Source organism: Odocoileus virginianus, chromosome 33 (assembly GCF_023699985.2).
Source record: "Odocoileus virginianus isolate 20LAN1187 ecotype Illinois chromosome 33, Ovbor_1.2, whole genome shotgun sequence".
NCBI lineage: Eukaryota > Metazoa > Chordata > Mammalia > Artiodactyla > Cervidae > Odocoileus > Odocoileus virginianus.
Window position 1 is genome coordinate 9,992,648 of NC_069706.1, and position 1,123,992 is coordinate 11,116,639.

At 45.7% G+C, this 1,123,992-nt stretch overlaps 9 protein-coding genes, 4 long non-coding RNA genes, 3 other non-coding genes and 3 pseudogenes across 21 annotated transcripts; 8 read left to right on the top strand and 11 right to left on the bottom strand.

Moving 5' to 3' along the window:
* Positions 1-258: 258 nt before the first annotated feature.
* TXNDC11 (thioredoxin domain containing 11) lies at positions 259-60,914 on the bottom strand. 3 transcript variants are annotated; one of them, XM_020883808.2, is made up of 12 exons: positions 60,541-60,914; positions 52,497-52,713; positions 49,138-49,235; positions 45,512-45,641; positions 35,382-35,475; positions 18,021-18,133; positions 15,749-15,949; positions 11,227-12,019; positions 8,838-8,980; positions 8,259-8,368; positions 4,734-4,814; positions 259-1,018 (listed from the first exon to the last, which is right to left on the bottom strand). In XM_020883808.2, exons 1-12 carry the CDS (start codon positions 60,783-60,785, stop codon positions 376-378), a joined length of 2,868 nt encoding a protein of 955 aa, XP_020739467.2. In that variant the 5' UTR covers positions 60,786-60,914; the 3' UTR covers positions 259-375. The 3 variants fall into 3 exon arrangements, with proteins under 3 accessions (XP_020739467.2, XP_020739468.2, XP_070316889.1); XM_020883809.2 differs by lacking the exon at positions 60,541-60,914 and adding an exon at positions 60,057-60,332; XM_070460788.1 differs by lacking the exons at positions 45,512-45,641; positions 60,541-60,914 and having other exon boundaries at positions 52,497-52,585.
* A 343-nt stretch (positions 60,915-61,257) lies between these two features.
* On the top strand, positions 61,258-67,997 carry LOC139032787 (uncharacterized). The gene is made up of 3 exons (XR_011485391.1): positions 61,258-61,852; positions 65,248-65,594; positions 66,651-67,997. It is a non-coding gene; the product is annotated as an uncharacterized lncRNA (long non-coding RNA).
* On the bottom strand, positions 67,846-105,499 carry ZC3H7A (zinc finger CCCH-type containing 7A). Its single transcript, XM_070460789.1, has 23 exons — positions 105,410-105,499; positions 94,124-94,225; positions 93,317-93,356; positions 90,822-91,019; positions 89,963-90,121; positions 89,645-89,725; positions 89,513-89,551; positions 88,588-88,621; positions 87,691-87,974; positions 86,037-86,244; positions 84,889-84,953; positions 84,156-84,342; positions 82,940-83,101; positions 79,520-79,716; positions 79,148-79,248; positions 78,318-78,499; positions 77,834-77,910; positions 76,762-76,895; positions 76,251-76,356; positions 73,619-73,727; positions 71,716-71,849; positions 69,755-69,918; positions 67,846-68,747 (listed from the first exon to the last, which is right to left on the bottom strand). Exons 2-23 carry the CDS (start codon positions 94,189-94,191, stop codon positions 68,558-68,560), a joined length of 2,919 nt encoding a protein of 972 aa, XP_070316890.1. The 5' UTR covers positions 94,192-94,225; positions 105,410-105,499; the 3' UTR covers positions 67,846-68,557.
* On the top strand, positions 96,935-97,347 carry LOC110131288 (large ribosomal subunit protein eL43-like; annotated as a pseudogene).
* A 146-nt stretch (positions 105,500-105,645) lies between the features above and the next one.
* On the top strand, positions 105,646-153,506 carry LOC139032788 (uncharacterized). Its single transcript, XR_011485392.1, has 3 exons — positions 105,646-112,181; positions 147,922-148,060; positions 152,467-153,506. It is a non-coding gene; the product is annotated as an uncharacterized lncRNA (long non-coding RNA).
* TRNAG-UCC (transfer RNA glycine (anticodon UCC)) lies at positions 107,808-107,880 on the top strand. Its single transcript has one exon. It is a non-coding gene; the product is annotated as a tRNA-Gly (tRNA).
* On the bottom strand, positions 131,130-131,824 carry LOC110131290 (transmembrane protein 126A). The gene has a single exon (XM_020883807.2). It carries the CDS (start codon positions 131,808-131,810, stop codon positions 131,193-131,195), a length of 618 nt encoding a protein of 205 aa, XP_020739466.2. The 5' UTR covers positions 131,811-131,824; the 3' UTR covers positions 131,130-131,192.
* Positions 153,507-173,090: 19,584 nt separating the features above from the next.
* Positions 173,091-174,447, bottom strand: LOC110131285 (sterol carrier protein 2 pseudogene; annotated as a pseudogene).
* Positions 174,448-174,913: 466 nt separating this feature from the next.
* On the bottom strand, positions 174,914-187,314 carry RSL1D1 (ribosomal L1 domain containing 1). Its single transcript, XM_020883802.2, has 9 exons — positions 187,145-187,314; positions 183,918-184,057; positions 182,011-182,149; positions 180,967-181,115; positions 180,777-180,878; positions 178,652-178,745; positions 178,451-178,576; positions 177,280-177,552; positions 174,914-175,540 (listed from the first exon to the last, which is right to left on the bottom strand). Exons 1-9 carry the CDS (start codon positions 187,241-187,243, stop codon positions 175,217-175,219), a joined length of 1,446 nt encoding a protein of 481 aa, XP_020739461.2. The 5' UTR covers positions 187,244-187,314; the 3' UTR covers positions 174,914-175,216.
* Positions 187,315-199,244: 11,930 nt separating this feature from the next.
* Positions 199,245-226,355, bottom strand: GSPT1 (G1 to S phase transition 1). Of its 2 annotated transcripts, none has more exons than XM_020883801.2 (15): positions 226,332-226,355; positions 213,943-213,987; positions 213,787-213,828; positions 212,829-213,056; positions 212,011-212,044; positions 210,279-210,356; positions 209,093-209,273; positions 208,147-208,301; positions 207,899-208,039; positions 206,557-206,650; positions 205,725-205,805; positions 202,565-202,738; positions 201,641-201,730; positions 201,366-201,534; positions 199,245-199,735 (listed from the first exon to the last, which is right to left on the bottom strand). In XM_020883801.2, exons 3-15 carry the CDS (start codon positions 213,806-213,808, stop codon positions 199,683-199,685), a joined length of 1,500 nt encoding a protein of 499 aa, XP_020739460.1. In that variant the 5' UTR covers positions 213,809-213,828; positions 213,943-213,987; positions 226,332-226,355; the 3' UTR covers positions 199,245-199,682. The 2 variants fall into 2 exon arrangements, with proteins under 2 accessions (XP_020739460.1, XP_020739458.1); XM_020883799.2 differs by lacking the exon at positions 226,332-226,355 and adding an exon at positions 225,655-226,270.
* Positions 226,356-226,489: 134 nt separating this feature from the next.
* On the top strand, positions 226,490-230,166 carry LOC139032795 (uncharacterized). The gene is made up of 3 exons (XR_011485403.1): positions 226,490-226,697; positions 229,046-229,282; positions 230,005-230,166. It is a non-coding gene; the product is annotated as an uncharacterized lncRNA (long non-coding RNA).
* A 41,565-nt stretch (positions 230,167-271,731) lies between these two features.
* LOC110131286 (small ribosomal subunit protein eS1-like) lies at positions 271,732-273,049 on the top strand (annotated as a pseudogene).
* A 23,989-nt stretch (positions 273,050-297,038) lies between these two features.
* Positions 297,039-297,111, bottom strand: TRNAR-CCU (transfer RNA arginine (anticodon CCU)). The gene has a single exon. It is a non-coding gene; the product is annotated as a tRNA-Arg (tRNA).
* A 4,901-nt stretch (positions 297,112-302,012) lies between these two features.
* On the top strand, positions 302,013-305,396 carry TNFRSF17 (TNF receptor superfamily member 17). Its single transcript, XM_020883805.2, has 3 exons — positions 302,013-302,293; positions 302,902-303,033; positions 304,862-305,396. Exons 1-3 carry the CDS (start codon positions 302,176-302,178, stop codon positions 305,146-305,148), a joined length of 537 nt encoding a protein of 178 aa, XP_020739464.2. The 5' UTR covers positions 302,013-302,175; the 3' UTR covers positions 305,149-305,396.
* Positions 305,397-306,442: 1,046 nt separating this feature from the next.
* Positions 306,443-309,118, bottom strand: LOC139032794 (uncharacterized). The gene is made up of 2 exons (XR_011485402.1): positions 308,693-309,118; positions 306,443-307,563 (listed from the first exon to the last, which is right to left on the bottom strand). It is a non-coding gene; the product is annotated as an uncharacterized lncRNA (long non-coding RNA).
* A 21-nt stretch (positions 309,119-309,139) lies between these two features.
* Positions 309,140-886,332, top strand: SNX29 (sorting nexin 29). Of its 2 annotated transcripts, none has more exons than XM_070460803.1 (21): positions 309,140-309,291; positions 333,353-333,417; positions 336,009-336,061; positions 356,659-356,783; positions 378,671-378,851; positions 382,172-382,242; positions 383,828-384,076; positions 386,060-386,435; positions 397,400-397,518; positions 400,714-400,789; positions 403,145-403,227; positions 446,013-446,076; positions 448,364-448,492; positions 527,851-527,933; positions 602,052-602,158; positions 667,366-667,482; positions 701,115-701,170; positions 704,700-704,781; positions 779,585-779,725; positions 824,221-824,360; positions 880,897-886,332. In XM_070460803.1, the coding sequence occupies exons 1-21, from the start codon at positions 309,285-309,287 to the stop codon at positions 881,024-881,026; spliced, it is 2,454 nt and encodes an 817-aa protein (XP_070316904.1). In that variant the 5' UTR covers positions 309,140-309,284; the 3' UTR covers positions 881,027-886,332. The 2 variants fall into 2 exon arrangements, with proteins under 2 accessions (XP_070316904.1, XP_070316905.1); XM_070460804.1 differs by lacking the exon at positions 309,140-309,291 and adding an exon at positions 324,699-324,796.
* Positions 365,860-372,680, bottom strand: LOC139032793 (large ribosomal subunit protein eL43-like). The gene is made up of 2 exons (XM_070460800.1): positions 372,623-372,680; positions 365,860-367,780 (listed from the first exon to the last, which is right to left on the bottom strand). Exons 1-2 carry the CDS (start codon positions 372,678-372,680, stop codon positions 367,359-367,361), a joined length of 480 nt encoding a protein of 159 aa, XP_070316901.1. The 3' UTR covers positions 365,860-367,358.
* TRNAG-CCC (transfer RNA glycine (anticodon CCC)) lies at positions 685,820-685,892 on the bottom strand. The gene has a single exon. It is a non-coding gene; the product is annotated as a tRNA-Trp (tRNA).
* Positions 886,333-986,220: 99,888 nt separating the features above from the next.
* Positions 986,221-1,113,787, bottom strand: CPPED1 (calcineurin like phosphoesterase domain containing 1). Of its 2 annotated transcripts, XM_020889405.2 has the most exons (4): positions 1,113,558-1,113,786; positions 1,086,335-1,086,553; positions 1,020,102-1,020,524; positions 986,221-986,702 (listed from the first exon to the last, which is right to left on the bottom strand). In XM_020889405.2, the coding sequence occupies exons 1-4, from the start codon at positions 1,113,625-1,113,627 to the stop codon at positions 986,473-986,475; spliced, it is 942 nt and encodes a 313-aa protein (XP_020745064.2). In that variant the 5' UTR covers positions 1,113,628-1,113,786; the 3' UTR covers positions 986,221-986,472. The 2 variants fall into 2 exon arrangements, with proteins under 2 accessions (XP_020745064.2, XP_020745068.2); XM_020889409.2 differs by lacking the exon at positions 1,020,102-1,020,524 and having other exon boundaries at positions 1,113,558-1,113,787.
* Between the last annotated feature and the right edge of the window lie 10,205 nt (positions 1,113,788-1,123,992).

The following is a 1,123,992-nucleotide window of genomic DNA, read 5'->3' on the forward strand; positions in this document are numbered from 1 at the left end:
TCTGAATAGCCCAACTGTTGCATCTAAGTTTCCTGACTTGTCAGTCAGGACGTTAGCCTTTCATCCTGTGTGTCATGGCAGAGCAACAGGAGGGGGATGGGGAGGGAACTCCGACACTGAGCCACTGAAACAGGGACTAATTTTTCTGACGAATCTTCACATGGACTGTGCTACTGTTTTTGTCTCAAAGCTACCAAGTTTGTGCAATAAGTGGAGGGGATGTCACCCCTGTTCAATAAAAGCTGAATGACATTCAAGTTGATTTTCTAGACCACTGAGAAAATCTTTATTTACAATAAATTTCAATAAAATTTGCATAAATATATTCCCAATGTACAGTTTTCTCCTTTGATTTCTTCATGTCATTTTCCAAAGTCAGTCTGTCCGGTTCTCGGGGCTCTTCTCAGAGGCCAGCGTGGAGCTGACGTTGGCAGGCGGGGGGGTGCTGGTGGGCAGCCGGGGGGCGCCTGGGGGCTCGGGGTGCTCTGAGCGCGCCTTGCTTGGCGGCAGGCGCTCGTCTGCCCCGTCCCTGCCCTCCAGCTTCCGCTCCATGGTGGCCACCAGGATCTTGAGCCACGTGTTCTCCGTGAGGAGGGTCTGCGAGGCGTCGGCCAGCTCCTGGAGCCTGCGGGCCACCTCGTCGAGCTCCCGGGTCTTCTGCTCGTACAGGGCCCGCAGCTGCTCGCTGTGCAGCCGCAGCAGGTCGTGCTGCCGCTCCAGCGCGTGCTGCTGCCGCAGCAGGCGGTGCTCGTCCCTGCGCGCACTGGCGAGCCGGGCCTCTACCTGCGTCTGCGCCCGCTGCAGGGCGCCGATCTCTGCCCGCAGCTTCCGGACCTCTCTCTTCAGGTGGGCAATGTGCCCCTGCTGCAGGACCGCCTCGCTCTGAAGACACTCTGCGGTGGGAGGGCCAGCCAGGTTCCCGGGGGCGGAAGCCGGGTCTGAGTGATGCAGGATGAACCGCAGCAGGTTGGGAAGGGTGATGGGAAGGTCTTCAGGGTATTTCACACTTAGGTCCTTTCTGGGGAGAAAGGGGGAAGGAATGAAAGATCACACAGCAGCGCCTATGTTCTTAGTCTAAAACCAGGGTGCCTGCGAAGGTCAAGCTGCTGTTTCCTACCAAAAGGAAGTCCGCATGGAAAATGTCATCCGGAAAAAAATGTTCTACACAGCTGAGGATGTCCCCTGTGCTGGTTCTGTAATTAAAGTGGTTTATCTCAAAGGTGTGTCTGCCTCTGAGGACAAAGAGCTCAGGCTCTGTTCACAACCTTCCAGGAAAGATAAGAGCTCCCAGGCCTAAAGCCAGTGGTGTGTCAGGAAGAGTGTCCTGGGGCCAGATCGCCACCATATCATTCTTGTGGCCATCAGCAATGCTGGGTGAGATGGGGAAAACCTCCAACACTCAGCCTGGCTCTTGAGCAAGCATTTATTACACATTATCTGAGCAAGAGTTCTCAACTGGAGTGCCTGTAACCCCAACCCTTCCAACACTGGGCAACACCTGGAGATACATTTTATTGTCACGATGGGGAAGGTGTTACTGGAGCCCCACCTTTGACAAACAGACTGAAGAAAGAAGGTTGCCCAGCCCTAAGAAAAGACAAAAGGTGTTCTATCAGAGGGTAGCCCTTTCCCTATGAAAGAAAATCACAGGGAAATTAAAACCAGATATGCCCCATTTTATGTTTATGGAAACTTTCAGGTAAATGGAATAATTTTTTTAAAACTTTGGGGGTAAGCACATAACCATGTCCTCCTTTAAAGCATAGTTTCCTTAATGTGTAAGCTTTCTGCATTGGGGCCTCCCAGCCATTCAATCGACAACTGAGAACTCCCTGGCCCCTGTGAGGAGCAGGCGAGGACGGGCAAGCAGAGGTTGGATCTGCCCCCAAGTTCTGCAGCACAACCTGGTCTTCGAGGACACAGCAAATGTGAACCGTCCCCAGCAAAGAGCTTAGTGTGTGTATCTGGGGACATAGGACAGAAAATGACACTGGTAAGCATGCTGTTTTTCAGTGTCTGGAACAATCTCCATGAACCTATCCAAAGGGTGTGCTAAAGACTTCTGAACTCCTTAAGCAGCAAGGACACAGAGCATCAACAAGTTGCTTCCCAAATGGTAACTGTTTTGCAGGAGTGGTGGCAAAGGTCCCACTGTTTATCTGACCCTCCTGGAAGTTCACCAAGAGCACGCGTATGCACCTCTAGCACGTAATAAAGGCCAAATGCAAGCTGGCCAATGGGCTATAATACAGAAGGAGGGCAGGCTGCTCCTCTAAAGAAGCAAGGTCCTTCTCCAGGGGCCACACTAGAGTGAACAAACCCCTTCTACTCCTAATGTGCTTGCCCATGGCCGGGCCAGAGCACCTGCCTTGTGAAAGGTCACACAGAAGACATGATGGAACAAGAGTGGCTCTGAGATTCCCCTGAGTGGGAAGGTGGCCCTGCAGGAGAAAGAGGCCCAGGTTGCACACTGCAGCAGATGACAAGCTCTCTCCTACGGTTTCACTTTCATGATTATTAAATCCAACGTGCTCATTAAGGGCAATTTGCAAAGGGTGTAAAAAGCACACAAGAGGCATTCACCAGACCACTTGGAAGCCTCACTCCTGCAAAACCATCACCATCAACACCTTGATACCTTCCCTTCTGCACTCATTTTAACCCAGTGCATGTGTAAATTTATATTTTACCAAACGCATATGCACTTTTACATTCTCTTCATGAAAGATAACATAAGCATGTGACTGTGAGGAAGGTCTCTTTTGCGAGTTGTCAGCTGTCTGCCCATCAACCTTCTGAGTAAACTGAACACTCACATTGGACCAGCTAGAAAGGAGCTTATTCACTTCTGATTACCATTTCTTTTTAGGAAATAAGAAAAAAATTCTGTTCCAGGGCTGCACTGGTGGCTCAGTGGTAAAGAACCCGCCTGCCAATGCAGGGCATATGGGTTCGATCCCTGATCCAGGAAGATCCCACATGCCGTGGAGCAGCTGGGCCCGAGTGCCAACAACTACTGAGCCTGTGCTCGAGAGCCATGGAGTGCCCACCACCGAGCCCATGTGCCCTGAGCCGAGCTCTGCCACAGAAGAGGCCACAACGAGAAGCCTGCGCACTTCAACTAGAGAGTAGCCCCTGCTCGCCGCAACTGGAGAAAACGCACATGCATCAACAGAGACCCAGCACAGCCAAAAATAAATAAATCTTTTATAAAAAAGAAAATTTCCATTCCAGGGCAGTAGGACTTTGGTTCTCAAGCGCTCGCTGTTAAACTAGAGCTGGACGGTCTTCTCTATTCAGTACCTACTTCCTTGACTTTTCAATTCAGGGAAACAAGAAGGGGCTGCAGCACCCTTCCTGCAGGGCAAGAGCGACTCCCTTGGGCAGCCTCAGAGCGAAAAGCGCCCAACTCAAACACAAAACCATCTAGCTGCTGGGAACGCCTTCGTGCAAAGGCATGTGCTGGGAGTTATGACTTCACCGCTTTTTCAAACTAGGCTTGAAATTTGAAAAATGAGGCATTAAACTCCACACCCCACCTCTGTCTCACACAAGGTTAAACTGCTTGTGTCACTGTCCACGTTTCCTGGACTGTGTGGCACTTGAGATGCTTCTTAGAAAGAAAAAGGCTCATCACCACACAGTGGTGGAATGGGGTGAGTCACGCTCTGTTTTTAGTGCATGATCTGACGAGACCCTACTACCACAGCAAGTGTACCAGCAAAAATTCTTTGAGATAGAGAGGAAAAACCAAGGAAATGAATCAGTACACACGAAGGAAGCACTCTCCTTAGAGAAACACACGAAGCACGACAGTGGCTGCAATAAACAGTAAAAGCGAGTGCTGGAAAACAAAACACGTGAGTGAGACAGCATTACTAAACTCATCCTGCGAGTGCTTTTCCTGAGAAGATATTGTCAAAGCCATGTGACTGGGTCTCTGAGGACCCATCCTTTTAAAAACAAAAAGGAATTTATACAAAGAGAACATGTGGTTTGTCAGGCTTTACAAGGCCAAGAGTTAATTTCCTTTCTACCAAAACATCCGGATCCATGTTCGCTGACCGCCAGGTCGGCATCCTTTTGCTAACCTAACAGCCCATCCCTGTGCCTGGGCTCTCAGGCAGGGTGCCCTGATGGCTGACCTTGCAGCGCCCTTAGATGAATGTGAAGAGATCAAGGTGACAGCCCTTGAAGTGACATTCTCGGGGAGAAGGCTCTGTGAGCCCTAGAATGGGGGCGCAGTGGGTGGGAGAGCCTGTGTTTCCTCCCTGCACCAGGGAGCTGAGGAAGCCATCCGCAGGGCTCAAAGGGAAATGAATGACTCACATGGAAGCGGGCAAGCCGGGCCTGGGTCCCCGAGCACCCAGCCATGAGCTACTGTTTTGCCCACTTGAACCTGGGGCTCTTTGCTGTCAATCTCAGCACACATTGTGTGCTCATAAGGCCAAGAAGGTGAATGAGTGCCAGTGGCCACATTCGTGCTTGTGTCAAACACACGCCGGGAGGGGTACATTGATTAAAACCACTACACCTGACACCGCAACACCAAAGCCCATTCCCCCTTGGTCCCCAGTGGAACATGTTTCAAACAATGCATTTTATTCTAAATATATTAGTAATATATAATGATTTATGTTTCACTTCTGTGAATTACCTCAAACCCATTTCATTTTTGGCAAAAGAATCTCATCTGCCCAAATACTAAAAAAAAAAAAAAAATTCAGCATTACCTGTTACAGGGAAAAAATAAGACAGTAGGAAGACGATCAACCATGAATTCCCAAGGAAGATCATTCTGAGACACATCGATCCTGGCAAAGGGAAAGAACAGAAAGCATAAAAGAGTGGCCCAAGAAACTCCAAGCTGGAACCTGAAAGCATTTTCTCAAATAACGTAAGGACCAGGAGCACCGTGTGCGCCACATGGACTGGCCCCGGGCAGTGAGCATACCCCTAGCAGGCACAGCGCCCCCGAGAAACTCCGAGACTTCCGGGACACTGAGGGAAACGCAGTGGGATGCTTTTTAGATTTTTTTTTTCTTCGATGTGGACCATTTTTAAGTCTTTTATTGAATTTGTTACAATATAGCTTCTGTTTCATGTTTTGGTTTTTTGGCCAGGAGGCATGTAAGAGCCTAGCTTCCCAACCAAGGATCAAACCTGCACCCCCTGCGTTGGAAGGTGAAGTCTAAACCACTGGACCACCAGGGAAGTCCTGAAACGTAGTAACGTCTTGAAAGTAAAAGTGAATTCCAAACAAAATAAAAAAGTCTCACTGACACCTGACAGGTAGTCCACTGAACTGACAGCATGTGGGCAAGTACGTAACCCGTGAGTCAGCTCTGGAAGAAGAACATCACTGCGCAAAATACATCAAGCTTCTGAAAATGTAAGAAAACCGGGAATGAAAGATAACACTCTACATTTGTAGGTCTAGACAGAGACCAAAAAAGTTGTACTTTCTTAGCAGATTTTACATTAATTTTCTAATACAGGAAGTGCTATCTGGGCTAAATTACCCAACCTGTGCGCTTGCTTTTTGCTGGACTCGGTGGAGGCACCTCTCCAGCCGGCACTGCGCTGGACCTGCAGGAGGGCCTGCCCACTCGCCCCCAGGACCGCTCAGCTGAAGCAAAAGGAACATCCTAGAAGGAGGAAGTGGACCTAGGCCAGGTGTCAGTATTCACAAACAGTATGTACAAAACATGGAAATGTTCTGAATCATTAACTCGACAGAAATTTTCAGAATGTATAATTAGGAGCGGGAGAAATCAGTGCCATGCATTTGTCCAGAAGGATGAAATTCACTTAAAAAAAAATGACATAACCAATCATAATGGTTTTAAATAGCTTCATTAACAAAACAGCACTCCCACCTCCCGCTGTGAAAGACTAGAGAGACCATCAGTCCTATTTTTTAAGCAAGTGGTTTATAATCAAATGCTTTTTCTCCTGATTTTTTACTTCGAGGAAAAACTAAACTATAAAATCAAAAAAATATATTTGTAAACATGCCCTCAGAATCCCACTGGGCTTATCAGGACCTCCTTTCTGCCATTCTCATTCAAGTTCTGGTATCTACACCTACATACTGTGAAGAGCAGCAGTCATATTTCATATTCTATTCTTTTCAAAATTAACTGTATGAAAAGCATCGTTCTAATGAAGAGGTAAAAATCCCATCAAATGCTCAACCATAATTTATGTAACCATTTGTCTCCTGTCAGATATACATAACACTGTGATGATGAATACACGCTTCTCTGGGAGTCCCATTTCCTTAATTCCCCAAAGTGAAACTAACTGGGTCAAAAGTACATAACCATCTTTGTGACTTCTTACAAATGGTGCTAAAATATTTTCCAAAAAGCTTATGCCAATTTACTTTCTCTATTAGCTACATCTGACTGTGCCAATTTCATTTGATTTTATCAACACAAGATCCTACCAATGGGAATTCCCTGGCGGTCCAGTGGTTAGGACTCTGCTTTCACTGCCCGGGGGACTGGGTTTGATCCCTGGTCCGGGACCTGAAAGCCACATGATGTGGCCAAAACAAAGACAGACAAGAAAAGATTCTACCACTCAAGAGCATTCATTAATAAACGTAAATGACATTTTGTTATTGTTTTAATTTACATTTACTAGATTATCATTTCCCTACTTGTTTATTCACTCTCTCCTCTTAGGTGGAAAGTCTGTTTTGTGACCTTTCTTTCACACGGCAGTCCTTCTCAGCTGTTTCTCCCTCCATCCCCCACTTCCTCTGTGGTAAAATATACATAACACAAAATGTACCATCTTAACCATTTCTAAGTGCACCGTGCTTTCATAACGCTGTGTAACCATTATCACCACCTGTCTCTTTCATGCTGCAAAACAGGAACTGACCCCACTCGACAGCCACTCCTGCACTCCCTGCACCCCTCGGCAACCACCATTCTGCTTTCTACCTCTCTGACTCCGACTGCTCTGGCGGCCTCGCGCAAGGGAAACCGCACACTGTCTGTCCTTCTGTGTCTCCTTTCACTTAGCATGGACATCTTCGAGGTGCACCCATGTTACAGAACGTCCTTCCTAAAAATTTTAAGGCTGAATGATATTCCACTATACATACAAACTACATTTTGCTCTCAGCAGTTCTCTTAAACCACTTTAATTTCTCAGGGTCGGGAGTATGAAGGCCTGATTCTGAATCCTGATCCCTTATTTACAGGTTGCTTGACTCTGGGCAACTTGCCTGATATTTCTGTGTCTCAGATTCATCCTCAGTAAAAAGAGTGGTGATCACACCTGTTCCACTGACTGTCCTACGGATTAAGTCAGATAACGTGTCTATATAAAAGTTTCACAGCACAGTAACTCCTCTAGTGTGGCTCTAAATCATTATTTACAGCATACACAAAAGGAAAGACATACGTGCTGGAAAATACAGCTCTTGTCCTTTTGTAAGTCGGTCTTCTGTATTTTCGTTGCACATTTTCCTAGTGAAATCTGCTCATCTTTCTTTCACTACTTGGCAAGTTTCCACCTCTCAAAGCAACCAGCAAATCCAATATTCTATTTTCTGTCATTTTCTCTGATTTGATCTTTTATATTTAATTCTACCTATCTGAAGGGGTTTTCTTGGGGAGGAGGGAGAAAGAAGATATAGCTTAAATTTAAATAATTTTCCCTCCGAACTGCCTACTACCTTATCCAAAAACTCTTTGAGCATTGTTTTTACAAAACAGTGATTTAAAATTCACTTGTTTACTGAAGATCCTACATACAGTGCCACGGAATCACACAACTAGAATACCACGTGGGTATTAGCCAATTTTTCCTTTTAGGAATGAGGAGGGAAACAAGGCCTGGTGGAGATATTCGCTCCAGGTCCCAGGGCTGGTTGACAGTATGTCAGAGACTGGCCCCCTTTTGCTGGGCCAAGGTCCCAGTGATGTATATTCCTAAAAGCTGGCTACCTGGGGGGCTGTCTAAGCAAACAGGTCAGCATGCTCCCACAGAAACACCCTCGTGCTCTGATGAAATTGATCAGCGCAGAACACACTCAACATTATGCAAGGAACACTCAGTATTCACCAGGAAGACTCTAGCGCCAATGAGGTTTTGCTCACAGCTTCCCGCTGACAATCAACCCTGTCTTACCCAAGTTCACAGAAAACTGGCAGACCCTTGCAAGCCACGTGGCTAAGCTGGAAGGAAGAGTAATGACAGGCAGCCAGCCCAGCGTGCAGCAGCACGGGCTTCCTTACCTCGCCACAGTGAACGTGTCTGAGGGCAGGAGCCGAGCTAGCTGGATGAAGACGTGATTGAGGGCTGGACAGAAGCCGCACCACTGTGCGTAGTACAGCAGCAACACGTCCTGTGGGAAGAAGCTGGCTGTTACTGGGCTTCTGGGGTCCTCACTGTCCTTAGAGCCCGGCAGGCGTTCCATAAATGCTGCTCATGCACAAAGTACAGTGATACCTTGATCTTTGGGTATTTTTAAAAAATATTTACTTACTTGGCTTCCCTGGGTCTCTCAGTTGTGACATACGGGATCCAGTTCCCTGACAAGGGATGGAACCCAGGCCCACTGCACTGGGAACTCAGAGTCTTAGCCACTGGACCACCAGGGAAGTTCCTGGTCTTTTGGTGTTTTCAATTATGTGCTTTTTAAGGATGCTTTGCAATCACAAAAGCACCATGTAATTCACGCATGTTCTGCAATAAGGCTGTCATGTGGTCAGTCTTTTGTACGTCAGCACCAACTGCTCCACCCATGATTGCAGCTTTGGAAATTGTTTTAATAGGGACAGATGGCTTCATTTCTGCCTCGCTCGATTCCATACCTGTTTCTGAAGAACTACTTCCCAGAAGGTATCAGTCGTCACTTCAGTGATTAAACGCTGAGAAGTGAACTGGGCAGAGTCACTTCCAATAAGGTGCCTTTTCAGGGGACTGTAGAGAATGCTGAAGTTTTGAATGAAAGACTCTAAAAATAAAGAGGAAATGAGATTAGCTCTTCTCTTGGTATAAGGAGAGTAGCTGGCCCACTTTAAACTCTACACTTTAAAAAGTGGGCTGGCCTCACAGGCCCACATTTTTAACACTTTATGTGCAGGCAGAACTCTGAACAAATCCACACAGGAGGGGACAGGGGGGTTGTATTGGCTGTAGTAACTCAGCAGACAGCACTTTAGCTAACAAGAATTCCATGGTCTACTGTGCACAGGCTAGGAATCTGACGCTCTTTTTTTCTAACACTGGTCCACAAGACACCAGAGACTGGGTAAGTCATCAACAAGTCACCATTGAGATTTCAACCTACAACACCAAGACCTTTAAGCCTAACTACCGATGCAGTGACTGCACGAGCTACTGTAATGTGGAAGGTGTTCACTCATTCATCTGAGGGTGAGGAGCTATGGTCTGTGTTTCCTTTACTAAAGTTCCTCAAGTTTCTTCTTTAATTAAAAGGTTAAGAGAAATAACTATATTTAGTGGGAAAACAGCATAAATAAGGCCCATAAATAATCCAAAACACTAACTTGAACCAACATTTTTACCCTCCTCACTGACCACTAAGTCTTCAGATTCCTTTGTTTCATCTGAAGCAGCACTAATCTGAGTTTCATTTCTTTTTTTTTCCTTCTCTCTCCATTCTGAGGTCCTAGTGAAGAATGACAGGCTCCACGGAGGAAGGAGGAAGGGAAGAAGGCTGAGTGAATACTAAAGAGAATCAGTCATCAACATCTGAATGACACTTAGATGGTTTTTTGAAACATAAAACCCAGAACTGTTCACTAATTTGAATGAGGGCTGAATTCTGAAACTGCCCCAGAGACGGCTGACTTGAGAGTCACCTCTCCAAAACAACATGTTGGATGCTTTTGTATGAAGACTTTGACAAATTTTGTCACCAACCACGGGACAGAGAACAACAGAACTAGATGTTTCAGAGTAGATTCAGAAGATGAAAAGAAATCAGAAGACGGCTTCTTTTAGATCACCCTTAATTCAGCGTGCACCCATCACGAGCTCACTGGATGCTTGAATATCAGCACAGGAGGCAGGAAAATCCAATCAACGCTTACTTTAAAAATACACACTTGTTTCATTTTAAGAAAACTCAGTACACCAAAAGGTAACTTCAGGCAACATGAATGAGGAGCAAGGTGTGATATCAAAAGTGGACGCACTTCATTAAGTGACTATTCACGGGGTTTCTCTACACGCTCAGGAGGCTTCATGTTTTAGAATATAATTTGATGTAGGAAAAATAAATCACCATTTTCATAAGCCTTTTCAAACGTGTCTAATGTAGGAAACAAGCTTCATCTGGACTTAAAAGACAGCACTTAAAGTGACTAATGTTTAGGGGTTTTGAGTTTACTCTTACTTTCATGCTCTCCAAAACTTGAAAACGAAAGGTTGCCCTCCCCACCACATTCCTCCTGTCTCCACTTGGCAAACGCTGACTTTCCCCCATGGTTCCAACGAGGCTGAACTAACACAGCTTTTGAATTCACACTTCCTTGTCTGCACATCAAGGATGTCAGCGAAGCCCTGGGAACAGGACGTGTGGGCTGGGTCACTGCTGCTGCCAGGCTCTAAGGGCAAGCTCGAGGGGCTTTCCCAGAACAGTGATTTACCCCCTTCCCAACCCCGCCCCCAAAGTGGGTCTTGCTGGTTTGCAACCTGACACTTGTTTATTGCACTTGACACTTGCTTGTTACCATCTAGGCACCCAAGGTCATAGCAGTATTCCTCAACTTGCTAAAAAAGAGCAGCAGAACAAATTAGGTCTGGGGGCCCTGATATGTAGTTAAACCTGCAACACAAAAGGGGGCCAGGCAGTTCTGTCATTCCGCTGCTTTCTGTGAAGCCCCTGGCAGGGCTGTTCATCAGCCCCGGGGGAGTTACCATAAGACCCACTCGCCACCACCCTGTCCGTCACTGTGGCCAGGTTCCCACCTTGGAAATGCGGCAGGCACTGCCAATCTGGGATGCTGGACTCTTGGCCCCCAAGGGCTAAGTGACCAACTTATCCAGAATTCAGAGTTAGGAAGTTTCTGTTTCATTTAACAGACAAAATTAGCTTCTTTTAAAATTACGACTGCAGTGTGAAGATTTAAAATGTGCTAGTAAGAGCCAACCGTCATGAGATCCCTAAATAACAGTCGCCTATGGAAAGTTAAGCAAAGCGTTAGGCTTGGGGAAGGAAATGGCCCACGGTACCTAGGGTGAACTTCATAAGAGCCTGATTTGGATCCAAGATATAGTGAGACTCTTCCTTCACGTCAACGATTGCGGCAAACTCCTTCACCCGAGCGGCGCTCGGAGCACCCAGCCTCTCCGCATACAACCAGAACAGATTGGAGTCCAGAAGGTAGATGTTTAGGGTCTTGTTGGTTCTGCAGCTCAGGCCTGTGAAGCTCGAGCTGTTTGCCTCCAGCTCAGGAAAGAGATACCTGTTCTCCTCAATGTGAGGAACAGAGCCCAGGCTCTCAACCTCGCACTTCTTCTCCAGGGAAGAAAATGCAATGGGCGGGGTTTCAAAGACACCTTGTTCAGAATCAATGAAGCCTGCTACACCCCTGTTTATGGTCCTGCAACATGCAGTGTAGTAGCTGAAAGGGCTGTAGAAACTTAGAAAATTGCTGCATTCTATGCTGTCTGATGCCACATGATAAAAGGTTTGCTCCTTGAGGTAGAAAGAATCCAGAGCTGCTGCCATCTCGAAGAAGCTGCACTGGGGCACGCTGACCGAGCTTGGCCTGAGGCTGCCGGCCGTCTGGTTGACACACAGCTCACACACATTATGGGTTCTGGAGATGGAGTGCCACCGCGGCAGTACCACCGTGTTGCAGCAGGGTGACGCCGTTATCAGCGGCGGGTCCGGGAGCCGGGCTGGGGGCTCAGGTGCCAGGGACTTGAACACCGGGGTGTCCACTCGTCGCAGGTGCTGGAGGAGCCGCTCCACCACCTGGTCCCCATGACAGTTGTTGTACTCCAAGGCCACTTCGGTGATCTGAAACACAGGGCGGAGTGCGTGAGAGGCGTGGGGTGGGGCAGGGGACCAAGGGACTGACCCCAGGGCTCATAAGCCTAGAGAGCATCCTGTCTGATTCAGAAGGAAGAGCCCTGGCCGGAAACAGCAATAAACAGGAAGCTGTCACACCTAGAGCTATTAATAGAGCGGTCTGGGTCACATTTCAGATCATGTCACTCTGTTAACAAACACCAAACCACCTGTTTGGAGACAGAAGGGGTCTTAGAGGGAGACGTCTCAGCCTATCACGTGACGGGGTGAAGCTGCTCGCCCCACAACACACGTCTGGGTCGTCGAAGAACCAGGAAGAGCATCTAAGTCTCAGCCCCCAGCTGAGTCACCTTCCTTTACATCCTGAAACTCCTCCAGAGGAGGGCTTCATTCTTCCTCTTAAATATAACAGTCTAGCCTAAAAAACTAGCCAAGCATCTAACAAGTAGATCAACTATTTCACGGCATCTATGTTTCCAAATAAATTCATGCACCAGAGGAGCCCACGAATTCAACCTGTTCCAAACCATACTCCTCCATTTTGCCTTCCTGCTCCTGCACCACCCTCTCTGGAAAACGGCACCATCAAAGCAGAAACATCAGCCAGCCCTCAGTTTCTCCTCGCGTCACCCTTGCCTCCAGTCCGGCCAGCACTGACTTGGGCAGCGTCTCTTTCGCGTCCTCCTGGCCACTGCCTCGACTCGGCCTCACTCCTCACAGACTGCCGTTCTCTCCCCCTGCCCACTGAGCCTCCACACTGCCACCCCTTATTTTTATTTTATTTCAGAGGAGCCTGAGTTTGCTGCACTCAGGCAACTATTTACATAGAGACGGACAAGATGGGGGTTCGATCCCTGGGTCAGAAAGATCCCCTGGAGGAAGGCATGGCAACCCACTCCAGTATTCTTACCTGAGAAATCCCCAGGACAAAGAAGCCTTCCAGACTATGGTCCAAAGGATCATAAGGAGTCAGACACGACTGAGCAACTAACACTGTCACTTATACAGTATTAGGTATTGTAAGTAATCTTAGAGGTGATTTAAAATACACAGGAGGACATGCATAGGACATGCTCCTCTGCCAAATGACATTCAATGGCTTCCCTTCTGGAGGGTAAAACCAAATACAGTCTGACCCGAGTCTGCCTTTCCAGTTGGTCAGGGCCTCCTCTACCTGACAAGCCACAACACTCTCCCCAAGACCCTACACCAGTGGAGGCGACCCCACCCCAACCTGGGGAGATGCAGGTTCCCCATCTTTCCGGTCCTAGAAGCCTTTCCCAGAGAGCCTCACGATTGTCTGTCGAGACACCGCTCTTCCCCACAGGCTCAGGGGTCCTCACGGGCAGGACTGGGCTTGATTTATCCTGCTGTCCCCCCGAGCCTCGCCCAGAGCCAGGCTCATAACAAAGGCTTGATAAACACCTGGTGAATGGAGGGCATCTCAGGGGAATGTACACACTCCCACTTCTTGGTGAGATGATCCGCTTTACCCTGAGATCAGTGTTAGCCATTTAGATTCAAGTTTCATTCCAGGACTCTTCTGTTTCCAAACTCAGGACCTTTCACCACCCAACACCGCCCCAGTTTAATGCAAAAGATGAGCAAGACATTCTAATCCAGAGGCACTCATACTCCCTAAAACAGAACTGTATTAACTTAAGTCAAATCCCGCCATGGTTAGTTAAAGGGTGTTAAGTCACTCAGGATTTTTGTTTCATTAAACAGGGTGCGCACGTGTGTGTGTGTGTGTGTGTGTGTGTGTGTGTGTAAAAACCATTTAGTACATGCTTTTCCAATTTAAAAGAAAAACCGTATTTTATAACACATGCTACTTATGGACAGAGTTAATTTAAGACACATGTGTTTGTACAGGAAAACAAATTATTTGAATAGTTCTTGGGCATAAAAAAGGTTACTTTAAGTGATAAAACCAGAGTTTTGGTGTCCGCCCCCCCCCCCCCCCACACACACACACATGCACACACAAGAACACCTCAGTCCTTCTTACAGGGTAAGGCTCCACCAGCACATTATAATGAAAAGTTCAAGCCTATGTGATTAATAAAGCGCCCAGCTGCCCTCTTGCCTCATCTTGGAACTACTTTATATTCAAAGACATAACAGATCACCACCCCCAGGCCCCCACCAAACCCACAAAAATTCAAGTACAGTTAGCCCTTCATATCCTGTATCTGCAATTCAAACAACATGGATCAAAAATATTGGGGGAAAAAAATTCCAGAAAACAAAGTTTGAGTTTGCTGCACTCAGGCAACTATTTACATAGAGACAGACAAGATGGGGGGTTCGATCCCTGGGTCAGAAAGATCCCCTGGAGGAAGGCATGGCAACCCACTCCAGTATTCTTACCTGAGAAATCCCCAGGACAAAGAAGCCTTCCAGACTATGGTCCAAAGAGGATCATAAGGAGTCAGACACGACTGAGCAACTAACACTGTCACTTATACAGTATTAGGTATTGTAAGTAATCTTAGAGGTGATTTAAAATACACAGGAGGACATGCATAGGTTATATGTAAACGCTATGCCATTTTACAATGCAGAACTTGAGCATGTTTGGAGTTTGGAATATACGGGGGTCTTGCAACCAAACCTTCATGGATACCAGGGGATGGCTGGTTGAAAACCCCACATTTACTACAAACAACTTTAAATACTCTTAATACTAGAGCATCTTAGTAAAGTCAGAGTGTCTTAGTTCATAAAATAACTGTATAGTGAAGACTTTCCAAAGAAATGAAGTCATTACTTCAAGTCCTCCCTAATCAGAATCAAGAAAGCCATCTCACTTCCTCTTCTTCCCTCCTCTAAACCACGGGAGCAGCACCCACTCAGAAGGCCCCCAGCAGGGATGAATCATGTCAGCAAAGAGGCTCCAGAATAGCCACGGGAGGGCCCTGGCCTGGCGAGGGTCCTGCCTCCCCATTCCCTCAAGAAGGCTCCTGAGAGAGCCCCAGAGAAGCAGCATCTGGTGAGCCTGGTCAGTGGCTCACGGACTTTCTGAAAATGGTTTTGGCCAATTAAGGGATCCTGGAGGGAAGGAAAAAATTAAACCCCCAATAAACCCAACTGAGCGATCCCAGGCGCTCTCTGCTGATTGTTATTGCTCTCTCTAAGTGCCTCCAAAGGATCCATACATAAAATAAACTCACACCCAGAGACAGGCAACGCATGCAGAAGAGGCAGGCGGGATGGGCTGACTTCTGATGACGATCAGCTCTGTGAGCCACAGAAGGGTTAGGAAAACACGGGATCCCAAGGTCACCCTGCCACTGCTGGACTGAGCGTGGTCAGGGCCACCAGTCTGGCCAAATGCCTGTGATGACAGCACCCCCAAGGCCACAGTAAACCCCGCCTGTGCTGTCCAGTCCCTCCACACCTCTCCAGAATATCAGCTGCCACAGGAAGAGGGAACCTGGCCCGTCTCCAAAGAGGCCTGGTTTGACCGCCCCGTCTGCTCTGCCTCACCCAGACCCAAGACACTGTCAGTAATGTGGCCGGAGAGGCCATGGTGGGTCCCCCCCAAGAAGGCACAGGCTCTCCTGCCCACTTACAGGAAGGAGTGACACCATGGAACGCAGCAGCCACTCAGCGAGTAAGGGAAACCACTCTGATCGTGGAACGAGAGAAGTCTCTAAGTCATTGAGGTTGGCCTGTTGCTTCTGAGACGCCTCTTCCCACTGTGGCTCTTACCTCATCTATCAAAGGGTGACTCTCGGCTAAGGGATTAAAAGGTATGAATACAAAAAGTGCTGGTCCCTTCTTCAGCTCGTTGTTCAGCAGGAGACTCTTGCCGCCATGCGGCCGCAGCCATCGGAGGAGCGTCTCTCGGTTTTCTAAGGCCCACTTATAGATGTTCTCCGCGGTGTAGTTGATGACCTCCCTGGGAAAGACCTGGGAAGGACAAACGCACAGACATGAGAGGCGAGGCGGGATCGCAGCACCACCCCTGCCCGGCCTCAGCCCTCTCTTCACAGGTGAGGAAAACAAGGCTCGGAGCGGCCTGGGCGGCTGCACTCTGGCTCTACCCCTCCAGACAGGGTGCTTCCCACAAGCGTCTTGGAAAGCAGAAGCTGCTGTGAGAGGTGACTTTCAGATCATGTGATTCATCTTCTCCCCTTTAGGCAGAAAGATGAATTTGGCTGTCTATCAGCAAGTTTCCCAGCCTGCTGCTGCTAACAGTGGCCTCTACCTTCCTGCGTAAAGCAATTGCTAAGGAAACAGAAATGATGGAGTCGGGGGTCATTTTACCCTTGGGAAAATCATGTTCCCCTTGTCCCTGGGGACTCTCTGTTAGGGCAGAAGTTTGTACCTGCCTTGCTCACCTGTCTCCCCACCCCCATGCCCCGCCCCAGGGACTAGAACACCTGGCACAGAGCAGGAACTCAACAAATATTTGCATGAAACCCTGAGTGACCCAGAACTTGTATACAAGGCCCCGGATCACACTTTATGTGTACAGAATTAAGGAGAGATACGCCTAGATTTTTTTTGCTTTGTTTTTCTCTAACAAAGTATGTCATCATAAAATTATTTTTGAAATTCCAATTATATAAATTACAGGATTTCAAACAAAACTCCCCCCAAAATGCTTGGAGAGTTCCAGAAAATGAGATATTTTATACTTTCCCAAATAGAGGTTTAAGTTGACTTATAACAAGATGTCCACTGCTTTTACTTAAAAAAAAAAAAAATACTGGTAACCCATTAATATTTCATTTGCTGAAAGGAATTCTGCTGCTCTATCAATGAGCCACTCTTAAAAACTATGGAATTGACACCATGAATTCAGTATGTTTTTCAGTATCTTTCTCATAGTCCTATCTTCTTTTCTCCATCTATTTTAAATTTCTTTCTCAGTACCCGTTAATATACACTAACATGATATACGTTGCTTGTAAAGCATGTTACAAAAGAAGGATGAAGGAAAATGATAGACAGCAGAAGCAGATGAGGTCCAAAGAAACTTAAGACAGAGGCACAAGGAGAATGGGCGGGTGGCAGGAGAAACCATCAGATTTTGATTCCCAGAGCAGGATGGTGGGAGGTGGAAGAAAACGTTAATTGTCTTCATGAACACTTCTATCTGGAAAGCATGGAACGCATTTGACTTTGGGAATATGAACTACAAGAAGTAAAACCATCCGGGTTACCAGAGAAAGGCAGAAGCCAGGGAGACGGGCCGCGGGGGGCGCCGCCAGCAGTCCCTCCACAGGCATAGCCTCACACACTTGAGCCGGGGAGCGCGGGTTTAAAGGCTGGGCACCCTGGCTATTGGGGTTCGGGCCCTCACCCGACCCCAAAGTCACTGCCACTGTCAATGGAGTCGGAGAGAGAGAACGCTGAGGAAAATAAACTCAGCGCGGGGCCTGAGCAGGGAGCAGTATCAGAGCAGAAGCACAGGACCAGGCACAACACAGGTCAGCAGCTCAGAAACAGCGAAGCTGGGGCCAGGCCACCAATAAGCGAACCAAGTCAGGGAACAAAGGCAACGCTGGAAAACCGCGGCGCTCGGGGCAGGGAGCCACCAGCGTCTCACAGTGACTAGACAAGAACTTCCAAGTCCATCTCATCAGCTAAAGGAGAAAAGCATGTCACGTTACTACTCTTGATAAATGGAACAGATGAACAAAGGATAACACACCCAATGGAGCCTTAACCTTTGACAACATGGTCCCAGAGGAACACTACTCCAATACAGCAATTCTGCAATTTCATCCAAGAAGGAAAGCTAACAAGGCTGCATCAAAATCTAAGAATATAAACAGAATTTCTAGCTGTTAAATCCGAGAGCTCTGGGGCATGGGCTCTAGAAGGGGCTGAGGGGACTCGATTTGCATATAAAACCATGTGCACTCTCCTACAGACAGCATCCACAGATTTCACCCAGTTGTCAAAAAGCTCTGTGATCTAAACAAGGTTAAGAACCACTGCGCTAATAGAAATGTGATTTTAAAATACTTACAAGTGATGTGTTGAAATGTCTATGTAAATACACACTTCCAGAGTGTACTAAGGATACCAGTTTCGCAAGATGCTTATTTGTGATAACCCCAAATCGTACTGTTCCTAGGTAATCTGAAACAGAAAATTTTCCTTTATTAAAAAGAAAAAGCCTATGCCTTAAACAACCACAAAACCCAGTGATCAAATCTTGACACACCGATTTCCCCAGAGCAAAGCTCTCTTTGGCCACCTAGCCTGGACAGGCAAGGAGGAGCCGAAGAAGCCACCTCCCAACAGATCACACGCCTCCTCCGGAGTACTGGCCTCCCACTAGGACCTGCGCTGTTTCAGTCCCTGTCCCCTACTCACCAGCCTCCCTGAGAGCCCAGGCACAAGCTATTCTCTCTGTCTGGACACTTCCATGCCAGTTCCTTCTCAACATCCAGATCTTGGCTCCCACCCCACCTTCTCTGAGAAGGCTTCCTTGACCACCTGCTTCCAGGCAAAAACACTTGAGAGGATGGTCTGCAAGGGGATACCAAGGCTCCCTCCTGACTCAAGCCTTCTCTTTACTATTACTCTACGCTTTTAATAGCACTTACTAACATTTTCATAATCCTACTGATTTATTTATTTAGATTTTCTTTGATCCAACTTCATCTTAAAACCTTGTTTATTGCTGTTTACCCCAGCATCTACAGCAGCATCTGGGCATATGTTTATTGATCTCTTGAGCAATAAATGTTAGTTACACGAATCAATCTAGCATATACAAGGAATTCATATGAATTAGGAAGAAAAATAAAACAGGTAAAAGTGGGCAAATCACAGAAAAGGAAATGTAAGCGGCTAACTGTGCACTTAACCTATTTCGGAAGAAAGCAAATGAAAACACAATTGCCACTTTTCACCTTCAAACCGCCCCAGATCTGAGACAGAGGAAGCACCGGATATTGACGGCCAGGAAAGAAACGAGTGCTCTGCTGCAGAGCTGATGGAAAAGGCAGACTGGCAGCCACCCAGGACAGCAACCTGCTGTGCTCCCCACGACGGGGCCCGGACACGGCCCGCAGCCCCCAACCACTTCTTCGTGCCTACACGTGAGCCCTGAGAGTTATACCCAAGGGCAGTCACCAGGGGATTGCCTGCAGATGTTGAAAACAGTGGAGCAGGGCAATCTATACAGCCTGAATAGATTTTCGAAGACACATGTGAGTAAAAAAGCAAAGACACAGCGTACCCTTTATGTGGAAAAATCCCTCACACTTATAAAGTATGTTTTCTCCTACAGGCACATATGGTTACAAATGTATACAGAATCTGAAAGGATAATAAAAACTGTTTTTGTGTTGGGGGTTGGAGATCAAAGGGAACTTGATCCTTATGTGTGAAGCTTTCTTTTTCCCACTAAAGAGTATATTTAATGTAATATTTGTGTGATTAAAAGTTGACTGAAATATGTAGTATTAAAAGAGGGTGGATAAAACGATGTAGGAAAAGGTACATTTTTTCCTACCCCCTTTCTGCTTTACTAGCAGATGTTAAGTAAAATATCAGTTAAACACTGTGTGCTACACTCAGTCGTTCAGTCATGTCTGACTCTTTGTGATCCCATGGACTGCAGTCTGCCAGGCTCCTCTGTCCATGGAATTTTCCAGGCAAGAATACTGGAGTGGGTTGCCATTTCCTTCTCCAGGGGATCTTCCTGACCCAAGTATCGAACCTGGGTCTCTCATGTCTTCTGCATTGGCAGGTGGATTCTTTACCACTGCGCCACCTGGGAAGCTCTGACTCTATCTTATGAAAATAAGTCAACATCACTTTAAAGTGTCCTGTGCACAGAGATGTTCACTGCATCATTGCTTTAAAAAAAAAACAACTTTAAATGTTACCAAGTGACATCTAAGTAAACACGGGAAGCTTCCGGCTTACTCACACAAGCCCACCTTGCATCAGGGGTGGCCCTTTCCTTAGAGAAAGAGTGACTGCTGAGGCTGAGGCGAGTGGCTGTGTCCCTCACACCAGGCTGGACAACCTAACGCAAATCTGATGGGCTGGAAATGGCATGGAGCCAAAGAAACACAAGAAGAGTAAGCCCCAAATGACAGGAGAGCCTTACATACAGGGTGGATGGCAAAGGGTGGGGCGGGGTGGGCAATGGGAGCCAGAGAATGGGAGTGGGGCAGCCTAACCTTCCTCTCAGCACCAAACGTAGAACCATAGCAAAGTTCCGCAGCCTTCACAACCAGAACCTAGACTCGTCACAGCAGCCACTGTGTGGGGCCCGACTCGGAAGACAAGCGCTGACAGCCAAGCCCGACAGCGCAGCAAACGCCTCGACCTCAGTGGGGCGGTGCGGGCGGGCACAAAGAGCTGAGCCAGAGAAGAGCTGCAAACGGTATCCTGACTGGATACCGTCAAGACAGCGACAGCCAGGCTTCTCAGGGAAGGGCAGACAAGTTACATATGAAGAGAGGAAAGTTAAAGTAAACTCTGCAGTGTCAGACTGGAATCAGGGGAAATCAGAATAAACTTACAACTTTCAGTATAAACGTATGACTTAAGACACAGATAAACAATAGAACAGAGGCTTGCACGCGCGTAGGAATAAACACATGTATGTCTGAGCTCTCTACCTGCTGAAAGGGCCCAGAAGTAATGATACTGAATACCAAGAAGCCCCAGATCTGGGTTTCTAAATGTCATTCTTCAATAAAAAGAATCCGGGGCTTTTTGGAAAAGCTGATCCCAGAGCTGGGAGCAAAGGCAGTACAAGATGAGCCTGAAACATCTTGTTGGGTCAGGAAAGAAGTGCTCATAAAAAGAGGAGAATTTGTTCAAGGGACACAGGCACCAACCCAAGACGCTAATGGCCAAAGCCGGAACAATCTGAGCAACAAGATAAACTGCCAGTATTTTTCACAAGTGTCCATGTCATGGAAAGTAAGAAAAGAGTGAGCAACTGTCATAGGAGGGACTAAGGAGAAAAAATAATTAGCTGTGATGCAGGATCCCAGACTGAATCCTGGAACAGAAAACAGACATTACTGAAAACAATGGCAAAACTCAAATAAGGTCTGCGGTTTACAGACCTTCACACTGGACCAATGTTAATTTCTTAGTTTTGACAAAAGCACCACCACAAGTGGTTAAATCATGTTAACACTGGGGGGAGTTGGGTGAAGGTAGGGCGTTAGGAAACTCCAGGTCCATCCATCTGCGCAACATTTCTGTGGCTCTAAAATTGGTTCAAATTTGAAATGTAAAAAAAAAAGGGGGGGCATAATACATAAGTTCAGATTCCAAAGCTGCCAGAAGAAAAGCAGGACCCAGGAGGGAAAAATGCATTGGTAGGAGCAAATACATCACCCTCCATCCAGTAGTAGGCTCAATATTGGCAGACCGCCACCAATAGAGCGAGCGGTGAAGGAGAAGCAGGCAGTAGGAAACTCATTTGAGAGTCCGCCAAAGTTACCAACATGATTTACTGGAGCAGAGGAATCAGGAGTGACAGCCTGACTCAAAAGCTGAAAGGGGCCATTCAAAAACTAGCTTAACTGCATTCATAAGAATGGACAGCCGTCTGCACAGGGCAGATTTTAACATGCCCAAACATACTACAATTTCAAAACTTTATTTTTCACACAGAAATTTACAAAAATCACACATTTTAAAAGTTCCTTCAGATAGTGGAAAGCTTGCTGGAAGAAGCAGTTTATCTGTGCAGTCTCCTGTGTATAAAGAGCACTTGAATTAGCAGGCGAAGTTCACAGTGTAAGAATGACACACGAAAATAACACTTCTTATCTCCATATCCAGAACATTCTGTCAGGCAGGGCTCCAGGGCTTTCTACAATAGGGATCTTTGTCGATTATAAAAAGGATAATTTTGTCCCAAAATGAATGAAGCTTTACTATTTTAACTGAGGATTCTGAATGTACTGAATAGTAAAAAACAAATTCAGAACCATGCTCTCCCCCTCCCCCATCAGTGGGTCCAACAATGACATGATCCTATTCAATTAATAACAATAATAATAAAATCTTAATAAATTCTGTTAGCCAGGTAACCAGCCAGCTACAGTCTACTAACCATCCAGGGAAAGGTGTCAGAAAGACTACTGCAACATGCAATGACATCCTGAAAGAACATCTCGGTGAAAGCAGGAGTTACTGAGCAGTTTCTGTAGCTGGTCACACAGACATCAAGGTGACCACAGCAAGAAGACTGGCTTGTCTGCTGTCTGCTACAAAAGTTGCTGAGTCCTTGGTCTGGTCTCCCTTAGCTACATGGCAACCTACTGGGCACACAGCCACCACTAGGCTCCCCACGAGACATGCGATGAGTGGAACGAATATATCATGGCACCTCGCTGTTTGCGTGCTTTGAGAAACAAACGGCCTTGCTTTTGATCCATGAAACCTTATCTTATTTTCAGCACTTATTGCAGGTTTACCCCTTGCTACCTTTCAAGAGCTTAGGGTTCTTTTCCGTCATTCAGACAATGCTCTACCCCCCTCCCCCACCCCTCTGAGTGGAGCTTTCATTGACCTTCCACACACCACTTCACCATTTACCTCCTGGCAACCACCAAGGACACATCGAGAATGGAAAGATCTGAAATTCCATCTGGTTTCCACTCAGACTCATCTGGCTCACTTGTGATCTTTCTGGTGTGCATCAAGGGTTTTTGGTTTTGGTCACTCCATGTTTTAATATCAGACTACTTTTAATGTTTAAAACCATAGCTTTAAATTCAATTTTTAACATTAAAACTTCTAAGGTAAACTGCATTTTGAGGTAAGACCTCAGTGAGGCAAAATATTAAAATTCTCAAACATTCCAGAAAAGAACAAAAATTAGGTCCTTTTGTTAGCAAAAGGTTTTTTGTTTCCCTTTTTATGAAGTATGGTTGATTTATAAGCCAGTATGAGTTTCAGGTGTGCAGCAAAGTGATTCAATTATATTTATATATATATATATGTTTTTTCAGATTTTCCATTAATAGATGTTTAACTGCTTTCAAATTACTAATAAAAATCTTGCCAGGAGCAAAGCTACACAATTCACACTCACCAACTAACAGACTACCAGGACACTGAAGCATTAGCTCAAGGAGGTGCCTGCAAGAGACTCAGTATCTTAGGATATAATTGTTTTTTCCCAGACACCGGGATAATGAGGCCTAGGTCCTAAGTGCATGGTCCTAGGTGGTAGCCACCAACCACATGTGGCTAGCGAGAACTTGAAATATGAGCAACTGAGGGATTAAATTTTTTACTTTGACTTTATTTAATCTAATTTGAAAGTGATACTCAACTCAGTTATAAGAAAACATTCAAAAGATGAGTTTGTAACCTTAAACTAATATCATATTATAAATAAACTATATTTCAATAAAAATAAATACACAAAATGAAACAATATAAAACTATTTGGTATGTAAAACATTTTTTAAGCTGTAAATTGTATGAAATCTAAATACAGATCATGTATTTCCAATGAATACTTAGCATCTGAATTTTTTTTTTCCATTTATTTTTATTAGTTGGAGGCTAATTACTTTACATCATTACAGTAGTTTTTGTTATACATTGAAATGAATTAGCCATGGATTTACATGCATTCCCCATCCCAGTCCCCCCTCCCACCTCCCTCTCCACCCGATCCCTCTGGGTCTTCCCAGTGCACCAGGCCCGAGCACTTGTCTCATGTACCCAACCTGGGCTGGTTATCTGTTTCACCCTAGATAATATACATGTTTCAATGCTATTCTCTTGAAACATCCCACCCTCGCCTTCTCCCAGAGTCCACAAGTCTGTTCTATACATCTGAGTCTCTTTTTCTGTTTTGCATATAGGGTTATCGTTACCATATTTCTAAAGTCCATATATATGTGTTAGTATACTGTAATGGTCTTTATCTTTCTGGCTTACTTCGCTCTGTATAATGGGCTCCAGTTTCACCCATCTCATTAGAACTGATTCAAATGAATTCTTTTTAATGGCTGAGTAATATTCCATGGTGTATATGTACCACAGCTTCCTCATCCATTCGTCTGCTGATGGGCATCTGGGTTGCTTCCATGTCCTGGCTATTATAAACAGTGCTGCGATGAACATTGGGGTGCACATGTCTCTTTCAGATCTGGTTTCCTTGGTGTGTATGCCCAGAAGTGGGATTGCTGGGTCATATGGCAGTTCTATTTCCAGCTTTTTAAGAAATCTCCACACTGTTTTCCATAGTGGCTGTACTAATTTGCATTCCCACCAACAGTGTAAGAGGGTTCCCTTTTCTCCACACCCTCTCCAGCATTTATTGCTTGTAGACTTTTGGATAGAAGCCATCCTGACTGGCGTGTAATGGTACCTCATTGTGGTTTTGATTTTAGCATCTGAATTGAAGTGTGCTGTTACATATAAAAGACTTGGTAAAAAAAAATGTAAAATATCTCAACAGTTTTTATGCTGATTACATGTTGAAATGCTAATAATTGGGGTACACTGGGTTAAATAAAATATAAATTATTCAATTGATTTCACCTATTTCTTCTTCAATTTTAAGGCCCACTAGAAAATTTTAAAATATCTCTGTGGTTCATGTGAAAAGATCTACTGAATTATGCCAAGGTGACCATGATGAAAAAGATTCATGTAATTCAGGAAGAAGATTAGCCTCAGATAAGTCCAGCAGCCAGTAAGCCTTAATAATGGACAGTTATCTGAGAAGGACACATAAGACAAAGATGTTTTTCCATGAAAACCTCTCTAAATCGTTATTTTAGAGAATGGTTATTTTTAAGAATGTGTCCCACTCTCTCCTTCAGAAAGGAAAAGGTGGGGCTCTAGACCTTGTGACTCTGGGTATAAACGGCCGAGCTTCTGAAATTAATTCTCTCTCAGAGGCCTATATTAAACAGCATTTGGTGTCCTACAAAGTAAGGTACCCAAGGATATACTGAAAGAACGAACAGACATGCTGGAACTGAATGGAAATTTTCACTTTGGGACTGGCCATCTGCTCTCCAGGAGGCTTCTACATGAGCTCATCTCTCAAGGATCTCAGGGCAAAATGAAACATCAGGTCGAGAGAAATACTGATACAGAACACTGCTAACAAATAAACCATGATATTCTTCAAAACTGAGTACCACTGGATTAAGTCACGTAGGTTTTAACCTACATGGCTAAGAAGTTATTTACTCCCTGGGAGAACTTCTCTCAATTCTTTACTCTGGGAGGTGGTCGCATCCCCAAAGGCAAAATCTGTATTGTGGTTCCTCCCATGCCAGAAACAATTCTCATTTTACTCTATGCTCTGACATTTTTATTAACTTCTGCTTTCCCACTCTTCCTTCCAAGGTTCTGGACAAGGGAAAAAAAGGAAGACTACAGGATTGTATTAAAAGGGATAACAACAGCCCCTCCAAGGTTACTTAGCATTTCCACTGTAGTGACTCGGCATCAGCCACCAGATGACAACTTCACGCACTTCCAATGCTACATGCATTCATCAAAATTAAAAAATCTGCAAAGAAATGCAACTGTATAGAAATGTTTGTCTTCAGTGCATGAACTATAACTACGGTTGGCATTTTTCCCACAGAAATGTGACTCTGAGATTTGTTATATTGTCAATTTCTTTTTTTTTTTTTTTGGCTGTGTGGCATGGCTTACTGGATCTCAGTTCCCCAACCAGGGACTGAACCCAGCCCACAGCAACTTGAAAGCACAGAATCCTAACCACCAGACCACCAGGCAACTCCCTCAAAATCCTTAATGTAAAACACAAAGCAATTACGTAGAAAAAAGTCTGGCATTTGGGCACCACAGACATGGTATGCATATTCTGATGCTTGCCAAGATACTGCTAAACTCCAAGTAAACATGTAACTTCTTAGCAGTGATTTTCCTTTTACTTGTAAGTTAGGAAGGAGGGAAAGAAAAACATCATTCCAAATTCATCATTTGAGGGGGAACATAAACTATAGAGCTAAACAGGCCTGTCCTATACACTAACATGACCATAAACATCCTCACACCACTGTTCTCATTTAGCCAAAGCACAATATTAAAATGATCAATTTGAATACACCTCTTGTATGTATTTCAATTAAGTTTCCTTTTTTAAAAAAAGCCTCAGGGAGGGAAAGACTTCACTAGAGAAACATTATCTCCTTAGAAATTCCTCCTCCATCCCCTCTTATGCTGCTCTTAGGGTCTAGCATTGGTGTCATATATATATATATATATATTTTTAATCATGCTTTACAAAAACAAAAACAATTCTTAGCTGCCAGATCTAAAAAAAAAACAGGCCACACACAGGCCAGAGCATTTTCAAGCTGAAGTTTGCTTTAGAGGCAACTAGGGCAAAGCTCCCTTATGCTGCAGATGGGGAACCTGAAGAGTAAGAAGGGGAGACTGGGTGAGTCGTGGTCACACAGGACACCTGCCACTAACATAACTAATCAGGAGAGTCAGTCCCCAGCTAGGAAGATGCCACTAAAGTCCAGGAAAAAGTCAGAAAACAACGTTGGTTGCTAAGTGGGAGACACAGCCAAGGAGTGCAACAGGAGTTCCAAGAAAGGAGCTGGTAGATGGAAATCTCCACTCTATGTCTACAGAGCGCCAGATGTCACGCTGACTGGGCAATATCTACAACTCCCACAGGACTTCAGCTAGGCCCTGAAAAATTAGGAAGGCAGACACTAACCAGGGCGAGGCACTGCATTTTAAGCAGATCATGAGCAAAGCCTTGGAGGTGGGAATCGCCATCTTGGGCGGCCGGCCTCATCCCAGGAGCGCAGAGGCAGATGGAGTGATGTGGGCTCGGCTCCTGCGGCACTCCTCACTTACTGGACAGGACTATATTAAGTCGCTGTTTCTGCTGTAACAAATTACCCACTAATTTAGTAGCTTTAAAAAATATCTTACAGTTTGGAGGTCAAAGTCCAAAACAGGCCTCATGGGGCTAAAATCAAGGTGTCAGCAGGGAGTGTTCCTTCCAGAGGCTGCAGGGGAGAATACATCTCCTTGCCTTTCCTACCTTTCAGAGGCTACCTGCATTCCTTGGCTTGTGGCCCCTTCTGTCTTCAAAACCGGCAATGGCCAGACAAGTCCTTCTCTCATTGGATCACTCTGACACTGTTCTTTGCCTCTCAATTTCACTTTTAAGAACTGTTCTGATTATCTTGGGCCTACTCAGATACTCCAGGATAGCCTCTCTTTCTCAATGTCAGCTGATTAGCAGCTTAAATCCACACGCAACCTCCATTTCCTCTTGTCATGCAATGTAACATATTCATAGGTCCTGGGATCAGAATGTGGACATCTCTCGGGAGCCACTGTTCTGCCTCACAGTGACCTGGGGTCTGTTAACAACCTCTCCGAAGCCTCAGTCTCCTCCCCTGAGACAGTAACACTGAGAAGGTAACATTCTCCTTCAAAGAGAGGCAGTGAAGATTGGATCTTTGGGGTAAAGTGCTCTGTTCAGCATCAATTTATCATGCTCAATGTTACATAACAAGCAGTCAAGTGGAGGCCAGAACTAGGTTTGTCTGAACCAAATGGTTTCACTGTAAGTGTGTGATTTTATCATAGAAGGTGATCCCTGAGAAGTTTCCAAGATTTTAATGTTTTGGGTTCTTTGCCTAGGAGTCTTATTTCAGCTTAAAACAACAACAACAACAAACCCCTCCAAAAAACCCCCAACAACCCTGAAAAAATAGGATGAAAAATCAAAACACACACAGACAGGGACTTCCCTGGCGGTCCAGAGGTTAAGAATCCATGCTTCCACCACGGGGGCACAGGTTCCATCTCTGACCTGGGAACTGGGATCCCACATTGCCGGGAGCCAGCACACGAGATCCCACCCATGACAAGGTCATGAGGAGGAGGCCTGACAAGCAAGGCAGATCAGGACTTCAGGAATTTCGAAAAGCTGCCCCGGCGCTCACCTTAAAGATGATCTCTGTCTTTCTGATGCTTGCTATATTAGACTACTCCCTAATTTCTGTGACACGGGTAGAAGGCCTTCCCCGATCTCTCTCCAAACAGAATCAACTTAGAACTTTAATCAATATGTCCCCCGGACGGCGGTATCCTATAAGATTATCCAGGATGAAAGGAGTGTTTCCATTTAGACCCCTTTGCTGTCATTCTAGCCTGCTTGGCAAATGCGTACTAATACACGTGACTGCTCACAACACCTTAATCATAAACAGCATAAAGAACCTGATCACACAGAAGGCGCTAATAGGCACAGAGCCCTTTGGAGGGTGAGGAAGCCCTATTAGAGAACACAAAAATATTATTCTAAAAGTGGTTAGAGTTAAAGATTTAGAAAAATAAGAGTTGAGAATTCTTCATCTTAACCAGGAATGCTAAATAGGGGCTGCCTCACCAGAGCTGCAGAGTCTTTGTGTGGTAAACCTCTCTCTCTCTCCCTCCCTCGCAGACTTGGCCCTATCAAGGCTGGTCTCACGTCTCTCTCTCGCCGACGCCGTTCATCCTGAGGGACCCCCTGGATTCTGCCGAGGCTGGACCCCGGCACCACATGCCACGAAGAGTGCCCAAAAAGAAAACCCCCAAAACACAACAACAAAAACACATATACATACACACTCATAAAACAGGTAAACTTCAAAAAGGTAGAAAATACCACAAAACAATTAGAAAGTAAAGACAGTTTAATTTTTCAAACACACGGGTCCAAGGCATCAGAGTATCTGCAAGTGACCACTAAGCTTGGTTCTGAGCTCTCTGCACACCTTGCTTCTCTCGGCGCCACCTGTCTTCCGCTCTCTTGTTCCTCATCCTCACTCTCTTTTTCCGGACTCCACATCCTCCTGGGAAACGCCGCCCACCTCCAGTCTTCCCTGATCTGATGCGCACACCCCACGCCTCCGTGCTCCGACAAAGCCTGTCACAGATGTGTTACTGCGCTCGCTCGGTGGACAAGCCCACCTGTGGGCCACCCTATGAGGGCACTGTGGATGGTAAGAAGTGTTACTCTTCTTTACAGCTGGAGTACAAAGCAGACCCTCCAAAGTTCACTGAATTAATAAGTCATGCTTCTGAATCTGACTCAAGAACAGGAATGTCTGGTTTTGGGCTTAGTACTTATCTAGCAGCACTGCTTATCTAGCAGGGAGTTGGTGATGGACAGGGAGGCCTGGCGTGCTGCAGTCCATGGGTTCAGAAGAGTCGGACATGACTGAGCGACTGAACTGAACAGCACTTACGAAGCTGAGGAGATGTCATAATGGGAATAAAAGCATTTCCTATGAAATACGATCATATCCTTGCTAAAATACTAGCAACATAATTAAAAAGTTATTTTTAAATGGGAATAAAGAAGTATGGAATTCCTAATATGTTTACTCTAATGTGTATTAATCAGTACCCAGAGGGCCTCAGATCACCACAAGTTAGAAAAGATTTCCCTCTGCAAGTGAGTACAGTGACAACAATACTCACTAATCAATACTCATTAATACTCAATAATCTCAACAAAAAGATTATCTGAGAAACCAACTGATCAAGAACCTGTTCCATTCACGGAGAACTGTTAAACCCAATGCCTGGTCCAAACTTCCAAGAGTTAGACCCAGGAACCTGAGGAAATAACAGTAATCTCAGAATCAACCTTGCCTAAGAAGTCAGTCCCTTGCTTTTGGGGTTTTGTTTTAATGGTTGTTGGTCTTTTAAAAACTATTTATTTCCTTTATTTATGTGGTTCTTAGTTATGGCATGTGAACTCTTAGTTGCAGCCACATGGGATCGAGTTTTCTAACCACGGATCAAACCTGGGACCCCTACGTTAGGAGTGCAGAGTCTTAGCCACTGGATCGCCAGGGAAGTCCGAGCTCCTTGTTTTTTCAATGACTTTAAGAATGTCACTTACAGGATAAGAAAATCCTACCTTTCAGATCTCTTGATGTTGTATAAAGTTTCATAATCTAACAGAAAAGTGTTCCAAAAAAGCTTTATTCGTGAGTAAAGATACGGAGAAGGGACTTTTTGTGTCCTGACAGGATTGTCCCAGCAAGTCGCAGCACCACAACACGCCACCTGGTGGAGGAGGGGGACCCTACACTGGAATTACTTCCTCTGATCAATTTCTCTTTTAAAAAAATTCAATGCAACAGTTATTTTCCAGAAGTGTTCCTTAGAAGACTAAAGCCACAAAGTTTGCTGTCAACTACACTCAGGAATTCCTAAAGGTAAAAGAAGGGAGTGGGTCTTTAGTTAACAGTTCAGTGCATTTTGAGGATGACATTTAAATATCCTGTGTGTGTGTGTGTGTGTGTGTGTGTTAGTCACTCAGTCATGTCCGGCTCTCTATGACCCTATGGACTGTAGCCCACCAGGCTCCTCTGTCCACGGAATTCTCCAGGCAAGAATACTGGAGTGGGCTGCCATTCACTTCTCCAAAATATCATGTGTATTTCAATTCAACCCATTAGGATCCTAGTATGAGGAGACAATGAGAAGCCAAAAATGAGCCAGGTTGGGCCTCGGTCCAGCCCAGTCTGAGTGACTCCTGTGACACTGGTCTAGGGAACCTGAAGGGACAGACATGAGGGGACATGGAGGTGGTGGGCAGGAGATCCAAAGTGACAACATCCCACTGAGAAAATCACTCCCACCTTGGCAATCTCAAGGTAAAGTGTTCCTCACAAGTTATTCATTCAATCTTTTAGCTAAACTGTAAGAACTGCAAGAGCCCAATGACAAAACCTTGGCCTCAAGGCACTCAGGAAATACTGTCTGAACAAACTAGCTCACAATCTGGTGGGACAGAGATGCAGTCAGTTCCATGGGGAGAACACCATGCCTCACCGTCATCCCTTGGTGTCCGCAGGGAAATGGTTCCAGCCACGGCCCCCGCCAACTCCCCTTGAATACCAAAATCCAGGGATGCTCAAGTCCCCTGTGCAAAATGGCACAGCATTTGCATGTAACCTACACACATCTTCTGGTATACTTTAGATCACCTCTAGATTACTTATAATACCTAATACAGTGTAAATGCCCAATAAATAGTTGTAGATACAATGTAATGCTATACCAGTTAGATGGCAGATGTGTGATAAACTCAATTTTTGCTTTGGGGAACTTACTGAAATTTTCCTAATATTTTCATTCCAGGGTTGGCTGAATCCACAGATGGACACAGACGGCTAACTACACAAAAAGAAGCAAGGATGGAGAGCTCCAGGAACAGGGAAGAGGAGGAGCTGCTGGCTGGTCCGGGCGCAGCACATCTGGCGTAGATGCTTTGAAGAAACCAGACCCAGAGCTCACTTCAGGTGCCCTCAGTCAGTGGCCTTCCCGTTAAACTGCTACAGATTTTCAGACTACTACTTTATTCACATACAACCTAATTCACACATGATGCGACCTTGAAAAACAAGCATTTACCCTTACCTCCATCTCTCCTATTTTATGGCAGAGAAACTCAAACACAGAAAAGTTGAATGTTTTGTTCAAGTGTATAGACCCTGCCGGGGCAGACAAAGGCTAAGGACCAGATACCAGCTCCCAGGCCCTTGCTTTCCCTCAGGAAGCACTGCATCCCTTCTGAAGGTCAAATGGACGAAATTTCTTGCAAATTTTCTCTTTTCAAAAGGGCATGGAATCATAGAAGAATATAACAACATTTTACCAGAACACGTCCTTACAGTAAATAAATAATCATAAGACAGAAGAAAATCAAGTAGGCACCCTAAAAATATCAACCCCTCTATCAAATTTTCTTTAAGCAAAAGAAGAAAGAGCCTGTCTGCCAAGATCACGGTGAAAAGGCTTAAAGAGGAAAGGCTTGGCAATCTAGGAAGAGAGGAAAAGTACAAGGGATCAGCATCCCCAGGATCCAGAAACACACCCAGAATACCAGTCCACAGTTAATCTTTCAGCACTTTGAAAGGATTAATCAGTAATGAGGGTGTATAAGACCTTTGGGGCTTCCCAACTGGTGCAGTGGTAGAGAACCCGCCTGCCATGCAGGAGACACAAGAGACATGGGTTCAATTCCTGGATCAGGAAAATCCCCTGAAGGAGGGAATGGCAACCCACTCCAGTATTCTTGCATGGAAAATCCCATAGACATAGGAGCCTGGTCAGATGTGACTGAGCATGCACACATGCCAACACCATTTCCAAAAAATTGAAAGGGAGGTTTGAATAAATGAATAATTATGCTGTGAGCCTAGAAAGGGAAGCTAAATTTTATGAAAATGTCAATTACCCCTAAGTCAATATAAACATTTAATAAAATTCCTAGCCCAATGCATAGATGGATATAAAAGAATGTTTCATAAAACACAAGAACTAAAAGAAGCAGAGTCCAGACTTCACCAGGCACTTACTTACAGAGCAATAAATGAAATTATATTTACTCATACAAAAAGAGGGTTCTATACCAAGAGAAAACACAGAAATTAGACCCAATTACATTAAGAAAATATTTTTTGGTTAAGCAGGCATCATCAAGATGAAGGATAAAGGAAGTGTTACTCTGTAAATAGTGCTAATTGATTAGCCAGTAAGAAGTAAGGAAAATCAACTGTGCTCTGTATTTTAACCTAAGGTAAACTCAGGCACCATGAAGAGATAAATAATTTTAAAATCCAAAGAGAAGAAAGTGAACTAATTAGTGATCAGATTTTTTAAAAAATAAATAGATCAAGGAAAAGAACCACAAATTTAACTACATGAAAATATAGAACTGCTATATAAAAGAAAAGATAAAAGTAAAATGGCTAGCAAACAATGGACAGAAATATAACAAAGGGCTACTGCCCACAACCACCTAACAGCAGGGCCAACATAAACTGATGAATCGGCACCCAGATGGAGACCAACAGGCAGAGGACACAGGTGACTGAGACGGCCCCTCTCAGCACGCCACCCCCCCACACCCAGGCAGAGTGCTTCATGTATGGTACATTCTCAAAGTATTTGTAGACCAATGGCAAGCTAAACAAACGTTAGAGAGTGTCCTGGCTAATTTTAAGGCAATTTTTTAAAAAAAACAAACCATAAGGCAATGGAAAGACATGTGCATTTTATATATGCTCATGGCTTGGTGAACCAGGACATCTGCTTTCTACCACAACAGTCTAAACACTTCATCAGTTAAGTTCTCTATAACCAAATGTTAAACGGGTCAAGTGTTCCTCAGGCCTCAATTTGTGTACACGACAGAAATGCAACAATGACCTAGAATTTACATTTCAAACTTTCCCGTTATAAAAAAAAGCCTGCATGGGTTTCTGTTACTGAGCATCGGCTATTAATAGCAAGTAAAATACCATCTGACTTCAGCGTAGGAGAAAGCAAAGGTGAAAAACACCCAGATGCCCAAGATTTACTTTAGGTAATCCTTCACAGTACATATTTCATAGAAATTCATCCTTCCAAATTTGTGTTTGTCTTCTAAAAATGGTTCATTAAAGCTTAAGTGGGATCTTAGCCACAAAAACGGAGTGAAAAATTATTAAAGACAATGAACTCAGTTCTTGCAAAGTCCATAGGCAACAGGATTTTACAAGACCCAACTAGAGAGGGAAGAAATGTAGTAAATTTACTGAGCTAGATTTATTCCGAGAAGAAATTTGATATAATCATTTGTCAAAATTAGTGATTTGACCAAAAGGTTTGTTTTGTACCTTCAGGTAATCTTAACCCATTTGTTACCCTCCTTGCTTAAAAAAAGGAACAGAAAAAAAACTTATTAAAAAAACAACTATATTAAAAGAAAAATGGGAATAAAGGCTACCACCTTATATTTGGAAAGATTTTTTCCAAAAGAAGCAATGTTTTTGAAACCTCTGAATGAAAAGGTAATTTGAAACATTAACACACATTAAGTTAGCTGGATAACAACACACCCTTTCAAATCTTGAAACAGCTTCTCCAACTCAAGAACTTGAATGCTGCCATTATTCTAGTGACTAACTCTACGCTACCCTTTTATACATCACCTTCAAAGGACTTCATTTAGTTTTTCTAAGGATTTTTGAACATCTATCTGCTTAAGCTTATTGAAGTCGGCAGTCTTTTTGACTCTGACTCGCTAGCCTCCTCAGTCGCCTGCAGTCGTGCAGCCCAGTCTCTCACGGGGACAGAAGAGACACCTAACGTGACAGGTTGGGCTCCTCTCCCAAGGTCCCCTGCGTGAAAAGCACGCACACAGCAGATTCTCTGTGCGGAGAACCTTAAGACAATGTACACACTAAAATGGCCAATAATGTAACTGTTTGACGTATTAATGTATACTACCATAATATCCCCCCAAATACTGAAGCAATGTAATATACAGTAACAGGAGGATGGTTACATATTTTGGCTGACCTACTAAAGGATCAATGCGATCACTCATCTGCCAAATAGTGATTGAGCCCCTGCTATGTGCCAGATGCTGGAGAAAGAACACTAAACTGAAGACACATGGTCCCCACCCTCAAAATCTCCCAGTCCCAGGAAAACAACAGACAGTAAACAAATCATCTCAGAAGTAGACACATAAATATAAACTATGCTGAGTGCTATGAAAGAAAACAACACATCTCTCCCCAGCGTGGGAGACTGAGGTGCTACTTGAGGGGAATCTGGAGGATAAATAGGGGTTTAAAAGGTGGAGAGCTGGGCCCTGGGCCCTGGGGATGGAGAAGACATATTTCAGGCAGGACTGGCACAGCGGCCCCCGTGTGAGGAAGGAGCGTCGAGACTGGGCACCAGTTAAATGCCCACTGGTCCAGTCTAGGGGTAGGAACAGGCTTGGACCACGGCTTGTCACGAGGAGATGAAGAGCAGATGAAACTATCTAACAGAGAAATGATTTAAGGTCACAGCTGATACAGAGAAAGAAAATGGAGCAACATGAAAAAATGGGCAGGAAACAATGTTTAACTTACAAAGTAGGGCTTCGAATAAGATATGGTTTAGCTAAGTAAAAAAATATGTATATATGGATTTGAGAACAGTGAACCCGGCAGTAGGCTGATGCTGTAATGTGACATGACTTTCACACAACTGACAACACAACCACTAAAAACTTTGATCAAAACGCCTAACTCCACAAAAAAGGAGAGAATATGATATAATAATATTTAAAGTACAAAATACACCATTGTAGACACTGTGTGATCAAGCTACATTTAAAAAGTCTCTAAACATTTAAGAGACTATACTTGAAACAGCAAAAAATTCTGTCAACAGAACATAAAACAATGCAATACAAATACAGAGGAAAAAAAATTAAGAGAACTAAAATACATAATCACAAAGATAACCTATGCAAAAGTAGATATCAAATATACATATATTTCAGTTAAAGCACTAATGTGTTAATATGAATCCTGTTTACCTTTCTTTAATGAATGCAGTGCTGAGGTGAAGAAGGTCAAATAACCCGGTGGCTGGGGTGAGCCATTGAACTCAAAGTACCCGAGAACTCCAGGCTGTAGAACAAGAGCAGAATTAGGTGACTGGGGTATCGCTGGTCGCTGCATAAAGAGAAATATTTCAAAACAAGAAAGACATGCCATTACAACTTAACAATCGCAATTTGTTGCATTCCCTTTTTAAAAAACCTAATAGAAGTCCATGAAAAAAGTTGCCGGTTAGCACTGACCCTTTCCCTTCATTTAGACGACAGACAGGGTAAGGGATCGAGTTGAGTTACAGCAGCTTTTACGGGGGCAGTTTAGAGCTGAAACATCCTAGGCAGGTCTTTCCACCCTCTGTGGACAGTTCTCCTACACCCCTGGTCTGAAACCTCACCATCACGTTCAAGCACTCACGTGCCTTTGTTTAGCAAGTCTAGGCAAACCAGTTCGATGATCCGCAGCCCTTCTCACATTTCTTGCTCGACCTCCTCTCCCCTCCAAACACGCCTCCCGCTCACTGGGGACCAGGCCACCGCTGAGTGAGTGGCTCCACTAACACTCAAGGGCGTCCTTCTGGGGGCTCCTTCTGCTCCGCCCACTCAGAGCCCAGCACTCCTCACGGGCAACGCTCCTCTCCTGTCAGGTCGATCTGCGGACAGCTCTCTTGGTCCTCCACCCCAGCTTCCACCTGCTCATCCCATTTCTCTAAGCTGAGAACCACGCGCCCCTCCATTCTGCCAAACCAATTAACTGTGCTCCACCAGACACATTCTGCTTTCACGTTCAGAATTTCTTCCTTCTTAGAAGGCCCTGCAGGCACCATTCTATCTGACTTTGTTCTGTAACTAAATATTTCTGAAGCCCAACTGTGAGATCCTTGAGCAAAGAGTGCTGGCTTGGAGTCAGAAGACCTAAGCTCAAGTCTGCCAGCTCAGTGATCTTGGGTGAACCCTTCAATGTGAAGCTCAGCTTTCTTAACTGGCAAATGGAGACCATTCATCCTTCGGTTACGGAGAAGAATGAGCTTGATGAACATAAAGCACTAGCAAAGGTAAGGAGTCCTTTCTAGTCCTAAAACACACAACACAGTTTTTAATAAATAATTTTGGAGCTGATGTGATCATTGGGACAAAGACCCAAATAGTAAAATAGAAATTTACCCTGTTGGTAAAGTTTAAAATCAGTATGTTGTATAAAAATGAAAATTTCTGATCTATAATGGAACATACTATCTTTCAAATCTAAAGCACTTGTTTAGTCTAATAAGATTTCATTTAAATAAATTAACTGCTTTTCATTCTGGTAGAGACTGAGACAGTCAATGTTTAATCTTAATATAAAAAAAAAATTCCAACAAATAACTAATTTCTCAAACAACTGAGGAAATAAGAATGTAAAGTTATTGAAACAGGATTTTTTTTTTTTTTTTGGCTAAATTTCCTTAAATGTTTTCAACAAGCCAATCCAGAATTGGCTCAAAGTAGAATAACACAGTGTTTGGGTCCCTAATGTTTCAAACCAACCTATGATGGTATATCAGCCTTTCTACCATGAACAAAAACAAGACCTTCAGGATTTCAGTCAGTTAATACTGGGTAATACAAGATAAAATGAAAACTGATGGGAAAAAAATACACCCATTTAAATTTCTTTCAATCTCCTAAACCAAAACCAATTGGAATAAACTCATTCTAAATATTAAGAAAGGTTTCATGGCCAAAAATTATATGAAGTGAGCTTCAAACTCTCTTTCCCATCATGTTATTTCAGGTGGCTTCACAGGAGAAGACATATGGCCCATAAACACGTATCTATCTACATGCACGTATGTAATTACATGTGTGTTTATGTAAACACACCTCAGTGGAAACAGAAACTATCTGAATTCTACGTCGTCATGAGGAATGCAGATTAAACCTTTAAAACTGAATAAAAGTTAAACCATTTGCAGGGGTCCTCTGCAGGCCTTTCAACAGCCTAAGGGTTTATCCCTGCTGAGGGCATCACTGCTGTGGTCTCCCAAGGGGCTATGCAGCTTGAATGACGGAGCCTCTATTCTCAGAAGACCTGGTACTGAAATTTCGAAAGAAATTCCACACATAATACAAAAAAACCCATAGGTAAAATTATTTTTACTTTTTTACTGCCAAAAATATGAAGATCATAAAATTCAACAACCATATGAAAGGATTAAAGGTTGCATAAATCATAAAATACTAGCTATTTTAAAGAAACAGGCAACATCTATCTATTTTAGGTACTACTTTTCAAATATTCATAGCAGTGTGACAGTGTGTATTAAATTTTGAAAAGTGGCATGTTTCAGAATGTCACTTAAAACTAACATTTCAAAATAATAAAAAGGAAATAAAGTGACAATTATCTGTTTATTTCTATTGCAAATTACCATTTAAAAGTTATTAAACTGGCTCTGGTTATGCTTCAGGTAAAATAAATTTCACAACCATTTCCCCAAAGTTTCAATGTCTCTCCAACCAAAGCTGTATCTGAGAAATAATTATATCTTTCAGAGTTTCCGCCACAGTTCTTTCTTTAATCTACAAAAACGGAAGTCTGGGAAACAAAACACATGCCTATCCACATACACGACCGTGCCGGGTGGACACCCCGTTTGCTGGGCTGCATATCAACCCAGGGGCTGGTTCAAAGCAGACACCCGGGCCCCTGCCTCATATACTTCTGAGGCTATCTTTCAGACGAGCAGGCCAAGCACATGGGGCAGCCTGACCCTGGGCTGAGGCTGGGGCGGAAGCCTGCTGGCACGCAGGCTGCCCCTCCTCATTCTGATGCCCACCAGTGTGTAAAGATGCTCCAACCTCAGGGTCCAGCCAGTGTGTCCTTCCATCGGTCCCTCCCTGATGCCAGGACGGCTGTCAGGTGAACCCAACAGCCCACAGGAACCTAACTGCCAGCGTTCCCCTTGCCTTCATTTGCCCACCTCGTCAAAGGTGTAATCAGGACACACCGCAGTCGCAAGACACCTCTGTGCCCTCAACACCCACCGCCCTCCCCTCTGCTCAGGTCACCGCCCTCCCCTCTGCTCAGGTCACCGCCCCCCAAATCCAACTCCCCCCTCAGGACCTCTGCACTCACTGTTTCTGCCTCCTGGAGCACCTTCCCCACATTTCCTCGGGGATGGATCACATCACACAGGCTTCACTCTAAGTCTCTGTCCGAATGTCACGTCTTCAGAAATGTCTTCTCTGCCTTCTAAGACACTCACACCCCCTCTCTGTTCTCACATCTGTCCTGTCAGTTGTCTCTGTCTGGAGCAATGGTTTTCTGATATTACCTCGTGTGTTAAGCTTTCTAGGGCTGCCATGACAAATCACCACGAACTTGATGGCTTAAATCAACAGAAATTTATTCTCACGGTGAAGAACAAAACACGAAGAGTACCAGATTATACCCTAACCCAGTCTATGGGTTTTCAACTCCATTCCATGATGTACAGTATATTCAGTACCTGCTATAATGAGGCTGGAAATAGGTTGAATGGGGTATTTATACGAGGCCAGCCCAACCTCATCAGCATAAAATTCGTCTCTCCTAGGAGAGCACCATTTGCAGTGTGGCATAAATTTCAGCAGATGGTGTGCGCGCCCTCTAGTGGCCACGAGAACAGTTACCTCTGTGTTGCTTTCCTCAATGGCAACAGTATTTCTCAAATAATGTTAACTCACACTTAGAAAATGTAAAGCTGCTTAATTCACAGTTGTAAACTATGAATTAACAGAAACAGTATCTACTTCTTTGTGCAACATCAGAGTACAAACAACATTTTACTAACAAACAACAGGATAACAGCAGGTACGATGCAGCATTCTAGGTTTGTCTCCAAGTGCTCAGATTTCTGTCAACTGGCAATTTACCCAATGACCTGCTTCTCCCTCCAAACACCGTCCAAACCTTCTCTTATCCCACTTAAATTTAAAACAACCTGATTTATCAAAACTTCTAAGAATAAATGAATGGATATATGCTAAATCACTACTCTTAAAAAGATAAATTATAGAAATTCATGAAAAGATTTTTAAAATATTTTGGTTACAGATATGAGTTTTAAATAATACTGTTGGCATCTGGTAGTAGACTAAAAGGTACAAATCAGATGATTCTGTCACATGCTTTAAAATATTAAAAAGGAAGCACTATTGACATAGAAGCTACTGATACTTAAGACAAATGATGTCTGAAAATTACCAAGTCATAAAATTAGTGACTGTGAAAGTGACATTACCACACTCCAGTCCTATTTCCTTTCCAATCAACTTAATGTCTAAATAAAAATGACACTGGGGTATGTTTGACTATGCTGTCGCCAAGTAATAAACTGTCTTGTCTGTATCTTAAGTATGTAGGAAGAACTTTCAAGGAAGAGGAATTTTATCATACAATAAGAGTAAATGAAGAAAGCAGAATTTCTTAACATGGTTTGCAACAAGATGACATAAAGCTCCTGATCTCTGCCTGCAGGGTCCACCCGCAAGTCCATTTAGTTTTAGCTACATTCATGATTTATAAGGCAGGTATGATTTTAGTGCATATCTGGGAAGAACACTCTAGACTCTACCAAGCGTCAATCCTGTGATTTTCATACACAGAACACTCCCAGTTCTACAGAATAAATGCTAACAACCCAATTAATAAAACTCTGCTTCTTTAATAGTAAGTCAATAGCCATGGCCCATCATTTATCACTAATTATTCTTAGAACCATTCTTTTTTTTTTTTTCCATTTATTTTTATTAGTTGGAGGCTCTTAGAACCATTCTTAAAGATGAAGGAAAAAAAGTTACAGTCAAGTTAAGATTTATTTCAAAATTTTTCTTCCATGAAGAAGGATCAAAAATGACATAAAAATAATTAAATATTCAAAGTTTTAACCTCTAGTTACATAGTGAAATTTCAAATCAGAGACTTTAGTCATTCCTTTGTATATAAGAAAGAATCTTCGTAGCCAGAAGACCTGGACTGCAGTCCAATCTCCACTTAGGGTAAATCATACCCTCTCTGCCTCTCTGTACGTTTATCTTCTTAATCTGTTTAAAGGATCTACAGTTTTCATCTACCTCACATGGCTGTTGGGAAAATCAGAAGTAAAAGCACTTGAAAACTGCTGGTCACTTACCCAAGCATAGTTTACTCATTCTTGGTTTGTTGATAATGTCTAAGGTATTTTGGAATTTACAGAGTCAAGCACTTACAATATTCAACCTTTAATGTCTTTCTGCAATGTTCAGTAAATTAAATGCAATACTGTTTTCCTAAAAATAGCATCTGAGTGTAGTGTCATATTTTACAAACATAAAAGCATGGTGAATGATGAGCAATCTGATTTGGGTAGGTCTGAGGTATTCTAAGTCAAACAAAATATTGGTTATGGAATTCTCCAGCAGTCCAATGTTTAGGACTCTCTGCTTCCACTGCAGGGAGCATGGGTTTGATGCCTGGCTGGGGAACTAAGAACCAGCAAGCTGTGCAACACTGTCAAAACTATATACACATATGTATATACACATGCACACACACATATATATTTTCTCCATTTGTTAAAAACTTCCGCTCTTCTAGGTAATTATTAAATAATCTGAAATAGGCTTTTAAAAGGATTCATCTGTCAGACTTATAAAAATTCAAACCAACCTAGAATTAGAGCACTTCTGTTTATAACAGCATTAGAAGCATATGTGAATATAGAGTTCAGTATACATAGAATAATGAAGTTTATGTCAATATAGAAAGTTGTTAATTGCAGGGTAGCATCACTTCCCAAGTAATAAACACTACACAATCTTACAATGATCCACACTGTTCATAAATACCTGGATTAGAGAAAAACTTATAAGTAACCAATGCTTTTTTTTTTTTTAATGAGGAGGAAATTATCAAATTTGCATTCCTGTAACACATCACAGACACATCTAGAGATAGAAGCAATGCCGTCCTAACAAACCTTAGAAGTGCCACAGAAACATCAAATAATTATTTCTGCCCAATTTTAGTATATCTAAATTTAAACACACTTGATATTGAAATCCATATTTGTAATTTCATGGAATATGAAATCCATATTTGTTTAATATGGATTTTGATATTAAATACATATTAAACACACTTGATATTGAAATCCATATTTGTAAAGACATTTGGATATTGTAATCCAAATACAGATTTGATATTGAAATCCATATTTGATCAAAGCAAGTATCTGTCATACTAAGACTTCTTTAAATCAGCAATACCCTTAACATACTTAGGATGCATGCTTTTTTTAGGTGGGGGGAGGGTGTGGTACAAACAAACTGAGTAAAATGCTGAGCATCAGGGACATCTGTAGATGAAAAATAACTCACTCCTGGCTCTAGCTCCCCATGGGTAACACTCCAGAATTTTCTAGTTAAGGCACTGCTTAATTTTCATCTCTCTACTGACACTGTGATAAGCAGAGACACTTGCAATAATTAGATTGTGGCTTTCTGTGTGCTGTATGAAAAAATGTGTGCTTATACTCAAGCCCATGAGGCATCCTGAAGGCCTTATCTGAGGGACAGTCACTCAGAGCAGTGGCTCTCAGCCAGGGTGTCTCCGTGCCCCGCAGGGACGCGTGACAACGCCTGGGCGAGGCTGGAGGGGCAGCGCCCCTGGCATCTAGTAGGTGGAGGCCAAGGATGCTGTGGGACCCTCTGCAGAGCACGGGACAGCCCCCCACAGCACAGAATTACCTGATTCCAAATGTCAGCAATGCTGAGGCTGAGAAACCTTAATTTAGAGGATGCCTATAAAGTTTGTTGTGTTCCAGAGTGGGGCCTCTAAAAATTCCTTTAAACTTTTTTATTTATTCAACTATCAGAACCATGACAGTAGTTTCACTTCTGGATCTGAAATTGTGTCTTTATGCTATCTTATGGAGAGTGAATGAAGCTGACATCGCTTCTAAGGCAGTATCTGGTATATTTCACAAGATAAAAGACTTCCCATTTGAAACCATGCTGGGCTCGACTCCCAAATTCTTTCACAATTAATCAAATACTGTCTCTTGCCAACCCAATGGCTTCATCTCAGTGAACAGAAGCCCAGCAAAGACAATTCTAATAAGATAAAAGCCATCTGCAGCTTTCAGGAGGCATTTGAAAGGCCGAGAGAAGCTCTACAGGGTTCCATCTTGGCAGCACTCTCTTGGGTCCCATCTTAAAGGCAGTCTAACCATTGTTGTCATCTTTCTAATTAAGTGGGCTGCCAAAAACAAACAAACAACTTGAGTAATGTCACTGGCACACAGCGAGTCTGATGTGAACTCAACATCAGACCTGGAGCACCATCACTGAAAGCTGCTGCTGCAAAGCGGGTGCTAAGAACGCAGAAGCTCAAGGTCAGGAGTCATCATCCTTTCTGCCCAGTCACAGCTGTGCCCTCGTCTCTCTCCTGCAGATCCAACTACAGAGACACTACAAACATCTCAGAGACAGTAATAAAAAAGGGCTAGAAAGATCTCTGATACACATGCACAAAGGCACTGATTCAAAAATACTTTCCCAACCAAAAATGATGAATCTTCTTTCGTCTGTCTCTTTCCAACCTCTAAACTCACCAAAGCCAAAACAGGAGGGATTATCTGAGCCATCTCCCTTATTTCAGAGATGAGAAATCTGCATAAAATGCAGAAATCAAAGATTTCTGTCAGAGCTAGATGTCAGGGCTAAAACCCAGCCCTGTAGAGTCCTAGCTAATTCTATCTCATCATGTGACCTCTGCTTAAGAACTGGCTCAAAACTCTCTGTACACAAATCTCTCATAGAGCTGGATATAATCATAAAGCCACCTCTCTGTGCTCTTTAAAGCCAAATAATCTCCGTTTTTTTCCCACACTCTTTTGGGGATGGGTAGGTACATGCTGTATGCTATGTGATGTTCCACAGCTCTTCTCGCATTTCTTTACTCTCTAGAGGACACTGAGTGAAAATGTAAAGGGAAAACGAGGGGGCACCAATGCAGGCCCAATGTTCTACAGAGTCTCAACAGAGCTCACCTGAAGGAAGACCTCTTGGCGTCTACAGGTCATTTTTTATCATCTCAGTTACAAAACAAACAAAAGGTTTTTACCTAAGTAGGGAATTCCAGCAGATGTTATGCACATTTTAAGTTCTCTCAGTAGTGCTAACTATCCAGGATTTTTCCACAATGTAATTTTCACTGATAGATTTTCATTTATTATGACTACATCCTAGCTGGCATTTTCTTTTTTAAATCTCATTTAATCCCTGTTTTACCAATGAGAAAATGGAGGCTTAAAGAGGTTAAACACTAGCTGGAGGCCACAGAGCTAAGAAGACAGAGGTGAGTTTGGATTTAAGTTTGCCTGAGTCCTGATTCTTCACTGTCTTGCTGGACCACCCCCAGTGACTGACTGTCATCTACTGAAAATCTACGTGAAAACCCTCATCACACAATCACTACACCTAAAAGTTTAAAAGGAGTCTCAGGAAAACCCTGTTCCCAGACCATGAGCCTGGCAGATGAGTGATCTGCCCCCAGTCACAGATCCAGTTGGTGCTGCCATAGGGATGGGGCCCAGGTGCCCTGCCTCCCACTGTAGGTCCTGCTCACCAGCCTCCCAGAAAAACACGAGCAAGCCCAGGAGGGGCATGGAAACCTACCCTTTACTCACATGAGAGTTGGGCAGCATTTACCTAAGGCACATCTGGGGCCTAGAAGCAGAATAACTGGAGAGGAACACTGCTGCCAGAGAATCTGCTCACAGTTAACACAAAGTGTTTCCAACACAATTGAAAAAAGCTATAAATGAGGTTCTGGGGAAAGAAATTCATATCCCACCTATATAAAATACATACAGTGCAAAAGGTAAATTTTAACCAAATGACAGTTACTAAATTCTCAAGTAGTGAGAGGTGGATTCATATGCTTTTTATCTCTACTAGGTGCTCATAGTCTTGATTTTGTTGTAGCTAAGTATCATTTTTACTTGTGATCAAGAGGCTCATATGGTAAAGAATCTGCCTGCAATGCAGGAGGCTCAGGACTGGGAAGATCCCCTGGAGAAGGCAATGGCTACCCACTTCAGTATTCTCGCCAGAAGAATTCCATGGAGAGAGCCTGGTGGGCAACAGTCCATGGGGTCCCAAAAGAGTCAGACACAACTCAGCAACTAACATTGTAAGTATGATTTTACATTTGATCCAGTGAATTTTTCTGCGGAACTATTTTTACAATTTCTGAGATTATTCTAAGATTCACATTGGTCTCTCAATAACAACCTGTCCTGAACACACACTGAGGATCCCAACAAAATAACCCATCAGGGGCTGACTGGCGACAGGAAAACAGTTGAGATGCCGCGTTAGGGAACTTTCTGTTAATAAACCTTGAAATTTTTACACATTTAATAAAACAGAAAGAACATATTTCTAGGTTTTTTTTTAAAAACTAAACTACAAGAAAAACCAGATATCTCATAGTAAAATGCTGTCAGCATCATATAAAATTTTTAGAAATCTATGCCCTATGTGCTTTAGTCCCTTCAGTCAGGTCCAGCTCTTTGCAATCCTATGGACTGTATCCCGCCAGGCTCCTCTGTCCATGGGATTCTCCAGGCAAGAATACTGGAGTGGGTGGCTGTGCCCTTTTCCAGGGGATCTTCCCAACCCAGGGAATCTTCCTGACACAGGGATCGAACCCATGTCTCATGTCTCCTGCATTGGCAAGCGGGACCTTTACCACCTGGGATGCCCAAAAGTGCTCTGTGCATCATATAAAATTTTTAGAAATCTACAATTGCATATAAATTGTAAATTAATTCTTACATACTCTAAGCTAACTGTGAGAGAAACTGAAAGTTTGTTTAAAATTCCCGAATAAAAAGCAGTATTCACAAGTTTTCTGTTCTCTAAAAATTCACTTGGTCAAATCATCCCTATAATTATCTCCAAAAGCATTTAATTGGGGCTTACCTATAATGTGATCTTTTAATTGCTGCATATCAGGAGGTATAAAGACTCTTCTAATAAAAACAATCCAATGCAACCCAGTGAAGCCTGAGGAAATGGGAGAAGATAGGAAAGACAGGTACCTCGTAGTTTGAGAGAAAATCTAGTAATTCTGATTGAGATGGGATGTAGAGAACTGGTTTCATCACCCGGCGGACAAACTTCTCAATGTAAACAGCACTCATGGGGCCTTTGTATTCGATTGGTCCAAAACTAGTACCAAAAAAATAAAAATAAAAAATAAAAATACACCATGCATTAAACCTGTAATATATAACTGAATCATCAACACCACAAAATGAAAATGTCCTGCTTTAGGATCCCAACTGGTTCATATGTCAGTAGCCTTCCTTGTCTCAGGAGGGTAATTAAGAGCAAGCATTTTATGTGAGGGGAGGTACAACTGGCCATTACTTTTAATATGAAATTAATTCTGCAAACTTAATTTCAGAGCAAAGTTCATTCTAGTCTCTGAAAAAAAATTAATTCTCACAGTAACATTTCTATAAAAAACACAAAACAGGCAACTCTGAAAACTAACCAAATGCCAAAGGATTGCAGGATCTTTACACAATTCTGCTGCAGGGTGGGGGAGGGGAGGAAGGAGTGGGGAGAAGCAGACTTTCCTTTTCAAGTCACTGTGAAATAAGGAACAAGTTGAGCAGTTGGTCCTTGGCCTACTAAAAAGTAGTCATTAAACATTCTCAGAGGCACTTACACAAAGGATCACTAAATAAACCTTAAACCTACTTATAACTTTATTACAACAAAAAATTTTATGAAGGTATGAAGTTAGGGAATGGTACAAATGATCTTCCCTGCTCTCACAGGCAACTGTGCTTGGGGACACACAGGAATTTTATTTAGTACCGATAAGCAATACTGCCAACACCCAGTTATCCTCCTAAGCTAATCAGAATGCTCACAGGGCTTCCTTCACTCTTGCACAATAGACATTGCTCAAATATAACTGGATGGTATGTGGAGAGGATGGGGGAGTATGGCGAAATTCAGCAAATCTATACCCATTCTTCTCTCTGAATAGAAACTGACACAAAGCTTCCTGTTAATAGCAACAACAGAGCACAAAAAGAACTATATAAATGGGGATCACGGTATTTATATGACGACAGAAATTAACACACATACACATAATGTAACGACATGAACACAACCGTTAGTGTGCACTGCAGAACATGAGAGCAGAGGAGTATCAGCATGAAAGAGGTAAAAAGAGCATTCTACACACACAGCAGAGACACTGGGTCAGCGACTCTATCGACTCAAGTCCTGCTACAATTCATTTGCTAACTAATTTGTTTTTAAATTACTACCACCACCAACCTCATCATCCACCACCAATTTTTAATTTAAAGGAAGAAATCAAAAAAATCATCTGATAACTTATTTTGCTTAGCAGAAAGTGGGCAAGGGACCTGGAAACCTCATCTATTGAAGCAAACAGGCTCTACTGAGGTTCCCAGGTACTGTTACGAGGGTCTCAGGGACTTGGAAACCTCATCTATTGAAACACACAGGCCCTGCTGAGGTTCCCAGGTACTGTTACGAGGGTCCCAGGGATCTGGTGTAACGAGAAGACCCCCAGATGCAGGTCTTACAGCACGTTCTGCCAGCACACCATGGCCACTGCTTTCGCACAAGCTGACTAAGGGCAGCTGAATTCTGCACAGAGTGCTTTGGGAAAACTACTTCCTGCTTCAGAGACTTTCGTAAACTGCCTTTGTGACTGGCAATGAAACAAGTCAAAAAATGGAGTCTGCTTTCACAAAACAGGAAAGCCTGTTAATTTCTGTAGGTAGCTACTACTAGTTAAGCTGTTACACAAACAGCACAGAATACAAAAAGGCTACCTTTTGGGTGCCTCGGCCGTAGCACTTTATTTTTGGTACAATGGGAATGGTAGATGTTAAAATGAGTATTAATGGTTCTGAACTGACTTAAACAAGTAAAGATTTAACAGGCCAAGATGAGGGGCAAGCACTTTAAAGTGTATCAGCCTCAGAGTCCTCATCTGTAAAATAAGAGGGCTGGACTAAGTATTTCTGATACTCCTTTCATGTCCTTTCAATCTTTCCATAAAACTAAGAAAACCAATAGCGTAAGACAATGCTGCACACCCACATATCCTGAAATGCCATTTGCACTCAATTCAAGGGAACTCTTATGATTTTAATGTCACATCACGTTAAGTCTACCTCTGGGTAGCAGGCTTGGTTACACACAGTTCCAAGTCCTACACTCCCTGCTAGCCATCTGCGCCCTATTTCCAAAAAAAGAAACAGAGATCTCTTCAGGGCAAGCTCATCGCCCATTACACACTACTGAGGTTTAGCACTTTCAAATATTAGTGTAACACCATATACTTACCTTAAAAAAAAGAAGTGACCATCAGAAAGTTACTCAGAGAAACTGTGTTTACACCCAGAGGGAAATTTGAGGGTGGAGATGGGGTAGAAATGTGTGTTTTTGCCCAAATACTATTAAATAGCTCCCGAGAAACACTCTGAGCCACACAAGTTTTATGTTAGAGACACAGGAATGTGCTGGAAGGGGATAGATAATCCACACATGATAGTCTGGTGATATCTGTAATAAATCTCCATTGATTAAGGCCCAAGAATTTTAGAGGGAGGTAATAAAGCCTAAAAAGTAAAGTTCTTATTGGTCAACTCTTCTTAACCCTTCAGTAACAAACTTCAAGCCAACTGCACTGAACAGAGACCAGAATTTCATCTTCTGTCTCCAAAATCCTTCAAGTCAGATTTTAGACCTAACATCCACAGCGGGGTTTCCCAGGTGGCTCAGTGGTAAAGAATTCACCTGCCAATGCAGGAGCCACAGGTTCAATCCCTGGGTTGAGGAAGATCCCCTGGAGGAAATGGCAACTCACCAGTACTTTTGCTAGGATAATCCCATAAACAGAGGAGCCTGGAGGGCAACAGTCCATAGAGTCACAAAGAGTCAGACACAACTGAGCAACTAAACAACCGAGAGCAAGGCCTGGGCAGTTCTCCAAAAGCAAACACCAGCGTTTCTGCAGTAAAACGAGTACAGCGGCACCTGATGTGGTACAAAGACTATAGGTGGCCTCTTGGTACTTTAGGCCAGATGAATGCATCTGGTGACAATGTTCACAGAACTCTTTCAGGTCTTCAAAGCTCTCTGGATTTCAGAATGATAGATTACAGGATTGCAGACTTGTAGTTTTTTCCTTCCCAATTTGAAAAGATGTTAGACATCCTGACTATGCTATGCTGCTAGATAATGGGATAAGGACTTTAGTACATTTTTATTCCACAAAATACTTCTATAATATTTGAAACACACAGCCACACAGTGGAGTAACCAGTACAATTGAAAACAATGCTACTGAATACGTAATGACATGAAAAAATGTTCACAAAAAAATAAAAAGCAGTTGAGGAGATATTACTACTATCAATACATGACCCCATTTTTTAAGTAAAAAATGGGGGGTGTGGATATGTACAGTCACAGGAGGATATAAATCAAAACACAAAGTAATTATGGATGGTTGATAAATCACAGATCCTTTATTTACTTATTTTTGCTTATTTGTTATTTTCTCAATTTTCTACAGTGGATACTTTTAAACAGGATAAAACAAAAATTCACTTTAAAACTGATAAACTGAATTGGATTAGAAACACTATTTGAAAGTTCTTACCTCCGATGATACAGATATATTACAGGAAAATAAAAAAAGTGTTTCTGTTTTCTGCATTTCCCCTGATTCCACCAACAGTTAATTGCGACAAACAACACCTGCAAGTCAAAGAAGGTTTCAAATGACTATAAATAACAACTGAAAAATCACCAAGATTTAAAAAACAAAATTATAGAAATGAAGCAATCCCTCTCTGAAACAGAAAGCATTAAAAAAATCATTTTGGGTGTTCAAAGAAGGGCATCATTTACCCTGACAAGGACAAAGGAAGACTCTAGTCCACAATGTCCAGCTGGGACTCTGAATATTTTGCAGTCTGGGCCAAGAGGAAAATGAATTGCTTCAAATCCTGAAGCGAATGACACCAAAAAACTTTTTCTAAGCATGATTATACTAAAACTTACCAGTAGGATATGTCTTTTGATAGTCAAACTGAGCATCTGAGAATAAAAACAATCTTACCTAGAGTTGACATACCAAAAATTTCAAAGGACCGTTTTTAATAATGATATTAAAAACTAATAAAGATAATAGATGACTAGAACTATAGTCTAAAATGAACTATCAGGGAGCAAAAATATGGATTAAAAATGTATTCATAGGCAGATGCTGAAGTATTTAAAGAGACGTATCTCAGTGCCTGAAATTTACTTTGAACTGTACCCAAAATGGGATGGATTAATAGTTAGACTGGAGCAGAGTTTCTCCCCTTTGTTACTACCAACATTTTGGGCATGAGGTGATACAGGTTTTTTGCTGCTGTTTTATTTGTTTTTGCTGGAGGCAGGGGAGGGAAGGGCACACAGTGGATGTCAGATGCTGTGGGATCCCTGGCCTCCCCTCTCGAGTAGTGACAACCCAAAACCTCTCCAGACAGTCCCAAAAGTCCCCTGAGGACAAAACTACCTCTAGTTGAGAACCACTGATTACATGGATGATAAGATGAACAGATACATGGTAAAACAAGCCTAATAAAATGTTATTAGAAGTTAAGTGGCAGACCCAGCTCACCTTTGCTATTATATGTTTAAAAATCTTTGTAATAAAGTACTGAAAAATATGAAGACTACAAATGAAAAGTCACTTTCAGATGCCTTATACTGACCAGAGAGCAGTACCGCTCAAAATTTAGTGTAAACTCTCAAGAACTCCTTTTATAATCTACCTATACTTTATAACAATACCTTTACTAAGGCTGACACCTCAAAAATAGGGCACAATCTATCACATTTGCTAATTTTATTAAGTAATGTGGCTCCAGAAATTTTTGCCTGTTTCCAAAAATAAACCCACTCCTTTTCCTTACTGAGAACATAGAACAATAAGCTCTCAATTTAGAAGGAGCCGAAAAATTTTTCTGAAAGAAAGCAGAGCCCACCAGGTGTGGATGGCCTGTAACCTCCACCACTTGTCCTGTGACCTTTAACAAACTGTTCTGCCCTCTAAACCCCAGGTCGTGCTTCAGGGTGCCAGCACCAGCTCCTGGGCTGTCCTAAGGAGCAGGCGCCTGCACACCAGCTCGTGGGGCTGTTCTAAGGAGCAGGCGCCTGCACACCAGCTTGTGGGCTGTTCTAAGGAGCAGGAGCCTGCACACCAGCTCATGGGGCTGTCCTAAGGAGCAGGCGCCTGCACACCAGCTCCATCCCCACAGTCACTGAAGGGCATGTTCCTTAGGCGGGCAGTAATATAACAAGGAGTTGACACTTACCCTACAATACAACAGACTCTCACATTTCCCCCACAAGTGCTCTAAATGAGGAATGACTGACAAAGGGGTGACTTCCTTTAAGCTTGCCTCCCAGAGCTCCCTTAGGGTTGTTTTCTTCCCACAAGAGCCCCCAGCTTACTATCAGCCATTCTTAAGGGGAGTTGCGGGGGGCAGGGGGTGGGGGGGAGACAAGGAATAGATTGATTCCATGGGTCCAAAGCTGAAACACAAAATCACAACTCCCTGAGAATCAATGCTATCAATACAAAAATCAATGTATTTATACAGTACTTAGCATCACGATCAGAGGTATAACATAATTAAAAAGGTTCTGCTAGGCTGGGCAGGAAGTCTAGCCGCCATTTATAACACTGTTTTCAAGAAAATCCAACTGAGAGTTCCAAAGGAACTTCTGAAACTCAACTGTGCCCCAAGTTACCCCAGATCAGTGGGTTTTGACAGCAGCCTCTTAGAAACCTGTGGGATGCTTTTTGGCCGACTACATTGGTTGGCGGGTGCTAGAGGGCACTGGTGGGCGGGGGCCATGGCATCGACATCCTGCAGTGCTTCAAGCCACTCTGCACATGGAATGATCCTCCATACCACCCAGAGCAGTTTTAAACGTCGTGCCAAACACTGATGTAGAGGGAAACCTGTTTATTAGTGTTCAACTCAGAACTCGACTCCATTTTATATATGTCAATCCAAAGCATGGGTTCTACGTTCACTGAATTTCTCAAGAAGGCAACTTCTGTTTAATTGAGGGCAGAAAGGACTTTTTGGTTGGCCCAGAGCTGTTCACCATTTAGAAAAATCAAGTCACTGACAGCAATGCCCTCGTGGCCCCTGTGTGGCCAACACATCCTACTTTATGGGGCTGCATTTCTAACTGTTCCTGCATTTATAACTCATAGTGGTTCTACATAAAGGTACAGGGATCTAACTTACCCCAGCACTTACATACTAAAACACATGTTTAATTATATACCACTTTTCTTTTTCCCCTTATCTTTATGTTACAATTAGTGTATTAGATTGGCTACATTGAAACTATATGTATAGGGAAGTTTTATCATCTATGAATACCTTCTGAGGACAGAAAAAGGGACATAAAAAAATACTTGTCTTATAAAGGTCAACTGGGATCCACTGGATTGAAAACCACTGTCAGACAGAAGGCCTATATATCAACTGTCTATATATTCCTCTTACCAAGCGTGAAGGTGGCGTTCATTAAATATTTGTTGAATGTAGCTATGGTCTAGGTATTTGAAAGGTCTGCCTAGTTGAACTGTAATCATGACACATAAATTTCTCTTAGGTAAAATAACTAACCAGCAAATATCAACAGTATATTCAATGAGGACTTTCAGTCTCCCCACTGAAACCAGACAGCCTGGCACCCTGAGATGAGCACTGGCCTCATCACGAGCAAACGTGGCATCTCCTCCCGCTCCTGCCTCTAACCAACTATGACAACCACAATCAGAAAGCCTCTGCTCACAGGGGCTTTACGATTTAGGCTCGAAATAAGGCTCCTGGCCTTCACCCTGGCAAAATCAGCCATCTGGGAAAGGTATCTCTGTGGGCAGAACCTGCCGTGCACCTGGACTGCCAGTCATCTGATGGTCAGGTTAAATGTCCACCTTACCTGGTCTGAAAGCCGACTCGCTGCTTGTTCAATTTCAGCCCTGGCGGCGATGGACTGGCCACACCACGGAGCATAGAAGAACAGCAGCACCACCTCCGAATCCCGGCGAATGTGCTCTGCGTAGTCCAGCTGCCCCTGGAAGAGGTCGAGAACCGGAGACCTCGAGGAGAAAAAGCTGACAGGTGGCTTTGCTGGAATTATCACATCTTTTGCTCGACTAAAAAAAGAGCAAAGATACGATTATTTAGTTTATCTTCTTCTTAACAACAGCTCTGTGTAGAAAGAGAACAAAGGCTAAAAGAAAAGTCTTCTCTTAAATAAGGAAAGGGACTTCCCCAAACACTGGACTGGAGGATAAAAGCAGTACTTTGTGCTAAGCGCAGGCAAGATTTGACTGAGAGAATGCAAGACTCAAATGACATGTCAAAAACATTCTCTAACACTGTCTGCCCCGGGTGTGGGGTGGGAGGGCAGTAGAGAGCAGATGAGAAGAATGTCTTTGAATAATCCAGACTCCTGCCTCCCCCACCCAAAAGACTCCATCCTTATCTCTCTGCAGCCTTGCTATCCACAAAAGCCACTGACGTCCAGGGTTTCACAGCCACCAGTGAGTTTGCTCAGAATCAAGAGGAGGGAGCATATGCGGCACCACTAACAGGCATGGGAAATGCTTACAGTCCACTCACATTAAGTTCATTAGCTGCAGTTGGCCTGTACTTAGGACACTCAGGTAAAAGTAATAATAATGTAGATGTCTCCATTTGTATGTATGTGCCATGATCCAAAGGTTAATAAAGATGAATAGCAAAGCAACTGCCCATCTAACTGGAAAACAGGTTTCCTAAGCATGTACTTAAGATTCACAGAAGGTCAGGGGAAGAAAGAAAATACAGCTAAACAAGTGGCTAGAGCCAAGACAACAAGGCCTGGGCTGAAGCAGCGTCCCACCAGGCCAACGGGCCCCACCGAACACTCCTGAGCTGTCCACACATCTGGATTAAAACAGTAGAAAACCACTAGAGCAGCTCAGCTAAGAAAGGAAGAGAGGAAACAAAAATGGAACCCTACGAAAATTCAACGAACCGAAAACAGGGAATTTCCTAGATGTTCGGTGGTTGACACTCCATGCTTTCAAACTGCAGAGGGCCTGGGTTAGGTCCCTGGGTGGGAAACTGAGATTCCTGCAGACCATGTGGTACCAGGTGGGGGGTGGGGGGAGGTAGGCAGGAAGGTGAGCAGAAAAAAGACCAAGAGAGGAAGAAAAACCAGAAAATATAAACAGAAAACAAACAGCCAGGTGGTAAACACAAACCCAACCACATCAACAATTACATTAAATATAAAAGGACTAAACCACCCAATTAAGAGGAAGAGATTGCCAGGCTGGATAATGAAGCAAAACCCAACCATATGCTCTCTAAAAGCATTTAAACAAAAAGATATAGACAGCATGAAGCCACAGGGGTGGGAGAAGATAAAACACATACATAGTAAGCACAAAAAAGCTGTAATAAATCATTAGGTGAAAGGATAAATAAACTAATTTAATTGTGTGTTCTTACAATTAAACGTTACTCAGTAATTAAAAAAAAACAAACCGATACATACTATAACTGGGTAAGTTTCAAGATACACTGAAAGAAGTCAGACACTAAAGAATACATATAATATGAATGCATTGACACGAAATTCCATAACAGGTAAAACTAATCTATAATGAAATAAACCACATCAACACTGGTCTGGAGTTGGGAGCAGAGCAAGGAAGACAGACTGCAGAGGGCACTGGGAAAGTTTCTGGGGACAAGGAATTAAGAGGATGGAGGTGGTTACACTGGCCAAAAGCCATGGACCTACGTATGTAAAATGTGTGAATTTTACCGAATGTAAATTATAGTACAATGGCATTGATGAGAAACAAGCTTGGCTGATGGTCACCTCCTTGGTGAGGACTGCTCCGATGATTCTCTCAATTTTTTTTTCTCTCAGAATCCTATTAGTTGCTTTCAACAGCCCTCACCATAATCTGTGACTTACTTATTTACCTGTTTATTAACTCCATAAGGGTAAGGACCCTGGCTCTTTTTTTCACTGATAAATCCTCACTGTTTAGCAGCTCCCAGGACTGCAAAGATCAGTAATCTGTTAAATGAACAAACCTACCCTACTCACCTCATTTGAATATATGTGAGAGCAAATTAAACATAAATCCATACATATATTATTAATCTGAATCAAAAATGTCAGAAAGTACACTTACATTACAAAGAATGATTCAAAGGACCATTTTATTCTGTTCTAACTTTATATGTGTTCAAATGAACTTGATCATCTGGTCTCTCAGTACAAGCAAAGTAGCAAGAAGCAGGAACAGGTAGGAACATGCTGCCAGCTCTGAGTTATGCAGCAGACAGACAGATACTTAGAACCAAAAAAGAAATCAGACATCTGGATTGCTTCCATGTCCTGGTGGTGGTTTAGTCGCTAAGTCGAGTCTGACTCTTGCGATTCTATGGACTGTAGCCTGCCAGGCTCCTCTGTCCATGAGATTCTCCAGGCAAGAATACCGAAGTGGGTAGCCATTTCCTTCTCCAGGGGATCTTCCCAGCCCAGGAATCAAACCTGGGCCTCCTGCCCTTCAGGCAGATTCTTTACCAGCTGAGTTATGAGAAGCCCCTCCATGTCCTAGATATTGTAAATAGTGCTGCAATGAACACTGGGATACATGTGTCTTTTTCAGCTATGGTCTCTCAAGGGTAGATGCCCAGTAATGGGACACAGAAGCAACCTAGATGTCCACTGAAGGATGCATGGGTAAAGAAGTTATAGTATAATACAATGGAATATTATTCAGCGATAAAAAGGAATGCATTTGAGTCAGTTCTAATGAGGTGGATGAACCTAGAGCCTATAATACAGAGTGAAGTCAAGTCAGAAAGAGAGAAACAAATACTATATATTAACACATACATATGGAATCTAGAAAGATGGTACTAATGAACCTGTTTGCAAGACAGCAATGGAGACACCAAACATAGAGACCAGACTTGTGAACACAGTGGGGGAAAGAGAGGGTGAGATGACTTGAGAGAGTAGCCCTGAAACCTATATTACTGTATGTAAAACAGACAGCCAGTGTGAATCTGCTGTGTGACGCAGGGAGCTCAACCCAGGGCTCTGTGACAACCTAGAGGGGTGAGGTGGGTGGGAAGTGGGAGGGAGGTTGCGGAGGGAGGGGACACGTGTATACCTGTGGCTGATTCATGCTGATGTACGGCAGAAACCAATAAAATACTGTACAGCAATCATCCTTCGATTACAAATACATAAACTTAAAAAAAAAAGAAATCCTACAAATACCCAAGGCCAAAGCTACTCTTAGGAGCCTTGGGTCACTTAGTTTAAGGAAAAGAGTACAAACCCTTCTCTACATCTAGAAGGTGTCAGCTTCCCGAATTAAGACAGTTTTAAATATATTGCTTCCTCATTTTAACCAAAAATTATTAACATCATAAAGTTAAAAAGTCAGAGCAAATCTCCTATTTAGGCACTCATGCTAATATTTTAACTCTGCAATCAGGGAGCTTTGTCTAAGTAAAACATCTTCATAACCCCAAAAACTCGGTCACTTACACAGTAATTAAAAAAAAAAAGTTCACTGAGCAAATATTTCTGGGCTTCAGGCACTGCTGTCTTGGAACTAAGGCTATAGGAGCAGCAACCTGTTCTCAAGGGGCTTCCTTTCTCAGGCAAGAAGACATGCAAACAAGCAAACCTGTAAACAGACATAAAACCATACAAAATGATCATGCTCGCTGGAGAATTCAACACGGAGATGCACCAGAAGCTCCTCCATGGGGTGGTGCTCAGGGTGGTGTCTTTTAAGCTGAGATGTGACAGGAAGGCAGTCACCCAGAGGGAAGGCCCTGAGGCAAGCTGACACATTCTCAGCAAGTCCAAAAGTCTTTGGAGGTATTATTTTTCTACTCTTCAAATTTGGTGGTCAGAGTTAATTACGCAAACAGAGGGAAAATGCAGGTCTGTGACAAATCAAACAAAGGACAATCATCAACCTAGTACTGTTGATGAGCCAGCTCCTCAAGTAAACGAGCCAGACAAGGCCGTGGCCCGTCAAAAAGCAAACATTAACCAGGTCAGAGAAACCCATAATGCCTCTGCCCCAACAGAAGCATTCATGAGTTGCCATTTAACTCCTAAATTTGCTACTGTTTTTGAGAAACTATAGGAGATGAAAGATTTCCTGCAGCTTTGAAGCCAAAGTCTCAGGTACCAAAATACTCAAAGAGCTGGTTGCAAACAAGGAAGTGCTGTCGCAACTCCCAATTTTTATATGAGAATCACGCTCTATGCCTCCGTCCAAAAAGGATCTGAGGCAGCTTTGAGCTTACAAAACAAAATAAAGGAAAATGAATATATACACATAGAAAGATAATGGGGGACAAGGAAGCCTGGTGTGCTGCAGTCCATGGGGTCCCAAAAAGTCAGAGATGACTGAGAAACTGAACAACAGAGATAACAGAGACAGACACCCAAAGACATACTTATAACTTTCCCCCACAAAAACACACCCACAATGCAGGGTAAAAGGGAAGGATGAAGTCATGGACATTCAACGCATACAAAGGCAGCTAGGACAGAGATTCAGTTCAGTTCAGTCCAGTCCAGTCACTCAGTTGTGTCTGACTCTTTGCGACCCCATGAACCACAGCACACTAGCCCTCCCTGTCCATCACCAACTCCCAGAGTCCACCCAAACCCATGTCCATCGAGTCAGCGATGCCATCCAACCATCTCGCCCTCTGTCGTCCCCTTCTCCTCTTGCCCTCAATCTTTCCCAGCATCAGGGTCTTCTCCAATGAGTCAGCCCTTCACACCAGGTGGCCCAAGTATTGGAGTTTCAGCTTTAGTCCTATGAATGAATATTCAGGGTTGATTTCCTTTAGGATGGACTGGTTGGATCTCCTTGCAGTCCAAGGGACTCTCAAGAGTCTTCTCCAAAACCACAGTTCAAAAGCATCAATTCTTCACTGCTCAGCTTTCTTTATAGTCCAACTCTCACAACCATACATGACCACTGGAAAAACCATAGCCTTGACTAGGAAGACCTTTGTTGGCAAAGTAATGTCTCTGCTTTTCAATATGCTGTTTAGGTTGGTCATAACTTTCCTTCCAAGGAGTAAGCATCTTTTAATTTCATGGCTGCAGTCACCATCTGCAGTGATTTTGCGGCCCAGAAAAATAAAGTCAGGTACTGCTTCCACTGTGTTTCCACAGGACAGAGATTAAGTGCTCAGAAATACACAACTAATTATTAATAGTGTTTCAACCCCAAATCAACCTTTTTTCTTTTTTAAAAAATAAGCAATAAGACACTAACGGGGGTTGTCTTATTTCAGGTCTGGAGCTATTAATAAAAAATAACTTAAGCAAAATCGGAAAAAAGCAGCAGAAATGTCAGAGTCAGTTGTAGAACAATAAAGTAGTATCATGACACCATTCAATCAAAGGAGATTATAAAAAAATCAGTTTGAGTCTATTAAAAGACTGTGAAATTTGTGGCACAGAAAGAAGCTGGACAGGCAAACAGGCTGTTCATTGGCTCATTCTCCTCGCCTGAAGCAGGTGGGATCTCGCTCAGCATGCTCCATTAACTGGATTTATACTTCTTCCTGAAATCTCAAAGGACTTTCCTATCTACTAAGTCTTGTTCTCTCAGAGAAAACACTACATTTTATTGCTATAAATGGACAAACTGATGCAACTAAGCTCTCTACCCTTGGAGGAGAGAGAACCTCTCTTTCTAATCTGAACTCGAATACCACATTGCCATATTCTACCTTGTAAAATACTTTGTGTAATTCCCTTGTGCAGGACGTGACACAGAACACAGTTAAGAGCCTAGTTTCTGACAATAAAGGATTCAAATTCCAGCTCAGCCACTCACTAGGTGCAAGTGAACTGGGGCAAGTTTTGCAACATGGCCAAAGCTCCACTCCTTCCTGTGTAAACTGGAAGGGTAAGAATATGTGTGTGTGTGTGTGTGTATATGTGCACGCGCGCGCACGCCTTTCTCTCCAGACTTGACTGGGTGACTTAAGTGATCCATAACAGACTCTCAGGTCACGTGTTAAATAAATAAATGCATTCATGGAATCTGTAGTTCTCAAACAGGTGACTCTGTTCCTCAGAGGACATCAGGTACCATCTGGAGACATTTCTTATTGTCACACTGTGGGGAGTGGGGGGTAACAGCAGGTAGCAGGTACAGGCTAGGGATGCCGCTGAACATCTCAGAATGCACAGGACAGCCCCCTACCACAAGAATTATCTGAGTCAAAATATCAACAGTACCAAGGCTGAGAAACCCAGCGGGCAGGCTGCACCTGGCACAACGGCAAGTGCTCAATAAGGTTTTTTGTTTGGTTTGGTTTTTATATGACTTTTTTTTAATCAGGGGTATAGTTGTTTTACAGTGCCATGTTAGTTTCTGCTATACAGCAAAGTGGATCAGCTATACATACACTTCCATGTGTGTGTGCACGCACGCTCAGTCGTGTCCGACTCTCTGCAACCCCATGGACTGCAGCCCTCCAGGCTCCTGTCCATAGATTTTCCAGGCAAGAATACTGGAGTGGGTTGCCATTTCCTTCTCCAGGGGATCCTCCTGACCCAGGGATCAAACCCGTATCTCCTGCATCTCTTGCACTGGCAGGTGGAGGCTTTACCACTGAGCCACCTGGGAAGCCCATATGTAGCCACGATCCCCTCTTTTTTGGATTTCCCTTCTATTTAGGTCACCAGAGAGCATTATGTTGAGTTCCCTGTGCTATACAACAGGTTCTCATTATTATCTATTTTATACATATTAGCATACATATGTCAATCCCCATCTCCTAATTCATCAGCGATAATTATTATAATTTCTTCTCTCCACTAAAATCTCCAATCTTTTGACATCTCTTTGACAACAGGGGTCACATATTGTCCTTAACAGACTCCATAAAAATGTTCCAAGTTGAAATCTTCCCAGTGGCCGCTATGCCAGTCAGTGGCACCACAGACTTATAAATAAATTGGAGTCCCAGGAGACACACCGTGGGCACACTACAATACTAAAACACACTAGACACGCTAAAACACAAAGCAAAATTTGTATCTGTGTCCTTTGCCAAAGCAAGACACATTAACTGTCTTTCCCTCCCCCACCCCACCCACTAGCTCCAGCCTGCTCAGGCCTTTCTTCCAGTTTCAGGAAAACACCAGTCCACCAGTCTTCTCCTGCCCCAGGACCTCTGCACCTGCTGTTTGCTCTTCCCTGGACATTTCCCCCCGGATCTCCCCGGTGCTGGCCCCGTCCCCTTCTCGGGTGATTCTCCTATATAGTTCCCCGGGGAAGGTCTTTAGGCCCCACCCTCATCGCTTCTACTCGCTGCACAGCACTTACTGAAACCCTCTAAAATTATGTTAAGGTTACTCGTTTACTGCCTGTACACCACCCCCTGGAATGGAGAACAGGAACTTCTGATATTCATCACTCACCCTCGAGGAGCCGTCCGCATACAGTAGGTGCGGATAAATAATCGTTAGATCCATGAGTGCATGAATTCTCAACGTCCGGGACGCTAATGGTCGTCTACGCCTACCCGAGGCATAGGGAAATAAAATGGGTGATAAATGAGGACCCTACAGCATGGGTAGAAGTGACAGGTGCACCCCCAAGAAACCTCAACAGGTGACAAGCACATGAGAACCTGGCCCACCTTTCCTCGGTACGAAAATGGGAGGAAAGGGCGCCGGGCAGCACCTCAGAGCCTCGCCTGAGGGCTCGCTGGCCGGCGAGAAGGGAAAGCGGCGGGCAGGGCCGCATGCGGCAGGCAGGAGAGTCAAGTCCACCGGCCGGGGCAAAGTCAGGCCCGACTTCCGGAGGCCGCTTCGACCCTCGACTCTGAGGTCCCCAAGCCGGCCACGTGCCGCCGGCCGGGCCAAGGGGCGCCGGGCCGGGGTGGGGTGCGGGCCGCCTCACCTGCAGGTAAACTTGAGGGCGAGGAGCAGCGCGCAGCCGAGTGCCACGGCCCCGCAGAGCAGCTCGGGCCGCCGGCGCGCCATGAGAGAGGCGCCGCGCAGCCCGCGGCGAAGCCGGCCCTCCGAGGACGCAGCCGAGGCCGGGCTGAGGGAGCCGGAGCTCGCGGGGCCGCCGCCGCCGCCCTCGTCCTCGGCGTCGTCGCTGCTGCTGCTGCCGCCGCCGCCGCGGCCTCCGCATTCCGACATTACATGCTCCCCGTCGCCGGCTTTATACCGCCGCCGCCGCCAAGGGCCCGAAGGCCCGGCCCGGCCCGGCCCGTCGCTCCCCAATCCCGCAGCTGGCCGCGCCCGCTAACCCCGAACCTCCACGTCAGCCCGGCCGCCGCCGCGGCTCCCGCCCACTCCGCGCAGAGGGCGGAGCCGGACACCACCCGGAAGCCCCGCCCTCATGGCCACGCCCCCTCGCTCGTGGCCTCTGCGCGGCCCCACCCCCCGCCCGCACCGCCGCGGAGGCGTGATCGTCCCACAGGCCCCGCCCCGTCCCTGAAGTCTGCGCGCAAGCCGCCGTTGCCACGTGCTCGCCCCGTTTACACCCGTCCGTCCACTGAGTCTGCGCAGGCGCCGGCGCTCGGTGTCCGGCTGCTCCTACCGCGGGTTGAACCGAGCGCTGCCCTAAAGCAGCCCCGGAGAGTAGCAGCTGCGGAGAGTCCCCGCCTGGCTCCGGGAGTTTAAAAGAGCTGTGATGAAAAAAAAGTAAAATAAGAGAGCTGTGGCAGCAGTCGTGTCAGCGACACGTCTGTGGAATTGCAGTACCGACCTCACGGAGATGCTTTGAAGGTTAACTGAGGTCCTTGATGGAAACTGCAGGGCCCATCATGAGTGCTAAATAAGTCTTAGGGACTGTTCTCTCCCAGTGTCCATTTCCTGCACAATGAAGTGCTGTGCGCCGCGGTACCACGTCCCTACACCACAGCCCTGGGAAAACGGTCTGTGCATCCTGTACTCACTTTAGAGATGGGAAAACCGAGGCTTGGAAAAGCCCCTTGACCGCGTCGACAAGGCTAACAGGGGAGTAGACTCGAAAGCAGATTGGTTAACCTCTGCCGACTCTAAATGCTCTCTGACTCTAAATGTTAATGAAAGTGAAAGTTGCTCAGTCGTGTCCGACTCTTTGCGACCCCATGGACTATGCAGCCCTTTGAATTCTCCAGGCCAGAATACTGGAGTGGGTAGCCTTTCCCTTCTCCAGAGGATCTTCCCGACCCAGGGATCGAACCCAGGTCTCTCTGCATCGCAGTCGGATTCTTGACCAGGTGAGCCACAGGGGGAGCCCCAAATGTTCTAAACGTTAGGTCATTTCTAAATAAGTTTTTGTGATTAAAAACGGCAAGTCGGAGAAGGATGAAATGTGATTTGAGAGTGACAGAAAGGGATTGTATACCTGGGAGACGTGTACCTGGAGCTAAGAGAATGTCCGTAATTACCCAACCGCTGGGGCCAAAGCGGAAGACTAGACTTACGCTGTCAATAACTACAAACCTGGTAATAAAACGCAGAGAGAACTAAGGCAATATGATGCCACAGAAAAACAAAAAAACAAACAAACAAAAAAATCCCAGAAGATGAGAAGTCATTTATGCCACAAGCCAGCGTGCTAACCCCGGCGCAAGGTTTCCAGGGAGATAAAGGGTTCTAGGAATGGCCACCTTCCTGAGTGGCCCGGAGCATTCAGTTTGTTAACCACGGAGGCTCAACATGTTGGTAGCTCATGTTCGCATGCCATTTCACTCTTTGGTTTGTATATCTCACATCTTTTTTTTTTTTTTTTTAATATTGGGGTTTTTTTTTGCTGCACCAGATCTTAGTTGCAGCATACAGGATATAGTTCCATGACCAGGGATGGAACCTGGCCCTCCTGCATTGAAAGAGCAGAGTCTTAGCCACTAGGCCACTGGGGAAGTACCTCCTCTCACAATCCCAATTTTTTTGCTCTTTACTTCCTTCTTTTATGTTAAGTGGCTCTTTTCTAAAACACTGTTAATTCCTTTAATGATTTAAAACTTATTTTTTCCAGTTTATGTTCTTAGCGGCAGCATTTAGGGATTGTGTGTTAGTTGCTCCGTCGTGTCCAACTCTCTGTGACCCCACTGACTGTAGCCCACCATGGTCCTCTGTCTTTGGAATTCTCTAGGCAGTTCTCTGTAGTGGGTGGCCATTCCCTTCTCCAGGGGATCTTCCTGACCCAGAAATACACCCTGGGTCTCCCCCATTGCAGGCAGGTTCTTTACCATCTGAGCCACCAGGGAAGCCCTTCAGAGGTTACAGTATACATTTTTTCTGAATCTACTTCAGATTTACAGTAACTTAATTCCAGTAAGATATGGAAACTGCTCCAATATAGCTCAATTTCCTCCTCCCATTTTTATGCTGTTATTGCCCTTTTTTAATCTAATACAAACCCAGTAATACAGTGTTATGTTATTGTTTTATATAATATTGTTGGAAGCAGAAAATTTTTTTAAATGCATTTCTAGTTTTTTCAAAAGATATTAAGTTTACTTACCATTTCTAGTTCTCTTGATTTATTTAGATCTGAGTTAACACGGTATATTGCTAACAAAAACAAATACAGTCCAAAGTCATGGGTACTCATTCACTGTAGGCCACTAGGGCAGAATCCACCCTACTGTTTCATAAGACACCTGTCTTTTGCACAGGCCTTTATAAAGTTCAAAGTGCTTTTGTTGCCTGTGGCCTATTTCATAAGACCCACTATATCTTATGACCGTGCAGGGCAGTGTCTTACAAGCCAGGAGACCAAAGTATGTTTCCTTTACCCCTCTCTTTGCAGACACTGCTGCTCCAGCAATGATGGTCAATGGGAAATTCATTTCAGGTGACACCAGGCCATCTGGGCCAGGCTGCACTGCTCTTCCTCTTCAAGGCTTCTTCTTCTTGTTCAGTCATTGTGTCACCCTTAACTAGCCCATGTCAACCAGTATCTATGCTTTTATGGCCACTTTTGATACCATGATCAAGGCGCTGGCATTTGCATGGGCAGCAGGGAGATTACATATATATCTTTGTGCATGTGCTCAGTCATGTCTGACTCTTTGCAGCCCCATGGCCTGTAGCCTGCCAGGTTCTTCTGCCCATGGAATTTTCCAGGCAAGAACACTGTAGTGGGTTGCCATTTCCTCCTCCAGGGGATCTTCCCAACCCAAAGATCAAACCCATGTCTCTTGTCTCCATGTTGGCAGGTGGGTTCTTAACCACTGTGGCACCTGGGATATATATTTTTCCCAGGTATTAATCCTGTCTTAGAATTGGAGAGAAATAATTCCTTGTTAATTTTTTTAAATTAAAGCTCTTTATGTGTGTGTGCAAATAATCACAACTTTTCCCCTGCCCAAAATTTTATAATTCTGTCTTCTTAACTGTCTCCTTACTATTGTTTCTAAGCCAAATTTGGTTATTTTTAAAAATGAGTTACTATGGTAACTCAGAAAGCAATGCTATCACTTGCTTCAAATATTTTATTCTACTTTGTCCCTTCACCAGCTTTCTTAAATCTGAGTCTCTGGTTTGGTATTCTGTCAGTGTTTCTTGCACAAGAAAACCCATATTTTACATCCTGTAGTTTCAACAAAATTTTTTAAAAATTGAAGTATAGTTGATTCACAATATTATGTTAGTTTCAGATGTACAGCATAGTGTTTTGTGGATTATGTTCCATTATAAGTTGTTACATGATATTGGGTATTCACCAAGGTATAGTAATTATAAGATATTCAGTAATTCCATATACTATGTAGAAGATACAGTAAATCTTTGTTGCTGATCTATTTTATGTATAGTAGTTTGTATCTGTTGATCCCATACTCCTAATTTGTCCCTCCCTCTCTCCTTCAGTAACCATAAATTTGTTTTCTATGTCTGTGAATCTGTTTGTGTCTTGTATGTAGGTTCATTTGTATTCTCTTTTTAGAGTCTACATATAATGGATATCACATAGTATCTTTTTCTGACTTACTTCACTAATATACTGTGGTCCATCCTAGTTGCTACAAATTTCACTTTTGTATGGCTGAGTTAATATTCCATTGTATGTATATGTATATATGTGTGTGTGTGTATATACATATATACTTATATACATACATACATACATATATATATATAAAAAACATGTATACATTTGTTGTTGTTTAGTGTCTCTAAGTCATGTCTGACTCTTTGTGACCTCATGGATAGCCTTCCAGGCTCCCCTGTCCTTGGGATGTCTCAGGCAAGAATACTGGAGTGGGTTGCCATTTCCTTCTTGGGGGGAATCTTCCTGACTCAGGGATTGAACCCATGTCTCCTGCATTGCAGGCAGATTCTTTACTGCTGAGCTACCAGAGAAGTGTATTTATGTGTGTGTGTGTGTATGTGTGTATAAAACATCTAATGCTTGGTTTTTGTTTCGCTTGTTAATTTTTAAAACCTTGAAGCATTTACTTACTAAACAGGATGTGCCTCACAAGGTACCGGTTGGCAGATAACACAGGAGGGAGCCCACACCCTGAGCCTACTAGGTAAAGCTGGACAATGGTGCTGTTTCTTAGAGACTTTATATCAAGATCGAAGAGTTGTCTTCCCATAAATTGGCACTCCTTGTTCCCTTGCAACAAGTACTAAGAGGAAACCCATATTCTCATCTCTGCAGGTCAACTAAGGAGTGTTTGAACCCACACTAACTGCCCAGGGAACATGCTGTCCTTCAGTTTCCCAGTGGGGATCTCTGGAACCCTTCGCAGACCCACAAAGGCTGAGGATGATGGAGAGGGGTGAGCACTTCCAGCCCCGGCCTACTGTCCAGGCACGTCCAACACAGGTGGAAGAACTGGGCAGAGCAAAATCTACCTGCCACCTCCCAACACCTCTTCAGGACTGATGGGACCAGCTCATTGCAAACAGCACGATTCACACATGAATGTTCCTATTCACAGGAACCAGAAGGAGGAAACAACCGAATGCCCATCAACAGAGGAATGGGTAAACAAAATGTAACAGGTCTGTACAGTGAAGGATGATGCAGCAGTTAAAAGGAATGAAATACTGATGACATGCTACAGTGCAGATGAACCTTGAAAATAGTTACTGTTCAGTCACTAAGTCATGCCCCCCACAGAGTGCAGCAGGCCAGGCTTCCCCGCCCTTCACTGTCTCTCCGGGTTTGCTCAAACTCATGTCTGTGGTGTCAGTGATGCCATCCAATCACCTCATCCTCTGCTGCCCTCTTAAACATTACACTCAGTAAAAGAAGCCAGTCAGAAAAGGCCACCTATTCTATAACTCCACATACATGCAACGTCTAGCAAAGGCAGAAAGCAGATTAGGGACTTCCCTGTCCTTGTCTAAGACAACCCTAGACAAGACTCTGAGCTCAAGATGCAGGGGGCCTGGGTTCAATCCCTGGTCAGGGAACTAGATCCCACATGCCACAACCTGGCAGCCAAATAAATAAATAAATATTTTTTAAAAATCAGAAGGAAAGCAGATTAGTGGTCACCTACAGCTTGCCTGGTGGCTCAGATGGTAAAGCGTCTGTCTGCAATGCTGGAGACCTGGGTTCGATCCCTGGGTCAGGAAGATCCCCTGGAGAAGGCAATGGCATCCCACTCCAGTACTCTTGCCTGGAAAAATCCCATGGACCGAGGAGCCTGGTAGGCTACAGTCCATGGGGTCGCAAGGAGTCGGGCACAACTGAGCGACTTTACTTGACTGACAGCTTGAAAATCAGGGGGAGTGGGTAGACTAGGGTGTGGGTTTTATTTCTAGAGAATAAAACACTTTTTCATTGTGATTGTAGCACATTTGGATTCTACTAAAGCCATGGATTTACTTTAAAATGGTTAACATTTGGGGGTTTTAAAATTGTATCTCCATTTGTTAAACATTGAAACAAACAAAAAATCCACTTTGGAGGAGGTAGGCAGATAAACCTGTCCAAGTAGACACATTGATTTATTAGTTCCCAATGCTGTTAATATTACAGTTTTGCTCTTTTATACCTTATTTTCCTTACCTCCCCTCACCCCAATACTACTCTCTTCTCTTCATTTCTAGGATGGGGATGTGACTTCATCATGGCGTAATTAAGACTGATTTCCTGATGCTGAATATTCACTGATGCTGGAAGGACCGAAGCTGAAACTTCAGTATTTTGGCTGCCTGATGCAAAAAGCTGACTCGCTGGCAAAAACCCTGATGCTGGAAAAGAAAGTCAAAAGAGAAGGGGGCAGCAGAGGGTGAGATGGTTAAAGAGCATCACCGACTCAATGGACATGATTCTGGGCAAACTCCATCAGACAGTGAAGGACAGGGGAGCCTGGTGCACTGCAGTCTATGGGGTCGCAGAGTCGGATACAACTTAGTGACTGAACAACCATAAATCCTGGTGCTGAGACCAAGGCTGTGGCCTGCAGGGTTCTTAGGTGGAAACCAGAGCAACAAACTGAATGACTTAGGCAGAAGTGGGATGGTTCAGAGCAGAGAACTGCAAGAGAGCTGAGGCACAGAAAATTTTGAGGTGGGGTGTGAAAATCAAAAAAATTCTCCTCTTGACCAGTCAGAGGATTCCAAACGAGGTTTCAAGCCTAGATTTCCAAGGTTAAAACAACCAACTTTTTCAACTGCAGGTTGAAACAGCACCAGAGATATCTTTTTTTAACATCTATTCTCCCTGGAAAGAGCACAAAAGAAGTCTGGAAGGATGGAAAAGAAAAACGTCATGAAGGCCGTCAGACTAGGGAGACTTAACAGAACGACAACAGTGCCTTTCTGTCTCTGCGCTGACCATGTCTTCAGCGGTCTTTCAACAACCACAACGACCCTAGACAGCTATCTCTGTGGAGTCCCACAGCCAGTGTCCTAGCTGACCATGTGTCCCCTTGCTGAGTGTTCATCTAAATGAAAGCACAGAAGAGCTCGTAGAGGGGTTAGCATGTCGGTCAATAAGAGAAGCCTTTTAGCAATCCGAATCGCAAGAGAGTGGGACAGAGTGGCAGTTGCTGCCGTGTCGCTCTAATTTACCTTCTGTCATTAATTGCTTAAAGAAATGTGTTTTTAAAAAATCTAGGGAATTCCCTGGTGACCCAATGCTTAGGGTTTTATGCTTCCACTGCCAAGGGCCCAGGTTCGCTGGTTGGGGAACTGGGATCCCACAAGCTGCATGGAGTGGCCAGAAAAAAAAAGACCTAACCTTGTGATTTTAGTACCCAGTTTTAACAATTCTTTGTGAGGCAAGGACCACACCACAAAATGAAAGACATCTATATATAAAATCTTTATTACAGGCAGTATTGGTCCATACACTACACAATACCAACAGTACAAGTTTAATCTTTCAAAATCATCATTTAAACAGCAAAAGACCAAGAAATAAAATTTGAGTCAACTGATTATTTTTCAAAATAGTCTCAATGCACATTATCCTCAGTTCCCTTATTATAGTGAAACATACAAATACAGAAAAATACCCCATTTAACATATACTAGTGTTAAATGGTTATTTGGCTTAAAATCTGAGTTAAGAAAATCCTTTTTAGCAACCTACGTACAGATAAGTAGCGAACTTTATTAGACAAATTCGTTCCTCTTAAAAACATGTGAAGAATTTCATCCATCATGTGTTCTGATCCTAGTACAGTGTTTCTCTCTCACCATCGTGGTTCTTATCTGAAGGACCAACTCAAGGAGTCATCCTAGACATCACCTCTTCCCCCAATACAATTCATCCAAAAGTCTGTTCAACAGATGGCAACCAGTAGCAGTCACTTCACCATGTGATGCCCTGAGAGCCTGGCCAGACCTGTCCAACAGCCCGTTTTCCTACCTACTGTGGGTTGCTGCTCAGGAGGGACGAGACGCCAATACAAGCAGAAAACCTGCAGCTCCTCTGCTACGTGCCTTAGAACACTTTCAATTTTTCTGGTCAATGCCCTGATTAGGTAACATACATAAAAGCCAGCATATTAGTTTAAATCTTTAAACAAAAAACTATATTTTCCAAAGTCATTATCGTTGGGGGCAATTAAGTGATCTTTTCGTGCTTTGTTGAGCTTCATCTTTAGGGCGTCTCTTCTCTCTTCCCATTCATGAAGTTCAGCGTTGCCGTGTGCAAATTTACAGCTGCTTCCTTCTGTGCAGGTACCATTCATATACCTGTTAGGACAAATCAGCTTGGTAAGTGTCCACCCGATGCTTATAACAATCTTTAAAATGTGCTCTTCACTACCTTTATGGCTTGTGTTAAACTTTTAGCTCAAACTCATAATCCTAGAAAAATGAGTATTTTTAAAACTTTTATATTGGAGTATAATAAAATTGAGTATTTTATTGCCTTGGCATCTAGAATAGAGAAAAGAGTACCTTAACTATTTAAATGCACTAGTTAATGAAAAAGACTGATTGCCAGGGGGAAAAAAAAAACAAACACTCCACTCCTTCCTGATGCAGCAGAAAGAAGTCAGAGGGGACAGGAAGTAGAAAATATCTTCAATAATTCTACGTATCACATGGATCTAAGTGGGGAAATCAAACAGAAACAGCAACGACAAAATAAGGAGCAATTCAAAATTATGCAGCTTTTCACTGAAAAATTTTCTAACTACACTTACATCTACTACGAAAAGAGGGCTGTGAAGAGTCAGAGAATCCTCACTGCCGGCTCATAGACCATCTGGGCATGCCTGAATGAACTTACTTCCCTATTTGGTTATCTTAAGATGTTTCACTCCAGTGCAGGCAAACTAGTGAATCTTTTCAGGTAACACAGCTGAGTGAAGGAAATGTTCAAGGAGCAACTAAAACTCTGAGCCCAAATGCCAACATCCAGGATTAGAAGACTTTGCCACCCAGGTACCCTGTCTACTGCATCCCAGGTAGCTCTTAGTGGCAAAGAACCTGCCTGCCAAAGCAGGAGAGGTGAGTGATGTTGGTTCGATTCCTGGGTCAGGAAGATCCCCTGGAGAAGGAAATGGCAACCCTCTCCAATATTCTTGCCTGGAGAATCCCATGGACAGAGGGGCCTGGAGGGCTACAGTCCATGGGGTTGCACAGAGTCTGACAACGGGAGCGACTTAGCCTGCGCCCTGTCTACTGATACAACGACTGTGCAATTCAAGCCCAATCGGCAGAGTTCACGTGGGGAGCTGCAGAGACCCACGTACCTATCACAAATACTAAAATACCCCGTGGGAAAGCGGTGCTGCCAGCAGTACTGGTCGTCTTCGGTGTGGAAGACCTTCTCTTTGTGCTTCTCGGAGGAGATGTGGCCCTGCCACTGCTTCTCACTGTTGCAGTTCTTCCCGCACATCCAGCAGTGAAAGTCCACCTGCAGCGCAAAGAAGACACGCATCGCGTCAGCAGCTGCTGTCTGGGGGGGCCCTGATGGGTCACCCGTGTTCAGGTCCCAGACTGACTAAAAACAACTCCACCTAAGGCCCACATTCTATTCTTGGGGAGCCCATCCAGCGGGGAGAGATGGGCCAAGGGTCCCCCCAGCACATAGGAAGCAGAGAGCCAGGGCAATGGGCTGGGCCGGGGGTCCAGGCACTCTCTGGCAAGAAGTCAGTTTGCCAACAAGGGGGTCTGTCGGGAGGATGGGGGGCCAGGTTCAAACCAGGGTCCCGGGGAGGATAAATACCATGAGGAAAATCAGAGAGGCTGCGAAAGCCCAGGGCTCGCCTGCTGCGCAAGATCAAGGAGCAGTAACTCCACTCTTGCACATGAACTGAGCCCCCACTGCGGGCCAGGACTTGTGCCGGGGGCCAGGGAAGTACCCGTGCTGCGAAGACGCCGCCCCGGGGGCAGAGACCCATGAACTTTATTAGGAACTCTGTGCTGCCACAGATGCAGGCGTGCGGTGTTTGAGCAGGACTTCCCAAGTGCCCTGGGTCAGAATCCGGTGTGACGCTGGGTAAGAACAGGTTTACAGAGGGACTCCCCTGGCGGCTCTGTGGTTGTGACTCTGTGCTTCCAATGCAGGGGATGTGGGTTTGATCCCTGGTGGGGGAACCAGGACCTCACATGCTGTGTAGTGCTGGGGAGCAGGGGGAAGGGGGTAGAGAGAACAGGCTCACAGAGACAGGTGACTCTCACAACCCAGCAAGTCGGGGTGACCCTGCTCTGGAAACCCCAGCAGTACTTAAGAAAAGGTGACGAGACACTGTGCTGAGCCCGGGCAGAGAGGGCAGAGTCCACAGGGCTCATGATGAGCGGAGACACGTCCCTGACCTGGGTCTGACTGACTGAATTCGGAGAGAGGCCAAAAAAACAAACTGGAAACAAGGAGCAGAGTTAATCTGTAAGTCTGTGTCAGTTTAAAAAACCATGCTGGGCAGAACTACAGATTAGCAATTGACAGTCCAAGAATTGGAGACACGGCCTGGAAAAAGACACACTGGATCTGGTCCCTCCGGGAAGGGTGACAACTGGGGTTCCAACCTCATCTGTGAGATTTTATTTACCCAACAGAAGCAAACACAGCAAACTGCTAACATCAGTTGAGTGGGGATGGTTGGCTCAAGATACTCTTTATATTAACCCCTTTACTTTTCTGAAACACGTTAAAGAAAGCCCAGTGAAACACCACAGGTGACTTATGTCTGGGTGGAAGCCAGAGACAGAGGTCAGACCGCAGGAGGATGATAAGGGAACAAGAGGACTTGGGGCGGGGTGGGCACTTCCGGGATGGTCTAGTGGTTAAGACTCCAGTGCAGGGGGCATGGGTTCAATCCTTGGCTGGGGATCCCACATGCTGCATAGCATCCCATCCAAAACAAGGAGGACCTGGGGGTGGGGAGCCCTCGGTTCCTGAACACCTGCCGTGGCCCAGCAGTGGGATACACCCACAGGCTCATCACGCTTCGCATCTCTCTCTCAGAGGAGTTCAGTAAGCTACCCAGGGTCTCAGGCTAGTGACTCACCAGCTCCTGCTTCCAGAGTCAGAAAAAGGAGGCAGGAAAGGAGTTTTTAGGACGGAGAGGCTTAGACTCACAGCGGGGAGCCAGCGCAAAGAGAAGATGAAGACACCAGGAGGGAGGTGGCAAGGGAGCCAGGTTTGGGAGAAAGTAGGAAAGAAAAGAAAGGCCTGGAAGCACAGGCAAGGGAACCAACCTGCGGTACTTACAGTAACTTCCGCGTAATCCGTCGGCATGTGGATTTGCTTTCCATTCTCTTTGCTGGACTGACTGGCTGCATCATCACTTTTTTCATTTTTTTGGCTCTTTAGCCAGAGTTCATAAAACTGCTCCATATCTTGTACTAAAGAAAAATGAACTCCTCTCAGCGGCAAATATTTAAAGACACTATTTAAATACAAGAGCATGCATTCTTTTTGCATTAGTTGGCGTAATTTTCAAAAGAAAATCAAGAAGCAAACAGAGACTGATCATCTATTAGACATGAGAGACAGGCCAGTTCCAGATGCTCAGGGTAAGAACCAAATTCAGGTCCGTTAGGACACAGACAAACATTAATTTTCAAGATTGATGAACTTCTCCCTGTATTTGCAAGACACGTTGTAGGTGTTTAAAATTCAGAAACCCAAGACTTCCTTGGTGGTCCAGTGGTTAAGATTCTGAGCTTCCACTGCAGGGGACACAAGCTTGATCCCTGGTCAGAGAACTAAGATCCCACATGCTGCACGGTGCAGCCAAAAAATAAAATTCAGAAGCCATTTCAAGGGCATTGCTAAAAAGGAAAGCCACAGCTTCACAATGGCCCAGGTCAAACACTCAGTTATCAGTGCTGTAAACACACAGGCAACTTATGCAGCTCCTCACTGTTTACTGAGAAAGGTGAGAAACCTACTATAGGGACCAAGATTCTGACCCTGATGGGACTCCGTCAGTCCAGCTACTGTCCCAGAGGACGGACACGCAGGGGTGCAATTTACAACAGCATGGTGATGACCAGGTCCTGGGCTGTGGCTGCAAGCTGCTTCTTACAGTAGGAACAAGTGTATCTGGCATTACCATCCACTGATAAAACTAAGGTTTCTCAGCCTCAGCACCGCCTGTGTGCTGAGCCGGACAACTCTTTGCTGCTGGATAAGCCTTGCGCATGTACGACATTTAACAATCTCCCTGGCCTCTGCCTGCTAGCTGCCAGTAACACTGCCCCACGAGTCATAACAATGAAAGGCCCAGACGCTACCAGCTGTCCCCAAGGGGAGAGGGGTGTGGGTGGCAAAACTCATCCCCAGCTGAGAGGCACTGAGTTTACAAAAAAAAAAAAAAAAGGTGGAAATGAGGATCTGGTCAAAACCCGGCACTACTGCCTGCTCAAGTGTTTCTAACAATATACATCCAGCTAAGATTAGAGATAAAAATAGGAAATCCTTCTTCCTTCAGGCCAGTGGTAGCAGGAATTGCTACAAGAATACCTTCAGGAAGGCCAACCTCGAGTCCTCACTCCAAGCAAGGAGTCCCACTCACACAAGTCACTGAATGTTTACATGGCTGAAATACAATAGGTGATGTGCTTAAATCAGATTGGTTCTTGTAATCCCCAGATTGCAGATCTTAAGCCATCAGCAAATTTTGATCAGTTTACTTAAGACTGAAGAACAATGATCAGAAGTGAAAGGTTGCCTGAGGCTTCTCTCCAAGGCTCTCACAGTAAAACTGATGCCTGACCAAGACAGACATTCTCTACTTGGGCCTTTGCGTCTGGGCCTGTTCTACCCATAAGAGTTCCCGGACGAAACCTCCAGTTCCAACCTGATGAATTCAGGGGTGACTCTTCACACCAGGAGCAGGCACTCGTGGAGGGACTGAACTTCCCCAGACAGTGACTCAGGGACACGCCTGTGATGTCAGAGGATGCTGACCTATGTTTTTGTATCCAAATTTGACCTAAGCAAACACGACTGGTGGTCAGACTCTGCTTCACTGATAAAATGAGATAATGGTTTAGAGCACAGACTGCCTTCTGTGTTCCCTGTAAGCTGGCAATTTACAGGGAGGAAAGGGACTTCCAGGCGAGCTGGATTCCGTGGGTGTCAAGGCCATGGTTAATCATCAACTTACTCCCGTTCTCCTTCATGTAGGTCCACACTTCTCGTTCCTCAGGACTGTGAGCAAAGGAACAGTTTCCAACATACTGACATTTTTTCCCAGAAGCAATATGATTGCACAGCTGTGTAAAAAATACATGAATGTGCTTTAAGACAGAGCACACTGGGTAAAATGGCCTAATTTTTACATTTAAGCAAAATCAGTATTATTATCCATGCTAATGCTGAGTAACAGAGTTTTTAAATGAGATTAATTTGCTCCTATTCAAATTGACTATAAGCCCCAAAGACATGAGATGTTATCAAGCTTTCTGTCTCAAAACTTTTCAAAAGAGCATAAGTATGGAACTGGAACATGGAACACTTTCTTATGAGAAAATGTCAACAGATTCACTTATTCAGAGGATCTGCTTTCAACACAGCAGGGCACTTTATCTCTGCAGTGCAAGTCTCCGGCCCCCTCAATATGACATATCCTACTCTCCTCTGCCTGACACCCAGGAGACATCCTTGTCAGCCCTTGGGAAGCAGGAAAGAAACTGCAGACGCCTCCAATAAACAAGGTCAGAGAAAACCTCTGCCGTTTACTTCTCACCGATACTGGCAGCTAATCTCAGCCATCATTCACTAGCTCTGCAGTGTCAGAAAACAATTATTCCACTAACCAGGCCATCCAGTTATACAGCATTCAAGTAATACCTCTTGTGGTTATTTGCATTTTTATTTTACAGAGTAAATACAGTGATACTGGTAGGAAAAATAAAGTAAGAGCAGTCAGCAGAACACAGATTTCCCTAAGACCTGTGACTATTAAGAACTAGGAATACCATTGTCACCGAGAGCTCATTCGTAAATATCATCAACATACTTGTCTTTATGGAGCATAAATCCTAGTACAATTCAATGTTAGCTTGTCTTAGTTTATCCATGTTTCAACAGGAGCTGGCTCTATGTATTAGTTTATATAACAGTAAATGCTGAGCATTGACTTTCACCAAAAATCAAGAAGCAGTTAACACTAAACACTGCTCCTTTCCTCCCCTGAACCAAAGCCAGGGACCCCCCAACCCCTTTACAATTTTTTGCAGGAAGTCAATAGTCAACAAAACATTCTTGTGATGGATTTTCTTATATTCTTTTCCCAGTCAAGCCCCAGGAAGTACTTAGGTATTACTGGGTAGACACTGACCATTGTCTTTCAAAGCTCAGTGATAAGGAGCAGGGAGAAGAAAAGATAAAGGAGAAGGTCGCTCTGTGCGGTTTTTACACAACACCATCTCACATATCTTCCCAAGGATGCAATGATTTCCATTTACAGATGAGCAGACTGAGGCTGACTAACTGGCCCTTTGGGCAGACCCTGAAGCCCATCCTCTCTCCACCTCACCACACTGCCTACGCACATACACACACGCAGAGTATTATTTCTTCTTTTAGAAAAAGGATCCCTTAGCAATATCTAGTGGGGTAGGGAAACAGAGGAAAATGGGCTCCTATAAATATTACAGGTAGAACACCATGTCTGCGATGAGAGAATAATCAGTGGTTCTAGGCAGCTGCCTCATGAGCTAAAACTGTTCCCAGTCGTCTTTGTTTTGGCAAAATTTTGAGAAGTACATCTATAATCTCCACTATCTACTGAAGCACAAGATAATCACTGGTTCTAATAAGCCTTCCTCCTCTCTAATCATAGCCCACTAATAAATCACCCCTATCTATGAGGCTGAAACCACAATAGATAAACACAAACACATTACCTCCTTCAAAGACTGGCCTTGCAACCTGCGCTAAGTTTCACAAACGGCAAGGTGCCCTGGGTGATGGGCAATGAACCCGCCTCTCCCTCAACTCCTTGGCAGTTTGGAGAAGGAGCCTCGTTAGTGGGGACTCTGCAGCCCATCTGCCCTGCTGCTCTGGACAAAAGACTCTCTCCATGTTTCCTCCACTGGGGCAGAAAGTGCCCCTCACCTGAGCTCAGGTAAAACCCCACCAGACACTCTCTTGTGAACAAGAAAGTCGGGCCAGTTCCAAGCTTTGCCCAGACGACCATCTTTAAGACCACATAGGGGACCAGAGGGACCAAGCTGAAATGTGAACCTTGTAAGTCAGTTTGGTGTTCTCAATGTAAGGGCTTTTGGGGAACATGCTGCTCTAACAGGAAGCATTTTTCCTTTGGGTTACTTCAAGAAAATCCTGTAACGTTAGGTATCCTTTAGCGAGCATCCATTGCTTCAGTGAAAGAAACAGGTGTGATAAAATAAAAAAAAAAACACCAAAAACTCATCAACAGAGTTAATAATAATACGGAAAAGTCTTGGGTTTGATAGCAAAGCTGAGGAATCAAATATAGATGAAATTCTCTCCCATTTGCTCACAGTCATTCATCTGGAAAATAAGCTGAGTCTAGACCATCACTTTTCTCTAGTTCATTTTCTATGTCTCCTAAGTAACTCATTCCAACCAACCTAAAAACTGCGCCAGACCCACACACACAAAAGGGGAAGGAAAACGAAAAGGACCACTTAGATTTTAGTAACACGACGGGCATTATTTAAAGGGTACCAGTTTCCATCTGAATTACTACTACTTTCTAATGATTTGAAATGCCTAATAAAAAAAAAGTGGCTTAAAAATTACGTATGTACATCAAACTGTAAAGGCATTTGTTTCTTTGTGGGAAGAGGACGGATGTTCATCCACTTCTTACGTTCAATAGACATCACTCTCATCGCACGACGATCTTTGGTCCACCTAAGAAAAATGGAGTTCAGAAAAAACAAAAACACACTGGCAGAGGCATAACATAAAGGGGCAGGTCCAAAGTCTGTACCTAAGGGACCAGAGATTTTTTTTTTTCAACCCTTCTAAAAGAAATGCCTTATGATTCTGTCATTTCACTTCCTGTTGATATTTATAAACAGACATTCTCTATGAATCCTAAACAAGGAAATGGTAAAATACAGGAAAAACATTATTGAATTTTGTTGAATTCTTAGCTACTACATCCTAAAAATCTCTTTCCTTTCGATTTGCAATTACTCCTAAATTGTCTACTTTCCTTTGCCCTCCTCACAGTCTTAATCTTCCTTCTTATATGTACAATTTTACGCCCATGAAAAGAAACAGGCACTATTTCCACACACACACACTACTTACGAATGCCTTGCTTTTGCACTGCAATATTTTCTGTTTTTGTCTGGTTCAATGACTTGGCCATTTCTCAGACACTGAGCACATACAAATTTTATCTTCATATTAAGGGATCCAGGCATTATTTGATTGCCAAGTACCTTAAGTAATTAAGAGATCAGTTTTAATTGAACAGAAAACCATTCTTTGAGAACACATTCATTCACCATGCACAACTGTGTGCTATTATTTTTTTTTTTAAATATAACAGCACACAACTCCTGTTTTCGTCTGGTCTGATGATTTAACCACTATATATACGATCTGATAACTAAATCTCCAGTTCTCTACCCAAATATAAGAGAATATGATGAAAGTAGATCACAGATGCCAAACTTAAATTTATCAAAGTCAGCTCTGGTGTTAATGTTTAGGACTTGTGGGGAGAGAGGAAGGAGGATGGTTGGATAAAGCAGTCTGGCTCAGTGGTGAACAAAACTACATAGTCTAGCTCCTCTACTCTGAGGATCCTCACAGCCCAAGACCCCAGCTGTTCTGCCAAATAAACTGAATAAGAAAACTGTATCCTGGAACTTCCCTGAGAGTCCAGTAGTTAGAACTCTGCGCTTTCTACTGCAGGGGATGTGGATTCAATCCCTGGTTGGGGCACTAAGATCTTACATGCTATGTGGTGTGGCCAAAAGACAAAATAATTAGAGAAAATTGTACCCTATATTCTTTTCTTCTTTGGCTATGCAGGATCTTAGTTTCCTGACCAGGGATCAAACCCATTGGCCCCCACAGTGGAATCAGAGTCCTAACCACTGGACCACCAGGGAATTTCCTAACCTATATTCTTGGCAGGTGTTATGAGATGCCTAGTTTTTGTTTTTTTTTCCCATGATAATCAACTAAAATTCAGAAATTTTTTTTTCACATTTACTCAATTTTTTTTTCCCACTTAACTCAGTAAACTCAAGAAAACTCAAGAGAGTAACTGGATTTTATGGAAGTATAAACTGCATCTGCCAACTACTCACATCCATCAGGCCATTCCAGAAAAGATCCCAAATGCAGAAAGGACAAAGGAAAAACATACCTGAGCTCCAGGTACATTTGCTTCCAAATTTTGCCAATATCGTTTAGATTCCTGGGCAATATCATCATGTGAGATACCTGAGAAATGCCAAAGATGTTTTTTTAGGTTCTTTATGCAGTACCAGGCTACCTGTCTAGGCACAGTCAGACTCAATTTTTTACCCCCATTTGGCATAATCTGTCACCAAGGATGAATATCATACTACTCTTTTGAAATGGAATCTTTGTAAATACAGCTCTTGGTGCCTTCCAAAGAATCTTTCTTCCTCATGGATCCGTACTGCATACATGAACTTGTATCAGCAATTACTTATACGAGACCACATTCAAAACAGGACACTCTAAAGATGAAGTGACTCAGGTTTAAGACTCAGGATAAAATCAACAGTGCCGCCACACCAGACTGGTGGAGAAAGGCCTTTGACACCATTTCGTAAACCCTGACTGCTCTCGAGGGGACTTGTCTCAATCTCACACAAACGCACCTGTTTCATTTTGCAATATCCAGACTTTCAATTCTACGAGACTATGTGCATAAAAGCATTCGTCTTCCCTTAAACAGCCATATCGAACCTCATGTCGGCATAAATCAAGCTGACACTGGCCATGAAAAGAACGTATTTTGGAATACTTGACTGTTGTCTCTCGCAAAATGTGGACAAGGCACCTAAGGGGAAAATGGAGTGACACTTCACTACTGTCCCACCATAGCCTTTTACAAAAATGTACATACACACGTGTGTGTGCTTAACCACTCGGTCATGTCTGACTCTGTGACCCCGTGAACTGTAGCCTGCCAGGCTCTTACCCACGGGATTCTCAGGCAAGAATAATAGAGTGGGTTGCCATTCCCTTCTCCCGCAGATCTTCCCAATCCCGGGATCAAACCCACGTTTCCTGCATTACAGGTGGGTTTTTTTTACCATCTGAGCGACCAAGAAGCCCATATACACATACAAAATGTAAAATTCTAGACTGAAAATAGATTTTAAATCTTTATCAGAAAAAAACAAATCACTGTATGCAACTGTAGGATTAACTGGGGAGAGGAGAGGATAATTATATTAGGCTATATTAAAATACCTAAATCCATGTCATGAGAAGCTATAAATCAGTATTGCTTTTCTGTATTAAATCTTAATAATTCATTTTAAAATTCTCAGCAAAACCTATTAGCCATTTAAAAATAGTCACCATCTTTCAAAACAGCAACAAAAGGAGAGGGGAATGCCTGGGGAGATGTTACTCTGGTTTTATTTGGATCTAAAAAGAGGATTAATTTTGTCACTAAAAATACTAGAAAATACCAACATACTTATTGTCTTCAAATTCATGCTTTGTAACCGGATGAGAACATGAAGTAGAATTATCTTTGTTTCTTTTACTTATCATTCTAGGCTTATGATCAAAACATTTCTGAAATAGAGAAGAAGAATTATCATAAAAACATAATACAAGATGATAACTTTTGTGTGATGCTGATGACGTTCATACTTACACATTACAAGCACATGTCAATTAACACTCGGCAAATAGGACATCTTAATGTTATTCTTTTGCATAGTAATAGTGGCTACCATTGCTTAAGCAAATGCTTTAGCATACAGCAGGACCAGACCTAAGTACTTGATACTTCTGGATCAGAAACCACCACCTGTCTCACAGTAGAAAGATTTGGAGACAGTACCTCACAAAGGAATATAAATTCTCCAAGATGCTCCTGGAACAGTTTGAACACGGTAAAGCTGATCTTTCCATTGCCACCAAAGAAAGCCTCTCTGCTGAACGCCCCCTTCCGCTCCAGCGTCCAGACATCTATCTCCTCCTGGCAATAAGCAAATGTGCAGTGGCCTGAATATCTACATTCCTCCTCAGCGGCAACGTCTAGAAAGACAGGAAATTAACAGAGGTGGGATGGATTGGGAGATCGGGATTGGCATGCATCACTAATGTGAATAAAACAGATAATTAATGACAACTGCAGAGCACAGGGGATTCTACTCAATGCTCGGTGGGAGGAAAATCCCAGAAGAGGGGATGTGTGTACACGTGCGGCTGATTCACTTTGCTGTGGAGCGGAAACTAACACAGCATTGTAAAGTAACTATCTCTGAAAAACGAAAAAAAAAAAAAAAAAAGATTTTCAAACAAAATTAAAAAAAAAAGTGGGGAGAGACAGGGAATTAAAAGACATTTAAAATATGGGCCACTGTGTTTTCAAAGCCAATGAATATTAAACACACTAAGGGCATTGTTTAAATTTTTGTAACAATTCATGGATAGCTTCAAACCATGGTACTCATATTACTACGCAGGAATGGTGTATTAAAAGCATGAAAGTGTTAGTTGCTCAGTTGTGTCTGACTCTTTGAGACCCCATGAACTGTAGCCTGCCAGGCTCATGGAATTCTCCAGGCAAGAATACCGGAGTGGGTAGACATCCCCTTCTCCAGGGGATCTTCTCGACCCAGGATTGAACCTGGGTCTCCCACAATGCTGGGAGATTCTTTACCATCTGAGCCACCAGGGAAGTCCCATAGGTATTAACACTTAAAACAAACAAATGGACAAACAAAAAACAGCAGCACAATTCTAAATTACTTTTATTTCAGACAGGGCAAAAAAAGCCCTGATGTTTGCATGTTCACCACCTAAGTTTAAAAAATCATTTCAGTTCAGTTCACTCACTCAGTCATATCCAACTCTTTGCAACCCCATGGACTGCAGCACGCCAGGCCTCCCTGTCCATCACCAACTTTTGGAGTTTGCTCAAACTCATGTCCATTGAGTCGGTGATGTCATCCAACCATCTCATCCTCTGTCATCCCTTTCTCCTGCCTTCAATCTTTCCCAGCATCAGGGTCTTTTCAAATGAATCAGCTCTTCGCATCAGGTGGCCAAAGTATTGGAGTTTCAGCTTCAGCATCAGTCCTTCCAATGAACACCCAGGACTGATTTCCTTTAGGATTGACTGATTGGATCTCCTTGCAGTCCAAGGGACCCTCAAGAGTCTCTCCAACACCACAGTTCAAAAGCATCAATTCTTCGGCACTCAGCTTTCTTTATAGTCCAACTCTCACATCCATACATGACCACTGGAGAAACCATAGCCTTGACTAGACGGACCTCTGTTGGCAAAGTAATGTCTCTCTTTTTAATATGCTGTCTAGGTTGGTCATAACTTTCCTTCCAAGGAGTAAGCATCTTTTAATTTCATGGCTGCAATCACCATCTGCAGTGGTTTTGGAGCCCAGAAAAATAAAGTCAGCCACTGTTTCCACTGTTTCCCCATCTATCTGCCATGAAGTGATGGGACCAGATGCCATGATCTTTGTTTTCTGAATGTTGAGCTTTAAGCCAACTTTTTCACTCTCCTCTTTCACTTTCATCAAGAAGCTCTTTAGCTCTTCTTCACTTTCTGCCATAAGGGTGGTGTCATCTGCATATCTGAGGTTATTGATATTTCTCCCAGCAATCTTGATTCCAGCTTGTGCTTCCTCCAGTCCAGCATTTCTCATAATGTACTCTGCATATAAGTTAAATAAACAGGGTGACAATATACAGCCTTGACATACTCCTTTTCCTATTTGGAACCAGTCTGTTGTTCCATGTCCAGTTCTAACTGTTGCTTCCTGATCTGTACACAGGTTTCTCAAGAGGCAGGTCAGGTGGTCTGGTATTTCCATCTCTTGAAGAATTTTCCACAGTTTATTGTGATCCACGCTGTCAAGGGCTTTGGCATAGTCAATAAAGCAGAAATAGATGTTTTTCTGGAACTCTCTCGCTTTTTCGATGATCCAGTGGGTGTTGGCAATTTGATCTCTGGTTCCTCTGCCTTTTCTAAAACCAGCTTGAACATCTGGAAGTTCATGATTCAGGTATTTCTGAAGCCTGGCTTGGAGAATTTTGAGCATTACTTTATTAGCGTGTGAGATGAGTGCAACTGTGCAGTAGTTTGAGCATTCTTTGGCATTGCCTTTGGGATTGAAATGAAAACTGACCTTTTCCAGTCCTGTGGCCACTGCTGAGTTTTCCAAATTTGCTGGCATATTGAGTGCAGCACTTTCACAACATCATCTTTCAGGATTTGAAATAGCTCAACTGGAATTCCATCACCTCCACTAGCTTTGTTCATAGTGATGCTTCCTAAGGCCCATCTGACTTCACATTCCAGGATGTCTGGCTCTAGGTGAGTGATCACACCATCGTGATTATGTGGGTCATGAAGATCTTTTTGGTACAGTTCTTCGGTGTTTTCTTGCCACCTCTTCTTAATATCTTCTGCTTCTGTTAGGTCCATACCATTTCTGTCCTTTATTGAGCCCATCTTTGCATGAAATGTTCCCTTGGTAACTCTAATTTTCTTGAAGGGATCTCTAGTCTTTCCCATTCTATCATTCATGAACATTCAAAGCTCGTTTCCTGAATATTCACTGGAAGGACTGATGCTGAAGCTGAAGCTCCAATACTTCAGCCACCTGATGTGAAGAACTGACTCACTGGAAAAGACCCTGATGCTGGAAAGGATTGAAGGCGGGAGGAAAAGGGGACGACAGGGGTTGGGATGGTTGGATGGCATCACCAACTCAATAAACATGAGTCTGAGCAAACTCCAGGAGTTGGTGATGGGCAGGGAAGCCTAGCGTGCTGTAGTCCATGGGGTCGCAGAGTCAGACACCACTGAGCAACTTAACTGACTGAAAGCTCATTTAGGTGAAGCAGTCTGACAAAATGAAAATACTATGTTTCTCTCAAAAATACATTAAAAGAGTAACATTATCAAAGGCTTAGTTCAGTGTTCTGATTCTGTTTAGACTATGTCAGAGAACCCAAAGTTTGAGACAGTTTTCTGTTTAAAACCTGGTGGAAAAAAAAAAAACCCTGGTGAAACCCTTATTTCAATAAATAACTATAAAACACCCACTAGACAGCAAATTAAAAGCAAAGGTAAAAATAATACAAAAAAATACTAATCTTTCAAACCAAGGAATTTGCTGTTAACTCTAAACATTTTTAGTAACAGTAATACTGGGACCATTGCAATAAAAGTAGCAAATTGTTTCTCACTTAGGCCATGGTACACCAATTAAGTAATTATAGCACATACCTTTACATATATAATAAGGGCCTTCATAATTTGTTTTTGTTGGTCTTGGACGTATTTTTTTCCATGATTTATCTTCTACATTCTTTATCCTACCAATTAAAATATCTTTCTTACATTTATGGTCTAGATTAGCATGATAAGTGAAATCCATTAGCTTAGGGCCTGAAAAAGATATAAAAAGGACTGTTCATGTGCACAAGAAGTATCATTTCATTTTACAGGCACAGTTATAAGCAGATGTGAGCAACTGAATAATGATTATTAAATTCCCATGCAAAAGTCCTTTCATAATCCCCAAGTATAAACAAGCTAGGGAAAGTAATTTTTGCCTTTTATACTGTCAGACAAAACACAAAGATCAGAACAAAAACACCACTGCTCCCAAGATATAACCCTTATTTAATTATTAGAATAGGAATTCTAATGGCTTCTAAAGGTAAAGTGAAAGTGAAAGTCACTCAGTCGTGCCCAACTCTTTGTGACCCCATGGACTCTACAGTCCATGAATTCTCCAGGCCAGAATACTGGAGTGGGGAGCCTATCCCTTCTCCAGCAGTTCTTCCCAACCCAGGAATCGAACCAGGGTCTCCTGCATTGCAGGCAGATTCTTCACCAATTGAGTAAAGGTAAAGCACGTGCTTAAATAAACTAAGAAAGAAATGAATTTGGGCCCCGTTTAGAATAAACTGTGTTTGTATCACTTGACTTAGGAGTAAAGATATGAAATAATCCAACAGAAAGTACTCTAATTTTCACAAACACTGTATTTTCACATACTCATCTTAAAATGCTTTTTTCTAGTTCTCACTCGATTTGAAAATGATCAAGTTCTTAAACATATACGTAAAATACAAAGAATCTTCAAAATCAGGTAAATATTGTATTCCAAATGATTCTATACATAAAATTATATCAAAGAAGAACCGAGACTTTATCCTGCTGCTGCTGCTAAGTCATTTCAGTCGTGTCCGACTCTGTGTGACCCCATGGACTGCAGACTACCAGGCTCCTCCATCCATGGGATTTTCCAGGCAAGAGTACTGGAGTGGGGTGCCATTGCCTTCTCCGGAGACTTATTCTATTAGACTCTAAAGGCTCCTAATCAATAATTGCTGCTGCTTTAGAAAGAACTCAAATAAAGATGCAAGAGTCACATAGATTTACAAATTCCTAAGAACTCTCAGGTTATTGACGGGCTCCTTGGTTCGGTCCTGACCTGATTTTATAAAACAAATCTGGCAAGCTTGTCTCAGTTCATGGGTTCCTTCAAGGGGATGTCTTGGGGTCACTGAAGAAGCGGGTTTAGTTACTGCACTTCCAAAAAAGTTTCCAAAGTCATTCCGAGGGTGACTTGAAATTCCCAGGAAACTCTCAGAAGCAAAGAGACTGCCTGGTCCATTCATCTGCAAGAAGCATAAGAAAACAAAAAACAAAAAAACAAAAAACAGCCAACAAATATTGCACTATCACTAAAGAAGAAAACAAACGCATCTGAAAAATGAGACATTCTGCACAGACTAGAGGTGGGACTATTCTGTCCTTACTATGTCTCTATTTAAAAACCATTTCCTTCTACATTTTCCTGTCTTTGGGGTCTCTAGGCCCCTCCCCCACATTTTGGGATGCTCCATGAGATGTTATAAGCGATGGGTAATTGTTCTGCTTCATCAGCCAACAGGGTTTTCATGCCCTGATCTTGCATTTCTTCGTCATTCACGCTGTGCTAAAGCCTCTTACAGTGTTGATTAATTTGCCATGACAGATCCAGCCTTAAACACAGAGCACTTATTACTGGATGTTCCAGAAGAGTCTTATTTTAGCACTCTTTCCCACAGCACACACAAAATTCCAGGGAGCTGGTACCGTTCATTCAAATAACTCAGTTACTTAAGTAAAAGACCTATTTGCAATTTAAGCAATGTAGTTACAAAAGAGGAAGTGGCACTTACAAGTAAAAGGGAAGAATTATTGTTGTTAAGCGCTGTTCCCTCTCTAGAAGTTGAGGTGGACAGATCTAAAATAATAAAAAAACTTCAACAGACCTTTTCATTCTAATCACGGAATAAGAACATCAGGGCTTAGCAGCTCACTATGGCTTCCCACCTTATTTCCCATCCCAGTTCCGAGAAGCTTTCTTGCTCATTATTGACACCCAAAGAGGGCTATGGAGTCTCTCCTCTCCTCCAGAAACCAAGGACATAAATAATCCTTAGACAAACAAATTTCAATAAAAAAAAATTTTTCAGAGACATGAGCTAAGGCAGGGCCTATGGGAATGTTAAAAAGACTAAGAAGATAACTCACATTAAAAATGGGAAAGGATTCTCTCCTTCTGAAAGTATGAAGCTCATCAAAACATTAAGAGAATCAGTCAGGTTCTTTCTTTTTCTTAGTCTACCACTCATTGCTTTCTCTCTGCCCTCTGTTTTCCACAAATTTTCATTTGTTCAGTTGCCAATCTTTAAATTAATTATTTTGGTTTTGATTCGTTTAACTGTAATGATGCCTGACAAAAATATGAAGATTTTGCTTGTGGCTACTTAAAGGATACATTAAGCCTAGAATTACAAAAACAGGAGTCGGGCCCAAACCTCAGCAATCCCGTGCAAAAGTAAAGCACCATAGTTTGCTGAGCTCAATGGATGAAGCCAAAAATACATGGTTCTATTATCATTCTAAACACTGATTTTAAATTAGTCTTAACTAAGTATTGCCTAGTTCAGAATTTAAAAGGACAACCTGTCTTTAAGACCCTTTAAGAGGGGGTTATCCCTTTTCTAGAGAAAACATTAAAAGTCATTTCACCTCCCCCCAAACAACAAACACCCACCTTAACAAGCTATCCTATTAAAAAAAAAAACAAAACAAACAAACAGTGCCACATACATTCCTACTCTTAGGCCTTGGCTTCTTGATCTCCACAATGGCACAGTTAAGTCCAGGTGAATTTAAAACAGGAAGGTTCAGGTTTTAGAACTGCAATGTATTTTCAGCTATAATGAAAATAACTCAAGTACCAACTACCTAGTGTTAGTTAAACAGACTGTCTTTTTTAGAAAATGGACTGTAACTGTTTACATAAGCAGCTGAGTCTTACCTCGTTTGGATTCACTCATTGAAAATGAATTTAAAGAAGAACAGAAATCTTCTAAGGATGAAGTCAACGGTGGATACAGCTCCGAGAAGGAGGGCGCAGGTGCATACCTTGCCCCGATGGGCAAGGCGCCCAAAAGAGATGCCGCCGAGAAGGGGACACTCGGGCCAACGCTGGCAGCTGGGAGGGGGCCTCTGACTAAGGCTGACGGCTGGGGAGGAAACAAGACCGGACTGAAGTCCATGAAACTCTGTCCCAAGCTGGCCAAACTGCTTTTAATTATCAGCACATAAGAACAAATTACTCAGCTGGGTGATTTTATCAGGTAACAAATTTGGAGTCAAAATCAAGATGGCAGAATCCAAGCGAAAGAGCTGATTTCTCCAGCCCACTTTTTGAAAAGTCTGGAGATGTGACTTCTAATACCACTGTGACCCAAAAGAGAAGTCCCTGCTTCATTTCCCAAGCTTCCTAGGATTCCTAACATTCCCCACTCTGAGCCAACCAGAAGGTTTCCTCAGGGAGGAACCACGAGGGCGTGTTTGGGGCCAGGGCGGATGGAAAGGTGGTCGGGGGAAGGGAGCAGCAGCCTGGAGAGCTGGGGACCATCTCTTTGGAGACGTCAATGCACAACCTCAGGAGAACAAATGCAACGATGCCTTGCCCCTCCCCCACACAGCGGCAATTTTTCAAGAGCCTCCTATATCAATTAAAATACCTTCCACTATTTTAATATACTTCACGGCAGGAGTCAGCTAACTTTTCTATAAAGGGCGGGATATATGTCCATTTAATTCTCCTAACCCTCTGAGGTGCATCCTATGAGGACCGTCACTGTACAGATGAGGAACCGAGGGACTGAGAGGTGAAATAACCTGCCCCAGATCAAAGTGGAAGGAACCAACTCCCCCACCCACACCCCCTATCGTCTGTCTGTCTGCCTTTTACATCTTCTCTTTGTCAGCGCCACAAGGACATCACTGGTTTTACTCTCCCCGGAAACCAGCTCTGAGTTTCCCTCTCCGCATCATCATTCTAGTATCACTGCTGCTACTATCTTGATATACTTCACAGCAGGAGTCAGTGAACTTTTCTATAAAGGGCAGGATGATAATACAGCCCTATTAATATTGGAGGCTTCGTGGATTACACGGTCTCTGATGCAACTACTCAAGTCTGTTACTGCAGTGTCATGAGATATTTTCATGCATCTTAAAACATTGTTCTTTTTCTCCCTTTCTTCCAAACATATAAAGATCTCAAAACCAGTCTTAGTGTTCGGGCCATACAAAAGAGGCAGCAGGCCATATCTGGCCTGTGGACCCAAGTTTGCTTCATGGTTATACAGCTATAGGAGAATCATCCTTAAGGAATGAGAAATCCTTAATCCATCGATTCATTTTGCCTTACTCACCAAATGCCTATTCTTTGCCAGGGAGTTAAATTTCCCTTTCCCATAACATGTGATTCCTTGCCTGTTCTGTTTTTTTTAATTTTAAAAAATGACAAAATTAACCAGCTACCACTGGAAAAGGACAAAAGTAATTTTCAAGAAAGCCTAAGTTTAGCCTACAGTCAATATTAAAAATATCTAGCAGGTTATATCAAAATTTTTTAAGAAAGTCAGGTTTTAAGAAGGAGTCAGACTGAAATTTACCATGACGGTTTCATTAGTTTCAGGTGCAGAATCCAGGAGATCATCTATTTCATCTCCGAGGACCATATCTCCATCATCTAAAAACGCTTCCGGCGTGCTGAAGGGGATCTTTCCTCCATTTGCCAACACCGTCGATGGCAGAGAACTCTCTTCCACTTGCAGTGGCAAAATAGAAGTCAAGGGCATAATGGAAACTGAGGCCAGCTCATTTCCAACTTGGTGAGAAAAACTGGATGCGGGTATAGAAACAACAGAAAGTGCTTCTTGCCTCGGAGTTAATAAATCTGTAACATGGATGGACATATGCTCACTTATTTTCAGTATATTTACGTAATACTAGTGTTAATAGCCAATGACAATAGAAAATGAAGAGCAAGGTGAAAATATGAAAGCAATTATAAACAGGTAGATACAACAGTGAAAGCAATTCAGATAAAAGAGTAAAAGCAATTGTTAAAAAAAAGGGTTTGTTTTGCCCAGGAACAGATATATTCACTTGTGAAAACGCTTCCTCCTTTCTCAAAATGCCTGGGCTCCTTTTGGGTGGAAATACTAGAGGGTGGTGACGCCATGGTGGACACCGAACTGCTCACTGACAGTCAGTACCATCAGTCACTACTGACACAGCCCGAGGCACAGAGGCGCTTTGTGAAATGACTCTTGTTTTAATACTACTAACGACCCAGCAATCCTAACTGACCGCACTATAATGTGCATAACATCTAAGGCTGGCACTTTTCTTTTTCTTTGGTGCGCAGTGAGACATGTGGGACCTTAGTTCCCTGACCAGGGTCAAACCTGCACTCTGCATTGGAAGCATGCAGTTCTAACCGCTGGGCCACCAGAAGTCCCCAAGGCTGGCATTCAGATTAAGAGGACATGTGTGTGAAAACATACCTGGTTCAATATCTTCCACAGAACAGTTCAAAGCCTAGAAATTGAACCAAATAATAGATCATAGCATTTTCAGGATTCTAGACTCTAAAGCAAGCTATAAAACTCACTCTAAGAGAGCAATGCCGATTCTCACATCTGATCTCCTTCCAACTAAGATAGAGACAAACAGAACGTGTAAACCTTCGTAACGGCCAGTCCAGTGCACACTCAGTCGTGTGGAGCAGTCCAGTGCATGCCCAGTCGTGTCTGACTCTTTGTGACCCATGGACTGCTGCCAATAGGCTCCTCTGTCCATGGAATTTGCCAGGCAAGAACACCAGAGCGGGCTTCCATTTCCTTTTTGGCATCTTCCCAACCCAGGGATGGAATCTGCATCTCTTGCGTCTCCTGCATTGGCAGCCCACCTGGCTGGGAGGCCCAACCTTTGCAATACATAGGATTAAACAGTGCGGGCCTCTTGCCACTCGTTTTGTGTGGCTTAGTATTTCTCCAAGGGTATTCAGGAGCCTTCCAGTTCCAGAAGGACCAGTGTAACCATTACACCCTCCCCAACTCACAGAGCCTCCTAACAGGTCTAAGAAGACTTATCTTTAAAAAAGATAAACCTTGTTAGTTGTGTTTAACCCAATGACTTCTAAAATTAGTATGTGGCCCCAACCCACTTTTTCTAATAACACCTAACGTCTATGAACATCCTGTAAAATGCTCCATGGGCCTTCAGGAAATGCTAATTGACAGTAAAAGATACGACTGGAGCTGTTTGTTTTCTTTTCATAGGGCAGGAAGCTCTGGCCACTTAGGTGTATGAGGAATAAAAAGGTCTCAAAAGTAAACAAAATCCAAAAATATTAAAAGCAGAACTGCTAATACTTCTATCTTTTCTTTTTTTAAAAAATTATGATTCTTACAAGAGTAATAACCTTACCTTTGTAGCCCCATCCCCAGGAACTGATTTTAGTGACAGCTGAAAGAAAATGAAGATGCTAATTTAAAACCAGAACTGCCTCCAAGTTACAAAACAAAATGAAAATACCTTATGGCGAGAACTCCAGCTTACCTCGGCTCTAACATATGCTTTTCTTATTTTAAATCCCAATTTTTGAGCTAGTTCTTGAGTTAGTTTTATTACATGTTCATCCTGAAAAAAGTCAGAATATATGATTAGCAGAGGGTTGTATTTACTAACCATAGAGGTGAAGGGACAAAACAGTTCTAATTTATCCTCTGTCAAGACACTTGCTTTATGGGCCATTACTCCCAGCTGCAGCAGGTGGACGGCTGGCTGGAAAACGTAACTTTTTGATGCCATTCATCTACACAGAAGCAATAAAATGGCTAGGATGGAAACAAATGAACTAGAACATAAACACCATACCTGAGGCACTGCCAAGGAGCACTTTGCCACAGCATCATAAGCCTCTCTGAATCTTCCTAAATCACTTAGAGCCTTAGATTTCCGATACAGAGCTTTGTAGTTACTGGCATTTAAACTGAGGACTGTATCACAGTCTTCTAAAACTTTATCATGGAAACCCTGGTGAGTGAGACCAAATAAAGTTAGCAATCAATTCATGTCTTGCAATGATGCAAACACAAACAAATTCAGATTCTCCTCTCAAATGGATTATTAGTGGTTTTTATTTTGTCTTTTTAAAATTATTTTCATTATGAAATTTCAAATACAGAAAAGTAGAAAGAATATCATGGCTACCTATGTACCCACCACCCAGACCTTTGGCCATAAAAGACCCCAGATCTTCAAGAAAGAAAGCTGTCCAGGTATAGCTGAGGTCCTAAGCGTGAATGTCTATATGAAAACTGTAAGAACATCAAAATACTTTTTAAGTTTAGATAAGTGAAGAGGTTGTGTTAATTCTTTTGAAGGCTCACTACTTTATTATTAAAAAAAATAAAAATAACTCCTAAGAGAAACATAAGGAGCAAACTGTCAGCAGAGACACCTGATATACCCATCTGTGAATACCTGTATCTTCCTAGGCTGACTTTTTTTTTTTTTTTTTAAGAGCAGATACCCCCCTCTCCCCCAAAGCCATACTCAAAAGGGAATCTCCAAGGACCAGTATCAAAGAAACAAATTATTTTTAAAAATTCGTATTTGGCCAAAACTGATTTTTCAAAGCTTGAGGCCTCTCTAAAGCAGCTAATACATCTTTCCTATAAACTGAAATTAGAAAGCTGACTTTTGCTAATGTACTTTACAAATCACAACTCACCATATTGGAATAGCAAGCAATACGATTTATATATAGTTTTTCAATGATTTCTTTAGGGATTAAAATTTCTTCAGACTTTGCATAATCAGCTATACTCAAAGCTTCTGAATACTGACTTATAGAGTGGTTCCAATCACGTTCACGATAAACATCATTTCCTTCATTAAAAAGATTTCTCACAAGAGCACGTAAATATACCTTAAAAAAAATAAAAAGAATGTTACCCCTTGAAACTCTTTAAGGAACAAGTTAGAGTACGAGCAAATTTTAATTTCTGTATCTAAAATTTCAGAGGAAATAATTTGACAGAACAACAAGCACTATTGTAAGAAATTATGACATCTAGGCCAAGTCACTACTATCTCAGCTAGGGTTTCATCCTGCTTGCTTTTTCCAAGAAAAAATTCAAAGAAAATGAATGCAAAGAAAAGTGCTGCAAAAGCAGCCTGTCAATATTTGTTGACATCGCCAACTTTGTGCTGAGGATAAATTCCTACAAGTGGAATGAGCATTTTAAGGCTTCTAATTGGTATTTCTAATTGTCCTCCAAAAAAGGCAATAACGATGAATGCATATAGTGGCTTGCTTGAGAGCACCCCTGTCAACATGTATACACGTGTGTGAGCACGCACACATAAAATCTACCAGTTTCTAGGGGAAAAACGGTATCCTTTACTTATTTGCATATCTGATTACCAGCAAGGTTGAACTTCTCCACATTTTAATGGACCATTTGTATTTCTTCTTTTGTAAATGTTCAGATGGCTTACTGATTTAGGGGCTTCAGTTCAGTTCGGTCACTCAGTTGTATCCGACTCTTTGCAATCCCATGGAATGCAGCACGCCAGGCTTCCCTGTCCATCACCAACTCCAGGAGCTTGCTCAAACTCATGTCCATCCAATCGGTGATGCCATCCAACCATCTCATCCTCTGTCATCCCCTTCTCCTGTCTTCAATCTTCCCCAGCATCAGGGTCTTTCCAATGAGTCAGTTCTTCGCATCAGGTGGCCAAAGTATTGAAGTTTCAGCTTCAGCATCAGTCCTTCCAATGAATATTCAGGACTGATTTCCTTTAGGACTGACTGGTTGGATCTCCTTGCAATCCAAGGGACTCTCAAGAGTATTCTCCAACACCACAGTTCAAAAGCATCAACTCTTCGGTGCTCAGCTTTCTTCACAGTCCAACTCTCACATCCAAACATGACCACTGGAAAAACCATAGCTTTGACTAGATGGACCTGTGTCAGCAAAGTAATGTCTCTGCTTTTTAATATGCTGTCTAGGTCGGTCAGTTTTTCTTCCAGGGGATGTCAAATCTTTTTTTTTTATTGCTTTTAGTATACATGTTCTTTTGGTAGGGGCAAAGGTTCTTTAAGTTTCCTTCAGGATTACTATCATTGCTTTAAGATTTTAAAAGTCCCTTTCCGGGACTTCCCTGGTGGCCCAGTGGTTAAGAAACGCCTTCCAATGAAGGGGACACCAGCTCGATCCCTGGTTACAGAACTAGATCCCACATGCCTTGGAGCAACTAAGCTTGTGCACCTCAACTAGAGAGTCTGTGCACCCAATGAAGACCCAGTGCAGCTCCCAAAATAAATTAATAAGTAATCCTTTCCTATCAAGTGGGCAGATAAACATGCAGCTCTTCATCTCGTTTCATGAATTCACATTTAAGCTGATGAAAGTGACAAAGGAAACTGTCCAGATCAATCTTTAATGACTGAGGTAACTTGAGAAACAGGCTGGTTCCCCGCTCTGGCCCCGAGTGCCCGTAAAATCAAAGGACTACTCCACATGATTGCTAGCTCTCATACTTTACAGTTCTACGTCTGTTTGGAGAAAAGGAAGAGGCTGAAATGAACAGAGAAGGAGGGAGGCAGAGAGAAAGAAGTGACGTTCAGAAACACCAAAACCCGCAGAGACACAAAGCCACAGGGAACTAACAGTCTGCAGTGACGCGGGTCTTTAGTTCCAGGCCTAGCCCACTGGGCTTTCTCCCAACTAGACTCATCTCCAGCTCTTTCATTTGATTACCCAGTCACCCCTTTAGTGTGACAGTTTCTCTGCTGAAGAAAAACCAAAAGACACTCTATACTCTCCTTCTCAAAATAATCTGTCCCTCTCATTCTTCCTGAAATGAAAGGCAAAAAGTAATTGTCAAGGGGCTCAGAAGAAATCACTTCAAAACTATATTAACAGAGGAAAGAAAATACACAACTGTCCAAATATGTCGGAAAAAACTCAACCTTGTCTTATATACACGAGTTGACAAACTTTTCCTATAAATACCCAGACAGGATTTGAGGCTTTGTGAGCCATTCGGTCTCTCTCAACCATGTCATGAAAGCAGCCAGATAACACATCAGCAAATGAGCATGGCTGTGTTCCAATAAAACTTTATTTACAAAAACAGACACAAGGCCGCATCAGGGTTTGCCAAGCTGGGCTACATGTGACAGTTCACAGGCTACTTTCAAACACATCTTTTCCTTACCGCATATTGTTCCTGTGTTCCTGGATACGACAGCGGTGACCTAAGAAGAAGAAACCAGTTAATTTTGATGATCAGGTCCCTGTCAGGATTTGTTTATCCAGGAGTGACCCTAAAACTAGCGGTTCTCATTAGCTCACCACTGGTTCAAAGCACATTTGAAAGACCCATTTGTCCTCTATGACCATGATTCACATGTAACTGTAGTCACGAAAAAAATCTAAAACTATTCTTTTGTACTTTCTTTAGGGTAAATATTTACCTTTCAAATCTACTTCTACTAAAAGAGGGCCTAATTCTTCACGTGCCGAAAAAGTTTTAAAATAGTACGGAAACACTGGTTCTACTTGTTCCAATTCACTGCAGAACAGAGGGAAAGAATATCCCCTTCCTAGGAGGGACAAAGAAGTCTTTCTGCTTGGACATGGCCACCCGGGCTGTGGTCCTGTTGCTGACGTGCGTCACGAAGGCCAGTTGGAGATCAGGCTTCTCAACAGGAGGACTGTGACCACAAAAGCCCTGGGTGCTGACCGATGTTGACTTTCCCTCATCAGAGTGAAATAGGTTCAAATTCCTCCGTCAAACATTTTGGGAGATACGTCAGGATTTTAACCCTGAAATATCAGTGACGGCCTCAGAACACAAAAAGACTGATGTTCCGGGAACAGAAAGCATTGCTGGGACAAAAAATATCGGATTTCTAACCCAAGTGAATAGGACTAAAAGTTTCCTATCCCCTGGTAAATGCAGAGCCACAGCAAACAGGAACCGCTACGTGGCGAGGACATGAGGTGTGCAGGGAGCCCTTACTGTATAAACTGTAGTCCTTCCTTAATGTTCTGCTGCCTTTTTCTTCTCTCCTCGGACACACTGGACATGTTATCCCGCACATCCACCTTCTAAAGGAGAAATCTGGAAAGAAACAGGCAACAAGTTACACAAGGCGTCGGGCTCCTGGACCCCAATTAAAACACTCAGGATCGAGGTCATGTCGCACAATAAACTGTGGACGCATTCATCTCCCCCAGCTTGGCTAGGGTCTTCAAGGCCAAGGACGCTTGGGGGCCCAAGGTCCCCACTGTCTTGAGTGCCTCGAGCAGAGGGTGCCCACACTCTCCCCGCTCCACGTTGAACAGCTGGGCAGGTTGGGCAGGCCCCTCCTAAACAATCCCCACGCACAAGTCACCTCTCTCGCCCCCTCTCATCTACCCTCCTTCAACTGCAGGTTTTGTTTCTGGCCTGTCTCTACGCTCGCGGAAGCAGCCCTGTGAACAGTCCTGGCCTTGTTTTGCTTCTGGAAACCTTCCAGGAGCAAAAAGGTTTCATATCCGCTTGCCTCTGAGGGATTTTGACTTCCTTGTGAGCAGAGTCTAAGCCTGATCTGTACTTTGTTACACAGACTTTTGAAACAATCCTTGTTGATACAACTGATAGAATGAGAATCTAAGTGAAGTTACTTTAATTGGAATTTTCTGGACGGTAAGGGTTTACCTCAAATGTAACTCAGGTTGATGTCAACACCGGGGGTATTTACCCTGACTGGCCACTGTTCATGAAGTATTTCCCAGAAAGCTACAGGAGAACCACAGAGAAGAGAAATGGGATAAAATGTCACCTCTCAGCGTCCTCAACTAGGGTCACTCAATCTCAGCCATTCGGGGAGGAAAGCTATGACAAACCCAGACAACATATTAAAAAGCAGAGACATCACTTTGCCTACAAAGGTCTGTATAGTCAAAGCTATGATTTTCTAGTACTCATGTATAGATGTGAGAGTTGGACCATAAAGAAAGTTGAGCACCGAAGAATTGATGCTTTAGAACTGTGGTGTTGGAGAAGACTCTTGCGAGTCCTTTGGACTGCAAGGAGATCAAACCAGTCAATCCTAAAGGAAATCAACCCTGAATATTAACTGGAAGGACTGATGCTGACACTGAAGCTCCAATACTCTGGTCGGATGTGAAGAGTTGACTCGTTGGGAAAGACCCTGATGCTGGGAAAGATTTGAGGGCAAAAGGAGAAGGGGAGGACAGAGGATGGGATGGTTGGATGGCATCACCGACTCAATGGACATGAGTTTGAGCAAACTCTGGGAGATAGTGAAACTCTGGCGTGCTGGGGTCCACAGGGTCGCAAAGAGTCCGACGTGACTCAGAGACTAAATAACGACAACAAATTCTCTAGCGTGGAGAGCTGTCCTGTGTGCCGTGGGACGCTGGCAGCGTCCTGACCTCTGCCCACTAAGGCCAGCAGCACTCCTCCCCTCAGCTGTGACAAACCAGTATCTCCAGATTTTGTTAAATGCTCCCTGGTGGGGTGGGGAGGGGCTGCGGGGGCCACACAGTCACCCTTGGACGAGGACTTCTGAGAGTTAATTCTAAGAGGACATCGTGTCACAAAAACTACGAATCTGCACTCAAGGTTCAAGTATACATAGCTGAATAGTTTTAGTTTCATTACTGCTTACCGCGTGTTAAGCAAGTTTTATTTTGAATTCTACCGTTTTTCAAAGTGTAGAGTGGGATGGAGGCTGGAGCGCCCTGAAACCTGGGAACCTGTGCTAAGGCTTTTTTCTTTTTTCCCCCTTTCAGTTTTATTGAGATACCACTAAACACAGCACTGTGTAAGGTTAAGGTGTAAAACACAATGATCCAACATAAAAACTTCATGAAATGACTACCATAACAGGGTTAGTGAACATCCATCACTTCATATAAACACAAAATTAAAAAAGTATAAAAATATTTTTTTCCTTGTGATGAGAACTTTTCCTCTACTCTCTCAACAACGTTCATGATTCCCTGGTAGCTTGGCAGTAAAGAATCCACCTGCAATGCCACAGACACGGGTGCGATCCCTGGGTAGGGAAGATCCCCTGGAGAAGGAAGTGGCAACCCACTTCGGTACTCTTGCCTGCGAAATGCCACGGACAGAGGAGCCTGGCGGGCTACAGTCCACGGGGTCGTGAAGAGTAGACGCACCTGAGGCAGCTGAGCACAAGCCACACGCGAGATAGCTCCAGGTGGATCCACAGAAGCAACAGCAGCGAGAGAAACCCGGGCTGGGCGAGGGGAAGACTTCACAGAAGCAACAGCAGCGAGAGAAACCCGGGGCTGGGCGAGGGGAAGACTTCACAGAAGCAACAGCAGCGAGAGAAACCCGGGCTGGGCGAGGGGAAGACTTCACAGAAGCAACAGCAGCGAGAGAAACCCGGGCTGGGCGAGGGGAAGACTTCACAGAAGCAACAGCAGCGAGAGAAACCCGGGCTGGGCGAGGGGAAGACAGAGTCTCCTCACAGCAAACCTTGAAAGAAATTGTTTCTAAATCTTGTGAATAAATGACCTCTGGAAAAGGAAGTATTCAAAGAAGCCTATGTGGCTTCTGAGCCCTTCCGGGGCCACTTGGGTTTTTTCTCCTTTAACTTAAGTCATAGTCAGAACCTTGGAGCTCAAAGGCACCCACGGCTGCATTTGGGGGCCCAGGGTGGTCAGGCTGGCGGGACTGGGATCAAAGAAAAGAAGCTGCAGGCAAGAAGCCTCTCCTCTCCTCCAGGGAACGACAGGCCTCTCCCTGGCCTGGCGAGGTGGGGAATTAGTTTGAGGTTCGCCTGAAAAGTAAATCTGGCTCTTGGGCTCGGACCTAGGTGGCGGCCACCTGGCGAAACACACCCACAAGGCTGGAATCATGGGCAAACACGGGGCCCGTTATGGTGCCTCCCTCAGGAAAATGGTGAAGAAAATGAAACCGCCAGCGTGCCAAGCACACCTGCTCCTTCTGTGGCAAAACCAAGATGAAGGGACGAGCCGTGGGCATTTGGCGCTGCGGTTCCTGCGTGAGAACAGCAGCTGGTGGTGCCTGGACCTTCACCACCACCTCTGCCATCACAGTCAAGGCTGCCGTCAGAAAGAAGACTGAAGGAATTAAGGACCAGGAGAAGCACCACCATTTGATAACGTTGTCTAGCCTATAATAAATGGGTTCATTTATGTAACAATGACAAAAAAAGCAAATCTGTGGACTCAGAAGGGACTCCGGGGTTAGGATAATCCGCCAAGATAAGAGCCTTAGAGCTGCTTCCCCAGGAAGTGCTCGAAAACCTTGAACCCTGGCCTCTTGAGGACAAAGGGCAGCAGAGAAAGAGCTGACGACTCAAGCAAGTGATTAAGAGAAAGTAAGATGTAGATTCCTAACAGCAGGAAACACCATGCCACCTTTACATGTTTAAAGATTGGGGAACATAGCATGAAGTGACATTAAATATAAGATAACACAGCGTTTCGTGTTCTGTAGAATTTTCCCCTAAATTTTGTTACGAAAAATTTTATACACACAGCAAAGTTATTTTTTTTTTTTTACCATGAATATCATATACCACTATACTACCTATATCCTACAATTAATATTTTGGTATATGTATTACATCTGCCCATCTTTACTGATGTCTGCCCACCCCCCGTCCATCCACCAACACAATTTTGTAAACTGCAAAGTGAGCTGCAGACATCAATTATAACTCACCGCGAAACACCTCAGCATTATGTGGAGTTCAACATCTGTTTGCAGTTTTTACGGTAAAATGCACACACGTTAAGGCAGGTTTTGACAAACAATACATTCAGGTAACCCAGACCCTGGCCTTGAGACACACCGCTGCCCTCACTCCAGGAAGTTCCCTCGGGCCCCTGGTCTCCAGCCAATCCTCCCCTATCCCGCACCCAGGGCAATCACTCTTCTGATTTTTTCCCGCCGTAGCTAGTTTTACCTGTGCAATGAAGGTAAACATCCCCCCCACATCTCATTTTAAAATAAAACAATAAAGGCTTTCCACACCATCTTATTTTGGGATCCAGTCAACAGAATCGAGCCTGTTTTAAAGTGAAAGAAACTTTAAAGGTAATCCAATAACCACTTCTCTTCAAATTCAGCAGCACATGACAGGGGTCCCTTCCCTCCTCGAAGTGGGGGCGGGGGGGGGGGGCGCGCTTTATCTCCAGCTGACCTCTAAACGTGAGGGCCCTGGGGTGCACCAGAACCCCTCTGCCTGTGCCCCCACCACCACCCTCTCCCGTCAGGAACCCCCTGCCCCGCCCAGATGTGAAATATTCTCATCGAGGGCCCGACAATGCCCGGTGTCTATCCCCTGGCAGAGCTCGAAGATACCTTCTACCTGGTAGTTCTACCTGGATGTCCAGATGCCACCCGCTGTTCAGAAAGCAGGGCTTTAAGATACCATGAGAGTGAAAAGGAACGTCGCCTTCCCAGCCCGATCATTCAGCTGCTCGTATGCCCTCTGAGGGCAATCAATCAACAGACCAAGATCGACACTGATCTGCTAGGCATCCTGACAAAGACACTCTAGGAACAAAGCTGTGCCTGGACTACAGAGGTGGTTACATGAATCTACACGTGGGATAAAACTGCCCAGAAACACACACACACGTGAATGAAAAGCTGAGTAAGGTCTGTAGTCTTATTAACAGTATTATACAGATGTCAGTTTCCTGGCTTGGCTGTGGTACTTCAGTTAGGTAAGACGGCACCACTGGGGGAAGCAGACGAAGGGTTCATGGGATTCAATATATGACTTTCACAGTATCCTGTGAATATATAATTATTTCAAAATAAAAAGTTAAAAATATCCTGTGCATACGCTATTTTTTATACAAACTGGGGCTCCTAACACGTCCGCACCTTACTTTTCTCGACTGGCACCTCGTCTTGAAGGTCAGTCCACGTCAACACATATCAAGCTGCATTAACAGCCGTGCAGCATGCTCCGTGATATGGCTGCACCGTAAAGTCACAAGGCCCCTAGGACATTTTGCTTGTTTCCAATCTTTAAAAGTTCACCAGGTACACAGGACATTTCATATGCGCATATCTTCAAAGAATTTCCAAAGGATGAAAGGTAGGCGCATTTCTTTATTGTGCCAGCTACTGCCAAGTTTTACCAATTGACCTTACCCACCACCAGTGCACAAGAAATTATTGGATGTTTCCATCACCGTCAGGGAGATGACAGACAGTGTGACAACTGTGGTTGGGGCTTTGTTTGTTTCAGTCTTCCTATCACTAGTGAGGCTGAACATCTAAAATGATTTAAGAGCCGTTTGTACTTCCTTTTCTGTGAACTGACTGTTGTTTCATTTCCTTCATGCGTTTTTCTTCCAGGCTGAATTGTTTTGATTCATGGAAGCTCTTTATGTGTTGAGGAAAGCAGTCCTTTGTGATGTTATTATTATTTTCCCCAACATGATGTCAAACTTTTGATGTTGATTATGGTACTTTCTGACAGCAAAAGTCTTATTTTTAAGTAGCTTATCTTTTATGGCTTCTGGATTTTGACATAGTCAGAAATGCCTGGGCTTCCCTGACGGCTCAGTAGTTAAGAATGCTTGTCAAGCAGACGACAAGGGTTTGATCTCTGATCTGGGAAGATCCCACATGTCACGGAACGACTAAGCCTGTGTGCCACAACTACTGAGCCCATGCTCCAGAGCCCGGGAGCTGCGACTACTTAGCCCACACACCAGTTACTGAAGCCTGCACGCCTTCAAGCCCATGCTCTGCAACAAAAGAAGCCACTGCAACGAGAAGTCCATGCACCGCGACTAGCACTGCAACTAGAGAAAAGCCCTCGCAGCAGTGGAGACCCAACACTGCCAAATAAAGAAAGAAATAAAATTATTTAAAGAAAGAAAGGTCTGCACCACTCTGAGATTATGAAATAACTCTCCATGTTTTCGTCTAGTAGTCTCACTGTTTCATTAAAAATAAATTTTTTTTTTCCTTAAACCGGATCTACCAGTTTACTCTAAGGAGTGATATGTATATATATACATACTCCCTCTCAAATAGCTACCAGTTGCCCAAATGCCATTTACAAAAAGGCCATCTATCCTACACCGACATGTGTAAGACCCATAGAAAATTCTGGGCCAGTGTGTGACCTTTACTCAGCATTTCTAACTGGAAGGCCCCTAATGTCATACCCTCCTCCTCCCAAGCCTAACTCTGCCCTTCTCAGTACTGAGATCACCTCCGGGCCAACTGCTCAAACCAGAAACCTCTCTCTCACCACATCCAGCCAACCCACCGACAAAGCCACAGCGGTGCCACTGTCAAATACCTGCGGAGCACCCGGATCTGAGAGCACTCAGGCCTCCGGGGCCACCCAGCCCCAGCCAGGGGGTGTCTCAACTCCCTCCTTCCCCATCTCCGCTCTGGGTCCCCGCCTCGCCACTGTCCCACCCCCTCACTACACTGATAGGAATGCTCTTTAAAAACACAAGCTGAGTATTGCGGTCCTGCTTAAACTCCTCCGCACCCAGAACCAAATCTAGACTCCTGACGGCGACCTCGCCCTCACCCGGCCTGGCTCACGCTGCTCCTCTTCCTGTGGGTCCCTGGGGTGAGTCAAGGGCTCCACGCTTCCGGGAGCTCGTGCATGCAGTTCCCTCTGCCCACGACACCCTTCTCAGATCTGCCCTGAGCTGGCTCTTTCAGCCCTGAGTCTGGGCTTCAGGGTCAGCTTTAGAGGCTGTCCCCTCCTTCACTCCCTGCCAAGAGACCCCCTGTCTGTCTTAGCCACGATCACCTCACACTCCCTGGGTCCAAGTCAACCTGAGCGAAGAATGAATGAAGTGGCCGAGTGTAAAGAGAACACTCCATTCCAAGTCCCCGGGACAGCAGTTCAGCCAAGGCAAGCGTGATAAATCAAAGGACAGGGCCAAAGAGGAAGTGACTGGATGCCAGCAGGGCCGGCTGAGGAGGACCCCACGTCCTCAGGGAACAAACAAGGGAGTGAATCAATAGGGTGGGAATCAACGGATCGCCAACAGAGGAAAACCCTGAAACCCTAAGTCACTCCTGAAAGAGTTCACTCATCACCAACAGGGGAAGAGCCAGTCAGCCACACCCTCTTCTCCTTAAACGGAAAGGAAGTGGTGGGAGGGTGAGGGGGGGAGCTTTGAACAGTAAAAATAAATAAACAGAATCAGCCAGAAACTCAATTACAGAGTCTGAGCAAACTCCGGGAGATGGTGGAGGACAGGGGAGCCTGGCATGCGGGAGGGAGCCACTGAACAACAATTCATAATCAGCTAACCTCCTGTAAACTGGGACACACATCACCTTCCTGGAGCCAGTTGATTTTAAGTTTCTTACTCACTCTGAAGCTTCACAGGAGGCAAGGTCCCCTGGCTCTCCGGTATAATTCCTTACATATTTATTCTGTGCCTGTGAGGTGACACCCACTACATCAAGCCTAGCACAAAGCTACCACTAAACCATGAAACGCGAAACTGTGGCCTTTCACGGTAACTTTGGGAACCAGCGTTCATTATCAGAGACACCGAGGAAACGAAATGTGACTACAATATACGGCAGAGATAAAAATCACAGCTAACACTGACGGCTCTGACTGAATGCCAGGCATCGCTCCAAGTGTTTTCTGACTATGAAATCATCTAATCCTAAGAATCCTGAGAGGCAGGTAGTGAGAGGAAGCCGAAGCACACAGAAGCGACACGGCCGGGCCAGCATCACACAGCCAGGAAGCGGCCCGGCCGCCCGGGCTGGCCCTGGGCCTGAATTCCCATCCACGGAGCTCTGCCAGGAGGGCCAGCGTGGCTCCGAGGGTGCCGGGGCTGGGCTCTGAAAGACGCACGCAGCTGCCACAGGCAGGTGGGCACTTCAGTGCCACTCAAGAGAAACCGAATAAATACAGCCCTCTGCACACTCATGCACACAGGATGACGTTGGCAAGGGATGAAATTTAAAGCAACTCGGAGAAGCAGAGGGGGTCAATGGTGTGGACACAGGGAATTTTAGGACAGTACTCCAGAGCCGAGTGGCGAGTGGAAATACGCTCCACCCACGACATCATGTGTTTAGGAAGGGGAATAAACATCATCACACAGCCGTACTTCCAAGACATCCTCACACGGGACCAGAGAAGGTGCCCTAGGGAATGTGCAGCACAGTGCCTGACTTTCTGCCTAAAAAGGCATTCCTAAGTTGCAAGTGAAAAATTATAATCATCAGCCTGTAGTCAATGCGGTCCTCAGACTCAAGCCTCTTTGGGTCAAGGCGCACACACCACACAAAGTAGTTCAAGTTAACTGTTCCCTGTCACCTCGGCTTGCAACAGTGTTCCCACACTATGGAAACACTTACAAAAGCAGGTGGATACATTACATCCCATAGAGACCATAGACCCAGGGAGGAAAACATTATTACAGATGCTCTGGCACCTTCTTGGAACAGGGAAATCTCCTGGATATACTTATGAGGCAGTTTGCCCCTTCTACTGAAAATGAAAGCCCCAAGATGAAGGCTGTGCTAAGCAACATCAGGGAGGAAATTTCACACTTTTACTCCACCCCCAACCCCTCTCCCCACCCCCCGAGCTGTTCACTTTGAACTTGCTCTCAGATCTCTCAGATATAACTTGTGCTAGGTGCCCCTTCTGGGGCCCAGGCCTCCTAAGGCCCAGGGAACATCTTGCCTGACACAGGAATCCTGTATGGTAGGAATGGACAAGAAAGACAAAAAAATCTTACAAACAGCTTGCCCAGGGGCACCCAGGCCCTGGGTCAGTGACATGCCCAGGACTGCAGAGGTGTGAACTGCCAGGTTACTACCCTGCTCCAGACTCAAGTATTCTAATAAAACACAAAGGTTCCACTTTCTCATTTGTGCAACGGAAAAATTTCTGCCTCTCTTTTACTGTATCCATTACCTGGTTCCCAAGGCTTCACAGTTTGTGAAATTAATAGTAATCAGTTAACTAAACAACACATCGCTAAACTCATAACAAAATTAAAAAGCAAGCTTATTTGGGTAAAACCTGGTAAGGATAAATGACCCTGTTTCTGTGCATCAAAGGAAATTTTCACCTCACTTAAAATGCTTCTATTGTGTGTGTGCATGTATGTGAATTAAATTTTTTAAATTAATATTTGGAACAAGTAAACATTTTAAACTTCTGGATTAATATTTTCTTATTTCTCCACCCTAAAAATATTATCTAAAGTTTTTCTGTAGATTGGCAAACATTTCACACTTTAGAGAACACAAATTTCACTTTCAATCCTGAGATTCTGGAGAAAAAGTATTTTCACTAACACACACACACACTTCAAGATATTATCTGGAAATCAAATCTCCACACATTATACTTTCTCTTGAAAGCCATTCTAGAGTAACCAAGGCAACAGAATACAGACATCTTCTGTTCTACCTTGTCCTTTACTGGAATGCTCACAACTCTCCAAGAGTCACTGTCACCATTACTGGACTTGAGATTCTGTACTAATTGATTCTCTCCTACTTAACATTGATTTAACCCTCCCAAACTGACAGGCTTTACAATTAGTCAAAATGAAGATTTAGGGGACAGTATCACTGACAACCACCATTTGTACTCGTAAAAACGGACAGTATCTAACAGTTGGGCAGGGAAAAGAGTGTAGGTCAGCGTGTGACCAGAACCCAAGAAAGAGCCACGGTAATTTGAAGGAAGGCATTTAGGTGGCAGAGGACCTGAAAATTAACATGTGCTTTGCATTACACACACAAAAACACACACACACACACACACACCACCCCCCCAAAAATAGTCAGCTTTGATAGCTCATGGTCTGATTCTCAGTGAAACTGCAAACTCCAGTAGACAGCAGATGGAAAACATTTTTCCAGCAAAGAAAATTCCATCCACTAATTTGAATTATTCTGCAAATTAGGACAAGATCCTCATTAAGCAACCAGTTGGGCAGTCCAGTTGAGGGTGAGAAGGAAGAGGCAGGGGATTCCTTGAGAGCCTAGCAGAGAAGGAGGCCTCGTGCCATCACAGAAGCAGGCAAAAATAAGCAGATGGCACAGGCTCCTAATCACCCCTGCCCCATTCCAAGGCTCTGGCTGAACGCTGTCCAACAGAAATATAATGCCAGTCACATATCTAATTTTAAATTTTCAAGTAGCCATGTTAAAAGGAGAAGAGAGCAAAATGAAACCAGTGACATTAAGAATGTATTTACGTTAACCCAGTATGTTCAAAACATTAACATCTCAACCTGTATGATTTAAGCAGGGAAAAAATGACGAATGGGGGTGTATTACTGTTTTCTCCTAAGTGATTTAAAATCAGCTGTGTTTCTTTCACCGAAGAGGGCATCTCTAGTAGGTCAAGCCACATTGCAAACGCTCCAGCACTCAGTGGACACCTTCCGGGGCCAGCTCACACGAACTTCAGGCGGACGGTTGGTCTTTAAAATACCTAACTACGTATCGGAGGACGCGGGGGAAAGACCCAAGTCCAGAAAATTTCACCCAATCAGGGTGCAGGCGCGACCTCTCGGGACCAGCCAGAGCTTTCCAGCTGGACCACACCCCTGCAGTGACCGTCCCCGACAGGAAATTCACGCTAATGGGAACTGACAGGTCTTCATTCTTTAAGGGTGGGGACAAGAAACCTCCAGCCCGGGCCGTCTCGGTGTCCACAATAGACAGGAAACCATTCGTGCGCGTCCTAGACGTGAGCCCCGCGCCAAAAATAATAATAATAATAATAACGGGGTGGGGAGGGAAAGTGACCTGAAATTAATGAGCCAAGGGCCCTGCGAGCATCCTTCCCGCCCCCAAACCCAAGGTACTGGATTTGGGGGGGGGGGGGGGTCCTCGATCACCGGAACAGACACAAATAGTACGGGAAAATGTATATTTTTTAGTTAAATATCCGGGGGGGGGGGGGTGTTTTGTCAACCGAAACACATGCGGGGATGGGGCGCGCGGCGGCGCCCCTGCGCCCCACTTGGCGGAGACGCGCCCCCCCGCCGCCCCCCAGGGAGGGAGGCACCGGGACCCGCCCGCCCCCGTCGGCGCGCCCGCGGGGGCCCGGGCGGCGGCGCGCGCTCGGGCCACCCCTGCGCCGGGGCCGCGCGCTCTTTGTGGCCGAGCCCCGCGGCCCCGGGGCCGCCGTTTCGCCGCGGGGCGGGCGAGCGCGCGCCCCTCCCCCGCCTGTGTCCGTTACCGGCCGCGCGCGAGCACGAGGCGGCGACCGGGCGGCGCGCGGGCCGGCGGGCGGCGCGCACCTACCTGCGGGGACGGCAGCGCCGGCGGGCGGGCAGCAGCGCGCGGTGAGCGGGCGACGGCTGCGGCAGCGGTGGCCTGGGCGCTCGCTCGCAGCTTCCCTCCGCGACCCGGCGGCGGCGGCGGCGGTGGCGGCGGCGGTGGCGGCGGCAGCGGCTCCTTGGCCTTCGCGCGGCGCCCTCTGGCGGCCGGAGGCCGCGCCCGCCGCCCGGGAGACGCCGCCATTGGCTGTGCCCGCGAGCGTCGGCGCCGGGGGCGGTGGCGGCGCCACGTCGGGCCGGGCGGCGGCGGCGGCGGCACCGGGAGGCGGCGACCCTCGGCCCGGGCCTCTGGGGCTGCCCCCGAGGCGGGCGTGCGGTTCGCGCCGGGCTGCGTCCTCGGGGCGGAGCCACTGGAGGGGCCGCGAGGCTCCCGGAAGCAGCGGTCCAGGGAACCGATTGGGGGTGGACGTGCGGTTCAAATGGATGCGTGCCGGACGAGTGTTTTTCTGGACCGCGCGGCCCCGGAGCAGAGGCTAGCGGGGAGTTAGAACAGCGTCTCAAAGGAAACTGACCTCGTTTCGCGTGTCGGGAGGTGCCTCCCCCGAGACACTGTTTATTTAGCAAGTCCTTAGCTGTTGCTCCTTACTCTCCGGCCTGTGAACTGTTTGGAGCCTGTGGACGTCGTTGTCCTCTTTCCTGCAGATGAGGAAGAGCACGGAACTCAGTGGCGACTCTGACATGGACGGCTAGAGGGCCTGGCTCCCGTCCTTCAAATCTCCCCCCCCGCCCCACCATGACACCTCTTCTACGTGGATTTTCTTGTTTCTTTTTTTAAGATTTTTTTTTTAATGTGTACCTTTTAATTATTTTTTCCCACCAGAGCATCACTTTATTGTTAATCTATCGTCAACAATCTAAAACTTCTAATAGGTACCTCCCTATCCTGGTGATGTGGACCTTTTTAAAAGTCTTGAATTTGTTAGAATGTTTTATGTTTTGGTTTTTCGGCTTCAAGTCATGTGGGGGTCTTTGTTCCGCGCCCCGACCAGGGATGGAGCCCCTGAAGCCCCGGCACTGGAAGGCAAAGTCTTGACCTTTGGGCCACCAGGGAAGTCCCCCATCCACCTGTATTTTCAACAGCCAGCAGTGCTCGGGGCTCTAGAGTCCCTGCCCCATAATGGGATGCGGAGTGGCAGTGGGAACCCGCCAAGATGCAGAAAAGACGGTTCTGGGCGGTGAAAAGCCAGGAGACAGGTCTGGATAAGGAGACCGCGCTGGGAGAGTCTCTCTTAAAATGGGGAGGGACGCTGCTGCGAAGGTGATAGTCTGCAGAACTGAGGAAGGTGCTCCCAGCAGAGGGAGGCTGGAGCTTGGTGTCAGGGGAACAGGAGGGAAACTCTTTGGCTGGTGTGTTTGAGGGCAGTCAGGTCTGAGTAACCGAAACGGGCCACTGTTTGGCATTTGGAGCTTTTTCTGCGTGGCACTCCTGAGTCTGAATTGGGAGTGACATGTGATCTGCATTTCAGGAAGTTCTCTAGGGCTTTTGTGCTGAGACTTGGCGTAATAGGAGGAGCAAGAGGGGGAACCAGAAGGCCGCTGGGTGGTACTGACCGAGATCTGGGTGATGTCAGTTTATAAACCTGGTGTACTAGCTCAGGCTGCTGTAACAAGATACCAACAGACCTGGAGGCTTAAACAAGAATGCATTTTCTCAGCGTTCTGGAGGCTGGAAGTCCAAGATCAGGGTGTTGGCAGGGTTAGTTTCTGACGGGAACTGTCTGCCTGGCCGGCAGAAGGCCACCTTCTCTCTGTGTCTTCACGTGGCCTTTCCTCTGTGTACAAGCCTTTCTCTTCCTAGGAGGACACCTGTCATATTGGCTTGGGGCCCCACCCTTTTGACTTCATTTAAGCTTAATTACCTCCTCAAAGGCCCTGTCTCCAGATACAGTCATGTCAGGAGTTAAAGTTTTAACATAAGAATTTGGAGGGGACACAATTCAGTCTGTAACACCAGCTAAGCGCTGTGACAGGAGCATTCAAGAAGAGCTGACCGTCTGTTGAAGGGATTCTGTTCATCACTCAGGTCTCAGCTCAGACATCTCTTGGAGAGACCTTCCCTGACCGCCACCTTAAATTGCCCATTGACTCAGCGTTCTGTTTGGTCATCCCTCTCTGGAATGACCTTGCTTAATCATTTGGGTTCTTATTTGTGGTCCTCCTCCTCCACTGTAGGACAGTAGAGACTCTTTCTGTGCTGTTCTCTATTCCCAGCTCCTAGAATAGTACTAGCACCCTATAAACGTTTCTCAAATGGATGTCCCCAGGTAACTAGGAGCTAAAGTGTGCAGGATGAGCAAGAGGTAACTGGCTGCAGGGGTGCTTGGAGAGAGGAGACTTAAGTCAGAAGATACTGAAAAGGGACCTCCCTGGTGGTCCAGTGGTTAAGACTCTGCACTTCCAATGCAGGGAGTGCAGGTTTGATCCCTGGTCAGGGAACTAAGATCCCATGTATTGACACAGCAGAAAAAAAAAAGAAGATGCTGAAAGACCAGAGTGGCTGGACCCAGACACCTCAGTGGGGTCCCAGGAAATTAGACAGGATATGAGCAAGGGCCAGGCCCTGAAGGGTGTTGTAAAGCTATATGAAGATGGGCTTCATTTTGCCAGTACAAGAGAAAACTCGATGGGATTGTATGAGTTGCCTTTGGCTGCTGTAACAAATCACCACAAACTTACTAGCTTAAGATAATGCATATTTACTATCTTACAGTCCTGGCAGCCTGACAGTGAGTCTCATGGGCTAAAGTCAAGGTATGGACAGGGCTGATAGCTTCTGGAGGCTCCAAAAAAGACTGTTCTCTTGCCTTTCTCACCTTTTGGGGGCTGCAGCCTCCCTTCACTCACGGTACCTCCCGTTGTCTTCAAAACCAGCAGTGATGAGGGAAGCCTTTCTCAGGATGCACCTCCCCGGCTCTGCCTCCGACGTCAGGTCTTCTCTGGCTCTCCTGCTTTCTTCTTTCCCTTATAAGTACCTTGTGGTGACACAGAGCCCGTCCAGATCATGTAGGATGATCTTCACATCTATCTCATCTGTCTATGGGAGAGTTCTTATGACCAGAAGTGTGTATTCTGCTAAGCAAGAGAAGGCAAACCAGGCCTGATCTTTTTTTTAATTAATCTATTTTGTTTATTTGACCATGCCGGGTCTTCGTTTCTGCATGCAGGATCTTTCACTGTGGTGTGCAGGCTCAGTCGTTGTGATGTGTGGGCTAAGTTGCTCTGTGTCTTACTGGATCTTAGTTCCCCAACCAGGGATCGAACCCAAGTCCACTTCATTGCAAAGTGGATTCTTATCCACTGGAGCACCAGGGAAGTCCCAAGGCCTGTTCTTTTTATTTTATTTGGCCTGTTCTTTTTAGATGGGTTTTGTTTTTGCTAAGGTGTGTGTGCATTTTGCATTAGTTTGTGATCCCAGTCTTCCTACCCACCTTGAATTCTCCACTCCTCTGCATGTTATGCTGTCAAAATTCTCAACTGTATGAGGAGTCAGTATATGTCTATTTTTGGTTGCCTTGGGTTTTCCTTTCAGCAGGGCACCAAATTAGGAGTCTTCGTTTAAGAACCTCATCTGCTAGCACTCATCTGGAAGTGTGGGAGTGAGTTCTTGGACTGTGGGGATCTCTGGCCAGCAGCTCCTGCGCCCTGGCAGTAACATCAGTGATGGCCCTGTTTTGTGTGTAAAGTTTCTGAAGATTCTCAGCTGCAGCTGGCATGCACACATGACAAAAGTGTGTTTTGTCTTATATATTCACATCCTAAGTCCCCTCCAAAGGAAAAAAAAAAGATGTTCATAATGTTATAAACACCATTCTCTCTGACTCAAGTTCCTCCAAATAAATATGAGGTGAATGTTGTGGCACAAATGTTTGTGCCCCCTCTCTTAAGTTCTTATGTTAGACATCCAGACCCTCAGTGTGATGATGTTAGAAGGTGGGCCTTTGGGAGGTGATCAGGTCATGAGGGTGCAGCCGTTATGAACAGGATTAGTGCCCTTATAAAAGAGAAATGAGGGAAATGATTTCTTTCCCCATCGTGTGAGGACACAAGGAGAAGACAGCCACCTGCAAGCTGGGATGGGGTCTGGTGAGACCCCCACATATGTCGGATCAGTTGTCATCTTGATCTTGGGCTTCTCAGCCTTCATATCTGAGAAAAAAAAAGTCTCTTGGTTAAGCCACCCAATCTATGGTTATTTTGTGAGAACAGCAGGTACAAACTGAGATAGTGAACATCTAAGATACAAGCAGTTGGTTAGGAGACAGCACAGTGGGGAGGGAACTTGGAGTTTGGGAAACAAGGGTTAAATCCCAACTCGCTCCTTACCCATATGGATGGCCTGGGGCCCGTTTCTTACACCTCACTCTTGAGCTCATCGTCTTAACATGTGGCTAATAATAAATAGTGTGTACATAAGGCACCTGGCACAGAGAATGGTCAGTAATTAGCAGTTACATTTCCCTCAAGGTGTTGACTAATGAATGGAATAAACTTGCCACCACAATCTTGGAGGTGCGGAGGGGCATTTGCACCGGGTCCCACCCCCAGACACCATGAAGCATGCTCCCTAGTCCCCCTACGTTTGGAAAAACTGTTCCTGAGGGGGGCATGATGGAAGCGTGACAGATCTCTTAGGTATCCTGAAGGGGAAAAATGCTTGAGTCACTGGCTTGAAAATGGAACCTCAGGGCACTTCCCAGGTGATCCCATGATTAAGACTTCGCCTTCCATTGCAGGGGGTGTGGGTTTGATCCCTGGTCAGGGAGCTAAGATCCTGCATGCCTCTTGGCCAAGAAACAAAAACATAAAACAGAAGTCATGTTGTAACAAATTCAGTAAAGACTTTAAAAATGGTCCACATCAAAAAAATCTTTAAAAAATGATTTAAAGATAAACCCACCATCTTGAGGCTATTATCAATGTATTATCTACAGAAATGGATTCACCACAGGGCCAACCTCAAATAAGAATGAAAATAGAAACAATCTGTTTGCAAATATTACATTTGTTGTTGTTGTTCAGTCATTAAGTCTTGTCCGACTCTTTGCCCCCATGAACTGCAGCATGCCAGGCTTCTCTGTCCTTCACTACCTCTCTGAGCTTGCTGAAACTCATGTCCTTTGAGTCTGTGATGCCCCTTTCTCCTCTTGCCCTCAATCTTTCCCAACATTAAGGTCTTTTACAATGAGTTGGTTCTTTGCATCAGGTGGCCAAAGTACTGCAGCTTCAGCATCAGTCTTCCAATGAATATTCAGGGCTGATTTCCTTTAGGATTGACTGGTTTGATCTCCTTGCTGCCCAAGGAACTCTCAAGAGTCCTCTCCAGTGCCACATTTTGAAAGCATCAATTTATATACGTGTTCCAGAAAAGGAAAACCTTCAATTTTATGGTGACTCAGAACAGGAAAGGCACATGTTAAATGTTTACTAAATGACCACACGATACTTCGACAAGCCACACGCACAAATTATGTCAGTGCTCCTATGGGAACCTGTGCTGGAACCTACATGTTCAGCATTTTTTAAAATGTAATGTTATTATATTCCTTCTTGAATAGTCATATGAACTGAGTAATCACAGTAAATCACTGGGACTATACTTCTTCCAATACTTTGGCCACCTGATGCGAAGAGCTGACTCATTTGAAAGATTGAGAGCAGGAGGAGAAAGGGACGACAGAGGATGAGATGGTTGGATGGCCTCACCGACTCAATGGATGTGAGTTTGGGTGGACTCCGGCAGTTGGTGATGGACAGGGAGGCCTGGCATGCTGTGGTTCATGGGGTCGCAAAGAATCAGACAGGACTGAACGACTGAACTGAACTGATACTTCTTCCACATTCTGCTTTGATGAAATGCTAAAATATAAGAAAGATACAAAAAGTATAAACTGTATTCCTTTATTTGGCTTTGTAGGTATTATATGGATTAGGCATGTGCTTCCTCTCCACTTTCTCTTGGTATTTATCTCATGTTACTCAGCTTTGAAGATAGCTTGCTAAAACCTCCACCCATGGGCTGGAGGCCTGTACATCAACTTACATGTGTGACTAATTGCAGGTGAGGAGACATCCCGACTCGGGGATGGAAGCCAGGTCTTCTGTGTTGCAGGCAGATTTTTTACCATCTGAGCCACCAGGGAAGCCAAGAGCCCTAATTATCCAAGAAAATAAAAGAAGCAGATAAATAAATAATTGGAATAAGATGAAAGACTTTATGTTTTACTTGTCAGCATTTTTTCCAGGAATTCTTTGGAGTTCCCCAAAAAGGATACAGTGGTAGGAAAGCAGGTTTCTGCCTCCAGAGTGTGTTCCCTTGATTCTCAGGCTGGACTTGATACTAAGTTTGGTGCCACAATGTGTCACACAGTTCCTTGCTTTTATGTGGGGAGATACATTTAACATTTAGAAAAAGAATTGCTCCAGTTCCTATTAATAGTAGCTTTGGGGGATGGAGGATCATGAGAAATCCAGGCATGCTGTCTTCACAGCAGGAATTATTTTCAATTCTTTCCCCTACTTCTTTCTGCCCCAAAGCTGGAAGTACAAGGGTCCACCTTTCCATGTGTTCTGTCTTCGCCTCCATACCTATTCCCAGCTGACTTTTCTTCCCCCATCCACTGATTAATCCAGCCCATGCTTTCTACTGCCTCCAGCCTCTGGAACTCAAACCACCTGGAAATGGTCCTTCTGGAATAGTGGATGGGATCCAGGGAGCTCCATTCATCTGTTCAACAAATGTAAGTGCCAACTACATTCAGTATGCTGATTCTGAAACCTACAGTCAGAGTTCCTACACTCAAGATGCTTAAAATTATACTTGCTATTTGAAGATCCTCCAAGATGTGGGCTTGGGAAATAGACAGTTAGAACAGGAAAGAGCACAGTGCCCCTGGGCGTGCGTGCTGTCACAGTCATGTCAGACTCTTTGTGACCCCATGAACTGTAGTCTGCCAGGTTCCTCTGTCCGTGGGATTTTTCAGGCAAGTATACTGGAGTGAGTTGCCATTTCCTCCTCCAGGGAATCTTCCCAACCCGGGGACTGAACCCATGTCTCCTGCATTGGCAGGTGCGTGCTTTACCACTGAGCCATCAGTGAAGCCCCTATGATTAACCTAAAGCGTAGGTTAAGCGAACGTGATCTGTTGGATGTAGGGTCCAAGATCTCTGTCTTTTAACATGTGAAATTCTCAGGACATGTGTACACGAGGAGGATTAACATGAAATCAGAAGAAAACTTACCACCGACACTGCAGTTTAAAAGGTACTTACTGCCTCAATTAAAGGAAATGGCTGGCAGGCTCCTTTAATCCAACTAACCTACAATAGAGTGTTTGTTTTTTTTTAACATGCTCAAGGATCATAAATTTTACTCAGTCTTTTATAGCCTTTGGCAGAGTGCCAAGGCTTATTAAGAAATTGCAGAAGCCATAAATATAAAAAATGTACAAATTCTCCCTTGAGTAACCACGTGAATGCTTCCAACAACATGTCCAAAGCCATTTTTCCCTTCTGTGAAGTTGTTATAAAATGTACTTAGCACAAATCTACATCTGCTGCTCTAGACTGATTTACAGCAAAATTTTAAATTAATGTATTTTTAAAGACATTTGCAAAAAAGGAATAAATGTGAATAAACTCTAAATCTGAATCATAGTCATCTGGTTGTGCTATAAATTTTAAATATCAATTAAAAAAAAAAAAAAACCTGAGCCAGCTCTGCTCCCTATCATTCAGTGTCCGTCCTTCAGGCATGCTATTTAAGGCATGTGTTTTTGTTAGAAAAGACCTTTCTAGGAATATGCATGTGTGTGTGTGTGTGTGTGTTTGTATATATGTGTAAATGCTACAACCCCCCAAAATTCGTATATTCCATACAAATTTATTATAGGATGGGTTTAAATCTCTTGTTTCTCTTCTAGAACAAAATCTAACTAGGTTTTAGGGACTTCTCTGGCAGTCCAGTGGTTAGGACTCCACGCTTCGATTGTAGGGGCACAAGTTCAATCCCTGGTCGGGGAACTGGCATCACACAGGCCACACAGCGTGGCCAAAAAAATTAAGTTATATATTTTTTTAAAAATCTAACCAGATTTTAAACATTCTTAGGCTCATCATGACCTTGTAAGAGCTCTCTTTGCTTCTTAATTCAAATGTTACTCTTCCTCACCTCATCTACAGTATCAGCAAAGTCTGTCTTGCTTTTCTTCAGCTTTGATCAGAGGAACGGGTTTTAAGTTGGCTAACTCATCCCGAGTAGGCATTGCAGTAGTTGGCACCTTGGGAGTACATCAAGTTCTGGCAAAGAAGTCCCTCTAACCAGGGGAACCCACAGTATTAGTGATTTACTTACCGTTTCAGGGGCAAGATCCTCTTTAAGGACAACCCTTTACTGGGTTTTTTTTCTTTTTTTTCCTGGCTGCACTACTTGGGCTTATGGGATCTTAGTTCCCCAACCTGGGATCAAACCCCAACCCCTGTCGTTGGAAGCATGGAGTCCTAATTGCTAGACCGCCAGGGAGTTCTCTACTGCCATTTTCTTTAAAGTCTATGAATGGGTGTATCAAGCATTTTTTGGTAGCAATGATCTTTAAGTAGGGGGCGCTGCTTAGCCTATATTAAGGCAATAAGCAAGTTTAACTTAATCACATGTAAATTCACCTACCCAGGTAAAGCCAGCTTCAATGTCAGCAAAACCCAGGCTTTTTCCATCACTCAACTTTGTTACTTTCCTCCCTTTATGGAGTCCAAACAGCTGCTAGCAGTTTCAGGCTTATGGGGTGTCTTCTCGGCAACCCCCACAAATATTCAAGGCCTGAGTCTCATTGGCCAGAACCAGGTCAGCGTCTGCCCGTCCCGAATCAATCACTGAGGCTTGGGGGATGTCACACAGTTGAGTTGTTGTCCATTGACAGTATATGCAGTCATGTTAGAAACTAATGACTTGGGCTTCAATTATATACTCACCCCTGGTGCTGGGGGGTCAGTATGTAATTCCGTTTCTTCGCTGAGCTCTGTCAACTCAGCCAAGAAAGGGATAAAGGATTATTCCTCCAAGGAAAAGTACCTGATACCTAAAGAAGATTATAAGTGGCTGGCACATTTTTCCAAAACAAAGACTCTTATCTCTAGTGCTGATAAAGGAAGATAATAAATGGATATAGGTCCTCTTCTTCTCCAGTTCTCTACCATCTAGCCAATCTCATGTACGGTTCTGGCCTCCACTGTTGTTAATGCACTGGTGGCCCTCCCATGTAGGCCTCTAGCCCAGATCAGTCCTGAGTCCCAGCCCAATAAATAATCCAACTGCCTGCTTAACGTCTCTTGTTGGACAGCTCAGAAGCATCTCAAAAGTGGAACTCGGAGGAAGGGGAGGGAGGGGGGAGAAGGGAGGAAGGCGGGGAAGGGGAGGAAGAAGGAGAGGGAGGGGACGGAGACCCACGGCAGCTGGAGAGCTCGGGAAGACTTTCTATACATGTCCTTCCTTTTCACTTCTCCTCTGTGTGCATAATCCCCATTTGGGCCGTTTGGGATGAGTTTTATAATTCTTATTTTGTGTTTTTAGTTGGTTTTTATTGGAGTGTGGTTGATTTCTGATGCTGTATTAATTTCTGCTTTATAGCAAAGTGACTCAGCTATACGTGTGCATGTACATATATCCACGCTTTTTCAGACTCCTCTCCCATAGAGGCCATTACGGAGTACTGAGTGGAGTCCTCTGTGCTATTCAGGAGGTCCTTCTTAGGCGTCTGCTTTATATACAGCAGTGTGTGTGTGTCAAAGCCAGTTTCCCAATTTATCCCTTCCTCCTTTACCCCCTGGTATCCAAACTTTTATTTCCTACATCTGTGACTCTCTGTCTTATTTTGTAGTTTTTAAGATACGAGTGACTTCCTCTGGCCTTTTATAGCAGCCCTCCTGCCGCCACATTCCCAGCACTGTCACCCTACTTTTCCACCTGAGTTGGTAACTTCTGGCTCCTATGTCTTTTACAAGCCTTTCCCCCTGTAGTTCAGCTCCAGGCCCGGTGAAGGGAATGGCATTCCCCCCCCCCCCAACCTTCCGTTTGTCAGGCACTGGGAGGGGCAGAAAAAAAGAAGTTGAGCTCATGGCCTCCCTGTCCCCATAGGACACTTTCTTAGGGGAGCCTTCCCTAGCTTTCCCCAGGAGATCAAGTCTGCCTAGCAGAGACATTCAGTGTATGGGGTACCTCCCTTTCGGCCCTAGACACAAGTGCAAGGTCGCATTTGTTTGCATGTTATTTGATTCATATTTGTCTCCCTTCCTCGACTGAAGCCCCATGAGGGTAGTGACTGTATCTTTTTCCCGTAACATCATATCCTGTAGAGACTGGAACACAGATATTCAATAAACATTTCATTTTTTGTATTAGCATTTATTGGTCTATAATTATTTATTGAGAAATGTGTCCCACTACTGTATAAATACCCTCTAAAAAAAAGACAGTTTGCTAGTCAGAAATTAATCCAAAGTACAGAAGACCAGATGGGTGGTAGTGGGTAGGAAGATATTGATTATGAATACATACTCCTTAACACCCACTGCCCTGCAACACAGATCTCCTAAGGCCAATTTAAAAGGCCACCTTGAAAGATTTCCAAGGGCATGAGGGCTCTCAGAAGACATGAAAGTAAAAAAGATTGCATGTAACATCATATATGTATATATTTTTATTGCATTTATATTTCTATTCAACAATAAAGCAAATCTATTCAGTTCTACATTTGGGTTCCTCTAAAATGTATATAGCATTCATATTTTTCTCTAAAGTTATAGATAGGGCTTTTATTACAATGAAAATGCTATAATCTTTTCATTAAGTTTCCTAAGCTTTTAAATTTTTATTGAGTGAAAAATTCTTTAAATTCTATAATGTTTATAATTTTCAAATGTTTCCCACACACGATTTCATGTAATCCCCTAATAATCCTTATCTCTCCACCCCTCTGTGGCTCCTCTGCACTTCTCCCCACTGGTTTGTTCTCTGAATCTGCTTCTTTGGGGTTTTATTCACTAGTTTGTTATCACTTTTACACTCCACATGTAAGGGATACCATAAATTATTTGTATTTCTCTGTCTTACTTATTTCACTTATGTTCTCCAAGTTCATCCATGTTGTTGCAAATAAAACGTCATTCTTTTTATGGCTGAGTAGTATCCCATTGTGTGTGTGCCTCACATCTTTATTCATTCATATGTTGATGCACACTTAGGCTGCTTCCATTCCTTAGCGATTGTAAGTAATGCAGCTGTGGACCCTGGGGTTCATGTATCTTTCTGAATTTGTATTTTATAACATTTTATATTTAGTTATGAAAATCAAGCTATTATTAAATAGCATTCTGTCCATTATGGTTGAGATGTCCCTGTGTTAGAAGTGATCAGCCCAGGAGGAACTTAAGCAGAGACTGATAAGATCAGAGAAAAGGTCAGGAATGAAACCCAGACTAGGAAGGAAAAGTCCACAATAAGATGCGATCAGCCAGGGAGCACAGTGTCCTTCAAGGAAGCCAACTCTGTGACAAAGTTCAACATGTTTAATAAACAACCATAGCAGTTCTGGTGGTAATTTTTGTGTTATGTGCTTTTTTTACAATATTTGAAAGTGGCAGCTCTGGAAATGTTTTGCCCCATAAAAGCAATTAAGTAGATTACTAGAAGGCTGTGAAGTAAAATAGCTTTAAAACAGTGAGGAACTGTTAATTTTATAGACAACAGCCATCATAATAAAAACCTATCCTTTTTTAAAAAAAAATTTTATTTATTTATTTTTGTTGTGCTGAGTTTTAGTTTCAGCATGTGAACTCTAACTCAAAGCATGTGGGATCTAGTTCCCTGACCAAGAATCAAACCTTGGCCCTCTGTTTTGGGAGCTTAGAGTCTTAGCCACTGGACCACCAGGAAAGTCCCCCGAGAGTGAAAGACTGCAGAGGAATACTAAAATATTAAAATCAAATGCAAAAGTTAAGAGAAAGAAAATGGGGAAAGTGAATAGCACTCACGAACTGCAGGAAGCAAATAAGGTGAATTTACACAACCGTAATATCAAGAGATTAAAAAGTAAATGTGCTAGAGGAGAAAAAAGTAAAAGTTTTCCCCTATTAAACTCTGAAAGCTTTACTTCACAATACTCTGAGAGCATCCTGGTAACATTTGATTATCTGATTTTATTAGCAATTCCAAAGAAGGAAGTGACATGGTATCTTGTTCAAATTCAGTAATTATTAAGTGATCATAGAATATATCATTTCATTTAAAAAATCATGAGACCAGTGTAAACCGTATTGATGATTTGGTCTAAGTTTATAAAACAAGCTATCTCTAAATGTTTTTTTTTGCAAAATCAGGACCAAAGTTTGATGTATGATAAACATGGAATACAATTTACATATTTTATGTACATACACATATATGTGCAAACATTATTTTATAGGTATAATTATGCATTTGCACACATGGTAACAATATTTAATCCAACCCAAGTTAAAATTGTAATTCTGATTCAGTGAGCTCCAAATTAGGACAGTTTTGTTGTATTGGCAGCAACTGGTATTTTCCATGCTTGCATTCATTTTCTTAAGTCTCTTTCTTTTTTTTCAATGAAGTTATTTTTTAATTTATTTTTGAATTTTTTATTTTTATTTTTTTAATTAATTTATTTTAATGGGAGGCTAATTACTTTACAATTTTGTGGTGGTTTCTGCCATGCATTGACATGAACCAGCCACAGGTATACATATGTCCCACCATCCTGAACCCCCAGGTCTCTTTTAGATTTTTACTACTTACAGTGTGGTGGGTGGACTTTTGAGCTTGTTAGGAATCTAATTCAGTACACCTGGGATGAGGCCTGAGCTTTTTGCACATCTTACAAATTCATAGCCAACACTACTGGTCCATGGACCACACTTCTGAGAAGTGAGATTCCTGTAGAAACTGTCTTATTTGCCTTGGGTAAACTCAATTCTTTTCTTAGGGGTTTCTGTGTTTTCGCCTTAAAAAAAGAAAAAAGAATGAGATACTGGGACTTCCTAGTGCACCCAGTTAGAAAAAGTTATGTTTGAACATATTCAAATATATTGAATTTGTATTCTCTGTTCTTTAAGATGAACAACTCCTTTCTTCCCGAAGGACAACTCTTGTTTAGTGAGAGTTAAAAACGAACTTTCAGAGGGCTATGACAGGACACTGGTGACACCCTGTGGTCAATCCTTATAATTACAATAGCATCGGGGGTGTTTCTTGGTAGGGGGCTTCCCTGGTAGCTCAGGTAGTAAAGAATGTGCCCACAATGTGGGAGAAACGGGTTCGATCCCTGAGTTAGGAAGTTCCCCTGGAGAAGGGAATGGCAACCCACTCCAGTGTTCTTGTTTGGAGAATTCTATGGACAGAGGAGCCTGGCAGGCTGCAGTCTGTGGGATCACAAAGAGTCGGACAGAACTGAGCAGCTAACTCTTCCAATTTTACTTTTCAATGTAAAATTAGACACACTACATTGGGTGGTTTTGGTTTTTATTTGTTCTGTTTTTCACGTTTGTTGGAGTGTATTTGCCTTACTGTGTTGTGTTCGTTGCTGCTATACGGCAAGATGAATCTGTCATACCTACACATAGGTCCCTTCTCTTTTGGATTCCCTTCCCGTTTAGGTCACCACAGAGCACTGACTAAAGTCCCCGTGCTATGCAGCAGGTTCCCATCTATTTTATACATAATATCAGTAGTATATATCCGTCAATCCCAGCCTCCCGATTCGTCCCGCCCCTCCCCCCTCCCACTCTGGTATGCATAAGTTCGTTCTCGTCATCTGCGTCTTTATAGCTGCTTGGCAAATAAGTTCATCTGTGTCATTTTTTAAGATTCCATATATAAACATTAATACATGGTATTTGTCTCTTTCTGAGTTACTCTATATGACAGCCTCCAGGTCTATAAATTTCAATAGTCTGAGTTTGCATACAATTTAATTTTAAAACTTATTATTTTGAAATAATTACAGATTCACAGGAGATTGCTAAGAAATGTATGGGGAAGTCCCGTGTGCCCTCCCCCCAGCCTCTCCTAGCGTTAGTGTATTATACTATCAACACTAGGAGGCTGACACTGACCAGATTTCACCAATTATACACAGACTCATTCGTGACAATAGCATTTTGACAGGTCACGGAAACCACAGTAGGCCTGTAAGATTATTTTATGTTGGTGCTTCATGCTTAGTCACCTGCTTCGTGTCCGATTCTTTGCGACCCCATGGACTGTAGCCCACCAAACTCCTCTGTCCGTGGGATTTTCCAGGTGAGGGTACTTGAGAAGGTTGCCATTTCCTTCTCCATGTTGGTGCTTAAATAATATTAAATTCAAAGACCAACTGGAAATTCTCCCTTAGCATTGTGGCAACCTAAAGTGAATCTTGCATTCTAAAACTCACAGTTTTATTGAGACAAATATTGCAAACAGTGTAACATAGTAAAATCAACACTGGACTGAGAACCAGAAAGCTCAGGTTCTAGTTCTTGGTTTGATTCAAGAGAGCTGTAATCTCCCCATAACTCATATCTCTATAAAAAGCTTTCACTTTCTTGGTTTAAGAATTTGTTTCTGTAAGGCGTGCATGCGTGTGTGTGTGTGTGTGTGTGTGTGTGTGTGTGTGGCCGCACAGCATGTGGGATCTTAGTTCCCTGACCAGGGATCAAACCCACGACCCCCTACATTGGAAGCTCGGAATCTTAACCACTGGATCGCCAGGCAAGTTCCTGTTAGGCTTCTTGAGAAAGATTACAGGTCAAGCCAATGTTTCTGACCTTGTGTGTCTGAAAATATCTCTATCCTAACCTCACGTTTGATTGATAATTTTCCTGAGTATGGCTTTTCTTAGGCAGGAAATTATTCTTCTGTTGGGAATGGGAAGGCATCCTGCACTGTTTTATTCTTCCCTAGTACCTTTTTTGTCTTCTTGCTTGGGTAACTCATTCATCGTAGAGCTTTCTTCAGATGTTTGGTAATTCTTTACTGCCTGTGTTAAGAATAAAGCATCAAAAAGCCCTTCAGGATCTCTTCAAACAGCCTTTTCAACTGGTGAATTTGCAGAAGGAGCATAAAGAGGCCAACCAACTTTTCACTGAGTAAGCCTAGGTCTCTGTGTTAAAGTGGTAAGTCTCCTGAGAAAGGAGTCTCCCAGTCTCCCGTGAGAAGTTGGGGGCTGGAAATAAGGATTGACAAGAAGCCTGATGCCCAGATGATGTGGGTGAACTTGATTTTAGATCAACATATGTCAGTTTAGGCATAATGTTTAACTGCCTCAGTACAGCCATCTAAGAAGTAAACTCTTTTTTTTTAATATGTTTACTTATTTTATTTATTTATTTGGCTGCACCAGGCCTTAGTTGCAACACACAGGATCTTTCGTTGCAGCATGTAAGTTCTTAGTTGAGGCATATGGGATCTAGTTCCGTGACCAGGGTTTGAACCTGGGCTCCCTGCACTGAGAGCTCGGAGTCTTAGCCACTGGACCACCAGGGAAGTCCCAGTAAATTCTTATACTGACCACGTTTCATGTATTTTAAGAAGCAGGAGAGAGTGGAGGGGGAGAGATAAGGAGAGTTGGGGACATTTGAAAGGAAGCAATCGTGGTGGAATACGGGGTCTAAATCAGATGAGGGGAGAAATGAAGACATTAGAGGATTCATGGAAATTGAGAAAATTGGGAGTTTTGTGTGTGTGTGTCTGTGTGTGTGTCTGTGTGTGTTGGTGGTCTCACGAGAAAAGAATCTCAACAGTGGGAACAATAGCATGAAGGACCTGAAAGGGACGTCCCTGGTGGCCCAGCTGTTAAGAATCCAGCCGCCAATGCAGGGGACACAGGTTCGATCCCTGGTCTGGGAAGATCCCACAGGCTGAGGGGCAACTAAGCCTGTGTGCCACAACTACTGAGCTCACGCGCCCTCGAGCCTGAGCTCCGCAACCAGAGAAACCACTGCAGGGAGAAGCCTGCACACCGCAACCAGAGGGGAGCCTCCGCGCACCACAGCTAGATAAAGCCCACGCACAGCAGTGAAGACCCAGTGTGGCCAGCATAAAGAAGTTAATTACTTTTGTAAAAAAAAGAACCTAAAAAGTTGGAATGATTAAAAGTGAGAATTCAGGGTACTGTTGTGGATGATGAAGAATGGAGTGTAGCAGAAAGGTCATTGGCTAGACAGAGAGCCCAAAACCAAGCTGCTGCCCATCAAGTAGTGAATGAAGAAATAAAATATGGTCTCTCCATGCAATGGAATATGATTTGGCAACCAAAAATGAAGTACTAAAATAATAATAATAAAATAATAAAAAACAAAAATTTTTTTAAAAATTAAAAAAAAAATGAAGTACTGGTACAAGGTACACATGGGTGAGCCTAGAAACATGCTAAGTGAAAGAAGCTAGCTGCAAAAGCCTACATGTGCATGAAATGTCCAGAACAGGCAAATTTGTAGAGATAGAAAGTAGATTAGTAGCTGCCTATGTCTGGGAGAAAGGGAAGAGGAAAATGGCAATCCACTCCAGTATTTTTGCCTGGAGAATCCCATGGATAGAGGAGCCTGGTGGGTTGTCTGGTGGGTTATAGGCCGTGGGGTCGCAAAGAGTTGGACATGATTTTGCGCGTGTGCGAGCGCGCGCGCGCACACACACACACACATGTCTGGGAGGAAATAGGTTATGAGGTTGGAGAGGGTGGGGCAAGGAAAATGTTCTACAGTTACTGATGATTGCACAATGGTGAATATAATGGAAACCACTAAACCGCACACTTGAAATGCATGGGTTTAAAAACAAAAATAAATAAATGGGACTTAAAAGCTTTTGCCCAGCAAAGGAAATCATAAAGCAAACAAAAAGATAACCTACAGAATAGGAGGAAATATTTGCAAAGGATGCAGCCAATAAGGGATTAATTTCCAAAGTATACAAACTGTTCAAGCAACTCAATATAAAAAAAAAATAAAATGCACAGATCTAAATAGACATTTCTCCAAAGAAGACATAAACATGGCCAACAGGCACATGAAAAAATGCTCCACACTGCTGATTATTAGAGAAATGGAAATCAAAAGTATAATGAGATAACACCTCACTCTGGTCAGAAGGGCCATCATCAAAAGGTTTATGAATAATAAATGCTGGAGAGGGTGTGGAGAAAAAGGAATCTTCCTACACCGTTGGTGGGAATGTAAATTGGTGCCGTCACTATAGAGAACAATATGGAGATTCCTTAAAAAACTAAAAATAGGGCTACCATATGATCCTGCAATCCCATTCCTGGGCATATATATGGAGAAAAACATGATCCAAAAGGATGCATGTACCCCAATGTTCATTGCAGTGCTGTTTACAATAACCAAGACATAGAAGCAAACTAAATGGCCGTTGACAGAGGAATATAGAGAAGATATGGTACATATATACAATGGAATATTACTCAGCTATTAAAAAAATGAAGTATTGTCATTTGCAGCAACATAGATGGACCTAGAAATTGTCATATGGAGTGAAGTAAGTCAGAAAGAGTAGGAGAAATGTTTTATGACACTGCTTATGAGTAGAATCTAAAAAGAAATGAAACAAATGAACTTATTTACAAAACAGGCACAGACTCACAGACTCAGAGAAGGAACTTGCGGTTGCCAAGTGGGGAAGATGGGTGGAACAGATATATACATGCTGCCATATTTACAATGGATAACCGACAAGGTCCTACTGCATAGCACAGGGAAGTCTGCTCAGTGTTATGTGACAGCCTGGATGGGAGGGGAGTTTGGAGGAGGATGGATACATGTATGTGTATGGCTGAGTTCCTTTGCTATCCACCTGAAACTATTATAACGTTTGTTAATCGGCTACACTCCAATATGGGGCTTCCCTGGTGGCCTGGACAGTAAAGCGTCTGGCTGCAATGCTGGAGACCCGGGTTCGATCCCTGGGTCGGGAAGATCCCCTGGAGCAAGAAATGGCAACCCAATCCAGTACTCTTGCCTGGAAAACCCCATGGACAGAGGAGCCTGGTAGACTACAGTCCATGGGGTCGCAAAGAGTCGGACACGACTGAGCACCAAAGTTTGTTTAAGTTTGTATACTCCAATATAAAATAAAAAGTTCAAAAAGTCCTGTGATAACTATAATGGGAAAGAATATATGTATATAACTGAGTCACTTTGCTATAGAATAGAAATTAACATTGTAAATCAGCTATACTTCAATAAAATTTGTTAAACAATAAAAAAAAGATTTTTTTTAAAATGTGGACCATCTGTGAAGTCTTTTTAGAAAAAATCACTTATTTATTTGGCTTCGTTGGGTCATCAAACCCAGGCCCCCCACATTGGGAGCAAGGAGTCCTAACCCCTGGATCACCAGGGAAGTCCCTTGTAAAGTCTTATTGAGTTTCTTACAACATGGTTTCTGTTGTTTATGTTCTAGTTTTTTGGCCAAGAGGCATGTGAGATCTTAGTTCCCCGACCAGCGAACCCACACCCCCTTTTGTAGTAGGATGGATTCTTAACCACTGGGCCACGAGGGAAGTCCCTGCGATCAAGTAATTTTTTTAAATTCCAACAAGAACCAAGCAGCTTTTGTGCTGATGGGTCATCCCTGTCCTCAAGAATAATAGGAATGAGAACAAAACGGTAGGACTGGAGAAGTTCTCAATGACTGATGAGGGATGAGGAATACGATGGTGGCACATGGACAGATGGACCTTAAGAGGACAGCCCCGGGCAGAAGAGGTGTGCTATCATGAGATGGCACGAGTTTTGAAGAATGTGCATTTCAATAGCAGGAAATAACCAGTTCAAAGGAAGAGGGGGGACTTCCCTGGCCGTTTGGTGGTTAAGTCTCTGTGGTCCAGTGCAGGGAGTGCAAGTTTGATCCCTGGTCAGGGAACTAGGGACCCATGTGCCACACTGTGAATGAAGTCAGCTGTGAGTGAAACACTAGAAGACCCAATAAGACAATCGGTGTTGGCTGACAGTTATGCTGGGAACATGGGTTGTGTGCTAAGTCGATTTGGTCGTGTCCAACTCTTTGTGATCCCATGGACTGTAGCCCACCAGGCTCCTCCGTCCATGGGATTCTCCAAGCAAGAACACTGGAGTGGGCTGCTGCTTCCTCCCCCAGGGGATCTACCCGACCTGGGAAATGAACCCGCATCTTCTACGTCTTCCGCATTGGCAGGCAGGTTCTTCACAACTAGCACCCACCTCTTAAGTAAGCTTTGCTGGTGGCTCAGACAGGAACGTGGGTTGCCGGCACTATATTTCCATTCCAAATCATTGGATCCACATGAGAACTGAGGCTTGAGCCTAACAGATCATAGTACAGACTCCAGGTCCATCTCTGGAGAGCTGGGCAGTTTGAGGCCAAGATTCAGGGGCCCAAAACAGAGGTCACAAGTCTTTGTGGATGAGTGGAAAGACTGAATTCTACAATAGAAGTTCGTGTCAGTATCTCTTCTATATGGAAAGTTTTAACATCATCACCTGTACCCCTACATTCCCTTCTTTCACCAGAGATCAGAAATCAACAGTCATGAACTTCTATAGCAAATCTAGTGCGTTGGCGTGGCCAAATTAAGAGAAAAAAAAAAGTAAGAAGGGAATTGAAAATCTCTTTCACGGTAGCTTTCAGAATTTTATTTCAAGTTTGAAAATGGTGCATAAAACAAAATTGGAGTCCTAGAGATATTCAGGTTAAATATGAGATTACAAGCAGGTGCTAGCCAAGAGTTCAGGCTTTTGATGTAGAACCTGACAGCACACGAGATGAATGTTCTCAGCTGCCTCTCTTGCTCCTAAGGAGTTCTGGAAGCACGAGTATGTGGTGTACATGTTTATACCCCCAGAAATACCAAGAAGGACACCCAGAAAATCAAGCATCATCCCAAGGAGGACAACCACATTGTTAAAAGCTCCGATTGTGATAGCAATTCCCAGAGCCAAAGTCATGAATCCCAGGCTGGTGAGGATGAGGGAATCCCGGTAGCGAATGTAAAAAGGTTTTTGCCGCATGCTTTTTGGTAGCCTTATCCTCCAGTTATGAGACTCAAACATGGCGAGTTTTTGCTGCTGCGGTTGCAAAAAAAAAAAAAAAGTAATGTGTTAGATATGCAAAATATTAATATGTCTTTCTATTTGAGATGACATTTTATGTAGATACAATCTAAAATCTACTGTGAACACGACTTGTTAGACTACTTATTGAATCTAATACTCTTAGAAGATAACGTAAAGGGCTAGGTTTGGGTTTTTGTTTCTTTTGTATTTTTCGCCACCTTGTACAGCACGTGGGATCTTAGCTCCCTGTGTGTGCGTGCTCAGTTGTTCAGGCGTGTCTAACTCTGCGACCCCATGGACTGTAGCCTGCCAGGCTCCTCTGTCCATGGGATTCTCCAGGCAAGAATACTGGAGTGGGTTGCCATTTCCTCCTTCAGCTTAGTTCCCTGACCAGGGATCAAACCCAAGCCCCCTGCCCTGGGAGTGTGGTGTCTTAAACACTAGACCACAGGGAAGTCCCTAAGACTAGGTTTCAGACAGTACTTTTGTCCTCCATGAAGATCCCTTAAAAGTTACAGTCTCATATACCTTTTTAGAAGCACTTCCCTGATGTCTCAGCAGTCAAGGATTCGCCTGCAATGCAAGAGATGCCGGTTTGATCCCTGGGTAGAGAAGATTCCCTGGAGAAGGAAATGGCAACCCCCTCCAGTATCTTGCCTGGGAAATGCCACAGACAGAGGAGGCTGGTGGGCAGTCCTTGGCGTCACAAGAGTTGGACACGACTTACCAACTAAAGTACTGTCTTTGGGGATGGGATTACAATAACAGGCACTGCAGATAATATTCTGGCATCCCCCCCCAAAAAATATTCTGGCATCCGTTTTTACATCATATTAGCTATTCGTCCATGCATTCATTTCCCAGATTTAAACAATCTTCTCAGTTACAAAGAAGTTATCAACAAATTCTTGTTAACTATACAGAAATATGCATGCTTCATATATAATTAAGAAATACTCTAGTTTAAATTCAGCATTCAGCGTTGTGTGTACATGCTAAATCGTTTCAGTTGTGTCCGACTCTTTGCAACTCCATGGACTGTAGCCCACCAGGCTCCTCTGTCCATGGGATTCTCCAGGTGAGAATACTGGAGTTAGTTGCCATTCCTTTCTACAGGGGATCTTCCCAACCCAGGGATCAATCCCGCACATCTTACATCTTCTGCATTGGCAGGCAGGTTCTTTACCACTAGCACCACCTGGGAAGCCCATTGAGCGTTGTATCCATATTTAAAAACAAAACACATGCACACATATAGCCAACAAATAATGGCTATCCCGGCATGGAAAAATGGCTTAGCATGACAAAAATCTCACTATAACACAACATCACATTTAAAAAGTATACAATAAAAGCCCATATGAGTATTGCAATAGGTGCTGATAAGTCATTTGATTAAATTTCAGAGCCATTCATGATTTTTTAAAATACTTATCAAAATGGTAACTGAAATTTTCCTTCTTTTTTTTTTAACAAAATTTTCTTAATTCAATGCATATATCTGCAAAAAGTTAACACTTTCATGAAAGACAGTTTTGTTTTACTTACCCAGTAGTTATTTTTACCCAGTAAAAATAAGGAGGAGTTTCAAGAAATCAGCTAGCAGGCTTTCCAACCAAACTGGCATAACCTTCGGAGAAGAGTTGAAGACTTTCCTTTTCCTTTTAAGAGGGAGAGGATCTTGATTAGATAATGACAATAATGTGAACTTTCCGGGGATGCCATTATTAAGCCTCAGATGAGCACTTATTCCCACTTAGCATGGTAATTTGCCCTCTCTGGAGGGCTGTGAAGGACTTCATTAATGGGACTGGTAGTGAGCTTACTCTTGTTAATGTTAGCACAGAGAACACCCAGGTATCTCTGAATACTCTTAAGACATTATGGGTCAATTTCACATGGATCATGTCTTCCACTGAGGAGCTAAACCTGGTCCTTCTATTGTTTCGTCTTCTACTAGTTTGTTAACTACTAAGTTAGTGGTTCTCTACTCTTGATGTATATCTGACTCACTTGGGAGCTTGACATAAATACACAACCAGGTGTAAAATAGACAGCTAGTGGGAAGCTCCTATATTGCACAGGGATTTCATCTCAGTGCCGTGTGATGACCCAGATAGGTGGAAATAGGGGTGGGTGGAAGGGAGGTCCAGGAAAGAGAGAATATATATATATTTAGCTGATTTGCTTTGTTGTACAGCGGAAACTAACACAGCATTATAAAGCAATTTTGAAAGTGAAAGTCACTCAGTCGTGTCTGACTCTTTGCAACCCTGTGGACGGTAGCCCCCCAGACTCCTCTGTCCATGGAATTCTCCAGGCAGGAATACTGAAATGGAGTGCCATGTTTTTCTCCAGGCGATCTTCCTGACCCAGGGATCAAACCTGGGTCTCCCACATCGCAGTCAGATTCTTTACTGTCTGAGCCACAAGGGAAGCCATTATACCCCAATGAAAGTGAAAACATCCATGGTGTCATCCCATCTACTATATCAACACCCCTGGGGCTGGTGTTTGGGCCTCAGGAGGTCCCCAGATGACTCTAATATGCAGCCAGGACTGAGAAGAGTGGTGAGAAATTTGTAAACTATTTATGAGAAAGGTCATCAGCAGAAGTGCTCTCTCCTGTATGTTACTTTAGGCCAAGTGTTTTACAGACAGAATCTTGTGAGGCAGGTATTATCATCCATATTTTACCAACAAGAAAACCAGGTACAGAGAGTTAAATAATTTGCACAGAGTTTTCAGGCAGGAAGTGGCAGAATTAGGATTCAACTCGGAGTCTGTTTTCCTTCTATGGTCTCTTTGGCGCCATAGAGTAGTCATTAACACCTTGGTATTTCGTAACACCTCCCTCCCAGGCCTGAGCAGGTGGAATAGGTCAGAGTTTCTCAAAGAGTTCTCCAACGTAGCAGCAGCACCATCACCTGGTATCTTGTTAGAAATGCAGGTTCTGGAGACTCCGACTTAGACCTGCCGGATTAGGAATTCTCGGGGGTGGGATCCAGCAGTCTGGCTCCAGTAAACCCCTCGGGAGACTCTGAAGCCCTCTCTATTGGCGTCTCTGGTGGCTCAGCGATAAAGAACCTGCCTACCAGTGCAGGAGATGTGGGTTCGTTCCCTGGGTCAGGAAGATCCCCTGGAGAGGGAAATGGCAACCCCCTCCAGTGTTCTTGCCTGGGAAACTCCATGGACAAGGAGCCTGGAAGGATACAGTCCAGGGCTTCGCAGAAGTTGTTGGACATGACTGAGCAACTAAACAACAACAGAAAAGTTTAAAAATGACTGATTCAAGGACTTCCCTGGTGGTCCAGTGGCTAAGACTCTGCACTCCCAATTCAGGGGGTTGGTGTTCGATCTCTGGTTGGGGAGCTAGATACAACATGCTGCAGCTAAGAGTTCACATGCAATAAAGATCAGCGATCCTGCCTGCTGCAACTAAAACTCAATGCAGCCAAATAAATAAATAAATATTAAAAAATAAAAATGATTGTTTCAGATATTCAGTTCTGTTTGGCCGTCCCCACAATGCCTGGAACTCCTCATACAAAGGAAGGAAGCCTCCGTCTTTGCATACTCCCAAGCAGACTGTACATCTATATATCTGATATTCCCAGTTGAAAACTACACCAAGAATAAGCAAGAATCTCAGAAGGGACCGAGAAAGATTTCTTGATGAGGAAAGAAGATACTTTTAAAGTATTTAATTAAAAGCAGGAGTCTACTGCTTTTTCTATTACCAAATCAAACTTGGGTCTGCTTACCCACATGCAGTAAGATCTACTCACAATGGGTCTTGGTGAAAGAAAGTGCAGTGTTTATTGCAGGCACCAAGCAAGGAGTCCAGGCAGCTAGTGCTCAAAACACCCAAACTCCCCAGTGGCTTTCAAGACAAAGGAGAGAGGTTGTGGACACATAATCAGCTCATGAACGTTCTTCTGACTGGTTGATGGTGAGGTAACTGGGAAGTCAACATCATCAACCTTCTTGGGGTTGGGGTCTATGTGCTTGTGGTCAGCAAGCAGTTAACTTCTTCCACTTGATGGGAGTTGAAATACCTGCAAAAGGCTCAGAAGATAGCTGGTAGCCCTTGAGGAGGAACTAAAAGTCCGTGACTTTGTTTAATGGCTAAACTATTATTATTGTCTTGCCTGACTGTCTTCCTTTATTTCTACATTTTCTCAATTCTCTGATTAAATTTATTCTTTAGAACTTGGGGAAAGCCTAGGAAGCCAAAGTTTTCTACAGACAAGAGGCTGCTGGAGGACGTGGGTTGGGGGTGGGGGGTAGTCTGTCCTGGGAAGGCCCCCAGAGGTCCTACTTGGTTACACCCCCAGTTCATCAGATAGAACTACTCACTGAAACCTCATCAAATCAGTAAAATCAAAAGTGCACCTGCTCAGACTAAATTGATGATCTTCAGCTGGATGTACATGTCAGAATTAGGTTTTCCTGGCAAGTAGACTTTTTTAAAAATTTTAATCAGGTGATTCTGTTCTGCAACTAAAAACAATAGGCTCAAATAATTTGATTTGTTGGTACAGTCTACGTTTTCTCATCATGAGGTACGAGTATGCATTAATGGAAACATAGGGTAAAAATCAATGTTGTCAGGTATCTAAGGATTTATAGAATTATGTGGCTCTTGGGGCACCATAAATCTCACTGACACCAATGATTCTATGAAGAGCTGTGATAAAAAATTGCTGTATGGAGGTCCTCATGGCCTTGTACTTTTTGAAAAAATGGGAAGAGGAACATCAACAGAAGAGGCAAGAAACACATTTGCACATGAACTCTGCTGCTGTGAACTCACGAATCCTGGATTTGGTCAGCCTTCCATTCCCAGTGCATATGTGTTGTTTCTAGCAGATATTAAAAGTAAGACCTAGAGGGACTTCCCTGGTGGTACAGTGGATGGCAGTCCACCTGCCAATGCAGGGTACACGGGTTCAATCCCTGGTCCAGGAAGGTTCCACATGCCGCAGAGCAACTAAGCCCATGCACCTCGACCACTGAGGTCTGAGCGCCTCTGATCTGCAACAAGAGGAGCCCACGCAATGAGAAGCCTGTGCAGCCCAGCAAAGAGTAGCCCCCACTCGCTGCAACTAGAGAAAGCTCGCTCGCAAAAACGAAGATGCAGTGCACCCCCCCTCCCCCACAAAATACCAGTGAATGGTCTAGAAGGCTATTAGGGGATGACTCATAATCCTACAGATTAGAAAATCCCCCTGAGGACTTCAGCCTCAACGGCCAACTTCAATCTTCTTTATCACTTGCAATTTAAAGTATATCTTCTATAGCCCTTCCTTTATGTTATCAATTATTGCACCACCCCCAACTCATATGTTGGTGGGAACTTTCATTTGAAGTTTTTTTTTTTTTTCCATATCAGTTTGAATCCTGTTCTCTTCTGCCATATCCCATTTCTAAAAAATGATTTTTGATTGTGGTAAAACAGGCATAACATGAAATTTACCACCGTAACCATTTTTAAGTGGACGGTTCAGTGGCATTAAGTACATTCACGTTGTCAGTGCACTCTATCCAGAGAACTTCTTGCATCTTGCAAAACTGAGCGTGAGTTTTTTATTTTTTTTTTAGGTTATTTTTATAGTTTTATTTTTGTGTACAGATTTGCTTAACAATCACTCAATTTCTAGGCCAGGTTCTGGTAACCGAAGAGCCTTTATAAGTAGTTTATATTGTCTAGACCCAAGGTATGCAGCAAACCCAGTCTGGAGCAAAATGGGAAATAACATCTTTCTAAAGACAGGCTTAGAAATCCTAATCCAGTAATTTAAGATGTTTCCTTTCTCTGGTAGCAGGGCTGAATTATACCTAGCTGCTAGGCCACCCTTCACAGGGATAGCCAAAAAAACAGGGTACAGGCCACCAAAAACAAGACCAACCAATCCACCTCGTGTTATTGTGCAGGTTTCACAATGCAGATCACCTGTATTCAAAGGTAAACTTACAAAACCTTTATAAGATACATTTGCTGTCAAAAATGGGATCACTGCCATTGGTAAGCCAGCAGCTCTGCGAGCCTGTGTCACATGTAAGATGCGTCGAAAAAGACTATTTGCTATTAGGCCACAGAAAGCAGCATTAAGTCCAACATATGCTGATCCATTTTCAAGCAGATTCCTTTCTGCTTCTGGGAGTTGGTTAATTTTTCGGGCTATGATATCAATTAAGTTCTCCTTGATGATAGTACCATCTGGTTCATGATTTTTCATCTTGAGCCTTACGCGCGCCTCCATGCAGACGCAGCCTCGGCGGGTCTCCTCCGGCCCCACGAGGGCTCACGCCACGCTCCTCTCGAGGCGCCCCGAGCGTGAGTTTTTTTAAAAAATCTCGTGTGTTTAAACATTGTTTCCAATGTCCCCATCACAAATGGCTGACCTCATAGACTTCTCTCCTTCATCTTCCAAATCTTTTCACTTTTCAATTTCTGCCTTCATTTTCAATTTCCAGGTGTCCTTGCCTTAGTTACCGATCATTCACACAATCTGATTCTTGTTTCATTTTGTGATACAGCCTACTACCCCAGACCTGAGGATAGTAATTATATGTTGAAAGAAAAAAAATTGTTTTCTGTTTACTATCTGCATCAGCTCCCTCTGCAAATTACTTTTAGCTGTTCTAGCATGAGAGGAGAATTCCTTCCAGGTCCTTGATTCCGGGCTCTGTCTTCCTGTATCACAGGCCATTGGGTAGGGCTGTTGACTGGTGAGATTTCTAGAATGAGTAGGTGGCATGGTGAGTCCATTTCTCAATGGTGGCAGGGGGAGGGGGCACCCAGAAACGTCAGACAAAAGGAAGGAAGATATTCTTTTGAGGCACTTTTCTTGTAGAGGCATCTGCCAGTTCCCAGCCTGGCAGCAAAGGAGAAGATACAATGAAATAGAAGGACCGCAGTGCGGGTGACTGAACTTTGTGATCATGATTTGAAGGACACTTTGTTGTGTCACTTGCTCCAGGAGGTGTGGCTTCTTGGGTTTCTGGACTACGTGGATAAGCCAGTAAAAGTGCCCGGAATATACAGGAGGGTCAGAGGGGGTGAAAAATTTGGAACCCAAGAGAGACAAGAAAAAAGTCAAGGCGCTACGGGAAGTACTTCCCTGGTCGTCCAGTGGCTGGCTCCTTGCTCCCAGGACAGGGGGCCCGGGTTCCATCCCTGGTCAGGGAACTAGATCCCACAGGCCACAACCAAGACTTGGCACAGCCAAATAAATAAATATTTTAAAAAAGAAAAATAAAAAACCCACAGACTTAGAGAATAAATTTATGGTTTCCAGGGGGAAGGGATATTTAAGGAGTTTGGGATCGACATGAGCACACTGCTATATCTTAAGTGGATAACCAACAAGTTACTACTGTAAGATGTACAACCTACTGTACAGTACATGGCACCGTGCCCCACGTTATGGGTGGGAGGGGAGTTTGGGGGAGAATGGATACATGTGTATGTGTGGCTGAGTCCCTTTGCTGTTCGCCTGAAGTTATCACAGCGTTGTTAATCAGCTATACCCCAACACAAAATATAAAGTTGTTTTTTTAAATAAAATGTTAAGCTAAAAGGAAAACAAACAAACAAAAAAAAGGCACTTCAGGAGAGCAAAGAGACCATGGCATCAAAGGAGTGGAGAACTCCATACCATCCAGGATTGTCAAGTAGGGGTAGAAGAGAAAGTTAGTGAGGACAAGGGGGCTGTGTGGTTAGAGGATGTGGGGTCTGCAATGATGTTTGGGGATTCTGACAAGGCACAGGATGGGACCATGGAGGCAGATAACTCTTGGGGAGGACAGGAATGTGACAAAGCATGTGAGGAGGGACGTGAGCTGGGCACCTGTGGGCCTGGAAGGGTCCCCTCTGCGCATGTTAAAGACCACAGGAATTGATGTGAAGAGAGAGTGAGAAGCAGCAACTGGATTTTGGTGATGGTTGGAAACGAGCAAGAAGGTTGGTAGTCATGGCAACAGGGAGGCAGAACCTGGTTCCTTCATCTGACGTGAATTTGAAAGAACAAGGATTTCTGCAGAGAGAGATTTCATAGAGGCAAGAACATTCCAAAATCAGATAGTAAGCTTTTTAGAAACCAGAGTTTTATTTCTTTTTAAAACAATGCTCAAGGGGTTTTTAAAAACCTCTAAAGGTACAAAGGTATTTGGGGTTTAACATCAAGTTATAAATCTGGTGCCTGTGGTTGGTGCTCCCATTTCAAAATAGCTATTTCTAAGCCTCTGGGGGTTTCTAAGGTTTGATAATTCTTATAGGCTTAAAGGTGAATTTTCTGGGTTTTGTTTTGACAAGCTTCATATGAGGCAAAGATTGCAGTAATGACAATAAAAACAATTCCAGAAATAGCCATCATCATTGCTAGACAAAAATGTATTTGATCGGCAAAGAAAGCCACTGTAGAAAGTTCCAGGAACAAAGTGATTACTCCAAAATAAAAAAGCCAGATACATTTGTATAAACTGTATTCTCAGCAGCTAGCTTCTCAGGTTATGAGCTTGAAAAGTTGGGATCATGACGATCTTATTTGCAGAAGTTAGAAGAAAAAAAATGAGGTCAAATAAATCAGAGGTTGACTGGGAACCCATCTCTCCATTTGCCATGACATTGCTTTTAGACAAAGTTTTGAATTCTATTCTCTCTAAGTTGTAATGTGTCCTGATGGAGTGAAGCAAAGGGCTAGGGTCTAGGATGACCAAGGAAGGTTGCCAGGAAGTCAGGAAACATAAGTATATTAATTTTCTTTAAATACTTATTTCAATAACCTTAATGAAACTATCACAAACTTCTGGAACATTTCCAAAGGGCACTTGGGCATAGCTCATAATCCTGAGGTTTGCTTGGGGACGAGAAGAGACTCAAGATCTCATTTTAAGGAAGTGTCAGAATTACTTAAATGCATCATTTGAAACTGTTATACTAGTTTCAGTACGGGTGATACAGATCACAAAGCAAAGCCCCTATTAATTTAGGTTTAATGGAGTAGAGGCAGAAAGCAACGTGTGCTTTAGACAAACCCCATCAAAGGTAATTTGAACTCTTGCATGCATGGGTGAGTGCTCAGTCACTTCATTCACGTCTAACTCTTCACGACCCTTTGGACTGTGGCCTGCCAGTCTCCTCTGCCCATGGGATTCTCCAGGTAAGAATACCTGTGTGTTTCCATGCACTCCTGAACTCTTGCATAGGGTCCCTTATGTACACAAAACATCGACAATAAAGAAATAAAACCAGTAGAAAAACAGAGGGTATAACAAGAAACCCCTATCTTTGGAATTATGGCTGGTGAACTTGAAAAGGTACCCCTGACCTCACTTAGAAATAAGAAAAAGAGCGTCTTTAATGACTTCCAGACACATTGCTGCTTTTATAAATAAATAGAGGTGATAGTGGGGTTTACCTGGCATGAAATGCAGCTTTGCTCACAACAGAAACCAGCAAACACACCTCAAGATGAGATGCTAAGCAGGGCACTTTGTTTCTTTTATAGGAGACAGGATACTGATTGGATAACTGCAATAACATGGATTCTATGGAAAGCCTTTTTCATGCATCTGCAATAACATGGATTCTATGGAAAGCCTTTTTCATGCATCAGCTTAGCTTTCTCCCAGTTGAGCCAATGATATAAGACGCTGGGGTCTGAGAAAACTTCTTAAAGGAGAGACTGGTGACAAACACTTGCTGTATGGTTTGTTATTGTTGTTTAGTCACTAAGTCGTATCTGACTCTTCAAAACCCCATGGACTGTAGCCCACCCAGCTCCTCTGTCTGTGGGGTTTCCCAAGCAAGAATATTGGAGTGGGTTGCCATGCCCTCCTCCAGGGAATCTTCCCGACCCAGGGATCAAACACACGTCTTCTGCATTGGCAGGCAGATTCTTTACCACTGAGCCAGCAGAGAAGCCCTTACTATGTGGTAGTTAAGAATAATGTGTCTTGGGAAAAACCTAGGAAATGATCATTTATTTTCCGCCTGGCTATTAATAGTGGCTGTTTCATCTGGCTTCACCTGATGATGGTTTGGACTTCCCAGATGGCACTAGTGGTAAAGAACCCACGTGACAATGCAGGAGCTGCGGGTTCAGTCTCTGGGTCAGGAAGACCCCTGGAGAAGGGCGTGGAAACCCACTGCAGTATTCTTGCCCAGAGAATCCCACAGACTGAGGAGCCTGGTGGGCTGCAGTCCATAGGGTTGCACAGGCTCAGACACGACTGAAGCGACTTAGCGCACAAGCATCCTGATGATGGTTTGGCCAAGTTGAGGAAAGTTTCCTTATCAGCTGCAACCCACCTTATACCAGTTTTTCCCAACCACCACTGGGCTTGAAAAATCTCAGGATGCTTGTTGAAAGCACAATTCTCCAGATCCTTTCTTGAAGGACCGGTCTTCCACAAGCACCTCTGGGGAATCTTAACACCGTTTACCAAATCAGGGACAGCAAGACAAATGCTGAGATGCCGAGGCTTTGCCAAGGGAGGAGACAAATTAGAGATAGGAGAACGAGTCTCAGATCCCCCTCCCCAAAGCTGAAGGGTGTTGGGATAGCTGTAAGATAAGCAGGATGGAATTGGCCTGGGGGAAAAGTGATTGGAGGTAGAGGAAAGGGTGAGGTAACTCTAAGTTCCTGTGAAACAGCTGAGCCACGTGAAGCTGGGAAGGTATGTGACTAGAGTGGAAACAGAAAGAAAGGAAAATCACTGAATCCCGCACCGTCAGTGAAGGCGGTTTACAAGCAGAGGGGTTTTCGCCAGCTGCTCCCAGATCTGTTGCGCTGCAGGACAGACTCAAGAATTCCTGTTAGGGCTTCCTTGGTGGTCCAGTGGTTAATAACCTGCCCAGCAATGCAGGGTTCGATCCCTGGTCTGGGAAGATCTCACATGCCACAGGGCAACTAAGCCCGTGCATCACACCTACTGGGCCCAAGCACGCTAGAGCCCATGCTCTGCAAGAAGAGAAGACCTCACGCCACAAGGAAGAGTGGCGCCCAGTCACTGCCACAACTAGAGAAAGCCCTCCCACTGCACCAGAGTTCCCATGCAGCCAAAGATAGTTATTTTTTAGAAAGCACCCCTGTTTATTGCAGCACTATGCACGATAGCCAACACATAGAAAGAAACTAAGTGTCCATCGACAGATGAATGGATAAAGATGTGGTGTATACACAATGGAATATTACTCAGCCATTAAAAAAAGAATGAAATCATGCCATTTGCAGCAACATGGGTAGATCTAGAGATTGTCATACTAAGTGAAGTAAGTCACAAAGAGAAAGACAATATCATATGATTTCACTTATATGTGAAACCTGAAATATGACACAGGTGGTCATACTTAAATATGACCCTGGTGGTCCAGTGGTTAAGACTCCATGCTCTCAATGCAGGAGCACTGGTTGGATCCCTGGTTGAGGAAGATTCCACATGCCATATGGCGTGGCCAATAAAAATTTTACATTAAGAACTTTTTAAATAAATAAAAAACAAAATGTGACACAAATGAATTTTTCAATGAAACAGAAACAGATTCATAGACATAGAATAGACTTGTGGTTGCCACAGGGGAGGGGGTTGGAGGTGGGATGGATTGAGAGTTTGGGATTAGCAGATGCAAACTATTATATATAGAATGGATAAACAACAGGGTCCTACTGCATAGCACAGGGAAATACCTTCAATATTCTGTGACAATCCATAATGGAAAATAATATGAAAAGGAATGTGTATGTATGTATGCACATGCATGTGTAACTGCCTGCTGTATATCAGAAATTAACAGATTATAAATCAATTATTTTTCAATAAAATAAACTTAAAAAAAAAATCATGCTGTCTGTTAACAAGAGATGACAGAGGGCTACGGGAGGAAGGGAAGCCAAGAGTCCAGTTCAAAGGCAATTTCAGTGACATTTTTTTGTAAGATGTAACTTATACATTATCTAGGATTTTATTTTTAAGTATGATGCCAATATTATCATCTATGGTGGGCTGCATGGCAGTCCAGCAAATTTAAGAATTTGCTGGGTTTTGATTACAAAGTAACACATATGTTCTTTGGGAGACTTTGAAAAAAATAAGAAAGATCCAAATAGAAGTATTCACCAAAAAAAAAAAAAAGTATTCCACCATGCAGAACCCATTAGCAGTGGCTTCCACTGTGTTTAGTTTTTTGAGGCATACTTACTATATAAAAAAACATACATATTTGATATATACATTTTGATGTGTTTGGACATATATCTATACTTATGATATCATCATCAAAATCAGGTAATAAATATATCCTTCACCTCCAAACCATTTATTGTGTTTCTTGGCTTTTTGTTTTTTTTTTTTTTGTAAGAATACAACATGAGATCTACTCTCTTAGGTTTTTAAGTGCTCAAAACCATTTTTGAAAATGGTTTTGATATCGGTTTTAGGAACAGTAAAATAAGGTCATGTTACATTGCGTGTGTGTTCCAGGGTTGATTTGTTTTCATTTCTTTGGGGAAAATTCTTGGAATTGTGGCAGCTTATGTCATGGCTACGGCCTGATCATCATGTCATTAATTTCTTCCACCTGGTGAGGGGTTTGGTCTCTACAAAACAGCCCACAGAGTATGGCTCAGAATATTATCTATAATCCTTGAGAAGGAACCGAAGGTCCTTGACTTTGCTTACTGACTCTTATTTTGTTCTATTCGACTGCTGTTCTTAGCTTCCGCCTTTTCTCCCTTCTGATTAAAGTTATTCTTTGGCTAAAGTTTTTTCACACGCAAAAGGCAGGCTGAGGACAGGCAGGCCAAGGAGATAAGATTGGGACGTTCCAAGTGAGGAGTCATGAGTTGGGAACCTGGAGTCTTCAGTGGGTCACCTCCGTACGTGTTAAAATTAGCAGGAGCCGATGTGAAAAGCCAGAGTGAGAGGTAGGTCGTAGGTGATGGGAGGAAGAGAGCAAGAAGTTGGTCAAAGCAAACACTTCTTGGAGGAAGGACTTCCCTGGTGGTGCAGTGGATAGTAATCCGCCTCCCAATGTAGGAGACACAGGTTCGATCCCTGGTCCGGGAAGATCCCACATGCCACAGAGCAACTGAGCCTGAGAGCTGTGACTACTGAAGCCCAAGCACCCTAGAGCCCGTGCTCCTCAACAAGAGACGCCACGGCAAGGAGAAGCCCACGCACTGCAGCAAAGAGCCCCTGCTCCCCGCAACTAGAGAAAGCCCACACAAAGCAACAAAGACCCAGTGCAGCCAAAAATAAAAGTAAATAAAATAAAAGCAGGTGGGAGAACACTGGTACATTTATCTGTCTCATATTTGAGAAAAAGGGGGCTTTCCCCGGGAAGAGATTTCACAGAGGCAATAGGGAACAAGAACTTTCCAAAATCATAAACTTTTAGAAAGTCAATGTTTATTCCTTTTAAAATGCTCAGAAGACTTTAAAAAGGTCCAGAGTCCTAAGGAGGTTCAGATTTCAGATGATAATCAGGTGCTGACATTTGGAATCTGTTGCTGAAGCTTAAATTTCAATGTGTTCAATTCTATACCTCCATGGTTCTCCCACTTGGGCAGGGATAAATTCCTCCAGCTTTCGACAGACTTCATAAAAAATGAGCACTCCAATAATGATAAGAAGAACAATGGCAGTAATAATTATTGTGATTTCCAGGAATGACATCTTGCGATCCAGAGGAAAAGCTGCCATGGCAATTCCAAAAATCAAAACGATGAATACAGCAAAGAACAAAAAGAATTGTTTGTATAATTGATATGAACACTTGGCATGAGTTATTCGCAGAAACCAGTTTGACTGGCCATAAGCTTGAGGTGGTGAGATCATAATGAATCTTGTCTGAAGGAATAAGAGGAGAAAAATGTTAAGGTTAGATAAACCGAAAGGTTGACTAACTATCACCCATGCTGGAGACATGGATTCAATTCCTGGGTTGGGAAGCCCCTTGGAGAAGGAAATGGCAATGCACACCAGTATTCTTGCCTGGAAAATCACATGGACAGACGAGCCTGATGGGCTACAGTCCATGGGGTCGCAAAAGAGTTGGACACGACTTAGCAGCTTAACAACAACTGTATACTACAGGGAACTCTTCTCAATGCTCTTTAATGAACTATGTGGGGAAAGACTTCAAAAAGGAGTAGAGCTGTGTATAACTGATTCACTTTGCTATCCAGCAGAAACTAACACAACATTGTAAATCAACTGTACTGCAACAAAAACAAAAAATTTTTTTAATGCAAACAAAAAAAAAGGTATACATGTTCTGTGACTGGAGGTGCAGTTCTTAAAAGTTTTCTGTGTTTCATATATTTCTGTGTTGTAATATATTTTCTCAGTCTATTTGGGCTGCTTTAACAAAATGCCACAGACTGGGTGATTTATAAACAGCAGCAATATAGTGATCATGGTCTTGAGGCTGCAACTCTGAGATCAGGAAGCCAGTATCACCGGCGAGAGACTTCTCCTGGGTTTTTCCTTTAATCCCCACCTTGGGGAAGGGGAAAAGGAGGTCCGTGGGATCTTTTCTAAGAGCATTAATCTCACTCATTAGATCTTAGTCCTTTTGACCCAACCACCTCCCAAAGGCCCCACCTCCTAATACTATCACCTAAAGGAGTAGGATTTCAATATATGAATTTGGGGACACAAACGTTCAGACCATAGCAGTGTTATTTTGATCACATGTATACAATTCGTAACTGTAACCCAGTTCAGAAGAAATTTTACAATTAGAACATCATGGTCAGAAGAATTTGCCTTAAACCCAAGCATATACATATACATATTAATGTATATCTTTGTTGCAGAGAACAATGATACGAGTGATCAAAAAAGACCTTAAAGCATAACATACTATATTAAGACACATTTCAGGAGAGATTGAATGAAGTGAAAGAACAGATTAAAGAAAAGGAAATAAAGCAAAACTTGAGACAAACAAAAATTTGTTTATTGATTTGCATTTCTCTGATAATGAGTGATGTTGAGCATCTTTTCATGTGTTTGTTAGCCATCTGTATGTCTTCCTTGGAGAAATGTCTGTTGAGTTCTTTGGCCCATTTTTTGATTGGGTCATTTATTTTTCTGGAGTCGAGCTGGAGGAGTTGCTTGTATATTTTTGAGATTAATCCTTTGTCTGTTGCTTCGTTTGCTATTATTTTCTCCCAATCTGAGGGCTGTCTTTTCACCTTGCTTATAGTTTCCTTTGTTGTACAAAAGCTTTTAAGTTTCATTAGGTCCCATTTGTTTATTTTTGCTTTTATTTCTAAAATTCTGGGATGTGGGTCATAGAGGATCCTGCTGTGATTTATGTCGGAGAGTGTTTTAACCACAATGAGGTACCATTATACGCCAGTCAGGATGGCTGCTATCCAAAAGTCTACAAGCAATAAATGCTGGAGAGGGTGTGGAGAAAAGGGAACCCTCTTACACTGTTGGTGGGAATGCCAACTAGTACAGCCGCTATGGAAAACAGTGTGGAGATTTCTTAAAAAGCTGGAGATAGAACTGCCATATGACCCAGCAATCCCACTTCTGGGCATTCACACCAAGGAAACCAGATCTGAAAGAGACACATGCACCCCAATGTTCATCGCAGCACTGTTTATAATAGCCAGGACATGGAAGCAACCCAGATGCCCATCAGCAGACGAATGGATGAGAAAGCTGTGGTACATATACACCATGGAATATTACTCAGCCATTAAAAAGAATTCATTTGAATCAGTTCTAATGAGATGGATGAAACTGGAGCCCATTATACAGAGTGAAGTAAGCCAGAAAGATAAAGACCATTACAGTATACTAACACATATATATGGACTTTAGAAAGATGGTAACGATAACCCTATATGCAAAACAGAAAAAGAGACTCAGATGTATAGAACAGACTTGTGGACTCTGGGAGAAGGCGAGGGAGGGATGTTTCAAGAGAACAGCATTGAAACATGTATATTATCTAGGGTGAAACAGATCACCAGCCCAGGCTGGGTGCATGAGACAAGTGCTCGGGCCTGGTGCACTGGGAAGACCCAGAGGGATCGGGTGGAGAGGGAGGTGGGAGGGGGGACCGGGATGGGGAATACATGTAAATCCATGGCTAATTCATTTCAATGTATGACAAAAACTACTGTAATGATGTAAAGTAATTAGCCTCCAACTAATAAAAATAAATGGGAAAAAAAAAAAAAGAAAGATTTGTTTATGTGTAAATGAATGATGGTGGTGAAGGTTCAGGCTTATACATACATTTGAAAGTGATATGGCAAAAAAAAAAAAAAAAGAAGAAAGTGATATGGCAGTTATTTTGATGGGTCAGCATTTGCAATATACCAGAGGGTGCATTCTTTGTGACTATTTAAGGTCTGTCTACAATGCAGGAGACCTTCATTCAATCCCTAAGTTGGGAAGATCTCCTGGAGAAGGAAATGGCAACCCACTCCAGTATTCTTGCCTGGAAAATCCCATGGACGGAGGAGCCTGGAAGGCTACAGTCCATGGGGTCGCAAAGAGTTGGACACGATTGAGCGACTTCACTTTCACTAAGGTGATGGAAAACTTTAGAAGTCAACTTAATGTATAATTAACTATGGTGTTTCTCCCAAAATATTATGATGCATGAGATCAAGGAAATTGAAGAACTCAAACCTAGGGAGAAAAACATCAAAAACTGCCTCACTTTGTAGATTGCCTTTAGCTCAAATGCTTTGGTTATTTCACCATTTTTTACATTCTTTGTGTTGGCAGATTCTCTTTTTTAGAATCAGCATTTCTATTCTTCTTTGAGAACTTATCAGAAATTGCAGGGAATTTTGTCAAATGCATTTTCAGCACTTGTTGGTAAATGTGACTTTCTGCTTTTTTTTCATTTATATGATGAGGTTTATCAGTTTTCCTAATTTGGACCTATCCTTGTGTTCTTGAACTCATGGCCATCTTTATTAACTGGTACAAGTAATTTTCTAACTCATGGTGGCATTCAGTTTTTGTAGGAGAATGCCCCCTCCTTTTTTTTTTTTTAAACAGGAGATGCAGGTTCAAGCATTTAGGCAAGAATTTCATAAAGTCTGCCACTGATTCTTCAGTGATTCAGCCAACAACAATAATAGCAATAGCAACAAATGTTATGAACATGTGCTAAAGTTACAACAAAGTGTTAATTTGTTAACATTAAGGAGGGTAGGTGAGTGTTCATTGTGTTTTAACATTTTAAAGACTTGAAAATTGTGGTCACATGGAAGCAACCTAGATGTCCATTGACAAGAATGGATAAAGAAGCTGTGGTACATAAATACAGTGGAATATTACTTAGCCATAAAAAATAATGCATTTGAGTCAGTTCTAATGAGACAGATGAACCTAGAGCCTATTATACTTATAGAGTGAAGTAAGTCAGAAAGAGAAAAACTAATATCATATTAATGCATATATACGTGGAATCTAGAAAGATGGTACTGATGAGCCTATTTGCAGGGCAGCAATGGAGACTCAGATATTGAGAACAGATGTGTGGACACAGAATGGGAAGGAGTGGGTGGGACAAATAGGGAGAGTTGCATGGAAACATATATACCACCATATGTAATATAGATAGCCAGTGGGACTTTGCTGCATGACCCAGGAAACTCAAACCAGTGCTCTGTGACAATCTGGAGGGGTGGGATGGGGTGGAAAGTGGGACGGAGGGCCACGAGGAAGGGGACATATATACACTTATGGCTGATTCATGTTGCCGCATAGCAGAAACCAACACAATATTGTAAAGTGATTATCCATCAATTAAAAATAAGTAGATTTAAAATTGTGGTTAAAGGTTTTTTAAAAAGTAAGATTTTATTTGTTCATTATGTTAGGAACTTTACCAAGTAGATTTTTGAGTTAGACTATGCCCCAGTTTCATCATGGAGATTTTTGTGGGTGCTGGGCTGAGGTAAACTTATCTTTATAGAAAGGTGCCTTTGAAAAGTTTCCAGAGCTCAGAGCAATAGGCCACTCAGGCTATTTAGGAGGAGGTGTGAATTTTTCTTCTGGAGTGATTTGTCTGCTGTATCTGTTACTTCTTGATCCATTTTTATAACTTTTCAAGGAAACTATCCCCTTCATGTAAATTATCAGGTATTTTGATATGCAGTTGTACATTACCTTTTACCTGACACTATTTCTTGTTATTGCTCACCAAATGCTCATTTAAAAAAAAAAAATGTTTTGACAGAATTGATCTACTTGTCACCGTTTTTACAAGAACAAGCTTTTAGTGTTACCCTTCAGGCATGGTATTGTATTTGGTTTCAAGTTTAATTTAGGCTTTTACATTTCCTCCTCTATTTCCACTGATTTTATTTATTCTAGTTTCTTAGATTGAATGCATATTTTCAGTCTTGCTAAGTAAGGAAAGCACTTATGTTTTACTCAGAAAAATGAAATAAAGGAAGAAAAAAAAAACCTCTTGAATGGCATTAAGACATCACAGACAGAGTTTTGGTAAGTCACTATTTTATACACATAGAAGAGTTAATATCCTTCCTGAACAAAGAACATCAACAAATTAAGGAAAAAAGAAAAGCAAACAGTAAAACAGGAAACACATCAGAGGAACTGCAATGGTCAGTGAATCTAAAAAGATACCTCAAAAAAAAAATATATATATATATCACCTCACTGAGTAATGATGAAAAGAGCATCTATAATGATTTCCAAACATACCACTACAGTTACGTGCAAAAAATTGTAGATTCCTTTACCTGGCTTGCAATGCAGCTCTTGAACAAGTAGAAATATCAACTTCCTTTCAAGATGAAACATCCAACACAGCTCTTTGTGTTGCTTTTATAGGAGACAGATCTTGATTGGATAACAACAGCATGGATTCTGTGGAGGGCCATTTCACTCATTAGCTTAGTTTTCTCCCAATTCATCTAGTGATATAAGATCCTGGGGGTGCTGAGAAAGCTCTTTAAAGGAGATCCTGGTGACAAACACTTGCTCTATGGTGGTTAAGGGCCATGTACTTGTGGAAAACACTAGGAAATCACAGAGGCTTTTCCCCTGCTTGTTGATGGTGGTGGGTTCCATTCAGCTTCACCTGATGACGGTTTGGTCAAGGTGAGAGAAGGGTCATTTTTTCTCAGCTGCCACCCACTTTATACCAGGGTTTTCCTATTCTCTGAGCTAGAGAATCACTGAGGTTCTTACTGAAAGCACAATTCACCTGGTGCTTCATGCAGTACTCAGCAGTGGGACCAGGAGTATGGATTTTACACAGCACCAGGGGCTTCTTTTTTAAAAAATTCATTGTTTTGTTTTGCTTTTTGAATTGTATTTTGGTTTTGGTCACATCACATGGCACATGGGATCTTAATTCCCCACCCAGTCAGGGATCCAACTTGTACCCCCTGCAGTGGAAGTATGGAATCTTAACCACTGGACCACCAGGGAAGTGTCTAATTTTTTTGGATTCCATGTTTTAATGAAAACATACAAAACGTGTCTTCTTTTTATCTAGCTTATTTCACTAAGCATGAGCCTCTTTAGGTCCATGCATGCATGCATGCTAAGTTGCTTCAGTCGTGTCTGACTCTTTGCAATCCTATGAACTGTAGCCTGCCAGGCTCCTCTGTTCATGGGATTCTCCAGGCAAGAACACTGGAGTGGGTTGCCATGCCCTTCTCCAAGGGATCTTCTTGACCCCAGGATTGAACCCAGGTCTCCTGCATTGCAGGCAGATTCTCAACCCTTTGAGTCACCAGGGAAACCTTCTCCAGGTCTCTGATGTTGTTACAAACAGCAGAATTTCATTCTTCTTTATGACTGATTATTGTAGCTAATACTGCTGTGCTGTGCTTAGTCGCTCAGTCATGTCCTACTCTTTGCAACCCCATGGACTGTAGCCTGTCTGGCTCCTGTCCATGGGGATTCTCCAGGCAAGAATACTGGAGTGGGTTACCATGCCTTCCTCTAGGGGATCTTCCCACCCCAGGGATTGAACCCGGGTCTCCCTCATTGCGGGCGGATTCTTTACCATCTGAGCCACCATGTAAGCCCGAGAATACTGGAGTGGGTAGCCTACGGCTTCTCCAGGGGAACTTACCAACCCAGGAATTGAACTGGGGTCTCCTGCATTGCAGGCAGGTTCTTGAGCAGCTGAGCTACTCGGGGAGCCCAGCTAGTACTTCTAATACTATGTTAAACAGAAACGATGAGAGTGGGCATTCTTGTCTTACTCTTGAATTTAGAGGAGACACTTTCAGCTTTTCACTGTCGAGTATGTTAACTGTAGGTACTAGGAGCTTCTTAATATCAGCAAAGTTTGGAGAAACACTGTGTAAAATAATTCACTCTGTGATTCTTTATTCACTTGCATGTACAAATGAGGTACAAAGCCACACATATTCAAAGTGTACAATTCATTGAGTTTTGGCATGTATGAACCAATAAAAGCATCAGTCTAACTAAAATAAAAAATATATCTATTACTTCCAAAGTTTCATTGTGCTTCTCTGTAATCCACACCTCCTCCCTTTCATTCCCAGGCAACCACCAATCTACAGCCTGTCATTAAAAATGAGTTTACATTTTTATATAAATGACATTATCTGGTATGTACTTTTCTATGTCTGGCTTGTTCCCTCAGCATAATTATTTTTAGATTCATTCATGTTGTCTTGAGTATCAACAGACTGTTTGTTTTCATGTTGAGTAGTATTTCTTTGCAAAGTGAAGTGAAATGAAAGTTGTTCAGTCGGGTCTGACTCTTTGTGACCCCGTGGACTATATAGTGCATGGAATTCTCCAGGCCAGAATACTGGAATGGGTAGCCATTCCCTTCTCTAGGGAATCTTCCCAACCCAGGGATCGAACCCAGGTCTCCCACATTGCAGGCAGATTCTTTACCAGCTGAGCCACCAGGGAAGTCCAGGGTGGGCTTGGAATGAAGGGAAGAGGTGTGGATCACAAAGAACCACAATTCCACTGCCAGGATAAACCCATTCCCTCTGTGGATGGATCTGTAAGTTGATTCCAGCTGAGACTATCACAAGTAATTTTAGATACTTGAAGAGGTACAATGAAGGAGAGATTGTTTTCCCTTTTCTTTTGAAAAAACTCACCAGGAAAAAGTTAAATATGACAGATGATCATAAAGAAGAGAAGAGAGACACCCTATGCACATGGAAAGACTGTCAGAAAACATACCATCCTTCTGTTTGAGAGGTGGAGACTTGAATATTATTTTCTTATAAATTCTCGGTCTCAAAAGTGCAAGACAGGGCTTCCCTGACTGCTCAGTGGTAAAGAATTTGCCTGCCAGTGCAGGACACATGGGTTGGATCCCTGATTGGGGAAGATCCCACGTGCCTCGGAGCAACTAAGCCCATGTGCCACAACTATTGAAGCCTGCACTCCACAATAAAATTCACTACAGTGAGAAGCCCACTCGCCACAACTAGAGGGTGGCCCCCACTCGCCACAACTAGAGAAAAGCCCTCAACAGCAACAAAGATCCTACTTAGCCAAAAGTAAATAAATAAATAAATATATATATATTTTAAAGCAAGATACTTCAAAAACATTTAGGGAATGTATCCATAGTTCAAGGATGGAAAAGTCAAGGCAAAGAGTTACAGCTGTTTTTAAAATGTATAACACAACACTGGGTACCCACATAGTCTTCTTGCCACTGCATGGCACAGGAAGTCTCCCTTTTGGAAATGTAATTTCGTGTCATGTATTCTTTAGCCAGGTCACCTGGATATATTTTATTTTTCAACATTTGATTTTTTTTTTTATGACAGAATCTTGAGAACTTTGGGAAAATAAAATCACAATTTTATTTTTTGACATTTGATTTTTTTTAAATTACAGAGTCTTGCAAAATTTGGAAAGATAAAAGAAATATTTAAGTATGAATAGGATCTGTGGGGAGCCAGCCTGACTGCTCAGGCTCCTTCTTGGCTCTGAGAGAGATCAAGAGGTCCCTCTCTGTCCCGCCACCCCTGATTTATTAAAGCACAGGTTGGCCTTTCTCACCTCCCTCAAGGAAATTGCTGTAGCGATCTTTCACCTGTTGCTTTCACCTGTTGCTGATAAACTCGTCATGATTGAAGCCTGTTTTCTATCTAGTTAATCATGTTGGGCGCTAGGGTGATGCTTTACTGATCTTAAGTGGAGGAATTTAAAACATCTGTGCCTGTAGCTCTGCACATATGCAAACCTTTGATCTATTAGCAACTCCTGTTAGCATATATATAGGTGTGGTATTCTTCAATAAAGTTGGCAGAGTCAGACGCAAGCTGACTCTGTCCCTCTCAACCCCATTCTTTTCTAGTCTTTTCTTTCCTAGTCCTTTCTTTTATTTCTCAGGTATTTCGGCGATTGCGCCCGTGACCGGTTCGTTTGCCAGCAGGCTCCGGCAAGTGGCGCCCGCACAGGGACACGAGCGGATCCCGGACTACAGCCACCCAAAAACAAGTAATCCCGCGGGCAGCGTTTAAAGTTGCAGGTATTGTGGGTGGAGAGGGTATAGTTGAGAGTAAAAATCATGGGTCAAAGTAGTAGTAAACAGTTCTTTGTTTCTACGTTAAAAATGATGTTAACTGCTCTAAAGTTTATAACTCCTAAAAATCTGCAGCCTACCTCCGGGACAGTTGAACATATTTGCAATTTCCCGGAAGACCCAAAATCTAGTAAAAAGGAGGCTGTTGCTTTAACATCTGACTCAGAGTCTGAACTCTCTCATGAGGATCAAGGAGAACTAGATGAGTACAATAGAGAGAATTGGGATGCTTTTACTGTTACAAAAGGGAAGGACAAAGCATCCCCCTTTTTGGAACTTAAAGAAATGTTAACATCCATATCACAGAGAGTGGAGCAATTAGACTTACTGTCTCCTTCGGGTCCCAAGCCGCAGCACTTCAATATACCGTCTGTTGTGGCAGGATTGGATCCCACTCCAATTCCTCCTATGCCTCCTCCTTTGGTTGAGGCTCCCTTAATACCTACAGCTCCTGTATATTCTCCTTTGAAATTTGAAAAACCTGTCCTTTCCCCACTTCAAATGGCTGTTAAACATGCTAGAGACCAAGGAGAAAGCCTTGAGGGATATTCCATGATTTTTCCAGTTTTTGAAGACGCTAACCGCTGCAGGCATTATGAGCCTGTTCCATTTAAACAGTTAAAGGAGCTTAAGCAGGCTTGTGCCCAGTATGGACCCACGGCACCTTTTACATTAGCTATAATTGAGAGCCTCGGAGCCCAATATCGGCCACCCAACGATTGGAAAGCTATTACACGCGCCTGCCTTTCTGGAGGCGATTATTTGCTCTGGCGCTCCGAGTATGGAGAAGTTTGTGGTCTTATTGAAGATCGTAATCGCCGTAATGGGTTACAAATTAATTTTGACATGCTAATGGGAGAAGGAGTCTTTAGGGCTCTTGATGCACAACTAAATTATCCAGAACAAGCTTACCCTCAGATTAGTGAAGCTGCATTAAAAGCCTGGAAGAAACTTCCCGTTTCTAATAGAAAGACTGAAGATCTTTCGAAAATTCGGCAAGGGCCTGACGAGCCTTATCAGGATTTTGTTGCTCGTCTATTAGATGCAATATCTAAGATTATAGGAGATGAAGAGGCAGGTCTTATTTTAACAAAACAGATGGCCTATGAGAATGCAAATGCTGCGTGCCAAGCCGCTCTGCGGCCTTACAGGAAAAAGGGAAATTTAACAGATTATGTTAGAATTTGTGCTGATATTGGCCCTTCTTACCTTCAAGGGCTTTCTATGGCCGCAGCTATTCAAGGAAAGTCTATTAAAGAGGTTTTGTACCAACAAGCAAGGAATAAGGGAAACATAAAGAGGAGCGGGCCACCAGGTAGCTGTTTTTTATGTGGACAAATGGGACATCGTATGGCTCAATGCCCAAAAAGGAACAATAACCCTGATTCGGCAAAAAATCCTAATGTCTGCCCTAGATGTAAAAAGGGAAAACATTGGGCCAGAGACTGTCGTTCTAAGACTGACATAGAAGGTAAACCTCTGCCTCCTGTCTCGGGAAACTGGGTGAGGGGCCAGCCCCAGGCCCCGAAACAGTGTTATGGGGCACTCAAAGCCGAGTCACAACCAAACCTGATCGACTTGGTATCGAAAACCTCTACCGAGCCACCCCAGGCAGTGCAGGATTGGACTTGTGCACTGCCGCCCACATAGTATTGACCCCAGATATGGGGATGCAAGCCATTCCTACAGGGGTATTTGGACCACTACCAAAAGGAACAGTTGGATTAATCATTGGCAGGAGCAGTTGGACCATGAAGGGATTGTCCATTTCCCCTGGCGTGATTGATGCCGACTATACTGGGGAAATTAAAATTATGGCTTGTGCCCCCCTTAACATTATTAGTATACCTATTGATCAAAGAATTGCCCAATTAATTTTATTACCCCTTCATGTGGAAGGAAAGATTGCCTCACAGAGAGAAAGGAAGGCTGGTGGTTTTGGTTCCTCTGATGTTTATTGGGTTCAATCTATTTCGGCTCAAAGACCAAAATTAGAGCTCATTATTGAAGGAAAAAGATTCTCTGGAATTTTGGACACTGGTGCAGATGTGTCAGTTATAGCTGAGGAACATTGGCCACAGCATTGGCCGAAGCAAGAAGCTTGTTCTACTCTGAGGGGCATAGGTCAATCTCAAAACCCACAACAGAGTAGCGGCCTCCTTCACTGGAATGATTTAGAAGGACACGAGGGCGATTTCCAACCTTTTATTCTGCCTCATCTCCCTGTTAATCTTTGGGGAAGACATGTTATGCAACAAATGGGTGTATATATGTTTGCTCCAAATCAAGTCATCTCAGATATGATGATGAATCAAGGTCTGCTTCCACAGCAGGGACTAGGAAAGAGTAATCAAGGAATTACTTGCCCTATTGTATCCACTCCTCGCCCCACCAGAGCAAGCCTAGGGTGTTTTTGACGGGGACCTCTGATTTTCCTGTAACTCATGCAGACCCTATCAGTTGGAAGACTGATGAGCCTGTTTGGGTTGATCAGTGGCCCCTAACCAAAGAAAAAATTTCAGCAGCTGAACAATTGGTGCAGGAACAATTGAGCTTAGGACATATTGAGCCTTCCAATTCCCCTTGGAATTCACCAATATTTGTTATAAAGAAGAAATCTGGAAAATGGAGGCTTTTGCAGGACCTCCGCAAAGTAAATGAAACTATGATTGTCATGGGACCCTTACAGCTTGGCCTGCCCTCGCCTGCAGGGATCCCTCGCCTGCAGGGATCCCTCGTAAAACGTTTAAGATAATTATAGATTTAAAGGATTGTTTCTATACTATTCCACTCCATCCTGATGATTGTCAGCGTTTTGCCTTCAGCATACCTTCTACTAACTTTAAGCAGCCTGCTCGGAGGTATCATTGGAAAGTTCTGCCTCAAGGGATGGCTAATAGCCCCACCTTATGTCAAAGGTTTGTCAATCATGCAATCGACCCTGTGAGAGCTGCATATCCTGATGTCTACTTAGTCCATTATATGGATGACATCCTGCTTGCATACCACCTTGAAGGTGTGCTTTTGCAAGCCTATAATTTGCTGCTCACACGGTTGTCTCAATTCGGCCTTCAAGTGGCACCAGAGAAAGTACAGAGGCTCCCTCCTTTCTCATACCTGGGATTTAAATTAGAACAGGAATCTTTTAAGGCCCGAAAACTGCAGATCCGAAAAGATAATCTAAAAACCCTTAATGATTTCCAAAAATTACTTGGGGATATAAATTGGATACGTCCATATCTTAAATTAACCACAGGTGAATTAAAGCCTTTGTTTGATATTTTAAAAGGGCCTACTGATCCTTCTTCCCCCAGGACATTTACAGATGATGGTCGAGCAGCATTAGCTAAAGTAGAAAATGCCCTTTCTCAACATTTCGCTACTTATTGTGACTTTTCTAAGCCCTGGGGTCTTTACATACTCCCTTCCAAATATACGCCTACAGCAGTTTTGTATCAGGATGCTCCATTACATTGGATCCATCTGTCCATTTCTCCTTCAAGAGTTCTTACTCCCTTTTTTATGTACGTGCTCACACTGGACTCCCTGGACCCTTATCTATGGGAAATCAAATAGCTGATTCTCACACTAGAGTTTTTCTTTCACAGGTAGAAGCGGCACAACAATCACATGCGCTACATCATCAAAATAGTAATACTCTTCGTTTGCAATTTCATATCCCTCGAGAAACTGCACGACAAATTGTTAAATCTTGTTCTGTTTGCCCTAAGTTTCTCCCAGTTCCACACCTTGGTGTTAATCCTCGCGGGCTCCTACCGAATCATCTTTGGCAAATGGATGTCACTCATGTTCCTTCTTTTGGTCGTTTAAAGTACGTTCATGTATCTATTGACACTTTTTCAGGATATATTGTGGCATCCTTACAGACTGGTGAAGCCGCAAAACATTCTATCTCACATTGTCTTTATGCTTTTTCCGTTTTAGGCACGCCAAAGATTATAAAAACTGATAATGGCCCCGGCTATGTTTCCTCTGCCTTCAAAAATTTTTGTTCCTCTTTTTCTATCACCCTAAAAACAGGCATTCCTTATAATCCACAAGGTCAAGGCATCGTGGAACGTGCCAATCAAACTTTGAAATTACAGCTTCAAAAAATACAGAGAGGAGAGCTCTACCCCCTTCTACCTAGAAATTACCTTAATCACGCTTTATACATTCTAAACTTTTTAATTTTAGATAAAGAAGGACATTCAGCCGCGCAGAGATTTTGGGACCCTCAAATCTCTAGTAAGAAACCGATGGTCTTATGGAAGGACCCGCTAGATAATAATTGGCATGGCCCAGATCCCATGTTAATTTGGGGGAGGGGTTATGTATGTGTTTTTCCACAGGATGCCGAAGTACCGCGCTGGCTTCCAGAAAGGCTGGTACGCCAGACGGAGGAGATCCCTAAACCAGCAGATGAGTCGTCTGACTCTTCAACAGAGGAATCTTCTCCCGATAAATCAGCAGATGCATGAGTTTATTCTTCAAGCAAGGAGGATAACTGCAGAGACGGCTCAACCTCGACAAGCCCTAGCTTACACTGTGCTCACTTTGGCCTGTGCGATAATCAAGCCTTCCCTCAGCCTGAAGCCAATGCTTTTGTTTCCCGGGCCCATTCTTAATACTGACATTTGCTGGGAGCAAAAGACTCATATACCAACATTTGAAGGCTGAACACTCCCAGGAAACCTGATGAAACATATGGGACTCTTACTTACGTACAAATGTAAAATTGTGATAGATGTGACGTTTGATACTAATAAGTCCTTTGTGTGGCCTAGGTCAGACTGGAACAATAATCCTGGTATAAGATGCGTAGCCCCAAATAACACTTGATGGATTTGTGAATACAACCTTTGGTTCTTGCATTTGTCAATGCCTATCTGAAATGATATATAAAAGATTGTTGATGTTTTCCCATTTGCAAACGCAGCCATTTCCTTTGAGGGAGATATAAAGGCCATTAGTCAAAAGAAAAGGGGGAGATGTGGGGAGCCAGCCTGACTGCTCAGGCTCCTTCTTGGCTCTGAGAGAGATCAAGAGGTCCCTCTCTGTCCCGCCACCCCTGATTTATTAAAGCACAGGTTGGCCTTTCTCACCTCCCTCAAGGAAATTGCTGTAGCGATCTTTCACCTGTTGCTTTCACCTGTTGCTGATAAACTCGTCATGATTGAAGCCTGTTTTCTATCTAGTTAATCATGTTGGGCGCTAGGGTGATGCTTTACTGATCTTAAGTGGAGGAATTTAAAACATCTGTGCCTGTAGCTCTGCACATATGCAAACCTTTGATCTATTAGCAACTCCTGTTAGCATATATATAGGTGTGGTATTCTTCAATAAAGTTGGCAGAGTCAGACGCAAGCTGACTCTGTCCCTCTCAACCCCATTCTTTTCTAGTCTTCTTTCCTAGTCCTTTCTTTTATTTCTCAGGTATTTCGGCGATTGCGCCCGTGACCGGTTCGTTTGCCGGCAGGCTCCGGCAAGGATCGATAGTTATTCCAGCTCTCAGAGACAGTCAACACTGATGATGGTTTCCTTTTGTGTTTCTATCTTTTTGATATCAGTTAGGGATGGTAAGATATTTCGTGGTCTTGTTCTATTATATCAAGATTTTGAAAAATTCTTCATTGTTGGACATTGTTTTCAGTTTTCCCCCACTGTAAGCTGCTCTTCTTGAATATTTCTTTTTACGTTTGTTGTACCCAACTTTTTGAATTAAGTCCTGCTCTCATTTTTAAAAAGAATTTTACTTTTATTTTTTTTAATTGGAGGATAATCGCTTTACAGTGTTAGTTTCTGCTGTATAACAACATGAATCAACTATAAATGTACATACGTCCCCTTTTTCTCAAATATCCCTCCCACCCCTCTAGTTTTTTAACTTTTTATTTTGTATTGAAGTATAGCCAGTTAACAATGTTGTGATAGTTTCCAGTGGACAGCAAGGGGACTCAGCCAGACATATAAATGCATCCATCCTCCCTCCAACTCCCCTCCCATCCATTCTGGCCCATAACATGGCCTGAACTCATAATTCAAGAGTTCCTGCTTTTTTCTTATGAATCCTTTATAATACCCTATTGTTGTTTCAATTATGTAGTATGTTCTAAGTGTCTGAAAATGTCAGTTACATAGTTGAAAGCTAGGTCTGTTTACTGCTCCCTACACTCTCTATGCCCTGTAACGTCTTCTGAGTTTGCAAACCATGGCGGAGGCTTTTGCAGAGGGTCCTAGTTTCTGGGCTCTCCCTTCTCATTTCAGAGGGAAGACCCCAGGGCTGTTGGGTAGGGCTTGTTGGAGGATAGGGTTTCCTTGGTGGGTATGTTGTTGTCCAGTCACTAAGCCATGTTTGACTCTTTGTGACCCTGTGGGCTACAGCATACCAGGCTTCCCTGTCCTTCACTGTCTCCCAAGGTTTGTTCAGATTCATGTCTATTGAGTGGGTGATGCCATCCAACCCTCAGGTTAGAGTAGGTTGAGCAGTGTTTTTATTATGGGATCCCTACATGTTAGGGGAGAAGGGACAGTTTTTCTTTGGCCAGTAAACTTTGGAAAGAGTCTTCCAATTCCTGCCTGAACTGCAGGCCAGGAAACAGCTCAGAAAAGCGGGACAGCAGTAGTGATCCCTTTGGTGAATGATCATGATTGAAAGGAATTTAAATCACCGAGGCTTTCCTGGTGGCTCAGTGATAAAGAATCCCCCTGCCAGTGTGGGGGGCATGGGTTCGATCCCTGGTCCAGGAAGATCCCATATCCCTAGGAGCAACTAAGCCCATGAGCCGCAGATGCTGAGCCTGTGGTCTAGAGCCCAGGAGCCACAACTACTGGCCCATGTGCTGCAGCTACTGAAGCTCACATGCCTAGAGCCCATTCTCTGCAGCGAGAGGCCACCGCAATGAGAAGCCCACATCTAGAGGGTGGCCCCCGCTTGCCACAACTAGAGAAAAGCCTGGGCAACAGTGAAGACCCAGCAAGGCCAAAAAAATTAATAAAATTTTACGAAAAAGAAAGGAAGAGGTCACCTTTATTGAGTGATCATCTCCTTGGATTCATGTACACAGGGAGATAGCTTAGTTCAAGCAGGTTCACATGTCCATACGTCACCAGGCATGTAGAAGGGAATGTATAAGGCAAGAATAAGGGGAGGAAAAGTAGAAGGTAATTCCAAAAAGAAGCCCCAAAGAGATAAAAAGTCGAGGCACTGTGGGAGAGTGAGGAGACCTTAGCATCAGAAGGGTGGACCACACCATTACATCGGAGGATGGTTAGGTGAGGGATGCCAGGGGAATTGACCAAGGATGATAAGGGCTGTGTGGTGGGAGGAACGGGTGTCTGGAGGACCGTTTTGGAGACTCAAAGGCAACAGTGATGAAAAGTTACAGGACAGGACAATGGAAAAGATCAGGGCACTGCCAGGGAGGTTGGCCATAAGCTGGGCACCTATGGTCTTGGATGGGTCAGTTAAAATCTGGAGGAGTCCACATGAAAAGCCAGAGTGAGAGGCAGGGGCTGGGTCTTCGGCGATGGTTGGAAGCATGCTGTGGCAACAGGGAAGAGGAAACTGGTCCATTCATCTGGCTGGAACTGGAAAAAACAGGATCTTCTGTAAGAAGACTGAAGAGAGGCAATAGGGAAGAGAAACATTCCAAAATCAAATAAGCTTCTCTTTTTTCAAAAAGCCAGAGTTTATTTCTATTTAAATCATTAAAATATCCAAGTCCCAAGGATTTCCAGGTTTAAGATGATATTACAGTCAGGTGGCAACCATTGATTTTTTCCATTTCTAAAGCCTTATAAGGATCCTGAGCTATTCTTCTCCTTGAAAATTTTTCTTGTATGAAAGCTGATACTTTGTTTGCTTCACACAAGTACATCAATCCAATGAGGATGAAGAACACAATGCTGGTAACAATCATTGTCATTACAAGGGTGAAAGGTGGATGACCAGAGAACAAAGTGATGAAAACGCCACCAAGTAACAATGCTAATGTCACAGCATAGAACAAATAGAAGCACAACCAGCATCTACGTGAAACTTCTTCTTGTGTGATTCTTTGAAACCAGGCCCACTGATTGTTAGCTGGAAAAGCTGGGATCATGATGAGTTTTAGCTACAGGGATTAGAAGAAAGAAAAAAGTGAAGGTCAGATAAATCAAAAGGTTGACTTGATGGGGCTTTGCTTTTAAATGAAGTTTCAAATTCCATTCACCCTAAGTTATCTTAGGGTGACTCCAGAGATGAGAGCTTGGTCCCTGGGTCGGGAAGATCCCCTGCAGAAGGAAATGCCAACCCACCCTAGTGTTCTTGCCTGGGAATCCCATGGACAGAGGAGTCTGGTGGGCTACAGTCCATAGCATCACAAAGAGCTGGACATGACTTAGTGACTGAGCATGCATTCACACTAATTATCAAGTGTCCTGGTGATATAATACATAGGGCTAGTAATTAAGACAACCTAGGAGTTGAATTCCAAGGAATGTTGCTAGAAAAATCAGGGAAGATTGGTCTTTAATCCATTTTTATTTTAAATATTTCTTTCAATATCTTCATAACGCTTGTCTGTCCCCAACTTCTGGGTCATTTTTAGAAAGACCACTAGGAATTGGGTATATCATGTTGTCCTGAGGTTTGCTGGCAGACATGCAAAGACTCAGAACAGACATTGCGCTTTGTGGGAAGATCAACATTACTTGGAGGTATATCTTAGATTGTTCATCAGATATAAACGAAATGGAACACAAAGCAAGGGCCTCATTATTTAATTTAGATACAGGTGTACAGCTTCCCTGCTTGCTCCGAGGAAAAGAATCCTCCGTCAACACCGGAGATTCGGGTTTGATTGCCAGCTGGGGAAGATCCCACTTGTCCTCGGAGCAACTAAGCCCCTGAGCCTGTGGTCCAGAACCCAGGAGTGGCAACTGTTGAGACCCGAGTGCTCTAGAGCCCATGCTTTGCAACAAGAGAAGCCACGAGAAGCCCGTGCACCACAACTAGAGTAGCTTCCAGCTCAGCAACTGGAGAAAAACCTGTGCAGCAACGAAGACCCAGCACAGCCAAATTTCTTAAAATTTAAAATAACATTTTTTAAAAAAATTATATATACAGATATAGTAGAATGGAATGCATGCTAAAAGCAACACACTCTCCCAACAAAACATAACAAGGGAAGTTTGGCCTGCAGCCCAGGGGGATGTGATTTCCTTCCTCTGCCAGTAGGAAGACCCAGCTGCAAGGTTTGACCAGCAAGACGGAAGGAAGCTTCCAGGAGGAATTCCCGCCGATGCCCTTGTCCTTGCCTGAGTGGACTGAAGAGGAGTCTTGAGTTCACCAGGCTTCCCAGGGCTACTCGGGAGGGCAGAGTTAAGGAAGGGTCAGCAGATGACTCCTATTTTGATCGATGTTTTATCAGACAGATGGGCTGCCTGCTGTCTCAGGACCCACCTGAGGAAGGACAGGGTTTCTAATTAGCGTGGTTAAGGGCCACAGTCTCCACAACATTGTAAATCGACTATACTTTAAAAAAATTAAAATTAAAAAAAAAGATCCACAACAATATCAACTGAATCACAGGATTTATTACCCTCCATTATATTATTAATCTCTACTTTCTCAGATATAAAGTCCATTTGATCAACAAATCCTGGTACTAGCACATTTTGTTACATTTCAAGAAACATTTAGGAGCAATATCCCACATCAATACTGTCAAGTGTTACATTTTATTAACAAGTGTTCATTTTAATCCATTGACCATGTTTGTACTTTGGCATGAAAAGGAATTCTAGATTCCCTCCTAAATGTATAGCCAAGTAGTCCTCTACCACTTACAGAATATTTAATCCTTGCACACTGTTTTAAATGCTACCCCTATCATATTAAATAACTACACCATAGGATGTATTTCAACACTCTATCTTCTATTTATGTCTCGTCTTTTGCCAGTCCCAATTTGTACTGATTTAGACTCCCTTTTGTGATCCTGTTCAAAGTGTTTCCCAAAACCTGTCTGTTAGACATCTCTTGGCATTACCCTCAACAGCCAGAGACAAGTTGGGCCTTATAATTGGAATTGTAACTAACCATTTCTTGCAAAGACATTGCATTTTATAATAATAAGAATTCCTTTTCAGGAAGGGCTCTCTACTGAGTTCATCTTTCTAGTCTTCATTACTGCTTTATGCTCAGTTCTTATTTAATATTTACATTTCTGTTCCTTTATTTCTATGTATAACACAAAATTACAATTATATCCAATGACATATGATTAACTTAATAAGTGAAATTTTTATTCATTCTAATTGGCAATTACCATCATAAAGGAAAACTGCTAGATTTGTAAACCGTTTCTTATCACTAGACATTTAAATTTATTGTACTAATTCTAAAACTCTTCAGTTAAATCCTGGATTTTCTAGGTATAAAACTATATCCATAAGAATAATTTTCCCAATCACTTTACTATTGCATCTTCCTATTTTATTACATCGTCTAGAACAGTGATCTTCAAATGAACCCATGTGTACCCTCAAGGGATGCAAAGTCCACCCAGGTGGTTTGTGTTTGGAAAGTTCTATCAGGCTCTACAACCTCAGCTGTGGTCCTTCCTACAGCTGCTCTGCCTGCAGGTAGGGTATCCCTTTGGCAAATGCCCTTCACCTTCTTCAAATGAAAATCATCTCATTCGTAATTTATCTTGCTATGGTGCATTGCATTAGGGTAGGTATTAAAAAAAAATCTGAGGCATCAAATATAGGAACAATTAGAAATGTGGGCAGTTATCTTAAGAAAATAAATGACTAATAACCATGTAACAGGTTAACAAGTGGAAGTCACTTATTTTTTGCTGTTAACAAAAACTGGAGGAATCAATGGAAGCTTCAGCTCAGGAAAATAACTCAATAAAAGATCATTTTGTGATTTTTTTTCCATGTAACCTTGAAGGAGTCCAAAATATTAAATAACATCTCTGTACATGCCCATCTCTATGTTTGTGAATGAGTTTCTTTTGTCTCTGAAAAATAAAAGAAGTGTAACAATGCTGAAGTTGATCTCATTCTAGCAATGAGAATTCTCTACATATGCATTTTGAAAAGAGGAAAAATGAGAAAAGAACATATTATTACATTATTGGAGATGAAGCCCTTACCAGTTTCCTTTTCCTGTTAAAAATATGATTTGCACTATCTTATTTTGATCAAAAGTATACTACCTGTATTTTTAACTTAGAAGAAACTTAACACCTAGAGTCTTGCAGTCAAAAATATTTCTTACAATTTAGGTTTATGTGTACTCTTACTGCAAAGGTCTGTCTAGTCAAGGCTATGGTTTTTCCAGAAGTCATGTATGGATGTGAGAGTTGGACTATAAAGAAAGCTGAGTGCCAAAGAATTGATGCTTTTGAACTGTGGTGTTGGAGAAGAGTCTTGAGAGTCCCTTGGACTGCAAGGAGATCCAACCAGTCCATCCTAAAGGAAATCAGTCCTGAATATTCATTGGAAGGACTGATGCTGAAGCTGAAACTCCAATACTTTGGCCACCTGATGCGAAGAAGTGACTCACTAGAAAAGACCCTGATACTGGGAAAGATTGAAGACGGGAGAAGGGACAACAGAGGATGAGATGGTTGGATGGCATCACTGACTCAATGGACATGAGTTTGAGTAAACTCCAGGAGTTGGTGATGGACAGGGAGGCCTGGCGTGCTGCAGTCCATGGGGTCACAAAGAGTTGGATATGACTGAGAGACTGAACTAAACTGATACTCTTACTGCAGAGAACTTTGATATATTGATCAAAAAAAGATTTAAGGCATAACATATTACATTAGGACAGCATTGAGAGAGCATGGAATAAAAAGGAAGTTGAAGAAAAAGGAAGTGAAGAACATGAAATTTTGAATTTTAATGAAGAGTTCAGTTCATATATATTTCAAACAGATGATGGAGTTACAGATTCAAATTCAATGCATGCATTTAAAAGTGGTATAGCAGTCACTTTGAAACATCATTTATGTCACTGTATCTTTTGTGAATATATTAATTTACAATGAATTGTTTTAGAAGTCAACTTAATGTATAATGAAGGACACAATTTTCCTCCAAAAATGTTATGGTTCTTGGGTCAAGGAAATTGAATATCTCAGACATACTGGAAACTACAGAACTGTGTATATTACATTTCTCAGAAATACTTTGATTGTTGCTTATGCTCTTGGACAAGTGCTGATTCTCTTTTGCACATTTAGAGAACATTTCTGTTCTTCTGTGGCAAATTGTGATGAAAATTTCTAGGGAGTTTTTTCAAACACATTCTCAGTATTTGTTGATAAATGGGACTTTCAGTTTTCTTTTATTAGTACAATGACATTTGATGATTTCCCCAATTTGGATTCATCTTCGTGTCCTGAAATAAACCCTCATAACCATCTTGATTATATTAAAATTATTTAGTAATTTTCCTGCACATAAGTGAGTTACTGTTGGAGAATATTTCTACATGTAGGAGATGCAAATTTAAGTGTTTAAGGGTGAAATGTCATGAAGTCTACAACTTACTCTCAAATCATTCCAATAATAATAATAATGATAATAATTATATACACATGTACCAGTTCTGACCAAATAATCTGTTAAATCTAAGTATAGATAAGCCACCTTGATTATTTAAATTTTTGTAAATGAATACTATTATGACTAAGTTAAAAAAAAACACAGGGGTTAATTTTCTTGTTTTGTTAGGAATTTTTACATGTATGTTTTAAACTTAAGGTCCCAGTTTTGTTGTGGGAATTTTTATGGATGCCAAAACTAGGATAAATCTATCTACCTTGGTAAACTAATTGCAAAGCTTTCAGCAACTCAAAGGAATCAGCTCCTCAGGCTATCCCTAAATAAATGTGTGACAAACTTTTAAAATTCTTTGAAGAAAGTGGTTTGTTTGGAGTTTCTGTCCTCCCTAAATTTAATTTTGGTAATGTCAGTTTCCAGAAAATTATTCATGTCGTCTAGCATGTCAAGCATATAGGTATGAAGTTGTCTGTTGTCTTATTTATAATTTTTTTCCAATATTTCTTATCTTATTCATAATAAACTTTAAGTTTTTAGTTGACGTGACAGGGTTCCAAAAAGAAAAATGCTTTCCTTTCCCAAAAACCAGCTTTTACTTATATCCATCAACCATAATGTTTGCTCTCCAGTTGATTAATTTTAGATATTCATATTAAATTCCTTCTCCATTTCCAATGTTTAAGGAGAATTTTTCTCAGTTCCTAGATTGAATGCATGTTTTATGTAATTTCAATCTTGCTAAATAAAGAAAAAAGTTCAAGTTTTTACTGAAAAAAATTAGCACAGCTGCCATAAAGAAAAAAAGACACTAGAGATGAAGTTAAAGTGACAGATGGGAGAATGTATTTTCAACAGTGAGAAGACAAAGAGTTAAAATCCATTACAAACAAAAACACCACAAATTAAAGGGAAAAAAATAAACTGACAAAGGGCATGAGAGAAAACACACATCTCAGGAATTGCAATGCTCTGTGAATCTCAAAATATATTCCTGACATTACCTAGTCATGAAAAAAAGAGCCTTCTTAATGACTTCCAATCACACCACTACTTTTATTACAATGTAAAAAAAAAAAAAACAAAATCATGCTTTACCTGGCATTAAAAGCAGCTCTTTCCTCAACAGAAATCAGCAAACACTCTTCAGGGTGAAATGCTAAATACAGCTCTTTGTGTTCTTTTATAGGAGACAGGATCTTGATTGGATAATTGCAATAGCATGGATTCTATAACAACTATTTCATTCATCAGCTTGGTTTTCTCCCAGTTCATCTAATGATATAAGGAGTCGGGAGACTGAAAAACTTCTTAAAGGAGAGACAGGTGACAAACACTTGCTATTTGATGGTTAAGGGTAATGTGGCATAAATAAATGATTATTTGCTTTCCCCTTGGGATTTTAATGGTAGCTGTTTCATTTGGATTCACCTGATGGTGGTTTGGTCAAGATAAGAGCTGCCACCCAGTGAGTACCAGGGTTTTCCAACTGCCCCAAGCTTGAGAATTCCCAGGACCCTTGTTGAGAGCACGGCTCACCTGGTGCTTCATGGAGGCTGCGGCAGTGGGATCGGGAGCACAGACACCCCACGGCACCAGAGGCTTCTTAACATCAGCACACTGATATTAAGCCTGCTGGGGGGACTCTGCTTAAATTTATTTACTCTGTACTTCTTTATTCACAGCTTCATGGATGTACAAATGACATTCAAACGATGGCACAAATTTAAAGTGTAAAGTTCAGGGAGTTTTGAGATATCAGTGAAAGCATCAGACAAACAAGATCGCTAAACACATCCACTGCCCTCTAAAGTTTCCTGATGTCCTCTTGCAGCCCATGCCTCCCTCCCTAGACTCAAGCAGCCACCCAGTCTGATTTCTGTTACTGAAGATTATTTTGCACTTTATGTAAATAGTATCAAGTATGTATTCTTTTCTCTTTTGCATCTTTCACTTAGGATAATTATGTTGAGACTCATTCCTATTGTTTTGAGTACCTATAGTTGTTCCTTTTTATTTTGAGTAATATTGCACTGTATGGATATGTCACTGTTGGTTTAATCCATTCTCTTGTTTATGAACATTAGGTTGTTTCCAGTTTGGAGCCATTACAAACAATTTAGGACATTAAAGAGTATAAATGCAAGTTTACTGTTTCTTTATTGAAAAGGAAATTTGTTTTGACAAACGCTTGAAAATATATAGACTGGGAATATAGATGAAAAATTAAAAACCTTATATATTTTGGGAAAAGATGATCAGAAAACCAATCATCCTTATGCTTGGAAGTTGTTGGATTTGAATATCTTTTCTTACAGAACTTTTCAGAAGCGCAAGATATTTCCAAAGTATCATGGGGATGTTTCCCCATTCCAGCAGTGGAAAAACCAACACAAAAAGTTGATGATTATGTTTAAGACAATACCAAGAAATGGTCTGTATGCAATGTCAGCAGACAAGCTAGGTACTGTCTTTCAGCTCCTTGCCACTTTTGGGAGGAATACATTTTCATTTCCTGTAATATTTCACTGAGCCACCGAGATAGATATAGACATCCACCCATACATATTGATACATATATACACAGATAGACGGATGGATCTATCTATAAATGAATATGTGTGTATGCATATATATACATATATATGCAATTTTGTTTTTTAAACTATCTAGTCTTTATTGCTGTTTTTGTTCAGTCGCTCAGTCGTGTCCGACTCTTTGCAACCCCATGGACATGAGGCTTCCCTGTCCATTTTATTGCCACATAATTTAAAAAAAGCCTTAGTGAAACATTGGGAAAATCCAAAGAAATCCAACTAGAAACAAAGTTCATTACTTACCTCACTGAGAAACAATCACCTAAATGGTGATTTCCTATTACATTTACTTCCTCTGACATCAGTTCAGGGATGGTAACTGTTTCTTTGTCTTATTCTATCGTGTCTTTCACAAAGTATTAAACATTGTTTTCAGTATTTTCCACTGGAAGTGATTTGTCTTGAATTTATCCCCTCACTTGTATGACACAACAGTTTTAGATTTTGAATTTTTGCCCTCATTTTTTATTTTCAAGAGTTCTTGCATTTTTTTTCTGGATCCTTTATGACACTCTATACTTACTTCATTTATATGCTGCTTTCTACGTGTCTGAAATGTTAAAGATACAGGTTGAAAGATGTTTTTTCTGTGCGCTGCTCTCTGGACTGTTTGAGCATCCTCTAAAGACCTTTGAGTTTACCAACCATGACAGAAAGAAAAGTGAAAGTGTCAGTCACTCAGTTGTGTCTGACCTTTTGCGACCTCATGGACTGTAGCCCACTAGGCTCCTCTGTCCATGGAATTCTCCAGGCAAGAATACTGGAGTGGGTAGCCATTCCTTTCTCCAGGGGATCTTCCTGACCCAGATATCAGACTAGGGTCTCCTGCACTGCAGGCAGATTCTTTACCTTCTGAGCCAACAACCATAACAGAAACCTTCCCCAAAGGTCTTAGTTTCTGGACTCTCCCTTCATATTCAGTGAGGTACGCAGGGCTGTTGGGTAGGGTTGGTGCACTGGTGGGATCTGCAGGGTGATTAGGTGAGTTGGTGGCATAAGAAGTCATCATTTCATTGTGAAACCCCACACACACATATTGAGGGAGCAAAGACGTTTTGTCAATTATATTAAAAGACAAGATTTCACTCTTGGGAATTCCTTGACCATCCATCCTGTGGTTAGGACTCCGTGCTTCCATTGCCCAGAAACTGGGGTTGATCCCTGGTTGGGGAACTAAGATCCCACAATCTGCATGGTGTGAGGAAAAAAAAAAAAAAAAGATTCCACTGACCATTAGGACTGAAGGAGCAGGGAAGAATCTCAAAAGGTGGAATAGATGTAGGGGGTCTGCTCTGAGGCAGTAATCATGATTTTCAAAGCAGTCAGTCAGCCTTGCAGCATGACTTGCTCTAAGACGTTTGGGTCTATAGATTCACGTCCACAGTGGGAAACTGCAGCGGCCTTCCTAGGTGCCCAGGCCTGGAGAGCTACAAAGGGTAGAAAATTCGGGTACTTTCAATGACAAAGTGTCTCTTCTTGACTCAGATTTAGTCCGGCTCCTCTGAGTCCTCATCCCAATTAGGACTCAACTTCTTCACTTCCGTGCTGGTCTTTGCATCTTCCAATCTGAGCTGGAAACTTGCCAAGTTGGTTTAATGAGAAACCCCCACCCCTGATGGCTGATCAGATTCCTGTTTCCCCCCACTCCAGCTCTCAGGTGATGTCACCTTGACCTGCCTTCTGCAAAAATCCTGTTAGGTTGATTTAGCCAGGTTCACCATGTCCCCCCTCCACACACCCCTAATGTTTCCTTCGTAATTTTCTACCCAGTGGCTGATCCCCAAACTTCACCTGCGCCATAAATTCCCACTTGAACATGTTGTAGGCAGAACTCAGCCCAGGGGGCTTCCCTGGTGGTTCAGTGGCAAACTTTCTGCACTCCCAATACAGGGGCATGGGTTCAATCCCTGGTCAGGGAACTAGATTCCGCATGCCACAACTAAGACTGGGTACAGTTAAGTAAATAAATATTAAAAAAAGAAGAAGAAGAAGAAGAATTGAGCCCAGTTCTATGCTGAGGTCTCTTTTCCCATTGCAATATTTCCTGAGTAAAATCTAATTTTATTACTTTAACTACTGGCTGGCTCTAGTTTTCTTAGACATCAAGAAGCAGCTCAGAACTTCCCTGAGGAAAGTGTGGTGAGCCAGTGAGGTGTCTGCAATGATGTTCTAGGGGTCTCACAGGTAGCATTTATGACAAGGTAGAAAACATGACCAAGGATGGTGAGAAAAGAACAGGCCATCGCAGGTCCTAAGGGCCGTGAGCTCAGCCCCTGTGGTCTTGAAGGGGTCACCTCTGTGCTTGTTAAAATCTGCAGGAGTTGACAGTGAAGACCCAGATGAGCAGCACCAGTGATGGTAAGAAGAGAATGAGAAGGTTGGGAGCTGCAGAAACAAGCAGGACAAAACTAGTTTCGAGATGAATTTGAGAGAGAGAGGACTTCTGAAGAAGAACGATTTCGTACAGGCAAGAGAGAAAAAACACATTCCAAACTCAGAAAACAGAACTTTTTAGAGTTCAGAGTTTATTTCTACTTTAATTATACTCAAGGAACTTTCAGAAGGTTAAAAGACCCAGTGATATCTGGGTTTAGTATATATCATAGCGAGGTGCTGATAGTTGCTGCCTCTGTTTCAAAACCCTCAGGATGACCGTGGGCAATTCGATGCCTCACTAATTCTTCTGGTCCAAGAGAGGTGTAGTCTGAGTTTCGGCATAATCCATACAAGAAGATCCCTCCAGAAATGAGGATTAAAACGATGCCAGAAGCAATTATTGTCACTGAGAGGGAGAAAGGTAAATGATTACCGAAGAAGGCTACCACAGCAATTTTGAGGAGCATAATTATTAATCCGATACGGAACCAACAGATAGGCTTGCAGAATTCTTGCTTGAGTCTTTGAAATGAGGTCCACTGACCATGAGCTTGAGTAGCTGGGATCATGAGAAGTCTTATCTGTAGGATGAGAGGTGGGAAAAATTGTTGTTTGTTGTTTAGTCACGAAGTCATGTCCGACTCTTTTGCAACCCCATGGATGATAGCCTGTCAGTCTCCTCTGTCCATGGGATTTTTCAGGCAAGAATGCTGGAATGGGTTGCCATTTCCTTCTCCAGGGGATCTTCCTGACCCAGGAATTGAACCTGTGCCTCCTGAATTGGCAGGCAGATTCTTTACCACTGAGCCAAGTGGGAAGCCCAAGTTAAAAATTAAGGTTAAAAAAATCAAAGGGTTGATCAGGAACCTATCTCCCCACTTGGCATGACAGTACTTTTGGATCAAATTTTTAATTATATTCACTGAGTTACCAAGTGTCCTGATGGTATAAAACAAAGGACTTCTTTCTGGATGACCTGGGAATTGACTTCCAAAGAAGATTGACAGAAAATTCAGGAGGATGAGTACATATTCTTAACTTCCTTTCACTATTTCTTTCAGTAACCTCTATGAAATCATCTGTCACAAACTTCTAGATTATATCCAGAGAACACTACAGAACTGGGGCCATGACCCATAGACCTGAGGTTTGCTAGAGGACATGATTGTGTCTTATTAAACTATCAGCCAATTCTCAAATGATTAAGCAAATAATTATATGCCTATGTACCACATAAAAACATTAACAAGCTTTTGCACCACAGTGGAGAGTAGGGACTGTGTATTGTGCCTTTCTAAAACTTGTCTAAGTGTTTGTAAATTATGATTAAAAGTTTTAAAAAGACACGATTTGCTCGCATTGTTAAGAATTTTTCCATTATATTTTTAGTTTTGTCAAGAGGATTTTTCTGGGTGCTGAGGTTAGGGTAACACTGCTTTTGTAAGATGACTACAAAGCTGTTAGAATTGTCTTTTCAGGCCAGCATAGTTGATATGTGACCTCCTTTTTCAGTTCTTCTAAAAAGGTTGGTTAATTCTGATATTTCTACTCTCCTTGATTCAATTTTGGTAACTTGTGGTTTTGGTGGCTTACTTAAGAAAACCTTACGTTTTAGGGTATTATGTCAAGTGAAATAAGGCAGACAAATACAAATACTGCATGACCTTATTTATATGTGGAGTCTGAAAAAATAAAACAACAAACAAAATGAAAACACACTCGTGGATGCAGAGAACAAATGGGTCGTTGCCAGAAGGGCGGGTGCTGAGATGTGAGTGGGTGAAACAGGTGACATGGATTAAAGGTACAAACCTCCACTTATAAGTCACAGGGATGAAATATACAGCAAAAGAAATATGGTCAATAACATTTTAACTTTGTATTGGGACAGATAGTTACTAGACTTGCTGTGCTGATCATTTCATAATATAAATGCAAGTATCAACAGTACACCTGAAACTAACATAATATTGTACATCAATTATATTTCAATTATAAAAACTCTCTAAATAAGGCCAGACACAGAATTAATATAGTAGCATTCATTTAAATAAATGGTGAGAAAGAAAAAGAAAAGCGTATTTTTTTTTTGCCTAAAATGCCAAGTATATTGCCGTGAAGTTTTACATGAACTTTTTTATAACTTCTTTTATCAGACTATATTTCTTGCCTCATTCATACAATTTTCACTTTTTTTTTTTGGCTTGCCACATTTAGCTACTTGTCACCTTCTTCAGCAACTAACTTTGAGTGTTACCAGGCATGGCTTCAGTTTTCCAATTTATTTTGTTCCCTTATTAAACTACTCCTCCTTCATTTCTATTGGTTTTATTACTGTTTCTTCCAGAGCCTTATGTTGAAGGCATGTTTTAGTTTGTCTGGCTAAATAAATAAATGCTTTCAAGTTTTTCTTGGAAAAAGTGAAACAGGTGCTTCAAAGGGGAAAAAAAAAATTTCCTTGACTGTCAAGAAGCATTACAGACAAGTTGTAAATGATTAGTTGGGAGAAATAAACTTAATATGCATAGATAATAAAGACATACAGAGGGCTTCGCAGATGACACAGTGGTAAAGAACCCACTTGCAAATGAAGGAGATACAAGAGACTCAGGTTTGATCCCTGGGTAAGGAAGATCTCCTGGAATGGGAAATGGCAAACCAGAATACTGGCAACTCCAGTATTCTTACCTGGAAAATTCCATGAATGGAGGAGCCTGGCAGGCTACAGTCCATGGGGTCTCAAAGAGTCAGAAACTATTGACACATATACACAGAACATCGACAAGTAAGGGAAAACAGACAAAAGGCAAAACAAGAAACACATCTGGGGAACTGCAATGATCAGTGAATCTTTTTTAGACATACCTGAGTTCACCTAGTAACAAGAGAAAAAAATCTTTGATGACTTTCAAACACACCACAACATATATTTTTTAAAAATAGAGTTCTCTTTACCTGATTAAATGAATCTCCTTAATAACTAAACAGGCAAACAACAAACAGGCAAACACATTTCAAGATGAAACCTTGAGCACAGCTACCTCACTGCATTTCTTTTATAGGAGACAGGATCTTGATTGGATAATTGCAATAACATGGATTCTATGGAGAGCCTTTATCACCTGTCAGATTTCATCCCAATTAATCCAGCGATAGAAAATGGTGAGAGGCTGAGAACCTTGTGGGACACTCACGTATCATATACTGATTAAGGATCATGCATTTATGTAAAACACTAGGAAATCATAGGTTTGTTTATCCCTGGGATGTTGATAGTCATGGTTTCATTTGGCTTCACTTGATGATTTGGTCAAGATGAGGGAAGTCTCTCTCCTTAGCTAGTTGATACCAGTGGTTTCCAACTGCCCTGAGTTTAAGAAGCCTGGGACCCTTGTTTTTAAAGATCTTTTTCACATGGATCGTTTTTAAAGTCTTTACTGAATTTGTTACAATATTGCTTCTATTACCTTTTGGATTTTTTGGCCATGGTGGATGTAGGATCTCAGCTTCCTGACCAGAATTGAACCTGCACCAATTCATGAATTTTTGAAGTGCAGTTCAATGAGTTTTGACATACGTATATATATAGGGATGAAAGCATCAGCACAAATAAGGTCGTAAACACATCCATTGCCTCCCAAAGTTTCTTTGTATCTCTTGGTAATCCACATCTCCCCTCCCATCCCCAGGCAGCAACCTGAAGTATAATTAAGAAAAGAGAACTTTTCTTTTTTCATTAGAATAGAAATTTTATGAGTGAAACTTGAAAAATATAAATGGTTAAAAAAAAGAAGGAAATGAAAAATTCTATTTGTGTAAAACAACAATAGAAAATACACTATTCTCATGTGTTTGAGATGTGGGGTTTGGGATATTATTTTCTTGCAATGTTTAGTCTTTTTTTTTTTTTTTTTTACCACTGGGCTCAACGTATGGGGATCTTAGCTCCCTGACCAGGGATCAAACTGGTGCGCCCCGCAGTGGAAGCTCAGAGTGCTAACCACTGAACCACCAGAGAAGTCTCTAGAACATGTCAGTATCTGGTGGTACTCAGGGAGAAACTGGAAGTGATTTAGAGGCATCTATATGAAGTTTGTAGCTTCCCTGGTGGTTCAGACAGTAAAGCATCTGCCTGCCATGTGGGAGACGTGGGTTCAATTCCTGGGTCGGGAAGATCTCCTGGAGAAGGAAATGGCAACCCACTCCAGTATTCTTGCCTGGGAAATCCCATGGATGGAGGAACCTTGGTAGGCTACAGTCCATGGAGTCGCAAAGAGTCGGACATGACTGAGCGTCTTTACTTTCTTTCACTTTCTATTTGAAGTTTGTGGGGAAAATGCAAAACATTTTCTGTAATCTGGAATTATATTAAAGTACACCCTATTAGGAAAAACTAAAGATTGAATTTTTATAAAACTCAATAGTAGGTTTTTATATTTATAAATGAGAAGTTTGAACTTGCTTCTGTGAACATTAGCTCTTCTTATCAAAGCTGTTCGAGATATAATTCATGTAACATACAATTTACCCTTTGCAAGTGTACAGTTCAGAAGATTTTAGTATTTTTTTCACAAGACTACAACCATCACCATGAATTCCAGGACATTTTCATCATCCCCAAAGAAACCTTGTAACCATTAGTGGTTACTTCCCATACCCTCCTTCCCTCTGAACCTGGCAACCACTAATCTACTTTTTGTCTCTATGGCTTTACCTATTCTGGACATTTTATATAAATGAAATCTTACAATAGATGGTCATTATGTCTGGCTCCTTTTACTTAATACAGTTAAGTCCCCTACATACAAATTCCATTTCAAGAGCAACTCCAATGAAGTTAGTTAGGTACCCAACTAACGCAATCAGCTATATAGTACTGTTTGACCATTTCCAATTTACCTTGATTCATGGACCTAACATTCCAGATTCCTATGCAAGATTGTTCTTTACAACATCAGACTTTACTTCCATCACCAGTCACATCCACAACTGGGTGTTGTTTTCGCTTTGGCTCCATCTCTTCATTCTCTCTGAAGTTACCTTTCCATTCTTCTCCAGTGGCATATTGGGCACCTACCAACCTGGGGAGTTCACCGTTCAGTGTCCTATCTTATTGCCTTTTCACACTGTTAACGGGGCTCTCAAAGCAAGAATACTGGTTTGCCACGCCCTTCTCCAGTGGACCACGTTTTGTCAGAACTCTCCACCATGACCCTTCCTTCTTGGGTGGCCCTACGTGGCATGGCTCATAGTTTCATTGAGTTAGATAAGGCTGTGGTCCATGTGATCAGTTTGGTTAGTTTTCTGTGATTGTGGTTTTCATTCTGACTGCCCTCTGATAGATAAGGGGCTTATGGAAGCTTCCTGATAGGAGAGACTGACTGTTGGGGAAAATGGGTCTTATTCCGATGGGTGGGGCTGTGTTACCTCCCTGTTGTTTGACCTGAGGCCAAACTATGTTACGGTAATGACTGTAATGGCCATCTCCTTCAAAAGGACTTGTCCACGCACAGCATTACTTTGCTGACAAAGGTCTCTTGGTCAAAGCTATGGTTTTTCCAGTGGTCACGCATGGATGTGAGAGCTGGACCATGAAGAAAGTTGAGCACTGAAGAATTGATGCTTTTGAACTATGCTGTTGCAGAAGACTCTAGAGAGTCTCCTTGGACTGCAAGGAGATCCAACCAGTCCATCCTAAAGGAAATCAGTCCTGAATATTCATTGGAAGGACTGATGCTGAAGCTGGAGCTCTGATACTTAGTCCACCTGGTGCGAAGACCTGACTCGTTGGAAAAGACCCTGATGCTGGGAAAGATTGAAGGTAGGAGACGGGGATGACAGAGCTTAAGATGGTTGGATGGCATCACTGACTTGATGGACATGATGGACTTGATGGACTCCTGAGCCAGCTCCAGGAGTTGGTGATGGGCAGGGAACCCTGGTGCGCTGCAGTCCATGGGGTTGCAGAGTCAGACACAACTGAGTGACTGACCTCAACTGATACAGTGCTGTACTGTAATAGGTCTATAAAACTTTTCACACAAATAGTGCATTAAAAACAAACACAAAAATCAAGGAAAATATTTTTAAACTTATGGTACAGGACCTAGGACAGTACAGCAGCTGGCATCGAGTGAACAGGCAAGAAGAGTGACTGATGGAGGAGGGAGAAGATAGTAACACTGAAGGATCACCAGCAATAGGAGGTGGAGGGCGAGCTGCAATTTCTCTCACCTCTGATGTTGTTGGCACAGGTTCTGGTTCCTTGCTAGATTCAATTCTATCCACCCTCTTGCTTCCAGACACCCTGGGCTTGAAATAAAGATACCATACTACTGTACTCTATACAGTACTATACAGTACATAAAAGCACTACTTACAGAAGATGCACACGTGACAATATACGCCAGACATGTGAGCCACCTTACGTGACTGCACATGCAAACACACATTCCCACCTTGAAAGTTCGGACTTGGAGGTTAAGTCATAGTATTTTCAGTGTCCGTCCATGTTGTGGAATTTATCAGTAAGTCATTCCTTTTTGTAGTTGAATAATATTCCATTGAATGGATAGATTACATTTTGTTTATCCATTCATCAACTGATGGACATTGGTTTGCTTTACTTCTGTTATGAATAATGCTGCTATAAACATTCAAGGACAAATCTTTCTGTGGACCTATGTTCCTAATGTCCTTGGGTGTATACAAAGGAATGGATGTGGGTAACTCTTGTTTTAAGCTGTTTGAAGAAATGGCCAGACTGTTTTCCAAAGCAGCTGTACCATTTCATATTCCCATTTGCAATGCATTCCAATTTCTTCACATTCCTCTTGTCCTTTAGGGTCAAGTGGTATATCTCGTGGTTTTGATTAGCATTTTCCTGATGACTAATGATGATCATCTTTTCAAGTGCTTGTTGGTCATTTGTGTATCTCTTTTGGGCAAATGTCCATTCTGACCCTTTGCTCATTTAAAAAATTGGATTGTCTTTAATTTTTAATTATAGGTTTATAGTCTTAAATACACCTTCCTATGGAATCTACTTTCTATGGTAAACAAATTAATTATGCTAAACCCCTACATTAAACACAGTGTACTCACTTTAAACAGTCTAAAATGACAGTGGAGTGAAAAACTTTGTTTCAAAAGCTTTCATGATTTAAAAACCTGGAGAACCACCTAAAGCTCTTACTCCTTTAGTTGTTCTATTCATCAATGACATGATCTTTGAAAGCATGCCTCACTTTGTCTTTTCTGTACTAGTAACTACATCACTTACTACTAGAGACATATACTCCAGTTCAAATCCAGCGGAAGTACCTACAAAGTCAATTTACTGCCTCAGGTATGTTTGACAATGACCTGAAGTTTTTTTTCTTTTTCTTTTTTTTTTTTGAGGAAGAGCTATTTTAAATATTCTTCCAAAAACATTATTTTACCCCACATTTTACTGAGTTATTAGAAATAACATTAGCATTAGAAAAGCTAGGAAGATAAATGCGGTTAAACTAACATACGAAAAAGAAAAATTATAATTAAGAATGTTACAAATTTAAATTAATACAAGATTATAATTTGAAAACTGTGCATCTCAAAACAAACTCCATTCACTGAATTACTTTCAAAACAGCATTTTGTGACTCTTACACGCTGATTTTTTCAAGAACAAATCTCATTTAAAAATATTTTTATTTAAAAAAATAGGCCTGGGGTTCAGTGGTAGATTTTTACTCCCAAGCTTTGATCACATTTCTTTGATTTGGGAAGAAAATGCCACTTTGATGGCATGAAATTCAAATTTTTAAAGTTTATTTTTTTAAAAACAAAAATCCCAGTACAGAATTTTGTCATTAAATGCACAATATTAATTACTGGTAAGCTAATAATGGTATTTTGTTTCTTCCCTCATTCTCCCAAGGAAAACTTGAAATTTCAGCAGAATAATCTTCAAATATACATTACTAGCAAACTGAGAGCTTCTGTTTACATACGTTTTGTATTTTGCTATTTCTAACTTTATTCTAAAACTCAATTTTACCCCCAAACCATAATTACCACATTAACTCTGTAATGCACAGTTGTTTGCAACTCAGCAAAGCAGTAGTAAACCATCAGGTTCTATTCATCCAGTGCTTAGAAAAAACAGAATTGATCACACCCATTTAAAAACAAATCTCATGCTATTTCCCAATGTATAGTTTCAATCTAAGTTCTGACAATGAAATATATGGATATATATCTATATATCTCATCTTGATCTTCAAAGGAGGCAAAGGGCGTTCACAGCTTAGCTTTGCCAGGCTGAAGCTGAAGATTTTGTAACTTCATAGCCAGACCCATATTGCCGTTGATTTTCAATTTGCCTTGAAAGAAGGCCGTCTGAGGATTCATTTTACCAGTCATCAAAGCCAGTAAGTCCGAGTCAGCCATTGTGATTGTGCAGTCAGCCTTCTTATCTGAGTTAGGCAGCACAGATCCTTCGCTGTTCTTCACGTCCACCACCCAGGTGGCTTCTTTACCCCCAGGGCCATCCTTCACCTTGAAGGCAAAAATACCACCAATTTTCTTCACAAACTGCTCTCCTTCATCTTCAAGCTTCTTCTCAATCTCCTTAAAGACAAGATTTGCCTTAAATCCATTAACAGCAGAGCTGGTTGGAGCAGCCTCAATTTGATGAGTTCTTAAAGAACTGGCAGCTTCAGGAAAGCCCATCTTGTACAGCGTGACAACGGCAGCTCCTCCGAGGCCTAAATTATGCTGCAGAGCCTGACCTGAAGTTTTAGTCTTTCCTCCTGAGCTTCCTCCCCTTTAGGTAAGTAAATCTATGTAGGGTGAGGAGTAATCTGGAGGAATAAGGAAAGGCTATGGGAAATAAGTATTTTCTTGCCTCCAGCGTGCGGGATTGGATCCAGGGCTTCTCTAAATGATGGCGGTTAACTTCCCTCAACAAATGTATGCTAATTCAGTGATCTGGAACCTTGGGCCATGGAATCAATTATTTTATTTCTGATTCAAGGGTGTTTTCCAAGACCCAACTCAGCATGGGGGCCATGAAACTGGAGTTGGTCACCAGTTCCATGGCTGATTCACATGCAAGTCCACCAGTGGCCTGCAGACAAGCTCTGGATACGTCTGCACAAATTACTGTAATGGAGCTGTCAAGTGAACAAATGACTGAAAGCAGATGAAGAAAAGAATTATCTCACAGGCATTCAAATAAAACACCAACAAGATATGGAATGCCAACAGTGTATCGTGAAACAAATGTGACACTTTAATAATAATAAAAAACACAACCACGAAGAAGCACTGTATTTTCCCTCTATTATATTAGTAAATACACAGAACAACAACAAAATAAATGGACTTACTTTCAACTACTGGTTCTTATACACCCACGAATATGGATCAGAATTACTTGTGGATGTATTAAAAAATATACTGAAGTCTAGGTAGGCCTCAGTCTGAGGTTGCAGCAGGAGTCAGAGTCAGAACCCAGGCATTTTTTTACAAGCTCTTTGGATAGCTGAATTTCCTGCTGGTTAAGTCTCTGATTTTAGGTTGCCTTGCGTACTTTGGGTTTTTTGGGTCGCTGTGTCAGGGTTCGGGGGGCTTTTTTCGCAGATTTACTAGCAGCAGCGAAGAGCTTGGCCTCTGGCTTCTCGGGAGTCTGTCTTGGGTCTTTACTGCCCAGTGAAGAGTTTCTTTCTTTCGCCGCCTCTTCTTTGACTCTGGCCCCCTCTGGGCCTTTCCCTGGGGTCTTGGCCTTCGCAGCTCCTGGGGTCTCCAGGGCTGGGGAGGCCTTTCTCTTCTTCCCACGGGCTGTGTTGGGACCAGGGCTCTTTCTTGGAGACTTCTTTCCTGCGGCAGCTTTTTGTATCTAAGAAAAAGAAACAGGTGGTGAATATGGGCCAGACTACTGACAACATAACCCAAAGAGCTTCTGTTCTTAAAATTTAGAGAGCCCCTAAAAGGCACACTGCAGCACAGAGAGTAAGGAATGGCCTTTTCCTTGTGACTTGCAAACATTTTGAAAGGCAGCTGCATTTCATTATTAACAACTGTAGAAAGGACCCTAGCATTTTCTTGGTCCAATCAGAGGAAAAACATCTTCTCCTATGGCTGGGGCTAAGGGTCCGGGAAGCACGCGCTGGGAGCATGGCAGGGAGACCTGTGACCTCATCCTGACTCTTCTTCACCCCCAGGAGTAAATTCCCCATATGTGGGTTAGGGCCTTGGGTTACCCTGCTGAAAACCAGGTTGGTTGGCTGGTTACCCAGTGAAAATCAACTGTGGTGCATGTTAGAAAAAAGCGGGGACTGTACTCCAGGCTGGGACGCCTGGATTTTCCAAGCACCCTAGATGATCCAAGGATAACATTCCAGCAATGGATTGTGTCCCACAGAGAGAGACAATATAGACAAAACCACCAACAGGACTTTGTTTCTGACAATATAAAACAACAGATGGAAATTTTGAAAAACATTAAAAATATGATGAAACTTTTCTATCTTTCCCCAAATTTCCTAGGTGGTTCAAAAGGCACACACACTTCAACACTCTTTTCCAACCATGCCACACAGCTTGTGGGATCTTAGTTCCCCAACCAGGGATCGAACCCAGGACCACGGCAGTGAAAGCGCCGAGTCCAACCACTGGACCTCCAGGGAACTGCCAACACCTGAATACTCTTGAATCGTATCACCCCAGCAGCGATGCTTTCCCCTCTTTAATCTCCAGCATGTCACATTAAAACAAATACAGCTTACTTCTTCTAGAAACAATTATGCTGCTTACAGTAAACATACTGATCACCAACATTAATTTCAAGTATATTAAAAAAATCTCAATAGCACTTTGGGGATACTTTAAAAAGGAATATTTTCACTAACAGAGGATAATTGTAATTTTGTTGAAGATTTTAAGGATTACTGTTATAAAAATACAGAACATGTAAAGTGTAGTGATAGCTGTGGGACGACCCTGATGGGCTGTGCCCAGAGACGCTGTGAGTCTCCCAGACACATCACGAGGGCCACCCTCCAATCTCTTAAAAAGGACCCACTGCTCCCCTGAGTCTCTCCCTAGTAGCTGGATGGAGTGAAAACATTAACAAAGCACCCCAAAATAAAAAACTTCAGTTCCTTATAACCACCTCCTCTGAATCCCATGAAGTCAGACTTCAGTTAAGAGCCACGCAGGGCCGAGTGTTTGAAAAGGTGTCAGAGGCGGGACCCAGCACCCAGGTTTCCTCTCAGGTAAGTTTCCTGAGATGAATGATGTGGTGACTGAGGACTCACCTTCAGAAACTCAATCTGCTCTTCAAAACCACAGGCAACATGGTTGAATTATTAGCATTACTAATATGGCTGTGTCTCCCTTGATTCCAAGGTACATGAAGAAAGCCTTGGCTGACTACACATCACTCCAGTATTTAAGGAGGGAGGCAGAGTCAGTCAAAGGTTCTTGGGGCTCACCCTGGTATTTTTCATCCCTTAGTTCACAAATTTTTACAAGAGCTGCCTCCCAGGTGTAGCACTTCCTGCCCCTCAGCAGTGCCTGCTGGCACACGTGGGCCCCAGAACCATCCACAATGGGCACCAATATTAATGAAAATACCTTGGTGCTTCCTGCAGCTGGAGTTTCCTTCAATGGCACCAGCAATGGGATTTCATCTTCAGAATCGCCCTGTGCTTTAGGCAGGGCGCTCACCCCACCAGTCTCCTTCTGGGGTGTAGGGTCCTGGGCTGAAGCACCCCCGGTTTTGGGAGCCGCCGCGTCTGTCGTCGGGGCAGGTTTGGCCTTTCTAGCCTGCTTCAGAAGCTTCTTCTCTTTCTTCTCCTGCTGTCTTTTAAGAGCTCTTGACTTCTTCTTTCGGCTTTTCTTTGATACCTCCAAAAACAACCAAGCATAATTTTAAGGGCAGAATCTTCTTAGCACGTGCAGTCAGGTCTTTCATCGGCTCCTGAAAGGGCCTAGACTTGCACAAGATCCAAGCAAACGAGCCCCACTGCCACAACTTGAAACCCAATGTCACTTTGTCTCATATCCACAGCCAAAGATGCATTTTATGTGGTAAATTCTATCCAGAATCTGAGTATGTAAAGTGTGTAGTCACCGGCTGCGTGGAAGTCAACTTTGTCTATAGGTTGAGTTACGAATAATCCAGAACTGTACAGTATGTGTTGTGAAACAGCTGGTCTTCCACACATGGAGGGTTCCATATCTACAGACTCAATCACGTGTGAATCAAAAATGTTCTGGGCGGGGATCCCCAAAGCTCCAAACAGCAAAACTTAAATTTGCTGCACTCTGGCAACTGTTTACATAGCATTCACACTACATTCAGTATTATAACCTAAAGATGACTTAAAGTATATGGGAGGATGTGTGTAGTTTAACTTATATATGGGACATTGTTTTTCAGGCACAAAAACAAAACCAAAAAAAAAAAAAAAAAAACCCCCCACTCATTGGACACGTGGATGAACATGGCTGGAGAAAGACTGATTCAACCAGGAGACTGGTCCAGCCAGTAACAAAAGGTTCCCTTTGCTCTCTTACAGTAGTACCAGCAGTACTTAAAACCCACGAGCCAGAACCAAGAGGCCCGCCAGCCTCAGGCAGTCTCACATTCTGCCCACGAATAACCAAATACTCAACAGCCTAGATTTTGGGTTTCCTCTTCCTCTCAACCTCTCTTGTAGGCTCTTCTGAACCTCTGTTCTCTCTTCTTGAGCTGTGCCTACAGACATGATGAAGCCTGTCCAGGATATGAACTTCTACTAACCTTTTTCAACAGGTCTCGTGCGCGGAGTCCCTGGGCTTCGCCCTGACAGCTGACAAAGGACGAGAAGACAGGCAGGGACACTGACCGCTCAGTCTTCACGAACAAGAGCTTCACGCTCTCCCACTTCTGAAACAGAGAAGAGCAACGTCACCCGTGCAGGTTTTGCTTCCTTGATATGAAGGACGGACTGCGAGACCGTACCTCTGGCAGTTTCTGCGAGAGCCTTTCTGCAACAGCAACGACATTTTCAACGATGTGCTCAGTCGGCATCCCCGTGTGACCAATGCGGATAGTGCTGAAAAAGCATCCGACACAGAGATATGAAAACATAGCTTGTTTCTCAGAATAAAGCATAGGCTGGTAAATGAGAAACAGAAGTACACAACCCAAACATTTTTTTTAGGGTCAAAACATTAAGATCTTTAGGTCCTCCATTTAAGAGATGATCACCTTTCCTGCCCTAGAAGAAATACCCTCCTCCTGAAATATCCGGAGGTGATGAGCCGCTGCTCTCTGGTGACCCAGATGGGGGAATCCGGGAGGGAGGGGTCCGTGTATGGGTGCGGCTGAGTCACCTCACGGTACAGCAGAGACTACCGCGGCTTTGTGAAGTCACCATACCCCCGCCAGCAAAACAGGAAGTGAGCGAGAGGCTGGCAGGGCCAGTGCGAGGGCCGCCGGGAACCCCACCTGCATTCTGGAGAACACGGGCCCCCAGGCCAGCCCCTCAAGCTTTGAGGGTGATAACCCCCAAGAGTGGCTGTTCTGGAAAGGACCCACTCCCAGGAGGACCGCCTGCTATCTTTAGAGCCCCACTGCCCTGACGCAGCATCCGTTGCTCGTGGAATAGCATCTTCTGGCTGAGAGCAAAACTATCTCCTCAGCTGAAGCACAGGGCACCCACGGGCCAGTGGAGAGCCTGCAAGTGCCCACAGCTCAGCCACCAGGTCCCCAGGTCCTGCCAGCTCCCACTCTCCCTACCAGGGGAGCTGACAGGCAGGCTGGCTGTTGGTGGGGTATCTGCAGAATGAGAGTGACATGGGCTGGTGATCCCACCTCTCTCAAACCAAAGAAGGGGTCGCCCATTCTGTGTGCCCACTGGCACCGACCTGAAGCGTAGCCTGAACCAGGCCTCTGACCCTCAAGCTAACTGCTTCCCATGAACCACTACTTTCAGGTCAGCCTATAATCTATAGAGTGGGGGGTCCAGGCCTGACCATCGACTCTACTGAGCTGCTTAACTCACCCAAGTAGGAGGGTTCCCACCTGCAGGCAGAAGATGACACCAGAGTCCACCAGTCTCCCCAGCCATGCCCTGCTCTAACTCACCCGGAGACACTGCTGAGGGCTGGCCTCCCTGGTGAGCAGAGCCAAGACACCGTTTTGTTATGGAGGTGACCACTGAGTTGACATGGGCTTCCGGGGAATCTCCGGGTGGAAAGGCTCTATAGCCCTGCCCTACTGGCAGACGCCTAGCCCCACACCAGATGTCCCAGCCATCAGATTACATACTTTATGAAATGATGCTGAATTATGTTCCTCCACCAACTCAAACATAACTTCAGGCAGTCAAACCCAACCTGCTTCTCAGTCCATTAAAAAAAAGGCAAAAGGCTGAGCCGCTACCTGTCCACCTGAAGGCTGGGATGCAGCCACTGCCCTGAAAGGCCTTCAGTGGGGGCCTTCGGGGGGGGGGGGGTCCCCACCCAGCTCAGCACTCCAGGAAGGAGAAGCTCCACGAGGCCACGCCAAGATATAAGACAGGCTGGTGAAACGGGGGATGCGCAACGCACTTCTCAAGAAGTTAAAGCAAGACTGAGGTGGGCCTGGACTTTAAAGGATAAATGATGCTGGTCAACACAGAAGCCCAGAGCTACTAACGTTCCCTAAGCATTGGTCTTATTCTCCTGTTTTCCTGAACACCTGGAGGTGCCCTGTCCAATATGGTAAAAGTCAGCAGACACACCTTTTAAAATTCAGCTAAAATCAAGGGGTTGCAAGTTTGGTTCCTCAGCTGCAGCAGCCACATCACGAGCTCAGCAGCCACGTGGGGCTTTTCTCCTAAGAGACTGCACAGCCACAAACCATCTCCAGCACTGTGGAAAGTTCTAGGGGGCAGTACCGTTCTAGGAACTGAATGCTTCTAAGGAATGAATTTTAGTTTTAACTGAAGAGTCTGATTTGATTCACACCATCTTATAAATGTTTATACAGCCACCGTTGTTGTCATTCAGTCACTGAGTCATGTTCGACTCTTTGCAACCCCAATAAAACCATTTCTAAATATAAAATTAAACAGAGGCACACCTTCATGCCTTTTACCTACCTGCAAGAGCCGCTCTTAGAGATGTTTAAGACCGTTCCCCCAATGCAGTCGTTGATCTCTCTAGATAAAGTCTTGGACTGAAGGTTTACAGATACTGGAACCCTAGAACAACACAATGGCTCTTTACCACAGCGCACACACAGCCGTGAAGGTCACGTTACTCAAGTCCAGGCACAGCTGAGAAACTTACTTCTTTCTGTTGTAGAAATGCCTCCCCAGATGTGAGGGCAACAGCCGCCTGATTCTGGCATCTGTAATGAAGAAGTCAAAACTACCCAAGAGGCGGAGCTTGGCTTCATAGGCTTTATATTCCTTTTTTAAAGTTCGGAGGGGGATAATCTAGAAAATTTAAGAAAATGTAAAAACATGAATATACAAAATAGAAACAGACTCAGTGACACAGCAAACAAACTTAAGGTTACTGGGGGGGGTGGGGGAGGCGGTGGACAAATTAGGAGTTTGAGATCAACAGATACAAAACAATATTGTAAACCAACTATACTTTGATTAAAAAGAAAAAGGAGAAAGAAAGCGGGGGGGGGGGGGAAAGTATAACAACACAAAAAAACTAAGAACCTGGACAAGAAGAAGAAATACAGGGACAATTTGTGTTTAGATTTTAAAAAGCCCTGGAGTCACAGCTGAGTGGACACAAATGTGCCTGAAACAGCACAGGCACTAGGATGAATGCTGGGGACACAAAGGAATGAGCGGGACCCTCAGCTAAAGACACCGCACCACCAACTACAAAGAGGGCGGGAAGCGCCGAGCCAGAGGCAAACCCAGGACACCCCGAAGGAGAAAGGAGCAATTTGTGTAAAACAGAGCAACTTGTGTAAAATCTTCAAGATAGAAACATCACTGATGCACATGTAGAGCCCTTAGGCCAACAAACCTCAACAGCTCATTCGTTACAAGGTAGAGTGAGTATGCCCTACCCAAAGCCAATGAGAGTTAAAAAGGGAAAATTAACTTAAAAATTAAATTCCCAAGAGAGGAACATGTACTAGGTAATGCATTATTTGTCGTTTTAACTGAAATCTTTTTTTTGGGGGGTGGGGGTGCAGGCAGCAGGGAGAGCCAACAGGCATGAAGGATCTCAGTTCTCTGACCAGGGTTTGAACCCAGGCCCCCTGCAGTGGAAGCACAGGATCTTAACCACCAGGGAAGACCCTCCTGTCACTTCAACTGAATCCACTCTTTAGTTGTCTTGAAATATTAACCTGCTCCCTACCTGAGAAATGGTTTTGATCCCATGCTTGTTTAGAAGCTTCTTATAAAAACGCTCTGTCTGTTCAGAGCTTAAATTGGGTTCATCTTTGGTAAATAAACAAACATCTGCTAAATCTGATCGAATACCATGAGGCAAAGACCTGCAAAATACATAAGACAGACCAAGGAATAAGGCATTATAACTGATCATATATATGTTTATATTCCACAGAATACACAATAAATCCAGTAATTTCAATAAACTTTATTCATGTTTTTTTTTTAACAAATAAGCTACTGAGCACAGCACACACATACACAGTTTTCAATGGTACAGAAAAGTTAAGATTCAAGTACTAAGTCACCACAAATATCCACAGACCGAAATACCATTAACATTTGGGATACGATTAAGAGTTAAAATATATCAAGGACACTCAAAATAGTATAAACGTAACTATTATTTGGCCACAACACACATGGCATTTTAGTTCCTTCCAGGATTCAAACCTGTGCCTCCTGCATTGGAAGGTGGAATCCTAACCACTGGTCCACTAGGGAAGTCTGATCATTATTTTATATGTTTGCTATATGTACTATGAAGTGCTAGAGTAATCCAGTTTCATCATGGCATTTCTGGTTCAGAATGCCACTTTGCAGAAACCTCTGGGCTCCATAATCATAACTCTTAAGAGCTAAAACAGAAAACCCAGCAAACCTACAGGGACCAGCAAACAAGCATTATGCTGAGTCTCAAAAAGGGAAAAAAAGGCTTAGCTCGGGTGCTAGGTCTGTGTCCTGAGGAAACATTTCGTTAGTTTAAGAGAGCAAGCCACAGCAGCAGGACTTGGACAATGAGATGGCAAGTGGCAGAAATCACCAAGAGGTGAGCAGCTGGGAAAGTAACCTGGAGAATGTGAGGGCAAAAGTGTGGATAAAGAAAGACACAGCCAGATATGTAAAGCAGTAACTAAAACAACACGGCTAGCGCTGTTCACTGGGATGAGTTAAGAGAGTCTGAGGGTTAAAAGCGTCTTCCCAATTTGTAAACATTCTTTAAAAAAAAAAATTGTTTTTAGATGTCTTCATTGACTTTGTTACAGTGTTTCTGCTTTTTGTTTTTGGCCAAGAGGCATGGGGGATCCCAGCTCCCCAATCAGGGATGGAACTTGCACCCCCGTGCATTAGAAAGTGAAGCCCTAACCACTGGACATCTGGGGGTAACATCTCCAATTGCAGTTATTTATAACCCCTATCCTCCACCCTTATGGGGGAAAGAAAAGCTATCCCACACCTTGCTTTCTATAACAGAGTCAGCTTTGAAAATGAAGGATTTCAGAGAGGCAGATTACCAGACAGAATATAGGACACCCAGTTAAACCTGAAACATTTTTTTAAGTATAATTATGTCCCCATGCTGCATGGGACCTACTTATACTAACAAAAAAATTCCCCTGTATTTTTATTTGCTAAGTCTGGCATCTTTGACCTAAGAGTTCTAGCAATAAGAATGTGTAATCTTCATGGGTTTCTTTTCTGTAAGGAATTCACGGTCAAATTTTTAATAGTCTCTGTATACAGGAATGAGTTTAGCACCTCAGTAATTTTAGCTTGGAACTAGTTTGACATGGAAAGATAAAAGATTCTATAAAAATACAAAAGCGGCTTCATTTATTCTAACCTTTGTCCTCTCAAAAACCAGGTTTTCAGATCCAACAGAACTGAGTTTGGCTTTGATCAAACCATCCACCAACCATTCAGAAAACTGATGGAATTTTTAGAAAATTTAAGCATGTCTAAATCCGATGGTTTTCAAATCAGGTATTTTGACTTTGCAAAGTTTCCACCAAAACCTAAGTTGACAGTTGTTAAAGTTCCACAAAACAGCCAACCAGTTAAGACCAGCAGAAGTAGAAGACAAGAACTTACAATCTGACTCTCAGTTCTTTACTTGGAATTTTCCATAATACCACCATTAAAAAGAAATTTTCATTCTCATTCAGAAGTAATCCTTTCGCGTTTTTCCTGGATCTGGAATGTGCCAACAGAGCCTCCACTGCCTTCTTAACCTGCAAAGTAGAGATACACAAGTCAGTCAAATTTCAATTGAATTTAGCAAAATTCAGAATCTAGCCCCTCCCCAGAATTTGCCACTGCTTCAATTTCTATTTTCGCAGGTAATCTCCACAACCATACTCATCAAGGATGTGCAATTTATAATCAGGGGAATGCAGCCACCTGAAGTCCAGCAGTTAAGACTCTGAGTTTCCACTGCATGAGACACAGGTCCCCGCAAGGCCTAAACAGAACATCAAGCGGCAGCATGAGTCCCCTGCACTCAACAATGAGGTCAGCAAACCCCATAAAAGCGCAGCACATCTGCAGCTCACGTTTTCTGAGTGCTCATTACGTGCCAAGCCCGCCCGACCCCCTTGCTCTGTTTGCATCACCTTCTCTGATCCTGGAGAGCGGAGCCCACTTTTAAATGCGAGGAAGTTACCGAGGGCCAAGCGACTTGGCCAAACTGCAGGGGCTATGTGTACACGCACAGCTTATTCACCTTGCTGTATAGCGGAAACCAATATAACATTGTAAAGCACCTACACGCCAATTAAAATTAACAAAAAATTAAGCTAATTTGCAGCTTTATTTCTAACAAAGCCTAATTTTCAGAATGTTAAAGGGAAAACTAGTCCATCCTAAAGGAAATGAGTCCTGAATATTCATTGGAAGGACTGATACTGAAGCTGCAACTCCAATACTTTGGCCACCTGATGGCAAGAACTGACTCACTGGAAAAGACCCTGATGCTGGAGAAGACTGAAGGCAGGAGGAGAAGGGGACGACAGGGGATGAGATAGTTGGAGGGCATTGCTGACTCAATGGACATAAGTTTGAGTAAACTCTGGGAGTTGGCAATGGACATGTAGGCCTGGTGTGCTGCATGGGGTCGCAAAGAGTTGGACACGACTGAGCCACTGAACTGAAAAGGAAAACTTGGTAGGACCTTAGAAAAGCATTCTTTTAGAATACCAGAAAGAGTCAAATCAGTCGTGTGGTTTTCAAGGTATAATTTGGGCCTGTTTTAGAGACATTCCCTTTTCTCTTGCCCCACTGTATTGCTGTTATAAGGTGATTCCTTTTGTGTTCTGATACCTACTCATCTTGCAAAAAAAACTTAAAATATTTAAGCAATGTTAAACTCGGAGAAGGGGACAGCAGAGGATGAGATGGTTGGATAGCATCACTGACTCTATGAACATAAACTCCAGGAGACAGTGAAGGACAGGGGAGCCTGGCATGCTCTGGTTGGACATGACTTAGCGATGGAGCAACAAAAACTCTGTAAGGCAGTTCAAAACGGAGTCACAGTGGCCAGCATGAACTTCTGTATCCGTTGTTTTAAAACATCTGCTAGCAATTTCCCTGGTGGTCCAGTAGCTAAGACTCTGTGCTTCCAATGCAGGGGCCTGGGTTCCAACCCTGGTCAGGGAGCGAGATTCCACATGCAGCAACCAAGAGTTTCCACATGAGGCCACTAAGACCCAAATCTGTCAAATAAATGTTTTTTAAAAACCTGCTGTAACAGACGAATGGATAAGGAAGCTGTGGTACATATACACCATGGAATATTACTCAGCCATTAAAAAGAATTCATTTGAATCAGTTCTAATGAGATGGATCAAACTGGAGCCCATTATACAGAGTGAAGTAAGCCAGAAAGATAAAGACCATTACAGTATACTAACACATATATATGGAATTTAGAAAGATGGTAACGATAACCCTATATGCAAAACAGAAAGAGACACAGATGTATAGAACAGACTTTTGGACTCTGTGGGAGAAGGCGAGGGTGGGATGTTTTGAGAGAACAGCATCGAAACATGTATATTATCTAGGGTGAAACAGATCACCAGCCCACGTTGGATGTATGAGACAAGTGCTCAGACCTGGTGCACTGGGAAGACCCAGAGGGATGGGGTGGAGAGGGAGGTGGGAGGGGGGATCGGGATGGGGAATACACGTAAAACCATGGCAAAAAAAAAAAAAAGATTGTTAGGGGGAAATCCTTGATACTTACCTGTATTAATGTTAACACCTTGGCTAAAGGAATAGTGTAAAAAAAAAAAAAAACCTGCTGTAAGACTGCAAGTGTCTCAGAGTGGTAAACTGAGAGTGTTACTTTAGATGAGAAATTTGATGGGCAACGTGTGTGGAACAGAAGGAGCAACTGATAGAGCCATGACCCACTCCCCTGTAATAACTGTGTGTGCCAAGTCTCTTCAGTGGTGTCTGACTCTCTGGAACCCCATGGACCCACCAGGCTCCTCTGTCCATGGGATTCTCCAGGAAAAAACACTGGAGTGGGTTGCTGTTTCCTTCTCCAGGGGATCTTCCCCACCCAGGGATCAAACCCTGCGTCTCTTATGTCTCCGGCACTGGCAGGTGGGTTCTTTACCACCACTCCTCAAAAAGAGACCCCGGAGCCGAGAGACGTGAAGTCTCCTCGCTGGAAGGCCCGTCTCCACGCTGCTGAGAGCTGTCTCAGACGGATACTGCCGGAGGCCTTGTTTCAGCAGGAGCCTGTTTCCCTCCGGGCTTGTTAAGAGACCAGCTGCCGGATACTTCTTGTGCTGCGACGCCTCCTCCCAGGACTTCTCTTCGGAGGCTACTCTGTGTTCTGCGCTAGTTATTTGCAATCAACTGAGAGATTTATGAATTAGAAGAAACAAAAGCAAAAAAGGGCAAACGGCACGGAAGCAGAGCCAGATGGGCCTCACCCCAGGGCCCCAAAGTATACCTGAAATCCAACCCAAGGTAAGGGACTCGCCTGGCGGTCCGGCGGTTAAGACTCTGAGCTCACACTGCAGATGGCACGGGTTTCATCCCTAGTCGGGGAACTAGAACCCCGAGAGCCGCGCGGAGCGGCCATTAAAAAAAAAAAAAATCAACTCAACAGAGCCAGGCCGCAGGGCTGGAGGAGGCGGGCGTCTAGCCGGCAGTTTAAGGCAGCAGGAGAGCGGAGGACACCGCGAACGAGCGACTCTAAGCCCAGAAGGCCTCCACACCGGCGCGGAACCCGCTCTCGGAATCCGCGACTCACAAGGCCTCGGCTGCCCCGCTTCCAAACTCCCCGCCCAGGGGCCACTCACCTGCTCTTCGTCCAGCTGCTCCGGGCCGGCCGGGGTCTCTGGAGTCGAAGCTGAAGTCTCGGTTGAAGTTGACGGCGGGGTAGAAGCCGAAGCCTCCATGTCGCCCTCACCGCGTGGAGACTCGCGTGCAGACCCTGGAGCGCGCTCTCTTTGCGCACGCGCGGATCCAGCCCGTAGCCGGAAGCTGGGAGGCGGGAACCGGATGGCGCGTCACTTCCGGGAGCGCGGGGTCGAGCGCTTCGGCGTCGGGGCGTTAGGGATTGGCGGGCTCTAGCAAACTGAGGTAGGTTCTGCGTCTGCGATCTGTCTCTAAGACGAGGGGCATGGATTCCTCTCAAGTTTGTTCAGCTCCCGGTGTCTGTGAGGAGCGGGGAGCAGCCTGGCAACGCCTGGCTCTCACTCTTCCCCGAAAGCGGGCGAGCACCCTGAAGCGGAAAGGGAGGCCAGTCCGCCTACCCGGTGGGGCCACCCGCTCTGGGTGGACCCCGACTTTGGAGAAGGAGGCGCGGGGGGTGGGGAATCTGGCCCCACCACCTACCTACCGGGTGACCTGGGGCGAACCCCCGCCGGCTGGTGACGGTTCCGTGCACTGGAAACACTGGGCGAGTAGTTAAGCGGTGTGGGGCCCGAACGGTGAGCCGGGGCCTGTCTCCTGAGCTTCGAGTTTCACAGAGGCGGGAGGTAAGAGCAGACTGGAAAACGGGAGAAGGCCCCTCTCCCTCCCCGCGGTCACACCTGTTTCTCCTGGAGCTTTCCAGGGATGTTCTACGTATGTTCAGGAAATACTTATACTTTCTTCTCTTTATGGATGGCTGGGCTTCAATTTAGTTTTTTTTTCTTTTTTAAGACAAGTAGTAGGCTCTATACCCATCGTTCTGTACGTTGCCCGTTTCTCTTAAAGTATGTTAGAAGTTGTCCAAGTCAGTACTTAAGGCTTTGTCTCTTTTTTTTTTTAACGGCCATATGGCCTTTCACCACGGAAGTAAACCAGAGTTTTTTTTAGGAGCTTTTTAATGGATATTCAGGATGGCTCGTTTTGCAAAGAGCTACAGATACATGTATATGTATGGCTGAGTCCATCTGCTGTCCACCTGAAACTGTCACAACATTGTTAATTGGCTATACTCCAATACAAAATAAAAAGTTTAATTAAAAAGATTAAGTACAAACTACTGTACATAAAATAGATAAGCAGCAAAGATTTACTGATAAATTAGCTGAATCGCTGTGTTGTACACTTGAAACTAACACTATATTGTAAATCAAATATGTTTCTTAAAAAGCTATGAAAATTTTAATATGAAAGAATGGGAGTGGGATGCCGTCCATATCAGTGGCTTTCAAGGAAATGCTCCTTCCTCATTGCCAAAGCTGAAAAAAAGGGAGTTCTGCTGTTCTCTAATACTGACTTTGTCTTTTTTTTTTTTAATTACTGAAATACAGTTAATTTACACTATTATGTCTCATTTTGTCTTTTTTTGTTTGTTTTGTCTTTAACCTAAAACTTGTAGGAAAAATGTTCTAAACCTTTGGCACCCATTCCCAGCTGCCTGTTTTAGAATCTGTTTAGAATTCCATTTAGAATTCCAGATTCACTTGCTAGCAGTTTGGAATTCATTTTAACATGATAATGAGCTGTTACTTTAGGCTTCATGTAGTGTGTCTCCTAGTATTCTGAAGAGAGCATCGAGGCTGCCACATGTTGTGTCACCTGAATTCAAGTCAAGAACCAGACTTCCAGGCCTAGGGAACAGCATGAATTCAGGTAAAAGAGGATGGTGGTGTTTGGAAGTCCTAAGTGGCTGGAGTAGGGATGCACAGAGGGGAGAAAGAGATGAGGAAGGTTAAGGAATTTATTATCAAGCTGAAGTTTTATATTTTGGAGAAACCATACAGATACAAGTTTTTTGAACTGGTGTCAGGGAGGAAGAGGAATTAGTGATGAATTAGACTTTAGGAAAGTTGATCTTTCTGTGGTATTGTAGTGGTTAAAAGAGTCATATGCCCACAAATTCACTGAAGCTTTAAGTGATGGAGTTTCATTTCCCTATCCCTTGAGTAAGGGCTCGACTTAATGATTGCCTTTTAGTAAATAGAATAGAGCAGAAGTGAGGGGATGGCACTTTGGAGATTAGGTTATAAAAAGACTATAGGTTCAACCTTAAGTGTTCTTTTCCCCTCGCTCTTTCTGTTGTTCAAATTACTTGCTCTGGGTGAAGCTTTGAGAAGTCCTGAGACTACTTAGGCAACCAAGTGAGACTTTCCTGGTGGTCCCATGGTTAAGACTCCAAGCTTCCACTACAGAGAGAACTAAGATCACACAGGCTGCACAGCAAGGCTGAAAAGAAAAAAGGAAACTGGAAATACATGAGATTGCCAAAGGAAGCAGCAGAGAGAATAGAGGTTTGGAGAAACCCGCCATTAGGAGACAGGAGGAAAAAGAGCCTATAAAATCAAGAAATAGTTTAGGATGTAAAAGAAAACCAAGAGGGTGCTTAGGAATGGAGAAGTGAGGATGTGTTAATAGCATAAATACTGAAGAACTGAAAAGCCATTTGTTGGGCAGTTAAGTCATGGTGACCTTATAGAAAACAATTTCAGTGAAAGGATTATGAGATAGATGAGTAAGAGAGGAAAAAGATGGAACATTGGTATCTTTTAAGTTTTTATTTGCCATTAGGGCAGATGAACATGAAAGTGAAGCCACTCAGATTCTTTGCGACCCCAAGGACTGTAGCCTAACAGGCTCCTCCGTTCATGGGATTTTCTAGGCAAAAATACTGGAGTGGGTTGCCATTCCCTTCTCCAGGAGATCTTCCCGACCCAGGAATTGAACCCGGGTCTCCCTCATTGTAGGCAGATGCTTTACCATCTGAGCCACCAGGGAAGCTCAGGCTAAGGCAGATGAAGTAAGTGAAAATATTTTTGTGTCCCAGGGAATCCTTTATATTGCCAGTTCTCCTTACTATCAATGATAACATATATAATAGCATTTGCTTATCTACCTCTCTGTCTTCTCTGGTGACTCAGTCGGTAGAGTCTGCCTGCAATGCAGGAGACATGGGTTCAATCCTTGGGTCAGGAAGATCCCTTGGAGAAGGAAATGGCAATCCACTCCAACATTCTTGCCTGGGAAATCCTATAGACAGAGGAGCGTGGCCGGCTAGTCCGTGGGGTCACAAAGAGTTGGACACGATTATGTATTGAAATATAGATTTATATAGATATAAGTGCTATGTCAACTTCTATAGCATCTGTTGAATTACTAGTTAGCATTTTTTATTTCTCCACAGATTGAGCATCTGTGGTCTTATCCTATTCATTTTCAATCCATAGGTCGCAACTCATGTATGTACTTACCACCACGGAGTTTACAGCTTAACAGGTCAAAGTAAGACCTATGAGGCAGGATGTGATCAATGCTGTAATTTTTATAAGCTGCCACATGAACTCAGATTACTTACAAACTGAAAGAATAGCAATATTAAGAGTTCTTCTCTAAATTTAGTGTTTTCACTGTTGTGTGATAGTGACTGTTGATTAGTTTGTTTCCTCTATGCACTAGATTGAGTCCTTTGAGACCAGAACTGGTGTTCAAGTTTACTTGGTACGCACAGGGTCTGCGTGACCCATAGTGAGTGGACACTGAATCTGTGAATCCTTTCTTACCTTCTGAAGCTTTACTCTTTTAATTTTCCTTCTATTCCATTGTCTTCATTTTCCTTTTCTCCAGTAGCTGTCTTTGTGCTTCATGTGTGTTCTTAAGAATTAGTGCCATCCTGTTTTTTTCCCCTACCTTTTTTTTTCTTTGTAGTCAAGTGCTTTCAGCTTTCTCCTAACTCCATCATTTCAATCACACTATACTATTCCCTCTAAAGTCACCAATGACCTTTTAATTCAAATAATTAAAAAGAAAAAACCCTCATTCTTTTTGCTCTGTTGTATTTGAAACCATTCTCATGTTCAGTGAAATTTCTCAAGGAATTTTACCCCTTCCTAAATATTCATGCTTGCTATTTATTAAGACCTGAATTAACCATTGGTGAGCACTAGTTTTAAATGTGAATTGTACTTCATTTGTTTCTGTATAGATGTAGTTGCTACAATATGTTATTTAACTTTAGGGTTTATGCAGGAAAATATTTTACTCTTATCAATTAGTCTTTTAAAAAAAACTAACCCAAAAAACTAATCCATATTATTCTATAAAATTTCACTCAGTACCTGAGGGTAAATATTTCATTCATAAATTAAGATAACTTAAATTTTTCTTAAACTGCTGTCAATCCTACCTCTCCTTTTTAAAACTTTTTAAACTCAAGATACTGTTGAACACACACAAGATTAATACTCTGTAAACTCTATCCAGACTCCACCTACTTAATTACATTATTTATGCCCATCTATCCTTTATCCACTTTTAAATGAATTAAATATGATAATTGCCAGCCAAAATGAAAATTGTACTTGAAAAGGAATAATAAAGGCAGTTCTATCAGTGGAGATTGAGTTAAAGGAAAAGCAGTAAGTGTCTTGAACCATATGTGCAAATTGCTTTTTAAAAATTAATACATAACATCTTGGGGAAGAAATCAAAGTAATTAGCATGTACGTTTCTAATGGAACAATTACTAAGTTTTGTAGTGTTTCTGTTCTAGTAAGCATAAGTAAGAGTCAGTCAACATTTTGAGTACCCAGGCTCACTGAATACTATTGTTTCCCTGAAGGTACTAAAAGAGGTCTCTCTTTATTCTTGAAATTTTTTTAGTAGTTGCAAAATCTGCCTGCTTATTAACAAAATGGCATCAACTATATGCAAAGTAGTATATAATCATATAAAGGATTTAGTAAATCATAATGCAACTACCTGCTAAGAATGTATGAAGATGTTACTGGATGGTAAACAAAGTTTAATAACAAATTTAATAATGGAGCTCAAATTCTAGTTACTTGAAAATAAATATTTGCTAGAATCAACTAGTAAATCTAGACAGCCTTGCAGAATTAGGATAATTATTAGTACAAATGGCAAAACAAGCCATATAGTTAAATATCCAATGTCTGGGTTATCTAAAAGCAATTTTTAAAATGTTCTGTCAGTGTCCTCAAGATCCATCCTGGTATTGAAATTTGCTAGAAAATATTGATCTAGGCATGAGGTGAAACAGTATTGCTAACAGTATATAGACTGTGACATAAGGGAAATAGGAAGAATATGGTCTTTTTGGTCAGAAAGATCCGAGTCTGGATCCTAACTCAGTAATATAGTAGTTATTTAGCTTTGGACAAGTCAGCTAATCTCCCAAGCCTCTTTTTTTTTTAAAAATGTGTAAGAGTTCTCCATTGGAATTGTTAAGAGAATTGAATAAGATATATATGTACATAGTACCTGGCACAGACTGTAATAGGACAGGGTTAGCCCTTTGCCGAAAATAATCATTTTAAAAGGATTGGAAAGTGAAATGTGCATCTTAGGGTCTGAAAGAGGGGAGGCAGTGTACCTAAACTCGAGGAGGGAAGAAGAGGTTAGTAAAAAATTACTAGATTCTGATTAAAAAAAAAAAATTTAGGGAATGAAGGCCCTAGGGAATGAGAAGCAGGAAAACAGTAAAACTAGAGAAAATTTCAGTAGGGAAACTATTAACCTGTTTGCTATTCCTGTTTAGCTCTCTCCTTGTATCTGTACAGCTATGTGGGTGCCTTGAGCACTTACAGGAAGACAGCTTTTTAATCCTATCAGCCTTAATTTAGAGGAATTATATTCCCTGAGAAATGTCATCAAGACTATTCTTAGAAGTGATTTCTAGGCCTAAAATTTGGTAGGGGGGGAACTTTGGGCACCATGGATCATCTTTTATTATTGAAGATAAGCAGCTGACAACTTCTTGGAGGACTGTGTTCATTTAACCATAACAGAATGTAATTGGTAAATGTTACTGATAGTCAAGTGCATCTTTACTTAAATTAGGAAGGTTTTCAATAGCCTCAATATTTGGGCTTCCCTGATAGCTCAGTTGGTAAAGAGTCCACCTGCAATGCAGGAGACCCCAGTTCAATTCCTGGGTTGGGAAGGAAGATCCCCTGGAGAAGAGAAAGGCTACCCACTCCAGTATTCTTGACTGGAGAATTCCAGTCCATGGGGTCGAAAAGATTTGGACACAACTGAGTGACTTCCAATAGTCTCTGGGAAGTATGATAGGTCATCAATAAGGGATCAATAAAAGAACTTCTAAAAGTTATTCATACATGTAGTTTAATAAAATCTACCAAAAAAAGAAAAAAAGGACTTTTTTAGAGTACAAGTCAGATGAACTTGGCTCTAACAACGTGAAAGTCTGATAGGGACAATCTAGTATTTTTTCTCTTAGTATTTATTTGGCTGCACGGAGTCTTAGTTTTCTGCGTGGGTTCTAGTTCTGTGACCAGGGATCAAACCCAGGCCCCCTGCATTGGGTGCACAGAGTCTTAGCCACTGGGCTACCAGGGAAGTCCTGGGACAATCCAGTGTTATAACTGACAGGGGCCATCAAAGGGAACAGAGTGAGGCAGGCACTCAAGACTGATAGATTGGGAGGGAAGCTCAAAGTTATTTCACCACCTTTGAGTAATACTAAGTGGTTTGTGTTTGGTAACAGCTTTATAAAAGCAGATAAAGGGAGGAGATGTGAAGCTTTTCTCTCTGGCTTATTTGCTTATTTGCATTTCTGATGATAATTCAAACAAATTACCCAGCAGTAAAGAGAATAAATTAGTGATAAGACAGGTGGGTTAATTAATCTCTGAAACCCCTGGAAAAAAAGACAGCTGGGTGCATAACATGATTCCATTTATGTCGAGTTAAAAAGCAAAACTGATCTATGCAGAGTAGTGATTGCCTTGGTAGGAGGAAGGGATGGATTAGAAAGAGGCAGAAAGAAACTTTCTGTAGTGATGAAAATGTTCTGTATGTTGATGGGGATGTTAACATAATTGTATACACCAGATAATTCATTGTTAAACTTGAGATCTGTGCATTTCTCTGTATGCAACTTTTAATAAAAAAAAATTCTTTGTGTACACATTCTGTCTGCTGGACCTTCTTTATAAGTAGTAATTACTCTTCAGAATCTAATCTTTCAAAGTTTCTTTTATTCTAAAACTAAGTGTATTTACCAGGAAAATAGCAAAGATGGCCATGGAGATAGTTTTTGTTTGAAGTATAACAATTTGTGTGATTTATTAGCAAACACAAAGTTCTTTAGGAGGACTGTACTGCTCAATTCAGAGGGGTGAAGTCTCAACCTAGACAGTAACAAACAAGTGTGTAAAGCAAATTCAACATGTTTCTTCCATTATGCCCACTCTAGCTAAACTGTTGTACTAATAGAAATTATCAGTAGCCTGGCTTTTCACTAAACTCATAGAACTTTTGGTGAAAATGCCTTTTGACATGCAAATTAGGTGTTTATGAATCATAAAATTACAACTTTTGTTGCTTCTTATTGTTTATTTCACTTTTAAAACTAATGTTGAGTTTAGAGGACAAATTAAATGCAAATTAAATACAAAGAACCACAAAAAGATGCCATGACCATATATGACTTTTCGAAATCTTCATGCTAGCATCAAATTTTGGTTCTTTTAAAATTCAGAAAACTTAATTGTAATTTGGTCATCATTTATTCTAGATTGGGAGATAAAATTCTCCACTACAAAGCTAAAACATCCAAGGTACTAATGCTATTTTTCTGCTTTAAGATGCGTTGATACAACTTTTGTATTTGACACTGGTTCTGTGGGCCACAAAGTATAAAAAATAATATTGTCAGTCTTGCACACACTGCTCTGCAGTGCCTGTGTGTCGTCTGTCGCCTGAACACAACATTGAGAACTGTAAAGAAAACAGATAAACTCAGAGTATGACACAATACAGTAATTATAAACAAACGGACAAATCCTTCAAAAGGGAAGATGACAATTTTTATTGTTATTACAAAAGCAAATTTTTAAACTTCAGTCATTTGAATAATTGCAAGAGCAGACTAAGGGCTTAATCCTCACACAGGCACCAAGTCAGGCACAGTAGGTAGCTACAAATCATAAGAAAAAGGTTTCTTTACCTTGGATTCCCATAATTCCTACCTAGAGCAGTCTGCCATGCTTTGGAATTAGGTTAAAAACCCAGCAAACCTAATCAGTTCCCTTCAATTCTGTTTTTTAAGAAAGGAGAGCTAGGTATTAACCTGCCATCTAGTGAAAACTAGTCACTAAATCCTGGCCTGAGAGAGATCCACATTTCTTCTAGAACAAAGAGAAGAAACTAGTTAATGAGGACGTGTGCCAAATATTAAGTCCTTAAAAATGCAGACCTGGGCTCAGACCTGTTTCACCTAACGCATGTGGGTGGTCTGGTCCCCTGAGGTGTGCAGGAGCTCCAGTTCCAGCACACTCTTCCCAGGCAGCAGGCAAGGAGGTAGCGGGGGACTTGAGCTGACAAGCACTAAGCTCATGTGCCTGGCAGAGGGGAGCCTTGGGAAGCACAATGTCATTCTGCCTTTGCTGTCCACAAACCTGAGGTTTCCACGGTACGTAGTAAAGGGCACAGTGGCATGTGTGACAAGGCAGAAAAGACTGCCACCATTCTGAGGGTCACTTAAATCCTGCCTAATCAGACATGGTGCCTTTCTGCTTCTCCCTTATTTTGGAGAACACTCCAACATTCCCACACCTCCATGCCCTTAAAACACTTAATAAACAACTCAGCTAGCACATTACTGTTTCAAGGAAGCATAGGATTAGAGGTATGTGAAAAGTGTATTTACTGAAGGAAGACTCAGTTATGTCCTAGGATATTGAAAATTAAGAATATCCTAGAGCCAAAACTATCATAAGTTGAACCAAATTTACCCTATCTGAAATTTGGCAGTACACTGGTTCAAATGGGATCCACTAAACTACAGGGAAATAAAAACACTTCCTATTCCATTTACTATGAAATCTAAATAACCAACTGACTGCTAAATTTAAACCTACTAGTCTTTGAGTTGTGCACGTGTTAAGTACGTTTATTTACTTAAGTTGCTGCCATGGCAAGATCTCTAGAGGAAAGAAACACGATCGTAAACGTGTTAGATGACATCTGCTACAATCATGGAAAAAATCAGCTGGAGGAAATATAAGCCATGTTATTTGGAGACAGAAAATCGTCCCCTAAATTCTGTTGATTGCTATCTACCTTATGTATGTATGTCTGTGAGAGGATTAATGGCACAGTTTATTCTGATAAGATAGGCCAACACTGAACATTTAATCATTCTACAGTCAGCGCTATAGGGCTGTTACCAGGATTTTCACAAAGGGTTTTTAAAAGCTGAAAGTTGCTTGATGGTAAGAGCTGTAATAGAAACTTTCCTACCCAAACCAATGAACCTGTCATCCATGAAGCAGCAGTGCATAAGTCCACGTCAATGAGGAAAGGTGCCAGAGTGCCGTCAGATGGAACAGCCATCAAAGACCACGGAGTAATTACAGTCACAGCTAGTGTTTCTGAAGATTGCCAGGGAGTTTTCTTGATTTTTTTTTTCGAAAGTTCATCATGAAAGCAGTTGTTAAGCATAAGTTCACCTTTTTCTTGGGTTGCAAAACTGCAGCTGGTTGAATGCATGACCCCCAATATCTGTAGCACTTCAGCTGACGATGCCAGTATCTGTCAATTGCATCACATTCAAAGTCCATCCTATTTTGTAAAAGTAGTTCTTATAGTTTATGTAACTAGCAGACAAGTATGAACTACCTCTTGTTACAGTGAATAACCTTATTCTTCTACAATTCACAAAGTTTTTACATTCAATTATCACATATTTCAAGACTCAATTCAAAACAAATATACATGGGCTTAATTATTCAAGAATACCTTACTATTTGTCACTTAATTTCATAGATTATATACTCAGTCCATCTCTTTTAGTTTGATTTTACATAGATTTTCACTGGATGAATTATGTTTCCAAGTTAAAAACAAGAAACGTATCTCCCCTTCTCCCATAGTAAGAAATAAAGGTTTAAAAATGGCAATTATTTAATGTTTATTTCAATTATCTTAAGTTTATTAATTTAAAAAACTATGATTAAATAATCTAACATGAAAGCTGTATAAAGAACATCATTAATGTAAAAAGATGCAAAGAAAATTGTGATTCTAACATATCTATGCTAAAGACAGAAAAGAAAAATGTTTAGGTCTGTAATATCCTAAGTCTATAGCCAATTACCCTATTTTTGCATTGTCAACAATATAAACACACTTGCAGAAGACAAAATGACAGCATAGGAATCTGTATATTGCTTTTCATACGTCTAACATCTCCCCACACTGCTAGTTCACTTCAGACACATCTGCCTGTCCAAGTAACCAGGCAGTGTAATGAAGATTTTAAAATGCATCAAGCAAGCATTCTTCCCACAGAACTTCAAAGCCCACAAAAATGTATGGTGTTGGTTAATTTAACAGTGAGGTTTCTTCTAAATAATCTTATTCGCATAAATGTGCAAGAATCCATCAAAAGTTTTATTTCATAATTATATTTATTCTCTTTATTTTTTTAGAGGTAGGCCCTTCACAGTTGATATCCAAGTCATTTTGAGTCTTGGCAACATGCACATAATATTCTAAAAGTGTAACTGTTTTAATAGCAAACATAACTTTTTTAAAAAAATGTGTTCAATTTAAAAATGGAAATATATCTCTGGAAATATTTCAGTGACTCTTGAGCTTTTAAAGATTCATTAAAATCCAAGCAATTGCTAGTATTTTGTTCTTATTAACTTGGTAGTATAAAAAGTTATCATGTACTGATTAAAGCTCCACATATTCCAGAAAACTACAGCCCCAGATTTGCAAACATAGTATAACTTAAATTTCATGCAACTTTAATAGCCATGAGTATAGTTATAGAAACTGCAGGACAGTAACTGTGCTCTGTCCATAAGATGTGGCCTCATTCATGAAATGAATGGAAATTTTACAGTTAAGAAAACATGATTAGATTTAATTTTTATGTTTTGTGTTTGGAATTAGAGGAGGCTTTTCTGAGGCAGGAATATTACAGGGAAGGGACATGTCATTAGATACACAATTACAAAGTATCTTACTTAGAGATTAAGCCAATCTAAAAGAGGCTAAGTCTTCCATAAATAGCAACACTCAAAATCAAGGTGGGGCTTCCAATAAACCCAGAAAGAATCCCTGAAAGTATCCCTTCCATTTCCCATTTATTCTCATTAAAAATTTCAAAATCATGGCAGTTGTAGCAGAAAGTCAAGATTCAACCTAAAAACCACCACAATGCTGCACTCTGGGCCATCCAAATCATAATTTAGCAAATTTCAGCATATATTTAAGAAAACAATTTTGAGTAACTGAGAAAAACATACTGTGCTTGATTCTACTTGTCATTGTTAACTTTAGTCTGTGCAGATTCTGACGGTTCTAAATATGTGTTCATTTAGTTACTGGATGAGATTTAGCTTTAACCAGCAAGGGTCATCCAGCCTTTAAAATTACTGATATAAACAATAAATAAACTGAGTAATTTGTAGAACTGGCACTTGCAATTGATACGGTTTTCATACTAGTTGCATGCAGCTCTTATAAATACTAAAGGAGGCATTTTTGCCAGGTCTCAACATGCTGTCTTTATTGTAAATTCCACTAATTTAACAAGTTAATGGAATTTTTTGTAGGGGTACAATTTCATTATGCTTTATACTTCTAAAAACTACAGTATGCTGTTCCTGTGTTTTAAAACCACTTACTTTGTTTAAGAAACCATGTTAAAATATCAATTGGCAGAAAATAACTGAGAGACCTAATAAAGCAGTGTCATAGTTGCATAAAGATATGTATGCATTAACCATCAAACGAAGGGGTCCATCTAATTCTTTAGTACAAACTTGAACATGGTTTGTAAGTGCCTCATTTAAGTAGTGGAGAGGGAAAGAGTTTAGAAAAGTCCAAGTAATAAAATGTACTCCATTACTTGGTAAAGTTAAAAAGCTAATGCAACAATGTTACATCCAGATAAAAAACAGTATTCAAAAGCAATTCAAATACCAAAAAGGGTTTCAAATTGAATATTTTATTAACATGGTAGTTGTCTTTGTAACATGTGCACACACACTCGCACACTCAGAATGATCTGCCTGGGGGAAGAAAAGACTAGGTATGCCTAGGGGGAAATGAAAAATAAAAAAATTCCTGGTAGGTTTTTCATTATTGTAGGCGATTATGTCCACATCACTTACAAAGCTATTGCCAAATCTGTCCAAGGAAGCAGAGTTTGAGAGGGGAAGAAAAAAATCTTGGGAAAAATTCAACAGTGGCATAGCAGAGCTCTCAATATGAGAAAGCTGACATAATGTGGACTTTTGCTGTGAATTTTGTCTTTGCAAAATGTGGGGAGAGGTTTGTCAATGGGCAGAAAATAAGAGAAGGCGGTGTGAAGTAGGCTTTTGCAGTCAATTTTCCTCACAGTATTGTGCAGGGTCATCAAGAAAATGCTTAGTCTTTCTCTGGAACCAGTTTCAGAACTTTTCCAATTGCAATGGTCTTACCTAGAAATGAAATTTTTAAGAAACCTTTTCAGTAGTTAACAGTAAGGCTATGTTAGATATTAAAACTTTATCATTATTTTACAATGTAAATTACTAATTAATACCTACGCTGAAAGTAAAGTGTGGACATATTCATACAGTGGAATTATTATTTGGCAATAAAAAGGAATGAATTATATACATATCACAGCATGGTTGAACCTCAAAAACATGCTGAAATAAACTACACACTAAAGGCCACAAACTATGATTCTATTTATAAGTCATGTCCAAAAAAGTCAGGCAGAGAAAAAGTAGACAGATGGTTGCCTACAATAGCCAGAGGTAGGTAGAATAATAGGTGGTAACTTTGTAAACAGGTGTTTGGGTTCCTTTTTCAGATGTTAAATGTTATAAAATAAAATTAGGATGTAGTGATGACTATACAACTCTGAACATACTAATTCACTGAACTATATACTCCAAGCAGGTCAATTTCATGGTATATAAATTATCTCAATAAAAGCTGTTAAAAAGGGCTCTCAGACCCTAATACAAAATCCATTTGGTCTTGTGATAAACCTAAAAGCCAAGCTATTCTTTAGGGAAAAAAAAATTCTTTAGTTAAAAATTCTTGCTACATTAATTTCTAATTGGTAAATAAAATTCTAATTTTGTTATATTAATAGGAAAGCCCCAATAGCCAGTTTCACCATCATTAAGAAGACTTTTAAGATAATGATTTTACATGTATACCATCTTTATATAGTTTCCTCTGAAATAAAGCTCAGGGACCATATCCATTATATTCCTGGTGCTTGGCACAACTCCTGACATTCAGCAGATATACAGTAAAGTTTTTGCTGAATCAAATTGGAACTAATATGTGAACTGATTATTCGGTATTTCAAGTGAACCATAAAGTTTTATGTAAAGTCTTCCATAGTCTTAAAATAGTAACCTAAATTAATAATCTATAAGAGAAATGTTCTATTAAACACAAAGTCATTTTGTTTCTATGATACCAAAGTTTCATAGCTGTTTGAAATAGGAAAATTACAGCTATTCCAATTCACTCAGGCAGAAGTGGACATAAACACAAAAGAACATGAATATTAAACCTTGGAATAAATAATATTTAAAAATATAATAAAGTATTTTTATTTTAAATATATTTTTATTTATAAAAATATAAAAAATAAATATTAAACCTTGAAAACATTAGGCATTAAAACTATTAATCTATGTACTCCTTTATCTCCCCCCATTTCAGTGCAGTTAAAGTTTGTCTTATTGGATTTTAAAATTTTTCTGAAAAATATGTCTACCTCAGAGGTTTGCTTATTAGCAAAAATTTGCTCTACTGGATAAAGTCCTTCAAGATGAGTTTCATAGAAATGTCTTATTTAGCAATAAATAAAAGGACTCTCAAAACCCACTGCCTGCAAAATATCAAGATTAAGGTTCTTCATCTAGAGCATTACTACTAAAATGTATGGTCAAGTCTGTTTAATTCATTCAACACATAAAACATATATGACATATAAACAGGCAAGTTTCCTATGAACTTCTAATGTGCACTGTACTTAGATGAAAACTACCAAAGCTAAGCACCTTAGATAGACCTCTGGACATCAATTTAAAGGCTTACCCTCATCTCTTAAAGTAAATCGACCCATCTGAGGGAAGTCTTTAAAGGTCTCAAGGCAGATGGTTCCTGCTGTCCTCAAGCGGGCAATGCACACTTGATCCTGTTTCACAAAACGGGGTCGAGTCTTACTCTTTTCTCCTGATTTCTTGTCTACCAAGCAGATTAAGGCCTAGCCAAGAAAAAAGGATGAGATTAGAATAATGCCTAATAAAAGAATCTTTAAGACCAGGAGTGTGAATAATGGTCTTTAAAACCCCAATTATCTTAAAACTCACTGTTATTTCGACTTCTTCAATACAGGTATGAATATGCAGCACCGCATTATAACCTGGGCAGATGATGGACTTGTGCTCTATAATCACTATCTGTCAAACAACAAAAAAAATGATCATCTTTATCCCTAGGTAAAAAAAGAATTGAATGTGCAACTCACAATTTCAGTAGGGCACCAACTTAATTTTGTGTTAGAAGGGATAGGTCAGATTGGGTTACCTCAAAGCATGAATTTTTGATATCCTTATCCTACTGATCTTGGCAAGTGCCCAAACTTTAAAAACACAGACATACAAGATTTCTTCTCTGGGAAGCCTTTGCTCTATACTCCCCCACCAAGGCATTCACTGCTGTTCACATGCTACAATTTTCCCTCCTGATACAAACTTAGTTTTATCCATTTCCCAGTATCCAAGCTCCAAAGTTAACAACCTTGTATCTGACAGAAAAATCTAACTTGATTAATCATCATATAACAACTCAAAGATTCTGTGAGTTGTACCAATTACTTACTCTGTCATCCTCCTGGGGAAGTCAGGTTGCTAATAATGTAGAGAAATTAATTGTGTTTTCCTATCTGGAAATTTGCTTGCTCTAAATGAGCAGACAAACCATGACTTCCAAGGCAACTATGCTCTACTTAAAGTGAAAGACACTTTGAGCAAAATATTAAGTATCAATATATATTATCAACAGAAAATAAAAACTAAAAATGCACACTCTCTACCCAGGACTTGTACCATCAAAGACCGTATGGGTATGAGATGCACATCACAGCTGTTGTGATCTCTGTATATGGTTTATCCTATTTTAGTTCCCCTTCTGCACACAAAGGCATATCACCAATAATCAGGACAAATGGCATTTAAATCCTAGTCTCATTGTGACAGTAAAGATCATCATGATAACTACAATATCTGGTTTACCTGGGCATCAAATGTGCGACCAGAATGACAAAGATTATTAGGATCGCAAAGTATGAACCCTGGAAGAATCTCCTCCTCTTCAATTCCTTTCAGCCTGATTTTGAGGTTTTCACCTGGGGCTACAGAATCGGTTTCCACATCATCAGAAAGGATTCCAAGAACTTCCACGTTGTGCTTAAAAGAAACCAAGATTGGAAAACTTTTGATACATTCACTACATTATAGAATGGAAAATGATCTGTTTGCTGAAGACTTGCAAGTCACATTTTTCTGTGGTTGTTGATTAGCCAAAATAATTCTTTTGAGTTTAAAACTTTGTAACATTTGTATAACAGGAACTTAATGAAAACCATATCCTAGAATTATAAGCTGCCAATTAAAAGATTTATCTGTCATCTTTTAAATATCACATCCTAATAATTTCCAAACAGAACATCTGCCTTTTTTACTTTTTAAAAATTAAAACAGAAATCATTTTAGTTTTATAGATATAACTTTTATTATTCTTAAGTTTCAGGAGTTAAGAGACATAGCTTCTATTACCTATCAATCCCCAAACATCTGAAGAATGTATTTTTCTAAGGTTATTTGAACAACTAAGCTTTAAAAGCACACTGACTGTTTAATAGGTGGAGGGTTTCCTTCTAGGGTGATGAAAATGTTTTGGAACTGGACGTGGTGATGGTTGCACAATACTGTGAATGTACAAAATGTCAATAGTGGTAAAATTTGTCTTTTACTACAATAATTTTTTTTTAAAAGCATATAGATGGGGACATATAGAGACATTACTTTGCCAACAAAGGTCTGTCTAGTCAAGGCTATGGTTTTTCCAGTGGTCATGTATGGATGTGAGAGTTGGACTATAAAGAAAGCGGAGCGCTGAAGAATTGATGCTTTTGAACTGTGGTGTTGGAGAAGAGTCTTGAGAGTCCCATGGACTGCAAGGAGATCCAACCAGTCCATCCTAAAGGAGATCAGTCCTAGGTGTTCATTGGAGGGACTGATGTTGAAGCTGAAAACTCCAATACTCTGGTCACCTGATGCAAAGAGCTGACTCACTGGAAAAGACCCTGATGCTGGGAAAGATTGAGGGCAGGAGGAAAAGGGGACGACAGAGGATGAGATGGTTGGATGGCATCACCAACTCAATGGACATGGGTTGGGGTGGACTCTGGGAGTTGGTGATGGACAGGGAGGCCTGGGGTGCTGCAGTTCATGGGGTCACAAAAAGTCAGACACAACTGAGTGACTGAACTGATACTGATAGATGGGGGAAAATGTTAAAACAATACCCACAAAGTAGTCCCTTATTTTACTCCATTTCCTCCCTTGGAGATAATTCATATTTTTTTTTCCATTTATTTTTATTAGTTGGAGGCTAATTACTTTACATCATTACAGTAGTTTTTGTCATACATTGAAATGAATTAGCCATGGATTTACATGTATTCCCCATCCTGGTCCCCCCTCCCACCTCCCTCTCCACCCGATCCCTCTGGGTCTTCCCAGTGCACCAGGCCCGAGCACTTGTCTCATGCACCCATGAGATAATTCATATTTTTAAAACACATGCCAGAGAACAAAACAATAACCTTCCAGGCAAAATTAACTTTCTCATTGGATGGTAGATAAACAGTAGAGAATCCAGAATCATTGTATTCCATACCAGAATTCTACAAACTGTCATTTGCTTAACTCCAGTAGTTTTTCCCCCATACACATACACAAATAATGGCTTTCTTTCCCAAAAGGTAGCTTATACCTTACTGATACCCGTCTTAAAATTCATTTCCAAAACTGGTAGTACAGCCATATTTGCTAGCAAATTCTTTAGAGTAATGGAATAAAGAGGTAGAAACTGGCAATTCCATCATATATAACCAAACAAGTATGTTTACTACTTTTTGCCCAAATAATCCAATGTAACAATTCCTTTCCCTAAAGGAAGACTTTTATCACTAAACAAAAGAGAGCAAGACAAATCTATGATCCATACTTATAAAAAATTAAGATTAATTTTTTAATTACTTTCTGAGTGGCAGTAAAGATTTTACCTACTCAAAGTACTTCACAAAAGTGGAGAGTCCTACATGACTTAGTATGTCTGGCTGGCTGGCCTGTTTCACTGAGTAGTAACGCCCCCAGGTCCACCCATGCTGCAGCCTTGTGTTGGAACACCCTCCTTTCTAAGCTGAGTGACGTGCCCTTTATCTACACACCCTGTTTGTCTGCTCCTGCTTCCACGTGTTGGGTGCTGTGAACATTGGTTCTTCAAGGTCTGTTTTCAGCTTTTAAGGGTATATACTCAGATGTGGAACTGCTGGATCATGACTATTCTATTTTTATTATTATTTTTGTTTTTGAAGAAATGCCATTAAGTTTCCCACAGCAGCTGCACAATTTTACGTTCCTACCAACAATGCAGAAAGAGTTCCAAATCACTACATCCTCACCAGCATTTGTTATTTTCTGGTTTTGTTTTTTTTTAAACAGCCATCGAGATGGCTGTGAGGTATTATCTCACTGTAACTTTGATTTGCATTTCCCTAATGATTAGTGATGTTGAGCTTCTTTTCATGTGTTTGTTGGCCATTTGTTCATCTTTGAAGAAATGCCTGCTTTAAGTTCTTTGCTAATTTTTTAGTCAGGTTCTTTCTGTTTATTGTTGAGTTGTAGGAGTTCTTGATATATTATGGATAGTAACCCCTTTATCAGATTTATGATATATAATTTCTTACCCCCAATCTGTAGGTTGCCTACCTATAGTTTTTTAATGTAAAATAGCCTTACATCTGGGCTTCCCTGGTTGCTCAGACAGTAAAGAATCAGCCTGCAATGCAGGAGACCTGGGTTCAATCCCTGGGTTGGCAAGATCCCCTGGAGGAGGAAATGGCACCCCACTCCAGTATTCTTGCCTGGAGAATCCCGTGGACAGAGGAGCCTGGTGGGCCACAGTCCACGGGGTCACAGAGAGTCGGACACGACTGAGCGACTACCACAACCACCAATGTTGGATTTAAAAAGTGGTTTCAAAAACAACAACAACAACAAAAAAGTGGTTTATTTTAATGAAATCCCTAAGACTGAAAAGTTCTGATTCCTTACTAATACTTTTCAAGAGAAAATTTAAATGAACAAGAGCATTGTGAATTCTTACCTTGTTTGGCATCATCACAAGCTGCTGGCCTTTACAAATAGATCCTGATTCCAGCTTTCCCAGGACCACAGTGCCCATATCCTATTTAAATTGAAAGTAAAAAACCAAATGTCAGACTTCTGTAACCTAAAGTGAAATCTTGCAAGGCTTATTCAGAAAAGAAAATCTTTAGCTCAAGTGGTAGAATGCTTAGTTCTACCAGGCAATAAATACTCTGTGTCAAAAGTACACACCTATATGTAATACTAATAAGTAAGTATGCCTAGGATTTAAAAAGAAAACACACTGCAGGAGACAGAATATTATGTCTGAAGATCTAAATTTCTTGTTCAAACTGAGGTTCTCTTAAAACTGTCTGAGATGTTCCCTATTTAAAAACTACATGTTCAAGAACTTTAGCATGAAGCTAATGAAATAATGATGTATTTGAAAAAAAGCAAAATACTACATATTGATAGTGCAGTACTTAAAAAAGTGAAGCTGAAAACATAGTTAAAAATAGTGAAGCTTATTATTTTTTTCTTTATTTGAAGCTTAGTTTTTAAAGACTAACATCCAGTGTTGGTTAGGCTATGATAAACATGTTCATATACTTCTCGTGGTCATGTGAATTAGCACTGTATTTTGGAAGGCTATTTGTCAGTATCTATCAACTTTAATGTACAAACTCTTTCAGCAGTTTTACGTATAAGAATCTCTCACCAAAAAATGATCACTGGCTCACAGAAAAACAGCCAAAATAAACTAAACTGATTTATTTCACAGTTTGAAACAGAACACAAAATAATTTGTCACCTCCCATAAAACCCAATTTCTTGAACATTTTGGGTACCTTGTACTTATCCACAATTGGCAGCCTGATTGGTCCATCAACTGATCTACTGAAGTTTGGCAAATTATCCAGATATGGAATAAATGGTAATCCACTGAGAATATAATAAAATTAAAGAGTCAATATAAATGTTAAAATTTTAAGAAATTACATGGTTCTAACTTTATCTAGTTCATCTCACTTATTCCTCAGAAATGTTTTCTAAAAAAATAAAATAGATCAATATAATGAAAAAGCTTCCCTGTAAAGTTATAAAAATATTTAATGGCAAATAACCCACATGTTGTAATAAACTGAAGCCACTCTATATAACTTAATTTTTTATGGACTTTTTCCAGCTCTGAAATCAAGATTCTATAGTTTCCCCTTTAAAACTATAGTATGTGAATTGGGAGGTTTAATATTGTCAAGATCGCAATGTTCCCCCCAAACTGATCTGCAAATTCAGTGCAGTTCTTATTAAAGTCCCACTGCCTTTTTGCAGAAATTTGACCAGCTGATCCTAATGTTCATATGGAAATTCAAGGGACACAAAAGGCAAAATATTCTTGGGGCATGGGGGGGTGGGGAATAAAAGTCAAAGATTCACATTTCCCAATTTAAATACTCACAAAGCTGAAGTATTCAAGACAAAATGAAACACACAGCTAAGAGCTTCAATAGGCTTAAATGAAAATAACAGGTCTAACTCTTTCTGACTGGATTGGGCAACAATTCCCTAGGCATGACACCAAAAGCACAATTAAGAGAAAAAATAAACAAGAGTTCATCAAAATTAAGACCTTTTTGTACTTCAAAGGACACTATGAAGAAGGTAAAAGGATAGCCCACAGAATGGGAGAAAATGCTTGCAAATCATGTCTCTGATAAAATTGTACCCAGTGCATAAAGTACCCTAACAACTCAGTAACAAAAAGAAAACCCAGTTAAAAGACAAAGGTCATGGCATTTTTAAAGCCAAGGTTACACTCAATATTTTCTTAAATTACTGGGCTTCCTGGGTAGCTCAGCCCATGAAAAATCTGCCTGCAATGCAAGAGACCCTGGTTTGGTCCCTGGGTGGGGAAGATCCCCTGGAGAAGGGAAAGGTTACCCGCTCCAGTACTCTTGCCTGGAGAATCCCATGGACAGAGGAGCCTGGTGGGCTATGGTCCACGGGGTCGTAAAGAGTCAGACATGACTGAGCGACTAACACACATAAACACACTGGGCCTTCCCTAGTGATCCAGAGGGCGTGGATTCGATCCCTAGTCAGGGAAATAAGATCCCACATGCTGTGTGGCCAAAAAATTAATTTAAAAAAATTACTTAATAAGACACAAACTTTTAAAAGGTTACTTACATGTACCAAGGGCAGAAATCTGATTGCTCCTTAAGATTTGCTCCTGTCAGTCCTGAGCATGGCATGAAGTGAATGTCCTTTTTGGGATTAAAGCCAACTTTTTTCAAAAACGGCACCAGTTTCTCTTTACATTCTTCATATCTATTAATATTTATAAATAACTCAATTATAATGTAAAGCAACTGAACTCTATAGTTTCAACACTAAACAAAGTATCTATGAAAAAGCAGTAAGACATCCAAACTTACCTCTCATTGCTCCAATTTACTGTTGGATCATCCATCTTATTAATAAGCACAATTAAGTGTTTTACACCTGCTGTCTTTGCCAACATTGCATGTTCTCTTGTCTGTCCTCCTTTTTCAAATCCAGTTTCAAACTCTCCTTTCCTGGCAGAGATTACCTGTTTCAAGAAATCAATAGTTTATTCTTACATATTCAAGTACACTCTTCTAGCAATACAATATTTTTCTTTTCAGTTTTATAAGAAGTATCTTGCAAGAAAATAGAAGTGAGTGAGTCAGTCATTCAGTATGTCCAACTCTTTGTGACCCCATAGCCTGACAGGCTCCTCTGTCCACGGGATTCTGTAGGCAAAAATACTGGAGTGGGCTGCCTTCTCCAGGGGATCTCCCTGACCCAGGGATTGAACCTGGGTCTCCTGCATTGCAGGTAGATTCTTTTATCGTCTGAGCATATATATACTTTTGAATGTCACAATGTCTAAATACTTTAAAATTTTGGTATATGTTTCTTCTCATTCCCAACTCTCCAAAATCTAGTACACCTTTATATTTTACATTTCAAATATATGTGATTTAGTGCTAGTATAATAACTACCCCCCCCCCAAGTTGCAAAATGACTGAAGATCTTAAACAGATAATTTCTTACTCGTTTTTGTACTCACAGGATTAAGTACAAAATGGATTAGGTTTAGCAGTCAGTGGACACTAATTTCTGACACAGTAACAGACAATAGCAATGGTAGAGAAAAGCAGAAACATTTTCATAAGTAAATCAAATTAGGAAGATTTCTTGGGCAGATTATTGAAACAAAGTGAAAATTGTGACTTTGTATATTTTACAGTTCACTATAATCTAAATTCTAGCTTTTAGAAGGTAAATCCAAGTGTTTACATTTCAAATTGGGCTGCTAATAAATACAGGGATGAATTGGAAACATCTTTCCTTACCAGGACAGCCAAATCAGCTTGAGAAGCACCACCAATCATATTTGGGACAAAACTCTTGTGGCCAGGGGCATCTAGAATTGTAAAATGCTTCTTATCCGTTTCAAAATAGGCACGACCCACTTCTACTGTTTTACCCTTGTCTCTTTCTTCCTGATTTGTGTCTAAGGCCCAAGATAAGTACCTGAAATAATTTTAAAATAACAATACTGGTAAGAACATGAGTTTTAAAAATATTCTTCTACCATTAAATGTGTAATTAATGGTAGAATTTTGTGTTCAACATACATTTAAATCATGAACAGGACTGGGTAGAAATAAAAGTTAAATGACTAAAACTTATATTCTTCTGATTCAAACACTCAAGAGCTTTTATATATATCCAGTGTCAATTATACATTCTGTAAGCAAATATTATGTATAGTAACAAGATGACAACATACAAAGAAAGACTGTTTAGTACCAGTGCCAATATCACTATGAATTAAGTAATGAGTTCCTTTACATTTCATTTTAAAAATCATCTAGCACAAAGTATAATACAAATAAGGCTGTCTAAGGGTACCTTTCAAAAGTGAAGGCCACTAACCCACCATTTGGGAACAATGGTTACTTGCTAAAAATTATTTGGCTATTTCTTTGCCATATAAAAATTACATATATAAATTCAAACCATCCTTAACAGTGTTTACTGTTTACCTACCTCATCACATCATCTGTATTTCATAGTAAGTAATCCATTTTTTAGTATTATATCGATTAGGAACTTTTCCCCTTAACACAGAAATACAATTAAAAGAAAAAAAAAAGACCACCAATGTCCTATTGAGATAAAGCTTGTTAACTTAAGAAAAGGTTAGAAAGAAGAGCTGACCCTCTCTCCATGCAAATGCAACTATTGTCAATATATTATTCCATCTATTTTTTTTTCTTTTCAATTGTTTATTCACATAACGATCATACCCTTAAGTACTATTATGTTATCTGCTTTCTCCCCAAATTCCACTGTAACATCTATTCCTGATTATAAATTCTGTGAATGAAACTGTGTGGCCAGGTAATGTCTCAATTAAATAGATGCTTTATAATTTATCCCACAAGTCTCCTCTCATGAATTTATATGTTAGTAGACTACAAAAGCATTAAATAAGTAGTTTCCTGAAAAGTAACTAGTGTCATAAAAGTTTACCAAGTTTCTCTGTTTTTTTCTTTAGCTTCTCTTTCATATTTCTCAAGTGTCCTTTTGTCAACCATTCCAGTCAAATACCTGGAAACGTTGAAAGAAAAGAGAAACAGACATTTAATTACTCATGAATTGCTCAGTTGTGAAGTTAGGAAATCTTTAAAGCTCTCGAAGGGAATCTGAACTCCATAAAAAAGCTACTTTAAAGTACAAGTGCCACTTGGGGTAGATGCTGAAATCATGGAAAATTTCAGTGGAAAAGACATTTACAGTCTCAGATTACCTCCCCCAAGATAATGGGAAAAAAATAACTTTACAGTGCCGAATTCTGGCAGCAGACACCTTAACCAAGTAATCATGGCTATTATCACCAGTAATAGATAAAACATACTGAATATTGCGATCATCTGCGTTCTCATAAGAGCACAACATACCTTCTGAGGTAGTCTTTTCCAAAACGCATACCCTCAATCTAATTATTAACATCGTCAAACCCAAATTGAAGAACATCCGATAAAATAACCAAACAGCACTCTTCAAATTATGAAGGTCATGAAAGACAAGACTGAGGAAATGTCACACCTTGGAGGAGACTAAAGAGAATAACAACTAAGTGTAATGTGAAATTCTAGAACAGAAAAGATACTGGTTGAAAAACTGGTGAAATTCAAATGAGATCTGCAGTTTAGTTAGTTTGTACCAGTGAGAACTTGCTAGTTGGGATGATTATACAATGGTTATTTAGTAGGGTAACATTAAGGTAGGCTGCATAAATTGTCTAACAATTCCACTACTGTTTTTGGAACCGTCCGATAAATCTAAAATTATTTTAAAATAAATGTTTTTTTTAAAAAGCAAATGTAAATACTAACATAAAAGAAAGGAATTCTAAGTGCTATCCAAGCAATTAAGTCTTACTATTTAATATTTAAAACATACTAGTCAAAATGAGATTGTAATTTTAAAATAATTCCTTAGTAATACCTAACTGCTTCCCTTGACTCTATCCAAATTAAATCCTGTTCTAAGCTTCTGTCTCTGGGTGTTCTCAATAGTCATCTATAGTGCGTATTTCTAACCATTTTGGTATAGAATCTTTGTGAAACGTCAATGAAAATTCCAGCCCATAATAAAAAAATATACTCTCTCCTAAAACACAACATCAAATTGGCCTGCCACTTCTTTCCATAGAGTCTTAGGTAAGAATTCCTGTATAATAGCCTGCTTTAGGGTCTGTTGTAGAAATTTTCAGCAGTAACTGGCAAATTTACTGATTAAGGTTACTTAACAAAGCAAGACAATGAAGATATGCCCTCTAGGCCCTCTGTTATCCTTTAAGATAACAGCTTAAAGAAATGAGTCTACTTTAGGAGAGATTAAAAAGATGTTTTAATTAAAATATTTTTCAATTCTAGAACACATCACTAAACATCAACCATGGCATTTTCATTCCTAGATACATTCTATATATGATGGAAAAAAAAATCATGTTAACCAGACACTCTGATTAAATCCACATATATTCAAGGAGTTGATGAATGAGGAAACACCAGTTCCCCCAGATTCATTATTCCCAAGAAAATTACATTTAAAACAAAGTAAAATTTCTTATAATCTAGGATTCTATATTACTTTTTATTAACAAACCTAAAAGACAGCTTTTAGAAATATATTTAATTAAGGTTTCACGAGAGTCTTATAGTGATAACAAAAGGTATTTAACAAAAACTATACTTACATTATTTGTCCTCCAATGGTTGACTTGCCAGCATCTAAAAGTAACAACATGATCAACAACAGGCAAACCACAGGTGTAGTCAAACCAAAACACAAGGACTATATAGGAACACAACCAAAGGCCCATTTAACATACCTAATTACAGCTTGCAAAAATGACTGCAAAGAATAGAATCTGGGTCCGAAGTTCTGGTTAGTTAACCTTCTGTCTTTGAATCTGAGAATGCCCTGCAGCTTTATAGTGACTAGGACTATTTTACTGATAATATGAATTACCCAAGGGGAGCCTCAGAAGAACAAAAGTAGCCAAGACCCCTGAACTACATTTAGGTAGTCTGCTTTGCACTTTTAGCCAATACAGGTGTTCCTTTACACATTTCAAAGGAGTTCTTGCTACTAAAAAAAAGCAGAATGGTGTATCATCAAATTCAAGAGAAGGCGGAGATAAGAGAAAGGAAAGACAAAGGGGCAGATAATTCTTGTTATTTTCTTCTCACACAAAAAAATAGGCTTTAAAAAAAAATATTAACTAACAGATGTTATAACATGCTGAGCCATCACCAATGGCCTACAGACCAATTATGTATCACATACAAATATACTTATTTTCTTCCAGCTACCATGCTACCACAACTTCCAAGAATACACTGCTGGCAATGTTCTGCCAGCTAAAAAAATCTACTGAGTTAAAAATCAAGACATTTTAGATAAATTTAGTTCAGTTTCACTAAATACTTCAAGTAGCTAAATAAGATGTTCTCTGTCTGATGGATTCAATAACTTTGGTCATTTCTTATCATTGCTACAAGTACCACTTACCTACATGCCCAATGAATACTACATTTACGTGTTCTTTCTTAGGAGCACCTGGCGGTGCAACCACAGATTTAGGTTTTGGTATTTCCTCTTCCTCCTCCATCATTTCCTGGGCACTTTCCTCTGTGGGCCTTCCATCTCCCAAGGAACCACCATCTGGCTCTGCTTCACTTATTTCTTCTTTATGCTCCCATGATTCTTCAGGGGACATCTCTGTCTCCCCATTTTCCACTGAAATAAAACAGTTTAGTATTCTGAAAAAGGTTTATCATCTATCTATACATTAAAACACAGATGCTTTTAAACAACAAACAGAACTTAACATTCAGTTCCATATCCTAACATCTAGTGGCACACCAGCAAGAAAATCTCTTTCAACAGAAACAGACAAGCTGGCCTCACAGGCGACATCAGAGCTCTGACTCAGATTAGGAGAGACTATTTTAATGGAGCTTCAGCTTCATAAGGACGAACAAAATATGAACAGGACATCTAACACTCCTAGCAGCCCGATTATTTTGGCATGGAGATGTCCTAACAGTAGAAAAGGGGAAGTTCAAAATCAGAATACAGAAAAGTGTGAAAAGATTTAGATTTCTGTTTTTCCTTTGGAAGTAGTAGAACTTCAGTATCAATGTTATTAAACACCTTGGGAAAATGAAACCCTTAAGAAAGTTACAAAAGGAAAATTTTCACAAATGTAAATTAAGTACACCTATTCAAACTGATTTAGCATTTCCTCCATTTGATTCTTTTATATTTGCCATCACTAAATCTATCATGGCAGTGTTAATGCCCCATTAGCTCTGTTTGCTAAATCCTAATGGCAAAGACTCAGTTTTCAATGTAGTTTTTTAAAATGTAGGCATTATAATAATTGTAACACTTAAATTTGTACCTTAAATCTTGAGACTGAAAGAGTTTCATATTACTGTATTAATATGGTCAGAAATTTTCTTACCAATAGGTTCTGAAAGTTCCATGCTAACAGTTGAATTTGAACCTAGACAAGAAATTGAGATATAATATATATTTCAAAAACACTATCTAGATTTACACACCACAATTTAATGCTTTCTCAATTAGCTGTTCAAAGAGTCACATCATAGAAAATTACCTTCACACAACAGTGACTGTTCCTCTTGAGAAGACTCCACAGGTGCTGTTTAACAGAAATAAGGTCTATTAAAAATTGAGACCTATACATCCATTTTACTTATCTTTTAAGAAACAGGATAACAAAAAAAAAAAAAAAAAAAAGAAAGAAACAGGAAAAACAGAAGTTCAATAACAAAGCAATCAATAATTCAGAACAATGACAACTAACACAAGCTTTCAAATTACAAATCTGTTTAACCTAAAAAAAAAATCTACCAATTACAGCTAATTTTAAAACATTTTCAGTAACTGAAATGTATTCACAAAAGCATGTCTATTCTGACTCTACTTCATAAACTTTTTCTTTACAGATACTGTAAGTGTAACCTGCAGCCCAGCACAGATCAAGTTAGATTTTACTCAACAAATACACATTACTACTCTAGATTCTCTAGCCCAAGAAGCAATGACTAGTCCTTGTTAAGATTCTATAATACATGTTATCATCAAGATCCTTAAAATAAATTCTATTCAATACCAATAAAATGAAAAGGACACTCGTGTATAGTCTCTGGAATGCATCCAGGCCCTTACATCATCTCAGAAAAAGTGGTTATAATGATGCTAGTTTTGTCCTAGAATTAGAATTCTAAGGTCAAGCAATAACCCAGTTTCCACAGCTATCACATTACAAACTTTATGACACCACTGGAAGAGATATATGTGAAATATACACTAATACCCCAATCCATGTTTACTTTTTATACTAAATACTCCAGTACCTAAGTACTCTTGCTTTAAAGAATCTACAAGAGGCAAAAAGACATCAGAGAATTTGAAGTCACATGAATCCTGCACACTAATAAAGAACAGTGAATTCTTAACCTGCAAGACTCACATTTAAAATCAGTGTCCAATCTGCCTCCTTAGCACAGTAGGCAGCACATCAGTCTCATAAAATCAGTGCCCAGGAAGTATTAACACCCGTAAGTCAACAAAAAGCTTGGGGCCTGCACTCCAATAACATGAAGTGCTGAAGAAAGCAATTCCTGAGAGTTCCCTGGTGGCCTATTAGGATTCCAGGCTTTCACTGCCACAGCCCTGGGTTCAGTCTCTGCTCAGGGAACTGAGACTACATAAGCCACATGGCATGGCCAAAAAAAGAAAAGAAGGAAAGAAATTCCTGTCCCTGAAAGGTCACAGGCAACCGATTTTTTCTGAGGAAGGAAGTGACATGCCAAGTGTGACTTAGGGAGATCATTCTATGGTAGTATACAGATGAACCAGAGAGGTTAACGACACTGCAAGTCAGAAAGACCAACAACACTACTTACAAGAAAATATGCCATCAGGACACATGAGTGGTGCAACCAGAGAAGGAGGTCAGTGCAAAGATAAAAGAAGCAAAGATCTGACAGAAGCAGGGAGGAAGAATGAAAAGTCTAAGACGACTCCACCCTATGTGCAAGGTATTTTAACAGGAACTGGGGTGGGGAAATCCTTTGAACTCAGTCCACAAAGTAAAAGGAATTGTACTTGAGATACTATATAGATTCTTTTTGTTTTTGGTTTTCCTCTTAAGAAAAGTTTATAGGTAAGATAAGGAAAAATTACTCAATTTTCAGAAAAAGTCAAGTTCATACACCACCCTAGGGATGGAAGAGGCGGCACAGGGCAGTGCAAAAGACAGAACTGAGCTGATTCCTGGCTTGAAATCCTGGCTTGTCATTTGTTAGTTTCAAATACAATTATTTCACTGGAGTCATGAAGATGACATGCCATCTGCCAGACAGGATTAAAGAGTAATTTGTTTAGTTATCAAATACTTGTGGCACCTCGATATTCAACAAATGAGTCTCCACCTCCTAACATGACTGAGTATCAATAACATGTACTGAGTGTCTATTATGGTCTAGACAGGGATTAAGAAGCACTCCCCAATCCATACAGTGCTGAAGGGAGGGAGGGAGTTGGTGGCAAATTACCCTAATTCCAATTAACCTTTATTGAGCCCTTATGTGCTAACTGCTGTCTCCTCTAATTCCCCTGAAAACCCTATGGAATAGACAACTACCATCTACCATTCAGATGGTATCAGACTCAAGGAGGCTCTTTCAAGTTATAGAAGTACCATCCTGCCCTTCCTCAGATGGCCCCAGGTGAAAATCACTCAAAAAAAGTGAACCGAGTAAATGATGATGTACGTATGTTCTAAGGCAGAAAAAGACTAAGATAACTGGTATAGTAGACTCTCCTGTCACTTAGTAAAATAACCCAAACTGCAACTGAGCTTTATAAAATGAAATAGTACATACACCCAACCACCTAGTTCTAGAACCAACTGTTAAACTTACAAATACACAACATATGCATTAGGCTGTAAGGCACTTCTCCTGACAGTGACATCAGTCATGAGTTCACCCCCATGGATGCATAATGCAAAATCTGTTCATGGTTTTATTTTTTAAGGTATCTTACTTTTACTGAATGTTTGTTTATAAAGCTTAGAGACAAAGTACCAAAAGCAATCAAGTGCTTAATATACACCTAATGATATGCATTCAGACCACAGAAGACGTTATAAACTTATTGGTAATGCTAGTGACATTTGCAAATTGATGTTTTGGGAATTAACGAAGCAGAAAAATCACATATAACAAGATGTTCCTTAAATTTAAGCTTCTCAATATTGTTGTACCCAGGCTTTACACATTTATGCAAGCCCCTCTTGTTCATTTTACTCTGGTCTGATTCACAATGCACATAACATCCAGATTTTACTGCCTCTATTAATCCTGGGCTTAGAATTGTAGTAGACCTAAAGTCATTTGTTCATGGTTAGCAAACAGGATTATTAGCACTTGATTTCTCAAGTCTTGCACAGTTCATACCTATCAGTGAAAGAAGAAAAACCTCCCCAGGAATGAAATTATGGTTTCATATATTTCAATGGTATCTCCATGTTCAGACACACATTCTTATCGAGTATTCGAAGGGATAATTCTAATAAAGTAGGAAAGTTATCAGAGTGTACAAGTGATTAAAACTGCCACACCCTAAGTTAAAAGGAGAAACTAATAATTGTGGTGAAATTATTACAGTTTTTAAAACAAGATTTTACAAAAGGCAGCCAGGCAATAATACTGCCTGCTGTTTTAACACAGATGATAATCTGGGTCTTAAAAACTGCTAGTTAAATATGATCATGGTGAAATAAGCCAGTCATGAAAGGTCACATGTTATACCATTCCACTTCCATGAAATATTCAGAATAGGTAAATCTAGAGAGGCAGAAAGCAGATTGGTGCTTACCAGAAGCTGGAAGGAAAGGGGAATGACTGAAAGGGGGGGCAAAAATGCTTTGGAGCTAGGCAGAGGTGACAGTTTTTACAACAATGAGAATGTTTTAAATTGGTCACTCTAAAATGGTTAATTTTATGTTATACAGATTTTTTTTTAATATGAAAAAGATTTAAAGATACAATCATGGATCAAAGGACTTCAACATGGCAACTCCTATTTTGCCAGCTTATAGTAAGGACAGTACAAGTTAGTCAAGACCATACATGTGGCAGGTAATGAAAGCCATGTTTCAACTTAAGCTACATATCTTAAACATAAACGATGACCAATTCTCAAAAAAAGCTTAATCCATCTATTTCATAAGTCAGTAAGTTAAATTTGCACTGCTTTACTATAAAACCAGTCTCTAATCCCCTTGACAAACTAAAACAGCTATTTATAATGCCATCTTAACTAAAATATCTTATTCCTGTTAGCTAAATGGTGTGTTCATTGAAGAAAAATAAAAACAACTTCAGTGCTGTCACAGAAGTAAAAAGTGTCCTACACTACATGGATCTGACAAATAGTGTGATGATTCTGTCTGAATTTCTACAATGATAGAAGTATCTGTGCTGTGATGATAGTCACTAGCCACATGTGGCTATTAAGCACTTGAAAGGTAGCTACTGTGACTGAGGAACTGGATTTTGGATTTTAGTTTTAAAATTAAACACCCCCATGTGCACGGTTCTGGCTCCTCTGAAGGAGTCACCTCAGTTGCCCTATGGACTTGCCGTATCTGGTTTTCTACTTTGCCCTATTCTCCAACCACTCTCCACGTGATGGGCTAATGAGCTGGCTTCTTGACTTCTCTCAGATATGACCCTCTTTCAATTATAGATCCACCCACACACACAGCTTAGTTCTTGTTCCTTAGGAGATTATGGACTTCTAGAATGACTGGTTTTCTGAAACATGGAGACTTTTTTCTCTACTTTGTCTCCACAGGTTGGCACAGTGTACTGTATAGAATAAATACACACTTAATTTTTAATGAATTAACTTCAGCAGTAGGGTTCAGAACAATTTTATATGTGCCAATTTTCTAAGGGAGTTAGAGAAACAATATCCAAGAGATGTTAAAGAACAGTTTGAGAAAGGAACTAAAATTCTCTGGCACATAGGTGACCACATAGTCTCACAAAAGCTGAGGCATTTTCTCCCAGACGACACTGGAAAACAGTAAAGGCAAACATCAGAAAGAAAAGCCTGCAGAACATGTACAAAGGGTCCATGGTTTTGCCTTAACTACCTAACCCTCTAAAAATAAAAAGGCACAATGTTACATATAGTGGTGATCACAGCTGTTTATTTTACATCATTTCCTAAAATGTACTAAGAAATAATTTCAAAATGTTACTTTAAATTAGAGCACTGCAGGGCCTCACTGGTGGCTCAGTGGTAAAGAATTCGCCTGTCAATGCAGGAGACACAGGTTTGCTCGATGGTCTTGGGAACTAAGCCCATGCACTCCACAACTACTGAGCCTGTTTGCTGCAGCTGCTGAAGCTCGTGAGCCACAGGAGAAGCCACTGCAATCCGAAGCCTGAACCGCAACCAGGGAGAAGCCTCCACTCACAACTAGACAAAAGCCTGCACAGCAACAAAGCCAGCACAGCCAAAAAATAAACTAATAAAATGTTAAAAATTAGAGCACTGCCTACTTGTGACATGTACCCAGCTACTGCCGAGAAAGAACAGGGAGACAGTGCCGTGGTGCACAAACTCATAAGCCCAGTTTTTGAAAAAGGGTCTCGGCCAAGACTGTTTAACTTCCAATTACAAGAACAACTAATGGAGTTACTATTACTAGAATAAGCTTGGAAATCAGATCTAGGTTCTAATCCCAACTCCTCCATTTATTCATGGATGTCACGTTCTCTATTTATTTAGCTTCTCTGAAACTTCATTTTCTTATCTGTAAAAATAGGTCATCAGTATCTATACCTCAAGAGGTTGTTGTGAAGGGCATTTTAACCAAGTGGTAACTGCTCAATAAATTTATTATTACAATAAGCATTTCAATGTCCCATAATGATCATAAAAACTTTTAAGAATGAAATATAAGAAAGGCAAATTCCAGGGCCACTCTCTCAGAAGATCCATGCTGGTTGTAGTAATTAGCTCTGGGCATGCTCTTTTTTTTTTTTTTTGCCATTATTAAACAGCATGGGGAGAACACTAAATTAGCAACTGGCAAATTTGGATTCTAGACTCAACTGTGTCCTTAAATCTGTGAATGACCTTAGGCATTCACTCAGCATCTCTTATTAGTACTGCCAGGTCATCTCTGGTCCTAACATTCTAAAGAACCTATTTACTCAGTCACTAAAGCAATATCAACTTGATCAGGCTTTTCCACAGAGTAACTAAAGTTCTACTCTATTTTTCAAACAATGCTAAAAGAAAGTCTTTATAATTTATATACTATCTGCTGCAAAAACAATGAGATATTTAATTTCAGATACCATGCATGTGAAACCAAACACCACAAAGGAGATGGGCACAGACTGCTTAGTAGTACTGTAAGAACTCCTACTGGAGTTCTACAGAAACAGTCAACCTGATGATATTCTAAGGTATGAACTTTTTTAAATAAATTGAAGGATAGCTGATACACAATATTGTGTAAGTTTTGGATGTACAACACAGTGATTTACAATTTTTTAAAAAAAATTTATTTTTTTGTGATTCCAATTTTTAAAGGTTATACTCTGTAATTATTATAAAACACTGGCTGAATTCTCTATGCTACACAATATATCCTTGTAGTTTATTTTACACATAGTAATTTGCTAAGGTATGCTTTTTTTATTTCAAGTGAAGAGAAATACAATTACTTAGAATGTGGTCTGGAATTTGGTTTGACCACTCTCAGACAAGGCTAGCTCAAAAAATCCTTGCTAAGTGTTCTTCTCACCTAGGAAGGAGAGTATGATGGGGATTGGTTTAACTTGGAGGAGTAATATAACAACTACCTTTCCTTAGAACAAAGTCATTTATGAAAAACCAACACCACATCTGTGGCCCAGCCACACTTTGTTAAAATCTACGGAAAGCAGGAATAAAATTCTTAAGAAGCTTCGGTATAAACCATCAACTGACAGCTAAAAAAGGAGCCTGAGGACCTCAGAACAACCAAGTAGCCAAAATCTGCCTTCTCTCAAAATTTTAAGAACTGAATTGAATGATGAAATTCTAAATAAGGAGCCAGAATCAAAGTAACTCACCGATGTTTAATATGAAATAAACAAATCTTTACTTACAAGTGGGCTTCCCTGGTAAAGCGTCTGCCTGCAATATAGGAAACCCAGGTCTGATCCCTGGGTCTGGAAGATCCCCTGGAGAAGGAACTGGCAACCCACTCCAGTATTCTTGCCTGGAAAATCCCAGGGATGGAAGAGCCTGGCAGGCTACGGTCAATGGAGTCGAAAAGAGTCGAACATGACTGAGCGACTAACACTTACTTACAAGTAAAGATGACTGGTATTCTGGCAAATTCCTAGGAAACTTGAAGTTCAGAAACACAAGAAAGGTGAATTTTATGTTAATTATACCTCGGATATTCACAGAGAACACTCAGCAGAAAACAGATCTGTGGTTTTATGATTAGGGTGACACGAGTGAAATTATTTATATAAGGGGACCTGTGAGCAGTGCTTCTCAGCTTTGAAAGCCCTCTCTCTGCACTCTGTGTATGGCCCTCTAACCATGAAGGGTCTTCCATTAGAGTAGACTGGGTATCTGATCCCTTTCTGAGAATCAGTTATCCATCTTGGTGGTATCACTTTGAGTGCCTAGCACAGCATCCTGCCTTCTGCAGGCAGGCAATGTCTGTTCATTAACTGCCATTCACATACCTGAGCAAAACCAGAGATTCACATCTCCAAAAATTCCATTCCAATACAGCTAACTCACCAGGAAAGATAATCAAATCTCTTTTTCATTCCTTCCTCTCCAATCAGAAAGACAACACTATTTTAACACTTTAAGACGTTTCCTCCCCAGCAAACAAAACAAGGCTTAAAATATGTTCTCTACAATATTTCCCAACACTCCATGATATGTTTTCATCATCTTTTCATGCTGTACAATTCCAGAAAAAAAGCAAAAAATAAACAAAAGAAAAAAAAAAAAGCAGTGAATAAAATCTGCTCTAAAATTCCCATGGGAATTCCCTAACAGTGCAGTGGTTAGGACTCCATGCTTCCACTGCAGGGGGAACTAAGATCCCACATGCGGCAACGTGGCCAAATAAATAAAAAATCAAATAACAGTTGAAACAGCTGCTCAACATGGTGCAGCCCTAGTGGATGCCCTCACTTGTTCCCTGAACCCCCACATCTGAGCCACTCCACATGTAAAATCATGAAACAAGAGCCAAAATGGAATGATCTCTAATAATCAGTATGACAAGGTAGGAAAAGAAATAATACTCCAGGAACAATACTTTCCCTGATCTCCTCAGCCCACTTCTCCCATTCACTGTCTCATCTGAAAAGTCTTTTCTATTAGAATTGTTATTGCAGACATTCAGTCAAAAGAAAAACACATGTCTCGGGGCAACCATATCTATCGTCTTTCTAAACTTAACTATCAGTCAAATGGTATTCTTTAACATGAAAAAGTGTGAGAGCCCAGCAGGACAAAACGACTATTACTCTGAGTCTGTATCTTCTCTACTCTGGTGGCCCAGAAGAGGTCAGTCACCTTTGGGAAAATTCAGCGAAGAGCAGCATCCACCAAGCGACTTAATCCCCTTCTAAGGACTAACTAGCTTCCCTGGTGGATCAGCAGTAAAGAATCCGCCTGCCAATGCAGGAGACATGGATTTGTTCTTGGATTCCCTGGAGAAAGAAATGGTAACCCACTCCAGTATTCTTGCCTGGGAAATCCCATGGATAGAGGAGCCTGGCAGGTTACAGTCCACAGGGTCGCAAAGAGTTGGACATGACTTAGTGACTAAACAACAAGGATTTACTGAGGACTGCTGGTTTTATTCCATATCCATTTCACAATGGCAGTTTTGAGAGACATTGAGGGAGGGATAATAGAACTCCATCCATTACTTTAGAAGCTCTGGCCAAGTTCTATGGCCTGGTTTGTGTTCCTCCCCAAATTCCTATGTTGAAATCCTAATGCCCAAAGTAATGGTATCAGGTGGGGTCTTTGGGTGGCCTTAGACCATGAGGGCAGAGCCTTCATGAATGGGATTAGTGCCTTTATGAAAGAGGCCCCCAGAGAACTCTCTTGCCTCTTCAGCCCTGGGAGGACACAGAAAGCAGTCAGTCAGCAGTCTGTTATCCAGAAGAGGAAAGAGAGTACTCACCCAACCAGGCTGGCACCCTGATCTCAGACTTCCAGGCTCCAGACTGTGAGCAATAAACTTCTGTTGTTTACAAGCTACCAAGTCTATAGTATTTTGTTATAGCAGCCCAAACAGACCAAGACACCAAGCAATCCTGATGAACACTGCTGAACTTGCTTCTCATTTAACAAAAAAAAAAAAAGCCTAACTTGGTGCAAATTGGAACTGAAAATAAGTACATTCGATTATAGAAAATGTTTGTTCTGGCACATACAACACTTGTCTACATTTTCATTCATCTGAAGGACTCTAAATGACCATTACTTAGCCATTTTACTTGGATCTGGAGAGAACTGTACTTAAACGAATTACATGTAATTACACTTATATGGGTTCTACTTAATCATTTCTTTGGAAACTTATGTTAAAAACTTTCAGAGATCCAAGGTCAACACTGAATCCCAAGCTGTGACTCAGGATATCCTTTAGCTGGATATAAGGATTAACCAGCAGCCTACCAGTGAAAGTGGATGACTTTTTGTGATCTCCCCTTACCAGTTGCTCCAAGTACCACTGGGGAAAAAAAAAAGGAAGAGAGAAAAAGAGAAAACTAGCCTTCTTTCAGGAGAATGACAGATATTCATCCTACGCACATTTTAAAAGCTGTTAATTCTAGGGCTTCCCTGGTGGTCCTGTACTTAAGAATCTGCCTGCCAATGCAGATGACCTGGGTTCAATCCCTGGTCCAGGAAGACCCCACAAGCGGTGGAGCAAGTAAGTCCTTGCACCAGAACTACTGAGCCTGAGGACCTAGAGGCCCCGCTCCGCAACGAGAGAAGGCCCGTACGCAGGAGAAAAGACCCAGCGCAGCCATAAATAACGAAATACAGTCGTTCCTGACAGTGCTCTGTCGCTAGACTCCTTCAAGAGCTCTCCTGCTATCCAGTTTAAAAACACATCCACCACCAGTTTTAGCTATGACTTAATAACAGAAGAAAACATGCTAGCCCTACAGTTGATTTCCTCACTAAAAAATACCTGCACACTTTATGGGCTTCCCCTTCACAAATTTCAACCTAAGTGCCATTTCAGTGTTCTCCCTGCTTCTTCCAAACACAGTTCTTTGCTCTTATGCTGGTATAATCTATGGGCCTGAATATATGCTGGAACATGCAATCCAATAGTGCCACATTAACTCGGGACCATCCATTCTTTCCCAAATAGACATCCTACAGAGGATGGATGAGTTGTTGTTCTTTTAATATTAACTGGCATTTTGTAGAAACAGCTAGTAAGAGTCAGTAACACCAAAATAGGTTTCTGATTTTAAAAAAAGAAGGAAAGAGAAAACTGACCATAATGTAGGGATTCCTAAGGTAGGGACAACTACTTCCCTACACATTCTACATCCCAACTTCTGTCAGTGTCACAGAGGAAAGGATTAAGAGTAAAACTTCAAATCAGCAAATAAATATCAGGAAGGGAAAAGACAGTCCTTCGTAAGAGGCAATGCCTACTCATTCAAGAATGACCACCCTTCCAGACCACTGCTCTAAGGATTGTCATCCCTTGATGACTGGCTGATGGCTACATAGGCTGGAATTGGAGTCCGAGGTCTAGTCACAGTGATACTAGTAACTCCTGATTTACAAGGGAGGGTCAAAAAAGAAAATGGCCGATAAGAGCAAACTGCATGATAAGGTTTGGGGAAACAGGCACTTTTAGGAGTTGGTAAGTGAACGAGTTTATGTAGACCAAAGGAGTAAGCAAAGTTAAGCTTCTGTTTAAAGGGAAAACATCTGTTTAAAGAGAAAACATCAATGGCTTCACACAAGTAAAAGAAATACCAGTCAATAAAATAACTAAGTCTAACTGTGTGCCCAAAAGCATTTTCCCAAACTCTCTTTTTGCCTTGAGAGAGAAAACTGCAGACAAAGTTTTTGAAGAAACTAAACTCCTAGAGCACTTTTACAATATCTACCTATTCAAGAAATAGGACAACAAAGAACTTCAGAAAGGAATCAAGTTCACTCATTTGACGTTCCTACAAAATCAGTACCTGAAAGCATGCTATCACTTAAGCATCCCCTAAGTACAGGGAGATTTTTGAAGACTTAACTTGAAGTCACAGAAAGTCACTCGACTAGCCATGGTCAAAACTGCATATGACTCCTAAGAAGTTTTAACAAATGCTCAGGTGTCTGAACAGACTAACTCCTGACACAAGAACACAGAGAATGAGTTACACCAAGCAACCTGAATGAGACAAACGATTTTTAACGCAACAAAAATTCTAAACGTGTCATCAACTAAGGGGAAGAATCCAAGGCCCACTTTAAAAAGGGCACACAGATCAACGTCATTTCCTACACAATTGAATGTTAAGTGAAGAGCTCTAACTTTGGGACACTCTGGTAACTTCACAAGCTTACAAAATGCTAAGGATCTATTGACAGCCAACAGTTTCGGCCCGGTGTCAGGGCTGCAATGCATCCTGGGATTCCTTCGGGACTGTTCGGGTCCGTGGACATTTAAAACGTAATTACACTTTCGATAACAGGCATTGCAGCGGGGGAAGCTCTCTCGCCTAGGCCCAAGGTGAAGGGAAAACGCGAGCTTTCGTCCGCCCCAACTCCTCAGCGCTCTCAACGCCCATCCGGCCGACTCCTGGCTCCATCTGTCCTGGCTTCTAGGCCTCGTGGCACTGAGCCCCTCTCCGTCCCATACGGTTCCCACTTCCCAGCGGGGAACTGCGCCCCTGCGGGGGGCGGTGAGAGGCGGACCCCAGGCCCCACCGGTGCGCCCCGCACCCTGCTCCCACCGCCCCCCCGCCGCGGTCGCCCCACGTAGGCCGCCTCCCCGGCCCCGGGTCGCCCCACCCAGGACAGCCGGCGCCGCTGTCAGCGCCCCACGTGCCTCCCGGCCCCACGGCCACGCGTCCCCCGCAGGGCGAGGCGCGCCCCCGACCCCACCCCGGGCCCCGTCCCAGGTGGGCTCCGGCCCCCAGGCCAGCTGCCCCAGCCCTCGCAGCACGGCTTCCTCCCGTTCCGGGGGCTGATCCGTGTCCCGGCCCTTTACCCGAAGGGCCTCCCGCGCCGCTGCCGGCTCCGTGGTTGTTGGCGGCGGCGCCAGCTGGGGATGCCGGCGACTGAGCCGGGCCCCGCAGGAAGGACGGCACGAACTCGGCGGCGTGGACGTTGGGCACGAAGGGCTTGGCGTTGACGTTGAGTTGCCGGCTGAAGGCCGCGCTGAGGTGCTCACGCTGGGCCTCGGCCACCGCTGCCGCCGCCAAGGGGCCGCCGGCGCCGCCACACGGGCCCGGCCCGGGGGCTTCCATGTCCGCCTGGTCCCAGCAGTCGGGCGCCGAGTCGCTGCTGCTGCTGCTCCCGCCGCCGCCGCCGCCACCACCACCGCCACCACTGCCGGGATCCATGATCGGGGGGGCCGTGTGTGTGGTGAAGAGAGGGCGGGAAATGGAGGCGGGGGCGACGGGCTGGGGAGGAGCAGGCCGCGCTGACCCAGGAAAGCGGCAAGGCAGAAGGGCCGGGGGCTAGCGGCACAATTCCCGGCGTCGTCGCCGGGGCAGCTCAAGTCCCGACTCCGCACTCGCGACGGCGGCGGCAGCGGCAGCGGCGGCGACTCAACCCTCCTCGTGTGTGCGCGCTGATCTCCTCCCACCCAGCCCCAACCACCTCCGACCGTCTCAGCGCCAACCCCACGCCCGGCGCGAATTGACCCCTCGCCGCCACCCGTACCTTCGCCTCGGTAGTTCTCGGCTCCGGGCGACCCCGTTTCCGCTTATGAAGCGCTGCAGAAGGCGGAACTACGAGTTCCGGCAGCGCCCGCGCGACCCCGCTGCGGTTTTCCCGGGGGCCGACGGGAGTCGGAGTTCGGGGCCGAGAGCAACCGGAAGCGGCGCCAGCTCCCGGCAGGCAGCGCGAGGAGGCGGAGGTCTGGTTGCCGCACGGCTGCCCCACCTGTCACCGAGTGGGGGCGGGGGTGGGAGCGAGCCCTGGCGCGACTCGGAGCGGGGTGGCGGACCGCGAGCCTCTCAGGTCGCGGGAGTGGCCAGTTCCGTCCTGTTCTGCACGGAACGCGGGAAAATGAACAGCAGTTCCAAGGTGGAGAGAAAAGCCATCAACTCCTGAAAATCGTTCCCTTCTCGTTTCACCAGCCCCCTGCGTTCCCTGCCTCACAGACATCCTACCTCGTTCTCTTTCTTTCCACCTTCCTCCTCCCTGCCCCCAGTCAGAATTTGCCCTACATTTCAAAGACGACTCAGGGCGTCTTTCATTTTCTGTATTCATTTGGTAGAAGATACCATAAAACTGTGAGCCATTACCACTTAAACTGCTTTGTGGCTCATAAAGCCCAGCCCGGCAGAGGGGATTATTAACTGGAAACTTACAGTGACTCACTGTCTGTATGACTAGTCCTTTAAAGCCTTCACTCAAACTTTTCCATCCCTTCCTCCTCTCGGCCAAGGGCTTTGTAAATTAAATAGAGGATTACCATATTGCATGATGTAACCAGCTAGTCCCACCTAACAGGGTTATTTTTGTGCTTCATTATACACCTTCCGGTGAAGTAGTTTTATTTTGAATGGCCGAAGTTTTTTTTCCCGAAGTACTTTTTTTTTTTTTTTTTTTTTTTTCACTTGGCTGAAACACAATTTATTTAAGCTTCTGCTTTTAAACATTTATTACCCCACATAATTCCTCTTGTGATTCTACTGTCCTAATTGTAAGACCTACCTTCCAACATAAATGCTAGTAAATATAAATTTTTTGGTCTCTCTTTTAAGTAAAATATTGATTACTTCCTAAATATAAAATCCATATTTGCTATAGAAAAAGAAAATACAAAAAAGAGAAAAAATTTGTTTTACCATCCAAATATAGCTACTCTTTGTATTGTAACATTTTAGATATTTTCTTATATGGTTTACATTATATATAGTTGTGATCTGCTAGATAGAGTCTTTTTTTTTTTTTTTTTTTTCATCATTACAGTAGTTTTTGTTATACATTGATATGAATTAGCCATGGATTTACATGTATTCCCCATCCCAGTCCCCCCTCCCACCTCCCTCTCCACCCGATCCCTCTGGGTCTTCCCAGTGCACCAGGCCCGAGCACTTGTCTCATGTACCCAACCTGAGCTGGTTATCCGTTTCACCCTAGATAATACACATGTTTCAATGCTGTTCTCCTGAAACATCCCACCCTCGCCTTCTCCCAGAGTCCACAAGTCTGTTCCATGCATCTGAGTCTCTTTTTCTGTTTTGCATATAGGGTTATCGTTACCATCTTTCTAAAGTCCATATATATGTGTTAGTATACTGTAATGGTCTTTATCTTTCTGGCTTACTTCGCTCTGTATAATGGGCTCCAGTTTCATCCATCTCATTAGAAGTGATTCAAATGAATTCTTTTTAATGGCTGAGTAATATTCCATGGTGTATATGTACCACAGCTTCCTCATCCATTCGTCTGCTGATGGGCATCTGGGTTGCTTCCATGTCCTGGCTATTATAAACAGTGCTGCGATGAACATTGGGGTGCATGTGGCTCTTTCAGATCTGGTTTCCTTGGTGTGTATGCCCAGAAGTGGGATTGCTGGGTCATATGGCAGTTCTATTTCCAGCTTTTTAAGAAATCTCCACACTGTTTTCCCTAAGTACTTTATTGACTGCTGCCAGTTGCCGTTTGGTAAAAATGGGAAAGGGGGGGAAAAGCAAAAGATAAATATATAGATCCAACTGCTTCAAGTAGGAAGGTACCTGTTAAGTTTTCCTGTAATTCACCCTTGCGGAGCCCAAGACCGAGAAAAACATATTGTTGATGTTTTTCTCCAAGAAGTCTAGACAGAGTGCAACTAACCAGCTCAATAGAAATTACGGTGTACAAGCGGGAACACAGAATGTTTCTTAAGAACCTTATGTGAAGATCCCAAATCTAGATTTATTTTTAACTTTAAATGTCTGTTTTAAAGATAAAGAGAACCCAGCCTAATGAGACAAATCAAAAGCAAAGCTGTCAGTTACCTTTGAGAATGAATCCTACTCTAAAGTGGTTTGAAATTATGTTTAATATGAAATTAGCAAATTTGCTGGTTGCTTTGTTTCTTTAACACATAACACTTGGGAAATTGAGCCCTATAAATGTAAAGAAACCAGAAACCTCAATTTTTATCAGGAGACTGGATTTAAGCTTCTGGACAGGTCTGTGGTTCATGTTCCCTGAAATTTTCTGGACCTTAATTCCCTCCCCGCCTTCCCCCCATAACAGAGGATTTATTCCTCTCATTAATACAAAGTTCTGGTTACAGCCTATTAATAATAGTTCTCTGATGATCCCACTGAATCTTATATGTTCCGCTTTAATCTTGGTGTTAAGTGGATTGTCCTCAGGTTTACAGAGAATTTATCAATGATTGATATAAAAACCAGACCTTCTTTCATATATAGGAGGCCACCTTTGCTGTTGAATCAGAGTCACAAGAAGAAAATACAATGTATCCAAAATAAAGTGCCTGAAGTGCCCTTGCAGTCAAGATTTGCTCTCAGCAACCTGCTCCTAAGAAAATGTCAACACAAGCAGCTGACTCAAATAGTGAACCACAGTGTCCTTCTCCAACCCCGTGTCATCGGATACCACACTTCAAGAGGAATCACCCTGAGGGCACTGGGTGATCACTCTGATAGGTTAGTTCTTCACATCTAATTAAATCAGCAGAGTTTCTTTGGTGTATTTTTCCTAGCGATGGAGAAACTACTAAGACTGCAGTTTAGAAAAGTTAATGTCATTAACTGTCCCTGAATAGGATAATTATTCAGGAAAGAATCCACTCTATTGGTTTTCAAAAGCCTTAACCTGCCTGGGTAGAGATCCTGCTCCAAGCAGAAGAGGGAGAAGCTTTTTTTATATTTTCCTTTTTTTAAATTGAGGTATAATTGATTTACAATGTCTTGATAATTATCATTGTGCTAAGACTGAGCAACTTGAGGTTAGACTCTTTTGTTCATCTTCTTTATATTTATAATGCTCAGTGTAATGCCTGGCATAGAAAACATTCTTAATAAATGTTAGATGAATGAATAGGGAAATCAGTAGGCAATCTGGGACAATACTGCCCTTTTATACTCATTGAGGCTATTGAGGCACAGGATTCTCAACTCTAAGAATTGGTTTTCCAAGGACATCCTGGCAGTCCCTGTGATGCACACACAAAGTTAGTTGACAACGAGAGGAATCACCCTGAGGGCCCTGGAATTGGAATATAGAGTATGTTGTGGAATAGCAACAGCTCCAAACTGGAGACAACCTAAATGTCCATGAAGAAAGAAATGGTTAAGTAAGTGATGTATGTAGCACATGCTAAGTCGCCTCACTCATGTCTGACTCTTTGCAACCCTATGGACTGTAGCCCACCAGGCTCTTCTGCCCTTGGGATTCTCCAGACAAGAATACTAGAGTGGAGTTGCCATTTCCTTCTCCAGGGGATCTTTCTGACCCAGGGATCAAACCTAGATCTCCGGTGTCTCCTGTATTGGCCGGCAGGTTCTTTACCACCAGCGCCACTTGGGAAGCCCATAAGTAAGTGATGGTATCTCAATATTATGAGATAACATTTAGCTATGAGGCCAACTTGGAAATACATGTGTAATAAACAGTAAAGAAGGGGGAAAGCAAGATATCTAATATGTGTATAAATATGTAATGGATCACCATTCTTAGTATACAGTCTTATTTATGTAAAGATATCTAGCTTTTAAAAATATTTATTTTTATTTGTTTATTTGGTTGTGCCAGGTCTGAGTTGCAACATTTGGAATCTTTAGTTGTATCATGTGAACTCTACGCTGCAGCATGTGGGATCCAGTTCCCTGACCAGGGATAGAACCTGGGCCCTCTGCATTGGGAGGGTGGAGCCTTAGCCACTGGATCGCCAGAGAAATCCCAAGATATCTAGCTTTATTTCCTCTGTCTTGAATTCTCTTTCCCTAAATCTTCACCTCCCTAGCTGTTGTCATTCACTTCAGAGACCTCTCCTAGCCACCCTGTCCCTCCACCAACCCACATCACTCTCTACCATCTTACCCACTTTTATTTTTTCACAGCGTTTACCACAACTGAAAATCGCATTCATTCCCAAGCTTACTGCCCATCCCTTACTAGAAAATTAATTCCTCCAGCCTGTCTGATTCACCATTGAGTTTCCCATCACCTAACCATTGGCTCACGTGGCTATAAAGTCCTCAGTAAACCTCCCGGCAAGAAGGAAACATATGTATCTCTCTGGGTGCTATAAAGCTTTTTAGTTTGGAGAGTTTATATATTTATATATATAAAAAGAGAGTTTTATATATATAAACAGTTAAGGGGGGGTTTCCTTGGTGGCTCAGTATAAAGAATCCACCTGTCGTTGCAGGAAACGGGTTTGATCCCTGATCCAGAAAGATCCCACGTACTGTGAAGCAACTAAGCCCATGTGCCCCAACTACTGAGCCTGTGCTTGAGAGCGCCTGGAAACTGCAGCTACTGAGCCCATATGCCACAATTACGAAGGCTGTGAGCTCCAAAGCCCATGTTCCACAACAAGAGAAATCACTGCAATGAGAAGCCTGGGCGCAGCAACTAGAGAGTAGCCCCCAGTCTCTGCTGCTAGAGAAAGTCTAAGTGCAGGAGCGAAGATCCAGGACACCCAAAAATAAATAAAATGCAATTATAAAAAAATAAATATAAAAGACCTCCTCCCTATAAGACATCCCTCATTAACTTAAAAAAAAATAAAAAAAATAAACAGTTAAGGGAAGGTATATTTGTGGGATGGGATTGGACATGGAGATGAGCAGCTGGGAAAAGAAATGATAATTTTGTACTTATGCCTTTATGTTTAGATTTTCCTACAACAAGCAAATTGTTTATAAAAATTTTTTTTAGTAAAATGAAATTCACATAGCATAAAATTGACCATTTAAAATAAGTAAGCAATTCAGTGGTAATTAGTGAGCTTACAGTGTTGTGCAACCTTCACCTCTATCTAGTTCCAAAACCTTTTCATCATGGCATAAGGAAACCCATAACTGTTGTGGGAACAATCCCCATTCCCATAGCATCCTGATCCTCATCTCCTCTCCCCACTGCCCCTGAACTCACCAATCTCCTTTCTATCTCTAGGATTTGCCTAGTCTGGTCCTTTCATATAAATGGAATCATACAATATATAACCTTTTGTGTCTGACTTCTTTCACTTAGCAAACTATTTTCAAAAATTCATCCATGTTGTAGTATGTTATTGTTTAGTCGCTCAGTTGTGTCCGACTTTTTGGGACCCTGTAGACTGCAGCATACCAGGCTTGTCTGTCCTTCACTGTCTCCCAGAGTTTGCTCAGATTCATGTCTATTGAGTTGGTGATGCTACCTATCTCATCCTCTGCTTTTGCCTTCAATCTTTCCCAGAGTTAGTGCCTTTTCTGATGAGTCAGCTCTTCACATCAGGTAGCCAAAGTGTTGGAGCTCCAGCTTCAGCATAAGTCCTTCCTTGAGTATTCAGGGTTGTTTTCCTTTAGGGTTGACTGGTTTAATCTCCTTGTTGTAGTATGTATTGGTGTTTTATCCCTTTTTATGATGGAGTACTATTCAATTATATGGATGTGCCACTTCTTGTTTATCCATTAATTTGTCAATGAGCAAATTGCTTTTGTAACTTAAAGACATTAAAAATAAAAGAAAGGTTAAACAGGGGAAGTCCCAGTAAGGTGTCAAGGCTACTTAATTGTACTGTGGCAATGACAGTTTCCTGGTTTTGATAGTGTGTTATAGTTTTATGTAAGGGGTTGCCATGGTGGAGAACTGGGTAATGGGTACATTGGACCTTTTGTAATGTTTTTGCAAATTCTTATGAGCATGTGGTTACTTCAAAATAAAAAGTTAAAAGGTTAAAGACTAACATACTGGGACATCCCTGACATTCCAGTGGCTCAGACTCCACGCTTCAAGTGCAGGGGCCACAGCTTCCATCCCTGGTTGGGGAACTAAGATTCTGAATGCCGTGTGGTACCACCAAAAACCAATGAAAAACCTCTTAGATAACAAACAAACAAAAAAACATATTTTCTGAACTCAAACTAATACAGACATTAGTTTAAGTTCCATAGTCTTTACCAAAATATTTTTTTTCTGTCCTTCTTAATTAATTTTGTTTGGGCCAGGGGTAGCATTAGGGAACCATTTTTTTTTTCTTTTTGAGAATTTTGTAAGTATAGAATAGTACAAAGAATCATAAGTACTCACATACCTACGTACAATCCCAGTATTGTCGATTTTTAACATATCATCTTGTTTCATGTTTTAAAATCAGAAATAGAACAATTCCAGTGCATACACCACCTGTTTACTCCCACCTCTGTCCCATTCTATCCCCTCCAAAAAGGCAACCACTATTATATATTTGAAAGTGAAAGTCGCTCAGTCATGTCCAACTCTTTGTGACATATACATATACATGTGACTGTATAGTCCATGGAATTCTCCAGGCCAGAATACTTGAGTGGGTAGCCTTTCCCTTCTCCAGGGCATCTTCCCAACCCAGGTATCAGACCCAGGTCTCCCACATTGCAGGTGGATTCTTTACCAGCTGAGTCACAAGGGAAGCCCAAGAACACTGGAGTGGGTAGCCTATCCCTTCTCCAGGGGATCTTCCCAACTAGCAATCGAACCGGGGTCTCTTGCTTTGCAGGCAGATTCTTTACCTAATGAACTATCAGGGAACCCCTATGAGATCCATCTATTTAAAGACATATATACATATAAGTCAATGAAAAATACACTGTATTTAAATTTTACATATAATATGCAAAATCTGTCTTTCACTTCATGTGTTTATCTTTTAACTACTATATAATAACTCCATCTATGTTTATACATCTTTTTTAAATTCACCCATTTCCCTAAACTTTTAGGTTATTTCCAATTTTTTGTTATACCAACAATAATTATACAAGTGTTGGGATCCTTTCAGAACCAAGTTATAGAAATTTCAACTCAAAAGAGCCGCCCAGCTAGCTCAGTTGGTAGAGCATGAGAAATTTCAACTCAAAGTATATTTAACTTTAAGAAATGTATTTTCCTACTTAACTATAGACCCTAAGATAGGACTGACTTCTTTGTCCGTTGGTTTGGGAGCTTGATAACATCACCAGTGACCTACATCTTTCCATCTGTCTGCTGCCTTGGGTGTTGACTTCATTCTCAGGCCGGCCCCAAGATGGCTGCAGGGTTCCAGATAAGAGCAAGTTCCAGATGCCACGCCCAGAGAAGTAAAAGAGAGCATCTTGCCCTGCAGCCCTTTTCTAGGAATGAGGAAACTTTTTTCAGAATCTCTCTATGAGATATCTCCTCCCATGTCACTGGCCAGTACTTGGATCACGTTCCCATTCTTGAAAAGGAGATCTCTCCCTTTTTATCGTAAAATAGAGATAACATAAAAAATGTACCACTTCAGCCATTTGTAAGTGTACATTTCAGTGCCATTAAGTACGTTCATGCTGTTGTGCAGTCAACACCACCATCCATCTTCAGAACTTTTTTGTCTTTCCAATTTGAGACTCTGTATTCATTAAACAGTAAGTCCCCATCCTCCCCTCCCCCAGGCCTTGCCAACCACCATTCTGCTTTCTGTGTCTATGATTTTGAACATTCTAGATGTCTCATAGGTCTTCCCTGATGGCTCAGAAGGGAAAGAATCTGCCTGTAATGCAGGAAACCCCGGTCCTCTTCCTGGGTCGGGAAGATCCCCTGGAGAAGGAAATGGCAACCCACTCCAGTATTCTTGTCTGGAGAATTCCATGGACAGAGGAGCCTGGCAGGGTATAGTCCACTGGGTCGCAAAGAGTCAGACGTGGCTGAGCAACTAACACACACGCATACACACACACAGATGCCTCGTAGAAACCTATAGTGACAAATACTGTACTTAAGTTAGCATAATGTCTTCCAGTTTCGTTTATGTTTATATTAAAATTTATTTCCTTTTTTCAGAATTTCCTCTTTAAGGTAGAATAATATTTCATTGTCTCTATATACTACATTTTGTTTATCCATCAGTCAGTAGGTACTGGGTTGCTTCCATCTGTGGGCTATTGTGAATACTGCTGTTTTGGATATGAGTATACAAATATCTGCTCAAGTTCCTGCTTTCAGTTCTTTTATGTATATACATAGAAGTAGAATTGCAGAATCATATGGTAACTCTGTGTTTAATTTTTTGAACTGCTATGCTTTTTTTCCACAGTGGCTGTACCATTTTACATTTTCACCAGTAACGCACAAGGGCTCCAGTTTTTCCATATCCTCACCAACACTTGTAGTTTTCTGGTTTTGCTTTGTTATTATCTTTTTATTTATTTATTTATTTATTGGCTATGCTGGGTTTTCGTTTCTGCCTGCGGGACTCTCTAGTTGCAGAGAGTGGAGGCTACTCTCTAGTTGCGGTGTGTGGGCTTCTCATTGTGGTGACTTCTGCTGCAGAACGTGGGCTCTTAGGCACATAGGCTTCAGTAGTTGCAGCTTTGGGGCTCTAGAGCACAGGCTCAATAGTTGTGGGGCACAGACTTAGCTGCTCCTGAGCCTGTGGAATCTTCCTGGATCAGGAATCAAACCCGTGTCTCCTGCATTGACAGGTGGATTCTTTACCACTGAATCACCCAGTGAAACCCTGGTTTTGTTATTTTAAATAATACTTATCCTCATGAGTGTGAAGTGGTATCTCACTGTGGAAAGTGGATCTCTTAAACTAGTGGTTTGCATTGTTGGTTGCACATGAAAATTACCTGGGGAAACTTTAAACCCAACCCATATCTAGATTCTCATATACTTGGTCTGAGGTAGGACCATGGACACTGATGCATTTTAAGTACATTCCACGCAAGGCTTCCTTGTGGGGCCAGGCTTGAGAACCACTGGTCTAGTTGTTTTCATTCTTTTAAAAAAAATTTATTTTTTGGTGGCACCTGGCGGCATATGGGATCTTAGGTCTCCAACCAGGGATAGAACTCATGCCACCTGCAGTGGAACCTTGGAGTCCTGACCACTGGAAGGCCAGGGAATTCTCCTCCTAAAAAGTTTTTTTAAATTGAAGTATAGTTGATTTACAAATAAGTGTCAGTTTCAAGTGTGTGAATGTGTGTGTGTGTGTATCTATATCTACATAGATATATGTATATATATTTTTGGATTATTTTCCCTTTGGGTTATTACAAAATACTGAGTATAGTTAGTTCCCTGTGCAGTAGATCCTTTATTATCTATTTTATATATAGTAGTGTGTATATGTTAATCCCCAACTCCTAATTTATCCCTGCCTCCACTCCCACCAGCATGTTGATTTTGCTAAGTACAGTCAATTCTGACTTATTGATAGAAATTTGGAACCAGATAGCAATAATGAACAGAAAATACATGGCTTGTTTTAATTTCCTCACCCAGCAAACATTTTGTCAAAATTGGCAACAAACACTGTGATAAATTTACTGGTTCTGCACTCTGGCTAGCCTTTCTCATTTTATGTGTTGTGTTTTTTTTAAGAGTTGTTTTATTGAGATTTAATTCACATGCCATACAGTTTGCCCATTTAAAGGGTCCTGTTCAAAAAGATAAAATAAAGGGTCCTGTTCAGTGGTTTTTAGTCTGTTCTCAGTTGTAACATACTGTCACCAAATTTAATGGTATTTCTGTGTTTTTTAAAGTCTAGATTAATGAAAATACCCCTTGGAATGAAATTACCTAAGAGCTGACATCAAGCAGAAAAGAAGCAGAGAAAAGGGGTCTCAATGAGTCACAAATGCATAAACAAAGACTGCACTGTGCAGGATATAAAGGTAAGGAAAGACAGAATTACTACAAATGGTGATGATGGTGGTGATATTATAACCCAAAAAACTAGGCTCACCTCTGGGTAGGTGTCGAGTCAAAAGATTTATTACCTGCCACAAGTAAAGAAGACACCGGGGATCATTCCCTAAGCAACGTCTCCCTGAACAACAAAATTGGGGAAGTTTTACTGTAAGGGTTTATGCATGTTCACTAAAAGGCCTGAGCAGAGGAGAAGTCAGGATGGAGTTGGAGCCACGTCACAGAGGCCAAGCTTTAGCTGATCAAAGTCACAAGGGTCCACAGCACCATGCCGTTCTCCACCCAAATTACTGCAGAACTCAGAGTTTGTTATCAGAGTGTTCCTCCCTTGAGGAAGGACTGGGACTCTGTCTTACCGCTGAACTATGGTTTCCTGACTGCTTATCCTTTGTTCCTGTGCTCCCCCATTTCCGAGAGCCCTGTTCAAGGGCAAGCCTGGTGGGCAGGCTTACTTCACAACACGGCTTAGGCCAAAAATGGCTTCTTTTATGTCAAGAAATTGTGAAATGTCTTCTGCTCTGTGCTCTTCTGGTAAACAAGGAACTGGGATGTGAACAATCAAGAAAGCAACTTTGGCCCCAGATAGCTAGATGCATATGGAAGAAATGATTTCAGCAAGACTGGACGCTTTCATATTCCTATACACAGAAGATCACTGATTCTCTTCAGTTTTGTTAATCTTTTGATATTCAGATTTCCTGCCCCTTACTGCAAACTTGTATGTAGCCTGGCTCCTACCCCACCTCCTCAGAGTCAGCTCTCTCAGGAGTCACCTGAAACTGTCTCCCAGACTCAAGTCCTTAACATTCCCACCAAATAAAATAACTCTCTTATTTAGTCACAGGTTATGACTAATATTTTTTTTTTAGCCTACAAAAGTCATGCCTGGTCCTCTTTCTCCAGGGACTCCCTGCCCTACCTGCTTACAATATTGTTAAAACTTGGTGATGCCAAGGAGATTACGACTTTGAGCCTGAGAACTCCGTCTTAATCAATCAACCTGAAATCGGTTCTTGTCATGAAATTGGCTTCCTCTCTGCTCCTGTGTATTATCCGCCTTTCCGATGAATTGCTACAAAAACCTGTTGCTCTGGTTTCTTCAGAATTCAGAGAGATGCTTCTGTGAGTAAACCTTGTATGTCACTTTTCCATTCATCTGAAGCAAATGCTTGTTTTCAGAGCTCTTAGTTGAATCCTGGTGCCTACCATGTCCTATCCAGGAAGTTTAATGATTGCTGAATGCCTGGGGTCCCTTTAAATGGGTTTGTCTCCCTGAAGTAGAATGAAGCCCCCTGGACCGAAGCTCTTGCCTATTTCCTCAGCCAGCATAGCCTAACTGTCCCTGTGTTACCAGAGTGGGGCCATTAAAAGGTGTCTCCATAGCAGCAGTCCCCAGGTTCCACTGGCTTATTGATTTACATTTGAAATAGCTGTCTCAGTGCTAATGATTATCTCATCACATCCCCTTTGTGGATGTAAAAGACCCGTGTTGGAGAGCTGAGAGAAAGTCTGATAGTAATCTGCTGACTCAGGTGAAAAGTTGATTCATTCTGCAGAAATAAGGGTTCATGATTCCTGAGGTATGAACGTAGTGCTGGTGAGGTCTGACACCTAAGAGCCCCACACCTTTCATTTCAGGGTCCCCACTCCCCGGCCCCTCCCAGCATTTCTACAGACCTCTTGCTGGGAAAGGTATGTTGTAGGTGGAAAGAGGAAAACTCCAACTTGGTTCAGTAGTTTTAAGCTGCACAGCTAGCCTATGAAATCATGTGTATATTACACAAATATGTAATAATAGCAATGATATTTTATTAACAAAAATAACTAGCTTTATATGTCTATTTTTTAAAGAATCAGGGTAAAATATATGTAACACAATTTACCATTTTAGTCACTTTAATATTTATTTATTTGGCTGCTCCAGGCCTTGGTTGCGGCACTCGGGATTTTTAGCTGCAGCATGAGAACTCTTAGTTGCAGCATGTAGGATCTAGTTCCCTGACCAGAGTTTAAACCCACAACCCCTGATTGGGAGCTCAGAATCTTAGCCACTGGACCACCAGAGAAATCCCTTAGTCACTTTTAGTTCCATGGCATTAAGTATATCCACATTTTTCTGCAACCGTCACCACCGTCCATCCCTATAACTTTTCCATCATCCCTGACAGAAACTTTGTAAACAATAACTCCCTTCTCCTAGCTCCTGGTAACCTCTATTTTATTTTCTATATCTATTAATTTGCCTGTACTAAATACCTCATATGTGGTATCATACAGTAATTGTCCTTTTGTTTCTGGCTAATTTTCACTTAGCACATTTTCAAGGTTTATCCATGTTGTATCAGAATCTGATTCCTTTGTGAGGCTGAATAATATTCTGTCATAGGTTTATACCATATTATGTTTATCCATTCATCCATTGATGGCCTCTTGGTGGTTTCCACTTTTTGGCTGTTGTGAATAATGCTGCTATGAACATTGGAATACAAGAATTTTTTAGTCCTGGCTTTCAGTACTTTTGGGTATATACCCATAAGTGAAATTGCTGGATCTTATGATTATTATTAATGCAAGAAACATGCTCACTGGCCTCAACTCAAAGAATGGACTTGGAGAAACAAGCTGCAGCCAGAAGCGATTCTTTAGTGATGGTCTTGCAAGATCGATGTCTGGTGGACAGGCACACCCAGAGTTGTTACACTGAGCACCTTATCCCTAGCACACAGGTCCCTCCCCCAGTTCCTCATTGGCTGAGCACTATGGGTGAACAATCTTCCTGGATATTGCCTAGGTTTGTTCCCTCCCTTTTTATGGGCTGGCCCCTGCCTTGTATCTTGTTTTCTCCTTTCCTGTACACCTATTCCTGTTCTTACATTTTGAACTCACCAATAGGATGAACCCGCACAAAACCCTAATCCCATTCTTATGTTTTGCATTCACCAATAGAATGAACCCGCGTGAAAATCCTAGGCATCCCACCCTCCCTTTGTTTGCCCGGACTTTCTAGTTTTCTTAGGACTATCAGCTATTATTACATCAGCCAGCTGTCACCCAGAGCTAGCTTTTCTTGAAAATGGACCACTTTAAGTTTTTTTATTTCTTATATTGACATCTTTAACGTAACTTCAAAATTTACTTTAGTGTCAAAATGGCCACGGAGAGCCATGTGTTTTATCTCCTTTGTCAAAAGGAGAAAATTCAAGTTCAGAGAAATTAAGTGACTTGAACCCAGATCTGTCAGACTGCAAGGATGGAGCTCATCCTCTACATCTTCATACATAATCCTAATGTCACTGGTATGTCTTGCATAGAAACTCAGTCAGATACTGCATAGCCGCTTCCCTGGTGCTCCAGTGGCCAACACTCCATGCTCCCAATGCAGAGGGGCTGGGGTTCGATCCCTGGTCAGGGAACTGGATCCCACATGCCGCAACTAAAAGATCCTGCATGCTACAACATAGATCTGAGATCCCACGTGCCACAACTGAAAACCTTGTCAACTTCCAGAGAAGATTGGAAGCATTGTATAATAAAACTGTAGGGACAGTAATATCAAAAAGCATGAAACAAGAGGAAAATCAGAAACTAAAATATAAAAATAGGAGAAGAAGGGAGAAAGTTTATCAAGATTCATTGATTGAGGACAGGTACATGGACTTAGCTCTAGTTCCTCAGCAGAAGGTAAAGAGAGATAGTGAGTAACGTCCTTCTCTTTGGTAGTTGAGTACACACCAGTTCATTTATTTATTCACTCATTCATTGGCTCATTTTTTTTTTAATATCTTTTTTTTTTTTTGCTGCTCTGTGTCTTTGTTGCTACATGCAGGCTTTCTCTGGTTGCAGCATGCAGGCTTCTCATTGCAGTGGCTTCTTGTGTTTTGGAGCATGGCCTCTAGAGTGTGCAGGGCATTTCGTTCATTTTATTTCAGTTCATTGTGAATCTACTGAAAGCCAACAAATTTCCTTCTGATCCTGATGTCTTCCCCTGGAAACTGACGTTAGCACAACCTACAATGTTGGGTTCTCCTTCCCTTCCTGTGTGCATGTGGGCTAAGTTGCTTCAGTCGTGTCCGACTTTTTGTGATCCTATGGACCATAGCCTGGCAGACTCCTCTGTCCATGGGATTCTCCAGGTAAGAATACTGAAGTAGGTTGCCATTTCCTCCTCCAGAGGATCTTCCCTACCCAAGAATCAAGCCTGCATCTCCAACACCTCTTGCATTGCTGAAGAATTTTTTACTGCTGAGCCACCAGAGAAGCCCCCTTCCCTTCCTAATGTCTAACATTCCTAAATGTGGTTGGCTTTGTTTATTTCCACTTTGTTGAGGTCATGACAAGCATGCTCAAAAAGGTGGATTAGACATTTACCATATATATATGGTATATATGGTGTATAATTCAACATAAGCTTAGTATGTAGCTTTCAGAACATGAGAAACATCAAAGACCATCTCTACCCTCAGTTCTTCAAAGATGGTCCCTACCGTCAGTCACTGTCATTATTCTTGCTTCATTGATTCATCAGCAGTCATCTAGTTCTCTGACACCTTTTGTAATGGGGTTTCTTCCTCTAGATGGCATCAGGATTCTGAGAACTAGCAAAAGATGCACAAAGAAATGCTGATTGCTTTTCTGAGCTTGATTCAACCTTGTTTTTTTCTTATTCTTTACTCTCAAAGAGGGAGGGAAAGAAATGGAGCGAGGGCATAGTTTTAGCCATATTTGTAACTAGATAGTTAGTTGTTTGAAAAAGATATCTGATACAAATATTGCAAAATGTTTTTATTTAACTCTAAATGATGGGTATGCAGGTGTCTGCGAAGTTATTTCTCTGTAACTTTTTGTGTTTGAAACACTTTGTAATTTTTAAACATCTAATTTGTGCAACAGTAGAAATCTATGCAGGACTTCCCTGGTGGCACAGCCAATAAAGAATCTACCTGCAATGTAGGAGACAGGAGACGCAGGTTCGATCCCTGAATGGGGAAGTTCCCCTAGGGAAGGGCATGGTAACCCACTCCAGTATCCTTGCCTGGAGAATCCCAAGGACAGAGGAGCTTGGCGGACTACAATCCATGGGGTGGCAAGCTGTGAGACACGGCTGAAGTGACTGAGCAGCAGCAGCAGCGGAAATCTATGCAAGTTGATTTTCTAGCTGCTTATCGGGATTTTATTTTTTTCAGCTGTATTGAAATATAATTGGCAAATAAAACTGGAATATAGTTAAAGTAACAATATGATGATTTGATGTACATTGTGAAATGATTGCCGCAAACAATTTAACATTTATTACCTCATATAGTTAGTTTTGTTTTAATGAACAGGTTCTCCACAAGATTTAAGGGGAAGGCAGAGCGGGGAATAAGTACTTTCATTAGGAGAATACACAGAAGGCTTCTGTGAGGAGGTGACCCCTTTGCTGAATTCTGACAGATAGATAGGAGTTCACCAGAGGAAACAATCCTCAACATAAACGCAGCATGACATGCATAATTCAATTACAAGAGGCTTTGGGAAGGGAAGGATATGGTCCAATAATAAGCAGAGTAAGTTTCTATTTATTTAGAGTGATCTAATTATTGACGGGTAGCAGAATATGTCCACCCAACATCGATACAGTGTGACAAACACAGGGTATGGCTACAGCCTGACAAATGCCAGGACGTCTGTCCCTTCAGTCAGACTAACAGAATGTGATCCTTCCTGGCTAACCATGCATTTAACAAATGTTATTTCACACCTACAACTTTCAAGATTTAAATAATATTAATGTGCCATTGATTGTACACTGAACCCGCTTTTGCTGACTGCAAATTTTGTAAATAAGAATAAGCCATAGAAAGACCTTTCTGGGGGTCCAGTGGCTAAGACCAGGAGCTCCCAATGCAGGGGGCTCAGATTTGATCCCTGGTCAGGGAACTAGATCCTGCATGCCACAAATAAGAGTTTTCTTGCTGCAACTAAAAAAGATCCCACATGCCACAATGAAGATTAAAGATCCTGCATGCCACAACTAAGACCTGGCACAGCCAAACAAGTAAATATTAAATTCAAGATTGAAATTTAAAAAAAAAAAGAAGCCATAGAGACTGACTCATTTATTTCTGTTGAAATATAGTTGATTTACAATGTTGTGTTAGTTTCAGATACACAGCGAAGTGGTTTAGTTATTTAAAAAAAAGTGAAAGTGTTAGTATTCAGTCGTGTTTGACTCTTTGCAACCCAATGGACTGTAGCCCACCAGGCTCCTCTTGTCCATGAAATTCTACAGGCAAGATTAGTGGGGTAGGTTGCCATTTCCTTCTCCAGGAGATCTTCCTGACCCAGTGATCAAACCCAGGTCTCCTGCATTGCAGGCAGATTCTTTACCATCTGAGCCACTAGGGAAGCCCTGATTTAGTTTATATATATTCTTCTTTTAAATATTCTCCTCCATTATCAGTTATTACAAGATATTGAGTATAGTGCCTTGTGCTATACAGTGGGTCCTGATTAGTTATTTATTTAATATACAGTAGCGTGTATAGAGACTGACTCTCGATTTACTCTGTACAGGGCAAGATGTGTCCCCATACCTTGATAAACCAGCTAGTCATTTATATAGAGATGAATCGGGTTATTTGTGACCATCCGTATAGAGAAGTGTTGAGAGTCTGTATGTTTAAGAAGAGCCAGGGGAGGAAAATAGAACATAATAAAGAGTCCAGCTTGGAGTTAGACAGGTCTGAGTCTGAGTCTTCCCACCACATTTAACTGTTTGACTTTGGACAAGTCTTAACCTCTCTGAGCCTTTTCCCTTAAAGCTCTTAGCATATTGCTTGTGCTCTGAGAGTGATCATTGTAACATGTTAAGGATTGTGATGGTAACTCCCCCGAGTGATTACTTAAGACAACAGAAAATGAATTTGAATTGTTGCAGAACTTATTTAGATTACACATGAGGAAGAACTTGCTACTTGTTAGCATGCCCAAGTTAGAGAGCAGGGCCTCAGCTGGCAGGATGAAGAGTGGGAAGGGACCAGCAGAGCTTCTCGGGAGGACCCATCTCAGGGCTGAGGGTAGGGCCAGGGGGGTGGCCAGAGAGAAGCCCCTTGTCTCGAGGAAGATCTGAGCTTTATAAAGGTGATGGGCCAGGATCTGTGTGGACTCTGGGGCCAACCTACCCTCAACCTCACTTCTCCAACTGTGTCTCCGGCCTCTCTCCATCACGGGCTTCTCTGTACACTTCACCTGCTCCTTTCGGATTCCCCGGCTCACCAAGCTTGTGTCTTCCTCAAGTCTTATATTCTCGCTGCTCCTTCTGCCTGGCACGCTGTGTCCCCTGAACCTCACATGACTGGCTACTGCTCAACATTCAAGTTTCAGCTGAGGGGTTTCCTCCTCCTCAGAGAGATTTCTCTCTTAAAATGGAAATCCCCCTCCTCTTCACTCTCTATCACATCACACTGATTTACCAGTCAATCTTTGTTAACTTGCAGGTTTGATATTTGCAAATCTGTCTCCTTGACAGATTCTAGAATTTATTTGTAACCCCCAAATCAATACTCCAAACACTTTCTTGGTCATTCTCAGACATGTGTAGAGTGGGAAAAAAATTCCATCATCTGATATACGCTTTCCCTGCTGAGTTGGAGAAAGGCCATCTTCTGCCTGGGTTCTGCTGTCACATTATAAGCAAGAGTCCTCAGGAGGAGGTCAGGACACAGACTGCCTGAACTTGTCCCGTGTCTGTGTCTTGTTGATCACTGCTCGTCTGTGGGCCTCGGCAGTGGAGGAGCTCCGAGAGCTGCAAGCTCAGCTTTCACGTCAGGGCTGTCGCCCCTGTGCCGAGCAGGCACTCAGCGTGTCCCGTTAGTGAAGAAATGAATGAAAAGATCCGTCTGTTGGCACTCAGGCGAGGCAGTCAGGAGCTGGAAGAGCCCACAGATGAATGACCATGGAAGAGATGAAGACAGGGAACAGGCCAGGTATGCCAGGCCAGTATGGGACTCATCCAGAAATAGCCTTTTCTGTGTTGCTTAGGTGGCCAGGAATGGACCCTGTGGGGTCAGACTTCTGAGTGTTTACCAGACACCAAGAATGTGGCCCAAAGGTAGGCAGATCAGTTGTCATAAAAAATAGCATCCACTGTTGCTGTTCAGTCGCTCAGTCGTGTCTGACTCTTTGTGACCACCCCATGGACTGCAGCATTCCAGGCTTTCCTGTTCTTCACCATCTCCTAGAGTTTGCTCAGACTCATGTCTGTTGAATTGATGATGCCATCCAACCATTGCACCCTCTGTTGCCCCTTCTCCTCTTGCCCTCTATCTTTCTCAGCATCAGCGTCTTTTCTAAGGAGTCGGCTCTTCCCATCAGGTGGCCAAAGTGTTGGAGCTTCAACTTCAGCATCAGCCCTTTCAATGAATATGCAGGGTTGATTTCCTGTAGGATTGACTGGTTTGATCTCTTTGCTGTCCAGGGGACTCTCAAGAATCTTCTCTAGCGCCACAATTTGAAGGCATCAATTCTTCGGTGCTCAGCCTTCTTTATGGTCCAGTTCTCATATCCATACGTGACTACTGGAAAAACCATGGCTTTGACTATACAGCGTCCATTGAGTGGCCTGTTTTTATGAGTCAGATGCCTTGTTTGGTGTGGTGCTTACGTGTTTAATCCCCACAACCATTCTGTGGGCTTGGTTATCCGCTCAAACAAGTGAAATAACTGACCCAGAATCCCAGAGCTAACCCTGATACACTGATCATTGGCAATGTACTGTTGGGTTTTTTTACATTTCTGAGCTACAGATGCGTTCTGTTTTCAACTGTCTGCCAAAAGCATAAATAGCTGAGCTTTAAAATGACACCTAGCTAGATCTCTATTTGTCTGAATAAATGCCTGTATATGATATGTTTGTAACTGTTGCGGTACTCCTTTTCTTCACCCTGACAGTTCTGTAGAGATACAGTGTATTGTTTTATAGAATTTAAAACATGTTCAACACTTTGTGCTAAGGCATTGCTGCTTCAAAAATGTTTACAATTTGAGAGGGATGAGGCATCAGGAGAAGCTGGAAAGGCTATAGGATTCCTCGTGGAGTCTTAAGTTACAGAGCCTGATGGGAGTGGTGATATCAGAGGATAAAATGTGCTTACGGTAATTCATATGAGATAGCCGGGGGAGTTTAAATCAAGGGTGATACTGTGATATCTCAGAACTGACAGCTGGCTTGGGTAGTTGGGGGGAGAGGTTACTGGAAAGGCTTTGGGGAGAGAAGAAAGGTGTGCTTGTCTTCTATTTCTCTCTCTCTTGTATTCCTCACCCTTAATCATTTTATGATGACTGTGCCTGAGATGAGGAGATCCAAGGCATTTCTAAGTTCCATTATAATGTTTCAAACCACTTTTTAAAGTTAATAAAGATTTTATTGATTTATTTTTTGACCTCGTGGCACGTGGAACTTCCCCAACTAGGGGTCAAACCCATGCCCCCTGCATTGGAAGCACAGAGTCTTAACCACTGGATCACCAGGGAAGTCCCCTCTCTATATGCATTTTAAATTACTTAGTTGGATTTACTTGCAACATTTCATCTCAACATTATTTATGGATAAGCAAGGTGCCGTGGCACTTGTGCTGAGACCTGTTTGCCTTTTTCATATCACACCTTTTGTTGAATTCCAGGGGTGTCCCCTCAGAGAATGAGCCTCGGAGGGTAGCTATGCCTTCATATGGTCCTGATGATCCAGAGTCTAGTGAGTTGGCTTTGTGTGTTTTGTTCAAATCATTCAGAGGTTATCAGACTCAAAAACTGATTCATAACTATGAAAATCTTAAGAACCTAGTATAGAAAGAAAAATGTCAGTTCACTTATGTACCTAGAAAAATGTCACTGCTGAGATGACTGGAATCCTGTGCTGGTTTGATAAGCAGATCTCTGCTATACAGGAAAATGAAGATGGGGCTTATAAAATATTTATCTTTTTTATGTTTGGCTTATTTCACTTAGCAGAATGTCCTCTGGATTCATCCATGTTGTAGCAAGTGTCAGCATGTCCTTCCTTTTCGAGGCTGAACAATATTCCACTCTATGTGTTTCCACATTTGGCTTATCCCTTTATCCATCAGTGGGCCTTTGGGTTGTCTCTACCTTTGTCTATTGTGAGTGAACATTGGGCTTTTGCTATTAACATTGGTGTACACATATCTGTTCAAGTCCCTGCTTTCAGTTCTTTTGTGTACATACCCAGAAGTGTAATTGCTGAATCACATAGTTGTTGTTGTGTTCAGTCATGTATGACTCTTTTTGGCCCCACAGACTGTAGCCCACCAGGCTCCTCTGTCCCTGAGATTTTTCCTGGCAAACATATTGGAGTGGGTTGCCATTTCCTCCTTCAGAGGATCTTCCCAACCCAAAGATAGAACCCACATCTCCTGTGCTGCAGGCAGATTCTTTACCACTGAGCCACCAAAGAATCTCATAATACTTCTAAGTTAATTTTTTTGAGGAGTCACCATACTGTTTTCCACAGTGGCTGCACCATGTTATATTCCCACCAATACTGCAGAAGAATTCCAACTTCTCTACTCCACATCCTCATCAACATTTGTTGTTTTCTGTTTTTTTTTTTTTTTTATAGTAGTCATCCTAATGGGTGTGGAGTGGTATCTCAATGCAGTTTTGATTTGTATTTCTCTACTGATTAGTGATGTTGAGCATTTTTAAAGTGTGTTTTTTTTTTTCCATTTGCATATGTTCTTTGGAATAAAGTCTCTTCTTTATGCATCAGGGTATCCAGTTCTGTAGCATCTTTTTCATAGCTGCGTAGTACTCCATCATGTAGATGCTCTCTTGTTTGTTGGTGTTCGTTCACTAAGTTGTGTCTGACTCTTTGCAACCCCATGGATGCAGCACACCAGGCTCCCCTGTCCTTCTATCTCTCAGAGTTTGTTCAGGTTCATATCTATTGAGCTGATGATGCCATCCAACCATTTCATCCTCTACCGCCCCTTTCTCCTCCTGCCTTCAATCTTTCCCAGCATCAGGGTCTTTTCCAGTGAGTCGGCTCTCTGCATCAGGTGGCCCAAGTATTTGAGCTTCAGTTTCAGTATCTGTCCTTCCAGTGAATAGTCAGGGTAGATATTCTAAACCAATTTCTCACAGTTTTAATCAATGTGATGACAAAAATTCTTGTAACCAAATTTTTAAAAGTTTTTTTTAAAGTTACAATTCTATAAAGTAAATTCCTGGGTGTGGACTTCTGGATCAAAGAATGTATATATTTTCAGATCTTTCAGCAGACATTCCCTAATGCCTCTTGAAGCAGGAGCACTGCCTTCATTCCTGTCCACTTTGTAAGAGAGAGAGAGACACTGCAGTAGTTAGTGTTCAGAAACACGTTTTAAGCCTTTCTCCCTCATAAGTTATAATTATGTCCTGTTTCTTTGGGGTTTCAATTGCCTTTGTCAGATTAGCCCGGCTGGTGGGTGCTAATCTTCACGGCTCTTACTAAACTCTATTAATGTCACTAAGCTAATAACAGCAGCAGTGTTCGACCCAGCAAGCTTGCGTCTCACTTCCAGCCAAGCGATTAGAGTCTGTTTATAATTGCTTGGTGGAAAGACTGGCTGATTTCCAATTAGCAAAGCAGACAAATAGTGTTCATTTGCAATGTTTGTTTGTGTATAATAAACCGAGTGTTTCTATAATTCACTTTCTAATTAAACATAAAATCAGAAAATGATAATTTGCCTGATATTTTCTGATACTTCTTGGATAAATATTTGCACACTTGTTATTGAATATTTGTTTCTGAAGATACATTTGGTTTTGTTTCCACTTGCCCATTGCTTTTCAGTGTTAGATGTAGGAAGGACACGAAAGACTTGTGCAGATCTGCTCAATGATATTCAAATGAAAATGGCTTTGTCTTCGTCAGAGTGAACCAGCTCTCACTTGTTTTATGTCTACCTGACATTTATGCTCTTCTCTTGCATGACCTGTCATGAATGGGTGGTCCGTTTCTAAGAAGACAGCATAAAAAATAGGGGGTTACAGTCAATTAAGATTCTGGTTGAGGACTTCCCTGGTGGTCCAGTAGTTAAGAATCTGCCTACCAATGCTGGGGATACCGGTTCAGTCTCTGGTCCTGGAAGATTCCATGTGCTTCAGGGCAACTAGGCCCATGCACCACAACTAGTCAGCCTACACGCCCTAGAACCTGTACTCTACAAGAGAAGCCTTCACAATGAGAAGCCCGTGCCCTGCAAGCAGAGAAAGCGATTGTGCACAGCAACGAAGATCCCAGGCAACAAAGAATAAATAAACAAACAAAACCTTAGACACAAACAAAAAGATTCTGGTTAAATCCTGAGGTTGAATCCAAACTTCAGTGTGTGCCTAATATTTATTTATTTGTTTATTATGTAACATGTTCTATGGCACTAATATATATATTTTAAAACACACACACACATTTTAAATTAAACCTTAAGATAGAAAAGAAATAATTGCCTAAAGCCCTAGACTCAGAGGTACTGAGTAGGTACCAAAGCTGGTACTCTACTATGTACCAGCCTGGGTAAGTAATCAAATCTCTCTGTGTCTCAGGTTCATCTATAAAGAGGCACCATGATAATCATAATCATAGCCTCCCTTTAAATGATAAAACAATTGTAAAAATGTCTAGCATGCACCAGAAATGTAAAACTCTTCCCTTTGTAAATATTAAGTATTATTATTGTTGTTCAGTGGCTAAGTCATATTAGACTCTTTGCGACCCCATGGATTTCAGCATGTCAGGCTCTCCTGTCCTTCACTGTCTCCTGGAGTTTACTCAAACTCATGTCCATTGAGTCAGTGACACCATGTCATCCTCTGTCACCCCCTTCTCCTGCCCTCAATCTTTCCCCGCATCAGGGTTTTTCCAGTGAGTCTGCTCTTCACATCAGGTGGCCTAAGTATTGGATCTTCAGCTTCAGCATCAGTCCTTCCAATGAATATTCAGGACTGATTTCCTTTAGGATTGACTGGTTTGATCTCCTTGCATTCCAAGGGACTCTCAACAATCTTCTCCAGCACCAAAATTTGAAGGGATCAATTCTTTGGCACTCAGCTTTCTTTATGGTCCAACTCTCACATCCATACATGACTACTGGAAAAATCATAGCTCTGACTATACAGACCTTTGTCAGCAAAATGATGTCTCTGCTTTTTATATGCTCTCTAGGTTTGTTATAGCTTTTCTTCCAAGGAGAAAGCATCTTTTAATTTCATGTCTACAGTCACTGTCCACAATGATTTTGGAGGCCAAGAATATGAAGTCTGACACTATTTCCATTTTCCCCCCAGCTATTTGCCATGAAGTGATGGGACTAGATACCATTATTAGCATCATTGTTATAATGCCTTCCAAATCTTCTTGTAGAAATTTGCAGTAGAACATTTGAAAAGAAAGTGGTATAACAAGAGCTGTACTTCTGGTGATAAAATGTTTTTCAGGTCTGCTAGTGCTATTTTGGGTGCTAGCTTCCCTGGGTTGGGAAGATCCACTGGAGAAGGGATAGGCTGTCCACTCCAGTATTCTTGGGCTTCCCTTGTGGCTCAGCTGGTAAAGAATCCACCTGCAATGTGGGAGACCTGGCTTCGATCCCTGGGTTGGGAAGATCCCCTGGAGAAGGGAAAGGCTACGCACTCCAACATTCTGGTGAATTCCATGGACTATATAGTCTATGGGGTCACAAAGAGTCGGACATGACTGAGTGACTTTCACTTTCCCTGGGCCAGAGACATTTGAACTTGTTTTGAATGTAATCAGGGCTCTTAATTCCTGTGAGGGATGTGCCTTATCAACTCATAGTCTTTATGTGGGTTAAGCAGAATAGTTGAGCCACTGGCACTGAGTTTAAAATAGAGTAGGTGCTCAATAAATGCCTGTTGACTGTAGTCCAGGGATTTAGTCAAAGGTGTTTTGGGGCACACCATCACCATTTCCTCTCTCTTCCTCCATGTTTTAAGTGACTTCCTTCTTCTTTGAAAGTACCTGCGATGTGCTTTCTGAAGACGGTTGTGTTTGTACTACTTTATTCCACTTACTTGCCACGGATGGTTGGACTAAGGTGGCTACCCGCTTCAGAAACTGCCATTCTGGTGCTGAACGCTCAGCTTCTCTGAACACCGAATTGAATCTCAGAGCCAGAGTTTTGGGTAAAATAGAAAAGGATAGCTTTATTACTTTGCCAGGCAATGGGGGCCACAGTGGGCTAACTAATGCCCTCAAAACCACAGACCAACTTGGAAAAGATAGAAGTTCTATAATAATTGTTCAAAAAGGGTGTGATTGGCTCATGGACATTCTTCTGATGGATCAGTGGTGAGGTAAGTAGGAGTCAGCATCATCAAACTTCAGGTCCAACTGGTCTGAGGTCTCTGTGCTTGTGGGCAGCATACCATAGTTAACTTCTCCACCTGGAGGGGATTCCAGTATCTGCAGAGATATTGTCATGTGCATCCTTCGATGGGGATACAAGGCCTTGCCCTGAGGCTGCCTTTGACTGTTTCTCATTGGTCTCTCATCCCCTCCCTTCACTAATTAACAACTACTTAAAACTGCCCATTGGGACTCAGGGAAGGCTATAGAGGTTGAATGAAGGCTGCTTCCTGAAATCAAAGAAATGGACACAGAGAGGCCTTGTGCCCAGGAGCCGCACAGGGTCCTGCATGCTATCAGTTCTTCTAAGGAAGACTCCTTCCTTGCCTCTGCTAGCTCCTGGGGATAGCCGGCAACTCTTGGCCTTACTTGGCTTGTAGAAACATCACTTCACTCCCTGCCTCTGTCTTCACATGGCTTGCTCCATGTGTGACTGTCCAAATTTCCCTCTTTAAAAAAATTTTTTTAATTAATTAATTTACTTTTTGGCTGCACTGGGTCTTCATTGCTGTGTGCATGGGCTTCTCTAGTTGTGGTGAGTAGGGGCTATTCTCTGGTTGTGGTGCACGGTCTTCTCACTGCAGTGGCTTGTCTTGTTGTGGAGGGTCTCTGGAACACGGACTCAGCAGTTGTGGTACAGACTTAGTTACCCCTCGGCATGTGGAATCTTCCTGGACCAAGGGTGAAACCCTGCATTGGCAGGCAGATATGTCACCACCAGACCACCATGGAAGCCCTCCTCTTCTTATAAGGACAGCAGTCCTGGATTGGGGGCACCCTAATGACCTTATGTTAACCTGGTTGCCTTATGTAACCTGGTTACATCAGTGAAGATCCCGGTTCCAGGTAAGGTTCCATCACAGATACTGAGGGTTAGGGGTTCAAAGTACCTTATTCTAGAGTGACACAATTCAACCCATCATGAGGGGGGCACACACTGCTCTTTTGGGTTGACAACATAGACCAGGGAAGGAGGACTCCAAGAGCAGAGTGAGGACAGGACAGGACCTCTGTCCTTCAGTGGGAAGGTCCTAGGTCTGTCTGAACAAAAGCCAAGAGGACAGTGTGGTTGGAACAGAGTTCAAGAAGAAACTGAGGCCAAAAAGATTGAGGGGCCAGGGACCCAGGTAGTGGGTGCAGACCCTTCCCCTTATACCCCTTCCCCTTCTTGCCACAGGGCAGTGCTGGCCCATGATGACCAAAGTGACCACATTTTTAACAGAGACTAGAAGTCTAGATTTTTAAAATGTGAAACCTCTTAATTTTTGAGCGTTAATAACAAAATTCATTTGATACTATCAGTTTGCAGGACGGCATTGGAGGAGGGGAGGGAGTCCAGAAAGGCATCATGGAGAAAGTTCAAGATAGTGAATAGGAATGGAAAAAAAAAAAAGGACCCAGTTACCAGAATCCAGAGAAAGGAGCTGTAGATGTGGGACAGGGCTTCCTGGCAAGAGTTGTGGCCTATAGTGGAGAAATGCAACCAACATGCTGTGTCTTGGCAGGAGGGAGCAGAGGATACTAATACCTCAGCCTCTTTCCTCCTGTGTCCTATTCTCCTGCAAGTGTCTTCAACTGGCTGAACCCAGCTATGAGCTAGAGGGCAGGGATTAACTACCACTGATGTGGTCCACACTACTCAGCCTCCTGGGGCAGAAAGCAGGGTAGAGGAGGTAGAGGGTGGGTCTGGATGAATACGTGGAAACCATTCAGCACAGGATGCAACTCCATGTGTCCTTGGCAACAAGGTAGAACTTTCCAACAGTCCAAAAGATAGAGTGGGCCACCTGATGGATGAGAATGGTGTTATAGACAACCTAGTGGGATCAGACATCAGTTGAGAGATCGGGCTACATGGCAAAGTTGTTATCAAAGACTTTAAGAGATTAAATGATTCTGTGACAGCTATTGTCACCAGCTGTCCTCCCCCTTTATCCTTAGATGGGACAATAGTAATAACAACAACAATAGTAATAGTAATAACAATAACTGCTAACATGTAATTAACATGTACTGGACACATGGTGTTCGAGGTACTATGCTAAGCCATTTGCTTGCACCACCATGTTTATGCCTCACAATAACCCTATTAGGTAGCTACTTTTACTGATTCCATTTTACGGATGAGTAAACTGTAAACTACACCAAAGCCTTCAACTGTGTGGATCACAATAAACTGGAAAATTCTGAAAGAGATGGGAATACCAGACCACCTGACCTGCCTCTTGAGAAACCTGTATGCAGGTCAGGAAGCAACAGTTAGAACTGGACATGGAACAACAGACTGGTTCCAAATAGGAAAAGGAGTACGTCAAGGCTGTATATTGTCACCTTGCTTATTTAACTTATATGCAGAGTACATCATGAGAAATGCTGGGCTGGAAGAAGCACAAGCTGGAATCAAGATTGCTGGGAGAAATATCAATAACCTCAGATATGCAGATAACACCACCTTTATGGCAGAAAGTGAAGAGGAACTAAAAAGGCTCTTGATGAAAGTGAAAGAGGAGAGTGAAAAAGTTGGCTTAAAGCTTAACATTCAGAAAACTAAGATCATGGCATCTGGTCCCATCACTTTACAGCAAATACATGGGGAGACAGTGGAAACAGTGTCAGAGTTTATTTTTTGGGGCTCCAAAATCACTGCAGATGGTGACTGCAGCCATGAAATTAAAAGACGCTTACTCCTTGGAAGGAAAGTTATGACCAACCTAGATAGCATATTAAAAAGCAGAGACATTACATTGCCAACAAAGGTCTGTCTGGTCAAGGCTATGGTTTTTCCAGTGGTCATGTATGGATGTGAGAGTTGGACTGTGAAGAAGGCTGAGTGCCGAAAAATTGATGTTTTTAAACTGTGGTGTTGGAGAAGACTCTTGAGAGTCCTTTGGACTGCAAGGAGATCCAACCAGTCCATCCTAAAGGAGATCAGTCCTGGATGTTCATTGGAAGGACTGATGCTGAAGCTGAAACTCCAATACTTTGGCCACCTCATGCGAAGAGCTGACTCATTGGAAAAGACCCTGATGCTGGGAGGGATTGGGGGCAGGAGGAGAAGGGGACAACAGAGGATGAGATGGCTGGATGGCATCACTGACTCGATGGGCATGGATTTGGGTAGACTCCGGGAGTTGATGTTGGACAGGGAGGCCTGGAGTGCTGCGATTCATGGGGTCGCAAAGAGTCAGACACGACTGAGCAACTGAACTGAACTGAAACTGTAAACTGCAGATGGTGACTGTAGCCGTGAAATTAAAAGATGCTTGCTCCTTGGAAAGAAAGCTATGACAAACCTATACAGAGTATTAAAAAGCAGTGTCATCTATCACTTCACTGATACAGGTCCATACAGTCAAAGGTATGGTTTTTCCAGTAGTCATGTACGAATGTGAGAGCTGGACCATAAAGAAGGCTGAGTGTGGAAGAAATGATGCTTTCAAATTGTGGTGCTGGAGAAGACTTTGAGAGTCCCTTGGACAGCAAGGAGATCAAACCAGCTGATCCTAAAGGAAATCAACCCTGAATATCCATTGGAAGGACTGTGGCTGAAGTTGAAGCTCCAATACTTTGGCCACCTGATGCGAAGAGCTGACGCATTAGAAAAGACCTTGATGTCAGTAAAGATTGAAGGCAAAAGAAGAAGGGGGTGGCAGAGGATAAGAAAATTAGATAGTATCATTGACTCAATGGACATGAATCTGAGCAAACTCCAGGTGATAGTGGAGGATGAGGAGCCTGGCAGGAGTTCTGCAATCCCTGTCCGTGGGGTTGTAGAGTCAGACATGACTTAGCGACTGAACAACAGCAACAACAGCAACAAACTGAAGCTTAGAAAGAAAATCAGTAACTTGCTGGAGGCAATACAACTGTAACTGTCAGAGTTGAGACTTGAACCCAGGTTTCTGCAATGGATAGATGCAGCCTGAAAGCCAGGAAAACAGTAGTGGTCTTGCAGTGAGAATGAGGAGGATGTTTGGAGTTCCTCTGGGAAGAATGAACCTCCCAGGCGTAGGCATCTCTAAGAGTGGGACCCAGAGTTTTTTGTAGTCTCTCTCCAGTGTCTGGAGGCAGGGGCTTTACTGGCTTCTAGAGCAGCTGAGGTCACCAGTTTCAGTTCTTCCTGACAGTTCACTGGGGCTCCGTCAGCTTGTCAATCTCTGGCTGAGTCATCCATCAGCTAAGCACATAAACAGAGCTCCCTTTCCAGCTGGGAAAAAGGAGAGCTATAAATAATAAAGTTGGGGTTCCGCCTGGAACCAGATTCTCAAGGGAGAGGACACTGGTGGCAGCCAAAGTCTGTCAGTCTTCCTCTTCGCTGACTTCCAGGCCTGGTTTCTGCTGATCCATGTGTCTTGGCAAACTAAATGGGAATGATGCCCTCCAGAGGCCTCTAACATAGATCAGCAGACTCTTTGTGCCTATGACCCAGGGCAGACTTGAGGGTCCTGTTTTTCAGAGAGGAAGATAATAGTTTCAGGGCCACTTGGCTCACTGCGGGGAAGTGTACTTTACAGTTGGTTTGTGCTCAGTCATGTCTGACTCTCTGTGATCCCATGGACTGTAGCCCGCCAGGGTCCTCTGTCCATGAAATTATTTTCGGTAAGAATACTGTAGTGGGTTGCCATTCCCTCTTCCAGGGGATCTTCTCAACCTAGGGACTGAACCCACGTCTCCTGTGTCTCCTGCATTGACAAACAGATTCTTTACCACTAAGCCACCTTGGAATCCCATACTTTACAGTATGCAACTATAAAATGGGATCATCATCAAATCTACTGCCTGAGGCTGTAATGAAAACTAGAGGGTACCAAGTAAGAAATATGTGTAAATGGTGCTTGATACCAAGTAGTCACTTACCTAGTAAGTGTTGAATGAAAATGCCTCATGATATAATTCTAGAAGGAGCACTTCTCTGTTAATTTTGCCCCATTGTGTATAACATTCTTGGTTGAATTACATTAAATGCTTTCTCTACATGAATTGTGATAATCATATGATTTATTCCTTTTAGACTACCAATGTGATAAATTACAATGATAGATTTTCTTATGTTGAGCCATCCTTGCATTCTTGAAATATACCCTACTTAAGAAATACTATTTTCTGAACTGTTAGATTTTGTTGGCTAATTTTCTGTGTAGAATTTTCTTTCCCTTTTCCAGCTTTATTGCGTGTAATTGACAATTAGAAATCTGTATACTTAAGGTATACAACTCGATAATTTGATAAACATTCACATCATAAAATAATCACTGTAATCAAACTAATTAATAGGTGAATCACCTCACATATTTACCATCTTCGTCTGACTTTTTTTAATGTGGTGCATACACTTAAGATACACCCTGTTAGCAAACTTCAAGTGTGTGGCATACTAAGTAAATGTTGTACATTAGATCTCCAGAACTTATTCACTTTGCATAACTGAAACTTCATACCTCTTGACCAACATCTTTTTCTCCCTCCCCATAGTCCTTGCCAGTCACCATTCTACTCTTTGCTTCTATGAATTTTTATTTTTTATTTTGACTTTTATTTTTTAAACGTTTATTTACCTTCTTATTTATTTACTTACTTTTGACTATGCTGGGTCTTTGCTGCTGCATGCAGGCTTTGCGGTGAGTGGGGGCTACCCTGTGTTGCCCAGCATGGGCTCTGGGTACACAGGCTTCAGCAGTTGCTGCACACGGGCTTCAGGAGTTATGGTGCACGGGCTTAGTTGTGCCATGGCATGTGGGATCTTCCCAGACCAGGGATTGAACCTGTGTCCCTTGCGTTGGCAGGCAGATTCTTAACCACTGGACCATCAGGGAAGCCTGAGTTTGACTATTTTAGATTCTGCAAGTGAGATAATGTAGCATTTGCCTTTCTGCATCTGCCTTACTTCCTTTAGCCTAATGTCCTTCAGGTTTATACACATCATTGCAACTAGCAGAATTTCTTCCTTTATAAAGGCTGAATAATAGTCCATTATTTAGATATAAACCACATTTTCTGAATCAAGAAGTAGAAAGCCTTAACAGACCAATAAGAAGATTGATTCAGGAATTCAGTTAAAAACTTCACAACAAAGAAAATCCCAGACTGCAGGAATGAACACTACCAAACATTTGAAGAAGAATTACTATTGATCCTTCTTAAATACTTCAAAAAAAAAAAAAAAAAAGAAGAGACAATACCTCCAAACACATTTTGTGAAGCTAGCGTCACCCTGAGACCCAAACCAAAAAAACTACCAGAAAAGTACAGACCAATATCCATGATGAATATTGGTGTAAAAATCCTCCATAGAATATTAGCAAACTGAATTCAACAGTGCATTAAAAGGATCATATGCTATGACCAAGTGAAATTTGTCTCTTGGATGCAAGAATGTTTCAATACTATGTAGGATTTTGGCATCCACATTCATAAATAAAATGGGTCTATAATTTTCTTACATTGATCTTCTCTGGTTTTAGAATCAAGATTATACCAGTCTTGAGCTTCCCTGGTGGTCCAGTGGTTAAGAATCCACCTCCCATTGCAGGGGACACAGATTCAATCCCTGGTCCGGGGAGATCCCACATACCGTGAGGTAACTAAGCCCATGTGCTGCAACTGTGGAACCCACACTCAGCAGCTACTGAAGCCTGCAGGCCTAGAGCCTGTGCTCTGCAACGAGAGAAGCCTCTGCAATAAGAAGCTGGCACACCACAACTAGAGAGCAGCCCTCACTCACTGCAGCTAGACAAAGCTCACACACAGCAACAAAGACCCATCACAGCCAAAAAAAGGAGATTATGTCAGTCTCATGTTATCTGGGCAGCTTTCTCTCTTTCCCTGTCTCAGATGGTTTCTTGAAAGTATCTACTTATAAAATCATCTGGACATGAACTTTTGGGAAGATGGAAGCCTTTGGTGATTTTTCATTTTCTTTAACACTCATCAATTTATTTTAGCTTTCTATTCCTTTTTTATGCCTGTTCCTAGGAATTCATCTATCTCTCAAGCCATTTGATTATAATGGCTGAATAAGAGATCATCTAGTCTAGGTATGTGTGTGTTTAGGGGCTTCCCAGGTGGCACTAGTGGTAAAGAACACGCCTGCCAATGCAGCAGATGCAAGAGCCATGATGGGCTTGATTCCTAGGTTGGGAACATCCCCTGGAGGAGTGCAGGATGACCCACTTCAGTATTCTTGCCTCAAGATTCCCATGGACAGAGGAGCCTGGCAGGCTACAGTCCATAGAGTCACAAAAGTCAGACATGACTGAAGTGATTTAGCATGCACACACACACGCACACACACACACACACACTCACATACACACACACGCGCGTGCGCGCGGTAGCTCATAGACCAGCTAGGGACCTCCCTACTACAAGAGGGCTAGATGACATATGAAATTGTCTTAGAAGCACCTACCATCTCACACCTCAGGGTGTGTGGAAACGCACAGTCCTCCTCTTATCTTCTGTTTCTTTCCAGGAAGTTTACCTTTTCCTGGCGTCCCCTGCCTCTTGGGGTTCTGGTTTGTCTATGTGCCATCTCTTTCCCACACCATGTCGCACCTGATGTGAATTCAACTTCTTCAGTTTCCACAACAGCCAATAAAGCAGAGATTTTAGGGGAAATTATGGAGAGTGGTCCTGCCATATAGTGCATAGCTTTCTACCATCTTACTGACTTATCATCTCCTCTCCTCTTCCTGTCTCTGCCCCCCATCCTCTCCCTCTAAGATTCACCCCCAGTATCTTCTCTTTTTCTTTTTTTAAGTAGCTTCTGGTTCTTCCAAAGCCTTAGTACCCTAAGGCCTGAGAAAGAAGTGGAGACTCACTTTCTTACCCATGCACTTATTTAGTCCTTTACCAATAAAAGGAATTAAGTGAAGAGGAATTAAAGAGCCTCTTGATGAAGCTGAAAGAGGAGAGTGAAAAAACCGACTTGAAACTCAACATTCAAAAGATGAAGATCATGGCATCTCATCCCATCACTTCACGGCAAATAGATGGGAAGACAATGGAAACAGTGACAGACTTTATCTTCTTGGGCTCGCTCCAAAATCACTGTGGATGATGACTGTAGCCATGACATTAAAAGACACTTGCTTCTTGGAAGAAAAGCAATGGCAAACTTATACAGCATATTAAAAAACAAAGACATTACTTTGCCTCCAAAGGTCTGTATAGTCAAAGCTATGGTTTTTCCAGTAGTCATGTATGGATGTGGGAGTGGACAATAAAAAAGGCTGAACATTGAAGAATTGATACTTTTGAACTGTGGTGTTGGAGAAGGCTCTTGAGTGTCCCTTGGACAGGAAGGAGATCAAACCAGTACATCCTAAAAGAAATCTGTCTGAATATTCATTGGAAGGACTGATGCTCCAGTACTTTGGCCACCTGATGCAAAGAGCTGACTCATTGGACAAGACCCTGATGCTGGGAAAGATTGAAGGCAGGAGAAGGGGACAACAGAGGATGAAATGGTTGGATGGCAGAGTTTGAGGAAACTCCAGAAATTGGTGAAGGATAGAGAAGCCTGGCATGCTGCAGTCCATGGGGTCGGACACAATGGAGCAATTGAACAACAACAACCAATAAGACTGTTCTCTTTCCCTAGAAGGGATTCTTATTTTGCTTTTAAAGACATATAATTTTCTCAATTTTTTGAATCTATCCAGCTTTGGGTATTAATTATCCAATGTTTAGCCAACATTTGGACTATTGGGACTTCGTTAAGATGAGAAAAGGATAGATAGAGAATGACTGAAGCCTATATTCTGGAATGAAAACTCTACTTTAATAACTTAAATAGAAAGGCACACAATGGATTAAATGTTCTATACAATGGGTTTCATTCTGATACTAATTTCTTGTACTTTCTCATGAAGAAGCTTTACACTCTTAGATTGGGCTAAAATAATATTTTGGTTGTGGTTCAGTTGAGTGTTCTTTTCTCCCCACTATTCTCTGTACCTTCCTTTTAAAAAAATTTTACTTATGAATACATTTAAAAATTATTTATTTATTTGTCTGTGCCAGGTGTTAGTTATAGCATGTGGGATCTATCTTTGTCACGGCATGCAGGATCTCATTAGTTGTGGCATTCGAACTCTTAGTTGTAGCGTGTGGGATGTAGTTCTCTGACCAGGGATTGAACCCAGCCCCCCTGCACTGGGAGTGTGAAGTCTTAGCCACTGGACCACAGGGAAGTCCCTCTGTACCTTCCTTTGTTCTTATTCCTTGATGTCTCTTCTGGAGGCAGTTCCTTCCCTGTTTCAAGTCCTTTGTGTTCTTTGGATTGAATTCTCAGTCTTCACCTCAGCAAGCATGCAAAGTTCCCTCCAAATACCACGTCTTTGCCTCAGAATTGATAAGGGAATGTGCCCTTCTCTACTCTATTCAATAAACTGCAACTCAAGCTGGCTTAAACAATGGGAAGAATTTCTTGGCTTCTGTGACGGAAGAAGTCTGGACGTTGGATGGACTTGGAGTACTGTTGCATCAGTGTTCTGAAGCTGTTCCTCTGAGTCACTTTGTCCTAGAATAATGGAAAGGTCCTGGACCTCACATCTGTTTAGAAGAAACAAGACTCCTGTTTCTTCACGCCTTGCTCTTAAGAGCGAGGAAATGTTTCATGAAAAGATGCCAAACAATAATCCTTATTACAGAAATGCAAATTAAAACCACAATGAGGTATTCCTGGCAGTCTAGCGGTTAAGACTCCAAGCGTCCACTGCCGGGGGTGTAGGTTTGATCCCTGGTCAGGGAACTAAAATCCTGAATGCCATGCAGTGGGACCAAAAACACCCCGCAAAAAACCCACAATGTGATACCACTTCATTTCTATCAAGGTGGCTATAATAAAAAAGACAGAATAACAAATGGTGAGGATTTGGGGAAATAGGAACCTTTATATGTTTAGGGGTTGTAAGAGTCAGACACAACTTAGTGACTAAACCACCACTGCTACCAAACATTGTGGTAGGAATATAAAATGGGGTAGTCACTTCAGAAAACAGTTTTTGGCAGTTTATTAAAAATGTAAACCTAAATTTACCATCTGATCCATCAGTTGCCAAAGTATTTTATAAGTGAAAGAAAAGAAAACATATGTAAAAAAAAAAAGAAAACATATGTTCCCATAAAGACCTGTACAAGAATGTTCACAGCAGCATTACTCATAATAGCCAGAAAGTCAGAACAAGTCAGATGTCCATCAACTGATGGACAAATAAACAAAATGTGGTATATCCTTATGATGAAATATTTTTTGGTGATAAAAAGGAGTGAAGTACTGATATCTACTACAGTGCAGGTGAACCTTGAAAACATGCTAAGTAAAAGAAATCAGTCACAAAAGACCATGCGTTGTATGATTGTGTCTGTATGAAATGTTCAGGAGAGGCAAATTCACAGAGACAGAAAGCAGATTAGTGTTTGCCTGGGGCTTGGAGTGGGACTAGAGTTGTCTATAAGTGAGCTTAAAGGCCCTTATTGAGGTGATGAAAATGTTCTAAAACTATGGTGGTGATGGTTGTGCAGTTAAGTAAATTTACTAAAAATCATTCAGTCGTGTGCCTGAAATGGTTCATAGTATGTTAGAAAAAAGAGAGAGAGAGAAGAAAATAAAAGAGAGAGAATGTTTTCCCAAATGCCCCTAGCAAACCACTTCTTCGATTCATTGGCCCAAGCTGTGACTTAGGGAATGGCATGCACTGACTGGGCCTTGATTCTGGAAAGAGCGCATGCCTGGAGCTGGGACTGTGGTCAGCTCACCTGAAGCATGTGGGCTGTGGGAAGAGATCATCACCTAAACAAAAATCAGAGTATTGCAAGGAAGGTAGAAATGAAAGCTGAGTGGGCAGCCACTGAGGTGTCAACCACAACCAAGACTGACTGCTTAATAAGGTGGCCCTACCCCTGCATTCTCTGATCTGTTACCACATTTGGTCTCTGAGTTCTCTGCCTGGTATGGCAAAGGGAGGAGAGGTTATAGGAAGAATCACTTCTTGAGAACATGGAACCTCAACTAGGGTGACCAACTGACCTGGTTTCCCTGGGATGGAGTGGTTTCCTGGGATGCAGGACTTAAGGTACCAACACTGGGGAAATCACAAGCAAACAGAGAGGCTGGTCACCTGATGACCTCACCAAATACAATATTGAAGTGCTTCTAATGAACTGATGAATCTTGGCATCCATGGCTACTAATGCCACAGAAAGTCAATCATTGTGTGCCTCTAATGAACACACACCCAATACCACTTCTGAAATGTTTTTTTTTTTTGCACAAAATCTGAACCTAAATATAAAGAAATCTGTAGATATAATCAGTTAATAGGAAATACAGAGGACTATGGATGATGTGAAATGACTGCACATAGGCACTCTAGGACAAATGACAGATGACCTAAATTCTTCAATGAATAAATTGGAAGGGGAAAAAACAGGGATGGAGGGAGGATCTGTAGGTGAAAAAACACTTAAGAAGCATATCAACTGATTGCCTTATGCAGATCTTATATTTTTTAAATATTTTATTTATTTACTTGGCTGCACTGGGTCTTAGTTGAGTCATGTGGTATCTTTAATCTTCATTGCGGCATGTGAACTCTCAGTTGTGGTGTGTAGGATATAGTTCCCTGGGCAGGGATTGTACCCAAGCCTGCTGCATTGGGAGTTTGGAGTCATAGCCACTGGACCACCAGAGAAGTCCCTATATCCTTTTTTTTCCCTAAATATTTATTTATTTGGCTGCACTGGGTCTTAATTGCTACATGTGGGATCTTGGTTCCCTGACCAGGGATCAAACCCAGGTCCCCTGCATGGGGAGCAATGAATCCTAGCCACTGGGCCACCAGGGAAGTCCCACCCAGATCTTATTTGGATCCTGATTTGAAGAAATTAAGAGAGCGTCTGTGTGTCATGGGATGTCTAACAGGATATTTGATGATATTAAGAAATTATTGGTATATAAAAATAGATAAATAACAAGGATTTACTATAAAGCACAACAAACTATATTCAACATCTTGCAATAATCTGTATTAGAGAAGAATTGGGAAAAATTTATATGTGTAACTGAATCATTTTGCCATACACCTGAAATTAACACAATATTGTAAATTAAATACACTTCAATTTTTAAAATTATTGGCATAATACTGTATTGCAGTTAAACTTTCTCAAAAAAAAGTCCTTACGTGTTAGATATACGTACTGAAATATTTGCAGTCAAAATGGTTTGATGTCCGGAGATTGCATCAGAATAATCTGGGAGGAAGTGAGTGGGGGTCACACTAAAGACACGTTGGCCTGTGGTTGATAATTTTTGAAGCCATGTGATGGTATATGAGGGTTGTTATATTGTTCTCTTTACTTTTTGAAGGGTTGACATGTTCCTCATCAGAACAATAAAAGCAGCAGCATGGTGTTGTTCTCTCGTCTTTGTAACCCTCCCTGCTCAGGGGCTTCTCTTAGTCACAAGTAGGTCGGAGTTTCACCAGAATTTAGCATTTCACACAATTCTGGGAATTTTCCAATAATTTGGGTGAAGGACAAGGCCAGCTTTTCTGTATGCCAAATTAAAACAAAAGAAAACCAGGAACTTCCCTGGTGGTCCAGTGGCCAGGACTCTGCAGTCCCCAATGCAGGGGGCTAGGGTTCGATCCCAGGTCAGGGAACTAGATCCCACATGCCACAACTTAGACCCAGTGCAGCCAAATAAGTAAATAGAGTGGGTAGCCATTCCCTTCTCCAGCAGATCTTCCCAACCCATGGATTGAACCAGGGTCTCCCACATTGCAGGCAGATTCTTTACCATCTGAGCCATCAGGGAAGCCCAAATAAAAAATATTAGGAAAAAGAAAAGAAAACCAAACAATTAAAACTCCCATCTACTTTCAGCATCGTTTCCTTAAAGGAAGAGCATACAGACACCCATAGCATAATTTCAGAAGAGTCCAGCCTTTCAGCTGGGCACAGTGAGCCTCATGGACAGACTTGTTCTGTGTCCTCCTTGTGTCCATTCACCCTGAGACTGGCTGTACCAACACCCTGAGGGCAGAAAAGGAGCCTGGAGGGCGGCTGCTCTCACTTCTTTCCTGCTAATGAGGTAAGGACTTGGAGGCTGCTGTCATTACCATGTGTAGGGCTCTCAAACCTTCAGCCTCTCAAGGGGTTCAAGTGAGGGTTCCCGCCCCCCCCACTGCCAAACTGTGTCCCCTGGAACTTATGAACGCACTTCCCTTTCTATTGAATCCTAGTAGTGTGTCTGTGGGAGGAAAGGGAGTTGTAAACTCAGAGAGGGCTTTTCTGCTTTGGAATGCTTTGTACTTGAATGGAAAATAACAGCTGGGCTCAAAGCAGCAAGGGCGCTCTGTGCTCAGCTGTGGTGAGGGCTCCTCTGAGACCTCAGGAGAGTGGAGCTGGCCTTGTTGTTTGCATCCATTGGCTGCCTGGCTGTGCCCCTGAAACCTAAGCTACCATCTCATACACTGTGACTTGCCCCTTTTTCCGTCTCTTCCCCATCTCTCTAGCATCCCACCTAACAAGGGATTTTGACTTTTTTCTGAAGGCAATAAATTTCAGGATCAGAGCCCCCTTTCCCTTGAAACTCAGGTGCATGGAAGACAGATATTTTTTTGGGTGAAGAAATGTTTTAAAACTATATAGTAGTGATAATTGCAGCACAATGTTATAAATGCATGACATGCCACTAATGGTAGATTATATGTTATGTGTTTATTCACCATTCATTCAGTTGTTCAGTCTTGTCTGAATCTTTTGCAACCCCATGGACTGCAGCCCTCCAGGTTCCTCTCTCCATGGAATATCCTGGACAAGAATATGAGAGTGCGTTGCCATTTCCTTCTCCATGTCTCCTGCATTGGTGGGCAGATTGTTTACCACCATGCCACCTGGGAAGCCCATGTTATATGTATTTTACTACAGTTAAAATAAGAAACAGACTGTCTCTCCTGTTCTCTTTGGGGCAGAGTCTTAAAGGAGGTCCGTTATTAGAATATCAGAAATGGAAGAGATCTTAGAGGACGTTTGGTCTACCCTGTCATTTCATAGATTAAGGGTCCTGAGGTTCATCCTGGAGAAGTGATGGACCTCAGGACCCTCAAGACCACACAGCAATTTAGACAGAAGAATTTCACCCTCTACCAATGGCTCTTGGTCCTGATGAGGGAGAGGCACTGGTCTTGTATCTTTTCACAGTAATGATCTCTTGGACCTGGGCACCCTCAGCTTATATGCAGCCACCAGATATGTTTTGTTTGGCTGCATTGTGTTTAATATTCAAAATTAATTGCTAGCATTTAAAATCAGGCAAATTCTGAGATTTCCCCAGCAGTTCAGTGGTTAAGACAGGATTTCATATGCAGGGTGTGCGTTTGATCCCTGGTTGGGGAATAAGGTCCCACATGCTGTGGTGTGTGCAGCCAAAAGAAAAAAAATTAAATAAAATCAAGTAAATTCACATAAAAATCCAGATTTCCAGTATCTTTTAACAGAAATCTCTGGCAGCGTTGGGCCCATATTTCCACATGGTGGTGATGGGAGCTGATAAGGACTGTGTTCTTCCCAGGTCTCCATAGTCCCCACTGCTCTCCACTGTCTCCCACTTATCCTCAGGCCTCTGTTGTTTCTCTGATGTTCAGCCTGCTTTTGTCATCTCTCCTGCGTGCCTGCCTTGGGGAGGCAGGAAGATTGGCAGCCCTGCTTCAGCCTGGACTGGAGGACTGTGGGTCTCTCAACATTTTTCCTAGGTGCATTTCAGCTGCTGCATGGAGTACAGTTGGCCCTTTGTATCTGCAGTTTATCCGCTTCTGTGGGTTCAACCAATCATGGATCAAAACTGTTGCAGGAAGGGGGACCCCTTCCAGGGCCTGAGAGCAAGCTCTTGTCTAACACTCAGAAGTGAATTGTCCAAGGACACTCACGTGCTGACAAGGCAAGAGACATTATTGGGAAGGGGCGCCTGGGTGGAGAGCAGTAGGGGAAGGGGACTCAGGAGGACAGCTCTGCCACATGGCTCACAGTCTCAGATTTTATGGTGATGGGATTAGTTTCCAGGTTGTCTTTAGCCAATCATTCTGACTCAGGGTCCTTCCTGGTGGTGCACGCCTTGTTCAGCCAAGATGGATGCCAGCAAGAAGGATTCTGGGAGGGGGTAGGACATGTGGCGTCTTCTTTTGACTTTCCCCAAACTCTCCTGATTGGTGGTAGCTTATTAGTTCTGTGTTCCTTACCATGACTTCCTGTCGTAAAACACATGGTTACTGTGGTGCCTGGCCAGGGTGGGTGGTTTCAGTCAGTGTGCTTCCCCTGACAGAACTATTTGGGGTGGGACTCCCCTGGTGGTCCACACTTCCAGTGCAGGGGGCATTGATTTCATCCCTGGTTGGGGAACTAAGCTCCCACATGCCTCTCTGTGTGGCCAAAAGCAAGACAAAACAAAAAACTATTTTTTGGGGAAAAAAAAATCCAGATAGTTCCAAAAAACAAACACAAAACTTGAATTTGCCATGTGCCTTGGTAACCACTTACATAGCATTCATGTTGTATTAGGTTTTATAAGTAATCGAGAGGTCATTTAAAGTATATGGGAGGATGTACATTGGTTACATGCAAATACTACACCATTTTACATAAGGACCTGAGCATCCATGGACTTTTGTATCTGAGGGGCAGTGCCCTTTGGTCCTGGAAGCAGTCCCCCTTGGATAACAAGGGATGACCGTACACCTGGAGTTCCATTTATCTCATCCATTTCCGCTCCACCTACACTGTGGTCCCAAGATATTGTGGACTAGCTTTGGCTGAAGAACTTGCTTCTTTGTGGTGCCTTGCCTTTAAGAAATGTTCCCATTTTTCAGATGGGGAAGCTATAAGAGAAACAAACAGGGATGTGTCCAAAGAAGAAAGTCACTTGAAGGCCTGGTACTGTGTTTGAATGGTTGCAGGCTTGGAGTGGTACCTCCACACGATGGAATATTATTCCGCCATAGAAAGGAATAAAGTTCTGATACATGCCACAGTATGGATGCACCTTGAAAACACAATGCTAACAAAAAGACACATTTCGTATGACTTGACTTATGTGAGGTACTTAGAAGAGGCAAATTCATAGAGACAGAAAGTAGAACAGAGGCTACCAGGGACTGGGGGAAAGGGGGGACGAGTAGGTATTATAAATGAGTATAGAGTTTCTGTCAGAGGTGGTGAACAATTTCGGAAAAAGAAAGTGATTATGGTTGTAGGACATGCTGAATATAATTAATGCCAGAGAATGGTTCACTTAAAAGTGGTTAAAATGGTACATTTCATGTTATATACATTTTATCACAATAAACACAGTAAGGAAATAACAGAGAAAAATGTTACTATCTGCAAGAAGTTTCATGTGGTATTGCTGCATCTTTCTCTAAATACAGAGACAGAGAATGTATTTCTCTAAATACAGAGAATGGTACTAAAGACAGAGAAACAGGAATAAGCATTTTTTAAAGTTTTTTTTTTATCATCTAGGACACCACTGAGAAGTGAGTGGCCATTCCCTTCCTACTCTCGACAACAACAACTCATTTCTCACACAGCAGTTCACCTGTGGCTCCCCTGTCCTTGGCACTCCCAGAATTTTGCATTCACAGCATTTAGTAAGTTACAGTGTATCATCTTTCAGGGTGATGATCTGATTAATGTGTTTTCTCACTTGGTTATAAGTATCACAGCATCATGAGGGCAGGAATCGTGCTTGGTTTTTGGTTCAGCATTATATCCCCAGCGCTTAGCCCAGGGCCTGGCATATAGTTAGGATCTCAACAGATATTTCATGAATGAAAATACTAGAAGTTCATAAAGAAGGTGTACTGAAGGTCCAAGTGTCACCAGGGAAGACACATACTCTGTAGCTGCCATGTTGCCCAGAGGGTACTTCCGCTATGATTCATGTGGCTTGGGGTTATTCTCCACTTTTGCTAGCCAGAGTTTCTTTCTACTGTTTAGAACCAAAAAACAAAACAAAACAAACACCTTCCATTATATAATCTCCCTGAGCCTGAGTTTCTTTACCTGTAAAATAGAGTTAATAGTAGCTTGCCACTGTTAGGACAATTGTGCTTAGTTGTGTCTGACTGTTTGCAACCCCATGGACTGTAGCCGGCCAGGCTCCTCAGTTCATGGGATTGCCCTGGAAAGAATACTGGAGTGGGTTGCCATTTCCTCCTCCAGGGGCTCGTCCCCCTCAAGGGATCGAACCCGAGTTTCCTGCATTGCAGGCAGATTCTTTACCACTGAGCCATCTAGGAAGTCCAGTAATGGAAGGTACTATTAGTAGTACCTTCCATGTATTTATTTTAATAAGGATTACATCAGTGAACTCAGTGTTCACCGAGATGATGAGAAAAGGAGGAGAAAGATGGTGCCAGGTGTATTTCCTATCCTGCTGTAACAAATTACCACATACTGAGTGGCTTAAAACAACCACATTTATTTTCGTATAGCTCCGGAGATCGAAAGTCTGAACTGGTTCAGCAGGGCTGCCTTCCTTCCGGAGGTTCTAGAGAAGAATCCGTTGTCTTGCCTTTTCTAGGGTTGCCCTTTCTTTCTAAAGGTCACCTGCATTCCTTGGCCCATGATCCCCCATCATTCCAACGTCTCTTCCTGTTGGGATCCCTCCTTCTTTGACTCTTATCCTCGTCTCTCTCGTATAAGGACCCTTATGACTGCACTGAGCCCATCTGGAGAGTCTCTGATGATCTCTCCATCACAAGATGCTTAACTCAATCTGCAGACTCATTTTGCCAAGTGCCTTTTGTCATGTAAGGTATCACTTTTCTTTGGAGGGCTCTTATGCAGCCTTCCACTCCATGTGTCTGAAGTTTTTATTTGTAACTGTTTATGTGGTTATAAATATTCCAAGATTCCAAGAAAAATAAGTTATCTTCCCTGCCTTCAATACTTACAATACTGTTGGGGAAACGAACCATTTACCAGTCCGTGAAGCCCCAGGCAGTGGTCAATGCTGCCCTGAGAAGTGAAGGTGATGTTTTGAGAATATGAAGATGAATGTAAGGATCCTTTGTTTCGCTGGGTATCTCCTCTGCTCAGACCTGCAGCGTACAACCTCATAGGCTGTGCCTGCTCAGGTTCTGGGGGCCACCTTCCCAGGAAAGACGATGGGAATGTTGTCTCCTGGAAGTATGTGACAGAGCATTCCTACCTTCTCCTCACAGGAAGTGGGAGCTTTGGGAAAGGCAAGGTGGAATCTCTTCACTACATCAGCAGACATCTTTGCTTTCTACTTTTGTAGATTCCTGTGGTCTGCATGTCTGTGTTTTCCCCAAATTCACATGTTGAAATCCTAACCCTAAATATGACAGCATAAGATGTAGGGTGTTTGGGAGGTGCTTAAGTCACGAGGGCAGAGCCCTTCTGAGTGAGATTAGTGCTCTTATAAAAGAGCGCCACAGTGGATAATAACCTGCCTGCCAATGCAGGGGACACAAGTTCAGTCCCTGGTATGGGAAGATTCCACGTGCTGCAGAGCAACTAAGCCCGTGGGACACAACTACTGAGCCCTCACAGCTACAGTCCGTGCTCCCCAGCGAGAGACACTGCCACAATGAGGAGCCCGTGTTCTGCAACGGATAGTAGCCTCTGCTTGCCGCAGCTAGAGAAAGCCCATGTGCAGCAGCGAAGACCCAGGGCAAACATAAATAAGTAGCAATTTAAAAAATTAAAATAAAAAAAAATAGAAGAGGTGCCAGAGAGTTCCTTTCTCCCCTTGGGCCTTGTGAGGACACAGCAGCAACTCTGCACCACTCACCTGCTCACGCTGGTCCCCTGATCTTGGGCTTCTAGCCTCTAGAACTGTGAGTACTGCATTTCTGCTGTTTATGGTGCACCCAGTCTGTGGTATTTTTGTTATAGCAGCCTAACGAACTAAGACTCTGATGATTTGGTACATTTCATGTGTACCCTATGACCCTTAGCATTAATTTTGGCTTAGGGTCTGAGAGGTAAATTGATGGTTAAAAAGGGGTAAGTGGCAAGGGGGAAGGCATGTCCCTCTCCTCCAACTTCCCAGAGCCCTGGAGAAATTGTGTCAGTTGGAAATAGGACAGGATGGCCCAAAGAGCAAGAAATCGGCTGCTAGATCATCCACTGTGATAGAGTGTGTGTTATTCTTGGAAAGCAGGAAACCATGCCCTTCTCTCATCAAGATAGTAAAGCACTACTGCCAACAGTAATAAAGACAGTCTGTGAGCAATTTAATTGGGGTACTTACAAGGGAGTCCTACCACCATGTGTTCAGATAGACTTTACTCAACTTCCAAGCCCTCAGGTAACTGACTCTGGGTCTGGCGTGTGGCTAGAATGAGTTGGGTCATTCATTGGTGAGTTCTTATTTTTGCAACGGGCATCTGTCCTGGGACCTGATCCATGAACTCTGCTTTCTTAGAATAAAAATTGTGATGTGTGTCTCAGTAAGGATTACTAGATATGTGTGAGCTATGTGCCAAATATAAAGGTCTTAAAACTTACTTATATGTCAAATTAAAAAGATGTTTATTATGTGTTTATTCATTTGGCCTTGTTGCGTCTTCATTGCTGCATGCAGACTTTTTTCCCTAGTTGCAGCGAGCAGGAGCTTCCCTCTAGTTGCGGTGCACAGGCTCTCATTGTGGTGGTTTCTCTTGTTGCAGAGCTCAGCCTCTCGGATGCTTGGGCTTCAGTCGTTGTGCCCCACAGGCTTAGTGCTCCACATCAGGTGGGATCTTCCTGGAGCGGGGATCGAACCCATATCTCCTGCACGGGTAGGTGGATTCTTTACCATTGAGCGACCAGGGAAGTCCTTATTGTGGTTTCGATTTGCAGTTCCTTGATGAGTAATGATGTTGGGCATCTTTTCTTGTGCTTATTGGCTGTTTGTATATCTTCCTTGGGGAAATATCTGTTCAGATCCTTTGCCCATTTTGTAATGAGTATATTCAATCTTGAAGGGTCTCCTAAATGATTGCATACAGCAGCCACTATAGAATAATGATTCATTGTGGGCGCTCTGCTGTTGCTGGCCTCGATCTGAATCTCACTTTGGCCATGTATTAGTACATGACTTTGACCATTTCTCTCCAGACCTCAGTTTTTCCTGTCCTATTGGGATAGAAATATTAGTGACTTCTTAAGGTTGTTGTAAGGATTAAAAAGGCAGGGTGTATCGAAGGCTTAGTAAGAATTAATAAAGACTCAGTAAATATTATTAATACCCATAATGGAAATAACATTAACACTAACCAAGCATACGACATCTCATTTCATCTATACAGCAATCTTGCAAAATAGGTTTAATCATCTCCATTTTACAAGCAAGGAAACTGAAGCTCAGGGAGATGAGGGAGTGTGTCCCTGGCTACACAGCTGGTAAGAGACTGAGCAGATTCCTACCTGGATCTGAATGACTGCAGTGCTGCGTGCTTAGTCACTCAGTCATGTCAAACTCTTTGTGACACCCTGGACTGTAGCCCGCCAGGCTCCTCTGTCCACGGAGAGTCTCCAGGCAACAATATTAGAGTGGGTTGCCATTTCCTCCTCCAGGGGATCTTTCCAACCCAGGGATTGAACCCAGGTCTCCCAAATTGCCGGCGAATTCTTTACCATCTGAGCCACCAGGGAAGCCCATATATATGTATTTATATGGTGGCTTCTGATTTTCCACCTTTAATATGAGAGAGGTTGCTTCAGTTTATGCAGGGAGATGCCTCCACCATAGTGGTCCTGATTGGAGCAGGACTCTGTGAGGTCCAACACAGTAACTGACTGAAGGGCCCTCCCCAAATGTTAGTCTCCATAAAGGTTTTAGGTTCCTGCTATTCAAGTGCAGTTGTCATTAAGCAAATACTGTCAGAAAAGAATCAGTCTTTTGCCTCTCTGAGCAGCACCAGGGCAGTCGACAAGAACAAGAGCCTTATGAAAGGTGGTAAAAAGGGAGCCAAGATGAAAGTGGTCGGCCCATTTTAAAGAAAGATTGGTATGATGTGAAAGCACCCGCTGTGTTCAATGTAAGAAATATTGGGAAAACATTTGTCACAAGACCTCAAGGAACCAAAATCATATCTGATGGCTTCAAGGGTTGTGTTTTTGAAGTGACCCTTGCTGATCTGTAGGATGATGAAGTTGCATTGAGAAAATTCAAGCTCGTTACTGAGGATGTTCAGGGCAAAAACTGCCTAATTTCTGTGGCCTGATCTTATCAGTGACAAAATATACTCCGTGGTTAAAAAAATGGCAGACCATGATTGAAGCTCATGTTGATGTCAAGACTATTGATGGTTATTGGCGTCTTCTGTTCTGTGTGGGTTTTACTAAAAAATACAACGATCAGATTGGGAAGTCTCTTATGCCCAACACCAACAGGTCCACCAGACCTGCAAGAGGCTGATGGAAATCATGGCCCGAGAGGTGGAGATAAATCACTTGAAAAAGGTGGTCAATATATTGATTCCAGGGCTTCCTTGGTGGTGCAGTGGATAAGAATCTGCCTGCTAATGCAGGGGCACCAGTTCGATCCCTGGTCAGGGAAGATCCCACTTGCCACAGGGCAAGTAAGCTTATGTCCCACAACTACTGAGCCTGTACTCTGGAGTCCCATAAGCCGCAACTACTGACCCCCGCATCCTGCAACTCCTGAAGCCCATGCACCTAGAGCCTCTGCTCCGCAACGAGAAGCCGCCACAATGAGAAACTCCACACGCTGCAATGAAGAGTAGCCCCCACTCGCTGCAACTAGAGAAAGCCTGAGTGTAGCAATGAAGACCAGCACAGCCAAAACTCATACATAAATAAATAATTTAAAAAATACATTGACTCCAGACAGCATTGGGAAAAGCATAGAAGATTCTTGCCAACCTTTCCATTCCATGATGTATCTGTTAGAAAAGTAAAAATGTTGAAGAAGCCCAAATTTGAGTTAGAAAAACTCATAGAGCTACACGGTGAAGGTAGCAGTTCTAGAAAAGCTACTGGGCATGAGACAGGTACTAAAGTTGAACAAACTGATGGATATGAGCCACCTCTCCAAGAATTTTTTTAAAGTTCAGACTTTTAATGGCGACAAATAAAAGGTCTTATTTGTGACATTTTTTGCAGTCATTCTTTTTAGATAATCTGACAGCTTGTTGAATTATGTGTTCTGATTTGATAGTAATGTGAATTTTTCTGGAAAAAAAAAAAAAGAAAGGAATCAGAGAAGAATGTAGTCATGAAATCATCACCAGCTTATTTGGACAGAGAAAAACTATAGCACCCCGTGGCCAAGGGTGTGTTCATTTCACTGCGGGCGGGTTTTTGAGTCAGAGGATCTTTTCGTACAACCCTGGCAAGCTCTCCCTGTTTAGCATGGCTTCTCCTTCGAGAACCTCACAGAGCTAACTAGAAAAGGATGAAAGTCAAGGATCCAGGGAGGCTCCCTCTCTTCCCAGAAACACTATTTAGGATTCCTGTGTAGTTCCCCATAGTGACTTTAGGTGTCACCTTTGAGTCATCTGAGGCCAGTCTCTCAGCAACTGACAAAATGCCTCATTTCCCAAGAATTTCTGGCTCTCTAAAATCCAGTTTGGAGGCATTCATTACCAGCATCTGGGCCCCAAAGCAGTTTGGATAATCTGGTTCTCATTTACGGAACCAAGCTTGCCCCTAAGGAAGAGGTTCCCAGCAGCTGGATAAGCTAAAACGGGCTCTGGGTCCGTGACTTTACAGCTGATTTCTCTGTTGTTGAAAGGGTGGTGATGGATGAAGCTTCCTGATGGCTCAGCAGGCGAAGAATCTGCTTGCAATGCAGGAGACATAGGAGGCGTGGGTCCCATCCCTGGGTCGGGAAGAGCCCCTGGAGGAAGGCATGGCAACCCACCCCAGTATTCTTGCCTGGAGAATCTTCATGGACAGCGGAGTCTGGAGGGCTACAGTCCGTGGGTTGCAAAGAGTCAGACATGACTGAAGTGACTGTTCTCGCATGCGTGACATATGGATAAGAGACAGTTTATGCAAAGGCCCTACCAGCTCAGAGCCCTATTCTCCCAGAGTTCTCTGCTCTGCCCCGTCTCATCGGCTCACACCTGTGTCTACACCAGGCTGTGAGCAACTGTGGGCAATGGGGGAGTTGGGACTCTTTCCTTTCCTCCCTCTTCCCTCCCTTCCTTCTTCCCTCCTTTCTTTTCTTCTTTTCTTCCCTCCCATCTTTCCTCCCTCTCTCTCTTGCTTCCTTCCATTCCATGCATATTAAGTGCCAGACACTAGAGCTAAAACGAAGAACAGAATAGCCAATCTCTCTTCCTTCGTGGAATTGACATTCTGATTCCTTATTTGTCTGTAAGTTCTCAGCACTTAGCACGTGGTAGGCACTTAACTGCTTCATGGCTTGGTGTATCCTCTTCCAGTTTTTTCCTATGTGTGTACTAACACAATACATGATATTTAAATTTTAGATGGAAATGAGATCATGCATTAATGCTATATATATACATATATATGTATGTATATATATATTCTGTAATTCGCCACCCCCCACCCCAGCTTGATAGTGTCTCGTGGCCATCTTTCCAGGTTAGAATATAAAAATTGACTTCAGGGTTTGCATGTCCCCAAGATGCTATTTGGGCTTCCCAGGTGGTGCTAGTGGTAACATCCCCGCCTGCTAATGCAGGAGATGTAAGAGTTGCAGGTTCGATCCCTGGTCAGGAAGATCCCCTGGAGAAGGGCATGGCAACCCACTCCAGTATTCTTGCCTAGAGAAATCCCATGGACAGAGGGGCCTGGTATGCTATAGTTCATAGGGTCACACACAGTTGAACATGACTGAAGTGACTTAGCAAGCAAGCAAGCAAGATGCTACTTGGAGTCCCTCCGCCCCTTGGAGTCTAGAAAAGACTGGCTTCAACCCAAATTCATTCCCTGTGGAATCTCAGGGTTCAGGTTAGGATTCTGAATGGGCCAGGTGTTCATGTTCTCATGGTCACTTTTGGTCCCTGTTTATGCTTCTTCTGTTAATTTCATTCACTATATTTAGTTAATCTCCTACTATTAGACATTTAGGTTATTTCCAGTCTTTTCCTATCACAAACAGTGCTGTAGTGAAAAAGCTTGTTCATCCTTTATGTGTGTTGAATAAATTGCTCTAACTGGCATTGCTGGGTCAGTTTAGCAATATATATTGCTATAGCTACAAGTATTATAATATCTATGAGTATTGTTCAATTCCCTTCATGGAAGCTATACTAGTTTTCATTCCCAATAGGATATGTTACAATATGTTACAAATTTGCTTAACTGTGCACACACACACACACACACACACTTTTTTATATTCTTTTCCTTCTTTTTGTTTTTTTGAATTTTTGATGTACAGGGGCTTTTTACATGTCAGAGAAACTATCCTTTTGTAACTTAAAGTACAGATATTTTTTCTTAGTTTATTATTTCTTTTCTTTTTTTTTTAGTTTATTATTTATTTTCTTATCATCCTTTTTAAAAAGACAGCTGCTTAGTATCCCATAAATAATTTTAAGCAGTCTCTTTTTGCTAGACATCTTGGTTGTTTTCAATTTTTGGCTGTTATAAATGACACAAATCTTTCTACTAATCTGCAGTGCATCTCTTTATGCTAAATTCCTAAAAGTGGAACTGCTTAGTGAAAGAAAGTGCTGTGCTGTGCTTAGTTACTCAGTCATGTCCAATTCTTTGTGACTGCATGGACTGTAGTCTTCCAGGCTCCTCTGTCCATGGGGATTCTCCAGGCACGAATACTAGAGTGGGTTGCCATGCCCTCCTCTAGGGGATCTTCCCAACCCAGGGATTGGACCCAGGTCTCCCATACTGCAGGCAAATTCTTTACCATCTGAGCCACCAGGGAAGCCCAGGAATACTGGAGTGGGTAGCCTATTCCCTTTGCCAGGGGATCTTCCCAACCCAGGAATTAAACTGGGATTTCCTGCATTACAGGCAGATTCTTAGCCAACTGAGCTACCAGGGAAGCTCTGGTGAAAGACTATGGACTATAAAAAGCCTTTTGATACATATTGGGCCTTGGATATTATACTTTTAAAATCTTGTATTTATTTATTTAACTTTTTTTTTTTTGGTTGCACTGGGTCTTAGGTGCGGTATGAGGGGCCTTTGGTTTTAGTTGTGGCATGTGGGATCTAGTGTCCTGACCAGGGATTGAACCCAAGCCCCTTGCATTGGGAGTGTGCAGACCTAGCCACTGGACCACTAGCGAAGTCCTTCTTTTTATTATTTAAAAACAACAATTGTTTAGTAGTTTAAAAAAAATGCCCCATGTCCCAATGGCCCATCCACTCAGAGTGGTGAGTCTAATCTATCCTCCTACCCCTTTTCACTTGCTCTGTATTATTTTGAAGCAAATCATTTCATCTATAAAGATCAAAGGATATAGAGAGATGCTATTTTTGGATGAGAAATTCACCATCTCTCCCCCAGTTCTTCTAGGTAGTGGCAATGGAAAGCTACCACGATGCTGTTTAGAGTCTTCCTCCTGGAGCCTGCTGTGGGGCGAACATTGAATCCCATCGACGTGCCCCTTCTCTGGAGCTCTGCTCTTGTTTTGCAGACAGGACAAAATGTTCACCCACATGGATGACTCAGCTAGCCCCAAGCCGCTTTGGTTCACTGAAGAATCCCCACAGACCCAAAAGCTTTGCTTCAACCGTACGTTTCCACTTATTTTTTATTCACTCCAGAGGCAGGCAGGAAATTGCCATTGGCCCGTGAATCATGCAGGAATCTTTCTTCTGCCCTTTCCCATTTGGATATGGCTTCCTTAAAAAATACCCAGGTGGACGGGCGCTTTGCCCATGCAGTCTTGACTTCGTGGGCACTGACACCTAGCTGGTGGAGGGCTCTGTCTGTTCCACGGCTGAGCCCCAGAGCCTCGGGGCGTTGCCTAGAGACTACCCAGAACCCTCCAGGCCATGTTCTGAAAACTCCTCCTGCTTCTGACAGAAAGAGTTGTTATGCCCTATGTCCCAGTGGCCCCATGTTATGTCCCATGTCCATCCTGAGTTGGCTTCACCCCGGGGGTACTGGGCATTGAAGGGGTTGGGGTGGACACTGTCAGCCAGGCCTGCCTCCTCATTTACACAGCACCAGTTATTGCCAAGACAGCTGCTAACACTCAGAATTTGGGAAGCAGAGAATCAATAGGGGTGCAGCAGTATCATAACAGCCGCTGGCTGCCTGGCTGTCTGCACGAATGACCTGACCAAGTGCTGGCCACCGTGGTGCTGGGGCCTTCCTACCTAGCTCACGAAAGCCTCCAGTGCCCTGCAGACGGGCATTTCATTATTCTGATTTTACCCAAGAGGCTCTCAGAGAGACCAGGGGACTCAATGAAAGCTATATAGCTTGAGCAGGTCCTGGTACCAGAGTTTTAAATCCAGGTCCTTAAGCTGGAATTTTGCCCCTAAGGTCCTCAACTTTTTGATTCATTTTTAAAATTCATTTTATTTTTATTTGTTTGTTTGGCTGTGTCAGGTATTAGTTGTGGCACTTTGGGGCGCTTAGCTGCGGCTCAAGGGCTTGGTTCCCCCCAGCATGTGGGGTTTTAGTTCTTAGACCAGGGATCAAACTTACGTCCCCTGAATTGGAAGGCAGATTCTGAACCACTGGACCACCAGGGAAGCCCTTTGATTCATTTTTTGAAAACAAAGCAGGTAGAGGTCATAGCGGAGAAGCTGCCCAATCAAATCCCACTCTGAGGCCCAACCTGGAGAAACCAAGGGCAGTAAGGTCAGGTTGGGGGTGGCATGAACATTCGCTAATGACAGTTTTCTGAGTGTAAGTGATTGCCAGATGGAGGCTTCCAGAGGGAAAGTCTGCTTGTAAGTAGTGGCTTCTGGCCTCTTTGGGCTACTGTCTGTGTTACTGAGTGCAAGCTCCTATTGCTTGCCCCATGACAGGACAGTAAATCGAGAGATGAGTTGTTGGGGCAAGGAATAGCAGCTTATTCAGAAAGCCAGAAATCTGAAAGATGGTGGACTAGTGTCACAGAGAGTTGGGCATGACTTAATGATGGAACAACAACAAGTGTCCCAAAGAACCATCTTTCCTGAGCTAGAATTCAGGCTTCCTTTATACAAAAGTGGATGAGGTAAAGTCCTGATTCTGGTCAGATTCTGGAAGAGATGTCTTAATTTCTTCCTTCTTACAGTCGTTCACATGTGGGCCTGGTCAGGAGGTTTTCTATAAGGTAACAAAGGTATTTTATCTTAACATTCATTACACGGGAGCCAGGGTTCTCAGAGATAGGCCATTACGTATGATTTAATCTTATGGGCAATATCCCTTTGGTGATTAACTTGCAGCAAAAGCAATGGAAGACAAAGGGTAAAGTAAAAGAAACAGATCCAATACGGAGTCAGAATTATAGCTAGAGATGAGTGGGGGACCTCTCAGTTCAGCAATGTACTGCAAAGGGGGCTTTGGAATGTTCTCTTGTCACTCTGAATGGACAGCCCTGTATATCCCTGAAGATTGGAGTACTTTGCCCAAGTGGGGATGCTTAGGCTGTGGTCTTCTCTGCCCATCTCATCAGGACTCTGAGCCACCAGGGGAACTATGGAATGTCAACATGGTGGAAATTTGCCCTTCTTATAAGGAGAGGGAAATTCGTACATGGACAGACACCTGGAAGAATACATCTGAGGCATCTGATAGAGGCAAATATTGTAGCTAAGGAATGCCAAGGATTGCAGGCAGTGTCCAGAAGCTGGAAGGAGTGAGGAAGGTTCTAGAGCCTCCAGAAGAACCAGCCCTACCAACACCTTGATTTCAGACTGCTGATCTCAGGAACCAGGAGATAATACATTTCTGTTGTTTCAAGCCATCCAGTTGTGAAAGTTGTTACCTAGGAAACAAATACAGTTGGTTAATTATTTTGTTTGCTTGCTTGCTTATGGTTTTTCTTCCGATTGATAAGACTCTTATTTGTTTATTCTCTCTTGTATCCCTAGTGCCCAGCTGTGGGTCGAACACAGAAAGAACTCGCCACATACTTTTAGATGAATCAAATCCCTCACGTAATCAGCCATAACATCTTGTCAACTGTAGCTTGTCTTGTGTTCATTGCCTTGTATCATGTCCATCACTCTCACTTTAGGTCATCATCTCCCACTGAGTTTTTTTTTGGGCTTGCTGTGCCTGGGCTTTCTCTATCTGCAGCAAGTGGACTTATTGCAGTTGCTTCCCTTTTCGGGGAGCACAAGCTCTAGGGAGCTCAGGCTTTAGTAGTTTCAGCTCTTGGGCTCAGCAGTTGTGGCTCAAGGGCTTTGTTGTTCCAGGGCATGTGGGATCCTCCCCAAAGAGGGACTGACCCCTTGTCTCCTGCATTGCAAGGAGGATTCTTAACTACTGCACCATCAGAGAAACCCTCTCCCTCTGAATTTTTGCAGGAGCCTTCCATCTTGTCTCCTTGCAGTTTAACTTTTTCTCTTCTTTTTAACACAAATCCGATCTTCTCACTTCCCCATTTTAAACCCTTTATTCTTTCCCTGCTGTCTATATTAGCTGTTGGACCTTGTGTGTGTGGGTATGTGTGAGCATGTGTGTATTCAGTTGTGTCCAACTCTTTGTGACCTCGTGGACTGTAGCCCACCAGGTTCTTCTGTCCATGGAATTTTCCAGGCAAGAATGCTGGAGTGTGTTGCCATGTCCTTCTCCAGGGGATGTTCCTGACCCAGGGATTGAACCTGCATCTCTTGCGTTGGACCTGGGGGCATGCGCCATAAACTCTCAGCCTCAGCCTCAGTTTCCTCATCTGTGGAATGGGAGTAATAATTGTACCTACCTTCCACCAAGTTGATGTGAAGATTAGCTGAGAATCTATTGATTCTCACAGAGCACAATGCCCAGCACATCACAGGGGCCCTGTGAATGCTGGCTTTCACCATTAGGTCAGCATTTGTGTGGGATTGAGGCTAGAGACCTGAGGCTATATAAAATGAGTCCTTTGTTAAGATGGAGAAAAGCATTTTAAAAATCATGCATTCAAAATTGGCTTGCCCAACAAAATGATTAAAAAGCAGAGTGTGTGCCTTTTGGCCTGTTAAAGTTTGGAGAAGACATCTATTTTGAAAGCATGAGTTTGCATATCATTAAACACACAATGAAAACACATTAAGTGAAGAACTTAAAGTAGGCTCACATTTATATTAAAATTATATCATTTGTACAATAGACATAATCTTAAATGTGGGAATAAAGGAATTGATTTTAATCATGGCTCAGAACTGATGCTCTTTAATTCTAAAACCTCTTAATCAGGAAATTTCCCAAGAGAAATTGTTTAAAATACAGGGTAACACATGTGAGAGTAATTCCAAAATTTAATGTGTGCAAATTATTCATATATTCATAATTTTATTATAGCATATCGGGTTTGGGGAATCAAGCCCAGGTGAAGAGAAGCTTAAAAAAGGCCCATAAGTGAAATAAATTTAAATATTGCAACTACTTTCCTGTCGACCCAGAATGTTCACTGAAGCACTAGCAATTTTAATAAGATTGGAAGTTCTTGTTGATTTGAAAGGCTAAATTGGTGAGAACCTCTCTTTTTATTTTAAAAGCTTTCTTTCAAAAAGTCAGACTTTCTGTAGACTTGAACAGTTCTGTAATGTGGTCAGATGCTCTTCTCAAGCTGCTTTGTTTGATTTGGCAAGTTTCAAAAATAGTGCCAGCAGGGAAGATAGTAAATGATTAAAAACAGAAATATGAACTTGGCTTGCTAGTATTATTATTTACTACTTTTTATTAACATTAGAAATTATCTTAAAAGTTAATAGGTGAGGGACTTCCCTGATGGTCCAGTGGTAAAGACTTCACCTTCCATTGCAGGAGGTATAGGTTTCAATTTCGGGTCAGGGAGTTAAGATCCCACATGCCTTGTGGCCCCCCAAATCCAAACATAAAACAGAAGTAATATTGTAACAAATTCAATAGAGACTTTATGAAATGGTCCACATCAAAAGAAAACATATCTTTGAAAAGTTAATAGGCGAAACAGAGGGGCTTTTGGCCAAAGTACGGTAGACTGGGAGGGCACTCTCGTGTGTGTGTGTGGTGTGTTTAATGACCTTTCTGCTTTGTGACGCATCTATTTCTGGGCCCATCTCAGTCATTGCGGATCCTTGGTTTCCTAGAATCACTGAGAGAGGTAGAGACTGTTTGACAAGAAGACCGGAGATTTTACTGTCTTCTGGGAGCATACCAGGCCATGGAAAATTGAACCATGACTTGGGCCTGTGCCCAGTAGAAAAGGAGAACTCTCTCCACTGTCTTATTTTATTCAGTTCAGTTCAGTTCAGTCGCTCAGTGGTGTCTGACTCTTTACAACCCCATGGACTGTAGCACTCCAGGCTTCCCTGTTCATCACCAACTCTCAGAGCCTACTCAATCTCATGTTCATTGCCTTGGTGATGCCATCCAACCATCTTATCCTCTGTCATCCCCTTCTCCTCCCACCTTCAGTTTTTTCCAGCATCAGGGTCTTTTCCAGTGAGTCAGTTCTTTACATCAGGTGGCCAAAGGATTGGAGTTTCAGCTTCAGCATCAGTCCTTCTAATGAACATTCAGGACTGATTTCCTTTAGGATTGACTGGTTGGATCTCCTTGCAGTCCAAGGGACTCTCAGGAGTCTCCAATACCACGGTTCAAAAGCATCAATTCTTTGGCACTCAGCTTTCTTTATAGTCCAACTCTCACATCCATACATGACTACTGGAAAAACCATAGTTTTGACTAGACGGGCCTTTGTCTTATTTTACAAAAGTAAAATCTCCTAAAATGGTCTTTTCTTGCACACATATAGCTTCACATTGTATACAATGAAAATAATACAGACAGGAACTTTCCTGGTGGTCCAGTGGGTAAGACCCTGTGCACTCAATGCCGGGGGCCTAGGTTCAAGCCCTGGTCAGGAAACTAGATCCCACATCCTGCAGCTAAAAGATCCCACATACCGCAACTAAACATCCCGTATGCCAAAATGAAGCTTGAAGATCACACGTGCTATAAGCAAGACCCAGAGCAGCCAAACAAAGAAGGAAAGAAAGAAAATAGTACGGATAAAGTGATAGTGTCCCTTGACCCTCTTACTCTCCCCTCCCCCTCTCCACTTGGGACCCTGGTTCCTCATTCCAAGTTCAACAGCCATCGTTGTTACCATTTCTGTACATCGCCTTCCAGATATTTTCTGTGCATTTGTAAACACGTATGCATAGAGAAACCGAGTTTGTACTTGGTTTCTAATTCACATTTTAAAAAATTTCTAAGCTATACGTGCTCCTAGTTGAAGGCTCCAATCATTAAACAAGTTCTGCAGGAGGAGGAACAGCAGGCCCAGCTGGTCCGGTTTCTAGCTCCCTGTTCACGCTGCCCTGAAGCGAACACTTTGAACTTGTTCCTGATCCCTCTCTAACTCTCAATAACGTGCTTAGATGTCTACTTCAGATATTTTCAGCTTCAGGCATTGTCTTTTGACTTCCCAGGGTGGAAGAGGCTTTAGGCTTCTGTTTTAGGCTATCGCCAGCAATCGCTCAACCCCCTTCTGTGCTCCTGTCATCGTGGTACCAAAATCTTGGTTAGATCAATATTTGCATTATTATAAACATGGATGTGCCTTTCACAGCTGAGCCATGTTGAATACCATGGAGTTCAGGGGTCTGTTTCTTATTTGCTTTCTTGACATTAGTAATTGTTAAGTTTCCCCATGTGTGTCACATTCTATATTCTCACCACTAATTAAGCTGTAAGCTGTCTCTCCAGATCATCCCCACTGCTATATGCCTTAGGTTTTCCATCAGCCTTATCCCGGAGTGACTCTCCAGGAGTCTTTTGACCTGGTCCATTTGGGACTATCTTCTCTCTAAGCTCCATGTACAGATGTTACCCTGGGAACTTCATTTCCATCACCCTGGGATTGCTTCTCCTTTCTCTTGAGCTGGGTTTCCTCTTGCCTGGAGATCTTCCTCTTTCTTGGTGTGTTTATTTATTACCCCGTCCAGTAGATTTCTAAGGAGAGATACATGGGTATTATGTGTAGTTTTTCTGTAAGAGAGATCTTATTAGACTGTTGTTCTATATTATTCCTTTTTTCCACTTAGCCTGTGTTTTGACAATATCTCCCCATTGGTGTGAATAATTTCCCTCTTATTTTAATGGTTGAGTAGATCATAGAAACCCTCTTAACTGAAACAATTGGCATTCTCTGTTGGATACTTGGCTTCCCATGTGGCACTAATGGTAAAGAATCCGTCTGCCAATGCAGGAGACTCCAGTTCGAACCCCGAGTGGGAAATTCCATAGACAGAGGAGCCTGGCAGGTTAAAGTCTATGGGGTTGCAAAGAGTTGGACACGACTGAACATGCACAATACTTCTTTGAAAATTAGAATCATAAGAAAGACATACAGTGGCAAAGAGTGGCTCAAAGCTCACCAATTCTATTCTATTCTATTTCCTCCCAAGAAGACTCCCTTGCAGTTAGGATGGGGGCTGTGTACCAGGGATTGACCAAAGATAAGTGAAATATGTAAATGTATGTATTGGGGTTCTCCAGAGGAACAGAACCAATAGGGTATATTTAGAGAGATTTTATTATAAGGAATTGATCATGGAGGCTGAGAAGTCCCAAGATTTGTAGTCAGCCAGCTGGACACCCAGAAAGCCAATGGTATGGTTCTAGTCCAAGTCTGAAGGCTGATAATCTAGTTCCAAGACAGTTGGGCACAGAGGGTGGATTTTTGAGCCTTTTTGTTCTATTTAGGTCTTCAATGAATTAGATGAGGCCCACCCACACTGGCGAGGGCCATCTGCTTTCTCTAGTCTACCAACTCGATGCTCACCTCATTTAGAAACATCTTTATAGACAGAGGCAGATAATATTTGACTAATATCTCTGCACCCTGCGGCCCAGTCAAGTTGACACATACTGTGTATGATCGCAATGTGATAGGTCACTCGCAGACCTTGCCCTAATGCCCCTGGTGGATTCCTCCATATAGTCTTTCTTTCCCCTCTGTGGTGCTTTTGGAGGCCACATATTAGAGGTGATGGAGTCGGAAGGTGCCTGGACCCCTGGTTCACCATCTGTCCATAATGATACTAACAAATGAATGAATGAATAACTGGGGAAGAAGGAAAAGCCCTTTCTTATAGAACAATGCCAACTGTACAAGGAACGATGGAATTAGAAAGTCACCATCTGGCAGCCACTGCAGTGAGAAGTGTTTCGGGCAAAAATCTTCAATGGATGCTAAAATTAGTAGATGAAAGATTGATGAGAAACTGAATATTTGCATAGTTTCGAAATAAATCCGAGTACGATATTTATAAATCAGGAAGGTTAAAAAGTAATAATTTAGAATGGGGAAACCTGGCTGAGACCATCTTAACCAGTAATCCAAATGAACATCACCAACAATGTGTCAAATAGACATCCTGTGCCTTTGACATAAAGCACTGAGAGGAAACAATATCACGTCTGTGGTGTTCTGACCACATGTGCATCAGGGGGGAAAATGCAATGAACTCCAATCAAGGGACATTCTAAAAAAAGAATAGACCTGTGCTCTTTTAAAAATTACTTATTTGTTTATTTATGGCTGTGCTGGGTCTTCTTTGCCGCTTGGACTTTTCTCTGTTTGTGGCAAGCCAGGGCCACTCTCTAGTGGTGGTGCACAGGCTTCTCATTGCAATGGCTTCTCTTGTTGCAGAGCACAGACTCAGTCGTTGCGGAGCATGGACTTAGTTGCCCCCAGGCATGTGGGATCTTCCCGGTCCAGGGATCAAACCCATGTCTCTTGCATTGACAGGTGAATTCTTTACCACTGAGCCACCAGGAAAACCCTGGGCCTGTGAACTTTTTTTTTTTTTTAATTTATCTTTTGGCCATGCAGCTTGTGGGATCTTAGTTCCCCCACCAAGGATTGAACCCAGGCCCTCAGCAGTGAACGGCTTCCCTGATGGCTCAAGTGGTAAAGAGTCAGCCTGCAATGCAGGAGACCTGAGTTCAATCTCTGGGTCAGGAAGATTTCCCAGAGAAGGGAATGGCAACCTACTCCAGTATTCTTGCCTGGAGAATTCCATGGACACAGGAGCCTGGCGGGCTACAGTCCATGAGGTCTCAAGGAGTCAGACACGATTGGGCGAATAACACTCAGCAGTGAAAGCAAGGAATCCTAACCAAGGAGTTCCCAAGAATAAACTTTTTAAAATTTATTTTTATTAGTTTTTCCTATTTTGGGGGCACACCACCCTGCATATGGGTTATTAGTTCCCTGACCACAGATCAAACCCAGGTCCCCTGCATTGGAAGCATGGTGTCTTAACCACTGGATCACCAGGGGTGTCCTAAGGGCCTGTGCTCTTTGAGAAATGCCCAGACAGTGAAAGGCAAAGACAGAGGAAGAGTTCTAGAGTCAAGGAGAACTGCTCTGTTCCTGGGTTGGATTCTAGACCTGGAAAAATGCTGTTTTCTTTTGCTATTCGTGGGAAATTGGTGAAATCCGAATAAGGTCTTAGATGATAGTATCCATGTTCATTATCATCAATAATAATTTTCTGACTTTAACAATCATACTGTATCTATGTGATAGAATGTCCTTGTTTTTAGGGAATACACGCTGACATATTTAAGGGTGAAGATATATCATGTCTGCAAGTTGATTCCTAAATCATTCATAAAAATGACAAAATTATGTATATATAAAGAGAGATCCTGATGCTGGGAAAGATTGAAAGCAAAAGGAGAAGAGGGCGACAGAGGAGATGGTTAGATAGCATCACTGACTCTTTGGACATGAATTTGAGCAAACTCCCGGAGATAGTGAAAGCCAGGGAAGCTTGGTGTTTTGCAGTCCACGGGGTCTCAAAGAGTCAGACAAGGCTTAGTGACTGAACAACAAAGAGAGCATGCTCTAGAGAGAGAATTATGGAGCAAGTGTAAAATGTCAGCATTCCTGTAAGTATGAAATTTTGTCAAAACAAAGTTCAGGGAATTTCCTAGTGGTCCAGTAGCTAGGATTTGGCTCTTTCATTGCCAAGGACCTGGGTTCAATCCCTGGTCAGGGAAATAAGATCCTGCAAGCTGCACAGTGTAACCAAAACAAACAAACAAACAAATAAATAAATAAAAACAAAATGAAAATTAAAAAGTTAAAAACAAATCGGCATAATAGGGAAACCTCTGTCATCATAAATCTCAATGTTGATTTCACTACAATGAGTTTTCTGAAAAGTAATTTTCAGGTAGGATGTACTTTTTGTTACATAGTGACAATTATCATTGTAATTTTCTTTATTCTATGAAGGGATCCATTAATTAAACATTACATGTGTTTAATGTTTAATCAATGTGACATTAAATGTGTCAAAGAAAATATATAGCAAGTTGCTTTTTAAAAACGTCTAATGCTTTTAGGCATTTTTGTGGATAGTTTGTATGGTATACTTATTCCACTCAACCTGAGAGGTTTGGGTTCATGGGGCTTACAAAATATCTCACAATATTGACAGAAATAAAAATGTATAAAAATAGAAAAACTCAAGAATGTATTTCTACCAAGAGACATTATTTACCTAAGTAAAAACTGATGGGCTTTGGGACTTCCTCGGTGATCCAGTGGTTAAGACTCTTTGTTCCCAATGCAGAGGGCCCGAGTTCAATCCCTAGACAGGGAGCGAGATCCCGCATGCTGCAACTAAGACCTGATACAGTTGAAAACAGGCAAACAAAAGACCATGCTTATTTAAAAAAAAATTGATGTGCTATTATCAAGTCTTTCCAGAGTGTTCAAATTAGTTTTCAAATACACGCTAACTCTTTTTATTTTTCACATTTTTACTGGTTTGTGTGATATTTACGCAAATAATGATAAGGACGAGTACAAATATAAACAGGTCTGGAAACCCAGGCAATTAACTTTTGGAATAAACATGCAGTTCAACAAATGGGAACAAATGTTCACCTCTGGGTGGTAGTTCAATATCTCCTCCTACTGTTGCTGTGGGCCCCACATGGTTGATCTTATAGACTGGTGAGTATTGATTAGTCCAGCTGGTTGGGTACTTGGAGATCATTAAAAGAAATTCTGTCTTCCCTGGTGGCTCAGTGGTAAAGAATCTGCCTGCTGATGCAGGAGATGCAGGTTCAATCCTTGGGCTAGGAAGATCTCCGAGAGAAGGAAATGGCAACACATGTCAGTATTCTTGCCTGGGAAATCCCATGGACAGAGGAGTCTGGCGGGCTGTAGTGCATGGGGTCTCAGAGTTGGACATGACTTAGAGACTAAACACCACCACCACCACCACCAAAGGAAATTCACACTTTATTAACTAGTATGCATTTACTGTTGGGCTTCCCTGGTGGCTCAGTGGTAAAGAACCTGCCTGCTGATTCAGCAGATGCGGGTTTGATCTGTGGGTTAGGAAGATCCCCTGGAGACCTTATTTGGCTTAATCATTCCCCTAGTAATCGACATTTCAAGAAGATATTCTAAGACCTGATAATACAGTGTGTTCTAGTTATGACCCATCTCTATGGCAAAACAGATAACAAGAGAGGAAAGGGAAGCCGTGCCTGATACTGTCTTGTTCAGGGATTTTCAGTGTTTCACAGTTGGCAACGCCACTTCTAAATTCAGCATGATGTTTTAAAGAGCCTGATAAGGGTCTTTCTTGATGGTCCAGCTGTAAAGAATCCACCTTCCAGTGTGGGGTACATTGGTTTGATCCCTGGTCGGGGAAACTAAGATCCCACATGCCTCAGGGCAACCAGAGAAAGCTTGCATACTGAAGCAAAGAGCCCAGACGCTGCAACGAAGACCCAGACCCAATGCAGTCTAAAATAAAATAAAATAAAAAAGAGCCTTGTTGCTAACATTTTCATGTTGATGGGATTGAGTGTCTATTAGAGAAAGCCAGAAGTAGCTAATTGTATTGGTCAGGACTCTTTAAAATGCAAGACAGGGACTTCCCTTGTGGTCCAGTGGTTAAAGACTCTGTGCTTATAATGCAGCGGGCTTGGGTTCTATCCCTGGTCAGGGAAATAACATCGTATGTTCCGTGTAGCCAAAAAAATAATTTAAAAAATACATTAAAAAAACACAAGAGACAGAAAAGAAACTCATAAGTGTTCAAAGGAAAGGAATTTATTGGCATGTATATCTGAAAAATCCCTAACTTTTGGCACTGCTGCCTTCAGAAGTTCAACTAGGTAAACATTTCCATTAAATTTATCTCTTTCTCCCAAATATTGAGATTCATTAAAGGGAGTGAATCATTTATTGGCTGGAGAAATATATCAATTAGTCACATATGCCTGTACATTTTAGTCTATGATGTGTGTATCTGTAATAGCATTTCCTGAAATGGATTCCTTAGGACATCAATTCTGTTAATAGATGTTCTGTGAAAAAGGGTCCATGGTCGGATATGTTTGGGAAACACTGAACTCTGTGCTATACAATAGAACCTCGCTGTTTACCCATCCTGTCAGTGAGAGAATCCCTCCCGAAACCCCTCCTGTGACAAGGTCTGGGTTCAAGGAGCTGGCACGCAAAGGCGTCCGGACCTCCGGGGGTTTCTCGGGACTGCTCCACCATCCACTCCCAGGCCTTCGTCCTTTCATCTTCTGATGTTTGGCGTTCTTCTGTGTTCCCTAAAAACTAGTCTGACTCTTACCTAAAATTCCTCCTTGAAACCTTTGCATGGCAGCAACACAGTCCCTGGGGGCACATGGGTCCAAATAAACAGGCCTATCTATCCCATAAGCAAAAGTAGATAGAGTCCTTAATGAGATTGAGGAGATTCCTTAGGGTGTGATCAGGAGGGAATTCATGAGACCTCTGACCCTTAGGATTACATACCAGAGCTAAGTCCGCCTGGGGCTGAGCTTCCCAAGATAATGTTTGTAGATGGCTTTTCACAGTTGACTAGCTGCTGCCATTGAATTGTTTAAAAGTTATGTGTAGGTATTGACTGTTATTTATGATGTAACCCGTGATTATGCACCTGGTACAATCTTATCATTCCCCCCTCCTCTTTAAAGGATTATTGGTTTTAGGGTATATAAGCACTGATGTAAAAGAATAAAGTAGTCTTGATCCTGCGCTCAACCAAGACTGACTGGCTTTCTTTTCTTCGCTTTCTCCGCTTATCTGAAGAGAACCCCTGGACTCCGCTGGGGCTGGACCCCGGCACCATCCTATGTAAAAGCTTATATTCTGTATAAAAGCTTACATCTGCTAACTCCAACTTCTCATTCCACCCTTCCTCTAATCCCTTCTTTGGCAACCACCTGTCTGTTCTCTATTTCCATGATTCTATTTCTGGTTCACTTTTGTCATATTTTGGATCCCACATATAAGTGATACCATATGGTATTTGTCTTTCTCTTTCTGACTTACTTCACTTAGAATGATAATCTCTAGGTCCATTCATATTGTGGCACATGTCATTCTTTTTTATGGCTGAGTAGTATTCCGTTATATATATGTATCACACTTTCTTTGGCTTCTCAGGTGGCCCAGTGGTAAAGAATCCACCTGCCAATGCTGGAGATGCAGGAGACATGGCTTCGATCTCTGGGTCAGAAAGATCCCCTGGAGTAGGAAACAGCTACCGACTCCAGCATTCTTGCCTGGAGAATTCCATGGACAGAGGAAACTGGTGGGCTACAGTTCATAAGGTCACAAAGAATCGGATGTGGCTGAGTGACTGAACACACACCACATCTTTATGCATTTATCTGTCTATAGACATTTAGGTTGCTTCCATGTCTTGGCTATTGTGAGTAATGCTTCTATGAACTTGTATCTTTTTTAATTATAGCTTTGTCTGATATATTCCCAGGAGTGGGATTGGTGGATCATTTTTTGTTGAACTTGACATCCTAATGGATGTTAAATAATTAGAGAAAGGCAGGAGTTCAAAGAGGCTGGTCTTCAAAGGGAATCTTCTTGGAAAACTAGCAGATGACCTTGAGACTTGGCCCCAAATCAAATTAGCCTTTTCATGTTCATGAGCAAACAGGTGTCTGAGGGATGCAGAGATCTGAGTATGAGGGAGAGAGGGAGGAAGAAGGCCTTTGTATGGGACTCTGCCATCCCAGGATTTGCCCAGTAGAGATGCTGATGCTTCATTAGGTCCTGGCTCTGAGCTGTTCCATCTCCTCTAGCTCCTCTTAGCACAAGCTCAGCCTCCCCCAGGCTCTGTTTCAAGTTTAAGAAGAAACCAGATCATCTGCAATTTATGGATATATGCCAGAGGGCCAGTATTTCTGGCTTAACGTTTGCTGTTCCTTTCTGTTCTTGTTAGTTTTGTGTTCTTTTGAAGTTTCTTTCATTTTTGGACTGCAGTACACTAGCAAAGGGCTTCCCAGGTGGCTCAGTGGTAAAGAATTCACCTGCCAATGTAGGAGACACAGGAGATGCGGTGTTAGAAATGGCAACCCATTCCAGTATTCTTGTTCGGGAAATTCAATGGACAGAGGAGCCTGGTGGGCTACATAGTCCATGGGGCAAAAGATTGGACATGACTTAATGACAAAACAACCACAAAAACAACACTAGCAAAAGCTTGTTTGGAGCTCTTTAGTGCTCATAAAGAAGTTTTCAGTGGTAGTGAAGAGGCAGTGCAGTCCAATGGTTAACACCATGGGTTTGGACGCTGTATCAGTCAGGGTAGACGAGGCTGTGCTGCCGTAACAAACATCACCCAGGTCTCATTCATGCCACATGCCTCAGGATGTATGCATTGCCATCACAAAATATCATAGGCTGGGTGGATTAAGCAGTAGACATTTGTTTCTATTGTTTAGAAATAAATTCCAAGTCTGGGGAGTCTGAGATCAACATGTCAGCAGGTGTGGTGTCTGGTGAGAGCTCCCTTCCTGGCTCACAGCCGGCTGCCTTCTCCCTGTGTTCTCCCGTGGCACTTGAGCACTTGAGTTCTCTGGTGGGAGCTCTGCTCAGCGTCATGCGGCAGTCTGGATGGGAGGGGAGTTTGGGGGAGAATGGATACGTGTATACGTTTGGCTGGGTTGCTGTGCTATGCACCTGAACCTATCACAACATTTTTCTTTTTAAATTTATTTTTGGCTGCCCTGAGTCTTTGCTGCTGTGTGCGGGCTTTTATCTAGTTGTGGCCAGCAGAGGCTACTCTCTAGTTGTGGTGTGGTGGCCTCCCTTGTTGTGGAGCACGGGCTCTAGGGCACGAGGACTTCAGTACTTGTGGCTTGCATGGGCTTCCATTGTCCCATGATATGTGGAACCTTCCTGGACCAGGGATTGAACCTGCGACCCCTGCATTGGCAGGCAGACTTTTAACCACTGGACTGCCAGGGAAGTCCTATCACAATATCGTTCATTGCTGTATTCCAATATGAAATAAAAAGCTTAAAACTTTTTTTTTTAAGAAGAAAGTTCCCTGGTGTCTCTTCTTGTAAAGGCACTAATCTCATCATAATGACCTTCCCCCTCATGACCTCATCTAAGCTTCATCACCTCCCAAAGGCCTCACCTTCAGATACCATCACACTGGGAATTAGGGCTTCAACAGATGAATCTGGGGTACAAACATTCAGCCCATCCCAGTCATCTGGGGCTGTGTTTCTGTCATCCTCCCATTGGAATCCAGGTTCATGAAGCTGTCAACATCTGGGGCATTGCTATTCAGCATGACAGAGGGAAAGAGAACATGGTTGAATTAAGCCCTAGCCCCGTCTTCAAGTGACATGTGTCTCTTCTGCCCGCATTCAAAAGCAAGTTATTCATCTATGTGTGACTTCAAAGAGGGGCATAGAAAGTACAATCCTGGTTTGTGCTTAGGTGAGAACTCTATTACTGGTAACAGCTCCAGCGATCGCCAGAGTCACACAGTCTAGACATCGCCATGAAGATATTTTCTAGATGTGACTAACATTCAAATTAGTGGACTTTCAATAAAGCAGATTACCCTCCATAATGGGGGTGAGCCTCATCTAATCAGTTGAAGGCTTTAAGAGCAAAGATTGAAGTTTGCTCTTCCCCCAAAAAATTTGGCCTCAAGCCTGCAACTTGGAAACCCTAGAATTTCCAGGCTGCCTGGTTTGCTTTCTGGATTTTGGACTCAATACTGTAACAGCAGCTCTTCCCTGTATTTTTAGACTGTTAGGCTGCCCTATGATTTTGGACTTGCAGCCCCCACAATTGCATGAGCTAATTCCTTAAAATACCTGTCTGTCTATCTATCTCCATTTGAAATTTATGCATTTATTGGTCTTCGTTGCTGCAAGAGGGCTTTCTCTAGTTGAGGAGAGTGGGGGCCACTCTTTAATTGTGATGGGTGGGCTTCTCTTGCTGAAGAGCACAGGCTCTAGGGCACTCGTGCTTCCCTAGTTGTGGCTCGTGGACTCAATAGTTGCAGCTCTCAGGCGTTAGAACACAGGGTCAGTAGTTGTGGTGCACAGGCGTAGCTGCCTTGAGGCACCTTCCTGATCCAGGGATTGAACTCATGTCCCCTGCATTGGCAGACAGATTCTTACCCACTGGACCACAAGGGTAGCCCTATCTATCTCCTTTTGGTTGTGTCTTTCTGGAATAACTTGACTAATTAACTCAACCTGTCAACATCCAGTCCAGAGCTAAGCCTTGTTTTCTTGAACCTGCTCCCAAATCACCTAATACAAATGTAAATCCTGTAATGAGAACTGTCTAACCTTCTCTAATAAAAAGGATGCACTAAATAATAATTATCAAAATAATGTGTCATAATAAATACCATGTACATCTACTAAAGTAAATGACATTAAAAGCATCTAGCCATTGATAATATCACGATGATATTTGAATTTCTGGAACCTGCTTTCCTACTTTGAGAAAAAGTAAGGGTTTTGGACTGAACTTATGGATTTCCTGTGGGCTCTTGTGCTAGCTCTGTGCTAGCAGAGTCATCAGTCATCCTATAAAAAGAGGATTCTTGGGACTTCCCTTGTGGTCCAGTAGCTAAAACTCTGTGCTCCCAATGCAGCAAGCCTGGGTGTGATCCCTGGTCAGGGAATTAGCTTCCACATGCTGCAACTAAAGATCCCACATGCTGTAAGGAAAATTGAAGATCCCATGCACTATAGCTAAGACCTGGAACAGTCAAATAAATAAATAAATATTTAAAAAGAAACAAAGAACTCTTGCTTTTGCTTGCTACTCATTACTTTAGTACTAACCCCTTGCCTTAGCCCGTCTCTCGAACTCAAGTACATTCTGTCCTCCACCCTTGCAGTGCCTCTTTGCTTCATCAGCCTTTGAATTTCTAGAATTTATTATTTTTTAATAAATTAATTGATTTATTTGAAATTTCAGCAATTCATGAATGATATTGTTTTCCTGGCTTTAGTTTTGGGGAATCCCATTGGATAGCAAGGAGATCAAACCAGTCGATCCTAGAAGAAATTAACCCTGAATATTCATTGGAAGGACTGACGCTGAAGCTGAAGCTGAAATACTTTGGTCACCTGATGGGAGAAACCGACTCATTGGAAAAGATCCTGATGCTGGGAAAGATTGAGGGCAAGAGGAGAAGGGGCAACTGAGGAAGAGATGGCTGGATGGCATCACTGACTCAATGGACATGAGCTTGAGCAAACTCTGGGAGATAGTGAGGGACGGGGAAGCCTGGTGTGCTGCAGCCCCTGGGGTCGCAAAGAGTTGGACACAACTTAGCGACTGAGCAACAGCAACATTTATGTGGGTCTCCTCCTGGTTATACTGCTCTAGCCAGCCTTGGGCAAACAACCTTCCCAGAAGTTGATTAGCTCTGGGCTTCTTTTTAATAATAACAAAGTCCCTGAAATTTGCTGAGCACTTACTCTGGGCTTGAAACTGTGCTCATAAATTATTTGCACATAAACTTAAGTGTTCTAGAAATCATCTTACTTAATCCTTGCAACAGTTCCACAAAGTTGATATATTATCAAGGACATTTTTATAGATAAGGAATTTGAGGCTCAGAGAGGTTAAGTTACTTGCCCAAGGTCACACATTGTGGTGGAGCTGGGCTTTAGATTTTTCTGGCTCCAAAGCTTGTGCCTTAATCATAATGTTGTGCCACTATGCAGGCAGGATTCTGGACAGTTCTGAGAGAACCTCTCTTTCTTTTAAAGCATTTATTCATTTATTTGGCTGTGTCAGGTCATAGATGCAGCATATAGAATCTTTCACTGCAGCACGTGAGCTCCAGAGCACTCAGACTGAGTCGTTGCGGTGTGCGACTTTGTTGACGCTGCAGCACGTGGAATCTGAGTTCCCTGACCAAGGATCCAACCTGCATCTCCCACACTGGAAGGTGGATACTTAACCACTGGACCAACAGGGAAGTCTCTGGCTAGATATCTCAACAGCGAGAATAAAGAGATATATCAGTCAGGGGTGCTCATGGGAGCTGAGCCGTGAGTGGTACAGCATCTGGGACATCTTATAGAAATCAGACCTTCCATAGTTGTGGAGGGAGCTGGGGAGCTGAAGACCAGAGGAATTACTGACCAGTTGATCTGAGGAGTCAGGAACGTCCAGTTGCTAGCATGGCGTTGTGAGAGGGAGCTTGTGAGATTCGTCTAGGTTGCCTCTGTGTGGCCCCCGCCTCCGTGAATCAGCAGGTAAGCTGATGGCAAAATGGTGTGGCTAGGGCCACTGTTGGTCAGCACAGCGTCAGGTGCAAAGAAAAGCTAAATGCAGAGAAAAGGAGAATGAGGATGTGCCTGAACCCATGTGATCTTTGTGACCATCCATCACTGCATGTGACAATGATGTCCTTTGGAGAATAGGAAGCTGCCACTTCCTATGCTCTTTCCCAGTCTCATGCATGTTCCTCTGTGGGTCAACTCTGCCCTGGAACCATGTGGGGATGCTGGGAGATGCAGCTCCCAGAGAAACCTAGGGGGCATAGGACGACAGAGCACAGAGGTTACTCAAGGTGGTCAACAAGGCAAGGACTGGGTGTGTAGTTAAGGTGTTGCAGGAAGGGGTCCCCTTCCAGGACCCGAGAGCGGGCTCTTATCTAACACTCGGAAATGAATTGTCCAAGGAGACACACATGTCGACAAAGCAAGAGACTTTATTGGGAAGGGGTGCCCCAGATGGAAGCAGGAGGGTAAGGGAACCCAAGAGAACTCCTGGGCCATGTGGCTTGCAGTCTGGGGTTTTATGGTGATGGGATTAGTTTCTGAGTTGTCTCTGGCCAATCACTATGACTCAGGGTCTTTCCTGGTGGCTTACACCTTGCTCAGCCAAGATGGGTTCCAGCAAAAAGGATTCTGAGAGGGGGTAAGACATATGGTGTCTCCTTTTGTGCTTTCCTGAACTCATCTGGTTGGTGGTGGCTTATTAGTTCCATGTTCCTTACCAGGACCTCCTGTCATAAAATAACTCATGGAAATGGATACTATGGTGCCTGGTCAGAGTGGGCGGTTTCAGTCAGCGTGTTTCCCCTAACAAAAGGCCTTGATTTTTGTTTTTTAAAATATTTATTATTTATTTATTTTGGTTGTGCCAGGTCTTAGTTGCAGCATTCAGGGTCTTTTAGATGCAGCATGTGGGGTCTAGTCGTCTGACCAGGGGGTGAACCCTGGGCCCCCTGAACTGGGTGCATGGAGTCTTAGCCACTGGTCCACCAAGGATGCCCCTTGTCCAGGGCCTTGTGATGGTGAATTTTGTGTGTCAGTTTGATGGGCCAAGGGGTGCCCAGATACTTGGTCAAACATTCTGGGTGGGTCTGTGTGGGTGTTTTTGGATTTATTAACATCCAAATGGGGCTTCCCTGGTGGCTCAGACGGTAAAGAATCTGCTTGTAATGCGGGAGACTTGGGTTTGATCCCTGGGTCAGGAAGATCTCCTGGAGAAGGGAGTGGCTACCCACTCCAGTATTCCTGCCTGAGAAACCCCATGGACAGAGGAGCCTGGCAGGCTACAGTCCATGGGGTTGCAAAGAGTCGGACATGACGGAAACAACTTAGCATGGCACAACACCTGAATGAGTATACTGAGGAAAGCAGATTGCCCTCGTCCAAAGAATTGAAGGTCTGCCTGCCTGCTGAGCTGGGACCCCAGTCTTTTCCTGCCTTTGGACTCAAGCTGAAACATCAGCTTTTCTTGGGTCTGGAGCCTGCTGGTTCTTGAGCTGGAACTTTAAACTCAGACTGAAACGACACCATCACTGTTGATTTTCCTGGGTTCCCAACTTGCCAACTGCGCATCTTAGGACTTTCCAGCCTCCTTAATTTTGCAAACCAATTTCTTATAGTAAATCTCTTTCTCCCTCTATATACATCCTGTTCGTTGTTTCTCTGGAGAACCCTGACAAACATAAGTCTAGAGAAATCTACTAAAACCCTTGGAAAAACTTGTGTACTGTTGGTTTGGAGTTAAGAGCTAAAGGTCAGTGTGTTCTGCTGTGAAAACTTGCTAGTCATTTAGTAATTTGGGAAAAAGATCTTTTAATTGAGTGGATTTCCCTTGCAATCAGAAGATGTTATACTAGTCAGTTATACTTACAGAACACGCTAATGGCTTTGGAGGTTTGAGGCAGCATCTTGTCGCTTCTTTAGAGCGTTGAGTGATTGCTGAAGCTTGAAATCGACGCAAGGATTGGTTTTCCTCCCTGTTTCCTCTGTGTAAAGTGAGGTCAGACCCAGCACTCTTGGTGATATCATTACACCTACAAACTTGTTCAGGAAACATAAAAAAAAAAAAATCCTTATTGTTAAAACATGCTATTTACTTCTGTTTTATTATTTTGCTAAATCCTCAAATCACAGTCTTTGTGGACTAGAGAGAATTGTAGAGATAATCCGGCCTGACTTTTCCCAAATCATGTTCACAAAACATTTATTCCTAAATTTTCATAGGTGATCCTTCAAAAAAGGGATTCAGTGACCATGTAGGTTTGAAAAGGCAGCATACACGCCCTCCCCCTTTTGAAGAATCCAAATGCACTTTAATAAAGTTTGAGATACCTCTTTTAAAAAAAAATATTTATTTGTTTAGCTATGCTGGGTTTTAGTTGCAGCATACTGCATCTTTAGTTGTTGTTGCGACATATGGGATCTTGTTCCCCGACCAGGAATCAAACCTGGGCCCCCTGCATTAGGAACACAGAGTCTTAGCCACTGGACCACCAGGGAAGTCCACCCAAATGCACTTTAGTAAAGTTTGAGGTACTTCTTAAACTTTCAAATGTATGTATCAAGTAGGCAGTTGGTAGATGGGTCTGGATTTCAGGGTCAGGGTTGGAGTTGAATATACAGATTTGGAAGGTAAAATATTTAATATCATGGGAACAGAAGAGATGAGTAAGTAGAATTTAGAAGGCATGAGTGTGTGAGGGCTGGAAGTGTGTAGCTCTCTTGTGGCCATGAGGGAAAGATCTAGGAATGGAGCCAAGACTCAGAAGATGGCATTGATGAGGCAAGTGACAGAGAGAAACTTCAGCTACTATAGCTGATTCTACTATACTTTTCAGCTATAATACTAGTAAATTCTTTTTGAACGTAAGTTTTTATGCTATTTCTATGGGAAGAGTCCTGACTAACATAATATCTCCCAATCCCTTATCTCTGTCTTCTATGTTTTCCCATCTCCTTTGCTGTCATGGAGGAGAATCAGCTGACCCAAAGATGCCAGAACTCACATGTTGTGCTGTGAAAACTTGCTAGTTGTTTAGTGATTTGGGAAAAGGATCTCTTAATTGAGTGGAATTTTCCTTGCAATTGGGAGATGTTATACTAGTCCCCCTTATCCTGAGGAGCAAAGGGGAAGGCACAGCTTACCTCAGTCAGTGTCTGTTGTGGACATTTCAGGCAAGAGTGGAGGAATCAGTTAAGAATGGGTAAATATGGTTAAGGATTTTATGTTTGGATTATTAGCAATCCACCCAAACTGACTCTGGCCAACATAAGCCAAAAAGGAACTTTATTGGAAGGATCACCTTTTTGGAAGGTTTCCCCCACAAAATCAGAGCAAGCTGAACAAGTGAACAGCAAACCCAGGGAGGGGGAGGGACCAGAGTCGCTCTGGGGAGCCTCAGCAGGCTGGCATTACCCTCCTCTCTGGGCTGCCCATCCACTGATGGGATCCAGCTGCAAGGTCTGCTCTCTCTGGTTCAAACTTGAAATGACTCGGAGAAAGATGCGTTTGGGGAGACAGTGTGAAGTAAGATGAAAATCCCCAGCCTGGTTCCCAGGAGTCTACCCAGCACATCTGAGTCGCTTGGCAATAGGTCAAGAGGCGATTGCCATGACCTCTCTGAGGATGGAGCCATTCTTGGGCTTCTCCAGGATGCTCGAAGCCTACAAGGGATTAAGAACAACCTCTGCAGGGACTTCCCTGGCAGTCCAGTGGCAAAGACTCTGTGCTCCCAATGCAGGGGACACAGGTTCAATCCCTGGTCAGGGAACTAGATATCACATGCTGCAACTAAGAGTGAGTGGCGCAACTGAAAAAGATCCTGTGTGCTGCAACTAAGACTTAGTGCAGCCGAATAAATAAATTATTGTTGTTGTTCAATTGCCAAATCATGCCTGACTCTTTGTGAGCCCATGGACTGCAGCACGCCAGGCTTCCTTCCCTGTCCTTCACTATCTCCCAGAGTTTGCTCAAATTCATGTCCATTGAGTCAGTGATAAATAAATACTTAAAAAAAGAAAAAGAACACCCCCTGGGGGCCTTCATTGCTTGTAAGTCCCAGTGAGGGTGCTTTGGCCCTCATATTGTCTCAGATTCTGCCCATCCTGGTCTGACATCTTTAATCTTTATTCTTTCCCCTTTAGACTATGATCTTCATCTTAGAGTAACTTTCCTTTTACTCTACTCTTTTCCCTCCTCCAAGCTCCCCAGCTACTATAGACGGAATTAGTGAGAAGAGAGCTCGCTGTGTGTGGGCTCTCACCAGACACCAAATCTGCTGACACCTTTATCTTGGAGTGCCCAGCCTTTAGAGCTGGGAGAAATATAGTTTTGTTGTTCATAAGCCATCCAGTCTATGGAATTTTGTATAGTAGCCTGAATGGACTAATACAGCACCCTTTAAAAAAATGATTCTATTGCAAAAATAATCATTACTATTAAAAATAATTATTCACACAGTACCAAAATTTTTCAATGAAAAGTAAATTGTTTTCCCACCCTGGACTTCCTGTCTCTTGCCAGAGGCAGTGATTACTCTCAGTCTCCTGAGCATCTTTTCAGATGGAGTGTGTGTTTATATCTCTATATAGACCCTACATATTTTATTTTTTTGTTTTTTTTAATTTTACTTTTTATAATATTACATATTTTATTTGTAAACACAACAAAGAAGATTGAAAACACACTCTTCAGTACTTTGCATTTTTCACTTAGTGATGTACTGTTCTCATCAGAGGGCATTGGTTTCATTCTTTTACGTGGTTGCATAATATTCTGCTGTGAGGTTCCCCATGATGGACAGGCTCATGTGACTACACATGATGCTGCAGTGAACATCTTTTTACATGGTGCTTCAGGCACCTGAGCCAGTACATCTGTCAGAAACAGCAGTGCTTTCCACCAGACTTCCCCTGCATGGCCTAGTTTGGCCACTTCCTCTTTCTCTCCGCTCCTTAAGTGCCCACAATATACCTACTGACAGACTCAAAGGCCCCAGTGCATCAACTCTGATTTTTCCACAGAATTTGATCCTGCTTCCTACCCTTCTCTGAAACTGTCCTTGCTTGGCTGATAGGAGAGATAACCTTTGTCCCGGCCTGTCTCTAATCCTGCTTTTCCTGCGTCCTTTCTTGTCCCCCGGGGTCACCTTTGGCAGGAGCCTGAGGGCAAGAGGCCTGCAGGGCCGGCCCTTTCAGCTCTTGATTGTCCCGCCCGGCTGTCACACCCATCAATCTCACCTCTGGAGGAATGTGAGATTTTCATCAATCGGAGTTCAAACTTTCCTGTAGGCTCAAGCCTTTCATAAAAAAAGAAAAAAGTGTGTTACTTTGCATTTATCATTGTTTTCATATCAAAAAGTGTAAAGAATAACCAAAAATAAAACAAGAGAATAACACAGGAAATGCCAATTTGTCCACCATTCAGCTTAATGAAATGTGACCCATTTAGATGAAGCCTCTATTGCCCCCTTTTTGCCCCCTAAGAGATATGCACTGTCTTTAATCTGAGATTTTTCCCGTCTTTGCATTTTACTTGAGTCCTGTATTTCTGATTGACTTCTTTGGGCATTTCCATACAAGTATCTCTCAGTATGGTTAAATGCAAACACATGTGATTCCATTTATGTAAAAGGAAGAATGTGCTACATGAATCAGTCAATCAGTCAATCATCTGGCCACCTACAGAAATCCTTCCAGAAAGATCTATATCACGAATTGCCTAAACAGAACACATTGGCAATAGCATGGGGACTCCACTCAGTACTCTGTAATAACCCCTATGGGAAAAGAGTATGAAAAAGAATAGATATGAGAATATGTATAACTGAATTACTTTGTATAATACAACATCATAAATCAACTATACTCCAATATAAAGAGAAAAAAACAAACAAGCAAAGAATGCATTGGTAGGCCTATTTGCAAATTCTGTTTTATACACCCCAATATTAATGGTGATTGTTTCTGTATGCTACGACTATGGATAATTTTGCTATATGCCCAACTGTTTTTTCAAAGTTTTCAACAGTGGAACATAGACATTGGAACATTTAATAGACATTGAATAGATGTTCAACAGTGGAACATAGACATAACATAGACTTATGTTATAATATTATATTAATTTATTGTTGTTGTTCAGTCACTAAGTCATGTCCGACTCTTTTTGATCCCATGGACTGCAGCACACCAGGCTTCCCTGTCCTTCACTATCTCCCAGAGTTTGCTCAAATTTATCTCCATTGAGTTGGTGATGCCATCCAACCATCTCATCTTTTGCTGCCCCCTTCTCCTGCCTTCAGTCTTTTCCAGCATCAGGGTCTTTTCCCATGAGTCGGCTTTTTACATCAGATGGCCAAAGTACTGGAGCTTCAGCTTCAGCATCAGTCCTTCCAATGAATATTCAGTGTTGATTTCTTTCAGGATTGACTGGTTTGATTTCCTTGCTGTCCAAGGAACTCTCGAGAGTCTTCTCCAGCACCACAATTTGAAAGCCTTATATTAATAGTCATATATTATTATTATGTCCCAAATATATCTTCCCCAGCCCTCTTTTACCTATCTCTTTTTTTAAAAACCTCTTCTACCCTAGAAGTAAAAATAGAAGTTGCCTCTTTTATCCTATAAGTCTCTATTTGTCAGAATTCTTGGGTTCTTCCTAGGTTTAAAACCTGATAGTCGTGCTTCATACTCCTTTCTTCTCACATTCTTCTATCTTAAAAAAAAAAAAAGTTGTCCATTTGGCTTCACTGGTTTTAGTTTAGGCATGCAGAATCTTTAGTTGCAGCAAGTGAATGCTCAGTTGCAGCAGGTGGGATCTAGTTCCTTGACCAGAGGTTGAACCGGGCCCCATGCATTGGGCACATGGAGTCTTAGTCACAGGATTACCAGGGAAGTCTCCCCCTCTCACATTCTATCTTCCCACTATACTTTGTGGTTATTTGAGTGCATTTCTATCTCCTCTAAGAAATGGCAACCCACTCCAGTATTCTTGCCTGAAAAATTAGAGGAGCCTGGTGGGCTCCAGTCCAAAGGGTCACAAAGAATTTGACACGACTGAGTGACTCCGCACGCATGCACAGTCTCCTCTGTTAGATTTCAAGTTCTTCAGTGGCTCAGACCTTGTCTTCTCTCTCTCCCGGGGCCCATCACACAGCACAGCTCACAGAACAGATGCTCCAGAAATGGTCACTGAGCCTCCTGCTTGACGCCTGGGGCTTGTTGACGATCCTGCAATTGTCACCTGCTTGAGAAATTTCCTCTATAAATAAGCAGTTTCTGTTTCAAGTATGGTTTGCTCTTGCTGCATATACCCCCTCTCCTACCCAACGTAAGCCTCAAACTTAGAAACTGGAATTAGTGTTGGTATTCAAATCCTTAGCCACAGTACCAAGAGTCAGCCCCCTTAAGAACCAAGTCATCAATGTGACGTTCTGTTTTTTTTTCCTTGACATTCTGGCTGCCGTCACTACATTTGCTGGGGAATTCTCAACAAGAGTTTAGGTGTCCTTCCATGCCGTCCTTTCTGTGGTTTCCTTGTTTCATTTTGTGATCCAGTTCCAGATGGCTCAGCGGTGCTCCCCAAATGAATATTTTGACAGATTGCTGAATACTTGCAAATCGTGTCAACTTCGATGCCCTAATACCCCTCCTGTAATATGTCAGCATTACTGTAACACAAGTAAGTAATCCTGTTTGAACGATTACTCATTGGTGTGAAGTATTTGCTCTGTGTGTGTGTGTGTGTGTGTGTGTGTGTGTGCGCGTGTGTGCGCGTGCGTGCGCTTAGTTGCTCAGCTGTGTCCAACCCTTTGTGACCCCATGGACTGTAGCCCAGCAGGCTCCTCTGTCCATGGGGATTCTCCAGGCAAGAATACTGGAGTGGGTTGCCATGCCCTCCTCCAGGGGAATCTCCCCAACCCAGGTCTCCCACGTTGCAGGCAGATTGTTTGCTGTCTGAGCCACCAGGGGAGCCCAGGAATACTGGAGTTGACTGTTTATTCAAAGAAACATTACGGGGAAGGTGGTGAGCTTTTCTGAATCAAAAAGAGAAAGAAAATAAGGCAATCATTTAATGCCAATAGGAATGGATACTTTTTCAGAACTCAACTCTATTGTATTCTGCGATCTTAGCAACATAAATTTTTATCATCTCTCCTAATTAAGTATTAACTTAGAATTTAAAAGTCAAAGCTGAGGAATTAGGGGAGCAGGATGGCAAATAATCTTGACCTGATGTGAACATTATGTTATCAAGTTCATTCTCTCTCTGATGTTCTTTTGATTCAGTGAAAGGAGCAAATACATTTCTCTGGACCTGTTTGGGCCTGAGCTTGATAGTTTCCTTGACAGTTTTCGTATTGATGTTCTTGCTAAGGAAGATGAGCTCCGAACCATTAAAGGACAAACTTAAAAACACAGGTTGGTTTGTTGGTTGATCTTTGAAATCTCTTTCCAAGAGGTGGCTATTGTGAATTTCAATTCCTTTTCTTCTTTCATGTTGTGTATCTCATCTGGTAAGTGCCCTTTTGAGTATGTTAGATGACAGTTGGGTTAAATAAACTCCTGGGAGAAGTCAGTTTCCTTTCCAATGTTTACACCTTCTTTGTTGATATCATACTATGTCAGCCTTCCTCAACATTCTTCCTTTGGTATTTACTCTTTTGAAGTACTGAGGCCTCCTTGGGAAACATCCATCTCTTTGACCAAAGTCAGCACATTGATTAAACATCACACTATCAGAAATAGCTAGCCGGGTCTGGTACTACCTGAAATAAGTGTATTTGACAAGATTGGTGGCTGTATTTTCATACAAATACAAGTGTTGTTGGCTCAGATGAACATTCTACTGCAGAAAAAAGCTAGAAATGAATACCTGGATTATTTAAGCAATCATCACAAAGATCTTTATCTTGATTAAGCAGTAGAGAATCAGTCCCAGAGAAGTGAATATTCTGCTGAAGAGTTTCTTAAGAGAAAAATATTTCAGCACCTTTGTCCATGATGTAATTTCTAAATGCTTTGCAGTCATTGTCCTATTTCTTTACGCATGTGTTTTCCGTGCATAATCTATAAGGCAACATTTTGTCTGCTTTCTAGTGCAGAAAGGGGAGGAAGACGGCTGTTCCACATCATTTACTCATTTCTCTTCTTTTGCCTGGGGCCTGAGAGACAGGTGGGGTGTGACTTTAACTCTGACATTTTGGAAGATGGAGGTATACTGTGGAGTGTTGGGAAAGTATTAAAATGTGCCTGCACAGGTGTGTAATGAGGACACAACAGACTTCTTCCTTATGGGATCATGAAAGATTCATGAAAAAAAAAAAGTAATCTGCCCAATGCTCTGTAAGAGAAACATCTTTACTTTGAATTGTAAAGTGTCACCCCAGACTCACTTTGGTATGCTGTAACACATGCTGATCTGTCATTTCACAATTATAAAAAGGGTCGGTATTTAATGCATCCAAGGGCCAAGTGGGTCAGAAACGAATGTAGTGGGTCACTGGAGGTTCCGTGATAGGGGAGCCTGTGCCCAGCTTGAAGAAGACAAAAGCTATTGACTGACTCCCAAGTGTTTTCCTGTAGGAATGTGAGTTCCCACTGGCCATATTTTGTTGTCTTTAAAAAAAATAAAGTAAAAGAGGGACTTCCAGTGTGGTCCACTGGTTAAGACTCTGCACTTCCACTGCAGGGGGTATGACTTTGATCCCTGGTGGGGGAAATTCTGCGACCCTTTGGACTTTGTGACTCTATGGACAGTAGCCCACCAGGCTCCTCTGTCCATGGGATTCTCCAGGCAAGAATACTGGAGTGGGTTGCCATTTCCTTCTCCAGTGGATCTTCCTGACCCAGGGATTGAAACTGAGTCGCTGTGTCTCCAGCAGTGCAGGCAGATTCTTTACCACTAAACCACCTGGGAAGCACCCCTGTGCCATGAAGTGTGGTCACAAAAAAGAGAGAGAGACCAGTTATCTAGATTTGTATGTAAAATCTCTTGAATTTCAAACATGGACCAACATAAAACAGATAAGCAAACACTTAAAAAATACTGTGTGCCCTAAAGTGAGCATGTCTTTGAACCCAACATGGCCCATGGTCTTTCAGCTCATGACTTGGGGTGTAAGGCCCGCTTCTTCTGGGGAAAGACTTTTGTCTCCTGTTGCTTTGATCCCTGATGCATGCTGCTAAGCGTGGCACAACCAAGCACCCTGAAAGATTTAGGATAATGGTTCTGTTTTTGTGCATTCAGGAGCGGTTCTCCAGAAGAATGCTAACGCAGACCTGGATGTTAGCAATAACAGCAGTATCGTGGCTGAACCTCTTCTTTCAAGAGGCCTGGGGTACACAGTAGAAGAATGTATGTGTGAAGACTGTGTCAGGAGCAAACTGAAGGTCGATTCTGACCACTTCTTCCCCCTCCCAGCGATGGAGGAAGGCGCAACCATTCTTGTCACCACGAAAACAAACGACTACTGTGACAGTCTGCTAGCCACCACCAGTGTCACGGGGATGGAGAAATCAATTTCTACCAGATAATTAACCATGTCAATGGTATAAAGCTACTTGGAAAGTCTTTGTGCTAAGGGAAGGATGGTGTGTCAGATCTCTTTAAGATGATTGTACTTGTCTGAGGATGATATGGCTTTCCATCCTCTAATTCTGGAAAATGTTTATGTTAGCAATGTTTTTCTACCTTATTGTTGGGAGCTTAACTCTGGAAATTTCCTTGGTTTTATGATTAAACTGACTCACTGAAAAAAATAAAAAAAGCACCGCAATGTGTAGATCCCATAGTCACATATTTCTATGGTTAGGCGGCTTCTCTCCTATACATGCACACGTACATTTCAGGACAGACTGGATTTCTCTTTATTGTTAAAGGAGAGCAAGGTGATCCGATGTACTCTCTGTATATAGGAGAAGCCTGGAGTCAGCCACCCTGATTCAGTGTGCGGGGAGTGACTGGTGCCTGACCTTGGGAGCTTTCAGCTTCATGGAGTCATACAGGCATTATTATAATCGTGTAAATGAACGTGTAGCTGCAAACTCTGATAAAGGTGTGCTCGGTGTCATTTTTGCAGTTAATGCAGGAAGTAATAATGACAGAAAGCATTTATGTAGCCTTTCTAATGTGCCAGGAGTTGTTCCAAGTGCTTTACCTGTACTAAGGCATTTAATGTACACAACAAATCACAAGGTAGGTGGACCATAACGATCTCCCTGTTACACACGATGACAGAAAGGGAGTCAGAGCAAGGGTCACATAGACAGTAAATGCAGAGCCAAAGTGAAATCCAGACATTCTGATCTACCCCTTTTTCTTCTTCTCATATTAATTTAATTCCATTTCTGAGTTTCTCGTCTCATTGGGTTACCCATTATTGGGAGAGGGTTGCCTTCCTTGGGTTGTGCAAAGGTCCTGGGGTGTTATGGAAACAGGCAATGCCCTCTGGTGTCTGTTGACTTTGATCGTTGTTAAGATAATGCCCTATTAGCACCACATCAGAGAACCTCGAGGTCTTGGGGCTTTGTGGCTTTTGTGTTGGGTTTGGGATATGGAGAAACTTGGTGAGACATTTCTACCTACTTGGGGCCCATCATGGCTTCATTCCATGGAATGGTCTTGAGGGCCATAGATGATATAATATAGCAATGAAGACACTGGCTCTTGAAGTTTGAATCCTGACTCTGTTACTAGGAAGTTATAGACACTGAGTGACTGAGAAAGTTAACCATTTCCTGTTTCAGTTTCCCCATCTGTAAAACGGGGATAATAACAGTATCTACTTATAACATTGTTTTGAAGATTAAATGAAAATATACACACATGTACATTTATTATTTATTTTTTCCCATGATACGTTTCTGGTTCATGATAAGTATTTTGTGTTAGTTCCATTGCCATCATGGTTTTTATTAGTGCTTTGAGGTCTAGTTTCTCCGAGTGCAGGTGGACACTCCTTGTCTGCTATGTGGCCTGGGAATATTCCTCCTAGCTTCTCACAGCCCTTCTTCCTTCTTTCCTTACTGCTCCATTCCCCTCAATGAGTTTAGATTTTTCCAAAAGTCCAGAAGTGCTATTGACCTTAGGTTTTTGATTTTTGGTTCTCCAGTACTGGGCTAAGTCTCAGGAGGAAGGAATTACCATACTTAAAGGGAGTAGCTGGTGGTGGAGGATGTGAAGTACACACTACAAGTTCAATAACATATCCCATTTCAAGTGCCAAGAAGACAAGGTACAGGGCACTGTAAGAAAGTGTATCACTTCCTGATAACTCCATAAATCAGGTATGTAATGTCTCAGCAAAGTTACAGAGGCAGACAGACCTAACCTAGACTTTCTGGGGGGGAAGAGAAGGGATTCAGACACACTGATGCTTTAACTAGAATAACAAATTAGCAACAACTATAAAGTACAATTTTGAACATGGTGAAAAAAAACCACCTTAACAAGAAAAGAATTTTCAAGAATTCCCCAACACAAGAATTTTCATTTCTACATTCTATCACAGTCCCTACACGACTGTATTTTGACACAACTGTAATCATAGTGTACAGACCATTTTGCATGCGGCTTTTTAAAATTACTGTATTATCTTTGGCCTTTCCTTGTGTTTCCATTACCTTTATAATTAGCATTTTTAAATACTGTGAAGTGGGCCATGATTTGCTTAGCTATTCTCTAACTTGGCTTTGGTGCTTTCCACTTTCTATTATAAACTGCTGCAGAGAGTGCATCCTTCTAAAGATCTCTCAACTTCTGCTGAGTCCACAAGGTAAATTCCCAGGGGCCAGAGATGACGTGTAGAGAAGCAAGGTAATAGCAGAAGACCACGGGGTTGTAGGTCACACACAGCTGGGCTGGCATTCTGGCTCCATGTCCCGATGGGGCCTCAGTTCAGTGTTCTGTGGATCAAGTCTTGGGAGTGGATCAGTCATTCTCAGGCAACACTGGGAAAAAAAAAATCAAAGAGAATACATTACTTGCAGAATTTTGTTAAGTAGCTTCTTAAATGTATGCATTTGTGTGCTGGGTTGTGGTGTAAAATGTTGTTTTACTCTGGGTGAAGGGCTACAGTCCACTGGATCACAAAGAGTCCCACATGGCTAAGCGATTAACACTTTCACTTTCTTTTTCTTGGGCCAAACAAGTTGGGAAAATGCTTCTTTACCCTTTCTGAGCCCTCTTTCTCTTATCTGTAAAACGGGGCAGTAACAACTTTTCAAACACAGCCCATCCACGTTCATGCCACTGCCACTACCCTAGCCTCAGGCACTCACACTTCTTGCTGAACAACTGCAGTGCCCCCCTAACCAGCAGCCCCTTCTTCCACCCAGACCCACCCTCTACCATTCATTCTCAACCAGGAAGAGGAATCATCCTAAAACCTCCTTAAGATTGTGTCACTCCTCCGCTTCAGTTCAGTTCACTCACTCAGGCCTGTCCGGCTCTGTGACCCCGTGGACTGCAGCACCCCAGGCCCCCGTGTCCATCACCAACTGGCGGAGCCTACTCAAACTCATGTCCATCGCGTCGGTGATGCCATCCAACCATCTCATCCTCTGTCGTCCCCTTCTCCTCCCACCTTCAATCTTTCCCAGCATCAGGGTCTTTCCCAATGAGTCAGTTCTTTGCATCAGGTGGGCAAAGTATTGGAGTTTCATCTTCAACATCAGTCCTTTCAAAGAATACTCAGGACTGATTTCTTTTAAGATGGGCTGGTTGGATCTCCTTGCAGTCCAAGTCCTCTGCTTAAACTCCTTTAACTATTTCCCACTCCCTATTTCCCTTCCCTGGTGGCTCAGACCGTAAAGAATTCGCCTGCATTGCGGGAGAGCTGGGTTTGATCCCTGGGCTAGGACGATCCCCTGCAGAAGGGAATAGTTAGTTACCCACTCCAGTATTCTTCCCTGGATAATCCCCATGGACAGAGGAGCCTGGCGTTCAAGTCCATGGGCTCCCAAAGAGTCAGACAAGACTGAGTGGCTTTCACTTTCACCTCCTTACAGTGAGGCATAAAAGCCCAACCCCTTCACCCACATCTTCCATCTCCTCTTTCAAAGCCCTTTTCTTGCTCACCCTTTGGCTCCAGGCAACCCCTCCAGGCAGGAGGTTCCTTCCGGAACACCCTTCCTGCCGATCTTCCCGGGCCGCCTTCCTCTTAGCTTCCAGGACTCTAAAGTCATCTGCATAGAGAGCCCCTCCGGGACTTCCCGCCTCCCTTGTCCCCACGCTTCGGCCCATTCCTCTAAATTTCCCCGTTCCGCTCCTAGGGCTCTCTGGGACCGTGTTGTTTCATGTCTCTTGGCCACCTTCCCACCTGGCTCCCCCACAGAGGTGTGAACTCAGGCTGGCGGGGAGGAGTCCCAGCCGGTCTCCACCGCACCCGGGGACTGGCGAACCACGAGGCGCCCCAGCCGGTGTGTCTACTACTGCCCGGTGCGCCCGGCGGACTCCGCCCAGCAAAGCCGCGCCTCAGTCTAGCCACCTCGCGCGGGTGCCCGTGTTTACCTTCCGGGTCGGGGGGCGGGGCCGCGGCGGCTGCGCTCCACTTCCGGGGCGGGGCGGCAGGCGGGGCGGGGCGCGCCGTCTCCCGGCCTGTCTAGAGCGCGGCAGCGGCAGTGGCGGCAGTGGTGGCGGCGCGGCAGGCACCGGCCCGGGGAGCAGCACCATGAGCGGTGAGTGGCGGCCTGGCCGCTGTCACCCGCCCCGGCCGCTCCGGCTCCCGCCGCTCCAGCTACACACTCCAGCCCCCGAGTCCCTGCGTCCCGCTTGCTCGCGGACCCCGTCCCGTCGCTCCCAGTTTCCGGACCCCTGTACGCCCAGGTCCTGGCCCCTGGTCACCTGCACTTTTCTGGAGTGCCGGGTCCAGGCACTCCTAGTCCCTTGACTCCTGTCCGTCACTTACACAGCCTGCTGCTGGACACCTGTGCCCCGGATCCCTCAGTCCCTCCCCATCCTCCGACCCCCTTGTGCAGTTACCAGACCCCCAGTTCTCAGACATCCTGTGTCTCAGTCCCTGCTAACTCCTCGACCCTCTGAGTCTCAGTTGCACTCCTGGGTCCCCCTGCTCCCCAGCCACTCCCGAGGCCTCTGCGCCCAGCCACTCCAGTCTCCGCAGGGGCAAAGAGCGTTGCTGACCATTCTCTTGCTGGTCATTCTTAGTTTGCTGACCCCTGTGCCCCGCGTTCCCCCAGCTCTCGGCTCCCAGAGGACTGAGTTCTTCAGTCTCTTTGTCTTCCCCGATCCTGCGGTTCCCTCCTCCCCTCTCCCCCCAGTTCTTTGCTGTTCCAGTCCCCAGTTGTTCCCAGTTTCTCATTTTCCCTCTCTGAGCCTTGCTTCTTGCATTTTGGTTATTTTTTCATTCTTCAGCTCCTTCCATTTCTTATCCTGCTCCTTTGAGGTCTCACTAGACCTGCCCTGTAGCCTGCTGTCCAGTGTTAAGTCCATCTGGGGGTCTCCGCCCTTCCCATTCGTTCCTCTCCCTTCCACTGGAGTGCTGGCTGGTTTTGGTGGGAGGCTGGGAGGGGTGTGTGTACAGCCTGTCCTCAGCGTTTCTGACGTTTAGTCCCTAGGCTTGGATGGGTGTTCTCAGCCCTTTCCACTCACGAGATCTGTTGTGTTTTGGTGCTAAGTCATCCCTGGGTGTAGTATGTGGAGACGGGAGTGACTCAGGGAAGCCTCCCAGCTCCCCTAACTGGGATCTGGATTTACTTAGGAGGACCCGCCTACCCTCCTTCTGCCTGTTTTCCCCTCACTGTGGAATTGCCTCTACAGAATCCTTGCAACCAGTGCTGCTGGCCCTGACCTTAGACCCAGACTTTTCTGGAGGTTGGGGCAGGGCAAAGTGAAGGCCCTGTGTCTCTCTTCATCTTTAACTTTTAAGTTAACTCTGTGGATCATTTCCAACAACTTAGGTGCCTTTTGTTTTGCTATTCATGAGTAAAGTTTGTGAAATTGATGATGCTGTTGCGGGAACTGGGGAGGGAAGTTTTCCTGGGAGGTAGTCCAGCTTCTGTTGTCAGATGATTTTTGGTCTACTTAAGGGTTTCTGGTCCTTGAACATTAGTGACACCACAACAGAGATGTGACGAGTTCATCCAGGAGGTAATGTAGCCTGGGATAAGTGCAGACCCTGGGGGCAGACAGCTTGAGTTCAAATCCCAGCTTTGTCACAGAAAGCCATGTGATTTAGAGCAAGGTGCTCAAACATTCTGAAGTCTCAGCAAAATGAGGATAAATAATAGCACCTGACTCTTAGGCTCGTTGCAGTGACTAAGTAACATTACTCAGGTAAAGTGATTGGTACTGTGCTTCTCACATGGTAAGGAGCTTGGAGCTGCTATTATTGTTTCTGTAAGGACCCTGTGAGGTTCAGTTCGGGTTGTTTTCTGGCTTCCCTTCTGGGACAAGGGCTGGGGCTAAGTAGCCCTGGAAATCTCTTCCTTTTTATGTGAGCATGGTGTCTCTACTTTAGAATCTCAATCCTGTACCCTTCTCTCTGCTGCCTACATTGTGAGAGCCAGTGAAATTGACAAACAAAGGGAAACTGACCAATGTAGCCTTCAAGGAGCAACTTAGTATCAAAACTAAAGAAATTTTAAAATTCAGTTGAAAAATCCCATTAGGTTTAAGGTTAAACAAATTATAGAAGGAAAGTCACACATGATTTTTTCAGGAAAAAGCATTAAGGCTGAAAGTCTTCTTTTGGAAAGATTGTAACTGAGACAGAAAAAGTGGTTGCTGATGATTGGAAGGGAAAGTCCAAGGTGTTTTTTACCTATGGGATTAATTGGCACATAAAAAAATATGGCATGGAACTGTTTCCTGTCTTTTTTTAATTTAAGAAAATTTCAAGGCAAAAAAAAAAAAAAAGTGAGAATAGTCTAATGAACCGTTACCAACTCATGACCATTTCACCCGTATACCTTTCTACTTCCTGTCTTCTTCCCCAGTTTATTTTGAAGCAAGTCCCAGATACTGTATCATTTCATCTGTAAGTTTTTAAAAAAAAAAAAATGTATCTCTAAGCTATAGGGATCCTTTTTAAAAAACATAACTCAATTCCATTATCATACCTCTGAGAAATAAGCAGTGATTCATTAATATCAGATATTCAGTTTTCAAATTTCCATGATTGCCTTAAAATTTTATTTTATAGTGTATTTTTTTTTGGGGGGGGTGGGGACCAAGCTTCGCTACTTGCAGGAACTTAGATCCCCGACCAGGGATTGAACCCACCCCAGCAGTGAAAGTGCTGAGACCTAGCTACTGGACTACCAGGGAATTCCCTATAGTGTATTTTTAAGTTCTCTCTTATTTAAATGTTTAAATAAAGTTTAAACAATGCAGATTGGTTTGTCTTTTACTTTTTTTTTAGATCTCTCTCTAAGTTTGTTTCTTTAAATTTTTGCCATATTCACAGAATTGTGCAAACATCACCATAATAAATTAGGACATTTTCATTACTCCAAAAAGAAACTTCATACTCATTAACAGCTGTTCTTCATTTTCCATTTCCTCAGCCCCAGGCAACCTCTGATCTACTTTTTCTCTCAATGGATTTGCCTATTCTGGATATTTTGTGTAAATCAAAATCATACAATAGGTGGCCTTTTGTGTCTGACTCTTTTCACTAAGTATCATGTTTTGAAGCTTCATCATGTTGTACCATGTATCTGTACTTCATTCCTTTTAGTGACTAAATAATATTCTGTTGTGTGGGTATTCCATATTTTGTTTGTCCATTCATCATTTTATGGACATTGACTTGTTTCCACTTTTGGGGTATTATGAATAATGCTGCTGTGAACATTTACATATAAGTTTTTGTGTGGATAGTATGTTTCCATGTCTCTTGGGTAGATATCTAAGAATATAATTGCTGAGTGCATTTTTTAAAGTAATTAATTGAGCTGGGTCTTTGTTGCTTTGTGTGGGCTTTTTCTCTAGTTGCGGCTAGTGGGGGTTACTCTTCGTTGTGGTGTGCAGGCTTCTCGTTTTGGTGGCTTGTTGCAGAGCACAGACTCTAGTTGTAGCACGTGGGCTCAGTAGTTCTGGCTCACAGGCTTAATTGTTCCAAGGCATGTGGAATCTTCCTGGACCAGAAATCAAGCCTATGTCCCCTGCATTGGCAGGCAGATTCTTATCCACTGAGGCACTGGGGGAGTCTTGCTGAGTGCATTTGAAGAACTGTCAGACTATTTTCCAAAGTAGCTGCACCATTTTCCATTCATCCAGCACTGTAAGAAGGTTCTGGTTTCTTCATGTCCTCACCAGTGCTCTTTTTGAAAATAGCCATTCTAGTGAGTGAGAGGTGATATCTCTTTGTGGTTTTGATTTGCATTTCCCTGTTGAGATCCAACCAGTCAATCCTAAAGGAAATCAGTCCTGAATATTCATTGGAAGGACTGATGCTGAAGCACCAATACTTTGGCCACTTGATGCAAAGAACCAACTCATTAGAAAAGACCCTGATGCTGGGAAAGATTGAAGGCAGGAGGAGAAGGGGCGATAGAGGATGAGATGGTTGGATGGCATCACTGACGCGATGGACGTGAGTTTGAGTAGGCTCCAGGAGTTGGTGATGGACAGGGAAGCCTGGCGTGCTGCAGTCCATGGGATCGCAAAGGGTTGGACACAACTGAGCAACTGAACTGACTGATGAGTATAGATACTGAGTATCTTTTCATGTCCTTGTTGGCCATTTGTGTATTTTCTCTGGAGAAATGTCTGTTCAGATTCTTTCTCCATTTTTCTTTTTTAAAACTGGGTTTTTCTTTGTTGCTGAGCTGTAAGAACTCTATATAATTTCTGGCTACAAGTCCCTTATTATATCTTTACAATTTTTTTTTCTCCTGTCTGTAGGTTGTTTTTTCACATTCTTGATGGTATCCTTTGGAGCACAAAGTCTGTTTTTAAACTATGGATTCCTCTTTCATCTCTCTCTTTTTGCCCCCCCCGCCCCGACATTTTTATTGAAGGAAACACTTTGGTGGGATTTTGCTGATGGCATCCTTTTGGTGTGGTTCATTGACATGTTTCTTAGTCTCTCACGTAGCCTGTAAATTGGCAATTAGAGTTTGCTGTTTTTGTAGTTGAAAATGTTCCAGTAGAGGCAGAGGTCAGATGGCTACAAGGCCCAATACATTAAGTGCAAATAACCAGGAAGTGGAATGGTTAGGTAATGCACGAACAAGATAAATGGGCGTCACGGGGCCAGAAACAACTAAGATGACCACTGATGGGGGAGTGGACACGTGTATGTGGTATGGTCACATGGTGGGAAACCTCAAAGATGTTAAAGGAATAAAACAGATTTATGCACATTAGCATGACTATATCTTAACGCTGCTGCTAAGTCGCTTCAGTCGTGTCCAACTCTGTGCGGCCCCACAGACGGCAGACCACTAGGCTCCCCCGTCCCTGGGATTCTCCAGGCAAGAATACTGGAGTGGGTTGCCATTTCCTTCTCCAATGCATGAAAGTGAAAAGTGAAAGTGAAGTCGCTCAGTCGTGTCTGACTCTTAGCGACCCCATGGACTGCAGCCTACCAGGCTCCTCCGTCCATGGGATTTTCCAGGCAAGAGTACTGGAGTGGGGTGCCATTGCCTTCTCCAATATCTTAACGCTAAGTGTTCTCTAAAAAGAAGAAGGGTGCAGAATTATACCTAAGGTATGTACCTTGATGTGCACTAAGATGTGCTCGTAAAGCAGTGTGTATGGATTCGTGTATGTGTGTAGAAGGAGACAGGTTGCCAGGGTGATGGCTACCTGCCAGATGTGGGTGGTTGTCTCAGCACAACAGTGTCATGATTTGCTTGTTTCTCGTTAAAGAATCTGGTAGGTAGGAATACTTGATCACCAGCCTCTATCAGCTAAGGCATTCTGATTTTCAGATAATGCTTTTGCTCTCACTGGGAAAAGTAGAAGTTGTAGGGGCAGAAAGTCATTATTCTGGTTCTCAGGCACTGTTTTTGGTAAGACTTTATGTTTGAATCTCCTTGGGACTCATTTCAATCAGTAATTATTCTGTCATGAATCCTTCTTACATTAGAAAGACCCTGAAATCCTGGCTTCAAGCTCTGGGGAAAGCCAGACCCAGGGAGGTCAAATAATGAGTGAAACAGACATGCTCTAAGGGGCTGAAACAGCAGAGTTTGGGGGTTAGTGGGTAGTTTACTGCTGTGTCTTGCCTGATGTTTAGGTACATTCTGGCAGCTTTTTCTTATTTTTCTGGAATGTTGAAGGTCATGATTTTCTGTCTGGCATTGACTACCTCATCTCCAGCAGTGGCTTCTATTTGGAATAAAGGATTGGCTGATGGCAGGGTTGGGGGAAGATAAATTAGGAGTTTAGGATTAACAGCTAGATACTACTATATATAAAATAGTTAATAATAAGGACCTACTGTATAGCACAGGGAACTATATTCAATATCTTTTAATCAACTGTAAGGAGCCTATAATGGAAAAGAATATGAAAAAGAGCGTGTGTGTGTGTATATATATGTATATATATATATAACATATATATAATGTATGGGTTTCCCTGGTGGCTCAGATGGTTGTATATATTATATATCTGAATCTTTGTTATATACCTGAAACTAACAGAACATTGTAAATTGCCTATACTTCAATTTAAAAAAGTGGTTTAGAAAAAAAGAATGAGCTGAAATGAGTGAATGGAAAAGAGAACAGCTGTGATTTTCATTCAAGGCAGAAAAGGTGATGATATCACATGCATAGCTCCCCCCTCCCAACCCCCAAATGAAGGCCCTGGGCTGATCTGTTACAGCAGATTGTGAGAAGAAAGTGTCCTGCTGTCAGCAGACATTTGACTGCCTCCCTTGTAAGCAAGTGGCAATGGGCTCAGTTCCATGGATCTCCACTCCCACTTCCCTGTCGCATAGCTGTGCCTGGGTGACCGACAGGAAGTCAAGTGCTCCGAGGGCTTGAATTTTGAAACTGAAGTCTCTGAATTCTGGCAACGTGACGTTTGTTGTTGTTGTTCCATCGCTAAGTCATGTCCGACTCTTTGCAAGCCTATGGACGGTAGCATGCCAGGCTCCTTTGTCCTTTGCGTCTCTGGGAGTTTGCTCAGATTCATGTTCACTGAGTCGGTGATGCCATCCAGCTATCTCATCCTCTGCTACCCTTTCTCCTTCTGTCTTTGCCAGCATCAGTTTTCCAGTGAGTTGGCTTTTCACATCAGGTGGCTGAAGTATTGTAGCTTCAGCATCAGTCCTTCTAGTGAATATTCAGGGTTGATTTCCTTGAGGATTGACTGGTTGGGTCTCCTTGCAGTCCAAGTGACTCTCAGGAGTCTTCTCCAACACCACAAGATCCCAGATAAAGCTGCTCCTGTCCTGCCTGCACATCAGCTTTGAGTTTTCAGTGGGTGATATCACCCCCTGTGGAAGTGAAACATCTGCTCTTGTGTCTAAGGTACAGATCTGTGTGATGTACAGATTATCTGTGGTATTGAGATTTCATGGTGGGAGTGATGAAGAAAAAAGTGTCTAGGAAGGATCCCAGGAGGGAAGAAGAAAAAGCTTGAGAAACACTGACATAGGCTGAAGTAATTTTAGCACTATCACATAAATTCGCATTTTGCTTTTACCCTTAACATTTCTGAATAAAACTTTATCATATTACTATGTGGTCTTCATATCGATTGCTTTTTTGGACTTCACAATCCATCAGTAATCCATCATTATGCATGTGACATAATTTTTAAACCACTGACTTGCGGAAAGTTATCCACCCCCTCCATCTTTTCTTTTCCCTTTTTCTGGCTGCGCTGGGTCGTCTTTGCGGTGCACAGGCGTCACTAACTGCGGCGTGCGGGCTTCTCTGGCTGTGGCGTGTGGGCTCAGCAGCTCCTAGTCAGGTCTTGATTCCCTGACTAGGGATTGAACCGTGTCCCCTGCATTGGAAGGCAAATCTTTACCACTGGACCACCAAGAAAATCCCTTTTTCTTTTTCTCTCTAAGTAATGATGCAGTGAACATTTTTGTTCAAGGTAGTCTTCCTTTCTTTCAAAGATGGCTTCAGGATAAGTTCCCTGAAATAGCTTTAACGTGAAAGCATTGATGACTCTTGATTTCCGTTTCTGCCAAAGCCTTGTTTAAAATGCTACCAGTGAGAGTGAGGCGCTAGTTGCCGCAGAGTCCGGCCGGAAATTCAGGCTTCAGCATTCAGCAGCCTTTTATTGGGTGACAGTTCGGCGCATCTTCCGTCGCGTAGCAAAAGGCTGTACTGTCAGTGTTTGTTGAAGGGACTCGAATGAATGTACCCAAAGTTAGAGTAATGCATGTGTTAACCAGGACTCTTTAATTGCATGTGGCGGAAGCTGATTCCGGACACTGGGAATTTGTTTGTTTTTACCTGGACATAATTCTATGTATTTAATTATTTGTGGCTGTACTGGGTCTCTGTTGCAGTGCTCGGGCTTTCTCTAGCTGTGACAAACAGGGGCCACTGTAGTTGGAGCACCGGCCCGGTAATTGCGGTTGGCGGGCTTCAGTAGTTGTGGCACATGAGCTTAGTTGCCCTGTGGCATGTGGAGTCTTCCTGGCCCTGGGATCGAACCCTGTCCTCTGCACTGGCAGGCGGATTCTTAACCACTGAACCGCCAGGGGCGTCCTCAATGGGAGTTTAAAGCATCTTGTGCTGGGAAGGTCTAGCGTAGGCATCTTCAGGCTCAGCTGGCGCTTAGAGAGTCATCAGGACTACCTTTCTGTCTAGCTGGCTACTACCTTCATCTCTGTTGGCTTCACCGTCAGGCAGCCTCCCCACCGTGGAGGCAAGAGGGCCACCAGCAGCTCTTGGGTCACATCCTACAATGTAGCAACACCCGAGCAGGGCAGGCCTTTCCCAATTGCTCCAGCAGAAATCCTGGGGCTCACTCAGAGCTGTCTGGCTTGTCATGCAGCCATCCTGGAACAGACCAGTTACCGTGGCCCTAGCTGCCCAGGCCTGGATCCTCTGCCCAGTCCAGAGCCCACGGGTGGCGTCCGTCCCACCTGTCATCTGGCTGGAGGATGAACTGAAGGGGGAGGGCTCTTGCAGTTGGGAGCGGGGTGCTCAAGGAAGGCCTCGCCGGAAGGTTCTGTCTCAGCAGGGACCCCAGGGAGGGGAGAGGCTCCTGAGCTGCCGGAAGGGTCAGAATTCCTTTTGCAGAGGTGGGAAGGGGTGTGGGAGAAGCAGCTGAGGCCCCCAGGGCAAGGGAGGACCCTTCCCCTCCCTGACTTCAGCTTGCCCATCTGTCCCTCTCAGAGCCTTCTGCTCCCTGCCCCTGCCACCCTTCGCCTGCTTCCCACGATGAGGGGAAACTTGTCCTCAGCATGTCATTTCTCCTTACCTGCGTTGGCATATTTTGGAATCTGCCGTTTCCTCCTTCTCCTTAAAAAAATTAAGCAAAACTCCAAAATGACACCAAAGACTATTATGAAAACATAATAGACCTATAAATATATTTACCTTTCTAGCATATTAACTGTTTATATTTTTAGGCATTCACTTCTCTCTGTGCATTGCAGGCAAATTCTTTACCATCTGAGCCACCAGGGAAGGCCTGACTGTTCAGAGCACACACATTTTACCCAACTGCATTGAATCTGCACTTGAATTAGTGTTTCCACTTATTATAACATTTTCCCGTGTTCTTTCTCCTCACAATTCTATAAAATTGCGTAACATTCCACCAAATTGATGTGCCGCAGTTACTTAACCTTTCTCCTAGTGCAGGAAAAGATAGTAAATTCAGTTTTTGATGTTCTGGGACAGAGCTGGCAAACGTTTTCTGTAAAGGGCCAGATAGTAAATATTTTGTGCTTTGCGATCTCTGTCCCAGCTACGCGTTGCTGTAGTACAAAAGCAGCATAGGCGATACCTAAGTGAAAGGACATGGCCGTGTTCTGATAAAACTTTATTTAGAAGAACTGCAGTGGTTCAGATTGGCTTGGGGGCTGTCGTTTGCTGACCCCTGTGCTAGAAGACTGCTGGAAAAATCTGCGCCCCTGACCCTGGGTGTAGGCAGGGGTCATGTTGCAGTGGAAAGTGATGTGAGCTCAAGCAGTCCTGCATTTAACTCCCTACTTGGGGAGCCTGGGCAGGTTGTTGAACTCTGAGTCTTTATTGGTTTATGTTATTTTGTTTTTTGGCTTCATTGCTGCACTCCGGCTTTTTCTAGTCGTGGAGAGCGAGGCTGTTCTCGTGATGCGGTGCGCGAACCTCTCATTGCGGGGGCTTCTCTTGCGGAGCACAGGCTCCAGGCACAGGGGCTTCAGTCGCTGCGACCTGCAGGCCCTAAGGCGCGCAGGCTTCAGTGGTTGAGACACAGCGGCTCACCGTTGTGGCTTGTGGGCTCACTAGTTGCATCATGAGGGCTCTGGCGCACTTGCTCAGTAGCCGTGGCGCACGGGCTCCGTTGCTCCGAGGCATGTGGGATCTACCCGGACCTTTCTTATCGACTGTGCCACCAGGGAAGTCCATGAGCTTCTCTGACTCTTAGTTCCCTCATCAGAAGATGGAAGTGAAAGTGAGTGATGGGGGCTTGCTTTCCTGGTGGCGCAGTGGTTAAGAATCCAACTTGGAATGCAGGGGATGTGGGTTCTCTCCCAGGTCAGGGAAGTGAGATCCCATATTCCGCAGAGCAGCTAAGCCTGTGTTAGTTGGGATCTGCTGGGGTCCTGCATGCTGAAACTAAGATGCCACGTAGCCAAATAAATAAATATTAAAAAAGAAAAAAGAGAGAGTGAGCGATGAATGTGAATGTTGTTACTTTCCTCATCGCCTGCGCTGCACCCCACCCCCTTCCACCCGCTCCACCCTTTTCCACCTTAGTTTAGGTTCCCAGGGGTCAGGAAGGTGCTTTGATATTCTGTAGCTTTTGGTGTTTCCTATACCTTGCTTTCTGGGACTCTGAACCACTCCTCATTACCAGTAGTTCATTCCTGTTTCCTGAAGTGGGGAATTCCATTTTTTAAAAAAATAGATTGAAATATAATTGATTTATGATGTTGTACTAGTTTCAGATGTATACCAAAATGATTCAGTTATATGTGTATTCTTTTTTCCATTATAGGTCATAAGATATTGAATATCGTTCCCTATGCTATATAGTAGGACCCTATTGTTTATCTACTTTATATATAGTAGTGTGTATCTGTTAATCCCAAACTTCTAATTTATCCCCCCCTCAAACTACTGCACAACTGCACTCATCTCACATGCTAGCAAAGTAATGCTCAAAATTCTCAAGTCAGGCTCCAACAGTCTGTGAACCAAGAACTTCCAGATGTTCAAATTGGATTTAGAAAAGGCAGAGGAACCAGAGATCAAATTGCCAACATCTGTTTGATCATAGAAAAAGCAAGAGAGTTCCAGAAAAACATGTACTTCTGCTTTATTGACTGCACCAAAGCCTTTGACTGTGTGGATCACAACAAACTGTGGAAAATTCTTTAAGAGATGGGAATACCAGACCACCTTACCTGCCTCCTGAGAAATCTGTATGCAGGTCAAGAAGCAACAGTTAGAACCGGACATGGAACAATGGACTGATTACAAATCGGGGAAGGAGCATTTCAAGGCTGTATATTGTCACCCTGCTTATTTAACTTCTCTGCAGAGTACATTGTGTGAAATGCCAGGCTGGATGAAGCACAAGCTGGAATAAGTTGCTGGGAGAAATATCAATAACCTCAGATATGCAGATGACACCACCCTTATGGCAGAAAGCAAAGAAGAACTGAAGAGCCTCTTGATGAAAGAGGAGAGTGAAAAAGCTGGCTTAAAACTCAACATTCAAAAAACGAAGATCATGGCATCCAGTCCCATCACTTCATGGCAAATAGATGGGGAAACAATGGAAATGGTGACAGACTTTATTTTCTTGGGCTCCAAAATCACTGCAGATGGTGACTGCAGCCATGAAATTAAAAGACACTTGCTTCCTGGAAGAAAAGTTAATGACCAACCTAAACAGCATATTAAAAAGCAGAGACATTAGTTTGCTGACAAAGGTCCATCTAGTCAAAGCTATGGTTTTTCCAGTAGTCATGTACTGGAAAATATACATGTGAGAGTTGGACCAGACTGCCTTGCCTGTCTCCTGAGAAATCTGTATGCAGGTCAAGAAGCAACAGTTCTTGACCTGCATACAAGCAAATGTACATGTGAGATGTGAGAGTTGGACCATAAAGAAAGCTGAGCACTGAAGAATTCATACTTTTGAACTGTGGTGTTGGAGAAGACTCTTGAGAGTCCCTTGAACTGCATCAAGATCAAACCAGTCAATCCTAAAGGAAATCAATCGTGAATATTCATTGGAAGAACTGATGTCGAAGCTGAAACGCCAATACTTTGGCTACCTGATGCGAAGGACTAACTCACTGGAAAAGAACTTGATGCTGGTAAAGATTGAAGGCAGGAGGAGAAGGGGGTGACAGAGGGTGAGATGGTTGGATGGCATCACTGACTTGATGGACATGAGTTTGAGCAAGCTCCAGGAGTTGGTGATGGACAGGGAGGCCTGGCGTGCTGCAGTCCATGGGGTCACAAGGAGTCAGACATGACTGAGCGACTGAACGGAATTGAACCGAACCCCCTGCCTTTCCCCTTTGGTAGCCCTAAGTTTGTTTTCTGTCTGTGAGTCTGTTTCTGTTTTGTAATTAAGTTCATTTGCACCATTTTTTAAGATTCCAAATATAAGTGGTATCATAGGATATTTGTCTTTCTCTGTCTTGACTTCACTTAGTATGATAATCTCTGAGTCTATCCATATTGCTTCTAATGCCAGTATTTCATTCTTCTTTATGGTTGAGTAGTATTCCATGGTATATATGTACCACATCTTCTTTTTTAAATTAATTAATTTGGCTGCGGCGGATGTTTGCAGCTCATGGAATCGTCAGTCTTTGTTGCAGCATGTTCGATCTTTAGTTGTGGCATGTGGAATCTAGTTCCTTGACCAGGGATTGACCCCCTGCCTCCTGCATTGAGAGTGCAGAGTCTTGGCCACTGGATCACCAGGGAAGTCAGTACTGAATCTTTATCCATTCATCTATCGATGGACATTTATGTTGCTTGCATATCCTGGCTGTTGTAAATAGTGCCTTTGTGAACACAGAGGTGCAGGTATCTTTTTGAATTAGAGTTTTTCCCAGATATATGCCTAGGAGTAGGATTGATGCACTCTTTGTATATAATAGTTTCCATCTGCTAATCCCATAGGCCCAATCCTTCCCTCGCCCACCCCCAGCCCCTTGGCAACCATGTGTCTGTTCTATGTGTCTGTGAATCTGTTACTGTTTTGTAGATATAGTTAAATAGATATTTTTACTTTTGTCTGGGTCTTCCTTGCTTTGCGTGGGCTTTCTCCAGTTGTGGCAAACAGGGGCTGCTCTGCAGTGTGTGGGCTTCTCATTGTGGTGGCTTCTCTTGTGGAGCACAAGCTCTAGGCACACGGACTCAGTAGTTGAGGCTCGCAGGCTCTGGATCACAGGCTCAGTAGTTGTGGCTCATGGGCTTTAATTGCTGCATGGCATGTGGAATCTTCCTGGACCAGGGATCAAACCTGTGTACCCTGCATTGGGAGGTGAATCTCATCTACTGCACCAGCAGGGAAGTCCTTTGCCAGATTTTAGATTCCACATAATTGATATCATATGGTATTTTTCTTTCTGACTTACTTCACTTAGTGTGATAGTCTCTAATTGCATCCATGTTGCTGCAGATGGCATTCTTCCATTCTTTTTTTGTGGCTGAGTAGTATTCCATTGTATATATGCACCACATCTTTACCCATTCATCTGTGGATGGAGATTTAGGTTGTTTCCATGTGTTGGCGGTTGTGAATAGTTCACCCTATGTGAACATAGGGATGCACGTATTTTTGTAATTACAGTTTTGTCCAGGTATATGCCCAGGAGTAGGATTGTTGGATCATATGATATTTCTATTTTGAGTTTTCTGAGGAACCTCCACAGTGTACCAATTTACATTCCCATCAACAGTGTAGGAGGGTTTCCTTTTCTCCACACCCTCTCTGGCATCTGTTACTTGTAGACTTTCTGATGATGGCCATTCTGATCATTGTGTTTCCCTGGAGCTTCCCCTGTGGTTCAGCTGGTAAAGAATCCTCCTGCAATGCAGGAGACCTGGGTTCAATCCCTGGGTTGGGAAGATCCCCCAAAGAAGGGAAAGGCTACCCACTGCAGTATTCTGGCCTGGAGAATTCCATGGACTGTAGAGTCCATGGGGTCGCAGAGAATTGGACACGACTGAGTGACTTTCACTTCACTTGCCAGTAAATGGGGAATTTCATTGTAAACGTTTCTTGGTGAATTTAGTAGGTGTACAGTGGTAACATGTGGCGGCTGACGTGGTAAACTTACAGTCTGCATTTCTCCAACCAAGAGGGAAGATACACTTTCTCTTCATAGTGTTTGCAGCTGCACTTTTCCTACAGCAAAGATTGGCAAACTGGGCTGACAGCCTGTTTTGTAAATAAAGCTTTATTGGAACCCAGCCACACCTGTTCTAGCTGTTGCCTCTGGCTGCTTTTGCCCTCTGATGGCAGAATTAAGTAGCTTTAACAGGGACCGTCTGGCTTGGAAAGCCAAAAATATTTACCATTTTGCTCTCCATAGAAAATATGTGCCGACCTCTGCTCTAGAGCAAATTCTTTGCCTGTTTATGAGTCCACTGTTGACCCAGTCTTTGTTTTCAGGCATCACAAGTCCATTTGGATGGCCTGATCCCATCTGCCTCCCAGCACAGCCTGCCTCTTTCCATTGTGTGGTGACGGACAGCCTGTCCTTTTGTTCGTGTCCACCTGCGCCGCTTTGCCCAACAATACTGGGAATTGGCGCCCTGACTTTGGGGGTGAATGACTGTCCGTTTTATCTGATCAGTGCGAATGCAGCCAGAGCTGGGGCTTCACTCATGCACTGTGCCTTGCACACTCGAGGCTGCTGCTGTGTCCTGGCCGTTCGGGTCTTCTCCCTTCCTTCTTTCCTTGCTTCCCTCCTCTTTCCCTCCCTTCTTTCCTCCCGTTTCTGTCTCTCTGTCTTTCTCCCTTTCCCCCTCCCTCCCTCCATTTGTTCCTTCTTCCTTCCTTTTTCTCCTTCTGTCTTTTGCCATGCTGCACGTGGGGTCTTAGTTCCCTGTCCAGGGATCAGACCTGTGCCCTCTGAAATGGAAGCTCAGGGTCTTAACCACTGGACCACCAGGGAAGTCCTGAGACCTCTGCATTTAAAGCAGCCACTTGGGGGACCAGAGAACTGAATCCCAGTCGTGTAAAAATTATTTATGTATTTATTGGCTTTGCTGGGTCTTCGTTGCTGTGTGGGCTTTTCTCTAGCGGCGAGTGGCGGCTCCTCCTCACTTGTGTGCACAGGCGTCTCTTTATGGCGGTTCTCTTTTTGCAGAGCATGGGCTCAGGGCGCTTGGACTTCAGCAGTTACAGCTCCTGGGCTCTAGAGCACAGACTCAACAGTTGTGGTGCTCGGGCTTAGTGCTCTGAGGAATGTGGGCTCTTCCCGGATCAGGAACTGAACCTGTGGCTCCTGCATTGGCGGGCAGATTCGTTACCACTGAGCCACCAGGGAAGCCTCGACCCTGGAGTCTTGATCCAGCAGTTGTTGCGTTCCTTCTGTGAGAAGGGGAACCAGAAACACAAATCACCCAAGATAACGTCCCCCACGTACAGGGCTCCATAGCCTTGCCATGTGGATGGCAGTCTGGCAGGGTATGTTGACCAAATCCTATAATAGCATTGCAGGTATCTTGTGTTTGTTGTATAATATCAGTGAGTCATCTGTGATGTTTTCGTCTGTGCTTTCAGATGTCATGGCCCCAGTGGAGATAATTTGGTGCAGGAGGAGGTGGGAACAAAGGAGCTTTGGGCCAGAGCGGGGAACAGCTGTCGTGGAAGCGGAGGCCCTCGCTGAGGGCCTGGCCACTGTCGTGAGGGTAGAGCTGTGCTGCCCTATCAGCGGAGGAGTGGGGTTGCGGCTGGAACGGCATGTGGGAGCCGGGCATGGTTTTTATTAAACTGTGGGGAGAGAGAGCTTATGACATCCCCGTGTGCTGCAAGAATTGCATACGTGAGAAGAGGGACTTGAAGATGCAGGAGAAAGAGGGCCCGTTGCTGGAGTATGTCTTGGAGCAGGTGAGAGGAGGTGGGGTTCAGCGCACAAGTGGAGGTTTATGTGTTTTCGCCGCTCGGAGCCTCAGTTTCATCATCTGTGCAATGGGATGATCAAACTTCCGTGAGGGCAGAGTTTCCCAGTTTCGGCCCTCTTGACACTGGGCTGGATGATCGTTTCAGGCTGTCCTGTGCGTGTGGTGAACAGCAGCAGCAGCCCCCTGCTTGTGTTAGAAATGTCCCTAGATGTTGCCAAGTGTCCTCTTAAGGGGAGGAGTCCTGGTTGAGAGTGGCTTCTCCCTACCCCTCCTCTGTTGTTGTTATTTAGCTGCTAAGTTGTGCCTGACTCTCTGCAACCCCATGACCACTAGCGGCCCGCCAGGCTCCTCTGTCCATGGGACTCTCCAGGCAAGAATACTAGAGTGGGTTGCCACGTCCTTCTCCAGGGGATCTTCCCGACCCAGGGATCGAACCCGCATCTCCTGCATTGGCGGGTGGATTTCTTACCACTGAGCCGCCTGGGAAGCCTACTTCTCTGCAGGGATCCCTTGTATTAAGTAAACCCTGATTTCTCCTCACTTGAGAGTGCCTGGCACTTCCTGTTAGGAGCCTGACTGATACATCGGACAGACACTGCCTCCCCTCAGTGTAATCAGAGCCTTGAAAGAGGAGTGAGCTTGGCTTTTCCACCCTGTGTTTCCTTGGGGGGCTGGGCACTGGAGTCCTGTCCCACCCCTAGGGGACGCCTGCTCTGGTGTCTCCTTTGGCTTCCAATGGGCTTTATCTATTGTCCTTCCCACAAAATATTTTCTTATTGAGGTGAAATTCAGATACCCTAATGTCAGGGAAGCTTTTCTTTGGACTTTCCTGGTGGCTCAGTTGGTGCAGAATCTGCCTGTAATGCAGGAGGCCTGGGTTCGAGCCCTGGGTGGGGAAGACCCCCTGGAGGAGGGAACAGCTCCCCCTCCAGTGTTCTTGCCTGGGAGATCCCATGGCCAGAAGAGCCTGGTGGGCTACAGTCCATGGGGTCGCAAAGAGTCAGGCACAACTTAGTGACTAAACCGCCACCACAGTGTGAAACCCTTTATGCTTTTAATACAATTAAAACAATGAGCAGCTGTGAAATTAGAAATTTAAGCATTATAAAAATAGTTAACCCGTTAACACTTTTTAACTGTTTAAAAACAAACAGTTCGGGGGCAATTTAGCACATGGGAAATGTCATGCACTCACCACGTCCGTCTAGTTCCTAAACACCTTCCTCACCCCCAGAGGACACCCTGTACCCATCAAGCAGTTGTGTTCTCTCAGTGTGGATTTTCCTCTTCTAGCCTTTCCTGTTTTTTAAAATGATTTGTTTGTTTGTTTTTGGCTGCGCTGGGTCTTAGTCGCTGCATGTGGCCTTTTCTCTCGTTGTGGAGCATGGGCTCCAGGCTGCACGGGCTTCACTCATTGTCGCACTTGGGTTTTTAGTAGTCCCGAGACATGTGGAGTCTTTCTGGACCAGGGATCAAACCCGTGTCCCCTGTATGGGCACGTGAATCCCTAACAAGTGGATCACCAAAGAAGTTGTCTTCCTATTTTTTTTTAAAGCACAGCTCAAGTTCCCGCCTTCCCTGGTAGCTCAGTTGGTAACGAATCTGCCTGCAATCCTGGAGACCACTTGCAATGCAGGAGACCTGAGTTTGATCACTGCATTGGGAAGATTCCCTGGAGAAGGAAATAGCAACCCACTGTAATATTCTTGCCTGGGAAATCCCATGGACAGAGGAACCTGGTGAGCTACAGCCCATGGGGTTGCAAAGAGTTGGACACGACTTAGTGACTTAAGCCACCACCAAAATCCTGCTCCTGCAGTCTGCTTCCCCTGGCCCCGAGCAGGCCAGCAGTGTGGCGTGGAAGGTCAACAGACCAGGGTCTCAGCAGTGCTTTGCTCCCTGACCCCTGGCCCCCAGAGAACCTCGCCATCTTCTTTTCTTATACCTTGTACCCACTGAGTGCATTGCCAAGGCTGATGTTGTTGTTGAGTCCCTACGTCGTGTCTGACTCTTTGCGAACCCATGGACCATAGCCCACCAGGCTCCTCTGTCCATGGGATTCTCCAGGCAAGAGTACTGGCGAGGGTGGCCGTGTCCTTCTCCGGGGATCTCCCCGACCCAGGGATCGAACCCACGGATTCTGAGCCACCGGGGAAGCCCAAGAGTGGGCCTTAGACCAGAGAAGTGACTTTCCCTCTGCTTCTCGTAGAGAGGCGAGGAAGCACTGCTGTGGCGGTGTCTCTGCAGCCTTGGCCAAGTGACCGGACTCCTCTGTGACAGGAGCCATGTTTGCCTTGACCTCCTGCACTTTGACAGGGACGGGAGAAGGAATATACACCTCGGGGGCATCTTCCCCTCCCCAGATGCCAGAGATGCGTTTTCACCACCACACTCCCCTGGGCCACAGCCACAGAGGCCTGGATTGGATTGCTTTGCCGGTGGTCCAGGTGAAAGTACTTCTTAGAACCAGCAGTCTTAGGCCTCTGGGATGTAGGGCTGCCCACAACAACAGCAACAATAGTCAACATGTATGAAGTGCTTGGTGTATACCAGGTACTGTTCTAGGTGCATGATGCCTCTTCACTCATGTACTAACTGTGGGAGGTGCAGAGAAGTTAAGTAACTTGTCCATGGTCACTCAGCTGGTGCCCTCCGCTACTCTTAACCCCTGCTCTGCCTTCCCAGGAGGTCACAGAAGGCTACAGGTTTGTGGGAGAAAATTAGTGTAGGATCTGAAGGCTTCTACCCATGAGAGACAACAGGGAGGCGGGCGAACCGGGTGACTGATTTTCATTGCAGGTGATTTCTGAGTTAGAGCTCCAGGGGACCACTGCATTTCCCTGACACGTTTGGGGACCCCTGGGGGCATTCCCTGGGGCGCCCCTCACTTTCTGCTTTCATTTTGATGGTGCTCTCACAAGAAATTGGGTTTCCCTGGTGGCTCAGATGGTAAAGAATCTACCTGCAGTGCAGGAGACCAGGTTTGATCCCTGGGCCGGGAAGATCCCCTGGAGAAGGGAATGGCAGCCCACTCTAGTATTCTTGCCTGGAGAATTCCATGGACAAAGGAGCCTGGCGGGCTGCAGCCCATAGGGTCACAAAGAGTCGGTCACAACTGAGCAGCTAACACTTTCACTTCAACAAGAAATTAAAAAGAAGCCTGTTCTGTGAATCACTTTGCTGGTACACCTGAAACTCACACAGTATTGTGAATCAACTCTACTCCATTTTTTTTTTTTTTTAATTTAGAAAAGGAAGCCTGTTCTGGCTCATCTGACTGATAGTGTTGACTCAGGGCCATTGTTGCAGAAGGAAGGAAGCAGAACGGCTGGGATTTTATAGAGAAATCGCTCCTGAATTGGCGCTGGGGCTGTCACTGCAGGTTTCTTACAGGTTGAGGGTGAGCAGGATTTAACAGATGGCCCGATCAGTGGACTTGAACTTGAATCCCTCCATGAGCAGTGGCCGTGAGTGAGGGTCTTTCCCTCCCAGCCTCAGTGCTCTGTTGAGTGGAGCCCACCTTTCCTGCTTCGTGAAGGATTAGATGTGTGTGCGTGCGTGTGTACCCAGCCACTCAGTCGTGTCGGACTCCGTGTGACCCTGTGGACTGCAGCACTCCAGACTCCTCTGTCAGTGGGGTTTCCCAGGCAAGAACAATGGACTGGGTTGCCTTTTCCTTCCAGGGCATCTTCCACCCCAGGGATCAAACCCGCATTTCCTGCATTGGCAGGCGGATTCTTTACCTCTGAGCCACCTGGGAAGCCCTGAAGGATTCGATGCTGGCCACTTCATGGGCTTAGCCCTTCGTGAGGCTCAGTAGGTGGGCACCTGCTCCCGCTCCTCTTGCCCTGGGGTCCAGGGCCGGGAGGCCTGTATTCTCCTGCTGGTCCCTGGAGAAGGTAGCAAAGAGCCCGGTGGCATTGCTTGTTCTGCCTGCCTGTCTCAGAGCAGAGCCCCAGGTTTGCAGACTGCAGAGTTTAGAGGGTAGGATCTCATGCAGAAACCAGTGCCCCGAGAAGGGAAGTGACTGTCCCCGTCACGGGGCCAGCATGCAGCCCGTCCAGGATGAGGGCTCGTGACGCCTGTGACTTCCCTCCAGCGCTCCTTCCACAGCGCCTTGTGGCCCTGGGCCTCCTGGGCGCCTCCTGCCATCGGTGAATGTTGCTAAGGGCACCCGTGCTGCCCCTGCCCTGGGAGACGCGGGTCTCTTCATCCCATTCAGGGCTAGGATGGTCACGGGCACCCCTCCAGGGGTCAGGATCGTCTCCTTCAAGGGCACTTCTTGTCTGGGGAGGGTGTGTGGTGGGCTGTTTCTTTGGAGAGCAGGCTCTCTATCCACCGCAGAGAGGCTTTGCAGGGTTAGGCAGGGAAGGCTGCCGACTACTCCAGGAAAGTAGTGGCAGATTCCGTAGGACAGCTCTGGGGTCCTCGCTAGGGGTAGTCACTCTATCCTCTTCCCGTGTGCATCAGTAACCAGCAGCATCACGTGGGAGCTTGTGAGAGATAGAGTCCCAGGCCCCACCCAGCCCTTGAATTAGAACCTGACTTTTAGCCAAGATCCCGGGAGATTCGTATGCAGGTGAGAAGCTTGTGAATTACTGTACTAACAATGATCAGTAATGAGTTGATGGAGATTTTTACTTTCTTTGTACATTCTCTCCCCCACCCCTGATTTGTTGTTACTGTATTTCTTCACGTGAATTACTTTATAAAAAAATTGTGGTGAACTGCATGTAACATAAAATTTGCCATCTTCACCATTTTTGGAATATTTATTTATTTACTTTTGGCTCTGCTGGGGCTTTCTCGCTGTGTGGGGCTTTTTCTCTAGTTGTGATGAGTGGGGTTTGCTCCCTAGTTGCAATGTGAAGGCTTCTCATTGCGGTAGCTTCTCTTGTTGCAGAGCACAGGCTTTGGGGTGCCTGGGCTTCAGTAATTGTGGTTCCCAGGTTCTAGGTCACAGGCTCGGTAGTTGTGGCACGTGGGCTTAGTTGCTCTGTGGCAGGTGGGATCTTCTCAGATCAGGGATTAAACCCCCGTCTCCTGCATTGGCAGGTGGATACTTTACCCCTGAGCCACCAGGGAAGCCCCTGATATTTATTTTTATTTATTTTATTTGGCTGCTTTGGGTCTTGGTTGAAGCACACGCGATCTTTAGCTGTGGCATGACTAGTTCCCTGACCAGGGATCGAACCTGGGCCCCCTGCATTGGGGGCAGGGAGTCTTAGTCTGGACCACCAGGGAGGTCCCCATCTTAAGCATTTTTAAGTGTACGTTTGGTGGCATTAAATACCTTCTGACTGTTTGTGGCCGTCACCTCCACCCGTCCCCAGGCCTCTCTTCATCTTGTAAAAATGTAGGTGTGTAGCTATGAAATTCTAACCCCCCTTCTCTTCCCTTGCCTCCCCTGACAACCACCATGATGCTTGCTTTCTTTATGATTTTGATTACTCTCAGTATCTCATGTAACTGGAATCATACAGTGTTTTCTCTCTTTGTTTATTTCTCTCTGGTTTATTTCACTTAGCACGATGTTCTCCAAGGCTCGTTTGTGTTGCAGCATACTGCAGAGTTGCCTTGCCTTTGCAGGCTGAATAATACCCATTGTATGTGCGTGCCATTCATCTGTTGATGTAACGGGAGTTGCTTCCACATTTTAGCTACTGTGAATAACGCTGCTATTAACATAAGCATATAAATAGTTCTTCAAGACCGTGCTCTCAATTCTTTCGCGCGTACACCCAGAAGAGCTGGGTTGTGTATGATAATTCTAAAACACAAATTACTTTTATGATCATAAAAAATAGCAAAAGCACTTCAGGGGGGACAACCTTGTCAAGTTTCCAGCTGGCATTGCCCAAGGGCAAGTAGAGTTGTTGGGTGCAGTACTTGGAAAAAGGAAGAAAGCAAGGCTGCCTTCCCCATTCTTGTGTTAGAGGGAGAAGAGTGGAAACTCGCCCACCGGCTGTGTGAGGAGCAGGGTGTGTTGATAGAGGTGTATGTGAGGGCCTCAGGCAGATGGGGTTTCTAGCCATCCTGAAAGATGCTGCAAGGTGGCCTCTGGTCTGGTGGGAAGGGTGCGTTGGCTGATCTCTCTCAAGACCTCTTCCAGAAAAAATGATAGTGGCAGTGTTTGGAAAAAGTCAGTTTTATTACTGTGTGTCCATAGAGAGTCTACGGACTGGTTTAATCTCCAGGCCTGGGGTAAGGCAGGAGCCCATGCGATAGTCCTAACATAGCCCTTAAAGGGCGTGGTCTCCAGTTAGGGTCATGGTTCCAACTACTAGTATTCAAATTAGAACAAAAACCTGGACCCGCTATCATGGTCCACGGGGCCTTCGTGACTGGCCCCTGCCTGCCTCTCTGATCTTTGCTTCCCTTTTTCTGCTTTCTGCTTAAGTCACTGGAGACTTCCTTCAGGTCCTGGAAGATGGAAGCCAGGCTGTTTTTGCCTCACTTCCCTGGCTGTTTGCTCCGCCTGGAACGCTGGTCTCCCATAACCTTCCATGACTGCCCCTTCACGTAATAAAGGGCTCAGCTGGGATGTCGCCTGTGCAGGGAGGCCTTCCATGACTGCCCTGGCAGACGTGGCCCTCCAGCTGCCTCCCGGTCTCTTCACTTCATCTGGTTTTTCTTCCTAGGATGACTCTCTAACACCTCCTCTGTTAGTTTACTTGGGAATCACTTGTTTCTTCCTAATAGCATTTTCACTCTGTGAGAAGGTGCCTCTTTTATACCGCTTAACTCCTGTGTCCCCAGCACTTAGAACATGGCCTGGCACCCAGTAGAAGTTCAGCAAATATCGAGTGGGTCAGCGCGTGCTCTCGCTTGTCCTCTCTGAGCTTCTGTTTCTCCATCTGCGATTCAGGGATCCTGATCCTGGCTGGTTGGGTGGTCATGGAAATTACAGGACACAGCGCCTTCAGAGGACTCAGTTTGGTGCCTGGTGTGAAGGAAGCGCTCAGCACGTGGGCACGGTTGTTAGCGACCAGGTGGCCCTGGCATGACTTGGATGGAACTCTGAGCATCTCGCCGTCTCTTTAAAACAATATTTATCTGTCTATTTATCTGGCTGTGCCAGGTCTCAGTTGGGACGTGCAGGATCTTTTCGTTGTGGCATGTGAGATCTAGTTCCCTGGTTGAACCTGGGCCCCCTGTTCTGGGAGCCGCTGGACCACCAGGGAAGTCCCCACACTGACTTCCCTTGTAACCCTAAATTTGGGTCTCCTGTGAAACAACCGTGTCCAGTGTCTGGTGTATCATAACATGTAGCCACGTCTCTGTGGATTTGAGTCCCTGGACCCCCTGTGGAGCACCAGATGTGGTTCTGACAGTGTTCTGCCTGGGCCTTTGAAGTGGCCTAGCCTTCATCTCTGCTCATTTGCTCAGTTGCGTCTGATTCTTTGCGACCCCGTGGACTGTAGCCCACCAGGCTCCTCTGTCCATGGGATTCTCCATGGACAAGAATACTGGAGCGGGTTGCCGTTTCCTACTCCAGGGGATCTTCCCGACCCAGGGATCGAACCCGCATCTCCTGCATTGGCAGGCAGATTCTTTACCCCTGTGCCACCTGGGAAGTGGCTTTGCCCCACACCCTCTTAAATGGTGTATGCCATGTGTATCAGTTGGGAATGCTTTTGACTGTAAGTAACCACACAACATACAGGGCTTGAACAAATGGAATGATTTGTTCTGTGAGACCTCTGAGATTTCTAGTGTTGGTTCAGCGGCAGAGTGACATCAGGGCTGGTGTCTTTGTGATTCTCTTGGGCTTCCCTGCAGACGCTGCTCTGGCTTCTCGTGATGTGTTTAGGAAGCAGGCATGAGGGATGAAAGCAGGAATGAAGCCATTAGCATCTGTCCTTTTATAAGGATGACACAGTTTCCCCAGGTCCCTCCCAGCACTCTTCTGCTTACATCTCATCAGCTGGAACTTCTTAAGGTCAGTCTTAAAAGAGAGGCTGAGTAATTAGGTTTTTTGTGGGAAAATGATGTTAGAGATGATGGTGAGGTCAGCCAACCAGCAGTGCCTGCTGTACTAGGAAACCTATGTTTTACGTTAGATTATTGGTTCTCAACTGGGGGCAGTTCTGTTCCCCAGAGGATGTCTGGCAGAATCCGGAGATTTTTGTTGCCACAACTGGTGTGTGTGTGTGTGTGTGTGTGTGTGTGTGTACTAATGGTATCTCGTGGGTAGAGGCCAGAGATTCTGCCAGACGTCTTAACAGTTCCCAGGGCAGTCGCAGAGAGTTATCTGATCCAAATGTCAGTGACACCAAGGTTGAGACACCCTTAAGTTAGATCATTCCAGAAACATCATCCAAATTTGGGAAACACGAGTTTAGTTGCTTTCCTGTGATGTAGTGACAGGAAAGTGGTCAGACCTCATAGTACTGGTGCAGATTATTGATATGTGGTCTTGTTATTGATTTCATTAAAGAGAAGGTTGATGCTGGCTGAGAACAGCCAAATGCTACATGTCAGAGAGTCTTAGTAGAAGGTGAATGTCAAACAGAACTAATTAAGCCCTGTTGCCTTCTAGGAACACAGAACAATGACATGAAAAGACAGTTTCTGCTGGAGCGACTGCTGGATGCAGTGAAACAGGTAAGAAGAAAGCTCATGTTGGACTTTTGAGTTCAAATCATAGTGTCAGATGATGAACGTAGAAGTCATTTCTACCCTTCTGTCTATACAGACCTACTTCTGCCTTGAATCTGGAAACAGGGAGGCTACTCATTTCCCCCAGCAAGTGATAGTGATCAGAGGTGGGGTAGAGGGGCCCCTGTGTCCTGACATCCTAAGGCCCCCGGAGGACCCACCCCCATCCTTCAGTGGTGTCCCTTTGAGAAGGGCATTAATGTCGGTTTCAACGTCTTATTTCCAAGCAGTATTTTTGTTTGTTTGTTTTTGCTGCACTGCATGGCTTGTAGTAAAATGCATGAACTAAAATCCCCAGATTGAACCCAGGCCCTCGGCAGTGAGAGCAGGGTCCTGACCACTGGACCGCTGGGGAATTTCCAAAGCAGACCTAGGTTTGATCCCTGGCTTGGGAAACTCCCCTGGAGAAGGGAAAGGCTACCTGCTCCAGTATTATGGCCTGGAGAATTCCATGGACTGCAGTCCATGGGGTCGCAAAGAGTCGGACACGACTGAGCAACTTTCATATTACTTTCTAAGGCTGCTGCAGTGCTGGCTGGGAGTTAGGGCCCCCGTGAGCACAAGAACAGAAACGAGGCCATGCTCAGGGCCGTGTGGAGTCTCCAGATGGGCTCTGCTTGGCTTGGTTGAAACTGAATGGGTGCCTGGCCTTTGGCTGGGTGCGGAAGCGGGTGTTGACACGCGGCTGGCCTCAGGTTGTCTGCTTACAGCTACCCGACAGGCCTCGTTTCTTGCACGTTCATTGTGTGTCTGGCACTCCGCCCAGTGCTTTCCATCGACTCCTTCCAGCCACCCTGTGAGATAGTTCTTGCAAGTATTGCCATTTCACAGATGAGGGAACGAAGAACTGAAGCTCAGGTCCAATAACTTGCTGCCAGTGTCATAGTTAATAAGCAGCAGAGCTGGGATCCAGCCCTAGAAATTCATGTTTCAGAAGGGGCGACTGGCATTTATCGGCGTGTCATCACAATATAGAGAGATAGATATGTCCTTTAATGGAAGTGCCTGTTAAGGGTTGGTGTGAGCTCAGAGAATTTAGCATCTGCCGAAGCCTCGAGGCATCCAGGTATGGCAGAAAAGACACAGACTCAGGTGTAGCTGGGTTGGAAGGCCAGCTTTGTCTCCTGACAGCTGTGTGTGCTGGGGCAACTTACCCAGCCTTTCTGAGCATCCTTCCTCTCTTTAATTGGGTCAACCATCTCTATAGGGCTGTGGAGGGAATTGCTTTTGTTAAAGGATAAAGGGCCGTGGCCAGCACCTGGTCCCCAATAAATGCAGAGCCGACGTTATTAGTTTTTTTCTTTCTTTGCTCCAGAAATGGAACGCAAAATAAGATGAAGAGTTAAGTCCAACCACTTCAAATGTAGCAGTTAAACAGAAATAACTTGGATCTTCCATCCAGAGCTATTACTACTATTTGGGAGGTTGAAAGTGTTGTACATATGCCTTTTAAAAAACCAACTTTAGTTATTATAGTGCTTGGCAAATAGTAATTTCTCAATACATAAAATTTAATAGTTTAGTTTTCTTTAATATCTCGAGTGTTGAGATTGAAACCCTATTCAATTTGGGACTTATTGAACTGGGTAACCTGCTGGTTTTTACTTCATGTTTTGTTTATTATGTGTATCTTTTCATATGCATGTGGAACACACTATGATTTCTTAGCTTCATTAAGAAATTAAATTTTTTTCAAGTTGGAAAGAAAAAAAATAATAGCCAACTTTATTGAGGTGTGATTTGCATACAATAAAAATACCAGTTTTAAGTGCGCAGTCCTGTGAGTTTTGACCGGAGTATCATTTAAATTTCTGTATATATACACATACACATATCCCTGCACACATATATGGTAATAAATTTAGGAGTCGGGTAAACTTGCTACCCACAGTGGAGGTTCTATACCTTTGAAAGAGAGTAGTGGAGAGTGGTGATGGTTGCACAATATTGTGAATTGAGTTGCATAACTAAAAATGGTTGACATGGTAAATTTTATGTTATCTACATTTAAGCACTGTTAAAGGAAAAAGAAGTTTGCTTTTGTCTCCACCCCCCCGGGTGAATTGTCCTCGAGCACAACCAGGGGGCTTGTCGGAAGCTTGAAATGTGCTGTCGTAACTTCACAGCAGCCGCAACAGCTTTGGCCCTGTCGGAAGGGGCCCATCATCATCACAGATTTGTGGCAGTTTTAATTATTGCCTGTTAAGAGCTCTGTGTTATTGACAGTCAGCTGCTGACAGACGGAAGCAGCTTCCTAGAGAATCTGCAGACGGCTTCTGTTTTCCTCTTAGCCCTGTCTCTGCACAAGGCTCCCTTCTGTACAAGCAGGAGGTAAAAGGGCTTCTTCCTTCAAATGGTGGCTGGAGGGCTGGGGTGCCCGCCGTCCCACTTCTTGGGCTGACCCCTAGGACTCGGGGACGCCCTGACTCGGCCCCCAGAGCTCCTGGCCCCGGGTGCCCCCAGACCCCGAAGGCCCCTGGGGGTGATTTTGTGTGTCCATCCCAACGGCTGATCTCAGTGACTTTCTTTTTCTGCAGTGCCAGATCCGCTTTGGAGGGAGAAAGGAGATCGCCTCAGATTCTGACAGCAGGTAAATAATGTAGCCTATGAAACCCATTACCCTCAAGGCCAAAAAGGTAGCCAGAGATTCACCAGCTTTTATATTCTGCCACTGCAGCCAAGTCGGGTGGTGATTACGTTACCAAGTTTGAGTTTGGACAGCAGGCTGAGAGACGAGTTGTTGGGGCAAAGGATAACGGCTTGATTCAGAAAACCAGCTAACCAGAAGATGCTGGGCTTGTGTCTCCATAGAACCGTCTTGCCTGAGTTAGCATTCAGGCTCCTTTTATAATAAAAGGGGAGGGGATAAAGTCAAACACTTCCTGGTTCCCATTGGCCTCCAAAGGGATGTGTTAATTTCTTCTTCCTGCAGTCATTCACTGGTGGTCCTGGTCAAGAGGTTTTCTATGAGCTAAACAGAAGTATTTTAGCTTTATGCTCATTACCTGGGAAGCAGGGTTCCCAGAAATGGGCCATTATGTGTAATTTAAACTTCTAGGTAACATCCTTTTAGTGATTAACTTGTAGTAGAATGCAAAAATTCCTCCCTATTACAATTACATTTGGGGGGGAGTGTGTAGATCTCTACAGGGACTACTTGTCTGAAGTACCCCCAGCTCCCTGTCATCCTCTTTCTAGGAATCTTCTGTGAGGGAATTACTTGAAATGCCTTTCCACGTGAAGTTATTTTCACAGTAATTTATAATGATGAAAACTCAGAAATCTGAATGCTCAACATTTGGGAAATGGTGAATAATGAAGCATAGTGTATCAGTAGTTTGAAATGTTCTATAGCCTGTTACACTGATGTCCATACAGAATTTGATATAAGCAGAAAAATGCAAATGTAGGAATTTAAAAGTAATAAATTTAGTGAAAATTAAAAGAGCAGCATGCAGAGTTAATATGGATGCAGAGTGATCCTCCGTGTGTCAAACGACTGTGGCAAAAAACATACCAAAATGTAAATAGAGGTCGTGTTGAGGTTAAGACTGTTGGGAATCTGTATCCTTTCTGATATTTTGTCACATTTTATACTGTGATTGTGTGTCCCTTTTATAATTAAAAAAAAAGTCCAAAAAATGGCCATTGACCTTCATGACCAAGGAAAGGCTGACATGACTGCATAAGCGTGTATAAGAGACACAGGCATTTGCTGGAAATGCCCAGTGAAGTTCAAGGCTGATCCGTGCTCTGCGGCTAGGGAAGAGCAGGAGGAGCCTTCCCGAAAGGGAAGAGATGGGAGGGATCTCACTGCTCAGCATTCGTCTCAATCTGGAGCCGTGTGTGTTCCCTCTGACCCTGACCCACCCGGCCCAGCCGGTTCCTCCTCTGTCCCTCCAACCCTTGCCCTTGTCGGCACTTTACCAGCCGTGAGCAGAGTGTGCAGTGCTACGTGTTCGTGGAGTTATGGGGACTGTTTGAAACCGGTGCAGATTTAAAATTCTACTCTTCACCCCTCCAGTCTCTGCCTCTTCTTTGCTCAGTTTTGCTCCACAGCACTAACTAACGACTGTATATTGTGCTTTTTAAATTTTTTATTTCATTTCTTCCAGTTTTCCCATACCACAGTGTCCACTCTGCAGGCAGAGATGTTTGGCTCTCTTGTTCAAGGTGCATCGTCAGTGCCTGGAAGCATCTAGAAGGTGCTCAGGGAGAGCCGTTGTCTGGTTGATTGTGTGCATGGCTTCCTACCACACATGTTCAAGGGTGTAAAGATCTGTGAGCTCAGAGGGCAGAGGGGCAGCTTCTCCATTTTTTTCTGAGTATTTTGCACAGACATTCTGTGCCTGTCACTCTTGAGGTTCTCTACCTGTTTGTGGCATTAGATCATTAAATTGATTGATTGCTTTAGTTCTTCCCGAGGGCCTGCTATGGGGCCTGACCTCCATCAGTACAGGGGTCCTCCTTTTGGGACCAGGATCGCCTGCATGAGAATGGGAGTCCTTGATGTCCTGAAACAGGAGGTAGATGTGTGTGTGTGTGTGTGTGTGTGTGTGTGTTTATGGGTGCGTGGGTGTATGTACTCAAGAGTTCTCTAGCACTTTTTTTCGTAATTATGCTTTTTATTTCCTTAGAGAAGCCATCTTTAAATGTTAGATGAACATGTACTTATATAGCAGAGCTTACCATTGTAACTTTTATTCTGTAAACTGTTGTATTTTATAGTAGAATTGACAAAGTTAATTCCTTCTATGGTATTAACTGTGGTTTCCGGCTTCCAGCGAGACCCTACTTCGTCATGATAATGATAGTTACTGTCTCTGTTCCTGCCGCTCCTTGTTTGTGTTGATTCTTGGTCTCAGGGCAGCCCCAGGAGGAGCAGAGGTATAATTCTTTCTTCACAGATGAGAAAACAGAGGCCCAGAGAGGGAAGCTAATACAGCCTCAGTGTACCTTCTCGGGAATGTTAGGGTTAAAGGTTAAACCCTAGTTTCTTGGGCTCCAAAATCTATTCTTTCTGTGTTATATCACATTTAGTGATTGCATTGATTGTGAGCTAGGTTAAATTTTTTTTTGTTTTTTTTTCCCCCTAAAGGGTTCCTTCTCAATATCCGAGTCTTGGTCTCCTCTTGCACGTGTCTGGCTAAAGGTGGCACCCACCACCTTTGTGTAGGAAAGGCCACATCATTGTCCTTATTTGGTGAGAAAGTCTCATCTCAAGAGGGAAAGTCAGTGACTGTGGCTGAGAGGAAGGTGGGAGGGGGGATCGGGATGGGGAATACATGTAAAACCATGGCTGATTCTTGTCAGTGTATGACAAAAACCACTACAATATTGTAAAGTAATTAGCCTCCAACTAATAAAAAAAAATAAATAAATAAAGCGACTGTTGTGAGGTCTGAAAGGAAAGGTGGTTCGCCTCTCTGCGCACCCCTTCAGACAGCCTGGCACCAGGATGGATCTCAAATCCATTGGCTTCTCTCCAGCTCCCCAGCTGTTGCCCATCGCGGTCACCGTGTGACTCATAGGGCGGCCGCTGGGGACCTTCCCCTGTCTCCTTTCTTGCCCTGCCTCCTCTGCATCCAGCAGAAGCATCTGCAGATGCATCCATCCAGCTCTGCAGAAGCAGATTGCCGTCCATCACCCCCCACCCTGCCCCGGCCCCACGGAAAACCTTCCACCGCCTTCTCTTTGCTCTTGGGAAAAAGACCCACATGCTTAACGACCTGGAGGGCCCCCAACTCTCCCTGGCTCTCTGCCCCCGCCACCCCGGCCCGGCCTTTTCTGGTTTTTGGTTTTTATTCTTAAAGCCTGTCAGTCATTTTTTGGGACCGCCTTCCAGGTCCCTGATGTGAGTCCTCCACACTCTTCCCCGGCCCTGGCCGCCTGGGCTGTTCTCCTCGCTCTGTACCAGGGACTGGCAGATTCTTGCTGCTTCAGCTCGGATTTGTCCTCAGGCTGTGCTGCGCTGAGCCGGCTCCGTACCGTTGGAGGCTGTAAACCTCTGTGGGATGAACGCATTCCATCTGTCTGCTCAACTAGATGACCAGCTGGAGAGAAGTCTGGTTTGCTCACGCCGCTTCCACAGTACCTGACACATACAAGTGTGTGTGTGTGTGTGTGTGTGTGTGTGTGTGTATGCGCGTGTGCGTGCGCGCTGAGCTGCTTCAGTCGTGTCTGACTCTTTGTGACCCTATGGACTGTAGTCTGCCAGGCTTCTCTGTCCATGGAATTCTCCAGGCAAGAATCCTGGAGTTGCCAGGCCCTCTTCCAGAGGCTCTTCCCAACCCAGGGATCGAACCTGCGTCTCCTGCATTGGCAGGCAGGTTCTTTCTCCCGGCGCCACCAGGGAAGCCCAACAGTGAGTTACTGAGCACCTCCTTGGTGTGATGTTCTGTGCTCGACACTGGGGCTTCCAGAATATTTCTGACATGTTTCTGCCCCTCAGATGACTTCATGTCCACCAGGGAATGTAGTCCAGTGAGGCAGCGATGACAGAATGTGACCCTGAGGGTGACATTTTAGGGGCTGTTGGATGCCCTGCACAGCCCGGGCTTCGAATGTTATCTCTTCCCCTTTCTAGCTGCATCTCTCACTCTCTCTAAGTTCAGGAGTTTCAGATCTACTGTGACACTGTGGCTTATAATAAGAAATATACATTATTGCCCCGTTTCTGGTACTCGGCTCTTAAAACCCTTGAAATTTCCAAAGCTATGAGAGCCAGAAAGGTGTCTTTTGTAATGTTAATGCAGTGACTTTGGAAAGCACTCGAGGTTGGGGGCTGGCTGCCGGGAGGACCAACCTCGCGATTAAGCGGTTGGAACTTTTCAGTTCCATCTCAGGACCACCGGGGAGGGGAGGGGGCGGGCTGGAGATGGAGTTCAGATGCCAGTGGCCAATGATTTAACCGATTAAATCTATATAATGAAGCCTCCATAAACATCTCGGGGTTTAGAGTGCTTCTGGGTCAGTGAATGCTTAGAAGTGCAGGGAGAGTGGTCCCCTGCGGGGGGTGGCCCCCGGGAAGCCCTGTGCTCGCTTCCCGTGTCTTTCTTCTATCCGGCTGTTCCTGAGTTACCTGCTTTTATAATAAACCAGTAATCTGGTAAATAAAAGGTTTCTCTCAGTTCTGGGAGCTGCTCTAGCAAATTAATTGAACCCGAGGAGGAGGTCATGGGAACCCCTGAGATACATAACTGGTCAATCAGAAGCGCAGTGACAGTCTGGACTTGTGACTGGTGTCGGAAGTGGTGGTTGGGGCAGAAGGTGCAACCCTGTTGAGGGCCCGCAGTGCTGGCTTTCCACTTAGAACAGCGATGGAATTTTTCCCTTTCAAACAGGTTTATACACATGGAAAAAGTGAGTTGGACTCAAGACAAGTAAATAATAGAAACATCCTCAGGGCCTTCCCTGGCAGTCCATTGGCTCAGACTGCACTTTCCACTGCAGAGGGCGAGGGTTTGCTTCCTGGTCAGCGAGCTAAGATCCCACATGTCTCACGGTCAAAAAACCAAAACATGAAAAAAACAGTGTTGGAACAAATTCAGTAAAGGCTTTAAAAATGGCCCACATCCAAAAATAAAAAAAAAAGGGAAAGGAAAAGAAATACCCTCACAAATGACAGAAGTGGCCGAGGTCTCCGTGGATGACTGAAGTTGAGGAAAGAGAGAGCTGGTCAGAACTACGTGATGTTGAGTATTCTTTGGCTAAAACCCCGATTGCAAAGCATGTCTGTCTCTGTGTGAGAGATTTGTTTGGCTTTGCAAGATGCAGCAGCCCTCACGTGAAGTATAAAACAATGTTGATAGGAAGGCAAATGACAGGCAGGCCTTGTTTTTTCCCCATCAGATTTTGTCCTCTGTAAACCTCTTGGGAGGGTGGTGGTCATAAGGCTCCATCCTGCACTCACTTCTCCTCTGGTGGCCTTGTTCTCCTGCTCCGTTTTCTCCTGAGGACAAGGACACATTCTTGTGCTTCATTAAACTGATTGCTTATTCCATCAGTCACACTGGCCTGTGGGGAGGCAGTAACGTATCTTTTGAATAGTTTGCCTTCTAGAAAGAATGGCCTAAGAACTAGCCGGTGCTGAAGTGCCTTTGAAGACTACATTCACTGTGCTCCACTGGTGCAGCTTCTTCCCACGTGGGATTACAGAAGATGCTAACGTTTCCTGTGGATTTAGAAAGAGCAAATCTAAACGGGGACAGCAGAGTGAGCGTGGGGTATGGAGAGCAGAGCTTGAGTCCTGGTGTTGCCAGTCCCCGGTTGTGTTGGACTGTGGGTGAGTTTCTGACTTCCTTGTGCCTCAGTGTTCTCATCTGTAAATGGGGAGAGTAGTGATAATATTCACTCCGTAGAGCTGTGAGTTAGTTCCTGTGCAGCTGTTAGGTTAGTGCCTGGCGGCTAGTAAGTTTCTAGCAATTGTTAGCTGTTGGGCTTCCCTGGTGCCTCAGGCAGTAAAGAATCTGCCTGCAATGCAGGAGACCCAGGGTTGATCCCTGAGTCAGGAAAATCCCCTGGAGAAGGGAATGACTACCCACTCCAGTATTCTTGCCTGGGAAATTCCATGGACAGAGGAACCTGGTGGGCTACAGTCCACGGGGTCAGAAAGAGTTGGACACAACTGAGCGACTAACACTTTTACTTTCAGTTTTCACCACCATTATAATTTTCTGTGAAGTGTCTTGACACTTGGTAAATATTCTCTGCACATGGGTTTCTGCCATTGTGGGTGGCAATGAGTTGGCTTTGGGTATTCGCCTCGTTTAGACAGTGTAGATTTTTGTGACTCATTCCGGTGACTATGGCAGAAGAAATCAGAGGGAAGCATTCTCCTTCAAAAACATGCCAGGGAAGAGTTCTTGTTTTGGTGATTTTTCTTTGTTATTGTTTAGTCACTCAGTCGTGTCCAACTTTTCTGCCACCTTGTGGACTATAGCCCACCAGGCTCCACTGTCCATGGAATTTCCCAGGCAAGTACTGGAGTGGGTTGCCATTTCCTTCTCCAGGGGATCTTCCCAACCCAGGCATTGAATCTGCATCTCCTGCGTTGGCAGGCGGATTCTTCACTGAGCCACCTGAGATTTTTCTTTACCTGTTAAGGAATTCAAAACTGTGTTGAACTTTTTATGAAGCTAAAGAACGAAACCAGCTGCCCTTTGCTGTCCTTAGTGTTATTTCTGAGACAGCGTTGAAAACTGTCCTGTGTGTTTCTGTGGACAGTTATGAAACAGAATGGCTTTTTCAGACATTCCTTTCCTCTTTTAAGTGTCTCTGGATGTTCGTCATGTGTTTTTCTTTTTTTTTTTTTAGTTCTACCACTGCATTGCTACCAACCCATCTCCCTCCACCCTGGTGCACACATGCTCAGTCATGTAAGCCCATGGACTGCAGCCCACCAGGCTCCTCTGTCCATGGACTTTTCCAGGCAAGAATACTGGAGTGGGTTGCCATTCCCTTCTCCATCTATTTTTTTTTTTTTTAATATTCAGTTCGTCACAGATTTACCAGCCTCTTAGTGGTTTGAGGTGTCGACCGGATATTCTAATTCTTCTCATCCTGGCAAAACCCCCTGGGGTTCATTAATTGGATTTCTTATCTCCGCTGCCCGAGCACTTGCTTTCCACCTTGAGGCTCTAGTAGTGGATAGTTCCATATTACATTTGCTTTCATTTTACTCTATGGATCAAATGAATTGATTTCTTTTTGAGGAAAGATTATTTTTAGCAAATGGGGGGAGCCCTAGGGCATTTAGCAAATCTGAGCACATTTCCATCTGAATTTTAATAAATATTTGTGTTTTTATATTGAGAGTTGTTGAGCGCAGTGCTAGGCCCATAGGGAATCACGTGTCAGCACGGTCGTCATTGTCATCACCACCATCCCGGTGTGGAGCGAGGCCTTGAGCGTGAAGGGTGAGCTTTGGAGTCAGGCGTACTTACCTGCACGCTCAGCCGGTCCACAGATCGTCAGCTGTGCATGTGTGCGTGTCAGGTGGCTCTAGTGGCTAAGAACCTGCCTGACAGTTCAGGAGATATAGGAGACCTGGGTTCGATCCCTGGGTTGGGAAGATTCCCTGGAAGAGGGCAGAGCAACCCACTCCAGTATTCTTGCCTGGAGAATCCCATGGATAGAGGAGCCTGGCAGGCTACAGTCCATAGGATTGCAAAGAGACACGATTGAAGCCTCTTAGCATGCACACAAGTGGCATCTCTAGACCTTTCTCGCACCATCTGTAAAATTAGATGATGAGGGTTTTCCTGGTGGCTTAGTGGTAAAGAATCTGCCTGCCAATGCAGGAGACTCAGCTTGAATCCCTAGTCCAAGAATATCCCACATGCTGTGGAACAGCTAAGCCAGTGCTCCATACTACTGAGCTTGTGCCCTAGAGACCACGCTCCACAATAAGAGAGGCCACCACAGTGGGTTCACAGGCCACAACTAGAGAGCGGCTCCTCTTCATGGCCTAGAGAAAAGTCCTCGCAGCAGTGAAGACCCAGCACAGCCAAAAATAAATAAATAGATAAATAGATAAACAGATAATTAAAAAAAATTAGATGGTGATCGTGGTACCAACTTCCTGGGATTGAAGTGAGGATTAGATATGATAGTGTTTACTTGACACGCCCAGTGAGAACTTAGTAAGTGTAATACATTTTCTTCCTGTGACTAGACATACCAGTATTTTGGCTAATTTGGAAACTAAAGGCTAGAATGATTCTCGTTAATTCCTTCATTCAGCAGATACTTATTTATAGTCACTGAGTTGGCATTGGCGCTGCTAGCTGGATGAGATGGTTGACGTTCTGAAGGAACTCAGGGTTGAGCCTGGGCAGTGGACGTGTAAATTGCAGACGGTTATGGTGGCCTGTAGTAATAATTACGTAGTATAGACTTGAGAGGCGAGTACAGGGTCTTCACCTGTCAGGTGGGCAGGATGGGACTTCCAGGCGGCAGGAGAAGCAAATGCAGGTGTGAGAGAAAGTCTTGGGATTGTGGGTGGTGTGTTGTTTGTGCCGGAAGTTGGGCTGGAAAGTCAATAGATTCTTGACTTCCTGTCATAGGGAAGCATTTGAGCTTTATCCGATAGAGTATTATTTTTTAAACTATGGCTATTTGTATAAGATTTTCACAATTTTTGCCACTCCCCTGTACCGTTTGTGCCAGAGATTGGCTTGAGGTGGAATTTTAAGGCCCCCCTTGTCTACTCAGGTCTTGTCAGTGAAATCGAAGATTGATGACTGCTGAAATATTTTTCTTGACATAGTAAAATGATTAACCTGAAAAATGTTCATTTTATGGTCCCCCTAAAATCATGTCATGTAACCCGAGCAGAATGTGGCAAGAAGGAAAATGATGTTGTCAGGTTTTCATTTCAGGAGGGTGGCTTCTGATCAGCAGGCTGGGGGGGGTGGGCCAGGGAGATGGGGTCGGGGTTGCAGTGAGAGGGGGCTGCTCTGCGCAGTGGACAAGGAAGCTGAATGGAGGTGGTGGTGCTGGGAGAAGGGACAGAAAGCTTAGGGTGAGCCTGGATGAGACTGATTGACCGGGGGATGAGACCTAAATGCTCTGGCTCTAAAGCATGGCCAGAAACCAGAACAAATGTATATTGTTTTAGATTTTGTTTATTTTTTTAAAAACAGTTTTTTTTTTGGCTCTAATAATAGGCCGCAAATTTTATTCTGAGCCACCTTTGCTTTCCCAGAGATATATCTGTACTGCGGGATGGCCTGCATCTTACCTGTTTCTTATTGGAGTATAGCTGATTTACAATGTTGTGTTAGTTTCAGGTGTAGGGCAGACTGATTCAGTTTTGTGAATATTATGTTGTTTGTTGTTTTGTCTCCAAAACATGTCTGATTCTTTGCAACTGCATGGACTGTAACCTGCCGCCAGACGATTTTCCAGGCAAGGATACTGAAGTGGGTTGCCATTTCCTTCTCCAGGGGATCTTCCCGACCCCAGGATTGAACCCGCAGGCGATTCTTTACCACTGAGTCAGCAGGGAAGTCCATCTATCTACCTACCTGTCTACTCTTTTTTAGGTGCTTTTGCCACATAGGTCATCACAGGATGTTGAGTAGAGTTCCCTGTGCTCCACAGTAGGTCCTTATTATTATTTTATGCAGAGCAGTATCTATACACCAGCTCCAATCTATCTCTCCCCACAGCCCCCCACCTCCTCCTGCCCAGTAATTGCAAGTTTGTTTTCTGCATCTGTGACTGTATTGTTTGCTGAAAGGAAGCTTTTGGTGTGGAGTTTTCTTTCTTCCAGGTTATGGACTCTGAACAAACTGGGAGACCCATTGGCCACTGGACCTGACGTCACGTCTCTGCTTCCTCATTTCCCGTTTATTCGGTCCTTCCACACTGAGGGGCTCTTGGCTTTCTCCATCCTCTCTCTCCCTTTTGATTTATCAGCTTCCTAGACTGATTCCTTCTCAGCTTTCACCTCCCATCCCTGACTTTGAAGCTCCTCATCTGCCAAAAGAATCGCAAATGCTAGTAGGTGTTTGCATCTGGACCAAAGCTTGAGGGTCTGTCTACCCCAGAGAAGACAGTTGCTATGTTTTTATATGTGTGTATTTTAATTAATAAATTAATATTGATTTATTGGTTTGCCTACACTGAGTCCCACCAGGGAGGTTCCTATAGTTGTTTTGTGTTTCTTTTTTTTTTATTTTGGCCTAGCTGTACAGCTTTTGGAATCCTAGTTCCCCAACCAAGGACTGAACCCACACTTCCTGTATTGGAAGTGCAGAGTCTTAACCACTGGACCACCTGGGAAATCCAGTTACTGTATTTATTTTAGTAACTTCAAAAAATGGTCAGAAATGATTTAACTCATTTAAAAATTGGTTATTTTTCCAATTTCTGGTTCCTCTGGTAGAATATTTATCTGATTTCTTTTTACATGCCCATCTGCCATCCTCAGGCCTAATAGAATCTTGAAAACTGTTGGCTTGTGAGTTTTCACTGTTACCAAGCTTGCATTTTTTTTTCCAATTCTTTGTTCACCTGCTTTTTTTTTTTTTCTTCCCCTCTTTTTCTCTACCCCATCTCTTCTCCCTCCCTCTGGGTAACTTATGTTAATGATCAAGAATCATTTGTTCTTTGTATTTCTCCATATTCTTAGAAATAAAATACACATATGTATATATACACACACACACGTACACAGGTTTTATTGCAGTGTCTTCCAGAAATTCAATTACATATGATGTTCTGCATCTGTATTTTCTCTCTTGGCACTATGCTGTCAAATCCTTTCCAAGTTAGAGTTCTAAAACTTCTTCTTAAAAAGCTGCACTATATTGTATTATGTGAAATGCACCAACAGTTGCCTACGAAGTAATACTGACTTTATGTCCAATTTTTACTACTGTGGGCAGTGAAACAGTAGACGTCCTTGAGCATCTTTTCTCGTGTATTGAGGGTTTTATTTGTTTGGCAGAGATTTCCGGGAGCTGAGTTGCTGGGCCAAAGAGAATACGTTTATTTTTAACAGTTGTGGTCAGGTATCTTTCTAAAAAACTTCTACTTGGTAGTGCATGAAACTACCCTTTTCTTCCTTTCTAATAATAGTTTTGAGTGTTGTTTTGAAGTTTTGTCAGTCTGATGGGTGAAAAGAGGTGGCTCACTTGTCACTGTAATTTGCATCTGTTGATTGCCAGTGAGTTTCAGTTTTTTATTTTTTTAAAGTTTGTTGGCTATTTGACTTTGCTCTTTTGTGCAGAGGTGCTTCATATTGTTTGCCCTGTTTCTTGTTGGATTATTTGTCCCCTTATCAGTTTGTGAGAGCTCTTTGTGTATGACAGTAATTAATTAACCTTTCACCTGTTTGTTGCATTGCAAATATTTTTCAGATCTGTCCATTATCTTTGTAAGCACAGGTAATAGTATCTATTATTATACTACATTGAAATAAAAAAAAAAATTATTTTGGCTGTGCTGGGCCTTCATTACTACACGTGGGCTTTCTGTAGTTGCGGCCAGCAGGATTCTCATTGCAGTGGCCTCTCTTGTTGCGGAGCACAGGCTCTGGGTCCACCGGCTTCAGTAGTTGTGGCACACAGGCTTAGTTGCCCCAAGGCATGTGGAATCTTCCCCGCATCAGGGATCGAACCTATGTCCCTTGCATTGGCAGGCAGATTCTCAACCACTGGACCATCAGGGAAGTCCTTACAATTTTTTACGCAATTAAATGTCTCTTTCCTGGTCCATATACTATCCTGCCAGTTTCTGGGTTTTCAGTGTTTTATGATCTTCCTCAACATTAGAGTGTGCGTGTGGTCTTTTACATTTTCCTCTAAGGTTTTTATTGTTTACAGTTAAGCCTTTGATCTGTCTGGGATTTATGTTTGTATAGTTCCTGGGATAAAATTAAAACCAGTTTTAGTTTCTTCTAGACGGATGCCACCTTTCTCAGAGATCTTTTTGCCTCTTTATCTCTGGTCTGCTGTTTCCTTGCGTTCCATTTACCTAGCACAGAGAGAGGACGCTCTCGACCAAAGCAGTGAGGACTGATTGAGATCTCCACGCTGATTTGATTCACTGGCCCACGGACCCCTTGCTCAGCAAGGAGTGGGAGAGAACCTCGCATGTTGGCGCTGCCTTGCTGTGGGTGAGGAGCCCAGCCTCACCTCCCAGCCCTCATTACCCTTCTCTAGGTGCGCTGGCCTGAGTTTCCAAGGATGCTTCCATCCTCTCACATGAGTGTAGATGATGCAAATAACTGAAGCCCACTCCTCTTCCTCTTTCTCTTCTTCCTCCTTCAGATAAGAATCCTACCATTTCTATTACTCTGTAACGTGATTAAAAAAAACTCCCCAAACCTGGGCATGTATTATGGACCTTGTTCCAGGTCACTGGGTGACATAATGGTGCAGCCTGCCATCAATGGCTTCTTCATAATAAAGATAACAGCCAGTGACAGTTTTCACTGGGTAGTTCCATCGACTGTGAAGCACACCTGGATTTCCAAGACCTTAAAATGTGGGGAGAAAGGTGCTGCTTAGGTTGTTTAGATTTGGCATCTCATTCTTTAAAATTTTCTACCTAGTATTTGGTAGTGTGGCAGTCCTGTAACTTATTAGTGTTTTCCTGTTAATGGGCGTTCAGGTTGTGTCTAGTTTTGTTTCTGCTTTTGCTGTTATAACAGTGCCACAATAGAGATGTTTGTGTATATGTCTGTCTTTGCCTTCTCGTGCTTTTATATTTGTTTATTTCGGCTTTTAGTTGTGAGATAATTGTGGAGGCACAGGCAGTTGTAAGAAATAGAAAGATCCCATTTATCTACTCAGTTTTCTCCAATGGTCTTACCTTGTAAAATTCTTGGATGGTAGGTATTTCAAATTTTGCTAATTTCACTTGTGTGTGTGTGTGTGTATTGAGCTCTGTGCAGTTTTATCACTCTGCAGAGTGATGTGTCCCCACCACAGTCAAGATACAGAATAATTTAATCACCACAGGGTTCCTCCTGTTTTTTTTTCTTTTCTTTTTTATTTAACCATACCCACCTCCCTCCCCATCTGTAACTCCTGGCCACTACCACTCTCTTCTCCAGTTCTATAATTTTGTCATTCTAAGAATGTTATGTAAATAGAATCATGCAGTGTGTAACCTTTTGGGACTGGCTCCCTCCCCCCCCCCCCCCCAATCAGGGTAATTTCCTTGAGATTCATCCAGACTGTTGGACTTATCAATAGTGTGTGGTCCTTTTTGTTGCCAAGTAGTATTCTGTGGTCTGGATGTACCATAGTCTGTTTATTCACTGGAGGATGTCTGGTTTGTTTTCAGTTTTAGGCTACTGCAAATAATGCTGCTGGAAACATTTATGAACAGGTTATTGCTGTGAACCTAAGCTTTCATTTCTCAGAGATAAGTACTCAAGAACGCAGTTTCTGGGTTGTATGATAGTTGCATGTTTAGTTTTATAAGAAATTGCCAACTGTTTTCCATATTGACTATACCATTTCCATTCCCTCCAGCAACGTGTGAGTGATCCAGTTCCTCTGCATTCTTGTCATCTTTTAATATTCTCATGATTTTCTATTTTAGCCATCCTATAGGTGTGTAGGCGTATCTCACTGTAGTGTTAACGTGCATTTCTCTAATGGTGAATGACGTTGAACATATTTCCATGTTCTTGGATATGTGTATCCCTCTTTGGTGAAATATCTGTTCATGTTTTTTGCTCATTTGTAATTAGTAGTGCTTTTATTTTTATAGGATAAATTCCTAGAAGTAGGATTGCTGAGTCAAAGGGTCTGTGCTTAGTTGCTGTCTGACTCTTGGCGACCACATAGACTGTAGCCTGCCAGATTCCTCTGTCCATGGGAATTCCCAGGCAAGGATACTGGAGTGGGTTGCTATTTCCTTCTCCAGAGTATCGTCCCGACCCAGGAATTGAAGCTGCACCTTCTGTGACTGCATCGCAGGCGGATTCTTTACCCGCTGAGCCGTCTGGGCCAAAGGGTATAGGCTTTTAAGAAAATCATGTTGCCTGATCTCTTTGTAGAGAGATGTAGCAATTCACATTCATATTCCTATTAACAGGACCCACTTATTTGTACTTTTGCTAGATCTGTGACTGGTTTTAAATTGGTAGTCCCAAGTTGGTATCTTAGTATTGCAACACTTTTTTCTCATTAGTGAGATTGAATATCTTTTCTGTGTTTGTTGGGCAACTGTATTTCCTCCTTTCATGGTTTATTTGTTCATCTTCTTTAATAGTTTTTTTATTTTTGGAGTTGCTTGTCTTGTCTGTCTGTAGAAGCTCTTTATGTACTATGACCTTTAATTTTTTTTCCAGTTATGTGCACTGTAAATATTTTCTCTAATCTATCATTTATTGCTTTACCATATTTATCATATCTTTTGCTATGTTGAAATTTAACATTTTTTTGTGGTTAATTCTATAAACCTTTGAAATTCTGCTTTGAGAGTATCCTGTCCTGCAGTTCTCCTGTATTTTTCTCTATAAGTTTTTACAGTTTTATTTTTCTTGTTGGTGTTGTTCAGTTGCTAATTGTGTCCAGCTTTTTGTGACTCCATGGACTGCACCACGCCAGGCTTCCCTGTCCTTCACTGTCTCTAGGATTTTGCTCAAATTCATGTCCGTTGAGTTGGTGATTGAGTTGGTGATGCTGCCTAACCTCTGCCACCCTCTTCTTTTGTCTTCAGTCTTCCCCAGCATCAGAGTCTTTTCCAATGAGTCGGCTGTTTGCATCAGGTGGCCGAAGTGTTATTTTTCTACACTTATATATTTTCTTGATCTTGACACACACTTATATATTTTCTTGATCTTTATGCATGTGGAATTTAGTTCTGTGGTTGTTTGAGACAAAAGTTTATTCTTAATTTTCTTTCAGCCCTATAACTACTTGTGTCAGTGCAGCTGTTAAATAGCTCATTCTTGCCCATCTGAATTGAAGTACTTCTAATATTATATATAAAATGTTTCCATATTTATTTGGGTTTTTGGGGGCAAGGAGGTTCTCTATACTGCTCTATTAATTTATCACTGTACCCAAAACCACACTGGACCAAGTTCTTCCTGTGATTAGTATTGGAATTCTATTAAATGTATATGTTAATTTGGGAAGAGTTAGCATTTTTATTTAAATAAGTCTTCCCATTTAGGAAAGCAATGTTTCTACTTATTTTGTTCTTTATACCTTTTAAGAATATTATGGTTTTATTCATATAGAACATGTATCTTTCTTATTAAAGCTATGATTTATTTCACTTTTGTTACTGTTGTGATTGTTGTTCCCCTCCACCATTTTATTGACTTAAAAAAAATCAGCTTTTAATGTTACTGTTTCTTTTATTGCAACATTTAAAATTTGCTGGTTAAAAACATTTTTATATGTTTTTGTAGGTCTTTTTTTGGCTTAACTTTATAATCTATGCTTTTAAAAAATGCCATTTCAAATTCTCTGCAAATAATGGTTGCTTGATATTTTTTTTCTCAGTGTAACTTTGATGCCATATTTCTTCATTCTTTGTAGCTCAGAGTAGCAATGTTTCTGGTTCTTGAGACATGAATACTTTTTAAATACAAAAAAAGAAGCTAAGTGAGAAAAACATAGAGGTAAGAAAGACATCACCAATAATTATTTTACCAAGTTGCTATTAAATTTTTACGTAATTCTCTTCAATTTTTTTTTAGCATAGTTGAAAACATACTTAATATATAGTTTCATACCTTGCTTAAGTTTCATTTCATATTATAAACCTGTTGGCTTATCATTATAAACTCTTGATAAATATTTTAAAGGCTAAATGGCATTCGATTATATGTTGTATTATCATTTAACCAATTCCCCAAGTGTCAAATCTTTATGTATTTTTAACTTTCCACAGTTGTAAAGGATGTTTTGAATATTTTCAGTCTTAAATCTTTATCTGACTTAGAGATTACTGTTGAGGATTGATTGGTGCTAGTAAAATTCAGCCAAAAGGGATGTGCACTTTTCTGAAAATTTTTAACACACAAATATAGGGCATGGCCCATTTCAAATGACTGTCATGTGATGGCCTTGCTGTAGCAAGGCTAGTTGATTGCACTGCCTTAAATCTGAGATGTGGCTAATGCTGTTAATGACTGTTTTTTTTTTTTTTTTGGGTACAATCGACTCTGTTCTAGGTGACTTTGGAGCTTTCCACATGAGGACAGTCCAGTCCATTTTCACTATTGTACTTGCTCTTCACCAAAACATTCCAATAAAGCTGTAACACAGTGAAAGGATTAGTTTGAAGTTATGCCCTCTGTCACCAGGTTAATTTGATGTGGTTCTTAAAATGCAGCTTTTATTACTGATCCTGTCTGTCTCACATTCACCATAAATGTCTCATAGTTGCCATAAAAAAGTACAGGATTCTAGGGCTTCCCTGGTGGCTCAGAGGTTAAAACAATACAGGATTCTTATTAAAGATTAATGTGACAGGTTAAGCAGTCTTGAAATATAGGACGCAGCTCAGGAGAACCAGTGCCTGCAGAATTTTAGCAGTAAAGCAGTTAAGCTCGTGCAAAGTCCAGCTGTGCGGGTGGTGGTGTTGTGAGACAGTTTTAGCAGGAGAAGGTTATTTCAGTTTTAGCAGGAGAAGGTTATTTCATTTTCCACTCGTTAACTCCTTCACTCCTTCATCAAGCTTTTACTGAGCACCCTGAGGGCAAGTTTTATTATTATTTTTTTAAGCAGCTTAATTGAAGTCTAATTTACTTACCATAAAAATCTACTCCTTGTACATGTACAGTGCGGTGAAATTTTCAAAGTAAATCTATAGAGTTGTGCAGTCATCACCCCAGTTCAGTTTCAGAACATTTTCATTACCCCAGAGAGTTTCTTTATGGCAGTTTACAGTGAATCCCCGATTCCAGCCTTAGGCGAGCACTAGTGTAATGGGTTGGCCAAAAAGTTCTTTTGGGTTTTTCCATAAGATGTTAGGGAAGGGCTACCCACTCCAGTATTCTGGCCTGGAGAATTCCATGGACTGCAGTCCATGGGGTCGCAAAGAGTCAGACACCACTGAGTCACTTTCACTTTCACATAAGAAGTTTTGGCCAACCCAATACTTGTAGTTTCTATATATTTACCTTTTCTTGACATTTCATGGAATCATACAGTGCATGGCTTTTGGGTCTGATTTCTTTCCTTTAGCATAACGTTTTCAAGGCTTGTCATTGTAGCATGTGTCAGTACTTTATTCCTTTTTATTGCTGAATAGTAGTCCATTGTGTCAATATAGGGGCTTCCCAGGTGGCACTAGTGGTAAAGAACCTGCCTGCCAGTGCAGGAGACTTAAGAGACACAGATTCTATCCCTGGGTTTGAAAGATCCCCTGGAGGAGAACATGGCAACCCACTCTAGTATTCTTGCCTGGAGAATCCCATGGACAGAGGAGCCTGGTGGGCTGCAGTCTATAGGGTCACACAGAGTCGGACATGACTGAAGCAATTTAGCACACACACGTGCATGTATGAATATACCACATTTTATTTATCCACTCATCTGGTAAATAGCTGTATACATAAAAACTTGAAGTGATTTTCTTGGCTGGTGCTTTTTAAAAAAAATTAAAACATCCACTGTTAAGTGCCCTGCTTAATTAAAAACATGGCCACTTCATTAACTTACATAGATGTGAGAAAATGCCTTGGAGGCAGCCGGTCCTTCCCCTTACCCCCAACATGGGTCTCAGAGAGCACTCAGTGGAAAGCATTCTGGAAAATAGGAGAGACTGGGCTGAGAAACCAGTGAGCTCCATGAAAGCAGGCGCCCCTTTCATTCTGCAGGAAGTGTCATCTTGCCCTGAGTCAGATGAGAAGAAATGGAACACCTTCAGGTGACATGATTATAAGTCAGTACCCATAGTACGCCCACCACAAGATGAAGGGTGTAGGTTACTGTGGTTGGACAAAGGTCTTCTCTTTGGTTCCCTAGTCTTAACTGACCTGGATTCCAACTTATACCAGATCTCCAGAGATGCCCCCCTTACCTAAGTAGACATCAAGTCCATGTTCTGAGTTCTTCGAGGGGAGGGACAATTCTGGTCACATGTATCACAGAAGCCAGGCATCTTGCCGGGTGCTGGAGCAACTAAGATGCCAGTTGCATCTTAGTTCCTGGCTGTCAGGGAACTTGAGTTAGCCAGAGGAGACAGCGGTGGAGAGCAGATTGTTCACAGAGAGATTGGCCAAGTGCTGCAGCGTGAGGAGGCACTCAGGAAGGCTTCCTGGAGGAGGGGATCCTTGCACTAAGTCTTGAATGACCTGTAGATATAAGCTCAGGTCAGATGGGGAGGGTGAGAAATAGAATGGCCTTCAGTAAGGCAGACATTGTGTAATAAACTAATTATAGGACTAACGCCCACCTTGGTTTTCTGCTGTGTTGGGTTGATTGTGACCTAGGTGCATCTGGAAGGTAATACTGCTGATGTAACCCAAACCTCAGGAGCTGAGTTAGTGCTGTTCCCCTGCATTCCATTCCCCTTAGAGGCCAGATGTTATTATAGAGTTGATGGGGCAGTTTTCGACTTGTGCATTGGAGCCAAACAACCTGACTCGGATTGTTGAGTTAATCATTGTATTTGCAGATGATTCGATTAAAGATACAGGCTGTGGTTTAATATGGAGACCTCTAAACACAGAGCAAGGTTTTCCCTCCACCTCCTCACCCCACCGCCCTGAGACAGGGCCCTTGGTCAGGCTCCATTTGATCATGCCTCTGTTTTGGTTTCTGTGGGATTTAGTTTTGGCGGGCGTCCTGGCTTTACAGGGAGTCCTCAGAAGTGTGCCCCTGTGGATGTACAGAGAGACTAGCATGTGCACATCTAATGTTTGAGTGACATCTGCCCAGCGAAAAGGGTTGTTTCAATGTGGGGAAGTCTTCTGGGACCAAGGTTCATCACCCTTTTACATACCCACTGAAAAAGCACATACAGAGCACACGCTGTGTACTAGGCTCTGAGTGAACTGGGTCCTGGGGACCCAGGAGGACCGGTAGGAGTTGGCAGCCAAATAGTGTAGGTGAGGACACGCGTTAGGTTTGGGATGCAAGAAGGGACTCCTTCCTTTGGAGGGCTCACTTTGATCCTTGGCAGTAGTAGCCTGGAATGCTGGGATAGATTAGTGATGTCTGCCACAGGCACAGACTAGAGAGTCAGTATACATGTGCTGTGTGTTTGCTGATACTGTGTTAGGGGTTCCTGGTATAGACAGAACACTTGAGTAAAGGTGGCATATGGGAGAAAGGGGACTTTTGTCTTAGAATAAAGCTTGTTTGTCATGGTATGGAGTGTAGTGGGAACTACCTTGGATAGCGTGGGAGTGGGTAGGTATGGAGTACGGATATTGCTGTTAATTACATACTTAATATGTGCTCTTAAGTATCTCTAAGCCTCAGTTTCCTGACATGTAAAATGCAGGTAATGATACCTGCCCCAATCATATCATCATGGGAGGAGCTAGTGAAATCATGGATGTGAAAATGTTTACCACCCACAGTGATAAACACTTGGAGTATAATTACTACAGGTGTGGGAGTGGGTGGGGCAGGAAATGCCTGCAGTTGGGCAGGGATGAGCCAGCTGGTGGTGGCCTCAGGGTCTTTGCACTGCACCCCTCTGCCCAGCCTGCTGCCTCTTGTCAAGTCTAGGTCATGACTCTAGGGTTACCTCCCTTCAGGCCATGCCATCTAAGCCTGTTCTTGCCTTGGCTGTATCTGCCACCTCATCTTGTTTTATTTCCTTCTAAGTTCTCATCAACTGATAGGATCTGTTTGGCTTGTTTGTGAATCTCTCCCTGCTAAGGGAGAGAGAGAGACCTTACCTGTCTCACTCCTACCTTTATATCCTCAGAGCCTAGAACAGCGCCTGGGACAAGTTCAGGATTTCTTAACGTTTGTTGCCTGAGTGAACAAATGGAAGCGTTTCCGAGGTCTACAGATCCAGTTGGGCTGAGGGCCTGGGAGCCCTGGGAGGACTGTTAGGAATCGAGTGTGGTTATGGTGACCTCATCTCTGTGAACATGGTCCTGAATCTCCCCTTTCTTTGGTTATTGAGAAATAAATTCAATTAAATCCACAGTAATTGTAACTTAATTGAAAATTCCATCAACTCCAGATCTGCCTTCAACAATGTAATCTCTTAACAACAAAATAAAGAACAAGAATCAGAATTCACATTATTTCTTCAGGGTATGTAACAGGCCATGAAATTACACAATGTTTCCAATTTGGCAGACCTGTGAATTCAATCTCTTAGAAGATAATCTTGTTTCATAAAGGACATGATATGAATTAGAGTTGAAACCTGTGAATTGGATACAAATTAACACCCAACCCCTCCCTACACACAACTGATTTGTTTTTAAATTGGTCCCCCCCCCCCCCCCCACGGCTGGCACCAATTCCATTTCCCCTCCTCTCTTGTGAATTGTTACTGTGCTTTCACCAGTCTGATGAACAGGGGCTGGACTGCGTGGGGCTGCCCGGAGTTAACCTGAAAGGAGCATAGATGGGGAGAGCTGGTGGGGAGTCAGCTACATGTCAGCTCCCTGCCTGTAAATCCTGGTGTTTAGTGTGTTCCTTCACTCGCTCCCCCGGGAGATGCGGACACCACCCTGGTTGTTTCTCTCCCTTCCCGGGGTGGACTGATGAATCACTGGTTCTCTTGCAGGGTAACCTGTCTGTGTGCCCAGTTTGAAGCCGTCCTGCAGCACGGCTTGAAGAGGAGTCGAGGGTTAGCACTCACGGCGGCCGCGATCAAACAGGCAGCAGGCTTTGCCAGCAAAACCGAAACAGGTACTGCTCGGCCGGGTGAACCCCAGAGCATATCCCTTCCTCTCTGCCCTTTTAATTTTTATTTATGTTTTAGTAACAAGCAAGGCAGTCATTGTGCGGGACTGCTGGGGGCGGGAGGCCCGTGGTGATGCGGAAATCCACGGTAAGGATGTCTCACTGGCAGTCAGTACCTGTGTTGTCTGGCATGTTAATTGAAAGGAAGTCACCCTTTGTGCAGAATTCTCAGAGCCACGTGTTGTGGTCTCAAGGGACTCGGGGGGGCCTGCCACTGAGGTGCTTATTTTGCCAGCGTGGTGTATCAATTGCTGAGAAGTGAATAATCTGTTCTGATTTGATGCACAAGGATAGCACAGCATTTCATAATTAAATCTGTCTTCAGTAACAGTGACAGAAATCAGGCAGATCTCTGAGCTTAGAATTCTACCACCATCCATTTTAAAGCTGTCACAGCATTTCCCTTGTCCTGTGCTCCTGTGTCTCTGAGTGACAGGAATGATGCTCCTAATGATAACTGTTAGCACCCATGGGTACTTAGTGTCAGCCTGGCGTGTTGTTAGTCTTTCATATGAATTAACTCACTCAGCTCACGGGACAGCGCTGCGAGTGGTCAGGATCTTCATCTGTGCTCTCTGAGGTGCAGCCATCATTTGTTCAATGGTTTGCTTTGGATCTGAACTTCTTTTTTTTCTTTTTTCTTAATTAATTTATTTTTAATTGAAGGACAATTGCAATATTGGTTTCTGCTGGGATCTGAACTTCTTTGTTTTTAATATTTATTTGTCTGTGCTGGGTCTCAGTTGTGGCATGTGGGATCCAGCTCCCTGACTAGGGATCGAACCTGGGACCCCCCTGCATTGGGAACACTGAGTCCTCGCCACTGGGCCACCAGGGATGTCCCTGGATCTGAACTTTGAAGTGTATCATGTTGTATAAAAACCCCCCACAGCCCCGATTTTGAAGAGCAGGTCCTTTAAGACCCTGTTTGTGGGTGCCACCGTGAATTCCTGAATCTTGCTGCTGTGATGTCATTGTCCCTGCTGAGTAAAACGTATCACCTTTGCTCCTCTGCCTCCTTTCACATTGAGAAATCAGCCCCGGCCGTGTTTGGCAGAGCCGTCTGGAAGTTCTCTGCCGACTGCCTTTCCCTCTCACCCATGTGGGCATATCTCCCTTCCCCTTTCTCTCAGCCCTCCAGCACGTCTTTGATCCTGTTCATCTTGCCAGTTGCTCTTTTTCAGAAATGAATGTGGCTCCTCTTGGGCCTGCAAGAAGGATTCCTATCACTGTGGATTTTTCTTCTGCCTCCCTGGGTCACAGTGGGCCAGCTCAGAGAAGAGCCAGCATCGAGGGCCTCAGTCCTCGTAGAACCTGCAGCTGGCTACATTGGCCACCTTGAACATCAGCCTCAGTAGCACTTAAAAAAAATTTTATCTGAGCCAGATCTTAGTTGTGGCACGTGACGTCCTTGATCTTCGTTGCGGCATGCAGACTCTTAGTTGGGACATATGGGATCTAGTTCCCTGACCAGGGGTTGAATCTGGGCCCCCTGCCTTGGGAGTGCAGAGTCTTAGCCACTGGACCACCGGGGAAATCCCTAGGTGGCATCTTATGTCCAGGACGCTTCCCTGAGCTCTGTGTAGAGGTGATCTAGGGCTGATTGATGGCTATTTGAGGACATGGCTTTTCCGAGAGTCCCCCCCGGCTTGCTGGCCCCTCTTTCTTTTTATTTCCTTCTTACCTGTCTGTGGGGAGCTTCCTTGGAGAAACTGGTGTGGAACGGACCACAAGGCTCTGGACCGTTCTGGGCATGGCAGAGGCAACCATGGCTTTGGAGTCAAACTCCGAGGGTAAGCCTGGCATGATCCTGGGAAAATGCCCCTTTGTGCCTTCCATTTTCACTTGTAAAGACAGAGCGTCTTGTCTCCATGGGGGGTTGTCAGGAGGCTTCACATGATAACCTCATGTGAAGCACCTGCTTCATTTCAGAGACACGCACACCCCCCCGCCAAATGTTTAACCAGTTACCTTTTCCTAAATACCCTTTACACATCTCATGTCTTTTTCCATCTCACCCCCTCTTGAAGCTCTGACCTTTTGACCGTGAAGAATGGCTCTTTCTATTCCCATCCAGACTAGAATTCTTGTCTTTTTGTTACTTGGCCCTGGTGATCACAGAAGCACCTACACATTTGCGAGGCATCACCAGCCTTCACATTCTCACTGTTTCCCTGCATCTTGCATGATTTCTACCCTCGTGTCTTAAAGATGCTGATGAGCGAGTGGGCTCTGGCTTTGTTTCTGCTGAGTGTGTGCCGCACAGTCTCCTGGCTGATTAGACGTGAAGCAAAGACCAGACTAGCTTTGCCCTCGAGTGGCTGCCAAGGGCTTGTGTCATCATTGTCGGCAGCATTAATTAACCATTCACAAGTGCAGGATGGTCCTTGGCTGATTAAAACCTCTTTCCTGCCATTGAATGTTTGATTAAAAACCTCATGGAGGGGGGCAGGTGTTTTTTCAGCTGCTAAGAGTTGGGAAAGATCGGATCAATGGCTTTTTATGGTTGTTCTTAAAGCCATTGGAATGGCCTTGCCAGGCAGAATGGAGAAAATGAAATCCTAAGAGATGGATCAGACAGAAATGAGCCTTGTCCAGCTCTCTTGTCCCTCCTGGCTGCGGGGCTGGGCCTGCTGCGTAGCTTAGTGATCGGGAAGCAGGGTTGAAAGCCCCACTCCGCGACTTGTCACACACAAGATCTCTGGGACATCTCCTCTCTGAGCTTCTGTTTCCTCTGTGTAAAATAAAGATCGTAGCAGGACCTGCCTTGTAGGGTTGTGGTGGGGGCTGGAGGCCTTGGTATTGATCTGCCCGGGCTGGTACACGGTGATAACATGCCAGTTACTTTCCAGCGTAGGTGATGGTGTCCTTGCGTTTCAAACGATGATACAGAGTCTCCTTAGTTAATAAGTTGCCCAAGTTCCCGTCTACAGCTGGTAAATGGCAGAGCTGAGGATTCAAGCCCAGGTCAGACCCATGTAAAATTCCTGGCTCTTCCCTGCTCCCCGCCTCCTCGGGCAGCCGGCCTGATGCCTGTTATTGCCCCTCTGTGGACCTCTCCAGCTCCGTTAACTGAATTGAAAATGACAGGAGAGAATGAGTAATGGTAAATTAATCCACAAGTCTGTTGCATTAGCTCTGTTTCTAAATGAAGAGAGAAAAGCTGAACTTCAGCGTAATGATTGAACAAAATGACATTGTTGGAAATCACAATAGTGGGATAATACTGAGAGTCTACCAGGGGCATGCCTGCTGCGTTTGGTTGTTGGGGGTTAGGCTGCTTATAGGGCTGAATTTGGAAGTCGGTGCCCTCGAAGGGAGTGTTTTTTAATTGATTTGTTACAATACTACTTATTTTGTGTATGTTCTGGTTTCTTGGCCCCCGAGGCACATGGGATCTAGGCTCCTTGACCGGGCTTGAACCCTGCACCACCTGCCTTGGAAGGTGAAGTCTTACCCTGGACTGCCAGGGAAGTCCTTTGTGGAGTGTGTTTAAAAATTTGTTTTTAAGATTTCAACATTGAAAAATTATGAGATCTTATGTGGAGATATGGGTGTGTAGGTTTTCTTGAATTTGGGGACCTGTGCCTCTGGGCCCACGTTGACAGTTGACTCTACTGGAGGCCCAGCACTCCTGCCCTCTGTCTGTGGGCCAGAAGTGCTTCATCCACTGCAGTCTGCACCCCTCCCTGTGCCCCCTGACCCTCGAGATGGCATGTTGGCCACCATTTATCGTTGAGCTGCTAGTACTGTTCCCCTCTTCTTATCAGAAGTTCAACAGTTTTCAAGAGTAAACCGCTCCCAGGTTGTAAGCCACTGAAGCCAGTTTCTGGAGTGGTGGAACCATTATTTGTGTCAGATTTGTCCAGCTTTATCGTTGCTTTCAGGGCGAGGATTTGTTAACCTTCTCACCGGGCTGTAGCCAAAAGTCCATTATTTTCTGTTTTTGTTCTGTTTTTGAATACGCTCTTGTCTTTGCACAGTATCTGGTTATTTTTGACTGAATGCCAGATGTTGTGTATGAACAAGAGTAGAGATACTTTGAAGTTTGGGATGGTGTTCTCTTTCTCCAGAGAGGATTTACTGTTGCTTCTCAGACAGTTAGGGCAGAGGGAGATCCATTTAGTCCAGTCAGGGATCAAGCCGGTTCACACCTGGGCTTGAGTATTTGTGACGGCCCGTGTATTTCCAGGGTGTAGTTTTTTGGGGTTTCCAGCTTATATCAGCTTCCTGGAGCTGCCATGGTAAATTTGCACACCATGCGTGGTTCAAAACAAGAGAGAGAGAATTTCCCTTCTCACAGTCTGGAGGCCGGGAGTCCAAAACCTAGGTGTCAGCAGGGTTGGTTCCTTCTGCAAGGCTCTGAGGGATGGTGTGTTCCTGGCACGCGGTGCTGGTCAGCAGTCCCTGCCGTCCCTCGTCCTGTAGCTTTGCCACTGCCGTCTCGGCCTCTGTCTTCATGTGGCCTTCTTTCTCTGTGTCCTTGTCCCTGTGTCCCCTCCTCTCCTTAGGAGGACACCAGTTGTATCAGACTAGGCGCCCTCCCCCTCCCCGGTCCCGTATGACTGCCTTTCCACTAGTGACATCTGCCTAGAGCCTTCCCCCAAATAGTCACATTCTGGGGCTCCATGTGGACTTGAATTCTGGGGGGACAGAGTTGATGTGTTTACCAGTGCCCTTCTGCATCTGCAGGTCCTCAACTATGTTTTCTTTCCTTCTTCTTCTTTTTTCTTTTGTTTTTTAAGACTCTGGGAATTCTGAAAGCTCCTCTTAACTTCTCACCAGAGAAGCTCTGTAGTTGGAAAAAACCTCAGAGCAAAACCTGGCTCTCCATGTAGTTAGAACTCATGTCTGTAGACTTCCCTTCTCTTTGGGATCTGAGTTCCTCATGTCTTTCCTGTCTTTGCAGAGCTCCCAGGACTTCAGTTTTTTTTTTTTTTTAAACAACTCTGACTTTTCCAGTTGCTGTTGTTTTTCTGGGGAAGTTGGTCTGGTTCAAGCGAATCTTCCGTAGTTGACAGTATGTCCTTGAATGGTGCTTCCGTTGTGTGCCTTTTCCCGTGGCCCAATGGGCCTTCTCTGTGCATGACCGTCTTTAATTACTTTTATACCAATCGGGTACCTGGATTTCCTCCTGGGATCAACTGTAGTCTGGGAAAGGGAGTTTGCAGGCAGTTTTCCTTCAGTTTTGTGATGATTTTAATCCCTACCTATATATTGTATGTCTCCCATTCCCTAGTTTGCTGTCTGTTAGGTGTTTTTGTCTTGTTTGCTTTTTAAATTAACTTTTATTGGAGTGCAGTTGCTTTACAATGTTGTATTAGTTCTTCTGTACAGCAGAGTGAATCAGCTACACATATTCATATAACCCGTCTGTTTTAGACTTCCTTCCCTTTTAGGTCACCACAGAGAATTGAGTAGAGTGCCCTGTGTTACACAGTAGGTTCTCAAAAGTTATCTATTTTATTATATATAGTAGTGTATATTTGTCAATCCCAGTCTCCCAGTTCACCCCACCCATCTCCCTGCCTTGGTATCCATACCTTTGTTCTCTACATCTGTCTCTATATCTGCTTTGCAAATAAGTTCTTCTATACCATTTTCCTAGATGCCACATAGAAGCGTTGATTTACGATACTTCTTTTTCTCTTGCTGACACCCTTCGCTCTGCGTGACAGGCTCTAGGTCTGTCCATGTCTCTGCAGGTGGTGCTGCTCCGTTCCTTTTATGGTTGAGTGATAGTCCCTTGTCTGTAGGTACCACGTCGTCTTTATCCGCTTCTCTGTTGATGGACATTTAGGTTGCTTCCATGTCTTGGCTGTTGTAAACCATATTGCAGTGAACGTTGGGCCACGTGTATCTTTTTGAATTATGGTTTTCTCCCAGTGTGTGCCCAGTAGTGGGATTACTGGGTCAGATGGTAGTTCTGTTTTTAGTTTTTTAAGGAACCTCTCTACTGTTCTCCATAGTGGCTGTAACCAATTTACATTCGCACCAACAGTGTAGGAGGGATTGCTTTCCTCCACACCCCCTCCAGCGTTTATTGTTTGTAGATTTTTTTGATAGTAGCCATTCTGACTGGTGTGTATTTTGTTTGTTTTTGGTTTTAGCTTAGAATTCAGGTTTCTCTTTATGACTTGTGGAGTTTTTCCCCATTTCACCCCCTATGAAATGTTAGTAAGGTAAACATTATTCTAGTAAAAGTACACTGCCAGCTCAGCTGTGTGGTGGAGGACATCCCAAACTGTGATCCCTTTGAATAGACTCTCCAGTTAGTTGGGTTACACAGGACCCAGAGAAGCTTGGAATAAGGTCACTTGGTGTGTCTCCTTTAGCATTCAGACCCCAGAAATAAGAGCCTGCCGTGCCTGGTAGAATCATTTCCTCTGACTTTGACAAGTGACTGGGTTTGTTTGCTCAGATAGTTGATTTGCTGGTGATGAGATGGGAACGTGTGCTTTCCGAGTCTGGTTCTGCAGTTTGTTTAACTTTTCCATTCCAGTTACGCAAGTGAGCATGAATAATTACAGCAGACAGTGGTAATTCCCCACCCTGCAGTCCCTTCTTTCTTGGTAACAGAACTCTGATTTTGTTCTGATGTTGGGTGGCCACCAGCTTCAGCCCTGAGGCTGGCTGCAGGGGGACTGAATCTGGATTAGATCAGGCCAGCCATAATGAATTCCATGTAGTAGTAGTTGACTTAGGAGTAGGTATGAGATGCAATGCTGACCAAAGGGAAGGAAGGAGAGGTTTGCCCATAGGCTTCAGAGAAGGCCTCTTGCAATTTAAATGCAGACACAGAAAGGCTTATCTTATGGCCGTGGGTTGTTGTGTAAGACTTGTGTGATGTTTGGAGCTGTGGCAGTGATCTTATGACCATGAGGATGGAACAAGTCTGAAGATGAAAGTCAGTACACTCAGGATGGGTGCTCAGAACAATGGAAAATACCTGGCCCCTGATAATGTCACTGAGCTACTGAATCAACCAACCCTGGACTTAGTGTTATGTGAGTTAATTAATTCCCTAATATTTTAAGGCACTTTAAGTTGTATTTCTTTTTACTCATATCCAAAATCATCCTAACTTAAATGAGAGAGAAAAGCAAGACAACTTAAGAAAAGTTAGAGCTTGCGTGCCAGAAATGGAAGGAATGATGTGATTAGCACATTCAAGCACATTCATCCCAGAAATGACACCTGGATGTTTTCTGCTCCTTTCTTTGAACCACAGGCCTGGCTTTCTTAGTGTTTGCTCGTGACTCATGTTGAGCATCTCTGTGACCTAGGGGGTTTCTCAGACTGTTTGTGCTCATTTTTCCATTTTATTGTTGAAATGATTATGCAGAGTGAATAATGGCATCCCCATTTTACAGATGGAAAAAAATGAAGCTCAAAGAAATGAAATAATTTCATTAATGTACCAGAGCCAAAAAGTGGCAGAGCTGGAATTTCTCTTCAGGCCTACATGATTGTGGTTCTGAAGCTCCTGACTTTAAAAAAAAAAAAATTATTTATTTATTTGGCTGCTCTTGGTCTTAGTTGTGGAATGTGGGATCTAGTTCCCCCACCAGGGATGGAATCTGGGCCCGTTGCATTGCGAACCTGGAGTCCTAGCCACTGGACCACGAGAGAAGTCCCTGAAGCTCCTAATTTTATTCTTAATGGCGTATTATTTCCAGAAAGAGGACTCTCTGAAATACCACGACCACCCCAGTTTGAACTTGTGAATAAATTAAGCAGTAAGTATTGAGTGAGTTAGGATCACTCAGAGTAGAGGTCAGCAAACCACATCCCACCACCTGTTTTTCTAAATGAAGTTTTATTGGAACACAGCCACAAACATTTATCTGTTTACTGTCTGTGGCTGCTTTTAGGCAGAAGTTGTGACTGAGGCCATGTGGCCCATAAAGTCTTAGGTAGATACTAGTGGGTCTTTACAGAAAAGTGTGCCAAGTCCTGTCTTAGAGAACAAAGGTCAGAGGATGCCACCGAAACCTGTTGTCACACCCATTGTGTTCAGAGGTCTGTTGTCCATTTACCCCACTAGATGGTGAGTGCCGGGAGCGCCAGGCACCATGTCTGTTTCACTTCCTCCTGACTTTCCAGCTCCTAGCATGGTGTCTAGTAGTATATGGGTTCTTCAATAAAATTATGTTCAATAAATATCCTTTGGTTGGAAGGAAGGGCATCGTTCAGTGTGTGTAGTGCTGTGTTTCTTGATTCCTGAGGTACCTTGAGCCAAGATCACTCTAGAGTTACTTCCTTTTACTAGTTCATAGCCTGTGCCTTCTTACTGTGTTCTCAGGTGGTGAAAGGAGCCTCTTTTATCAGAGCACTAATCCCACTCATGAGGGCTCCACCCTCATCACCTAAGAGTCCACTCAAAGCCCCATATCGTAATTTCGTCATCTTTGGGGGTTAGAATTTCAATAGATGCATTTTGAGGGGACCCATTCAATTATAAAAGTGGCATTTCAATGGCATTACCTTGGAATTTGATGTTCTTGTAGATCACCATAAGGTTATGTGTTGGCAGTCTGTTACAAGGTGATAGGCCTGATTGTGACCATACCAGAGGCACATTTATGATCGAGATGCCCGTCTTGTAAAACTTGAATATACTTTCCCTCATCTGCTCAGCAGCCTTTGTCGCCTCCGACCTTGACGCTTGCTCTTCTGTCTTCTGTAATGCCATGGCCCAGCCTCTTGGCATACTTTCTACTTCTCTGCAGTCCTTCCTGGCATATCACTTCTACACCCTCAGACATTAAATATTACTTATCCTTGGATTGGGCTTCCCAGAATCTGCCTGCCAGTGCAGGAGACATGAGAGACTCGGGTTTGATCCCTGGGTTGGGAAGATCCCCTGGAGGAGGACATGGCAAACTACTCCAGTATTCTTGCCTGGAGAATCCCCTGGACAGAGGAGCCTGGTGGGCTACAGTCCATAAGATCGCAGAGAGTCCAACATGACTGAAGCGGCTTAGCATGTATGTATCTATCTTTGGGTTCTGTTGTTGACTCTTGTTTCTACACATACTCTCTGAATTTCTTGGTGAAAATTGCTGTCTGTGTGTTGATTAGGTTATATCTCCCGCAGGCCAGCTCCTGGTCGTTCTCTTGAGTGTCTTCACTTGAATGTACCAAGGGCTTGTCAGAGTCTCCATGCCCGAGTCATCATCCTTACCCTCACCCCGTGTTCGCTCCTGTGTTCCCTGATGAGCGCATGGCTCTGCCCTTCACCCAGGTCCCCTGGCCAGCCCGCTGCCTCCTCCTTCTCCTTTCCCCGAAACCACTCAAACTTCTCTTTTTTCTCTCTCTCTTTTAAAAATTGTCATCGAGTTCAGTCGCTCAGTTGTGTCCAACTCTTTGCGACCCCATGGACTGCAGCATGCCAGGCTTCCCTGTCCTTCACCATCTTCCGGAGTTTGCTCAAACTCATGTCCATTGAGTTGGTGATGCCCTCCAACCATCTCATCCTCTGTCGTCCCCTTCTCCTCCTGCCTTCAATCTTTACCAACATCAGGGTCTTTTCCAATCTGTCAGTTCTTTGCATCAGGTGGCCAAAGTATTGGAGCTTTAGCTTCAGCATGAGTTCTTCCAATGAATTATCAGGACTGATTTCCTTTAGGATTGACTGATTTGATCTCCTTGAAAAGATCAAAGAAGTATCCATACCATTAAAACTTAACTGTTTTTAAGTGTACAGTTAAAAGGCATTGAGTGCATTCACATTATACAGTCATCACCACCATCCATCTTCAGAACCTTTTCATCTTCCCAAATTGAAATGCCACCCCCATTAAATAACAACTCTCCATTTACCCTCCCACTAGCCCCTGGAAACCACCAATCCATGTCTCTATGAATTTGATTACTTTAGGTCCTTCATATAAGTAAAGTCATGTATTATTTGTCCTTTTATATTTGGCTTATTTCACTTAGCATAATGTCAAGGTTCATGCATTTGTAGCGTGTGTCAGAATTTCCTTCTTTTTTAAGGTTAGGTAATAATCCATTGCATGGATAGACCACACTTTGTTTACCCACTCATCTATCGATGGGTTACTTCTGCTTATTGGCTATTGTGAAAAGCACAGCCACGAACATAGGTGTACAAACAATTGTTCAAGTTCCTGCTTTCAGTTCTTTTGGATACACACTCAGAAGCAGAATGGCTGGATCATACGGTAATTTTGTGTGTACTTTTTTGAAGAGCCACCATACTGTTTTCCATACTGGATGCTTCTTTTAAAATTCCCGCCAGCAATGTACAAGAGTCCTGATTTCTCTGCAATACATAAGAGTTGTAGTTTCTCATCTTCATTAACATTGTTACTTGTGTGTGTGTTTTAAAATCTTGTTACATAAATTAACCCATTTATTATAGGCTAAAAGTGAAAGTATTAGTTGCTCAGTTGTGTCTGATTCTTTGAGACCCCATGGACTGTAGCCCACTAGGCTCCTCTGGCCATGGAATTCTCCTGGGAAGAATATTGGAGTGGGTTGCCATTTCCTTCTTCAGGGGATCTTCCCAATCCAAGGACTGAACCCACTGTCTTTTGCGTCTGCTGTACTGGCAGCCAGCTTCTTTACCACTAGCGCCACCTGGGAAGCTAGCAACACTATTAAATGGTGGTGCTTCTCCTGGTCCTTCACTTCTTCAGTCTTCTTTCTGATGGCAGCCTTGACTATGATGGCAGAGGTGGTGGTGAAGGTCCAGGCACCACCAGCTGCTGTTCTGACGCAGGAACCGCAGCGCCAAATGCCCACGGCTCGTCCCTTCATCTTGGTTTTGCCACAGAAGGAGCAGGTGTGCTTGGCACGCTGGCTGGTTTCCGTTTTCTTCACCATTTTCCTGAGGGAGGCACCATAACGGGTCTCATATTTGCCCATGATTCTGACCTCCTTGGTGCATTTCGCCAGGTTGCCACCACTTAGGTCTGAGCCCAAGAGCTATTTGTGTTCTTTCTGATGATAGCCATTCTGCCAGGTGCCAGGTGATATCTCATGGTGGTTTTGATCTCTTCTCTCTTGAAGTTTCAGATATCTCTCAAAGTCATTCACGAGCTCCCCACCAGTTCAGCCTGACAATGTGCCTCCTATTGGTTCCTGCCACCCGCCCCGCCTCCCCAGTAGTCCTGAGTCCTCCTCTTGACAAACCTCAGTATGATGCCACCTGTTTTCTTGTCTCTCTCTCTCGGTGGTCAGGGGCTGGGTCCCATTCTTGCTCGCGTTGCAGCTCCAGTGTACTAGAAGGACCTGGCCATTGAAAGACTGCATTCGGAATAATGACTCGAGGACCCAGACTTCAGGTCTTGCTGCTCATTCTCCTGGGGTGCCAAGCTCCGCCCCCTTCTGTCTGTACATCTTCACAGTTGAAAGCAGATGGTATTAATATACCCCCAACTCTAAAATTAGAGAAACCAACTCCCGTGATCCTTGGTGGGGATTTTTGAAAATGGTTGATTGCATTTAAATCAAATCTAAGTTTATATTTTGCTTCACCATGTCACCTTGGGTAGCGATTTCATTTCTGTAGAAAATTATTTGTGGAGGAAGCTGCCTGTGCCAGGAGAACCCCGGGCCCATCCTTTTGATGGTAAGGGGAAGTCCACCCTCCCCACCCTTCCATCTCTGTCATGTTTTCAGTTCCCTGTTTGTATTTCTCTGTTGAATTCGCAAACTTGCAAATTAGCTAGGTCTGGTGAAAGAGGCATTGGGAGGATGTTTGCTGAAGGGGCAGAGAAGATGTCCACTGGCAATAAAAATGTTCAGCAGCTGGTGGGCACATGCTGGCCTTAGGGAGGGAGCCAGCATGCTGTCCCCATGGGTGAGCTGTTAGCCAGCGAAGAGGCTAGATTCGGGCAATGTCCACAGGTTCCTGGGGAGGCTCCTTGACCGCTGGGGTGGATAAGGGCTTGGGCCAGTGGCCACTTAGAAATGGGAACAAAATATCGTCCCAGGGTATTAGGATCTGGGGCTTCCTAAGTGGTGCTAGTGGTAAAGAACCCGCCTGCCAATGCAAGGGTTTCATTTCTGGGTCGGAAAGATCCCCTGGAGAAGGAAATGGCTACCCACTCCAATATTCTTGTCTGGAGAATCCCATGGACAGAGGGGCCTGGCAGGCTACAGACGATGGGATCACAAAGAGATGGACACGACTGAGCAACTTAGCATGCACATATTAGGATCTGCTGTAGCCAGACTGGTGCCTCTCGGCTGGAGGGGACCTCTGGCTATTCAGAGGTGTTTAATCTTGACGTCCTGTATGTTACATCTCAGACCCGCAGACTTCCCTGGTGGTCCAGCGGCCGGGAATCTGCCTTCCCAATGTAGGGGATGTGGGTTCGATCCCTGGTTGGGGAATTAAGATCCCACATGCCACAACCACGGAGAAGGACATGGCAGCCCACTCCAGTGTTCCTGCGTAGAGAGTCCTGTGGACAGAGGAGCCTGGTGGGCTGCCGTCTATGGGGTCCCACAGACTCAGACACAACTGAAGCGACTTAGCAGCAGCGGCAGCATACCACAACTAAGACCTGATGCTGCCAAATAAATAAATTTTTTCTTCCCCAAAAGGCTCAAACCGGGGCTCAGGGTTGTCAGTTTGGAGTTATTATCCAGCCTGTTGGTTCCGTGGGTCCTTCACCCTGTCAGGGTGAAGATGGCTCTCGCACGGAGGATGGAGTGCACCCGTGGGAGCAAACACAGCACAGGTTTGGGAAGCGCCGGAGGAGGTTCCCAAGGGGAGCATGAAGAAGGTGCCGCGTGGACCCCTGTGTCACGGGGACGAGGGCCAGCTGCGCGGGGCTGAGGTGTTCGAGCTGGGAACCCAGATGCCAGCTGCTCCCAGGGCTAGACCGCGCCCTGAGATGAGCGAGCTGGGCCGGCAGAGGGCGCCAGGGAGGCCCGGCGCCCGTGAGGCACGTGGCCCCGTCGAGCAGCCTGGGGCGTGTGGTCTGTGGGCTCAGGTGGGAGCCAGGGCAGAGTTAGATGAGCCGCCACAGTCTGCCGTGGTGGAGGCTTTCCTTCTCTACGGAGTAGTCAGATGGGGACATTAGAACGGAGCCCAAAGGAAGGGAGGGGGTTAGCCGTCCTGTTACTGGGAGGAGGAATCCCAGCTGGTTCAACAAGTTCAGTGTACGGCAAAAGCCACCACAACATTGTAAAGTAATGAGCCTCCAATTAAAATTTAAAAATAAATAAATTTTCTTGCCTAAACACACACACACACACACACAGACACACAGACACAGACACACAGACACACACACAGACACACACACAGAGACACACACACACAGACACACACACACACACAGACACACACACACACACACACAGACACACTGACACACACACATAGACACACACAGACACAGACACACAGAGTCACACAGACACAGACACACACACACAGACACACACACATAGACACATACACACACAGACACAGACAGACACACAGACACACACACACACACACACACAGACACAGACAGACAGACAGACACACACACAGACACACACACACACACAGACACAGACAGACACACAGACACACACACACAGACACACAGACACAGACACACACAGACACACACAGACACACACACACACAGACACACACACACACACACACTCCTGCAGCAGTCAGTCTTGTCTTTGCCCTTCTATTGACTCCCTGCCCTTCCCTGGCTGTCTCTGTTTCCCAGGCCCCCTCACCCATCCTTTCAGTGGGAGGTGCTGATGCGGTGGGCAGGTGAGAAGACAGGTAAACAGCTTGATTGGGGTGGGGGGGCATCTCTAGCAGTGACAGTGCTTCCTGTGGTCCATGGAGGTCCCCCCTGCCTTGTTCCCCCACTTTACCCCTCGGTCCCTCTGCCACAGTCCAGCTGGTACCCACAGCCACGGTTGCGTCCCCTGGTACTGCCTTCTGTTCCTCTGGCTCTAGGGTTGGGTCCTTTTTTTTTTTTTTTGCCATGACACATGGCATGCAGGATCTTCCCTGACCAGGGATTGAACCCGTGTCCCCCTGCACTGACTGTGCCCCCCCACCCCCCACACACACACACATTGGAAGCATGGAGTACTTAACCACTGGACCACCCAGGAAGTCTGAAATGGTTAGGTTGTCTGGCATCAGTTGTCTCTCGGTTCCCTCGGTATCTCCTATTTGCTTTTTGGCTTCCACGGTCTCTGTAACAGATGTCTTATGTGAAATTCCTTCAGTGGGCTAGCTCGTGTGATTTCTGTATTCATGGCTGGGTGGGCCCTGGGACAGAGCAAGCTTGGCTTGTCTGGAGGACCGGCCAGGAGACCCGGGGGATTGTCGCAGGGTGAGTGACAGCGAGAGTGGAATGAGGTGAGGCAGAGAGGGAGAGGGGGCAGGCAGCCAGGTCCCGTCTGGGCAGTAAGTGCCAATTGACCCTCTTTTCCTTGCTTTATTTCTGTAATTTCCGTTCACCCCCACCAAGATAATTGGCACTTGTTCTTTAGAATCAGTGGGGATGTTTACATTTAAATCTACTGAAGTCTTCAAAAGCAATCTCAGATCATCGTGTGTTTATTTATCCTTTAAAAATGCATCAAGTTCTGAATTATACACTTTAAAATGCTGAATTTTATATTCAGTGAATTTTATTGCAATTAAAAAAACTGGGAAAGTGGCTAAGTTGCCTTTACTGGCAAGTTTGTTTTCCTAACTGAAAGGGAATTTAATAACAGAGTTAATTTCAGTTTCAGAATGTAAAATGGTATAGCCACTATGGAAAATGGTTTGATGGTTTCTCAAAAAATTAAGCTTAGATTTACCAAACAACCTGGCAATTCTATTCCTAGATGCAGACCTAAAAAAACTGAAAGCAGGGACTCAAAATTTTCACAGTATTATTCACAAGAGCCAAAAGGAAGAAACAGCAACCCAAACGTGCATCGACAGGTGAATGGATAACAAAGTGTGGTGTTTATTCTGTGTGTATGTTTGCGTTCAGCCACTCAAGTCGTGTCTGACTCTTGCAACCCCATGGACCATGCCCCACCAGGCTCCTCTGTCCATGAGATTTTCCAGGCAAGAATACTGGAGTGGGTTGCCATTCGCTTCCCCAGGGGATCTTCTCAACCCAGGAATCAAACCGGCATCACCTGCATTGGCGGGCAGACTCTTTATGATGGCGCCATCTGGGAAGCCCATACTATTTATAATGGAATATTATTCAGTCATAAAAAGAAATGCTGCTACTTACTATAACATGAATGAACCTTAGAAACACACTAAGTGAAAGCTGTCAGACACAAAAGATCACATGTTGTGTGATTCTACTTATACGTAGAATCCAGAATAGTCAAATTCATAGAGAAAGTATGTGGAATAGAGGTTTACGGGGTGGGGTGTGGGAGGGGAGCATGGGGAGAGTGTTAGTGTTTAATGGCTGTGAGGTTTCTGTTTTGATGATGAAAAAGTTCTGGAAATGGATAGTGGTGGTATTTGCATGACCTTGTGAATATACTTCATGTCGCTGAATTGTACACTTAAAATGGTTAAAGTGGTAAATTTTTTAATGTATGTTTTGCCACAATTTAAGAGAGCAAAAAAAGTTTCAAGCTTACATATTTTGTATGAGTCTTTATCATGTGTTCTTCGTGGTCAAAGCCCAGTCCCTGTGTTCCAGTTCCAGGAGGCAGCCTTGTGGCTGATTGAGTCATGGCCAAGTGAGAAAGCCACGACCCCTCACTGGGAACCCGGCTCTACCAGCACACTTGTGTCTTATCGTTAGGCTCACCGAGATGTGACTGGGCTTTGAGGATGCCTGTAGTCACCCAGGTCTCAGGCGGGAACATGGAAGCACTCGGCTTGCCTTTTGTTCCTGGAATGGGTGAAACTGTGTATGGCTGATTCTGTTGCTTTCCTACTTAAAGATCCATCCCTCTTTTCTTCTTTGGCTTATCATAGCCCTGATTGTGTCTGGGGCTGTGGGGTGTCCTTCTCTAGGTCAAAGCTCATGAGCAGTTTAGCTGGCCTTGACATGTTCTTCACTCTCTTGCGTGCATTTATCCTTGTCTGAAAAAAACAAGGTAATAGAGCTGGCTCTATCTTAACATCTTTCTTCTGCTTCAGTTGTGAATGTGAGGCCCAGAGTGGTCACCTGATGAGAAGAGCCGACTCATTGGAAAAGATCCTGATGCTGGGAAGGATTGAGGGCAAGAGGAGAAGGGGGCAACAGAGGATGAGATGGTTGGGTGGCATCGCTGACTTAATGGGCACGAGTTTGAGCAAACTCCGGGAGACAGTGAAGGACAGGGAAGCCTGGTGCGCTGCAGTCCATGGGGTCACAGAGAGTCAGACACGACTGAGGGACTGAACCACATGGAGTGGCGACAGCACTCTGAGACAGTGAGGTGAAGGTCGGGAGGGTGGATGTCCTGCCCACGACAGAGCCTTCCAACCCCTGTCTGCACCTGCAGACTCAGCGTGTCTCTTGTTTACGGGGAGCCTAGCTCCTTTTCTTTGTACTTTCTGTTTCTTGTTGAGTGGTGCTTTTGTGTTTTATTTTTTATTTTAATTTTATTTTTAAGGTTTTCGGTCATACCCCATAGCATGTGGGACCTTAAGTTTCTTGACCAGGGGTTGAACTCGCGTGCCTTACGTTGGAAGGCAGAGTCTTAACCACTGGACTGCTGCAGGAGGCCCTGTTTCTTGTTTAATTTTGAGGGATGTCTTCCCCCCAGAGCCTGACATGTTGTGGGTCCCCCCGAAATGATTGTCAGGTGATAGAAGAACATGCCCGTGCTCCCCGCATGAGGCTGCTTCTGGTTGCAAGTGACAGCCAGACTCGCAGACAGCCCGAAGCAGAAGAGGGCACTTTCTGACTTCAGTAAATAAGAAAACTAGGGGTGGAGCCTGATCCAGGGGCTCAGATGGATCCCCCACATCTGTCCCTGGGCCTCTCTCATCACCACTTCTCTGGGTTGGCCTCTTCCAGGTGGGCCACTCTACATGAGAGGGTGCAGTGGCCCCAGGAAGCGCCAGGTTGACATAGCTGTTAAGAGTTCCTACCTCTAGCACAGAGGTTAGCAAACTTCTTCCTTAAGGGATCGAATAGCGAGTACAGTACTTTAGGGTTTGTGGGCTCTAAGTTTTTCTAGCAGCTCTGCCTTTGTAGCAGGAAACAGCCACAGACGACTTGTAAACAAATGCATGTGACTGCGTCCCAATAAAGCTTTATTTGCACACACAGCGATGGGTCTGCTGAATCTGGCCCTTCAGTTGTTGTCTGCTGACTTCACTCTGAAAGGAGACAAGGCCTCTCTTCTAGTGGTTCAGGTAGAGTCGTGGGGAGGGTCCAGTGGTCCAGGGCTGGGACCAGGGTGAGGCCAGGGGAATATACTCACTTTAGGCACAGAATTGCAGGGAGCTCCAAAAACCCTCAGCAATCAAGATCTATCATATTTTTATATAATATTAAAAAACGAAAAATACAGAAAAGACGCCATCACACGAAGGTCACATAAAAGTCATACAAAATGTCAAACAGGGCCAGAACGAGGGGGTGCTGAGTACAGGCGATTTGAGACGCCTGCCCTGCTATGGCCAGGTCGTTGCTCAGCCCGGGTCACCTGCCGAGCCCTGTGGGAGACAGTGGTTGGCAGTGCTAAAGGCCCTTTACAGAGAACCAGATGGAACACAGATCCCCTGGGAAAGAGGGGTACAGTGGCCAGAAGAAAGGGCAAGACTTGCTGTTTGCCTGTCTTGGCCATGAAGTACTTCACACACATGCTTTATTTTCTCAATTGTTTCCCCCTCATCTCAAACCTCAAAGACAGGTAGTTATCCCCATTTTACAGATGAGGAAAATGAAGGACAGAATAAGCTGCCCAGGGTCATGCACGACCTGAACTAGAATTTGAGCCAGGGTTTTTGTCCGCCAAAGTGCATTCTTTGAATTGGCATCGGTTAGCATTGAAACTTGGCAAAAATCCTCTGTCATCCTCTGTCAGCAGGGACCCCCGGGTAGCTCACCTTAGCACTCCCTTCCTGGCTCTTGCTCTTGGTCAGCAGATGGCTTTCAGGAGCTGGGAGAACCAGAAGCCCTCACCCGCTTTTGGAATCAGCGTCTGGTTTGAGGCAGTAAGCAATCAGTGTATGCGCCCCAATTAAATTATGGACACTGCAGGTGTTAAGTGGCAGGTGAGCTGCGCTTTAAATAGACCACGTTAATTCTGCCGGTGGGAGAGGAGCCCTGCTGGGACATTGATGATCAGCATCCGCATCACACAGGCGAGCTTTAGAAGGATTCCAGAGCGGTAAGCAATTTACGAAATGGAAAGGCGAAAACACACTTTGAAGTGTTTCTTGTGTTTTCAAGGTCAGAGGGAAGTGACTGCAGTTTTCAGAAAAGACAGGATGCAGGTGAGAGTCTCTGGACTGAAGTCGTGCTGGATATACTGATGGTTGTCTGGTGGGTTACAATGCAAGTTATTGGCTGGCTGGCCGGCTGGCCCCGAGTGATACTCTCAGCAAATGCCCTGTCTTGGTTTCTGAGAGAGGCTTCAAGTAGAAGCCTTCCTTTGCTTTATTCTATCTTTATGTACAGACATTGACTCAGAGTGGTTTCATGCAACACTTTGCTCCCTAGGCCATTTTTTTTTTAAAGAAAAAATTTTAACTTTTAAATAGGAAACATGTTAAAAGAAAAGTTATGCATTTGTGTGGTTTGGACTGATTTCTAATGGGTTTGGGGGGACTTTCCTGGTGGTCCAGTGGCCGAGACTCCATGCTCCCAATGCAGGGGGCACAGGTTTGATCCCTGGTCAGGGAACTAGATCCCACATGCTGCAACTGAGATAAAATTTTAAAGAAGTAACTAGTGGGTTTCAGAAGGGGGTTGGTTTGGCATTTAGGGATTGAGAGAAGGCATTCTGAGCGATCCACTCTGCTGGTGGTTTTACCAGTCCTTCTTGAGATGTTTCTTTGAAATGATGTCAGAGATTGACTTGATCCACGAATGCACACACACACTTGTACATATGTACACATTTAGATGCTGTGAAAAGAAAAAGGAAAAGAGGAAACAACCTGTATGCTCTCGGATAAGAAGGTAATTATTTAGCAAACAGTGGTTGGTCACCATGGGCTGGACGTCACGCTCAGTGTTTTATCTCCCTTTTCTCCAGTTACCCCAGAAACCCTGGGGGAGTCTGCACTTCGGGGCTTCTGTTAAGAGAGAGGAGTCTGAAGCTTAGTGTGCTTGAGGGAACTGCACAGAGTCATTTCACTGAAGACCTCCTCACCTGTTGTCCTGCCCACGAGATCAGAAGCTTGTTAGCCACACGTCCTTCTTGTCTACCTCGGGGCCCATAGCTTCGCCCAGCTCATGGCTCCCAGGAGGAAGGCAGTCCATACTCCCTGAGCTGAATTGCGATTTTAGACTGAGCTTATCAGCCTGGTGTCCAGTTTATGGAGATGTGCGTATTCACATCCTTCTGGAAGGAAGGTTCAAAGATCTTGTCACTTTCTCAGAGGGGTCAGTGAGTCTGTTTAGCTCCTGGGTTGGAGTCCATCAGGCAATTGTGAACATGATCCTTTTCAAGGAGGCAGAGCTCCCCTCACTTTGCAAGATGATGTGGTGACACGGTTCACAGTGAGACAGCTCTGAGTTCCTTTCTGCTGTCTCACTTATAACTGTGTATCCCGGCTCCAGTCACTTCACTTGTCTGGGTCTCAGCCTTGTCTTTGACATGGAGACGGCCTTGGTGGTCGAGAGGACTGAGGTTAGATGCAAGTGTGGAGCGTAGTGGCTGGTACGTACTTAATGCTCTATGAGTAGCAGTGGCTGTCCCTGTTGTTGCTGTTATTATTATTGACTGTATTGAAAAGTATTGATGAACTGCTGTTAAGTAAAGAAGGTTGGTCACAAAATTAGGTATATACTAGAATCACACCTATGAAGAAAATCTGTGTGTGTATGGACAAAAAAGGCAGGATGTGAAGCGACGGGATGACTATTTTATGGATAAAAACACACTTATTAGCTTTCCCTTAAAGCCTTAAATCTGTTCCTATTGTTAGACATACAGAAATCTCCCCAAAGGAACTAGAAATGAGGGTGGTTAGTTATGCAGAGGGATGTTTAAAGCACTACATGGGGAAAATCGGCATTGTGTTCTGTTCCTGCAGTCAGGAAATAAACTGCGTTTACTGCGGAGCCACCGAAAATCATGTTTCCAAAGATCTTTAAATGTTACGGAGAAAATGTCCATGGTCTAGACAAGGAAAGAAACAAGTCCAGATACAAAGCTACGTGTGTGTGGTGTGTGTATATATATGTGTGTGTGTGTGTGTGTGTGTGTGTGTAAAGGTACACGCGTCCCCTGGAGGAGGGCATGGCAGCCCACTCCAGTGTTCTTGCTGGAGAATCCCATGGACAGAGGAGCCTGGCGGGCTACAGTCCATAGGGTCACACAGAGTCAGACACGACTGAAGTGACTGAGCGCAGACACACATACATATACAACACACAGTATGATGATATGTTTATTTTTTACTGCTGCTCTAACAAATTATTGCCAACTTTGTGGCTTATAACAACACAAATTAATTTTCCTACATTTATGGAGGCCAGAAGCCCAGAGTCAGTCTCCCTGGGCCAGAGGCAAGGCGATGGCAGGGCTGGTGCCTTCTGGAGGCTCCCGGGCAGGATCTGTTCCTTGCCTCTTCTGGCTTCTGGTGGCTTCTAGCAGTTTGCAGCATTCCTTGGCTGTGGCCGCATCGCTCCAGGCTCTGCTTCCCTAGTCATGCCTCTGCCTTCCCTTCTGCCTCAGATCTCCCTCCCCGCCCCTCTTTTTTGTAAAAATTTTATTATTTATTTTTATTTTTGGCTGTGCTGGGTCTTCGTTGCTGCGCACAGGCTTTCTCTAGTTGTGGAGAGCAGGGGCTGCTCTTTGTTGTGGTGCGTGGGATTCTCATTGCGGTGGGTTCTCTGGCTCTGGCTCCTGGGCTCTAGAACACAGGCTCAGTAGTTGTGGTGCATGGGCTTCTCATTGCCGTGGGTTCTTTTGCTGGGGAGCACGGGCTCTAGGGTGAGTGGGCTTCAGTAGCTGAAGCATGTGGGTTCACTGGTTTTGGTTCCCAGGCTCTAGATCACAGGCTCAATGATTGAGGCACATGGGCTTAGTTGCTCCAAGGCCTGTGGGATCTTCCCGGACCAGGGATCCAACCCATGTCTCCTGCATTGATTGGCAGGTGGCTTCTTTACCACTGAGCCACCAGCAAAGCCCTCCCCCTACCTTAAAGGTTACCTGTGGTTATGTCAGGCCAGAGAGACTATCCAGGGTAATCACCCCGTCTCAAGATCCTGAATTTAGTCACAGCTACAGAGGCCCTTGTGCCGTGTAAGGTAACATGTCCAGATTCCAGGGCTTATGATGTGGTTATCTTTGGGGGTCACAATTCAGCTATCACAGATGTCAATTTTGTGGAAAAAAGCAAAGTGCAGGCAAAGAGATTGATTTGAAAATGTTAACAGTGATCACCTCTGGATGGTGGATGGGAGGGTCATTTTTTTTTTTTTCCTGCACCAAGCGGCTTGTGGGATCTTAGTTTCCTGACCAGGGATTGAACCCAGGCCCATGGCAGTGAGAGCCCTGAGTCCTAACCACTGGACTGCCGGGGATTCCCTGGAGGGGGGCTGGGGTCATGCTTATTTTGGGTATACTCTCCGGTATCTTCCTTTTCCGTGCTGAGAAGTACCTCTTGTACCTCCATCAACACCGCCCCTGGATGCTCTCTGCACGCGATGTGCGCCCCACGGCGTGGTCCCCTGTCTCCACAGAGCCCGTGTTCTGGTTCTACGTGAAGGAGGTGCTCAGCAAGCACGAGCTACAGCGCTTCTACGCCCTGCGCCACATCGCCTCGGACGTGGGTCGCGGCCGCGCCTGGCTGCGCTGCGCCCTCAACGAGAACTCCCTCGAGCGCTACCTGCACATGCTCCTGGCCGACCGTGGCCGGCTCAGGTACCTGGCGGGGCGGGGGAGTGGGTGCGTCTGGGCTGGGGGTGGCCATCGCAGGATCTGCCCGCCTGCATCCGGGATGGCCAGGTTCCCCTCTTCCAGCCCCAGCTTGTCCGGCTGGGCCGTGGGCACAGTCCACTGGAGACCAAGTGAAGATGCCTGTCGGGCTCCCTTCACATGGCACCTTCATGCAGCAGGCACTCAATAGATGCCTGTTATTATTAAGACCTGGGGTGTGGAGTGAGCTATTGTCTTAGGACACAACATGTGCCCCTCTTGGCAGAATTTTAATCTTGGTTTCTTTCAGATCCAAAATTTCTTGCTCTTTAGATGTTGGGTGTTTAGTGCCCTGTTTCTTGCTGTGTATCTCCTTGTACACTGGGTACTGGATGGTTCTTCTGGCTTTCTTTGTTTTTTTTAGAGGTTTGTCGATCTCAAACTGATGGAAAGTAATAGGGGCATTTTAAGTTGAGGCGAGAAGTCATTTGTTATTAAAAACAACCCCTCCCATCCTTTTGTTTTCTTTTTTTCTTGATCATAAAGTTTATTCTGTCAGTTAGTACAGGCGAGGTTACGCTGCTGTAACAAGCGTTTTGGAAGCCTCAGTGGCTTGAGACCACCAAGTCCGTGTCTTTCACCTGCTGCGTGTCTGTCATGGGTTGAGGGTCTCATGTCAGAGACCCAGGCTGACAGAGGCGCATCTCTGCATATACTTCCTGGATTGCCACTGCAGACAGGGGGCTCTGGCTAAGGAAAACACTGGCCCTCCAAGCTTCTGCCCACCATGAAGCTTCACTTCCACGCATATTTTATTGACTAGCAAGTCACACCACCATGGGCAAGCTTAGCAGGGTGGGCGAGATATGCTTATTCCACAGCGATAGGGAGAAGGCACTGAATATGTATCAGTGATTGTACAGTCAGCCACCTTCCCTTCAGAAACATCTGATGGATGCTGTAGAACCTGCTGGGACAAGACTGAAATCACTCGTAACCTGCATAGACATAGCTCTGCGAGTGTGTTGGTGTGTTTTCCTGTCACTGTGCTTGTGTGCTGATGTTTATGACTTCTGTCTCTGCCTCCCTCTCTCTCCCTCTCTTCCCTGTCTCTGTTTCTCCCTCCCTCCCTCTCGCTGTTATTTCCCCTCTGAGAAGGATGGACTAGACATGTTGTTTTGTGTCACCTGATGGTACAAAGAGACAGTGATCAATTCTGCCCCTGTCCCTTGAATAACTTCCACATTAGCAGTGCCCAGATCCTCAACAGTGAAATGTCACTTAGTTCAATAAGCTGGCATTTATTTCATCAGTGCTGTGATATATTCCTGTGATTTCATATCTTGCTGTGCGTTCCCTGGCTCAGGTCTCCTCTGCTGTTTCTTCTGCTGCTTGAGGTGGCCTTTCTTCCAATAGTTTAGGTGTTCTGGTGTTAGGCATTCCAGGCTTGTGCACTGAGGCTGTCAAAGATACCCCAAGTTCTCTTATTTGATGTGGCCTGTGGTATAGCTTGTCCAGCTGTGTGTTCAGACCCTGTAGGTATGAAATGGGAGGGATGGGGGCCAGGAACACTGGCGACAGCAGTACCCACTTGCTGCTTAGGACTACTCTTGTCTGAGTTGGGAGGCTGTGCATGTCTGCAGGTACCTTTGAGCATTAACCAGCTTTCACTAAAGAAAACACACTCATGTTTCTTGCTTCCCTGGTGGCGCAGTGGTAAAGAACCCACCTGCCAATGCAGGAGAAGCAGGTTCAATCACTGGATCAGGAAGATCCCCGAAGAAGGAAATGGCAACCCACTCCAGTATTCTTGCCTGGGAAATCCCACGGACAGAGGAGCCTGGTGGGCTGCATATAATCCACAGGGTTGCAAAAGAGTCAGACATGACTAAGCAACTAAACAACAACTCATGTTTCTTAACAGTAGGTTTTTTTTTTTTTTTTTTTTTTAAATGCTAAGCTCTTTCCAGCAGATTATTTACAAGTGCCATCTGTTGTCTGTATCCCCAGCTTCTGCATCTGTGGACTCAACCAGCCGTGGATTGATTGAGTGCTGTGTTTAAGATCTGTGGTTGGTTGAACCCATGGTGGCAGAATTTGTAGATTAGGAGGGCTACCTGTACTGTGCTCTTGTATGTAAGCATCCTCAACTTTGGTATCTGTTGTGGGTCCTAGAGCCAATCCCCCATGGATACCAAGGGACAGGTCTGTCCTTCAGAGCCGTACTCTCAGTGTCACAGTTGAATGTAACAGTGAGCAATAGAAGGCAATCAGCTGTTAAGACTCACTGTTATACTTCACTGAATCACTAGCACCTCTAACTCAGTGTGGGTAAACCAAATTCATTTACGTTTAAGAAAACTGGCTCCAGTCTGTAAAGAATCACAGTTTGGGGGATTAGAGGTCTGACTGCACTGCCAGCTTGAAGATACAGTCTGTGCTTCCACTGACTTCTTTGCTGGGTTAAGTATGCTGACAATGATGTCTGTCTTTTCTCTTCCTGTTGGTTACATTCAGTCACTTCAGCAGCTGTGTATCTGGTCTTTAGCTGAACTCCAGGTCACCCATCACTGACCGTGCTTCAGTGAAATTGAGTTTTGACTCTGTTAGTTTAGAGTTCTCTGACCTGGTGGGGAAGTCGGAGATGAGGATATTTACTTGTTATTGCCTAGCTGGGGGTCTGCTAAAGAGCTGGGCCGTGGGGCTGGGAGAGCTGCCTTTGAGCCCAGGCTGTATGATTTATTGCCGAATGACCCTGGACAGTGGAGTGACTGATTGGCTTTCTGGTCCCCTCCTCTACAACTGCCGTTTAGATCTGTGGGCTTTTTTAGCTTCCCAGCCCATTCCAGGAGGTAATTGGGGCTTTTGAGGCTGCTGCCCAAACTGGTCTTACATACAGATGCCTTGGTTGAAGGGCCCAGGGAACTAAAATTTCGTTCTGAAATTGTCTCTTCTTGTATGAGTCCACTCAGGGGGTCCCTGTGGGCTGGCTTGGATTTCCTATCTATTTCTTAGAAACGTTGCTTGAGTGAAAGTCACCACTGTTTGTCCCCTTTTCCTTTTCTGCTTCATAAGTAGTGTGTTTCTATCTCATGCCTATCTTGGTACTCTCAGGCTCTAATGATCTCAGGGGACCGATGAGGAAGTTGTAGGATATATGCGTTAAATCCTTTATAACCAGAAGACCCAGCGCAACAGAGACCTTGCATGGCCACTTTGGCATGGACAGGCATGAACTTTCCAGGGAGCCATATGAAGGAATTGTCTGGCTAATGGATGCTGAGAGCAACGGTTTAGAGCATTCCCCCTCTCTTTTCCATTTGCAGCACGTTTTATGAAGACTGGGCTTTTGTCATGGATGAAGAAAGGTCTAGCATGCTTCCCACCATGGCAGCTGGTAAGCTGGCCAGGGCCAGGGCCAGGGGCGGGGGGCAGGGGGTCCTCTGAAGCTTGGTGAGCAGAGGAGCTGCCTGGGAGTGGATGTGTAACTCCACGGGGTGCTGTGGGTTCTCCCGTCCCTCATTGAATGAAAGGGCCACTCATCACTCGCCACTATCCTTCCTTTAGTGGCATTTATCTAGAATTATGATACCCTGGCTGGGAAAGCATGGGATTGCGGGGGTTTTGGTTGAGGCTTTGCAAGTGTGAGATAAAGATCCAGGGAACAGGAGCGGGGGTGGGGGTGAAGGGAGGAGACAAGTCTTGGAAGCCTGGCTCTCCCTCCCTCTGGCAGGTGGCCTGAGGCAGATCTGGTGAGTTTTTTTACCATTAACCTTCCTCTTCTGCGAGGTGGGAATCCTGATGGCACTGTAGTCAGCTTGATAGGGTTGTGAACGAATCAGATAAGAGAGTCAGTATGTGATTTGTCCCGGTGAAAGTCCTGCCTTGGTGCTAGTTGATGAATTGTTAAATTGTCTAACGTTTGACTCTCACTCAAAGGGTGAATGCAACCCAAGTGGGTACCTTGCTTCTTTCTTCCAAATCCTTTGTGGCCTCCTCTTTCTTTCTTTCCTGAAAGTTTTCACTGAGTCCCACCTACTGAGTTACATTAGGCTTGTCCTTTGATGAGGAAGAGTCAGATGACCATGATGTTGTATGTAGGCCATAGGAGACCAGTGCACGTTTTTGCCTGAAGGTATAGTGGACATGATATTGGCGCATGGTTTTTTTTTTTTTTTAAATTGAAGGATAATTGCTTTATAGTGTTGTATTGGTTTCTGCCATATGACTGCGCGAATCAGCCATAATTTTATATATCCTGTCTCTCTTGATTGGAGAAGGAAATGGCAACCCACTCCAATATTCTTGCCTGGAGAATTCCATGGACAGAGGAGCCTGGTGGGCTCCAGTCCATGGGGTCGCAGAGAGCAGGACACGGCTGAATGACTGTCACTCACTCACTCCCTCTTGATCCTCCATCCCCCCTCCTACCCCACTCCCCTAGGTCATCACAGAATATTAGGCTGGGCTCCCTGTGTTATATAGCAACTTCCTGCTAATTACCTATTTTGCACAATAGTGTGTATATGTCATTTTTTGATTGCTTACCAAGCTGATTTTGGTGGGTGATGGTCTTTAATACTCTGTAAGAGAGGCTGTTGTCCCTCTTTTATAGATAAAGAAACTGAAGCTCAGAGAGGTCATGAATGGCTTGACCAAGGTCTCAGAGCTGCTGAGCGGCCGTGCTGGGGCTCAGCCCAGGCAGTCTGACCCCAGAATTTAAGCCTTCCCCTCCCCATGACTGACTTCTTATTTGAGTTTGTCTTCCTGACAAATAGGGGAAGACTTTGGAGGACTCAACTCCCATGATAGTGGTGTCTCCTGACCCCAGTTTTGTGGGAGTTGTTTGATTGTTTTTTAAGTCACCGTTTGAGATGAGTGTGTACCCTCTTATGTCCTCTAACGTCGCAGCTTGTTTATTGTGTTGGAAGTGTGACTGTTGAACAGCAGACACTCCAGACTTCTCCCTTTTCGGGGGGTAGGTCTGAACTCCATACTCTTCGCAATTAACATCGACAACAAGGACTTAAACGGGCAGAGTAAGTTTGCTCCCACCGTCTCGGACCTCTTGAAGGAATCCACGCAGAATGTGACCTCCTTGCTGAAGGAGTCCACGCAAGGAGTGAGCAGCCTTTTCAGGGAGATCACAGCGTCCTCGGCTGTCTCCATCCTCAGCAGAGCTGAGCAGGAGACCGACCCCCTGCCCGTGGTGTCCAAGCACATCAGTGCCGGTGAGCGAGGATGCGGGGACCAGGGTCGGGCGGGGAGGCGGATGGGGGCACCCAGGGAAGCGAAATCCGATGCACTGGTATCTTCAGCTCGCGTTTCTGTCTGTCTGTCTTACTCTTATTCACTCCGAAAGCGTGCTGAGAGGCTTCCTGGGGTGTGAAGATGACAAGGTAGCCAAGCCAGCAGCTCAGTCAGGGCATACCGAGAGGGAGGGCGTGATGGTCACGTGAAGCCAGAGGAGGTTGCCCTTCGTCCTGTCATCCATTCATTCGTTTAATCATCCTTCTGATCAGTGGGATGAAAGCCCAGCCTAGGGTGCTCTGGAGAATGTAGACTGTTGAGGGGGTAACGTTTAAGTGGAGGCCAGGGAAAGAGAGGAGATGGTCGGTTTTGACTCTAGGCTCTGGGTAGGCAAAGGAAAGTGGATTCAGTCCTGATTAATTTTGTAAGAAGTTTTACAGTGCCCCCCTTGAACCTTCTGGCACATCCAGAACTTTGAAACAGCAAAATAGGAAATTTTGGGTATAAGGGCTTAATCCCTGGTATTCTCAAATCCCTTAAATAAGGCAGTAATCATGGTCCTTCCTTTGGAGTTATTAATGATGGGGAAGCTCAGAATTCTGTGAAGTCTTTAGTATACACTGGCTTTACCTGTCTTGCCTTCTCCTTTTTTTTTTAATTATTAAAAACATTTTTTTGGCTGTGCCTCAGGGCATGTGGGGTCTTAGTTCCTTGACCAGGGATTGAACCTGTGCCCCCTGCATTGGAAGTGCAGAGTCTTAACCACTGGACCACCAGGAGGGCCCACCCCTCTCCTTGAGCAGAGACCTCATGCAAACAACATGGACTGTTGATGACTGTACCAGATATGCTGGGATTTGTACACCCAGAGGACTATCTTTTTCCATCCATTTTGGGAACCCTGCTTTTGACATTGTCTCCAAGTTGTGGCACGCTGGTGGTGATGCATCCCCACGTCACACCTTAGTGGGTGGATCTGTCTTTTTGGAATTGGCTCCAAAATGCTTCACACCCAAGGTTGATGATTAAGATGAGTGAACAAGCTGGCTCACCTAGGTGCTAGGCGCCAAGGCAGTCTTGACTTCTGTTTCCGTTTGTCTTTGCTGCTTAACAAACAGCTTCAAAATGTAGTAGCTTAAAACAGACAACCTCAATTTATTCCTTTTTTTGTGAGTCTGTGGGTTGGCAGGATGGTTCTTCTGCTGGTTTTCACCCTGGGCTCCCTCATGGGGCTGCATTCAGCTGGTGGCTGAGCTGGAAGGCCCAAGGTGGCCCCACTCACGCATCTGGAGTTGGTGCTGACTCTTGGCTGGGGCATCTCAGTTTCCCCTACGTTGGCCTCTCATCCTCCAGTAAGTTAGACTGGCTTCTTCTGTGGTAGTTTCAGGGCAGTATTCTATGAGGGTAACGCCTGGGCTCTAGAATTCACACATTTGTTATTTCTGCCACATTCTGTTCTTAAAAGCAGAACACTAAGCTGGCCTAGATTCAGGAGGGTGGAGAAATAGGCACCACCCATGATGGGAGCAGTCCTACTGAAAAGGGGCACCTTGCAGGGTTGGGAGGAATTGTGGCTGTTGAACAATCAGTTACAATCCCTAAACTGATTTTCTTGGTCTCATCTCCCAGCCATGAGAGTGTTTTCCAAAGTGAAAGGGTAAAAATCATTTCAGTAATGATTCATCTTTTGAATCAAAGTGCTTGGAAAGATTGCTTAGAAGGAGTGATTGTAATGTGTGCTCTGTGACATATTTCAAACCAGAAGTAGAGGCCCACATCCATTTTGCTCGGTCTCGCATAGACAGATTTTTTTTTTTCCCCCCAAAGGATTGAACAAAAGGTCTGAGTTTATCTTCAGTTTATTTTTGAGTAGAATAGTAAGAGATTTTCCACAGTCTAGAGGCAGGATGGGTCGATCATTGCTTTTTCTCGCCTGCTTTTTCTTATCTCATATCTTTTGCCAGATGCCAGATGTAAAAGGGAGCGGAAGAAGAAAAAGAAGGTGACCAACATCATCTCGTTTGATGATGAGGAAGACGAGCAGAGCTCCGGGGATGTTTTTAAGAAGATCCCCGGGGCAGGGGAGAGCTCAGAGGAGAACTCCGACCGGTCCTCAATCAATATCATGTCGGCCTTTGAAAGCCCCTTTGGGCCAAATTCCAACGGAAGTCAGGGCAGCAACTCTTGGAAAATTGATTCTCTGTCTCTGAACGGGGAGTTTGGGTACCAGAAGCTAGATGTGAAAAGCATTGATGATGAAGACGTGGACGAAAACGAGGATGACGTATACGGGAGCACGCCAGGAAGGAAGCGCCCAGGCCACTCGGAGTCGCCAGAGAAGTAAGTTCCATCCTAGAGCTTTTACGAAAGGGTAGTAAGGGACGTCCCGGGTGATCCAGCGGTTAAGAGTTCACCTTCCAGTGCAGGAGATGTGGGTTCGATCCTTGGTCAGGGAGCTGAGATCCCACGTGCCCCAAGGTCAAAAAACCAAAACATGCAAAATAGAAGCAATATTGTGAGAAATTCAATAAAGACTTTAAAAATGGTCCACATCTCAGAAATCTGCCTGCCAGCACAGGTTACACGGGTTCGATCTCTGGTCTGGGAGGATTTCACATGGCTCGGAGCAACTCAGCCTGTGTACCACAACTGCTGAACCTGCGCTCTGGAGCCCGAGAGCTGCTAGTTGCAGCTGAGCTGCTAGCTGCTGAGCCCGTGGGCTGCGGCTACTAAAGCCCGCACACCCTAGAGCCCGTGCTCTGCCACAAGAGAAGCCACTGCAATGAGAAGCCCACCACAACTAGAGACAGTAGAGAGTGGCCCCTGCTTGCTACAACTAGAGAAAAAGCCCACGCAGCAATGAAGACCCAGCATAGCCAGATAAATAAGTTAAAGAAAGGTCCACATTAAAAAAAAAAAATCTTAAAAAATGTTAAGAAAAAAAAAGGGTGGTACACAGGCTGCTGGCTCTTTCTGCAGTTTTGGGTGACATTAGACTGCAAGTTTTTTATTTGTTTGTGGCATCTTTCATTATTCAGATCTTGATTTTGGGGGAAGGAGCATGAGTTTACTCTATTCCTGAGAACTAAGTGAAGGGAACATATATATTGTTGGAACAGTACTTACTGCAGCATTGGTGTCAAGATGTATGACCTGAAATTCTTGCTTTGTGTTTAGGTCTTTCATTTTATTCCTTGAATTTTGCTCACATGTCTTACTTGCCACCAGCCCAGGAAGTTCAGGAGAGAGGCAAGGTGTTCTAGAGAACAGTCTCCGGCTGGTAATTTCTGTGTTTATCCGCAGGGTAACTTGCCTGCACTTATCACCTTAACACTGGAGCTGTCGTATGTTTATATCTTCAAGAGGGGCTTGATGCAGGTGAACCTGTGAAGCAGAAAAGCAAGGTTAGGAGATTGAACCTTAGAATCTTGACAACCGGGGCTCTCATTTACTAGCTCCGCGGCTTAGCTTAGACTAGGACAGACGAGTTTCTTCGCCTCCCAGAGCCTCAGGCCTCCCCTGAGATCTGAGAGAACAGCAGCACGTGCTTTGCAGAGTTGTTGTCCAGTCACTGGGACCCTTCATGTGAGGCCTTGGGCATTGGTGCTGGCACGTCGAGAAAGCCTCGCAGCTGTGACTGCTGTGGCGCTGTAACCCTTGTAATCATTCCTGTCCTTGTTCTTACCCTTTTTAAAAAAATTCATTCATTCATTCTTGACTCTGCTGGGTCTTCATTACTGTGAGGGCTTTTCTCCGGTTGCAGAGAACGGGGACTGCTCTCACTTGCGGTGCACAGGCTTCTCATTGTGGTGCCTTCTCTTTTGCAAAGCGTGGGCTCTAGAGAGTGGGCTCTGTAGTTGTGATGCATGGGCTTAGCTGCCCCGTGGCTTGTGGAATCTTCCCGGACCAGGGATCGAACCCGTGTCATCTGCATTGACAGGTGGACTTTTAACCACTGAACCACCAGGGAAGTCCTGCTCTTACTCTTGATGCTGAATCAACTAGTGACTGCTTCACCTGAGCTCTGGAGTGTGCAGTGCCACCCTAGTCACGGCTGTCATCAGAACTGGCCCACAAAAGTGTCCAGTGAAGAAGCCGAGACCCCACGGGACACCAAAGAGGCCAAGTGTGCCTCCAGTCCTAAGCTTGGCGTCTCCATGTGTTGAGTCAGAGTTTTTTTTTCTTTCTTGTGAGTCTCTGCCTGTTTTTGTCTTTGATTTTTACTCTTATCCTCATTCACGTGGATGCTCACGATAGTAGCATTGCCTCCGTATCATCTAGGACAGGCCAGACACTGAAAGCTGCACACACACTGTATCCTAATACTTAGAGTGATCTCTGGGTGTTCGTGGGTGTCACCCCACTTGATGGATGAAAGAACCAGGTTCTTTAATGTAGAGAGTTGAGATTTGTCAAAGCAATGGGCAAAACCAGGATTAAGGTTAGGTTGCACTGGCTCCATTTTTCTTTCTGCCCAAGGTTTTTTCCTCCTGGGGAAGTCCCCCTGTGTCATTGTTCTTGCTCACTGGGTATGGGTGATTTTTTACCTGGATCCAGTCTTGTGACCCATGCTGTTAAGAGTTCTCCAGAGAAACAGAACCGATAGTGTATATGTGTGTGTTTCTGCATGTGTATCTATGTATGTATCTACAGAGATTTACTTTAAGAATACGTATGTATGTATCTTCAGAGATTTACTTTAAGAAATTGGCTCATGCGATTGTGGAATTTGACAAGTCTAAAATCTGCAAGGTAGACCTGCAAACTGGAGGCCCAGGGGAGGACTGCTGTTCAAATCTGAAGACAATTGGCTGACAGAATTTCTTCTTCTTTGGGGGGAGAACATCTGTGTTTTTCTGTTGAGGCCTTTAACTGATTACGTGAGGCCCCCCTGACTTATGGAGAGTGATCTGCTTTACTCGCGCTCTCCTGACTTACATTTTAATCTCATCTAACCAAATGTTTTCACAGAGACATCAAGAATAACATTTGGTCAAATATTTCGGTACTGTGGCCTAGCCAAGTTGACACATAAAGTTAACCATCACACCTGCCTATGGTTCTTCCCGTGGGCCTTTTAGGAAATGCCATTTGCATTTTCTGTCACTCTAGGTAAGCGCATCTCCGAGTTGCATCACTCCATGAGTTGGTTTTGTGGCCTCAGACAGTCGTTTCTCTTCCCGCTGGACCAGCGCCAGTGAGGGGAGGCCAGCTTGCGAGCTGGGGCAGCCACCGGCATTGTGATGTGTGAGACACAAAACAGAGCAGGCTGACCTTTACAGGCTCGGCCCTCTGAGGCCACTGGGCCTCCTGTGGACTATGGACAGCTGCTCCCTGGCATAAAGAGGGGATCTTGAGCCAACATCCTGCAGAGCATCTTGGGGAAAGAGCAGTGATGAGATGGCCTACTGAGTAATGCTTTGATTTTGCTTCTAAGCTAGATTCATGTGAAAGGTCTAGGAACCTGGAGGGGCCGGGACTTTAGAGTTTAATAGCGTGGCCAGGTTTGTGGGAGGAAAGGGGCCAGGCCGGGAGATGCACATGCTGGGTGGCAGCGGCCTCTGGCAAAGTCAAATGCTCTGATTGTTTTTTATTAATAGATGCGCTGTTGGCCAAATATTGGGTTTACACTCCACGTGCTGGCAATTAAGCCACTTCTTGGATGACTGAGGAAAGATCTTGTGCCTCCCACCTCAATATTTATAAGTGATTCAGTTCAGTTCAGTCGCTTAGTCGTGTCCGAGACTGTGACCCCAGGGACTGCAGCATACCAGGCTTCCTTGTCCATCACCAACTCACGAAGCTTGCACAAACTCATGTCCATTGAGTCAGTGATGCCATCCAACCATCTCACCCTCTGTCAACCCCTTCTCCTCCTGCCTTCAATCTTTCCCAGCATTGGGGTCTTTTCCAATGAGTCAGTTCTTTGCATCAGGTGGCCAAAGTATTGGAGCTTCAGCTTCAGCATCAGTCCTTCCAGTGAATATTTAGGACTGATTTCCTTTAGGATTGACTGGTTTGATCTTGCAGTCCAAGGAACTCTATGAGTCTTCTCCAACACCACAGTTCAAAAGCATCAGTTCTTTAGTGCTCAGCTTTCTTTATAGTCTAACTCTTACATCCATACATGACTGCTGGAATAACCATAGCTTTGACTAGATGGACCTTTGTCGGCAAAGTAATGTCTCTGCAGTCTAGGTTAATCATAGCTTTTCTTCCAGGGAGCAAGTGTCTTTTAATTTCATGGCTGCAGTCACCATCTTCAGTGATTTTGGAGCCCGAGGAATAAAGTCTGTCACCTTTTCCATTGTTTCCCCATCTATTTGCCACGAAATGATGGGACTGGATGCCATGATCTTTGTTTTTTAAATGTTGAGTTTTAAGCCAACTTTTTCACTCTCCTCTTTCACTTTCATCAAGAGGCTCTTTAATTCTTCTTTGCTTTCCTGCCGTAAGGGTGGTGTCAACTGCATATCTGAGGTTATTGATATTTCTCCCACCAAATATCTTGATTCTAGCTTGTGCTTCATCCAGCCCGGCATTTCGCATGATGTACTCTGCATATAAGTTAAACAAGCAGGGTGACAATATACAGACTTGACATACTCCTTTCCTGATTTGAAACCAGTCCGTTGTTCCATGTCCAGTTCTAACTGTTGCTTCTTGACCTGCATACAGATTTCTCAGGAGGCAGATAAGGTGGCCTGGTATTCCCATCTCTTGAAGAATTTTCCACAGTTCGTTGTGATTTACACAGTCAAAGGCTTTGGCATAGTCAATAAAGCAGAAAGTATATGTTTTTCTGGAACTCTCTTATTTTTTCTATGACCCAACAGATGTTGGCGATTTGATCTCTGGTTCCTCTGCCTTTTCTAAATCCAGCCTGAACATCTGAAAGTTCATGGTTCACATGCTGCTGAGCCTGGCTTAGAGAATTTTGAGCATTACTTTGTTAGTTTGTGAGATGCGGGCTATTGTGCGGTGGTTTGAACATTCTTTGGCACTGTCCTTCTTTGGGATTGGATTGAAAACTGACCTTTTCCAGTCCTGTGATCACTGCTGAGTTTTCCAAATTGGCTAACATATTGAGTGCAGCACTTTAACAGCATCATCTTTTAGGATTTGAAATAGCTCAACTGGCATTCTATCACCTTCACTAGCTTTGTTCATAGTGATGCTTCCTAAGGCCCACTTGACTTCACATTCCAGAATGTCCGGCTCTAGGTGAGTGATCACACCATTGTGGTTATCTGGATCATGAGGATCTTTTTTGTACAGTTCTTCTGTGTATTCTTGCCACCTCTTCTTAATATCTTCTGCTTTTCTTAGGTGCATACCATTTCTGTCCTTTATTGTGCCCATCTTTGCATGAAATGTTCCCTTGGTATCTCTCATTTTCTTGAAGAGATCTCTAGTCTTTCCCATTCTATTGTTTTCCTCTATTTCTTTGGATTGATCACTGAGGAAGGCTTTCTTATCTCTCCTTGCTATTCTCTGGAACTCTGCATTCATATGGGTATATCTTTCCTTTTCTCCTTTGCTTTTCACTTCTCTTCTTTACTCAGCTGTTTTTAAGGCCCCCTCAGACTACCATTTTGCCTTTTTGCATTTGTTTTTCTTGGGGATGGTGTTGATCACTGCCTCCTGTACAATGTCACGAACCTCCATCCTTAGTTCTTCAGGCACTCTATCAGATCTAATCCCTTGAATCCATTTGTCACTTCTACTGTATAATCGTAAGGGATTTTATTTAGGCGGATTTGATTTATAAGTGGTAGCTTTTCTTTTTTTTGACTGTGCTGTGTGGCATTCGGGATCCTTGACCAGGGACCAAACCCATGCCCCCTGCAGTGGAAGCATAAAGTCTTAGACAGTGTACTGCCAGGGAAGCCCCTGATTATTTTTCTTAGAAAAGAATAACATCTTTATTATACAAAGGGGTTTTCCTGTCACTTTATATGTGCACTATGAAACAACAGGGAAGTGGGGTGAAAACATAAATCGAAAAGAATTACAAGCCTGAAAAAAGTTGTTTAAATAGCAACTAAGCAAACACATAGTGAAACCAGACACTGCACTTTGCCATCATCTTCATCAAGTTTGAAGAAGAGAAATAGGTGGAGGGCGGACCTGGGTGAGCGCCCTGCCAGCATGGCTGGCTCTCAGTGCTCAGAGTCTTCCAGACACATAGTCGGCGTTAACATGTATAAAGATCAGGCGAGGCTGGCGCTCGCATCGTCCTGATAGAGCGTTGGCCACGTGCATGGCCTCTGGGGAGAATAGTGTGACACAGCGTCAGGAGCCTTAAAAATGTTCGGTTGCTGATGTTGAGTCGCTCAGTTGTGTCTGACTCTCTGCAACCCCATGAATCACAGCACTCCAGGCTTCCCTGTCCTTCACCCTCTGGGGAGAATAGTGTGACACAGCGTCAGGAGCCTTAAAAATGTTCTGTTGCTGATGTTGAGTCGCTCAGTTGTGTCTGACTCTCTGCAACCCCATGGACCACAGCACTCCAGGCTTCCCTGTCCTTCACCCTCTGGGGAGAATAGTGTGACACAGCGTCAGGAGCCTTAAAAATGTTCTGTTGCTGATGTTGAGTCGCTCAGTTGTGTCTGACTCTCTGCAACCCCATGGACCACAGCACTCCAGGCTTCCCTGTCCTTCATCATCTCCTGGAGTTTGCGCAAACTCATGTTCATCAAGTCGGTGATGCCATCCAACCGTCTCATCGTCTGTCGTCCCCTTCTCCTCTTGCCCTCAGTGTTTAGTCCCCTTGATTTAGTCATTCCGCTGCCAGGAAGCAGAATGACTAAACAACAAAGGTTGTTGCCTCCAGATGACAATGTGCTGATTTAGAGAGACAGTACAGTGGACCTGACCGAAAGGTACTGCCCACCGAGGAATCATTCACAGTGAACAGTGGAGTATTTCATAGTTCAAATCTTAAATCTTAATGTTCAGGATCTTAAACATCTTAAATGACATCTGAGAGTATCCACATAGTGTGAGGAAGAACTTATATAGTGAATGAAAAAAGGAAATTATAAAAACCTACATTTAGTTGGGTCACAGCCTCTTAAAGAGAAGTATGCAAGTCAAGAAAAAGGCACTGAAGCGATGGTGTCCATGTCAGTCATGTTCTGGATAACGTGGCTTCGGGCGTGTTATTTTCCCCCTCCTCTTTGGGCTCCCCTGCTGGCTCAGATGGTAAAGAATCCGCCTGCAATGCGGGAGACCTGGGTTCCATCCCTGGGTCAGGAAGATCCCCTGGAGAAGGGAATGGCAGCCCACTCCAGTACTCTTGTCTGAAGGATCACTTGGACAGAGGAGGCTGGCAGGCTGTTGTCTCTCCGGTCATAAAGGGTCAGACACGACTAAGCAACTAACACTACCCTCCTCTTTGTGGCATTTTCTAGTTTTTTTTTTTTTTAAGTATCTTCTCTAATGAAAAGCATCACCCATTCTGGTGTTGGCACCGTACTCTGAACTGGACTCTGCCTCAGGAATGACCTCAGTGTAACCCCTTTCTGGGCTGGGGGTCCCTTGCCCACTTTTATGTGGATCCGAACCTCAGCGGGAGGGGCCTGACTTCAGCTTGCGCTCTGCGCGTGTTGTTGGAAAGTGGCAAGGTGTATGTCCCCTTAGAAGGAGCAGAGTAGCATAGAAACATACACATTGCCGTATGTAAGTGAAGCAGCCAGTGGGAACCTGCTGCTTGGTGACAGCCTAGGGGGAGAGATGCGGTGGGAGGTGGGACGGAGGGGACACACTTGTATCACCTGTGGCTGCTTCATGTTGATGTGTGGCAGAAATGAGCACAACATTGTAAAGCGGTCATCCTCCAATTAAAAATAGATAAGTTAAAAAAATTACAGAAGTAAAGATTCAACAACAACGAAAAGAAACAGCAGGAAATTCCACCCACCTGGAGCCAGTACAGTGGCCAGGAAAGGACTGTGGTTTTGCAGCTGTGTCCCGAGGGGCACCCTGCCCGCCTCTGGGCGTCTGTCTGGGAGTCCCCCTGGTTGCCAGCTGCTGGAGTGGAGCCCCGGGCAGGCAGGCAGTTCTTTACAGATTGTAGAGACAGAGCCACGTTCACCCCAGCACCCAGCTCTGCTGTGGGGCACACAGGTGGGGGCACTTCCTCTCCCATGCCTCATGGTGTGTGTTACCTGCAGGCCTCAGTCACGGAACTGGCAAAAGTCTGTTAAGGTCACTTCTCCCTGTGTGTCTGGCTGAGCATCACATGTGTGACCAGGAGCTCCAGAGGACTCAAAGGAGAATGACCCTGATGGCACCGTGGTTAAGAATCCGCCTGCCAAAATAAATGACCCAAGCAGAAAATGGGCCAAAGATCTAAACAGACATTTCTCTAAAGAAGACATACAGATGGCTAACAAACACATGAAAAGATGCTCAACATCACTCATTATCGGAGAAATGCAAATCAAAACCACAATGAGGTACCATTACATACCAGTCAGGATGGCTGCTATCCAAAAGTCTACAAGCAATAAATGCTGGAGAGGGTGTGGAGAAAAGGGAACCCTCTTACACTGTTGGTGGGAATGCAAACTAGTATAGCCGCTATGGAGAACAGTGTGGAGATTTCTTAAAAAACTGGAAATAAGAGCTTCCATATGACCCAGCAATCCCACTCCTGGGCATACACACTGAGGAAACTAGATCTGAAAGAGACACGTGCACCCACCCCAATGTTCATCGTAGCACTGTTTATAATAGCCAGGACATGGAAGCAACCTAGATGCCCATCGGCAGCAGATGAATGGATAAGAAAGCTGTGGTACATATACACCATGGAATATTACTCAGCCGTTAAAAAGAATACATTTGAATCAGTTCTAATGAGATGGATGAAACTGGAGCCCATTATACAGAGTGAAGTAAGCCAGAAAGATAAAGACCAATACAGTATACTAATGCATATATATGGAATTTAGAAAGATGGTGACGATAACCCTATATGCAAGACAGAAAAAGAGACACAGATGTATAGAACAGACTTTTGGACTGTATGGGAGAAGGTGAGGGTGGGATGATCTGAGAGAACAGCATCGAAACATGTATATTATCAAGTGTGAAACAGATCGCCAGTCCAGGTTGGTTGCATGAGACAAGTGCTCGGGGCTGGTGCACTGGGATGACCCAGAGGGATGGGATGGGGAGTGAGGTGGGAGTGGGGTTCAGGATGGGGAACACATGTAAATCCATGGCTGATTCATGTCAATGTATGGCAAAAACCACTACAATGTTGTAAAGTAATTAGCATGCAACTAATAAAAATAAATGAAAAAAAAAAAAAGAATCCACCTGTCAATGCCGGGGACACAAGTTCAATCCCTGGTCCAGGAAGATCCCACATGCTGTGGAGCAACTAAACCCTGTGCGCTGCAACTACTGAAGCCCAAGCGCCCTGGAGCCCATGCTCTGCATCGAGAAGCCACCACAATGAGAAGCCCATGCCCCTCAGTGAAGCGTAGCCCCTACTCGCCACAGCTAGAGAAAGCCCGCACATAGCAGTGAAGACCCAGTGTAGCCACAAATAAACAAATAACATTTTTGAAAAGTTAAAGAAAAGAGCTGGCAAACTAGCCTGCTGGCCAAATCTGTCCCCAGACCAAGAATGGCTGTTATATTTTTTAAAGTTTTATAAACCAATCAAAAAACAAAGAAAAAAAAACCCTCAACAAAGAAGTATACTGGATGAGATGGTTAGATAGCATCACCACTTCAGTGAACATGGATTTGAGCCAACTCCAGGGGATGGTGAAGTACAGGGGAGCCTGGCGTGTTGCAGTCCATGGGGTTGCAAAGAATTGGACACGACTTAGCTACTGAACAGCCACAATGGCCACATTGTCTAAAGTATTGGCTATCTGGTCCTTTCCAAAAAAACTTTGTTAATCCCTGCTCCATATGAAAGAAATACATGCATCGTGTAAATGATGAGCAGTGGCCAGGAGACTCATAGTAACCGGATCTGGAAGACCTGGGTTGAATTCTACCAGCCTTGGTCCTGGCCAGGTGATGGATTTGGACAAGTCGCCTGATCTCTTTGAGTTGTTTTTGTCCCCTCCTTTTCCGTCCCCTTCCTTTCCTTTTCCTTTCTCCTCCTGCTCCTCTTCTCTGCCTCCCTCCCTCCATTAAGTAGCCATGACTATGATCTGCTGTGGTCTTTTTACATCTGATTTACAACGTGGGTTTATAAGCCTTCAAGTCTTGCACAGATGCATCCTGGTATTTATCAGTGTCGGCTTCTTGCCCAGAAGCAGATGCTGCAGTGGGCAGATACTTTCTCAAACCCGTGTAACTGAACCAGCCTGGCGTCACAAAGGTCTAACAGGCTAGTTTGGCACGTGGTGGGTAAGGTGACACTGTAACAGATCACATGAGCCTGGTTAATATTCGAGCTGATCTCCTTTCTTGGAAGTGGCCCAGACATGGTTTGGTCTGGTTCTGCCTTTTTTACTGTTGAGGTTTTGAGGACCAGTGAGGCAGAGGGACACTGGCTCAAGCTTATTGCAGAACCCAGAGCCCGTGGGGCCGCCTCTTGCTTCAGCCTTGGCACATGTCACCTCTCCCCTTCCATCCTTGTTCCCCCTTCCACCTCCCGGCGTGGCCCTAGCGCATCCCTCCCCACTCACTTCAAACCTGCCTTCTTCACAGAATCCTTCTACCACCTTTCTGACCAGCCCCATGAACCTGAGCTGCCGTTTCTCACTCTCTTTTGGGATCATATGTTTCATGTCGGGCTTCCCAGGTGGTGCTAGTGGCAAAGAATCTGCTTGCCAACGCAGGAGATGTAAGAGATGAGGGTTCGATCCCTGGGTCAGGAAGATCCCCCTGGAGAAGGGTATGGCAACGCACTCCAGTATTCTTGCCTGGAGAATCCTATGGACAGGGGAGCCTGGTGGACTACAGTCCATGGGATCACAGAGTTGTACATGACTGAAGTGACTTAGCACATACACACATACTTCATGTCTGCACCCCCCAGCAGACTGTAAGCTCCATGAGGGCAGGATGGACCTTGTTGGCTGGCTCTTTGCCAGCACAGAGTGTGTGTGTGTGTGTGTGCGCGTGCATGTGTGCATGCACACATGTGTGTTCACTGCCTGGCAGGTAGGAGAGGCTCAGTATACATGGGCTAAAGGAGCGAGCGCAGGAGGGCCAGCTCCCGGCTCCCGCCCGGGCCTTCTCCTGTTCTCAGCCCCCTTCCAGCCTGGCTGGTTCCCCGGGAGGCTGGGTGGGGCCCTGACCCGCAGCTGTGTTCTCTCCCCCAGGCCGCGGGACGGGGGCGCCTGCCTCTCCCAGATGCACGGCTGGGCCCCGCTGCAGGTGCTGCACGGCCACGCTGAGGTGCTCTTCCCGGTCAGCGGCGTGGGCTCCTACGGGCCTGCAGGTGGGTGTCCCCGGTTCCTCCCTACCGCCCCAGGGGTCGTGGCCGGACCAGCGGCAGGAGGGGCCGGATCAGGGGTCACGTCTGTGGGGGGGGCAGGAGGTGGGGTCTCAGAGCAGGTGGCCCCACCAGCAGGGGAGCCCCAGTGGCTTCAGCTTGACTCCTCGCTGAATGAACCAGGGTATTTTGCGGTGCTCTCGGCTGAGCGGGTGTTGGCACGTCACCCGGGAGCCCCCAGGCCCGCTTCCTTTCTTGGCAGTGATCTGTTGACCTTGGTGGCTTACAAACGGTGACCATTATTTTTGCCTCTCAGGAGGAAGGAGAAGGTCAGAACCCGTAGCTCTAAAGGCCCTCCCACCGTTGACAGCTGAGGGCTTGGAGGTCAGGGAGTAAGCTTGGCGAAAAGTGGGCAAGCCTTCCTGTCCCGTCCCTTGTGGCAGCGGGAACGCACGTGTGGTTTGTTACTGCTTTCTTCAGCTAGAGCGGGTCGTGGTGGGAGGTGTCGGGGTGAGGGTGGGAGTCGTGGCTGAGCCCGGCACTCCCGGCTGGGCGGCTGTGCGTGGCTCCCGGCAGAGGGGAGCGCTGGGCCGCTCTCGGTGCCCCCGCAGGACCACCGTGTCGGCGAGGCCTCCCCGCACCCGCCGTGTGGGCGCCCCTCTCACCTCGTGGGCCCAGGTTTAGTAAGCCCTGGATGTTTGTGGACGGGAGCCCACCGGCTGCTCCGGAAGCTGTTGACATTCAGAGCCGGATGCCAGACGGTTGTCTTGGTGCTGCGTGAGGAGCAGAAAGCCCCTCAGACTAGCTCGGGCAGGGCTGGCCCGTTCCCGGGTGCGGTCGGGGCTGGGGGGTGCGGCGGTCACCTCGAAGGTGCAGGCCGTGTTGCTGGTCTGAGTGGCCGCCGTCCGCCAGGCTGGTCTCTCTGGGGAAGCGCACACGGCGGCGGGGAATGCACAGTGCTCGGTCTGGGCTAGCTCAGTCCCTCCTGACTGCAGCCCACAAGGAAGGGGAGTCACCGTTCAGACGTGGGGCGGAGGCCCCCCGAGGGGGTCTGAGGGGAGAGGCCGGGCGCACAGGAGGGCCCGGACAGGCTCCCCGCTGGCTTCGTCCCAGTGGGGTGACGGGGGCGTCCTGCGGGTGCCGGAGGCAGAAACCCGGGGGTGGAGGGGCCTGGCCCGGCCCGCAGCCCTCCTGGCCCTGCGCCCCCCTTCCTGGTGGAGGTCTGCCCCCCTCCTCTCCCCCTCCCATCTGGTCTGTACCTGGTTGAGGTGCCGACACACTGCCCCGGCCGCGTCTCTTGCACCAGCCAGAGCTTCTGCCTGGGTCTCGGGTGAAGCCTGGGGTGGGCCGGTCTGGGAGCCCCTGCCCTCCTTCCGCACGGGTGACCAGCTGGGGTCCGAGCCCCCCAGGCGGGGACGTGCAGGGACAGTGCAGACTCGGGCGGAGTGTCTGCGAAGTGGGGCTGCCGGCAGGGAGTAGGTGGTCCTCATGTTCGTCTAGGACCCCTGGAGGGTTCCCAGGGCTCCTTCACAGCATCCGTGGGGCCCACGCCCCTTATTCTACCCCCGCCGGTGGGCTTTTTGGCCGGGCCGTGAACTGCCGCTGGGCTGGCGCGTCCGGCTGCCCCCAGGCCTTGGCTGCGTGCTCTTCACATTGGGGTTCTGGCCAGCCTTTGGGGTCCTTGCTGGCAGCTGTCCCCTGGCCTGGCGGGTTTCTCTCGGTCCCTCCTCACGCTGTCAGCCTCCCAGACCCAGAGGCTCCATCTTGTCCCTGGTGAGTGGACCCCGACCTCCTCACCAGGGATGCTGGGTGTGAGCCTGTCTGCCAGCTTTTTAATTTACTACAGTAACGAAGCTGCCAGGACAGCCTGAGGGGCAAACCCGCTGTTGGTGGGGACTTCTCACGGAAAGCGTGTTGTTCTCAGGCTGCTTAAAGATGCTAGAGTCAGAGCTGAAGGAGTCGTGACCTGGCGGGCATGCCACTCACATCAGATCCCGGCTCTGTGTAGCTCAGGAGACTCAGCGTTCTGTGGTGACCCGAAGGGGAAAGAAATCCAAAAAAGAGGGAATATATATATATATATATATATATCAGATTCACTTGTGTTAGTAGAAGCTAACACAACATTGTAAAGCAACTATACTCTAATATAAATTAAGAAAAATAAGAGGTGGGAGTGAGTAGAGTAGCTTCGTGAGGACAGCAGGTGGAAGGAAAAGGGAGAGAATCCTTTTCCTCTTAGGATTCCCTTTTTCAACCCCTTAAGAGCGGGGAATCTCGAGCAGAGCTAGGTGAAAACGGAGGAGGTCACGGGACAGATGGCTTAGGGAGCGAGATGAGCTCCCTTCCGTCCCCCTGTCCCGCTCCAGGCCTGGTTGGGGCCTTGACACCAGGAGTTTGTCTAGTGTGCATGTGTTCTCCTGACATTGGCCTTGATGCCCCCCAGGGGCACGGATTTTGCTCTTTTTCCTGGAAAGAGACATGAGCAGCGGCCAGTGCATCTATGAAGGTCTGTGCTGCCTCTTGCCTGCTGTTTGTAGAGATGACTTATGGCCTCACTTCTTCCAAATGCCTTTCCTGCGTGGCGCAGGGCTCTTGAGAGAGGGGCAGTCATGCGATTGTGACAGGTGGACGCTGCTGCCCCCGCGTGGCCGTCTCCAGACGCTGCAGGTGGGAGCCCTTTTGTCTAACAGCTGGTTTATTATTATTCCCTGGTTCTGAGGTTGTCTCTGGATGTGGACTTCATGCATAATTTCAGGTGGCTCAAGATCAGAAAGGTTAATAAATAAAGTCATAGGGGATGTAGTCAGTGCTATTGTAATAACCGTGGGTGACAGACAGTTGCTGGATCTGTTGCGGTGATCAATATGTAATGTAATCAGTTTCTAGTATAAATGCTGGATCGCTGTGCTGTATTCCTGGAACTGATAAGAGTATTGTGTGGGAGCCACACTTCAGTGAAGGGAAAAAAAGCTGAAGTGGGAGAACAGGGCCTCCAGCCAGTGACTGATGCCAAGTCTGAGATGACGGCTGAAAAAAATGAAGCAGGCCGCAGACAAAAGTCCAGCGTGCAGATGGGGAAGGCCTTGCATCAGCGGAGTTAGCAGGCGAGCCAGTGTCTGCCCCGTGCCCCTGTCTCATGGGAGAGCTGAGGGCGAGAGCAGAACCCTGACCTTCTCTGCGGCTGCTGTCTCTGTGCAGATGCCCCCCTTGGGAGCCTGGAGAACGGGACGGGACCCGAGGACCACATCCTCCCAGAGCCGGGACCCCGGTACAGGTGAGCGTGCAGCCCCCACCCCCAGCTGCCTCTGGGGCTGGACTGTCCTCCTCACAGCTCTGCCTTTCCTTCTTTTCGAAAGTCCCTCTGCTGGGCTTGAAGGGCAGCGCCTCACTTCACAGGAATTCAGTTCAACTTTGGTCTGACATCCTAGGGCATCAAGTGGCCATGGGTCTCAGACCCAAGACCTGGAGTCGGTCACATTTCATTTGCATACCACCTTTACTTTTCCTTCTTTGGGGGCCATGGCTAGGTACTTTCACTGTCATAATTTGCTTGATTTAATATTTGATGATAAACCATTGGACAATTTTAGTATTACACTTTACAGTTTTAGTATTATGTAATATTTAAATCTGGGGAAGGAAATGGCATCCTTCTCCAGTATTCCTGCCTGGAAAATCCCATAGACAGAGGAGCCTGGCGGGCTACAGTCCACGGGACTGCAGAGAGTCAGACACGACTGGGCACACACACACATAATATTGGAACCACTTTGGTCTCAGGTATTTGTGAAGTGCCTAGGGCTTCCCAGGTGGCTCAGTGATAAAGAATCTGCCTGCAGTGCAGGAGACGAGGGTTCGATCCCTGGGTCAGGAAGATCCCCTGGAGAAGGAATGGTGACCCGCTCTAGTATTCTTGCCTGGAGAATCGCTTGGACAGGGAAGCCTGGCGGGCTATGGCTCATAAAATCACACAGATGTGACTGAAGTGACTTAGCACACATTTGCCATGTCGGTTTTTTGTTTTTCAAATCTAAGTATCTCAAAGGAAAGCTGAGCTGTTCAGAGTCACTGGACATTAGGTGGCAGAACTGAGATGGACAGTGAGGACCCCCTGAAGGCACTGTGATCCTCAACTGCCCTTACAGCTCTCTCCTTCCTCCTCTCTCTGGCTTTAATTTGGTGTCTCTCAGATACAATGTCTGCATTTTCAACCCTGGCTCCAGGGTGTGGGCGTAGTTTACCTCCGCCCATGCCTCGTGTTCCAGTCTCGCCCTGCTTTTGGAGAGGCGCTGCCTCTAGGAGGCTTGTACACGTTAGTGCGGTGCCAGGAAGGGTTGGTGTCACCCAAAGGAAGCCTCAGTCCTTCCAGTGAATATTTTCGATTGCTTTCCCTTAGGATTGACTGGTTTGATCCCCTTGCAGTCCAAGGGTCTCTCAAGAGTCTTCTCCAACACCACAGTTCAAAAGCATCAGTTCTTTGGCGCTCAGCCTTCTTTATGGTCCAGCTCTTACATCTGTACATGACTTCTGGAAAAACCATAGCTTTGACTATATGGGCCACTGGGTATTCTCCTGGGGGCTGTTTTCATGAAAGATGTGAAGTATTATTTTTCCATGTTGCAAATTCTTTGTAACTACACAAGCAGCTCTCATTATTTCTGGTGGCCGTGTTCTCTCAAGACAGAGCCATTGCCCCCAGATCCCTAGGAGTGTGTCTGGCCACAGCATTTTGGTCAGTGGATCAGTAAGTATCTTTGGTTTCTGTCTGCTCCTGTTTAAAGACATCCCATCTAACACCCGTTGTTGCTTCAGTGACGGGGGACTTATGACCAGCGGCACTTTCATCATGTGTATGTGCGCTAAGTTGCTTCAGTTGTGTCTGACTCCTTTGTGAACCCATGGACTGTAGCCCACCAGGCCCCTCTGTCCATGGGATTCTCTGGGCAAGAATACTGGAGTGGGTTGCCGTGCCCTCCTCCAGGGGATCTTCCCACACCAGGGATCCAACCCGCATCTCTTGCATCTCCCGCATTGGCAGGCGGGTTCTTTGCCACCGCACCATCAGGCTGAATAGAGGCCGTCTCACACAGGTTTCCCCCACGAGGCACCGCGCAGTCCTGTGTTTAGGAATGACAGACAGCGCTTCCGGCTTCCTGGGAGACGCCAGCGTAAAAAGCCCGCCTGCAGTGCAGTGGATGTGAGAGGCTTTTTGGATCGATCCCTGGGTGGGGAAGATCCCCTGGAGGAGGAGGTGGCAGCCCACTCCAGTATTCTTGCCTGGAGAATCCCATGGACAGAGGGGCCAGCCTGGCTACAGTCCACGGGGTCGCAGAGTCGGACACGACTGAAGGGACTGTGCACACAGGCACGCCTGTATGTGTTCACGGATGACCACGTCAGCCCCGAGAGGGCGGAGTTTGGGGGTTACAGGTAAACTTCAGGGAGTAGGCGAATTTGCAGATAGGGAATCTACACACACAGAGGATGGACTGTGATCTCAAAGGGCCGCCTTCCCTTCCTTGGAGTCGGGAAACCTGGACGAACTCAGTGCCTGCTGCGTTTGTTTTGAATGTTGAGGTGCTGTGTTTTAAGTGGCTGACTCTTCACTTCCTTCTGCTTGCCTTTCCAGTGTGGAAGCCAGTCCTCCAGGCCAGGAAAGTCCTCTGAGCAGCCTGTTACCTTCTGCCTCGGTGCCAGAGTCCATGACAGTCAGTAAGTACTTTCTGGGCAGCGTCTGCCATCTCTGGGTGACCCTGGGGCCTGCACATCCTGGAGGCAGTGCCTCTGTGCTAGCTCCTGGGTGGCTGCGGACTTTACGGAGTCTGGGATGAAGTCAGGTTTGTGGGTGCCTGGTTGTGGCCTTGAAGTGTGGTGTGTGGCCGTAAGCTCCCTGAGCTGTGAAACCTGATACTTGGGTTCATGCATCGTTTTGCTAAAGTAGGAACCCTCAAACCTTTATGCCCCTAGGAACCAGTTTTGTGGAAGACAATTTTCCCATTTACCCAGGGGGCAGGGATGGTTTCTGGATGATTCAAGTGTTTTACCTTTATCATGCCACCACGATGTGACGATGTGACGATGTGATGAGAGGTGGAGCTCAGGCAGCAATGCGCGCGATGGAGAGTGGCTGTGAATATAAATACAGGTTCCATCGCTCACTGCTGCTCTCTTCTTCTGTGTGGCCGGTTCCTAGCAGGTCTTGAACTGGTTCGTGCTCGGGGGATGAGGACTCCTGTTCTAAAGGACATGCCTCAAGAGGTGGAGCATCAGGGAGGCCGAGGGAGACTTCTGTCATGCAAGGATCTTGGGGTTTGCCTCCTGCAAGGCTGTCAGCTACAGAGGAGGTTTCTAGTTGGGTTTCCTTTGTATCCCTGGAGGAATCACTTTTGTACATAAGGTAGGGTGCATCTCTCAAAGATGAGTGAAGGTTGTTAATGATCAGGTGCAACCTGTTGGCACCCTCACCACTCAGAAGAGGTATAGCAATTATGGTTAGGTTTCAGTTCCATTCAGTCACTCAGTCGTGTCTGACTCTTTGTGACCCCATGGACTGCAGCACACCAGGCTTCCCCGTCCATCAGCAACTCCCAGAGCTTGCTCAAACTCATGTCCATTGAGGCAGTGACGCCATCCAACCATCTCATGCTCTGTCATCCCCTTCTCTGCCTGCCTTCAATCTTTCCCAGCATCAGGGTCTTTTCCAGTCAGTCAGTTCTTTGCATCAGGTGGCCAGAGTATTGGAGCTTCAGCATTAGTCCTTCCAATGAATGTTCAGGAGTGATTTCCTTTAGGATTGACTGGTTTGATCTCCTTACAGTCCAAGGGACTGTCAAGAGTCTTCTCCAACACCACAGTTCAAAAGCATCAATTCTTTGGCACTCAACCTTCTTTACGGTCCAACTCTCATATCCATACATGACTACTGGGAAAAACCATCGCTTTGACTAGCCGGACCTTTGTTGGAAAAGTAACGTCTCTGCTTTTTAATATGCTGTCTAGGTTGGTCATAGCTTTTCTTCTAGGGAGCAAGTATCTTAATTTCATGGCTTCTATCACCATCTCCGGTGATTTTAGAGCCCAAGACAATAAAGTCTGTCGCCGTTTCCATTGTTTCCCCATCTAATTGCCATGAAATGATGGGACTGGATGCCAAGATCTTTGTTTTTTGAATGTTGAGTTTTAAGCCAGAATTTCACCCTCCTCTTTCACTTTGATCAAGAGGCTCTTGATGAAAGGTTAGGTTTGAGTGGCTTTATATGATAAAGAATAAACCAACCATCTGTGGCTTAATATATAAATCATCGTTCTGTCCAGAGGCAGGCAGGCTGGGCCAGTGTTTGGCTCCATGGTCACCAGAGAGTGGGGCTCCTTCTGTCTTGCCTCATTGTCCAAAATGGCTGTTTTAGGTCCAGCCATCTCATTCTTATCCCGGGTATCAGGAATGAGGAGGGGGCAAAGGAGAAACTTCCTCCATTTCTTTAGGTAGGATTCAGGGATCTGAACTTGCAAAAGAAATTACAGCTTTTTCCTCTATCATATGACTGAAATTTAGTATTCAGTATTGCCTTCATTTTGTTATTATTTTATTTAAAAAATTAATTAACTTTGCTTTTGGCTGTGTGGGGTCTTCTTGCTGCATGGGGGCTTTCTGTCATTGTTATGCTCAGGCTTCTCGTTGCGGTGGCTTCTCTTGCTGTGGAGCACAGACCCGAGAGCGTGGGCTTAGGAGCTGTGGTCCATGGGCTCGGTTGCCCTGTGGCAGGCGGAATCTTCCTGGACCAGGGAGCGAACCCATGCACCCTGCATTGGCAGGAGGGTTCTTAACCACTGGACCCCTGGGGAGATTGTTAATTAATTTGTTTTAATTGAAGTATTGTTTACAATATTGTTAGTTCCAGGTGTACAACACAGTGATTCAAAGTTTTTATGGGACATGTTGCATATAAAGTTATTATGACATGTTGGCTATAGTCTCTGTGCTGTATGGTATGCCCTTTAGTTTATTTCATCCATCGTCGTTTGTACCTCCTACCCTTTCCTCCATATTGTCCCTTCCCTTTTTCTCTCCCCACTGGTAACCACTAGTTTGTCCTTGGTATCCGTGAGTCTGTTTTTCATTTGTTATGTTCATTTGTTTGTTTTACTTTCAAGATTCCACTTATAAGTGATATCATACAGTATTTGTCCTTCTCTGTACTGAGTGTGGTACCCTCCAGGTCCATCTGTGTTGCTGCAAATGGCAAAATTTCATTCTTTTTCATGGCTGAATAATATTCCTCTGTGTGTGTGTGGTGTGTGTGTGTGTGTGTGTGTGTGTGTGTGTTGTCTTTGTCCACTCATCTGTCAGTGGACGCTTAGGTTGTGTTTTCTTTAATGATGAAAGTAGCAGCGAATCATAGAAACCTTAGTAGTCTCAGCCACGCGAGTGACTGTCAGTGATAGAAGTCGCTGGCTCCTGTGACAGTGATATGAAAAAGATCTCACAGTGTCATTTCTACATGAAAATAAGAGTTTTTTAATGAGAAAATGTAAAATCCTGTGTACTATTCTGTCACTTGTCTTTGTTTACGTTTTGGTAATTCTATTTCAGTATAATCAGTTTCCTTTGTAATCTTGAGTGTTTCAGGTTATGTATTTTATTTTATTTTATTATTTATTTATTTATTTATTTATTTTTAGGTTATGTATTTTAAAACATTTTTCTGAGAAGAGACCCATGGGCTTCATCACTGTGCGATGGGTCTCTGGCCCAAAGATGCACCTTTCCCCTCCCCCAAGCTGTAAGGACCCTTCCTGGAAGGTGCACACAGGTTCCTACTTGTATGGCTGACATTTGTCCCAAGGCCTCCCCTGGCTGCTCAGGAGGCAATGTGTCCATCCCCCCGCCCCCCCAGAATAACCCCATGGCCAAGGAATGAAGAGGGCTTCCCTGGTAGCTTTGCGGCTGCTAAGTCGCTTCAGTCATGTCCGACTCTGTGCGACCCCATAGACGGCAGCCCACCAGGCTCCTCTGTCCACAGGATTCTCTAGGCAAGAGTACTGGAGTGGGTTGCCATTTCCTTTTCCAATGTATGCATGCATGCTGAGTCTCTTCAGTTGCGTCCGACTCTGTGTGACCCCATAGATGGCAGCCCACCAGGCTCCTCTGTCCACAGGATTCTCTAGGCAAGAATACTGAAGTGGGTTGCCGATTGCTTCTCTACCCTGGTGCCTTAGTGGGTAAAGAATCTGCCTGCAATGCAGGAGACGCCGGTTTGATTTCCTGGGTTGGGAAGATCCCCTGGAGAACTGAAAGGCTACACTCCAGTGTTCTTGCCTGGAGAATTCCATGGACTGTATAGTCCATGGGGTGGCAAAGAATCAGACACAACTGAACGACTTTCACTTTCACTAAGGAAGGAAGAGTGGAGTCTGGGGGGCATCCAATGTTCTTTTTTTAAAAAAAGAATTTGTTTATTTTGACTGCGCTTGGTCTTAGGTGCGGCATGTGGGATCTAGTTCCCTGACCAGGGATTGAGCCTAGGCCCTGCTGCGTTAGGAGTGTGGAGTCTTAACCATTGAATCACCAGGGAAGTCCTAAAAATGGAGTTTTATGTGATTACTGTACTGGGGAGAGCCATTCTTAGTTGACTTGAATAGCAGGTAACTCTGAAAATAAACACAGTGGAATGGAGCCAGCGCTAGTGAGTCCGCCTGGACGTGGTTGCCTGTCTAAGCTTGAGAACAGTGCCAACACTATCTTAGTGCTAAAGGCAGGTATTAACGTGTTTCCAGAAGTCACCAGGATGAGTGGAAGAGGGCAGAGGCATTTGCCTGTTTGAAGCTTCGTCTTCTTAACACCTGCAGTGCTGCTGTGGGTCACACCGTGACATGGAAGGCTGAGACCTTACTGTGCCCCAGGTGCAGCTGCTCTGAATTACACCAGTTTTTGTCTCATTTACATTTGTTTTGAGAAGAATGGTGACCCCGAGATTGAGGGCATGAAGACCAGACTTCGTTGGCGCCTCGTCCTGGGCACCGTTAGCAAGGATACAAACATCTCGATGCTCCGCACCCCGCCCGGCCCTGTGGTACCCAACACCGTGCTTTCACATGGGTCTCCTGCACCGTGGGATGCGGTCCTGCCATCTCAGACACCATGTGCTGTGTCAGCTACTCTTCAGGGTCAAGAGAGATCATGGTCTGTAGGTCTGCCTCGGGCATCTTCTGACTTTGAGGAAGATGCTGGCCCATGTGTTTCACTAAGGACATGCCTCTGAATGCACTTGACTGTGCTGATGGCAGGCATCTAGACTGTTTTTTAATTTTTAGTTGTACGCTTTAAATAAAAAAAGGGCTTCCCTGGTAGCTCAGATGATAAAGAATCTGCCTGCAGTGCAGGAGACCTGAGTTTGATCCCCTGGAGAAGGGAAAGGCACCTTCCCTTGGACAGAGGAGCCTGGCAGGCTACAGTCCATGGGGTTGCAAAGAGTCGAACAGCTGAGCAACTAACACTTTTAGAAAAACAATTTTAAATTTATTTTTATTTTTGGCTGTGCTCGGTCACTGTTGCTTTGCAGTGTGTGGACTTGTGATGGCTTCTCGTTGTGGAGCACGGGCTCTAGGGCTTCACGGATCAGTAGTTGTGGCGCGCAGGCTTAGTTGCTCCACGGCCTATGGGATCTTCCTGGATCAGGGATAGAACCTGTGTCTCCTGAATTGGCAGGTGGATTCTTTACCACTGAGCGCCCCGGGAAGCTTAGTCCTACACTTGTCTGACAGTGTAAATCTGGTTTTCTTATTTGGTATCTTTGGCAAAGCCAGAGTTTACAGCCTGCATCTGTGGAGAAACACTTCACTATATCCGCATTTTGACCCTCGACGCTCGGTAGCCGTGCGGTTGGTTGGGATAAGAGTGTGTGTGGTGGGCGGGGATTCTGTTTTCTGTGGTAGTGGCTGTAAATTTCATGGAACCTTCCCTCTTGTCTGTCCTGTGGGTGTTCAGACGAGAGGTCGGAACCCTTAGAAGTTTTGCCAGCGTGGGTGTTTTGATTTGTACCCTCCCCATCTCACCCCTGCCTCCGGTGTTACTGCAAAAAAAAAAAAAAAAAAAAAAATGAGAGCGAGTCTGTCTGGGGATCCAGGGAGTATTATTGTACTTTGCTAGGGTTGTTGTTAACAAAGTACCCCACACCGGCAGCGTAAACAGCAGAAGTGTGTTTCTCATAGTTCTGGAGGCTGGAAGTCCCCTAGGGCCCAGGCGCCGGCAGTCTGGTTTCTGGCGAGGCCTCTCTCTTGGCTTGACGGCCTTCTGTCTGTGAGCGTGCATCCCTGGTGTGTCTTCTCATAGAAAAGCTTTAACTGCCTCTTTTAAGTTCCTACCTCCAAATGTAATCAAAATACGTGAATTTGAGAGAGACGTAATTCCCAGGCGGCGCAGCAGTAAAGAACCCGCCTGCCAATGCAGGAGACGTGGGTTCGATCCCTGGGTGGGGAAGACCCCCTGGAGGAGGACATGGCGACTCACTCCGGTATTCGTGCCTGGAGAATTCCTCCTGGACAGAGGAGCCTGACGGGCCACAGTCCATGGGGTCGCAGAGTCGGACATGACTGAAGCGTCTGAGCATGCCTGCACACACGCACGTATGTGAAGCACCTCGGATTCCTCTCCAGAGGAGACGCTCGACTCTCACGAACCGCAGAGGAACCCCAACTCTGTTCCCTGGACGTCGCCCTGACGTCCCACCAGGTGACCCCCGGCCCGCGTTGTTGCTGCGTCGCCCTGTCAGAGGGTCCTCCCCTGCCCACCCTGGTGCCCCAGTCTTGGACTTCCGGCCCCCAGAGCAGTGAGCAGTACATTTCTGTTGTTTATCAGCCGCCCATTCTGCTGTGTCCTGTTATTTTCGCTCAAACGTGCTGAGACCCTGAGGGTCAGTGGGGCCGTGACGCTGGCCGCGCTGACCCCTTGTGCATACCAGCCCCCCTTTGCACGGCGCTGCCTCGCGGCCTCCCACCCCCTTCCGCCCCGCTGACAGCCCTGCCTGTCCTGGGTGCATGTGCCACCTCCTGGACTGTCCAGGAGCTCACCCTGCAGTTTCCTCCCCTCCCCTCCGCCTTTCCCCGCGCAGATCTCAGGACCTCTGCCGCTCTTCTCGCTGTAGATGGTTCTCGGAATTTCACCTGAAAAGTTTAAGTGAAAGTCGCTCAGTCGTGTCCGACTCGTTTCTTTGTGACCCCATGGACTGTACAGTCCATGGAATTCTCTAGGCCAGAACGCTGGAATCGTTAGCCTTTCCCTTCTCCAGGGGATCTTTCTAACCCAGGAATCGAACCGGGGCCTCTTGCATTGCAGGTAGCTTTCTTACCAACTGAGCTACCAGGAAAGCCAGAGGCGATCATTTTCACATCTTCCTGAGATAACAGATATTTAGTTTATTTAATTATTATTCAAATCCTTTTAACTCCTGTTCTCTTTTCTCCACCTTTATCCCAGAAATCTTTGTCTCTCTTTTTTTGGATCAAAATATGACCTTATTTTGAAGGGATAAATAGAAAAAGAGTTTGCCTGATATCCTGGAATGGACGCAAAAGAAAATCATATATGTTTGAAGTGAACCTGGACGCAAGAAATCCGTGTGGTTCACCTCCAAGGCCTTTAAAAATACCCAGCAGGAATTGGCACAATATAGCTTTCCACCTTGTCATCATTTGCTTTTGAAGCTGACTTACTCCACACACCAAATTTTATGATGAATAAAATTCCATTTTCTATTTTGCAGTTCCATTTAACTTTTGGCATTCTTTTAAACTGAATTTGTGGCAACAGTGTTTCAACAGAATTTTAGATTAAATAGTCCTCAGATCCTAGTCTAGGGTCCATGAGGGCCCAGATGGGGGTGGTGGGCAAGAGAGAAGCTGTGCAACAGCGCCGTCATGATGGAGATTGACCCAGACCCCAGGAGTGTTTTTGCAATAGCAGGCATCTCTGCTTTGGCCGGGCGTGCATTAGTCTGTGTGGTGACAAGCAGGGTTAGCTAATACTGAGGAGTCACAGGCAAACGTGGTTCATGGGGATGGCAGAGGAGGGGCTCTTGGTGGTCAGTAATAATTATGACGATGATTAATGCTCATTAAATGCCAGAAACACAATCCATCACTTACCAATTTCCTTCCACCCTCCCGATGGGTTGGTTGAATGATGAAGAGCGCTTATATGATCTGCCCTCCTGGCAAATTTTTGAAGAGTGCTTTTCTGGATGAAGAAAAAAGTGCACTTTCCTTTTGTCTCTTTCTTCTTCCTTCCCTTCCTTCCTCCCCTTCTTCTACTATTTGATAGGTTTTTTTCTCCCCCTGTACATTCAGAACCTTTTTATGCCAGTTCTGACCAGTTGACAGACACTGCGATGCTCCTGGCCTTCACTTGGCAGAGCAAGAGGCCAGAGTCTTGCCCTGGGGACTCACCAGCCCGGTGGAGGACAGACACTTGGGGAAGTGCTGTTTTCAGATGTGTTACTCCAGAAGGTCTCTCTCTCGGGAGACAGGCTGCAGGACTTGGGGCCGGGGCCGGGCTTGGAGGTGCCTGGGCAGAGGTGGGGGGGAGAGCTGAGCCGGAGGACCCCGGGTTTTACCCCCAGAGCAGCAGGACATCGTGGGGGGGGGCTCTGAAGTGGGAGCCATGTCACTCTCCCCGCTTGTTCTTGCAGAGCGCAGACTGTTGAGTTGCGTGCCTGCCTTTCCTCTTTCTGACGGCCCTTCCTCTCCCGAGTGGATCCTGAAGGGTCTCCGTCATATCTTGCAGTTGGCTCTGCCATCCTCACTTTCTCAAGCGCTGACCGTCACTAGTGGGCGCCCTGAGTGCGGGGCGCTGACACCCATAGTTCAGACAGACGTGCGAAGGGAGACGGTGGGAGAGGCTTGGGGTAGGAGGCTTGTCTGGAGCCTCTGTCCTGGGGTCAAGCCCCAGTTCCAGGAACTTCCCAGCTACGTTTCTCTTTCATAAATATTTATTTATTTGGCTTCTCCGGGTCTTAGTTGTGACATACGAAGTCCCAGTTGGTGGCACGTTCCCTAACCAGGGATCAGACCTGGGCCACCCACCAGGGAGCATGGACTCTCAGCCTCTGGACCACCAGGGAAGTCCCTTAAGTTTTTCCTTTTCCCCCAGACTCTCTGGGCCCTGGTTCCTCACTGGCAAAATGAAGACACTGGTTTCTCAGGTTCGATTGGAGGGTTAAATGCACTAACATCCGAAGGCAGAAAACCCAGGAGTTGTGAACCAGGCACTGTGAGCCCTGAACTAGGCGTTGTGTGGGGTCAGAGCTTTCTCCTGCGTGGAGACACTGCCACAGGTGGTGAGCGTTGCTTTTCTGGTTCTTCAGAGTCAGGTCATTGTCCACGGAGGCCGAGGACCCGGCCGAGGACGGAGGACAGTGAGAGACTCAGCGAGACGTCCACTCTCATCTCACCGTGCGTGGGTGTCAGGAGGTGGTGTCACCCCAGGCCCCGGGGAGGCCAGCTCTTCCCAAAACCTTTGCTGGGGATCCGCTCTGAGCCCATTCAGCAGCCCCAAGGGTCCACCCTCTAAATCTTGTTGTGGTTCCTAAGTCATGCCATCCCATGGACTGTAGCCCACCAACCAGGCTCCTCTGTCCTTGGGATTTCCCAGGCAAGAATACTGGAGTGGGTTGTCATTGCCTCCTCCAAGGGATCTTCCCCACCCAGGGATGGAGCTGGCATCTCCTGCGTTGGCAGGCGGGTTCTTTACCACTGAGCCACCTGGGCAGCCCACACTCTCAACCTTAGTCTGAGCTAAGCCCGTGGGATTCTCGACTCTGGTCTCGTGTTTCCATGCTGGTTCTTTCCAGATGATGCTGCCAGGCTTCAGATACCAGATCCATCTGTATGTTCGTACGTATTTCTGCGGGCAATTACAGATCTTCTTTCATGGAGGGCCTGGAAAAGATTAATAATGTGGATATTTCCCCATTTATTTTCCAACTGTGAACCAGGCTGTATCTATAATATCACTCAGTTTTTGCCACATTCCTGCACAGTGGGGGTGTTGGCTTCATTTTGTAGTTGGAGAAGCGGAGGCAGTGGTGAAGGTCCCAAGTTTCGAGGATTTGGGGGAGCCTGGGTTCCTCTCCCACCGCTGTTCCTGGACACTTGCAGCTTCTGGAATGCTCTGCCTTCAAGCAAAGCATTCAGGTCTGTGGAAATGACCCCGTGGGAGAGGCTTCGCTTCCCTGGCCGCCCGTCTGAGGGCCTGCTACCCTCACCTGCGTCTTACCACCCACCTTTTTGTCTGCCGGCTCCTCCAGTCCCGGTGCCTGAAACCCTGCCTCCTGTGTACTTGCTGCTCAAAGACACTTTAGTTGGGACTTCCCTGGTGATGGGAATCTGCCTGCCGATGCAGGGACAGGGGTTCGATCCCTGGGCGGGAAGATCCTACATGCCACGGAGCAGCTAAGCCCGTGCGCCTGCAGCTGCAGCTGCTGAAGCCTGTATGCCTAGAGTCTGTGCCCCACGGCAGGAGAGGCCACCGCAGCGAGACCCCACAGCCAGAGAGCAGCCCCTGCTCGCCCCAACTGGAGAAGGCCCGCACAGCAGTGAAGACCCAGCACAGCCGAAAACAAGCAAATAAATAATAAAAGACACTAGTTGAAGGCATGAAGGAAGGAAATCACGAACATGCATTGTCATTCTAACACATGAAAAATTGCAAAGGCTCTGGTAGGAATGAAATGAAAGTGAGTTCCCCAAGCACAGGCATACATCTCTTCTCATCACCTTTGCAGCCCTCACCTGGTCATTGGGAAAAACCCGGAACTATGAAGCTGCCTGCGGAGTGAAGGAGTGTGTGACTGTTTGCCCCTTTTCCCCGCTCCATCAGGGAGGAGGCAGCTGGGGCAGAGGGAGCACCTGGTTCTGATTCCGGCTCCGATAGCGGCAGGCCCTTGCGCCTCTCTCGGCCTCAGTTTCCCCAGCTCTAAAGCAGAGGAGCCCACCCGCAGGGACTCCTTGCGCTTCTAGCCATCTGTTCCGGGAAAAGGGCCATGATCTTCACATCCCCCGTTGCAGCTGTTCCAGCATTGGGTTGTCAAAGTTTGGATGATTCCAGCGTCAGACCTGGTCTCCTGGGCTGTCCTGATGGCAAGACACGGGTGTGTGTTTTCCCCTCACTGACTGTTTCCTCTGCAAATGTGTCTACTGTTGCATTGACTTTGAGTGACCTTCTGGCTGCGGGAGCTGGTATCCATGATCACCCTGGCTCTGATATTTGGCCCGCAACTTTCTCGACTCTGGACCAGGTGTTGGTCGATGTGGGAAGTATGACTGGGCCCAGGCTCCTGGAGACTGCTTTGAAATGACGCTGTCTTCCAGAATGTGTAAAGCAGCATCAGCATTCTTGATGAGAGGCAGAGGTCACCTTCAGGTTTTCATTCTGAGAGGCCAGCAGCCTTTCCATGGTCACTGCCAAGTTTCCATCACCAGTCCTGCTAGTTCATACGTGTACATCCGTTGTCGCTGTGCATCCCTTATTTTTCTAGTACCCTGGTGTGGGTGGTGGTGGATGGATTGCTGTGAAGGCGGCCTTTCGGGGTGGAAGGAATGCTGGAGTCAGGCAGACCACAGTTCTGCTATTTGAGAGCTGTGTGACCTTGGGCACATGCCTTGCCTTCTCTGCACTTGGCTTCCCAGTCCATGAAGTGGAAGTCGTGTTACCTGCTTGCAGGATTCTTCTGAGGTCTAGCCCAGAGCCTAGGCTATATTGTCTAGGAGCTTCTTGGAGGCCCATAGATAGTTTATGAGACCTCAGAAGCCTCTTGCGGTTGTTTGCAAAATGATGTTTGTGTATTTGTGCTCCTTTGTGAATTTTCCTGGAGGGAAGGTCCTTTGCTTTTATCACTCTCCTTCAAAGGATTGCAGACCTCAGAAAGAAGTAAGAGCACTTTGTGATAATTGCACCTAGCGTCTGCCAAAGCCCTTATAATCTCGGTATCATTTTTCTGCTTCCTGAAGATCCTTCCAGCCAGACCGACTGTGTTCTTACCCACCTTCTTCCTCAGATTAGCAGCGGGGAGTTATTTAACCTGTCCGGGCCTCTGTGTTCTCCTCTGTATAAAATGAGTCTCTGTTAATTGTACGCGCCTGACAGGGTCGTGAGGGTTCCATGAATGAATCTGTGAAAAATGCTCAAGATGGTTTATGTAAATTATACCTTGATAGGGAAAACGAAACATAGCGTGACTAGGAAGAGTGCCTGGCATGTTAAATGTGCACTGTGTCTGGCAGGCGCTGTTTTGTTGCTAACACCCTGCAGGGGCCCCTTGCAGGCTCGTCACCCTGAGGACAGTGTCTGGGCCTTCTTGTTGACCTGCAGGTGAGCAGACCTGACTTTCGGTTTTCCCGGTGCCGCCCTTCCTGCAGAAGCCCCTGGGGCTGTCTTCTCGCGGTGTCTACTCCTCAGTCTCCCCTCTCCTCTAGAGATGAACCCGTGTACTCTTTCTGTGAGGCCAGTGGCCTCAAGAATGGAAATGTGGGGCTTCCCTGGTGGTCCAGGGGTTAAGAATCTGCCTGGCAACGCGGGGGACGCGGGTTTGATCCCTGGTCCGGGAAGATCCCACGTGTCAGGGCAGCGAAGCCCCACGCTCCTGAAGCCTGTGCACCTTGAGCCCGTGCTCTGCAACAAGGGAAGGCACCTCAAGGAGAAGCCGTGCGCCGCAACGAGGAGTAGCCCCTACTCACTGCAGCTGGAGAAAGCTGGTGTGCAGTGGCAAAGACCCAGCACAGCCACAAAGAAATAAGTCTTAAAAAAGAGAGAAGGAATGGGTGTGTGATGAGATCGGACAGTGGTTCTCAGCCAGGGGTGAGCTCAACCCCTGGGGTGCACTTGGCAATGACCGGGGGCGATTTTGGTCATCACGGCTGGGATACGGATGCTGCTGGAATCTGGTGGGTGATCCCCAGGGATTGCTGCCAAATGCCCTGCACACACGGGCCAGGCCCCGCAGTGACGTATCCTGCCCCAGATATCAGAGCCCGGGCTGAGAAACCCTGAACAGGCAGTGGGGCTGTTTTCCAGGAGCCATATTTTATTTTAGACTTTTTGTTGTTGTTGTTTTTAAACCACCTGCCTCCTGCATGATTCAGGGAGTGAAACAGGCTAAAAATGAACCTGAACGAAATGACAGATTCCGGAAGGTGTTTGTTCTTGTCTGTGCACTGGGGGGCTGCTTAGTTCTCTCACCTCTGCGCTGAAGGTGATTTAGGGGGGCTGTACGGTGCATAAGGACTAACACCTGTAAAAGTTACCAGAATAAATGATCCTAGCCTGATAGCCGCAGTGACAGTCACACTCAGCATGAGTAGCTCATTCGACTTTTTTGTGACCCCATGGACTGTAGCCTGCCAGTCTCCTCTGTCCATGAGATTTCCCAGGCAAGAACACTGGAGTGGGTTGCCATTTCCTCCTCCAGGGGATCTTCTCAACCCAGGGATGAAATCCTGAAATCTGAACCTCCTACACTGCAGGAGGGTTCTTTACCACTGTTTTCCCAGAACATAATTGAAAATTCCTTCAGTTGATACTTATTGGCATTCATGTCAGCCTTACGTTCCTTCACTTCCTCTTTAGAAAATGAGTTTCTGCCCTCGAATTTCTTTCTTTTTTTGAATATATGATGGTTTGGGAAGTTACAAGAAACCAGGCTCAGCCTGAATCTGTTGGTTGTAGGAAGAGCAGCCGTGAGGCCACCAGGGGGCGCCCTGGCCCTTTCTCTTCTGCCACCCCGGCTTTCCTTCTGGGGCTTGCTGCTGGCTCAATTTCCCATGTCCAGCTCTGGTGCCCTATTTTAATGGTGTGGGGGTGGTGGGGGCAATGGTCTTTTCTAGAGGAAAACATCACGCGCTCAGAGAACATCCTATTTGCCGTCAGCACAGTTGTGGCTGTAGGAAGCCAGTTGTGTTTTTGAAATGCAGTATACAGATAATTAGAAAATATTTCTCTGTCATTATTTTTCATGAGGTATAATTGATTATCCAGGGATATTATTCAGCACTTGAATCCCAATCATTGCCTTCTTTTTTCCTTTTTTGGGCGGCGGGTGGGGAGTGATAGATAGGTAGTGGGGAGAGTTAAGCCCAGATAATCAACCTGATCACTTCCTTTTGATTTCTCCCCACTTCTGGTCTTGAGCCATGGCAGAGGGGGCAAGAGAGACATCCTCGGTTGTCAATAGGCTTGGCTGAGAGGGTCCTTTTTCCTCCTGGCTATTGTGGGAAGGGCTTCTCAGCACTAGCGAGGAGGTCTGGCTGGTTGCTTGGCAACGCGGTTCCAAACACTGGGCAGCTTGGAGAGCCCATAGTAAATGATTCAGAGGGAGATGGCCAGGCCCCCTACTGCCTGGGTGAGGGCTTGACAGTGCTGTTTCAGGAGGAGGTGGTGGGCCAGCAGCCCACATGCTGGTTGTGCAACCACACGGAGTGAATCTAGTTGGTGTGTGCCTGCCAAGTCGCTTCAGTCGTGTCCGACTCTTCCCGACCCCATGGACTGTAGCCTGCCCATGGGGATTTTCCAGGCCAGGATACTGGAGTGGGTTGCCACGTCCTCCGCGAGGGGATCTTCCCGACCCAGCTATTGAACCCGCGTCTCTTACGTCTCCTGCATCGGCAGGCTAATTCCTTATCACTAGTGCCACCTGGGAAGCCCAAATCTCGTTGGTGTAGTTGACAGAAAGCCTGAAGTTGGGCAAATTTCTTGCAAGGGGAAATTTTCCTCTGAATTTTGTGTAGTGGACTTTCAGTGCCTGACCTGGTAATTGGAACATTCCAGATAGAATTTATTTCATTCATTTAAAAGTTATTTATTTTTAAAAATCAGGCATATAGTTGCTTTACAATGTCGTGTTGGTTTTTGCTGAACGATGATGTGAATCAGCTGTATGCCTACATATATTCCCCTCCCTCTTGAGAGGATGGAATTAGACATGTGTCTCCATCTTTTATTCATCTGTTGTTCAGCCCACAAAGACTCACTGGGCACCTGTCACATGCCGGGACCTGGGGAGTCCAGGTGACAGTGACCCCGCTCTGCCCTCAGAGGCCCCATGCCTGAGGGTCACCGTTGTTCAGGTGCAGATTGTGAGAGAACCAGCATCAGAGTCGTGTGGACCAGATGAATTAGTACAGATGAAGTGCTTAATGCCGGTGTGGTCAGGACCTAGTCGATGGGAGCTCCTGCTGCACAGACACTGCCCACAGGGAGCTGAAAATCCAGGGGAAATCACAGTGGTCATAAAATACAGAAACAAAAAAAATAAAATACTGAGACAAAGAGTGACTGCATAGGGGGAAAGGAAGGCAGTTGGGTCCCCCCCGGGGGTGATGGATTCTTTGTTACCTGTGTGTGACCTCCACGGTGACCTTCCCCCACCCTTACCCTGCAAGAGGTCCCCCCTTCCCTGAAGCTGGGAATCCTAGTCAGAGTTTCAGATCAGTAGCACTGCTTCAGCCTCTTACCTGGAGCCACGGAGGCCTGGAACCACGCCGGGAGCGGGTCCTGGTGATCTGAAGTCACACAGGCTTTGTTTCCTGGCTCCTCAGACAGTGACAGGAGGAGATGAGGGTGGTAAGGGTGGGGGCTCACGGGGGAGAGGGCGATGGAGGAGGAGAGGGTGCAGGGGTGGGGGTGAAGGGAGCCTGGACAAGGAGGGGAGGGCAGGGCCCAGAGGGGAGCAGCCACGGTGGGATGCATGGGCCCTTCCCACCCTCGGGGGAGATGGGGCTCTGATGCTCAGGCCCTTGCCCCGTTCACTTCCCCTCCACCGCGACCCCCAGGGGAGGGATGGTCTGGGGGGAGGGGCTCATCCAGGGAGGCTGTGTGTGTGGGGCAGCTCACCCCAGCCCCGGCCCCACCCGCTCCCCAGCCTTTCCAGGAACCTCTCTTGCCTTGCTTCAGGAGGTGGCACGCCTTTGTGGGACTTCCCTTGAGGCTCAGCTGGTAGAGAATCTGCCTGCAATGTGGGAGACCCAGATTCGATCCCTGGGTTGGGAAGATCCCCTGGAGAAGGGAGAGGCTACCCACTCCAGTGTTCTGGCCTGGAGAATTCCATGGACTGTATAGATCATGGGGTCGCAAAGAGTAGGACACGACTGAGTGACTTTCACTTTCACTGCCCTTGCAAAGCTCCCCCCGCCAACTGCAGTTATGCAGAGGGCGGCTGTGAGCTCCCCTGGTCTCCTGGTCTCTGCGTCGTCTCGGTTCTTTTTTGAGCCACACATGATGTTCTATTTTTTTTCCTTTTGAGTTTTCTCCTTTCAGTAGAGGTCAGTTGATCCCCGCAAGGGTCACCCTTAATAACTCAGACTCCTCATTTGTCCACACATGTTGGAAGGAGGGAGCTCCCGGCCCCTAAGCCAGGATGACTTTGAACTTGAGCTTCCTCGTCATCTCTCTCTCTCTCAGCCCGGCCTGGTTGCAGCTTATATAACGGCTCGGTGCGGTTCACAGCGGATCCGAAACGGGCTTCTTGCTCAGCCGATGAGGCACCAGTTGCACCCGTTTGAAGTGTCAGCTTTGCTGCCAGGAGAACCGGGGCAGCTCGCTTGGTTGAGTTGCAGGGGGCCATTACGAGGGCGGGGGTCGCCTGTCCGGGCGTGGATGGAACCTGTCACCCTGGGCTGTGTGTGTCCTGAAAGGGGAGGGGTGGTGAGAACACCCCAGCTCCTACAGCCCTGGCCCTGCTATCTGCCAGGCCCACTCATTCCCCTCCCTGGACCCCTTTTCCTTATTTCTAAAAGGAGCTGATAACACCCACCTGTGAGGAGCCACTCGCTCAGCTTGGGGCCTGATCAGTGAACGCCTGTGTGTTGCTTGTGCCCAAATTCTTCCAACTCTTCCCTTCCTCCACCCCCCTTCCCCCCTCTCCTGGATCTTAAATATCAACTTAAAAAAATTACTGTTAACATTTTTTGTTTTGTATATTAATACACTTCCATGGGGTAAAAAACCTCAATAGGTAACTCCTGGGCACAGTGAAGTTTCCCTTCCTGTCTCATCTCAGCCCCAGCTCCCCCTGCAGGGTTCTGAGCTTGGCATTTCAACATCTGGGAGCCCACAGCTGTCAGGCCCAATCGGGGGTCAGAAGGACAAAGCTGGCGCTCGCCTGTGACCACCCTTGAGTGCTTTGCAGCGATGCCACCGTGTCTCCGCGGCTCTGAGCCACTCCGGGTCTTTGCACGTGCGGTCAGGTTCTTGTGCTGACACCAGCCTTGCTGGCCCGGCTGCCTGGGGCGTGCTCCCCCCACCCCCCTTTTTGGCTTGCGTAGCACTTCTTCATCCTTTAAGACCCTGGTGCTGGGAAAGACTGAGGGCCGGAGGAGAAGGGGATGACAGAGGATGCGATGGTTGGATGGCATCACCAACTCAATGGACATGAGTTTGGGTAAACTCCGGGAGTTGGTGATGGACAGGGAGGCCTGGCGTGCTGCAGTCCATGGGGTCGCAAAGAGTCGGACACGGCTGAGCGACTGAACTGAACTGAACTAGATGTCACCTCTTCTAGACAGAGAGATGCAGATCAGAATGGTAGCTCGTTATCAATCAAGCTGACTGTGAAACAGAGCTTTCGGCCTGTGGGCAGCTGGACCTGTTTAAGCAGCGTCTGAGCTTGCTTGGCAGGTGGGGACCCCACGGCGGCCACTCCTGAGTGTTCGCCGTGGCGGGTGGGCCGTGGCTGCGCCCCCGAGAGAGGTAGACCCCGCAGGCGCTGAGCTGGGCTGGCCCAGTTCCCCTTCCTGGGCTCTGGAGTGGGACCAGTCACCTCTGTCCTGGGAGCAGAGATGGAGGGGTGGAGACATGGGGTGTGGGGGGCAGGGGGGCCCTTGTTCCAGGTGGAAATGGACAGTCAGGGACTTGGCGGTTCCCCTCCAAGCTCCTTGCTTGGGAAGAGACTTTGAGATTTCAGGCTGTTTTTAGGTGTATGATCGAAGGTCAGTGACTTTCCTAAGGCTGTTTTCTCTTCTGCAAAACGGGGTCACTAGCCCATCCCCCCATATCTGCTGGGAGTGTTTGGTGAGATAAAGCAGGTAAGGACAGGAGCCTGAGTCTGTGGGGTGAGCGACTCCGGCACATTGGCCCGTGAGGCATCCCTGTAGCAGATAGTTTCTGAGGACCTCCCGGGTGCCGGGTGCCGTGTGGACTCTAGGGCGGGAGCCCCAGGCTCCGCGCGGTTTCCTTTGAGTTAGGTTACTCCTTGTCCTGTGTGCTGGAGGGTGTTACCAGCATCCCTGGCCTCTTGCCACTCGATGCCGGTACCCCTGCTCCAGCTGTGACACCCGTGTTCCCTGGGGGGGCCATTACTGTGCCAGCAGGAAACATGGAGCTTACGGCAGAGGGGGAGCGTGGAGACCACAAACGTATCAGGTGAGGGTCTGTCTGGAGCAAGATGGAACTGAACAAGAGCACAGAGAGTGGCCAGAGGGGCTGCTGGGTCCTGCCGTCTGCCCGGGTCCATCTGATAAGGGGACTTGTGAGTCGAGGCCCGGATGGAGTGAGGAACGGTGTTCCCAGCAGAGGGACAGCCCATGCAAAGGCCCTGGGGTAGAAGGGTGCTGGACGTGGCTTAAGCAGAATAAGTCTTAGACGGTAGGTGGTGAGGGTAGGACAGGTGGGGAGGCTTTCGCTTTTACTCTGAATGACATGGGGGACCATCAGAGACTTTAGTGCAGGGGAGGGACTCATCTGATCTGTGTCCACTGGGTGGAGAGTTGATTGGGGGGAGGGGCTGGAGGGTCAGGTAGATGGCAGGGGCAGCGGCTGGTCCAGGCAGGAGATGCTGGCCACGTGGAGGCAGGTTTAGGACTCTCCTTGTAAGAAGATGACCTCAGATGGTGAGTGCAGTACACGTTCATGATTGAAGAGCCTGGCCCACCTCTCCACCCCAGCCCCGCTCCTCCCGGGATTAAGAGAAACTCTCCATCTTTTAGCTACTATTTCTGCCGCTCCACACTCTTCTTGAACCACTGTTTCTTGAGTGAGCACTTTGTAGCTTTCTGTCACTTCCTGCTAGGATGGGGAGGCGTGGTGTGTCCTGATTTGAGCCCTTTTCTGGGCTGAAGGCGGCAACCTCTTCTGTTCTCCTTGCTCAGGGCTGTGCTGTGTTGTGTTTTTTTTCTCGTCTAATTGAGACATCCTAAGGTAGCTTTCCCCCCGGTTATGTCTTTCAGGATCTTTGGTTTCTCTCTCAAAGTGTTCCTCCCTCTAATGAACAGTTGACCCCTAATTAATTTTAATCATTTTATACTGGCAACTTGAGTTAGTCACAGCTGTCCCTTGGTGTCTTTTTAATGCATCCTTGTTTTTCCATTTATCATCGCTCCACGGTGTTCTTGTTATCATTAATTTATTCATTCATTCCTAGAGGCCTAACTGTGCGATTAGGGCCCTTCTACCATTTACTGGTAAAAAGATGAAATATACTTGAGAAAAATAACTTCCCCTCACTTCCGTCTCCTAGAATTGAAAACCCTCGTCTTGAGAGCCAGGCTCTCCCCGCAGAGGAGGCAGCCCCGAATCAGAACTGGTCTCCTTGAAACTGTGGCTGCCCCTTGGTCCTGGACCATCTGACCGTTAGATGCGTTGTTTGAAAATCAAGCTGTCATTTCATGCTTGTGGGCATTTAGGTGACAGGAGAGTCTTCTTATTGGACCCTAGACACGAACGCCACCCTCCCCTGAGATCTCGAGGCCAGTGCTTTTGGGAATGTTCTTGCCACCCGAGTTGCCTGGCCGAGTAGCTTCACCCATGGTCACTGCGGGGTTAGCTCTGGGTTTGGCATCATTTTCACACACTGTATTCATGACTGTTCTTTGTTGGTTTTGGTTTTGGCTCCAGTGGGTCTTTGTTGTGGTGCGTGGGCTTTGTCTAGTGGCTGTGCTCAGGCTCCAGAGCACAGATATTCAGGAGTTGCGGTGTGGGCCCAGTGGCCCTGTGGCATGTGGGATCTTAGTTCCCCAGCCAGGAATCGAACCTGTGTCCCACGCATTTGAAGATGGATTCTTAACCACTGGACCACCAGGGAAGTCCCAGGAATGATTTTTGTAGTGCACAGAATAGGTGACGTTTCAATCGCTGTGGAAATCTCTTAACTTTCTCTGTGAAGGTCTTTGATGAAAGTAGTTGGTGACCCTTGGCTTTATTGCCAGAGCCTTCTTTGCCTTGCAGAGATAGGTCCCAAGGAATGATTATGCCAAGTCAAAGGACCGAGAATGGATGCTGAAGGCTGTACCACATCCAGTGTCTGTCGGGAATGTGGTTGGTTCCACTCCCGCAGGTGTGTCTGGCTGGCTCCAACTTGAACCTGCTTGCATTTTTATCTCCGCTTCTTTGTGCCCTGTTCCTGGTCAGTCAACCCAGGGAGGAATGGGGGCTTACCCTGCGTTTCCAGGAAGTCAGCCTGCATCCCTAAAATGTGAGAAACACACTGAACACTTGTCTTCACAGTTAGACCCACAATTAACCCCAGTATGAAGCCGGACTGTACGAAGAATCCAGTTTTAACACATTATTGACCAGTGAATACTGAAACATCTCTGATCAATAATGTTTGGGTAACAAAAGATGTATTAATATGTCTCTAGTCAATAAAATGTTAAAAGAGTATTTTGGGAATAAGTCCATTAATGAATATATGATGAGGTTTGACCTTTGAGTCTAAATTAGATTTTTCTTTTCTCCCCCCTCTTCTGAGTAGCACTGATCACTTAGCACAGCAGATGTCTTTTTTCAGGTAATAAATTAGCAATCCCTGGTGTCTCAGTGGTTAAGAGTCTGCTTGCCAACGCAAGAGATGCTGGTTCAATCCCTGGGTTGGGAAGATCCTCTGGAGCAGGAAGTGGCAACCCACTCCAGTATTCTTGCCTGGAAAAACCCATGGACAGAGGAGCCTGGCGGGCTACAGTCCATGGGGTCACAAAGAGTTGGACAGGACTGAATGACTGAACAATAACAAAGTTAGCAATAGACTAAAAATGGTGATGTTTGCCACCTGTGTTTCCAGAGGTTCCTGTCCCCACCCCCCAGATTCATCGCCTGGTCCTGTCACGTTTCCCCAGAGTGGAGCGATCACTCTGGAGAGGCGAGTTTGGCTGAGTTCTCTTTGTGTGGGTGTTAAGTTCAGGTGACTGAGCGGAGAAGCTGGGGCCGAGGGACCCCGATGGGACGTGTTGAATGCCATTTGGTCTGTGTGGGAGGTCAGAGCAGCTGCTTTCCGGAGGGCAGCCTCCATCATCCCTCTTCACTGAGGCAGCTCCTCGCCAGTACCGAGCAGATGTCTCCACGTAAATCGGGAGGGAGGCAGCGGAGACACTTCTGCGAGATCATCTCAGCTTACAAGGTGCTTCCATCAGGGACCTGGCAGGCCTAGCTTCTGTGAATCTCTTCTGCTCTTCCTGGCTGGTGTGGGCGGAGGGACAGGACCAGTCACCCCACCAATGTGTTAGTCACTGCGTCGGGAGGTGTGTCTGTTGGCGCCTCAGACAGGAAGTTGCTCTGTAACAAGGACCCAGAGTAACAGTGGTTTAGACAGGCTAGGATTTGATTTCTTCCCACACAGCTGCTGGGGACCCAGCGTCCTCTCATCTGGCCGCTCTGTCGTCTGTCGACGTTACCGTTGTCTGCCTGCACATTTATGCCCGAGAGGAGGCATGGCCCCTGCTCCTGAGGGTGCGGACCCCAAGTTTCCAGCATCACTTCCACCCACCTCGCTTCGCCTGGAGGGAGTTAGAGAGTCACCTCCAGCTGCTGCAGAAGGTGGAAGGTGCATTTACTCCACGTGGTCCTGTGGCCAGCTGTGCACACAGACAGAGGGCAACACCGTCAATCTGACCAGTGCACTTTCTTGGAATATATGTATTTATAAACACACACACACACACACACAACCACACACATATGGGCTTCCCAGGTGGCGCAGTGGTAAAGAATCTGCCTGCCAGTGCCAGAGACACTAGAGACTTGGGTTTGATCCCTGGGTCAGAAGATCCCCTGGAGGAGGAAATGGCTACCCACTCCAGTATTCTTGCCTGGAAAATCCCATGAACAGAGGAGCCTGGAGGGCTCCAGTCCATGGGGTCGGGAAGAGTTGGACACGACCGAGCGAGCACATGCACAGATCATGTAGAAAGCTTTCTGTTTCGAAAGATTTTAAGCCTCACAAGAATTTATAAATTGTCGTAGAGAATTTCCACGTGCCATTCCCCGAGCTTCCCTCGATAACATCCTACAGAACAATAGCACATTGTTAGAACCAGGGAAAGGACATCGCTGCAGACCTTATCTGGGTTCTGCCAGTTCTCACGTGAGCTCTTGCACGTGTGTGGAGCAGTGAGAGATGCTATCACTTATGTTAGATCCAGGTGGCCAGTGCCATAGGTGGCCCCTTTGAAAATCCCTTCAGTGGTTGCCCATCCTCGGGGGTCAAGTCTGGGACCTTCCGTGAGCAGCCCCCACCTCATCTCCCACTATCCTGTGTCCTTGACCTGCACACAAACAGCTGGTGTTTGTCCGGCGCTTACTGTGTGGTCGCCTCACTTCCTGCCTTTGCTTATACCCATAGGTGCCAAACTGGCGGGCCACAGAGGGGTTCTGTTTGGGCTGTGCAATGCTGAAAACCTTTTCAGAAATTAGTTGCTGACATTGAATCATCAGGAGATTTCGCTGTTAGAAACAGCATCAATAAACCAGTACATTTGACCTCAGTGGAAAAACTTGAACCTTTGCAGTCCTTGGGTGTGGCGTCTTTGTAGAAGGCCATTACCACGTTCCTTCTAGCCCCATCTGGGGGCCCCCAGGGAGCTGAGTGTGCCTTTCCTGACAGAAGCAGTTTCCTCTGTTGTGGGGGTCTCGCTCAATATGGGGGCGACCCCTACTCACTGCAAGCCTCTGTGCAAGCCTCTTTCCTCCAAGAAAGGGCTCCTTCGCCCTCTTTACCCACAGGTTTTTGGGGGTCTCTGCAGTCTTTGCTGGCCTCCATCACTCAGCTCCCTGCCCACTGTTAGCCTGGCAGCTGCTCCCGAAAGTCTGCAAGCTCCTGGAGGGCAGGGGGCTGGCTCAGGGGTCGTCTCTTCTTTCCTCCATTGTGTGTTGGCAGCGTTGGGCCTGGTGCCTGGCCCTTCATGAGTGATTCATCAGTGCTGGTCAAGTGAACAGAACAGAATCAAGGTGATTAGTAGGTGATCAGTAGGTGTCAGCACATGGACTGCCCACCTGCAGCAGGACTCTGCCCCGAGCCGCATGCTCGTGCGTCTTCCCCAAGATTCTGGGGGAATTTATTCTCTTGTCCTTCTTATGTGCCTGGAGAGATTACAGAGCTGGTTTTCAGTGATAGAATGAGGTACTTACTGGTGAAGCTATGACATGACTTTGGCCATGGCTTTTTTTTTTTTAATGGCCACAGATTGATTGACAGCCCCAGATTGAGACATAAATATGTATTAAGAATTGCTAGAAAAGCACAGGAAAAAGGGAAAGGTCAGTGCTGAGGCAAAGAGATTTCCTGTTGATGTATCAATCGCTGTTGGAAGTCCCAAAGAGGATAATTATGCCAGTCCAGCTGAGATGGCAGACGGGCCTGGCATCAGAGGAGAGGTTCTTCCTGGACAATTCTCGGGGCACGAGAAGCCCTCCTGGTGGCAGAGGAAGCTGACTTTTCCTAACCTTCCCTGACGTTCTTTGAGAAGCACTGAGGGAGATGAGGAAGGGGTCGGAACGAGGTTGGAGGAGAATGCCACTTGGCTGTCGGGCCAGGTTTCCCGTTGGGGAGCCAGGCCCTGGGGAGATGCGCTTAGCGACTTCCACAAAGCAGGAAGACCTGACCCCGGAGAGCTGGGAGCCCCTGGATGCTGGCTCTGGCTCCGCCCTTTTAACCCTGGGAATCTTGGAGGTGCAGTATCTTTTCTTTTTAAATTTTATTTTATTTTTAAACTTTTGGCTGCCCTGGGTCTTCATTGCAGCACACGGGCTCTCTCTAGTTGCATCTCGCAGGCTCTCTAGTTGTGGCGTGGGATCTTAGTTCCCCAACCAGGGTTCAGACCCACGTCCCCTGTGTTGGAAGGCGGGTTCTTAACCATTGGACCCCCAGGGAAGTCCTGTCTCCTTTTAGGAGAGGGTTAGAGGCGTCCAGGCCGGTGGGGCCCCTACTGTTGTATGTGGCACTGTGTGGGCAGGAGCTCTTCTGGCCTGAACTCACTCGGTTCCCCTGGCAGCCCTGTGAGTTGGGTGGTCATACCCCTGTGCCCAGAGGCCACCGCTGGGGACCAGGGAGGTCAGTTCGGCTCCTCAGAGTTACCCATCCGGTGCTTGCTGGAGCAGGGACTTGAACCCAGGCTCAACCCTGAGGCCTGTGCCCCGTTCCCCACGGCACGTGGTGGCCTGGCTACTGCACTGGTCCTAACCGACCTCGAGTGGGGCCCTGTCATCACGCCGCGGGGCCGCGCCGGCCGGCCACAGGGTGGATGCGGCGGCAGGAAGCTGTCCAGCTCAGAGGTCAGCACCCACTCTAGAAAGCTCTTGTGAGAAAGACATGAAAATCCGTGCAGAGACCAGCATTAACCTCTCTGGCCTCCAATTGCCTCGTCTTTAAAGTGGGGTGAACCCGCCTGCCCGCTTTCCTCGCAGGGCGCAGTGAGTGTGGACTTGTCCGGTGTCAGCGTTGGAGGCGAGGCTCGGGTTCCGAGCTGGCGGGCCGTTTCCCAGCCTCGGCTGTCTCTCAGGTGACTGCCTTGCTGTGTCTCTGCTCAGGGACGTTCGTCCCTCCAACAGGGTTCCCGAGGTGGGAGAGAGGTGGAGACGTCATTTGTCTACTTGTGCCCAGTGAGGCCCGGCCCTCACGGGGTTCAGCAGCCCGCCCTTCCCAATTTAATATCTCTTGCCACCCACCGTGGTGCCTGTGTATTTGCCTGATTAAAGACTAATTTTCTAGCTCCCAAGGTGGAGCTTGGCATAGGTTTTCTTCTTGTCTCCAGATGAGTGGGTTTTACACGGATGCCTCAGACTGTAAGCTGTGAGGAGCCCAGAGGCAAGCTTGCAGGGCGGCCCACATCCCGGCCCGCTGAGCCCCACCGCGAGGATGAAGACACGACAGGAGGGCGTCCTGGTGAGGGGGCGGCTGTGCGGGCTGGCCGGCTTAACTCCCTGGTGTCTGCAGGGCCCAGCGCCGGCCCACTGTCACTTCCCCCAGGCCTGTTAGACCAGGGCCCGAGCCCCTGAAGACAGGCTGGCAGCCTGGGAGAAGAAACCTGATAATGAATAGAAAAGAGCATTTTCCCCAGGGTTTTAATAATTGGAACATGTGCAGGGATGCCTGGAAAGAGATACTGACGCATCGCCCACAGCAAGCTCGTCCTCTTGGGGGGACGGTGGTTTACCTGCATGGATGGGAAGGGGGATGTTCACCCCCACTCCCATCCTTCCCCCACTCCCCTCATCCCTGCAGTGACCTTTTTCTGCACTTGGCAACTTCTTGGCACTTTTCTGCACAAAAGCAAATTCCTGTCTTTAACACCTTTAATATCCACTTAGCCTTTCTCCCGCACCCCCCTCCTCCACCTCCTTGCTGCGTTGCTCTCTGTCCTGCCACAGAGCCCTTCGGATGCCAGGCAGACCCTTCCTTCTGCTTGGAAGCGCCCCGCCCGCCCAGCTGATGCCCCTTACTTCATCGCCTCCAATTTCACGTTTTTCTGCCTCAGCCTCACCTGGCCACGCCCCCTCACGAGCTTCCCTTACCCTTCCCGGCATCAGTTGGTGGGGATTTCACCCCGCTGGTCGGGAGCTCCAAGAGGGATTCCCGCGCCCCAGCGGCTGGGGTTTCTGCCCCTGCCCTCCTCTCCCGCCTGTGGTGTCAGGAGTGGCCTCGGCAGGTGAGCTGGGGCCTGAGTGAGAAGGGCGCCTGCTGTGGGCTCAGGGGGAGCCTGGTCCTCCGTGTGGCCCCCGCCGTGTGACCTTGGGGGCCCCTCTTTCCTCTCGAGGGGCGCCCTGCAGGTGGGATTAGGGTGCCTGCCCGTCTGGACTCTTGCTCTGCGTTCCCATCAGGAAGCCCGCTGCTGGCTCTCTCTGGCCTCCGCCTCCCACCCTTCCTCCCTCCTTTGGGTTTCGAGGGGGGTTTAGCATCTCCCCGGGGGGAGTCGATGCAGCCCAAGAGTTGTAACTCTCACCCCCAGGAGCACCCAGAGAACATGGTGGTTCCTCACTCCGCCTCCAGGTATGAGTTCCGAGCCCGGCTGCCCCATCTGAAAGCTGGAAGGCCTGCCCTCTGTGGCTTCTTAAGTCTCCAAGGGCCAGGCTTCAGCACAAAAGATGGGCTCATCCTCCCCTCATCCTCCCGGACGGCATTCCGTGAGGTGCGAATCCCCAGCTGAGTCCAGGTGACTGTTTCTGCCGGAAGGAGGTTTTCAGCCTGTTTATCTGGGGACCTTGGCCCGGGCTGGGGAAGGGGCCTGAGAGGAACTTGGCTGCACACACCTGGCTTCGCTAATAAAGCCAAGGTGGCCGTGTTGGCTTCCTTTGAAGGGTTTGCTGTTGGTACCGAACCAAACTTGGGTCTGCTCGCCTGTGAGCAGTCATGCCTTTCTGCTGACGCCGGGTTGTGGTGAAGGAAAATGCCGCGTTTATTGCAGGCACAGGCAAGGAGACCAGGCAGGCAGGGCTCAGAGGCCTGATGGTGACTTTCAGCCTTGGTGGGGGGGGCAGAGCGGGGGGCGGGGGCGGGGTTGTGGGGCACGTGACCAGCTCGTGGCCGTGCTTCTGATTGGTTGGTGGTGGGGTCATCAGGAGTCAGCGTGACCCTTCTGGTTCCAACTGGTCTGGGGTCTACGGGCTTGTGGTCATCATGCAGTTAACTTCTTCCACCTGGTGGGGATTTCAGTCTGTGCGAAACAGCTCACAGGATTTGGCTCAGAATATTATCTCTGGCCCTTGAGGAGGAACTAAAGGTCCTTGACTTTTGCTTAATCGCTGAACTTATGTTGTCTTGCTTGACTGTTTTCCTTTTTTCCCTGCATTTTTTCTCCCCACTTCTCTGACTATCAGGGAAAGTCTTGGAGGCTTAAGTTTTTCTGCAAGCAAGAGGCAGGCAGAGGACAGGTGGGGCGGGGCAGGGGCGTCTGGGAAGGCCCCATAGGGTCCCGGCTGGGTTACGCTGTGAGGTGATTCTGCTCTGAGGTAGGGGGGCGGGATAGAAGGCAGGGAGGAGACCAGCTTTCCTGCTCCTCCTGGTGCTTTCTCTTCATCCTTGTCTAATCCCCACAACAGCCAGTGGAGGTAAGTTTGATTTCCCCATTTTACAGGTGAGGAAATGGGTTCAGAGAGGTTAATTCGTTTGCCTGACGTGAAACAGCAGGTATCTGACAGAGCCAGGTGCGTAAGCTCACCTGACCACCAGGCTGGGCTGTTTTTTTGGCTGCGCTGCCTCCAGGGAAGTCTGTGAGGACAGCTGTGTGTGAGAGGTTGTCACACCCTGTCAAGTATTTTATCTCGACTCTCCAGGGCCAACTCATGGCGTGGGTAGCATGACCCTACTGTGGCAGCTGGGGATGCTGAGGCTTGGGGACGACAGGTAACCCGGCTCAGAGTGGGGTCTGGACTCCGTGTGGGGTGGTCCCAGGGAGGCCTTCGGGGACAAAGAGTGTCCATGTCACTGCTCGGGTCCACGTGGGCCTGAGAGGGGTGCTGTGTGGAGGCAGAAGTCAGTGAGAAATGCTCTCAGCTGCAAGTAATTGAAAACCCACGGATAGAGGACAGCGGCTTAAGCAGGCATTCATTTCCCTCTCGAATGTGAAATGGGAGGGGAGGGGTTGCTGGCCTGATTCAGCAGCTCAGTGCTGCCCAGGATTCAGGTTCTTTCTTGCCCCCAACCTCTTCGGTTGTTAGTTTTCATCCTGGTTTTGGTTGCCTCATGTTTGCAAGATGGTTGCTCTGTTCTGGTGACAACACCCAACGTCAAGCAGGAAGCACGGGGACAGGGGTAGCCCCTGCCGTGGCTTCCCTTTGCTAGGAAAACAGAAGCCTCTCCACAAGCCCGCCTGACCCTGCAAGCAGACTTGAGCCACGTGGTCCCTCCACCTGCCGGCAAAGCGCCAGGCTGTGGGTGGAGGAGAGTCCAAGGTGACAGGCTCATTCCTGCTCACACAGAACTCTCCATGTTGCGGGGGAGGTTGTGAAAGGTAAGGCTGAGGCCCTTGGGCACCCCAAGGAGAGGAATTTGGCTTCATTTGATGGAGTCCAAAAGGCCGCCTTTGGGAAAGGACAGCTGAACTGGGTTTTCAAGGTGTCGTTGGAGTGAAGTGTTCAATCCTGACTGTGAAAGGCCCTACTGGGCCAGTCTCCAGTGATATTCCTCCTCCAGTGGGGTGGCTCTGAGCTTAGGAGTCTCCTTACCTGCACTGAGGCCTTCCCCAGATAGTTCAGCAGTAAAGAAGCCACCTGCCAACGCAGGAGATGCAAGTTTGATCCCTGGGTCGGGAAGATCCCCTGGAGAAGGAAATGGCAACCCACGCCAGTTTTCTTGCCTGGACAATCCCATGAACAGAGGAGCCTGGCGGGCTCCAGTCCAGGATCACAAAGAATCGGACATGACTGAGTGAGCACGCACACGTGCCTGCACTGAGGGAGCTCGCCATGGGTGGGACGCATGCCTTGCCCAAGGTTAGAGGTCACCTCTGCTCCTGAGCCACCAGGGTGCTCGGAGAGAGCGTGCGTGGCACTGGGCAGCAGTGGGACGCGGGACGCCCAGGGAGAGCGGCGGCCTTGACCTCGGGAGAGCCCAGCCACGTGCATCGTTTCTCAGCCACGCATGGCCTGCTGTGTGTCTCGCGGTGGTCACTCTGCCTTTCCTGTCCTCACTGAGACTTGGGAGCGTCGTTCCGCCTGCCTTCCCTCCCGCTCATGATTGAGGAGGCGGCTTGAGGGGCTCAGCCAGACACCAGCTCACCTTTCACTGATCGAGCTCCGCGTGCCCCCTCCTGCTCTATAACTTTGGAGGTGGACGAGCTGCCTTCATGTCCATTTCGGAGGGTGGGGAGGCAGGTTCAGAGACGGTGAGCGACACGCCCACGGCTGCACAGGAGGTCGGCGGCAGAGCTGGGACTGGGACCCGCTCCACCTCGGCCATGGGGAGCTCGTGTTCTGCGCGGCAGGCCTCAAAGTGTCCAAGTGCGGAGCAGGGCAGTGTGGAGTCGGTGCGACTGCGTCTGGCGTGAGGTCTACCTGAGTCCTCTTGGTAGCTGTGTGCTTCTAATTAATTGCGCTTTACGTGCGTGGGTCTGTTTGACAATTGCCCACACACACGATGCCACTGCCTGAGGGTAGACGGAGGCTCTGCCGAGGGTGTCCCGATTATTTATGCACATTTCACATGCAGTTAGTCTCCGCTGCCAGTTAACCCCACCACCACGCTGTGCGTGCGCCCGGTCTCAGCGGGGGCTGGTGTAACTGCGCCCTGGGCAGACTCGGGGGCCTTAAACAGGTCAGGGTCCCGTTTCTGCTGGTTGCAGTTAGCAGCCCAGCCACGTGCAGGCAACCAGCAGGCAGAACAGACGGTGGGGGAAGCCTGGTGCTCCCCGTCTGCTTGCAGGAGCCAGAAACATGCAGGAAGGCTCATCGACTTTCGCTGATGATCCCAGCATCTCGGAGCCAGGAGGGTTCCGCAGGGTCAGCGTGTCTCACCTCATCTTACAGACCAAACATCTCAGACCTAAAGTGTGTGTGACGTGCTGAATGCACCCTGCCAGTTTGCGGCTGGACCGACCATGGACCTGGCATCCTTATCTGTTCCTTGTCATCACACAGCATCTCTGCTTATGCTGCTTTCTTGTCCTCTGTGTCTCCCAGCTTGCTGGCCACATGTGTAGTGTGGTGACCAGGGACACCTCCTGTGGGTTCCCGGCTGCAGCGGGTGAGGGGTGATTCCTTTGGTCGAAGGTGGCTCAAACCTTCAAACCAGCTCAAACCTCTTCAGTCAAATATGGGAATGTGGTTGCCCCCAGGCCGGAAGCACCCAGAGTGCCTGTGGCATTGAGGCTGCCTGGACCCCCAGACTTAGGTGGTCTCCAGGGCTCCTGCTGGGGGCTGCTAGTGGGGTGATGAGGAGGTGCATGTCCGCGACCTCTGGTCAAGCTGACTCTGCTCAAACCCTCTGAGGCTTGGTTCTTTAATGAAAATCTTGAGAATGTTGATTTTTTTTTTTTTTTTTTGGGAGGGGGGTGAAACACAGGCTGGCTTGGGGCCCTGGCCTCCTCTTTCTGTCCCACCGTGGGACTGGGGGGAAGAGTATAGAGTGGTAGGTATGTTTGGGGGGAGGTCATGATGTCAAATATCTTTTATTCTGATCTCTGTGTCTGTTTATTTATAAAAATAGATTAGATTCGAACACCTGCTTCATGGGGCTGTTTGGAGGGCTTAAGGAGATGATCTGCGAACAGTTTCACCTGGTGTCTGGCACGTGGCCTAGGCCCCCTTGCAGCTGTTAGGAAAGTCATTTCACGTCTTGATTTTTCCACCTATAAAGCAGGGGGCTAACACCACCAGTTCTGTGAAATAAGAAACTTGGTTCCTTTAGCACAGCCAAGGTCAGACCCATGCTTTAAGGTTGGTAGTGGATGAAAAATTGCCACATGCCAGAGGGACACTAGACCCCGAGGCCCTGTCTTCTCTTCTCCATCGACTTTTCCCTTTTGGGTGTTCCCATCACACTGAAACCCCGTGTCTCCTCTGGGGGGCTTTAACACTCACGTTGCCATGGACGGGGCAAGGCTGAGATAGTTAACAGAGATTGTCTGAATGTTGGGGTCCAGGTATCAGCTCCCTTTCCCCCAAGGGGGAATGTCTGCAAACTTCCCCAGAGAAACCAACTGTACTTGTTCAGGACCAAGGACAGAGGTGCCCCACCCCGCTGAATGGTGAAGAATAGGCTCGAGGCCTGGCAGGCGCCCCAGCTTGCTCGCTGTGCATCTCTGAGCAGGTTGTTTGACCTCTCTGGGCCTCGGTTCGTGCACCTGAAAAATAGGAACAGTGATGGCCTGTGCGTGTTGGGAGGAGTGTTTGTGGTAATGTCTGCAGAACTCTCTGGATGACGCCTGGCCCACAGTAGGAGCTTTGGAATGAGAGCTGTTGCCCTTCCTGCCGTGATGAGTCACCTTCAGCCTGGGGTCTCCAGTAGCAGCTTCTCTTTAGTTTCTGACTTTAGTTCTTTTGGCGAATACCTCTTTAAAGCTAAGTGATGTACCAGAGCTGTTTTTTTTTTTTTTTTTTTTTAATTTTCAGAGAATGAATGTAGACTTTTGACTCCTTGGTACAGAAAAAGATGTTGAAAAGCAAGAGATTATTCAATAAAGGGAGGTCCGCCTCTCCCCCTTTACTCCTTCTAACCTTCTGACAATTTCGTGTGTTCTCAGGTGCTCTCTTTTCTGGGCCTTTCTGATGGGGGCAGGCGTGCCTGGACCCTTTTTGGCCCCAAGTGAATCACTCTGAGGTTCTTGGGGAGCTGCCTTTGGGGGGTTATGTGCAGTCCCTGCCCATTCTCTCTGTCTCCTGCTGACCTCCTGCCTCCATTGGCACCCCTCAGACCTTATACTTTTGGCGTTCTCTGACGTGGAGCGGAAGGCTGACTTTTCAGAAATGGCTGTGTGCTGCTGTGTACTACTCATCTTGACATTTTCAAAATGATGGGTCAGGAATGCAAACTTCCAGATTGGGGGTCTCAAAGTGGGGTCCCAGAGCTGTCATCTGTTGGGCCAGCCTGGAAAAAAACTTTGTTAACAGCATTTAAAATCAAATTTATGTAAGAACATAAAGATACACAAAGATACATAAAATCAGATTTGTGTAAAAACATGGATGTTGGTTTCTCTGAGCCAGGCTGCATCCCCGTGGGGGACAGTGGGCTGGAGGCAGGGCTGCCACTGGGCTGAGCACGTCTGCCCACGAATAGCATTCACTGCTATCACTTTTTGGTCTGGTCTGTGTCTACTTTGGGGACCCCTGCCTAAACAACTTGCTTTCCAAGTCACTATAAAGGAACACTGTGTGTGTGTGTGTGTGTGTGCACATACACTTGTGTGTGCGACAGTGCAGTGAGAAAGCCCATCATTACACATATGGAGAAGTTCACAAAAATTTATCAAGATATTGAAACTTTATCAAGACGTTGAAAGATATGTTTCTTATCTCTTGATTTCCTTGTAGTTCTCATTCTGTTTGCATGGGCTCCTCAAACCTTTTCTTCTCATTTCCAGATTATGTAGAAACAATTGTTTTAAAGTGGGGATGGGGTAAGGGCTTGGGGGACATGATTTCATCAGATTCCTGATTTTCCTGGGGAGGGCAAAGGAAGGTTGGGAGAATTGCTGGAGGCTGTACGCTGGGAGCTGGTTGAGTCTTGAGGGTGTGCGCCCCATCCTAGGGGATGGCTAGGCTTGGTGCTGGCAGCACAGCCGGGGACAGGTTCCCGGGGGACCTGACCACACCTGGGTCTGGTGGTGTGACCCGGAGCAAGGCCCTTCGCTTCCCTGGGCCTCTGTTTCCTCATGCACATAAAAGGCATAGTACACTTTGCTTCTCAGGGAGGTTGTGAGAATTCAGTGAGATTGTGTATTTTAAGTGCTTTTCGCCTTGCTGGGTATACAGGAAACGACGCGTAGCAGCCACCGGCCATCTGAACACTGGGAACATATCCTGAGGCATTTTAATTTTTTCGTAACCAACTGCAAAACAGAAACTCTGGGTGGGCAGGGGAAAAGGGGAGGCAGGAAGGAGAAACAGAGCAAAGAGCTCGAATGGGCCCGAGATCGATTTAAAAAGTTATGTTTTGGAGCTCAATATAGTTCATCCTTTCTCTTCGAGATAAAAGGAACGGGAGTGGGTAGTCAGAAAAAGATATAAAAAGCGGTTATAAGTTTGGAGAATGGCGGCGTAGGTTAAGTATATATCCACAGAAGAGCACTCAGTGTTTATTTCTGTGCATGTGCCCTCACGAGCCCTCTCTTTAAATATCACCACGTACGGGCCCCAGGGGAGTGTTTGTAAAGGCTCTTTGAGGTCTTTGCAAAAAGAGGCTATATAAAGCCAAAGAATTATTACCCAGATCTATGTATATGGGAGCCAGCGTGTGCGTATGCTTGCACATGTGTGCACACGCCCAGATGTCTAGCTGCAGCCATCCAGTTTTCTCCCTTTAATCTTGAATTAAAGATCAGTTGATCTCAAGACAGTTTCCCTCCTGGAAGGCCTTTGTGGACTGCAGGTGCGAAGGCTCTCTTCCCCTCCCTTAAAGTCACTGTTTCAAGCAGCCTCTGACGCCCACCCTCATCGTGTGAGTGGAGTGTTCCCTGTAATGTCTTTGTTTCTGTTCTGGTGCTTGGCCACTGGTGGCTGGCCCCTGCTCTGCTCATCTGTTTCAAGTCGGGGGTTCGTGTGTCGACAGGGGCAGGGGAATGGTTTTGCAGGCTCGCCCAGTTCTAGGTCATAGTCACGATATATAAGAATCCATCTCTTCCTTCCTATGTGTATCCATTCATGAGCCACCTATTGGAAAAGGGAGTCTGAATCCCCGTCACTGGGGCAGGAAATTGCAGCCGTGAACTGGTAGTTAGTTCCTCTAAGTGAGGCCTTGAACTTATTATTAAACACGCCTGACATTTCTGCCCAGCCCATCCTGTGCTGGGTTCCAGGAGGTGAGGGGCAGATTCTAGCAGTGTGCGTCAGTCACTCGCTTGTTGATTAATGATCCGCTTATTCATCCAGCCTTGGGTTCATTCTCCCGGTCTCGTGGGTGCCGGGCCCTGGGGTCCCTGCTCTCAGGGGCCCCCCAGGCTTTGGGGCGGGGCTCTGCCAGCCACGCCTGCAGAAGGACGAGTTCATCCTGATGGGTGGAGCGTTTGTGGTGAGAATGGACAAGGTGTGGTGGGGCTTAGGGAGAGTAGGGATCATGAGCTCTCCTTGACTTGTTGGGCTGTAACTTAGAACCTCTCAGGTGAGAACCACAGAGGGGAGGTTATGGGGGCTCCTGGCGGCCTGGCTGCTGGGTTCCTGCCTGCCTGCCTCATTCCTGGGGCTGCTCAGTCTCTGCTGGCTGATCCCAGAGAGCTGTCTTGGCAGTACTAGTATGGCCAGAGACCAGGCCGGCCAGTGGTGAGTTCACCAGCTCAACGGGGATTCTGTTCAGAGTCTGGGTTCCCCTGTCCCATTGCCAGGCCACAGGGCTCTGTGGCTCATGCGTGCCATCTCCGATGCCAGCCACTTGGCCAAAACTCAGCCTGCTCTCTGTGCTGAGTGGTCTTGCCCCACCCTCAGGGGCTTTATTGGCTTTTCTCTTTGGGTTTCTGTCTGGGGCTTACATCTCGCTGTCCCTGGCGAGGCCTCTGCACCTGGTGAGTAACTGGGCCCAGCGCCCTGTCCTCGGCTAAGCTCTCAGCAGGCGGATCCTGGCGGAGCGATTTAGAACCATTTGTGCTCAGGTCAGCCGCCTCTGCTCCCATCCTCCTGTATCCCTGATCAGAGATGGTGGCCCATCCCAAACTTCTGTAAGTCTCTATCAGCGTCAGCCAGCCACCCTGGGTCTCAGCACTGCCTTCAACCTGCGGACGCCCAGAGCTCCAAGCCCTTGTGTGGCCCAGGCCCTTGGCTGGCTCACCTCCAGGGAACTGTTGTAGGTAGAAGATGATGTAGGGCAGGGGGCCAAGCCGGGCCCACTGCAGGGACAGAGGTGAAGCCGAGGGGACCAGTGGAGAGGCAGGCGGGATCCACAGTGTCTAAGACAGCAGCGGGTCCCTGCTGTGTTGCATCTGTGATAGTCTGTGAACGGTTCCAGCCATTGGGCCCCACCATTGACGCCGTGTCTGGCAGGCCACACAGTAACCGCAGAGGGCCTGCGTGGGAGAAGGCTGTGGTGGGGAGTAGGGGCCGGAGCTCCTGGGGACCTCCTCATCTTTTCTGTAAAGGCCTGATGGTCAGTGGTTTAGGCCGTGCAGCCCTGCAGACTGCATCCTATAGCTCAGTTCTGCCACTGCGGCATGCCCGCAGGACAGGCGGTTTGAGAATGGACGGCAGGGCTGTGACCCAGGAACACCGGTGCTGCGCCCCACCCTGTCCCATGCGGCTGGCTGTACCAGTGCCATTTTTTTTTTCCAGCTGTGGGAAGGGAGAAGGGGCCCAGGAGACTGGTGGGATCTGGGCTTGATTAGAAAACCTGTGTTCTTCCTACTCTGCCCGTTTGCTGCCTTGAAGAGCTTAGTTTCCACAATGGACTAGTTTTCTGTCAGATTGGCCTTCAAGGTACAAAAGTTAAAAAAACAAAACTATCATTTCCTTAATCGACTTGTTCTTCACTTGCATATTGAGATGGGCCGCTGTTGCTGCAAGATGGTGTAAATGTTTGTTTCCATGTTTATATTGTTTTTATTGCTGCATTTCACACATTTAAATTACTCTTTCTGAACTTTATATTGATATATAGTAACAACAGAGATTTAAGTCTTGTTTCCTGCTCCCCAAATGGTTCCCTTCCCTGGCAACGTTTATGAACCAATTCATCCCTTTTGCTTTCCAGGTAGCTCAGCGGTTAAAGAGTTTGCCTGCCAATACAGGAGATGCAGGTTTGATCTCTGGGTTGGGAAGATCCCCTGGAGAAGGAAATGGCAACCCACTCCAGTATTCTTGCCTGGAGGATCCCATGGACAGAGGAGCCTGGTGGGCTACAGTCCACGAGGTCGCAAAGAGTCAGACACGACTGAGCGACTAAACAACCATCCTTTCTGCAGTGATTCCAAATGCTCCTTAACCCAGACTGATTTCCCGTGGTTAACGTTCTCCCCGTGTTTTTGACTGGATTTGCTGTTCAGTTCTCTGAAGCCAAGCATGAAACCGGTTTCTCGATAGATCATTCTTTGCCCTTCAGCCTTTGGAGGGAGAGCCCCTGACTCAGCTGGGTGCTGCAGAGGCTGTCCCTCGAAACATGTGCGGTGGCAGGTGATAAAGACGAAGGGAATCACCATGGCAGAGACTAAACAAATCACGGGATGTGCGTGCCTGGAGAGGAGAGACAATTACAAGCTAGGCAGCACTTCTGCTGATGTGTGTCCGTGACCTTGGAGAAAGTAGATTGTTTACATGATGTAGGAAAATCAACCCCTTGGTGTTACGTATTCCAGAAAAGTCAGCAAAGTGAATGCATATAAAGTGTGTGTGTGTGCGCGCTCAGTTGTGTCTGACTCTTTGTGACCCCTTAGACTGTAGCCCACCAGGCTTCTCTGTCCATGGAATTTCCCAGGCAAGAATACTGGAGTGGGTTGCCATTTCCTTCTCCAGAGGATCTTCCTGACCCAGGGATCGAACCCGGGTCTCTTGTATCTCCTGCATTGGCAGGTGGATTCTTTATCACTGCACCACCTGGAATGCCCATGTCAAGTTGAAGCCTGTCAAAAGAGCGATTTTTTTGGGGGGAGGTGTTGGCTGGGGGAAGATACCAGCTCTCAGGCTGTTGCCTTTTTCTCCAGCATCAGGAGTGTCCCGTTAGGGTAACTTAGGGAAGACTAAGGGGGCAGTCCTTTTTGAAGATTCGCAGTGTCTGAGTCCTGCTGGACCTGTGTTTCTGTCCTCTGTCACTCAGATGGTGGTGCTGACACAGGACCTGTGTCTGGGGGTACACAGCGTGCGGGACCAGGGAGGGAAGGGTTATGATGGGAGGATGTTGTGACTCAGCAGCGAAGCTCATCCCCCTGCTTCTGTGGCTTCCGTGTGGACCAGTTGTGGTCCCTGCAAAGTGCACTTGTGGCCAAGATGTCTCATTGCAGCTAGTCGTGGCTGTTCTTTGCCCAAAGGGCATTCATGTTTTCTAGGTCCTCTTGGGAAACCCTTCCTCCTCCAATTTTCTTTTCCCCACAGACTGTACACTTTTCAGCTGCATAATTCCGAGTGGCAGTATTCGGGATCCCCACATTGTTTTTGCTGTCAGTTGCTAAGACTTGTCTGACTCTTTACAACCCCATGGACTGTAGCACGTCAGGCTCCTCTGTCCATGGGATTACCCAGGCAAGGATACTGGAGTGGGTTGCCATTTCCTGCGCCACGGGATCGTCCCGATCCAGGGATCAAACCTGCATTTCCTCCATTGGCAGGTGGATTCTTCACCACTGAGCCAACTGGATATGCCAGGCCTAAAAGCCCAAAGTCCCGACCTCACTTCTGCGGTCCCCTTTAACCGATATCTCACTCTCCGGGTCTGATTTCCCACGTTGCCTGTGCTGAGCTGGTTTGATGGCTCATAAAATTCTATTGTCTAGTTTGCTGCCCTAGGGCATAGACCACTTTAAAAAATTCCTTTTTCATTTCCCAAGGTTGAGGTCCGCAGGAGCTCAGTAAACCCTGTAACTCCTGAAAATGTGCCTGGCTGAATCCAGCTGTGCTTGGGCAGTCACTGCTGCCTTGTTCCCGTCCATGACATGGAAGGGACAGGCACTCATTTACGGTGATCAGTAACATTTACTGAATGCTTTTTATGTGCTGGGCGTTGGGTCGTTATAATGCTTGTGTGAGACAGTGACCGAAAAGGTCCCATTTATAGATAAAGGAATCAATGCTCAGAGAGTGTGTGTAACTTGCCCAAGGTTACCCAGCTACAGAGGCAGAATTTGAACCCGGGACCTGACTCTAGAGATAGTGCTCTGAAAGCCAGGACCCTGAACCACCTCCTTGCATTTGCTGCGGTGTGGACACCCCCAGGGAGCTTTAATTTTACTCTTACATCCTGCAGGGAATTCCTCTTTTGTATTTCGCAGAGGCAGAAACCCCCTCCAGGTTACCTAGCAGTTTGATGGCTGAACTGGGGCTTGAACACAGATCTCCCCAGCCCCAGGGCCTGGTGGTAGCAACCTTCCGTGGGTCCTGCTTCTGTCGTTGGAGTGGAAGCTGTTGGAACCACCGCCCCTCCACCCGACCTTCTTGTCCACGGCAGGTCCCCGCTGAAGCCCTTTCTCTCTCCCCGGCTCTTGGACCTGCTCAGGACAGTATCCACAATCTCTGTCCTTAGGGTTTGGAAGGTGACCTGGGGCCCTGCAGGTAGCTTGGCTTTCCCACGTGGGTCCCTGCTCTGTGTTTCTGGGCGTCCTCACCAGGTGAGAAATGAAACGAGGCTTCAGCCCATGTGTCACTAGACGAAGGCGTGCCTGCTGCATGACAGCCGGTACCTTTGTTCTCCGTTTCAGTAGTGTTGTGCTCAGGTAGAAATCATCTTTCTGAGTCTCTTACTTTCCATAAACATTGACCAAGTGCCTGGTGGGCCTCGCAGGTGGCTCTGTGGTAGAGAATGCACCTGCCAATGCAGGAGATATGGGTTTAATCCCCGGGTCGGGAAGATCTCCTGGAGAAGGAAATGCAACCCACTCCAGTATTCTGGCCTGGACAATCCCATGGACAGAGGAGCCTGGTGGGCTACAGTCCAGGGGGTCGCAGAGAGTCGGACACGACTGACTGGCTGAGCATGCATGCACGTGCACGAGTGCCTGGCGTGTCAGAGCTCTAGGGACCCCAGAGGCATGGCCTGCTGTGTGCCTTAAAGAAGTTGTGAGGTGACTGCAGGAGACAGAGGCAGCTGTTGCACACTCTGCAGCTTGCTGAGGGGTAGGGGAATCATCGTGGGCTTCTTGGTTGAGGTGTCTTTTTCATCCTGGCCTGAATAGATGAGTTTCATCAGATCAGGATGAGAGGGTGGTGGTGAACACGAGGAAATCCGTGAAACAACAATGCGTTGGAGTGTTATTCAGCCTTAAAAAGGAAGGCATTCCTGCCACAGGTGACAATGTGGATGATCCTGGAGGACAGTACGTTAAGTAAGATCAGCTGGATCCAGAAGGACAAACACTGTAATTCCACTTATATGAGGAATCCAATGGTCAAACTCAAATGTAGAGAGTGGAAGGGTGGTTGCCAGGGGCTGGGGCAGGAGGGAGTGGGGAGATGCTCTTCACTGGGTGTCAAGCTTCAGGCCACACGGGTCAGCTCCAGAGACCTGGTGTGCGATGACATTGTGCTCAGACATGGCCTTTAACATTCATGAGGAGGGAGATCTCGGGTGACGTGTTCTCAGCACAGTGGAAAACTCCGTTGGGCTTGTGTCTTATTCAGGGAGAGGCACTCACATTCCGGGGGAGGAACAAAATAGTGCAGCCCCATCACTGGGGGGTGTGCTAAGGGAGGCCGGCTCAGAGGCTGCTGGCCCAAGCGAATTGCTGTCCGCAGGTGAGGCCGGTTACAGGGGTTGGTGACGCCAGGCGGGGGCGCGACACCCACGTCTCAGCACAAGGATCATGCCTGTGGGTGGTGAGCCGCTCCCTCTAGGCGAAGCTCGGCACAGCCGAGGGACCAAGGGCCCCGGAACCTGAGCCTTCTGCCCTGCTGGGTCCAGGGTGCCAGGCGCCCTGGCCGGGGGCGTGTCTGCACCAGGCACATGTGTCCTGCTGAGCTCTCATCCCACTGATATCCAGGGCACATGGCTCTTTAGTGTAAATCAGGCAGGCACGTGGCACACACTGCAGATCATAAGGCTGGCGTGATCCCTTTGATTAGAGATTTCAGCAGGGCTTGGTGGGGAGGGAGATGAGCGGGCGGAGCACAGAGGATGTTTAGAGCAGTGAAACTGTGATGATACTGTCATGGGGGATTCATGGCGTCGAACAGATTTCTGGATGCAGGGAACATGCAACCCCACGGGTAAAGCCTGATGTAACAGTGGTGATTGTGATGTGTCCGTGTGGGTTCATCATTTGTAACAAACGTCTGGCTCTGGTGGTGGGTGTCGGTAATGAGGGAGGGTGTGCGTTAGCAGGGGCTGCTGGTAGATGGGGGAGCCTCTGTACCTTCCTCCTGATTTTGCTGTGAACCTAAACCTGCTTTATAAAATAATTTGTGTAAAAAAAAGAGAGTTATCACTTCTAACCTCATGTTGCAATGATGAACAACAACATATCCAGTCATTTGCTTCTGTAAGAAGCGTGGGGCAGTCGAGACCTCCAGAAGTCCTTGTAAGAAGACTCAGATGTCACACAAGCCTTGGAGTGAAGGAGCAGCTTCCTGAGCCTGGGTCTCCAGCACCCGGCTGCAGTCTTGCCCTCTGCTCTAGGTTTCTTGAAGATAAAGAGCCAAAGAGACTTCTCCCAGCTGGTCGTCAATGATGTATTAATTCTTGATTCCCACCCCCAATGGCTATGGTATCATGGAATTAGATTACCGGTTGTTTTTATTTTTACAGATTTGCCAGTGTTTTCAGTTACCATAAAAGTGTGAAATCTAGTGTCATGTCAAGTTCTTCTAAGTTGTTAGTGCTCTCTGCCACTGCCTGTGAGAGGCGGTGTCTTTACTCAGTGCTGCCTAGCCTGGTTTCCCCTCTGAAGGTTACCGCACTCCAGGAAGGGCGGAAGGTGGGTGCTGTTCACCCCCAAGAGAAAGGCTCAGAGAGGCTGAGACCCAGGTTCAAGGCCGAGAACCAGGGCCCTCATTACCTGGTCCTGTTCAACATGCAAAGTCAGACAGACTGTCTCCTCGTGGTCTCATGTGACTGTGTGTGTTTGTCCTGCATTAAGAAATGCTGTGAAGGACACTCCGCCCTTAGGTAAGTCGGGAGCCTGGCTCTCTCCTGGGGAAGGGGCCTTGTAGCCAGCAGGCAGGTGCTCAGTAGATGCTTGTGTTGTTGATGTTCAGTTGCTCAGTCGTGTCCGACTCTCTGTGACCCCGTGGACTGCAGCACGCCAGGCCTCCCAGTCCCTCACTATCTTCCAAAGTTCGCCCAAGTTCATGTCTGTTGACTTGGCGATGCTATCCAGCCATCTCATCCGCTGCTGCCCTCTTCTCCTTTTGCCTTCCGTCTTTCCCAGCATCAGCAGCCCTGGTTCTGGACACAGAATACCATGTCCTCCCCTGTTGGTAGGGTGCCTTGGCTTCCATCCTGGCTCTGACGTGGAAAGGTGCATGGTTCCACAGCTTATTTCAAGACGTCTCAGGTTGGTGGTTCTGCCTTAATGTCACTGTGATATTTTGATGAAATAGTGGTTCTTAATCGCTGCAAGTGAGTGGTGGTGATTACCACTGGTTCCTGGGGTTGAATGCAGAGGTTGGAATTGGACAGATTTGGACGCCAGCTGTGACTTTACATCTTCTCTCTGAGCCTGGTAGAAGGGGCTGGGAGACCACTTCCTGGAGAGTCATTCTGTGACACCAGCAAGACTGTGTCCCCGGGGCGCTTGCCTGGCGGGCTCTGGAGTTGTCATCAAATCCTCAAGCCTCCAAGCCCCCTGAGGGCTGGGCCCCATGGCCCTTCCGTGCTCACCCTGCCTGCCTTGTGTGACCCAGCTCACGCCTGCCTCAGGGCCTTTGCATGTGCCGTGTGCCACATGGAATGTTTCCCTCCATCCAGCAGCACACAGGCTTCCTCTCTCCCCTGGGGCCCCCAGAGAGGCCTTTCCAGCGCAGCCCTCCCCACCACCTGTCTCTGCACCCCACCTGGCTTTCCTCCCAGTGTTTCTCGGTGTCCCATCTGTTCCATGTTGGTTGTTGTGTTTCCCCTCCCCTCTGCCTTCTGCTGGCAGAGACTTTGGTCTTCTCTGTTCCTTCTTTACCTACAGCACCAAGAGCAGCTCCTCGGCCTTGTAGGTGCTCAGTAAGTTTGCGTCGACCCAGTGAATTTCGGATCTTCCTTGGCTGCAGCTTGGTTGACCCCAGGAGAGGGACGCCTCAGACCCTCCTCGTCACCAGCACCTTAGACGGCCTGGTTCCTCACCATGTGACTCGCAGATTTCACACCGCCACAGGTGTGATGGGGAAGCCAGGCCTCGACCTCCTAGCTGTGTCCTTGTGATGCCGACGTGGCTGTTCTGGGTCAGAAAAGACAGGGGAGGGCCTGTTTTTTGACCCAGAGGCTAAGCAGGAGCCCTCGTGATTCCTCATCCTTCCCTCCCTTCCTCTGAGACCTGGATGGTGGGCTTCTGCCCCCTCCGTGGCCGCCTGTGGACAGCATGGCTCCTGGGATCCATTTCTTGCCTCAGCGTCTTTGGGCCTCTTTCCGCCTAGGCATCCGGAGCATAATGGGACAGAGGGACCACCTATTTATCTTGTCCTCAACCTCCCCCATTTCCTCCTCCTCCCCAGTTCATTTGTACACCAACAATGTGGGGTAGTGTTGCTTAGGTGTGTGTAAAGGAGTAAGCGAGATAATGCCAGTGTGGGCTTTGAACAGAGCTTGACAAGTAGAAGAGTTTGAATTTTAGCTAAAAAAAGGACACCAGCAAACCATACTTCTCTCCAAAGGAGGACTTGAAGCAGCATATTAAAACAGTTTAAAAAATAGAGCGAAACGGGTTATATGTAAATTGGCCCCTGGTGGAAAGACAATTTGGTGATCAGAGGGAGGGTTAGGGCGCATTGTGGTGGCCACATGGCCAAGGGGTTGCACTGGATGTGTGAGTTTGGTTGTGAGACTTTGGCTGTGAGCTTCTTTGCAGCCAGTTCTAAGAGGATTGGTTAGGGGAAAAAAATAAAACTGGCTTTCCTGGGGAAATTCACAAGTTCCTGGGCTTGCGATCTGAGTGTTATGGTAAATAGTCCACCGTGGGTGGACAGTGATAACAGGTAAGCTTGCTGTAGATGGAAAACTTGGATGCTTATTGAATTTAAAGGCGTGTTTCTCTATCAGTGAATTGCTTTCCCACATTGAAGATGTCAGGAGAGCTGCTCCTGCAAGTAATTATGAATTGTGTGTTGGAGGGGCCCCTGTCCCCCTTCACAGTATATGGGAGTCAGCGCAAGAAGACCAGATCTCTCAGTAACCTTGAGCATGTCTATGTCAGCATGGAGTCAGTTGGGCTTCCCATGTGGCTCAGTGGTAAAGAATCCGCCTGCCGATGCAGGAGATGCGAGTTTGACCCCTGGGTCAGGAAGATCCCCTGGATCAGAAAGATCCCCTGGAGGAAGAAATGGCAACCCACTCCAGTGTACTTGCCTGGAGAATCCCATGGACAGAGGAGCCTGGTGAGCTGCAGTCCCACGGGGTCGCAGAGAGTCAGACATGACTGAACACGCAGGAGCATGAAGTCAGTTTCATGAGATCTGCTGTCTGACCTGTGGTTGGTAACTGGCTCTAACTGGGAATATATCAGTGTTCAAAACAGATGCTGTCCGGTAGCAGGGACTTGGAGAAGCACTCAGCAGTCACCAGTCTGTAACTTCCTTAGCGGCTGGTTACGTTCACCAAGGTTCGCCTCCACATTCATTCTCATCCTGCCCTCCCTTTGGATTCTGGGTGGCTAATAAGAGTGATTGACTGAACCACTGGATCTCCTAGACTGTATAGGAATTATTTTTGAAAGGGAAAAGGGAACTTGTCTAGACAAGTGGCCCTAAATAGCACATAATCCAGACCGGTGAGGGGCGGTGTAGCAGGCGGGATCTGCCGGTTAATTTGGACTTGGCTTTCTTCCCTTAGGTGAACTGCGACAAGCCATCGTGGCCATGATGAACAGGAAGGACGAGCTGGAAGAAGAGAACAGGTATCCAGTGCCGGGGCTGGAGGGGTTGCTTCTTCGTGGAAATCCTGCCTCTGGGGCAGAGAGAAGATCACCTTTAAGGAAGTTTTGCTTCAGGGGCAGAACTGTGACCAGTGATTTCTGATTTTTTGTTCTGAGATGTACTACTTTATTTTTTCAACTTTTTATTTTATGTTGGAGTAGAACCAACTGACAGTGTTGTGATAGCTTCTGGTGACAGCAAAAGGACTCAGCCGTATATATACATGTGTCCATTCTGGGATGTACCAATTTAGTATATATAATGCGGCTTGAGTGTTAATAAGGAATGAAATGATCACACACTATCTCAGAACCAACTGAGAATTTTAAAAGCAGTCTTTTAATTTTTAATTCTTTTTTTTAAATAGCTTTTGAGATATAATTCACATATAATTCATAGATTATATAATTTAAATATCATATAAAACAAAACCTATTTATTCAGTGGTTTTTAGCGTATTCACAGATGTGTGCGACCATCTGAAGCTCCATCTTCATAGCTGTCACCCTGAGTCCCCCTTAAGCGGCAGCTAACCCTTCATTGAGGTTCTGTCCACCACGTTCCAAGCACTAGCGTACTTAACATTTTCTCAAATTGGGGATACCTATAGCAAGATGGCGTATGGAGTCTTTTGATTTTCCCCAAAGCCCTGTTGCAGACACTGAGAGGCCAAAGGGTTTTATTCATTTTGATTCCCTGTTGAAACCAGGGCTGGATACCAGACTGCTATTAGCCATGTTGCTACCGTCTGGCCGCCCAAACGTGAGCCGCTCCAACGCCAGGACCTGGTCTGGGCTACTGGCTGGCCAGTAGATTTGCCTGCAGTTATCTGTAGAGCCTCTGTGAGTACAAGTCTGCCGGCCTGCGGGTCAGGGAGTAGGTGTGTGTGTGTGCATGTGCACACGTGTGTGCACGCTCATGCCACTCTCCTATGCTTGCCCCCTGAGCAGGAATTGTGTCCCTGGGGATGTGCATTCTGATTCTCCTTTTTAAAACTTGCTTTGGGCCCTGCTTGACAAGCTTCTCCCTCATCCTATATGGAAACGTACAAGAGCAAACAAATGTGATTTGGAAAAACAAGTGTTTTTAAAAAGGAATCTTCAGACAGTGTGATTTTCCAGTGAAAGTAAATCTCAGTGCCGGGCTGTGGACTTTGCAGGATACTTTTTCCTTTTTCCAGCTGGGGCCATCATCTTAGGAAAAAACCATAGGTTTTGTCTTACCTTGTGAAGAACAATAGTCACTATTGGGTCATTTCTTCTCCTTCCCAGCAAGAGAGAGAGAAAAAAAAATCACACCCAGTTTGTGTTGGGGGGGTTTCCAGGCCCCAAGAGGGGAATTTTTCCAAAACTTTCAAGGAGCGTTGAAACATGCCGTGTTTGTTTTTGGAGCGGAGGTTCAGTGAGCAATGGGGGTGGGATGGTTCAGACACTACTGCTTGTGGTCTGGTGTCTCGTGGCAAGTGTCTTCTAGATTTAGGAGGCAGCCGCACCCAAGTTAGTAAATGTTTTCAAGAAATAACCATTTGAGGTCCGTAGATGGTCACCAGAACCCTGCTCGGACTCAATTCTAGGTGGTAACGTGGTTATTTCTGGAAGAGCCACTGTCTTCTCTGCTATTTAAGACCAAAGATGACAGATATTCAAGCGAATGTGTTTGCAGGGTGAACATGCTCCAGATAGAGTATAAAACACATTCATTGCAATGTCAAGTTATTCATCTCCGTAAGACAGGCTGTATGCTTGTTTAACCTGGAGGTGGCGACGCAGCAAGGGTGAAGAGTGCTTTGTGGGAGATTGTGGGCAAAGGAGAAATGAGACTCCCGTCATCCATCAGATAACTGGAGTCCGTCTTCTGTGTTTGTGGCTCCGGTGTTTTTTTTTTGGCCTGTCCTGGCCAGCCCCTCCTTTATTAAATCTCATACGTAGTGTGGCTGGGCTGAAACGTCTCAGTTGAGCATGCATACCTCAGTGTGGAATGTCTGGGAGGGGGTGTGCTTGGGATTGGCTCAATTCATTGTTTTCCCTTGGTTTAAACCACCAAACCCACAGGCTCTCAGAGCCAGGCCTCCGGTGGTTCCCCGGGGCTCATCCTAGTCACGACGCAGAGGCTCGAGCAGAATTGAGTAGCTTCTCAAAGCAGTTTGTATGAGATGGACGTGAACTGCGGTTTCTGCAGAGCCTTGTGGAAGATGAATGAACTAGGACTTGACTCTGTAGATTCCGGGTTGGCAGCCTCTGAACAGGTGGGATCTCCTCCTCCTCCCAGGTCGCTGCGGAACCTGCTTGACAGTGAGATGGAGCACTCAGCCGCGCTCCGCCAGGAGGTCGACACCTTGAAGCGGAAGGTGGCTGAGCAGGAGGAGCGGCACGTCACGAAGGTCCAGGCGCTGGCGAGGTAGGGGGCGGAGGGGCTGGGGGAGGCGCTAGCCAGCCCCCAAGCACACCTTTCATCAGTACTTACTCATTTAAAGTGTCAAATGGAAATAATACTGACATAGCTGAAATTTTAACTTATTAACTATTGAGTAAGTATTAAATAGTATGCATGCACATGGTTCAAAATACAAAAGTCACGAATGGTTAAACTCTGTGATCACTGGCTCACCCCTAGAGGATGGGCAGCGTCACCTCCCAGAGATGGCCCTTGTGTATGCGAGCAGATGCGAACATTCAGATACATGAACTTTCTCTTCTCATCTCCCTCCTCTCCTCTCTTTCTTCCTTGATACAGATGGTCCCGTATCCTACACCACACTCCCTCCACAGCTTAGAGACCATCCTGCGCTGGGTACACAGACCTGCCGTCTTTCTAACGGCCCTGATACCCCACCGTCCATCTCTACCAGGATTCATTTGGCCGATGTGCCAGCAGCCAGGCATCTGAGTCATTTCTAGCCTTTTCCTACTTCTGATAATCCTCGCAGTTGTCATTGTGTCCTTGTATGAGTGTATTTGCCAGAAAAGTTCCTGGAAGTGGAATTGCTGGGTTAAAGCACTGTGTTTTTCTTTTCTTTCCTTATTATTTGTTTAATTTGTTTGGCTATGCCGGGTCTTAGTTGTGGCACATAGGGTCTTTGATCTTAGTTGTGGCGTGTGAACTCTTAGTTGCGGCCTGTGGGGTCTAGTTCCCTGCCCAGGGACTGAACCTGGGCCCGTGCATTGGGAGTGTGGAGTCTTAGCCACCGGAGCACCAGGAAAGTCCCCAGAGTGCTTTCTGAGTTGGATAAAGGTCATCAACCTGCTTTTAATGGGGGCTGGGTCTCCCCCAGCACAGCCCTGCCTCTGGTGGATCCAGCTTTGGGGGTCTTTGATAAAATCACAGGTGAAAGCAATGCTGGCGAAATATTTTTCATTTCTCTGGTTCAGACTATGGTTGAACCTCTTTATAGTTGAGTCATCTTATTTTCTTTTCTGTGACTTTGTTTATATCTAATTAAAGAAAACTGTAAAGCAGCCCCCCCCACCCCCAAGCTCCAACTGCCATAATGAAATTTTACTGAATTTGTCACATGCAAACATATTTTTATGGGCTCTACTTGAAATCTCCAGCCCGTCACTTCCTAGGCTGTGTCCTTCTACCATAGTAAAAGCTTCATAGTCACCATTTTTATGTACCTGGGTGTGGCATTTAATTGAGCTAATGTACCATATGAATGTACCATTTCAGATTGCTGGACATTTGAGTTTTCCCCCATTTTATGTAAGATAAAGCACTTTAACTGGTGGTTCTTTTATTGTTGTTGTTCACTCAGTCATGTGTGACTTTTTGCGACCCCACGGACTACAGCATGTCAGGCTTCCCTGTCCTTCACCATCTCCCAAAGTTTGCTCAACTCCACTGAATCGGTGATGCCATCCAGCTCTCTCATCCTCTATTGTCACCTTCTCCTTCTGGCTTCAATCTTCCCCACCATCAGGGTCTTTTCCAGTGAGTCGGCTCTCTGCATCAGGTGGCCCAAGTATTGGAGCTTCAGCCCTTCCAATGAATATTCAGGGTTGATTTCCTTTAGTATTGACTTGGCCTGATCCCTTTGCAGACCAGGGGACTCTCAAGAGTCTTCTCCAGCGCCATAGTTCAAAAGCATCAATTCTGTGGTGCTCAGCCTTCTTTATGGTCCAACTTTCACATCTTTACATCACTATTGGAAAAGCCATAGCTTTGACTATACGGATTCTTTAAAATACTTAAAATAGACCGGGAGTTGCATCTTTCTTGTGGGGGGATGGGGTGGGGGAGCCCAGGGCTAAGGAAACTCGACAGCGGCAGCATTACCATCTCCGCGCTGTCAGCTGTTGTGAGTGACACTGATGTAATTGTTATGTATATATAACGGGAAGTTGGCAGCGTGATCCCATGTTTATTTTTTGGCTGTGCTGGGTCTTCGTGGTGGTGTGTAGGCTGAATAGTTGTGGCCAAGGGGCTTAGTTGCTCCACAACTGCGTCCCCTGCCTTGGAAGGCAGTTTAACCACTGGACCACCGGGAAGTCCGCCTGTGTTTAATCTTAATTTGGACTTCTCTCCTGCGTTCACATTTGAAAATGACATATCCAGAGCATCAGAAACAAGCCCCAGGTGCCTAATTTGGCATTTTCTCACCTGGCCCCCATCTTACCTGGCCATGCCAGGGTTCCGTGGTGCAATTGTGTTTTATGTTCTCAATAAAGACTGTGGTTTGTGGAGACCTGGGTTCTGAATCATTGAAGACAGACAGACTTCTGTCCTCTGTCATTTTTTATTGTGTCAGGAGCCAGCTCAGCCTCGGGTTGCTGCTCCATTGCTTGCAAATTGGGTGTTGGGTCTGAACCGCTTCACTTCCACAGGCGTGCGTTTCTTCGTTTATGACATGGACAGGATGGTGTTATCCCCCGAGAGGGCCCACTGAGGAGTGTGTGTGAAAGTCCATAAGGCAGCGGCGAGGGACTGGAGTGTGTTTTACAGTCAATGTGTTTTGAGTATATGATAATTTTGGGATAAATTTTCTTTAGCCCATGAATGAAATAGAAAAAGGTAGCTTCTTGACCATGCTCTTCTGTAATCTGGTTTCCCCAGTTAAACAGTGGGGTAGCTGAGAGTTTGGGCTTCCCTGGTGGCTCAGGGGTAAGGAATCTGCCTGCCAGTGCAGGAGACGTGGGTTTGATCCCTGGGTCAGGAAGATCCCCTGGAGAAGAAAATGGCAAACCCACCCCAGTATTCTTACCTGGGAAATCCCATGGACAGAGGAGCCTGGCGGGCTACAGTCCCCGGGGTCACAGAAGAGTTGGACACAACTTTAGTGACTGAACACACACACAGCTGAAAGGTGCCTGAAAGTCTGCAGTTTGCAGGTAGAAGGAGCTTGCATAAATCGGGCAGACCCTTTAGGAGAAAATGGCACGAAAGCAGACGGATCAGTGGACGTGTTTTAAAAGACTCGACCGCTGACGTTGCAGACAGACTTCTGCCAGCTGTCAGAGGTTTCTCCTTACTTCTGGCCGCAGGAGAGCGGCTGTCCGTGTTGTCAGATGGTGGGTCCCTGTGGTCAGCTGTGGTTGATGGCCTGGGGCTGTTGTCATCCATGGGTCACAGGCAGGGTGTGGAGGGTCACAGGCTGGGGGCGAGCCCCACACGGCTGCACCAGGGCAGCCCTCTTCTAGGTCCCTGTGTGTCCAGGTGGCGGGTTTCATAATGCAGGTAGTTTAGCCTAGTGGTTGGTGGTACTGATTCTGGCATTGGATCCTGAAGGTCCATTCATGGCTCTGCTGCTTATTAGCTGTGTGACCTTGAGCAAGTTACTTAACTGTCTCTGTTTCCTTGGCTATAAAATGAAGATAAGAGAACTCTACCTCATATAGAGTGGTTAGATGATAAAATGAGAGAATGGGCTTCATAAATGCTCAAACACATTACCTATCATTATCATTTTTCTCTAGGATAGTAATTGTATTATTACTAAGAAACCTTGCCTAATCAAAAGTTGTATTTTAACGGCAGTGATGCAGAAAGAATTAAGAATTAGGCTATTTCAGACACAGGACAATGAAATTATTTTTGCTGTATTGCTGAGAAGTGTGTTCGGGTGTATGTGTGTCTTCCTGGCCCTGAGTGTAGAGTTGTGAAATAGGAACATCCCTGAGCAAATGAAGCATCTTATTACACATTCATTTTGCTCAAAATTAATGGCTTTCCTTTCATGCCATCACGGCTCAACAAAGAGCAAGGTCGTAGAAGCAGCCGAGTGCCTTTGTGGCGCCAAGCATCTGCGCCTTCCCAGGCGGAGTCCTTGTCGTCAGTAGCGGATCAGCATCAGTCAGTCTCCCTCCCTGGATAATGGATTGTCTTCTTCCTGTGGAAGTGAGAAGTCTCAAGCTCAGCAAGGTCCCACTGTTTAAGCACAGGGAACTATATCCCATATCCTGTGATGAACAGGGTAGGAAATGGAAAAGAATATGAAGAGGAATGTGTGTGTGTGTGTGTGTGTGTGTAACTGAATCACTTTGCTCTATAGCAGAAACTAACACAACATTATAAATCCACTGTATGTACTTCAATTAAAAAAACCAAAAAGCTCAGCCTATGACATAGGCTGAGCAGAAAGAAAACACACATTAGCTGAGCAGAAGTACCTTTGAGGGATGCAAACAGCCAGGGTTTTGGGGTGTTGTGGGGGCATTTCTGTTTCTGCTGTATTTGTTTGTCTGGCGCATCAGGGCTTAGTTGAGGCACGCGGAGCTCTGCTGTGTCACATGGGCCCTTTCGCTGTGGCTCATGGACTCTCTCCTGGAGCACTGGCTCAGTAGTTGCGACACATGGGCTTAGTTGCTGCACAGAGTGTGGGATCTTAGTTCCCCAACCAGGGATCGAACTGTCGTCCCCTGCATTGTAGGGTGGTTTCTTAACCTCTGGACCACCAGGGACGTCCCGGTCTCTGCTGTTTTTGTAGTAGATACACCCAGCTATGTAACAAATGATCTCCAAACTTGACAGCTTAAAACAGGGAATGTTGAGGATCCTCCACAATTTCCATGAGTTGGGAATGTGGGAATGGCTCAGGGTTTCTCATGAGGTTGTGGTCAAGTGTTAACCAGAGCTGCGGTCATCTGAAGGCTTGACTGGGGTGGAGGGTCCACTTTGGAGCTCACTCGCGTGGCTGCTGGCAGAAGGCTTTGGTTCCCTGCCCTGTGGACTGTGCTGCAGGGTTGCTCACAACCTGGCAGCCGGCTTCCCAGGGCGAGTGACGCAAGAGCAAGGGAGCACACCCGACCCAGAAGCCACTGTGACTCCTGTGACCTAATCCCGGAAATGATGCACGATCACATCTGCCGTGTTCTGCTGTCACGCAGCTCAAGCCTGGTTCAGCACGGGAGGGGTCTACACATGGATGTCAATGCCAAGAAGCACGGGTCTCGGGGGCCACCCTGGAGGCTGCCTGTGACACCTCCCCTGGGACAGCACTGCCCCAGTCTTCCTTGGCTGTGTCTTCCTCCTCTCCATCTGTCCCTGTGCTGTGGCAGGAATAACCCCACCACTGCCCCGCCGGGGCTCCAGAGCAGGGCAGATGTCGCTGGCCTGGAGAGTCAGCTGGTCGCATCCCGTGGCCACCATGATTGGGCTGTGAGCAGTCCCTCAAGGGCAAACCCACATGCTGGCAGAGCCGTGGAAACGAGAACTCAAGTCCCAAAGCCAAAAGGGCGGAGTCATGCATGAGACGGAAAAAGGGAGACTTCTGTCATTCTTTCATGATGTCCCATCCTTCAGTTCTCTTGTTTTCTTCCTTACAGCATCAGCATTTTATTAATATATTTTTTAGGTCATTATAATCTTTTTCTTCAAACTTTAAACTTTTTATTTTGTAGTGGGGATATAGCCAATTAACAATGCCGTGGTAGTTTCAGGTAAACAGCAAAGGGCCACAGCCGTATATATATAGGTATCCATTCTCCCCCAGACCACCCCCCTCCCATCCACGCTGCCACATGGCATTGAGTAGAGTTCCCTGTGCTACACGGCAGGTCCTTGGTGATTGTCCATTTTGATGTTCAGTTCTATGTCATTAAAGAAACATGCTCTGGAGGACTGTTTCAAACCCATTATGTAAAACAAAGCTGTAGTCAGAATACCAGAATCCAGTTTTTGTCTGTACGTCTTTCAGAAGATTGGCATTTGCTTTGCTGCCTGATTCTAAAACTCTGTGGTTGTGACCTGAGAGTTGGGAAGGGAACTCAGAGTGGGGTTCCCCATTAGAAGAGTTGCTATAGTATCTTTTCCTGAAAAGCTATCCTTTTTATTTTTCCCGTGCTAGAGAATCAGCCATCAGTTCAGTTCAGTTGCTCGGTCGTGTCTGACTCTTTGCGACCCCATGGACCGCAGCACGCCAGGCCTCCCTGTCTATCACCATCTCCCGGAGTCCACCCAAACCCATGTCCATTGTGTCAGTGATACCATCCAAACATCTCATCCTCTGTCTTCCCCTTTTCCTCCTGCCCCCAATCCCTCCCAGCATCAGGGTCTTTTCCAATGAGTCAGTTCTTCATATCAGGTGGCCAAAGTATTGGAGTTTCAGCTTCAACATCAGTCCTTCCAATGAACATCAGGACTGATCTCCTTTAGGATGGACTGGTTGGATCTCCTTGCAGCCTGAGGGACTCTTAAGAGCCTTCTCCAACACCACAGTTCAAAAGCGTCAAACCTTCGGCGCTCAGCTTTCTTTATATTCCTACTGTCACATTCATACATGGCTTGGTTTAAAAGAATTTTTTCCCTCTTGGTTGGTTGTAGGGGTTGAACTCTCCCAAGCACCAAGGCATCAGCTCTGATCTGTCTAATCTGGTCAAGATAATTCCATCTCCTTTCTGAAATGATTGGTTCAGGTAACCATGGCTTGACCCAGATTGGATTTAGTTCAGGAGATGAGCATGAGGTCTAATTCTGGCCATGGAGATGTGGTTGAGGTTTGCTAGGGCTTTGGAAGAAGATGGTCCTTTGCTTATTGGATGGCTGGAGTGGCTCCCTTTGGAACACCTGCTGTGAGGTATAGAGGCTGGAACTGCTGAGGCCATTTTATCACCACGAGGGAGACAGCCTGAGGGTAAAGCTTACACACAGCTTGGCAGGGAGAGGCCGGGTGAGAACTTGCAGTGTGAGGCGATGGAAACCCACCAGAAATTGGCTTGTGAAGAGGCGCCCTTGATTGGCTAGTGTAGCTGACAGATTTGGAGAAGAGCCAGCGCTCTGCCCAGCTGGACCCAGGGACCCTGGGGGAGGTGTCGTGCGGGACCCTTGTCCTTCTGTACCGCCCCTTCTTTCCCTTGTTGTAGCTTCATTTTCAGTCCTGCGCTTCTCTCATGGTGACAAGAGGGGCCCCAGGCATCACTAGGCATAAATCCTGTTGCTTCAGTACCCCGAGGAAAGAGAGCGTGTCTTCCTGAAAGCTCGTGCGAAAGTTCTGGGATTCACTCATTTTCCTGGCGGGACGTGTTATCCTTGCTCTCCCGGCCTGCGACACGTGCCCCCTGGGGCCAGGAGGTTGGCTTGCTTTTCCTCACGTGGCCACACAGAGCAAGAACAAATGACAGGGACATTTCTTCAGGACAGTTGGGGGGCTCGGTCTATCAGATGGGGGTGAGTGGTGGTCAGGCAGAGGCTGTGGGTGTCCCCTGCCATGGGCTCAGTTCCTCATCACATTTGGAGATTGTTGGTTTCCCAATGTAGAGATTCTGGCGCCCTAGAGCTAGCCCTCCTGTGAGTGATAGTGAAGTCTGGGCTTCAGGTCATCCCAGTGTCCCTGTGTATCTTTCCTTGGCGTGGGATGTTTACATCAGATACAAGTTGACCTTGTTAGCAAGCGCCTGGTCCAGCCACTTTGGCCTCCTTAGATGTATAGTTATAGTTCTCAGTACCAGCCTCAGTATGCCTTTAAAATAAAAATCAACCCTTTTATTATACTATCCTGAAATGAAATTCATAGCTAACACACCCTGCCTGCACAAATAATTTAAAAAATCAATATAACACCCTAACTCTAATCTGAAGGAGAAGTAATAGGAAAGTGATTTATAATACAAAGTAGATTGCAATATATATGGGCTGTACATGACTTTGCCTGAAAAACATGAAGCTTTAAAGTGCTCTCACCTACTTATAAATGCACACGTTTGGATTTAAAGGCGGTCAGGTCAGAAATCACTCTTTAGAAGAAATACAGAAAATGGAAGAACAGAGCATGGGTGGGCCCTAGGGTAAAAACTGGTATGTTCAGTGTAGAGTTAATTTGAGGATAGGCTCAGATTACAAACAAGTTTTTTTTTCTTTTAAATATATTTTTTTTATTTGACTGCACTGGTCTTATTTTATTTGACAGCACTTGGGATCTTTGATTTTCACTGTGGCCTATGGAAGCCTTTTCAGTTGTGGCCTGTGGGATCTAGTTCCCTGACCAGGGATTGAACCCAGGCCCCCTGCATTGGGAGCATGGAGTCTCAGCAACTGGACCACCAGGGAAGTCCTTACAAATAAGCTTTTCACTCACGTAAAGGGCCATCAGGACGATGGAAAGCAGGGCAGGGTATAGTTTGCTCTTGGTCTTTCAGGACAGTTTGTAGCCTTGGCCCCACTCTCTTAATGCTGGTAAACCGTCGTCTTGGTAACCAAAAGCATCTCCTCACTTTGGCCTTGCTTAGCCTTTGCCATGCATTACAAGTCATCGGGGAGCTTTAAAACAATGTCCACACCCAGTTGAGAACCACTGCTTTCACCCTTTCTGTGTTCTTCTCTTTGTTTGTAAACGTACCTTTAGAATTTTGTTCCCACAGCCTGCGGTCCACGGTCACGTGGCCTCTCTTTTGGTGTCCTTGGCCGGGGACCGAACCCTGATCACACGGGTGCTCCACTGAGCCCCTGATGTCCCCCTCCCACCGCCCCTCCTGTCCTTCTCTTCTCCTTGAGCAGGAAGCTGGCGTCCCCAGGTCGCTGCTCTCTCACCCCGCTGGGTCTCATTAGCCGAGGGAGCTGTGCTCTTCGTCTTTCCTCAGCATGTCCCTGTCGGCAGCCGACAGGTCCTTAGCGACGACCCCCAGAGCAGCCGAGGAGAGCTGAGTGCCCGGGGTGGGACAGGGTGAGGATGAGACACGCGTGTCCGGGCAGGATAAAGCGATGGCCCAGGAGGAGGAGCCGGCTTCCTGAAGTTTAGTGCTGCCGGGATCCAGCGAAGGATGGGTGGTCAGTTAATACCCATTTGTTCATTTGTTGATTCACTCATCAGACACCTATTCTGAGTGAGCTGGGTCCATCAGAGAGAAATAGGATACAGCTGACTAACCTCTAGGGGCTGAAAGTCAGGGGAGGAACATATAAACCCAGGCTTTAACCTTTTGGCTGATAATTCCCTGTGCTCTGGTTAAGGTGGCTGGTCTTAGAAGGAAGTGCAGGGCAAGCCTGGACTTGAGCCCAGCCTCCTTCTTTCATTTCGGCTGCCCTGGGTCTTTGTTGTGCTGTGCCGGCTTGCTCTAGTTGCTCTGGGGCTTCTCTTGTGAAGCCTGGGCTCTGGAGCACGCGGGCTCAGTAGTTGTGTGCAGGCTTATGGGCTTCCCTGCTGGCTCAGATGGTGAGGAATCTGCCTTTAAGGCAGGAGACCCAGGTTCAATCCCTGGGTTGGGAAGATCCCCTGGAGGAGGGCAGGGCCACTCACTCCTGTATTCTTTCCTGGAGAATCCCGTGGACAGAGGAGCCTGGCGGGCTGCAGTCCATGGGGTCGCAGAGAGTCAGATGCTACTGAATGACTAACACTTAGTTGCCCTCCAACGTGTGGGGTCTTAGTTCCCCGACCAGGGGTCGAACCCGTGTCCCCTGCACTGGCAAGCAGATTCTTAACCACTGGACCACCAGGCAAGTCCCTTGAGTCCAGCTTCTCTAGTACTCGACTAGAGTGAGGTGAGTGAGGCCCCTTGGGTACAGAAAAACGGAGGCTCACTCTGAGGGCCCTGAGAGTGCTTCTTGTGCTTCCAGGTGTGATCTCAACTGGTCATTCCACCCCTGATGCTTCTCACCTAGAAACCCGAGACAGCGGGAGACTCTCCTTCTAGACACCACTCAAAAGATACTGCAGGGCCAGTGTGGAGCACAGTGCGTGCTCTGCGTAAGTCCTTAGGAAAGGCCAGCATGTCTGCACTTCCCAGTTCTGTGTAAGTCAATTTTTCTTCCATACAAGGCTGCACAGAGTCATTTTCTGGAGTTAATCCGGCCCACTGTTGCTCAGATGTAACTAACTAACTAATTGAGAATTCTCCGGGCTGAGGAGCTACATGCTTTGTCTAATCCTGGCCGTAGATACATGGCAGTCACCAGGGGAGCTTTTAAAACTGGGACGACCAGACCGCCTTCCAGACCAATTCCATCAGGATCTCTGGAGGAGGCAAGACCCAGACCGCTCAGGTGCAGCCAAAGTTGACAGCACGTGGCTCAGAGCAGCGCATTTCAGATCATAACATGCCAGCCATGCCCGTGGGGGTCACGGTGGCCCTCGGACTCTGATCCCATAGGCCTGGGGGGCCTGAGAGCGAGCATTTGTAGCAAGCTCCTGGGTAGTGCTGACACTGCCAGCGTCCACACTGCACTGTGAGTGGCCAGGGCTCAGACTGATGCTGCTGATGAGCTGAAAGAGGAAGTTCAGTGGTTCAAAACACCTGGGCTGTTAGAATGACGTGAAGGCACTAGTGATTGTTTTTCAAATCTCAGAACCAAGTTGGGCTGTTGGTCTCTTTGAAGCATACAGAGAATGCTATACTATCACTACAAAATTAGCACTATTCGCATTTGTCATCTCTGCTTTCAATTTTAAGTGAACTATAAACAACATGCCATCTTGTTGTCTGTAGGTTCTGAAAGATCTGCGTGTGGGCTTTTAACTCGAGCCTATCCTTCTGCAACTTGCCTTGCTTGACCCAGCATTAAGTGGAAGGCTTTTAGGTTAAGATGCCCACAAGGGGGATCCTGGGCTGGAATTCAGTCATGACTGGCCAGCATGAGATTTCTTAAGAAAGCTCTTGTTTCTCTGCTTACAAAAATTGCTTCTGAGTTGTGAAAGCAACATAACAACTTGAAATGGAGAAGAGAGTCCTCAATCGCATGACCCTAGCATGACAGTTACTCCTATTCTTTGTCCACTTAAGTACAATTTTTACATAGTTATACAACCATTAGCATGTACATGTAATTGTAAAAAGAAGTATAGTTGATTTACAATGTTGTATTACTTTCTATTGTGCAGCAAAGTGATCAGTTATATGCTTGTGTGTGTATATATATATGTATTCTTTTTCAGATTCTTTTCCATTATAAGTTTTACAGTATATTGAGTAGAGTTCCCTGTGCTATACCATAGGATTTTGTTGTTTATTTTAGATATAGTAGTGTTTAGCTGTTAATCTCAAGCTCCTAATTTATCCCTCCCCTCCCATTTCCCCTTTGGTAACTATAAATTTGTTGTTTATGTCTGAGTCTATTTTTGTTTGTAAACAAGTTCATTTGTGTCATATTTTAGCTTCTATGTAAAGGTGATGTAACATGGTATTTGTCTTTCTGACTGACTTCATTTGGTATGATCATCTCTAGGCCCATCCATGTTGCTGCAGATGGCATTATTTCATTCTTTTTATTTTTTTATTATTTATTTATTTAAATTTCATTCTTTTTAAACGGTTGAGTAATACTCTGTTGTGTATATATGTCACATCTTCTTTATCTATTTATCCGTCTCTGTAAACATTTGGTTGTGTCTATTGGCTGTTACAAACAGTGCTTCACCGAACACTAGGGTGCATGTATCTTTTTTTTTTTAAATTAGAGTTTTCTCCAGATATATGTCCAGGAGTTGGATTGCTGAATCACATGGTAGCTATTTTTGATTTTTAAAGGAACCTCCATTTGCCACCAACAGTATGCATGCGGGCGTGCTAAGTTGCTTCAGTAGTGTCCGACTCTTTGTGACCCTGTGGACTGTAGCCCACCAGGCTCCTCTGTCCATGGGATTCTCCAGACAAGAATACTGGAGTGGGTTGCCATGCCCTTCTTCAGGGGATCTTCCCCACCCAGGGATTGAATCTGTGTCTCTTATGTCTCCTGCTTTGGCAAAAAAGTTCTTAACCTCTAGTGCCACCTGGGAAGCCCCACCAACAGGATAGGAGGATTTATATATACATACAATTTATTATTCTGTTTATAATATTTTCTTGTATTTCTATGTAGATTTCAAATGATGTTTAAGTAGAGATTTTTACCCTTGGAATAGAAAGGAAGTGCACAAATTACACAGAAAACTTTAAAGAAGAAAGTCACTTGGACACAATTTATGTATTTTATTCCAGTATATGTGTACATTCATTTTACATAAATCAGATTATTTTGAGTTCATAAGTTGATGATCTGTTTTGCAAACCACTTAACAGAGTAAGTAAAATGTCCTCCTCCTGTTCACTTACATGGATATTACTTATGATGGTCGTATAGAATTTTGTGTTTAGATATGTCCTTGTTTCTCACACCATTTCCCCCCTTCCCATCTTTATAGCTGTAGTCCTTCTGTGAACATTTTTTGAGGGGTGGGTCAACTCTTCCTTTTATTAAAAAAAAAAAAAAAAAAGTCTTAAGCTGGATTTCCGGAATCGGAATTCTCATTTTAGAAAGTATGAGTGCCTGCAAAGACTGGTGATTCATACAGCCGAAATCCTTCCCAGGAAGGGGGTCTCGCTTAGCCGCCTCTGCCTGCGCCCGTCCCCATCGGTATGTGGGGGGCCTGCTGCTTTGGCATGGTCAGTACACACCACAGGTTACCTTGTGTTTTTCATGTGGCTTAGCATCCAGGCTGCTTCTCGTTTCCTGAGATTGTAGGTAGAAGTTTGGGAGATACGCCTTTGTCTGTAGCTTGTTCTGCCTTTGTCACTTTCTTCCCTCGGTCTGTATTTCAGGGGTGAGGTCACAGGACAAGGGATTTGAGGGTTTTAATAGCACACAGGTTGTGTGGTTCTGGCTCCAGATGAGGCAGGAGGACTCACCCACTAGAGCTTGGGCTGGTCCTGTCATGATTTTGTCACTGCTTGACTCCTGCTTTCCTGACTGTGGAAGGTGAAGGTATCCTTGACATGATTGATTTCCCAGCTGACTTTCCTTTTGGGAGCAGAGATGTGGGAATCCCAAACGCATCCATTATCTGAACTTGGAACCGTGGACACTGGAGAGCCACATAAATCCCTTCAGGGCCCTTTCAGAAGTCTGTGACCTGTGTCACTTTCCTTGATTTTTTTTTTCCCCCAAATGAAAATAATGGGTAGGAACAGCTGGAGGAACAGGAGCGTGGCAGCATCTCTTAAAGCAATCACGCGCAAGGGAGAAACCCACGTGCTTGTTTATTTTCTCTAATGCCTCGCGAATGCAATCAAAGACCCAGGTTTTGTTGCCGAACTCGAATTTTTAGGGAGTAAGCAGCAAGGTATATTTGCAGGCCCATCTGCATCTTGGAGCGTGTGCCCCCGTGGAATGGCTCAGCATCAGAGCCATTAGCCGTCGGTACCAGATGTTCCCCACAAAATGTGCACCAAACGCGGACCTGGGTGGTTCATCAAGATGCGAGAAAGAAACAGCTGTTCAGGGAAGAGGGCGCTGCTTGTGTCTGCATCGTCGCTCGAGCCCATCGCTTTTCCCCATCAAAGCTCAGAAACAGGAGGAGATAAAAAATTACCCCAGCCAATCAGTGTGATAGAACTCTCATTAAAAGGTTATGATAATTATCTACGGGGGAGGCAAATGTGTTTACCATTCATTAACGCTCCGTTTGCTGTCTTTTCTAATGAGAAGTAGGTAGAAACGTCTAGAGGAGTAAATAAAAATAAGAGAATGGCTTTGAGGGAAAACAGAAGAGCCCAGGAAAGGAGCCCAATTGAGAGAGAGAGAGATGACCTGCCAAGTGAATGTTGGGTTTGTGTTACTTGAGAGAAAACGGTTGAAATGAGACAGCCAGACCTGGGTGATCCCAGGAGCTGGAGCCCTTTGCTCCCTTGAACGCCCTGGCTTCTTCCTCTTTGCCTTGGGAGAGGCAGAGTTGGCAACCTGGTTCTTCGCAGAAAATAATGTTTCAAACCTTGCCTTTCCGGTGCGGTTCGCAAGGTGGCAATTTCCATGTCACTGAACATGAAGGCTGGGTCTTAAATATAGCCAGCATGCGAATGCCCTGCAGGCGGTGACAGTGGCGGTGACATCACTGCTAAGCAGCTTCTTGTTATTTTGGAGCTGGGGAGGGGAGCAGCAGGAAGCTCAGTGGAGAGGAGATATTCTCGGCAGCGGCAGTAATGCACTTTCAGGAGAGGCAGCTGTCAAGTCTAGTGGCTCTGGAAGTTTGCAGAGTTTATTTGTTCCGCGAGCAAACAAAAGTTCACCGAGTTCATCTGGGTGCCAAACACAGACAAGGTACAGACACGTGAGACGCTCACCTACCATCACGCGGCTCACGCCACACAGCCATCACAAACACGTTTTTATTTTAGGCAGAAGAGCTGTTTCTTCAAATGCAGTCTTTCTTGGAAGCTCCAAATGTAGCCTACCTGAGAGCTGAGCTGCACGGGTTGGAGCAGAGGGTGGCCAGGTCCTGGAGCACCACCTCCTGAGCCGCTAAACCCCCACGTGAACTGCACCTAAAAAGGCAGTTTAGAAACGATCAGCTTGTGTGGAACACATTTCCTTCGAGTTTCTGGTAACATGGAATAAGGAGTTGTTAGGACTGAACGAAACCCACAGATGGTCCCTGCAGCTCGTCTCCATTTTGTGAGGCTGTTTGCCTTCCCCAGGTGGTTTTGCTGGAAGTGGAGTTAACTGTCTTATGAGACATTCCTGTTTACCTCCCATCGTTGGCCTGTCAAGTCCCACAGTTCAGTCTCTCCCTTTCTCAGTCCCCCTTATTTGGCTCTTTTCCTTTTTTCTGTAGCATCGATCATCTTCTGATATGTTACTGATTATACTCAGGTGTTACTGCCTTTTCCTCTTATGCTGTAAACCTCGTGGGGGCAGGGACCTTTGTGTTCGCACGTGGGCCTGTCTTGTGGGCTTGTGCATTGCCTGGCACCAGTGGAACTAGAAATTTTTCAGATGAACAAATGAGCACTTCCATGTTGTTGCTCTGCTGTGTTTCCTAAATTTCTAAGGTCCTCATGGTCTGAGATGGCTGCTAGAGCCCCAGCCATTACGTCTACATTCTAGGTAGCAGGAAGGTGGAAGCAGAGGAAGGATAAAAAGAATATGTGCCAACTTTTTTAAGGAGATTACCTGCAACTCACTGAAAATATTTCCTTCTGAATTTCATTGGCTGTACTCTATTAGGGATTTTGAGAAATGTGTGTGTGTGTGTTTATGTGTTTTTAGTAGAACACATTATCTCCCTAATTAAAACAGGAGAAGGGAAGAACAGGTATTTTGGAAGGTAAACAGTGGTCTGTGTTGCGTGCCTTGGACATAGTAAACTCTCATAGAACTAAACTGAACATAGAAAAACCCACTTCTGTTGTTCCATGGAGTGACAGGGCAGCTTAAGTTCTGTTCTGTGGACATCTGTATATCAGGTTGACCTCATGGTGATTAACAAAACAGCTTTTGAGTCAGAAAGACCTTGGCTTAAATTCCTGTGTGAAGCTGTGCAACCTTTGACAAGTTACTTTACGTCTCTGAGCCTCAATTTAAAAAAATCTATGAGATGGAGCTAATATAGACCCTCTTCAAGGGTGAGGGTGAGGATTAAGTGAGATAATGCAGGTAGAGAAGCGTGGCCTGGTGTCTGAAGCCCGGAAAGTTAGTAAATGGAGGTTGTTATACTTTATCACTGTTCTCAGGTATATTCTCTAGATGTCATCCACAGATGACAAAGAGATGATTTCTGTGTTCCAGAAGCTCACAGAGGGCATTCTGGAAAGAGAGAATCGTCTGTGCAAAGGGAGAGAGGAAGGAAGCAGGGGGACGTGCTGAGAAAGCTGCAGGTTGCCCTCGATGGCTGTGGCTCAGCATCCTGGGGTCCAGGGTCTGTTTGGGGACTGACTGAGGAAGGTTCTTGAAGGGCAACCTGGGGGCAGAGTCCAGAGGCCCCAGTGAGGCATTTGGACAGTGGGGAACTAAGCAAGGTCTTTAGGAAGGAGAATAATGGATCAGATCTATTCTATGGACATTGCCCTCTCCTGGGCCCCACAGAGAAGTGGATGGGAGAGGGGAGGGGAGAGTCTGGGCTGGAGATGCCCTGAGCCATTCAGGCAAGAGACGATGCTGGCCACAACTAAGCAGGGCCTGTGATTCTAGAGGGAAGATGTGGGCGAGAGCGAGGGAATGTCTACACTGGCTAGCGTGAGGCTACTTGTCCTTCTGGGGTTAGAGTTTGTTTTCCCAGTAGACTTGGTTACGTGTGGGGTGGAAGGACAGTAAACAGAATGTCAACGAAGTATTTTTCATACGCTCAGCATAGATTTTCTAGGAAGAAGGTCACATCCAACCCAGGTCACTACTGTGCAGTGCTTAGCTGCTTTATGATGTCCGACTCTCTGCGACCCTGTGGACTGTGGCCCGCCAGGCTCCTCTGTCCATGGGATTCTCCAGGCAAGAACACTGGGGTGGGTTGCCATGCCCTTCTCCAGGGGGTCTTCCCGACCCAGGGATCAGACCCAGGTCTCCCTCATTGGAGGCGGATTCTTTACCAGCTGAGCCGCCAGGGAAGCCCCATGTCCTTGCTAGCACCTATATTTTCACTCTAGACATTTAGTTCTGAGCCTGTGCCTCTTAGTTAACCTGAGCCAAGAAGTGGCAGGTCTTTTGAAGAGCGAGTCAGCATTGAAGCTTTAAAAACCTGCACCCGCTGCCCAGGAACGACAGCTAATGAGCTAATTATTGCCCATCAGTCACGTCTTGAGATCCTGTGCGCGAACCTGCATCCCTTTGTAATTACCAAGGTCACAAGGGACAGCTGGCCCCGAGCTTACAGGAAGGAGGTTGTCCCTGGGTCACCTGTGGGGTCACGGCCTGTGATTTCGGTTCATTTATGCAGATTGGGGCTAATTTGTTTTGGCTCCTTTGTCTGAAATAGAAATTGCTCAGCAGAGACAAGAGATGTGGTCATTTAACAAACATGTGCTGGGATGGGGAGTGTGAGGTGGGATGTGACCTGGGTTTTCCTCCAGGTTCATTGCTAATAGGGGTGACCTTGGCTTTCAGAGGACCTTAACCAGATCAAGATGCCTTTTCTCCCTCTGCCATGTGACCATAGAGAGAAACTTAAAATTGTTCTTCGGTCACCAAGTCGTGTCCAACTCTTTGCCACCCCAGAGACTGCAGCACGCCAGGCTTCCCTGTCCTTCACCATCTCCCAGAGCTTGCTCAAATTCATGTCCCTTGAATAAGTGATGCTATCCAACCATCTCATCTTCTGTTGTCCCCTTCTCCTCCTGCCTTCAGTCTTTCCCAGCATCAGGGTCTTTTCTAATGAGTTAGCTCTTCGCATCAGGTGGCCAAAGTATTGGAGCTTCAGCATCAGTCCTTCCAGTGAATATTCAGGGTTAATTTCCTTTAGGATTGACTGGTTTGATCTCCTTCGTGTCCAAGGGACTCTCAAGTATTTGCTTATGTTGCTTATCTAACTTTTTAAAAATCCAGCTTTCAAATACATACTAAAGTAGATGGAAGAGTGTAACAAACCCCTATGCACTCATCACCCAGCCTCGCAGTTGTCCATATTGTATTGCTCTTGTTTTCATCCCATTCCACTCTACTTTTTTTTTTTTTAAGAAAATATTTATTTGTTTATTTGGTGGCTCTGGGTCTTAGTTGCAGCACATGACCCACAGGTCTGTCAGAGGCTACCTGTTAATGATGGGCAAACTGTCTTTACCTTTTTTTGTCTTATTTTAATTCAGTTTTTAAAAGATTACCTTCTGTTTGCAGTTATTATGAAATATTGGCCGTATTCCCCATGTTGTAAGCACATCCTTGAGCCTGTCTTACACCCACGAGTCCGTACCTTCCACTCCTCCACCCCCGCTCTGCCCCCTCCCCGCCTCCCCACTGGTTAAGCACCAGTTCTCTGTGCGTCTGCTGCTTTTATGGCAAAACATATTGCACTGACTAGGTTGTCAGTGTTTTCCTTGTACCATGTCTTGTTCTGTCTCATGTGTATCCGCTCAGTTAGTTTGCATAGCACTCCCCGCTGAGCGCTGGGGTTTTCTCATGACGGATGAAGCAGCTTGAGGTCACGGGACTGGGACTTGACCTTCTTTCTGCCTCCAGACCCTGTTTTCAGCCCCCCTTGACGGCCACTCTTATTTTAAAAAAAAAATGAGTTTATGTATTGGCTGTGCTGGGTCTTCATGCTGTGTGGGCTTTTCCCTAGTTGTGGCATGCAGGGGCTACTGTCTAGTTGGGGTGTACAGGCTTCCCATTGCGGAGCACGGTCTCTAGAGTGTGTGGGCTTCAGGAGCTGCAGTTCCCGGGCCCCAGAGTACAGGCTCAGTAGTTGTGCACACTGGCTTAGTTACTCTGCAGCTTGTGGGACCTTCCTGGGCCAGGGATCGAACCTGTCTCCTGCGTTGGCAGGCAGGTTCTTTACCACTGAGCCACCAGGGAAGCCCCGACAGCCACTCGTGATGGTCATCAGATGGTTTTTGTCCTGTGCAATTGTGACTCGTGTAAGAACTCTCTCTCGTTCTGTCTCTTACTGGAGGGTTTTTGGTCCCAGCCATGGCTGCTTTTAGTCAACAAGGTTGACAGCTTAAAAAGAGGCCAAGTCCTTCATTTTTGGCTGCTAGGAGGGACATTTCATCTTCCAAAACTGTCTGATTCTGAGCGCTCCATCTTGCTCCCCATCTAACTTCTCGGCCAGGCTCATGTCAGGTTACAACACGTGCCGAAAATGCCCCACATTTCGCCTTTCCTCCGAATCTTTATGGTGAAAGCAGCTTCTTCAGGATGTTTTATGTGGCAAGACGTTGTGACAGGAAGACAAATTGTGGAGCTTTAAATCGAAGAAAAACAGAAGGCTATTTGTCTGATGTGTTCCAATTCTGTTCTGTCTTCCTCGAGTTTGAATCATGGAGACAATTTCCTTTCGCGTTGAAGGTTAAACTGCTGGGAGGTGGTTTCTCAGGGGAAGTTCTGTTAAAGCATTAAGAACAATTGGATGTAAAGTCCTTTCTTATTTCTGCAGATTTTGACATGGAAATCATTCAAAGTGCGGCTGTCTTTTACTCTTTCTTCAAAGAATTCTAAAAGCTCTGGAATGAAATGTATTTTAGGGAGTGTTAGGCTGCAGGCTTAACCGTAGTTGCCCAGAGAGAGAAAACACATTCTTACTTTTGGAGATTGAAGATAAATCCCCAGGCCTGAGTGGTCTTGGTAGGGCAGGCTGTCCCCTCCCCTTGGCGGCCCCTGCAACGGAGTAGGCTATTCTTTTCTTCCTGTTCTCACTCTGGTTTATAATTATGTATGTGTGTGTATCTGTGATTAGAGTCTGTCTCCTCTGCGAGAGACTTGAGACTCGGGGTGGGGCGTGGAGGGGATCTTGGCTTTTGCTTTCATCTCTGGCTCTTCATTCCCAGGCCTGAATCTAACACACAGAGGATGCTTGGTATCTTTGGGATTTGAGGATGAATGAAGCTTAAGTCAGGCTTTCCTTCATACTCACCACCCCCGGCCCTTCCACCCCTGCTGCTTTCTGCTAGATGCCCTCCTGCTGGCTTTTCGCTTGTCCACTTCCTGTTGGGCTGGCTGACTCTCCTTTCCCCCGGCCCAGGCTGCTCAGATGCTTGTTGCCGGAGTGGTGATCTGAGGAGAAAGCTCCAACCCGCAAGAAATGGATTTGGTTGGGAGGTTTGTGACGGTGTAATTAGGTAGCTATGTGCACTTGGAAATATTCTGAGTATGATGTTGGTAGAAAAGCATTGTATTAATTCAGGAAACTCAGAACATGTACAATTCAGCAAGGCTTTGGGAAGAACAGCGAACATTGAGAAATGAGATGCTGAATGTTTATCTTCTTGAGAAGCCAGGGGTGGGGTGAGCCAGGGCTACCGTCACTAGCCAAGTGGAGGAAAGGGACCGGCTCTGGTGGAAGGACCCCAGACCCCTCAGTGGCCTGGTACAGGCCCAGTCCTCAGTGAGAGGCAGTCCCGAGCAAGTTTGAGTAGAGGTTGGCACCACGCGCTTCGATGGAAAATGAGAGGACAGACTGAGCTGGGTGGCTCTGAGCACCGTGGGCCTGAAACTGTCTCAGTTTATCCTACTAGAGCAGCCACACCAGGCCCAGTGATATGCTTCTGACAGTCAGGCTGACCTGGGTGGAGTCCTGACCCCCCATCCTGCCGTGTGACTCTGGGCACGTCTGAGCCTGTGTGTGAAGTGGGGGCCTGAGGACGAAATGCACCCAAACCTCCTGCTCAGACCTGGTTGTTGGCCACTAAGTGTAGACCCTGCCCCACATCCCCCAGTTCAGGCCCAACTGGAAGCGAAATCTTCTTGGTCTGTGGGGGTCAATTGTTTCTCTAATGGTGGATTCAGGATGGGATTCGCAGCACACCTGCTGTGGGTTTTAGTTCAGTCCTCTTGTCAGGAACGTTCCGGAATTAATACGGCGTGGGTGTTGGTAGAAAGCACGTCTTGTTCATTATCTTAGCAGTTAGCCCAAATGGAGCTTCCAAGTGACCCCCGCCGAGGACACCAGCCCAGCACGGGCTTTTGGCTCCAGCAGCGGCTGGTTCCTCTACAGGGCGTGATGATTCTCGCCAAATTAATCCCCAGCTTCGCCTGATCTCCACTGCCAACAGAGCCTGCAGAGCACTCCAGGGAGTTGGCCGCGTTCCCCACCCCACCATTCTCTCAGCGCTGATGGCTCAGAGTCCTGTGTGTTTGGCCGCCTCTCTGAACAGAGGCGGGCTCTGAATCCTAGTAATCAGAGAGCCCAAGAGTGAGCAAGATAGGAGGATCTGAGAACTCTCACCATTTCACATGATAGACTTTGGCTTCAGATGTGCTGGACTAAGCTTTTTCCGGCAAAGATGGTGAAATTTCACCAGCTATGCTGATGACATTTGAGGCCCCCTAGGCTACATCTGCTTGGAGACGGAGCACTGTATTAATTAGGAGTTTATCTCACCAGTAGGAGGAGAATAGAAATCTCTCCTGACTGAGAGAACTCACACCTTGTGGGTATGGAGTTCGTGCCCCTGATGAACCTGTCTAGGAGGGAGGGAAATCCAGGGGTGTTTGCTGAAGTGTTGCATCCTGTGCCCATGGCAGAGCCTGTAATTAATCACTGCTCTCTGCTGTGACCCCCTCTAAGGTCCCTGATATCTAGGGATATTTTGGGTCCCTAGCATCTAAGTGCATCAGTATGGCATCTAAAAAGTCCAAGTATCTAGAGTCCCTGGCATCTAAGTGTTCCAGTATCTAAGGTTCCTAGCATCCAGTGCCTCCGTATCCAGGGTCCCTAGCATCTAAGTGCGTCCGTATTGAGGGTCCTTAGCATCTAAGTTCCCCAGTATCCTATGCCCCTAGGGTCTGAAAATACTACTCTAAGTTTCCTAGCATCTAAGTGCCTTAATATCTGGGTCTCAATCATCTCTTTGCACCAGGATATAAAGACTGTAGTATATAAGTGTCCCAGGATCTAGGGTCTGGTCCCTGGCATCTTAGTGTCCCAGTGTCCAGGGTCCTCAGCAACTAAGCGCCCCAGTATCTAGGGTCTCTAGCATCAAAGTTCTGAATTATATAGGGTCATAGCATCTCAGCGCCCCAGCATCTAGGCTCCTTAGCATCTAAGTGCTCTAGTATCTATGCTCCTTACGTCTAGTGCCCCTGTATCTGGGGTCCTTAGCATCTCAGGGTCCCAGTATCCATCTAAGTGCCCCAGTGTGTAGGGTCCTTACATCTAAGTGTCCCTGTATCTAGGGCCCTTCACGTCTGAGTGCATCAGTATCTAGGTCTTCAGCCTGTCAGGGCCCCAATACCCAGGGTTTCTGCTCTCTAAGTGCCCTGCATTATCTGAGGTCCTTAGCACCTCGGGTCTCTAGCATCTCAGTGCCTGAGTATCTGGGAAGTCACTTCTGGTCAGAGTTGTTTCTTCAGTGAAAACCTATTCTTTGCCTTTCCTATTTCTGTGAACCCTAATAAGGACCCTATGGAAAGGGCAGGCTAGACAAACATCTCAAATAACATGGTTCTAAGACCTCGGAGGATGGCAGGCTTCACCATAGCCAGGAGGAGCAGCGAGCCCATGCTCACGGGCAGACGTGGTGATGATGCCAGTGAAGCTGAGCGTCCGCAGTCCGTCCTGTCCCTGGTCCTGCTGGGCCCCCAGAACTCTCCCCATGCCACTTTCTCTCCATATCTGCACTGCAGGTGGGCGTTGTAGGAGTGAATGTCAGGCTGTAACGTGAAGAAGCTCTCGTCTGCATGGAGAATGCTGGGCCTCCATGTAATTTGCACCCCCAGTCTTAGTCCTCTAAGCTGACCGCCTGGGTGACATAACAGGGGTAAGTGTGCTGTTCTGGCAGCCCACCAGCTTTGAAAGGTCACAGCCAGAAAGCTGGTCTGAACACAGCGGTGAAGAATTCTATGGTGCTGTTATCTGACTGCATGCATGAGTGATGGCCAGAATAGACAGATTTACTGGGACGCAAAGGTGACTGGCTGTCAGCCTAGGAGTGGGCTGGAGGCAGCTAAGAAGGACTTTCTGATTGATATGGGTTTCTTTAGGGGTGGTGAAAGTGCTCTGGAATTAGTGCTAATTGTTGTAGAACCTTGGGAATATACTGAGGTCAATTGAGTTGTGCATTTTAAATGAGTGAATCGTGAATTATTTATATCTCAATAAAAGTAGAAAGCTGTACATGGGGATTTTAAGCTAAACAAAATCATATGTTCATAACAGCTGTCTTTAGCCAAACACTGGAAAACTGACTTGGCACAAGGGTCAGTACCATTCCCTGTTTGTTGGTGGCTTTGGAACATCAGCATGAGGACAATGGTGACTGTGCCTTTTGGGTCCAGGGCAGTAGAGACTTGATTGCTTTCATCTCTGGCCCTGCGCTGTGAGCACCTCATATGTGCATGCTTTTGAGATATGCAGTCATCTTTCTCTGGCTTCCCTAATTCCACTCAAGATGCTGACATGCTATAACTGATCAAAGCACACACCAGTTACGTTTTTGACAGAGATCCAGTCCAGTAATAACATTTTCACCTTTCGTTTACATCACAGTTTTCCCACCACAGAGTGTCTGTCTGGTACTTCACAACAGTCTTGGGGTTGATATGATTAATCTCACTGATGGCCCTTAAAGTGACACTACCTCTTTTCTGACCTTCAGATGTACAGATATACGATACATAGACTGTTTTCTCCTCCCAGGTGTCTGTCCAGTCTGCTCTGCCTTGCTCTGTGTCCCAGGAAGTGCACCTTGATGGGCTGGGTCACTGGGCTCCGCCGCCCCCAGCTTCTGGTGGGGCTTGGCCCCTTTTGGTCCAGTGGGAAGCGCAGGCAGGAGGAAGGCAAGGTCAGAGCATTGTTCCCGCAGCCCCTACCTGCTAGGCTGTGGGTTGTGTTCTCGTCCTGGGGGCCATGGCTCCTCCTGTGTCCACCTGTGTCCCAGTGGGTCTGGGAACCACTTTTTCCTCCCTCCTGCTCCAGGCCTGGAGGATTGTGGGGTGGGGGGTTTCCACCATCACCAGCCCGTGTCCCTTCTTGGTTTCCCTTCACCTCCTCCTTCCCTTGGTAGAAAGTCACTTCGTGAAGCCCTATGACCTCTCGCTTTCTGCTGTGTGTTTCCTGCTGGGCTGTGACTGAAGCGCCAGGCCTGGTCTAGCTTCATGACTTTGCACTTCGTTATTCCCCCTCCAAGAAACACTGTTTCCCCAGGTCTTGGCCTGGGTGGGTCCTTCCCAGACTTAGCACCGCTGTCACTGCTTGAGGGGCCTCGCCTGTCTGCCCTCTAAGTCACTCTATCCTAGTCCCAAGGCTTCCTTTCTTCATAGTACTTTGACCTTTAAATCATCTTTGACATAGTTAACTAGCTTGCCTCTTCCAGGGTGTCCTCCTAAGTTGACCAGCGGTCAGCAGACATTTTCTGTAAATGGCCAGAGAGTTAGTAGTTTCATCTTTGCGGGGCATAGGGTCTCTGTTGCAGCCACTGAAATCTGCTTTTGTAGTAAGAAGGTGGTCACAGATAAGACCTGAATGAGTGTGTGTGTCTGTGTTCTGATAAAAGTTTATTTACAAAAACAGTGGAGCAGAAATTTGTGGTTGTTGTTATTCATTCTCCAAGTCGAGTCTGACCCTTTGTGACCCCGTGGACTGCAGCATGCCAGGCTTCCCTGTCCTTCCTTATCTCCTGGAGTTTGCTCAAACTCATGTCCATTGAGCCAGTGATGCCATCTAATCATCTCATCCTTTGCCACCCCTTCTCATTTTGCCCTCAATCTTTCCCAGCGTCAGGGTTTTTTCCAATGGGTCGGCCCTTCATATCAGGTGGTCAAAGTATTGGAGTTTCAGCATCAATCCTTCCAATGAATATTCAGGGTTGATTTCCTTTAGGATTGACTGATTTGATCTCCTTGCTCTCCCAGGGACTCTCAAGAAGATTTGTGGTAGGTAAATTTTATCTCAGTAGAAGCTATTAAAGCAACAAAATAGGCAGTGCAATGTATTTGGCCTGTGGGTCATAGTTTGAGAACCTTGACCTAGACTGAGAACTCGGTGAGCATTAAGACCTTCCTGTCTTACTCATTTTGGGCCCCAGACTTTGGATGGGGCCTGTCCCATAGCAGGCGCGTAGTACATGGCTCATGAACGCACACATAGTGGACGCCTCTGCGTAGGTCGTTGTGCCGAGCAGGGGCAACAGTGGAAAAACAAGACAAAACCCCTTTGGCCTTGCTGCCCTGGAGGGCATGCAAGCGTGTGTTCATTGTACAGCACAACTAGTGTTCCCGATGGACGGGAAAGTGTCGTGTGGGAGCTCACAGCTGGATCGGCTCGCCTGCTGGGAAAATTGGGGGCTGGCCTTTAAGGGGAGCACCCTTGAGCTGCATCGGGTTTTGGCAGGTGGACGGGGGAGATACTAGGAAGGCAGGCTTTTCGAGAAGGGCGGGAGAAGTATGGTATGTTTGAGGGACGGGACTCTGCAGACCCAGAGGAACATACTGGACGGGGCCCAGATCCTGAGAGTCCTGCATGCTGTGCTTTGGGACTTGGTGGTCAATGTCCTGTAGGCAGTGGAGGGCCTGCAGCAGGCTGAGCGGAATTGTCAGTTGACACATTGTCATCACGGATGGTACAGAGGGTGGGCTGGGGGCGCAGGTAGCAGCAGGAGACAGACTGTCTAGAATCCTCTTGCCCACGAGTGGGTCTTGGTCTGGGGTGGGGTCTTGAGAGGATATATAGTTCTTCAGGCTGTATTTTACCTTTAGCCAGGACCAGGGACTGTTCCCTGCCTTGAACTTGGTAGGGGCGCGAACGGAAGGCAGGCTGATGCAGTACTGTTTCTGCAGGACTGATGGATGGCACTGCTGTTGGTGCAGGAGGATGAGTGGGTGATGGCGAGGAGGGTTTACATCTCCACTTTCTAGCGGGGTGGGTTGGGGAGGAGGGACAGTCACAAGTACTGTTGACCCTTGAACAACTCGTGTTTGAACCACATGGGTCCACCTACACACGGGTATTTTTCCATAGTAAATACTACAGTCCCGTGTGGTCCCTGGTTGATGGACTCTGTAAACAAGGGGACTGTACCGAGGGCCGACTTTAAGTTGTATGCACATTAACCTCTTCGTTGGTCAAGGGTCAGCTGTAACTGAAAAATTTCCGAGAGTATGAATACTGAGAAGACGGTAAAAAATGGTGAACGTGAAGCAGGTGGGGAGACATATGGAGGCAGCTGTTTCCCTAGTTGTTGTTCAGTTGCTCAGTCTTGTCTGACTCTTTGTGACCCCATGGACTGCAGGAGGCCAGGCTTCCCTGTCCTTCACTGTCTCCTGGAGTTTGCTTAGTCTCATGTCCTTTGAGTTGATGATGCCATCCAACCATCTTATACTCTGTCACCCTCTTCTCATCCTGGCCTCAATCTTTCCCAGCATCAGGGTCTTTTCCAATGAGTCAGTTCTTCGCATCAGGTGGTCAAAGTATTAGAGCTTCATCTTCAGCATCAGTCCTTCCAAAGAATATTCAAGCCTGATTTCCTTGAGGATTGACTGGTTTTGATCTCCTTGCAGTCCAAGGAACTTTCAAGAGTCTTCTCCAGCACCACTTGGTGGGGGTCACGGATGGAGGAGTTGGGATTGGAAAGTTGAGAAGGCATCGAATCTCCCGTGATTGGGGCCAGATTGATCTAGATAGAGGGAATGCCCTGAGGTGAAGATGAGTGTTGGGTGTGTAAGGGTTGCAGAGAAGGCCAGTGTGACCAGTATAGAACCCTTAAAGGGGAATGAGATACAGAATACAGCCTGGTGACACTCCAGGAGCCCCATCATGCAGGCAACCATAAGAAGTCTGGGAAACTTCTAGTTAATAAAAGTCTGGGAAGAATTTTCAGTTAATTGAGATTTCTAGTGAATAGGATACTAGCTAGCTATGCCATTTTAAGAGAACTGGTACCTTAGTGAATTGGGCTGCTTCCCAGGTGGCGATAGTGTATAGAATCTGTCTGCCAATGCTGGAGACCTGGGCTCAATCCCTGGGTTGGGAAGATCTCCTGGAGAAGGAAATGCAACCCACTCCAGTATTCTTGCCTGGAGAATCCCATGGACAGAGGAGCCTGGCAGGCTATAGTCCATGGGATCACATAGTCATACATGACTTAGCAACTGAACAACAAACATAGTGATTTGTTATGTAATGGGAGTTTATAAGACACACTTGGGAGTCCTTGATCGTGCAGGTTCGAGGCTTTCAGAAGTTGAGCCATTGCATTGTTCCTTCTGGCCCAGCGTTACAACTTTGAGATTTAGAACTGTTTACGAGTGTGTTCCTTTTCAGTTGTTAATATTTTTTTAAAAAACTTCTCACTTTGAAATGGGCTGGCATTCGAAAGCTGTGTGAGCAGTCTGAGCATTTGGCTTGTTTTTAATCCTGGAATTTTCTTATTTTGGGCAGTGAAATTCACATGGAGTGTGTTTATTCATGCTTCCTTGACTACTTCTCCCACGACTGTTCTTGCATTTGCATTGCCACTGTATGAATGAATCAAGAATCTGTCAGGTTTGGTCTTTTGAGGAACAGATAAGGAGAGCTGATCAGAACTTTCCAAGAGGCATTAGCTTCTTATTAAGTGGAAAATGCCTGGTTTTACACAGAAACAAGTGTAAATAGAATAGGCCCGTGTTTTTGCTCTGGAGTCCTCATCACTCAGTCTGCCTTGCAAAATGTGCTTTTTCTGGGTAATTGTCCTAAAGCATAGAGTAGGTTGAATGACACTCCTCCTGCAAACATCTTTTTCCAATCATACTGTGCTTTCTAGTTATAAGATGGTGCTATATGGCTTGTCAAGCCATTCAGCTTTCAGTGGCATGGAAAGTGGCAGTGTCATTTTTTTGTCTCAGGTCAACTCACTTACGCTTAAGAAACAGCAAGAAGCATGTGTGCAGTCAAAATTGTCGATCCTTTCGTTTCTCAATGCTTATTCAGCTGAACATTTTTTTATAAGCCTAGTTTATAGTCCTATTTTTATCATTCAAATATTAAAAATAAACTTTGATTCCCTGAGCACTTTTGGAGGGCATGTGTATCCTTTCGGGCTCTTGATGATAAGTGTCAGAAAATCCAACGCAAATTTGCAGAAGCAGAAAGGTGATTCAGGAGCTCCCATGAGCCAGTTAGGGTTGGCTTCAGGCACAGCTGGATCCAGTGTCCATTTCTGTTCTGTCTGTCTGGGCCTCCTTTCTAGAGAGTTTCCACTCTCCGTGTTTTCCAAACATGAGACAGCCATAGCAGCTCCAGACCTCCTGTCTTTTCAGTGTTACGTCCAATGGGCAAGACAGAGTTTCTGGCCTCGAAGCAGTCAAACGGGAGACTCAGGCTTTGGGGCCAAATGTATGTCCATCCCTGGGTTGGTCCCTGTTGCTGGGAAGAGGGAAGGCCAGATTAGCCTGCTCTGAATTCTGCCCCCACCCTTGGAGGTGAGGGAGATGGAGGGATCTACTGCCAGGTGAACGTCCTGGGAGAAAACCAGGTATGCAGTTGATGTTCCTGCTGAGAGCAAAGCAGGTGCTGCCCTGAGATGGATCCTGTTTGTGTGTATCTCTCGGTGCCCCACGGGGGCCCAATGCAGTGCCTCACCTGTACTGGTTAGATTTTTTTTTAAAATTTATTTATTTTTTTTTCCATTTATTTTTATTAGTTGGAGGCTAATTACTTTACATCATTGCAGTGGTTTTTGTCATACATTGAAATGAATTAGCCATGGATTTACATGTATTCCCCATCCCGGTCCCCCCTCCCACCTCCCTCTCCACGCCATCCCTCTGGGTTTTCCCAGTGCACCAGGCCCGAGCACTTATCTCATGCACCCAACCTGGGCTGGTGATCTGTTTCACCCTAGATAATATACATGTTTCGATGCTGTTCTCTTGAAACATCCCACCCTCGCCTTCTCCCACAGAGTCCACAAGTCTGTTCTATACATCTGAGTCTCTTTTTCTGTTTTGCATATAGAGTTATCGTTACCATCTTTCCAAATTCCAAATATATGTGTTAGTATACTGTAATGGTCTTTATCTTTCTGGCTTACTTCACTCTGTATAATGGGCTCCAGTTTCATCCATCTCATTAGAACTGATTCAAATGAATTCTTTTTAATGGCTGAGTAATATTCCATGGTGTATATGTACCACAGCTTCCTCATCCATTCGTCTGCTGATGGGCATCTGGGTTGCTTCCATGTCCTGGCTATTATAAACAGTGCTGCGATGAACATTGGGGTGCACGTGTCTCTTTCAGATCTGGTTTCCTCGGTGTGTATGCCCAGAAGTGGGATTGCTGGGTCATATGGCAGTTCTATTTCCAGCTTTTTAAGAAATCTCCACACTGTTTTCCATAGTGGCTGTACTAGTTTGCATTCCCACCAACAGTGTAAGAGGGTTCCCTTTTCTCCACACCCTCTCCAGCATTTATTGCTTGTAGACTTTTGGATAGCAGCCATCCTGACTGGAGTGTAATGGTACCTCATTGTGGTTTTGATTTGCATTTCTCTGATAATGAGTGATGTTGAGCATCTTTTCATGTGTTTGTTAGCCATCTGTATGTCTTCCTTGGAGAAATGTCTGTTTAGTTCTTTGGCCCATTTTTTGATTGGGTCATTTATTTTTCTGGAGTTGAGCTGGAGGAGTTGCTTGTATATTAGGAACATACCTCAACATAATAAAAGCTATATATGACAAACCCACAGCAAGCATCACCCTCAATGGTGAAAAATTGAAAGCATTTCCCCTGAAATCAGGAACAAGACAAGGGTGCCCACTCTCACCACTACTATTCAACATAGTTTTGGAAGTGTTGGCCAAAGCAATCAGGGCAGAAAAAGAAGTAAAAGGAATCCAGACAGGAAAAGAAGAAATGAAACTCTCTCTGTTTGCAGATGACATGATCCTCTACATAGAAAACCCTGAAGACTCTACCAGAAAATTATTAGAGCTAATGAACGAATACAGTAAAGTTGCAGGATATAAAATTAAGACACAGAAATCTCTTGCATTCCTATACACTAACAATGAGAAAACAGAAAGAGAAATTAAGGAAACAATACCATTCACCATTGCAACAAAAAGAATAAAATACTTAGGAGTATATCTACCTAAAGAAACAAAAGACCTATACATAGAAAACTATAAAACACTGATGAAAGAAATCAAAGAGGACACAAACAGATGGAGAAATATACTGTGTTCATGGATTGGAAGAATCAATATTGTCAAAATGGCTATACTACCCAAAGCAATCTATAGATTCAATGCAATCCCTGTCAAACTACCAACAGTACTTTTCACAGAACTAGAACAAATAATTTCACAATTTGTATGGAAATACAAAAAACCTCGAATAGCCAAAGTAACCTTGAGAAAGAAGAATGGAACTGGAGGAATCAACCTGCCTGACTTCAGACTATACTACAAAACCACAGTCATCAAGACAGTATGGTACTGGCACAAAGACAGAATTATAGATCAATGGAACAGAATAGAAAGCCCAGAGATAAATCCACGAACCTATGGTCACCTTATCTTCGACAAAGGAGGCAAGGATATACAATGGAAAAAAGACAACCTCTTTAACAAGTGGTGCTGGGAAAACTGGTCAACCACTTGTAAAAGAATGAAACTAGAACACTTTCTAACACCATACACAAAAATAAACTCAAAATGGATTAAAGATCTAAACATAAGACCAGAAACTATAAAACTCCTAGAGGAGAACATAGGCAAAACACTCTCCGACATAAATCACAGCAGGATCCTCTAATGACCCACATCCCAGAATTTTAGAAAGAAAAGCAAAAATAAACAAATGGGACCTAATGAAACTTAAAAGCTTTTGCACAACAAAGGAAACTATAAGCAAGGTGAAGAGACAGCCCTCAGATTGGGAGAAAATAATAGCAAACGAAGCAACAGACAAAGGATTAATCTCAAAAATATACTGGTTAGATTTAGAAATGTCCTCAGAATCTGAACACCTGTCCCGGAGAAGCTGCAGGTGAGGCTGCATGCAAGCTGGCCAGAGGGGGCGCTGCAGGGCAGGGCTGTGTTCCCAAGTCTGCGGGCAAGGATGGTCTTTCTTGTTATACAGATGAATATTTTTACTTCCCTAATTACTTGGCTAAGTTTTCACTAAGTTTTAGAAAATAGAATATAACCCATCAAATCTGTGAGTTTTCATATTCCATTGTTTAGGACAAGGTGATGTAAGAAAGTGGGTCAATTAAAAAAATATCGCAGAAACACTAGCATGGGTTCTGTTGTTGTTCAGCCACCCAGTCATGTCCGATTCTTCATGACCCCATGGACGGCAGCACGCCAGGCCTCCCTGCGGTAAAAAGCTTGAGAGTGACTGCTGTGTGCGCAGGCCTGGCCCAGGGGCGGGTAAGGGGTGGGTCTTGAGGCAGAGTGCCCAGAGCTCCCTGCTCTGCCCACGTGGGCTGTGTGACTTTGGACTTCTCGCCTGCCCTCTCTGGGCCAATCCCCCTGTGAAGTGGGGCTTCCTTGGCGGGTGGTTGGGAGGATTATGTGAAGTGCTTAGGATAGTGCTGAACACGTGATGCAGGTTTAGTCTGTATTGGGTATCAGTAGCAGCAGTACTCGTAGTACCAGTGCTACTACTACTAGTATTAAAGATGTGCCTCCGGGTTAAACACGTGGTTTGGAGGGCCGGTGAAGTAGGTCTATTAGTTCATTAATGGAATGTGTTCACTGAGCCTCTGCCCTGTGCCGGCTGTGGAGGTGAGCAGGCAGGGCTCCAGCGTCCTGTGGGAGAGACGGACGTGGAGGACACGACAGGAGCCCAGGGCGGCGTGTCTCGGAGGGGGCTGTGGGAGGACAGAGGAGGACGCCTCCCCCAAGGGCGAAGGTGAGAGGAGGCTTCCCAGCTGAGCCTGGACCCTGGGGGACCCAGGAGGTGAGGATGCGAGAGAAGGGCTGCCCACCCAGAGGAGCCAGTGAGTGCAAGGGACCGGGGCCACCGCTGGCCAAGTCACCCAGGTGCAGGCAGGACTGTAGTGCCTGGGGTCGGGGAGGGGGCCTCATTTTGGTGGGACCCAGTTATGTCCTTTGAGTCATTTCATCGTCACATCCTTTCGCCACCTACTTCCCAGGTGCTGCTCTTTGTTGGCAGCGCAGGTCGGGGGCAAATTGTAAATCCACAGCTCCTGGAAAGTGTGAAAACGCTGTATGTCTTTCCTGCCTCTGAGGGTCTTTGTTTGAAGAACTTCCACCAGCCGCTTCCTACATTAGAGAGAGTGTGTGTGTGTGTGTTTAAAATCAGTGGAACATGATACACTTTTTAAAAATGATTGCAGAGAATCCCTGGTCTAACCTAATGCTGTGAATTTAATAACTGTAATTACTGGTCTGCTTGGACTATTTATGTTAATTTTGCAAAACAATATTAACTTTGGACTGCTGCATGGACCTCCCCTTAGAGGGGTCTGCCAGCGGTCAGTGATGGTTGTCAGCCAGGGACTTTCTGTTGCAACCCCCCACGTGACTCATTAGCTCGAAGCCTGTCTCTTTTGCATCTGGAGGAATGTTTGACTTTATGGGGGACCTTGTAATGAAGTCTTAGCTTTGCTGGCTGAACCAGGAAAACTGACTTCCTGGCCAGCTCTCAGCAGGTTAGGTCCTTGTCCTCATTTGGAAATGGAAGTGCCATGTCATTTTTTCCCCTGCCTCTTGAGGAATCTGAGTTCAGTGGCCCATGGCGGTACCAGGTGGTTGGCTGACCCAGAGCTGGAGTCACCCAGTGGTCTTTGTCTGAGCTCTGCCAGGGAAGCAGGTGGGTCAGCTGAGAGAGGTGACCGGCGGGCCACCTGTCTAGCCATCCAGACTGGCCAGACAATCACCTCTCTCAGCTGACCTGCCTGGAGCTTCTGTGTGCCCCAGAAGAGTGCTTGAAATCTCTCATAGCTCACCTGGTCGCCTCTTTCCCTGTCAGGATTGGCTTCATCCTCCTCCTCCTCATTAATACCGTCACCGTCATGGCAGCCACCACTGACTAAGTGCCTAGGGTTGGGAGAGCCAGTCATTGATTCTCTTATCAGCACCATCGTTAATTATGACTTTAACGATCATGACAGCTCACATACATTGAGTGCTTACTTTGTTCCAGCCATTGTTTTGCTGCTGCTGTTCAGTGGCTCAGTCATGTCCGGCTGTTTGTGACCCTACGGACTGCAGCACACCAGGCTTCCCTGTCCTTCACTGTCCCCCGGAGTTTGCGCAAACTTACATCTGTTGAGTCCGTGATGCCATCCAACCATCTCATTCTCTGCTGCCCCTTCTCCTCCTGCCCTCAATTTTTTCAGCATCAGGGTCTTTTCCAGTGAGTCAGCTCTTTGCATCAGGTGGCCAAGGTATTGGAGCTTCAGCTTCAGCATCAGTCCTTTCAATGAATAGTCAGGGTTGATTTACTTTAGAATTGACTAGTTTGATCTCCTTACTGTCTAAGGGACTCTCAAGAGTCTTCTCCAGTTCAAAAGCATCAGTTTCTCAGCGCTCAGCTGTCTTTATGGCCATTGTTTAATCTTCCCAAAGCCCTGTCTGATTTGACACATGAGACCATGGCACAAAGAGGTTAAGCCACTTGTCAAGGTACCCTTGCAGGGGAGCAACCTGGCCAGGATTCAAATTCACATAGTGTGACTCTAGAGCTTAAGCTGTCAACTATGGCCTGTGGGCCCACCATCCAGTTTTGTAAATCATGTGTTGCCTGTGGCTCAGCCATGGCCACCCGTTTACCCACTCATTTACAAATTGTCTCTAGTGGTTTTTGCATTGCAGCAGCAGAGTTGAGTGGTTGTAGTAGACACCTCTGGCCCTTTTCTGAAAATGTTTGCCAACCCCTGCTCTGAGCCCAAGCTCTCAGCCATTAAGCCTCACTGAAACTCGCAAAGAAAACTAAAAGCACAGGGTTCCTGCCATGTGTCAGGCACTGGGAGACAGTGATGAATCAGTGGACAGGTGTCACGTTTTGGTGGGGGGCAGGTGGTAGCTAGGTACTGAGCTTATTAGTAAATGTGTGTTTATAAACAGAGCTATCTGAAAGGTGAGTGTAGGCTATGTGAAAGCAGGAAAGAAGCTCTCAGTGCTAGAACACATGTGGTAGAGGGTGGGGATCAAGGAAGATTCTCTCCTGGTATCTTCAGGCTGGTAAAGTTTGAGGGGGGAACCCCCAGGGAGAAGCAACAGGATGTGCAGAGGCCCGGGGGTGAGCAACAGGGGTGTAGGAGAGGTTGGGTCTCCTTCCAAACGAGGAAACCCAGGCTCAGAAGCTGAAGGGATCCTGCTCTAGGTCACACGGTGAGGTGAAAACTCATGCGGAGAACCGAACCCACCTTTGATTCTGCACCCACGTTGTTCCTCCTGTTCTGTTCCTCTGCTTGCAGTATCTATCTCCTTATGTGCAGTGTCCCAGCTGGAACCATCTTCTCATAATGGGCAGGCCCCTGGGGCCCCAGGAGGCAGCCTGGACCCAGGTGGACAGTAGCCCAGATGAACCCGGGCCACGAGAGCCTGGGTACCTTTGGAGCCTGGCCTACTTTGCCTTCCTGGTTTCCTCCTTGAGAGCTACTTCTTTTCATCCCTCATCACAGGGAAGCAATTTGAGTACCTTCCTGAGTTCCCTTTGCTGCTCCAATGTTTTTAATGATAACATCTTGAGTTATTATTAGACAGTTACATAAATTCCTATCTGTTCACTCTGGTAGCGTGCCCTCTGAAGTGATCCTCTAGGGGATAAAAGAAAGTCATAGGAGGAAGGTGTGAGGGAGTGAAAGTTGACTTGCATTCCCCTTGCCCTGAATCATCTCGATAAAGGGCTGAGTGGTTAGCACCTGGGGGTCGGGTGGGGTTGGGGCTGTCCCACTTCTGAACAGTACCTATGGGGAAGACAGTCCTGCGATAGGGTTTCCCTCCCGAATATCATGGCCATAACTGAAGGATGGCTTTGGAGGTGACCTCAAAACTTCAGCTCATGCTAAGGGCAGGCTTGATAAAACAGCGTGTGTATGTGGGGGAGGGGGGTTCATTAGTTAAACAGGTTCCCAGGATGTTGTGTTGTTATTGTTGTTGTTCATTTGCTCAGCTTTGTCCGACTCTTTGCCACCGCATGGACTGCAGCTTGTCAGGCCTCCCTGTCCTTCACCATCTCCCAGAGTTTGCTCAAACTCATGTCCATTGAGTCGGTGATGCCATCCAACCACCTCGTCCTCTGTTGTCCTCTTCTCCTGCATTCTATCTTTCCCAGCATCAGGGTCTTTTCCAGTGAGTCGGTTCTTCGCATCAGGTGACCAAAGTATTGGAGCTTCAGCTTCAGCATCAGTCCTTCCAATGAATATTCAGGGTTGATTTTCTTTAGGATTGACTGGTTTGATCTCTTTGCTGTCCAAAAGGTTCTCAAGAGTCTTCTACAACACCACAGTTTGAAAACATCAATTCTTTGGTGTTCAGCCTTCTTTATAGTCCAACTCTCATATCCATGCACGACTACTGGAAAAATGAAAGCTTTGACTACATGGACCTTTGTCAACAAAGTAATGGTGTTCATTTAAAAAATATGCAAGTGTCCCTTGCATGCAGGCACTGGAAAAAACAGAAAAGATGATAGAGGTTTGGGCCTTTGTGTACTTGTGTGCAGGTATGTGCTTGTGTGTGAGTGTGTCCTTGTGTGTGTGTACACCCTCCTGCTTTTTATCAGCAAGGGAGGTCTTGGGCACCCGAGCCGTAGGAATCATGCCTGGATGCCAGAGAGCTGGTGGCGTGTTCCAGCAGCTGCTTGTAGTTCAGTCCAGTGTGTACGAGGCCTCTGTCCTCAGAGAGGACTGCACTGCTGTCGGGGAGAAAGGCTGGGGTGGCCTCAGGCTGTGGGCAGGGGCCTGTGAGGAGAGGGTGGCAGAGACCCAGGCGGTCAGGGGGGCTGCCCCGAGGGCTGCTGTGGGGGTGGAGAAGGGCACCATCAGGGAGGTTTAGGAGGTGGGCTCCAGGAGGCAGGTTGGTTACAAAGAGGAAGCTATGGAGGTTGATCAGGTCTCTGTTGAAGTCACGTGTGCACATGGGTGTGTGTGTGCATGTGTGTGTTGATGGTGACCCCAGCTGAGGACTCGACTCTTTGCGGTACCCTGAGGCATCCAGGAGCGTTGATCCAGGTAGACGGCGGTAGGGTTTATTCATGGCTCAGGAGCCCAGGAGAAGAATCTTGGCTGGTGCTTTATGGGTCTTGGGGAAGCGATGTGATTTTATATCTTAGGTTACCCTATCAGCTTGGAGAAGGGCTGGGGAGACCTTCCCCGAGGGCCAGGGGTGCCCCTGGTGGTCTGTAATTCCTTCTCCAGCTCCGGATGGACCCTGAGGAGGGCGCTGACTCTCCTCCCTGCTTGGCAGAGGCTCCGGGTGGACCAGCTGAGGGTTCCTGCAGAATCGTGCCGCTCCTGTGGTTAACCGGGGCTTTCACACAGCTGCCCGCCCCATCTTCATGTGATGACTGAGGGCACCGAATTGAACCCGGCCCTGCGGTTGACTGTTGCATAAACCTCTCCAGAAGGCTGAAATTTATACAAAAGGAGGGGAAGTCATTCCCAGTCACTTCCATCTTGTGGTCAGCCCACGTCAGGTAGCAGGGAAGTTCTGGTCTGGGTGTGTCTGCCTCTGAGCTCGAGTTTGTTGAGTGCGATCCATGGTCTCTGTCATCTTGAGCCTGCGCTGTCGCAGAGGCTGTTGAGGGCAGCGGGGAGCACCCTCTCCCCCCACCCACCCCCCTCTGACTGGTGCGTGTGGTTGTCACTCTTCACAGAGGAGACTGTGGTTCAGGACAGTAGCCCTCCTGTATAGCCTGTGGATATTCTCTCTAGGCACGGTGACCGCAGGGGAAACAGTTAATGTGTGAGCATTCTGGGTTGCAAATCAAAGGATCCCAACTCAGATGAGTTTGTATAAAACAAACCAAACCCAAGGAGTCTATGGGTGGTTTGTGGTTTAGTTGCTACGTCATGCCTGACTCTTGCGACCCTATGGACTGTAGCCTGCCAGGCTCCTCGTCCGTGGGATTCTCCAGGCAAGAATACTGGAGTGGTTTGCCTTTTCCTTCTCTCGGGGATCTTCCTGACCCAGGAATCGATCCCACCCAGGTCTCCTGCACTGCAGGCAGATTGCTTACCAACTGAGCTACAAGGGAAGCCCATAAGAATCTATAGGATTGGCCAAGAAGTTTATTTGGGTTTTTCTGTATTCTCTGAAAAGGGGACTTCCAGTCCAGTGGTTAAGGCTTCGCCTTCCAGTGCACGGGGTGTGGGTTTGATCCCTGGTCAGGGAGGGCCTGACCTGGTAGGCCAAAACCCGCCCCCCCAAAACATAAAAACAGAAGCAATAGTAACAACCTCAGTACTTTAAAAAGTGGTCCACATGAACAAAAAATCTTAAAAAAGAGCTTATGGAAAATCTGAACTTTTTAACCAACCTAATACCAGGTTAATGTAACTGGGAGCCTCCAGGGGCTGGTGTGGGCTTCCGGTAGGTCCGGCTCCAGAGCAGCACTCATATCACCGGCCTCCGAGTCTCCACACCACCCCCCCCCCCCCCCCCCCCCCGTTTGCTTTCTGGGTTGACGTCATGTTCAGGTGGGCTTTCTCTGGAGGTGGCACGCAGGGCCTTCCTCAGAGCCAGACTTCCATTCTCCTTGCAGGTCAGGGTCTCAGCGAAGCGAGCACCCCAGTCCCTTCCCCAGGAGGGCCCCGGGCTAGCTCTCTGTGGGTGCTAGGGCCTCCCCGGCTCAATCTTCAGTTCTGGAGGGATGAGCCAGCTAGGGTCACGTGCCTACCCCTGGGAGGGAAGGCGAGGCTCTGTGATTGACACACCCACCAGCATCTCATGAAGAGCAGTTTCTGGAAGGAAGAGAAATGGGATGACCCCAAAGAAGAAGAGTTTCCTCCACCCGAAAGCTTGGCAGGTGCCAGTGGCCCCAGCATCCTAGATTGCGGGTTTTTGAAGCAGAATAGAGAAATTTCTCCTGGTCAGAAGGGGGTACGGAGCCTTGTTTTCAGGTATAATACAGCATTTGGGTCAAATTCTTGTTTCTCGTTATAGGTACACTTTTGAAATGGCCTCGAATGCCTTCTGTGTCCATAGCTTAGTGCTTGGTGGGTGGTCCAGCTGTTTAATTTGGTCAAGGACTTACTCTTAATTCTCAACTCTGCTCCTTGCCGGCTGTGTGCCTTCAGGCAAGTCTCTTGACCTCTCTGGGCCTTGTTGCCAATGAATACCAAGCCTGCCAGCCTCTCACAGTGCTTTTCTGAGGGTCCCATTAAAGTCCTGACTTGGTCAACTGTGCAGATCCTAGTAGACATCTCTGCTGCTACTTACCAGTGTTGTTGTGCTGGGACACTTGTATTTTGTTGTTGTTGAAATTGCATCCAAAACTTTGAATCTTTATTCCAGAAGTGTTACTCACTCTGATTAAGAAAAAAAAATTTTTTTAACCTGCTACACAATGTGAAGTGTTGTATACAAATGAAATGCTTATCGAGACTCCGAGGCTTTGTTCACCAGCTGAGGAGAAGTAGTCCGTGTCCGTTGTTAAAATAAACACAGGATGGCAAACTCTTCTTGGCAATTTATTTATTTAAAAATATTTATTTATTTATTTGACTGCATGGGGTCTTAGTTGTGACACATGGGGTCTTTGTCTTCAATATGGGGGCTTCTCTAGTTGCCATTCATGAGCTTACAGGCCCTCTGGCATGTGAGATCCTAGTTCGCCAGCCAGGGATTGAAGCTGCGTCCCCTGCATTGCAAGGCAGATTTGTAACTGCTGGACCACCGGGGAAGACCCTTCATGGCAATTTAAATAGGGAGGGAGTAGAAAGGAGAAGAGGGACAGGGCTGGAAGGAAAGTGTGGAGGCGGTCCAGAGGGTACTGCAAGGGGCTGAGATCTGTCACTTCATCGCTCAGGGGTCGACACCTCCAGCATCCTCGTCCCTGGTGTCTGAAAGAGCAGAGGGTAGTGGATGGGCTAGGTCATCACTGTTGGTCAATATCCTTCATTTCTTGGTCAGCATCCTTCATTTCTCTGAGTCTAGTTTCCTCATCTAAAAAATGTTACCTTTCTCATAGTATTGTCAGGATTCAATAAAATAATCCAGGCAAAGTGCTCAGAATCCTGTCTGACAGATGCTAAGGGCTCAAAGAATTGTCATCATCATTAGTATCATGTTTTAATGAACGAATTTGATTTTTACAACCCTTTGAGATAGGAAAGATGGATGGTGATGCAGTTCTCATTTTAAGGATAACAGACACAGATTCAAGAATGTAAAATAACTTCTGTGAGGAGTCACATGGGTTCACAACTTCGTCCGTAAAGGAGCAGGTAGTGAATGTTTTCAGCTTTGTGGGCCGCCTGGCCTCTGTGGCAGCGACTCAGCACTGCCATTGTAGTGTGAAAGCAGCCGCAGATGGCACGTCGACTGATGGTCGTGACTCTGTACCAATAAAACTTCATTTACAAGGACAGGCGGTGGCTGGGTTTGCTCTGTGGCCGCAGTCTCCTGACCCCTGATGGAGCTGGTGAACGACCAGGTGCTGAGTTAGGTCTCGGGTCTGGGTCTCCTGGCTCAGAATTCTAACCCTGTCCCCTGTGACACATGGCCTCCTCTACACGTGGCCCAGGAGAGGCTTATACACCAGCCAGGAGCCAAGCTCCTGTTTCTGGAGCTGCCCAGAGCCTTTGGGAGAAGGGAAAGCCTGTGAGTTGCCTGCAGACACTTCCTGTCTCATGACTTACCGTGTTGTGAGTCCCTCGATGCTCGGGTGGGTGTTGCCGCTGCTCTCCTGCTGGTTGACGGTTCAGCAAAAGTGAACCCTGTGAGCTGGAGGTCGTGGCCTGGACTGGCAGGCCCGTCTCAGTCTGCAGGGCGGGTCAGCTGCCTCCCTGGTGCCCTGCTGCTGCTGTGCATCTCTGGGGCGGTGGCTGGGCATCTGAGCTGCTGGCATAACCACGTGGGAGGCACGGAGGAGCAAGACCCACCGGGAGAGCCAGCGGCCCTCGGTTATCCTGTGGCCGCTGTGCTGAAAGTCAGAGCAAGGAGAAGTCCTGTCTTGGCGACAGGAGTCACGGGGCACTCCAGCCTTGACCTCTTCTCAAAGGGAAGGGCGGACACGCCCGGTTGTTGCTGCCAGTGTCAGCGCCGGGCACATGAGAGGCAGAGGGATTTATCGCTGGGTTTCAGCCAACCCTGCAGCAGCCTTAGCGCTGGGAGCCGGGCTGGGAGAGGGCTTCACGGGGACAGACAGACCAGCTCACGTGTCAGACCAGCTTTCAAGGTGGCATTTGAACCAGCACAAAGGAATTCTCAAAGCTCATTTAAAAACTGGAGGAATAAGCCTATTTTCCACACAGTAACTCTGTTGGTGCTTTATAAATAATGAATAATAAAAAGATTAGAAGGCGACAGAATAATATGAAAATGGACCCTGTGCTGGGTGGCTTGTTGGAAAGTTGCTGTGTTCTTCCCCACCTCTGAGTAATAAACCACATGTTTGAGGAGAGTTCGTCTTTGGTGGTTTTGCTTTTTTGGATTTTTTAGGGGCAGGAAAATGATTCTATAAATTGAAAGTGTTGTTAAGATTTCAAAAATCTCAATCCTTTTGTCCTGAGATAGGAGGGTTAGTACATGGTGTAGTGTTCTCTCCTGAGAAGCCTAACAAAAAATGCTAATTATATTTCATTTACCCCTTAGGTAGTTTCTAAAGGGAGATTGACTTGGGAGTAATTATTTGGGGATTATTCTATTTTTAGGGTTGCTGTTGAAGGATTACCTAAATTGTTACTAATCTATTTCTAGACTGCCTTTTACTCACTGCCTCTGTTATAAGTTTGCAGCGGATTTTGGCCCCCAAGGTGGGTCACTATTTGTTATGGACTGTGCTATGTCCTCCCAGAATTCATGTGCTAGAGTTTTGATGCCCAATGTGACTGTATTTGGAGACAGGGTCTTTAAGAAGGTTTTTGTTGTTCAGTTGCTAACTCATGTCTGTCTCTTTGCAACCCCATGGACTGCAGCATGTCAGACTTCCCTGTCCTCCACTGTTTCCCAGAGCTTGCCCAGATTTGTGTCCCTTGAGTTGGTGATGCTGTCTAACCATCTCATCCTCTGCCACCCCCTTCTCCTTTTGCCTTCAGTCTTTCCTAGCATCATGTCTTTTCCAGTGAGGCAGCTCTTCACATCAAGTGGCTGAAGTATTGGAGCTTCACCATCAGTCCTCCCAATGAATATTCAGGGTTGATTTCCATTAAGGTGGACTGGTTCGATCTCCTTGCTGTCCAAGGGACTATCAAGAGTCTTCTCCAGCACCACGGTTAAAAAGCATCAATTCTTTGGTGCTCAGCCTTCTTTGTGGTCCAACTCTCATATCTGTACATGACTACTGGAGAAACCATAGCCTTGACTATGTGGACCTTTGTTGGCAAAGTGGTGTCTTGATGTCTCTGCTTTTTAATATACTGTCTAGCTTTATCATAGCTTTCCTTCCAAGGAGCAAGCATCTTTATGGCTACAGATCACCATCTGCAATGATTGTGGGGCCCAAGAAATAAAAATCTGCTATTGCTTCCACTTTTCCCCTTCTGTTTGCCATGAAATGATGGGATTGGATGCCGTGATCTTAATTTTTTTGATGTTGAATTTTAAACCAGCTGTTTCACTCCCCTCTTTCACTCGAGAGGCTTGTTAGTTTCTCTTCACTTTCTGCCACTGGAGTGGTATCATCTGCATATCTGAGGTTGTTGATATTTCTCCCGGCAATAATTAAAGTTAAAATGAGGTCATGAGAGTGAGACTCAACTCTAATATGGTGGATGTTCTTATTAGAGTAAGAAATGCCAAGAACATGCACACACAGGTTCGACCATGTGAGGACAGGGAGAGAAGGTGGCTGTCTGCAAGCCTGTGGGAGAGGTCTCAGGATAAACCAGACCTCCTACACCTGGGCCTGGGGTTTCAGGTGCTCAGAACTCCGAGACATGAATACCTATTGTCAAGCCACCGGGTCTGTGGCATTTGATTATGACAGCCAACATACTCCTAACTGATGTCTCTTCTCCCAGCTTCTGATGGGTACAGGTTCATCCTGGGTCCACTGCTTGCCCTCTGTGAGCACTTGGGACAAGCCAATGAATCTGAGTTTCGGTTTTCTTTTCTATAAAATAGGGAGTGTGTCCTAGAAATTATGCATTATGTGTATATGTGCTGGGGTTTTTTTTGTGTGTGAATTGTGAAAGGGGCTGACCCCACTTAGCCTTGCTGTCTCTGGATAAACCCACATGCTGAGGTCCAGTGTCCCCGTGGGATCCTTCTGTGTTTCCAGTGACTCACGTTCGTTGCTGCTGGAAGCAGGCCTCTCACCAGGATTGATGATGGAGGCGGTGTGGTGTGTGCGGGCGAGTCAGTCTGCTCAGTATCCACCTCAGCTCTGCTGCTGTGTTGGCTGTGGCCATTGGCTGGCTGTGGCCCTACTCACAGCCTCAGTTTATTCAGCCAAAAACGGGAGTCGGCGTGGAGTTGGGCTGGGTCACGAGCATTCTTACATGTGATACAAACCCTGATTCTGCGACTCCCGTTTTAGGAACCCAAAGGTGACTAGGCCTTGCCCGACTGTCCTTGGGCTTTTCTTACCCTGAAAGGTATCCTGTTTAGGGTCTTAAATGAAAGCCGTGTTGATCTTCTTGAGAGGCAGACCTTGTTGGTTACATTCTCTTACATTCTTGTGACTGTCTGAGTGCCTATTATATAGCAGATGTTCAGTTATTTTTATTTTTTAACAGCTTTATTGAGATACAATTCATACTAATACATATAGTTCATACTAATTCATACAAGTCACTTGTCTAAAGAATGCAGTTCAGGATGTGAGGGCAATCTGGTTGTGACATGTCACCTCACTGATCGCCAGGGGTGATTCGGCTGATCTGGCTGGCTGGGCGGGTGTCCCCTTCTTCCCTCACCGCTCCATGTGCGTCCCTCCCGAAGCTGTGCGCTTGGTCGAGGAGGACGACCATCCCCGATAGAGGAGGACTGGTCTTCAGTCAAGGGTATACAGGTAGCTGCGCTCCCCTGTTAGAACCTCCAAACAAGCTCTCAAGAATGCAGTTCAGTGATTATTTATTTTTTTTAGTATATATAGAGTGCTCAATTTTTTTTTTTTTTTAATTTTTGGCTGTGCTGTGTTTTTGTTTATTTGCCTCTCAGCATGTGGAATCTTAGTTCCCAGACCAGGGATCAAACCCACGTCCCCTGCATTGGAAGGCAGATTCTTAACCACTGGACCACCAGGGAGTCCCTCAGTTACTTTCTTAATTATTTTTTAAAATAAGTGAATGAATGCTTTATCTGTTGCTTCATATGTAGTATTCATTCATTCATTCGGCGTGTGCCGAGTGCCTGCTGAACGGAAGGCCAGGTGCTAATTGCAGCACTGGGGATCCGACAGTGTCAGGTGACAATCCCTGCCTTCATGGAGCTCGCATTCTTTTTTTTTTCCATTTATTTTTATTAGTTGGAGGCTAATTACTTTACAATATTGTAGTGGTTTTTGCCATACATTGACATGAATCAGCCATGAATTTACATGTATTCCCCATCCAGATCCCCCCTCCCACCTCCCTCTCCACCTGATCCCTCTGGGTCTTCCCAGTACACCAGCCCTGAGCACTTGTCTCATGCATCCAACCTGGGCTGATGATCTGTTTCACCCTAGATAATATACATGCTTTGATGCTGTTCTCTCGAAACATCCCACCCTCGCCTTCTCCCACAAAGTCCAAAAGTCTGTTCTGTACCACTGTGTCTCTTTTTCTGTTTTGCATATAGGGTTATCGTTACCATCTTTCTAAATTCCCTATATATGCGTTAGTATACTGTATTGGTCTTTATCTTTCTGGCTTACTTCACTCTGTATAATGGGCTCCAGTTTGATCCATCTCATTAGAACTGATTCAAATGAATTCTTTTTAATGGCTGAGTAATATCCATGGTGTATATGTACAATAGCTTCCTTATCCATTCGTCTGCTGATGGGCATCTAGGTTGCTTCCATGTCCTGGCTATTATAAACAGTGTTGCGATGAACATTGGGATGCACGTGTCTCTTTCAGATCTGGTTTCCTCGGTGTGTATGCCCAGAAGTGGGATTGCTGGGTCATGTGGCAGTTCTATTTCCAGTTTTTTAAGAAATCTCCACACTGTTCTCCATAGCGGCTATACTAGTTTGCATTCCCACCAACAGTGTAAGAGGGTTCCCTTTTCTCGACACCCTCTCCAACATTTACTGCTTGTAGACTTTTGGATAGCAGCCATCCTGACTGGCATGTAATGGTACCTCTTTGTGGTTTTGATTTGCATTTCTCTGATAATGAGTGATGTTGAGCATCTTTTCATGTGTTTGTTAGCCATCTGTATGTCTTCTTTGGAGAAATGTCTGTTCTTTGGCCCATTTTTTGATTGGGTCATTTATTTTTCTGGAATTGGAAGCTTGCATTCTTGTCAGGAGGACATCGTGAACCAAGAATTGGTAGTGTTGACTTTCTATCTCTCCCGTAACTTCTCTTTACTTACTGAGCAGAGCTACCTCACAATAAGCCGGAGTTCGCACAATCTTAGGCTTCCCTGTCCCTGCCATCCCCAGCTGGCCAGTACAGTCTCTGTGTCATTGTAGTTTTCATCCGATCAGTGTTCACGAGACATGGGGAGGGGCCCAGGGACAGGAGTGTGAGGCTGGAGGTTACAGGGTTCCGCGAGCTCCAGAGGGTGACATGTGCCGGGACCTCTTAGGAGCAGCATCTTCTGGTGATGAGGTGTGGCTGCAGTGGCCGAGTCCTCTCTTCTGGTCTTTTCTGGTCATTTTCCCCTCCCTTTGCCGTGGTCTGTGGATGGTTCTTGTGCTGGAAGGGGGCTGGTGAACGCCGTTACTCCCATGGACAGGGGTAGGGGGTTGAGTCATGCTCATTTGAGAGTGAAGCTAGAGACAGGCGTTGCTTTGGTTCCATGGAACACAGCCCTCAGTCTGGACACCAACCAGATCCCAAGATTCCACAAACCAGCCTGACTCACGTCTTCCTTTAAGTCAATCCAGGACAGAAGAGGTCAGACCTCCTTCAGAAAAAGGCCTTGTTGTGCTGAAAACAATTTGAAACTCAAATAATCAGGAAGCTTGATTCCTAAGCCTTTCTGTGTTTGTTTTGGAGCAGAGAATACTAAGTGATCGGGTTCACCAAAGATGAGCCAGAATGGAACTTTCCAGTGCCCTTTACACTTAAACATCAGTCTGGTGGCTCTGAAATCCTTAGGTTGCATCATCTGGAGTATCTTACATATGTTACTACATTTTGGAGAAGCATTGCTGTCAAAGTTGGATGATAATAGAATTTTCTTTCCCTCTGTATTAGTTGCTCAGAATTAGCACTCTCAGGTGCCTGGGGGACTCCTCCTATATGTGATTTCAATATCTTTATTTCAGCAAAGTTGATTCACATCGTAATTTAGTCTCTACCCCTTCCCTTTGGTTTTCTTCTCCAGGGGCGGGGCTTCTGTTTTCTGTATGTTGGATCCTGTCTTTAACATTTATCACTTTCTTGTTAGTTTTTATTCTTTGTTCACTTTTTAGTTTTTTTTTTCTTTTTTTCCTTTTAAGCTTCCTCTCTTCACTTTCTAGGTGTTCCTTCCAAGCTGGTCTTCATTTCTGGAAACTTTCCTTTAATTTCCTGAGTTTTGTCACTTCACCATTGAGTTTTTCTAATTCTGGTCCGTGTTGTTCTTTCACGTCTCGTACCATCTCCACAGTGCCGTTTAGATTGGATTGAAATAGAAAGCCGCAGTTACGTGGGTATTTCTGGCATGCCTTCATTGTCTGCAGAAACATTCTGCTGCTTCCTCTTTTTGCGTTACTACTTCTGTATGGGGTGTTCTCTGGCCATTCTCCGCTGCTCTTCTTTGCGTGGTCAGGAAGCCAAACAGGGGGGGGGTAAGGTTGGGGGCAGCTTTGTACCTTCCCTTGTGTTCACGGAGGGACCAGCTGTGTGACGGCTTGCTTTCTGAGACTCCTGGTTTGGTTCTGCTCCCTGACTTTCTTTTTTTAAAGGTTTTCTTTTTTTTTTTTTTTTTTTTGGGTTGTGGACCATTTTTAAAATCTTTATTGAATTTATTACAATATTGCTTCTGTTTTATGTTTTGGGTTTTTTGCTATGAGGCATGTGGATCTTAGCCCCCTGACTAGGGGTTGAACCCCCACCCCCTGCATTGGAAGGCGAAGTCTTCACCACTTGGTCACCAGGGAAGTCTGTCCTCCCTGACTTGTATTTAGATCTTCGCTTCCCTTCACCGCTGGTGTGTCTGTAGTGTTCAGTTGTGATTCCACTTGAGCAGTTGTTTCTTTTTTTCCCCCACTGTGCTGCCCTGACCTGGCAGGGCGCCCAGGGAAGCCAGTTTGGAGGAGTGGAGGCCTCTCTGAGGTGTCCCCTTGGGGCTCACCTCACGTCTTGCACTCACCTGTTGTTGGGAGAAGGGAAGCCTCTTCTGGCTCTGTTAGAGTTCTCAACTTGGTCCAGCATGCTTTCCTTTCCAGGATGCTCACTGGCAGTGTGGGGGTTCTTTTCTCAGGGTGTCTCATCAGATTCCCTGTTGCTGCTTCCTTCTCGGTCTGCCTACGTAGATGCCGATGCCCATCAGGCCTGTGGCTGTCGGTCTGTCCTTACCTGCTTGCATTTTGGGTTTGGGGGCTTGCTTGTCACCTAGTTTTTTTTTTTTTTTTTTTGTATTGTCCATCAACTTTGGGTTTTGCTCTGTATTATTTAGAGAGATTAAAAATTAGACTGGCATCACACTCGTCTTCCCAGAATCCCCTTCTAAATAGACATTTAAAACGCTACAAATAAATGCCCCTTTAATGATGATCCCACCAGACAAAGCACAGGAGAAGGAAGCTGCCTGTGAGGGTGAAACTGAAGGTGAGCAGGCAGGCTGATAACAGGCTGATAACTTCTTACAGGGAGTCAGAACTTACTTTGCTTCACAGAAGTGGTTGCTCTGCTGGTTCCTCGCAACCTTGGTTCATTCAGAGCAGAGCTTCCCCGCCAGGGCGCTGCCGAGGCTCCTGGGGCTGAGATAGTGATGCTTTCAGCCTGGGTGCTGTCGGAGGGACCCAGATGGCCGGACCCCTGCCTGCTGCCTCCAGCCTAAGCGGCTTCATCTGTTCATCCTCAACGGGATACAGAAATGTCATTTTGAGCCCTGCTTAAGGATATACTCATTCATCAAACATTTATTTATTTTTTTTAATTCCCTTAACTTTTAATTCTGAAAAATTTCAACCAGACAGGAAAGGAGCAAGATGAGTGTAGTGAACTTGGGTACACACAGCCTTTACCTAGATTCACCAGTTAATGTTTTGCACATTTGTCTTTATTTTCACTCTTTTTTCTTACTAGCTAAACAAAGGAACAAACACGTGTGTGTATCTGTATATTTATGTATTTTTTCTGTCCTGTTAAAAGTTGTTTCAGGCATTGTGATTCTTGATTCCTAAATCTTTGTATGTTTCTCCTCTAAGAACAAGGGTGGACAACGACATTGCCACAGTATTATCATTACACCTGAGAAAATGGGCAGTAATTCTATTATCTGATATGCTGACCATATTCACAACTGCCTCTTTGTTCCTAAAATGTCATTTTTAACCATTTGTCCCCTGTGATTTAGGATCCAAAAAGGTTTATCTTCACGTTTGCTTGTCAGGTCATCAGACCACAGCCCAAATTCCATGCCGTGTGCTATGCTGGATGTTGCGGACATGGAAGTCAGGTGGGCCCCAGTTCCTTCTTTTAAGAAGCTTCTTTTAGAAGCAGCCAGGTTAAACTAAGAACAGTACAGAACTGGACTTAGGATCTTCATGCTAGTAGCTATATTCCTAAGAGTTTCGACTCACCTTTGTAACCAATAGCATCCAGCTCGCTCCTGGTTTTCAAGTCTGCCTTGCCTGTTCAGCTTCCTGGAATCTATGGGAATCCATTCATGTTTGGACTCTGACATATATTAATATACAGGCATCTTAAAAGCCTTCCAGTACACTGTCTTGACCCTCTTGACATTCTATTCTACCAGGACGCTGGAGGCCCCAGAACAGACCTTCCTTATATTTAGTGGTGTCTTCTATAGCTTCTCAATTATTTATCCCCAAGGTGTGCAGTGAAATTGAACCCAGAGGAAAAATGTTTTAATCAAGTGAAGGCAAGCAGCGATGATAGGCAGCTTGATGGAGCCTCGTTTTCTTTTTGCTTTGTCAATTCACAGTCGTTAGCTGTCAAGGGGGAAGTGACTGTGTTTTCTCAGCAGTGTGTTTCTGTTGGCCAGATCTTTGGGGACTCTTGTTACATCAAGGCAGAAGTGCCAGTTGGAGCTTGCCAAAGGCAGTTTGAACAATAGTCTCCGAACCATAAGCCATCCCCTAGGGAGGGGTGTAAGTCTGGATTTAGAACTCAGTGGTGACCTATTAATAACTTCTCTATCACGTTCATGCTTTGACCCTGAAATTCCCATCCCATAGCTGCCTTTGGAATTTTGTTAGCATCCCGGTAGGGGAGTCTCAAACAGGAATTCCAACAAACTGCCTGGTGGTTAATGGAAGTGGATGAAGCAGGTGACCTGTGAGGGGCCAGGGGCATGGGGCTCTGAAAAGTGCTTGTCTGAAGAAGCAACCATGCCAGCTGCAGTGGCCTCAGGAGCATGCAAGTTTGGTCAGACACTTGGATTTTTCAAGAAAATTTGGAAATGTTGATCTGTAAGGGAAATATCTTGGTTTCTAATTATTTGCACCTAATTAAAAGAAGACATCACACACACACACACACACACACACACACACACCCTCACACACTGCTCTGACGGGCAACAGAGCATGTCTACAAGCCAGATGGTCCTTGCGTCTGGGATGTGTGGTAATCTCCACCCTCCTTGGGTAAACTTTGTCTCTCTCTTGCTGCTGTGTGGCCTCCATTGCTGCATTTTGTTGTTACCTTTTTATTTTTGCTTCATTCACAGTCCCTGTTTCCTGCCTGTGGTCTCAAGAGGCTGGCATTTGATGAGACTATTGTGACTTGTTCAAGAGCCAAATTGAGTTTTCAACTTGGTATTCAGATGCAGGATCTCTCTCTCTCCTAGTGCTGAGTCAGTAACAATAGCTCCTCTGTGGCCCATCAAAATCCCCAGACTCCACTCTGCCTCGTGGAAAGAAAGAGGCCCTTTCCTGGCCTTTACCCCCCTTTCCTCATATGCGTGTGTGAGATAATAACACCCTTGTTCCCAGATGTGCCTTGAAGTGTTTTTCTAGGTTCCAAGTGGTCCTGCTGGCATTGCCATGAAGGAGGTGGGCGGATTTCATGAGCGGCACCCCTCTGAACCACGATGTTTGTCAAAGTAATAATAGTGGCTGGGCCTTGTTGTTCCAGACACTATTTAATATTTAATATACTGTATTTATATTTACCAAGAAAATTTCCTTGGCTTTTCAGTGCTAGTTATGAGCTATTCACTTAATTAACTCTTGCAACCCTACTGTGTGGGCCGTTATGATAAGCCCCTATTTTTGTTGGTTGGGAGTTTTTCTTTCCAAAGAGTTCTTTTTAAAAAAAATTATTATTTTGAAATAATCTTAAATTTGCTGAAGAATTGTAAAAGAATTCCCATGTTCCCTTTAGCTAGGCTCAGTTCAGTTCAGTCACTAACTTGTGTCTGACTCTTCGTGACCCCATGGACTGCAGCACAGTTCCATGTTCTTCACCATCTCGCAGAGCTTGCTCAAACTCATGTCCATTGAGTCGGTGATGCCATCCAACCATCTCATTCTGTGTCATCCCCTTCTCCTCCCATCTTTAGTCTTTCCCAGCATCCGAGTCTTTTCCAGTGAGTCGGCTCTTCACATCAGGTGGCCAAAGTTAGGTAGGTTAACTCGGTGTTAATATTTTGCTATATTTGAGATACATTTATCTATTATCTCCAACTGCATTTACCCATATAAACTTTTTTTCTGATCCATTTAAGAGTTGGCTGTGAGGATTATGACCTTTTACTCTTAAGTGCTTGTATTTCCTGAGAACAGGGGCACTTTCTTATATCACTGCAGTGTGAAGATCAAATTCAGGAAATTTAAAATGATGCAACATTATTATGTAAAGTACAGGTCATATTCATTTTTCTCCAGTTGGGCCAGGTAAGCCCAACTTTGTGGCCATTTTCTTTGCCTGGTTCAGGAACTGGTCCAGAACCAGCCATTGCATTGACTTGTCCCTTAGCTTTAATCACCTTTAATCTGGAACACTTCCATAGCTTCTTTGTTTTTCCTGACCTTGACTTTTTTGCGTTCCTTTCCTGATGAGTTGCTTTGTAGGACATTCCTCAATTTGGGTTTGTCAGCTGTTTCCTGATGATTAGATTTGCGTTATGCATTTTTGACAGGACCTCATGGGTTTGAAATCCATTTCCTCTTGGGCTAATAAAGGGACATGAACACGCAGTAGACTTTTGGTCTTACAGATGGCAAAGCTTGATACCAAGAGGTAAAAGTCAAGAGCAGAGGTAGCGCTTGGTGGCCCCAGGAGGATTTCAGCTCACAGATGTGCTTTCTTTGGCATGTGATACATTTTTAAAAAATGTGAATTGGTGTTTTAAGACCTCTAGACTTAGGTCTGGAGAAATCCAGACTTCCAGCTGCTCTTGAAGACTTCGACACTGGGGCTCCCCTCCCATGTGCCTGGTGTTGAGCTGTGATGTGCCCTTCATGCAAGCATGTGCTCTCCACTGTGACCTTCGCACGATGCCTGACACGCATTGCTCCCAGCCTGATTCACTCCTTTATGTTACTTGCCTGCCTCCGGTAGATCCATGACTCCAAAACCTTTGGGATAGCTAGACTCTCTCAGTATTCTGCTCCTGTGTGTCGTATACATTCATCCTGGGGCCCATCAGGAAACAATTTTCCAGGTCATGTCTACTCTCCTTACCTATTCTTGCCTCTTTCGGGGAGGTTGATTTATCTGAACATCCATTCTTATGCAGTGACTTTGTTTGCATTCACTCTTCATTAAGGTAGACTGTCACGTGGAAGACTTTTGGGTATTCCTGACTGGTTCCCATGGAAGCCCAATTCATAGAGATACTCCTTCAGCTCCCAGTTAATGTAGGAACTGCTATATCCCAAAGAGACCTACATGAACCTGGGGAGAGGAGGTGAGGTTGACTTGGTAATGCATTGAATTAACTAGGCAACAGGCTGAAGGAAGAGGCCTCAATGTTGATGCCTGACCTGGAAATCTGACCAGGAATGATTTGAGCACCACTCCAGGTCTTCTCTGCCTTTTTGCTTCCATGGAGAAAACAGACCTTTTTGGATTAGAATATGATGACAGTGGAACTCTGGCTTACAATTTATGACTAATGATAATAGTGATAATAAAAATAACAGCTAATTATTCAGTGCTAATTTCTCAGCACTTATTGTATACCAGGGGTTGAACTTACGCCTAAGACAGTGAGAGCATGGAGTCTTAACCACCCAGACCACCAGGGAATTTCCTGTGCCAGATGCTCTGTCAGCTTTGGTCCTGGGTCGGGAAGATCCCCTGGAGAAGGGAAAGGCTACCCACTCCAGTGTTCTGGCCTGGAGAATTCCAGGGACTGTATGGTCCATGGGGCCACAAAGAGTCACACGCGACTGAACGACTTTCACTTGCCAGCAAAAGGGATTTTATTTGGGAGTAGGCAGAGGATTTGGAATCCAGAATACGTGAACTGTGGTGGACCTTAGGCAACTCTGAAGAACTTGCTTTTATGGGGAAAAGGGGCATAGTTTGGAGGGGCTCTAATAATCAAAGAGTCAGTTGAAGGAATCTAGGAGTCCAAAGTATTGAGGCTTCTCCTTGGGTGGGCTAGTGCAGTCTGATTGGCTGGGCTGTCACTGGGTGGAGAGAAGTTTTCTTCCTGCTGGATAGTAAAGTTGGCAACATCTTTTTGTTTGGAGTAATTGATGTGTTCTGGGGTGTGACAGCTTTCCCTACAGGCCTGTCCTGACTCTAATTTTAAGTCAGGTTTCTTTAATTAATTTCACATTTCCCCCTTTTGATCAAGATCTTTTTTCCAAAAGAACTGCAGATCACAGATCGAGAGTCAGGACCTTTGTATGTAGTGGTTTGTCCCTCAGTGCCAGGTGAGACCTTTCCTGGTTGTCATCTCCCACTTTGTAGGGCAGGTGCACAAACCAGACACCTCATGAGGCCACATTTGAGGAACAAGGAAAGGTGGTAGGGAGAACTTTCAGATGTTTCACATTTGGAGTCTGCTTCATCAGTGCTGTAAGCACTAGAAATTACCTACAAATGCTGAACTAACATAACCTTATTAGGCATCTCAATTTTACAAAAGTTCAATAAACAGTAGGTGCAGAACTTAACAATAAGTATACAGTATAAGAGCAGAATTAAAAACATTCCAAACCTAGTTTGCAGGATGGTTCTAAACCAGATCTGAAGGTAGCCAGCTGAACAAAGAGAGTGGATTGCCAGGTGAAATTTTCTGTAACAAAGGTCCTTGTTTTTAATTTTATGTAATTGGGTCTTTACTTCCCCAAAGGCATTTATCCACATCCAGGAGGTGTTTGCTCTTGCACGGACACTTCCTTGCTCTGTGTGTATATAATCCAGGACTGTGCCATTATCCAGTGAGTTAAGTGGCCATTGCTGAGCTGAAACTGTGTTGGCTGTGGAGTCCGCTAACTCTCCTAATGTCAGGGAAAGGTTTCTGAGTGATTGTTCTTGCTCACTTCAGTTTGTGGGAAGAAAACTCTCCCTACAGAGGCAGAGGCAGAATCACATAGGCCTCTTGAAAGTTTTCACTTAAGATGGTTATAGAGGTTTAATATGATGCACCAACCTGAGGCTTCTGTTTGGTTATGTAGGAAGAACAGGACGGTGAATACAGCAAGGGCACACTGTCCTTGTATTCCCCAATTGTCAAGGCATTGAGTTGCCCAAGCATTAAGGGCATTCCTCAAACCTCTACAGTTGTGACCAAGGGGTGCACATACGGCATAAGTGGTGGTTTCTGATGGAGTCATTTCATTGGTGTACAGAGGCAATAACTTAACCAAGGCTCAGAAGTTATATTGTTACACCCTGAACAGTTACCTAGATAAATATATATGCCAGCCAGGTTACAAATGACCTGACTTGCTTTACCAACTCCACAGAACCTTCCATACCAGTATTTACTCATGGTTGGGTAAAACTGAAGTGAAGAATAATTTTAGGCAGGCTTGGCATCCTGACTCTATATAATGGGCCTGTGGAACAATTTGGTAAGAAAAGAGGGTCTCGAACCCCAGTGAAACGACCTATAGGGTGAACCAGAGGGTCATTGGTGTCTTGCAGAGACTGAGGTTTCCGATGGGAAATCCAGTGATCAGAAAGTTTTTCCTCTGTTGTAAAGGGTTGGAAAATATGGATGAGGGTATTTCTCATGGAAAAGAGGGAGAAAGCAAGATAAGAGACAATACTGAAACAAAGGTTCAGACATCTTGGGAAAGCCATCAGCCTCAGATATCATCTGCTTCTGAGCCTAGTAAGTTTCCCCTTCAGGTTACTGGATGGTGTGTAGGTTTAACGGGGTTCAGTGCTTTCTTTAAGTGTGACACTTGGATCCAGGGGTCTACTCCCTGGAGTTTGGGAGCACAAGGGTTAGTCAGCAGGACTTGATGGGGCCCTTTTAGCAAAACTGGAGAGAGAGTCCTTTTGGAGGTGCTTTTTCAATATACAAGATCTCTAGGCTGTAGGCTGTGGCATCTGGGGTCTTTGTCTTCCACGGATGCGCTGCAGAAAAGTGCTCTACCAGTGCATGATTATTTTTAGTAGGGGCAGCCTGGCCTCTGCAGCATAGAAGGACATGCTTTCCTTTACCATTTGTGGGTCAAAAGGAGACTCTCTTCATCCTTGTTAGAATGACCCCTATCAGGTCTAAGTGGTTGAGTACATTGGGCATCTTGTGATTACATCAAAGGGTGAGAGTTTATGATTCTTGAAGGGGTTTGGCCTGAGTCAGAAGGACAGTGGCAATGCTCTTGGCCAGGATACCTTGAGAGCTTCTGCAGACTTCACCAGTTTATTTATTTTTCTTTTTAAAAATAATTTTATTTATTTATTTGTTTTGGCTGTGCTGGGTCTTTGTTGCTGCGTGGGCTTTTTTCCTCTAGTTGCAGCGAGCAGGGGCTACTGTCTGGTTTCCATGTGCGACATTCTTGTTGCCGTGGCTTCTTGTTGCGGGTCATGGGCCTTGGGAACGTGGACTTCAGTCATTGTGGCGCACAGGCTCAGTAGTAGTTGTGGCTCCTGGGCTGTAGATCTCAGGCTCAATAGTTGTGGGGCACAGACTTAGTTTCTCTGTGGCATGTGGGATCTTACTGGATCAGGGATCGAGCTCGAGTCTCCTGCATTGACAGGCAGATTCTTTACCACTGAGCCACCAGAAAAGTCACCAGTTTCTTCTTAATGACATCATTAGTGCATCTGAGTAGCCCAGAGGATTGACGATAAGCAAAAAAGTGTTGCAGAACTGGCCAAATGGCACAAACGGGCTGTAGTGTTTGGCTTATACAGTGATTACTGAAGTTAAGAAGGGGTTCCCCAGGTGGGAATGGTCTTTTCCAACAGGACTTCAGACACAGCAGAGAGTAGCTTGTTAACAAAGGAAGCTTCTGTCCAGTGAATAGTGTACAAACAGTGGCCAGAGCCTAAAAGCCAGTTTCCAAAGCTGGAATGGTCCATTGTGCCTTTTAAAGTGTCCAGGAGCAGGATAGCCAGGTTTCCCTGAATTAGATATTGGACAGCTAGGGCAAGCAAAATGAGTGCTTGCTGCAGCTTTATTGATCTTTCCCCAACAGTATTGATGCCTAAAAGCTATCCTTTATTGGTGGACTGGTGATTTCAGGGCAGGGACAGTGGGCAAAAATTAGAACTCTAAAGTCTTTGGTGTGACCAAGTGGTTATTTTGGCCTGAATCAGAACTGATTTTTTTTTTTTTAAATCAAGCTGGTAATTTTTGACTTTCCAATCTCGTTTTTCTTTTTCTGAAACAAATGGTTGGTTTTCTGAAGTCTGTTTTGCTAAGCTCTCATTGAGGAAAACTTTCCTTTAGATCATGACAGAGCTTGGCTTCGATTGGCTCCCTTTTTTTGCTGAACTGTTAAGATAGTTTCCCTTATTAGTCTTTAGAGCGTTGTTTAGAATGTCCTGGAATCTGAATAATAGCCAAAGCAGCAGGAACGATTATGGCAGCTGATGGTTCTGAACATGAGAACTATTCTTAACTTTATCTCCACTGGAAGTGAGGAAGTCATTTTGTTCCTATAGCATCTGAGTCTCAGGCTGCTCTGAAAGCATACCTGCTGTTGGCATAAAGGTTGGCAGCCTTGCCCCAAGGCTAGTGTACAGGCTTGGGTAAGTGCATATAATTGGCCTCTTGGGCCAAAGTAGCCAAGGGCAAGGGTGCCACTTGGCACTGTCAGGTTTGAAATCAGAACCAACAGTGAACTATGAGATGTCAGCATTACTCAGAGGAGTTTCTTGTAGGTCATGGCAGTCAGGTGGGAGGGGGTTGCTTAGAAGGTGATTCATCAGTTGTGGGGATTTCGTCAGTAACAGAGGAGATGAGTAGCAGGGTTATGGTTATTGTAACGGGAGTTATATGAGGAGCGGTTAGTAAGAGAATCTCATGAGAGGTGAGATGGATAGCAGAAAGATGCAGTGCATGGTGGGAATGTAGAAAAGCTTCCACTGCCTGAGTTAGGAAAATGGGCAAAGGAGGTCCTCCGGCTGTTTCTTCAGCTGCTGTTTAGTCGCTGAGTCGTGTCTCTTTGCAACCCCATGCTCTGTACCCTGCCAGGCTCCCATGTCCATGGGATTTCCCGGCAAGAACACTGGAGTGGGTTGCCATTTCTTCCTCTAGGTGATCTTCTCGACCCAAGGATCGAACTCTCATTTCCTGCATTGCAGGTGGTTTCTTTACCACTGAGTCACCTGGGAACCCATTTCTTCAGTGGCCTTAACCAAAAAGGCAGTGGCAGGGGATGGCTCTCAGGCAAGGAGAGTATCCTTGTGCTAAAAAGTGTGGTTGTTTGCTGTGGTATCCTCTGGGCCAGTGGTGATCCTTCTGTTTTTGGTCCCAGGAGCATTCCCTTCTTTCAAAAGGTGGTAGTTGATATTTGGGATGCCTAAGAGGAGTTTTCATTAAACTTTCCTTTAAGGCTTTAAAGGGTATTCATCCTGTTCTCTTCATAGAATCGAGTTGGGATGGTTATTTATTAACTTTTTTTTTTTTTTTTTTTTAAGTAAAATGAACAGGGATTTGGTTGTAACAGAAAAAAATTGGAATCCAGTTCTGACAATGGCAAGCTAGCCTGAGAAAACCTTTCTTAACTGGCATCTAGTTTTGGGTTTTGAGACACTTAGGATGCTATGAACCTGGTCTGGATCTAGATTGTAGCCTTTGTTTCACTATCAGGTGACTTTCCCAGCTGGCGCTAGTGGTGAAGAATTGGCCTGCCAACACATGAGATGCAGATTCGATCCCTGAGTCAGGAAGATCCTTTGGTGGAGAAAGTGGCACCCCACTCCAGTATTCTTGCCTGGGAAATCCCATGGACAGAGGAGCCTGGTGGGTTATAGTCCACGGGGTCACAAAGAGTCAGACATGATTTAGCAGCTGAGCACACACGGATACCAATCTTGGGTTTGGACATATTGCAGTTTCTCTTGGCGACCTTGTGTCCTTTTAGAGCTGAAAGTCTTGGTGAACGGATGCTGTCTTCCTGTGAGGAGGCCTGGGAGGGGGAACAAAGCTGTTAAGTTGTCTACCAAGGGCCGCAGAGTAGAGCCTCTGGGAGGCCTTCTGTTATTCAGGTCAGCCTTCAGGGCTTGTGAAAAGTAAGAAGGACTTTAAGTAAAGCCTTGCGGCTTTGCTGTCCAGGTAAATTGTTTTCCCTCCTCTGTGAAAACAAAAAGGCTTTGTCAACCAGATTAAGGAATGAAGGCACCGCATAAATCAACTACTATAAGCAATTTGCTTCCAGTTGGGGTGGATCCCAGGAATGTGTGAGAGTTAGGAACAGCCAGGTGCCTACGGACAACCGTGTTATTTATCACTTGGAAGTCTTGTTCAAATCTCCATCTTTAGCCACTGGATTTGTTCCCAGATAAGACAGAGATGTTAGCGTGAGGGACAGTAGGCCTTGGGCCTCCGTTATTGGCCTAATGCTGTAGTTGTTCAGTTGCTAGAATTCTGTCCGACTCTTTTGCAACCCCATGGGCTTTAGCCTGCCAGGCTGCCCTGTACTAGAGGGCCTCTTTATTTGTAGGGTGCTGGTTAATTTTGGGGAGAGGCTTTCCAGGCTCTCTCTGCATGTTGGTATGAGGTGCACTGTGGAGTCTGCCAGTATCTGTGCAGACTTTACCCCCGAGGAAGGTGGCAGCTGATCTAATAGGGATGAATGTCTAGTGTTCGAATTAGTTTTGCTAACAGAACAGCTGAAAGATGTTTTATGATCATTTAATTTACCCAGGTGGCTATTTTGGTTGCTGCTGCTGCTGCTGTAATCAGAATCTGGAATTATTTCCCCCTTTTGGAAGAAAGAACTAGCAGCGTGGAATTTTTCTAGGAAATCTTGGCCCAGCAGATGAATAGGAGCACGGGGACTAGGAAGAAAAGGACGGGTGTCTCTCAGAAGGTCCAAACAGAAAGGAATGGGTTTGGAACAAGAGTTGTTGAGGTCTGTTTGAGACCCTCCTGTCTGAACTGTTGAATGCCTCGAGGTGGGGCTGTAAACTGGCAGTGGGGTTGAGCACTGGCATCTCTGCGGATGGGAAGAAAGGCTCAAAGATTCATTCTCAGTCTGGAGAAGGGGTTTCCCCAAGCCAATTAAGGGGAAGGATAGGGACAAGGCCCTGTGGTTTCTGGGAGCCTCGTCACTGGGGATTGGGTTGGTTGAGGGTTGAAAACACCCGGAGCGGGTAAGCTTGTAACAGTCCTTTCAGTCTCCTGGCCTCTTGCGATAATGGCAGAGACCAGGAAGGTTTTGTTTTTGTTTAGGGGTCTTCTTCGGTTGTAGTTGAAAATTTACGTGTATTTGCATTTGCTCCACACTTTTTTTCCTGCTCCCTAGTTTCTGAAGCAGGTACTTGCCATCCCGTTTTGCAGGTGCTGAAACCAGAATCAGAGAGGTCAAGGGACTTGGCTCAGGTCACACAGAAGCTGGGCCAGCATTCACATTAGGCCTGTCTGACCTCAAAGCGAACACTTTTAATGGCACTGAGGACTGAAGTGAGCAGTGAGCTGCCTGCTCGATACATAAATGCGCCAGGAAGGTAACTTTAAAAGAGTTTTGAGTGAGTGAAATGACAGCCTGATATGATTCCGCCTATTAAGTTTGGAACCCTGTGATTTTCCTCTTGTTTTCAGGATAATTTTGGGTGTGTGTCATCTGCAATTAATTACCTTCGTGAGATGCTGGAGTTGTTTGGGCTGTTTCCCTGGCTCTGGATATGAGTTTCGGGGGCCAGCATGCCATTCTGTGGGGGATTTGCCAGGTGGCTAACGAGACAGGGTTTATAAAATAAAACAGTGAAGCGATGGGAGCAGGGGAGCAAGCCTGAAAATCAAACATGCTTTTCACGGCTCCCCCACGCCCTCCAGCTGGCAGGGGAGATGCTGCAGAGCCCAGGTGAGGAACAGTCAAGGAGAAACGCAGACTCCCTGGAGCTGGAGTTCCCTGGCAGCCCCGGCCCTGTCTTTTTGGTGAATATAGCTGCAGAGAAAGGAGACATAGTCAGATATCTTGGGGTGAGAGGAGACCACTGTTTTCTGAAGAGTGTTCAGAAGCAGGATCCTTGCCCTTCTCCCGGTTCTTCATCCGATTGGGATGTGGCGGGAGTGCACAGGGCAGTGTGTGGTCCTTGGGCTCAAGCGTGACTTGGTAGTGTCTTGGAAACTGGTTAAAATGCATGAGCCAGGCCCACCCCAGGACTTGTCTGCTGACAGCAGGGCCTGGGAGCCTGCTTTTTACTTTTCACTTACTTTTTCAAACCAAAGAATACTAGGATATGTCTTCTACAAACAGGACATTTCTCCTTCATAATTGTGCACAACAATCAGAGTTGGAAAATCCACAGCCATGCATTCCTACCGTCGAGTCCTCCCCTCCTGTTCAGCTCTCACATTTTGCCTATTCTGGTAGGTTGATTACGTCCGGGCTGACTGGTGGCCTGTGACTGTCAGGGCTCCGTCTGGAGCAGTCTCTCTCTTTCCTGGCCCGCCGGGGCCTTGACATCTTGAACGGTCACAGGCCACTTTGTTTTGCAGCCTGTTCCTCAGTTTGCTTGGTTTGCTGTTTGCTCAGAGATTCAGCTTCTGCGTCTGCAGTGCTGATACCACAGAGGTGCCACGTGTTCTTCTCAGCGTCCTGACGGGCGGTGCAAGTCTTCAGTTTGTTCCTACGATCGTGTTAACTCTGATCCTCTGATTAAGGTCGTGTCTGCTCCCTGCTCCTCTGTGAAGTTACCCTTTCCCCCTTTGCAATTAGTAAGTGTTGTGGGGCAGTAGTTAGAGCCTGTGTAAATGTCACTTTATATTGGCTTGGCCAAAAAGTTCATTCAAATTTTTTTCCATATGATATAATGGAAGAACCCAAACGAACTTTTTGGCCAACCCAATGGTGGGTCAGATGGTAAAGAATCCGCCCACCATGCGGGAGACCCTGGTTCGATCCCTGGGTCAGAAAGATCCCCTGGATAAGGGAATGGCTACCCACTCCAGTATCCTGTCCTGGAAAATTTCCATGGACAGAGGAGCCTGGCGGGCTATAGTCCGTGGGGTCACGGAGAGTCAGACATGACTGAGTGACTAACACGTGCATACCTAATACATTAAATGCTCCATTTATTCATTTTTGTATTCCTGGGTTCCTATTTCATTTAGTAGCTCACAATCTCTTACCATCACTATTTAGATGTTCAACTTGCCCCAGATTGGTCCAGTGGGAATGCTTCTGAACTGGTGTCCAGGCCCTTCTGAAATGACCCCATGTTTGCACCAACATCTTGAATTCCAGTCCAACACCATGGTGTTGACTTCTGGGTTTCTCCCTGTGCATATTTGTCACTCCCTCCTCGGGCAGCAGGAAGCCTGGCGCCTGTTGTCTGCTGTGTATTGAGGCATTTGCCCACCTCATCCCCGCTTTTTATTTTAAAGACTCACAATCTTGTTTAAAAACAAAACAAAACTTATGACTGTACCGGGTCTTCCTTGCGGCTCATGCACTTTCTCTTGTTGTGACGTGTGGTGGGCATCTCTAGTTACGAAGCATGGGCTCTGCAGTCTGCAGGTTCAGTAGTTCTAACACGTGGGCTTAGTAGCCCCATGGCAGGTGGGATCTTAGTTCCCTGACCAGGGACTGAAGCCATGTCCCCTCCATTGAGAGGTGGATTCATAAGCACTGGATCACCAGGGACGTCCCTTTCCCACTCGTCTTATCTCTCCAGTGGCCTTCACCGAATAGGAAGGAGCAAGCAGGGCTGGGGGAGACGTGCTCTCTGAATAAGCTCCTCCAGCCGATTCTGCTCCTTGCTCCGACCACGTTGCCAGAACCCTGGCCTCGTGCTTGAGGGTGTGGGCTTTGAAGTTGCCCAGATGCCAGTCTCAACTCCACTCCCGAGTGACCTGGACCAGTCACCAGCCCCGCTAGTGTGGACCGTTGTGATGCATACATACTTCATGGTTCCAGGGGCTGAAACGAGCTAGGGAAGCTCTAGCTGCTCCCCTGCAGGTCTCACTGGGGGAGACCAGCCCTGGCCAGGGGTAGTAAAGGCTTAGACTTGCCTGGAAGTTGTATGGGGTGAGGTGGGGGGAGGACGGGGGTGGTCACAAACTGGGAGGTGGAGTCGGGGTCAACTGGCAGAGCTCAGAGAGAAGACGGCCTCCAGGGAGACTCCTGCAGGAGTCACAGGCGATCACCAGGGAGCTGGAGTGGGTGGGAGAGCTCGGCTGGTGTGGGTGCCAGTGAGGAGCCGGTAGGGGTGGGTTCTGCGTCAGCCCATCCCCTGAGCTACGGAGTGGGGTCAGTGGCCCTCAGGAAGGTCTGGGGCAGGCGCCTCCGAGCCCCCACTGTGGCCTGGGCGCCATGCTCTGAAGGCATCCTCTGCTCCCTCCCCTGACCCTCACTGCCTGGGTGATGGCTGACCGTGTGTGCCAAGTCGTTTCAGTCGTATCCCACTCTTGGAGACCCCGTGGACTGTAGCCTGCCAGGCTCCTTTGTCCCTGGGATTCTCCAGGCTGGGTTTTATTGCCTCAAACCTCTTGTGCTTTTTTCCTGTGGAGGGAGGAGTGGTCTGGTTCTGACTTGGATTCACACTTGCCGGCTTGTAATCCTCGCCCGGCCTCTTGCCCACCTGTCACTTGCCCACGCATCCCCTTGGAGGGGTGTGTGTGTGTCTGTAGACGGTTGAGAGCCTGCCTGACCCACTCCCCTGCCCTCCTCGCCAGTCAGTGCTGGACATGCCTTAGCTTCTAGTCACTCTCATGGTGAAGTTAGCTAAAGAGGATGTGAACACAGAAATGCCCTGCGAAAGTGATGGAGAAATACATGTGCTCGTTTTAACAACAGGGGTGAGGTGGAGTGCCCTCCAAAAGCAGGTGGGACTGGAGTTGGAGGTCTGAGGAACACACACAGTTTTGGAAAAACGTGTGTTACTTTGCAGTGAGCTTGGGGGTGACTGTGAACACCACAGAGGTGGGGGATTTATGCCTCCCTTCCTGTATTTTGTTGGTGCCAGCTTGGGACATCATTTTTGGATAGCTTGGTCATTGAGCCATGTTCTTCTAGTAATCGGGTGTGGTTATGGGTTGGTACCTACCAGACTGGTCCGTTTCTTTGCCTGGGGCCTGCGTCTGGCCAGGGGAAGGCAGAATTCCTGTTCCTGCCTTTCTCTGTAATGCTTTGATGCCTGCAAATTACCAAATGCACTCAACAGGTTCGTTGGTTTTGTTTTGAGTAATTACCTTTTGAGTGATGCTGTCTAGGGCTGCTGGTTGTTTGTTCCAGGGGCAGGCGTAATTGCTTTGACTTACACACATTAATTATTGCAGTCATTGGAGGCTGTTCGAGAGGTACTTTCCCCCTCCTTGATGGTTTGCTTCCTTTCCTGATGCTTTAAAAGAAAGCTGCAGGGTGGCCCACAGGCGTGTTTGGGGGTGGGAGCCGGCAGGGCTGTTTGGAATCCTAGAGATGAGACCGGAACACACCTCTGTCTCAGCTACTGCCACCCCAGTCCTCTTGGTCCTGGCCGTCATCATCTCTTCCCTGGATGGAGAAACACAGCAGCTTCCTTCTGGTCTGCCACTGGTCCCCTTTCTACCCTACTGTCTGTTTCTCCCACATAGCCTGCCGTTCCCCTGCCGACCGCCTTCTCTTGGCTGCTCTTGGGGCTTAGATTGAGGTTCACACCTCGAGGTCCCTCATGATTCCTCACCTGCTCCAGCCTCCTTGGCTTCCCCGAGTTCCAGAAATAGGCCAGGCATTGGCCTTGGGGCTTTTCCTTGGTTTGTTTCTCTGTCCAGAACATCACTGCTCCACCTGTGGTCCAAGGTCTGGTGTCTTCAGAGGACCTGGTCGAAACGCCTTCTCAGGCTCCGCCCAGACGAGCTGAGTCAGAATCTGGATTTTTGCAAGGTCTCCAGGGGCCACCTCCTCCCACTGTCACACTTACTTGTGGTCTTGCCTCTTTGTCACCTTTTAGAAAGGCCTTCTCAGATGACCCTACCTAAAATACCCTTTGTATCTTTTTCTCTTGCTTCATTTATTTTTACATCAGTAGGCTTTGGGGAGCAGTTTTAGATTTACAGTAATGTGAACAGAAAGCCCAAGGTTCCCACATACATCAGTGCCCTCCCCCACAGGCTCCTCTGTTATTAGCATCTTGGGTTGAGTTGGCTACATTTGTTATAGCCGATGAGCAATGTGAATCCTTTATTACTAATCAGAGTCCATGTTTACATTAGGGGTCGCCCTTGGTGGTGGACATTCTGTGGGTTTGGACAGATGGTGATGTATGTCTACTGTTACACCATCATACAGGCCAATTTCATCGTCCTAAAAGTCTTCTGTGCTTCACCTATTCATCCCTGTCTTCGAATCTCCATCAACCACTTCTGTGATCTTTTTACTGTCTCAAGTTTTGCCTTCCTCAGAGTATCATATACTTGGAATCGTGAAGTTGGTAACCTTTTCAAATTGGCTTCTTTCACTTAGCAATATGCATTGCAGCTTCCTCTGTGTCTCTCTATAACTTCATAACTCATTTCTTTTCACTGCTGAATAATATTTCATTGTCTGGATATACCATTTGTTTATCCATTCACCTATCAGAGGACATCTTGATTACCTTCAAGTTTTGGCAATTACAAATAAAACTGCTAAATACCGTGTGCAAGATTTTGTGGGGATATGCATTCTTAACTCCTGTGGGTAAATACCAAGCAGTGTCATTTCTGGATCATATGGTCAGAGTGTGTTTAGTTTTGTGAGACGCTACCAGACTGTCTTCCAGTGTGGTTGTCAGCATTTTGCATTCCCATCAGCAATGAATGACGGTTCCTGTTGCCCCACAGCCTCCCAGCCTTTGCAGTTGTCGGTGTTCTGGGTTTTAGCTGTTCTACCAGGTGTGGCTTTAACCCTTGATAATTCTCATTGTTCTCCAAAGCCTGTGCCCTGGCTGGTTTGACCACCTCCCGTTTGTGTCACTTCTGTGAGTATAGAGACTTAGTCTTTCTCGTTCCCTCCTCCATTTCTGTTTTCAAAACAATACCTGGTACACAGTGGGTTTCAGGAAAGCCTCTGTTGAATAAATTGTATACCTCCTGCGACAATCCGGTGAGGCTCTCAGTATTCTTCCATTGATTGGGTGAGTAGATGGAGTTGCAGAGAGAGACACCATCCTTGCTCACACTTGTCTAGAGGTGAAGCCGCCCAGACTGCAGGGCTCTGACGAAGAGGGACTCAAGGGTCGGGAATGAGTCACCTTGGGTACATTATTTGTCCTGTTTGTCATTCTTACTTCCCAGTTCCTTGGCCTGAATTTGAGGATCAAAATACCTGATAGAATAGTTCTGAGGGTTAAATGAATATAATAAGTAAAGCTATATTAATTATCAGGTATGTGACAAAGTAACCCAAAGTTTAGTAGATTAAAACAAGACATTTATTTATTTAAAAAAATTAGGAAATATATTTATTTATTTGGCTGCGCTGAGTCTTAGTTGAAGCTTGCAGGATCTTTCGTTGTGACATATGAACTCTAGTTGCAGCATGTGGGGTCTAGCTCCCTGACCAGGGATGGAACCTGAGCCCCCTCCATTGAGAGCATGGAGTCTTAGCCATTGGACCACCAGGGAAGTTCTCAACAACCTAATTATTATCTCATGGTTTCTGTGGGTCAAGAATCTGGACATGGCTTAGCTGGTGCCTCCTACTCAAGGTCTCTCTTGATGTTGTAGTCAGGACACTGGGTGGAGTTGTGTTCATTTCAAGGCGCCGCTGGGCTTGGAAAACCTGCCTCAAGTTCCCTCAAGTGGCTGCTGGCAGACTCTTTCCTCACTGTGTGGTCCTCTTTCAGCCTGCCCCGGTGTCCTCAAGACGGGGAGCTGGTGGCCAGAGGAGAGAGGGAGGAGGGGAGGGGACGGAGGAAGGGAGGGAGGAAACGTGCAGGAGCTGGAGAGCATCCCAGGTAGCTGTCGTTATCTCCCTCTCTCTTTTTTTCTCTACATCAGTATTATATCTTATTTATTTTTGGCACTAGTGGTAAAGAACCCGCCTGCCAGTGCTGAAGTTCCAGGAGTCGAGGGTTCAATCCCTGGGTGAGGAAGATCCCCTGGAGGGAGGGCATGGCTACCCACTCCAGTATTCTTGCCTGGAGAATCCATGGACAGAGGAGCCTGGTAGGCCACAGTCCATAGGGTTGCGAAGAGTCGGACACGACTGAAGTGACTTAGCAGGCGTGCATATTTATTTATTTTTTTCTTTTACATATTTTTAAAAAATTTATTTATTTTTTAATTGAAGGATAATTGCTTAACAGAATTCTGTTGATTTCTGTCAAACATCAACATGAATCAGCCATCAGTATACATGTCCCCTCCCTCCGGAACCACCTCCCATCTTTCTCCTGATCCCACCCCTGTAGGTTAATACAGAGCCCCAGTTTGAGTTCCCTGGATCATACGACAAATTCCCTTTGTCTGTGTCTTTTACATATGGTAATGTAAGTTTCCATGTTACTATCTCCATACATCTTCCCCTCTGCATATTTATTTTTTAATCAGAGGATAATTGCTTTACAATGTTGTGTTCGTTTCTGCTGCACAACAGCGTGAATCGGCCATGTGCATACATATATCCCCTCCCCGCCGTGAGCCTTCCTCATAGTCTTTTAATAACTGATCTCACAGCTGACAGCCCATCCCTTCTGCTGTTGGAAGCGAGTAGTAAGACCCATCTGAGCTCAGGTCAAGGAGTGGTCATTCCACACAGTCGCTAACACTGGGGTCTCTGGGGGACAGTTCAGGGCTGGCTCACCAGGGCAGCGGAGGACGGCGCTTGGAGCCCGGTGAGCACCTCGGGAGGGTTTCTGTGATGCTGTCGCCCCTCTGCTCCTGGTGCTGCTGCCACCACCACACCGTGCCCCCCCTTCTTTCCGCCACCACCGCTACGGTGGCATCCGGGAGTTGGTAAGAACCGGAGCCGAGAGCTGCGCCCAGCTTTGTCTGCTTCCGGATGTTTCCAGTTTCCTCTGCCACCACCTCCAGCTGATTGTCTGCTCTGCGTCGTGGTTGCCTGAACGACCTCCCCGATTCCCCACATCAGCCCTTGTTCAGTGGATGCTTTAGATGACCATGCTGGTACAACCCACCCCAGGGTAGCCTGTGCTGGTCGTGAGAACAGAGTCCCCCTTTGTGCATCCCAGGAAAAACACACTCTTTAAAGCACAGCCATTGTCAGGAACCCGGGTTCTGTGTGATTTGGGTCTAATGCATATTCCTAAAGAAAAAGAGGAATGACTGTGAGTGAGTGCCTCTGGGTGTTGGTCACTGACTTTATACCCACTCTCTCTCATCGTCTCAACCCTGCAAGGCTCCTCACCTCTTACTTGGAAACTGAGGAGTCCTGGGCTCAGAGAGCTGTTGGCCCCCATCTGGGAGGGACAGGACGGGTATGTGAACCCAGACGTGGGTAACTCTCTAGCCAGACAACCTGCTTCCTCTTTGGCTTTATGCATATAAAGGATCCAGTGTTTTACCTTAAAAGCCTGCCAGGGTATAAGTCTAATACTGATTGAACAAACTAAAAGCCTGAAGCAATTGGGAACAGTGGGTATCTGGTTACTTCTTTAGGTGTGATGCTGGTGTGGGGATTAGATTCAAATAAAGACTCCATACCACTGAGAGGTAAGTCCTGACATTTTTTATGGATGATGTTCTGTGTCTGAGGTTGACTTCAGAATAACTTGGCGAGCGGGCCGTGGGTGTGTGTGCGTGCGTGTGCTCACTTGGGTCCAACTTTTTGTGACCCCATGGACTGTAGCCCGACAGCCTCCTCTGTCCAGGGAATTTTCCAGGCAAGAATACAGTGCGTTGCCATTTCCTACTCCGGGGGATCTTCTCAACCCAGGGATTGAACCCATATCTCTTGCATCTCCTGTTCTGGCAGCCGGGTTCTTTACCACTGCGCCACCTGGGAAGCCCTGGGGCTATTGGGTAGGTGAGGCTTGAAAAGAAACAAGATCAGATGTGAGTTGGAGAGCTGGGTGGTGGGTCCATGGAAAGCTGGCTAAGGCTAACAGAAACCCAGAGTCTGGTTAGCTCCTGGAGACAGAGTCTTATGCATGGCTAGAATAGAGCCTTACTTTACTTTTCAACTGCAGCAGCCCGTACCTATTCAAAAGGAAAAATTAAATTGAAAGAATTGGGGGAATAAGTGAAGCTCAGAGAGGCCAGGGAATTTTGTCCTTTTTATTTGTTTGTTCATGTGTTTTCAGCACCTCGATCAATGCCTGGCAGTCAGTAATACTTGCTGAATGAAGGAAAGAATTGATCCCTTTTTGTAGCCAGCACTCTGGCCCCCATCTGGCTGATGCTTTGGTTAAACTAGTGATGCGTTCAGTAGAGGTTAAACCTAATTGTCTGGCCACGTTCACACCCTGCTCTATTCTGTTTGGATTTTAAGGTATCTTATGCTCTGGATGTGAGCAGTCAATTTCCGGAGAATTAAGGGGTAATAAAACAGTTGAATCTAGAATGAAACATAAGCTGATTTTTAAATATTTTATTTTTTTATAATTTTCTTTCTTTTTGGCCTTGTTGGGTTTTCATTGCTGCGTGCGAGCTTTCTCTAGTTGCAGCAGGCAGGGGCTACTGTAGCTGTGGTGTGTAGGCTTCTCATTGCCGTGGCTTCTCTTACGGTGCTCTGGATTAGTTGCCCTGCAGCATGTGGAATCTTCCTGGAAGGGAATAAACCTCTGTCCCCTGGCAGACAGGGTCTCAACCACTGAACCACCAGGGAAGTCTTAAGCTGGTTTTTGATTCTGCAATTGAGTCAGGATCTTGGGAAGGAAAGTTCAGGCTTCCCTTGAATTCCGCAGTCCTTACTGCCCTGAAGTTACAGGGACTGCTGCAGTGTACAGGCCTCTGTGTGCTGGAAGCCGGAGCAAGCCAGGCTCGACTGTCCTCTTTGTGTTGATGTCCTCGTGTGATGCTTGTTTATGCCTCATGAGTCTTTTGGAGCTACATTTCAAACTGAGTTTTGATTTGGCGTCTCCTTTCATCAGAGCCACATTCAAAGCTGCACCCCTGTCGACAGTAACATTTGGTTGATCGTCTTTCCTAAAAGGAGATAAATCATAGAGACAGCAAGTAGAATGGTGGCTGTCGGGGTTGAGTGGGAATGGAGGGTTATTGTTTAATGGGTGTGGAGTTTTAGTTTTCCAGATGAAAAATGTTCCAGAGATGGGTGGTGCTAATGGGGGCACTGAAATGTGAATGTACTTAACTCCACTGCACCGTATACTTAAAGGTGGTTAAGTGATGGTAAATTTTATGTCACGTATACTTTATCACAATTAAAAGTAAAAATTGAAACGAGAGGAAAGAGGGCAAACCAAGTCTGCTCTGTCAGATGCTCACTTTGTTACTGTCACTCTTTTCTGTCTTCCCCCTGCCCCACCTGTCCACAGTTGGCATGCCCACGGCTATGATGTCCTTTTCAGATGCCTATGTGATGGGCCCTGGTCAGGTACCTCCTCCCATCTCACTCTTTTTTATTCACTAAGGTTTTTGGTTTTAATGTCCACACAGTTAAATTCAAGTTTTAAAGGTGTTCAGTTGGCATGAGTTGTAAGCTGTACATCGAAGAATGTAACCCCACCATCGCAATCAGGAAACAGTTCCATCACCTCCAGTTCTCCCCGACGGCCCCTTTGTGGTCTCTCTCCTCATGCCTAACTCTTGTCTGCCAATGACCTATCCTTCTACCTCTGGGGACTGGTTTCTTTTATTTAGATGTTTCTGAGATACATCCAAGTTGTAGCATCCCTGGATACCACATTCAGTTTTATTGACCAGTATCCCTTTGTATGGATGGACCAGGGTTTTACCATTTGCGCATTGAAGGGCATTTGAATTGTTTGCCGTTTTTGGTGATTATGCCTGGTGCGGCTGTAAAGATTCATGGAGAGATTTTTGTGTGAACAATGAAAGATCATTTCCCCAGGAAAAATACTCAGAAGTGAGCTTCTGGGTCATAGGACAGCTTTATAAAAAGCTATTTTACTGTTTTCCAGAGTCACCAAACTTTTGTGTATCCCTGCACAGTGGAATTAAGAGTTTTGGTTGCTTCAAGGTCCGCCCCCCTTGATGTTGTCATTAGGTTTTTTAAAGCTATTTTAATAGATTCAGAGTGCTATTTCATGGATTTTGATTTGTATTTACCTAATGAGTAATGATGATTGGCATCTTTTCATGTGCTTATTTACTGTTTATCCTCTTTGGTGAATTGTTTAGGTCTTTTGCCCTCCTCTCCTGCCTTTCTTTGGTTAGTTATGTTTTGTTTGTTTGTTCTGAGAGTTCTTTTGGATAGGAGTCCTTTATCTGATTTGTAAGTTCTTTCTTCCCACCTGTAGCTTGTCTTCTCCTGCTCTGAAGAATGACTTTCACAGAGCAAATCAAGTTTAACTTTTTTTTTTTCCCTATTATGACTCATGTTTTTGGTGTTAAATGTAAGAACTCTTTGCTTAACCCCAGTTTAGGCATGAAGACTACTTCAAGTTGTGTACTTTTATGTTTTACATTTATATGTCTCCCAGTTTGAGTTAATATTTGTATAAGGTGTGAAGTATCAGTTGAAGTTTATTGTTTGGTGCATGAATAGCCAACTGTTCCCAGACTGTTGAAAAGGTCATCCTTTTTCCTGAATTGCTTTTGTACCTTGGTCAAAGATTATTTGGCCATATTTGTGCGAATTATTTCTGGACTCTGTTCTGTTGATCCGTGTCTTTCATTTGCCTGTGTTACATTCCTTGATTAAAGCTTTATAGAAAGTCTTAGAATACAGTAGTGTGAGTCCTTTGAATTTTGCTTCTATTTCACAATGATTTTGGCTTCTATAGTTTCTTTGCCTTTCTGTGTGAATTTTAGAATCAGCTAATGTATGTGTGTAAGATACCCTGCTGGGATTTTTGTTGTACTTGCATTCAATCTATGGGTCAATTTGTGGATGGACATCTTACATCTTAACGGTCTTTCGTCTTAAAGTCTATGAGCCTGTTATTTGCATCCATGCAGTTCTGTTTTGATTTCTTACACCAGTGTTTGATGGTTTTTAGAACACAGATCCTGGATGTGTTTTTATTGGATTTACACCTGTGTATTTCATCTTTTATTTTTTTTAAAAAAAAGCAACAACAGACTAATTTCACTAGGTAGAACCTCCAGTACTGTGCTGAATAGAAGAGAGAGGTGAGAGAGGCATCCTGGCTTGTTCTCAGTTGCATGGGGAAACCGTTCAGTCTTTCACCACTGAGTGTGGTGTTAGCCATACTGTTAGTTGCTCTTGTGTTTTGTAGGTCTGCTCTTAGTCTTCATATATTGTTTTTTTCTAGTCTGCTAGTTAAGTGTGTTGATGGCATATTAAAAATTTCTTTCTCCTGATTTCATCATTCAGAAACAAGCTCTGTTAATATTGTGTGGTGTGTATATTCCTTCCTTCCTTCCACTGTGTCTTAGTTATGGCACACAGATCTTTCTTGTATCATGCGGAATCTTTTGCTGTGGCTCATGGACTCTAGTTGTGGCATGCAGGCTTCAGTATTTGCAGCACTCGGGCTTAGTTGCCCCATGACATGTGGGATCTTAGTTCTCTGACCAGGGATCGAACCCACTTCTCCTGGATTTCAAGGCAGATTCTTTACTGCTGGACCACCAGGGAAGCCCCAGTATCCTGGCATGTATATTTCTAATGCAAATGAAAAGTGAAAGTCGCTTATTTGTGTCTGACTCTGCGACTCCATGGACTGTAGCCTAACAGACTCCTCTGTCCATGGAATTCTCTAGGCAAGAGTACTGGAGTGGGTTGCTGTTTTCCTTCTCCAGGGGATCTTCCCAACCCAGGGATCAAAACCAGGTCTCCCACATTGCAGGTGGATTCTTTGACATCTGATGCAAATAAATGCCAGTAAATATACCTGATGGGTTAGAGTAAACATACTTTCTTTGTTCTCTGCTGCATTCACGTCATCCTATATCGTAAATGTTTATCCACGTAAAAAGACATGTATATTCATTAGGGTTTCCCTGGTGTCTTAGTGGTGAGGATTCTGCCTGCCAGTGCAGGAGACATGGGTTCGATCCCTGGGTTGGAAAGATCCCCTGGAGAAGAAAATGGTAACCCACTCCAGTATTCTTGCCTGGGAAGAATTGTCTCCTCCTGGACAGAGGAGCTTGGAAGGGTACAGTCCGTGGGGTTGCAAAGAGTTGGACACGACTTAGTGACTAAACAACAACAAACAACAACAGTGATACTCATCACAACAAACAGTGTCCTGTTATAGAGGGATAAACCATATCAGTCTCTTCACTCTCCCAATGTCAGCAGTTAATTTGTAACCGGTTTCTTTCTGATAATATTCACAACATCCTCATGTGTATGTTTTGAAACTTCGCTTCTTATTTTCTGAGCATAGTTTCCTAGAAGTGGAGCTGTTGGCTCAAAAGATACACAGTTCTTGAGGCTGTTGATTCATACTTAGAAAAAGCTCACCTTGGACCCCCATTTCCTTTTGTGACCTGTCTGCTGATGGGCAGTGGAGGCTTGAACTGTGTAACCCTAGGACAGTTCCTTAACCTCTGAGCAAAGCTGGCAGGTCAGGAGAATCCTGTTCACGTTTGCACAGCAGAATGACCAGCTAGGAGATTCTGCAGACCCATGCTCATCCTCCCTCATTTCCCAGTGGTCCCACTCTAAGGCTTTAAGTTTTCAACTTTACTGTTCATTTAAAATTTTTATGAACCCAGCAAGAGACTTTGGAGTTAAAGGACATGGGTTTGAATCCCAGGTGTATTTATGTTGTTTGACTCTCTGGGACAGAGCTTTTCCATCTGCAAAATGGGCACAGTACAACCAACCTCATGAGGCATTGTTGATGATTCAGCAAGAGCAAGTGTGCGGTTGAAAGGAAAAGGACATGGACTAGGAGATATTGAGTGTGAATGGTGGCCCTACCTAGTATAGTGGTGTGAATTACTTTTTATTGACCGCTGAACCTCTCCAAGCTTCAGCTCCTTCAAGTGTAGAAATGCATGTAATAAAAGTCGGGGACAGTAACCCCTCTTGCAAAGCTGTTGTGCAGACTGAATGAGAGCACATCATGTCTGCAACCTCTTGAATGTTCAGAGCCCCTCTTGGAGGCGAGTACTCTTGTGTTGCAGGTTCAGTTTAGTTGCTCAGTCGTGTCCGACTCTTTGCGACCCCATGAACTGCAGCATACCAGGCCTCCCTGTCCTTCACCACTTCCTGGACCCTGCTCAAACTCGTGTCCATTGAGTCAGTGATGCCATCCAACCATCTCATCCTCTGTCGTCCCCTTCTCCTTCCGCCTTCAGTCTTTCCCAGCATCAGGGTCTTTTCCAGTGAGTCAGTTCTTTGCATTAGGTGGTCAAAGTATTGGAGCTTCAACTTCAGCATTAGTTCTTCCAATGAATTTTCAGGAATGATTTCCTTTAGGATGGACTGGTTAGATCTCCTTGCAGTCCAAGGGACTCTCAGGAGTCTTCTTCAACACCACAGTTCAAATGCATCAATTCTTCATCGCTCAGCTTTCTTAATGGTCTAACTCTCATACTGATACATGACTACTGGAAAAACCGTAGCTTTGACTAGGCAGACCTTTGTTGGCAAAGTAATGTCTCTGCTTTTTAATATGCTGTCTAGGATGGTCATAGCTTTTCTTCCAAGGAGCAAGCGTCTTTTAATTTCATGGCTTCAGTCACCATCTGCAGTGATTTTGGAGCCCCCCAAAATAAAGTCTGTCACTGTTTTCATTGTTTCCCCATCTATTTGCCATGAAGTGATGGGACCAGATGCCATGATCTTAGTTTTCTGAATGTTGAGTTTTGAGCCAACTTGTTCACTCTCTTTCACTTTCATCAAAAGCCTCTTTAGTTCTTCTTTGCTTTCTGCCATAAGGGTGGTGTCATCTGCATATCTGAAGTTATTGATATTTCTTAGTCTTGATTCCAGCTTGAGGTTCATCCAGCCAGGCATTTCTCATGATGTACTCTGCATATAAGTTAAATAAGCAGAGTGGCAATATACAGCCTTGACGTATTCCTTTCCCTGTTTGGAATCAGTCTGTTGTTCCATGTCCGGTTCTAACTGTTGGTTCTTGACCTGCATACAGGTTTCTCAGGAGGCAGATCAGGTGGTCTTGTAGTCCCATCTCTTTCAGAATTTTCCACAGTTTGTTGTGATCCACACAGTCAAAGGCTTTGGCATAGTCATTAAAGTAGAAGTAGATGTTTTTCTGGAATTCTCTTGCTGTTTTGATGATCCAGTGGATGCTGGCAATTTGATCTCTGGTTCCTCTGCCTTTTCTAAATCCAGCTTCAACATCTGGAAGTTCATGGTTCAAGTACTGTTGAAGCCTGGCTTAGGGAATGTTGAACATTACTTTGCTGGTGTGTGAGATGAGTGCAATTGTGCAGTAGTTTGAGCATTCTTTGGCATTGTCTTTCTTTGGGATTGGAATGAAAACTGACCTTTTCCAGTCCTGTGATCACTACTGAGTTTTCCAAATTTGCTGGCATATTGAGTGCAACACTTAAATAGCATCATCTTTGAGGATTTGAAATAGCTCAACTGGAATTCCATCACCTCCACTAGCTTTGTTCATAGTGATGCTTCCTAAGGCCCACTTGACTTCACATTCCAGGATGTCTGGCTCTAGGTGAGTGATCACACCATCATGGTTATCTGGGTCATTGAAATCTTTTTGGTATAGTTCTTCTGTGTATTCTTGCCACCTTTTCTTAATATCTTCTGCTTCTGTTAGGTCCATACCATTTTTGTCCTTTATTGTGCCCATCTTTGCATGACATGTTCCCTTGGTATCTCTGATTATCTTGATGAGATCTCTCGTCTTTCCCATTCTATTGTTCTCCTCTATTTCTTTGGATTGATCACTGAGCAAGGCTTTCTTATCTCTCCTTGCTATTCTTTGGAACTCTGCATTTGGATGGGTATATCTTTCCTTTTCTCCTTTGGTTTTCCATTTTCTTTTTTTCTCAGCTCTTTGTAAGGCCCCCTCAGACAACCATTTTGCCTTTTTGCATTTCTTTTTCTTGGGGATGATCTTGGTCACTGCCTCTTGTACAGTGTCACAAACCTCCGTCCGTAGTTCATCAGGCTCTCTGTCTATCAGATCTAATCCCTTGAATCCGTTTGTCACTTCACTGTATAATTGTAAGGGATTTGATTTAGCTCATACCTGAATGGTCTAGTGGTTTTTCCTACTTTTTTCAATTTAAGCCTGAATTTGGCAATAAGGAGTTCATGATCTGAGCCACAGTCACCCTCCATCTTGTTTTTGCTGACTGTGTAGAGCTTCTCCATCCATGGCTGCAAAGAATATAATCAATCTGATTTCAGTATTGCCCATCTGGTGATGTCCATGTGTAGAGTTGTCCCTTGTGTTGGAAGAGGGTGTTTGCTATGATCAGTCTGTTCTCTTGTCAGAACACTGTTAGCTTTTCCTCTGCTTCATTTTGTATAGGTAGAAAATGTGTTGCAGGTAAGAAACCTGTGTTGCAGTCAGAAAAGCAATATTTCCTATTATTCATGGAGGGAGCTTCTGAATCAAGTTTTCCCTGTGGGAGGTCTTGGCACTGAGCTGCGTCTCACGTCTTAACTGGCTCGGAGGGATTTCAAGGAGGTAGAAACATCACAAATGCCCATCTCTGCTACACTCACCTGGGCTATGCTTTTCTATCAGAGACGTGGTTCTCTTGCCCCAAGATTTCTCTCCCATTCCCAGAGGGCTGTGCCCAGTATGAAAATGCAGCATTTCACAAACTATTAGGTTTGAGGAGTTAATAGATGGTCAATGTACATAAATATATTGAGGGCTCTGAGAAGCCCTAGGGAGGAGGGGGAGGGAGATGGAACTTTTTTAATGTTTCTAAGCATCTTTAACTCTGTTCTCCCGTCTGTCTGTCTTGGAGTCCGTTGTCATCCCTGGGGATACAATTTGGAAAGGACTCTGTAAGCAAAGGTCTTCTCCTCATACGCTTATTTTCTCTACAGCAAAGGTTCTCTTCCTCAGATCTGTCACAGCCCTCGTGGTCTTTGCCACGCAGTGTCCCGCCCCTGTTACTCATTCTGTAATATTTATCTTGCAGTCCACTCACTTTTTAAGAGTTTTACATGCCTTTCCAAAGGATTCTTTGTATCAGGGTTCGCAACCTCTGGGATCTAATGCCTGATGATCTGAGGTGGAGCAGATGTAAATAGTAGTAGAAATAAAGTGCACAAATAAATGTAATGCATTAGAACCATCCCGAAACCATTTCTCACCCTCCAGTCCACAGAAAAACTCTTTCACACAACTGGTCCTTGGTGCCAAAAATCTTGGGGACTGCTGCTGCTCTATATCATTTATATGCCATACATGGAAAACTGGTTTTTTTGAAACATACCAGAAGAACTGCCTAGGTGTTAAAATATAAACAGTTCGGTGAAGTTATAAACAGATGATCTCAGGGATGTACCAGCTTTGGGAGATTCTGTTCTAGTTCATCCTCTTTGTGTTTTTTCTCCTTTCTCTGAACTGTGAGCAAGTTGTATCCCACCCACACCCCCCCCTTCAGACTGGAAAGAACTGGGTGGTTACTAAAGAGGTGGCAGGGAGGGGGGGTGTCTTCAGGTTTCTCTTCCCTTTCACAGGAGGCACTTAATCATTGACCCATCCCGTCATCTCATGAGGTAGCAAAGGAAATGGCATTCTTATTTGATCATCAGGAACGATACATTCCATACGCTTCCTTTGTCTACAGATTAAAACTCTATTGCTTGTTAATCGCCCAGTCATGTCTGACTCTTTGCAACCCCGTGGACTGTAGCCTACCAGGCTCTTCTGTTCATGGGATTCTCTGGGCAAGAACCCTGGAGTGCGTTGCCATTTCCTCCTCCAGGGGATCTTCCCAACCCAAGGATCGAACCTAGGTTTCCTGCATTGCAGGCAGATTCTTAACTGTCTGAACCACCAGGGAAGTCCAGAGTTCTGTCGGCTGGTTGCAAATGAACCATTCAGAGCCTAGGAATCATTTTCTTGGGCCCTTGACTTGTTAGGTGTTTGTTTGTTGGTTTATTTTGCTGCATCGGGTCTGAGCTGCAGCACACAGATTCTCTAGTTGTGGCGAGGGGCTCAGTAGTGGTGGCCCTAGGGCAGCTCTGGCCCCCAGACCCTCTTGTCTTATACCTGGTTTGTGTTACTCATAAGCCTTGTCTGTCTGCCTGCTATGGTCATTTGAGCCTGTATCTCATCTTTAGATTGTCATGAACGTCAGTTTAAATACTGGGCTGGATAGAACCACTTGCACGATGTGACCGTGTCAGTGTCCTGGATTTGCCATCAGACCATAGTTACAGAAGTTGTAATCCCTGGGGGAGGCTGGGCCGAGGGTATACAGGACCTCTCAGTAATATCTTTGCAACTTTCTGGGTCTATAAGTATTTCAAAATAAAAATTCAAACAGAGGCCTCATCTTTTCCTGGGGTCAGTAGCTAGTTGCCTCTTTGGGGCAGTCATTGGGTCCTCCCAATGTTCGTATTTGTGTCAGGAGCAGTTCTACTGACCTGACAGTGTTTCTTTCCCACAAAAGGCAAACAAGTTCATTGACACCAAGTTGGCTGGGATGAATTTATGGCTCCTAAAGCTGCCCATCTGTAGTGTATTCTCCATGACATCTCATCATTTTGATGAAAGTTGGATTTGTATTAAAGTTTTTGATCTTTGTCAAGTTGATCTCTGTTGTGGCATGCAGGATCTTTAGTTGGGGCATGCTAACTCTTAGTTGCGGCAGGTGGGATCTAGGTCCCTGACCAGGGATCGAACCCAGGCCTGTTGCATTGGGAGTGCGGAGTCTTAGCCACTGGACCACCATAGAATTCTTGATATTTAGATAGTGTTAAGATGCTGTTAAAAGATGCCTCCCAACCAGAAGGAAAGCAGCCTGTTGAACATTTCAGTGCTGGCTGAAGAATTGACAATGAACTAGGCAGCTGAGGGTGGGCCTGGATGGTGTGATTGGGCAAACTGAGGCTTGACAGCCCAACACAACTCACCAGTCGGTGGGCCTGAGTGAGCCTCCCTCCTCTTGCCTCTTGCACAACATTCTGAACATATCATTGTTAAATCAGGCCACTTGTTGTTCAACCTAAGTCTTGTCCGACTCCTTGCAACCCCATGGACTGCAGTGCACCAGGCTTCCCTCTTCTTCATTATCTCCTGGAGGTTTCTCAGATTCATGTTCACTGAGTAGATGATGCCATCTAACCATCTCATCCTCTGTTGCCCCTCTCTCCTGCTGCCCTCAATCTTTCCCAGCATCAGGGTCTTTTTCAATGAGTTGGCTCTTCACATCAGGTGGCCAAAATATTGGAGCTTCAGCATCAGTCCTTCCAATGAATATGCAGGATTGATTTCCTTTAGGATGGACTGATTGATCTCCTTGCAGTCCAAGGGACTCTTGAGAGTCTTCTCGAGTGCTGCAGACCATACAGAGATGCATATCAATTTCTTTCTCTCCCTTATTTTAAACTGTGTGCTTGGAATTCACACGAGGGGATTAGGAGTAAGCTGGGATGAATGACAGGAGCTGGCTTAGGGGATCCAGGAAAAGCAGCTGTGTTAGCACGTCTGTTGGGCAGTGTTTTCCTACCTGCAGATCTCGAGATTCCTTAGTTGTTTATGAGCTTTAGACACTGGCTCTTTGTATCACAGAGGAACTGCAGCTGCCAATAGAAACATTTGTGACAGGCTGTCTAGGAGGAGGACGATAATTAAGGAACTCCTTCATGTCTGACTTTCTTTCCAAGTTTCTGAGATGAATGTACACTTTTAGGTGACACCTCAGTATATGGTTGTGTCTGCAGTTGGTACTTGTGTTCTTTCTGCCAAAATACAGTGCAGAAAAGCACAATGCAAAGTGCTGTCTCTGTGGGCTGAGGTATAATAAGATGCATTGGAAAGAGTCAGTGATTTGCAGTCTGCAGTTTGGCTGTCTGCAGTTTTTCCACTGAGCAAATATGTGGCATATTATTACCAAGGAATGGCATCTCCATCCATAAATAGATGGAATCAGAAGCTTACCTTGGTGAATTGTTGAGACAAACCAGTTGCAGAAAAATTTGTAGTAGGATCCGGTTTCATAAAGTAAACTCTGAATGTATCAGGTTTGTAGTGACTCTGTGAGCATGGAGGAGACATGAAATGTGTGTACCGGCTGTTTAATGGTGGTTGCCATGGAGAAGGATGTGTGGGACAGTAAACAGAGGAAAAAAGTCTTCAAACAAAAATTTTGAGGCATGTGAAAGGGTGTTTCACCTGTGAATAATTATATTCAGTGATGTACGTATGTGTGCATGCTCACGTGTGCCTAGAGAAAGAGTTGATAGGATGGAAGTAAAAATGTTTTAGTTATTCATTTGCTCAGTCGTGTCCAACTCTTCCTGACCCCAGAGACTGCAGCATATCCCTGTCCTTCACCATCTCCTGGAGCTTGCTCAAACTCATGTCCATTGAGTTGGAGATGCCATCAAACCATCTCGTCCTCTGTCATCTGTTTGTCCTCCTGCCTTCTGTCTTTCCCAGCATCAGAGTCTTTTCCAGTGAGTCAGTTTTTCGCATCAAGTGGTCAAAGTATTGGAGCTTCAGCTTTAGCATCAGTCCTTCCAATGAATATTCAGGGTTGATTTCCTTTAGGATTGACTGCTTTGATCTCCTTGCTGGTAAGAGACTCTCAAGAGTCTTAAGAAGTTAGTGAGATTTATTTCAAGGAGTTTTAGTGGAATTTTTACATTCCTTCTTAAATGTGTTCTGATTGAGTATTTTGCAATGAGTGTTTTATTTTTTATAATTACAAGAGACACCCAGTCATAAAGCTCTTTTCATCGTAAGGCAATATTCCAGCATATGTAAGAACACTCAGGCTTAAAACCTTGTGGGATAGGGAGTGCGTAGGAGCAGAAAGTGTGGAAGAGGCATTTGTCTCTGGGGCCGAGGTGAGAAACCAGTTTCAAATCCCAAGAGAGACAGAGAAGCGCTCGTTGGGTTCTTGGAGACATAGACCTGGGTTTGTATCCAGACTGTGTGTCTTACATATGACCTTGGTGTTGGCCATGTGACCTTCTCCATGCCCCAGCTCCTCTCCTGCAGAACGAGGAGGGTATTACAGGGTCACCGCACCTGACATATTGTTAGGTACTTAAACATGCTTCCATTGAATGAAGAGCGGATGAATGTATACATGTGGGCTTGATTCACTGAGGTCACATGTGTAAAGTCTAAGCTGTGTGGTAAATTCTCAACAGATGGTGTTTTCCTCTCCTGACCTTCGTGTCCTAGTGCTCAGCCCCAGGACCCCTGGGGAGTGAATTTAGTAGAGTGGGATCTTGTCATTGCCCGCGTTTCATGTTCCATCCTGTGGTCTCACATGGGGAGAGGGGTGGGGCAGGTGGGCTAGGTTAACTGCTTTTCGTCACTGTACTACACTTTGCTCATCTGTAAAATGGATGTTGTGCTAATACGTACCTTGGAAGGATTGAATGAGATAATAAAGACTTCATGTGATGCCTTGCAAATAATGTTTAATACATGTTCAGTTCAGTTCAGTTGCTCAGTCGTGTCCAAACGCATGTAGTAGTTAATAAAAATACTGAGTGTTCCCCAAGTAAACAATACCTAGTATGTGTTTCTGTAAATGGACATACTGTAAATTTGTCCATTTTTACAGTTTCTGTAAATGCTACAGAGTGCCTGACACAGAGTCGGCACCTAACAGGTTGTTAGATTCAAATAACCTGAGGACAGCACATGCCAGCATCCTGAATTTGTGGATGCTGGAACCAGTTAGCGCTTATTTCCACCATGAATGGGTGGTTCTTGAAGGCGTTACACAAATGTGCCCTCACTTTCCCTGTCTTTTCCAGCAGTGATCTCTAAAACAGAATATATTCATATTTACCAGATGCACACTGTGTATTTTCCTTACACAGATTCTCTTCCTTCCTTGGGTCTAAGTTGCCAATTTTAAAATACATTTTTCTGACATTCTTGTACCCGCAGAGAAAACGAAGTGCTCAAAGTGCAGCTGAAGAAATACGTAGGCGCTGTCCAGATGCTGAAAAGAGAAGGCCAAACAGCTGAAGGTGAGGGGCAGAGGGACCGGGTGGGGCGGGGGCTGCACCTTTTCGTCTTGATCACCCCTGTGCCTGGCCCGGCAGACACTCAGCATGGGATGAATACACCTGCAGATGAGTTAGAAAAATGGTGCTGCTTAGGATTCCGGAAAATTAATTAGACAGAAAACCCTGCTCTGCATTCTTGCAAAATTGTAAGACTTACTTGCTGGACTGTTAGCAATCATTGTATCAATTTGTGCAGTTAGGGAATTGTATGACTAAAGTCTTAAGACATTTGCAAGGTGGTGAACCTTTATCACGATTAAGTCATGTCAGGCCATGGGCGAAAGCAACAGAATGCCAAGTGGTGGAGAATCAATGGGGTTAGGCTGATCAGGCTCCAACCCCAGCTGTAATTCTGTTTCTTAATCTCTCTGTTCTTATCTATAAAATGGGGTCAGTTGGCAGCGCCAACCTCATGAGGCAATCCATGTAGACATCTTAGCATCATGCCTACCAGAAAGTGAGTACTGAGTAGATTTGTTGTTATTTAATCACTAAGTCTTGTCCGACTCTTTGTGACCACATGGATGGCAGCACACCAGGCTTCCCTGTCCTTCACTATCTCCTGGAATTTGCTTGAACTCATGTCCATTGAGTCAGTGATGCCATCCAGCCATCTCATTCTCTGTTGTCCCCTTCTCCTCCTGCCCTCAATCTTTCCCAGCGTTAGAAGTCTTTTCCAGTGAGTCAGTTCTTCACATCAGGTGGCCAGCGTGTTGGAGCTTCAGCATCAGCCTTTCCAATGAATATTTAGGGTTGACTTCCTTTAGGATTGACTGGTTTGATCTTCTTGTAGTCCAAGGGACTCTCAAGTCTGCTCCTGCACCACAATTCGAAAGCTTCAATTCTTTGGCACTTAGTTTTCTTTATAGTCCAGCTCTTACATCTGTACATGACCACTGGAGTGGATTTTAGCTGCAAATAATAATATTCTTGATCAGAAATACAAGTAGATAGAAAAGTGATCACTTAGCCAAGATCTCCCTAAATCAGGTGGCGCCGTATGTTTCCTCCTTGTGTGGTTTGGCTGCACTTGAACTGTCATGACTCTGCTGAAATGTTTCTTAGGTCAGCCTGAAGACAGAGTGTTTAACTTTAGCTGAAGTGTCTTGCAACCTTCTGCCAACTGACCAGAACAAGATTTTCTTAAACAAAAGCAAACCCTTGGAGTGTGGACATTTTAACAGTGGGGAGCATGCCCCATGCTCACAGGTCTTGGGAGTCAGCCAGTCCTGAATTAGAGTTCAGGCGCATCCTCCATAACTTGACCTCTTGGAGTTACTTTGCCATCTCAAAGAGGAAAAGCCACACCAATGTTAGAGGAAATCACACCAGTGGCACGAGGGTTGTTGTGGGGATTTACCAAAACAGTGAATGCAAAGCCTTCATTCATATGGCACCCAGTGTATAGTTGGTATGCAGTACATGTAGTTATCTTTCTGTGTCATAGAGGGAGACAAGATTATAATCTAGGTGTGATTTGCATAGTAATATCATAAAAGATTGGATTTTTTTTTTGAGTTTTTATATTTATTATGGTCTCCATTTGATGAGGTTCAACACGTTGATTTTCTGTTTACTTTTCTTTGATAGCATGCCTTGCTGTCTTCATGCCTAGTTTGTAACTGCTGCCAGCCTGGGGGTTACCACTGCAGCATTAATCTTGTTTTTCTCCGGGGGACCATCACCCTTTCCGCACAGATACTGCTCGTGTGGCCCGGACTCCATCTCATTACACTGGGCCGTGTCTGCTTTGGCCTTGTGACTCCTCACTTCTCGTCTTTGTTTCCCCAGCACCTGGCTTTTGCAGCCAATTCATTTCATTCACCGCATGTTTTGAATAAGTAGTTTAGCCCTTTATCCTTTCCAAGCAAGTTCAAGTCTATTCACATTTGACTCAGTAATCCTGGGATGAGTAGGTGTTTTCCCTGTGTTTTAAAATATTCATTATTAGAAGTTTAGGAGAGCTTTAAAGTCTTGTCTGTGGCTCTGGGGTGGAAATGAACTTAGGTCATTTCCTTCTAAATCCCCGATTCTTTGCCTTACGAACTTCCTGAACTGGTGTTCAGAGGCCTTTCCTGGGGCCTCATCTCAGGGGATCTTGGCATGGGGGTTGGGAGTGGGCTCTTGATTCGCATGTTTAGATGTGCGACTCTCATGCAAGGTGACCTGTGGACTCTGCCACCACCATTTCTGAAATCGTTACTCTGCCCTCACTGAAATTATTTTGATGCAGTAAGAAAATTAAACCTGGGGTGGGGAGCACCACTGGGCTTGAATTTGATTTGATATCTGCCATACTATATAGTACATTTCTGAGTAGGAGCATTTTTGGAGTAAGTCGTCCCACCAGCCCGCAAGCAGAAACTACAGTGTACAGAAGGGTTTCTCACTGCAGCCAAAGTCAGTTTTCCTAAGACCCAGCTTGAATGTGCTAAGGGCCATCACATACCCAGCTCTGGCTTAAGTGGAACAGAGCAGAGAGGATGAAGCATACTTTCTCACTCATTCACAGTCCTTTCGTCATTTGTTGTTCAGTTGCTCACTTCAGTTCAGTCGCTCAGTCGTGTCTGACTCTCTGAGACCCCTTGGACTGCAGCACGCCAGGCCTCCCTGTCCATCACCAACTTCTAGAGTTTACCCAAACTCATGTCCATTGAGTTGGTGATGCCATCCAACCATCTCATCCTCTGTCGTCCCCTTCTCCTCCTGCTGTCAATCTTTCCCAGCATCAGGGTCTTTTCCAGTGAGTCAGTTCTTCTCATCAGGTGGCCAAAGGATTGGAGTTTCAGCTTCAGCATCAGTCCTTCCAATGAATATTCAGGACTGATTTCCTTTAGGATTGACTCGCTTGTTTTCCCTGCAGTCCAAGAGAGACTCTCAAGAGTCTTCTTCAACACTACAATTAGAAAGCATCAATTCTTCAGCACTCAGCCTTCTTTATGGCCCAACTCTAACATCAGTACACGACTACTGCAAAAACCGTAGCGTTGACTCTCCAGAACGTTGTCGGCAAAGTCCCTCTTACAGTCCCTTACCACTCTATTTTCACCAGGTCATAGAAGACCTTCTGCCATATCTGGGAGTCATTCTGGGTGGAAGGTCTTTATGAAAGTCCTTCAGTGCAGGCATGAACTGAGTGATGCCCTTCTCTTCCTTAAGTCCTGCATTTTTTCTTTCTTCCACTTAAGTAAGATTCGTGAGCACCAGCTAACATGCCAGACACCAGCAAGCAGCCTTATTAGAAGATGTGCTTTCAGAAATTGTGCTCTGGCCTTTCCAGAGCCTTTACCTAATTTTCAAGTGATGTCATCTACTACTCAGAGAAGTTGGGACTCACTCCTCATCCCCAGCCAGCTGCTGACTCAGTTTGTTGAAAACTATGGAGTATGTGCCCTGGCCAGATTGGGGTGCCTTGCCCTTGTCAAGCTGTGGTATCTTGGGGGTGTCCTGGATAGGCTGGGGTGGGGTGCTTGGTGTTTCCGGGGAGCTGGAGGACAAGGGGCAGGGAGAGGTTGGCCAGGGAGAGTCTTTTCTGATCCAGGATTTCTGTGGCTCCTGATGTTAGGTGGACATAGAGATGTGGACCAGCTTCTCAAATTCTAGGTGAGAGTTCACAGTGCTTTTTCCACAAAAGAAGCCTTTTAGGTTGAGTCTATAAAACTTTTTATTTTTTTTAATCATTTGGAGAACAAATTGTGAAACTGAGCTAATCAGTAGGGAAAAGAGTGAGAAATCAGTGAAGCTCCAAATACCTTCAGGATTGAATAGATGGCTGAGGGCTATGTTGGGATCATTATATTCATTGTTGTTGTGGGAAGTGCCTTCAAGATTAAGAAAAAAAAAATCAATTTAAAATGGACCTTTAGAATAGATTGCTGACAATCTTTAAGAGGTCAGTTGGTAACTTTATTTCAATTCTGAGGTTATCATGACTCTTCTTCCCCCTCAAGTTCTTTATGAAACACTGAGGTAGGAATCCAACAAAAGTGTAGAAAATGACGTCTTTATTCCTGACAGTTGGTTGGAAACTCCAGCTTGACTGAAGCCAGAATCACACTCCCTGGTGCATTGCCTCTCAGGTGTAGACCCTGGGACCCCCTTGTGAGGCATTGTTGGTTCTGCTGAATGATGCCCACCCAGTGGGGGCCAAGGAGGAGGACGATCCAGGGGGGCATTCTCTTTTTAACCCAGCATCTCTATTTGACTGAGGATCTCACAGTCATGTAGGAAGTGGGGAGTGAGGCTGAGAGTGTGTTAATGGGGGATGTCTTCTCATGGATGTATGGCCCAAGGTGGGGGCCCTTTGGTAAGATCTGTGATGACGACTGTAGATCTTTCTGAGTGCCTCCTGAGGGAGATGCCAGCAGCGGGGCTGGGTCAGCAGGGTCATTCCTGAGTAGGCATCTCCTCCATCACGCCTGACCATCTGGGGAAAGGCTCTGTCAGCAGAAGGAAGGCTTGTTTAACCTGTCGCCGTGACCTTTCTCCAAAGGAGTCACCTCATCCTGGTCCCTGTACATGTCCCCACCAAAATAGTGGTCATGGCCAAAGCGTTTGGGAATCACCGTGCGTTCCACATTCTTCTTGCTCATTGTAATTGACATTAGTAAACGAGGGACCCCTGTGCCAAAGACACTGAGGACTTCCCCAGGGTAATTGACTTAGAGACCATGTAAGTTTCGGTGCCTCAGTTTCTTCCTGTGTAAAATGGGAACTGTAGCAATACCTTCCTCATAGGGTTTGGGGGGAAGAAGAGCTAGATTAGTGTATGGAAAACTCTTAGAATAATGTCTGATATGTAGCAGCCACTCAGTAAATATGACAGTTATTGCTATTACTATTTTTACTGTCTCACTTTCTCTCTCATGGCCCCTTTGAACACTTATGAAATTAGGATTTATTGAAATAGTATATATACTTCGTGGGTTGTTGTGAGGATTAGCTGTTAAGGTGATAGGTGTAATTCAGATAACATGCTGGGATCTGGAGAATGCTGTGGTGGGCGGAATGTCGGGCCTCCAAAGATGCCTGTGTCCTGACCCCTAATCCGTGCCCACACCACCTTCCATGGTGAAGGAGACTTTAGTTGTTGTTGTTCAGTCGCTGAGTTGTGTCTGACTCTTGTGACCCCATGGACTGTAGCCCATTAGGCTCCTCTGTCCATGGGATTCTCCAGGCAAGAACACTGGAGTGGGTTGCCATTTCCTCCTCCAGGGAATCTTCCCAACCCAGGGATCAAACCCACATCCCCTGCATTGGCAGGTGGATGCTTTAACACTCAGCTACCAGGGAAGCCAGAAAGAGACTTTTCAGATGTGGTTAATATAGGGCTTTTGACAGGCAAAAGGAGAAGTCGGCAGCAGAGATTGAGATGGTTAGACAGCGTCACTGACTGAATGGATGTGAATCTGAGCAAACTCCAGGAGATAGTGAAGGACTGGGGAGCTGGCGTGCTGCAGTCCATGGGGTTGCAGAGTCAGCTGCGACTTAGCAACTGAACAGCAGCAGTGTTGCATATGCATCTGGGGAGTCTGGGTTCTCTGAGTGCCCCCTGGCAGGGGTGGGGCTAGTCGCGTGGAGGTCTTCGCTGCAGAGCAGCCCCTTGCTGGGTGTCGGGCTTCTCCTGGGCTTTCCCAAGGAGCGTTTGCCTGTGAGTTTGGAGCTGGCCCTCTGTACCAAGCAAGAGGTTCTACAGGGGCAGCCGAACGTGGGATTCCAGATGTGCCGCGTCCTCCTGTGTCATACGGCTCCGGCCGCCGCCCCCGGCTGGTGTGGTGGCCGCCTCTGGCCTTGTGGCGTCAGGTCGCCTGTGCTTCAGCTTCTCTGGGCCCAGCGTCCTGACTCAGGGTCAGTCCCATGATGTCGATGAGGCCCTACCCTCCCTCCTGCCCTTGACCTCAGCCGACGGGCTCCAGCTGGGTCTCAGGTCTCTACCAGGCTGTCACGAGGAGTTCTTCCTTTCCCGCCAGGCCTGGAAGGCTGGGGCCACTGTAGTTACCTTGTCTCCGAGTGGAGCCTGAGTGTGAGGGGGAGGTGAGGAGGGAGAGGAGCTGAGCTGAGAGGCAGAGAGGCACTGGGGGCCGATCGTGTCCTTCGAATCCCCGAATCCAGCCGTCCTGATGTGACGGTCCAGCCCTAAATGTACTGTTAACAAGAGCAGTAATTCACTAGCCTCCCCTGCCACTGTCTTCAAGCTTGGGTTGGGTTTCCATAGCTTGGATTCATGCGTACTCAGTTGTGTCTGGCGCTTTGAGATCCCTCTGTCCATGAAATTCTCCAGGCAAGAGTACTGGAGCGGGTTGCCGTTTCCTCCTCCAGTTTATCTTCCTGACCCAGGGAGAGAACCCTCGATTCTTGCGTCTCCTGCATTGGTAATCGAATTCTTTACCATTGAGTCACCTGGGAAGCCCACTCCTGGCAAACTGTTTGCTCTTTACTGGATGCAGGGTCTGTTCTGTCTTCATGGGGAGCTATCATTTCTCTGAAGCCTGTCTTTTCTAACCTGCAGTCTCTGTATGTTGTGAAGTCCTTCCTCCTGGCCGCCCTCCCTCTCATGAGCTCCCCTCCACTGGAATAATCTGTCCTGGCCTCCATAGTCCTATTCCGCGGTGATGGATTTTAAGGCTGCAAGCTCTTGTTGGCATTGCCGTTTAATTCATCAGCCACAGGCTCGGGCAGAAGGGGAAGAAATGGCCTGTTGCCGGTGGCAGTCAGAGTAATTGGCAGTGAGAACAGATCAGTGGGAGGAACTTGATGGATGAGGGAGGCTTGGGAGCAGTTTTAAAGTTTAAGAAACAAAAGAAGTTAAAAAAAAAAAACAAGCTCTCAGCCTCTATCCCATGTCGTGTCTCTGCCTGCATGTGACTTGCCCGGTGACCCCTTGCTTCCAGGCCTGCCTGTGCTCCATGTCCTCCTTGGGGTCTCACTTCCCCCGGGCTCCAGAAAGTGGGGCAGGGCCGTGGAGAAGCCTGGTCCTGTGTTGATGGAGGGTCACGGGCGAGAGGATTCCTGGAGCCTGTGGGTTTCAGGGGTGCGTGTGGTGCCGTGGGATCTTTCAACCTGCAGCTTCCCTCAGTGACTGCAGGCACTGGGGTGTCTCCCTTGGTGCCCACATATTCTTGCCCCCAGTGTGCACACAGGCGATGTCTCTGTTGGAGACAGGCTGCTTTGGTTGCGCACTCGGGAGTCGTGTGTGTGTTTGTGTCTGGTCCCAGCGCTATCAGCATGGGATCTCATGGAGACGCTGCTAAGATCTCGTCACTCTACTGTTTAAAACTCAATCCAGAATTTTAAAAAAAAAATTAGTCTTGGTTGTGCTGGGTCTCCGTTGCGGCCTGCAGGGGCTTTCTCTAGCTGCGGAGCACGGGCTCTAGAGCACGTAGGCTCAGTCGTCGTGGCACGTGGTCTTCGCTGCCCTGCAGGATGTGGGATCATAGTTTCCCTGATCGACTTGAACCCGCACCCCCTGCAGTAGAAACACAGAGCCTTCACCACTGGACCACCAGGGAAGTCCTGTCTGGACTTTCTGACGAGGGCCTGCAGCGCTCGGTGTGATCCGGCTCTTCCCTACTTTCCAGCCCTGTCTCCTCCCGCCCTCTCTTGACCCGGCCACACTGGCTTTACCAGGTAACACCTCCGGGCCTTGGCAGTTGCTGACCTTCTGGAATGCTCCTCCCTCTTCTCTGAAAGGCTGGTCCTGCCTCGTCAGGCGGTCCCTGTTGAGGTGTGGCCTCCCCTGACCACCCCGCCTCTCCTTCCTCCCGTCACTTCCCTGATCGCCATCACAGCACCTTTATGAGTGCCCCAGCGTGCCTGATTGTCTGTTCCCTTCCTTGGTCACTGTCCGTGTTCCGGCCTGCAGTGTACCATTCAAGGAGCAGAGAACTTGCCTGTTCTTCCCTCTGCTGTGTTCAGAGGGCCCCGCACAGGCTTCACCCAAGGGATGTGCTCCATAAATATTTTTTAAAATTATTCTTTAATTGGAGGAATATTGCTTTACAGTGTTGTGTTGGTTTCTGCCACACAACAGCGCAATTCAGCCGTAATTATACATATATCGCCTCCCTCCTTAGCCTCCTTGCCCTCCTCCCGTCCCTCTGGGTCATCACGGAGCACCAGGCTGGGCTCCCTGTTTCTCTAGCAGCTTCTCACCAGCTGTCTGTTTTGCACATACTAGTGGATGTATGTCGATGCTATTTTCTCCATTCGTCCCACTCTCTCCTTCCCCTGCTGTGTCCCCAAGTCCATTATCCATATCTGTGTCTCGATTGCTTCCCTACAAATAAGTTCATCAATGTCATTTTTTCAGATTCCATAGACAGGCATTGTTGTTCTTGTTTAGTCGCTCAGTCATGTCTGATGCTTTTGTGACCACCTGACTGTAGCCTGCCAGGCTCCTCCATCTGTGGGATTCTCTAGGCAAGAATCCTGGAGTGGGTTGCCATTTCCTGCTCCAGATATATGGATTAATATACAACATTTGCTTTTCTCTTTCTGACTTAATCACTCTGTGTAACAGGCTCTAGGTTCAGCCACCTCACTAAAACTGACTTAGATTCATTCTTTTTGTTTTTAATGGCTGAGTGATATTGCATTGAATATAGGTACCCCATCTTCTTTACCCATTCGTCTGTCAGTGGGCACCTCGGTTGCTCCCGTCCTAACTGTTGTAAATAGTGCTGCTGTGCAAACATATGTATGTGTGTTTCTGTCACGGTTCTCTCAGGGTATATGCCCAGCAGTGGGATTGCTGGGCCATACAGTAATTTTATTGCTAATTTTTTTTTGAGGAATCTCCATACTCTTCTCCATAGTGGCTGTCTCAATTTGCATTCCCTTTTCTCCACATCCTCTCCAGCACTCATTGTTTATCGATTTTTTGATGATGGCCACTCTGACCAGTGTGAGGTGATACCTCATTGTAGTTTTGATTTGCATTTCTCTAATAATGAGTGATGTTGAGCATGTTTTCATGTACTTGTTGGCCATCTTCCATAAATATTCATAACACGAATGAATGGAAATGACTAGAAATCCAGGAGGAGCTGTTGTCGAACTTGATTGAAAACCCACAGCAATTAGGGAGAGCTCAGCAGTGGGCGAGGTCATGGGTCTTCATTCTAAGGTCACTGAAAATGTGTTGTACCCCATGTACCTGCATTTTTCAGTTGTGCCTCCAGCCAGATTCTTCTGATGACATATACGATACTTCTATACTTCTATAGCATGTACTATAGCATATAGCATATGCTATGCTTCTATAGCACAGCATAGTTATACTTCTTATACTATACTTATACTAATACTATACTTCTTATACTCTTAGTACATGACTTTGACTCTTTGAGGGTTTCATCATTCAGAGCTATTTTGATTACAAGAATCATAAAAATCCAGTTTAATCTGTTTTAAATGAAACAGCAGAACTCCAGGAGGGTCTGTCTTCAGGAATGGCTTGATCCAGGAGCTCAAAAGATATCATTAGGAGATTTTTTTTGTTTTTTGTTTTCTTCTCAACTCTGTTCCCCTCCCTCCCAGTGTTAGCAGTGTGGTGCTGCTAAATGTTGAACCACCAGCCCTCAGAAGAAGGCACTGATTTCCATGGTGTCAGCATTTCAAGCTACTCACGTGACATCACTGAATGCAAAGTTAGGAAGAGATGCACCCATGGACTCCCGTGAACTGGTATGCCCCAGCTTTGCAATGCCCCCTCACTGTTGGTTCCTTTTTCAGGCAGGTGTTCTTATGGTGACAGCAAGCTGCCAGCAGCTCTTGTTTTATTCTTCCAAGCAACCCAGTCAAAGAGAGCTCCTTCCCACTAGTTTCCTTGTAAACCACTCTCCCATCTCTCCCCTGGTGGAGCAGAGCTTCTCAATCTTGGCTCCATTTGAGTCACCTGGGGGTTTTAAAAAAATCCCAGAACTTGACCACCTGTGACCACCATGTTAGGGAATATTGCTTTCAAGTTGATGAAGTGATGCATGCCACAGTATTTCAGATATCAGTGTCTGTTGATTCTTGGCCCATGGTAGAGATCTTGACTCACACAGACATAAGAAATTAATCATTGCAGTCATCCTGCTCCAAAGTGGCTGAGCCAGAATTCCTCCCCAGGTGTAAGCTGAGGCCATGTTTCCCCTGCGCCCCTGAGTTGATTCTCCCATAGATGTCTTAGGTGATAAACCTCAGTGTCTGGCAGGTGACCAAGAGATGCTTGTTCTTCAGGAGGCAGCCTGTGCCTGGGATGGCTGGCCCAACTGGTTAGAATCTCCGCCTTAACTTTATCCTGAAAAAACCTGCTCTATTCCCCTGTCCTCCATGGGTCACTGAAACTCAATCATGTACTGTCAGCCAACACAGGGAGCCTAGTCAGAGCATGAGGGGCTTGGAACTGGACATCAACTGGGGAGAAACAGACGGGCTTCTTGGCAGCAGTGCTGGATGTGGACCAGATGTGCCGTGGACACAGTGAAGGCTCTTCCTTCCATGGGAGAGAGAAGCCTTTGCCTCGAGAAGGAACTCAGAAAAGGTGATAGCAGAGCTTGGAGGCAAAGGCAGGCACACGTTTTCCATTTGAGGGGATCTGGCTTGAACCTCAGCCCCATGGTCTAGCAGCTCTGAAGTCTTGGACCAAGTTTTAATCTCGGAGCCTCAGTGTTTTTATTTGAACAAAGTGATAATAGTTTTGACTTCCTAGCACTATTTGAAGTTTAACAGAGATGACGTATGTTAAGTACCAGGCAAATGTTGACATTATTTTGGGTTACAGAAGCATTTTGAAGGGTATCCAGGCTGTGGCAAGTCAGGGTCCATTAGCAGAACACCTGTTCATTAATTTCTGAAAGTGGGTGAATAATTACCCTGATAATTGTAGAGTAAACCTCTTTGAAAGCTTATGCAGTCCATTATCCTGGTAAAACAGTATTTGTGTGATTAGCCAATTTCCTGACCTTTAAATAAAAATCTGAACCAGTAGCCCCAGTCCCTGGCCCTTGCTGAGCACTCAGTACTGCCAACACCAGGAAGATACTTCAGGGATGGTGGCCACAGATTTTAGCTTTAATAGTTTGAAATTAGAATTTTGCTGGAAAAGTTCAGAGAGTAATGTACCCATCACCCAATGTACTCACCACCACCTCGATGTAAAAGATAAATTTCCTTATTGATTTCAGATTAATAAAGACTTAAAAGTTTGCAAGTGCAGTTCAGGATGTCCTTACTGATTGCATGCACAGATGTTTCCAGGTTAATTCTGCCTTGGCCCAGCTTGGGGGGCAGGCCTCACTTAGACTAATGCTGGGTACTTGGGGGTGTCTGTGTGTCAGGGGACTTAGAGCTTCGGTGGGAGCAGCTCCATCCAAACATTCTGGATTGAGAGGGAAGAGGGGCAGGCCTCCAAAAGTGAGAGATGGGTTTTGCCCAGAGAGGGTGTTGGGGAGGAAACAGATAGGGGTTGTTGGATCTGCGTGACCTGGGCAACTGGTAACACCAACGTTTCTATGTAGGACGGGTTTGGTGGTTTTGTTGGAGAGGGGGTTTAAAGGCATCTTCCCGAGACGGTATCTGCATAGCATGCTGTCCATATTTGTTGAGTTTGTATGTTTACGTGGGATAGTGTAACAGAACTAGACTTAGCATCATGAAGAAGAAAACCTGGACTGCACTGACTTCCACAGGTTTTTTTTTCTTACCTCATGTAAGCCTAGAAGTAAATAGTCTAGTCCAGGCCTAGTGTGATCATTTCATGGTGGTTGTGAACTCATGCTACTCTTTTCATTTTGCTCTACCATCCTTAGTACATGGTTTTTTAGCTTCATGATTGCCTCATGGTATGTATATTGTGGCTAGTGCTCCAACCATCACATCTATGTTTCAGCCCAGTAAAAGCAGAAGTGAGGAAGGGCAGAGAGTGTGTTTTACAGCTGAAGTCTGTAAGGATTTAAAACTTTAGGATCATAAGCCTTCTCTAAGGAGTTTTCCCACTCCAAATGACTTCTTTAGAGCTCTTCACGGTGTTAGTCGCTCAGTTGTATCCAATTCTTTGTCACCCTATGGACTGTAGCCTGCCAGGCCCCTCTGTCCATGGATTCTCCAGGCAGGAATACTGGAGTGGGTAGCCATTCCTGTCTCCAGGGGATCTTCCTGACCTAGGCATTGAACCTGAGTCTCCTGCATTGCAGGCAGATTTCTTTTCTTTCTTTTCTTTTTTTTTTTTTTAACCATCTGAGCCACCAGGGAAGCCCTTAAAGCTCTTAGGCCTCCCCTAATTATGGGGAAACATGGTTGCCTAACTGGCACATAAGGAAGCAGGGGCCGCGGATATGGGGTTGGCAGCTAGCAGCCCCTACCCCAGGTGGCTTTCAGAAAGATGAGGCTGATGGCAGTAATGCTGGGTTGGATGGAGGGAGGGTGTTTCTAAAGTCCCCCCAGGCCACCCTGAGTGCCATAGCTATGGGGAAAAGCTTCATCAAGGATACAGGGTCCGAGCTGCAAGATCATCCATTCCCTGGTTCTGGAAGTGGCGCCTGTCTCTCTGGAGACCTTCCATAAGAGATCATGTTTTATTTGCTCCACCGAACTTCATTCCCTGCAAGATGCTTTTCTCTCCTAAATCACTGCAGAAGCAATTGCCTGAAAATGCCAGGGATCGATTCATGATTTTTGTTCATTTCCTTTTTATTGTTTGGCAGGAAGCAAAGGCCCAGAGACAAAACAGGAGCACTTGGAGCACCTCTGCTCCCTCCTTAGAGGCCTAGACCAGACATGCATTTATCTTTGTCATCGTGACTTTTTTCTGGCCATATAGGCTCTGTGCTTCTCCTGGAGCAGTTCGTCTGTCGGCGCCTCCTTTGGTGTTCGGTGCTTTCCCTTCCTGGAAGCCGGCAGGTGGCTTGTTTTGTTAAATGCCACTTTCATTCTGACAGCTACTCTGCTTTAAGTTTCTAATTACAGTTTTCGTCAGGCAACTGGTCATTTTGGGTGATGATGCTTCTAACCTGGGCAGAGAGTGACTTGCCTAAATGTTTCCTTTGCACTTGGACTGAACAGAAAAAATAGACATCCTATAAAGAGATAAAGCCCATCTCTTGGTCTGTGGTTATTTCACTGGTTTATGGCCTCGATTTCATTCTTCATGTTGCAGGAGAAACACACTTCCTCCTCACCCCTCTCTGTACCTTCTCTTCATTCAGTTTAGAATCTTTATTCTGCGTGGTACCTCTCCTGTTCACAGGCTGATGTCGTTGCTCCAGGAAGCCCAAATGAAGCTCACCATTTCCCCTGGTTGGTCACTCCCAGATATATTGTATGGCTGGGCATTTTGTGCTTTAAAATTCTGATTCGTTCCTTTCTTTAGTGACATATTCAGTAAACATTTAGCAGGATGTAAGCTCCATGAGGATGGGGACTGACTTGGATTTTTTTTTTTCAACTTTTTATTTTGTTTTGGGGTATAGGCGATTAACAATGTTGTGATAGTTTCCGATGGACAGCACAGGGACTCGGCCACACGTATACATGTGTCCATTCTCCCCTCCCATCCAGGCTGCCACAGAACATTGAGCAGAGATCCCTGTGCCGTACAGCAGGCCCTTGTTGGTTATCCATTTAAAATATAGCAGTGTCCATCTCAAACTCCCTAAGTATCCCTTTCTCCCATCCTTCTCCCCGGCAACCGTAAGTGGGACTGACTTGATTTTGATATTATGTGTGCACTCAGCTTCTAAAGCAGATCCCTGATCCATGGTGGGTAGGTGATCAGTGGATGTTTGGTAAGTGATTGGCTGACTGAGTTTATTATGATAATAATAGCGAATGTGGGTTAAGCACCATATGCCATACCCTTTGTTAACTACTCAATAGGCAACCTTCTTGTGAGGTGAGTACTCTTATCACGCACTTTACAGGTGGGGAAACTAAGGCCAAGAAAAGTTGTATAGTATGGGGAGACAGACTGTCTGCTTTGAAGTCCTTCCCATAACCTGTGTGAGATCCTTGTTATCGTCACATCACGGTCGAGTGCTCTGCCCATGGCACGCAGCTGGTGAGCAGGGGGTGGATCACTGATGCTCTGACACAGAAGGGAACGACACACAGTACCTACTGCCCTGGAGCTCGCAGACGGGGTGACTGGGTGGGCCTAGTAACCTGGGCTCCAGGACAGTGTGTACCTGGTCCTTCCAGTCCCAGTTTGCCCCCAGACAGCCAAGCCTGGGCAGAGTAGGCGAGGATGTGGACAGGGGCCAGGGGATGTGCTGCTGGGTGCCCATGAATTGAGTTCCTGGAAGGCATTCTAGTTCGCTGTTGTTCAGTCGCTCAGACATTTCCGACTCTTTGCAACCCCAGCACGCCTGGCTTCCTTGTCCTTCACCATCTCCCAGAGTTTGCTCAGACTCTTGTCCATTGAGTCAGTGATGCCATCTGACCATCTCATCCTCTGTCGTCCCCTTCTCCTTATGCCTTCAATCTTTCCCAGCATCAGGGTCTTTCCCAATGAGTCGGCTCTTCGCATCAGGTGGCCAGAGTATTGGAGCTTCAGCTTTCAGCATCAGTCTTCCAATGAACGTTTAGGTTGATTTCCTTTAGGATTGACTGGTTTGATCTCCTTGCTGTCCAAGGGACTCTCAGTAGTCTTCTCCAGCACCACAGTTCAAAAGCATCAATTCTGGTCCATGTTGTACCCCAAATGGCTCACCTTGCCAGGCTCCCCCATTACCTTTTCATTTTAGACTTAGAATCTCACTGTTTCTGAGGCCCAGTCCCTCCAAAAGCACCCTCCTTTCCCCAGGTGGAGCCAATTAGGCTAAGCTCAATTCCACTTTTAATTACTTTTGCCCTTATTTGTGTCTGATTTGTCTCATTATAATGCTGTTCACAGCATGGCAGCCAGGCACGGTGCATACACTGTGCATTTTCGAGGTCTTGGCTTCCTGCTGAGTAAAATGAAGGACTTGGAATAGACTCGAGCGCACATGTACCCACTGACCAGAAGAAGCCTGCTGAACTCACCTGGCTGGCCTGAAAAGCCTTTCAGCAGCTTTATGTGGAAGAACAATTTGTTAAGAAATGAAACCATATTCATTACAGAGAATTTAAAAAGATAGAGACAGACAATAAAGGAGAAAAATCAAAATCACAAACCCTCAAGCATCATCAGTACTCTGGGTTAGATCCTCCCAGATCGCTGTAGCACTTCTTGCTGGGAACTCTTGGTCTAAACACATGCTGCCTGAGAGCCTGGGGGTCCCTTATCCCCTGCTTGACACACTAAGAGGAGAACTGGATCGTATTTTAAAAAACATGCCAGTAACAAATAATTGGTAGGGGTTTTAATAGGAAAATCAGGCAGTGGTCTCATATGACTGTAAATCATGCCAAGGTCCTGTCATAACAAGCCACATGTGTGCCAAGATGACAGGAAGTGTGGTTTGATGGGCCGGCAGACTGGGTACTGCTGTCTTTACCTCTTTTCCAGAGGAAGACGGGACAGCGTTCATGAACGCTGCCCATCCTGTGTTAGAGCGTGAAAGTATAGACCATCCCATGGGTTTGGCCTGGAAGGTCCGAGCTCTGCCTTTTGCCAGCAGTGTGACCTTGGGCATATAGCCTGGCTTTTTTTGTGTGTTCTTTCCTTTTCCTTTCTATATGCTTGTCTTATTTGTTTAGTTACCTTTGGCTGTGCCGGTCTTGTTGCTGCGTGTGGGCTTTCTCTTTCCTGAAAGGAGCTTTCAGGAGCTGCCTCCAGACGCGGTGCTCAGGCTTCTGATCGTGGCATGTCTTGCTGTGGAGCAGGGCCTCTAGGCAAGCAGGCTTCAGCGGTTGCAGTTCACGGTTTCTGGAGCGCGGGCTCAGTAGTTGTGGCACGCAGGCTTTGTTGCTCCGAGGCACGTGGGGTCTTCATAGACCAGGGATCAGAGTGGCGTCTTCTGCATTGCAAGGTGGTCTCTTAACCCTGGACCCCTAGGGAAACCTTCTGTATGTCTATGTTTTGAATAGTTTCTGTTGCCAGGTCTTCAAGTTCGCTCATCTTTCTCCTGCAGTTTGCTGTGACACTTTACAGTGGCCGTACCCGGCTATAAGGGACTCTGGGAAACATTGTCTCTTTGTTTTTAGCCCGCGTGTCCAAGTGCCCAGCAGAAAGTTGATGTTTCTCTTTTTAGGGGCTTCCCTGATAGCTCAGTTGGTAAAGAATCCTCCTGCAAATGTGATGTTTTTCTTACTATAGAAGAAAGATTGGCTGTTAGGGGATACTAGACTTAGAGGATATATGCGTTTGCATTAGTTGCTACCCTGCTTTTGATGAGCAAGTGGAAGCAAAGTGCTAGCTTTTTGGGCAATGGCAGTAATGGGGTCAGTTTCAGTGGAGAAATGAGGAGAGGTGAAAGGTGAACTCTGCTCAGCACTTGAAAACTGTCACCGTTTGGTGACACAGGAGTCATCTTCTCCATTTTTAAGAAGTAAGATAGTCAACTGCTCTGTGTCCCATGTTTATTTTCTCTGTGAATCTAGAGTGCTCTTGTGGTCTGAAGGGTTAGATTTATCATGGGCACGTGTCCCACCGATCAGCTAGGTCAGTGCCAAGAGAATTTGGTTAAACTAGAATTGAGACCCAGGTCTGAATCTTGGCTTAATGCTCTTCCTGCTCGTGCTATTTTCAAATAGTGTAAAGTCACTTTCGCCACATGTAAGGTGTGAATAGTAACTACCTGGCTCAGTGAGCAGTGGATCTCAGGGTCCTGAGATCAAGTTTTAAACTGCTCTTTCTGTATTATTTGGTCTCCCACTGGGAGAGGAAAATAAACTTAACAGTATTTTCTTGGTTTCCCATGATGTGTTATTGTACTTTCTACCTTCCTTGGATAATTTCTTTTTGGAGAGGATGACAGTTGACATTCAATTAAATATGAGATACAGAAGGTCTCTTCTGTTACTTGCAATGATAAAAATATTGGTTTTAATATATTAGAATTGATTTCAGTGAAAGCAGTCACTACATAGCTTGTTTGCCATACATTGTTTTTTATAGTTGAGTATTTTATTGGAATTTAAAAAATGAGTTATTTTGAATTTTTCATAACAGGTCCAACAATATAAAAGAGTATGAAAGAGACATATAGTAGAGACATATAAAGGAGTCATCTCCCTTAATGCTCCCCACTTTAGATAACCGGGATAAATTGATGTACATACACTTTGGCAAATCTATATTATACAAACATGTTCTACTTATTCCATTTTTTTCTCTTCAAAAATGGGATTACAGCCTCTTATCAGGGGTTGGCAAACTATGACCCATGGGCATGTCACTATTTTTGTAAAGTTTTATTGGAACACAGCCACACCCATTTGTTATGGGTGCCTGTGTGCTTTCTCTATACAACGGAGGGTTGAGTGGTTCCAACAGAGACACATGGCCTGAAAAACTGAAAACCACCTAGCCCTTTAAAGAAAGTTTGCTGTTCCTCGATCTAATCTGCTTTGACTTCCTCAGGTAACGGTATATAACTGAACAGTCCTAACTCTTCACTCCAGATCAGTAGATACAGATCTAAGTCAATTCATTTTATTTATTTATTTTTTCTATTTTTTGGCCACACCCCAAGGCAAACAGGATCTTAGCTATCAAACCAGGGATCGAACCTGTGTCCCCTGCAGTGGAAGTGTGGTGTCTTAACCACTGGACTGCCAGGAAGGTCCCTAAGTCTTTCATTTTAACTTCATGTGCACCCGCATGTCGGAGTTCATCATGTGACTGTGCTACGATGGCTGAAATCATTCCCTCATATAGGTTGATTGCAGGATTTTGCCATAATAAACAGTATTTCGTAAACCCCATATAAGTGTATTTTTATATCCCGGGGGCTTCATTTACATCGGAAAGATTTGCGGAAGTACCATTGCTGAAGGAAAGCCTAGATTCTTTACCCATCAGTTGCCTTTCGGTTTGAAACCCGCGTGTCGTGTCATCAGATGTTCTCTCTGATCTGACACCTCTTTTGGGAATCTGACATTTGTTTTAAAAGTGGTTTTCAATCCCCGTTGACTCTGGCTCACAGTAATAAATCTGCTGCTGAAACACACATTTTCAAGGATGTTTATAATTGATACCCAATCTTCCTGGAATAATACTGAAACCTTACAACATGCTCAGAACAGTCTCATGTTTTGTATCCTGTTTTGTTCCATCGTAACAAACATCAGTTGTAACTCACTGAATTGTTTTCACCACCTCAGTAAAGGGACATAGGGTAGTTTGAGAGACTGCCCTTTTCTAGAAAGGGGTACTATTCTGAATCTTGTGATCTCGTTAAGTTTGATGATTTATCTGTTGGTCCTTCCCTTCTTTATTTAAAGTAAAAACTTTGTTCTTCTTAGTGAAAATGCATACATATTTTAATGCATGATGTCTTTATTGTTGTGAGGGGGGATACAGACCAGTCTCCTTTGGAAATGGGGGAGTTGTCCTTGGTCTTCATGTGTTTCCCCAGAGAGACCAAATACTGGACTCTGTTGTCACGCAGTGTGGATGTACCTGTTAGCCCAGCCACCTCATGGGTGATTTGTCCTCTTTTGGTTCTAGCTCTGTGGCTCATATCTTGATCCTGACCACCCCCCTGACCCAGTGTCCACACACATCACCGCCCCCTGCTCAGCCTCAACGCCCACCTGTCCTCCGCCCAGTGCCCTGTTGCCTTTGGTCTGGATCAGCCATGAAAACTGTGATTCTGTTATTCCCTCTGAGGCTGTTGAGACCTGCTGTCATATTTTAATAATAGAACTTTCCCCCGCTTTTGCAAACCAAGAAACCAATCAGAAAGGGTATTATCTCATAGAACTTCTTCGGGTGCAGGTCTGGCTGAACCCAGGTGAGCACAAGCAGTTTACCAGGAAGATCTCTCTCTCTTCCTCTTCATCCTGCTTCAGGTTCTGGTAGCTTTGTTTCATTTTCAGACAGCTTATCTTTTCTAGGGGGAAGACATGATCAGATAGGAGCTGGAGGGACAGGCAGGGGTCAGAGCAAAGGTCACTCCCCGTGACCTGCAGAGAGGCTTGGATTTTATCCTCAGGCTGGGGAACCTGGTGAAAAATTTAAAGTGGAAAATGACACAAGTCAATCTGCATGTTTCCTCCCATCACACGAAGGTCTGCCCCACGTGTCTTATTCTGTGCACGTCAGAAACCGTTCTTCCTTTAGAGGGACGGTTACATTCAGACACCTAAAATATTTTTCTTTCTCTTTCTCTCTCTCTCTCTCTCTTTTTTTTTTTTTTTGAAATTTCTGACATTGTTTGAATTTAATGATTCATATTACGAATTATTCATGAAAATGATCTTTTAAGCTTCTTATAATAGCTGAAATTATCCTTCATTAGATACTGACAGTTCCTGTGATGGGTGTAATTATAAAAAAAAAATATTCTTAGGCTGGCTATATTCTGCAGTGTTAAAATTACGCAAATGAGCAAGAGATAAGAATAGCAGCTGAGTAGGATGGTCAGATTTTATGGGAGAAGGGGGGATGGCAGCATTGCAAATTTTCTAAAAATGAATAAATATGTGCTGTACACATTAAGTACGTTTTTATTACTGTCTGCTGTGATGTTCACCCTCTTCTCATTGGCCCGGGAGTGCATTAATTTTAGCGCCCTGAATTGTTTGTAGCTCTTGCCCATATATGAATTGCATCAAGGAGAGTTTTTTTTTCTTTTTTCCTCCTCCTTTCCACTCAGCATTTTCTGCAAGGCAGGCTGTAGTAATCTCTGATAGTTCTTGAGAATGGCACGCTTGTTGCTAATACAGAGAAAGCTGAGATGGGAGGGTGGGGGCAGGGAGTCAGGTGCCGTGGTGAGGGTGAGGTCTCTGGGTAATGCTCCTGAGAAATCAGGTCTGCATCATGTTCATGTCCCAAGGATGACCAGGTGGGGTGTTCGTGGCTGATAGGGGTCAACCTACTTCTTGGGATTAATCTTGACAACCTTGTAGTGACAAGAAGAATTGAGGAACCAAATAGCACATGATGTCCAGGGGCCTCACATGACCTGCTCCTGCCCGACCCCCTCAGGGTCTCTGTTGATAATGCCCCATTCTGCCTCTTCCTCACGTGGTCCCATCCCTTCTTGGGGGTTCTACAGAACCCTCCCAGAGAGTGATTAGGGTGAATAGGGTACCATCAGTGGCCATGCAGCCTCAGATCAGCTCACACGTAAAGCAGATGGACTGAGTTCTCCCATCTCCGTGCCTTTGAACTGGACCAGTCAGTGAGATAAAAAGTAGAGGGTGATTTCAAAAAGAAAAAGGCTAACAGGTAAGTAGTGCTTACTCATTTGAAAAACTGTCTATATATTCATTCAATCCTCACGTCCATATGATGTGCTGGATGCTATTATGATCTTCAGTCTGCATGTGAGGAAACATAAACAGCGAGCTTAAGTCACTTTCCCGAGATCACACAGCAAGTCAGGAGGGTGAAACATTGCTGGCAAATTTCCACTGATTGATGATGGATGGGGTGGGGGCCTGATCAGCTCACCCAAGAGGTTCTCCAGCAGGCTTGAGTCTATTCACACAGATGTGACTTCCAGCTGTCTCCTTACACTTTTACCTCTTGTAACCTAATCCTGCTTCCCTTCAGCTTCTGGGCACCATGATGCCAGCGTCTGTGCCCAGTTTGGCGTGTACCGCCACCCCTTGTGAAGTGTGTTCCTGCAGTGATGGCTTGCTGCCTTCCTCGCTTGCACCTGGGCAGCCCTTCACCTTGGTGTTTGGTTTTCTTCTGGAATGTGCACAAACCTCATTATGCCTTCAGATGACAAGAAGTGGATACTTACTTTCCATTATATCTTAGAGACCAGAGGTTGGCAAACTTTTTTTTTGTAAAGGCCGAGTAGTAAGTATTTTAGGTATTGCAGCTGGTCTGTCTGCTTCTTCCTTTCCTCTTTCTCTCCTTGTTTGCATTCCCTTCCCTCCCTCCTCCTCTCCAACTATGTACAGTTTTTACTGTAACATAGACCACAGGCTGGATTTCATTCGGGGGGTGTAGTTAGCCAACCCATCCTGCAGGCATTTGTCGGTGTTAACCTGCCTCTCTTAAAAAAAATGGAACTGACCTTGTTCCTGTAGGTCTGATTTTTGCTTCAGCTGGTCCTTCTCACATGTACTATGTCTGCTGATTTCTGAAGTGTCCGGGACCCACTTGTCTGCTGTCTTCCATTCCCTGAGTCTCCTCTCACTCTTGCCTGCTCTGGTTTTGCTCCAGCCAGGCTGGTGCTCTGGACATTTTCTCAGAGCTGCAGACACAGTGAAGTTAAGGGTGTTGCTTATTTGCTCTTTCAGACTTTTCTTTCTGTAGTTTACACGGGGAAAAGCCTGCTTGGTAGAGAAGGTAAACCAGCAGCCTGTATGTTTACACCTGGCTGTTCCTTTGGGGCAGCTTCTCCCAGAGTGTCTGGTGTTGCGGGAGGAGGCATGGGGCGGACGCTGTGTGCTCTGCAGGTGCGGTCCTCTGACCCATCCTTCGCCAGCCTGCTGAGGTCACCGGTGTAGATGCCCTTCTCCTTACTTCTAAATGAGAGAACAGGCTCCACACGGAGTTCTGCACCCAGCCCACGACAGAGCTGGCGAGTCAGTTTAGGTCTTTAGGTGGCACATCTGGGACTCCTACTGGTGCCTCTTCTGGACAGGAGTAATTCTTTTTTGTAAAATTCACTTTTTTATTTAATATATTTTTTGGCTGTGCCACATGACGTGTGGGATCTCAGTTCCCCAACCAGGCATTGAACCCATGCCCCATTCAGTGGAAACAGTCTTAACCATCAGGAAGTCTCTGGATGTGAGTAATACTGGAATGCTCTCCTCACTGTGCTTATGGTTCAAAGCAGGGTTTCTGGAGTCAAGACCATCTGGGGGTGAACCCAGTTCTATCCCTCAGCAGCTGTATGATGTTGGGCATGGCATCACTGTTCTGATGGACATGAGTTTGAGCATGCTCTGGGAGTTGGTGGTGGATGGGGAAGCCTGCAGTCCATGGAGTCACAAAGAGTCAGACACGACTGAGCGATTGAACTGAATTGACCTTCTAGGGACCTCAGCTTTCTTACATGTAAAATTGAGCTAGTAGTACCATCCTCATGAATTGTTATGACTGTAGAATGAAACCATTAAAATGATGCTCAGGAGACGTTAACTGTCCTTGTTGTTTAGTCGCTCAGTTGTGTCCGACTATCTGCGACCCTGTCGACTATAGCCCTTCTAGGCTTCTCTGCCCATGGGATTTCCCAGGCCAGAATACTGGAATGGGTTGCCATTTCCTTCTCCAGGGGATCTTTCCAATCCTGGGATCAAACCTGAGTTTCCTGTTTGGCAGGCAGACTCTTTACCACTGAGCCACTTGAGAAGCCCCCAACTGTCATTGCTATTTCTTTTTTTTTTTAAATAAATTTTGTTTTTATTATAGTAATGAAATGTATCGCCTTAACTGTGATAAGCGTGCACTTGGGCAGTGTGAGTACATTCACGCTCTTGTGTGGCTGATGTCTGGCACTCCTGTGGTCTTCCAGAGCTGAAGCCCTGTCCCCAGCCCCCTGCCTGGCTCTATTAAACATGCAGATTCTGGTCAACCACGTGTAAAAGAATGAAACTAGAACACCTTCTAACACCACACACAAAAATAATCTCAAAATGGATTAAAGATCTAAATGTAAGACCAGAAACTATAAAACTCCTAGAGGAGAACATAGGCAAAACACTCTCCGACATGAATCACAGCAGGGTCCTCTATGACCCACCTCCCAGAATATTGGAAATAAAAGCAAAAATAAACAAATGGGACCTAATGAAACTTAAAAGCTTTTGCACAACAAAGGAAACTATAAGTAAGGTGAAAACACAGCCCTCAGATTGGGAGAAAATAATAGCAAACGAAGCAACAAAGGATTAATCTCAAAAATATACAAGCAGCTCCTGCAGCTCAATTCCAGAAAAATAAATGACCCAATCAAAAAATGGGCCAAAGAACTAAACAGACATTTCTCCAAAGAAGACATACAGATGGCTAACAAACACATGAAAAGATGCTCAACATCACTCATTATCAGAGAAGTGCAAATCAAAACCACAATGAGGTACCATTACACACTAGTCAGGATGGCTGCTATCCAAAAGTCTACAAGCAATAAATGCTGGAGAGGGTGTGGAGAAAAGGGAACCCTCTTACACTGTTGGTGGGAATGCAAACTAGTACAGCCGCTATGGAAAACAGTGTGGAGATTTCTTAAAAAACTGGAAATAGAACTGCCACATGACCCAGCAATCCCACTCCTGGGCATACACACCGAGGAAACCAGATCTGAAAGAGACACGTGCACCCCAGTGTTCATCGCAGCACTGTTTATAATAGCCAGGACATGGAAGCAACCTAGATGCCCATCAGCAGACGAATGGACGAGGAAGCTGTGGTACATATACACCATGGAATATTACTCAGCCATTAAAAAGAATTCATTTGAATCAGTTCTAATGAGATGGATGAAACTGGAGCCCATTATACAGAGTGAATTAAGCCAGAAAGATAAAGACCAATACAGTATACTAATGCATATATATAGAATTTAAAAAGATGGTAATGGTAACCCAATTAGCAAAACAGAAAAAGAGACACAGGTGTACAGAACAGACTTTGGGACTCTATGGGAGAAGGAGAGGGTGGGATGTTCTGGGAGAACAGCATTGAAACAAGTATACTATCAAGGGTGAAACAGATCGCCAGCCCAGGCTGGATGCATGAGACAAGTGCTCGGGGCTGGTGCACTGGGAAGACCCAGCGGGATGGGATGGAGAGGGAGACAGGAGCGGGGGTCGGGATGGGGAACACATGTAAATCCATGGCTGATTCATGTCAATATATGGCAAAACCACTACAATATTGTAAAGTACTTAGCCTGAAACTAATAAAAATCAATGAAAAAAAATTTCCAATAAATAAATGAACAAGCAGATGAGAGCAGCAGGCACTTGACTGAATTGAGCACAGCACCTGTCGTCTATAGACAACTGTTCTGCTTAGCCCTGTGGGTGGCCTGACTCCAGCCGTGGTGAGGGTGGGGAGGCGTTTAGACTTGGGGATCGGCTCCCTCCCACCCGGCCCAGGCACCTGCAGCTTATTGCCTGCTTTCTCCTTTCGGGCTGTTGTCTCAGCACTTCTCAGTCAGCACCTCTTGGAGTCCACGCCACCACACTTCCTGGCATGTTCTCGGAGTTCCTCTGTTCTATGTAAGAAGAAACTCGGTCTCATAGAGGCTCAGCAGCACGTGTCGGACCACGAGGCTCAGACACCCACCCCTGGGGCTGCTCTGCACCTGGTGGCCTTGTCCCCTGCGCCCCCGGTTCTTGTTATTGGACAGCGGTGGTGAGAGTTCTTTCTCATTGCTTTCCTTAGCACGTGAAATAGGGATCCACTCGAGTGGGTTATTGGAGCACCTGCCTCTAACTTCAGGAGTGGAGTTTTGTTGTTGTTTAGTCGCCCAGTCATGTTCGACTCTCTGCGACCCCATGGACTGTAGCGCGCCAGGCTCCTCTGTCCGTGGGGTTCTCCAGGCAGAAATAACTTGAGTGGGGTGCTGTTTCCTTCTCCAGGGGGTCCTCCCGATTCAGGGAGCGAACCTGCATCCCCTGCCTTGGCAGGTGAGTTCTTTACTGCTGAGCCTCAAGAGTGGAATAGACGTGGCAGATTCTGCATCTCCCCGCTGCTTCCCCTGCCCTTCCCTCTCCTCCCGCCCCCTCCCCTCCTCCCTTTCCCTTTCTCTGTCTCTGTCTCTTTCTCTGTCTCTGTGGAGGGCCTGCCACGGGCCGGGCCCAGTACCCGATGCCCGGATGCAGACGTGAAACAAAGGCACTGCCCTCAGAGCTCCTGGGTGAGAAGGGCAGACAGATGAGTAGGAAGAAGTGACAATGCAAGGTGGTCGTGCCCCCTAGAATGACACTGAGGGGAGTCCAGTGGCCGGGAGTGTGGGGCAAGCCTGGCTCGTTCAGGGTCCGGGGTGAGCATCAGTTTCTTAGAGAAGTGCCCCCTATCTTGTTTGAGGGTTGTGAACTGAGTAGGAATTTTCTGGGTCAAAGAAGGCAGGATAAGGTGACCACAGCTTTCTGAAGAAATCTAAAGAAACCAGCTGTTCAAATATAGTGGGTCATTGAATTTAATCTTTCTCTAGTATTTTTAAAACTTTGTTTTATTTCTGGCTGCACTAGATCTTCGTTCCTCCATGTGGGCTTTCTCGGGTTGCGGCCGGCGGGTCTCCTCTGTAGTTGTGGCTCTCGGGCTTAGTTGCCCCGCAGCATGCGGGATCTTCCCTGACCAGGGATCAAACCCGTTTTCCCTGCATTGGCAGGTAGACTCCTAATCACTGGGCCACCATGGAAGTCCCCACTGTGCCCCCTCCATTTTTTTTTTTTTTTTAAACAGCAAGCAGAAACAAAACCAGGTAATCCAGCAAGACAAGCTTGCTGAAGTCCCAGCTCAGCGTCCTTCTGGCTGCTTCCATAGTACCTCGTGGTACTTCCAGGAGTACCTCATGGAAGAGTCTGAGGCAGGTCTAACAGTATCCAAGGGCAGGATCAGTTAAGTTAACTACGGTTTTGATCGGTTGGCTGCACACGAGACCAGGTTAGAATCCAGCCTTGGCGCCTCCCAGCATGGGAAGGCTGCTGGACTTCCTGAATGTTATGCTCTGTTCAAGCAAGGGCAGAGGGTGTGTTTAACATTCCTAACTAATCTGGAAGTCTCAACTCCCTGTGTTGCAGTTGTTGTTCAGTTGCTTAGTCGTGTCTGACTCTTTGCGACCCCATGGACTGCAGCACACCAGGCTTCCCTGTCCTTCACTATCTCCCAGAGTTTGCTCAAACTCATGTCCAGTGGTGCCCTCCAACCATCTCATCCTGTGTCGCCCCCTTCTTTAAAAGGCATCTTCCATACTTGACTCTGGATGTGTTGTAAAGTGTGCAGTAGGTGTCTGGGTCAGCTGAGGTCCAGGGTGCAGGGTCAGAAGCAGCATGGCAAGTTTAAGATCCTTTCCTGAATCGTTTGAAGACTCGAGGAGCTGAGGTAGGGGTGTCACCACATCTCAGCAAAGCCCAAACAAGCCATGGCAGTGAACTCAGCAAGCGTCTTTCTCTCTGTTAAAAAAATGTATTGACTTTGCAGCCTGCAGCCCCATGTTCACTCTGCCGTGCTCACTGTAGTTAACTCTAGAGTAATATACCAGAGTTAATGAAGAGGCCCTCTGCCTTTAAACTAACCCCAGCTAGACAGTTGAAACAGTTGAGCTCTGTGTTTTACACTTGGAAACCAGGGCAGCGTTCAGCCCTCATCCTCCAAGATTCCAGCAAGAGGTGAATTTATCCGAGGTATGAAATCCCTCACGTACAAATGACTTCTCTGCCATCCCAGTCCTTCCTAACAATTAATCCTCGTGATGATTAATCTTTTCGCTCTTACTTTGTCTAAAGAACAGTCTTGTTCAACATTCTGGAGGCCTGAAAAGTGCTGTATGTGTTTAATATTTATATGCAACCACTCAGAAAGGTGCAGAATAAATGGAATTAATATTGTCTGGGAGTTTGGGAGGTGGTAAACCAGCAGAGGCCCAAAAGTGAGGTGTCTGCTGGTGGAAATCATGAATCACCTCCTTGCAACAGGAGAATGTTCTCATGATTTTTTAATGGTCCCCCCTGAAAATGAATGTGTGCTATTAAGGTAAACTCTTTAAAAATTAAGGCTTTTGTAATTCTGTGAGTTTAAAAGGGAGAGAGAAAGAGAAAGAAAAGAATCTGTAGACTGTGTGATTCAGAGGAGGCAGCTCTTGGGACTGCCCGGGTAGCAGGGAGTTGTGGGGTCTCTGTTCATCATAAAAAGGAGACTTTGGTTTCCTGGACATCCGAATGCCTTGAACTAAGCTTTCAGGTTTGAGGAATGTTTATTTAACACCCAGTCCGCTGTCTGATCCTATCTGCAGTCAGCAGGGTCTGGCTACAGTCCTTGATCGAGAGCTGATTTGGATCTGACCCTGGGAGGGAAGCAGGGACTGGGCCAATTCTCATATTCGTTGGGAGTATGGACCAGGAGTGTGGTGGAGTTTCAGACACAGGACGCAGTTCCCATTTGGGGCTTAAGAGCCAGCCTTGCTGACATCATGCAGTGCAGCCAGGTGTCCGGCAGGGGGCGCGGTGCTGTCTTCTGGGGATCCAGCTGCAGCTCTTTGTTTCCTCACTATATCCCCCCATCATTCCGTGGAGCTTAGAGTTCAGACAATAGCCCCGTGGTTAGAATCAGCCTGTTAAACAGATTTCTAGCCTGTGCATTTTCATTACTTCTTACCCTTGCGTGCTAAGTCGCTTCAGTAGAATCTGACTCTTCAACCCTGTGGACTGTATCCTCTGTCCATGGGGATTCTCTAGGCAAGAATACTGGAGTGGATTGCCATGCCCTCCTCCAGGGGATCTTCCCCATTCAGGGATCAAACCCATGTCTCTTACATCTCCTGCGCTGGCAGGTGAGTTCTTTACCTTCAATTCAGTTCAGTTCAGTTGCTCAGTTGTGTCTGACTCTTTGTGACTCCATGAATTGCAGCATGCCAGGCCTCCCTGTCCATCACCAACTCCCGGAGTTTACTCAAACCCATATCCATTGAGTCAGTGATGCCATCTAGCCATCTCATCCTCTTTCGTCTCCTTCTCCTCCTGCCCCCAATCCCTCCCAGCATCAGGATCTTTTCCAGTGAGTCAACTCTTCGCATGAGGTGGCCAAAGTATTCTTTACCTTACCCTCACCCAAATGATCTTCAGTTCTGTAAGGATGAGGTGCAGGTCCCTAGATGATGTGTAATACACATGTGTGATGTTGTTGGTGATATTCTAGGGCAATACTTTTTATGGACAGCTATGTGGAATTTGTCAGAGTTCTCTTTATTTCAGTTGAGAGCTGAAAGTCACACACATGTAGAAAAACAAAATAAACAACAGACCCAGCTTGGCTCAGTCAGCTTTTTTTTTTTAAGATTTCTTTTTTATTTGTTTCTTTATATCTGTCTGCACTGGGTCCTCGTTCCTGCGCATGGGCTTTCTCTAGTTGCAGGAAGCAGGGGCTACTCTCTGTTGCAGTGAACGGGCTTCTCACTGCAGCGCTTCTCTTTGTTGTGGAGCACAGGCTCGAGGGCATGCAGGCTTTCAGTGCTTGCAGCCCGAGAGCTCCGTAGCTGTGGGGCATGGGCTTAGCTGCTCTGAGGCATGTGGGATCCTTTAAAAAACCAGGGTTTGAGCCAGTGTCCCCCACACTGGCAGGCAGATTCCTAACCACTGGACCACCAGGCAAGCCCTCAGCGTTTGTTGCGTGTCCTTCTGTGTGGAGCCCTGGGAGCTGGTGTTCATCCTGTACAAATCTGCAGAAAAAAGTACACGCTTCACGTTCGTGCTGTTTAAAGTGACGTCTCTGGACCACAGGGTTGGCGGCATCGTCTTGAAATATGAGTGAAATGCAGAATCTCAGGCTCCGTCCCGAGCCCCGCTGTTTCAGAACCTGTACCTTGAGGCTCCCCCCATTACGGTGTGAGTAGCGCTGCTCCAGGTTTCTGTAGAAAGAGGACGTGTATTGACATCTGTTACTGTTACTGCCCGTCCTGTGCCTGTGGCAGGCATCACTAATCAAACCAGATCCTTTTTTCCCAGTGAGCCCTGTCTGAGCTTCATAATCCTCGTCACTGCAGTGGTCCAGGCAGCTGCTTGCAGTTGTCTAGAGCAGGTAGTCAAGATGCGGTTCAGCCACTGTACCTCACCTCCATCCCGTCCACGATTACCTCTTACTTGGACAGGAGTGATGTCCTGGGCACCCCCTTCCTTTCTTACCTCCCTCTCTTCCTGTTCTCTGTAATACAGTCATCTTTTAAAAGTAAAAACTACCCTACTTCAATCCCTTTAGTGACTTTCCATTGCAATTGAAATAAATCCGAATTCCTTACCATGACTTGCAAGACCCTGCCTGACCAGGCCCTGCTCACCCCCTTCCTCCACAGTCCCTCCTGCTTGCCTGCTGCTCTCCGCCTCTCTGGCCTGGTACCAGGTCCTGGAGCTCTTCCCTCCTCAGGGCTGGGACACACCTAAGTCACCATCGCCCCACTGTTCCCGTGAGAAGGTGGAGGACATGGAGGTTTGGTCTGCCTGAGGCCTCATGACCAGTCAGAACCCGAGCGGGTTCATTTCAGAGCCCAAGGTGCTTATGTTGTTAACTCCCTCCCCCCAGCGACCTGATGGTGGACACACCAGGGAGCCCCCCCCCCCCACCCCGCCGAGTGTCCGCTGAGTCTGCCTGCCCTTCTGTGACAGCAGGAAGAATGCCCCCCTTCCTCGGCTCCCCCTCCACCAGCACCCCGTGTGGCCGGCTCCTCTTCATCCTCGGGGCTGGCCTTGGGCCTGTCGCCTCCTGAGAGGCCTCCTCTGACTGTTCTATCCAGGCAGCCCCCCGTATTCTCTGTCTCAGTGCTCTGGAGAACTTGTCATCACGTGCAGTTTTTAAAATTATTTTTATTGGAATATAATTGCTCTGCAGTGCTGTGTTAATTTCTGTTCTGCAACAGAGCGAGAACCAGTCATGATCATACATGCACCCTGTCCCTCCTGAGGCTCACACCCTCTCCTCCACCCCGCCCCTCTAAGTCTTCCTAGAGCCCCGAGCTGAGCTCCCGGTGCTACGCGGCAGCTTCCACCGCTGTCTCTTCTACACACGGTAGGGCATGCATGTCAGTGCTGCTCTCAGCTCATCCCACCCTCGTGCTGTTAGTTTTATGTCTTTGTTGTTGGGCTAGTGTTCAGTCCCGGGAGAAGACCATAACTTTATAGGTGACGGGATTCCTGTTTGTGTTACTGGCCCCGCACCCAGAGCACCAGCAGTGTGCCTGGCACATAGTAGGTGTTCACTAAATACAGTCTGAACAGACGCAGGAATGAGTGATGCAAGTGCAGGACAGTCCTCACGTTTTGGGCCTGATTTGCTCTCAAGAGAACTTCTGACCTGGTCTCCACTATGTACATAGGATGAGGCTGAGAAATGGAGAGGTCTGCTGTGCTGGAAGCCAAGTGACCAGTCAGACCCAGAGGGATTTTGTTTAACTACCTGGATTTTTAAAAAAAAAAATATTTATTTATTTAGGCAGGCTGTGCCAGGTCTCAGCTGTGGCACAAGGGATCTTTAGTTGGGGCATGCAAGCTTTTAGTTGCAGCATGTGGGATCTAGTTCTCTGACCAGGGATTGAACCTGTGTCCCTGCATTGGGAGCATTGAGTCTTAGCCACTGGACCACCAGGGCAGTTCCTACACAGATGCTTTTTGAAGTTATCAGATAGCTCCAAAAAAATATTTTTCATACCATTTTTATCTTTTTCTCCTTGAAGAATGGTGTCTTTTCAGACTATCGAGTGATTTTTTTTCTCAGTCCAGTGAGACCCTTTTTGCCTTCTGCAGGATCTTTTATCAACAGAATTTACCTAGAATTTGAAATGGGGGGGTGCTTTCCTTGGCTGGACAGCCTCCACAGAATGGTGTCTGTGAGCCGCATCTGCAGGGATGAACTGTGCTGGCTTGGAGTTCCATCTGTGGTCCTATCTGTGTGTGCAAGGTCCCTACAGGTAGCTCTGTCCCATCTTGTGCTTGTCCGGTTGGACTCAGGGGATGACTCAAATGAATTGCCTTCATTTTTCCTAGGACAGAAGTCAGCACATTTGTTCTCTTGAAGGTCCAGATATTACTATTTCTGGTTCTGTTGACCAGAGGAATGTTTGTCACAGCTACTTAACTCTGCTGTCAGAGTGAAGGAGCAACCCTAGACATTATGTAAATATAGACACTGTTGAGTGCCAATAAAGCTATTTACAAAAACAGGCATTAGCCCAGATTTGGCCTAAGGGCCATACCTTAGGCCTTTGTTCTAAGATGTCCACATTAAAAACCAAAGCCAAAACTCTTAAATGTTAGATAGCTTTCATTTCTTCTCAAATTTGTTTGCAGAGTGCCTCGGAAGACAGATTTGGAGCTGTTCTTGGGACTCGGGAACTGGTTCTTAAACTTGAGAAACATCATTGTTCTTCTCTTCTTCTTTGGGCAAAGAGTCAAGCAGTGATTTCTCAGTTGCAAAAAACACTTCTTATTTTTCAAATAAACAGTCACATTCCCTTCATTAGTCACCCATCTGCTGGGCTGTCTGCTGTTTCAAGGAAAGATTCCTTTCGTCAACAGTAGCAGGATTGCATTGTCTAAACTAACCGTGCTTCGTGACTGATGGCTCTTTTGTGGAGACTGGGCTGATCTGCACGTGGGTCCATCACCCTTGCCCAGATGCTGGGAGGGTGAGCATTAGTGGAAATGTCACTATACTTGCAGATCGATCCAACAAAACTGCACATGGACAAGTTTCAGCATTTGTTTTTTGACCAACGAACCGTCGATAGGCCTGGAATGTCCCAAACGCTTATCTCTGAATTAGGTTGGGGGAAAAAAGTACAAAACCAAATCTGAAAGTGAGAATGAATGCTACCTTGCCACCTAAATGATTTGGGTTGCAAGTAACCATTGTGGCTCTGAAGAATAAGGGTTTGTTTTCCTTTGGAACAAGTCATGTGAAGGTTGAACTGGCTGATGAAGAAACCGAGTCTCTGGTTGGCTTGAAAGGGGGCAGATGTCACTCTCCTGGGCTCGGAAGCTTGGTCTCTCTCCACCACACAGAGCCCCTTCACTGCAGAAAATGAGGAAAACAGGACTTCCTTCAGATTTTTCTGGGACTTCTCTGGTGGTCTAGTGGTTAAGAATCCACCTTGCTATGCAGGGGATGTGGGTTTGATTCAACCCATACCAATGTATTGGCTCAAACCCAGACAAAACCCACGGTACCTGGTTTCAGGACCTAAAGAAGCTCAGGTTCTTGATGCCTCATTGCAGAAAGAGCTCAGTGAGAGACAGAGTGATAGGTGAGAAGCGGATGGGTTCAGACTGAGAGAGGAGCACACTCCAGAGTGGGCCATTGCAGAGGGCGAGTGCGGCTGCGAGATGTGGTGTGGCTGGTTCTCATAGGCTTGGTGATTTCACATGCTGATGAGCGGCAGGATTCAGTGCAGTCACTCAGTTGTGTCTGACTCTTTCTGACCCCATGGACTGCAGCATGCCAGGCTTCCCCGTCTATCAACTAACTCCCAGAGCTTGCTCAAATTCATATCCATGAAGTCAGTGATGCCATTCAATCATCTCATCCTCTGTCGTCCCCTTTTCTTCCCACCTTCAATCTTTCCCAGCATCAGGGACTTTTCCAATGAGTCAGTTCTTCACACCAGGTGGCCAAACTATTGGAGTTTCAGCTTCAGCATCAGTCCTTCAAATGAATATTCAGGACTGATTTCCTTTAGGATGGACTGGTTGGATCTCCTTGCAGTCCAGGGCACTCTCAAGAGTCTTCTCCAACACCACAGTTCAAAAGCATCAATTCTTTGGCGCTCAGCTTTCCTTATAGTCCAACTCTCACATCCATACATGACTACTGGAAAAACCATAGCTTTGATTAGATGGACCTTTGTTGGCAAAGTGTTGTCTCTGCTTGTGAATATGCTGTCTAGGTTGGTCATAGCTTTTCTTCCAAGGAGCAAGCGTCTTTTAATTTCATGGCTGCGGTCACCATCTGCAGTGATTTTGGAGCCCCAAAAAATCAAGTGGGAGGATTATTCCAACTGTTTTTGGGAAGAGGTGGCGATTTCCGGGATTTGGCCCACTGCCCACTCCTTGGTCTTCTGACAGTGCCTTGGAACTCTCATGGCACCTCTGGGTGTGTCATGTCACTTGCTGATTGAGGGTCAGCATCTAATTAAAGTTGACTTGTCTGCCATCTTGATCCCATTTGATTCTAATTGGTTTATGTTGTGTCCTTGGGCTATGTCATTCTTTCAAAAGTTGTGCCCTGCCCCCTTCCCTCCTGTTGCAATAACTCTAGTCTGTGACAACTGCATGCCTATCCATTTAGAGGATGGCCAGTTTCTTTAGTTCATTTCCTATTCTTGGGCTTTTTTTGTTTTAAACTCTTACTTTACTGACAGTGCTGCAGGGAATGTTTTTCGTATCCAAAAATTTCCCATGTTCCCAGGTTATTTGCGGAATGTGGTACCATAAACTGAATTGCTGGATGACGTATTGTGACTTTTCTGACTTTTGTTAAAAATTCCCATGTTGCTCTGCAGAAGGACTGTCACCCGACCACAGGGCCTCGTGGCCATCCTCTCCAGCAGTAATGGGTGCTTACCATTTGAATTCTGGTAGGCAAAAATATGGGCTTCCCGGTGGCTCAGAGGTTAAAACATCTGCCTGCAATGCGGGAGACCTGGGTTCGATCCCTGGGTTGGGAAGATCCCCTGGAGAAGGAAATGGCAACCCATGTGGCTTTCCCCGGTGGCTCAGCTGTAAAGACTTTGCCTACAGTGCAGGAGATGCGGGGAAGATCCCCTGAAGGAGGAGATGGCCGCCCACTCCAGCATTCTTGCCTGCAGAATCCCATGGATGGAGAAGCCTGGTGGGCAGCAGTCCATGGGGTTGCAAAGAGTCGGACACGAGTGAGGCAACTGAGTGCACACACAGGCAAAGATACAGCTAATTGTACTTCCTGAGTCTCTATGGAGACGAAATGCTTTTTTTCCCCCCTCTGGTTATAAATTGAATTTCCTTTTGGTGAATTATCAGCTCCTTTTCTTGGTGTTTATGTCTTAGGGATTTTTCCTAATGGTTATATGAGGGCTTGACCTCAATCAAGATGCTGGCTCTTTGCTCTAATGGGTTCACAGTTCTAGCAATAGTCAGAAATTGTCCTCTCCTTTTGCAGTGTTCCCCAGTTGAGGTTTTCAGTGGTGGCCTGGTTAAGGCACTTTGGCAGGCCGTATTTGAGACTGGAACCTTCAAGCCTTTGTTTGAAGGTACTTACAGGGACTTATGGTCATCAAGGGGGGGAAAGCATCAGGCAGCCCCATTGAAAGCCCCTGTCGTCTTTCCCATGGTATAATTACTTCGGTAGTGGATGTGTCTAAATGCTTGGATCCTGGGCCTACTTTTCCTCCGGTAAACAAAAGAACAGCTCTGGTGTATAATCCCCCTCTGAGCCCCACAGCAGGCTAGTGGAAACTTGAGGAAATCTGGCTACACTCACAAGAGCATAATTCTCCCTGAAAGCTAGAAGTACTCAGACACTGCGTACTGTGCACCGCCCTTGACTGTCAGAAGCATGCCAGGCTTTTGGAGACAGCCAGTGTCGGTGAGGGCTTCCTTGATAGCTCAGTTGGTAAAGAATCCGGCTGCCATGCAGGAGACCCCGGTTTGATCCCTGGGTCGGGAAGATCCGCTGGAGAAGGGATCGGCTACCCACTCCAGTATCTTTGGGCTTCCGTTGTGGCTCAGCTGGTAAAGAATCTGCCTGCAATGGGGGAGACCTGGAGTCGATCCCTGACTTGGGAAGATCCCCTGGAGAAGGGAAAGGCTACCCATTCCAGTATTCTGGCCTAGAGAATTCCATGGACTATATAGTCCATGGGTTTGCAAAGAGTCAGACACGACTGAGCAACTTTCACTTCACTTCAGTGTAGATGGGTGCCCAGCGTAGATTTAAGCCCTTGCATGTGCTGAGCTCTCAAGGAGTGGCAGAGAGAGACTGCCTGAGAGGTGGGTCCTGGCCAGGCTCTCTTTTTTTTTTTTTTAGAGGAGTAAACTTTTATTTTTATTTATTTATTTTTTTTACCTTTGAATTTTTTTTTTCCATTTATTTTTATTAGTTGGAGGCTAATTACTTTACAACATTGCAGTGGTTTTTGTCATACATTGAAATGAATTAGCCATGGATTTACATGTATTCCCCATCCCGATCCCCCCTCCCACCTCCCTCTCCACCCCATCCCTCTGGGTCTTCCCAGTGCACCAGGCCCAAGCACTTGTCTCATGCATCCAACCTGGGCTGGTGATCTGTTTCACCCTAGATATACATGTTTTGATGCTATTCTCTTGAAACATCCCACCCTCGCCTTCTTCCACAGAGTCCACAAGTCTGTTCTATACATCTGAGTCTCTTTTTCTGTTTTGCATATAGGGTTATTGTTACCATCTTTCTAAATTCCGTATATATGTGTTAATATACTGTAATGGTCTTTATCTTTCTGGCTTACTTCGCTCTGTATAATGGGCTCCAGTTTCATCCATCTCATTAGAACTGATTCAAATGAATTCTTTTTAATGGCTGAGTAATATTCCATGGTGTATATGTACCACAGCTTCCTCATCCATTCGTCTGCTGATGGGCATCTAGGTTGCCTCCATGTCCTGAAAGAGACACGTGTACCCCAATGTTCATCGCAGGCTCTCTTTTGAGCTGCCTGCCTTGGCTAGCTGCTTCTCTGACCTTTACATCCCTTAACTGCAAAATGGGTGTGGTGACAGGTCCCTGACTGCTCTCCCGAGACGGAGCCAGTCCAAGCCCGATCCAAGCCTCTGGTACAGGAGGGACTCCAGTGAGCAGTTTTCTTTCTTGTTTTCCATCTGACATGGATGTGCCTTGGGTTGACAAAGTGCTTTTGTATCTGTTACCTCCATTTTATGCCTTTATTTTTTTTAAAGTTTTGGCCACACGGGGTCTTTGTTGGTGCGTGTGGGCTTTTCTCTAGTTGCTGTGAGTGGGTGCTGCTCTCTAGTTTCTGTGAGCAGGCGTCTCACTGCAGGGGCTTTTCTTGTCGTGGAGCACGGGCTCTAGGACATGGGGACTTCAGTAGTTGGGGCGCATGGGCTTACCTGCTCCAGAGCCTGTGGGATCTTCCCGGACCAGGGGTCAGACCTGCGTTCCCTGCACTGACGGGTGGATTCTTAACCCCTGAACCACCAGGGGGTCTGCCTCTAGTTTAAGTTTGAAAAGGACTTCATGGGTTCTGGCCTTTTGCACATGCAAAGGGAACAAGACCGTTGTGTCACTGCTTAAGCCCCTTCCTTGGTCCCTCATTGCTCTCCGACGTCAGCTCTGGTCAGCGTTTCCTGGCTTGAGGTCTCCCCGCCTCATTCTCTCATCTCCGGTCCCCTGCCCCGCGCAGGTACCCCTCCCCCTTCCCCCTCTGCCAGCAGTGTGGGCCTCTCTCTCCTTTCAGCTTCCAGGGGCCATGACCTTTTTCCTCTCAAGGCCTCTGCACTGATCATTTTCTCCTTTCCTTGAACCCACTCCGGGGGGGAAGAAAAGAGCCAACTCCTTCCGCTTGCTGACTGGCCTGCGCCTGCATCGTTTAGGCCTCGGCCCAGGGCCTGAGGTCTGAGGGGTCCAGGGACCGGGGAATTAAGGAGGTGCCGGGGCAGATGGCTCTAGCACTGGAGTTGCTGGCTGGACTTGTGTTGAGTTGCACTTCTGTCATCATTTGTGTAATTCTGCGTCCAGTTCTGGCTTCCCCACTGGAAGCAGCCGCTCCCAACCCCCCTCCCTCTAGCCCCTGGCAACATCTCATCTGCTCCTTGTCTCTCGAGATTTGCCTGTTCTAGACATTTCAGATAGAAGGGTGTAACACGTGACCTTGTGTGTCTGACTTCCTTCATTCACTGTGACGTGTTCAGGGGTTGTCCGCGTGGTAGCAGGTGTCAGTACGTCATGCCTTTTTATGACAGAGTCATGTTCCAGTGTATGGATACACCACGTCTTCTTTATTCATCACTTGTGGACCTCTGGGCCGTTCCCACTGTTTGGCGTTTGTGAATCACGTTGCTGTGAACGTTCACCTACGAGCTGTTGTGTGACTGTGTGTTTTTCATTTCTCTTGGGTGCATACTTAGGAGTGGCGTTGCTAGTCAAGCGGTGACTGTCTGTCTAACTGTTTGAGGGGCCTCCTCACTGTTTTCCAAAGTGGGTGCTCCTCCCACTAGCACTGGGTGAGGGTCCCAGTGATTCCGCCTCCTCGCCAACCCTGGTTGCCATCTGCCTTTTTATTACAGGCATCCTAGTAGGTGTGAAGTCGTAGCTCATCGTGGTTTTGATTTGCATTTCCCTGACGGCAAGCGACACTGGTGATCTTTTCCTGTGCTTATCGGCCATCTGCGTGTCTTCTTTAGGGAGATGTCTCTTCAGATCCTTTGCCTATTGTTCAGTTCAGCTATCTTCTGAATTGTTGAGCTGTGAAAGTTATTTGTATATTCTGGACACCTGACCCTTCTCAAATATGTGATGTGCAAATATTTTTTCCCATTTCATGGGTTGTCTTTTCACCTTCTTGATGGTGTCCTCGAGGCATACACAGTTTCAGTTTTGATGAAGTTCATCTATTTTTCCTGTTACGTGTATTTTTGGCATCATATCAAATTTAGGTTTTTTTAAAAATCATTGGTTCTGTCAGTTAATTTTATGCATCAAGATGATGTGATATTTAGAGATTATGTACCCTTTGGCTCTGGCCCAGTGGCTCAAGGGGTGTCTTGAATGGAGGGTTGTTCGTTCCCTCTTTGGAGTCACCATGATGCTGCATTTACACACCCCTGTTATCGTCACCAGCCACCCACGACTGGAGCCACTGGTAGTAGAGCTGTCTCCTGCTGAGCATCGTGGTAGATGCTCAGAAAATACTGTTGGGTGGATGACAAAACAAAGAAGCTCCCGTCGAGGCAGGCGTCACTCTTTCTTTCTTTCTCTGTTGCTGTTTTTCTTCTCCATTCTCTCTCTCTGTCTGTAAGTGTGTTTGCTGGGGGTGTGTGTCATATGCCTGCCTTTTGATTCTCTCTCTCCTCTTTCTCTTTCTGGCTCTTGGTCTCTCCTTAGGTCCCTCTGGCTTGGCCTCTTTATTGCTCCCGGAATCTCTCCCTCTCTTGCTGTCTTTCTGTCTCCTTCATTCTTCTGAGCAGTTTACCCATCAGATGATCTGCAGGAAGCAGGCCTGCTCTTTCCTTCTTTCTCTTTCGTCCTCTGTCTCTCTCCTTTTCCTTCCTTCCTCCTTTTCTCTTTCTTTGCTATCCCTCCCTGCCCCTCTTCCTCCTTTCCTTTCCTGTCTCTCTCTGCTTTCCTTTTCTTTCTTCCTCCCTCTCCCTTCCTTCTTTCCGTCCTCTTTCCTTTCCTTTCCCCTCTCTCTCCTCCCACCCGCTCTCTTTCTTTCCTGTCGCTTAGATTTTCTTAGGTGTTTAATGCGTTTGGAGATGTTGTTATGCACAAACTGTTGCTTCCTCTTTGCTGATTGGCCCAGGCTGGCAGACGTTGCTTGGACCGCAGGCTGCAGCGCTTGAGTTTCCAGCTCGCTGTCTGCGCCTCTGTCCCCCGGGGCCTGCAGTATTTAATTTGAAATTTGGTTAGCAAGCTGCTGATAACACATTTTCACATTCCGAGGTACTTTTTTGGCCTGTCGGATGGGATCTGGGCAGGCAGATATTTTCCCTGTGCGCTACTGCGTTTGTCAGAAGCTTTATTATGAAAATAGCCATTTCTGCCTTTCCATTCTCCCAGGCTGCCCTCCTGTACTGATGTATTTTCACCTGTTCAGTGTTGGGCTGTCCTTCTGGGTTCTTGCTTTCTGAATCAGTGGCAAGACTCAAATAACAGGAAAGAAATGGAAAAACCTCTGGGTAAAAAAGATTTGCACTCCGCATTTCTCCTGTTGAAAGGAAAATTAATCAGCGTTCTGAATAGAAAACATAAACGCAATAAAAGGTGGATGAAAACATAGGTTGTAAATTTGATCTGTGTCTGTGTATATTTGGAGTGCAGATTCTTATTTATAGGCTCAGTTCTTCGGGGGCATTGTACAGAAACCTGAGGGAACTGAATAGTAACAGGTAAAAGGATTCAGAAATAAATAACAATTGAGGGGTTATTGGGCAAGTACAGTATTCTGTTTCTGTAGAACTTGTTTTTGCCTGGAAGAGGGGCTGAAATATGTATGACTTAAAACCTGGTCTGTCTCTTTAATATATGCCGCCTGTGCTTGCAGAGATAAACCAGAACTGCTTTACCAGTTTATTTCCCAGTACTATAGGTTTGGATTTTATATCTCTTGATTTCTTCATGTTAATGTGACGCAAATCTCATGGACTAAAATATCCATCAACTGTGTTCCAACAGTTAACTGAATCCTGTTGGTTGAACCAAAAGACTGGATTGGAGAAAGGAAGATGGTCATGTTCAGATTTTGAGTATTTTATTTATTTCTAATTGAAGGATAATTGCTTTATAGTGTTGTGTATCAGCTATCAGTATATGGATACACTCTCCTTCTTAAGCTTCCTTCCCATAGCACCTCGCCTCCGCCAATCCCTCCCCTCTAGATTATCACAGAACGCCAAGCTCAGCTCCTTGTGCTCACAGCAGCTTCCTACTAGCTATCTTTTTTTATACATGGTACTGTATATGGGTCAGGGCTTCCTTGGTGGCCCAGTGGTAAAGAATCTGCCTGCAGTATAGGAGATGCAGGAGACCCGGGTTTAATCCCTGGTTTGGGAAGATCCTCTGGAGACATCAATGACAGCCCACTCCAGTATTCTTGCCTAGGAAATCCCATGGACAAAGGAGCTTGGCAGGCTATATAGTCCGTGGGATCGGGCTAAGAGCCAGACACAACTTTAGCAACCTCACAACAATGTATGTCATTTAAAAATATGTTTCTGTTTATTTACTGAGGCTCTGTGGGGCCTTTGTTCCTGGGCCTGGGCTTTCTCTGGCTGCAGCAAGCAGGGGCTGCTCCTTTGTTGCAGAGCACAGGCTTCAGTTGCCCTGTGGGCTGGGAGATCTTGCTTCTCAGACCAGGGCTGGGACCCTTGTCCCCTGCATTGGCAGGTGGGTTTTTAACCATTGGACCACCAGGGGAGTCCCTGTGAGTACCATTTTGTGTTCTCCCATTTCACTTGGGCTTGTATCATGAGCATTTTTAAAGGTGCTTAAATATTTTTTCTTAACAGCCTTAATGGCCACATTATGTCTCATACTCTCTATGGCTGGGCACTGACCCTGTTTTTACTGCTGTTCTGACTGTTTTTATGTGCAGGTTTTAGTTTATGATTCTAATGGTTTCTCTGGGGTCAGCTCCCGTGAAGAGAATCACTGGGTCATTTAAGGCTCTTGACAAAGATTCCCACTTGTTTTCTAGCAAGAGGATGTTGATGGCAGCTGTGTGTGTGTGTACACATGTGTTGATGGTAGCTGTGTATGTGTGCGTGCGTGCGCATTGATGGTAGCTGTGTGTGTGTGTGTACACAGACGCCTGGTTGTTTCTCACTGGTATAGTTAGGATTTTAACTCTTTGGTAATTTTTTTTTTTTTTTGGTTATGAACCATTTATTATTATGCATATTAATTGTTAAATAGGAAGCCTGTAAGTTGCAATTTGATAAAAAACAATAATTACATAAATACATGGATTAGAAATCCATTTTCCCATTGTTATTCTTGGGCTTCTGAAATCAGCAGCTGACTCTTAGAACCTGAGGAATCAATTTTATAATAGTGACATATGAAAAGAATAGGTTATTTTATTCAAGTTTGAGTCTTAGTGCCTATTAAAAGGTTCCTTGAATCGAAGAAGATGTAAACCTAATTCCCCCTAAAATAGGCTCTTTGGTAATTTAATGGTGAATTTTGTTTTGTGTTTCTACAATGGTTGGATTTTTTAAAAAAGTGTTGACTATTTGTTTTTACTGTTTGTTTTTTTTTGCTGAAAGAAGTAATTTACAGACTTCCCTACTATCTTCCCCCAATCTGATTTTCAGATTTTCTGTTTTTGATTTGGGCATCCTTCTTGTTTATATGAATATCAATATGTGGCCTTTGTGGGCAAATACTTATTTTCAGTTCATTTTTCTGTGTAATATTTTTTGAAATACGATAGTTTTTAATTTTCACCAAATCAAATCTGTTGACTTTTATTTGTGATTTAGTTGATTTAGAAATTCCTTACAGATACTAAACACTAGTGTTTGCTTATTTGACTTATTTCAAACTTTTAAGTCTCTTTAATACATCTGGAATTTATCTTAGTGAAAGGTTTTAGGAGAGGATGTGACTTATCCCCCCTCCCACCCTCACCCACTGATGAAAGAGTTATTTTGTTCCGCATCATTTAGCAATGATTCTTTTCCTTCAGTAATTTGTAATGCTTTCTGTCTTTGTTATAACATTAAAAAAAGAGAGAGAGAGAACATTTTTAGGGCCTGTATCTGGTTATCTTTTCTGTTGCAATAAATCTGTTGGTGAACACTTGTACTTTATTATGTTAATTATTATAACTTCATAGTATGTGTAAGTGTTGGACAACTCTCAACTTACTGTTCTGAAAAGTAACCGTTTATTTGATCATTTTCTTGATGAGCTTTGAAATGTAGTAGATTAAAAATTAATTAATTAGGATTCCAATAGTAATCTCTTAAAAATGCCTGGGTGGCTTATAAGAGGATTAATGATTATTGGGTAAGCAACTCTTGTCTAGTTTGGCCTGGTGGGTCCCTCAAGAGTCATTGCTGTGGAACAGAGGAAGACAGCTGACTTAGTAGTGAGTCACGGAACCCTGAAAATCACTAATCCTGTTTTGTATTAAAAGGGAGCTTATTGATGTAGGTAACAAAAGTTTCCTGTCTTCAGCCAGTGCTTGATCGAGGACTGGGTGTTACCAGGACCGGGTCTGTCTCCAGGTCTGTCTGTCTCTGATGGGTGCATCTGTCTTTGGTACCTCTCCGCTTCTTTCCTTGTCTGTCTTGCTCACTCTTTCTCTCTTTTTAAAGCATTTTTTATTGGAATATAGTTGCTTTACAATTTCTACTGTGCAGCACAGTGAATCAGCCACACTTACACATGTAGCCCCTCTTCCTTGGGTCTCCCTCTCATCTCGGTCACCACAGAGCATTGAGCGGAGTCCCTGTGCCATACAGTATGTTCTCATTAGTTATCTATTTTATGCACAGTATCAATAGTGTATAGTGTCGGTCCCAGTCTCCCAGTTCATCCACTCCCCTCCCTCCCCTTTGTATCCATACCTTCCTTCTCTGCCTCCCTGTCTCTATATCTGTCTCTGGCCCGCGTAGGCTCTGTTATCAGACCCATCAGTCTCCCCTCACGACTGTAAGATGATTGCAGCAGCTTGGATCCCTAGGTCGATAGTAATTTCTCGAGAGTGGTGGATGATTATTCTCTCCACCTTGGGAGAGAGGGGAGAGGGGAGCAGTGAGGGGGCTGGTGGGAGAAGCTTCCGGTGCCCTGACGTCTTCCATTCAGTCCTGATCTCGGATCCTGTGAGTGTTGCTGCTTCGAGCCCTCTTCTTCTTTTGTCTTGAACGCAACCAGTTGTCAGAGAGCTCTAGGCTGCTCAATTTCAGGGCAAGAGCGTTGATCTCAGGAGTTCTGTTATGTGGGCTGTGACTGCCTTTCGTTATTACCAGAGGATCCAAGTCACGCTTCGTCCACCAGAAGACGGAGACACTGTTGTCAATTTTTTACCTCCTCAACAGATGATTTCTCATAGGACGAAGCCAGGCAGACAGTAATTGCGTGAACATTGCTGCAAAGCAAGACGGTGGTAGTGGTTCATCAAGAAGTCACGTCATGATCTGTGGGTCAGGGATGGATGAGAGGGGAGGCAGATGGGTGCTTTGAAGATGGCAGAGAGTACAGGTGAAAGCACCTAGGTATAAGCAAAATGAGTTCCAGTATCAAAAAGCACAGTTAACTTTCAAGTTTTTTCTTCCTTTTTTTAAATATTAAGCGTGGCATTTTTTAAAGTGTAACCCTTATTTTATTATTTATTTGGCTGTGTCGGGTCTTTGTTGCAGCATGTGGGATCTTAGTTACCCGACCAGGGACTGATCCTGCGTTCCCTGTGTTGGAAGGCGAATTCTTAACCACTGGACCACCAGGGAATTCCCCTTCGAGTTTTTCCTTGTCATTTGTGATTCTCTGACATGTTGTTCTGTGGCCTTGGGTGGTATATTGTGTTCCTGTGAAAGGTATTGCCAAGCTTCAAATTAAGTGGCTTTTTGATTGAGTCATTAGTGGCCTCCAGAGAGGCCTCTAATCTATCCGGGAATGCTGATAGCTTATTTGGACCTGCCTGCTGGCTCAGACACTTGAGAAGCATTTAATTGGGTCGAATAGTTGTTTGGTTGGGTTTCAGGCCCATCTGCTCAAAGACTCTAAAGGCTTTGATCGCAGGCCTGGCACTGCCCTCGTGGATCTTGGTGACTGCCAGCATCCCTGGGTACCAGGTGGTCCTGCAGCTCAAACAGAAGAGTGCCTGGTCACCGGTCACCCTTGCGTCAGCAGGTCCTGTGGATTAAGGAGGATAAACTCCGTGAAGATTCTGGGTCGTCATGGATGTTCATTCAGTGCTTCAGTGTGCATTGTCTAATGCCGCAGAGCCCTTTGTGACTCTTCTCACCAGCGTGGATGGTGACAATCACTAATAGAAATACTCTGGAGAATCTCTTAGGAAGTTACCCTTTTGGAGATGCTCCTTCTTCCAGCAGTGGAACAGACTGTTGTTTCTGAAGTCAAACACCAGATGCAGTGGCTGGTGAGTATTTAAGGGTGTTTAAGAAGTAGGCTGTATTATAAACACTCTCTCTCTCTCTCTCTCTCTCTCTCACACACACACACACACACACACACGCATACACTCTCTCTCTCTCTCTGTTAAACCCTACAGTCTCTCATTTCAGCAGGAGCCTCATACTAGGAGGAGCACGTGGCTGCTCAGACTCTTGGGGAGTAGCCACTCCCACATCCCCCCAGCACGTCCCAGCTCCCAAGCTGGAGGAGTGGGACTGTGGGGTCTCACTGACTTTATTTCTCTGCTTTTCGTCTCTTTATGTATATTTCAATGCAGGTCTGGTGTCTCTCATGTACTCGCCAATCCACACACATAATTGATCCTGAAAAAACTAAATGTGCCCTTAATGTCACCACAGGGCATGTGCTGTGCTAGACACAGCCAGGTGTTAGGCACATTGCTTGAAAATATGTGGGTTATTTTCAAACATCTTTGATATTGATTTCTAACTTAATTCTACAGTGATAAGAGAACAGACTCTGTATGATTTCAGCACCTTTAGACCATGAAATTTTTGCAGCTTGTTTTATGTCCCTGGATATGTTCCACTGTCTCCTAATTTATAGTCTATGAGAACTTGAACAGAACTTTTACTCTACTGTTGTGTGAAAATTGTATAAATCTTAATTATGTTGAATTGGTTCATGGTGCTTTTTAGGTCTACTGTATCCTACGTTTCTGTATATTCACTTATTCTATTACTTTTTGAGAATTTGATGTTGAAACTCAAGCTAAAAGTCTTAATTTATTGTCTTAAAATATAATTCTAATACATTGTTGTTCAGTTGTTCAATTGTGTCTGACTCTTTGTGACCTCCTAAACCTCAGCATGTTAGGCTTCCGAGTTCTTCACCATCTCCTGGAGTTTGCTCAAACTCATGTCCATTCAGTCGATGGTGCCATCCAACCATCTCATCCTCTGTTGCCCCGTTTTCATCCTGCCCTCAATCTTTCCCAGCATCAGGGTCTTTTCCAGTGAGTCGACTCTTGGCTTCAGGTGGCCAAAGTATTGGAGCATCAGCTTCAGCATCAGTCCTTCCAATGAATATTCAGGGTTGACTTCCTTTAGGATTGACTGGTTTGATCTCCCTCCTGTCCAAGGGATAGTAGAACTATATGTAATTTTGTTTTGTTATCTTCCAAGTCTCCTGTAAATATCATAGTTTTATAATGTAAAAAATAAAAAGGAAATAGAAAAATAAAAGAAAAAGAGAATGCATTGGGTAGAGGCTGTCGTGGGACATGAGGTTGTTGGGTAACTGCATCCTGGTTAGTATTCTTGTCCCCTCAGAGGGATACAGTGAGGTCTAGAATTCTGATAGTGGAAGAGAGAATTCTGTTTTTTCCTTCATATAAGTGGACAAATGATGTGTGTTCAGTGGAGAGTTTCTTGTGCTTCCTAGAAGCAAAGCTCCCCTCTCAATGCTGACCTGGGCCCTGTATGATCTCCATGGAAGGTGATTTCCTTCTCTGAGGAGCTCGGGCCGCAGAGCTGATGCGAGTGGGTTAACGGGAGGCTTGTGGGTTAATGTTCAACCGCAGATGTGTTTCACTCCCAGAGTGTCACTTCTCACCATTTGTTCCTGTTACCTAATTTGAAACTACGGTTTTGTGTTCTCAAAAGAACAGTCACCTTTCTACCTCCAGAGTTGTTGTGGCAACTTATTAGCAGATCTAATTATAATGTTTGTTCCAGGAGGTCTCACTGTAGGGCCTACCTAAGTGGTAATAGCACCGCTTTAAAAACAAGTCTGAAAGGGCATGTTTTCCTTCTAATAATGGAGAACATCGATTTCCCCCCACTTACGTGAATTGATAAGTAGTAAACCTATTGAGAAATGATGTCTCCCTTTTTGTTGGATCCATCACGTGCTGGCTGAGCGCTTCAGCCCTGGCATCGGTCCGTCTCGTGGCAGAATCCTGGCTTGGCTCCTTACTCGCTGCGTGCCTGTGGGCGAGTTGTGTGATGTGATGCAGCCTCAGTTTCACCTTGGGCAGTGAGGTTGCCAGGATACGTACAGGTCTGTGATGGTGCTGTGACCGTGCGTGGCAGGCACTTAGTAGGACAGCCCTAGAAACTGCCTAACACATGTGACTCTCATTAGGATTACTTCCAGTTTTTATCGTCTGTTTGGGTATTGCTTCACACTGGCACCTTCTTAAGTCTCCTCTAGCATGAGAGATGCTGCCTCTTCTAGCTGTGTTTAAGGGAGAGTTCTCTTAAACCTGTGTGAGAGTGTGGTCCTTAAGTACATTTAATTTTGTTCTTTTTTAATTTCCTTTGTGACCCAGCTAAACCCTGAGGCTGACATTTATTGTCTCTGCCCACACGTACCCCTCAGCCTACCCCCGGTTTATGGCAGTACAAAAGGTCTTGGTTGATGAATTCTGAAACAAATGTACCTCGTTCCCAAAGCGTCACCTGTTTCTTGGACTAGACATACACTTGTGCCGGCTGCTCTGGTGTAGGCCGGTTTTGTGGTTGATGGTATGGAGAGCTGAGGCAGGTGGGGGCATGCAGAGTTTCTACTGCAGGAGCTGGATGGCTTGATTGACAGTGGACATGTTACATGTTTGGATTTACCAGCCTTTTGACCTTAGGTTAGTAATTCCCTTAAGCCTCCTTTTTCTTACCTGTGGAATTAGGGATATTAACAATGTTTACTTTGTAGAGCTTTTTTTCTTATAGATTAGAAGAGTGGCCTAAAGGTAACTAACACGGCGCCTGGTATGTAGTAATAAGCATACCATACATGTTAACTGATAGGTTTTTATTTTGTTATTGCTTTCCTTGTAAAGCACTAATGATGACCCAGAGCGTGTCTACACGCATGGACTTTTGTCATCTTTCTTCTTGGAGTCTGTGTATTATATTAATACATATATTTTATACACGCACGTGCGCGCGCGCACACACACACACACACACACACATATACATTGAAATAAGTTCCGTTATCAGTGAGTTAAGGTGATACCCTTACTAAAGAGATGGGCACATCTCTACATGGCTCTGAGAACATTTAGCTTGCAGAGATTTTAATACAGGACTTTGGATGGTCTGAGGAAGAGAAATGATGCTGGTGGGTGGGAGGCAGGACTAACAGCATTTACAGCTAATAATCCCTCCTCCTTTTTGGGTGGGTCACAGTTGAGATGAGTCTTTGGATCCAAAACAGCGCTAAGCTTGATCATTAATGATTACGTCCTGGAGTCAGAGAGTAGCCTTTATGTGTGACCCGCACAGAAGGCCCGGTTTGTGGTCTGTTGAGAACAAGGACTCCAGGCCCAGCAGTCTCTGTTCAAAGTAGCAGCTTCAGTGTATCTGCTCAGGCCTGGGGGCTGGGCATTTGTACGGGTCAGAGACGGCTTCTCTGAGGAGGAGATGGTGGAGCTCAGATCTGAAAGGAGAAGGGCGTTTGCGTTTCCCCACCAGGCTTAAGGCCTGAGGAAGGAGGGGAGCAAGGAGTTAGGGGGGCTGAGGAGAGCCTGGTGTCGTTGGAGCTTGGAGCTCGAGGGCACTGTCATGGAGCCCAGAGCACCACGGGCCTCATGGCTGCCAGGAAAGAGTTTGATCTTTATTCTAAGAAAAATGGAAAGTCTTTGAAGAGTTGTGAATAGAAGACAGACAGGATCAGAGCTGCATTTTAAATTTATCACATTCCCTGCACTATGGAGAGAGAATTGATGGAACAGAGGCCTCTGTGGGGTGACCCGCTGGCCACTCAGCAGTCACTCAGCCTGGCGTGGTGGTGGGCACGTAGGGTGGAGAGGATGGGAATTAAAAGAAGATCAGAGGAACCAGGAACCAGGAGAGGCGTGGGAAATAAAGTGGACAGGACGAGGAGTGCACATCTTGAATTTTTTGGTAGAATTCTTTCTTATCAGACTGTATTCATTCATCAGTCTTCCTGCCTGTACGTAGTTTTCCTCTGACCTGCATAGTCTGTTTCCTTTTGCTTTTCCCTGAAAATGATTCTGTGGGTAAAAATAAGTTATCTTCCAGCTTAGAGCAGCTCCTCTTCCACATGAAGCAAATGAATGCATACCCGCAATGAGCCGTGACTTGTGTTGAGAAAGGAGCGGGTGACCCCGGATTGACGCAGGTGCAGTGTTTCCTCCCAGAGAGCCGTCAGGCCTGTGTGCCATTTACAGAATGCAAGGCGGGGCCTGCGTTCGGTGGTGGCGTCACCCAGCGGGGCATTACGATGTCGTGTAGTTTATTTTCAGCCTCAGTTAAGGTTGAAAGTCCCACTTTCAGGCAGTCTCCAGACTAGGGTTGCTTTTTTTTCTGTTGGGTTCCTTACATGGCATGCTCAGGAGGTGCTACTGAAGCAAGTCTTAACAAAGGAAACCAGCTGTGTGGCAGCCATGTACGTTTCCTGTTCCAGCCCTGAAGTTACACAAGAATGGCAGTCAATCTCATTTTCATCCCAAGATAGGCAGGTCCGTCTCTGGGTGGTGGTGACCAGCAAGGGGTTACCATGGAAACATGGCTGAGGCGAGCATCTCTCCACCCTGCCACTTCCCAGTCCAAGTCATCCTCATATGTGTCCTTCTCCCTGCTTCCTCTCTATGGCCTGCCCCTTCTCCGCTGTCAGGATGATGCTTCAGGAAGAGACATCAAGTCTGTTGCTCCCCAGACCCTGTCTCTCAGGCTTCCTTTCATCCTGAGGATGGTCAGGCCCTGAGGGTGGTCCTCTGGACCCCGCATGGTCTGGCCCTGCCCTCCTTTTTCCTCTCTTTCTCCCACCACCTTCGTGTCCAGACACCTCCCCTCCTTCCTCTACGGTGAGGCTCGGTCTCAGGTCCCTTGCTCTTGCTGTTCCTATGGCCTGGAATGTTCTCCTTTCGGACCTTTGTATAGCTTCTCCTCTCCTCCAGGTTTCTGCTTCAACATCACACCATCAAGAGGCCATCCTGTGTGGAATATCACCCCTGACACGGGCGTGTGCAAAAGCCCAGAAGCGAGAGGAAAGTGTGGTTGATGGGGGTCCTGAAAGGATTATGGTGGGGACGTCTGCCCCACTCCCGTGGAGAGATGGACTGGTGGTTTGCCACTTGTCAGGCTGGGGAGGTGCGGGGTCCCCGAGAATGAGATGTCAGTGGGAGCCCCAGGACAGGAAGCCCCAGGTGGAGTCTGGGCAGGTGGCCAGCTGGTCCTCCAGCTGGAAGAGCCTGGCAGAGAGAAGAGGGTTTCCAGACGGAGTGAGAGTAGACATCGGTTGGCCAAGAGCCAGCCTGATGTGCACGTGTGTTGGGGCTGGTGGGTAATTTCAGGCTAGTTTCGTCCCTGGGTGTGTTGTGTGTGCACTGTTTCTGCTTACTTGTGTCCTTGGGTGCAGGGTCTTGCAGGAACAGTGTGGGACCTGATGCACATCCCTGGGTTGTGTTTTGGAAAGAGATTATTATTTATGTTCATTCTGTACATAGTCACTCTCGTGCCGGAGATGGAAAGCAGACAGCACTGTGCACAGACGGGTGAAGCGCTGGGTGGTCATTGACCCAGTTGTAGCATGTGTGAGGTGGGGAGGGCAGAGAGATGGGCTGTCAGGGTGACTCAGGGCAGACTTCCTGGAGGACGTGACGTCGGGGCTCAGTGTAGAAAGGCAAGCAAGGATTTTCTTAGAGAGCCCTGTGTACATCCGGCGATAGGACCTGTGATTTCATTCTCTTCCAGGAGCAGTCCAGGTCACTCGCAGCCAGCCTAGTTGGGGGCACAGACTACTGACCTGGGAGAGTCTGATCTTATGGAGACTTGGGGCGCTGGGGAAAGTGGCACAACAGAGGGCTGCCCGCTGCTCCTTCTCTGAGCTCCCTGAGGGTCCCTTTCTGGCCTCCAGGGCCCTGCCCTTTGGGCCTCAGGCTGTCCTCACGATCTGTGTGGTGTGGTGCCCTCCTCACACCGGCCTTAGGACTGCCTCCTCCTGCTTCTGGCAGCTCGCATCTCGGGAAGCTCCTCCCCTTGGGTCACACCCCTAAAAGGCGGCAGCTCTTTGAGGGGCTCTGGGTGACCCGCCATGCAAAGCCTCAGTGGGCCGCCAGCTGCCTCTCCAAGTGGCGCGGTGCCCACAGTGAGGAAGCAGCTGCCTCTTCCAGCTGTCTAACTGTGCGTCAGATCCACTTGAGCACCAGCTTAACAGGTTTTACTCCTCATCTCAAGCCATCTTTCCCATGATCTGCCTGCCAGCCCAGGACTGGGGTAGGTGAGGGGTCACTGGTTTGTTGGAGGAGCGTTCAGGCCCAGTTGGAGGAGCCGGTGGTGTCTGGGCCTCTGAGTCATCTCTGGGGGCCCAGTGATCCCAGAGGACTGGCCCTTTTTTGCTCACTCAGCAGATGTCCTCTACTCCCTTCCATGTGCTGGGCAGATCTGGAGATGAGAGACAAAGGTGGAGGGGCACAGTCATCCGGGCTGTATCCCCTGGTAATTGGGCCCTCGCTTGCTTGTTGTTATTCGTTCGTTCATCTGTTCATTCGTTATTTTAATGAATATTCATTAAGTGTTTCTTATGGGCCAGGCACCCTTCTGGGCATTTGGGTAAACAGCGAACAGAACAAGGATTCCTGCCCTTGTGGAGTTACAGTCCAGCTGGGGGAGATGGATGACCATCACCACATGTGACCCTGCTATGCAGGAGATGCGGGTTTGATCCCTGGGTCAGAAAGATCCCCTGCAGGAGGAAATGGCAACCCACTCCAGTATTCTTGCCTGGAGAATCCCATGGACGGAGGAGCCTGGTGGGCTACAGTCTGTGGGGTCACAGAGAGTCAGATACAACTGAGCCTGAAGTGTAGACAGTCCTCTCGAGGAGGATGAGTACAAAGGAGAGGGAGGAAACTTGGCAATGAGTGTCAGGGATGTGGATGACACTTGCCTTTGTTTATTTGTTTGGCTGCGTTGGGTCTTCATTGTGGCAGGTGGAATCTTTAGTTGAGACATGTAGGATCTAGTTCCCTGACCGGGGATCGAACCAGGGTCCCCTGCATTGAGAGCACCGAGTCTTAGCCACTGGACCACCACGGAAGTCCTGAGTGAAGCTTTTTTTTTTTTTATTTTAAGAGAGAACAATCATTCATTCAACAGTTGTTTGTGGAGCACCTGCTATGTGCCAGATACTGTGCTTCTGTCTGACTTATGTAATTCCTGGTATTTGTGAGACTTGCATCTGCTGGGGGTCACCATGGGAGAGGCAGGTGTGACTGCTGACCTCCACACTAGCTCTCGTTATGCGTCGTCAGCGGCCGCCTTCCCTGCTCCTCTTGGGTTTATGGAAGCTGAAAGGGAATGCTTGTACTTCCTCCTAGACCTCCCATCTTCCCCTGAGGCCTCTCGGTTGTATGAGTTCCTTCTCCCTACAGTAACAGGCGGTCAGAACCTTAGTTGCTTGGAAACCACACAAATTATCTTTCGGGTCTGGAAGCCATGGACCTCTCTGGATTTCGGCAGGATTGTGTTCTTACTGGAAGCCCTAAGGGAGAATCCCATTTCCTTGCTCACTCAGGTGCTAAAGAATTCAGTTGCAGTGGCTTGTAGAGCCAAGGTTTTCATTTCTTTGCCGGCTCTCGGCAGGGGTTGCCCGTGGCTCTTATCGGCTTTTCTGCACATGGCTCTGCATCTCAGAAGCAGCGGTGGCAGGTTGGGTTCTTCTCACGCTTGGACTCTGACTTCCCTTTGTTGTATCTCTCCTGTCCCCTCTCTCCTGGGCTTCCAGCCAGAGAACGTACTCTGCTTTTAAGGGCTCATATGATAGGATTGGTCACACTCAGGCAATCCAAAATCATCTTCCCCCTCAAGGCCTAATCCCATCTACACAATCCCTTTTTCTATCTAAAGGTAATATTTTCATAGCTTCTGGGAATTAGGGCCTGGACATTTAGGGGAGGGAGCCATCCTTACCACCCCCCATCTCGGGCAGTGCCACCAGCTGACTGCTCAAACCAGACATCTCGGCATCATCCTGTTTCTCTGGATGCCTTGGCTCCCATGTTCAGCCCACCAGGAAGTCCTGTTGGCTCTGAGGTTCTTCCCAAGGTGATGGATGGACCATTTCTGACCATCTCACTGCAGCTGGCCTGGGTCAGGCACCACTGTCTCTTGCCTGGACCTTTCCAGTAACTCCTATCTGGTCTCCTCTCTTCTGGTTTTGCTCCTTTGTAGCCCATTCTTCACACAGAAACCAGAGTGATTTAAAAAGAACGAAAGCCGCTCCCAGCACGCCTTTACTCAGGAGATTACAAGGCTTTTAGGAGCCCTGTGTCAGGAACCGGCTCAAAGACCAACATATATTTCATATTGTTTTATGATTTCTTTGTCTCTCCATCTTACTAGCTTAGGGGAAGAAATGCTTTCCATCTGCCCTTGTCTCATGGGACTTGTAAAGAGTTGGAAGTCAGTTCCCGAATTTGATGTCTCCCCAGTCAGAGGTGCCAAGTGTGGAAAGAGTGGTTATTTTTTTATCTAATATACAGTCAGACACCCTCGAGGACTTCCAGTCTCCCCTGGGAAATTTCCTTGAGTCTCAGCAGGAGGAGGACTTCTGTCTTGTGTCATCATCTGACTGTAATAGTCAAGTACAAAGAGACTTCCTCAAGCGGACCAGAGCCATCCCATCGGCACAGAGACAGAGAGGTGGATTCAACCCTGCGGCTTGGAACGTTCCAGTTCCTTCCCCCGGGTTCCTCCTCGCCTCTCCCTCCTGTCCTCTGCTTCCTCCTTCCAGATCTTTTTTGCTTTGGGCTCTTAGAAATAACTTAGGTTTTTTTGGGAAGTTGTCAGAGCTGCAGAACATCTCTGTGGGCCTTTTGAAGTGGCCTCTGGCCTGTCATTTATTAGCATGTTGTTCCAGAAACGTCAGGGTCTCTTTGTCATGTGGGAGAGAAACACTCAGCTTCCAGGTGCTCAGAATGCCGCGTGGTTGTGGCTGGGCCGCCAAGTCCTTTGGCCCCGTCTTTGGGGAGGAGGCAGTTTGGACTCACTGGTGGGCTGGCTGGCTGGTGCGGGGTCCTCGCACTTTCTGGCCCCCCGCTCCCCTGCCGTTCTGACAAACCTGAATTATGCTGGGAGCCCTGAGGAGCAAGATGGGCCCAGCCCTGGGGGAAGAAGCCTTGGGTGGAGCTGTTCTCCCATCTCCTAGTCTGTGTAAGGCATCCTCTGACTGTTTCATGCTTTGGTTCTCAAACATAGCTTGTGCATTGAAATCAAGCCAGTGTTTACTAAAAATGCACATTCCTGGCCCTTTCCTCGGACTCACTGTAGCAATTGCTGGGAGTCGAGGCTGGGGAACCCGCTATTGACGTCTTCTCACTCCCACCCCATCCCTCTCCAAGTCATTCTGAAGAGGGGGCGCCTACAGCCCTCCTTTAGAGCCACGCCGACGTAATGGGCCTCTGTGCCGGGGTCGCCACCACGCCCCCAAGCCCCGCTCCATGTCCCCATGTCTACAGCCTTCTGCCCCTGCCTCACGAACGCAGCCACGCAGACCTTTGCTCCTCTCTGCCAGCCGCCGCTTTTCTTGTTTTTCTGTCCCCCTAGGAGGCAGCTGCCAGGTTGAGGCTTCTCCGTGATCCCTTTTTTCTATGTATCATGACCTGACCCTGTGGCATTCTTCAGAGATGTGAGCTTTCAACATGATTTCTTTTCTAAAGCAGTCTTTTCTTACCCCTGAAAATACTAGGTTTCCCCGTGACCTTGAGTCTCAGAGATGATGGCTTTTCTTTTGCTGCCTGTGTTCTGGGTATCCCTTGACACTGCTCTCCGGTGGGTCTCTGGAGCAGGGAAAGATTTCAAATTTTCAACATTATTTGTGTGAGCTTTTTTTTTTTTTTTAAACCCCTTCTGATAAAATCCTCTTTTTTGCTCTACAGCGTGGCGTTCCTCGCTGGCTTTGTCCTTTGGGCTTGCAGTGGGGAGGGTCCTTAAGTCCTTGCTGGTGTTGCCTGAGGGCTGGATGGACCGTCTTGCAGAGCCCAGTCTCCTGTCGCTCACAGCAGGGGTGGGAATTCCCTGCCCTGGAGCCTGAGGGTCCTGGAGACCCAAGGACTGAGTGCATGTCCGCCTCATGCTATCTGTCCACACACTCACTCCAGTCCTGCAGTGACTTTGTCATGCTTCCTCTGGAGCTTAGGGTTTAAACAATGAATATTCAAACCAAAATTGACTGGAAAGTCCTCTGCAGGTCCCATCAGTGAGGGTGCTGAGGCTGATAGAAGTGAGGCCATTGTTGAAGGTCACGGGACACTCTGTGAGAATCTGGGGGGGGGGGGGGGGATAGGGAGCACGCATCAGCTCTCAGAATTGAAACTGCCCCCTGCAGCTCTCAGAGTTGAAGCTGCCTTTGACCCGGCAGGTCCATCTCAAGGACTCCATCGCAAAGAAAGCTTTATACACAGGCACAGTGAGATGGCCAGGAGGCTGCGGAGACTGTGTTATTCAAATGGGGGATCAGTAAAAGAAGGGTGGGATAGATTGTGGTTCCTTCCGGAAATGCAGCCGCTGTAAAGAGAGAGGCTGGTTTGTCTGTGCCTTGGGGTGTGGTCGCCCTTGCTGGTTGTGGAGGGAATGGTAACTGTACCCTGTGTGCTGCTTGTGGTTTATAAAGATCAAAACCTGTAAGAGAGCATCAGAGTGTGTGTGCATCTGTGCACACCTGGAAGAATAATCCTGGGACAGTAGTGGGGGGAACGGGATTGGGGGAGGAAGGGTGAGCCGTGGTAGAGGGTGCCCTGCACTTTTAAAACAATTTTCTGTTGAGGTATAGTTGATTTACAGTGTCGTTAATTCCTGTTTATCAATCCAAAGTGAGTCTTTGCTGTGCATATATATATTTGAAAGTTTTACATTCTTTTTTTAAATATTCTTTTCCATTATGGTTTATTGTAGGATAGTTTTTTAAACTGGAGGATAACTGCTTTACAGTGTTGTGTTAGTTAAGTATGCATATATCCCCTCCCTCTCCAGCCTCCCTCCCACCCCTCTAGGTCATCGCAGCCTTGCTCGTTCTACACTCAATACTTAGGCGTTTGAATTTTTTATTGAGATATAATTTGCATACCATACAGTTCACCTGTTTTAAGTGCACATCAGTGCTTTTTACTATATTCACCAAGTTATGTAACCATTACCACTTTATCCCTTCATTTTTATCACCCTGAAAGGAAACCCTGAACCCATGAACAGTCACTCCCACCCTCTTCTCCCCCAGCCCGCAGCAGCTATGAAATTACTTCTGTTTCTATTGATTTGCCTATTTTGACACTCCGTGTAGATGGAGTCACAGTGTATGTGTCCTTTTGTATCTGGGTTCTTTTACTTCATGTCATGTTCTCAAGATTCATCCACTTTGTGGCATCTGTCAGCATTTCATTCTTTTAAAGATATTTAAACATTTTAAATTGTGGTGACATAACATGTAACTGGCCATCTTAACTGTTTTGAAATGTACAATCTGGTGGCAGTAAGTCCATCCATACTGCTGTGTGACCATCGCCACCATCTGTCTCCAGAGCTGTCTCCATCTTACTAAACTGAAACTCTGCATCGTTATAGACAATCCGTCCCTGATTCTGCCTCCCCTCAGTCCCTGGGAGCCACCATTCTACTTCCCAGCTCTATGAATTTGACTAAACTTGACTAATCCAAGTACTTCTTATAAGTGGATTCATACAGTGTTTGTCCTTTTGTGACAGACTTACTTCGCTTAGCATAATGTCAGGGTTCATCCATGTTGTTGCACGGCTCAGGATTTCTTGCTTCTCAAGGCCAGATGACTGTACATTATGTACAGATCAGATAGTGTTCATTCGTTTCTACATCCCTGGACACTTGGGTTGCTTTTGCCTTTGGAACCATTGAATACCAGTTTTTTTTGGTATATCTTCAGTTCTTATGGGTTGAATCTTTTAAAACTACAAACTTATGCTCATGGATTGATTTTGAATTTTTAATGAAATGGGGGAAAGAAAATAAGTAGTCACGTCCACAATATCAAGGTTTCCTCACTTGTGGTGTTTTCTTCTGGGATGTGGTATCACATGGGGGGAAAAATACCAACCTCTCAGAGAGGAGCAAACCCAGTCTGTCTGAGGCTTGCTCAGACTCTCCCTCTGGAATCAAGGTTCCCATCCGTCTCTGCCAGCCCAGAACTCCCATGTTGGAGCTCATAGGCAAAGATATGGCATCATGGTTCAGATCGCAGCCTCAGAATGCAAAGGATGCTACATGTCACCACATGCGAAGTGCTTACCGTCAGGTGAGCACTTAGCAAGCATCCGGTAAATATTAATCATTGTTATTATTGTCTCATCCTCTTGGCCCTTCCCCAAATCCCTGAATAGTTGTATGGGTCAACTGAGAGGTGGTGTGTACACCCCTTAGCAAGAGTGTGAGCCATATTCTATATGAGAGTCTAGAAATATAATGGATTATCCTGTGACTTGTTGGTTGGGTTGAGATTTATACCCGGTTAATGTCCCTTGATTTCAGTGGTCTGGTATGACAGCAGCTTGAACATACTAAGATGGATTATTTTTCCTGCAGTGAACATGTGTTACTTTTATAATTTGAGAAAGTACACTTGTGGAAGAGACAAAGAGGAGATAGCTGCCGCATGGTCTCAGAACCATGCTAGAAAACGTGCCTCGGTGGCTCAGCGGCAGCTCCAGTAGGAGTGGCTGACCGATGTTCTTGGTACATTGGTACATTCCATTCTGAGAGGTATTGGTCAGCCACCCAGGAAGTATTGAGACTCTAAAATGGGCCTCAGTGGATTCTGGACTTTTTGTGGGTTTGGAGAAACAGGAGGGAGCTGTTGCCTTTGAGGAGTTTCTGGGGCTTCCCAGCTGACTCAGTGGTAAAGAACCCACCTGCCAACGCAGGAGACCCAGGTTCGGTACCTGTGTCAGGAAGACTCCGTGGAGGAGGAAATGGGAACCCACTCCAGTATTCCGGCCTGGGAAATCCCATGAACAGAAGAGCCTGGCGGGCCACAGTCCATGGGGCCACAGAAGAGTTGAACATGACCTAGTGACCAAACAGCAGCAGTCTGGGTAGATGGTCACAGTCGCCGTCTGATGTTCATTAATCACCCTGACACCCCCATCACCATGACCACATACACAGCGTGTTCTCTGCGCCCGGCCTCTGCTGGTGGCTTCCTCTGTTTTCTCGCTGCATCCTCCATGGTTGCCCTGCAGGATGGGTGTGATTATTATATCTCCTGTTTACCAAGCAGGAGACTGGGCCCCAGACAGCCGAGGGCCTTGCAGAAAGGGGCCGAGCTGAAGTTTGAACCCAGGTCCAGCTGACTCTGGCTCTTAAGGCTTTTTTTACACTGTCGCGTCCCTCTCAGTCTGTAGACACACATTCTTCCTTTCTTTCTGGCCATGCCGCTTGGCTTGTGGGATCTTAGTTCCCAGCCAGGGATTGAACCCTGGGCAACGGCAGTGAAAGTGCAGAGTCCTAACCATTGGACCACTGGGGAAGTCCCAGCTCATTTCCTTTTTTAAAAAAGTGTACCGTATTGGTCTTTATCTTTCTGGCTTACTTCACTCTGTATAATTTGCACTGGGAAGACCCAGAGGGATCGGGTGGAGAGGGAGGTGGGAGGGGGGGATCAGGATGGGGAATACATGTAAATCCATGGCTGATTCATGTCAATGTATGGCAAAAACCACTACAATATTGTAAAGCAATTAGCCTCCAACTAATAAAAATAAATGGAAAAAAAAAGTGTACCATATCTGCCTGGGGGATGGTGCAGAGTCCTAGCACCAAGGCAGTCCAGAGAAATCTTCCATGTGGCCTTTTGAAATTTCAGGAGGCTCTTTTTAAAGGCAGGTCATATGGTGATTTCCCAAGGAAGATTTGATGCCCATAAACTGGAGCTTACAGACAAACAGTTCCTGCCTCTGATAAGCCTGGCACTACTGCTGTAGGGATGAACCGCGGAAGTCACACGTGCTTGTTCGGAATAAAATGATTCAGAGGTTTTGAGGGAAATCTCTGATTGCCATCCATGGCTCTTCATACTCAGATGACCAGGGTTAGCAGCTTGGGTTGGCCCTGTGTCCTTGCTCAGACAACCAGGTTCACATCCAGATTGTCCTCCTCCTCCTCCCCTCTCTCCCTCCCCTTCCCCACCTTCTGCCTCCCTCCTGCCAAAATGAAACCGCATCACACACACATCTGCTACTAGTGGAATTCTGGCACCTAGACATCTCTGCGTTTTGAAATGAACAGTTTTACAAATAGCATTCAGAGCCATCCATGTCATCTTGCGTCTCTGTTGACAAGCTGGCCCTCGTGGGTCCATAGAGTGTGGTCAGGTCCAGAGCTCTGTTCACCGAACGCTTTTGCACCACTTAGATCATGGCAAAGAAATCGCTCCGTCTGGCCTGCCTCGCTGCCTGTTTTATTCCAGCAACAGAGTGGTTCTCACTCTGAGACTGCTTTTCACTTAAGGGAAGAACACAGCTCTACAGTTTCCGTCAGAGCCTCTGCTGGACTGCATCGCACGGGCAGGTGGAAGCGTGCTTGGTGATGGCGTGATGACAGTTCTGGTTGTAGGCAGCAGTCACTCCCAGCTGTCCTTGTGCATGCGTTATATATTTAGATGATCCCTCGCAAGAGAGATGCAACATCTAAACAGGTGAGCAGATTTCTCTGGCAAGACCTGTAGGAGGTGGAAACTTCTAGTGAACAGACTTTCTGACTTGAAAAAGAAGGCAGGATCTCACTTTATATTTGCCTTGAAAAAAACTATCCTAGGGACTTCTGTGGTGGTCCCGTGGCTGGGACTCCACACTCACAAAGCAGAGGCCTGCTCAGGCAACCAGATCCTGCATGCTACAGCTAAAGATCCCACATGTCACAGCTAAGACCTGGTGTAGTCAAATAAATAAATAAATATTAAACAATTATCATATCTTTACTGCGTGAGGCGCGAATATAAAGTAACGTTTTTCTGTTTAGTCCTCACAAGAGGTATTATCCCCTTTTACAGATGAGGAAACCGAGGCTCAGAACCATGAAGTCATGTGCCTACAATTTCACTCTGCCTAGTGACAAAGCCAAGGTTTGAACCCAGGGATGCACTTGTGTCTCTGCCCACACTTCTGTACTTCTGGTGTTTTTGCTCAGTCATCCATCTCTTTGTGACCCCATGGACTGCTTGGAAGCAGGAAGCCTGCCAGGTTCCTCTGTCCATGAAATTCTCCAGGCAAGAATACTGGAGTGGGTAGCCATTCTCTTTTCCAGGGGATCTTCCTGACCCAGGGATTGAACCTGGGTCTCCTGCATTGCAGGCAGATTTTTTGCCGTCTGATCCCCAAGGGAAGCCTTCTCATCCTATGTAATTACTCGTCTATTAGAAACAGTATCCCCCTTGATCCCATAGTTCCTGGTCATGTTCTTGAAGAATACAGATGAGTATGCACCCGCTGGGTCCATGAAGTTGGTATAGATGTCATGTGCTAGGATGTTGTTTAGGTATCATTTTCTTGGCTTGGCTATCACGTGAACCAGAGAATCATCCATCTGTGAGGTGACTAGGTTTGTATCAGGCTTTTGGAAAATAAGGTTTCAACTTTCTGGAGAGTTTGAAATGTATAGTTACCCATGAGCAGGCAACTGAATATGCATGCATGCGTGTGTGTGTACGTGCATGCGTGTGTGTCTGTGTGTGTGTGTTTGATGCATTTAGGGAGGCAGGCATCCTCTGGGGTTTCAGCGCGTGGCCTGGGAAGTCTGTCAGGTGGAAGTTAGTGACACGGTGGCCAGTGGGCTCAGGAGGTAGGGACGTAGTGTGGTGAGTCTGGGAGAGCTTGGGGGTTTGAAGTCAGGTAGATGGTGGTTTGCAGTACCAAGTACCTTGATTGCAGTGTTGTGAAAGAAGCCACACCCCCACTTCCTCAGTGCTGCTCAGGAGATCCTGCATAGTGGTGGTTCAAGCCGTGTACAATGTGATAGAAATCATCTGCTCATCAGGCTCCATAAGCAGTAGTTTTTCCCCCTTTCCTGCTGCCTGTAGATGTTCTGCGCTGCAGCCTGAGACCCCAGCACGGAGGTGGAACCTTCTCTCACTCGTCGGGAGCAGCTGTTCCTTTCCAATGCCAGGACCTCTTGTCTGTTTCACCACCTTTCCCCCCAAGTACTGTGGCTTGGCTTCTCATGGAAACTCCGGGTTGAATCAGAGATTTCTCAGTTTAGGGGGCAAGTACTCCCTTCCCCAAGGTTGAAACGGGCTGACTAGCAGCCTGAGTTCATCTGTTGCCCCATCCCTGAAAAGCCTGAACATGTTCAGTGATAACTCAGAAAGCCCCCAAGAGAAGCTGTCCTGAGAGATGCCGGAGCCTTGCTGCCCTGGTGACGCCTGTGCTGTGATACTGGAGCCGTGCTGTAACCGTGGGTCATGGAGAGGAACCACCTCCCCTGACCCCAGCCTGCCCTCGGCTTTCTGGGCTCACAAACGCCTGCTGAACCAAGGTCTGAGCCAGAGACTGGGTGTGTCCCCTCTAGTTACTCTGCTGCTGACGGAGCAGGGGCAGGAGTATGTGGGGGAAGGAATGGAGGCTTGGGTTTCATCCTGAACCTGCCCTTTGGTACCTGTCTGACCTTGGGCTCGTCCCGTAACGCCTTGGAAACTCATTTTTCTGGGGTTAATAATATCTGCCATGTATGTTCACTGTGAGAGCAGTGGGTAATATATATAGTAACGTGCTCAGCATTGTGCATGGCAAGGCAGAAGGGTTGAAGGATGACCCCAGTGGTAACTGCATCTGGACCCCTGGCTGCGCATGAATTGAGTGCTTTGCCTGCTTTATGGTGTTTCTGTTTATGGTGTGACTGTTTTGGAAAAGACCCTGATGCTTTGGAAGATTGAAGGCAAAAGGAAAAGGGGGGTGGCCGAGGATGAGATGGTTAGATAGAATCACCAACTCAGCGCCCATGAGTTTGAGCAAACTCCAGGAAATAACGAAGGACAGGGAGGCCTGGCGTCCTGCAGTCCACGGGGTCACAAAGAGTCAGACACGACTTAGCAACCGAACAACAAAAGCAAGGGTTATTATGCAAGGGCTTCCCTGGAGGCTCAGTGGTAAAGAATGTGCCTGCCAATGCAGGAGACACAGGAGACATGGGTTTGATCCCTGGGTTAGAAAGCTCCCCTGGAGGAGGAAATGCCAACCCACTCCAGTATTCTGGCCGGGATAATCCCATGGACAGAGGAGCCTGACGGGCTCCGGTCTGTGGGATCTCAAAGAGTCAGATACGACTGAGAGACTGCGTGCGCGCGCGTCTAGTGCCTGGCATGTAATGAATCGTAAGTAGCTAGCTGTTGAGTGAGTGAAGGAAGGACTTGCCCAGGGTCACTGTCTGGTGAGTGGTGGAACCAGGCTCTGCACTTGTGTCTGTCTGATGGCAGAGCACAGGCCATCTTGTTCCCTGTACCTTCCCCTTGCCATGGCGGCGAGCGCTCAGAATGGTGGATGCTGATGTTATGAAGACTCCTTCCTTTGCTGGAACAGGTGTGGGTCCCCGCTGCCTCGTAAGGGTCATTGTCACCATACCCAGGAGGAGTGGTTCTCCTTCGGAGCTTCCAGGTGTCCCCAGTTCCCATCACACCACACTCGGCCCACTCTGCCGGGACCTGGCACACCTCCTCGTGTCCACAAGAATGTTCAAGGGAACCATCTCTGAATTTTAAATGGTTCTTTATCCTCTTCCACTGCCTGCACCTCCTACTGTTTGCAGCTGGGGTCATGCTAAGATTGTTCAAATTGAAAGGAAAACAGTAATCTTATCATACTGTTTGCCAGGCTGCTCTCCGTGGTAGCCGAAGTTTGGCTTAAAATAATTTAGGCAAAAAACCCCATGTGTTCTCTGGTGCCTTGCCTGCTAGTGAGACCAGCTTAGCGTCTGCTTATTTCAGGTGACTTATCACAGACACCTTGGCAGGCTGCAAGGAGGTGAAAAACTGTGTCGTGTTCTCTTAAGTGTAAATAACCTGCTAGTGGTGCTAACAAACCCACAGCTTTTCTAGAACATGAAAAATAGTTCTGATTTAAAGTGAAGGTGTTTGTACCAGACACACTTTCCGTGTCTCTCTGGGTGTAAGGAGAGAAGGCTTATTTTTGCCAATTTTTTTCCATTTGGAATCTAACTTGGATAATTATGCCATCAAGGAAATACATACAGGAGAAAACTGCTGACTGATCAGAGTTTGTACAAGTAAATAAAGTGTAGATTTTCTCGTGAATAATGTGGATGTTAAGTAGGTTGCCTGGGTTACAAGGCGTTCTGTGCTAGACAGATAACCTAGATAACTTCACTTCTGGCACCAACCCCAGCTGACCAGACTGAGTCCTGCATGGAGGTTCCCGTGAATGACGCATTTGAAGATGCTTGGTCACCTCCAAAGTGCCAAGTAAGATGAAGCAATATCACTGTTTTATTTTTATGAAGACCCATTGTGTGTGGATGTAGCTTTCAAATTGTGTTTAGCAAATTAAATCCAGCCCTTACTCCATTTTGCTTTTGGACTTATGTTTTGGCCTTTTCGACACTGTATCCCTTACCCCACCCCCCACCCCCTGGCCACCATCCTCCAGGGCCATGTTCTAAGACCCCCAGTGGGTGTCTGAAACTGTGGATAACAGATCCCATATATGCTGTTTTGTCCTGTACTAATGGGCGGGTTGTATATACAGCATTGAATATAGTGGACAAAGAGATGGTTCATGTCCTAGGCAGGGCAGGATGGCACAAGATTTCACCATGCTACTCAGAATGATATGTGATTTAAAACTTAACGAATTGTTTATTTCTGGAATTTTCCATTTGATATTTTTGGACCACAATTGACCGCAGGTATCTGAAACCATGGAAACTAAATTGCAGATGGAGGCAGGCTACTATACAACTTAAGTTTCTCATCCACAGTTGAAATATCTAAGCACGTGGTTCAGAGTTTCTTTCTGTCCTCTCTGTGCAGCGCTTGAGCAGGGCAGAAGGTCAAGTTCTGAACACTGTCAGAGTAACTCAAACTATGGACCAAGATTGTTAGTGAAAAAGTTTAGGCTTGAGACAGCATTGCTAGCCAGTGTTTTTAAGACTTCTATTCTAGAATTCAGAGTGAGCTCTTTTGGACCCAGATTGTTTCCTTCTGAGCCTTTGAGTTGTCTTTCTGTGCCCAGACTAATAGATCACTCTCAGGAAACGGATATCTTAAAACAGCAACAACAAGCGTGAAGTGCAATCAGTCACAGAGGTGTGTATCTGTTGTTCAGATTTGACGTGCAGGATTCAATCCCAGTTACCCTCTCCAAGGTGACTGGTTTGCTGGAGGATGTGCGGAGAGGAGGAAGCGGTGCTGTAAGCTGCCGTTTTTGGCTCTCATATGACTTGATGTTACTCACACTTTTATTGTGCTGCCTTCCTTGAACACCTGCATGTTCTCTTGCTCCCGTGGCAGACGAAATCTTTTGGGCTTGAAAACACACTGATCAGATGTGATGCTTGTACAAACTGCAGCTAAAGGGACAAATGGCTTCTGGTGCCTCACCACAGATTGACCTTGTCAGTAGAGAGGTGGCTCCCCTCACTTTCCTGATATTAATCTGTAAGCTGTAGAGGTACATCTCCTTCCATTCATCTGTTGATGGACACTTAGGCTGTGTCCATGTCTTGGCTGTTGTAAACAATGTGCTGCTCTGAACACTGGGGTGTATGTATTTTTTTTCCCCCCAAATTAGTGTTTTTATTTTCCTTGGACATATATCCAGGAGTGGAATTGCTGGATCATATGGTAATTCTATTTTTACCTTTTTGAGGAGCCTCCATACTGTTTCCACAGAAGCTGCACCAGTTTACTTTCCCACCAGCATTTATTGTTTGTGGTCTTTTGATGATTAGCTGTTTTGATAGGGGTGAGGTGATGCTGCACTGTGGTTTTGATTTTCATTTCTCTGATGATTAGCAACGTTGAGCATCTTTCCATGTGTCTGTATGCCATCTGTATATCTTTTTTTGAAAAATGTCTATTTAGGTCTTCTGACCATTTTAAAATTGGGTTGTTTGTTTTTTAGATATTGAGCTGTAGAGAGCTGTGTACATATTTTGGATATTAACCCCTTATTGGTTATGTGAAAGTTGCTTAGTCATGCCTGACTCTTTGTGACCCCGTGTGTACTATACAGTCCATGGAATTCTCCAGGCCAGAATACTGGAGTGGGTAGCCTTTCCCGTCTCCAGGGGATTTTCCCAACCCAGGAATTAAACCCTGGTCTTCTGCATTGTAGCAGGATTCTTTACCAGCCGAGCCACAAGGGAAGCCCAAGAATACTAGAGTGGGTAGCCTATCCCTTCTCCAGCGGATCTGCCTGACCCAGGGATCGAACTAGGGTCTCCTGCATTGCAGATGGATTCTTTACCAGCTGAGCTATCAGGGAAGTCCTGATACAAATAACAAATTGGTTAGGTTATTTGCAAATATGTTCTCCTTTTGGTACCTTGTCTTTTTTGTTGTAGCTGATGGTTTCCTTTGTTGAACTTTTAAGTTTAATTAGATCCCGTTTGTTTATTTTTTGCTTTGCTTCCTTTGCCTTAGGAACATTGAAAAAATATTGCTACACTTTTTGTTGAACAGTGTTCTGCCTATGTTTTCTTTTAGAAGTTTTGTAGTTTCTGGTCTTATATTTAGTTCTGTAATCCATTTTGTGTTTATTTTTGTACATGGTATGAGAAAATGTTCTAATTTCATTCTTATACATGTATCTGTCCAGTTTTCCCAGCATCACTAGTTGGAAAAACTATCTTTTCCCCGTTGTATATTCCTGCCTCCTTTGCTTTAGATTAATTGACCGAAAGTGTGTGGGTTTATTTCTGGGCTTTCTCTTCTGTTCTGTTGATCCTGCTGTCCTTTTTTATGTGAGTGTCATACTGTTTTGATTGCTGTGGCTTTGTGGTATTGTCTGAAATCAAGGGAGTGTGATTCCTCCAGCGCTGTTCTTTCTTAAGACTGTTTTGTTTATTTGGGGCCTTTTGTATCTCCATACAAATTTTTAGAAGTATTTTAGTTCTGTGAAGAATGCCATTGGTATTTTGATAAGGATTGTATTGAATCTGTAGACTGCCTTGGGTGTTATGGTCATTTTAACAACATTCGTTTTTCTGGTCCATGGACACAGTGTATCTTTCTACCTCTTCTTGTTGTCTTCAATTTCTTCAGTAGGTGCTTTATAGTTTTCTCAGTACAGATTTTTTACCTCCTTGCCTAGATCTATTCCTAGGTATTTTATTCTTTTTGATGTGACAGTGAGGGGAATTATTTTTTAAATTTATCTTTTTTTTATAGTTCATTATTAATGTATAGAAATAAAGTAGATTTCTGAATATTGTTTTTGTATTCTGTAACTTTACTGAGTTCATTAATGAACTCTAGTGGTTTTTTAGTGGTATCTTCTGGATTTTCTATATATAATGTCATGTCATCAGCAAACAGTGATAGTGTTACTTCTTCCTTTCCAATTTGGATTCCTTTTATTTCTCTTTCTTGTCTGATTACCATGACTAGGACTTCCAGTGCTATGCCGAACAGAAGTGGCGAGTGGGAATCCTTATTTTATTCTTGATCTTAGAGGAAATGCATTCAGCTTTTTATTTGAAGATTAAAGATTTTTTTCACTAAATAAAACTGAATTTAGTTTTTCAGAGAATTGAGTTTTAGTACAATATGAGCTTTGTCGATAAAAGACCTAATGCTTCCAGCCACCATCTTCCCCTATTTCCCACTGCTCACAAGCAAACACTTTAAACCTTTTTTAAAAAAAATAATTAATTTATTATTTTTGTCTCTGCTGGGTCTACGTTGTGGTGAGAAGGCTTTCTCTAGTTGCAGCAAGTGGGGGCTATTCTTCGTCGTAGCTTCTCATTGCAGTGACTTCTCTTGTTGCCAAGCACGGGCTCTAGGCCCACAGGCTTCAGTAGTTACGGCACACAGGTTTAGTTGCTTGCTGTAAGGCATGTAGAATTTTTCCGGACCAGGGATCAAACCTGTGTCCCCTCCATTGGCAGGTGGATTCTTATCCACTGTGCCACCAGCAAATTCCTACTTAAGCTTTTAACCGATTCTTTCAGTAGTTACCTTGATATCTCTGAATAATTTGTCTATTGCTTCTTGTTAATTTTTTTTTAAAGTTGTTCAGTTCAGTTGCTCAGTCGTGTCCGACTCTTCGTGACTGGATGGACTTCAGCATGCCAGGCTTCCCCGTTCATCACCAACTCCCAGAGCTTGCTCAAACTCATGTCCATTAAGCTGGTGATGCCTTCCCACCATCTCATCCTCTATCGTCCCCTTCTCCTCCTGTTTATTGATTTCTTTGATGAAGGCTAGCATTCTCTGGTCCTTCACACCCTTGGAGTATCTGTGTACACACACACTTGAATACACACAAACATACACACACACACCCTCCAGTTGTCATGTAATCTAGCACAGTCATGTAATCATTTTGGTTCAATCAGTGGTCCATGATTACATTATTATGTCTCTAAAAATGCACTCTACAGCTCAGCCATGAGATACATACATGATCAGTATTTTTGGACAACTTTTACATTTCTTCAAAGTTAATACTTAACTGTTTGGAGTTTTAAAATTTTTTTGGTATTATGTGTACTTTTCACTAATTCAACTCCAGATGCTCCCTCAGTTTTATAAATCTCAGTATTTTCAAACACTAGAGTCATCAGTGTCATCCTGAGATGGTCTCTCTTGGAAGTCCTCCGACCTTTAGCTGGGAGAAGACTGACTCCTCCTTGCATCTGTAGTCTCTGATTCACTCCCCCTTTATTGCAGTGTAATTCATCTGCTGTACCATTCACCCCTTTCAGTGCACAGGTCAGTGCTTTTTGGTACATGTACAAGATTGTCCAAGCATCATTTTCTAGAACATTTTTATCACCCCAGAAAGAAAGCCAATACTCATTAGCAATCACTCCCCATCACTCCTTCCTCCCAACTTCTGGAAATCAGTACCTGCTCTGGACATATCATGATATCATACAGTATGAGGCCTCTGTGTCTGGCTTTTTTCACTCAGCATCGTGTTTTCAAGGCACCGCCATATTGTGACATGAGTCAACACTTCATTCCTTTTTAAAGCTGAATAATAATCCATTGGGTTTCCCTTGTGGCTCAGCTGGTAAAGAATTTGCCTGCAATGCGGCAGACCTGGGTTCGATCCCTGGGTTGGGAAGATTCCCTGGAGAAGGGAAAGGCTACCCACTCCAGTATTCTGGCCTGGAGAATTCTGTAGTCCATGGACTGTAGTCTATGGGTTGCAAAGAGTCAGACACGACTGAATGGCTTTCACTTTCACACTTGCACACAATGACCCATTGTGTTGGCACACTACACTTTGTTTATCCATTTATCCATGATGGCCCTGTGAGTTTCCTCTACTTGAGTTGTCATGAAGGATTTCCTCACACTCGCTTTTGTGTTGGATCCCCTATATCTTGGCATCTCTGTGTTCCTCATCTTAGATTTCTTCTCTTCTTTGGGTGGGAGATAAAGTTTTTGAGAGGTTGCTTGTCTATAAACGTCCTTAGCATTTCTCATGTGGTTTGGATCTGTAGCTAATTCTAGGTTGGAAATCATTCCCCTCAGGATGTTGGAGATAGCTCTTTATTGTTTTCTAGCTTACACTGATGCTGTTTAGAAATCCTATGCCATTTCTCATTTTTTATCCTTTGTAAAAATTTTCCTTCCACTCTGGGCCCTTACGCCCTCTCGTGTTCGTCTCCTGTGTTCTGGAAATCCACTGTTAGCAGGGGATCATCTTTCATCATCAAGCATGTCCTCATGGTGGTGAGCTCTGCGACCTCAGCACTCATGTCTGGTGCATTTTGGTTCTGGGACATTTCCTGAATTGTGTCTTTGACTTCCTCCTCCTCTGTTATTTTACTTTTTCCTTTCTTGAGCTCTTCTCACTTGGTAATTCATGATTTCCTCTTTTACTCTATTTTGTCATCCTTTGGCTCTGCTCTCTAGAAGCTTCTTTACCTTCTATCCCCTTGTGCCTGGTGTTGCATTTCTGCTGTCATGGTTTTGCTTTCCAAAGTGCTTTCTTACACCCTGTGGGTTTTTTATTCAAGTATCCTTCTCTCCTATTTCTCAACTTGCCCCTTCTCCTCTCTCTGGGAGTATGACACATAGTTTGCTTTTGAAGTGTTCTTCTTGCTTAATAATTTTCCTTTCCTACAGCTTGATTTCTCTCTTTGTTTATTCGAGTCTCTGTCTTTCATTTTAGGGGCTTGCCTCAAATATAAGGTGATTCCTGACTGTCTTCTCACATGCAAGAGTGGGGCACTAAAACACAGATTAAAAACCATCCCTGATTGTTTCCAGGTGGGGAGATGGGGCTGTGCCATTTCCCTGAAAAGCCTGCCACGTTGAGCCCTTTTAGGTCTTTTCTCTTTGGCTGGTAGATTCTTAGGATTGTGCTATCTGTTCCCTTGCCTAGAGGTATATGCCTGCTGCTCTGCAAGGTGGGTGGGTTGGTGGGGGCTCCCCTGGTGGCTCAGATGGTAAAGAATCTGCCTGCAATGTGGGAGACCCACATTCACTCCCTGGGTCAGGAAGATCTCCTGGAGAAGGGCATGGCAGTCCACACCAGTTTTCTTGCCTAGAGAAATCCACGGACAGAGGAGCCTGGTAGGTTATAGTCCATGGGGTCCTAAAGAATTGGACACGACTGAGTGACTAACACACTGGGAGTTGCGAAGGGGAGAAAATTGGGAGAACTTCAAAAGTTTATTACGTATTGTTTTTATCTCTATTGTCAGTAAGATACCTCTACCTTCAATTCAGGCACAGCTACTTTTTCTTTCCCCCCACCATTTCCAAAGAATAAGCCCGTTAGTCATCTGCTAGTTGCTTCTTAAGACCGATTTGTTAATCCCTTCTTTGGACTGTTAGCTGGTGTTCACCCTTACTCCTGGAAGTGTCTTGTTCAGCAGTTTAAGCAAGTTGTTCATTTTAAACAGTGTATTTTGGAGTTGCCTACTTGCCGCTGAGAATGAAATTTTCTCAGGTCTGTCAAATTATTCACCAGTTGCTGGTCTGCTTCTCAGCTTTTGAAATTTTGTTATGTTTTCTTTGATTCTCTTTTTCTGTAAGGGTGGCGCCTTTAGAAAGACTTTAAAAAAATCAGTACTTACTCTTTATTGTGTCTCTGTTGTGTTGTCCTTGTTAATTTGCTAAGTCGTGTCTGACCTTTGCAATCTCATGGACTGCAGCACGCCAGGCTTCCCTGTCCTTCACCATCTCCCAGAATTTGCTCAAATTCAAGTCCATTGAGTCGGTGATGCCATCCAACCATCTCATCCTCTGTCGTCCCCTTCTCCTCCTGCCCTCAATCTTGCCCAGCATCAGGGTCTTTTCAAATGAGTCAGCTCTTCGCATCAGGTGGCCAAAGTATTGGAGTTTCAGCTTCAGCATCAGTCCTTCCGGTGAACACCCAGGACTGATCTCCTTTAGGATGGACTGGTTGGACCTCCTTGCAGTCCAAGGGACTCTCAAGAGTCTTCTCCAACACCATAGTTCAAAAGCATCAATTCTTTGGAGCTCAGCTTTCTTCACAGTCCAACTCTCACATCCATACATGACCACTGGAAAAACAATAGCCTTGACTAGACGGACCTTTTGACAAAGTAATGTCTCTGCTTTTTAACATGCTGTCTAGGTTGGTCATAACTTTCCTTCCAAGGAGTAAGCGTTTTTTAATTTCATTGCTGCAGTCACCATCTGCAGTGATTTTGGAGGCCAGAAAAATAAAATCAGCCACTGTTTCCACTGTTTCCCCATCTATTTGCCATGAAGTGATGGGACCAGATGCCATGATCTTAGTTTTCTGAATGTTGAGTTTTAAGCCAACTTTTTCACTGTCCTTTTTCACTTTCATCAAGAGGCTCTTTAGTTCTTTTTCACTTTCTCCCATAAGGGTAGTGGTATCTGCATATCTGAGGTTATTGATATTTCTCCCAGCAATCTGGATTCCAGCTTGTGCTTTTTCCAGCCCAGTGTTTCTCATGATGTACTCTGCATATAAGTTAAATAAGCAGGGTGACAATATACAGCCTTGACTTACTCCTTTTCCTATTTGGAACCAGTCTGTTATTCCATGTCCAGTTCTAACTGTTGCTTCCTGACCTGCATACAGGTTTCTCAAGAGGCAAGTCAAGCTGTCTGATATGCCCATCTGTTTCAGAATTTTCCACAGTTTATTGTGAACCCACAGTCAAAGGCCTTAGCATAGTCAATAAAGCAGAAATAGATGTTTTTCTGAAACTCTCTTGCTTTTTTGATGATCCAGCGGATGTTGACAATTTGCTCTCTGGTTCCTCTGCCTTTTCTAAAGCCAGCTTGAACATCTGGAAGTTCTCGGTTCACGTATTGCTGAAGTCTGGCTTGGAGAATTCTAAGCATCACTTTCCTAGCGTGTGAGATGAGTGCAATTGTGTGGTAGTTTGAGCATTGCCTTTCTTTGGGATTGGAGTGAAAACTGACCTTTTCCAGTCCTCTGGCCACTGCTGAGTTTTCCAAATTTGCTGGCATTATTGAGTGCAGCAGTTTCACAGCATCATCTTTTAGGATTTGAAATAGTTCAGCTGGAATTCCATCACCTCCACTAGCTTTGTTTGTAGTGATGCTTCCTAAGGCCCACTTGACTTTGCATTTCAGGATGTCTGAGTCTAGCTGAGTGATCACACCATCGTGGTTATCTGGGTCATGAAGATCTTTTTTGTACCGTTCTTCTATGTATTCTTGCCACCTCTTCTTAATATCTTCTGCTTCTGTTAGGTCCCTACCATTTCTGTCCTTTATTGTGCCCATCTCTGCATGACATTGTTCCCTTGGTGTCTCTGATTTTCTGGAGATCTATAGTCTTTCCCATTCTATTGTTTTCCTTGATTTGTTTTCATTGATCACTAAGGAAGACCTTGTTATCTCTCCTTGCTATTCTTTGGAACTCTGCATTCAGATGGGTATATCTTTCCTTTTCTCCTTTGCATTTTGCTTCTCTTCTTTTCTCAGACATTTGTAAGGCTTCCTCAGACAGCCATTTTGCCTTTTTGCATTTCTTTTTCTTGGGGATGGTGCCTCCTGTACAATGTCATGAACCTCCGTCCATAGTTCTTTAGGCACTCTGTCAGATCTAATTCCTTGAATCCATTTGTCACTTCCACTGTATAATCATAAGGGATTTGATTTAGGTCTTACCTGGATGGTATAGTGGTTTTCCCTACTTTCTTCAGTTTAAGTCTGAATTTGGCAATAAGGAGTTCATGATCTGAGCCTCAGTCAGCTCCTGGTCTTGTTTTTGCTGACTGTATAGAGTTTCTCTATCTTTGGCTGCAAAGAATATAACCAGTCTGATTTTGGTGTTGACCATCTGGTGATGTCCATGTGTAGAGTTTTCTCTTCTGTTGTTGAAAGAGGGTGTTTGCCATGATCAGTGTGTTCTCTTGGCAAAACTCTGTTAGCTTTTGCCCTGCTTCATTTTGTACTCCAAGGTCATACTTGCCTGTTACTCCAGGTATCTTTTGACTTTCTACTTTTGCATTCCAGTCCTCTATGATGAAAAGGACATTTTTTTCCTTTTTTTGGTATTAGTTCTAGAAGGTCTAGTAGGTCCTCATAGAACCGTTCACCTTCAACTTCTTCAGCTTTAGTGATTTCGGTCATAGACTTGGATTACTGTGATATTGAATGGCTTGTCTTGGAAGCAAGCAGAAATCATGTGTCATTTTTGAGATTGTACCCAAGTACTGCATTTCAGACTCTTTTGTTGACTGTGATGGCTACTCCATTTCTTCTAAGGGATTCTTGCCCACAGTGGTAGATATAATGGTCATCTGAATTAAATTCACCCATTCCGGTCCATTTTAGTTCACTGGTTCCTAAAATGTTGATGTTCAGTCTTGCCATCTCCTGTTTGATCACATCCAGTTTACCTTGGTTCATGGACCTAACATTCTAGGTTCCTATGCAGTATTGTTCTTTGTAGCAATAGACTTTACTTCCATCACCAGTCACATCCACAGCTGGGCGTTGTTTTTGCTTTGGCTCTCTCTCTTCATTCTTTCTGGAGTTATTTCTCCCTCTTCTCCAGTAGCATATCTGGCACCTGTCGACCCGGGGAGTTCATCTTTCAGTGTCGTATCTTTTTGCCTTTTCATACTGTTCATGGGGTTCTCAAGGCAATAATACTGAAGTGGTTTGCCATCCCCTTCTCCAGTAGACCGAGTTTTGTCAGAACTCTCCACCATGACCCGCCCATCTTGGGCGGCCCTACACAGCATGGCTCATAGATTCATTGAGTTAGATGAGGCTGTGATCCATGTGATCAGTTTGATTAGTTTTCAGTGATTGTGGTTTTCATTCTGTCTGCCCTCTGATGGATAAGAATAAGAGGCTTATGGAAGCTTCCTGATGGGAAATCCCTTACGGTTTTATTCCAGCATGTTCTGTGTGGTCAATCAGATGCCCGGACCAGCTGTAGCCTGATGGAGGTTCCATGAGGGGCTGAAGGTGGAGCCACCGAACAGTTCAGGCCCAGAAGCCACTCCTACTTTGCTTAGTCTTTCCCAGTGTTGACTTCTGCCTGAGTGCCTGACCCGCATCCATGCCTCCCACGTCCCAGTGGTCGGAGGACTAGGCGTAGCTTCCTGTTTTGCTTCATTTCCATGTCATCACACTTGATTGGAGCATCCAGGAGTCTCATCTCAGGACACACAGGCCTCTGCATCCCTGATGCTTGTTTTCAGACCTGGCGCGAGTCTGCAGTCTTAAATCACACCACTGGATCTTCTTAACTGCTCCTGTGGGCATTTTTCCTACTTTTGTTCTCCTATTTAACTTGGAATTATCTGGCTCTTTTCCAGGTTTTATCTACTTCTGTCATATTTTATCAGTTTCTATTGTAGAAGCAGTTTCTATGGGCATCAACTGTGCAGATTTTTTTTATTAAAGTGTAGTTGATTTACAGTGTTGTGTTAGCTTCAAGGATATAGCAGAATAATTCAGTTGTACATATTTATCTTTCTTTTCAAATTTTTTTCCATTACAGGTAATTTTAAGATAGTGAATGTAGCTCCTTGTATTATACAGTAGGCCCTTGTTGTTTACCTGTTTTATATACAGTCATATATATATGTTAATCCCAAACTCCTGATATACCCACCACTGAACTACCACCTTTGGTAATCATAAGTGACTTTGAAAAAAAAATCTATTTTTGTTTTGCTAAGAAGTTCATGTGATGTGCCTCAGTTTTTTAGATTCCACATATAAATGATACCCTATGACATTTGTCTTTCTCTGTGTGACTTACTGTACTTAGTATGGCAGTCTCTAGGTCCAAACGTCTTGCTGCAAATGGCATTATTTCATTCCTTTTTATGGCTGAATAGTATTTCATTTGTATATGTACCCCGTCTTCTTTACCATTCATCTGCCAATGGACATTTAGGTTGCTTCCATGTCCTGGCTGTTGTAAATCAAGCTGCTGTCAATTCGGATGCATGTATCCTTTCAACTTAAAAGTTTCCTCTGGGTAGATGCCCAGAATCTAGAATTGCAGGATCCTATGGTAACTCCATCTTTAGCTCATACAGCTTAATATTGAAAAAACAGCCCAATCAAAAATGAGCTGAAGACCTAAACAGATAGTTCTCCAAGGAAGACATACAGATGGTCAACAGGCACATGAAAAGAAGCTCAATATCACTAATTATTATAGAAATGCAAATCAGAACAGTCAAAATGGCCATCAGTAAGTCTACCAAGAGCAAATGCTGAAGATGTTGTTGGAGAATGGGAGCCCGCCTACACCACTGGTGGGAGTGCAAATTGCTGAAGTCATTATGGAGAACAGTGTGAAAGTTTCCTACAGTACTGTGCTAATTCTTGTGCTGATCTGAGAGCCAGTATCTCGTGGAGATGTCTTTGCATTGTCATTGTGCACTGGCTTTGGAGTTTTTCCAGAAGCTTCTTTGATTCTAAGTGCTACCTGAGCAGCCCTACTGCCATTTCACTTCATGCTGTAGGCAGGTACTACCTCCCTGAAAAACTTTTTTGTTGAAGAAAAAGAAAATTAACCAACATAGAAGATGCACATGTAGGCTCTTGTATCTTGCCAAAGCATCATCTGTTTTCCCTGAAATGGAAAGTAGTGACAAGATCGTTCCCTAGACTTCTGTGCATCTATCTCGAGGACAGTTATTCCATTTTTAAATACAGCTTATCATTCACTTTATTGTATTTGTGTGAAAATGATGCAATGTGGAAGTAGTTAGTAACTGTGATTTTTTTTCTTCTTCTTTAGCAAGAGCTTTCTTTCCAGAGAAACCATTTGGAAAAGAAGAAAAAAAAATTGTTTTAATTGAGGGACTTATGGTTGATTAAGTTACTTATGGAATTCTTTCTTTTCCTAAAAGTCGTCCCAAATCTTTGGAATGTTGATGGAGAAGTTACCGTCCCTGAGCAGAAGCCCGGAGAAGTCGCCGAGGAACTTGCAAGCTCCTATGAAAGAAAACTCATCGAGGTGAGGCTGATGGTGTCGATGTGCATCCCCGATGTTGGCTGCTTAGAGGACTTTTTAGACAGGGGCCCAGCATGTTAGACAGATGTTAGAAAAACAACCAGTGGACACTTCCCCACCACCTCCCCCACCAACAAACAACATAAAATGGTTGTAATTGATACAGAAACCTAAGACGTGGTTCTTTGAAAGATATCATTGATGAGAAACCTGTGGTAAGAGAGAAAACATATATCATGTGAAGAATAATAAAACAGTTGGATTTGGAGAATATTTAAAACAGAGAATATCATATACAACTTTGTGCTGAGAAATGGGATAATATGGATGCAGTGGACTGCTAGAATCACATGATACAGTTAGTTTCTGGGCTGTCTCTGGCCAGTCTCTCTGACTCTGGGACCTTCCTAGTGGTGTGTGTATTACTTAGCCAAGAAGGATTCCAGTGGGACACATTCTGGAAGGTTGGTGGGACTTGTGGGCTGGTGTCTCCTCTTTCCTTTTGACCTTTCCCGAATTCTTCCGGATGGTGGTAGCTTGTTAGTTCCGTGTTCCTTCCCAGGACCTCCTGCTTAAGATAACTCATGCAGGTGAGTTACTATGGGGCCTGGCCAGGGTGGGTGGTTTCGGTCAGTGGTTCCCCTAACACCTGGAGGGTCTCTGCCACCACCACGCCCATCCGTGGACCCCCATTCTGTGGGGTCATGAGACTAGAGTTGGCTGGTGGAGGAAAGCCCAGGTGGAGAGAGGAGCAAGACCCTTACCCTCAGGAACTGGCGGACTCTGAGTCTCTGGGTGGCAGAGGCTGTCTTCCATCTCTGTATTCTCACTGACCGTTTGTTGCCAAATTAGCTAAACAGTCCTTGAAAGAAAGTATTTGCCATTCTCCTGGGACAGGGACGTCTCTGGTTGCTGAGTGAATGAAGGGCCACTGAGCTATGAAGGGTGAAGGGTTCTGGCCGGAGGGAAAGGGGTCGGGAGCTCCTGTCCCTTCAGGGAAGCCAGGACAAGTTGTCCACTTGTGAGGATGTCGTCAGACCCGCCAAGCATAGAGGCCAGCGCTCTTGTCCCTGGATTCCTTTGGACTCTGGGCCTGGGGCGGCGATCAGAAGCTTGAGCTTGCAAAAGGGGGTCAGGAGGAAGTAACTGCCTGACTGACTGAGGAAGCACCACGGTCCATTCATGGGCTGACTGCTCAGTTGGTTGGCTGGTTGATTAGGTGTTCATTGGGTGCCCTGTCCCCACCCGCTGTGACTGTGAGAGGGTCTCACCACCTCACTGTGTTCCAGCACTGACGGGTGGGGAAGATCTAGGTATCTGATGTGAAGTTGGTGTCCCAGCCCCTGACATCGTTGCTCTTGTTGCCTGCGAGAGAGCTCGGTGTTGAACTCCTCCATCAGAGGGAGTGGCAGCCGGGGTAGGAGGTTTACCGTGCCAGCCTCAAACCTTCTCCCTGCCTTTGTTACCCTTGGCAGAAGAGGAGTCAGTGGGCTCAGTGAGAGGTGGAGTTGGACTGGAGATGGTCCTCCCGTGGCATTCACTACCCTGCACTGATTTCTCATTGTTTTTGTTTGCCAAGTGAGGTCCTGTCACCCATCTTGCATTTGTGAATAGCCTTCGAGCTGCGTTTTATCACGACTTTTACCAAACCCTCTCTGTTGGCCCGTTCTTCGTGATGCTTGTCTGTCATTTTATTAATGGGTCGGTTTTTACCTAGAAGGAGTTGTAAACCCACGTTGGAGTGGAGTAATGAAAGGATGCGGGGGAAGAGTCCACGTGCTGCTCTTTGCATTTCCAAAGGGCAAAAGAAGTAAAAACATTTCGTTTGAAGTAATGTGACTATTTAAAACACCCCAACAATTGAATGACTCTCCTCTGATTCATCCCAATGAAATGGGAGTTCCCGAACCTTCTTTCTCTAAGTGTCTTTCAAAGCATGAAAACCATTCCGCCCACCTGCACACAGTTGGACCAAAAGCACAGAACCCGGAGCAACAGGATACATAGTGGCTGGTGAGACTCAGGGGCCCCGGGCTGGAGGAGTGTGCAAGGATGGTTCCTGACCCCTGTGATGGTCAGCTTTTGAAAACAGGATGGAAGAGAGTCCTGGCAGGTGTAGGTTAATCTGGCAGGGAAGAATACTAATATCAAACGTCATGTAAGAGCCACGGTGATCCTGGCCGCCCGCTGGCAGCATGCACTTTGATTTCTCCTGGCTGTGCTGTGACGTCACGTCTGTGAACCCTCGCGGTCCTCAGCCGAGTTCCTTGAGGAAGCTGCTGTCCACTCATGAGATTTTGAGACGTGAGGTAGCTTATCTGGAGTTCCTCCGCTGATAAGAAGCAGGGCTGAGTTCGAGTCCCTCAGGCCGTCTAGCCCCAGGGCCCAGACCCATCTTCTTGCTGTGCACTGGAAGGCCGGGCTCCCTGAGGAAGAGTTTTTGAAGAGAAAGGCTAGGCAGTGGTCCCAGAGAGCCAGGCATGGAGGGAGATGAGGGGGGTCCCCAGTGGTAGCTGACAGATGTGTGGCCCATCAGCGATTTTGAACCTGCTGGAGGGGGCCTCGCTCACACCCTCTCTTACCACATGAGGAAGAAATTCGTTCTATCTGCTCTGGTACCAACCTGCTTCTGAAACGACTTATGGGAGAATGCCAGGCTGGGAGCTCCTCTGGCGACCTGTGGCTGTTGACTTTTTCAGGGTATGTTCATTGCCCAGTTCGGCTCCAGCGCACAGTAGGAGCTTTATAAGTATTGAATGGGACGACAGCCAATCAAGTGGGTTTAGCTACTCAGGGTCATGTTCAAAGAGTGACGGATGGACTGCGCTCGCCGCTCAGGGTGAGGGGGGAATTGTACAGGGCATGCCTTCCACTCAGAGCATCCTGGTGGAGGGGATTCCGTATCTAGTAAGAGGAATCAGGGCTCTTTGGAGGAGGCGCACGTTTTTCTGGCTGTCAGTTTTAGGGGGAGTTTTAGCTTGGAGAGTCTGGAGGGGACTTTGAGTGACAGATGGGCGGTACCCACTCATCCAGCACATATTTACTCAGTGTCCAGCCTTCAGCTTCCTGTTCTCCACCTTCAGCGGCTTCCCTTCCCCCAGGAGCAGTAGAATTGATGACTCTAGAAAGTGAGCCAACAGAGATGTGTCTGAAGCAGAGATGTTCCTCAAATGGCTTCTTCTTCCCTAGACTGAGTTTTTCTCCATTTTTGATTGCAAAGTCATTGATGTTTCATCCGTGGGTAGCATCTGAATAGCCAAGGCTCCTCGGTGTAGGTTACACAGATGAACAAGACACAGTACCTGCCTCTGGGGAAGCTCCTGTTCTGGGTGGGGGGTGAGGAAGACGCGTCCATTATGATCATTAAGAATCAGGTTTGAAGGGCCAGAGGTGCAGGCATAGAGTGGCACCTGCCTCATGGGCTCCTTGAACTTTGTCTTCAGCAGTTTTGCAGTTTGGATGTCTAATCGGAGCTTCTCAAATGTTCTTCCCCTTTTCTTTGTGACTGCCAGTGACGATGCTCAGAAATTTCTTTTGTCCGCTTCCCATCCCTCCTGAAGATCTCGGCATCAGAGGGAATGGATTTGTTCTCACCAAGGGCATTGAGGATAAAAGATACTGGACATGTCCAAGACAGATCTGCTCTAAGACTCTTCTTTAACCCTTTCAAATACAGTTCTCTTGATTTGGACTCATTTCCCACTTTTTTCCTAGCAGTTGCCATCAGGAAAAATGGAGAATATTGGTGGCATTCAGATTTTGGACCCACATCGCCTCCTGTAGCCTGGTGGCTTGGAGAGCACAGGTATCCTGCATCAGACTGAGTTCAGCTTGGCCCCCTCACCACCATGTACCCCTGAGCAGGTCACCTGACCTCTCTGAACCTCAGTGTTGCTGTCAGTAAACTTGGGCAGGTAATACCTCCTGGTAGGGTTGCTTTGAGGATTAAATGTAAAGAATCTGCTTCAGTGCCTGGAGTGGACAGGAGGTTCCCTTGTGCTTGCTTTCTCCCTTCTACGCCGATGTTCTTCGGAGGAATGGTGGCCCCACCGTGTCCTGCCATCCCAGTTGGGGGGTAAGCCCTGCCCTCCTTAGGCCCGGGGGCAGGCCTGTGAGCTGAGCCCTGGCACTTGGGGCTTTAGCTCCCGAATTGACCAAGAATGCCGAGAATGCTTGAGAGGCCATTTATTCAACAGCCAAGTCCTGAGGACTCTCTGTTCCTGTGTGAACTGGCCAGAGCTATTCTGGCTTCATTTCCTTCTCTGGGCCAAGTGCTCCCAACTTCCTGACTGTTGACAGTAATTCCTTTGTAGCTCAGCTTAGAATCTGTCTCTGTTACTTACGTCCAAAGTACCTTAGCTCAGGGGTCCCCGACCTCTGAGGTCTCATGCCTGATGATCTGAGGTGGAGTGGATGTAGCAATAATAGAAATAAAGTGCACAGTAAATGTAATGCACTTGAATCATCCCCAAACCATCGTCACCCCCCAATCCCCGGTCTATAGAAAAATTATCTTCCATGAAAGCGGTCTCTGGTGCCAGAAAGGTTGGGGACCGCTGCCTTAGTTGATATGAAGCTTCATAAGTGTCTGTGATGCGCAGATGCCTTTCCCTTTCCTGTCTGTCTGTCCAGGCTCCTTTGTTCTGCCTTCTCCACGCTGTCCTAAGTCTTGCTCACAGCCCCCGCTTCCCCGCTGTATGCCTGCCTGTGTGCTGTGTACGATGCTGCCAGTCCGTCCTCAGCAAACAGATCTTTACTTCCTCCTGTGTGGAAGGACTCAGCTAGCTGTTGATTGATTTTTCAAATTATAGGATACTTATCATTTACTGTGTGAATGTAGTTAGTCCCTGAATTTTTGCTCATGGGTGAAATAAATGTGTATTAGTGGCATTTGTTCTCATTATAAAGGCAGAGTTACTATTAATGGAGAAGTAAGCTTAAGCATCAAGCTGGTAAAAAATACATTCATAATCACATGCTGTGGAGAACTGTGAATGTAATCATCATTTTAATAAAACGGAAGAGTTCCTGAAGCAGCCAGGACCTTGGGAGGAGTTATACCAGCAGCGCCGGCTTCATAAATCAGCACCAATGGGTTTCAACACTCTTGATGGATCTGAGAGTCATTTTTATAAAAACAAAAACAGACTTTTAAATAAAAGCCTGGGTTCTGTGTAAGGGTTCAGAGTACCAAACTCTGAGCTGAGATATCCATTAAACTTTTCCTCAAAATGAAGCATTTGATGTGGGTTTGTTTTTGTGTTTTAATATTCCATGTTGCTGGGTGGATTGAGACTATGCTCTCACTTCCTAAGGGGAAGAAAGATTGCTTACCCTTCAAAACTGGGTATTGAAGTGCAGTTGTTATGTGTGAATGAAGACTGGTGAGGAATCCTCCTTTCTGGAGGGCTAGGGATAATTCCCAATAAAGTGTGAATGACTAACAAGGCCAAATCTCCAAGGAGTTCTCAAAATCTTTTTATTTTAGAAAGGTACCAAAATGGAAGCGTTTCATCAGCTTCCAAACACCCATAATTTGGCTTTGACAGTTGGTGTAATAACTCCTGGCCAGTCTTGCTTCATCTCTATCTCGTCCTACTCTCCAGTTTCTCGTGGTATTTTGAGTTTTCATCTCTTTCCACTCCTAAGTATTTCAAGCTGTATCTATAAAAGATGTGCTCAGCCGCTTGCTTAATCATGTCTGACTCTTTGCAATCCAGTGGACTGTAGCCTGCCAGGCTCCTCTGTCCATGGGATTCTCCAGGCAAGAATACTGGAGTGGGTTGCCATCTCCCTCTCCAGGGGATCTTCCTGACCCAGGGATTAAACCCCCAGGCTCTTGCATCTCCTGCATTGGCAGGAGGATTCTTTACCACTAGCGCCACCTGGGAAGCCCTATCTGTAAAAGGTGTGTGTGTGTGCGTGTGCACGCTAGTCACTCAGTAGTGTCCGACTCTTTTTGACCCCATGGACTGTAGCCCTCCAGCCTCCTCTGTCCATGGAATTCTCCAGGCAAGAATACTGGAGTAGGTTGCCGTCCACTTCTCCAGGGGATCTTCCCAACCCAGGGATTGAACCCGGGTCTCCTGCATTGCAGGCAGATTTTTTACCATCTGAGCCACCAGGAAAGCCCTAATGTGCTAGAGTAGCTCACAGAACTCAGACATTTTACTCACCAGATATCTGGTTTATTGTAGAATAATGTAAATTAGGAACAGCCGGATGGAAGAGACACATAGGACAAGATGTGGGGAAAGAGTGTAGGGCATCCATGCCCTCTCCAGCTACTCTGCTCTCCCCAGACCCATGTGTTCACCAGCCTGGAGGCTTTCAGAACCCCGTCCTGTCCATTAAAAACAGAAGCTTCCTTACAGAGCAGGAGTGATGAGATCATTGACCACAGATGATTGACTCAACCTCCGGCCCCTCTCCCCTCCCTGGAGCCCAGGAGGTAGGACAGGAAGTTCTAACCCTCTAATCGGGGTTGGTTCTTCTGGCTCCCAGTCCCCATCATTAGGTGATTCTCAAAGTCACCTCATTGATGTAACAAAAGACGCCTTTCTAAGGCGTTCTAAGTGTTCTTTCTAAGTGTTCATTTTCAACACTTAAGAAATTCTAAGGGTTTTGGGAACTGAGAACTGTGGCCCAAGACCAAATGTATATTTCTTATGTGTGTTCAGTCATGAAGTTGTATCCAACTCTTTGCAACCCCACGGACTTGCAGCACACCTGGCTTCCCTGTCCTTCACTATTTCCCAAAGTTTGTTCAAATTCATGTCCTTTGAGTCGGTGATGCTATCTAACCATGTCATCCTCTGCCGCCCACTTCTCCTCCTATTTCTTATGACTAACAGTATTGCAGGGCCTCTGGCTTTCTGTTCGCCCTCTTCACTTTGCTGAGGAAGGAACCGTAGCACCTGATGCATGGGAGATGGCTAAGCCCAGGTCTTCCTCCCGTTTGCTTGGCTTTCTGCATTAATTCCCGTTAGTATCAGCCGCAGCCCTGTCCCCAGCACCACTGCGCTGCCCCTTGGGAATGAAGCAGGTGGGAGATAAGGAGGCGTGGTTTCCAGGCTTCCCTGTGCCCTTGTGCACGTGTGAGCTAGTTCCACGATAAAGGTCATAGGCAGTCCCTTTCTTCAAACTACTTATTTTGTGTACAGCATAGCGATTCAGTTATACATACAGGTATGTATATATATAGTGAAAGAGAAGTTGCTCAGTCGTGTCTGACTCTTTGCGACCCCATGGGCTGTAGCCTACCAGGCTCCTCCACCCATGGGATTTTCCAGGCAAGAGTACTGGAGTGGGTTGTCATTTCCTTCTCCAGAGGATCTTCCCAACCCAGGGATCGAACCCGCGTCTCTCGCATTGTAGGGCAGGTGCTTTACCGTCTGAGCCAGCAGGGAAGAATATGTATGTATATGTGTGTATGAATACATACATAAATATGTATGTATATGTACATATATATATTCTTTCTTCTTCAGTTTCTCTTCCCTTATTTAAAATATTATGGAAACTTGGAATGTAAGAATAGACAGAAGAATATAATGAGCCTTCAGGTGCTGGTCGCCCAGCTGCAACAGTGGCCAAGTCACAGCCAGTCTGGCTTTGTCCATGCCTCCCCCGCCTTCCCCAGCTGCTCTTCGATACACTGAGGCTCATCCAAGACAAAATGTTGTTTTCCTCCCAAAGTATTTGGGAAATTGTCTCTAATAAAGCCTAAGGGCCCTTCTGCTTTTTCAAAGAAAAAAGAAAATCCTATGATATCACTCCCAAAAATTAGCAATAATTTCTTAACATTATCAAATATCTGGTCAATGTTCACATTTTCACTTCAAAAGCAAACTCTTGGATAGGGTTCCAAACGGGGTCTATCCACACATTGTGATCTGTTAGTAGACCCCTTCAGCCTCTTTGAATCTATAGATTTCCCAACTGTTTTCTCTCTCCTCTCCCTGCTTTTTTAAAAATTGATTTTATTTATTTTTATTTTACTTTGGCTGCTGCTGGTCTTCGTTGTGATGCATGGTTGCAGCTCATGGGCTCAGTTGCCCTGCAGCGTCTGGGGTCTTAGTTCCCTGACCAAGGAGCCGACCCACACCCCCTGCTCTAGAAGGCAGATTCTCAACCACTGGACCACCAAGGAAGTCCCCTCTCCATTTAGTCTTTAGTTGAAGTTTATTGGTGGAAGAAATTAGATTGTTGGTCCTGGAGAATTTCTCCCCCCTGCCCCCCAGTGTTTTGTGAGGGTCTGTTATGTGCTTCATACTCTGTGACCTCTCTTAGGCTCTTGGTGACATTTTCTTAGAAGCACGCCCTGACATCGGCGACAGTGATGGTAGGAGCGGTCAGCCTAAGTTGAGGGCTTGTTCTCTTTCTCGGCCCTGTGCTCACTGTGTCACGTTGGACTGTATGATCTAATGTCTGCTGCATCTTTTGTTGTTGTTCAGTCACTAAGTGGTGTCCAACTCTTCGTGATCCCATGGATCGCAGCACGCCAGGCCTCCCTGTCCTTCACCCTCTCCTGGAGTTTGCTCAAACTTGTGTCTGTTGAGTCGGTGATGCCATCCAACCCATCTGTCATCCTCTGTCACCCCCTTCTCCTCCTGCCCTCAACCTTTCCCAGCATCAGGATCTTTTCTAATGAGTTGGCTTTTTGCATCAGGTGGCCACAGTGTTAGAGCTACAGCTTCAGTCCTTCAGTGAATACTCAGGGTTGATTTCCTTTAGTATTGACTGCTTGGATCTCCTTGTAGTCCAAGGGACTCTCAAAAGTCTTCTCCAACACCACAGATCGAATATGTCAATTCTTTAATGCTCAGCCTTCTTTATGGTCCAACTTTCACATCTGTACATGACTACTGAAAAAACTATAGCTGCACCTTTGCAGATGAGGGAACTGAGGCGTGGAGATGATAAGCCACCTGCCCGCGGTCACCGGGCTTCACACATTGAATGAGGTTATGGCCTTGACTGTCTGACTCGAGTTAGTGCTTTTCGCATCATGTTAGCTAGAAGCAGGAGCCAGACCTTCCTAACTGGCTGGTTCAACTTTTCACTCTGAGGGGGATGATGGCGATGAAAGCATTGCCCAGCATGCTAGCTCTGAGCTTGTCAAGCCTGAGGGACTTAATGAAGGGATGAGGAGGGATAATAGGAAGAAATTGTGGCTGATTTAGTCTCTGCTGAAAGCCCAAGCACTGGCTTAGATGGCTTCTTCTGATGCCTCTTTTGCTTGTCGTGTGTCCCCAACCGTCCTGTGCTCAGGCGACCCTCCCAGGGTAGCAGAGGGGAAGGTTCCCCTTGGGGCAGCGTGCCCTTCTCGCCGAGTAGGACCTCTTCCTTGCAGGTCCCTGGCCCTTCGTCACCCAGTGCCGCTGGCCAGGGGTGTGGAGCGGGGACAGCCAGGATCCTGCGTGGACGCGCCCACATCCCAGCCTTGTTAGCTCGCGCATGTCCCTGCCCGTCTCCTGGTCCCTCTCGTGGATCTTTGGGCGTCTCTTCTCCATCTCGTGGTGTGGCCCCTGCCCTCCACGGATGATGCTACCACAGGCCCTGCTTTCGCTCCGTGTCTCCACCCTAGGATTTCTCTTTGGCTCCGTTCCTGCTACAGCCTCGTTTATGGTGGCATCTCTGGAGCCTGCAGCACTTGAGATGGAACATATGAAGCTCCTTAGAGAGACACTTGGAAAATGATCTGCTACTCCTTTTTGGGCAAGGGATAAAAATAGTTGTAATTATGGTGGCTGGTTTTCAGCTTTTCAGACCCACACTATCTTGGGTCTGTTTTATATTTGCTTTCCTTCTTGAGGTGGGAAGTGGCTTCATGAAACTGTCTCCTGGGGAGGAGTTGTGTGGTCTGGGTGGAGGGGTGCAGGAAGCACTGTGCTGTCAGCGTTGGGCTCCGTGTGGAGGAAGGGGCAGGGCTGTCCCATGTGGACCCCCGACCAGGAGCATCTAGGGAGTGTCCTCAACAGTGGGGAGCCGTGGAAACTGGCGGTGCGGGGGTTGGGGCAGGCAGATGCTGAGTTGGGGGGAGGGGGGTGGTGAGTTTAATGCACGTGGAGGGAATAATGAAAAACTACCCCAGCACTATCCCCCGGCTTAAAATTCCAGTGGCTCCTCTTTGCCCTTTGAGTTGTTTAAATGTAGTCCCCGCTCCCTTTTTAAAACTTTTTATTTTGTATTGGACTATAGCTGATCAACAATGTTGTGATAGTTTCGGGTGGACAGCAAAGGGACTCAGCCATCCATATACATGTATCCATTTCCCCCCCCAAACTCCCCTCCCATCCAGGCTGCCACATAACTTTGGGCAGAGTTTCCTCTGCTAATACAGCAGGTCTTTGTTGGTTTATATAGTTTAAATATAGCAGAGTATACATGTTTATCCCAAACTCCCTGACTGTCTTTGCCCCTGTGTAAACATAAGTTCGTTCTCTGTCAGAAACACCTCTTTCATAAGTTCAGTTGTATCATTTCTTTTTAGATTCCACATATAAAGGATGCCATCTGATAGTTCTCCTTCTCTGTCTGACTTGACTTCACTCAGTCTAACAATATCTAGATCCATCCAGCTTGTGGCATATGGCATTCTTTCTTTCTTTTTAATGGCTGCGTAGTATTCCATTGTATGTGTGTTTATATATGCATACATATGCCGCGTCCACTTTGTCCATTCCACTCTCAGTGGACACTTAGATTGCTTTCATTTCTTGGCTGTTGCAAACAGCGCTGCATGAGCATTGGTGTCACCCCTTTTCACATGTTTCCGTGAGATGCTGTGTGCCATGGCTCTTGCCTTCTTCTTTGCCCATATTTCTCAGCTCACCATGAGCTGGTGTCAGTGTCCACATGCATGTGGTCTCGCTCATCTTTGGACCTTTCCACCTGTTGGTTTCTTACCTGGAATTCTGTTCTTTCTCCTTCTTCCCTCCCCTCCCCATTTTCCTGGACTGACTTCTGGGCTTTCAGAACTCATCTGAGAAACCTTCCCCAGCCACCCTCTGCACTCCCGAAGGCCGAGCTGTTATCCCTAGGTGTCTTATTTCTCAACCCTCTTCCACCCCACCCCGCCACCCCGCCCCACGTCCCCACTCCTCGTCCTGACTGTGCCGTGGTGTGTGTTTGCTATCTTGTCTGTCCTTGTTCCCCTCATTCATGCCCCCACCTCTCACTGTGCTGTGAGTTCCACCGTGGCAGCTCCTGTTCACTCTTGTGGGCCCGGCGTCTCCTGTGATCCCGGGCACCCGGCTGGGGCTGATAGAATGTCAGAGTCTTTTGGCTGCAGGTGACAGGCAGCATGGCTGATCCCGTGGTGGCAGAGACTGCTGGGTGTTCATCAAGCTTGTCTCACTTCTGTCTCCCTGGATGGGCAGGGCTGGTGCGTTTCCCAGTCTCCCTTAGGTTAGAGTGGGGCCCTGGGACTCGTTCTGGCCAGTGGGCTGTAAGTAGAAGTAAGGAGTGCCCTCCACGGCTGAAGCAGAGAAAGCTGGTGTGAATTCCCTTTGTTCTCCTTGTCTTTGCCGTGGTGGCCCTGGGAGCCACATGCTTCCCTGTGGCGTAGCTATGGGGTGATGCTCACCTGGATCCCCGAGTCATCGCTTGGAAGGGATTGGCCCCTCGTGCTGCCAGGCCTGCTGCAGACTTCGGGAGAGCAGGATAGACCATATCTGTGCAGCTGCTAAAATATCAGGGTTTGCTTGTTACTACAGCAGAGCATAGCCTACCCTGATTCTGCCTGGAAGGAGAATTTCTTGATTGAAGGGAGAGTTTGGCTTTAGGTGTGGCTGAATCTTGGCATGTGAGCTCCGTTACCAGGCTTCTGTCTCTGTCTCTGTCTCTCTTTCTTACCTCTACCATGTCTGGGTTGATATCATTTTGGTGGGTTTATCCCTCCTGGTCACAGCTGGCCGTTATAACCCCTGGGCAGATAGTTCTTCCAGGTTCACGTTTCAGGGGAAAAAGAAAGAGTCTCTATTTTGATTCCTGGGGAAAGCCTTGAGTTCCTTCCGATAGAGCCAGCTTAGCTTCCCTCTCCCTCTTCAGCCAACGGCAGGATACCTCTCATGTGCCAAGGCCCAGGGAGGAGCCCAGTTCAGACATGAGAGTGAAGGCTGGGGTGTGGAGTGGATCCCCAGTCAACACCAAGACTGTTGCTAGACAGGAAATACGTGCCATAGGGGCAGGTGACCAAGATCTGCTTCAGTGCTCAGTGAATGTTTAAATGTGTGCATGAACGCATGAATGAATGAGTGCCAGATTAGTGGATACATTGATGACTCACCCTCTCTCTCGCTCCAGGGGGCTTGCAACGTGGCAGAGGAGTCAGCATTGTAAAGGAGTAGTCAATAGTAGCAAGTGATCAGGAAGTCAAAAGAAGTCACACAGGAAAGGAAGGAATTCATCAGAACTGGTCATGGAGGGGCATGGCTCAGGGTGTCTCAGAGACAGTATCGTGGGACCATTCATTTCCAAGTTGGGTTCTGAAGGTAGAAAAGGAATTTGCCAGAAAGATAAGGAAGGGCAGGGCAACCCGAGTTGCAGGCACAGCTTGAGCAAAGGCTTGACCAAGTTCTCAGGAGGCGATTAACTCTTACAGAACGGAGTGAGACAGAGCCAGGTCTCTTCAGGTTTTCTTTTTATCAGCACTCTCCATTTATCATCCCTCTTAGGGTCTTCTCCTCTTCAGGTGCTACGATTCATGTTTATTTTTCTGCACTCTGTACCGTGGGGCAGCTTTATCTTTCCTTTGCCTTCTCCTGCCCATCTGGTTCTCCCTGACACCAGGATATGTGGACTGCCACACATCCCATCCCCTCTCTGCCCTCAGCCTCTGGATAGGAATTCCTTTCTAAGGCCCAGCCAGTCATCTCTGACCTTCTCAAGAAGGTATAGTTTTGTGGGTCAAGCCGGTGGTGCTGAGAGACTTGTTTCTCTGCAGTTGGGCCCTCAGGGAGGTACCTGAAGGCTCCCAGCTTGAAAATTTGTTTTAAAAGCAGTTCTGCTTGGGTGTGATTGGGACACATCCTGTGGAAAGCATTGCCTGAGGGTGTCCATCATTTTAGAAGTGGCACTTCTCCAGACCTGGGACTTTGCCTCCAAATAGCTTGATGCTCTTGCTTGTTTTATTTAAAGGATCTAACTTTCCATCATCTGTCTGTCCTCTTGCACCTAGAGGCCAATGCATAGCACGGTGGCTCTGGTGACAGGCTTGCAAAAGCCAAGGTTCGACCAACTCTGTCCAAGCTTGTATGTGAACATTGCTGCTACCGTCTATCTGAACAACTTTCTTATGTGGAATAAGTCAGTTATGCCCAAAGTGGTTCACTCACCTGGAAGTGAATGAATGATTACTAAGTACAGAATAATTCAGTTGATACCATTTAATAAGCGCCTGTGTGTATGTGTTCAGATGCCAAGTCATATCCAACTCTTTGCAATCCAATGGACCATAGCACACCAGGCCTCCCTGTCCCTCTCCATCTCCTGAAGTCTGCTCAAGTTCATGTCTGTTGAATTGGTGATGCTGTCCAACCATCTCATCCTCTGTCACCCCCTTCTCCTCCTGCCTTCAATCTTTCCCAGCATCAGGGTCTTTCCCAGTGAGTCAGATGTTCACATCCAGTGCCTACTATGTGTCAAAAGCTAGACAGGGGCATCACATGCATCCTCGCAAATACTTTTACCAAGAGGTCAGAAACTAGGCTCAGAAAGGGTGAGTCGAATATCCTAAGTCACACAGCAGAGACATGGTAGAATAGTTTTTTTTTTTCAGTTGAGGTTTAGTTACAGTGTAGCTTATAAATATATATTTTGTTTGTTTGTTTGTCTGCTTTACATTAGGTTATTACAAGATACTGGGTTTGGTTCCCTGTCCTCTAGAGCAGGCCCTTGTCTTCCTATTTTATATATACTGATATGTATATGCTGATCCCAATCATCTGATCTCTCTCTCCCCACCACCCCCTCCTCTTCCCCAGTGGCTCAGATGGTAGAGTTTGCCTGCAATGCAAGAGACCCAGGTCCCATCCCTGGGTTGGGAAGATCCCCTGGAGAAGGGAATGGCTATCCACTCCAGTATTCTTGCCTGGAGAATCCCATGGACAGAGGAGCTTGGTGGGGCTACAGTTCATGGGGCTGCAAAAAGTCAGACACGACTGAGTGACTAAGACTTTTACCTCACTTTCACCACCCCCTGCAGAATTGGTTTTTTCTTTTTTTGAGCCCGTTCTGATGGCAGCAGGGGCTGAGATCGTGCCTCCTCCCCATTCAGCCGGTGCCTTCACTTACAGAGGTGTTACTGGGAGAAGTGACAGTGCTCCATGGAGGTTAAGCACATGGTTTCTATTTCCTGACACATTTTATGACCGTCTTCTAGTGGAATACTCTTCCAAAGCTTGAAATAGACTCAAAGTTGGACTCGAAGCCACTTTGGGGTTTTGACGCTTCTCCCTGCTCCTGGCGGTAGAAATTAATCAAATGAATTATGTAGCCCAGCTAATAACTTGCCTTGATCCAATGACTGTGTAGAAAGAATGAGTTGAACGGTTTTTATTTAATCCACTTTGGGGGCACATTTGAATGGATTGAAAAATCAAAAGCACAAAGAATCCTTTGTGTCAATTAATGGTGAGCCATTCTGTTCTTGGGGGCAGGTGTCTTTCTCAGTGATGGTTCAGATCCTTTTCAAGCTGCTTGGCTTAACGTTTGTTCTGTGCTTGTACAAGCCAGGCATTTTTCTGAGCACTTTATCTCACTTGATCCTAAGTGGTCTTACTCTTATCTGTTTTTTAGAGGAGAAAGGTGAGGCATGGGGAGGTGGCTGATGTTTCAGGTCACATAGGTAACTGGTGGGGGAGCTAGGGGTGAAATTCCAGGCCCAAAGCTCATAACTGCTCCCTGTTGAAAAGCACCTTAAATCTGAACTAGAAGAGCTGGTGGAGGTGGTTTATCTCAACGCTGGCCAGAGTGTGAGGGTCCCAGTGTTGGCCCTAGCTGTGTTACACGGCCCTGTTACCCAGCCTCTGGGACCTGTCCTTATCTGTAGCCTGGGAGTGTTGATTCTGATGTTTACAGATCAGTCAAGGAATCATTTACACTGCTTCCTACTGGGGGAGCACAGTGACACTCCTGATGAACAACCGTGCTCCCCAGGGCCGAGATGGGCTAGTAAGGGCACGCAGGGAGGGAGGGTGAGTCGTTTTGGTTTCTGAGGACAAGCCCCTTCCACTCAAGGTCAGGGAAGTCCGTGGTCATCACTCCTGTGCCATCTGTAGGAACCTGGGCAGCCGTGGCCTCCTACTGCCATGGTGACCGCAGAAAGGATGGTCTCTGCTGACTGGGTGTGGCTTCTTGCCCCAATCCTCTTCTAGGAAGTGAGTCCACACTTCCTGTCTGGGCCAGCCCAGGTCCTTCCACAGCCTGTCTCCCCAGGCTGGCTCCTCGCCTCCCTCTGGCTTGCTGTCACAGGGCTGAAGACAGTTTCTTCCACCACTGGAGCTGCTCTGGACCACGCTGGGACTAGACCCCTGCCCCCAGCGCCGTCAGAGTCCCAGGGAGAAGATGTCTCTGCATCCTCCCCTTCTTGGTTCTCTGCGCTGCCTGTCCTGGGATTGACCTGACCAGGATGAGGAGCAGTGGGATCTTCAGTCCTCTTTAGGGAACCCCACACCCCACCACAGGGCAGTGTAGTCTGCCTCCTGCCTCCCTTGGAATTTACTGTCATGCTTTTTGGTTTTTGTGGGGTTTTTTTTTTAGCCATGCCGAAAAGGGAGGGATTGTAGTTCCCCAGTCAGGAATTGAATCCACCCCCATGCCCCTGCAAGGAGATCAAACCAGTCCATCCTAAAGGAAATCAATCCTGAATGTTCATTAGAAAGATTGAAACTGAAGCTTCACTACTTTGGCCACCTGATGAGAAGAGCTGACTCCATTGGACAAGACCCTGATGCTGGGAATGATTGAAGGCAAGAGGAGAAGAGGGCGACAGAGAATGAGATGGTTGGATGGCATCACCGACTCCATGGACATGAATTTGAGTAAACTTCAGAAGATGGTGAAGGACAGGGAAGCCTGGTGTGCTGCAGTCCAGTGACGGAACAACATCAGCCCCCGCAGTGGAAGCACAGAGTCTTAACCACCAGACCACCAGGGAAGTCCAGCTGTGACACTCAGGACAGTCCTCACTCATCCTGTCTGGAGGGGCTGCCAGAGCCCCTAGCCCTTCCTTCCCCTCCTCCCCATCTCAGAACTTTTGCCGGCCAAGTTGCCAACAGCTCTCTGCGTATTGTTTATCAGAAGGCAACTCTGTCTCACAGCATCCTTCGTGGCTAATTTTTTCCCCCATTAGCATCCTGCTTTTTCTGCCACTTCCCTTGACGCAGGTATGTTTTAACTCCATACCCGGCGAAACACAGACCTGAGTATACCCTGCCTCCTCGACGTGACTCACAGGCTCCATTTCCGTACCTAAAACCCAGCCTCGCCAGGGCAAGCTGTCAGCCTCCTTTACACAGTGACAGGTACTTCTTAAAAGTTTCTTTCCCCTTCACAGAACCTTTAAAATACCCTGATCCAACTTCTCTGGGTCATGCAGACAGCTCTGTGGCATGCTCAGGGCAAAGAATATGACTTTTTTAGCAAAGGAGATCGAAATTGGGTTCTCTTGGTTCTTTTTCCCCCCACGCCCTCCAGGTGGTTTTAAAAAAAAAGATCCATTTTTAACAGTGTAAAGAGAGAGAAGGGAGGCCAGTCTTCCAAAAACTTGGAAATTCTTTTTTCCTACAAAGACCAACTTCTGTGCCCCAGCTCTTTCATTTCCAGGTGCCTGAGATGAATGCTTCTGAAAACGAATCTTTTAAATTCCATAATTCTCCTCTAAATGAAATGTGTAACAACCCAATTCCTACCATGTAGAAATTATTTTCCTTTTGTGAAGAAAACTGAATTTAAATGCCAAAAATATTGCCTTTTTTGTCTTCTTGAAAAATCTTTTTTGCTTTGGTAGTTAAAAGCTTTTAAAATTAATGGAAAATTCCCCAGCCCTTTGCTGCAACTCAGGAGGAGAGCAAGATATCGGTTTCTCTGTAAATAACGTAACAACCACCTTCCTGGTGTTTGAGGTTTGAGCTGCTTTGATGGTGTGTACTTTAAAGCAAAAGTGGTGGTCAATTTGGATGAAAAGTGATGAAATCAAGTGGATTAAATTGGCCGTCAGTTAAAGTGCCATTTCGCATCTGAAACTTTGTGTCAACAGCTTTTATATATCTAGGGAAAGAAAAGTAAGTTTCTGGCAAATTTTTTATTTTGACACATCAGAATTATAACTTGCTTTTCTGGTATAGGCACTTCACAGTTTCTCCATCATGGATTACCAAATGTACTCCCCCGCCCCCCAATCAAATGATATGTATTTTAGGCATTGTAGACCACATAGTCTCTGCTGTAGCTACTCACTCCTTCTGTTGTCGTGTGCAAGCAGCCTCAGACAATACACAGTACCTAAACAAATGGACGTGGCTGTGTGCCAGTAAAGCTTTATTTATCATATCAGGCAATGGGCCAGGTTTGGCCAGCAGGTAAGAACGTGCCAGCCCCTGATCGCGAAGATTCTCCTACTTGATGATGACGATGGTAGTGGTGAAGAGGGAATCACTGTGCTCTCAGCGTCAGCCCCCGTTCTCAATGCCTGTCCTGGGCCAGGCAGAATGCATGTTTATTACTGGTAACACTTGAACAACCGGTTGGTATCAGTATTGCTACTCTGTTGTTTATTGTTCATTTGCTAAACCATGTCCAACTCTTTGCAGTCACATGGACTGAAGCATGCCAGGTTTCCATTTCCTCCACTATCTCCTGGAGTTTGCTGAAACTCATGTCCATTGAGTCAGTGATGCCTTCCAACCATCTCATCCTCTGCCACCCCCTTCTCCTCCTGCCCTCAATCTTTTCCAGCATCAGGTTGTCAATTGTGTTAATTTGCTCTTCTGTCGTTTTGGAAGCTTTCTGTTAAGCAGTGCCTTTTACAAAGCACAGTGGACTATCTTGGTGTCACATCTGAGGGTGAATGTGTTTTGAAATCTCACCATGTTCCCAAAGCTTTCCTCATTTAAGAGGGTCCATTCTGGGTTCTTTGGGAGAGTGTGTATGCGTGCGTGCTAAGTCACTTCTGTCGGGTCCGACTCTTTGTGACCCTATGGACTGTAGCCCGCCAGGCTCCCCTGTCCATGGGATTCTCCAGGCAAGAATACTGGAGTGGGTCTCCATGCCCTTCTCCAGGAGATCTTCCTGACTCAGGGATTGAACCTGCTTCTCTTTTGTCTCCTGCATTGGCAGGCAGGTTCTTTACCACTAGCACCACCTGGAAAATCCCCTTAAGAAGAGTGGCCATTGCAAATCAAGGTAATTTGATAGTCACAATCTTGTATCACCAGGAATAAAAGTAGCATAGGATCATTGAAAAAAAATTATAGATAAGTAAAACTTAAAAAAAAATTCACTTGCAATTCATCCCAGAGACGATCACTGTTGACACTTTAGGATCTGTTAGGACAACATTTTGTTTCCATAATAGACATATAAATATAGATGTTATCTGTCACATTGCTTGTTTTTGACTGAAATGTATAGAGTTTTTCAAACCTAGCATCATATTCTCTGCTGAGTTTTAGAACTTTTATCATTGAAGTAAAATTTCTACTCCGGAGGCGTTGTCAGTGGTGGGAGGTTTAGTAGTGCCATTTACAGTGTACAATGTGACCTACTAATGGATGGTCAGATTTTCAACGCAACAGCCTTTGAAAGCATACAGACAGCCTTTGAAAGGGTATAAACCTGTCATTGGTCAGTAGCCCGTATGTCTTCCCTCTGGGTTTGTATGAGTGAGTACAAAGTCACATGTTGTTCCATCCAAAAGACTCCAGAAGCTCATTTTGTAAAAAGTGATATTCACAAACACCTGCCTGAAGGTCAGGTGGTCTGTCCACTTGAGACCTTTGACCTTGAGTGAAGCCAGTTAATGGCAGGAGCACAGGCAGCATTCATCGTCTTCCTGCTTAGAGAATTATTCCTTTGCAGCTTACCGTGGGACTGTCAGTCTGTGTTGAAGGCTGCAGACCCGCAGCCCACAAGTAGCATCCAGCCCATGGGTATATTTTCTTTGCACATTTAGAGTTGATGCAGTTTTTATTAATAATTGCCAGTGTTCTTTTTTTTTTTTTTTTTTTTTTCAAATTTGCCTGCACTGAGTCTTGATCATGGCGTGAGGTTGTGTTGCCCAGATTCTGCGGTTGTACTGGACGGGCTTAGTGGCCCCATGGCATGTGGGATATTGGTTCCTGACCAGGAATCGAACTTGAATCTCCTGCATTGGAAGGCAAATTCGTCACCACTGGACCACCAGAGAAGTCCCCAAATGCTCTTTCTAAATTGAATTATTTTGGCCAGTGTTAGAATCCAGGTTTGAGCCGCACCGTAGTGAAACACTTGGCCGCACACACCCCAGGAGGGACACAGACAGCCGTGCCCATGGCGTTGCTCGTGATGACAGAGCACTCTGCAGCTTGGACATCCATCAGCAAGAGAGGAGATCTTTTAAAAGGTGTGGCATAGAGATCAGTACAGCTGTGATACTGGACGAGCCTCAGCTGTGCATATCAGTATGGACGGGCCTCAGGAGTGTTCGGTGGCAAATAACAACACATTTATGTAAAGATGAGTGGTACAGGAGTGGAGTGGAAGAGGAGGTAGATTGGGAATTCACCTATGTGGTGAGCCAGCCAGAAAAACCTTTCGTGGTGGCTCAGTCAGTAAAGAATCTGCCTGCAATGCACGAGACCTGGATTCGATCCCTGGGTCGGGAAGATCCCCTGGAGTAGAAAGTGGCAACCGACTCCTGTATTCTTGCCTGGGAAATCCCATGGACAGAGGAGCCTGGTGGCCTACAGTCCATGGGGTCGCAGAGTCGGATGTGACGAGCATACACAGAAAACCAAAGGGATGACAGATACAGGAGTCAGTGCAGTGCCCACAGGGAAGAGGTTCTTAAAAGCACCGGATATTTCTGTATCTTAAGTGATAGTCAGTGAGTGGGTGCACGGGTATTTGTTTTGTTAACTATTATTTATTTCCCTTATGTATGTATGATATTTCTTTCTTTTTATGCTTGAACTATTTCATAAATTACAAAATTGAATTGTCTGGAGCCACTGGGCCCATATTCACACGCAGCAGCTGTCAGATTGTTGTGGAAACTCAGCCTCTGTTCACTGGTGCCGAATAGAAATGCAGAGATAGAGTTTTGGGTGAAATAGCAAACAGTAGCTTTTATTGCTTTGCCAGGCAAAGGGGGCCACAATGCCCTGAAGACCGTGTGACCCACCCTGGAGAATGGAGTTTTATAGTGTTCGAGGGGCAGGGTGTGATAAGCTCATGGACAGTTCTTGGATTGGTTGGCATCAGGATGAAGTTTCAAGCATCATCAACCTTCTAGTTTCTACCAGCCTAGGGTCTGTGGTGTTGTGGTCAGCAGTTTTCCTCTGGAGGGAGCCTGCTTCCTGTGAAAGCAACTCAGGAGTGTGTGTGTCAGACCTTTATGTTTCAGGAAACTGGGAGTTCCTTGGTTCTGCTGTGTGGCAGAAACACCAGTCTAAATTGTTACCAGTTCCCTAGCCCCAAAGCTAGTCTTTGTTTCGACATCTTCACATTTCCCAGTCATTAACTCTTGGGTCTGCATCATTTTACTTCAAAAGACAAGGACGCAGTGGTTTGTTCACGGTTTCAGGGTGGAGCCGAGTTCCCACTGCCTGCGTTAGATGCTTCGCACGGACTTCCCTGCTTGTTAGCGTCCTTACCACCTGCTCTTCCCTGGTGTCCGCATGGCTCAGCCTGTCTCGTGTGTTTTCAGTGGCGTTTGCATTTTTCTCCTCCACCCCTGGGGTTTCAGGAGATGCAGCCTGCTGAAGATCATTGCAGTGTTTTCTACAAGCACGTAGGTAGGAATATTGGTGACCACTTTCAACACATTGTGCGTAATGTGAGAAATTTCTCTCACTTAGAATGTGAGTAATTTCTTTTTTTGTGTGTGTGTGTCATAAAGTTTTATTAAAGTATAAGGGAGATAGAGAAAGCTTCTGACATAGGCATCAGAAGGGGGCAAAAGAGTACCCCTTTGCTAGTGTTAGCAATGGAGTTATATACTCTCCAAAGAATCCAAAGAATGTCTGGAGGTTGTAAAGACCGAATGTGAGTAATTGCTATGTGAGAGAAATTTCTCAGAGTTAAAAGTCCCAGGAATGATTCTCTTGACTATGCATTTAAGTCTAATGGGTGTTACAAATACTGTCACTGATCATGTTTTCTTCCTTGCCTTGGCTGCTAGGAAGCTCAGAGGCAAATGTGGGCTCATCTGGATGGAGCCATTGATAGTGGAGACATTGTAATTTGTGTTTTCTGTTTAACCTTGCTGTTGGCTTCACCTGTTCTCTTGCCTCTCCTCCCTCCTTTATTTCCTCACTTAATTATAAAATACTGTTCTTTTAGACACCTGTCTGTAAATGGCCATATTATTTTTGGAAAAGAGCTAGTAAACAATTCTCATTTACCTAGGATGATGGCAGAATATGGGTTTGTGAGAGCATTCTGGAAATCTGAGTTTTATCCAGAGTATTTTATTCACAAAGCTGCCTTGATCATCTTTTTCAGTCTTGTGGGTTACTAATTTTCCAAGAATGAGAATATAATTAAAATACACTTAACGCTGAAATGCAACTGAACATAATTTGATCTTCGATAATTTAGAAGGCAGTTAAGGAGCTTGCCTTGCCTCAAGGCCATAATTACGAGCATCAGTTATATAATGTGACACTATAAAAAAAAAACACTGGTTATTTCAGCTTTCTGATTATTTGAAATCTGTAGGAACTAGAATTTAGAGTCGATGCATGCAGCGTATATAGTGGTCTTTGAATTCCCCTCCCATGAATAGTTCATACATGATTTCATGGCTGACGAGTGTCAGAAAAGGGCAAGCATATAGTAGGAAGAGTTTGGTTCTCCAAACATCCACCAACTATTAGTCGTTCCTGCCATGTGCTGAGTGCTGAAGAAGTCTTTGCCGTTTCTGGCTCGATGCAAAAAATTCAAGAATAATTAGGTTTTTTTTCTTTTTTTAAGTGTTAAATGCTTTAGCAGCACAGTTTGGTCTCTTACCTGAGCATGAAGTGGGTAATGAAGGGAGTCACTGTTCCAGGAAGCAGTTCTCCCACTGAGAAGCTGCGTGGAAGTGGATTGGGGCTTGGAAAGATCTCAGAAGGCCCAGAACAGCCTGGTTTGTTTAAGGGGCTTATCTGTTTTCTCCATCTTTTTCCTCTTGGTGATAGGGGAGGAGGTGGTATTATTGTTGGAGGTGGAGGTAGTGGTGGAGGAGGAGGAGGTGTTAATGATGGAGGTGGTATTGACTGAGAATATATTGATGAAGGATGTGATGCTGGTGGGGGTGTTATTTGGTGGAGGAAGAAGTAGAGGTAGAGTCCTTACTGATAGAGTAGGTGATGGCGCTTGAGGTGTCACTGATGGAGACGTGGTGGAAGTGTTACTGATGGAAAATGGTGATGGGGATGTTACTGATGGAGTAGGTGGTGGGAGATGGGGTGCTGCTTTCAGCATTTATTGAGCATTTCTGTGCCAGGCACAATGCTCTACATGCTTTACACTTACTGTCTCATTCAGTCCTCATGGCAGCCCTCTGAGGGAAGGTATTTTTTGTACTTTCCATCTTCTAGATGAGGAAGCCAAGGTACAAGAAGGTTAAATACATTCTTCAAGAGATAAGGCAGCTGTGTGGAGTCCCACCATATCACAGCCTGAGGCAATTGGACAAATCAGTATTACTCATCTCGTCTTTATGAAAAATTGTGCTGTTCTTTCCATTATAGATTTTTGGCATTCATCTTGAGTTTCCTGAATGTTGCACAAAAACATGACTTAATAGACTTCCCTGGTGGTCCAGTGGGTAAGACTGTGCTTCCAGTGCAAGGGCGTGAGTTCAGTTGCTGTCACGGAAGATCTTGCATGCTATAAAGCATCAAAAAACAAAGCCGAACAAACAAAAAAAAACATGACTTATCTTGATGCCTGATTTTTTTGGTGCCCTCTTAAATTTTGCACTGGGCTCCTAGTCACCCCAGGCCCACCCTGAAAAGCAGATGGTGCTTGATCATGGTCCTATACAGGCTCTGAAAACCTCAGACACTGCAATGACAGTTTCTGAATTTCACATTTCTGGGCTTTGGAGATGAAAAGACCGTGTTTCCACCTGATGCGGTCTAATTTCTTGCCTTTTTTGTTGGTATGTGGCAAGGCAGAGGAGCTGGGTTTCCCAGGTGGCACTGGGAAGAACCAGTAAAGAATCCACCTGCCACTTCAAGGGATGTCAGAGACTCGGTTTCAACCCCTGGGTCAGGAAGATCTGTTGGAGGAGGGCATGGCAACCCACTCCGGTATTCTTGCCTGGAGAATCCCCAGGGACAGAGGAGCCTTGGGGGCTACAGTTCATAGATTCGCAAAGAGTCAGACATGGCTGAGGCAACTGAACACACATACATGAGGCAGAGTAGCTACAAGCTGTGACCTGTCAAGACTTATAACAAGCCTTTAAATGTATCTTGAGATTTGTTGAAACGGCAGAATCTTTGGCTGGAGAATTAGAATATTACAGAGATTTTGACATCTTCGTTCTGTTCTGGCTGAGGCTAGCGTGCGTGTAAATGTCTTTGCATGCATGTTCTGCCGCCTTTGCAACCAAACTCCCTCCAGTTGAAGTTGAAGGGAACCTGTGTTTGGCGCTGATGGCTCGAGGCAGCACACTGCTGATGGCGGAGCTCCCGAGGCATTGGCCTGGCCTTCAGAGGTCACGGCAGGATGTTCCACTCTGCTTCCCCAGCACTTTGGACATGCTTCAAGAGTTATTAGAGACGTGACAGCAAAGGACAGGCTTGTCTGTCAAGCTGTCCTGTCAAGCTCACCAGGAGCCCCTGCGTCCAGAGGAGGTGGAGTGTTGGTCTTGGTGGGAGTGGTGAGAATCGCTGCTCTTCTAAACTTTGTCTTAAGACCAGGAACATTGGGGGACTTCCCTGGCGGTCCAGTGGTTAAGACTCAGCACTTCCAGTGCAGGGGGTGCAGGTGCGATCCCTGGTCAGGGAATTAAGATCCCACATGCCTTGTCGCCCAGCCAAAAATAAATAAATGATTTAAAACTAACTATAACTAACTAAATAAGTTAAATAGCAAACCAAGACCTAGGAAAAATACAATAAAAAAGAGAAAAAGACTGAGAACGTTGGGATCATGGGGATGTGGCCCCCGAGCCCCTCTGCATCCCAGCTTCCTTGCGTTTAAATAGTTGAAGAGTGGGTTTCAGAAAAGAGCTCTGGCCACTGGGATGGCTTTAACAGAAAGATGCAAGTTCAGATTTGGGGTGCTCAGAGCTGCCTCAAGTCTAAATTTTCTCCTCCATCAAATGGGCTCGTGATGCCAACTGCATGTTGTCTTGGGAGTGAATGGTTACAAGTATTGGGGCTCAGCAGACCGAGGATGTGGGGATTAGTGGGATGTGGTGAGGGGATGGGAGATGTGTTTGTTCTCCCTGAAGTGAGGATGCTGTGATGTCACAAATGAGAGGAATGATGTCACGTGGAACTGTCACCACTCGCGTGTTTCACAAATGGGGAAGCTGATGCAAAAGTGAGGACCTGTGCTGAGACCTCACGAGTGCTGGTCAGAGTCCGTTTTCCTCACTGTCTTACCCCGAGTATCTGGCCCAGTGTTGTGCAGCCTGGCGTCTGCAAGCGTTTGCTGGGTGCCTGTCTAGAGAGGATGAGGCAGGAGGCTGTCAGTGTAGACTCTGTGGGGGCCCCTCGGGCTCCTGAGCCGTCTGCCAGTGTCACAGCCTGCGTGGCTCTGGGATTCCTGGGGGCCTGTCTGCACAGCGGGCAGTGCCCGGCTGCCTTCCCTCAGGACTCGGATGGAGCACCTGCATGGCCAGGCTGGTCATTCATGTGATAAATACGACCCCAGCTGTCGGCAGAGTGCTGCCACCAACCCTCCGTGTCGTCCTTCGTCTCCCCGGTGATCCTGACCCTCGGGACTCCCAGACCCCCAGCCTCGCTGCTCTGAGGGTGTTGAACAGCCAGCAGCAGAGGTGACACCTAGCTGGTCTGGCAGGCAAACGCCTGCTGTTCCTCATCCTCCACCATCTGGCACTCCACCTGGTCCCCTCGCCGGGTGGCTTCTGATGCCTGAAGCCACTGCTCCATCTGTCCTGACTGTGTGGCCTTGTGACCATTTCCCTGCGGGGTCTGGGGTGGTCCCGGACTTGATTCCTGCCTCAGGTTCGCTGGGTGACCACCGGGGCGCCGCAGCACATGGCTCGGACAGGCACAGCTCTCAAACCCCAGCACGCCTGCTCGCTTGTCCTCCACATATGTCCTGAGTACCTACTACGTGCCAGTCACTCCTCTGGGTGCCAGGGGTTCACAGTGGACAAAACAGAGAAAAAGCCTTGACTTCCTGGGTCCAAGGCTGATGGCTGCCATGCCTGTGTAATATTCGCTGTTGCTATTTACACGTAAAAGATGTTCCTGGACAGGTACAAATTAAAGACAGTTCCATCAATTTCTCAGCTGGAGAGTCTTGACAACACCCAAGGATTTATTTACCTTGTGAGTGAAAGCGACAGGGTACAGCAGTTATAAGTGTAATTATGTAAGCTGTCGATTATGTCCAGACCCATTAGCAGATCATTAACCTGCTGTGTGTGGGGAAGAGAAGAGTGAGTCAGGGAAACGCAGGTCACAGTTGGCTGGGGATTAAGGTTCAAACATGCGTGCTTATGGCAGAGATTTTGTGTAAAAGGCAGCCTTGCTAGGACGGAAAGGTCGTTTCTCTTTGGGGCATTAGCATCAACAGAAAGTGCTCCAAGATAAGACGATCCACCATTGTGCTTGGGAGTGCTTTTGGTTTCTGAGGCCCGCCTCTGATTTCTGTGTGTACCCTGAGACAGGGGAGGGAAGTGATGCACTCCCCTGAGAGTTTTGGGTCCACTGGAGTCGTGCTCAGTTAAGACCTTCGGTATAGACAGAACGCTTGTTATCTGCAGAATAGCAAGTCTCATCCTACGCCCAAGGTACTCGGGTGGAGAGATGCAAAGATACACATCTAACTATCCGTCTCCACAGCCCTGCCCATGTCTGTAGCTGATGCTGTAACAGTAGCAGACAGCCTGTCAGCGTTCACTGTCCTGAAGGTTTCATGGTCCCTGCTCAGAGATCTGCCTTTCAGGAAGACCCTTCTCCCTAATCCTCATCTCCAGAATACCCTGCCTCCTCCCACGGTGCCACCCTCCCCCTTAATTTTCTTCCCTGCCCCCGCACATACGCTGATGTGTGTCCCCTGTGCCTTTCTCGGCTTATTCATCCTCTCCATGAGAGCAGGGGCTGCTTCTTGCACCAAGAAATCTGTACGCACGGATGTTCTGGAATCTGGTCTGGGAGCTTGGTATCCTTGAGCCTCCATGGTTCTTGGCGCGTAGTAGTTCCTTTGTAGATGTGTGTTGAGTGAAGGGCCATCATGAGGACTGTGGAGGTGGGTGCCATCATCCTTACCTGGCCGCTCTCCGACCCTGGCGGTGATGAGGAGGCAGGGCCAACTCACAGCTTCTAGTCACCCGTGTCCATCACTGCCAGGCTAGAGGTGCGGTGTGGTTTGGAGAAACTGGAAGAGTGTCCCTTAGAAAGGGCAGTGAAGTTGAGACTCCAGCGTGGGTGTCATGTTGCCTGTGACCATCCCCCTGCCCTTGGCCTGGAAGCCATGCACACCCCTTTCATCTGCACAGCTCACGTCCTGGCTCAGTGCTGGGTCGTATTTTGTCTTCATACTTCTAAAGTCAAACATGCAGCAGTTGGAGTTCCGAGAAAGAAGCACAACTGCCAAGCAATCTGTACACACGGATGTCCTAGAATCTGGTCTGGGAGCTTGGTCTGACACAATTGCAGAAGCAGGCTGGACCTCTGCAGGGCCGTTGTTTTCACCACTGATGCTGGAGCTTGAAGTCCTCAGGGCAGCTGCCAGCAAGGACAAACAGACCTGAAGTGTGAGATGAAGAGCAGGCTGGCACCATGCCTGGGCCAAGGGCATGTTCGTTCCCGTTCCTTCCCCAGGGTGCTTTGGGTGCCCTGAAGCAGCTGGGCCCTTCATCATGGAGATAGACCCGCAGCCCTGCCCAGGAGAGGGTGACCCCCAGGAGGACCAGGGCGGATGGAGGAGTTGCAGACTCAGCTGTTGCTTCACCCAAAGTCATGAGTCAGCAGTGAGCAAGACAGCACGTGAGCTATGAAAGGGCTGCTTGCTACATTTCTGCCCCGAAATGTCTCCTGGAGTCTCCATGGACCGCCCTCATGGAAACATGCAGGGGAAGTTGGATGTTTCTTCAGTAACCACTGTGGAAGGAGGAGAGGAAGGCATATAATGAGATGAAGCTTCCCTGGGAGGACCGTCACCTAGTTATAAATTGTATTAAAAATAAAGTAAGGCTTCCTTTAGATAAGAAAGTTATACGCCAGGGCTGGTCATTTAAATCAACTCCACAGGGCAAGGATGCAAGGATACATCATTTAAAAATCAAGCTCTTCATTTGAAACCCTGCCAGGGGTTCAGAGGAGTCACTTTCTGGCTTTCTGAAATCCCCCGAGCCAGGAACCTGCTGACTGTTTCCAGCCCTTCAGTGCTTCTCCCCAAGGTTGCTGGACCTGTGCCTGGGGTCTTCCAGCAGGTTCCCTCGCAAAAGGGGCAGATGGGAACTGAAGATGCCGAGGGCTACCTCCTGAGCTCCTTCTGTTATGCAGTTCCCTCTGCTGGAAGCACACCTTCTTGCCTGTGGCCATCATTTGATATCCTGCCCAGGTGTTGGTTGTTCCATTGCAAAGAGTCGGACAGGACGGGGTGACTGAACAGCAACCACCAGGTGGCATTTCCTCCAGGCAGTCCTCCTGGACTTCTTGGGCTGGTGTGTAGGTGCCTTCCTCCATCCTCATTTCTGGTCTCATTCTCCCCTCTGCTCACTGAACAGCCCTGCACTGGCCTTCTTTTATGCCTTCCCAAAGCCACCTCTGGATGGAAGTTTCTTCCCAGGGCTGGCAGCTCTCAGCCTTCAGGTCTGAGCTCTCACTTCCTTGAACGGGTGTTTTTGAGCATGCATGCTCACAGGGATGAATCTCAAACCCTTCACATTCCTTCCTTTGAAGCAACGCAGTCTGAAGTACTTGTTGATGGCTGCCTGTGGTTAGGATGGCGAGCTCTGTGGAGGAGAGACTTCGACTGTCACTGCTGCATTCCTGGCACCTAGAACAGATGGGCAGCATGGGCAACCCATGTTGCCCAAACCAGTCAATTCTAAAGGAAATCAACCCTTAATATTCATTGGAAGGGCTGAAGCTGAAGCTCCAGTGTTTTGGCCACCTTATGCATAGAGTTGACTCGTTGGAAAAGACCCTGATGCTGGGAAAAATTGAAGGCAAAACGAGAAGGGGCCAGCAGAGAATGAGATGGCTGGATGGCATCACTGACTCAATAATTTGAGCAAATTCCAGGAGATAGTGAAGGATAGGAGAGCCTGGTGTGCTGCAGTCCACTGTGGGGTTAAAGAGGCAGATATGACTTGACAACTGTACAACAACAGAAATGGGTGGGGCTTGTTATAATGAGCTTAATACAGACAGATTATCTTTGGGTTAACCAGAAAAAATTACTTCTCTCTCACATGAGAGCTCGAGTTGGTATGGGGTCGTGCAGGTATGCAGCTCTTCTCTGTGACATGATTTAGGGACCCAGGTTCCTTCATTTTTTTTAAAGGCTTACTTTAAAACACCAGGGAAGTCCCCAGGTTCCTTCTGTCTTGTTGCTTTGCTGGCCCTCGAGAAGGGGAAAGGAAGAGGCGGCACCTTGGCTGTGAGACCCAGGAGTCGCTCACATCACTTGTTCACATTTCACTGGGTGGAACTTGGTCCCGTGGCCATGCTGAGCTAGCTGCAAGGGATGCTGGGCTGCAGGGGATGCTGGGAAACATAGTCTCTCTGGCAGCCATGTGTCTAGCACAACTTATTAGCTTTATTACTTTAAAGCAGAAAGGATGTTGGGGGAAAGGGAACAGTCTCTGTTACAGTGCTTGATCACTGTTGAATAAATGAATAAATGAGTGAATGCCCCCTCCCATCCCAGCCCCTTGAGTGTCTTTCTATCACAACACTAACATCATTGTAATTTATTTATGACTTACCTACCTCCAAATTCCCAGTGCTTGGCCAGGGGCTGGTGCATAACAGATGCAAGTTGAATGAAAACCCATCACCTGTATCGTAAAGGTTTTCCCTTAGCTCTGTGCCAGTTGGTGGGAGTTGGGGGTCTGTCTTTAGGAAAGCTCTGTCAGTGAGCACAGAGAGCTTTTCTTGTGAATGCAGCCGAGAATGAAGTGTCCCAGGAGGCAGGTTTTGTCCCAGGAGCAGAGGTGAGGTGTGCAGGGCAGGGGAGCCCAGGGCCTCCTGTTTCTTTGGAGCTCAGGATCTAGCGCCTTATCTTCTCGTCCTCCTCAGGAGCACCCTTTGCTGCTTTCCTGGGGACCAAGGGGTGGAGGAGATGCTTCCATAGGGCTCTATTGATTAAAAAATTTATAGGCCAGGTAACTTCTGTGTTACGGATGGAAACGATTTCCTAGATGTGTTGTCTACTCTTAGAAGATGGAAATAGAACTTTTACAAAGTTGGCTCTGAGACATTCCTATGGGATCCAAAGAATAAGAAAACCAGAAAGTGCATTGGCTTTGAAAGCCCTCTCACAGACGGAGGATGGCATGGCCCATTGGGGACAAGATGGCCTTGGGAATCAGGAAGGTATTGTCACGTGGATGGCTTTGTCACGTAGAAGCTTTGAGACCCTGAGTCTTAACCGCTCAGGTGATACCTCTGTGAAATAAGTGTGATGACACCTCCTTCATGGTCTGTGCCAGGGTAAAATGGTGGTGCCCACCCACAGGCTGACCTTAGGACCTTTGCATGTGCCTGTCCGTCTTCTGGGAAAGCCCCTGCCAGCTGTGACCTGGTACATTCCCGCTGGGCGAGAAGGGCCCTTCCATGACCCACCAGGATGAACTAGGACAGTTCCTAGCCGGATTCCTATTATCTCTGGTCTTAATCTGTGATTGTTTGTGTGAGCATTTGTTTTCTGTCTGTTTCACCCTTTGACTGCAAGTCTCGTGAAGGCAGGGTGGTGTCAGTTTCCATCACCATTGTATTCTTTGCACCCCACCCAGTGCTGGGTGTGGAGTAGCTTCCCCACTGATACTGGTTCAGAGAATGATTACGTAAGTAGTAGAGTCTCAGTAAATGGAATCTCGCAACAGTGGCTTCTTGTAATGTAGAGAGTGTTTATGATCTTACCTCTTTGGTGTCTAAGCTAGTCATTCTTCCTTTTAGATTTTTGTATGTAGTCTTCATTTACACTGCTATATATATTCCTAGAATTATATGAAATATTATAGCATTTGTGGATGACTGGCCCACAGATGAGATCTCTCCACCTGCAAGAAGAAATACAGAGTGATGGTTGGCGGCAAACTTGAGTCAGATGGCCTGGATTGCAATCTTGGCCCCTTGACTTGGTAGCTGTGTGATCTCGGCTGAGCCTTTTACCTTTTCTGAGTCTGTTTTTTACCTGTACGATGAAGATCATAGCATGCCACGCCTGTCCCCCCACCATCAGTTTGTCATGAGGACTGAATGAGTTAATGGAGATGAAAGTTTTAGAACAGTGCCTGGAACATGGGAAACACTCTCTAAGATTTGTTTTTTTAAAAAAACTAAAGTTGCATCTTCAGCATCTTCTTCCCCTGAGCTTTTGAAACTGAGGTTCTTGCCTCTAATTGAAACTGTGGTTGAACCGAAAGGGAGAAAAAGCCACAGGAGGAATAGAAGCCAGGCATGTCTGGGGCCCTTGGTAGCTCTTGGTGGATAAAAAGTGACACCTTTAGTATCAACTCTGTGTCCTTCTGGAACACCAGATCCCTCTGTCCTCCGAACGGTCCTCGCGTGGTTTCTGAATTACACTGCAGGTGCTGTTAGCAAACTGTGTATCCTCACAGATTGCCGGAGGGCTGGCATTTGACAGGTAATTCTCTTCCCTTGTTTCCTGGGTGTATCTTAATTATGGCTTTGCTGGCCTGGGTTTTTCATCTCTGGTATCATACTCTGCAATCAGGGTGCCTCAGTCACCGACCCAGGGGAGTGATAAGACTACTGGTGATAGTGAAGCTGAAGAACATGTCCTGGCGCCCTGCGTGGGGCTTCTCTGGGGTCTTCTGATGAGGATCATTATGACACAGTAAACACAACAGGAGCCCTGCTCTGGACCAGGAGTCAGCAAGCTTCTGTGCAGGGCTGGTTGGGAAATGTTCCAGGCCGTGCACATGTGCTGGTCTGTGTCACAACCGAACTCTGCTGCTGAAGTAGGGTGGCGGCCAGAGGCCGCGTGTCAACCATGGGTGTGGGCTGTGCTCTCTTCTGTACTGAGTGGTGTTCCTGCCTCCTGCCCCAAATTCCTGTGTTGAAGCCCTGCCCGCCGCCGCCGGCCCCCCCCCCCCGCCCCGCGCAGTGTGACTGTAGTGGACACAGGCCCGTGAGTAGATCGCCGATGGCTCAGTGAGTAAAGAATCTGCCTGCCAGTGCAGGAGACCCAGGGAATGTGAGTTCGATCCCTGGGTGGGGAGTGTCCCCTGGAGTAGAAAACGCCAACCTATTCGAGTATTCATGCCCAGAATGAATACCATCCCATGGATGGAAGAGCCTGGTGGGCTACAGTCCATGGGATCGCAAAGAATCGGACATGACTGAGTGACTAAACATGAGGTCGTAAGAGTAGGTCTCCGAGCCACCAGTAAGACTGATGTCTTTGTGCAAAGAGGAAATCTGGACACAGACGCCAGGGCTGTGCGCTCCAAGAGGAAAGGCACATGCGGTCACAGTGAGGTGGCGGCCATCTGCAAGCCAACGAGAGGGGCCTCAGGAGAAGCCAGCCCGCGGACACCTTGACCTTGGACTTCTAGCCTTCAGAACTGGGAACAGTACGTTTCTGTTACTTAGGCCACCCTGCCTGTGGCATGTTGTCATGGCAGCCCTAGGAGACGAATCCAGTGCCAGTGAAACTGTGTTTACAAAAACACAGCGGAGGGCTGTCAGCACTAAAGAAACCAGTAGAAGTTTTGGATCACATATTCTGGGTCAGGTGCTGGGGGCCTAAGCGGGGCACGAGGCACACGTTCTCTGCTGGAGTGGAGGTGACGTTCTCGTTGGGGAGACAGTCAGCAAAGGCACAGATACACAGCCAAGCTGATTTCCGGTAGAGCCCCCTACTCTGCAAAGAACCGGGTAACGTGATGGGGTGACCGCTGGGTGAGGGGCAGGGCAGAATGGTCAGGGGTCCTCTGAGGAGGCGATGCTTGAAGTTCAAGGTCTAGGAGTGTAGCGTCCTGGGCAGACAGCCAGTCAAAGGCCAGAGGCAGGATCAAGCTTGGTAGGTCGGAGGGCCTGGTGGTAGCCTCAGGCATGGAAGGATCCAGGGCACTTGTCCCAGGGTGGGGCTGACTTGTTGTCGGCTGGTGGCACCTGCAGAAGTCACCTCTCCTGGCATCAGACCTTCCTCTCTGTTACTTCAGGGCCAGCCCTGCCCGCCTAGGGCTACTCCCTCCATCCCCACTGCTGCGCCCCTCCCACTGCCCCCGTGGGCTCACACTGGCATGTCCCCTTCTCTGCCTTCTGCTCCTCCCTTCTCCCGGTTTCTGTGTGTGCTCCTCCGTCTTGGCTGTTCCCGCGGCCTCCAGGTGGACAGAATGATGAAGACAAGGCCACTGCATGGTGAGCTTGGAAGATGGCAGGAAGTGGGAGCTTCCAAGGCCACATGCAAGGTCATCAGAGGGTTCTGAGCAGAGGCAGGGTTTAAAAGGCTCCTCTGGCTGTTGGATGGAAAGTAGACCATGAAGTGGTGGCCAGGACAGAAGCCCCATGTCCCTCCTGGTTAGACGCATCTCACTTTATTATTTGATTTTTTTATTTTTAACTATTAAATGAAATGTGACCTGTACACTTCTGGCTCAGCTTGCTTCCTACCTGCTTTGTTTGGAGGAAATCTTATCATAGTCATTCCCCTCCTGCCTGCCCTTGTCCTCCAGAAGTTTCTCTCTCTACCTTGTCATTCCCAGGGCTTCTCCTGCATTGCAGGTGGGTTCTTTACTGTCTGAGCTACCAGGGAAGCCCTCACAGACAGTGTCAGATACTAAACAGTTAAATGTGCACCGGATTGCTCACAAAGCAAGGAAGTGTCGTTCCCAGGATCCCAGGGCTTCTCCAGGGAAAGGGCTGGTGGGCGCTCTTCCGATCTGTGGGCCCAGAGATGGCCGCTCCCAGGACTCCATGCACAGATTGTAGGCAGGCAGGGCCTGTGCTTGGCCACAGTCCTCCATATGTGATGCTCCCCACCTTTCCCATCTCGGGTCCTGCCCCCTGAGCTGGTGGTCCCCTTCCCCCATCATCTCCTCATCCCCTGACAGCTTTCTATCATGGCTCTTTCCCACGATCCTCGTGAACAACCCATCCTTTCTTTTCCTGTCCCGTGTTGTGTTTTTGTTTTATTTTTTAATTACTATCTTTTTTTTTGCTGTGCTGGATCTTCATCGCTGTCCACGGGCTTTCTCTAATTGTGGTGAGCGGGGAATACTCTTCGTTGCAGTGCTTGCGCTTCTCATCACAGTGGCTTCTCGTGTTGCAGGGCGTGGGCTCTCGGCACATGGACTTCAGGAGTCTGCACATGGGCTCAGGTGTTGCAGCTCCCGGGCTCTGGAGCACTGGCTCGTTAGTTGTGGCTTAGTTGTTCCACGGCATGTGGGATTGTCCCAGACTGGGGATCAAGCCCGTGTCTCCAGCCTTGGTGGGTAGATTCTTAACCACTCGACCACCAGGGAAGTCCCCCCGCCCCCGTCCCTTTCTTGTATGGTGGGGTTTAGTGACTCATCTAGAGATGCTGGGTAGTTTGAGCAGCTGGGCCCCAGACCCAGGGACCACTCGAGTACCTGCTGGCCTTTCCTGGGTTCTGTCTGGAGACCCACAGTGACAGCCACCCTTCCATCCTCAGAAAGTGGGAGGCACTGCTTGTCAAGCCACGGAGAGCATGTCAAAGTCTCACTTCCTCACCTTGTGAGCAATCAGCAATCATGTGCACATTCAGTTAGCACCCGACACCGTCTGCGAGGCCTTCCCCCATGGCTCCGACAGTAAGGAATCCACCTGCAATGCAGGAGACTTGGGTTTGACCCCCGGGTTGGGAAGATCCTTGGAGAAGGGGACGGCAGCCCACTCCAGTATTCTTGCCTGCAGAATTCCATGGACAGAGGAGCCTGGCCAGGCTACAGTCCATGGGGTCGCAAACAGTCAGACACAACTGTGCGACTTAACACTTGCACTGTCACTGTCTGTGAATGTAGGGTGAAGGTGCCTGTCTGTATTAGGCACCATTGTATACATGGTGGCTTGCACACAGTGGACACTTAACAAATGTGGAATGAATATGAAATGAATCAAATATGCATTATTAACTGGGTGACCCTGGACACGTTCCTGAAACTCTCTAAGCCTCAGCTGCTTAGAAAAGTGGTACGGACAGCAGTCCCAGGAAGTGTCTGCTCCGTGCTCGGCACGTGTTGTCTCAGAGCCCTCCTGTAACAGCCCTGGGAGGGAGGGGTTCTTCCTGGCTCTGTGGACTGTGGAGGCACTTAATCAGGAAGAAGGAAGAAGTAGTATTCTCTCTCTTAGAGGTTGTTCTGGACGGGCAGGAATGCTTGGGCTCGGCTGTCGTGGCAGGCTTCTGTAGCTTCCGGCAGGAGGAGGTCAGGGTGTAGGTTGAAACGCCCCTCCTGCCAGCCGCAGGCATCCCTCATCACCGGCCTCACCTGCTCCCCAGGAGTCACTGCTTTTCCATAGCCGAGCCCCGCTCACTAGATGAGCCAGCAGTGAGGAGTCTCTTGCCCAGAATTACATGGGGTCGCCAGTGGAAGTCAGAGGCCATCACAGGAAGGACAGGGAATGGATGCTGGGGGTGGGGGCGGTGCCCACCAGGTGATCACTGTGGATCTTGTGGGGTCCTTCCCCTTGGAAAAGCAGAAATCTGGTCATGGGTAGCTGAGTTGCTTTGGTGGAATACCCCAGTTGATAAAAAGAAATCTGCAGTGTACATCTTGGTTTGCAATATGCATAGATTATTTATGAGACAGAGCAAAACCCTGAAACCTTTTAAGATGTCAGGTAGAGCCAGATCGAAGTTGGAGCACCCGTGTTTCTTTCTGCGTACCCAGGGATTGTCTTGAGCACCCTGTTCCAACGACCCTCATGAAGATGCACTTACCTAAGGTTGAGTCATTACCCGCCACATATCTTCACGCTGTCACCTTGAGTTGAGTCATTCCTATTTGACTGTCATGATTTTTGCCGTATCTGCCCACCAGTACCAATTTAATATTTTCTCTAAATTGGTTCTCATTTTTTGCCTAACGTAAATTTATTTATAAGAAAAACCAGTACTGTCCTTTGCCCTCAAGAGAAAATAACTGCGAATACCATGATGAATACAAAACAACTGGCCAGAAATTGTTGCCTGCCCAGAGGTGAAAATGGAGATGAACACCAGGCTGAATCTTCAGAGAGACTGAGAATGTACTCAGAGGAGAACTTTGTCTTTGGATCTCAGGGTTGCTCTCTGGTGTCCAGACAGAGCAGAAAATGACCCTGGATTCTGAGTTCCCTCCCTGGGGAGACACTAGTAGGGTGGTTAAGGGGTTGTGCTCTCGAGAGGGATGTATACTGACTTTATTTGAATACTGTTTAAATACTGACTTTATCACTTCTCTCCCGTGCCTCAGTTTTCCCATCTGTAATATGGGCCTACCTCCTAGGTTTGCTGGGAGTAGACAGAATCGGATTTTCAAATTCTTCACATACCAGGCAATTGATAGATGCAGGCTTGTCTTATTGGTTGGTTTGAGCCATCCCATTTTTTTTTCTTCATGACTCAGTCCATTTTCTCAGCATTCCATGGGTTTTTAGGCAACCCTTTAGTTTTGAGGACTGTTATCTTTGGAGTCTAAGAAAACAGAGCAACTCATCACCAACTGGTCCCTAGGTGCTGTGAAGGTGGCCTCACCAACACACACCCCAGCGAGGTCCAAGCTGGGAGCATGGGTGAGGGAGGCCGTGGGAGGACTGTGTGGAAGATGGGAGTGTCCAGAGAGGATGGCCCTGGGTCAGTGCCACCTGACTCTTGCCCTGGGAAATGCTTTTGGCATTTACATGTTGGCACCTGGCTAACATTTTCCTTCTGTGTAGGTTATACAAAGTGAGCAAAGCCAGTTTGTAACCCCTGGCCTGAGTCCGTCTGTTGAAGTGATTCTGTCCAGCACTTTTGCCCCCATGTAGCTGACCCTCAGGGGGCTTCCCAGGTGGCGCATAGAACCTGCCTGCTGGTGCAGGAGACTCGGGTTTAATCCCTGGGTCGGGAAGATTCCCTGGCGAAGGAAGTGGCCACCCACTGCGGTGTTCTTGCTTGGAGAGTCCCAGGGACAAAGGAGCCTGGCGGGTTACCGTCTGTTAGGTCGCAAAGAGTCGGACATGACTTAGCAGCTGAGCACAAAGCCCAGTTAGTTGACCTTGAAGCTTAAGTGTTGGTTCTTTGCTCATCTCCTAGCCCCTCTGATGGTAACCAGCGTGCCATGAGCTCAGCTCAGAGCTGATAAATGGTCCTCTTCAGCCAGCAGTCCATTTCTCTGGGGAATTTCTGAAACCTCCCAGGCTGCCTGGACATTCATTTTTAAAGCCCCAGTAACTCCATCAGGTAATGGAAGATGTTGAGAGGAATTAAAGAAGCAGAGAAAGCAACAGCGAGGTTTTTGACCAGGGCACAAGCTCCGAGCGACTTCACCCCGAAGGCTCTTTCTCCCGCTCTGGCCCCTTACATAACTCTCCTTAAGGTAAGTATGTTACATCAACATTGCAAAGCAACTGCCTTGTGAAAGCAACAGAAGCCCTGTGATGACACCCAAGTTTCAACTGACTTTCCTTTGCAAAATTTTGCCCTGGGAAAAGAGAATCAAAATCTAAGAATGCCTCCATTTTGACTGTCTCCACTCCAGTCGACCCCTCTGAATGTCATTGGTAAGAACGGCAGCATTGTTAGAATGTCGCAGCCATTTATTTGCATGGTATCAGAGCAGATCTTAATTTGACAAGGAAATCTGCCAAAAGAGGGAGGAACGGAAAGCCAGCATGGGGTGACTTGGGAAAGGTTTGCTTTGTAAAAATTAGTTACATGCATCCCAGCAGCTCTTCTTTGAAGGTTAATTGTGATACCGACTGTTAGGAAAAAACCTAATTAATAATAACAGAAAAAAAGCTACATTTAAGTAATATCAAGGTTGTGACAAGCACTTTATAAAACGAAGAATTCAACAGTAAGGTTTAGACTTGATCTTCCAACCTGTGGCCCATTGTTCCCAGGTGGTGAAGCAGATAAAATGCATTAATTAAATATTTGGGAAGCACTTTGCTGGTTCTTCTTATTTATTATCTTGTATGAGGTTGACATCTTGGTAATGCCTAAGAACAAAAGAACCTGCAGAGAATTTGATTTCTTCTTTATTTTATCAGAAGGATTATATTTAAATACAATTTTTTTCTCTCTCTTTTTTATTTTTTCTCCTGTTAGGGTGTGAAGGGCAGTCAGAGTTGGGGAGAGTCTGGAAGGGTTGAATGGGATGGGCTTGGTGTGAGGTCAGGAGCCGATAGCAAGGTTGGCAAGCTCCCATTTTTTAAAAAAAGAATTGTTACTTATTATTTTTGGCTGCACTGGGTCTTTGTTTCTAGGAGGGCTTTTCTTTTTTTTTTTAAACCATGAAACAGTTTATTATTATTATTATTTGCCACTTTATCTTTTAATTGAAGGATAATTGCTTTACAGAATTTTGTTGTTTTCTGGCAGACATCAACATGAGTCAGCCACAGGTGTACATATGTCCCCTCCCTCCTGAATCTCCCTCCCATCTCCCTCCGCACCCCACTCCTCTAGGTTGTTACAGAGCTCCTGCTTTAGTTCGCGGAGTCATACAAGTCGTACAACGGGAGCAAATCCCTGTTGGCTGCCTATTTTACGTATGATGCTGTAAGTTTCCATGCTGTCTCCATACAGCTCACCCTCCCCTTTCTCCCCTCTCCCCATGTCCATACGTCTGTTCTCCTTGTCTCTTTCTCCATTGCTGCCCTGCAAATAAATTGATCAGTACCATATTTCTAGATTCCATATATAAATATGCATCAGTATACAATATTTATCTTTCTCTCTCTGACTTACTTCATGCTGTATAATAGGCTCTAGGTTCGTCCACCTCATTAGAACTGAGTCAGACGTGGGCTTTTATCTAGTTGTCATGAATGAGGGCCACTTCATTGAGTGTGCGGACTTCCCATGCGGTGGCTTCCCTTGTGGAGCGCAGGCTTTGGGACACTTGGGCTCCGGAGTAGTTGCGGCTCGTGGGCCCTGGAGTGGGGCCTCCGTAGTTGCGGTGCATGGGCTTAGTTGCTCTGCGGAGTGTGGACTCTTCCTGGCCCAGGGATTGAACCCTGTCCCCAATATCGACCGCTGGATTCTTAACCACTGGACCACTAGGAAAGTCCGCGGCAGGCTTTCTGTAAAGGGCCAGACAGTTTGTTCAGCTTTACAGCCACGTGGTCATGTGGCATCTACTTGTCTTTGTGGACGGCTCAGAAAGGACTTGGCAGGGCTGTGTTCCAATGAGACTTGCTGTGCAAAAGCAGTCAGCAAGGCTGGCTATGGCCCATGGGCCGTAGTCTGTCAACCCCGACTGGAGTCCGGAGTCAGATGGCCTGGGTTTGAATCTAGGTCACTTGCGAGTCTGCAAGCCTAAACTAGTGCTTTCAGTTTTTTGGAGTTAAATGGGGATAATAATGTACCCAGTCTCACAGTGGGACAGTGAGGGGGCACAGGGCCTGGAAGCCATGTGCGTACACGGGGTGGGGTGGGGGTATTGCAGTGATCGTGGCTGGGGTCAGTGGAGGCGACCCCATTTGGCTGGAGCTTGGTGCATTTATTACTGTGGACTGTTGTCAGGGACATTTGGGGAACACTGGACTGGGCTGTAGTGGAGGCAGCTGCTAAGAGTGGGGAGACATACTTGAGGCTTCCTGTAGGGTTGATGGGCCTGTGGGTTGTTGTGTTAGAAAACTAGGGAACTCAGGATTTCTTGTCTTCTGTGTGAGCCACATGTGTGGTCAGTGTTGATGCTGAAACAGCCCCTGGGCAGCTTTATTTGTAGAACGTATTTGTGGTTGTTGTTATATGCTAGTCATGTTCGACTCTTTGTGACCCCATGGACTTTAGGACACCAGGCTTCCCTGTCCTTCACCATCTCCCGGAGTTTGCTCAAACTTACTTCCATTGAGTCAGTGATGCCCTCCAACCATCTCATCCTCTGCCACTCCCTTCTCCTGCCCTCAGTCTTTCCCAGCATCAAGGTCTTTTCCAGTGAGTCAGTTCTTTGCATCAGGTGGCCACAGTATTGGAGCTTCAGCTTCAGCATCAGTCCTTCTAATGAATATTCAGGGTTAATTTCCTTTAGGATTGACTGATTTGATCTGCTTGCAGTCCAAAGCACTCTCAAGAGTCTTCCCCAGTGCTGTAGTTTGAATTCTTGAGCATTTCAAATTTAGCATCAATTTAGCATCAATTCTCTGATGCTCAGTCTTCCTTATGGTCCAGCTCAGATCACTGGGTTCTTGTTAAGCTTGTGAGCCATCAGCCTTGGCAGCAGGTTGGGAGCTTCTCTAATTTGAGGAGATTAGAGGGGATATTAATTGGCTCAGGCCACCATGACCAAACGTCACAGGTTGGGTGACTTAAATGACGTGTTTTCTCCCAACCCTGGAGGCTGGGGGTGTCTGAGACCAGGGTGTCAGCAGAGTCACTTTCCTCTGGGGCCCCTCTGCTTGGCTTGTAGACGGCGGCCTTCCCCACATGGTCTTCCCGCAGCCATGTCCATGTCCTGATCTCCTCTTCTAAGGACACCAGTCATATTGGCCTCCGGCCACCCTGGTGACCTCATTTAAATACCCTGCCTCCAATATAGTCTCATTCTGATATCCTGGGGCTTAGAATTTCATTCCACTATGTGAATTTGGTGAGAACACAGTTCAGATCCTAACAAGTGGAGTCTCTAGGCACATAAAAACTGAGTGTGTGAGTGAGAGCGAGTGTGCAGGAATCAGAGAATGCAGGGCACTGGTGGGTGCAGAGAGGACTCAGGAAGGCGCTGAATGGGCCACGTGCTGGGCTTGCTCCAGGGAGGTGGCAGTTTTGGTTGAGGTCCCAACACCATCTTACTGAGTGTTAGGTGGCCAGGGCCCTTCGTGCTGAGTCACAAGCCTCTTGACTTCCATAGGACCTTCCCGTGGAGCTCAGCCCCACCCAGGGACCATATTCACATGGCGTCATAGCCAGACAGTGGGAAGGGCAGCGTCGTGGACTCAAGCTGTTCCCCTGGGCAGATCCTGCTTTCCTAAGCCTCAGTCTTCTCACCTGTAAAATGGAGATGTATATACCTGTCTTAGAGTCTTGTGACAATGTAGTGAGAATCTGCATGTAGAATTTATAAGCCTCCTACACGGTATACTTCGTGAACTGTGGCTGCTCTATCATGACAGCTACAGTCATACCTTGCTTTATTGAGCTTCACTGATGCTGTGTTTTTATAAATCAAAGGTTGGTAGCAGCCCCGTGTCAAGCAAGCCTATCGGTGCCATTTTCCAACAGCATCTGCTCATTTCCTGTCTCTGTGCCACGTTTGCGTAATTCCCCAAATATTTTAAACTCTTTTATCATTTTTTAAAATTTATTTTTGGCTGCGCTGGGTCTTCACTGCTGAGCAGACTTTCTCTAGTTGTGACGAGCTGGGGCTCCTGTGTTGCGGTGCATGGCTTCTGTTGTTGTGGAGCACAGGCTGTGGCTGTACGGGCTTAGTATTTGTGGCACAGCGCTCAGTTGCTCCATACCATGTGGAATCTTCCTGGAGCAGGGATCAAACCTGTGTTCCTTCCATTGGCAGAAGGATTCTTAACCACTGGACCACCAGGGAAGTCCCTATTTCAGATTTTTTCATTATTATCATATCTGTTATGGTGATCTGTGATCAGTGCTTTTGATGGGACTGTTGTAAAAAGATTATGACTGGCTGAAGTCTCAGATGCTGGTTAGCATTTTTTAGCAATCAAATATTTTTAAACTAAGGTGTTTTTTTTTTTTTTTTTTTTTAAAGACACAGTGCTATTGTGTCCTTTAAATAGACTGCAGGACAATGTGAACGTAACTTTTATATGCACTGGGGAACCAAAAACCCTGGACCCTGTGTGATTCGATTTATCGTGGTGGTCTGGAACCAAACCTACAGCATCTCTGAGGTCTGTCTGTATTGCTTTTGTTGTTTGACTACTATAATTATGACTGATAAGTGAGAGTGTTAGTTGCTCAGTTGTGTACGACTCTTTGTGACCCCATGGACTGTAGCCTCCCAGGCTCCTCTGTCCATGGAATTTGCCAGGCAAGAATACTGGAGTGGGTTGTCATTTCCTTCTCCAAGGGATCTTCCCAACCCAGGAATTGAACCTGGGTCTTCCACATTGCAGGCAGACTCTATAGTCTGAGCCATACCCTCAGCCAAAGCTGTTTTTGGTTTGTTAGTATCTCTTAGTCTTTCAGATCAAGATTGTTTATTAAAGTGGCTAATTCTAAAACGGACTCAATGGCGTTCTCAAGAATCTTCGAGCTAAATGGAAAGGAAATTCTTCCACAGGCTCAGTCACAGGGTCTGGGCTGATTGACACCCCCAGTGACAGTGTTTTTCATTCTGGCAACAACTGTTGGGAAACAGAAGCGCAGGCTGTGGCCCTGGTCTCAAAACACTTGACTCTTGGCTGGGGTGAGACTGCAGATGGTAAGACTTCCTGGAGCATGACTGATTCCTGGTGCCTGGGATTTGTGGGTCTACGTCCCCAGAGGACCAGGCTCTCTGACTCATCAGTCATCTTCCTGTAATGTCACCACGGTCAAGTCTTTTGTGAGGAGGAATTGTACATCCCTTCCCCTGGGCACTCTGTTTTTTGGAGTACATTTCTATCACGGTTTCTGTGTTATTTTTTATGTCTGTGTCTCACTTTTCTCTTTGTTATGAGTGCCAGAAACCCATCTTAAAATGATTTAAGCATCGCTAAGCAGAGTTTAGTGGCTCATGTCACAGACTGTTCTACGAGAGGCGGCTTCAGGTCCGGCTGGATGTGGGCGCCGATGTGATGCTGTCCCTGCTGTCTCAGTGGCCTTTCCTCCCTTGACTGCATCCTCAGGGGCCTCTTCACCTGGAGAGGCAGAATCAGCATCATGACTTCAGCCTTCCATGCTGGTGGTTCAGCAACCCCAGCTGAAGACCTGGGCTGGAGTCTCCGTGGCCACTTGGAGAGGGCTTGGTAGACCGGCCAGATCCGGGTACTTGGCTTAGCCCCTGGTGCCATCGGCACTGGAGGCGGGCAAATCATGGCTTCCCCAACAGAATGGTTGTGTCATCACCAGTAGACACAGACAGGAGACCTCTTCTTAAGCTCCATAGGGCCAGGAACTCTGACTTCCTGGGTTCTGTCGTCTCAGCGCCTTGCAGAGTGCCGGGCAGATAAATCCCAGGCATTGAACCAGCTTGTCGCATGAAGATAATTTGGGTCCTCACCTGGACCCTCCTGTTGGCTTTGGCGATTGTGTCTTTCAGTGGCCTAAGTGATCTGAGAATGATTGGCGCCCTGTGCAGCCCCGTGAGGTAAACAGGAGATGCCCCACAGACACGCTGTGTGATTGTGACGTTTCTTAGACTCTCTGAGCCTCAGTTTTCTCATGTGTGAAGTGGGCACAACAGAAGACCTACTACATTTTGTTTGGAGAATTAAATAATTTACAGCAGAAGTGTTAGTTACTTTTGTTCTTACTGCTGCTGTTAACATATCATTACTCTTCTATTCGCCTTGGAAAGGAATTGGGGCTCTGGGAAGATGGGCTTTTAGCCTGGCTTAGAATGGCGAGGCAGGGTGTGTGTGCTTGTGTACCTGTGCACGCATATATGCATGTCCTGGCCTCATTGCCAAATGATTGCATGGGTTTTCCCCTGCTTGAAATGCCATCATTTTCCCTGGATTCTGAGCAAATTAACATTTGCTTCTCACCGAGATGGCTCATTAGTGTCATGCCTGTTAGGAATGTCTTGTTAAAGCAGTTTTATTGCCGATATTTTAAAAGTGGGTTGCTCTCTCTGTATCCCTTTTGCCTGTTGGATGATGTCAGCAAATCTTCGCCAGTCCTGAGGTGGTTTTAAAGCCATGACCACAAAGCTTGAGAAGGACCTGGCGCTTGGTGGGATGGCCGTGTCCCCCTTCCCCCAGCCCCTGGTCCTTTGGCAAATGCTTTTGGCTCACGAGAACTCCCATCTTCAGGCCCACCTTGCGAGTTCGCCCGCATCTCTCGCTCCTGGATGAACCCCCATCTCTCTGTTACTCTTGCAGCCCAATCTCAGTCACTCCCCTGCTCCCACTGTTGGTTCCGCAGACCCCGCTCTCCTCCTCTGTGCTCACACTCCCATCTGCGTTTCTACTATTCCTCTGGGCTTCATCTGCTCCAAGCCAGCTCCTCCCCGGGCCAACTTCAAGGCCCCCGTGTGAGCCCTGCTCAGGTTGTTGGATGCCCACCCAAGTCGGGAGGAGATGGGAGGATGGAGGAAGGGTGTGGTGTGGTTGGGAACACCTCTGAGGCACTGGGTGCCATGTTGTACAGTCATTGGACGGTGGGGATGGTTTTCCAGTTTGAGAGACAAGAAACCTGACGGTTGGAGAGAGTCAGTAATTTGACCCATGACTTGTGATGATGAAGTGTTGAATTCTGAGTTTGATGGTTCATTCATTCATTCAGCAGCTTTTTTTAAAATCAGACAACTGTGATGGCCCCAGCACCTTTGTACATGCTGGGCAGGTAGCTGTCAACAAAAGGCTCTCTCGATTTTGGGGTTCACAGTCCAAGCTTAAATACAGTTCTGTCTGACTCCAGGATGTCGATTCTTTTCTAGGGCACCACATCATCCATAAAGATTTCTTCCCAAGCAGGTGATCAGGTCCTACTTGGACCACAACCCCCATCCCCCACAGAACCTTCATTTGGGGGGCCTGGGTGGGAATGGAGAGCCTCCTACAGTGTTGAATGGCTGATTGAGAAAAGATCGGGCTTGGCCAAGTCCCGTCCGACTATCCTCAGAAGTCCTGTCGAGAGTGACGGGAGCAGCTGTCGACCCCGCTGCACGCAGCCCTTCTGTGTCCCCTGTTTATCATTGTCATTTCACAGCTCTGAGAGCACCCTCATGGGAATGCTTGCTGTTTCCTGTAGCTGATGGGCCTATTTGTTAAATATCCGAGTTGTTTAATTTTGGGGTAGCCTTTCAGGAAGAAAAATAAAGGATGGATCATTGCTTTCAGCTAAAAGGAAACAAATAGGAAACCATGCTTCAAAAGACAGGGTCCCCTTGGAAGCCATCCCCTCTAGAGTTTCAAGTTTTGACTGAAGACAAGTGTAATGAAATGATGAATGTTGATTTAAAACTGTCGGCAGTCTGAAGAGCTTTGGGAGGGGGATTTTAGAAGGAAGATGAACCCTCCCTCTGAGCTCGGAGCAGTTTCCTCCACAGTTGCTTGTTGATGGCCTTTTGATGGAGGCTCCCTGGAGACTGAGGTCTGGGCTGGGGTTTTGTGAGGTTCCCTCCTCCTCTGTAGATGGTCCCACTTCAGGGAAAAATATTACTAAGCTGCATTTGGACATTACCATATGCGAGGCACTGAATAAAGCACTCAACACAAATTATCTCATTTAATCTCGATCCGTACAGCAGATGGCTGGAAGTGGACACGGTTCTGATGACAGCAGATTCCTTCCCTCGAAGATGAATTCATTTGTGAAGTGAAAGTCGCTCAGTTGTGTCTGACTCTTTGTAGCCCCGTGGACTAAACAGTCCATGGAATTCTGCAGGCCAGAATACTGGAGCGGACCTTCATTCCAGCGGGCCACAGGAGTGGAATTCATTTGTGGGACTCCTTTAAACCAGAGCTCGAAATCTGGCCAACTGGGCCACATCAATCCCAAAGATCTGTTTCTTTTGGCTCCTGCCATTTTAAAGATTGAATTTGTTGATGATATTGAGCAGCCCACTGTTGAATTTCCCATAAAATCTTCAATTTCCATTTTCCCTGGAAAACACGGAGCAGTCCAACAGCAGCGGGTCTGTGCTCGTCCAGGGCCGAGCAGCGGCTAGCCCGTATCTAAGTGCTGGCCTGGCCACAGCTCTAGCCCACCTGGCCAGTTTCTCTCTCTGATGTTGCCCTCCTGATCCCTCAAGGCCTTGTTCCTCCCCCTCGCCTACCCCCACACTTCACACTGTCAGTCTTCCTAGGCTTTTTTTTGTGGGGGGAGTGCTTTTTCTTTGTTGCTCTGTGGGCTTTTCTCTAGTTGTCATGAGCACGGGCTTCTCACTGCAGTGGCTTCTCTCGTTGCGGAGCTCAGGCTCTAGAGCACCGGCTCAGTAGCTGTGGCGTGCAGGCTTAGTTGCTCCGAGGCATGTGGGATCGTCCTGGATCAGGGATCGAACCCATGGTCTTCTGTATTGGCAGGTAGATTCTTTTACCACTGAGCCACCAGAGAAGCCCCTTGCTGCCCAGGCTTTTTAAAGCAACGCTTTCTCCAATTTGATTTCATGTGCAAACTTTCAGACGTGTCATTCATTCAGCACATCTGTGCCAGAAAATGAAATCTGCCAAGATGCCTGAAAGGTTGCTTGACTGTCACTTCACAACCTCTTCTGTGGGAACTGACTTAAATTGCAGCAGGAGAGAGACAGCCAGGCCTGGGCAGCAGTGCTTCCCGCAGGAGGCGCGGCTGCTTTGGGGATTCACGTGGTCTGCCATGTCTTTGATGGCCAGGTTATAGATCCTCGAGGACTTAGGAGTCCAGGTGTGTGTGTGTGTGTGTGTTCCCATTGTGAAAAAGAACCATTAATTTTACCTGAAACTGTGGCTGCATAGAGTGTAAGAATTTAATTCATCCATCCAAAAAGGCTACAAGCAGTGCTGTTCAGTAGTCATAATATTGTAACAGCTAGTGCTGTTTGCATTTTCACTGTGTGCCAGACAGTGTGCTGGGCACCTCAGCCAGACCATTTCAGTGATTTCTTAGCACAGCCCCGTAAGACGGTCACCGTGATCATGCCTCTTACTGATGAAGAAGTCAAGGCCCAGCAAGATCCAGTGCAAGCTCATAGGCCTCTCAGCGGGCAAGATCAGGAATGAGCTAGCCTTCCCTGGTGGTTCATTGGTTAAGAATTTGCCTACCAATGCAGGGTTCAGTCCCTGGTCGGGGAAGATTTCACGGGCCGCAGGGCACCTAAGCCTGTGAGCCGCAGCTACTGAGTCCTCACTCTAGGGTCCACTAGCCGCAACTCCTGGGCCCTCAGACTGCAACTACTGAAGCCCGTGTGCCCTAAAGCCTGTGCTGTGCAACAGGAGAAGCCACCACAATGAGAAGCATGCATACCACAACTAGAGAGTAGCCCCCACTCACTGCAACGAGAGAAAAGCCCGTTGGCAGCAATGAAGACATAGTACAGGCAAAAATAAATAATTTTAAAAAAGGTCAGGAATGAACCCAGGCCATCAGACTCACCACCTCCACCCTCTCCTGCCTCCCGTGGACTGAGATCAACAAAGACAGTCCATCTGGGTCTGAGTGTGTAACAGTGACCAGGGCACTGTCTGTCTTTGTTAAACCATGATTGCTTTTGAGGAAGCATCACATTGGTGTTGAGGGAGATGGAAAAGCATATTTTCACTTTAAATCAAATTAAATTAGACCATTGCCAGAGATCCAGAGGCACCGATGACTCCCAGAACAACTGACAGAAGGTTGAAATGACTTAATACTGTGGTCTTCCAGCTTTTAGGGAGGAAGTTCTGGTTTGGAACTCAGAGCTACACACGTAGAGAAGGTGTTCAAAATAGAGTCTGCTCAGCATCTCGAGGTGGCATGGGAGCCATAAATAAGTCTGAGTGCAGAGCCGTTCTTGGCAGGAATTAAACAAAAAAAGGTCCTGCAGCAGGTGGCATTGTGACAGGACGAGAAGCTCTGCTCACACCGCCCTGTGTGTGACGCCACCACTCAGGTTGGCCCGGCCACACTGGCACTTCCCATTGACCGCCCTTGTTGTTGACTCTGGTATCTTACAGCTGTCCTCTTACAGGACAGCGATCAGTATTAGGGGGCGTCCCAGGTGGCGCAGTGGTAAAGAATCTGCCTGTCCATGCAGGAGATGCAGGTTCGATCCCTGGGTTGGGAAGATCCCCTGGAGAAGGAAACGGCAACCCACTCCAGTATTCCTGCCTGGAGAATCCTATGGAGAGAGGAGCCTGGCGGGCTACAGTCCATAAGGTCGCAAAGAGCTGGACACGACTGAGCAACTGAACACATATACACACCAATATTAGGAGAGTCTGTTTTTCTTTATCCAGGGTTTGCATTTAAACCCTTGACGCTCGTTTTGCTTTGTGTCTTCTGGAGGGATGGCAGGTGGTGATGCGTGCTTCGATGTCCCATTTTCGAAGTGGAACATCAAGGTACGAGGAAGCCTCGTCTTCCTGCAGCCGTCCCCTAGGGCTGGTACTACAAGAGGCTGCAGAAGGCAGGGGGGCTGAGCGTTCACTTAGCACCAGCCTTGGCCAGGCCCGGGAGAATTTTTTCTCCCATTTTATTTTCTGAAACAGCTGAAGCAGCCTGTATGTTAGACCATTTCACAGACAAAGACACAGGACGCTGAGCTTAAGTTTATGTCACCTGTTGAAGGTCACCCAGCTAGCAGGTGATGGAGCTGGGATACAAATCTGTGTTTATTTACTTATTTTCAAGATACATTTAAAATGTTTATTTTACATTAGAGTTGTTGTTCTGTCGCTCAGTCATATCCGACTCTTTGTGACCCCATGCATGCCAGGCTTCCCTGTCCTTCACTGTCTCCTGGAGCTTGCTCAAACTCATGTCCACTGAGTTGGTCTTGTTGGAGCATAGTTGGTTATCAGTGCTGTGTTAGTTTCAGGTGTATAGCCCACTGATTGAGTTATGAAGCATCTATTCTTTCTCAAATTCTTTTCCTATTTAGGTTATCACAGAATATGAGCAGAATTCCCCATGCTGTACACTAGGTCCTTGTTGGTTATCTGTTTTAAATACAGTGGGGTGTACATGTCCATCCCATGCTCTCTAACTGCAAATCTAGATTTGTCTTCTCTCCGAAAGCCCCCTTCATGTCCCAGTGCCACATTCCTCCCAAAACTGTGAGATACTGATCTTTTTAAAGTACCCACTAAAGCTTCCCCTTCCCTAAGCCACCAATTTGACCTTTCCGCCTTTCCAGAATGTCCCGAAGAAGACACCTGCAGGTGAGGCATGGTCCAGCATGTGGAAGCAGTCACAAAGGACCAGAGTCCTCTCCCCTCTCCCTCCTGCTTCCAAGGGGTTCTCCTCTGTCTCCTCACACTCCTCCAATGCACCTCTGGAGCCCCCAGACTGGTCCAGGAGCCAGAGGAGGCTGCCAGCTTCTCTTTTCAGAAACCTCCACTCCTTTTTCTTATAAATACCCTAAGGAGACTTTTAAAATCTCGCTTTGAAGAAGAAAGCTCGAGAGCATCTCCCAGCCCATTCACCCAGACGTTTAGTGGAGACGTGACATGTGGGGCGGTCTGTCCAGCAATGCAAGATCAGTGACCTCCTGGAGGAACCCGGAGCTGCCAGTCCTGACCTGGCAGCTGTCACTCATCCCACATCTGGAACAGTCCAGCTCAGGTCCTCGGAATACGAGCACCAAGGAAGCAGACAGATCCTTCTTCTTCTCTGGGGCCGAGCAGCAGCAGAGGGACGCTTCCACGGCCCGCCCTCGGCTGCTTCAGCCCGATGGGCTGCGTCCTGGAGCCAGAGTCGTGTTCCCTCTGTAGCTGCGTCCAGAGGAGCCTCTGAGGCTGGTGGAGAATGTTCAGTGTGTTGTCAAACCCACTGTCTGATGGGTTTTGCTTCTCGGCATAAGTAGATTTCTACCTCAGCGTCTCCTCGGTGTTTGGGGGTCTGAGTTATTATGCAAGTGAGCGGCCGATCAGTTTTTTAGGCCAGACACCACCTGTTTAACTTGCTGATGGGCAAGGACTGTTTCTTTGACGAAGGAAGTGTTGGGGAGCAGTCTGTGTCCGTCGCCGTGTGGAGGTGCTCCAGGTTCATCCTCCAGCACGGGTCCACACTGCCCACCGGGGCTTGGGCCGCAGTCGTCCGTGTCCACAGTTCACTGCTCAAATGAGTCTGTCCTCCATTCTGGAGAAGTGAGGTGGTCGCTACCTGGAGGGGCTCCCCTCGGCTTTAAGCCAGTGCTGTTCAGTCTGAGAGAGAGACCATCCAAGGAGAAAAACAGTTTCTGGTGTGCATAAAATTTAATGTTTTTCATTTACTGTCTTCCTTTGGAAACTTGGACGTAATTTATTGAGCCCTGTTTCAAATATTTAGGAGGGCGCTTTGTATTCCTTCCGAAGGAATGTGATTAAAAATGCACTGGCCTCCCCTGACTCCTGGAAGACGTTAAAATGTGACAAAGAGCCACATAATTTCTTGATTTACATTTTTATATGAAATCCTGCGCTTTCCAGAGCACCCTGCACCATAAATGTAAAAACAACCCTTGAGGGTGAAATATTTTCTGGAGGAAACCTCTGAATGGGGAGCGAATGGCAGGTCTGTGATATTATTTAACTTCTGAGGTCTGGTGTCTGGGTCTCAGGAATGAGAATAGGCTGCCCCGCCTGTGTGCCAGCCCTGGGCTCTGAGGTCAGCTCTTGTCCCATCAGGGTCTCCCACCCGCCAGCACAGTGGGTCCCCACTTTATAGCCCACGAGCCTGGGGGACTGGGTAGGAAATGGCAACCCTCTCTCGTATTCTTACCTAGAAAATTCCATGGACAGAGGAGCTTGATGGGCTGCAGTCTTTGGGGTCACAAAGAGTCGGACATGACTGAGCACAGCACCGCCTGGGGGGTGCACACGAGTGCTGGGACCGGGGAGCAGCTGGGCCTGGGTGTGAACTAGCTCTCCTGCCTCCTGCTGGCCGACCTCCCGCCCCACAAGCCTCACCTTGGGTGCCGTCTTTGGGACCCATCCCCTGCTGCACTCCTCCCCAACCCCCAAGGCTGGGCGCCTTCCCCCGTGCCCCCAGGACCCGGTGTGTTCCACGCTGCATGGGAATCATCAGCATCTCGGGAGCTCCCTGAGGGTCCCCACTGATGTCCAGCACCCGGGACAGCACCCAGCATGCAAGCCAGTGCCTGTATGGGTGAAAGAAGTCCTTCCAGATGTGACCGCAGACAGGAGGAGCTTTATAAATGAACCACTCCCGAGGCAAGAGGCCGTCCCTTGTGGTGGCCATAAGGGTGGACTCAGGGTTCAGAATCCAGGCCCTGGACTCATCATCCTCGACTAAGACCGAACCTCCTTGTGCCTCTGTCTCCTTGTCGGGGTTGGTGAGGGTGTGTTCCTGCTAGAATGGAGACCCCCTCCAAGGCAGGGATTTCTCTCTCTCGTTTGATACTGTGTCTGTAATACTTGGTAGAAGTACAGGGCTTGGTCAGTGCAAAATAGAAATTTGTTGAATGAATGAATGAATGAATTTTTGAGTGTTTTTGGATACTGAAGATGAATTTCTTTTTAAAAATTTTTTATTTACTTATTTTTGGCTGTCTTCCCTGATATCTCAGATGGTAAAGAATCTGCCTGCAATGCAGGAGACCCAGGTTCAATCCCTGGGTGGGGAAGAGCCTCTGGAGAAGGAAATGGCAACCCAATCCAGGATTCTTGCCTAGGAATTCCCTTGGATAGAGGAGCCTGGCAAGCTACAGTCCATGGGGTTGCTAAGAGTCAGACATGACTGAGTGACTAACATACACATATTTTTGGCTGTGCTGTTTTGTTGTTTTTTTTTAAGTGTGGGCTTTTCTCTAGTTGCCGGCAGTGGGGACTACTCTCTGGTTGCAGTGCTTCTCATTGCGATGGCCTCTCTTGTTGTGGAGCAAGGACTCTGGGGCATGCTCGCTTCAGTAGCTGTAGAATGTGACGACAGTGGTTGCAGCTCCTGGGCTCTAGAGCACAGGCTCAGTAGTTGTGGCGCTCAGACTTATTTGCTCCAAGGCATGTGGGATCTTCCCAGGTCAGGGATCGAACCTGCGTCTCCTGCATTGACAGGTGGATTCTTTACGCTGAGTCACCGGGGAATCTCCAGTGAATTTTTGAAGGCGAGAGAATGCCATGGCTGGACCTCAACACGTTGACTGTGGATGAAGTCATGGAGGGATGATGCTGGGAACTGGGTCCATCCCAGGGTGTGTGCTCAGCAACTGTGTGTTCTTGATGATGATGGCCTCTCCCTTTCCTCCCCCCGCTCAACACTAGAAGGCTAGAGAAGGCCCTCTGTGCTGGACAGGGAGATGAGGCCAGCGCCGAGCTGCCTTCCAAGTCCACGATCCCTGGGAATCAATAGTTGTCCTCCGTGAGCAAGCCTGTAACAAAGGTGCTTTTGAAAGGAGAGGCCAGCAGAGCCTTTCAGAGTAATTCTTGACCCATTTTCACAAGCCCGCAGAGCACAGTGCTTTTGTAGTGGTGATGGGTTATAATTACAACCGCTGTATGATGCCAGGTAAACGACATTATCTGCTGTGTTTACAGAAAGGAACCTTCACCCTCTCCTCCTCTGTGGCCTCCTACCCTTCACTGATCCAGCAGAAATGAGCCCTGGAAATGTCTGGTTTTGTCGGTGCTTTGGCCTCGGTCCCCAGGAAGACACATGGCGTTGAATGAGAGCCTGTGCTCCAGGACAGGCCTGGGGAGCAGCGTTGTGTGCTGCTGTGTGCAGAGGCTGCCCCACCAGGCCACATCTCCTCCTGGCGGGGGGCAAAGGGTGGAGGGTGGGGCTTATGTAACAAAATAAGTGTGGGTTGAGGTGTCCCTGAGTGCCCTCATCTCTGTGGGACCACGAGCAAATAGTTCCAGTGCCTTTGGGCCTCAGTTTCCTCTCCTGTAAAATGGAGCAGCAGTTTGCATCTAGTGAAATGCCTAAGGCTTCTGTGTGCGGTTGTTCAGGTTGTACACTGCACAAGGGCATGTGGCTCTGGGGACCACGTGGGAACTTTGTTAAGCCCACATGCCCCTCACTGGGCCCCTGTGGGGCTGTGGCTGGTGTGGCCCTGAAAACATTTGACATGTAGTAAGTGCTCAGTTCAGTTCAGTCGCTCAGTTGTGTCTGACTCTTTGCGACCCCATAGACTGTAGCACGCCAGGCTTCCCTGTCCATCACCAACTCCCAGAACTTGCTCAAACTCATGTCTGTTGAGTCGGTGATGCCATCCACCCATCTCATCCTCTGTCACCCCCTTCTGCTCCTGCCCTCAATCTTTCCCAGCATCAGGGGTTTTTCCAATGAGTTGGCTCTTTGCATCAAGTGGCCCAAAATATCGGAGCTTCAGCTTCAACATCAGCTTTTCCAATGAATATTCGGGGCTGGTTTCCTTTAGGATTGACTGATTTGATCTCCTTGTGGTCCAAGGGACTCTCAAGAGTCTTCTCCAGCACCACAGTTCAAAAGCATCAATTCTTCAGTGCTTAGCTTTCTTTATGGTCCAACTCTCACATCCATATATGACTACTGGAAAAAGCATAGCTTTAACTAGGTGGACCTTTGCTGGCAAAGTAATGTCTCTGCTTTTTAATATGCTGTCTAGGTTGGTCATAGCTTTTCTTCCAAGGAGCAAGAGTCTTTTAATTTCATGGCTGCAGTGACCATCTGCAGTGATTTTGGAGTCCAAGAAAATAAGTAAGTGCTCATGAAACCGTAACTGCTCCTACACTCTTGAGGAATCATTTATGAAGAAGATGGATATATGTGTCAAAAGATCTGGGGAGTAAGGAGAACTGAGATGTGAGTTCATCTTTGAAGGATAGATAGGATTCCAGGAGATGTGCCTGGAAGGAGGTGGAGGTGCAGCATGTAATCTCACGTGGTCAGTGTTGGTTTTTCCTTTGAAATATTTCTTCCTACTTCCTTCCTCCCTTCCCCAGCTCTTCCCGCCCCTTCCCCCCTCCCCCCTTCTCCTCTTGCTTGTACACCATGCCAGGGAAATTCATGGGGATCGATTGAAATAAAATTTTAAACTTTGGATTATGGAAGGATTTTAATATGGGCAGAAGAATGTCATGTCCCTACCTCTTCGCATCATATCATCTCAAACGGCTCCAGTTCCCCAAGGCCAACCGTACTCCATGTCTTGACTTTCGTGTCATTTGGAAACAAATTGCAGACCTCTGGTGATTTTCTTTGTCAGCATCAGTGAGAGGTTTTAATCAGAGAAGGGATGTGCTCAAGTTTGGGTCATAGGGAGGCCGTTTGAGCATCAGCTTGTGTGTGGGGCCGAGGAGGAGAGAGCGGTGGGAAATGGGGGGCTTCTCAACCAAGACTGGGGTGACGGAGATGACAGAGAGGGGACCGATCTGAAGATCCAAAGGCTGTAGATTCTGCAGGACCAGTGATACTGGGAGCTCTCCTTGGTGCTGCTTTTGTGTCAGACTCTTATGACCCCATGAACTGTAGCCCGCCAGGCTCCTCTGTCCATGGGACTTCCCAGGCAAGAAATACTGGAGCGGGTTGCTGTTTCTTACTCCAGGGGATCTTCCTGACCCAGGGAACGAACCTCAGTCTCTTGCATCTCCTGCATTGGCAGGCAGATCCTTTAACACCTAGGTGCCTGAAAGTGAAAGTGTTATTGGCTGAGTCGTACCCGACTCTTTGTGACCCCATGGACTGTAGCCCACCAGGCTCCTCTGTCCTTGAAATTCTCCAGGCGAGAATATTGGAGTGGGTTGCCATTTCCTTCTCCAGAGAATCTTTCCGACCCACGGATTGAACTCGGGTTTCTAGACCCAGGCTTGTGAAAGCTATATGCCCAAAGTCACAGCTAGGAAGCGGGGGAAGGTGGTTTTTAATCCCAAGACTCTGGGCTCTGGAGTTTGTGCTTAAATTCCAGGCTGTGCAGCCCCTCTGGTCATGTTTCACCAGTGTGGTGACCGTGTCATTTATTTGTTTGTTCATTTTCTTGTGGCTGCATCACTCAGGATCTTAGTTCCCCAACCAGGGACTGAACCCATGACTCCAGCAGTGGAATTGCAGAGTCCTAACCACTGGACTGTCAGGGAAGTCCCAGGATGTGTGACAGTTGATGGAACCTGTTTAAAGACCTCAGAGGCTGCGCATGAGAACATGTCTTTCAGCAGAGCGCTAGAACCCAGGATTTTGTGTTTGCTTTATTTCCCTCTGTTTCGCTCATCTGTCTCAAATGATCTCCAGGAAGGGGTTGGCTGCTCTTTTATTATTGCCATTTCTGTGTGCCCTGCCTTTGCTCTTTAAGGGAAGAGCAGGAAAGAGAAGGTGTTACCTGGGCAGGTTATCAGCTGCTACTGTGTGCGACCTTTCTCCCCGGCTCCCCTGGTGTGTTCTCTGAAAGGTTGGGCATCGGGAAACCAGGGCCAATGTTGAGGATGGGGCCGCAGCAGCTCTGCCATGGGGTCGTACCAGTTACATAGCGTCTGTTTCTCAGGGGCGTCCCATAATCTCTTAGTTCTGAGTGTTTCCTTCTCCCCCATGAAACCATAATCCCAGGCAAATATCTTTAAGCATCCCCTCCTCAATTTCAGCTTTCTGAACACAGAGGAGATGAAGGGAGGGAGTCTCTTTGGTGTGAACTTATCTCAGCGGCTCTGCAGAGGGAGCCCACGTGGCGCTATCCGGGGGGCACTTGAGGATGGAGCTGGCCCTCCCCCAGCTTCCGGTGAAGCTGTCACTTGGTGTCTTGGCAGTGTGATGTCCAGGAGGATCAGTCCTGAGGTCCCAGAGCTCTTGCCTCACCAGGGCGAGCCTGCCCGCCTTTCTGGGGCCGGCCTCATAGCAGAATCAGAGCGCAGGGCGGTCTGGAGGTCACAGGAAAACTGGGCAGACTCCGGAGATGCAAGACCCCGAGCCCACGTCGACTTTAAAAATAATCACAACCTAGAAGTTGAGAGTTAGGTTTTATTTGGTGGAGAGTTTAGGACTTCAGGCCTGGGATCCAGCATCTCAAGTGACGCTGAGAGAACTGCTCTGAGGGGGCGGGAGGGAGAGGCGTCAGGTTATATAAAAGTTTGTAATAAGGAGGAGGTAGCCTGAACGTTAAAAGATTATTATTAATTAAGGAAAATCAGATATTTCAAGTTAAGGGATTTAGCGCTTTTCTCTCTATGATAAGACGCGGGAGTCTGGGCTCACTGAAATCATTTGTTTTATTATGTGTATCTCAGCTCTCTGGTGAGCATCCTACGATTTGGTTCTTCACATCTTTAGTTCCTTGCTCACTGCTCGCTGTGGGGAGTTTCAGATGGCTGTCCGGTACCCAGAATTGTTCTTCCTGGGCACCCTCGGGGCTCAGAAATTCACATTTGGAGGGCTGGAATCACGGACAGCTGTGACATCCGTGTTTATTGGCATGGCAGGAAATATTCCACTTCACACCCCTCAGTCTAACTGGCTTTGAACCATCACTTTACCTTGCTGAGCCTTGCTTTCGTCATCTGTAAAATGGACATAAGCTCAACCTCCCAGGCCATGGCATGCACTCCTGTAAAGTGCCTGGAACCCCGGCTGGCCAGAGAAGGCACTCCTTTGGGATGCATTCAGGATCACGCCCTGTGGCAGGCACCGGCTGCTGCCCACACTCTTGCCATGTTTTTGTTGCTCATGATAACCCAGACCACAGGGCACAAGACCCTCATTTTATAGAAAAGATACCAGGAGTCATAGGTCACCTGACAGCAAACCGACGGGACCCGAGTTTGACCTCCACAATCCTCATCTTTCTACGCCTGATCAGGGCAGCCTCACTTAGGGGGCTCGTTGATGCTGCACGTCCCTAAGTATGCCTCACCGTCCCTGGAGCGTCTCCCGGTTGGAATTTGCTTTGCTGGTTTCCGCAGTGCCTGTGTGTGAAGCAAAGACCATGTTAAACAAGTCTCACTTTGGCTGCTGGCCAAGTTGCCAGATTTCTCCTTTGGACCCTGAGTCCCACAGTTGGGCTGCCTCTGCTCAGGTTCTTGTTCACTCTGGGTGCGCCTTCCTGTACTGCCAGTGTCTCCTCGGGGGTCGGGGGGTCTTGGTGCAGACTGGTCTGTGATAAGCCAGACTCGGCCTCAGGCACACCCAGAGACGGTACCTTTTCCAGGGGTGTGCACGTGGGTGGTGATGCTCTCAGTGCTCAATCCAGGTTCCTCACCTCCTCCAGGTCCTCTGGCATCTTGAGATGCCAGCTCAGCATCCTGGTCATGGTGTATGCAGAGAGGCAGGGTAGAGAGTCTTCCTCAGAACCCGGACCCAGAAATTTGAAAACCAGTTCTGCTGCTTAGGGCTTCCCTGGTGGTTCAGCTGGTAAAGAATCTGCCTAGCAATGCAGGAGACCTGGGTTCAACCCCTGGGTTGGTAAGATCCCTTGGAGAAGAGAATGGCAACCCACTGCAGTATTCTTGCCTGGAGAATCTCACGGACAGAGGAGCCTGGCAGGCTATGGTCCATAAGATCACAAAGAGTCGGGCACAACTGAGCGACTATCGCTTTCACTTCTTTCTGCTGCTTGCTTCCGGTGTGGCCTTGAGCAAGGTGCTTACCTTCTGCTGCCTTCCTTTTGGTTTGCTGCTCAAGTCCTGAGCCTTACCTTCCTTCTCTGGGAAATGGGCATGATCAGGCGGCTGCAGGAAAGGCTCACTGTCAGTCTTAGGGAGGGCAGTGGCAAGTGTGGTTTTTATTTTTTGGCTGTGTTGGGTCTCCGTTGCCGCGTGGGCTTTGCTCTAGTTGAGTGGGGGCTACTCACTGCCGAGCACAGGCTTCTCATTGCAGTGGTGTCTCTTGCTGTGAGCGCGGGCTCTGGGCACACAGGCTTCAGCCACTGCCGCGCGTGGACTCAGGAGTCGCGGTTCCCGGGCTTTAGAGCACAGGCTCCGTAGTTGGGGCGCATGGGCTCAGTTGCTCCGTGGAATGTGGCATCTTCCCAGATCAGAGATGGAGCCCACGTCTCCTGCACTGGTAGGTGGATTCTTCACTACTGAGCCATTGGCCGTAATTTTTTGAGAATGTCTGTGTCCTGGGCTAGGTCTGTACGTGTGTTGTTCAGTTAAGGTTTGTGATTTTCTTAATCTTCAAGCCTACATTGACACTGTAACAAGGAAATAGGGTGTATACATCTGAAGACCAATAGATGTCAATGACATTGGTTCTTATTTTTCCTTTCTACTTGCTTTACAAATTTTATCCAAAAATGGTCATGTTTTGGCTTTTTAAAATCCTTATTATTAGTCATTGTGTCTAATAATTAATGCAAGACATTGTTTCAAGGATGGCATGTGCGATATACATAGGTGCTTCTCAAACTATCTGTGAATAACCTTTTTTTTTTTTTAAGTATTTCTAATTCATTACAGACTGGAACTTTGCGGGGAAAAAAAAAAACAACCCAAAACAAACAAAACCCCCCAAAACTAGAAAAACTGTGGCATTCCTGGATTTCATACCAAGATGAGATGGCTTCAAACGTTTTGAAGTGCTTACTACGAACTTCTGTGGTTGCCTGAGATGGGTAGCAGACCGCTGGCATCCCAGCTGCCGCTCACGGCGCCCTCCGGCAGCGCTGTGGCAGAACTCCTGTGCCCCCGCAGGAGGAACCGTGCTGCCCGGGGCGCTCGCTGCTGGCCGGTGTTGGCCGGTAGGCTAGATGAGGTTTTTCTCTGGCCGTGGCTTTGTTCGCCTCCTTGAGAATCCAGCAGTCGAGAGCTGACAAGTGGAGGAGCTTCCATGACCTCCTGATTCTACAAATGCTGAACCGAAAGTCTCTCGGTTCACGGCTGTGTGTGTGAACTCTCTTCCCCCTCCTTGTCTTTGCCAGCGGTTCCCAAGTCTGGTTGAGCATCATGGACACTAGGGTCTTTTAAAAGTATCACTCTGGACTCCCCCATGTTGAATCAGCATTTCTAGGAGTGAAACGCAGAAATCTGTGTTTCTCAGAAGCCCTCCAAGCGTCTAACCGTCGGCTTGCTTCGGGAGCCACCGGTCCCTGCTGCTACCCTTTACTCTGCGGGACTGGCTCATCTCCTCAACCCCCGAAGGGCGCGGCTCCTTCCTCGGCTCCACCCCGCCCCAGGGTGGAGTGCGGGGACACAGACAGTGGCTCTGGCTCTGACGCCTTTGGCTCACAGCCTGGCCTCTCGGAGCCTCAAGGCCCCCTGTGTAAGAAGCCCTGCCACTCACAGGAGGGTGGCGAGGGTCGCGTGAGCTGGGTGATCTAATGCCCGCAAAAGGCCCGATGAATAGCTGGTGTTCACAGGTGTGTGAAGGGACTTCCCTGGTGGCTGGTGATTAAGACTCCACCTTCCAATGCAGAAGGGGCAAGTTCCATCCCTGGTGGGGGAGCTAGGATCCCACATGCCTCCTGGGCAAAAAGCCACAACATGAAACACAAGCAATGTTGTAACAAGTTCAGTAAAGCCTTTAAAATGGTCCACATAAGAAAAACAAAACAACCCTTTAAGACCGGTAGGCACTGGCGAGGGCTTTGTCTCTCAAAGGCGGTTGCCGTATCCTCACCACAGCCGAAGGCTCCAGGTCTCTCCCCACAGCCATTGTCAGTGGGACTCACACACAGCCTTCACATTTTAGAAAATCGAGGTAGATTCTGAGGTATCAAGTCAGTGTTCTCTGAGAGTTTGGGGATGTGACCAGAGGAGTCTCAGTTGCTGTTAAAATTTGGGGGTGCATGCGTGCCAAGTCGCTTCAGTCTTGTCCGACTCTTTGCCACCCTATGGACTGTAGCCTACCAGGCTCCTCTGTCCATGGGGATTCTCTAGGCAAGAATACTGGAGTGAGTTGCCATTTCCTCCTCCAGGGGATCTTCCCTACCCAGGGATCGAACTTGTGTCCCTTAAGTCTCTTGCATTGGCAGGCAGCTTCTTTGCCACTAGTGCCATCTGGGAAACCCCAGGTACCTTGGTCTAATTAATCAGGACGTGTCTCATTGAGTAGCCAGAGGAGGGGTGAAGCAAGATTTACTTGAATGTGGTTAGATAGAACATTCTGATATGAAAGGAAATGCCACAGGCATTTTTTAAAAAATTATAATCTTTTCATGATTTGGCAGGTCATTATGATGATTCCTGGGCTTTTCACAGACTTAAGAGCTTTTTCACAGACACATTTTTTTTTTTTTCCCCAGAGAGCATCTTCCCTGATGCTCCAGCTGGAAGGGATTGCTCAGCCTCTTGAAGCGCCAAAGGCATCATGTTATAAAGGCATCTTATAAAGGCATCATCTTTGTAAAGGATCGTCTTTAGCCCAGCTCGGACGTCACCTTCTCTGACGCCTTCCCCCAGCCCCTTCTGCCAGGAATACTAAACAGGTGTCATCCTGTAGGCCAGCACTCTGATCGATTGGTTAGGGGTGCCTGAGTGTCTTCTTGAGGAAGAAAGCGCTGATTGACTAGTGATGTCTGCCCAGCAGCAGGAAGTGGGGGATCGCAGCAGCGCCCAATAGGCTTCACTGGGCCCTGTGGTTGGGCTCTTAGGTGGGTTCCAGCCATTTGAAGCTAAGCTGCTTGAGCACAGGTACAGGTACGGGATACTCCCCTGCAGGGGTTTGCTAAGCCACAAGGTGAGGGATTTTAAAAGTTTGACAGGTATTGCCAAACAGTCTTGTGACTTAAACTTCTTAAATCTTTCTCCCCTCTTCTCTCAAGTCTAAAGGGTGAGACCCAGATGATGACTGATTATTAGCTCATGAGTTGTGCCCCTTCCAGACACAGCTTGGGAGCCATGCATGCTACCATCTAGGTGTTATTTTATTTATTCATTTATTTTTGGCCGCGCTGGGTCTTCGTTGCTGCACAGGCTTTTCTCTAGTTGCGCCAAGCAGAGGGTGTTCTCTCTAGTTGCACCACGTGGGGGAGTACCCTCAAGTCATGGTGGCTTCTCACTGCAGGGGCTTCCCTTGTTGTGGAGCAGGGACTCTAGGGCCTGCAGGCTTCAGGAGTTGCAGCTCGCGGGCTTAGTTGTTCCTTGTCGTGTGGAATCTCTTTGGACCAGGAATCAAATCTATGCCCCTTGCCTTGGCAGGCGGATTCTTAATCACTGGATCACCAGGCAAGTCCCATGGCTGACTTTTAAGGCGGCCCTGAGCACTGACGGTCCCAGAACACTGCGAGTGCCTGACTGTGATTTGGGGCGTGGATCAGCCGTGGGAGGCTGCCTGGCATGTGTCAAGGCCAATCAGAGAAGTGACTCCTCAGTGTGTTCTCTGGACGAGGCCTTTTCCGATACCCCGTCTTCCTTCCGAGTCCTCCTCTCTCCCTGAGTGCTAGTCCAGTTTGTCTGTCTTCTAGGATGTGAACCCCTTGACTTCCCTGGGCCCCAGTACCGAGAACAATGCCTGGTGGGTGGTTAGCAGTCCTCTGGGTGATGCTCTCGCTTTGGGGGACAGCGAGTCTCTCTCCACAGCGCCCTGAGCTGCTTATTACGGTCCATGAGGCACTTTTCCATCTTGCTTCCAGAGATCTGCCTGTCCTTTTCTTCCTTTCTTATGTCCCTCTAATGTGATCACCCTCCATGTACAACCACTTCTCATTCACTGAGGCTTTGCCACGCCTGGACACAGTACTGAGCCTGCTAAGGGCCGCAGCTCATTTCATACACACAGCAGCCCTGTGAGATGAGTGTTGTTTATTTTTTTTTTTAATTTATTTATTTTTGGCTGCAGTCCATGGGGTCGCAGAGTTGGACACGACTGAGCGACTGGACTGAACTGACTGTTTCGCTGCCCCGGGTCTTCATTGCTCCACACTGGCTTTCTCTAGGTTTGGCGAGCCGGGGCTACTCTTCATCGTGGCGCTCAGACTTCTCATTGTGCTGGCTTCTCCTGTGGATCACGAGCTCTAGATACCATGCGGGCTTCGGCAGTCGCAGTGCGTGGGGTTGCTAGTTGCGGCTCAAAGCTCTAGAGTATGTGTGGACTCAGTAGTTGTGGCGCACTGTCTTAGTTGTCCCACGGCATGTGGACTCTTTTCAGACCAGAGATTGAACCCCTGTCTCCCCTGCATCGGCAGGCAGATTCATAACCAGTGGACCACCAGGGAAGTCCATGAGTGTGGTTTTTAATCCCCGTTTTGTAGGTGACGGGCCTCAGGGTCATAGAGGTTAAGTGATTCGCGCAAGAGCACAGATTAAGAGAGCCAACCAAGGCTTGTCTTGCATCAGAGTCTGAGCCTTTTCAAAGCACCTCTTTGGGCTGCTTTCCTGCCAACCTCTGGGCCTTTGCACCAGTCATTTCCTCTGTTGGTTGTGTCTTTCTCCTCTGTTCACAAGGTGAGCTCCCAGAGCTCAGCATGTTTCTGGAACGTAGAAGACCCGCTGGGTTGAGAGACTTTGGGGAGAAAATGCAAGAGGAGGGGGCAGAAGATGGTGTTAGGGAGAGAGGCTGAAGCCAGATCTGCAAGGAGATGGATTTTTATCTTTAGGGCAGTGGGAAGCATTGACAGTTTTAAACAGCAGGTGACAACATCAGCTGTTGCTTTGGGGAGATCACTCTTGCTCCTTGGTGGAGAAGGATTAGGGGACATTTCTCTCTCTCATTCCCTGTGGCTGTTGGAAATAGGGAAGGAAGGTCATATGCAACCTGTAAGTGCCCTCAGAGCCTCATAGAAATTCCAGCAAGCAGTGGTTGTGCCTTTTATTTTGATGATAATGGGAACCATTTGTGATTTCACATTTCTCTTTTGAGGCTGGCTCTGAATCTCGATTTCATTTCTAGTTATGCTATACTTTGGAAAGAGTTATTTGAGGAATAGGAAGCTCAGTGTGGTTTATGTAAGATGAAAGCTGTTTATATCAATAACTGTTTGTGGGGACATGTAATGGAGAAATCCAGGGTTTCAGAGCTTAGCTTAGTAACAATGAGCGTTGCTGTTTTAATGACTGCTGGAAACTGTCAAATTTTGTCTCCTCGGTTCCATAGGATTTTTTTCCCCTCCACTCTCTAGTGAGATGAAAGCTTTGTCTGATGTGGTCAAGTTACTCTCTGACTGCAAAACACAACCAGGGTTTTGACAGTTGGTGATAAACACCACTTGCAGCTGGGATGTTCCAATGTTTTATGCATTTATGGGAAATTGTTTTAACACCCTGGCTTCCACTGCCAAACACAACACGAACACAAAGCAAAACCCTACTTTGCTTTGGAAATGACGGTGACATTTATTTAAAGCTTGTATGTTGTAGGAGCATATTAGCAGGTATTTAGCAGTGAAACTGGCAGTTGTATGTGTTTCCTGCTTACTGTATGGTAAATGGATTCTTAGCCCCAAGGAAGCTCGAGGAGGGTTTGTATGATTTCTGTGTGGAGGAATCAAGTAGGTATTATTAGTGATGTTGTATTTGTTTGTGAAAGGCCTGAAGGTCATCTTAAGCTTTTTTATACAAAAATAAGGCAACTGGGGAATATTGATTTTAGGTCTGTATGACACAAGAGGTTGGTCAAAGGCTCAGTGGCTTATTCTCCATTAGTTAATTGTGTGGCCATTACAGTGTCTGTTGTGCCATTTTTACTTTGCATTTCTCACTGGTTTGAATAAGGTGGCACCTTGGAGACAGAGGGATTGCCATCTGAGTGAATATCCACTGAGCAAGTTAACAGAAGCATCAGCATTGCAGTTGGGAACCTGATAAATTTCAGATTCTTCCTGAAATTCCTGGCTTCTTCCTTGAGTTACACATGAAGAATTTTAATTCTTTTGAAGCGCCTGAGTGGTTATTCTCTCTGATAAATGAAAGAGTGCTCATTATTAAGAAACTGATAAGTAAGGAAAAGTAGAAAGAATGGAAACAAAAAATATCCCTTGACTAATGTTACTATCTTCTGTATTTCTTCCCTGTGCCTTTTACCTTTTATATATATTCAGAAAAATAAAATGGTGGCTTATCTTTATTCCTTCTGAAGCATCTAGATTTAGGTTAATCTCTTTTTTGCCCACAAAACTTCTCCTTATATCCCTTCTGTATTCTAACAGTATGTTTTGTATTTCACCTAGAGTACTTACTATAAATGTTCTGATACTGTTTATGCATTATACTGAACGTAGTAAGTACCTGGCTAAAGTCTTGGGTATAGGAGGGGTGATTTCTTGGGAGGGGCAGGAGGACAGGGCCTGGCTGGGGTCTGCTTCACCTCTGCATTCAGGGTGGGGGGATGTTCTCTGTAAGGTACTTGCCAGAGTCTTCTTTCATGGTTTCTGATGAGCATGGCAAGATTATACCTCACATTTCTCTAAAAAAATTTTAAAATAAATTTTAATTTGATTTTAAGCCCCAATAAAAGATCACTTTTAAAAAAATCGTATTTTTATTTTTTTCTATTTTTTGACTGCATCATGTGGAATGTGGGATCTTAGTTCTCTGGCCAGGGATCAAATGTGTACCCCCTGCGGTGGAAGGGTGGTGTTCTAACCACTGAACTGCTGGGGAAGTCCCAAGATCACTCTTAGAATCAGAGGGATTACTGTGTGCTTTGACCATATGGGATATCCTTGTTCCCTTTGTATGTTACACGCGGAAAGGTCTGTTATTGGTTCTGTGCACCAGTCATAGGTTATCTTATCCCAACCTCCATTTTTTATTTGGGATCAGCCAAGAGTATTGAAATGTGGGTAAATCTGCAGGCTCTCTGCAGGCCTGCGTGGCTGCACAGTGGAGCGGCAGGATTGTGGCATGTGGCCCAGTGATCAGGAGCCAGGGCTCCGGGGTCTGCCTTAGCTGTGTGGCCCTGACCCTGCTCCTTAGACTCCTCTGACATTGTTCCTCTGTCTGTGCGGCAGGAGTAATAATACCCACCTCAGGCGTCTTCCTGGCAGAGAACACACAGGGGCCACAGGGCCTCTGTGCTACCACAGGTGTGTCCTCACTCACCATCACCATCCTCAACAAGGCTCTGGTTCTGTGGTCTCAGTTTTCAAAACCAAAGCCTCGATGAACAGAAATCATTCATCAGGGACTTCCCCGGGGGTCCAGTGGTTAAGAATCTACCTTCCAGCACAGGGGATGCGGGTTTGATCCCTGGTCGGGGAACTGGGATCCCCCTTGGTACAGGGCATCTAAGCCTGTGTGCCACGACTAGAGAGAAAACCCACACACCTCAACAAGGACCCCACATGCCACAACTGAACAAATGTTACAGCCAAATAAATTTAATAAAAATAAATTTTACAGCCAAATACATTAAAAAAAAGAAGTGGTCAATCATTCTACTCATGCCATTAGCCGGGGATTCTTGACAGGCACACCACAGATGAGAAAGAAAGTCTTTGCTAGAAAAGTATTCATTTCCTAAGAATAAAAGCCTCAGGTCCAAAAATGACCTGATACAGTCATATTCCAGACTGTAAACTGGGGCCATTGATGCTGAAGTGTTCAATTCTACCAAGTCAAAAACATATTCAGCTTAACAGGTGGATTTGCATGCGTGCATGCTTACTTCCTTCAGTTGTGTCCAACTCTCTGTGACCCCATGAACCATGGCCTGCCAGGCTTCTCTGTCTATGGGATTTTCCAGGCAAGAACACCAGAGTGGGTTGCCATTTCCTTTGCTGAATCTGACCTGAGACAAACCAAAACTGATCCATAAGGAAGCAGCGTTCATTGTTTCCAGCTCAACAACCTTTCGATGCCGGTTGACCAGTGGTGGGCTTGGAGAAGGCGGGATGGGCCGTGGGGAGGGTCTTTCGCCGAGCCTCACCGTCTGGCGCTTGTGTGTTGCAGGTGGCGGAGATGCACGGGGAGCTGATCGAGTTCAATGAGCGCCTGCACCGGGCCCTGGTGGCCAAGGAAGCCCTCGTCTCCCAGATGCGGCAGGAGCTCATCGACCTGCGGGGGCCGGTGAGTGCCCCAGCCTTACCCTTCTGCCCACGCTATCTGTCTGCCCACCACCTCTGCTGCCCTCAACCCTTCTGTTACATGTGTTCAATGTCAAGGACATGGAAAAGTACAGAGACTAAAAGGGGGAGCATCTAGGCACTCCCACCCAGATTTTACATGCATTAGCCCTCACCACTGGCTTTCCTTTGGGCAGGAAGGGGTAAAATAAATAACATGTTAAAGAATCTGTCTAAACCCCCTTGGCAACATTTCATGCCCCGCACACATAATTGATATTGTGAAATTGGCACATATCCTTCCCCTCCCTGTTTTTATATGTTACTACATGGATAAATTTCCATAGCAGTGAATAGTCTCAGTTTTGGTTAACTTTTACCTACCTGGTATTACTTCTGCATATCTGTTTCTTCCATGAGTGTGTGTTTATTTGGTATTACAGTTTGAGGACCATCCCACGTAGATCTAACAGAGCAGGGTCCCCAAGCCCCAGGGTGCAGACTGGTGCTGATCTGTGGCCTGTTAGGAATCAGGCCACACAGGAGGAGGTGGTTGGTGGGCAAGTGAGTGAAGCTTCATCTGTGTTTACAGCCGCTCCCCATCGCTCACTTTAGCAGCTGAGCTCTGCCTCCTGTCAGATCAGCGGTGGAATTAGATTCTCATAGGAGTAGGAACCCTACTGTGAACTGCACACAAGAGGGATCATAAGAGCACACACAAGGGTTGTGTGCTCCTTATGAGAATCATCCCCAAACCACCCTCCCCCCCTCGGCCCGTGGGAAAATTATCTTCCATGAAACCAGTCCCTGGTGTCTTAAGGTTGGGGGCCACTGTAATAGAGGGATTTTGAACGGCGGCCCTCTTGATACTTTGAGCCATTTCCTTCTTTGTCGGGGGCCGTCATGTGCATCGTAAGATGTTTAGCAACATCCCCAGTTTCTACTCACTGGAGTCCAGTAGCATCCCTGGCCCCTGCCACCCCAGTCATGGCAGCCAAATATGTCCCCAGACATTGTCAGATGTCCACTCGGGGGCAGGATCACCCCTGGTTGAGAACTCCCCACCGAATTTGTTCACTTTGTTAATTCTGTAATTCTCCATGGAATGAAATATTGCACTATTTTAAATCTGGCTGTGTGTTCATAAACATTGTGGTTGTTCCAGTGTTTTGCTATTGCAAACCATGTTGCTGAGAGCATCTTGTCCTTTTCGTGCACATTTATAACAGGTTCTTCTTTGCTTTAAAACTTTCCTATGATGTCAGATGTTAATAATACCCAAAGGTCTGCGGGTGTGTGATACACTTTCATGTAACCATCGTTTGGTTGAACTATTGTCAGTCACAATCTTATTTCAAGTTACCAACACCTGCTTTTCCCTTCTGTATTGTTTTAAATCAAATATAAGGCATTATTTCATCTCTAGACATTTCAGAATATAGCTATAAAAATCAAGAAAACAAATAGAGCAATCAAGTATAATTGAAACAAATATCATTGTCAGCCCTCCATTGTCGATAATTCGTTTATACCAACAAATATCAGTGTTCAGATTTCTTCTTGTCTCATAATTTTCTTAGTTTTTTGGATTGTATTGAGAAGTGACAGATCTGGGTTTGTCTGCTGTCAAAGACTGGATTTTTTTTTAAACAATTGAAAATTATCAAAATTTGGACTCTTGACAAACATTGTTATTCACATGCTAAACAACCAAGTAGCATAAAAGGGTATATTCAGTGAAAAAGAAATCTGTTTCCTATCCCAGAGGCAATAACAGTGATCAGTCTTGGGTTTGTCTTTCCAGAGATGAACATGGCTTGAGTAAGCCGCATGTATATATGTACATGTTTAATCACCAGTCGCCTGCTTTATTCACTGTTATGTATATTACTTTTCTTCCTCCTAACTCTACACTTTAGAGGTCACTTTATTTTATCAATACTTTGCGTGTAGATCTACATCATTCTTTTAAAGTGCTGCATTGTACCCCTTTGAACTGGCAATACCATAGTTTGTCTAACCAGGCCCTGTTGATGGATATATGATATATGGTTGTTTTCTGCCTTTATTTTACAACAGAGTTGACATAACATCCTTGTGAAATCCCACACTTAGACCAGAAGGTTGTCTGGCAGATCATGGAGCTCGCTTGGCTGGATGTAGATCCAGAGTTCTCATCTTGCAAGATTCTGAGGCACTGAATCTTCTTTTTGTCCTCCTTCAGAAGGGAGGACCTTTTTCTGTCCTCCTCCACCTGTTGCAGGGAAATTCTTTCTGAGCGCCAGTGTCCGTCAGGCGCTCCCAGTTGTCGGAGTTCCAACCATGTGTTGGGCACACATGGGTCTCTGCCTTCCTTCTCTCATTTGATTTTTTTTTTTAAGTCTTCCTTGAATTTGTTACAGTATCGCTTCTGTTTTGTGTTTTGGTTTTTTGGCTGGAAGGCATGTGGTTTCTTACCTCCCTGACCAGACCAGTGAACCCCCTGCATTGGAAGGCAAAGTCCTAGCACTGGACTCTCAGAGAAGTCCCCTCTCATTTGAAGACAAGCCTGTGAGTCGAATGAAATTAGCCTCCTCTTGAGTAAGCATGGCAGCTGAGATGCAGAGGGTTCAGGCCCCACTGGACTTATGATTAAGCTCCAGCACGGTGCTGGACCCCCAGCCCATCGGGCTTCTTCAGCTCCAGGTCCTTTGCTTTCTCCCTCTGTGGGGCCTTTGCTCCCATCCCTTCTGCCTGGAATAAGGCTCTGGGCCCAGGTCACTCACCCTCAGAAGCCACACATCACCTACCTCCTCAGGAGACCCGACAAGGGCAGATTTTCCTTGTCGAATGTGATATTTGTATGTGTCTCTCTCTTCTTCTCTTGCTATAATTTTATGTTTATCTCTCACTAATCAGTGTCTCAGTGAGGTACCACCACCTCTTTGAGGGTAAGTGCCCTGTCTCTTTCTGCTCCCTTTAAATTCCAGTGATTCATACAGTAGGTACTTACTGACTTACAGAATGAGTGAGTGAATGTCAAGTAGTAAGTGGTGGAGTCCAGGTTTTCCTGGACCCCTGACATGTGTCCCGTCTTCTCTCCTCATGCTGCATTCCCTTTGGCCTCCAGTCTGGATGCCTGTGAAGGCAGTGACATCCTTTACCCAGAGGCAGCGTGAACTGTCTTCAGAGCCTTTCCGGCGGACAGGCTGTGATGGCCGGCAGTCAGGAGGGAGTAGGCGGTCCTGCAGGCTGTTGGGAAGAGCTGGCCATTTTGACACTAGCCCCAGGGGAGCCCCTTGAGCTTGTTGTTTTTGCCTCAGGCCCGCTCTGGTCATCTGCCTAGAGCCAGGCAGCCTGGACAAAGGAGGGAGGCGGCCGCAAGCTCAGCTTCGGTTCTGGAGCCCACTCTTCCTTCCCAGATGGTGCTAGTGGCAAAGAACCTGCCTGTCAATGCAGGAAACTCATATAAGAGACGCGAGTTCAATCCCTGGGTTGGGAAGATCCCTTGGAGGAGGGCATGGCAATGCACTCCAGTACTTTTGCCTGGAGAATCCCATGGACAGAGGAGCCTACTGAGGCTGTGGTCCATAAGGTCGCAAATTGGACACCACTTGAAGTGACTTAGCATGCTCGCATGCTCCCTGCCCCTCCTGAGGGACCCCTGTTGTGGGAGGCTCCCCCCCACCCCTGCCAACACACACACACTCGTCTCTTCATTGCCACTGTCTGCTGCCCTCAGATTAGACTTCCTCCCAGACACCAAAGTATTCAAGGGCCTCAAGGCCAGGGCGGGGTCTGCTGTATTTGGAAGCCCCGCTTTCCTTTTCTATCAGGTGGTGGCTTGGGTGATTCCACAAGATGCTACTGGTAAAGGCGTTTGTTGGTGGGTGCTGGGTGGGTGCCCTGTTTTCATCTCTGAATCTCCATGCCCAGGGCTATGCCTGACACAGAGTAGGTGCTCCGTTAAGTGTTTGCTACGTGAGAACTTCATTGTTATAGAGCAGAGGACCATTCCATGGGCCAAATAATATTTTTTCTTTTGGTGACATGTGGATCTTCCCTGACCGGGGACTGAACCTGTGACCCCTGCAGTGAGAGTCAGAAGTCTTAACCATTGGACTGCCAGGGAAGTCCAAATGATAATTGTATTTTTAGAGATAGGTGCAAAGACAGTGTCTTCTCAGCGGAACCTTATGATATTATAGACTTTTAAAGTACGTCATTTATTTTAAGGAGGAGTTTGGGATTAAGGATTGAATTTTTTCCTTTTCTTTTTTTGAATGTAAGTATTTTTAGGACTCTCTCCTCATTGTCTCCCCGCCCCTCCCCGGTATAAGATGTGAATGAGCGCTGGAGTTTTGGGTTTTGTTTGTTTGTTTTAAACCTTTTAGCAGGATTTGATTATAGCCCTGAAGATTCTCTGGGAGAACAGCTCCTATTTTGAATAAATGGAGACAAGGAAACAGAGCCTTGTAAGCTGGCAGGATGTAGCAGTCAATTACAGTCACGGCGCATGGAGAGCAGCTCATTAGGTGCAAGTTTGTTCCCACCAGGGATGAAAATTCGGTCTCTCTTCATGTGACTGCACTTGGATTGCTCCCTTTCCTGCCGCCTCTGCCGGTCTCTGTTTCCCCATCCCATGTACTGTTTAAGTTGATCACCTCCGCGTAAGCAGAAAAGACGGCGCCGCCTGGCATGGCTTGAGGTCTGTAGCATCACTGCCCCGACTCCAAGCATCAGCCCTGTTGGCTTGTTCTCCTGTCAACTGTCCCCTCCCTGTCCGTTTGATGAGAGCCACTTACTATGTGCTTGGTGGTGGCGTGCACTTTTAGCCTTTGCCCTAGTACAGTGTATTCATTAGGTCCATTTTTCAGCTTAGCAAACCAAGGCACAGAGAAGTTTTAGGACCCACCCTGAGGCACACAGCTCCATGGTTGCATCAGATTGCAAATCCAGGACCCTATCGTTCTTCAGCACCGTGCTGCTTACTCTCCTGTTTTTCGTTCCTTTTTCATTTCAAGCAGGAACTTGTGTCTTTTGTCCTCCAGGCACAACCCTCCTGGGGATTTTAAAGGTTCCCATCCCTCCATGGCAAAGCTCTCGAGCATTCCACTTCCTACCTGCAGACTGCATCTTCCACATCTCCCCAGCCTGCTTTTTTACATCAAAGTAGATTGTTGTTGTTGTTTTTTACTTAACTGATCGCTTCATCTTGACATTAGACTATACTCTTTGGAATTTGTAATCTAGAGAAGGTGGAGCTTTCTGAGAGCAGAATAGTTTTCTGAGAGTAGAATTCAAAGGATGCACATAGGTGGTGGTGGTTGTTGAGTCGCTAAGTCATGTTCAATTCTTGGCGACCCCTTGGACCACAGCATGCCAGGCTTCCCTGTCCTTCATCATCTCCCAGAGCTTGCTTAAACTCATGTCCATTGAGTCAGTAATGCCATCTAACCTCATCTCATCCTCTGTCGCCCCCTTCTCCTCCTGCCTTCAATCTTTCCCAACATCAGGGTCTTTTCCGGTGAGTCAGTTCTTTGCATTGGGTGGCGAAAGTATTGGAGTTTCAGCTTCAGCATCAGTCCTTTCAATGAATATTCAGGGTTGATTTCCTTTACGATTGATTGGTTGGATCTCCTTGCTGAGGAACTCTCGAGAGTCTTCTCCAGCACCACAGTTCGAAAGCATCAATTCGTGGGCGCCCAGCCTTCTTTGTGGCTCAACTCTCACATCCATACATGACTACTAGGAAAACCATAGCTTCGACTCTGTGGACCTTTGTCGACCAAGTGATGTCTCTGCTTTTTAATATGCTGTCTAGGTTTGTCATAGCTTTTCTCCCAAGGAGCAAGCATGTTTTAATTTAGTGGCAGCAGTCACCATCCACAGTGATTTTGGAGCCCAAGGAAATAAAGTCTGTCACTAGGTGGTACATACAAAAAAGAAGGGGGTATTGTGATAAATCATCTCAAACAAGGATGGTCAGGAGGCCTCTTTCTGTAGCACGTTTCACCAGGGCCATCCATGAAGGGTAGACCTGGCACGCCTGTTAATGCATTTATTTCCCCAAGGACCATCTTTTCTAAGATGCTTTCCAAAGGATGCTTTTAAGAAAGTTAAGTCTGAGTTATATATCACATTCATTACCCACACATGCTGCAGGGAGATCCTGACAGCCTGGGCTGTCCCATGAAGCTGTCCCAATCCCGATCCACAGAGCCTGGAGGGGGAGGTGGCTTTGCATGACTGTGGGGTGCCCTGGACCTGCCCCTCTGGAGGTAAGTGACCGACTGGGCGTTTAGTCTTGGGTTCCACTGCCCTCTCCACCCCCCACCCCCACTGCCCTGGCTCTTGGTAATCTGAACTCCTCTGTGTCCATGGGAACTTTGAGCCTCATCCACACAGGCTCCCAGAGCGGGGGCCCAGCAGGGCCCTTGGATTCTCTGTGCTCTCTTTTTCACCCTCTTATTTATTTATTTATTTGGCTGCATCGGGTTTTAGTTGCGGCAGGTAGGATCTTCATTGCGTTGTGAGATCTTTCATTGTGGTGTCTGGGCTTAGTTGCTCTGCGGCATTTGGGATCTTAGTTCACCATCCAGGGGTCGAACCTGCATCCCTAGCACTGCAAGACAGATTGTTGACCACTGGACCCCAGGGAAGCCCATCCCTCTGCTTTTTAATCTCTCTCTTCTGTCTCTTTGTCTCTCTCTCTCTCTGCTTCTTGTTTCTCACTCTCTGTTCCTTCCTTTCTTGGTCTGCCTCTGCCTGTCTTTCCCTCTCTCTCTCTTTCACCTGCTGTGTGTGTGTTGGTCTCTCTGCCCCCATCTGTCTGTCTGTCTCTCCCTGATGCTGTGTCTCTCTCTCCAAGGCTGTCTCATGCTCTGTCTCTCGCCTCCCCCTTCCCCTCCCATTATCTCTAGTTGCATAAACACATCCATTGCTCTAAGCATAATGATGATGCTATTCATTGCAACTGACTTGAAACATTTTAAACCCTCTCCATTTCAGGTCCCCCGAAGCGCCTTACAGTAGAACCACCTTCCACGAAAGCCTTCACAGACCCTCCCCTCTTGCCCGCACCCCTCCTGAACACCTGGCTAAGCCCCTAATCTGTTCCAGTGACACTTTGTGGGTCAGCATCTGTCAGTCTGTATTATCACTTGGCGTTGAATTTTCCTTTTTAAATCTGAGGATGGATAGCTGCCGGGCGACAGGGGCCGTGTTCACTTTCCTCTTCTTGGAGGCTGGTGTGCACACTCGGGGAGCAGGTGCTGGGGGAGTCTGCCCACGCACCTGTGGTAGCTATGGAAAGTCTCTATTAACCGCAGTGTTTGATTATCCAGAAAGGTGCCATCTTGGAGGCTGTCGGATGGCAGAGACTTCCTGTTATTTCTCGCTGTAAGCTGCTCAGTGTTTCCATGGGACCCCTTCCCTCCATTATTGGAATGATGGAGCTGATGGGAGAGAAAGATGAGGGATTTAAAATTCAGGTGTGAGATAGATGGAGGAAGCTCATCCCAAGTTTTGTAATAAGGTTCACTTTGAAATAAAATGCTTCTTGGGACTTTCTTGGTATCTTTAAAACCTTCCGAGGGAGTGATCTCATTTGAGAGCTGATGCTATTTAAGTCCTGAAGCTTAATAAGAAATATATTTTTCAGCTGGGTGGCACTTGCCGAATATCTGATGATCAAGTACTAAATTGTCTGTGGTCTCATGGCAGCTCTAAACAGCGTGTTCCAAATTATAAGAAGCTTTTTAATCCAGTGCTTGGACATCCGTGTTCTAATCGTCTACCGTCTTGAAGGAGATTATTTTTAAAAGTGCCATTTAAGAGAGGCTACTAAAAATATGTCTCACATAGAAGCTTAGCTCAGAAATATTAGTTTTTGACACAGAATCATCCGGAAAGATGCTTGCAGAACCCACTTTAAACAGCTCAGTGCCAGGGAATAAAAGCCCCTCTTTGAGCCCAGTCATCTGTTTCTGTCTGTGTGCAAATAGGCAATCACATGCTCCATGGCGTTAATGCTGGACTCACAGGTCTGTCTTCCCAAGGAACCCAGGTTATACCCCTGGTTTATACCTGGTTCACTCATCACCATGAGTAGTTTGGTTCCTCTGGGGACCCCTAGGGGCTTGGGTTTAGGGTTTGGGTGGACAGAGCCCGGCTGACCCAAGGCTTATGGCTGTAGAACTTTGAAATTACATTTGCAGTAAGATTGGAAGTGTTGGCTGCTCAGTCGTGTCTGACTCTTTGCAAACCCAGGGACTGTGGCCCACCAGGCTCCTCTGTCCATGGAATTCTCCAGGCAAGAAAACTGGAGTGGGTTGCCATTTTCAGTTGGATGACTGAAATCCTGAGCTCATGACCCATACCAATTACTGGTGCAAACAAGGCTACTCATCTTTGTTTAATAACTTAGCTCTGATCTCACTTTTTGCCTTCTACGGAAGCTGTTCCCAGCCTCCACCCCACCTCTCAAGGGTTAAATCTCAAGACCTTGAGTTGCTTGGCTCCTAACCATTGTGTTTTATTGACATGTATGAATTTCTCTGTCTAATGTTAACTGGGAAACACAGTTCTTGAGTCTCAGGCAGCCACGTGAGACTCCTGTGTAGACTGGCCCGGGGTTGGACCGCTGTCTCATGCTGTCAGACTGGGCCACTGTCCTTGACTCATGTCGTTCTTGTCATCCTCAAAATGCAGATTATTCAGCCTCTTCTGTTCTGCCCCACGGTGCCTCGTCAATTCTACTGATCATAACGTGTCCATCTAAATTCCGAGTTAATTGACCATATTTCTGCTAAATTAACACACACTGTATTTCCAAGGATACATAATAACCACATGATTATACTTGTACATACCCTCTAACTAAATATAGGTGCTTATTTCTTAATTTAATAACTGTCCTTCTTCATGATAACAGAGCTCCCTCTGATTAGTCCTGCCTTCCCTACCAATTACCCGTGACTTAATTTTTTAAAAAATATTTCTAGTTTTTAAATAATTTTTTTAAAAGGCTCATCTCTTCTCCTTTTTCTCCTGGTTCACCATGAACTTGGGGCTGAAACGAAGTGAGGTTCAGTGACGGCTCAGTTTTCATTGAGTGGCATCAGAGCCTCAGAGGGACTATACAGTTTGTTCTGGGAGAGTTCCCAATCTCCCTGAAAAGTAAAAGTGTTAATCACTCAGTCCTGTCTGACTCTTTGCGACCCCATGGACTGTAGCCCACCAGGCTCCTCTGTCCATGGATTTCTCCAGGCAAGAATACTGGAGTGGGTTGCCATTTTCTTCTCCTGCAGATCTTCCTAACCCCGGGATCAAACTCACATCTCCTGCATTGCAGGTGGATTCTTTACTGTCTGAGCCCCCAGGGAAGCCCAGTCTCCTTGAAGTGGGTTTATATAACCTTCCAGTGGAAATAGATGCTGTTTTTACTGTGTGTGTCGTGGAGGTGGGTTCCCTGGTCAGCCGGTTTGCAGGCTCTAGAGCAGACTGTGCCTAGATCCGTTGTTATGGTCTTTTCCGGGAAACCAAGCCAAACCATTAGCTGCCATGACCTGTTCTTTTGACCTCTTCCTGAGGGATGGGTATCGTCTTGGAACTGCCCCTGGGGTTCCTGAGCCTCCCTACCTGTTGGGTCGACAGAACTGCTGCTGCTCTTGTTTCTGAGGGAAAAGGTTCAAGTGGTGTTCCCCTGAGCCCAGAACCTGCAGGCCTCATCCACACCGAGGGGGGTGGCCGTGGCTTGAGATGTGACTGATGCAGTCAGCCAGACATTTGAGATCAGACTTCACCGCAAGGTTTTGATAAAGTCAGAAGAGCCTGTGTTCACTTAGATTTGTATTTCTTTCCTAGGGAAGTAGCTTTCTTTTTCCTTCCTTCTTTTTTTTCCCTCTTGCTGTCCAGAGTGTCATCAGCTCTGCCGGCATGAGAGCATGTGCCCCCCGGTGTGAATCCCCGCCTCCCCCTGTTACAGTGAGGCTCCCAGAGTCCCTGTGCAGGCAGACCGATATTTATTTATCTGGCCTGTGCCGGGTCTTCGTCGCTTGGAAGGCTGCTCTCTAGTTGCAGCGAGCGGGCTTCTCGTTGCAGCGGCTCCTCTTGTGTGGAGCACGGCTCTCGGGCATGCAGGCTTCAGCAGTTGCTGTTCCCGGGCTCCGGAGCACAGCTCAGGAGTTGTGGCGTATGGGCTTAGTTATCCTATAGCATGTGGGATCTTCCCGGAACAGGGGTCCAACCCGTGTCTCCTGCGTTGGCAGGCAGATCCTTTACCAGGGAAGCCTGCAAATGTTTTAGTGTCCTCCCCCCCCATGGAAGTAGATTTGACTTACAATAAATGCTGTGTTAGTTTCAGGTATATAGCAAAGTGATTCAGTTGTATGTATTCTTCTTTCAGATTCTTTTCCATTATAGGTTATTACAAGATATCGAATATGGTTCCCTGTCCTATACAGTAGGTCCGTGTTGTTTATCTGTTTTTTTTTTTTTTTTTTTTTTTTTAATTTTTATTAGTTGGAGGCTAATTACTTTACATCATTACAGTAGTTTTTGTTATACATTGATATGAATTAGCCCTGGATTTACATGTATTCCCCATCCCAGTCCCCCCTCCCACCTCCCTCTCCACCCCATCCCTCTGGGTCTTCCCAGTGCACCAGGCCCGAGCACTTGTCTCATGTACCCAACCTGAGCTGGTTATCCGTTTCACCCTAGATAATATACATGTTTCAATGCTGTTCTCCTGAAACATCCCACCCTCTCCTTCTCCCAGAGTCCACAAGTCTGTTCCATACATCTGAGTCTCTTTTTCTGTTTTGCATATAGGGTTATCGTTACCATCTTTCTAAAGTCCATATATATGTGTTAGTATATTGTAATGGTCTTTATCTTTCTGGCTTACTTCGCTCTGTATAATGGGCTCCAGTTTATCTGTTTTTTATGTGCTGTTAGCTTTGTTTTAGAAAGATCTGGCAGATGCTGCAGCAGGATGTGACTCTGGCTTTGCCTGGCCCCTCACTCTTGGCCCGTGGACCAGAGGCCAGCCCTTCCCCTGTGCTCATGACCTCAAGCTTGCATTTGCTTCTCTGTTCTTTGTCTTTCAGAAGATCTGCTTTCAATTTTTTTTTTCTAAATGACGCAGATAAAGTAAGAATCTATTTTTGAAAGAAATGAAGTATTCTACAACTGAAGAGCGTATAAGATACAAGTGCCTCTCTCCCAGAGATCCTGACTCTGAAGAGCTTGGCTTGTATCCTTCATGAGTATGTGTCTCCTTCTCCTCTGTGCCCACCCTCCCAAATCATCCCCACCCTTGAAGCTCCAGCTCATTCTAAAGCCTGCAGTGACTTCTTCAGTTCTAATTTTTTGTTTTTATTTTTAACTTCTGAGTTCCTATAATCCTCTTCCCCTCTGGACCACCCATCTTGTCTACTTTTCTCATGTTGTCTTTTATTTTGTTGTTCAGTTGCTAAGTCATGTCTGACTCTTTGTGACCCCGTGGACTGCAGCATGCCAGCCTTCCCTGTCCTTTGCTGTCTCCCAGAGTTTGCTCGGATTGAGTCAGTGATGCCATCCCACCATCTCATCCTCTGTCGCTCCCTTCTCCTCTTGCCCTGTTTCTGCCAGCATCAGAGTCTTTTCCAGTGAATCAGGTCTTCGCATCAGGTGGCCAAAGTATTGGAGCTTCAGCACTAGTCCTTTCAGTGAATTTTCAGGACTGATTTCCTTTAGGATTGACTGGTTTGGTTTGGTCTCCTCACTGTCCAAGGGACTCTCAAGAGTCTTCTCCAACACCGTAATTCAAAGGCATCAATTCTTCCTTGCTCAGCCTTCTTTATGGTTCAACTCTCATATCCATACATGACTGCTGAAAAAACCATAGCTTTGACTAACCAGACCTTTGTTGGCAAAGTGAAGGCTTTGCTTTTTAGTACTTTGTGTAGGTTTGTCATAGTGTTCCTTCCAGGGAGCAAGTTTCTTTCAATTTCATGGCTGCAGTCACTGTCCATAATGATTTTGGAACCCAAGAAAATAAAATCTGTCACTGCTTCCACTTTTCCTCCATATATTTGCCTTGAAGTGATGGGCCCTTTTGTTTACTTATTAATTAATTTGTTCTATTAAATTTTATCCAGTTGGTTTTTTTCTGCCACTGGACAGAAGTTTGTCATCCAGTGGAAGACACACAGAGACACAGTAACCATGTAATTGCAGGATTGGGTGAGGAGGGTCTGGCAGAGGGAAGGCCCTTGATACAAATTTGTTTGACCAAATTAACAAGAGAATTATGTAGAATCAGGTGTAATGATGGCACAGTGGTGGGTTAATTAACTGCTGAGATTGTTCTGGAAGTTTTAAGAGAGGAAACTTTTGACTTGGGTTTTGAAGGATGAGGAGGAGTTGGTTGGGAAGATGGGTCTGTCATGAGAAGGGACTGGTAGTGTGAATCAACATGGCACATCCATGGATATGTTCATCCCCTGGTTGCACTGGTGTATCATTTGGCCTCTCTATCAGATAATGAAGTCCCTAAAAGTGAGAGTGGCACTTCCACTCCTGCCTTCAATGAGCAACATTTATTGAGCACTTTTTATATACCAAATACATCCCCAAGTGGTTTACAGGTAGTACCAAGCCCATAAAGTGGATATTCCTGATTCCATTTTAGAGATATGGAAACTAAGGCACAAGTGAGATAGATAATGTCCCCACATCATCAGGACTAGTAAGAATGGAGCTGATCAGTCTCACTTTTTCATTCTTCATGTCCTGTCCTTACATGGGGTGATGCCCACAAGAGAGTTCTTTGAGGTTTGAATTAAATGAGATAATCCCTCTAAATGATCCAAAGTTGGGGTCAAATATAAGCTTGTCAAAAGCCTGAATAAAATAGCACCCACACCCCCTGCATTATTAATATTTTTCTTCATGGCACTTGTCACTGCTTGGCATAGAATTATTTGCTCTCTCACCCTTTGTCCATTGTAAACTTGACTGTGTCCCAGTACCTGGCAGAGAGTATTAAGTATTTATGGTATGAATGAATGAATGGATATTAGTTTTCACTTCCTACCATAGCATCCTGACTATGGCTGCTCAGAAAGTACTTCATAAATTCGAAGTGAAACCTTTAAGCCTGCCCCCTACTCCGGCAAGGGATCATGGATTTTTATGTCTCATGATGATCAACATTTGCTGTCTTCATTTTTTATTTGCTGTTGTCATGTTCGTGGAACTAAATATCATATGTCTCCCACCCCTTGATTCTCGTGGTGTCTCTTTTAAGCATTTCCAATTTGAATATGGAATTATCTATCAGTTACAGAGAGAATTTTTGCTTTCCTTGGTGACCTGGAACCAAACCAGTGCTTAACTGGAGAAACTGTTGATGAGAGAGTGAGGGCTGGCTGGAGGAAGCTAGCCTACCTCTGCCCTGGGGCCCTGGCTGGAATATCACTTCTTCCCCAGACAGTGGTCAGATCTTGCCCATCCTCTGGGATCCAGGATAACCCCTCCTCTGTTTATTCACTGTAGGCATGTTAGCATCCTCTGTGTATTAGGGGTTGACCCGTGCACCAGCAATACAGAGAATTGGCCTTGGAGTGTTGACTGGGTCCTACCCATCAGCAGTATGCTGGAGGAGATGCCCATGTGAGCCAAGCTGGGTTGATGGCACCCAGGCCCTTGCCAGAGCCCATGCACCACAAGCGTGTATTCTGGGATGTCTCAAGGTCCGGATGCAAGGGCTCAACCCCAGTTCAGTGGAAGGAGAATCTCTGCAGTGGGGCCAGGACACCCCTCTTGTTGACGCGAGTGATTCTAACACAGGTGGTGTTGAGAACCGTGACACTTCGAATTTAATGAAGTTCTCTTTTCATAGGATTCAGTTTGCTTTCTCTATATAGCAAGTGCATTTGGTTTTCTATTTGCCAGAGTGATTTCCTGTTGAGTAAATTTTATGAGTAAAAAAGATGAGTTGATTAAAAAATGACAGCAGTGAACAATAGTGCAAGTAAACAATATGTGAGTGTGGCACGCATCACAACGTGCCTCATGATGGACTGAAGTGTGGGAAGTCGCCCGCTCCATTTTATCACAGGGTCAGAGTTTCAGGCCTCCTGATTTTGGCTCCCGGAGCATCACTGGGACTCACTGGGCAGTGTGCCAACAATTCCTGCAGGGCTAGCACAGACAGTGAACAGAACTCACCGGTACTCTTTTCAGAGGTTGTACCAGTTATCTATTTCTGCGTAACAAGTTGTCCCAAAGTGTAGAGGCAGGAATAACAGTTTGAGATAACAACGTTTATGATCTTCTGGTATCTGGGGGTCTGGAATCCAGTGGTTTCGTTGGTTCTCTCTCTGGGTCCAGGCTACAAACATCTCAGGTCTGACTGGGGAAGGGTCTGTTTCCATGCTCAGCCATGTGACGGGACTTAGTTCCTCCGGGGCTTTTGGACTGAGGGCCTAGTGGAGGCATTTTCTTGCCACCCAGGTTCATCATAGCCATCCACTTCATCCAAGCGAGTGAGCCAAGAGAGAGAGAGACCAGCTCAACGGAAGTCCCAGTCTTTTATACCCTGACCTAGGAGGTGGCTTCCCGTCACTTTTACCTCCATCTGCTGGTGAGGAGGTGGAGAAGGAAATGGCAATCCACTCCGGGGTTCTTGCCTGGAGAATCCCTGGGACAGTGGAGCCTGGTGGGCTGCCGTCTATGGGGTCGCATAGAGTCGGACACGACTGACGCGACTTAGCAGCAGCAGCTGGTGAGGAGGAGTCAGTGGGGCCTGCCCACCCTCAGGGAGAGAATGACATAGGACACAGATGACAGGAGGGGGCCTGCCTGGGTGTATGTTAAGAGCCAGCCTAGCATGGACTATGCTGAAGGTACCTGCTAGTTCACACCTGTCACCTGGAAGGTGGGAGAGCATCCCCACAGTTCCTAACATCGATGCTTCCTTTCAACAGTCACTGGTTCTTTTGTGGACACAGTGAATCTTGTAACTGGTTTTGTTTCACAATTTGGTCATGAGGCATTTGAGTAAAATTACTGCTTTTTATTGAATATAGAGAAATGATTGTATAGAAATTTATTTCTTATTTTAAACCTGAAGACTTAAAAACATTGTTTTATTTATTTGGCTGTGTTGGGTCTTAGTTGTAGCACACAGGATCTTTGACCTTTGTCGTAGCTTGCAGGATCTTTACTTGGGGCATGCGGGATCTTGTTCCTTAACCAGGGATCGAACCTGAGCCCCCTGCAATGGGAGTGCAGAGTCTTAGTCCCTGGACCACAAGGGAAGTCACAGGAAATCACAGAAATTTATGATCTAGAAATTCTGTGGCAGGACTTCTTGTGTACTGGCTCTCTCTGTGTATATGTATGTGTTGGTCGTTCTGTCATGTCCAACTCTTTGTGACCCCATGGACTGTGACCTCTGTCTGTGAAATTCTCCAGGCAAGAATACTGGAGTGAGTAGCCATTTTCTTGGTGGGCTACAGCCCATGGGGTCACAAAGAGCCAGACATGACTGAGCGACTGACTCTCTTTGGTCTAGTCTTCAGTAGTAATTTTATTTCTTTTACCTCTTTCCTCCATTCTTTCTGCATTGTCATACTGATAATAATAATATCATATGTTATTATTATACGTGTATATATTCTTCATTATTATATTATGCTGTATATATATTCCTACATTCCTGGACTTTTGATGTCTTGAGGTTTGGAAACTTGTTGAGTTTTGCTGTTTCAGGGTGAACTCTTGGTTTCTCAGGTACAGAGGGGCCCGGATTTCCTACCAGGAGTGTGTGGGCCAGGCTGACAGTGAAAGCCCTGAGTCGGCTGGTTGGGAGTTTAGATAACAACCCCTCAGAACCTGAGGAACAGTGGCCATGGCCGTTTTCTCCTGGCCTACACGTGCCTCTCTGCTTCAATAATGATATGGCTTGGGACAAGGCCCTTCCTCTCTTTGAGCCTCAGTTTTCCCTTCTATAAAATGGAGTTGATATAGTGGGATGGGCTGCGTTATGCTGCAGTAACAAAGAACTACAAAATGCCGGTACCAGAAAACACAATGGTTTCTCTCTCGTTCATGTGGCGTGCCCTTCACGAACTGGCTGGGCCTATACTGCATCTTGTCATCCTAACACCCACACCCAGGCTGTGATGGGGGACTAGGCAACCTGGCCAAGTACACACTCTTCTCTTCCACCCGGATGTGAGACACCTCACTTCTCTCTCATTTCATTGGCTAAGCAGGTCCCTGGTCACACATCACTTTGGATGGGTGGGGAAGTACAGCCCTCCCAGGCACCTGGAAACAGCAGAGTTATTGTGGCTGGCCCTGGTGGCTTCCAGCGGTGAACGCACACTTGCCTCCCAGGGTGGTGATGAGCCTCAGTCGGATGGTCTCTGCAGAGCTTTCGATGCCTGCACCTTGGTAGCACTTCCTGAACCGTGATGCTGGTGGTTATGGCAGCTCTCATGGCGATGCTGGTTAGAGAAATAAAGGTTGTCTAGGGGCCCGCAGTGTATAGACCTCTGCTTATTGATCTGTTCCTTCAGTCCTGTGTGTTGGGTTGTCAGTTTCCTGGATTCCGCATACTGTTCTTTGAACTGGAGATCAAAGACAAGATCAACGTGGTCTGTGGCTTTAAGCAGCTCACAGTTTCTCCTTGGCAGCAGGGATTGAAGGATTTCCTTTGGGTTTTCACTGGGAGGGCTTGGCCTTTCTAGGAAAACATATGGAATGAAATAAATGCTGGCACTGGAGAAGGTCATGGTTTCTGTATCAGATAGGATGCGTTCAGCAGCAGAAACAGAGGACTCGAATCAGAGCGGCGTCAGCAGAGCAAGGCATTTGTTTCAGTGGGTCACTGAAAAGTTGAGAGCCAGGTGAGCGGTGGTCCCATCTTCTCGGTCGTTGTCAGGAGAAAGAATGAAACTGTCCAGTGTTGCCAGCAAAATCCCCAGGCTTCACTCTCATTGAACCAGTTTGGTTTGTTGACCAATCTTGAACTAATCACTGTGCCCGTAAGGACAGGATATGCTGACTGACTTGTGTTATTTGGTGCTCACTCTGGATCCAGGCATGGGATGTGCTCCGCACAAGTCTCAGTCCCTGGTTGGGCTGATCTCCCAGGAGGGGAGTGGACCCCAGGCCTTAAACAGGCACAGTCCACCTCTTCATCTTGCCCTTTCCTTTCCTTGGACAGGAAATGAAAGTCCAGAGCAAGGGGATGACTTTACCTGCTTCTACTCAGCATGCTAGAAACAGCAGGGGCCAGGCTGTGGACCGAGGACTGTGCTCTCAGTTCCAGAAAACATCATCTTGGGAGATCATCAGTTTCAAAGGGGATTGGGGAAGCATCACACTTTGGGACCTGTGATTATAAAACAGATGCTAAATTGTACTGTCCCCAGAATCTTTAGCAAAACTTCATTATTTATTGCTCATTGATAATAGGGTGAAGATCAGGCAGATTCCTCCTTGGCAGGACTGCTTCTCATGTCTGATCTCTGCAGGGGATGGTTTGGGGCTCTTAAGTGAGTGGGGATTTTGGTGATTGGCTTCCTAAGTCATTAGTGGCAGCAAGTGGAGGCTGCCCAGCCATGATGTGGCCATTGTTTAGCTGGTGGTGGGTGCTGCTGGTGTGTGTGTGTGTGTGTGTGTGTGTGTGTGGCGGGGCTGTTAACTTTGACACGTGAGCATTTCTGAAAGTACTGTTTTGGCGTTACTGTGAATGTTCATTGCGGGACATCATACAGCAAGTTGCCTGGGGACAAATTGCGGAATGGGCCTTTTTAGTGTTTGAGAACAGGAGCTCGGCTTTAAAAGACTTTTTTCCCCCACCAGTGTCATCATCTTTTACACTCACACAATGGAACGCCTAAGGCGGACCAACTGCCCGCGCTGTTCTGTGGACTTGATCAACCCATCTGTCCTCCCTCTCATTTGGCGCTTCCAAGAGCCGAGCACACTGCAGGTTGGGTTGGATGAGCGAATGTAGGAAACGGTTTGCACCTGTAGTCAGCGTGTTCCTCATGGAAGAACATGTCTTCCAGCCACTTCCTACCTCTGACTTCTGACATGACTCTCCCTACCAGTAGATAAATAAAACCCTGACCCATCTCTCATGCCTTCAGGAGATGCTTGCCTCTGTGCCCAGCATCAGGATACTATATCCCAGACACTCTGTTTTCTTTCTTTTATTTAATCCATAATAAGCACAGCAGGGAAGTATTCCTTGCCTGCTTTATTTTTTTTTAATTAAAAAAACCTTTTTTATTTGGCTGCACCAGGTCTTAGTTGTAGCACTTGAGATCTTTGCTTCAGCCTGTGGGATCTAGTTCCCTGACCAGGGATTGAACCTGGGCCCCCTGCATTGGGAGCATGGAGTCTTAGCCACTGGACCACCAGGGAAGTCCTGGGCCTGCTTTGTAATTGAGGAGAGTGGGTGCCTTGGTTGGGATGGCAGAGTAAGAGTGTAAGCCTAGATGTGTGAAACCCCAAAGCTGTGTTCTTTGATTACGTGTTACAGCGCATTGTAGGCTCTGGAGCCCACGCCTGAGTCCACTCCTGGCTTGGCCACTTACAGCCCTGTGCCCTTGAGCACATGAAGTCAACTCTCTGAGCGTCTGTTTCCTCATCTATAAAATGAGGTTGGTAATAGTGCCAACCCCTTAGAGTAATGAGGGATTTAAAATGTATAACACAGGCCTGGCAAGAGATCAGTGAATGTAACAAATCTCCACAAGCTTGGTGTCTTAAAACAGCACACGTTCATTGTCTCACAGTTGTGAAAGCCAGAAGCTTGATATCAAGGCTGTGGACTTCCCTGGTGATCCAGTGGTTAAGACTTCGCCTTCCAATGCAGGGGGTGCAGGTTTGATCCCTGGTTGGGGAGCAAAGATCCCATGCCTGGCAGCCAAAAGCCAAAACAGAAGCAACAAATTGAATTGTAACAAATTCAATAAAGACTAAAAAAAATGGTCCACATTAAAACAAGAGTCTTTAAAATCTTAAATAAATAATAAAATCAGAGCACTGACACTGGCAGGGGCAGGTTTTGTCTGGAGACTCCAGGGGAGGAGCCTTCCTGCCTCTTACAGGGGCCCAAGCATTCCTTGGCTTGTGGCCACATCATTTCAGTCTCTGCCTCTGTCTTCACCTGGCCTTCTGCTTCTTTCAGTGGCTCTCTTGTAAGGACATTGGTCATTGAGTTTAGGGCCCACTTGGATAATCCAGGGTAGTCTCATTTTGAGATCTTTGACTTAGTTACATCTGTAAAATTGTTTTTCCAAATAAAGTCACAATTAGAGATTCTGGGTCTCTAGATATGGACATACCATTTGAAGTGGCAGTGAGGGGTGGGGGTGGGGCTGCCATCAACTCACTGTTGCTGCCATCATTTAAAATTGTTTTGGAAAGCACCGGTATTACATGAGTGGGCTTCCCAGGTGGCACTAGTAGTAAAGAACCGACCTGCCGATGCAGGAGACATAAGAGATGCAGGTTCGATCTCTGGTCAGAAAGATACCCTGGAAAAGGGCATGGCAACCCCCACCCCATTCTTGCCTGGAGAATCCCATGGAGAGAGGAGCCCAGCAGACTACAGTCCATGGGGTCACGAAGAGTTGGACACAACTGAGCAACTGAGCATGCACGCAGTATTACCTGAGTACATTCCACATGCAAACATTCAGGCATTAAAATCTTTTTAATGATTGCCCTCAATTCCACTCCCCTCCCGCCCCAGGACCACCATCCTGATGAGTTTGGTGCTGTCCTTCCAGACCTTGCTGTTAGGATGGAAAGATAGATGTCGTCACAGATCATGACCCTGGTGCTGGGCCCTGTGAGAGGTCCTGGGCATCTGAGGTGTGTGAAAGCACTGCCTGGTGCCCGGTCAGCTCTCAAGCATCCAGAGAAGCAGGGAGGTAAACCAGTGACCTCCGGGTATGCGGGAGGGGCTGTAACAGGACACACGTGCAAAGTGCATGGTAGCAGCATGGGGCAGCCTTCAGCTGTCTTTGCAAAAGAGGAACATCTCATTCCAGAGGCTTTACTGAGTGGGGCCACCTGAGCCTTGTCAGGTTCAGAATATGCCAACCATGAAAGGCACATGTCTGGGGAATGGGTGAGGAGGGAGCCTGGGGCGGACGTGGTTGTTGGCAGGAAGTGAATCCAGAGTTCATGGAGGCCGTGCCTGGGAATTGTCCTCTCAGGGAACGGGAGTTTTTCTCCAGGGTTGTAGGTTTCAAACTGTCCTCCAGGGGCCCCAGGCCTCTGAAGAGAGGACCCTGGGGTCGGGGTAGGTGGCGGAACGGCCGATCTCCAGGCTCTCACCCAGCCAGGGCCCCAGAAGCCCCTCTCCCTGGTGAGTGACATGCGCAGGGGTTGCACCCAGTGACCTGTGGTCCCCTCCCACCTCGGTCTCCATCAGCTGCCCCCAAACCTCCTGAACAAACATGCAAATGAAGGAAAAGCCTCGCACTTTGAATGACCGCTGTGTTGACAGGTGGCAATAACAGGTCTGGAGGGACAGTGAAGACCATAGGAGCCGCCTCTGGGTGACTTTTCAAAGTCAGCTTTTCAGGGTTTTCTCATGTGAAGGACACAGAGGGTATCCTGTGCATGGCAGCCAGATGGACTGTGTTCTTTCTCCAGGACCGATGGGAGACACAGCTGCCCGGACCCTCGCCTCACCAGCCCCTGGGCTGTTGTGGGTGTGACAAGTGAGAGGTGCTCAGACCTTCCAGAAGTGTTAGCTCTGTGTCCACACCCAGCCCAGTGGACTTGGCCTTGCGAGGATTCCTATTGGGCCTCCACGTGGCAGGCCGCTCTGGGTGACCACAGCCACGGCTGCACTTGAAGCCCTGGCATCTTGGACTTTCTTCCCTGCACTTGACATCAGTTGTCTCACTTCCTCAGGACAACCCTGTAAGGCAGGTGGAATTGATGTATTTATTCTCCAGAGAAGGAAACAGAGGCACAGAGAGGGTGCGTCACTTGCCAGGCTGACACCGCAGGGGAGAGGGCTCCGGGGGCTGGGCGCTGGCGTCCGTGCCCTTCGCTCTGGCTGCCCTGCATGCACCCCCCGCCCTCAGCTGCCAGAGTGCTGCCCTGCAGAGCAGCCGGGGCACTGCTATTAACGCCGGGCCTCTTGGCAAGATGTCAATCAAGAGAAGTGGTTTGCTTTAAAAAAAAAAAAAAATTGAAATCCTGAAAGTATGGGGAAGGGAAAACCCACAGATGTGTGTTCAGCCTGGGCTGTATGATTTGCAGACGTGTGGCAAATACAGTGCCAGCTCATTGTTAAGAGGAGAGGAGTTGAAGGGTAAGAAATGACACAGGAAGCCTTCTGTTCCTGCACAGGAGACAGGTCAAGTGAAAGAGAGGAGCTTCTAGGTTTATGTTACTCGTGTGCAGAAGCCAAGGTGACCGTTCTGTCTTTGGTGCCTTAGCGCTGACTAGGAGGGACACGGGCTATGTCCGTGCTCTTTGCTCCTTGTGACACAGCTGAAGGGACTAGAAATGCCGGCCATGGGAGAACACGGACGGCTTGCCCAAGTGCCTGTTCCCCACTTTGGGGGCAGTGCTACTCTGCTCAGGGTAGCTGGTGGGCGGCCCCCGAGGCCGATCAGGAGAGATGGTGGATTCTCAGTGGTAGAAAATGGGTTCCGATTTAAAAAAACAGATGGACTTCCTTGGTGGTCTGCCTTCCCTTGCAGGGGATGTGGGTTCGATCCCTGGTCGGAGAACTAAGATCCCACATGGCACAGAGCAGCTAAGACCGTGTACCACAGCTGCTGAGCCTGCTCTGGAGCCCATGGTCCGAAACGAGGAGCCCCGCGTGGACCGCAACCCAGACCCAGCACAGCCAAACCAACCAACCCAAGCTGAAGGCAGGATCACTGAAGTTCAGCGCTGGCCCAAGTCCCCCTTCCCGTTGTCTTTTTCCTGCAGGGAGGTGACAGGGAAGGTGAGAAATGGAGGCTGAGGGCGACCACAGTAACCACCCAGGCAGCGTGTTGGGTGATTTATAACAGAACGGTAGGGGATGGGCGAGTGCTGGCCCCGTTTTACAGAAGAGGAAGCTGGGCACAGATGTCATGGATAGTAAGTGGTGAGGCTCAGAGGTGCCTGACTCTAAGATACCAGACCCCGCGTTTTTCCCTGAGGACCTGGGCATTCTCTGGGAATTGCTGGAGAAATTCCCGAGAAACTTACCCCGCCAGCCCACTCCACAGTCCTGAAGCAGCCTCCAGGGTGTGGCTCCGTTATTTAGAAAGAGTAGACATTAAATCCCCATAAAGAATCCTGGGAGGAAACATTCGAGAGTCCTTCTGCTTTTATCTGCCAGTCAGCAGTGCCCACTCATCTGCCGATGTCATCACCACACCCATGACGGCAGAAATGCAGTCCAGACGTGTCGGTAGCCGCAGAGAGCGAAGGTGAATACCTCTCTGATTGCCCGAGTGTCTTCATTTCTGTCACAGGAGCAGAGTCCTGCCTTCAGAGATTAGCCTGGATTCTTGTTTTGCACTCATGATTCTCTGGGGGGAGGCAGCGGGTGTAGGCAGGAGAGCACAGCTTGGGGTTGAGCTAAACTGGGCTTTGAGTTCTCGCCGTGGCTGCGGGCATCTCACAGAGCCTCCCTGAGCCTCTCGTGGAAGACAGCCAGACCCAGAATCCTCACGGTAGAACATTGCTGTGAGGTTGAAGTAAATGAATGTGTATAAGGGCCTGGATCCTTCAATGTCATTTGTTTAAAAAGATTTTTTTTGATTGGAGTAGAATTGCTTTACAGTGTCGCGTTGGGTTTTGCTGTACAGTGGCGGGAACCAGCTGTATGTACACATGTATCCCCTCCCTCTGACGCCTCCCTCCCACTCCCACCCCCCTCAGATGGTAGAGAATCTGCCTGCAATGAGAGAGACCTGGGTTCCATCCCTGGGTCAGGAAGATCCCCTGGAGAAGGGCATGGCAACCCACCCCAGTGTTCTGTCCTGGAGAAACCAGCGGACAGAGGAGCCTGGCGGGCTGCAGTCCATGGGGTCACAGAGAGTCGGACACGGCTGAGCGACGAACACTTTCACACATATATCCGCTCCCTCTTGAGCCTCCCTCCCGTTCCCCATCCCACGCGTCTGGGTCACCACGGAGCAGTGAGCTGAGCTCCCTGTGTTATACGCAGCAGCTTCCCACTAGCTAGTTATTTTACACATGGTAGTGTATGCATGCCAGTACTGCTTTCTCAGTCTGTCCCACTGTCTCCTCCCCCCTCTGCCCCCACCTCCTGATGCCTCTATTCCTGCCCTGCAAATCCCCCTGGTCCCGTTTTTCTGGGTTCCACATAAATGCGTTAATACACGATACCTTAAACCTCACTTCTTATTCCTCCTCCTCCATGAAGATCTGGGGAGTCTCTTTACTCTCAGGTCACTGAAAGTCATTTCGTGAAGCTGTGGAGCTCAAGCGTTTGTGTGAAGAAGTGTTCCCTGAAATTGCTGATAGTTGCTCTACACTGTTCAGCCATCAGCGACAGCAGAAGTGGGCAAACTTTCCCCACAGATGCCCAGAGAGTCAACGTTTTAGGTGTCGTGGGTTCTACTGTCTCTGTCACAGGGACTGGACTTTGGGGATAGAGTAAGAGCAGCCGCAGGTGGTACACACACATCATAGCTGTGGCAGTGTGTTCCACAGAAAATTAATTTACAGACACAGGCTGGATTTGGCTTGTGGGCCATAGTGTACCAACCCCTGATCTTGAATCTGGAGAGATATAGTGGGTTTAGGGACCGGAAATGTAAAAATGAACAAGCCAGGGGGTGGGGGTGGGGGGCTTCTCTTGTCCTTACAGCCTGGTGTCTCCAGCGCAGTCAACCCAGATAGATCCAGATCGGCTCCCGTCTGCAGCCGTGAGCTCATCAGACCTGCCGCTTAAACCTCCTTGATACTTCTTAGTGCTGTTAATGCGGCTTGTGGTCTGGCTGATTTCTAACTGACAGCTCCAGTTGTTTGCTGCATATTCAGAGAAACCCTGCACACACTACCAGTTAACAGTGGAAGCCTGGGGAGGGCACGTTTGGATTCTAGACTTTGCACAGTGACGCTTCTCCTTGGCATCTTCTGGTAGCTCTGTGCCTCTCTGTCTCTGGCTGTTCAGTGAGAGTTGAGGGTGAGATGAGGCAGTTTGCTCAGCGTGTCCTACTTCTGTCTTCTTGAGTAAATCATGATGGTGCAACCTTTTCTTTGAAAGGAGGTCTGCCTTGGAAACTCAGTTTGGAAAATGGGTTAAAGTATTGATAGAAGCTAGGGTTTATTTTTGGTTTTTGTTGTCTTCTGCTGTTGTTTGCTTTTGCCGTGTAGCATGCAGGATTTCAGTTCCCCAACCAGGGGTCGAACCCCTGCCCCTTGCAGTGGAAGCAGAGTCTTAACCACTGGACCTCCAGAAGTCCCTAGAAGCTAAGCTGCTCTTGCTGAAGAGGGGCATGAGGGGAGGTGCTCCTTCCACTCAGCCTTTGCAGCAGCTTCTAGAAACTCTGGAGACCTGTCAGGAGCAGACAGGACCCCCTGACTTGGTGTGAGGCTGAAGACGTCTGCACGGGGGACCCAGCTACTCCTCGTCTGTAGCGGAGTGAGTTTGGATAAGTCGAATGCTCTCAGCTCCTTCCTAAGAAGCCTGAGTCTCTCGCTCAAGATTGTCTGAAAATTTATAACTGAAGAGTAGCTTTCTATTAGCAGTTAAACCTAGAGAAGCTATAGACAGTTGCGGATTTCTTCTTAGAGGTCCGCCTTAAAAAAAATCTGTCGATGAAAAGGCAGTGGGCAAACAGGTTGGCAAATGATCTGGCGTGCAGAATCAAGATGGCATGTGTGTGTGTGTGTGTGTGTGTCTGTGTACACACGCTTGCTCAGCAGCCTCCTGGCTGTTCCTCTTGCCTGTTGCCCAGTCTTTCGTCTGAAGCCAGAGTGACTTATTCACATGGGGTCTCTTCCAGTCTCTCTCGCTTAAATCCACTTGGAGGTTTTCCTCCACCTGAGCAAAGGCCAGAGCCTTGCTGTCCTCCGTCGGGCCCCAGCTCTCACCACGGTCCCTCCGAACCCTCTCCCCACCACCTTCCCAGACACCTTAGTGAGCCTGGTTTTTCTCTGTGGACTTTTCACGCCATAATTATGTCCTTAGTTGTTCAAAGACTGTCTCCCTGGGTGGACTGTGTGCTCCTTCGTCTCCTCTGCCAACTCCCTGGCACCCAGAGTGCCAGGGCTGTAAGAGGAAACTAATGTGGATCTGTGGACTAAACGTCTGAGTAACGAGGGTGTGTACATCTTTGCTGGAGCAGCGGGCGCTTCACTCGTGGGTGGGGACTGCCAGGCCCCAAACGTCTGTCTGTTCTGTCCAATGCCCTTGAACTCCGTCTCTGAACCGTGAGAGTAAATGCCACTTAGTAAGCCCTTTGTACAGATGCTGTCCATGAAACTTAATCACTTGGGGAAAAAAACTAGATGTCCATTCTCAATAAGTTAGGTAATTCTCTCCCAACCCGACCCTCTCATTTCTACTCTCATCCACCATCCCGTCCCCCATCTATTTGTTCATCTCTGTGTCTATTCATCCATGGGAAACCTGCTCCGAGTGATCAGTATGTACCTGATATCATTTTGGGCCCTGAAAATATGGTCCTAAAGACCGTCAGAGTCTTTGGGGAAAAACAGACACATCCAAAAAACGTTCACAGAAGTGTGCCAGGATGCGTTTGTGCAAGCTTCCAGGACTACTCAGAGGACAGAAGTAAAGACTCTGTAAAGTTCTTGTTTGCCAGTTCTTTATTCCCAGCAGAGAGTCTTTGGCCTCTGCTGATGCCTCTAATTGTATATTTGTACAAACAAAAGAACAAATTAACAGGTAAGCACAGAACCCTGAAGTGGTCCAGACCAGACAGCTGCCTCCCTCTTGGGGACATGCGGAGAGCACAGGGCTGTCCTCTGGCCCAGCTGACCAAGCTGGAGACAGCCGTGCATCCGACGTGTTGTTCCTTCTTAAAAAGTGAGATGAGAAAGCAGGGTATTGGTGGAATGGGAAATAGTTGTCATTTCTGGCAGTGCAAAGTGAGAGCTAATCGCTTTGGGGACAGCTATTTGAGAAGAGGGGTGTGTGAGAAAGCGCCTGGGAGACATAAATTATGGGTGTCATTTCATGATTGGGACCAAGATTCACTGTCCTGTATTGTCTGCCTTTTGCCTCGTCTTCCAAGCAGTGAATCCGAGAGCCCTGTAATTAGAAGACAAAGACTGTGATTCTCTTCCTTTGGTTCCTCTTATCTCCAAACTAGCTCATCCTTCTCATGCATGACGACTGCAGATTTGCTCCAGAGCAGTTGGAGGCTTGATTGATACTTCCGTGGAAATGGAGCTTCCTTCATCATTCCCTCGCTCCTCAGCCCCAGATGCTCAGTCAGTGCCCACAGTATGCCAGGGCCAGTGTGAATGGGGAAGACGTGGAGGCTGCCGTCCCCGAGCCTGCAGGGAGCAGCCAGTTGCAGCCTGAGCCCCGGGGATGGTCCAGGGTGGCAGTGGGGGGTGTGCTTACTTCTGGTGGTCAGGATGGTGTCTCACAGGAAGTCCTCTTTTAGCTGAATCTTGAAAGATGGGGGACGAGCCAGCTGCACACAGGCTGGGGAAAGAAAGGAGTGGGACGTGACTTGCAGTAATACTTGCTTCACATGTTTATTGGAGGATTAAGTGTGCGAATGCATTGGTGCATAGTAGGTGTTCAACTTTGGCCACTGGACACTAAGAGCCGATTCAAGGGAAAAGACCCTGATGCTGGGAAAGATTGAAGGCAGGAGGAGAAGGGGGCAATGGAGGATGAAATCGTTACATAGCATCACTGACTCAGTGGACATAAGTTTGAGCAAACTCCAGGAGATATTGTGGGACAGGGAAACCTGGCGTGCTGCAGTTCATGGGGTCGCAAAGAGTGGAACATGACTGGGTGACTGACCATCAACAAAAGGTGTTCACTGCACACTGGCTTTCCCTGCAGCCGCCGTCTCTGTTGCTTTTCTAGCAGGGCTTTCAGAGAGCCACGTGGCCTCTCAGACAATCAGTGGAGGCTGCCTTGTGCACCCAGAGATGAAAAAGGGTTCTGATTGTCTGTGGGTCTCGCCTGTCCCTACATGCTAATGTGGGCAGCACCTGGGGTGTTCGCTCCAGAAAGACCTCGAAATCCCGGCTGCTCTGTGTCTCCAGCCATGGGCTCTGCCTTGCCCTACAGACTAGCATATTGGCCCTGACCCCTCACCCAAACTGCAGGCCCAGGTGGTGAGCTGCCTTCTCTGTGGGGCCCGGGAGAAGGGAAGTGAGGATGACCATGCTTACTCATGCTCCGTGTTGATGGGAACCGAAAAGAAGGCTCCATCATGGAGACATGTTCTCCAAGAGTCCGGAGGCTTCAGGAAGGCATGAGGGATGTTTTTGGCCAGTATCAATAGAAAGCTGATTTTTCTTACAAAATATCTGCCCCACACTTCTTTCATGGCCAGAATTGGAAGTCAATCAGCTTTTGGGATGATTGCTGTAACCCCCAGATTCTCCCTTCTCCAGTCTCTGTAGACAGTATGAAAAGACAGCTGGTTAAGTTGGTGAATAAGATTTGCCATCAGTGCCATGCACTTGCTGTCGACCCAGGCCTCATTTTCAAGATAGATCCACCGAGGTCAGAAAGTTCATGGATTCTTTTACCAGCCAGCCTCCCTGAAACAGAGGCTGACTCGTGTCTCCTGACTTGCTGATGCCGATAATGCCACCAGTTAGAAGAAAAGTTCCTGAGTGGGAAGGATTTAACAGCTCTCAGATTCTTACACCCACTGTCCAAGAGGGTCCCTACAAACAAGCATTTGTTGTTTCGTTCAGTTGCCAAGTCGTGTCCGACTCTTTGAGACCCCGTGGGCTATAGCACGCCAAGCATACCTAAAGGGAAAGTTATCTATTGGAAAATACCTTCTTTTTTTAAAAAAAAAAATTTAATTGGAGGATAATTGCCTTACAATGTTGTGGTGGTTTTTGCCATACATTTACCTTCTTTCTATAATTGACCATTCTGAAGAAGCTCTTTGTTCACGTTACTGTACAGTGAATGGCATCTGTCCTTAAAGACCTCAACTTGTCTTTTGTTTTGGTCCTTCTGGTCACCCTTCCCCTCAGCCTGGTGGGACAGGCAGTCAAAACTTTTCTTCTTGTAAATGAGGTTCCCTTTGTCCAAGCTTTGTTCACATCTGAACTGAGACAAGGCTGCACTCAAAAGGTACTGTGATGATGTCAGTGGTGCCTTCACGGTCTGGGAGTCCTGCCTCTGATCTGTTTGCCTGATTCACGTCCAGCCAAGGGAGCTTCTCCTAGCCTTGTTGTTGTTCAGTCGCTCAGTTGTGTCCGACTCTTTGTGACCCCATGGACTGCAGCATACCAGGCTTCCCTGTTCTTCACTGTCTCCCAGAGTTTGCTCAAACTCATATCCATTGAGTCGGTGATGCCATCCAACCATCTCATCCTCTGTTATCCCCTTCTCCTCCTGCCTTCAGTCTTTCCTAGCATCAGGGTCTTTTCCAATGAGTCGGCTCATTGCATCAGGTGGCTGAAGTATTGGAACTTTAGCTTCAGCATCAGTCCTTCCAATGAAAATTCAGGACTGATTTCCTTGGGGATTGACTGGCTTGATCTTCTTGCAGTCCAAGGAAGTCTCAAGAGTCTTCTCAAGCACCACAGTTTGAAAGCATCAGTTCTTTGGTGCTCAGTCTTCTTTACAGTTCAACTCTCACATCCATAGATGACTATTGGAAAAACCAAAAGTCAAAAGGCTTTGATTCAACAGACCTTTGTCAGCAAAGTGATGGCTTAGGTGTGGAGGTAAACTCAGAGAACCGAGTTCCAGAGAAGGCACTGGGTTCCATGTAGAAGCAGCAGGGGGAAAGTGGTGTTTGGAAGAGGGGCTTCAGAGGTGCCCTCAGCCCTCTTATATCCCCATGCAAGGAAGACTTGAAGACACAGGCCGTCCCGTCCAGCGGGGGAGGGTTGGAAAGAATGTTTTATTTACTTTACACGGTAACGCGGTACAGATGTGTCTGTTAGTGGTTACAGGATTAATGCATCTTCTTGTAGAAAGTGCAGAGAAGTCCAGACACATGCTGCAGATTCATCTGACTGCCCTCTCTCTAATACCCCACTGTCTTTCGGATCTCTTCCATCCTCACCTTACTGATCCACAGTCATTGCTAGTTTTACCCAGGACTCATACTGAGTATTTGCAGTTCATGTTAATAGCAGCTTTAAAAAAATTTTTTTTTTTTTTGGTTGTGCCGCACAGCTTTTGGGATCCTAGTTCCCTGACCAGGAATTAAATCCGAGTCCTGGTATCTCAGCTAGTAAAGAATCTGCCTGCAATGCAGGAGACCCCTGTTCAGTTCCTGGGTTGGGAAGATCCGCCTGGAGAAGGGAAAGGCTGCCCACTCCAGTGTTCCTGCCTCAGTGCCCTTAGCAGTGAAAGTGCGAAGTCCCAACCACCTGGACCACCACGGAATTCCATAGTAACATTTTATTTTATTTTTTTTCCATTTATTTTTATTCATTGGAGGCTAATTACTTTACAATATTGTAGTGGTTTTTGCCATACATTGACATGAATCAGCCATGGATTTACATGTGTAGCATTTTATTAAGCGGAGAACAGGAGCTTTTTTCCTGTGCCATTAAAAATTTATCGAGAGCACTCTTTGATGAGATAATACATTTTAGTTTACATTTTTAATGGGTATTAGGTTATTTCGAAACTGAAATAGTAGATACAGAAGTGTGTGGAATGAGTAGCCTCACTCCCACCCCGCTGTCCAGGCCCTAACCCCAGGGACCTAACCCTGGACCTAACCCTTTGATTGGTGCCTTGAACTTCACTTCTATACCTTCCTACTGCAAAAATAAATAGATACAACTTGATACTCTTCCTTCCCCATTTTTGCACCCAAGATAGTGTATTTCACCCACCCTCTGTAGCCGGCTCTTGCTTTCCTGTTACGGTTTATCTTTTAGATGTTTTCATAACTGCACATGGAATGCCATCTCATTCTTCAAAAGCACCTTTAAATTCTTTTAAAGCAGTTCACTCGATCATTTTTTTTTTAATCTTGCAGAAAGATAGTGAATGAAAAATAAGCGTCATTTTTCTCCCCAGTCCCACTCCTAATCTGTTATCAGTGTTGCTGTTTTCTTACATACTTTCCCAGAATTATTTTTGTGTTTGTACCCTCATGAGTATGTGTGTGTGTATTTATGTGTATAACTCATTTTTTTTAAAGCCAGGCATCTCCTATGGACATGTCATAATTTCTTGAATCATTCCTCTATAGTTGTACCATTAGATTCTTTTTTCTTTTACTTGTCTAAGCCTGGAACGAGGAATCATCTTTGATGTAAATTTTTGTTGACATCTTTGTTTTCTCTGGATAAATCCTAGGAGTGTGATTTCTGGGTCAAAGGATGGAGATGTTTTAGTGATCTTGGTACACACAACCTCATGGCTTCCCCCAAGGGATTGTACCTGCTCCCACCCTAGATGCCCTGAGGAAAATGACAGTCCCTCTAACAACAGGGCCACCCCAACTCCCAGCCCAGGGAGTTCCTGGTCTTTTGTTCATCGCAGCACTATTTACAATAGCCAAGACATGGAAGAAACCTAGATGTCCATCAACAGATGAATGGATAAAGAAATTGTCATACATATATGCAGTGGAATACTACTCAGCCATAAAAAGGAATGCACGTGACTCAGTTGAACTGAGGTGGATGAGCCTAGAGCTTGTTATACAGAGTGAAATAAGTCAGAAAGAAAAAAACAAATACTATATATTAACACGTATATATGGACTCTAGAAAAATGGTACTGAGTAACCTGTTTGCAGGTCAGTAACAGAGACACAGGCATAGAAAATGGACTTGTAGACACAGCAGAGGAAGGAGAGGATGGGACAAATTCAGAGAGTAGCACTGACATATATTCACTGCCATGTGTAAAATAGCTAGCCGGGGGAAGCTGTGGTGTAACACGGGGAGCTCAGCATGGTGCTGTGACGACCTGGAGGGGTGGGATTGGCAGAGTAGGGGAAGGGAGGCTCAAGAGGGAGAGGATATGCATATATATCTCTCTCCACAGACAGCGGAGCCTGGCAGGCTGCAGTCCAAGGTTGGCAAAGAGTCAGACGCTGCAGAGCGGCTGTCGCATGGCTGATTGGTGCTGTGTGGTAGAAACCAGCACAACATTGTGAAGCAGTGATCCCCCAATTAAAACAGAGAAAGAAGGAAGAAATTGACGTTTTCTCAAGTGCTTAGGCAGGTTTCTCTTTGCTGGACTTCAAAGACTCTCAACATCAGCTCCTCAGCAAAGCCTGCTGCCCAGAGCCCAGTTGAATTGCTGATTAGCTCCAGGAACCTGGAAAGGGCTCAGCTTGGCCATCCTCCATCTGGGCTGCCGAATAGAGGGTGAGACACCCCGAGGGTTGCTGGTAGATGAGAGTCTGGTGTCAAGGATAGCACACTGCTGTTCCTTCTCAGTGCTTGTCATGTTATTCAGTGAGTGAGTGAGTGAAAGTCACGCAGTCGTGTCTGACTCTTTGCAACCCCAAGGACTATATACAGTCCATGGAATTCTCCAGGCCAGGATATTGGAGTGGGTAGCCATTCCCTTCTCCAGGGGATCTTCCCGACCCGGGGAATAAACCCAGGTCTCCCGCATTGCAGGCGGATTCTTTACCAGCTGAGCCACCTGGGGAGCCCCGTGTTGTCGTATTACTATTAGAGCAAACAAGTCAGTCAGGGAGACCTTCCCTCTGCCTGGCACTGTTCCACACACACAAGATGTGTCAGCTCCTCTTGTGCTCACAGTAACCCTATGCCTATGGCCGTTATACCCATTTCACCAGCAAGGACAGTGCAACACAGAGAAGTCGGGTGACTTGCTCGTGGCTGCGCTGGTAGGGGCTCAGGACTAGGTCAGGAGCCATGTGGTCCCAGAGCCCAGGCTGCCTAACCGTCCCTCTTCTGCCTCCCAGAGGAGCCTGCTGTTTCTTTAGGGACTGCCTCCTGGTGTCTTCTCCTCTGTTCAGCCAGAGCTTTGTCAAGTCTCTCCTCCTCCCATCACCTTGGAGCTGCCTTTTCCTCTTGTTTGCTAAGGGTTAGTAGTAGAAAAGCCTTGAAAGTGGAACAGATCTGAACTTGTCTCCCCTTCCTACGTGTGCGGCCTTGGACAAGTTCGGCCTCTGCGAGCCTCTCTTCCTTCATCTGGGGGACATTACCCACCCCCGGAATCATTATCACGATTTTAAAAAATCATTTAAAAAGTTACTCATTTGGCTGCGGCGATTCTTAGTTGTGGCATGTGGGATCTAGTTCCCCAACTAGGGATTGAACTCGGGCACCCTGCTTTGGGAGCACAGAATCTTAGTCACTGGACCACCAGGGAAGTCCCCATTCACCACAATTAATGATGATCGCGGGTAACATAAATGCCCTAAAGGTGCACAGTGTGAAATGAAGGGCCCGTTTCCCTCGTCACCTCTCCCCCTTCTCTGTTCCATTGGATTCCTCTCAGTTTTGATCCACAGTCTTAAATTCTGTCCAGTTCACATTCCTTTTCTTCTTTTAAAAAAATGCATTTCATTTTTTGGCTGTGCTGGGTGTTCATTGCTGCACGTGGGCTTTCCCTGGTTGTGGCGAGTGGGGGCGACTCTGTAGTTGGACTGCTTCTTCTTGCAGTGACTTCTCCTGTTGCCGAGCACAGGCTGTAGGGCGCAAGGGCTTCAGTATTGGGGTGCTTGGGCTTAGTTGCCCCAGGACATGTGGGATCTGAACCAGGGACAGAACCCGTGTCCCCTGAATTGGCAGGTGGATCCTTAACCACAGGACCACCAGGGAAGTCACCTCCAGTTCACAAACGATCCTGTCACAAAAGGAAACTCACTCCCAGGGTCTGATAACATCATGATTGACTGAGCATCTACCAGTGCCAGCTGTCTGCTGTCTGCGAGAATTACCATCCCGCCAGGCAATTTAGCATCCTGCACCCTGTCCTGTTCTCATGGGGCCCTTCTGAGTCAGAGGAGAAGGTCATACTCAGCTGCCTTAAATTGCCTACACATGAGGGGAAAGGATGGAGCCGTCTCGGGGGACAGAAATTGGCCCCTGTGTTTGCACACCAGGTGTGTCTGTGCATGTGACCATCACCCTGGTCACAGTGACTTTTTTTTTTTTGCCATTGCATATTTGATATCACACCTCTCAGCTCTGAATTAGGCCTCTCTCACTCCAAAATTACATGCTTTTTCACGTCCACAGTGATCTCAATGGGATTAACAGCTCTTTTTTTCCCGTGAAGGTAATTGAGACCTTTCATGGTGGCATATTTTTATTACTGTAACTCCGTCTCTAACCATCCTTCCACAAAATCTCTTACTATTTTCCAGTAACTGCTTCTTCACCTCGTTCTGAATAGGAAATGTTCAGGGACCGTTGAGAGGCAGAATTTCCCGTGATTATGCAAACCATGGTAACCATGATGTGTTTTCTCTCTCCCCCTCCCCCCTCTCCTGATGGCAGGTGCCTGGAGATTTGAGTCAAACTTCTGAAGACCAGAGTTTATCGGATTTTGAAATGTAAGTCCATGGCTCTTGCTCATGAAGGGCCTTTTAGAAACAGGATTCTTGTTGCTTGGCTCACGTCCCAGGAGACCACAGCAAAGAAAAAAAAAAAAAGACTGTTTAAATCTGTGAGGCTGATTTGCTTATTGTAGAGTTGGGGAGTTGTCCGCCTGCAGCCCGAGTCCGGCCTTTAGATGTGTTTTTAATCTCCCTCCATGGGTGTTGAAAAACAATTTAATCTTTTTGGCTGACATTTAAGAGTTGGAAGATGCCACATGAAAATTTAAATTTCTCCAGTTTCTTTAGAAGAAGAAATCCCGGCAAGGCCACCATCAGCTGGAGCTGAACGGCAGCCGCCTCTGCTGTATGGGGCGCATGCCCCTCCGCTTGCCTCAGTCCCCACTCATCCGGCCCACTCCACTGGTTCCATTGTCTGGGTGTCTCCTGTTCCAGTTTTGAGTTTGCAGGCCCAGAGTTATTGGAAACACAAGAGTTCAGTACCTTGGTCTGATTTTTGATTGGATTTAATTCTATCTGGTGCCTCTGCTATAACCCCTAGGCTATTTAGTTGGTCTTCAGGCTGACTCCTTCTGATTGAGTTGCCTTGGTTTTTGGACCAAATAGCCCCGTGGGGCTGCTGAAGAGAGTGGAGTGAGTCCCGGGTCAGGGTCAAGCAGAACCTCCCTCTTCTCATTCAGTTGTGCTGAGTGGAGGAAGGTTTAGCCTCCCCAAGAGATGGTGTCTTCTGTCCATCTGCTTCTGGAGACAGAGGGAGGGACATTTTGAGGAAGAGCACTTTGTTAGAGCCGGGCTGAGCCAAGTTGAAACCTTAGCTGCAGGACTCACAGCTAAGTGGGTGACATCACTTACCCGGTGTGACCTTGGGTAAGCCACTTAATCCCTCTGGGCCTGAGTTTCCTCATTCATAAGCTGCAGATCACAGCTGGCCTTGTGAGGCCGAAGTAGAGAGAGGAGGAGAGAGTAGGCAGGGGGCGTCAAGAGGCCCTAAGTGCTGGTGAGGGGGTCATGGAAGTTAGAGGTGAAGGAGGAGAAGGAGAGAGATGGTTGCGTAAACAGTCAATTCTAATACAGTGTGATACAGACTCTGAAAGGGGAATGCACCTAACCAGCCTGTGTGATCTCTTGGGAGGTTAATGAAAATGGGAGTATTAGTTACAGTTCTGCACCCTTCCCCTGGCTGACAGAAATGAAGGGGGAACACTGATCACTAGCACAGTTTTGGGGGTCTTTCCAGGAGAGGTGTTGTTAGGTACCCAAGCCAATTCAGTGGCTCAGAATTGCAGGTTGTACTCAGATCCCCAGGGAGGTGATCAATAGGGCTTATTTTGCCCCATGAAAGGGGGTCAGCGCCTTGGCTCAGAGCTTAGAAGAAATGCTGTTTAAGGAGAGAATCATTTCTTTGTGAAAATGAAATGCTCTTTACCCTGGAGGTTGTGAGGCTGTTGAGTCATGGAATCTTCCATCATCAGCGCCTCAAACTGTGTTCCAAGCACAAGAGGCTGGCGAATTTTTATGATCTGCTCTTTAGAGAGAAGGAGAGCTTGAGAAAAAGTGTTTGTCCCTGGAACAGCTCTGAATGGAAGCAAGGACTGGGACCTCCCAGCCCTTCCAGAAATGCACAGTACTGTTACGAGAGCTGTTAGGAGTGCTCTGGAAGTTTCAGTGACAACTTATCAGCTCTGCATGATGTTGATCCAGCTGTCAAAGAGTGGTGATGGTGGGCGTGTGCACCCATGACTCAGAGTGTGGTTAAAGTCATCCAATAAGGCAGAACTGTCATGCTACTGAAAGAACCCTTGAAGTTCCCTCAAGTAACCTTCAAGGATCAACTGAGATGATCTGGGTGAAAGCATGGATCCGTCCATGGTACATGCTCAGTAAATGATTCTGCATTTGAATTTAAATCTTGCTTTATTCAACCCTGACTTCAGACTATACCACAAAGCTACAGTAATCAAGACAATGTGGTACTAGCACAAAAGCAGAAAAATAGATCAACAGAACAGAATAGAAAGCCCAGGGACAAACCTATGCACCTGTGGATACCTTATCTTCGACAGAGGAGGCAAGAATATGCAGTGGAGAAAAGACAGCCTCTTCAATCAGGAGTGCTGGGAAAACTGGACAGGTGCATGTGAAAGAATGAAATGAGAATACTCCCTAACATTGTAAACAAAAATAAGCTCAAAGTGGATTAAAGGCCTAAATATAAGGCCAGACACTTAAAACTCTTAGAGGTAGGCTTCCCTGGTGGCTCAGTGGTAAAGAATTCGCCTGTCAATTCAGGAGACATGGGTTCAATTTCCTGGTCTGCAAAGATCCCACATCCCGAGGAACAACTAAGCCCAGCACCACAACTGCTGAGCTATTGAGCCTGTGCCCTAGAGCCCAAGAGCCACAACTACTGAAGCCTGAGTACCCTAGAGCCCGTCTCTGCAACTGAGAAGCTACCCCAGTGAGAAGCTTGCATACTGCAACTAGAGAATAGTCCCTGCTGCAAGAAAAGCCCATGCAACAATGAAGACCCAGCAGAGCCAAAAATAAATAAATAAGTAAAATTAAAAAAAAAAAAAAACTCATAGGGGAAGATATACGCAGAACACTCTTTGATATAAATTTCAGCAAGATCCTCTTTGACCCACCTCCTAGAGTAATGGAATTAAAAATAAAACTTGCTCTATTCAAACCACACAGTGCTTTTGGAAAAGTTGCAAGAGTGGTTATTGGTGCCTGACTTTCTGAAATCCCCTCCCCCTGCCCCAAACAGCCACTGCTTGCATGGCCATGAGTGTTGGTCTCAAGGAGTCTGATCTTAAAATGAGGTGATGTTGCTGGTTTAGTCACTAGGCCATGTCCAACTCTTGTGGCCCCATGGACTGTAGCCCACAAGGCTCCTCTGTTCATGGCATTCTCTAGACAAGAATACTGGAGAGGGTTCCCATTTCCTCCTCCAGGAGATCTTCCTGACCCAGGGATTGAACGTGGGTCTCCTGCATTAGCAGGCAGGTTCTTTATAGACTCAGCCACCAGAGAAGCGCCACCCCCCCTTAAAATGGGGGTCAGGGTCTAAAGTGGGCACAGTGAGGATGCTGCATGAATCATCTGAACACTGGAGAAACCCTGTGAGCATTAGTGCTCTTGACCCTCCCTAGCCTCGTGGAGTCTTCCTGTGATCAACCCCCTCTTCAGATGAGCAAAATGAGGTTCAGATAAATTACAGGCCACTTCACTCAGGTAGTAGGAACTGAAGGGCAGCTGTCTCTCATTCCAGAATGTGAACTGCATCTGTAAATTTTACACACACACACACACACACACACACACACACACGAGCATTTTAAACTAAGTCCATTAAAAATAATCTTGGGCGACCAAGTAGTGAAACTGGGAACTGCTCCTTTAGTCTACTATCAAGTGTAACACATGTTGTCATACATTGTATGCCTCTTAGAGGAGAATATTAATAGCTTCCTCCCTTTTTTTGTAAATTGAAATGATCCATTTCGATCTTTCTTCTGTTTAGATCAAACCGAGCTCTGATCAACGTCTGGATCCCATCAGTGTTTCTCCGGGGCAAAGCTGCCAACGCCTTCCATGTGTATCAGGTAATTACCTGGTTTTCAGTTAGACGCCACTGTCAGGGCAGAGCCCACCCTTGCTTGTTATTCTCTGGAGCTTTTGCATCTTGGTGGTGGAGTGTGGAGCGCCATACAGAGAAGCCATGACCTCCCAACGCCAGCAGCTACCTGCCCACGCTCCCCGAGGCAACAGTCCTTCCATCAGACAGGAGGAGCCTGGGGGCGCTTCCTCGTGCTGGCCGGGGTTCCTGGTGTGGCTGGGACCACTCAGTTCAGGCTGCTTGGGCAGAAGAGCAGGGCTTTGATGGCGTGTGTTACAGCTGAAGAGTCCGGACATGGGTCTGGCCTCAGGCTTGGCTGGATCTCTGGTCAGGAACCTGCTACCATTTTCTCCTGGCTCCTCTGCCAGGGCATCTTTTCCAGGCTAGTTCCCTCTGTAGGTGGAACAGGCGGCTCCCTAAAGCACCAGACTCTCAGCCAGTCTGGCGTCTCTCAAGGGTATGTCTTGGACCCCAGGCACATCCCTGAAGCCAGGGGTGGAGTGATGGACTTCTGTGATGGGCCAGGTTCAAATCATGTGATACCCCCCCCCCCACACACACACACACACACACACTGGGGTTGGAGTTGACCTCATCTGACCTGGTTACTGAGGAAGGGGCCAGGCAACACCGCAGATGAAAACCAGGCCTCTCTGTGTCAGAGAGGGGGCAGCAGACAGTTGTCAAGTGATGTTCAATCTGCCTCCTGGGGTGGAGCCGGCCGGCCTACACCCAGCTGGGGATTGAGTGTCTGGGACAAGGGGAACCTTTGCTTTAGAGGTGATTTTGCCCCAACAATTGGGACCCTGGTTTTCCATCTTTTCTCTGATTTTCTGATGTCTTTTCCAGCCCTGCCTACTTACCCTCTTTTTTCCTTTCTTCTTTCTCTTTCTTTTCTTAACTGAACTCCAGCCATTGGTGTTTCGTCCTGGGACTGTTTGGTTTTCAACTTTGACTCTTAACTGCTTCTGGTTCCACTGTCATCTTGTATCACAACAGCTTTCATTAGGTTTTGTTCTTATTCCCATGAGCTCTGTGAAAACCCTTTTTTTTTTTTTTTTTGTCATTTTTCTTAGTGGGAAATTGACCATTGAAGAAGTTTTCTCAGCTATTAAGGCATTTCTCCCGGAGACTGGGGTAGGGCTGAAAGGATGCTGAACTTGAGAATAGGGGCCCTGGTTTCACTTTTATGGCCTTAGGGAAATCTCAGTTTCCTCATCTGTAAAACGGAGATCATAATAATGCTTACTTTGGAAAGCTTTTGTCAGGACAAGGAATGCACGGTATCTAGTAGGCACTTGGGATTCGTTTCTTATCTTCTGAATTGGTTGCTGCCTTTGGTCACTGGTGCCAGGACTGGCAGTGGGCGTGGGTTATATAGGGATGGGCCTAAGCATGTTACATGTCTCTTACCTGAAATCTTCTGGACAGATGAGCTAGAGTTTGGCAAGGAAGTTTGCACTAGAACATCATGTTAGTTTGCTTGTTTGGCCGGGCGACAATAGCACTTTAGTAAATGTTAGAGAATCTATGTATTCATGATGCTCTCAGTTCTGGCTTGAAAAGAGAATTGGAGATGACAGATTTCTAAATGTCCTCGTCTCCTTTTTATCCCAAGCCAAACCAAGAAGACACCCTCTTATTTGAATGTCCTGTAACTTCTGCTTTGCGATCGTCAGAAAGCTGGGGTGTTGCCTGGTGGAGGGAGAGAGGGAAGCAGATGGCTTTATTTTAGAGCAGAATTAAAATGCGAGCTCCCTGGAGAGGTTTCCTTGACTTTCATTTCTGACTCCTCCCCCACCTCACCCCGGCAAGTCACAGGGCCATTTTCAGTGACCAGAAGCCTGTTACGGAACGAGACAGACACAGCGTTGCTCGGGAGATTGTTCCCACAGTGGTCACAGTGGCGTTCGAGCCATGCTCGCCCCATGCTTGACCAGTTTCCAGAGCTTTCCTGGGTGTGGTCCAGCCCACTGCAGAGGACGAGGCCCAGATCACATGGAGCCGCGGGCCTAGCAGGCCCCGCACCACCCAGGGCAACTGCATCCCGCGCTGCCGGATCTCTGAAAATCCCCTCTGGTCTTGGAGTGTATGGAGCAGCATTTCTGGAATGTAACTGTCTCTCTCCTTTTTGCAAACAGTGCTTCCGGTCAGAGCCTCAAGAGCAGGCTCCGAGCACGTGTCTGGAAGCTTTCGAGAAAGGCTTTGGTACAGTGCACTTTGTTTTGACTTTGTTGTTTTTTAAACGATAAGCAATAATTGGAGAGAGAGTGACTCATTTAAACTACTGGTACCGTTGGACTTTTTACTAGCTTAAAAATACATTTTATATAATTCCACAAAAGATTTGAGATAATTTCTAGAGAAACTCGGAAATGAGTGATAAAATAGAAGAGATAAAATATCGGAGTCAGAGAAAATGTGAAGTAAGAGCACTCTCATTAAGGGAACACTGGAAATCACACACACACACACACACACACACACACACACACACACACGTTTATAATGAAAGCCATGTAGATATATGTATGTGTTTATAATGAAAGCCTCCATGGTTGCTCTCATTAGTTTGATAGTTTTCCTTTGTGCATCCTGGCAGCCAGTGTGAAATTGGAAATGTAGCTGTTTTGGGTAAGTCCATCACTAATTGGAAGAAGATATGTCAGTTCCTCAAAGAGAGGTCTAAAAGAAATGTCCTTACAGGACTTTAGACTAAGCAATAGAGTACATGGTAGACAGTGCCCTGTTACATCCCTGTGACAAATTGCTGTCAGGTTTACTTAGGATCTCCCTCCAAGGAAGCTAAGTGCATAACCATGGAAAGAACCTTAAGTCCATTTGAAGAGCCCAGACGAAAGGATCAGCATGTGTAGCTTTTCCAGCAGATCTGCACAGCAGGTCCAGTCCAGCAGCCGCTAGCCTCATGTGGCCATTTAAATTTGGCTTAATTGAAATTTAACTGGAGTCCCTCAGACACGCCATCAGCACTTGAGGTGCTTCATAGCCACATGTGGCTGGTGGCTGCCACATTGGACAACATAAATACAGAACGTTTCCATCACCACAGGAAGTCCCGGATGGTGACCATTTAGATCAGTCTCTCCCGGAGTGGCCGGAAGCTAGATGTCTTCTGTGTGGTCTTCTGTGTGCTTAGTGAAGTTTTGGAGTGACAGAGATCGGACCTCCAGTGACGGGTTCTGCAGGGCGACGACCACTGGTCTCTCAGCTCCTCCGTCACTGGCAATGACATAGAAGAGGAAGTCTCCCTGTGGCCACGGGGCCTTGAACGCGCTCCAGTCTTGCCTCTTAGCAAAGACCGAGCAAGACCCAGGATCAACACCTTCGACAGGCAGCAGACTCTATCTCAGTGAGCTACATTGTTTTCTTTCATTGTGGGTATTATAAAAACAATACAACTTTATGCCTGCCTTTACTTATGGAGGGCATGCTTGCCAAGTCGCTTCAGTCACGTCCGACTTCAGTCATGTTTGACTCTGTGACCCTGTGGACTGTAGCCTGGCTCCTCTGTCCATGGGATTTCCCAGGCAAGAACACTGGAGTGGGTTGCCATGCCCTCCTCCAGGGGATCTTCCCAACCCAGGGATCAAACTTGCATCTCTTAGATCTCCTGCCTTGGCAGGTGGGTTCTTTAACACTAGTGCCACCTGCACAGGATTCTGTTTTTCCATTTAGCATGGTAGTGTGCAGTTTCCTTTTAAAATAAACTCGAGAAAGAAAATGATTCAGTTTAAAGAAAAATACTAGATATATGATACTGGAAACAGCAAGAAGTATAGGATGGTGATACGTGAATGAATAACACTTGGGAAATGCCACCTCTCACTGGCCTAAATATGTTATATAAAGCAGCTCGTTCAGTTCTCACAGAAACCCTGTGAGGCAGCAAGTGCTTATTCTCCCCATTTTGTAGATGGGAAAACAGGATACAGAGAAGCAGCTCATTCGGAAACATGTTTTCCAGAACTTCTCTAGTGGTCCAGTGGTTAAGGCTCTGTGCTTCTGCTGCAGGGGGCACAAGTTCAGTCCCTGGTTGGGGAAGTTCCACATGCTGCATGGTGCAGCCAATAAGAATTATACAAATAATTTTCAAAAAAGAAACATGATTTTCACACCCTAAAGCATTTCCGGACAAGGTACCAGTTTTCACAGATTCTATAAATGCGGGCGGAGTCCAGCTTTAGCAATCCAGGGAGCAGATTGGCCGGTTGCCTCGGAAGGACCCAGCCTGACCAGGAGCTTGCCTGTGTGGATAGCCGCCTGCATCCCGTGGACCAAGGACCCCCTGTGGCCAAGCCAGGGATGCCTTGTGCCTCTGTTCCGAGCTCCCTGCAGCACACACATCAGAGCCCTGCAAAGCCCAGAGCAGTCTGTGGTTAAAGCGGGTGCCTGTTGGCCGTGACTGCTCTTGTTTGAGGGGCAGCAGGGTCCCCAAGCCTGCCCGGACGCTTGGGAACTGGAGTACTTCTGACCACAGAGGAGGAGCTGAACTGGCTCACCAGCTGCTCGTAGTTTCCTGGCTCCTACCGCTTGTTTGTGGAAGGGGTCTGGGTATGTATTTTGCACCCAGGATTCTGGCCAGAAGCGCTGTAGTCCCTTGATAGGACTGAATGCAAGTTATTTGAAAGTGTTTGTATCTCTGAACACTGCGGTTTCCACGCTCTGCTCCCATGTCCCGAGGTGGGCGCTGAGGTGTGCTCTGGCATAAAAGTAAGAAGTGGCAGCCTTTGGCCAGTTTTCAGGACAAAAGTAAAATTGATGTCCAGAACTTTCCCAACTTAACTTTTTATTCTGCGAAGATTTCTTACTTCTGGCCCCTAATACAATGCTTGGCTGCCTGCATACACATGCCAGAGACGAAATGATTAAACAGCACCAAATAGAATAGAAAAACAAAATGAAACCCTGTTTACTAACTGGTCTTGCTTAGCTTCTATGTGTGTGTGTAAACACACAGTTATGCTGGTGCGGTTTGACTTTCTGTCCCTTCCACGTGACATGGTTACATTTGTCATTTATCAGTTAGTTCCTAGTTTATACCTTTGCAAGTGTTTGCTCTTATTCCCCAAATACTCCGACTTCCGAACAAGTTTGAGGTCCACTGTCTTAATATCCTACCGTAGTATTTACAAAGGCACGTTAGGCCTTAAAACAATCCACGTACTTTTTTTTTTCCTTAAGCCAACATTACAGCCACCAAATTGACAGGAACTAATACATGAATACACTTATTCTCTGAATCCTTAGATCTGTCCCTTTGAAAAGCACCAGTAGCATAAATACAGCTGAAATCAGTCCTTTCTATGGCATTCATTTCAGCCTTTGAATTTCACCAGCAGAAGCACTGGCTATGGTACCATATTCCACTTGCCCAGATTTCCTTTGTAAAAACGGTTGCTTTGTTTCTCCAAAGCTTATTTGTTCTAGAATAAGACCACAGTGGGGCTGTCTTGACTTGGAGAAAAGACGGTGTCCCAGGAAGACTCATTCAGTTTTGGGGTCCCCCTACCCCTTGAAGGATATCATGCAGCATAGGCAGGAGTTTTCAAGGTTTATCCTGGCAGAGCATATTTATATATGCTGTGCAGGGAAAATCTGCGATTTTTTGTGTTAATAATAGATCACAGGGTCTGGTGGGCTGCATAGGAGGATGGCGATGCTTTTGTACCTCAGTCTTTGGGTGCTTCAGCCCTTTTCATCTCTGTGCGAAGATGGTTTACCCCTCAGGCCTTCAAGTTTGCTTTTACCCTCAGCTCCATCTTTATACTTTCTGAGTTGGTAGCTGTGCAGAGAGGGAGGAATTCATTAAGCAGAGAAGGATGTGATGTTGGAGCCCAGCACAGAAATGGGCATGGCAGCCGCAGTAACATGGGCTGATCGGAAGCCTCTGCCCTCGTGGGTTACGTTCCAGGGGTGGGGGACACAGGACGAAGGGGTTCACGTCAGGTCCCTCCCCCCACACTGCCGAGAAGTGGGCAGTGGACCGTTTGATTTCTGAGTTTCCTTCCAGCAAGGCTGATGTCTGTGCCGCATGATAAGCGAAGCTGTGGGAGCCACGGCTTCTGGTTTTGCTCTCGCCCTCCCAGAGAACTTTCCACACCACAGAGTCAGGCATCTCTGGGAATTATAGCACGTTCGCCTCCTGCTGTTCTGGGATGCTCAAGGCTTCTGGGAAAGCCTGATACAGGTGGAAAACAAAAAGCCAAACCAAAAAGGCCTGTTTTCCTCCCCTTGGACACTCGAGTCACTATTATTCTCCGTTACTGCCTTTATCTTCTCAAACAGGCGGAACTTTATGATTTTTCCTTTTGTAGCTTAATTCCTTTATCCCAAAGCTGTGGATGGAGGGTCAGCTCGGTGCCAGACACATGTTAAATGCTGCAGAGCAAGGCTTGACATTGCATTTACCCTTCCGCCCTCACAGTCTAGAGGGGACAGATGCTACCAGCTAAATATAACAATCTCGAGATAGAAGGGCTGCCGAGAGAGGTACCGGTGGGAGGGATGGGCATCCATCCTCACTTTACAAAGTGACAACATGGGATGACAGATAAAGCGGTTAGCACAGTGCCTGATACACAGATATCCTGCAAACGCTACCCTTAGTGATCTAAGAACTGCTTGACTTGTGATCAACAGTTAGACCTGAAGGTAAACATAGAAGGATTTCCCCTTGTTGAATGTCTCTGGGCTCATCTGCGTGTTTGGAAAAGCCTTTATTTAGCATTTAGTTGATTGAGGACTCCACCTCAGCCTCCTTAGAGGCTGCAAGGAGCAAGATTCCTTTTTTCCCAAGTGAGGCGGGGTGGAAATAATTACACAAAAAAGGAAGAGAGGTATGGAAGTCCTTCCCTTTACCTGTGGCGCCCTGAACTCCGCTGAATGGGCCCTCTTCAGCATGTTCGCCGTAGCCCACCTTCACCTTCACCATCAGAGAAACAGAACGGAAGAAAGAAAAACTTGGCGAAGATGTGAATCTGTTTTGCTGCAGTAATTCCCTTTTCCTGATTCCCCAGTCCCAGCCAGCTGCTCCTTTTCTGTTCCCTGGTCTGAAGGGAGAGTTCTGGGGAAAACAGAAATCTGGACAAAGCTACTTTCCTGCCTGGCTGTTGCTTTTCAGAAGCCTGAAGTTTGTCTTTTTATGAGAGACTCCTCTGCATCACTTCTGTTGGTCTCCTGAGGAGAGAGGGTGGGGTCCCAGCCTGGGCAAAAAGTCTCCCCAGCCATGAGCTGCTCGGGAGAAGCAGAAACCAGGACCCCGCAGGCAGGCAGCCCTTTCTTAGTTCTTGCTCATTCTTAGTTCTTGACTCAGAGAAGAAAGCAGCTCAGCTTTCTTCTGCCCTGGGAAGAAATGTTCTGCAAACCACAGATCAGTGAATGGTTTCCATCTTCAGTCACTGGACAGCTTTTTGGTGTTCCCCATTCTCTCCATTTGGCTGCAAACTTTCTTCTCTGAGCTTTGGAGAAGAGGAAAACGAAAGAATCAGGTTAAAGGCGGCGGGGTGGGGGTGGGGGGCACTTTTTCTACTGGAAGTCTGAATTGCATGCAAATGTGACAGCCCCAAGCTGCCTGCCAGTGGCATGTTGTTGGAAATTGGAGGATCCCTGCTGTTGGGAAAATGGTGCTTCCTGGCACAATTACCTAGTAACTCCTCGTAATACTCACCTGCAGCTTTTTAATGACCAATTATTGTTCTATTGCAGAGTTAATATGGTACAGAGCTAATTGGTTGGTGCTATTTTTATTCGTATGAACTTTACTGCTTTTCATCAATATCTGTAAAACCATATACCAGTGCTCCCTAAATTAACCCAAGCAAGAAAGAAATCATCCTCCTTCACCATGCAAATCACAGAGTGTTCCTGTTGACAATGAGAATTTTTTTTTTTTTTGGCCAGAAAGTTGTTTTCCAAGTGGAGTGGGTAAGAAGGGGAAAGAGTACCTGTTTTATCTCATTGTGGTCTTGGATTTCTGGGCGTGGTTTGGCCCTCTGCACCAGTTTCTGTCCTGCTGTGTTTTTGTGGTTTTCTCCATATGCCTGAAAACAATTCTGATCTCAAGGCTTGAGGATCTCCTACTCAGAGTCAGCTCAGATGTCTCTCCTTCCCATCACCAGGAGACATCATTGTAAACTTGCCTACACTTGTCTCATGCCTGTTGCTAGATGATAGAGGGGGTTGGGTGTTGGGATGCAGCTCAACACCCCGCGACACGCAGGACAGCCCCCATGACTATGATCTAACGCAGGGTGTCAGCAGAGTCACAGTTGAGAACCCCTGGTTCCCCTGGATGCTTTTGTTTGCTGGTCCCTGTGCTTGGTCCCTTGTGGACAGGTTTCCGTGGAGAGCCATGTCTTGGTACAAGAGCTTGAAGTGGAGGGTAAATCTGAGTAGTCTCAGGGAAGAGGATAACAGGTGTCCAACACAGCCACCTCCGTGGCAGGACCCAGCCTGATCCTTCCATGTGAACCCCCTTCACATCCAGGCCAGGGATCCTCTCAAACTGGGACAGTGTGGGTGGCTCAGTTGGTTTAAGAATCTGCCTGCAATCTGGGAGACCTGGGTTCGATCCCTGGGTTGGGAAGATCCCCTGGAGAAGGAAATGGCAGCCCACTCCAGTAATCTTGCCTGGGAGATCCCATGGAGAGAGGAGCCTAGCGGGCTACAGTCCATCAGGTCACAAAAGTCAGACACAACTTAGCAACTAAACCACCACCACCAACTGACCACCCGATTCTTCTAACTGGGACATTAATTCCTGACCCACCCCAGCAGTCTCTTCCTTGTAGGAGATAGAAATCCAGCCCGATGCAGTGTCAGAAACGAAGGACATTCACTGACTGCCTAATAGAAGAGACCAAGGACGTGCGTGGTTTGAATTTCAGGAGCTCGAGGGCACAAGGGCGCCACCTCCACTCTGCGGGGAGGGTTGTCTTGTTCTCTGTGCTGGCTCCGTTCACAGCCAGGCTGTGGTGGCCGGAGGTCAGCGGGCAGCTTCAGGCCTGCGTCCCCTCAGCCCAGCTGCCCCCAGGGGAAAGGCCTCTGTTCTCCGCAGTTCTGACGAGGGTCCTAGACTGAGCCTCTTGATGATGGCGACCATGCCCCTTGTCTGCCAGGCTCTGTGTCCGCTTGGGCGCCACGCTTACATACCTGCTCATAAAACTGCAGGCCAGTGGGAGTGGGTGCTCCCTCCCAAAATGAGTGTGCCCTTACCAGCAGAAGGGGATGGGGTCAGACTGGCCCAAAGAGCACGGGACCATCAAAGGCTACAGGCTGCTCACAGCCTTAGGTTGACTCAGGAGCCAGTTTGGTGACATTTAAGTATCTCTGCACCAGAGTTTCTCAGCTGTAGCACAGTTGACATTTGGGGCCAGATAGAGCCAGACATCCTGGAATGTGAAGTCAAGTGGGCCTTAGGAAGCATCACTACAAACAAAGCTGGTGGAGGTGACGGAATTCCAGTTGAGCTATTTTAAACCCTGAAAGATGATACTGTGAAAGTGCTACACTCAATATGCCAGCAAATTTGGAAAACTCAGCAGTGGCCACAGGACTGGAAAAGGTCAGTTTTCATTCCAATCCCAAAGAAAGGCAATGCCAAAGAATGCTCAAACTACTACACAATTGCACTCATCTCACACGCTAGTAACATAATGCTCAAAATTCTCCAAGCCAGGCTTCAGCAATACATGAACCGTGAACTTCCAGATGTTCAAGCTGGTTTTAGAAAAGGCAGAGGAACCAGAGATCAAATTGCCAACATCCGCTGGACCATCAAAAAAGCAAGAGAGTTCCAGAAAAACATCTATTTCTGCTTTATTGACTACGCCAAAGCCTTTGACTGTGTGGATCACAATAAACTGGGGAAAATTCTGAAGGAGATGGGCATACCAGACCACCTGACCTGCCTCTTGTGAGAAACCTGTATGCAGGTCAGGAAGCAAGAGTTAGAACTGGACATGGAACAACAGACTGGTTCCAAATAGGAAAAGGAGTAAGTCAAGGCTGTATGTTGTCACCCTGCTTATTTAACTTATATGCAGAGTACATCATGAGAAACACTGGGCTGGAGGAAGCACAAGCTGGAATCAAGATTGCCAGGAGAAATATGAATAACCTCAGATATGCAGATGACACCACCCTTATGGCAGAAAGTGAAGAAGAGCCTCTTGATGAAGGTGAAAGAGAAGAGTAAAAAAGTTGGCTTAAAGCTGAACATTCAGAAAACTAAGATCATGGCATCTGGTCCCATCACTTCATGGCAAATAAATGGGGAAACAGTGGCTGACTTTATTTTTCTGGCCTCCAAAATCACTGCAGATGGTGAGTGAAGCCATGAAATTAAAAGATACTTACTCCTTGGAAGGAAAGTTATGACCAACCTAGACAGCATATTAAAAAGCAGAGACATTACTTTCCCAACAAAGGTCCGTCTAATCAAGGCTATGGTTTTTCCAGTGGTCATGTATGGTTGTGAGAGTTGGACTACAAAGAAAGCTGAGCTCTGAAGAATTGATGCTTTTGAACTGTGGTGTTGGAGAAGACTCTTGAGAGTCCCTTGGACTGCAAGGAGATCCAGCCAGTCCATCCTAAAGGAGATCAGTCCTGGGTGTTCATTGGAAGGACTGATTGAAGCTGAAACTCCAATACTCTGGTCACCTGATGTGAAGAGCTGACTCACTTGAAAAGACCCTGATGCTGGGAAAGATTGAGGGCAGGAGGAGAAGGGGACGACAGAGGATGAGATGGTTGGATAGCATTACCGACTCGATGGACGTGGGTTTGAGTGGACTCCGGGAGCTGGTGATGGACAGGGAGGCCTGGCATGCTGTGGTTCATGGGGTCGCAAAGAGTCAGACATGACTGAACAACTAAACAACTGCAGTCCTTGTTGTGGGGCCTCACCTGCGCGTGCAGGACACTAGCAGCATCCGGGCTCTACCTAGCGTCGCCTCTCCCCTCTCCCCACTTGTGATGACACAAGATGTCCCCAGACATGGCCAGTATCCCTGGGACATAGAACCTTTGCTTTGCATGGTGCCATTAAATCCTACTATGGTTTTTATCAGATGTTTATTGGTCTTCTTCTTGGACAAAAACGGAATATAAGATACATGCTCTCCTCTTGCAGTAAATAGACCTCTCTTCTCCTCACTCTTTTTAAGCTTCTGCAGAGTTATTTTCCATTATGAAGGAAGCATTGTTTATGTAACTGTTCTCGTGATGGACATTTAGATTGTTTTATTTCCCGACCATTGCAAACCAAACTGCCAGAATTGTCCTTGTATAGTGTAGACCTCTTCGTACACATTGTAAGTAATTCCCTAGGATAAATAACTAGAAGTGGATTTGCTGAGTTGAAAAGTATATACTTAAAAAAAAAAAATAGGCCCAGCCAAATTGCTCTCCTAAAAGGCTGAACCAATTGTCAATCACACCAACAAAATAAAGGAATATTTTGTCCCCATGTCCTTGCCAACCTTGGGTATCATCAATCTTTAAAATTTTACCAATCTGATAGAAAAACAATGTTTACGTGATGTTGGAACTTGCATTTTCCTAATTACTTGTGAGTTTGTGGTTGTCTGTGCTTTAATTTGCCTTTTTTTCCCCCTTTTTCTTTTTTTGTATGAATTACCTGCTTGTATCCTTCCCTCATTTTTCTGTGAAATTGCTCATCACTTTTTTTGTCAATTCATGCAAGTCCTTTGGAGAGTAATTCTTTTTCCTGGTCTCTTGCTTATTTTTTTAACTTTATTATGAGAATTATTGTTTGTTCTTTTTTTTTCCTGATCTCCAAATCTTGGGAACCAAGGAAGCTCTTGGTTGACCTGATGAAGTGTTTATGTTAATTTCATTTCATTGTTGCAACAGTTCTAAGATCCTGTAGACTTTCTTTCCATTTTTGGGGTGGAGAGAGACAAGTTCAGGATGGTTAGAAAATAACTTGTCTAAGGTCAAAGGAAAGATTCCCTGTTGTCCTCCCCATCTCAAGACCCAGGTTTTTATCTGGACTCCCAGCTAACTCCAGAGGACTGAATGGAGACCAATGAATGGGAGTGAGAAACAGTTTGGGGCTGATCCTGCTTCTCTCTGACGTGTAGTCTTCTTTGTGTCTGTTTATCTATCCAGCTAGCCTGCATCAGGCTGGGTGCTAAGGATGTCCTTGTAAGTGACAGAGATACAGTCTTGGTCACTGACTACTTACTTACTATGAATAAGACTGAATGTGGAGAGCCCTCCGAGGCAGGGTAGTCTTCAAATGCTGATCTTGATCCCCGCAGCCACATTTGACCCTTGTCACATGTAGGAGGGACCAGATGACCTCTGAGGCCACGTTCCATGCTTGCAAGTTTGTGAGAGCTTAGCTATCAGGCCTTGCTGGTCTATATGGGAAAAGGCCCTTTAGCTGCTCTCTGTCATTGCTGATTTTCCTGCCCCAGCATGAGAAGTGGGCACGCAGGTACACATCTGTCCGTCATGAGGATGTGAATGCAAACAGCAGCCAATACGCTGACTGACCTGGAGAAGGGAATGGCAGCCCACTCCAGTATTCTTACCTGGACATGGACAGAAGAGCCTGGTGGGCTACAGTCCATGGGATCTCAAAGAGTCTAATACGACTGAACGACTAACACACACATGCTGACTGACTGCCAGCCTTCACGTCTTAGGTGGAGTTCCTTCCCTCTGGGCACTTTGCAGCTGGGAGAGTTGAGAGTATAGACTGAGGACTTGCCCCTCACCTGGGTGGGTCAGCGCATGGATGATACCCCAGCCTCTCATCCCATGTCAAGGTGACGCAGCAGAAGCCGCTCAGGTTGATACCATGGTTCTCATGCAGTCAGCATGGCCATGGCTACCATGTTAGTATCCCTAACCTGGACCCAGCCCCTGAGGTCTAGACCCAGACCCACAGGTGCCACCATATGCAGACTGTGACCTGCTGCAGACCCAGGAGGTCAGCTCCACAAAGGCACAGCTGAGTGTCACTTCTGTTCACTGCAGTGTCCCCAGTGACTGGAACAGAGGAGGCAAGCTCATTGCATATTGGATGGATGGATGGACGGATAGATGGATGAATAAACCAATACATGAACCTACAAATGAATCTTTCTAGTGGGAGGCCTGTAATCTGACATCTTGACCTCATACGCTTGACTCCAGTTCTTCAATTGTAGTATATCCTGATGGGCCCTGAGTTCTTATTTTGCATTTCTTATAAAACTTCTCCCTAAACAATCAGTCCCTCCTGGATCATTCCCCTTGTCATTCAAGGTCAACCCTGCCTCAGTTTTTCATTATTCAGGCAGCTTTACTCATCACTGGTTAACTGGCCCAACCTTGGTTCCAAAAGTTTTACACACCCAGGTATTATGCAGTCTTGTGTAGTCTTGTGTAGTAGTTCAGTAGTAGTTCGCTCAGTCATGTCCGACTCTTTGTGACCCCGTGGACTGCAGCACGCCAGGCTTCCCTGTCCATCACCAACTCCCGGAGCTTACTCAAACTCATGTCCATCGAGTCGGTGATGCCATCCAACCATCTCATCCTCTGCCATCCCCTTCTCCTCCCACCTTCAGTGTTTCCCAGCATCCGAGTCTTCCAGTGAGTCAGTTCTTCGCATCAGGTGACCAAAGTATTGGAGTTTCAGCTTCAATATCAGTCCTTCCAATGAATATTCAGGACTGATCTCCTTTAGGATGGACTGGTTGGATCTCCTTGCAGTCCAAGGGACTCTCAAGCGTCCTCTCCAATACCACACTTCAAAAGCATCAATTCTTCAGTGTTCAGCTTTCTTTATAGTCCAACTTTCACATCTGTACATGACTACTGAAAGAACCATAGCTTTGACTAGGCGGACTTTTGTTGGCAAAGTGATTTCTCTCCTTTTTAATATGCTGCCTAGGTTGGTCATAGCTTTTCTTTCAAGGAGCAAGCATCTTTTAATTTCATGGCTGCAGTCACCATATGCAGTGATTTTGAAGCCTAAGAAAATAAAGTCTCTCACTGTTTCCATTGTTTCCCCATCTATTGCTGTGAAGTGATGGGACCAGATGCCATGATCTTAGTTTTTTGAATGTTGAGTTTTAAACCAGCTTTTTCACTCTCCTCTTTCACTTTCATCAAGAGGCTCTTTAGTTCCTCTTGCTTTCTGCCATAAGGGTGGTGTCATCTGCTTATCTGAGGTTATAGATATTTTTCCCGGCAATCTTGATTCCAGCCTGTGCTTCATCTTGACCTTGATTCCAGCTTGTGCTTCATTTCACATGATGTACTCTGCATAGAAGTTAAATAAGCAGGGTGACAATATATAGACTTGATGTACTCCTTTCCCGATTTGGAACCAGTCCACTGTTCCATTTCCAGTTCTAACTTTTGCTACTTGACCTGCATTCAGATTTCTCAGGAGGCAGGTCAGGTTGTCTAGTATCCCCATCTCTTTCAGAATGTTCCACAGTTTGTTGTGATCCACACAGTCAAAGGCTTTGGCGTAGTCAGTAAAGCAGAAGTAGATGTTTTGCAGCAGTAGTTTTGTTTCATTTCTCTAGAGTTTGGCAGTCAAGTGTAGCTCAAACCTTCCGCTGGAATCCCTAGACTTTCCCATGATCCCCTTTACTTGCTCAAGGTCCCAGTCCTGGCACCTCAGATGCTGGGGTGAGAGTTCAAGATCAGTAGGAGGGGCTTGAGAGTGTCAGACAGTGAGGATTCAAGGAGCTCCCTCATGTGAGTCAGGCACTGTGTTGGATCCTGGGGATACATCAGTGCAGATTATAGGTGTGATCCCCCCACCCCAATAGAGCTTGCAGTCTTAACAGGAGACTTTAAACCTATTAATGTGAAAATATTTACAAATGAATCAGTAGTTACAAACTGGGTACGTGCTGTGATGGAATATTACACAGGGCTCCAGAGATTACAGGAAGGGGCCCAAGTAATTGGGGGCAAGAAAGAGATCCTCTGAGGATACCTGCTGATTCCTGAAAGATGATGTAGAGCTCGTTAATAACTAGAAGAGGAATATTCTAGGCAGAATAAACAACGCATACAAAGCCCTGGAAGTGTGAGAGGGCTTGGTTCCCAAGAGGAACTAGAAGGCTGGTGTGGCTGGGGCAGAGGGCAGTGGGACTCAGGGCACTGCAACCAGCTGGGTCTGTTTGTCTTTATGTCTGTCTATCTACCTGCCTGGCCACCCACCCACACAGAGTGGCCATGGAGAGGAGCGCAGGTGATGAATCCAAGATTCCTGGACACCTGAGATGGTGGTCCAGACGTGGACTCTGTGGTCGCCTCAAGTGTGAACCTGGAGCTGCCGTCGGTTCATGGTTGGGTGACTGTTTAGAATAGGGTCTCTAGTATCCTGTCCAAGTCACGACTTTCTCCCCTTTTAAGTAGGGCTGCTGCTTCATTCACCGGGTGGTTGTGGATTGGAAGATGTGTGCCCTGTGGGTCTGGACACCCACACATTTGCACTCACAGGTGCACTGGGGCCCCTGGTCCTAGAAATAGCTTCCTCTGCAGCAGGACCGCATCTTCCATTCCAGTTGTTGCAGAGTCTTTGGGCACAAGTGTCTGCCCCTCCCTCCGACTGTGAGGTTTCCCTGTGACCAGAAGACCCAGACCATTGTCTGGAGCCTCCAACTGCGCGATGCTGAGCTGAGGTTTCCTCATTGGAAGATGCCACTCTGGCCCAATGCTCACGCGAGGTGAAGGGAGACAGATGTAGAAACAGTTTATCAGTCATTAGGCAGCTGTTCAGATGTCAGCTGTCATGATTTATGTTTATGTGATGAATGCTTTCTCAAGGCCTGTGGTGCGGGAATGATAGCTATTTCACTCCTGTGTTTGAAACAACAACCCTGGGCATGGTGAGTAGATGCATATCCTAGCTTGGGTGAGTTCTCTTAGGATCTTTAGAGTTCGAACTGTCCTGGCATGAAGAGGCCTTTTGCATCACCACTCCAGTATTCCTGGGTTTCCCTTGTGGCTCAGCTGATAAAGAATCAGCCTGCAGTGTGGGAGACCTGGGTTCGATCCCTTGGCCGGGAAGATCCCCTTCCCTAAAGGAAAGGCTACCCACTCCAGTATTCTGGCCTGGAGAATTCCATGGACTGTATAGCCCATGGGATTGCAAAGAGTCGGACTCGACTGAGCAACTTTCACTTTCATTAGCATCACCTTAGTATGCATTCATCTGAACTGATGAACTTTAACCATTAAGGCTGCTGTGTTTTGGGTTTTTTCCTCCTCCTTGGTCTGGGCCTGGCGAAGCCTTTGTCTCCTAATAAACTCGGTTGGGGGGGCCGGGGGGAGAAGAGGGGCTGTCGCTGTAAGTTTTGGATCTTTTTCTTCTACCCCTTCCAGATACTGAAAAGCAGTTTGAGTCCAACCTTTAAAGGTTATCTCTTTGTGCCGCCGGCAGGCGCATCCAGAGAGACTGTGAATCCCAGCTCCGTGCCAGACTTCCCCACAGAGTGAGATTCTGCCAGACTGCTCTGTCTGGAGCCGGAGGAGGCAGCTCAAGTTGGCGGCCACGTGGAGACTGGTTTTTTTTCCAGGGCCGCAGAGAGGAGTGTGTGAGAAAGGAGCAGCATGCTGATTTGGGGTCTCAGGGAGTCCTGAAGGATGGTGTGATGATCGTCCCATGGGGTGGTGGAAGGGGAGAGGAGGAATCTCACCTCTAGGGCTGCTGGTCTGCTGTGGTCCCGAAGATTTAGAGGGAAAAGAGGTTTGAACACTTCAGCTACTGGAAAGGAAAGGAAGGCAAGGTGCATTTTGCAGCAGCAGCTTCGTGTTGGACTGTGGAAGTAAATAACGGAGTCATTTTACCAAGTCTGCCCTGATCCTGTCCATTTGTACCCAAAAACAAGGACATGGGAGAGAGATCCACAGGACACTGTTAATAGTAAACACCTAATACTTACTAAGCCTTTCATTACATAATTCCAATTCCTTGCCACCAGCCTGTGAGGGAAAGTATTTTCCTGTTTGTTTACAGATGGGTAAACCGAGGCCAGAGAGGTTTAGTAACCTGCCCGAGGTAACACAGCTGGTGGGTAGCAGGCATGATCTGTAAACCTAGGTCCTGATGACCTTCCAATTATGTATTCTTTAAGGGAAAAATGCTGCCTCTTCCTTAACAGAGTTTCTCTAAGAATGGAGAAAGTGAAAGTTGCTCAGTCATGTCCGACTCTTGGCAACCCCATGGACTATATAGTCCATGGAATTCTCCAGGCCAGAATACTGGGAGTATAGCCATTCCCTTCTCCAGGGGATCTTCCCAACCCAGGATCGAACCCAGGTCTCCCACACTGCAGATGGATTCTTTACCAGCTGAACCACCAGGGAAGCCCTAAGAAAGGAGAGAGACGTGAAATACAGGTGAGGAGGAGGAAGGCGGTTGATGAGGATGACTGATGAGGTTGAAGGTGATGGTAGAGGTGATGGTGTGGAGGGGGAGGATGAGAATGGTTGATGAGGAGGAGGAAGAGGGTTGCTGATGATGGTTGTGATGATTGATGAGGATTCTGGTGATGATTGCTGAGAATAACTGATGAGGATAGTGATGGTTGATGAGGGGAGCAGGTCTGTTTGCCAAGTACTTCCCCTGTACCAGGCACTGTGCCAAGTCCTTTTCGTGTTTTATCTCCTTTAAACTCACACAACTCCTCGATGGGGAAGTTCTGATTTACTCTGCAGTAGTAAGAAGAGGCACACGTTTCCTTCAAATACCCCATCATGTCAGGAAAGATTCAAGAATCTTTTCACTGTTAAGAGAAGATTCTCGGCACATCACAGCTGGTTTTCAGGCATTCACAATCGAGCACCTGGCAGAGCCTGGGGGTGGAAAGTCCAATTTAGTCCCCATACCTCCCTGGGAACCCTGGCGTGTCCTGTCTCCCTGACTAGATCTTTGCTGAGATTTGCTAAAAGCACAGAGTAGCTGCTTTTCATTTCCACCCCTCCAGCCCTGGCTTTTAGGAGTAATATCATCCTAAATATTTTTTGGACCTTTGGACCTCTTGGTCTTTGCAGGAAAAACAAAGAAGTTGTGGCCAATTTGGCTTCTGCTAGTCCTTTTTTTTTTTTTTTAAACCACCTTGGGCTCTGAATCAGAAGGCAAAGCCCACCTGTGTTATTTACCAGCTGTGTGTATTTACCACCTGTGTCCCTTGACTGCAGAATGTAGCTATGGACCACCTCTCATGTAGAATTGTGGAAGAATTGTGAGATATATAAGAAAAGTGCCCAGCATGGTACCTGGGCACATAGTAGGTGCTTTACAGACCCGCGTCTCCTGTGTGCACTCTTCTTGCTGTCACACCGCAGCACTTTCTTTTGTGTATTTATGAGTTTGCTTATTTACTTTCGGTCTCTTGCACTTTCCCCACGAGGACTGTTGTATTTTTCTGCTGTATCCTGCTGCCTAGACCAGTGCCTGTTGATAAATATTTATTAAATGAATAAACAGGCAAGACATGCAAATGCATGCATTGGGAAAACAAGGATTTCCATGAAGAGTCAAGGCATGTGGGCATAAAAGCTAGTGAGGCCAGCAGGGGTCTCGTACCAGGCTATTCATATCTTTTACCATAGAGCATAAGCTCCGCGGAGTGAAGTTGTAAGTTCATCTTCCGAACCGGTCAGTCAGAGGGGAGCAGGACCACGGGTAGCCTCACCTGTGCCTGTGACTGAGTTACAGCCCCACAGGTAGGACTGAAAAGACTCAGTTTTAGAAGGATGGTGTGTAATGTCCAAACCCCGGAGGTCAGTTTCTGCTCCCACATGGTAGACGGTGACTTCTTCTTGTCTGTGTCCATCAGCGATAGAAGGAAGAGGGTGGATTCTGGGTAAGGTGGGATCCCTCTCGGGTGTAGTCGCTGCCCAAGGCTTAAGTCCTTGCCCAGGAGGCCCTCTTAGCACTTTTTTTTTTTTTTAGTTAAAAAAATTTTAACTGTAAGATAATTGCTTTACAATATTGTGTTAGCTTCTGCAATACATCAGCATAAATCAGCCACAGGCATACATTTGTCCCCTCGCTCTTGAACCTCCTTCCCACCTCCCATCCCATCCCACCCATTTAGGTTGTCACAGAGCACTGGGTTTGAACTCCCTGCATCATACAGCAAATTCCTGCTGGTTGTCTATAGTAACAAATGAAACAACCGACAAAGGATTAACCTCCAAAATATACAAGCAGTTCATACAGCTCAATACCAGAAAATCACTTTCTGTTCCCCACCTCGCGCAGGAGTTTTGTCTTGTGTTTGCTTTTTTTCTCCTACCAGTGCATACTTTACGAAGAAAATTGAAAAGATAATTGAATTGTGGATGGTTTTCTGTCTTGAACGTGCTAATAACATGAGGATGATAATATTCTGTCTTAGAACCCCTCCCCAGGCAGCTAGCATCTTGGTAAGGAACATTTTTTTGGAGCCAGAGACTTCTGGTGCCTGCAGATTTTTACTTAATAACATCTAAATATCTTTTATTGGCAACAAGAGGCAGGAATCCTTTAGGAGCCTGGGGGCTTAATTTAGTGTGAAATATGCAAGGAAGGAAGGAGCTTATAGCAAACAGGAATTAGGAAACTGACTGGCTTGCTGAAACAGACTTTGTATTTGGGGGTAGGGTCCTGTCTTTGGATATACTAGTAACATGTGTTCTCCCCACGTGCCTCCTTCCCCCTCCTTTCATTCCCCTCTTCCCTCCCGTTATGGGTCAGGCACCGTGTTAAGGATTGAATCACAGTAATGAGAACATGTAAAGTAGGCTCTTCTCATCATGGAGTTACTGTCTAGCGAGGGGAAAACAATTATTAATCAACCACATAAATAAGAGCAAAATAGCAACCATGACATGCCCAGCCACAGAAAGCGGATGAGTAATCTCTGACATATTCACACACACAGAGCACCAGACAGCAAGGAGTATGAAGATCTATAACTGTATCCAACAATATGAATGAATCTTACAAATGATGTTGAGTGAAAAGCTAGATTTAAAAACAAAATAAAGAGGAAGGATATATATATATATATATTTATGACTGTGTTATGACTGATCTGCATTGTATGACAGAAGCACAATAATATCCTCCAATTTAAATAAATTAAAATATTTTTATTAAAATACTCTTCCTCCTCCTCCTCCTCCAAATCCACGCTGTTGGATGGGCCTGTTGTGGTCAGCCGGAGAAACAAGTTTGACCACGACACCGTGATCCAGTTTCCTCTGACCGCCCAGTCATCCATGAAGAAGGCAGAAGCTCCAGCACACTTGTGCTCACTGTGTAGGTCAGGGCCAGCAAACACCAGGTCCAACAGACTGTGAAGAAGCCCCGTGACATTGGTGTGGCCAAGGTCAACTCCCTGATCTGGTCTGATAGAAGAAGCACGCGTTCAGTTGGTTTCTGATTGTGGTGCTGTGGGCATTGCCAACAAAATCAGAATCTTCTAAACTTAAGTCTAGCCAGCTTATTCTAAATATACTTTTTTTTTTTTGGTCATTAAAAATTCCCCCCAAAACCAGGCCCTCTGGGGCCCTAGTGATGAGGGGTGGCTGATGGGGGTTGCTTAGATCAATGGGGCTCAAGGTGACAGTGGGGGAGCTGGGAGAGGAGAAAGCTGGGCCATTCAGCACGTGTTGGGAAACCAGGATCAAAGCCCAGGCTGATCTCAGAGAGTTCTTCCTCTGAGAGCGTGTGTCCCAGTGTGCACACGAACCACATGAGTGTCAGGGATCTGCCTCTCCCTCAGTCACCCTTCATTGCTAAGTTCCTTTCATATTGTGAGTTTCTCACTACTTAAAGCTACCTGGGTTTTGTGGCTCCTTCTTCTACCCTTGGACACCACTGACACAAATAACCATCTCTGTCTGCCATGAGAGTTGGTATTTCCTGCAGCGCCAATATGGGCCCTCCTGTCCTGGATCCAGCTGGTGCATGGGGCCCCTGCCCCAATCACATCCTGTCAAGGCCTTCAGGCCCAGGCTTGGACACTGGCCGGAGATTTTTTGTAAGGTGGTTTGATTTCATCTTTTAATTATTTTAATTTTTAGTGTTTTAGTATATTGATCAGCTGAGGCTTCATCATGCTGTTGTAACAGATAAGCCCCAACTCTTGGCTGTGGGCAACATTAAGTTTATTACATGTGTGTTTCCCACTCGCGCTACATGTCCATCCCGGGTCAGCTGTGTTCAGGCACCACATTGTCTGCATGTCAGGATCCAAAGTAAAGAAGCAGCCCTGAGCCAGGACATCCTACTCTCACAGCAGAGGGAAGAGAGAGGATGGCAGACTGTGCTTGCGTCTGAAAGCTTGTGCTCAGAAGTGGCACATATCACTTCCACAAGACGTAGGTCAAGCCTGATGGTAATGGACCAGGAAGTATAATCCTCTTACAGAGAGGATGGCAGAGAGGAGGCCCTGCAGAGAGGAGAATTGGACTACACTGATACACCTCAAAAGTAATGCTTACTCATGGAAGAGTCAGCCAAGATAGATAAGTATTATATACTATTAAATATGATGATGTCAGTCTTCTATGTCAGCTTGTGGCCAGGAAGGGGAACCCCTTCCAGGGCCCAAGAGTGGGCTCTTATCTAACACTCGGAAATGAATTGTCCAAGGAGATACATGTGCTGACAGAGTGAAAGGGGCATTTGAAAAGGCTGCTCCAGTAGAGAGCATCAGGGTCAGGTAACTCAGGAGGACTGCCTCACGGCTTGAAGTCTCAGGGTTTATCAGGTGGGGTTAGTTTCCAGGTTATCTGTGGCCAGTCATCTCGCCTTGCCCATATTTGATCTGACCTACGGTCCTTCCTGGGGGCACATGCCTCTCTCAGTCAGGATAGGTTCCAGCACAAGGGTTTCTGGGAGATTGGCAGGACATATTATGGGCTATTGTCTCCTCGCTCTTTTGGGCCCCTCCCAAATTCTTCCAGTTGGTTTTGTTGGTGGCTCATCAGTTTTGTGTTCTTTATTGGGACCTCATGTTGCGAGGCATCTTATACAAGCGCCTAGTAGGCAGTTTTGGTCCACAGTTCCCAAACAAGCTTGGGAGGTTATTTCTTATATGTGACAAGTCAGGGGGAAATAGGTAACTAAATAGAATGTTATTGTTTAATCTCATTTTAAAAAGTAGCCATTTTTAAATGTGTGCATTAGCATAAGAAATATAAAATGGGAAGTTCTAGACCAGCTCTGGTAAGCCTAGGTGTCCACAGAGTCTAGGCAAGAAATGACCCAGGTCAGTGATCTCAGTGCTAGCTGATTGTCGCCATGCAGACACAGACTCCATGTCTCTGATCTTTAGGCTTTTTAACTTTAAATGGAAATCTGGATTTAAACACTAAGATCTCTTATTTTTAAATGTTGGCAAGTAATTAAAAATTTTAACCTACACAGGCTGCCAGGTTTATAGTCTTTGACATGAACTAAAAATGATTTTATCTGGGCAATGAGACTTTGAATGTTTTCTTCCTTTTTCCTTATCTTTTTTCTCAAAATGGCCGTTTTTCCCTCAAAAATGGCTGTTTCTTGGTGACATGTAATGGGGAAAACAAACAAGAAAATCATTCATAAAAGGGAAAATGTGTTTTAGCTGCGGGAATCTCTCTTGACTTTGTAACTCTATTCAGTTGATGTTTATTTGGTGGTTAATGAAAAAAGTAGTGACCTAACGAACCAGCCATGTTTGGAGCTGCTTGATTAAACAGCCAAAGACCTAATCTCAGGTGGCCGTGTCCTGAAGCAGCTAGAAGCAGGATTTTGGTTCCCGGCCAGAGATTGAAGTCAGTCCACGGCAGTCAGAGTGCTGAATCCTAGCCACTGGGCCGCCAGGAACAGTGGCCGGTGATGAGGTCCTGGCCCATCAGCTGTGTAGAAATGAATTTCCACACAGAGATGGAAAGTAGTGAAACAGGTCAAGTGTTTATTGGGAAGAAAAGGAGTACGTGTGGATAGACGCATGGGTGGGCGCAGAGAGTTGTGTCCTCGTGGTAGATTGAGGTAGATTGAATCAAATTTATGCACATTTCTTCTAGGTTTTTCCTCTGGCCAGCCATCTTGCTTTTCTAGGTTCTGAGTCTGTATCTGGTGTATCTCAGGGTGTTCTGCTGTGCATGCATACATCTCTTAGCCACGATGGATCCTAGCGAAGAGGCCTAGAGAAGATCACCTACTGTGGGCTGGCGTCCCTTCCCTTTCTGACCTCCAGGGAGGTCAGGAAGGTCTCCCTGACCTTGAGAATGAGGAATGTGTGGTCTTTTATCTCTTATCTGGGCAGGCCTCAGCTTCTCTTTTTTCCTGCTAATATCTTCATCTTGGAGTATCTGTTCACAGGTGTCAGACTCCAGCTGTTTGGCCCTGGGTCCACCTCTCTCCTACCTCAGACCCTGGTCTGTGATCAGAAAAGGCCAGGCCCCTGGGGGAGGTCACGGGGAAGGGAGCTGACCTCAGGCATCAGGATTCTCTTGTGCTGAAAGTGATGCTGTGACTGAAGAAGCAGTCACTTCTCTTCATGGGGAAAAGAGAGGCTTCTGAGGACAAGCTCCCAGGGCAGTCTGCTTAAAGGAAGCCAGGTGGAAACACATGGACCCCAGGTGCATTTACTAAGTGCACCTTTTGTCTTTGAGGATGCAGAAGATAGTGTGGAGGGGATATGTTTTGGGTTGGAATGTGGATGTAGGAATAGGCTTTACATTCAAGACATGCTGTTGAATATTCAGGGTTGTTGGGTTTTTTTTTTTTCCATTTCTTTTTACCCCCAACTGTAATTCCCTGCTTCATCACCCATCATGCAAATGTGATTCTTACATTTTCTGATGTTACTCTTTCCCTAAACAAGTAATCAAAACAAGGTTTTGAGCTGTATTTGAGCTGCAAATAAGTTTAGTATAAAATGCAATTATTCGCCTCCCAAAATCAAGAGAGACAATTTGGACTTTTCAAAGGCTTGAATTACCCTTAATCAGAACTCAGAATGGCGTCCATTCCAAGGATTTAAAATCATCTAGGACTCAGCCCTAGTTCATAATAGCCAGTTGCTTTAAGGAGGGGGGGGGCGGCATTTAAAAATGCTAAAAGTAGCACACGCTCATTATAGAAAATTTGGAAAATAAAAGAAAGTTAGAACTAAGGAAAACAAATGACTCAGTCCTACTGCGTAGATACAATTACAATTAATATCTTTCATTTGCCCTTTTTCTGTGTGCTTTGCTCTGGGTAGAATCATCCTGTGGATGAACTCCTGCATCTTCCTTTTCATTTGGCTTCATTTTTCCCATGTCACTCTGCACTTGATGTTAAAGTCATCTTTCACAGCTGTATAATGTTCTCCCATAGCAATTTAATTTCTCTGCTCATTCTGACTTAAAAAAAAAAGAAAACTCAGCCATGTTAAACATCTCAAGAGTTTCTTTGAACAAACCTGGATTCAAACCGCACCAAACTGGAAGTGGCTCGGAGCCTTCCACGGACAGAAACTGGGCAGGATTTTTGTAGAGAAGATAGGGCAGCAAAGAAAGGAAGGAGATGGTTTCCTTGGCTGTAGCTTGAGTGATCGCGTTACCTAAGAAAGGCTCGCTGGCTGTTTGTGACGGGTGCGTCTTAGCCTTGAGGCCGCTGCAGAGGCTGACTGTGGCTTGTTTATGTAGGCTGCCTGAGGACCCAAGCTGCCACAGTCTCTGGCCTTCCTGTCTGATTAGTTTTAATAACAAGTCCTGTCATTCAGCATTGTTTTTTTCCAGTTTCTCACTGTCTTGAGCAATTACAGAGGACCATGATATCCTTCAGGCCTGTGCTGTATTTTATTTTATCTTAAAAAAAAAAAAAAAGGGAAATATCACCTTTATTGACAACATAGAGCCACCATGGACAGCTCCATGGAACAAAAGTAAGACTGTCTTCTGGTGGATCAGACAGTAAAGAATCTGCCAGCAATTCAGGAGACCTGGGTTTGATCCCTGGGCTGGGACAATCTCCTGGGGAAGGGCATGGCAACCCTCTCCAGTATTAGTTGCCCTGCAGCATGTGGAATCTTCCTGGCCCAGGAATCGAACCTATGTCCCCTGCACTGGCAGGCAGATTCTCAACCACTGGACCACCAGGGAAGTCCTAGATTCTTTTTATAAATTGATCTGTGGTTGGAGGAGGGGGCAGCAGTGTGATCCAGTGGGAAAGGGCCTGGATTTCTGGAGTAGATGGATACGAATTCCGATCCTGACCCTACTGTTTCCTTGCTCTGTGAGCATAGGCGCCTTATTTAATCACCTGTGCCTTTCTTCATCTGCACTTTGGGGATGGTATCACCAACTTAGAGGTCACGGTGAAGCTTAGAATAACAACTGTGAAGTCCCCAGCCTCCAGGGGACATGTAGATAACTTGACATGCTGTTGGCTGCAGGGAACAGATCAGACACACCAGCTTTGGAATCAGGTCATTCTTGGGTTGACATCACACCTCTAGTCTGAGAGAGCTGAAACCTTGGGAAAGTTGTATAACTCCCCCAAGGCTCAGTTAATTCACTTGTAAAAATGGGGATGGTGGTACACAGCCTGCAGAGGGATTAAGAGGATCAAATGAAATTAATAAAATGAGATTACATGTACAGCACTCCGTATAGTGCCTGGGCTACATATAGTGCACACTTGGTACGTGATGGTCATTAGTGTATTATGTCTGTCCCCCTCATTGTTAGCAGCACGTCAGGGAGCTCTGCAGAAGGTGCTGTAGGCAAATAAGGGGAGACCCTCACTCACTTTCCAGTGGTGGTGGGAAGTCATGGAAGCTTACAGGAAGAATTGATGCCTGGGCCAGTCTTTTTTTTTTTAATATTTGTTTGACTTTTGGGTCTTAGTTGCAGCATGTGGGATCTTTATTTGTAGCATGCAGACTCTCAGTTGTGGCGTGCACGATCTAGTTCCCTGACCAAGGATTGAACCTGGGCCCCCTGCATTGGGAGCTCAGAGTCTTAGCCACTGGGCCTCCAGGAAATTTCCTGAACCAGCCTTTTATACTGAGCCAGGATGAGCCAGGAGGTAAGAGAGGCAGAGGGTCCCAAGCCCCCCAGAGACGAGAGCAACCTGGGGGAGTAATGGCCAGCACCACCACCCGGCCCCCCACACTGTGCAGGTGTCGCAGGGGCAGACCTCGATGACTTCACCTCATTAATTGAGTGAGGGGGCGTTGGGAGGAGGAGGAGGAGGAGAGGACTGACTCCTTCTTGCAGATTCTTTCGCCTGGGCTGGCCCTTCCTTTTGTTCTTACATTCTTGTTATCGATCCACAGTGTTAGAGTGATGCTCACAGCTCTGCGGTGGAATGAAAAACCCAGTTCTGATGGAACACATGAGTGAAATACGCATTCCTCCTTTTAAAAAAATCTGACCTTTTGCAGAGTTTCAGAAAACGAGTCCTGCCACATTATGTAAAATGCTCTTTCGTTTTCCTCCTGAGTCAAAGTCAAGAAATAACGACATAAACATTTTCTTCTTCAGGGTGTTGAGTTCAGGGATGTCGCTCTGTGGCCAGTGTCTCCCGAGCTCTCGCCCATGCCCTCAGCTGATTCCGTGAGGTCAGAGTGCGGGGGGCGGCTCACAAGCTCCTTCCACTCACTCACTCACTCACTCACTCATTCATTCATTCATTCTTTGAACCAACCAACCAAGGACCCCACCAGCAAATATGTTTTGAGCACCTTCTGTGCCAGACTGTTTTCTGTGCCCAAGGGATGTACTGATGGGCCGAAATGGATACAAACCCTGTCTTCTTGGAGGACGGATCTCACATCCCAGTGCAGAGGCTCCAAATATAAGCGCACAGTGTAACTTTATTCAACAGTTAGTACTAGGAAGCAAATAAAACCGGTGATGTGAAGGGGACTGGGGCGTATTCAGGTGGAGCTGCATCTGATGGGGTCATTGAGGAAGGCCTTTCTCCATTGGTTGGCATGGGAGTGAGTCCTGGGGCTTATTGGTAACCCCGACTGGGTGAATCGGTGCTCCCAATTCTCCCAGTCATCAGACACGTGTGCTCACTTACAGCTCTTGGTACTTGACCACGGGCTCTCTGCCTGGAGAGACCAGCTCCATTGACACCTAAGCGACCCACCTGCATTAGCCCCTGTCGAGAATAAAGGGACTTTGCAGGAAAATATTCCACCCTACATATGTTTCTTAAAATCCTGAGCTGTTCTCTCTCCAGCTTAGAGAAAGATCCCATTTTTTAAACTGAGGACCAGCAAGGAGGCAGTCAAGTGATCCACTTGTTCGAGTATGTCAGGAGCTGTCCCCTGTGGTGTGGGAAGCACAGTGAGGCCCCAAGAATCCCCTGGTGGGCATGCTGGGCAGAACTTCACTTCCTTCCATTTCTTCACATATATGTGGACATCTTCTGTGACACGGCTGTTTCAGGGCACAGTCTAGGAAACACTAGTTTTGTAGGACTTCCCTGGTGGCCCAGGGGTTAGGGCTTTGCCTTCCAGTGCAATGGGTACAGATTTGATGCCTGGTTGGGGAGCTGAGATCCAGCATGCTGCATGGTCAAAAAACCCAAACCAAACCAGGCAAAAGTCAGCTTTAGTGCCCGTTTGCCCTCTTAGTTAACGTGGTTCTGCCTAGCTGCTGAGTCCAGGGGCTCCACCTGGGTCCTCAGCATGGCGTCTCTTGCTCTGCTCCCTGAGGACAGCGGAGGATCCGTGCCCCCCAGTCCTGCCCGGAGCCGCTGCATGTGGGGAGGTGCTGCTAGACCAGGGCCCAGGCTGAGCTCTGGGCTTCAGGTCTGCCTTGCTTGCAGGGTGGCCTCTAGGGTCAGACAAGAAAGGGGCCTCTGACTCCAAGAGGGCCACACTCAACCCCAGAGCTTTAGATTGAGACACAGCTTCTGTCAAAGTTGATTTTCCGAAAGGTGAAGCCGTTTTCTGAGGATGCTTTCCAATGCCAGGTGCTCCACACAGCCTCCCGAGGTGGCACCATCATGGGCGAGGGTCACATCGTCTGCCTGGGTTGAGCATGAGGCTGGCAACAGGAGGCAGCAGGTTTGGGAGCTCTCTGACAGACATTTCTATTCAGAGAGAAGGGAGGGCACGAAGGCAGGAACACAGCACCATTTTTAGCACAAGGAGGCACAACAGCTTGGTGTCAGCGCGCATGGCGTGACACCTCCGTGTGTAAGGTATGTGCTGCCTGGTGGGGTGGGGAGCCAGCACCTGGCTGGTTGCCTCCCGCCGGATGCCTCCAGGAAGATGCCTGAGTTGCTCAGACAGGTGTTCACGGCCTCCACTGCTCAGACACTGGCCGTGCTCAGGATGCAAGGCAGTTGAGTGTTCTCTCTGAGCCCCTTACCTAGAAGAGAGATGCTGGGTCCCTGGCCCCAGCCCGCAGAGACATGGCCATTCCTCCAGGGCACGCCCTGCCTGGGTGGTGGGTGACCGTGGCTGCTGGGGTCCGAGCTTCCTTTGTCTGTGAACTTGAGGGTCCGAGTTAGACCAGGCTGACATCCGTGAATGTGTGAAATGAAAGTACCAGAACTGAGATTCTGAAAGACTGTGTTGCAGCCGAGAGTAGGACACAGGCAGACAGCGTGGCCACAAAGACCTGTTATTTTTTAGTAATGTGTTACTGAAATCCTGTATTGTGTCACCAGGACCAAAATGAATGTCTTTCTTCCTTCCCTTCCTATTCTTTCTCTATTTCTCTTCTTCTTTTCATACCCTTTCTTCATTTATGCACTCACACATTCATCCATTCTTTAATGTCCAAGTACTGGCAGGACGATACTGGAAGGGACCCAGGGCCTGCACCTCTATATTCCCAGGCTCATGGGGGAAAGATTCACATGTTCGGGTCACCGTGATGCTGAGGATCAGGGGTGGAGGGAGAGGGGTTCCTGGGGTGGTGGGTGTGCCTCTTCTTGGAGGGCAGGTATCACCTGAGTCTTGGGTCACAGGCCTAAAAGAGATTAGCACAGAAAGTAAGGGGAAGAGTCAGGTGAGAAGTTAGGGCACCTCCTTTTTCTACTCTTAACCCCTGGAAACCACTCATCTGCTTTTCCTTCTCTGTGGGTATCTCTACAGGTTTACCTTTTTGTGACATTTCACGTAAATGGAATCATATAGATCTTAAAATACATGGCTTTTGTGTCTGGCTTCTTTCGCTTAACATAGTACCTTTAAGGTTCATCCATCTTGTAGCAGATATCAGTGCTCCATCCTTTTTTATGGCTGAATAGTATTCCATTATATAGACAGACAACGTTTTGTGTACCTCTTCATCCATGGACGGACATCTGCATTGTTTCTACTTTTTAGCTGTTTTGACTTAATGCTGCTGTGAGTGTCACATACAAGTTTTGTGTGGGCATTTGCTTTCAGTTCTCATGGGTATACACCTGAGAGTGGAACCACTGGGCCTACATCAGCTTTGTTGATTATAGGCATCCTAGTAGTGTGAAGTAGTGTCTCGTTGTGGTTTTAGTTTTCACTTCCCTATTAGCCAATTTTCCTTAATTTTCACTTCCCAGCTTGCTTCCCTGGTGGTTCAGTGGTAAAGATTCTGCCTGCCAATGCAGGAGACTCAGATTTGATCCCTAGGTTGGGAAGATCCCTTGGAGAAGGAAATGGCACCCCACTGCAGTATTCTTGCCTGGGAAATCCCATGGACAGAGAAACCTGGCATGCTACAGTCCATGGGGTCACAAAAGAGTTGGATAGGACTGAGCAAATAAACAATAACAACAAATGGCTAATGATGTTGAGCATCTTTTCATGTGCTTACTGGCTTTATGTATATCTTCTTTGAAAGTGAAAGTTGAAATTTCAGTCTCTCTTTCGTGTCCAACTCTTTGTGACCCCATGGACTGCAGCACACCAGGCTTCCCTGTCCATCACCAACTCCTGGAGCTTACTCAAACTCATGTCCATTGAGTCGGTGATGCCATCCAGTCATCTCATCCTCTGTCATCCCCTTCTCCCGCCTTCAATCTTTCCAGCATCAGGGTCTTTTCTAGTGAGTCAGTTGGCCAAAGTATCAGGTGGCCAAAGTATCGGAGTTTCAGCTTCAATATCAGTCCTTCCAATGAAAATGCAGGACTGATTTCCTTTAGGATGAACTGGATGGATCTCCTTGCAGTCCAAGAGACTCTCAAGAGTCTTCTCCAACACCCCAGTTCAAAAGCATCAATTCTTTGGTGCTCAGCTTTCTTTATTGTCCAACTCTCACATCCATACATGACTACTGGAAAAACCATAGCTTTGACTAGATGGACCTTTGTTGACAAAGTAATGTCTCTGCTTTTTAATAAGCTCTCTAGGTTGGTCATAGCTTTCCTTCCAAGGAGCAAGCATCTTTTAATTTCATGGCTTTTCAAATCACCATATGCAGTGATTTTGGAGCCCAAGAAGATAAAGTCTCTCACTGTTTCCATTGTTTCCCCATCTATTTGCCATGAAGTGATGGGACCAGATGCTATGATCTTAGTTTTCTAAATGATGAGTTTTAAGTCAACTTTTTCACTCTCCTCTTTCACTTTCATCAAGAGGCTCTTTAGTTCCTCTTGCTTTCTGCCAAAAGGGTGGTGTCATCTGCATATCTGAGGTTATTGATATTTCTCCCGGCCATCTTGATTCCAGCTTGTGCTTCTTCCAGCCCAGCATTTTGCATGATGTACTCTGCATATAAATTAAATAAGCAGGGTGACAATATACAGCATTGACGTATTCCTTTCCCAATTTGGAACCAGTCTATTGTTCCATGTCCAGTTCTGTTACTTCTTGACCTGCATACAGATTTCTTGGGAGGCACACCAGGTGGTCTGGTATTCCCCTCTCTCTAAGAATTTTCCACAGTTTCCAGTCAAAGGCTTTTTGGTATAGTCAATAAAGCAGAAATAGATGTTTTTCTGGAACTCTCTTTCTTTTTTTGATGCTCTGAGGGATGTTGGCAATTTGATCTCTGGTTCCTCTGCCTTTTCTAAATCCATCTTGAACATCTGGAAGTTCCCGGTTCACGTACTGTTGGAGCCTGATTTGGAGAATTTTGAGCATTACTTTGCCAGCATGTGAGATGAGTGCAGTTGTGCGGTAGTTTGAACATTCTTTGGCATTACCTTTCTTTGGGATTGGAATGAAAACTGACCTTTTCCAGTCCTGTGGCCACTGCTGAGTTTTCCAAATTTGCTGGCATATTGAGTGCAAATTTGCAGGCATCTTCTTTGAGGAATGTCTTTTCAAATCCTTTCCCCATTTTTATTTTTATTTTTTTTTTATTTATTTTTATTAGTTGGAGGCTAATTACTTTACAATATTGCAGTGGTTTTTGCCATACATTGACATGAATCAGCCATGGATTTACATGTGTTCCCCATCCCGATTCCCCCTCCTGCCTCCCTTCCCATCCCATCCCTCTGGGTCTTCCCAGTGTATCAGCCTGGAGCACTTGTCTCATGCATCCAACCTGGGCTGGTGATCTGTTTTACCCTTGATAGTATACTTGTTTCAATGCTATTCTCTCAGATCATCCCACCCTCACCTTCTCCCACAGAGTCCAAAAGTCTGTTCTATACATCTGTGTCTCTTTTTCTGTTTTGCATGTAGGGTTATCATTACCATCTTTTAAAATTCCATATATATGCATTAGTATACTGTATTGGTCTTTATCTTTTTGGCTTACTTTACTCTGTATAATCTTTCCCCATTTTTAAATTGGATTATTTTATTTTGTTTTGTTTTTGAGTTCTGAGAGTTCTTTGTATATCCTGGATACAAATCCCATATCAGATTTGCAGGTATTTTCTCCCTGTGATTGTCTTTTCATTTGGTTGATGTTGTCCTTTGATGCATAAAAGTTTTTAGTTTTGATGACTTCCAATTTATCTGTTTTGTTTTTTGATCCTCATGCTTTTGGTATGATATCTGAGAATCCTTTGTCTAACCCAAGAGCAGGAAGATGTATTCCTGTTTTCCTTCTAGGAGTTTAACAGTTTTAGCTCTTATATTCAGGTCTTGATCCATTTTGGCTTAATTTTTGTACGTGGTATAAAGAAGGGTTTCAGACTTCATTCTTTTGCCCATGGACCCATTTGTCCTGACATGGTTTGTTGAAAAGACTATTCTTTCCCCCATTGAAAGGTCTTGGCACTCTTGTCAAAAATCAATATAACGTAGATAAATAGGTTTATTTTTGGACTGTCAGTTGTATTCCGTAGATCTATATGCCCATGCTTAGAACGGCACCACCTTGTCTTGATGCCTGTGACTTTTAATAAGTTTCGTAACTAGGAACGTGCCCCTCTACCATTTCTTGTCCTTTTCTCTATTCTTCCTTCCATTCGTTTATCTTCTTGTGCGTTCTTTTTTACAAAAATAGTTTATTTTGGCTGCGCTGGGCTTTCATTGCTGCTGGGGCTCTGCTCTAGTTATGGTGAGTGCGGGCTGCTCTCTAGCTGGGCTTCTCGTTGCGGAGCACAGGCTCTAGGCTCATGGGCTTCAGTAGCTGCAGCGTGTGGACTCAGTAGCTGTGGCTCCTGGGCTCTAGCTCACAGGCTCAGGAGTCGTGGCGCACGGGCTTAGTTGCTCTGCAGCATGTGGGATCTTCCTGGATCAAGGATCGAACCCGTGTCTCCTGCATTGACAGGCGGGTTCTTTGCCATTGGGCCACCAGGGAAGCCCTCTTCTTGTGAATTCTTTAGAGCAAGTGCTCACAAGTGTTTGCAGGAAAGGGCTGAGCATCACAAGAGAGGATCATACTGCATATCACCAGCCTGGGAAAAAACCAGAATTCAGAATCAGAAGAGCAGCTTCTACTGAGTGTTACAGTCCTGAGTAGAATCATCGTTAGCCCGGGACCATCTCTGCTGCACTGAGATGTCAGCGCGCTGTGGTCTGTGAAGCCAAGGGGAGCTGCATTGCCAGGTACCTCTGTGGGAAGGAAAAGAACTTTCCTCTCCTTTGCAGGCTTTTCTGTCTGGTCTAAGAATTAAATTGATATGAGGCAGGACTAACAGAAGAAAAACAAAGGGAATTTGAATAACCTGTATACATGGAGAGACCCAGAAAGACTGAGCGACTCACCAAAATGACTGAACTACTGCTACTACGGGCATGCTCAGTCATGTCCGACTCTTTGTGACCCCATGGACTAAAGCCCACCAAGCTCCTCTGTCCATGGATTCTCCAGGCAAGAATACTGGAGTGGGTTGCCATTTCCTCTTTCAGGGGATCTTCCCTGAATTAGCAGGCAGATTTTTTTGACCACTGAACCAGCTGGGAAGATGGCTGAAACCCTCACCCAAATACCATCTTCAGCTAAAGACAAAAGAGTATGTTGAAGGTTGGGGTTTGGAACTTCATAGGGGAGGAAGGCAATTCACATGGAGATGGAGAAGCAAATGTTTGGTAAACAGATGTTTGCTGGACCAGATGGAGAAGATGGGATGCAGTGGACTCTGATCTCCAGGCCCTGCCAAGTTCTCCACACTCACCTTGCCATCTTTGCAGGGAGCTCTGGTGATAATTCTCTTCCTGGATCAGGTTCTTTATCCAAATTCTTGAAGCAGTTAAGTGAAAGTGTTAATTGCTCAGTCGTGTCTGACTCTTTGTGACCTTGCCAGGCTCCTCAGTCCATGGAATTCTCCAGGCAAGAATACTGGAGTCAGTTGCCATTTCCTTTTCCAAGAGGTTAAAACGAAAGACTTCCTAAGTCTTCTGTTTCCTAGAAATAATCAGCCTAAAATAATCCTCCAAAGAGACATATTTCTGGGTGACAAATTTCACTTTCCGATAGTCTCACCTCTGAAATGTCTCCAAAGAAGTTTCATAGTCCAGAAGCTGAGTTTGTAGGTTGGTCCATCACTAGGAACCAGGCTCTTAGTCCTAAGGATAGGTCAGTCCAGCTTAACTCATCTCAGGAGGCAGTGCTGCAGGTGGGTCCCCAAAGTTGGGCCTTTGGTACAAGCAACCAGGTGTTTAATAAGAGGCACTTCTGTGGAAGCAGAAGGAAAAAATGATTAATGATTTTAACAGTAATCCCAGTTCCTGAGTTTTGAAGGCAGCCAGTCAGAAAATTTTTTATTAATAGATGTCCTGTTGGAATCATTTTCAGTTGCAGTGAGGGCAGCTAGTGACGGACTGACAGATCTTCCAACTTTGCTGCTCATGTCTCTGGTGATCTTTTCTGAGTGGTCCAATACAACAACAGGCCAAAGAATGTCTGTATGTAAGCTGTCATGGTGATTTCTCTGAAGTGTATATCAAGTTGTCTAGGTTTAGTCTACAGAGCTTCAGAAAAAAAAGGCAGTTTCAGTTCTTAATGAGTCCAAGTCCAAAGGATGGGGGAAGTTGGAAACATTGGTTTGGAGAGTTGCAGTCAGATACAAGGAACTCTTAAGAATTCAGAATCTAGTCCAGTTTATAGGTAGAAAACAAGTCTCAAAAACAAAGGATAGTATTAGGGTCTAATAACCACAAAGTTTTATTACTGAAGCAATTTTTCCTCTCTGAAATCACCCTTATTTCTACCAAAGATAGCTAATGATGACTGATTTGTTTGCTAAATAAGCTTAAACTTGGCCCAAATGTTTACATAAGTTCACCAAGAATAGTGATTGATCTATATGGGTGCTCAGTCGCTTCAATTGTCTCCGACTCTTAAAACCCTATGGACTGTAGCCCTCCAGGCTCCTCTGTCCATGGAATTCTCCAGGCAAGAACACTGGAGTGGGTTTCCATGCCATCGTCCAGAGGATCTTCCTAACCTGGGGATTGAACCCTTATCTCATGCATTGCAGACAGATTCTTTACCCACTAAGTCACCTGGGAAACCCCCATTGATCATATAGACTTTTAAAATATGCTTTGCTGGAACTTTCCATAAGGAATTGCCAGACTGAATTTTAATTATCTCTCAAGGCCTGGAAGCCAAGCCAAATACTTGATGTCACAGTCATCTGTAACACCTATTTGTTGTCTAGTTGCTCAGTCATGCCTAACTCTTTGCGACCCCATGGCCTGCAGCATGCCGGGCTTCCCTGTCCTTCACCATGTCCTGGAGTTTGCTCAAACTCATGCCCATTGAGTCAGGGATACCTATAGATTTGGGTCAGTTCTCTTTTTGAGGTCCCCTAAATATCCTGAGGTTCCTGCAGCTGCCAGGAAGTGACCTACCTTACTCACCAGATGAAGCTGCTGGGATCTCTGTAAGCAAAGTACCAGACCTTTTTTCCCCCAACAGAGGTTTATTGGCTCCATAAAGTCAACCTTAAGTTCCTTAAAGCCATCTGGTCATATCTGAATCTATATGCATGTCTCTCTCAAATATGGCATATAATATGGTAACATGTCCACTTTCCAGTTGTGTCCTGCTATGAGAAGAACAGATTCTTATTGAACTTATGGAAATATAACTATACTGCCATGAGAAAAAGCCATTCACTAGGAGCTTCCAAATTCTGGAGTGATTGGTTAGAGAGAAAAAGGTATATGTTTCAATTCTGCTTATAAAGGTATAATTTACCAAATTACTTTAGTCATAGTTAGCAAGAGGAAAGATTTCCTTATATCTGGAAACAAAGCTTTAAGAGGCCAGAAATATTTCAGACAAAAGTCATAAAAGTTATAGTCATTTCATCAGTTTACTCAGGACTGTATAACTGTACTGAATTGATATTGACCTTTTGTTAGTGGTTTTATGAAGCCATTTGTTTTTCCATTTAGAGTTCTGTAATTTCTTACCCAATTCAGTGGTATGATTTGAAAGTTATTAGAAACTTGCATTTTAGAGTACTTGCTAGATTCCTTTCCATGAATTTTTCTGAAGATTTGCAGGAAGCTTTTGTAAAACCATCTAAGTAGAACAATAACTGTCTGTAGATGAGAAAGACTTAAAAATGGCCGTTCCATTGTCAGAGTTCATTTTGTAACTATAGTTAGTTTTGTGTTGTACAGTGTTTTAAGATAACAGTTGAAATTATGATGACAACATATCAGGGTATATCAGGTTTTTAGAGCTTTCATAAGATTTCTGAAATATTTATAATATATACCTATACAGACATGGCATAAAGCAGCTTAGTATTATTTCTTAACAATGGTTCCCATGTAATTTAACATGTCAAATAAATCTAATTAGTTTAATATCTCCTTTTTGTAAGAAGAGAGAACAAATCCTTTGAAATGTTTCAGGGTCCCTCTGAAAACTTCAAAATTAGTTTCATGTTTTAAAGAAGACTTCATTTAGAATTTGGTTTAGGGTAGTTTGTCAAAAATTTTCAAAAAGCTTTAAACTCTTGATTAAATATTAGGATCACAGGTCACTATGAAACAATATGTCCTCATTTAACCATGGTAACAAAGACTTTGCAAGCAAATATAGAAGCTTAAATAGTTTTAAAAAGCCTTAGCTCTTTTTTTTAAAAGATTTTTTTTTTTTTTTTGCTTTGCTCTTTCAATATTGAAAAGGCTTGTTTTTTTTTTCCTTCTAAGTAGTTAGAGACGTGGTAGAGACAAAACATTATCTTTTTTTTCTAGACAGATTACATTAAAGGTAAAGAAAAACCTTTGTTTACAGTTTCTCATTAAGAACAGACCAGTAATATAATAAAACCTTGTCTTTCTGACAGAGAAAAAACAAATTCTAATTTTGCACCGGTGTACCTTTGATAATGAAATTCGTTCACTCAATTAAATTTATTCCTATCTTAGCCAACTCGATCACATATAAAATTCATTTACCAAAATTCCTTTTGTACAAACCTTCTACAACTTTGTATCCATTTTTGTTTGTTCCTTGTTCTTTTTTCCGTTTAGAAATAGTCAGCTGAAGGGCAAAAATCACTTTCATTCCCTCTATAAAACTGCATCTCCATTTGTTGTTCATTAACTCAGTCATGTCTGACTCTTTGCAACCTCATGGACTACAGATCCAGGCTCCCCTGTCCTTCACCATCTCCCAGAATTTGCTCAAACTCATGTCCATTGAAATGATGATGCCATCCAACCATTTCGTCCTCTGTCGTCCCCTTCTCCTCCTGCCTTCAGTATTTCCCAGTATTTCCTAGTCAGCTCTTTGCATCAGGTAGCCGAAATATTGGAGCTTCAGCTTCAGCATCAGTCTTTTCAATGAATATTCAGGGTTGATTTCCTTTAGGGCTGACTGCATCTCCATATCTCATACCTTTTCTTAGCCCAAAATACACCTTAATTTCCTTGCATACAGAATTGTTCTCATTAGTTCTAGTAGTCTTAATCACATATATTAATTAGAAGCCTTAATTTCTTGTGAAAATAAAGAAGTAAATTCTTGGGAACTGTGACTAGCATTTTTGGCTTGTCATATTTATAAATACCTTTTATAATTTCTAGAGACATGTGCCCTTTTAAATAGTGTAATCTTTGAATGTGGCAAAAGACATCGTTACTAATAGATCCTACTTTTTCTTTAGATTCTCTACTAAAGAAACTAAAGTTTCTTTAGGAAGCCAGAAGTAGATAGATTTATGTCCAGTAATGCTTTTTAAAAATTTTTTTTATCTTCTTTGGAAATGATCTAGTGTTTAGTATGTTTACCTGACTCATCATTTAACTCAGCTTAGCAAAACTTTGAGGATTCTGGTTACCAAAAAGATTGTGGAAGCTGTTTGTAAGTTTGCATATACCATAATACATAAATATTGTTAAGCTGTTTGTAAGTTTGCATATACCATAATACATAAGTATTGTTAAAAGGTTCATCTAAAAACTTTCCATCCTGCTTCGTGGTGGTGGTGATGGTGGTTTAGTCTTTAAGTCACGTTCAACTCTTGTGACCCCATGGACTGTAGCCCACCAGGCTCCTCTGTCCATGGGATTCTCCAGGCAAGAATACTGGAGTGGGCTGCCATGCACTTCTCCACTTGATCTTCCTGACCAAGGAATTCGAACCCCTGTCTGTTACATCTCCTGCATAGGCAGGTGTGTTCTTTACCACTACCACCACCTGGAAAAGCCATTTTATCCTGCTTGCATCTATTTAATTTTACATGTTATTAACAAATATATTTAGATTACCTGTACAAACTTTCATGGGATATTAGATAAAACCAGTCATCAAAGCTATATATATATTTTTTGTGAAAAGTTCTGTAACCGAGGGAACATGAACTTACTTGATCAACAATCCATATGGAGTAAAAACTGCATGTCTACATTGTATCCAGTACTGATACACGGCATAAGTTAACATGATATAAAATGATTTTGGGTACAAAAGATTGTTTTATATCATGTTAACTTGAAAAAAATTGGGCAGTTAGTTTCTATTATATTAAGAGTTTTTATATAAGCACTTGTTTGTTTAAGCCAATTAAATAGAACTCTTACAAATTAATTTTGGCAATACCTTTGTTGGGAGAAATCACGTATCTCTGCACGTAGAGACACAGACATGAGCAAACACATGGGCATACATAACACATACATGAGCACATAAATACATGAGTATACAGACACATGAGCCTATAGACACACACATGAGCACATAGATAGAAAGAGCTTTCGTTTTGTTTTGTTTTTTTAATTAGTCATGAAATGGGTACAATAATACACAACTCACTGGTTTGTAAAAAGAACAGTTGGATCCACATGTTGTTATGGCAGCTTGAAAAAGTTAAGTTTGTCTGTTTAGATGGCAAAAGCCTTTTTTACTTTTTGGAAAGTGAAAGTCACTCAGTCGTGTCCTACTCTTTGCAACCCCTTGGACTGTAGTCCATGGAATTCTCCAGGCCAGAATACTGGAATGGGTAGCCTTTCCCTTCTCCAGGGGTTTTTCCCAACCCAGGAATCGAACCGGGGTCTCCTGCATTGCAGGTGGATTCTTTACCAACTGAGCTATGAGGGAAGCATTTACTTTGGGTAGAGGACTTAAGATTTGTATTGACAAGTAATCTTAAAGAAGCTATTTGGGCAAAAAGGCTTTTCTTGTAGTTTGTATTTTTAAAAACAACTTCTTTCCTTCTTTTTTACCTGCCTTTGGTTTCAGGTTCTAACTGTTTGAATTAAACCAGCTCAGTTTCAGGAAATAGTGCCTAATGTTTACGTTTCTGAGTTTGTAGCGATTTACAAGACAAAAAAAAAAAAAAAAAAAGAATTCATTTGAATCAGTTCTAATGAGATGGATGAAACTGGAGCCCGTTATATAGAGTGAAGTAAGCCAGAAAGATAAAGACCAATACAGTATACTAATGCATATATATGGAATTTAGAAAGATGGTTAACGATAACCCTATATGCAAAACAGAAAAAGAGACACAGATGTACAGAACAGACTTTTGGACTCTGTGGGAGAAGGCGAGGGTGGGATGTTTTGAGAGAACATCATCGAAACATGTATATTATCAAGGGTGAAAGAGATCACCAGCCCAGGTTGGATGCATGGGACAAGTGCTCGGGGCTGGTGCACTGGGAAGACCCAGAGGGATCGGGCAGAGAGGGAGGCGGGAGGGGGGATCGGGATGGGGAATACATGTAAATCCATGGCTGATTCATGTCAATGTATGACAAAACCCACTGCAATATTGTAAAGTAGTTAGCCTCCAACTAATAAAAATAAATGGAGAAAAAAGAAAAAAACAGTTGTTTCTGTTAGCCCCTGGACACTGGCCTCCTGCTTACACCTCACCTCTGTGGGTTCAGGGCAACCCTGCTGGCCCCCTTTAGCACATTCAATTAACACTGCCCCGAGGGTAGAATCTGCTTACCAGTGCAGGAGACGTAGGAGTCGTGGGTTTGATCCCCGAGTCAGGAAAATCCCCTGGAGGAGGAAATGACAACCCACTCCAGTATTCTTGCCTGGAAAATTCCATGGACAGAGGAGGCTGGAGGTCTACAGTCCATGGGGTCACAAAGAGTCGGACACGACTGAACTCACACACACACACACACACACACACACACACACACACGTGGATTTATGTGCCCCTGTTTTACATTACAGGCAGGGAAAGTGAGACACAGTGCCCCACCCCACTAAACAATCAAGCAGGAGAGACATAAGGCTTCTAACAGAAAGCCCAGGTTTGCTACTAACTTTCATCTCAGTTTCATTAACTCTATTTTAAAAATTGTAGTATAGTTGATTTACAGTGTTGTGGTTAGTTTCTGGTGTCCAGGAAAGTGATTCTTTAATGAATGGATAAAGAAGATGGGGGGAGGGGTGTGTGTGTATACATACAGTGGAATATTAGTCATTAAAAAAGAATGAAATAATGTCATTTGCAGCAATGTGAGTGGAACTAGAGACTATCATACGAAATGACAAAAGTCAGAGTAAGACAAATATGATACCACTTATATGTAGAATCTAAAATATGACACAGATGAACTACTTACACAACAGAAAAGGCCCACAGACACAGAAAACAATCTTAAGCCTTCCATTAACTCTTCTACCTCTGAACGAGTGCATTGCACTAGGACCCTATCAACTAGTCTGTTTTACAGTTTTGGATAAAGAAAGCGTTCCTGGCCAGAGCCCGGATCCATTCCTATGAAATACTCAGGCAGAGTTGACACAGCCTCTTCATGTAACACCCGCTCAGACATTCTAGCCTGGACAATCAACCCTTGCATTTTTACGTTTTCCCAATATAATTATAGCCCGAGTTGATGCCCCTCCAGTGGGTTTTGGTGTCACAGCCCAGGAGGCTCCCACACCAAGGGGTCCTGGAAACCTTCCTACCTCCCTGGACACCTTACCCGTTTCTGTGCAAAATGCCTTGGCTCCCCAGCGAGGGGTCCAGCCTAGGGTCCCAGGCCTTTCTGTCAGTCTTTAACTTGCTTAATCGGCCTAACTGTTGACCCCAAAAGATTGCTGGTCAGGTTTCTCAGTGTCATTCTTGCCTTCGAGCCTTTTAAATATCTCCAAATTGATAGGAACAGAACAGACTTGTTTGGGGCCTTTTAATGTTAGCGGGAGCAATAGGAGGTCCCTTTGACCCATTGTACCTTAGGTAGTGCTGTATTAAAACCTTTGTTTAACCCCGTCAATATCAGTTTTATATATCCCATTTCTTTTAAAAAATGTATTTATTTATTTAATTAGGAGGATAGTTACTTTACAACACTGTGATGGTTTTTGCCATACATCAGTATGAATTGACCCTCAGTATACTTGTGTCCCCTCCGTCTTGAACCCACCTGCCATCTCCCTACATGCAAGGCAGCGAAGGAGACACTCTGTGTAAAGAACAGACTTTTGGACTCGGTGGAAGAAGAAGAGGGTGGATGATTTGGGAGAAAAGCATTGAAACCTGTCCATTACCATATGTAAAATAGATAAACAGTGCGAGTTTGATGTATTTCTTTTTTTTTTTTTCCATTTATTTTTATTAGTTGGAGGCTAATTACTTTACAATATTGTAGTGGTTTTTGCCATACATTGACATGAATCAGCCATGGATTTACATGTGTTCCCCATCCCGATCCACCCTCCCACCTCCCTCCCCACCCGATTCCTCTGGGTCTTCCCAGTGCACCAGGCTCAAGCACTTGTCTCATGCATCCAGCCTGGGCTTGTGATCTCTTTCACCCTTGATGATATACATGTTTCGATGCTGTTCTCTCAAAACATCCCACCCTCGCCTTCTCCCACAGAGTCCAAAAGTCTGTTCTGTACATCTGTGTCTCTTTTTCTGTTTTGCATATAGGGTTATCATTACCATCTTTCTAAATTCCATATATATGTGTTAGTATACTGTATTGGTCTTTATCTTTCTGGCTTACTTCACTCTGTATAATGGGCTCCAGTTTCATCCATCTCATTAGGACTGATTCAAATGAATTCTTTTTAATGGCTGAGTAATATTCCATGGTGTATATGTATTAATAACCATTTCTTAATAACCATCTAAAGCTTTCTATCCTGCTGGCACCAGTCTTCTTGACTCCTCTCTCCTTGATTTCCTGTGTTTTGCCTTTTTCAAATATTTGCTTTATTCACCTATTTCTTACTGACCCTTTAAAAATTTCCACCTTTGGGAATTCCATTCACTCTCTCCTTGGCCTCTCCCCATTCTCCTGTTGATTAACGTTTCTTTGCTTTTTCTTTTTAAATTTTAATTAAAATTTTAAATTGAGGTATAGTATTTAAATTTAATTGATTTACAGTATTGTAAGTTTCAGGTGTGCAAATTAGTGATACACAGTTTTGAAAGGTTATACTCCATTTATAGTTACTATAAAATATTAGCTATATTCCCTGTGCAGTGCAATATATCCTTATAGCTTATTTATACGATATTTTGCACCTCTTCCGATCGCCTTCCTCTGTCTTGCCCCTTACTCTCCCCTCTGGTAACACTCATTTGTTCTCTGTTTCTGTGAGTCTGTTTCTGTATGTGTGTGCTGCTGTTGTTGTTATATTCACTAGTTTGTTTGTTTTTTAGATTCTACATGTAAGTGATGACATAGAGTATTTGTCTTTCTTTCTGACTTATTTCACTAAGCATAATACCCTCCAAGTCTTTCCATGTTGTAAATGGTCAAAGTTAATTCTTTCCCATGGCTGGATAGTATTCCCTTATGTGTGAACCACATCGTCTTTATCCCTTCATCTGTTGATGAACACTTAGGTTGCTTCCATAACTTGGCTGTTATAAGTGATGCTGCTATAAACACTGGGGTGCGTGTATCTTTTCGAGTTAGTGTTTTCATTTTCTTCAGATGGACACCCAGGAATGGAATTGATGGATCCTATGGTGGTTTTTTGTTTTGGAGGAAGCTCCATACTGTAAATTGGTGGCTATACCAGTTGACATTCCTATCACCGTGTATGAGGGTTCCCTTTTCATCACACCCCCTTACCAGCATTTGCTGTTTGTGTTCTTTTTGATGATAGCTGTTTTGACATGGCAGTTCTTCCCTGGTAGCTCAGCTGGTAAAGAATCTGCCTGCAATGTAGGAGACCCCGGTTCAGTCCCTGGGTCAGGAAGATCTGCTGGAGAAGGGATAAGCTACCCGCCCCAGTATTCTTGGGCTTCCCTGTTGGCGCAGCTAGTAAAGAATCCACCTGCAAAGTGTGAGATGATATTTAATTGTGACTTTGAATTACATTTCTCTGATGATAGTGACGTTGAGCATCTTTTCACACGTTTGTTGACTTTCTGCATGTCCTCTTTGGAAAAATGTCTATTCACGTCTTCTGCCCATTTTTTAAAATCAGTTTGTTGTATGGAGCTGTAATAACCTAATGTTTTTATTAGCATCTGTGAGACTCATGAGGGGAAGCTGAGACCCATAAGTTTATGAATTCAATGAGGCTTCCTGAATGCCAACTGGGTTTTTTTCTTTTCTGTTTTAATTAGAGTTCTTAAAACTAGACATTCGTTTTCTTTGTGTCTATCTTTTTTTTTTGTTTGTTTGTTTTTGTTTTTAAAAAGAACTGTTTATTTACTGAACCTGGGGCAGATCAGATATCTTTTAATATAATCTTTCCATCAGTTCAGTTTAGTTTGGTCTCTCAGTCATGTCTCTTTGCGACCCCATGAACCACAGCATACCAGGCCTCCCTGTCCATCTCCAACTCCCAGAGTTTACCCAAACTCATGTCCATTGAATTGGTGATGCCATCCAGCCATCTCATCCTCTGTTGTACACTTCTCTTCCTGCCCTTAATCTTTCCCAATGTCAGGGTCTTTTCAAATGAGTCAGCTCTTCACATTAGGTGGCCAAAGTATTGGAGTTTCAGCTTCAATATCAGTCCTTCCAGTGAACACCCAGGACTGATCTCCCTTAGGATGGACTGGTTGGATCTCCTTGAGGTCCAATGGACTCTCAAGAGTCAGTTCTCCAACACCACAGTTCAAAAGCATCAATTTTTCGGCACTCAGCTTTCCTCACAGTCCACCTCTCACAACCATACATGACCACTGGAAAAACAATAGCCTTGACTAGATGGACCTTTGTTGGCAAAGTAATGTCTCTGCTTTTTAATATGCTGTCTAGGTTGGTCATAACTTTCCTTTCAAGTAGTAAGCATCTTTTAATTTCATGGCTGCACTCACCATCTGCAGTGATTTTGGCGCCCAAGAAAGTTAAGTCTGTCACTGTTTTCATTGTTTCCCCATTGTTTACAGCGTACCTAGGAGGGCATGAGATTTTGAGCCAGTCCAGACCTGGCTGATGCCATCCTGTGTGGCTTTGGTGGGGTTGGCCGGCCTGAGGGAGCCTCCGGTTCCTCACTTGTGTGAAGGGGGCAATGATAGTACCTGCCTCACTCTTGTGAGCATTCAGTCCTCAACACAGCTCCTTGTCCACAGCAGGCACTTAATAAGGTTAGTTTCCGCTTTGCTATTTGTTACCACTGCATCCCCCGCTGCGATGGGTGGTGGGGAGGGTAAAGGTGGCTGAGGCCAGCACCTGGGAGTTCCCTGAGCTCCTGTGACATGTGAATATGTATATGTGCACTCAGTCATGTCCAGCTCTTTGTGACCCCATGGACTGTAGCCCACCCAGGCTCCTCTGTCCATGGAATTTTCCAGGCAAGAATACTGGAGTGGGTTGCCATTCCCTTCTCCAGGGGATCTTCCCAACCCAGGGATCAAACCATGTCTCTTGTGTCTCCTGCACTGGCAGGCGGGTTCTTTACCAGCTGAGCCGGCAGAGAAGCCCCAGATACTGAAGCACTGGCTGCACACCCCAGGACAGAGCCAGTGCTGACTTCTTCCCTTTTTGGCCTGAGCTGGATCAGGTGGTCTGGGGGAATTCTCATCCATACTGGAGTTATTATTTAAGGGCTGCCCTGGCATGGGCACCAAAACAGTTCTCCTGGACCTGTTGAGTGAGGGGAACATTTTCTCCCTTGCCTCTAAGCCTGGGCTGACTCACTTGAAAAGACCTTGATTCTAGGAAAGATTGAAAGAGGGGAGAAGAAGGGGACGACAGAAGATGAGATGCTTGGATGGCATCACCGACTCAATGGACATGAGTTTGAGTAAACTCCGGGAGTTGCTGATGGACAGGGAGACCTGACATGCTACAGTCCACGGGGTCGCAAAGACTCAGACAACAACTGAGCGACTGAACTGAACTGAACTCTAAGGCTGAATCCCCAAGCCACAATCCTTTCTTTTGTCTCTTTTTCCCCCCAGCCCTGGGTCCACTGTGCAGGCCCTGCCCATCATATCTAGGTTACTCTAGATCAACCATCAACAAACTATGGCCTGTGACCACATTGGTCCCCAGACGGTTTTTGCAAATAAAGTTTTATTGGAATACCATCATAACCACCTTATATACCGTCTGTGGCTTCTTTTATGCTACAATGGCTGAGTTGAGTCTTTGTGACAGAGCCCATAAAATATTCTGAAGCGTGAAATATTCACTGTCTGGCCCTTTACAGGAAACGTTTGCCACTCCTGCTCTAGATATCCCCCTTCAGGGCTCTTTCTCATTCCCAGGGGGTGTCGCTGTTTTTCCGCTGTTCACGCCGTGCGGTGATGGCTGGCCTTCTGACTGTGCCTGCACCAGGTCGGGGAGCGCCTGGAGGGCAGGGCTTCTTTATCCAGGGCCCCCATGTCTCTCAGCACAGACACAAAGTAGGTGCTTGGTTACCTATGAAATGGATTAATGACCGATCGGTTGGCAGGCTGGATGAGATAAGCATACTAAATAGTCCACTTGAGATAGAGTTCACCTTCCTAGGTGAACCTAAGCTAAGCTTTTTCACTTGCAGAGATGTGGCCTCAGGGTAGAGTTGGCCCAGGAATCCTGCCTGCCGTCCATCAGCTGCCTCCCCAACCCTCACAGGGAGACAGTGTCGCTGACCAGCGTAACTGGTACTCAGCATGGCACCTGCTGCGCGCCAGCCTCTGGCACTAAGTGCTTTAGGGAGATCAGCCAATTTCAGGCTCAGGATGACCCCCAGAGGGAGGTGCCACTTCCGCTCTCCAGATGAGATCAGGTGTTGGAGAGGCGCACGGGCTTTCCCAGGGGTTCCTAGCTGGGTAGTGTGCCTGTGAGTGGACGGTGGGGAGGGGGCTTCATTCACACCCGTGCAGCTGAACGCCAGAGTAATGCCCCTCCCAGGACACAACCCTGCCTCGCCGCAGCCCCAGGACAAGTCATTATAACAGTAGCTTCTCATTCCATTTGCTTTAAGACTAGAAAACCCCTTTCCGCTTCTCAGCTTCAAATCCTAAAAGCACAGCACGGTCAATTATTGCGCCTTATCATCTGGTGGCATATTTAATGCATTCAGTGCCTTTAATTGAGTGGGAATTCAGGATTGATTGCGCACTCCAAGAGGTACCCATTGTATATTCGACGAGCAGAGAAGAGCATCGAAAGAGATCGTCAAGGACTTGTCTCAGAATAGGAGCCATCAGTACATGTTATCGTTGGAAAGAGCTGGCCCCATGGAGGGAATACCTCGTGAGGTTTCAGGGCTGTGGGGCTCTTGATAACTTCTCAAGGAGCCCAGATTTCCCTGCTGGAGGTGGAGTGGGTCAGCTTAAACCAGGGTCAAGGGACAGGACCCTTAAAACAAAATCAGGATGCTGTGAGCATAGAATAGGGTGTGGACATTCTGGGAAGAAGTAAACGAGAAAATGGCTCTTGCTGCTATTGGCACAGATTCAACTAGATGATGTTGTTTGAAGTGGGTAATGCATGTAATGAGATTGGTGTCTGGCACTTTAACTGGGAGGTGACAGAAGAGTCAACCCAAACGGGCCCAAACAGGAAGGGAACTTATTACTCCCTGTAACTGACCAGTTCTGGGGTAGTCCAGCTTCAGGCACAGATTGATCAGGGCCTCACGTGAGGTCCACCCGCTCTCGAAAGTTCCCTGCTTTATTCTCTGGGGACACATTCTCAGACGGACTCTCTTCTCATGGGTCAAGTCAGCTGTAGCAGCTCTAAATATGACCAACTGTAAGCCAGTGGGAGAAGAGTAAGAATCACTTTCCCTTTCATCCCAGCAAAAGCCTCACCGCGTCATAGGAGGTCTTGTGCTCTCTTCTTGAACCACTGTCTTTGGCCAGGGGAGTGAGGGAATGAGCTGACTGGCTTAGGCCTGGTTCAGAGATGTCTTCCAGAGCAGCTGGAGAATCAGGGCACGATCTTACCTGGCTGGCTTAGAGCAGCCCACGTCCGGGGCAGGCTGGTGAAGCAGGCCCTTATCCGCTGTGCTGGGAGCTCAGGCAGTGCCCACAAGGAGACAGGGAACCTGCCAAGTGTTTTGGAGACAGCAGTGACACATATGGCGGGGGCAGGGGGTGATCCGGGCCAGTCATGGTGGCAGTGGGAAAGGTGGCGTGTACTGGGGCCGCTTGGGGATCCTAGCAAGAGTTGATGGAGGACTAAGCTCAAGAGTGAGGAAGGGGGAACAAACCCAGGACACACAAGGAGGCAGACTCTGCCACACTGGATGGCTCCTTTGCCTGGTGAGAGACATGATTTGCACTGTGCTAAGCAGTCAGTTGGGGACCCAGTCCTGGGGGAATAACAGGGCTTTTACCTGTGATTTTAAACTGAGTGCTTACCTTCCACAAGCAAGGGAGAAACCCCATCTATTACCCACAGGGTAGCCGCTTTTCTCCTTGAATAGAAGAGCTGCAGAAGTATTTACAGCTATTTTTATTTATTCGGCAGCAGCTGCTGAAACTCTGAGATGTGCACCTTCCTTCCTCTGCACCACATTCCCCTAAAGGACACATTAGCTTCATAACCACAGCTTCAGATTCCGGAGGCTTAGAGGTGGTCTTCATCTTAGAAAGTCGCGGAGCTCCCGCTTTCTGAAAGCATGGCAACCTGAAGGGATTCTTAGCAGCACACCTGAGACCATCTCACTTAATGGCAGCGTGTGCCCCGCTCCCACACTCTGTGCAGATGTACACATCAGAGTGTAAACGCAGCATTTCCATATGTAAACTGACCACCATAAATCCAAAAGCAGGACTATGAAATGCATGTCACTCGTCCCACCACTGCCCATTACCGTGTCCACGGCAGACATAGCTAATCAATCACCACCTTTCTTGATGAGCTCAGACCCATTCTCAGAATCTTCCTGCACAAAGCCACTGCCTTCCCCAGGCAGCTACCACTAGTGGACTAGAACAGGCAAGCAACCCTCGTGTTGGCAGATCTGCCATCCTTGTTCTAAATCCTCACTGGCTGTGTGGCTCTGGACACATTAAACGTAACCCTTCCAAGTTTCTTCTGTAAAACCGAAATAATCGTTCCTTTGAATGGTCGCTGTAAACACTAAGATGTAAAAATACATAAAATGACTAGCATAGCACCAGTATACAGTAAGTGCTCAATAGTTAACTGTCTTCTTGTCTGCATAAAACTTACCCTGCCAAGACTACACCATGACTTGTGGTCCATTTCACTTTTGCCCAATATCGTCATTTATCTCTTCAACTGCATTTGTCTTAGTCTTCAATCAGATTGTGGGTACTTGAAAGCATAGATGATGTCTTTAGATTCTTTCTGTCTGCTGGTCTTCCATCAAGATGTAGCAGCTGGGTATATAGGAATATAGCAGAATCTGCTAGTTGCTTGCTCCAGATAACCATTTCGCTTATATTTTAGCAATGGGGGCAGTGTGCCCAAGGGGAGAACACTAAATTTTTCAGCTTCCCATGCACCTGCATGTGGCTGTGTGACTAAACTTTACCAGGGAATTATAGGTAGACATGCTGGGGATGGCCTCCCAGGAGGGCCGCTAAATGGAGATAATTCATCTGGGTGCTGTCTGCTTTGCCCTTTTTGTCTCTTTTCTATTGTCTAAAATTCAGATGTGATAGCCAGAGCGTCAACGTCAATTTTGGTCCTTGAGGATGGCAACTTAAGAGTGAGGATGGCAGAGCAGAAAGATGGACAGCACTTGGTCCTCTGATTTTGTAGGGTGGCTATACTAACCCTGGACTGCCTCCCTCCAGACTGCTTGTCCAGGAGAAAATAAACCCCAAATGCTCAGGCCCCTGCTGTCTTGGAGCCAGAGGCAGTTGTTCACTGCTACAGAGAGGTCTTTGAAAAAAGCTAAGAGAGTTGCTTTCCCAGAACCCTAGAGGCGATACAGCACATAGTATTTAAGGATCTTGGAATTTCATTTTTCACCACCTATTTATGAGTTCCCACACAGGTCCGGTACTGCTGGGCAGTAAGCTTCATGGCTGGGTTCTTAACTAGCCCAAGCCGAATAATCAGAGAAGAATCTGAGGAAAGAGAGAGGCCAGAGACCATCCCGCTGTGCCCTTTAAGTCGGGTCCAGATTAAGGTTAGACTTCACCTTGAGCCCTGGTGACGCAGACAGTAAAGAATCCGCCTGCAATGTGGGAGACCTGGGTTCGATCCCTGGGTGGGGAAGATCCCCTGGAGAAGGGAAAGGCTACCCACTCCAGTATTCTGGACAGAGGAGCCTGGCAGCTACAGTCCATGGGGTTGCAAAGAGTCGACCACAACTGAGCGACTTTCACTTTCTAACCTTGAGCGCCATATAAGCTCCATTAAATGGCTTCGATTCCTGCTTTGGAACCTTTGCTCTGGCTTTGGCATGGAGAAGGGGTGGGAAGGAAGAGAGCTGCCTTCACCTATCCTGACCAGAGTTCTTCTCCCTTCTAGAAGATCTGAGCCTGACAGCCCGCTCTAAGACTGCCTTTTCCACAACAGAGCCCCATGTCTAACTTGGGCAGCCAGTCAGACTTTAGCATATGTCTGGAGTTTCCTAAAGCACCCGCAGCTCTTGACATTCTGGGCTGGGCCTTCTAGACCCTTGGTCAGCTCCTATCAAAAGTCCTTTGAGAATCTTCTCTATTTCTGGTCAGCCACATGCCAAGCAAGCAGTGAAGGTCTGGCCAACATCCGCTGTGTCTGTAACTGACCTCTAGGTGGTGGTGGTTGCCCACTGCCACTCTGGCTCTTGGCGCCATGGCAACTAAAAGTCTGTCCTCTACATGAGCCAGCGTTCCTTGTCTCTTTCCTCTCTGCAATTTGGACCCAGTTAACCCATCTCTTTCTGTCTCTTTTATGCTGCCCCTCTGACTTCCATGTTTTCACTGCTGTGGATGTCATGGATCATCTTTATAAAAAAGCCTTTATTCGCACAGAGGGCTAGACTGGGATATCATGCACAGACGTCCACATACATACACCTTGGTCATACATGACATATACACCTGTCAAAGACATCAGTCCACTGCTCACTGTTAGTCACCAGTGAAGTCACTTGTACCTGGGGGGTGGAATTGGGGGGTGTTTCCCTGGCAGCTCAATGGTAAAGAATCTGCCTGCCAATGCAGGAGATGTGGGTTCAATCCCTGGGTGGGGAAGATTCCCTGGAGGAGGAAATGTCAACGCACTCCAGCATTCTTGCCTGGGACATCCCATGGGCACCTGAGTCTGGTGGGCTACAGTCCATAGGGTTGCAAAGAGTTGGATATAACTGAGCAACTAAACAACAACAAGCATTGAGTGAGCTGAGTCTTGGGAAACGTGTGGTTTCTGCCTGGCAGACGAAGGAGGAAGGACCTGCAGACAGAGGGCCTGGTGTAGACAAAGGCCACGTGGGCTGGAGCACCCCGTCAAGGAGGGAGAATTCGGGGGTTTCTGAACAGCTCAGCACATGTGGCCATCTGCAAAACGGAATGAGAGGGGGTGGGACTGCTGAGGCAGGCACGGAAGCGATGGGGAAGGGCCTTGGGAGCTTTGTCAGAGAGCATGGACTTGATCTTCCAGTCCAGGGGCTTTCAGACCTGGGGTCGCGGTGACCTGGCACTTCTCCGAGGGGCCTCAGATCCACCCTCAGTATCAGGACACAGGCGGAACCCTACCCTCCTCCTTGCTTTTACCAGAGCTGCTCTGCCATCATCTTCTGTATCAGTCTCTCTAAGTCTCTTGGACGCAGCTGAGCACACACACATGCCCATTACACGGTTGATGCTCAGTAAATGGTGGTGGTGGTTACGATTATATTTCGTATTAGTTCTCATGCCTTTTGTCTTTCCTGCTTTCTCTCCAGTGTTTAGTATGGTTCTGGATACACAGTCGTCTCTCACAAAATTATTATTAGTTGTCATTTCTCTTTCCAGCCCAGATCCTGTGTCCGTAGAGCTTGTCCCCTGATTCCTCTTTCACATCAAGCACAATGGAGGCTAGAGGAAAGTCAGTGTAACACAGTCACTACAAAGTTCAGGCTCTGAAGGTCAAACAGGGTGAGGTAGAATGGTTGCTCTGTAACTTTCTATGGTGTGAGTTTAAGCAAGTCGTGTAACCCTCTGATCCGTAGTTTCCCAATCTATAAAATGCTTGGGGTGATTAAATAAGAGGTTTAGAAAGCAGGACAGTGAAAAACAGTGACCAATCATAAGAGCTCAGCAGAGTAGCTTCATATGCATTCAGCTTGTCCAGTTTCACCTATTCTAGCCAAGTGTATCTGTCAGCTCTTGCCACGGTAATGTGGTGTAACAAACAGCTCCCAAACTCAGAGGCTTAAAATAATTTCTGCTCACGTGTCTGTGGGTCATTTGGAGGTTGGATGATCTAGGCCAAGCTTGGCTCCAACATGCAGTTGGTCTATTCTCCTCATGTCTCTCGTCATTCTGAAATGCAGACTGATGAGCGTGTGCCCTCCTGATGGAAGCAGAGGTGCAAAGACGGGCCAGACCATGCACATGCATCTGAAGCCTCGGCCTGAGTTACACACACTGATCTTCTGTTGACCAAAGCAAGTAACACAGCCAAGTCCAAAGTTAAGGGAAGTACTGTCTGCCTCTAGTGGTGTGCTGAGTCGCTTCAGTCGTGTCCAACTCTCTGTGACCCCATGGACTGTAGCCCACCAGACGACACTGTCCATGGGATTCCCCAGGCAAGAATAGTGGAGAGGGTTGTCGTTTCCTCCTCTAGGGGATCTTCCCAGGAGGAACTGAACCTGTGTGTCTTATGTCTCCTGCATTGGCAGGCAGTTTCTTTACCACTAGCACCACCTGGGAAGGCTCTAGTAGAAGGAGCTGCAGTCACATGTGAATGACATGGAGTATGTAGTGGGGAGAGCGGGAGAAGAACTGGGCTGGTAATTCAGTGGCCCACGGTTGACAAAAGAAAAAGGGAGAAAAAATTTAAATCATGTCGCCAGCCTACTTTTCTGACATTAAGTATCCTCAGAGAAGCATGATACAGGAGACAATCTTCTGGCCCTTTTCTTGGTCTTCCATGTAAAGTTGCTCCCAGAGTGTAGTGTTTAAAGAGCTGCCTCTTCTATAAAATTAAAAATCTTATAAAATTACATTTTGTGCATAGCCTTCATATAGTATATAACACTGTGTGTGTTATACATTTATATAGCCAAATTACCACTCAGAGTTGTGCACCAGACCCAGCTCACTGTACTTTATGGGCAATTTAAGACATCTCCAGGTGGTAATTTTGACCAAGCTCACTTTTTGCCTCTGGGCTTGTTTTAATACATTAAGTTCAGCTTCATTTAAAGTTGTCTTATTAAAGGTCCATAGCCCATAATTCAAAACCCTTGAGATCAACACAATTCCAGATACGCGTTTTCATTTTTCTTTTCTTTTTGAACTTCAGGAAGGAATAAGGGCATAATGAGCGGGTCTGGGGCAGCACCCGTAACCAGACACTCTGTGTCCCTGCAGTGAATCAGGAACATTCAAGCTTAGTGGGATGGTCAGCCTTATAAACACCTTCACTGGCTTCAGGCAGGTTCCACTGCTGAAGGAGTCTGCACTAAACTTAGTAAGAGCCTTTTGGTTTTCGGGGCTTTTCAGGTCTGGGGAGTTGAGACGGGGTGTGTGGCTGAGGGGTTGGGCTCCTGTTGACATTGCAGTTGTTGACATGCCCCCCCCCCCCCCCAGTGGCACACAGTCCAATTGATCCTGGGTCCTAGGAGACCCCCCCCCCACCTTCCCCACACCAAGGGCCACTTGAGGACATGTTTTTGCCCAAGTCCCTTGATTTGGATCAGCAGGTACCAGCGGTGTGGCTTTCACATCTCCTTTCTGCAGAGAAAAGTGAGCTGTCAGCTGCTGTGGGCTCAGACACATCTCAGGAGGACCTGGAGACGAGTCCCGCCATGCTCAGCCGCTAGATCGCCCCGGGCTGCCAGGCCATCGACTCGGGCACAGGCCTTCCCACCCCCTCCTGCTATGGGCACAGGGGGCGGGCCCGAGTGGGCAGTTAGGACCTAGGACACGAGGGTCTCCTAGAAGCAGGTTGTGGGCGTCCTCGGGCACCTTAGGGCCTTAGGTGGACCCTTTTGGAGCCGGAGGTGCCAGCTCATCTTTTAGAGGTTGCGTGTCCCCCTCTCTAAAGATGTGACTCTGGCCTGTAGCCTTGCTGCAGGGAGTCAAGGAGTGAACGGGCGAATGCCACTGAGCTGGCCCACAGGGGGCGCTACAGCAGTGGGGCTGGGGATGTTTGGCGATTCTATTTCTTAGACTTGGCTGCTGGTGACTTCCTCACTGTGTGTGGTGGCTGGATGGGCCCCAACTTTGTTGAATGGTCTGAGAGGATTTAGAAAAGTATATGTACTGTGTGTGTATATATTTGTTTGTATGTATACACCTACCTGGTGGGGCTGTGTGTGCATGCGTTTGTGCTAAGTTGCTTCATTTGTGGCTGACTCTTTGCGACCCCATGGAATGTAGCCCACCAGGCACCTCTGTCCGCGAGATTCTCTAGGCAAGAATACTGGAGTGGGTTGCCATGCCCACCTCCAGGGGATCTTCCAACCCAAGAGTGTCGAACCTGCATCTCTTATGTCTCCTGCATTGACGGGTAGGTTCTTTACCAATGTATGTGCAGTTGTCTTTTTTTCAAGACAGAATCCCCAGGCTTTGTGAGTTATTTCAGGGAGTCTGTGATAAGTCTGTGACCTTGGAAAGGCCCTGGCCATGGCTAGGTTGGTAAGAACTGCTCGAGGCTCCCCTGCATATAAACTCCTAGAAGGCTTAGAAGACCTTCATGGGCTTTCCACCAAAGACCTCTAGAGAAAATGCTTCGTGCATTTTCTTGGTGCCAAAGGAATGTTTGAATGAAATTACCAGAGTTGACTGTGACCGCTGTGCCCCCTCTCTGGTGGGCAGTAAATGGAGCTGTCAGGCAAGCCCTTTTCAACTCTTTTCTTCCCCTTACCAAGTAGCAGAGCATCCCGGCATTCCCAAGTGTTCATTCCAGCCCTATCTTTGAAAAAAACTTTTTAAGTTTTATTTATTTTTGAATATGCTGGGGTCTTCACTGCTGTGCCTGGGCTTTCTCTTGTTGTGGTACATGGGCTTCAGTAGTTGCAGCTCACAGGCTCTAGAGCACTCCAGTCCCATCTTGAACATCAGAAACTTTTTAAAAAATGCTATCTTATTGGCATCATTATAAGGAAGAAATGAGTACATGGACCAAATTAACTGTATTAGGATTGTGGTCTGCAAGCAGGCAGCTGGGTTGTGTAGGGGGATTAAAGAGGGCTCTTCCTAATGACTAATGTATCTCTTTAAGCGAACATTAAGAGAGAGGTGCACAGAGTTCTCATCTGAAATGTTCTATTGTTCTGTTTGTTTTTCATTGCTCTGAAATGATTACTGCAAAATTTCTTAAATTGGATGCTTTTCAAAGAGGGAAATTAAAGAGGGTGAGCACAGCCTTGCAGCTGTGTAAAAAAGAGCATGCATCTGGGTTGCTTTAGGGTGCTTTGGGCAGTGCATCTTCAGCTTCACCTTGGGCTATCCGACAGCTCGTGAAGGAACTTTGAGGCCTCTTGGGGGATGCATCTGCCATGCTCCGTCCGCGAGTCTGCATGGAGCAGACTTGGCAGCTGCTAGCGTCTCTGCCCGAGCGCCATGCCATCTTTTTCATGTTATCTAACTAAAGCCTCCTAAATGCAGTTTGATGGGGGTGGGTTTCCATAACACCAAGACAGAGATGCTGAGGCATTCTGAAGAAATCCAGACTGAATGAACTGAATGGATACACAAGGGGGAAGAGAAATCTGGTCTTGACGTGCTCGCTGAAGTACTCTGCACTGACTGCCTGGGAATTCATAGCTATTTGATCAAGAATCAGTTCTCATTGGAGACTTCTATATTTATTATCCACGTTTTTTGGTCTGTTTGACAGTCACCACTTGTCCTGTTTCTAGACTGTGCTGGGGGTGGTATTCAGACTCTTGGCTCAGCTCCAAGGTTATCTCAGCCCACAGTTGCCAGACTCACTACAAAGGGCACCAGAAGAAGCTTTGTGTTGTGTAAATAAACTGAAGGCCTCTGTGGAGGAGGGATGCTTTGAGGCTGCTTCTACTGCTCTAGAAATTGCCCCCTCCTCCTACATGCACACTGCACAGATACACAGACACTTGCCAAGGCTCATTGACCCAGCGTGGATACCCACCCGGGGAAAACTATGTAAATACTTGCCTAATCATCTCTCTTTTGGTCTTCTTTTTTTTCTCTTTTGGTCTTAATTCTTTTGATTGCAAGTGGCAGAAAGGTTGTCTTAAAACAGAATTTATTGGCTTAATGAGTGCAGGTATGGCTTGATCCAGGTGCTCGATCACTCTCCCTCCCTTTTCTTTTCTCCATCCTCCTCCTCCTCCTCCTCCCACCCTCCCTCCCTTTCTCTTATATTTTATTCTCTAGTAGGTTCGCCTCCTTGTGGGGTTCCCTTCCTTGTGAGGATATAAGCTCCAGCAGATCTGAGCTTTCATCCTCACAGGGCAAATACAACTATAATACCCCTCACCTCTTTCCCAGTAATAGAAGCTCCCTGTTAGCCTGGCTTGGGTGATGTGTCCCTCCTGTGGTACCCCCGGGGCTTTGATTGGCCAGGCCTTGATCGCGTGCCTGCCTCTAGGATCAGAGCTCAGGTGGGGTCCACAGGAAGCTCAGGGACTGAGGTTGGGTAGACACTGGGTCCCTAGAGGAGAACTGGTGTGCTGCTGCCAGACGGAGGGGGTATGGGTGCGCGGCAGAGAGAAACGCCCAGTGTTCACTGCGGAGGCTCACCCCTGGAACACTTGAGATTGGGCAAGCCATGAATGGGGCAGTCTGAATGTATATGGGGCTGGGTTTGAGAGGTGTCACATTTGGATCATGAGCTCAAGAAGTAGAGAAAGCCAGCATGCAGAGAGAGAACGCGCAGAGAGTAGGATGCCTGGCTCCCTGTCCTGGTTCTGATGGCTCTCTGGCTCTTGGCCTAGCCTCTTGGAGAGCCCAGCAGCACTTCTAGCCCTCGGTTGTCTGAGATACCCTTGTATGTTTTCAGTAAGTCCCCATTTCCCCAAAGGCTGTCATGAATTGGTTTTGCTTCCCAGCAATGAAAGGGTCCACGACTGGGCAGAGAAAAACCAGGGATGGTGTTAGGCTAGCTGACAGGGTTTCCCTCCAGGAGAGATGTGCCTGCAGGAGATTGATGTGCCTGGAGCAGAAGCATCGTGCGATGGACCTGCGCCTGGTATGGATCGAATTCTGCACATCACGAGCAGCTTCCAGTTCTTTAAAGGACAATTAGCAGCAGCAGGAAGAGGGAGGTCACTTAATCACATTAGAAAGTGACACTCATGGTCAGCCTTGCTGAATTACCGCCTCCCTCGCCCATTCATTTACACAAGAACTGCTTGCCTGAAAGACGCTTGATCACACAGCCCAGGTCTTTGGAGGCCAGATGTGGCTGAATACGCCTGATGTGTCTGAAACTCTTCATTCAGAAAGGGAAGCCCTAAAACCATCTTCTAGGGTTAGCTGTCTCTTTGGTATCTTCAGAGTTGAGTGTCCTGCTTGGTGTCCTCCAGACACCAAATTATTTTATACAAGTTCATTTTTGCTATTTCTGTATTCTTAAGAACACTTGGTTTGGAAAGGTCTCCATATAATCAAAGTAGAAAACTCCAGTAGCTTTGACTTGGATTGTCCTCACCCCTCCTGCCCCTCACCCTTGAAGTCTTTGCTTAGACATTACCTCCTCCAGGAAACTTTCCTTGATGGACTCCACACTGCATTCCATGCTGCTTCTCCTTGTTTCCCAACCTCCTGTGTCATAGCACTGATTCCACCCAGACTATAATTTTTGTCCATTTAGTTGTCTGTCAGCCTCATTCACATGGGACCTTTTAGAGCAGGCCAGAACTTTGGTTGCACTGGGTCTTAGTTGCAGCAATCGGGATCTTTAGTCAAGGCATGCAAACTCTTAATTTATTTATTTGGCTGAGTCAGATCTCAGCTGGCATCTGGCATCTTTAGTTGTGGCATGTAGGCTCTAGTTCCCTGACCAGGGATTGAACCTGGGCCCCCTGCATAGGGAGCTCAGAGTCTTAGCCACTGCACCTCCAGGGAAAGTCCCTGCCCCCACTTTTACAATAAGAAATTTAAGGCATGTGGAGAGCTTTAGTCAACTACTAAGTTTCACAGCTAATAAAGGAGGTGAAGTCAAGATTCTAACCCAGGCAATCCTAGTTCCCAGACAGCTCGTAATCACTGTTCCAAACTGTTGGTCTACCTCCATCTATCTCCTTGCAGCCGGCTGAGATCCTGGCTCCTAGTCGGTGCTCAGTAAACATTGGATGAGCTGAAGTAGATTGAATACCTACGTGTGTGCAGCTTGGCTTAGGACATTGTCAGGTGGTTTTGCTTCTTTCTTTTTATTCATTTTTTTTTTGGCCATGCCATGTACCATGTGGGACGTCAGTTCTCCAGTCAGGGACTGAACCCATGCCCCTTACTGTGGAAGTGAGGAGTCTTAACCACGGGAGCTCCGGGGAAGTCCTGCTTTTGCTTTCTTCATGGCTGTGATGAGAGTTAGAGGCAGGGTTGGCTTCCCTCTTGAGCAGAGCTGTGCAGCCAGAGAGCGAGTTTTCACTGGGACCCTTCTCTCCGAGGCTAAGAGACTTCCTCTGTTTGTAAAACTTCTTTCCCACACCAGCACCCTCCTCCAAGGCTTTAGCTCTGGGGTGACAGTGTGACAAGGAACTTCCCATCTATCTCAGCAGTGTCACAGCTGTTTGGGACTGGGAAGCTATTTGGAACATCAGATCTTCCAAGAGCGTTTTCCTTGCAGTTTCATTATAGTGGCAGAATTCAGGTGCATATGGAGATCAGTAACTTAAATATCCTGGCCCCCCATTCTGCCTTCACAATCATGCCTAACTTGGTTTCATGCTGTGGGCAGGCCTGCGTGGTCCCTGGGCCCCAGCAAGCTCTCAGGCGCTGGAGCCCAGGTCGGGGCCCAAGTCCCCACCCCCATCACTCATTCAGGTTTCCTCATAAATGACAAAGACAGTTGTTTTGTTTTGGAATGTGGCCATGCATTTCAGAGCAGCTCTGAACATTTATCCAGTTGCATTTGGAGAAAAGGGGGAGGGTGACTATGCATTGTCTTCTCAAAGCCCACCAGAAGCCCCACTGACCTGAAATGTATCGTTTCATTTTTCTCTCATCAAAGTCCGTATTCAACAGAAGCAGAAAAGTTGGGGAACTGGGAAAACCATAACGGTAATAAAAATTTACCAAACACTCCAACACAACCACTGTTAATGTTTTGATTTGAAGCCTTCTGGTTATTTTCAGGGATATAATTGCGTGCACACACACATGTGATTGGAGTCATGGTCTCCTAAATGGTCTCTAAATTGAATTATTTGAGAGTAAACAGATATCCGACTTCTGCTTCTCCCCTCCCCACCCCCCAGAAGACTTGGCTGGTATTTACATCTGTGAAGAGAGAAGCAGAAGGTTTCACCGCCTTTTTCAGTGAGTCTGAAACCCTGTTGGTACCTTCAGAACTATGAACGGAGTAGCCAGCTTTTGGCAAGTGAATGCTGACTGCCGTGCACATGGCCCAGTCATGATGTGTGTGACTCAGCTACCCAGACTGCGGTGTGTGACTGCAGGGTGAAGTCATGCTTCCTTTTAAAATTCCCCAAATGTGATCCCTGGAGCCCCCGGCAGCTTGATGGGTGGAAGTAAGGCCCCATCACCGTGGCTCCAGCTATTTCTGAGCTTCCTGGCAACTCTCATGCGTGCTTTGGGACCTGCCCCTGTGGTTTTCTCCATGGCCCCTGACACTGCTGCTTGGCTGAGGATGACCCTCACCAGATGGCCAAGGGTCTGGGCCCCTGGCCCACCTGTGGTCACCTTTGCTCTGGCTTGGGTTGGGGGAGGGGGTAGGATGCTTTCTCTAACTTCGTATGTTGTTCAGTCGCTCAGTCATGTCCAGTTCTTTGCAAATTCATGGGCTGCAGCAGGCCAGGCTTCCCTGTCCTTCTCCATTTCCCAGAGTTTGCTCAAACTCATGTCCATTGAGTTGGTGATGCCATGCAACCACCTCATCCTCTGTTGTCCCCGTCTCCACCTGCTCTTAATCTCCCCCAGCATCAGGGTCTTTTCCAGTGAGTCGGCTCTTCGCATCAGACAGCTGGGCCTGTTCCCTGTGTCCCCTCAGCACAATGGAGACCAGGCCAAAACTTATAATAAAACTGGGCCAACAGTGTGGGGATCATGACAAAGAAATACAGCACCGGGAGAACTTGCAGTTGGGGCTGCCCTCAAGTCCAGGAGTCTCAGAAGAGTGACTCTCTGCCTTCCTTCTGGTCTCCAACTCCCTTGAAAGGGCAAATGACTCTCCCACCAGGGGAGAGTTCCACCCCAGTGCAGGGTCAGATCCATGAAGTCGGAGCACAGTCAATGTCATGCTTGTTTCTCCCCAGTCCTCCGGCCAAGGCTGCTGTTAGCAGTGATGGGGGCTGCAGTGGGCATCTGGCAGAGCAGAGGGTCCTGGTGGGCCCAGTTGGCCTGGAAGGTCTATTAGCATAGCAGGTTATGACATGACGTGGAGACATTCCATTCCCCATGGGTCCTCTGTGAGGGTCCGTCTGCCTCTGACCTTCACCAGAAGTGATCCCACCTGTGATTTACCTAGTCAGAGACTTGACTTTAGAGCCAAAGGGTGAGACGCCGGGTCAGGAACTCAGCATGCCACAGGGACCTGAGTCCCAGCTTTTGTCGCCAGATTGCTGGGTGGTCATGGGAAGATGCGATCCCCAGAGTCAGGAGGACCTGGGCTCCAGTGTTTGTTCGCTTTCGGACTAGTTCTGTGTTGGACCAGTGGCTCAGCCTCTGTAAGATAAGATGGCAAATGAAAGTGCAGGTGAACGGTCACTGCAGCCATGGTTTGTGGGCTATAATGTTTACCAGAAAACAAGTTTCCTCTTTCCTCTCCTCTTAGAGCCTGGAAAATTCCATGGACAGAGAAGCCTGGCGGGCTGCAGGTCGAAAGAGTTGGACGTGACCGAGCCCAGCACAGCCAGAGACAGTAGCGCTCAGGCTGGAGCGTGGTGTGTGCGCGGTGATGCAGGCCCTGAAACACAGAGGCCGGGCAGGTCTCTTCCGCTTCTAAACTGCATCCTCTATCCTTCTTCTGTCTGTCTTTATGGCTGCACTGGGTCTTGGTTGCTGCCTGGGCTTTCTCTCGCTGTGGCTGGTGGAGTAGTCTTGAATGTGGTGTGCAGGCTTCTCGTGGCTGTGGCTTCTCTGGCTGCGGAGCCTGGGCTCGAGGGCGAGAGGGCTTCGGTAGTTGTAGCATGCAGGCTTAGTTGCCCCTCGGTATGTGGGATCTTCCCAGACTGAGGATCAAACCTGTGCCCCTGGCATTGGCAGGCGGATTATTCACCAGACCACCAGAGAGGTCTTCCTCTCTCCTTTAAAAGGCACGTGGGGTGATGCTGGCAGTTTTTGGTAATGCATTTCCGCCTTAACAGGCCTACCTCATCTGCATAACCCAGTGAACCAAAAAGTCGTTTTTCTCCTACTAAGTTATTCATCTTGTCCTCGGCATTTGGCTGTAATAATATCACTCCATCAGCGTGATCATGCAGTAATTCAGGCATTTTGTTCTAGCAACGAGGACACTTACAGTTAATAACACATGAAGCCATTTCATTAAGAGGAAAGTTTTGTTCGGAGTCATTAACACAGGCCGCCAACCAAAACACAAATCATTTCCTTCCTTGGATATTAAGGAAGCAAAATGAATCAGGAGCCTAAAGCCATTTCTCAGAGAATCTTTCTTATCCCGAAGTCATCTGAATCTCGGCATTTAACAGTCCTCATAAAGGGCATCTGAGCTTAGAGTTTATAGTGCTTGCTCTTCTCTGGGGCCGAGAGCATGCAGCTTGGGCTTCGGGTGTGGCAGCAACTTAAGGCCCAGTTGCAGTTCTTCTGCTCACCCCCTGGGTCATATTGGGCACGTTACTTAGTTGCTCCAAGACTCCGTTTCTCGGCATATAAAATTGCAGGCTCTAGTGAAAATTGTAGGTCAAGTGTCTGTCCCATGGTTGGCAATACTAAATGATATATCATCTTCTGGAAGTCTGAGGACATCCACATAAATTTAGCTTACACTCTTGAGTGTCACAACACACATGAAAAAGCTTTTGGGGACTTCCCTGGTGGTCCAGTGGTTAAGACTCCATGCTCCCAATGCTGGGGACATGGATTCAATCCCTGGTCCAGTGAAGTAGGATCCAACATGCCCTGAGGCATGGCCAAAATATTAAAGGGGATAAAAAAACACACACACACTTTTGGTTTTAAGATGGAGGACTGTGGATAATAAGAAGTTGCCTGAAGGACTTTGCTGGTGGTGCAGTGGATAAGAATCTGCCTGCCGATGCAGGGGACACAGGTTCAATCCCTGGCCCAGGAAGATCCCACATGCTGGGGGGGGGGGGGGGAACGCTAAGCCCGTGCGCCACACCTACTGAGTCTGGACTCTGAAGCCCACAGGTGCCTAGAGCCTGTGCTCCAACAAGAGAAGCCACTGGAATGAGGAGCCCACACACCACAACTAGAGAAAGCCTTCACAAAGCAGTGAAGACCCAGCACTGCCAAAAATAAACAAACAGAATAAAAAGGCAACTTAAAAATGAAGTTGCCTAAAGCTGGAAACAGAGAGACATGTGTTAGCTGGAGGATTTCACACAAACAACGTGTAAATGAGCGTTAATTTCAGGGTTCTTGCTACATTCCCATCAGCAGCTTTCTCTGGTGGGTCTGGTCCTTGCAGAGGTTAGTAGCATCCATCAGGTACCGCCTATGAAGTCCCTCTCCCAAAAGAGCACCTTGTCTGGAGACCTTGGTGCTTGTGCGGCAGGAGCTGTATAAATGCCTGTGTACCGAGCTTGTTCCGAGTCAGAAGGCCCAGTAGCACTTCCCAGGTTTCATTTGCATCCTTGAAAACCCTCCTGAGAAGGTCATTTACTGAACTCCGCTGTTTCTGTTGACAGTTTTTTGGAAGCAAAGGGGATGCTTAACTGCCCAGCCCACAGACTGTGTGTTCTGTTTGTGTTTCCTTGCCTGCCTGGCATTCGACAATTAATTAGGCATGGTAATTACCTGCTTTAATTTCGTGATTGCACAGCCTATAATTATGCCTAATTCTGTAATAGGGAAGTTCATGTACACAAAGGCAGATGAAGACGAAGGTGATGGGGCTGCCATATCAACAGCTGCCATCGCTTCCTTCCTGCCAGGCACGGCATCTCACAGCCACCCAACAGGATTGGTCTTGGCCCCATTTTACAGATGGAGAAGCTGAGACTTGAGGTGGAGTGTTTGAACCCAGACCTCTCTCCCTGTACAGCCCATGCACTTTCTCTGGGCCCTCTGCCCCTCGCAGGACAGGCCTCAGACATGCCTAAGGTTCAGCATGTGGCTGGCTGAAGAACCTGTGCTTGGCAGATCTTAAAGCAGAGCTGAGACTTCAGCCCACTGAGAACAAACTCTTAACTCTTCCTTCTCCCTCTCCCCTTCTGACTTGCCTCCCTTCTTCATATATATATATATATATATATATATATATATATATAGAGAGAGAGAGAGAGAGAGAGAGAGAGATATTCCCTACTGGGGTAAAGAACCTGCCTGCAATGCAGGAGACCAGGGTTCGATCCCTGGGTTGGGAAGATCCCCTGGAGGAGGGCATGGCCACCCACTGCAGTATTCTTGCCTGGAGAATCCCATGGACAGAGGAGCCTGGCGGGCTAAGTCCATGGGGTCGCACAGAGTCAGACAGGACTGAAGTGACCAAGCAGGAGCAGCATAGAGAGACAGACAGAGAACCAAGGCTTTAAGAGGTAGATTAACATACCCAGGATGGCTTGGCTAGCAAGAGGTAGAGCTGGAATTCAGGCTCAGGTCTCCCCAAGGCAAGAGTCCCAAACCTGGACCCCCACTCAGCACTGACATCTGACTGTGTCAGACTCACAGACTAATTCAGACATCCCGCCACCTTAAATTAGGGTTAAAAGCTCACTGTCCTGAGGATAGTATAGGCGTGGCTTTTTTTGACTTTCACTTTTATATCCAGGTTTAATATAAATATCAGATGCTTAAATATTTTTTATTGATGTATAGTTTTTTTTTTTTTAAGAAAATATTTATTAATTGATTTGGCTGTTTCAGGTCTTGTGACACACAGGGTCTTCTGTTGTGGGACGTGGGCTTCTCTCTAGTTGCAGCGCACAGGCTCAGTAGTTGCATTGTGCAGGCTGAGTTACCCTACCAGGGACTGAACCCACGTCTCCTGCATTGGAAGGTGGACTCTTAACTGCTGGACCATCAGGGAAGTCCCTTGAGGGATAGTTGATCTATAGTGTTGTCCAGTCTTTGCTGTACGCAGAATGATTCTATTATACATGTGTATACATTCTTTTTTCTATTTTCCTTTATGGTTTTATCACAAGATATTGAATATAGTTCCCTGTGGTCTACAGTATGACCTTGTTTATTCACAGACGTGCAAATCATAAGTTTGTGTTCAATTAACTTTTACTTCTGTGTATTTCTGTGCAACCCTGCCCAGAGATACAGGGCGTCTCCAGCACCCTCGATTGTGCCCTTCTGTGCTCCAGTTGGGAATCCTTACCAATCCCCAAGGCCATGAAGCTGTCCTTCTAGGCTTTCTCTTGGTAGCTTTCTGATTTTACCTTCCACGTTTAGATCTATGATCCCACAGGGAAAGAGTGCAAAAGCCATATATATACAGTGGAATATTACTTAGCCATAAGAAGGAGCAAATTGGGTCATTTGTAGAGAGGTGGATGGACCTGGAGACCTTCTTATACAGTGAAGACGGAGATGAAATGCACTGGAAGCTTGGGATTGACATATACACACAATTGATACTATATATGAAATAATGAAGGAGAACTCTACTCACTGCTCTGTGGTGACCTAAATGGGAAGGAAATCCAATAAAAGAGGGGCTACCTGTGTACATATAGCTGATTCATTTTTCTGTACAGCAGAAACTAACACATTATAAAGCAACTATACTGCAATAAAAATTTAAAAAAAAAAACAAGAAAACAGATGCGTCAGTGCCCATAGCTGCCTTACCCGTAACAGTCCCAACCAGGAACAACCCAAATGTCCATCCCAGCACAGAGGGTGTATAAGCTGTGGTGTGTCCACTCCGTGGGCAAGCAGTGAGCAAGGACATGGGAGTGCTCTTTGGAAACATCGCCCAAACACAACAGGGAGTGAAAAGAACCAGACACCAGTGGGCACACTCTGTGGGAGTCCACTGAGATAAAGTTCAGAAGCAGGTGAAAGAAGCCAGGGAGAGCGTTCAGTAGGGTGGGTGGGTGGTGCTGCTAGCCGGGGAGCGCGGGGGTCTGATGGGCACGCCCCCTTCCCGGCAGACGGTCTTCATCTTCCAGATGAGACTTGTCTGCACATGAGTCTGCTCTCGGTTCAGTTCATCCAGACTGAGGTTTTTGCCTCCTTCCCCCACTTAACCTCTCCTTTCCAACCCCCCCGCCCCAGGATTATTATACACATCCCTGGGGTCATTTTTCCCCATGGAAAAGAAACCTCAAGGTTCGAATTCCCTCTTAAAATAGAGAAGAGAGGATTTACCCCTTTCCTGATGACAGATATTACCCTCCTATTTTATTTTTCTTTTGCTGAATTGAGGAGATTGGACTTGAAGTGTCTTTTTATTGCTCGTTTTAAAAGGGAACTTGTTTTTGCTGGGAGAGGTCAACTCTTTTTATTCCTCCAAGGAATTATTATCGTTATGGCTCAAGCAGACAGAACTGGGGCCTATCAAACTTAATTTGGAGGGAGCAAGCCCTTAAAAACAAAACAAGAACAGAAACCTAATAATTTTGGACATAAACCCTTCAAATTCTTCAGTGAAAGAAGTGCACAGTTTGCTTAAGCATAATTCAAGGACAACTTAATTTGCAGAGATCATTTCCTGATTTCAGATGCTAAAAGCATGGCTGTTGAGGCTGGACTGTTCAGGTAATTCTGGGTGATTTTGATGGCATTAGATTCCTGAAGGGAGAGGCATGAATGAGAGAGTGCAATTGAAGCCGCTGGTGCCAAGGAGACTGTTGTAAGGACATATGGTCTCCCCAGCAGAGGAGCAGTTAGGCCTCAGAGCTGTTGAGCAGGGACCTTCCTTGCCAGTTGCCAGCACTGCTGGCTTGGGGTTCCTGGGGCCCTGGAGAGCCTGGGTTCCGCAACCATGTGCTGTAATAGAAAGGGCCGGGCCTGGACTTCCCTGGAGGTCCAGTGGTTAAGACTCCGAGCTTCTACTGCAGGAGGTGCGGGTTCGATCCCTGGTCAGGGAACTTAGATCCCACATGCCGCTTGGTATGGTCAAAAAGTATGGCCAGACCTTAGCCATCAGGCAGACCTGGGTTCAACTTTCCATTTCCCCACCTCCTCTGGGCAGGTGACACCCACTCTGAGCCCACGTCTTTATCTGGAGAGGTGGCAAGTGCATACCGTCTGCTTTGCAGACTCACGTGAGGATGCCTGGTGAGGTACGTGGCATCCGTTACACGTGCTAGGTGCTTCATAAATGGCAAGTGTTAGCATCGAAGGCGTTTCTGTTATTGGCATTCTGAAAAATACCATTTCACTCTCTTGGGTCTGACCGTGTACTTGAGTCTTGCTTCATGACTTTGCCTGCTAACCAGAGAGATCCGGGTTTGATTGACATCCAGTCAACAGCAGAAGCTGAGAACAGGGATGCTTGACCGGAAGTGTGTTGTTGGTCTCCGTGGGCTCCGTGACCAGCTCCCCTTGCCTTGTCATCAAATGGCCTCCCGCTAGAACAGAGGCTGGTACCAGAAATGCCCACTGCCACTCTTCCCCTCTGAGATGGCCTCAGTCTAACGATACTGGCTGGGGCAGGGCGGTCACTAGACTTGAGGAAGCGCCTGCGCCCCTCTCTGCCCCCAGTCCCCCTGGGCCATCAGTTCTCCCCATCCAGTGTTCCCAGGAGGCTTCTCTCCCACTTGCTGGGTGACTCAGACAGCTGGGCTTTCAAGACAGAGGCTCCAGGGATGGTTCTGCTGTTGCCCTACCCCTTGAGTATGAAATCCTCCTAAATCAAGCCCAAGGTCAGACCTCCTGCCTGATTTCCATGAACCCTTTGGTCTCCGCAATGAAATGGGAGTGGAATGTGGGTGGAAGAGCCCAGTGAAGTTCTTGGGGTTTATGAGTGACCTAAGGCACAGAGGTCCCCTGAGGGGGTCCATGAAGGGACCTAGAGGCCCTCTAGTTCAACTCCTGCGTTTTATGCAGGAGGAAGCGAGACCTGGAAGAAGCGGGACTACTCCCAGGAGCACACACAGTGGTCGAGGGACCACCCCATCCAGTCTCAGGGGCAGAGCTGCTTTCATAGACTCTGGAGAAATACTGTGTTTTGGAAGTCATGTTTAGGGAGCTTTTTAGGGGAGGGGCATGATAATTCATATTTTTATTTGAAGTTTTTAATGACCCACAGTGTAATTTGTTCTGAACTCTCAGTCTAAGGCTCAGCGGTAATCTGTATACTTGCTCTTTCCTGAGCAGAGCTCCTAGGTGGAGACTGGAGAGCTAAGACAGGTGTGACTTCAGTGGCAGTGCTTCTTCCCGTTTACAGAATTTCATGTTTTTGATGATGGTGGTGATAACAACAATTATAATAATAGCAGCAGCAGGTAACCTTCATGGCATTTTTATAAACACTTTCAGGCACATTTCCCCCGTCCCCTCAGATTATACCCATTTCTCAAGTGAGTAAACTGAGTTTCAGAAGCAGTTTACCTAACATCACATAACTGACTGGTGGTCAAGGTCTGATCTTCTGGGATTCCCCCTGCTGTCCATGAGCCAGCTGTGACCATCCCCATGTCCTGGTAGAGCCCAGTTCCCATCAGCCAAACCATTGGAGGGGATAAATATTAAAGCTGATTACCAAGATCAGAGACTTATAAAATCTAAACCTTTGTAAATCCCCAGTGGCAGCCTAACCAATGGGTTGCATTTTTTTTTAATGTTATTTATTTATGTATTTTATTTTTGGCTGTGCTGGTCTTTGTTGTGGCATGTGGACTTTCTCTATTTGAGGTGAGTTCTATCTAGTTCTCATGTGAAGGCTTCTCCTCGTTGCAGTGGCTTCTTTTGCTGCAGAACACAGGCTCTGGAGCACTGGCTCAGTAGTTGGCAGGATGCAGGCTCCAAAACACAGGCTCTGTTAGTTGTGGTGCACGGGCTTAGGTGCCCTGAGGCATATGGGATCTGAGTTCCCTGACCAGGGCTTGAACCAGTGTCCCTGAATTGGCAGGTGGATTCTCAACTCCCGAACTACCAGGGAAGTCCTTATGTTACATTTATCAAATACTTAAATGGCATCTTCTATCTACCAGGCCCTATTCTAAGCCTGTTACATGTGTGAACTCATTTAATCCTCCAAAGACCCAGCAAGGGAGGTAACACCCTCATTTCTCAAAGGAGGAAGTGGAGGCACAGAGAAGTGGGGTGACTTTCTCAGGGTGCGCGGCTAGTGCGCGGCAGAGCCAGGGTTTGAATCCCAGAGTTTGGCTGCAGTTGTCTCTGCTCTTCACTGCCTCCATGCATCAGGTCTGCTTACTGGTGACACGGCCCTGATGTCAGAGCCCCCCTTCTCCACCACCAGGAGCTTGCTAACCCTCCCTGCCCCAGTCATCATGCCCGTGACCTTCCATCTCTCCAATGTTATTTATTCAGATTGTCAGTCCGGGTGGCTTTCCCCAAGCCATGGGCCCGCAGAGCCAGACATCAAGGAGGATGTGAAATGAGCAGGGAGTATTTGTCACAGAAAGGAAGGGTTGAACTCATGGTTTCTTTTTGAAAAAACAAAATGTGTCGGTTGGTGATTAGTTGGTGGCCGCATCGGGTCTTGGCTGTGGTGTGAAGGCTCTCTGGCTGTGGCGTGCTGGCTCTAGACTGCACAGACTCAGTGGTCGCAGCTCACAGGCTTAGAGGCCCGTTGGCTTCTAGTTCCTGAACCAGGGATTGAACCTGCATCTTCTGCATTGGAAAGTGGATTCCTAACCACTGGGCCGCCAGGGAGGTTCCTGAACTAATGGTTTCTGAGGTCCTTTCTAACGCTGCCCTTCCAAAGTTCTGAGTTCTTGAATGCCTGCTGTCCCCCAGAGCAGGGGTAACACTCAGAGCGTAGAAGGCCAAGGGATGATGCTGTTTCTAGAACAGGATATCTGCTCTGATCCGAACATTTTTAAGAAGGTTTTAAAGAATGCAAGCAAATCAACACCATCCTGGTTGTTAAGATTTTTTCAGAATTTAAGAGGTGAAAGAATTTTAAAGAAAATGCAGGCAGGTCAGCACGATCCTGGTTTGCCGAAGCGAGGAATGGAGCCTGAAGTGAGATGGTTGTAATGATGCAGGAGCCTTCCCCACTCAATGAACCTGCCCCCGAACCTGGTCTCTGGCATGGACATCCTTCTCGGACAGCCACTGAAGGATTTTGAACGGGGGAGGTGAAAATGAATGGGGAAGCACGGGAGGCTGAAAGGCAACATGAAGCCTGCTGTCCCAAAAGGGGCCCCACAAGGGGCAGGGCTGACCCTGGAGGTGGGCTTGGCAGTCCCTGCTGCTCGGTACTTTGACCTGGGGGTAACGAACAGCACTGGTCAATGCTGATACCCAGATTTCTGACTCAGGCAACTCAGCGGTCCATTCGCCGAGAGAGTGAGGTAGAGATCCTGAGTGTAGGTGTAGACAAGAAGAGCTTTCTCAAGCCTGAGTCCAGAGTTCACATCAGAGATCCAGACTAGAGATAAAGATTTGAGAGTCGTTGACCTAAAAGTGAAACTTGCAGACGTGGGAGTGGACGCCTGTGTCAGGGAGAGGGGGGTCCCGGGGAACGTGGGCAGGAGAGGAGGTGCCCATGAGGAAGCCCAAGAAGGGTCTATTGGAGAGGCAGAAAGGACTCAGCACTTCCACAGAGTGAAGCATTTGGCTCTTGAATGTGTTATGAGAAATGTAGAGTCGTAATTTATAGCTCACATTAGAGTTGCCAATTTTTATCGTTATGTGAGAGGTTTTTAAGATGTATATTGACATTCAGTGATTGCAGATTATAAGAGCTATTTATCATTGGAGATTTTACTCTCTGGGCTGTTCTTAACTCATGTAATTTTTAAAAATGCATTGATCTCTCTCCCTCTGTTTTCCCTCACGATGCAGTTGCTGTGTGTCCCTGGGAGCTGTGAGGGCCTGTAAACGCTGAGGAAACCGGCCTCGTGTGTTGTGCCCCCAGAGTGTTCTCTTTATTAAAGAAGTCTTACGCCCCAGTTATGCTTATCCCATCTGGATGTGACTTTCCATCCAACTGCGTCGATCTCAACTCTGGTCTCCCCCTCCTTCCCCAAACCAGTCTCCACCCACCCCGCATGCTGGTCTTCGTGAAGCCAGGCATAGCTGGCTGGCTCCTGTACCTAAACACTCTGCATCCTGCCTTGGGGACAGGCTCTGTCAGTAAGGTCTCGGCTCCATTTTATAGATGAGGAAACATGTAGTCAGAGAGGAGGGATACTCTGTGCTTTACATCAGAGGTTCCCCTAATTGCCCATTTTCTTAGTCCACTTGAGGTGTTAATGGTCCACTTGGACTGCTGTAACAACTACAAATGGGGTGATTTCAACAACAAATTCTTCTTCACAGTGCCAGAGGCTGGGAAGTCCAAAATCAAGGCTCCAGACAGCTCTCCTCTCACTGTCTTTGCATGACGGAAGGCATGAAGGGGCTCTGGGGTCTCTTTTATAAGGGCACTAATCCTTTTCATGAGGGCTCCACCCTCATGACCTAATCATCCCCTGCCCCAGTCCTACATTGCTGGTTTGGACTTCAACATGTGTATTTTGGGGGAGGGGCACACTCAGGCTCTAACATCTCCCACTTGTCAGAATCACCGGAAGGCTTTGGAACTCCAGGAATTCCTGGGTCCCAGATGGTTTCTGTGTGGTCCACCCCAGGGCTGGTAATTATTGGAAAGCACTGCCCTTCTCTGCACTAGATTTGGATATCTTTGTTGAAAAACAACAATAATGAGGACTTTCTGAGTATCTAAATCAGGGACCAGAGAAGTTATTTTGTAAAGGACCAGAAAGTAAATGGCTTCCCAGATGGTGCTGGTGGTTAAGAACCCGCCTGCCAATTTATACGTAAAAGATATGGGTTTGATCCCTGGGTTGGGAAGATCCCCTGGAGGAGGGTAAAGCAACCCACTCCAGTATCCTTGCCTGGAGAATCCCATGGACAGAGGAGCACAGCAGAATCCATAGGGCCACACAGAATTGGACACAACTGAAGAGACTTAGCATGCACGCATGCAGAGAGTAAGTATTTTTAGCTTTGCAGGCCATGTGATCTTTGTTGCAGCCACTCAACTCTGCCATTGTAAGCAGCTATAAACAATAGGTAAGCAAATAGCATTACCAACTCAGTGACTGTGAATTTGAGCAAACTCCAGGAGATATTGGAGGACAGGGAAGCCTGGCATGCTGCAGTCTGTGGGGTCGCTAAGAGTCAGACACAATTTAGTGACTGAACAACAACAACAAATAGATGTGTCTGGATTTGACCCACAGAGCCACAGTTTACCTCCCCTGACCTATATAATTTGTTTTGTACTTGATGATCAGATAAGCAATTAAATTTGCCACTCTTAAGGGGATATTTGGACTTGTATAAAAATATAGTACAAGTAGGTACAGTCCATTCAAGATGTATCAGAGAAGAATGGCATTCAGCCATGAGTCTGCAGACCTCTAAAACCTTAGCTTGAACAGTTTAGAGGTGAATATTTCTCTTTAAAAAAAAAAAGATTTTGAATAGATTATCTAGTATTTGGTGTGGTTGCCCCATAATTTCATCAGAGACCCAAGGTCCTTCCACTTTTCTATATCCATTCTCCTGATCACCTCATGATCATAAAATGACTGCTGGACTCCAGTCTTCACATCTGTGTTTGAGAAAGAGGAAGACAGGGAGAAGAATAAAAAGGCACTTACCAGCTGGGTCAGATCTCTTCTAAGAGCTTTCTTTCATCTCCCTGTTGTTCAGTTGCTAAGTTGTGTCTGACTCTTTGCGACCCCATGAACTGCCACACATGAGGCTTCCCTGTCCTTCACTACCTCCCTGAGTCTGCTCAGACTCATGGCCATTGAGTCAGCGATGCCATCCGACCATCTCATTCTCTGTTGCCTGATTCTCTGCTTGCCCTCAATCTTTCCCAGCATCAGGATCTTTTCTAATGAGTCTGGCCAGGAGCACCGGAAAATGTAGTTAAATTTTTTCCCCCCTGAACACATTGCTTCTGCTAGAAGTATTGGAAGGAAATGGATACTGATTGGGCAGCTTGCATTTACTGTGACTTGGGAGGACCCAAAGAATGCCCTACAAGTCCTGTGAGCTCCTGGGTTTATTTGCCGACTGATCCATCTTGTCTCAGTTCGTGGAGACTTAATTCCTGAAGTCTCCGTTCCACAGCTAGCCAAGCCTTTCCAGATGCTTCTGGGGTCTAATTATCCTTCACTGTTACAAAGCAAATCCTTGCATAATTGTGATAACCGTCTGTCTATTGTACCACTGCTTGGGCACCTAGTGCCAAAAAAGCTCTTGAGACACATCTTTTCCTCTTTAGGTAACTTTGGCTGCTATAAAGTTCTTTCCTAATGAAACTTGTCTTTCTCTAGTTTCTGTCTGCTGGAAGTTTGCCTCCTGGAATCATCCAGAACACATCATCTTGGTCTTTGCTTTTCCTCGTTGCAGTCTTCAGAGATCCGTACCTCCTGCATCTTTAGGCTCGGTTTATCATCCTCCAGCGTCTTCCATCTTCCTCTGATAATTTGGCTGCAGATCATCTCTGAGGACCTGTGCTTCTAAACTTTAAAGTGTGTGTGAACTAGTTGGGTTCTGGTTAAGACACAGATTCTGAGTCAGTATATCTGGGGTGGAGCCTGATACGTTGCATTTCTGCCATCTTATCACGTGATACTGATGCTCCTGGTTCGCGGACCACATTTGGAGTAGCAAATTTTCTGGGCATTTCTGAACCTATTTCAATTCATCTTTTAACAGGCAGCAGCCAAAACCTAAGTTGGCATGGTCGATTTAAAATAGAGCAAGACTCATCAACTCCTTTTATTTAAAATATATCAGATACCTTTTAATGAGATCCAAATAGTTGGAGAAGGAAATGGCAACCCACTCCAGTATTGTTGCCCAGGAAATCCCATGGACAGAAGAGCCTGGTGGGCTGTAGTCCAGGGGGTTGCAGAGAATCAGACACGACTGAGCAAATAATACATAGGCCTTTTTTTTGGTGACCCTTTAACAGTATTCACTTAACTTAAATTTACTAAAACCCATGAGACTTTATCCCACAGGCCATTGCTGTACTGTATCTCCCCCATCTTATCTTACAGTGTTGGCTTTTGGGGTTGTATTGCAAAGTCTGGCACTGATCTTTTAAAGTTTCATCATGTTGTGTTAGACTCATCCCTCAAGCCTCTTGAGATCACTTGATATCTGTCATCCAGGATATTTACAGTCTCTCTTCACTTGGGGGCTTCTGTCAGACTCAATAGGAGCAACGGAGGTTGCTCCATCTAAGTCTGCTGGAAACTTCCATCCATTGATTGGCATTCTTTGAGTTTAAATCCTCCTTCCTTCACCTTGTTGGCCAGAATATTGGTGGTCGCCTTCCCAGAGCTCAGATATATGAGGTCCGCATCTGGAGATGCAGGGTACTCTTTAGAGAGAGGCAGAATTTATCAGTCACTGTAGAGGTGCCTGCTTTTATGGTGAAAGAGATTTTAAGATGTGCATTGACATTCGCTGACTGCAGATTACAATAGCTATTTATCAGTGGAGACTTCATGCTCTGGGCTGCTCTTTTCTTTTTTGTTTTAATTTTATTTCTTTTTGGCTGCGGTGGATCTTCACTGAAGTACACAGGCTTCTCTTGTTGTGGAGCACGGGCTCTAGGGCGTGGGCCTCAGTAGTTGTGGCCCACGGGCTTAGTCGCTCCACAGCACGTGGCATCCTCCCAGACCAGGGATCAAACCCATGCCTCCTGCATTGGCCGGCGGATCCTTTACCACTGAACCACCAGAAAAGCCCTGGGCTGTTCTTATTAACTCACACAATTTTAAAAAAATTCTTTGAGCTCTCTCCCACTTCTCTGTTTTGCTTTCTGAGGTAGTGTTCCTGGAAGGTGTGGGTGCCTGTAAAAATTTTTTAAAAAGGCAGGTGAAATAGCCCTTACATTTTATACCCCTTGAATGTTAGCTTGAGGATCACATCTTGATTAAAATGAAGAAGTTTGATGCCCCAGGTGTGTGTATCCCATCCTGATGTGACCTTCCATCTGGCTGTGCTGATCTCGGCTCTTGCCCCCTCCCTCCCTCCTCCTTCCTGGGATTGGTTTCAAACCACCCGCCCCTCCCCGCCGGCGTGCTGGTCTATGTGACCCAGGCACAGCTGCACGGCTTATAAGCCTGACTGTTCTCCCCACCACCTTGGGAGGAGGCGCTGTTAGTCAGCTCCATTAACAGATGAAGAAACACAAGCCAGCGAGGATGAATGGCCTCTCCCCCGCCATCTGTCACTGTGACAGCATGCTTGTGACAAAAGCATGGAAAATGCGTCTCTGAGATGAATTGGGCTGTCGGTCTCCACTGATACTGGGAACTGATGTTCATCAGTACGCAGCCTGCCAGATGGTGCCATTCTCTCATGTACCCATCTACGCATGTGGTACACTGAGTCCCTCCTCCACGCCCAGCACTGGGCCTCCAGTGACCCAGGGGGCAGGTGTGGCCCTGCTATCAGAGTTGGTTTTCCTGGCAGGAGGTGTTGCCAGAGCCCCACCCCCTTTGTAATGAGAATTTTTTTTCACTTTTTTATTTTTAAAATTTTTACCATGTTGTGTTGGTTTCTGCCATACAACAGTGCAAATCAGCCGTAATTATACAAATATCCCCTCCATCTCAAGCCTCCCTCCACTCCCCTATCCCACCCCTCTAGTTCATCACAGAGCACCAGCTGGGCTCCCTGTGCGATATAGCAACTTCTCATCAGTTGTCCATTTTACACATGAGAGTATATAAGTTCATCAACACCATTTTTCTAGATTCCACATATGTGTGTTAGTATACCAAATTGGATTTTTTCTTTTCACTGATTTCACCCTGTATAATAGGCTCTAGGTTCATCCACCCCACTCGAACTGACTCAAATTCATTTTTTATGGCTGAGTAGTAAGCCTACCATATGCCCAGCAACTCCACTGCTGGGCACATACTGTGAGAAAACCACAATTTCTAAAAGACACATGACCCCCAGTGTTCTTTGCGGCACTGTTTACAATAGCCAGGACATGGAAGCATCCAAGATGGAATGAGAGTTTTAGGAGACTTGAATTTTCTTTCTCTTTTCTTTTTCTCCAAAGGTCTACATCCGGATAAAAGACGATGAGTGGAATGTCTATCGGCGGTATGCAGAGTTCAGGAGTTTGCACCACAAGTTACAGAACAAATACCCTCAAGTGAGGGCCTTCAACTTCCCGCCCAAGAAGGCCATTGGAAACAAGGTAGGTGCCATCACGCTGTGGGCTGGGCAGCTCTCCGACTGGCGCCTCTGTCTTCTCCTCCTGCCAGTGATTTAAACATCTGGGCTCCTTTATATAACTCAAAAAGTTGGCTGATACGAGAAAAAAGATGGGAATGAAGTAAACGGCCACCCACCATTCATTCCCCCAAAAGACAATCACGTTACGTCTTGTCTGCATGTCCATCCTCTGATTTCTCCAGAGTGGGACTGCCACACCTGTTCTGCTAAAAGGCCAGAGAGTAAGTGTCCTGGCTTCGCAGCCCCTACCACTTCAGCCAAAATACCCAGCTCCGCCAGTGTGTGCAGACAGTGTGTGTGCACGTGAGCATGCCTGTGTGCCAGGAAAACTTTTATTTATTAGAAGAGGTGGCAGCTGGATCTCGCCTATGGGACATAGTTTGCCAGCTTCTGTTCTGGACCAAAAAAAAAGTCTTATAGTTCTCATCCATGGTTGTCATGATATTTATTTGGACTTAAAGAGTATGGAGTTATTTCCCAGGGAAGGCTTTCTCAGAAGAGCTTGTTTTATTACAGGGTTGCTGCCCCATGAGGGTTGGTCACTGATAACGAACTAGTGTGTTTCTGTATGTTCATCCTTGTACCTGGGAGAAAGGAGGCACTAGCCCTCCTCTCTGGTCGGTTAGCATCCATGCAGTCATCCAGCCAGCATTACTGAGCCCCAGTCAGTGTCACACTGTAAGTGGCACCAAAGATGACAGCCGCGCTTGGCATAGGGCCCCGCTGTGTTGTCTGCTTCAGTCGGTTGGCATCATTTTTGTCATCCATCATGTTTGCAGCCATTCTCCATCTTGGCTGGGTTTTGGATCACTTGGGAAGCTATCCAAACCCTGCGACCTGCCCACCCCTCACCCCCTATCCTGGGCTGATTGGCCTGGAGTGAGGCCTGTGCGTGGAGGGGTTTCAATGTAACTCCAGGATACAGACAAGCCGGAGAGCTCCTGGCTTCTGGTCAAGTAGGAGATGGAGACCCTTCATCAGTTGCACCATATGAACTAGCTTGGCAGGGGCAGTTGAATCAGATGAGATAACATGGACCCTCCTCAGGACCTGGGAGAAATTGGGCCTTGGATGGGAGGTGGTTTTCAGAGTGTGACCCCCGATCCACAGCATCGGCCTCACCTGGAGCTTGTGAGAACGCAGGTTCTCAGGCTCTGCCCTGCACCTACTGGAAGACGGATTCTGGGGCTGGGACCCCGCAGGGGTGCTGACCCCCAGGGAGTGTGGGAACCACAGCACTGTCACATGGATGAAGCCTGTTGCAGGTCCCTCTGGCCTTGAATTTCCTAGGATATCCTATGGTCTTTCTCATAGAAAAACCAGAGCAAGAGTTTCTGTAACCCACTACCCACACTTGCCAATTCCGTAGAGAAAACTTACTGACTGTTGTGTTTACATGTTCAGAGGTTTCTGTGTTTAAACCAAATTAGAAGTCTGATCACATCAGGGTCTGCTGGAACATAATTTAAAGAGTTATAAAGCAGGTTTGTCTCAGATCCAGAATAAATCTGTTGTTCCTTTTCTTCTGTTGAAGAAAAATAGAGTTGAGCCCATAAAATACAGAAGACTGAGAAATTCTACACTTGTTCACAGCAAGGAGTACAATACTTCTTATGAAAATGGGGGAGGGGACTATATTACTGATTTAATCTCATGACTTGCCGGCTCATACAAATCTTAGGACCCATCCAGAATATCTTTAAGTGTCATAAAATGAAATTCTATGTAACCAACGTATTATCACTGTAAGATGTTCTCATCTGCAGAGAGCATTACCCTGGCGCAGCCCTTGCATGACACCTTCAGGGAACGTGGCCTGTGTGCGTCTCCCTGAGGGAATTAGTACAAGGCTGGACTGCGGGCATGTCTGTCTTCCAGTGTGTTTTCGCTTCCTGTGGCTGCTGTAAGGTGGCTTCCCGTGGCGCAGTGGTAAAGAACCCACCTGCCAATGCAGGAGATGCAGGTTCGATCCCTGGGTCCGGAAGATTCCCTGGAGGAGGAAATGGCAACCACCCAGTCCAGAGTTCTTGCCTGGGAAATCCCCAGACAGAGGAGCCTGGTGGGCTGCAGTCCTTGGGGGCCGAAAGAGTTGGGCACGACTGAGTGACTGAACACACACCCATGCACATGGCCTGCTGCAACAGTTTCCCACACGTTTAGTGTTCTAAAACAATTGCAGTGAATTATCTAAAGCCAGCCTCAATGGGCTACGATTCAGGCCTGGGCGGGGGCCGTATTCCTCCTGGAGGCTCCAGGGGAGAGGCCACTCCTTGCTGTTTGCCACTTCTAGAGGCCCCCACATCCATTAGCTTGTGGCCTGCTTCTGTCTTCAAGGCCACAATCTCATCGCTCTGGTGTCTCTGCTTCTATTAACATAGATCTCCTTCTCTGACTCCTCTGATACCCTGTGATCACAGCCCCACCCCACCCCCCAAAATCTATGATCATCTCCTCTCTCAAGTTCTGCAGAGTCCCTTTCGCCATGTAAGGTGAGATGTTCTTGGACTCTGGGATGAGGATGGGGAGGGACATCTTTGGGGCCACACTTGCTGAATGCTTTCTCCGCAGCCCCAAGGGACACCCCCTCCCCACCTCATCTCTCCTCAAGCCTTATGGTTGCACTGAACTTATTTAAGACAAGAGAGAGCCATCCAGAGCATCGCCAGCCCTCAGCGTGCTGGTGTGCCAGGCTCAGGTTTAGTGAGAGGAAGCGCAGCCCTGAGGAGTCGGAGGAGCCTTCTGGAGTTACGTGACCACAGACAGAGCACGAGCAGTCCTGCCTCTCCTGTGTCAGGCACACCCGGTGAGAGTGGGCTTCCCCTCTGAGTGGGCCGCCTGCAGCCCTTCTCCTGGTCTCCCATCCCTGTCAATCTGGGCCTGACCTTCACCAGCAGTGGGCTTTGCGCCTGTGAGATCTATCAGTAGGGTACCCAGTGCAACCCTGTTTGCAAATAGATGAGCTTGGAATTAAAGGTACCCTCTGGGTGGACCTGACCCAGTGATGACTGGCTTATACACATACACTGGCTGGTTCTTCACCAGATCGTTGGTTCTGTTCCCCATGGTCAGGAGTGGATCTGACAGTTTCCAGTCTTGCTTAGGAATCTCACAACTCAGGGCCTTGGCCGCTTGTCTAGTCTGTGTGGTCCTTTAGTTTTTAATTGGCTAGTTGGGTTCTGCATGCATGAGTGCTCAGTCATGTCTGACTCTGCGACCCCATGGACTGAAGCCCACCAGGCTCCTCTGTCCTTGGAATTCTCCAGCAAGAATACTGGAGTGGGTTGCCATTTCCTTCTCCAGGAGATCTTCCTGATGCAGGGATCGAACTTGCATCTCCTGAATTGGTGGGCAGATTTTTACCACTGAGCCACCTGAGAAGCCCTGGTCAGGTTCTAACTCTAGTTTAATTCCCTCTAGTCTGTGTCGCCCCCCTCCCCCCACTGGATCTGAGGATCTGTCTGATTTTCAAGGGCAGAATGAGTCAGGATTCAGGACCTCAATGCCCAACAGAGGCCGGTGATGAACTCTTCTTACAAGACCAAGCTTTCACTGGCCACACCTGAGTCTAATAGCTCGGAATTCCTGCTTTGATACTCTGTGGGTAAAGTTTCTAGAGAGCTTGATTCTCAATTGAGCTAGAAAAATGTACCCCATCAAAGTCTTTTCTTTGATTGGGTCACTTCACCAATGGAACACTTGAGGCATGTATTAATATGGAACACTTGCCTGCCCGGACCATTAAGGCATGTATTAATATGCAGACACACATCCCCAGGTGCGTTGAGTTACATGCACCTTGTTGCTCTAAGCCTTAGACCCGTTAAATGATTCACTGTAGAATCCACAGTCCTGGACAGTATTCAAGGACATATTAAAACACTTTGTAGCCTTTTAAAATTCATCAGATGAGTACCTTTCTAGCCTAAATTTCTGTTTCCCTAGAAGTAAAATGTCATCTTAACCCCAGTTTGAACTTTTAAAAAATCAATTAAATTTACACATTTTATAGTTTTCTGGATAAAAGATTTGTCTTCACCAATGCATTTCTTTTACCACAGTATGCTGTGTATGTGTTTAGTTATAAATGCTCAGGGATCCCAGTGCACTCGATGGAGATATATTCATGCCTTCATGTACCAATCCAGCCCATTGCATTAAAATAGTTTTCTGAGTCAATGAAATATGTATTCCTTCGTAGCCAAGTCAGGCCACAATAGTTGTATGTTAAAGTTGGTAGTGGTGGTTTAGTTGCTAAGTCGTGTCCAGCTCTTGTGACTTCATGGACTGTGGCCCACCAGGCTCCTCTGTCCATGGGATTCTCTAGGCATGAGTACTGATGTGGGTTGCAATGCCCTCCTCTGGGGCATTTTCCCAACCCAGGGATCAAACCTGCATCCCCTGCACTGAAGGCGGTTTCCTGCATTACAATCGGATTCTTTTCCACTGAGCACCAGGGAAGCCCATGTTAAAGTTGTTCAGTTGGTAAGCTGTGTCTGACTCTTTGCAATCCCATGGACTGCCACACGCCAGGCTTCCCTGTCCTTCACCAGTAGCTCTGGCAGTTGACCTACCAGGGAAGCCCCTAAAGTTATTATTAACTATTAAATATCATAGTCATGGGACTTGTATCACTCAGGATAGGCTTGTTTTTTTTTTGTTGTTGTTCAGTCACTTAGTTGTGTCTGACTCTTTGTGAGCCTAGGGGTGGCCTCACGCCAGGCCTCCTTGTCCCTCACCATCTCCCAGAGTTTGCTCAAGTTCATGTCCATTGAATCAGTGATGCCATCCAACCATCTCATCCTCTGTCAGCCTCCTCTTCTCTGCCTTCAGTCTTCCCTGGCATCAGGGTCTTTTCCAGTGAGTCGGCTCTTCACATCAGGTGGTTGAAGTATTTGATCTTCAGCTGTAGCATCAGTCTTCCAGTGAGTATTCAGGGTTGATCTCCTTTAGGATTGGCTGGTTGGATCTCCTTGCAGTCCAAGGGACTTTCAAGAGTCTTGTCCAACACCACAGGTCAAAAGCATCAATTCTTCCTCACTCAGCCTTCTTTATGGTCCAACTCTCTACTGGAAAGAGCTTGAGCACATGGACCTTTGTTGGCAAAGTGGTGTCTTTTCTTTTCAATATGATGTCTAGGTTTGTCTTAGCTTTCCTTCCAAGAAGCCATCATCTTCTAACTTCATGGCTGCAGTCACCATCTGCAGTGATCTTGGAGCCCAAGAAGAGGAAATCTGTCACTACTTCCACCTTTTCCCCTTCCATTTGCCATGAAGTGATGGGACCAGATGTCATGATCTTAGTTTTCTTAAGTCGGCTTTTTCACCCTTCTCTTTAACCCTCATCAAGAGGCTCTTTAGTTCCTCGTTACTTTCTGCCATTAGACTGATGCCATCTGCATATCTGAGGTTGTTGATATTTCTCCCAGCATTCTTGATTCCAGCTTATAGCTCATCCGGCCCAGAATTTCATATGATTTGCTCTGTATATAAATTAAGTAAACAGGGTGACAATAAACAGCGTTCTTGTACTCCTTCCCCAATTTTGAACCAGTCAGTTGTTCCACATAAGGTTCTGACCTTTGCTTCTTGACCGGCATAGATGTTTCTCAGGAGACAGGTAAGATGATCTATTCCCATGTCTTTAAGAGTTTTCCACAGTTTGTTATGCTTCGACGGAGATAACAAACAGCACCGTGATCTTGGCAGCCGAAATCACCCAGGCTCACGCTTGGGTCCATCACGTGTTGGTGAGGAGCTCTGCCACTCACAGCATCACCGCCCAGGCTGCCGGAGCCTCCTCTCAGCACGCTTATGGCAGCAGGACAAGGGACAGAGGCAGACCGGATGCTGGTTCTTACAGCTTCTGCCTGGAGGTGGGTACATGTCCATGCTGCTCTCTGGCCTCTGCACCTGCCCTTCCCTCTGCCAGGAATGACTTTCCGCCCGTCTGTGCCTGGACCGCTCCTTCGACTCGTGAGTGCCCAGCTCAGCTCCACTCCTCAAGAGAAGTCTTCCCCAGCATCCTGGTCAATGCTGCCCCCTCAGCCAGTCTCTTGCCCATCACTTTGTTTTCATTTTTGCCCAGCCTCTCCCGGCACATACTCTGAGTGGAGATGGTTTCTTTGTGTCTTTGAATAGCATCCTTCTCTCTGCCCTGGAATGGAAGCTCATGAAAACTGCTCTCTCCAGTTCCTAGAATAGAACCAACACAACAGAGATGCTTGTGGCCTGAATGAATGACTACATGAACAGAAACGAAATGGAAAAGTTTCCCTTTTACTCTCTTTACTTTACTGGGTCTTGGCACAAATGCAGAAAAATCTGAATTCCAAAAAGGAGTAGAGTAACTTTCAGGGTATGTTTAGAGGTTGTTCCCATTCCGCTTTTGGCTGAATGTTTCTTGCAGGATGAGCAGAAGACCGGCAAGCCTTTACAGACAGGAAAGCTGGCTGCCTAGTGACCAAAGGTCATGGCTTGAGAGCTCCCTGTCCAAATGGATTTGACTGGTACGAGGACTTAGGTGGAAGACATGTTTTTTGATGATACTACTAAAAATCTCCATTATTGCTCAGTGAGCAAATGAGAATTAAGGGCCTGTCGTTCCTTCTTAGGATAATGGAGTCAGTCTCTGAAAGTTCATTTGACACAAAGGCAAGGCGAATCGCTTTCTCCCGAGCTGCAGATAATTCAACTTGTTGGAGAAGTTATGCATTAAAGTTCTCATTAAAAACAAACACACCAGTGTGCCGTGGAGGAACCGATGGGCACTCGCTAAGCCGTGGAAAACGCTTTGCAACTCCCTAGAGGTGTAGATTTCAATGCAGCCGCCGGGGCCAATGGCAGGACCCCAGCAGAAGTTGGAAACAGCAGGAGGAACAAGCAGGCATCTTGGAGGAATACAGAGGTGAATTCTTCCACTTGGCAGATATGTCTCAAGGTCAGGACTGTCATGCTAGGTGTGCGGTGTCAGAGATGATTCAAAGTGTGGTCTCTGCCTTCACACAGTTCACAGTCTTGTGAGGAGAAAAGCTAGTGAATCCTGCAGACTGGAGGGGGCTCCCAGTGAGCTCAGAGGAGAATGAGGAGGGGGAATCAGGGTTGCTTTCTGTTGGAGGGACGATGCTCAACGGGCCAGCAGGCATCCTGGTGATGAGTCTCACATGAGGGAGCAGGTGGGAACGCAGGCAGTTGTGGGGAGGTTCTCCCCGTCCATGTGCCGTTTCCTCTGTGTGTCTGTGTTAGCCTCCGATGAATGCCTTTTAACAAATACCACAGACCTGGCAGTAGAGAGCAACACGCATGTGTTGTCTTACAGTTCAGGAGGTCAGGAGTCTAAGCCAGGTCTCACTGGGCTGAAGTCAAGGTGTGGGCACAGCTGATTCTTCCTGGTGGCTCCAGGGAAGAATTGTTTCCTTGCCTTTTGCAGCTTCTGGAGGCTTCCTGCATTCCTTTACCTGTGACCCCTGTCTCCATCTTTAGCGCCGTGTCTCTCTGACCACTCTGCCATAGTCCCATCTTCTGCTGACCACACCAGGGGAAGGTTTTCTGCTTTTGAGATTTGTTGTGGTCCAACCTGGTAACCCAGGAACATCTCCCCATCTCAGGGTCCCTCATCACCCCTGCAAAGTCCCTGTTGCTATGTGAGGTAGTGTAGCCAGGTCCTGGAGATCAGGGTGAGAGCATCTCAGGGAAGATGATCAAATCAGTCAGTCTTAAGGGAAATGAACCCTGAATACTTGTTGGAAGGACGGATGCTAAAGCTGAAACTCCAGTATTTTGGTCATCTGATGCGAACAGCTGACTCATCGGAAAAGTCCCTGATGATGGGAAAGATTGAGGGCAGAAGGAGAAGAGGGTGTCAGAGGATGAGGTGGCTGGATGGCATCACCGATGCAGTGAACGTGAACTTGGGCCAACTTCGGAGGTGGTGAGGGACAGAGAGGCCTGCCGTAGGGGTGCAAGGAGTCGGACACGACTGAGTGACTGAACAACACCTCAAAGGAGGCATCCTTCTGCCGGCCTCACACCTCCTCCCTTGCCTGGAGCAGAAAACCACCCCCGTGACCTCACTCTACAAATGAAACAAGAGACACAGGGAGGGGAAGTGACCTGTCCGAGGTCATCTCGCTCAGTGCTGTCAGGGCTGCTGTGTCAGCCCAGGCAGATGGTCTGCAGGGCCCTGCGCCTTCACCCTCTCACTACAGGTCCACCACGGAGGGTGCTGGAGGGCCGGCGAATGTAGGTTATTTAGCCGCTGCTCGGTTGGTGGACACTGACATTGATTTTTTAAGTCAGTTTCTTTGTTTTTTAATTTTTTAAAAATTAAAGTCATGCAGTCATGCCATCGTCCACGAGTTGTGCAGGATCTTAATAGTTCCCTCACCAGGGTTGAACCCAGGCCCCCTGCAGTGGAAGCACAGAGTCTTAACCGCTGGGGGACTGCCAAGAAAGTCCCTTAAGTCAGTTTCTTAACCTCGTTGGTATAGAAATCAGGGAGCAGGCGAAGCCAGAGCCCTTGATTGCCTCTCCCTTCTCCTGAATCATCCAGGTTCACACACCACCCACCCTCACTTAGGGGCCTTTTTTAGAGCTAGAAGCTGTGCCTTTATAGTCAACCCACAGGCTTATAAACCTTCCTGATAAACCTAAGTGTATGCAACATCATTCATTCACCTATTTGTATATGTATTCCTTCTGTAGGTCTTTGCCAGCCCTGAGAGTAAAACAAAAAGGATAAAGGTTCTCACTCACTCACTAGCTGTGTGTGCCTGGGCAAGTTATCTGACCTCTCTGTGTCTCAGTTTCTGCTTCTGTGTACCAGGGGTAGTGTCAGCATTTCCTTCCTAGTGTTGTTATGAGGATTTGAGGTGGTAATGTGTCTACAGCACTCACAACTGTGCCTGCTTATGGTAAGCGCTGCGTGCCAGTTGGTTAAACGGGTCCCATGGCTCGGTAGTGAGATGGAGCAAGTGGACACATAAGTACGCACCTCTTTCCCGTAGAGGATTCTGAGACTCTGAGCCCAAGCAGTGGACAAGCCTGACATAGGTGGTCTGTCTGGAGCCCCCTCACTTTTGTGTGCATGTTAATACCAGCCATCCTGTGCCTGGCTTGTATACTGAAGGCTCTGTAGTCATTTTCTCATCCTGCAGTTCTTGCCAGGCCCTGTAGAAAGATGTCTTACAGATGAGGAAACAGGCTCGGCTGCTGTAAGCCTACCACCCAAGCTCCTGGGGCTCCCATCAGGGATCAAGTCCGGCTCGTGCTGATGGCCCTGTGCCTCCTGGTCGAGAAGCTCACGTGACCCTCCCTCCCACCCAGACCCGGGAGCCGGCACCACAGGGAGTCACGTGGTACTGCAGGTTTCTCTGCAGAAAGGCATCGTCTCGTGGGATTCTCCCAGGAGCACCCTCGTGTGGGGAAAAGATCCAGAAGGCAATGCAGATAGGCCACCCAGTCGGAACTGAGACACAGGGAGCGCAGACACAGTCCCCGGAAGCTCACGGTTTTCCAGAGAGAAAAGATGCTTTAGCTGAATGAAGCCATAAACGCAAGCTTGTTTCTCTTTTGACACCCTGCCAACTACTGTGTAAATAGTCCCGGTACTTAATGTATTAAACAAGAAGGAGAAAGAAATTGGGCTCATTATACACCACACATTTGTGTTTCCCTTTAATACAGTGAAGAGCCTCTTAAGATATTTTCCAGAGAGCAGTTGCCAAAGTCATCTGGCCAGGAAAATTGTCTCAGGAGAGAAAGAGTGCTGAGCCTCGGATCTAGACTATAGTTATATATGCCTACCTATGGAGATATGGATTCTTGTAGGAGGGGGATGCTCTATAGCATCTAATTAAAATCCAGTTAAAAAAAATCAAGATCATTTTATAAACGAATAGTCCAGAGCCTCAGCTAGAGGTGTAATTCCCGTTTTGTTCCCATCCCCTGCGTTTCCTGTGTAGTGTATGAAGAGTTTGATTCCAAGAGGATCATCCTGGTGGTCTCAAGTCACAGACCTTGCAGGTGCCACCTCCTCCAGGAAGCCTTCCCTGAACTCCAGAGTGTCAGCTCTCTTTCCCCTGACTTCCTTTTTCACGCTCCCTCTGGACTGCCTGATGCACAGTCCTCTCTTTGCCCCGTTATCCCATGCAATTAGAGAGCAGGACCAGGCCTGCTGAATCTGTGTCTTCTCAGCATCTCACTCAGTGCCTGGCACGTAGCAGGTGCTGAGTTAAATGTTGTTTTCTTTTTAAACGTTTGTTTATTTTTGGCTGTGCTGAGTCTTCCCTGCTTCATGCAGGCTTTCTCTATTTGCTGCAAGCAGTAGCTACTCTCCAGTTGCAGTGTGTGAGCTTCATTGCAGTGGCTTCTCATTGCCGTGGCCTCCTCAGTAGTTGCTGGCCATGGGCTCAGTAGTTGTGGTGTATGGGCTTAGTTGCCCTCTTGCCCCACAGCAGGTGGAATCTTTCCAGACCAGGAAACAAACCCATGTCACTTGCATTGGCAGGCAGATTCTTAAGCACTGGACCACCAGGGGAGTCCAAACGTGTTTGATGAACAAATGAACTCAAGCTCCATCGATATCAGTGTGTGACACCCGTGTTGTGTGGCTTCAGCTCCCTTTCTCCTCGGTTCCCTGCATCACTGAACACTTTTATTTATTTTCCAGGAGCATATATCAAACAAAGAGTTGTAAGTGTTGCAGAAGATCCCGCATGCCACAACACTCAAAGCTCTTTGGTAATTGCTCTTAGAAAGATGCTCAGGCCCTACCTGCCCTCTGGACGTAGACCCAACAGTGAGAATATTCCCAGGAGGGTCTGCAAAGACACTGCAGCAGCCGTGCCTTGTGACTCACCAGGGCGCCGGCCCCCAGTTCACCAGCCAGCTTCCCCCTCACTCCGCTCTGGTGGAGGCCTCTGCCGCAGCAGTGTGGAACCCATGGGTTTGGAGATGGCCATGAATTATAGAACACTGGGCTCGCTCCTGGGCAGTAAGGGTCGCCCCACATATTTCCGGGGCTGTTAAGTAACTTGTATGTCACTGTTTAATCTCCCTTCTAGCTCTGAAGGCCCTTCTGAACATACTTAATCCATGTCATGTCTGCTTTCCCCTCCTCACATTTTTGGACATCTGCTTAAAATCACAACCCAGAAGAGTACCTCTCAGCGTTCACTCACATCTCCAATAAGTAAGAATAATTGCTCCCTTCCTCTTAAGTGCTTCCATTGACACTCAAGAACTCTGTGTTGCAGTCTCGGTTCATCTCAGCAACTAGGGAGAAACATCCGTACTTTCTCAAGTTGCCACCATTTAGTTCTGTCCCCATTGCCAGCTTTCTGGGGCCAGAATTCCTCATGTACGGAGGGAGCCATCCGCTTCCCCTTGACTTTCTCTGCAGCAGGTGCATTTTTATTGTATTTTTTTCAGTATTTATTTATTTGGCTGCTCTGGGTCGTAGTTGCGGCATGCAGGCTCTTGTTCCCTGACCAGGAATTGAGCCCTGCATTGACAGCACGGTGTCTTAGCCACTGACCCGCCAGAGAAGTCCGCTTAGGCATTTTTAGAAGCTTTGCAATTTGGCAGTTTGGCTTCTAAGTTGCCAGAGGCCAAGAGGCTCAGGGTGTGGGCTCTGATGCGCCGTTAGCCACAGGTAGACCCTGTCTCTGACTCCCTGGTGGCTCACATGGTGAAGCGTGTGCCTGTGATGTGGGAGACCCAGCTTTGATCCCTGCATCGGGAAGATTCTCTGGAGAAGGAACAGCAACCCACTGCAGTATTCTTGCCTGGAAGATCCCATGGACGGCAGAGCATGGCAGGCTACAGTCCATGGGATCGCAAAGAGGTGGACACAACTGAGCGACTTCACTTTCCTTTCTTTGCCTTTCTGGCGTACACTGGCCACGTGACCTCAGGCAAGCCTGCGACTCGGTTGCCTCAGCGGTCACGTGGGATGAGGGCTTTTGTGATGATCCAATGAGGCGCTGCTACTTAGCTGTTAGCCCAGTACCTCAAACGCTAGCTTGAAGTAATAGGTCTACAGAGAAGCCTCCCGAGTTTGGTTGCCATTCTTCTGTAACCTCTGACGACTCAAACACAGGCATGCTGGGTTCTTTCTTCCCTTCTGTCATCTTCCTCTCCCTCTTCATTGCTCTCGTTGCTGTGGTGGTGGGTTTTTTTTGTTTTGTTTTTTAAACTGAGTTATAGCATACCTCCAGTCTTAAGTGTGCTGCTTGATGGATTTTAGCAAAATGAACGCGCCTGTGCTAACAGCACAGAGACCAAAGCATAGACCGTTAGCAGAACTCCCGGCCTCCACTTGTCGCTCTCCACACATGGCTGGCCACTCTCCTGATTTCTAGTTCATCGATTCATTTTGCCTGGTTTAGAATTTGACATCAGTGCGATGATAGTCTGTCCTCCTTTGTGTCTGGCTTCTTTCTCTCAGCATCACGTCTGTACGATTCATTCATGTTCTTGCAGAACAATCTTTTTTTCATTGCTGTGTCGTATTCCATTGCATGGAAAGTTGCATTGTATAAATTCCATTGAGAAGATTCCATTGTATGGATATATCACAGTGTTTTTTTGTTGTGTTTGACTGTTCCTGGATATTTGGATGGCTCAATTAATGTAGTGCTTAATTAGCAACCTTGTACAGAGATGTCTTCTAGTGGAGATCAGCCCTCATTTCTGTGAGTCTATGCTCAGGAATGGAATTGCCAGGTCAGAGGATGGGCATGCTCCACTTAAGTAGATACTGCCGGAGAGCTTCCCAGAGTGGTTATCCAATGGTATATTATTATACAGTGATGAATTCTTAAAAGAAGGGGAAAAAATGCAAGAAAATTAGAGATTCCAAGAGAACATTTTATGCAAAAATGGGCACAATTAAGGATAGAAATGGTATGGACCTAATAAGCAGAAGATATTAAGAATAGGTGGCAAGAATACACAGAAGAGCTATACAAAAAAGATCTTCATGACCCAGATAACCACGGTGGTGTGACCACTCAGTTAGAGCCAAACATCCTGGAATGTGAGGTCAAGTAGGCCTTAGGAAACAGTCACTTTGAACAAAACTAGTGGAGATGATGGAATTCCAGCTGAGCTATTTCAAAATGTAAAACATGGTGCTGTGAAAGTGCTGCATTCACAGTATGCCAGCATATTTGGAAAACTCGGCAGTGGCCACAGGACTGGAAAAGGTAGTCAGTTTTCATTCCATTCCCAAAGAAGGGCAATGCCAAAGAATGTTCAAAATACCACACAATCGCACTCATCTCACACGCTAGCAGGGGCTTCCCTGGTGGCTCAGAGGTTAAAGCGTCTGCCTGCAGTGCGGGAGACCCGGGTTCATTCCCTGGGTTGGAAAGATCCCCTGGAGAAGGAAATGGCAACCCACTCCATTACTCTTGCCTGGAAAATTCCATGGACAGAGGAGCCTTGTAGGCTATAGTCCATGGGGCCCGCAAAGAGTCGGACACGACTGAGCAACTTCACTTCACTTCACTTCATACGCTAGCAAAGTAATGCTCAAAATTCTCTAAACCAGGCTTCAACTGTACATGAACCAAGAACTTCCAGATGTTCAAGCTAGATTTAGAAAAGTCACAGGAACCAGAGATAAAATTGCCAGCATCTGTTAGATTATAATCCAAAAAACAAGAGAATTCCAGCAGAACATCTACTTCCGCTTTATTAACTACGCCAAAGCCTTTGACTGTGTGGATCACAACAAACTGTGGAACATTCTTAAAGAGATGGAAATACCAGACCAACTTACCTGCCTTCTGAGAAGCCTATATGCAGGTCAAGAAGCAACAGTTAGAACTGGACATGGAACAACAGACTGGTTCCAAATCGGGAAAGGAGTACGACAAGGCTGTATATTATCACCCTGCTTATTTAACTTATATGCAGAATACATCATGCGAAATGCTGGGCTGGATGAAGCACAAGCTGGAATCAAGATTGCTGGGAGAAATATCAGTAACCTCAGATGTGCAGATGATACCACCCTTATGGCGGAAAGTGAAGAGGAGCTGAAGAGCCTCTTGATGAAAGTGAAAGAAGAGAGTGAAAAAGCTGGCTTAAAATTCAACATGCAAAAAACAAAGATCATGACATTCAGTCCCATCACTCCATGGCAAATAAATGGGGAAGCAATGGAAAGAGTGAGAAACTTTATTTTCTTGGGCTCCAAAATCACTATAGATGGTGACCTCAGACATGACATTAAAAAATGCTTACTCATTGGAAGAAAAGCTATGACAAACCCTAGAAAGCATATTAAAAAGCAGAGAAATTACTTTGCCAACAAAGGTCCGTCTAGTCAAAGCTATGGTTCTTCCAGTAGTCGGGTATGGATGTGAGAGTTGAACCATAAAGAAAGCTAAGCACCAAAGAATTTTTGCTTTTGAACTGTAGTTTTGTAGAAGACTCTTGAGAGTCCCTTGGACTGCAAGGAGATCCAATCAGTCAATGCTAAAGGAAATCAATCCTGAACATTCACTGGAAGGACTGATGCTGAAGCTGAAACTCCAATACTTTGGCCACGTGATGTGAAGAGCTGGCTCATTGGAAAAGACCCAGATGCTGGGAAAGACTGAAGGCAGGAGGAGAAGGGGATGACAGGATGAGATGGTTGGATGGCATCGCCAACTTGATGGACATGAGTTTGAACAAGCTCTGGGAGTTGGTGATGGACAGGGAAGCCTGGCATATTGCAGTCCATGGGTCAAAAAGAGCCAGACATGACTGAGAGACTGAACTGTCTAACTGAACTGACAGTAATGAGCACTGATATTCCTGCTACCTGGAATTCATAGCTGTTCCTTTTTTTTCATATTTGCTGTTAAGCTTTTAAAATTTATTACAGAATATTTTACACATGCCCCAGAATCATGGAAAAATATAGTGAGCATGCATGTATCATTATCCAGATTTAATAAGTGTTAACATTTAGAAATCAAACATTTCAGATATAGCTGAGTCCTCTGTATTGTTGTTCCCAGAGGGACTCAACCCGTGGATCTGCACATTCTTTCTGTTTGTGGTTTAACACTTTCATTATCATATACATGCTAAGGAGAGGGTTTGCCTTTTTATGACATTGCATAAATGATAGCAATCTTTTTATCTTTTCACATGTTGTGTTTTTCACAAACATTACCTTGTTGAGATCTATACATTTGGATGCATGTCCTTCTAATTCACTAACTGCTGTACTTGTATTCTGTTGCACAGATATTCAGTGTTGTATATATTTATTGATTCTCCCTTTGACAGGCATTTATTAGGTTGTTTACGAGTTTCCTTATTCATACATTGTTACTGTGAATGTCCTTCCACATCTCCTGGCACACGTTTTAGAGTCATTGGAGATGTCTTCTGAGTGAGGTGCCAGCTCACAGGTCATGTTTGTCTTCAGCCTCCCTAGCTGTTGCCAAATTGCACTCCCTGATAGTGGGACCAAGTGTTCCCTCCCAACCAGGAAGATGAGAACTCCCCGTTGTTCTCAACAGTAGTTGTCACTGTTAGACTTACAATTTATGTTTTGCCAACACAGAGAACAAGATAGTACCTCATTGTGGTTTTGACTTATTTGCCTGATTACTGATAAGGCTGGTGATGTGTTCATAACAAGGCTGATGAGTCATTCCTGGTTTTTGACCCTTTGTATCTCCTCTTCCCTCTCTTTCTGGTCTGTGTCCTTTGGTCATTTTCCCACCGGGATTCTTGTTTCTTGCTTGTTGGTTTCTGTAATCTTCTCATGCTTCTGGATGCCACCCTTCGTGCATTCTTTTAAAAAGACGTGACTCTTTCCTTCATCTCCAGTAAACCTCCCACCTCGCTCCCCTGACACCACCTCTTCCTTCCTGGGCTTCCCACGGGCTCAGTGCCCATTTCCCCCACAGCTTCCAGAGCACCTTAGTGCTTACACACGTTTCCACGTCTGCTTTTCCAGAAGAGCACCGACTTCTCATCAGACTCTACATGCCAAGGCTCTGGCATGTAGTTCACCATCACTGGGGGCTCGTCAGTGGGTACTGGCACAAAGGAACTTGAGGCCCCAGGTTGCATTTTTTAATGTGCACTCAGGGTTCACCCCTCCATGGCTCCTCTGCTCGAGATGGAGTTCAGAAAGCCTTGTGTGTCCAAGAAGTGTTGAACACAATTTCCTCTGCTTCTTTGGAGAGCCAGTCTTCTCTACCACTAAGCCAACTGCCTCCTTGGAACTTTCTCATCATTACTTTCTCAATTCTTCTGCCTTCCCAGGGAAAGCAAGGTACTCTTTGTAATGAGTTTAGAAGCTCTTTTTGAGTCAAGTGCCTGATCCTCATAAGCCCATGAGAAGGGAACTGTTTTGTATCATAAAGGAGGCTTTGATGCTGGCTTGTAGCTCTCCCTCCTGACCTGGGCAGCAGTATTCCTAGCAGCAGGAGATAAACAAGCCCTCTTTCACATCAGCACTGCCATCTTACTAAGAATAGCAGCTGTTCATTGAGTGCTAACTCCATCCCAGCCTGGTGCCAAGAGCTTGCCTGCTCATTGTCACCGAATCCTCTCACGTTCAGGTGGCCGAGGACCCATCATCCCTGCCCTACCCCAGGACCGAATCCTCTCGCGTTCAGGTGGCCGAGGACCCATCATCCCTGCCCCACCCCAGGCCACTGTCCGTGTCTCCTTCTTAGGTCTTGAACCCTCAAGCTCTTCTGTGCCTTAGGGCCTTTGCACATACAGTTCCTTCTGGACCACTCCATCCCTCATCCTTCCTGTGACTGATGTTTCTCATCTGTCATGTCTCAGCTTAAATTCTACCTCCTCAGGTAACCCTTTCCCAGCCCCCCAGAATAAGTGCTCTCTCTCCACTAGGGGCTTTTTCAGCCCAATGGGCTTTTTTTCTTTTTCCTTTGTAGCATTCATACATTTTGTAACTGTGGGGTTTCTCCGATGGCTCAGTGGTAAAGAATCCACGTGCAGTGCAGGAGACTTAGGAGATGCAGGTTTGATCCCTGGGTTGGAAAGATCCTCTGGAGGAGGAAAATGGCAACCCACTCTAGTATTCTTGCCTGGAGAATTCCGTGGACGGAGCAGCCTGGCTGTCTACAGTCCATGGGGTTGCAAAGAGTCAGACACAACTGAGCACGCATGCATGCAGTGTTCATACATTTTATAACTACAGTGATTTGTTTAAACATGGTCTATGTGTGCGGAGCGTGTTGTGTGTGTGGGGTGGGGGGAGCTATTTAAGGATTTCAAGCAGAGGAATTACAGTGGCCTCATTTTTGTTGTGGACACATCACCGCCATGCGGAGGGTGGCTCGATGGGGTGAGCGGGGAGACACATGCCAAGTCATGGGCAGAACAGCTACTCCTGGTGCCAGTGAGGTTTGGTTTGTCCAGAGGACTGGGAGGGTCATTAGCAGACCTGGAGATGTGGGGTCCAACCTGCAGAGATGGAGCCTTGTAGGAGATGGACACACATCGGCGACTGTACTCTGTCGTGTTGGGGTTCCATCCCATGCCCCAGCATGGACGTTGTCAGCTGAAGGCACCCTGGGCACGGTCCACCTGAGACACAGTTTGTATTTGATGATGGTGGTGATGAGGTTCACAGCGACAACCGTGATAATAAACCCATGTCTGCAGTTCAGAGCACACAGGCTGCCCAGCTATAAGAGGCCGGTCTTTATCTTGGATTTTCTGGTTGCAGCGGTTGGCAGGAGCTGAGGCTGGTCCTTCAATGGGGCGGGTGCTGCCTGGGCTGCCAGGCTGCTCTGCTTCTCTCGTTGCCTGTCCCTGAAGGCTTTTGAACTTATCATCTCTGGGAGTTCAGGGCAGACCTCTTGGACGGGATAGCTTTTCAAGTAAGCTTTGAAGAATTAAGTAGAAGAGGAAAGGGTGCTCAGTCACGGGAAAGCCTCTGCACTGGTCCAGAAGCCTGAAAAGTTAACAGGTCCAAGCATGTGTTGGATCTGTTATGTCCCAGTGCTTCAGCCCCTCAGCTGGACAGCGTGGAGGTCCAGTGACGGCTCTGGCCTTGGATGAAGTCCTGGTGAGCAAGAAGCACAGTTATATTCAATCCCTGGGCTGTGTGCTTTCTGAAGAGCTTGGATCTGCTCCTTGCTGTTATCTCCAGAATGTCTGACTTTGAAGATCTGAGAAACCAGCACTCAGGGGAGTGGAGCAAACTGCAAACAGCCAGGATCCTGAGAAGTTGTGAGCTCTTGTCAGAAAGGCCCTTAGAGCAAAAACAGATCAATGGAAAGCTTCAGTAATTTCCAGATAAACTTTCCTTCACTCTTTCATTTCACAATCTCTGTTATGTATCCATGGTATATCAAGTCTTAACACTTCTGAGGTGAATGAGATGAATTTCTTGCCCTCAGGGAGTTTACAGTTTAGAAGGGCAATAGGTAGATCACCCCCACCCCCAGGAAGTACTATGGGGGAGGCTCAAACAGGGTTTCTGTGGGTGCAGAGGGGAGGGTATGTCATCTAGGAGGCTTTTCACTGCAAGTGAAAAAAAAACCCAAATCAAGCTATTTTTAATTTAAAAAGAGGATTTGTTGGCTGTGTAACATAGCAGTCGAGAGCTGACTTCAGGAATGGCTGGATTCAGGAGTTCCGTGACATCATCAGAGGCCAATATTTTGGCCAATCATCTTCTCTTTTGCTCACCCAGTCTCTTGCTTCTTATCTGTCTACCTATCTGTTTGTCTCTCCACCTGCTTTTTTTCTGAGTTGGCTGCATTTGCAGTCAGCCTCCCCTCTTGTGGCAAAGATGGTCACACAGCTCCAGACTTTCTCTGTATCCCATTAGCAGCTCAGGCAGAAAGAGCCAATCTTCTTTCAGTGTTCTGGTCTTGGCACTGACACTCACTGGCCCAGTTCGAGTCCTGTGCCTATTCCAGGGTCAATAGTAATGACTGTGATTGGCCAGGTCGTGTGCTCAGCCTGGAGTCAAGGGGTGGAATTAATCCCATCCAAGCCCTGTGATCTGAGAGTGGGAAAAGGTTGATTTTTCCCCAGGGGAAAATTATAGCACTGTCACCAGGAAAGAAGGGCTTGGGGAGTGTGTAGGCAAAACAGCAGGGGGACCAGCCTGGGGCAGAAGGAAAAGAGAGAGATCAGACAAGCTTCAGAACAGAGGGGAGACCTGAAGGTTGAGCAGGGTCCAGCTGTTGACTGAGATGGGGAATTCCAGGCAAAGGAGATGGCACTTTGGAAGCCAGAGTTCCTGGAGCAGCTCCACCCATCCGGCTTCTTGGGAAGCCATGTGGAGGATGAACAGCAGGAGAGACTGGTCCAGAGAAATGCCCAGAAGTCTCCAGACTTCTCAAGAGGAGCATCATGCAGTCACTCACTCATTCATTCAACAAATCATTCTTGAGCACCTACTATGTGCCAGCCACTGAGGCTAAATAGATACGGGCCCTGCTTGCACAGAGCTTGCAATTTGGGAAGAGGAGGGCATGAAGAGGGAGGACAGATGCTGTCTGCTGAAACAAACATATAGATAGTTTCCGATCTCTGAATAACATGCTAGGTCAAACAGATTTAATGCTAGACAGATGATGTCTGCTTAAACAAACATATAGATAGCTTCTGATCCCTGAATAACACACTAGGTCAAACAGATTTAATGCTAGAACTGTCCTGGAAAACCGTCCTGGGAAAGGTTACCCAGGTCAGAGGAGGTATTAAGTTATAAACTGAGCAATATGGAATTTCTTCAGCCTTCAAAGTACAAAAACAAATAATAATAATAATTTTTTTTTTTTTTGCACAGTGCTGCCAACCAAAGTAAAATTCCCCAGCTCCCTTTGAAAGACAAGGGTAAAAATAGAGAGGTAGTAGGTTTTCAGCTAGCAATGGACTCTCATTTGGACTTGACCTTCTGCTGCTTGATGTTTGAAGCGGCTCCATGTGTGGGTAATGGCTCTGTAATTCGTTTTGGACAGGTGCATACATCTTTGGGGAAAGCTAGAAAAATGAGCCAGCCGGGCCACCCTGGCATCCTGCTTAATCCTCATTTCCGGCTTTTATCCTCTCCCCTCGCCCTCTGCTCATGCCTCTTCTTACAGTGGGTGATCCCTGCAAAAAGTGTGGACTAGAGTTTCACACAGGCATTCTTCAAATCAGAGCATCAAATAAGGGATGGTTTTGCTATCTGGGGACTTCCCCTCAATGCTCAGACAGATCTGGAGAGCTGTAAATCATGTCCCTCGGCATTGCTTTGGGGACTGTCGCAGACACCTCGAGTACATTGATTTTGTAAATAACTGGGTGTTCTGTTTTCCCTTTTGCTTAGATTAGGCATCACTGCTGGGAACCAGGTGGCTGATGGTGTGCCAGTAATACTGGTAATGGAACAGGGCAAAAGACGGCTGCGTCTTTTCAGATTCTCAAACAGGGTGGGAAGTTACCGCCTCCCATGTGTGTGTGCTCAGTCATGTCTGACTCTTTGCAACCCCATGGACTGTAGTCCTCCAGGTAGGTTCCTCTGTCAGGGGTTTCTCCAGGAAAGAATACTGGAGTGAGTTGCCATTTCTTCCTCCAGGGGATCTCCCCGACCTAGGGGTTGGACCCCAGTCTCTTTTGTCTCTTGCACTGGCAGGTGTTTTGTTTACCACTGCACACCCTGGGAAGTCTTATTACCACCCGGGGGTCTGTGTTTAGTCCACATTGCCTGACATTGGTCAGCACCATGGAGAGTTCCACTGCGGTTATCAATTACCTGATGGTTTCCCACTCTGGGTCTGTATCTGAATCATTGGGTTTAAGCACATTCAGATACTCAGACCACACCTCAGACCTATTGAATTAGAATCTGTAAGGGTGAAGCCCGAAAATCTATATGTATATATTTTTTAAATGCTTGGAAAGTGTTGACACAGCTGGTCTGCAGATCCGAGACGGCCAAGGAAGAGGAAACAAGTTGCTCGAGGTCACATGGTGAGGTGTTCAGAGAGCCAGGACTGGAACGTCTGATGAGTCCACTTCTCCTTTTGGTCTCAGCAGGCTCCCTTACTCTCAACCCTGTGCTTCTGGGCCACAGTCTCCAGCAAAAATCTGGTTTAAGATGAGTGATATCAAATAGGACCTCAAAGGATGGTTTCAGATTCCATGTCATATCTATTCTTTCTAAAGATCTCACCACTTAAGGTGTGTTTCTTGCACCATCAGCCTCGCCTCACCTGGTCGCCTGTTAGAAATGTGGAGAGTCAGCTCCATCCCCCCTACCCCCAGGTTCCAGCTGACTCAGAATCTGCGTGTTTTAACAGGCTCACCAGGTGAGTTTGTACACACGACAGTTTGAGAAGCAGTGTTCCAGGGGTTTTGTTGTTCACTGTCTGACCCGGATCCTTCCAGCAGGGCTCTTCCTCACTCCTTCCTGTTCCCCTCAAGGGGGAAAATCGCTGCTCGAGTTCTCAGGTGGTCAGACTGAGTCATACCTGTCGGCGGGCAGAGTCACCGTGTGTTAAATCAGCACATCAGGATGTGTCCGTGTCCAGTCTGGACCTCCTAGGTTGAAACCGGAAGTTCCCTGGAAATAGGCTGGCTCAGTCTCGTTTGCTTTTCCTGCTTCCCATGTGACTACCCTTTGTGTTCATTGAGCAGTTTTGTTTTGTTTTTTAGCGGTTGTGTTTTAAGTCAGTAGAGAAAGAAAGATGTGGTCCCTGCTCTAGTGGCACTTTTAGATCAGCAGAGACAGACATTAACAAACAAACCTATAAAGGTACTTTCAAGTACTTTTATGAGCTCTTATGTAGGATCAGCACAGAGAGCTATAATGAAGAGAGTCTGATCTAGTCCAGGGGTCCAGGCAGGGACATTTAAACTGAAATACAGGAGTTGTGTAGCAGTTAGTCAGACACAACCCAGAAAGCCTGCTCCAGGCAGAGGCAGCGGCAAATGCAGGCCGGCCGGCAGCTCTGCACCAGGTCCTGGGTCAGAGGCTCTTCTCCTCTCGGCTCATGCGGCATTTCCTCTCTCTGGGATGTAAAGATCCTAGTTTCTGGTGAAAACTTAGGGTCAGAAATGAAGACATTATTTGTCATTTAAAAAAAAAACAGAGTGAACAAGAGATGACAGCCATAATAATCTAACTTTTCCAAACTAGTAGCTTTCAGAATATTATAGAAGCAATTTTTACAGTTTTAATTTAAGATTACAATCATTTGTTTATTCTACCACACTGGAAAATACTTCTGAAAATAAATGATGCATAGATCTAGGAAAATTTCTTAAAAACAGAATTACTGCACAACAAATCAATGTGAGAATACTATATGCAAGTAATATAAAGATGCATTTAAATACATTCCATTGATATGTTTCATAAATCATAAATGCATTTCACCAACTTACTGTTCAGAGTCTGTGTTGTCTGCAGGCTCAGGACTGCCTGACCTAGGCTGAAAATGTGTTCCTTATCGACATCCAGGGTTTGGAACCAAGGCTTCGAGTTCTAAATCAAGTCTGACTTCAGCCTCTGGGTGTTTATCTCCTTTAGTCTCTGGGGGCAGTGGGTGTAAGAGGCGGTGGAGGAGAGCATGGGTCTGGGGTCCCCTGAGTTTGAACTTGAATCTGAACCCTGATACCAGTGTAAACCAGCCCATCACCTTGCTGTGACTTGGTGCCCTCAAACATTGGCATCTTCTCGAGGTTGCTGCAAGGATTAAGAGGGGATAACCAGAACACACTCAGCCCGAAGTGAGAGCTCGGAAGCTGCCGGTGGTGGCGGGTGCTCAGCCGCCTCCTGGGTCCCCTGGCCATAATCTCTTAACGTCATTCCCCCACCTCCTCACTCCCCTCCCCTCCCCACCCCAAAGTGGGCAGGGCACCATCCCTAGCCCACTGTACCGACGGGGACACTGGCTCAGAGTGGCCTGCTCCAGGGCTCACCCTGATCTAGCCCAGGAGTTCTTTCCCTGAGGTCTGAGGATAAAATCCAGGCCATCAATGAACAAGGATCGCACCTTTATTTTCACTAATATCTAACTGACACATGAAGTTAGGCTACAAACCACACAGTAGTTGTATCATCTGTGACTCTGTCCCCGATAGAAATCAAGTGTATTATCCACTCACATGATAGCTGCTGCAGGTGGCTCACTGTCCTAAAGCGCATCACCACTTTAAAGGTGGTGATCAGACCTGCCACTGCATCTTGTTGTTTATGTCCCGGCAAAGAAACACTTGGACTTCCCAGGTGGCTCAGTGGTAAAGAACCCACCTGCCAATGCAAGAGCCGAGGGTTCAATCTCTGGGTGGGGAAGATCCCCTGAAGAGGGAAGAGGCGGCCCACTCTAGTATTCTTGCCTGGAGAATCCCATGGACAGAGGAGCCTTGTGAGCTGCAGTCCATGGAGTCGCAGAGAGTCCCACGTGACTTAGCGACTAAACAACAGCAAAGAGACAGTTGCACTGCTTATCCCAAATGTGACAGCTGTGCTTAAAATACATGTGCTCTTCTTTGAATTCTGTGTATCTTGGTTCATGAATTTCAAAGCACAGTTCTGACAAGGGGATGGCAGGACTTCCCCGAGGCCTCACAGAGAGCCCTGCCAGTGTCCCCCTCGCGTCCCCGGGGCCTCCCTCTCTGCCACCCCCGTTGCTCCGAGTCCTGGTGGAGGGCCACCCCCCTCCTCTGCTCTTTTCAGCAGCCTCGCTCTTTCCAGGCTCTTCCCCCATCCCTTCCCCACCAAGTTCCTTTTTTGTACAAGCAGGTGCTGGCTAAATAATTAATAGGGTGGGAAAACTTGTTGGAAATAGTACAGCTCATGTTTATTTTTAAGCCGCTGAGTTCTAGAGCCCTGCTCCAGGTGCAGTGCAGGTGGGGAAAGCGTCTTTGGCTAAAAAGAGGCGCTATGAGGTTGATGGGGGCTGCTGCGTGCAGAAGGCGGAGAATTTTTGGATAAGCCAGGGCCCTGGGAGAGCTGGGGGTTTGGGGACAGGTTGGGGCTCCAGCATGAGAAACCCAGGGAAGGAGTGACCGGAACAGTGAGTGCAGGGTACCCAGGAAGAACCACAGGTGCAGTGAGGAACTGAGCAAAGACCCTCCCAGAGTGGCAAAGGCATGAGAGGAATTTGGTTTATGTGGTTGGAGAGAGCAGGAATGGATCGCAACTTCAGACATCGCTGGTCCAGGGCTCAGAGACAGCAGAACTGGTCTCTCCCTCCCCTCCTTCCCTATCTCCGTTGCTTTCTCTGTGCTGGCTTCTTCCCTGACAGGTGTTCTCCAAGACAGACCTGCTGGCAGTTCTAGGCTTCTATCATCCTGACAGCAATCCCAGAAGAAAGAGCTTCTTTTCCAGCAGTTCCAGCAAAAGTTCTGAAATTAAATTTCCCTAGACTGTCTGGATGATGTGCTCATTTGTTTTTTTAAATAGCTTTAATCTACTTTTTTTGTCTACAGGTTTGCCTGTTCTGGAAATATTATCATATATAAATGGAGTCATATACAATATAGTCTTTTGTGACTTCACAGAAGCATGTTTTCAGGGTTTGTCTGTGTTATATATTAGCACTGCATTCGTTTTTGTTTTTTTTTTTTAATTTATTTGTTCATTTATTTGGCTGTGTTGGGTCTTAGTTGTAGCACATGGGATCTTCATTGCATCGTGCAGGATCTTTCTTTGCGGTGAACGGGCTTCAGTAGTTGCAGCAGGCAGGCTGTCAAGTTGTGGCTTGAGGGCTTGGTTGCTCTGGGGCAGGTGGGATCTTAGTTCCCCAACACTGCATCTCCTGCATTGTAAGGCGGACTCTTAACTGCTGGACCAACAGGGAAGTCCTACTGCATTCCTTTTTACTGCCAAATACTACTCCATTGTGTAGCTATACCACATGGTGTCTATCAGTGCAGCAGTTGATAGACATTTGGCTTTCCACTTTTTGGCTATGATGAATAATTCTACTATGGACAAAGCTGAGTGTTTGTGTGGGCATATGTTTTCCTTTCTCTTTTATTTCATACTTATTTTATTTCATTCTACCCAGGAGTGGAATTGCTAGATCATACGGTGATTCTGTGTTTCACACCTTGAAGAACTGTTTGTTTTCCAAAGTAACTGCACCGTTTTATGTTCGCATCAGCATTGTATCAGGGTTCTGATTTCTCCAGATTCTTACCAACACTTATTATTATTTGTTTTTTTAAAACACCACCCTGATGGATATGAAGTGATATCACATTGTGGTTTAATTTGTGTTTCCCTAATGACTAATGATAATGAGCATTTTTTTTTCATGTCCTTATCTTCTTTGTATCTCTTCTTTGGAGAAATACCTATTCAGATGCTTTGCATTTTAAAGTTGGGCTGTCTTTTTATTGTTGAGTTGCAGTAGTTCTTTATGTGTTTTAGATATAAGTCCCTCATCATATTGATGATTTACAAATATTTTCTTTCATTCAGAGTTGCCTTTTCTCCTTCTTGATGATGTCCTTTCCAGAAGACAAGTTCTTAATTATGACGAAATCCAATGTGCTTCTTTCTTTTGTTCTGTATGCTTTTTGATGTATATAAGAAAGCTTTGCCTAACCTCACAAAGATTTATTCCTGATTTCTTCTAGCAGTTTTATAGTTTAGTGCTTACATTTAGTTTTGTGATTCATTTGGAGATAATTTATGTGGTTTAAAGAAACGGTATAATTTCAGATGGGGAAACAATGGAAACAGAGACAGATTTTATTTTCTTTGTTGTTGTTCAGTCAGTCAGTTGTGTCTGACTCTTTGCAACCCCATGCACTGCAGCACACCAGGCTACCCTGTCCTTCACCATCTCCTGGAACTTGATCAAACTCATGTCCTTTGAGTCAGTGATGCCATCCTGGTTGGATAGCATCTCATCCTCTGTTGTCCCATCTCCTCCTGCCTTCTGTCTTTTCCCAGCATTGCATCTTTTCCAATGAGTCAGTCCATGGGGTTGCCAAGATTCGGACACAACTGAGCAGCTGAAGAAGAACAACAAATTTCATTCTTTGATGTGGCAATCCAGCTGTCCTAGTACCATTTGCTAAAAAGATAGTTCATTCCCCCATTCAGTTGTCTTGTCATCCTTGTGGAAAGTCAATCGAGTAGAAGTATGAGAGTTCGTTCTGGACTTTCAGCTTTTTCCCATTAATCTAAATACCTGTTCTTGTCAGTACCATTCTGTCTTGATTACTGTAGCCTTGTATTAAGTTTTGGAGTGGAGAAGTGAATCCTCCAGCTTTGCTCTTCTTGTTCAGGAGAGTTTGGCCCTTCTGGGTCCCTTCTACTTCTATATGAATTATTTATTTATTTATTTGACAATGCCAAGTCTTGGTTGTGACACACAGGATCTTCACTTGCAGCATGTGGGATCTAGATCTCTGACCAGGGATCAAACTTGGGCTCTCTGCCATGGGAGCACGGAGTCTTAGCCTCTAGACCATCCGGGAAGTCCCTCCATATGAATTTTAGGGTAAGCTTGTCAATTCTGTTAAACAAAAAAAAAAAAGCAACGGGAGTTTTCGTAAGAAATTTCATTGGATCTATAAATCAATGTCAGGACTCAGCATCATTACAGTAGTAAGCCTTCCTTTTTATGAACACGGGATGTTTTCCAACACTGGTGTGTAGTTTTTGGAGTACACGTCTTGTGCTGCTTTTGTTTCTGCGCCCGTTCCTGGGCCGGGTCTGTGACTGGGGGGGACTTGCAATTGCTGGACCTGTTGCGTGTGAGCCCGCTTCTGCGGCTAGAGGGGTGGGTGGTGAGGGCAGCCCTTCCCTGCCTCTGTGAACTGAACGTGAGGAACAGGAGATCTTTGAAAGGACTATTTTAGTCTTCTTAAGAGAGCCATGGAGGGGATGGTCGCTGGACAGGCAAAAATAAGAAAGTAGAAAAGAAGAAAAGTTACCCATTATAAATTCTTACAATCTCAGCCTCTGTAAAGGCATCTAAAGGATATAGAGACAGTGGAGCCAGGATTTCAAAGGCCATTGTCCACTTGATTACCGCAGGGAAGAAGAGAAGAAAAGAAATCACTGAAATCCAGGGCATCTTAGCATACAAAAGGGTGTATTGGGGGGCGGGGCGGGGAAGGATCTTATGTTTATCAAAGGCTTAAGACTCATTGGAAAAGACCCAAAAGATTGAAGGCAGGAGGAGAAGAGGGAGACAGAGGATGAGATGGTTGGACGGCATCACCGACTCAGTGGACCTGAGTTTGAGCAAGCTGCAGGAGATAGTGAAGGACAGGAAAGCCTGGTGTGCTGCAGTCCATGGGGCTGCAAAGAGTCAGACACAGCTGAGCGACTGAACAACAACAGAAGACATCAAGCCTTCATCAAGGGCTTCAGACAGGGCCGGTTTAAGAACCTCAACTCAGGTCAGTGAATGGTAGTATTGAAGAGTTAGCTGGGGAGATGGGGTCTCCTGCCTGGAAAGCTTACACTAACCACACCTCCCTCCCCGACATCGCACCAAATCCAGCCAAATCCCACTCATTCCTCCGGTCTCTCCTGGGGCTGATCATCACAACACATGTAAGCTCCTCCTGATCATCCTGCGGTTTTGCGTTCATTTGTCTTTTTAGAGCATGAAGATCATATTTTGTGTGCTTATCAGCCAGTGGGGATAATTACCATGCTGAACCCATAGGTTATTTGTGAGAATTAAACGGCACAGTGAGGAGTATGACAGTGGTCTCAGCTAACGCAGACTGAGTGCTCACTTTGTGCCAGGGGCTGCAACTCCTACTGTCATCCCTCTCTCGGAGATGGTAACTGCAGTAACTGTTCCCAGGCCACAGATCTCGTACATGGTGGGGCTGGGCTTCAAACCCAGGTGGTCTGACCGGCTTAGATTCTTCACCACCAGTTCAAAGTGCTGACACAGCGCGTGGCACAGAGCAGCAGACCCTCATTTGTGCTGGATTCTGTATGTGTCAGAGGAGGAGCATCTTTCCTGCTGTGCAGAGTTGCTGGCGTTTGTGCACCAGCCCCGCGGTCCCAGGGCTGGACACCAGTGGCCAGGGTAGAACAGAGGCCACTAGCTCACGCCTTTCTCCACACGTTAGTTGGGGCAGAGCTCACTGCTGCCACACATTTAAACCCCGCACCCTCAGTTTGTTCCCTGTTGGTCATTCATATATATAACTCTCTGGCAAGATACCCTGGAGGAGGAAATGGCAACGCACTCCAGTATTCTTACCTGGAGAATTCCATGGACAGAGGAACCTGGAGCAGGGGTGGGCTACAGTCCATAGGTCACAGAGAATCAAACACGACTCAGCAATGGAGCGTGAGCACCTTGACTCCTGGCAGAATCAGTTTCTCCTTTCATCATGTCTCCTTAGCTCTAAAATCCTAAGCAATTTTTTTGCATCACTTCTTTATTTTATTTGACCACACCACAGGGCATGTGAGATCTTAGTTCCCTGACCTGAATTCAAACCCGCATCCCCTGCAGTGGAAGCACTGAGTCTTAACCACTAGACCATCAGGGATGTCCCCCTTGTTGATCTTAGTGTCTGATGTTTGTGGTCAGGAGTGCCCACCACCCAGAGTATGAGGATCAGACCCAATAATATATGAAAACTGTTTAACCTTGAGCTCAGTTGGGAGTGTGCATGGCCGCTCTTGTCATCACCAGCATCACCATCCACACCACTTTCAACAGACAGAGGGGTTGCTGTTTGTTGAATTAGAGCCTCCCCTCCTTCCCTGGGTGCAGCCCCGACCCGAGACACTGCCGGGGAACCCTGCAGGAACCTCCTTTGAAAACCCCCAAACTCCACGAGACTTCAGAAGGCCCTTTGGTTCTCAGGGGCTCTGAGTTGAGGAGCCTGGATTAAATCTTGGCTGCCAGGCAGTTCTGTGCTTCAGTGGCCCCCATCTGTGCGGTAGGATTGGCCACAGCTGTTCTGCCATAAGCAGGTCATCTGAGGCTGGAAGGGAGAAGGATAGAGCACATCTTGAAGGAGCGTTCAAGAGAAAAGAGGAGGAGGGGAAAGGAATGGCCCCCAGCTCACTGTAGCTCTCCCTGCGGAGAGGAATGGGGGAGACACACCAGCCCTGAGCTGCCCCCGCCCAGAACTGGCAGGGACCACTCTTGTTCGCTGCCCGTTGGCCAGAACTCATCCTGGGGCCCCGCCTCCCTGCAGAGGTGACTGAGAAATGGAACAGATCCTGTAGATATTTTGTGAGCACAAACTTCCTGTGCTGTAGTCTTAGTCACCCTGGATCCCAGCTCCTGGCACTGCGCCTCACCCCTCCAGTGTTGCAGCAGGCACGTGGTTGAGGTCATCAGAGTTTCTGAATCGAATGGATTTTTTGTAACCTTCCCCTATGTAGACAAAGAACAGTAAGATAACAGAGTCCCTAGAAGTTGGCTGGACCTGAGTTCGGATTCTATCTCTGGGACCTCCCTGGTGGTCCAGTGGTTAAGAATCCGCCTGCCAATGCAGGGGACACAGGTTCAATCCCTGGTCCCAGAAGATCCCACATGTCACAAGGCAACTAAGCCCGTGCACCTTAGAGCCCGTGCTCTGCAACAAGAGAAGCCACTCCAATGAGAAGCCCTCGCACCACAACTAGAGAGTTGTCCACACCCACTGCAGCTAGAGAAAAGCCCGCTTGCAGCAATGAAGACCCATTGCCGCCAAAAGTAATCAGTTAATTTAAAAAATTCTTTCTCTGATCATTCTGTCATGACCACAGGCAAAGTAATTCATCTCTGTGAGTCTCCATGCTTTTCCTGTAAATTGGAGATACCATCACCTCCCTGAGTAGTATATTTTGAGAGTTAAGAAAAATCCTGTTATTCCGAATGTCTAGCCCCAGGGGGGTGTGCTGAGCATTCGGTCACTATAGCAGGGTAATCAAGGGAAGAAGTCCAGAGCAGGCCATAGTGTGTAGTGTAGCCCCAACCCTGCTCCGGAGCTGGGTTCCACTCCTTCCCGGGGTGTCTGGGTTGTTTCTCTGGAAAGGCACTTGGCCCCCAGAAGCATGGATCCATACCCTGGCCCCCACCAGTAACATAGCTTGGGGGGACTAATTTTGCAGAGATCTGTGTTTGAGGACCTAGTGATTTTTTCCCTTTGGCTTCTGGATGGCCTGTGGATGTATTTGATTCCATCTGCACCATCATAGTCAAGCACTTGAATTGGCTGCCAGCTGATGTGAGAGCTGAGGGATTTCCCCTAACAGCCCAGGTTGGCAGCTTCCCCTGAAAGCTGAGGAGTGGCCTGCAGGCCCCCAAAGCCCCTCACAGCAGCGTGCCGAGCATCCTGCTTCTCCGGCATCGCTGTCGCCCTTGTGTCCCGCACATTAGGCCTGGGCCCTGGAGGGTGGAGTGTGTACCCCTGGTCCCTGCCATGTGGTTGGGGCCGGGGTGTTGGCATCTGTTTGCTGGCTCTCGGGAGGGACGCAGCCGCCTTGCCACCTTCTCTTCCTTGGCTTTGAAGCCTGCTTGTTCCTCACAGCCACGTCCCACCTGGAGGGGCCTCCCTGGGGGCGTGATGGCTGGGCCCGGCGAGAGGAAGACCAGCCCCCTAGTCAGTTCCTATCCTGACACTACTGCTCCTTAGTTATGTGATCCTGGGCCCAGCACTTAAGGTTTTTGAGCCTCATCAGTGAAATATTGGGGTCAGAAATGACACTCATAACCATGTCCGCTCAAGTCCTGGCATTCGACACGCACTGGCTGTCATTAACGTTTTGGCTCCACTATGCCTCTCTCTGCTCAAACAGCCACTTTAGACTGTGGCATCAGCAGTTAAGGATTTATACTGGTCATAGAGACTGCAATTAAGACAGTCAGAGACGGCTCCACACAACGCTGCTGTTGCTGCCATGAAAACTTTCTCTAAACCAGACCCTATGTGACCATCACACTTGCAGTAGACTGTGAAACGGTCCAGGGCATTGTGGGGAAATGGCTGTGTGGGTGCCATTGTCTGTCTGCCCAGCAATTGCTGTGCTGGTCTGGGGCCCCCACAGGCAAAACAGTTGCATAGAGGGGGAGGGAGGGTGGGGAGGGAGGCCCCAAGGAGCCCTCAGGGAAGACTAGGACATAAAATACATGCAGGCATTCTGAATTTCTGGTCTCAGCCTCTGAAATTGTTGCAGTTTTTCAGGGCAGGACACATAGGAACCCAGGATCCACGAGGGTCTTTGGATCTGATGGATGGAGGTCCTGGTGTTAAACAGGTGCAGAATGAGAAAATACATCTCTCCTCTCTGATTTTCCTCTTTGGACCTCCCAGACAAAACAGCGGGTTCATGCTATTGCCCAGCTCCTGATGCATCGATCTCAGTGTTCACTCTGAAGCCTCAAGTTCACCATCCTTTCTCCCATCAGCCCTTCCTGCTACCACAAATAGCTGCTCCATTATGTTTGGCTCAGAGCTGTAAATTTGTGTGTTTCTTTCTAGAATATGTTGCATTAGTCATATTTTTTACTTACTTACATGGCATGGTCCTAGTCTCCATCCTTTCACTTTTTTCATTCAGCCTCCTGTTCAGCTCTATTCATGTGGCCGCGTCAGCCTGTACTTTGCTTCTGTGACTGTTCAGTGTGTTTTGAGTGTGTTCAGTGTATTTACACCACATTTCACTTGTCCTTTACTCCGGAGATGCCTCCCAGTGCCTCCTGACTGTCCCCCACTCAAAACAGCACAGCCATCCATCTCCTTGTACATGACCCTAGGGGCCCGTGTGAGAATTTCTCTGGATAGGTTCTCAGGGTGGAATTGCAGGGCTGTGTAGTAAACTGTATATATTCTATTTCTTTTTTAAATTTTATTGAAGTATGGTTGATTTACAGTACAATGGGTCATGTAGTATACTATATTTAATTTGACCAAATACTGCCAGACTAAATAATATGGTGGTTTTAAAGGCAGACAGACCTGAATTGTGACTGCTTCGAAAAAGGAAATGTCTGTATATTGAATGTCTACTGTGGGTTGAGAACAGCTGCGGTTTTTGTTTTGCACACATCGTCTCATTTGATCACATGATAATCCTCTAGGTCATGTATGCTAATTCACTTTAGTCATGTCTGACTTTTTGTGACCCCATGAACTGTAGCCAGCCAGGCTGCTCTGTTCACAGGATTCTCCAGGCCAGAATACAGGAGCGGGTTGCCATGCCCTCCTCCAGGGGATCTTTCCCATCCAGGGATCGAACCCACATTTCTTAATGTCCCCTGCATTGGCAGGTGAATTCTTTACCCACTGAGCCACCTCGCTGTGCTGCACCGGTGGAGAAATTGAGGTCCAGAGAGGTGGAGATAGCTTGCTCAGGGGTCACCCAGCTAAGCCGTAGCTGGGGCTAAGCTCAGCCATGAGTGATTCTTGTGGATACACCATGCTGCTTCCCTAAAGAATCCCAGGTCCTAGGTCTTCCATAAATTTGTGGAAAGCTTTCTAAGTTAAGGAGCATCTCATTAGATCAGACATCTGCAGTTGTGGCCTGTCTTCTGTTTTGTTTGATCCTCCTGGACTTTAAATCTTTTATGATTTTCAGTATTTAAAAATCTGGGATTTCACTTAAAAAAAAATCGAGGCGATCTGGCAACAGTGGACCCACTTCCCCATGAGGCAACAGTTACTGGGATTAAAGTTGTGGCTGTATCTTTCCTGCTGACCTTGTCCCCCTGGCACCTGTGGCTGTCCGTGTTACCCACTGACCACTCCCACACTGGAGCTTGCAGCTCTGGGAAGAGACACTTGCATGTGGATACAGTCTTTTTTTTTCCCCCCACTCTGAGTTTTTCTAGTGAATGCATGAGCCAGCCTTTCCCCCATCCTCACCTCAGCTGTCCAGCCTGCAGGTTGCCTTGGCTGCAAAGTCAATAACAGAGAAAAATAGGCTTCGCCTGCGACAGAGCCTTCTGTTCTTCTGCTAGGAGATCATTTGTCATGTCCTGTCTAGGACCTGACCTGTGCCAGCATCATGTTGCAGGCTGGCTCCCACCTGTGGGCGGACAGGTCCCCATATCCAGCGCTTCTTGAGCCACAGAGGCAGCTCTAAAGCATCTGTCTGTAATCCCCCCTCCCACTGACGGGCAGGTTCCAATGATAGGAAGGTGAGACTTATCCAGCCACAATACATAGTGCTGTGCCACAAGGGGAGTTTTTAGAGCTCTGGTATCCGGTTCACCCCATGTGACCCACAGGACTACTTTGTTTTTTATTCCTGTGTTTAGCGAAGCTGTAGAGATCCTGCTGTTTATGAATACGTTGACCCTAAGAGCCAGGACAGCATCGAGGTTATGAGCTGAGCTCAGACAGACATGGCCGTACCATCCCAGCTCTGTTCCGCTCTAGCTCGGTCACTTTAGGGGAGGTACTTAATTTCTGGGCACCTCAGTTTCTTCATCTGCAAAATGGGAATATTAGTATCTACTCCATAGAGCTGTTGCAGGGGTCTGTTGAGATAATTCAGGTGGACACTCCACATAGTGCACAGCACACAGTAAGCTTGGCGATAAACAGTATTACAATAATTATTATGATCATTATGAGAAGTACATGGGAGGAATGTCCCTTGAGCCCTGGAGATGGGAGTGGGGGATTCTGTTCCTTTTCTGAAATAGAGACTTGCTTTGTTTCTTGTGTTTGCAGTCCAGGTGTGGGGTGGTGGTCCTTTCATTGCAGATGGGTGTCAGGATCCGCCTTCTCTTCTGACATTTAGTGTAATTCATGGACATCACGCAAGTGCTGTGTTACACTCTTCAAACTCTTCCACGTTGTAGTCCCTCCTTGAGCTGCCGAGCCTGGGTCTGATCTGTTTTCCCCATTTCTGAGTAAAGTATTGTGCGCCATGAGGCTTGTCCCGTAGCCTCACTGGGGGCTTTCTGAACAAGAGGAGGAGGGTCTCCTGAATCAACAGGAAGTGCAAGCTTAGATTAGATGCAAGCCCTAAGCCCCCTGGCGTTTTTCATGAAGGATGTGTGAGGAGGACTGTGGGGTCTGTGGTGTCTTCTCGAATCTGCCCTTTCTCTTCCCACCGCAGGCAGCGTCTCACCTGGAAGCCCTCAGATCCTCAGGGCTGCCAACGGAGTCATGCATCTTGCTGTGTGTCTTGTGGAAAGTGCTGTTTTCAGATGCGATGGGGAAGGCAGTTCTGTTTTCAGTGGCCCCTTGTCCTTCCGAGGAAGTGTTAGCCTGTGCCACTGATGGAGACAGTGGAGTTGGCTTTACAGTTCAGGGATCTTAGCTCTTCTACCAGGGACTAAACCCGCACCCCCTGCATTGGAAGGCACGAAGTCCTAACCACTGGACTGACAGGGAAGTCCTAATCAACTCCTTTCTGTTCCTCTGCTGAGTCTTGACTTCTGGGCCTCCTGAACCCCCAGCACTTGGTCTCCCCCAGACCCTCTGCACTGACTTCACGCCTTACCATTGGCCTCTCTCCAAAGCCTGACTGCTTCAGCCCACACACACACACCCCAACCCCAACGAGAGGATGTCACACGACCTCCTGAGCCTGGGCTCCCCTCGCTCTCCTTAGGCACTCCATCCAGATTCCTTTCCTCCGAATTCCTTTCCTCCCCATCTGCTGAGATCCTAACCCACCCAGCCCCACACCCCAGACCCAGGCTGGAAGAGCCTTGCCGATTCCCAGCAGCCCGGCTCAGAGGGCGTGCCACCCCCACTCCAGGAGCTGTCCTCCTGCTCTGCCAGTGTTGGCCCTGATCTCCGGGTGGTGTCCACCAACACCAGGACCTGCCATCTCATCTCGGGGGCCCCCAGCACAGGGTCTGGCCCAGCAGTGTTGGAAGAAGGGCGGGGTTCTCGGTGGTGCCCTCCACGAGGGCGGCCGTCTTGTTCACCTCCTCCAGCCCCTGCTCATCATGGGCCCTGGAGCAAGGCGGGCGTCCGGGGCAGGTGTGGATGTGCGAGTGGAAGCCCCTCCACTCTGCTTCTTGGTGGATGCTCGAGTGTACGGATGAGTGAGAGGCCGTGGGTGCCTTTAGGGCAGGAACTGGGTGTTTTTCATCCTGACTAACTGGGTGTGGCAGGAGAGGCTTCAGGTAAATGTTTGCTTGAGTGGATAACTGTGTAATATCCCGGGACTCAGTAAATGTTCCGAGCGGGAGATGCTGACCCCCACGGATCTATGCCTGTTTCCTGTCTGTCTTGTTCATCCCAGCCCATCACCAGGCTACTTGGTAAGTCGTGGCCAAGCTGAGTCGCTGGGGGCAAAGTAATTCAGCTAACAGGACTGTGCTCCCCTAGCCCTGCAGGAGGGGCAGTGGCTCTGGTCTTTAAATTAGTGGGTGTCTGTCAAGGCTTGGGACCTGCAATTCTCTGCAAGGATGCCTTAGAGACACATGGGCCTTCTTTATCCCTCCCTGCCCTCCACTCTCCCCAAACTGCTCTAAATAAAGGCCTCCTCTTCCCAGCTTCATTCACATCTGGTCATTCAGCTGATGAAAGGGAAAGTGTTTTGTCACTCAGTCCTGTCCTAACTCTTTGCAACCCCATGGACTGCAACACACCAGGCTCCTCTGTGTATGAAACTTTCCAGGCAGAATACTGGAGTGGGTTGCCATTTTCTTCTCCAGGGGATCTTCCCAACCCAGGGATCGAACCCCAGGTCTCCTGCATGGCAGGCAAGTTCTTTACGAGCTGAGCTACCAGGGAAGCCTGGTGATTTTCCAGGTTACCATCCAGCTGATGATTATCTGGAAGAAAGCTTGGGAAACCAGACTCCTTTAAACAGCCAGGCCACGCCCACCTGTTTGGCCCAGATGTGAACATCAGCACCTCTGTCCTGACCTCTGGGGATCCACTCGCCATGTACAGATTAGTAGAACTTCCTTTTTTAAGTTGCGATTTTATTATTTCCGAGTTAGGCAAGTGAAGATACTTTGTGCAGTCTTGCTAAAACACCCAATGAGACACTTATCGAAGGGGTTCAGTGATGTTTGTGAAGCCAGTGCGAGGGTCCTTCCTGCCTGCCTTCATTGCTCTCAGAAGTCCCCATCCAGCATGCTTAAAACAGCAGCGACAGGCCCTTTCTCTCCTCGGTTTCCCATTAGCAAGTATGTGATGGTCTCCAGAAGAGCCCTCCGGCTGTGGTCATCGGACTCTCTAGGTGGTTCTCAGAGCAGAACACCCTTTTCTGCCTCTATCTTGGAGTAGAGTGGATCTCGGCTTCCTGGGGCCGAGTCCTGTCTCCACCCCTCAGCAGTTACATGTCTGGACACTGCCGCTCACCCCCACCCCTCTGAGTGGCAGCTTCTCTCTGACATGGGCATCCTAAAATGTATCTATCCCAGTGGGTCTCTGCGAATCTATAAAGCATTTAATGTGCTCAGTCTTGCCAGATGGTGCTAATGGTAAGGAGTCTACCTGCCAGCCAGGAGACCTGAGTTTGATCCCTGGGTCGGCAAGATCCCCTGAAGAAGGAGATGGCAACCCACTCTAGTATTCTTGCCTGGAAAATCCCTTGGACAGAGAAGCCTGGTGGGCTACAGCCCATGAAGTCGCTAAGAGTCGGACACGACTGAACATGCACGACATGCTCAGTCCAGCGCCCAGCAGGGGGAATTTTCTGTTCAGTAAACCTTAATAGTAATACCTCCTCTTCCTGTTGCTGCTGATGCTACTGTAACTATTATATCACATGATCCCAGGAAAGGCCCGCCTGCCCCCCCCCCCCCCCACCAGCAGACCTTGTGCGCACCTTTATCCTGTGTGTTCCTGGCCTCATCGCACTTTTTCTAATGATCAGTTAGTCTGTCTTTTCCATTGACTGTAGGCGCTGTGAAGGCAGGATCTGACGAGACTCATTTATTCCTTCCCCTGCAGCACCTGTCTCACAGCAGGCTGTCTGTTGCATGAATGAGTGAACTGATTTGTGGCCGGATCACTGAGTAAATGAATGAATGATAATTGCCCATCAGCACATCACACCTGGTGGGTTGTCGGCTCTAAAATAGAACTTGAAGTCGTTCACTGATGCTGGGCTCCTTGGGAAACTAGTTCTAGAATTCTCCAGCCAGTGAGGCACTGTTAGATCAGCTGACTTGCCATGGCCTCTCTCGACAGGGCCTGATGCCCTTGATGGACAAGACCTTATGTATATTGTATAAATCACCATGATATACTTAAACAAGAATGAAGAGGGACTCTGGAAGTGCAGGCGCGTGGGGACGGTCCCCTTGGAGAGACGGGGTGTGGTCGAGGAGGCGCCTTTGTAAGGAACGACACAGGAGAGAACGGGCGGGAAAGCACAGGGGGCGGGGGTCTGGTTCCAGGAATGGTAGCTCGCTGTCTTCTTCACAGCCTTCCATCGTTTTAAAAATAGCTCTTCTTCATTTGATGGCATCTTTATCTTCTTGAAGCTCAAAATAAAATTAACCTTTTCGGGAGGGAGGAAAAAAAAATGCCCCCATTAAAATAGTCCTGAGTGTTCTTTTTCACCGTGAGGACTAACTGCCTTTGCTATTCTTAGTCCTCAACCGTAACTGACAACGGTATTACGCTAAGAGTGCCGCGCAAGATGACTGCAGGGCCACGGGCAGCGAGGACTCACTAAACGGCCACCAGAGGCATCTGGCGCATTCCGCGAGCTGGGCTGCTGTCCAGCCCACCGCTGCTGATGCTGCGTGTTGGCGGCAGCCCCAGGAACACAAGCGAAAAGTGCACATACGATCCACGGCCCCTTAAGTGCTGGCCCCTGTCCAGCGGGGCAGGCCCTGTGTGGATGCCAGTCTCTTCCCCGGGGGCCCAGCTGATAAACGGGGTCCCCGAAGGACCAGCTCCCCATCTTCGCTCACTCGTTGTCTGCCTCTCACTCCCTGCCCAGGGGGCACTGGGGCCCAGGGAGCTGGCCTGCGGCCTCTTCTCTCCATGTCTCTCCCTATCAGGGGCCTTGGTCGTCTCTTGTCTGGGCTTGTTTGCTCTGGTGGCCTGCCTTGTCACCCCTAAATCCACCCCACCCCCCACCATGTTTGTACGTTCTTAGAGCGAGTGTTTATGGAGCTGCTATGGTCACTGGGCGGAGAAGGCAATGGCAGCCCACTCCAGTACTCTTGCCTGGAAAATCCCATGGACGGAGGAGCCTGGTAGGCTGCAGTCCATTGGGTCGCGAAGAGTCGGACATGACTCAGCGACTTCACTTTCACTTTTCACTTTTATGCATTGGAGAAGGAAATGGCAACCCACTCCAGTGTTCTTGCCTGAAGAATCCCAGGGATGGGGTCGCACAGAGTCGGACACGACTGAAGTGACTTAGCAGCAGCAGCAGCATGGTCACTGGGACATGGGGTGTATGTTGATGGGGTGGGGCTAGGGCACCGTGAAGGGAGGTTGCCAGGGCAAGCTGGGCCACGTCGAGAAGGTTCGTGTGAGCCACACTGAAGGCTGAGATGTGCACCCTGGGCAAGGGGGCAGCGTTCACGGGCATCTCTTTGCGTCAGACTGCCTGCAGCCCGTTGGCCACCAACAGTGTCTCTAAATGCACTTCCTGCATCCCACCTCCACCGGCGGCCTCTTTCATGGTCCCTGAGGCTGTGTGCCATCCAGCCCCTGCTGCTCCAGCCTCAGCTCCCGGGAGCCACTCAGCCCAGTCCCTCCGGCCTGCCTTCTGCCGCTCCCATAAACCACGCTCCTGCCTACAGCCTCCGCATTGCTGTTCCCTCCACCTGGCATGCCCTTCTTCCCCCGAGGGCTCCCACCCAGACCCCCGACGGGTGTCTCTCATCCGAGAGATGCTGAAGAGCCCCTTTAGGAGGCGGCTCCTCAAGTGAAACCCTCTCTCTGTTTCTCGCACGAGCTTCCCACGCACTCCCTGGCTCACCTCTGGATGGCGGTGTCCCGGCACTTGCCCTGCATGGGCACCACTGTCTGCCAGTCTGTCCCCGCCCCGTGCACAGAGAAACTCCCTAAGGAAAAGCACCCTGGCTGAACATCCAGAGACATCAGCATCCATCGCAGAGCCTGGCAGGCGCTGCTGGCCGCCGGGCGCTTAGCTTAGGCTATCACACATGACACAGACGCCACCCATAGCCCATTTTGCAGATGAGGAGCTACAGCTCTCAGTGGTTTAGCCGTTGCACAGTAGAGCTGGCCAGTGGCAGTGCAAGCTGTTCTGGAAGGTCACCTGGAGTGTGATCACCTGGAATGTGATCGTCTTGCTGGGTGGACCTTGGATGGGTCTGTAGGGTCTTGCACAATCCCATGTGGTGCACAGTCAGGTCCCCACAGAGGCTGGTAGGTGGCCCTGTGCGTCCAGCTGTCAAGGGCCACTTCTCAGGAGAGGCCAGGAACCTGCACTGGATGCAGCTCCTCTGTCAGTGCTCAGTCGTGTCTGATTCTTTGCGACCCCATGAACTGTAGCCCTCCAGGCTCCTCTGTCCATGGGATTCTCCAGGCAAGAACACCAGAGTGGGTTGCCGTTTCCTTCAGAGGATCATCCCGACCCAGGGGTCAAACCACTGTCTCTGTGTCTCCTGCATTGGCAGGTGCATTCTTTACCGCTGCACCACCTGGGAAGCCCCTGCACCCTGGTTTTCATGTTTTTAGGCCACATAAGCCCACTAGCAGCTTGTGGTGAAAAGGCATCGCCACCTGCACCTTTTGGTCAGTTCAGTTCAGTCACTCAGCCGTGTCTGACTCTTTTTGACCCCATGGACTGCAGCATGCCAGGCCTCCCTGTCCATCACCAACTCCCGGAGTTTACCCAAACTCATGCCCATTGAGTTGGTGATGCCATCCAACCATCTCATCCTCTGTCGTCCCCTTCTCCTCCCACCCTCAATCTTTCCCAGCATCTGGGTCTTTTCATATGAGTCAGTTCTTCACATCAGGTGGCCTAAGTATTGGAGTTTCAGCTTCAGCATCAGTCCTTCTAATGAATATTCAGGACTGATTTCCTTTAGGATGAACTGGTTGGATCTCCTTGCTGTCCAAGGGACTCTCAAGAGTCTTCTCCAAGACCACAGCTCAAAAACATCAATTCTTTGGCACTTAGCTTTCTTTATAGTCCAACTCTCACATTCTTACATGACTACTGGAAAAACCATAGCCTTGACTAGATGGACCTTTGTTGGCAAGGTAATTTCTCTGCTTTTCAATATGCTGTCTAGATTGGTCATAACTTTACTTCCAAAGAGTAAGCGTCTTTTATTCCATGGCTGCAGTCACCATCTGCAGTGATTTTGGAGGCCAAAATTATAAAGTCATCCACTGTTTCCACTGTTTCCCTATCTATTTGCCATGAAGTGATGGGACCAGATGCCATGATCTTAGTTTTCTGAATGTTGAGCTTTAAGCCAACTTTTTCACTCTCCTCTTTCACTTTCATCAAGAGACTCTTAGTTCTTCTTTGCTTTCTGCCCTAAGGGTGGTGTCATCTGCATATCTGTGGTTATTAATATTTCTCCTGGCAGTCTTTATTCCAGCTTGTGCTTCATCCAGCCCAGCGTTTCACGCAGTGTACTCTGCATATAAGTTAAATAAGCAAGGTGACAAAATACAGCCTTGACGAACTCCTTTCCCGATTTGGAACCAGTCTGTTGTTCCATGTCCACTTCTAACTGTTGCTTCTTGACCCGCATTCAGATTTCTCAGAAGGCAGGTCAGGTGGTCTGGTATTCCCATCTCTTGAAGAATTTTCGACAGTTTGTTGTGACCACACAGTCAAAGGCTTTAATGTAGTCAATAAAGCAGAAATAGATGTTTTTCTGGAGCTTTTGCTTTTTCGATGATCCAACGGATGTTGGCAATTTGATCTCTGGTTCCTTTGCCTTTTCTAGATCCAGCTTGAACATTTGGAAGTTCATGGTTCATGTACTGTTGAAGCCTGGCTTGGAGAATTTTGAGCATTACTTTGCTAGGGTATGAGATGAGTGCAATTTTGCAGTACTTTGAACATTATTTGGCATTTCTTTTCTGGGGGATTAGAATGAAAACTGACTATTTCCAGTCCTGTGGCCACAGGACTTTTGGTCAGAACCTCACTAATCCTGCGGGGAAATTTGATCTGAACCAGACTGCATTCAACCTGCTGGAAAATTGCCAGCTTTGTTCTGGGATGGACTCCACCCTTAAAAAAAAAAAATCCCGTAAGCAGTAGGCACATTTGAAAATTCAGACATTCGAATACACACTCGGTATGAGGGAACACCAACACGTTATCATTCATCTTATTAGAGGTTCAATAGGAAAATGTTCTTAGTGTTTTAGAAGTACACCCTGAGTGTTTAGGGACTAAAACATCATGATAACTATAATTTACTTTAAGACAGCTTAGCAAGAAGGTGAAAATGATAAAATATGGAAAAGAGTTAAGACTTTATTAGATAAAGGGTCATGAGGGTTCATTATACCACCCTGCTCTCTACTTTCTGCCATAATTTGAAACCTTCATAGTAAAAAATGAAATGACAGTCCCAGGAAAGACTGAGATATTCTGAGATCTTTGCAGCCTCACCGCATCCTGCTGAGTCATGTGTGGCCACTCAAGGTGTCTAAACCCCCAGAATGAGATTGAGATCTGAGGACAGAGTGTCCAGGTAGAGAGTCGTGTGACCAGCTTCTTTCTGCTACAACCAACAGGCAGTTGCAAGTTCTGTGAACTGCATCTTGACTAGGAGGTGTCATGGGGTTTAAAGGACCCATAGATTTTTCTTCTGTAAATTGAAGAGCATCTTCAGAATTGAAGGCAGCTCTCACTTGCTCATCGGCCGATGACCTGGGACCCTGCTGAGCTGCCTCCAGGTCCTGAGACCTTGGACAATTTCTCTACCCTTCCCGAGCCTCCACTGTGCTGGAAATATGCGGCGCTGGGAAAGCGCTGAGCACAGAGCATGCATGAAGACTCCACAGATATCCGTCTCTTGTTCTGAACGGCTCAGTAGAAATTGCTCAGCTGTGAAACTCAACTTGCTGCCATGTTGGGTTTTATCAGGAGCTGGCTGGGGTTTCCCGGGACTGGCGAGCTCAAGGAATCTGTGCATGGCAAGGATGTGGGGTTCCTCCAGGTGGTAACCTTTCTGCCAAGCCCCTGTTGGCCCTGGGACCTGGGCCAGCAGGAGCCCTAGTGAAAACAGGCAGATTCGACTCTTGCGTGGGATCCTCTGACCTTCACTTGGGGGTCCTCCCGTCCTCCCCTCCCAGGACCATGTAGCCCAGCACAGCCCCACAAGCCGCACGGGGAGCCATCCCCACCATCTCCTTGGTGCTCAGAGTATTTTGAGCATCCTTCCTCTGAAAAAGGAGGAATCCCCATGAGTTCTTCCTGGACTGCTGAGCCCCTTTCTTGCCTTCCTGCTGCAAAGCCTTTCAAACTGTCCTTGAGGGTTTCTTGTGCAGATTAAAAACCAGACCTGAGTAGCTCCATTCAACATTAACCTGGCATATTAATCACCTTCCCAAGGAGGACCGTCTAATTGCTTATGATGGGTTGAAAGTTGGAGACTGGGGAGCAGACCCAGGCATCAGACGGGTGAGCGGAGCCCAAGTAACTGAGCTTGGGGCAAGGACCCGCGGTTCTCCTGGCCCGATGCCTTCACTGCCCCCACTGCAGGAGATTCCAGCCCCAACCTGGGACCGCGCTGGTGATCAAGTTGGACGGCCAGCCAGTGTTGGAGCGCCATTCCCCTCTGGAGAAACATCCCGCTGAGGCACTACATCAGAGGGTGGCCCTGGGAGAAAGGACCTTGCTGTGACCTTGAAGCGGCCCCCGGGGAGCAGCAGATGCTTTGTGTTCCTTCCTCCCTGCTGGCACCCAGAGGAGGGTTGCAGATGAAATACAGGGCACCCCGTAAAATCTGAATTTCAGATAAACAGTAAATAATTTCCAAGTCTAAGTGAGTCTCAAATATTACATGGAAAGGTTTTATTGTATAGCCATACTTGAATACCGAAAAATTATTGAGTCATGAATTATTGAATATGGAGTTATGAGTACTGAAAAATTCATTGTTTTATCTGAAATTCAGATTTCACTGGGCATCGTGTCTTTTTATTTGCTAAACCTGGCAGCACATAAGAATCTCCCGGCTGTGCTTGGGTTCTTGGCAGGGCCTTGTGGGGACAAGGCTTGTCCTCAGGTGTCTCTGAGCGTGTGGGCGCCTTCTGCAGACTTCCAGAGCCCCAGGCTGGCTGGGGCGGTTGGAGAGGGGGCGATGAGTGTCCTGCTCTGGGTGTGGGACCTCATGGGCGAGGAGCCCAGCCTCGCTCTGGGCCACAGTTTCCTCATTTATCATGTGAGACTCATCAGAGAGTGCGTCTCGTGTCCCTGTGAGGATGAGTAACCCTGTTCCTCCCGTCTCCTCGCTCTGCTGTGCCCTGTTAGCCCCACCCAGCCTCCAGTCTGGAAGAAACGTCGCTTCCTCAAAGAAGGATGTCCCCCACCCCCAACGCACGCCCGATTTTCTCGTTCCAAGCCAGCTCCCTCTCCCCACTGCCCCCCAGCCAGTTCAGACGCACATGAGCAGGTGGAGCTCTGGGATCTGTGGGGCCCATGGCAAATGTAGGGCCCCTCATGCCGAAATTATTCAGATTTTCAACATCGGGACAGCAGGTCACTGCACGGATCCAAGTTCTTACCCTGGGGCATGCCTGGAAGCCAGCCCTGCCTACAAGGGCCAGGCAGACATGGGGATGTGAGCCAGCAGGGTTCTGAGCCTGGACCTGGGACCCTGTGCCTGCCTCGGGGCCATACCGAGCAGACCCCCAGCCCCTGGAGTGGCCCTGGGAGTGGAGCCATGTCTCTACGTCTCCTAGTTTCTCAGAAAGGGTGGAATTTGTTTATTAATGAAACCCTTCTTAAATAGTGGTGACTGATTCCTATTTTAGAAAATTCCCGTGAAGGCAGAATTCAGCACCGCCTCTGGAGGGTGGCACACTCAGTGTGATGAATGACGTTATGCGCTGACCTGTGTGGTCACTGGATTGATTTATCTCCTCCACCAGGGCCACCCCAGTGACCCTTTGTGTTCATGGTCTGTCCCAGATCCCAGCGCCGTGCTCGGCACATTGCAGGTGCTGGGATTTCATTCGTTCCTGGGAATACACTGTAGGAAATTTCATGAACCTGCATTGCCCTCACTTAGCAGTATTAGTGGGCTTCCCTCGTGGCTCAGATGGTAAAGAATCTGCCTGCAATGCAAGAGACTTGGGGTTCAATCCTTGGGTTAGGAAGACCCCCTGGAGAAGGGCATGGCAACCCACTCCAGTATTCTTGCCTGGGGAATCCCATGGACAGAGGAGCCTGGGGGGCTACAGTCCATGGGGTCGCAAAGACTCAGACACGACTGAGCGACTCACACACACACACACACCCCCCAGTAGTAGTGTCACAAGCATCTCCCCTGTTACTAAGTGTGGTCACACGTGTAAAGCCTGAGGCACACTTGCACTCGCTCTGGGTAAAGAAGATTGTTGGTCGCGTGTTCTCCGGGTGGTTGAGGAAAGCAGATAGCCTACCTGAGGATACCTGTCTGTCTGTCTGTCTTCCCAGGATGCCAAGTTTGTGGAGGAACGCAGGAAGCAGCTGCAGACCTACCTGCGCAACGTCATGAACAAAGTCATCCAGGCAGTCCCTGAGTTTACCGCCAGCCCCCAGAAGGAGACCCTGACCCAGCTGATGCCCTTCTTCGTGTGAGTACTGGTCACGTTCTCCGCCCAGCGCGGCCTGCCTGCTCTCCTCTGAGGTTAGGCTGCGGCGCGTGTCTGTGTCCTGGACACCCCAGGAGACCCAAGCGGGCGAGCCCGCCAGTCAGCATTATTGATTCAAGGCTCCCTCAAGTTCAGAACTCTGCAGTTTCGTCCTTTGGTAATTTTGATCGCAGGAAAGATTGCAGCCTTCTGGTGTCCCGGAGTTAAAGTAGTCTCTCTCAGGCTTTCTCAGGCATGTTGGCAGTGAACCCAAGGAAGCGTCTCGAAGACTCCCACTGGTGCCGACTTAAATTGCTTTCATATTTATATGATTTAAGTATAAGCCGACTTAAAACTAGGTATGTAGTCCTTGTTCTTACAGGTCGTATAAAAGTAAAAGCAAAAAATATGTTTACATATCAGACACTTAGAACATTATCACAATTCAGAATCATCGATTAACACAGTGGCCACTGATTTTTATGAAACCAAGTCTTTGCTCACAGTGGTATGCAGACGAAGCTTGGCTTCTCCCAAGCTTGCTACATACCTTGCTGGTGATCCACGTGCTGACCCCACCTCCCCCTGACCCAACTTTCCTCGGGTCACGTTGCTGGAAAACATCTGTTTGAGCCACACTTCGGGGCTGGTGGGCCTCACTGGTGTCCCTGCCTTATCACTGATTATTCCCTATAGTCCTCATCCATCTCTCATCATATCAAGACATCTGCATGCTGGGATTCAGGGAACCCAAATGATGAAGCTGTCCTTAGTTTTTATTGAGTCTTCAGATGCTAGAGAATATAATTATAGTCCACCCTTGAATCACATGGAGGTAAAAAGCGCTAACCTCCCTCCCAGTTGAAAATCTGTGTATAACTTTTCACTCCCCCCAAACCTAGCTGCTCATAACCTACTATTGACCTTACCAATGACATAAACAGTCAGATAACACATATTTTTGGGTGTCTACATTTATTTTATACATTTGTGACATTCCTAGCTTTTTCTTAATTTTTTAGTATTTCTAGACTATGCAGTTTATCTGTGAGTTTTTAAATCATTGCAAATCTTCAAAAATCTTTCTAATATGTCTATTAAAAAATATCTGTGTATAAGTGGACCCACTCAGCTCAAACCCATGTTATTCAAGGGTCAACTGTATATGATTTATAAAATGTTATTGTTGTAGTGGAAACAATAGACCTAAGGATCCATATAGCAAACCCTCGGGCCTCTGAAAGTAGGTTGGGACTTGTCATTTGAGAAACACTGGTTTGCTGATAATGCAAGAGTTTCCTTTCCCTGGAGCTCTTCAAATGAGTGTGCTGAGGGTTTGCAGATCTGTTTTGTCCTAACGGTGATGCTGTAACTCAAATTGGGGCTTTTTTCTGCTTCTGTGTGTGGGGAGTATCTTTGGCTTCACACTTTCTGGAATTTCCAAGCTGAACTTCCAACCAGACATTGACAGGACTTACCTGCTCCATGAAATTAAAAGATGCTTGCTCTTTGGAAGAAAAGTTATGACCAAGCTAGACAGCATATTAAAAAGCAGAGACATTACTTTGCCAACAAAGGCCTGTCTAGTCAAAGCTATGATTTTACCAGTAATCTTGTATGAATGTGAGAGTTGGCCTATAAAAAAAGCTGAGCGCCGAAGAATTGATGTTTTTGAACTGTGTTGTTGGAGAAGACTCTTTTGAGAGTCCCTTGGACAGCAAGGAGATCCATCCAGTCTATCCTAAAGGAAATCAGTCCTGAATATTCATTGGAAGGACTGATCCTTCAAGCTGAAACTATAATACTTTGGTTACCTAATATGAAGAGCTGACTCATTAGAAAAGACCCTGATGCTGGGAAAGATTGAAGGTGGGAGGAGAAGGGCACGACAGAGGATGAGATGGTTGCATGGCATCACCGACTCAATGGACATGAATTTGAGTAAGCTCCGGGAGTTGGTGATGGACAGAGAAGCCTGGCGTGCTGCCTTCCATGGGGTCACAGAGTCAGACACAACTAAACGACTAAACTGAACCTGCTCCAGGCTTTGAAACTGAAGCCAAATCCGCTTACTCCCATCCTTCAAATTGTTTTAGGACCTTTATGAGAAGATTCAGTTGTTCTCTGCTATCTCTGATAAAAAAGATGTCTCCCCCTCTACCCCTCCAAATAGAATACACCATATGGTATTTTTCTTTCATTCGATTATTTGTGCTGCTAGGGGCTTGATTTTGAAAACACCATTATAGTTCATGAGAGGAGGTCTCCTTCTTTTCTTTTTAAAAATTGCATGTTGTATTTATTTGGCTGTGCTGGTTCTTAGTTGCAGAATGTGGGATCTCTTAGTTGTGCTGTGTGGGATCCAGTTCCCTGACCAGGACTGGAAGCCAGGCCCCCTGCTTTGGAAGCACAGAGTCTTAGCCACTGGACCATCAGGGAAGCCCCCCTTCTTCTTTTAAAGGCAGCCCCCTGGCCTGTGATGAGGACTGGAAATCAACTTCTCACTGAGTCATGTGTGTTTCGATCAGATTTCCTGGTGAAAATGGAGTCCAAGACGTGGTCCTAAGACCCCAATGTTACGAAAGGCTGCCCACCGCAAGTGTGAGAATAGGCTGCCTCATAGGGGTGAGCTGGTGTCCCCACTGCTGGGGTGGGTAGTTTGGGCAGTTCTGGTGGGGCATGCACCAAACTCCAGCCTGTGGGATTATGACAACCGCCTGTTAACACAGGAGCGTCTAGGCGTGTCGTGCAGTCCCAGCCACCCTGGCTGCCATCGATCACAGCTGAGAAATAAAGCTCTGTGCCCAATTAGCATGGAGAACGTGGGATTCCATTTCATGGGCTTTAAAACATACAAAAGAGATTGTGGCAAATGATAACAATATCGACATGAAACTCTGGACTCAACCTTGGTCTCAAATCCAGTTGGTATCAAACAGCTTTCCTTGCAGTTCCACCGCTCACTGCCCTCTCCTCCTCTGTCTTTTTGAAGTCAGATGGTACTGCAGGTTGGAACTTGCAGATCATTTCATGAGGGGGTGACAGAAGGAGAGCCTCACCCTGGTCTGTCCTTACCAGTGACCTCCATGTAATCATGTCCTGTGTCTGCATCCTTCTAGAAAGCAGCAGGCCTGCTATCAGCTCAGAAGCTCACTCTGAGAGAGTCCCAGTTAAAAAGCGTCTATCTCAACTTAGGAAATAAACCACCGCCCCCCCAAAGCATAATTATTCTTAGAATCTTGACAGATTTCCTTGGGTCTTTCCTTTTTTTTCATTTTATTTATTTATTGGCTGTACTGGGTCTTTGTTGCAGTGTGCGGGCTTCTCTACTTATTGCACACAGGCATCCCTAGTTGTGGTGCACGGACATAGTTGCCCCTTGGCACATGGGATCTTAGTCCCCTGACCAGGGATCAAACCCACATCCCCTGCACTGGAAGCGGATTCTTTACACTGGTGGTGCTGGTGGTTCAGTTGCTCAGTCGTGTCCGACTCTCTGCGACCCCATGGACTGCATCACGCCAGGCTTCCCTGTCCTTCACCATCTCCCAGAGAGAGTATATTCCCACCGGACCACACCTGGCTGAAGTCACACAGTGCTGCCCTGTCCCCGCAGATCCCCCCTCACCCCTGGGCACTGAGCCGTCTTCCCTGCCATTTGCGTTAGTGTTTGGCTGGATTTTTTTACCCACAGTCACTCATGTTACCTGCCTGGCCCGGGAGACACATGAGTTTGCAGTGCTGGCTCTGACCCGCTGCTCAGCCGTGTAGGCTCCAGCTGTGAGGCACCCACGGTGCACTACTCACCCTCTGTGTTCCGAAGTGTGTTCCATGAGCTCATCCACTGCTGAGCCTCGGTCAAGGTGGTCCCTTTCCCATGAGGGGCGGGAGGGTGAAGGGAGGCAGGGGATTAAGCCTAGTGGGTAGAATTTGCTCATTTTTCTTCACCAAAATCCTTCAAACATTCAGGCTTGTGCAGGGCTAGCATCCAGTATTCCATGGCACCTGCTTTTACACACACTTTTCCGCTTCGTCTTTCCTGTTTAACGTGTCAGTATTTCACTGTGTTCTGCAAGGGGCAGCATGACTTCCAAGGATTCTGCCATCTGCACACGTCTGAGAGCTGAGGAATCGGCAGGTTGAATTCTTTTTCTCCAGATCTCTCTGCCTCCCATTGGCTTCCTGGCTAATGCCAGCAGCAGTCGGAATTAGAAAGTAGGACAGTAGGAAGTGGGCCATTTCTATTCCATTTTGAACCCTGTGTGTGTCTGGCCCACGTGGAGATTAGAGCCTGCCGCCCAAACCGACAAATAGACAACACACCCTAGTGCCCTCTTCCTTTGGGGGGCCCCACGTTATTTGCATCCTCCTGGCATTTTAGAGGGACAGGCAGACCCCAGGATGTGACACGCGGCAGAGTGAGCAGTTGGGAAATGTCGGGTACTCCTTGGAAGGTGCATTAATGAAGGAGGGGATTGTGGATTCCAAGAAGTCACTCTGCAGAACCGGACCACAGTTCTGTGAAGACTTCAGTGATTTGTGGTGCTGTTGTTTAGCATGTTATTAAAATGTTTTTCTGCAGAGTCCTTCAACCTTGGGAGATGCACCATGTTCTGCCACTCGGTGGGGGAAGAGGAAGAGATCCGGGGGTGGGAGCGGGAGCAATGTAGGGCACAGCACACACTCCCCACCAGATTCTCGGCAGAAAACATGGTCAATGTTTTCCCCACTCCCCGCCCCCATCTGCTGCCACATTTACTCTCAAAGCTGTTAAATATATTTTTTGCTGAAATAGGAGCTGCCACGTTCTCCCCACAAGCTGGAGGTTTGACTTGGGGTTGAGATGTTCCAGCCTGGGCGCCGCCAGGATCACGTGGAGCCCAGCAGACACGCTGCTCTGCCAGGGGCCACTCACAGGAGCCACGTGGTTCCTTCCCAGGACCCTGGGCTCACACTGCTTTTGGGGACTGGCCCAAATCTCCCAGGCCAGAAAAGAGTGCAGACCCCATTCAAGAAGTCTCACTCTTGAGGCCAGACTGGCAGACTGGTGAGATGTGGGCCATGCTTAAAATGAAATATCCGTGTGAGTGATTGTGATAGGCAGATGAGTCTGAGACCCCCAGTGTCTAAATGGAAAGCGTGGGGATTCAGGAGTCACTGCTGTTCCACACTAGCTCTGCCATGGAGGGGGAGGGTGATCTTGGGCCAGGATGCAGCCTCTTGAGTCTTAGTTTCCATATGTGGGAAATGGGAGGAGAGGTATGATGTCCCTGTTCTGCCAGGATGATAGGTGAGGGCTCTGTGTGAGAGCGGTACTCAGCCGCTTCTCTATGTAGACTGTGGTTGATGACAAGACTCGTGAGAAAGACCAGGAGAGAATCCCCACGAAAACCCTCTAGGCATTTCTCTGTCTGTCTCTTCATCCATCTGTCCATCCATCCATCATCTATCCATGTCTACAGGTAAAAATCTGGGTCCTAGGAAATTTAACCAGTTTGCCTAAGATCCTGGTGAGAGTTAAGTTGCAGGCCAGAGCAAGAGTCCAGTGTGCTGCCCTGAGATCCAGGGACTCTGAGTGCTCAGCACATAGTATGTGCTCATGAAATGCTAACTGATAACATGACTTTTTCCGAAGTCCACCTTTCCCTCCCTCCTTCCCCACAGGGATCTCTCATCTAGACACAGTGACTCAGGGAGAAACCGTGTGCACCAGCTGGCTTTTTGTGGACTCTGAGAGCCCATGGCAGCCCTCCCTCTAGGCACCAGGCCTCTCCCCCAGGAAGACACCCCATCCCTCAGAAGCTCATTACCTGGAGGTCTCTCCCCAGGGGGACCTGCCACCCTGTCACCTGGAGAGACGACATGGAAAATGCCACTTAGTCACCTCCATCTGCTGGCCTGTGGAGGGTCTGTGTCAAGGGATGCAGAGAAAGTGCAGTCCCCCAGGGTACCGGCCCTCCACATCCATAGGACTCCCGCCCACAGAGCTCGGAACAGATCACTCTTTCTGAAGATGACGAGGGTGACAGCTACACATCCCACCAGTGACAGTAATTATGTTCCACTCCTGCCATTTCTTTCTGTCTGGTGGTGAAGAGGGGCACGATCAGCTTCACAAAGCTGATGATGGTGCAGCTTTTACAAGTCCAGGAAAAGTGGGGGAGCCTGGAATACCTTCAGGGCAGGACCACTGCTGAGCAGATACATGGAAAACCTCCATCAAAGGGGCTTGTGTTTGGCAAATACCCCTGTCATCCAGTCAGTGTTTACTGACCACCTACCTACCTGCTAAGGACTCGACAGGCACTTGGGGTGTAATAGCGAACAAAGCAGAAAAAAAGAGCATAAACCACCTAACGGAGCCAGAGAGATGGAGCATGGACAAATAAACAAGTCATATGCCGCTAAACAAGAAGGTCTCTGAAGAAAACTAACCAAGAGTTAGACTAGAGAGTCCCGGTCACGTGGGTGGTGTTCCCCCCAGATGGTCAGGGAAGGCCTCTCCGAGGGAAGACCTTGTGAATTTCCGAGGGAAGGGCGTCCAGGTAGAGGGGACAGTGAGTGCAAAGGCCCCGAGGCAGGAGTGAGCCCCTGTGTCAGATGAGGCCAGTGTGGCCAGAACAGAGAGCAGGAGAGCGAGGCTGGAGAGGTCACCGGGGTCGGATCACGCAGGGCCTTGGAGGCCGTAATAATGACTCCAGGGTTTACTCCACCCTGAAGGGGTTGGGGCAGGAGTGCGCGTGACCTGCTTTATGTTTTTGCATCCTCACTCTGGATGTAGATTAGAGAATAGAATCAGGGTGGGGGCAGGGGGAGGCGAAGGGGGAGGCTTTTGTAGGGTCCAAGCAGGAAGAGGTGGCGGCTGGACCAGAGTGATGAGAAGAACCACGTGAAGGGTGATCGGACCCCAGACACATTTGAGGGCTGGCTCTTGCGGGTGAGAGAAGAGGATTATGACACGCTTGAGGTCCTAACAGACAGGCAGATGTGGAGATGCTCCGTGTTATTACGTATAGATAACCCTGTATTGTCTGCTGGGGTCCCTCGTGGCTCAGATGGTAAAGAATCCACCTGCAATGCGGGAGACCTGGCTTTAGTCCCTGGATGGGGAAGATCCCCTGGAGGAGGGCATGGAAACCCACTCCAGTATTCTGCCTGGAGAATCCCCATGGACAGAGGAGCCTGGCAGGCTACAGTCCAGGGGTCACAGAGAGTCGGACATGACTGAGCGACTAAGCATAGCACAGCCCTGTATTCAGGTCACAAACACCTGCATGACTCCATGTGGGCCTATGGAGTGGTAAGGAGGTTGGTAGGGAGTATCACCACACAGATGACTGAGACAGGGCCCCAGGCCTCAGGGTCAATAGGTGTGCGGGTCATGCAGTTATTCCAAGGCAGCATGTTTTCCCTTCATTCCCGAGCTCATTCACCAGAAATTTGCAGAGTTCCCTGGGTAGGTGTCAGACTGTCCCATTTGTAGCCCCACTCTGCTTTGGACTAGCTGTGTGGCCTTGGGCAGCTCACTGAAGCCCTTCCAGCCCTCAGCACCTTCCTCTGTACAGTGGCAGCGTTCCCAGCACCCTCTCGTGGGGCCCACAGGATTCCACGTGCACGTCAAACTCTTAGAACAGTGCCTCACACATAGTAAGCCCTGTATGTGCGTCACTATTTTTTACCAGCAGAAACGGAGCACGGGAAAAGGAGTCTGGGGAGCAGACGTTTTGGAGGAAGTGATAAAATCATGGTATTAAAAAAAAATCCTGAAACACTACAGAAAGATATAAGAAGGAGAAGTAAACATCACACCCCACTCTGCTGTGTGTCGGGCCCCCCACCCTCTGCGATCGCTGTCAAGTTTCTTATGTAACTTTGCAGAAAGCGTCAATACTTATGTAAGCCAAAGCCAGGCTCCAAGCAGCCCTCTGTAGTTTGCCTTTTTAATTAAATAAAGCTGGCTCATTCCCTTTGAAAGCTACAGAGTACTCAGTGCAATGGCTGTTTCATAATTTATTTCACCATCGCTCCATCTGAACACTTAAGAGGTTTCCAGATTTGGCTCCCTCAAACAGTATTGCCAGAAACATTTCAAATAGATGCACGTTTTGGCAGGTAGGTCTGTGGGACTGATCTTTCGAAGTAGTTCTGACTCTGGGGGCAGGCACATGTTTGAATGTTGACAGGTATCACTAACTAATCCACTCATACCACTTTGATATGCATCATTCTGTTAGGCACGAAGGGGGAGGTGGTTTGTTCCTCCCCTCCCAGATGTGCAGAACAGCTGCAAAGCTCAGAGGCCCCCTGTCCTCCACTGCAGGGAACAGGGCACTGCCCTTGTGCTCAGATCGCCCTGGAAAGCAGGGCTGGGAGCTCAGAGGTCTCGAGCGAGTTGCCATCTTGGTCTCCAGGGAGTCTTTGCAGCTGTCTGAGCTCAGGTCTGTGCTTCCGGAGGATCCTACTGTGGCAGCTGGGGATGGGGCGTGAGCGCTAGGGAGACAGGGCAGGGTGCTTTTCTAAGAGCCCAGAGAGGTGGGAGGGGGGATCGGGATGGGGAATACATGTAAATCCATGGCTAATTCATGTCAATGTATGACAAAAACCACTACAATATTGTAATTAGCCTCCAACTAATAAAAATAAATGAAAAAAAAAAAAAAAGAGCCCAGAGAAAAGGTGGGAGAGCCTGCACCAGACGATGCCAAGATTTTTTTTTTCCATTTTTTTAAATTAATGAATTTATTTTAACTGGAGGATAATTACTTTACGATATTGTGATGGGTTTTTGCCATACATTGACATGAATCAGCCACGGGTGCACATGTGTCCCCCCATCCTGAACCCCCTCCCACCTCCCTCCTCCCCCATCTCTCGGAGTTGTCCCAGAACACTGGCCTTGGGCGCCCTACTTCAAGATGTCAAGATTTTGAGGCTAAATATCTGGGCGGGGTGGTGGTCAAGGGGACACAGGGAAAACTGGTTTTGGAGTAGATCAGAGTGTGGGGTGTTGGGCTTAGAGACGGTCTCTGTGGGGTCCTGAAGGCAGGAGAGGGAGGTGAGCGTCTCCTCGGATGGCGGCCTCTGGACTTGGTATCAGCTGTGAGTTCCTGCCTGCATTTCTCAGGAAACATCTCTCTCTCCAGACCTCAAGAAAAACAGGAAATCAAGAAAAAGTATGGTGATTCTCCTGTGAAAATTAAGAAGTGTAACAGTCCACATCCCTGGTTGAAGGAATCCACATTAATGAGGCAAAAGCAATAATAGGAGGAGCCACATGTGGAGTTGAGGGCTAAGGTCAGTGGTTCCAGGAACCAGGGCAAGAGCTTGTAGGAGAGAAAGGGTCACGATCTCATTAGTCAGTCTTGCCTTCAGCCAATGCCGTGTCGTAAGTAGTGTGTCTGTGGCTCTGCCTACTGTAAACAGTGAATTATTCTTGCAAATAAAATAAATACTAATAAGCTTATTGCATAAAATCACTGCAGATGGTGACTACAGCCACGAAATTAAAAGATGCTTACTCTTTGGAAGAAAGCTATGGCAAACCTACACAGCATATTAAAAAACAGAGACATCACTTTAATGACAGAGGTCTGTATAGTCAAAGCTATGGTTTTTCCAGTAGTCATGTACAGATGTGAGAGTTGGACCATGAAGAAGTCTGAATGCCAAGGAATTGATGCTTTCAAATTATATTGGAGAAGACTCTTGAGAGTCCCTTGGACTGCAAGGGGATCAAACCAGTCCATCCTAAAGTAAATCAACCCTGAATATTTGATGGAAGGACTGATGCTGAAGCTGAAGCTGTGGTACTTTGGGCCACTTGATATGAAGAACTGACTCATTGGAAAAGACCCTGATGCTGGGGAAAGATTGAGGGCAGGAGGTGATCATGAGATGATTGGATGCATCACCAACTTACTAGACTTTGAGCAAACTCTTGAGAAATAGTGAAGGACAGGGAAGCATGCTGTAGTCCCTGGGGTCACAAAGAGTTGGACACTTAACGACTGTACAGCACCATACTTGATGTGAATGGCATTCCAAGAAATAAGTTTCAGAAGCACAGAATGTCCTTAAATTGCCTGTTTTGACAGAGGACTCTCATAGGAGATTCACATGTTGCATTATTATCCAAACAGGGCTCCTTAGAGTTCACTAGCATTTCCCGTATTTGAATATTTGCTCTAGGCTATGATTCTTCGTGAAACACCTCTGAACTTAGTATTTCTTACTTACTGAGCAGATCATGTTAGAGTTCCACAATAAAGAGTAAATTGCATGAAGAATGTTGGGACTACTTTAAGAATAACTTGTGATGTGGGGAGTGAATTTCCAAGAAAACACTCAGGAATTAGTCTGCAACCCCTCAGACTCATCTCTTTCAGGATTTTGGCAACCCTTCTTGGGAGACAGTTTCCCGGCACGAACTTGGGAGTGGGGGTCATGGCATTGGGGTAGGGCCCTCTGGGAAATGGGGTGAGCAAGAGGAGGTGACGGGGAAGGAGCTGGGACGGAGGGGCAGGAGCCGGCAGAGCAGGGGGTGGAAACCTGGAGAGAGCTGGGTCCGGGTTGCCAGGGGAGAGAGCATTTCCCAAAGAAGGCTTCCTCTGCGTGAACGAGCTCCAAATTCACACCTAGTTGCAGAGCAGTAGGAATAGCAAGCTGTCCTCCTTCCTCGCTGCCAAGTTGGCTGAGGAGCACGGAGCAGGTGGCGGAGCACAACTGTGGCGGCGTCCCTGCCACCCGTGTCAGGGGAGGGCGCCACGAACAAGTCATCGAGGGCAGGCGGGGTGGAGCGCCCGTGAGATCCCCAGCTGCCTGGTTGGCCTGGGGTTTTGAGGGGGGTGCAGTGGGCGGTCAGTTCCACAGCTCTGCTTAGAAACGTGCGCCTTTGATGGGCAGGACTCTGCAGGGGCCTCTCAGGACCTGGTAGCTGTCCAAGGTCCTGAAGGAGTATTGGCCTAGTCTCGCAGGCTGGGGCAGTTCATTCTGATGTGGAGCCTCTTGCAGAGTCCAAAGCTTCACCTGGGGACTCAGCCCTGGTGGCCTGTGTCTGGCTGTTATTTCAGAAATCATGACCCTTTGGGGTCCTGGATTCCCTAGTGACTCAGATATTTGAGAATCTACCTGCAATGCAGGAGACTTGGGTCCAATCCGTGGATTGGGAAGATCCCTGGAGAAAAAAACAGCAACCCACTCCAGTATTCTTGCCTGGAAAATTCCACGGACAGAGGAGCCTGGTGGGCTACAGTCCATGGGGTCGTAAAGAGTTGGACACAACTGAGCAGCAATCCCTTTCAGTAACTCTGATCAGATAGAGGTCCACTAGGATTGCAGAACCTTTGACTCCTTTTCTGATACACTGGTGCTTCATTTGGATGTGGAGGTTACCAGTTGGCACTAGTGGTAAAGAATCTGCCTGCCAGTGCAGGAGCTGCAAGAGACACGGGTTCGATCCCTGAGTCGGGAACATCCCTGGAGGAGGGCATGGCAAACCACCCCAGTATTCCTGCCTGAGAAATCCCATGGACAGAGGAGCCTGGCGGGCTACAGTCCATGGAGTCGTAAAAGGGATTGGCAGGACTGAGCAACTGAGCGCATTTGGATTTGATGGGGCAAAGCACTGAAGTCTCATCCCCAGTTCGAAATGGCTTTTTTTCCATTGCTGCCTTTGTCATTGTCTCTTAACTTCTGTCTCTTACCCCGCCATTATTAATCAGGTGGTTATTGGGAGAGGACAGAGCTCACCGCCAGGACTGGCACCATAATTGGGACAGATATGCCCCAGTGGGAGGCCCCCCTTGTTTCTATGATCTTTCACCATCTTGCTTATGGAGGTTTTGCACCTTACATCATCTGGGATCAACAGGGCAGACAAACAGCCTGAGTGTATTCCTATCAACTGGACGATGACCACAGCAAACTCGGACGCTGATAGGGTCCAGGCAGGTCCTGTATGTGGATGAAGCCAGTGAGCTCTGTCAGTAGGGAGGTGGGGAGGAGTGGAACTCAGAGCGTCAGGCCCTCCTCAGCCTGGCTGGTTATCACTGAGATCACAGGTTGGTGGTCTGTGAACTTCCCAAGAGATGGCAGAAGCTCATGTCTTGATATGAAATCTGACTCTTAAATTAGTTGGCAGCTCATTTGTCTGTTTGTCTGTGGGCCAAACACAGCAGCTGTGGGCTGTGTGTGGCCCATTGTATTCACACGCCTTCTAGAGCCCAAAGGGCCTGCATTAAATGAATCTGTTTAAAACCTGAAGAAACCCAGGGCAGAAGCAGGCATGACCCACTCAGGCAGTCACAGAGGACAGTAACAATAGGATAACAGCCAGGGTTGCTCTGACCCCAGATGCTCAGGACACAGCGGCCCGTGCAGTTCTGACTGAGGCCTGGTGAGTGACAGTCCACTGGGACAGGCCTTAGGCAGCAGACATCGACTCAACTTCCAGGTACAGCCCGTCAGCCCTGCCTGCTTCCACGGTGAAGAAGGTACCGTGTTCCCAGAGAGGGGCCTTGACCAGCCAGATGCTCGGCTCCTCCAGGCACGGTGCCCGCCAGAGCCTCCCACGTCTTCTCCAGGGCAGTTCCTTTATTTCTTATCTTTGTGTAACCACAGGCCATAGAACCCCGGTCTCCTGCATTGCAGGCAGACGCTTTACCTTCTGAGCCTCCAGGGAAGCCTTGTGTAACCACAGGCCATGCTTATTTACCTGTAAAAAGAACACGGCCAGTAATTATGTGGTTTTGCTCCTAGCAAGAGGAACATGGATCCTTGGAGGACAGTTACCCTTCCAGGGAATTGGTCACAGGTTATCAGGGTTGACAGGTTGTTAGTTCATGGACAGAGGAACCTGGCAGACTACAGTCCATGGGGTTGCAAAGAGTTGGACACAACTGAGAGATAATTGGTCACAGGTTATCAGGGTTGACAGGCTGTTAGTTCATGGACAGAGGAACCTGGCAGACTACAGTCCATGGGGTTGCAAAGAGTTGGACACAACTGAGAGACTAACAATAAGGATTGAAAAGGAAGTCTGGTCATCTCACCTGTTAAGTTCAAGAAATAGATTCTCTTCATGGGTACAGTTTACCTGAAAGGCTTTTGTGCAGAGCAGCGTTTTACTATGATTGTGTTTGTGTGGGTCCTTTTTTTCCCCACTCACTGCCCCTACCCATCTAACCCCTGTTGGGTCTCCTCCTGCCTCTAACTCCATGGCTCTCAACTAGGGGCATTATTGCCTTCCTCCCCAAGCCCAGGAACAGTTGACAGTCATTAGAGACATTTTTGGTTATCACAGCTATAAGAGGCGGGGTACTAGAGTCTAGTCGGGGGAGGCCGGGATGGTGCTCAGCATCCTGCAGTGCTCAGGACAGCCCCCACAGCAGAGAGCCACCTGACCCAGGTATCAACCTGCCCCAGCCCAAGAAGCTGGTCTGTCATTGGATCTATTTTTTTTTTTAATTTTTGCCTGCACTGGGTCTTCGTTGTTGTGTATGTAGGCTTTTCTCTCTAGTTGCAGCAAGGCAGGGGTGACTCTTCATTGTGGTATGCAGGCTTCTCACTGTGGTGGCTTCTGTCGTGGCACAGCACAGGCTCTAGAGCACGCAGGTTTCGGAGGCTCAGTAGTTGTAGCCCCAGTTGCTCCATGGCATGTGGGATCTTCCCCGATCAGGGATCAAACCTATGTCCCCTGTATTGGCAGGTGGATTCTTAAACCCTGGACCTCCAGGGACGTCCGTGTCATTGAATCTTGTTTAGCACGCTGCAAATCTCTCAGGTCCCATGGGCAGGAGAGACGTAAGAAGACTCCAGGAAATGGGCCAGGAGCTGTTCTCTCATTAAGTCCTCAGATCTACCCTCTAAGGTTGGGGTTATTGTTCCCATTTTTCAAATGAGGAAACTGAGCTTCTGACAGTGACAGGACCTGCCGTAGTCTCACAGCTGGAGGTGATGGAGTGAGGAGTGTGAGCTGGGTTTGTGTGCTTTGGCACTCTCCACTCAGTGTCATGATTCCATCAAAATGAAACTCATGATAAAGCATTCCTAAGTATCTTCTGATGGGCTGTTGCCAAGTTCAGGATTCTAATTGTGGGTTCTCCACACCCCAGGAGGTAAGCCTGGCTTTGTCACACTCATCACTGTCTACTTGCCTTTCCTCTGGGGAGGGGGCAGTCTCTGGTATGGGCTCGGGCCACTGCTTTAAACCTTTCTGTACCATAGCTTCTTACTGTGCTGTCCAAGGTCCTACCCATCTCTGACTCTTTGGGGTTAGCTCCCAAAATAAATGTTGTGGAAAGAAAGGGAAAATGGGGCTGAGGGTTCGGAACTCATGAGGGCTTTGACCCAGTTGAAAAAAGCAGTCTTAGATACCTGCTCCTCAAGCACTTCACACCTCTCCCGTCCCTTCCTCAACTGATTTGCTCACAAGCCTCAGCCCTTTCTTGTTCTTCGTGAATCTAATACACCTTGGATATTTTAACTGGACCAGAAATGTGTACCGAAGTTCTGCTTGGGCCCTGGGAACTCTCCTTTGAACACACCATCTGCTGGCTTAGCAAGCATCACTCAGAAGATAAAGCGAGTCACGGACTGCTGAGCGAGAACAGGATGCCTTGTTTTATTTTTCTTTTTCGTACATAAGAACTTGCTGTGACAGAGTTTTGGATGTTTTTCTCACTAGCTTGTTCTGGGAAGGCAGGTTGAGAAATTACTAATGCAACAGGAAGCAAGCCATTCTGTCAGAGTTTGGTATTCAGCGTGTTTTATGACTTTTGCATTAAAGGTACGAGCTAACTGCATTGTTGTTAAGAGAAAGAGATACAGTCATGCAGACCCTGGTTCCACTTGAGACCATCGCGTTTACTAGCTCAGTGATCTCAGATCAGACCCTCTAAGGACATTATGCCTCAACATCCCCATCTGAAAAAATGGGATTTAGACTAGGACCCCCCCCCCCACCACCACTTCAGAAGTGGTTCAGAGCTTCACCAGTGCTGAAGCACTTAGACCAGGCCCATCCTAAGCGTTTACTGGGTGAACTGTGGCTGTAGGGGGAAAACGATTGCTTCTATTAGCTGGAGGATACACATCTCCTTTCTGGCTTCTCAGAATCAGGGCAGACCTTGGAGCTATGGTATTTGCAAAGCATGATGGCCTGAGGAGCACACAGCAAGCCTTCTTGTTGAGGATGTGTGGGAGACAGTATAGATTTCTCTGCAACTCTGCCAGCCATGGTCACTCCCTTTCAAGTTAATTAACTCCCAGTCAAGTTAATCTGGGAGGCTGGTGCTCTGTGATCATGTTAGCATCCCGATGGCAACCCCATGGCCAAGCCCTACATTGCTGAGCCCAGTGACCAGGCAGCAAAGTGCCAGGTGCCCCTAAAATCTCAGACCTATTCACCCCAGTAACTCTTCACTGTGATGGATAGATCACACGAGCAGACAGGCTGAAGCTCCGTTATTAGCTTCTTACAACATTAAAACAGCAGCTTGCTGTCTAACTAAAAGAGTCAGACTTGGAGTCAGACAGACCTGGCTTCAGTGTCAACCACACTACCTAGCAGCCTTGGCCTCCCTGTGCCTCAGTGTCCCGAGCTGTAAAATGGGGCCAGTAGCACAGACCTTGCTGGCTTGCTGAGAGGACTACCTGGAATATCACCTACTAGGAACTTCTCCAAGGGGAGCTATTTTTGCTGTAGTCACATTTCACTTCTTTGTTCAGACTCTCACTTCGGTCTCGAAATGATTTGAGTTGGCAGCTTCAAGATTATTACAATTGCTTGCCCTACTTCATGTCTTTTATTTTTAAATATTGGAGCATCTGAAAATTCAGTTTGGAGCAAGGGAAGCAGATTAAGTTATTTTGGACACAATAACCTCCATCCAATTTGGTGTTAGTAAAAAAAAAATAATAGTAGTAATAAAAGTTCTCTAATATTGGGGGATAAGACCACAACATGCAAGAAGTTGAGTGCTCTTTGCAGACGGGATTATTCTGTTCCACTACATTATAATCAATCTCCATGGCAGCTTTTTTCTTCATGGGTAAAACAATTTCACAGCTTTCTGCATTTCCCCCTGCTCTTTTCAAATGTTCTCTCTGAATGGTAACTGAGAATGGTTGCTTAATTGGGTGATGTATCAGTTATTTACTGCCACGTTAATGCTGTGTAATAAACAACCTTGACACCTTGGTGGCAAACAATAACAACATATTGCTCACATATTAGGTGATGGACTAGGAAGTTCTGCTGATCTTGGCTATTTTTGCTTCTATGTCATTTGCTTCTATGCCAGCTGACTGTCAACTGATCCAGGAATGGCCTTGACTGGGAATAACAGGGCTGCGGGGACCAGCAGGCCAGCCTGGGCGTGTATGGCAGAGTGAGAATGGGGGGAAACCCCATCACTGCAGCACCTACCAAGCTCTGACTGTGCCGTATTTGCTAACACCCGATGCTGGGCAAGGCATGCTCTGGAACACGGTGGAGACCAGGGGTCAGAGCCAGAGGACTCTGCAAAGTCACAGAGGGGGTGAATAACTGGGGGCGTTTGTGCAACTGCCACAGATTAAGAACTTGTTCTAGGTAGAAAGTGAAAGGGTATGGGGAAGTCACAGCTGTAAAGTTCTACACCAGATAATATTTCCACCAGTAGGAAAATGGACGGAAACCCAGTGATTAGAGCGCCAAGTGCCCAGTAATCAACAATGGGGCTCAGAGAGGGGTCATCCCGCTGCATTCTGGGAAGGGGCCAGGTTCATACCTTCATATATTGACCAGAGTCCCACTTGCCTTGACTTTAAAAAAATAAATAAAGCAATTTCTTTTTAAAATCAACATGCTGGGAATTCGCTGGTGGTCCAGTGGTTCGGACATGATGCTTTCCCTGCCAGGACCTGGGTTCAGTCCCTGGTTGGGGAACTAAGATCCCGCAAGCTGCATGGCAGGGCCACAAACAAAACAAAAAGCAGCATAAAGTTGATTTCACGTGTGTGTGTGTGTGTGTGTGTGTGTGTGTGTGTGTTCAGCTCTATGAATATTAATGTATGTATAGATTTGAGAGCCATCATCACAATCAGGATAAAGAACAATCCTATCACCCCCCAAAGCTGTCATGTGCTATTCCCTTAAGGTCACATGCTCCCCCATCCCTGAGCCCTGGCCAGCACTGCTCTGATCTTACCGCTACAGTTTTCTTTCCAAGACTGTCATCTAAGTGGAATTATATAGCATCTAAGCTCTTGAGACTGGATTCTCTCACTTAGCACAGCTCCTCTGAAATTCACCCAGCTGGCAGGTATATCGGTTGTCTGTTCCTTTTTATTGTTGAGTAGTGTTCTACCATATGCATTTCCACAGTTTACCTGTTCACAAAAGACATTTGTGAACAACTTTTAAATGGAGCAAATATAACCATTCATGAGCAGTTTTTTATGTGAACTGAAGTTTTCATTTCTCTAGGGTAATACCTAAGAATAGGGTGGCTGGGTTGTAGGGTAAGTCTAAAACTGTGTCTTGGAATTGCTATGCTGTTGTGCAGTCCCACGATTAGTGTGTGAGAGTGTCAGATGCTCTGCACCCTCATCATTGTTTGGTGTGGTCACAGCTGTTTGAAAGGATGCCCCGCGATATCTGGTCATTGTCTTCATTGGCATTCCCTTAGTGGCTAATAATATGAAGCATCTCTTCATGTGCCTACTTTTCTTCATTGTGACCTCCTTGAGGAAGTAGCTACTCAAGTCTTGTGCCCATTTAAAAAAATTTGGTTGTTTGTTGTTTTACTATTGACTTTTATAAAAATGTAGTTGACTTATATACTATAATGTTTTACTAGTTTCAAGTTTACAACATAGTGATTTGCTTTTTATAGATTGTATTCCAGCTAAAGTTATTATAAAATGTTGGTTATATTCCCTGCATTGTGCATTATATCCTTTGTTGTTGTTGTTCCATCACTAAGTCGTGTCTGATACTTTGCGACCCCATGGACTGCAGCACGCCAGGCTCCCCTGTCCTTCATTAACTCCCAGAATTTGCTCAAATTCATGTCCATTGAGTCAGTGATGCTGTCTAACCATCTCATCCTTCTGCTGCCCACTTCTTCTTTTGCCTTCAATCTTTCCAAGCATCAGTCTTTTCCAGTGAGTCATTTCTTCGTATCAGGTAGCCAAAGTATTGGAGCTTCAACCTCAGCATCAGTCCTTCCAGTAAATATTCAGGGTTTATTTCCTTTAAGATTGACTGGTTTCATCTCCTTGCAGACTTTCTCATAGAATTTCTGCTTAAAGTTTTGTAATTTTATGTTTAGGTCTGTGATTCATGTGAGTTAATTTTGTATACGGTGTGAGGATTGAATTAAGATACCTTGAATTCACATCCCTTCCATAACTATGTCCACATCCAAGGCCAAGTGCAGGGGGACACAGAAGTAAAAAGCACTGAGGATTTGTCCTGGCCTTGTGAGGCCAGAGCTCTTTCATTTGAAGAATATTTCCCCCATATCAGTTTGCTATGCCCGCTGTAACAAACCTGCGACAAACTCAGTGACCTAAGACAGCACGACTGTAATGCCTTTGAGTTCTGGGGGTCCAGAACTCAGTCTCACGGGACTGAAGTGAGACCTCAGCAGGGCTGGTTTCTTCTGGAGGCTTTAGGGCAGAATCTGCTTGCTCACATTTTCCAGCTTCCCGAAGCTGCCGATGCCATGGCCCCTTCTTTGCATCTTCAGCTTCTACCGCATCAGCTGCTCTGTGACTCTGAGCCCCGGTGTCCTTACGAGAACCTTGTGATCACACTGGGCCCACCCCAGTCATCCAGGACCACCTCCTCATCTCAAAGCCTTAAACTAACCACATCTGCGAGGACCCTTCTGTACATAAAGTAACAGGGAATGAGACAGGGCTTCTTTGAAAGTGAAAGTAGCTCAGTCGTGTCTGACTCTTTGTGACCCCATGGACTGTAGCCTGTCAGGCTCCTCTGTCCACAGAATTCTCCGGGCAAGAATACTGGAGTGGGTTGCCGTTTCCTTCTCCAGGGGATCTTCCCGACCCAGAGATGGAACCTGGGTCTCCTGCACTGCCGGCAGATAGGCTCAGGTAGGCTTTTCCATCTGCGCCACCAGAAAAGTCACAGGACATCTTTAGGGAGCTGTTATTCACCTTACCATACCCTCCCTCAGAGTTTTGGGTGCTTCAGGACCAGACTGAGGCATGAGAACCAGAGGGAGGAGAGAAAAGAAGCAAAGGGACCCCCCACAACTCTTCCTGGCCGTTAGGAGCCCACTCTCCTGCCTCTGAATAGAACCAGAAGGCTGGCCCAGATCCCTCTCTGTCCACACTCAGGTGTCTGGCTGTCTTGAATCCAGGCTAAAAGATAGTAAAAATTGTAAGCTCGCTTGAGGTTCAGTGGTCATCTTCCCCAGTCCACCAGCCATTATTGACTTTTCAGGATCCGTAGATAGCTCCCTTCATGCATTCTCTCCAGGTTTGATAGCTGCTTTTGGTGGGAGGCCCAGAGTGGAATGGGGCTTACTCTGTTCCCCAGATCTGGATGCCGCCTTCTGTGTATTCTACACCAAAGAATCATGGACCAGTTGTGTATGCTAAGAAGGAGTGTTCTGTATAAACATGTGTTATGTCAGGGAGTGAACGCTCAGTGCTAGGGAATGTTCCTGGTAATTGTGATGGGCAGGATTTATCAAGCACTTTCTGTCTGCCGGAATTATTAATATCTCCATCTGCTAGAATTATCTTACTTGATATTTACAGTATTCCCTCTCAGCACAGGTATCATGTTTAGGCCCATTTTACAGATGAAGAAACTGAGGCTCTGGGAAGCTAATGAACTTAGCAAAGGATCCATCCATAGTGAGTGATGAGGACAACATCTTAGATGTGTGTGACTCCAGGATCCCAGGTTGTAACCACTCTGTTCTGCAGTTTTTAATCACCCTGCCCTAATAGGGACTGCCCAGGTTCTTGCCACAGCCCAGCCTCTCCCAGAAGTCCAGACCCTGGCCACAACTCTGTCTGACCCCATCAAGTCTCTCTTTAGCTGACTTGACATGCTGGTACTGTTACTGAAAGGAATGTGTGGGGTGTCCTCAAAAGCCAAGAAACAGGCCAGGTTGGTGGAAAGGAAGTTTGCTTTCCTTCAGGTGCTGGCAACGGTGGGGGGAGGGTGGTGGACATCTGTCCAAAGGCCGACTCCCCCCCACCCCCACCCGACAAGCAGGGGGTGAGGGGCTGCCTGCAGAAACAGCAGACTCATCTCTAACAGTCATCTTCAGTTGGTCATCAGTGGGCTGACTGGCATCATCTTGGATGTTTCAGGTCCAATTTATCTTCAGTTCCAGGGCGCACTTGTTCCCATTTCTTTGTGGTCAGTTCTCGGAATTGTGGCAGCTCATGTCCTGGTTACAGTCTGCTCACCTTGTACTTAACTTCTCCACCTGGTGTTCTGATATCTATGGGACAGCTCACAGGATACAGCTCAGAACATTATCTATAACCTATCTTAAAGGAACTAGAGGTCCTTGACTGTGCTTGATGATTACATTATTATTATTTAGTCTCCTTAGACTGTTTTCATTTCAGCGTTTCTCACTTCTCTGATTAAACATATTCTCTGATTAAAGTTTTCCACGGGTGGAAGGCCACCAGAGGACATGGTGTGGGGTGGAGGGTGGCAAGGGCCTCGGGGTCCTGCTCCATGCCGGTACCAGCTCCATCAGGCAGGGGCGGGGACCCTCTGCTGAGTCCCACTCATCCTGTTCTTCCCCCCACTGAGGCCGCCAGGCCTTGTGCTGACCTGTGTGGACGTGTGTCTCCCACGCCCTCCAGTGTAACCATCCAGAGGTCAGGAGCCTCCGTCCTGTTCGATCTGTGCTGTGGAGCTTAAGTGAATGTTTATTGTAATGAACCCAAAGCGACTTTCCATTGACTCCCCAGGTGGGATGTGTGATTGGTTTAAGGAGACTTGTCTGATACATCCAAAAGGGTGGAGCCCTGCTTCTCTCTGTTTTTCTTTACTTTTTCTTTTTTCAAATTAGTGTAGCAGAGATCTAATCCCCAGTTTTCTCAAATCCTGCAGTGTTGTCTCCTCCCAGAGAGTCCCTAAAAGGAGCCACCATTTCCGCTTTAACCACCTGGCTGGTGCCCCTGCCGTGTGTCAGGCCCCGTGTTACACATTTTACTGGCAGGATCTCGTTTCATCTGCAGTTCTGAGAAGTGAGACCCATCCTTATTCCCACCTTATAGATGGAGAAGTTGAGGCCTACAGTGATGGAAGGACTTGCCTAAGATCACACAGCTTGGCAGGTTTCAGAGCCGACACTGAACCTGACTTTAACTCCCAATGTGTGCTCTTTGATGGCGAAGCGTTGGAAGCGTGGACTTTGGTCCCAGGCGGGTGTTGATCCCTGGTCTCTGACGCTAAGGTCATTCATTGCTGGAAACACTATACTCTCACTGCTTTTTACAAAAATAATTAGTTAAGTGGGAGAATGAGGTAAAGGCACATCATGTGGCAACCCCCTCCAGTCTTCTTGCCTGGGAAATCCGTGGACAGATGAGCCTGGCGGGCTACCGTCCATGGGGTCTCAAAGAGTTGGACACGACTGAGCGACTGAACAAGGTGTCTAGATCCATGATAGGCCCTCAGAATGCTAAACGCCCGAGTCTCTAAAGGCCCCAGAAGCATGATATGTGTCATGAGGCACTCTGGTTTGTAAAATTTCAGAAAGCTGCTTTGAATTATCTTAAACCGAAAAAAAAAAAAAAAAAAAACTATTAGCTCACCTAACTATAAAGCCCAAGGATAGTGATGACTTCAGTGGCTGGGTCTGGAGCTTCATCTGATGTCAATGGGACTCTGTGTTGGCTTCATTTTCAAGGAGATATTTCTCTCTCTGATGAAAGGTGGCCCTGGGCAGCTATATGCTCTTATGGACCCCATCGAGGCAGGTCCTGAAGAATTAGCTTCTGCAGGTAATTTCCTGCCAGCCTGTAGGTGGAGATGTGAGGCACTCTCTATATTTGAAGGAGAACGGTTTTGTCTGGGAAATCCTATGGACAGAGGAGCCTGGCAGACTACAGTCCACGAGGTCAAAAGAGTTGGACATGACTGAGTGCACTTTAAAAATTATTAACGCGTCTAGGCCGAGAGGTCTCAGCACACTAACAGGGGCCCTCGTGGCCTTTCGCCCCAGGTCACAGAGGTAGAATGCCATGCCCTCTTGTGGATGAGGAACAGATCCGGTGAAGGGGGTGTGGGATGGAAGGGGAGGGGCTCAGCCAGGGTCACCCCACAACTGCAGAGGCCCTGGACCTCTGCACAACCTCTGTCACCCCACAACTGCAGACGCCAGACCCAGCTCTGACTTGTCATGTCCCAAAGTCACAGGAGTTCTTCCTCTTGCTCTCGTCAGCAGGGGCAAAGGTTTTTCAGCAGTTTTGATTGTTGAAGGCTGTTGGCGGCAAATAAGTCCATGGTCCTCAGCTTTGTTGTTTAGAAGAACACACAGCAGGGGGGAGGGGGAGGTGTGTGCATTGATCAAGAATCACGACACCCTGGTTCCTTAACACCCAGGGCACAGTTCACTGTCACAGGCAAACATGGCCTTAGGACTGTTCCCGAGAACGGCCTCGGGGCCTCCAAGGACGGGTGTCTCCCTGTGCTCAGGCAGGGTTGGGGGAGGCAGACGCTGTGGTCATCAGGCAGCGAACATCAAGAGTGTTGGACAGGGGAGCTGATTGTTGGGAGGGGCCCTGGGGCCTGTCTGCTGAAGCCTGATGGCTCTGTCATCTGCAGAGACTCTAAATTTCCTTTCTAGCCCTTGTCTCTCTCTCTCTTTTTTTTTTTTAATGTGGGACCATTTTTTTTTTTAAGTCTTTATGGCATTTGTTACACTGTCACTTCTGTTTTATGTTTTGGTGTTTTGGCTAGGAGAATTGTGAGATTTTAGCTCCCAAACCAGAGATCGAACCCATGCCCTCTGCGTTGGAAGGTTAAGTCGTAAGCACTTCAACCACCAGGGAAGTCTTCTTCTGAAGAGGCAGGTCCCTTCTTGGGGCCTGTACAGAATGTTTATGTGGGGACTGTATGGGGACTGTACGTTCTCCCAGGATATTCCATTAAATGGCTCATTTGTCCAGCAGGCGTTTATTAATCAGTTGTCATTCCTTATTCTGTCACACCCTGGGATTAGAGGGTTTATGGGAGATCCCACTTATTTCCCCCTGCAGCCCCCGAGAGAGCTGTTACCTGAATTATTTTCACTTATCATCCTTTTCATAGGGGCAGGAAAATTAAGCCCAGAGGGGTGGAGTCATTTGCTGTAGGTCACACCGCTGGTAAAGGGCAGAGCTGAGATTCCAAAGCTCAAGCTCTTAACCCTGCCAGGACTTCGGGCTGGGAAATTCAGCAAGAGCCCCCTGGTGGGATGCCCAGAGCTTCCGAGGGAGGGGTCATGATTAACTCATTTATATTCAGCTTGAATTTCAGAGCTGTAGGAATCCCAAGGGTAGGTAGCAAGGGGTACAGATCAGGCTCAGAAATCCAGGATCTGGGGAAGGTTGCCACAGCTTGACCCTCAGAGAAGAACCCGGAAGTGTCAAGGAAATAATACACCACCTACATGTGGACCGTCCATGACCCGTGGTGGGTGGACCAACAACAAGCATCTGTTAGATATTATCATCCCCCTTCTCTGTGCACATTATTTCCAGATGTGAAAACTGAGGCTCAGAGAAGCCCAGCAACTTGCGTAAGATCACACAGCCAGGACGCAACAGAACTGGGCTTTTCGTGGCCACTCCATGAAGCTCCGTGGCCCAAGCAAACTCTTCCCACCCCACCAGCAGGTACTAAGAGCAGACACCCTGCTGGCCCCCAGAGAAATAGGACTGATTAGGAAAGGGATGGGGGAGAGGTGACAAAGAGACAGTCCCTGCCTCCCGAACAGCTCCGCAGAGTTCTGGTGAGTGGACCAGCTTGCCACGTGGACCTGTTTAAACATGGAGGAGCTGCAGCCCCCAGGGAGGGGGTGACGTTGACTCCCAGGGCACACAGATGGCGGTGCCTCCTGGCTGCCACACACCAGGGGCACAGTCACCCTTCCAGCCTGCCCCCACCTGGCTCCATCCCCCGGGGCTGCTCCCATCCAGCTTGTGGGCTGATAAAATACCACCTCTCTGGCTCACTGGCTCGAGGGCCTGCAGGAGGACTTTGCCCTCCTGTGGACGGCATATCTTGAGAGAGCTGCGTTCACTCCAGTCAGAGCAGGTGATGAGGGCCTCTGCCAGCCGGGGCTTTTTATGGAGAGCTAGTTTGAAGCAGACTGAGGAGCCTGCTTCCTCTGGGATCTGTGCATACAGAACGCAAAGGTCAGGTTGTTTTCTTCTCTTCTCAGAGCCCAGAGTATGGCCTCTACCTGGCTTGTCGCCTCCAAATAAAGGAGAGTGGGTGGTTCAGAATTGGCCCCACTCTTGCCTGAACTAGGCCTTCCCTGGTGGCACTGTGGTAGAGCATCCGCCTGCCGATGCAGGAGGCACAAGAGATGCAGGTTCGATCCCTGGGTCAGGAAGATCCCCCAGAGGAGGAAATAGCAACCCATTCCAATATTCGTGCCTGGGAAATCCCATGGATAGAGGAACTTAGTGGGCTACAGTTCATGGGGTCAAAAAGAGTCAGACGTGATTGAGTACGCTAGTGTGTACACACACACACACACACACACACACCCCATTGCTTTCCCCAAAGGCTGAACAGTTTCACCAACAGTGTCTAAGAATGAAATTAAAAGCACTTTTAATGGGCCAGTACATTTAATGCTGCCTCGCTGGTTTTTGTTCCTATTGTTACAGAAAGATGTGATTGACTATGAATGGTGCATCCCACCATTGCTGACATCCAAAAATCAAGGAGGGGCTTCCCAGGTGGCTTAGTGGGTGAAAGAATCTGCCTGCAACACGGGAGATGCGGGTTCGATCCCCTGGAGAAGGGCATGGCAACCCACTCCAGTATTCTTGCCTGGAAAATCCCATGGACAGAGGAGCCTGGTGGTCTACAGTCCATAGGGTCGCAAAGAGTCCAAAGCGACTGAGCACACAGCACGCATGTTACCTAAACTAGAGGTTCACAGGCTATGTAGCCCAGGGGCCAGATCTGGCTTGCTGCTTGTTTGTTTGTTTTTAACTTGGAGGAGGGCTTTGTTTATTCTGTAATCTGTAATATTATGTGCATGGAAACTAATTTTAATTTTTCTCATGTTTACATTTTAAAAATTAATTTATTTTAATTAGAGGCTAATTACTTTACAATATTGTGGTGGTTTTTGCCGTACATCGACATGAATCAGCCACGGGTGCACCCATGTCCCCCCGTCCCAAACCCCCTTCCCACCTCCCTCCCCATCCCATCCCTCTGGGTCGTCCCAGTGCACTGGCTCTGAGTGCCCTGTTTCTTGCATCGAACCTGGACTGGTCATCTATTTCAAGTATGGCAATATAGATGTTTCAATGCTATTCTCTCAAATCATCCCACCGCTGCTTGTTTTCACAGATAAAGTTTTATTGGGAATAGAGCCCTGCCCATCTCTTATTTACTGTCTGTGCCTGCTTTCACATGCAGTGACAGAGGTGAGTGGCTGCAGAGACTGTATAACTCTTATAGCGTAAAACACTTGTCATCTGGCCCTTCACAAAAGCTCGCCGACCTCTGCACTAACAGTGCCCAGCAGTGCCCCAGGTGCGGTTAACTCTCAGAATTCAGAGTGCAAGTTAAAGACAGGAGGCGGGGAGGAAGGAGAGGGTGGGATGTATGGAGAGAGTAACATGGAAACACATGTTGCCGTACGTAAACTAGATATCCAATGGGAATTTGCCGTATGACTCAGGGAACTCGAAACCAGGGCTCTGTCACAACCTAGTGGGGTGGGGTGGGGAGGGTGGTTCAGCAGAGAGGGCACATGTATATACCTGTGGCTGATTCACGTTGATGTTTGGCAGAAATTAACACAATACTGTAAAGCAATTATACTTCCATTATTAATAAATTTAAAAAACAACAACAAGAAGGAACATATGCATTAAAAAAAAAAAGAGGGAGATTGGGCCCCATCTCAGCAGACAGCGCAGGGCAGTAACCAAGAGCATGGGCTGGGAGCCAGATCTGGTTCCAGCCTGGACCCTGCTCCCGACCAGCCATCAGACTTTGAACAAGTTACTTCACCTCTTTGAGTCTCCAATTCCTTGTCTGTAAAGTGAAATTAATAGTAGCACAATGCTTGTTTGGTTGTAGTGAGGATTACATCTAGAACACTGTGTAGGCCATGGTAAATGTGATATATGCTTTTGCCATCTTCACCACTGCTACTGAAATTATTATTATCCGGAGCATGGACATGATGTCAGAGCTTGGACCACATCCTCGGTTGCTTGATCGATGTGTACATCTGCGGTGAGTCACTTAACACATTATTGACCAGGGGAGTTTTGCAGAGACTTAACGCCTGTGGCTGGTGATTTGTTATGTAAGTGGATATTGAAACACTCCTGTCAATGCCGTTCAGGTAACAAAAGGCATATTAACATGTCTCTGGTCGATACTGTGTTAACCTGTCCGGGCCTCAGTCACCTCCTGTATAAAATGGGCAGAGTTGTAGTTCCTCCTTGCTGCGGGAGGCTGGGTGAGACTAACGCACTTAAAGTCCTTGCTGTACAGTCAGCACAGGACTGTGCTCCGGGAGACACGGGTGCGAGGGTGCTTGTTGTGCAGGAACGGTGAACTTGTCAGATGCTTTTTCTGCATCAGTTGAGATGGTCTGCTTTTCACTTCATTTGTTTGTGTGCTGTTCACTGCCATCCTTGCATCCCAGAGATAAGTCTTACTTGGTCATAGTGGATAATCCTTTTAATAAGCTTCTGAATTGGGTTTGCCAGTGTTTTTTTTTTTTTGGTTGTTGTTGTTTTGCTAGTGTTTTATTGAGGGTTTTTGTATCAATATTCTCCAGGGACTTAAGTCTGTAGTTTTTGTTCTGTTTCTACAGCGTCTTTGTCTGGCTTTGCGTCAGGGCAATACTGGCCTCATGGAATGAGTTAAGAAGTGTTCCCTCCTCTTCTGTATTTTGAAAAAGTTTAAAAAGTACTGGCATTCATTCTTTAAATGTTTGGCAGAATTCACCAGCAAGGCAATCAGGTCCAGGCCTTTCCTTTGTCAGGAAATTTTTGATTACTGATTCATTTTCCTTACTAAGCAATGCATCTATTTGGATTTCCTATTTCTTTCATACGTTCAGTCTTGATACATTTTTTGTTTCTAAAAATTTGTCCATTTCAGTTAGGTTAACCAATTTGTTTGCATGCAGTTGTTCATAGCACTCTTATAATCCTTTTTATTTCTATAAAATCAGTAATGCTTTCCATATTTTTATCTCTGATTTTAATAATTTCAGTCATTTCTTTTTTTTTCTTAGTCCATCAAGACAAAGATTTGTCAATTTCATTGATCTTTACAAAGAACCAATTTTTGGTTTCATTAATTTCCTCTGTTGAATATTCTCTATATTCTCTGTTCTCATCCTTCTTTTCTTCCCCCTGTTAACTTTGGGTTTGGTTTGCTCTGTTTTTAGTTCCCAAAGTCATAAAATAAGAGTTCTGATTTTAAATCTTCCTAGTTTTTTTTTTTTTTTTTTTTAATGCAAGCATTTATAGCTAGAAATTTCTGCCCTAGCACTGTTTTCACTGCATCCATAGGTTTTGGTATATTGAGATTTTGCTTTCATTCCTCTTGAAATACTTTCTAATTTCTCTTGTGATTTTTTTCTTTGATCCAATTGTTGTTTAAAAGTGTGTTTAATTTCCACAACAATTTGTGAATTTTCCAGTTTTCCTTCTGTTACTGGTTTTAACTTCATCCTCTTGTGATTGGAGAAGATATTCCATGTAAAATTGATCTTTAAAAAATCTGTTGAGACTTGGTTTGTGGCCTAACATGTGATCTGTCCTTGAGTAATGTCCCTTGTGGCTTTGAGAAGCATGTGTGTACACCTGTTATCTCTAATTGGTTTGTTGTATTATGTCTTCTTTTTTCTTACTTATCTTCCTGCTGGTGCTTCTGTCCCACTATGGAGAGTTGGAGTATTGAAATCTCCATCTGTCTGTTTCTGTTTCTCCCTTTGAGCCTGTCAATATTTGCTTCATGTATTTTGGTCCATTATTGGGATGGGAGGGGCAAATGTTTATAATTGTTATTGCTTCTTGCTGTATTGAACCTTTTGTTAATCTCTAATGTCCTTCTCTGTCTTTGTCACCTTTTGGATTTAAGTCATTTTGTCAGATATCCATGCAGCCATATCAAGGGTGCAGGGGTGGAAAGGAGACTCGCAGTCGCCCTGCCTTGAGATTAAGTCCTTTATTTAAAGCTACTTTTTGAGCCTCCTCTGTGCCTCCCAGGCCCCATTCTGGGCTTTGGGAAGACACGACCAGCAGTCTGTGTTCAGGGGCTTCATGTCAGCCTGGAGACTCAGCTGGAGGTCAGGGCGCCCAGTCCGTGGAGGGGTCTGACTCATCTTTACATTGTTGGGGGTGGGTGTTATGGGGGTGGCCCCTTGGCACTGCCACCGTTAGAGCAACTGTGACCCCGTTACCCAGGGAAGGGCTCCAGTTATATGTGTGGGTGCCACACAGGACCCAGGCGGGGTCCCTGAGGCATGGCACGGGAGCCTGGGCTGGCCTGGCGTTGGAGGTGTTTGTTGCATGAGGAGGATGACTGGGAGTCAGCCAGCCAAAGAGGGCGGGAGGAGGAGAGGAGGGAGGCATGGAGCTGGAGGGTGGGGGCCATGGGCCAGGCGGGCAGGTGGTAGTGATGAGGTCAGGGTCTAGGCGAGAGCTTCAGGGGTCACGATGAGGCCTCTGGATTCCAGCCTGAGACCCGGGCGCAGCCTTTGAAAACCAGCTCGCTCCCCCTCACTGGGCGCGTGGGTGCTCTGGGTGGCTTCCTGCTCAGACTCTGGGCCCCAACTCTGCAGGCTTCTGTGGCCGGGGAGGGACCATCGTTGGTGCAGCCAGCGAGGTCGGGCAGACACCAGGCTTCACACGGCTGCCTCTGCCGGTTTTCAAAATCTGTACGACCTGGGCTTGGCAGGACACCCCGAGCCCTCGGTGAGTCGCAGTCTTTTCACAGCAGTAACATGAAAGATCACTGATCACAAATCGCCACAGCAGATATAATCTGCATAAACAAGTCTGAAATATTGCGAGGCAGGGGTGGGCACCCCCGCCCCGCCCCACTGCCATCTGTGTGCTGCAGGGCCGGGTGGAGGCAGCAGGAGGGGCGTGACTACCTCTAGGCATGGCAGACCCTTCTGAGAGAAGAAATACAGGCACGCATTTTATTCAGCTTCGCAGGTTTTGTTTTGTTCTGTTTCCCTCCCCCCCCTCTTGAATGTTTGTGGCAACCCCGCCTTAGGCAAGTCAGCCCCATTTTTCCAACAGCGTTTTGCTCATTTGCTGTCTCTGTGGCATATTTTGGTAGTTCTCGCAATATTTCAAACTTGTTTATGCTGATTATATCTGCCGTGGTGATTTGTGATCAGTGATCTTTCATGTTACTGTTGTGAAAAGATGTGACTCCCTGAAGGCTCAGATGGGGGTTAGCATTTTTCAGCAATGAAGTGTTTTTTAATTAAGATATGTACATTGTTTTAAGACCTAATGCTATTGCACACTTAAATGGACTACAGTATTGTGTAAACATGAATTATTTATGGGCAACCACAACAATCGTGTGACTTGCTCCATTGAGATACTTGCTTTCTTGCAGTGTCTGAAACTGAACCTGAGGTATCAGAAAAGAATGAGTCTCAGTGGGGGAGCCTGAGCAGCCCAGATATGGGGGGATATTTATTTATTTATCCTGCACTTTAGTGGGGACTGTAGTTTGACTATCTGAATATCGAAAAAGTAAATAAAAAATACAGCTGGAAAGAGTGGGGAAGTCCCAGGCTCAGATCCCCAGCCTGTCTCTTAGCTACGTACGTGACTTTGGGCAATTTATGCTCTTCTTTGCACTCATACTTCTTCATCCATAAAATGGAGCCAGTAATTCAGACCTCACAGCGTGGTAGTGGGTACTGATGCAGTGGTTATAAAACAACCAAGTATGTAGTCGGTGCTCTATGCCATCAAGTCAAAAGTAATTTCCCTTCTTCATTCCTTCTTCAACCCAAGAAGGATGATATGAGTCAAGTATAAATACTAACTTGATCAATCGGTAATTATAAGCAATGATTCAGAACAAAGGAGCAAAAATCTTTTTATTTCTTAATATATGTAGAACCCCTGTGATTAAAGCTGTTGTTTTGACCAGAAAACTAAGAAAACATGATGAGAAAATTACAGAGACATTTAAGCAGCTCTGTTCTACGCAGGTACATTTATTACGGGAGATTTTTAAATATAAGCGATTAGGATTGCTTTCAAAATAGGTGCAAATAAAGAGATTAAAATTAGTCTAAACAGTAAAAGGTACACTCAGTTCTCCCCAGGGTCTGTCAGAGTTCCATGAGGAAGCTCGGCTGCCTCAGCCTCAGCCGGGCCAGGAGGGGCACTGACGTCATGGTGGGCCTGGAGCAGGGAGAGTGGGAAGGAAGAGTCCTCCATCTGTCGGTCCGTTTCGTCCATCCCCCCCAGCAGATTCTTACTGTGTACCCACTACCTGCACCTTTTCAGACTCAGAGAGTTCAACAGTGAATAAAACGAAGTCACTGCCTTTTGGACCTCAGATGAACATGTATGTATGTTGTTGTTGTTTAGTTGTCATGTCCAACTCTTCACGACCCCGCGGACTGCAGCACACCAGGCTTCCCTGTCCTTTACCTTCTCGCGGAGCTTGCCCAAGTTCATGTCCATTGGATCGATGATGCCATCCAATGATGTCATCCTCTGCCGGCCTCTTCTTCTTCTGCCTTCAGTCTTTCGTAGCATCAGGGTCTTTTCCAATGAGTCAGCTCTGCACATCAGGTAGCCAAAGTGTTGGAGCTTCAGCATCAGTCCTTCCAACCAGTATTCAGGGTTGATTTCCTCTAAGATTAACTGGTTTGATCTCCTTGCTGTCCAGGGGATTCTCAAGGGTCTTCTCCAGCTCCACAGTTCAAAAGCATCAATTCTTTGGTGCTCTGCCTTCTTTATAGTCCAGCTCTCACATCCATACATGACTACTGGAAAGACCATAGCCTTGACTATATGGACTTTTGTCAACAAAGTGATGTCTTTGCTTTCTAACGCACTGTCTAGGTTTGTCATAGCTTTCCTTCCAAGAAGCAATCGTCTTCATGGCAAATAGAAGGGGGAAAGGTGTAAGCAGGGACAGATTTCCTCTTCTTGGGCTCTGAAGTCACTGAGGATGGTGACTGCAGCCATGAGATCAGAAGATGGTTGCTTCTGGCAGGAAAGCTATGACAAACATATATATATATGTCAGATGGTCATTACTCTGGAGAAAAGTAAAACAGGAAAGAGCCACCCAGGGGATGTGTAGGGGAACGGGCTTGCTGGGATTGTGTCATGTGTGGTTGGAGAAGGCCACAAGGATCGTTCGATAGCATGGAGACCTGAGGGACTGAGGCAGGAGGCAGAAACAGCAAGTGCAAAGGCCCTGAGGCAGCTCCTGCTGGAAAAGCGTCAGGGAAGCCAGTGTAGTGGGACCAGAGTGAATAGGGAGAGAGCACCCGAGGTGAGGTCAGGGGGGCAAGGAGGACAGCCAAGGGAGGACTCTGACTGCGGACTTGGAGTGCAGTGGGAGCCATCGGAGGCTGTTGTGAATAGTGACGGACCAAAAAAGAAGCCAACAGGCGGGGCAAGGAATGATGTGGTCACTGAGGCAAGAGGAGCTAATGGCTGGGTGGGGCCGTGCTGTGAGCAGCAGTCAGACTCTGGAGGTATGCTGAAAATAGGGCAGACAGGATTTGCCAGTGGGTCAATGTGGACGTGAGGGAAAGAGAGGAGTCAGGCTGGCCCCAGGGTGGTTGGGATGAGGAACTCGCAGAAGAGAGTTGATGTTTATGAAGTGAAAGTGGCCAACTGCGGTGGGGGAATCAAGAGGTGGCCTTGGACGTGGTATGTTTGCCATGCCCATCAAACATGCGGGTGGAGATGGGTGCTGAGTCTCGGAGCCTGGAGCCTAGGATGGAGGGCTGGGCAAGGATTGGAATCTTGGGCGTCATCACACACAGGGCGCAAAATGCCACTGGCCTTGTTGCGGGAGGCAGGATGAAGCCCTGGCCACCCAGCTGGTAGAGGCTGGTAACTGACAGGGACCAGCCAAGAAGATGGGGGAGCTTGGGAGCTCTGAGAAGGATCCAACTGGAGACCAAAGCAGAATGAGCGCAAGGGCTGGGCTCTCTCCCCTGGCGCCTCCACTGCCCTTTGTCCAGGAGGCTGGGATGTGGTGGGAAGACCCCGGTGCCGGACGTATAGTCACACACTGGCCAGCCGTGTGTGGGCTCTGTGGCAGTGACCCTCCGGGAGCCTCGTCTGTAACAGGACACTAACATCCATCTCTGTATCGATCTCCTCATCCTCCTGGTCCACACCCCAGAGCCGTTGTTCCCCTTTCACCATTCAGATGCCCAGTCTTTGACCCTTGAAAGTAACCAGTAGCTTTAAATGTTGTACAGAATCTTTGGAGGGAAGTCGGGGGGTTGGGACGAGGTCAGCAAAGCCCTCAGCCAGGCCAGGCGGGGCTGTTCCCACAAAGCTGCACACCCCACCTTCTCTGTCACTGCTCTGCCTCAGCCTGGAGTCTGCCTCATCTTTCTTTTTCTTTTCTTTTTCATTGAGGTGTAGTTGATTTATAGTGTTGTGTTAATTACAGCTATACAGCAGTGATTCAGTAGTTATACACACAGACACGTATTCTTTTTAAAAAATATCCTTTTCCATTATGGTTTATCATAGGATATTGACTGCATTCCCTGTGCTATGCAGTAGGACCTTGTGGTTATCCATCCTGTATATAAAAGCTTACATCTGCTAATCCTGACCTCCCGCTCCATCCTAGCCTCACTTCGCTCCCCGTTGCAGCCACCGGCCTGTTCTCTATGTCCATAGGATTCTGTTTCTCTTTCACAGATAGGTTCGTTTGTGTCATATTTCAGATTCCATATGTAAATGATATCATGTGGTATTTGTCTTTCTGACTTCCTTCACTTGGTGTGATAGTCTCTAGTTGCATCCATATGGCTGCAGATAGCACTGTTTTCTTCTTTTTTATGGGTGAGTAGTATTCCATTATATATATGTATATACGTACACACACACACCCCACATCTTCCTTATCCAATCACCTGTTGATGGACATTTAGGTTGCTTCCATGTCCTGGCTATTGTGAATAGTGTTGCTATGAACATAGAGGTGCGTGTATCTTTTGAAATGGTAGTTTTGTCTGGGTATTTGTCCATCATCGTCATTCTCTTCCGAATGGAAGCCTTGACTTGTGACAGAAGCAGTGCTGTCAACACAGGTCCACTCTCCTGGGGCCACATTCTGCCTCTTCAGCTTCCGAGCTAGCAAGGTCCCTTCTTGAACCAGGGACTGGCCAAAGGCAGTCTGATACCCGGCAAGGAGCCCAGGCCGGGAAGGAAGAAGGTCCACTGGGCAGAGGAGGGGCCAGACCTGCCTTTAAGTAGCTGGAATCAAACACTTGATGCCAAGAGCCAATTCATTGGAAAAGACCCTGATGCTGGGAAAGATTGAAGGCAGGAGAAGAGGGAGACAGAGGATGAGATGGTTGGTTGGATGGCATCACTGACTCAATGGACATCAATCAGCAAACTCCAGGAGATGGTGAAGGACAGGGAAGCCTGGTGTGCTGCAGTCCATGGGGTCACAAAGAGTCGGACACGGCTTAGTGACTGAACAGCCACCACCCTCGATGCCTCACGTCCCCTGTCTGAGTCTCTGCCCCTCACTTCTGAAGTGGGTGTATTGCCCTAAGCCCCCTAGTGTGATGGCTGTGGGGCCTCTAAGCCCCTTCCTGTCCAGCGCCCTACCTTAGTGGGTTTTCAGTCGATGAGCATTTGCTTTGTCTTCCTTGAGTCAGAAGATGCACAGCCATGTACGGGCTGATTTAGCAGTCTGGCAGGCTCCCTGGGGGAAGTGGCTTCCATCCCAGGCATTTTGAATCAGCACCTGGAATGCTCATCCATTTGGGTCCAGCTATGGATCCCTGATGCCAGTGCCCCTGTATGTGCCATCCCAGTCTGTCACCATGGTGATGCCCAGCATCTCTCTGCCTCAGCGCAGAGGTGGCATCGGCTGTTTGTCGAGAACATGCTCGAAACAGCTGGTACTAGTGGAACCAGGCCAGGTTTGGGACCGAAACTGAGGTCTGATTTTTGTAAAATAACAAGTTGCAATAACAATTAGCGGTAGCCATCATTTGTGGAGCTTGTCTCTAAGACTGGTGGAGACACTTTCTATGCCTTTTCTAGTCTCATCCTCAAGCCTGTCACTTGGTTAGCATTGTTGCCATTTTACAGGTGAGCAAGCTGAGGCTCCACAGGTTAAGTGACTAACCTGAAATTCCAGGGCAGACCCTGCTGGCTGCAGAGTCCAGGCCTTCCCGTTCCCTGCCACGGCCGCCGCTCAGAGGCTCACCCCCAGAAGGACACGTGGGCTGCTGTGTCGCCTCACGGCTGAAAGCAAGATCAGGACTGCAGCGTATTCCGGCTGCTCTATATATAGGAAGAGGGCAGCAGAGAAACCCCGACACAGAGAACGCTCCTCACGCCTGACCGAGAAAGTTCACCTCTGTTAGGGCTCCAGTGCAGAAAGCGTGGGAGCTGCATGTTGGTTTGCCTCTTTTCAGGTGAGAGCGGCTGTCAGCTGCCACGGCTCCCTTCCCACGGGCCGGTCACGGGCCGGCTGCCCTGATAACTGTCTCTCAGTTCCCACCACGGGTCCCCTCTGACCCTCGGTGTTCTCCTTTGTGTGTGCGTGCCAAGTCGCTTCAGTCGTGTCTGACTCTTTGCTTATCAACTGTAGCCCAACAGGCTCCTCTGTCCATGGAATTCTCCAGGCAAGAAGAGTGGAGTGGGTGGCCATGCCTTCTTCCAGGGGATCTCCCCGACCCAGGGATCAAAACTGTGTCTCCTGTAGCTCCCGCGCTGGAAGATAGTGAAGGATTCTTTACCGCTGAGCCCCCGGGAAGCCCTGTCCTCCTCTGTAAGACAGGATTATTGCTAACCCTCCCTCAGAGGGATGCAGCTGTAGTAACAACTCATTTTAACTTCCCTGCGTCAGAGCTGGCGCCCAGCACCTTCCGTGTATTTACTCTTTGACCCTCTTGACTTTGGGGCCGTCCGGGTCCGCCTCAGCCTACAGAGGGCGGCACAGCAGCGAGGTGGGGGACCCACCCCGGCCCCGCGGCCTCCCCCGAGGGCAGGGACGTAAGCCCAGGCTGTCTGCCTCAGAGCCAAGCCCGATGCTCTCAGAGCCCAGCGTGTTGCTCGGCAAACAGTAGGCGCTCGGTGTACGTTAGCTTTCTCCCCTTTAGTGAGCACTCCCAAGGAATTCCTGCAGGCTCCCGCAGGAGGGCTGGCCGGCCTGTCCGCTGCCCAGGTTGGGCTCAGGGAGAATTTGTTTCCATGGAACTTTGGTCCCTCTGAGTCTTTTCAGAGCTTGCTCGTGGCCTTGGGCTGGGCCAGCCGGGCCGAAAGCCGCCCCGCCCCCGCCCCGAGTGGCACAGAGGGTGGGGGCCCAGGCCTCGGGCAGCCTTCCGGCCAACGTGCTGGGCCTGCCTTCTCTGCTGAGGTTTCCTCTCCGCTCCCTCAACCCACACCCCGAGCAGTGGGGCAGGCAGACTCCTGGGCCAGGACGGCTGCCCCGGGCAGGGCCCGCAGGGTGAGCGTGGGGTCTCTCCTGCAGGACTGATGTGCCCACCCCTGTTGGTGGAGGCCCACCTCACATGGTGCCCGGCTCCCGCCTGCAGGTGTCTGAGAAGTGGGTACACGGGGCAGTGGGTGCCTTCCTGTTGGATAGGGTGGAGCCCTCCTTCCTCACAAAGGAGCAAGGCCGCGTGGGGCCAGATCCCGGGTGAGACGGCCTCACCTGAAGCCAGTCCCCGAGCTGGATGCTCTGCTCCCTGCTGAGGCCCCCTCTCCCTTGATGGAGGAAGTTCTCGCCTTTGGTTTTCCTACTCCTAGCGCCTCTGGGAAGCTGGGCTCCCCCAATGAGGAGAGGGGAAGGGGGTGCAGAGGGCCCCCATTTGACCCAGGTTCGGGGTGAAATCAAGGACACGCTTGGGAACTGGACACCCATGATCTAATCCTGGCTCTGCTAGCCCTGCAAGCCCAAAGGTTGGACTTTAAGCCACGCTGTCCTGGCAGGGAGCCACCTCGTGCAGAGGGCAGCGAGCCCTGCCTTGTGCCAGGGACAGAGCAATGGGCCAGGCACCCTGGTGCCCGCTGGCCCAGAACTCAAGAGCAGTGAGAGGGTGGGGTGTCAGGGATCCTGAAGCCACCCACAGATCCAGTGAGCCACTGGGAAAACTCAAAGACCCGGCATAGACTCGCACTCTTGGCTCTGATTTATCCTGGTGAGTGGATACAGGGCACGGTGAGCAAACAGGAAAGGTACGGGGCTGGAGTCCAGGGCGGTCCAAGTGCAGGCTTCCAAGATCCTCCGCCAGGGACTCAGCCCGGATGCTCTGAACTCCCCCAGCATCAGAGGGTGACAGCACGTGTGGAATGTGGCCAAGCTGGGAAACGCTTCAGAGACTCTGCAGCCACTCTTTACTGGGGGCTGGTCGTGGGGGCTGACAGGCCAGGCAGCCCCAGGGATGGTTGAGGCCAGAGCCGAAGAGTACAGATCAGTGGTCAAACTGCCTTTGGTCCACCTGAAGCATCGCCAGGGGCTTCCCTGGTGGCTCAGCGGTAAAGAATCAGCCTGCCAGTGTAGGAGATGCAGGTTCAATCCCTGGGTCAGGAAGATCCTCTGGAGAAGGAAATGGCAACCCACTCCAGTGTTCTTGCCTGGAGAATTCCATGAACAGAGGGGCCTGGTAGGCTACATATAGTCTATGGGGTTGCAGAAGAGTCAGATAAGCAACAACAACGGCATCACCAGATACCAAGTCTGGGACCAGAAGAAGATCTCCCCTGAAGCCTTCACTGACTCATCCATAAAATGGACTGCATGCTTGCAGTCAGCAGCTTCCATCTGGTGGGGCATCTGCTTCCTATAAAAAGAACCTCGGAGTATGTGTCAGGCCTTCGTACTTTTCAGGGAACTGGAAGCTTGGTGGCTCTGTGTGGCTGGTTTGCAGTCTGCACGGTCACCAGTCTCCCAGCTCCAGAGCTGTACTTTGTACATCTTCACATTTCCTAATCATAAAAAAAAAAAATTGGCTGCACCAGGTCTTAGTTGTGGCACGTGGGCTCTTGAATTGCAGTATCTGAACTCTTAGTTGCTGTATGTGCAATCTAGATCCCTGATTAGGGATCGAACCTGGGAACCCTGCACTGGGAATGTGGAGTTTCAGCCACTGGACCACCCCTGGTCCGGGAAGTCCCCGCATAGCCCCGTCACTAACTCTTGAGCCTTTGGAGACTCGGGGAGGCCCGGGAGACTACAGCAAAAGCCCTTGACTTCAAAGGACAGGGACATGGGGTTTTATATGTGGTTTCAGTCCCCTCTTTTCTTTGATTTTCCTCAATGGACATGAGTTTGAGCAAACTCCAGAGTGAGAGAGTGAAGGATGAGGGAAATTGGCATGCTGCAGTCCATGGGGTCGCGAAGAGTTGGACACGACTAAGCAATTGAACAACCTCGGTTTTGAGGGGAACAGATTCCGGAAAAGAAAGGGAGTAAAGGTTTGGATAGGGAAAGTTAATCAGAAACTTGGCAGAGGAACCCAGCAGGAACACCTTGGTCTTAGCCCAGTGAGACATGCCTAGAACTTCAGGCCCCCAGAGCTCTAAGAGAATAAACACATCCATGTTGTTGAAAGGGAGCGCCTGTTAGGCAGCTTGTTACAGCAGCCGTGGGACCCGAATATGCCACTCTTCCCTCTGCCCTTGATTCTGCTCTCTGCCTTGCCGGGCTGCCTTCTGAATCCCCTGCCTTCCATGGCTCGGTCTGGATGTCACCTTCTTTGTGACCGGCCCTTCCTGCTGCATCTCTGTGACAGGTGAGGCACTTTTCTCTGACAGCGCTGTCACCGCCTGGCTTGTATGGGGATGCAGGGACAGTTGGTAACAGCTTGTGTATCCTCTGACCTGTGTGCCTTGAAGGCGAAGCCCTCTGGGAATCACTTCTGTCTGGCGCCTTCTGTCAGCTCTCAATAAAGTAGGCTTGAATCAGTCTCTTCTCCTTGAAAGGACTTCTCCTTCCTTCTTGGAAGGAGAACTTCTCCTTCTCCTTGAAAGGACTGATGCTGAAGCTGGAGTTCCAATACTTTGTTCACTTGATATGAAGAGTTGACTCATTGGAAAAGACCATGATGCTGGGAAAGGTTGAGGGCAGGAGGAGAAGGGGACGACAGAGGATGAGATGGTTGGATGGCATCACTGACTCAGTGGACATGAGTTTGAGAAAACTCTGGGAGATAGTGAAGGACAGGGAAGCCTGGTGTGCTGCAGTCCATGGGGTCACAAAGAGTCCAACATGACTTAGCTACTGAGCAACAACCACTTCCCCTTAAGCCCCGTGAACTCATGAACTTGGCAGGCCGATGTGCTCGGCCCAGGCCGTCCGTGTGAGTCCTATATGCTCCAGCTAGAGCTGCGGGGTCCCTGGTCAGAGGATGGACCTGACACCGTCCAGCGCTCTCTCAGTTCCTTGAGTTTCCAGCCAGGGCCCTGGGTGTGCGTTCTACAGATGCCGGCATTTATCTAGGCAACTGATGTTTTCCAGGGACGTGCAGTGGGCCAAGTGACCAGGGAAACCTCGGAAAATATGAGAGCTGAGTGCCCGCTCTCCTGGTGTTTTTGGTCTGCTGAGGGCAGCAAAGAAAACTGTGAACAGGTGATTCTAACTGCAGGCCAAGGGGTCAGGGCAGAGTTCTCCGACGAAGGGACAGCTGGTCACATCAGGACATCTGGGCAGGCATTCCGACACGGACTAAGCATGGGGGGGCAAACAGGAACAGGTCATGGAATGTCTTGGAACTTACTGTAATGCTTACAGCCAGCTGCTGATTGTAGCATCTGGGTTTGTGTTCAGTGATGTGGTTTCTTGAGGACACAGCAGATGGAAAATCCTGGGATCAAATTTTGACCTTTTATTTAACAATTGTCATCCTCATCCTGGTATTGCTGTCTATTCAGTGTCTACAAGTGAGGCCCCCTCAACAGTCCAGACCCCCTCAAGATGCTGTGTTTTAGTGTCATTTTGGATTCTCCCATACCTCTGGGAAGGGTTGGAGTAGGGTTCAGGCCTTGCCCTAGGACCCCATCCTAAGCCTAGGTCTCTCCTACCCCAGGCCTTCCATAGCCAGCTTCAGCACTCTCGACTTCTGCACATGTCTCTGAGAAGAAGACAGAGCATAGGACTTCCCTGGTGGTCCCGTGGTTAACAACCCACCTTGCAATGCAGGGGACGTAGGTTCAATCCCTGGTCAGGGAACTAAGACTCCCCCATGCCGTGGAGCAGCTAAGCCCATGGGCCACAACTACTGAGTGAGCACACCGCAACCAGAGTAAGAGTCCGTGTACCACAAGGAGAGATCCCATCTGACACAGCTAAAACCCCCTGTGGTCAAATAAAATTAAAAAAAGAAAACAGAGCTGCCTAAACCAGCTCAAAGCAGTCCCCATGCCTGGCATTTTGGTGTCCTGGATGCTATTCAGGGGCCACTGGAGACGCCAAGCAAAATCTGTTCCAGCGTTTAGCTCAAAACGTGTTGGGTGATAAACAGATGGCTGATTTCTGTTTGCTGTCAAGTGCTCACAGAGGAGGAAGCCCATTCGTGGTCCCTGCGTTTGGGGCCAGTCAGCCCTGCCTCCGTGATACCATGCAGCCATTGATGGATAAGATCCAGCTGGGATCAGACAGAGAGTTTAGAACAGAACTCAGTAAACCGTGGTCCATGAGCCAAGTCCCACCCACTGCCCGTTTTTGTAAATAAAGATTTGTTGGGATAGCCACTCCCATTTATTTACATACTGTCTGTGGTGCTTGCATGCCTCATAGGCAAAGCTGAGTAGTTGCCACAGAGACCAGAGGGCCTGGGAAGCCTGGAATGTTTACTGTCAACCCCATTGGAGAGGAAGTTGGCCAGGCTCTGACTGGGGCTGATCTAGGTATGCTTGCATGCATGTGTACACAGTTTTGTCCAACTCTTTGTGACTCCACGGACTGTAACCCGCCAGGCTCCTCTGTCCATGGGATCTCCCAGGGAAGGATACTGGAGTGGGTTGCCATTTCCTTCTCCAGGGGATCTTCCCGACCCAGGGATCGAACCTGCGTCTCCTGCATCGGCAGGTGGATTCATTATCACTGCGCCACATGGGAAGTCCCTGATCTATGTACAGTGATACAGAAAATCTCCAGGAAGCATCACTAAGAGGAAGAAGCAAGATGTAGCACAGTGCCTACATCTTCACTTTTAGAAATAACAAAGAAAACCTATGTATATTTTGTGTGTGAGTGTGTATGTATATACACACACCTGCGTATGTGCTTTATGTCAGGAATCGGGATCTAGGGCCTGATGATCTGAGGTTGAGATGATGTGCCCGTCCTTCTGGACTCTGCATTTAGATGCATATTTATGTGCACATGCATTTTGAGGTTCATTTTTTCATAAAAACAGGATCCTATTCTGTCTTGTTCTGTAGCCTGTTGTTTTCACATGATCCTACCATGGAGATGTTTTCTTGTCGGTGCACGTTGCATCCTTTGTGACGGCAGCACTGCTGTTTACACAGGTGCCATTGTGCATTTAAATTTAATGTGTCTCCTGCCTCCAGGCAGGGTGTTTCCACGCTTCCTCATTAGATACCACACTGCCTTGAACATCCGTGCACCCAGTACCTCTGTAGGAGTGGCATTCCTGAGTCAGAGGGTTTGCACGAGTATATATTTGTGTGTGTAAACATGCACGCGTGTGAACTCACAGCCCCCTCAGCTTTCCTTAAAACTTCCACTGGTTTGTACATTTGTGACCACGACCCACCCAATTCTCAGCATCTGTATCAAAGCTTGCTAATAGCCATCTTTCACCTTTTGCCGGTTTGCGTTCTCCTGATGACTAACGAGGGTGACTCTGGATGCGCTGGGTCCCCCAGCAGGACCCATTCATTCCCCACGTGGTCACTGAGCACTCCTGCGTCATTCTCTCTCTACATGTTGGGTTACAGCCAGGAACCAGACCCTCATCAACATAACACAGCAAGCAGGTGTGGAGTAGGGGGTGGGGGGGTGGCAGGGAAGCAGCCCTGAGAACATCCCAGAAGAGGAAAGACCTGGAGGAGGAGAGGGGGGTGGAGAGCCAGGCCAAGAGCCCACCTTGCTGTGGGAATGAAGAGACAACATAACTGCAAAGGCCCTGGGACAGGTGTGCGTCCTGCTCTGCTGAGGAGCCTTGTAGCGGGGGATGGGGTGGGGAAGGAGACTGCCTGGTCAGCGATGCCTGGGAGAGCGTTGTGTCCACGGAAGGTAGAAGACTGGCAGGTTTGGAGCAAAAGAGTGCTGTGAGCAGGCTTGTTTGATCTGCTGGATTGCTCTCACGGGAGGAGAGTAGAGGCAGAACACGGGAGGGGAGGTGGGGTGGTTCAGGCGAGCGGGGACGGTGCCTGGGCCCCCGAGGACACCTCCCCAAGAGCAGGGGCTCTGCCTGCGGCGTGGCACGTAGTAGGGCTTCAACAAATAGCAGAATTACTGAAAAACCTAAAAGCCTGTTCGCTTTTCTGCCGTCCAGCGCTCACGGTGTCCTTTCCCGTGTGCTGCTGGCCTGCAGCCCCTTTCTGCTTGGTTCGTGGAGCCCCGCGCGCACTCTAGGCACGCGCGCCTGGGCACTCCTCCCGCCCACCTGTCGTTTAAAGGAGTCACAGCTGTGTCTTTACGTATTTCTGCATGTGGCATTAGGTCTGTTCACACCAGCTTGTATCCCAGCCCAGTGTTCTGTCTGCAGCCCTCCTGTTCTAACCACTGTAGCTTCTGCCTGAAGGGACAGACCTGGGTGATGCTTTGGAGGCTGTTATTTTTCTTATTCCCAGTCTCATAAAAGTGATATCACCTCCTCTGCTTTCTATGAGAGACATGAACACAGGTTATTACTTGTCTTTTCAAATTGAACCACTGAGCCATTAAATGACTTTTTCACAGTCACTCAGCTGGTACATTACAGAGTCGGGTATCAACCCGGGGCTTTCCGATTCCGAGGCCTGGGTTCTCAAGGAGCATGCCGCCACCTCCTCTGGGTGAGGATAAAGCACTGTCCAACCGGGAGGACAAGTCTGGTGGGGATGAGCTTGGCGTTTACAGGCCACTTGGACATCGCCTGAAAGGTTAAGTGGACCAGGCACAATTCTAGGCATTGGGATGATGGTGATAAAGATGCCACTTCAGAGAGTGACAGGTGCTGTAAAGAAATCAAAACAGAGTCACTGGCGGTGACTTAAGTGAGACTCGGAGGAGGACTTTCGAGCAATCCAGGGGGTCCCAGTGCAGCTGGAGGAGGTAAGGACGAGTTGTAAGGGTTTGACTGACTGCAGAGGGAAGCCGTGCAAGAGGGGAAATGGTGGGGTGACTTTGAGGAATCAAGGAATCAAGAGGAAGCAGGGAGAGCATGTGGGAATCTGTCCTAAGAGTCCAGATAAGAGGTGGTGGCCGGACCTACAGTGTTAGAGCAGAGTGGACCGCTGAACGTGTATCTACAGGTGGAGCTCAAAGGGCCCATGCTTGGATTGGGTCAGGAACATAAGGGTGAAGCCAAAGCGATGTGCTGGTTTGCGCAATGGCTAGGGTAGGGGAACTGCAGCAATTACCAAAGCGAAGGCCAGAGAAGGAGCAGAAATTTGATGGGGAAAATCAGAATTTGCCTTTGGGCCACATTCAAGACAGGAATGCCTATCAAACATCCATGTGGAAATGCCAAAAATTCCATTGGGTTCATTAACTCTGGAACTCAAAGGCAGGCAAGGCTAACGTGTAAGTCTGGGAATCTCTTAGACACGTGTGATCCCCTGGGTCTGGATGAAGTCCCACATAGGCACTATTGACAGAGACGAGGAGAGAACCCAGGCCCAGGATGCTTGGAGGGGTTGGCCTTAAGCAGGAGCAGGGCCGCGTGATCCTGTGTCGGGGGAGGAGAGGAGCCGGAGCACCCCGTTTCTGGGTGAACTGCCAGGCAGGGCGGGTCGGGGATAGTCTGGGAAGAGGGAAGAAATGAAAGTCACTCCTGTGGGCGGGGCTGGGTGGGTTAGCCATGAACTGAAGATACAGCCGGTAGCCCCATCCTGGGCTTTCGTTCCCCCCCGGTCTGCCGCTTGGCCTAACTAGTGTGGGGTTTGGCCGGACTTTGTGACGGGGAAGAGCAGCCGTGAGGGGATGGGCAGTGATTAGCATGGAGATGTCATGCTGGCTGACGTGTGAGAAGGGGACTGAGAGGGGGTCAGTGGTGGGATTCAGAGAGGGGGATTCATGAAGGACTCAGAGAGGGGTCCTAGAGGGCAAGAGTGAGAATCATCTAGCCCCTTTTCCGAAGAGCCTCTCGGGGTAAGATCCCCAACCTAGGACATGACGTATACAGACCTTTTGAGATGTCAGCCGAGTCAGATCAGGAGCCCCGGAACCCCCACTCTGGGTAACACCCCACTCTGGATAAAAGGAGCTGTAACTGCAGAGGCTCCGGCCAGGCACCAAGAGTAGCCCTGTTAGCCTCAGGGCCACCTGTAGCGATCAGACCATCGTGGTTTGTCCCATGGAGGGGTGAAAGCTAGCTTCTCTGGGCTCATGGGTAGACAGTACAGTATGTGTGTGGACTTGCGTGATCTTCCTGGCAAACTAGGCCGAATGCATCTTTACATTTTTAATAGCATAATTTATCCCAGGGACATGCCTGCCCCCCATCTACCTGTCACTTTCTGTACCTCCCCCCCCACCTCCCACCCAGGCTCAGCCATTCCCCGTAGTCCGGTTTCCAAGCACAAATGAAACCCATTCTCACTCCCCCATCCAACTGGTCATGGAGCCTTAGGGATGCGGTCTCTTCAGCACCCCTGGAGCGTCATCCCAACCCTGCTGCTTTGCCTCGCCCCGTTTCAGCTCTTTCCTCAGGATCCTCCTCCCAGGGCGGGGCTGCACCAGCCCCAAAACAGAGCCCCCTGTCTCTGGGTCTCGTCTCTGTCCCATGGCTCCCGGCTCCATCAGGAGATCTTTAGAAGCTGTGCCTTCGAAGTAGGTTCCACCCGTCCTACAGCCCCTCCCACCACCAGAGCCCGCGTTGACAGAGAGCATCCCCTGGGTTGCCCTGTTTAACCCCACAGCCCCATTTGTGAGTGGCAACCGTAGATTAAGAGCCTTTGCCTAGAACAAGACTAAGAAATTTCTTAAAATGGGTGACTATAGAGAAGATGCAGAGATGGGGGTGGTTAGAGCTTGAAAAGGCTCACTCGAGGCGAGTAGATTCACAAACTGTAGAGTCTTCCCAGAGACTTGGAGCCTTCTCCTCCCCCACCCCCCACAAACACCGCCCCGTCACCTGCCACGCAGCCCAGGGGCTGAGAACACGGGCCTGGACCTCTGTCCTGCTCTGTGACATAGGGCTCCCGCGACATCACACAAGTGCCTGCGGCTCAGGAAGCCACCCTCCACGGCAGCTTGTTGAGTTTTCACATATGAAATAAGAGACCTTCCCTGCCAGCGTTGGTGGGAGGGAGAGCTTGGTAAAGTAACACTGCAGAGCCCTGCACCTGCCTCCCAGCAAGCCCGCCGTGAGCGGACCTGGTGGAATTACACATGGTCACGTCAGCCGTCTTTTCCAGGACACATCACCAACATCTGTGGCATTCTGTGAGCGGGATGCCTTGATTTAAAAGGATGTCAGATTTCAAAGCAGGTCTCTCTAGGAAGTAACCATTTTTTTTTTATATTGAAAGAGACACTATGAGAAATGCACATAGAAAGTGACCTGGAGAACCCAGTCTTGCACAAACAGCTGTCGTCCACGGAGGACAGGGTTACGGGCTATTTCTGTTCCCTTCTTCATACCTGGGCATGCTGGTTCCGTTTCTCCCCATACAGTGAGCCGGGGTCGCTCCTCTTTAACTTTTGTTAATGATGAGAGGGTTCTCTACACCCTCCTGCTCCCCCCTGCCCTTTGTTAAAATCTGGCTGTGCTGGGTCTCAGCTGCCACATGTGGGCTCTCGTTCCCTGACCAGGGATGGAGCCCGGGCCTCCTGCATTGGGAGCACGGACGGAGTCTTAGCCACTGGATCACCGTGTGAGTGTCCCCTCCTTCTTCCCTTCTTAACTTGTGCGTGTGTAACCCCAAGGCCAGAACTTGGAGTAGAAGAGCTGAAAGCTGAAATGTTAGAAATCTGCCAACAGAGAGCGGCAATTCCATCAGAGCACTACTGAAATCACGCAAGAAAGATCTTGAGAATGTAGTACAGGATTTGCTGAAGTGGGGTGTGCAGTCCCCCGATGATAGATGTGCCCTCCCCAGTTCAAGTTGTTACCAAAGATCAGACCATCAGCGCTGAAGCCACAGCCGCTCGGACGGCAGCTCCCAGCAGCAAATGGAGTATTGACCGGCCCCCGAAAGCCACTTCCTAAGTGAAATGAACATCAAATCTCTCCTTGAGGTCACTTTCACTGATGAGTGGTTGAGACCATCGGATCAATTTCACCTGTGTTCTGGGAATGGGAATACCATGCCAATGTGCCCCCCAGAGGCTTATTAAAAGAACAGTCCTCCCCTCTCCAGGGCTTCTGGCAGGGGCCACTTTCTCAGGCTTGGACTCCCTCGTTGCCTTGATGGTGGCCAGCACTGGGAGTGAGTTTCCGAATAAATGCCAAACGCATCTCAGGAACATGAGACCAGGCAGGACGAGGGGGCTCGTTGGTTCAGCTCTGGTCCCCCATCCCCGCAGGAGAGGAGAGGAAGAGGGTACCCTGGGGATGTCTGGGCTATCTCCATGGGCAGCTATCAGACCTCAGGAGGCTGTTTGTCCACCGCCTTCCAGCTGAAGGCCCAGTTCTAGCTGAGCTGAGGGCCACGTGTTAAGGTGTCAGCCCTGGGGAAGCCGCATCCCCAGAAAGCTCCCCAACCCTGCGACGGGGAGTCCCTGCAGCTCAGGACAGCTGGCATCTTGCAGGTTTGGGGAAGAAAGCCACAGCACCATTGCCTTCCTGGTTTCCGGCCCATTGGTTGGAACTGAGCCTCCAGGACCAACCCTTCACAGCCCCAGAAATGTCTCCAGCAGCCCCACAGGGTTGATAGGGCTCAGTGATGACTGGGCACAGTTCCCTCCGAGAAAGAGTGAGCCACGCTGGAGGTTGGCCAAAGCCGAGTTGAGAAGCAGGTGAAGAGAGAGGACATTTACTAAGCATCCTCTCTGGCAAGCTAGCCACCTGAGCACAGAATGCGTCCCTCAGCTGTCAACAGCCTGCCAGAGAAGATCCTGTAATACTCTTCTTTTTTGTTTTTTTAACATGTGCTATTTTAAAAGCAGTGTTATTAAAATATAGTTCACATACAATTCACCCATTTAAAGTGTACACAATCAATAGTTTGTGGGGACTTCCCTGGTAGTCCAGTAGTTAAGAATCTACCCTGCAATGCAGGGGATGCAGTTCAGTCCTTGGTCAGGAAACTAAAACCCCACATCCGTGGGGTGACTAAGCCTGTGTCACAACTACTGAGCCCGTGCACCCCAACTGGAGTCCATGCACTGCCCTGAAAGATCCCACAGACTGTGACTAGGACCCGAGGTAGCCAAATAATTAAATTTTTTTAATTAGTAGATTTTAGTATATTCACACATATACACAGCCATTGCCACTGTTGTTTTTAGTACATTTTTATCACTTGGAAGAGAAAGCCCATACCTTCCTTGCTCCTGGAAACTACACATGTTTACTTTGCCCTGTTTTGGACTTTCATACAAATAGAATCATAATGTAGATTTCTGCATCTGGCATCTTTCACTGAGCACAGCTGCAGGCTCATCCATGTGGTAGCGCATGGAGAAGGCAGTGTTTTCTCTCTCCTCTCTCGGGGTTTTTCACCTTTGTTGCTGTTCAGTTACTAAGTCGTGTCTGACTCTTTGCGACCCCGTGGACTGCAGCACACCAGGCTTCCCCGTCCATCACCAACTCCCAGAGCTTGCTCAAACTCATGTCCATCGAGTCAGTAATGCCGTCCAACCATCTCATCCTCCTGTTGTCCCCTTCTCCTCCTGCCCACAATCTTTCCCAGCATCAGGGTCTTATCTAATGAGCCAGCTCTTCGCATCAGGTGGCCAAGGTATTGTAGCTTCAGCAGCAGTCCTTCCGATGGATATTCAGGATTGATTTCCTTTAGGATTGACTGGTTTGATCTCCTTGTCTGAATCAAACCGACATAAGATGGAAGAACAGGGGAAGCCTGTCCAGGTTTGTAGAAGGGTCATGTAACATGGGAGCCTTAGTAAGGAAGTGAGGACTCAGAGAAGTGCCTGGCCAAACCTACCTGCTGTTTCTTGAGCTGATTTTATATTATGTGAACAAAAAGGATCAGTTGTGGAAAAGTAACTGAGCTATGTGAGTAGGGCCAAGGAAGACAGTTATTTTAACAAGACCTATTTGTACAGAATTCTCTCCACCTCAACTTCTCATCCTCAACAATGAGAAGAACATGACTTTCCTTCTGGTGTGGTGAGGACATCTTTCACTTGGGAGTTCTATCTCCTGCTTTAATGAAAAATGGGAAGGTCAGAGTGTTTCCTTGCATTCACTTCCTTTCAAGTGCCTTTAACACCAAAACAGTCAGTATGCAGAATGGCCTTTTTGTGTGTGGTATATTCTGCCACCTTCACCTGTATTGACTCATGCCTCCTATGGCTGAGTGAAATTCCATTGTGTGGATAAACCACGTTCTGTTCATCCATTCCACTGATAACACATTTGAATTATTTCTAAGTTCTGGCTGTTATGAATGACGCTGTTTTCCGCATTCATGTACTAGTTTCTCCTTGGATGTGTTTTTGTTTCTCCGGGGTGTACACCAAGAAGAATCTCCAGGGCACATGGTCATCCTATGTTTAACCACCTGAAGAATTGCCAGACTGTTTTCCAAAGCTGCACAGTTTAAAGTCCCCCACCGGCAGTGTGGCCGGGTTCTGCTTTCCCCCCATCTTTGCTGGCACTTATCATCATCTGTCTTCTCAACAGTTGCCATCCCAGTGGGTGTGAAGTGGCATCTTATTTTGTTGGGGTTTTTTTAAGTGTGTATTTTTGGCGGAGACAGGTCTTAGTTGCGGCTCGTGGGGTCTTCGTGGAAGCGCATGACTTCTAGCTAAAGCATGCAGGCTCAGTAGCTGTGGCTCTCAGGCTTAGTCGCCTCAAGGCATATGGGATCTTAGTTCCCTGACAAGGGATCACCTTCCCCCTAAAACTGGAAGGCGGATTCTTAACCACGGGGACCACCAGGGAAGTCCCTCCTATTGTGGTCTTGATATACATTTCCTGATAAGGATGCTGAGCATCTTTTCATGTGTTTGTTGGTCCTCTGTGTATTGGCTATTCACATCCTTTGCCCTTTTGTTGATTGAATTGTCTTTTCACTGTGATGCGATCCCTTCTTACAGGTGAGGAATCTCAGTCCCAGGGAGCATCAGTGGCCATCCAGGCAGTCAGTTGGTAAATGATAAGAGTCTCAGGTTTCTGTCCCCATGGTCCCTGCCCTTCTTAGCTGTGGAAAGGGGTGAGGTCACTGTCTCCTGGGAGACCCAGAGTGGATGCAAGGTGCTCCTTCATGCGGAAAATGCAGAGATTTTTAAATACAGCCTTTCTCAGCCAGGCTTCTTAAGACTGAAGTAAAATTTATATGTGGTAGCATTTCCCCTTTTCATTATATAGTTCTGGGAGTTTTGGCAGACATGCAGGGTCATATCACCACCAGAACTCCCCAGTACCTATCTGTAGCCAGTCCCTGGCACCTGCCGCTGTGGCTTCTGTCCGTATACTTTTGCCTCTTCCAGAATGTCTTAGGAATGGAATCAGGTGGGGTGTAGCCTCTGAGTTTAGCTTCTGTCATTTAGCAGAAGGCCTTTGAGATTTACCCATGTTACCAAGAATACACATTTTGAAGAACAACCATTGGGGATGATAAATGAGCCAGTGGTGATATATAGGAAAATTTTTTTTGATTTAGTATTAGTATGCTTAAATCCATGTTTATGGATGATTTTGCATAAGCCAAAGTAACCTAAAAACAGAGGTAAAGAAAAATCTTGGGTATTATATAGGAGGTGTGCAAATAGTGGGGGGTGGGGGGTTGAAAGCATCAAAGATGATAAAGGCAGTATTCAGGAAACATGGCTCCATGTTCCCATCACAGCTCTGGGCAGGGTGACCCAGGTCTCCAGGATAAAGAGGCCATGGCCCTGAGAATCATATCCCCAACGTGGCGTGCTCCACCATCACTGACCCTGGTACCAGAGGAGCCTCAAGATTATCTAGACCATTGGTGCTGACAGTCCCACGTGTGGTCTGGAATTTGTCCCAGAGGGAGTGTTCTCTAAGTGAGAGAAACCACAAGCAAAGTAGTAAGACCTCCCCTAACCTAAGGGCATCACACTTAAACAGTGGCTTTTATTCTGAGAGTCTGTGTTTACTGTTAATATCAGTGGCCATTGCAAATAGTTGGATTGTGGTCATGTGTATCATGTCCTTAGTTGGCAAACCAACAACCTGAGGGTGAGTCTTGTTGCCATTAAGAAGTCATCTGGGGACTTCTTCGCTGGCAGTCCAGTGGTTAGGACTCTGCGCTTCCACTGCAGAGGGTGCAGGTTCAGTCCCTGGTGGAGGAACTAAGATGCTTGTGACGTGGCTCCCCAAAAAAGTCATCGCTTGCCACGGGCTGACTGGGTCCCCACCTTTGAAAAGGTAGTTGTAGAACTCACGTAGACCAGAGGTGCCTGCATCATCTGGAGGCCTTCCTGGCCCACACAGACGTGGGCAGCTGCAGGCCCCACCACCTGTCTTGCTCCCTGTGGAGCTGTTGCTGGCGCTCTTCCTTTCTTCCAGAAAGCCCTTTCCCTCACCCCTACTCCACTGAGCCTTCCTCACCTCCCACACCCCCCTACCTCAGTGCTCAGGCCCCCCTCCAGAGACCCCCCCAGCCCCTGAGTCTACTGCTGTGTATATTCTTCATTTCGTCATTTATTTCCCCCTCTCCCTCCGCCACCCTTGCCCCTGTTTTGAGTAACTTGAGGGTAGAAACTGACTGTTGTCTTGACATCCCCAGGGTTTAGTACAGGGGCTGGCCTTATCTCAAGGGAAACTGTAGTTTGATCTTCCTTTACAGGAGGTCACAATTTTTCCACCCTTGTTCCCCGATGGATCCACCTGTTTGCTCACTTATTTCTTAAGCTGTCTTCAAACAGCCTTGCCAAATCCCAGGTCTCTTGTGTCTCTGTAAATTTTAGGGCTCCTCTTCTAGAAAACCTAGTCTGATCTCTTAAGAGAAGGTTTCTTTCTCTGTCTCCTGCCCCCAGGACAGACAGATGGAACACTTGAGCTGTGCTTGGAAAAGGAATGGGAGATATATTATTTTTCTTTATTTTTTGGCCATGCCATACGGCTTGTGGGATCTTAGTTCCCCAACCAGGGATCTGACCCACACCCCCTACAGTAAAAGTATGGAGTCAACCACTGGACCACCAAGGAACTCCCTTGAAGGAGTTTCTGTCATTTGTAAAATCTTTATAAAAGCTTATACCCACTTCCCTTGATATATTGATGCCTCAGCCATCATAGTTCTTAAGATTTTGCTGGCCAGAATTTGCCTGTGCCTCTGAATTTTATTTCAGAGATCCTGGGGTCTTGAAGGAGCCAGTTATATTACTATTTATAACAGACTCAATTCACATGTGTTGAATGATACATGAACAGTAGGAAGAACCAATATTATACCCATTTCACAGATCAGAAAACTGAGTCTTGGGGAGGCGATGTATCTTCCTCTAAGGTCCTAAGGAGTCTAGGTGAAGGCACCTAGGTTTTCTGTCTTTGAATATGGAGTTTCTGTTTTTCCATACAGCTTTAGGATCTATTCTCATGATGGGGATGGGGCCATACCCCCCTTTTCTTGTCTGCAAAATTGGGGTAGACGTGTGCTCAGCCTTGTCCGACTCTTTACAACCACTTGTAGCCCACCAGGCTCCTCTGTCCATGGGATTTTCCAGGCAAGAGTGGGTTATCATTTCCTCCTCCAAGAGATCTTCCCGACCCAGGGATCGAACCGTTTCCAGCATTGTCAGGCAGATTCTTTACCACTGATCCACCACAGAAGCCCTGGGAGTAGACAGATCTCCCACATTAAAACAGAATCGGATGGATGAGGAATGTAATTTTGCCTTGCTCAGTGTTTCTGCTCCTGCCCAGACCCAGAGTCACCAGGCCGCTTTATTATAACAACATAGTCAGCAGGAGGTTAAAAGAGCTTCTTGGTGGCCTGATTTCTATTGACGGGGCCAAGTGAGAAACATACCCCACCTTTAAATCTCAGTAGTGCAGGTGGCTCACAAAGGCTGTAAACGATGAGGAATTGAGAGACCAGTGTTGACACACACACACCAGCACCCACCCCCGCCCAGGTGTAAGCTTCTGTAACCTTGAGGAGCTCAGCTCCAGGCTGTGATGGTCCAGGGCGGGGGTGGGGGGGGTGGGCGGAGCACAAGAGGAGGGGGCATATGTGGCTGATTCACATTGTCTACAGCAGAAACACCGAAACACAATTACACTCCAGTTTAAAAATTAAGTACAGGACTGTTGACTGTAGGTAGTGTTGTACAGACCTCGAACTCACTCATCTTTTTTAAAATTTAATTTTATTTTGGAATATAGTTGATTTATGATGTTTTAGTTTCAGGTATATGTGCATTTTTTTTAAAGATTCTCTCCCCATATAAGTCATTACAGAATATTGAGTAGAGTTTCCTGTGCTATACAGTAGGTCCTTGTTGATTATTTTACATATAGTAGTGTGTATCCCTTAATCCTAAATTCCTAACTTGCCCCCCGCCCCCAAACACGTTTCCGCTTTGGTAACCGTAAGTTTGCTTTTCACGTCTGTTGAAAAAGACTTGTTGACTCTGTTTCAGTTTGTAAATGAGTTCATTTGTATCATTTTTTAGATTACATGTAAGTGATACCACATGATATTTGTCTTTGACTTCCTTCACTACTAAGTATGATAATCTCTAGGTCTGTCCATGTTGCTGCAAATCACAATATTTCATTCTTTACGGCTAATATCCCATTGTGTGTGTATGTGTATATATAGACATATATCTTTATCATGTTACTATATAACATATACATTAATGTATGTATACATGTATCTATATGTATTTATTTATATACACACACACACACACTTGTTTTTATCCATTCCTTTCTCAGTGGACATTTAGGTTGCTTCCACTATCTTGGCTGTTGTAAACAGGGCTGCAGTGAACATTACGGTGCGTGTATCTTTTCAAATTAGGGTTTTGTCCAGATAAATGCCCAGAAATGGGATTGCAGGGTCATATGATAGCTCCATTTTTAGATTTTTAAGGCACCGCCATACTGTTCTCCATTGTGATTATACCAATTTACATTCCCACCAATGGTGTAGGAGGGCTACCTTCTCTCTCCACCCTCTCCAGCATTTATTGTTCCTGGAGTTTTTGACGTTAGCCATTCTGATCAATGTGAGGTGAACCTCATTGTTATTTCTCTAATAACTAGCAATATTCAACACCTTTTCGTGTACCTCTTGGCCATCTGTATGTCTTCTTTGGGGAAATGTCTACTGAGGTCTTCTGCCCACTTTTTGATTGGGTTTTTTATTACATGGAGCTACAGGAGCCGTTTGTAAATTTTGCCGATAGTCCCTTGTTGGGTGCTTTGTTTGCAAATATGTCCTTGCATTCTGTGGGTTGTCTTTTGGCTTTATTTATGGTCTCCTTTGCTGTGCAGAAAACCTTTTTAAGTTTCACTAGGTCCCACTTGTTTATTTTTGTTTTCATTTTGATTAGTCTAGGAGATAAGATACTGCTGTGATTTATGTCAAAGTATTCTGCCTGTGTTTTCCTCTGGGAGTTTTATAGTATCTGATCTTTAGTCCTTTTTGAGTTTAGAACTTATTCAACTGAGACATTTTGCCTGTCGATTAGTAACTCCCTACTCACCCCTCCCTCATCCTCTCTACTTTCCACCCTTTGGTTCTTGGAATCATGCAGTTAGTTATGACTGGCTTATTTCATTTAGCAGGACACTATACTCTCACATATGTCAGCATTTCCTTTTTTCTTGTAAGGCTTGAATATTTCTTTGTATGGATGAAACTCATTTTTTTAATCCATTCATAGAGATCTAAGTTATTAATAATTGCACATCTTGGCTGTCGTGAATCAGGCTGAAGTGAACATGGAAGTGCAGAGAGAGCAGATCCTGATCCTGATTTCTGTTCTTTTGGATGAATATTTATCCTACCCTAGAAGCCATTCAAAGCTGACAAGACACTTGCCTGAGGAAATGCAGTGAACTTTCTCTTCATTCCCACGGTGCCATCTGTGAGTGGCAGCCCCGGGCAGGCAACCCCCCCATCCCTCTCCCCTCTGCTAATCCTCACACAGCAGGTTCCTTTGGAGAAACCAAATGAAGTACCAAAGTCCTGGCCCCATGCCTCATAACTGTCCCCCACTCCAGCCTTTCTCCAGTCCTGCAAGGAGCCGGCTCCTCCAGGGACCACAGGCCCTCACCACCCAGCCGGGCAGGAGAGTTGGGGCAGAGAGATTTGAAGAGGCTGCCCTGCTGGCCTTGAAGATGGAGGCGCAGGGGACGTGACCCTTAGAGTGCCGGCAGGCTGTAGAAGCTGGGAAGGCCAGCTTCTGGCCTTTAGAATCTCCCTTAGAGCCTTCCAGGGCTTCCCAGTGATAGCTTACAGTGAACGATGTCAGATTCGTGATCTCCAAAGGAGATAGAGCTTCAGGACCAGGCTTGATCACTCAAGAGCTTTTGTGTATCAGAGTTTTATTAAAGTATGAAATGAGAGAGAGCAAGCTTCTGACACAGACAGTAGAAGGGGGGCGGAGAGTGCCCCCCTCCCCCCGCGGGAGTTAGATAATTTTTTAATTGGTTATTACAATAAATGAAAAGAATGTCTCAAGGTTGTAAAGATCTTACCAGACCCACTCCCATAAGATACATTCTAAGATAACAGGATTAATCTGAAGGTTTTCAGGAAAGGAGAAACTGTTCTCAAGCAGGATACATTGTTGTTATATAATCTTTAGTACAGAGTTTAAGCTGAGCTGTTTGTTGTGTAATCATCAGTTCTGGCCTTAAAGAAAAAATTAGTGACTATGACTAAGGAATGTAGAGGAAAAAAAGACGTTTGTCCTTTCCTCCTCCTTGAGAATTCCAGACCCCACCAGCTAATGCAGGTACAATTCCTGGGTCGGGAAGATCCCCTGGAGAAGGGAAATGGCAACCCACTCCAGTATGCTTGCCTGGAGAATCCCATGGACCGAGGCGCCGGGCAGGATACAGTCCATGCGGTCGCAGAGAGTCAGACACTACCGAGGACACTGCTGGTTCCAAGTGGTACATCTTGGACATAGCCTCATGAGACCCACTGGGGACTGCTGGCCTCCAGAGCTGTAAGACATCTCAGTGTGTTGTAATAAACCACGCAACTGTGTGCTAATGTGTTAGAGCAGCTGCGGGAAATAAGGCCAAGTTCACCACCCCAGCCCTGTGTGCCTGGAGCGGCGACCTTGGCACCGGGCACCTCAAATGCAACCAGGCCATGGACTCCCCACCTTCTTGAGTCCTCCAGCTGCTGCCTCCACTCAGGCAGGCTTTGTACCCTAAGTCTTAGAGCAAGCGCATGATGTTTCTGGCCCTCCTTCGGACTGTGAGCTCCACAGGGCCTGGGAGAATCCATTTCGCTCCTTGTGTAGCCCTAGTGCCTTGCACAGTGCTTGGCCCACGTGGGTGCAGAGATTCATGGAGTAAACAAGTGTGTCCTTCAGGTGTTTCCCGTATACCCTCTCTACTGTGCCTTAGCGTGGTTTGGAATTGGGAAAGGGAATATTTCCTGCCATAGCAATAAACAAAGGCTATCATAAGCATCAGTGATTATGGATGGTGACCCCCCCCTGAGGAAACTCAGGAAGAATACCCACCATCTCGCAGCCATCAGACTGGCACTCCCTACAGTGAGCCCCTAGGAAACTCAGACACTGGCCCCAGACAGCTGAGGCGCACATCAAAGGAATCATTTCAGTGAGCCCAGACTCGCATCTTCCCGTACATAAAGTGAAGTCGCTCAGTCGTGTCCGACTCTCTGCGACCCCATGGACTGTAGCCCACCAAGCTCCTCCATCCATGGAATTTTCTAGGCAAGAGTACTGGAGTGGGCTGCCATTTCCTTCTCCAGGGGATCTTCCCAATTAGGGGTTGAACCCGGGTCTCCCGCGCTGTGGGCAGATGCTTTACTGTCTGAGCCACCAGGGAATCCCGTACATAGAAAAGCGCTAGATCCCTTGAGATACCTGGTTTTCTTTAAATAACCACCACCTTTTGGCATTCAGACTACCTGCCCTTTGTTGCAAAACTTTTTAATACATATAACCTGCCCCCCCCCAAGCAGTTCTCTCAGGGACACTTGAGATGCTCTCTCTTGGCTTGAAGTCCAAATACTCCTGATGAATAAAACATAACTCTCAGCTTTTAAGTTGTATTTTTTAAGTCTGCAGAAGCACATACCCTCACTGGTCCGTAAACGCACGTCTGTACCACCCCTTTGTTCACTGGCTGCTGCCGTCTTGCGATGTAGGGGTTTTATATCCAGTACCAGCGAGCCCCTCGCATTGGACTCACAAGTAGTTTCCTATTTTTGGCTCTTTCGCACAGTGCTTTCGTAAACGCCCTCACAATTAGACGTGGGCAGACCTCTGATTATTCTTTTAGGACCAGCTCCACCGGAATTCCCTCTCCTGGGTTTTCGCATCTTTTGACTTAAATGCAGTGATCCCCAAAGCAGTTTTATTCTTTCTCTTTGACTTTGAAATGTGCCTTTGCTGGAAGATCAGTGAAAATGGTGAGAAGAAAGCCAAGACCAGAACCTTCTTTCATCGACTTAAAAGAGGGTCCGGAACTGTCGCCCCACAACTGTGCTGGGCACGATAGACAGGAAGTTCATTTCTCCAGGTCGTTCTCACCGCCCAGCCGCCGTTCCCCTCTCTCCCCCTGACGGCTGCCCTGCCTGTGGCCACTTGCCCTCAGAACTCCGGACTTACCCTGATTCTCCCCACTCTGTCTTACAGCGACATCACCCCTCCTGGAGAAGCGCTAACCAAGAACAGCCGGCCCAAAGTGGCTTCCCGCTTCCCCAAGCTATCCCGAGGTCACCCCAGGGAGACGCGCAACGTGGAGCCCCAGAGTGGTGACCTCTGACCTCGACGGCACCCTGGACTCGGGCCTTACGTGCTGCGCCAGCTGTCTCCAGCCCGGCCACGGCAGCTGGCCCCTGCCGCCTCGGAGGGACCACCCTACCCCCACCGGTGAACCCCAGAGAGCACACCTGCCCCACCGGGCACATGACACCCCGATTAAACTGGGCCGTGTGAGAGCAGGGCGGCTCTTCACTGGACAGATGTGGGCCCTGCTCTCCCCACGCCCCGCCTGGGGCTTCAAGGGCCAGACATTCCCCTCCCTCCAGCCCAGAGGCCATCCAGCGGGTGGGCACCGGGTCAGGCTCAGAGCCCCCTGGTCATGATGCACAAGTCTGTCTCATTTGGTCAGAAGGTTCACTCACTCTTAACTCTTTCCCACGTGGGAATTCGAATGACTGTTACTTCCCCCCCCCCCCCCATTTAATGTAATTGCCTGCTACAACCTATGAACACAGAGGGTTGGGGGGGGGGCTAGATCCTTTCCATGCACGCCCCACCAGTGGTCAGTAAACACCCTAGTTCTTGCCACCAGGCTCCAGGGAGACAGTCCTGTGGCCTTCGTGCAGCGGGGCCATTAGGGATGGGGAACTGTGGCTCTTGGAGAACTTCCTACCTCCTCTCTGGGTGGTTCTGGAAGGACTGGCCCCCGTAGGAAGCCCGCGTGCACCTGGTCAGGCCAGCCGTCAGCAGCAACCTAGTGACCTGCACCAGAAAGCCCTGGGCTATCCAGGCGTTGGTGGCCTTGGCCGCAAAAGCCGAGAGGAGAGTCCTCAAGGCTTTGAGAGACTCGGTTCCGGGAAGCACTCCAGAAGGTTCTGGGGGGCCTCTAGGGGTTCCGTGGAGCTCAGCGTGACTCTCTGTGAACTTATGTGAACATGACTCACTCCGAACAAATCATGATTGTCCCCTAAAGACGGTGCATGTGTTGTCAGCCAGTATGCTCTCGGTGGGAGCAGGGCCCTGGGTGCACCGCAAGGTTGACCCCTCTGCTTCTCCCATTCAGAGAGCATCCCCCTGCCATGAGCAGCAGGTGGGAACAGGAGGAGGAGCAGCGTCAGATCGCCCCCGTGGGACCAGAGCTGTTTGGACAGTTTTAACATCCAGAAGCGTGGAACTCTCCCCGACCCCTGGGCAGGAGCCACCCTCAGCTGCTGATACAAAGGAGGACGAAAAGGCGGCATAACTGTGTGAAATGCAGAGGGCTGAGCATGCCTCAGCTCACGCCTGGGTGAGCAGCGTGGGTCATCATCGAGTGTGCAGTGGAGACCCTGGAAGGGACGGCCTGGAGGGGCTGTGCCGCGTGCCCCCTGCTCACCAGAGGGAGGCTTGTCAGAGCTGACATTCGCACACGGCCCTCCAGGGACGCGAGGAGGCTGGAGCAACTTCGGAGGGGACGTTCTACCTGGTTAACCAGGCCCGGGGGAGCGACACGAGCTGGCTGTCCTCCGTGGATGGAGGTGGGAGTGTGTGTATGTCAGAGGACCCGAGGGACGCCGTGTCCTAGAAAGGCAGCGTGGTTCCTCTCCCCCTCGTGTGCCGAGGGGTCCACTGCACACGCGCCGTGTCGGAATTCCCACGCTCCACAGCACTGCCTTGAATGCGGAGCCCTCCTCCACCCAGGCCTCCAGGACCCTCTGGAAGTTCCAGCTGCCCCAGAGCTCCACCCCACACGTGGGTCCCTCCACAGGGGTCACTTTGAGGCCAGCTGACGGCTGCATAGCCAGATCTGAACCCAGGGTGTCTCCGCTCTGTTCACATGAGACCCAGAAGGGATCCAGTGCCCCGACATTCTCCAGGGCCAAGGATTCTGATCAGCCAGGCTGTGTTGGCGCCTGACCCCAAACACATCTGAGTACAATTTCTAGCCTCTCCTTCTCCAACTACCCCACCAGGAAGCGGCTTTGACATTCTGCGCATGGAGTGAAAAAACACCAAAAAAAAAAAGGGGGGGGCACCCAGAGCTACGACAGACAGATACTGAGTGGGAACACAAGAGCACTCTCGGGCTGCATTTGGAAAGAAGCTCTGCCTTCCCGTGTTTAAGGCTTAATTATTCATGGGAAGCTGCCCTGCCCTCCCAAATGCGGGTTGTAGAAAGCATGTTCCGAGGGGCCCTGCGGGGGCCCCTCCAGGCTGCTTGCCCTCTGTGCCCCCGTTTCTGTGACCCTGCAGAAACCTCGATCTTCAGTCCATCTGGTTTCAGCTCAGATACGCGTGTGACGTGCGCATCACAGCTCCTCCTCAAAGCCTTACCTCTGGAGTCACACGGAATGTTCTGCCATGATATAGCCCTGCCAGGGCTGCGGGATGGATTTAGAAGGGGCAGACCCCCAGCTCCTGGAGAAAGAGAACAAAACCCCGAGGCCCAGGCTGAGACCTGGGCACAGAATGCCACCTCTGAAGCCGTGTCATCGTCGTGCATCAACCCCGATCTAGGTCAGAAGGCAGGATGCCTCCCCGCCCCGAGACCCATCAGGTGAAAGACAGCGCCCCCTGCCCTACACACTCACAGGACCAGCTGACATTGGCTTCTGCCTCCTTGATCAAATCAGAAGATTCTTTGGCACCTAAGAAAGCACTCCCCATTCTTCAGAAAGGAACGGAAGGGCCCTTCTGTCTCCAGAAGGCCTTGGCCCTCTGGCGCCCCCCTCCACTGGGAGCAGGAAGCGCCCCTCCAAGTCCCCAGGGCACAGCCCAGCCGGCTGTTCAGGGGCGGCTGCAGCCCGATCGGGACAGAAGCCCAGCCGGGTCCAGCTGCACCTGCATCTTGTCTTGCTCCCTCCTTTTCCCCCAGGCGGAAGGAAAGCACAGAAAAAGCAGACACACCTCCTCTTCAGAGAAAACCAGAGCTCCCGGGAGCGAGGGCTTAGGCTGGTGTGCACCCCGCCCTGAAGCACACTTTCTCAGCCGCTGCTCCCGGAGCCCCTGTGGGATCCTGGCCTGAAACCGCACAGATCTCTCTACAGTCAGGCCCCGGGTGAGGAGGCGGCTTTCCCAAGAGGCTGCTGCACACCACAGTGGTCGCCGCGAATACCATAGCCTGGCCCGTCTAAGCGCTTCCTGGCCATAGAAGGATGCCTGATGGAGCTGCAGAGACGGAATACCATCTTGTGAGTCCTGGCAAGAGGCGCAAACAGTGAGGGAGGGGGCGGTGGGCCAGGGTGTGTGGACCAGGTGTGGTCACCCAGGGCAGGACCCACGGCCCCGCTCGGGGCCCGTGGGATGCCTTCTTTGATAACCGCTGGATTTGACAGCACTGCCAGGCTGTGTTGTGCCTTTCAGAACACAGAGGCAATCAAAGTTGTTTACATCCCGGGACTGGTAACACAGCTGCAGCCAGTTCTGAGGCAGCGGGCACTGGAGGCCCGAGGATTCATCCCCAGGTTTTGGACCCTCCGGCCAGCCCGGGGGATCCGAAGCTGTGCTGCTTTTGTCTCCTGACACCCAGCGCCCTGGGATCTGTGGCCCGGGGTGGCCTTGCATCCTCTTCCTCATGAGACAGTGTACCCACCAGAGGGCCCGGTCACAGGGCCCCAGGCCTCAGCAACCCCCATGTCACCTGCTCACCTTCACAGGGGTGCAGCCGCCAGCTGGCCCCACACCTAGAAGCCAGAGCCCGTTCTCCGGTCCCAGCAGACCTCTCCTAGCCAGTCACCTTCAGCATCCTTCATCCCTCAGCCCGGCAGCTTGGCGCCAGCGCCGGTGCATGGGAGGCACCTTCCCCTGGAAGGGGCGTCTCACCTGGGCGTGTCACTGACAACCCCTGTGTTCTCAGCCTGGAGCTGGGATGGGCAGCCTCTAAGACCTATCAGAGAAGGACCCTGCCCGGAAGCATCAGGTGAGCTCAGAGCTTTCTCGAAGGAGCATGCCACGCTCAAGCTTCTACCCCAAAGGCAATACTTGTCTTGACTCTGCCTCAGTGCTCCCCCTCCGGATGGTGCCACCCATGCTGGACCTTACCCCCAGCTGGGTGGCCCCAGCAGGCAGGCGTCTGCTCACGAGCAAGGCCTTTTGCAACAATCCTTTTTCAAAATATTGCGCTTTGTTTCTTTAACATTGTGTCTACTGTTCAGATTGGCTGTGTAGCACTGTATATTTTATCAAACGTTACTATGCCAAAACCTTCATTTTTCCTGTTTCCCTAACACGTGGTCTTGATCATGTTTCTAAAAGAAAACTTGAGCTGCTGGATAGATAGGAGCGAGCAGGGAGCACTGCCCATCGCCACGCTCTGAGCAGAGCAGCTGTCTGCCCAGCCCACAGTGGTGGAAACGCCCTGGCTCAGTTCATCTCGGCATTTCAGATCATCCTGTTTACCATGCATGCCTGTTGCCAGGAATGGGCCTGATTTTGGTAGTTCTCAATTCTAACAACCACATTGAATGGGTTTCCTTACTTACTCAATCCATTTCTGAAGAAGAAAAAAAAAAAATCTGGTTTTTCTAAAAGATGGGTGAGCTTATAGCAAGAATGAGCAACCCCACTAGAAGAACAGAAGAATGGCCAGATTCACGAGGGTTTCAAGGTCCAGGGATTCAGTTGTTTCTGGCATAGGGATGATTTGCCATCCTCACCGAAGACCACTAGCTGACCTGTCACGATGCCCCCCCTTGCCCTCAGATCCCATCCCTGCCTTCACGAACTGCAAGGGGAGAAGCCACGTCCCTCTGGCAATTCTGTCTGCCATCGCTGGAGGCCATACAAGGGGACCTTTGCCACATCTGGGACTGAAGACAGAGAAGATGGGGGATCGCACGTTTGCAACTAGCATTGAGATGAGCTGGAGAATGGGCATTTCCAGGGGTGAGGGGGTGGTGGAGCTAATTAGGGCTTCTTATTGCCTGGGATCCATCCTAGAAAGAATGTCTTTACCTCTGTAACCTTAGTGGCACCATCTCTGGCATCACCATTTGGTCAAACACACTGCTTAACTCATCAGATGCTGACTTGGTGGTGGAAAAATTCTTTTGACTGCAGGCTCCATGGTGATCCAGCTGGAGTCACCCATGAGTGGGTCCCCGTGAGCTGTCTGTTCGAGGGGAACAGGTGGCAAATCTGGAGTCTATTGTCTGGATGTAAGCGAGGCTGAGAAGTCCACACATGGGCTGTGAAACGCGTAGTATTATCTTAACTACCCTCTTCTGTTAAGGTTTACACAATAGAATTTTTAAACAAATGTGTTTAATTTTCTAAAATCTCTTGTATTAAAATTTTCTTTTGGAATAAGCTGTGGTAATTTTGTTACAATCTAGTTGAGACACACCTCTTTACAATGACAAAATTAAAACGGTTACATTTTCTAAATTAGATACTCGGTTTATGGTCTAATTCTTTGTGTCCATTCTTTTTCAGCAGTGGGGGATTAGGTGAAGTTTCAGTATACATTATAAAAACTTCTTATAAGGTCCTTCACCATTTTACCCTGAACATGATTTGATTGGACAAGCATCATGTTTATTTGAAGTAGAGCAGAAGCCTATTTTGAGTATTAGGCAGATCTATATTAATTGGAGATGTAGAATCAAAATTCTATACAGAAAAAAAATTCCCTTCATTATAGGTTCCTATTCACTCAGAAACCATTTTGGGGCACCTACTGTAAACCATCATGCCAGACCCTGGACATACAGCAGTGGCCAAGACAGAAAAGACCCCTGCCATCTTGGACTAAGATTCCAAGTAAGACAGATGGACAATAGTGTATATTTCTGTGTATCTGTCTATCTACACACACTTTCCTGGTACCTTAGCAGTAAAGAATCTGCCTGTCAGTGAAGGAGACGCTGGAGACACAGGTTCAATCCATGGGTCAGGAAGATCCCCTGGAGAAGGAAATGGCAACTTTCACCAGTATTCCCGGGAACATCCCATGGACAGAGGAGCTTGGTGGGCTGCAGTCCATGGGGTTGCAAAGAGTCAGACACAGCTGAGTATGCATGTATGCATCTGTCTACACACACAGACCCTGTTTAAAATCAGCCATGCGGACAATTACAGACCACCGTAAGCTCCACAATGGAAAAAGCAGGACTTGGACAAAGAGCTCTTTGAAACAGTTCAAACCAGGCTTCCTCAGCCTCAGCACCGCTGACATTTGTGGCTGGATAGCTCTGGGGCGTGAGGAATGGTCCCCTGTTGAGAACCCTGAGGCTAGACCAAGGGATTCTCTTGGCAAAAGTGACATTTAAGCTATGACCTGAAGGATGAGAAAAAATGCTATGCTGTCCCCTGCTCCCCATCCCAAATTTACATTGGCTTAAAAAATTCACGCCCTGCAACCAGGTATTTAACCTTTTTAACCAGGGTAGTAAGAGACCAGGTTGGCTTCCCTGGTGCTCAGACGGTAAAGAATCTGCCTGCAATGCAGGAGACCCAGGTTCCATTCCTGGAATCTGGAAGGTTCCCTGGAATGGCTACCCACTCCAGTATTCTCGCCTGGAGAACACCATGGACAGAGGAGCCTGGTGGGCTACAGTCCACGGGGTTGCAAGGAATCAGACACGACTGAGTGACTAAGCACATACTATAATAAGATCGGTATTTAAGAGGCATCCCAGCAAATCATGGGGAGATGCTGCCCAGGGGCCCACAAGGGAATACTGCAGGCGCCTTAGCCCAGGGCTGTGGGAACGGCACTTCCAGGCTGATACAAGGGAGAATGGACCAGCACTGGTTTTCCAGGGTGTGGACATGGACCACACTGCAGCCTCTGGGTCAGTTAACCCTTAGGCCACCACGGTGCATCCCCTATTTGGACAGATAAGAAAGAGAAAACTACACGCAGGTTGAGTGTTGGCCCTCGTCCCCCAGCCTCAAGGCAGAGGAGAAGCAGGACTGTTTCCATCGTGCCCACAGCCAGGATTGTCTTGGCCACACTGTAATCCGCTCAGGTCTCCCCTCCCTCGCATCCACTATGTGTGCATCAACCTCCCCGTTACCTCTGACCTCTCCCAAGTGAAGCCTCTCAGCTCCTCGGCCATCTCCAAGCACAGCTGGCTCCCCTAACTGGAGGCCCTTTATTATCTCTTGGTCCATATTCCCAAGGGCTTCCCTGGTAGTCCTGCTGATAATCTGCCTGCAATGCAGGAGACCCCGGTTCAATTCCTGGGTTGGGAAGATCCGCTGGAGAAGGGACAGGCTACCCACTCCAGTATTCAGGGGCTTCTCTGGTGGCTCAGCTGGTGAAGAATCGGCCCGCAATGTGGGCGATCTGGGTTTGATCCCTGGGTTGGGAAGATCCCTATATTCCCAAACCTTAACTTTCCTACTTTAAACCACTTTGCCTCCTTAGAAACCTCAGTTCCTCGGAAGCTCATGCCATCCACCCCTAACACCCTCCGTGTCTAGGCTTGGACTTGTCTATTGACCTCTGAGCTGCTTTTCACACACTGATGGTCAACTCAACACTCAGGGCCCCTTCGTCCCCTCCAGCAACACCCCACCTCTCTCTTCTCTGAGCTTCTCCCTCTCCAGAGGCCACATGCAGCTCTTCAAGACCAAGGGACACGGTCTCTGGAATCCTGACTTCCGATTCTCTACTCTCATCCACTCTGCCTCCGAGCTGTTCTCTCTGGTGGCCCCCACCCCCAGCAACAGCTCTTCAGATTCTTCAGGAATGCTGTCTGTCATCCTAAGAAACCCTGTCCTCAGGGCTTCCTGGCGGCCCAGGCTTAAGCATCCACCTGCCAGCGTGACACAGGTTTGAACCCTGGTCTGGGAAGCTTCCACATGCCGCAGAGCAATTAAGCCCAAGCAACAGGACTAACGAGCCAGCCCCCTAGGGCCTGAAAGCCTCAGCGACTGAGCCTGCACGCCCAGAGCCTGTGCTCCGCAACAAAAGAAGCCACCGCAATGACAAGCCCCCGCTCACCACGAGAGAGAAGGCTGAGCAGCGATGAAGACCCAGTGCAGCCAAAAATAAATAACACACACAAGATCCTGCCTTCCTCCTTGCCAAGCCCCTGCCTTTCCCAGCATTGGTTCTGTGGCCTGTGATGATCATCGCTCCCTTGGGGTCATCCTGATCTCCCCTGCGTCTCTTTCATACGTGCTTAGTAAAAACCCAGCCCTAGTCAAGCTCAATGGACAAGCCGGTCTAGAAGCCAGTATCATTGGTAACTTTGGTCTGTAACTCCACATTTTGTTTTCTATATAATTTAAGAGACTGATACATTTAAAAGAATTACCTATGTTTGGGGACACACAATGTATAAAGATGTATGACGGGGGTGGGGGCAGAGCTATAAAGGAGCAGGGTATTTTTTTTCCCTAGTTGATATGAATTCAAATTAACTTCAGGTTGTTAAATGTAATCCTCATGATAATCACAAAGAAAGCAGCTGTAGGATATACACAAAAGGAGAATGGAAAGGAACATTCATGACAAAAAAAAAAAAAAACACGGAAGACTGGAGTGCATCGAATGAGCTATGAGACATAAGGAAAACATAGCAATAACAGAACACATCCTTCCTTATCAGTAGTTACTTTAAATGTAAATGGATTAAACTATCCAGCCAAGACAAAGATTGGCAGAAAGAATAAAAACACACAACTATATTTTTACTACAAAAGATTTACTTTAGATCCAAGACCACAAATAGATTGAAAGTGAAAGCATAGGATAAGATATTCCAGGCAAGTGGTAAACAAAAGAGGCAAGGAGTGGCTATAATAACAACAAACAAAATAGATTTTAATGATAGTTTCAATACAGGAAGAAGTTATAACAATTATAGGCATTTATACCCCTCATAATAGATGATCAAAAATAGAAAACAAAAAACTCACAGAATTGAAAGGAGAATCAGACAGTTCTACAGTAGTCCATGGGGTTGCAAAGAGTCAGACACGAGGGACTAACACTTTCACAGTAATACCTGGTGACTTCAATATCCCACTGTCAATAGTAGAACAACCAGACAAAGTAAGTAAATTTAATTGGCTTACTGAGTTAAATCCTCTCACAGACATGAGGGTAGGCACTCTACCCAACAGCAGCACACACATGCCTCTGAAGTGCACATGGGCCATTTTCCAGGGTAGACCATACGCTAGGCCACAAGTTAAGTCTCAACAGGTTTTTTAAGAAGATAAGATTTCATACAATGTATCTTTTTCAACCTGATGGGATAAAGTTAGAAATCACTAACAGAAGGAAAACGGAGAATTCACAAATTTGTGAAAAACAACATGAATAACCAATGGATCAAATGAATCGTGAGGGAAATTAGAAAATACCTCAAGGCTTCAAAACACTGAAAACGCAACATCCCAAAACCTATGGGATACAATGAAAGTAGTGACAAGGGGGAAATTCATAGCTATACATGCTTTTACTAAAAAGCTAGGATGACCTAAAATCACCACTCTAATCTTGAGGCAGGAGGTAGATGCCCCCGCTCCCCAAGGTAAGCATTATTTGTTCCCTGTAGACAGAAAGTCCAAAATTTCAATAGCATGACAGTGAGAGAGGAGGCTGGGCCCAGGATATAAGAGACCATGTATTTCTCATTCTCAAAGTCAAGGAAGCCCTCCCGACTAGAAAGCTCTTTGGAGGTCAAAAGGGGAGTGATGCCAAGGCTACCCATAGGCCTCTTCACTGGAATCCATCTTGGCTGAGAGATGTATGTACACAGGGCAGGACCCTGACAGATACCAAATACAGACTCAGACCCAGGCAAAGTGAGATGACTGGCCAAAGGGAACCCAGAGAAATGCCACGTGTAAGTGATTTAAACTACCCCAAGGCTGAGACTGACTCTGAGTCAGCCTGTATATCTATCTACATGTACCGTACTCCTTTTCCTCCTAATAAACACTTTACTGATTTCACTACTTTCCATCTTTGCGGGAATTCTTTCCTGCAAAGCCGAAGGGCCAGGGCCCTTGTCACTGACCACTGGTCTGGTGGCTAGGATCGGGTGCTCTCACTGATGTGACCTGACCTTAATCTCTGGCGCAGAAACCAAAACCCTGCTTCAAGCCACTGCAGGCTGAGATTATACTTGCTGCTGACACCTGGGAATTCAGAAAGTCAACGTAAAGCAAGAACATCCCCCAGCTGTGGCTTGAGGCCCTTGACTCGCTCTTGCTTGCTTTCTCTCTCTCTCCCATTTGCTTTCTTTTCAAGACCCTCAGAGCATAACTTCTGTCTGTCCACAACCTTATAGCTCCCTGCCAGCGCTGGGGGTCAGGGGGATCTCCCAGGGGCCATGGAGATTCAAATACAGCTTGGGTGACAGCTGGCACTGTCCTTTGGGGCATGGTGAAAATGTGATTTCTGACCACAGAGGAGCCCAAGGGGTCTCACTCCCCCTCTCCCACTGTCCCATGTGGAATGTTCCAGCAGGGTTTTCTTTCCCACCTTACTCACACAACAAAGTCTCTTTCTTACTTCCTATCTCTGTGTCCTTTTAGAGAAGAAATCCTGCACATTATCCCTTAAACTGCATCCCTGCCACTGTCAAATCCAGTCCTGTCTGTGTCAGATAAAGCCATGAAGATGATTCCCAGTTCTACCTTAGCTGCCAGGCAGGTAGTGCAGTGGATTTGGGGTTCTTCTGCTGTCTAGTCTCTCCCTTCACCCCATGCCCACAAATCTACTATGAGAGTTTCTCCCCGCCCAGCCCTCATGGGCCTTAAATCCCGTGACATCGTCCATAGCGCCCAACTCCAATTTCTCCAAAGGTTCCTCTTTGCATCTGCCGGACCCCCGTTACTCCAGGCCTTGGCAGCTCGCACACTGCTACAGACAGCATATCAGGCTGGCCACCGCCCGGAAGCCTGAATCATAAACTCTGTAGATGCTCAGTCACAAGGAACCCGCCCCAGCATAGGAAGACTTGTCGTAGGACATCAGCTCTATAGACAAAGGACCCCTCCCCTCAGCAACGTCTTGGCAACCCGTGTGCACTGGTTCAAATGTCCTGCCCTGGCCACGTGGGGAGGCACCTTGGGCAAGATACCAAGGAAGACCAGGAACGTCTGGTCAGAAATCCATGGGAGAAATCCACGCTTGAAACCCCAGCAGGTTTGGAGGGAATTTGGGTGACGCCCCGAACCTCTTCAGGTTGAAGCCTCCTGGTAAATTTGTCTGGGACCCTGGATTCTGTACCGATTCTGTATTCTCTCTTTTTCTCAGCTGCAGGTCACCCCACGTGGGAGGATCCACCTCCCTGCCAAAAGAAACACCTCTGCAGTTTATCCCTAAGAACTGGAAAATTTTTCAATAGAAGGGCCAAGAAAGGAAAACCTTAAGTGCTACTGTACCAGTGCCCGGCCTTTGTATAAGTTGGGGAATGAAGAAAACTGGCCTGAAAACAGGTCTCTAAATGACACCATTCTGCAACTGCATCTTCATGGCCTCAGGAAAGGAAAGTAGACTGAGGTTCCCTATATTCAGACTTTCATGATCCTTTAACAAAACCCTGCCCTATATGACTCTCGTAATTTAAAACTTGGGGAAGCGGAAAACTCTCCTGACATTTTAGATGATCCCCTTCTAAGCTCTCCCGTCTCTCAGGGGGGAAACTAAGCTCCCCCTTCTCCCGACAGTACCTCTTCTTCTCCAGAGCCACCCACTTTTCTTGGTCCCCCTGACCGATCCCAAACTCCCATCTCCCTGTGTCCCTCCATTACTCCAAAAGAGAGAGACCAGTCCCTCTGGGGTGACTGGCAGCGAAGCTCCCTATGACCCAGCATCAGGGAAATTCTGCGCTCTTAGGGAAGGGGTGAACGGCACCGGGACGGTCAGAGTACACGTGCCCGTTGCTCTAACTGACTTAGCCCGGCGCACACAGAAATGGGGCTGGTCTTCTGAAGACCCCAGTAAGTTTGCTGCGGAGTTCCATGCCCTCACTCCGGCCCATGGTTTAACTTGGCAGGAGGTCCCAGCAGGCTTCTCTGCTCGGGAAACGCAGAGAATCTGGGGAGTAGCCCAGGGACGCTCTGACCAGAGGCTCAGTCCCGAAGGGGAAGGGGGGCTCCTGCTCCCAAGATGGCCCTGCTGGGCGACTGAGATTCTGGGGGCTCCCCCCAGTGAGACATCTATCTCCATCGAGAAACCCCGGGTAGTTTTTGGTGTGGCAGGTAAGAAAATCAATTTATTAATTGATACGGGAGCCGCTTGCTCTGTCTTAATTTCTCACGTTGGACCTCTCTCCTCCAAAAGCTGTACCACGACGGGTGTTGATGGAAAGCCTCCCACTCATCACTTCCCTGGGCTCTCACTTCCCAATTCCAGCAGCGGTTGATTTCAGTTGCCCTTTTAGCTGTGTCCAACCCTTGTCCTTGGGAGGGACCTTCTGAGTTCCCTCGGAGCCATACCGAGATGTCCCTTATCTTGACTCTGACTAAGGCAGACCAGCCGGAAGAGCAAGGTCCTATTCCCAGTTATATTCTACAAGCAATGGACCCTTCACTGCGGGACAAAGGAACCCCTGGAAGGGCCATAAATGCCCAATTTGTAAGAATTAAAAATAGGCGGTTTCTGGCCTAAGGCTAACAAGAGACAATAAAGTTCCCCATAAAGTTGGAAGCAAAGAAGGGTTTTACAACCCCTCGTGGCTACTTACAAATACTTACTAGTCTTTATAGATACCTTAACTGGATGGATAGAGGCTTTCCCTACTAGATCAGAGAGGGCAACTGAAGTGGCTAGGGCTCTCCTAAGGGAAATTATTCCTAGATTCAGGTTGCCCCATCACCTTCAGAGTGACAATGGACCTTCTAGCAAAGATCACTCGACAGGTTTTGCAGGCTTTAGGAATTAAGCACCACCTCCATTCAGCCTCAGGAAAAGTGGAACAGGCTAATCATACCCTAAAGAAAACCTTGCGCAAACTCTGCCAGGAAATGTCAGAGTTGTAGTGTCACCTGCTGCTAGTAGCTCTCTTAAGGGTCAGGACAGCCCCTAAAACAACCACTAAGTTAAGCCTTTTTGAAATGACATACAGAAGGCTGTTCCTTACTCTGGACATGCTAACTGACCCAGAAACCCAGCCTCATCTTAAATGATTATAAATCTAGGCCACATCCAGATATGGCAACAGACTATAGTCCTCTCCAGATGACAGTCCAAGACACTCTGTTGTAAGCCCTGGAGACTGGGTACTTTTATAGATCTGGAAGAATGAGTCCCCTGGTGACCAGCTACTCCCCAAACGGAAGGGTCCTTACCAAGTCTTGCTGAGCACCCTTATTGCAGTTCAACTCCAGGGGAGTCACCAGCTGGGTTCATTGGTCCAGGGTTAAGCCTGTCCCCATTGATACATTACAGGAACCTGAAGACCCGCATTCCAGCCATCCCTGTGAATCCATGCCTTTCTTTGAGTCTCCACAGGATTTGGAGGATGCAGGATAACCTGAAAATTCCAGGTGGATATTGAGCCACTCCAAGACCTGAAGCTCTTATTCAAAAAAGGTCAGAAAGACTTCTGAGACCCTAGGCTGGGAACCAAAACCGTGCTTCAAGCTACTGCAGGCCAGAGCCATCTGAGATCAATCTTACAATTTTTTTCAGGAACCAGTAAAAGAACAAACTAAACTCAAAGTTAGCAGAAAGAAGGAAATAACAAAAATTAGAGCAAAAATGAAGTGGAGAGTGGAAAAGCAACAGATAAACTTAATGAAAGTTGTTGAATGAATCAACAAAATTGACAAACCTATAGCTAGATGGGCTAAGGGAAAAAAGTGACGCCTAAATTTGCTAAAATCAGAAATGAAAATGGGGACATTACTAGTGATTCTACAGAAATAAAAAGGATTATGAGTACCATGAGTAATCTTATGCCAACAAGTTGGATAACCTAGATGAAACAGACAAATGTCTAGAAACACAAAATCTACCAAGACTGGATCAAAGAAATAGAAAAGCTGAATGAACTTGTATATGACTAGTAAAAAAGATTGAATTAGTTATCAGTCTCCCAAGAAAGGAAAGGCCCAGACCTGATGACTTTACTGGTGAATTCTGCCAAACATTTAAAGAGCTAATGCCAATCCTCAAACTTTGCCCCCCCAAACTGAAGAGAGCAAAATCGGGGAGAATGAGATGGTGGAGGAGTAGGTGGACATGGAGTACATCTATCTCCACAGATACATCAGGAATACACCTTCAGACACAGAAGTGCATGCAGAACACCAGCTGAGAGCGGACAGGAGGACCTGACCAGTGGAAAAGAATTTATAGAACCACGCAAAACTCGGGAAGGAACTAGGGGGAAAAACAGGAGTGTTAGGAGGACTGCACCTGTCCTCAGCAGGTGGGGGAACTGAAGAAGGGGCCCGATTCCCACATCAGGGCAACTGTCTGAGTCAGAGGAGAAACATTTAAGGCTGAGAGTGAAACAGCTGATCTGTGGCAGCCAAAATGGAATGAGAATCAGATAGTTCTTGCTGCCGCCATACATACCCAGGATAGGGACGCAGGTTCCCTGGAAGGCGCAGTGGCTAGGAGCTGGAGTTTAGGGATTGTGGAGCAATCCCAGGACGAGGGCTGCTGTTGACTGGAGAGACAGATGGAGGGGATGTGAGGGAGGAGATTGTGGTGGGAAATGCCTGTGGAGGAAAGCCAGGCAGCCATGGAAGCAAGGCCGATACTGCTGAGTCACATGTAGTCAGTGGCACCATCACCATAGCCTCCCTCTTCCCACTTGCCAGCATCAGCAACTGAACAATAGACAGGAAGGCCCATCAAAAGCCAGAGGCACTGAACCACAGCGTAGGACCCCACCCAGGGTGCCCCTTTAAGTGCCTGATGCATCAAAATACAGAGAAGGACCCCACCCAGGGGGGCCTTTCTATGTGCCTGATGCGCTAACAACAGAGAAGGACCCCAGGCAAGGGAGCCCTCTAAGTGCCTGAACGGGCGGAGCTACGGAGGAAGACTGGCCGAAGAGGCCTTCTGACCGCCAGCTGCAGGAGGCTCGAAAAACGAGTCAGATGGGGCCATGAGTCCTGGGGCGGAGGCGCTCTGAGTCAGATGGGGCCATGAGTCCTGGGGCGGAGGCGCTCTGAGTCAGATGGGGCCATGAGTCCTGGGGCGGAGGCGCTCTGTGTCCCTGCACGCTCGGTGCCGCCAGGGCCCCCGCGAGCCAAGCGGCTGCACCACCTTCACGCTCAGCTCTCACTGGGCCAGAGCTGCCACACGCAGAAAAGAAACAACTCACGTTTATGTGTGCAGGGTCACTTTGGTCATGTCCAACTCTGTGGCCCTGTAGACTGGGGCCTGCCATGCTTCTCTGTCAGGGGTGTTCTCCAGGCAAGATTCCTGGAGCGTGTTGGCCAATACTGGTTGCCACACCCTTCTAGAGCACTATATTTCCTGCTTCCCTAGCCGCCAGCTCCCCTGAGTACCTGGTGCTGCCAGAACCCCTGAGACCCAAGCAGCTGCACCACCTCCACACCTGGCAGAGGTGGAAATAAAACCACGGGGCAGTGTGGCTAAGGAAGAAGACCCAAAACCTTCCCACCAGCTGTACAAGCTGCAGATTAAATCCACACGATCAACTAGGCAGACTCTGTGTCTATGGAATATGCAAAGGGTCATTGAGAGCCCCCGCAAAAGAAAACACACTACTCCAGATAGCTGTGGACGCTGGAGGCAAGAACACACAGGAGTTGGACCAGATTAGAATCTGAGCTGCCCCCACAATAGGCCCACAGGTCAACACAGTGTTGGAGGGCATCCCCTGGAGGTGAGGTGGACTGTGACTCCCAGCGAGAGAAAGGACTATGACAGCAGTGACTCAAGAAAAACATTTATTCTTCTTACGTTTTGACTTGTTCTATAGACTCTTTCGGAGAAGGCAATGGCACCCCACTCAAGTACTCTTGCCTAGAAAATCCCACGGACGGAGGAGCCTGGTAGGCTGCAGGCCATGGGGTCGCGAAGAGTTGGACACGACTGAGCGACTTCACTTTCACTTTCATGCATTGGAGAAGGAAATGACAACCCACTCCAGTGTTCTTGTTTGGAGAATCCCAGGGATGGGGGAGCCTGGTGGGCTGTCGTCTATGGGGTTGCAGAGAGTCGGACACAACTGAGGCGACTTAGCAGCAGCAGCATAGATTCTTTGGGGCTTTTTTTCTCCCCCCCCCCACCTCGTTGTAGTTGTCAATTTTATTGGCACTATGAAATCTAATTAAGCTTTTGAACTTTTTTCCCCTTAGTCACATTTTTTATAGTTGTTAGAAACCTCTGCCTCTATGCTGGGCTTTTGCAGTTCTGTGGAACTTTTCTTTTCTTCTTTCCTCTTTTATTAATTTTTAATTTTTAAACCTATTATTATTTTTTCTACTTTTATTCCCTTGTTTGCTTTTCCTACATTCTTTTCCCCTTGCAGTTAATCATTTTTTTTTTTCATTTATTTTTGTTAGTTGGAGGCTAATTACTTTACAATATTGTAGTGGTTTTTGCCATACATTGACATGAATCAGCCATGAATTTACATGTGTTCCCCATCCTGATCCTCCCTCCCACCTTCCTCACCATCCCATCCCTCTGGGTCTTCCCAGTGCACCAGCCCGAGGAAACCAGATCTGAAAGAGACACGTGCACCCCAATGTTCATCGCAGCACTGTTTGTAATAGCCAGGACATGGAAACAACCTAGATGCCCATCAGCAGATGAACAGATAAGAAAGCTGTGGTACATATACACTATAGAATATTACTCAGCCATTAAAAAGAATTCATTTGAATCAGTTCTAATGAGATGGATGAAACTGGAGCCCATTATACAGAGTGCAGTTAATCTTTAATGTATATAAATCTTCTTTATCTACCTCTATTTAACTTTGCATATCTATTCTTTCTTTTCTTTCCTCTCAACCTATTTGTTAGTTTTACTTTCATTGCTTTATTCCATGCTTTATTCGGCATCTTGCTTTACTTTTGTTTTCCAGTTTGTGCTGTAGTTAGTTTTGTTCTTAACTGGTAGATATAATTTTTGGTTTCCTTTGTTCATTGGATCAATCTATTGTACTTTACTTTTGTTGGACTCTTTTAATTTTGCTTATGGCTGTATATGTGTATGTGTATATTTAGTCACACTTTTTATTGTTGTTATAAACCTCTGTCTCTATGTTGGGCTTTTGCAGTTCTGTGTTTTCCTTTTCTTCTTTCTTCTTTACTCTTTTTTATAATTTTAATTTTTAATTTTATTCAAACCTATTATATTTTTCTACAATTATCCCTTTGTTTGCCTTTTCTACTGTTCTTTTCCCCTTGCAGTTAATCTTTAATGTATATTAATCTTCTTCATCTACCTCTATTTAATTTTGCATATCTATTCTTTCTTTCAACATATTTATTAATTTTGTTTTCATTTACTTATTCCCCACTTGGCACCTTGTTTTAGTTTTGTTTTCTGGTTTGTGCTTTAGTTAGTTTTGTTCTTAGCTGGTAAATATGATTTTTTACTTCCTTTGTTCACCAGCTGAATCTACTGTAAGTTGGACTGTTTTGACTTTGCTTTTGGGTGTTTGTGCATATGTGTATATTCCATTATTTTAATTATTACTTGCTTGATTTTGTAACTGCCACTTGTCTGGGGTTCATCTTTGGTTTCTTGGTTTTGGGTATTTGTTTTAATTTCACTTAATGCCATAGCAAACCATTTGTGGGATCTTCATTTCTGACCAGAGACCAAGCCCTGAGCCTTTGGAGTGGGAGTACCGACTCCAAGACCCTAGACTACCAGAGAAATAAACCTAGTGATTATTAAATAGTGATAACTCACACAAAGGAAACCACTTGAACACAAGACCTGGCATCACCCAACCACCAGTAGCACCTTGTGCAGGACACCTCATCTAAACAATAAGCAAAAAAATACAAACCCAATTATCAGCAAACAGGATCACCACCTCACTCAGCCTTGCCCATCAAAGGAAAAACAAACAAAAGTAAAAGAAACCCAGCACAAATCTCACCCTATATGAAGCTTACACAAACCACTGGACCAGCCTTAAAGTAAAGTCACTCAGTCGTGTCCGACTCTTTGTGACCCCATGGACTATAGCCTACCAGGCTCCTCTGTCCATGGGGTTTTCCAGGCAAGATGACTGGAGTGGGTTTCCATCAACCTTAGGAGGGCAGAAACCAAAAGGAAGAAACAATTGAAGCCTGGGAAAAGGAGACATCAAACACAATAAGTTAAATATATATATATATATATATATATATATATATAAAATGAAAAGGCAGAGAAACACTACACAAGTGAAGGAACAAATTAGAAACTCAGAAGTCCAAATAAATGAAGAGGAAATTCATATCAATGTATGACAAAAACCACTTAAAAAAAAAAGAGGAAATAGGCAAACTACCTGAAAAAGAATTCAGAATAATGACAGTAAAGATGATCAAAAACCTTGAAAACAAAATGGAGAAAATGCAAGAATCAGTTAACAAAGATCTAGAAGAATTAAAGAATAAACATAAAAACAACACAATTATTGAAATTAAAAATACTCTGGAAGGAATCAATAGCAGAATATCAGAAGCAGAAGAACAAATCAGTGAGCTGGAAGATAAAATGGTGTAAACAACTTCTGAAGAACAGAATAAAGTAAAATAATGAAAAGAACTGAGGATAGTCTCAGAGACCTCTGGGACAATATTAGATGCAACAACATTCGAAGAAGAAGAGAAAAAGAATGGGTATGAGAAAATTTTTGAAGAGATTATAGTTGAAAATTTCTCCAACATGGAAAAGGAAATAGTCAACCAAGTCCAAGAGGTACAAAGAGTCCCATACAGGATAAACCCAAGGAGAAACATGCCAAGACACATACTAATCAAACTAACAAAGACTAAACACAAATAAAGAATATTAAAAGCAGCAAGGGAGAAGCAACAGGTAACATACAAGGGAAACCCCATACATTTAACAGCTGATGTTTCAGCAGAAACTCTGCAGGCCAGAAGAGAATGGCAGGATATATTTAAAGTACTGAAAGGGAAAAATCTACAACCAAGATTGTACCCAGCCAGGATCTCATTCAAAACTGATGGAGAAATAAAAAGCTTTTCTGACAAGCAAAGTTAAGAGAATTCAGTACCACCAAACCAGCTTTACAACAAATGTTAAAGGGACTTATATAGTCAAGAAATACAAGAGAAGAACAAATATATACAAAATCAACCCCAAACAATCAGAAAATGGCAATAGGAACATACATATCAATAATTACTTTAAATGTAAATGGATTAAATGCCCCAACCAAAAGACACAGACTGGCTGAGTGGATACAAAAACAAGACCCATATATATGCTGTCTACAAGAAACCCACTTCAGACCTGAAGACACATAGACTAAAAGTGAGAGGATGGAAAGATATATTCCATGCAAATGGGAAGCAAAAGAAAGCTGGAGTAGCAACCCTCATATCAGACAAAATAGACCTTAAAATAAAGATTACAGGAGATAAGGAAGGACACTACATAATGATAAAGGGATCAATCCTAGAGAAAGACATAACAATTGTAAATATCTATGCACCCAATATAGGAGTACCTCAATACATAAGACAAACACTAACAGACATAAAAGGAGAAATTGACAGTAACACAATAATAGTAGGAGACTTTAACACCCCACTCACACCAATGGACAGATCATCAAAACAGAAAACCAATAAGGAAACACAAGTCTTAAATGATACATTAGATGAGATGCATCTCACTGATATCTTCAGGACATTCCATCTAAATGCAGAAGAATACACCTTCTTCTCAAGTGCACATGGAACATTCTCCAGGCTAGACCACATCTTGGGTCACAAATCAAACCTCAGTAAATTTAAGAAAACTGAAATCACATCAAGCATCTTTTCCAACCACCATACTCTGAGACTAGATATTACAAGAAAAAAAAACTGTAAGAAACACAAACACATGGATATTAAACAACATGTTTCTAAATAACCAACAGGTTACTGAAGAAATCAAAGGCAAATATAAAAATTCCTAGAAACAAATGACAATGAAAACACAACAACTCAAAACCTATGGGATGCAGCAAAAGCAGTTCTAAGAGGGATGTTTATAGCAGTACAATCCTATCTCAAGAAACAAGGAAGACATCAAATAGACAACCTAACTTTACACCTAAAACAACTGGAAAAAGAACCAAAAAAAAAAAAAAACCCCAAAAATTAGTAGAAGGAAATAAAGCATAAAGATCCAAGCAGAAACAAATGAAAAAGAAATGAAAGAAACAATCATAAAGATTAATAAAACTAAAAGCTGGTTCTTTAAGAAGATAAACAAAATTGACAAATGTTTAGTCAGACTTATCAAGAAAAAAAGAGACGAATCAAATCAACAAAATTAGAAATGAAAAAGGAGCGGTTACAACAGACAATGCAGAAATACAAGGGATTTAACAGACTATTATGAACAATTTACATGTCAATAAAATAGATAACCTGGAAGAAATGGACAGATTCTTAGAAAAGTTCAATCTTCTGAGAATGAACCAGAAAAAAATAGAAATTATGAACAACCCAATTACAAGCACTGAAATTGAAGCTGTGATCAACAACTCTCCCCCCCAAAAAAAACAAACCCAGGACCAGATGGCTTTACAAGAGAATTCTGTCAAACATAGAGAAGAGATAATGCCTATACTTCTAAAACTATTTTAAAAAATTGCAGAGGAAGGAACACTTCCAAACTTACTCTACGAGGCCACCAGCACCCTGATACCAAAACCAGACAAAGACAACACAAAAAAAGAAAACTACAGGCCAATATCACTGATGAACACAGGTGCCAAAATCCTCAACAAAACTTTAGCAAACAGAATTCAGCAACACATCTAAAAGCTCATACACCAGGATCAAGTTGGGTTTATCCCAGGGATACAAGTATTCTTCAATATATGCAAATCAATCATTGTGATATACCATATTAACAAATTGAAAGATAAAAACAATATGATAGTCTCAATAGATGCAGAAAAAGCCTTTGAGAAAATTCAGCACCCATTTATGATTAACAGTCTTCAAAACATGTGCATAGAAGGAACCTATGTCAACACAGTAAAGGCCATATACATTAAGCCTACAGCAAACATTATTCTCAATGGTGAAAAACTGAAAGCATCCCCCCTAAGATTGGGAACAAGACAAGGGTGTCCACTTTTGCCACTATTATTCAACATAGTTCTGGAAGTCCTATCTATAGCAATCAGAGAAGAAAAAGAAATAAAAGGAATCCAGATCAGAAAAGGAGGAGTAAAGCTCTCACTGCGTGCAGATGACATGATACTGTACCTAGAAAACCCTAAAGATAGTATCAGAAAATTACTAGAGCTAAGTAGTGAATTTAACAAAGTTTCAGGATACAAAATCAATACACAGAAATCAAGCATCTCTATATAGTAACAGTGAAAAATCAGAAAGAGAAATTAAGGAATCAATCCCATTCACCACTGCAACAAAAAGAATTAAATATCTAGGGATAAGCTTACCTAAGGAGACAAAATAACTGTACACAGAAAATTATAAGACACTACTGAAAGAAATCAAAGATGACATAAACAGTTGGAGAGATATCCCATGTTCCTGGGTAGGAAGAATCAATATTGTGAAAATGACCATACTACCAAACACAATCTATAGATTCATTGTTATCCCTATCAAATTACCAATGGCATTTTTCATAGGACTAGAACAAAAAATTTCACAATTTATGTGGAAACACAAAGGACCCTGAAAAGCCAAAACAGTCTCGAGAAAGAAGAATGGAGCTGGAGGAATCAAGCTTCCTGACTTCAGACTATACTACAAAGCTACAGTCATCAAGACAGTATGATACTGGCACAAAAACAGAAACATAGACCAACAGAAAAAGATAGAAAGCCCGGAAATAAACCCACACACTTATGGGTACCTTATTTTTGACAAAGGAGGCAAGAATATACAATGGGGCAAAGACAGCCTCTTCAATAAACAGTGCTGAGAAAACTGGACAGCTACATGTAAAAGGATGAAATTAGATCACTTCCTAACACCATACACAAACATAAACTCAAAATGGATTAAAGACCTAAATGTAACACCAGAAACTATAAAACTCGTAGAGGAAAACATAGGCAGAACAGTCAATGACGACATAAATCAAAGCAAGATCCTCTACAACCCACCTCCTAGAGTTATGGAAATAAAAACAAATGCAAACAAGTGGGACCTGATTAAACTTAAAAGCTTTTCACAGCAAAGGAAACTGTAGGCAAGGTGAAAAGATAGTCCTCAGAATGGGAGAAAATAATAGCAAGTGAAATGACTGATAAAGGATTAATTTCTAAAATATACAAGCAGCTTATACAATTCGATATCAGAAAAACAAACAACCTAATCAAAAAGTGGGGAAAAGACCTAAACAGACATTTCTCCAAAGACGGCATACAGATGGCTAGCAAACACATGAAAAGATGCTCAACATCACTCATTATAAGATAAATGCAAATCAAAACTACAATGAGATATCACCTTACACCAGTCAGAATAGCAGACATCAAAAAATCTACAAATAATAAATGCTGGAGGCAGTGTGGAGAAGAGGGAACACTCTTGTACTGTTGGTGGGAATGTAAATTGATACAGTCACTATGGAAGATGGTATAGAGATTCCTTAAAAACTAGGAATAAAACTACAGCAAACCCACTCCTAGGCATATACCCTGAGGAAACAAAACTGAAAAAGACACCTGTATCCCATTGTTCATTGCAGCACTATTTACAATAGCTAGAACATGAAACAACCTAGATGTCCATCAGAAGATGAATGGATAAAGAAGTTGTGGTACATCCACACAATGGAATATTACTCAGCTATAAAAAGGAAAGCCTTTGAGTCAGTTCTAATGAGATGGATGAACCTAGAACCTATTTTACAGAGTGAAGTAAGTCAGAAAGAGAAAGAGAAATATCATATTCTAATGCATATATATGGAATCTAGAAAAATGGTACTGAAGAATTTACTTACAGGGCAGCAATGAAGAAACAGATATAGAGAATAGACTTGTGGACATGGGGAGAGGGGAGGAGAGGGTGAGATGTATGGAAAGAGTAACATGGAAACTTACTTTACCATATGTAAAATAGAGAGCCAAAGGAAATTTGCTGTATGGCTAAGAAACGCAAACAGGGGCTCTGTTTCAATCTAGATGGGTGGGATGGGGAGGGAGATGGGAGGGAGGTTCAAAAGGGATATATGTATACCTATGGCTGATTCAGGTTGAGGTTTGACAGAAAACAACAAAATTCTGTAAAGCAATTATTCTTCAATAAAAAAAATTCTTTAAAGTTCAAAATAAAAAAAAAATTGAAGAGACTTCTCTATGAGGACAGTACTACACTGATACAAACGCAGACAAAACACCACAAAAGAAAACTACAAAGCAATATCCCTATTGAACATTGATGCAAAAATCCTCAACAAAACACTAACAAAAAATATAGCAGCATATTAAAAAGATTATATACCATAACCAAGTGGAATTTATTCTGGGAATGCAAGGATGGTTCAGCATGTGAAAATTGATCAATATAATATGAACGGGATGAAGGAGGGAAAAAAAACCTATGTGATCATCTTAGTAGATGCATGCAAGGCATTTGACAACATTCAACATCCTTTCACAATAAAAAAAAAAAAAAGAAACTCAACAAACTAGGAATAGAAGGAAATACCTCAACATAATAAAAATCACATAAAAAAAAGCAAACATCATATACATTCAGCAGTGAAAGACTGAAAACATTTCCTCTAAAAGTAGGAACAATACAAGGGTGTCCACTTTTGCCACTTCTATTCAACATAGTACTGGAAGTTCTAGCCAGAGCAATTAGGCAAGAAAAAGAAATAAGAAGCATCCAAATTATAAAGGAAGAAGTAAGATCCTTTCTATTTGTTGATGATAAGATCTTATATGTAGAAAACCTTAAAGATTCTGCAAAACAAAACAAGCAAACTGAAATAATAACTGTTAGAGACAATAAACAATTTGAGCAAGGTAGTAGGGGACAAAGTCAACAGAAAAAAATCAGTTGTATTTCGGTACATTAACAATGAACAATTTAAAAGGAAAATTATGAAGCAGTTCAACTGACAATAGCATGAAAAAAAATACTTGGGTGTTAACCAAAGAGGTAAGAAAGAAAGTGAAGTAGCTCAGTCGTGTCTGACTCTGCGACCCCATGGACTGCAGCCTACCACGCTCCTCCATCCACGGGATTTTCCAGGCAAGAGTACTGGAGTGGGTTGCCATTTCCTTCTCCAGAGGATCTTCCCAATCCAGGGATCAAATCTGGGTATCCTGCATTGTAGGCAGATGCTTTACCGTCTGAGCTACCAGGGAAGTCCAAAGAGGTAAAACACTTGTAAACAAATTGTAAAACATTGCTGCAAGAATGATAAGTCATAAAATGGTAGAAACACATATCATGCTCATGGTTAGAAGATTTAATATTAAGATGTCACTACCCAAAAGAATTGACTGATTCAATGCAATCCCTATCAAAATCCCAATGACTTTTAGTGTGTGTGTGCAGAAATAGAATGTGTGTGTTAGTCACTCAGTCATGTCTGACTCTTTGCAACCCCATGGACTGTAGCCTGCCGGGCTTCTCTGTCCATGGGATTCTCCAGGAAAGAATACTGGAGTGGATTGCCATTCCCTTCTCCAAGAAATAGAGTGATCCATTTTAAGTTCATATGGAAGTTCAGGGGACCCAAAATAGCTAAAACCACCTTGAAAAACAACAAGCCTGGAAGACTCACATTTCTTGATTTCAAATTTTTTAACAAGGTCATCAAAACAGTGCGATAGTGACATGACCAGAATAGAATGGGGAACCTAGAAACAAACCCTTGCATATATGGCCAAATCACTCACTGACAAGGGTGTTGAGACCATTCAAGGGGGAAAGGACAGTCTTTTAACAAATGGGAAAACTGACTGTCCATAGGTAAAAAGAAGTTTGATCCTTGTTTAACACCATGTACAAAAATTATCTCAAAAGGGATCAAAGACCTAAATAAATGTAAGACCTACAACTTTAAAAGTCTAAGAAGAAAACCAAAAGGGAAAGCTTCACAACATTGGATTTGGCAATGATTTTTTGAATATGACACCAGAGGCACAGGCAACAAAAGAAATAGACAAATTAGACTTATGAAAAAATTTAAACATTTTGGACATCAAAAGACATTATGAACAGAGTAAGAAAGCAACCCAGAGAATGGAAGAAAATACTGGCAAATCAAGTCTGTGGTAAGTAATTAACATCTAGAATACATAGAAAACTCCAAAACTCAACAGCAGCAAAACCCATTTCAAACATAGTCAAAAGGGGCTTTCCCTGGTGGTCTAGTAGTCAAGCATCTGTCCTGCAATGCAGGAGATGAGGGTTCAATCCCTGGTCCGGGAAGAGCCCACATGCCAAGAGGCAACTGAGCCTGTGCCTCACAACTACTGAGCCTGTGCTCTGGAGCCTGCGAGCTGCGTCTAATGAGCCCACATGCCTAGAGCCCACGCTCCGACACGAGAGAAGCCACCACAATGAGAGGCCTGCGCACTGCAACAAACAGGAGGCCTTGCTCACTGCAAACAGAGAAAGCCTGCACACGTCAGTGAAGACTCAGTGCAGCCAAATAAAATAAAAAAAAAAATTTTTTTTTAGCTTTTTTTTAAAGAATGGTCAAAGAACTTGAATAGACATTTCTCCTAAGAAGATATCCAAATAGCACATGATCCAAAGCACATGAAGAGATGCTCAATGCCAGTGATCACTAGGGAAATGCAAATCAAAACTGTAATAACACCTTCCACCCATTAGGTTGGTTTTCATTTTTAAAGACACAAACAGAAAACAAGAAGTGTTAGTGAGGATGTAGAGAAACAGAACTTTGTACATTGTTGGTGGGAATGGAAAATGGTACAGCTGCTGTGAAAACAGTATGCTGGTGACTCCTCAAAAAAATTAAACAGAAATATCATGAAAGAAGTGAAAGTGTTAGTGGCTCAGTCATGTTCGACCCTTAGCGATCCCAGAGACTGTAGCCTGCCAGGCTCCTCTGTCCATGGAATTCCTTAGGCAAGAATACTGGAGTGGGCAGCCATGCCCTTCTCCAGGGGATCTTCCTGATCCAGGGATTGAACTTGGGTCTCCTGCAACTGGAAGCAGATTCTTTACCATCTGAGCCACCAGGGAAGCCCATTTTTTCCACAATTAAAATAATTATCCTGATTTCCTCAAAGCAATGATTGAAGCCCAGAGGAGTGATTAGCTTGCCTAAGTGTAGATAGCTTTTATGTATTAATATCATTGCTGAGGACTCAAACAAGTCTGTCCACACCCAAGTGATAGCTCTTTTCACTGAAGGGCATTAACAAAAATGAAAAAAAAGTTGAATGAAAGTTCACTAATGTGTGAGCTTTTCTATCCTATGCCACCATGGGTCTGTCACTAATATAGACTTCAAAGTTTGAAGATTTTAAGTCAATATAACGGAAAAACTTAGAAACATTGATCATGGACTGTGTAAAGACTCCATGAAAGGGGTTCCGTGGTGGTCCCTTAGGTGGATAAGAATCCCCCTACCAATGCAAGGGACACCGGTTTGATCCCTAGTCCAGGAAGATCCCACATGCTGCAGAACAACTGAGCTAGTGCCCCCCAACTACTGAAGCCCTCATGTCCAGAGCTCAAGCTCCACAATTAAGAGGAGCAATGCAATGAGAAGACTTCACACCACAACTAAAGAGCAGCCCCCTCTCGCTGCGACTTGAGAAAGCCTAGGTGCAGTAACGAAGACCCAGTGCAGCCAAAAATTAAAGAGATCTTAAAAAAAAAAGACTTCATGGAAAAGGTACTTTGTGATCAAACAGAGGTGAGTGACTTGGAACTTCCCTGGTAGTCCAGTGGTTAAGACTCTGTGCTCCCAATGCAGGCGCCCAGATTTGATTCCTGATCAGGGAACTAGATCCCACATGGGACAAATAAGACCTGGCACGGAAATTTTTTTTTTTTTTTTTTTTTAAAGAAGTGAGTGACTCTCTCTCAGGAAGGCTGCTGGAGAATTACTACTCAAGCTGAGGGTTGGACCAAATGATTTCTAAAATTCAGGTATAATTCATTTTAGCACTCATCACAGATATTCCTTTTTTTTAAAAAAACAAATTGAAGGTTTCTGACCACACTGCATTGTCAGATGACAGCATTTTTTAGCAATAAAATATTTTTTAATTAAAGCATGTGCATTGTTTTTAAGACATAATGCTATTGCACATAACAGACTACATTATAGCATACACATAATTTTTACATGTGCTGGGAAATAAAATCATATGACTCACATGATTGCTATGTTGGCTTGATTGTGGTGGCTGCCTGTATCCTAACAGTCCACAGGGAAGGGAGACGGGCAGGTCCCAGGGCTGGGAGCCCTGAGGAGGAGAGAGAAGCCCGCCTGCCATAAAGGACCCCTGGGACTTCCCTCTTTGATGACATCAACAGCACTTACTGGTTCCCCAAGTTTGCTGGCATAAACGTGATGTTCAGACCCAGAAACACTAGGTGAGTGAAGAAAGGAGCACCTGAGCACCTTGAATGAAAAGGCATCATCCTCTGTGAGGCAGCCACCTGAATGCCAGCTCCGCCACCTCTAGTGTGACTGTGGGCACCTCCTTTGACCTCTCTGGGTCTCAGTAAACCCTTCTGTAAAATGGGGAAGCACATTTTACAGCACACCTTCCCTATCGGTCATTGTATTGAGGACAGTAGGTAAAGTCCTTAGAGCACCAGCCCCACTTGGGCATCCCCAGCATCCGCCAGGATGGATGCTGTTCAGCATCTCACGTTCATTTATTATCACTTATTGATCACTTATTGATCCAGGCTGCACATTCCAGGTGGGCACTTGTTCCTCACATTCTCTGCTCTGACCCTGGTGCCCTTCCAGGACAGCCCTGGCATGTTTTGGGAGCAAGAACACATAAAGTGAACGCACGAGCACACCCCCACACCCGCTGTCTTATTTAAAATCCTCACAATCTCACGAGGTGGGGATGACGATCAGCCTGTCCCACCACCAGGGGAGGGAAGCACCTCACAAACCCAAACACCCTGAAGAAGCTCCACTGAGATCCTAAAGGACCGAGATGGAGACTCCTCTGGTTGCAGAGCAGGGTTCTAGGGCCTGCGGGCTTCCGTAGTTGCGGCACAGTGGCTCGGTAGTACTGGCTCATGTGGTTAGCTGCTCCGCTGCGTGGGGGATCTCCCCAGATCGGGGATCACATCTGTGTCTCTGGCACTGGTACGCAGGTACTTCACACTGAGCCCCCAGGGAAGCCCTGGGCAGTGGCTTTGTGGGGTCTTCAGTGCTGCCAGCCTCTGGCCCTCAGCTTCTTGTTCCCTGTGACTGATGCTCAGAAACCCAAACCCCCACCTCCGCACCCCAGTGGGTCTCACATTTGATGAGTTGCCATCCCTCAGAGGGCTTGGTAAAACCCAATCACTGGGCCCACCCCCAGGATGCCAGTTGCCGGAGGGCTAGATGAGGCATAAGAATGTGCATTTTGAACAGGTTCCCAGGCAACAGCACCTCCCCCAGTCTGGGGACTGCCCTGGAGAACCTGGGAGGGGAGGTCACAGCAGTGGTGACAGGAAAAGCAGTGTTAGGCAGAAGCAGCCACCAAACGCCAGATTCTAGGCTCCAAACAGAGTCCTTCACATAAATATCTCATGGCTCCTCATCTCAACCCTGTGAGGCAGGTGCTGTTACTGCCCCATTACACAGATGAGCAAACTGAGGCCCAGGGAGATTAAATAGCCTTCCTGCCTAGTCGAGGAATGTCTGCATTCCGGAGTCACAGCCTTCCCAAACCAGTGGGGAGGCCTCTGGGTGGAGGGGTGCTCATGGCTCCTCCCACGAGGGCAAGTGTTTAAAGACAGAAGGCCATAGGTCACCCAGCTGGTGAGAGCTGAGGCCAGGGCTGAAACCCAGGCCTGTCGTCTCTGCAGCCTGTGTTCGCATTCTGGAGATGTAAGGACGGTCCTCCCGCCTCCCTGACCTCCCGGTGAACCATCATCTCCTCTCCATCAGTCGCTCGTAAACTGTGTATTCTATGTGTCCTCAGCTGCTCAGTTGTGTCCAACTCTTTACAACCCCAGGACCTAGAGCCTGCCAGGCTCCTCTGTCCATGGAATTTTTCAGGCAAGAATACTGGAATGGCTTGCAGTTTCCTCTTCTGGGGGGAATCTTCCCGACCCAGGGATCGAACCCAAGTCTCCTGCATCGGCAGACGGATTCTTTACCACTGAGCCAGCTGGGAGGCCCATGTGTGTGTACTTAGTAACTCAGTCGTGTATGACTCTTTGCAACCCTGTGGGCTGCAGCCCGCCAGGCTTTTTTCTCCAGGCAAGAATACTGGAGTGGGTAGCCATGCCCTCTTCCAGGGGATCTTCCCAACCCAGCGATCAAACCCAGTCTCCCACATTGCAGGTGGATTCTTTACAAGCTGAGCTACCAGGGAAGCCTGGGAGGGCTGTATCTCTACTTAAATATTTATTTGCAGTTTGCTTACTAATGATGGCAGCTGCCCCTGCTCTAGGGGAAATGGACCATGTTGGTTTTATGCACCATTGCACCCTCATTGCTAGACTGTAAAGGACACTCAGACACTCATTTGTTCAGTGAATGAATAGTGAAGGGATTGAATCACTCACTTTTATGACTCTTCTCTGTATCTTCTGGTTAAAAGGCCTAATTATTTACCTTCATCTATGAGACTTCTCCAAAAAGCTGGCCAAATGCTGATTGGCCGTTGGCCCTAGGTGAATAAAGGCTCAATGCTGATGCTTGCCCCCCAAGCAGGTGCTCTGGGAATGGGGGTGATGTGTTGGTCCTCTCAGGTTCACCCATCTTTAAATACTCCACCCAGGTGACTATGAACCTTGAACTAGGGATGCAGTGCATGTGGGCCCCAAACACATCAGTGGGACCATGAGAACTCAGTTTATCCTCATTCCCAGAGGGCACCCCACAGACCGTCTCCAGGGACGAGGCTCCCTGCATTCTGTGACAGGGGGATTCTGTGTCTGTCACAGAGGTGGGTCTCTTGAAGAGTTCTTTTTGTGTTTCCCTGGCTAGTGAAAGTGTTAGTTGCTCAGTTGTGTCCAACTCTTCGCGACCCCATGGACAGTAGTACACCAGGCTCCTCTGTCCATGGAATTCTCCAAGGAAGAGTACCAGAGTGGGTAGCCATTCTTTCTCCAGAGGATCTTTCTGATCCAGGGCTTGAACCTGGGTCTCCCACATCGCAGGCAGATTCTTTACCATCTGAGTCACCAGGGAAGACCATAAGAAGGCTGAGCCCTGAAGAATTGATGCTTTTGCACCATGGTGCTGGAGAAAACTCTTGAGGGTCCCTTGGACAGCAAGGAGATCAAACCAGTCAATCCTAAAGGAAATCAATACTGACTACTCATTGAAAGGACTGATGTTGAAGCTGAAGCTCCAATACTTCGACCACCTGATGCAAAGAGCTGACTCACTGGAAGACTCTGATGCTGGGAAAGATTGAAGGCAAGAGGAGAAGGAAGCGATAAAGGATGAGATGTTTGGATGTCCTCACCGACTCAAGGGACATAAGTTTGAGCACGCTCTGGAAAATAGAGAAGGACAGAGAAGCCTGGCGTGCTGCTTCATCATCATCCCTGGCTAAGAAGAGGAAAGTGAAGCCTGGATCACCCAGAGGCTGACAATTTACTGATGCTGAATACTGTAAAAGCTTTTTCATTCTTTACAAATCAAAAGTGTTTCCCTGTCCCACTTGAAATGAATTAGGTGAATTAGAGTGGGCTGATTTGTCAAGTTACATGCACACATGGACCATAATTCTGATTTATCTTGGCAGTACAACTGCAATGTCTTAAAACTCACCTTTTTTTATTGCTATTACCATAACCCAACTTTTTAAAAATTGCATCTCTGTTTCTGAAGATTCACAAAGGCTGCTGGTACTTCTGTTTCTTCATTTTGAAACCTCTCAGCATTAAGACTCAAGGATGGGTACCAGGCTCTTCTTTTCTGAGGCTCTCACCCTGGCTTTGAACACCATCTATGCACATGCATGATACCCCCATGTGTTCATTCAGTCTCCCATGGGAATGCCTAACAGGCATCTCAAACTAAGTGTGCCCCAAACAGAACCTCCGAGGGCTCCCCCAGAACTGCCCCTACTCCTCTCCCCAACCAAGGTAAAGGGCGCTCCCCACAGGTTGTTCAAGCTAAAACCTGAGTTCAAGCTAAAACTTGACTCCTCTTCCATCACCCTCTATGTTCAATCCATCAGCAAGTCCTGTCTACTCTGCCTTCAAATTTTTTCCATCCTGGTTGCTTTGTGTCCACCCCAAATTCATGTCTACCCAAATCTCAGAATGTGGCCTTGTTTGGAAATAGGCTCATGCAAGTCTAATTAGTCATTAAGATGAGGTCATCATGACATAGGGTGTCCTAAATCCAATGACTGGTGTCCTTCTAAGAGGAGGAGACATGCAGAGACAAGGCTGCAAGAGACTGGAGTGATGATGCTACACCAGGGATGGATAGCCACCACCAGAAGCTGGAAGACACAAGAAAGGACCCTTCCCCAGAGACGTCAGAGGGACCGTGGCCCTACCAACACCCTGATTTGGGACTTACAACCTCTAGGATCCTTGGAGAATAAGTTTCTGTTATTTTAAGTCACCAAGTTTGTAGTAGTATGTTACAGAAGTCACAGGAAACCAACACAGTATCCAAATCCATCTGCTTCTCCAGGTTACCATCAACCTCCCCTGGAGACCCAGTCTGCCTGCTGGTCTCTGTTCTACCTCTATGTGCTTATTTACATTGTGTGTACATATGTATTCACATATACACACACTTACACACACATATAATACATGCAAATTATATATAAGCAGGTATGTAAATATATAGGCCATGTGTAATATACACTAGTGTATCACATGTATGTGACACCTAATAAGATTGAGAATATTTCCTTCTTCCCAGAAAGTTCCCTCCTATGGATGCAACTACAGATGATCATACTAAGTGAAGTAAGTCAGAAAAAGAAAGACAAATATCATATGATATCACTTACATGCGGGATCTAAAATATGGTGCAAATGAACCTATTTACAAAACAGAAATAGACTCACAGACACAGAGAACAGACGTGTGGCTGCCAGATAGAGCAGGAGTCTGGGGTTAGTAGATCCCAACTATTATGTATAGGGCGGATAAACAACAAGGTCCTACTGTATAGCACATGGAACTATGTCCAATCTCCTAGGATAAACCACGTTGGAAAAGAATATAAAAAAGAATGTATATATGTGTATAGCTGAGTTACTTGGGTGTACAGCAGAAACATGACATTGTAAATCAACTATACTTCAACTTCTTAAAAAAAAAGTTCTCTCCTACCCTTTCCAGTTAATTCCTGCCCCACCCCTCCAGGCACCCACTTTCTTATTTCTGTTGCTATAGATTAGTTCACCTGTTCCTTGCTGTTATATAAATCAAATTGTATAGTATCTACTCATTGTATCCAGCTTCTTTCACTCGGCATAATCTTTGGGAGACTCATCCACGGTTACGTGTCTATCAATTATTCAATCTCTTATTGCTGAGTTATTCCACTGAATCAAATAATGATTTAAAAATACACTCAGGGCCTTGGCTGGTGGTCCAATCGTTAATAATCTGACTGCCAATGCAGGGGACGTGGGTTCCATCACTGGTCCAGGAAGATTCCACATGCTGTGGGGCAACTAAGTCCATGTGCCACAACTCTGAAGCCTATGCTCTGCAACAAGAGAACCCACTGTAATGAGGAGCCCACACACTACAGCTAGAGAGTAGCCTCCACTTGCCACAGCTAGGGAAAGCCCGATCACAGCAACAAAGACCCAGCACAGCCAAAAAAATGAAAAAGTACAGATATCATCACCATGCCTAAAACTCTTTAAATGAAGTTATGTGCAAGAAAGTTCAAATATAGGTTATGCTTTGTGTATTATTCATTGAAAAAGTGAAAGTCACTCAGTCGTGACCATCTCTTTGTGACCCCATGGACTGTAGCCCACCAGGCTCATGCTATTCATTGATATCCCGGATTCCCTCCTTCTGGACACTCTTTGATGTCATGCTCAACCATGTGAGTTGCTTCTAGCTAATGAATTTGAAAGGAAGTGATACATGTCTATTCCAGGTAGAATCTTGCATGGCTGGTGCATGATTCCCTTCCCTTCTTCCCTCTGCTGTCAGGCAAGTTTGTGTTGAGAGAGACCTTCTACTGGCCTGGGCAACAGAGTAGCTCCAGTGACCACAGCCCTCTTGCTGACCTCTACTGAACACATATTATAAACAAGAAATAAACTCATTGTATGAAGACAAAGACATTGGGGGATGTTTGATACTGCAGTGTAGCCTGTCCTATTCTGACTTATACAGCTTTCTTCTCTGATGCATTCTCCAGATTCTTCTCCTCCCATTTCTCTTGAGCCCCTCTGGGCCAGCATTTCCCAGTCCCTGACCTGAAACTACTTCATTAAGAATGAAACTGGAGGAATCAACTTTCCTGACTTCAGACTATACTACAAAGCTATAGTCATCAAGAGAGTATGGTACTGGCACAAAGACAGAAATACAGACCAATGGAACAAAATAAAAAGTCCAGAGATAAATCCAAGCACCCATGTACAACATATCTTTGACAAAGGAGGCAAAAATATACAGTGGAGAAAAGACAGTCTCCTCATCAAGTGATGCTGGGAAAACTAGTCAACTATGTGTAAAAGTATGAAACTAGAATACTTTCTAATACCTTACATAAAATAAAATCAAAATGGATTAAATGTAATACCAGAAACTATAAAACTCTTAAAAGAAAACATAGGCAGAACACTGACATAAATCACAGCAAGATCCTCTATGATCCACTTCCCAGAGTAATGGAAATAAAAACAAAAATAAACAAATGGAACCTAATTAAACTTAAAAGCTCTTGAACAACGAAGGAAACTATAAGCAAGGTGAAAAGACAGCCCTCAGAATGGGAGAAACTAATAGCAAATGAAACAACTGACACAGAATTAATCTTCAAAATACATAAGCAGCTCATGCAGCTCAATATCAGAAAAATGAAGAACCCAATCAAAAAGTGGACAAAAGATCTAAACAGACATTTCTCCAAAGAAGACATACAGATGGCTAATAAACACATGAAAAGATGCTCAACTTGACTCATTATTAGAGAAAAGCTAATGAAAAACCACAATGAGGTTTATCATCTCACACTGGTCAGAATGGCCCTCATCAAAAAGTCTATAAACAACAAATGCTGGAGAGGGTGTGGAGAAAAGGGAATCCTCTTGCACTGTTGGTGGGAATGCAAACCAGTACAGCCACAATGGAGAACAGTGTGGAAATTCCTTAAAAAACTGGGAATAAAACTGCATATAACCCAGAAATCCCACTGCTGGGCATATATCCCAAAGAAACCAGAATTGAGACACATGTACCCCAGTGTTTATTGCAGCATTATTTACAATAGCTAGGACATGGAACCAACCTAGGTGTCCATCAGATGAATGGATAAGGAAGTTGTGGTACATATACACAATGCAATATTACGCAGCTATAAAAAGGAATGCATTTGAGTCAGTTCTAATGAGGTGAATGAACCTGGAACCTTTTATACAGAGTGAACTAAGTCAGAAAGAGAAAGACAAAATTGTATATTAACACATATATCTGGAATTTAGAAAGACAGTACTGATGATCCTACATGCAGGGTAGCAAAGGAGACACAGATGTAATGAACAGACTTTTGGACTCAGTGGGAGAAGGTGGGGGTGGGATGATTTGAGAGAACAGCACTGAAACATATACATTACCATATGTAAAAGAGATGACCAGTGAGAGTTCAAGGCATGAAACAGGGCACTCAAAGCTAGTGCTCTTGGACAACCCAGAGGGATGGGGTGAAAAGGAGGCGGGAGGGGGGTTCAGAATGGGGAGACATATGTATATCTGTGGCTGATTCATGTTGATGTATGGCAAAAACCATCACAAAATATTGTAATTATCCTTCAATTAAAATAAATAAATTAATTGAAAAAAAAAAAAAGATTACCAACAACTCCCGCTTCCCCATGGTGAAACTCACTGGTCAAATCTTGGTCCTCATGTAACTTGACCATATAGCATCTGGCGAGGTTGCTCAGTCCTTTGTTTTCTAACCTTTTCTTCACTTGGGTGACAGGACACCACACTCCCCCGGCTTCTATCCTATACTTCTCTGGACACTTCTGTCCAGTCTCTTTTCCTGGCTCCTCCTCCCAGGATCTCGCCCACCTCTTCCTGCAGATCACCCCAGGGCTCCTGAGAACCCGACCCTCCCATCCGGGCTTGGTCCCGGACCTCTCCTCTCCACTGCTGAGTGGCCGTATCAGGCTGCCACATGCTGATGACCCCCAGGTGTGTCTGTCATGCACTCTGCTCCCTGATTCCCAGCCTGTATTTTCACCTGCTCACTTGGCAGCTCCACACGACATCTCACCCACATCTCAAACTTAACTGGTCGAAACAAAGCTCCTGTTTGTCCCCTCAAGCCTGCTCCATCACTAACTGTTCCTCCATCAGGGTCTCTGAGTAACTACGATGAGCAGGCCAGAAACTCTGGAATAATTTTTCAGTCCTTTTTTTTTTTTTGTATGCCTCAGGCATCCTGTTTATCAGCATTTCCTGTCAAAATGTATCCAGGATCCCACCTCATCCCACCACCTTCTCAGCTGCCGCCTTGCTCCAAGCCACCTGCACGTCTCCTGGGTTATTGCATTAGCCTCATAACTCCCCCTACCCTCAGCCCAGCCCCCACCGGTGATTCTCAACCCAACAGCCAAAGAAACCCATCCATTTGAAAATGTCACTCTTTTTCTTAAATTCCTCCAATTGCTACTCATTTCTCTCAAAATAGAACCTATGTTATAGACTCACAGATGTAGAAAACAAACTAACTAAGGGGGATGAGGGAGGGAGGAATAAATTGGGAGATTGACACATACACAGTACTACATAGAAGATAGATAACGAATAAGGACCTACCGTATAGAACAGGGAATAATCTGTAATGACCTGTATAGAAATAGAATCTGAAAAGTAGTGCATATACATATCTGTATAACTGATTCACTTTGCTGTACAACAGAGACTAACACAACATTGAAAATCAATTGGACCTCAATATTAATTTTTAAAAACCCATCATGTTTATGTAAAAGAATGAAATCAGAACACTAACACCATACACAAAAATAAACTCAAAATGGATAAGAGACCTAAATGTAAGGCCAGACATCATAAACCTTAGAGGAGAACATAGAACACTCTTTGGCATGACCCACAGCCAGATCTTTTTTGACCCACCTCCTGGAGTAATGAAAACAAAAATAAACCAATGGGACCTGATCAAACTTAAAAGCTCTTGTACAACAGAGGAAACCATAAACAAGACAAAAAAGACAACCCTCAGAATGGGAGAAAATACATGCAAATGAAGCAACTGACAAGAAATTAATCTCCAAAATATGCAAACAGCTTATGTACCTCTCTCTATATAAAAACCCAAATGACCCAATCAAAAAATGGGTGAGTAAACAACTACAACACACTATGTATAGAATAGGTAACTAATGAGAACCTACGTAAAGCACAGAGAACTATACGCAATGCTCTGTGGCAACCTAAATGGGAAGGAAATCTGGAGAAGATGGGATAGAGGTATATATCCCCTGGGGGAGGGCATAGCAGCCCACTCCAGTATTCTTGCCTGGAGAATCCCATGGACAGAGGAGCCTGGTGGGCTACAGTCCATGGGGTCACAAAGAGTCACTGAAGTGACTTAGCGCACACGCACACATATGTATGTACCGCTGATTCACTTCGCTGTAGAGAAGAGACACAACATTGTAATGCAACCACACGCCAGTAAAAAGTTGTTTTAGGTAAAAATAAATAAACTTGGTAGGCGGAATTCTAAGTCCCCAGTGACCATCCAAAGGGGGTGTAACCTATGAAACGATGGGATGTCAGTCCAGTGATTATATTCTATACACAAGGACATAAGTGATTTTGTAGATATAATAATTAAGGTTACTAATCAGCTGACTTTGAGTTAATCCAAAGGGAGAGTATCAATATCCAGCAGACATGACCTAACCACATGGGCCTTTAGAGATGGGAGACAGAGGAAGCCAGAAGTTCAAAGCGTGAGAAAAATCTGGCAAATGTGGTGGGCTTTGCAGATGGAGAGGACCAGGTGGGAACGGCTCCCAACCGACCTCCAGCAAGGGAGTGGGGACCTCAGGCCTACAGACACGAGGAACTGAATTTGCCAATGACAAGGATGAGCTTGGGACTGTATTTTCCCCATATCTTCTAGATGAGAACTCAACCCCACTGACGCCTTGATTTAGGTCTGAGTAGAACACGTAGCCAAACTCTGATGAACTTCCAACCTACAGACCATTTGTGATGTGTATCGGTGGCTGTATTTGTGGTAATGTTCTGTGTGGCAACAGAAAACTAAAACAATAACAACCTTCAAACCTCTGGCATAGGAGAATATGTTTTTGCAATTTACATATCCCACATAACAACTCAGATCCAGAAGATAAAGAGCTCCTACAAAAGAAGAAAAAGACAGGAAACCCATTAGAAAAATGAGCAAAACACTTGCATAGACATTTCATGAAAGAGGATACCCAAGTGGCTCAGAAAACACATGAAAACATATTGAATGTCAGTCTTCAGGGAAACAAATTAAAACTGCATATAACCAGAGAAAACCATAATTTCAAAAGACAGATGCACCCCAATGTTCATAGCAGCACTATTTACAATAGCCAAAGTATGGAAGCAACCTAAATGTCCATCGACAGCTGAATGGATAAAGACGATGTGGTACATGGATACCTTGGAACATTATTCAGCCACAAAAAAGAATGAAATAATGCCATTTGCAGCAACATAGATGGATCTAGAAATTACCCTACTAAGTAAGTCAGAGAAGATAAAGATCATATGATATCACTCATATGTGGAGTCAAAAAAAATGATACAAATGAACTTATTTACAAAACAGAAACAGACTCAAAGACCTAGAAAACAAACTTATGGACACAAAAGGGAAAAAGTTGGATAAACTAGAAGCCTGGAATTGTCATATACAGACTACTATATATAAAATAGATAATCAGTAAGGACCAACTGTATAGTTCAGGGAACTCTGCTCAATATTCTATAATAACCTATGTGGGAAAATAATTCAAAAAAGAATAGATATGTGAGTGTGTGCTAAGTCACTCAGTCATGTCTGACTCCGAGACCCCATGGACTGTATCCCACCAGGCTCTTCTGTCCATGGGATTCTCCAGGCAAGAATACTGGAATAGGTTGCTATGCTCTCCTCCAGGGGATCTTCCTGACCCAGGGATTGAACCCGTGTGAGTATGTACAACTAAATCACTTTGCTGCACATCTGAAACACAGCACTGTAAATCAACTATACTCCAATAAATAATAAAACATTTTTTAAAAACTGAAATGAGATAGTACTCCACATACATCAAAATCCTAAAATGGAAAAAAATAGGAAATACCAAGTGTTGGCCAGGATGTGGTACAGCTGGAATTCTCATTCTGCTGGTGGGGGAGCAAATTAGTACACACACTTTGGAAAACTGATTTACCTACTGAGATTGAACATATGCATCCTCTATAATCCAGAATTCCACTCCTGGATCTCTAAATTCGTACACATGTCCAATACACATCAGGCATAAGAATATTCATACATGCATTATTCATAGTGGCTTACAATGGCCAGGCTTTCCAAGGCCTCTGCCCTCCCGTCCCTGTGCTCACTCCCTTGCTCACTCTGCTCCATCCTCATTGACTTCCTGGCTGTCTCTAGAGCAGCAGGAACTCTCCTCCCTTGAGGTCTTTGCATTTTCTGTTCCATCTGCAAGGGAATCTCTTGTCTTAGACCAGGAGTTTGCAACCGGGGTGTGGCTTGGTCCCCCAGGGGACATTTGGGACTATGTGGAGATGGATTTGATGAGCACACCTGGGGGACCATACTGTCATCTAATGGGTGGAGGTCACGGATGCTGCTAACACCCTACTACACACACAACAGCGTCAACAATGGAGAATCCCCTATTTAGAATGCCCAGGTTGCTGGGGTTGAGAAAGTCCACCCTGCATGCCATCATGGCTTGATGCCCAACTTGCTTGACATCTTTGTTGGAATGAATGTCACTCTCCCAGTGAGGTTTTCCCAAACAACCCTCATGAAATGGCCCTCCTACAGGACACTCCTTCCACACAGCCCTTTGTTTCTCCATAATAGTCATCATGGTTATTATAAGACACACCACATAGTTTACTGATGAGTTTGTTACTGTCTCCACTCATCAAAGGTACGCTTTTACAAGGCAGCAATTCTTGTTTGCTCTCTGCATTCCCAGCCTCTAGAAGAGGTGCCCCATAAACATTTATTGGGTGGATACCAGACTAAATGAGAGAGAAAATAACCAAACTTTACTACTGTGCCCAGAAATTTTATTTACTCTCTGAAACTGATGGCAAAAATTGCGTTGAAATGTTGGAGGCAATGGTTGAGAAAGCACCAATGAGTACTTGCAATGATTACAAAGGAAGGCTTCTCATCTGCCTATATTTTACTTGTTACAATTTGCTTTCAAGGTCTAGTGTTTTGCTGTCAAAATTAGACTCTTTGTTCAAGGCAGCTGGCCATTACTGTCAATAAAACAAACGGGGGAAAGGAAAAGTGGAGGCAAAACCCACACGTGATTAGAAAGCAGATCCCGGTATAGGGCTTATGCTCTGTCACTCACTATCCAGATCTAAAACCTTGATGGCCAGAGGATATTTTGTGTTGGTGGTGTTCCTCCACTTAGACAAATGCTTTCCTTTCTAATGCTATTCATCTCGGCTCTTTGAACAGAGGGAGTTGAATTAGCCATGACTTCAACTTCACTGCAGAAGATGAACACCTCCAACCTGTGGTTCTAATTAATGCAAGACCTGTAGGCAGAAGGACTCAGTAAGAACCAGGGCTGACTCTAACAGGAGGAGGAGCTACCTGTGAGGCACCTACTATGACATCAGCTTCTCTTTTGGTGTGTGCTCCCAGAGTTCTTCATCACGTGAACTTGCCTGCCAATTTCTGAGCATGAGATGAGCTGAGCATGAGATGAGCTCACCATAGTTTTTTCAATTTTTTGGTTTTGTTTAGGCTGCACTGGGTCTTCATTTCAGTGCATGGGCTTCCCATCGTGGTGGCTTCTCTTGTTGTGGAGCACGGGCTCTAGGACGTGCGGACTCAGTAACTGTGGCCTGAGGGCTTAGTTGCTCCACAGAATGTGGTATCTTCCAGAACCAGAGATCAAACCCGTGTCCCCCGCAATGGCAAGCAGATTCTTAAACACTGGGAGGTCCCAAAAGAATGTGTTTGGAGACCCTGTTTAATATATATCTCAAAAGGTTAAGTATAGTTACTATCTAACCTAGTACTTATTCTTGTAGGTATATACCCAAGAGAACTGAAACATGTGTTCAAATAGAAAATGTGTACACAAACACAGTAGCATAATTTGTTATAGCCAAAAAGAAACAATCTAACTGTCCATCAGCTGATGAATGTATAAAAAATGTGGTCTGTGCAAAGAGTGGAATAATAGTTGGCTATAAAAAGGAAGAGAGGAAAGAAATAGAGGAAAACAATAGAATGGGAAAGACTAGAGATCTCTTCAAGAAAATTAGAGATACCAAGGGAACATTACATGCAAAGATGGGCATAATAAAGGACAGAAATGGCATGGACTTAACAGAAGCAGAAGATATTAAGAAGTAGTGGCAAGAATACACAGAAGAACTGTACAAAAAAGATCTTCATGACCCAGATAATCATGATGGTGTGATCATTCACCTAGAGTAAGACATCCTGGAAGGCGAGGTCAAGTGGGCCTTAGGAAGCACCACTATGAACAAAGCTAGTGGAGGTGATGGAATTCCAGTTGAGCTATTTCAAATCCTAAAAGATGATGCTGTGAAAGTGTTGCACTCAATATGCCAGCAAATTTGGAAAACTCAGCAGTGGCCACAGGACTGGAAAAGGTCAGTTTTCATTCTAATCCCTAAGAAAGGCAATGCCAAAGAATGCTCAAACTACTGCACAATTGCAGTCATCTCACACGCTAGCAAAGTAATGCTCAAAATTCTCCAAGCCAGGCTTCAGCAGTACATGAACTGTCAACTTCCAGATGTTCAAGCTGGATTTAGAAAAGGCAGAGGAACCAGAGATCAAATTCCAACATCTGCTGGATCATTGAAAAAGCGAGAGTTCCAGAAAAACATCTACTCTGCTTTATTGACTATGCCAAAGCCTTTGACTGTGTGGATCACAACAAACTGGAAAATTCTTAAAGAGATGGGAATACCAGACCATCTGACATGCCTCCTGAGAAATCTGTATGCAGCTCAAGAAGGAACAGTTAGAACTGGATATGGAACAACAGACTGGCTGCAAATCAGAAAATGAGTACGTCAAGGCTGTGTATTGTCACCCTGCTTATTTAACTTATATGCAGAGTTCATCATGCAAAATGCCGGGCTGGATGAAGCACAAGCTGGAATCAAGGTTGCCAGAAGAAATATCAATAACCTCAGATAAGCAGATGACACCACACTTATGCCAGAAAGTGAAGAGGAACTAAAGAGCCTCCTGATGAAAGTGAAAGAGGAGAGTGAAAAAGTTGGCTTAAAACTCAACATTCAGAAAACCAAGATCATGGCATCTGGTCCCATCACTTCAGGGCAAATAGATGGGGAAACAATGGAAACAGTGAGAGACTTTATTTTTTTGGGCTCCAAAATCACTGCAGATGGTGGTTGCAGCCATGAAATTAAAAGACACTTGCTCCTTGGAGAAGGAAATGGCAACCCACTCCAGTATTCTTGCCTGGAAAATCCCATGGGTGGAGGAGCCTGGTTACAGTCTACAGACTACAGTCCATGGGGTCACAAAGAGTTGGACATGACTGAGCAACTTCACTTTGCTCCTTGGAAGTAAAGTTATGACCAACCTAGATGGTATATTAAAAAGCAGAGACATTATTTTGCCAACAAAGATCCATCTAATCAAAGCTATGGTTTTTCCAGTCATCATGTGTGGATGTGAGAGTTGGACTATAAAGTGGAGTGCCAAAGAATTGATGTTTTTGAACTGTGGTGTTGGAGAAGACTCTTGAGATCCCTTGGGCTGCAAGGAGATCTAACCAGTTCATCCTAAAGGAAATGAGTCCTGAATATTCATTGGTAGGACTGATGCTGAAGCTCCAATACTTTGGCCACCGGATGCAAAGGGCCAACACATTGGAAAAGTCCCTGATGCTGGGCAAGATTGAAGGTGGGAGAAGGGGGTGACAGGGGATGAGATGGTTGGATGGCATCACTGACTCGATGGACATGAGTTTGAGTAAGCTCCAGGAGTTGGTGATGGACAGGGAGGCCTAGTATACTGCAGTCCATGGGGTCGCAGAGAGTCTGACATGACTGAGCGACTGAACTGAATTGATAAAAAGGAATATGGGCTTCCCAGGTGGCTCAGTGGTAAAGAATCTGCCTGCCAGTGCAAGAGATGCAGGTTCTATCCCTAGGTTAAGAAGATCCCCTGCAGAAGCAAATGGCAACCCACCCCAGTATTCTTGCTTGGGAAATCCCATGGACAGAGGAGCCTCGCGGTCTATAGTCCATGGGGTTGCAAGGGTCGGACATGACATAGTGACTAAACAACAACATAAGAAATAATGTACAGTAAGTCCCGTACATACAAACCTTCAAGCTGTGAACTTTCAGAGATGCAAGCATGCATCCCCATGTCTGATCACATAAGTTGGTTCACGTGTCTGGTGTACACTATCATGTGTGGACATCCTCTACAAATGGCTGGGTTTTTGTGTACTTTACTGTGCAGAGTGCAGTAGTACAATGTCTGTATTTCAAGCCTAGGATGTTCAGAAGCAAGCATAATAGCAGCAGTGATGTAGCTGGTACTATTATACTTTTCAAGGTACTCTACTCTAGGATTAAAAACATTTTTTTGTGTTTGTTGGTTTTTAATGTTCCATTTGTGTGCAAAGTAGTATAAGCCTACTACAGTACAGTACTATATAGCCAATTGTGTTGGTTGGGTACCCAGGCTAACTTTGTTGGACTTGCAAAAAATAGGATTTACAAACGGGCTCTCAGAATGGAACTCATTCACATGTAGGGGACTTACTGTACCAATATCTGTTAGAACATGGATGCACCTTGAAAACATTATGTAAAAGAATCCAGACACAACAGGACAAATACTGTATGAATCCATTGATGTGGAATGTCCATAATGGGCAAATTCAGAGAGACAGAAGATAGACTGGTGGTTACCAGGGGCTACAGGGAAGAAGAGAATAGGAGAGTGATGGTCAAGGGTTGTATCAGCTTTCTTTTTGGGGTGAAATGAAACGATTGTAAAGTTAGATAGTGATGATAGTTACACCATCACTGTGAATATACTCCGATTGATCTGCTTTAAAGGAATGAACGGTATGTTATGTGAGTTCTCTCTCAATTATGCTGTTTCAAAAACTCGTTTGGAAGCTTTCCATTACCTTGTGCTATATCCATGTGCACAATTATTAACATTTTCCTTTAAAGCCACTCAAATTTTTTACTCAGTATCTTTCAAAAAAGAAAATTATTACTCTCTTAAATGAAAGGCTAGTATCACTTGAGAGAAATAAAGGAACTATTGACAAGCTCCACCTTACTCTGATTGGTCAGTGTTCATACCATCACTGCTACTAAATATTTTGCATTTAAGCAAATAAAATCCATGGCTAACTTCTAAGATCTGTTTTCTGAAATCTGCTCTCAATTTTTAAAGAAAAGAAAGGTGGAGGAGGGGATTAGTGTTAGGTGTTAAAGACAAATTAGCATCCACGGGAGAGTTCCTCCTTGATGTGACCAGGCTAGGAGGAAAGGAAGAAGAAAAAGGAAAAACTTTTCATGTATGAGACTTGATAATTTAATGTGGCCACCATGATGCCAGATATGCAGATGATACCCCTCTAAAGGCAGAAGTGAAGAGGAACTAAAGAATCTCTTGATGAGGGTGAAAGAGGAAAGTGAAAAAGCTGGCTTAAAACTCAACCTTCAAAAAACTAAGATCATAGCATCTTGTCCTATCACTTCATGGCAAATAGATAGGGAAAAAGCAGGAGCAGATTTTATTTTCTTGGGCTCCAAAATCACTGTGGACAGTGACTGCAGCCATGAAATTACAACATGCTTGCTCACTAAAAGACAAGACAAACCTAGACAGCGTGTTAAAAAGCAGAGACATCACTTTGCTGACAAAGGTCCATTTAGTCAAAGCTATGGTTTTTCCAGTACTCAAGTATGGATGTGAGCAATGGACCATAAAGAAGGCTGAGCACCGAAGAGTTGATGCTTTTGAATTGTGGTGGTGGAGAAGACTCTTGAGAATCCCTTGGACTGCAAGAGATCAAATCAGTCAATCCCAGAGGAATCAACCTTGAATATTTGCTGGAAGGACTGATGCTGAAGTTCCAATAATTTGGCTACCTGACGCAAAGAGCTGACTCATTGGAAAAGACTCCGATGATAGGAAAGATTGAGGGAAGGAGGAGAAGGGGGCGGCAGAGGATGAGATGCTTAGATAGTATCACTGACTCAATGGACATGAATTGGAGCAAACTCTGGGAGAGAGTGGAGGACAGAGGAGCCTGGCTAAAGTCCATGGGGGTGTAAATAGTCGGACATCATTTAGTGAATAAACAATTAATGACAACAATGTAACGTCTACCTGAAGGACATTTACTCTTTTGGAAACACTGACCCTGATGAGAAAGGCTCAGGTCTAGTCCTAAATACATTTAAACTCCTTGGTGCTTATATCACTATCTCATTCATCCCTGGCTCCCCCTGTGCCTAGAACCCTTCAGGAGGCACGCTCTGCAAGAAAAATACTCTAGTACTTGCTGTCAGTTCTCCCAGGGGTCTCCTATGGCAGCAGTCCTTGACCTTTTTGGCACAAGGAACCAGTTTCATGGAAGATGATTTTTCCATGGAGCAGGGAGAGAGAGATGGTTTCGGAATGATTCAAGCACATTACATTTATTGTGCACTTTACTTCTATTATTATTACATCAGCTCTGCCTCAGATCATCAGGCATTAGATCCCAGAGGTTGGGGATCCCTGGTTGATGGGTTTGTATTACTTTAAAGTCTGTAGTTTCAGACTTATGGTTACCAAAGGGCAAGGGCAGGGTGGGGGAGAGAGAAATTAGGAATCTGTGTTTAACATACTCACACTACTATATATAAAATAGGTAAACAACAAGGACCTACTGAATAGCAGAGAACTCCATTCAATATCTTGTAACAGAATATAGTGGAAATGAACTTGAAAGAGCATATGTGTGTGTGTGTGTGTGTGTGTATAACTGAATCACTTTGTTGTACACTTGAAATTAACACAACACTGCAAATTAATTATACTTCGATAAAAAGATCTTAGAAAAAGATAAATAAAGGCTGTGGTTTCTCTCTCAATAAGGGTTGAGTTTTCCATCAACAAACTCTTTTCATAGAGAAGTTAGACATCATCTGTCAGGAATATGCAACAGACTCCTGGTGCAGGGGTGCCTGTGATCCTGGACAAGTCCAAAGTCTCTTCCAGGTCTAAGAAGAATGAACACACAGAACCCACCCATGTCCGCTTTCTGCAGCAGGGAGCTGTGCTGAGTGCTGTAGTGTTGGTGGTCTCCCTCAAACTCAGTCTTGCCATCTATGAAATGGGGACACCATGCCTACCTTTCAGGGCTATTTTAAGGATTAACTATATTATTGAATGGTGCAGTGGTAAAGAATCCATCTGCCAATTCAGGAGATGCAAGAGATGCATGTTCGATCCCTGGGTCAGGAAGATTCCCTGGAGAAGGAAACGGCAACCCACTCCAGTATTCTTGCCTGGAAAATGGATAGAGGAGTCTGGTGGGCTACCATCCATGGGGTCCCAAAGAGTCAGGCATGACTGAGCACACACATACACATATAATTGAAAGGTGGACAATTCAGGGGAAGGAGGACAATAGAAGGCTCTGAATTGTGGCCAAGCCAGTTTTCAAGCATCGGCCTTGTCTTGAAGAAGGGAAGAGCAGAAAAAGCCGACCAAGTAGCCTAGTCTTCTCCTGTGGTTCTTGGAGGTAGAGGTGAGCTAAGGTTTTGGCTCCATCTTCACTTCTCTTAGCAAGCACTTCATCTCATCAGTTTGCTCAGAAGTGGAAACATTGCCCTCTCTCACCTCTAGCTGTGATGGGATAACTGGGACCCAAATAAATGACTCTGTAAACAACTATAATACTGGCGAAATATACAAAATAACTGGGCCCAGAGTTGGTGCAACTGACTGCAGGACTGTAATCCCCCCGACACAGGGAACAAGGGAGTGCCAAGATTTCTGCTTGAGATCCCTTCTGGACACAGCAAAGGCAGGCAGAGTCCAAACAAAGCAAGGAAGAGAGAGATGGGAGACCGGAGGGGCTGAACTGCCTGGGATCTGTGGGGAATGGTCCTGGAGAGAAGTGAGCTGGTCAGAGAACAGCATCGGGTCCCTTTGAGTATTTGGCTGAGCATGAGGCTGTGAGTGCGAAGGTCAATCTTTTGTGACATTGGCTATGAGCACCTGCTGTGGAAAGAATGACCCAGGAAAGAAAACACTAGGGAGTTGTGAGTTGAATAAACATCAGAGCTCACAGGTCTGGGGAGTGTTCCACGTCAGCCTTCCAGTGTGGAGGGCCCAGCTGAACCCATGGAACTTTCAGGAGAGACCCCAGGGAGTTGCACTTAGGAGTAGGGCCAAGCTAGCCTTAGAGAAAAGACTACTCCAGGTGCACACCAGCAAATTTTTAAAGGAACAAGTTAATTCACAAACAAGTAACTGCCTGCTGAAATAACATTCAATTAATACCACAGAATCCTGACACTCAGGAACAAAGAATCCATACAACGAAACATACACTGCATATGACAAAGCAGGAAAAGGTAGTCATAACCCAGAAGATCAGTCAATATGAACATATCCAGAAATGAGACTCATTATGCCATACGCTGAAGCTAACAACACTGTAAATTAACTTTGCTTAGATTTGTAAATGGTTAAAAAAAGGAAATGCAATTTTTTTTTTAAAGTTGGAAATTTTAAACCCAAAACTACAAAAGTGGAGATGTTCACTGGAAGGAAATCAAAGAAGTACGGACATTGCATAGAGATAGAGAAAGACTAATGAACTTGAAAATAGAGCAATAGAAATTATCCAGACTGAAGCAGAGAAGGTGAGAAAAGGGGGAAAACAGGGCCTTAGTGATCTGTGGGAGAAAAATCAAGGAATCTAATAGGTGTGATTGGGGTATTAGAAGAGAAGAAAAATTGGTGTGGGGCTTCAATTTTTATAGCAGAGCTTAGATTGAATGTGTGGCTTCCCTGGTCGCTCTGATGGTAAAGAATCTGCCTATAGCATGGGAAAGACCTGGGTTTGATCCCTGGGTTGGCAAGATCCCCTGGAGGAGGAAATGGCAACTCACTCCAGTATTGCTGCCTGGAGAATCCCATGGACAGAGGAGCCTGGCGGGCTACAGTCCATGGTGTCACAAAGAATCAGACATGATTGAGAGACTAAAGCTTTCACAGCTTCTAAAGGAGAAATGTGTGAAATCAGTGACTCAGATCTCTACCTTAAAAAGTTAGAAAAAGAAGAGCAAATTAAACCCAGAGCTGGCAGAAGGAAGGAAACAATGAAGGAGGAGAATTCAATGAAAGAGAGAACATGTAATGTTTTAGGAAAAAAATCAATAAAAATAAAGTTGAGGAGGTATCTCATTGTGGTTTTGATTTATGTTTCCCTGATGATTAGTGATGTTGTGTATCTTTCATAAGTTACAAGGATGTAATGTACAGCACAGGGAATAGAGTCAATCTTTTACAATAACTTTGTTTGGAATGTAATCTGTAAAAATATTGAATTTCTATTTGTACCCCTGAAACTAATATTGTAGGTCAACTATACTTTCAAAAAACTAAAAAAAAAAAAAAAAAAGCTGAATCTTGGAAAAGGTTGATAAAATTGATATACCACTAGGCTAGACTGATTAAGATATTAGTATGAAGGGAGGTCTTCTCTGGTGTCTAGTGGTTAAGACCCCACCTTACAATGCAGAGGACACCAGTTCGATCCCTAGACCAGGAAAACCCCACAGGCCACGGGGCAACTGAGCTCATGTGCCAGCTACTGAGCCCACGGGCTGCAACTATTGACGAAACCTGTGCACCTAGAGCCTGGGCTCGGCGACAAGAGAAGCCACCTCCATGAGAGGCCCACACAACACAGCCAAGAACAAATAAATTATAAAAACACACAATTGAAGGCTAACCAAGATGCTCGTGAATAACCAACAGATCACTGAAGACATCAAAAAGGAAATCAAAATATGACTGGAAACAAATGGCAATGAAGACACGACAACTGAAAACCTATGGGATGCACTAAAAGCAGTGCTAAGAGGGAAGGTTATAGTAACACAAACCTGCTTCAAGAAATAAGAGACACATCAAATAAACAACCTAACCTCACACCTAAAGCAACTAGAAAAAGAAGAACAACCCCCACCACACCAAAGTTAGAAGAAGGAAAGAAAGCATAAAGATTAGAGCAGAAACATGAAAAAGAAATGAAGGAGATAATAGCAAACATAAGTAAAACTAAAAGCTGGTTCTTTGATAAGATAAACAAAATTGACAAATTGTTAGCAAGACTCATCTAGAAAAAAAGGGAGAAGACCAAAATTAATAAAATTAGAAATGAAAAAGGAGATGTTACAACAGACAACACAGAAATGCAAACAATGGTAAGAGACTACTATGAGCAACTATATGCCAATAATATTGACAACTTGGAAGCAATGGAAAAATTCTTAGAGAAGTATAACCTTCCAAAACTGAATGAGGAAGAAATAGAAAATCTGAACAGACCAATCACAAGCACAGAAATCAAAACTGTAATAAAAAGTCTTCCAACAAACAAAAGCCAAATTACTTCACAGGTGAATTCTACCAAACGTTTAGAGAAGAGCCAACACCTATCCTGCTCAAATTTTCCAGAAAATTGCAGAGGAAGGAAAACTCCCAAACTCACTCTACGAGGCCTCCATTACCCTGATACCAAAACCAGACAAAGATGCCACACACACAAAAAAGACAATTGCAGGCCAATATCACTGATGAACATAGATGCAAAAATTATCAACAAAATTTTAGCAAACAGAATCCAACAACACACTGAAAAGATCATACATCATGATCAAGTCGGCTTGATCCTAAGGGTACAAAGATTCTTCAACATATGCAAATTAATCAATATACACAACAATGTGATATACCATATTAACAAATTGAAAGATAAAAACCATATGATCATCTCAATGGATGCAGAGAAAGCCTCTGACAAAATTCAACACCCATTTATGATAAAACTCTCCAGAAAGCAGGCACAGAAGAAACATACCTCAACATAATAAAGGCCATATATGACAAACCCACAGCAAATATTATCACAATGGTGAAAAACTGAAAGCATTTCCTCTAAAATGAGGAACAAAACAAAGGTACCCACTCTCACTGCTATTATCCAACATAGTTTTAGAAGTCCTAACAGAAATCTTAGAAGAGAAAGACATAAAAGGAATCCAGATTAAAGAAGTAAAACTCCCACTGTTTGTAGATGACATGATTCTCTACATAGAAAACCCTAAAGATGCCACCAAAAAACTACTAGAGTTAATCAATGAAAATAATAAAGTTGCAGGATATAAAATTAATACACAGAAATCCCTTGCATTCCTATACACTAACAATGAAAAAATCAGAAAGAAAAATTAAGGAAACAATGCCACTCACCATTGCAACAAAAAGAATAAAATACTTAGGAATAAATTTACCTAAAGAGACAAAAGACCCATATGCCAAAAACTATAAGACACTGATTAAACAAATCAAAGACGACACAAACGCATGGAGAGATAAACCATGTTCTTGGATTGGAACAGCCAATATAGTGAAAATGACTATACTACCCAAAGCAATCTATAGATTCAATGCAATCCCTATCAAACTACCAATGTTATTTTTCACAGAACTAGAACAAATAATTTCACAATTTGTGTGGAAACACAAAAGACCCCAAAGAGAGAAAGCAGTCTTGAGAAAGAAGAATGGAACTGGAGGAATCAACCTTCCTGACTTCAGACTATACTACAAAGCTATGGTCATCAAGACAGTATGGTACCATCACAAAGACAGAAAACATAGACCAATGGAACAAGATAGAAAGCCCAGAGATAAATTCATGAACCTATGGACAACTCACCTTTGACAAGGGAGGCAAAAATATACAAGGAGAAAAGACAGTCTCTTCAACAAGTGGTACTGGGAGAACTGGCCAACTATATGTAAAAGGATGACACTAGAACACCTTTTAATACCATACACAAAAATAAACTCAAAATGGATTAAAGACCTAAGTGTAAGACCAGAAACTATAAAACTCTTAGAGGAAAACATAGGCAGAATACTCTGATGTAAATCACAGCAAGATCCTCTGTGACCCACCTCCTAGAGTAATGAAAATAAAAACAAAAATAAACAAACAAGACCTAATTAAACTTGAAAGCTTTTGCACAATGAAGAAAACTATAGGCAAGGTGAAAAGACAACCCTCAGAAGGGGAGAAAATAGCAAATGAAAGAACAAAGAATTAAATCTCCAAAATATACAAGCAGCTCATGCGACTCAATACCAAAAAAGCAAGCAACCCAATCAAAAAGTGGGCAGAGATCCTTAATAGACATTTATCCAAGGAAGATATACAGATGACTAACAGACATATGAAAAGATGTTCAACATTGCTCATTATTAGAGAAATGCAAATCAAAACTACAGTAAGGTATCATCTCACATCAGTCAGAATGCCCATCATCAAAAAGTCTACAAACAATAGTGGGTGGATAAAAGGGGACACTCTTGCCCTATTGGTGGGATTGTAACTGATATAGCCACTGTGGAGAACAGTATGGTGATTTCTTAAAAAACAAACAAACAAGCTGGGAATAAAACTACCATACGGCCCAGCAATTTCATATACCCTGAGGAAACCACAACTGAAAAAGACACATGTACCCCAGTGTTCACTGCAGCACTGTTTACAATAGCCAGGACATGGCAGGGACCTAGATGTCCATCAACAAACAAACAGATAAGGAAGTGGTGGTATATAAACACAGTGGAATATTATTCAGCAGTATAAAGGAACCCATTTGAGTCAATTCTAATGAGGCGGATGAACCTAGAGGCTATTATACAGAGTGAAGTCAGAAAGGAGACAGATAACTGTATATTAACACACATTTATGGTATCTGCAAAATCCTACTTGCAGGCAGCAAAGGAGACACAGACATAAAGAACAAACTTTTGGACATAGCAGGGGAAGGAGAAGACGGTATGGTTTGAAAGGATAGCATTGAAACATATACATTACCATATATAAAATAAATAGCCAGTGGGAGTTTGCTATATGATGCAGGGAACCCAAAGCTATGCTCTGTGACAACCCAGAGGGGTGGGATGGGGAGAGATGGGGAGAGAGGGAGGGGACATAGGTATACTTGTGGCCGATTCATGTTGATGTATGTCAGAAACCATCACAATATTATAAAGTCATTATCCTCTAATTAAAAAAATTTTTAAGTAAATTTTAAAAGACATAAAGGGAATAAAATTAACTACCAACATTAGGAACAAAACAAAGTACACTGCAATAATCTGAGAGACATTAAAATAGAGAATTTTACATACAATCATTTCAATAAATTTGATGACTTAAATTTTAAAAAATCATTCAACTCTCTGAATGAAATGAATTACCAAAACTGATGGAAGAAATAGCAAATCAAAATAGTTCTACTTAAATACTCAGATTCATAATTAAAAAGCATTCCACAAAGAAAACTCCAGTCCTAGAGGGCTTCACTGGAGAACGTTAGCAAACATTTAAGGACTTTTGTCAAGCCATGTGAATGCTAAGTAGACCTCTGTCTCTCATAAATCTATATCCTTAACAAAATGCTGAAAATCAAAGCCAACAATCAGATGAAGCCTGATTCTAGAATGCAATATTGGTTTAAAATTTGAAGAATCAATTTGCACTAATTAGTACAGCTACTATGGAAAACAGTGTGGAGATTTCTTAAAAAGCTGGAAATAGAACTGCCATATGACCCAGCAATCCCACTTCTGGGCATACACACCAAGGAAACCAGATCTGAAAGAGACACATGCACCCCAATGTTCATCGCAGCACTGTTTATAATAGCCAGGACATGGAAGCAACCCAGATGCCCATCAGCAGACGAATGGATGAGGAAGCTGTGGTACATATACACCATGGAATATTACTCAGCCATTAAAAAGAATTCATTTGAATCAGTTCTAATGAGATGGATGAAACTGGAGCCCATTATACAGAGCAAAGTAAGCCAGAAAGATAAAGACCATTACAGTATACTAACACATATATATGGAATTTAGAAAGATGGTAACGATAACCCTATATGCAAAACAGAAAAAGAGACTCAGATGTATAGAACAGACTTGTGGACTCTGGGAGAAGGCGAGGGTGGGATGTTTCAAGAGAACAGCATCGAAACATGTATATTATCTAGGGTGAAACAGATCACCAGCCCAGATTGGGTGCATGAGACAAGTGCTCGGGCCTGGTGCACTGGGAAGACCCAGAGGGATCTGGTGGAGAGGGAGGTGGGAGGGGTGACCGGGATGGGGAATACATGTAAATCCATGGCTAATTCATTTCAATGTATGAAAAAAACTACTGTAATGGTGTAAAGTAATTAGCCTCCAACTAATAAAAATAAATGGAAAAAATAAAAAATAAAAATAAATAAATAAATAAATAAATTTGAAGAATCAATGCAATTTGGCACAGTAAGAGGTTAAAAGAGAAAAACCATACAATCATCTCAACAGATGCAGAAAAAGCTTTGGGGGAAAAGTCCAGGTGCATTCATGACAAAAACTCCCAGAAAACCAGATAAAGTGCACCTACAAAATACCTACAGCTAACATTGTACCTAGTGACAAACAGCTTTGCTCAAAGACTGGAATTTCTATTGAACATTTTACAGAAAGTCCTAAACACGACAATAAAAGAAAAAATGAAAGACATAAAAATTAGAAAGGAAGAGCTAAAAATATCTTTATTTACACATTGCATAATTGTATATGTAGGAAATCCTAAGGAATCTACCAAACCAAACAAAAACCCACCAGAATCAATAAGCAAACTGAGTAATACTATAGGATATGAGGCAAACATACAAAAAAAAGCCATTCTATTATTTCAGCAATGAATAACTGAAAATGAAATTTTAAAATACCATTTAAAATAACATCAAAAAACATAAAATACATAAGGATGAATTTCAGTGGATATATAAAACCTCACCAAAACTTAGAAAACCTCACTCAGGGAAAGTAATCTAAATACATGAAGAGATATATTATGTTCACGGACTGGAAAATTCAGTGTTAAGGTGTCAACTCTTTTCAAATTCACCTACAGATTTAACACCTCAATAAAAATTTCAGGGAATGTAAGATTTGTATGGGAGTGCACATGTTTTCCAAAAACAGTTTTGGAAAAGAAGTATGGCTTTGACTTAAAAACAGACAAATAGAACAATGGAACAGAATGGAAAGTCTTGAAATAGATTCACATCTATGAAATCAATCCCATTTCTTTAAAAGGTGCCAAAACAATTTAACAGAAAAATGAAAATCTTTTCAACAAATGATGCTGGAACAACTAGATATCCATACAGAAAAACAAAAAACGTGGACCCATCTGTCATTTCACAGACAAAACTTAGAATGAGAGGGATCAAAATTCTAATGTTACTGCTGCAACTATAAAGAGATTCTAGAAAACACAGGAGTATCTCTTAGTGATCTTGGGATAAAGATTTCTTAGACAAGGCATAGAAATTATCATAAAAGTTTTTAAATGTTAAAACATATTTCATAAAAAAATTCTGTAAAATGGATATCACTAAGAAAATTAAAAGCCACTGATTAGGAGAAAAATAAATATGTACAGCTGACAAAGGACTTGTACCCAGAATACAGAAATGAATTTTATATCTCAATGACAAAATGACAACAAAATAAAAATGAACCTTCTTTTATGAAGGAAGATATAGGAACCTCCAACAAGCACACACAAAAAGCACTCAAAGTCATTAGTTGCAAGGAAGTGCAATTTGAAATCAATGAGAGATCACTACACGCCATCATAATGGCTAAAATTGAAGGTTGTCAACCTCATGTTGTCAAGAATGTAAAGCCAAAAAAACACATGAAAAGATGCTCAACATCACTCATTATCAGAGAAATGCAAATCAAAACCACAATGAGGTACCATTACACGCCAGTCAGGATGGCTGCTATCCAAAAGTCTACAAGCAATAAATGCTGGAGAGGGTGTGGAGAAAAGGGAACCCTCTTACACTGTTGGTGGGAATGCAAACTAGTACAGCCGCTATGGAAAACAGTGTGGAGATTTCTTAAAAAACTGGAAATAGAACTGCCATATGACCCAGCAATACCACTTCTAGGCATATACACCAAGGAAACCAGATCTGAAAGAGACACGTGCACCCCAATGTTCATCGCAGCACTGTTTATAATTGCCAGGACATGGAAGCAACCTAGATGCCCATCAGCAGATGAATGGATGAGGAAGCTGTGGTACATATACACCATGGAATATTACTCAGCCATTAAAAAGAATTCATTTGAATCAGTTCTAATGAGATGGGTGAATCTGGAGCCCATTATACAGAGCAAAGTAAGCCAGAAAGATAAAGACCATTACAGTATACTAACACATATATATGGAATTTAGAAAGATGGTAACGATAACCCTATATGCAAAAAAAGAAAAAGAGACTCAGATGTATAGAACAGACTTGTGGACTCTATGGGAGAACCCGGGGGTGGGATGTTTCAAGAGAACAGCATCGAAACATGTATATCTAGGGTGTAACAGATCACCAGCCCAGGTTGGATGCATGAGACAAGTGCTCAGGCCTGGTGCACTGGGAGGACCCAGAGGGATGGGGTGGAGAGGGAGGTGGGAGCGGGGACCGGGATGGGGAATACATGTAAATCCATGGCTAATTCAATGTATGACAAAACCACTGCAATGCTGTAAAGTAATTAGCCTCCAACTAATAAAAATAAATGGAAAAAAAAAAAGATAAAAAAAAAAAGAATGTAAAGCCAATTAACTCCTATACAGAGTGAAGATGTGTAAAATGGTACAACCAGAATGACTGTTTCTTATAATGTTAAACATAAACCTTCTCTATAATCCAGAGATTCCACTCACAAAATAAATGAAAATGTGTGTATGTATATATATATATAAAGCCTTGTACAGAAATGGTGACAGCAACTTTATTCATTGTAGCCAAAACCCAAGAATTACCCAAAAGCTCAACAATAGGTGAATAGATAAATAATGCTACATTCGTACAGTGGAACAATGTCTAACAAGAAAAGAATACACGCACGCATGCAAAGTCGCTTGTTGTGTCTGACACTTTGTGACCCTATGGACTGTAGCCCGCCAGGCTCCTCTGTCCATGCGATTCTCCAGGCAAGAATCCTGGAGTGGGTTGCCATGCCCTCCCCTCCAGGGGATCTTCCCAACCCAGGGATCAAACCCACATCTCTTATGACTCCAGCAGGTGGGTTCTTTATCACTAGCACCACTTGGGAAGTCCAAGAAAAGAATGAACTGCTGATAAAGCTCACACCGCGGAAGGACCTGAAAACAGGCTGCACGAAAAAGGCTGAACACAAAAACAGGACGCACTCTTTGATTCTGTTACATGAAGTCCTAGGAGAGGCAAAGCTAGTCCACAGCAAAAGAAATCGGAACAATGGTAACCACTTGGGGGGCGTGGGGGGTTGGCTGGGAAAGGGTGTGAGCCATCTTTCTGGGGATGAAAACATTCTGTGTCTTGGTAAGGGTGTGGGTTACACAGATGTGTGAATCTGTCACTAAACTCTATACTTTTAAGATCTGTGCATTTTTCTACAAGTAACTCAATTTTTAAAAAGTGTTCAAAATTGGAACAACCACTGCTGCCAGTCCTGAAGTTTCTTTCTTGAGCTGAAGTTCCTGTGCAGAGAAAGCCATATTCTAGATTCTCCTTTCCATCACCATCATAGACGCCTCCATTTATTGAGCATTTACTATGTACTGGGCACTCTTCTAAGTGCTTTACGTAGATTAGCTACCCAACATTCACAAATGGTCTTTGTGATATCTGTCATTTTGACTTTACAGATGGGAAAGCTGACCTACACATTCCCACTGGCGGCCTTACCTGGGAGACCTTTACAGATGGATTTCAGTTAAAGACAAGTGGCAATACCATGTCCTGAGGGGATATGGCATTGCCACTGGCAAGGTGATGTCACACTTTGCATTTAATTACATCAAGTTCATGAGTGAAGATTGTAGATCTAAGAAACAAAGCTAATCAAGACAAGTCTGAAATACAGGTTTTCTGGAACACACAATGCACTGGCCCCTTGAGCAAAGGGACTATTTAGGACACTGAGGCTGGTGAGAAAGGGTACTTCTGCCTGGGGACCCCCCCCCCAGGTGCCATGTTTGGGTCATGCTAGGTCCTCCCATGCAATCTTCCAATCTTTTGCATCCTTCATGCAACCCCACCCAACCCATAAGGGACAAACCCAACAGAGCAGGCTATCATGGAAGCAATTTAGGAGCACCCCAAAGTCCCAAGAAGTCACTGTGTGAATTTGCCATTTCCCTTGGGAAGCAGCTGAGTTATAAATGGAGTCCTTTATTTTTGATACTTACTTATTTTTCCATGTTGGGTCTCAGTTGTGGCAGGCACAATCTTCGTTCTATCATGTGAGACCTTAGGTTCTGGGGCAAGAACTCTCTAGTTGTGGCACATGGGCCTCAGTAATTGTGGTGCATGGGCTTGGTGCCCCCCCGGCATGTGGGATCTTAGTACCCCAACCAGGGATAGAACCCGAGTCCCCTGTGTTGTAATGTGAATTCTTACTCACTGGACCACCAGGAAATCCCTGGAGTTCTTTATTTTTAAGCACATCAGTATCTGTGTGTCCATTGCTACATGTGGCCAAAAAGGAAGAACCATGTGCTTCAGGGTCCCGGCTTCCTTTCTAAGTTTCTGTTGGACGTTGGGGGAAAACATGCCCCTCAGTACCCCAAAGGTATCAAGAGTTTTGGTTGCCCGTGACATGCGTTTGTGCAAATGAGAAAGCAGTGTGTCTCCCCCAGGCAGAGACAGCCCCATGCTCATGTGCTCAAGCTTGGCAAGTGGGTTATGGGTTGGGTTTCATCTCTCATTTGCCCCATCACGGGACATCCCATGGGATTACATACGACCTGCCCAGTTACACCCAGCAGCCCTTACAGAGGACTAGGTTCTCCATCCAAGAGGAGAACCCCAAAGAGCTGCTGTTTCCTACCCCGCTTACCCAGAGAGCTCCGCTATGGCAAGAGAACCTCTTTGTAACCACACCTCAAACAAGAGCCCTACTGAGACAATGAAGGAGTCACCTTTGGCTGAGGTCTGTGTTAGAAGTGTTACTGCACGGATCTACTGATATCACATAACCTCATCCCTTCACAACAAGAAGAATCAAGGCAAAACCAAACCCAGAGAGATGGGCTGGCCCATGTTTTGTTGGGTCTCTCCATCCTGGATTCCTTCACTCAGCCCCTCTGTCTTCTATGCTCATCTCCCTCAAAAGATCCCAGCTTGATCCTGTTCACCTTCCCTGGCTTAAGTAAAAGTCATTGGGTATTTTTTAAATTAATTTAAAAACCACTCTGTATGGTGAGAAATGAGACCCAGAGAGGAAGTGTATGTCCATAGCCACACAGCTAATACAGTCAGAGCCAAAGTTAGACCCAGGGCTGCCAACTCCAAATTCAGTGCTCTTTCCATGTGTCCGTCTCACTTGGGGTCCAAGCCAGGAAGACATCCCCACAAATATCAATATTCATGACTCTTAAGAGGATGGTATTGATGCCTCCTTAGAGGTAAATATGCCTCTGTGCATGCATGCATTCCTGCTCAGTCATGCCTGACTCTTTGTGACCCTGCCAGGCTCTTCTATCCATGAGACTCTCCAGGGATCTTCCCAACCCAGGGATCAAACCCGTGTCTCTTGTGTCTTCTGCATTGGCAGGTGGGTTCTTTACCAGCTGATCCACCAGGGAAGCCCTAAATATGCTTCTAATGAATCCAAATTAAAATCATGATGATCTGTCATTTTACACATGCCAGGTTGGCAAAAATTAAAGTAACAAGTGGCAGACAGAAAAATGGCTCCAGAGACATCCACGTCCCAATCTCTGGAACATATGTGTCTGTTCTGCTATATGGCAAGGGTGAGTTTAGGGTGCAGATGGAAATAAGGATGCCTGTCAATTGATCTAAGATGGGGATATTAGCTGGATAGGTCCAACATCATCACAGCATCCTTCAGGCTGGAAGATGGAGACAGAGAAGAGGAGGGAGATGTGAGTAATCTTCTGTTACTGGCTTTGTGGGAAGGCGCCACAAGCCAAGGAGTGCAGGTAGTGCCTAGAAGCAGGAAAGATCAAGGAAATGGATTCTCCCAAAGGAGACTCTGGAAAGAATGTGGCCCTGCTGACATCTTGATTTTTAGGCCAGTGAGACCCACTGCAGACTTCTGAACCGCAGCACTCTAAGATGGTTAATTTGTGTCATTAAGCCACTAAGGAAGCAATTATTTGTAACAGCAGCAATAGGATGTGGACAGCCAGCAGCTCTCCTGCACGTAGTAGTGCGGGGTGCTATGGGAAAAGATCTCCAAACCCAGCCTGGGGACAGAGGGAAAGTGTAGAACTGAGGAGACTTTCTGGAAGAGGCAGTATCTAGAGTTATCATATGATCCTGCAGTCCCACTCTGGGGCATATATCCAGAGAAAACTACAATTCCAAAAGGCATCCCTATGTTCTTAGCAGCACTATTCACAGTAGCCAAAACATGGAAACAACCTAGATGGGCCTTGACAAATGAATGGATAAAGAAGATGTGGTCCTTATAGGCAATGGAATAGGACTTAGCCATAAAAAATGAAATACCATTCGTAGCAACATGGGTGCAACTAGAGATCATACTAAGTGAAGCAAGTCAGAAAGAGAAAGATAAATATCATATGATATCACTTATATGTGGAATCACATCACTTTTATGTGGCATCACTGATTCAATGGACATGAACTTGGGCGAACTCTGGGAGGTGGTGAGGGACAGAGAAGCCTGGCATGCTGCTGTCCATTGAGTCACAAAGAGTCGGACACAACATGGCAACTGAACAACATCTGTGGAATCTAAAATATGGCACAAATGAACCCACACAAAACAGAAACAGACACACAGACATAAAGAACATACTCGTGGTTGCCAAGAAGGAAGGAAGGAGATCGAGGGATTGACTGGGAGTTCGGGGTCGACAGATGCAAACTATTACATTTAGAATGGATAAACAACAAAGTCCTATACAGGGAACTATCTTTAACATCCGGTGACAAGCCATAAAGGAACAGAAAAGTAAAAGCAATGTATATATGTATATAACCGAGTCACTTTTCTGTATAGCAGACTGGCGCATTGTAAATCAACCTGATTTCAATTTTTTAGAAATTAAAGGGAAAAAACCCCAGAAACTTAAGGTTCAAGTCACAGAAGGAAGGGGCCGTGGTTTCCACAGAGACCTCCATGGAAAGGCGAGCTAGAAAGAGGTGCCTGGGGGAATGACAAGCAGTTGGTTCTCTGCACAGGAGGATGGAGCAGGCATTGAATGTGATTGTGGGTGGTGGCCACTTTTAAGGGTTGTGGACTTTATTTCCAATGCAGCAGAGACCCCCCAGAGGATTCTGGTTGGGTCATCAAATTTGCCTTTTGCAAAGCTGTGGAGAGTAGATGGGAGGGTGGACTGGAGGGAGGTTGACCACACGAGAGGCCACTGAAGCATCCAAGCTGAAGGCGGTGGAGGCTTGGACCAGACACTGGTCCAAAAGCATGTGGTCATGGCAGTGGACTCGCCTGGACCTGGGGATGGGGGGGAGGAGCTACCTGGGTGTCTTGTTTGAGGTTTCTGGCACGTCCCTCCCACATTCTTTTCACCTCGTCCTCCCTTGAGTCTCCAAAATCTGCCCTGTGCTCCTTGAAACCACCGCCAGCTCCCTCCTGTCCCTGGAGGGATGTTTGTCACGGAACAGGGGTTGTCACTTACCATCTGCTGAGAGAGGCCCCAGCAGAGGATGAGGCATGTTAATTAGGAAGAGGCAGAAGAGAGGGAAAGACAACGACCGCCATCTGCTCTGAGGCTTTGGAGGAAGCGGCGGGACGAGGATGGGGAGATGGAACTGGTGACCCCAATTTAGTTAAAACCACATCGGTCTCAAGGTCTGAGCCAGAGGGACCCAGATGTCCTTGGCAGTGCCCTTAGCAGACAGATGGAGTTTCTGCAGTCCCTGCCTCAAAAGTGGCTCTGGGCCTTCTCAGACAGAGTGGGGTCAGCAGGTGGGGGTCTGGCTCCACAGGAGGGTACCTGGGCAGGCACCATGACCATGGCAGTGGGGGGGATGATGGGTCTGTTGGCTACAAAAGCTGGGATGTACCGGGAAGAGGAGGAAGGAAGGAAGCGGGTGAAGCTGGCTGCAGGACAAATAGATTCATCCTGAAAAGGATAGACACCATTTTCCAGGCAAAGTTGGGTAAGAGGTTCTTGTACAGCCCAAATACTGTGTAAATGAAGAATTTAAAAAAATGATAATAATCTATTAAGTCTTTACAACGATTACACAGAGAAAGGGATGAGTCCCATAACATGGTCATTTGATAAACGGGCAAACGGAGGCCCAGACAAATTACAGACTCAGTGCTAGTCAGTGTACAAGACTGCAATTCTGGTCTGCAGCTCTCATGGGCTTTGTTTATCCACACAAGGGGATGATAAGCTTACGAGCAGGGCCCTGTGTGCTGGTCCTATGAACCTCTCCCCAAATGCTGAGCCACTGCAATTGGCTGGCTGGGTCCACTGAATGACCCTTGGTTAGCTCTGATGACACAAGCTGATAATAATGTCAGTCCTAGCTTGGGAAGAAATTGTTGCTCTAAACCAGGGATAGGAAAACATTTTCCTTACAGGGCCAGTTAGGAAACAGTGTTTTGGGCATTGCGGGATGTTAGGCCTTCAGGGACTCAACTTGGAGGCCTGGGCATAGCTGTGTTCAAAGCAAACTCTATAAAATGGGGGACTGGCTGGATGTGACCCACAGGCCAAAGTTTGCAGAACCCCACACACCCTCTATAGGGGCTCCGCTAGTGGCTCAGTGGGAAAGAATCTGCCGGCCAGCGCAAGAGACATGGCTTCAATCCCTGGTCTGGGAAGATCCCCTGGAGAAGAAAATGGCAACTCAATCCAGTATTCTTGCCTGGGAAATCCCATGGACAGAAGAGCTGGGCGGGGGTAGGGGGGTGGGGGGGTGGAGTGGGGGGGCGGGGGAGGGGTGGGGGTGGGTGCAGGTGGCAGGCAGCTACAGTCCACGGGGTCACAAAAGAGTCAGACATGATTTAGCGACTATATAACACACTCCATAAGCTATTTACTGAAAAGCCAGCTGTGAGGATGTGATATTTGATCTCAAAGAGGCTCATGTTTTCCTTCCTTTCCGTAAGAAAATGAACATCTGCCCTGAGGACAGGAGAATTAATGACGTTGATTCATAATTTGGTGTCTACTGCTTGTGTAGTGCCTTATAGTCATTCATTGCAGTCCTTAAAATCATTCTCAGGAGGAAGGGTTTCACCCCCATTTGCCAGGTTCAATCCCTGGGTCAGGAAGATCCTCTGGAGAAGGGAATGGCAACCCACTCCAGTGTTCTTGCCTGGGGAGTCCCATGGACAGAGGAGCCTGGTGGGCAACAGTCCATGGGATTGCAACATTAGGTGGAAACCACACTCCAACCAGGGATGTAGATAAAGGGGAGACACACACACACTTTGGTCGTGCTCCTAGCATTAGAACTGCACAGACCAGAAGATGATAATCATTTGTTAGCCAACAAAAACCTGGGTTTTTCTGCCCTCAAACTCAAAAACAGAGACAGATTCTTGCTTATTTCCCTTCCACACCCCGCACCACCTTGTTCGTTTCCGAGAAATCTTCCAACAGCCACAGGGTCTGGGATAAACTACTCAAGAAGAGACGATTAAAAAAAAAATGATGCCCTCATGAAAAAATGTTCATCATTACTAATTACTAGAGGAATGCGAATTAAAACCATAATGAGGTACCACCTCACACAGGTCAGAATGGCCACGACTGAAAGTGTACCAATAATAAATTCTGGAGAAGGGAACCCTCTTACACTGTTAGTGGGAATGTAAACTGGTACATCCACTATGGAAAATACTATGGAGGGTCCTCCAAAAACCAAACACTAGAGTTGCCATATGATCCAGCAATCCTACTCCTGGGCATATACCCAGACAAAATATAATTTGGAAAGATACATGCAATCCTATGTTCATAGCAGCACTATTCATAATAGGCAAGACATGGAAACAATCTAAATGTCCCCTGACAAATGAATGGATAAAGAAAATGTGATACATATGTCCAATGGAATATTAGCTATAAAAATGAAATAATGCCATCTGCAGTAACATGAATGGACATAGAGATCATCATACTATGCAAAGAAAGAAAAACACAAATATCATATCAGTTATATTGGAATATAAAACATGACCTAAATGAACCTATCTACAAAGCAGAAACAGACACACAGATATGGGACAGACATGTGGTGGCCAAGGGGAAAGAAGGCTGAGGAGGGATGGATTGGGAGTATGGGATTAGCAGGTGCAAACTACTTTTAAAAATAATTTTAGTTTTGGCTGTGTGGGTTCTTTGTTGCTGCCCCAGCTTCTCTCTAGTTGAGGCACACGGGCTTCTCACTGCAGCGCCTTCTCTTGTCACAGAACACAGGCTCTGGGCGCACAGGCTTCAGGAGCTGCAGCACACGGGCTCTAAAGCACAGGCTCAACATTTGTGACGCACAGGCTTAGATGCTCCGCGGCACGAGGGATCTTCCCAGACCAGGGATTGAACCTGTGTCTTCTGCACTGGCAGGTGGATTCTTTCCAAATGAGCCACCAGAGAAGCCCCAGATGCAAACAATTGTATAAAAAATGGATAAACAAGGTCCTACTGGAGGGCTTCCCTGGTGGCTCAGAGGTTAAAGTGTTTGCCTGAAATGCGGGAGACCCGGGTTCGATCCCTGGGTCAGGAAGATCCCCTGGGGAAGGAAATGGCAACCCACTCCAGGATTCTTGCCTGGAGACTCCCATGGGTGGAGGAGCCTGGTGGGCTACAGTCCACGGGGTCGCAAAGAGTCGGACACGACTGAGCGAATTCACTTTCACTGTAGACCACAGGGAACTACATTCATTATGCTGTGAAAAAGCATAATGGAAAAGAATATAAAAAAGAATATATATATATATATCTACACACATATATGTCAAAGCTATGGTTTCTCCAGTAGTCATGTATGGATGTGAGAGTTGGACTATAAAGAAAGCTGAGCGCCAAAGAATTGATGCTTGAACTGTGGTGTTGGAGAAGACTCTTGAGAGTCCCTTGGACTGCAAGGAGATCAAACCAGACAATCCTAAGGGAAATCAGTCCTGAATATTCATCAGAAGGACTGATGCTGAAGCTCCAATACTTTGGCTACCTGATGCAAAGAGCCGACTCATTAGGAAAGGCCCTTATGGTGAGAAAGATTGAAGGCAGGAGGAGAAGGGGACGAGATGGTTGGATGGCATCACTGAATCAATGGACATGAGTTTGAGCAAGCTCCAGGAGCTGGTGAAGGACCAGGAAGCCTGGCATGTTGCAGGTCATGGGGTCTCAGAGTCGGACATGACTGACTGAACAACCACACATACACACACATCATATTTATGTAAACTGAGTCACTTTTATGTGCAACAGAAATTAACACACTATTATAAACCAACCATACTTCAATAATTTTTTTTTTAATGATGCCTCAGGAGCAAAGCCACAATCATTCATTCTTACTTTTCAATTTGGGTGCATGTGCTAGTTTTTTACAAAGCCAGTCAAAATCAGATGACCAAAACTAGGAATAAAACTACCATATGACTCAGCAATCCACTCCTGGGCATGTAACCTGAGGAAACCATAACTGAAAAAGATACATGTGGCCCAAGTTTTCGTTGCACAACTATTTACGATAGCTAGGACATGGAAGCAACCTAGATGCCCAACAACAGATAACTGGATAAATAAGTTGTGGTATATGTACACAGTGGAATATTAGCCATAAAAAAGAACACATGTGAGTCAGTTCTAATGAGGTGGATGAACTTAGACACGATTATGCAGAGTAAAGTTAAGTCAGAAAGAAAGAAAAATATCATATTAACTCATATATATGGAACTTAGAAAGACAGTACTGATGAACCTGCTGCAAGGCAGCAGGAGAGATGCAGACATAGAGAAAGGACTTACGGGCACAGAGGGAAAAGGTGGGAAGAATTGAGAGGGTAGCACCGGAATGTATGCATTACCATGTGTAAAATTATTAGATTGGTACAAAAGTAATCTCAGTTTTGCATTGTTGAACTTTGTCATTTGATATTGGAATACATTCTTAAATAAATGTGGTTATGTTATAAAAAAAATCAGATGACTTATCAGAGCACTCAATCAGGAGAGATATGCAAATGGATTACATTTTGATCCTTGATCTTGATTTTTAAGAATTTTTAGTGCTGAAAAAGACCTTAAGAAATCAGTTGTGTCTGGAAACCACCAACCTATATTCTCTGTATCTATGAGTCTTGAGGGTTGCATTGGGGGAAGGTGGAGGTGGGTGTGGGAGGTTTATTCTATATATAAGTGAGACCATACAAATGGCAAAATCTCCTTCCTTTTTTGGCTGAGTAATATTCCATTTTATATACGTCTAGTCATACATATATATGAGACTATCATTTCCACATTGTATTCTTTGCTCCATTGTCATAAATTAACTGACATATAGATCTGAATTTATATTTGTCGGACATATATATCTGTCTGCGATTTCTATTTCTAATAATGATCTTTGTGTTTGTTTTTATGCCAATACAATACTGTTTGGATTACCACAGTTTTGTAATACAGTTTGAAATTAGGAAAAAAAAAAAGAAATCATTTGTGTATACACATGTGGAGAACAAACATACGGATTCTGAGAGGAGATGGGGTGAGTGCGGTGAATTGGGAGATTGGGATGAACATATACACACTATCGATACTATGGATAAAACAGATAACCTACTGTTCCTAACAGGAACCTGCTGTCCAGCACAGGGACCCCTATTCAACGCTCTGTGACGACCTAAATGGGAAGGAGATCCATGGAAGAGGGGATATAGGTGTAGATGCGACAGCTTGACTTGGCTGTCCAGCAGGAACTAACACAACATTGTAAAGCGACTATACTCCAATACAAAAGAAAACATGATCTTACTGATATCAGGTCATTTTTTATTTAATCTCGACTACATTTTCTCAGATTTTGTTTGCCCCGCTCTGACCCCAAAAAGTAATCATTTGTGTCTAAACAGAGCCATGCCCAAACAGTCTCTTGTTACAGAAGAGTTGAAGTTGAACAAATAACTCAACAGCATTTGAGGTAATGAGCAGAACTGACACATCAGACAGGTCTTTGTCCTGCAAAGCAGAAGAAAGGGCCAGACAGCAAAGGAGAAAATGATTAGGGAGAAGAATAAAGAAGAATGACTCTAAAATCTGTTGGTTTTCCCAAGAAATTGAAACAAAAAGAATAAACAAAGACAACGCTGAGGAAATTATTTGACCCTGAAGAATATTCTTAAGGTTTTAGTGTCAGGAAATAAATTCTGAAAATATCCAGGAAGACAAAGATTAGCCCACAAAAAGACAGAAATATTTCTGGGGGAAAAAAGTCAGAATAGAACAAAATCTAAAGAATTTTGAAGGAAAAGCCAGGATGTAGCAATTTAATGCCCAACCAAGCTGTTGTTCATGCTTAAAGCTGAGAAAAAGACATCAGAAGAAGAAAAAGGCAAGAGAAAGTGAATTGGTAGTGACCAAGCAATCTGAATGTTAAAACTGCAATAAACATAAGTGTTATGCTAGCATAAGAATTAGTCCTTTCATCAATGGAACTGAAATCAATAACCTTAAAATGGACTCCATTATAATTTTATAACACTTGGGGACAATGCAAAGAGTCATGCTATCTTTCTGCTATTTTTAAAAACTACACTGGAGGTTGTAGTCTATGTAAAAAAGAATAAGAAGACCTATAAATATTAGAAAAGGAAATACAAAACTATTTACAAAAGATAGAATATTCCCTTGAAAATTTAAGGGAAAAAAGTTGATCCCTTGGAGGAGGAAATGGCAACCCATTCCAGTATCCTTGCCTGGGAAATCCCATGGACAGAGGAGCCTGGTGGGCTACAGTCCATGGGGTCGCAAAGAGCTGGACATGACTGAGCATGGACACACACACAGATGTTTTAAGTCATAAAAGACTGATAAATTTGACTGATAAATTTTAAGGTTCTACATAACACAATATAAACAAAGTTAAAAGTCAAGCAACACTGAAGATATTTGTAGCATATATAATAATTATCTAGAGAATATATATATATATATATATAATTGGGTGGAGAAAACCCTTTTTACACTGGTTGAAGTAAATCAAAAAGAAAATCTTGAACAGTGGCTATGAATGACCAATTTGCATAAGATGACCATATGAAATGATCATGCAAAAAATCATTTAACTGCATTAGCAATCAGAGAAATGCAAATTTAAATAATGAAATAACATTTCTATCTGTTAAATTGCTCAAAAATTAAAAATGGTAATTGCTTTCATATATCATTGGTGGTAAATTGCTATAGCCCTTTGAGAATATTTTGGCAGTAAAATATTAATAAATGTATGCCCCAGGATGGAGGTTTCACTACCACCCCCGGAAAAGCACGAACAACAATTTGCCCATGTCAATAAGAATGCCTGAATGAGTGTGTCTATCACATCGTGTATAACAAAATCAAAAGACTACCCAAATGCCTACTGCTGCGTGAATGGATAGACTGATATATTTGTACCATAATATATTGCACAGCAGTTAGAAGGAAATCTAAGTATACTGAGAGAGCTGGAAGATAGTGTTTTTTTTTTTTTTTAAAGCAAATTGAAAAATGATGCATACATCACACATACATATTCCTGATTCCAAAAACAAGAACAACAGATTCTAAGGGTGTGTATATGAACGCATAGGAAAAGGTCTGGAAAGGCTCACTCTAAACCAGTGACAGAGATCAGGCCAGAGAAACGAAAGGATGGGAGGCCTGGGATCATGGCTAGTGGTCCAAGATGACTTTACTCTTACAAACCTCCTTTTTAAAACATCCAGGTTGTGATGCATGTAAGTCTCTGAAAGGATCGAGACTATACATATCGACCACTTGTGAGTCAAAGTCCTGAAAATGATCTTGAGAAATAGCTGGCTGAATCCTAAGAAAACAGGCAATGGATATGAGTGGGTGCCCAGACTCAGATGTGTAAGGTTGGGTCTAGTTGACTCGAGTAAACCAATTTCAGGAGGAAAATTTCTGCTTGTTCAAGTTCCTGGAGGATCAACCTAAAGACCTAAGAAAGTAGTAATTTTTCTGGTTCCCAATGACAGTACACATCCAGTTACAAAAATCAGAATTCCCAAATTCAAATGCTAACTCCATTATTTCTAAACTGGCAATCTTTGGGCAAGTGTATAATTTCTATATGTGTAGAATGGGATGACATGGCATGCTCCATCTACTTTCTTGGATTATTTTGAATCTTATATGAGATAATATCTCATTAGCAAAAATGCTATGAAAGGTGACAGAACTATAAAGACATAAAATATGACACTGCCTCCTCTCCTCAAAAAAAAGCCCCAAACACACCAGGATAAAATATGCACATACTCACTGAGAAATTAAAAATTTGTTTTAAAATGGCTCTTTCCCATCCAGAATTCCTCATCAGTTCAATATCTCACACCACATTCTTTTTAAAAAGCCCAGATGAAATAATTAGTCAAATAGTAAAAATGAAACCATTTAAAAAAACCCAACAATATGGTTCTTGAACATAAAGGAAATATTTGATCACATGAAAACTTTAAACTCCTTTACACCCTGCAAACTGTTATATACAGAACAGATGAACAACAAAATCCTTCTGTATAGCACAGGGAACTATATTCAATATCTTGGGATAAACTATACTAAAAAAGATATGAAAAATAATGTGTGTAGATATATATAACTGAATCACCTTATTGTACAGCAGAAGTTAACACACCACTGTAAATCAACTATACTCGAAAAAATTAAAAAATAAACTCCTTTAAATCAAATAATGTGTAAAGGATAATAGTTACATCTTTCTTTGAGGGGTACTAATTCTTTGATAGTGTATTTCACACTTTCAGCATCTTAATCCAGATGCTAAATGTTTATTGCAAATGTATTTTCAATTTCATAATATTTTCATCTCAAAAAGGAGATTCATGTACCCAAGTGGCTCCAAACATACTTTAAAAAAGTTTCTAGTAACTGAATGGCATATCAGGTTTTAAAATTGATTCTAAATTAAATCTCAGCTGCTCAGTCCTACCAACCTGAAATGAAAGCCACATGTGACTGGTAACTACCTTATTGGACAGCATAGTCCTCGAATAAATCTGACTTTCATCAATCTATGCCCCAGCCCCAGGGAGAGCAGCCCTTCTCCCAGCCTCCTGAAGCCTGTCACAGTGGCTCTCTGATCAATATTCACGAATATTTTGAGACTTACACTCCTCTTCCAATAGATCCATCCTGGCATCCTTTTCTGGTTCCTGCTGTGACTTTTCCCATGAGGTGCACAGCCAGGCCCATCACCACTCATCTTGAGTTCTCAGGCTCTAAATGGTAAAGAACAATGGAATTAATAATAATAATAAAGCACAGTGGGTTCTGGGCTTCCTAAGTGGTGCTAGTGGTAAAGAACTTGCGTGCCAATGCAGAAGATGTAAGAAACACAGGTTCAACCCCTGGGTCGGGAAGATCCCCTGGAGGAGGGCATGGCAACTCCAGTATTCTTGCCTGGAGAATTCCATGGACAGAGGAGCCTGGCAGGCTACAGTCCGTAGAATTGGACACGACTGAAGTGACTTTGCATGCATGCACAGTGGGTTCAACCTGTTGAGATCGTGGTGTCCAATGCTTTCCACTCTTATCAATAACCTATATACCCTCCCATTTACAGACAGGAGACTAGGACTTAGAACAGCAAAAAGTTAGGGTCAGACGATCAGTGGCAGACACTCACTGCTGGGACCAGAGCTGACTGGCCCTAACCCCTTGCTCTCAACCCTTCTCCATGCTGTTCTGTGCCCTTTGTGTGTTAGGGCCCCCTCCCCACCGCGCAGTCACCCACAGGGTCCTCAACCCTCCTTGTGGCATCAGGTGCATTGGGGTCTCATCCATGGAGTTGCTTCTTCTCAGAGTAAGTCTTTAGGCCAAGTCGAAGGAACCATGATATGAGAGCCTACTGGGCAGCAAGCCTTCTGCAAATTTATAGAGAATGACCAACTTGCCCAAGAGCCAACAGCTAAGAAGGCGGGGCTGGGATTTCATATTCAGATCTGTCTCCCACGTGACTGGTGATGTAAGGTGCTTCCCCTGGCAGCTCAGTCTCCACCTCTGAGTTTATCAAACCCCCTCTTCGGATCTGTGGTCATAACTGAGTATTATAACCCATTACATGTCCAATACTTTGGCCACCTGATGTGAAGAGCCCTCATTGGAAAAGACCCTGATGCTGCGAAAGACTGAGGGCAGGAGGAGAAGGGGGTGACAGAGGATGAGATGGTTGGATGGCATCACTGACTCAATGGATGTGGATGTGCACAAACTCCAGGTGATGGTGAAGGACAGGGAGACATGGTGTGCTGCAGTCCATGGGGTCGCAGAGTCGGACATGACTGAACAACTCTAAAACAACCACCCTGCAAAATGTGTAGCTGTGCTTTCCAGGAAGCTGGAGAGGCAACAGAGAAGGCAATGGCAACCCACTCCAGTACTCTCGCCTGGAAAATCCCATGGACGGAGGAGCCTGGTAGGCTGCAGTCCATGGGGTCGCGAAGAGTCGGACATGACTGAGCGACTTCACTTTCACTTTTCCTTTCATGCATTGGAGAAGGAAATGGCAACCCACTCCAGTGTTCTTGCCTGGAGAATCCCAGGGATGGGGGAGTCTGGTGGGCTGATATCTATGGGGTCGCACAGAGTCAGACATGACTGAAGCGACTTAGCAGCAGCGAGGCAAACTTAGGCCCTACTTCAGACCTACTGAATCAAACTGTGGGTGGGAGCTTTGTTTAATAAGCATGATGTGCCCCACCGCCTGGTAAGCGCATGGACCGGCCTCTTTCTGGCCATCTACATAAGCCGTGCAGAACTTCTCCACCGGGGCAAAAACCACAGGCCTACTTGTGGGAAGGGGTGGTTTAAAGAGTCGCCTGCCTTCTGCCTCCAGCATCTGCCTTACCCCTGGCCGCCATTCAGAGCTGTCAGTCCCGAGGCAAATTTAACAGGAAGCTAATGATATTTCAGCCTCCCTCACTTGCAAAGGCGCCTTCTGAGACCCAGTAACTACTTTACATCTGTGATTCCACAGTCTTTTCTTAAAGAGGCCCTGCAAGTGTAAGAACTGCAGGCCTAGAGCACTCAGACCCGCTGTGGTCTAGACAGGCAGGTGGGATTATCGGAGTTGTGATATTTCAGTTGCTAAGTAACGACAGGCCATGGCTTCTCAGACATCCCTGTGCATCAGTGTCACCTGGAGAGTTTGTTAAAAATCCAGATCGCTGGGCCAAGCCCTGTTTGTTAGGAGGTCTGAGTGGGGCCCTGCGTGTGTGTTAAGTCGCTTTACTTGTGTCTGACTCTTTGCGATCCCATAGACTGTAGCCCGCCAGGCTCCTCTGTCCAGGGGATTCTCCAGGCAAGAATACTGGAGTGGGTCGCCAGGCCGGCCTCCAGGGGATCTTCCTGACCCAGGGATCGAATCCATGTCTCCTGCATTGGCAGGCGGGCTCTTGACTACTAGCGCCACCTGGGAAGCGAATGGGCATTTCTAACATCTCTCCGGTGAGGCAGCTGTGACTCCAAGGACCATGCTTTGAGAATCAGCGTCTGATGATTCTTCCCACCTCCACCTGCTCTTCATTCCCCAAAGTGTCATGGAGCTAAAGCTGCTTCCTCAGGCCAGCAAACACCCTTGATTTCTGCTTTTGAGGGGCCAAACCCTGCTTGTCCACCCTGCTCCAGGAGGCCCTCCCTGGAGGGCCAGGGTTCCAGAATGGGCTTGGAACCCTATCTTCAGGCAGCTTTGGCCCTGTTCTCACTCTCGAGTTCTATTGTGATGGTCAGTTGCTTATGGGTTTTTAATTTTTAACCACACCCCATGGCATGCAGGACCTTAGTTCCCCAACCAGGGATTGAACACACACACCCCCTCATTGGAGGGTGGAGTCTTAACCACCGGACCACTGGGGAGTTTCCCAGGAAAGCTCTTTTTATCTGGATTCTCGGTGCCCACCTCCACTCTGAGATGAATGGGAAGGCACCCCCTTCTCCGTGGACTCTGACCCCGGCTGCCTGCCTGGGGACTCGCCTTCTCCCCAGCTGGAGCTCCTGTGCGAAGCCTTAGCTTCCTCCTGAGAGGGCCTCCAGGTCAAGGTGACTTTCCGGAGAGCTGCTGGAGGGAGGTGGAGACCCAGATGCTGCAGAAGCAAGGGACAGCAGTCTGTGTCTTCGGAGCTGAATTATCACCTGGGAGGGGGCGGCTGCTCCCAGCACAGCTGTCTCACCTGCTTCCTAATCAGGTCGCAGCCAGCGGAGGAGACAAAGGGACCGGGCTGCCGCTCTCCTTTGCAGGCGCCCCTCCTCTCGCTCCAAGAACAGTGCCCAGAGTGTGAAGCGTGGATTAAAAGGCCTTCCCACCCCACCCCACCCCACCCACCCCTGCCTGCCTGCCTTGCTCTCCCTGGAGTGTCACTGTTGCCAGGGGTGCTCCTCTGTTTCCCCGTCACTGGCACAGGCTGGCCTTTGTCCCTTCGGCCATTCTACCTCTGCCCCTTCCCCCTACCCCTGACATCCCCTCCTCCCAACCCTCCACAGTGAGTGGCATCCCAGAGTGGAGTGAAAACCCAGAGACCTGGCCCAAGGCAGCATTCCCAAGGTCACAGACATGGCTTGAGCTCCATGGAACTGTCCGGACTCCACCCCCGTCCCCCTGAGGATGGAGGGGAGCCACTCACCTCTCTGGCTTCCCGGGACATCCTCCCAGGTCTGCAGGAGATCTGGAAAGTCCCAGCCACGAGGCACTGGGGTCACGTGGGCTTTAAGCTAGGCGGGTTAATATGGTCCACACCTGGTAAGCCCCGGGCTGACCCCCGTGCAAACTCTCAGCCGCCCTCTCGGCCCCTGGGCTGAGCCTTGATCTCCATCACCTGGGTCAGATCACCTGAGCTGCTGGGGAAACATTCCCGGTCACCCCACCCCCACCCCAGACCCACTGAGTCACTGTTGCTGCTGGTGGGGGCTGGGACCTCTGCATTTTCACAAGCAAACCCAGCACACACATAACACACATCTGCATTTTCACAAGCATTCCCAACATACACATATGCACACAGCTTTGAGGACCACTGCTCTGAGATCTCCATCATTCCTGGTGCACATTTTCAGGCTCTTTATTACCAGGTGAGGACCCTTGACTGTGAGAGGTTTTCTTCTTTCTTCAGGTTTTATTTATTTGCCTTATTTTTTGTCTTAATGAGCGAAGGTGGGAAATGGCATTAGCTCTTACCAGGAGCCAGATGCTTCACAGACAAGGAAGAAAAGCTTTATCATTGCAAACCACCCTGTGTAAAAATAGTGGCTCCTTCTGTTTATTCAAGTCTTGCACGTCCACTATAAGGAACTTGCAAAGCAGAGCAAATTATAAGATGACAGTCATGCTGAAGCTGAAACTCCAATACTTTGGCCATCCAATATGAAGAACTGACTCATTGGAAAAGACCCTGATGCTGAGAAAGATTGAAGGCAGGAGGAGAAAGGGGGTGACAGAGGATGAGATGGTTGGATGGCATCACTGACTCGATGGACATGAGTTTGAGTAAGCTCTGGGAGCTGGTGATGGACAGCGAGGCCTGATATGCTGCAGTCCATGGGGTTGCAAAGAGTCAGACATGACTAAGCAACTGAACTGAACTATCATCCCACTAGCTACAGAGACACCAACACCATTTAAAAAAAATCTTGATTGTATTATAGTTGCTTTAGCGTGAAGATTTCTCTTATTTAAATAATTTTATTTATTTATTTGGCTGTACTGAGTCTTCGTTGCTGCGCGGGCTTCTCTCTAGCTGCAATTCCCAGGCTCTAGAGCACAGGCTCAATAGTTGTGGTGCACGTGCTTGGATGCTCCTCAGCGTGTAGGATCAGAGATTGAACCCATGTCTTCTGCATCAGCAGGCAGATTCTTTAACCACTGAGCTATCAGAGAAGCCCCCAACGCCATTGTGATATATTTCCATCCAGAATTTCCTGATGCTTGTATTTGAACATAATAGAGAGTTTGCCAAAGACCGTTTTCTTTAAAAAAAAAAAAAAATGAAGCTTGATCAAGGTATAATTGACATATAAAAAGCTGCTCATATTTCATGTGTATAATTTAAAATGTTTTGACAATTGTATCCACTCATGAAACCATCACCACAAGTAAGATAATGAACAGATCCATCACTCCCAAGTCAATGTTTTAAATGGATTTTTTATTTTGGAACAATTTTAGACTTGCAGGAAGGTTGCTAAGATAATAGAGAGAGATCTGGTATAGCCCAGACCTAATTCCCCCTAATATTAATATCCTACGTACCATGAATGGTAAAGAATCTTACTGCAATGGGGGAGACACGGGTTCGATCCCTGTGTCAAGAAGATCGCCTAGAGGAGGGCATGGCAATCTCCAGTATTCTCGCCTGGAGAACTCCATGGGCAGAGGGGCCTGGCAGGTACAGTCCGTGGGGCGGCAAAAGAGTCGGAAGCAACTGAGTGACTGACACACACACATACCATGAAACATTTATTGAAACCAAGAATTTAATATCAGAACATTGCCATTAACTTAGCCACTGACTTTATTTAAATTTCACTAGCTTTCCCACTGACATCTTTTTTTGTCATTTTTTTTAAAACTTTTAATTTTATACTGGAATATAGCTGATTAGCAATGTTGTGATAGTTTCAGGTGTATAGCTAAGAGGACTCTGCCATACATACACATGTATCCATTCACCCCCAAACTCCCCTCCCATCCAGGCTGCCACACGACAGTGAGCAGAGTTCCCTGTGCTAATACAGGAGGACCTTGTTATCCATTTTACATACAGTGGTGTGTACATGTCCACCCCAAGCTCCCTAACTATCCCTTCTCCCAATCCTTCCCCGCTGGCAGTCATAAATTTGTTCTCTAAGTCTGTGAGTCTATTTTGTAAATAAATTCATTTGTACCATTTCTTTTTAGATTCTGCTTATAAGGGACGACATCCTTTTTCTGTTCTAGGATCCAAGTCAGGATATCAAATTCCTTTTAGCCAAAAGTAGTTTGATACTTTATCTTCCATGACTTAGCATTCGATGGGGACAATTTCTTCAAAATCTTGCTTTAAATGAGTGCCTCCTATTTCTTGGTATCAATTTACTACAGTGCTTGACTTTCCATTTTTCGCTTGTACTAGCAATGTTGCCATGAAAACCTTTGTACTCATATCTTTGTTCACATCTTACATTGCTTCCTTAAGATATTTTCTCTTCCCCCACCCCCAGCTTTATTGAGATAGAATTGATATATAATATGATTTCCCTTGAAATATAACTAGTAGGTCAAGGTCCTTTGATATACACTTACTTTTCATATTCTGAACAATGCTATGAGATTCGGCAACTATTATGATACTTGTTTCAGTGAAGAATCATCAATGGAAGCTAAAATTAAAGAGCGAAAATTTGATGAGGAACAGGATAGTCACATGGTGTCAGAATAGCTCCCCACTGATTCCTGGTTGATTACAAAGGCAGGAGTAGACACTTGATGGCGGAGAACGCCTGCGGGCACCACCTTAATTGAGTGATCAAAGTTAAGGACATCAGAAAGAGACAGACCACATTGTGAGCCTCCTCCTCTGACCTGCAAAGAAAAATGCAAGATCAAGCTGGGGCATTCCTGCCAAAGACGTATTACCTGAATTTCGTGATGAGAAAACGTCAGGCAAACCCAAATGGAGGAAAATGTATAATTGGCTTGTACTCTGAAAAAACATCAAGATCCTGAAAGGCAAAGAAAGGCTGCAGAACATTCTAGAAGGAAGGAGATTAATGAGACATGCCCACCAAATGTAATATATAATCCTGAATTGGATCCAGAGTAAGAAAATACAGTTAAAATATTTTTATGTAAAAGCTATTATTGGGAAAATTGATCCATGGATTAGATAATAGTACTATATCAATGTTTATCTCCTGACTTTGACAAATATATTTTATGGCAGAAGGGGCATGGACTTCCATTGATAAAGTATTCCAGAAAGACCCATATTAGAATTTTTTTTTAAGTGCTAAGAGGCATATTACAATGTTTTGTAATCCAAGCAACAGAAAAGCTTTATTATCTCACCAAGATGATGGTGAGATGCTTCCACAAAGTCGTGGAGTTTTCAACTTACATAAAAGTTGCACAATTATAACAAAGAATTCCCATACACCTCTCATCCAGAGACCTCATTTAAGTTTTGATAATTCGAAGACGCTTTCTAGGACAAACCCATCCATTCCAGATTAAGTGTTGTAACCAAGTTTCATGTCCCTCTAGGCTCCTTCAATCTGGGCTGAATCAAGAAGGAAGGAAGGAGTAGATGGAGGGATGAAGAGGGAGTATAGATTTTTAGAGCATCCTTTTATTTTCAGAACCAGTTTCTGAGCTAGAAAATTTGGAAAACACAGCAAAGCACAGGAAAGAAGCTAACCTCAGACTCACTTCAGTCAGAGACAAGCACTATTCTCTTTGATGAGCCCCATTTTTATTCTTTGATCATGTGTGAGATTATGGTGAATATATAACTTTTTAAGAATACACAGCATCTCTTGGTGAGCTTGCTAAAAATACAGATTGTTTTGCCCTGGTCCTATCCCAAGTCTACTGAGTCAGGACCTGCAAGACTGGCGTCCTGGCATCTGTATCCTTAACTCGATCCCAGGGATGCTGAAAAAGACCTAACTTTAAGATTCACTCTCTGTATGCTGCATTTGCTATTTAATATTAGGTCATAAACATGTCCCTTCACTGTTAGGAGGCCTATTCAATCACTTATAGGAGCATGCATTATTTGTACTACCCAAATAATATTTTATTCAATAGAAAATCTTTTAAAGCCCAGCCAGTCTCATAATCCTGGTTAATAACTTGTGTTCAAGGACCTACATAGAGGGGGATACCTAACAGGGGCCAAGGGAACATCTGTGGAATCTCAAAGGAACAAGTAGGATCCATGCGTCAGTAAATGGAGTCAAGTGGATCCTGTCTCAGAGACGCTCACACATTTTGGGGAGAGAATGAGTTGTGACACTGCCTTGGATGGTGCTATCTCAGTTCAGTTCAGTTTAGTCGCTCAGTCATGTCTGACTCTGCGACCCCATGGACTGCAGCACGCTAGGCTTCCTTGTCCATCACCAACTTCCGGAGCTTACTTAGATTCATATGCATTGAGTCGGTGATGCCATCCAACCATCTCATCCTCTGTCTTCCCCTTCTCCTCTCGCCTTCAATCTTGCCCAGCATCAGGGTCTTTTCTAATGAGTCAGTTCTTTGCATCAGGTGGCCAAAGTATTGGAGCTTCAGCTTCAGCATCAGTCCTTCCAATGAATATTCAGGACTAATTTCCTTTAGGACTGACTCGTTTGATTTCCTTGCTGCCCACGGGACTCTCAAGTGTCTTCTCCAACACTACAGTTCAAAAGCATCAATTCTTCAGCATTCAGTTTTCTTTATAGTCCAGCTCTCACATCCATACTACTGGAAAAACCATAGCTTTGATTAGGCAGACCTTTGTTGGCAAAGTAATGTCTCTGCTCTTTAATATGTTGTCTAGGTAGGTCATAGCTTTTCTTCCAAGGAGCAAGTGTCTTTTGATTTCATGGCTGCAATCACCATCTGCAGTGCTTTTGGAGCCCCCCAAAATAAAATCTATCACTGTTTCCATTGTTTCCCCATCTATTTGCCATGAAGTGATGGTACTGGATGCCATGATCTTAGTTTTCTGAATGTTGAGTTTTAAATCAAACTGAAAAAGCCAACTCTCTTCTTTCACTTTCATTAAGAGGCTCTTTACTTCTTCTTTGCTTTCTGACATAAGGGTGGTGTCATCTGCATATCTGAGGTTATTGATATTTCTCTCAGCAGTCTTGATTCCAGTTTGTGCTTCATCCAGCCTGGCATTTCATGTGATGTAGCCTGCATATAAGTTAGATAAGCAGGGTGACAATATACAGCCTTGACAAACTCCTTTCCTGATTTGGAACCAGTCTGTTGTTCCATGTCCGGTTCTAACTGTTGCTTCTTGACCGGCATACAGGTTTCTCAAGAGGCAGGTCAGGTGGTCTGGTATTCACATCTCTTGAAGAATTTTTTACAGTTTGTTGTGATCCACACAGTCAAAGGCTTTGGTGTAGTCAATAAAGCAGAAGCAGATGATTTTCTGGAACTCTCTTACTTTCTCGATGATCTGACAGATGTCGGCAATTTGATCTCTGGCTTGATCTGACAGATGTCGGCAATTTGATCTCTGGCTTGATCTACTGAAATTAAGAACACACTTAGCCATGGACCCAGCATTTCCATGACTGGGAACTGGTTTCCTGTAGATATTTTGACATCAAGTGAAGATGGATGATCTAAAGAGCTCATGGAAGCATCGCCTGTAATAACAAATGATTGGACACAACATAAATATCATCAAATGACGTGGAAACCAAGTCATGGAGTGCTGGGCAAACATGAAAAGAGTGAGGCAGTTCTCCATGTAGTGTTATCAAGAGAGATCCAGAATGCCTTATGAACCAGGAAAAAATTATGTGCATATATGTTTTAAACAATTAAAGATAATTGCATTTGCACATTTCTGTATGCCTAAAACATTTCTGGAAGGACCCACAAGAGACTTAAAACAGCCATGGCTTGGAAGAGGTGGCCTCAGAAGTCTGAGGTGAAAGAGAGATCTGCTTTTTGTTGCATATTTTCTTGTGCTGTTTGACACCTTTACCATATGTGGCGGTATTATCTGCTTAACTTTTAAAAATTACAGGGAACTATATTCAATGTCTTGTAATAACCTATAATGGAAACCAATCTGAAAAAGAAAATTCATACACATATGTGTGCATGCTAACTCACTTCAGTCGTGTCAGACTCTTTGTGACCCTATGGATGGTCACCTGCCAGGCCCCTCTGTCCATGGGATCCTCCAGGCAAAAATACTGGAGTGGGTTGCCATTTCCTCCTCCAGGGGATCTTCCTGACCCAATGATCGAACATGAGTCTCTTATGTCTCCTGTACTGGCAGGCAGATTCTTTACCACTAGTGACACCTGGGAAGCCCCCATATATATATATGTATATATATATATATATATATATTTATTTTATATATTAGATTCTTCATAATGGCTTAGATGGTAAAGAATCTGCCTGCAATGCAGGAGGCCTGGGTTTGATCTCCTGGGTTCCACAGGAGAATTCTATGGGCAGAGGAGCCTGGGGTTACAGTCCATGGGGTTGCAAAGAGTCAGACATGACTGAGTGATGAACACTTTCACTTTCATATTAATATATAACTGAATCACTTTGCTGTACATCTGAAGCTAACACGACATTGTAAATCAACTATATGTCAATAAAAAAATAAATAAAAATGATTAACACTTAAAAAATACTAGCACTAAAGGAATGAAGGCATGAATGAATGAATTAGCTGGGGTGGGAAGGCAGTGACTTGAGAGTGTGCAGCTGCTGGTCCCAGCACGGCACTCCCAGGTGATCCTAATGGGTCTTGACACCTCCTCCTAATTAAAGTGGGTGGGCCAGGGGTGTCTGTTGGGTGGCAGTGCATCTGTTGCCAACCCCCACTGCAGGGGCAGGTTTGGGTGATGAACATGTAGAACGCAGAGTCCCTGCTCTGCCCACTCGAAAGCGCAGGTCCAATTCAGAAGCTTCCAGATTGCGCCCCCCCATCCACATCTCCTCACTGCCTCCGTGTAGCCCACTTGTCCTTGCAAACTGCTGACTCCTCCTCCTGGGTTTATGAAGTGTCTTCTGTATCTTGAAGCCCATCCCGCGTCGAGTCTAAGGTGGTGGTCATGGACATAAGCATAGAGGGCAGAGACAGCAGGGCTCAAGGCTTGCTTCCACCACTTACTGTGTGGCTTTGGGAAACAGACCCAGCTTCTCTGAGCCTCCCTTTCCTCATCTGTAAGATGGCACTGGTCATAGTATCTGTCTGAGTTCCCTGGTGCTCTAGTGGTTAGGATTCAGTGCTTTTCACTGCCGTGGCCCAGGTTTGATCCCTGATTGGGGAACTGAGATCCCATATGTCCAGGAGCAACTAAGCCTGAGCGCCACATCTACTGAACCTGAGAGTCACATCTAGAGAGTGCATGCCCCACAGTGAGGGATCCCGCATGATGCAATGAACATCCCGTGTGCTGCCACTAAGACCCGAGGCAGTCAGGTAAATAAATATATATTTTAAATAATTTTTAAAAAGTCCTGGTCAGGGAACTGAGATCCTACAAGCCCAGTAGTACAAAGAAAAGTCTACCTATCTTAAGGGGACATAAGTGCTAAATGAGATAATCTCTAATAAGAGTTCACCAAATATCAACTGGTGGCTCAGAGAGTAAAGAATCCACAAGCAATGCAGGAGACCCAGGTTTGATCCCTGGGTGGGGAAGATCCCCTGGAGAAGGAAATGGCAACCCACTCCAGTATTCCTGCCTGGAGAATCCCATGGACAGAGAAGCCTGGTGGGCTACAGTTCAAGGGGTCGCAAAGAGTCAGACATGACTGAGCGATGAACACTTTCACTTTTTCCCAATATCAACTATTCATTTAATTAACAAACATTTATCAAGTACCTTAGCCTGTGCCAAATATTTTTGCTAAGAACTTGAGATTAAAAAAATTTTAAGGTGAAATGGTCTTGACTCTTAAAGTAATTCACAGTTTAACAGGAACGGGGTCATACAAAATATTTAATAAGTTGTTTTCAAAATGCTTCCAGATTTATTAACGTCTTTGATTTTGATTATAACCCTATGAGGTAGCTCTGATTATTCATATTTTCAAAAACATTTACTTTTACTTATTTATTTAACTGTGCCAGGACTTAGTGGCAGCATGCGGGTTCTAGATCCCCAACCAGGGATTATACGTGGGCCCCCTGTTTTGGGAGCTCAGAGTCTTAGCCACGGGACCACCAGGGAGGTCCCTGATGATTCATATTTTATAGATGAGGAAATAAAGGTTCAGAGACCAGAGCAGTGGACTGTGATAGAGAGGAGGCTTCTGGGAAAACACGCGTGTGTTTCTCCTGTGCTCCGTCACTACGGTCACCCTTCACTTCCAACGCCACATGTGTGGGTTTTTTCACACGTCAGGCAGTTCTCTGCAACACCAGCCAAGTATGCTACCATCCACTTTCAACACAACTCAGAGATAGTGCAGACCCCGCTGGTTCAAGCATCCATCCCCCCAGTGCCCCCACCAACTTCAGACACCGATCACGAGTAGTGGGTCCCCAGGCTAACCGTAATGTCCTCTAACTTGGCTGCAAATCAAAGGTTCCCATGACCTCTTTCTGGGGTTCCACAGTTTGCTAGAACAGTTCACAAAAACACAAACAAGGAGTGATGCAGGGCGTCATGGAAACACAGCCCATTTGTGGGGTAAGAGGTGCTGGAGTGTGTGGAGGCCAGACACACATGACCCTGGGACCCTGCGAAGGCTACTCTTTCCCTGGACCAAGTTCAGGTCACGGGCCTTTCGGAACTGGAGGGTTGCTGAGGGCATTGGCTTGGTAGTCAAGCACCCCAGCTATGGGTATCCCCTTGGCTGATCCTCCAATTCTCTTCTGAAAAAAAGGTGCAACAGTTTGGGGCTGCAAGTCACTGAATGCCTGGCTAAAAATGGCCCAAACAGCAAGGACATTTATCCTGTCCTGGGGGTAAGTGTTTTCAAAGTTGCTTCACTCAGCCCTTTGATGAGGCCCACACAGACTCTAGGACAGTTTCCCCACAATTTTTGTTTTGTTTTACCTTCCTCCATGGGGTGCACAAATGCCACAACCTCATGTTACCCAAAACAGGCAGGGAGGGAAGGAGGGGTTCTTTGAGCACAAATCCTTCTCTTAACCCGGAGGAAAGTCTTTCCCAGAGCCTCTGCAGACTCCCCCTTACACATCATTGGCTAGAACTGGGTCATGTGCCCCAGGCCTGGTAATTTCAGCCTAAGCTTCTTTGCCATAGACATCTTTGCCTCAAGCAGTCTTGCTGCAAATGTTTCGCCACATAACCACATGACAATTTTGCCATGAAAGATAAGATAATCAGTTGACAGTGTGTTTTGACAGTTCGGTTTTCAACTGGTTGGAATTTGCTAGCACTTCTTCCAGTCAGTGATGTTACTGATGGCTTTGTCAAGCTGCAAGATGATGAGAATTTGCCCAAGAATTGTTTTCTTATTTTGAAATGCACTACATCGAAGGAGAAAGAGGCTGAGGGCCTTGAAGGTTCAGAGTTGAACCCACATGTCCCACAGAACTTTGGAAACCTAGGGATGGACATGTGACAGTAAGTCAAAAACACGAAGTGTAAGGTTTTCCTGACACATTATAAATCTCAGTTACAATTACACACCCTGGTATTGGGAAATTAACACCTCTCAATTAAGGGAGACATTTTAGTGAAAAAGTGCATCCTGAATGAGGAAACGAATCAAGAAGCAAAAAAAAGCATAAAGCACAAAAGGCACTGAAGACAACTGCTTTGGTACAACCACAAAATCAAATCAGTTTTTTTGCATGCCTTCACCATGAACCCACACATATTTTAAATGTATTCAAATAACAACAACAACAACAACAACAACAAGAATAAGAAAGATAAAATAAATAAGTAAATAAATGTATTCAAATATTTTGTAGTTTACAATAACATCTTTTAATTTTGTTAATCATTTCTCATGTTTCATTTTCATTATGTCCTCATTAAAGTCCCTCTTTCACTTCTCATTATTTTACCTTTTACAGCAAAACTGCCTTATGGCTAATTAGTTATGTGGCAAAAAAAAAGTCTGTGGAAAAATTGCTGCAGCAAAGATGTCTATGGCAAAGATGCTTATGAACCCTCATGGCCATGCCTGGACCAATCACTGGATGCTGCCAGCCTCATCAAATGCCACTGTCCCCAGAGTGTTCCTTGAATGACATGGTTCCTGCCTGATATAGGACCTTTACATGTCACAGTCCCTATGCTTGGAGTAGCCCCTGTTAATACCAATGCCACCCAGTATCTTGATTAAGGTTTTCAAGGCAAGTTTTCACTGAACCTCTGTAGGCCTCCCTATCCTCCTTGGCAAAATGCATTCATATTATTTGCTTATGGATCTTCCACAATTCTGTGGGGAGGCTCTGCTCAGCTGGGTGGTTCTTCAGCTGCTCTCACCTGGCCTTGTGCAGGTCCTATGGTGATTGTGACAAGATGGCCTCACTCACAGTCTGGTGCCTTGGAGGGGACGGCTGGAGGGCTGGCACTTCTCTCTCTCCTCATGTGGTCTCTTCATGTGACTTGGGATTCTTTATGTGGTGGCTATATTTGCACAAGTGCAAAACTGCCACATTTTCTGGAGGCTTGGATCCATACTGACAAATGGATCCAATAAAGCTATTACTTCTGCTTTATTCCATGTGGTTAAAATGAGCCACAGGACCACCCCTGGTGGGATTAAATGTCTGGCATGGGTGTGAGAGGGAAGGTGACGGAAAGAATGCCTCTTCTTGGCCACTGCTAGACTAGATTTTCTTACAGGGTCATCCTAGCTCTAACATTCCAGAATTACACATTTTTCAGTAAACTTAGTACATACTTAATGATTTGTCTAACCCAGGACATAGTGGAAATATTTGTCTCTGGTCTCTTTATTCCTTCTTTGTACTATCTGCTTCTTTCCTGATAAATGTAGAGATTATTGCCTAGAGGCATTAACTGTAAAGCATTTAGCCACATCTACATGCTTTTCCTCCCGAAATTCATGATTTCAGCCTTGTAAGATATGAGTCACCTTCTCTTTTTCTTCAGAAAGACATTGAAAAGCCACCTCTTTAGAGGCAAGAGGTCATTAACAATGGGAAAGGAAAGGGCCCCTTCCGTTTAATGTGTGGATAAAAGTGGGGTGCTGCAAATAGCCTTTTATCATGTGACCACAGAGGTGGGACAGGCTGTCACAGGCTTCAGTTGCCTTGGAAAGGAAGCCACAGGTTCCACTGCAGAAAAGAGAGGTAGGGCATGGAGCAGCATCCTCCCCAGAGGGTCAGGAAGGCTGACATCTTTTCCCCAGCCCTCTCCCAGAGTCTCCGCCAAGAATAGAGGGATGGGTCATGGGGCTGACCCCAGATGCCATTTCTGACAGCTTTATAATTACACCGTCTATTTGTCAAGTTACTGGTAACCTTTTGATCTTCTCACTGAGGAGCATGATGTGCTTTTTATCCTAGCCTGATAGTCTAATCATCATTTTCTTTTTTTTTTCCCCCACTCTGGTCTTCTTGATCACGTAGACCACAACCCTGGATTCTCAGGGCCCACTTGGATTCTCTTTCCTTCTGCTTTTTTCCTGTTGTTCAATTACCTTGAACAAGCCCCGTCTCCTCTCTGAAGTCAGCTTCCCATTCATGAAATAAAACATTTTGATTGGATCATAAGCACTGGTGACACAGAATACCAGACTCAGGCAGCCACATCTCTGACCAAGTCCTCATCCTGTGTCACAGGTGGGCCCGCTGCAGAACATCCCCAAAAGGTGTTTCTTTGGGAATCTGAGCTGCCTGCACAGTCCACCTCCACCTGAGCCACAGTTTCTAACTGTAAACTGGATCATTTCACTTTCCGGTACCATCCTCACACCTTCCAAGACCAACCTCCCTGTTCTCTGAAGACCCACATGGTCCAGGATCTGCCCACTTCTCCTCTCTATTTCTCTGTCCTCCAGCCTGCCAGCTTTTCAGTTCTTCAAATGCCCCATGCTCCCTCTGGTCTCAATTGGTCCCCTGGCCTAGAAAAGGTGGCGCAGTGGTAACAAATCCGTCTGCCAATACAGGAGACACAAGAGACACGGGTTGACTCCTGGGTCAGGAAGATCCCCTAGGAAAGGAAATGGCCACCCATTCCAGTATTCTTCCCCGGGAGAATCTCATGGACTGAGGAGCCTGGTGGGCGACAGTCCATGGGGTTGCAAAGAGTCAGACATGACTGAACAACTGAGCACACAGCCTAGAACAGGGGTTCTCACATTACAATGCTGCACATTACAATCACTTTGGAAACTTAAAAAGTTCCAAAGGGCAGACAAAATAGAGGATCAAGAGTCTGGGGTGCTCTGATTCCTTTTTTCATCTCTTACTAATCATGTCCTGCCATCCCAGAGGCCATGTCAAAGTGCCATCCTTGACCCCCACCTATGTCTGAGTTAGACCTCTTTTTTTTTTTTTGAGTTAGACTTCTTATTACTTTCATAGAACCAGGTTCTGTGTTTCCAGAGCACACACCTCAGTTTGCAACTGTCCACTCATGAGTGTGATATTTATTACCTGACCGTGATGGGCGGCCTCCAAGATGGGCCCCAATACTCTCCACTTCCTGGTATTTAGACCCAGTGTGGCCTCTTCCCACAATGTATTGATACCAGGATTGGATTCTCTGACCAATAGCATATGGCAGAAGCAATGGTAGACCACCTTGAAGATTAGATTTTAAGGGACGTCCTGGTGGTCCAGTGGCTGAGACTCCACGCTCCCAATGCAGAGGAGCTGGGCTCAGTTTTGTTTAGGGAATTAGATCCTAGCAGCAGCAACTAAAAATTCTGCAAATAAGACTCAGGATAGCCAAATAAATAAATAAATATTAAAAAGTAAAGATTAGGTTTTAAAAGACTAAGGCTTCTGTTTTGGAGATTCTCTTTGGTCATTTACTTCAGGGGAGACCAGCCTCCGTGTCATGAGGACCCCCTAGGCAGCCAATGGGGAGACCCATGTGTGGAGGACAAGGGCCTCTGACTAACTGCCAGCAAAGAGTTAAGTCTGCCAAGAGTCACATGAGTGAGCTTGGAGGTAGATTCTGCAGCTTTCAGATAATTGCTGTCCCAGCCAATAGCTTGACAACAACTTCATGACAGACTGGGCCTGAACCACTCAGCAGATTTGTTCCTATATCTGCAACCTTCAGAAAATGTGAGCTAATGAAATTTATTATTTTCACATTTGGGGGTGATTTTTTTTTTTTTACACAGGAGTAAATTACTAATATATTCTCATAGTTCCATAAGTGTGGAGACCATGGCTATGATGCTCACCACGCTATTGCCAGAGTCTATAGGAAGGCTCAACAGATATTTTAGAATTTGTCAATCAAAAAATGGCTCCAGGGACTTCCTTGGTGGTCCAGTGGCTAAGACTCCCTGCTGCCAGTGCAGGGGGCCTGGGTTCAATCCCTGGCCGCAGAACTAGATCCTGCACGCTTCAATTAAGAGTTCACATGCCACAACTAAGAATTTGCATGCTGCAACTAAGATGTGATGTAACCAAACAAGCAAATAAATATTTGTTTAAAAACGCTTCTCAAGCACCTCCTCTGGGCTGGCGCTGGACTAGGAAAGGGAGATACAGTGGAGAAGGGGATGGTGTCCTGTCCTCGGGGCATCTACATTCCAGTGGGATTTGGTGAATAAGTGAGAAGTGAAGTCTAGAAAGAGGAAACAGTTGGAGCAAGGGTAGGGGAGTTTGGAACACAAAGATGTGTGTGTGGAGAGTTAGAGAGGATTCAGTCATGCGCAAAGGGGGTTGGGGCTTCTCTGGCTGTGCATGGGTCTCAGGGAGGTCATGAACTCATTAGCCTTGTGTGTAAAATGATGTGGAGATGTGCCTTTGGAACACAGAGGGATTCTACAGGACATTAAAGTCTCAAAAGGAAGGTAAAGGATAATTGTTGTTGTTGTTGTTCAGTTGCTAATTCACACCCGACTCTTTGTGACCCCATGGACTGCAACACACCAGGCTTCCCTGTCCTTCACTATTTCCTGGAGATTGCTCAAATTCATGTCCATTGAGTCAGTGATGCCATCCAACCATTTCATCCTCTGCCACCCTCTTCTTCTTTCACCTTCACTCTTTCCCAGCATCAGGGTCTTTTCCAATGAGTCGGCTCTTCACATCTGGTGGCCAAAGTATTGGAGCTTCAGAACCAGTCCTTCCAATGAATGTTCAGGGTTGATTTCCTTTGGGATTGAATGGTTTGGTTTCCTTGCTGTCCTAGGGATTCTCAAGAGTCTTCTTCAGCACCACAGTTCAAAAGCATAAATTCTTCGGTGCTCAGCCTTCTTTATGGTCCAACTCTCACATCCTTTCACGACTAGTGGAAAAACCATAGCTTTGACTATATGGACTTTTGTTGGCAAAGTGATGTCTCTGTTTTTGAACATGCTGCCTAAGTATGTCATAGCTTTCCTTCCAAGGAGCAAGTGTCTTTTAATTTCATGGCTGCAATAATCATCTGCAATGATTTTGGAGCCCAAGAAAATAACATCTGTCACAGCTTCCACTTTTTCCCCTTCTATGTGCTGTGAAGTGTTGTGACCAGATCCCATGATCTTAGTTTTCTTTTAACAATAATAAAGGAAACTAGGCCTAGATGAATGCTATAGGTGAGTGCTGTGGACTGAATGTTTGTGTTCTACATCCTCCCCTCCTCACATTCGTAAGATGAAACCCTCACCCCCAAGGTGATGGTATTTGAAGATGGGGCCCTAGGGAGGTGATCAGATCACAAGGGTGGATCCCTCATAATTGAGATTAGTGCCCTTGTAAAAATGTAAGAGATAGCTTGCTTCCTCTTTGCTTTCTGCCATGTGAGGACACAATAAGAAGGTTGTTGCTATGTTCAGTCACTCGGTCATGTCCCACTCTTTGCAATCCCATGGACTGCAGCATGCCAGGCTTCCCTGTCCTTCTCTATCTCCCAGAGTTTGTTCAAACCCATGTCCATTGATTCAGTGATGTTATCTAACTATCTCCTCCTCTGGTGTCCCCTTCTCCTCCTGCCTTCAATCTTTCAGCATCAGGGTCTTTTTCATTGGGTCAGCTCTTCACATTAAGTGGCCAAAGTATTGGAGCTTCAGCATCAGTCCTTCCAATGAATATTCAGGGTTGATTTCCTTTAAGATTGACTGGTTTGATCTCCTTGCAGTCCAAGGTACTATCAAGAGTCTTCTTTAGCACCACAATTTGAAAGCATCAGTTCTTCAGCATTCAGCCTTCTTTATGGCCAATGAGTAGGTGTGTGTTAAGTTGCTTCAGTCATGTCTGACTCTTTGCGACTCCATGGACTATAGCCTGCCAGGCTCCTCTGTCCATAGGATTTTCCAGGCAAGAATACTGAAGTGGGTTGCCATTTCCTTCTCCAAATGAGAAGGTGACCATCCACAAATTAGCAGACTCCAGATCTGCCAACATCTTGATCTTGGACTTTCTAGCCTCCGGAAATGCGAGAACTAAATGTCTTTTGTTTAAACCACCCAGTCTGTGCTCATTGGTTCTGTCAGCCCAGACTAAGACAGGGAGGCAGGTGGTGGTCTTCCCATACAGCCAGTTCCTATTCCTGTTGTGGGCAGGAAGGCAGAATGGAGAGAACGTTGGACTTTGGGGTTTAATTATGTGCTCTGACATCCACCATCTGCAGACTCTGGACAAGCTACCATCTGAAGCCTCAGATTCTGCACCTGTACACTGAGCACTAGAGCAACGGCTGCATTTTCTCCTGAAAATGAAATAGGACGTGGATGTCAAGCTCTGAGCCCAGAGCCTGCTGCCCAGCAAAGGCCTATGGACAGCTGTTAAGATCCTTAATGAGGTGAAAGAGATTTGAGTTCTGATGCCTTTTTCCTCAGGGCTTCTCTGGTTGCTCAGTGGAATGCAGGAGCCCCAGGTTTGATCCCTGGGTTGGGAAGATCCCCTGGAGAAGGAAATGGCAACCCACTCCAGGATTCTTGTCTAGTAAATCCCACGGACAGAGGAGCCTGGTGGGCTATAGTCCACGGGATTGCAAAGAGTCAGACATAACTGAGTGATTAAGCACGCATGCTTTTTTTCTCAATATTTTTAAATGAAAAAATTTCAAATATAATGAAACATTGTAAAGGCTTTGCAATGAACACAAATATACCCACCACCCAGGTCCTACCATTAAAGTTTTGCTGTATCTGCTTTATCATATAGCTATCTGCCACTGTCTAGCAGACAGTGGTGTCGCCTGACTGATGTTCTCAGACTGTAATTAAAAATCTTTACTAGTTAAGAATCCTTAATTCTTCAAAGCTCAATGCAACTCTGGCACTGAGGAATTCTAACAAGTCCCTTGCTCTTTTTCCTTTTTAAACAAAAGCACACGGTGAAATTTATCAGTATCAATGAATATTTGTACCTGCTCTAATCCTTTAGGTATTGAATGGTTTTCCTTTCTCCTGGGTTCGATTTCATGACAATAAATGGTACCCAGGGCACACTGCTATATTTAAAATGGATAACCAACAGGGATCTGTTGTGCAGCACAGGGAACTGTGCTCAATGTTATGTGGTAGCCTGGAAGGGAGGGGAGTTTTGGGGAGAGTGTGTTATGTGTATATGTATGGCTGAGTCCCTTCACTGCTCACCTGAAACTATCACAGTATCCTTGCCTGGAGAATCCCATGGACAGAGGAGCCTGGCGGGCTACAGTCCATGGGGTCGCAAAGAATCAGACATCACTGAGCATGCACGCACATCATAACATTGTTCATCAGCTATACTCCAATACAAGATAAAAAGTTTAAAATAAATAAATGGTACCTGGGGGCACAATGATTGCCTTGGTGGTTTGAGCTGAATTTCTGACACTTAGCAAAACTCACCCCAAAGTAGACAACTGGCTTTTGAGCCCTTGAGGAGCCCACGCTGAGAGGAGACCTATGAGATGTGCGGGACAGAGAGGCAGAGAAGAGTTTCTGATTTCTAGCTCTCTAGGATCTGCTGTTATCGCCGTCAGACAAACCCATCATGCACCGAAAGGGCGTCACAAATATCAGCCCTGTTGGGGGGGATGTTGCTGAACTGTCTACACAACATCAACAAACTTGTTTTCTTAAATCATAATGAGAGACTCTCCACAGGGCAGCTAGTTCATAAAGACGCTCCCTATGACACCGCTCCCTGCTCACAAACCATCCAGACGGGAAACTGCAACCAGCAGGGCAGAGGCTGCCACTAATTAGACATGACATCAGCACTCAGACTCCGCTGGCCAGTGATGTCGGGAGCAGCAAGTTAAGCTAATGAAACTTTCGTTTCATAGGCACCAGGAGCTGTGGCAACTCTGCAGGTAAGTGGGGTTGGCCCAGAAACTCCTGCTGGATATCTTTGGGGGGATGTATGATTTTACAGGGCTTCCCTGGTGTCTCAGTGGTAGAGATTCCACCTGCAATGCAGGAGACCCAGGTTCGATCCCTGGGTTGGGAAGATTCCCTGGAGGAGGGCATGGCAACCCACCCCAGTATTTTTGCCTGGAGAATCCCATGGACAGAGGAGACTGGCAGGCTACAGTCCATAGGGTTGCGAAGAGTCAGACACAACTGAGGCTACTTAGCACGAATGCGTGTGACTTTACTGCTAGAATTTGTTGGGAGGGAGAAAAATACTTAAATTGTATTAATTAAATGGATAAACTTGGTTGCATGTGTCAGAGGAGACAATTTTAGAATGGGAGTTGCTTTCCAGGCTATGACTCCAAGAGGAACAGAAGGACTTCCATGTCGGAGGATGGGCTGGGGTCCTACTTGGTGACATGTTACCCCCTGTGCAGCTGAGGGGGAATCTGCGTTGTTTACACCCCTTCTAGCGCAGGGGGCTGGAGACTTGCCCCCTGCCAGACCCTAGGAAGATCACTTTGAGTCTTGGTTCAGTGTGGAGGTCATGGGTTCTGGAACCACACTGCTGGATTTTGATTCCCAGCCCTGTCATTTATAAGCTGTGTGATCTTAGAAAGTTCCTCCATGCCTGAGTCTCCATTTCCTTATAAGTAAAATAGAGATAATAAAAGTACTTACCTTAGACTTCTCTGGTGGTTCAGTGGGTAAGAGTCCATCTGCCAATGCAGGGGACATGGGTTGGATCCCTGGTTCAGGAAGATTTCACATGCCGTGCAGCAAGTAACCCCATGAGCCACAACTACTGAGCCCATTTGCTGCAACTACTGAAGTCTATTCACTTACAGCCTGTGCATTGCAATGAAGAGTAGCCTCCATGCACCACAACTAGAGAAAGCTTGAGCAAAAAAGTAAGATCCAATGTAGCCAAAAATACATAAATAAGTCAATAAAAATTTTAAAAATATCAGTTTATCAGTCAACTTCTGAAAAAAAAAAGTACTTACCTGAGTAGGTAAGTTTCAGCATTCAGTGAGTTCAGGCGCATGGAGTGATTAGAAGAGTGACAGGTCATTTAGCTGACTTCCTCGGCTCCTTTTTCCTTTTGAACGTGAATTGTAAAAATGCCAACTGTGTGCATATGTGTCTGTGCTAAGTCACTTCAGTTGTGTCTGGCCCTTTGCGACCCTATGGACTATAGCCCTCCAGGCTTCTTTGTCCATGGGACTCTCCAGGCAAGAATACTGGGGTGGGTTGCCATGCCCTCCTCCAGGGGCTGGCTGTTCCCGACCCAGGGTTCAAACTCGGGTCTTTTAGAGTCTGCCTTCCCTCTAACCCCCTCTGCTGCACCCCTTCTTGCGTATGTTGTAACGATCACCAGTGATGTTACTCTGGGAAGTCAGGAATATAGATATATTTTATAAGGAGCCAACCTAGGGGGCTCAACACAGGAGGGATCGGGGGCGGTATGGGCCTTCATGATACACTACTGGGCTTTATGTGGGGGTGGAGGTGGGGAGTCCAACTGTGATGTTTGATGGTTTGCATCCTTATCCTCTACATGTGTATATTCTGCATCTAATATGTTAACACATTAAAGAATAAGCTCATTTCAACTTTACAGGGAAGGTACTATATTGTACCCATTTTAAAGATCAAGAAACAAAGTCCCGCCAAAAGGACCTTACCTGCCTAAGGCCACAGAGTTACTGAGTGAGTCACAGAGGCAGGATTCTAGCCCAAATGGGCTGATTCTGTCCCATCAACATGTTTTCCTTCTTGGCCTGGAAAGACATACTGGAGGGAGGGAGATGGGCTGGGAGGCTGCGGCAATGGTTCAGTGACCCAGATGGAAGCCACAGCTACACGGGTGCCACTTGCTGAGTGCCCACTGTGCCTGGCACAAGGTTAAGTGCTCAATATGCATTGCTTAGCTTATTCCTCTCCAAGGTACCCTTATCATGCTACAGATAAGGCTGTGAAAGTCTGCAGGGGCTAAAAACACACAATGTCGGGCAGCCACTAGTGACCAGATGGTATCTGGGTCCACAGTCTGCATTGGGGGCTGTCACTACTGCGGCCCTGGGGGTCACTGCGGTGTTGGGGGTGGTGAGAGATTGGACATGGGGCAGTGGGAGAGGGAGGAGCTGGTTTCTGATTCTCGGCAGATGGTAGGGAGTTGTTGGAACTTGTCAAGGCAGGAAACAACAGAAGAGGAAGTGGTTTGACAAAGGAGTTGAGTTCTAGAGATGTCGTTCTTGAGTCTTCTCTGGGCCACTGCTAAGGGTCTGGTTGACACTTGGAGGCTGTGACTCATGGGCTTAGAAGGTCATCGCATTTTAAAAATGGTTTATGTGGGCACTGTCATCACAAAAGTGACAACTGATGCTTCCTAAGACAGAAAGGGGCAGAGTGGGCTGTACAGAATTCAGGGAACATCAATGTTTAGATTGTCTCACTGCTTCCCACCAGTGGCCAACAAGAGGCCGTCCTGCCCCCAGGGGCTCATCATCTTTCCTGACAGACACTGGAGCCCAGGGAAGTGCAGGCCTACATGGTGAGAACAGGACAGTGTCACTGACAAGGCCCTGCAGGAAATCCGTGAAGGTGAAAATAGGTGGTTTGGGGACACAATGTTCCAGTTTGAGAGTTTCCACAAGAAGCAAATCCAGAGATTTTTTTCAAAGACATTGTAAGAGGTGAAATGGATGAATTTCTCCATGAAAGCTTGAAGGAAGAGCTTCAGAGCTCAAAGAGAGACTTTGATAGACCTGGAAGTAAGCCACACCTTGAATGTGCCCTCCTTCAATGTCTTAAATATCATAGGGTCTATCTGGGGCAGAGATTCTATGAAAGTCAGATGGTTACCAGTCTATACAGATGGTGGCCTTTGCCTAACAAGACAGCCTTGTTAGGTGAACTGAGCATAAATCCAGAGAGGATAACCCCCTCACAATGAAGCACAAGCAGAGAGCAACTCTAAGAACGAATTCACAGGACACAGAATATGCCTGTCAATTAATCAATCAACCCCGGGCTCCTCCACTCCGAGCATCAACAACCTCTCCACCCTCCTCCCTCTTATCTCATGGCCAAGGCTGTGCTCTTCTTCAATGTCCCTGGCCCATATTGAGTTGTTTCCTTTCCCACTTCCACATTTTTACCCAACTTCTCTTGATTGCTGCTGCCTCTGTTAACACGCTCAACCCACACCTTCTCCACTTTGCCCTCAGACTACTCCCTTCCTGAGGTCCCTGGAAAAACTGGTCTTTGCTGATTCTCTTTCTTACTAGTCACCCTTTCAGCAACTTGTTGGGTGGTGTCCAGTTAGGTGAGCGTTCACAGTCACCGACTGTCCTGAACCCAAGCTCCCTGTATTTTTTTGTGATTGGTGCTGGCTATTGGGTTATATCACTGGTATTTCTGGTTCCGGCCACAGGGATGACTGCAGAATGTTTCCCAATGACTGCCTCTGGGCAGTAAAGACCCATACCACCAGCTCTGTCTTCCTGGTTTTGAACATGGTTCTATCAGGATGTGATGGTCGGAACTGTGCAGCCATCTTGTCAGTAGGAGTCATGGAGTCCTCAGCACAGAAACCTTACATGCTGAGCTGCTGGAACATCTCAGAGCCACCGACGTCAGGACTCAGGACTGATGTTGTACGAAAGACATGTGCCCCTACTTGTAAAGTCACTTCTGATATGGTATTGTCACCATCAGCTAGAAGCATTCCAATTGATGGAGCGTGTGCACTTCTACAGATGAGGAAACTAAGGGGCAGGGAACAGGGGCAGACAACACACAGCCATGGCCCAACCTGAGGGCCTGGGTGCAAACCTGGGTCTGACTTTGGAGGCACGGCAGTTCTGGAAACAGCACATCACAGGATTGAATGCCTCCCTGGCAAACACTGAACACTGCTCCCTCCTAAGCTGGAGTAAGTCCTTCTCTTCTAAAATTATTTCTGAACAACTTTACTGAGATACACTTTATGTAAAATGAACTGTTAAGCTGCACATATTTAAAATATTTAATTCAATGAGGTTTGGCAGATTACACATGTGTGAAAGAACCGCACAGATACAGAACACACTTTCCTCACCCCGAGTCTCTTTGCACCCCCTTTTCAAGCCATTCTTGCCTCCGCCCCGTTCCCTAGCAACTACTGACCTGTTTCCTGTCACCATAGATTAGTTTGTATTTTCTAGACTTTTATGCAAATGGAACAGACTTAAATGGACAGGAAAAAATGTGACTTGTTTCACTCAGCAAGATATCTTTGCGACTCATCTTTTTAAGGCTGAATAGTACCCCATCATAGGAATATACCACATTTTGCTCATTCATTCAGTTATTGATGGGCATTCAGGCTGTTTCTAGTTTTAGTTATTATTACAAATAAGGTACTACACACAAATTTTGGGGTGGAAGTGTGTCTACAACTTTCTTAGGTAACTATTAGGTTGGTGCAAAAGTAATTGTGGTTTTGTATTGTTGAATTTGCTGCTTGATATTGGAATATATTCTTAAATAAATGTGGTTATGTTATACATCATTTTAATGTGGATTTCTCACTTTGTGTTTTTTTTGACAATGACATTACTTGTTGTTTATTTTAATTTATTTTAGACTATATAAATGATGTTAGACAAAAAGCAAATTCAAGTGACTTTTATTCAAGTTCAAAATGGGTTGTAAAGCAGCAGAGACAACTCGCAACATCAACAACACATTTGGCCCAGAAACTGCTAATGAATGTACAGTGCAATGGTGTTTCAAGAAGTTTTGCAAAGGAGACAAGAGCCTTGAAGATAAGAAGCATGGTGGTCAGCCATCGGAATTTGACAATGACCAACTGAGAGCCATCATCGAAGCTGATCCTCTTATAAATACACAAGAAGTTGCAGAAGAACTCAACATCAACCATTCTATAGTTGTTAGGCATTTGAAGAAAACTGGAACGGTGAAAAAGCTCAATTAAGTGGGTGCCTCATGAGCTGACCACAAATTAAAAAAAAAATCATTTTGAAGTGTTGCTGTCTCCTATTCTATGCAACAACAATGAATCACTTTTCAATCGGATTGCGATGTGCGACAAAAGCAGATTTTATATGACAACCAGTGAGGGCCATCTCAGTGGCTGCACTGAGAGAGGCTCCAAAGCACTTCTGAGAGCCAAACTTGAACCAGAAGGTCATGCTCACTGTCTTGTGGCCTGTTGTCCTGCTGATCCACTATAGCTTTCTGAATGCCAGCTAAACCACTACATAAAAGTATGCTTAGCAAATCGATGAGATGCACCAAAAACCGCAACACCTGCAGCCAGCATTGATCAACAGAATGGGCCCAATTCTTTCCCATGATAATGCCTGACCACAGGTCACACAACCCACACTTCAAAAGTTGAATGAATTTGGCTACAAAGTTTTGCCTCATCTGCCATATTCACCTGACCTCTCACCAACTGATCACCACTTCTTCAAGCATCTCAACATCTCCGTTTGCAGGGAAAACACTTTCACAACCAGCAGGAGGCAAAAAGTGCTAAGGTTTGTCGAATCCCAAAGCATGGGTTGTTATGCTATGGGGACAAACAAACTTATTTCTCATTGGCAAAAAATGCGTTGATTGTAATGGTTCCTATTTTGATTAATAAAGATATGCTTCAGCCTAGTTATAATGTTTAAAATTCGTGGTCTGAAACTTCCATTACTTTTTCATCAACCTAATACTTAGGAATAAAACTGCTGTGTCATATGGGGGACTTTCATTTTTTAAGAAATTGTACAGGATTGTATAATCCTAACATGCTTGTACAGGATTTTTCCTTATTCACTGCTCACAGAACACTTCTGGTACTTCTGCTCAACAGATATTAGGGTTTTTTTTCCCCCCTCCCCACATGAAGCAATTCTGCAAAACGCACTGGGTGTACTACAATGTAACTCAACTCTGACATTATCTACCTAGATACCAGGTCAGATTCCAAAGGTTAAGGTTCAGTGCCACAAGACTGCCTCACCTGCACTTCAGATGCAAGTCCAGGTCCTTCTGTGCTTCTGATGGATCAGCTCTAAAGTGGAGGTTCCCACAATGCCCTTGTTGGGTTAAATGAAACTTGCTATAGACCTCGTAGAACTCAGGGGAACATTTCACTTACTAGATCACTGGCTTATTATAAAAGGATATAACTCAGGAACAGCCGGAGGAAGAAATGCACAGGGCAAGGTGTGTGGGAAGGGGCACAGAGCTTCCGTGCACCCTCAGGTGAGGCACTTCCAGCACCATCACCCATCCTCTGGGTTTTCATGGAAACTGCTACCTGGCACCCTTGCTTAAAACATCGCTTGTGGTGGTAGATGGCGGTTTAGTCGCTAAGTCATGTTCCCCTCTTTGTGACCCTGTGGACTGTAGCCCACCAGGCTCCTCTATCTGTAGGATTTTCCAGGCAAGAACACTGAAGTGGGTTGCCAATTCTTTCTCCAGGGGCTCTTCCTGACCCAGGGATTAAACCCAGGTCTCTAGCATTACAGGCAGATTCTTTGCTGTCTGAGACTCAGGGAAGCACCAAAACATCACTTGCTGGTGATTAATTCAGTCTCCAGCCTCCTGGCCCTCCCCTGAGGATGGGTCTGAAGGTTCCCACCTTCTAATCTGGTTTCCTGGGTAACCAGTCCCAATCTATCAGTTTCTAAAAGTTGCCTCATTAACATAGACAGTTCAGTTTAGTCACTCAGTTGTGTCCAACTCTTTGCAACTCCATGGACTGCAGCATGCCAGGCTTCCCTGTCCATCACCAACTCCCAGAGCTTGTTCAAACTCATGTCCCTTGAGTTGGTGATGCCATCCAACCATCTCATCCTCTGTCATCTCCTTCTTCTCCTGCCTTCAATCTTTGCCAGCATCAGGGTCTTTTCCATTGAGTCGAATCAGGTGGCCAAAGTATTGGAGTTTCAGCTTTAGCATCAGTGCTTCCAATCAGACTGATTTCCTTTAGGAAGGACTGGTTGGATCTCCGTGCTGTCCAAGGGACTCTCAAGAGTCTTCTCCAACACCACAGTTCAAAAGCATCAATTCTTTGGCACTCAGCTATCTTTATAGTCCAACTCTCACATCCATACATGACTACTGAAAAAACCATAGCTTTGACTAGATGGACCTTTGTCGGCAAAGTAATATCTCTGCTTTTTAATATGTTGTCTAGGTTGGTCACAGCTTTTCTTCCAAGGAGCAAGCGTCTTTTAATTTCATGGCTGCACTCACCACCTGCAGTGATTTTGGAGCCCTCCAAAATAAAGTCTCTCACTGTTTTCATTGTTTCCCCACCTATTTGCCATAAAGTGATGGGACTGGATGCTATGATCTTCCTTTTCTGAATGTTGAGTTTTAAGCCAAGTTTTTCACTTTCCTCTTTCACTTTCATCAAGGAATCCTTATCTCTCAGCATTTAAGAAATTCCAAGGGTTTTGGGAACTTTGCTTGGGACAGGGATGAAGACCAAAAATATATTTCTTATTATGAATCACAGTATCACAGAGTTGTACCAAAGTCTCACTAACATTTGGTATTGTCAACCTTTTGCCCTTTTAGCAATTTTACTTAGTGACAGATAGCATTGCACTGTAGTTTTAATCTGTACTTCCATGTGGGCTGTGATGGTGAGCATCTTTCATGTGTTTGTTAGCCATTCATATATTTTAAGTCTGTTAAAATATTTCATCCATCTTTTTTAGTAACCTTTTTAAAATTGAGTTGTTAAGAGTTCCTTACATATTCTGGATACAACTGTGCTGCAAATATATCGTTCCAGTATGTAGCTTGCCTTCTGATTTGTTAGTGATGTCTTTTGAACAGCAGAATCTTTTTAAAGTTCAATTTGGTGATATTTTGTATTTGCTGAGAGTTTGGAATTTGTAAACGTCTATCTTTTACCAAATATGGGAAGTTGCTGGCTTTAGAGTCTTCAAATATATTTTTTGCTCCATGAGTCCCCTTTTGGGGACTCATATTACTTACAAGTCTCAGATGCTGGGAAAGACTGAGGGCAGAAGGAGAAGAGGGCATCAGAGGATGAAATGGCTGCATGGCATCACCAATGCAATGGACATGAACTTGAGCAAACTTTGGGAGACAGTGAGGGACAGAGAGGCCTGGCATGCTGCAGTGCATGGGGTTGCAAAGAGTTGGACACGACTGGGCAACCGAACAATAACAACATTGCCTGTATGGGGGCTTTCCTGGTGGCTCAGATGATAAAGAATCTGCTATATTTGCTTCCCTGGTGGCACAGAGGTAAAGAATCTGCTTGCCAATGTAGGAAACACAGGTTCAATCCTTGGGTTGGGAAGATCCCCTGGAGAAGGAAATGGCAACCCACTCCAGTATTCTTGTCTGGAAGATTTCATGGACAGAAGAGCCTGGCAGGCTGCAGTTCATGGGGTCACAGAGAGTTGGACACAATTGAGCACACACACATTTTACCTGTGTATTAGACCTTTTGACATTGTCCCAGAGGCCCCTGAGGCTTTTTTTCCAATCTTTTTTAAATCTTTGTCTTTATTTTATTCAATATTTATTTATTTATTTAGCTGCGCTGGGTCTTAGTTGTGGTACGAAGGATCTAGTTTCCTACACAAGGATAGAACCTGGTTGCCCTGCATTGGAAGCATGGAGTGAGTCTTATCGACTGAACCACCAGGCAAGTTCCTTATTTAAGCTAGGTGATTTCTATTCACCTATCTTCATGTTCATCCATTCCATTCTGAGATTAAGCCCATTCAGGACATTTTAAGATTTCAGATATTGTTTTTTGATTCAGAAATTTCCATTTGATTATTTTGATACATTCTATTTCTCAGGTGAGATGTCCTTTATACCAGTTCATTACAAGCATATCTTTTACTTCTCTGAGCATTGTTTTCATAGCTGCTTTATTGCCCTAGTGTGATAATTCCAACATTTGGGATTGACTACCTTTTCCTTTGAGAGTGACTCACATTTTCTTGTTGTTTTTGTTTGTTTTTTTGTACATCAAGTGATTTGGATTGCATCCTGGGAACTGTGCATGTTAAACTGTGGAGACTTGGGATTCTGTTATATTCCTCTGAAGAAGGTTGAGGCTTTTGCTTTAGCCGGCTGTTAACTTGATTAGACTCAAATGGTAAGTTTTCTGTTGCCTGCTCTTAGCAGCAGTTCAATTCTTCAAGTTTCTGCTGCTCAGTCTGTACAGTTCATATATTCTTAGAGTTAAGCCAGAGATTTGCATGAAGTTCACTTGGAAAATCAGGAGATTACCATCCCCAGCTGTCTGGGATTCTTCACTCGGCAGTGACCTGGGCTTTGTCCCTGGCTCCTCTGGTCAAATAGATGGTAGGTTTGGGAGAAACCTTCATCCATCTCAGCTGACTGCTCTACAACTGCGGTTAACCCTCAGGGCAAAGTGAACGGGGGAGAGGGAAAGTTCTGAGCTCCCTGTTTCTGTTCCCTCTCCAAATGACCAAGTAGGATTTTTAAGTTTATAGTTATCTGCAGAAGGACTGGTCTGTGGGAATTAAACTACTCAGCTCTGAGTAAAGCCCATTCCTTTCTCTATTTCTTCAGTGTGCACCAGTCTGAACTTTAAGAGAAAAAAAAAAAAAAAAAGAATTCCTCTTCACCCCTTCTGTGACTTCCATCTGTCTTTTCTTGTGCTGAAACAAAGATGTTCCCTAAAGGTCTATTTTAAGGTTCTGACCTTAAGGCTCTTCCAGGACTGCTAAATTTTCTCAGGAATTTCATTCATTCACATAACCTTTCTTTCTGGGAAGCACTTCCAAGATGCGTTTTTCACTTCTTTTGAGTCCCTCACTTGGATTTTCAGCCCTCTCTTTTCCCATATAACCTTTGGTCTAGAGTCAGTCCCTTCTCTGGGCTCACCTGCTTTGGTTACCAGTACAGTATTTGTTCAGTAAGCAGGACTTACAGTTACTAAGTCAGGAACACATCCCTTTTAACTCCCAATTTCTTCACTTTGAGTGGAGAACCAAAGATAACACTGATATTATTCACTGACTTGTCGTTGACAATACCTAACTCTAAGGACAATCCCAAAAGAACTACCACAAGGCTTGGGAATATGGCCTCTTTTCCTTCCCCCCCTCCCTGTATTGAGTGCTGATGTATTATGTTAATACATTACAATATTGATGTCATCACCAGTATTGCTATACATCGTATTCCACCTTCATTGCCAAGTCCTTATTGAGCAGCTGCTCTGTCCCAGGCAGGGTTCTAAGCATTGGCAAGAGTGGCCAATGAGACAGACACGGCCCTTCCTGCTGTGGAGCTTGCATTCTGGGTGGGGGTGAGTGGTACACATCCAGATCACGGAAAAACAAGCAAAGTCCTTAGTGATACGCTATGAAGGAAATAAATGAGTGGGGGAGGCGATGCCTGTGGGGGGTGAGGAGCATTACGACAGACAGGTGGGGAAAGAAGGCCATTCTGAGGACGTCTGACCTGAAGCCCCAAAGGACAGGAAGCCACTTCCCATCAGAGACAGCAAGTGCACGGGGCAGTGGGACTGTCAGCAAGAGCGAGGGGGCGGAGCCCAGGCCAAGGGGGCGGAGCCCAGACTGAGATGCGGGGGGGGGGGGGGCAGAGTGGGTGGGGCCTGGGAAGTCACAGGAAGCAGTCTGAACTTAGTTCTAAACCAGATGCAAAGCCCCTTTAAGGAAGAAAATTACTTTTTAAAGACAAATATCAGAACAGAAAGTAAAAGGTAATTTTTGAATATTCACATTTAATGAAATTTATTTACAGAGTTTTTTTTTTTTAAACTTCTATAGTTCCTTTGGGTTTTATCTAAAGAAAAAAGCCAATCTGAATATATATTTTTGTGTATGTATGTGTGTAGTCACTAATGAAAATCCACTGATGGAAAAAGAGAATTTAGTCACTAAAATGTTTTCTAGAAAGATGCTAGAGGTCATTTATTAATCTGAGAAAAAGATTCTTCATTTTGTGTGTATATAAATATACCTAAAGAGCTCCCCAATGGCATTAAGACAGTATTTTATGAAGTTATTAAAAAAAAATCAATATTACCTGTCAAGTACTCTCTCTGGCATGTGCAACCAAAACCGCTAAGGTTATCTGAACAAGAAATCCCTGGCGTCTATTACAGAGAGCTTTTAATAGAACTTGCTTTGACAATTTATTCCTAAATCTTCTTTTTTCCCCTTAGCTCAATACAGTATTGCCACTTAATTTCACGACTGCAAAAGGCTGTTTTAGACACTACTTGGGGAATAAGTATTAAGGGTTCAAGTAAATGCAAATGATGTTTTTGCTACCTTTTCTCAAAAGATTTCACATGAGAACAGACTGTAATATTAAATTGTATTATGTACATATAGATTTATAACTCAGTCTGTTTTTCAGGCACATAAGGTAAATGGGGACTTCCCACGTGGGTGAGGGGTAAAGAATCTGCCTGCCAATGCAGGATATGCCAGGAAGTGGGTTTGATTCCTGGGTCAGGAAGATCCCCTGGAGAAGGAAATGGCAATCCACTCCAGTATTCTTGCCTGGAAAATCCCATGGACAGAGGAGCCCGGTGGACTGCAGTCCATGGGGTTACAAAGAGTCAGACACAACTGAGTGACTGAGCATGCACACAAGATAAATGGTCCTAGTTTTGTTTATTTTATAGTGCTATGAACATTGTTGTTGTTCAGTCACTCAGTTGTGTCTGACTCTTTGCAACCCCATGGACTGCAGCATGCCAGGCTTCTCTGTCCTTCACTGTGTATCCTTTTAAAAAATTTTTTAATGGAATATAGTTGATTTACAATGTTGTATTAGTTTCTGCCATACAGTAAAGTGAATCAGTTACACATATACATATGTCCATTCTTTTTTAGATTCTTTTCCCAGTCCTAGTTATTCAACTCAATTGACATTAATTTGACCAAACTCTGGGAGATAGTGAAGGACAGGAGAGCCTGGTGTGCTGCAGTCCATGGGGTCTTAAAGAGTCAGACACGACTTAGTGACTGAATCACAACAACAAGTTATTCAGGCTTAAAACTTGAGTCTATCAGGAACTATCTTGGAATACTGAAAATCAAGACATTATGAAATGTTCCACGAAATTTACCACATCCCCCCATCCCCACTCTGCCCTCCAACCTGAGGGGACACATGACTGAAGACTTGAGATGAACTTATTTATTGTAAAAAGCAAATATGGTTAAGATGATCATCTCTCCACCTGTGATCCACAAACCCATTCCTGAGTCTTGACAACCAGATTCTAGATCACTGTAAATATCCTTCTTCCTTTAGCAGTCCCTTATTTCTTTTCCAATTAAAATCATTAATTGAAGCAGGGAGCCCTGAGAGAGCAGCTGGCTTCCTACCTCCTGGGGCGGGAACCTGAACAAGGAAGGAAGCATCACCTGCTGAAGCATCTACTGGTGTGGCCAGAGCGATGTCCTGTGGCCCATTATGGTTCAGTTCAGCTTTTCCATTTCCTCCAGTGGAAATTCTCTGCCTGGAACAACCTGTTCCTTGGACAGGCTTTCGCCACCCTGAACCTGGTGTCAGAGAAGGGGCTTCTGGGCCCTGCTCAGGCTTTGCAAACCTTGGGATGAAGTCCCAGGGCCTCTGACTAACACTGAGTGCTGAATATTGATGCTGCTGCTGAATACTGACTACTGCCAAAAGCAGGTACAAACCCCTCACTTGTGAGAAGTGTTTCCCAGGAAAGAGGATAGCGTTGGGGAACACAGGCTCAGCAGCTGGACTGCTTACACTTCAATCCTGCCTTGCCCACTGTGACCTTGGCCAAGTGGCCCCACTACTCTGAGCCAAAGGACTTAAAACAGTACTTAGCACATAATCAACAATCAAAACCATGGCACTTATGATCATGGTGTGTTTTACTGTTTTATCATGGCACAAGGCGCTTTTTTAAAAATATCTCTTTTTAAAAGGAAAAGGAATCGTAAGTGAACACACTGGTAGTTATCAACTATTAGACTTATAATAATTTCCTAACTCCTTTCTGAACCTACCACCACTGGAAAATAATGCTACTTGCTTCCTTTAAAAAATGGTGAGGATTTCATAGGATTCCCTCCTCTTAGTATATTCTTGCTGTGTTTTGAGTCAATTACCTTATTAGGTTTCTGGAAAAGGAGATCTAGAAGTTTTATTTCCATTACTTTGAATTATTTCCATATTCTCTCCCAAACCCAAGTGCCACAGTCTAGAGTATTTCTTACAGATGACATGACAAGGTGTCTCCATTAGCCCTTGGTGACGAACTCTCCCCAATTGCCCCCAGGAACCCCGAATCTGCACCGACAATTCCAGTTCACAAGTTACGACATCCTAGACCTCAGAAATCAAGGCTTACTGGTTATACCTCTTCCTGAATTCCTCTTCTTGATTTCTTCTAGACACATCTGTTGTGAAGAAAGGTGAACACAAGGCAAGAATGCAGCAGAACTCTTAAATAGGATCACACTAATTTTGAAAATTTTTAATTTTCTTGCCACATAACAATGAGCTATGGTGTGTCACTGATCTGGAGTATAATTAACTTCTTGTCTTTTGTTCCTTATGAATTTACATATCCAATTATCTTTCTCTTTAATTTCTCATGGTTTTGCTACATTGACTAAAACTTTTCAATAAGAAAGTCATTTAATTTAATGGACTTTGCAGTTCATTTGTAACCAGTTGTTTTTTTTTTTTTTTTTTTTCTTTTTTAGGATGACTGAATGCTACTGCGTAACGCTGTGGAGTTTTCCTGGCAGGATGGTGAGTACCCAGGTTCCTGGTCCACCAGGACATCTGCTGAAAAAGATGTGGATGAACTAATGCAGTGGTCAGGAGCAGTGGAGAAGCAGTGAGGTAGATTAAACAAAGACAATGTTGATTTTAACCCATCCATGCTCCCTGATCAAGGCACCAGCAAGCGCATTTAATCAAAGTTGGTGCCAATTTAGATAACGTAGCCGAAAGCGCTGTTTTTGCCCCGGAGTAATTCATGCTTGGTTTCTGGGGAACTCTGCCTCAGTTCCCATGTCTTCTGTGAAAGCAGAGCTAAGGGTCTCATAAACGGAGGATGATTTCCATCACAGGAGAATGCCCACACGTGGAGGAGTTGTTGCAGCAATGAATGAGAGGGAATCAGGTGTGCCGCCCTTGACTGCAGAGATGGACCTTCAAGGGCTCGGTTCTAGTCTCTGGGATGAGGTTTTCAAATATGGACAATTTATGGCTTCCCAGGTGGTTCTTGCTTGGAAAATTCCATGGACAGGGGAGCTTGGAGGCTATGGTCCATGGGGTCGCAAAGAGACACGACTAAGCGACTGAGCACACATAGGTGCAAAGGTGACTCTTCTAGCTGCCAAGAAGGTAAACTCAACACTTGACCTGCATCACCTTCATCACTGGTCCCAGACTTTAACAGCAAATGTCAGTGGCTCAGCTTATTAAGATGAGTCTGCGGCTCTAGTAATGGGACATGGTGATTTGTTTTGTTAGGAAGGAAAGGAGATGACCTTCATTTTGCTTAACATTTTGGGAGTCCTGACCACAGTTTATTATAATCAGATGCAGTTTGCTCAAAGGATCATCAGAGATCACATTTGGATGTCAAGGTGTGACTGAAGTTGATAGGTAGACATTTACCAAAGGCTGCCAGAAACCATCTAATGAAGAGCAGAGGTGAGAAACACATCATTAAGAGAACGTATTTAATCACCCATGCAGGGATATTTTAATAACATCATTTATTCTTTCATTCTCAGGCTCCTCCCTCCTCTCTTTTAAAAAGGGAGGGCAGTTCCATTTGAGTATCATTTAGGGCAGGACCAGTCCTTTAAGCAGAAGGACATAAATTCACAAATCTGCCTGGAACACTTTTTTTTTTTTAATTTCAATAACGGGTTGTATGCAGCTACTGTTTCTAACAAAATGAAAAAAAAAACCAGTAGAAGTGAAAAGTAAATCAATCGTAATCGGCGATTAGTTTTCCTTCAACAGATCCATCAGATCGTCTTCTATCCCCTTCTCACTCAGCTCATCTAGGCTGTAGTACCGGTGGACGATTTTCTCAGCGGTGACCACCACGACTCGGAGCCCGTGGGCATCTTTGCCCAGCTGGCACCCGATGGCGGATGACACCACCATGTCGAGGTTCCGGTAGGTGCCCCCAGCGTTCCTGTGGTAGTGGCCGGAGAAGACAGCCTTGACACCTGCAGGGGAGGGAGAGAGCGTCAGGGGGCCGAGGATTTCCACCGAGATAACCGGGGGCTCCAAGGGTTTCTTCTGTGAACAGCAGCACGCTGTTAATGATAAATACATGTTATTATTCAGCATTATAGAATAAATATGAAGGTGGCACATGTGACATCTAGACTCTTTCCAAGGATGACTCAGTACATGATGCACTATTCACCCGTCTGTCTGCCTTGCACAGGCAATGCTAGGGAATGAGTAATGTGCAGTATGTACGCATGCTCAGCTGCATCCGACTCTTTATGACCCCGTGGACTGTAGCCTGCCAGGCCCCTCTGTCCAGCAAGGATACTGGAGTGGATTGCCATTTCCTACTCCAGGGGATCTTCCCGACTCAGGGATCGAACCTGTGTCTTTTGTGTCTCCTGCATTGGCAGGCGGATTCTTTACCACTGAGCCACCTGGGGAGCCCCAAGGAACAAGGAGAGAGAGGGTGATGAGGTGAATGACTCTGAGAGAGATGAAGGAAACCCTCTGAGGCCTACACACATAGCCACAGAAGGCAGAAGGTACATGTCCATGAAAAATAGCGTTTATGGAGCGCTAATCAAGACAGCACAGCAAGGTTAACATTCAATGCAGCTCTTCCTCTCCAAACTGACAGCCACGGTGGGTAAAATACAAAAAAAGAAACCAAAGGACAGAGGGAGCCTTCAAAACAAAAATAAATAGCTCTAGCGGCCAGAAAAAAAAGCAGAAAGACAGAGTAGTGAGTGGGAGCTGAGCTCTTATAATCGAGACTGAAAGCACTTTTTCTGAGATAAGGAAATAAAGGTTGGCTCCTGGCAGAAACAGGGGAGCCTCAATACCTCCACTTATGGACGGAGACTGAAGGAAAACTCTGCTGCCCTGGGTCAGGGCAGTGCTGGGCTGGTGTGGTTAACAAGCGCTCCAAAAAAAAAAAAAAAAAAAAAAAGAGGCTTGATTTGTAAAGAGTCAAACATGACTTAGCGACTGAACAACAACAAAATATACAGCGGAACTATGTGTGACTTTGTTCTGTATTTTCCATGTCTTTTGTAAATATGTCATCACACCTTCATAATTTTAGAAATAAGAAAAAATAGGCAAAGAAAAAAAAGAAAAAAAAATTGTGTCTCCCTTCCACCACCACACACACACTGGTAAGTGCTGAGTATGTTGAGTATTACCTTTGCTTCTTAATATAATTTATTTAACGATGAGTTCATATAACTGAATTGTAGTAATGGTTTTTAACAACCAACTCACATAGCTCCTTAACATTTAATCACTGGTGTTCCTGTGCTGGTAGGAGGTGCCTCCAGCCCAGCACCAGGTGAAGGCTGACTGCAACCCATGGGCCTAAGGAGGGAAGACAGACACGGGCTCAGGTCAAGGAGCCAAAACGTGTTTCCCCAGGTTGACTGTGGGACCAGGACTTTAAAGCAGTATTACAAAGCCTGGTCCCAGATGGATACTTTTGGGGTGGAAGTAACCAAAACCGCTGGACAGAGAGAAGTTAGTCAAGAGAAAAGTGAGGGAAAAATAAAACTCCAAAATGCTTCTTACTCAAATTGAACCTGAAATAAAAAATCCTACCAGCCATGAAAATCTCATGCTAAGTAACAAACTTTTCAATCAGGGACATGAATTCACGTCATGGGAAATCAATGACATCAACAAGTCTGGAAAATATTTAAAATAAATATTTGGCTCTCAAATATTCTCAATAAAGGACTAATATCTGTAAAATGGAACAAGATGTTATGAAACAAAATAGGCATGAATTGAATAAGAATAGTTGGTAATGAAAATTTAGAAATGGTGAACATAAAAGTTAAAGTTTTAAAACAAAACTCTCAATAAATTGGATAAGTTGTAGACTAGACACTAATCAGATAGGGTACCTGTGAGTGAAGAGGAAGAACTGAGAAGCTGAATCAGAAAACAACATAGAGACCCAGACTCAAGCAATACGAATGAGCAATTCACAGAACCCAAAGGATGGGTTAAGAGGTATCAATGAAGGCTTAAGAGGAAATGGAACAGAAGGAAGGAGGCGATAATAGTAAGAACAATTTGAAAAAATAATAGCCAGGAATTTTCCAGAAGGGAGGAACATATGGGTTTTCAAAAAAAACAGTACTAAGAAGGATATATAAAAATCAATTCACACTGACATATGTCATGGTAAAATTATGGAGCATCAAAAAGAAAAGTTTTCAAAAGACATCATGGCAAAAATATTATAAAGGAATGACAATTAGACAGGTAGCAGGCATCTCAATCATAAAAGAACCCGGGAGTGATACCTTCAAAATGCTTAGGGCAAGTAACTGTGAACTCCATTTTTTTACTTAGCTAAACCATCATTCAAATTTAAGGGCAAAATAGATACATGTTTGTACATATAAAGACTAAGAGTCCACCACTTCTCAAAAACATTACGATAAGTTAAGAAATGTCCAGAATGGGCATATCCATAGTGAAAGAAAGCTCACTAGAGGTTGCTGGAGGAAGAGGGGAAAGAAGGAATGGGGATGACTGCTAACAAGCACAGAGTTTCTTTGCAGAATGGTAAAAACGGTCTGGAATTAAGACAGTGGCAATGGTGGCACAATTCTGTGAATATATCAAGACCACTGAATTTTGTAGTAACTTTTACTGAATTTTTTGAGTTCCTTGGACAGCAAGGAGATCAAACTTGTCAATCCCAAAAGAAATCAACCCTGAATATTCACTGGAAGGACTGATGCTGAAGCTCCAATACTTTGGCCATCTGATGTGACGAGCTGATTCATTGGAAAAGACCCTGATGCTGGGAAGGATTGAGAGGAGAAGGAGAAGGGGGCGACAGAGGATGAGATGGTTGGATAGCATCACCGACTCAATGGACATGAATTTGAGCAAGCTCTGGGAGATGGTGAAGAACAGGGAAGCCTGGCGTGCAGACAGGGTCACAAAGATTCGGACATGACTTAGCGACTGAACAACAACATGATTGGGATTAAAACAGTAATTGACCTCTGTGATCATAATTATGGCATGAGAAAAACATCAGATAGCTCCCAGTAGACCCTTTAACTTCATGACTGCAGTCACCATCCATAGTGATTCTGGAGCCCAAGAAAAGAAAATCTGTCACTGCTTCCACTTTTCCCCCTTCTATTTGCCAGTAAATGCTCTATAAAATACCTGACCAGTACTTCTCAAAACTGTAAAGGTCATCAAAAACACGGAAAGTCTAAGGAATGGTCACAGTTAAGAGGCATCCACACCATGGAACCCTACTCAGCAATGAAAAGGAATCAACTACTGACAGATGCAATGTCTTGAATGGATATCAAGGAAATTTCACTGATCTAAAAAAAAGCCAACTCAAAAGGTTCCATACTGTATGATTCCATTTACCTAATTCTTTCTTTATTTGGCTATGCTGGGTCTTCATTGCAGCACATGGGCTCTTTAGCTGTGGCATGCAGGATCTAGCTCCCTGACCAGGGACTGAACCCAGGCCCCTTGCATTGGAAGGGCAGAGTCTTAGCCACCAGACCACCAGGGAAGTCCCCACTTCCATTACATTCTTAAGGTGGCAACATTACAGATATGGTTGCTAGGAGTTAGGGACAGGGGTGCCAGGGGGTTGGGTATGGGTGTGGCTACAGGTGGGATCCTCACGGTGAAGGGATTATTCTGCATTTGACAGTGATTCTGGAAAGCATGATGAAAACACGTCCAAATGGTGAGCCCTGCTCGTCAGTAGGTCTGGGAAACTTGGTAGAGAGCCCTGAAGACTACAGGTACTGTCCTGCAGTAGGAACTGAGACCCACCTGTACATAGGTGTGGCTGTCTGCCGGCCGGGCCCGCAGCTAGGGGTGGAAAGAAAGGTGGCCCAGGTTTCCCTACTTGAAACAGCCAAGGGTGGGGGGACAGTTACTTCCACTGACTGTTACTAAGATGCAAAGGATACAACTCACTTCACAGCTCATTAGGTGCAACTGGCTTCTCACATTTTCTTGTGCATTCCCCTAGACCCATGCCAACATTTTCACACAAACATATCCTTTGGAAACACCAGGGAAGAGCCCACAGGGGTAGGTGTGTTGTGTCTGTGGTCATAAATACAGAGTGTGCACAGAGGCATTATTTATAATACCCACTTACAGGAGACTAGATAAATTATAGTATGTGTATTTTTTTTTAAAAGAGGTAGATTTACATACACCAGTGTTGATAGGCACCAAATATATTATTAAGTATGAATAGCAAGATGTAAAAAAAATTGTGTGGTCCTGCTTTTGTAAAATAAACATAACATCCATATGTAAAACAGATACCTAGTGGGAAGTTGCTATATAACACAGGGAGTGCAACCTGGTGCTCTGTGATGACCTAGAAGGGTGGGAGGGAGGCTCAGGAGACAGAGTTCTGTATATATGTACACACACACACACACACACACACACTTGGGGCTGACTCCCGTTGTTGGATGGCAGAAACCAACACATCACTGGAAAGCCATTACTCTCCAACTAAAAAAGAAAAAGATAACGCCCGTGTGAGAGCACGTGTGTGCATGTGTTTGTATCCTCAGCTGAACGGGGGACAGACAGACACTAAACTCACACGGGTGATTTCACAGCCAGGCTAGTGGGGGGCGGGGTTAGCAAGGGGGGGAGGCATCACTTTTTATGTTTTCATTACAGTGATGTTTGCAGTGATCACGAATTGACCTGGCGATCACAAGCCAATATCGAGGTGGCATGGACCGGGAAAGGAACACAGGAGGGACGGAGCCATGTGGCTAAAAGCTGCAGCTGGAACCATATCACTGGGGACGTGAACGGCTCCTGACCATGCAGGCTGGAGGGCTGTGGAATGCCTGCCTACTCCACTGCCCTCCTGGGGTTTCCGAGCCTTATGGTCTGTGCTGTCAGAAGTCCCAGTGGGAGCGTGTGCAATTAGACCCACCTTGGGGAGCTTCTAATGGCTAGTCGGAAAGCACTTAGTATTATCATTTTGTTGTCTGCTAAATTATGTTTATGAAATTTGGCTCTTAATGCCTAATTCATAGTTGCAAACTGTATTATTCTGGAAGGAATGCTTGGCAATTTTGAAAGTAGTTCGCATTAGCCATAATTAGCTGTAAAAACTCACTTATGTTTAAATTTCACGCCATACTTATTGGCATTTGCCGAGACAGGAGCATTAATAGAGACTGTGCAAGTGACCAGCAGAGCTTTCGGAACGGGTGTTGGTGGGCTGTGGACAGCTGGGTTTCTCCACCACCAGCGAATCCCATCCATTTCTCCGCCCCAGGTCCGAGTGCTCATCGTTTATTGTTAATGTCTCAAGTCACAGAAAATGTGATCAAACGAGGATTTTTAGGTGAGCAAAGATGCCAAAGGGGACTAGAAATAAAGATTTTGAAAGAGGCTGTCAGCAAGCAGAGCCATTGTGTTCGGACCCTTCTCATTTCTGGCTCATTCCATTACAATAAAGAACTTGGTATTTGCATCCTGAAAAGGCGATGAGGCAATGACCATATGATAAATTACCAAGGGACATCAGGCAAGAGGCTAAAGTCTGTCTCAAAGTAAGGACATACGAATGACTCTCCACTCTCCTGGGTACTGGTGTGGACTTCAAGGCTCTGCGACATTCCTGGTTGGCCCAGAGATGAGACTTAGGTGGGAAGAGCGGGAGCCTCTTCTTGGGTTGGAACAAGAACTGGGAGTCTGGCATTTGGTACTAGAAGTTTCTGGGTCTATTTCCCACCTCCTGGGAAGTCGAGGAGTTCTGAACCCCCATCACAGCTCCTGGTCCCACTCCAAGTAAGGGCAGACACTGAGGCAGAGTGGGTGGAGGGAGGCTTGGAAGTAGGGCAGGACTTGAAGGACTTTTCACCCAACATCTCACTGAATTCTCCCAATAAACCTCTGCCTGGGAGGGGGAACACAGAAGTCATTCCCATTTTACGGATGAGAAGACTGAGGCATGGAGAAGTTAAGGAACTAAGGCAAAGGGACTCAGTTAGAAAACAGGGCAGCTAGGATCAGAACCCAGGTGCTCGGATGCCAGACTTGGGTTCTGTCCTTGGGGATCTTGGGCCACTTACTGACCTTGGTGAACCTCGACTTCCTCACCTGTTAAGAGAATAATGACACCTGTCTCATCAGTGATAGAGAGGTTTGGATAAGGGCATAGATGCTGACCCTTTCACAACCCCATGGACTGTAGCCCACCAGGCTCCTCTGTCCATGGAGCACTCAGTAAATAGCGGGTGCTCCACATCTCCCCCCGAGGGGCCCCTCCTGGAGGGGGACACAGACACAACCAGCTTGTCCCCGCAACGTGCAGGCCCTTGTCTGAGTTACAATCCTGCCACCAGGACCTGTATGAAGTTTGAGCCATCTTGCTTTGGTATTAGCTTTCGATGGGGATGCATTGATTCACAACTCAATGCAGGTTAAGGAATGTGTTAATAAATCATGGTTTCCCTGACAAGGGGATTGATTTTAGCGGTGTTTTCTAGAGTTGGGCAGAATTTCCATTCGGCCCGTTCATCAGTCATCAGCGGCCGACATGGCTCTGTGGTTCCTTAATTGAGTATTATGTATAGATTGTTTTTGAATTATGAACTGCTGTAAGGAGATGACAAGCATCTTCTTAAATTACCACCAGAGGAAGAATTCCTGGCCAAGACAGCTCCTACATCAGGAGGAAGCCTTCTGTGGCATTAGCTTCATATTTATTTCTCCAAGGTATCAAGTCATAAAGATGCTATAAAGGCTATTTTTAAGCTGCCCTGATTCAAGTTCATTTCAAATCAATCAGAGGATTAGGAAGCAACCTCCATATAATTTAATATTCTCATTAATATCAGAAACTTACCTCGAATCAATCAGGAAATCGGGGATGCACCCTGGTAACAATTTTGATATTAAAAACTGACTTCCTTACTGCCTTCGGTGTTACTTAGGCTTGGAGAGTATAAACAGATTCTCCTTGGGCACTTATTACTTTTATCCTGGCTGAGTACATATTTATGAAAATGCTGTGCATCTTTACGTTGCCAGCTGTCACAGTGAAAATGGTGTCACAAATCATTAGTCACACTCAATTTATTCTGTCTCAGTGGTAAGGGAGAAAAAATGGGCCTCATAAACAAAGAAAAGGGCAAGAGAAATAAAGGAAGGTTGGTTTGAACATACAGAAGTGAAGTGAAAGTCGCTCAGCTGTGTCCGACTCTCTGAAGCCATGGACTATACAGTCCGTGGAATTCTCCAGGCCAGACTACTGGAGTGGATAGCCTTTCCCTTCTCCAGGGGATCTTCCCAACTCAGGGACTGAACCCAGGTCTCCCACATTGCTGGCAGATTCTTTACCAGCTGAGCCACAAGGGAAGTCCAAACATAGAGAAAGTGGGTATAAATAATCCCTCTTGCAGGCAAGCAATTTCTCAGCAGGTAGCCAAGATGCAGGTCTGGAGATGATCCCTGCGGGCAGTCAGTGGCCTGGGATGGCTGAGATAGCATCAGGGGAGAAATCAGAATATAAGAATACCAGAGTGGGTTGCCATTCCCTTCTCCAGGGAATCTTCCCAACTAGGAATTGAACCTAGGTGTCCCACATTGCAGGCAGATTCTTTACTGCCTGAGGAACCAGGGAAGCCCCAGCATGACATACTTCATGTTAAATTATGATATTGAGTTGCCAATTTTGGAGTTCTAGATTCCAGTACAGTAGCTCTCAGAATTTCACTGGCAGGTATCTTTTCAGATGCCCAAGTGTCCATGACCCAAGTCTGCTAGGGACCGTGGAGAAAGGGAATGGCCTGCTCCTCATTCTCTGGGTGAGGTAGGATGCCGTTTCTTTGGGCGATTCAAGGCAACGAACATTTGCAGAGCTCCCTCTCAAAGCCAGGTGTTGGTGGAGCCTAAGGGGGCACCCAGATCAACCGCTCCTAGCAATCAAGAGCTTAAAGTCTACAGCTGGGTAGCACTGTAAAGTGCTTTCATAATAAAATGTAGAAAGTGAAAATAACAGTTTAGCAGTGTTTTATTTACTGAGCATCTGCTCTGAGCTGAGCACTCTGCACGTGCATCATCTCAGTTAAGCTTCATAAGGACTCCCTTGAGGAAGATAATGTTCCCTTTTAACAGATGACAGGATCAGGCACAGAGAGGTTAAGTAACTTGCCCAGGGTCACACAGGTAGAATTTGTACCTGGATCAGACTGACTCAGAAGTAGTTGCTCTGTCTACCAGCCTGGAGGTACAAAGTGCCACGGATCATGGCTGGTGTTGGGGCCCAGTAAGAAGGTTTCCTGGAGAGGGTGGCTTTGACCTAAGCACATCCTCAACTACTTCCAGTTCTTTTGTTGTTGTTGTTTAGACGCTCAGCTGTGTCCGACTCTTTGTGACCCCGTGGACTGCAGCATGCCAGGCTTCCCTGTCTTTGACCATCTGCCAGAACTTGCTCAACCTCATGTCCATTGAGCCAGTGATGCTATGCAACCATCTCACCGTCTGTTGCCCTTTCTCCTCCTGCCCTCAATCTTTCCCAGCATCAGAGTCTTTTCCAATGAGTTGGCTCTTTGCATCGGGTGGCCAAAGTATTGGAGCTTCAGCTTTAGCATCAGTCCTTCCAGTGAACATTCAGGGTTGATTTCCTTTAAGATTGACTAGCTTGCCATTTCCTTCGCTATGGGATCTTCCCGACCCAGGAACCTGGGTCTCTTAAGTCTCCTGCATTGGCAGGCGTGTTCTTTACCACTGACACCACCTGGGAAGCCCGTAACGATCATAATAGTAAAAGCTAACATTTGTTGAAGATCTACTACAGGCCAGGCATCAGGAACAAGCCTCATTACATGTATTAATTTACACTCTTCAACATTCTCAAAGTATGTTATTGTAATGGGGGATGGGAGACCCCCCCACCCCCTCCCCTCAAGGTGGGAACCCCTCTTGTGTGGTTGCTGCTCTGGAGCTCCTTCCGGATCAGGCTGAAGTCCAACTCAGCTGAGCACGCATCCTTCTTGACTCTGCCACCTGCCCTGACCCATCGTTACTTCCCGTTCACTCACATGTCCTCCAATTGTCATCTCAGGCTCTGCCTCCAGAGAAGAGACCCCAATCCACCTGGGTTGGACCCCCTGCCGCCTCTACTGCTCAATTTGTGAGGTTCAAGGGCTCACCAGCCACCTGACTTCTCCCACGGCTCTACCCATTTTAAAAACACAGACTTTCTATCAGAACCTTAGCTTGCTCTCTTCAGTGGATTTAAATTTTCCATTGCACTATTCGTCTTTGTTTTTCTGCTTTCAAAAGTAATGCATGCCTGAGGCGAGCAGCTGAATAATCTATGGTAAACTCACAGCTGTAAAAAAATTAAAAAAAAAAAAAAACAAAACCCGAGGAAGATCTCCATGAACTGATATGGAACAACTGCAAAGAAAAATGTAATATGCAAAAAAGTATATATAGGAGCCTATGTTTAGTGTAAGAAAGGAAAAATAAAACACACATGATGTATGCAATATACCCTCAAATAGATCAGAAAAATATACTTGCAGTATCTATTGCAAATAATAGAACAATTAAGCAATTGAGGGTAAAATGCCAGATAAAGCTGGGTAAAAGGTATATAGGTATTTCTTTTTTACTTGCAACTTTTCTGTAAGCTTGAAAATATTTCGGAATAAAAAGGTTTTCTTCAAAAAGCAATGCATGCTTGCTAAAGGTGAAATAAAATACTATAAAAATACAAGCCATTAAAAAAAAGGGGGGGATCTCTCAAAGTCTCTCTTCCCATTTTAGGAGTTCTGTGTTATTCCGATAATTTAAATGTCTCTACTAATAAAATAGATCTAAGATATATGTCTACTGAAATAAACACATACACAAATACATGTAATTTCATAAAAATGAGATATGCTATCTATGGACTCGCAACTTGCCTTTATTCACTCAGCAATCTATCTCTTAATTATTTCCCTCAGGACATACAGCTCTATCTCAGAGCTGCCACATTATAAAATCCTAAAAACTGTATTTGCAGTGTATAAAATCTAGGCTGTCAGATGATCGTTCTATACTTTAAATCGGGAGGTGGGGACATTCAGAGACTTCCGGACCTCGAGGGACTGCTCAGGTGCTTGGGGACACTCGGTGTGGCTTGAGAGTCTCAGGGGACACCGGGGCAGTGACCCCGCCCGGCCCCTATGGCCAGCTCTCCAGGGAGGGGCCCATCCGTTCGTGTTGGCTGCAGGCTCATCAGCACAAGAGACTCTCTCAGGTTGAAACGCTGCCAAGCCAGCTCAACCCGGTGCCCTGTGATGATACCTAGTGGGGTAGGATGGGGTGGGAGATGGGAGGGAAGTTCAAGAGGGAGGGGACATATGTAGGTCTGCGGCTGATTCATGTTGAGGTTTGGCAGAAAACAGCATAATACTGTGAAACAAATATCCTCCAATAGATTTTTTTTTTTAAGAAAGAAAACAAATGTTTTTAGAAATCATAGTTTTTAAAAAGGGCTCCAAGCAGTGCTGCTTCTGGATGAATTGACCAGGGATGGGGATGGGGGGATTATCTGCTACGGGAGTTGAACCCCAATCTTCTGAAGGGCATGAGCCGCCACAGAAGGCTGGGTGAAGATGACTTCACGGCCAGGGGATCAGGTGCTGGGCCACCGCTGGAAACCTGGGTTCACGCCTTGCTTTCTTTTGTGGGTGCTATGGAACATGCAAACAACATCTGGTCACTTCAGGCACTTGCTCAGATGTCTGGTCCACGTGCCGTGAAGCATCTGTTTTGTCTTGAGGATTCATAGCCTCCTCCTGGGATGCTCTCTTTTTGTTTAGCTTGGGTCAGACGGAATGGCTCAGTTATTGAAATCACCTTCACCTAAGGCCAAGGGATTTCTTTTCTCTGTAGAGTATGAGCTGGCATTAGGTGAAGAGATTTCTTCTGTTTCAGAGTCCACCCCCACCCCAGGTTCATCTCCTAAAAAAAAATTGCCACTGTAAATTACATTCTACTTCCCCTAAATAATTATAAAAAAAAAAATGACATTCTTCCCTCCCCAAGGCTCCTCCAGTTGAAACTACAAGATGGTGGGAGGGCTGGGGGATGAAGCCACAATTCTCGGTGGCGGAGAAATGGCTCAGAGAACACGGAGGGGCTGTGTGTTTCCAGCTCAATCAGGACGGGAGTGGTTTTGCTGAAAAAGTTCCCAAGAAGAAGGGCTGGAGAGAGATATGCTGGTCAGTCATCATGCCCACATGGGAGGTGTTGGAGAGGGGCCTCCTCCTGTTCAGAAGGGAGGGCTGTATTTTTTTTTTTAAACTTTTTATTTTGTACTGGAGTATAAGCAATTAACAATGTTAATGCAGGCGGCCACATAACTTTGAGCAGAGTTCCCTGTGCTATACAGTAAGTCCTTGTTGGTTATCCATTTTAAATATAGTATGTGTACATGTCCATTCCAAACTCCCTAACTATTCCTTCGCTCCCATCCTTCTCCTTGCCCCGGAAACCGTAAGTTCATTGGAGGAGGGTTGTATTTTATTAGCGTTTTATTAATTTTCATATTTGGTTGCCAGAAAAGCAGCAGCAGCTTGGGGTATGGACTCAGGGGATGCTGGCTTTAACTTCGGCCTGCCGCTGCGGAGCTGTGTGAGTGGAACATGTGCATGCCCTGCCCTGAGCCTTGGCTTCCCCTCGTCGGGAAGGTAGGACTAATACCAACCACTCCCGGTTCAGAGCCGTGCCCAAGGACACATGGCAGGAAGCTGCACGTGATGTACTCAGGCCATGCTCAATAATTATACCTTCTTCTCATCTCCTCCAACTATCCGATCAAAAGATTTTTTTTCATTTGCACAAATTACATCTTTTCACTATTCATAATTTCCTCTTTATTTTTAAAAGAAGACAGCAGGCCTGTGTGTGAGCTGGAACCGTGGGGGCACACAGTCAGGTTTCAATCCAGAATGGACAATTTTCTAGATTTCCATTACCCAGTTTCTATGCCCTATCTTAAACACAGCTGTCAGGACAAGAGGCTCGTTAAAAGGACTGTTTTGACTGATGGCATGTTCATGTATCAAATTGGAAATCTGTCCAAAAATACTTGAGGGAGGTAGATGGAGGTGGCAGCAAGCCACGGGAGGGAGATGTTATGCAGAGTGCTGGAGATGAAATTTACTGGAATAAAAGTCAAAGCTATGGTTTTTCCAGTAGTCATGTATGGCTGTGAGAGTTGGACTATAAAGAAAGCTGAGCGCCAAAGAACTGATGTTTTTGAATGGTGGTGTTGGAGAAGACTCTTGAGAGTTCCTTGGACTGCAAGGAGGTCAAACCAGTCAATCCTAGAGGAGAACAGTCCTGAATGTTCACTGGAAGGACTGATGCTGAAGCTTTAACACTTTGGCCACCTGATGTGAAAAACCGACTCATGAGAAAAGTCCCTGATGCTGGGAAAGATTGAAGGCAGGAGGAGAAGGTGATGACAGAGAATGAGATGGCTGGATGGCATCACCGACTCAATGGACATGAGTTTGAAGAAGCTCCAGGAGTTGGTGATGGACAGGGAAGCCTGGCATGCTGCAGTTCATGCAGTGGCAAAAAGTCAGACACGCTGAGCAACTGAACTGAACTGAAAGGGCTCTAGGTCAGACCTGGTGGGCCCAGAAGGAGAATATTGTGTCATTGCAATGTGGGGAACTAGGGAGAGTCAGTTTTCATTTCAATAACCGGGAAGGGAAAGAGTCCAATCAGGCAGAGATGCCTTAAACAACATGGAATTTGCCTAAATCACGTGCTTTCCCACGAGCCCTTTAGATGGCAGCCTTCCCCGGGCTCTGCCCATGCCTTTCTCTGCTCGCTGGACAACCACAGCCTGTCGTAGCCTCTGCCACCCCACCTGCTGACAACCCAAATCATTTCCCGGCCCAGACTCAGTTCTCCCATTGCTCAGAAGACGACTCTCCCTGAAGTCCCTGCAGGTACTGTAAGCTCACTGCTTCCACCCCATGCCTGCTCCTCCTCGTGGGCTGCCCAGGGCCAGCACACAGCCACCCGCTTCAGGGCCGTGGGCTGTGCATCTCCTGCATGCCATGGGGTTTTCTGCCTGAGCCTGCTCACAGTCCTTTCTACTCTCTATCCTTAGGGCGGTTTTTATGGCTCCCTACTTGACCCTCTTTTCTGACCCAAGTGTCAGGATAACATTCAGCTGTCAGCAGCTTAAACAAGCAAAGCATGTGCTTGTATTTGCCTCTATCTGTCCATCCCATACTGAGAAAGAAGGAGGGCAGTCAGGATGGGTGCAGCTGCTCAACAATTTTCACCAAGAATCCAGGCTCCTTCTGTCCTACTCCAACTTCAGCTTGTGGCTTTGTCATCTAGATTGCAAGATGGCTGCAGGGCTTCCAGACATTACGTCCAAGTTCCAGGCAGGAAGAAGAGGGAAGGGCCAACAGAAAGCTTTCCAGGAAGTTCCACTTGCTGAATTTCGGGACTGGGACATGTGGCTACACTAGATGTAAGAGCGTCTGGAAAGGAGTGTTTTCAGCCTGTCATATGGGGCCCGGAACAAAATCAGGGAAAGAAGGAAGGGAAAATGCATCCAGGACAGACAGGGCAAGGTTGTCTCTCTAAAATGCAAGACCTGATTGTGCCACTTCTCCACATAAAATCTTCCCGTGCGTCTCCACCACCCCGGGGCTGGATCTGGCTCCTGTTTCATCCACAGGAGCCCTCCTGTGGTCACCGGGGAGCTTCAGTGCCGGCCCGGTACCTGCCAGCCATGCTGTGGCTCCAGCCTCAGCCTGGGCTCTCCCGGTCTCACGAGTGCCCTTGCCCTCTTCCCGCCCACAGGCACCCGATGACCTCTCACTCGTCCTTCGGGACCCTGCCTCTCCTCTCCCGGCGGAAGACTTCCTCCCGGACGGAGCAGTCTCTCCTCCCCCCCTTTCCTGGCACGTTCCTCTGCTTTTCCCTGCGGTTTCTTGCCCCCACCCCGGTGGCCCCTGCTGGCCTGTGAGGACAGGAGCCAAGTCCAAGTAAACATCCACCCCCGGAACGAAGATAACAGGGCTGCCGCTCTGTCAATGACTGTTGGAGGATGGATGGACGGAGAGTTAAGACAGTGAATGGATACATGGAAATTCGTGGCAACTCGCAAGCTGCGTTTTAGGAGGTGTCCTGGAGGAGACAAACCTCCCCTTTGCCGATATTATCTAAGGAAAAGTTGAGCGCCAGTACTTTCTGCTATTACAAAGGAGTTGCCAGGCTCCTTACAAAAGGAGGCGTGATTAAATGAGGGTGGAGGGCAGAGACGGTGGAGTAAGTACTGATTCTGAGTCTTAGACGCCACATGAGCTCCTTTACTGTCCTGAACATTCATTTCCTCAGTTTTAAGAAGGGGATGATAACAGATCCCTCATGGAATTGTTGTGAGCTTCAGAGATGATGTGTCTGACCCCCCCCCAGCGCAGGCTCACTAACACTCCCTGGGGACACAGCACTTTTCAGACCTGGGTGGTTTTTATAAAATTTATTTTTATTTATTTGGCTGCACCAGGTTTTAGTTGCAGCATGTGGGCTCTAGTTCCCTGACCAGGGATCGAACCCGGGCCCTCTGCCTTGGGAATGAGGCGTGTCTTGGTCGCGGGACTGCCAGGGACGCTCCTCAGTCCTGTTTTTGAAAGAAAGCGTGACTGTGGTTCCTCCTTCCCTGCCGTGGGACACAGTGCTGGTTGCCTCCGATATCCACGCCCTTCCTTTCCCCTTTGCTACAAGGATCCTGGTTTTGCTGTGGCGGGTCATGGGCTGCACTCCCAGAGCCAAGAAGGAGGCGGTTCTCTTCCCAGGGCCCCCCGGGGGGCTGGGAAAGGGCCTGGGGTCCAAGTCTGTGGGAGGATGTCAGCTGGGGGTGGTCCCTCCCGGGAAAGGTGCTATTTCTTTTGTTTTGTTTTTACAAGTCCCCTTTTCTGCCTCCTGGGGGTTGCCAAGTCTGAATGTAATGCTCAGAACTACAACAAGCATCTGAGAAGGTACAAACTAAGGAGGGGGACACACTGGGGGGAGTCGGGGGGCGGGGGGAAGGCAGCGGAATCACAGCAAGATCCTGTCCCCAAGCTAGACTTGTCTGAGAGCCTGAACCACACAAGATCATAAACTTCCTTATTCTCTGAGCTGGGCAAGTTGGGGTTTCTGAGTACATACAGTCAAAAGGAATAAATACGATCCTATCCTTTTTAGACCTGTAACTCTAGTCTCTCCAGGTGACCAGTAATCTGCTTTTAGACACTATGTAAATTGGATTTTGGAAGCTCCCTGAAGATAATACAAGAGGTCCCAGGACTTTCCTTGGTAGGGTGGCTCAGTAGGATCCCAACAGAGGGCTGTTTTGTCAGAGATATTCTGACATCCTTTCCACAGCATGTGAAATTGCTTTCTCAAGAGTCAAACATTCAGTAAGACCAAGGCGTGGACCCAGGGCAATGCCTGGCACAGAGGAGGGGGTGGGGCTCTGGGTAACCTTAGGCCTTGGTGGCTCAGTTGGTAAGGAATCTGCCTGCAATGCAGGAGACCTGGGTTCAATCCTTGGGTGGGGAAGATCCCTTGGAGAAGGGAATGGCAACCTACTCCGGTATTCTTGCCCGGAGAATCCCATGGACAGAGGAGTCTGGTGGGCTACAGTCCACGGGGTCGCAGAGAATCAGATGCCACGGAGCCACTAATACTTTTCACTTACATACGACAACTTGGAGGCTATCGGGAAGTGAGACATTGATAACGCCCATTAGAGACAGAGTGTGCTATTAAAAGACCCAAAACAAGATCAACAGAAAACAAAGAAAGAAAATCTCCTCCCTTAGATTTTAGTCTCTCACTTGTGGGTAGACGAGAGGAAATGTGGAAAACGCTAAATGGCATAATCTTGTGAAATAACTGGTGGCTCTGTACCTATTATTCTTAAGTACAAGCGTCAGTGGAGAGTGATCTTAAGTACCTATACCAGGGGTTAGGAAACCACAGCTAATTGTCTATCAGCTCATAAGAGGTGTGAATGAAGAACGCCTCTTACATTTTTAAGTGGCTTATGTTTTGGTTTATATAAGCACCTATGTATTCTTTCCAATTTTACCTCTGGGCCCACAAGGCTTAAGAGATTTACTATCTGGGCCTCTACAGAAGTAGTCTGCCAAACCCTGACCTTGACTTCATTACAGGGATTCTTTTTATTTTATTCATTTTTTTGAGAAACTCAGAAGATTCAGATGAGGCAAAAAAAAATAACATTTATATTCTCACCACCCACAGATAATAAATATTTCCATCTTGTAAGATCTCCTTTTCACAGCTTTTAAGAAAGAAAAATTATAATGATATAATTTATATAAAATTATAGCCCATGTATCATTTGACCAGCCCCTGCTGTCCCCAGGCACCTGGCTTCGCATCTAATGAGTGGGCACCTTTATCCAGAGGGTTAGTGACCTTAACAAGATTGAGAACAGCTGTTCCATAATCTTGATTAGAAGATACGAAGTGGGGACATTGATCACCATGCTTCTGGGTATTGATGGATCAACTGCACAGAAAGGTTTCTTTTCCTTTAAAGCAGCCTGCGCCACGGTATGTGGACTCAGCAAACCCCACTCTACTGAATTGAATGGGTGCCCCAAAGCAAACATTCCATGGAGTTATTTCATGAAGGCACATCCTCAAAGTAAAGGTTGTTATGAATGAAAGCAAAGGAAGGAAGGGGGATGGACAATGGAGGAAGAAGGAAACAGAAGAGAGGAAGGAAGGAGGGGTGGGATGCCCCGGATGTGGAAGCCATCATGGCAAAAGGTAGAATGCAGTTCACACTCTAAAGGGAAACCATCCCCCTATCAAATGGGGAGCAATAAACTATTTAAATATCTTCAAATGTGATTTATGGAGTTAAGTGAAAGTTGCTCAGTCGTGTCTGACTCTGCGACCCGATGGACTATACAGTCCATGGAATTCTCCAGGCCAGAAAACTGGAATGGGTAGCCTTTCCCTTCTCCAGGGGATCTTCCAACCCAGGGACTGAACCCAGGTCTCCCGCATTGCAGGCAGATTCTTTACCAGCTGAGCCACCAGGGAAGCCCAAGAATACTGGTGTGGGCAGCCTAGCCCTTCTCCAGCGGATCTTCCCGACCCAGGAATCGAACCGGAGTCTCTTGCACTGCAGGTGGATTCTTTACCAGCTGAGCTCCCAGGGAAGCCCTGATTTATGGAGAGGTGGATTTAAACATTAAAAACAAATCTCTAACATCAGGAAGTCCTCCCTCTAAGGCTTCCACATCGATTGTAATTCTCTGGTTCCCTCCCGACTTTGGACTGAGCTTTGTGAGGTTAAGACCAACGCTTACTCATCTTTGTTTCTCTAGTTTCTAAATGCAGATAACATGCGCAGTGTGTTCAAGATGCAAAGATGAATGTGACCATATGCGGAGCACCAGACTGCAGTCTCCAGAGCTCCAGAACTCTTCCATTTAAAGGGCCAAACCACCTCAGCAAAACGTGACTCCAGGTCATGCCTGATCTTACCAAGACCAATTTCAGGTGTTTGTTTCACAAATAAAAGCAAAAAGTAAAGGAGAAATGGGAAGGTATACCCATTTGAATGCAGAGTTCCAAAGAATAGCAGGGAGAGATAAGAAAGCCTTCCTCAGTGATCAGTGCAAAGAAATAGAGGAAAACAACAGAATGGGAAAGACTAGAGATCTCTTCAAGAAAATTATAGATACCAAGAGAACATTTCATGCAAAGATGGGCTCAAAAAAGGACAGAAATGGTATGGATATAACAGAAACAGAAGATATTAAGAAGAGGTGGCAAGAATACACAGAAGAACTGTACAGAAAAAGATCTTCATGATCCAGATAATCACGATGGTGTGATCACTCACCTAGAGCCAAACATCCTGGAATGTGAAGTCAAGTGGGCCTTAGGAAGCATCACTATGAGCAAAGCTAGTAGAGGTGATGGAATTCCAGTTGAGCTATTTCAAATCCTGAAAGATGATGCTGTGAAAGTGTTGCACTCAATATGCCAGCAAATTTGGAAAACTCAGCAGTGGCCACAGGACTGGAAAAGGTCAGTTTTCACTCCACTCCCTAAGAAAGGCAGTGGCAAAGAATGCTCAAACTACTGCACAATTGCACTCATCTCACACGCTAGTAAAGTAATGCTCAAAATTCTCCAAGCCAGGCTTCAACAATACATGAACCATGAACTTCTAGATGTTCAAGCTGGTTTTAGAAAAGGCAGAGGAACCAGAGAGCAAATTGCCAACATCCACTGGATCATTGAAAAAGCAAGAGAGTTCCAGAAAAACATATATTTCTGCTTTATTTACTATAGCAAAGCCTTTGACTGTGTGGATCACAATAAACTGTGGAAAATTCTGAAAGAGATGGGAATACCAGACCACCTGACCTGCCTCTTGAGAAGTCTGTATGCAGGTCAGGAAGCAACAGTTAGAACTGGACATGGAACAACAGACTGGTTCCAAATAGGAAAAGGAGTACATCAAGTCTGTATATTGTCACTGTGCTTATTTAACTTATATGCAGAGTACATCATGAGAAATGCCAGGCTGGATGAAGCACAAGCTGGAATCAAGACTGCTGGGAGAAATATTAATAACTGCAGATATGTACCACCCTTATGGCAGAAAGTGAAGAAGAACCAAAGAGCCTCTTGATGAAAGTGAGAGAAGAGAGTGAAAAGTTGGCTTAAAGCTCAACATTCAGAAAACAAAGATCATGGCATCCGGTCCCATTACTTCATGGCAAATAGATGGAGAAACAGTGGAAACAGTGGCATACTTTATTTTGGGGGGGTACAAAATCACTGCAGATGGTGACTGCAGCCATGAAATTAAAAGATGCTTACTCCTTGGAAGTAAAGTTATGACCAACCTAGACAGCATGTTAAAAAGCAGAGACATTACTTTGCCAACAAAGGTCCATCTAGTCAAAGCTATGGTTTTTCCAGTGGTCATGTATGGATGTGAGAGTTGGACTATAAAGAAGGCTGAGCACTGAAGAACAGATTCTTCTGAACTGTGGTGTTGGAGAAGACTCTTGAGAGTCTCTTGGACTGCAAGGAGATCCAAGCAGTCCATCCTAAAGGAAATCAGTCCTGAATATTCATTGGAAGGATTGATGTTGAAACTGAAACTCCAATACTTTGGCCACCTGGTGCAAAGAACTGACTCATTTGAAAAGACCCTAATGCTGGGAAAGATTGAAGGTGGGAGAATGGGATGACAGAGGATGAGATGGTTGGATGGCATCACCAACTCAACGGACATGAGTTTGAGTAAACTCCGGGAGTTGGTGATGGACAAGGAGGCCTGGCGTGCTGCAGTCCATGGGGTTGCAAAGAGTCAGACACGACTGAGCGACTGAACTGAAGCATTTTTAAGATTTGGGCTTGTTTGAGCAGAAAGGCCTTCATGAAAGTAGCATTTACCACAGAGAAAAACTGAAAACAACCTCAGGGTCCAATAATGGCAAAAACATCTGTGATTTGGAGAATATTTTTAATGACATGAGATAATGCTTTGTATGACAATCTTATGCTTCTAAAATGCTCATATGGACTTCAGACTATACTACAAAGCCACAGTCATCAAGACAGTATGGTACTGGCACAAAAACAGAAATAAAGATCAATGGAACAGAACAGAAAGTCCAGAGATAAAACCACGAACCTATGGTCACCTTATCTTCGACAAAGGAGGCAAGGATATACAATGGAACAAAGACAACCTCTTCAACAAGTGGTGTTGGGAAAACTGGTCAACCACCTGTAAAAGAATGAAACTAGAACACTTTCTAACACCATACACAAAAATAAACTCAAAATAGATTAAAGATCTAAATGTAAGACCAGAAACTATAAAACTCCTAGAGGAGAACATAGGCAAAACACTCTCCGACATAAATCACAGCAGGATCCTCTATGACCCACATCCCAGAATTTTAGAAATAAAAGCAAAAATAAACAAATGGGACCTAATGAAACTTAAAAGCTTTTGCACAACAAAGGAAACTATAAGCAAGGTGAAAACACAGCCCTCAGATTGGGAGAAAATAATAGCAAACGAAGCAACAGACAAAGGATTAATCTCAAAAATATACAAGCAACTCCTGCAGCTCAATTCCAGAAAAATAAATGACCCAATCAATAAATGGGCCAAAGAACTAAACAGACATTTCTACAAGGAAGACATACAGATGGCTAAAAAACACATGAAAAGAGGCTCAACATCACTCATTATCAGAGAAATGCAAATCAAAACCACAATGAGGTACCATTACACTCCAGTCAGGATGGCTGCTATCCAAAAGTCTACAAGCAATAAATGCTGGAGAGGGTGTGGAGAAAAGGGAACCCTCTTACACTGTTGGTGGGAATGCAAACTAGTACAGACACTATGGAAAACAGTGTGGAGATTTCTTAAAAAACTGGAAATAGAACTGCCATATGACCCAGCAATCCCACTTCTGGGCATACACACCGAGGAAACCAGATCTGAAAGAGACACGTGCACCCCAATGTTCATCGCAGCACTGTTTATCATAGACAGGACATGGAAGCAACCCAGATGCCCATCAGCAGACAAATGGATAAGGAAGCTGTGGTACATATACACCATGGAATATTACTCAGCCATTAAAAAGAATTCATTTGAATCAGTTCTAATGAGATGGATCAAACTGGAGCCCATTATACAGAGTGAAGTAAGCCAGAAAGATAAAGAACATTACAGTATACTAACACATATATATGGAATTTAGAAAGATGGTAACGATAACCCTATATGCAAAACAGAAAAAAGAGACACAGATGTATAGAACAGACTTTTGGACTCTGTGGGAGAAGGCGAGGGTGGGATGTTTCAAGAGAACAGCATCGAAACATGTATATTATCTAGGGTGAAACAGATCACCAGCCCAGGTTGGATGCATGAGACAAGTGCTCGGGCCTGGTGCACTGGGAAGACCCAGAGGGATCAGGTGGAGAGGGAGGTGGGAGGGGGGATCGGGATGGGGAACACATGTATATCCATGGCTGATTCATGTCAATGTATGACAAAAACCACTACAATATTGTGAAGTAATTAGCCTCCAACTAATAAAAAAAAAATTTAATTAAAAAAAAATAAATAAAATGCTCATATGATCTTAGTTGTATAATGAGAACTTACTAGCAAGAAAACATTAATGAACAAATTACTTATAAACCAAGCTCCTAGCGACTACTCCTCCCTACCTGACTTGCTCAACTAGGGAGAGGCACTTTTGTGTTAAATCACAAATCATACCAAAGATGAAGCACTTAATATAAAGCTGATGAAAAGTGACCCCAGGGAACTGTCTGCATCATGGGGAAGTCATCAACAAACAAGGCTCTCGCAGAACACACACCCATGGGCACATACACACAAGTACCACAGAGGAGCAATAACTGGATTATTGATAGATTCAGAAAAAGACCCTTGGGAAAATTGATGAAACCTGCAAATATTTTTTCCTCTTATAAGAATGACCCTCAATTATGTTGTTGCCAATGTCAAACAGAAGATGCTGACAAGGGATTATTTTATACAATTTAGACCAAGGAAATCAAATGACACTTGATTCACTCTTTGTTCATCCTAAGGGTTGGTGTATATTTGCAGTAACAACCAACATTTTATCAAATACAAGTTGAAATAAGCTGATGGCCATAATTTGCCTCTTTTCTCAAGATAGTATCTCAAACCAACCTTTATTTTTATTTGCTCACTATTTCTATGAGCTACAGTTGTCATTTTGAAAGTGAGCTTTTCTAGGTTCCCTAAACCTCAGATGAGCTTCCCTGGTGGCTCAGTGGTAAAGAATTTGCTTGCAATGCAGGAGACCTGGGTTCAATCCCTGGGTCAGGAAGATCCCCTGGAGAAGGAAATGGCAACCCACTCCGATATTCTTGCCTGGAAAATCCCATGGACAGAGGAGTTTGGTGGGCTACAGTCCATGGGGTTGCAAAGAGTCAGACATGACTTAGTGACTAAACAACAACAATCCTTAGATGGGAGCCCACCTGGACTTGCATCCCAGGGGAGTTGGTCACAGTCTGCAGGAAGGAACAGCCTACCTACTCAAGATCAAAGGATGAGCTGAGGGGCTCACTCTGGAAAAAGACTGCTGCTTCCTGAAGCCAGAGGGGAATTCCACACCCTATAGGACTTCCTGGACCCCCACCCAGCAGGACCCCTTCAGATGCTGTGATTCCAAGCCTCCATAACTGGCTGAACCAGCTCCTTCCCTGGGGCAGCCCCTGAAGAAGCACAGGTGCAGAGTGGAGGTGGTAGGTTAGCAGGTGGGAAGTTCCCCAACACAAGCTGGCCTGGCTCCTCTCATCTTGCCCAACGTGCATTCTACTCATTATCCTGAAAGCATGATTAGGAGGCCAGGGGTCAGAGCCAGAGCCCTAGGCCTGGAGCTGATCTGTGTGAAGCTGGGCACGCGGATGTGTCTCTCTGTGCCTCAGTTTCCTCATCTATGAAATCAGAGCAGTAGAACCTGTGGGACTTCCCTGGTGGCAGAGTGGATAAGAATCCACCTGCCAATGCAGGGGACATGGGTTTGATCCCTGGTCTGGGAAGATTCCACATGCCTTGGGGCAGCTAAGCTGGTGCAGCGCAACTCCCGGAGCCTGTGCTCCACAACAAGAGAAGCCGCTGCAAGGAGAAGCCTGTGCACAACACTTGCCACAACTAGAGAAACTCCTGCCGCAACTAGAGAAAGCAATGACGACCCAGTGCAATCAAAAATAAATAAATAAATGAGTAAATGCATTTTAAAAAATAACTGTAGTGCAGAATTTAGTAAGTGGAAATTATAATGATGTTAACATAATATCGTGCTTTAAATGGCTTATGAAATAAAACTGACACTTGAGGATGCTGGTTACCCTGGGGTCTTTAGCACTCATTTGTGGGGGCTGACTCAGGGACACGGGAGCCCCGTGTGGTGGGCACAGGAGATGTAGAAAAAACATGGTCAGAAAGACTCGGGTTCCAAGTCTGGTACCCCTCCAGCCACCCAGCAGTGGGTCAGAGCTGTGAACTTGTGTGAGGGAGAAAATAGGTCCCTTACACATTACTTTCTCTGCTATTAAGTCACCTACAGTATTTTTATCATAGTGAAAATGATGACAGTAAGATGGCTAATCCTAACTGCACATCATCACTGAATACTTACCAGCAACCAGACACTGTGTTGAGGTGTTGGATTTACCTTATCTGATCCCCATAAAAACCTGGAGATAATCTATTCCTCTTCCCAGTTCTGTGGGCTGAGCAAGTGATTCAGCCTCTGGGACTTTGCTCGTCAGTAAAATGTTGAGAAAGCCAACACCTTGAGGGGTGCTGTGCAGGCTGCAGGGACAATGAGCACAGCCACCAGCAATAACATGAGCCATAAAAAAACAACTCAGTATTAGCCATGGCTCGCAAGAAGCCTGTGCATCTTCTGCCTTTTTCAGAGGAAAAGCTGCTTTATTAGGTGTATTCAGTTGCATCATTCGGTAGACTACCCACTCCAGTATTTCTGGGCTTCCCCTGTGGCTCAGCTGGTAAACAATCCACCTGCAATGTGGGAGACCTGGGTTCGATCCCTGGGTTGGGAAGATCCCCTGGAGAAGGGAAAGGCTACCCACTCCAGTATTCTAGCCTGGAGAATTCCAGGGACTGTATAGTCCACTGGGTCACAGAGTCGGACATGATGGAATGACTTTCCCTTTCAGTGGCATCATGGAGGAAGCAAGGTGAGGATGTAAGGTTACAGCCCCCGAGGGAGACAGACCACCACAGGCCCCACCCAGCAGGAGGCTGGAGCAGCATTATTCTGGCCAGGACTCGCTCGCCTCCCCACCCAGCAAGGCCCTGCAAGGACTGCTCACCTGCACTTCCCCCAGGGTGCAGGGGAGTGCCTTCCGTAAAGGAGACGCTTAAGAGAAGTTCTTTTCCTTCCTCCTGCATGTCTGGAATCTAAATCTGAAAGGGACCTGGGCTCCTCACTGCTGCGTGCCTGGGTTCCTCACCTGGCCTGCAGACAGGTCATGGGACCCTGGGCTATGACAACAGGGCACAGAGGAGGCTTTTCCCAATTGGGTCCTGGTCTTTACTTCTACTTAAGTCATCAATAGGCAAATACTTCTGCTAAGTAAAATTATAAACTTAAAATAAAGCTATTTCCAGCTTAAAAAATATACATATAAATATGTATTTATTTGGCTATGCCGGGTCTTAGTTGTGGCATGCAGGATTCTCCATCTTTCTTGTGGCACGTGGGATCTAGTTCTAGATTAGGGATGGAACCCAGGCCCCCTGCATTGGAAGCACGGAGTCTTAGCCCCCTGGATCACCAGGGAAATCCCCTCCAGCTTATTTTATGTAGAAATATTCTAAATTTTCACCATATGCTATTAGTCATGGGGCTTCTGAGGTGGTGCTAATGGTGAAAAACCTGCCTGCTAACACAGGAGACATAAGAGATGTGGGTTGGATCCCTGGGTTGGGAAGATCCAATGCAGGAGGGCACGGCAACCCTGTCCAATATGCTTGCCTGGAGAATCCCATGTACAAAGGAGCCTGGTGGGCTACAGTCCATAGGGTCACATAGCGTTGGACATGATGACTTAGCATGCATGGACTGTTAGCCATAGTGGGGGCAAGTGCCTTTTAAATGAAAGCAAGTCCAGTAAAGAAAAAATTACTCAAACTAGTATAGGAAGTAAGAGTGTTGAGCTAAGTGAGGGACATTTCAATTTTACACAGGAATCCCACTAGTCATTTGAAAATGACAGTAATTGCTATTTTAAAAGCATGACTCCCCCCCCAAAAAACAGCTATAATATTTTGACTGCATAAGCTTAAACAGACACGGCTGTTTTCCCTGTACTTGTGGCTCCTTTTTGAAACATCACAATGGGGTTTTCCAACAAGATTTTGAATTTTCAGCTTGAGGGTGACCTACGGTGCTCTGTTGAGTGTGTTCCTATCCTAGGTGCCCAGCACAGGGCCCAAGCTATTTGCTGAGTGGATAGATGCTGACTTCAGTTTGGGAACCAGCAGCACACACTTACGCATGCCAGATTTGCAATTTATAAATATTTACCATCAGGATTTGATTTTAACTTTAATTAGCCCAACTGTTAAGGATACCTCCGAAGTGAGAAATGTAATCCATTACTTTGTACCAGATGCAGCTTCCGCAGTTGGTCTTCTATCTCGGTTTATAGTGAAGGAGACACAGACATCAAATGACTAAAGCGTGAGGTTTTATGGCGAACTGATTGGAACATAAAGCAGACCAACCTGGAAGATGAATTCAAGACCAAATGTAAATTAAAGAGGGTGAAAATTCCTCAAGCTGATATGCCCCCAGAAACTGAACTCTGCAGATGCTCAAAAAAGGGACTGCTTGTTGAGTTCTTACTTGAAAGTCAGTTAAAAAAAGAACCATTAAGATAGCTTGTTTGTATTTTAGGGCATTAAAAATAGAGAGCACAGTTTGATGATGGCTGTTGCCTGTGGATCCATTTCCTGGATTCAGAAAAATCTGACTATGAGATTACACCTTCCAAGGTGTGTTTACCAGCACATTAGCTGGTGGAGGTGTGTGTTTAAAAAAAAATAAATGCAGAGTCAAATCCTTTCACTAAATTCCATAGGAATTTACCATCTAGTTCAGTGCCTCCCAACCTCTTAAACCAATATGCACTTACTACAAAACTGAAAAGTGTGTATTCCTCATTCACTCTGAAAACCCTCCTTGAGACAATCTATCTTTCTGCACAGCCCAGAAGCCAAGAGGTTTCTTGTCTAGTTTCACTTCCTTAGTTTGTATTCTGAAGAGAGCTGCTGATTCCTCTTCCTTTTCATATGTGACGTTATCTTGGCCCACTGCAGGCAAGTCCGCACACTCCACGTGCCTCTCCTCCCTACACCCTCACCAACACCCTCCCAAGAAGAAGCTGCCTGCTCCTGCCAGCCCCGGGGGGACGGGGGGTGGGGAGGACAGCTCTAACAAAAAGAGGAAGCCAGACCCCGGGTAAAGCTATTGCTTGCTGCGGGCGCGCACTCTGGTCCAGGGTCAGATAAGGACCACCCTTCATCAGGCAGAGGCCATATCCTAGGTGCGGTGCTGCGTGCTCTTACACACGCCTCCCTTTACCTGATTCTCATATCAACCTTGTGTGAGAGACACCTGTGAGGTTGGGATGAGTAGCCCCATTTAACATGGGAGTTAAACTAAGGCAGAAAGATGTTCAGCAGATTACGGAAGCCACTTCACTGGGGAATGGGCTTTCTTGGTGGCTCAGCGGTAAGAATCTGTCTGTCAATGCGGGAGACCTGGGTTTAAGCCCTGGGTTTGGAAGATCCCCTGGAGAAAGAAATGGCAACCAACTCCAGTATTCTTGCCTGGGAAATCCCATGGACAGAGGAGCCTGGTGGGCTACAGTCCATGGGGTCGCAAACAGTGAGACAAGACTTGGCGACTGAACAACAGCCTGGTTGGGGAGTGGCACCAAAGGACTTGAGTGCAGGTCTGTCTGAAGCCGCAGCCTGCCCGCTGATCTGTGAGGTCATAGGGCCTCGGGCACCCTACCCTTGAGGACCCGTCACTCCTTGTACCATCATCACAAATTCAGCCTTCCCCACCTACTACCCATGCTCCTTGGCATGTTATTTTTCTTTCACTTGATGAGCTAGTTATAGTTTTTTCCTAACACACATTACAAAAGCATTTAAGTGCCCCGGGAACCCTCCCACCCTCACCGCACACCCTGGGCCTCCAGTAGGATGAGCCGCACCCAGGCAGGCCCTCCACTGAGGAATCTGGGGCCCCTTCTGGACACAGTGAACTGGCAGTTGTGACAGTGGGGTCACCTGAAGCAGACTGGAATGAGACATGTGCATATTGCTGACAAGGTCTCAGGGGAGAGAAAGGGTCTCACACTGTACTGGGAACATTTCTCTAAGCCAAGGATGGAAAATCTATGGCCTACAGGCCCACCTCCTGTTTGTGTAAGTAAAGTTTTATTGGAATCCAGTCACACTCATTTGCTGAGGTACCACAGGTGGCTATTTTCACGTTACAGAGGCCAAGTTGAGTAGTCGCTACAGAGACTGCAGGGCTTCCCTGGAGGCTCAGCTGGTAAAGAATCTGCCTGCAATGCTGGCAGACCTGGGTTCGATCCCTGGGTTGGGAAGATCCCTTGGAGAAGAGAACGGCAACCCACTCTAGTATTCTTGCCTGGAGAATCCCATGGACAGAGGGACCGGGTGGGCTACAGTCCAGGGGATCACAAAGAGTTGGATACAATGAACACTTTCACTTTACAGAGACCACAGCCCAAAATGTTCACTGTTTGACCATGTGCAGGGCAAATTTGCTGGTAAACACTGATTAAGAGATAATATGCACATTACCTATGTTTCCATTGATGGGTAAATGTGAATCAAGTTTAACTCAGTTTCATGTTTACTTACTGAATGGCTCCTACATGATAATCTTGGCTAGGAGCTGGGTTTATAAAGATGAACAAAGCTGGGACTCCATTTTCTGGAGGAATCAGGATGGAAAGAAATAATTTCAATACAACCCAGTATTAGATGTCAGAGCAGGGTTTGATGTTTCATTTTTCCTGTGAAGCAGACCCTGGAAACCTGACCTTTTTGTTCTTTAAAACTGTGAAATTCTAAAACCATAATATTACATGGGCTAAGATCTCTCTCTCCAGTTTTTTTTTTTTAAAGCATAAATAGAGATGAAACTATAATTCTGTGAAATTACTCATTAACTTTTACAGGAAAGATCAACTTATTGGAATTTTTCATAATTACCAAATTCGCTTTGGGCTTTCTACTACACAGTTCTAATCTCTGTGTGGAGAATAGAGAAAAGAAAAGGTATCAAGACATCAAGGGAAGCAGGGTCAGTGAAAGAGCTAGACTTTGTTTTTTTTTAAGACTGAGTTTTTAAATTGAAATCTGTTATTAACTGGGTCACACATTAACCCTCTGCTGAAAAAGGCATAAGGGATACAGACAATGGCCAAGAGTCTCGACTAAGATTCTATCATCTACTGCCCTCGCAACTCCAACGAAGTATCAGGTGAATTAAGTGAAAGAAAGTAAAGTGAAAGTCTCTCAGTCATGTCTCTTTGTGAACCCATAGGCTATACAGTCCAGGTAATTCTCCAGGCCAGAATACTGCCGTGGGTAGCCTTTCCCTTCACCAGGGGATCTTCCGAACCCAGGGATCGAACCCAGGTCTCCCGCAGTGCAGGCAGATTCTTTACCAGCTAAGCCACAAGGGAAGCCCTGAGGTGAGTCAAAGGGAAGACCAATTTCTACATCCCGTGGAAGTGATGAAATTAACTATCCTCAGGCAGAACGAAAGAAGATGGGAAGTAATGGTGCCGCTTCACACCTGTGCGACTGTCCTGCCCTGATAACTGTTTATTTGTCCTGGCTATTGACAACTTTTCCAGATCATACAAAGACTTTTTTTTTTTTTTTGCGCTTCAAAAGGAAAAACAGAATGCATCCGTTTCTAGGGCAACCTGAGCTTGGAAGCTCAAGGCTTTGATTCAGAGAGCGCATCCCTACACACATGGTGGCCCGTTGTATAGTAACACCCCTCCTCCTCATTTACCTCATCCCATTTAGGAAATTAATGCCACAATGTGAGATGATTGTTGATGCTCATTATTAAATCATTTATTCATCCCACACAATGATTCAGAATTATTCATTAAGCTCGCTGGAAGGAAGCTGGGTGTTACCTCCAAGTGGTGGTTTGAGGAGGGGTGTGCTCTTTAAAAGGATATTTTATAACAACACAATTATCATAATTAAAAACTACCCTGATATTCTGATGAGCTTTTGACATATTTTTGAGGACTGGCATTTTAGCACATGGAGATAAATGAGACTGAAATAGTATTAGGGAATAATATTGCTGTGGGGGATAAAAAAGCTGGAGGCAGTATTAAATACCATCTGTCATCATCACCCCCAATTTGATCATGGTCTTTAAGTTAATGAATTTCACAAAATGTCACTTGAACTTCTGGCTTTCCGAAATGAGTTCCAGAATCATGTGGCCGTGACCTAAGCGATCTCCTGCATCACTGAATTGTGGGGGCCTGCATTCCCCATGGAATCTTCTGGGGAGATTCACCTACCGAGCTCCCAAATCCAGTAGGTCGCGCAGGCTGCCACGGAGCTGTGACTACATCTGATCTCTCTCTCTGCCCAGCAGTGCCTGTGGCTTGTTTTGAGTTTGAAAAGTCATTAGGCAAAGGGCCTGGTTTGGGAAGCCACGCCAACTGGCAGGTGACTGCAGGAGGGGCACCCTTCTTTCTGCTTCTCCCTGGTTGAGCAGGTCTAGGGGAAGACTGCAAGGCCAGTGAACAAGAAGAGCAGCCTGTTCATACATGAAGGGGTTGCCTGGTGGAACAGCAAGGGGCCACTCGGGGAGAGAGCAACTGACTGTGAGGTGAACCTGGAAAGCGAGTACGGTGGTCAGAACACAGTCACATGCATGGCCTCACCCAAGATGGGAGGACCAAGCTTAGAACACTTGCCCAACACTTGGAACACACCACGCAGAGGCTGCATGCAGGAGCTCCACGGAGCAGGACCTGGCCTTCCAGTAGGCACATGGTGGGTGCTAAATAGAGAAATGAGCTGGGCCGGTCAGCCACTGAGGGAAGGAGCCTGAGGCGGAGGTTCAATTCTTCACTCATTCCACAAACACCAATGAAGCATTCATTATAAGCTAAGACCTGGGCCAGGCCTCCCCTGCACTCAAGGAGCTCAGAGTCCAGGGGGACTTTGACACCTACAAACGCGCTGGAAACAAGGGAAGCTAGAGGAGAACTCAGTGGGTGGGACTGGGGACACCTTGTGTAGAAGGTGAGATGGCGTTGGCTTGATGAAATGGAAGAAGCAGAGTCAGTGGTGAAGGGTGAGGTCTTATCTTGAGGGTGAGGGGCCTCAGAAGGGTAGATGCTGTGGGGCTCCACACCCATCTGGCTATAGGTGGAGAATGGACCAGGCTGGAGCAAGAGTGGGGCGGGAACTCAGCACTATTGCTACAACCCAGATGCCAGGCAGGGGTGGCCTAAAGAAGCGGACAGGCTGGAGAGATATTAAAGAGGTAGGATTAAAGGCACAGGTGGTATCAGTCTTCCTGGGCAACAAGGCCTGAAACTAGAGATGAATCCACCAAGGTTCCAATGCCAGATGCCGTTAAGAGCTGATAAGATTATTAACAATAGCCAAGACGTAAGAAGCAACTCAAGTGCCCAGTAACAGATGATTCAATTAAGAAGATGTGGTATATACATACACATACAAACACAAACACACACACAGAAACAATGGAATATTACTCACCATAGAAAAGAAACACTACCATCAGCAACAATGTGAATGAACCTAAAGACTATTATGCCCAGTGAAATTAGAGAAAGACAAAGACTATATGATATCACATGTACATGGAATCTAAAAAATAATACAAATGGATGTATATGCAAAACAGACTTACAGACACAGAAAACAAACTTGTATTACAAAAGGGGAGAGGGAAGGGGGAGGGACAAATTAGGGGGTATGGGATTAACAGAGACAAACCACTATATATAAAAGGGATAAGTAATGAGGATACACTGTATAGAACATGGAATTATATCCAATATCCTGCAGTAACTTATAATGGAGTATACACCCCAAAGATACTGAATCACAATGTTATGTACCTGAAACTAACACAACATTATAAATCAATTATACTTCAATTTTTAAAAAAAGAAGCAAGTAAGAAAACTACTTCCCCTGCTCTATCTCGTGCTTAGCAAGATTATAACCCTGATTATAACTTGACTTTCCATGTTGCTCGGCCTACAGGAAGAGACTGCCTTGCTGGGGTGAGGTGCACGGCTTCAGCCTTGCTCCAAATTAATAAAATGCTGTTCTGCTGGAATACCAGTCTCTGTGAGCTGGGGCAATTGGAGCCCACCCCTGAGACACCGACCAGCTCTGGGTGCACCGTCAAACCCTCCCTGAGCTCGGGGGAGCTGCAGCCCTGAGGAGGCTGATGCATCCCAGGCTTGATGCCACCGTCTGGGGTTCCTGGTGGGTGGGCAGCAGGCTTTCCTTGAGGAGGCCCTGTGAGAGTTGCAGGGGGTGGGGGGCTCTCCTTTTGGAAGTGTCTCCAGCTCTCAGTATCTGGGGGTGTTCATGGGCTGCTCGTGCTCATCCTACGATGGATGAGAAACCCAGAAGCACACGCCACTCAAGAGTGTGGGTGACCAGGACAGAAGACAAAGAGCAGCCACGGGGACGGTATTTGCATGGTTTAACATTTGATATGAAAGGGATGGTTTCAGTGGCATGAAGTGCTCTCGCTGGCATTACTCTCTGTTATAAAGCAGTTTCCGTGGGGGTGCTGCTGCCATCTTGACACTTCATTTCCTTGTCATCAGCAACGGTTCCCTGCACCAATTCAAGCATGGCAGAAAATTTCAAAGGCCTTAATAGAAGTTTTCCAACTTCATCTCCATGGAACAGTTGGAAAATGTCGCCAATTATGCAAGCTTTTTGTAAAATGTCTTGAAAAGAGAGAAGGGCCTATTGTCCTTTATGCAAGTAAATGCAAACACATTTAATGCTCAAAGATGAAAAGAGTGTCAGGAGGTTTTTTTTTTCATGTCATAAAGGCTTTTATTGTGAGGTAGTGTTTTTATTTCCCCCCCCTTTTCCTGATCTTATTTTATCTTAATTGGAAGATAATTGCTTTACAATATTGTACTGGTTTCTGCCACACAACAACACGAATGAGTCATAATTATATGGGCTTCCCTGGTGGCTCAGATGGTAAAGAATCTGCACACCAATGCAGGAGACCCTAGTTCAATCCCTGGGTGGGGAAGATTCCCTGGAGAAGGGAATGGCTACCCACTCTAGCATTCTTGCCTCGGAAATCCCATGAACAGAGGAGCCTGGGGGGCTAAAGTTTACTGTGAGGTAGTATTTTTATTTTTTCCCTTTTTTCCTGATCTTATTTATTTTAATTGGAGGATAACTGCTTTATAATGTTGTGTTGGTTTCAACCATACAACAAGGTGAATGAGTCATAATTATATATATATATATATATATATATATATATATATATATATATCTCCTCGTTCTTGAGCTTCCCACCCCTCCAGGTCATCACAAAACCCCAGGCGGGGCTCCCTGTGTTATATAGCAGCTTCTCACTAGATAGGGATTTTTTTTTTTTTTTTTAATGAATGTTTGCTACTGGGTCAGACCACTTCCTTCTCCCTACACCCTAGCAAATAAAAGAATGTATTTAAATTTTAGAAGAATTTGATGAAGTACACTCTTGGAAGGATCTGAAAGGAGGCATTAGAGCCAAAACAAGGGACACAATAGTTGTCACCACTGGAATCCTGCCAAGTCACTGGTAACGCAGGCAATCAGCTGAGAACGCGCCACTTCTCAGGAGAGGAAAGTTGCAGGGGCTCCCAGGAGGAAAAACGAGCTGCGTGGGCTGGCGAGGCGCATGGGCCATCAGAACTGGAGATCTCCGGTGGTAGGGCATCTTCATGTTGGGTGTGTGTGCATGCACGTGGGTACATGTCATGTGTGTGATTAGCTTAAAATTCACAGCAGGGTAAGATCAGACTAAATAGATTTCTTCGCCTGCTTCTGGACGAAAACTCAGTCCACTTCATAAAGGAACAGGAATGAGGCTCCCCAACCTGCCACATTCCAGGATTTCCCTGGGTTTCATCTAATACTGGTAGGAAGTGTGGCTCTTAAACATCGTCTGCCCCTGGGCAAATTTCTGCTTCCCAGAGCAATGAGAAAAGATAACCCTGGCCTCTTCCTCCGCCTGGGGCACCTACATCAGACACCCCTCCCATACCCCCACCCTTCAGGGTCCCCATTCTCAGCAGTGAGCAGTTACAACTCAGCCCTCAGCTAGGGGGCTGCTCTAACGCGGTCGGGGCCGTCTTCTCACTGAAGCTTCACAGCCATCCTGCGACAGCTGCCTCTGCTGTTCCCACCTAACAGACGAAGAAGTTGAGGTTTGCAGGCTAAGGTCACACGGCCACGAGTGGCAGAGTTGGGTGAGAACCCAGTTCCGTCTAAGGCCCCGCCCGCTCTCCCCTCGGCCTGGAGAAGGATCTGGAGGCCTCCTCTCCAGACCGGGCTCTCCCCGCCCGGCCCCGCCCCCTCCCCGCAGCCCCGGGCCTACCTGCCTCCACGAACTTGTCTGCCATCTCCTTGCGCACCGACTTGGTGAGGTTGAAGTAGTCGTCGTCCTCGCCGATGGTCTGCAGGAAGAGCGGGATGTGCTGGAAGACCACGGCGTGCCGGCAGGCGCGCTGCCCCGCGGTGCGCAGCTGCTGCTCCAGCCAGCGGTCGTGCTCCTGCTTCAGGGCGGGGCACCTGGACGCATCGTACAGGAACTGGGAGTTGAGAACGAGGAACAGGACACCCCCGACCCAGAAGCTGAAGTAGTCGTCTCCCCAAGTCCGCTGGAACTCCGCGATGGTCTCGGGGGTGGGGACGTTGCCCACGTCGTGGTTGCCGCTGACCAGCACCAGCGGGATGTCGCTGTCCACGGTCCTCAGGACCCGCTGCAGGTCCTCTGTCTGCTCCTTCCGCCAGGGCCTGCCTGCAAGAGAGGGCCCTGTTCTGAAACGGCCGAGGCTGTTGGTGCCTTTCCTAACGTCAAATAAGACAGAATAATCCACTGCAATGTTGTAAAGTAATTAGCCTCCAACTAATAAAAATAAATGGGGAAAAAAAAAAATCTCCTGAAAAAAAAAAAAAGAATAATCCAGAAACCCACTCACCGGGACCCATGGAAACTGCAGGAGCAGTCATGATAAAAACAAATCAACATGTGAGGTGGGGAACCTCTGTCCACCTTCCCATGGACATTCAGCAGCTAGGTGGCCACCTGACCCAAGGGTGCCGACTGAGCTGATGGTGCAGGCTCGTTCTAATTGTAAATATTACTGAAGCTGAATTTCTATCTTTTATTTAGAAAATAAATGGAAATAGTTTCTGCCCTGCTTCAGTGGATCATCAAATGCACCCCCGAGGTGTGTGGACACAGCTGTGAATGCTAATCTCCAACAACAGGCATTTAAGTTTTCTCTTTTTTTCACAATACACATGACTCTGCAGACTGTGTGACCATCTTTATGGGACAATTTTTTGAATCCAAATGGCTACATCAAGTGGCCTGTGCATCCTGCCAAACCTCCCTCTTACGGAGGAAGACATATTTTATATTCTACGGACAGTTGTCTAGGACCTTCCCAGGTAGCTCAGTGGTAAAGAGTCTGCCTGAAGTGCAGGAGCCGCAGAAAGACACAGGTTCGATCCCTGGGTCAGGAAGATCCCCTGGAGGAGGGCATGGCAACCCACTCCAGTACTCTTGCCTGGAGAATCCCATGGACAGAGGAGCCTGGCAGGCTACAGTCCACAGGGTTGCAAAGAGTTGGATACAACTGAAGTGACTTACCATGCACACACACACACAATAGTGTCTAAGAGTGCAGGGGCTCAGTGCCCTAAGGTGAAGCACATTCCCCCTGGGACTCGAGAGTCATCATGGAGATGACTGTTTGGACAAAGAGGGAGGCTCCCCCCTCCCTCAGCTTCCTGGCTTCCACACTCCCTGTAGTAATGTTTTAAAGCCTTAATAAATGGGTTTTGAAATGACCAATTTAACCTCGGATCTGTTTCTTTTTGTGCTAATTTATTCAACAAATATTTATCGAGTACCCACGACGTGTGAGGTACTGACTTAGTTACCCGGGTGAGGTGTGAGTCAGACACAAACCCTTCCTTTCAAACTGGTCAGTCAGATATTCTGTCAAGTAAATTACAGCAGCATACCCATCTGTATCAGATATTACTAAAAATGATTGAGAAAACTAGAGTGGGGAAAGAACAGAATTTCTGACAGTCCTCGGGAATAAGCTCAGCATCCTGCAAAGACAGCAAAAGAGAAACAGGGAAAGAGAGCAGCCCATCTTCACAAGCGATGATTAAAACCTCACCTGAAAACTCCTGCCATGAGCAGATGAAAATTATACCCCACATTCCATTTCCAACATGAATTAAAAAGAAAGCAGAAAAATCTTTACGAAGCAATTACAGCCAAGACCACAAAGCAGAGGTATAGTCTAGAAAGTCAGAAAATGGGCAGATGTGAAATAGGAGCTGCTAGAACTAACTCAGAGCCTGTTGGGCTACTGACCTCCATGGGGTCACAAAACAGTCAGACATGACTTGGAGACACAGAGAGACAGAGAGAGAGAGAGAACCACCTCAGGCAAGAAAGAGAGGGGAAAGACAGTCATTTCAGCAATTACAACCACAGGGAGGTCAGCAGTACTGAAATTTCCTCTGCTGTTAGGTTGCTAAGTCATGTCTGACTCTTTGTGACGTGATGGGATTTCCCAGGCAAGAATACTTGAGTGGGTTGTCATTTCCTCCTCTAGGGGATCTTCTCAACCCAGGGATCAGACCCGTATTTCCTGCTTGGCAGGTGGATTCTTTACCACTAAGCCACCTGGGAAGCCCTGAGATTTCCTTTATGGCCAAGTATAGGCCTGTTTTTCTAAATATACCATGAGAGTATGTAAAGAATGTGCATTCTCTAACTGTTGAACATGGAGTCCCTCATATTTCCACTCAATCAAACGTGTTAATGGGGTGATTCAAATCTCCTATGTCATTATTCTTTGCTTTTGGCCTGTTGAATCTGTATCAGTTTCTGAAAGACTTGGTTAGGTCACCACTGTAATTATGGATCAATCCATTTCTCCTTTAATTCTGCCAAGTCTGGTGTTCACTTACTTTTAGCTATGTCGTTAGATGCTTCAGAGTTCAGAATTCCCATATCTCACAGAAATATTTTTAAGTTTAATCCTAATAAAATACATTAAAAAAAAAGAAACAGGTGGACCTATATTGATGTTCTGGAAAGATCTGTAATATAAATTAAATTAAAAGGGAAAGACATGAGGGGTAAAAATCACACATGTTTTTTTATACATATTCATATCTTATGGATAGAACTTTCCCAAAGATACAAAGGAAAGTATTAACTCCAGTTAAAGCTAGGAAACAGAAGTGGGAAGTGACGGGAACTTTCATATTTGGTTTAAAACCCTTTATACTATATTTTAAAAGTTCCTTCCTTTCTTCCTCACTTTTTGCAAGCTTATGTATCATTTTCATTCTAAAAAAGAATTAAATTTTAGGGCTTCCGTGGCAGCCCAGGGGTAAAGAATCTGCCTGCCGGTGCCGGAGACATGGGCTTGATACCTGGTCTGGGAATATTCCACATGCTGTGAACAGCTAAGCCTGTGCCTGACAACTCTTTAGCCTGTGCTCTAGAGGCTGGTAACCGCAACTACCGAGCCGATGTGCTGCAATTACTGAAGCCTGTGCGCCCTAGAGCCTTGTTCTGCAACGAGAGGCCATCACGCTGAGAAACCCTCACACCGCAACAGAGAGTAGCCCCTGCTCCCCACAACTAGAGAAAAGCCTATGTAGCAACAAAGACCCAGACAGCCCAAAATAAATAAATTAATTTAAAAAAAGAATTAGAATTTTAAAAACTTATTCTTTTTTTTTTTTAAATAATTTAAAAAAATCCTTAGCTCCAGGATCCTAAGGATGAAAGAAGATGCAGGGGAGGCCAGTCAGGTGGCTGTATTTCCAGCGGACCCCAATCTTGGGGTGAGTGGAGTTTTCTGGAGAAAGGCTGGCTGACCCACACTAAGAGCTCAGGTGAGGAGAAAAGCAGGTCCTGCCTGGCACTGGGGACCAGGGAGCCTCTCCCTCAGTGGTGCTGGGGATTTGCCTGTAGCCAGCATCTGCCTCGTCACTAGTATGGCCTGACCCTGAGGCTCCTGATTTGAAGAGGCCACTGACTGATGTTGCTTCTTTGGCTGACCTTGGACTGTGCTGTGTTGATTCCAAGGCCCTCTAAGACCGCAGTGGTCAGTTCTTTACCCAGCTGAACAGACTGTTGGTTACAGAGGATGAATCCTTTATGACTTCGAATGAGATAAACCATCTCAAAAGGATTCTATGAATCAACAGCAATTTATCACTACTTTTCATAACCCATTTCCTAAAAGACTCCAAAGCCACCACAATTGTCTCCTTTCCATTCACTTGGGGATATTTTCTGACGCTCGATACTAGCCAGTATCTACTGGGTGCTTACTCCAGGCCAGGCTCTGTTCTAAAAACTGTTCGAGTACTAACTCAGTTGACAACCAGTGAGGGACTTGAACTTGGCACTCCAGCTATGAGTGTGGGCTCTCACTACAGCATCCTGATCCACAGGATGAGGGCTTTATAATACACTGGAGCCCAGAATCTCTCCCGTTCTTGATTTTCAAAAGACATTTCATCACAGTGCTTCACACACGGCCTAAGCCAGCCACAAAGAATGTTTACGCAGCTAATGATCATGCACAGAGAAGTTCAAAGTGAGCACCTCAAACAAATGACTTGATTCAAAACTTGGAAAGGCGGCCTTGTCTAGAAAGCAATTTATAGTGAAGAGCTGTGAATTATACATAATAATAGGTATATTTCAATAGCTGTGAAATATACATAATAATAGTGTCTGTTTGTTTCCAAACTTCAGAAGGATGCTGCTCTTGGACAATAACAAATAATCCCCAATAACCTGTTAAAACACATGAAGCCCATCTTCCCTGGATCCCCTCAATCAGAAACGAGCCTCTCAATGGATAAAGAAGATGTGGTGTGTGTATATACACACACACAATGGAATATTAGTCATAAAACAATGAAATAATGCGATTTGTCGCAACATGGATGAAAACAGAGAGTGTCATACTAAACAAAACAAGTCAGACAGAGAAGGAGAAATATTGTATGATGTTCCTTTTACTTGGAATCTAAAAAGAAATGACACAAATGAACTTACAAAACAGAAATACTCACAGACTTAGAAAATGAACTTGTGGTTGCCAGGGGGAAGGGATAATTAGGGAGTTTGGGACGGTCATGTACACTCTGCTATGTTAAAAATGGATAACCTACAATGACCTATTGTATAGCACATGGAACTCTACTCAATGTTATGTGCCCTCCTGGATGAGAGGGGGACTGGGAGGAGAATGGATACATGTCTATGTATGGCTGAGTCCTCCAGCTATCCACCTGAAACTATCACAACATTGTTAATCAGCTATACCCCAATACCACCTCTTATCCTTTTCCATCAGAGGGCAGACAGAATGAAAACCACAATCACAAAAAAATAACCAAACTTATCACATGGGTCACAGCCTTATCTAACTCAATGAAACTATGAGCCATGCCATGTAGGGCCACCCAAGACAGACAAGTCATGGTGGAGAGTTCTGTCAAAATGTGGCCCACTGCAGAAGGGACTGATAAAACATTTCAGTATTCTTGCCTTGAGAACCCCATGAATAGTATGAAAAGGCAAAACGATATGACACTGAAAGATGAACTCCCCAGGTCAGTAGGTGCCCAATACGCTACTGGAGAAGGGCAGAGAAATACCTCCAGAAAGAATGAAGAGATGGAGCCAAAGTGAAAAGAATGGGCAGTTGTGGATATGACTGGTGATGGAAATAAAGTCCAATGCTGTTAAGAACAATCTTCAATAGGAACCTGGAATGTTAGGTCCATGAATCAAGACAAATTGGAAGTAGTCAAACGAGATGGCAAGAATGAACATTGACAAGTTAGGAATCGGTGAATTAAAATGGACTGGAATGGGCGAATTTAATTCAGATGACTGTTATATCTACCACTGTTGGCAAGAATCCCTTAGAAGAAATCCCTTAGCCCTCTCAGTCAACAAAAGAGTCTGAAATGCAGTACTTGGGTGCAATCTCAAAAACAACAGAATGATCTCTCTTTGCTTCCAAGGTAAACCATTCAATATCACAGTAATCCAAGTCTATGCCCCAACCACTAATGCTGAAGAAGCTGAAGTTGAACAGTTCTATGAAGACCTACAAGACCCTCTAGAACTAACATGAAAAAAAGATGTCCTTTTCATCATATGGAACTGGAATGCAAAAGCAAGAAGTCAAGAGATACCTGGAGTAACAGGCAAGTATGGCCTTGGAGCACAAAATGAAGCAGGGCAAAGGCCAACAGAGTTTTGCCAAGAGAACACACTGGTCATAGCAAACACCATCTTCCAACAACAAAAGAGACGACTCTATACGTGGACATCATCAGATTGTCAATACCAAAGTCAGACTGATTATATTCACTGCAGCCGAAGATGGAGAAGCTCTATACAGTCAGCACAAGACCAGGAGCTGACGGTGGCTCAGATCACGAACTCCTTGCCAAATTCAGACATAATTTGAAAAAAGTAGGGAAAACAACTAGGATATTCCAAAGGAAAGTGACAGCAATATTCATTCAGTTGTGTCTGACTCTTTGCAACCTGAAATTCTCTTGCTTTTTCTATGATCAAATGGATATTGGCAATTTGCTCTCTGGTTCCTCTGCCTTTTCTAAATCCAGCTTGAACATCTGGAAGTTCTCGGTTCACTGGAGTGGGTAGGCTTTCCCTTCTCTGGGGGATCTTCCCAACCCATTTAGGTATGACCTAAATCAAATCCATTACAATTATACAGTGGAAGTGACAAATAGATTCAAGGGATTAGATTTGATAGACAAGAGTGCTTGAAGAGCACTCTAGTGATCATATGTACATTGTACACAATGTTCATGACATTGTACAGGAGGCAGTGATCAAAATCATCTCCAAGAAAAAGAGATGCAAAAAGGCAAAATGGTTGTCTGAGGAGGCCTCACAAATAGCTGAGAAAAGAAGAGAAGCAAAAGGCAAAGGAGAAAAGGAAAGATGATACCCATCGGAATGCAGAGTTTCAAAGAACAGCAAAGAGAGATAAGAAAGCCTTCATCAGTGATCAATGCAAAGAAATAGAGGAAAACAATAGAATGGGAAAGACTAGAGATCTCTTCAAGAAAATTAGAGACATCAAGGGAACATTTCATGCAAAGATGGGCACAGTAAAGGACAGAAATGGCATGGACCTAACAGAAGCAGAAGATATTAAAAAGAGGTGGCAAGAATACACAGAAGACCTTCATGACGCAAATAACCATGATGGTATGATCACTCAGACATTCTGGGGTGCGAAGTCAAGTGGGCCTTAGGAAGCATTATTATGAACAAAGTTAGTGGAGGTGATGGAATTCCAGTTGAGCTATTTCAATGATGATGCTGTGAAAGTGCTGCACTTGATATGTCAGCAAATTTGGAAAACTCAGCAGTGGCCACAGGACTGGAAAAGGTGAGTTTTCATTCCAGTCTCTAAGAAAGTCAATGCCAAAGAACATTCAAACTACCACACAATTGTACTCATCTCACAAATGAGCAAAGTAATGCTCAAAATTCTAAAAGCTAGGCTACAACTGTACGTGAACCAAGAACTTTCAGATGTTCAAGCTGGATTTAGAAAAGGCAGAGGAACCAGAGAGCAAGTTGCCAACATCCACTGGATCATCGAAAAAGCAAGAGAATTTCAGAAAAAAACATCTACCTCTATTTCATTTACTATGCTAAAGCCTTTGTGTGGATCACAACAAACTGTGGAAAATTCTTAAAGAGATGGGAATACCAAACCACCTTACCTGTGTCCTGAGAAATCTGTATTCAAGTCAAGAAGCAACAGTCAGAACTGGACATGGAACAATGGACTGATTCCAAATTGGAAAAGGAGTATGTCAAGACTATATATTGTCACCCTGCTTATTTAACTTATATGCAGAGTACATCATGTGAAATACTGGGCTGGATGAAGCAAAGCTGGAATCAAGATTGCTGGGAGAAATATCGATAACCTCAGATATTCAGATGACACCACACTGATGGCAGAAAGTGAACAGGAACTGAAGAGCCTCTTGATGAAAGTGAAAGAGGAGAGTGAAAAGCTGGCTTAAAATTCAACATTCAAAAAATGAAGATTATGGCATCTGGGCCCATCATTTCATGGCAAACTGATTGGGCAACAATGGAAACAGTGACAGACTTTATTTTCTTGGACTCCAAAATCACTAAAGATGGTGACTGCAGCCATGAAATTAAAAGATGCTTGCTCCTTGGAAAAAAAAGCTATGACCAGCCTAGACTGCATATTAAAAAGCAGAGACATTACTTTGCCGACAAAGGTCCATCTAGTCAAAGCTATGGTTTTTCCAGTAGTCATGTATGGATGTGAGAGTTGGACCGTAAAGAAAGCTGAGCACCAAAGAATTGATGCTTTTGAACTGTGGTGTTGGAGAAGACTCTTGAGAGTTCCTTGGGCTACCAGGAGATCAAACCAATCCATCCTAAAGAAAATCAGTCCTGAATATTCACTGGAAGGACTGATGCTGAAACTCCAATCCTTTGGCCACCTGATGCAAAGAGCTGACTCATTGGAAAAGGCTGATTTTGGGAAAGATTGAAGATAAGAGGAGAAGGGGATGGCAGAGGATGGGATGGTTGGATGGCATCACTGGCTCAATGGACAAGAGTTTGAGTGAGTTCCAGGAGTTGGTGATGGACAGGGAAGCCTGGCGTGCTGCAGTCCATGGGATTGTGAAGAATAGGACACAACTGAGTGACTGAACTGAAACGATACCCCAATACAAAATAAAAAGTTTAAAGTTTGAAGAAAAAAAAAAAAGATGAGCCTCTCTTGTGCAACTTTTTCAGAACTTTCTATACTCCCACCTGGAGGCAATGTGTTGACGTGGAGTCTATGACTCTTGGGTTTGGACCTTGGCTCTTGCCCTTTATGAGAGCCTTATGTGGCCTTGACTGAGTCACCCAGGTCCTCTGAGCCTCGGCCTCATCATGTGAGAAATGGGAATGAAAATCCCCACACCTCAGGGAAGCTGTAAGAATTCCCACCATGATGATTCCAGACTTTGGTACAAACAGGTATGCAAAATGTTATCTGTCTTCCCTCCACCCTCAGACCTGACTGTATTAATTCTTCCCTCTTTATCAGTAACCCAACTGTGTACACATAGCAATCACTTTTTGGGACTTCCCTGGGGGTCCAGTGCTTAGGACTCCATGCTTCCACTGCATGGGGCATGGGTTCCATCCCTGGTTGGAGAACTAAGATTCTAGAAGCCAGGCAGTGTGGCCAAAAAGGGGAAAGAAAATAATTTCTGAAGGAATGAAAACATTCTCCAGGAATATAAATAATTTTTAGGTAAGAATTTCAAAGTGAAAGAGTAAATTCTAGATGATAAAAACCCAAGTTGAATGAAAACATCTGCATTATGCTAAACATGCTCATTGGTGGATATCAGAATTTGTTTAGGGTCAGAATAACAACACCACCTTAGAATTAATATAGCTTATAGCACACCTTAGCACAGCTTCCTAAAAAAGTCATAATATTGTAGCAAAGCCCAAAGCCAAACCTCACGAGCACCAAGAGGAGAAAAAAATGGAAACCTGGCCAAGGATGCAGAGCGCCCGTGAGATGTTTATTAAGCAAGGCTCTGCGCTTTACCAAGAAGATAGGGAGTGGGGTAGAAAAATAAAAGACTGACTAAGGAAGAACTGTAAAAAAAATGACTCAAGGAGAGGAGGAGAAGGCTTGTTCTGGGCTGGAACTGGATGAGGGGCATCTGCTGAGAAGTGGGTACAGAGACCCACTGAGAGACCAGACATCTAAGGTCAGCATGCACCTGCTGCATGCTGAGGATAACCCTGCATGGGACTGGCAAGGGCAGTGGGGAAAGCCACAATGTGTTTAAAATACCTTTCCTAAAGATTAAATGCAGTAAATTAAAATTAAACCAGGAGGTAAAGAATATTATAAAAATCATAACAAAATACTATTTGTACCATTTATTGACTTCAAATTTTTAACATGATGTGGTACTATGAAATGTGTAACTAATTATTGTCAGTAGTCATCAAAGAAGAGACTATCTTGCTGTCTTCAGATCAGCCTTAAAATACATTGATAAAACCTCTGAGCTGAAGAGAAATAAACATCCTTCACTTGATAAAGGACATCTGTAAAAAAAAAAAACCTAAGGCTGACATATACTTAGTGCTTTTTGACTAGGAACCAGGCAAGAATGTCTGCTCTCACCACTTGTGTGCAACATCATGTTGGAAGTGCTAACTAGTGTAATATGGTAAGAAAAAATAAATAAAGAGCATACAGATTGGAAAAGAAGAAATAAAACCATCTATTCTCAGAAGATATGACTATCTCCATAGAAAATTTCCAAGAAATCTCGAAAGAAAAAAGCCTCCTAAAATTGATAAGGGAAATTAGCTTGGTTATTGTATGAAAAATCTTCATATAAAAATTAACTTTATTTCTATATACTGGCAATGAAGAAATGAAGGTATAAGTAGAAGGATTTAAGAGATATTTAGGAGGTATAAACTAGAGGAATCTTTGCTGTATTGACTACATGAAAGAGAAGGATTCAAACATAATTTCCAAACATCTGAGCAACTAGAAGGTTAGCCAAGTCATTTATTGACATGGAAAAGACTAGGGAAGAAACAAATTAGAGATGAAAATCAAAACCTTTTTTTTTTTTTCAATATGAAAGTTGATGTATTGGTATAGGTAACATAAGAAAAAACAGACAAATTAGACTTCATGACAGTTAAAAACTTTTGTACATCAAAAGACATCAACAGAGTAAAAAGGCAACCTACAGAATGGGAGAAAATATTTTCTACTTATGTATCAGATAAGGCATAATATCCAGAATATAACTCCTAAAACTCAACAACAACAAACAACCTGACACAAAAGTAGGTAAAGGACTGAAGCGACACCTTCAAAGAGGATACAAAAATGGTCCATAAACCCATGAAAAGATGCTCAACATCACTAGTCATTCAGTTCAGTTGGCTCAGTCACTCAATCGTGTCTGACTCTTTGCAACCCCATGGAATGCAGCACACCAGGCTTCCCTGTCCATCACCAACTCCCGGATCTTGCTCAAACTCATGTCCATCAAGTCAGTGATACCATCCAACCATCTCATCCTCTGTCATCCCCTTCTCCTCCTGCCTTCAATCTTTCCCAGCATCAGGGTCTTTTCCAATGAGTCAGTTCTTCCCATCAGGTGGTCAAAGTATTGGAGCTTCAGCTTCAGCATCAATCCTTCCAATGAATATTCATGACTGATTTCCTTTAGGATGGATTGGTTTGATCTCCTTGCTGTCCAAGGGACTCTCAAGAGTCTTTTCCAACACCCCAGTTCAAAAGTATTAATTCTTTGCCACTCAGCTTTCTTTATGGTCCAACTATCACAACCATACATGACTACTGGAGAACCATAGCTTTGACTAGAGGACCTTTATTGGCAAAGTAATGTCTCTGCTTTTTAATATGCTGTCTAGTAGGTTTGTCATAGCGTTTCTTCCAAGGAGCAAGCATCTTTTAGGGAAATGCAATAAAAACCAAAATGGGATACCACCTTAAATCCATTAAGATGGTCACAACAAACAAACAAGCAAACAAACAAACAACCTGAATGTAACAAGAAGATGTGGAGAAATTGTTAACTTTGTACATTGTTACTAGAAATATAAAGTCCATCTGCTATGGAAAACAGTATGGTGGCTCCTCAAAAACTTAAAAATAGAATTAGCATATGATCTAGCAATTCCACTTCTGGGTATATGCCCCTCAAAGTTGAAAGCACGGTCTTGAAGAAATATCCGTATGCCAATGTTCACAGTGGCATTATTCACCATAGTTAAAATGTGGAAACCCAAATGTCCATCAGTGAATGAGTAGATAACTGGAATGTGGGATATACACACAATTCAGCTTTAAAAAGGAAGGGACTTTTAACATAAGTTACAACATGGAACAGTCTTGAGGACATTATGCTAAGGATAACTTGCCAATGACAAAAAGATGAATATTATATGATTCCACTTATATACTGGAGTTGGCATGTTAAGCCACAGCACAGGTAGGCTCTGAATTGAGTCTGCCTCTGTGAGGGGTGCCCTTTGGGCAGGATCCCTTCTCAGCCTCAGTTCTCTAGCCCTTAAAATGGAAATTTTGTCACCTCCTTTATGGAGATGCTGTAAGATAAATGAGATCATGCCTTAAGTGCCTGATGTGTGGCGTGTGTTCACCTGCCTGTCTCTGAGCCCTAACCCTCTCCCCGCCCAGCCCTCCCAGTAATAAGGTGAGGAGGACGGATGTGAGACCTCAGGTCATCGTGGAACCCCCTGGTGTCCTCCTTAATCTCAGGCTCAGGCCCCTGGCTCTGCTGCTGTCCCCGGAGCTGTGCAGGAAAGGACAGCACACATGTGCATGCTGACACCCTGGCACACGAGTGGGGAGACCATCCAGCTCACCTTTACCTGGCAATTTGTTTGTGATGTCTGGAGGCCACGTGCACTGAAGGAAGATGGATGAATGGCTGGACAATGCTAAGACCCTGGTACTGAGGGAGAGCCCTGCCAAAGACAAGAACTTCCAATGCCAGCCCCCAAGATCTCTGGGAATACCATCACAGGTAGCCCTCTGTCACATGAAGTTTAGAAACAGAGCACTCACATTAGGGCATCTACTAAACGGCTAATATCATAAACTGAAACTCTTTGCAAGGCCAGTTAGAAATAAATTCATTATATCTAGTGTCCAAGCAATTCCATTTGTAAGAATTTATCATACAGAAATATACTCATGTGCAAGACATGACTATTCACTGTAGTATCATTTGAAAAGTGAAAGTGTTAGCCCCTCAGTTGTGTCCGCCTCTTTATGTGATCCCATGGACTGCAGTCCACCAGGCTTCTCTGGCCATGGAATTCTCCAGGCAAGAATACTGGAGTTGGTAGCCATTCCCTCTCCAGGGGATCTTCCTGACCCAGGGATCAAACCCAGGTCTCCCACATTGCAGACAGATTCTTTACCATCTGAGCCACTGGGGAGATTCATTTGAGAAGATATAAAAATGTGAAATGACTTAAATGTTCATCAGTAGAGAGTATGTCCTTATTATGGAATAAAGAACAGGTAAATGTGTATAATATAAATGTATATTTGCGTATAAATATGTAATATAAATATATAATAAACAGGTAAGTAAATATATACTGTTAAGACTTGCAAAACTATGGCTTGGGCAGAAAAGTTAGTTGAAAACAGTTAAGTTGCAAGAACTAGTATAAGTAATTCTGTGGAAAATAAGTCAATAATTAGTATATTCAGAGAAAAAAATTTCTGGAAAAATATGGACAAACTATTAATAGTAATTATCTGTGGGGGGCTGGAATGAAAGAAATCATTTCAGTTTCCTGTGAAGTCTGAATTCTTATAATGACCATGAGTTACTTTTATAATCAGAAAAACAAGACATTTAAAACATAACAAATGTACTAAAATTAGATCTTGTTGAGTAAACAAGTATAAATATAATTTTAATGGAAACAAATGACAAGGCCAATGTGCAAGACAAGTTCATCATTCTCAGAAAGAAAGAAAATAGAGAAAAGACCAGGAAGGTGTTTTCTAAAAACTCTTTTTTTAAAAAAATTTCATATAAACAGAATCTTACAATATGTGGTCTTGAGTAGCTGGCTTCTTTCATTTATCAGTATTTCCAAGGCTCACTCCTGTCGCAGCTGGACATGACTCCATTCAGTACTTCATTCCTTTATTGCTGAGTGATATTCTATTGTACGGGTGATACCTTGTTGACTTTATCAATTCATAAGTTGAGGAACATATGGACTATTTCCCTTTTTGGCTCTTATGAATAATGCTGCTATAAACAACTATATACAAGTGCTTGTGTGGATGTATGCTTTCATTTCTCTTGGGTATTTCTCTAGGACTGGAATTGCTTGATCATATGGTAACTGTGTTGCTAATCACTTAAATAATTGCCAGACTGTCTGCTGAAACATCATTTTACATTTTACATCCCTACCAGCAATGTACAAGGGTCCTAATAATTACAATACTTATTATTGTCTTTTTGGCCAGAGCCATCCTAGTGGGTATAAAGTGGAATCTCACTGTGGTTTTTATTGGCATGTACCTAATGAGCTGAGCACCGAAAAATTGATGCTTTTGAACTGTGGTATTGGAGAAGACTCTTGAGAATCCCTTGGACTGCAAAGAGATCCAACCAGTCCATCCTAGGGGAGATCAGTCCTGGGTGTTCATTGGAAGGACTGATGGCTGAAGCTGAAACTCCAATACTTTGGCCACCTCATGCGAAGAGTTGAGTCATTGGAAAAGACCCTGATGCTGGGAGGGATTGGGGGCAGGAGAACAGAATGACAGAGGATGAGATGGTTGGATGGCATCACCGACTCGATGGACATGAATTTGAGTAAACTCCAGGAGTTGGTGATGGATAGGGAGGCCTGGCGTGCTATGATTCATGGAGTCGCAAAGAGTCGGACACGACTGAGCAACTGAACTGAACTGAACTGAAGAGCTCTTTATATATTAAGCATACTAGTCCTTTATCAGATATATAATTTGCAAGCATTTTCTCCTTTCCATGGGTTATCTGTTATCTTTCCACTTCCTTGATAATGTCCTTTCAAGCACAAAAGTTTTCAAGTTTGATAAAGTACAATTTACTTGTTTCCTTTTTTTGTCAGTTGTGCTTTCAGTATTATATCTAAGAAATCACGGTGTAATACAAAGTCATGAAGGTATATGCCCTTGTTTTCTTCTAAGAGTTCTATGGTGTTAGCTTTTATTTGTTCTTTAATACATTTTGAGATAATTTTTGTATATGGTGTGGAGACAGGGGTACAAATTTAGCCTTCTACATGTGAATATTCAGTTGTATCCACCGCACCATTTTAAAGATTATCCTTTCCTCCACTGAACTGTCTTGGCAAACCTGTCAGAAATCAGTCGACCCTAAATGCGAGGGCTTGCTCCTGGACTCTGAATTCTATACTACTGACATCTATCCTTATGCCAGCACCACACTGTTTTGATTACCACACCTTTCTAGTAAGCTTTAAATGAGCAAGTGTGACTCCTCTGATTTTGCTCTTTTTTAAGGTTGTTCTGGCTATTCTGGGTCTCCTGAGTTTCCAAGTGAGTTTTAGGATCAACCTGTGGTAACTGCAGAATCAAGGGGAGCTAAGATCAAGGTCTACCATTCAGGAAACGACTGAGCTTTTAAGGAAAGCCTGTCTGAGTTTCTGTCATTGCAGACACACCCACAGCCATACTGTTCTGGGACTGGACTGTGACCAAGCAGGCTGGCCCAAGCCCAGGGATCAAAGGTGATACGTGCTTCTGAAAACAATGTCCTGACCACCTGTGCGCCGGCACTACAGAAATGAGGGAGGCAGGGAGGCTGTGGGGCTCTGATGTGCTCTGGGAAGAGGGTACCACACTAGGAGGATCATGTCCTCAAGAAGATTCATCTGCCAAAGGCAGTTGGGAGGGGCTTAGAAGGAAGCAAATGGAGGAAGAGGAGACAGAGAGGTGATTTTATGGTTTTCAGCCAAGAGGTAATAAAGATAGGAACAGGGCTGTGATTCTAGAAATGGCCAGAAAGAAGACTGTAAAAAAACATGTAAGCTGTACTCTGTCTGAATAAGAAAATGTGGAGGAGAAAGACCTTCTGCCATTAACTGGACTTGGAGCTGCTGGCCAAGATCTTACAGGAGTTATTTTTCCCTCCAAAGTGATCCTCTATCTGGTATTTGTCTTCTTTAGAGCCAATCTTGGTGCTATAAGTTCTGTACATACATAATGATAAAATATTCAGTTTAAAAAAAGGCTGCTAGGCACTTGGTAAGGCTTAAGGCTTATGGTTAAGGCTGATGCTGCTAAAAGACAAAATAACACCATGGCCAGGGACACAGAAGCTCCAGGACAATTATAAGCAAGTCCCCTCTGAGGAAGGAATGAGCATAATTCATTTCTGCTTACAGCTTCTGGGGTGCCAGATGCATGAAACGGTCTTACTTAGAATGAATGTCTCTTTCATATTTATTTGTTTATTTTTGGCTGCACCAGGTCTTCGCTGTTGCACTTGGGACTTTCTCGAGTTGCAGAGAGTGGGCACCACTCTCTAGTTGTGGACAGTGGGCTTCTTGCTGCAGCAGCTTTTCTTTTGGGGCATGGGCTTAGCTGCCCCCAGGCATGTGGGATCTTCCCGGACCAGGGATTGAACCTGTGTCCCCGGCACTGGCAGGTGGATTTTAACCACTAGACCACCGGAAAGTCCCGAGTGCTTCTTTTTACTTCAAGATTTAACTTTATAATCTGGATTCTGGCACTGGCAGCTCTGTCCCTCAATCACTGGTTCCAATTCGGGATTTTTAAATACAAAACCTAATGAAAAGTTAACCCTGTATGCGAGACAGCAAGAGACACAGATGTATAAAACAGTCTTTTGGACTCTGTGGGAGAGGGCGAGGGCGGGATGATTTGGGAGAATGGCATTGAAACATGTAAATTATCATATGTGAAATGAATTGCCAGCCCAGGTTCGATGCATGATACAGGGTGCTCGGGGCTGGTGCATTGGGATGACCCAGAAAGATGTGATGGGGAGGTAGGTGCGAAGGGGGTTCAAGATTGGGAACACATGTACACCCATGGTGGATTCATGTCAATGTATGGCAAAACCACTACAATATTGTTAAGTTAAAAAAAAAAAAGAAAAAAAAGTTAATAGGAGATTCACAGTGAAACTTCAAATATAGTTGCTGCTCTTTCAGAGGCAAAAATCTGAAAAGTCCCAAGCACTGCAAGGCTAGAAGAAATTATTTGTCTTCAGCTAAGTATTCCTTTGATGCACATCTGCTGTCCTACTGTGTGCTAGGTCACGGTCACACCAGTAAAAGCAAGATGTTATCTTTATTTTCATGGAGCTCAAAGTCTGGAGGGGGCCCCACATGGAAACAGGCAACAGCCATATGGCATCACGTGAGATGTGAAGTTTGTGATGGGAGCACTGAGCCCTGGGGAAGCACAGGGTGGGGGTCACTGATTAGTCAGGAGGCATTCGGGAGCCTTCCCAGAGGAAGCAAACCAATTATCTATAGGCTCAGGAAGAATCAGTGCCTGCTGAACGTGGGGAGGGCACCTCCCATGTGGTGCAGTGGTAAAGAAGGTGCCTGCTAATGCAAGAGATGCAAGAAACGTGGGTTCCACTCCTGGGGTTGGGAAGGTCCCCTGGAGTGCATGCTTGCTTCAGCCAAGTCCAACTCTTTGTGACCCCATGGCCCCTATGAGGGTAGCCCGCCAGGCTCCTCTGTCCATGGGACTTTCCAGGCAAGAATACTGGAGTGGGTTGCCATGCCCTCCTCCAGGGAATCTTCCCAACCCAAGGATCGAACCCGAGTCTCCTGCATCTCCTGTGTTTGCAGGTGGACTCCTTACTGCTGAGTCACAGGGGAAGCCCATCCCCTGGAGTGGGAAATGGCAACCCACTCCAGTATTCTTGCTGGGAGCTTTCTGAGGCAAAAGGAAGAGCAGGGTGAAGGCAGAGGCCAGAAGGAGAACCTAGCGCCTGCTGGGAAGTTGAACAGTGAAGACTGTACAGGCCAAAGTAGATGCTGGGAGGGTCCGGTCTGTACTCAGCACTGAGCTAAGCACTTTACACAGACGATCTCATCAGCTCCTCTGAGAACCCAATGGGGTAGAGTTAACAGAAAAAATGAGGAAACTGAGGCACGGCTGAGGACCTCATTCCAGGTCACAGGGTTCACAGCTGGCACAGCTGGGATACCGGATAAAATGCAGGTTGCCCAACTTACATGTGAATTGCAAATATGTGATTTTTTTTTTTTTGTGGGGGGCGGCGGGTGGTGGTGGTGGTGTGGAGATTACGTCCCATGCAGTATTTATATTCCTGTATTTTTATTTGCTAAATCTGGCAAGCCTAAACTTAGATCCGCCTGGGTTAACCCAGCCTGACTCCAGAACCTGTGTTCTCAGCTAGGACTGGGAAAGGCTGCGAACACCATCTCCCGGCCAGTGCCAAGAGCGGAGGCAGGTGAACACAATCAGGGAAGAGGGAGGGAGCAGCAGTTAGAACTCCACGCGTTTCTGTGCTGAGATACAAGAAGATGACTTCAGGCCCAATCCTTGAAACAGTTAGCTTGACCACATTCTTCTGGATGTGTTATTCATCCAATTGGCAACAATCACAAAGTGTTAATACTACAATTTGCTGGTGAGGGCACAGGTAACAGCTTCTCTTAGCATGTTGGTTGGAGTGTAAATGACTCCCTTTATTCAAATCTGATGACCTGCATACATGCTGACTGTAACATTTTAACACTGGAGAATTTTCCCAACACTACGTGCAAAAAAAAAAAAAGTACAATTTTACTGCAGCCTGTTTATAAGAGCATAGCAGGACTTGGAGCTGGAAGAGGAGAGTGAATGCAGGATTTAAGAGGGCTCTCACCCTTTGGTTTGTGCAAGTGTTGGCCCCGCATTGGCACAATCCTGAAAGCAAGTGCCTCCTTAAATTCTGTTCTCTGGATGCCTCCTTTGCTTCACAGGTTCCCCAGTCCTGCAGCCTATCACTGACAATCTAACGGAACACAGACAGGAGACCAGGTGAATTAGTAACTGTCAACCCATATAATGAAATACCACATAGCCACACAAAAAATAAGATAGACTTGTCTACACTATGGGAAAAAACAAGATCAAGACTTTGTGTATAATTTGCTACCTTTCATGCAAAAAAAAGGAGAAATATATACATACATATGTGCATATATTGTTGTTCAGTCACTAAATCATGACTGACCTCGACTGTAGCCCTACCAAGCTCCTCTGTCCATGGGATTTCCCAGGCAAGAATACTGGAGTGGGTTGTCATTTCCTTCTCTAGGGGATCTTACCGACCCAAGGATCAAACCTACGTTTCCTGCATTGGCAAGTGGGTTCTTTACCACTGAGTCACCAAGGAAGACTGTACATACATTATTATGTCTTAAAAATTGGTTTTGTGTGTTGCCTCTAAGGAGGGAAAGTGGGTTAGGAGGGGACCTTTTATACATTCTTTTGTAACTTTTGAATGCTGGTCCATATAAACATACTCAGTGATAGAAAGTGAGGGTGGGATAATCTGAGACATCAGGATTGAAACATGTACCTTACCATATATAAAACAGATGAGCAGTGCAAGTTCGACGGATGAAGCAGGACACCAAAAGGGAAAACCCAGAGGGATAGGATGGGGAGGCAGGTAGGAGGGAGGTCGAGGATCGGGGGGACACAAGTATACTTGTGACTGATTTACACTGATGTATGGCAAAAGCCATCACAATACTGTAATTATCCTCCAATTAAAATGAATTAATTTTAAAAAACAAAATGTAAGATTATGAAAATAAAATTAAAGAAAAAACATGCCTAGAAATGTACCTGGAAAAGATACACAAGAAACTGACTTTTGCCTCTAGTAAGAAAACTGTCATGGGGCAGGGGGTGATGGGGAGATGGCTAATTTACCCATTATTACCCTGCATACAGGATTTGATCCCCTGCCTCGTGTGAACATATTACCTTAAAAATGGAACATATAATGAATTGCTTGTATGTTAATTACACATACATTACACTGCCTGTGCAGACACATACACTTGTGTATGTTTCTAATCAGAAAGTCATTAGAACTGAACAAAACTAGATGACTTTATAGAGATGCTGGACAAGCCTAGACAAGCACCCAAATGTAGGTTTGGCAAGTATCTGGCATCATTTTTCTCCTCGGGGGTGGCACCCAGAGCCACTGATTAGAGCAGTGTGGGACCAGGCTTTTCTCATCTGTGGAGAAGGAAGCCTTTGCCCTAAAAAACGAGAATGTTGGATTCTCTTCTGTTTTCTTCTTAACTGTCCCTGATATCAGACACCCATATGTGTGTTGGCTTCAGCTGCTAGCAAGTCCTTCTCAAAGAGGTTTTCTGTTTCTGTGCTCAGCGCTCTCTCCCAGGGATCTGTGTTTCGGCTAAAGAACCTTCTTCTTCTCTGAACTTCTGACATTAACTTGGGTTTTCAATTTTATGCAGGTCTAACAAAACTCAGTTTACAGCTCAACACAATTAAACAAAATTATAGGTTGTTATTAGGACAAAACTCCCATACCTGGTCCATTTATTCCACAATTAAATTCTTTGGGGCATGGTAGATTAAAAGTAAACATCAGAATGTATGTGGAATAGCTATTTGTGGAATATTGCCATAATATCTCAGAGGCGATGGTAAAAACCCACGGAAGGATGAGATGAACTCTTGGCCATGTAGCTTTTCTTAGGATTTTAATGCATTACAATTTATTGTTTATTGAGAACCCAGGTGGTTTCTTCATTTCCAAGAACCCAGGTGTCCACATCACTGACATTTTCCCCCCTAGACTAGGGTTCCACCTCTTAAAGGGAAAATAATCACCATGCGTCATGTAAAGTTTATCTCAACCAGAAGTGTAGGCAGACACTGCAGAAATTTTTGTGCTTACCTGCCAAGCACAAAACATCACGATCATATACATTTCTTTTTCCCCAAGGGGGAGAAGAGAAACAGAAGATGCTGCAAAGCACTGGAGAATATAACTCGGTTACAGAAAAGACAACAAGAGACAAGCACTGAACCCACGTGTTTCCATTGCCTGTGAACCACCCGCCCCAGCTGGCAACATGCAGCAACGCAAAATCCCACCAGCAGATTACTAATAAGAACCTTCCACCTCTGAGACTTTCAAAATATCGTCTCTGACTGTGGAGGTCATCTAAATAAGAGATGCTGTGAAAGGATTTCAACAGGGTTATGAATGTATTTGGGCTTTCCTGGTGGCTCAATCAAGAATCCACTTGCAATGCAAGAGATCCGGGTTCAATCCCTGGGCCAGGAAGATCCCTTGGAGAAGGGAATGGCTATGCACTCTAGTGTTCTTACCTGGAGAATTCCACGGACAGAGGAGCCTGGAGGGCTACAGTCCATGAGATCGCAAAGGATCGGACACAACCGAGCGACTAACACAAACGAATATAGTTACTGTTTTAGTAAGAAGTTTATCCTCTTTCTTTTCAATATGAACAAGGAAACCAATGTTTTCCATAGCAAAGCGACAAGAAAGGATGTTGCTGAGTTAATGAAAATAAGACCTCTATACACCCCAGTGGCTGTAGGCATGAGAACTCAAACGAGAACTGATGATAATACACTCAACCACTGTCAGGAAAATTTAAATGAAAGAGCAGAACAGTAGAGAAATAGTCAGGTGAGGTAAATGGGCTACTCATTCAGGCAGATCTAGCATGGACTTCCCAGTTCAATACCAGCAACAGCGAAAAGAACAACACAGTCAATACAGCCCCGGAGGAAGCCCATTCTGAGCAGTCACTCGCAAACCAAATGATTTCTCCAGCTGAGTCTGGTGAAGAGGAGGCAGATGAGTCAGCCTGCGATGGGGAAGGATTTTCCTGGTGAGAGACCACCGCTGCTGCTACTGTGCTCTGTCGGATCCTTTAACCCCAGTGCCTCTTGCCTGCCCCAGCTCCCAGGGGCTTCCTTCTGTCTGGGATCTCACGCAGAGCCTGGTTTCCCCACACCCCTCTGGGGCTGGGATGTGCAGTGTGAGCCGTCTCCAGCAGCATTTCCTTTGCATGGTGAAGCTGCGCTGGCAGATGTCTATGGACTGGGTCTAATTTGGCTGAGTACAGGAATTCATGGGCTTGGGGGCGAGGGCTTCCCTGGTGGTCCAGGGAAGACCACCTTAAGAATCCCCCTTGCCATGCCGGGGACATCAGTCTGATCACGGGTCTGGGAAGATCCCACGTGCCTAGGGCAACTAACAAGCATGTGCTCCACAACACGAGAAGCCACTGCAATGAGAAGCTGAGCATCACAACGGGAGAGCAACCCCCACTCGCTGCAACTAGAAGGAGTCTGCTCACAGCAATGAAGACCCAGCACAGCCAAAAACAGACAGATACATCTTTTAAAGAGGAAATTAATAGGGAGATTTGGGGCTATGCATGAGACACCCATCTCTTGCCCCTCCTCTTCCTAATTTCAGCAGTAGGTTATGGGCTAGGCAGCCTCAGAACCCATGTTCCTCAGTCCAGACTTCATGAGAAGAATGGAAGTCCAGCAGCTTCTTCACACAGCTTCAAACCAACTTCTACATACACAAACTAGTCCTCTGTCTTCTAAATTCTCTTCTAACAGAGTCAGAGCCAATTCTTAGGGCGTACAGCTTGTTGCAATCTGCGAAGCTGTAACAGGTAGAAGCAGTGGCCTCTTATGGGCTGAATTGCCCCTCTCTCCCCCCCAATTCATATGCCGAAATCCTAAAGCCTGTCCAGGAAAGCAAGCCCCTTGTCCTCTACTTAAATTTCTCTCGGGACATTTCCTGGTGGTCCAGTTGTTAAGAATAACCTTGCAGTGCAGGGGGTGTGGGCTTGATCCCTGGATTGGGAAGACCCTTTGGAGGAGGAAATGGCAATCCACTCCTGTGTCCTTGTCTGGGAAATGCCACAGACAGACGAGTCTGGCGGGCTACAGTCCATTGGGTGGCAAAGAGTCAGACATGGTTGAGTGAGTGAACATGCACGGTGGGGCCGGGATCCCACACCCAGCGGAGCAACCAGGCCCTCGCGCTGCAACTACTGAGCCCCGGTGTCACAAGTGCGGAGCCCACGGACCACAACAAGGGATCCCGTGTGCTGCCACTAAGACCCAAGCCAAATAAATGGATAATAAATACTAAAAAAAAAAAAAAAAATTCCTCTCCACCCATCCTTCCTGCGTCACAGAAACCAGCAAGACTTTGTTTCCTCTCCCCTGGTTATAGCTCACTGCCCAGAGGACCACCATACTCTCCACACTGCTGTGAGCACCCCTGGACGATGTGTCCCCACACTGCCAGGCCACCAGCCTGTCGAATCGCTCACTCACCTCTCCAGTCACAAACTATTCACATTTTCGTAGATTTATCCTTCCTCTATTTTATCCCATCTGATTCTCACAACGTCCCTTTGATGACCCAGTGGATGACCTTATGGTGTCTTATGCGAGACACATCTTCTGAAAACCTCGCCTAGTTCATAACTTGCCTATTTCCAGACTGCTCCTGAAACAGGATGGTACTGCTCACCAGCTGAAGTGTCCCTGCTGCTTTGCGAAAGCACCAGTTTTGCATTTTCTCATCAATAACTTCATCAGCTCTAAAATGACACAATTCTTGACAAAGGTGTGATCTGAAGGGATCTGAATTACTTCAAAGCTAAAGCATAAAGAGAGGCTTTTTTTTTTTTTTTTTGCTTTCACACTATTTGGGGTTCACATAGTATTGTTCTGTTCCATCTCATTGTTCTGTTACCACTGTTTACAGACAACCAAATCAGGGCTTACTGCGGACAGGACTGAGGCGTGAGGACTCAGAGTTGAGCTACATGGAACCCAGGGCCCCGTCACAGAGGTGTGGCCTGGGGATGGGCCCATCAGCGGGGCTCACTGCTGGGGCCTCAGAAATGGGGAGACCCCGTGTTTTAACCGGTTGTCACTCTGTAACCAACCAGCTGTGTTCTTTTGGCAATAATCAGCCTATCAACACAGCCCTCGCTATCATCGGTGAGGGTTTCTATCTGCCAGGGCACCAAGGAAGGCACTTCACGCGCAGTATTTCATCCTGACGACAGAGCTGTCACCATGACACCACATCCTCCTTAACTCTGTGCCGCCCTCCCTTCTCCAGGCACGAAGCAGCAACAGTAAGCTCAACGTGTCTTATTTTCAATGAACGGAAAAAGAGGAAAACAATGACAGGGGACTTCCCTGGCGGGCCGTGGTTCAGACTCCCTGCTTCCACTGCAGCCGGCCTGGGTTTGATCCCTGCTCAGGGAAGGAAGATCCCACATGTCAAGCGGCATGGCCAAAACAGACAGACAGATAGAACAATGATGCATGGGGCTAGGTACCTGGGACAGCGTGAGGAACGAGACGGACGCGTGCCTCTCCCCGTGAAGCTCAGGGTGTGAACAGAAGGCGACATGGGAGCCGCCAGGAGGAGGGCACCTCCCCCAGGCGGTGCTGAGAACCATCCTTGCAGACCCACCAAGGAATCACCGCCTCGGTAACAGTAAAGAACCCACAGCCCTCACAGGCTCTCGACCATAAACAACTTGACCCCGGGGTTTACGAGGTATGGTTAGTATGTCCAAATGTGTCGAGTAGAGGAGAATCCTAGAGAATTCCTGAAATATATCCACTTTAATCAATCAGACAGGCACTCCAGGTCATGAGAACAGGGAATACACAGCAGCAAATCCTTTGACCAAGTCATCATATCTGCCAAAGGGAGGTTGCTGGAATCGCAGAGGAGATTCTGGGTACCAAAGACATTTTCTCAAGCATTCCATTCTGATGGAATAATGTCAATTCTCCAAATAAAGATTAGGTGCTACAGTTTCTAAATTCATCATAATCCTGCATTACGAATATTATAATGTGGATTTATTAACTTGCAAAATTTGTAAAGTATCCCCTTTATAGCAACCAACAGTACTGAAAGAAAAGACACTAGGATGAGAAAACTTTTTAAAACTGGTACAATGGTCTTTATTTTAAAATGTAATGGGTGTGGAAGTTTGTTCATAAACTGACTGATTGAAATACAAAGAGGGTTTGTCACAGAAATAACACTGCAATTGGTGATTAGATCTCAGGCTAACTCACAAAAACATAGTTGCTTTTTTTTTTTTCATCACAACATAGATGAATGTATTAATTCAACCACACAAGAGTTATAATCAAGGTCTTCTTCCTAGTGACACTGTTTACTTTCTAATAAACATTTGAGATTTGTTATTATTGCCAGAGTTTCTTTTCTTCCCTTCAAAATTCTCTTACCAGCTAGCATAGGAACCTAACCACTATTTATATCCACAGGTAACAAATGATCATATGGGAATATAATATACTAGACAAGAGACATGTACTATGTAAAATATTAAGTATATTAAATGCATCTGACTGATGGATGAAACTGGAGCCCATTATACAGAGCGAAGTAAGCCAGAAAGATAAAGACCATTACAGTATACTAACACATATATATGGACTTTAGAAAGATGGTAACGATAACTCTATATGCAAAACAGAAAAAGAGACTCAGATGTATAGATCAGACTTGTGGACTCTGGGAGAAGGCGAGGGTGGGATGTTTCAAGAGAACAGCATTGAAACATGTATATTATCTAGGGTGAAACAGATCACCAGCCCAGGTTGGGTGCATGAGACAAGTGCCCGGGCCTGGTGCACTGGGAAGACCCAGAGGGATTGGGTGGAGAGGGAGGTGGGAGAGGGGACCGGGATGGGGAATACATGTAAATCCATGGCTAATTCATTTCAATGTATGACAAAAACTACTGTAATGATGTAAAGTGATTAGCCTCCAACTAATAAAAATAAATGGAAAAAAAAAATGCATCTGACTAAAGGGTTGGAGAAGGAAATGGCAGTCCACTGCAGTATTCTTGCCTGGAAAATCCCATGGACAGAGGAGACTGGTAGGCTCCAGTCCATGGGGTCACAAGAGTCAGACTCAACTTAGCAACTAAACCACCACAGAGGGTTGGTAAAGGTATAAACATGTAGCTATTTATTCTCAGAAACACTATTTGCTACATTAATAGTAGTTCAGTTCAGTTGCTCAGTTGTGTCCGATTCTTTGCGACCCCATGAACCGCAGCACACCAGGCCTCCCTGTCCATCACCAACTCCCAGAGTCCACACAAACCCATGTCCATTGAGTCGGTGATGCCAACCAACCATCTCATCCTCTGTCCTCCCCTTCTCCTCCTGCCCTCAATCTTTCCCAGCATCAGGCTTTTTTCAAATGAGTCAGCTCTTCACATCAGGTGGCCAAAGTATTGGAGTTTCAGCTTCAGCATCAGTCCTTCCAGTGAACACCCAGGACTGATCTCCTTTAGGATGGACTGGTTGGATCTCCTTGCAGTCCAAGGGACTCTCAAGAGTCTTCTCCAACACCACAGTTCAAAAGCATCAGTTCTTCAGCACTCAGCTTTCTTTATAGTCCAACTCACATCCATACATGACCACTGGAAAAATCATAGCCTTGACTAGATGGACCTTTGTTGACAAAGTAATGTCTCTGCTTTTAATACGCTATCTAGGTTGGTCATAACTTTCCTTCCAAGGAGTAAGCATCTTTTCATTTCATGGCTGCAGTCACCATCTGCAGTGATTTTGGAGCCCAGAAAAATAAAGTCAGCCACTGTTTCCCCATCGGTTTGGGGATAACATATGTGATGAAGCAAGGAAGATAAAGATGAAGGGTCTTCAGGCTGATTATACACTTGAGATTCCAAAGAAAGAGTCAGGTAAGTCAAAGTCGCAGAGTTTGACTAAGTGAAGCATAGAACTCTACTGGTTACTCAGAAGCTCACTCTATAAGAAGAAATAACAAACGTTATCAGCTCTCATTCCTGGAATTCTTACCGTGTGCTAATAAGCATCTGCGTGACTGCACCCTGACAAGCCTGTTACTTTACTACAACATATGACATGTTGGGTTGACCAGCTGACTGGGGCTCCTCCTCATGCTAATACTATTCTAATGAGTAAAACCACATGAGATGACGTGAACTATAACCAGGGGAGAGGAAACAGTTCTGTAGTGCAAGAGGGATGGCTAAAGAGGAATTTAAATACAGGATAAAGGGTTAGCTCTCCTGAGATACAGCCTGGGTGGTAAATGGGTGGGGACATCCAGAGTCCGGGAGCTCGGAGCATCTCAGGCACTGAGGGTGTCTATCATCTTGTCTGCCTCATGATCACCACCGTCAGCAAAGCTGTCTGGGGCTCCTTGCTGCCATCCTGCCCTACCAGCTGCCATCTCTGCACAAGGAGGCCCCAGAGGCTCAGTGGGGGTCAACACACACCACTCTTCAGGGAAACATGATCTGACTCCCAATTCACGGCTCGAGGAATTCCACTGTGCCCCCTGGTCCTGGTAGACAAACCAAAACGGGGAGAAGTTCCAGGGCAGTGGGAACACCTGGGACACATACTCCGGACGTTACTAAGGTTAAATATTAAGACGCTACAAGGTTAAGTGTTGGGATGTTACAAGGTTAATGTTGGGATGTTACAAGGTTAAATGTTCTGATTTGCCTCGACTTAGACATTATTTGATCAGCTTAAAAAACCTAAATACAATAGTATACTCAAGGGTCTTACAAACTGAAGAAAAAAAATTTAAGGGAAATAATCCCATCAAACTAGACCTTCAGTTTGTGTTCTTTATTAATCATTATATCTGATAAAGACATGGAATCATAATTATCTTATCATTGTGTTCACCGTGCAGAAAACAATGTCAACAGCAGCTGTGAAAGGCTGAGAGCCACAAAACAGTGTTTTTATAAAACCATTAAGCAGAAATGACTCAGGAAAAAAAAAACAGGGATAATTATGCTTGGTGAGACTGAGAGCTAAAAGCCGTCTTAAAAATCATAACGGAACCTTCCAGTTAGAGATGGCAGATTGAAAACACACACTTAGCTCTGCTCCTTCCACAGCCACACTGCAAAGACAGTAAATTTCCCAGGACAGAGATAATAGGAGAAGAGAAAAGAGCCACAGATATTTGGAAACCAGAAAGCAGATGGACAAGTGGTAATGGGCTTAGCCAGCATAGAAAGTTAAATATTCATCTGACAGTGGAAAGTTAAGAAGCAAACGGCTTGGTACAACCAGTTTGGAAAACTCTTGGGTGGTATTTACCAAAGATAAACCTACATCTTTCCGGTGACCTGGCAATTCCATTCCCAGGAATATAAAGAATTAAATGCACAGGTCTATTAAAAGACATGAACACCCTGTCTGGACTCCTGACCCACAGAAACTGTTCCCTAATAAACATGTGTTATTTTAAGCCAAAAAAAAGAGACATGATCAAGAAGATTCATGGCAGCTTTATTCATAAAAATCCAAAAGATAAATGACCCAGATATCCATTAACCATAGAGTGAGTAAATAAGCTATGATGCAATCACTAGATGGATATACTACACAGCAATAAAAAAGAACTAATAGCTGCTACACGCAATAACATGGATGAATCTTAGACATTATGTAACAGTAGAAACCAGAAGACTACATACTATACGGTTCCATTAAGAACAGGCAAAGCCAACTGACAGTGACAGAAAGGTTACTGACAAAGAGATACAAGGGAGGCTTCGAGTGTGTGGCAAATGTTCTCCATCTCTGAGTGGTGGTGAAGGGTGGATTCACATTTTCAAACTCTTCACTTCAGATTAATTGCATTTCAATTTATTTATATTAAATCTCAATTTTAAAAAAAATATATGGAAAATGAATGAAAAGAAAAAAATCTGCTTCATGTTACAGGCTCAGGCTCAGGAATTTGTGGTGACAGGTATCCTTGGAAATGAGAGAGAAAGGGTAAAGAAAGAAAGACCTAAAGACACTGGTATTGGGATGGGGCAGGGCTTCACTGTGGTAGAGACCGTGGAACACAAGCCCTCCCACAAGAAGAGTCCAATCAGCTTTCTAACGCCGCACTGGTTTTGTGTGTGTGTGCCTACACCCTCAAACTGCAGCGGGCAGCCAGATCAATAGACACCTGAAGAAAGTGTACGACATGAAAAATAGTCCCAAACGATCAAAACACAGGGAAACAGACTACCTGGTGGAAAAAAAAAAAAAAATTACCAAATATCTGATACCCAGCCCAAACTGCTAATTTAATGTGAAGGTAGACTGAAGATATTTTCAGATATAATTTCTACTCCAGAAGCTACAAGAGGATATAATCCATCTAAAAAGGAAAGAAACAAGGATCCAACATGAGAGAGGGGGTAGTCAGTCCCTCGAACAGGAATGGAAATCCTGACGACAGCTGCTAGAGAATAACCAGGCAGTGAAGCTGATAGAATGCCTAATATTTTTTTTTTAATGTAGTGACATACCTTCAAAGGTATGTGCACTTAAAACCTTTTGAAGAAAAGACTGACACTGATCTAGTACATTTTAAAAACAGAGAAATTTGATTTTTAAAAAGGCAAATGAAATTTTCAGGAGAAATGAACACAGCATACTTCATGGACAGAGGAGCCTGGTGGGTTATAGCCGGTAGGGTTGCAAAGAGTCAGATACATCTGACTTAGTGACTAAACAACAGCAACTTCATGGCTCAGTGGTGAGCAATGTTTAAAATACTGTATAAATGGATGAACTATTAGAAATAATACAATATAACCGAAATTAGGATTTAACAAAGATGCAAATTCAATCAACAACAACAAGCAGATTCAGTAACAGCAGCATTCACATGTTATTTAGGATAATGGACGTGATTATGAACAAAATTAACTAAAATCACTGATGGTGGTGGCTACTGGGATGACCAGTGGGCAGGTGAGGAATCGTGAGCTGCTGCTTCTCACGATATCCTGTGTACAATCTGACTCACTAATCTGTGTGTATATATAGTATATATAACATTGGCAAAGATGAAAAACTAAACCAAAAAGGCAAAACTTTTAATCATAACTCTTTGTTTTCTATAAACTAGCAAGTCCATAACCTGTATAAACCACTACACAGTAATTTTTGTAATTTAAAACAAAAATCACTTTCCTGTCCCCAAAGGTATTTAAATGTCTGGCTCCAGAAGGCAGTTCAGCTCCCTTACACGTCTGCAGGTTTCCCATGACCCTTCATCAGAGCAGATGAAGAGAGGGATGGAAACTGCACACGGTGGGTCACGGGTCCCGGCGTGCACCCCATGAAGACCACCAGGCAAGTGAGCCTCTGGGAGAACAGAGCCCAGCCAGGGCCTGAGATTAAAGGGTTCCTCTGTCTTCCCTACGCTCAAACACTCCCTCACACCCAACCACTCCCCCAAGCCTAGCACCAGATTTCAGGGACCAGGCATGGCAGGGAAATGCAGGACAGGAACAGGAGGAGAGAATTCCCTGGTGGTCCACTGGCTAAGACTCTGTGCTCCCAATGCATGGGGCCTGAGTTCGATTCCCAGTCAGGAAACTAGATTGCATGTGCCACAACTAAAGATCCCACGTGCCACAACTAAGACCAGGTGTAGCCAAATACATAAATACTTTTTTAAAAAAAATTATTAAAAAATAAAATGGAATGCGCCCTGCCAATGGGCAGAGAAGACGCACAGTCTCTGACTGTCTGAAGGATCAGCTGGAGAGACTTGAATCGCTGCCATCGCAAGTATACAGATGTACGGGGAGATTCTAGGTGCATCTCCTTTTTACGGGCCTGAAAATCTGCCCCTCTGACATACTCCATGGAACAATGATTATTTTCCCCTTTTTTAAAAACGTATTCATTTGTGACTGCTCTGGGTCTTTCTTACTGCACAGGCTCTCTCTAGCTGCGGTGAGCAGGGGCTACTCTCTAGTTGCGATGTGTGGGCTTCTTGTGGCGGTGGCTTCTCTTTAGCGGAGCACAGTCTCTAGGGTGAGGGGGCTCAGTAGTTGTGGCACTCGGGCTTAGCTGCCCAGAGGCATGTGGAATCTTCCCAGACCAGGGATCAAACCTGTGGCGTTTGCATTGCATGGCGGGTTCTTACTCACTGTACCGCCAGGGAAGTCCTGTCTTTCCCTTTTCATCTCTTGGGGAAAGAGAGGCATGAGCAACTTATGACCATGAAGCAATTTGCACCAAGATCCAGGTGCCCCTTTCCCAAAGATAAATTGCATGCAGTGTAACACTATGTCTAATTATACTGCCTGCTTTAATAGGACTGTTATGAAGATGAAGTGAGTTCATCCTTGCAAAGCACTTAGAACAAAGCCTGGCACATAGCAAGCTGTATAAATGTTAGTTACATAAATGAAGTAAAACCAGGGAAGAGAATATGGTGCGTTTGCAAAGGTGTTATGAGAAGTCTCCGTCCAGAAGCCATGCTCACAGGCTGATGAAGTGTTTCTCTGAGAGATTAAGCAGGGCCTGCCCCCTCAGAGCCCCCACGAGCAGAGAAAAGTTATATTTGGATGAAACTAAATGGTGGAAGAGAGATATTTGGAATCTAAGATGCTATACAGACAATCTATCTCAAAAAAAATACTTTTAACAATTAAAAGAAAATTAATTTGACATAGTGATAAATATTTGGGGGTTTTTTTTGGACCCTTCTTGCACAAATGTACTTATTTACAAAACAGAAACAGACTCACAGATTTCGAAAACAAACTTATGTTTACCAAAGGGGAAAGGAGAAGAGGGTGATAAATTAAGAGTTTGTGATTAACATACACACACTACTAGTTGTCTGGAGAAGGGAATGGTTACCCATTCCAGTGTTCTTGCCTGGAGAATTTCTTGGACAGAGGAGCCTGGTGGGCTACAGTCCGTGGGGTCACAAAGAGTAAGACATGACTGAGTGACTAACACTTTCAACACTACATATGAAATAGAAAATCAACAAGGACCCACTGTATAGCAAAAGGAACTCTAGAACTCTACCCAAAATCATGTAATAACCTATACAATTAGAGAATCTGAAAAAAAAAGACTATATGTATTGATATACATGTAACTGAATCACTTTGTTGTACACCTGAAACACAACATTGTAAATCAACTATACGCCAATACAATTGAAAGCAAACCGAAAAACCTCCCTAGTTGCAATTGCCCACAGCTTTTCTGAAGAACGGAACGTTAACAGATGGTCTAAGTCTACCCCTGCCTTATCAAAAAATTCCATGAACCACATCAGGTCCGCAGAGGCCAGAGGGGCCAGCTGAGCCACAAGAAGAAAGGGGACACTGGAGCTGGTCAGCAAATGGGGCTCCAGGCCACCAGATGGTGACCAGAGAGGGAACAGCAGAAAGGAACAGCTGGAAGGAACACGTGAGTAATTTTCTGACTTCTTGGTATTCACCCTCTTGGTGTCAGGGGACACCTGCCTGCAAGACTAAAGGATCTGGCTGCTTTTTTTTTTTTTTAATGTAAAAATTATCAAGGAAAAGTCATCATGAGAATAAAAATGCCTGATGTCCACTCATGATCAATTGTTAACAGGGTATTTGATACAGTAGAGGGCCTGTGAGCAGACGCGGCAGAATGTGGGTTATTCTTTTTAGACAATGTTAGTTCGTATCATGAAATCCATGAGATAATCCAAACATCCATCAGTAAAGGAGGGTGTGTTCTTTCTTCTTGGGGAGGGGTGTTAAGAGGGGTTCCTTAAGCCATAGATATGGAAAGGCACCCTTACATTATAAATAATTTTCTACAAAGAACCAGCTGTGGAGTGAAAGGCAGGAATAAAGGAAGGCACAACTCAAACACTGTGCCTTCTTTCAGCAAAGATGGCCTTGGGCCACCCTATCCTCACCACTGAGCCAGCCTTTAGAGCACCCAAGCCAGTGAATCTCCAACCTTGTCCCCAGGATGAGAGAGGAAAGCATGGCTGGTTGGTAGTCATGTGATTCTCTAAGAGACCAGGCTCTTGGAAGAGCCCAGGCATACCTACACCATAAGGAATGAGGGCGCAAAACAGGGAGGCACCCTGAAGTTCATGTCAATGCTTGGTTAGTAATGGACCCCACAACTGGACGGCTGGGCACCAAGCTGCTGGGAAGACTGGAAGCCTTCCTACTAGTGAACACGTGAGTTACCTGCAGGGAAACCATCAGACTGAAGTCTCTATAAGGTAGCAATTATTTCTGTGTTGGTAACAACCTCCTGCAAATTCCAGAAGCACTTTAGACTATTTGATGATAGCAAGGCAATCATATGCAGGCTCATACAGACACGGAGAGAGAAAACGAAAGGTAACAGGCAAGAGCTTGGAACTAGAAGAAAAACATGAGGTACCAGTTGGTGTTTTTTTTTTTTTAATATTTGTTTATTTGGCTGTGCAGGTCTTAGTCACTGCATAGAGGATATTCGTTGCATCATACAGGCTCTTTCGTCGATGCATACGGACTCTCTAGTTGTGACGAGGGGGCTTAGATGCTTCACAGCATGAAGGATCTTAGTTCCCCGACCAGGGCTTGAACCCGTGTCCCCTGCATTGCAAGGCAGATTCTTAACCACTGGACCATCAGGGAAGTCCCGAGGTACTGGTTCTTAATTATTCTAACACAGAGTTAGGATCCACCCTGCAGATCTGTTGCAGATCTGCAAAATCACTCCTTAAATTACACATTCAATGTAGGAGGAAATGATGTTTTTTGAAGGACATACATGACATTTTTTTTCCTGAAGATTTAAAAATTTCTCATCTGATGGGTTCTCATATTTGGAAGCATCCATCATACCACACAGTATATTATTTGCCAGGACTTGAACTGCAAAACCAAAACGCAACCAAAGATATTTTCTCCATACTAACTTCAGCGTTGGTCTTGATCACAGAAATCACGGTATCCCCTTTCCTCCAAACATGCACTACAGTCACTCTGAATTCTGGCAGCTGTCAGTTGGGTGCACTGCAGCTCGGAAGGCCCTGCTCCAGATGTTCGCGCGTCACTCTACTTGGAGGTAATCTGAACAGAAAGGATGGGAAGAGGAAGGGAAGGACGAGGACAGCCAATCAGAGGATGCGTTTTCCCACTGTAGCCTGGTAAAGCTGGACTTGAGGTCGGCACCCTCATGCCTGCTGGGCGGGAGGAAGTCGAGATACACAAAACAGGCCAAGAATATAGGAGGCAGTTGCGGTGAACCATAAAATGAGGAAGACACCGAACATTTAAAAAGAGAACAAACGCTGCCAGAGAAAAGGGGAGACTGGCAAGGAGGGGACAATACCGAGGTATGAACCACCACAGAACACATTTTTAACAAATCTTCTTAAAGAGGCAGATTCTGAACGAAGCAGAGCTATCATGAAAATGTTTCTGTCTTGAAGTAGAAAAAGTAATACTACTTGTAGCTGATTCATGTTGAGGTTTGACAGAAAATAACAAAACTCTGCAAAGCAATTATCCTTCAATTAAAAAATAAATAAATTTAAAAATATACTGAAGGAGTTTGCTGGTGGTCCAGTGGTTAAGAATCTGCCTTGCAATGCAGGTGATGAGGGTTCAATCCCTGGCTGGGGAACAAAGATCCCACATGCCGAGGGGTAACTAAGCCAGAGCACCGCAACAAAAGAAGCCTGTGTGCTCTGGAGCCTGTGAGCTGCAACCACTGAGCTTGGAAGCTACAACTAGAGAGTCTGTGGTCTGTAATGACGATGCCACGTGCTCTAAGACCCGACACAGCCAAACAAAATATAATCATAATCTGAACATCAAAAGTATTTTTACTTAAGGGGCTCTGATCATTGTTTCATTTTAGTGAACGTGTAAAAATTATGAAGGCTAGTGGGTTCTTAATGAAGGGACATTATGCAGGCATTCACAATGATGCTTATAATAATAAAGAGGCTTGTTTATGTTCCATGAAAAGTCACGGCACCCAAAACTGCAAATAATGTATGACCTCAGCTTCGCAGAACACATTTAAGATTAGGAAGGACATATGCCACAAATGTTCATAGTTACTGCCTCTGGGTACTATAGAGTTATGAGTGATTTTTCTCATTATCCTTCTTCCCAAATTTCTTTCAGTTGAGCATCTATCACTTTAATAATCAGAAAAATCACACATATTAAAAAAAAGATTGCAGGGATGAAATATCTCCAAATATTTTAGCTCACAAACACAGAACTGTAAGCTGTGAACATGAATATAGATGATCATTGTTTCGTTTATCCTGAAATAAGAATACTGGGGCTTTCTGGAATAATAAAGGGCAAAAGCTCCTGGCAAAGTGCCTTACCTGCTCAAACAGAAAATGATTATGCAAATTACTTAGTCTTAAGAGTAGGGACTAACCATGGGGTAAATGCTTCTTAAATAGCCTACCATCCAAGGCCCTGTACTAAAAATTATAACCCTGCTCATAGAATGAATGTCACCTCATTAGAGCCCAAAAGTAAAATCACCCCCAATTATTGTTGCAATATTATTAGCAAGCTGTTTTTTTTTACCAAAACATGTTTAAGGTAGAAGCTAAATTCTGTCAGGCTAATAATCATTGCACCCTAGTAGAAAAAAAATCAAATGTAGAGGCTTTCACAGGATCAGCTATAATTATTCTAGAGACAGCACAGCACCGTGGAAGGTGAGACCCGGAGGCAGGGAGGGAGGTTTGGGTTTGAGCCTTGGTTCTGCCACCAACAGAGCTGCATGACCTCAAGCAAGTCATTTATTCTTCCTGAGATTCCATTTCTAACTGCCAAATGAGCATAATAATGTCCACCTTGCCAGAACTGCCATGAGAATAAGGAAAATGCATCTGAGAGTGACTAATGCCTGGCTCATACTGGACAGTTGATGAATAAATGAACAAATAACCAAACTGGGTGGATTTTTTTCCTACTTGTCCACTAACACCAAAGTATTTTTTCTGGTAAATTATTGGGGCAATAGGGTGAGGGAGACCACTTCTGGTAAGCTAGTCTAACTCCCATGTCTTCCCTTTTTCCCCCTGTTCACCTCCAGAATAGAAGCTGGAAAAGCTACCCACGTGGTTTCCAAACTTCTTTCTAACAAGTAACAAAGTGATATAAGCAGAAATTGACTGGGTGGATTCTAGGGAAACTGATTTCTAGATGAAAAGGTCAGATCTCAGCGGTACTGTCTCCATACCTTCCTTCTTCTCTGAAATGTGGAGGTGATGGCTGGGCTAAAGCAGCCATCTTGCACTTATGAGGGAAGTAATAAGAACATGACAGAGATGCCCCATCATGATAGTGTTAAGAACTTGGTTGATGCCAGGAGCTGCCTATCTTTAGATTTGTTGTTAATAGCTTCCCTAATAGCTCAGTTGGTAAAGAATCTACCTGCAATGCAAGAGACCCCGGTTCAATTCCTAGGTTGGGAAGATCCACTGGAGAAGGGAAAGGCTACCCACTCCAGTATTCTGGCCAGGAGAATTCCATGGACTACACAGTCCATGGGGTCATAAAGAGTTGGACACGACTAGCGATTTTCACTCACTCAAGAAAAATAAGCCTTACCTTATTTAAGCTACTTAAAAAAAAAAACAAACCAAAAAACCTACAACCAAAGCATTCGTAAAGAATACAAATCATGAGTATAATTAGGCCTGGTGCTTGCTCTCACAGAGCTTATTGTCTACTGAGAATAAGGATGATAAAAAGGGCTCACAAATAAATGTAAACTTAGAATGCACAGTCATTTCCAAAGGTTCCATTTCCAAAGGTTCCTTCTATATGTATACTCAATCAACTGCATATGGAAAAGATTTGGGGAAAAAAATTCTAACATGTTCCAAAAATCAAAACTTGAACTTGCTGTGTGCTAGCAACTATTTACATAGCATTTACATTCTATTTACAGCTATTTTCATAGTATTTACATCATATAAGGTATATAAGCCCATAAATGGGCTTCCCCGGTGGCTCAGATGGTAAAGAGTATGCATGCAATGCAGGAGACCCAGGTTTGATCTCGGAGTTGGGAAGATCTCCTGGCATATTATAAGTGATCTTGAGATGACTGAATGTATACTGAAGGACATTTGCAGTTTATGTACAAATACTACATCATTTTACATAAGGAACTTGAGAATCCACAGATTTTAGCATCTGAAGTGGGGAAGGGTCCTGGATCTAACCACCCCATGGATAATGAGCGACAACTATATTTTTAGTATTTTAAGAAGGGGCTGCTTGAAACTGCTCCAAAGATGAGAGCATGTGAACCAGCTGAGGGAGGGGTCAGAGGCAGCCTCCCTGACTGCGTCATGATGTTAAGGAAGGTGGGGGTGAAGACAGGAATTCTCAGGGGAGTGAAGAGCAGGTGAAAGGCCCTGTGGCAGGGAGGAGGAGTACAACATAGGAGGATCTTAAAAAAGGATGGTGGGCGGGCGCCAGAGAGCATGGAGAAGCACAGTACAGCAGCAGCCCCCAACCCTTTCGGCACCAGGGACAAATTTCATGGAAGGTGATTTTTCCAGGGACTGAGGGTGGGAAGAAGGTTTCAGGATGATTCAAGCGCATGACATTTATTGTGCACTTTATTTCTAATCTAATGCTACCACTGACGCTCCTTCAGATCTGAAGGAGGTACTGGTCTGTGGTCCAGAGGTTGGGGACCCCTGCAGTACAAGATCAGACGGTGGATGTGGGCAGGGTCAGCTCTCTTTGGACCTTGTATTGAAGTGTTCCGTGTCTGGCATTTCATGATTTTTTTTGTATCTTGTTTTTCCCTAAGAGCAAGGGAAGCTACAGAAGTGAATCAGGCAAAATGGTGGCGTGTTCAAGTTGATTCTGGTGATCACGTGACCTCTATCTGTGGGGGTGGTGTGGCGTACAAGAGGGAGAGAGAGATGGAGAATACACTCCCCTTCCTCCCCCTCCAACAAAAGCCCGATTTTGTTGGGGGCAACCATGTGCTGTACCCAGCTGAAGAGCAATAACCGGTCCACACTGATGAGCACGTTCCTCTTACCTGTTTTCCAAGACTCCCTAGGGTCCATGAATGGCCACGGCACCCAGATCTGGCTGATGGGACCTCAGCAGGATTCTGAGCACTGGGGGGGGAGGGGGGGAGGGGGGTGTGCCAAGGGCAAAGTCAGAGGGAACCAATAAAAGGGGACCCGCAGGTGGCCAAAATGCCAACTTGAGACCACAAGGCAACAAGCAGGAATTCGAAAGCCAGCATGCTAAGGATGTAGTATATGGCAACCCACTCCAGTATTTTTGCCTGGAAAATTTCATGGACAGAGGAGCCTGGTGGGCTACAGTCCATGGGGTCACAAAGAGTTGGACACAACTGCGCACACACACACACAAACAATGCTAAAGGATGAGTGTGCTTAAAGTTAGAAATACTCTGGGTCCCTGAGGGCACCTGGGCTGCTGAACTGAAGACCCTGTTTGTTTAGGCTGCCTACACTTGGGTGGCCTAGTAATTGTAGCCAAACACTTTCCTAGGTGATGCATAGCTTTCCTCACCTAATTGAAGGAGAAAAGGCTAAGGGTCCACACTGATTCAATGTGCTTGATAAGTAATTTGCTTAACGGCTCTCAGGAGCCAGCAACGCACTAGGTAACATTCCCACTTTTACACCAGGAAAACTGCCTGACACAGCAATATAACAAGACCCAATTAAGACAAAACACAATAATAACTTTAGGTCAACCAGCCCAATGATAATTAATAGTGGGCATCAGAAAGAACTATTCTGCCTCAGAAACGGCAGAGATGCTCAGCACAGTTTCATATCAGATTTTTTTTTAAATGGGTAGAAAAAAATAAAGTCTCCTTTAGATGCTTTTCTGTACAATAAGTGAATTGAGACAGACATGTTTACAGGGAGCTGCTGAGAATCACACGTGATCGGAGAGAGATGGCAGTTGTTGAGAGTGATAAAGGGATGCTATTCACTTTGGGTGTGATTTAAGGCATTAAGCTCAATTCAGAGAAGTTTCTGAAATGAGCATGAGTATTTGCTTCCCCTCATTAGGGGAAGAAATTAGTTTGGCACTATTGATCTCTTTGTAGAAGCACCAGGGAGAATCACTATCAAAAAGCAGGTCGGGTATATGAAATTCTCTGAGACAAAATACACTGCATGGACTAAAAAAAAAACAACAAACAAGCTATCTCCTAGAATTTTATAAGAGCACTCACAGTTAACTGTGCTGAAGCTTACAATTTCTAGTATATAATGCCAATCACTGTACATGTGCTTATCTCACATCTCTGGTCTAAGTCAACAGGATTCAAAACATGACAAAATAGAGATGTTCTTACAAACATGTGAAGAGAGAAACAGGGAGAGATGACCAGAACTCTTGTAGAAAACATATCTTAAATAACTGTACACGTGCCTTTCATGTTACTGAAGTCCATTAATAATGAACTACTACCTACAGAAACATCACACAAATAAAAGCAACTGGCTAACCAGGTGGCTTGCTGTGTTAGAAATACAGTGACAAGTCTTAGTTCAGCTGGTATAATAAAATGCCCAGTCTGGATGGCTCATAAACCATAGAAATTTATTTCTCATGGTTCTGAAAGCTGGAATTCCAAGATCAGGGTGCCAGCACACCAAGGTTCTGGTGAAAAACCTCTTGCAGGTTGCCAGCTTCTGGCAATGTCCTCACATGGCGGAAAGAAGAGTAGAGAGCTCTCTGGGGGTCTCTTTTATAAGAACGCTAAGCCTAATTATGATGGTTCCACGCTCATGACCTGATCGCTTCCCAAAGGTCCCACCTCCTAACACTATCACTTTAGGGGGTCAGGATTTCAACCTAATAAACTTGGAGGGGACACATTCAGTCCACAGCAGTAAACAAAGGCAGAAATATGAAGCATGTTAAATATAGGATTTTAAATTCTCAAAATTAGGAAGATAGAAAATTTCTAACTTGGGACATTAATAGGAACTATAAATGTTCCAAGATGCTAAAAAAAAAATTATGATTGCTACCTTTAAATAATATGAGAAAATTTATTTCACTAATTGCAAAAAATATAAAATGTGCCCACCTGAAAGATTTATAGCTGAATATTTAACCTTCTTCCAAACTATCACAGCACTTTGCCTATTTCTTTCTTATGATATTAATGATCATTTACTGAGCGATACGGGGCTTTCCTGGTGGCTCAGATGGTAAAGAATCTGCCTGCAATGTGTGAGACCTGGGTTTGATCCCTGGGTTGGGAAAAATCCTCTGGAGAAGGGAATGGCTACCCACTCTAGTATTCTTGCCTGAAGAATTCCATAGACAGAGAAACCTGGTAGGCTAATGTCCATGGAGTCCCAGAGTCAGACATAACTGAGCAACTAACACTTTCACTTTCAAATAGTGATACAGGGTATATGCCCAGAATCAGCTAAAACACCTGAAAGGGAAGGAGCTTAGACGTTCAGGTGAAGAAACTAATGGTTAAGACTAGTTAAGAACACTGCCCAATATCTGCCTCTCAGGATTATTCTGATATCAGCAGGAAAGGGACAGTGCCTTGGGTCCTTAGGACCACCCCTAGGTTGGATGACTCGGCAAGGGGACTCACAGGACTCAGCACCTAGTACTCATGGTGTGATTCATCCCAGCAAATGCACACAGAGCCAGATCAGCAAAGGGATCAGGTGTGCGTGCAGGGAATCAGGCACCAGCTCCCGAGAGCCCTCTCCCAGTGACTCACAGGCCTTCTCCAGCAACGAGATGTTACAGCACATGTGACGTGCTGTGTATCGAAAGACTCATTAGAGGCCCCTCACCCAGGCTTCTCACTGGGAGCTGGTCCTGCAGGAGGCCCTGCCTGGCACAGACCAATATCCCAGGCTCACAGAAGGAAAGGAGGAAATCTTCCATGTGGTCAGAAAATACGTGAAAAGATGTTATACCATGTTATACCATGTGGTATAAACCACATGTTGATGCAGTCCAAGCACAGTGAAGCCTTCTTATCAGGTCTGGGAAGAGTGGGAACCTCACCCTCCGCCCCTCCCCAGAATCCAGGTTCCCAGGCGCCAGCCAGGGGCCAACCTTGTGAACAGGCCTTTCACACAGGAAGTCTCAGGACTGCTGGGTTGTCTTTTCTGCACAGATAGACTATTCATTAGACAGGGATGGAGCAACTGGTAATCCCAACTAGAAAAAAAATAGAGTAAGACTGGGTCACTGTCCCTGCCACACACAAAAATCAGTTCCAAACAAATTAAAGACCTGAAATATACAAGAACTTCTAAGCCTTTAGAAAAAAAAATTAGTAGAATATCTTAATAACTTCAGGGTTGGAAGTTAGTTAGTTAGTTAGTTAGTTAGTTAAGAAACGCCAGGGTTGGGCGTTTCTTAACTAAAATAAAACAAAATGCACTGACCCTATAAAAGGAAACTGACGAACTGGACTACATTAACATTTAAAACTTCCACTCATCAAAGAACAATGTGATTTTATAAACGAAAAGATAATTAAATCTAAGGAAAGGTAGCAACAACCAATTTAAGCTGACAAAAGATTAATCTATAAGAGACATATATAAAGAACTATTCCAAGTTACTAGAAAAAGACATATATATCTCAATGGAAAAAAATAGGTTGAGATGAACAGATGATTCAAAAGGAGGAAATCTAACTATGTGGTCAGAAAATATGTGAAAAGATGCTTAACCTTTCCAGTAATTACAAAAAGGAAACTGAAACCACAATGAGGACTCACTTCTGCTTCCAGCCAAGGAGGAGGAATACATACTAGGTTTACCCTCCTGCCTGGAACGATTAAAACGCTGGACAAACCATATGACCTGAGGGCATTCAAAACAGTGAGCTGGGTCATGGCTGTCAGCAATCATAAGAGACAGGAAGGAAGTGGGGTGAGCCCTACAACTGCCCGGATACTATGTGGAGAGTTTCCGGGTCATTCTGAGGGGAAGGAGACCCAGACAGAGCCTGACCGTCTTCCTGAGTTAAGAAAACGGAGCTGGAAGTCCAGGCATCAAGGGCATGAGGGCAGAGAACGAGCAAGGAGAGTCACTGACAAAGAAGCTCGGAGACTTGCTGAGTGTCTCAACCCCCTGCCCGCTGCCCCGCGGCAAGTCTTTAGTGAGAACTGATCAAGGCCGGTGAGGCAAGTACCCCAGGCCAAGGAAAGAAACTCTTCTAAGGACTAGTGGGGAACAGTCCCCAGTGCTCACACAGGGCTGTGAGCAATTCCCATCCAGAGAGGAAAACCTCCTAATTCATGAGCAATCAGGTAGAAGACACTTGAAGAGGTTTGCATTAGCAGTGGGGGCAAAATTAGTCCCAAACCACACTCTGCACGGGTCCTGCATAACAAACTTACAAGCAAGACTGAAAAAATTAGCTGTTTCCAAAGAACAACTGTGTCCGAGAATGCCTCCAAAATATTTACAGGAAGAGAAAGTATCTAGCATCCAACCAGGTAAGATTCACTACGTCTGGAATCCAACTAAAAATCACCAGGATTGCAAAGAAGTAGGAAAACAACGCCCAGAAGAGGGAGAAAAGGCAAGCAGTTAATTGATTAATGGAACAGAACAGAGTAAGAACTGAAAACATCGTACATGTCCAACAACAAAATAATGGATAATGGTAAATTGCAGTACACTGGTATGCTGGAATACTCTACAGCAGTGAAGAATAAATGAACTAGGATGATTCATGGGAATGTGGATGACTCTAACATACAGCTGAATGAGAAAAGCAAGTTGTGGAAGAACATATATAGGATATAATACTGTTTACACAAAGTTTAAAAGCATGTAAAATAAGCCTATATATTTCTTAGGTATACATACACATACAGCAAAAATATAGACACAATTTTTTGAAATAAAAAAACAAAAAACTCTTAATTTGGGATAGTGCTTATCTCTCAAGGAGAAGCTGCCAGCTGCCTACCTAATAACCATTCTTCTCTTACTTGCAGAACCTACATTTTGATAGCAGTAAAAATAGTCTCTGTCAATAACTACAATTTCCAGTACAATTCCAGTACCTCTGGGAGGAAAGTCATTGGAGGGGTCTCCCTGAAAAACCCTTTTGCCACTGGCATTTTTCTCCTTCATGGAACTAAGATGTGATGGCTGTACCTCCAGCAGCCATTCTGTAAGCATGGAAACAAAGGGCCACTCCCTAAAGACAAAGGAGCACAAAGCTAGAACAGACTGGATCCCAGGAATGCCTACCCTAAAACTTCTCATTACCCAGGAAGAAAATATATATTTTCCCTTTTATTTGGATATTCTGTCACATGTCCTTAATCTCTAACTGAAACTAGCACACAGGCGGCTTCAACAGCATTGTTAATGTTTTATTTTGTAAGCTGGCTGGTAGATACATGTGTATTCATTATATTAATCTCTAGGCTATTTTTGGTGTTCTTTATGCTTTTTAGTTTTTCTTAAATACTCAAACATTTAAAACTCTTAGCCCAATACTTAATCCTCAGCAAGATTTTGAAGACTCAATGATAAAATGTACAAGAAATGCCTACAGTAGGCAACTCAATAAATAAGCTGAATCAGAAATAAAATGAAAGCTTCCTAAAGTCACCAAGCTGGCAGACAGTGGTGCCAGAATTCAAACCCAATTTTGTCTGATCTCCAGCTCCAAGCAGTTCCCCAAACACCCTAAATTAACGAGTAGATAAACACAACTTTGCCTTGAAGATAAAAGTTTCTCATAATAAACTAGTTCTGGTTTAGAAAATCAAACACAACAGGAATCGAGCAGAGGTTAAAGTGCTATTTTAAAATGAAAAGCCTCATTCTTTCTTTAAGAAAATCTATTAAAAGAACATCATGTGTTGTAACTGGCAAAAAAACATCCCTTGGATATTAAAAAGCGTACTTGATGTTAGTTTATAACATACACGTGCACCTGAATTGCTGTTTGGGTTTTAATGAGCTGCCACACTGGATAAGAAACTCTTGTGTTATGTATTACTCGACCACACAAACAGGGAAGCTTTGTTTAATCTTGACAGCTCCCACTTAATTCTCCCTAACTGCCGTCTGCTCAACCACAGCTGTCTGCAGATTGGTGAGAATAAATCAATTTGTGTCAGCTTGAGCAGATCAAATTTATTAAACTCTGAAAATCAGTTTCTTGAGGGCTATCTTGGCAGGTAAACAAATGAATAAGCAGAGAGAGATTGTATGGAATGGCATGAAAAATCATCTATATGTTCTATTCTGCCTGGGTGGCAATACCAACTCCAAACTCGCTTGCCTTTCAGATTTACAAGCTGAAGTCTGACAGCAAGATGAAGATTTTTCTAAGCAAATTCGAACTGCCTGAACCATCATAAATTCAGTACAATGTGAGTTTAATTTTTTTCTTATTTTCCTGTTACTTTGTGTATGTGAGCTGTGTGCGTGCTTAGTCGGTTAGTCGTGTCTGACTCTTTGCTACCCTTTGGACTGAAGCCCACCAGGCTCCTCTGTCCATGGGATTTTTTTTAGGCAAGAATACTGGAGAAGGTTACCATTTCCTCCTTCAGGAGATCTTCCCGACCCAAGGATTGAACCCACATCTCCTGTGTCTCCTGCATTGCAGGCAGATTCTTTACCTGCTGAGCCATCAGGGAAGTCTATTACTTTATCAACCACCAAAAATATTTCTCTGATTTCTTAACATGTTGTTATGGACTGAATGTTTGTGTGCCCTGCTAAAGTCCTATGTTGAAATTCTAATCCTTGATGTTATGGAATTAGGAGGTGGGGGAAGGTCTGTGGGAGGTAATTAGATCATAAAGCAGCAATCTCATGAATGGAATTAGCGTCCTGATAAGAACAGACCCAAGAGAGTGTGCTTCCTCTCTGCTCTCCACCAAGTATGAATTCAAGGAGAAGGCGGCTATCTGCAAACTGGGAGAAAGGCCCTCACCAGACCGAAGATCAGAAAAATGCAGAAGCAGAGGCACTTGGACAGAGAGCCATGGAAAGATCTTCCATTAAGTTCTGTTTCCCAGCCCCCCAGAGCTGGTCGGTTCCTTCCACTTTCCAGGATGCCTGTATTTTAGCTTTTCCTTCAGTCCTCTGAACCACTTCTTCTTCTTTCTGTTGCTTTTTTTTCCCCGTCTTAAATTAGCCACTGGGTTTCCGGTGCTTGAAATCAAAGAACCCTGGGCAACAAACTCAAATGTCCTCCTCCCTCCTCTAGACAGGTATCTTCTCGTAGACGACACCAACCCCATCTGCACACGTGTATGGGGACGACTGCCTATAGCTGAGTCTGCAGTGTGACCTGAGCAGCTGGCAGTGGCGGGGTGGTGTCAGGAGACACCTGACTCCGGCTGAGCGGATCATGGGATCTCTTCTGGGAACCTGAAATGGGGCCTTTTGAGATCGATGCTCCTCACGGAAAAACTGAGGTGTGAAATACTGTGAAGGTGAACGGGGCTCATCCTGTACATGCACCCAAAGCAAGAAAGCTGGCTTCCACGGAGCAGAGGCCAGTTGGGCCCAGGGCTGGCTCAGGTCATGGGCCGATGCCTGTCCTGTCTGCGTCCCCACACCGCCTCGCCTTCCAGGGCCTCAATGCTTTTGCATCCCATGAACTCCTCCTGAGACCCATTTGCTCCCCACCCCCATCCTCAGTGCTTTTTTTTTTTTCCTCTCAAGCTAGTCTGAACAGACTCCTCTTTCTTATAATAGAATTGCCCTCTTCCACATCCTCATAACCCCCAACTTCTCCAGAATCCCCTGTGCCCACCCCACCACCCTGTCCCCACGACATAGGTTAATTTGAACATTGTGGTTCTCATTCAGCTGCTAAGTCGTGTACGACCCTGCAACCCCAAGGACTGCAGCATGCCAGATCCCTGTCCTTCACTGTCTCCTGGAGTTTGCTCAGATTCATGTCCACTGAGTCGGAGATGCCATCCAACCATCTCATCCTCTGTCGTCTCCTTCTCCTTGTGACTTCAATCTTCCCCAGCATCAGTGTCTTTTCCAGTGAGCTGGCTTTCGCATCAGGTGGCCAAAGTATTGGAGCTTCAGTTTCAGTATCAGTCCTTCCAATGAATATTCAGGGTTGATGTCCTTTAGGGTTTGATCTGGTTTGATCTCCTTGCAGTCCAAGGGACTCTCAAGAGTCCAGGACCTATTTTCTAAATCGTGGAGTTTGTGTTTGCTTTGCCTGAATCACATGCCCTGTGGGAGCCCCTCACCCCCACATGGTTCAAAGTCTAACCTTTGGGATTTCCAACCCTATTTGGTGACTGACAGAGGAAAAGAAGAAATGAAGCTGCTTCTCCAGTGTGGACTGTGGAGAATCTGGACAAGATGAACCAAAATGGCCAAGAACGAGGTTCTGGGTTACTATAAAGTTTATTATGGTCATTTTTTTTTTTTAAAGGAGGCGACCTCCCTTGTTCTTGACCCCTTTCCTCTCTGGTGTCTGTTCTTTTAGTCTCTGATACTTTATGTGGCACAGCTTTGTCAGGCAGAAGAAAACAAGAGAGATATTTGATCCTCAAATTTCATCTCAATAACAGACAGCCACACCCAGGTACACCGTGCCCTTTGAATTCACCCATTTGAGGTTTCAAAGCCTCAGTCTGACGACAAATGAAAAAACCAATACTGGTTTTGAAACTTGCTCTGTCTCTAGAACATTTTGACAGGACACTTCCAAGCCAACCCAAAACCAGATGAAGCCCTCTTAGTTCAAGGCAGCTGTCAGAAGCAACTTCCTGTTGGTTTTGGGGTCGGGGCATAGTTGGGGGAGGGGTCTTCCTCCTATGAGAAGGTCCCCTACCATGAACAGCAGTCATATTAAATACACTGTTGGAGGAGCACAGTTTTTAAATCTGATCTACACAAATCTGATTAAACAAACCAAGGGCATGGGTGCACAAGTACATTCTTGGCCTTACAAAAGGCTAAAATGCAGAGACCGTCTTGAAATCTCTGCTGCCTTCTATTGATAAAAATCCAATTTTCACCGGTGCCTCTCTACTGCCTGAGAGAAAGAAGGCAAGAGGGAGAATACCAGCTTTTCTCTGACTTTACCAATAGACCAAATTAAAGAAAGTACTAAAGTGCAGCAGGAAAAGGTGGGGTCAGACACTCCATAAAACTCCTGCATGCAGGAAGTGGTGGGGCAGGAGGCGTATTCCACATAAAGGGGAACCAGTCCCTGTCTCTGTCTCTTTCTGTCTCTCTCCCCGGCCTGCGGCAGCAATAGTGGGGTCAAATGGTCCCCAGGGGATGTCTTCTGGCACTGGAATGGCATCATTTTTATGACCACTATCACAGTGACCCTCGTGGTTTAACCTCTGAAATTCTCTCAGGGGGACCCTTTTTACCAGCACTTCAGTTCGCATCTCTATATATCTACCAGCTATGCAGTTAGACCATGTGGTGCAATACGTATAAATACTTTGGGCAAGGTTCATATGCATATAAGTAAAGCTAATTCCTTCTCTGTCACTTCTTCACATGAAAACGGGCGAGACCCATTCAGCAACTCTGGCAGAAGTGTTTGGGACCATGTGACGGGACTCCCAGGTTAAGGGGCGTATTTGAGATGTGCGGGCTCTGTTGGGTGCCCGAAGCAGCAGACGTGGGTTCAGACGCAGCCCCGCTGAGGCAGGTTCAACAATATGTCCACAGGACAGGCGACGGGGAAGGCACGCTGTCCAAGCTAGAAGTGTGGACACGGGCAGCTATGGTTGTGAATAGGAGCCCCACGTGGACAGTCTCGAGGGCAAAGGAGTGACCTGTCAGAGGACTGCATCTCACACCCACACTCCTGCGCAAACGGCTCCCGGGGAAGCAGCAGTACACACGTCTTTATTTAACAGCGGCTAGTGATTTGCTCGAGAAATGCCAGGAAAGCCAGCCAGCGACAAGATAAATCAGACAAGAGCAAGCAATCAAAGGGTATTATGGGGAGCTTAGGGTACAGCTTTTAACCCTTGAGATCAAAGTTACAGATCTTGACAAGGCCGCTCTCCCCAGACATGTCCCCAGATGCACAGACGCTTTTCCTACTGAGGGGTGAAAATTTATATTAAATGGGTGGCTCAACAATTTGCCAGGTCTCATTTTTGAAATTTTTATTTACGATGCCCTGAAAAATGTTTTTCTTCACAAATCACCATCTGAGTCTGGCAGAATCTTTTGGTAACACGTCGAGGGTGACCAACCAGCTTCGTATGCCCAGAACTGAGGAGTTTTTCAGAATGTGAGACTTTCTGGTGCTCTTAACTGGGATAGTCCACATCAAACCAGGCTGCTTCCCTGAAACTGGAGCAATACAAAACTGGAAAAGCACCATATTCTCTGTCTGCCTATAAGGTTTGCTCACACCAGAAAGGTATAGGAGGAACTTAACAGACTTGAAAATAAAAACTCATAAATAAGTCTTGAGGATGTAATGTATAGCATGGAATACATATGTTAACTAGACTTATTATGATGATCATTTCACAATATATACAAATATCAAATCATTGTGTTGTATACCTAAAATTAATATAACATTACACATCAAGTATACCTCAATTAAAAAAAAAAAGATTCAGGAATTCCCTTGTGGCACAGTGGATAAAAATCCACCTGCCAATGCAGGGGACGTGGGTTCGATCCCTGGTCCGGGAAGACCCCACATGTGGCAGGGCAACTAAGCCCGTGCACCACAGCTACTGAAGTCCACACTCGAGAGCCTGGGAGCTGCAACTACTGAAGCCTAAGTGCCTAGAGCCTTGCTCCTCAGCAAGAGAAGCCATGAAGCTTACGCACCTCAACCAGAGAGGGAGCCCTCGCTCACCACAACTAGAGAAAGCCCGCGCAAGGCAATGAAGACACACATTGCAGTCAATACATAAATAAATAATTTGTTTTTTAAAGATTCAAATTCAAAAATGAAAAAAGAAAAAGAAAGCCCATATGACTTAAGGCTTTGGGTGCTCAGAGCCTCAGACCCTAGGCACTGATATTCCACGTGGGCGCCTTGGCAACAGAGGTCTAGCAAAGGAATAACGGTCTGCACCATGACGAGCTTCATTCCCTCCAGATCAAACCAGTCCTAACGGCAGCCTTGTAAAAAGTCCTCCTAGCATGCTGTCAGAGGATGCCAGATTAAAACACTGTGTCATTATTTACAGGAGACGGTGGTGTGTCAGAGCATTTGGCTGGAAAGACCATGTTTCCAAATAAATGTGGTAGGGCTAGCTAGGGCTGATCTAAAGCCAGCAAAACAAACAGCAAGGAAAGGCAGAAAAGGATCCAGTCGTTTGGATGAATCATGTAATCAAATGACTTCCCAGGTGGCGCAATGGTAAAGAATCTGCCTGCCAATATAGGAGACTCAAGAGACTCTGGTTCGATCCCTGGGTTGGGTAGATCCCCTGGAGTAGGAAATGGTGACCCACACTCCAGGATTCTTGCCTGGAAAATTCCATGGACGAAGGAGCTGGGTGGGCTACAGTCCACGGGGCCTCAAAGAGCTGGACATGACTGAGCACAGACACACATGTAATCAAATACCCTGTTTCATCACAGGGCTCCCTGCTATTTTTCTGTGTAAGCTTTTGGAATATTCTGAATAAGAGCTGGAAGGTCAAAAGAAAGAGAAAACAGAGCCCCTTTCTAAACCTCACATTTCCATTTTCTGCAGGAAAAAAGGACAAGCACCACTGCCTGGTCCGGCATAGTGTCATGAGGATGAAGGAAACCAAGCCAGGATATCACTCTCAAACTGCTCCACCAAGGTCTGCCGCAGGTCCTGTTATTTATGATCTTGTCTGATCCTCTAAACAACCCAGGAACATAGATATCATCTCCTCTGGCTTCCAGATAAGGAAGCAGACACTCAGTGACATCTAGGACCTTGCCCATGGCCAAATAGCTCTTAAATGACACTTAGTTTTAAATCCAGGTCTGCCTCTCTCCAAAAAGCTTCTATGCTTTGAACACCTACCATGTGTCAGACACTGGTACGTTCTAGGATACAAATGGATAAATGGCAGAGAACCTGTCCTCAAGCGGTTCACAAGCTGGGAGCAACCACCAGAAGGGCCACTGTAACAGTCATTAACAAGGACTGGGGACTCCCCTGGTGGTACAGTGGATGGGCGTCCACCTGCCAATGCAGGGGACACAGGTCTGCTCCCCGGTTTGGGAGGATTCCACATGCCGCAGAGCAACTAAACCCACGTACCACAACCACTGAAGCCCCCGCGCCTAGAGCCCATGCTCCGACCAAGAGAAGACACTGCGATGAATCCAAAAAGGTCGATCCTTATAACTGAGGGAACAACGAATGAGAGGGAAGCTCTAAGAAGACAGTGGGCTTGGTTTTCACGTGATGAAACGGAGATGGAGTGGGACAGACAGAGCCTGGGGAGAAGCACGGAGCAGACTGTGCCCCAGGATGGTAACTGGGCAACACTAGAAGGGGCTGTGGCAGCGTCCATCGGTCAGGTTCTCTGTTGCACACAATGCACTCTGGCTGGTTTGAACAGAGAAGCAATTTATAAAGGTCACTGGGAAGCCGAGGGTCTTACAGAGAGCTGGAGAACCAGCTTTTAAAGCTAAGAAGGCAGAAGCAGCACCTCCAATCATGTGCAAAAATGCTTCCAAGGAGAAGGGCTGGCCTGGGCTCAGACCCTCCCAGGCTGCCTGCTGACACCACTGCTGGTGATCCTGGATAGTAATAATGCTAGGACCCCATCCGCTGCTGCCCCCCGGAAGCGGATGTAACTGCCAACCCCTGACTGAGACATATCCTGCCCTCTGGGTCAACAGCTGAAGATTCAAAATCTGCTCCAGAAGAGTCTGGGGGGTTGAGCATGGGTCACAAGCCCCAGTCCTAGCTGCATGGGAGGCTGGAAAGAGCATCAGGGCATCTGGCTTCAGTCACAGCATGACATCCACGGGAGGCAAAGTGGAGTTCAAAGTGATGGAAGGTCAAGATGAAGGGTGGGACTTCCCTGGCAGTCCTGTGGCTAAGACGCCACACTTCCACTGCAAGGGGAGAGGGTTCAATCCCTGGTCAGGGAACAAACATTCCACATGCCACACAGTACAGCCAAAAAGAAAAAAGAAAAAGACGAAGGATAAATGTCCACTGCAAGTACCTTGTTCTGTCTTTTCTAAATAATTGAAGGTTAAATTTGCCCTTCATAGGTAGAAACGTTTTTTATGTCTCAGAATGAACAAAGAGCTTAAAATGGCAGTCACGTTCATCACTGGTGGAGTCCAGAGGCTACTATAAAGATATGGTCTATTTTCCTGCAGTTGGGGGCCAGTGGTCCCAGGACCAGCACGCCTGGTCACTGAGAATAACAAAACTGACCTCTGTTCAGAAATGTTGGTGCCAGGTGTGTGGAAATCCCTGGATTAGAGACTCTGGGGATCGTTTTTAATTCACCGATAAGTGGAATTTTAAAATGCGACATCTTTGAGTACCGCTGCCCTGGTCTGTTAAACAAAGAGGAGCAATGCCCATGCCAGCATCATCCTAAAGCTGGTAACGCTAAGGGGGCTCACAGCTGGTGGGATGGCCTCAATTGTGACTAAACAGCACCCTGTTTCCAATCGCAGAAACATGGCTTCACCCTTACTACAGATGCTGCATCTGAAATATGGAGACAGATCATTTTAGATTTTGTAGGTTTAGCTCCAAAAGCACGGCTGGGGCTGGCAGTCATCAAGTTTGAGATGGGAACTCCCGTCCTCCCCCTCCATCACTTCCTTCCCTGGACTCATGTAGCCTTGGCCTGTAGGATGGCAGCAGATAAAGGATGCACCCTTGGACAGCTGTGGCTCCTCCTCAGGGGTTCGGAGAAAGGAGTCCGGGCTCTGAGTTACTGAGCTGGGCTCAGCCTCAGGATCATCTCCCGGCAGGCAGAGCCGGGCAAGCTGTCTGACCTGACCGTTTGCTCATCTGGAAAAAGGGATAAAAGCACTATTCTTTCATTGTAATACAGCTACCTTAGCAACTCTGCACTACCAAGGGCCCTACTCTTTAGAGTAATGAAAGTGAAAGTGAAGTCGCTCACTCGTGTCCGACTCTCTGCCACCCCATGGGCTGTAGCCCACCAGGCTCCTCCGCCCATGGGATTCTCCAGGCAAGAGTACTAGAGTGGGTTGCCATTTCCTTCTCCAGGGAATCTTCCCGACCCAGGGATCGAACCCAGGTCTCCCGCATTGCAGGCAGGCACTTTAACCTCTGAGCCACCAGGCAAGCCCTTAGAGTAATGAGCTCTTTCCAATTTCCAGAGGCCACTTAATTGACCTAATGATGGGAAGGAGTCAAGGAAGACTTTTCTTTGGAAATGATTGCATCAGAAATAATGGGGGGGGGGGGGTGGGGGGAACATCCCTGGTGGTCCAATGGTTAAGAACCTGCCTGCCAATGCGGGGGACACAGGTTCAATCCCTGGTCGGAAAACGAAGATCTCACGTGCTGCGGGGCAACGAAGCCCCTGTGCCACAACTAGTGAGCCTGCGTGCCTAGAGCCCGTGCTCCACAACAAGAGAAGCAACTGCAAGGAGAAGGCCTGAGCACGGCCACCAGGAAGCAGGCCCTGCTCGCCACAGCTAAAGAAAAGGCGGAGCCTAGCCATGAAAACCCAGCACAAAAAAGGAATGGGGAATTCTCTCTGGTGGTCCAGTGGTTAGGACTCCTCACTTTCACTGCTGAGGGCAAGGGTTCGATCCCTGGTCAGTGAACTAAGATCCCACAAGCTGTATCACACCAGCCAGCCAAAGAGAGAGAGAGAGAGAGAGAGATTTAAAAAAACCAATGAAGGACCTGCTTCAACACAGATAAACCATGGAAACATCAAGCTCCGTGAAAGAAGCCAGATACAAAAGATCACACATTATATGATTTCATTTACACAAAATGGCCAGAACTGACAAATCTGTGAACACACAAAGTAGATTAGTGGTTGCCTAGGGCTGGAGATAAGGATGAGGGGGGAGGGATGCGGAGAGGGATGGTTAATCTGTACGAAAGGAGGCTTCTTTAGGGGTTGACAAAAAAGTTCTAAAATTGACGGTGGTGTTGTTTGCACAGCTCTGTGGGATATATGAAAAGTCATTGAATTAGACACTTAAAGTGGGTAAATTATATGATATGAATTAGATCTCAATAAAGCTTTTATTAAAAGAAAAAAAACGGTGGAAATAACTGTAGTGATTGGATGGTATTAAATGCCAGACAGTGTTTTGAGCACTTCAAAGTTTTATGAGACGCCTACCGTAGCGGTATCGTTATTATGTGCATTTTACAGACAAGGAAGCTTGGCCACTGAGAGAGAAGTCCATGGCCCAAGGTTACCCCGTCAGTAAACAAGGGGTCCCACATAGGAGCCTGAGGAATCAGACTTCAGAGCCGTGTCCTTAAGAGCTGCACCTGCACACAGAAGGGCACTGGTCACCGCGGGACTCGGGGCTCAACGTAAATGCCCCCCAGTCGGGGACAGTCTAAACACATGCTGGTATCTCGCCCGGTGAGGAGAGGGACACAGGTCTGCAGCCGACGCTATGGCGACAGCAGACACCACAAGAGAAGCTGCGCTGCTTTTTTCTTCCATCTGCACGAAGCACTCTACACGCAAGGGCACACAAGCTTGGCAACTTCCTGCTACTTTTCATGAAAAACCAGTAACTGTGGGTTTGCTCGAAGAAGCAGGTCAGTGTTGGGGTGGAACACTGATGTTCCCCCTCCCCCGAAAACCTTTTGCATGTGTGTGTGCTATGTCACTTCAGTTGTGTCAGACTCTTTGCGATCCTATGGACTGTAGCTCACCAGGCTCCTCTGTCCATGGGATTCTCCAGGCAAGAATACTGGAGTGGATGGCCATGCCCTCCTCCAGGGGCTCTTCCTCACCCAGGGACTGAACTCAAGTCTCTTATGTCTCCTGCATTGGCAGTTGGGTTCTTTACCACTGAGCCACCAAAAACCTTTCAGTAATGTTCGGTTTTTTGAACCACGAGCAGGGCAGGGACTATCTAATACTATGCCAGTTTTAAGGCAGCCTTCTCTAACCCACCCATCAGGACTGCATCTGCTCACGGCACCATGCCTGGAATTGCCATGCCTTAATCATTAAGACTACTGTTTTATTTCATTTGTAGAGCTTTTCACTTCCCTCTTCTCTCCCTGACTATAAGCTTCCTGAGGACAGGCATGGAGTTTGTTTCTTACTATGCAGTGCTGGCACACAAGCAGACCCTCCACACTTACTTGCTATTATTGATCAGACAAACAAATAAGTAAATGGATTAAGGTTGAATTACCTGACTTCACTTGCCAACGGTCAAGGGCACAAGCAGTGATGGATGGAACAGGAAGACACTTGGCTGGAAAGCCCCAGGATCAGGAACACACTGTCTCAATCAGCCTTGAGTGGAGCTTAAGAAAATGATTTATTCCTTCAATTAAAAACATTTGCTTTCATCTAGTCCCAGAGAATTTATGGCACCATAATCCTTTCCATCTCAAATCCTTTATATTATCTTTTCCTAATTAATTGAGGTATGTAAATTCGTTTGATCTAAATCTTTGCCAGCATAAACATTACTCACGTGGTGATTCTGCAGCACATTGCTGGCTGATCAAGTTTAATCAGGTTCTACCGGTTTTTAAATTATACATGATATTAGACAAGATTCATTTAACTCTGCATCTAACAGCTACAACTTATTACATTGGCTGCTCCCAGACATTTATAGCAAATCGCTGTTGAATCATTACTATGAATCAACTTATTGCTGTTTAGTTGCTAAGTCATGTCCAACTCATTGCCACCCCACAGACTGTAGTGTGCCAGGTGCCTCCATCCATGGGATTTCCCAGGCAAGGATACTGGAGTGGGTTGCCATTTCCTTCTCCAGGGAATATTCCTGACCCAGGGATCGAAAGCACGTATCCTGCTTTGCAGGTGGGTTCTTTACCACTGAGCCACAGCGGGAAGCCCATGAACTAACTTAGTATACAACTAAAAAAACTGTTTGACACAATAGGAGACTTTGATATGAAAGAAAATATACTTTGATGTATTTTGGGCAAAAAAAAAAAAAAAAGATTAAGGAAAGTATATTATCCAAGTGAAATTTCTCAAGCTGTTACCTTACAGATCAATACAAAATCTCTTCACAAAAATATTTATGGATTAGGACAGCAGTATTTCACCCAAGTAATACACAAAGAAAGGAGCAGTAAATTTTTTTATACAACTCAAATAATACATGGGGAACAATATGTAGAATTCCCAAACTGCAGATGTGTCTGTAGATTCTGGGGGTTATGGAACACGCATCTGCAGTGGTTTCAGCACTGAAACGTGCTCCCTTTCCCAACCTCTTGTTATCTTTTTCATTTCACATTCTGATCACTTGACCAATTACTTGGGAACTGAATTCCTTCAGGATCACGCTTCTTTCTCATATTTCATTTACTTGGAGATAATAGGCCCATTACAGAGGTGAAATGTCCCAATTCCAGAAAATGAGTGTTTTGAGCAAAAACAATAAAAGGAAAGATTAAATATTCCAACCAGCTAAGCAGAAGCTAGAAAGATGCTGGTTTTGTCTATGCTGCATTGGTGTGCCAGGGGTTCTGTTTGCTCTGGGAGCACCCGCTGGCCACCTCAGGAGCCCCCGAGGATGGGCGAGGGTGGCAGTGGGCTCCGGAGCTGATCTTCTCAGTGGGCTGTGCTGCTCAGAGGGCTGGCCTGGCGTCTCGGAGCAGACTGCCACAGGCGTTTGGTCTAAAGGCCTCTACAATCATGGTCCGCTGCAGAGGAAAAAGGAAGGACCCAACCCGAGAGAGAGGTGTGCTCAGTTGCTCGGTCGTGTCCGACTCTTTGTCACCCTGTGGGCTGCAGCCCACCAGGTTCTTCTGTCCATGGGATTCTCCCAGGCAAGAATACTGGAGAGGGTAGCCATTCCCTCCGCCAGGGAATCTCCCCGACCCAGGGACTGAACCTGAGTTTCTTACGACTCCTGCATTGGCAGGCGGATTCTTTACCACTGACCCACCGGGGGAAGAGAGGTAGTCAGTCCCTAGAACAGAGGTGGAAATCCCAAGACGAAAGCTGTGAAGCTTAGCGAATGACCAGCCAGGCAACAGAGGGCTCTAGGAGAAATTTCTTTAAGAAGCTGAAACTGATAGAATGCCTAATATTTTTAAAAGTACTGACATGAAATGTAAGCCATTCTAGCTCTGGGAGAAGGCATTGAGGTTGAACCAGTATGCTTAAAAACTAAGAGAAAGCGTCCTCAGATGGCAGACAAAAATGAGAGTACTCTGATCATAAGTGATCTCTGCTCCTTGGTTCCTTATTCCTCTGTTGAGTCACAGAGCCCGTGAGGAAAAAAGCTTGTTTTTTTTAGATCTTCTCCCCATTCCAGTCTCCAAAGCACCTGTGCAAATACACTGGATTTTGCCCAGTCTGACGGGCTCACTGGTCAGATGAGCCTATTCACGGACCTCACACGCAGGTTACAACGACTCTTACTTCTACGAGTCCCCTTGTGGGACATCATATCACTTAGCGCCCTGGAAGGGAACCTCATTAAAATTTCTTTTAAACCCAAGATTTCCAAAGGGACTTCCCTGGCAATCCAGTTGTTAAGACTCTGCACTTCCACTGCAGAGTGTGTGAGTTTGATCTGTGGTTGGGGAACTAAGATCCCACATGCCATGCGGTGCAGCCAAACAGAAAAATAAACAAACAAAAATTTAAAAAATAAAACCAATCTAAGATATTCCAGAAAAAGCTGTGATCCTCTTAGACATCGCTATGACTTGGCTTCTTTGATAACAGTTCCTTCTCTGCCTGGTTACGTGTGTGCTCAGTCGTGTCTGACTCTTTGCGACCCCAAGGACCGTAGCCCACCAGGCTCCTCTGTCCATGGGATTTCCCAGGCAGGAATCCTGGAGTGGGTTGCCATTCCCTTTCCCAGGGGATCTTCCTGAGATCTTCCAGGGATCGAACCCACTTCTCCCTGAGGACCTGCCTCCCTCCCTCCAGCCCTGACTTCCTATGTGAACTTATATCTTCTCTGGTCCTGATTGGTTGTTCCTTCCTTATATTTTCCCATTATCTGTTTCTGTCCACTTTAAGTCTTCTCAAATGCCTCCTGGAACAAACAAGCAAGTAAGACAGGACTCTCTCAATTTCAGTTTTTGATCCAAACACTGGAGAGAAAGCATATGAAAGGGTTTTGGGTTTTTTCTCCCCCTTGATCAAAAGATGACTGTTAACTAGCTCTTGTTATTCAGCTCATTTCATTTCAAGGACTAATCAAATGTCTACATTTTCCTAGCTACAACTAAGAAGTGTTGTAGCCCTTAATTAAAGGTACAGTTTCTGCCACTGAGTTTATACTTTGGTCAACTACACGACTAGTCAGACGAGAGCGTGTCCACGAGTATACACGGACAAGGGCTCAATCTGGGGTCCACAGGGATCTGTGCACTTACATGGGGGAAAAAAAAAATACATTTCCACTGACCTCTAACCGAAATTCAGCATTTCCTCCTACCATGATATCAGGCAGAAAACCACAGAGGTATTCATGTTCCCGTGACTCTGAAACCAACAGAAATCACGAGGGCTTTTCATATCCCATTACAGTTGTTAACAATACCTCCAAACACTGCTTAAGCCAGCACCACTTTGAAAAGTATGGCAGTTATTAACCTTGCCATTAGACTGCGTTCTGTAACAAGAGATCAACAAAGAGGCATGTATTACTCTAGCAAATAAATTTTAAAATATCTTGATGACTGTATTTCAAAATAATTGGTTTCTGTGAAATTCCATGCATTCTATTCTATGCACTTAGAACACTACTGTAAGAGGTGATCCCCGAGGCTTCACCAAGCTGCCAAAGGGGTCTGGGCACAGCACAGGCTGAGATGTTCTGACTCTGGCAGCAGGCACAGTGCCTCTGCCCTGAGGCCCCGCGGAGACTACGGCAGGGGTGGGAGGATGATCACACTGCTTCAGGCCACACACAGCATCAGAAATAACTTTGCAAGTGATGCTCTCAGTTTGCTAATGAGTAATATTAGGTCGATTAGCTCAAACCACTTTCAGTCAGTTCCAGCAGAAGGAAGGCATTGCCGCTGATTGCCTGGATTTTTCAGCAGCACTGATAATGGACACAAAGGATCCCGGGAGTCCTGGGCTGGCTGACTGCTCCAGGTCACCACCGTCAAATGTTCAGCCTGCATACAACCTACCAAAAGAGTTGAGGTCGGCAGCCCAGCCCAGCCCAGGGCCTGGTGCTATTTCCAGCAAGATGCATCACTTTCCTGCATCCAAAATAGAACCCCCCTGTAATGTTTCTATTAAGTCATATGGTAAATTGCCTTTAAATCATGGCATTTCTTAGAGCCTGGTATAGGCACATAAAAATAACAATGCAAGGCTAATTATACAGCCGAGGAACTAAACATGAGTTAACTGAGCTTCTTTTAAAAAACAACAACGGGAAAAAATCCTACTGTGACAGGAACAAGAGGGCCTCCGACCAGTGGAAACTTTCTGAGTATCTAGGTTGTGGTAGGCAGTGCAGGCAGAGATAATGTTGCACAGAAGAGATGCTACAGAAGAAAGTGTGGCTAATCCCTGAGAGGGGTCCTCCTGGGAACTGCAGAGCTAACTGCCTGGTGTTCACACACTGCAAGTGCTGGAGCAGGTCTCAAACCAGCAGATCCCTTTTGACTTCAAGCCTAAAGAATAGCTGACCTGAGCACACACGAAGAATCTCTGCTGGCAGCACTGTTAAGATGATCACTCCAGGGGAGAACTGAGAGGAGAGAGGAGTGCAATGGAATTGCATGGAATGCAATGCAGTTATTAAAAGCCTGACATAAGCCTCTGTGTATCAACATAAAAGGATTCTCTTGGTGTATGCATGGGGAAAAAGTAAGGCACTGAACAGTGTGTACAGAATGATGACATTTACATAAGACCAGGTTGTTCAAAAACATACATACTTTCAACTATGGTGACCCCCAATGGATGGATCTAGGTGGGGGTTACACAGTTTATTATACTCACAGATACATTATAGATTTTAAATCTTTACAGAAAGAACATATTCACATGTTGTTTGTGTGTTACCAGTCACTCAGCTGTGTCCAACTCTGTGACCTCATGGACTGTAGCCTGACATGCTCCTCTGTCCATGGAATTTTTCAGACAAGAATACTAGAGTGGGTTGCCATTTCCGACTCCAGAGGATTGGGAAGATCCAGAGATCAAACCCACGTCTCCTGCAGTTCCTGCATTGGCAGGTGGATTCTTTACCACTACGCCACCTGGGAAACCCCATATTACTTATGTAATTTAAAAATCTAATAAAATAACAATAAAACAGATCCACAGCTACCTGAGTTTCAATCCTACAAAAGATGAGAATGATCAAAAATAATAAAAAACTTCATGTTTCCATGTGTCCCTATTCCTTATTTCTAGGTCAAGCACAGGCTTTTGTCTGTTTTATTCACTGATGTAGCATAGGTATCCAGAACAGTGCCTGCTTCAGAGCAAGCATTCAGTAGAGATGTGTAGGATAAGTGAACTGATCACTCATCTAATCCAGAAACTGGTACTCGGTACCTACCATGTGCCAGCCACTTGCTAAGGACTCTGGGAAACATACAGTGATTCACTTGACCTGCATTCGTTCCATTCACACCCTTCACATACCCACAGTGTTTGGTGTTAGATAAAAATACACACCAGCGCATACACACATCTGCTACCCTTTAGGAACAGAGAACTTGGCTTGGGGGAAGGTGAACTGTAGAGGTTGGAAGGAGGCGATAAAGCCTTTTCCCGGCCACAGCCTTAATCCTGGCTTTGGTTTTCCAAAGTGTGCCTCTGAGGCTTTACTTATCACAGTCTGTCTTGTACCAGAATTACATTCACGTGTTTGCGCCTGCCCAGCTAGGGGAAAATGAACACCAGCCATCCTGGATGGTGTGAACGACCGGAGGACAAATGGCTTATTGTTTCCCTGATGCCCAGCATGCCAAAGCATTCCATCTTGCTATATTTCCCAGTTCCACCCATTCATCACAGAATTAGAGATCTGCCGTGAGGAAGGAATCCTGATGGTCATTTGGCCAGGGCTACTTGTATCTGGACCTCGGCCCAGCCCTTCACACCTAATTTAAGAGAGGGGAGGGTGGGTGGGTGGGGGTATGTGTGTGTGTGTGTGTGTGTGTGTGTGTGTGTATTAGTTGCACAGTCATATCTGATTCTTTGCAACCTCATGGACTGTAGCCTGCCAAGCTCCACTGTCCATGGAATTCTCCAGGAAAGAATACTGGAGCGGGTAGCCATGCCCTTCTCCAGGGGATCTTCCCAACCCAGGGATCGAACCCGGGTCTCCTGCATTGCAGGTGGATTCTTTACCACCTGAACCACCAGGGAAGCCCCTAAAAAGGTGAGGGGCTACCAAACCAGATGAAATAGAATCTTCCAGCTCTCATGGGAAACCACAATTCCACGTGTCAGCAGCTCTGCTGTTCACTTGCAGTGTCTCCCACTCCTAATCACCACGCCGCTGGTCCCTTTACTCTCCAGCCTTTCACAGCCGTATCTGCAGAAACCCAGTCTTCTCTACCTTGAAGTGAAGACTTTTCCACCTAAGTGGATTATCCTGCAGTTACCTGTAGCAAACATCATCTTAGTGCACAGACCCTCTCTTTCAATTTGTCAGAATCATTTCCAAATTCAATTTCATTTTCATATTCAGTCACTCTGGTCCCAACAGGAATGGTCTCTCAACTTCAAATATAAATTGCCTGGGAATACTTTTAACTTTGAAAATAAAATGTGGCCACTGTGCAATGGGTGTGCAAAGGTGAACTTGGGAGATGACCTTAAAAGGGAGGGAAGGAAGAGCGTTCTGTTTCTAGTGATGAAAGGCTGCTTTATCTATAAATTCCGAAAGAGCAACACTGCAAGTTCACATGTTCTTATGCAAAATGCTCTGGGCCAGAGCTGATTTGAAAACCAGAGTTGTTTTTTGTTTGTTTGGGATTTTGTTTTGGCTGTGTGACATTGTAGGATCCTACTTCCTCAACCAGGGATGGAATCAGTGCACTGGAAGAGTAGAGCCCTAAGCACCAGACTGCCAGGGAAGTCCCCAGATCTAGTTTTTCAAACTTTAAAATAGCAATACCAGGCAGAGTGTGCTGTGTGCTCAGTCGTATCTGACTCTTTGTGACCCCATGGACTGTAGCCCCGCCAGGCTCTTCTGTCCATGGGATTTCCCAGGCAAGAATACAGTGGATTGCCATTTCCTTCTCCAGGGAATCTTCTCAACCCAGGGATTAAACCTGGGTCTCAAACCTGGGTCTCCCGCGTCTCCTGCATTGGCAGGTGGATTCTTTACCACTGAGCCACCTGGGAAACTAGTATAGCACTTATTAAACCAATGCTAAGGCAGGCTGAAAGACAATAGTGAAAAAGCCGGCTTAAAACTCAACATTCTTAGGAGATCAGGGCATCAGGTCCCAACACTTCATGGCAAATAGATGGGGAAACAATGAAAACAGTGAGAGACTTTATTTTCTTGGGCTCCAAAATCACTGTAGATGGTGACTGCAGCCACAAAATTAAAAGACACTTGCTCCTTGGAAGAAAAGCTATGATAAACATAGACAGCGTATTAAAAAGCAGAGACATAACTTTTCCAGCACAGGTCTGTACAGGCCAAGCAATGGTTTTTCCAGTAGTCATGTACGGATGTGAGTTGGACTACAAAGAAACCTGAGCACTGAAGAATTGATGCTTTTGAACTGTGGTGTTGGAGAACACTCTTTGGAGTCACCTGAACTTCAAGGAGATCAAACCAGTCAAATCCTAAAGGAAATCAGTCCTGGATATTCATTGGTAGGATTGAAGCTGAAGCCAAAGCTTCAATACTTTGGCCACACGATGTGAAGACCCAACTCATTAGAAAACACCCTGATGCTGAGAAATTGAAAACAGGAGGAGAAGGGGACAACAGAGGATGAGATGGTTGGATGGCATCACTGACTCAATGGACACGTGTTTGAGCAAACTCCGGGAGATGCTGAGGACAGGGAAGCCTGGCGTGCTGTAGTCCATGCGGTGGCAAAGAGTCAGACATGACCGAGCAACTAACAACAACAACAACACAGGCTTGCCTCATTACATAAAACAGTCACAGAGGACTTCGGAGGCTGAATCAATGAAGAGACATCATGTAACAGCTGCCCAAATGACAGCATGTCACAGCTGTCCCAGGGAAGGTCAGTAAACAAAGAACTCTTCAAGGAGACTGTACTGAGGGAAGAATTCCTCCCCATTATCTGTTTCTTTGGTTAGAGCCCTTGTTACCAAACAGGGACAGACACGTGTGTTAATAACAAGCGGTTCCAAAGGCTGGAGGGACTCTCCTGTGCTTTAATGGTATCATCACAACCCCATTTGTCGGCTTCTCGCAGTAACTGCTGAAACTTAACATGGCTCCTGGGGACTGCATCAGCAGGTCAATGCCTCCACGTCAGGAGGGCCAGAGAAAGTCACCCTGGGCTCAAGAGTGAAGGACTGAAAAATCAATGGTCTCAATATTGGTACAGGTCTTCATTTGCTACTTATAATGTGGTTTATCCCACAGAGAAGCTTTACAAAATAAGAAAAATACCAAGATAACCTAAAAGATGCCAGCAGAAGGAAAACATGTTTCAAAACTAAATGGGCTTTGTCCAGCATTTCTTAGGCTTTTTCCTGCAGGTCTTGGCACCAACAGTACCTCTTAACCATCCTGGGTTCTGCACTTTCGTTGCTAGACTCTAAGCTCCTTGGAAGGGCTTGTCTCTCATTTCTAACTATTGCATTCACAGCGTCATAGTGCTATAACTGGTACTTAGTTTGCAGACAATAAATGTTTGCAGATGAATGGATATTATGATGGATATTTAGAATGAAAAAACATATTAAGACTTCCATTAGAAAAAGCATTACTTGTAAAGTTTTTTTTTCTCTGACTTGAACTTAAAACTACTTGGCCCAAGATAATATTTATGGTAGAATTAAAAGTATGTTCTCTGATTTTACTTGCCTATTAATATATGCATTTGATAATTAACAATGGTGCTAAGCGGTCAAAGCAAATAATTACTTTTCTAGTGTCTGCCCCTGTGTACAAGCTAAATGAGGGGAAAGCCACCAACTGCATATTAAAAAATGCAATTAAATGCAAAAAAATGGTAATGAGTTTCAAAAACATTCTGTTTAAGCCTCAGACCACAATATTCAGAACAGTCCTTTCACTGGCTCAGTTACAATTCCACAGAATAGTCCAAATCTTCAAAACAGACACAAATTCTCCTCGGGTCACACTGAATATGAAACCAGTTCTCAAAAGTTTCCCAGTTTACATTTTCGAGGTCTTCTGACCAACTGGTAGGGTTGACCATAAAAATTCTATCTTTACATTTACTTATGTTCAGTATACTTTATTTAAGAAGCAACGTAATCACATAGAATGCTTTTATTTTAAAACTTATTTTGAAAAGACTGAATACATTAACATAATTCAGAAAAGTCAGGAAACATCCACAAGAACATGTTATATAATCCCAGTGAGTCTCATAATATTCTATTTTCAAAGAAAAAAAAAAACACTGGACAGAAAAGCAGTAAATTTGGAATCTGTTTCAAATGTCCAATAAAAGCAGAAGTTGGCTCACTGTGTGGTCCAGACTGAGAGCTCAAGCTGATGCTACATTATTTATCGGGCCAAATGGGTCCAGACAAACCAGCTGACTGCAAATCAGACCATTTGGAAGTGGCATTTACCTTGTAAACTAAGACTCTTGAGTCCTGCTGTGTTTCTAATTCCTTTTGAAACTGGGGTGCTCTGTGGTCACTTTGGACCTGTATGATCCCAGCACAGGGGAACCCTCAGCCAAGAGTCACCAAGGGTGGTCAAGTTCATTGGCAGCTAAGGGTTTTACCTCTCTACAAAACTCAGCACCATCCTGAGAACGCATTTCTGTACCAAGCTGCTGAGATGCTCGCATGCACAGGAGGTATAGAGTCTCTGCCCTGTGCTGGGTTGCCCCAGACTGTTGAGGTTTCAGATTCTAACTGCCATCAGTGAGTTCTGGACTCAGAAACTGAGGCTCTAAGGAGGTGAGCAGCGGACTTCCCTGGTGGTCCAGTGGTTAAGAATCCTGCTGCCAACACAGGGCACATGGATTTGATCCCTGGTCTGGGAAGATTCCCACACGCCTCAGGACAACCAAGCCCGTCTGCTACAATTACTGAGCCTGCGTGCCTAGAGGCCATGCTCTGTGAAGAGAGAAACCTGCACGCTGTCACTAGAGATTAGCCCCCCGCTCAGGGTAAATAGAGAAAGCCCGCGTGTAGCAACAAAGACCCAGCGCAGCCAAAAATAACAGCTAAAATAAGGTTAAAAAATAATAAGGTAAGGGGTCTGGCCAAGTGTCCCCAGTGCATCAGGGGCAGATATGGAGCTGGCATCTGGGCCACATGAGCCCTAATGCAGGCCTTGGTCCACCGTCTTGTCATCCCCCTTTTCCATCCAGTGACTGTAGCCATGAAATTAAAAGACGCTTGCTCCTTAGAAGGAAAGCTATGACAAACCTAGACAGCATATTAAAAAGCAAAGACATCACCTTGGCAGAGATCTGTATGGTCAAAGCTATGGTTTTTCCAGTAGTCATGTATGGATGTGAGAGTTGGCCCATAAGCAAGGCTGATCGCTGAAGAATAGATGCTTTTGAACTGGGGTGTTGGAAAAGACTCTTGAGAGTCCCTTGGACTGCAAGGAGAGCAAACCAGTCAATCCTAAAGGAAATCAGTCCTGAATATTTATTGGAAGGACTGATGCTGAAGCTGAAGCTTTTCCAATCCTTTGGCCACATGATGTGAAGAGCTGACTAACTGGAAAAGACCCTGATGCTGGGAAAGACTGAAGGCAACAGAAGGGGGCAATAAGGTATGAGACGGTAAGACAGCATCAACAACTCAATGGGCCTGAGTTTGAGCAAACTCTGGGAGATAGTGGAGGACAGAGGAGTCACGTGCACTACAGTTCATGGGGTTGCAAAGAGTTGGACACGACTTAGCAACTAAACAAGAACAACAAAGAGCAGGACAGGCTGCTTCCCCAGGGATGACGTCACTGGGCTTTCCAGGGGGAGTCAAGGAAGCGAGTATGTCCACAATCGTGACTTCGTGTAAAACATGAGCCAATGGGGAATGTGTGACGATCTGAGGGTTCTCCCTGCTGGCCACACTCCCTGGACTTCAGGGATAGCGATTCTGGGCAGCCTTTCTTCCATCCTCACACGTTCACCCTGGACTGCTCTGGATAGGTAGGCTGCTGGACAAGAGAGCCCTGGTGGGGAGGAAAGAAGGCACCCGGGCTTGCTATAGACGGCCTCGGCTTCTAAAGGCGCCAGACATCACAGCAGGACTTGGGGACTTCCCTGGAGGTCCAGTGGTTAAGACTCTGCGCTTTCACTGCAGGTGGCACAAGTTTAATCCCTGGCCAGGGAAATAAGATCCCACATGCTACATGGTGTGACCAAAAAGAAAATAATAATAATGAATAAGTAAATCATAGCAAGATGCAAAGAGTCTGGGTTTACAAGGTAACATCAGCCAAAACAAACACCCACAGCAGCTGCAGCATTTTCTGCAATGGTCTTTGGGTCAACTCTGTTCGTTAAGCAGAGACCAGGACAAATATGAGAGTGATCAGAGGTGCCTTCTCTGCCTCCCAGATGAGCAGGGGTGGTTTCCACTTGCTTAATCGTACTTGCTCACTGGGTTTTATCCTTGCCTGGAGAGAATGATGTCAGAGTAGGAAAGGGAAATTTAAAAAGGAGGAGAGTTCTAGAAGGTATCTGCTACGTTCACATTCCTAGTATCTCACTTTTTCTTGAGGGGAACCATCCTATTCTTCTGATCACTTGGCTGCCATGGAACTGCTCCCACATCCTGGCTTCACGGGGCTGTGTGAGCTGGATGGACATTGGTCTGGAACTTTGACTGGGCCATCAAGAACAAGGCACTTTCTTTCTGTTGTGGTTTCAGTTAGAAGGACATAAATCTAGAGCTCCCAGGAACCACTACCTAGAGAGTGCCTGCAGGAGAATGAATTAAACTCAAGAGGAAAGCAGGGCTGAGAGAGGAAGAGATGGAGGCCTGAGAGCAACTTCTGAGCCCCTGGATCCAGCCATTCCTGAAGCCCAAACTTGCCCCTGGACTTTACAGTACCAGAAAGTAACAACCCCCTGGAGAAGGGCGAGGCGACCCACTCCAGTATTCTTGCCTGGAGAATCCCATGGACAGAGGAGCCTGATAGGCTCCAGTCTATAGCGTCACAAAGAGTTGGACACAACTGAAGCAACTTAGCACATGTGCAAGGTAACACAAACTTAAAAAAAAAATTAATCCAGTTCAAGTTAGCTTGTCATTTGAAACTGAAAAAGCACGAACAAAGACAGGAGAAATAAAAGCATAAGAAAGAGGGAAACGAAAGGAGAATATTATGTTTATGGATGTGGGATCTGAAAGCAATTCAAGTTTGTCTCTTGTAAGTGAAGAAAGGTGACACATGGGAATCTGTTCCATTTTTCATAGGAAGCACAGATAATCAGAACCGTGGCTCTGCCTTATTACTGTGATTAACCTTGCCATATTCTAAAACTAAAATGAGAGTGTATTTTCTGATGTTTGACAATCCTGCAACCACTGTGAAGAGAAAGGAATGAGCCCTTACTGAGCAGAGATGTCTTTTAAGAGAGATTTTTTTTTTTTTTAGGGAAGGAGATAAGATCACAGCGACAGCCCGAGTCTTACCTGGCATGGCGTGGACGAGGTCCCCGCACAGAACAAAGAATTTGGGCTTGGGGTTCAGTTTGTTGATAGCCTGGACTGCTTGCTCAGCCAGACGGATCTCCTGTTCCCACTCATCACCACCGTTGTCACAGTCTCCAGTGGCCCAGGCCTTCATCAGTCCAAACTGGGGGTCTGCACCTTGGATGAAGTAGAATGGGCCTTTCCATTCCCTTTCCTTTTCTTAAAAAGAAAAAGAAAGAAAAGGAGAGAAGAAATTTTATAAAATCTGTCAGGGAAAGCATCCAGGTTATCGTGTGAGTGGATACAATATTTTTCTTAAATTAAGTAGGTCATTTTAATAAGCTGCTGTTCAAACATACCATTTTCCTGTCATCAGCTAGAGGATTTTGATTTATACTAATTATGCCTGGGACCCGGTGATTCCCAAAGGCTGGGAGGAAAAAAAAAAAAAACCCACGTGGGCTGTTAAGAGTCACACAACCAAGCTGTTTCTTTAAAAACTAGATGGCCAAGATGAAGCACAGAGGTATCACGGCATGCTGTACAGAGCATATTAATGCTCAATAGTTTTTTAATTAGAATTTAAAATACTGCAAATTGAAAGTTGCCAGAAGTATTATGTTTAAATGACTAGGTGAAGTGCTGTCAAATCTTTTACACCAGGCTTAATGGCACAATTTGCGCTGTTTCAAGGGATGTGACAGAAATTTAATTACAAAACTTGGAGTTCAGAAGCTCTGGCTATCTGGTTGGAAAGGCAGTGCCAAAAATGAAATCTTAGTCAATGTGGGGGGGGTAGAAAAAAAAGACGCTAACATTTCCAAGGCAGCGTGATGTGGGCATAGGTGAGGTGTGAGGCTGTGGGTCAGGGTGGGGGAACCAGAATTTTTAATTCCTTATGTTCCTGGAAAGCACTTATATCACCTGAAGGTAGGTTATCAGACTGCCCTGCCTACTGGTTTTGCTAAAGTCGTGGGGGCCACAGGCCTCTACCCTAATCTGCCAGCAGTGTCTGCATTTGCAGAGCTGGAATGCCCATCAGTGGGCACAGAGGTTTCAAACTGTGGCTTCAAGCATCTCTTTGGCCACAGAATCCTTCCTTCAAACAAAATCACACATGGCAGACCAATGTTGGAAACACGTAGCCTCCTCTGCCCAAATGGGCTCTGGGGACAGAGCAGCCTGAACACATTCACTCACTCATCAGCCCAGATTTTATCCTCAGCCCAGAGAGGTGACACGACTTGCCTGACGGCCACCAGCCATCAGCTGCAAGGGCAGAACTACTCTGTAACCTTGAGACTATCTTCTTCTTTTGAACAAATGACTGTATTTTGCAGGTGAGCTGCATAAACGGCATTTGCTCTGGAGGTCAGGAGGATACTAGAATTTCCAGAAAGCCCCCTGGAATCATTTCACATCTCTGTGTTCATCTCACCCATTTACTCGATATTTACTGAAAGCCCACTGTTTGCCAGGCCCTGTGTGATGTGCTGATGACACACGAGAGGACCAACACAGGTGAGGTCCCAGCTCTCTTGAGCTTCGTTCTCGGGGGAGACAGCAAATGAGGACACACACAGAGGGCAGCCGGGGGGTGCTAAGGGCTCTGCAGAGGATGAAGGGGGAAGGTGGCGCAAGTGGCAAAGAATCTACCTGCCAATGCAGGAGATGTAAGAGATAAGAGTTTGATCCCTGGATTGGGAAGATCCCCTAGGGAGGGCATGGCAACCCACTCCAGCACTCTTGCCTGGGAAATCCCATGGACAGAGGAGCCTGGTGGGCTACAGTCCACAGGGTCGCAAAGAGTTGGACAGGACTGAATCGACTTGGCCCAGCACACAATGGCTAATTTAAATTGGATGCACAGAGAGGTGGTATCATTTAAGCTGAGATCCAGATGTCGCACACAAGCTTCTGAAATTCCACGGTCACCCTCCCACCCACCATGCCTAGCTTACTATCACCTCAAGAGTGGGTCTCAGGCTTTAGGTCTCCCTTCCTTTTCTTCCTCCTTTTCCAGAGCTTAAGAAGACAAGCATGTAAACAAACAAAACCACCTACACCTGCTTGCCAGAACAAACTGTACGTGTGTGCTAATCTGCCGGTTCCTGACTGACGGCTCAGAATCCCAGCTGTTCAGTCAAATCGCCACTGGCCTGAACTCAGTCTGAACAAGGACGATGAAACCCTGTTGTGTGCATCCCATTACCAAGGACAGCAGCTCAACACTACCACAAATTTGACTCACATTCATTGAGCCCTCCTTACTACTCGTGGCAGAATGAATCCAGAATACTCCCAAAGACCCCTGACTCCTGATATTCACATCCTGTGTGATCTCCTCCCCTTGACTGTGGGCTGGATCTAGACCTGCTTAGCGACTGACTTGCCTCTAATAAGCAGAATACAGTTATGAGATGAGCCTCCAGAGACTGTATGCATATCCTGGGGTATGCTATGAAAACAACCTAAATGCTCCTTGATGGACAAATGGACAAAGAAAATGTGGTGCTTACACACAGGGGAATATTATTCAGCCCTAAGAAAGGAAACCCTGCCATTTGGGACAATATAGATGGACCTGGAGGACACTACGCTAAATCCAAGAAGCCAGACACAGAAAGACAAACACTGCATGATCTCACTTATATGTGGAATCCAAAATAGTCAAATTCATAGAAGCACAGAGTAGAATGGTGGTTTCCAGGGCCTGGGGGTGGAGATGAGAAAAACAGGGAGGCGATAAGCTCCAATACTTTGGCCACCTGATGCAAAGAGCTGATTCATTGGAAAAGACCCTGATGCTGGGAAAGATTGAAGGCAACAGGAGAAGGGGATGACAGAGGATGAGATGGTTGGACAGCATCTCTGACTCAATGGACATGGGTTTGAGCAAACTCCAGGAGATAGTGAAGGACAGGGAAGCCTGGCGTGCTGTAGTTCATGGGGTCACAAAGACATGGACAGGACTTAGTGACCAAACAACAAAAAAGTTTCAGTTATGCAAGATAAATAAGTTCTATCTTCCATATAGGATGGTGCCTACAGTTAACAACACTGTATTGGAGACTTAAAATTTGCTAAGAAGGTAGATCTTAAGTGTCATCATCACACACACACAATAACAAAAACAACAAAGTGGGCAGGAAGGAACTTCACGAGGAGATGCACATTTATAATAGATGTCTATGGGAGTGATGGTTTCACAGGTGTAAAGTTATCCCCCAGCTCTGAGTTGGACGCACTGAATATGTACAGCTTTTCACATGTCTTCACACCTCAACGCAGTAGTTCTGAAAAGGAGAGAGGTTAAGTGAAAACAATACAAAACAAAAGACCCCGACTTCCATTTTGCTTGCTCTCCCTCACTCTCTCTTGGAGCGCATGTCCTGAAGGGAAAAGGCTCCCAAGATGAGTAGCCCAAACGTGGCAAGGGAGGTCTCTGGCCAACACCCTGTGAAGACCCGAGGCCTCCCCCTGCAGCACCCGAAAGGGACTGAAACCTGCCAAGGGCATGTGGGTGCACCTGGAAGAGATTCGCCCTGGGCGAGCTTTTGGATGAGACCACACCCCAGGTGACGCTTGACAGAGTCCTCCTGAGACCCTGCAGCAGAAGGCCTTGGCTAGGTTGCACCCAAGATTTCTGATGGGAAATAGGAAATAACGTGACTTAGTTGCCTTCAACTGCCAAGTTCCTGGATAATCGTTAGCACACATCAGGACTTCCCTGGTGGTCCAGTGGCTAAGAATCCACCTGCCAAGGCAGGGGATCCCTGGTCTGGGAAGATCCCACATGCCACAGAGCAACTAAGCCCGTTTGCCACAGCTGTTGAGCCTGTGCTGTGGACTCTGGGAACCGGAACTATTGAGCCCACGTTCTGCAATTACTGAAGCCTGTGCACCCCAGAGCTCTGCAACAAGAGAAGCCACCACAAAGAGAAGTCTGCACCCCACAACTAGAGAGAAGCACCCACTCGCCGTATCTAGAGAAGGCCCGAGAGCAGCAACCAAGACGCAGTGCAGCCAATAAGAAAAATAATAAAATTAACTTTAAAAATATCTGTTACACAGATCAGACTTAGACGTCCAGGAAGGAGTCAGCAACACTTCTTCAAAAGCTGAAGGTTGGTGTTGTGGAAAAAACTGAGATTCTGACTTGTGTTTTAAAGTTCATTGTTGGCACTGTTCATTCATTTTACTTAACTAGTAACCTTTTTGTGCTGATGAATGCTTTTCACCGCTTTTTCTGTTTCTGAGGCAGTTTGCAAAGTGGTTTAAACTGGATAAATTAAACAGAGAGGGGGATGATCGTCATCTGAAGGTTGGGGCATAAATCAATCTGCTACAACAAATAAAATTTATAAACAGTTTTCTACAGTAACATTTCAACAAACATAGTTTTCTATGACAAATAGTCATAGTCCTGGAAAGTCAGTAGTCTTTGGAGGTATTAAATCTTTCATTATTACTCGTTTACTTAGTCAAAGCTTAGAATCTCAAATTTATGATGACAAGGCGCAAAACAAACAGATTTGATCTAAAATAAAGGACAGCTCACATGTCACTATTCCATCAACCTTATCCTTCTAATAAGGGCAATCTGTTGATTCAGGGCTCTGCGTTCTCAGAAACACCTGGAGCCTCTTAAAGTTCCTGCCACAGAAGTCTATGTGGTCTTTGGTCTCTATTTTAATCAAGGCTGAATTAAAGATACTTGAGGCTGGTAAGGCTTAGTACTAGATGGAGGAATCTTTTGTAAACTTAGACCTTCCCTGGCCCCTCAGAAGGGCAGATTTTTATATTAGGAAAGCAAATTCTTAACATCTGCATTAAGTTCACCAAAGTCAAGAGTTACCCCCAGGACAGGGCTCAGGTATTAGTTGACTGACACCTACAAGAGCTTGGGAGAGCTTACAACGCCTCCCTTCCAGGGCAGAGCAAATGACTGCCCCCCAACCCCACACACCCAGAACAGACCAGCTTCTTTCTTTAGAATCCTGGAAAGCACTGTTCTGCCAGCTGAAACCGTCGAAGTCTGGATACAGTGAGGTCTGTCCCTAACGCTCCCTGATACACAATCAGGGCATTTAAAAGACGCTTACGGGAGGCTTTCCTGGTGTTCCAGTTGTTAAGAATCCACCCGCCAATGCGGGAGACAGGAGTTTGATCCCTGGTCCGGGAAGATCCCACAGGCCTTGAGGCAACTAAGCCCAAGAGCCGCCACTACTGAAGCCCGTGTGTCCCAGAGCCAACAAGAGAAACTGCCACAATGAGACCCGGCTCCCTGCAACTAGAGAAAGCCCACGTGCAGCACCAAAGACCCAAAATACATGAATAAAATTTTAAAAAACACACTTCATTTAAAAAAAACTTCCTAGTCCGAAAGAGCCTAAACGTGCTCTGAACAAGAGAAAACCTCCACAATGAGAAACCGGTTCACTGTAACTAGAGAAAGTCCATGTGCAGCACAAGACCCAAAATAAACAATTTTAAAATAGAAAAGAAAAACACCAATACAGTATACTAACACATATATATGGAATTTAGAAGGATGGTAACAATAACCCTGCATACGAGACAGCAAAAGAGATACAGATGTATAGAACAGTCTTTTGGACTCTGTGGGAGAGGGCGAGGGTGGGATGGTTTGGGAGAATGGCATTGAAACATGTATATCACCATCTGTGAAACAGACTGCCAGTCCAGGTTCGATGCATGAGACAGGGTGCTTGGGGCTGGTGCACTGGGATGACCCAGAGGGATGGGATGGGGAGGGAGGTGGGAGGGGGGTTCAGGATGGGGAACACATGTACACCCATGGTGGATTCATGTCAAAGTATGGCAAAACAAATACAATATTGTAAAGTAATTAGCCTCCAATTAAAATAAATAGTTATATTTTTAAAAAAACACTTCATTTTTAAAAATTTTCCTAGTCCGAAAGAGCCTAAGTGTGAGACAGCCTGGTAAACGCCTGACAACCCAAATGAAAGAGCAGAAATACCTGGAAGTGGAGACTGAGGGAGAAGGTGAGGATCAGCAGAGAGTAGTGTGGAGATGCCGGCTGCACTCGGGCACAGGGGGCGGGACTGAGCCTCCACCTCGGTCCTCCAGGCCTGGTCCACGGACCAGCAACATCACCATCCCCCGGAGCCTGTGGGAAAGCCTGCCACCCCAGACCTAGAATCTGCGCTTTAACAAACCCCCAGGTGATTTTATGTGAATCCAACTGTGAAAAAAGCACTGGCGTGAACGTGTTTTATATCAAACAGACGGAAAGCAATTGTTTCCCTAAATTGAAATAATGTCTTGGAGGGATTTTGTTGTTGTTAGTGGTTACAGGTTTTTGTTTCACTTTGGTTTTGTTTTGCATATTTTCCTATTCATTCTGACATCCTGCTTATGTCCAGCACAGGTTTTTCTTGTTCACTCGCTAAGTCGTGTCCAACTCTGTGACCCCCATGGACTGAAGCATGCCAGGCTCCTCTGTCCAGCACTGTCTCCTGGAGTTTGCTCAAATTGATGTCCATTGAGTTGGTGATGCCATCTTATACCAGCTCAGGTATTTGGTCCTAAACATTTCTCCATCTTATCCATTACTACCTAATCATTTCTTCCTTTAAGTCACCTTTTAAAACCAATTCAATATTCCTTATAAGAATTCCAAGATTCAAGGTAAGAACTTAATCGGGGAATTTATTACTAATTAGTGAGATCTGACACTTCAGACTTTCACATGACATCAATGCAGACAATGAAAACACCCATTAGAAACTCTGTGTGTACTACACAAATATGTGTTTTCAAAAGCACAACAGACAGGGTACTTTCTTTGCCCAAATTTGATACAAGTATGCAGTCGGGAACTCTAATTGATGACTATAGTAAGACCACACTTTGAGATAAACTAAGTACTTTATAATGAATGGATTAAAGAATAAAATGAGTTGATTAAGATCTCATTTCTGACCCTGGTGGTACCAAAACAAGTCTGTAATCTTTTGAAACATTTGACACAAACCTGTGAATAACATCTACACAGTAATGCATACATTCATTTAACTAAAACACTTATATCTGCTATGAATGTCTACACACTTCGCAGGTGGCGCTAGAGGCAAAGAACCTTCTACCAATGCAGGAGGCTTAAGAGACGTGGGTTCAATCCCTGGGTTGGGAAGATCCCCTGGAGGTGGGCACAGCAACCCACTCCAGTATTCTTGCCTGGAGAATCCCATGGACAGAGGAGCCTGGCAGGGATCCATGGGGTCACAAAAAGTCGGACGCAACCGAAGGGACTTAGCACACACACATGAATGTCTACAGTGAATTTAATTTTTTCAATATTAATTTTTAAAATATTTATGTTTATTTATTTGGCTGTGCCAGGTCTTAGCTTGACATGTGGGATCTTCAATCTTCATAGCAGCACTTGAGATCTTTAGTTGCCGCATGTGGGATCTAGTTCCCTGACCAGGGATTGAACCCAGGCCCCCTGCACTGGGAGTAGTCTTAGCTACTGGACCACCAAGGAAGTCCCCTCAATATTAATTTTTTAAACAAATTCAAAGAGATGGTATATTAGCTATCTACTGCTATAGATAGCTTTTTTTTTTTTCTTTCCCAGGTGGCTCAGTGGTAAAGAATCTGCCTCCAATGCAGGAGCCACTGGAGACTTGAGTTTGATCCCTGGGTCAGGAAGATCCCCTGGAGAAGGAAATGGCAACCCACTCCAGTATTCTTGCCTGGGAAATTCCAAGGACAGAGGGTCCTGGCGGGCTACAGTCCATGGTGTCACAAAAGAGTTTGACAAGACTCAGCGACTACAACAACAACATCCTATGAAGGCTGAAGGCTTATCTCCTACAAGCCCACCTTTCCCCCCTAAAGAACTGGAAATTGTGCTGGAGGGATTCTCGGAGTTACTTCAAGCATCCAAGTGGGGAATACTGAGGCCTGTCTCAAGAGCTTAATCATGGCTCAAGTTCAAGGTTACACAGTTTATGAGCAGTGGCTTCTACTGTTCAGAATCTCTGGGCTGTCCTGGAGAGGAGAGAGCCACGCGTGAAAAAGATGCAATGTTCCCTGGGCTGCCTGCAAGCTGCCCACCTCCATAAAGACATTTTTGTCTCCAAAGAGTTTCCTTTAAATGGCACATCTTGGTGAACTAGAAGGCAGTACACAAAGCCAATGCTGGCAAGGCCCAGAGCTCTTCCCCAGGAAGCTGCGAAGTACACAGACCCTGCCAACAGCAGCGGGTTGATTCAGGGCGACAGGCTGGGGCCCAGAACTTCTTTCTTCTGTAGGATGCTAACTGGTAATCTCCTCTGGAGATAACACACTCCAGGTCTCTAGATGTGATCTGCCTAGCAGATGTGTTCTGTTTGGCCCACGCAGTGTTTATAAAATTCTGAATTTGTTGCCAACAGTTTAAGCGTGTGAGTTTCATATATACACCTGGCTTCCTGGATTCTCAAGGAAAATCTGGCCACAACAGGCCCAAATGGGTTGTGCCAATGAATGGCAGGGACTGAGCAGTAACTGCCCCTTCACCGGGGTAAACGCTCTGGAATTCACCACGGTCCACACCTGGCCCCATTCACCACTTGGTCCCTGAAGTCATGTGGGATAAGAAGCCCTTATCTATGGTAACCGTTCCATTTTGCTTACCGGTACAGAATAGGAGGCTCTCGAGGTCAAGGGTAAATAACTCACTCGAGACTAACAAGGGGTGAGGGGCAGAACCAGGCCGATTATGCCACGGAGCCCTGACTTCAGGGCAGGTGATCACATGGTGAAATTACAGAGAAGACTCAATCGGCTGGGAGTGCTAAGCTCTGCTCAAATGACAAGCCAGAAACAGACAAGCTCCAAGCTACCAAGATAAACTGCCATAATTTAGAATGTTACCAGAGCCTACATCAAATTTTAAAATTGATTTAAAAATACTTCTTAAAGGATAAACACACCTTGGAGAGAAACCTGGTTAATCCATCAGACCTGATTCATCCATCGTATACAGAGTAACAACATTTGGCCAATTACAAATTTCTGCTAATAGAGACTGCCATAGAAGCAGTTTTTTTTTCAAAATTGAGGGATAAAAATGATTCTGGGTGGTATTAAAGCATGGTCAGGAAAGGCCTGCAAGTCTCCTTTGAGCATTATTAACTGCAAAGAGACTCTACACAAAGAATCTTAAACACCTTTTAAAATTCACACAATTCCCTACCAAGAATCCTTCCTTCCTATGAGATTCTGTTTATGTGCCAGTATCCTGTCTGAAAGACAGGTATTCAAAACGCAATCCTTCTTTACATTGTGCACATCAATATCACGAACTAAATGTCTTCTTGGATTGTCTCTGCCAATATATTTCCTCTCGTTTTTATCATACTTTGGGGGCATATTTGTCAACTGTTAATGAAAGCTGTCCTTTTAATACACATACCTAGAATTAGAAATTTTATTGATCTTTTCATTCTTACCAGTTAATCAATTAGTAACCATAATAAATGCACCCCCAAAAGCAAATGAATCATCCAACTAGGAAAAGGCCTACAGGAATCAGTCATGTCACTAATACCTGATACTCTAATAATTTATGTTTTCATGATGTGCTAAACCTGCTATTTTACAGGCAACCCCAAATAATTCAAGATGAAATACAATGACAGATAGCTTTCTGGATTTACTTTAATTGTTTTTTTCCCATTTATTTATCTGGCTGCTCTCAGTGGTGGCACGCAGGGTCTTTTATTTGTGACATGTGAACTCTTAGTTGCAGCATGTGGGATCTAGTTCCCTGATCAGGGATTGAGTCCAGGCCCCCCGCATTGGGAGTGTGGAGTCTTAGCCACTGGACCACCAGGGAAGTCCCCTGAATTTCCTTTTTATAAATGGAAGTCTCATACTCTAAATGTAGTGTGACTTTTGGAAGACAGAGTTAAAATCACAAGACAGTGGTTAAAAAAAATCTGAGAGCTTGGGCGTCCCTGGTGGTCCAGTGGTTGAGAGTCTGTCTGCCAAGGTGGGGGTCACAGTTTCCATCCCTGGTTAAGGGAAGATTCCACACGCCGCAGAGCAGCTAAGCCTGTGTGCTACAACGAGAGAAGCCTCCGCAAAGCGGGGCCCACACCCCGCCTCTACAGGGTCGCCCCCGCCAGCTGCAACTAGAGAAAATCCCCCACAGCAATGAAGACCCAGCATGGTCAAAAATGAAAAATTAGAAAAAAAGAAAAAAAGTCTGAGAATGGGCGGTCTGATTCACAAGGCTCCCATCAGTATAACACATCACCGCATTATCAGAATATTTAAGAATTCAGTGCTGTGACTCCTGTTAACTGACTCAAAATAATACGTAAATTGGGACTACAGAAGCCACATCTCTCCCCTGGACTAGGAAGAGAATTAACTCGGCATTAACCGACAGCGCCACCACGGCAGGTGAGGTCTTCATCCTTCCCACCCCGGGGACAGCTCCGCCGGGACAGCTCCGCGCAGGACTCCCCGCCCTGTGCCGGCTCAGCCAGTCACCACCACCAGACTCTTCCTAAAATGCTCACCCTGATCACCACACTCCCTCGCTAAAGGGCCACCGCCTTCCGGTCTCCATGAGAAACCGGCCACGTTTGCTTTCCCTTTCCAGCATACTGTCGGCATGGTTCCTGGCAGGTGGGAGGCATTCAGTAAACATTTGGTGAAAGGATAAATGAAGATGTCAGTGGATCCTCGCTCCTGCTGGCACCTGGAGCTAAAACGCTGCCTGAAACTCTTCCAGCTGCACTGATTACTGCTCCCATTAGACCAGGGCTCTAAACCAGGGATGATTTCCATCCGTCACACTGGGAGGGGGATGGTGCTTCTGGCATCCAGTAGACGGGGGCCAGGGATGGGGCTGAACATCCCACATTTCAAGGGCAGCCCCACAAAAAGAAGGATCCAGCCCATGTCGAGGCTGAGACCGAAGAGCCCTGCACAAGACATGCCAAAGGCTCCCACCACATGGATCCGTATCAGCTCCTCAAACGCAATGCCTTCCTGCCCCTTCCTCCCCCTTCCTCCAGGCCTGCGCTCCTCTCTACCAGCTCTTCCTGCTGGGATGCCATCTGCCCCTCCGGGCCCAGCTCACACACTGCCTCCCCCTCCCCTGCAAGAGGATGTAGCTCCACCTCCTCCCCTCATTCAGCTAGTCTGTTCTGAGGACAGGTGCCTCACAAGTCACCTGGACACTCAACAGTGGACAAGGCTGCAGGTCCCATGCCTAAAGACCTTACAGAATGCTGGCGAGACAGACAAGGAACAGGTCAGCCAGCAAGCTCATCACACACTGTGCCCCCTGGTACTGCAGAAGGAATCAGGGTGAACACGGATGGAGTAACTGGTGGGTGAGAGAGCTCTGTGGTGGACGGAGCAGCGAGGCCACACGGAAGATGAGGTCTGAGGATGAGACAGAGTCAGGCGGGGGCGGGGCAGGCAGATGCACCCCAGGCACAGCACACAGCAATAACCAGACCCTGAGACTAGGGGCAAATGTGAATATAGGGCAGAAGATAAGACCGATCATACCCAGACACATGGGCTTGTGGAAGGGCTTTAAGACCTGGGACCACTTTAGGACTTCATCTCCCAAAGCCCTAACCTGGTCCCAGTACAGCCCAGACTCAGAGGCTTGAGTGCCAGAATTAAATCCCATTTCCACCCTTTACCAACTCGGTGACATGATGCAACTACCTAACCTCTCAGGGCCTCAGTTTCCTTATTGGTAAAGTAAGAATAGGGCTTCCCAGGTGGCACAGTGGTAAAGAATTCACCTGCCACGCAGGAGACACAGGTTCGATCCCTGATTCGGGAAGATCCCCTAGAGAACTAAATGGCATCCCACTTCAGGGTTCTTGCCTGGAGAATCCCATGGACAGAGGAGCTTAGCAGGCTACAGTCCTTGGGGTCACAAAGAGTTGGACACAACTTAGCAACTAAACCACAACAAAGTAGGAATTACTCACCTACTTCACAAGCGTGGCTGAGTTACTCAGTTAATACATGTGAAGCATGCCGACTTGGCACATGGTAAGTCATCAAGGATGAGCTTCTATAACTATGACTGGTACTCATGGTAACTCCTATCTCTGTCCTAGCAGAATCCTCGAAATCTTACCCATTTCTTTGTTCCCCAGAGCACACAGCAGGGCTCAGAAAATATCTGATGGTGTGCACACATGTGTGCATGTGCTCGCACACACAGGTGTGCACATGCTTTTGTCTTAACACCTTTTCCGTCACATACTGTGGACACCGTTTTGGTTATAAAATTGCAAAGATGGGTAGCTGTAGAGCTGCCTGGAAGCTTTCTGGCTAAAGAGCAAACGCCAACGAGAGGAAATTTTTGCAGTTGCTCACAGCAGCGATCGGCACTGTGAATCACGATCTAAATGTCTTTGGTGATACCTCTCATCTTCCCTGGGGACTAATCTCATTTTAGTGGCTTAAAAAACACAGATACACACACACACACAACAGTAGCAAAATAATCTTCACCACTTTGGGACTCTTTCTGGTTTAACAATCCAAATGACCCAACAGGAAGACTGCCAGAACCTAATGTCGCAGTTAACAGGGTCTTTCATTAGTGGGGCTGCCTGGGCCTGGGGGTTGGGGTGGGGGTTGAGGATGGGGGTGACAGCTAAGTAGTGTGGGGTTTTACTTTAGGGTGGAGAAAATGTTCTAAAATTGGCTGTGGTGATAGTGGCGTATCTCTGTGCATAGACTAAAAGCCACCGAATTGTTTGCTTTGAAAGGGAGAACTATGTGGTAGTGAAGCAGTGTCCTTGAGGACCATCTCCTCCCCCAAAATAATTAAGTATGACAGTGAAATCCAAAGTCTCCGAATTCCATTTCCTAAGTACCAGAGTGAATCTACCCAATCTCTTTCCTTGGCCTCCACACGTCCAAAGGTAGTTTTAGAGATACACATAAGACTCTGAGTCCCAGCTTGGCTGCCACACTTGCCATGTGGGGATGGGGGGGCCTGCCAGCATCTCTATCTGCAGCACTTCAGAGAAGTAAGAAGGCAGGCAGGCCAGGATGGCTTGGCCAGGTGACTCTCAGCATCACTGCACTTGGCCAATGTTGTTCTAGACAATGTCTAAGTTGGGGGTGGTGGTGCATTATCCAAACCTCTGTCACTTTTCAGAAGCAGAACTCCATTCAGGGCCCGGCTGTGTTGGGGGGAGGTTTGCTGTGACTTTTCTGCGCCATTCTCCGTGATTCGTTGCCAAGACAGTCAGTGACCGCTGGCCCGGGTAGCATGTCATGGAGAACTGAAAGCAGGTGCTCGCTCTGGGCAGAGGCAGTCCTGTGGGCAGAGGCTGGGTAAAGGGGGGCCCTGGATGGGAAGAGACGGCCACCCTTCCCTGAGACAGACGCAGCTCCATGGGGCAGGGGCCCCTGCCTGCAAACAAGCACCATGCCCAGCGGATGCCTCTGAGTAAGGCACCAACCACCCAGGAGCGTGAGGTTTGCAAGGGTCCTGTTGATTGGCTCAATACCTTGGTTCCTGCTGGTTTTGTCCAGAGAAAACATGGGGTGTGTAAGTGGTGGGTTAGTGGATACACATACATGATCAGGGGGCATTATATTCATTTTCATTCGTTTATTCACATAATGAAAGGCCACTGAAGGTCCACGGCTGCCAGACACCCTCCTAGGCCCGGGCTTCCTGTCCTCCCAGGAATTTATCATCTAGGGCGGGAAAGGACATCAAAGTCACAAGAGTATAGACACAATTCTATTCACCGATGCAAAGAGCTGACTGATTGAAGGCAAGAGGAGAACGGGACGACAGAGGATGAGATGGTTGGATGGCATCACCAACTCAGTGGACATGAGTTTGAGCAAACTCTGTAAGATGCTGAAGGCCAAGGAAGCCTGGCGTGCTGAGGTCCATGCGGTGGCAAAGAATCAGACACAGCTGAGTAACTGAACAATTATCATAACAGAATGGGTGACAGCGAATGGCAGGGGACCTAACTCAGAACGGGAGAACCAGCCCAGGCCTGAACAGTGAGGAAGCAGTGAAGAGGGAGCAGAGATGACCACGACCAGGCCTGACAGAGCTGGGTTTTGTTTCAAAGATCTGACTCTGGGTGCTGTTCAGGAAACAGACGAGAAGCAGAGAGGTGGACGGACCCCAGGTGTACCCCGGAGGGCTGTGGGCACTGGGACATGGAGAAGGGGGAGAGGCAGAGGTCAGAGTGACTCCTGGGCTGCCGGCGGGACAGAGGAGCTGGGGGAGCCTGAGAAGGAGCAGACTGGGGACCAGGGTGGGGGACATAAGTGAAGCGCTCCATCCTGCTCCACTGGGTTCTGATGGCGAGGCCAGAGGGCCGGGAGCCAGAAGAGCCGCGTGCTCCTCTGGACCCTCCCGCTTAGGAGGCCCGGACCTGGGATCACCAAGTGCCGCGGTGACCCACGAAGGTCCACACACAACGCACTCGCCACCCAGGCTGCTCCTTAACTCAGATCCGGCCACCACTCGGCTTCCATCTTACAGATGAGGATCTGCAGCAATAGCTCCATGAGGAGTGTTCTTCTTTTTCTTTAAACAAGGAGACACAGGGGAGTCTGGACATTCTTTTGCTCATTTCCTGGGGGTCTGACGCCACTCCAAAATCACTGCAGAAGGTGACTGCAGCCATGAAATTAAAAGACGCTTACTCCTTGGAAGGAAAGTTATGACCAAACTGGACAGCTTATTAAAAAGCAGAGACATTACTTTGCCAACAAAGGTCCATCTACTCAAGGCTATGGTATTTCCAGTGGTCATGTATGGATGTGAGAGTTGGACCACAAAGAAAGCTGAGCACTGAAGAATTAATGCTTTTAAGCTGTGGTGTTGGAGAAGACTCTTGAGAGTTCCTTGGACTTCTAGGAGATTCAACCAATCCATCCTAAAGGAAATCAGTCCTGATTGGAATGTTCATTGGAAGGACTGATGTTGAAGTTGAAACTCCAATCCTTTGGCCACCTGATGTGAAGAACTGACTCATTTGAAAAGACCCTGATGATGGGAAAGATTGAGGGCAGGAGGAGAAGGGGACAACAGAGGATGAGATGGCTGGATGGCATCACCGACTCAATGAACAAGAGTCTGAGTAAACTCTGGGAGTTGGTGATGGACAGGGAGGCCTGGTGTGCTGCAGTCCACGCGGTTGCAGAGTCGGACACGACTGAGCGACTCAACTGAACCGACGCCACAGCACACGTGGTCCTGAGAGTGGCCGGCAGCCGGCCTGGGGCTTCTGCAGTCTCCACTTGCCCTGGCCCCACGTTATTGCCCCTTGCTCATTGGAGGGTTTGACAAAGTTAAAAATCACATACTGCACAAATATAAAAAGTTATCCCTGAGTCCTCTCCCTGAAGAAGACACTTCCTTCACAGATGTCCCCTAGACCAATGTGAAGGTGTCACCAATACTCTCCACGCCCCTGCAAAGGCTCTCCTCGTGGCCCAGGGCAAGCTGGCGGCCTCTCCACGCTCTGCAGACCTCTGCCCTGACCCTCATGGAGTTGCCCTCAAATCTGTTCATGCCTGCACTCATTTTTAAATTGCCTAATGTAATTAAATGTGTCAACTGGAGAAATATGAATGTAAAAAAGGTTTGCTTCTGATAAAGCAAAGATGGCTGCTTTGGGAAGACTCAATAAAAGCAAGCTGGTAAAAAATAAAATACAATTGAATTAGGTACTGGGGAGGCAAGTGTAAAAGATCTAATGAAAAAGTATAAACCTAAAAGAATCCTTCACTCAGAATAACTTGCTAAGTGGTTTTTAACTGACTACTCCACTGGGAAAGAAAACCCAAACTGGAAAAGATTCCTTATGAGTGCTGTTTACACAAGAAAGGATCCCTTGCAGGCCCATCCATAAACCCAAACTATTAACATAAGATATGACCCTGGCCAGACCTCAAAAGACCAGTAAATGAATGTACATTTATAATTAGAGTTTACATTAAAATGAAGTGCCAAAAATGTGTAATTCTTTAATGATTCCCCTTTTTAGTTAATTCTTTCTGTTCACTGACAAACTACCAGGCTTCTACTGTAGTAAAAAAAAAAAAAAAAAAAAGAAACTTCTAATTAGACCCTTACTTCATACCATACATAAAAATTTACTCAGTATGGAACCAGACCTAAACGTAACAGCATAAATTATAATACTCTTAAAAGAAGACACAGGAGCAAAAATCTTCACAGTTCAGGTTCAGGTAAAGATTTCCTGGGCTTCCCTGGCGGCTGACACAGTAAAGAGTCTGTCTGCAATGCAGGAGACCTGGGGTTCGATCCCTGGGTCAGGAAGATCCCCCAGAGAAGGGAACATCTACCCACCCCAGTATTCTTGACTGGAGAATTCCATGAACAGAGGAACCTGGGGGGGCTATAGTTCTTAGATATGGCATGAAAAGAACAAGTAATCAAAGAAAAAGTTGGTAACCGGGACTTCATCAGAATTAAAAACTTGGGTGCTGCAAATGACGTCATCAAGAAAGTGAAAAAACAAGGCACAGAATGGGAGGAAAGATGTGCAAATCATGTATTTGACAAGCAACTTGCATGCAGAACATACAGTCGATGACCATACCACCCGGAACACGCCGATCTCATCAGAACATAAGAACTCTTACAATTCAGTAATAAAAACAAAAGTAACTCTACTAGAAAACCAGGCAAAAGGCCTGAATAGATAGTTCTTCAAAGATTACAAACAGCCAATAAGCACATGAAAAGATATCCAACATCATTAGGCATTAGGAAAATGCAAATAAAAAACCACAATGAGATTTCACTTCACACCTGTGTGCTGGGTTATAAGCAAAAGGACAGATAGTCTCAAGTAAGGATAAGGGTACAGAGAAATGTGCTGCTAGGAATGCAAATGGTGCAGTTGCTTTGGAAAACAGCTTGGTGGTTCCTTAAAATGCTAAACACAGGTACTTACGTATGTGTGTGCTCAGTCGCTTCAGTCGTATCCGACTCTGCGACCCCGTGAACTGTAGCCTGCTAGGTTCCTCTGTCCATGGGATTCTCTAGGCGAGAATACGGGAGTGGGTTCCCATCCCCTCCTCCAGCGGATCTTCCTGACCTAGGGATCTAACCCATGTCTCTTCCACTGGCAAGCAGATTCTTTACCACTTAGCCACAAGGGAAGCCCCGAAATGAATATGTCCATACAAAAAGAACTCTATGTGGATGTTCGTAACAGCTTTCTTCATGATAGTCAGTGTCCAAATGGGAGAATGTCCATCAGTGTCCAAAAAATTATCCAAATGTTCACCAATGGGTGAGTGGACAAACAAAATGTGGTAATCCATACACTGGAATATTGTTCAGTAGAAAGGAACAAAGTGCTGATACAAACTGCAACATGGGTGAATCCTAAAAAGATTATGTTAAGGGAAAGAAGCTAGTCACAAAAGACCACAGATTATATGATTCCATTTATATGAAATGTCCAGAAAAGGCAAAGTTACAGAGGTAAATTAGTAGCTGACTGTGCTGGGAAAGGAAACATAAAGAGACCGAAAATGGACACAAAGCATCCTTTCTGGGGAGACGAAGAAGTTCTAAAATTGTGATGCTGTACCACTCCACAAAATTTATTAAAAACCAGTAAAACTGAAGGTGAGTGAATGTTATGGTACCTCAGCAGAGTCGTTTAAAAACAGAAAAGCAAAGAAAAAAGGCATCCAGAAACAAAAGTTCACTTGTCTTTTGGAAATGTTCTAACAGGAACTTTTTATGCACTGACTTTTACACATAATGAGAGTGAGGAAGGAATATTTCGAAACCCCTATTTTAGTCACAGGGACCCTTCTTAAATAGGGAACTTGTCTGGCCTACGTGGATGGCATAATTAAAGGTATTCATTTCGTTTTCTTCATTAATAGGTTAGAACTTTTTACATAATGTTTTCAATCCTGTTCAGATTTGAACCAACATTTCCAGGTTGATTGTTCCTAGAGAATTCCTTAGGTGAGATCTGAAGAAGTAAGTTTATTCTTTAGAAATTTCATTTATTGTCTGAAAGTGAAAGGGTTTCCAGGAGGGGCCAAGAAATATTCAGAATCAGTGGACAGTGTTGGCGCCTCTGAAACAGTTGTGGAGGCTTAAAATGTCCAGGGAAATCATCTTTCTAGGTCAACCACTGATGACTCCTATACTCCGACAGGGAAAATACCAATGATAAAATGAACTGGGAAAACTGACTGGGACCTGAAAACAATTAAATATAGATAATTTTGAAGGCATGTTTTAATCTTGGTATTTCTCCCTTTGAGAATTTCTTCAAAATAGGTGTTGTAAACTTTTTGGAAAGACCATTATTTGCTAGGAGAAAGTAGTCTTAATTAGGATACGTGTCAAGGAAATGTAATTATCAATTTGCCTAATTAAAATGAATATTTGAACATGCCTGAGGATTGTGAACCTTCTCAGGTGAGACATGTACAACTTACTTTCTATAAACATCTGTTGACAGAGCCAAGCAGATTGTGTTAGCAGGAAATGGGTGACTGAGCCAAGCTTAACAGACAACAGAACTGCATGGGAATATTGTTCCTCAAAAATCACCAGGAGGAAGTCTTAAAGTGCTTGCCATTGACTGTCTGTGTCCTCCCCAAACCCCTACAATCCCTGAAATCTAACCCCAAGTGTGATGATATTTGGAGATGGGGAGTCTGGGAGATGATTAAACTGTGAGGGCTCAGTGCCGGGATTACTGCCCTTATTAAAGGAACCCGAGGGCCCCCCTGGCGGTCCAGTGGTTGAGAATCCGCCTGCCAATGCAGGGGACATGGGTTCGATCCCTGGTCCAGGAAGATTCCACGTGCCACAGGGGCAGCTGAAGCCCGAGTGCTGGGAGCCCACACTTCTCAAGGAGAAGCCCGTGGACAGCAACTCGAGAGTAGCCCCTGCTTGATGCAACTAGAGAACGGCCTCACAGCAACGAAGACCCAGCACAGCCAACAAGAAGGAAAGAAAGAAAATTTTTAAGAAAAGAGAGCGACCCGGGAGAGCTCACTCCCCACTTCCTCCCCGCGGGGACCCAGCAGGAAGACAGCCATCTACTTTAACGATGGTTACACATCATTATACAGTACACATCCATTATATAAAATGCACAACTCCAGGAGTGACCTGTATGCAAACTGTGGACTCCGGGCTGATCACATTGTGTCACTGTATGTTCCTCAAGTGTAATGAACATACCACTCTGGTGGGGGGAATGTTGATAATGGGAGAGGCTATGCATGTGGTGGGGCGGTGGGGGCGGGGGGGTGGCTATATGGGAAATTTCTGCACTTTCCTTCAACTTTGCTAGGAACATTTAACTGATCTAAAAAATTAAGGCTTTCAAAAAAAAGGAAGAAGACCCATCTATGAATCAGGAAGAAGGTTCTCACCAGACACTGAATCTGCAGGTTTCTTGACCTTGGATGGTCCTCTGACCAGCCTCCAGGATGTGAGCAATGCATTTCTGTTGTTTTTAAGGCACCCAGCCTATGCTGTTTTGTCATAGCAGCCCCAGCTGGCTAAGAGAGCACGCCTTCATTTACTTGACAAGCTTCACTTGAGAAATGAACTGTTTAATTCTGGAGGGAGCTTCCAGTAGGGAGCATGAGGGTTATCAGGGCTGTGATTTTAGGCACAGTTACTGGAGTTCACCAAAACCTCTTTGACAGGCAATGTGTATTTTGGCAAGAGACAGAAAAAGCCAGCTCCTTTCCTTTCTCTTCCAAGTCTGCCCTTGGGGCAACTCCACCAGCTCAGCCCCTGCCCACAGAGCCTGAACTGGCAATGGACCTTCCAAGGGCATGCCTCAAAGTCAGCAGCAATGCTAACAGGGATCTGGGACCCAGGGAAGGCAGTGACAGCGGGAGAGGCAGCCTGGGGGTGGGCTGGGTGCTCAACATGCAGTGAAGTGAACCCGCAAGACTAGGGGTTGTAAGCCTGGCCCTCCAAAACCGGGGGCTTCCCCGGTGGCTCAGAGGTAAAGAATCTGCCTGCGCTGCAGAAGGCATGGGTTCGATCCCTGAGTCAGGAAGATCCCTGGAGAAGGGCATGGCAACCCACTCCACTATTCTTGCCAAGAGAATCCCATGGACAGCGGAGCCTGGAGGGCTACAGTTCAGAAAGTCGCAGAGAGTCAGACATGACTGAGCACACAGGCACGCCCCAAAGCCAGGCCTTCAGAAGCCCTGGGCTATATGGGAGCTCCACCCGCGGGCTCCTCTGTCCATGGGTTCTCTTGGCAAGAATACTGGAGTGGATTGCCATGCCCTTCTCCAGGGGATCTTCCCGACCCAGGTATCGAACCCACGTCTCCTGCAATGGAGGCAGATTCTTTACCTCTGAGCCACCGGGGAAACCCCTGGTTTTGGAGGGCCAGGCTTACAACCCCTAGTCTCGTGGGTTCACGTCACTGCATGTGGAGCACCCAGCCCACCCCCAGGCTGCCTCTCCCGCTGTCACTGCCTTCCCGGGGTCCCAGACCCCTGTACATGCATCCTAGGCAGGCCCACTGGGGCTGCTCAACCAGCCCGGGAGACCAGGTGTGGGCCCCACTTCTACAAGTCCAAGGTCATTTTCCCTCCTCCTATCTCATCAATTTATCACCTAAATCTCTCTCCATCCCCGCAATTTTTTTTCCAGGTGGATGCTTCTCCGGTCCTAAGGCAGTCCTGGGGCAGCTCCAGTGAGCTGGGAAGCTTCATACCTCAGCAACCCTGTAATCTCCACTGGAAGCCCCCCTACCACCTCCACATGTACCTCTGGCAACCGAAAACCTACAGGTTCAAAGTGAACAATGTGTGCCTTGGAAATGTTGTCTCAGGACAAGTTGCTGAGCTCCACCTTCCAATTCGACTGCACCCCAAGTTCCTCGAAAGCAGAAGTTCTGTTGCCACTGCTGCAGCCAGACGGTTCATTCCAAAATGGAAACAGGATCACCTCATACATGCAGCTTAAAAGCCCTTGGTGTCATGGGCTTCCCTGGTGGCGCTAGCGGTAAAGAACCCACCTGCCAGTGCAGGAGATGTAAGAGACATGGGCTCGAACCTTGGATGGGGAAGATCCCCTGGACAAGAAAATGGCAACCCACTCAGCCCACTCCAGTACTCTTGCCTAGAAAATCCCATGGACCTAGGAGCCTGGGCAGCTATAGTCTACAGGGGTCACAAGAGTCAACACGACTTAGCAGCTGAATAACTACAACCACAAGATAAAAGACAAAACTCTTCGATGACTCCCTTTCCCATAAGCCAGTCTCATGCCACGCCGCCCCGCTCCACACTCAGGAGCTGCTTTCTCCTTTCAACCTTCCCCTTCCCATCCCACCACATCAGACTTCCATTCGTACTCTGGGCCACAATGGCCTTCCTGCCCTTCAGGGCCCAGGTCCCTCTCACTCACCCTTCAACCAGGAGCCAACACATTCTTCCCCAGGGAAGCCTCCCTCAAGGCCTTGTTCAGATCCCCTCCCTTCCCTGACATCTGCCAAGGCTGCTCTTTATGCTGGTTCACGTGACCCGGCAGGTTAGTATCGGGCTCTCCAAGTAGCTACGTGTCAGAGGTGGGCTGTGTTAGTCACTCAGTCGTGTCCGACTCTTTGTGACCCCATGGACTGTAGCCCGCCAGGCTTCTCTGTCCATGGGATTCTCCAGGCAAGAAGACTGGAGTGGGCTGCCATTCCCAACTAGTTTCACTCATCAATGCACTCTGGGATCTAATACAATTGCTGGGACAAGGGAGGCGCTTAGTACATTTGATGAGTGGGCAAATGGATGAGCCAACAGACCAACGGAAGGACAGACAGATGAAACGATGGACATATGACAGACAGACTGGCGAATGGATGGTCTGGGAGATAGGTGGATGGACAGAAAAGAGAGAGAGGTAGGGAGAGAGAGAAGGAGGAAGAGATGGTCAAAGAGAACATTTGTTCCCAGGGCCAAGCCCTCTTCTGAGCCCTCAATCCCATCTTTTCCCATCTCCTCAGGTACTGCTCTCCAACCAATGAACCTGCCTTTTGCATTTTTCAACCCCAGATACATCTCAGACCAATCACGTGACCTTGGGCAAGTTGCCCAGCCTTTCTGAGATTGACTTTCTCCCCACTATAGAAAGAAGATAATCATAATAGCTAGTTCAACAGGACTGTTTTGAAGATCACATGAGATAGTCCATAGGCTTCCCTTGTGGCTCAGCTGGTAAAGAATCTGCCTGCAATGCGGGAGACCTGGGTTTGATCCCCGGGCTGGGGAGATCTCCCGGAGAAGGGAACGGCTACCCACTCCAGTAGTCTGGCCTGGAGAGTTCCATGGACCAAACAGTCAGTCATGGGGTGGGGTCACAAAGAGTTGGACACAACTGAGCAACTTTCACTTTCTTTCACTTGAGACAGTCCACACACAACACAGAATACAGTGCCTGGCAAGACATAAACAGCTGATAGATGTTATATGCTCCTATTGTTCTTACCATCTGTACTACTGTTGCAAACCCTTCAGTCTTCCAGCAGCCTTGCTCCTTCCTCAAACTGCTAGTGTCCTACGTCAACCTTGCAGCACCGAAGGGCTTCAAACAGAATCCTATGCTTGCGGACTGCACATCCTCACTCTCTGCCATTCCTCAAGCACCATGCCCCCTGGCTTCCCCCTACAACTCTACTGAAGCTGTCCTCCCAAAGGTGACAAAACAATTACACCTGCTCAGCTACCACTCACCTAGATGTCTGCAGCATCTGAGCCTGTGCACCACCCTGCCTGAGTCCCCCTCCCCAACTTTGGTACCAAGGCCGGTTCTTGGGTTATCTTCCAAAATGTCTGCTTGCTTCCTGCTCAGAGACCTTCCATGTGTCTTTTCCTGTTTCTTACCCCCTAAACGGAGGCATATCCTAAGCTTTTACACACACACACACACACACACACACACACACACACACACACCATCCACTACTCCACACTTTTCCCCTGAGCAATGCCACTGACTCCTACAGCCATACCATCTACTTGCCTCTCTGGGGATGGCAGCACCCACACCTCCATCCCTAGCTGTGCACTGCATCCTCCAGGTTGCCCCAGATTTCCTGAAGGCACTTCGAAGCCACCACTTCCCAATCAATCCCATCATATCTGACCCTCCTCCTTGCTCCCCGATTTATGTTATGAGCCTCACCAACACCCAGGACCAACGCTTAAAATCCCAACTCCTACTGCAGTGACCTATTTTTTGTGCCATAGCTTTGTGCTTAGGTTATGGGTCCTTGCCTTCCCCTTGCTTTTTTCTACTCTCCACAAGATACCAGAGAATGCAGTAGGACTGCAATAAATATTTCCTGAACTGAAAAGAGACAGGGCAGAGTCACAGGGAACTCTTATACCCTGCTAGTGGGAATATAAGTTGGTGCAAGTATTCTAGAAGGCAATGTGACACGATCTAGTAAAGCTGGAAAAATTTTATCCTGCAACCCACAACTCTGCTCTCCTGGATGGATGCCTTGGAGAAATTTTCCCATGTGTCCACAAGAAGACTTGTACCAGAATGCTCATAACAGCACTGTTACCAAAGTCGAAAAACAGAAAGAACTGAATGTCCATCATATCAGGATCCTTGCAGGAAATAGCTGGCATATTCAAATTATGACAATTAAAGGAGCATTTAAAGGGGGATTATTTGGGATGAGTTGAGTGTAGAACATCAAAGGACAGTTTAGTAGTCCAACACAGAAAAGCAGAACTCCGTCTGAAAGGAGGGAGGAAGCGGTTACCCAAATCTGAAACGAGAGTTACCCAAATCTGAAACGAGAGTTCCAGCAGAAAGGCCATGTTGAAAGAAGCAGCAAATTTCAGGGGAGGAGTACAGCCAGGGAAAGAGGAGCATGAAAAACTTGGCTTAAAACTCAACATTCAAAAAACTAAGATCATGGCTTCAGGTCCCATCACTTCATGGCAAATAGATAAACAACGGAAACAGTGAGAGACTTTATTTTTGGAGACTCCGAAATCACTGCAGATGGTGACTGCAGCCATGAAATTAAAAGACACTTGTTCCTTGGAATAAAGCTATGCCCAACTGAGACAGCATATTAAAAATCAGAGACATTATTTTACTGACAAAGGTCTGTCTAGTCAAAGCTGTGGTTTTTCCAGTAGGCATGTATGGATGTGAGAGTTGGACCATAAAGAAAGCTGAGCACCAAAGAAATTGATGCTTTTGAACTGTGGTGCTATAGAAGACTCCTGAGAGTCCCTTGGACTACAAGGAGATCCAACCAGTCAATCCTAAAGGAAATCAGTCCTGAATATTCACTGGAAGGACTGATGCTGAAGCTGAAGCTACAATCCTTTGGCCACCCGATGCAAAGAACCAACTCATTGGAAAAGACCCTGATGGTGGGAAAGATTGAAGGCAGGAGGAGAAGGGGATGACAGAAGATGAGATGGTTGAATGGCATCACTGACTTGATGAACATGAGTTTGAGCAAGCTCTGGGAGTTGGTGACGGACAGGGAAGCCTGGTGTGCTGAGTCCATGGGGTCGCAAAGAGTCAGACACGACTGAGTGACTGAACTGCACAGCCAGCCAGAGGCAGCTCCACAGCGAAAAAGTCAGGGGAATAAACACTTTAGCTTTCCCGTCCCTCTGGTCTCCAAATGGGACGCCCCATTGGCTCAACCCAACAGAAGGCCCAAGGGCAAGGAGCCCATGGATGAAGCCCATGGAGGTCAATCTTTCAGATTTTGGTGGGGAAGGGAGAGTGTAGATTTGGAAAGCCAAGAGAAGATCCTCAGAATATCTAGCAACAGAATGTATCAAGTATTGATATATGCTTATATAATGGAATACTGCCCAGTAAGAAAATGAGCAATGAACTGTGGAAAATTCTTAAAGAGCTACTTATACCAACATGGATAAATCTCAAAAACCTCACACTGGATTGAAACAGAGAAGGAACCTGAGGGGTCCTCCAGAAAACAAAAGCCTGTGTCCCTCATTTCTTGTTTGAAGAAAAGGCTTTCGTCTCCCAGACCTTCCCTGAGTTCCCAAGAACAGATTCAAGGGGTTAATAATGAGGGACTTGAGGGAATGCAGAAACGAAGGGAAAAGTCAAGAAACAATAGTGATGGGATAAAACAGAGTCCCAGTCCCTCCACAAGGGAGGTGCATAAAAATCTGATCCAGTCTTTTGAGTTCTGCAGCCCTCCCCACCCGCCAGGTAGAGGATGATAACTAACATGGTGAAACCCACCAAGACTGGTCAGAACTAGAGGCTGAGGCCTGAGATTCCTGGGGCCCTACCCTGTTACCTTACCAGAAACCAATCAGAAGAAAGTTGTTCACCCTGCAGTTGTCTCCCCAACTGCTGCCTTTAAATACTCTTCCCAGAGGGACTTCCCTAGCAGTCCAGTGGTTAAGACTCGCCCTTACAATCCCTGGTCAGGGAGCTGAGATTCCACATGCCTCCCAGCCAAAAAATCGTCCACGTTAAAAAAAAAAAGAAAGAAAAAAAACTTTAAAAAGAACCAAAACCTCTTCCCTGAAAACCAGCGGGACCTGGAGTCTTCTGAGCATGAGTCACCTGCTCTCCTAGCTTGGCCCTGCAATAAACCCTCCTCGGCTCCAAACTCTGATATTTTGGTTTGTTTGGCCTCACTGTGCATCACGCACATGAACTTGGGTTCAAAAAAGTGAAAAAGGCACATTAAAACAATATTTAGAGAATGGGCACTATAACAGGTTGTATTTTAAAATCCACCTCAACCAGCTCTCCGGCCCCATACGTTCTTCCAGAGCCCTGCCTCCTTCCCTACTCTCCCACCAACAGTTGGAGAAGATAAAAGAAACAAAACTTTAAACCAGAGAGTTACAGGGAAAAAAAAAAACACACAAAAACACCTACTTTAGTAACCGTAACCAAGGGAAAATTTGTCTGAGAAAGTGATCAAACTTTAATTAAGGTAGGAAGGTTTGAGAAAGAGCCAGACCCATCAGCCAGCTATTAGCTCAGTTGGTAAAGAATCTGCCTGCAATGCAGGAGACCTGGGTCCAATTCCTGAGTCGGGAAGATCCCCTCGAGAAGGAAATGGCAATCCACTCCAGTATTCTTGCCTGGAAAATCCCATGGACAGAGGAGCCTTGCAGGCTACAGTCCATGGGGTTGCAAGAGTCGGAGACGACTTAGCAACTAAACCACCACAGAGAGAAAGGACCTGGCCTTTTAAAATACGAGTTCAAGAAGCCCAGTGAAGCAGAATTGAACAAGAAGAATGGCGAGCGTGAAGCAATAAAGGTGAGCACAAGCCGGATTGTACAGGGCATCTGGGGTGACTTCCCCAGGGTGACAAAAACCCGCGAGTTCATGGGAGGGAAGGTGACTCCATGCAGCAAAACTGGCAGGGAGGAGCAATGAACGGGGAACAGTGGTCTCTCTTGGGGCTCCGGAGTGAACATTCACTCAGCACTTGGCCTGTGTCAGGAACCGGGTTACAGAAATTCTTTGAACCTGCTAACTCTCTCCTGTGAGGTAAGCATTAACAAACCCATTCTCACAGCGAGGCGAATTAGCTAACTCCAAAGTCCAAGCAGGTAACTAGAACGCAACTCTTGACTGCCTCCCCGCTCTCTTAGCTCTGAAGGCACTGCTAACATTTGGGTGAATGACTCATATTGTAGAAGATAACCATGATTATGGAGTATAAAACTGCATCATGGTCAACAACCATAATAAAAATAACCGCATCGCACGTGCACCCAGCGCTTATCCCGTGCCACACAGAACCTCGCTGTTTTATTCCCGCTTTACAGATAGGGAAACTGAGGCTAACACTCCCTGAGCCACGTATCCAAGGCAGGACTTAGAAACCAAGTCTAACTGCACAGCCCGCGCTATCAACTGCTTTGCTGCCTCACTTTTATCTTCTCTCCGAGACCTCGGTCAAGGCCAACGAGGTTCCACGACTGTCGGACCCCCAAGCCCAGGAACGCCTCTCTCACAGGCGCCCCTGGAAGCCCCACGTGCGGGAGGTGCGGTTGCTATTGCGGTCCCCAGCCCCCGGGGTGCAGCCCCCACTGGGGTCCGGCTGGAGGTGTGCATCCCAACCTAACGTTCCCCGCGCCGAATGTTCCGCAGCCCTGAAACCACCCACTCCCCAGCAGGAAGTACCTGAGGAAAAGGCGTCCAGGGTCCTGCCCCGCGCTCTGTGGAAAACACCCCCCGCCTCTGCAGCCGACATGGCGAACGAGTATTTTGGCCTCCACTGAGTCCGCGGCGTAGCAAGGAGCTGCGAGACTCCTGACTGCCCAAGCGCCGGGTGGGGCCTGCCCGGCTGGGGGCTGCGCCCTCTGTTTGGGGGCGGGGCGGGGCCGGGCCGGCGGGCGCACAGGACTCGGTCGCTCGGGGCGCCACTAGTGCTGTCTGAGCGGGGCGGAAACGTGAGCGGCCCCTCTGGAATCGACTGGGGCTCCTGGCGAGTGGAGGCCACTTGCCAGTCGCATGCGTGGGCAGAGGGAGTGAATTTGGGCTCAGGCGTGGGGGCAGCCCTTCGCTAAAGGTGGGGGTTCCGGGTTTAACAAGTGGAAGTGAACCCAGGTCTCCCGCATTCCAGGCGGTTTCTTCTTCCCTTTGAGCCACCGGGGAATCCCAAGATTACAGGACACCCAGTTAAACTGAAATTTCAGATAAGCAATGAATGATAAGTATGTCGTATGTAATTTGCAAGACACTGTACTTAAATCTTTGTAGTTGTTTATCTGAAACAGTTTAAGTGGGGACTTGTATTTTATCTGGCCCAAAGGACCCAGCCCTGTCCTTGGGGGATAAGACGGGACGTTCTACAAGCCACCTGCTGTGATCGCTGACATTTCATTCTGAAGCACCTTCAGTTTTGCTTGTCATCAGCACCACCACCATCATTCCGTTGGAAACCAAATCCCCCTAAAATTGAGTTCTTGTACCAAATTGTGATTAATCTCACTATTGAAAAATTTATTCTCTTTCTGTCCAGCCCTTGTTCCCGTCAGGATTGAGGACTATCAAAGAATAGGGGAGACTGAAACCAACCAGGACTGGGGCCTTCCAGGATAGAAAAACCCTGCCATGTTCCCTTGTTTATTTGTAGGGGGTAAAAAAAAAAAAAAAAAGGCTTTAGCCTCTGAGGCCTCTGTTGAGTTCCAAAGAGCAGGCTCAAGCAGTTAATGATTAAGACAGCAGAGTCACCAGATTCTGTAGGAATGTAGATAAACAATCTGATGTATATGAAGACACCCCTCAACTCAGGTGGAGGGTGGTGACTACATGCTGACCACAAGCACAAGATTCCAGACTGGTTGGAACCAGGTTAAAATTTCAGAAACATCACCCTGTTACCCCACCAACCAATCAAAAGAAAGTCTATAAGCATTCTAGACACTCTTGCCTAACACTGTCTTTAAAAACCCTTGCTAGAAAGCCATCAGTTTATTTGTGTCTTTTGAGCATGAGCTGCTACCCCTACAAATAAACTCTACTTTGTTGCCAACACCCAACTTTAGAGTTTGGTTTTCTGCACCATGGACACAAGAGTCCTTGCTTGGTGACACATTACTGTCATCACCCCTCATTAAGCATCTGGGATTGTTAAGCACTTCACACCAGCTCACTTAATCCACACAAAAACCTCAGGGGATGGCGCTATCATTCGCTGCATTAATCAGAAGAGGAAACTGATGCCCAGAGAGATGAAATGATATGCACAAGGTGACACACACCCAGGAAAGTAGTGAAGCAGCCGCCCATCTGTTTTAGTATCTGTCCAGCAAAAAAAAAAAAAAAAAAAATCATTAAAATGAACTACTAAGCCAGTGTTTGTCAAACCTGCTAAAAATACAATTTCCAGACTGGAGCTGCTGTACCTGAAATTCGGCCTCTGTACCACATCACCAAATTGTGTCTTGGAGACAGTTTCGAGTAAAGTAGGAAAAAAGAGCTTTATTGCTTTGCTGGGCAAAGAGGGCCACAGTGGGCTAATGTCCTCAAAACTGTATGTTAAGACCTGGAAGGGGTAGTGAGAAGTTTTATAGGAATGATTCAAAGAGGAGGGTGTGATCAGCTCATGAATATTCTTCTGATGGTGGGGAGGCAACTTGAAGTCAGCATGATCAACCTCCTGGTTCCAACTGGTCTGCGGTCTACGTGCTTGTGGGCAACATGCAATTAACATATCCCACCCGGTAGGGATTTCAGTATCTGCAAAACAACTCAAGGATATTGCTATGTGCATCCCTTGAGGGGGGGCCAGGACCCTGCCCCAAGGTTGCACTACTGTTTCTTGACTGTTCCTTCCTTGTCTCTGCATCCATCCCACCTCCCCGCCCCCTCACTGTTTGGACCTGCCCACTGGAACTCAACATTCCAAAAACTAAGATCATGGCATCCAGTCCCATCACTTTATGGCAAGTAGATGGGGAAACAATGGAAACAGTGAGAGACTTTATTTTGGGGGGCTCCAAAATCACTGCAGATGGTGACTGCAGCCATGAAATTAAAAGACACTTACTCCTTGGAAGAAAAGCTATGACCAACCTAGACAGCATATTAAAAAGCAGAGACATTACTTTGCCAACAAAGGTCCATCTAGTCAAAGCTATGGTTTTTCCAATAGTCATGTATGAATGTGAGAGTTGGACTATAAAGAAAACTGAGTGCCAAAGAATTGATGCTTTTGAACTGTGGTGTTGGAGAAAACTCTTGAGAGTCCCTTGGACTGCAAGGAGATCCAACCAGTCCATTCTAAAGGAAATCAGTCCTGAATATTCATTGGAAGGACTGATGCTGAAATTGAAGCTCCAATACTTTGGCCATCTGATGTGAAGAACTGACATTGGAAAAGACCCTGATGGTGGGAAAGATGGAAGGCAGGAGGAGAAGGGGGTGACAGAGGATGAGATGGTTGGATGGCATCACCAACTCAATGGACATGAGTTTGAGTAATCTCAAACTGTTGGTGATGGGCAGGAAAGCTTGGCATGCTGCAGTCCATGGGGTCTCAAAGAGTTGGACACGACTGACTGACTGAACTGTACTGAACTGGAACTCAGCAAAGGTCATGGAGGCTTGAATGAAGTCTATTTCCTGTAACCAAGAAATGGGGGACACAGAAAGACTTATATGGACTTCCCTGGTAGTCCAATGGTTAAGAATCTGCCAGCCAATGCAGGGGACACAGTTTCAGTCCCTGGCATAGGAAGATTCCACATGCCACAGGACAACTGGGCTCATGAGCCACACCTACTAACGCAGGCATGCTCTATAGCCCACATGTTGCAACTGGAGAAAGCTTGCGTACAGCAACAAAGACCCAGTGCAGCCAAAAATGAATAAATCTTTAAAAATTTTTAAGAGAGGCTTTTATGTCCAGGAGCCCACAAGGGCTGAGTGACACAGCTCAGTTTCACTACTGAGTCTAAATCTCCAGAAAAAGGGTATGCTTCTAACTCCCTAGGAGTTCTTATGATACGACAAGACTGGAAATTCTTTTAACTAGCTACCTACATCTGAAGCATTGCTTGGGTGGCTAAAATGACCAGGGCAACTGCTCCCTACTCTTGGACAAGAAGTAGTAAATGACAGCAGTTAAGAATATAAGTGCCAAGGAGTTCCAGAGTCAGACTCACTGATTGTGCTGTTCTTCGTTGCTGAGACATGTCGGATTCTTTGTGATCCCATGGACTCTAGCCCTCCAGGCTCCTCTCTCCATGGGGATTCTCCAGGCAACAATCCTGAAGTGGTAACAATACTTATTTTCAAAGGGGAAATAGAATCACAGAAGTAGAAAACAAACTTATGGTTTCCCCTCAAGGGGGGAAGGGAGGTGGGCTGAGTTGGGAGACCGAGATTGACACTGCGAGTCCACGGACTAGAGACAGCATCCCCTCCTCCAGGGGATCTTCTCAGCCCAGGGATAAACCCAGTTCTCCCACATTGCTGGTGGGTTCTTTATAGTCTGAGCTACCAGGGAAGTCCAAGAATACTGGAGTGGGTAGCCTATCCCTTCTCCAAGGGATCTTCCTCACCAAAGAATCAAACCAGGGTCTCTTGCATTGCAGGCAGATTCTTTACCAGCTGAGCTACCAGGGAAGCCCACTTGCTGGCTGTATGAGCTTGCAAATTACTTAGTGTCTCCATGCCTCAATTTCACTAAAGTGAAAATGTTAGTCACTCAGTTGTGTCTAATTCTTTGCAACCCCATGGGCTGTACCCCACCAGGCTCCTCTGTCCATGGAAGTTTCCAGTCAAGAACACTGAAGGAGTTGCCATTTCCTTGTCCAGAGGATCTTCCTGACCCAGGGATTGAACCCTGGTCTCCCGTATTGCATGTAGACTCTTTACCATCTGACCCACCAGGGAATCCCTCCGTCAAGCAAAAACAATTGCAGTGAGAAATGGAGTCAAGTTCAGTTCAGTCACTCAGTCGTGTCTGACTCTTTGCGACCCCATGCACTGCAGCACGTCGGGCTTCCCTGCCCATCACCAACTCCCAGAGCTTGCTCACATTCATGTCCATCAAGTCGGTGATGCCATCCAACCATCTCATTCTCTGTCATCCCGCTCTCCTCCCACCTTCCATCTTTCCCACCATCAGGGGCTTTTCCAATGAGTCCATTCTTCTCATCAGGCGGCCAAAGTATTGGAGCTTCAGCATCAGTCCTTCCAATGAACACTCAGGATTGATCTCCTTTAGGATGGACTGGTTAGACCTCCTTGCAGTCCAAGGGACTCTCAAGAGTCTTCTCCAACACCACAGTGCAAAAGCATCAATTCAGCTTTCTTTATGGTCCAACTCTCACATCCATACATGACTACTGGAAAAACCATAGAGAAATGGAATATTTCCTGCCATACCAGTAAATGAGGATGTCACAATCATCAGTGATTGCAGCCCTCTAGAGTGAGTTCCTGAGTCCTAAGGGCACTCAGGAAAGAGGAGAATACCTGTGAAGCAGCAGACATCAGGACCATCAGCCACTCAATACAGTGAGCCCCAGGGGAGCTCAGTATGAGAAAAAACACAGGATACTGGCCCCAGGGTAGCTGAGATACATATGAAAGAAATGATTTCAGTGAGCCCAGAATCTTACCATCTTCCCATACATAAAAAAGCAGTAAATGCCTTAACTTGGGATATCTGGTTTCCTTTAATTAACAATAATCTTTTGATGTTCAGACTACCAGACGTTTGTCGTAAACCTTCTGTATAACCCGGCTCCTCCCTTTGCCTCCTCGGAGCAGTTCTTTCAGGGTCACTTGAGATGCTGTCTCTCAGGCTGGAAGTCCTAAAAATTTCCACTGCATAAAATGTTAACTCTCAGCTTTTAGGTTGTGGCTAAGTTTTAAGTCGACAGTATTATCTTGGTCTTAGAGTTGCTTGGAGGCTTAAATGAGTTGGTACATCCAAGTGCTTAAAACAAAAATGGTACAGATGAACTTATTTTCAAAGCAGAAACAGAATCACAGAAGTAGAAAACAAACTTATGGTTTCCCCTCAAGGGGGAAAGGGAGGTGGGATGAGTTGGAAGACTGAGATTGACACTGCGAGTCCATGGACTGTAGCCTGCCAGGCTCCTCTGTCCATGGGATTCTCTAGGCAAGAATACTGGAGTGGGTTGCCATGCCCACCTCTAGGGCATCCTCTCTACCCAGGGATCAAAACCAGGTCTTCTACATTGCAGGCAGATTTTTTACCACTGAGCCACCAGGGAAGCCCCATATACACAACATTATATATAAACTAGATAACTAATGAGAACTATAACTAATGTATAGCACAGGGAACTCTATTCAATGCTCTGTAGAGAACTAAATGGAAAGGAAATCTAAAAATGATTTCCCTGGTGGTCCTGTGACTAAGACTCTGAGCTTCCAGTGCAGGTGGCCCAGGTTCAGTCCCTGGTTGGAGAACTATATTCCACATGCTGTGACTAGAGGATTATGCATACCTCAGTGAAGACTGAATGTCCTGAGTGCCACAACTAAGACCCAGTACAGCCAAATAAATAAAAATAAATTTAAAAAAATTTAAAATAAGGTTAGGCATGAAATAAATACAGATACATATATATATATTTTAAAATAAAAATTAAAAATGGATATACGTACAACTTCCATTAGCGTTGACTGTCAATCAATGTTACTCCAAAAAATAAATAGATAAATTGTACTAGGAGGAAAAGTGCTTAAAACAATTGGTCTAATAGCAAATGGGAAGTACTGAATGAATATTGGCCACTGTTATTGTAATCATTACTGCTCACTATATCCCTGAAAAAAAAAGTGAAAGTGTTAATAGCTCAGTCATGTCTGATTCTTTGCGACCCCATGAACTGTAGTCTGCCAGGCTTCTCTGTCCATGGGATTCTCTAGGCAAGAATACTGGAGTGGATAGCCATTCCCTTCCCCAGGGGATCTTCCTGACCCAGGGGTTGAATCTGAGTCTCCTGCACTGCAAGCAGATTCTTTACCATCTGAACCACCAGGGAAACCCTATTCACTGCCCATGGCCTGGTCCGGCAGAAAATTCTCAGGAAATGTTGGATGACTTAATTGATAAATGAGGATCAAGAATCCTAACAGAGGCCTCAAGCCCCTCCAAGATGCAGCCCTAGCCTACTTCTCACCCACTAATTGTAAGGCCACTAATTTCAGTTCCTTAAATGGGCAAATCCATTTCCCTCTTTGCCGTTGTGGTTCCTCCTGTTTACAGTGTATCTGCCCATTCAAATATCAAGGCCTCTGCTTAAATCACACTTGACCACAGTGAAGCTTTACCCTACACACTTGAACACACTCTTCAAATTTTTTAAATTTTTTTGGTCATGTCTCATGGCCTGTAGCGGGATCTCAGTTCCAACCAGTACCCCAGTAGTGGAAGCTCAGAGCTTTAACAACTGGACCACCTAGTTATCCCTCATTGTATTTATAGCACTCTGCTCATGACGTCCATAGCCCTTTGCACAGTTGGTTATCATGTGCTTTCACATGGTTGATGTGTAACTATAGATGTAATGATTGATTTAATGTTGTCTCTCCCAGTTCAAATATAAGGTCTATGAGGGCAGTTACTTTGTCTTGCCCACCAAAAGGGTACATAAACTTAAATGGCTGTTGCATGATAAATAAATGGATGATGATTATCTTGGTAGGATAACCCTGTGTAGAACTTGGGCAGTGATGGCAAGCAACTTTAGAACCGCATGGGTGCCACTTACTGATAGTTCCAGCTGCAACTACATCCTGTCCACCACTCGGATCAGCAACCTCTGAGCCGTGTGCCTGCCACCTCCTCCCCTGATCACTGTGCTTCCACTCTCCCCTGACTGTACTTTTTTAGCTCATATGCTCTTGTTTTTAGCTGTCTGCCTGGAAGGCAAGAGAGGCAGACAGGCAGTGTAAGAAGAGCAGATTCCTGGACATCAGACTGACCTGTTCAGTCCTCTTCTCAGCTGGGTGACCTTCAGCATGTCATTGACTTTTTCTAAGCTTCCTGCTTCTAAGTCACTTCAGTCATGTCTGACTCTTTCCTGAGTGTATGGACTGTAGCCCACCAGGCTCCTCTGTCTATGGGATTCTCCAGAAAATATTCTCCAGACAAGAATCATGGAGTGGGTTACCATGCCCTACTCCAGGGGATCTTCCCATCCAGGGATCGAACCCACATTTCTTATGTCTCCTGCATTGGCAGGCAGGTTCTTTACTGCTAGCACCATCTGGGAAGCCCTCTCTTCTGAGCTTCAGGTTCTTCATCTTAAAGTAAATAGAGGGTTCCCTGCCAGGCCAATGCTTAGGACGTGGCACTTTCACTACAGAGATGGCATAGATTCAATCCCTGGTTGTGAAACTAAAATCCTGCAGGTTGAGAGGCTTCCCTGGTAGTGCAGCAGCTAAGACTCTGTGCTCCCAATGCAAAGGGCCTGAGTTCAATCCCTGGTTGGGGAACTAGATCCTGCATGTCACAACTAAGACGGAAGATCCTGCAGGCTGCAGCTAAGACCCAGAACATTTCTTTAAATAAATCAATATTTATTTAAAATAAATCAATATTTCTTTAAAAAAAGAAAAAGAAAAAAAAAAGATCCTGCAACCCATGTAGTGTGGCAATAATAATAATAAAATAAGTAAATATGGATGATGATAGCATCATTGGTTTTTGTGAGGAGTAAAGGACTCTCTAGGCAGAGTTTCTGGAACATACTAAGTGCTCGATATGTTTTGGTGTCATTGATATTGTTAATATTGTTGTTGGAATACACTTCAACTCATTTTTGTCTAGTCAAAACCCTATACTTTCAAGATTCTTTTAGGGAATTCCCTGGTGGTCTAGTGGTTAGGACTCAGCATTCTGACTGCCAGGGCCCTGGGTTTAATCCCCGGTCAAGGAACTGAAATCTTGTGAACTGCAAGGTGTAGCTAAAAAAAAAAAAAAGACAAAAAAACCAAACTTTTAATCAGCTATACTTCAATAAAATCTTTTAAAAATTAAAATAAATTTAAAAAGGGATTCTATTCAGGTGTCACCTCTTATATGAGCCAGGTATCATTTCACTGCAAGCAACTAGATTATCAGTTCAGATTGGTCTGTTCAGAAAAAGGAATTTCTCGGCATACATAATTTAAGACTCTATGATGTGTGGCCAAGATGATAGAGTAAGAAAACCGAGCTCACCTCCTCCCCTAGGCACCCCAAAATTACAATTCACAGAGCAACTATTTATGAGAAAGACTGGAAGACTAGGAGAAAAGGGTCTTCTACAACTAAAGATATAAACCCAGAACCAGCTATGTTAGAGGAAGCGCTGACCGAAAACGCCTGCCCTAGCTAGGCACTATAGTAACCACTTGTGTGAGTTATTTTGTAACAGGAGGTCTTGGTAAGGAGTGTGGAACTAACAAGCTAACACCAAATGGAAGATTTCAGGAAGGGTCAAAAGAAGAGAGGAGACTCCAGTCCATATATCCTACCAACCTCCCAGAATCCTTCTTGCTGGCATCCATCTTGGCCGAGTGATGCGTGTGCCACCCAGATGGCCCCTGAGTCAGAATGATTGGCCAGAGATGACCCAGAAACTAACCTCATCACCATGAAACCCAGGACTGCAAGCCACGTGGCAGAGCAGTTTCTCCTGGGTTCCCTTGCCCTCCTGCTCTCCACCCGGGCACCCCTTCCCAGTAAAGTCTCTCGCTTTGTCAGCATGTGTGTCTCCTTGGTCAATTCACTTCCAAGTGTCAGACAAGAGCTTGCTCTTGCACCCTGGAAGGGGTCCTCCCTCCTGCGACACGAGATGTGGTCCGGTCCAGACCTTCCATGCTTGAGTAGGCAACCCACAAGCAAGAGGATAATCACAACTGCAGAGATTCTTCCCAAGGAGTGAGGAGTCTTAGCTTCCCATCAGGCTCCTGAGTCTGGGGTTCCTGCATGAAAAAGATGAGCCCCCAGAATGTATATATATATATATATATATATATATATATATGTGTGTGTGTGTGTGTGTGTGTGTGTGTGTGTGTGTGTGTACAGAATATGTATATGTATATGACCAATAACTTTGTGGTAGAACTGAAACACAACATTGAAGCCAACTATATTTCAATTAAATTGAAAAAAAAATACACGGCCCCAGTGAAGTTTCACCACAATCCTGAGAGGCTGTACACTGGGTTGAATAGTGTCCCCCAAAACTCACGTCCAGTGGAACCTGTGAATGTGACCTCATTTGGAAAAAGGGTCTTTGCAGATGCAATCAGGTTCATTCAAGGTCCTGCTGGACTAGGGTGTACCCTGAGTCCAGTAAGTGGTGTCCTTATAAGAAGAGGAGAGGACATACACAGAGAGAAGATGGCCATGTGATGACAGATGAAGGGACTGGAGTGATACAACCACAAGCCAAAGAACACAAGGGTTACTGGCAACTGCCAGAAGCTGGGGAAACAGCAAGGAAGTGTTCTTCCCTAGAGCCTTTCAAGGGAGCATGGCCTTGCTGAAATTTCTAGGTTCTGGAGCTGAAAGAGAATTTATTCAGGGACCCTGTTGTTTTAAGTCACCCAGTTTCTGATAATCTGTTATGGTTGTCCTAGGAATTTGATGCAGATGTATATTATTGACACTCAGCTCATGAGAAGACTGAGGCAGTAGGAAAGATACAAAGAAGTTATATATTGCCCCCGCTACCAGAATTTACCGGGGCTGTAGGAAAGCATCATGTGCAGACTAAGAGCCTGGACTCTGGAGGAGACAGACATGGGGAACACCTCGGCTCCACCGCTTACTAGCCAAACACCCACAGGCAAGTATCCTAGTCTCTCTGAGCCACGGTGTCCTTATCTCCAAATAGAGAACTTCATTGAGTTTTAAAGAGAATGAAATGAGAAGCTGCAGGAAAAACACCTTGCCTTGCTCTCAGAAATGGTACATGTGCTCAAGCATATTTGCTCCGTCGTGCCCGACTCCTTGTGACCCCATGGACTGTAGCCCATCAGACTCCTCTGTCCATGGGATTCTCCAGGCAAGGATACTGGAGTGGGTTGCCATTTCCTCCTCCAGGGGGTCTTCCCTACTCGCATCTCCAGA

Coding starts and splice junctions, on each gene's coding strand:
- LOC139032793 (XM_070460800.1), bottom strand. CDS start 372,680: ATGTTCCCGCCTGAGACCTGGGTGACTACAGGCATCCTCAAAGCCCAG. Junction 367,781..372,622: donor CAAAGCCCAGTCACATCTCG/GTGAGCCTAACG, acceptor TCTTGGGCTCAG/ACCTAAGTGGTGGCAACCTG.
- ZC3H7A (XM_070460789.1), bottom strand. CDS start 94,191: ATGTCCAGTGTGTCCGAGGAGAGAAGAAAAAGGCAGCAGAACATTAAG. Junction 83,102..84,155: donor GATTTGTTTTATAAAATCAG/GTCAGGACCGAA, acceptor TATCTTTTTCAG/GCCCTAAGCTAATGGATTTC. Junction 69,919..71,715: donor CGGATTACGCGGAAGTTACT/GTAAGTACCGCA, acceptor TTTGCGCTGCAG/GTGGACTTTCACTGCTGGAT.
- RSL1D1 (XM_020883802.2), bottom strand. CDS start 187,243: ATGGAGGCTTCGGCTTCTACCCCGCCGTCAACTTCAACCGAGACTTCA. Junction 182,150..183,917: donor AAAGAACTGAGAGTCAGATT/GTAAGTTCTTGT, acceptor TGTATTTTGCAG/GTCTTTGCCTCATGGTATTC. Junction 180,879..180,966: donor CATTTCTACAACAGAAAGAA/GTAAGTTTCTCA, acceptor GTGTTGTTCTAG/GGTTCCAGTATCTGTAAACC.
- SNX29 (XM_070460803.1), top strand. Junction 400,790..403,144: donor GAGCCGGGACCCCGGTACAG/GTGAGCGTGCAG, acceptor TTGCCTTTCCAG/TGTGGAAGCCAGTCCTCCAG. Junction 446,077..448,363: donor GAGCTGGAAGAAGAGAACAG/GTATCCAGTGCC, acceptor TCCTCCTCCCAG/GTCGCTGCGGAACCTGCTTG.
- GSPT1 (XM_020883799.2), bottom strand. CDS start 226,009: ATGGATCCCGGCAGTGGTGGCGGTGGTGGTGGCGGCGGCGGCGGCGGG. Junction 213,829..213,942: donor ACAGTCACTGTTGTGTGAAG/GTAATTTTCTAT, acceptor TTTCTTGTCTAG/GTTCAAATTCAACTGTTAGC. Junction 201,731..202,564: donor GTCGCACATTTGATGCCCAG/GTAAACCAGATA, acceptor GTTGTTTGACAG/ATAGTGATTATAGAGCACAA.
- TNFRSF17 (XM_020883805.2), top strand. CDS start 302,176: ATGGCTCAGCGGTGCTCCCCAAATGAATATTTTGACAGATTGCTGAAT. Junction 302,294..302,901: donor TCAGCATTACTGTAACACAA/GTAAGTAATCCT, acceptor CTTTTGATTCAG/TGAAAGGAGCAAATACATTT. Junction 303,034..304,861: donor GGACAAACTTAAAAACACAG/GTTGGTTTGTTG, acceptor TTGTGCATTCAG/GAGCGGTTCTCCAGAAGAAT.
- TXNDC11 (XM_020883808.2), bottom strand. CDS start 60,785: ATGTCGGAATGCGGAGGCCGCGGCGGCGGCGGCAGCAGCAGCAGCGAC. Junction 45,642..49,137: donor ATATATCTGTATCATCGGAG/GTAAGAACTTTC, acceptor TTTTGGTACTAG/TTTTGGACCAATCGAATACA. Junction 8,981..11,226: donor TCTTATGAAGTTCACCCTAG/GTACCGTGGGCC, acceptor CTTTATTTTTAG/AGTCTTTCATTCAAAACTTC.
- LOC110131290 (XM_020883807.2), bottom strand. CDS start 131,810: ATGGAGGCGCGCGTAAGGCTCAAGATGAAAAATCATGAACCAGATGGT.
- CPPED1 (XM_020889405.2), bottom strand. CDS start 1,113,627: ATGTCGGCTGCAGAGGCGGGGGGTGTTTTCCACAGAGCGCGGGGCAGG. Junction 1,086,554..1,113,557: donor CCTGGACGCCTTTTCCTCAG/GTACTTCCTGCT, acceptor TTTCTTTTTAAG/AAAAGGAAAGGGAATGGAAA. Junction 1,020,525..1,086,334: donor CCTCGTCCACGCCATGCCAG/GTAAGACTCGGG, acceptor CCTCTCTTGCAG/GCAGGCCCTGGCGGAAGGAG.